We start from the raw sequence: 958,839 nt of genomic DNA on the forward strand, positions 1-958,839 counted from the left end.
GAAGAAGATAAAAAAGACAGAGAGGAAGGAGAGAGGAGAGAAAAAGGAAGGAAACAACGAGAGGAGACAGGACAGAGAGACAAGAGAGAGACAGAAGGAAGGAAGGGAAGAAGAAGGAAGGAAGGAAGGAAGGAAGGAAGGAAGGAAGGAAGGAAGAAGGAAGGAAGGAAGAAGGAAGGAAAAAGGAGGAAGGAAGGAGAAGGAAGGAAGAGCGAATGGGAGGAGGAAGAAGGAAGGAAGAAGGAAGGAAGGGAAGGAAGAAGGAAGGGAAGGAAGGAGGAAGGAAGGAAGGGGAAAGGAAGGAAGGAAGTGAAGAAGAAGGAAGGAAGGAGAAGCAATGAAGGAAGGAAGAAGGGAGAATGAAGGAAGTGGAAGAAAGAAGGGAAGGAGAGGAAGGGAAGGAGAGAGAAAAGAAAGAAGGAGAGGAGAGGAGGGAAGCAGAAGGAAGGAAAGGAAGGAGGGAGGAGAAGTAGAAGGAAGAAGGAAGGAGAGGAAGAAGGAAGGAAGGAAGGAAGGAAGGAAGGAAGGGAAGGAAGGAAGGAAGGAAGGAAGGAAGGAAGGAAGGAAGAAAAGGAAGAAGGAAGGAGGAAGGAAGGGAGGGAAGAAGGAAGGAAGGAAGGAAGGAAGGAAGGAAGGAAGGAAGGAAGGAAGGAAGGAAGGAAGGAAGGAAGGAAGGGAGGAAGGGAGAAAGGGAGAGAGGGAGGGAGGGAGGGAGGAAGGAAGGAAGGAAGGAAGGAAGGAAGGAAGGAGAGAGGGAGGAAAAGAAAGATAACAGATTTCAGCAATACCTATGGGATTAGCCCCTTTAATGGCTTGAATCAACAACAATCTATATAGCAATTCTTTAAGACTATAAGATCTTAAAGAACAATTACCTGAGAGGGCTTTCCTTCCTAGAAACTCCCAATACAGAAAATCCCAGATTCAAGCCTTTCTCACCATGCTAGTCTCTGGGGATATGACCAAAATTAAAATAGCACTTACTTTCAAAGTGATTATTCTAATGAAGGGGATGGAACAGAACCTCTGAGTACTAATGACTGGGTGATCCAGAAAGGCCTTATAGAGACAGTTGCCCTTGAACTGACTTTTAAATGAACCTAGAGATTCCAAGAGGAAGAAATAAAGAGGAAGGGCATTCAAGAATAAGGAACAACCTGAATGAAGTTGTGAGAGTGGGAGTTGCAATGTCAAGAATTGGATTAAATTGAATTAAAGTACTGGTGATGTTAGGAAAGGCTGAAGTCAAAAGAAAAAGGGTAATGCAGACATGAATTTTAACAGACTTCAAGAGATAATGGAAGATAGAAGGACCTGGAATGCTGTGGTCCATGGGGATCTATTAAGAATTCTCTCCTCCAAAAATATTTTTACAGTCAAAGGTTCTGATAAAGGCCTCATTTCCAAAATATATAGAGAATTAACTCTAATTTATAAAAAATCAAGCCATTCTCCAATTGAAAAATGGTCAAAGGATATGAACAGACAATTCTCAGATGAAGAAATTGAAACTATTTCTAGTCATATGAAAAGATGCTCCAAGTCATTATTAATCAGAGAAATGCAAATTAAGACAACTCTAAGATATCACTACACACCTGTCAGATTGGCTAAGATGACAGGAAAAAAATAATGATGATTGTTGGAGGGAATGCGGGAAAACTGGGACATTGATGCATTGTTGGTGGAGTTGTGAACGAATCCAACCATTCTGGAAAATAGTTTGGAACTATGCTCAAAAAGTTATCAAACTGTGCATACCCATTGATCCAGCAGTGTTACTACTGGGCTTATATCCCAAAGAGATTATAAAGAAGGGAAAGGGACCTGTATGTGCACGAATGTTTGTGGCAGCCCTCTTTGTAGTGGCTAAAACTGAAACTGAAATGGATGTCCATCAGTTGGAGAATGGCTGAATAAATTGTGGTATATGAATATTATGGAATATTACTGTTCTGTAAGAAATGACCAACAGGATGATTTCAGAAAGGCCTGGAGAGACTTACACGAACTGATGCTGAGTGAAATGAGCAGGACCAGGAGATCATGATATACTTCAACAACAATACTATATGATGACCAGTTCTGATGGACCAGGCCATCCTCAGCAACGAGATCAACCAAATCATTTCCAAAGGAGCAGTAATGAACTGAACCAGCTATGCCCAGAAAAAGAACTCTGGGAGATGACTAAAAACCATTACATTGAATTCCCAATCCCTATATTTATGCACACATGCATTTTTGATTTCCTTCACAAGCTAATTGTACAATATTTCAGAGTCTGATTCTTTTTGTACAGCAAAATAACGTTTTGGTCATGTATACTTATTGTGTATCTAATTTATATTTTAATATATTTAACATCTACTGGTCATCCTGCCATCTAGGGAAGGGGGTGGGGGTAAGAGGTGAAAAATTGGAACAAGAGGTTTGGCAATTGTTAATGCTGTAAAGTTACCCATGCATATATCCTGTAAATAAAAGGCTATTAAATAAAAAAAAAAAGAAAGAAAAAAAAAGAATTTTCTCCTCCAGTAAAAATCCCTAGTTATAATATAATAAATATATAAATTATCTATCCTTATTATATTTCACCTCATTATCCTTTCAATATCATTTTGATTTTGCTCTGTCATTCAGGGATATCTCTCCCATACTTGTGCACCTGCACTTTTGGTAAATATAACAGCTCCATTTTACAAATAAGAAAACTGAAGTTCACAGAGATTAAATAAGAAATAAGATACAATACTATAGCTATTAAATTGCAAAGTCAAAATAGAATTCAAATCTGTCTACTAGTCCAGTGCTGGGTTTTTTTCCACTATAGAGTGGAGTGGAAAGAAAAAATGGTATGATAGAAGATAAAACTAATTTGAGGAATGTCACAAAAAGGGGATATTTATGGGATGGTAAGGAAACTGGCCTACCTAAAGGGGTAGCTACGTGTTTGTGAATCAGAAGTAAAGGAAATAAGTTGTACTGAGTTCAAGGTCTATAAATCTGACACCCTGGGCATTTTCTGCTTTAAACTCCCCTGGTCACTTGTTCCCTTTGATTCTCTGCCCAGTTCCCAACTCATGCTCTCCATCCAGCTGCCTCTTATTTCTGGAACATCTTCCTAATTGATACATGCCAGGTCCCACGAGCTGACAAGCTTTCAATCCACAGAAACAAATGAAACAAGCTTGGATGAAAAGCCAAATAAAAATATAGGAAGCAGGGGGTGTTTTAAATGAGCGGCATTATGAAACAGGAGAATTTGGGGGGGGGTGATTTTAGAAGAAGGAATTTGGCATGTGTCAGATTCTGGTCTGTCTCAGTAATAGGCAGTTTGGTGGCAGGTATAAAATGAAACAAAAAGGGGGAGCGGGAGAGGGTAAAGAAGAAAGCTCCAGTCCAGTGGAAGATATATATAAGAGGAGAGAGTTCATCACTCTTTGTCATCTTAGGTATATCTATAGACTGTTCAGTCCTCAGGGCAAGAGACCTTGTCTTTTGTGTTTTGTAAAACATTATTGTATAAAGGGCCGCGGGCACAAATAATAATATGGTCACTGCATTTAGGACTCAAGCCAGCAGAAAATATGTGGTGCTTCAGAAGCCCCAGCCAGCCGTAGATTTTGGCTTAAAGAGAGGGCCATCCATCCAGGGGAAATGTCAGCTGCTGTACAAGGCCAAAACAGGGATGCACAAAGGAGGGAGGGTCCTTTGGAAAGGAGGAAGGGCCCTTTGGAAAGGAGGGAGGGCTCCGGAAATGTATCTGCATGGAGCAGGCACTGATGTCTTGTAGCCAAAGGGAGTCAGATAGAAATGATAAGCTAGGGAATGTGAATGTAAAAATGCATAACTGCAAGTTATATGTATGAGGGGAGAAAGAAAGAGAAAAGAATGTGGATTTTCCATCCCCAAGTGGAAAATACTGCTGGGTGCTGGCAATGCATTTGGGGACTATAAGCAGGAGAACAGGACCTCCCCACCCTTTTATCTACTTTGGATGGTATACTTCTGGTAAGTATAACAGCTCCATTTTACAGATAAGAAAACTGAAGCTCACAGAGATTAAATAAGAAATAAGATACAATATTATAGCTATTAAGTGGCAAAGTCAGAATAGAATTCTGTTTTCTCTCTCTATCTAACCTCTTCTTACTCAAGGAAATGAGTAAAAGATAGATTGAATGGGAGAAGGAAAAGTTTAAGTAGAAACAAGCCTGGATTGAGAATCAGAAGTCCCAGATCTGTCAACAATTAGCTGTGTCAGTCAACATTTATTGATTAAACATTTACTATGTGTGGGACATTGTGTGGCCTTTAACAAGTTATTTTCCTCTATTTTCTGGGCCTCACTGTATTCATCTTTAAAATGAAGAAGTTTGAATATATATAGTTTAAGGTCTTTTTCAGTAATTCAGTAAAAGGAAAAAAAATAACTCCTAAAATTGATCCACAGATACCAGTGGCAGCTAGATGGTGCAGTGGATGGAGAACCTGGCTTGTTGTCAAGGAAGACCATGTTCAACTACTAGCTCAGGCTCTTGCCAGCTGTATGACTGACCAGTCCATTAACATCTGCATCTGTTTTCTCACCTGTAAAATGAGGTCAGGGTGGGGAGGGGACCTGATGACTTTTCATTCAGTTTTACATCTATGATTCTAGGCATTGTCTACTTTTATATCTTGCTTTTTCAACAGTGATTCTCAAAAGGGCAACTCATTAGGGTCCATATGAGGACTAGTTGTTAATTTGGTGAATTTTAGATGACTTTTGCAAGGATTAGATGAGATCAGGTGTGTAAAGTATTTTATAAATAAAGAAGCACAGTATAACTGTCAGCTATTATTATTTTGTTGTTATTAAATATTATATTTACACCAGTCTCCAATTGAATTATATATAAAGAAACTTTTCACTAATAGTATACACAAAAAAACAAGTATGTAGTCAATAAGCATTAATTAAACACCTACTAAATGCCAGGCACTACGATAAATTATTTAGTCAATAAAGATGACTTTAAGAAAATTCTTCCTCCATGGCAAGAATAATCTTACAAATATTGATTTAGGCAATTTAATTAATAAGGATGGCTTGGGAAGATTCTTCCTATGTTACCTTCTTAGGCTCAGTATGACCATCTATCTCCAAGATTTCTGAAAATTCTAAAGTTCCAATTCTAGTCCCAAGTAAGAGTGAGGAAACCAGATCTCCAGCTTCTATTGCTCTGGTGTTCTATTATTAACTATTAGCTAAATATGGACAGCAAGAAACTACCAATATTGGAAAGAGTGCTAGACAAGGAGACATGAGACCTGGGATTAGGATCCCAGTTCTTTGGAACCATGAGACTAAGGAATTACATGACTAAAGGCCATTCAGTAATTATTAAGCACCTACTATGTGCTAGTTCTGAGGATCCAAAGATGAAAAGCAACACAGTTCCTATCCTTAGGGAGTTTACCATGTAGTATGTGTACATGATGTGTACATAGATGGAGGCACCATGGTGTAATAGATAAAGAGTTGAAGCTAAGAAGCCTCTGTTCAAGTCTCCCTTTTTACACATAGTGATTAGTTAAGTCTCAAAGTTCCTTATTACTATAGGGAACTCTCTCAAGTCTGTCTCTGTCTCTTTCTCTTTCCATTCTGTCTCTCTGTCTTTTTCTCTGACTCCCCCTCCTCTCTCCTCCTCTCCTCTCCCCTTCCCTCCTCTCCCCTCCCCTCCCCTCCTCTCCTCTCCTCTCCCTCTCCCTCTCCCTCTCCCTCTCTCCCTCTCCCATTCCCTCTCCCTCTCTCCCTCTCCCTCTCTCTTTCTCATCTGCAGATAAGAGACAAACAGGAGATCTCTATACCAGTTAAATCTTAGGTCCAATCTCTAAGCCTATTCCACAAGTAAATAGGACACCAGGTAGAATGTGACACAAGTAATAAGAGAGGCCTAAACAAAGTTTGGTAAGATAATTAAAGGAGAATACATCACTTCCAGCTGAGGGAATCAAAAACAAGTTTCATGAAGGAGTTCAAATCTGAAATGAGCCAGGGAGGATTTCAGTAGGTAGAGTTGTAAAGAGAATGTGCGCTTGGCAAGAGGAAGCCTAAGTGAATATGTAGAGGCAAGGAAGAGAAAATATGAAATATCAGGAAATAGCTAATTTTATAGTTTTGGGAATACATATTGAAATGTCTTGAAACATAAATTAAAACCTGATTGTTGAGAGTTTTGGATGCCAACTAAGAAGTTCATATTTTATTCATTGGGCAATGGACTCTAGGTGTTCCAGTTGATAGCTAAACTTGAAGTCAAGAATACCAGAGTTCAAATCCAGTCTCACATATTTACTAGTTGTATGACCTTGTACAAATCACTTAAACTCTATTTCAGTTTCCCCAACTGTAAAAGGAGAATAATGATGACACCTGCCTCACACAGTTGTTGTGAGGCAAAAATGGATAATATTTGTAAAATGCTTAATAGCATTCCTGGTACACAGTAGATACTATATAAATGGTTATTCCCTTCCCATTTGAAACCATTGATAGTTTCTTAGCAAAGATGACAGGAAAAAATAATGATGATTGTTGGAAGGTATGCGGGAAAACTGGGACATTGATGCATTGTTGGTGGAATTGTGAGCGAATCCAACCATTCTGGAGAGTAGTTTGGAACTATGCTCAAAAAGTTATCAAACTGTGCATACTCTTTGATCCAGCAGTGTTACTACTGGGCTTATATCCCAAAGAGATCATAAAGAAGGGAAAGGGACCTGTATGTGCACGAATGTTTGTGGCAGCCCTCTTTGTAGTGGCCAGAAACTGGAAACTGAGTGGATGCCCATCAGTTGGAGAATGGCTGAATAAATTGTGGTATATGAATATTATGGAATATTATTGTTCTGTAAGAAATGACCAACAGGATGATTTCAGAAAGGCCTGGAGAGACTTACACGAACTGATGCTGAGTGAAATGAGCAGGACCAGGAGATCATTATATACTTCAACAACAATACTATATGATGACCAGTTCTGATGGACCTGGCCATCCTCAGCAATGAGATCAACCAAATCATTTCCAATGGAGCAGTAATGAACTGAACCAGCTACACCCAGAGAAAGAACTCTGGGAGATGACTAAAAACCATTACATTGAATTCCCAATCCCTATATTTATGCACACATGCATTTTTGATTTCCTTCACAAGCTAATTGTACAATATTTCAGAGTCTGATTCTTTTTGTACAGCAAAATAACGGTTTGGTCATGTATACTTATTGTGTATCTAATTTATATTTTAATATATTTAACATCTACTGGTCATCCTGCCATCTGGGGGAGGGGGTGGGGGTAAGAGGTGAAAAATTGGAACAAGAGGTTTGGCAATTGTTAATGCTGTAAAGTTACCCATACATATAACCTGTAAATAAAAGGCTATTAAATTAAAAAAAAAGTTTCTTAGCAAATAAAGGATTTAGGAAGAACTATACCTTGGGAAGATTATTTTTGGCAAATATATGAAGGATTGGGGAGGCAAGAAAGTAGAATTTAGGGAAACAAATTAGGTAGCTATTGTTCTGGTCCAAAATAAAAGGTAATAAGAGACAGAGCTCTTTTATTTGGAGGCTATGTGAGTAAGGAAGTGGGACAGATTCAGGAATATCATTAAGATATCAATCAGTAAGACTTGTCAACATATTGATGGTGGTAAATGAAGAAGAAGGATATAGAAGATGACTCCACTTTTCAACAATGAAGTCTTTCAGGCCAGTTCCAATGGTCTTGTGATGAAGAGAGCCATCTGCACCCAGAGGGGAGGACTGTGGGAAGTGAGTGTGGACTACAACATAGTATTTTCAGTTTTTTGGTGTTGTTTGCTTGCATTTTGTTTTTTTTTCTCATTTTTTTTCGTTTTTGATCTGATTTTTCTTGTGCAGCATGATTCTTGTGGAAATATGTATAGAAAAGTGCACATCTGTAACATATATTGGATTACTTGCTGACTAGGGGAGGGAGTGAAGGGAAGGGAAGGAAGATTTTTCAAACACAAGGTTTTGCAAGGATAAATATCAAAATTATCTATGCATATGTTTTAAAAATAAAAAGCTTTAATTTTAAAATTTCAAAAAAAAATAGAAAATGACTTCAACTTCCAAAGCCTTAGGAGAATAGGGAAGTTAGTGCAAATATGGGAAAGAAGATAAGGATATTCAGTTGTAGGCATGTTGATATGCTAATGGGACATTCATTTAGAAAGACCTTGGAGGCAGTTGAGAATATGAAAATTTCAGTTCAGTCTTGTGCTTGAGCTTATAGATTTTATGCTCATCTTCATAGTTATATTCATTGAAATCATAGGAGTGAAGTCACTAAGGGAAAAAGGTCAATAGAGAAGAAATGAAAAACAATTACAAAACTTTGGAGAATAACTACACTCAGGAGATAAGAGGAGGAAAAACATCAGCCATTGAAGAAGAAAGAAGAGATCAGAAAGACAGAGATCTAGAAGTGTAGTGTCAAAGAACCAAGAATGTAAAAAAAAGAGAAGGTAATCAACAGTGTTGAGAACTGAATAAAGGTTCTGAAGTGTGACTACTATGAAAAGATCAATGAGTTTGACAATTAAGAGATAACTAGAGAGAGAAATTTCAGTAGAATATTTAGGATATAAATTAAATCTCAAGAGATTAAGGAGTGAGTGGGTGGTACAGAGGAAGAGAAATAGAAGTTGACATTTTGAGTGAATAATATGGTCTAATGATGCTTTTCTCAATATGCAGAGACCTAGGTATGTTTATAAGCAAAGAAGGAATCAAAAGAAATGTAATCATTGAAGCTGAAAGCTAGAGAGAGAATAATTGATGGAAAGAAGGAAACAGAGAGGAAGAATGTCAATAAATGGTATTAGTTTTGGCAAGATTAAAGGAGTTGGCAAATCGGTTCATATCTTTGGAATTCAGTTTCCTTACCTGCAAAAGGTTTAATTTATGTAGAAAAGTAGAAAATAATACTTATACTATCCATCTTGTAGGGATATTGCAAATATTAACTCTTCTCTTTGGATCCTTCACAACTGACCCTGCAACATGTTATACATTACTGCCCTTCTCTGTGCAGTGTGTGATCTCTCAGATTGACCATCACATTGTTCCTCATCAGCTACTCATCCTGTGTCCTGGTCTCCCCCACTTAGAATGCTTTCTTTCTTTCAAAACTCAGGTCACATGCTACTTTCTATAAGGGTTGTCCTTTTAAATATTTAATAACCAACTCTCTTGAGGAGGAGGGGAAGTATATACTACACACTTTAAAAAAAATTTTAATAGCTTTTTATTTACAAGTTATATGCATGGGTAATTTTACAGCACTGACAATTGCCAAACCTTTTGTTCCAATTTTTCCCCTCCTTCCCCCCACCCCTAGATGGCAGGATGACCAATACATGTTAAATATATTAGATATACTACACACTTTTAAGTTTAATCAACAATGTTAACATTTTCTGCACCACTTTCTCAAATCTAGATAATTCAACAAAACAATGAATCAAAAAGGGAAAAGAACCTACATGTACAAAAATATTTATAGCAGCTCTTTTTGTGGTGGCAAAGAATTGAAAATCGAGGGCATACCCATCAGTTGGAAAATGACTGAACAAGCTGTGCTATATGAATGCAATGGAATACTATTGTGCTATAAGAAATGATGAACAGGCAGATTTCAGAAAAATCTGAAAAGACTTACATGAACTGATGCTGAGGGAAGTGAGTAGAACTGGGAGAATATTATACACAATAATGACAACACTGTGTAATGATCAACTATGATAGGTTTAGCTCTTCTCAGCATTATAATGATTCCAGACAATTCTAAAAGATTCATGATAAGTCTTCAGAGAAAGAACTATATAGTCTGAATGTAGATAAAAGCATATTATTTTCACTTTTTTTTTTTTTTTGCTTTTTGTGGCTTTTCTCTATTGTATTGTTTCTTCCTTCACAACATAACTAATGTGGAAATGTGTTTAATACAATTGCACATGTATAATCTACACCAGACTGCTTGCTGTCTTGGGGAGGGGGAATGGGAAAGAAGAAAGGAGAAAACTTGGAATTAAAAATCTTATAAAAATGAATGTTGAAAATTTATCTTTACCTGTAATCAGAAAAAGTAAAATATTATTTACTAATTCAAAAAAGAAAAAACAATAAATCAAACTCTAGCTTATTATGTTTGCTGATTTCTGAAGCACAAACAATAACAGTAAAAATTTAATGATTCAACTGGCTGGTAGGAGCTGGTTCCAGATCCCTCCAATCGCCTACATCCATTGACACTACTGACTTTGTCTATTACTGCCTTATGGTTCTCTCTTCCAATTTCAGATTCTAGAAGCCAATAAGCTTCTGGGCTAATGAATACCTCTCCAATTCTTTTGTTAGGTAGGCCTATATAGTCCCATCCTGAGAACAAAGATGCCAATTCACAGTTTCAACTAAATGTTATAGATGTTACTTCCACCTGAGTTTGGATAAAGAACTTCATTTAGATTTTTCTTTGGCTCAGACTACAAGTTGTGTGGACAGCTAGGTAGCATAGTGGAGTACCTGGCCTAGAGGCAGAAAGAGTCATTCATTTTCAGAGTTCAAATACAGTCTCAGACACTTAATAGCTGTGTGACCCTGGGCAATTCACTTAACTGTTTTTCTCAATTTATTCATCTATAAAATGAGCTAGAGAAGAAAATGGCATCTCTCTGTATCTCTGACAAAAAAAAAAATCTCAAAGAGTGTCAAAAAATACAACTAATCAATTGAACAACAGGTTGTATACCTCTTACTGTGTTTACCCCTCCCAAGTCTTTCTCTAGCAGAAGATAAACATTCATATTTCTCTCTCTTTGCCTTTCAAGCTTCAAGCTTTCACAATCCTTTTTTGTCTTCCATTGACACTCTGAGAAGCTTCTTAAAAGAAACTATAAACATTTGCAAAGAAAAGGCAAAGCCGACTACTTTCATTCAATGATGATGATGATGATGATGATCATGATCATGACGACAATGACAGCTGATATTTCTATAGTGCTTTAAGCTTTGTGAAACATTTTACAAATATTATTTCATTTGGTCATCACAACAGTCTATTTGAAATGTGAAACAGAGGAAGAAAAAGGAGGAGGGAGAAGGGAGGAGGAGGAGGAGATAGATGGAGGAGGATGGAAGAGAAGGAGGAGGACACTGACACTTGCTACACTTACTTACCTAGTTTACTTTAGAGTATGTGAATATTTTGAGAAGGTAAAATAGATACTACTAGGTTATCATTATTGTTTGATAAGATATTCAAACTATAGAATCTCAAAATTGAAAGCAGTCCTAGATGTCATATCCAGTTCAATCTTCCACCACCCCGTACAGTCCTTGTCCTTCTTGACTCTCTGAAGCATTTCACATGCTGATCACCTCCTCTCTGAGTTTCTGTGACACAACTCTGCCCTGATTCTGCTGCTTGTCTGGGTCTTCCTTCTTACCCTCCTTTTCTAGGGCATTATCCATATCCCTCCCTTATTTCACATCCCAAGACCCTCCCTTATTTCAAATATACCCTTCTCATCTCCATATAATAAGCCTCATTAACTTCATCAGGTTCCTTAAGTTTAAAAATGATCAGATCTATGCAGATGATTCTTAGAACATTACTCTTTCTCCTGAGCTTGTCACTTACCACTAATAGCTTGCTAAATATTTTGTCCTATAGGATCTTAAATTCAACATGTCCCCAACTAAGTTCATTATCTTTACCTCCAAATCTATCTTTCTTCCAAAATTCACTATATCTGTCAAGGTTACCATAATTTTTTTGCACATCCAGGTTTGTAATCTAAGGGTCATCCTCAATTTCTTATTTTCCCTTATCCCTTTGTTCAAACACTTGCCAAGTGCTGTCTATTTAACATCCACAACTTTCCTTATTTCCATTCCGTTTTCTAGAATGATAACCCTCCTTGCCTCAAATTTCTGGCTCCCTGATTTATTTCAGGGTTCAGTTCAAATTCCAACTTCTTCAAAGGGCTTTTCCAAACCTTCCCCTCCTACCCAACCTCAGTGCTTCCCCTCTGAAATTATCTTTCATTTACACATCTGTGTATATCTTATATATACAATTTTATGCATGTAGTCTCCATTAAAAGATGAGTTCTGTAAAAACAGGACCTCTGATTTTGCTTTTCTTTATATCTCTAGTGTTTAGCACAGAGTCTAGAACATAGTAAGGACTTCATGTAACTATTTAAATTTTCTGAGAATAAAAACATTAATTCTTCTTCCTCTTTCCTTCTCATTTACTCTTCTCCCTGTCAAAGAGAGTAAGTTACCATTCCAAAGCTTATCTCTGTTCTTTAAAGTTTCATTTATACTTCTGTTTAATTAGTTTTGAATACTGGCTTAGATAAAAGTTCGATCAATCATAATTGCTTGTGCTTCTGTGAATCTAGAGAATTGCCAGATACAAGAGCAAAAGGGAGAAAAAGGGACAGTGAATAGATAGACCTCCTTCCCACCACTCTTCAGAGTTGTCAAGGGGTCATACTAGCTGGGGGCCCTGAAGCTATATGATAGAAAATATGATTTCATACTTTATATGAATATATGATTTCCTATTTAATAAAACATAACTTCCCAAGGTGAGACAAATATGGATCTGGTCCTTTTCCCCTAGGCCAAAATTTGAGTTTAATATAGTAGTGCCTGTCAAATAGAGCATGGCTACTGTTGAGGTCACAAAATCTTTTTTCTCCATTGCTCTCCTCCACACACACTTAGAGAAATCCCTCTGGAAGGGTGGGGGAGGGACAGGCAATGATTTAAAAACCTGTAACACTAGATGAGGAGGGAAAGGAATGACTATAGAAAACTGACAATGTCCACCTTTCAAGGGGCAGGCCCAAAGAGAAGGCAGTAAGATTCCTGCAGTAACAGCTGGTAAACTTTTCTATTTCATACAAACAACCTCTCAATAATCTGTTAGCAATAATGGAATTAACTATTAAAAAATTGATCAATAAAGATTTATTAATGCCAGACATTGTACTAAGTGCTGAGGATATAAAAAAGAGGCCAAAGACATGCCCTGTCCTCAAGGAGTTTACAATCTAAGGGGGGAGACAATATGCAAATCAATATATTTAAAGCAAGCTATATTCAGGATAAATGGGAAATAACAGAAGGAAGACACTAAAATTAAACAACACTGTCAGAACAGCAAAGATTCCAATCGAGGACATGGGCAGAATAGATGTGGAGGTTAAAATATAGGGACCACCTAAGTTTGCCAAAATATGTGGAAGTTTTTCTTACGTATCTATCCATCTATCTATCTATCTATCTATCTATCACTCATGTGCCTTGCTATATTTTTTCCTACCTGTCTGAGTTTCTCTTCAGGAACCCTAAATGGCTGATCATTAATATTCATTCAACAAGCATTTATTAACCATTTAACATGTATACTTTCCTATCATTGGAAGAAATATAAAGATAATAGGATCAACTGAAAAAAGTTGTCAGTACTAGCAAATAAGACCTGAATTATTTCAGTTTCCTGAATAAGAAATCAACCTTGTAGCAAAAATTAAGTCTATTGTTCTAAAAGCAAATTGAAGCCACAAACTTTAGGAATCCAGGCTGGTCAGGGCAAGAAGCAAACAAAGCAAAGGGAGGCTGGCTATGTAAGTAAATATAAGAAAAGGGTTGAAAACTGAAGGTTATACTTACAAAAATGTTTGTAGTATCCCTTTTTGTAGTGCCAAGGAACTAGAAAGTGAACGAATGTTCATCAGTTAGTTGGGTAATGGCTGAATTAAGTTTAGTATATGGATGTAGTGGAATATTATTGTCCTATAAGAAATGGTGAGCAGACTGGTTTCAGAAAGGCTTGGAAAGACTTGCATGAACTGATGCTGAGTGAAGTGAATAGAATCAAGAGAATATTGTACATGATAACAATACTATGTGATGAACATCTGTGATGGACTTGGCTCTTTTCAACAGTGTAATGATTCAAGAAAATTCCATTAGACTTGGATTAGAGAGACATCCAGAGAACTGTGGAGACTGGATGTACATAGTATTTCACTTTTGTTTGTTTTTCTTTCTCACAGTTTTTTTTTTCCTTTTTGGTCTGATTTTTCTTGCATAACATGACAAATATGGAAATAGGTTTAAAAGAATTGCACAAATTAAGACAACTCTAAGATAGCACTACATACCTGTCAGATTGGCTAAGATGACAGGAAAAAATAATGATGATTGTTGGAGGGGATGCGGGAAAACTGGGACATTGATGCATTGTTGGTGGAGTTGTGAACGAATCCAACCATTTTGGAGAGTAGTTTGGAACTATGCTCAAAAAGTTATCAAACTGTGCATATCCTTTGAGCCAGCAGTGTTACTACTGGGCTTATATCCCAAAGAGATTATAAAGAAGGGAAAGGGACCTGTATGTGCACGAATGTTTGTGGCAGCCCTTTTTGTAGTGGCTAAAACCTGGAAACTGAATGGATGTCCATCAGTTGGAGAATGGCTGAATAAATTGTGGTATATGAATATTATGGAATATTACTGTTCTGTAAGAAATGACCAACAGGATAATTTCAGAAAGGCCTGGAGAGACTTACACGAACTGATGCTGAGTGAAATGAGCAGGATCAGGAGATCATCATATACTTCAACAACAATACTATATGATGACCAGTTCTGATGGACCTGGCCATCCTCAGCAACGAGATCAACCAAATCATTTCCAAAGGAGCAGTAATGAACTGAACCAGCTATGCCCAGAAAAAGAACTCTGAGAGATGACTAAAAACCATTACATTGAATTCCCAATCCCTATATTTATGCACACCTGCATTTTTGATTTCCTTCACAAGCTAATTGTACAATATTTCAGAGTCTGATTCTTTTTGTACAGCAAAATAAGTTTTGGTCATGTATACTTATTGTGTATCTAATTTATATTTTAATATATTTAACATCTACTGGTCATCCTGCCATCTAGAGGAGGGGGTGGGGGGGGTAAGAGGTGAAAAATTGGAACAAGAGGTTTGGCAATTGTTAATGCTGTAAAGTTACCCATGCATATATCCTGTAAATAAAAGGCTATTAAAAAAAAAAGAATTGCACATATTTAACCTATATCAGATTACTTGCTAACTTGGGGAAAAGGGAGGTAAGAGAGAGAAAGAAAAAATGTGGAACACAAAATCTTACAAAAATGAATCTAGAAAATAAGATACTACTGAAAAAAATTTAAAGGGACAAAGAAAAAATAAAGGTCAGCTTTAAGTGACCACTATAATGAGACCAATCAGAAAAATTATAGCAACATAGATATGAAAGCATCACTTCAAATTACTGAAAGTACAATTTCCAAAAGTCGTCCATGGGATATCTACCTCTATATAGGAGATCATTTAGGTCTTCCCTTACCTAGGATACATCTTGGAATGGAAGAAGACTCAAGTGACCTGGGTTGAAGTTCTGGGTCAGTCATTCAATCCTCATAGGAGTACCAACAAGTCACTCAGCATTTCCTCACCTGTCAAAAGATCAAATAATGATGTGTAGAAAAGAATTCATATAAACTGCAAGGCACTGTACAAATTAGGGGGGGAACTTCACTAATTAACTCATTTGCTAGTAATTTGAACAAGAGATGGTAAGAAAACAAAGACAGTAAGATTATCATTTATAAGATTCCAAGAGAATCTGTCATTTAAAAAAAAACTCTTTTTGGTTCAGAATTGCCATATTTTTAAAAATTAGCACAATAAAATAAAATATTTTTAAAGAATTTCTTCTAGGTTCTTAGTTTCATTTTTTTTATGAAAAAAAAAACTACATCTGATATTTATATAATGCTTCAGAATTTCCAAAGAGCTTTAAAATATTATCTCCTTGACCCTCACAACAATCCTGTGAGAAAAACACTATTACCCCTATTTTACAATTGAGAAAACTGAGGCAGATAAGAAGTTAAATGACTTGTTAAAGGTCCCAGGGATGATAAATGTCTGAGACAGAATTTTAACTCATGGCTTGCTGACTCCAAAAATACATACTCAATATAGCCACCTAGCTATGACATAGAATCACAGAATCTGAGAGTCAAAAGATTCCCCAGAGGCCATCAAGTCCAAGTTCTCTACAAAAATCCCTTCTACAAAATACTCTACTTGAAGATCACTAGAAAATTAGGGAATCCATCATTACCCAAAGAAGCCCATTCCAATCTTTGGATAGTGCCAATGGTTAAGGAATTATTTGTTTTTTTCTCTATTTACTCTGAAATTTGCCTCTCTATAATTTTTGTCTCATTTTTATATCCCTCTATTTCATTTTTATAACTAAAAGAGAAATATGAATAAATGATACCTTCCATAAAAATGTGAAGGAGAGAAAGTGTTTAAATGGGAGTCAGTATTTATGTTTATCTAAATCTAATGAGGGCAAAAATTGATAGTACAATAACCTTAAAGATTTGCAAGTATTTCTAACAACCCAGAGACATTTTAAATCCATTTTAAAGATTAGTTTATAGGTTCAATAAGTTGCATATTTTAAAAGAATGTATTTAGAAACAATAAAAATATAAAAAAATCTTACTTTTAATAATATTTTCTATTTCATAAGGCATCTCAAGATAGATAGAATTTCTTAACTTGACATCTGTGAACTTTTCAAAAGTATTTGATTTAATATTTCAATATGGTTGGTTCCCTTTGCAATCCTATGCAAGGACCCTAGTGCAGAAAAAGAGAGCACTAACCATATCTCTCACCAGATCACACAATCTGGAAACTACCAACAACTTTGAAATGCTCAGAACCATCTTTGAAACAGCAGTGAACAACAACAACAACAAAAAAGCCTGAAGCTTGAAACAGAGCCCCTTCCTATATACACACAAGGGGAAAAGAGCCCAATATTAACATAAAGTTCTTTATAAAGAAAAAAGGTAGAAAAATGAGCAAACAACCAAAAAAAGAACCTTACCATAAAACTACTGTGGTGATAGGGAAGATCAAGACATAAACTCATGAAGAAAAGAATGAAATCAAAACAATTACAAGCAAAGTTTTTTTGGGGGGGATTTTAAAAATGAGAACAGGATACAAGCTCAACAAGAATTCTGGAAAAAACTAAAATATATATATATTTTCAAATTCAAGTAAGAGTGATAGAGGGAGAAAAATGAGTTAAAAAAAATAAAGCAAAGGGAAAAACACTGAAGAAAATAACACCTTAAAACAAAAGAATTGGATGAATGGAAAAAGAAGTACAAAAATTCACTGATGAAAACAATTTCTTAAAAAGAAAAATTAGCAAATATGAAAAGAGGTACAAAAACTCCTTGAAGAAAATATTTCATTCAAAGTTAGAATTGGGCAATTGGAAACCAATACCTGTAAAACAAAGTTGAAACAATGAAACAATAGAAAAAATATGAGATATCTCAATTTGGAAAACAACTGCCCTGAAAATAAATCAAGGAAAAATATTTTAAGAATTATTGGACTACCTGAAAGCCATGATCAATGAAAGAGTCTAGACCATGTTTCAAGAAATTACAGGGAAAACTGTCCCAGTATCATAAAACCAGAGGGTAAAACAGTAATTGAAAAGTATCCCCTTATCATTACCTGAAAGAATCTCAAAATGAAAACTCCCAGGAATATTATAGTCAAATTCCCAGGTCAAAGAGAAAATATTTCAAGCAGTAAGAAAAAAATTCAAAAAATATGTAGGCACAGTCAGAATTGTACAATATTTAGCAGCTACCACATTAAAGGAGCAGACAGTTGGGAATATGTTATTCTGAAAAGCAAAAGAGCTGAGATTACAGCCAATAATTACCTACCCTGCAAAATTGTATATAATCCTTTAAGGAGAAAATGTATATTTAATGAAATAGAAGATTTTCAAACATCCCTGAGAAAAGACTAGAGCAGAATAGAAAGTTTGACTTTTGAATAAAAGACTCAAGAGAAACAAAAAGATAAACATGAAAGAGAAATCATAGAAAACTCAATAGAGTTAAACTTATTACCTTTGTATATAGGAAGATGATACATCTATCTCCTGATAATTTTATCATTATTAGGGCAGTTAGAAGGATTCTGCATAGAAAGAATGTATGGTAGTGAGTTGATTATGTTGAAGTGATATAAGAAAAAATAGACGAGAAAAAGGGATGATTGGAGAAAGGAGGAAGGGAGAAGTAAAAGGGGAGAAATTATCTTACATAAAAGAGGTGCTCAAGAAAGAGTTCTTAAAATAGAGAAAGACATGAGGGGAATCCTTGAACTTCTAAATTGTTTTGAAAAGGGGAAATATATATATATATATATATATATCTTATCCAACAGAAACAAAGGAGAGGAAGGAGATAAGACAAAAAGAGTGTCTGTGATAAAAAAGAGAATAGTTAAAAATAGCAGTACTCAGATAAAGATAAAACATAGAGACAAAGATAAACAGAAAAAACAGATTTAAGAAAATGGACACTTAGTAATCATAACTTGCAGCATGAATGGGATAAACTCACCCATAAAGTAGAAACAGTGGAATGGATTAAAAACTGTAATCTAACAGCATGTTATTTACAAGAAACAAAGAGTTACACTTGAAACAGAAAAACATACATAGAGTTAAAATAAGGGGGTGGAGCAGAATCTATTATGTTTCAGCTGAAGTTTAAAAAGAAAAGGTAAGGGTAGCAATCAAGATTTCAGTGAAAGGAAAGATGAAAATAGACCTAACTAAATAGGATAAGCAGGAAAACTACATCTTGCAATGAAATTGGATATATATATATATATTTTTTTTCTTTATTAAAGCTTTTTGCTTTTCAAAACATGAGTGGACAATTCTTCAACATTAGCCCTTGCAAAACCTTGTATTCCAATTTCCCCTCCTCTTTCCTCACCCCCTTCCCTAGATGGCAAATAGTCTAATATATGTTAAACATGGTAGAAATATATATTAAATCCAATATATGCATACATATTTATACAATTATCTTGCCACACAAGAAAAATCAAATTAAACCAGAAAAAAAAGAAACAATATAAAATGCAAGCAAATAAAAAAAAGAGTGAAAATGCTATGTTGTGAATCACACTCACAGTCCTCTCTCTGGGTGTAGATGACTCTCTTCATCACCAAACCACTGGAACTGGTCTGGATCATAGGATATAAATTCTTGAAGAAAAAGTTAAATGAATTACAGGAGGAAATAGATATACTAGTGGAAGATCTCACCTTTCCTCTCTCAGAGCTAGATAAATTTAAAAATAAAATAAATAAGGAAGAAGTCAAAGAGATGAATAGAATATTAGACTAGTTAGATGTGATAGACCTCTGAAGAAAACTAAAGGGCAGGGGAAAGGAGTGTACACTTTTTTGAGCTGAGCATGGCACCTTCATAAAAACTGACCATGTATTAGAGCATAAAACCTCACAATCAAATGCAGAAAGGTAGAAATACTAAATACAATATTTTCAGATCATAATGCAATAAAAATTATATTTAATAAAGAGGACCATGAAAAAATAGATTTAAATTAATTAAAAATTAAATGATCTTATCTTAAAGAATAAGCAGTTCAAAGAAAAAAATCACTGAAACAATTAATAATTTCATTAAATTGAATGATAACAATGAGACAACATTCTGAAAATCATGGAATGCAAAGTTGTAGAAGAAATTTTGTATCTCTAAATGCATATATCAATAAAAGAAAGAAAAAGCAGATCAATAGAGTATATAACTCAAAAGTTTATAAAAAGAAGAAAATGTTAAAATCTCCAATAAAACATCAACATGGATATCCTGAAAATCAAAAGATAGATTAATAAAATCGAAAATTAAAAATAATTAACTAGTAAATAAAACTAGGAGTTGGCTTTATGAAAAATCAATAAAATGGATAAATCATTGGTTAATTTGATTTAAGAAAGAGCAAACTAAATTGCTAGTATCAAAAATAAAAAAAAAGATGAACACACTATTAATGAAGATGCAATTAAAGCAACTATTAGGCATTATTTTGCCTAATTGCATACCAGTAATACTGACAATCTAAGTGAAATGAATTTTTAGAAAAAAAATTTATATTAAGAGGAAATAAAATATTTAAATATATTCATTTTATGTCATCAATGAGCTCTCTAAGAAAAAAATCCCCAAGGCTCAGTGGATTCACAAGTAACTACCAAACATTTAAAGAACAATTAATCTCAACATTATATAAACTATTTTTTAAAATAAATAAAGGAGTAATCTTTTCAAGTTACTTTTGTGATAAAAATATGGTTTTGATACCTAAACCAAGGAGAACAAAATCAAAGGAAGAAAAGCATAAAGCAATTTCCTTAATGAAAATTGATGCAAAAACCCTAAAAAATCAAGTAAGGGAGCAGCTAGTTGGCACAGTGGATAGAGCACCAGCCCTGAAGTCAGGAAGACCTGAGTTCAAATTTGACCTCAGACACTTAATACTTCCTAGTAGTGTGACCTTGGACAAGTCACTTAACCTCAACTGCTTCAGCAAACAAACAAACAAACAAGCAAAAATCAGCAAGGAGATTATAGCAATACATCACAAAGATCATACATTATGACCAGGTGAGCTTTATATCAGGAATGCAGGATTGGTTCAATATTTGGATTTGTATAATTGATAATACATATACCAATAAAATAAAAACCATATAATTTTATCAACAAAAGAAAAAAGCTTTTTGACAAAATATAATGCTCATCCCTATTTAAAACACTAGAAAGCATGGGAATCAATGAATCTTTCTCAAAATGATAAGTGGAATCTAGCTAAAACTAAAAGCAAACATGACCTGTAATGGAGATAAGCTTAAAACCTATCAGATTGAGCCAATATAATAAAAATTCCAGTTTTGCCTAAGTTATTTTATCTACTCAGTGCCATAGCAATAAAATTACCAAAACTTATTTTATAGAGCTAGAAAAAATAGTAACACTTGGAAAAGTAAAAGATCAAGAATATAAAGGGAATCAATGAAAAAGAAGGTTTAAAATGGCAGCCTAGTAGTTCTAGATTTCAAACTTTATTACAAAGCAGTAATCAAAATAATGTGGTATTGTCTAAGAAATAAAATAGAAGATAGGTACACAATACATAGTTATAAAAGATCATAGTGATCTAATGTTTGAAAAGTACCCAAATCCAAGATTTTATGGTAAGAACTCAACATTTCACAAAAACTTTTAGGACAACAGGGAAAGCAGTTTGGCAGAAACTAGATTTAGTCAAACATCTCACACCATATATTAAGATAAAGTCAAAATGGATAAATGATTTAGACATAAAACATGCTACCAAAAGTGAGTTAGGGAAACATGAGAAAATATACCTGTCAGATTTAAGGACACAGGAAGAATGTATGACCATACAAGAGATGGAGGGGATTATGGGAAGTAAAATAAATAATTGTGATTACCTGAAATTAAAAAAAAAAAAACAAAAAAAAAACAACAAAACTTTTGCCCAAAGAAAACTAATGCAGCCAAAAATATTAAGAAAACAAGAAACTAGGTGGGGAGGATTTTCAGCAAATTGATAAATATTCCATTTCTTAAATATATAGGAAACTGAGCCAAATTTATTAAAATAAGGACCATTCTCCATTTGGTAAATGGTCAAAATATATTGACAGTTTTCAGAAGAAGCTATCAAAAATCACATTAAAAATGCTTTATATCACTACTGATTAGAGAAATATAAATTAGCACAGCTATAATATACCACATCACATTTATTAAATTGACTAATAAGACAGCAAAATGAAATGACAAATGTTAGAAGGGACGTGTAAAAATTAGGAGACTAATTCACTGTTGGTGAAATGTAATAGAGTTGGATCATTCCAGAGAAAGCTATGCATCCCCTTTCATCTAGCAATACACTATTAGCTCTGTATTCCAAAAAAAGATAAAAAAAATGGAAAAGGACCTATTTGTATAAAAATCTTTACCATGGCTCTTTTTTTGTGATAGCAAAAAGCAATTAGAAATTGAGGGAATACCATAAAATGGGAATTGGCTATGATAAGTTGTGGTATATGGTTGTGATGTAATACTATTTTCTCAGAAAGACCTGGGAAGACTTATATGAACTCATACTAAGTGAAGTGAATAGATCCAGGAGAATATTGAACATAGTAACAGTAATTTAATAAAAATAATCAACTGTAAAAGATTTAGCTATTCTGATAAGACAATGATTTAAGTCAATGCTATAGTGCCTATGTCTATTTATGTGACAAGTATTTTGTAATTGTGTTCACATAATTTAGCCTACATCCATATAAAAAATAAGAAAGAGGCTCACCCATATTGATGACAAACTTACTAGGGCCACCCAATTTGTTGTTGTGTACTTATTTTCAGTCATGTTCTTCTATTTTATGACTCCCTAAGGGTTTTTGTTTTTTTTTTTTGGCAGAGATAGCAGGATTATTTAATGTTTCTTTTTCAAGCTCTTTTTACAGATAAGGAAACTGAGGCAAGCACAATTAAGTGACTTGTTTAGTATCATACAGCTAGGAAGTATCTGAGGCCAGATTTTAACTTAAGAATATGAGTCTTCCTGATTTCAGCCCCAGCACTCTGTGCACTTTGACACCATCTAGCTACCCCTGCAATCAATTTAGCTAATCACAATTCAGAACTCTTTAAGTGCAAGTGATCCATCAGCCTCTGCCTTCCTACTCACAGTGATAATAGGCATATATCATCATGCCTGAATGGCTGTCTTCATCTGTAGAATTTGCATAGTATTAATAAATATAATAAATGTAAATTATAACAAATATAAACATATTAACAAATATTATATTTGTACTACGTATCTCACCTTGCAAAAAAAAAAGGAAACCTGCAAGAATGTATATAAATATTAGCTGTGCGATAACTTCTGTGTTTTTACTCACATTCATTTTAGTTTGTGCTCATCTTAACATTCTTTCATTCTTTATGGATTCATTGAAGTATACTTATTTTAAATGACTTTTACAAACTATACTTACAATAATTTAGTATCTCTTGAAAGTAAAAAGTAAAGACAGTAAAGAGGTATGTGAACTGGCTGTATTAAAATCAGAGCAATAAAATGTAGAGAAGTAGAAAGAGGAAAACAGTTTGGGAAAATAAAACAAAAATAAAAACAAGGAAAGTGTAGAAAATAAAGGATACAAACAACCACTAGTCTCTCCAGAGACAGCAGTATTGAAATACAAACTCTATTTGGCTTGACATGCAGCCTTATACATAGATAAGTATCAAACTATGTCAGTCTCTTGCAAACTATAATTGATTTTAATTTTGTGTGTGCATTTGTAGGCTAAAAACAGTAAACACTTTGGAGTAGACAGATGAAAACTGTATGGCACCAGGGGCCATAGAGAATGCACAGTACTACCTGAAGAATGTCACCTCTCTTCCATTAAAGACATAATGATTTTGAGGAGACTTCTATCATTAATAGATACATTTTGCCTACGTTTAAAAAAAACCTAAGTCAATTAAACAGAAATCAAAGCCAAAAATAATTAATATCCTGACTAGAGGATCCTAACAACAATGAATTTAAGAGAGAAAAATAGTATGTCCCCTTCCTTTAGATAATTGGTGACTAATGGCTGAGTTGTTAAAAAGGAACAATTTTTCAGTTCATATACAGCTAACTCATGGACTGGGGTTCCATATTCCAACAGAATTCCTTTAGTTCAATGTGGTTATGCAACTTGTTATTTTAAGCAATTTATGCAGATATTTACATATACTAGCAATCATATTTTTGAGTCAATCCATTCTGTCACCTCACTTATCCCTGCAGGTAGTAAACGATAAATACTAGTATTAAATATTACCCAGGGTTTTGTATATGTGTATACCAATAAAACCACGCACTTATTAGAGACAATAACTGCCTTCTACCATGCTTACCCTGTACAAATTATGAATGCACTCAACTCCCAATCAAGAAAATAGCTTATTTCCTGCCTCAAGCTTTATATTCACATGAGAATTTGAAAAGGTAATTCTCTACAGCTAAAGAATTGTAAGACAGCAAGATATAATCTACTATAGAATACTGTAAATGGTGATAGAACTGAAAATCAGGAGTTTTCTCTGAACCTTACCCCCACTCTTTCTTTTTCCTCACCCTCCAATCTATTCTATCAATCTAAGAGTTGAAATTCTTCCAGTAGCACCTGAAAAGATTTAGAAGGAACAGCTATCTTTGCTGCATACTGATAGTCATCCCTAATCTATTCTGAGAAGGTCAGGTTTTCCATAGTTAAAGCCTGTTTGTTATTTAGGCCTGGAAGAAGTTAGAGGCATTTTCTTTAGAAAATAGAATTTAGATTGAGCATTTGATTTCAGAGTGTCATATACCATACCTACATGGAATAGGTTAGATGTTGTAAGGATAACTTCTCAATAGGAGAAGCTGACAGGTTATGTTTTCTCTTGTTACTGACCTATGGCAACTGCTATCTTCACTTCCTCAGAAGCCTGCTACACTTGAGATTTGATGGGACACATGGAAAGATTGGCTCTTCTATAGCTAGAATGAGAGCAGTGGGAAAGGAGCTAAAATTGACTGAAAATGATTTAAGAAATACATATCCAATGCTGTAGAGTAATAGCAGTGGGAACAGTGAGGGAGGTAAGGAGGAGATAGGAAGCCTGAGAATCTGCTTCAGAAAACCATGCAAAATCCTACCTTTGCCTGCTCCTCAAAAATGTTCTCTGAGTCTGGAGTCCCCTGCTCAGGACCCCTTCTACCAACTCAAAACATGGCTTACCTTTTAGATTCTCCATGAGGTAGTCTCCCTTCTCAATGTTATTTTCCATACAATTATTAAATTTATTAGTCTGTTATCACACCATTTAGAACTTGATCAATGACTATCATTTACTGTTCTCTGTTTCAGGTATGTTAATTTTTAATCCCCAAAGGAAATCTAACCAAAAGAAAAGGTTGCAAATAAATTAAATTCAGCAAGTATTGAGTAGATACCCAAAATATTCCCAAGACAAGACATAATGTTTAACACATTTGGGGTATCTACTCAATACTTGTTCAATTTAATTTATTTATGTTTGTAATCATTTATCATATATTCTAGTACCTAGCACATTGAAGGAAGCCTTCAATAAACATTTTAGTGATTGAAAAGTAAGGAATAGATGAAGTTCACTTGATACTGTATACTTTGGACCCAGTTCTAGGCAGTGGCCTGTTGGTATTGATTGTTAAATTTTCAATGTGAATACTTACACACAAACACTACAAATCATTTTGAGGTTGTCTAAACTTAAAATAATGGAAAAAATGTTAATAATGCAAATTAAACTTAAACATAAGCCAAGCATACTTTCCTTCCCTCTTCCCCCAGAGTCAGTAATTAAACATTTTCTAGGACCCATTTCCTAAGAAGACTTCATTTGATGGTTTATATTATAAATCTTCCTGAAAGGTATGGAAAGAAGGGGAATCAAACTATGGTTAAAGGCCAAATATCAGACTTTGGATCATAGATTTTGAACTTCAGTAGTTCTTTTTTTTACATATCAAGAGCACTGAACCCAGAAAAGTATTTTATTCAAGGTCACATAACTTCAAATGGCAGAAGGTAGATTTGACCACCCCTTCTTCTCATTACATCACACTCTCCTAGTTTTCATTTCTTGTATTTGGAAAGAAGAGAGTCACTTAATCTCTGCCTCATTTAGTTTCTTTAGCAGTTGAGATTAAGTGACTTGCCTAGGGTAACATAGCTAGTAAGTGCTAAAAGTCTGAGGCAGGGATTTGAATTTAGATCCTCCTGACTTCAAAGCTGATGGATGCTCTATCTACTGGGCTAACTGCCTCTGGTTCTTTCATTTGTACAGTTGAAGTCATTGGACTATTTGACCCCTGAATTCCCTTCTGTTTCTATATTTATGATGCTATGAAAATATCCTATATACTCATCTAATCTGGACAAAAGAAGCTTGAACATTTAAAAAGTATACAATTTTTAAAAAGACATAAAATACAATGAATTTGTATTTTGTAACTTGCTTTTGCTTCTTACTAACCATATGTGTAATCCAAAGTGTCAATTTCCTCATATGTAAAAAGGAGAAGATTGGACTTATTGAGGTCCCTCTCTCATTTATGTCCAAAAAATCTATAATTCTGAGTCAAATGCCAATGTTGTCCTGAGCAGAAAAAAATGAGAACATGAAAAATGAAAAAAATGAAAAACAGAACAATTCTTTGCTTTAAGAATGAAGGCTCTTTGAGGGCAAACATTGTGTTATTTTTAATTTTTTGTGCTCCTCAGGGAAGGTTAGAACAATACCCTGCATAAAGTATATGCTTCATAACTTTACTGAATTGAACTGAATTCATTCCATGAAATTAAAGATGGAGAAATGAGGAGGAAAAGTGCTTTCTTTATGTGAGAAAGTACATATAAAGTGCTTTACAAACTTTAAAATACTATATAAATGCTAGCTATTATGATTATTATTTAAATTTGCAGGGCTTAACTATATATATAAAGTCATCTTCTTTCATGTGCTGATTAGTTTTACTAAAAAAAATTTTTCTTTTTACAACAGTTCTATCTATAAAGTAGGAGTTCTTGGCAGGGATGGGAAGGTGGGGATGGGGAATATCCATGAACTATTTTTAATTTTTTTAATAACTGTATTTCAATATAATTGGTTTCCATTGTAATCCTCTGTGTTTTAAGCATTTAAAAACATTACTTTGAGAAGGGGTCCATAAGTTTCAGCAGACTGTCAAGAGATAAAACTCTTGTTAAGTGCTATGGTTCTCTGGGAAGGGGAGAAAAAGGGATAACAGAGAAATCTCCTACCCAACTTCTTCTTCTCAGTCTTTTTGATGAATTTTCATCTAGATCACACCTGCTTATCATGGATATCCCATGAGTATGTCTTGGGCACTCTTCTCTTCTCTCTCTATACAGTTCCATTTTGAGGTCTCATCAACTTTCATGGATTTAATTTTAATTTCCATGCTGATAATTAGAGTTGCTTAAAGCAACTCTAATTTCTGCTGATTTCCAGGATCACATCTCAATTGGGCACCTAGAACTAGCTGTCCCACAGACATCTTAAATTCCACATGTCCAAAATTGAACTCATCATCTAATCAATCATTACCATAAATCACACACTAAGCCATGTCAAATTGTCAAATTGCATGTAAAGATAGTTTTCAAAATTCACTTTTATAAGAGTTTGAGTTCCATATTTTTTCCTCTCTTCCTTCTCTCCCCATTCCAAGACAGCAGACAATCTGATATAGGTTGTACATGTACAATCATTTTAAACACATTTCCATATTAGTCATGTTATAAAAGAAAAATCAGAACAAAAGGGAAAAAACATGAGAAAAAAAGTTGAAAATAGAATTTCTTAGATCACTGTATTGCTGAGAAGAAAAAAAGATTTCATTGTTGATCAAGTACCATTTCTCTCATTTTGCTGATGAATAAACTGAGCCTCAGGGAGTTGGAAATTTTTCTCTTAGGTCACTCAAATACTACCTAATCATCAAAGATGGAATCTAAACCTGATTCCTCTGACTATAAAGCCAGTGCTGTTTGATACTACCAAGATCCTGTTAATCCACTCACACCAAGCAGCTGAATTCCACACTTGGACACCTGACATACTATCTCAAACTCCTTGTTTGTCCTGATGAGACTTAGAAAAGAACTAGATAAATATGAGCATTTCTGAGCTCTGGACTTGCTTACCAAAAGGAATCCTTTTCTAAATCATTCTAACATGATACTACTCTTTTCTCTCTACAAATTAGTTTAAATGATTGGTTAAGGAGAAAACTCTTCTAATACCCTTTTCTAATAAGTCACCTCTGAATTTTACTTATTCAATAGGAATATTGAAAAGTTGAGTTATCTAAAATGTCAACTTATTATAATATATGCCTTTTGAAAATGTAACCTTTTATCTGGGCATTTGTTTAGACTTTTTAAAAAATGAAAACAAATTGATCCATGTGTTTTTTGCTTAATACTAAAAATAATCAGAATATCACCCTTCCCGTCCTTGATTATCTCTTTTCTCTAGGTTTTCGTAACACTCTCTCCTGGTTCTCCTTAAAACTATCTGACCATTCTTTCTCAATCTTATTTACTAGATCTTCATTCGTGGAATTTCCACAAACTCTGCATTACAACAGGGATTTTTTAATCTATTCTATTTATATAGTATTGTTAAGTCACTTTTTTTTTTCAATCATCTTCTACTCTTTATAATTCTATCTAGGGTTTCCTTGGGAGAAATACTAGAGTAGTGTGTCATTTCTCTCTCTAGTTCATTTATAGATGAAGAACTGAAGCAAATTGGTTTAAGTACTCTCCCAAGTCACACAACTAGTAACACAACTAACTAGTAACAAATAGGCTGGATTTGAACTCATGAAATTTAGCCTTCCTGACTTCAGGCCCAGCACATCATCCACTGGACCACCCATTTGCTCCCAATATATATAAGAATAGGGATTCAATTATTTTCACTATGCTGATAATTTGCAAACCTGTTTATCCAGTTCTCTCTTGACCTCCACTCTCACATTTCCAGTTGCCTATTGGACATTTCATACTGGATGTCCAGTAGATGTCTTAAAATCAACATGTTCAAAACGGAATTTATTATATTCTCCTCCCTCCCCTTTACATTTTTCTGTCATTGTCAGGATTCTATAATCCTTCTAGTCAGCCAGGTCTAGTTAATCAGGCTCATAAATCTTGTATTTGTTAGTTGTTTGCACGTTTGTCTCTCCCGTTGCTTTTCGAAAGCAAGAACTTTCTTTTAAGCCCCCCAAATTGCATAGTGCCTGGCACTGGTAGGAGCTTAATAAATGTTTATTGAATGAATGTAGAAACAAAAGAGATCAATACATTTAAAAAAATACTGGGGAAAATAAAACTTTTTAAGAGAAAAAATTCAGGGATCTTTTTTGTACCCCTGACTTGACGCACAAAATAAAAACTTTAGTGGTCTAGGGAGTTGACAGGGCTCACTGTGATCTGTGGATGTGGGGAAGGCAAGATTAGGAGGAGGGAGGGCACAGGGACTGGAAATATCCAGGCATAGTTCCGCCTCCAAGATCCCCTCAGGAGAAACCGAAGACAGTCTCCCCACGCGCATGCGTGTAGTCTGGATGCTTATGTCTTAGGGACAGAAAAAATCCTAGCCTGAGAACCCAGAAATACGGGGGGAGGGGGAGGAAGGAAGGAAGCGGGTGAGGGGAGGGGAACAGACGCCAAGATGCTGTTTCCTAGGCAACGGGACTCCGCCCCAAGCTGCTGTTTCCTAGACGACGCACTCTGCCTCCTCCCTCTTTCTCAAGCTGACCCAGGATGGGGGAGGAGACAGAAAGGAGGCAAGTAGGTGGGGTCATTGGTTGCTATGTTACCGAAACCACTTCTATCCAATCGCAGGTACGGGGGAAAGAGACTCCTCTGTAGGGCAAATGATCTTGAGAACTGGATGTGTGTGAGTATCTGACTAATGTGTGGACGTGCTAGGCTCGTCTAAAGACTTGCTTTAATTTATCAGATGTTAGTTAGTATTAGTTAGACCTCTAAGGAAAGGGCATCGAGACTCAACTCTTTTGCTGAAGAAGAAACTGAGTTTCAGGAAAGGAATGAAAAAATGGGAACAGATCTAAAAATAAAAAGTCATCTTTACAGTTTCCATCAATTTAGAGTAGGGACATGAATTTTTGAAACTTGTTTTGCAGTTAAGAGTAAGAATTGAGTTTTCAAGGACTATCCTGAAATCACTGATCTATACTCCTGAAGGAAAACAAAAAACAAAAACAAAAATGAAGCTTAGACATACTTTATTAACAGCAGTAAGAATTTCTTTCTGATGAATTTTTATGGAGATAATAAAATGTCATGTGCAAAAAACTATCATGTTTTTTATATTGTAGAAGAAAACCAATCCTATGAGTTTCATTGGATAATTTTAGAGTTTGAATTTTAGAACACTAACCAAACATCATGAATACCATCATTAACTCCAAGGAATTATTTATTTTCAACTCTTTCACAGTCAAAACAGATTCTAGAAATCTATCTTCCATAAAAATGAATTTCATAATTTATCCTTTTCAACCACAGGATAAGTTGTAAATCTGCTTGAAAGAGAGCTCATTTATAACTACAGTAAAGTCAGACAGAGGAGTAGAAAGCTGAAGGACCTTCCCTTATCAAGGGATGTGGGACACAACGCACAGCTGTGCTGACCAGATGTGTCTTGGGCTGGACTGTTGCTACCAGGGAGAAGGAAATACCCCACACTTGCTGAATGCAATAACAGAGGGGCAGGGACCCTGCTGGTTGTAGGCACCAGCTGGCAAATAGTTCCTGATTTCAGTTCCAAGGAAGAGAGGACAGCTATGCTTGTAGCCATCCGAGGGATGACAGGGAATAATATCACAGGCAGGACAGTGTGAGCAGAGCCTAGTAGTGGAGAGGTTTAGGATTGGAAAGGAGGACACAAAGTTGAGCCCCTGAATAGAGTTCAGAAAATAATAGTAAGAAAGATTTGAGGCATGGGACATTATTTCCATACTTTTGGCCTAGAACTTGATCACACTAGTAGTTGCTCAAAATAAAATAAAAATGAGCTAACAAAGGAGAAAGAACCCAACCATAGGTAGCTACTATGGCAATAGAGAAGATCAGGGTTCATATTCTGAGAATTTAGAAAGGACTTCAAAAATTAAATAAGAAATCGAGGTAAAATTAGGGAAAACATAAGAACAATCCATATGAAAAGAAAGTCAAGCAACATGAAAGAGAATAAAAATGTAAGGAAGAAAATAATTCCTTGAAAACCAAAATTGGGCAAAGGGAAACTAATAACGTTCTATGACACACACACACACACACACACACACAAAATCAAAAGAATGAAAAAAATAGAAGAGAATGTGAAGCATCTTATCAGAAAAAACAACAGACCTGAAGAACAAATTGTGGAGAAATAATATAAGAATCAGATTACCTGAAAATTATGATAAAAAAAGAATCTTAATACAAAAGTACAAAAAAATTATCAAGGTAAAGTTCTAGAATAAAAAAGCAAGGCAGAAATAGAAACAAAAATTCACTGATCACCAACTGAAAGATATCTGAGGAGGAAAACTTTCAGGAATATCATAGCCAACTTTCAAACCTCCCAAGTTGAGGAGAAAATATTAAAAGCACAAGAAAAAAAAACACACAGTTTAAATATCATGGAGCTAATAAGAATTATACAAGACTTAGCAGCCAGTCACTACCTTGAAGAACCATGAGTATTGGAATACTATATTTTATAGAACAAAAGAGGTGAGATTACAACAAGGCAAACTTACCCTTAAATTTAACCCTGAATTTTTAAAATGGACATTTAACAAACAGAAAAACTTTCAGTGTTTTTCTGACAAAAACAGTCAAACTTAAGTGGAAATTTTGAAATGTAACATCCAGGAGAACTATAAATATTAAGAACCAACTATAAAGGACTCAATAAGGTCAAATCTTTTACATCTTACATATGAAACATATTATCAGTCATCTTTATGTGCGTAGTTTGCAAGAAAGACTTAAGTTGATTGATTATGATAGGGTAATTCTAAAAAAATAAAGTAAAGCTATGTAGAGAGAGATAAAAATGAATCAATTATACAGATAACGCACAAAAAGGGAACATTGCTACAGAAGAAGTTAGAATGGAGAAGTTGAAATCTTACTCTCATTGGAATTGAGTTAAAAAGAGAAATATATATATATATATATATATATATATATATATATATATATATATCAAAGTCTTCTAGATTCAGAAAGAAATAAGAAAGCAAGAGGAGAAGATTGGGAGAGAGGATAGGGAAGAAATTCTTGGAGAAGTGGAAAGATTGAGGCATAGAAGGGCAAGGTAGTGGGTGGAAGTTAAATAGAAGAGTAAAGAGGGAAAGGAATAAGGTGAGAAGGATAGTAAGAAAAAATAAGAAGGAGGAAAATATACAAGTAATTATAGCTTTGAATGTAAATTGAATGAATTCACCCATAAAATGAAAACCGATAATAGATTTAAAATTTTAATTCCACAATATGTTGTTTTCAGGAAATATTATAAAAATTAGAGATACACGCAAGTAGAATTTATTATGTTAAAAAAAAGAGTAATAGTAATCATGATCTCAGACAAAGTTCCAGCTAAAATAGATTTAATCAAAAGAGAAAAATAGAGAAATTGTCAGCCATAATAATCAATATTGTTTTAGACTATTTGAACTAACTAGATAGTATGAGATTGGAATTTTGTTGTGTTATAGAAAATGATAACCTGGCAGAAAAGCTTGAACTTATGAAAGAAAATAGTATCCACCTTCAAAGAAAGACCACAACTAGAAATAAGCAGAGTATAGTCTTGCATATATGCATATGAATATATATATGTATGATTACAGATATTGATATATATGTATTTCATATATAGGTAGGTATATATATTCAATTATATATGTATATGTATATATATATATATGTATATTCAGTTTTGTGTGTGAATATATACAGATTTGACATATTTTGGTGTGTGTATTTATCTATCTCCTCATTTAATTGTAGCTTTCTTAAGAGGGGAAGGGGGAGTAAAAAAGTACACATCAGAAAACAAAAGAAAACCTATAAAGAAACAACAGTATACATCTCTGAATATAATGTGTAGCACTTGTTATATAGGCTTTCTTGAAAAGGAAATTCATTGCTTTGTATTTTGAATACTCTCTTGAGTGCAAATGGCAATTTAAAAAATTATATTTAAGCTTAAAATAATTTTTAAATCATATATATACCAAAAAATAGATTACATAAGATCTCTATTTCTTTATTATTTTGGAGCAGTTTGTGTTTTTGTGAGTAATCAATCATTTCCTTGAAGTTTCCAGTTTTTCTGACATGTAAATGCATTTGTTATTGTTCAATCATTCAGTCATGTTCAACTCTTCATGATTCATGGACCACAGCACCCCATAACCTTCCAGCCTGAGGAGCTCATCTTCTTCAACCATGTCATATTTTTTAATATTTTAATACTGTCCATGGAGTTGTCTTTATAAACATACTGAAGTGATTTGCCATTTTCTTTCTCCAATGGATAATCTTTTGTCAGAGCTCTCCACTATGATCTATCTATGTTGGGTAACCCTCCATGATAGAGTTCATCGCTTCATATAGCTACATGAATCAAAAATCCAAGAGGACATATTTTCTGATAACTTTTCAATTTTCTGTCAATTACTTATGAATTCACCAGGTTGTTTCAATTCTGTTAATTTGATTTTCTTACTATTATTCTTTTTTTGATCAAATTGACTAATGATGTATTAGTTTTGATGTTTTCGGAATTTTTCCCTTCATTTTGATAGTGGATTTACTTTCCATTTTTCCTATTTATCCTCTGATTTTGAAGATTAAATCTTTTGTGACTACTTAGATTTATTAATTTATTTAGTTTTTTTTAAAATTGTGTATAAATTATATATCTATATTTTGTTGCTATGTGTTTTAGAACTATTTTTTCTTCTGAGGACTGTTTTAACTACATCCCTAAATTTTTTAAGGGTGTAGTTTTGGTAGGTTGTCTCATTGTTATTATTCTCTTACATAGTTATTAATTTTTTCTTTGATATGTCTTTTGTCCCACTTATTCATGAGATTGTTACTAAGTCTAAATTTATGCCTCTATTTTTTGCTGAGGTTCCCTGTATTAATTACTATTTTTATTACACTGTGGTATATAAATTATGAGTTTAACTTTTCATCTTTCTGACATTTACTTGTGATTTCCCTGTACCCAAACACATGACCATTTTTTAAAAAATGAGCCATTGATGCTAAGAAATACATGTATTCTTTAATGTTCTTATTCATAAAGCACCAGAATTCTTTTACATCTATTTTTCCCACGATCTATTTAGCAGTACAGAAGAGGGGGAGGTTGTTTATTTTTCTCTTGGATTTATTTTACTTTTAAAGAGGAATATTAATGCCTCCTGAAATATTTTTAGTTTTTTCTTTTTTTTAGACATGTCATTTGCACTATATATTTAGTAATAGAAATATAATTTCCTTGTATATTTGTCTTGATATTGTGAATTTTTATTGCAATCTTATTTGAAATCATTACTGAAACTTCTGGTTTGGGAGCATCATTTGATACATAATTAATTTTGTTCCAATCTTTCAGTTTCATTTTGTGTACATCTTTATTCTTTAGATGTGTTTATTGTATGCAGCAAATTGTTAGGTTTTTTTTTTCCTATCCAAACTACTATTCTTTTACATTTTTTTTTTTTTTTGAGGAGTTTAAACCACTCATCTTTAAAACTATAATTATTGGGTTTGTGTATCTAGCCAATGAGAGCCCAGTACTCATAAGCATATGCAATTGACTCCACCTAATACAGTCCCCTACATGAATTTCAGACCATGAACAAGTATTCCATATTTGCTTCTGATCTGCTAACTATACATGATAAAGAAATGGACTTCTAATTGAATGCTGAACCAGAATCAAGTGTGCAATCAAAAGGCACTAAACAGCCGTAGTGAATCATTCTTTTCTATCAGATAGTTTTTGTGTAAGTAATGGACAATTAGTAACCCTCTAGTTAGGAAGGAAAAGCAGAGCTATTGATCCTATCTCACAACATGGAATTATAAACAGATAGCCCCAGTGTCTAATTTTTCTACCTTAGGAGGGAATATTAGAAATGAAATGGGTTAACCTATGGCTTCTGAGCTTTGGAAGGTCAGAATTGTGAACCACCAGGTGACCAGCAATAACAATTCAGGTCAAAGTTTGATGACCACAAAGCCCAATAAAGAATAAACTGTAAGTGACTGGTTTGATACAATACAGCAATGAATCAAAGGAAACCAAGAGGGATTGGCTTATCCATTGGTTATAATACATTCAGAAGTGAAGTTGGTGGGGGCAAGTGCTTTAATAAGTTTTAGCTTATTCTCCTTAGGAACCAAGATTATACAAGGAAGAGTGTCCCCTAAGATCTTGGGGAAATAGTTCATACTTCTTTTGGTATATTTTCAGCAAATATGCCTTTGTAAAAGCTAATTGATGTTAATTGTTTAAATGATACTGATAGTGCTAATTAATGGTTCCCTTAAAGATACAAAAGAGATACTGACTTAACTGGTGATTAATATAAGAGACAACACACCAGAATCAGGGTTTGTGCTTATAGCATTAAAAAGAATCCTGTAAGTCCTGGTATTACCTCTGGAATCCTAGGGGAGATGTGGCCTTGCTTTAAGGACTTGACAGTAAGAATGAGAGTTAGGTAAGAACTGACCCCAAATGAGAGTAGAGATAATTATTTAGGGATGTAGGTAATCTTGCTCTAGGACCTGACTTGCCAGAGTAAGGATCCCCAGAATTTATAAAGGCTACATTCCATTCTATCAGTTTGTTTTCATTACTACTCATTTTCTCTTTTAACGAATCTTTGATCTCTGTTATTAGTTCTGCTAACACCAATATGATGCTAGTCTTTTTTCATAGGCTCTCTCTAACTACTTCAGTTCTATGCCTTCTCCCAAGTTTCTTGATTTTACTTTAAATATTATTCTTGCTTTCTTCTTTTTTATTTATTTCTGTATTTTTATCATTTGACTCCTTTCTTTCCATGCCAGAAGAATATAACTCAGAATTCTCCCTTTCCTCATCGCATCCATCTTATCTTGATATTATTAATTTGTGGTCTCCTTTTCCAAGAAATGTCCATTTACTTCTCTTTCCCTTTTTTCCCTTTTTATTGTCTTAAAGAAAATAACCTCTCAATCATGGGACATACACTTGTAGGCTGTTTCTTTTTTCTTTCCATGTTGTTATTTGCTGTTTGTCTTTCATTCTCAGAAGAGGACTATGATATCAGGAAGGTGATGCCATGACTTGTAAATGAATTGGATTTAAGTGAGGAAGGGTTGGGCAAGGTCACCTGCCTCATTTTCCTTCCAGAGCCATCTGGGTCCAGTGGCCAGATAGAGATCAGGATGACTGCAGATAGCCCTGGATGCAGTGGGAGATTTGTCCTTTCTAAGGTCTTTAACAGAATTCAGTTTGACTGTGGCAATGCCCAATCAGTGATTAAAGCTGGGTAAGAAATGAGGGAAAGAATGGCCTCTTTTTCCTAGTTTAAAAAAAAAATCAATCTGGAAAGACCCTTAATGTTTCTAGCCAAAACAGAAACAGTTACTATTTACACTCAGCCTGAGCCATCAGGGCCCAAACAATGACCAAGTGAGATTTGGACTGGGATCTATTATTGGCCAGTCAATGAAAGCCAGAGTGATTTGAATTTAATGTATGGTCCTTTAAAAAGAAATCTAGGGTGTAAACGCCACAACATCTTGCCAGGTTTTAGCAATCAAAATTTATAATCCTTTGGGCAGAGAATCCACAGATAAGGGTATGTTTCCCTTTGTGAACAGAGGGAGAGGAGGGAAGAAAGGAGGAAAGAAAGGAAAATGAGAAGGAAAGTAAGGGTGGAATGAATGAACAAATCAGTAAGTGAATGAACTGCATTGCCCAACTGGAACTGGCCAATTGGCTCCCCATTTACTACTGCTCACAAATCTCTATTTGTCCTTCATTCTCAAAGAGGACCATGACATCAAGAAGATAACATCATAACTTACAAGTGAATTGAATTTAAGTGACGGATGTCTGTGCAAAGTTACCAACCTCACTCTTTCCACATATTTTACATAAGGTAGATCTTCTGGAGGTCAAAAGCTTTGCTCTATATTTTGTTATATTCATGTATTAGTATGATCATTAATCACATTATCTTCTTTTCCACTTCTTTTTTTAAAGTTTTATTTGTTTTGTGAAAATCTTTTTTTTTAATGAGTCTTATTCCTTGAGATCTTAATAAATAAAGGGGACACTGTGGTATGGTAAAATATACACTTAATGTCAGTCATTTGGATTTGTATATGAATTACGTGTTCTTCCAGTGATGCTGTCCTTTAATTCTCTTTTACCAAATTTTCCTACACATCTATATTTTAAAATTTATTTTATTTAAAAATCAGAATAAGAAAAAAGAAAAACAGAAAAGGAATAAAACCCAAAATTAAACAAAACCAAAAGAAAAACATTGTTATGTGCCCAACAGAATATCAGGGAGGATTCAAAATATATAACAGATTACCAGTTAACCAAAGTGTATATAACTGGTAATCTGTTGTTATGTAAGTGTATTATTTTGTTTTCTTTTGCATTTAACTCAGGCCACTTCTGGAAAAGTATAATGCTTCTTCATTGTGTTGTGACCTTTTCTTGATTCTCTACTCATTTTTCCTCCTTTCTTTGAGTTTCTTTTCTGAATTATTCACCTGGGTACATGCCCTATTCTTAATTTTTATTTGTCTGCCTTTTTGCCCTTTGCTCCATAAAATTTTGTTTGTGGAGCTTTGAATTAAGCCTCTGCACTGTTTAGCATCTTCCCTAGTTTCTCTCATGATATTTTTCTCTTTTCCAGATCATTAGCACTGGACAATTTCAGAACCCACCTCAAAATGAGAGTTGGAGATGATTGACAGGCTTTTTGATATGAAGAAACTCAAGAAGGGAAAGGGGAGAGGAGGAGAGAGGATAATTGTATTTAAAGTTATAAGGAACCTCTTTTTTCACTCTTTCTGGTCACCCTTGTCTGGGTAAATATCATGCTCCATCTTTCTGAAAGGTGTGGACGCTGGAGAGTCAGCCTGAGTCACTACCAAGAACTCACTTCTTCAATCAAAGCTTGAAACCAAAGTCTATATGGTGATTTGTGTGTGTAGAGATGAGTAGGGGCAGAGAATGGATTCTTTACTCATCCTTCTATGGTTATCTCAGTAAACAAAAGAATTTTTAGGAATCCTAAATGTCAAGCAACTGAGAATGGTTTGACTTTTTTCCTTATCAGGTTCCCAATTGCTTTCAGGGCTACAGTTTTCTCAGAGGGGATTAAAGTAATAAAATCAATCAGCCCAACTGCTGCCTCACACAAATTAAGATAAACTATTGCAATGAAACTAAGTTAACTAAGTGGAACCCAACTTGCTTGTTCAAAGTTTCTTGCAATATTATGAGAATGTAGCACCACCATTTTTCCTGCTTCTAGAATATCTGTTACTACTTCAGAAGCTTCCCAGTGCTAAACCAAAATTATCATCTCTTTCACAATCAGATATTCTAAGGGCAGAAAAATGCAGGGTTATCTCTTCCATACATCTTTCCAAGTCTTCTCCGTTCCTCCCCACCCTCTACTTGGACCTTTACTCTTTTGTTTAGTCTAGCTTAATTCCTCACCATCTCATGAGTAACAGTAAAAATAACTTTGATAGAGAGTAGGCAACATAATTAGCCTATTCAAAAAATATTAGGGGGTGTATATTCAGATATACTTTGGCTTTTTAGTGAAATGCTGAGGATTTTAATTTTTGTATTAGTGATTAAAACCATAACTATTTTTAAAAAGCTAAGACATGAGCAAAAAACATTTAATTTTCTTTAGTAAAATTTGAATACTCCATACACTGTTGACAAATAACTAAAAAGTGTTCATCAAACCCATAGTCTGAAAAACTAACACAAATTAAAAGAACTTCACTGCATCCATTCAATAAAAATACTGTATGAAAACCAATATTTGTATACACTTAAACAGAATTTGAAAATTCTATTTTTCTAGTGAAACATTCTATTTTAGTTTCTGTTCAGTTGTTTCAGTCATGTCCAACTCTTCATGACCCGATTTAGGGTTTTCTTGGCAAAGATACTAGAGTGGTTTGTCATTTCCTTTTACAGCTAATTTTATAAATGAGGAACTGAGGTAAACAGGGTTAAATGACTTGTCCAGGCTCACACAATTAGTAAATTTCTGAGGCCAGATTTGAACACAGGAAAATGAGTCTTCCTGACTTCAGAGTTCTATCCTCTGAGCTACCTAGCAGCCAAAATATTATATTAATCAAATAGTCCACTAATAGAATAAAAAAATAATAAATACAGTGACCCTCTCAGAAATAAATGCCATTTACCAGAACTGTAATGGTCAATTTTGGTTGCTGGACCTAGTAGTATGACCCTTTCTTACCTTCAGTTCAGCTGGATGATTCATGATGTGTAAATGATACAAAAAGTAATTAAGAGAAATTCCATTGAGCTGGGGGGCAGGGAAGGAATTATTTATTAGAATAGCTTACAGATGGGTTTTATTTATAATGGTTAACTGGCTGCTAAGTTCACTTTCTTCTACAATGATGAATGAGTTCATATGTTACACTTTTTTACTCTCTAAATTTCAGCACACTAAGTATAAGCCCTAGCTATCTACTCTAATCACCATTCTGACACTTGCCATACAATCAATATCTAGTATTTTATTTCAGATTAAATTAGGACCTCTTAACCTGAGGTCTGCAAACTTATTTTTAAAAATACTTTGATAACTGTAATTCATTATAGCTGATTTCCTTGTAATCCTATAGGTTTTATTTTAAGCATTTAAAAAAATTATTTTGAGAAAGGGTCCATAAGCTTCACCAAATTGCCAAAAGGGTCCATGACTCAGAAAAGCTAAGAACCCTTGGTCTACACCAAGTACATTAAGAATTAAACCCCTCTTTCTGCTATCACTGAGGAAGCTTAAAACAAGCTCAGAATTAAATATAAATGGATTTGGTCTTGCTATATTATTCAGTATCTTACAAAATCATTTTTAGGAATGTTTTATGTGAAAAATTAATCCATAAGAATAATAAAATCTTATGTAGACATTGCAGTTAGATAATGAGTTAGATACAAAATAGAAGGAAGGCACATGGATGTCCCTAAGACAAACAAACAAATAAAAAAAATCAAACCATACATTTTTAGCAACAATGTTTTCTAAGTATGTAATTACAAATTATGGAGCAGTAAACTCTATAAAATTATGGGTCAACCAAAAGGCAATGGCAAGACTCATCTTAGGCATAAGTAGGATATATCATATTACCAACACAATGAAAAAAAAACTTAAATGAAAATTGTTGAAAATATGTTTTACTATAACTATTTTGTTATTCTAAACTTGATAAACATCAATAAATGTGAATGTTTCCATATACAGAGAACAGGAAAAGTACCTGCATTTCTTTCCAAAATTATTTAAGAAATTCAACATATTGTTTCAAAGTCATGTAAGAGATATTATCAAAGAGATGTATAACCACTAAAGGTATGGTTTCAGGGAAACTTAAAGTAAAGTGAGCAGAATGAGGAAATTTCTACAACAGCAAATACAACGGTACGATAATATCAATATTGCATAGATAAACAACTTAGGAAAACAATAATTCTGATCAATGCAATGACCTACAATGATTCCAAAGAACCAATGATGAAAAATTCTATCCACTTCTTCTTTTTTTAATAGCTTTTTATTTACAAGTTATATGTATGGGTAATTTTACAGCCTTGACAATTGCCAAACCTTTTGTTCCAATTTTTCCCTTGTTTCCCCCCACCCCCTCCCCTACATGACAGGATGACCAGTAGATGTTAAATATATTAAAGTATAAATTAAATACAATATAAGTATACATGTCCAAACTGTTATTTTGCTGTACAAAAAGAATCAGACTCTGAAATATTGTACAATTAGCCTGTGAAGGAAATCCAAAATGCAGGTGGGCAAAAATATAGGGATTGGGAATTCAATGTAATGGTTCTTAGTCATCTCCCAGAGTTCTTTCGCTGGGTGTATCTGGTTCACTTCATTACTGCTCCATTGTAACTGATTTGGTTCATCTCATTGCTGAAGATGGCCAGGTCCATCAGAATTGATCATCATATAGCATTGTTGAAGTATATAATGATTTCCTGGCCCTGCTCATTTCACTCAGCATCAGTTCGTGTAAGTCTCTCCAGGTCTTTCTGAAATCATCCTGTTGGTCATTTCTTACCGAACAATAATATTCCATAATATTCATATACCACAATTTATTCAGCCATTCTCCAATTGATGGGCATCCACTCAGTTTCCAGTTTCTGGCTGCCACAAACATTCGTGCACATACAGGTCCCTTTCCCTTCTTTAAGATCTCTTTGGGATATAAGCCCAGTAACACTGCTGGATCAAAGGGTATGCAGAGTTTGTCTATCCACTTCTTGACAGAAAGATACAGGACTCAAAATGAAAAATGAGACATATATTTCTGGATATGACCAACATGGGGAATTTGTTTTACTTGACTTTTCTTGCTTCCTTTCTTCCTTTCTTTTTTTTCCCTTCCTTCCTTTCTTCCTTCCTTTTTCTTCCTTCTTTTCTTTTTCTTCCTTTCTTCCCTTCTCCTCCTCCTCCTTCTCCTTCTTCTCCTTCTCCTCCTCCTCCTCCTTCTTTTCCTCCTCTTTCTTCTTTTCTTCCTCCTTCTTCCCCTGATGATGATGATGATTATGATGATAATGACATACTTTTTAAAATCGTTTCATTTTTTTCTCATGGGGAGGAAAGGGAAAATGCTTGTTATTTTTTAATTTTAGTTTAAAAAATGAATCTGCTTAATGCAGTAGTTCTAAAATTACAGCTGCAGTAAAAACATTGTTTGACAATAAAGGTCTAGTAGAAAAAGTGTTGTGTTTGTAGTCAGGTAACCTGGGTTTGAAAATCAACTCTGCCACTTTATACTTGTATGACCTTGGACAAACCATTTAACCTGTTTGGTTCTCAATTTCCTCATCTTTAAAAGAAGGAGGAGGAGGAGGAGGAGGAGGAAGAGGAAGAGAAGGAAGAGGAGGAGAAGAGGAAAAGAGAAGAGGAGGAGGAAGAAGGGGGAGGAGGGGGAGGAGGAAGAAGAGGTAGGGAAGGAGGAAGAGGGGGAGGAGGAGGAGAAAATATACTGTCTACCCACTAAGGTCCCTTTTGGTTCTAAATCTATGCGGCTATGATCCAAAAATATTTAACAATTGTAACTTAGTAAGACTGGCTAGTGAATTAAGAGGTGCAAAAGTACACATGTACTTAGTACTTTTGATGGGTTCTCTAATCCTTGTCTACTTATTTGCTTTTTAAGATAAATTTTTATTGATATCTTTGATACCTTACATGATAACTATTCCTGAATAAAATATTCTTTTAAAGTAGCTTAAATAAAAAATTAAAAATGCATGGCAGAGAACAAAATAAATCTTAAAAGGAAGCACAGAAAAGCTGGGTACCTTTGAAAAAAATGTGTAGTATTTGAGTTTTTCAAAAAAAATTAAACAGACTGAAATGCAAATTTATGGTTTTATATTGAATTCTCTATGTTCTTCCCCCCTCTCATTTTGTATTTAATTTTTAAATGAATTAAAACATGTTTTTAAAAACTAAATTAAATAGTTTGAATTAAACAGGTAAATAAATGATAAAATGAAATATCAGTATGTGACAAATACCCTAGATTTTGGGAATCATTTTGACCCTGTGAATGAGCTCTAGCATTTCTAATGTATAGTTTGAGCAAGCTGACCATAACCAATGTAGCTGATGAAATCTGCTACATAACTGGTTTTTAGTCCATTGTCAATCCAGGATTTGTTACACATTTGATTTAATACAACTTTCACACATATACTTTATTGACCAATTTGGAAAAAGTACAGAATAGTTAGAGACTCCCTAGAAAATGAATGGATCTATTACCAACGCTTATTCTATTAATGACACTGGAATGCTCATAACTATTTACTCATAACAATCATAATAATACCGAACATTTATATAGCATTTACTATGTGCTGGACACTGTGTTAAATATTTTACAGTTATTATGCCATTTGAACCTCACAACAACCTCTGGGAGGTAGGTACTATTATTATCCCCGTTTTACAGATGAAGAAACTGAGGCAAACATAGGTTAACTGACTTGTACATGATCACACAGCTAGTAAGTGTTTGAGAAACTTTGAGAGTCTTCCCCTCCCCAGTCCTCCAGACGGATAATTTTTTTTCAATGAATATTTGAGTCTTTATTCCTATAAACTTAACAGATAACCTTCTCTTTTTTTCTTTTTTTCCTTCTTTTTCTTCCATTTTCTTTTTTAAATTTTTTATTATAGCTTTTTATTTACAAGATATATGCATGAATAATTTTTCAGCATTAACCCTTGCAAAACCTTCTGTTCCAATTTTTTTCCCTCCTTCCCTCCACCTTTCCCCTAGATGGCAGGTAGTCCCATACATGTTAAATATGTTAAAGTATATGTTAAACACAATATATGTATACATATCCATACAGTTCAGACAGATACTTTTATGATAGTAAAATAAGTCATCTTTGTCTTGTTTCTTACTTACTCCTTCATCATTAAATGAACATTTCCTCAGAGAAACAGACCTTGGAATGATCTTATTATGTTAAAAAGGTCAAGGTCACCCACTGCTTTTTGGGCCATCACCAATCATCTTAACTTTTGTCTTGCTACTGGACTTGGATGATTCTAGAGGAAAGAATCAGGCTGCTGACTTTGCACAACCTCCACTTTACTTAAACCCAATTCACTGACAAGTTTAGATATCACTTTGGTGATATCATTGGTCCTTTTCAAGAACAAAGGATGAATAACAAACAAGTGTGTGACACTGGATTTGAACTCAGTTCTCTCTGACTCCAGACTCAGAGCCTATCTACTGCACCATATGGTTGCCAAATGGGCAAAGGAAGATAATCAGTCACTTCTATTCCAGCTAATCTCAGATATTGCAAGATTTTTCAACTTTATTACTTATGATTCTATTTTTAGGTACTCTGTGTTATCAAACATGAAATCCATTTTGCAGACTTACTTTTTCCTATTTTACAAATAATCAGTGACCTTAAGCTTTAAACATCTTATTGTTCTTACAAACTACCAAGCTCTCATCTAATCTAGCATTAAACTCTTGATTTACTGACTTACCTATGCTACTTCAGTGTCTTAGAGATTTAATATAATATGCACTCTAATGAAACATTTTATCATAAGAATAAACCAATCTTTCCTCCACCAGTTTTTTCCAAGCTCTTCATTTGCTGACATACTTTCATCTTCTCTATTCACATTGTAGAAACATTAAAAGCCTCAGTTTTTGTAAAACTGAAAATATTAAGAAATAATATTTTCCTCTAAAACTCTTTCCAGGGTCCTGGGAAACGTCTTTTGGAAATGTGAGTGATAATGAGAAGACAAAAAGCTTTTTTCTTAAGAAAATGGAGTAAGGATGATGGCTTAACTTATGTCTAGTATAAATCTTAGCTTCTCCATCCACTAAATTATTGGTGTTGGGACTCACCCATCTCCACTGAGAAAGGATTGATGGAAGAAAAGAGGTTCTTCTGTTTATTCCAAGAGTAATGAGTTAAACTCAAACTGCATTTTAAGATGTTGCGTCCTTGTTCAAATTCCCTAGAAATGTTACTTGAAATCTTTGTGGAGCAGCCAGTCATGAGAACATATGCCAATCTGAGCATCTCTCACTCCAAGCTAGAAATGGCTTGAATATATATTTTGTTGTTTAGTCATTTTTCCAGTTGTCTCTGACTCTTCACAACCCCATTTGCAGGTTTCCTTGGCAAAGATACTAAAGTGGTTTACCATGTCTTTCTCCAACTCATTTGACAAATGAGAAAACTGAGGCAAACAGGGCTAAGTGACTTGACCAGGGTCACACAGTTAGTGTCTGAGACTGGATTTGAAGTCTTCCTGATAATAGGTCTGGTGCTTTATAGCCTCAATTTATTGCTCTAAATAACTGCCCCTTGAATATACATACACACACACATATGTGTAGACATGTGTATGTATATACATATATATGTATTATATTTATGTCTCTATATACACATACATGTGTGTATATGTTAAATAAAATTATTTCTGGCCCACTTGAGCCTAAATCACAGAGTATAATAGTAGCAGTAATATCTTTTCAACATTTTTTGGTTTTCTTTTTCTCCACAATGAAGTGAAAGTCAGATTATTTTGTATTACAAAAATGACTTCTTTGCAATAAATTGTGGTACTGTCTTATTTCTACAGCTATAATTTTATCAAGTATATCACTAAGTCTAAATGGATAAAGGACTAAAAACCATATATGTATATTACTTTGAGATTCATTAGGTGCTTTTTCATTTGTTATTTCACTTAATAGTTACCAAAAAACCTGATTAAGTGAGCTGCAATAGATGTTGTCTGCAATAAACAGATGAAAAAAATTTACATTCATCAAAGGTTAAAAAACTTGACCATGGTTCACACAAGTAGAGATCAGACAGATTTGGGCCCATTCAAATTTGAGCCACTGCATTGCCTCTTTAACTGACCTCACTTGAGGTGGGGCCAAAGGGAAGCTTCACAATAAACATTTCTCAGTAGTGTCTCTGTTTCAAAAAAATTCTCCCAATAACTGGTCCAAATACCCCAAATCACTACTTAATCACTCCTTGATTTAAAGTAAAGCCAATTCCAATGGCTTCCCCTCATCTTTAAGATAAAGGTTCTTAAGCTGAAGTCTTTAAAATTGTGTATTTGCATGTTTATATTTTGATAACTGTTTTTTTTAAATAGCTTTTTATTTTCAAAATACAAGCAAAGATAGTTTTCAACATCCATCCCTGCAAAACCCTCCCTTCCCCCAACCCCCTCCTCTAGATAGCAAGTAATCCAAGATAGGTTAAACATGTGCAATTATTCCAAACATATTTCCACATTTATCATGCTGCACAAGAAAAATCAAATCAAAAAGGGAAAAAAAGAAAAGAAAACCAACCAAACAACAAAAAAAGGTGAAAATACTTCATATTCAGTCCCTACAGTCCTCTTTCTGCATGCAGATGGCTCTTTCTATCACAAATCTATAGGAAGTGAGCTGATTCACCTCATTGTTGAAAAGCGCCAAGACCAGAATTGATAATCATATAATCTTGTTGCTGTATACAACATTCTCTTATTCTACTCACTTCATTTAGCATCAATTCATGTAAGTTTTTACAGGCCTCTCTGAAATCATCCTGCTGATCATTTCTTATAAAACAATAACATTCCATAACATTCATATACCATAATTTATTCAACCATTCTTCAGTGATGGTCATCCACCAAGTTTTTAAGTTCTTTGTTACTACAAAAATAGCTGCTACAAATGTTTTTGCACATTTGGGACCTTTTCCCTTTTTTATGATCTCTTACAGACCCAGTAGAGAAATTACTGGATAAAAGGATATGCACAATTTTTTTAAATTTTTATTAAAGCTTTTTATTTTCAAAACATGTGCATGGATAATTTTTCAACACTGACCCTTGCAGAAATTTGTGTTCCAAATTTTCCCTCCTTTCTCCCCCCCCCCCGCAGATTGCAACTAATTCAACATATGTTGAAACATATGTGTGATTCTTCTATACATATTTATACAATTATCTTGCTGCACAAGAAAAATCAGATCAAAAAGGAATAAATGAGAAAGAAAACAAAATGGAAGCAAACAACAACAAAAAAGTAAACATGCTATGTCATGATCCACACTCAGTTCCTGTAGATGGCTCTCTTCATCACAAGATCTTTGGAATTGGTTTGAATCATCTTATTGTTGAAGACGAGCCACGTCCATTAGAACTGATTGTCATATAGTCTTTTTGTTGCAGTGTATAATGATCTCCTGGTTCTGCTCACTTCACTTAGCATCAGTTCATGTAAGTCTCTCCAGGCTTCTCTGAAATCATCCTGCTGATCATTTCTTATCGAACAATAATATTCCATAACATTCATATTCCACAACTTATTCAGCCATTCTCCAACTGATAGGCATCCACTCAGTTCCTAGTTTCTTGCCACTACATAAAGGGCTGCTGTTTTATAGCCATTTGGGAATAATTCCAAATTGCTCTCCGGTTGATAACTATATTGGTTTCCTTTGTAAACATACAAGTTTTCCTTTTTTTCATTTAAACCATTATTCTGAGGGCTTCATTAGATTGCCAGTGGGGTCCAATGTCACACACACACACAAAAAGGTTAAGAATAGCTGCTCTACTATAAAATATAGTTTAGTTTTTAAGACCTTACACAAGCTATTTATTTTTGCAGCTTCTTTGGATATTGCCCCTACTCCATTCTAGGATCTAATCAAACTCTGTTTCTCAGAGACATTTCATCTCCCATCAGACATTCCATCTCCCATATTCCTCCCTTAACATTTGGCTATTTGCTATCCCTGGAATGTTCCTGCTTTATGTCTACTCCATAGAGTCACTTCCTTCCATCAAGATGCAGCCTAGATACCAACTTCTACATGTAGTCTTTTCTGATTACCCCAACTTCCTATACCTTCCTACACAAACTATCTTGCACATACATATATGTGTGCATTTTTGTATGTGGGTATTATCATTTTGTTGTTTCCAGCTCTTTGTAACCCTATTTGGGGTTTTCTTAGCAAAAATATTAGAGTGGTCTGCCATTTCCTTCCTTAGCTCATCTTACAGATGAAGAAACTAAGGCAAAATGAGTTAAGTGATTGCTCAGTGTCACATAGATATTAGTAAGTGTCTGAAGCTAAATTGGAACTCAGGTTTTCCTGATTCCAGGCCCAATGCTTTATTCCTTGCACTACTTGCTGCTCCTTGTGCACATATTTCTATTTATTAATTTTCTATTTATGCTGAACATATTTTTACATATGTTTCTCTACCTCATTAGAATGTCAACTCATTGCATGAAAGGAACAAGCATTTATTAAATACCTATTACGAGTCAAAATCACTATGCTAAGCATTTTATGAACATTCTCTCATTTGATCATTACAACAACCCTAGGGAGCTCAGTAACAATTATTATCCTTGTTTTATTGAATGCAAGTTCACTAGTTTCCAGCTAGTGAAATACCCATTGCATCACTTTGCAGTTTTATTCTTTGTACTTTCATCCCAACACCTAGCACAGTATCTAAAACACTGTAGGTACTTAATAAATGTTTGTTGACTGTTGATTAAAACTTTCTCGTTCTAGGGATCTGGCTAAAATATATCTATACAATAACAAAATTTCATCTAGTTACTTAGATTAGTTTAGCAAATCGTTGTACTTGTTGTTCTTTGTTCTAGAAGAGGACTATGACATCAGGGAAGTTTTGCCATGAGTGCAAGTAAATTGGATTTAAGTGAGGCAAGGCTATTCAAAGTCACTAGCCTGACTTTCTTCTCAGGAACCATCTAGGTCCAGTGGCAAAATGTAGATCAAAATGACTAGAGATGACCTTGGATGCAGTGGGAGGCTTTGGCCTTTTCAAACTAAAGAGTTTGACTGAGGCAATGCCCATTCAGTGATTAAGGCTAATAAGAATAGAGGCAAAGAATGGACTCTTTTACCTATTAAAAAAAAGTCAATCTGAAAGAAAAAGACCCCCAAGTTTTCTGGCCAAAAAAGCAACAATTGATATTTATATTCATTCTAAGTCAATCAGGGCCCAAATAATGACACTGGGATTTCGCCTGGGACTTATTGTTGGCCAATCAATGAGAGCCAGAGTTATCTGGATTTAAGGCATGATTCTTAAGAAAAAAATTTATCTGGTGAACTCCAAGATACCTTGGGAGATTTCAGAGATCAAAGCAAAGCACTAGCAGGTAAAAGTATAATACCCTATGTAGAATAAAGGAAGGAAGGGAGGGAGGGAAGGAGGAAGGGAGAGAGAAAGGAAGGGAAGGAGGAAAGAAGGAAGAGAAGGAGGGAGGAAGGAAGAGAGGGAGAGAGGAAAAGAGGGAGAGTCATTGTTATCCAACTGATCAGGGTCAGATGGGTCCCCAATGGAGCAACTCTATTCATAGAGGTTGTTTGTCCTTTATTCTCAAAAAGAACCATGATCTCAGGGAGGTAGTTAGGTGACAGAATAATAAAATTTAAGTAAAAAAGAAAGGTAGAGAAAAGGGAAGACTCTACGACATGGGGTACAGCCAAGGAACACAGGCCTATGAGGTATAGTGAGGAAGCCTGACTAGCCAGGGAAGAGCATTAGGAAATGGAGTTTTGGAGAGAAAGGGTAGGATCACTGAAGACAAATCTCACTTTATAATTTTTCCTGATGCCTGCTCTATCTAGCAGGACCATTATCCTACTCTACTGTCATTATTCCAGTGAACTGGAATAAAGTAGTAATTTATTAAAGTATTCCCTAGTGTCTAGAAAAGGCTAATGCTCTCTTAATGGGGTTTAAACTCACAGTTAACAGATACCCAACTCATTTGACTATATTTCTATAATTTTAATGACATTAGTCAGTCAACAACATAGACTGTCCATTTTGTGCAAAGCAATCTACAAGATGTCTCCTATTACAGAAAAGTAATAGGATATTAGATCTTTTTTAATTCTAAATTTATGATCCAATGACTGAACATAAACATGTGAAAAGGACTTAATATTTGCCAAAAAAAATATGCCAATAAGGGGAAGTTTCTGGTATAATCAAAGGAGAGTTAAAAAGTGAAGGTATAGAAATATAATGGGTATTCTCATAGTTTTGTTGTTATTCAGTTGAGTTTGATTCTTTGGGACCCTATTTGGGGTTTTCTTAGTAAAGACACTGGTGCTTAATAAATATTAGTTGACTTACTGACTATATGATGAAATTGCAAGTACAATTAAATTCCCAGAAGAATATGATATTTCAAAAGTCTTAGTGCAATTTTAAGCTAGCTTAAAACTACATTAAGATATTGAATTTGTATTCCAAAGGGCTATAAAATTCTGCATATTCTTTGATCCAGCAGTGTCATTACTGGATCTTTATCCCAAAGAGATCATAAAAGAGGGGAAAAGACCTATATATGCAAAAATATTTATAGCACCTCTTTTTTGTAGTGACAAAGAATTGGAAATTGAGTGGATGCCCATCAATTGAGGAATGGCTAAATAAGTTATGGTATATGAATATAATGGAATATCATTGTTCTTTAAGAAATGATCAGCAGATTGATTTCAGAAAAGCCTGGAAAAAACTTAGATGAATTGATGCTGAGTGAAGTGAGCAGAACAAGAGAACATTGTACACAGTAACAAGAAGATTATGTGATGATCAACTGTAATGAACGTGGCTCTTTTCAACAATGAGGTGATTCAAGAAAATATCATCCATATGCAGAAAGAGAGAGAACTATGGAGAGTGGATGTGGATCAAAGCATAATGTTTTCATCTCTTTTTTTTTTTTTTTTTGGTTATTTGCTTTTTCTTGTGTTTTTTCTCTTTTCAGTCTGATTTTTCTTGTATAACATAACAAGTATGGATATTTGTTTAAAAGGATTGTACATGTTTAACCTAGATCAGATTACTTGCTATCTTGAGGTAGGAGAAGGTGGTAGGAGAAAAGAGAAAAATTCAGAATTCAAAATCTTACAAAAAATGAATGTTGGAAACTAACTTTAAGTGTATTCATAAAAATAAAATACAATTGAGGAAAAAAAGACACTAAGTGTATGTATATACATATGCACAGTACATGTATACATGTACAAACATGTATATACATATGCATATTTATATACACACATATATGTAAGCCAAGTATCAAACTATATATAGTGAGTAATGCATGTGTGTGTGTATATGTATGTGTATATGGGTTACATACCCACATATTTATTGTTGTTTATTTCAGAGGTATCTGATTTTTCAAAACCCATTTGAGTTTTTCTTGACAAAGATACTACAGTAGTTTGCCATTTCCTCCTTCAACTCATTTTACAAATGAGGAAACTGAGGCAAACAGATGGAGTGAAGCCCCAGCTATGAATAATCTGAGACCAGATTTTTAACGCAGGATTATGAGTGTTTCTAACTCCAGGCCTGGTGTTCTATTCACTGCATTGCCTAACTGATTCATATCCACACATTTATACAGTGAGTACCAAATATCTTAATGTATTTATATCCAGCATGTATATTTAAATATATGTATATGTATTTGTTCATGTATATGTACACATACATATATGTACAACCACACATAAATTCATCAATGTATTTACAGGGTTTCCCAAAAGTATTAGGGTAATTTGGTCCTGTTCAGTATTCTTGAATAGAACTAAAAAGTAGTACAGTGCTATGATTTATGGAGATAGATAATTTTGATCTACATATATACATTGTGTAGAAAAGATCATCATTATTTCCATGAATAATGGAAAAATTACTTTCATTTAATTTTTCTGAATTTCCATTCATTTATTCTTATTTTTTCCCCAGTTTCCCAGAGTATTTTGCATAAAAAAAATTATAAACAAAGTATGACATTCTCCTTCCGTCCATTTCCAAAGTAGTTTTGCCCATTTAGTTTATGACTTTCTTTTATTCAGATTAATCATCTCTCTGTTAGAAACACCACTGGGAAAGATTGTCTAAGGTGCGTGTTGTCATGTTGGCATTGAAGAACATTAATGGAAGTTAAATGCAGAAATTCTAGCATGCTGAGATAAGAGCTTACAAAAGTAAAACCTTGTTAATTTACTCCTCAGTCTTTTCAAAACTGGAAGATTGAGGATGGCTCATTAATCTCTAATATTTATGTGGTTTTGATATTATCAGGCAATAGCACTTCTCCCTCCTCCCCATTCTTTATTTTATCCTTGTCTTCTTTCAGCTTGCCTGATAATTCATTTAATTGGATTTTCCCTACATTAAGGAAATAGGTAGATCCACAAAGACATGCACTGATTTGACCAGCATCAGTCTATGATCTAGTCTTCCAACACAAACATAACTTTTGGCCTTAAAGTAGGAACATAGTTCCCCAATGTGTTTAATTTAGAGGAAAATTGTAAGGCAGAAACAGGACCAAACAGCACTTAAGGTCTGCTTCTTAGGATCTTAGAGCTCACCTTTGCATGCAAAATGTGTGCATTGGGAAAGCTCTAATAGTGACTAGAAAAGCTAATTAAGAGCATGATTTCCAAAGGTAACTAATTCCTTTTTCCTTTCACCTAAATAATGAAGAATAGTCTTCTCCATCCTATGCTTGCATCTCCTCATTTCATCTTAAAGTTCAACATTCCCTATAAAACTAAACCTTTCTAAACCCTGAGAAATACTCCCCTCTCTCTGTCATTCAATTGTTTTTTCCAGTTTTGTCTGACTTTTTGTGATGCCATTTGGGATTTCATTGCAAAAATACTGGAATTGTTTGCCATTTCTTTCTCCAGTTCATTTTACAGATGAGAAATCTGAGGCAAACAGAGTTAAGTGACTTACCCAGGATCATACAGCTAATAAATATCTGAGGTCAGATTTTAACTCAAATATTCTTGGCTCCAGTCCTGGCCTTCTACCTATTTCTCTACCTATTGAATACAAGGTACCAGTAGTAAAACAAATGATAAATAAAGTAATTTTTCTTCCTCAAACTCAGAGTTTATATATAATTCCAAAGGAGTTAGTCTTTGTTTGTCCAATCCAAGCTGGGCAGGTAAGTGGGTGCCTTCTGTAAAGGTAGATAGAGGCAAGTATTTTTCAGACAAGTAGGCCTGAACAAAGAAGATAATGTCATCCTTAAGGTGAACAAAGAACAAAATGTAAGGAAAGACTTTGGCTCATACATGAGCTCAATAGAATCCATGGGTAGAACACTGGGCCTGGAAGCAGCAAGACTCATTTTCCTGAGTTCAAATCTGGCTTCAAACACTAATTAGCTATATGACCCTGGACAAGTCCCTATAAATTGTTTCTTTCAGTTTCCTTATCTATAAAATGAGCCAGAGAAGGAAATAGTAAAGTACTCCAATATTCAAACTCTTTATGGAGTATATAGTAGACTTCCATGTGTGTTTCATTCTCTGTTTTGCAATAACTAAAGTAAAGACAATATTATTTCTGCTTTGACAAATTCCTTATCACTATTGCCTTTGATTCGAACTCAGCTATTGAGTTTTCACTTACTTTTTTGTAGTCATAATATATATTTTCTGTTTTTTTTTCCATTTTGCATCAGTACGTATTACACCATTTTATTTTAGTTGAAAGAGCTTTGGAAATGGAGTTAGGAAGACATAAATATGAATCCATAATTCAAGCACTTTTTAAGCCTAGCAAGACACTTCCTCAAGTCTCAGTTTCCTCACCTGGAGATGAGAGGAGGAGATAATAACAGCACCTACCTTACAAAATTGTATTTTACATCATCAAATAAAATAAAACCTGAAAAATATTTGCAAACCATAAAACTTATAGAAATACTATCTGTTATTTTTTAATATCTTAGCAGGAATCACATTCCTATTCAACAGCTAAGAAAGTAAAGTTATTCATCATGGAACAAGAGTCAAGGAATTCCAGAAGAAGGAAGAAGGGACTGAGGAAATGAAACATTAAATGAAAGGGTGACAAACACAGACTTTACTCCTCCTCTATTCTTCCAGACTATATGAACTTCTATATCTGGGCCCCAAAATTGTGTTCTATTTCTCTCTTCTTTATCTTATATCCTAAGAGTCTCTTCAGATACTCTCATAGATTTAAATACCATCTGTATTAAGATGACACCTTCTCTACCATTAAATTTTTCTACCTCTACACCATTCTACCTCTCCATCATTAAATTTTTGATTCAGTTGTATATCACAATTAGATTGCAGGATCTCTCATACTATCATTAGTGGCAATAATAATAGTTCATTAAAGAACTCTTGGAATTATAAAACTTGACTTTAAATTTATAATAACTGCTCTCTGTAGCAACGCAGTTGTCTCTTTACTTTTTCCAAGACAAAGTTTCCTCATTTTTAAAAGAAAACAAATTGTACTATTACAGGATTGTTTTGAGAAAACCTTTTATATGTATAATATAATGGGCCAACCAGAGGATTTGGTTTCAAATTCAGTTCTTGCCTTACTATCTCTGATCTTGGACAAGTATGTATTAGTCTCATTATAAATAAACAAATGATCAAAAGAATATTAAATACTTATTATGAGTCAGGAAGTATAAAATGGAGGGAGGGGTTATTGGACTAAATGTTCCTTTAGTTACCTTTTAGCTCTAAATTATGCTATATGAGAACTCTTCGTATATTGCTTTAATACTTAAGAAGCAATTTCCTTACAAAATAACCTTGACTGATAAATAGTGCTAATTTCTAATATGATACAATTAGCATTATTATTTTTAAGTATGTCTTTTTGCAAAATAAAAAAAAAAAAGAAAGAACAGCTTTCTTTCCCTATGATCTCAACCTGAAAATAAATAAATGGGAGGGAGAGAAGAGGAAAAAGGGGAGGAGTTTCCAACGATGGGAGGAAATCTGAGGCAAAGATTGTGTGGGAAAAGGAATATCTGAAGGCTTATTGAAAGTTGAGAAGTCTTTGGGGGAGGAAAAACAATCAATACAGGTTATGAATTTTTTAGTATGGTCTGATGGTAAAAAGTATCTCAATTTCTTTTTTGAAATTTAAAAGTGATTGCTGATGTGCATTAGCTTGGGTTTCTTTTTTTTTTTTAAAGAGGGAGTTTAAGCCAGGGTGAGGAAAGCAGATAAATAAAAGAAAACAAAATAATACAAAAGCACTTTGTTTCAAAAAGATTTTAAAATATTAGACTTGCTACATATGTGCAAAAGAATGAACAATAAACCCCTAAGTGATGTCTGATATATGAGCTGCAAATGCAATGTTCTCATTGGGATCACTTCTGTTATGGTAGCAGTTACTGACAATGCCATCAAAATAACAATTATATATTTTTTCCTCCAAAGAATAATTTTTTTCTCTATATCATTCTAAGCCTGTATTCCTAGATGTATATTATAGAAATGTAGCCATACTTGAGATTAGTCCCAGATGGTTAGCATCATCCTTCTTGTAGGGATGGCTTCCTTTCTTCCCTTGCTCCTTAGATACCAGCTAGTCTATACTGTAATAAATTCTTAAAAGATATGATCTTTGCCATTCAGTTGTTTATATATGAGTCAGTCCACATTGGGTTATTTTGTATTTTAATTTGTTTTTTTTGAATTTGAAATTATATTTTATTATAAATCTTCTCCTTTTGCTATTGAAATATTTTATTCCCCTTGGAGAATGATGGAAGGAGGAATAACGAGGTTTAAAAAGATTGAGAAGAACAAAAGGCATAAGGATTAGCTCATTCATTCATCCAATATGTTGAAAGTACAGATCTACAAAGCACCATAATCAACAATCCCATGACTACCACTTTCATCTCTGTCCAAATGAGCTAGTCCTTGTCTCTTCCTCTCCAGTTTTTTTTTTAATCTTCTAATCAATCTCAGAATGTGGAAACTTTTTGCCTGTACTGTAAATATGGAAGAACCAAAGGAAAAAAGACTGGGAATGCTGAAAGTAACAGTTAATTTGTTAACTCTTACTTTAATAACTGTTACTCTCAGCATCTCCTGTCTTTTTCAAACAGTTTAATAACTGTTAGTTTAATAAATGTTACTCAGCATCAGGTGACTTTTTTTTTAATTGGCTTTCTAATAAAGAGCTGGAGATTGAGAATGGAACGCTGATGTCATTAGTAAAAGGAAGTACTAGCTAAGAAAATTCACTCTGACAATTCAGGCCAATCAATATCTTCTCTACAACATACAGTCTTAGAAAATTGGGTAAGTAACTTGCTCAGAATCATATTGCTAGTATATGTCATGTATATGACCTGAATCCAGGTCTTCCTGGTTACAAGATCAGATTTCTATCTGCTATTCTCTGCCATTAATTTGAAAGTTGGTATTCTAAATATGAGATCTTTATCTAAGATCCAAAGAGTTGACATATCACAGAAGATACTGAATAATATCAGTATTGATATTTTAGTTACAAAAGAAACCTAAGAATCTAAAAAGTTGTAGTTAAATGGAAACCTAGTACACAAGTTCTCCCAAAAGAGACCAACAAAGGAGGTATATCTAAAAATAACAAAACCCACAATTTTACAGAGAGCTTGATCATCTCACTATACAGCTCACTAAGACTGCCTCAAATATAATTGCAGCTTCTGTGCCAGTGTTTATTGCAGAGGATGGGAATATAGGAAAATTATTTGAATGAAAAGGTAGAAAAATTATTTAAAGAACATAATAAAACCCTTTTAATTAAATTATCATACACTTTAATCCCGTTGGTTGACAGCATCATGTTGGTTGTGTTGAATCCCAGAACATTGCCTAGCCTTTAACACTCTGACACTCAAAACTCAAAAGTTTGATTTTGTTATCTACAAAGGGGTAAAAATACCCAAGTGGATGAAGAATGTCTACTGTCCAGGTTACATATGTGAACATATATGTATCATACAATCACATGAACAAGCTATAGAAATCATCTCTATATGTAACATATACATGTGTATATATACATATATACTTATGCATGCATATGTGATATACATGTGTATGCATGTAGTACATGTCTACAACTGAAACTCAAAGTTCTAAGAAGGCTACCTAAATGGAAGCCTGGTACACACATTCTACAAACATACATATACCTCTTGGACAGAACCAATTGGGCCTAAATTTAAGACAAAGAAAGCAGTCTGTATAGCCTTTGGGAAATTGCAAAAGTCCTTTACTGACTCCCTAACTTTTCCAACCTAGGTGACTCCTGTTGTTGATCCTTCTTTCTTGAAGAGGACCAATAACATTATGGGTTGATGTTTTAACTTGCCAATGAACTGGGTTTAAGTGATGCAGAGCTGTACAAAGTCATTAACTTCACTCCTTCCTCCAGAATCATCAGAATCCAATGGCAAAACAAGAGTCAAGATGGTTGATATGGCCCAGAATGCAGTGGGTTTCCCTGGTCTTTTTAAATTAAGGTCAGTTTATCTGAGACACTGCCCATTCAATGAGTAAGGGCTAGATGAAAATTGAGACCAAAGACAGCATTGTTTGCCATCACAAAAGTAGACTCTCCCAGAGTTTCTGATCAAAAACAAAAAATAATTGTTATTTACACTTATTCTAAGTGGAAAGCATGCTGAAATCTGATCTCAGACACTTACTAGCTGTGTGACCCTGAGCAAGTCATTAAACCCAGTTTGCCTCAGTTTCCTCATGTACAAAATGAACTGGAGAAGGAAATGGCAAATCACTCTAGTATCTTTGCCAAGAAAACCCCAAATGGGGTCATAAAGAATAGGACACAACTGAAGCAACTCAACAATAAAACTTGTCCAAGAAACAAAAGCCCATTTTTTAAAAGACTATTAAGTGTGGCTATAAAATATGAAAAATTGAAGTATCTGACAAATTAAGAATGAATATTACTCAGAGGGCAATAGAGTGGTACATTGTGTTAAGTGGGCTGCAAAGATATTGCAAATGTGGAAATTTGAATAGGAAGTAAAGGATATCATCAAGAAAATGCATGATTGAAAAAGAAGACTGACTTTGGTAAGAGCAAGAATGGACTGGCGGAGAATACTAATGCTCCACTGCTAGTATCATTATCCTCACTACCTCTTTTTTTATGTAGAACCAATAGGAATCAATTCTTTTTTTTTTTTTTTTATTTAATAGCCTTTAATTTACAGGATATATACATGGGTAACTTTACAGCATTAACAATTGCCAAACCTCTTGTTCCAATTTTTCACCTCTTACCCCCCCCCACCCCCTCCCCTAAATGGCAGGATGACCAGTAGATGTTAAATATATTAAAATATAACTTAGATACACAATAAGTATACATGACCAAAACATTATTTTGCTGTACAAAAAGAATCAGACTCTGAATTATTGTACAATTAGCTTGTGAAGGAAATCAAAGATGCAGGTGTGCATAAATATAGGGACTGGGAATTCAATGTAATGGTTTTTAGTCATCTCCCAGAGTTCTTTTTCTGGGTATAGCTAGTTCAGTTCATTACTGCTCCATTAGAAATGATTTGGTTGATCTCGTTGCTGAGGAATCAATTCTTAATTGCATTTTCCCATTTTAAAAAATATACCATCAAGTTGGAATGTGTTCTTTTTTTTTTTTTTTTTTTTTTTTTTTTTTTTTTTTGAGGAAATCAAAGTTAAATGACTTTCCCTTGGTCACAAGTGTTTAAGTGTCTGAGGTAGTATTTGAACTCAGGTCTTCCTCACTTCAGGACTGGTGCTCTAACCAGGAAGTGAGGAAGACCCTGCTGTCTTTGAAAGATCCTCTATAGAGAACTTATGAGAGAACATAAAAAAGAATTTTTCAGGAGCAGCAGGTATGAATGAGTTGGAATTTACAACTTTAGAAGGAACATCAGCAATGATTATAGTATACATGAGTATGCTTTAATATTCAGTGACTTTAATTAACATAGGTAACTAAGAGGATAAAGCAAAGAGACTCAGCACTAAACCTATAACTTCAATGGTTTTGGGAACTCCCTGGTGAGAAGATTCTCTCTACAAATGTAAATGTACTTTCTCTGCAAATTATATTAATAGGGAATTAGTTGCTTAGAGCAGTGGTATCAGATTATATTGGTAGCTAAGAATTAGAAATCATGAGTATACTCATTGATTGGTGATTGGTTAAACAATATGATTGTGATGAAATATTATTGTGCTATAAGAAATGATAAGCAGGATGATTTCAGAAAAAAAACTGGAAAGGCTTTCATGAACTGATACAAAATTAAGTAAGCAGAACCAGTAGAATATTGTATACAGTAATAACAATATTGTACAATGAAGAAATTTAAATGACTTAGTTGTTCTCAGAAATTCTCAGATCCAATATAATTCTGAAGGACAGATAGCAGAAAAACTCCAGAGAGAGAACTGATGAAGTCTGAATACAGATTGAAACATGTTATTTTTCTCTTTCTTTCCTTCACTCTTTTTTTAATTCAAGTATTCTTTTACAAAATGACCAGTGTAGAAATATTTTACATCATTACACATAAACAGTATTGGAATGTTTAATATCTGAAGTAGGAAGAAGGAAAAGGAAGAAAGGAAGGATATAATTTGGGATTCAAAACTTAAAAAAAAACAGTTTTAAAATATTTTAACATGTGATGGGGGAAATAAGATACTAAAGAAAAATAGAAAGATGGATCACTAATCATGCATAAAGGTCTCTATGGATGCCTATTGAAATAGAAAACCACATATTAACAATTTCTATGTCTTATTGTATTTTTATTTATTTTGTTAAATATTTCCCACTTACATTTTAATCTTGCTCTTGAAGAGTTTTGTGGACAGCAAGGAGTATGTGTTTGAAACCTCTGACCTATAATATTGAGAAGTTATATGATTTATCCAGGTTCTTACAGACAATATATGTAAAAGGGGTAATTTTAATAAGTTCTTCCTGGCTTTGAGACCACCTTTATCCACTATGCCATGCTGCCTCTATGAACAAAGAGGAGGTTAGTGGAAAAATATGTTGGAAAATATGACTGGATCAAATAATGAAAAAGGACAAAATGTTCTTGATTACACATGAGCTTCACAGACATGAATACTTTTTTGAATTTTTTTATATCACAGTAATTTTCTTATATAATCTTTCTTCCTCCCTACCCCAACTTTCTTGCCACCAAATCCTTCTTTGTAACAAAATCAGTCAAGCAAAAGCAACCAATACAGCAACTTGTCTATCTCTGCCACATTCAACATCCATTATCATCTGACATCCGTGAAGGCCAAGTTAGCACCCTGGATGCTTTAGAATCAGCCAGAGTCAAGATAAGCAAAAGTCCAACTTGGTCTTTATTCTTGGTCTTAAGGGTAGAATTGAAGGGAATGGACACAGCAATCTCCACACTTTCTTTCTCTTCTTTTCCCCCCAAAGGTAACCGGGCTTGTCTTACTCCACCCTCTAATCCCTCCTACAGTTCTCTGTATACACCAACAGATCAAGCCAGCACAGAATAGTGGGGCGGGCCATTTTCCAAGCATATGCTAATAGAGTATTGTCCAATAAGTAATTAGCCTTAAGTGCTCGGTTGTCCAAGCCCATCTGCTCAGAGTTTCAGCCCTTTACAGACATCTGAATCCAATACTATTCAATTCACTGGTTCTGAATTCAGTTGTCCTTTTGCATTTTTTTTTCCATTATGATGAGAAAGACATGGCATGCACTAGAACTGTTTTTAAAACAGTTCTAATCTAACCTATTCAAATGGGCAGCTAGGTTACATAGTAGACAGATTGCCAGGTCTGGAGTCAGAAAAACTCATTTTCCTGAGTTCCCGAGTTTCCTGAGTAACTTATACAAGAGGGTAACAAAAAGACCTTATGTATTGTCTCAGTCAACAAATCTTTGATTTAATGAAGGTGGCCAGATCTAAAATTATATTATAAGGCAATGGTTACTAAAAATCTGGTATTGGCTAAGAAATAGACTAGTTGATCAATGGAATAGGTTAGGTTCAAAGGACAAAACAGCCAATAACTTTAATTATCTAGTGTTTGACAAACCCAAAGACCCCAGTTTTTGGGATAAGAATGCATTATTTGACAAAAATTGCTGGGAAAATTGGAAATTAGTATGGCAGAAACTAGGCATTGACCCACACTTAACACCGTACACCAAGATAAGGTCAAAATGGGTTCATGATCTAGGCATAAAGAATGAGATCATAAATAAATTGGAAGAGCATAGGATAGTTTACCTCTCAGACCTGTGGAAGAGGAAGGAATTTATGACCAAAAAAGAACTAGAGATCACTATTGACTACAAAATTGAAATTTTTGATTATATCAAATTGAAAAGGTTTTGTACAAACAAAACTAATGCAGGCAAGATTAGAAGGGAAACAATAAACTGGGAAAACATTTTTACAGTCAAAGGTTCTGATAAAGGACTCATTTCCAAAATATATAGAGAATTGACTCTAATTTATAAGAAATCAAGCCATTCTCCAATTGATAAATGGTCAAAGGATATGAACAGACAATTTTCAGATGATAAAATTAAAACTATTACTACTCATATGAAAGAGTGTTCTAAATCACTATTGATCAGAGAAATGCAAGTTAAGACAACTCTGAGATATCACTATACACCTGTCATATCGGCCAGAATGACAGGGAAAGATAATGCAGAATGTTGAGGGAATGTGGGAAAACAGGGACACTGAGACATTGTTGGTGGAATTGTGAACACATCCAGCCATTCTGGAGAGCAATTTGGAATTATGCCCAAAAAGTTATCAAATTGTGCATACCCTTTTATCCAGCAGTGTCTCTACTGGGCTTATACCCTAAAGAGATACTAAAAAAGGGAAAGGGACCTGTATGTGCCAAAATGTTTGTGGCAGCTCTGTTTGTAGTGGCCAGAAGCTGGAAAATGAATGGATGCCCATCAATTGGAGAATGGTTGAGTAAATTGTGGTATATGAATGTTATGGAATATTATTGTTCTGTAAGAAATGACCAGCAGGATGAATACAGAGAGGATTGGTGAGACTTACATGAACTGATGCTGAGTGAAATGAGCAGAACCAGGAAATCATTATATACCTCAACAACGATACTGTATGAGGATGTATTGTGATGGAAGTGGATTTCTTCAACAAAGACAAGATCTAACTTAGTTTCAATTGATCAAGGATGGACAGAAGCAGCTACACCTAAAGAAAGAACACTAGGAAATGAATGTAAACTGCTTGCATTTTTGTTCTTCTTCCCAGGTTATTTATACCTTCTAAATCCAATTCTCCCTGAGCAACAAGAAAACTGTTCGGTTCTGCACACATATATTGTATCCATGATCTACTGTAATCTATTTAACATGTATAGGACTGCTTGCCATCTGGGGGAGAGGGTGGGGGGAGGGAGGGGAAAAATCGGAACAGAAGTGAGTGCAAGGGATAATGTTGTAAAAAATTACCCTGGCATGGGTTCTGTCAATAAAGAGTTATTTAAAAAAAAATCTTTGATTTTTTTCAACAAATAAAGACAGTACAGTCGAGGGTATCCTCAATCTAGGATATAAACTAATTGGCAAAACTTCACGAAAGAGTGGCAGAAGATAATGTTGCTTCATAAAAAAGAGAAGTATTGTATTATTGGGGGGGGTTCAGAAGATTTGATTTGAGACCAATTAACAACCCCCAAGAATACTTAAAGATAAAACTTAATGCCAGACAACAATTAGATTAAAAATGAAAAAGACCAACCACCATTATTATGACAAAGTACTTTATTCACCAGTGACATTGGCCATTATATTTGGTCTCTAATATCTCAATTCTCAATATACTACCTGTGGAAATGGAAATAGCAGTAAAGAAAATAAAGCAAGAAAGAAAACTAATGCAGAACAAATATCTACAGAAGCATTATAGTAAAAGTGACATGGTTTTGAGTGTTGTATGACCAAGTATCAAGATATTAGAAAAAGTGAAAGATAGTAGATAATTTAAAAAATGACAGTGATTTTACTACTGAAAATAAGCTGTTTATAATAGCATTAAGATATCCACAAATTATGATTACATCCAGCCATTCTGGAGAGCAATTTGGGAACTATGCTCAAAAAGTCATCAAACTGTGCACACCCTTTGATCCAGCAGTGTTACTACAGGTTTTATATCCCATAGAAATCTTAAAGAAGGGAAAGGGACTTGTATGTGCAAGAATGTTTGTGGCAGCCTTCTTTGTAGTGGCTAGAAACTGGAAATTGAGTGGGTGCCCATCAATTGGAAAATGGCTGAATAAATTGTGGTATACAAATGTTATGGAATATTATTAATTACTAACAGGATGATTTCAGAAAAGCCTAGAGAGACTTACATGAACTGATACTGAGCTAAATGAGCAGGATCAGGAGATCATTATATACTTCAACAATACTATATGATGATCAATTCTGATGGATGTGATTTTCTTCAACAAAGAGATAATGAACCAAATCAGTTCCATTTGTTCAATAATGAATAGAACCAACCACACCTAGTGAAACAACTCTGGGAAATGAGCATGAAACACTACATAGCATTTCCAATCCCTCTATTTTTGTCTGCTTGCATTTTTTATTTCCTTCACAGGTTAATTGTACATTATTTCAAAGTCCAATTTTTCTTGTGCAGCAAAATAACTGTGTGGATATGTATACATATATTGAATTTAATATGTACTTTAACATATTTAACATGTATTGGTCTACCTGCCATCTGGGGTTTGGGGGAGGGGAGAATGGGAAGGAGAGGAAAAATTGGAACAAAAGGTTTTGCAATTGTCAATGCTGAAAAATTACCCATGAATATATCTTGCAAATAAAAAGCCATAATTTAAAAATTGGGAATTCCTAGGTATTTGAGAACAGATCCACCTGATCTAAATGCTGTGTTATTCCAGAAATTTATCAACAGGAAAACTAAAAAAAAAACAAATTCTGAAATCTCCTGGTACTAAACTTCAGTCTAGCAGCTAACACCTATTACTGGTGCTAACTAAGCTTATCAGAATAGAATAGAGGTAGCTAGATGATGCAGTACATAAATAACTGGACCTGGAATCAGAAAGGTGAGTTCAAATCCAATTGTAAGCATTTATTAGCCATGTGACTCTATCGGTTACATTTTCCTAATTCTCAACCATGAGTAAACCCACCATCTGACTTCTCTATTCTTAGTTGCATGCTTCACTCACTTCACCCAGTGTTGGACCCAGACTCAGGAAGTTTTGGGTCAAAGTCCTACCTGTGACGTATATTACTTTTGTGATTATAGGATGCTCAGTTTTCTCAACTATAAAATTATGATAATACCTATAATATATATTTTGGAGGATTGTCTTGAAATTCAAATTAGATAATACATGTAAAATGCTTCATAAGCTACATTTATTCTTCTTTGTCCATTCAATGTTATTCTAAAACTTCTCTCCTCAGCCCACTAAGCCACCCTCTAGTCCTCATCTCCCAGAAAATGATCTCACCTCCTACTTTACTGAGAATATAAAAATATCTATCATGAGTTCCTTTACCTCCCATATTTGATAACTCAAAACATTTTTACATCTTCACTCCCCCTTTCTTTGCTCTAGCCTAAAAAAGAGATAGCCAAAATTAACCTCTCTACTTGTGTCTATAGTCTCATCACATCCTAGCTCCTCCTTCTATATACTAAGGAACAGGGAAAGGTAGATTTTCATCTCATAGGTCTTTTGCAAAGAACATATAAAAACTACTAAAATTGGTGTGTTTTCCTTTATAAGTCTTAAAAGTAGGAGCAAAAGAAACCTCTGGTTTAACCTTTAATTAACCAGATTTAGTCTAACCAGGATGATTACTCTATTGCTCTTAAAAACCATATGCAAATCACTCACTGGACTAATGTAGTCATGTATTTTTGCTAGAGCTGAATATTTTCCAAGAGATAAATTTGTCTAGAATGTTGGCTGAGTTGTATTCAGTTTTATGTTTGCATGCATAGTACTGCTGCTTCAGTAGACACAGTTTACTCCCAGTCTGCAATAAGTCTTTCACTTCTTCAGAAATACATATTCTATTTTTATAGCTCCCACTCTGTGGTGCTTGCTATGCTAAAGAACCAGAGGAAGCCTGCTGTGTTTGAGGTCCCACAGAAATACTGAATATATTTCCCTACTAAACTACAACTTAGCTGTTTGCAGTATCCTTCCATCTTCATGGTTTTGCTGTGGAAGAGGGTTCTGGGAAGTTAATTTATACCTGATAGACAATTTCCACTTTGAAAACAGTGTTTATATCACTAACCCAAAGAAATACGAAAAAAGTAGGTCACCGAAAGACTTAAAAGCACTGGATTCTACACAGTAGTAAGAAGGGATTTTTTTTTAACAAATGTTGAAATCAAACTAGTTTCCAATGTGCTGAAATTGTTGTTCTTGCTGTGAAGCAACAGCAAAGAAATCCAGTAAGCAATCCAGCCTCTGAAAAATGAGCTAGAAAAATATGGAGTGATTTTAAATTAACGAGTATTGCTTGCTGTCCATATCTCTTATAATAGTGAGGAAAATGAAGACTCTGAATTTCCTGGAGCTTTTAACTGTGTTACTGAAATACTACGAATGCTCAGACTTTAAACTAAGTCTTGAATTTCTCCATTGGAAAATGAGGCAACGAAGACATGATTGATCTGACAAGTTTTCAAGTACATTAAATTACTTCTCATAAGCATGGGAGTAGAAGCAGGGAGGTCAAATGCTATGAATAACGCAGGATTGGGAGTTGGAAAAGTATGACCAGTGGAAAACAAGGAGAAAAGGAACTCAAAAGAATCTGACTGCTCCATTTACATTCCTACAGTCTAGGACTTCTCAACTCTTTTTTGTGATTTGGATCTGTTGACAATCTGATAAAAACTATGGACTCAGTCTTATAATAATGTTGTTTTTTAGTGCATAAAATAACAAAGATTATAAGGAAACTAACATTCAAATAGAGTTATCAATTTTGTTAAAAATCAAGTTCAAGAACCCTTTGAAATCCACCCATGGGCTCTTTTTTTTTTTTTTTTTTTTTTTTTTTTTTTTTTTGGAGAGTTTTTAGGGGAAGGAGAGAGACTCATGGATCCTAGATTAAGAACTACTCTAGCCCCATTTACATTCTACTTCAAAATCTTTGCTTTATTGTTGTTTAGTCTTTTTTGGTTATGTATAACTCGTAATCTCATTTTAGGATTTTTTTAAACAGACATTAGAATAGTTTGCTATTTCCTTCAACTTATTTTATAGGTGAGGAAACTGAGGATTTAAATGATTTGTCCAGGGTCATAAAGTTAACAAGTATCTGAGGTCAGATTTGAACTCAGGAAGATGAGTTTCCCTGACTCTAGGCCCAGCTCTCTATTCACTGTCTCACATGGCCTGCCCAATCATTTTAATCTATATCTAGCCACTGGACCAGATGGCTCTGGAGGAGAAAATGAGGCAGGTGACTTTGCACAGCATTCCTCACTGAAATCCAATTCACTTGCATGCCATGGTATAATCTCCCTAATGTCATGGCCCTCTTCGAGAACCAGGTACAAACAACCACCACATAAGTCCTATTTCTATCTGAAACTTTCCTTAGCAACTAAAATTAGGCTTTGGATACCATAAAGCAAAATAAAGCAAAGCAAAATGTTATTTACTTAAAAGATAATGCAATGTAACTAGCAAGGAATTAAAATAAGTTGATACTCTATCAGCTATTTCTCCGAATTACCTCTTCCCAGTCCTCTGGTCCTTCAGAGATACAATTGCACCCATCTCATCAAGATGTCTTATTAGCCCAGGACTGCCAGCAAAAACAAAGATAAATACGAAAAAGATACAATGCTGAGCCTGTTAGATGAATAGGAGCCTAAAAGCCTGTTAGCAGAGGGCCTGGGCACACAGTAAGTGCTTATTCAATATCTGTTGAATTGATAGGCTCTTTAGATTCAATGTCCACAAGTTTTAGATTGACTCCATGGAGGGCAAACTCTTATTTGTTAATAATAACAAAAGGAGTTATAACTCATACAGCTGCAGGTTATGGCTCTTGATCCTTACTTTTCCTTCCTCTCTAGCACTCTTTTCTGTACCCAAAGAGACTTTTTTTTTTTTGCAAAATTCTTTGCCTAGCTAGCACACCAATAAAGGAATAGATGATAAGACATGATGGGTGATCTCTGATCCCTATCATATCTGCACAGATTAAAAAGTTCAGGCTAGGCTAGTCACCACCTTCTCCCTTTTTCAGTACCTCCCATTACACTTTCTTATGGAATAGAAATGTGGTACATACAATGTAATCTAGCCTAGATATTAGACTCTTGATTCTTCTGAATTCATTAAGGTATCCCTAGCCAGAAGTGATGCTTCAAAATTATGATCCCAGCCTCTCTGCATTATTGTTGACCTTTAATGGAGTCACTCAACCTTCCTGCATCTCAGTTTGTTCATCTATAAAAAGAGGTTTGTAAACCTATGAAAACTTATATGGTTTTGTATCTTAAAACTTCCTCACTTCCCTTTAACTAGAATCAACTACCTGTTACATCTTTATGAGTGTTAAAATGTCTATGTTTAAAAAAAAAGGCAAGGATTTTGTTTGGGTTTTCGGTGGAAGGGCTTGGCTATGTTTTGTTTGCACTGAATTTGCGATTTCATAATCCTCATTGATGAAATCACTTTGTCAAAACTGAGTTTCAGAGACTAAGAACTGAACACTTGTGACTTGATTTAAAAGTTAAGTGATTTGCCTTTTGAAAAAGTAGCAGATTGTGGGAGAGAGCTTCAAAATGTGAAAAATTCACAAAAGGAAACAGTCAGGAGGGCCCTTTATTGACATGAAAAGGCAAATGGGCAAAATCAAAATGACTTTAGCAGAGGACAGTGAGTAAAAGAGTGATTTAAGGGTCAGAGAGGAGATGGTGAGGGGAAGGAAGGGTGAGAACTAGAGAGTTAGGAAGGATTTAGAGAGGACCTTAATTATGAACAAATTCACAATGTTTCTATATCAGAAACTATTTAGGGCAGGAGGAAGTAGGGTATGGTCATACAAGAAAATGAGATTGCTTTGTTCATAAAAGTTGTTTGTAGGGTGAATTGTCTGGTGCACCTGCTCAAGGAAGAGGAGTCACTTTTCAGATTTGGCGAGTTTATGATCCCTTGGTCATGCTGACAATACACTCTCAGGGACCTCCCTTCACAAGGTGAGCAATGGGAGCAGGGTAGACTCAGCTAAAGTTCACATCATTCCTATCTCACATCACTGTGATCTTATAGTCAGTATAAGTGAGTTTCCTCCCAGAATGATATTTAGCTGATGGTAAATTGGGGCATCTTTTGCCTCAATTCTTACCTATCTCTTAGTCATTGAATGGTCATTGCTTCAGACAAGCAAAGGCCTGAGGAGGGCCTTAATTTAGAAAGGCCAAGGCTATACACTCTATCCTGAGCCATCACAGGTCATCTTGACTTTTATCTAGCTACTGGATTTCCATGATCCTGGAGGAAATAGGGAGGCTGATGACTTTGTATAGCTTTGCCTCACTTAAATCCATTTCACAAGCAAGTCCAGACCTCACCTTCATGAAGTCACTGGTCCTCATCAAGAACAAAGGACAGACAACAACCATGAGTCAGAAGCAATAACTGACCCCAGATCTTCCTGACTCAAGGCTGGGGTGTCCTGGAATCAGCTCATAGTGAATTGCTAAATTTTCTGCCAGAACATTCATACTTCAGAAATCAGCAAACAACAAATCAGGGTTTGATTTATTGTTTTTTTTATTGTCTAGACATAAGAAAGTGATAGATAAAATGTCAATAATGCAACTTAAAATTAAAAGTATATCCTGAACATTTGGTTCTGCTTCCAACCAATTGTTAAACATTTACCAGCTGATTTCTGCTCCAAGATGAATTCTCTAATTATATTCGAGTACCTTTCATGGGTTATCTTTTCAAAGATAGACAATTACATGTTCCTTCCAAAGAATCGTATAACCAATTTCCCTGGGCAACTAAATATTCTCTTTATTCTTTTTAAAAATTAATGTTTTCTCTTATTAATCTGTCCCTTCCACTAACTTATACTCAATAGTATTTTTTTAAAAAAATTAAAAATTAAGCCCTCAGTACATAAATGCCAAAATAAATTCTTATATCATACATTTTCAAAAATGCAGATCTTTGCTTTATAAATTATTTGCCTCTGGCAGGAAGGGAGTGTCATGTTTCATCTTCCTTCTCTTAAGCTTAGGATTTGGACTTTGTAGACCTGAGTTGGTCAAAGTTCTAAAGTCTTTTAAAGTTATTTCATACTTTGCTCCACTCATTTCACTCTGCTAGTGTTCATAGAGGTCTTCCAAGTTTCCTCTGGTTCTGTTCATTTCATTTTTTCTTATGGTACAAAGTTATTCCATTACATTCATATGCCACATTTATTTAGCCATTCTTCAACAACTCCCTTAGTTTTCAACTTTTAGCCACTACAAAAAGATTTGCTAAAAGTATTTTCATACATATATGGCCTTTTCCTTTTTTATTGACTTCTTGGAGGGAATGGGGTGCCTTAGACTTAGTAACCAAATAAAATGGTAGAGATGATTTAATAACTTTTGAGGGATAGTTCCAAATTATTTTTCAGAATAGATGAACCAATTCACAGCTCCACCAATTATGCAATAATGTACCAATTATCCTATAAACTCTCTAACATTTGCTAATTTCTTTTTCTTGTTGTTGTTAAACTTAGCCTATTTGAAGAATGTAAGATAGAACCTTAAAATTTCTTTAATTTGCATTTTTGTAATTATTGTAGAATTCGTTTTTTAAAAAATATGACTATTAATAGCTTGTATTTCTCCCCCTGAAAAATTATCTGTTTATATCCATTGATCATTTATGTATTTGAGAGTGTTTCTTAGTCTTTTAAATTTGAATGTGTTCCTTGTAAAACTTGGATGTGAGACCTTCATCAAAGAATCTTTCAGTAAAGTGTTTTTCCTACAGTTACCTGTTTCCCTTATCATTTTAATTACCTTTGATTTTTAAATTTCATATGACCAAAATTGTTTTTTCATGTTTTTAACCCAGAGTGACTACTTCCCCACTAACTATAGTTTGGGGGATTGTTTGCTTCTATATGTTATATACGTAATCGGTTCCATTGTTTGATTTTTTTCTCTTAACCAGTACCAAATCATCATAATGATTATTGCTTTGTATTACAATTGGACATTTGCTACTGATAGATCTCTTCTCATTTTTTCATTATTTCTAGACCTTTTGTTTTTTTCATATAAATTTTGTTATTTTTTTCTAACTTTATAAAATATTCCTTTGGTATTTAGGTAGAACACTGAACAAGTGCATTAATTTAGGTGGCATTGTTGGGGTTTTTTTTTCATGTTGGCTCATCTTACCCATGAGCAATTAATATTTTTAAACTTATTTAGGTCTGTTTTCATTTTTATAAAATATGTTTGTTTTATAGTTGGATTCATATAGTTCTTGGGTGGCTCCTGGTAGATAAACTCCCAAATATTTTATATCTTCTGTAATTATTTTTGAATGGAATTTTTCTTTCTAGCTCACTTTAAAAATATATACTTTGCTATAACTGGACTTCTGTAGAGAGCTCTGTCCATTACTGGACAAGAATTCTATAACGTTCCTCTACTGAGTTCCTAGAAATCTTAACCTCTTTTATTCCTCTAACTAGAAGAGGAAGAGAAGCTATTAAAAAGTATTGTGAATCTAACAATGGGCAAAAATATCCCTGGGTTGAGGAAAAATCAGGGCTTTTTGGTGGATGTGAGTGAAATCAGAGTCTCTCACCTCCACTTATGTCATGTTCTCCAAGGAATGGTGACCAAGAGAATGAAAGATAAGGGTTACAATAGCTTAGGGCCCTCAGAGCAAGTTGGAAAGTGTGAAAAAACTCAGCTCATAGGAAAAGGTCAATTCATGTGGAAGCCACATGGATGCAAAATGTCTAGAGTCATTCAAAAGCAAAAGGAGCAATGATGATTTCAAACAAATCAAAAGCAAAAAATAAGCCTAATTAAAAGGGGACCCACAGAAAAATTATATAAAAGAACCATATACAATAAAGTATTATCAATATTAAACATATATGCACCAAATGACATACCAGATTCTTAAAGGAAAAGTTAAATGAATTACAGGAGAAAATTAACAGTAAAACCTTGCTTGTGGAATACTTCAACTTAATCTCTCAGAGCTAGAAAAATCTAACTATGAAATAAATAAGAAAGAAGTCAAGGAGATGAATACCATTTTAGAAAAGTTAAATATTATAGCTTTCTAGACAAAACTAATTGGGAATAAAAAAGAATATACATATTTTTTCAGCTGGGCATGACATCTTCACAAAATTTATTATGTATTAAGAAATAAAAACTTTACAATCAAGTGCAGAAAACCAGAAATACTTAACTGTAACCTTTTTAGACCATAATGCAATAAAAATTACATTTAGTAAAAAATCACAGAAACATATTTCATAAGAGCATAGGATACTAAATAATGTAATCATAAAGAATGAGAGAGTCAAAGAAGATTATAAAAACAATAATTTCATTAAAGAGAATGACAACAATAATACAACATTCCAAAATCTGTGAGGTGCAGCCAAGGAGAAACTTGGTGGGGAAATGTATATCCCTACATGCATACATTAATGAAAGAAAGAGAAAAACATGAAGTAGAAATGAAAAAATAAACCTAGAAAAGAACAAATTAAAAATTCCCATATAATTACCAAAATGGACATCTCTAAAAATCAAAGGATAAATCAATAAAGTTGAAAGTTTTAAAAAAATACCATTGAACTGATAAATAAAACTAGGAACTGGTTTTAGGGAGGGAAATGGGTGGGTCATTAATTAATCTGTTATTTTAAAAAGAAAGAAAAAAATAAATTACCAGTATCAAAAATGAAAAGGATGAATGCATCTTTGAAGATGAACAAATGAACTGGAAATTAAAACATTAGGAGTTGTTTTGCTCAATTATATACCACTACTGACAATCTAAGTGACATGAATAAATACTTGCTATTCAGTCATTTTAGTTGTGTCTGACTCTTCAGGACCTTATTTGGGGTTTTCTTGGCAAAGATACTAAAGTGGTTTGCCATTTGCTTCTCCATCTCATTTTACAAATGAGGAAACTGAGGCAGACAGGGTTAAGTGACTTGCCTAAGGTCACACAGCTAGTAAGTGTCTGAAGCCATATATTAATTCAAGAACATTAATCTTCCTGCCTTCAGGCCTATCACTATCTATTGTAACATCTAGCTGCCCAGGAGCAATATTTACAAAAATACTGTCCAGTTTAACAGAAAAAAAAATTTAAATAAACCCTTCTCAGTAAAAGAAACTGAACAAGCCATCAATTAGTTCCCTAAAAAGAAAAAAAAAAAGGAAAAAATTATCAGTACCACATCAATTCTCAAGTGAATTCTGCCAACATTTAAGGAATGATTAATCCCAGTTCTATACAAATCATTTGAAAAAAATCTGTAAAGATGGTGTCCTACAAAATTCCTTTTATAACATTAATGTGGTTTTGATTCCTAAACCAGAGAGAAATAAAAACAGAGAAAGAAAACAATAGAACAATTTCCTTAATGAATATTTTTTTCAGGGTAGTATCTTTGTTTTTTAATATTTTACTGTAATAAAATGATCAATAACACATAAGAAATACATTATATATATATTTATGTCTATATACATTAAGGATTGTATATTATGTAGAACTCTCACACACATATATATACATATATATGGAAAAAGGGAGAGAGAGGCAGAGAGATAGAAAGAACTTGCTTTTTTCCATTATTTTTTCCTGGTTATGCATGTACATTCATTTTTTAAATACGTATTTCTTTATGAAACATGTTGGGAGAGAAAAATCAGAACTAAAGGGAAAACCATGAGAGAGAGAAAAAAGAAAAAGACAAAAAGTGAACATAGCATGTGTTGATTTACATCCAGTCTCCATATTTCTCTCTCTGTATACAGGTGGTGTTTTCTATCCAAAGTTTATTGGAATTGCCTTGCATCATCGAACCTCTGGGAAGAACCAAATCCTTCATAATTGATTGTTGCATAATCTTCTGTTACTGTATATAATATATTTTTGGTTCTTCTTGTTTCATTTAGCATCAGTTTGTGTAAATCTTTCCAAGTCTTTCTAAAATCAGCTTATCACTTTATAGAACAATAAAATGCCATTACTTTCCTCTAACATAACTTATTCAGCCATTTCCTAATTGATGGGTATCTACTTATTTTCCAATTCTTTGCCACCACAAAAAGAGCTGCTACAAATATTTTTGCATATGTGGGTGTTTTATCCCTCCTTTATGATTTCCTTGGGATACAGACCCAGTAATGGGATTGCTAGATCAAAGTGTACGCACAGTTTTATAACCCTTTAGGCATAGATCCAAATTGCTCTCCAAAATAGTTTAATAATTTCCTTAATGAATATTGATGCAAAAATTTTAAATAAAATATAACCAAGGAGATATATAACACAAAGTTCACACACTATGACCATGTAGAATGCATGCTAGGAATGCACTTAAGTCCAACTTAATTGAATGTCATAGAATCACTTCCCTGATGTCATGGTTGTCTTTAAGAACAAAGGACAAACAACAGCAACAATAACTGTTAGAAGCAGTATCTATCTAAAACTAAGAACAAGCATTATCTGTAATAAGGATAAACTTGTAGCCTTCCCAATAAGATTGTAGTTAAGCAAAATTTCAGAAGAACCTATAAAGATGGTCATCAAAAACCTGCACATTAAAATTAATGATAACTAATTTTCAGGTGATATCAACTTCAGCATATCAACCATGTTTGATAGCACAGGTACTCTCCCACCGCATAGATTCCCCTCCCCCACCTCTGTAAAGAAGAAGAAGAAGAGCTAGCTAGTTTTGCTTGTTCTTTCTGGTCATGGTACAACTCAAAATTCTATGTCCAACCCAACCTATTTGACCAAGTTCTCTTATGCTTAAAAATACACTAAATAGTCTTAGACAGCAAGTCTAAAACTAAGATAAAGTCTGCTTTTATCATCAATCATATCACTGAAGTTCAAATCGTATCTCTGATTCTTATTACCTTGTGATGCTGGGCAAGTCATTTAACTTCTTGGGTCTGCATGTTTACATACAAAGTAAAAGAGTAGATTACTTGACAGCTGAATTTCTTTCCAACACTAAATTTAATTCTATATAGTCCATGATTAGATGATCTAGATAGAGGAGTGGAAATTAGTAAGACCCAAGTTCAAATTTAGTTTCAAATATAATTATTGTGTGATACAAATAGCTGCATGTCCCTGAATAAATTATTTACAATTTGCTCAACTGTAAAATATAGGTAAGGAGCAGGTAGATAATGCAGTGGATGGAAGAGTACTGAGCCTAGAATCAGGAAAATGCATGTACGGATTCAAATCTGGCCTCAGACACTTATTATCTATGTGACCCTGGGCAAAATACTTAGTCCTGTTTGCCTCGGTTTCCTTATTTATAAAATGAGCTGGAAAAGGAAATGGCAAACCACTCCAGTATCTTTGCTAAGAAATTCCCAAGTGGGGTCATGAAGAGGCAGACACAATTGAAAACTAGTGAACAATAACAAAATAAAGATAATTCTCTTGCAGGGCTGTGAGGATCAAATGAAATATTCTTTGTTTAAAAAAAAAAAGTGCTCAGCACAGTGCCTGGTGCATAATAGGCACTATATAAGTGTTTCTCTTCCCCTTGGCAATGGCCTCTAGTCAATTTTTCCCTTCACTTTTCAAGTTCATTGCAAGTATACAAATTTATTTTGTAAACAATGGCTTAAAATGACCAACTGACTAGGCTTTTCCACCTCCAAGCCTTATCATTAAAGGACTTTACTCTCCTCCCCCTTCAAAAGAATAGACTGCTCCCATTCATGAACTCTTATAGAAAAATAAGGGCATCCTGTGTTCTCAAAACAATATTTGTTAGCTAATTTAGTTGATTAAAAGGCATGATTTATATCTGCCTGAAGAGTTCAAAAACTATTGTAGCAAAGGAAGATCAGGAAACTTCGAAATTTCTTATGCCTGCTTTCCCTGCAGATACCCACATGAACAAACCCGACTGTAACTAATATGACGGTTTAAATCCAGCTAAAATTGCTGCCAGTCTTCATTAGTACTCTTTTACTTTGGGTCAGATGCTATGAAACAACTGTCCAATCTGCCATATAGAGAATTCATCAAAGGGATGGCAGCATAGAATAAAACCCTAGCTTGAGAATTGGCTTGCATTCTGTATGCATACTAACTTCCAGAGAAGGCCCAAATCTAATTTAAACAGGGACTGCATGGTTTTTTGATGTAGAAATGAATGGGTTGTAGCATGGCCAATCTGATATTGGGCTATTGTAATGCACTCTGATGATTCCATGACTGATTTAGGTGAAATGGTCATTAGTAATCATGAAGATGGTTGAAATGAGATCAGCTATGATGTGGTCCAGGCCTGTCTAACTATATTGTGTGTGTGTGTGTGTGTGTGTGTGCAAAAACATGTGTATTTGTATTTGTATATGTATGTGTAAATATATTGTTTGTGTGTGTAAAGGCAATGAAGGAAATAAACATTTAATAAGCAGCTACTATGTGCCAACAACTATGCTAAATTCTTTACAAATGTTTTCTCATTTAAGCCTCATAACAACCCGGTGAAATAGGTGCTATTAGTATCTCATTTTATATTTGAAGAAACTGAGGCAGAAAGAAGTAAAGTAAGGAAGTAAAGATCCTTGTCCAGGATCACACAATTAGTAACTGTACTAGGAACAATCCTCTATCCACTTTGTTACCTTGCTTCCTTAGGGAAAACTTGTAAATGTAGAGAGTATATTAGTATACTCAGCAGATTTCCCACACAAGAGAGATTGGAAAGCCTTCTTACATGAGAATTGTGATGATGTGCAACGGAAATGTCTTAGAGAGACAATGGAGAATGAATAAACATTTTGTAACTGGTTCTGGTTTGCTCACTATGCTGTAAATAGCAGCCTCTTTGACTGGATGTACAGCTGGACCTGGAGGTGCCTTCACAAAGGCATTAGCTATCAGAACTTTGGCCATTTAGCCATGTGGTTATACTCTGGTGGCTTGACCCCTTCACTGCTAGCTTCTGGTGAGAGACAGTGACCTAAAGAGAGAGAGGTCTTGACTATTCCTCATGCCTCCCCCCTCAGTCTATATGGCTGCAAGAAAATGATTCTTTAGTTTGTTTTTTCTAGTCTTCGGGTACCTAAAAATCAGATTCCTTTGCTGGATTTTATAGTCAGCTCAGTATGGATGTCCTGAGAAGCAAGGAGTGACCTTTGGGTCACTTTATTTAGCTAGTCAATAAGCATTTATTAAGTGTTTACCATGTGCCAAGAATACAAGTATAAGAAGAGAGAGACAGAGGTGGGGGCTCAGATAGCTCATGCTGTAAAAGGATAAAACAACACAAAAAAAGTGAAAGGGGTGAATACTGGGAAGGGGGAAGTTTGGGGATGGATGGAGGAGTTTGGATTTCAATCCAGTAAGAAATGAAGAAATGGCTGACCATAAATAGAAATTCTGGGAGAAGCCATTCAATCAATGGGAGGGATTGAGTAGGATGAGTAAACTTCTGAGATGTGAAATTCAGGGCTAAAGTGATAGAGAAATCCAGATTGCAGCTTGATGAGAAATGGAGACCCAGCCCAGCAGAAACTGAGACACAGGTTTATCTAGCAAAAGTACTACTTTTGTATATGAATTCATACAGGGTCCATGTTACATAGAAATTGTTAAGGCTAGGCTGACTCCTTCCTGAGACTAATATAGGGAAAGGAATACATCCCAAGGTGTTAGAAGAAATATGTTTGTACTTTCACTCTCAGTTATATTTTTGAAATAGATATTCTTGTAGGAGTTCATTGATGTTAAATGGTTAAATAGTATTAAGACAGCATCAATTGTTAGTGTCTTCTTAGACTCAGAGAAGAGGAAATAATACTTAGTCAATGAGAGCTTGAGATAATAGCATAAGATAAAGGAAATCTCCTGGAAACCTGAAAGGGGTAACTAGGTGGTACACTGGATGGAACCCTGGGGCTGGGTCAGGATGACCTGAATTGGACCCCAGGCACACTTAACCCTGTTTGCTTCTGTTTCCTCATCTGTAAAAGGATCTGGAGAAGGAAATGGTAAACTACTGTAGCGTCTTTGCCAAGAAAACCCCAGATGGAGTAACAAAGAATCATATTCAACTGAAAAACAACTGAATAACAACAAAAAGAAACCTGAAGGGCATATTATCACTGGCCTTAGCAGATCTCACTCTGAGAGTATAATGCCAGAGCATGATCATGATACATACACAAATACATATGTGTGTAACACATAATGTCTTGCATGTGTGTATTGTGTATATTTTATATATGTATGTATGTATGTGAGTATATATATATATATATATATACACACACACACACACATATATAAAGAGAGAACTGGAAAGAATGCAGAATGCATATATTTATACCAGATAATTAGTTTGTCATCAATGTATGTTTAAGATACCATGAATTATAAATTCAACTACTTAGTCTAAGAAATTGCTCTATCATGCATGACTATTGGTAAAAAAAATTATTCAATTGCCTATTTTAATCTACTATGAAAGCTCTAGATTTATTTCCACAGGAGAAAGGAAAAATATTCTATTGCTAAAATAAAAGCTGCCTTTTCTTGGATTACAAGTCAGGGGATACTGGATACAACTTTTGATTTCTTTTTTCTTACAATAAAAACCAGATGTTCTAAGCTAACAACAGTTGCACGAGCAAAAAAAAAAAAAAAAGGGAAAAAGATTGACAGAAAGAAGTCATATTTGTTAATTAACTCTATTGTTATATCTTACATTACTTAATGAGATATTCATAAACTTACTTTACAAGATAATATGGCCTCTGATTTATCCCAACATAATTTTCAGGCCCCTGGTTCACACCCCCCCCAGAGATAATTAAGTAACTAGACAATAATAAAATAGGTCTTTTTTATTGGAAACAGAAATTTCTATGCCTACAAAAGCACTTTTAGTAAAATCTCATGTATTCATTTAAATATTTATACATTCAAATCTGATATTCCAATTTATATGCACTTCTGTAGATGGATTTGCAATATGAATCTAAGTAATTACTAAGAATGTGAAACATATATTTTTTTCCAGAATGATCTGAGTTTTAGAATAAGTATGAAGAATAAATACTCTGCATGTTTACAAAGTGGATATAAAGTATAGAACAGAAATGATTATCCAGATTATTCACTATTTTTAAAACTGCTTTTGAAGAAAAAAAGAAGCTATTTTTATCCTGCCTATCCAGGTGGTTTATCCACATATCTTGCATTCATTGGCTAAGTATTCAAACATTCACCTAGAATCCAAGAATATTAGGGTAGGACTCAAAGATATCTTCATTTTATAGATGAAAAAACTGACAACTCATAATTCTTAAAATTTTAAAAAATACACAGCCACTGAGTCATCCTAAAAAGAATTAATTCAGTGAACATTTTAAAAGTATTTATTGTATGATAAATACTGTGGACAAAAAGATTAAAAAAAATTAATATAATTTCTGCTTTCAAGAGTCTTAAATTTTACTGGAATAAAGGTTATACTTTTGAGACTGAGCATTCTAAACATATGATCCACAGTTTCTGTCTCAATGACTTGCAATGTGAACTGGCTTGCACTTTCTAACTCATGCCTACTATGCTTTACAATGCCTGTCAAGTTACTTCCAAAAAACTTATAATTATTACTAATATAAATACAAAGTAATCATTATCATGAATAATATCATGAATAATGGTAGATATACATAGTGTTTTATGGTTCACAGAGTGATGTGTGTGTGTGTGTGTGTGTGTGTGTGTGTGTATTCTCTCACTTGAATCTTCCAACAACACTGTAGTATATAATATTATTATTATTCCTATTACAGATGAGGAAACAGACTAGGGAAGTTAAATGGCCAGTCCAAGAACACACAGCTAGTTAAGCAACAGAGTTGTCAAATCCAGTCTCAATCCAAATCTAAGATTCGTGATTAAATTTGATCTACCTAGCATTTCATTGTCACATATCATCTAGTACTAATACTAACCACATCTATTATCCTGTCACCTAGAAGGTTGCTACATATAGGCAACTAGGTGTCACAATGTATAAAATGCAAGATTTGGACCTGTATCCAAGAAAACCTGAGTGTAAATCCTGCCTCAAATACCTCCTGTGTGATGTGATCTCAGGCAACTCATTAAAAATTTCTCAGCCTCAGTTTCTTCATGGGGATAATAATAATAGCACCTATCTCATAAGGTTATTGTGAGGACCACATGAATTAAGATATGTAGACCTTAAAGCATGATATAAATGCTAATTAGGTACAATAATAATCTCTAATTAAATGCTTGTTAATATTATTACTAATATTATTATATCTTCAGTTGTACATCTGAATGTCTTTAAATCCCTCAGAATCATAATGAAGGAGGCTTTAGATGGTAGTCCAATTCCTTCATTTGACAGATGAGGAAACTGAGGTTTTGCAAGGCTATATAACTTGTCCAATATGACACAAATAGAAAGCATCAAAGGCAGGATTTGAACCCAGGTTTTCAGACTCCAGAGCTCTTATTCTTTCTGCTACACTACACTGTTTTAATTTACCTTTCTCAATCATAATTGTCTCTCACATCTCACTAAGACAGTTGATCTGGATAACAGAAATGTTATCATTCTTTCTTCTCATGTCAACCAAACTGATTTTTAATAATATTTTAAACTATGAAGAACATAGAAAATATACATCTTGATATCAGCAAGATATTTTTTTTATGGTCCAGAACTTGAAATAAGGTGCTAAGTCACTGAAATTGATAGAGACAATGCTTATGTACATAGTATTTATTAGAGTTCATACCTTTAAGAGAACATATATAAGGAGGAGCTCCCACAAGCCCACTCTCTCAGAGACAGAGTCAGATTCATTCCGACTTCCACCTTTGTGCTGGGCACTTCAGGAGATTCACAAGTCAGTATTCAGTCGAGGAGATTCACAAGTCTAACAAAGAAGCCCACAAGCCTACTCTCTCAGAGGCAGAGTCAGATTCATTCCATTTTCCACCTTTGTGCTGGCTGGAGAGATTCGGAGGAAGAGAGGCTGAAGCTGGCAGAGACAAGGGACTAGCAGCAAGAGCTCTTGGAACCAAGGAGAGAAATAGGCCTCTAAGAAAGCTAACTGGGTTATTTTGAAGGAGAGAATAAAGGATTTGGACTTTAATCCCTGGCTGCATTTGGGGTTATTACTCTGAACTGAAACAAAGGCTGCTCCCAGAAGCCCCCCAAGAAACCTGCTCCCAGAGAACATTATGTTTAAGAGAAGAACATTACAATATTTGACAAAACCTGTCATAATATTGTTTTGACTAAGATGGAGAGAAGCTGCAAGGCAATATAGTAGATAGAGTGCACTACATCTGGGGGCTGGAAAGACCTAAGCTCAAAAAAAAGACCTAAGCTCAAATAGACTCTGACATTTGTTTAGTAGCTGTGTAATCCTGAGCAAGTCATTTAACCTCTGTCTCAATTTTCTCAACTTTAAAACAGGGATAATAGTACCTGCCTTACAAGGTTATTATAAAGATCAAATGAGATAATATTTTAGTATGATAAGCACATTGCTGGCAAATAGTTTTGTTTGTTTTGTTTTGTTTTGTTTTTTGAATGATTTCTGATTCTTTCAAGACCCCATTTGGGATTTTCTTGTCAAAGATACTGGAATGGTTTACCATTTCTTTCTTCAGCTCATATTAGAGATGAGGACACTGAGGTACACGGGGTTAAATAACTTGTCTATAGTCACATACATAATAAGTGTCCAAGGCCAGATTTGAACTCAGGAAGATACTTTATCCACTGCACTACCTAAATGCTTGTTTCCTTCCCCCTCTACAATGGCATAGCTGGGAGGATTCATATTTCATTAAACAATTAGACCTAAATAGTTTTAATAAATAGTCCAATGACAACTTAAAAAGAACTATTTATTAGTGTGCTAAGAAGTTCTATTCTTCAATTCTGCTTAACCCTTTTGTTAATGATTTGAACAAATACAAAGACAGCATATTTATCTAATGTGTGGGTGATCAAAACAGAGAAAAATCGAAAATAGAAAGGATGACAGACTCCAGATCCAAAAAAAGATCTTGACAGGCTGAAACATTGGATCAAATCTAATAAGACTAAGTTGACAAAAGAATATAAGTCATAACTTTCACATATGCTTTCAAAAAAAAGATCAATAGCCCAAGTACAAAATGAAAGGGATATAGCAACATGAAAAAGACATGGGGATTTTAGTGGCCTGAAAGCTCAATATGAGCTTTGTTACAGGGGTGTGCCAGAAAGTGTTTTAACAACCAAGGCTGAGAGGGAGTGGAAGGAGGGGGTGTAGAGGTATAGAGACAAGCATGGAAATGTATACATACCACACACTCTTTTATGTTCTATTGGCATTTTTAACCATATTTTAAATCTAAATCAATCATCAACAAAACAATAAATCACTAATGTTACCTAGTTGCAAAAAAAAAACCCTCTGCTGTAATGTCATAATTTTTATATTTAAATTTTATCTATTTTTAGTATTTTCTCTTTTTAAATTTTTAGTTTCTACTTCTCTCCCTCTCTCCCTCCTACTTCCTCTCCTACACACTGAGAAGGCATAATATATGATATCAATTATACATGTGAAATCATGCAAAGTATATTTCCATATTAGCTATATTGCAAAGCAAAGCAAGAAAAATAAAGAAAGTGAGAAAATCATACTTCAATTTGGACTTCAAGTTTATTAGTTTTTTCTCTGGAAGTGGAAAGCATTTTTCATTATGAGTCATTTAGAATTGTCTTAGATCATTGCATAGTAGGTAGAGTAGCCAAGTTTTTCAGTTATCATCATTACAATATTGCTGTTACTGTACACAATGATCTACCAATTCTTCTGACTTCACTTTGCATCAGTTAACTTAAATTTTGACATGTTTTACTGAAACTACCGCTCTCATCGTTTCTTATAGCATGATAATTTTCCATCACAACCATATGCCACAGCTTGTTCAGCCATTCCCCAATTGGGGAGTATCTCCTCGATTTCCAATTCTTTGCCATCACAAAAAGAGTTGGTCTTGTAATATCTTTTTGAACAAGATGGAAAGAAACAGCTATATATTACAGTAGATAGAGTTTGAGGTTTGGAGTAGGAAGAGCTGAGTTTCAATTTGACTAATCATATTAATAAAAGTAAAAATATCCCTCAAGAAGGAATAGAATAATTTGGTGCTGCATTTTAAAAGAAATTTTATTTTTTTTCTTTCTTTCTTATTCTTTTTATTATTTTATTGACAAATTGGAACAAATCAAAAAAAGGCAGTGGGAATAGGGAAATTTGAAATGATGACATATAAAGAAAATGAAAGGATCTAAGGATGTTTATCTGGGAGAAGAAAAGACTTAGGGGGTATCTGATATCATTAGATTTTTTTTTTTTTTTTTGGTGATGCATTTGGGGTTAAGTGACTTGCCCAAAGTCACTCGCTAGTAAGTATTAAGTATCTGAGGCCTCCTGACTCCAGGGCCAGTGCTCTATCTACAATGCTATCTAGCTGCCCTTTATCATCAAATATTTTTTAAATTGTCGTGTAGAGTAGAATTAGACTCATAGGTTTTGGAGGCACAGATGAGATGATGGATGTAATTTGTTGTGGTGGTTCAGTTGTTTTCAGTTGTATCCAATTCTTTGTGACCCATATGGATTTGTTTATTTGGGATTTTTTTTTTTTTTGCAGTTATTGGACTAGTTTGCCATTTCCTTCTCCAGTTCATTTTACAGATGAAGAAACTGAGACAGGGTTAAGTGATTTGTCCAGGGTGACACACCCAGTATATATCTGAGACCAGATTTGAACTCAAGGAAATGAGTTATCCTAACTCTAATGGCCCAATGCTCTCCACACTGCTCCAGCCCTTTGCAAGTCTTAAATGCTATAATAATGCTAGTTATTAAATTGGTAGTAGTAGTAGTATTATTGTACAGTTACCAGGTCTCCACTCTAGTGATGATTTCATTTCCTGAACTTTTTAGTGAACACCTTTGGAGCCCAAGGAGTGTTTATAAAGTAATACAGGGGTGTGCTAGTAAGTGTTTTAACAACCAGAGCTGAAAGGAGAGTAGGAAGGGCCCAGAGGCAGGCATGAAAAATGTTCACAAACCATATATACTTTGACATTCAATTCTCATTATTAACCTTATTTTAAATATGAGTCAGTCAATAAAACAATATATCAAGCTCTAATTTGTAGCCATTACTGATTACTGAGATATAAATGCTCAAACTGAAAATTTAACAATGGGTTCTCAAAAGAAGGTATGAACTGGCTCCAACACAAATACTTTAACTTGGAGAAAAGTCCTTCAAGGTACCAGCTGGAGCTGTGGGCTAAGGTCGGTGGTCAATGGAATTAATAGTAATACACAGTCCATAAAGAATCATAGGCAAAGGACCATGCCATTCAAAGGAGAAGGGAAGAAATTTCAGGTATGGAAAATACCATGAGGAAAAGCTAAGAGATAGAAAAGTTTGGATATATTCAGGCCTTTAGCATCTTCAACATATGTGTAAATTATTCTCTTTGTGGATTCTGTAAAGATGAGAAACTAGATGTCAACATAGATTAATTATCATCATTTCCTAAGGAAGTTTAACCAATGTAGGTGAATTGCCACAGCAAGAAGACCAAAATATCCTGGAAACCTCAGCCAACAAACCCCTGCTCTCTTTCCCAAATAGAAATAACAGCCAAGGGCAACATCCTTAGAATATAAAAAATTTTAAATCAAACTGAAAAGGATGGTGCAAGGTTATAAATGATATAGATTCATGAAATAGCAAGAAGAAGTCAAAGGAGGAAAAACAAATAGACAGAAAAATTTGTCAAGATACCTAATTAAGTCAAATCATATCAAGGGCATTTAAGGATGAAACTGAAAGGAAGAAAACAGAAAGAAAATGAAAAATATCTATGGAGATTTCCAAAATACACTGCCTTTCTCCTTCCATGAGAATGAAGTGACCATATACCAACTCTAATATCATGTTAACTAGAAAACATGTTAAGTAGAAAAGGCACTAAAATTAATAATAATAGTAATAATAACCTATTACATGCCAGGTACATTGCTAAGCACTTTACAAATTATCTTACTGGATCATTACAATGACCTTGTAAGGTAAGTACAATTATTATCTTCATTTTACATTTCAGGAAACTGAGACAAATAATCAAATTGAGACAAATAAATGTGTGACTAAAAACTAATAGGATCAAGTATACTCAGAAGACATCCTTGCTGGCCGTGACAGAGGTTTGTTTTGGGGGATTTTTGTGAAGCAACTGGGATAGAATGAGTTACCCAAGGTTACACAGCTAGTAAAAACCAAATGTTTAAGACCAAATTTGAATTCAGGTCCTCATGACTGACAGGCTAGTACTCTCTCCAAAAGATGATATAGTTTTGAGAATACTAAGGGATTTTATTTCAAGTTGTCTAAAAGAAATTTCTAAAAGATATCAAAAGTTTGGTAATAATTACCTTATTATCACCAAGATATCGTCTTATTATTCTCCAAAAAGGTAACTAGAAAAATATCAACTCCTTACCTCTATATGCCTACTTTTTCATTTTTTCAAGATCTTTTTAGTGAACAGTCTATTCCCTTATTATAAGCACTTTTGTTGAAGACATGAGAAAGAAAGAGTTAGACTTTTACAAGCAATAGTCTATTGTATAATAGTTACATTCACTGAATTGATTTTAAAGTGCTGACCTTATTGTTTTCTGACTATATATTTTTTGAAAGCATGTTACTTGATAGAACAAAATTCTACCTTATAAGCTTTCCTCCAACAAGGCATGTCCAATGGACATTTTAAAATCATTCAAGACTTCCCTTGGCAAGCTCCAGGCTCCTGGTTTTATGTCTTACTTAAAAATATTAATACTCTGACAGTCCTCAAACAAAATTATTCTCTTGTTACATCTTTGCCTAAGGAGAGTGGGCAGGATCGCCTTTGGGAAATTCCATAATGCATTTAACGATCCCAAGTTTTTCCCTGAAACAAAGGGGCCATCTTTTCAATATCAATAGTACCACAGTGATACTACATGGCTTCAAGTTATAGAATAATGATCATTTTATTTGGTGTTTACTAAGGTCAGAGTTTAAAAAGAAAAGAAAAACAAACAAAATAGGACTCTTCAAAGAACTAAAGTGGTTGGTCACCTAAAAGCCAATGGAGAAGCATGTAAGTATAATTAGGTTATTAAATTTAACAGAAATAATTATGCAGGAGAAGCAAGTAAAAGATATCAGCAAAGAAATGTCTGACTGGGAAAGGAACTACACCACTTATATAGAAAGGTAAAAGAACAACTAGTAGACAGCCTGGATTCTCCATAAGCACATAAAGAAGGCTCCAGAACTTTGGGTGGACTTCATACAGAGGATTTACATGGAAATGAGTTGCACATAATAAAATGTGGGGATATTATGATTTGCATTGTCGAAGAGATTACCTACATCACCAACATCATAGACTATCATTAAAGTATTAGTTTAATAGAAAGTAGCCACCTGTGTAACACTTAGCACATAGTATTTGACGATAGTGTTATTGTTGTTCAGTTGACTCTTTGTGACCCTATCTGGATTTTCTTGGTGAAGATTCTGTAATGGTTTGCCCTTTCTTTCTTCAACTCATTTTACAGAGGAGGAAACTAAAGTAAACAGGATAAAGTGATTTTCTCAGTGTCATCCAGCTAGTAAGTGTCTGAGGTCAGATTTTGAAATTAGAAAGATGAATTTTCCTGACTTAAGGCTTTTGTCACTTCACCCACTGGCTGGCTGGCAATAATTGCCACTTAACAAATGATAGTTGACTGACTTACTGAGTGGTAGCTATTATTATCTTGTGGACTGCCATGTTTGGAGGAAATAATCATGGCCATTTCCCAATTACTTTGTTATCTTCGTTTTTCTAATTTCTTGACTCTCAATCCCATATCATCCCATAAATTATGTCAGCTCTAGTACAAACCACTTGTATGCTCAGTCTCATCTGACTATTCTTCCCATTTCTTTTCCTTAGTACCATTTTTTTTTACTTCTTCTTTAAGCAAATGGGGGATTGTCATGATAGAGTCCAAATATAGGGACTCTATTGTCCTTGATGGAAAAAAAGGTTTATTGTAGAAATTTGAACATATTTTCCCCATTTTTGTGTTTGTTGTTCTCCCTCCAATTTCATCTTTAAATGATCTCATAATTATCTGATTTAATTGGATCTCATGCCAAGCTTTCTGCAAAGTGGTTTTTTCCCTCCATCATTTCTCACTCTTTTATAAGGTGATACTGCCAATAATCTTCCACCATCCTCCTTCATAAAATTTTACAAAGAGTTTATAGTCTAAACAAGTATTGCCTCTGATTCCCACATCTTTATTTAGCAAGGAGATGGAGTATCTGCTGACTAAGGGACTGTCTTGAATCTTTGAGTCTCCTCATCATGGTCATTGATTTACAGCAAAAGGTAACTTCTTTTTTTTTCATCTTAAATGTTTTATTGATCCATTTTTCTTTTTCTTATTATCATGTCCTACTGTCTCCTTTATTCTCTCTTTTTTATTATTATGTAGCTTTTAATTTACAAGATATATGCAGGGGTACTTTTTCAGCATTGACAATTGCAAAATCTTTTGTTCTAACTTTTCCCCTCCTTCCTCCCACCCCCTCCCCTAGATGGCAGGTTGACCAATACATGTTAAATATTTTAAAGTATAAGTTAAATACAATATATGTATACATGTCCATGCAGTTATTTTGCTGTACAAAAAGAATCGGACTTTAAAATAATGTACAATTAGCCTGTGAAGGAAATCAAAAATGCAGGCAGACAAAAATGGAGGGATTGGGAATTCTATGAAGTGATTCGTAGTCATCTCCCACAGTTCTTTCGCTGGGTGAAGCTGGTTCAATTCATTACTGCTCTATTGGAACTGATTTGGTTCATCTCATTTTTGAAGAGGACTATGTCCATCAGAATTGATCATCATGTAATACTGTTGTTAAAGTATATAATGATCTCCTGGTCCTGCTCATTTTACTCAGCATCAGTTCATGTAAGTCATTCCAGGCCTTTCTGAAATCATCCTGCTGGTCATTTCTTACAGAGAATAATATTCTATAATATTCATATACCACAATTTATTCAGCCATTCTCCAATTGATGGGCATCCACTCACTTTCCAGTTTCTGGCCACTACAAAGAGGGCTGCCAGAAACATTCTTGCACATACAGGTCCCAAAAGGTAACTTCGTTAGGAAGTGGTCATTATCTGTGATGGATAGATAGAGACCTGGCCCTGGCATATAAAATAACTCAAGTTCCAGTCTAGCCTCAGATACTTCCTAAATTTTGTGACTTTGTAGCAAGTCACTTTACTTCTGTCTGCCTCAGTTTTCTCATTTGTAATATAGGGATAATAGTAGCACCTATCTCTCAAAGTTGTTGTGAGAATTAAGAGAAAGAATATTTGTAAAGCATTTTGCAAATCTAAAAGCAGTATATAAATGTAATATATTATTATTAGTGATAAGCACTAACATTTATATAGCACTCATTATATTTGAGGCACTGTGTTAAGCACTTTAAAATAGATCATTTGATTCTCCTAACAACCCTGAGAGATAGGTTCTATTATTAATCTCCATCTTATGAATAAGATAACTGAGGCAGACAGAGATTAAAGGTACATATCCAGGATCATATAGTTAATAGATGTCTGAGGTCAAATTTGAATTAAGGAAGTCACCTAATTCTAAACTCAGCACTCTATTTATTGTTACTTACCTGGGATTTTCTAACTCACATGATCTGTAAATCTGTGGTTTTGTTGGGGAATTTTCCGTATTCTCAGAATACACACCAATATAAATAACTTGGTAGACGAGTCCTAAGAAGTTATATAGGATGTTGGTGACTTATCAAAAATTCTCCAGCTAGGAAGTTTCTGAGGCAATTGGAATCCAGATCTTTCTGACTTCCTATCATTCCATCCATGTTGCCTATTCGTGTGTTCATGGGTTAAACATCTCAGAGGCTATTTAGCCCAAACTCTTCATTTTACAAATGAGGAAAGTAAGTTCCGAAGAGTTAAGTGACTTGCCTGAGGACAAACAAATCATAAGCATCAGAAGATGAAAGCTAAAAGAATTCTACAAAAGAATTGGATAATACTCTCCAAATTAAATCAACATATACTTTCATGTTCAGTGACTCCAATGCAAAGGTAGGCATATGAGAAAAATGATGAAAATATGTTACCCAGAACCTCTGTCTTTTTTCCTCTGTACCACAATGGATCTGTTGTCTAAATAGTTATGTAAGAGCTATTTTGATTGCATACCATATTTTCTCATATTTATTCTTTTTCCCCCAACTTGATGTTGGTGTTAATTATTTCACTAACAATTCCATAGTCTGACTGTACACAGACTGGTGATATAGAAACGGCTGCCACTGCAGTAACTAGTCATTTTCTGTCTGCTAAGATAGAGCCAAGTTCATTTTTATGATGTTATTAGGGGAAGACACTTCTATATAGTCTACAAGGCACACATAATTCTTTTTCTTGATTCTATATTATATCTTCCAACTTATTTTCAACATCTTCCCCATGCCTACCTTTGCACTGGAGTCACTGAACATCAAAGTATATGTTGACTTAATTTGGAGAGTGTTATCCAGCTCTCATGGAATTCCTTTTGCTTTCAATCTCTGCAAAAATATGTTGGTACATGTTGTAGTCATTGAGTTGTTTCAGTTATGTATGACCCTTCATGACTTAATTTGAGGTTATCTTGGCAGAGATACTGAAACGGTTTGTCATTTCCTCCTCCAGCTCATTTTACAGATGAGGAACTGGGGCAAGCAGGGTTAAATGGTTTGCCCAGGATCTTAGGGTCAGTAAGTATTTTACAGCAGATTTATGATTATGAAAATGTCTTTTAGAGTCCAAGCCCAGTGCCATATCTACTATGCTACCTGTCCCACATTGGCATGTAATCTGCAATTATTTACCTTCATGATGGCCTTTTGTTTATACTTATCATGAACACTGAAAAGCAAGATGATTACTCAATCATCAATATTCTATGAAAGGATGTTTCTTGTTGTCTTTGGATAAAACCAACTCTGCCTATCCCTTTATTGATTTCTCCTATTAGAATACTGAGACATCCTTCTAATTAAGTTGTCTTCTGTTTTCATTTATAGTGATATGAGAGCAGGCTATCTGTGAAATTTAGGGTGTAATTCAATAGCAGTAATATGCCACATCAGCTCATATGTACATTCCATAAGCCTACAAGGAAGTATGTCATTGAATTAATTACCCACCCAGGGAGTAATTCTTGGTTTGTCCAATAGGTGACTTTCTACTGAAATCTGAATTTTTTCTGATGAGCTTATGAATCTTTTTCTGATGTCCATACTAAGTTCATTTCCACCAAGCTACTGTGACTTCAAATTGCCAGACAAGAAAAACCTCACGAGTTTCTGAATCTAAACTAAGACATGATCATTAAGTCAATCAAAAAGCATTTGCTAATATATTTCTGCCATGTTTAACATACTAGGGGAGGGCATGGGGGAAGGAGGGAATTAGAACACAGGGTTTTGCAAGGGCTAATGTTGAAGAATTGTTCACTGTTTTGAAAAATAAAAAGTTTTAATTAAAAAATAAGAAACTAAAAAAAGCATTAGTTAAATGTTTAATAAATTAAGTGTTAAGCCCAACAGATGCAAAGAATGACAAAAAATATGGTCCTTGCCTTTAAGGAGATCCAATTCTATTGAGAAAGACAACAGGCAAAGAAAAATTATACAAACAAGACATATGCAGTGCAAATGGAAAGTAATATCAGAAGAAAATACCAACAGTGGGGAGGTTGGAATGGTTCTATTCCACACACAAATGCATATATACATATAAATTATATAGTGCTACATACTTCATCTTGTATCTTAAAATACACATTTTTATTATATTCCCAAAGTTACATAATAAGTGCGTATTTACAAGTAAAGCTTTGTCATCCTGAGACAAAAATTCATATAGAAGAATATCAGTGAGGGAAAGTATCAGTTTTTCCCAAGAATATATGAAACTAATTGATATCCTATGTCATTGGAAGGCAAGAAAAGGATCCCCAGTCTCATTTTCTAATAAAATTTCTCATTTGGGAAACTTGTAATATAGTTATACAAAGTGAAAACATAAAGGGACCAAAAATGTATATCTCTTTCAGCAGCTTGTTTACATTGTTTCTCTTTCAGAAACTGGAAGAATGAGGAAATGAAAAGGACTTTCTGGATATAAACTTATCCATATGCTAGGGATTTCTAAAACACAAACCAAACAAACAACACACAAAGCAAATAACTCCAAAAGTTAGCAAGTAAAAATTCAAAGAGGAACAGCTTAGCTACAAGATCAACTAAGAAGAAATGGGGCAAGGGCTTTTGGGTTTTTTAAGAACTAAAAAATTTATAAATGAAATGACAACACTAGAAGAAAGAATTAGAAAAGAAATGAGAGTTTTAGAGGGAAAATTGACAGCTTAAGGCACAGAAACTTACCCAAGTGACAGACTCTTTGAAAATTAAAAAGAACTAAATAGAAATTGATTCCGTGAGATAAGACATTAAAGCAAAGTCAAACAACTTTTTAAAAATAGAAGAAAATATATAATATCTCATGTTAAAAAAAACTTACATGGAAACAAATTAAGGAGAAATGATTTAACAATCATTGGACTTTCTGAAATTCATGATCATGAAGAATCTGGGAGATCTGGACATATTTTCAGGTAAGATGAAAAAAAGCCAGTGAGATCAAAGGTCCAAATAAGAGAATTTACATTTGTAAAAATGACCACCTTTTTCTCTGAGACTAGAATAATTCACTTAAACAAGCATACATTAATATACCCTGCACTATATAAGACTCTGGGAGTACAAAGATAAAAAGTAAAACAATTTCTCTTCTTAAGAAGTTGACTTTGGAGTGAAGGGGTGCATTCTAAGATTGAAATAGTCCATCATAGTCATGGGTAACCAGGGGTACTAAGAAGTATGCACTGCTATATTTTTTATGTATGTGGCAGCTCTCACTACAGCTGTTGATTTGGCACCTTTCATACTCTTAAGTTAATATGAAAGAAGAGAAAAGCCTTTTCTAATAAGCACCTGTGTTATTCCAAGTTGTGGTTATCCCCTGCTGCTTAGAGTCCCTTTCAACTTATCTCCCTTGGAATATTTCCCAGGACAAGTTGTCTTTAAATAATAAAGTTCTCTTTCCTCCTGATGGGCAAATGCTTGTAATGACTTCCATGAAACATTTGGGTCATTTGTAGCCCTTGCGGCATTTATGTGATTCTCATCATTACAAAATACGTCCCATTAAGATGATGCATAAGCCGAAGAGAAGTTAATGAACCTGCACCCTGGCTGGATAATTCTAACTTTAAGGGTGATATTAACTAAAATAAAATAATAATAATAAGAAAAATCAGGTTCATTGTACACCAGAGAGCATGGGCTTTATCCTCTTGGTTCATAAAGCCAAATCTACTACTCAAGAGGCTCTCAGAGTGTTATTAGAGGAACTGAAGAACACATCTATGGACATAATTAAGTACTCTCTTAGGAACCATAAAAGGACTGGCCCTGTATCCACAGGGAAACATGTGTGGAGCTTGATTCACAAGCCAGGAAGAGAACAGCATTACCTTTAACCTCGGTGTAATTCAGAAATGGAAGATATTGCATACACCTATATGCCATAGGAAGGAAAACATTTGGTCAGCACCTGCTAGCAATACACACAGTTGTAAAGCGAGCTGAGATGACATTGGATCTGTCCAGTCTTTAGCCTAGGATTTAATGTGTATACTAAAACAGTTGAAGTATAAGACCTATATTTGATCTACTGGAAAGATTTAAGGAAAAAACCTAGTGTAGATCATTTGGGGGAGCAAAAAGGGAGAGTAGGGATTATCTAGACATAGATATGTCAATGCAGAAAAAGTCACTGGATACAGAGGCTAAGAACCTGAGTCTAGACTCTGGTTCTGCCATTTACTACCCATGTGAACTTGGGGGAGTTGCTTCACCATTCTAAACCTCAGATTTTATTTTTGGCTGGATGATCTCTAAGGTCTTTTCCAGCTCTAAATCTATATGATCCACTTATCTCTTTTTAGGTTGCCAAGAATGGAATTTACAAAGCAAATAGCCACTGGTTTTGCAAAACCTATTGAAACACAAGGTTTTGTGTTTCCCTCCTGACTCTGTAGCAGCTGTGAACTATCAAATACTATTTCTAGGAGTACACCGACATCAGTCGATGATCATACACCAAGTTGTTTTGGCATGACACACTGTGCACGTTGAAGTTGTGGAAATGAAAGAGCTAAATAGAGTGAGAGTTAACTCTATTTGCAGCATTGGGACCATATCCAAGTTTGCCAAAGTAATACCTTCCTGCATCAGCCAGAAAGAACCATTTTCCAATCTTTAAAAAAAGCTATGTGGACGTGGAAGATTGGGGGGGAAATTTTTTATGGTAAAACAAAGCAATGGAATCCCTCCAAAATTAAGAATTTTAATTCCAAACTGATTTTATAGACTATTTTTTGGCCAAAGTCCCTTCTCTTTATTTTTTAAAAATAAATTTTATTGTTGTTTGTTTTAATACCCAGGTAATTTCCAGATATTCATTCTTTTCCTGCCCTCACTATATTGTCTTTTCATATTTTTTGCTTGTTTTTTTGTTTGTTTGTTTAGATTGGAACTCCCCATCTTACCCAGGCTGTAAGTGCATCAGCCACTCAGAAGCCAAACTTAGTGCAGCAGCCTTGATCTGTTCTATTTCTGAGTAGACCAGTTTTCCTCTCCTTAAGCAGCCTGGTTTCTACCCATGCCTCTTTCACCTCTCCCCCATCTAAGGGACCCAACCATATTGGTGCTGGATTGTTTGAGAACACTTGATTGGTTTCCACATTGCCACTCAGAAGTCTCAAGCTTAAGCAATTTACTAACCCCAGTCTCCCAGTAACAGGAAAATAGGTGTTTGCCACCATATCCAGTCACATCGAAAATGTAGCCTCAAAAATGAGAACTTCTACAACTTAAGCTCATTTACTATTAAGCTCACTCAAGATTGTTTGATAGATTTAATAATAGAAATAACTTTGTTCAATGATCCTCTGATTGTCAATATTAAGTGAGAAATGAAACACTGAGATGTGCTTGCCAAAATATTTTGTCATTGTTACTGAGGATACCTAGGGCAGAGTTCAGATGGAAGGAGGAGTCTGTGTAGATTATGGTATCTTTCAAATATCTCTTTTTGCAGGTAGCATTATATTGATTACATTAAACCCTGAAATAGTAGAGAACTTCCCTATTGAGTTCTATGATAATTCAAAAGAATTTATTCTAGCAATATACACACAAAAAAATCAAGTAAATGAAGAACGCCTATTTCTGTATTATGCTATGCAGTTAGATGGAGAGTGCATCGATTTGGTCTATTAGTATCCATATTTGGGGAAAACACTGAAAATGAACAACAAGTTGGACACTGAGTTGAAGAGGAAGAAAACAGAGGCTAAGATTGATTTTGGGAACTTGTGCAACACCAATACCAGGTACTTGGGACTTGTAGCTCAGAGAAGAGACAGATCACTGTGGTTTGATTGCTATTCTCCAAAGTTAGCATTCCATCTCCTATCTTATTATTTGTATATAGGCTGCCTCTTATATCAGAAGTGTAATTTCTTCTCACCTCCTAGGGTCCTCAGTTTCCTTCAAGGCTCAACTCTGCTGTAACTTCGTAGAGAAAACCTTTCCTGATCCAATTAGTTGTTAATGTTCTTTTCTTTCTCAAATTATCATGTATATGCCTCTCTGGTTATATATCATATTCCTGAGTAGACTGGGAGTTCCTTGAGATCAAGGACTGTTTTTGTTTTTGCATTTATATCTCCAACACCTGACACCAAGACTTATACTTCTCACTCTCACCCTTGTGGAAGATTTATGGGAGGTTATAACCAAGAGTCATCCAGATGAGAAGGTGTGAATAGGTTCCAATCTGTACCACTGAAAGAAGTTCTCACATCTATAAGGTTACAGATATATTGAAATAGTGCACTATTCTCTCAGTGACACTATATAAATTCCACTCTGAACAATCAAAACTTCAGGTGACTCAAAGTGCAATGATGAAAGTATGGTAGTCATAATAAGGTCACAACATAATCAGTCATAATTACAGGAAAGCAGCATGGTACAATAGAAGGAAAACTAATTCTAGAGTCAGAAAACTTAAATTCAAATCCTACCTCTAATGTTTGCTACCTCTGCATCATGAGGAAGTCATCCAATCTCATTGGATATCAGTTTCCTTCCTCATTTATAAAATGAGATGATCTTTGAGGTCCCTTCCAGCTTTAGATTTTTGATTTACATAAAAATTCCTTATTAAATGTAAACAGTTATAAATGTGTGTATATACACATACATACATACATATATATACACATATACAGGTGTCACATGGAAGACTGAGCAACAAAGGACTGATGGACAGAGATATAAGGCCCAAATCTAACAAATTAAACCTGGTCATGGGAACAAAGGGGGCTTGTGTTGTAAGGATATGTTTAAATATATAAGATCTGGGAACTAGCCAATTCTGTCTCCAGGGAGACCGCTATTTCTACCTTTCTGAGGAGCAGGAAGAAGGTCTTGCATTGACATTCATTCCTTCACTCTTATAGCTCCAAGAGGGCTGTTAAGTTAAAATTTTATCAATTACATATCAGATATTTTCAGCTCAGGGCTTCAATACACTTTTGAGGATTAAAAAATAATTTCCCCTGGTCACTCTAAAGGAGAGGGTAAAGTTAGCTTGAGTTTTCATCTCAAATGCTAATTATACAAAAGCCAGTCAATCTAAAACAATCAGTAATCTAATATGGTCTATATACTGAATATCTCTAATTTGCAATTCAATAAACTCCCAAAAATATCTCTCAAATTCAATAAGTCCAAAGAAGAATTCATCCTCTTTCCCCTGAAATCTTCCTAAATTTCCTGTTTCTCTCAAGGGCATGACAATTCTTCTAGTTATCCAAGTTTGCAACACTAGGACCACTCTCAGTTATTTTCTTTTTTTATCTCTCTCTGTAGCTCTGATTCTGTCTTTCTGTGTTTCTGTCTCTCTGTCTATCTCTCTGTTTCTCTCTGTGTGTGTGTGTGTGTATGTGTGTGTCTCTCTGTCTCTCTGTGTGTCTCTCACTCCTGCTCTCTTTCCCCTCATATACAATCAATTACTAATTCTTATAGATTCTACCTATATAACAACTTCTTGCATATAAATCATTCTCTCCACTTATACCATATGCACCCTAGTTCAAGCTCTCAATAGCTCTCATGTGCACCATTGCAATTACCTACTAATTGCTTTTCCAATCTCTAATCTCTCTCTTACCTATTCCAAACTATACACAGCTGCCAGATCTCAAGATGTTAGCAAGAGATTGAGTAAATATGAATTGCCTTATCTTTAGCATTGTTTTTTAGCATTTATGGTTGGATGGGTAACACAATTTCACTTTAATACTTCATAGATTCATTATTTCATTCTCATAGGCATTTCCTTCTCCTGTATAGGTATTGGTTAAAATATTCATCACTCTGTACTCTCCATGATGATGAATATCCTCAAACTTAGCTATGCTTAGATGATCCTGAAATTCATACATATTAGCATCTTCCCCAGCTTGTATTCCACAGGCATAGTCTTCAGAAATCCAGAAGTCATTATGGCAAATATCAAAGTAGGATTTCAATGGAAAAACAAACTTGAGCCAATCAATTTAATTAATAATTATTTATCAAGTATAAGCATAATAATCATTTATGATGTACAAACAATCAAGAATTTGTTAACTCTAACTTATCAATCAAGCTAGCTGTTGTACTAAATGCTAAAGGCACAAAGATAAATGAGATATAGTACCTACCTTCAAGGAACTTATAATCAATGAAATTTATATATGCAATATACAAAACCAGAATGCAAAACAACTGAAAGGATTTCTTGTATTAAACATGAGCTAACTCATTAGTTCTGCCATCTAGTGACCATATTTACCTTCTCAATAAGATGCTGAAGCAAACTAACTAATTATGTTTAGAAGGTCACAGATTTAGTATTTAAAGTCAATTCAAAAAGTATTTCTTAAGCACTTAATATATGCTAGGGACTATGCTAAGTGTTGGGGAAACAAAAAGGCAAAAACCTGTCCAATTCTCAAGAAGCATGCTCACAATCTAATGTGGACTTTTAGAAGTCCAACCACCTCAAAGGATCATAGATGGAATACTGGAAGATATTTTTAGGAATGAGGAAACTAGGATTCAAAAAGATTAAGATTTACCTTTGGTCACACAGGTAAGTAAGGGGCACAGCCAAGATTCTGACTGTGGTCCTTCAATTTCAAATTAAAGACTCTTTCTATTACACTATGCTGCCATCCAAAAATAGATAACTACTATCTAATTAAAATTGGAGCTATATAAGAGATGACTCACCAATTCTTTTCCTCCTCCAAAACAAAATAAACTATAAAGGGTAACACTATGAGACCATGTATATTTTTTAAAAATCATATTTACTTGGAAAATAGTATGACAGAAACTAAGAATTTTACAATCTAACACCCTATACCAAAATAAGGTCAAAATGGGTTACTGATTTAAAGATAAAGAATAATACTATAAACAAATTAAAAGAACAAAGGGTAGTCTACTTCTCAGATTTGTGGAGAAGGAAGGAATTTGTGGCCAAAGAACTAGAGTACATTATGAAATGCAAAATGGGTAATTTTGATTATATTAAGTTAAAAAGTCTTTATACAAACAAAACCAATGCAAACAAAATTAGAAGGGAAGCAGAAAACTGGGGGGAAAATTTAAATCCAAGAGTTCTGATAAAAGCCTCATTTCTAAAATATATAGAGAAATGACTTAAAATTATAAAAAAATATGAATCATTCTCCAATTGATAAGTGGTCAAAGAATATGAACAATTTTCAGATGAAATTGAAACCATTTCTAGTCATATAAAAATGCTCTGAATCACTATTGATCAGAGAAATGCAAATTAAGACAACCCTGAGGTACCTCTCAGAGGTACACATCTATCAGATTGGCTAAGATGAAGGAAAAAATAAGGATATAAACTGGAGGGGATGTGGGTATACTGGGACATTGTTGATGGAGTTGTGAACTGATCCAATCATTCTGTAGAGCAATTTGGAACTATGCCCAAAGGTCTATCAACTGTACATGTCCTTTGATCCAACAGTGTCTCAACTGGATTTATATCCCAAAGAAATCAAGGGAAAAAGGACCCACATGTACAAAAATGTTTGCAATAGACCTTTTTATAGTGGGAAGGAACTGGAAACTGGGTGGATGCCCATCAGTTGGAGAATAACAGAATAAGTTATAGTATATGAATGTTATGGAATATTATTGTTGTATAGGAAATGATTAGCAAGATGAATTCAGAGAGACCTGGAAAGACTTGAATGAACTGATGCTAGGTAAAGTGAGTAGAACCAAGACAATATTGTAACAACAAGATTATGCAATGATTAGTTTTGACGGTCATGCCTCTTTTCAGCAGTGAGGTGATTCAGGCCAGTTCCCATGTTCCTGTGATTGAGAGAGCCATCTGCACCCAAAGAAAGAAGTATAGGGACTAAATGTGGATCATAATATAGTATTTTCACCGTTTTTGTTGTTGTTTGCTTGCATTTTGTTTTCTTTCTCATTTTCTCTCCTTTTTAATCTGATTTTTCTTGTGTAGCATAATTTTTATTGTGGAAATATGTATAGAAGAATTGCACATGTTTAAAATAGATTACTTGCTGTCTAAGGGAGGGGGTGGGGGGAAAGAAGGAAAAAAATTTGGAACACAAGCTTGTGAAAATATGAATGTTGAAACCTATTTATGTATATATTTTGAAAATAAAAAGCCAAAAAGAATCATATTTATGTGGAAATAGGTTTAAAATGATTGTATTGGATAGAACAGTGGCACTGGCATCAGGAAGACCTGAATTCAAATCCAGGCTCAGAAACTGAAGTCTTACTAGCCAAGTGACACTGAACAAATTACTTGATCCTAATTGCTCATCAAATAAATAAATAAATGGATGAATTTTAAAAATTGAAACATAAATAAATGAAAGAAAGTTATAAAGTGATTGTATATATATAACCTATATCAGATTACTTGCTGTCTTGGGAAGGGAAAGAAGGGAGGGTAAGAGAAAAAACATTTTAACTCAAAAATTTACAAAAAAATGAATGTTGAAAACTATTTTTACATATAGTTGAAAAAATAAAATACTATTAAGTAAAAAAAATAATAAAAATTTAAATTGTTTTTAAAAATCATGTTTGCAACCTAATTTCTTGCTAGACTACCTAATAATAAGGAATATTTGAAAATAAGTTTCTTCTATTATTCTATCTTAGTTTTCAAAAATTCATAATAAAAAGTTGATGTATGTGCAAACTGATAACTAAATGTGAGTTTCTGAATTGGAATAAATAGTATTCACCCCTTTGAGCCAAGAATTGTGACTATGTCACCCTCTCCATTCACCCTTTAATTCAATAAACTACAAAGACTCTCTATAAACTCCAAGTAATAGATAGATAGATATAAATATATAATGAATAATATAAATATAATATTCCTCAACTATAATAATTCTCCTTGACTTTGAAATCTCTCCATAATTTAGCTTTCCAATTTCCTTATACTTTACTTCTCACATGTAGTCAACAATCCACTGTAGTTTATAATACAATGATTTCCTTTCTGCATGGTAGTTCCTACCTCCATGCCATTTTTCTAGCTCTCTCTTATGCCTGGAATGCTCTTTCGCATCCCTGCCTCTAGGGTTCCCTGGTTTCCTTCAAGTCCCAGCTAAAATTCTATCTTCTACAGAACCTTTTGTCAATCCCCTCCTGACTGCTAGTGTCTTTCCTAACTATTGATTATTTCTAATTGACCTCATGTATAGTTTGTTTGTACATAATTGTTAGCATGTTGTCTCACTCATTACACTGAGCTCCTTCAGAACAAGAACTATATTTTGCCTTTTTACAGTATGTGCTTGCAGAGTAAGTGCTCAATACATGTTAATTAATTGATTGAAGTCCATTTTAACATCATTTTCATTGATGTACAATTACAAAACTTTTTCATATGAATTATTTTATTTGATCTTTATAATAATCCTGGGGTTAACTATGCAAGTCAGTTAGAATAGGCCTGAGAGGTCATTCAACTGGGGGCTGGACAAGATGGCCTCTGAGGTCTTTCTACCTCTAGAACTACAATCCTTTAAATTCAGCCTGAATTGAAATTCTCTCTATGATATCTATAACATTCACTACAGACCTTTAGCAGGTAGTTATTCAGCAATGTAATCAAGGTTTCCAGAAATGGAGTACTTTCTATGGACTGAGACAACCCACTTTTCTTTGGGGTATCTCTTTTTTGAAAATTTATTTTCAATTCTGAATTCTGTCCCCCTCCAGCTACCCCCTTCCCACTGAGAAGGCAAGAAAAACAGAATTCACTACATATATATATGGACATACAAGACAAATTTCAGCAGTAGCTGTGAAGAAAGAAAGAGAGGGAGGGACAAGGAGTGGGAGTGAAAGAAAGAGAAAAAGAAAAGAAAGAAAGGATGGAAGGAAGGAAGGAAGGAAGGAAGGAAGGAAGGAAGGAAGGAAGGAAGGAAGGAAGGAAGAATAAGCTTTGGTCTGTATTTTGAGTCCATCATTTTTCTGTCTGGAGGTAAATAGCATGTTTCATTTTTATTCCTTTGGATGTGATCGTCATTATATTGATCAGAGTTGCTAAATCTTTCACAAACAGCAATATTAAAAGCTGTTACTGTGTATATTGTTCTAGTTTCGATCACTTCACTTTGTATCAGTTCATATGTCTTCCTAATTTTTATAAAACATCTTCCTCATCTTTTTTTTTTTTACCGTATAATAATATTCCATCACTTTCATACAAGTTGTTCAATCATTTACCAATTGGTGGGCATATTATGTTTCCAATTTTTTGCTATACCACACACACACACGTACACACACACACACACACACACACATACATACACACAATGCTGCTATAAATATTTCATAAATATATGTCCTTTCCCTCTTTCTTTGATCTTTTTGGAATGTAAATCTAGTAGCAATATTGTTGGGTCAAAAGATATGACTAGTTTTAAAGCTTTTTTAGTATTGTTGCAAATTGCTTTTCCAAAATGGTGAGAGTAGTTCACAGTTCTACCAACAGTGCATCAGTGTGCCCCACATCTTCTCCATTATTTGTCATTTTTCTTTATGTTCATCTTACCCAATTTGATGGGTATAAAGTTATATCTTAGAATTATTTTAATTTGCTTTTCTCTATCAGTGCTTTAGAGCATTTTTATATGATTATTGAAAGGTTGGGTTTCTTCTTCTAAAAACTGTCTATTTATATCCTTCTACCATTTATCAACTGGGGACTGGTTCTTATTTTGATAGATGAACTCAATTTCCAATATATTAAAATATTTCTAAAGAAATGAGACTTTTATCAAAGAAACTTGTTACAAAGATTTTCCCTCCAGTTTCTTGCTTTTTGTCATTTTAGCTGCATTGGTTTTGTTTGTGCAAAAACTTCTTAACTTTAACCAAATTATTCACTTTATCTCCTATGAATCTTTTTATCTTTTATCTGGTTGTGTGGTACAAGACCACCAGCTCAAATAAATCAGATAAATTGAGGAGATTTCTCAAGGCAAAAGCAGAAAGGAATTTTATTAAGATCTCACAAGAAAGGGCATTTTCCTCCTCACAAGCAGTTAGGCAAGGAGAGGCCGCCCAGATAACAGACAAGAATTATATAGGGGCCTAATACTCTCTATAGGCTGATTAACCAGAACAAATGACCTCAGGAAAAGCTTTCAACCCAACCACATCTTTAAGATTACTAAATTACCTTATATGGGAGTTTCAATGCCAAGGTGGCCCCAACTTAGTCTCTCAAAGAAAAGTTCCCACTCCTTGTAAATCATGTGATTTTTAGAGAAAGAAACCTGGCCCTGGAGCATAGCCTTTCACTCAGTCTTTATAACACTGTCTCCATCTTGTGAGAGCTTTCACAGACCACTTCATTCATGGTCATGAACTCTTCCTACATTCATTGATAGATAATTTCTTCCATGCTCTACTAATTTACTTATGATTTCATCCTTTACATCTAAATCATGTACCCACTTGGATTTCATTGTGGTAAAATTTTATCACATTGTTTGAACCTAGTTCTGTATAGTTGAGAAGCCAAACATATTGCTTAAAAACCACATTTTTTAAAGCTTAACTCAGGACCCAGATTATTGTGATCTCAGAAACTTTCCATAGGAGTCAAATGCAAAAATTAATGTGAAGAGTTTTCTACCACTATATATCTCAAATAATCCTCATGTATTCTCTGGAAACCACATCTATGTTGGTGAGTCAGTATAAAGGACTGAAACTCTTGAGTTGATGCACTGAGGTCAGACAACTGAGCACTTAAGGCTAACTACTGATTGGACAATACTCTATTAGCATATGCTTGGAAAATGGCCCTTCCCACTATTCTGTGCTGGTTCAATCTTTTGGTGTATACAGAGAATTGTGGGAAGGATTAGGGGGTGGAGTAGGACAAGCCAGGGTCACTTTGGCGGTAAAAGTAGAAAAGGAAGGTCATGGAGATCTGTGTCCATTCCAATTTACTTCTACCCCTAAAGACCAAGAATAAAGACCAAGGACTTTTGCTTATCCTGACTCCGGCTGATTCTAAGGTATTCAGCATACTAATTCGGTCTTCACAAATCAGCTACTATTTCCTTGTTCCTTTGTTTAAATCCTAAATAATGTATAATTTACAGACACTTGAGAGGAATGGGACACCTCTTTTTTGGTTTTCCTGATGACTTTATAAAAACTTCCTTCTAAATTATTTCAGTTCTGGTTTTGTTCTTGTCATATCGCCACCCTGGTATATGGTGTGAAATTCTGGTCCACATCTAATTTCTACCAGATTACATTCCAGTTTTCCCCAAATAGTTTTTATCATATAATGAATTTTTGCCCAGTAGGTAGGATCTTTGGGTTTATCAAACACTAGGTTACTGTGTTCATTTGCTTTTGTATATTGTGTTCCTTATCTAGTCTTCTGATCACTCTCTATTTCTTGTCCAGTACCAAGTTATTTTAATGATTATCATATTGGGGTATAGTTTGAGATCTTCCTTATCATTATTTTTTATTGATTTCCTTGATAGTCTTGTCTTTTTTTTTTTTTTCTTCCATATGAATTAAGAGAGGAATAGAGACAGACAGAGACAGACACAGACACAGACACAGAGAAACAGTTCCCCTTTTGACAGGAGGGAGCTACAGGCTTAGATAGGACATGTGGAGTAAGGTCTTTACCAGAAAAGCCTTTATACATGAAATTATAAATCTCCCTAGGGATATTTAAGATTAACAGTTGCCTAATCAAGAATTTCTGTTTTTTTTTTTCTTCCTTCTAATAAAATTCCATTCTGTAATAGTGTGAATTACACATCTACAAGTGGATAATTGTCCTCAGGATCCTAGAGAATTCCAAGCATATGTTATCCCAGGATTTTGGGGGGATGGGGTGGGGAGCTGGGAGGAAGAGAGGTGATTACAGGTATAGAATGATTGAAGTTTCATCCCAAGGCCGAAGAGGGTGCTAATACTATCAAACTAGAGGAAACTTCTTTCTCTATATAACCCAACCTTTACTCTTCCATGGGACACTGCCTCTTTCAATTTCAGCAGTTTACCAACCTTTTGGTGTTATGGGGTGGGCTCTCTTCCTCTGGTGGCCTCCACATACTAGGTGTGTCTACCACTTCTACCCACCTCTACAAGATTATTTAGCCCAAAGTACAGAAACTGGTATTATGACTCTATTGTATAAATAAAAAAAGAATAACAAAAACCTCTTATATAGCATTTTAAGGTTTTCAAAATACTTTCCATATTATATAATATGTTGCATATGTATGTGTCTACAAACTCATTTGATTTTCACAAAGAAACTCTGAGGAAGATGCTATCATTATTCCTATTTTATAAACAAAAAAACCGAGGCTAAGATTAGGAGAAAACTTCCAAAGTGTACCTGAGCCATTTGTGTCAGAATATCTGACATAAGGATTAGTTATGGTATATGCTACTTATATCACTCAGCTTTGAATCTATATTCTGCTCTATCACTGAGATTGTTCTGAAAGTTCTAAAGAATTATAGAAGAAAGAAATGGTAGATTTAAAATGGGCTGAACTCTTTAGGTCCTGGTGATAGAACATGGTCATGAAGAGTTGTATACAACTGAACAACAGCAGACACTTTAGGACACAATTGACTTGTCAGTGCATAGAGAAGGTGGCTTAAATAAGCCTACTGAGAACAAAAAAGGGCCCAGGTACTCTTAAGTGATAATTCCAAAGTGCCTGGTATTGTGTGGACACTTATGTGTGTTCTGCTAGTGTTCCAACACCCTGGGAAAGCTCTCCAGGGCCTGGTCTCGCCCTCAAGTAAATAGTTAATTCTCTGGGGAGTACAAGTCTGTGATGATTCAACAACTCAGACACAGCCTAAAGAACATATTTGCAAAGGTAATTAATTCAAGAGTACCCTGTTCCCCTAGGGACATGGTTGAGAGCCCCAGATGTTATACACAGATAACTAACCAACATGATCCAACCAGTTGTCAAGTCCTGTTGATTCTAGTTCTACAGTATTTTTCAGCTCAATCTCCTTCCACTTTAAGCCATTCCCAATCCTGGAAGGCACTCCCAGTCTCACCTGTCAGAGTCCTATCTTCCTTTGAGTGCAGGTATGACATCCTCTATGAAGTCTTCCCTCCTAGTCTAACCTTCATACTGCATCTTTCCTCTAATTATGCAACATATATTATATTCTCCCAGCAGAATGTAAGCCCTTGGAAGGCAGAAATATTTGTCTTTGCAATCACTTATTTAACCTCCCTAGGCCTTGCCTTTCTTCATCTATAAATATATTTTGTTGTTCAGATTGGGTTTTTTTTCCAGTCATGTCTGACTCTCTGTGACCCCATTTGGAGTACTCTTGGCTCAGATACTGGAATAGTTTGCCATTTTCTTCTCCAGCTCATTTTACAAATGAGGAAACTGAGACAAATAGAGTTAAGGAACTTGTCCAAGGTCAGTACAGCTAGGAAATATCTGAGGTCAGAGTTGCATGACTTTTGAATTTCTTTCCAGTTCTAAACCCTGGGTGGAATTCCTTGGATGGAATTGTGTCCTTTGCTTCACTTTGGCCAATTAAAGATTGATACTGAATATCTATAGAAGACAGGACTAGAGAAAGAGTTTTCAGAACAATTTAAGGGATAGAGCAGAATATAGTTTACAATATAGGTAATATAATTGAGTCCATGATGATGAGGATGGTCAGTTAATTAATAATTATAATTTCTGTACTGGTAAGTATAATTGCTACTACTATTTAATAGCTTGCATTTTTATAACTCTTTTAAGTAAGTTCTGTTTTAATTATCACATTTATTGAATTGAAGACAGGCACTATTAATATCCCCCATTTTACAAATGGAAAAACTGAGGCTGACAGAAGTTATATGATCTCCCAAGGTCACACAAGACCAGTAAGCATCTGAGGAGGGATATGAATTCAGATCTAACTGTAAACCCAATACCCTATTTATTGAGCCACTTTGAATTAAGTTATATATTATATTATTATTAAACCATATATTAGTATACAAATGTAATGAGAGGTCAGAAGAGAAGTAAACAGTGATAACAGGTAACATTTATAGAACATACAGTTAGGTGAAAAGGAGGCATGAAGTCAAGTTGTGAAGTGTTTTAAATATGAAACATAAGAGTTTTTATAGAGAGATAAGAGCAATGTGGGTCTAAACAATCTAGAAAAGCTTCATCAAGGAGGTTGCACTTAACCTGGATCTTGAAGGGCTTTGAATTTGAAGAAATCAACAGTGGAAAGGGAGAGTAAGGCATTTTATTCTTTTGCCTGTTATACACATATATTTTATAGAGGTATATTTATATATAAAAAGAGGAAAGGGGAGAGAAAGGCAATTAGAGGCATAATGGAACAATAGATAAGAATTGAGATCAAGAGGAAGACTTAAGTCTGAACCTCACACACTAACTAGATATATAACCTTAGACAAGTGTCTCAGCCTCAGCTTCTTCATCTGTCATAGGGAGATAATTATAACACCTCCCTTACAAGGTTGTTGTGAAGATCTAATGAGTTAACATGTAAATAGCATGTTGCAAACCATAAAATTCTACATAAGTGCTATTTTTTCTTATAAGGAATTAGTAGTCACTAAAATTTGTTGAATAAGAAGGAAGAAGGAGCTTTAGGAAAATCACTTTTGATGGCTATGTGGCACATAGAATAGAATGGGTAGAGACTGATTAGAGGCAGGAAAACCAAAGAGGAGGCTAATGCAATATAAGTCCAATAGAAAAGTGGATTAATTGTCTCTTTGAGTGGAGAGAAAGAGGCACATCTGAGAGATGCTATAGTTAGGAAGCAGATTGGATCTGTGAGATAGGTAAAAGTAAAGTCTGAGATGCCATCGAGGTTGTGAGCCTGGGTCATTAGAAGAATTGTGGTCCCCTCAACAATTATAGGGAAGCTGAGAAGATGGATGGATTTGTCGGGGAAAAGAGGGAATTTCTGTTTTGCACAAGTGAGCTTGGATGCCTACATCCTGTTTGAAATATCTAATAGTCAGTTATATACAAAATGCTTTGCATAATTTCATTCAGTGCTCACAATAGCCTAGTGAGGTCAAGTGTTTTTATTTCATTTTATAGCTGAGAAACAGTATCAGAGGAATGAGAGCAATGTGAAGCTAAGTAGTATGGGAAGGCTTCATGAAGGATATGGCACTTAACCTAGCACTTAACTCTTACTTAGATGAGCAGGATCTGAATAAGTTAGTGGTGGAGAGGAAAAGGAGAGAGAGAGAAAGGAGGAGCAGGAGGAAGAGGAGGAGAGAAGGAGAAGGAGAAGGAGGAGGAGGAGTAGGAGGAGAAGGAAGAAAGGAAGAGGAGGAAGAAGAGGAGGAAGAGGAGGAAGATGGAGGAAGAAGAATAAAGAAGAAAGAGAAAAAAGACAAGAGAGAGGAGGAGAAGGAAATTTTTATAACTTTTTCTGATGTTAGCAAATCAGTGTATTTAGGCATGATGTCTGGAAAAACTTCCCAATTCTTAAAGCTAGATTTTATAATCGTAAATGAAATAAGTTGTCTCTGATGAGGTTGGTGTGGGCACCAAATGTTGAGGTTGGAGTCCAAATGATGGTAGCAATTCACATGTGAAGAATTCACCAGAGCCAAAAAGGTATTTTTATTTATGAGAAGAAGTTACAGACAAAATGAAAATTTTGTCTAATTCCTGGTAAATGTGAAATAGATTTGAGAAAATATATAATTAGCAAGAAATGGGGTTTTAACAATTAATAATAGAAAGGACAAGTTTCCCAGTAAAATTCACAATTAAGCAGAAGAAAGAGAACACACCATGTGGTGGGAGTATGCTCTTAACTGGCAGACTAAATCCATAGAGGGGTTTAGCTCCCTAAAAGAGTTAGTTACCTATAGCAAGAAGAAAGACACTATGAGGGAGGGAGGGAGGAAGAGGAAAGACACCATGACTATGGCCAGATAAACCAAAAGAGATTCAGCAAAGATAGGCCCTGAACAGATTTATAGGGGAAATTTAATCTCAGAAGTTTGACATTATAACTTGGCTTTCTGATTGGATACAGTAAGGTGGGGCTACCCATGACTTCCACAGGGGGAGGAAATGTAAAGTTGAGCTGATCCCAATCAGTGCCCTTCCTTCCTTGCCTCAGGAAGTAATCTTATCCATACTGATTCAGGCTTTCCTGGCCAACCTTACCTAGTAACCCAGGACCTCATCATTCCAGAAGTGGTGGGCTCCCCTGGGTCTAAGTGTTTAAGCAGAGGTCTGACGACCATTTGTTGGGTATGTAACCATAAGGATTCCTACATATCAACCTAGATGTACACTTCCCTTCCTTCTCTAAAATTCTATCATTCTATTGTTCTGTAAAGATGCAGACAATTAAGACAGCTATATTTGAAAATACAGGACTTGAATTCAAACCCTAATTCTACCACATTTTGTTTATTTGTTTGTTTATTTTTTTTAACCTCTGTGAACTTACTTAACCCTATTGGGGCACATTTTCATCACCAGTAAAATGAGGGGTTTGGATCAGACAGCTATTAATGTCCTTGAGGGCAAAGGCTGCTTTGGGTTTTTTATTTGTATCTTCAGAGTTTAGCACAGTGCTTGGAACATAATGAATGCTTATTGATTAATCTAGGATCCAAATGAAGCAGCCTAGGATTTAGATCTGCAAAAAAATATTTTTTTATTGCTAATACATAGATGTATTTTTTAAATGGGGAGGGGCGGGGAGACTCTTTACAATTGCTAGAGTAAAAAATAAAGTACTAAGCAATGAGTCAAGGGATTTGAATTTTAACTTCAGATCTGGTTTGACATTTTGTTTGACCTTGGGTAGGCCTCAATTTTCTCATCTATGAAACGAGAGGTTTTGAACTACTTAATCTCTAAGGAACTGTTCAACCCAAGGGTTCTATTCTATTTAGCCATGAATCAGGAAAAGGGAAGAAATAAAAAGGGGAAGGAAAATAAATAAAAGAATAAAATGAAATTTTACTTAAACTTTTATTTTAAAATAAAAAAGAAAAGGGGAAAAAAGGAAAGAAATAAAATAGTAAAGATCACGATAGTTCACATATACAAGAAACTAAACATATAAACATTTAAGATAATTTTAGTTTTTCTTTCACCTTGCAACCTAGTTTTATCTATAGCTCACTTTTAAAAATTGCTTTCCAGCTATGAAAGTATAAGACTTTTCATAGGTAATTATACCTCTTCTACATAGAGGCAGCTCTCTTCTTTCTCTCTTTTTCCATTAATGAGCCATTGATGATTCATGAATAAGGTTTAAGAACCACTTTAGAGACTATTCAGTTCTCATGAAAATTTTTTCCTATTTGTGCCCCTCCAGGTGTTATATTTGTGGTTGACTTGATTGGTTATATTTGAGGCATATTCATTTAATTACAAAATATTCCTTTTGGGGGTCTAAGCTTCCTTATATGTAGAGATTAGAAGACTTCTGCCAAAGGTGCAACTTTCCAAAGGAACCCAGACTTTCTGAAAAATACTACAGAAAGGAGAAGTAGATAAAGCAAAATTTTAATAAAACTAAAGAGATTGATGAGCTCCTCCCTGAGGTATAAGACTGGGCAAGATGACAACCTGAAACTTCTAAGTGTTTCCAGAGTCATGTCCAGTAAAAATGTAACTAGAAGTGAAAATCAGATTCCAACTCACTTAAGTCATAAGAGGGAGAAAAGTCTTGTGAGCAAAAAAGATAGAGGGTCTGAGGAATCAGGCCATCCGTGGGTCCCCTCTGGATACTTGAAGCCAATTTCTTCTCATATATCTGTGCAGGAACAAGAGACAAAGCCAGCTCCCAATAGGCAACCATGCAAAAAAACTGAGATGGGACAGAAACCAATGCAAGTCTCAGACTACCAAAAGATAGAAGAGGACAGGAATTTCACCGAGGTCAGGGCAAAGTCAAAGTTGCAGAAAGAAAAAGCTTTTGAAAAAATGCAACATCCATTTCTGTAAAAAAATAAAAAATAAAAATAAAATAAGGCATTGGAACAAACAGGTTTTTCGTAATTATGGCAAATAACTATCTTTCCAAAGCCAAGAGTCAGCATTATCTATAATGGAGAACTATTAGAGGCCTTTCCATTAAGATCAAGGGTAAAGCAAAGATGTCCACTGTCACCATTATTACTCTATGTAATTCCAGAAATTGCTAGCATTTGCAGTAAGACAAAATAAACATTTTTATATAGCAATTGCAAATTCCAAAAGGAGATGATAGAAAAGGAAATCCTATTTAAAAATAACTAAAAAATGCATAAAAGATCTGGGGATTAAAAAAAAAAAAAAAAGGATCTGGGGATTCACAGATCAAAACACACATTGAATAGGAAGGATTTTATCCCAAGGTAAAAGTCAGTTACATCCTATTCTTCCTTGTCTAGTCTGTTTCATCAACTTTTCTATTTCCTAACTAGTATCAAATAGTTTTGATGATTATTGCTTTGTGATGTGGTCTGTGTACTTCCCCTTCATTCCTGATGAGATCCTGAATGATGAGTGTGGTGGGCAGAAAGACTGAAGAATTGATAAAAATTGTTCCCTGGGGCAGGGGCAGGAAGAAGGATTTAATAATCAAGATCAGTTTAGTTCAGTGGTCCCACCCAGTGGAGGTTATCCAGTCAGAAATCCAAGTTGCATCAAGTCTCTGAGGCTAAATTCTCCCTATAAGGCAATTATAGCCTATGCCATAGTTACTCCCTCCTTTGGGTCAGTCCACCATGGCACTCTGCCTTGTGGTATCTTTCCCCTTGTCCTTCTCCCATGCCCCGTGCTACCTCCCCTAACTCCACTATGCTTCCCAACCTCACTTCTCCTCCTCACAGATAATTAACCATTTTAGGGTGCTAGGTGCCTTTCAGGATTTAGCTTGCCAGCTAAGAGCAACCATCCTCATGGGGTGCTCCCTTTCTACTGGGTGATTATGAGTTCCACTGAGGAACTTGTCTTTTATATGCTTTCCCAAATCTATTTCATATTTACCATTCCTGGTATCTTTTGTATCCCTTCATTGTGTCTATAACCAATTTCCTGAAATAAATCTTCAGAGAAAGACCATTGTGAATTCTTCATATGACTGAACCACAACTTTTGGTGCCATCCCATCATCATAGACCACATCAATTCCTACTTTTTTCATTAATTCCCTTGATTTTCTAAATTGTTTTCTCCTCCAAATAAATTTTCTTATGAGTTTAATGGACATATTACTAAATTCATAAATTAATTTTGATAATATTATCATATGCCCAGCTGAATAATAAATATCTCTTCAATTATTCATTTTTCTGTGTTTCTTGATTTACCACAAGCTCGAGAATAAAAGTAGAAAAACAAAGTAAGGACGAAAAGGAACAAAGTAGGAATGAAAGAGGCTTAGCACTACCATATCTCAAACTTTTCTATAAAGCAGAGGTCTCCAAAGTGAGAGCATGTAATCTCAGGAAAATTACAAGACCCCAAGAGTTATTGAACTGTGAACACATGCATCATATCCCATCCTGATTATGCTGGTAAATGTTTAATAGCCAGCTCTCAGGGGAGAAATGTATGCACGACATACTTTTAAGTGTAATCTGTGTTATTAACGTTTTTCCATGACTTTCTTAATCAACAAAACAATAAATCAAAATCTGATTTGTAGTGTTTCCAATTTCTAAGGTATAAATGCTCCAAAAATTTAATGATGGGCTAGAAAGAGCCAGCTGGAGTTTACTCTTGTATTCTTATTCTCCCTGCAATAGCCAGCTACAGATTTTATCTCCAACATGTACATCTACTCTTATTATAGTACAAGACTTTCCTAGTCCACTCTGCCTTCTTTCCATTTTTTCCAAGCTCCCAATATTTCCCATTATGAGATAGGTATTTCCTTTCAGGATGGCAATAATAAAATCCTGACTCCACTCATTGGAAAGCAGCCAAACATTGAGGAAAAGCCATTATCACAAATAAATTGAAGGAGAAATGAGACATCTTTAATACTTATGAATAAAGAGGGAATTTTTAACTATACAAGGGACATAAGAGATAAAATGGATAATTTTGATTACATAAAATTGAAAATTTTTGCATACACACACACACACACACACACACACACACACACAAACCATGCTATTAAAATTAGGTGAGAAATAGTTATCTGGGGAAAATCTACATAACAATCTTATCTGATAAATATTTAATATCTAAAACATATAGGAAATTGATGTTAATATATTGGAACAAGATTCATTCCCTAATAGATAAATTTACAAAGGATATGAACAATAGTTTTTAAAAGAAAAAACAATTAGACCAAAAAATGTATAGAAAGCATTATGAGATGTGAAATGTATACTTTTTATTATATTAAATGTAAACCTGTTGCACAGACCAAACCAATGCAATCAAGAATAGAAGGAAAGCAAAAAGCTGGGGTGGGGGTGGGGGCAATTTACAACAAATGCCTCAAATACATAGAGAACTGAGTCAAATTTATAAAAAACAAGAGCCATTTCCCAATTGATCAATTGATTAAAAAGTCAGAGGACCTGAATAGGTAATTTTCAAACAAAGTAATAAAAGCTATCTAGAGTCATATTTAAAATGCTCTAAATCATTATTGAGTAGAGAAATACAAATTAAAATAACTTGAGGTACTACCTCATACCTATCAGATTGAATTATAGGATATAAATACAATGTGAAGCATGCAGAACCAGAACAGTGTACACAATAAAAGCAATATTGTCATCATCGATTATAAATAACTTAACTATTCTTAGCAATACAGTAATCAAAGACAATTCCAAAGGATTCATAATGAAAAATTTTATCTACTTCCAGAGAAAGAATCGATGAAGACAAAAGCATACTATTTTTCACTTTATTTTTTGTGGGGTTTTTGTCTATTTTCTTTTGCAAAATGATTAATATGAAAATATGTTTTACATGATTGCATATGTTTAACCTATATCAAATTGCTTACTGTCTCAGAAGAAGGGAAAGAAGGGAGTGAGGGAGGAAAAAAAAATTAGAACTCAAAAAAAATTTTTAAATGAATGTAAATAATTGTTTTTACCTATAATTGGGGAAAATAAAAAATATTGTTTAAAAAAGAAGTAATGCAATCTAACAATAACTTGATGAAAAAAATGCTCCAAATTACTAATAAGAAAAATGTTGTTTCTTTAATATCAAGATTTGAAGTGTTTAACTTAAGATTAGTATTGACAAGTTGGATTTAAACAGGGTCACATAGATTGGTAGATATCAAAGAATAGACTCAAATCCTTGCCTTCCTGTCTCTGAAACTAGCCTTCTACTTCAATGGAACTACAATTGTTTTAAGTATTAAATTGAAAAGCCAATATATAAACTGTTAGCTTTAGCTCCCCAGATCTAGATGTCACAAGATCACAGATTTAGGTAATTTAGTCCATCCTCATTTTAGTTTATAACACAAACAATTTCTTCTTTATTATTATCAAGACACACATGAACAGTTTGATATACAAAGAAAAACAGAAATTTGTGCATGTAACTGTGAATTCCCCTTGTGTATAGTTTCTTTAAAAATAGTGTGTATAAACATGGTAACAACAAATTTGCTTTGCATGCCTATGTTCTAAATTTCTTTCTTATTATATTTTATATTTCTTATATTTATATTTCTTATTTATATATATATATAAATATTTATATTTCTTATTATATTTTAATGTTTCATTGACTATATTTTTTTATTTCTTTTTTTATATCACTGTTGCTACCCACCAACTGTCCTCCTTCCAAAAAGAAGTCCTCCCTTATTAAAAACAAAATGAAACAAAACAAAAACAAAATACCAAGTTTGGTCAAGCAAGTCAAAACTTCGGCCATAACTAAAAATGCTTATCTCATTTTGTAAATATAGAATTTTTTTTCTCTACTCTGCCAATTCAAATAGAAAAGAAATAATGTCTTCTTTTAATATTATCTCACTTATTCAAAAGTCATCTACCTCATCACATTGAGAACCATAAAGGAAACAGACCAAGAAAAAAAAAAACCTGCATAGAAGCTAAAATAGATATTGCTAAAATCATGTCCTTTTCTCAATCATTCACTCAATCACTAAAAAAGCAGGCATACTAAGGGATCACATTTATTCTGAAAATCAGAAAAGGAAGTATCCCACTCACAAGTATTTCAGAATAATCAGAGGACGATGTAAATAAAAACTGACTGATCAGAGACATTTTTCACATAAGACATTTAGGTTGGTTGAGATGTACAATTGTAGAAAAACTCCTTGCATCAATCATTGGCTCTGATTGAATTTCTAGTCACCTTAACTTAGGTCCTTAAAATAATGGTCTTTAAACAGCAGATAAAGGTGGTCCAGTTTCCCAGACATGAAGGCCTAGGTTCAAACAATACAATAAGATTTTCTCCCAATTCCCAAAATTGAAAAAATTTTCTTACAGGACAGAAATTGGACCATTTCCAATAGATTTGAATAGAATCTTAATAGACTGACTAGGAACTGAATACAAAGGAAACTGAGCTAGCTCCAGAATTAAATTCAAGAGGGAGTCACTGAAATTCACTTAATTCATTGTTTCAATTACTCTAATTCCTTCACTGCCCCCAGTTGATAAAGAACTGGCACTGAAACCAGGAAAACCTAGATTCAAATATAGCCTCTGACATAAATGTGACTGAGCAAATCATTTAATCTAATCCCTCAATGTCTAGGCAGCATTCTGAGACAAAATTTGCTTAGACAAGCATTGCAAGAGGAAGTTTCTTCACTAGAAGTTCCCTGTCTCAGTGCAATTATAAGACTAGCTTGTTGAAAACTCTGAGAATGAACAAAAATATTTATAGCTTTTTTTTGATATAGCAAAAAAGTGAGAATCAGAGGAGATGCCCATAAATTAAGAATAGTTGTGAATGTTGTAGTACATAAATATAATGGAAAACTATTTGTAAGAAATTATGAAGAAGATGGTTTCAGAGAAACTTAGGAAGATTTACATGAACTAACACAGAATGAAATGCACAGAGCTAGGAGAGCCATTTCTACAATGATAACAATATGGTAATACAAATGATTTGGAAATAATTGGAAATAACTGATCCATGTAATGATCAACCATGATTCCAGAAAAATAGTGATGAAGCATGCTACCTACAATCTGTTAGAGATGGGATGAACTCAGACTACAGAATGAGGAATATATATTTTAGACATGGTCAGAAGGGAAATTTGTTTTGCTTGACTAAACATATTTATAATGGGTTTCATTTTTTCTCCATTCTCATTTAGGGTAAAAATAGCATGTGAATGTGCCAAAATGTTTGTGGCAGCCTTTTTTCTAGTGGCTGGAAGCTGGAAATTGAATGGATGGCCATCAATTGGAGAATATCTGAGTAAATTGTGGTATATGAATGTTATGGAATATTATTGTTCTGTAAGAAACGACCAGCAAGATGATTTCAGAGAGGCCTGGAGAGACTTACATGAACTGATGCTGAGTGAAATGAGCAGAACCAGGAGATCATTATAAACGTCAACAATGATACCGTATGAGGATGTATTCTGATGGATATGGCTCTCTTCAACAATGAGATGATTCAAACTAGTTCCAATTGTTCAGTGATGAAGAAAGCCATCTACACACAGAGAGAAGACTGTGGGAACTGAGTGTGAATCATAACATAGAATTTTCACACTTTCTATTGGTGTTTGCTTGGATTTTGTTTTTCTTTTCAGGTTTTTTTTTTCTATCTGGATCCATTTTTTTCTTGTGTAGCAAGATAACTGTATAAATATGTATACATATATTGGATTTAATATATATTTTAACATATTTAACATGTATTAGACTACCTGCCATCTGGGGAAAGAATGGGGAGGAGGGAAAACTTTGGAATATAAATTTTTGAAAGGGTCAATGTTGAATAATTACCCATGCATATGTTTTACAAATAAAAAGCTTTAATTTAAAAAAGAAAAGAAAACAAATGCAGCACTTAAGTTATAAAAAATAAAAATAAAGATACCATTGAGAGAGAAGTATTTATATTGATGGATGGATGGATAGATAGATATAAACATAATTTTTAAATGTCATAATATTAAATTAAAAAATATTTAATGCTTGTTGACTTGACTCAAAAAATAGAGTTAAGAATGGAGTCCAGAATTTTTTTAAAACATGAAAGTTTTTATTTAAACATGATTCCACAAAAACAATGCAGCCAAGATTAGAAGGAAAGCAAAAAATTGGGAAACAATTTTTACAGTCAGTGTTTCTGATAAAAATTCTCATTTCTAAAATATATAAAGAAAAGTCAAATTTATAAGAATATGTCATTCCCCAGTTGGTCAAAGGATATGAATAAACAATTTTCAGATGAAGAAATTAAAACCAAAATTCTGTAAATCACTATTGATTAGAGAAATGCAAATTAAAACAATTCTGAGATACCACCTCCTATCTATCAAACTGACTAAAAGGATAGGAAAAGATAATGATGAATGTTGGAGGGGATGTGGGAGAATTGGGACATTAATTGATTGTTCTTCAGAATGGCTGGATCAGTTTACAATTTGGAACTATGGCCAAAGGGCTAAAAACTGTGCATACTCTTTGTTCCAACAGTGTCCTAAGTGCTATATCCCAAAGAAATTATAAAAGAGGGGAAAAGACCCACATGTGCAAAATATGTTTGTAGCAATTCTTTTTGTGATGGCAAGGAAATGAAAACTGAATCAATTGGGGCAATGTTATACTATATGAATGTAATAGAATATTATTATTCTATAAGAAATGATGAGCAGACTGATTTCAGAAAAGCCTATGCAGAAAAAGAACAAGAACATAGTGACAGAAAGATTGTTAGATGATCGACCATGATAGACTTAGCTCTTCTCAGCAATACAGTGATCCAAGAGAATTCCAAAAGACTTAGGATGAAAAATGCTGTCTGCATCCAGAGAAAGAACTATGGAGTCTGAATGCAGATCAAAAGGTACTATTTTCATCTTTTTGTTTGTTTGCTTTTTCTGTCTCCTGGTATTTCCCTTTTTTTCTGTTTTTTTTTTTTTTTTCTTTCACAACATGAGTAAGATGGAAATATGTTTAAAATGATTGTTCACTTACAACTTATATCATATTGTTTGATGTCTTAGGGAAGGGAAATGTAAGGGAGGAAGGGAGAAAAAATAGAAACTCAAAATATTACAAAAATGAATGTTGAAAAATATCTTTACCTGTAATTGGAAAAATAAATATGCTATTAAATAATAAATAAAGATGGTTCTCTAAAAAGGTACCTAAAGAAAGAGTTTCAGTTATGAAGAAAATTCACTGTGATTGAAATTGTTTTCTTCCATATGGCTGGATAAATGAGATAATGCTAAAATGACATATATATCAATACTTCAAAAACCATATAATTTTGTCAGTGTAGGCATTTACTTCATCGAAGAAGGTCATGTTTCCTGTAGTCTGATATTTTCTGAGGCTGAAAAATTCATCATCGTCTGGCCTACCTGGTGATGATCCTCTCCAAACATAATAAGGTTGATCTTTAGACCGTTAATGCCCAGCTCATTATCAGCCCCACTCCCAGTTTGGCTGGGCTTGCTATATTTACTCTTTATTATTGAAGCCTTCAAGAATTCAAGATTCTTTCTTTGCCATGCTGCTATTATATTCTCTCAAGATAGGAATAGATCATTTAAACAGAAATATCAAAGTAGTTCTTCCAACTGTGTAAAATCCCACAGAAAATGCCATGGCACAGCTGCCATTCCACAAGGACGCTGGGAGATGTGGCAGCTGGCCTGTTGCAATGAGCATTTGCCAAGTTTGGGTTGACATCAGATTGGGTCAACATCACAGCAACTACATGAGGAATCACTGTTGGCAGAAGTTGGGTCAGCTTTACATTACAGGACCTAAGGCAAACCCTGCAAGACGGACATTGGACTTGGAAAGGTTAATCAGAATTGACCCTCAATCCCTCCCCAGAACCCCTTCAGGTTCACTAGCACTTGTAGATTTGTTTCTTATTTGTATGAATACACTCTTTTCTTTTTGTAGTTGATTAGTCATTTCAGTTGTGACCTGCACTTCAGTTGGGTTTTTCTTAGCAGATACTGAAGCAGTTTGCCATTTCCTTCTCCAACTCATTTTACAGGTGAGGAAACTGAAGCAAACACAATGCAGATCCTTGAAACTAACTTTGAAAACAGCAGCACAAAAAAGCCTGAAACTTGGGATAGTGTCTTCCCATTCCCGTGAACAGAGCCCAATTGTAACATAAAGTTCAAAGTCAAGAAATAGACTAAAAAATGAGCAAACAACAACAACAAGAATGTGGCTATAAGAAACCACAATTAGTGGCAGGAAAAACCAGTATATAAACCTAGAAGAAGACAACAATGTAGAAACATCTACCCAAAAACAGCCTCAAAGAAAAATGCTAATTGGACACAAGCCCAAAGTGAATTCCTGGAAGAGTTAAAGAAAAAGATAAAAGAGGTAGAGAATAGTGTGGGGGAAAGAAATAAGAGTGATGCAAGACAATTATGAAAAGAAAACTAAGAGCCTGGAAAAGTGGCACAAAAAATATTACATCTTACAGATCACCTCCTGAAAAAGATCCCAAAATGAAAACTTCCAATAAAATTATAGCTAAATTCCAAACCTCTCGGGTAAAAGACAAAATACTTTAGCAGCCAGAAAGAAACAATTCAAATATTGTTGAGTCACAGTCAGAATCACTCAAGACTTAATGCTTTCATGTTAAAGGAACAGAGCATTTGGAATATCCTATTCTGGGAGGTAAAAGAATTAGAATCATAACCAAAACTAACCTACCCAACAAAACTGAATATAATCCTTCGGGGAAAAAAATGGAAGAAATAGAGGATTTTCAAACATTTCTCATGAAACAAGAGCTGAATAGAAAATTTCATATTCAAACATAAAACTCAAGAAAAGCATGAAAAAGTAAACATGAATGCATAATCGTAAGGATTTCAATAAAGTTAAACTATTTGCATTCCTATAAGGAATGATGATACTCCTAAGAACTTTATCATTAAGGAAGTTAAAAGGAGTTTACACATAATGCATAAATGTGAGTTCTAATTATGCTGGAATGATCTCCCCAAAAAAATGAAGGGATGAGAAAAAGTGATATATCAGGAGAAAGAGTAAAGGTGAAGTAGAATGGGGAAATTTTTCTCACATAAAAAAAATGAAAGGAAAAATTTTTACAATGGAGGGGCAAGAGGTGGGGAGGTAGTGGGAAATACTTGAATTTCTCATTGGAACTAGTTCAAAGAGAAAATACACATACACACAAACACATACATATAGTTCACACACACCACTGTGTATAGAAATGTAACTGAACGGATATTTAATAATATGTAATAGGATAGAAGGGGGAAGGAATAAGGAAAAGAAGGGAATAAGACAAAGGGGGGAGGGAATGATAAAAGGGAAAACAGATTAAGGGAAACAATGGTTAAAAAAGCAAAACAGACTTTTGAGAAGGGATAGGATAAAAAGAGAGAGAAGATGAAATAGAAGAAAATAGGATGGAGTGTAAAACATAGTAATAATTGTGAATGTGAATGGATTGAGCTCACTCATAAAACAGAAACAGATAGCAGAATGGATTGAAAGCCAGAATCCAACAATATGTTGTTTACAAGAGACACATTTGAAACAAAAAGACATATACACAAAGTTAAAATAAAGGGCTGGAACAGAATCTGCTAGGCTTCAGCTGAACTTAAAAAAAGGGCAGAGGTAGCAATCATTATCTCAGACAAAATCAAAAGTAAAAATGTAGCTAATAAAAAGGGATAATCAAAGAAACTACATTTTTGCTAAAAGTTACCATAGATAATTGTATCAAAAAAATCAATATCAAAAATTCTTATTGTAAGTTCTCTGATAAACACCTCATTTTTCACATATATAGAGAATTAAGTAAAATTTATAAAAATAAGAGTCATTCCCCAGCTGATGAATGGTCAAAAGATACAAACAGGCAATTTTCAGAAGAAATCAAAACCTATCTATTGTTATTTGAAAAATTGTCTAAATCTCTATTGATTAGAGAAATATAAATTAAGAAAACTCTTGAGGTACCACATCACACCTATCAGAAATGATATATTTGAGAAGGAATGGGGTGAAAAAAAATACACTAATGAATTGTTGATGGACTTGTGAACTGGTCCAATTGTTCTGAAAAATAATTTGGAACTAAGCCCAAAGGACAACAAAATTGTACATACATGTTGACCCAACAATTTGTTACTGAGTCTATTTTCCAAAGAGATAAAAAAAAAAAGGAAATGGACCTATATACACAAAAATATTTATAGTAGATGTTTTGTGGTGTCAAAGAATTGGACATTGAGAGGTTGCTCATGAATTGGAAAATGGCTGAACAAGTTGTGACATATCATTGTGATGGAATATTATTGAGCCATGGGAAATGATGAAGAGAGTGGTTTCAGAAAATCTTGGCAAGACTTATGAATTGATGCAAAATGAAGCAAGAAGAACCAAGAGATTGTTGTACACATCAGCAACAATTTTGTAATGAAGCTCAATTCCAGAGGGGGGGGGGGGGGGGGGGGGGGGGGGGGGGGGGGGGGGGGGGGGGGGGGGGGGGGGCGGGAGAGTCAAAATGGCAGAGAGCAGATACTACTCCTTGTGACTTCCTCTGACCTTCTCTCAGACCAACAGCAGATTAATCCTCTAAATTGGTTTTAAAGTCAAAGAAGCCCTAAATATTTGGAGTATAAAACATTCCCAGAAGAAGTTACGTAGGAAGGACTTCAGAACAGGTCTGTTTCAAACAGGCAAGGGGATAGTCTGCCGAACCCAGACTGCAGCACAGGAAACCCAGGCAAGTAGCTGGGGCTGGGAGTTAGAGTGTTGTAGCCTCTACGCACCTGGGAATCTTCTGTGAGCCTCTTAGGCCACTCTGTCCTGGTTGCAAGCAGGTGGTTTAGCAGATTTGCCTTTTGTAAAAGACAAATTGTGAACCACTGAACCCCAGAAGAATACCAGACCTAGCCACCATTATTCCACACTGGAAATCAATCAGCAGAACTGCCCAGAGCAAATTAAAGCAATTGTCACTCCTTTGCATTGAACAGATCTCAAGCCTTAAAAAAAAATAATGAATAAAAAAAAAAGAACTCTCACATAGACAGATTTTATGGAGAGAGAGAGCAGACCTCTAATCCTGAGGTTCCTAAAGGCAAAGCAACCCCACATGAAGCCCCAAAGAGAGATATAAGTTGGTCCCCATTTCACAAGGCTCTCTTGGAAGATTGCATGAAGGATCTTAAAAGAGAGAAGAAAAATGGGGAAATAAAATGAGATCATTGCAAGAAGGAATGGAAAAAGTATAGAATACCCTACAAAAGAGATATTTTAAAAAGACAACAATTCACTGAAAAACAAAATTTGTGAAATGGAAAAAGAATGCAATGAACAAAAAAATTTAATTGGCCAATTGCAAAAGAAGCTAAAAAAGGTAACTGAAGAAAATAATACACTAAAAATTAGAATTAAACAAATTGAAGTCAATGACTCAATAAGACTTCAAGTATCAGTCAAACAAAAACAAAAAAATGAAAAAATAGAAGAAAATATGTAATATCTCCTAGGAAAAACAACCGACCTGGAAAATAGATCTTGGAGAGACAATTTAAGGATTATTGGACTTCCTGAAAGCCATAATAAAAAAAAGAGCCTAGACATTATCTTACAGAAAAACATAAAAGATAACTGCCCTGATATTTTAGAATCAGAAGGTTTTACCTTCTGATAGCCATCAAAAGAGTTCACAGATTACCTCCTGAAAGAGACCCCAAAATTAAATCCCCAGGAAATATCATGGCTAACTTCCATAACTATTGCACCAAGGAAAAGGTACTGCAAGCAGCCAGAAACAATTTAAATACTGAGGAGCCACAGATTATCTAGGATCTAACAGCTTCCACTTTAAAGGATTGAAGGGCCTGGAATCCTATATTCCAAAAAGCAAAGGAACTTGGATTACAGCCAAGAATAAGCTACCCAGCTAAAATGAGCATTATTTTTCAGGGAAGAAGATGGACATTTGATGATATAGATAAATTTAACCTATTTCTAATGAAAAGATCAGAACTGAACAAAAAAATTTGATCTCCAAACACAGAACTCAAGAGAAGCATAAAAAGGTAAAAAGGAAAGAAATGTTGAGAACTATATTTCTGTTATGAGTATACTTAGAGAATGAGGATATGATTTTATTTTATTAAGATAATATGAAAAAGAAACGAGGTAGAAAGAGGATCATACTGGAAAAAGAGGAAAAAGGAGGTAAACTAAGGGAAATTACATCTCACAAAGAAGCAAAGAAAACCTATTATAATTGAGGGAAAGAAGGGAAGTGGATGACATTGTGTGAATCTCACTCTCATCATATTTGGCTCTAAGAGAGAATATCAGACACATTTCGTTTCACAGAGAAATTTTTCTTACTACAGGGAAGTAGGAGGGAAAAGGGGAAAAGAAAAAACTAATAGAAGGGAAAACAGAAGAATCAGGGGAAAAGTATTAAAAAGGGGGGGAGGGGCTCTAAAGGGGAGGACTGTTTGAGGGATGGGGTCATCAAAAGCAAAATACTGGGGAGGAGGGAAAGGGAAAAGGAAAGAGAAAAGATCAATTCTGAAAGTCTTGGCTATTCTGTTCAATACAATGATCCAAGATAATTCCAAAGGACTCATGATGAAAAAATACTATCTAACTCCACAGAGAGAACCTATAAACTCTGAGTTCAAATTGAAGTATAATGTTCTTGCTTTCTTTATTTTTCTTGCTTTTTAAAAAAATGAGTAATATGAAAATATAGTTTGCATGCTTTTACATGGTATCATAATGAAAGCAAGAGAGAGAAGATGGAACTCAAAATTTTAAAAAGAGCAAAATGTTCAAAACAAATAAATAACAATTTTTTAAATGTTTAAAAGAAGTAGAAATTGATAAATGTTATTTTTATGTAATCTTAACATCATCTTCCATGGAAAATCCCCAATGCCATAAAGCACACAGAATATAGCTTTTATGAGCAACTTTGGAATGTTCTTTTGCACAAGGAATAGCCCACAAAAGAACACCAATAACCATCAATCATTGAATATATGGAATGAATTGGGCTTTTTAAAAAATATATGTTCCCTTGTATATTTTCTAGCTATGCAACATTGGGCAAGTCACAACCTCTGTATCCCTCAATTTCAAATGAAGATAACAGCACTTACGTCCTAGAATTTTTGAGAAAAAAAAATTAAATAATATTTGTAAAGTGCTTTAGCACAGTGCACCCAGTAGGTACTTAATAAGTGCTTATTCTCTTCCCCTGCCCGAGTAGCACTTTAAGATCTGAAAAGTGTTTTATCTATATTACCTTATTTGATACTATATTGGGAAATATATACATTGGGGAAAGAGAATGATGTAAAGCAAAAAGTATCAATAAAAATAAGAAAAAAGGACCTCAGCCTTAGAAATTTCAAAACAAAAGCTGTAAACTTGGACCCAGAGAAGAGTTGAGAAAATGTACATACCTATCTTCTATTGTACATGTGGGAGGTTATATGAGTATTGAATGTTGCATGAGTCATCAGAATGGTGAATGAGTTGGTTTAATTTGCTAACCTGCCTATTTTTCTCTTTCTTCTTTGACTCCTGTTAAAAGGGAAGATTCTCCTAGAAGGTGTGGAAGTATGCAAGGGGTGTGATATATATCTAGAAATGAATGTGATATAAAAACAAAAGATATCCATTTTTTAATTAATTTTTTTAAGTTGCTGTAAGATGACTGTTATAATTCCAGATATCTCTTTAGTGTCCTTTTACCCATTCCTGTAGTATTTTTCCTGGGCCTGCTGATTGTCTGAAAAGACCCCTTTAGACATGTCTGAAGCCTTGGACATCACTTTTGACCATTTCTTTTCTTCGTATGACTTGTTGGGACACATAAAATGCATGGATAATGTCACACGTAAATCTTACAGGTTACTCTTCTCTTTGTACCACTTTGCTTTAACACTTATTAGTTGGCTAATAAAAATGTACCTCTATATGTATGTGTACCTATTTGTATATATATGTGTTTATCAAGGAGCCCAGTGGTCTGCAATGTTTTACTGCACAGTTTAATGGCTCACTAAACAAGGTTTCACATTAAAAGATTTTCCCCCCACTATATAATGAAGGAATTAACCATCAGTTTTGAATGTAAGGGCTTCTCAAGGAGCATGCATCTGCTGCACATTTGTGCAGATCAAATAAATTCTGGAAGGAAATGTTTTTTGCTAATTCCTTTTTCATTGAACCAAGTAGTTTGTCCACTGAACTGCTTCTTTAGTTTAATGCAAATTTCTGATTAAATTAACTAAAGTGATGATTTTTTTCCATGATAAATCTTTATTCTTTCTGACCCCTTCAAATCTAATTTGCTTATGATAGGGTTTCATCTATAAACTAATCTTGGCCACAAGTCTGGGTTTCTTCCCATTCCATTTATTAAGCATCTGCTATGTGCCAAGCACTGTGCACATATGAGATACCCCACACTCCTAAAAAAAAGGAGTGAAAGATGTCATTGCATTATACTCCTTGAGAAGTGAGTAGTAGGCTTACTCCTTGATTAAACTCCTTAAGGGTTTTCAGTTATTTTTCAGTTATGTCTGATTCTTCTTGACTTCATTTGGGGTTTTCTTAGAAAAAATACTGGAGTGGTTTAACATTTCTTTCTCCAATTCATTTTACAGATGAGGAAACTGAGGCAAACAGGATTAAGTGAGTTGCTGGGGTCACACAGCTGGTGTCTGAGGCCATAACTCTCCCTGATTTCCAAGCCCAGTGCTCTACAGATCCAACTAGCTGGCCCCTCCTTTTCTCAGCTTGGCTAGAAATATAGCCCAATGCCAATACTGCTATTTTTCCACCCTTGGCCAGTTTAGCCCTCCTCAGGCAGCTTGATGGTCCTCTCCTCACCTGGATTGGGAGGTGCCGTATTGGTGTTGGATTTAGTTCAGACACTCTAAAATTTCCTAAAATCCAAGACTATGTGTTGTTTGACCATGTCATTCTTCTGCTCTGTAAACATCAGGGTTCCCTATTATCTCTAAGATTAAACATAAAATTTCTATGGGGCTATTAAAGGCTTTCATTATCTGAACCCTTCCTATCTTTCCAGTCTTCACAGATCTTACTTTGCCCTCCACGTTCTCAGTGATCAGCGATATTGGCCCCCTTGCTCCTCTTTGAACAGGATGCTTTGTCTCCAAAGTCTGGGCATTTCCTCTGACTTTCCCCCATGCATGTAATGTTCTCCCTCCTCATCTCTGTCTTTTGGCCTTCCTGACTTTCCTTCAGCTTGTAGATAGAATACCACCATCTACAAGAAGACTTTATGGATCCCCTAAATGCTAGGGCCTTCCCCATGTTGATTATCCTGTCTCCCCCATTAAACTATGAGTTTCTTGAGAGTAGACTATATCGTAGGGTTAGATTTGTTGGGGACAGGAAGCAGGTTGGAGCCCCCAGTGCTTAGCAATGTTTCATATACATTATTGTTGATTTGACTCAACTAGTTTTTTTTTCTTTCAATCCCAAATAAAGTGCATGATATTTCAATTTACTGAAGCAGTTAACCTGATAGATCATCCAATCAGTGTTTAAATTCACTTTAAAAGGTGGTAGAGGTGACATATAACAGATTTACAAATTTAAAGATATTTACTGAAAGAAAGACAAGTTCAGGTGGAAATCTAATGCCCATGGAAATGTTCATTTCCACAAGTTTGAAGGTAGTAGTCCCATTCATCTCTCAGTTTCTTGTCCTCTGAGGTATGCTAGAGATTCCACTATGGGTATTGTGCATGAACTGAAGCAAAGCTCCCCTCCAAGGAAAGGTTCTGTATAGCAAAGGAAAGTTAGATGGAAACATTTTTGCTGCATCTCCATGGCATGACCTAGGAGAATATTGTGCAAAGTAAATTAGAGAATGGAGTTATTGCTGGAAAAAGGAAGGGAGAGACCAATAATATGTATCAATCATATTAAGTATGAAGGACTCAGCTTCTGAGCCAGGATGTGGGCTCTAAATCTTCTGTAACACTCTCAGATATTGAAATGGGTCTGTGATCTTGTTGACTTGGATATTTCTTTCCCTGATACATATTGCATCCCATTTGTGCCTGCCCATTCTATGCAATTCATAATCTATGACCTTTAATGAATTTTCTACAGATAGTTTCCCCAATGTCTTGGAGGCCTTTCCCTTGACATCATAAAGTTCTAGTGGGAGCATTCTAGTTGTCACAGTCTCTCACCCCACCACATGACCAAGAGATCTACCTTTCCTAATACACAATTCCCTGATGAATCCTTCAGTAAAGGTTTATTAAGTGCCTACTACATGCCAGTCCCTGTGTTAAGCACTAGGAATCCAAAAAAGAAGCAAAGACTGTCCCTATTCTCTATGGTGGATAGAGGACAGGACCCACACTAAAGTTCAAATCTAACCTCAGATACTTGCTGTGTTACCCTGAACAAGTCACTTAATTCTGCTTGAAAAAAAAATTTAAACCTAGAGAAGGAAATTACAAACCATTTATTTTAGGAGAAACTCAGTGGATAGAGTTCTGGGCCTGAAGTCAGGAAGAGTTATTTTCTTGAGTTCAAATCTGGCCTCAGATACTTACAAGCAGTGTGACACTGGGAAAGTCACTTACCTTGTTTGCTTCAATATCCTTATCTGTAAAATGAACTGGAGAAGAAAATGATAAGTACTCCAGTACCTTTGCCATGAAAACCCCAAAAGGAGTCATGAAAAGCTGGACACAACTGAAAAACAACTGAAAACCCTCAAGGGGCTTATAATGTAATATGTTTACATTACAATGGAATAAGTTGACTATATGATGACATTTTTTATTCCTTTTCTTTAAAATTACTTTAATGTTACAGCTTACTTGTAACTATCATGTGCCTCTCTACCACTCTCTATGTGGTATTTCTTTTTAATTTCTAACAATTTAAACCAGTTAGCATAACAATGCCCCTTCAATAGGTCCCTGTACCTCTCTGCTGTCCTCCATTAATACATCTGCATAGTTGTAAAATCTTTAATAAATGTGAATTATAGTCTTATTTTCTTTCTATTTATTCATGTTTATATACTAGAATGCATGTACCTAGAGACCAAAACTTCTTAAACCAGGGATCATACCCTATATGGGATAGCATAACGGAATGTGAAGGTCTCTAAAAATTTGGCAACAGTAAATGGTATCTAATAATCTGCCAAGATTTCATTCTTTATGTAAAAATAAATAAGCACATCTAACTCAGTATGCAAATTTGCTTTATTTTTAATAAATATATATGTATATAAAATTGTTTTAAAATAAATTTCTTTATGATTTATTATCAGTAAATGTTTGATGTATTTACCTATTTTATATGCCTATATACCCAGGGATCACAAAAAAATTTCTTAAGTGAAAAAGCTCACAAGTGGAGAAAGTTTAAGAAGCCCTGCTATAGGCAGTAACTAAAATAACATATGTTGATAAAAATGCATATTTTTAAAACTGATTAGAATATTTATCAGCAGCAGCATTATAAGAATAAGCATTTATATGAGACAGAGAATAAACATTTATATAGTACTTACTATGTGCCAGGCATTTTGCTAAGCCCTTTACAAATATTATGTCATTTGATTTTTACAGCAATGCTAGAAAGCAGATAATGCAATTATCCCCATTTTACAGCTGAGAAAACTGAGATAGAAGTTGTCATTTTCCCCAGGTTACACAGCTGGTAAATGTCTAAGTCTAGATTTGAACTCAGTTTTTCCTAATTCCAGCTCCAGTGTTCCATCCACCACACCACTTAGCTGTATTTATATAGCACTTTAAGGATTGCAAAGAGTTTTACAAATATTTTAATTTCACAACACCCCTTTCAAGTGGGTATTATTATTATCCCCATCATACAGATGAGGAAACTGAGACTTAGGAACATTAAGTATCTCCAACCACAATTGTCGCTATTATGTGTAAGAGGCTGCATTCAAATTCAGGTCTTCCTGATTTCAGCTCTACTCCTCTAACCATTGCACCACTGCCATTGGACAAACGATCAATTTGTCCAATCAATAAAAAGTCTGTTTGTATATGAGAATATCACCATAATGGAATTTCCTAAAATGATTAATAGGGAGAATATAAAGAAATGTGGAAAGAGCTGTATGAAAAGCAACATGAAAGAAAGTATTGTCTCCCCTCTTCCAATTTATATATGTTTGTGTATACACACACATATATGTACATTTATATACATACATATACACACATATAGTGTATCTGTGTGTATATGTGTATATTCATATATGTGTGTGCATATAAATATAGATATCATCAACATGTTCTATCCCCCACTTTAAAGGAAGTCCTACAAGGTAAGGACCTTCTTTTGAGTTATCTTTGTATCCCAACAGTAATACAATGTTTCCCACCTAGGGGATACTTGTTCTGGATTGTTGAAAAGCAAAACCAGGAGTTCTGTACTCAGAGACTGTGTGAAAGGGAAAACATCAACATGGCTCAGAGATGAATGGGGTGAGGGATTAAAAAGGACAACAAAGGAAGGGATTGACAAGTTACTATGGACATTCCAAAGCTGAAAATTCTGTAATCAAGAGTAAGTGGTTATAAGCCTGCTTAATTGGTTTTTGTTGCCATTTGAAGTTGTTAATAAATCCTGAATGAAGAAAAAAATAAACATGAGCTATTATTGTTCTTAATGGTTGATAGTAATCATTATTTAAAGTCAATAGTCAGCAGCCTGGCCCCCTCACTTTGTACTGGCAATTTTAGTTTTGAAAATTCAATGCTGTGTTTGCAAACAATATTTGGCTTGATAAAAGGTTGTTGAATGGAGTTGAGAAACCTCCTACAATCTGCCAATTAGAGGACATTCTGGGACTCATATTTCTTTTTAGATATCACCTCCCTAGTGTCATAGTTCTTTTAAAAAAAACAAAGAATAAATAACAACAAGGGCCTAACTGAACACTTTCCTGAGGACTGAAAGGAAACTAACCTTTCCAGTTAACCTGAGTATTCCCTACTCTAGAGGGCCTTCCAAGATAATTGCTATGGGTTCAAGCATCAGTACTTGGGGGGAGGGAGCTCTGGTAGGATCATATGCTTAAAGACCTTTGAAATGCTCAAGTCCAGTCTTACTGTTTTACTTGCAAGAAAGCTGAAACCCAGAAAGTTTAAATGACTTTTCCAGAATAACACACTCTTATGTACTTGTCACTCCTTTGCAACCCCCCATCATGAGTTTTTATAGACTATTCCCTTTCCCTCTTAAATTGACCTTCTGAAAGCACAGGCTGTGACTGTATCAATTCCCTAATCAATAAATTCCAGTCCCTATTCTCTCCTGAATCAAATATAAAATCTTCCATTTGGCTTTTAAAGTCCTTTATTATCTGGCCCCTTTCCACCATTTCAGGATAACACTTTCCTCTTCTCTATATACTTGTCATTTTGATTTTGCCACTGGATCCAGATGGCTCTGGAGGGGAAAATGAGGCAGGTGACCTGGCATAGCCCTCCCTCTCTTAAATCCAATTCACTTACATGTCAATGGCATTGTCTCTCTGATATCATGGTCCTCTTCAGAAATGAAGTACAAACAACATGAATCCCGTAATACTGGTCCTCTTGTTTTTCCTAACCAAGACACCCTATCTCCAGATGTTGGGCATTTTCACTGGCTGCCCTTCCACATGTGGAATTCTCTCCCTCCTGTCTCATCTCCTGTTTATTTCTCAGCTAACCCCATCTCTTTTCCTTTTCCCTGTTGATTCCCCTTAACTTTAGAGACTTCCCTTGGAAATCAATCTCCATTTATCCTCCATATATCTGGTTTGTTTGCATATTGTCTTCCCCATTAGACTACAAGCTTTTTGAGAACAGGGACTGTTTTTGCTCTTCTTCCTATATCCAACATTTAGCACAATGCTTGGCATATTTAGTTGTTGAGTCATTTTTCAGTTGTGTCCAATTATTCATGACCTGATTCAGGATTTTCTTGGTAAAGATACTGGAGTAGTTTGCCATTTCCTTTTCTATCTCATTTTACAGACGAGGAAACTGAGGCAAACAGGTTTAAGTGACTTGCCCAGGATCACACTAGTAAGTGTCTGAGGCTACATTTGAACTTATGAAAATGAATTTTTTGATTTGAAGCTCAGTACTCTATCCACTGTGCCATTTAGCTGCCCTGGCATACAGTAGTGCTTAATAAATGCTTATTGACTTGATTTAATGAATGTTTATTGATTTGATCTAATGACCAATATCTATGCACTGGATCTTGATAAAGAGAAAATGGGTTGGAGTCCTGGTTCTGCTACTTATTTCATTTGTCATCCTAGGCAAGTCATTTCCAAGCCTACATTGTTATTTGTCCTTTATTTTCAAAGAGAACCAATGATGTCGGGAGCACTGTATTGACATGCACAAAGTCATCAGATTCCCTCTAAGTCAAGGGAACATCAGATGGCAGGCCAAAAGTCAAGATTACCTCTTTAATAAAGTGAAGGGCTAGACCAGAATCAATTAATCAATCAATCAATATTTATTAGGCACCTACTATGTGCCAGGTGTAATGATGATAAGAGCTATTCCTAGCTCTTAGGAAAGCAAAAAGAAAGCAAAAGACAATCCCTGGCCCCCAACTGTTCACAGTATAACCACTAAAGTCTCCAGCAGATCCTTGGCCTTCCAAAGACCTAGCTAGGACTTCCTGAGGATTCACTTGTAGAGGGGAGGAATTTAAAATGATTCTATCTTGACTGTGGCCATAGGATCACAAAGATGAAAGGAATTTTGGAGATGATCTAATCTAATTCCTCCATTTGACAAGGGAGGAAACTGAAACCTCCAAAGCAACAAGAAGAGTCAATATACTGATCATCTGACTCTAAACTCAGCATTCTTTCCAACTGCACAATGCTGAACTAATTCATCAGTTCTAACTATTCCAGATCTATATACTGTTGGCCCATACCATGAAGGCAAAAACAAACAGGAAGCTTTTACTGTTGTTGTTCATTCGTGTCCAACTCTTCATGACCCTATTTGGCAGATACTAGAGATTTCCTTCCTCAGCTCATTTTACAGATGAGGAAACTGAGACAAACAGGGTTAAATGACTTACACAAAGTCATTCAGCTAGTCTGAGGCCACATTTGAACTTAGGCTCCAGACCTAATACTCTATCCACTGAACCACCTAGGTGTCCTAAACAGGGAGCATTGACTTCTAAATCAGCATACTGATAATCATGCTGACTCTTCCACTAACTAATTGCAAAAGCCTTGAGCAAACCAACTTCATTGAGATCCTAGGGACCCTAGTAGTCATTTCATCTAAGACCCTTATTTTATAAATAAGGAAACTAAAATTCATGGAAATTCAGTGACTGACCCATGATTACATAAGGAGCCTGAGGCAGAGAGAGGATTTGAATCTAGTTCCTTGTGATGCCAAATGGAATGCTTTTCTTCCCCACCTCCGTAATTTGTCTGAGGCTCATTTTCTTCATGTATAAAATGAGAAAGCTGGACCAGATCACTTCTAGGGCATCTAAGACACTGTAATCCCAGTCTCCTTTGCATCAGGTTTCTTAGATATCCTCTCACATCTTCATGAAGACCTGTGTAGAAAGCACTAGCTTGAAAGATATGCTTTGATAAAATGTTTACAAGAGAGAGAGAGAGAGAGAGAGAGAGAGAGAGAGAGAGAGAGAGAGAGAGAGAGAGAGAGATCTGGTCTTGTTTTTAAGGGCACTATTTTCCCAAGTCCATTTGCACCGGCTAATTCCTTTTCAAAACATTGTTTTAACATCATGTTGACACAGCCTTTGTGTTCCCTGTGGAGGCTCAGTATGAGCCTGCTTTTCCTACCCATACCCAAGAAGGTGGCTCTCTTTCCTTCTCTTTTGGCATTTCTGCAGACTTCTTGTTTTTTCTCTCCCTCTGCTTCAATCTCAGGCCAGTCTTTTTGGAGAGTGGAATTACATTTCCTAAAAGTGACAAAGTTTTGTAGGGTACAGACTGTGCATAATCAACATTGGGCACCTTGTGTATGGTAGGGCCTGTAAGGGGCTTTTTAAAGTAATATTGCTTCATCTCTAAAATGAGGGTGCTGGAATAAAAGATGCTAAGGTCCCAAATATTTCTGATCTTATGTCTTCTTTGCCTAGTTTCTTTTGGATGAAAAACCACTTCTTTTGAATCCAACTGTTCTCTGGTTCCTGTCTGAATACCTATGATTTCTTGTTCTTTAAGAGCTAGTTGTTAGCAGCATTACCTGATGGGCAGCTATATGGCAAAGTAGATAATGCTGGACCTGGAATCAGGAAGACCTGAATTCAAATCCCACTTCAGACATTATAAGCTGCGTGACCTTGGACAAATCCCTGCTTGCCTCAGTTTCCTGAACTGTGAAATGGGGGAAATAATAGCACCTACCTCACAGGGATATTGTAAAAATCAAATGGGATAATTTTTGCACATCGCTTAGCAGAGTGGCTGGCACTTAGTAGGCCCCATATAAATGCTAGCTATTATATGGTTATTATTATTATTATTATTTTTATCCTGAAGAAGCTAAAGTTTATGTACTAACCATACACTTTTGAGCATGAAATATTTCAGCCTAATTATGCCAAAAAGATGCTTATATTCAAGAGAGCAGCAGAAGTGATTTTTCACATTCCTCCATTCTATTAGTGTTTCATAAGAACTGAATGGAAAATGAATTTGAAAAGAGAGGTAACTCTACTGTATTGATGTTATTTTTTTATATACCATCATACTTTTTTTAATGAGTTCTCTAATTTCATTTAGGCCTATATTTATTTTCATGATGACCTAAAGTCAAGGCCATTGAAATTATTGATTATGTTTCCTTTTTTTAAGAAGTTTATGGATCCTTTTGTTTTAATACTATAGTCATTTGTGAATATGTGATTTGCCACCCTATTCCATGGCACTTTCCCTTAGGTACTCTAAACACAGTGCGGCCTGCCCTTCCCTTGGACACAGATCAATGATAGTTTGAAATATGTACCCACAGGATATTCCCAACTGCTATAGATACAATTACAAAATGCTCCTCAGAGAAATAAAGAATTGCTTAAATAACTGGAGGCACATTCAGTGATCATGGCTGGGACAGGCCAATATAATAAAAAAGATGATACTACTTAAATTAGTTTATAGGTTTATTGCTATAACAATCACATCATCAAGATATACTTTTTATAGAGCTAGACAAAATAATAACAAACTTTATTCGGAGGAATAAGAGTCCTAGTTTCTCAAGGAAAATAATGAAAAAAGTAGAAATATAGGGGATAACACTTTTAAATCTCAAATTATACCATAAAGTAGTAATCATCAAAACTATTTGATACTAACTTAAAAAAAATAGAAAGTAGATTAGTGGAACAGACTAGGTAGAGAAGAATCAGAAACAACTGACCTCAGTAATACAGTTTTGATAAACCTGAAAAAATAAATTACTTGAAGAACTCCCTATTTGACAATAACTGCTGGGAAAACTGGAAAGCAGTCTGGCAGAAACCAGGGTTAGATCAATACTTTATGCCATATGCCACAATAAGCTCAAAATGGATTTGTGACCTGAATAGTTGAGGTCATACCATAAAAATATTAGTAGATAACCAGCTCAGGAACCTTTCAAAAAAGGCTCTGGCTGGTCAAGAATTCATTTTTTTTTTTTTATTTTTTAAAAAACCAAGTCTTCCTCTCTTACCTAGGTTGGAAGTACAAGGCTATTCACAGACCTATATTTCTTCTGATTGAAACACTAGCTTTGACCTGTTTAAATTTTTTCCAGTATGGAAATGTTCACCCCTCTTAGGCAAAACCTAAGATTTGTCATATTAATCACAAACTTAATGTGAGATATATTTACATGTTAACCCTTTCTGCAGTAGTTGTAAAATATCTCTATTTTATAGATGAGGAAAATAGATACAACCAGGTTAAATGACTTGCTCAAAGTCACCCAGTGAAGAAGTAGACAAGGCTATGTTTGAACTTCTGAGTCTGGGTCCAAAACTTGTCCACTGCACTGTCTAGACACTTATATAGGTACATGTAGCTACCTAAACAGGTATCTATGGGACATTAAAAGACTTAGATAAAAACTTTTAAAACATTGGAAAGATGTTCTATGGAAGATTTACATGAATAAAAATTATGTAGATAAGTAAGTTTGGATGGGAATACACATATCAATGAAAGCATGAATTTATTGAAGCAATTATTACTACCTTTCAAGATAGTACTTTGATCATTCTGTTATTGTTGTTCAGTCATTTCAGTCCTATTCAACTTTTCCTGACCTCATTTGGGGTTTTCTTAGCAAAGATACCTTCTCTAGCTCATTTTATAGATGAGGAAATGGAGGAAATAAGATTATGTGACTTGCTCAGCATCACACAATTAGGAAGTATCTATGAGCCACATTTGAACTCATGATGAGCCTTCTTAACTTCATACCTAACCCTCTATCCACTGTGCCACCTAGCAGTGGATTATTTTTCTGTAGCATGCTATATTTCTTAACAGAGACTCAGGGCTATCCATTCAAGGGCATATTTGAGAGTTCAAGAACTAACAAAGGCCAGGGGCTTCTTTGAGGTCAGCAATTATTTTATTTCATCTTTGAATCCCCATAGTAACTTGCACACAGTAGGTTCAAAATACATATTTGTTGAATCTAATCAAAATCCTTTCTACCTCCACTCTTGCTCTAATTTCTTATTCAAAAATTAATGTAAATAAACCACTGCACTACAAGCATAAAAATGAGACATGACTATGAAATAATGTAATGTTACCATTTATGGTTTGGGAGATTTAAGTACACTGAGCCAGCAGTTTAAGAGATCTGGATTCCAAAAGTTGAAGTTCTGCCATTAAGTTAATCAGCTAGCTTTGGCGAAGTGACTTATCTGTGCTCTTTTGTTACCCCATCTGGAAAATGGGAATAATAAACTTTAACCTGTCTATCTCATAGATTATTTGGAAGAATTATAGGACTATAGCTTTAGAACTGGAAAAGACTTTAGTAGCTATCAAATTTTAATGCCTCCTTTTACAGATAAATAAAATGAGTCATAAGATCTCAGAGAGTAAGCACCTTTAGCAGGATTCATATTTAGGATTTCCTGACTCAAGTCTGGCAATGATTTTCACACCAGCCACAATGGGAATGGTTTTTTGAGAAATCCTAGGATCACACATCTAGATTCCTCTGAGGTTCTTAAACTGGGGGCCGGTAAACTATTTATATATATTTTGATTACTATATTCCATAAAATTGATTTCCTTTGTAACTGTATGTACTTAAATTTATACAATTTAAAATATTTTCCAGAAAAGGGTCTGCAGCCTTTACTAGAACACTAAAGGGGTCATGGAAAAGGCTAAGAACGTTTGATAGAGTCAAGAGATCTAAGAAGTCATACCTAGACCAACCTGCCTTGCCAACACAATGCCTGCACAAAATAGGTATTTGACAAATGTCTCTTGATTGATTGCCCACCATGACATTGATAGTATTGTAATGCCAGAGAAACTGAGGCAAGAGAAATTAGAGAGTATTTAATATTTTATTTGAAAGGGAAAGATTTACTGGGACCAAATGGATCCATGGTTTGATCCCAGGGTTGAATGTGAGTTCTCAATGATATAAATACATGTGACTCAGACAGGGAGTAGACCGAGGCATGGGCAGAGTCAGGGTGATGAGAGCAGAAACATGGGATTAACAATCTGGTTCTGACAAGATGAGGGGAGGCATGGGGACATCTGATAATTGGGATTACAGAATGAAGAGAAGCACCCAACATTCTGATGATGTCTAAGATAGAAGGTCTTTCTCCTTATCTGGATCATCATGATAAGGAGGGTGGGGTGGTGTTGCAGGATTGAAGAGAACAATTCTGGGAAACCGAGGCAGGACAACTTAGGGAAACTGAGTGAGCACAATTAGGGAAACTGAGTCAGGACACTAAAAGAGAACTGTGGCACAACAGCATTATAAATGAGATTTGAACCCAGGACCTTTGATTCCATTACCATTGCTCTATTCATTGTATCATGCTGATTCTTCTTCTACTTGATGGTCACACTTCTTTTTTTTTTCTTTTTTCCACACAAAAAGAGAGGTTTTCTCTACAAAATGAATATGGTACTTTTGGACCAAAGTCAGGGACTTGATTACTGGGCACTGTGGACCTAGCTGAATACTGAATTAAGCCTAGGGTGGTCTCCGCCTCAGAAGTAGCTATATTGTAATGAAACATAGTAGAGAAAAACAAAACAAACATGTGCACTTTGCCTCTTTTCTGGGAGTATTTCAAGGCTTAATTAACGTGTGTAAAGTGATCTGAAAGGCTGTGATGGGAAGAGCCAAAGAATTGCAAAGTGTCATTATTACCACCTGAGGCAAAAGAGCTGGGAAAAAAGGATAGAAAAGGGAAAGGAAGCAAAGCCTGAAGAGGAACTAGGCCTCCCTTGGCTTCAGCAACCAATTCTTTGGCCCATGGCCAAATTGGACTCCTCTCCTGGCAGCAGGCTTTGGCGAGAGCTGTTTTCTCAAGACCTACATCCCAACTCTGCTCCAGATTCAGCCCTCTGGATCAAGTGTTCTGAAATGGATGGAGGCAGCGTAGAGGATGGGAATGAGGCACGGGAGCAGTCCTTGGCCATCAGCCCAAACTGGGGTGGTGAAAGGGCATTTTCAGAAGGCAGAGAATCAAAGGAGAGCAAAGAGAATGGGACATCATAGAAAATAAGAACTGGAAAGGGACCCTCGAGGTCATCCAGGCAAACCTTTTTGTTTTATGGATAAGCAAACTGAAATCTAAAAAGTTAAATGACTTGTCCAATACCATACAGAATCACAAAATTTGAGAATCAGAGGGGTCCACAGTGGCCCACATACTAGAGGAATCCGCCTTATAAAATACCCAAACGGGGTGCAGTGAATAGAGCACCTGCCCTAGAGACAGAAGGACCTACCTCTAGTTCAAATCTAGTCTAAGACACTTTTTAGATGTGTGACTCTGGGCAGATCAAAAGTCCAATTGTCTCAAAATCATATTTTAAAATATCCAACAAATGTTCATTCACCCTCTGAAGACTCCCAGGAAGGGGAACCCGTCACCTTTCAAGGCATCCCATTCCATTTTTGGATAGTTCTGTTAGGAAATGTTTCCTGATATTAAGTGTAAAGTGGCCCCTTTGTGAATGTCCACCCCACTCACTGTTCTTGGTTCTGTCCACTGCAGTCCAATAGTATGTCTAGTTATCCTTCATGATGACCCTTTAAATATTTAAAGACATAATAAATGTCCAATTCAGACCCAGGTTTCCTGGTCCCTCATCAGTCTAGTCCTTTTCCCTTCACCAAGTCTAGAACCTTAGAAATCTTCAGTAATGGAAGGATAATCCCTCTTACCATTACTCCCTAACCCCATGAAAATTTCTAGCTTCTGTCAATTAAGGGATAAATTTTGCAAAAATACAATATAGTGAATAAGCCACAAAGGGTGTTTGGTTCAATCATTCTGACAAGTCCAGTTTTGTTGTAATAATTTAGGGCTGTCACCCACAGTAGGCTAATAAAAGCCCTGTAACATGAAGGGTGAAAGTAATGGAGTCCAAGACACAAGCTTTATATCTTCATTAGTAACAGAGTGAAGCTGGTGGCTTCATGGATGCTAGTGAAGCTTGAGAAGATGAGCAATATGAGGACAAAATGGGGCTCTAAAAAGATGAAAATTCCACAAGGTGCGGTGGGGGGGCAGGGGAGAAGAACATCAGGGCCAATCTAGAATCCAACTCTTCTTTGGAGTCCAAACCTTTTTTGTGACATCTCTTAGAATAGTCATTAAAGCCTCTGTTTGAATATCTCCAAACACAAGAAAGTATTTCACAGGAAGCACCTCATTCCATTATTAACTCTTAGTATTGTTAGGAAGATTTGCCTCATTTGAATTGAAATCTTCCCCCATGTAACTAGAGAAGTACTATAGTATAGGGAGAAGAATACTAGAGTCAGGAAATTTGTTGTTATTTGTTTCTGTGTCTGACTCTTCACGAGCCCTTTTTGGATTTTTCTTAGCAAAGACACTAGAGCGCTTTGCCACTCCCTTCTGCAATGCATTTTACAGATGAGGAAACTGAGGCAAACAGGGTTAAGTGTCTTGCCCAGGCTCATACAGCTAGTATGAGGCAGAATCCAGATTTGAACTCATGTTTTCCTTACTCCAGGCCCAGCATGTTATTTAAATTAGTTATCTACCTATCTCCAGAAGCAGGAAATACATGAATTCAAAACCTCTCTCTGATACTTTCTAGCTGTGTAATCACAGAAAAATTGCTTGATCTCTTGGGACCTCAGTGTCCTTAGCTATAAATATATATATATATATATATATATATATATATATAGTCATTTCTAGAGAACATATAGGATTATTGAAAGAATCAAAGAAAATAATATATATATAAATCACTTTTCAAATATTATATATATATATATATATGCATACATATATGTATATATAGAGAGATGGATAGAATGGGATAGGAAAAAAAGATCAAGAAAGTGATACTGAGAGCAATAGGGATAAATATTTTTGACTAGCCTTGCTATTTCATAAATAGTCCTCTTATTTTGTGTAGGAAACTACCCTCTTCCTATTCCCTTAAGGGAGTTGACTGAGCTGCTAAGAGGTTAAATGACTTAGTAACAGGACACCAGTATGTGTGAGGGTTATGATTTGAACCCATGTGTGGTTTATGATAAAGAAATCAAACAGTTTATTTATTTACACACATATGAACACTCAGAAGCTGATCCTACCTACTGCCAATCTAAATTATCAGATGCCCCAGTATTTATCAATACTACCTTAAGAACCAAGACCAAGAGGAGATGTTTAAACATCTAATCATCTGTGTAGTTTTGTTTTTGTTTTTGTTTTTGACTCAAGGGAGTTCCTCTCAGCTACTGATATTCTGACTGAACACATTCCACATGATTAGCAAACTCCTATTCTTCCTTAATATCTCCATGACAGTGACATGTAACCTTCGAGTGCTGAAGAAACTTTTGCTTCTTTATTCCCTTCCTTTTCAATTCTTTCTTCTCCAATTCCATTTCTACCTTCCCTTTTACTATGTCCTCTGGAATTTCCACTCTATAATTAAGATACTTCCTTTTGTGGATTTTTTCCTCTCTTGCTCCTAGTTTTAGGCATTTATTAACACTTGACTTATAGCCTTCCTCTTCACCCCCCAATTCTATAGCTCTATATCCTTGGCCATCCTTTCTAGTACTTGTTTAATTTTCTTTCATATGGTGCCCCCTGCTTCATTGCTCCCAGTGAGGAAGTAGAAATACTCCTTAAACCCCACTCTTACTTCCAGATTCTACCACCAAAACTCTCCTCCTTTGAGATTCATGCTTACCCAAATATATTACCTAATCCAAAACATTTTCTCCACTTTTTCCAATCAACTGTTGGTTTGTTGTTCAGTCATTTTCATTCTTGTTCAACTATTTGTGATGCCATTTGGGGTTTTCTTGGCAAAGATACTGGAATGGTTTGGCATTTCCTTCTCTACTCATGTTTTAGTTAACTTGTCTAGGGTCACATGACCTTTGCTACAAACACTCATGAAAAATGGGTAAAAGGTTCAGAAAGTATTGTCAAGAATATTATTGTCACTTCTGTCTCACACCTATCAGATTGATTACAGTGATAGGAAAAGTTAATAACGAATGTTGGAGGGGATGTGGGAAAACCAGGACACTAATGCATTGTTCGAAGAGTTGTGAACTGATTCAGGCATCTGGAGAGCAATTTGGAACTATGCCCAAACGACTATTAAATTGTGCATACCCTTTGATCCAGCAGTGCTACTCTGGATCTGTGTCCCAAAGAAATCATAAAAGAGGGGAAAGGGTCTAAATGTACAAAAATATTTGTAGTTGCTTTTTTGTGGTGGCAAGGAATTGGAAATTGAATGGATAGCCATCACTGGGGAATGGCTGAATAAATTATGGTATAAGAATGTAATGGAATATTATTGTTCTGTAAGAAATGATGACCAAGTTGATTTCAGACTTACATGAACTGATGCTGATTGAAGTGGGCACAACCGAGAAAACGTTGTACACAATAACAGAAAGATTACATGATGATCAGCTATGATAGACTTAGCTTTTCTCAGCAATACATTGATCTAAGACAATTCCAGTAGACTAGGGATAGAAAACATCATCTTCATCCAGAGAAAGAATTATGGAGACTGAATACTGAACGAAGTACACTATGTTCACCTTTTTTGCTTTGCTTTTTCTTTCTCATGGTTTTACTCTTTTATTCTGATTTTTCTTTCATAAAATAAGTGATATGAAAATATGTTTAAAATGATTGTACATATATAAGCTATATCAGATTGCTTGCTGTCTTGGAGAGGGGGAAAGGAAGGGAATAAGGGAGAAAAAATTGGAATTCAAAATCTTACAAAAATGAATGTTAAAAACTATCTTTACATGTAATTGGAAAAATAAAATACTATTGAATTAGAAATAAAAAGAACATCATTGTCAGCTATAACTGATCTTAGGACAAAGAGACTTTATTTGTTTTCTGTTTTTAAAATCATAAACAGTTTATAGCATAGCATAGCTTACTTAAGTTAACACAGACATTAAATGACTAAATTAGAATAAGAACATAGATCTTCTGGACTTTCTTCTTGGTTTAAGAAGAAACATAGAAATTTGAAATCAAAGAGCATGTTATTTGGCACTTGCATGTTTAAAAAGTTTCCTCATTTTACAGAATAATTCATCAGTTAGAGTCCATTAAATAGGAAATCTCCTACTACTTATAATTTAACAGTACAAGTTAAGAGAAAAGTTAGTCATATGAGAGACTAGAGAAATAGTTGAAAATCCATCAGAAATGAAAATAAAGAATAAACTACAATGCTCAGTGCATAGGGGAAAGGGAACAAGCATTTATTATTCATCTACTGTGGGCCAGACACTGTGCTCAGCTCTTTACAAATATTTCATTTAATCCTCACAACTATCCTGCAATGTAGGTGCTGTATTATTCCCATTTTACAGTTGAGGAAAATGAGGTGGACAGAGATTAATTGACTTGCCCAGGGCCACACCACCATTAATTGTCTGAGAAGGGATTTGAATTAAGATCTTTCTTATTCCAGATCCAGTGGTCTAGTATAAGGCAGCTAGATGGCTTCTATATAGCTTAGCAGGAACATATCAGTTTCACTTGTAAGATATATCAAACTCCTTTGGGTTCGGGACTATATCATATTAATCTTTCTATATACCACAATATCAAGAATAGTACCTTATAGAAAGTAAATGCTAAAAACAAAATATTTTTCTTAAATTGAGTTGAATTAAACTGTTAAGGGTATGTACTCTTCCCCTCCAATTCCAAATTCTTTTTAAACTTCTTGAATAAAATAATATCATTTCTTTATTTCATTAACCTCAAGTTTTGATCCCTATTGTGGACAACTAGATGGTACAATGTATACAGAGCTCCAAGAAGACTTCTTTTTAAGTTCAAGTGCCACCTTAGACACTTACTAACTGTATGACTCTGGACAAGTAACTTAACTCTGCCTCAGTTTCCTAATCTGTAAAATGAACTGGAGAAGGAAATGGCAAAGCACTCCAGTATCTTTGCCAAGAAAATCCCAGATGGGGTCATTAAGAGTCAGGGGGAAAAAAAACACCAATCCCTACAAAAATGCCATTGAAGGAAATAATTCTTTAAGCTGGGGGTCTTTAGATGTTTTGATAGTGCATAGCTATCAAAAATAAAAGGAGCATCCTTTTATTCATCCTCAATGAATGTATATATTTACTTAATTATAAACAGTGTAGTATATAAAAAGCTATTCTTGGGATGGAGAAAACTGCCACCAGTTGGGTATAGGCAGGACATTTAACTTTTCTGATCTAAGAAATTCTCTCTAAGACCATAAGTTATGGAGAATGCTTGGATTTTCAGTGGCAGAAATTTCCTCATCAGAGAGTCTCCACCTACCAAAAAAAAATCTCAGGTTTAGTCCTTATTCCATATCAATTATAGATGTATTCTACTGTACTCATAATTATGCATATTATAAGATTTACACAAAAATGAAAATTTTAAAAGGTGAGGAAAAATGAAATCATATTAAATTTCATAGGCTTACATTTTAGGAAAATCATTTTGGCAACAGTACAGAGGATGGATTGAAGAGGGCTGAGACTTAGAGAAACCAATTTGTAGTATATTGTAATAGTCCAAGTGAGAGATGATAAGAGTTTGAACTAGATTGGTGGATATGTGAGTAGTGAGAAGGCAGGTAGATGAGAGAAATATCATAGAAAGGAAAAATCTTATAATATGCATAATTATGAGTACAGTAGAATACATCTATAATTGATATGGAATAAGGACTAAACCTGAGATTTTTTGAATAGAAGGACAGTGGTGTCCTGGGCAGTGATAGAAAAGTTTGAAACAAGGGTGGGTTTGGGGAGGGAGAAGATAATGTAATGAGATCTATGATGCAGATCACAACCTATGCATTCCTGCTCATCCTGTATGACTCACTCTAAAATCCCAAAATAGAAAGGAAGGAGATGGAACTCTTACTCATAGGTCACTGCCCTCAACTTCAGAGCCCAATCTCTGAGGGGCACCTGCCACAACCAAGGTGATATGGGCAGGAGAGGGAAAGAGGGAGGTTATGATGGGTTATGCTGGGGTTTTCAAGAGGGGAGTGTGGCTGCAAGGATTTTCCCAATGACAACCAAATCAGCTGCCATTGTAAATGCCTAGAGGATTATAACTGCCTTTGTAGACTTTTGACTGCCTCAGAAGGAGGAACCTGGAAGCCTATATTTTGGAGGGAGAAGATAGTTTGAAGGAGTACTGAGGAATAAAGATAGGTGTGTTTGAGTTGAAGATAGGTCTCAGTACTGAGGGGTGTGTGTGTGGCAGATGGAATGAGATTCACCTTCCCATCTTCTGATTGGTTGGTCACAGTCAAGCTAGACTTTGTGGGGAGGCTTCTTGCTGCTTTATTTATTATTTTTTGAAATTCTGCACTAAAAAAAAAAGGAGCAGATTCTCTATTATGTACAAGTTTCATTTTTAAAAACGTATACAATTAAGTCAACTTGTTACTTTCAAAGTTTTATATATTTTTGTGTTTCCTTTTGAACTTCCTCCAGTTTTCTATGTTTCAATGATCTTTTCTTTCTTTTCTCTCTCTTTTAGTTGGCACTACTATTATTATATCCAGACTAGCTCTCTGGAGGATCTCAGGACCAGCCCAAGTCCTTGGTCTTAGTGGAGGAGTGAAGGAGGCAGGAGAGTCACCAGGATGGTCAAAGATGGAGAGTCTCATTTCCAGTCCTCTCAGCTCTTAAATACCTCAGTATGATTACATCATTACAGCACACTAAGTATGTGTGAACTAGAGAACCATTATCTCATCAATCACATTGAGTAGGTGCTAACTATAAGCACCTTGCTGTAAGTATCCCTTGCTTCAAGTAGAACACAGGTGATTACACCCTTCTTGATTTCTCAGGAAGGGAGGTAGGCACCAAAGGGAAATGAGAAGCCAAACCAAATATTGTTAGCAGGTTTCCTCTGGGCTAAAGGGTCTTATACCTTACCCAGAGTTCCCCTACTATCTGTGGTCCTTTACAACTATGGTTACCCCTTACTATTTATTCTTTCTGTCTCCCTCAATTAAATAGAAAAAAAAACTGTTGTTAACAAATATGCATAATCAAGCAAAAAAAAAAAATACACATGTACCAAATACAAAAATATATCTCTAATAGGATATTTTGAATCCATCACATTTCTTGATTTCCCTATATTGTGGTTGGTTATTGTATTGATTAGAGTTTTTAAGTCTTTCATTTTTTTTTTACTCTCTGATATTACTATTGTATAGATTATTTTAATTGTGATCATTGTAATCTGTGTTGTGTAAACAACTCTTCCCAGATTTCTCTGAAACCATTGCCTCATTATTTCTTATGGTACAATATCATTCTGTTCCATCCATTTATCATACTTTATTGAGCCATTCCCCAATTGATATATATCCCTGTTGTTTCTAATTCTTTACTACAACAAAAAAGAATTTTTATAAAAATAAATAAATATTATTTTTTAATTTTATATAAATATTTTACAAATAAAAAGATGTCCTTTACCTTTTTCTTTAGTCCCTTTATGGTATATCTGGTAGTGTTATGATGGGGTCAAAAGGTATGAACAGCTCAGTGACTTTTGAGGCATAGTTCCAAATTGCTTTTCATAATAGCTGAACTAATTCACAGTTCTACCAACCATATATGAGTATATATGTTTTTCTTGGCTCTTCAACCAATTGTCATTTTCTTTTTTGTCATCTTTGCCAATCAAAGTTCAAAGTGGAACTTCAGAGTTGTTTCAATTTGTAGTTCTCTAATTGTTAGGTTTTTTTTTTTAACATTTTTTCATGGTTTTTGATAGCTTTGATTTTTTTTCTTTCAATATCTGACTATTTTTATTCTTTGAACACATACCTATAGCTTTTGGTTTTTATATATTTGAATCAGTTAGTTATATACCATGAATATAAAATCTTTATCAGAGAAGCTTGCTACAAAATTTCCTTCCCAAAGTAACTATTTCTCTCCTAATGTTAATTTCCTTGATTTTGTTTATGCAAAAATGTGAATTTTAAGTAATAAGAATTATCCATTTTATCTTTTGTGAGCTTCTCCTTTGTTTGACATTGAACCTTCTCTCTCTTCATAGTGGTGAAAGCTTTCATCTTTCTTGTTCTTGCTTATGATCTCTCTCTTATATCCAGTTCCTATATCTTTTAGGGATTTAACTTGCTATATGCTGTGAGATGCTAGTTTAAAACTAATTTCTTCCAGCAGTTCCATTGTTCCTAGCAGTTTTTTGTTAAAAAGTGAATTCTAACTATTTCTAGTCATATGAAAAGATGCTCCAAGTCATTATTAATCAGAGAAATGCAAATTAAGACAACTCTAAGATACCACTACACACCTGTCAGATTGGCTAAGATGACAGGAAAAAATAATGATGATTGTTGGAGGGGATGCGGGAAAACTGGGACATTGATGCATTGTTGGTGGAGTTGTGAACGAATCCAACCATTTTGGAGAGTAGTTTGGAACTATGCTCAAAAAGTTATCAAACTGAGCATACCCTTTGATCCAGCAGTGTTACTACTGGGATTATATCCCAAAGAGATTATAAAGAAGGGAAAGGGACCTGTATGTGCACGAATGTTTGTGGCAGCCCTTTTTGTAGTGGCTAAAAACTGGAAACTGAATGGATGTCCATCAGTTGGAGAATGGCTGAATAAATTGTGGTATATGAATATTATGGAATATTACTGTTCTGTAAGAAATGACCAACAGGATGATTTCAGAAAGGCCTGGAGAGACTTACACGAACTGATGCTGAGTGAAATGAGCAGGACCAGGAGATCATTATATACTTCAACAACAATACTATATGATGACCAGTTCTGATGGACCAGGCCATCCTCAGCAACGAGATCAACCAAATCATTTCCAATGGAGCAGTAATGAACTGAACCAGCTATGCCCAGAAAAAGAACTCTGGGAGATGACTAAAAACCATTACATTGAATTCCCAATCCCTATATTTATGCACACCTGCATTTTTGATTTCCTTCACAAGCTAATTGTACAATATTTCAGAGTCTGATTCTTTTTGTACAGCAAAATAACGTTTTGGTCATGTATACTTATTGTGTATCTAATTTATATTTTAATATATTTAACATCTACTGGTCATCCTGCCATCTAGGGGAGGGGGTGGGGGGGTAAGAGGTGAAAAATTGGAACAAGAGGTTTGGCAATTGTTAATGCTGTAAAGTTACCCATGCATATATCCTGTAAATAAAAGGCTATTAAATAAAAATTTAAAAAAAAAGGAAAAAAAAAGTGAATTCTAATCTCAGTAATTAGGTAATTGAGGATATCAAATACATTGCTACTATGTTCATTTTCTTTTTGCTTAGAAGGCTTCTGTGAACTGGGTCTTCTGGCTGGAACATTTCTCTAGTGTCCATGGGCTTCTGGCTGTCTCTTTGTATGGATATGGGCTGAAAAAAATGCACTTGCTATAGTTTCTCTTTGAAAAAAAATGATCATTACTTAGGTTAGGGTGCTTTTCTTTTCATCTTGCTGGGCATTCTTGAAGGAGAATAGGACTGTTTTGCTCCTTCCCACCCTCTTTAGCTAGAAGTCTATCATTCCTATTTTTGAGACTATAGATGAAGCTGTTATTGGTGGCAACATCATGATGTTGTAACAAGAAAACTAGATTAGAATTTAGGATACTTGGATTCTAGCATCAGCTTTGTGACTTTCACTTATACTTACAAACTATGTGACCCTTAGATACACAATGGTTCTGGTGGGACCACACCTATTCTCTTGGGTTCTGCCAAGTACCTGATCATTACGGAACTCAGGCTCTTCTCATTGTCACAGCAGATGACCCCAAGTGCCATATAGGTGGAGCTTCCTGCAGGGAAGCATTGAGGAGGAAGATGGATGAGGTTAACTCTACTTCAGGTTGCTAAAGGCAATGGCTTTGGGGAAAAGCTGACACCAGAGGAAGTGACTGTTTTCCCTCGTGTCCCTATCTCTCCTCCCTCCCCCACAAAGAGCCTTCAAATAACTTCCCCTTGGATGAGATCTATGATTCTTTTTCATTGAACAGGGTTCCCTCTCTCCCCTCTAGGAGAGTTCTTTGACTCTGTGTTTTCTGGTTTATTATGTTCTATGAACATACTACTACATATCTACTTTCTCCAACTTCTGTTTCACTATAGATTTGGAGAAATGGCTTTTCTTTGGAAGCTGCTATGTGTAATTCATTGTGAAACTGGTATTTGATGGGAAAGGGACAAAGCTTTGAATATAGAGTACGAGGTCCTCCTGCTTTGCCCAGTAATGAACCTCAATCACAAGTTAGTTTGGACTTGACAGCCTCTTCCCCTAAATTAGCAATATTTAAGGGAATAGATAGATATAAGTCTAGCCCTCTCTCTGGAGAAATCAGAATAGTCTTTGGTCCTGCCATCCTGTTTTGCATCCTGACAAGAATGAAAGTCTCCCTTGGAGGTTGAGAGAGATAGGCTAGACCTTTCTATTTAGACTCCCTTTGAGCATATGATACTTCCATGCTATAAAAGGAAGAGGATATTCCTTGCTACATTAAAATTATGTTATAATTCAAAACAAGATTTAAAGAAATGGTATAAATATCCAAGACCCAGCATGGGCTTGGGACTCTCCTGACACCCCAGTGTTTCTATTGATCAACAAATCTCTCTCTGCCTGTCTTCCAAAGTGATCATTCAAATGCACAGTCACATCAATTAATTCTATTCACACCAGGAATTGTATAAGGTGTTGAACATGTAGAAATGAAAAAAAAAAAAAAGTCCTTGCTCACAAGAAGCTTACATCCTATTGATGGAAGGAAACATCATGTACCCAGAAAAATTAAATAACTTCTCTATTCTCTCTCTGTCTCTTTGAATGTATGTATATAGCTGTATGTGTCTATATACACATACCACAAAGTACATATACAAAATACCTTAGTTGGGTGAAAGCATATGAAGATTAGGAAAATCCTCACATGGGAAATGATATTGAGTTAGTCCTTGTAGAAAGCTAGCCATTCAAAAAAAGGTGGTGGTGATAAAGTAGAATATTCACTGGGGGATGGAATGTCCCATACAGGAAGCATAAAGCTAAAATATAGAGAATTTGAAAGGATGTAATATGAAATCAGTCTAGAAAAAGAAGTTGTGCACAGTCAGTTGGTACAGTGGATAGATCACTAGATTGGGAATCAGGAAGACTCATCTTCCTGAGTTCAAATGCAGCCTCAGACTCTTAGTAGCCGTGTGATCCTGAGCAAGTCATTTAACCCTGTTTGTCTTACTTTCCTCATCTAAGAAATGAGCTGGAAAAAGAAATGGCATTACCTTTCCCAAGAAAACTCCAAATGGAGTCACAGAGAGTCAACTACGACTGAAGAAACTGAACAACAAAATGAAGTTGGTAGCTGTTCTTACCCATTGAAGGAAGAGAAGGATTCTTAGAAGTGGAGGTGATGAGGTATTGCATTCTAGGTTATATAGGAGAGTGGCCAATACACTGAGATATCAAGTTAGAGGAACAGAGATCCAGTTTACCATAGATCATGGAATGAAGGAAAGAGAATTATGTATAATGATGCTGAAAAAAAAAAAAAGAAAAAGAAAGAAAACAAAGATGAAGCTAGATTGTGAAGGGTTTGACAAAAATAAACCAAGAATTTTACAATTTATTTTAGGGGCCAAAGGCAGCCACTAAAGTTTCTTGAGCTTTCAAACCCATTGGAAATGTCAACTTAGCAACTGTGTAGATGATGGATAGGATGGGAAGAGACTAGAGATAGGGAAAATAATTAGGATGCTATTGCATTAATCCAGGTATGAGGTTACATGAGATAAAACTAGGGTGTAGTGGGGAGAAAAGAGAAGGGGAGGGATAGAAGAAATTCTGGAAAGATTGAATTAATAGTTGTTGGGAACTGATTAGATATTAAAGTCTGCAGATCCCAGTGTATAGATACCCTATCAATCTGTTCTTTATATTCTAGTTTAAGCCTATTTCAACACATTAGCCTTTTCCTGAGCCACAGTTGGAAAAAAATTTTTGTATTCTATCAAAGACAATTCTCTCTTTCAATGAAAGTGAAGAAATTGGTGTTCATTCTTTATTCTTGAAGTGGACTATAACATGAGAGAGGTGATACCATCAGCTCTTTTCATTTAAAACCCATGTAACTTTGGACAAATCATTGAACCTCTCTGGGCCTTAGTTTCCTCATCTGCCAAATGAGAAAGTTGGATCAGATGGCTTTTAAGGTTTTTTTCTACTCTAAATTCAATTCATTTCAATTTAACAAACATTTATTAAACATCAGCTATATTATAGGCTATGTGTTAAGTGTAGGAATTTAAAGATGAGAATAAAACAGTTCATGCTTTCAGAGGACCTTATATATTACCAAGGAAAAACAACATGTAATATATAAACAAAATTAATACAAAGTAATTTTGGTGTGTCTGTGGAAACACTAACCACTGGGAGCAGTTGGGAAGATTCTTGTAGGATGTATCATTTGAGCTGAGCCTTGAAAGGAATTAGAGAGATTATATGCGAGAGAGATGAGGAAGGAGAGTTTTTGAAACAGGGGAACAGCTTACCCCCAAAAGATAGAGAAGACAGATAAAATGTCATATATGTGAGACAACAAGTGGGACAATTCAGTTGGAATGTGGAATGCATGGTTGTCCCTGCTCTGCATTTACTAGCTAAATGATCTTGGGGAATTATTCCCTTCTTTGGACCTCAATTTCTTCTATTGTCAAATGAAGGAATTGGTTTAAATGAGCTCTGAGGTCTCTTCCAGCTCTGACATTCTATGATCCTAACTTTGTGACATCTGGGGTTACCCATTTGATGTTTTTTCACATACCTACCACACCATTTAGGGATCTTCTTGGCAGAAGAGAGAGAATAGAATTTCCAAAGTGCTAAAGCCCCAAAAGACAGTCATCTATATGAATTAATTTTTTAAAATTTCTGGAGATACTAAAGGATTTTGGAAAAATTCTTTCATTAGTCATACATTTCCAGTTGTTTTTATCTTTCTATTTGAAATATCTTATGGTCTGAGAAATATGGTAAAACAAACAAATTTAAAAACCACACATTCCTCAGGCTCCAAAGTCAACCAAGCTACTCTTCTAGACATTTCATCATTTGCCAGAATATGCTTTTATTTTTTATTTTTTTGCCAAGGTCCAAGGAAATTTGTTACTTCATGTCTCTTTAAAATTATCTATTTCCTCATTTCTTATAGCATAATAGTAAAATAAGTGACTTCAAAGAGACATGGAAAGACTTGTATGACCAGAGTGAGTGAGCAGCCAGAAAAGCAATCTATACTATAATATCAATATTATAAAAAATCAACCATTTTGAAGACTTGTAGAAACCAAAGAATGAAACAAGCAGAGCTAAGATAGTAATTGGTATAATTTTAAAAATCCCAACAATATTGTAAAGACAAACAACTTTGAAAACCATTGGGATATTCATCAACATAATAACCAGTAATGATTCCAGAGGAACAATGAGGATTCAGAGGTCATAGATTCAGAATGCAGAATGTAACTTTTTCTAATGTGGCCAATAAGGGAATGGTTATGCATATTTGTTATAGAGAATTTGTTTTTCTCTTTTTTTTATTTTTTATTTTTCAATGTGGTAGAAGGTGGGAAGAAAAATAGAATTTTGTTCGTAAAAAACATAAAATTTAATTTAAAAAAGAAATCAGTGAATTTATTATCAAATTCCTGGTTTTTCCTGCCTCTACCATAAGATACTGCCATGGATCAGAATGTATAATTCTAGTTTCTAGCTACATTAATGTCAAGTGATCTTAGCATCTCCTAAAAGTTTTAGCATAACAACATCCACATCCACATTATGAGGGGAGTACTCCACAAATGCCTCTACCAAGGGAACAGACCAACCACACATTTCTAGCTTCATCATAAAATGTCTCCTCTCCAAGATCTGCTGAAAAGGTTCATGGCTGGGTCATAGAATCATAGTTCTTGGTCTAGAAGGCCTTAGAGGCCATTTAGTCTAACAGACATTTTATACATGAAAAAATTGAGACACAGGGAGATTAAGTGCCCAAGATAGAATCTAAAACCAGGTTATATGACTTCTTTTATAACTCAATTCCTACTAATCTAAGTGGGCTATTCCCAATGCATCTGGATACAATGTTGATAAAAGTGATTATTTTAGCACAGGTTGGGTAACTATGGCCAAAACTACTTTTGTGAAGCATTCCTGTGCTGCCACTAATTGAACAACCATTCCCCTTTAGTTATTCACCAGATTTGAACTTAGGAAGATGAGTCTAACTCCAGACCTGGCACTTTATCCATGGAGCCATCTACCTGTTCTTACACATTATCTCCATTGGAAACTCCATTGGAAAATTCAAAGTAATTGGGAAGGAAATGATCTCTTTGCTACATTAGTGTTAATGAGAGAATTTTTAAATAGCTGATTCTAAATTTCCTATAACCTTTTATAAAGGCATGCTCAAGAGATAAGGAAGGACTCATCAGTTATTACCAAGAAATTGAGCTGTCATTGCTTGATGAGTAATTATTTCCAGCACATAATAAGTCTGTTGTCCAAGACCTCAGGCAACTAACAGTCCAGTTTGGCATCTAAGACTTCCTTAAGCAAATATACAACACATGAGGAACAGTCATATATAGAAAAAGCCATTCTGGAAGATCATACCCCCAGATCTGAACTACTCTGTCATAAAGATGTCTTACCTGGTTCTCCTGCTATCTATTCATCCTTCTTGCCTCAATGATCAATTGCTCTGCCTTCTTGATTATGATAATAATATTATTTAGGATTAGGAAATGGAAGTGAGCAGTGGTTTATGTACATCTCAGAATCCTCAGGTGTGTACGTCATTAATATTTTCTTCCAGAAGAGAATTGGAAGACACTGAACAAGACAAGTATTGAATAACATTATGAAAAACAAAATTGACCCTATCTTAACAGACAGGAAAAACTAGTTATAGATAGTCCTTTCAGAATCAGCTATCTGTGTGCAGACTGCTTAGAGCAAAGGTCAAACTAAATTCTTGCTAAAGAGGAAATGCCAAATTACTAGAAGAGATAAAGATGAAAATATGACATTGCATATAATTACAATTATTGCTGCAACTTAATCTGTGTTTAAAAAAAAAATATTGACTTAAAAAATAGTGTAAGCAGGCTTTGTATATGTCCAGATCCCTTAAGATAAGGCATTTATGTGGGGAAAAGCAAGTACCTGCTTCTGGGACAGAATATTTTATGTTCCCTTCCCATAGAGATAAAAATAATCTCTTTCTATTGGCTATGTAGGCAGAACAGGCTGCATTTTTAAGTCTACCTAACTGAAACCTGCTCATGCTCTTTCTGCCTCTCCATTCCTCTCCTTCCCTCTCTCTCGCTCTCTCTTTTCCTCCTTTTGCCGCCCCCTCCCCTTTTCTCTGTGTGTGTGTATATGTGTGTATGTGTATATTTATGGGTCTATTGCCTTCCAAGGGGAAAGTACTGCTCATTCACACCCAGGCTACCATGTACTAAGCCGGGTGAGGCAAGGGGTCCATTTTTCCCTTTCAGTCTTATAACTTTCTCCCACCCTCCCAAAATGGACTTAAGGTTTTGAACTCTTGTTTTTTTCTAGCAGATCAAGCTCAGACCTGGGAACTCAAGCTGTGGTAACCTTGGATGCAGAATTTCAACCTAGGTGTTACTGCCAATCCATTTAGGGAGTCCTGAGAAGCCAGAGACTATGGACATAAACCCAAATAGACTTTGGGCTTTGGTCCAACTGGAAGGAGTTATAGAATGCTTACATGTATTCTTCTTTCACATGTCATCATGATTTTCTTGGATTTAATTCCTTAATTTCTTCCACATAGGGATGCTATTGGGGACTGCACATGCATTAGACTTCTATTACTTGTAGATAGATTTTTGGGCAAGCAGTGTATGAGTGAAAAAATGATTTTGTTTCAGAATAGAAGGAAGATAGTAATTGAATAAATGAATGAATAAATAAAAAAGATTTTATTGTTTGTTATGAGCCAAACATTTTGTTTTGTTGGGAATACAAATAGAAAAGTGAAATAGTTCCTTGTCTCAAGGAGATCATAGTCTAATTGGAGGAAATAACACATCTTCAGGTGTAGGGTTCAGCTATAAGCTAGATGGCAAGGCCCAGGAGTTGGGGTGATGAGGTTCATCACTCCGATGAGGTTCAGGCTTGTATCCCCAAATGATGAGGTTCGGCGCAGGGCAGGGAATTGTGCAAACCCCTTTGGTCAGTGCAGAAGTCCTTCGTAAAGGAATTTACAAACCCAAAAAGCTAGACTGGCAAAAAAAAAAAAAAGTTTATTATTGACATTGGGAAGTCAGCCTTTGCTAGAAGGGCTCAATTCCTTGGTTGCAAGGTCCCAATAGAGGGATATAAAGTTTTTAGCAGAAAAATCCTATCCTAGCAGAGAAAGTGAATAAGGTCTTATTAGGGAAATAGAAAGATAAAGATAAAGAGGGAGTAATGCTGAAAGAGAATATCATTTCAGCAGGCAGAGCGTTGCAGTTTATGCCAAGGAGAGAGAGAGGTTCCTTGGCATGTTAGGTCCTCTGCAAGGAGTGAATCCCATGTTGCCTCTTTTTATAATTGAAACCTTGGTTAGAAACTGGGTGCAGCTCTTGATAGGGGCTGGGAGCAATTTGAGCTGGAATCAGAATAGAAAATCTTGGAATTGAATAAATGTCTCTGGGCTAATTTCCAACTCAATAGAATTAGGAGTGGTTCTGGACTCAACTGGTCCCATCTAGATAACAGAATGAAAACAACTTAATCTTGATTCCCTGGGGCAGGTCTCTCAGGGGAGAGCTTAGCTTTCCCCCCAAAGTCAGAGAGAAAGAGAAAAAGTTTCAGGGCTCCCCTCGTCATTAGCATGTGCCAGAAGGGTAGATGACAATACCCAGAAGGGAGTAACAAGCAAGATAGAAGATAAGGCTTGGGGGAGTCCTCTATCTTACTGTTAGGACTATAGTTGGTTGGTGACTATATATATATATATATATATATATATATATATATATATATATATATGAAGTTATGTGATTGGCTCTTAATAAATAATTGTTAATTGTTTCCAAACATCAGATCCAGTCAAGAAGTTGTAAGTTTTGCCATTACTGGGGTCTAGAGTCTAAAGAATATCATTCAGTCAATCAACATTTATTAAGTATTTACTATGTAGAAGACAATGTTCTAAGCATTGGAGATACAAAGAAAGTAAAAAATAGCCCTTGTTCTCAAGGAGCTCACTGTCTAATCACTGTTGTGATAATATTCTAACAAGATATACACACATATATATGTAGTAAATTACATACACTAGTCTTAGAGGGAGGGAACAAAGATTAAGAAGGACTGGGAAGGGCTTCTTGCCGAAGGTGAAAACCTGAGAAGTAATCATCCAGCCTCTGCTCTAATACTTCTAAGGAGAAGAACTCACTACTTTCCAAAGTAGCCCATTACACTTTTGGACAGCTCTTAATTGTTAAGAATTTCTTCCTGATATCAGGTCTAAATTGTTCTCTTTATTCCTGATTCAACTCTTTCACATCAAATTGAACAAATTTAATCTCTCTTTCATGAAACATTCCTTCAAAGACATGACACTAGGTATTTTATTGAGGGATGCTGTTAATATGCAAATGTATCATTCACTCATTTCACAATTTTTTTATTGCATCTACCCAATGTCGTATTTATTCATAAGTATTCATTACTGAGTAAGCATTCAATAAACACTATATAATAGAGGGATATACCATGGCCTTTAATACTATAACACTAATTAATTTATAAGCTCTCATGGTTCAACTATTTATTGCCCTCTATACATTCAACATCTTGATTTAGGTAATCAATCCCAATCTCGTCTCATCTCTAGTCCCAAATCATCTGCCTATTGGACATTACCAAATGAATCTTGTATAGACATTTCAAGCATGTCCAAAACAAAATTCATCATCTTTCCCCAAAATCCTCCCCTTTCCTAAAATTCTGTTTCTCTTGGTGACATCAACATCCTTTCAGTCACAATGGTTTACAACTTTGGGGTCATCCTCAACTCTTCCTCAAATTCTTACTCCAATATCCAATAAGCTGCCAAGTTTTTTTTTTCCTTCTATTTCTCACAACTGTTCCTTTCTGCTCACATCATAACAAGTCTAGTTCAAATCCTTATTATCTCTTAGCTAGAAGTCCAATTACAATGGCCTCCTAATTGGTCTTTCCACATCTAGTCTTTCCTCTTTCTAATTTATCTTCTACTTGGCTGCTAAATGAATATTCCTAAAGCCTGAAATATACTCCCTCTTTAGCTCCATATAATGCCTAATTTCCTTTTGAAGTTTAGCTCAAATATTATCCCCTATAGAAAGCTTATCTTGATCCTTTCAGTATTCTTCTCAAAATTACTTGTACAAATTTATTATTTCATTTTCTATTGATGTTTTCTTCCAAAAGATATAAGTGCCTTGAAGTCAATCTATTTTATTTTTGCTTAGTTCAGTGCCTTGCACATAGTAGTGTCAAATAGAAGCTTGCTGAATTATCAAATGTTTGTTGGTTTGTTTGTTGGGTAATGACCTTAGAAGTCATGAAGTCTAGACTCTCCCTTTACAGGTGAAAAAAACTGAGACCTATAGGGAAGAAGTGGCTTGCCCAATTCCCAACTAATTAACAGCAGAATTCCTACCTTCTAGTCATCTTACCACATTTCAGGTCTGGATAGAATCCCACAGGTGAGACTAGAGAGATGAAATCAGAAGAAAGGATAAGAGAAAAAAAATTTAGTTAGAGCTATGAAAAACTATCAACACTGACCATTTTGTCTATGACTACTTCTGCTCTCTTGTGACATTCTTAATGTTAAATAGGGCTGAATATAGGATGAAGGTAGAGATGGGAGTTGAGTGGGATATGGAAGGGAGAGCTAGAAGATCTCCCTTATTTACATTTTATATACCTTATAATTAGTTCTGGGGTACCAAGTTCCTTCACACAGCTCTAGAGGAACAGTTAGCTTGCAAAGACTTAAATGAAGAAGATTTGGGGAGAATTCTCCCCTGGACACAGCCATTAATTATTTCCTGAACTTAGGAATTGAATAGTGAGAACTAGCATGATAAAGTGGGGAAAGTATTGTTCTTACAGTCAGAAACACCAAGATTGGATATTTTTGAAGAATCAAGCACTATACAGTGGAAATAATGCTGGGTTTGTTATAAGGGAAAGTAGGTTTGAACTTGGCATCCTGTGTGATCTTGCTTGAGGTATCACCTTTCTGGGTCCAAGATTTCTCATTGAAATGAGAGGGTTGGACTAACTGATCTTTTAAGACATCTCTATACCTATGACCCAAAGTCCTATCTTTGACATATACTAGTTATAAAATCCTGGCTAAATCCCTTAACTACTTATTATCCTAACCAATAATCTTCATTCCTGAGATGCCTCTGATTGTATCCATGGAGAAAGTTTCTAAACTGAATTTTTCACTCAAATAAATCACAAATCTGGACCTAAAAAAAAAAAATACACCGTGCTTTACACATAGCAAGCAATTGATAAATGCTTCATTCATTGAAAAAACAAAAGAATTTGGAAAACTTTTTTTTTCTTTTTCTTTTCCCCTGCCAATTAAAACCATTGCTGATGTTGATTGACAGTTCATTCTCCCAGTGATACTGGGAGGAAAAAAAAGGATGTGTTTCCTCCTTCTCTACTTTGATATGCCCCACAGCTAGGTCTGGGGCCCCTTTGGTACAACATTCCTTTATATGGCTCAGATATCACAGTCCTAACTTTTCAAGAAGCAAGGCTGCCTCTGTGGCTTTTTCATTAGCTGCAGCTAAGATAATTCATCTGAATTCTTTTTTGCAGGAGAAGAGGAAGCAGTTGAGGGTAGCAGATGATTTTGGGACTCACTATGGGTCTCTCACTATTTCCTTTACTATGTAAGGGAGGAGGAAGTGGACTACCACAAACAGAATTCATTGGTGATTTTCCCATGGGTCTGCCCAGTATAAGATGTGCAGTCTGACTTGCCCTCCTTAGAGGCATTCGGAAATGTGATCTCCAGAAGCCCTTGTTACACATCAAGCTTGGATAGTGAAGCACTGTACTATCCATGTCGAGAGCTGCTTACTTGGTCATCCTGTGTCAGGAAACCTTGTGTTTTCAGCATTCATCAGACCTTAGGAGAATCTGTAGCCACCATGTAGCCAACATCCTCTTCCTAAAGAAAAGGTCACCCCTGAGTTTTGTAAAGGCCAGTTGTTGGCCTTTGATAAAGAGGAAAAAGGCAGATGCTGCCAGGTAAAACCTCTCTCCTCCAGTGGAGATTTCCTGCTTTCCATCACTAGGCTGGGAGTAGCTTTGGACAGCTTCCCTATGTAGGTCTCACAACCTGAAGGCATCTTTTTCATTAAGCAATTTGAGAAAAAAAAGCTGAGAGGGAGATTGGTTTAAAACTAATACCACCACCACCAACCACAATTATTATATATTTCCATTCTGGCAAAATTCTATGTAAAAATTTGTAGGCAGTGATCATCATAGCAGTGGAAACTTTTTCTGAGTTTTAGTATCTGAGATTCATATTTCCACTTTGTAAAATAGGAGATAGATTTTAGAGATTCCTGGACAGACTCTTTGATGTCATCCTGATAAACCCATTATGCTACATATGAAGAAACCAAGGCCCATGCCCCAAGGAGGTTAAATGTCTTGCCCCAGGTGACACAGGAAGTATACATAAAAGGATAATCTCTTGAAAAGCAGGATTGTCTCTACTGGACATAATGATAATGAAGCAGTCTTTTATTTATTTATTTTTAGCAAAGAACATCCAATTTGTGCAATATTTACTGTTTATCAAACTTTGTCGAATAATTTTTTCCCCCACAACAATCCAATGAAGTAGGCAGAGCAAGTATTTTTATTCCTTCCTTTTAACAGATGAGGAAACCAGCTCAGAGAAATGAGACTGATTTATCTAAACAAGGATTCTCTAGGAAAAGATAAGGTTAGCTATATGGCTTTGTAGTAAATTTGGAGGATCTGAATTCAAATCCAATTTAGATGCTTACTATCTGTGTGACCCTGAGTAAGTCATTTAACTTGACTTAATGACCTTAATTGGCCTAAATTGTTGGCCTTAATTCACTAGAGAAGGAAAAAGCAACCCAACAAATAAAATTATGAAGGTGCTACAGAATAATGTTGAACAATAACAGAATCTGCACAAGAATCCGATTGTTATGATGATATTTATGCCTAATAGATAGTATAATCTTCAATTCCATTTATTTAGATGTAGTTATGAGGGAATATCATATTTTCCTCATATATTTGACTATAGAAGTATAACAACATGATATGATCTGTCATAATTGCTTCTATCACTTTTTACATTTATGATCTTTAAGTTCTCTTTAGAACATGAAGAAAGGATGTGACCTTGGACAAATCACTTAAGTATAAGTTTCCTCAACTGTTTATTTAAAAAAAAATTTTTTTTTAACTGTTTAAAAAAAAAGGTGAGGGAGAACAGATGGGATGGCCTGTGTAATCTTTGCTGGCTCTAGATTTTAATTCCCTATGATCTTTTAAACAAACAACAATGAACTTGATTTAAAGTTCAGTAGATTTATACAAGGATTCTTAACTTCCTTCATGCTATGAACTCCGTTTGCAATCAGATGACGCCTAATACTATTGTATTTTGTTGCCTATATTCATTATTCAAGGAGATACTCAATTTTAATTTGAGATTTGTGAAAATAGATATATATATATATATATATATATATACTACATATGCAACATATCTACACATATGTATATACATTAATCTGTATATACATATACATAAAATTTTTTCCCACCCAAGTTCACAGACTCCTTGACATCAATCCACAGATAGCAGGTGAAGAATTTCCATTCTATAGAGTTACTATCAGCTCTACTATCACTTAGGAATTGAAAGTTGCCTTTCTTGTGACCTGCAGTGATTAAACATGTAGACCCAAAGTCTTAGGATATAGATTAGAGTTATCATAGTGTCATAGACTAAGAGTTGCAAGGGAGTTTACATGTCTACCTAGTCCCCATGATAAAGTATTACCTTATCTTAATTATTCGTCTGCTTTTGAGTATTCAAATGGTCTCTCCTTTTTTCTGGCCCATCTTCCCCTTTTCCATACCTAGAATATAGTTCCTCCCCCAATAAATTTTCCCCGTGAAAACTTGCAAGATCTGCCTTAAATGCTATCTCTTTAATCAAGCTTTGCCTCAGCTGAAAATGATTTTGTTTTCTTTTTTATTTTATTTTGAGTATTTTGTCTGGATCTCTCTTTTGCCCTTATCACATTCTGTATTTTAGCATATTTATTTTGGTAGATGTCATTTCCTCTAATAGACTTTAGTTCCTTTAAGGAAAACAATAATAATCAGCTAGCTCTGGCTGGCTGTCTAGCTGGTAGTTGAAGTTTCAGTGAGAGCATTTATAAGGAAATCTGCACATCCCACAAATCTGGACTTGCAAAAAATTTTTTTTAATTTCACCTCTAGACTTAAGAAGTGCTAATAATACAAATCTGTCTTGCATTTCCCTCCCCCACCCCAAACTATTGTTAAACATTTACCTGTATACCCACTGATAATGGTTTACACTTATAGAATGCATGGGAGTCGTTAAAAAATACATGTATGCATATACACACATAAATATATTTGCATTTATATATCCAGGACTTTGCACATAATAAGCACTTTATAAGTTTCAGTTGAATTAAATGAACCCAAATTACACAATTGAACTTCTAAGTTAATTTAGAGATCTAGTTCAACCCTTTCTTTGCACATTTGAGGAAACTGAGGCAGAAAGAAGGAAAGTGATTTGCTCAAGATGAGTAATTCCAAATTGTTGAACTAGCAAATTTTCACAAGTGTCTTAAATTCTAATCAGATCTTATTTCTGAGTCAATCTATAACAGCACTATATCACCTCATTTTTATCTCTTCTTGACATTTATATGTGTGAATGACGATTTCAAGTTTTAAGGTTTTGTAAAAATTAAAAAACTTGCATGTTTGGACATATAGCCTTCTTCATCCTTGCAGGCCAAAGGTGATTTCTCTCTCTTCCAACTTCCCACTTCCTAAACTACTTATACATTCATTCCAATATGTATTGTAATTATTTAAGTGCATATCTTAGTCATCCTGGGCAATTATAAACACCTGTAGAGTAGGATGGTCTTCCTCTTTGCCTAATGCCTAGCACAGAACTTTACACATAAGTATCCAGAAAATGGTGCTTGTTTTTAAAATCATAAATTTTAAAGATAGGATGGATATCTTCTTGCCCAAATGTGTTGTTTTTACGATTTAAAGAAACTGAGTCCCAGAGAAATGAAATGATTTGCCTAAAATCACGCAGAAAGGAAACTTGAACCCATATTCCCCATTTTCAAAATCCATGCCCACATGTTATCTTAATAATTTTTCCCCCTATGATTTGAACAGTGTAGGGCAGCCTCTGATGTGGAAACTTTCTCCATCAGTGCAGATTAACAAACTCATTTGTAATTTATAGTCTTAGAGAGTTGCACTGGGCTCTGAGATGTTAAGCAGCTAGCTAATGGTCCAAGGCTGAAGTTAAATCCAAGTTTTTCGATCTTTCAGTTCCTGCTGATCTTTATCACATCTTACAGGAAAAAGAAGATGCAAAAGAGCTAGTGGGGGATGGTGGGAGGAATTAATCGGGGAACTTTAAAAGGCTGTTAAAAAAAAAAAAAAAAGAACCTCGCCATTCTGGTGTGCTTTTCAAAAAAAAAATCCACATTTTCCTTATGTCTATGATTTACTGTATGTACTTCGTGCACGCGAATGCATAATATGTATCTTGGGGACCACAAACCTTGTTTATTCCCGTTACTGCCGGGCCCTGGAGGTTCCTTAGAATTGAGGATATTAAAAGTCTACTTTCTCAAATATTCATTTAACATTTTTTTTTCTTTGGGCGTCTTTGCCCACGACCCTTCTCCCTCGCCCTCGCCCCCCAGTTTCATGGGGAAGAGATCCAAAAGCCCTAGTCATAAACACAAGGACGTTTTCCATCAGAAAACAAAACAAAACAAAACAGACCCAGGGCTAGCTGGTCAGCTGCGTGTTCACCAGCGACGAATGGAAAACTGGGCAGCGGCCACCTCCTCTCGTGGGGCCCGAGTGTTGGGGAGAGGGCATGATGAGCACTAGGACCCAGCAGGAGTTTGGGTAGTTCTCGGGGTTTCAGCAGTCCTTCTGACACCACCATAGCCCCGGGAGCATGGAGCCTGGGCTACGGCCGCGATCCGCTCACAGGCAGCGTTCTCAATATTGAGCCGAACCAGAATGAAAGGATTAAGCGGGAGACTCTAACCCAACTGGAACGTCAGCCTGGGCCGAGGGGAGCCCCAGCAGGGGGGACAGAAGATAAAAGGTAACTAAAATGGTTTCCATTTCCTGCCTCTTAATCTCCAGCTCGGGGTTTAGCATTGTCATTAGGAGCCTATAAAATGTAGAGGTAGCTGCATTAAAAATATAATAATATTGCAAAAAAAATAAAACCCCCACAAACTTAAATTTTTCTTTTGCTTTTTTTTTTTTCTTAAAAGGAGTTTTTTTCCCCCTTTTTAAAAAAATATCTCTACCTGGTTTTCGCATTGATTTACAGCATGCAGTGAAAATAGGAAAGACCCAGACAGGATCAAGGTAACTTTAAAAAAAACCAGTTTTATCTTAAAACTTAAGTTCACTTGTTAAAAACAAAAAGTTTTTCCTCCAAGCATTTGTGAGGGTCAGCGCTGTAATTTTTATTTTGTTCATTTCATTTCCGTGGCATCTGCCAGGAGAGAAAAATCTTTAAGTGACTCAGTGAAATCCTTGATTTGGTGATATTTAATGACTTGCTGGACGTGGAGATGTTCTCCAGATGTTACTTTTATGGCGATGGAACTCACATGTGAAATGTGCAGTTCTGCGGAGTTGACGGGGCTGCGGTTCCAGCTGCTTTATTGTTGTTATAAACAAGAGTGTCAAATCTGTGGACAGTTTAGACCAGCCTTTCGAACGCCGGGGGCTTGGCAGACCTTGATAGGACGTGCCGGGAGGAGAGTTTAGACGAAAGAGGTATAAAAACATTTCTCTCTGCGACGCACATTGTTCCGAGGCGAAAACCATTAGGGTTATTTGAAACTGAAAAGCCTGTTTTGCTTTATGTTTTGAAAATGACATTCGAAGAAGGGAAGCCTGATTCTTAGCAGGTTTAAATGGTGGGTTTCTTTTCTTCTTTTTTCTCTTCCATCTTATCTGTTTCAATAGAGGCTGTGTTGTTGAAACACTCAAAGGGCAGGTTGGGGGGTTTATTTTGTTTTTTGGAGGGGATAGCATTGGACGGATAGTGGGTTTATAATAATGTTAAAATGTAAATAATCTGAAAGGGCTGGTTTGTTGGAAGCCCCCATGTGGAGCCTGTCATATACAGTGTGCTTCCAATTGGTGGACGAGGAAAAATCATTTTCCTAAGCTTGGGCAGACATCCTGTTGTATTCCTTTTGTTCCCATCTTCTTCATTGATCGCCAGCTTTGCCTTACTGAGGACCCCAGCCCAGAGAATGCATTGGGAAAAGTCTGACCAAAGGACTGAAGCCCTACTTTTTTCCTAGAAACTGACTGGTCAGGTGTATATTAAGACCTTGTGAAACCTGTCAGAGCACATTTAAAAGACAAACCCAAAAACCTTTCTCTAATTTCAAATGACTTTTTTTCCAGGGCAAGCCCTATCGCAAGATTGATTTTTGAAATTAAGTGTAATTGTCTGAGACATTAAAAAAAATATTGATTTTAAAAATCTACATTTTTTTCCCAGGATAAAACAGGCCATTATAGTGGCAGATGCTATTGCAACAATATCTTTCTGGTATATACTTATAAACATACTAACCTAAATAATTCTCACTTTTTCTTCCATATTATAAGTTGCAAACTGTCGAGGATTTTAACTTATTTATTTTTTTACATTCCTCTTCCCACCTTAAAAAAAAAGTATGTATTGATATTAAAAGATGTATCCTTAACTTATATTTTTTAATAGTTCTTGTGGGGTGAGACCACCATGTTTCATGCACCAAATTTAAGATTGTTGGTTTAAAAAAAAAATAACAGAGCAAACAATGAAAATTAGGTTGTTCACCATTAAAGGAATTGTAGCATCTGGTATGAGAATGGACAGAATGGATTTCGCAGGAGAAAAAAAAAAGGTTTCATTCATAGTGACTCATATGTAGACTAGTAAATATTGTGAAACATTCTCTTTCACTTTTTAAATGGAAAGCTATAAGACCCTTGGAAATTTACATTTGAAGTCTCCCGTGCCTTTAAAAGCACCTCGGTTATTAAAGAAGCACTATCTTGTAAGTTGTGTTAAATGTATAAACACTTTTCTGATTGGCTTAAAAATTTAGAGACAGGAAGTGGATGGTATCTAATAACCGAAGAGTGGAGAAGGGGTTGCCATGGAAACTGAGAAGACTAACCATCTCGTCTTCTCCACACCACCTCCCCCCACCCCCCACCACTTAAAAAAAAAAAACCCTGCATGTCATCACAAATGCCTGCAGAACATGTTGGCTTCTGTGAGATTCCCACAGCATCTGTTGAAACCTGAGAATGTGCCTGTCAAATCAAGGTCATTTTTCAACAAAACTCTTAGTCTCCTGTATTTCATAACCGTATCTCCCCCCTCCCCCTTCTAATTAGAAGAATATGCAAAGAGCAAAGACTTAAGAAAACTAATGTGCTTACTTTGCATTTTCTAGTTCTAAAGGAAAGCTCAAAAGGAAAGGGTTTGGAGACTTAGTGTAATTGAGATGTTTCTTGTACTGAGCTCCAAAGAACAGTACTTCTCATAGAAAAGACTTCAGGACAGTCAATTTTGGGCTTTTTTACCTGTGGAGAGAATGTATCTTAATGAAGTTTTACTGTGTATCAAAATGTGTTCAAAGTTAAGCTAAAGTATTTGAAGTGAGGGAAAAAAAATGAGCTGTGGGCATTTTGGAATTTTGCTTGAAAGCAGTCTGGGGAAAAAAAGTTGCTGAGACGAGCTCTCTTAGAGGAGGGTTCAGAGACAGCAGTGTTCTCTAGCAGCAACTAGCTGTTGAATCAAAGGAGGGGGAAAAAGTTATATTTCAGCAAACCCTGCATTGGAAATAGGAATTGATTTAACATAGGACAGATCATTTGTCTCAATACATATCTATAGATGTATTTATTGGATTAGCTTTTGAAAAGTTCCTGTTCCCTTTTAATCGCTGCTCCCAGCTTTTCTGAGTGAGGAAGGGTTTTATCTTTGGGAGAACTGCAGTGTTCCCACAGATTTCAGGGTAAAAATGACATTCAAACCCTATTGGCTGGAGAGGGACCCCTCTTAACTGGACAGCTGTTGGCTTGGGATTTGGCAGAGGGTAAAGGGCTCTTTAAAAAAAAATTGGCTTTGGGTTTCCTAGTTTTAAACTTCTGAATCTGATCAGACTAGATTTCTTCATCCCTTATGGTTCTTGTTAAAGTTTTAAGTATATGTTTTTTTTTGGAAGTCTTTAATTTCTTTATATTCCCTCAGAAGTATTTCCTGTCCAAACAATGTATTATATAGGCTTTTAATGTTCTCTCTTAATCATACATATTTTGTTGGACATCTCTCTAAAATCACCACTTATCTTCACTAGCAAATGCCCTTTGTTTTAATCACTTAATTATATTTGTATTTTAAAAAAAAGCCTCTAATAAATGTTTACTGGGTTTACCCTATATTCTCCAACTATGTAGCATATAGGAGAGCTTTTGTGATTTGGCAAATATTTGGCTGTCTTGGTTAAGTCAGATTTTAACTGATTTAGAATTTAGTGAAGAACCCAGACTTTAATGGCCCAAGTGTTCTCTTCTAGCGAAGGATTTCCTGTTGGGAGACTTCTTATCTGAAAGTGTGTTCATTGGCAGGAAATATGTCAGTTGCTTGTTTTTACAAACCGAAGGAAATGGACTGGATTCATTGGTTTCTAGAGTCTACCTAAATTCTCCCTTGTCCCAAAGTCTTTTTCTTACTATAGTTCTTTCTTAAGTTGTTTTTGCAGTAGTCACTTTGGAGGAATGACTTACCCACAAAAGGAAAATTAAATCATATCACTGTTTATACCTTTACATTTGGGACTTATTATTTTTTTTACTTGGCAGTAAAAAATAAATTCTAATGTTACCTTGTTCAATTTGTTAACCATAAAAAACCCTTGATCTTCTGCCTTCAACACTTTGAACACAAGTACTAGTGGGGCTCCTAGCTAGGAAAGCTCTCCTTTCTCAGTTTGTCTCTTGGGACACCTGGTTTCCTTTGAGATTCAGCTTATGACCTTCCTCTTAGGAAAGGCCCTTTCTGATCCCTTCCTCCCACTTTGATTTCCATTCCTCCCCATTACTTTGTTTTTATTATGCATATCTTTAATATTACATATATATGTGTGTGTATATATATATATATGTATATATATATATATATATATTCCTGTTGTTTTCTCTCTGTAGGAAGTAAGCTCTTTGAGGGCTGAGACTTTAATTTTTTTTTTGTCTGTGGATCTTCTTGGCCTAGCACTCTGCTTATTTAGCAGGTGTTTATAAATGCTTGTTGAATTGAGCTTAATTTATTTTTTGAATACAAGTAAACTAATAATAAGATGTTGAGAAAAATACAAATTAATCGTATTTGTCAATTAACAGTGAATTTGTCCATTAAGACTTAATTGCATTTTCTTTTTTAGAAGAGAAATATTCCTCAGTTTGAATAAATACTTGAGGATGTTGTTGAAATTCAACATTAGATTGGCCTGGTCATTAGATTATTCTAAAGCAGCAAATACTCAGTTTAGAAGTCAAAGATATTTAGGTAGTCAAAGACAGAATAGATAGATTGTGAATGTAGACCAGATAAGTTTCCAATTTTACTGTTGTCAGGAAAGGAGGAGATCAATTTATGCTTCATGGCCTCTACATGGCCCTGCTAGTTAGTACAGCTCCTGTTCAAACCCTTTCCAGGTAGCATTTCCCCTGCATTTGAATGTAAACTCTCTGAGGGGATTCTTTCTTGCTTGTGTTTTTTATCTCTAGATTGGAGCAAAAGTCTGTCAAATAGTAAGTGTCTAATGCATGTTCTTTATGTCTGCCTGTCTACGTGAAGTAGGAATAATAACTTGTATAGAGATTGTTTGGGACATGGTTGTGTGGTATATTTCTCATTTAACTGTAAACTCCTTGAAAGTAGGGATTATCTTTTGTTCTTGAATTCTCAGTGTTTAGCAAAATACTTGGCATGGAACAGGTGCTTAATAAGGGTTTGTTGATTAATTGATTATTGACTGATGGAAATGAATTTTGCTAGGAAGAGTTGAAATAATCTTTCTTGGAAATTGTGATACTTGTTTAAACTAATGTTTTGTTTTGTTCCTTCACAGAAGGAGCAAATCAGAAATCAGGTTAAGGAAGCATTCCTGAGTAAATCAATTATGAACAGCCAGGGAAAAGGTCCTTTTATAAGACAGTATTCTTACTAAAGTAAATTAATAGTAAACACTTGGAACAAAGCAGTGTTTGTTGTTTTTAAACATTCCCTACTCTTCCTGACTCATCCATTTGGGGTTCTCTTGGCAGAGATAGGGGAGTGATTTGCCATTTCCTTCGCCAGCTTATTTTACAGGTAAGGAAATTGAGGCAAACAGAGTTAAGTGACTTGCCCAGGATCACATAGCTACTTAGTATCTGAGTTAGGATTTAAACTCAGGTCTTCCGGACCCCAGGTCCTGCATTCTATGAGTTACTTAGCTGCTCACAAGCCATTGTTTATATGATAGCAAAAAAGAAATAACAAGGTAGACAATTTGTACTTGGCTCCTTTTGTTTTTAAACATTTATTCCTCATGATGAAAATCATGCTTTACAAGCAGATTCATAAATTTTCTTTGAGCTTGTTATTTTATACATGAAATCTGAGGCCCAGTGAAATGATTAGCTCAAAGGTACTTAACTGGTTTGGGATTAGAATCTGTCTTCTGATTCCCAATCCAGTGGCATTTCCCTACCATAACATTCTTCTTTCTAAAAAGTAGAGAATTTTTAAAAAATCAAATTAAATGATGTATATCATTGCTTAAATGAGCATTTATGTTTTTTTTATTTTGTAAAAAATTAGAAGTGACATTTCAAAGTGAGATACCTGCTTGATGATTGATGGCATAAATAAGTCTAGACATCATGACTGAAAATAATATAATATATGTATACCAGTGGTATCAAAATTAAATAGAAGGATAGCCACTAATCCATACATGAAGATCTCTCTAGGCTACATATTATCTTAGAAAAATCACATATTATCATTATCTGTGTTGCACTATAGTTTTATTTATTTTGTTAAATATTTGCCAATTACATCTTAAGCTGATTCCTGTAGCTCTTGTGAGAGTGATGAAGATCGGGGATCTTCATACTACTATGCCTCACTCCTCTAGTGTAGATGGATGTACCTTGGCACAATGGATGGAGCACTGGGCTTAGAGTGACCCTTACTAGCTCTGTGACCTCATAAAGCTATTTGTTAAATCTCTATCCTCAATTTTTTACATCTATAAAATAGGCATAACAATACTTTCCTCTCCTTTAAAAAATTCAATTATTGTTTTATTTTTAAGTTCCAGATTTTTTTTCCTCCAACTTCCCCTTTTCCCATCCATCAAGAAGGCAAGAAAAATAAAACTCATTATAAACATATATTGTCAAACACAACAAATTCCTGTGTCAGTCACATGCAGTCGGTACTCTTGAATCCATTAGCTTTTTCTCTGGAGAAGGAAAGCATATGCCATCATTGATTCTTGGAATTGTGATTATTTAATCATACTTATAAGAGTTCCTGAGTTTTCAAGGTTGTTTATCTTTACAATATTCTCATTTTTGAATAAATTGCTTTCTTGGTTCTGCTTATTTCACTTTGCATCAGTTCATACAATGTTTTCTAGGTGATTATAATACTTGTATTATTTTCCTACTGTGTTATTATGAGGTCAAATGAAGACTCTTTTAAGTGTAAAGTGCCAACAAAAAGTGAGCTATCACTATTATTAGTCAGTTCTTGTGTTCTCAAATTGAAACCAGAAGTCCAATCTCTGCCATCTAATTTAGCCATGTAATCCTAGGCAACTCATTTAACCTCTTTGAAGCTCACTTTCCTTATTTGTAAATTAGGAATAATGCAAACTACTGGTTCTAATGTCTTAATAGGATTCAAAGACCAATTTTTAAGAACCTGTTCTCTGGAAGGCACTATGTTAGGGGCTAAAGATCTGGAGACAAAACACAAAATGATCTCTTGATGTTAGAAGCTTTTTTTTCACTTGGTGGATCCATATGCATAAGTAAACAAACAAAAATATATATGTTATATATTCTGATCTTATCTATTAATGCTCTCTTGAGCTGATTATAATATATCATACATATTATATTATTTAAAAATAATTTATCATAGAGATTATAGAATATATTATTGATTCCATATATCCATATAAGTTGAAAATAACATCTACATATAATGATGTTAAAAGTGACATATATAATCTATATAACTGACACACACATATATGTACAGTATAATAATTTAAAGAGAAAAAGAAGTCACTAATCTGGAATCTTAGTTGTGCTTTGACAGAAATTGTGGAGTCTAGGAAGCAGGAGAATGAGGAAGAAATACACTATGGATGAGGGGAATGACCCTGGGCAAAGACAAGGTAATGGAGGGTTTTAGTGAGAAAGTATTTTATAAAACCTAGTGTTAGAGGAATGTAAGTCTATGTATCATGATCACCTGGTAGTGGATGCTGGAAGCATAATCAACCAAGAAAAAAATTTCTTTTACCATTGGCCAGAAACCCAGGACTGATCTATGGAAGTTGAAGGATCCGAACATTGTTTTCTGCTGCAGGTTCTTTAATACTGAAATTAGAGAATAATAATGGTAATATTCACCTTTATCCAGCATTTTGCAAGGGGCTTTCCTCATATTAAATTTTTGTGGTAAATAGAACAAATCTTATCAAAAAGAGGCCACATAACTGCCCATTGATAGTCAGGAAGTGGTAGAACCTGTTTTATTTGAACTTGGGTCCATTTGACTACAAAGCCCAGAGCTCTTCTTTCTGTGCCTTCTTGCCCCACTGTCCCAGGTTACCACTTTCAGAGGCAACATCAAGAGCCTTACAAATGAGATCTTTTCTGTCTGAATTTTTCAGTTGTTTTTGCCCAAAGTTGGAGATTTGACTTACTCCATCCTTCTCAGCCTACTTATTTTTCAGTGAAAAGTTTTTTTTTTTTTATGACATTGCCATTTGTGAAATCAGAGTTCGCATATCTTGTCTATAAAATTATAGTAACAAGTAAGAAAACTTATTGGTAGCTGGTGAATATCATCTATTTTTATGCATGCTTAAACATGATATAAGAACCAGTGAAAATGATATCATCATTGGTTTCAATATTTCATTTCACCCAAGTGAGGTGTATTAAAAAACAAACAAACAAGATTTTAACTTCAAAGCCCTGGGTTTGAATCGTTCTCCCTGGTAAGTGGTTCTACCACTTACTAGATTTGTGAACCTGAACAAGTTATTTCTTTTATCTGAAGCTCTATCCACCTTAAAGAGTCAATATATCAATGTATATTGTGATATTGGGAAAATTATAACCTCTCTGGGCCTCAGCTTATTCATCAGCAAAATGAAGGGTTTGGACTAGATAGGCTCTGAGATGATCCCATTAAATTGCTAAATAAATGTTAGTTATCATTATGACCATTATTAATGATAGAAAGGATGGGAGGAGATAGAAGGGAAGACATTTATCTTATTTTATCCTCTGAAGCAGTTGGCTTACTTTTATCCACCCTGGAGAACAAAATGGTAGGGTCTCAACAATATAGTAAATGGGAAACTCTTCTGAGGTATTTTTTCCTAAGCATTGAAAGTCTGATTCAGAATAGGGGAATGGGAGATCATTAGAGCCAAGTTTTATGTTTTTAATTTTTAAAATTTTGAACTTAGACCAAAAGATAAAATAGTATTTACATAATACAGATGAACCCCCAAAGGGGATTGTATGTAAATCTACAGATCTGTTAATATATTTTTAAAGGTTTGTAATAAACCTAGCTTTTTTTTCATATTTATCCTACTTGTCTGTTTCCATTTGAATTCCATCTGCTCTTTTCTCTGCAATTTCTCTTAAGTATTTAGTGATCCTCTTTTCTTTCTTTTTTTCCCTTTTTTTTTTGGAGGAGCCAAGGACACATCAGTAGCTCTTTCCCTTCACCTAACCTTCCTTCCCTTCACAAAAAATCCCAGAAATAAAATCTATATAAAAGGAAGACCATATTTAGGCAAAATAATCATCACCATTGGCTCCATCTGAAACTCCAGTCTCCTTTTGCATCTTGAGACCATCATATCTCTGTCAGGGGAGAAGTTCATCAGCCTTTGAATTTAAAACTCATCTCTGTTCTAACTTTGTCTCTGATTTACCTGCTTGGAGCTCTATGGAAATAGAATGGCTCTCACTATGAGAAGAAGTGATTCCCCATTCTCTTTTTCTCTGGTACCTCCTGAGGAATATCTTTGTTAGTCCTGACCAGTCACACACAGTTCTTGGAAGTAACCTCATTACTTCAAGACACTTGGTGATTAAGGTAATGAATGTTGTGTGAAACAGCAGACCTCCAGGAATTGATCTCAGAAATATTTTTCATATATTTTCTCTCAAAAAAAAAAGTGAAGAGTTTAATGGGCTTCTCATATGTGAATCACTTTTCACAGATTCAGAACATTAGAGTTGGAAGGGAACTTAGATTCATGGACCATAGAGGCTTAGACTGGTTTAGGATAAAGGCAACAAAAGGCTTTAAAGCCAATAGAATTTTTAAGCTGTTTGGAAGCATAGAGTTCTATAAACCCTTATAAATTCTGCTTAGGAATAAAGACTGGATGTAGGCCCAAATTCCTTATAATGCTATACCTATAAATCTATGACTAGCCTACCTGAGGGCTGAGAGGCTCCTCATATGAATCTGGGTACCAGATGAATTGAGTCTTACCTAGTGAAAGGGGCTGGTCATATACCCAGTAATGAACTCAGTAACTTTTACAAGGTGGTACAAAAATAACTCTTAGACTAGAAGTCCCTTCTAGAACGAAACCTGGGACTCATGAGACTTAGTCATTACTATATGTTATCACGAGATAAGCTGGGTACCAATTTTGAGGGGCTATTCTAGATCACTACTAAGGCATAAATGGGTTGCATCCTGTATTTGTAGAGGGAAAGAGTGATTAAATTCATGGATCTTTCAAATAGTAAAATCAGTTATTTGTCACATGAGCCACATTGAACAGAGGCTATAGCCCCTACATTCCTATGAATATGTTCAATGTAGGGGGCATTCAGATACAGACTAATAACCAGAATAGAGGCTTTCTCCATGTATATAGATTTTGACCATTATATACATTGGTAGATGATCTTTCAGAGTTGCAAAATAATAGGTTGGTTAATTATTTTCCTTTGCTTTAGAAGAGCATGAAAATGACAACACTATATTAGAATCAAGTTAGTGTGTCCAATTGTTGCTTAACAGAACTATATGAATTTGGAATGCTCTGCCACAGGTACACAAATAGCTCCTATGAATATTTGGGGTGAATTCACTAATTTTGTACATCTCACATTTCTTCTGAGCTGATTCAATTATGCTTTGCTCTTAGAGCATAATATCTTCTCAAATAAGGGTAAGTCATGTTGGGTGGTCCTGTGCAAAGTGTATATATACAAAATTACACACACACACACACACACACACATCCATCCATCTATGCATCTGTCTGTTTCTATGTGGCCAATCTTTTGATGACCCTATGGGAACTTAAAATCACCAGGTCTAGCCTTGAAGGTTTCTAGTCTGGTAACCTCTTCCAGAATTGGTCCTTCACTAGCATAGCCTTTGAATCCAGGGTCCTTTCCACTTTCCCAAGAAACATAAGAAGATATTTTCTATCAGAGAGATTATGGAGCATTATTTAAATTAAGGTATATTTCTTGTAGATATGTTTAGTACCATTTAGATTTTTAAAAGACAAACAAAAAAAAATAGCAGCAAAAGCTATGAAGAGGAGGAGGGAAATTTTGAAAAAGAAGTGTTTGGGCAAGGTTTGGGAACCTTCAGCTAATCTGTTAATTTCAGTAGGTCTCATGTCTTTTGATATTTTAACTACCCACGTCCTACCTTGAAGTAAATTAGTAGGAGCAAGGTTTTAGTCCAAGTTTTGCCAAAAAAACAAAAACAAAAACAAAAAAACAACAGCTGTCATTTATCTTGGCCAACTCTCTTCATTTTTCTGGGAGGCAGGTCCCCTTATCTATTAAAAAAGGGAGTTGGAGTTGATGATTTCTAAGTCCCCTCTTTAAGGCATTACAAATTCTTTGATTTCCCCCCCCCCCTCTTCTCTTCCTACAAATTAGACACATTGAAACATCTTGGGACTCTTAGGCTGCTGAGGTTCTGTGCATTTCTGGAAGGAACACTGATTTAGTAAAGATATTAAATTGCATTAAAGGGTTAGTATATCTTACAAAGACTTTAGCCAGCCTAATTTGTACCGCATGAAAAGAACTACTCATTCACGGGTGAGTAGGAACTTGCCCACTGTAAGTTGCTAGAAGGTACAAAAGAAGCATCTTGTATGAAATGAAGCTATTGAACTAAATAAATCTCTATAATGTCCTTTCTGACTAAAAATTCTGTGCTTCTCTCTGTGTGTCTGGGACATGTAAGATAGGAAGGTTTATTTTTCTGGATTACATAGTTCCATCCTATCCAGACCTAGTTGCCAGATCAGTACCACCCAGCTCTACTAATGGAAGTGTCATACTTAAAGGGACTAAATGTTCATTGCTTGATCTGTTTACTTAATTGCAGTACTGGAAGGCATATCCAGTTGTATCTTTTTGCAGATAAGAAAACTGAGGTCCAGTGAGATTTGCCTAAGCTCATGAAGCCTAGAATTAGAATCCAAGATTCCCAAGTCAAGACTGCACAGAGACAATTCTGTATTCGTTTCTTTAATTCATTCAATGAATAGTTACTGCTCTAGGTTGCTGTTTATCATTTGGGGCCTGGCTCTTTATTTCATTTGAAACTGGATTCTCTTTCCTCTCCCAAACCTGGGGAAAGTATGGTGATCCTGGCATAGAAGACAGGAAAGAGATCTTGCCATTTGGCAGCTGATGATGGGAGGAACTTATAGTTAATAGAGAGTATAACTGATTTCTCAAAGGCATCCCCCATCTTGTTGCTTTTATCATGTAGGTAGCCTCTCCATCAGAGAAAAGTAGCATATTATAGTGGAAAGGCAGAACTGTTGTAGAAAGGACTGGAAATTGGGAAACCAGGATTCTAGTCTAAACTTTGCTCACTAGGATTTTAGATCTTTAACAAATCATTTCCAGTACTTTTTGTGTTATCTTCCCCCTTGATGATCAGATTTTTTTGATTGCTTATATTGATTCTCTTTGTGCCTGATATATATTTAAATAAATGCTCTATCTCTGTCAGTCTACCCATTTGATCTTTCTAAGTCTTCTTAAATTTCCCATTTATAAAAAAAAAAAATAGGATAAAGCCAGATGATCTTGAGTTTGAATCTTGATTCCAGATCTTAATTGTAGATGAGTTATTTTCCCTTCTCAGAGTCTCATCCTTTTCTCATCTATAAAATGGGGACAACATATAATACTCATATGTCACAGTAAAACATTTTTAAACTTCAGGTCATTTCACAAAGATAAGGTATTATTGTTTTCTCTTAGCCTCCTTTCAGTACTAAATTTCTATCAATGTGTGAGAACTTGATACAGACACAATGATAAAAACAACTGGTTTTTTTAAAAAAAGATTTTTATACTGATTCTTGGTGTAATTATGATGAAAAACTAGGTAATTATTTGAATATGACCATTGAATTTATCACCTCAGTCATAAAATTGGTACAATTTTGCATATAGAGATACAATCTGATTGTACACTTACTCTTAAGTCTCAGACTCAAGGAAACTGTTTTGGTTTTAAAGACTTTCTTAAAATACACATCTTTGAGTCAACTACTGAAAACTATATCTCCTTTAGAATAAAGGTGCAATACCTTTCCACCTAGGGAAGAATTGGATGTGGGATGTCCTAAAAATGAGTATCGTATGGCTGGAGTAGTTTCCTTAGGATGTTTGGTCCCATCAATAATCACATTTTTGAACTTGGAGCAAATGACATAAAATATATCCTCAGACTTGCTACAGGAGGAGGGACTAAGGAGGAGCTTACCTGCAGTATAACAGCCAGGGTAAGGAAACACACCATCTGCTAGATTCCTGTATTAACTAATTATTCTTGCCAACTAGGTGCTAAGCTCAGTTGTTGCTATGCTACTGAAAGATGGCAAATGCTGTCAGCTCTCTCCAAATTTCAGCACTCTGGAGCAAATCCCAGTTGCCTTACCCTAGTTATGGCACTATGTTGGGTGAGAAAGGGATTAGAGTAGAGGGGGAATAGCAGGAGTAGATTTTGTATATTTGACTAGATTTCCATATTTTACCTAGAAGAGATGGAAATGCAGTGGCCATTCACAGGCTCTAACCCAGTGTGTCAGCTGATCAGAACAGAAACTGTAACTTGGTCCAATTTCCCCACCTTAGGCTGGTCTACCCTCCTTGGGCAGCTTAGAAGTTTTTGCTGTGGGGTTTGGAGTGGAAGCTAGTCATATAAATGCTAGTCTCAGTATGGATACCCAATTACCTTTTGCTCTACTCAACACTGCTGAATTTAAGCAATCAAACCAGCCTACTTTGCTCCAAGTATGGTAGAGATTAAAGACCTGCTTTTTTCTATCCAGTGACTGGGGAAATATAGGCAAAGCTGGGCTTAATCCCTGTGACCTCTGACCTCACACTTCCCAATAAAATAGTTAAGTCAATTAGAAAACAGTGAATTTTTACCTAGATTTGTGTGCAATCACTTCCCCTTGAATTCAGCATAAGGATATTCCCAGAATTCTAGATTTAAAAGAATTTAGAGATCAGCTAGACTGACTTATCCTTGAAATAATAATTTCTTCTAAGGTATCTTTGACAATTGGTCATTTACCCTCTACTTGAATACTTTAGAAGGGACTGCTCTTTCTTAAAGTAGCTCATTCCATTTTTGGAAAGCTGTAATTACAAGAAGGTTATTTCTTATTTTGAAGTGAAATCTTGCCTCTCTGTAGCTAGCTTTTATCCAGTAGTCCCTAGTTTTTGTTTGTTTGTTTGTTTTTAGCAGCTAGGTGGCACAGGGGATAGAGGACTAGAATGAATCAGGAAGACTCATCTTCATGAATTCAAATACCACTTCCAATACTAATTGTATATGTGATTTTATGTAAGTCACTTAACCCTGTTTTCCTCAGTTTCCTTAAATGGAAAATGAACGGGAGAAGGAAGTGGTAAACCACTCCAATGTCTTTGCCAAGAAAACCCCAAATGGAGTCACAGTCCAACAAGACTTTAATGACTTAGCAACAAAAGTAATAATATTACCTAGTAGTGTTTTGCCCAGAAGCTCTTTAGGGTCATGAAGAATTAAATCTGAGCTCTTTGTTCACAGAATCTTTTGATTATTTAGGTACAATTAATTAGGTACAGTGAAGCAGCCCATCCCAAATGTTTTCTTCCTCAGGACAAATATTCTCATCAGACTATTTTGAATCCCTTCATTTCATCAAGCCTTCCCTGACTACTCTAATCCACACCAGTTTTTTCTTTATCTGAATATCTAGTGTATTTACTTTAAGACTACACTGTTTTTTGAAGCACTTAAGTTCTGCATTTGGTGCATATAGGATTTAGACTTGGAAGTAAACCTAAGGTTCATCTTTCAGATCCTTGATTTCTCTGAAGAAGAAGCTGAGGGAAAGAGAGAGAAAATTATTTATCCATCATTATTTAGGCAAATAAGAAGCAAATTTGGGATTGGAATCTCCTCTAAATACTTACTTATATCCATCTATTGCACTGTAGATCTTCCTTTAAGGTCCTTCAGTTCTGTAGGTAGGAGTATAGTAATTACAATGCCTATCTCATTATCCCTTGATCTTGATAAGAGATTGATTCACTTCCTAAATTCTTGTAATAATTCTCATATTCTTCAAGTTTCTTCAGGGATTACTAACAGAAGTTATACCTTTGCATCTGCCAGGCAGGGTTTAATATATTAGAATGTAGATCATCTGGGTCTGGTAACTTGAAATCAACAGTTTGGAAACAGTTTATTTTTCCAACTTCTCATTTCACTTTGGGTTTTATTTTTCCATATAGGAAAAAGCAGCACAATAAGAATTGAGTAGTTCATCCTTCTCATTGTTGTCTTATATTATCATTATAATGATATAATGCAGTAAGTCTTATTCTTTCTTTGATCCTTCTCTTTCCTCTACTCTGATGGAGTAGTAAGAGGAGGAGGAGGAGGAGGAGGAGGAGGAGGAGGAGTAATGATAGAGAATCCTTGTTGGGTCTCAATATTTCTTGTCACCCTCACCTTATTCTGGGTTTTAATGCTTTTGTTGATAATTTTTAAAGGGCTAATTCTTTTGTATTCATCCTCAGTTACAAGTGCTTGCTGATCTTGTATGTTGTTTTTTTAAATGTGAATTGCTGATGAATTCCATGTACTTTAAATTTTTTGTAAAGCAGTTCCCCCTTTTCATCATTATCAGAATAATTTCTGCTTAGATCTTGAGAATTTCATTTTTGAAATGCCTTTTATCCTATTTGAGCCAACTTTCTGTGAAGATTATTAGGCCAATGGATCCCATCTCTTCTCATTCTAAACCCTTTGAAATCTATTCTCTCCCTATCTAGAGTATATATCAATTTTTGTCTGGCTTTCCTTTTCTTCTCTATCTTTGAAAAGCTAGAAAGCCCTTCTGGCACTAATCTATTCTTCAATCTCATTCATTATTTCCTTTCCCATTCTTGACTTCCTTTTGCATACTTTGTGCTTCAGCAAACTGGTCTTCTTGCTAGTCCTTACGTATAGCCTTTCATCTCCAGTATCTAGGCCTTTGCATTTGGAAGCCCCCCTGCCAAGAATGACATCCTCCTCATCTTTGACTGCTAGATTTCTTCTCTTCTTCAAGATGCAACTTAAGTTGTACCTCTTCATGAAGACTTTTCTTGATTTCCTTTTTCCAATTGTTTGTTACTTCTCTCCTAATATTTTGTATTTATTTTTAATATATTTAAGTACATGTTTCCTTCAGCAGAAGGCAGGCTTCTTCACATTAAGGATTTTGTTTCATTTTTTTTGTAATTGTATCTCTAATACTTGACTCAGTACCTGGCACATTGTTAGTACTAATAAATACTTGTTGATTGGTTGATTATGAACTCTGATAAAGTAATAACTTGCCCCCAAGGTTCTCTTCCTTTTTATTTCAGCATCCAATTCCTTTTTATTGTTCAAAATTAAGTGTAACATACTAGTTCTTTTGTTTCTTTCACCTTTTAAAGGGTGAAATTATCATTAAGTCAAATCACAAATGTTGTTGTTATTTTTGCATAGAGTTGCTTGGTTTTTTTCTACTAACTTTCTGATGAATTGAAGTTCCCCATGACCAAAATATCTCACTTCTGAAAGAAGTCTTAGTTAAGGTATGGTAGCTATCTGTAAATATCTGAAGACCTGTGACTAAAAAAAACACAGAGGCTCATTCTGCTTTATTATAGAAGAAGGGATGAGGACCAACCGTTACAAACAGCAAGAACACAGATTCATTGCCATTTTGGAGATTTGTTTCCTGAGCCCTTCATCTAATTCCTCGCTTTTGTAGCAAATCTGTATGACAATATAACTTGTGTTTCTTTCTCTATTGATCCTTACCCAAATGCTCTTCATTATTAGGTTCCTTGGATTTTCTTATATAGGTTAGTCTATTTAATATGCAGTCCTATTCCATGGTTTCTTCTATAGCTATTCTGTTCCTTTTGAATAAGGGATTACCTTGTAGACCTTGGGTCTCATCCTACCAAGTCTCAGTGATAATGTGGAAAGACTGCTGAATTTGAAATTGAAAAAATTGACTTACAGTCCTGGCTCTGACATTTACCTGTCACCTCTGAGCTTCAGTTTTCTTGTCTGCAAAATGAAGGGATTAGAACAAGATGACTTCTAAACTTCCTCTTCCAACTATCTATCCAGGATATTTATGCATTCACATTTTCTTTTTTTGGGGGGGGAGGGGGAATCTTTCATTCACCCTGTTGATCATTTCTATTTTTGTACATTGATTTTTACTAAAATTGTGGCATTTGTTGCTGACTCTTATTGGATATTTTCTTATGATTTATTTGCTTTTTCTTCTGTTATTCTTTCTATATTCTATCTCTGCTCCAGTGCATCAGATCCCATTTCCTCCATTATTTTAGCTTAAAGCTCCCTTGATCAGGGGCTGATCAGTAGTGAAATGATTCAGTAGAGTAAAGGAGTTCTTAACCTTTTTGGTCATGGATCTTTTTAGCAGTCCTTTTCAGAATATTTTTAAATGCATAAAGTAAAATACATAGAAATCACAGAGGACTATAGTTATCAAAACATTTTTAAAAAAAGTTATGGACTCAAGATTAAGAACCTCCGCCCTACTAGTAAATGTCATATTTTGTATTTGTGTCCTCAGTATTTGTGTCCACGTAGCATAGGCCTGACACATGTTGTTCAGTCATTTTAGTCATGTGCAACTTTTTGTTTGTAGTTTTCGTGACAAAGATAATAGTGGTTTGCCATTTCCTTCTCTAGTGCATTGTCTATATGAGGAAATTGAGGCAAATGGAGGCATGCAATTTGTCCAGGGTCACATAGTTGGTAAGTGTCTGAGGCCAGATTTGAATTTAGGAAAATGAATTTTCTAAGTGCAGGGTCCATGCTTGATCCACTACCCTAGTCCAAAGTAGGTGCTTAATTAATGCTTGTTGACTTATCTACCCTTCACTCTTTGGACAAATATCTCACATTGAATGTATCAAGATTTAATATTTATAGACAATTTAAAAGCTGTAACAGATCTTTTTCAGCCATATTATAATAGTCCTTGGGTTCTACACACAGGTTTTAGAATCATTTTGTGATTTGTATGTTTATCATTGGTTGCCATGACCAAAGAATTTATCACACAAGGATCCACCTATTGGTACTTAGCTTTTTGTACTTAATGTTGGCCCTCAAGGATTTGTACTTAAAATTTTTCCAGCTTAGGAGTCTTTGTCAAAATTTGTGTTGTACCAGAATAACCTTTAAAAAGCTGGGGGTTACATTTATGCTATTGTGAGTCATTAGAGTAGGCTATTTGTCAAGGTCACATAGCATGTTGGTTCCTTAATAAGGACTTGGACATGGAAAAAGAGATCTTTACTCTGGAGACAACAAAAAGCACCTATATTTGAATAGTACTTCCTTCATTCTCCACCCTTCTTTTCTCCCTTACTCTGTGGGTAAGAGTACTAATTTATTCTCATGCTGTGCTTTCTTGCATTAAGACAGATGTTTGGGTCACACAGAGAGGTGCCCATGATAGGAAGTATGTGGGTTTTTTTTTTGTCATAACCTAAAGACTATATTTGTCACATGGTGTTATATTCAAAATGAGTTAAATGTGGTCTTTTTATAGTTTGCTATTATAAGACAGGTAATGAACTAGATAAATAATAATGCCTTATATAAAGCCAATATTTAAGATTAATAAGCATACTTTTAACCTTACTGTATCAACACCTCTCCATATTAAGAAATATGTGATTTTACTAATGAGGGTATTCTGCCCTCCTTTGGTATGCCTCAGTATTTAAAAGAAGATAGACTTGTGAGTTGTCATGGCCAAAGTCATCATTGATAGGCAGTCCTCTGGTGATGATCTTTTCCTAACTTAGCTAGTCTTTGCTGGGTCCATACTGAGCCAGCTTTTTCTTTCTTTCTTTCTTTTTTTTTTTTTTTTTTTTTTGTTGTTGTTTTATTACTTGTTTGTTTATTTGTTAAGGTTTTTTTCTTTTAAAGAAATATCAGTCACACAGCTAGGAATGGCTAAGTGCCTGACATCAGATTTGAACCCAGATCCTCTTGACCAATCTCTATCCATTGTGCCAACTGACTGCCCATGAGTCAGCTTTTCCTAATGAGATTTATGCTTTGAGTTACTAAAGGAAGACTTGGTGGAGACATTGCTATGAATTTAGAGTAGATCTTAGAAAATACGATATATCTATCTTGGACCACATGACTAAGTTACTAAAGTTCTCTTTGGATCCTATTATAGGGCAATTTTATCCATCCTTTTCTTTGTATATGTTGTCTTCCCCAATTAGAGGGTGAGATCTTTGAAAGAAAGGACTGTCTAATTTTTTCGGTTTGTATCCTTAGTGCTTGGCATAGTGTTTTATACATTATAAGTACTTAATAAATACTTATTCATTTATTTTTTTCAACTTAGTTTCATGGTGATTGCCTCCAAATATAATAGAAGAAATGCTCTGAACTAGGGTGAAAGACATTTGTCTTCTAATTAGTTATATGACTTTGAGTAAGCCATCTTTGTATTTATCACCTTATTTATAAGGTTGGGATAACATCTTCCCAGCCTATCTCATAGAACAGTTATTAGTCCAGATAAAGTAATGTATACGAAAACATTTTTTACCCTATTTCTGTAAGAAAGATTATAGTTTCACTAATTTTAATTATATTACCAACAAACTTTTTTATTAACCACTTACTATGTACCAGGCACTCTGCTAAGTGCTAGGGATACAATAATAAGCAAAAACAGGAGCTCTAAGGTATCCTGCTCATTTCTTAATGGAAGAGATCACATACAAACAACTATGTTTATGTAAAATATATAAAACTTTAGTGCAGTTTTAAGCATTCGCAATTTAAAACTGCACTAAGATTTTTGAAATATACATGCAAGTGTAAAATGGGAGATAATCTGAGAGGGAAGGCACTAATAGGTAGGGGCAGGGGGACATTGGGTAAGATCTATTGCAGAAGGTGGCATTGGAACACTGATATACATAATCTCAAGATCTTTTTTTGACTTGATGAGTTTTCTCATCCAACCTATACAATCTGTTGCCAATATCTCTTGTAACCATACTTTTTTCTCTCTGTTCACATAATTGCTCCCCTTATTCATTATTTCTCACCTGGACAATTGCAGTACTCTCTTAATTGAATTTCCCTGCTTTTTACTCTTTGCCCTCTCTAATCAATTTTCCATTTAACTGCCAAATTGATATTCCTAAAACATAGATCTGACCATGATGTCCTCCATTTAAGAAATATCAGTAGAAGAAGGTAGAGTCACGATGGCAGAGTGAAAGTAAGGCTTTTTCCCCCAGCTCTCACAATCTAGAAAACACACTAGGCTGAATTCTGATCAGGAAAGCCATCAAAAAGTCTCAGTGAATCATTTTTCCACCCAGGGTAGCTTAGGTGCCTGGACCTTAGGTCTGTGGATACTGGGGTGGGGACTATCCATGAGTGTAAATGGTATGGCAGCAGCTGTAGGACCAGGAGCATTCTAGTACTTGAGAACAGAAAGGGTACTGAGAGAACACCAATACAGAAAACGCTGGGGCAGGTAACATCTGGAAGCCTTATCATCAACTACCCAATTCTAGGTCATGGATATCGGTGATGAGAGTATGGTCTTAGTTCTGGAGTGCCCAAGTTGAGTACTGAACACAAAACAAATTTTACAGTGTTAAACACTCTACACAGGATTCACAACCCAGGAGCAGAATGGTGGTGACTCAGTTCTAATTAATTCCATCACATAAGTCTTCAGTGAAAAAAAAAAAAAAAAAAACGGAGCAGGGGACTAAGACCAAAGAGTAGTTATCAGTTCAGTCTCTCTGAACCAAGAAAACCTTCTAGAGGGGAAACAGTGACTGAATCTAGTAATAATTTACTGAAACTCAATTACGCTCAAGCCAACAAAACCAAAGTTACATTATAAAATGTGTGACAGGGAAAGCAATTGACTTGGAAAATAGATCTAAGAGAGAAAAATGTAAAAATCATTGGTCTGAAAGCATTAATTAAAAAGAGAATAAGCATCTCTTTTTTCCTGCCCAGATATTTTAGATCCAGAAAGGAAAAATGAAATTGAAAGAATTCATTGGTCATCCCAAAATGAAAACTCAAAGAAATATTGTGGCCCAGATGCACAACTCTCAGGTCAAGAAGAAAATGTAGCCAAAAAGAATTCCAAGTACAATTGAACCACAGTCAGGATTACACAAGATTAAGCATCCATGGCTTTTAAAGAAAGGAGGGTATGGAATATGATATTCTGAAAGGAAGAAGAGCTAGAATTACAACAAGAATAATCTATCCAGCAAAACTGAGTATACTCTTATATATGTGTGTGTGGGGGGGGAAGGAAGTAGGGGAGGGGAAGGGAGGAGAAGAATGGACATTTAGTAAAGTAGGACTTTCAAGCATTCCTTTCGAAAAGATGAACTGAGTAGGAAATTTGACATTTAAACACAGGACTCAATTATAAAAAAAAAAAAGTAAACACGATGAGAAATCACAAGGGACTAAATAAGCTTAATCTGTTTGCATTCTTACATGAGGAAATGATATATGTAACTTCTCAGAACTTAATCATCATTAGAGAGTCTTAGAGTCAATTTAATTAGACTGTGCCTATTATATTGAGATGATTTCTAACAAATGGTAAAGTAAGAAAGAGAGGTTCTCTGGGAGGGGAAGGGAAAGGAACAATGGAAAAAAATATGTCACATAAATGGGAACACACAAGGAAGAGTTTATATAATGAAAGAAGCAGTGAAAATGAATGGAGTTATTCTAAACTGAATTAGGTCAAGAAGAGAAGACTATACATTCACATATAATTAGGTACAGAGATTCATGTTACTCAACAGGGAAGTAGAAGGGAAAGGGATTAAGGGTAGGAAGTAGAAAGGAAGAATAGATTAAGGAAAGTAGTGGTCATACAAACAAGTCTCCTCTTGAGGAGGGGACAGGGTAAAAAGAGAAAAATGATAATAGAATAGGCCAATGTCACCAGCTTGAAGAATATGTAATAGGAAGTAAGGTGTAAAAAGACTGAAAAGGTGGGGAGGGGACAGGCTTTGAAGACAAAACAGAATTATGTGTATTTCATCCTGGAGGTTAGAGGTAATCACTGGGTTTACCCAATAGGGAGGTGACATAGAGTATAATATAGTATAGACTTTAGGAAAATCACTTCAGTGCTTGAATGGAAGGTGCATTGGAGTGGGGAGATACTTGAGACAGGCAGACCTAGCAAGAGACTATTTCAATAATCCAGTCATGAAGTGAAAAGGACATACCCTTGACAGGCTTTGGCAATAGATTGGATACAGAGAGTGGGCATTAGTAAGGAATCCAGAGTGACTCCTACGTTGGGATCCTGAGGGACTGGGAGGACAATATATAGTCAAGGGAAGATTTAGAGAGAAAGATAATGATTTCTGTTTTGGACAATTGTAGTTTTGAAAAAGGGCAACTAGGTAGCACAGTGGCTTGAATGCTAGTAAAGTTAGAAATATCTAAGTTCAAATTTAGCCTCAGATACTTTTTAGCTATTTGCTCCTGGGCAAGTCCCATTATATATCTATCTCATTTTTTTTCATCTGTAAAATGGAGATAATAGCATCTACCTCCCAGGGTTGTTGTGAGGATCAAATGAGATATTAATTATAAAGCACTTAGCATAGTGTTTGGTACATAGTAAGCACTATAAAAATGCAATTATTATTATTATCATTATTGTTCTTATCAATTTTAGTGACTATATCATCTATCTGATTAGATTCAAATACTACATATAGCAAATTACGTAATAGTCTAATTGAAGCCTGTGTTACGTGTGTGGGGGAAGCTGAGATATTTGTGTCCAAAACATTATTTTAAAATCTGCTATCCAAAACATGTCCATTGAGAATAGGAAGTGGTGTCCTGAATAGCATCATCAAAATTCTAAGAAGGGTCGGGTGGTAAGTTACAGCATGAGGGAAGGCTATAATTAAGGGTCAGCTTCAGTTAATTTTGATTAAGCCCTTCGTTGTGCTTGGCCTTGACATGATGCTAAAACATATCACTGAAGACAGATCTTTGGCCTGGATTCAGTGTATGAAGGAGGCAAGAGGAGAAAGTAGGAAGACAGTGGAGAAGAAGAAGGAGCGAACAGGGAGATCATAAACAAAGCAAATGAATGCAGTGATGATTGTGATTTGGGGTCATCATCAGCTCAGGGGATTTGAGTAGACAGGGTTAAAACTTTAATTTCTTCTACTTAAGAGCTATGTTGTGTCCCCCCAAAATTCATCTCAAAACTGGAGTCGAGCTGTAATGGGTCTTAAGAACTGCCTCTTCCAAAGTTGTTCTTTGTTGCTGTTTTTATCTTGATTCCTTTCTCTCAGTGACAAACCGGGAGGGGGGGGGGAGAGGGAGAGGAGGAGGGTCTCAGATCCAAGGAACAGAGACCGAAGGGGAGAGAAGAATCAGTCAATCAGTAGGAGAGTGATTGTATAAAGATTAAACTGATTTAGCTCTCTGTAAAGACCTATTTTTAAGCTTTTATTGTTTAATTTTTGGATGACCAGGAATATAGCTCCCATTTATAATATTGTTCCAAAGGAGCTGATTCTCCTTCCTCCCAATCCCATGAATTGCCTTGTATTTTTGTGGAACCAATTAACGAGGTTTGTCAGGGTAGGCTTGTAATAGTTCAAGGCAAAGAGAGAAGAGATGTCACATGGCAGTATATGATTAATTGCTAAATGAATAGTACAGACAATAATTGCTGTAGGAGCTATGAAACTTTAGGGCAGGAGAGAGACCTCAGAGATGATCTCATTCAATCCTCATTTTCCAAATAAGTAAACCGAGGCACAGACAAGTGACATATAGGATCATCAATTGAGAGCTGAAAGGGACCTTAGGGACCATCAACTCCAATCCTTTCATTTAACACATAATGAAACTGACACCCAGTGTGATTAAGGCATTGGTCCAAAGCCAAACCACTATTGAGGGCACAAGAAGGGATTTCAACTTGGGTCTTCCTGATCTACTCAGCCACCTACTTGCTAATGTCACCCAGCTATAGGAGAGAGCTGCGCATTATCTCCTCAACCATTCCAAGCCTGTTTAAATGACATTGCCTGCTTATAACTTCCTTTGAATCCCCTACCTGAAAGCAAGTTCTCTATCATAAGATTTCTAAATACTTAATATTCTTCAAATGCGCTCGAAGATAGATGCATAGATAGATAGATGGAAAAAAAGAGGGAAGGAAGGAAAGAAGGGAGGAAGGGAAGGAGGGAGGGAGGAAGAAAGGACAGAAAGAAAGGATGGAAGGAAAGAAGAGGATAGAAGGAAGAAAAGGGTGGAAGGAAGGAAAGGAAGAAAAGAAGGAAGGAAGACAGTGTCTTACATTTGTATTGTGCCCTCACTCTAGTATCTAGTACAATTTATTGCACATTGGTGAATGAAAGGATGAGCCAGTTGAGGACAGGGATAATGACATGGTTCTGTGTGTTTTCTACAACTTCTCTTGGTCCAGGTTTATGAGTTCATTGATGTAGGGGACTCTCCCCTCTATCCAAGCAGATCAGTATTTTCCTATGATTTCCATAATTATATTTCTATAGTAATCTTAGAGAATTTTCTGGAGCACTGAAAAATTAAGTCATTTGCCCAGTGTCACACAGCGTATCAGAGATGGCACTTGAATCCAGGTCTTTCCTTCCTCCAAGGGCAGATCTCTATCCGTTACTTCATGATGACTCTTGATACTTGCATATAATACAAAGTTGGTTGAGTGGTTTCCCTCTTCCCTGGCTTTGAACTACTCAGCTAATTCCCGTTCCTCTTGTCCCAGCTCTCTGTACTCAACTCTTGCAGATGAATAGCTTCATGGATTGTACTCTCAAGGAGGGGTGGGACCCAGGAAGCCGAATCCTTGCTATCTTCAGGCTCCTCCTCCCTTCTGCTTGCTGCCTGACTGTAAAGGCAAACCTTTCCCTACTCCTCCCAGCCATCAAACCACCACCTGTCCCTGGAGCTTTTGCCTCTCTTGGCCAAGTTGTCTGCCTTCCAAGTCTTTGAGGGCGCCAGCTCTTGGTTTCTTGGTGGTTCAGAGTTTCACTTCCTCCTGGAAGCAGAAGGAGGACTCTCTTAAAATAGCCCATGGAGTTGGTGATGTAAATACAGCCACAGAGAGACCTTTTCAGAGTTGGTTGATTGTCGAAAATAAAAATCACTGGGTAGACATAAACCTTCAATTCGTTCTTATGGCCAGATTTTGAAATGCAGCATTGTCTACTTATTGTTTCTAAGTAGTTTCAGGTTAGAGAAAAGCTGACTTAAATGTCTAGGGGATGGCTTTAACAGCATCTCTAATTTATGCTGTTCAGTGCTACAGTGACGATTCTGATTGTAGATCTCAGTTGGGTGCTCTTTCCTTCCCTCCTCCCCTCTTGAAATTGAAGCTGTGAATGTTGACTGTTTATAAGACCTGTGTGGATCTTAGAATTTTCAAAGTAAGGGACAGAGATTATGTTAAATGATTTTTTATAAGATTGTCCCTTCTCCTTCCCACCCCCCTACATCCCCACTTTATTTCTCTCTGTCCCTCTGTCCATGACTGTAAAATTGCTTTCAGCATGGACTGGTTTCTTTCTCTCGTGAGATTTTTAAATGGGCATCATTTGGCTTTTATTTAGTAATTTGTTCCCGTGGAAATGATGGATGGGTCTGATGCCCCAACTCTGTTCTGAAGCATCCTGGGCTGCAGGCAGACTTGTATTATTGGCTTTGTTCAATTCAGAATATATTTAGTAAATACTTTTTTTTGTGTGTGCCAGGCCCTGTGCTAGGTGCTGAGGCTGCAAAAATGAAATAACAATGATTCCCTTTCCTGTTTTCCTTCAGGAGTTTATAATCCAGTGGGTGAGAGAAGACATACACAAATGGCTTTAATTAAAAATGATATTATTTAAGTGTATGTGTGTATATATATATGTACATACACATATATGCATATATGTATTCATGCATATATGTGAGTGATTATATATTTTCTCTTTCTTTCTCTCTACATATATATGTAGATTCAGGGGAGAGAAAGAGAAAGAGAAAAGAGAGAAGGAGAGGGAAGAGAGAGGGAAGGAGAGGGAAGAAGGGAGGGAGGGAGAGAAAGAGAAGAATACTATGAGGGATTTGACTCAATTTGACATAATGGAAATAACACTGAACATTGAGTCCAAAAAGTCCAGAGATCTGGATACAAGTCCTAACTTTTGCTTAATCAACAACATGACTTTGGACCAGTCACTTCACTTCTTGGGAGGGGGAAGGGAATTAAGGTACTTCACTTCCTTCATCTAAAAGATTAGAAAGTTGAATCGAATGATATTTGTAATTAGGAGCAGAGAAAGGAAAACAAGTTGCTGCTGCCTACCAGGACAGATACAGGGGGCTTGGGTTGTGGTGAACAGGAGATGGTCAACCATACATCCAGGTGCAAAGAGCTTCGGTCCTGGTAGAAAGGATGCCAGTAAGCTTGATCCTATTATGTTTCTATTCCTTGTTTTGTTTTTGGCCAGTGGTTAAGAAGTAAACATTTCTCTGGAGAGGGTCTAACTAATGAACAAAGAGTAACTATCTCTCCCCGCCCCCATTTCTGTATAAAATACCCATCCTGTAGTACCTCCTTAGACCAACCAGTCTCCTGATGCTGCTTCATCCCATGCTTTTTCTTTGACAAACTAGTTCAGTGTCCAGGTAATTCTTACTTATCAAACCTGCTCTTTCACAGCATTTATTAATTGGTTCTGAAACCCAGGAAGAGCAGAGCCTTAGGGAAGGCTTCTTAGCCTCTCCTCCACCTTCCCTGAGGGAATCATTTTGGTAAGTCCCTGCTCTTAGACCTCCTTGTTTCCCTCTCCCTTATTTCCTCTGACTTTAAGTCAGAACCTCACCTTAGGAGCAACTGGGCAGCCCCAGTTGGAGGCTTGAACTGCTTGCTGTGTGCTCTATGCAGTTGGCTTTCCTGTACACTGAGGGATGTTTCAGTTGGGATGCCAAAGTACTGGTAGTGAGGTGAGAAATGGAACTGGAGGTAAATGGGATAGAACTGCTTCTACCCCTTCTGAATTCCCTTTGAGATGTCTACTTGCATTTCATTGGTGAACCTGCTAAGAATTGGATGAAATTTGTAGGGAAGGTACTAAGGAAGAAGAGACAGAAACCAACCAGTCCCTTAATGCTGCTTGATCCGGTCCTGCTTTATATAGCAATAAAGCTTTTTTCTTTGAGAAACCAAGTTCAATATCCTGATAATTCTTATCTATTCAACCTGTTCTCCCACTGCACTTCCAATTTTCACACTTTATGTTATTTGTGTGTGCGCGTGCAAAATATATATATATATATTTTTTTTTTTTACACACACACACACACACACACACACAGCGCGAGAGAAACAGACAGAGAAAAAGCACATTGAGTTCTATTTTAGAGAATCAGGAATGGCTTCCTGGAAGAGGAAAGATTTCAACAGGCAGGTTGTATGATGGTTCTAAGACTGTAACATGAATTTTTATTTATTGTCTGGTCTTAGCATATTTTTTGCATTCTGACATAGGACAATGGAGAAGAAATAAGAATTTATATAGTACCTACTATGAGAAATAAGAATTCATGTAGCACCTACTATGTGCTAGGCACTGTATTAAATACTCTACAAATATGATCTTTTTTGATCCTCAGTAACTCTGATCCTTAATAACAGTTGGTGCAATATTATCACCCCCATTTTATAGCTGAGGAAACAGACATACAGAAGTTAAGTGATTTCCCTACACTCACACAATTAGCCTCTGAGACTACATTTGAACTTGGATCTTCTTGACACTGGGTTTGGCACACTATCCACTCTATCTACCTACCTGCCTAGATGATAAGTGTTGACATGATTCAGGCACATCAATCATAAGCATCGCTTCAGTTCTCGAGCCAGGTCCACTAGTGATTTGTAAGAGATTTATTGGAATTGATACATTTAGGGAGGGGTAGGTCATACTCCCCTAACTATCACTGTAGCCAAATTCTAGAATTTAAAGAGCTGGGAATGAATGGAGATGATTTAGTCCAGCTGCCTCATTTAACAGAATAAGAAACTGAGGTATAGATAAGTACACCAAATTAGTGATAGAACCAGAACTTGAACCCAGACTTCTCAATGGACCATGATGTCTTTCAAGTTCTTTACAACCCTTAAATAATTCATCATTGCCATCTCTGTGACACTGCACTGCTGTTTCTAATGGCAATAATGTCAATGTGGGGGATCAGTATCCTTGCTCTCCTGAGGAACACATCTAATTGGGAAGTAAGAGTTTCTTAAGGTCAGAAATTCAGACTTCTTTTGTGTTCATTGTACAACTGCCCCTGTAGAAAACACTCTAATTGACTAATAGTCTTCTTTTTCCCACCAGTGTCTGATTCCCATACCTTGCTTCTTTTGGCCTTTAATTATTACCCATTTCTGTAATGCCTGTGGGTGCTCACAGTCCCCCCTCCCTTATACTTTGCTCTTTTTTTAAACTCATAGACCTCTTTAAAATTTTTCCCCCACCACCTTTTTGAAGCCTTTTCTTTTTAACTTCTAGAATTATAGAAAAGTCTAATGACTGAATTAACTGCATTCTCTATAGTCTCTGCCTTGCTTCTTCCCCTTTATTCAATTGAACCTTCCTCTTTACATTAGAGTTCTGTTTTCTAAACCTCATACCTCACTGTATCTGGTCATTGTCTCTTTTTTTAAAAAAGGCAATTAAGGTGAAATGACTTGCTCAAGATCATACAACTAGTAAGTGCCTGAGGCTGGATTTAAATTCACATCCTTCTGAGGAACTATACTTAGTTCACTGCATCATCTAGCTGCCCGTTTCCTTCTTTAAGATGGGAGGCAGGATTGGAAGAACTGTGGAGGGGATGGGGAAAGAATTATGAAGACATGTTTGTAGGTGTATTAGAACAAACAGCAAACCCATATTATTTAGAAATTTTTTGATTTTTAGAACTAGAAAAGGCTGAAATGTTTCCCTCAGAATAACCCCATGTGGTAGCTGGTATAAGTATTTTTCTCTCTATTTTATGGAGAAGGAAACAGAGAGATTATATGATTTGCTTTAGTTCCTAGTTATTGTTAGAACAGAACTTCAAACTTAAGACTCTAATAAGTCTTTTTGTAACTCCATGTTTCTAAATCTGGTGATTTATATTCTTTCATGTATACCTGTTCCATCCTTGCTTCAGTTGTCTCTCTGTTTTATGGAGAATTCTTCCCTCTTTGAACCTTTCAGCAAAGATGCTTAGTGTTACTACAAAATACTGTCCTGCTGGGAAGGGCATCAGAACTTATTGAATCGTAGATTTAGAATCCAAATGGACTTTGTTGTTGTGCTTGACATAACACAAGACACAAAGAGTTGTCTTATGTCTTACTCTTTGTGATCCTATTTGGGATATTTTTTGGCAAAGATAGTATAATGGTTTGTCATTTCCTTCTCCAGGCCATTTTATAGACGAGGAAACTAAGGAAAACTGGGTTATGTGACTTATCTAGGGTCACATAGCTAGGACATGCTTGAAGCTGAAATGGAAGCTTAGAGACCATCTAACCCACCTCTCTACCTATACCATCCCAAGGAGACTAACTTCCTTTTTAGGAAGGCAGTTCTACATGCGGTGCCATTACATGGCCCATAAATCTTTACAGTATTCTTATGATCTCCCAGTTTAAGTGAAAACTCTTGAACTGTTGTTGTTTTCCTCATACTGTTAATGAATTTTCAGTTAAAGCTTCTCAGAGCTTCATGCTCTGCAAATCAAGCCCCCTGATAGAGTATAGAGCATTTCTGAATCCCAAAGGGGATGATTCTTCACAAGGTTCTTGTGATATAACTGGTTTTTGGAAGAGAAAAATCAAGGCTTCATGAGAAATTAGTTCCTTGAGTGCTATTTCCAAAGACTCAGGAATAGAGTTCCTAACCCTGGGCTTCATTCCTGAGCTCTAGCTTTTCTATGGCCACTTTTCAGTTCAGGGTGAAGGCCAGCCCCTAATATTATTGTATCCATCCCAGTTGCCATGAATATTTATTCACTCTAGAATGAGAAAAATCATACCGCTAGAAGGATCAAAGAGATTATCTAATCCTTTTTTTGGGAGGGGTCAAGAAACACTATGGAAATTTTCTCCCCAAAAAGTTATTGGTTGTTATAAAATAATTGAAGGAAAGAAAATACTTGATTTCAGTTAAAGCTTAATAAAATTAAAAATCTAATTCTTTTTTTTTCCTCATCCAACTTTACCGATCCTCTGAAATCTTTCTGTAAACTGTGGACCTTATGTTAAGAATCTTTGATGTAATTCACACCCTGCTCTCATTTTACAGAAAGGGAAACTGAGGTTTAGAGAGAAAAAAAGTGTTTTATCTAAATTCACCCCAGCAGTGTGAGGTAAAGAAACCCTTATCTTATTCAGGCCCTCCCTCCCCTATTATACAGAAAGGTAGATTAGGAATAGGAAGGGGAGATTTGTTCAACATCATACTGACAATTGTCAAGTAAAGAAAATTTGTTCTAGTTCAGCTTCTCTTCCCATTTTACAAAGAAGGAAACTGATGTCTAGAGAGGGGAAAATTACCTAGAGAGGGGAAAATTACACAGGTGGTATGAGAGCCACAACTAAGAGCCAGTTCTTTTGATTCCCCATTCAATGTTCTTTCCTCTACGCCAAGTGCCAAATTTTGTGTGAACTTTTGCATAGAGATCCATTTCTCACATCTTTAAAGTGAAAAGAATGTTTTCTTTCATTTTAAATATGAAAAAGGTAACACCATTCATGGTTAAATGATTTTCCCAAATTATACAAGATGTCTCTGATTCCTGTAACAGATCATCAAAATGGGTATATTTGTCAGACCACCTGAAATAAAGGATAGAGCTCTGGACTTGCAATTAGGAAGTTTTGTTGTTATTCAATTCTTTCCGTCATAAAAAACTCTTTATGACCTCATTTGGGGTTTTCTAGGCAAAGATACAAAAGTTTTCTTCTCTAGCTGTTTTAAAGATAAGTAGATGGGGTAAGTGGGGTTAGGTGACTTTCCCAGGATCACACAACTAGCAAATGTCTGAGGCTGAATTTGAATTTAAGTGTTTCTGATGCCAGACTGAGAGTTTAGAAAAAACCAAGATTTGAATCCCACTTAAGATACTAGCTGTAGGATCCTGAGCAATTTAAACTTTTCTTGAATGTTTCTTCATCTACAAAATGGAGATGATAATCTCATTTACATCACAGTATTTTTGTATATCTAAAGAGCTTTGCAAATCTTAAAGGACTACTAAAATGTCAGCCATTTTCCATTCTGTCACTGTCATCAATACAGAGATTCTTCTGAGACCGTTTAAGATATTCTTTCAGGTTTATAGCTCTTATTATTGTCAGTGCTTCCTGGCTTTCATCTTTCTAGAAAGTTTAGGAAGGCTCACCCAGTTCATTGTAATTTATCTCTCCTGACTGTCCCTAAAACCAGGGTGGCCAGTCTGATCTACTATGTCACTGAAAAACAATCATATGTTTTTCTTTCAAAATTAGAGGCAGCTTCTTATTGTTGGTTCTGGAGTGCAATAGACCTAAGTTCAAAATCTACCTTACTAACAGTGTGACACTGAATCACTCTGTGTGCCTTAGTTTCCTCATCTATAAAATGGGAATAATAATTTCCCACCTTCAGTCCCTTTTAAATATTTGATTCACTGCTCATGAAGTTTGGAAGGACCTAATAAAATCCCAAGAGGCCATGGGTTGACCACCTCTAAACCAAAGTCTGTTCTTCTTCGACCAAGTTGGGTAGCTAGATAGGTCAGTGGATAGAACACTATGCCTGGAGTTAGGAAGAACTGAGTTCAAATCTGTCCCAGACACCTACTAGTTCTGTGGCGCTCAGCAAATCCCTTAACCCTGTTTGCCTCAGTTTCCTCATCTGTAAAATGAACTGGAGAAGGAAATGACAAGCCGCTTCCATATTCTTGCTTTACTCACTGGAGAAGGAAATGGCAAACTGCTGCAGTATCTTTCCCCAGAAAACCCTATGGACAGTAATGGTATGCTGTGGCCATTGGGTCATGACGAGTTGGACACCACTCATTGACTGAACAACAACCTCCCAGGGTTGTTCAGAGGATAAATTGAGATAATTTAAAAAACTCTTTGCAGACCTCAAAAGTACTACACAGATGCTAGTTATTATTATCCTGTACTTAATTCATTTTTTTTAATATTGAACAGAAGGATGCTTTTCATCTGTTTCTCTACTCTGTGATATCGTACAATCTAAGCACTTCAGAGTTGGAAGGGCTTGCAGAAATCATTCCCTGTTGAATGCTTATTCAGCCTTTGTTTGAGGGAATTCATCATCTCCTGAGGCAATCTGTTCTACTTTTGGACATTTCTAATTGTTAATAAGTTTTCTCTTACTTTAAAATTAAATACAACTCTTGGCAGCTTCCACTCATTTCTTCTAGTTTCATCCTTTGGAGCCAAGCACAGAGTGTCATGGTAGCTTATGGAGTACTTAGAAGATGGGATGTCTTGAACATCCCTGTCCCATCCTTCCCCATTTCTTGCCTTCTTCAGGTATCCTCAGTTCCTCCAACCTATCTCAGTGTGTTGGGGCTCCAGACCTCTTATCTCTCTACAGCAGCCCTTCCTTACCCTGATCCTCTTCCGGAAGCATTCATATCTATTCTAATGCATGATATCCCCATTTGAAAACATCATTCCAAATGTGGTCTGACCACAGGCCCAGTCTGCTGTGGAATTGGCCCCTTGTTGTGGACAGTTATTTTGTTTTAGGCCACCCAAAGTACTATCTTGGGTTTTATGGGATAGATTTATTTTTTTATTTTTATTTTTTTAATTGAAGTTTTTATTTTCAAAACATATGCAAGGATAATTTTTCAACATTGACCCTTGAAAAACCCTTGTGTTCCCATTCCTTCTCCTTCCTCTCACCCTGCCATGGCATGTAATCCAATATATATTAAACATGGTAAAAAAATATGAATTCCAATATAGGCATATGTATTTATACAATTATCTTGCTGTACAAGAAAAATCAGATCAAAAATTTTAAAAAAGAGAAAGAAAATAAAATTCAAGCAAACCACAACAAAAAGAGTGAACTAGATTTATTTTTAAGGACCATACCTTAAATTCAAATCACTCTGGCTCTCATAGATTAGCCAATAATAGGTCCTAGTCCAGACCTCATTTGGTCTTTGGTGGGCTCTAATGGTTCAGAATGAATGTAAACAGAAATTTTTTTGTTTTGGGCAGAAACCCAGAAGGTCTTCCCCTCCCAGATTGATTTTTTTTTTAACTAGGTAAAAAGACCACTTTTTACCTCATTTCTCACCTACCCTTAATCACTTATTGGACATTGACTCAAACAAACTGAGACCTGTTAAAGACCTTAGCTTAAAAAAGGCCAAGGTCTCTCCCATTGTATCTGGAGTCATCTCCAGTTGTCCTGATCTATATCTAGCCTCCGATGCCAGATGGCTTAGGAAGAGAGAGTGAGTTTGCACAGTCCTGCTTCACTTATGTCCAATTCACATTACCTTCCTGAAGTGACAGCATTTTCATTCTCTTTTAGAAGAAGGACATGACCACCCAAAAGACATGACATTACTTCTGCTCACACCATAATCACAAGTAGAAATGGCATTTCCCACCCTTTTTCACTGCTCAGTGAAGCTTGACAGATTGTTATAGAACCCCAAGGGCCATGGGTTGACCATCTCTGATCTAAACTCTATTCTCCTTGAACTAAGGAGCTCCCCTGATTTATAGATTAGACTTTCCTTGTGTCTTCTCTGTCCTTAAATTCTTAAGTTCACTTGATTCCATTTGCCTAGGTTTTTCATATAGTTCTGACATTTAACAGGGTAATTAGTGCTTTAGGCTTTAAGGAACTGTTTTGGGGTTTTTATTAATCACTCTTGTGGTTACATAGAGGAATTATGATGTGGTTATTTTGGTAGTTGGATTCCATCTCCCTCCCTGACACTCCCCTACCCCCAACAATTTCCATATTTGTTCATTCTGACTTTCTAATAGCCTGAAGAAGACTAAAACGGAGAGTTTCATCGGTTCCCCAGCAGGCATTTCCAATTACCCAGACTCAGAGATTAACTCACAGCAAATAGAACAGAGGTTGAGCTGTTTGAAGTTATTGGTAGTAAGACATTTTTTCTTTCCCTTACTGTAAACTAATTTGAGATGCTTTGTGGCTGGCCAACAGCCTTCGCTTTGTGAACTGATCAGACTCCTCCCTGAGAACATGAGAGGAGTTGGGGTGAGGGGAGGGATTTGCTTGGTTGGCTGGAGTAGTCACTGCTGAGGCACGGGCCTATTCAGCATGTTAGTCTTATGGATTTCTCCAGGAGGGCTGGTTATCTAGGTAGATGGAAAAGAAAAAAAAAAAAAAAAAGATGCCTATCTATGTAATCCACTTCCTCAGGACAAACACAGCATAATCTGTGCCTGGATTTTTTAATTAAAAGTGTTGGAGAGTAACTCCTGAAAAGAAATGTGAATGTGCCTGATGTCTATTGATGTTTAGGATTAAACACTCAAGGACGAACAATGAGGGGCTGATGGCTTGACTTTCTTAAAATCTCCTCCCTGCTCACCCCTAGATGTGCCTCGAGTCTGATGTGGGCTTCCCACCTGTTCCCTGCTTTCCTCCTGTTGTGAGATAAGTTATGATTACTTAGTGTTTACCATCAATTGTGCCCCGTGCTTTTGACTCTGACAGGAATAGAGAAGCTTCTTGGCACTGAGAAGGTTTCTTTTCGATGATTAGAGTGATTTTCCCTGATTCCACCATCCTCAGAACAGATTTCTGAGGCTACAAATAAAAAAGAAAGCAGCGATATCACTGCACCACTTTACTGGCATCCTGTGCTCCGACAATATATTGAGTGAAAATACCTGTTATTGCCATAACTGCCATTTGTGCTTTTTCCTAAGGTTGTGACTGTTTTGTGGTTGGGGGTAGAGAGGAGGAGTGGATGCTGAGGGTGTGTGTGTGTGTGTGTGTGTGTGTGTGTGTGTGTGTGAGAGAGAGAGAGAGAGAGAGAGAGAGAGAGAGAGAGAGAGAGAGAGAGAGAGAGAGAGAGAGATAGTAGGACAGGGGAAAAGAAGATTCCATTTGGAAAGTTAACAGCAGAAGGAATCAGACAGAGTAGTAGACATCTGATCTGAATTTCTTGGAGATAAGGGAGAGAGATCCAATACTCAGCAGGTGAGCTACCTTTCTAATTCCACACTAGCTTACAGTGACAGGCATTATTCACTTCCACTTTGATGGTATTTTAATCTTTATTTGCTTAAAGCCCACTTTGTGGAGGGAGCAGTATTTCTGACAGAGAGGATATAATTTGTTAAAGAAAGGAACTGAGCATTAATTAAGGGCCTAAGTGCCAGGTACTGGGCTGAATCCTTTGCAATTATTTCTCATTTTGATCCTGATAACAATCCTGGAAGGTAGGTGCTTTTATTGTCCCCACTTTACAATGGACTTATCCAGGGTCATCCAGCTAGTAAGTGTCTGAGGTCACATTTGAATGTAGGTTTTTAATTATTACAGGCTCAGCATTCTATCAATTCCACTCAGCTGCCCTTAAAATAGAACTTGTTAAGATTTTTATTCCTTTCAATACATGTGGCATTGGGCATCTGTGTGATGCAGTAGATAGAGTACTGAGTCTGGAGTGAGAAAGATCTGAGTTCAAAAGCAATTTCAGATACTTCCTAGCCGAGTGAGCCTGGGCAAGTCATTTAATTCTGTTTGCCTCAGTTTCCTCATGTGTACAATGAGATGGCAAGGGAAATGTCAAACCACTCCTATATATTTGCTAAGAAAACTTCAAATGGATCAAAAGAGTCAGATATGACTGAATTAAATGACTGAACAACAAAAATTTGTAGGATAAACAAAAAGTATATCCATATATGCTTATATCCAATATATAGATCTAGAAGGTCATTTGGGCCATGGTTTCTTAGCTTTTTTTTCTCTTGATTCCTTTTCATCTGAGAAATTTTTATTTGACCCCAGATACATAGATATATAAAATAGGCACAGAAATCAAACATTTACTGATAATAACTCATGATTTTGTGACCCCTACATTCAGTTACAAGAATATGGGGTTGCAAAACCAGTTTGCAAAGCTAGGTTTGACCAACTTTCTTATTTTACAGGTAAGAAAACTGAGGTCTGGAAAGGCTAAGAATAAAAAATGTAGATTTAAAGGGGAAATGTTAAGTTATGTAATATATTACAGAAGAGAAAACTGAAGTTATAGAGGTTTAATAATGGTCCTTCCTGCCTAGTATCTGCATGCATATATAAATATATCATATATATATCACTTTTTTCTTCCCTAAGAACTCATATAACTTTCACGAATGAAACATTTGGCTGTAAAATGGACCTCTTTTTGAGAGTCTGAGAACTTTGTACCAAAGCAGATAATTTTGGAATTATATGTCCAAAAAGGGAAAGAAATTATGTGAGAGTATATTTAAGCTTAGAGATCTTTACTTCAGCAATCAAAAGCATCCATTTAAGGCTGATTAAGCCAAAGTTCCTGAACTAATAATAAGTGGAAACTGAAGTATTCCATGATTCCCCAATGCTGCAGCTTGTGGCTGTTTTGATATTTATAACATTTTCCCCTAGGGTTCCCACTGCTAACTAAAATGGGTATCTCTGAGAAATTAACTTGGGGGTCATTAAGGACTGGGGGAAAGAAGGGTTGAAAATAAGTACACTACAGTGTCAGACAGAATTTTTTTGTGTGATTATCTTTTGCCAGGAGTCAAAGATAGAGTTCTCTCCTTTCCTAGATTGAGAGAATGGGCTTTTATCACTAAAGCACTTAAGCCTCCGGGTCCCTCTGAATGAAGTTTCATAGCTTCTTAGTAGAGATGGGAGGATATGAACAAATGCTGTGCTGAATATTATGAGGGGAAGATGTCTCTTTAGAAAGGGGATAACCCCGTGAGTTTATTAACCTTAAAACTGTAAACAGCTCTTTTCATGAAAATATGTATTAGACTAAGCATTCTCTAATTTAGGGAGAAGTTCAATTATTGTTGTTTGGTGTAATAATCAGTAAAGTAAGACATTCAAAGTACTATTAGAACAGATTGGGAGATACTGAAGAGAGGAGTTATATCCTGTCTTAAGTGGCTTACTGGATAGAGTTGATTTGGGAGTCAGAAAAAAATCCAAATTCAAATCTTGTCTCAGACATTTACTAACTTGAGGATCCTTGCCAAGTCATTTAATCTCTTACTACCTCAGTTTTCCCATCTATAAAATGGAAATAATAATAGTATCTACCAGCCATGATTTTTACAGATTAAATGAAATAATGTTTGTAAAAAGCACTTTGTAAATTTTAAAGTGCTATATAAATGCTAGTTATTCTTATTATTGGGGCAGTTACATGGTGCAGAAGAGTTTGGAATCAAGAATGTTCATCTTTCATAAGTTCAAATCCGGCCTTAGATACTTACTAGCTATGTGACTCTGGGAAATCTGTTTGACTCAATTTCCTCAGCTGTAAAATGAGCTGGAGAAGAAAATATCAAACTACTCCAGTATCTTTGCCAAGAAAACTCCAAATGGGGTCATGAAGAGTCAGACCTCATTGAGCCAAAGCTATTATTTTTGTCATGGGTAGATGAATACAGTGACCTTTAACAGTTTAAAAAATTTTAATTTCTATTCATTTTAAAAGAAGGAAGGAAAGAAAGAAGAATTTTTTATGCTGATATGTGGTACCACTGATCTAATCTGGGCTTGAAGACTTCCAGTGATAGAGAACTACCTTCTTAGTCCACAGAGAAAGAAGATATCAGGATTTATAGCTATCACATTTAAACCTGGAGTCATTGTCAAGGATTCTTGAAATTGAAAGGTTTGCTCCTGGAAAAGCTTTTTGAAACTAGAGATCAGCAGTTGAAAAGAGGGAACTGAGAGGAGATTCCCATAAGATGGCAAAGTATAGCTACGACTCTTGAAGACCTGGCTCTTCTATGGAGATAGGGAAAACCCTGAAGGTCTTCCTGTTTGGTAAAAACTGCACTCAGTGATGGAGATTTGCCTGGCAAAAATGACTGGAGTTTCAATGTGCTTTTGGGATAAAAGCCGCTCAAGTAAAAATTGTTACTTTTTCTAAAGGTTCCATTTTGAATTCTGTTTTTTTTTTTCCTTTTCAAGATTAAGCAAAAAATGACCTTCATTAATTTTTCAAGGTATCTGGTTGCTAGGATAATGGGATCAGACCGTTATTCTCTCAGCTTTTGTGGGGCAATAGCTAGGAAATGGAAAAGTAAAAAAGTTTTCTAAGTGAAATTAGGACCTTTGTGATTAACACACGAGGTGCTGAAAAATGGGAAGTTTCAGCTAACGTTTTGTGAACTAGTGAGGGGAAGTAGTTATAAGATCTGGAATTATACTTTATTTGCATAAATCCCTGGCTCTGCGGTCAAAAACTTGGTAAACGACTTCTAAGAAGATTTCTTGTGACTCCTCTAGAAAGTTGAACCTGCTCTGCTTCTGATAATAAAGATCCGAGCTTGCTGTGGTAAGCCAGCGCCTTAATCCTTCTATACCATACTCTTCCTCTGCAAAGAGTTATATAGCATGTGCTTTAATATTGAATTCATGAAAATCCTTGTAGCTCCACCTTTAGAATGTAAACCCTTTGGGACAGAGACTTTCATTTCTTATTTTTTAATCCCCAGATCCAATTTATGCTTGTGGGATCGAACTGGTCACATTGAAAATAGTAGTCAGTTTACTCGTTTGTTTGTTTTTAACTATTCCAAACAAACAAATGAAATTAGGTGGCCTTGTGCATTCAAAGCTGGTCATAGACACTTGCTAATTATGTTATCCTGGACAAGTCACTTAACCCTGTTTCACCTTAGTTTTCCTCATGTGTAAAATAAGCTGGAGAAGAAAATGATGATTGATTCCAGTATCTTCACCAAGAAAACCCAAAAGGAGTCAGACATGACTGAAATAAGGGTAAACAACAAAAATATTTGCTAGGCTTATGAAATTTTTTTCTCATTTTCCGGGATACAAATAAGCCTAAATATATTTAATATTCTTGGAATATGTTGGTCAGAAGGGAGAAAATCATATTATATGCATGTTTGGGTGGGCATATTTGACCAGGTCTATGATTTCATTCATGGAAGAAGTTTCCCTTACCACGCATGGGCTTTGCAGCTTTATACCTTAGAAAGCTGCCAAGGGCACAGGAAGATTTAACAATTTGCCCAAAATCATATAGCCAATGTGTGTCAGAGGCAGAATCTGAACTCAGATTTTCTTACTCTGAGTCTAACTTTCTGTCTACTAACCCAAGCTTCCTTTCTCTTGTGATTATATGCACATGTATACTTCTGTATACATGTAACACATATATGGAAATATACATACATATGTTTAATATACTATGTATTTAATGCATGTTTACCATACATCATCACACATATTTAATATATTTTAACAAACTGTACACATATATAATATATTTAACATACCATATACATATTTATATATATTAAATGTACATATTTAATGTACTATATCCATGTTTAATATGCTATATATTTAATTCATATATTTACCATATATTTAACATGATATACATAATTTAATATGTATGTTTACATATATTGAATACATTTATATGCATGTTTACATATACTTAATGTGTATTTTTAAATTTAATATGCATATTCTATACTTAATGTATATATTTACATGTATTGAAAACATATTTAATGAACTCTATCCATACATTCAATATACTATGTATTTCCCATCTAAACAAATCAGTAAGCGTGTTTTAAAATTAAATTTTTGCACAGTATAAGTTCTCTTCATGTTAAATTATCGATGACAAATTTTACAGCACTCTATTGGATTTTAGGACATTTCATTTTTGAGTGACCGACCATTTATTAGATTTTATTTGCCCATGAAATCCATTTCCAGTTCATACTGTATCTACTTTGGGATCACTCACCAGAAATCTATTCCCAAGTTTCTCCTATTTTAGTGAAATATCTCTAGCTCAGCACTTTTCCTAAGGTGGCTGATCTAATCATTACACTATCACTTATCACTCCTCATTTCCTCTGCTGTCTCAGTCAAACTGAATGAATAGCACATCAGGTGACATTCAGAAGTTTCATAAACTCTTTGGGTTTGGAATTATCCTAGTGGTCATTTTGACTTCCCCCTTTTGTCAGGAGCAGGGTGGGGAGTGAGGGGGAGGATGTAGGTTTACCAAAGAGTAATAATTGTAACTGTTTTCCCACTTAAAGTTACTATCCAATTACCTGAGCATTATTAGATGGCCTGTTAAATGAATGTGATTTTGCCCCCTCACTGCCTCCTGAGCTACCTTCCTGCTATTAGAATTTTGATTTTTTTTTTCTGGGGCCAGCAGGCAAGAGGATTCAAATTTGTCATCACAGAAATAAAATTTGTCACCTCTGTGTTCTCAACTCCTGTTTTCTCATGTTTAACCAGCACTTTGAATTGATATAAACATGTCAGGTTTCTATTTTTATTTCTTAATTAATTCTAAAAAAAGAATAGGAAATGGGCCCAATGATAGAAAAGGGGTAGGGCCAGGTAGAACCAAAAGATACATTTTTATCCCTACTTTAAAAAGCATTTAATTGAATGAAGCTTGAAAGTGTGTTAACCAATTTCAAAAATACCTTAGAGTGTTGGAAGCTTTCATTCTTAGAACTTCTTTTAAAATGACCTGAATTTTTGGGCATGTCTGTTCTTAACAAATATGATGATATTAACAGACAGTTTAACCCTTTATTTTACCACATGCTTTGAGGACTGAGTAGTTAACTCAATAGACTGTTTTGGTGAGAAGAAACATACTCTATTTGAAAGAGCTCTGAATTTAGTTAAAGGTATTGATTAGATTAGAATTTTGTTTTATATATATATGTATATATATATATATATGTATATATATACACATATGTATGTATATGTATGTGTGTATATATATATATATATATATATATATATATATATATGTATGTTAACAATAATTTCCTTTTTCTGATTCTCATTTCCTTCATCCATCAAATGAGGGGTTAAGTCAGCTAGCCTAAGAGAATAGAGTGTGTGGCTGAATCCTGCCTCCTATTTTTTTTTACTGGCTGTGCAATCTAGTTATCCTTTCTAAGCAGCAGTTTCTTTATCTGAAAAATAGGAATATAAAGAGCCCCAACTTCACAGAGAATAATAAAGGTACACCCTCAATAAATGTAAATCTGTAAAATGGAAATAATAATAGCACTTATGTTAAATGGTTGTTAGTAATGACATAATGTATATATAAAGCGTTTTGCAAACTTTAAGACATTGTATAGATACTGGCTATTATTATTAGGTGATTCCTAAGGGCCTTTCTAGGTCTAAATTATATACTTTTACACATTTTTCAGATAAATAAAATTTTCCTTTTTCAGCACCAAAACTATTTTTATATGAACTATTTGAGGAGGAAATCTTTCTCAAATAGATTACACAAACATGGTCCAACTATTCCAAAAACAACTTGGAATTATGCAAGAAAATAGCTAGCACTTAAGCATGCTTTAAAGTTTGCAAAATGATAGATATTACTTTATTTAATCCTCATAAGCATTATATAAGGTAGGTGCTATTTGTTTAGTCATTTCAGTCCAGTCTGACTCTTTTTGGCCCCACTTAGGGTTTTCTGGGCAAAGATACTAGAGTAGTTTTCCATTTCCTTCTCCAGTTCATTTTACAGATGAGGAAACTGAGGCAGGCAAAGGAGTCACAGCTATGAAGTCTTTGTGGATGGATTTGAACTCAGGAAGAGGAATATCCCTAAATCCAGGTCCAGTACTTTATCCATAGTGTCAGTCAGCTTCACCGAAGCTTTATTACTCTTTCTGTTTTGTATGTCTTTTATGTATCCCTATATTGCTTGCTGCTTACTTGCTTTCTGTTGTCTTTTGTTCTCGGAGAGTAAAATGAGATCACTGTGTTGGGATTAGTGTACAGTGTATCCATCTGTGGTTGATCAGAACCATAGGAACTCAGAAGACTCTACCACAGATCTGACACAATCTATCTAGATATTGTTTTTCCTGTTAGATTATGAACTCCTTGAAGACAAGGACTTGTGCTTGCTTCTGCTTTCAAGTCCCTTGTCCCCAAGCATGATACCTGCCAGGTAGGAGGCACTTGGGAAATACTTGTTGCTTGGTTGATCATAAGAATTCTGATACTTGTATGACTCAAAATGAAGAAAGCAGAACCAGAAAAACAACGTGCCAACGATGTAAATGAAAATGACACTAACACACATCACTCGTCAGACCAAATGAAATGACTAATCTTAGAGGATCAAAAAGATGAGAGGGAGGCAAAATGTTGAATAAACTGTTATATACAGTATATTTGGCTCTGCCTAACTATTTGTTCAATAAGTTTATTAAGTGTCTACTAAATACTAATAACTAGGTCATATGGTAGATAGAGCATCCTCTATCCTTCCTGCCTGAAGTCAGGAAGACCTGAATTAAAATCCATATCAACCTCAGATACTTACTAGGTGTGTGACCCTGGGCAAGGGCTTTCCCTCAGTTTCCTCATCTATAAAATGAGCTGGAAAAGGAAATGGCAAATCACAGAATCCTCTAAATGGGGTCACCAAGAATCGGATATGACTGAACAGACTGAACTGTGTACTAGGCACTATGCTAATAATCAGTAAGGATAAGGCAAAAGATGGTCCCTGCCCTTAAATTTTCAGTGTGAGCATTTACAACTCTGAAATCAACAAACTACAAATCGAGATTTGATTTATTGTTTTCTTGATTGTTTAAAAATTTAAGAAAATGTTTGGGAAAATGTTAATAAGGTAGATTTAATTTAAAAGTGGTTCATGGGTATATTCTCCAGTACATCTCTGGTTATATAAGGAAGGATTTTATGGGGAATTAGAGGAAGGGAAAATTATTGAGAAATGAATATGAAAAAGCATTATTAAAACAAATTACAAAAAAACAAATGATTGGTTGCTTCCCTGCCCTTGAAGCCGATTAATATATCCTATATGATGAACATAGTTTAACATTTTCTTGATTACATAGTTTCATCACAATGAGCATCAATTATTGTATCTTGATCAAAAAACAGTGATGTCCTTGAAATGTAACCTTTCAACAGGATAAGTCCTTTCTCTGTGTCTTGGTTTCCCCATCTGCAATAACAAGGAACTAAAATTTGTACCATTGGCCGAGGAATGGAAATTGACTGGATGCCTATTAATTGGAGAATGATTGAATAGGTTATGATATATGAAGGTAATGGAATATTATTGTTCTATAAGAAATGATGAGCAATTGATTTCAGAAAGCCTGGAAAAACTCACATGAACTGATGCTGAGTGAAGTGAGCAGAAGTAGGAGGCCATTTTATACAGTATGTGATGATTATGTGATTATGTGATGATCAACCATGATAGATTCAGCTCTTTTCAGCAATACAGTGGTCCAGGACAATTCTAATTGAGTTAGGATAGAAAATGTTGTCTGCATCCAGAGAGGAAACTATGGAGACTGAATATAGATCAAATTATACTATTTTCACCCTTTTTTGTTTCTTTTTTTCTCATTGTTTTTCCCTTTTGTTCTAATTTTTCTTTCATGACATGATTAATATGGAAATATGTTTAAAATGATTGTACATGTATAACTTGTATCAAATTGTTGTCTTAGGGAGGAGGAAGATAAGTGGAGAAAAAATATTTGGAATTCAAAATTTTATAAAAATGAATGTTGAAAATGGTCTTTATATGTAATTGGAAAAATAAAATGGTGCTGAAATTTTAAAAAATAAAATAAAATTTGTACCACCTACATCTGAGGTTGTTTTATAGAACACTTAAAGCACTCTAGCAACACAGTATTTTACTGAAATAGTATAGTTTTATGATGACAATTCACTTTTTGTTATCAATGAGATATATAGCAACCATAGGTCCCAGATGTTCCTGGATGGTCTTGATTGCAAATATTCTGTATGGTCCCCATAAACTGTTAAAATGGCCCAGAAATCTTGCAAATAGTGACTGAATGAATAGAGTTCAGTAAACGGCAGCATGCAATACATTGTGAAGGACTGAAAACCACAACAGACCAAGAATCACAGGCTAAAAGAAGTATTGTGAAGAACTTATGAAATTGTGCATATGTCCATGTTTTGCACATTCAGCCAGATATGATCCTATCTTCTAATAGTAGATGAAGCAGTGTCATCACCTACAAAAGTTTCTAGTTGTTGAGCTAAGGCATCATACTGCATAAACCATGGGGGAGGCTGGCAGGGGAAAAGGATTTTGTTTTGGAAACACAGGTCCCCATAACAAATTTTCAGATTTGGAAGAGACTTAAGGGTTCACCATGTCTAACATTATTGCAGTATCTCTTCTAGTAGTGGGAAAAGGGAGCTCACTACTGCATACAGTCTACATTTTCTGCCTTTGAAACTATATAGGATTATTGATATCAAACTGGAAGGGATCTCAAAGGTTATTTCCTCCAATCTCTTCTTTTTACAGATAAGGAAACTGAATCTCAGAGAGGTTGAGACTTGAGCAAGATCAAATGGATAGTAATGCCAAGAGCTACTTGAAGAATTGAGATTTGAACTCATGGTGAGATTTGAACCCAAGACTTTTGATTTTAGAGTCATGACTCTTGCCATTGTACCATGTTGCCTCCTTAAAGGTATTTGGTAAATAGCATAGTCCAAATGGCAGAGTAGTTTTGTTTATGAGTAAAAACTCTTTTATTTCTTGGTTGTATTCTTTTGTCCTGAAGATTACCAGATTTGTTGTCCTTAATTATAATTATTTCAGTTATATCTGATTCTTTGTGACTCCCTTTTGGGGGTTTTCTTGGCAGAAATACTGGAGTGATTTGTCATTTTCTCCTCCAGTTCATTTTACATTTGAAGAAACTGAAACAAAATTAAGTGGCTTGTCTAGTGTTACACAGCTAGTAAGTGTCTGAGGCTGCATTTGAACTCAGGAAAATGAATGTTCCTGATTCCAAGCTCAGTAGATCACCAGATAAGTTTCTTGTAATTGTGATTTGAAATCATCTTGGAAACCACTTGTTAAGATTTTAATAGAAAAGAGTCAATTTGGATCCAGTTTTCACTTCTTTCCCACGAGCCTTCTAGATGGCATGGCTGCCTTGATCATATTTAAGTAATGTTAGGGTTGAGGGAATGCCTTTCAAAGTATAGACATGACCCATAGTTTTTGGACAGAATGTGGGTCTTTAAACTAAAGACCTCTGAGGTGGATTAAATATGTTAACTGTGCGTCTGGGGCCCTAGTCTAGACCTCTGTGAGAGTCATAAATTTAAACCTATTTGTTGCATAATATTCAATCTGAAAGTGCAGCTGCAGAAATGAGGAAGCAGCCCTATTGGTTGCCAGGAGTAAAAAAGCAGACAACAGCTGCGGCAGCAGCAAGGCAGATGGGAAATAAGCTAGTTAGTTGACTGTTATAAGGTTTGGGTGGCTCTCCCTCTATGCTCCTTTCTTCTCAGGCTGAGTCTTCTTTCCCCTTATCCTCCCCACCCTCCAGATCTCTTCATTCCTCTGTACTCAAAATGTCTGCTCTAAGGAAAACTAGGTCACTATTACTGGAGAGGAGAGAAATCAAGAAATATCAAACTTTAGGGGACAACATGCACTTTTTTCCTTGCCAGTTGCCTAAGAGTAGCCTACACTCATCTATGAGGGCAGCCCCTGTGTTGCAAATACAGTTGAAAATCTCCTACCTGTTTTATACACTTGACCACGATTCTTGGGAAAATCCTAGTGAAGCTATGGTGAGTCAGAGCCATCATGTCCCCTCCTGATCTCTGCATAGGTTAAAGATGTGACCTCCTGGAATTCTTATATTTAGATACTTTATTGTATAAATGAGCCATTTTCCATTTAGATTTAAGAGAAATAATTGGTCTTGTATTTTATGAGGGCAGGGGACCATATTTTCCTTATTTGTATATGTTATATATATCTCCTTAGAGCTAGGAGTATCTGGATGTCGTTCTTGAGCTAAGAAGGAAGTCATAGAGTGGGTGGGAGAGAGGGTTGGTCAATAATGAAAATTTACCCAAGATTAGTCATATTTGAGATGTTTGGTGCATGTTTGTGAGAAACAAGTAGTGGGAGGGAATACCTTAAAAATATACAGTATTGATGATCGCTGTTTTGTCATACATTAGATTAGTTTATCTAGAGCACTGAGCCTGGAGTCAGAAGATCTGAATTAAATATGACCTTAGATACTTAGTAGATGTGAAACCCAGGGCAAGTTACTTAACTTGTCTGCCTCAGTTTCTTCAAATATAAAATGAAGATAATAGTAATACCTTTACAAGTTATTGTAAAGGTCAAATGATTTACTTGTAAAAATGTTTAACATACAGACTGACACATAGTAGATGGTGAACACATACTTGTTCCTTTCTGCTCTTTCTTGATTATTATATGTTAATTGCCTTCTATGTGCCAGCCGCCATGAGAGGTGCTGGGAATATAAGTACAAATGAGTACTTGGTCCAATATATCTTTTTATGTGTATCTCCTGTGACAGATACTTTGTTTGGCTTATTTTTATATCCCCACTGCCTAGCCCATAATAAATGCTCAATAAATATTTGCTAGTGATAATGAATACACACTTGACAAACTCAAGGAGTTAGAGTGTAAAGAGAAGGAATGGTAATGTGAAATGAAATAGAGTTTTTAAAAAGGATTTTTTGTTTTTGTTTTTTTGGCTGTGTTAGAGTTTGGGTTTTGCATTTGGTGGTTGCTTGTTTTGAGACTAGCTAGCTTTCTGCCTGTCTTTTAGAAGGAGTGATCTGGGACTGATGAGGAATGAGGTAGAAAAGAAAAATGAAAACTGATCTCAACTCAACACTCAGAAAATAATTCCCTCCTTCCCACCTTTCCCCCTTCCTTTAAAGGGGGCACTCATGTATTATCATTTGGTAGTGGTTTTTACTAGAAAGATCTGCTCTGTTTCTTTTACTTCCCTTGTCAAGTAAGCCAGATTACTGTCACGGATTTCTTTCCAGATGATGGAGGATTGGGAGTAACTTAGCTGCAACAGTTAGAGAGCCAAGCTCTCTATTAGGTATACCCACAGTTTTCATCATCCCTTCATGTCTGCCATTTTGGTGCACCTCATATGTGACTCTGGCTCAGTATGAATTATGACCGCAGGCTGACAGACTCCCATGAATACTTCCCACACACTGCAGTAGTGTCACAAAGTGGAAAAGACCCAGGACCAAATACTGCATGTTGGTACCAGCTTGTCCAGTTACACCTACTATTCTCAATTGGATCCCTTCTCAGCCTTCATACGCCACTACTTTCCATCAGAACCAAATACTGCATGTTGGTACCAGCTTGTCCAGTTACACCTACTACTCTCAAATGGATCCCTTCTCAGCCTTCATACACCACTACTTTCCATCAGAACCAAATACTGCATGTTGGTACCAGCTTGTCCAGTTACACCTACTACTCTCAATTGGATCCCTTCTCAGCCTTCATATGCCACTACTTTCCATCAGAACCAAATACTGCATGTTGGTACCAGCTTGTCCAGTTACACCTACTACTCTCAATTGGATCCCTTCTCAGCCTTTATACCCCACTACTTTCCATGACTTAATTTCTCACCATGAAGTATAGATTTCTTCAATCCAAGATATACCAGTACCTTATAGCTCATCTCTGACCCATTCACACAGGAATTCCAGCAGTCTACTGTTATTGGATCCAGGTGTTTCTCATAACCAGTGTGTTCTCATAGTGAGTAATATGGCAGTGTGCAGGAAAATCTGGTGGGTAACACAAGGAGATGCCTTTGCTTTCTTCTATTCCAAGTACCATTTTTGTTACCATAAGACATAGAGTCTTTTACATCCCCCCAACTTGGAAGGAAAAAAAAAGGAAAACAAACATGGGGAGAACAAAACAATAACTGCCCCCTCCCACGCTATCTGGTGATTTGTTGATCCTTTTTGGAATATTGATGCTTTGAGGTCATGGACTTTCTGAATATTGTCTGGGTCACTGCTGAACATAACATGAATGAAGGATTCGATGGGGTAAGAATTTAGATAATAATAATCCTGTAACAATCTGTAGTTTCAGGATTCCAGTGATGGATGCCATTGATACTGCTACCTCTTATTAACTTAGAGCATTTCCATGACACAGACAGCGTGTCCTGAACTGGTAATTTTTGACAAAGCAAAGTAATGAGGGCAGTGTCTTGTGATTTTAAAAGCTAAGCAGTCGGTGCATTTAAAAAAATTTTTTTAGCTATTTCTTCCCTGTAGGAAAGTAAAGAAATTTGCGATAAAATAATAATTAAATGCTGACAGTGCTAAATTTCCACCCAGTGTGAGCTGGCAGCAGTCTCATACCAAAACATTAGGTCACTTGAAGAAAAAAAAAATCTGATTAAATCCCTCTGTAGGCTTTTCTGATTATCCCTTCTGAAAAGAGCTGGGGACAGTAATGAGAGAGTGCATCTGACAGCTGCAATTTGCCTTTGAAAAAAAGGTAAAAGAGTAAAGTGTGAATGTGTGTGGAGTTTTTGAAGGAATTACTTGTTGGTCTTTGCTGGTGGGATTTGTTGTTTTTTTTTTTTTTTTTTTAACTAATCATCAGTTTCTAGCAACCTTGAAGAACTCCACCAGCAAGGAATCTGTGAAATCACAATTATGTTGTGTTACCAGGGTACAAAATAAAAAGTTAACAGTTTAAATGCCTAAAACTTCTCAGTTCTCCACCAGTCACCCTCCCTCCTCCTCTCCTACACCAGACAGCTGCTCTCATATTTCCAGGTTTGATGACCTTGGCATATGTTGCACCAAAGAGTATCTTCGTCTATTTACTCTTTGCCCAAGGAATTTAAACTAGACTTGAGGGATTACTGAGGGGAGATAGAATGATACAGTAAACCTAAGTAGGGGGTACTTGAGTCAACCAGTAATTCTTAGTGTTTCCACTTATTTTCACCAAGCCACCTGCTGTCTATCATGTTTTCCTAATCTTTGTTAAAGTTGTCCTTGTTTTTAACCATTTCCATCTTCTGTCTTATGAGACAATGCACCAATTTACTTCTCTTGCCATGGAAACTCATTTAACATTCATTAACAAGAAGTTACCTTTGAAATGATATTGTACAGAAGGAAAATTGAGGTGCAGAAGAGGAGGTAATTTACCCAAGGAAAACACAATCGGCAGCAGAATCAACAACCAAATAGGAACCTCTGTAGGAGCCAAAAATCCTGATCCCAATCCGTTACAAAATCCTCCATGGTACTATGTTGTTTCTAAAGGAGTGAAATAAAGATGGTGGTAGATGTGATTTTCTGTCTCAGTAGTTCAGGCATAGGATGACAAAGAGCCATGGGAAGAGTCAGCTGTATTTTCAGTACTTATTTTTCCTCTAGTGTTCAAATCTTTTTACTTTATTATTAGTGATATCATAGGTTTCATTTTTTTTGGTAGGGACTTGGGCAAAGCAAATGAGTCAACATAAAGAATAAACATAGAAAGGGCCAAGTGGGAAGTAATGCTGGGAAAGGATCAGAGTTTACACATTTATTTGCAGAGTAACTCAAGGTTATTTGGTAGTTAACACATAACTGTAATCTGAAAGGGAATCTTCTGATTTGGAGATTTGCCCCTGTGTTTCCCTACTTTGCCTCTTGTTTCCCTACTTTTTTTCTGGGCTCTGTTGTTCCTGCCATATTCCTGCTCTCTAACTGCTGCTTCTAAAGTCAGATTTCTATGAGAGTCAATACTTTTTGGTGGTTAGTGCAACCACTAGGCTTGACAATGAAGCCCTTTCTCTGGAAAGGGAATGTCTTAAAGTATGATTCAAAAGAGTGAATAAGTCCCTTCTACTCATTGGGTACTTAATGTTAGCTTCCTGATATTTTTACTTATGTTACTTACTACTTAGGACTAGACTATCACTTTCATGGAAGGTGTCTTGTCCTTTATATTTTTCTTATCTGGTGATACAAATCCAATAATTGTAATAATAATAGGCATTTAATAGATAGTGCTTTAAAAGCAGTTTTAAAATAATATTATCTCATTTTGATCCTCATAGCAATCCTCAGAAGTGGATACTATTATCATCATTTTATAGATTAGGAATCTGAGTCAGACAGAGGCCATACAGCTAAGTATATGTCTAAAGTTGGATTTGAACTCACATTTTCATGACTATATATGTGGCATTCTATCTACCTAATATCAGAGGAATAATTTGAATTTTTCTGACTGCATCTCTTGATCTTTTAAGTCATGTTATCTTCTTTTTTTGTACATATTAGGTATTTGAAGAATGTTTATTGGTTATGTAGTTGATATTCAGATGCTTATTGAGTATTTCACTAGTCAACTAAGATAAATTTGGAGTATCTAGATGCCTTTGACAAATTCAAGTAAACTTGCCCAGAATAAGATGATCCTTGATCACAAAAGTATCTGGTAGAGGTGAATGCTGAACCACTGTTAACAATATTTAGAAAATTGTGGAGAGAAAGGGGGAAGGGTCATAGGTCTAATGAAGAGTAAATGTTGTTCTCATTCTCAGAAAAGAGAAGGAAAGAGCTTGCCTAGTATGGACTAGTGGACTTGACCTAGAATTCTGTAAAAATTGTAAAATGAATCATTGAAGAAGGTTTAGTGAATGTCTTGGTGGGCAGGAGGGGGGATGTGAATAATTACGTTGAACTGAGAGGGGTTCAAGAACAAGCCATACCACATTAATCTTATTTTCTTTTTCAACTGTGTCCTGGTGGATCAGAGGAATGCTGTAGTAAGTGATGTACTCTACTCAAAATGGATATAATGATGTAATCTACTCAAAAAGAAGGGACTCAGTTGTTCAGTGGTGTGCAACATTTCATGACCTTATTTGGGATTTTCTTTGCAGAGATATTGGATTGTTTTGCCATTTCCTTCTCCAGCTTATTTTAGAGATGAGGAAACCGAGGCAAAAAGGCTTAAGTGATTTGCCCAGAGTCTCGCAATTAGTTAGTGACTGAGACTAGATTTGAACTCAGGAATATGAGTTGTCCTACATTTTATTCAACCAAGCTGCCCAGAAAGAGATTTAGAAAGCCACAAATTAATTTTATCTATGCTGTATTGTAATTTTATTTATTTTGTAAAGCATTTCTCACTTGCATTTTAATCTGACTCTAGTTACTTGATACTTTTCCTGTATAGTCCTAGATTTTAAGCAAAGCATATAATAAAACATCTTATACTCTTCTTGTGGAAAAGATGAAAAATATGAGCAAGAAGATAACACAATTAAATGGATTCAAATCTGGCTGAGCGATCAGAATAAAAAATAATAATAAAAAAAAGAGTTAACATTTCAATGTCTACTTGGTAGGTCTTCAGTTGAGTGCCCTGGGAATCTTTACTCACAGGGACCAGCCCAGTGCTATTGAATATAGAATCATAGCTGGAGACTTAGCAGGGACATCCATCAGAGAGACTATCTAGTCCAGCCTCCTCATTTTACAAATGTAGGAATTGAGGCCAAGGTAGGTGAAGTAATTTCTCTCATTTGTCCCTCAAAGCAAGAAGCATGAGAGACAGACAAATTTTGGGAAAGTATGCCGACTCTGAAGTTAAAATACAACAATAACAAAAACTTAGCCTACATTCTCCTAGTTCAGAAAACCTGTTTCTCAAGAACATGATAGGAAAAGTTTGCTTAGTTATTCTGAAAAAGATTGGTGGGGGGAGGGAGGGAATGTGGTAGAGAGGGAATGTTGTGTATTATATAATAAGCTCAATGTGAATCAGCAGGGTTTTGTACCTGAGCTGCATTAAAAAGCTATCTTTTCCAGGAGTAAAGAGGTAATAGTTTCTTTTCTGGTTGGACTATATCTAGAGTATTGTGTTTAATGCCGAGCATCATAATATGAGAACATTGATCTCTGGAAAGGGGGGGGGGGGGGGGGAATTAGAGATGGTCGAGAGTCTGTCATATGACTTTGTCATATGAACATGAGTTAATGAAACTGGAAATGTTTGGTCTAGAAAGAGAAGGCTTAGGTTGATAGGATAGCTAGAGTAGGTTCAATTATTTGAAGGACTGTCATGTGAAAAAGGGATTAATTTGCTTTGTTTGGCTCAGAATGAGTGACAATCTACTTCTTAGTAATCCTGATGGTTTTGGACTTCATTCCAAGTGAATTGGAAGAGCCAAATACTCTGATAATGGAGCTTTTGCCCTTAAAAAAAAGATCTAAATTAGCTTTCTTTTATTTCTTTTTAATTCAAAGATTATAACAGGTCACCTGTTATAGTACAATATTTGTAACTTGTCACATAAGATTTATCATTTCAAAACACTTAGATAGTTCTTTGTCTTAATTGTTTAGCTATGGGTATGTTACAGTAATGCACCTGTATGAAATCATACATATCTTGGACATAGCCCTCATCTTGGACAAGAAAAGGTAGATTTTTGAGAAAATTGATTTTTAGAGAGATAATTTGGCTATTGGTCACCTGGCTAAGTTAGAAAGTGTCTAAGCCAGGACTAAAAGCCAGGTTTTCAATTCTGTATCCAATACTCTTTCCAAAACAATATCTAATATAATGATATCCTTCTGTGGTATAAAAGACCTGGGTGAATAAAGACAAATAAATAATGGGATACAGAGAAAAATGTAAGAAATGACAACTCGTTGTCAGTAGTATATTTATAGGCCAACAATGAAGTTCATAATCTGCTTAAGTATGCCCCAATGATATGCAGATTATGTACAATATGATATATATACACTTGTGGCATTTCTCCAGCATGTGGTTAGATGTAGTACAGATTGGCTCCAGGAAATCAATCCTAAGTAGACATGACATCACTGTGATGAACAAGTCTATGCTCTCCTCAATTTTTGTCCAGTTAGAATAGCCCCCAAAATGAGTATTGCTGCCTTTTTTTCCTCTTTACCTTCCTGTGTGGATATGTCTCTCGCCCCCACCCCCAGCATAGGGTTGTCTATACAGTAGGTAGTCAATAAATGTTTTCCTGTAATAAGTGTTTTCAGGATATGCTTTCTTAATGCATAGTTCTTACACATCTGTCATTCTTGATGGAATTCCCTGTAAATTACACAAGAAAAGTATATTTGTCATTTAGTTCCTCCTCCTTAGCTGGAGAAGGAGATGGCAAACCACTCCAGTATCTTTGCCAAGATAACCCTAAAAAGAGATCATGAAGAGTAGAGCATAACTGAAATGGCTAAACAATAGTAAGCTATAATAATATGGCCAGCAAGTTTCATATGTATATTTCTCACTGGACAAATCTAGATGTTTTCAAGGAGTTGGACACTGGAAATAGGTCAAAAGTTTTGGGATTGTTAGAATTCTCTCTAAGGGGACATTTTAAAATGGTGCAATGGGCAATATAACTTATTTGGAGCTAAACTGCTGCCTTACTATTGAATAGGATTGTCTACTCACTAGTTAATTGGACAAAATCTTTGGTTGAGTCAAGAATGAATAATGTCATCAGTCTGATAAAAAGGTTTTCTTGAAATTTGGGGGAAGACAGCAGTACTAGAATCAGAATGAAGAAAGCTTTGGAAATGAGGTTCCTTAAGCTGACAACTGTATCTTTTTATGGCACATGCAGACACAACACACTTAGCTGTTGATTCAAAATGAACAAGTGGATAGAAAATATGAAGTGGTCATTGGAGTAGAAGGAAGGATTTTCTTTCTAGCCTTTTCTATCTTTGCATTAGCAACTATGGAATAGCAATAAGATAATTTCAGCTAGAAAATTTGGAATTCCAGCTCTTACAGTTTTTTGGCTGTTTGTCTTTGGGTTAAATATTTACCCTATCTAAAATGTTTTTTCATTTTTATTTGTTTATTTAGGTAGTTGGATAATACTGTGGATAGAGTGCAGGGCCAGGTATCAGGAAGAATTCAAATACTCAGAAATGTAGCAGTGTATGATCTCCAGCAAGTCATTTAACCTCAGCTTTGCCTCAGTTTTTTCATGTGTAAAAATGGGGGTAATAGCAGCTATTTCTTAGAATTGTTGTGAGGATTAAATAATATAGTATTTGGAAAATACTTAGCATAATGCCTGGCAGACAGTAGGTTCTGTATAAGTATGAGCTATCATCATCATCATCATCCTTATTGTAATCATTTTGATATGGATTCACAAATTGTGGCATTTTATGCTGTGATGGATTTTTGTTGTTGTTTTTCTGAGAGATCATAAAATCTGAAATTTGGAAGGGACTTGAGATGTCTCTCAGTTCAATCTATTCTCTAATATCCATGACTCAGTTTCCTTGTCTCAAAAATAAGGGGAGAGAATGAGGGATATCACTAAGTGATTTCTAAAATTTCTCACGATTCTAAAATGATGAACTTAGACAACCTTCATTAGAAGATCTTCAGTGATAGAGATCTCACTATCTCAGAAGTTGGCCTATCTCTTTTGAAACAATTCTAATTGTTAGGAAGTTACTCCTTACAATTGAATCAAAATCTGGCTTTGTATCTTCTATTCTGTGCTCTTGGGCTTAGTTTTTGAGACCAATTACATTAGTATTTTAACTGTGAGGAAAATAAATGGCCTTCTAAATCTCATATACTCACTATACCATTTGTTTTATTCTTTGATATGTTGTCTAGCTTGACTCAAATATAAAAAAAAAAGGTTGAAGGTTTTTTGTTCTTTTCTTTCCTTTAAAAAAAAAAGCAAAGTTAGAATAGAATATTTTCTTTTTACTGTATGGGCCAGGAATCTAGCTTTGGATGAATCTTGTAAGGATGAAAGGGGTGAACTAACTTGAGCTGACTTCTTACAAGTGCAAAAAGTAATGTTATTTTTCCCAGTTCTAATGAACCGAGTGGCTGTGTCTGTACTTCTTCCTTGATGTGTCAATCTTTATTTCTGGGATCTGAGTAGTAAACCTTAAAAAAGTTGTGAGCATCAAAACCTAACCTAGTTATTCACTGCTCTTGACTGCCCAAATTAATGGAAGCGTTAGCCTTATAGGTCTCTTGGTGCCTTCTGTGGGTGGAATTAGTCTCTAGGGTCATTAGTCTCTGGTTGGTAACTGTTCAGGTTGCCTTGGGACCTAACTGGTGTATTGAGTCTTTGGAGAAATGACTATTAGCACTACTTTCCTGCTGTATTTGAAACTAAAAGTTTTACTTTCCAGGGTTGGCTGCTTGCAGAATTTTGTGTCAACCTTTTACTTCTTTCTCTTTCATATTCAATTAAATTCAACAGGTATTTTGAAAGCCAAGCATTGTGCATGCAAAGATAAAAAATGACATGGTACTTGCTCTCAAGGAATTTATAACCTAACATAATATCATAATAAAATTAGCATACATTTATATATAGCACTTTATAGTTTACAGAACCTCTTTGTTATTACATCAGAATGTGATCTCCTTAAGGGCAGGACCATGTTTTTTTGCTTTTCTTTGATATCCTAGTGTTTATTAGTCTCCTAGCTCTCAGTAAATTCTTAATAAATATTTACTGATTTATTAGTGGTAAGCTAATTAATGCAGATATTTTTATCCCCACTAAATTTTTGTGACTCTTAGTTTCCTCATCTGGTAAGTGATTTTACCATGGTCACCCAGCTACTAAGTGGTGGAACCAGGATTCAAGTGAAGTTTTCTGCATTGAAGTCTACTTGTTCTTTCCATTCTACAGAACTGCTTCTCCTTAAGACTCTAAGATTTAGTGCTGGAAAGGGATCTTGGATACCTCCTCATTGCCCACACTATAGACCATTACCTGGAGGACCACTTTCCTGATCAGTAACTACTTTACAAATTGTTGTTCATCCTTCATTTTCCAAGAGGACCAGTGATATCCACAGGATGCTATCTTGCACATTAATTGAATTTAAGTGAGGCAGAGTTGCACAAAGTTGTCAGCCTCATTATCTCTTCCTGAGTCATTGAAATCCAGTGGCAAGACAAAAGTCAGGATGACTGGTCAGTGTCTGGGATGTAGTTTAAGGTCTTGTCATTTTCAATGTCTGACCAAACTCTAAGAGGACCACCACTGCCATCATGATTATTGGAACAAATTGTATAATCTGCCCATTCTGCCAGGGGTGGAGGGGAAGTCTTTATAAGCTTGCTTCACATGTTTGGGGTAAACATCCTTCTAATGGATCAGTGGGTTTGAGACTTGTTGGTTTCCCTTAACTTGCTTTAGCCACTCTGCCAAGATGGTTTTACCTGGGGTAAGGTGGCTGTACATGCTCCAGCTTTTTGAAGCCACAGATGAGAATTGGGTGAGAGGTGGACATCAAAGGCTGATGAGCAGCTCTGAAAAGGGCTTAACAAACCCTCACACCAGAAGTGCTAGTCTTCCTTGAACACCCCATATTCCAAATACTATATCAGGAAATTCCTACTCAACTAATGCTCTCTAAGGCCAACTTTCCCTTCTTCCTTCTTCCCATTTCCAGTTCTGGAGCTATGAACCAAGATCAAAGTGAATCCTGCCTTTGTTCCTAAATAGGTTGTGTCAGGCTCCCATTTAGCTCTATCACCATCCTTGTAATCTTCTGGACCAAAGTACCATTCCTTTTTGCATTTTGCTTCTAATATTAGAATGCAAGTTCCTTCACATCAGGAGCTACTATCTTTGCTTCAGTATTTGTACTTTCATTACTTCACACTGTGATTGGAATATATAAGTACTTAGTAAATGCCTTTTCATTTACTCCTCTAGTACAATCTAGGTAGCTAGATAGTACAGCGAAGTCTGGAGGACCTTTATTCAAATCTGGCCTCAAACATATCCTATATATCCCTATGCAAGTCCTTTAACCTTGACCTGCCTCAGTTTCCTCATCAGCAAAATTAGGATAATATTAGCACTTACCTTCTAGGTAGAAGATTAAATATTATATTGTAAAAGCACTTTGCAGATCTTAAAAGCATTAAATGCTTGCTCTTACTATTTTATTACAATTCACTTAAAAGATGAAACTGAGAGTGCAAATAGATAAAATGGCTTGCCCTGCCTACGTAGTATCAGAGCTGACTTTTAACTCATTGCATCTTCAAATCCATTGTATCTTCCTCTTATGCCAACATTTTTAGGTCAAGAGTTTCATCCATTATTTTCATCTTTGGAAATAAACTGCTTTCATCACCTAATTAATCCACTTGACATGCTTATAAAAATTTCCTTTCAGAATTGTTTCCTCTGACTTTCAAAAGATAGAGTCATAAAATTCTAAAGGAAGAAGAAATTCTAGAGAGTATGTAATTGACTCCATTTGTAAACCCTGGTCATGTCACTTTATCCTTTCTTTGCCTTACTTTCTTTATCTGTGAAATAAGGGGGCTGGGTATAAGGGTCCCCAGGTTCCTTCCAGTGCTATGATCATACCACCATATTTTCTTTTCTTTGCCTTCTCATTAAAGTGGAAAGCATCACTCAGTTTGGCTTACTCATTCCCAGATCTTCAGAACCATTTTAAAATAACGGTGAGCACATCTCTTGTGTTAATTTACTTTGCCACAAGCTTCCATAGTACAAGAAATGTCTCCTTTAATCTTTCTTTCTTTCCTAGTTCCCAGAAGTACTCCTTTGTATATAATAATTGCTTAACTAGTTATTTGTTGGATGGGTTAACTTCTGGAGAGATAGATCTTTCATCTGTGAGCAGAGAGAATGCATTTAGAATCTAACCTTATAGTGTTGTTTGAAAAAACTGCTTTATGTTTATTTGCCATGATTATAAATTTAAAGACTCTATTATGTGGAAAAGAAGAGGGCCTCACAAAGCCATTATAATATACCTATGTCCAGACTAAAGATTGAATTTGGTCTTTAAGATAAAAGATTTAAAAATTCATTCATGAAAAGCTATGTTTAGACTGCTGTTGTCGAGTCTAATCACTTGTTTGTTTGAAGGGAGACCCTCTTGATTTGTTAATTCATTAAGACTAGTCAGTAAAAGAGATACCTGAATTTCACAAATGCATTTGAATTGCACACTTGCTTTTGTTTGCTGGGACGACAGCCAATTTGCTGGGAGAGACAGTTCTCAATAAGGCATGGGTTCTTTCTTAAGCTAATAAATGATTATCCTTTCATATACCAAGTACAAACAGACATGGATTTAATGAGCTCTCCAGGAAGAGTAACCCAAGGAACCCACAGGAAGTTCCCAATTGAAGGAGAAAGATGCATTTCAGGCTCACAGATCTCCCCCATTGTCTCCTCATAATGAAGAATGAAGTCAATAAGTAAATACTTTTTTTTTTTTGAGTGCCATTAAAATATCAAAAAGAAAACAGGCTAGCACAATCAGGTTCGCTTAAGTGATTTCTCCTTTCAAAAGGCCACTTTTTGCCTTGAGTTTAAGTCCTTATATCTCTAAAACTCTTGGTAGGTAATGGAGTCTTCACATTTAAACCTCTGCTCTAGCCTACTAACCAGAGGATGTCATTGTAACCCACTTCAAAGGCAGATGGGATTTTAAAGATCCCTGAATCCTGGGAAGATCTACTTTCTTTTAAAGCATAGCCAAGGCACATTCATGGGCAAGTTCCACTATTAGGCAGAGAGACCTTTGAAATTAGGAAGATCTGGCCTTGAGTTTCCAGTATTATGTGATGTCGCTTTGTGTTTTGCTAGCCTACAAAGCATTCTCTCTCCCCTATGATGATCGCTTTGTGTCCTGACGATAGGTGTCCAGCCGGCGTGTATTAAAAACTTTTCCTTTCCTGTTGGAATAGGAGCAAGAAAGGCAGGTGCGTTACATGGTGTTTTCACTCCCTGGTTGCCTTTAGATGAAGCGCTCACCCAAGGACTCTTGGTTGCCTTAGTTTGTGAGGATTATAGCCGACGTGGTGAGGGCTGGTGCTGCAACTTCCTTGCTATCTCTGATCAATGATTGTCTGAAGCTTGTTGGTGACAAGTTACTCAGGTGTAGCCTGGAGTCTGCTGCTTGTCAAGGACACTCTGCTCTTTTTTTCCCCTTTACCCTTGGGCTACACCAAATGTTCTGGGTTTCTCTTTGCTGTCACCAACAGACAGATTGGTGGAGCAGACACCCTTAACATGTGAAAGGATGGATGGAAGATTTTCATTTAATTGTGTGGGAATGAGGGAATTCTTGCCAGTACTGATGTAAATGTTTGCTGTTAATGGCTCATTACTTTACACAGAGCATCCTTCAGCTGGATGAGGTCATTGGATGTTCTGGTTTTCAAAATGGAGGCATAGATCTAGAAGGGACCTTAAAGATAGCTAGCCCAACCCCCTTCGCATTACAGAAGAGCAAAAAGCAGAAACAACATGTTATAAGGCATAAAGCTCTGTACTTGCGGTTAGAAAAACCTGGGGTTAAAATCCTGTCTTGTGTTAGGTTCCTTTGGATTGGATAGTTCCTTATCTTTCTCAGCCTCATTTTTCTTATCTGTAAAATGAAAAGGTTGGTCTCAGTGACCTCTAAGGTCCTTTCAGACTTTATCTTTGATCCTGTGAATCCCAAGAAGTGACTAACCGAGATACCAGTAGATTCTGAATCACAATCCAAGTCTTCTCACTCTTAGGCTTGCATTCATACCACAAATTGTCCTCTCCATTATTGATACCTTTAAAAAATAACTTTTGTTAAAATTAACAAGCTTTTATTTTCTCTTCCTCCTGTAATGCTGAAGAAACTGAGCAAGACAGAGATTAGAGACCAATTCAATAATTTATTAAATGGAGAGAAATACTGGGACCAATGCATCCATGTTGATCCCAGGGCTAGACGAGACTATCATCTCAAAGAGTCTAGCCCCAAGTCTTGGGGCAGCGAGCCCTTTATGGAATAACAAGAACAATGACATAATGGAAGGATCTAGGTGGGGATAACCTAGGATAGGGGGAGGTTACTGATATTCTAATGACATTAAGGAATGTCTATAAAACCTTTATCTCAACCATTAAGAGGGGATGGTTATAACCTAAGGCAGAATTAAGAAATAGAACAATTGGAGGAACTGGTTACCCCATTAAAAGGGAACTTTGGCATAACACTCCCATTTCTACACTGGATGAAGTCAGATGGACCTGAGTTCAAATTCAGCCTCAGACACTTCCTGGCTGTGTGACCCCCTGCAAGTCATTTAGCTTCTACTTCCCTCAATTTCCTCAATTGTAAAATAGGGATAATAATAGCACCAACTTCCCACAGTGAAAATCAAATGAGTTAATATTTTTTAAAGGGCCTAGCATAGTACTTGGCACATAATAAGCTCTATATACTTATTACCATCTCCCTTCCCTAATTAAGAAAGAAAGGAAGGAGGGAAGATTTAACCCTTGTAACAAATATGTGTGGTCAATTTAAACAAATTCCTTGGTTGGTCAAATCAAAAAACAGTCTGCCTCTTTTTCCATCTTGTGTCCATCACCTCTTTGTCAGGAGATGAGTAACATCTTTCCTCACCAGTTCTAGAATTATTGTTCTTAAATCTTTCAGAACTTTATAATGCTGTTTAGTTGTATAACTTCTGCTCCTGTTTCTGCTTCCTTGGCTCTTCATCAGTTCATGGAAATCTTTCTAGTTTCCTCTGAAAGTAGCCATTTCATAATTTCCTATAGCTCATATATTTGTATGTATAAAACATGCATTACAGTTACCCAAAGCTGGGTACATCCCTAGTTGCCCTTTCTTGCTACTATGAAAAGAACTTCTATAAATATTTTTGTACATGTGAGTTCTTTTCCTCCTACTTTGACATTTTTGGGAAATTGGCCTAGTAGTGATGTTTTCCATTATTGATTTTTTTTTTTTAAGGACAGAGTCTCAGAATCAAAAACACATACCTCAAAGTAAACATCATCTCCTCAAACCCTTCTCCCTTTTCCATAATTACCCTCATATCTGGGAACTTCTTAGTCACCCAGATTTGTAATCTAATTATGATCCTTGCTTCTTCCATATCCAGTCAGTTGTTATATACTGTGAATTCTTCCTCCCTAACAAAAAGAAACTTCTTTAAACTTATAGAATAGGTACTATTGTGCATTGTTTGAAGAAATTCCTCACCAGAAACTCATTCTACCAATGAAACAAACAAACATCTCTTGTGTTGGTTCTCTTCTCTTAATTTGCATAGCTGTCACCCTAATTCAGATCATCATTACTTTATATTTGGACTATTTCAATAGCCTCCTAATTGCTCTTCCTATGGTCGTTTTCTCTTCTTTGAAAGCCTTCATAACCATTCAAGTTTATCCATCATAAACTCTAGGGGGGCTCTATCATCTCTAAGACCAAATATAAAAATCTGTTTGACATGTAAACCCCTTTATAATTCTCCCCATCAGCCTTTCTAGTCTTATACTTTATATCCAGTGTGTACTGAGATCCAATGACACAGACCTATTTGCCATTCACTGAGCAACGTACTCTGCTGATTGTGGACTTTTTTTTTTTAAACCATCTGTACCCCTCAGGTCTAGAATGCTCTTCTTCCTCATCTCTGCTTCCTCCATGACTTCCTTCAGGTCCCAATTACAAATTCCATCTCCTGCAGGAATCTTTTCTTAATTCCCCTTCATTCTAGTATCTTCTTTCTGTTATTTCCAATTTATTTGGTATCTATTTGTACAAAATTATGTGCCTATCCCTATTAGATTGTAAGTTCTCAATTTTTATTGAGAACGGTGACTTTCTTCTCTTCCCTATTTCTTTGTAAGCCCAGTGCTTAGCATAGTGCCTGCATATAGTAGGTGCTTAATAAATGTTTATTAACTGACAGACTTTGTCACAGTTCTGCTTAAAAATCTTTAGGAGGGGAGGGGCATTTAACATTTACTAGCTGTGTGACCCTGGACAAATTGCTTAACCCCAATTGCCTCTCAAAAAAAATTAGTGGCTTTTTTTCTTGCCTCAAAGAGAAGATGCAAAGTACTTTTGACTAGTATTTCAAGTCATCCATTGTCTAGCTCCAGCATAGCTTTTTGGTTTTATTCGACATGGCACCTCTTCACTTGTTCTACATTCTAGCTAAATTGGACTACTGACTGTTCAGTGAACTTGGCCTAGTGTCATGCTTCATGTATTTGCCCCATTCCTGAAATGTGCTCCTTCCATATCTCTACTTTTAGAATGCTTTTTTTCTAATAAAAAGGTAAAAAGACCCATATGTTCAAAAGCATTTGCAGCAGTTCTTTTTGTAGTGACAAAGAACTGGAGATTGAGTGGCTGCCCATCAGTTAGGGAATGATTGATTTAGTTATGGTATAAAGAAGGCAATGGAATATTATTGTTCTATAAGAAATAATGAGCAGGCTGATTTCAGAAAAACCTGGAAAAATTTAAATGGATTGATGCTGAGTGGAGTGAGCAGAACCAGGAGAATATGATATACAATAATAAGATTACATGATCAATTTGATGGACTTGGCTATTCTCAACAATTATGTGGTACCCAAGGGAGTTGTGATAGGAAATATCAATAACGTCCAAAAAGAAAACTATGGATGAATGTGGATCAAAGCACCTTTTTATTTATTTGTTTTCTTTCTCATTTTTTTTTTTCTTTTTGGTCTAATTTTTCTTACACAACTATGGAAATTTATTTAAAAGTATTGAATATGTGTAACCTTTATCAGATTACTTGCTGTCTTGGGAAAGGGGGAGGGGAGGGAGAGAGGGAGAAAATTTTAGAATGCAGAGTTTTGCAAAGATGGATGTTGAAAACTATCTTTACATGCATTTGGAAAAAATAAAATACTATTGGGGAAAAAAAGAAACCCTATCTTCCTGTTGAGCTCATTGGCTCAAGTTCAACCATGTCCTTTGTGAAACCTTCCCTGGGATTGCCAACATTAGTTCTCTCTTTCTACTCAAATTATCTTATATTTGTGGATACAAATTCTGTTTCCCCTCAGTAGACTCTAAGCTTTTTGAAGGGAGGTAATGTTTTCTATGTGTATTTGTATCCCTTATACTGATCATAAGTACTTTATATATAGTTGGTTTGTTTTTGAAGAGCATCAAAATGACATCAATATGTTAAGAGTCAAGGTACAGTATGTCTGACTATGAGGGCTCATATCAATATGAGCTTGCAAGGCTTTACACAGATCTGGCACAAATAGTCCACGTAAGAGCAATATCTCTAAATTTGCACATTTACATGTAGTAGGTGCTTAATTAGTGCTTACTGGACTAAATTTATTCACTCTGGGACTGTAAAATGGGGATGACAGTAGCACTTACCTCACAAGGCTTTTTTGTAAAGATCAAATCAATGATTTCATAAAATAGATAATATTTACATATAATATAATATGAGGATTTGTATTTTATAGTAAAATAGAAGTTTGTGATTACACTGCTGTTAAGCATCAGATCAAGGATTTGGACCCAAGTTCTTTTTGCTCTGTGTGTCTAATACTTAATGACTGCTGGGTTGAAAATGAGACGTGTGGTGTTTGTGTCTGACTCCATTTCCTTTTGTCTTTTGGCCTCGTTCCTGATCCTTAAAAGTGAAAGAGATAATGAAGTCTTATATCATGGAGCCCTTTTGAACAGGTAGGCATCAGCTTTATCTTCTCCTGGGAAGGACCCCATTAGCCAGATGGCAATGAAATGAAAGTTGGGAGAAAATGAAGATGTAGGCACCTTCCAGTCTGAAGCTTCCATCCTCTGGTATCAGACTAATACCCTCAGGCAACATGAAGACAGCTAAATGCAAGCATATTTGTTACACTCTGCATCCACAGAGATCAAAGTGCAGAGCCTGTCTACCTGTTTATGCTGTACTGTAAGGTTTTTAACTTAGAAATCTGAGTCTGCCTGGCTAGGATCTGCCAAAAGGGAGGAGAATGCCCATGAATCAGAGAAAGGAATTCCATTTAAGTCATGGATATTTGGATTCTCAGATGCATACTTTGAAATTTTTCTGACCGTATTAAATTTGACTTTATGTTTTTTTTTTTGGAAGAAAAAACTTTATTTTTTTTCCTCTTCAATGGTAGGGTTTATTGCTGTTAGGTTTTTTGTTTGTTTTTATTAAGCCACTGAAAGAAAATTGTCTGGATATACATAAAATCTTAAGTAGAATTTGACTGTTTAGAATTAAACTTTGTTTTCTATCTCTTTATAAAGATTTTAGAGATTTTAGTGTTGATTTATAAAGGAAACAGTATGGTGCAATGGAAAGTTTATTGACTCCTTAGTCAGAGGCCCTGTATTTCAATCCAATGTCTCTAACACAATCTTGTGCAAGTCACTTATCTCCCTGTCCCTCAGATTCCCTCGTTTACAAAATGAGATGTTTGAACTTGATGACTTCTGAGGTTCCTTCCAGTTCTATGATTCTATGAGATCAGAGAGCCATAGTGGGAAATGATCTTAGAATAATTGCTAAACTGGGATTCATGGTTTTGCAAGGGAAGAGTAATGGAGGAAGACTGGCTCTCTTCCTCCAAGGGGAAGAGTTGGCAAGAGGATAAGACAGCATATCAAATAAGTGCAGTTTGAAGGAACTGAACATGATTAGTCTGGAAAACAAAAGACCAAGGGAATGGAATCACTAGCTTCAAGTTGTCATGTACAAGAGGGATAAGACGACTTTCCTGATGTTCAAGGGCAAAACTGAGACCTAATGGTAGAAATTATTGGAAGGCAGATTTCAATCCAGTATAAGAGCATCCTTGTTTTTAGAACTATCTGAAAATGTAATGGGTTGTTTTGGGAAGCAGTGATGTCTCTGGGGTCAGTGGAGGTCTTTGGAGGAGATATTATAGAAACAAATCATGCTATGGGTTAGAAATTAGACTAAAATGAACTCTAATCTTCCTTCTATTGGTCTATGGTTCTATGATCACATTCTCAATAGGAATGAAAGACATATCTAGGGCAGGGCAACTGGGGCTTTTCCCCAAAGCACTCAATTTAGAGGGTGCTAAAAGCACTTGCAGTCCTTCAGCTGCATAGTAATAAAATTTGACAAGAAAAATTAGTTAAAATGGGAACCAATCAACCAGATGGATGATTTATTTTCTCTCCTTCCCAGTCCTAGTGCCTCACCTACAGGAATGGTGTTTTGATGCCTGGTACATTCTGTCCATAGGGGCCAGTGTCCCAGATTAAAAACTTGATTTTGGGTCCATGTTTTGTTGGGCTTTTGGCAAATGTGATTTGTTCTAGGTTTCCCAAGGTACCAAAATTTCTAATTATGGCTCTGGAGGAATCTGAAGAGTTATGGATTTTTATACCCATATGTATGATCTGAGGGGTTATTCCTAAAGGTTATCTTCACTTTTTTCTCCCAAGCAATGTGTTAGGAAAGGAAATTCTATTGTCAAGAGTGCTCACTAAAAAAATTTTAAAATCCAATAAATTATTTTTTTTTAAAGTCATCATTTAGGTAGATAGCAAGTTGGAGATTTGATAAGAGTTTGAAAGCATATTTTCTGAATTGTGTCCTCTTGTCATGGAGTTATTGTGTGTCATAATCAATTAATAAATCTACCAGAATTTATTAAGTGCCTATTATGTGCCTAGCACCATAGTGTACAAATATGGACTGAGAGTCAGGAGATCTGGAATTTAGTTCCAGGTTTATAGGTAACACAACTCTTAGACGCTAAAATTCTCTCTTTGTATATAAAAAAGAAAATAGTGGTATAACATCTGACATATAGCAATGCTTGGTATCTGGTGTTTGTTGGTTAATTGACAGATAATCTCTCAGATCCCTTCCAGTTACTAGCATTCTATGATTCTATTCTAGTGGTTTCCTAAACAACTCCTTCCCACCATTATATACTATGTGTTCATAAAATGTAAAATTAGCATAGCATCAGCACAAGTCAAACATAATCAGGAAGGCAAGCTATTAGTTGACACACAAATCACATATTCCAAAGCCAAATAAGTGATTTTTGAATCATCCACTTAATTGTTCTATTTCTTGGCATTCTCGTGGATAGTGAAAAGAAGAATGTGATTATAGTACTGTCATCTTTATATAGACCATGTATCCTGTAATTGCACTCTTAGTTCATTTGTTTTTCTGACTTTCATGACCCTATTTGAGGTTTTTTTTTTGGCAGAGATACTGGAGGGGTTTGCCATTTCCTTCTCTAGATCATTTTGTAGATGAGGAAACTGAGGCAAACAGGATTAAGTTACTTGTTCAGAGTTACACAGTATCTGAGGGCAGGTTTCAGCTCAAGAAAATTAGTCCTTCTGATTCCCAAGTCCAGTGCTATCACTACTCTACCCCCTGGCTGCCCTACTCTTAGAGAATGAAAACTAAAGTGATGGAAATGAAGTGGACAGAGATGAGAAAGTAAATCTTCACTTAAGTGGGAAAAAAATAACAAAAACACAAACTCTTTGATATATAAATTTTTTAATATGATGATTTTGTGTATTCCACATCCTTATTGGCTTTTTTGGCTTGCTTCAAGTCCCAACTAATCCCACTTTATATATGAAGCCTTTCTGGTACCTTCCTTTGTTGATAATTGATGATATCCAATTCATTTATAGTTGTTTTCATATTATTTCCCCTTGAAAGCAAGGACTGTCTTTGTCTCTTCTTGGTATCCCTAGCACTTAATAGTTAATATTTATCATTCAGTGACTGGTAGTTAAATGTTTATTGACTAACTGTGTAAGAGGAGCATAGGTTTTAACAGGACCCACCTAGTTGGAAAGATATGGCCTATAGGCCTGGCAATGAACTTGTTGAGGCTGATTCTCAAATAACTAGACACAGGGTTAGAAGAAGATTTTCCTAAAAAAGGTAAGCCACCAGATAATGATTTTTCCCCCATATTAGATCATAGGCCCATCTACCCAAAGACATAGGGAAGGTTTGCTATTGGTATTAAAGGAAATATCCAAACCAATTAAAGCTCTAATGTTTTGAAATATAAATGTTGAAGCCATCTTTTTAATTTTTCAATATATACCACCCTCAGATTTCTACTATGTTACCTTTTGGTGCCTTGGAGGGGATCTTGTAAGAGATTACTATGTACCTAGCACCATGCTATGTGCTGATGATACAAAGAAAGGTCTTTGAACAATCTCTGTCCTCACAAAGGTCAAAACAAGGGGATGGCCCCTGTTCAGAACATTATGGAATATATAACCTATATGTAACATATGATACATATGCATATATTTACATGGGTGTGAAGAAAGAATATATAGTGAGAGATTTTTATATGTGAATTATATAATGTAATAATAATAGCTAACTTTTCTATGGCCTTCAAGGTTTGCAAAACATTTTATATGTGTCATCTCATTTGGTCCTGAAGCAACTTTGTGCAATAGGTTTTTTTTTAACAGTTGAGGGTAAGTAAGTACTTGTAACTAAGGTTGAGAATTTAAGAAGTGACTAAAACTGAAATGATGCAAAACATTTTTTTTAAAAAAAAATAGGTAGCTGCATTATACACTTCAACAACAATACTATATGATGCTCAATTCTGATGGACGTGGCTCTCTTCAACAATGAAATGATTCAAACCAGTTCCAATTGTTCAGTAATGAAGAGAATCAGCTACACCCAGAGAGAGAACTATGGGAACAGAGTATGGACCACAACATAGCATTTCCACTCTTTCTGTTATTGGTTGCTTGCATTTTTTGTTTTCCTTCTCAGGTTTTTCTACCTTCTTTCTAGATCCTATTTTTCTTGTACAGCAAAATAACTGTATAAATATGTATACATATATTGTATTTAACATATACTTTAACATATTTAACATGTATTGGACTAACTGCCATCTAGGGGAGGAGGTGGGGGGAAGAAGGGGAAAAGTTTTTGCAAGAACAGAAGGTTTACAAGGGTCAGTGTTGAAAAATTACCCATGCATATGTTTTGTAAATAAAAAACTATACTAATAAAAAAAAAATTTAGGTATCTGAGGGAGGATTTGAATTCGGGTCTTCCAGATGCCAAACCTTGTACTCTCTCTTCCTGTGCTATCTAGCTGCCTATAGTAACTGCCAATCAATTTTCTCATTTTTGCAGTAATGGGGGAATAGAATTTTGGCTAGTCCAACTCTTGAAAAACTTGGATATAATTTTTTTGTTTAGTGTTAGAATGTGCTTTTGTACTTTAACATATGAATATGGGGTATGTCTGATGTTCTGAGTATTCATTGCAAACAAGCTAATGATCTTACCCTCTTGCTCAAGTTCCTTTTATATCTTATCCATGCCAGGAATCATTAGATGACCTTCTCATCAGATCAGAAATCTGTGGAGTCTTCTGAACCTGCCCAGGAAAGGAAAGAGGTGGTTAAATGTTGGGTTTTCAAAGGCTTCTGTTGCAAAGTCACTGGAGGGAATTGAGAGGTCAGAAAAGCTGTAATTAAACAAATTGGATGCCAAATTGTCAGCAGCAAGCTACAGTGCCAGAGACATTAACCAATCAAAGGCTTTCATAGAGTGGGTCTGTTAGTTTGAAAGAAAAATTTTGTAGGCATTTGGATAATTTAGTAATTTGGCTATCATGAAGTGACTTCAAGTTTATCTGCTGTCTACTTGCTGAAGAATTAAATTCACATAGCCTGTGTGAATTTGCCGAAAATGTATTTGCTTACTAAAATAAACTTTATAAAAAGAAAGGCATATGGAGATGAGGATGATTAGGAGAGATTGAGGATTGACCATTTATTGCCAATTTTTTCTCTCTTCTCCTTTCTATAATTTTTCTTACTGTCTGGCAGCCTGGAAAGTGAGAAGGGAGTGTGATTTGGTGCAAAAACATCAGTTTTGAAATTAGAATGACTGGATTTAGATGTTGACTCTGCTTCTTACTAAGCTGTATGATTTTTGGCAAATTCTCTCCTTTCTCTAAGCCTCCATGGTGAAAATGAGGCTTGCACAACTTAATTTGGGATAATAATGATAGCTAACCTTTTATAAAATGTTTGCTATGTGACAGCCAGTGTGCTTAAACACTTTACAATTATAATCTCATTTGATCCTCATGATACCCCTCTGAAGTGGGTATCATTAAAATCTCCATTTTATAGTTGAGGAAACTAGGGAAACAGGTTAAGTAACTTGCCCAGGGTCACATAGCTAGGAAGTGTCTGAGGCCAGATTTGAACTTAGAAAAATGAATCTTCCTGATTTCAGGTCCAGAGCTCTATCCACTACCCTATGTAGATACCCCAGAGGGTTATTATGAGGAAAGCATTTTGAAAATCTTAAATTACTTTACACACATGAATTATTATCAGAGCAACATCTTGCTATTAAACTAATGATAAATTTTGTTATTCCATATTATTCATGGAATTTGGCTTTTTTTAAAAAATTATTTAGAAACAGACTAAATGTCATTAAAAAAAAAAAATCTCTTCCAACCCAAAGACTAAATAAAAGGATTTAGAACAAGAGGAGATCTTAAAATTCCTCATTCTACAGATGTAGAAAATGAGACCCAGAGGGAAAAGTGACTTGTTCACTGTCACACAAGTCATAAAAAATGAAAACAAGACTTGAACACAGGTCCTCCAACTCCTAATACATTGTTCTCACTTCTTGGGCTGCCTTTTGCTTGCTAGTAGACATGGCTCTTATAGCCCCTTAGAACAATAAAAACTTACTCTTTGTGTCTTGAGGGCATATGACTTGTTAGGGAGCGATCATGATGTATAAATTTCCATCAAACTACATTTTATCATCATCCTGGTTACAGAGTACTCTGTTTTTAGCTACTGCTGTGCATTTTAATGTGTTATAAGAAGCATGGAAATACTTCTCAAGTCATAATGGATCCATAATGGACATGTGGAGCTGGCTGAGTCTTGGAAGCAAGTGTGAGGGTGCTAGAGTACTGAAGTGATTTGTATAAAATCATCTACATTAGACTACATTAGGAAGAGACAATGGCCAGGATTTGGCATCATCTGCTCTTTCTAGTAGATGTCGGGACAAAATTGCCCATTCAAATTGGCTTTGTAGACAGTCTGCCCTCAATCACTTTCATGAAAATTCTGTGCCAGATCATAATAATGGGTCGTGGATTACACAGTCGGAGAAGTAAGAGCATTCTGTGGGATGGGTGAAAGCAGGTTTTGCTTCTGGGTAGGCTGCTGCCACGTACTTTTGGCAGGAAGGAAATGAATTCAAACGATTACACAGAAATGATGGCATCGCTTTTTCAAACAATGGAAAGGAAGAGTGAAAGAGAGACTAGAAATTAAGCCTGAGTGTATTTTATGATAATTTTATTTTCCTTGGGAATAAGACTATCTTTGAGCCTAACTCAACAGACTGAAGACAGAGATGGGATTTGAACTATTTTGAGAGTCTAGTCAGGTTAGTGCAGATAGTTGATGGTGAGAGTGGTGTCCATAGATGAACCAAATAAATGCCAAATGAATGCCACTATCTGGGAGATAGTGGTTGAAAACAGGAGGCATCATTCATTATCTACTTTCCCAGTACCAGACCTACTATGAGAGTCATAGAATCATTGAATGTCAAAGCTGGAGAAACCCAACATTTCGCTGATCTACTTCTTTCATGTTACAAAGAATCCAGAGACCCAGAATGTAAGGATCTTATTTAGTCTCGTCCAGGTAGCTGATGGCAGAGTCTGTACTTCCTCAGGAGATGACAGAATGAGGGCAGAAACTATATCATAGTTTTTATCTCTTCCCTCCTTGCTATTTCTCCCTGTCCCTCTCACCTGCCTAGTTCAGGGTAGACACATAATTAGTGCTTATTTGTCCACATGCTGCTTTTGGTGCTACTTGCTCACCCTAAATATTGGGATTAAGAAATACATAAAGCAGCTTTTTCCTAAAAATAGTTTATCTAAGAACTGAAGATAAAAATAGAAACAGGGATAAAAACAATGACAACAACAACAATACTACTAATAAAAATAACATTAGTAACTTGACATTTCTAAAATGCTTTAAGGTTTACAAAGCACTTTTACCAAATATCCTATAAAGTATTTAGTTTAAGTATTTAATAATTAGGAGATAGAAAGAAGGATCATGTATTTTTAATTAAAAATTAATTTTTAAATTTTTTATTTTTTAAGGCTTTTTATTTTTAAAACATATGCATGAATAATTTTCAACATTGATCCTTGCAAAACTCTTGTGTTCCAAATTTTTCCTTCCTTTCCCCTTCTCCCCTCCCCTAGAAGGCAAGTAATCCAGTATACGTTGAACATGTCCAATTCTTCCATACTTATTTCCACAATTATTGTGCTACACAAGAAAAATCAGATTAAAAAGAAAAAAAAAATGAGAAAAACAAAATGCAAACAAACAACAACAGAGAGTGAAAATATTATGTTGTGATCCATACTCAGTTCCCATAATCCTTTCTCTGGGTACAAATGACTCTCTTCATCATCCAAGGCCATTGGAACTGGCCTGAATCATCTCACTGTTGAAAAGAGCCATGTCCATTAGAACTGATCATCATATAATCTTGTTGCCGTGTATAGTGGTCTCCTGGTTCTGCTCACTTCACTTAACATGTAAGTCTCCCCAGAACTCTTTGAAATCATTCTGCTGATCATTTCTTATAGAATAATAATATTCCATAATGTTCATATGCCATAACTTTTTTAGCCATTCTCCAACTGATGGGCATCCATTCAGTTTCCAGTTCCTTGCCAGTACAAAAAGGGCTTGTCACACATGTAAGTTTTATTTATACTTTGCATTATTTTATAAAAAGTCTTAACAGCTTTCTTCTGTTCTTCATATTTATTAGCTTTAACTTCATTAAAGTATTCTAGTACCTTAGTGTATCATAGTTTCTTTAATGATAATAATTTTATTGTTTAATTGATTAGCTATGCCCGACTCTGTGACCCTAGTTGGAGTTTTCTTGGCAAAGATACTAGAGTGATTTGGTATTTCCTTCTCCACCTAATTTTTATAGATCTGGAAACTGAGGCAGAGTTGAGTGATTTGCCCAGGGTCACATAACTAAGTATTTGAGCTGGATTTCAACATGGGACCTTCTGACTCCGGAACTGGTTCATTATACCACTTAGCTGCTCCAATACTAATAACAGCTAATTTTATATAAACGTGGCAGGCACAGAGACAAGCATTTTGTAATTATAATTTCATTTGAATATGACAACCTTGGGGACAAGTGCTATTATTATCCCCATTTTACAGATGAGGAAACTGAGTGCTTGCCCCACAGTCACACAGCTAGTAAGTGTCTGATGCTGGATTTGAACTTGGCTATTCCTGACTCCAAATCCTGAGCTCTATTCACCATGACACCAAATTGTTCTTCTGTTGTTGGACAACTAAATTGTTTGCCTTTTTTCAGTTATATATAAAAATAATTTTTGAATTGATAGTTTTTTTATTATTTTTTTGTGGTATATTCCCCAAAATGCAATTCATGGATCAAAAGATATGATTGTTTTTGTGGTGGTTCAAGCATTATTATCACCCTGTTCATCAAGAAAAAAAGAAATACAAGCGATTAAATGTGGTTCCACTGATAGAAAAAGTCTCAGAGCTGACATTTGAATCTAGCTTTATGGAGTTCAAGTTCACCCCTCTTTCCACTATTAATATATTCATTCTCTGGTGTACTCTAATCTCTGAAATTCATGGAGAGCTTGGGTTCAAAATTGTGGGCACATCAAGACAATGATAATCACAAGGTAACAGAACTTTATTAAAGGAGATCAGCTTTCATTTTTGGTAGCAGGAAGAGGTTTCCCTGCCCAGCTAGAGGGCTACATGTGGGATACTTTCCAGCATCAGGGACTCCATCTATCTGGATCAGGTGCTCTTCATCTTTTTTTTGTCTTATGGACCTCTTTGGCAGTCTGGTGAAGTCTATATACCCCTTCTAGAGTAATAGTTTTAAATACTTTTTGAGAAAATAGGATTAAGTGGAAATCAATTCTATTAAAATATAGTTTTTGAAATATATAGATTAAAAAAAGATTAAGTTAAAACTTGACAACTGGCTAAAAACACTTGAATTTTGGAGATTTCAAGGAGCCTAACTAGGATAGACCTTTTTCTTCAGCTGGCTCCCTATCCCCCCACAATAGTTAGGTAGGTCTCTAGGCACTTATATATTAGTGTATTCACCTGACTAGTTTCAGAATGCTATTTGGCTATGTAAGGGTTACAAATGATACCTCAAGTCGTCGTCAGACAGCGGTCTCTACTATGGCTAGAACTGGAGAATAACTTTTCTTCATCTTGTTTTTTTATGTAAAATCTATTTGTAAATTCCCTGCCTACTACAAACACCAAAGCCAGTGTGTTGTCCTTAAAATGTATACAACATTTGATCTTTGCTTTAACTTCACGTCCTTCAGAATCAGTTCTGTGGATCATCTGGATCCTCTCGATGCTCTAGAAAGTGCATGAGGTAGGGAGGTGGGGGATGGGAAGAACTTTCTGAAGAGTTTCTGAACTGTAAGTCAAAAGAGATAATACTTGAGTATTAATTGGGCCTTCCTAATGATTCCTATAATATAGTCCCTAGTTGCCCTTAATGCTCTTTTTCTTCCTTTCTCTCTAAAACTTGAATTTGAAAATAAAGGAAAATAGCAGATTTTGATTCCCTTTCAATCTATCAAAATCAAGTTTAGTTCTAAGTGATGGAAGACTTTACTGTGTGTAGTTGTTGCTGCCTGGAGACATCATCCAAATGCCAAAAGCTTGCTTGTTGCCTAGCAACCTCTGCTGAAGGAAGATAGATTTTTCTGCCATTGGCTCCTTTTTTTGGCTGAGGTGGAATCTATTAAAATCACTCTTCCAACACACAGAATCAGAGCAGTAGCTTTAGCTTAGCTTCTGAGAATGATTGGGTTTTGTTCTTGGTAGCTCAGCCCCGTGCTAGGATTGGTGGAGGATTTTTTTTTTTTTTTGGCTTTTGGTCTCTGTTACTAATTTCATTGACTTCTTTATAAAGGCTTAGAGCCCATTCATTGTTACTCAACTTTGCTGGAGCTAAAGAGTTTCCTCCTTGTTCCAGCCTCACCTTTAACCTGAAAACTCATTGGTTAATTTTCCACAGAACATGCTTCTTAAACTGTTACCTAGGGAATCTGATGATTCTATGAACTGGAAAGATCTGTAGCCATTTAAATTAGGGTTTCTTAATATGGGGTTCTAAGGACCTAGCTTCTAAAGGGTCTTGGGATAGAAGTCATGGGGTCTGTGAACTTGGATAGGGAAACCCCCCCTCACCTCTTTATTTTCATTAACTTCTAACAGAAACTTAACATTTCCTTGAGTTGTAAATTTGAACCTAGGGGCTTCACCACCCTGCCAGAAAGATCCATCATACACACACACACACACACACACACACACACACACACACATTAAGAATCCCTGATCTAAACTGAAGCAGACTGTAAGCACTAATATTGAATATGAAAAAAGCAAATAATTTCATCAGTTAACATTTATTTAATGACTGCATTCATAAAGCCGTTTCCTCCCAACAACTCTGATTGAGATGCTGCAAGTTAATTTCCATTATATAGATGAAGAAACTGAGAGTCCACAATGGTAAAAACTTACCTGGAGTCATAGGGTTTTTACCTGTAAGTAGTACAGTCTGGTCTCAAAAGCTTACATCTGTCTGTAGGTCCAATGAGCTCTAACCATCCCTTCCATAAATCCTTCAAGTCAGAAAAAGGATGCCTTTTTTTTTTTCCTTTTAGTTAAGTGATTCAACTGCAGGATTGATCTCTTCCATCAGACTGAGAACAGTATATTCTCTGCTGCCGAGACTCTTGTTTTACTCGTACTATTTATGTAATGACTGTGTTGTGGAAAGAGGCAATTGTTTTCCAAGCCCAACTTCAAGTGGCTGGTGTTATCTGCCTTCTCTTGAATCAAGAAAGATCTCTGTGCATTAACCCCTCGGTAGTGAAAGGAATGAAAATCCCCAAGAATGCCATCTAATTAAACTACACTTGCATCTCAAATTAGAATCCTGTTAACAGATCTCAGAGAATCCCTTGGGAGGAGGGGGAGTGGTGGACTTTTTTATGAATAAACATTGGCACCTCATCCTTCTCATTCACTCTGTAAGAGTCAGACATCAGTGAGCACCGTTTTTTGTGAATTGGCTCAAATGTGAACTTGATAAAACCATAGGCTGTTGCATCATGGGACGAAAGCATCCTGCTTGTTTGTTCTGACCAGTCTGCAGTGTTGTCGTGGTGATAGGGCAGGCCCTCGGCTCTGTTTGGCAAAGCTTTTAAAGGTTGTTTGAGCTGAAGAAAACTGTTAGATCATCCAATCCAACCCTGTGTTTTATATATGAGAAAAAAAAGGTCAAAGGGGCTACATAGTACATCCAAAGTCACACAGTCAGTACACAACTGAGACTAGAATTGAGCTGTTTTATATTTTCCTTTGGGGCGGCTAGGAAGCAAAATAGATAAAGTGTCGGGCCTGGAGTCAGGAAGACTCATTTTTCTTAGTGCAAATCTAACCTCAGACACTTCCTAGCTGTGAGATCCAGGGCAAGTCACTGTTTGCCTCAGTTTCCTCATCTGTAAAATGACCTGGAGAAGAAAATGTCAAATGACTCTATATCTTTGCCAAGAGACCTCTAAATGGGGTCATAAAGAGTCAGACATGACTGAACAATAACGTTTTCCCCTTTAAACATTTTTTATTTGATGCCTTCAAAAAAAAAGATCAAGTATGATTTCTATTTCTATTGTAATTAGGAAAATTCTTTTGTAATTAGGAAAAAACAATTAGAATTAACTTAAACAAAAGGTTGCATCAAGAGATATAACTTCCAGGAATAAGGAGGTGATATTTCTGTATTCTGCTCTGGTCTGATCTTGCTTGTAATGTTATGTTCTGAATACTATGGTAGGAAGGACATAAGAAAGTCATGCAGAGGACAACTTAATTGGAGGGCTTTGGATCTCTCTTATGTGAAGATGAATTGAAGGAACTGGGGATGTCTAGAATAAGGAAGCAAAGACTAGGGGGCACATCATCATTACACTGAAATGTTTGAAGAAAGGAATTAAACTAGATCTATTTGGCCTGAGAGGACAAAATCAGGAATGATGAGTGGGAATTTCAAAGAGGCTTGTTGTAATGAGAAACTTACCAACATGTAGCATGAGTTGCCTTGGAAGGTAGTGAGTATCTCTTCCAGAGGCTGGATAACCACTTGTCAAGTGTGTTATCATGAGGATTCCTTTTCAGCTCTGAAATTTTCCAATGCTTTTCAGACTTTCCCATCTGCTTCATTTTTCTTGGTTGTAATAATAATTAATTGTATTGTACTCCCATTCCAGAATTTGTCCAATCGTTTCTCACCTGATGGGCACCCACTTTATTTATTTTTGATTATCAGATGTTCTTTTTTATTTACTGTCTACTATTACTTTCAGAAATAAGATAACTCTTCCTCTTCCCTCCTCCCTAAAAAAAAAAAGTCAAAATAAGAAAAAAACCCCCACAACTTGCTTTTAATTCGTAGCTAGTTTATAAAAATAAATATGAATTTTGGGTGAAAAGGATGAGGATTTAGATTTGACAGGGTGATAACTATTGACCGCATTCTATGTTTCTGTAATTAACTTTGCAGAAGCAGATGCATTTCTTTTTCCTCCAACCTCACCTCTTATGGAAAACTCATTTTAGTAATAAACAAGTTCTGTGGAGGCCTCAGGTAGATATTCTCAATTAGACATCAAACTCTATTTCAGCAGTTATTACAATGGTCTGTAACACCATATTTCTAAGCCCCAGTCCATGACTCATTTATTTCAAGTAATATTTCATGCTACCAAATTCCTGTAAAGCAAAGCAATTTGGACAGTCTCTGGGAGTTTGTTGGAATAAGATTTGACCTGGAGGTCATAGCTTTATATGTATTTTATTAAGTTTTCTCTCAGACTGGTTACTTTGGGACCCCAGACAACTTTAAGTGAAAGTTTATTTCTTATGTGCCCTAAGAGATTCCAATGTGAAGAATTCTTTGAGTTGTGGAATCATTAGGGCCTTATCGAGGCCAAGGTGAAGGGACTTTTTCTCTGCCAGGAAAATAAAAATATGTTTAGCTCATTTCAATTTAGAAAAACACCAAGTTCTTCTATCCAGTATGAAACCTGCTTCCCAAAGCTCTCTCAATGTACTCAGAAAAATATCCACAGGTCTGAAAGCCACCACTTAGCTAGGTGAATAGTGGGTGTCTTGTGGATTTGAAGAGAAAGAAGAAGGTAAAAGATTGAAAATGTTTATCCTGATGTTTTCTGCCCTTTTTTAAACTTCTAGATATAATAACTAGATATCAGAACAAAACAAAGTTTAAAAAAGTTAAACTAAAAGAACTATTTACACATTTAGTATAGCCATATAAAAAGGAAATGTGTGTATGTATGTATATATATATATATATATATATATATATATATATATATCATAGACATATTTACATAGGGTGATCCAAAAGTCTCAGTGCAGTTTCAAGCTATTAAAATTTAATACACATATACTTTTTAATTATATAGTTGTACTAAGTGTGTATATCCTTTTTTAAAAAGCCAATAAAGATTAAAACTGCTAAAACTTTTGTAGCTATACTTAATACCTATGTAAACGGAAAAGCAAAGCAATCAGATTTAGAGATTCTTAACTTGAAAGTATGCATGAACTTGGAAGAGGAAAAAAATCTTTGTTTTTGCTTATTAGAAAAGTTTGGCAGTTCTTTCAATTATGAATGTAAACACTAGATATGATTCTGAGTGGAGTTTTATAGGCCTTCCCCAAACTGCTAGAAGACAGTTTGAAAATATTAAATTGAAAATATAAAAACCTATGATTTAGAAGAAGTTATTGGTTACTTTTGCTATTACTTGCTTCTTTAAATATATATGTACACATATAAGTGTGTGTGTAGTCTTGAAAGTTTATAATCTATTTTCTTCCAATCAACCCTGTGAAGTAAACAATGCCAGTATAATTATCTTTAATTTTACAAATGAGAATTCTGAGTCTAATGATCTGTTGGACTTAGCCATCCTCCCATATATTTCATATCTTTTTGTTAAATTTCATTTTCATGCTTTATAAATATGGAGAGGGAAGGATGGAAGAGCAGGAAGAGTGCCGGATGTGGAGACAGATACTAGTTGAACAATTATGCATAGTGCATTGGATTGAGAGCTAAATTTGAAATCAGGAAATCAGAAAGACCTGGATTCAAGTCCAGCTCCTGACAAATACAGAATGTTTAATTTTGAGGAAAATTGCATCACTTCTGAGTACTCCAAACAGCTAAGACTGTAAGTTACAAAGAAGCTGTTGACCTGCTTGGTAAAAGGATTTTCTTTATGTATGGTACCCTAAAACAATTAAATCACAAGTTCATTCTCTGGGTCTGTCTGGGTTCTTTGAATATCACATGCAATTATTTTTTGCTGTATAAAGTTAGTGTTATAAAATCAATTTCTGATGATGTCATCTGGGTGAAATTTTAGAGGAAAGTAGATACAGAGCCAGCAAAAATAGCTTAAACTTCTGCTTTTGTACTTTCGTGTTAGATATATTTCCTTAAAAATAAAACTTGAGATGATTTTCCCTCTTCAGGGGAGAGGGAGATGGAGTTCTTGTACAACCTTCTTGTTTTCCCTAGTGTCTTTTATTGCTTAATTGTGTCTCTTGTGTGCAAGTTGAACACAATTTGTACCTTAGAAAAGGAAACTCATTAGTATTATTAAAAATAATGTTACTTTTATAATTTACAGAACCATATTACATTCAGAATTATACATTTATAGCTAGAAGGGAATAAAAATACCTTGAGAGCAGACCCTGGTTTTTTTGGTTTGCTTTTATTTTCTTAATCCCTAATACAGATCAAGGGCAGTAGGTGTAGGAGTAGAAATTTAGCTCACCATCTAGAGCTCACCATCTGTCAGGCACTGTGCTAAGTGCTCTAAATTATTATTTTATTTGATTTTCACAACAGACCTGTGAGGTAGATGTGGTTTTTATGCCCCACTCCCTTTTTTGTTGATTATTCATGTTTGATTCTTTGGGACCCCTTTTGGGGTTTTCTTGGCAAAGATACAGGAATGATTAGCCATTTCCTTCTGTGGGTCATTTGACAGATGAAGAAACTGGCGTAAACAGTGTTAAGTGACTTGCTTAGGGTCTTACAGCTAGGAAGTGTCTGAGGCTGGATTGGAACTCAGTCTTTTTAAATCTCTGCCTGGTGCTCCATCCACTGCATCATCCAATTGCTTGAGTGAATGAATGAATGAATGGCATGTTTAGTGGTCACTCAGTACAGCATGAAAAAACCCAGAGAGATGAAATATTTTGTTTGGGAACCATGTAACTGATAAAAAGCAGTCAGGATTCTAACTCAGTCTCTCTGACTCCAAATTTATTCTTATTTTTTTTAACCTCATCAGGCTGAGTTTTCTCAATAACTCTTACAACAGCAAATATTGTACTCTCCATTTTGTAGTTGACAAAACTAAGGATCAGGTACATTAAATAACTTACCAAAGTCATGCAAGTTTTGAAGTGACTGGGACAAGGCTTTTGATTCAAGGTCCGGGGCTGGGTCCATAATACCACATCTGTGAAATAGAGGATAATAGATCACAGATTTCAAACTGGAGGGTACCTTAGTGGGCATAAAATTCAAATCTCAAAAAATAAAATTAAATCCATTTCTGTCTTTCTCTTCTCTCTCTTTCTGTCTCTCTCTCTCTCTCTCTGTCTCTGTCTCTCTCTCTCTCTCTCTCTCTCTCTCTCTCTCTTTCTCTCTCTGTCTCTCTCTCTCTCTCTCTCTGTCTCTCTCTCTCTCTTTCTCTTTAACTTGCCCAGTGTCACACACCTGAAAGTGTTAAAGTGTTTGAGACCAGATTTGGACTCAGTCCTACTGACTTTAGGGCTGGTGCTCTATCCACTGCTCCACCTAGCTGCCCCTAAATCTCTCATTTTACACAGGAGGAAACTGAGGCATGGAGAAATTAATGACTTGCTCAAGGTTACAGAGCTAATACAGATGTGAGAAAGGACTCAAAGCCAGACATTCCTGATTGCAAATTCATATTTCATCTATTATACCACTAAGACCTACAGTGGGAAATAATGTAATTTGTGAATCATTTTTAGGAGGCAAATGAATAGTGTTTATTTCAGCTCTTGATCTGAGGGCAGAAAAGGAAATGGAATAGCTTGGGGCCCTGATAACTAGAGCTTTCTAAAAGTTGAATGGACTGCTTTGAAGGCTGATGATGAGTTCTCATGGGACAGCTAGGTGGTATAGTGGACAGAATGCTGTCATCTTCCTGAGTTCAAATCTGGCCTCAGGCTAGCTGTATGACCCTGGGCAAATCACTTAATCCTGTTTACCTCAGTTTCTTCATTTGTCAAATGAGCAGGAGAAGGAAAAGGCAGATCATTTTAGCATCTCTGTGAAGAAATCCCCAAATGGAGTTGCAAAAAGCTGGACAGAACTGAAAAAATGACAACAAAAATGATTTTCCAACCATTGGGAAGTCTTCAAGCAAAGACTAGATGATAGGAGCTGTTGTAGAGGATGATTCATGTTGTGGGTAGAAATCACATTGGATGATTCATGTCCTTTCTAATGTTTTGATCCTAATGTAGCATCCTACTTTATCCTGTGACTTTCCAAGGAACTACTTTTTGTTGATCTAAATTATTCATCTCATTTTTTCAGATTGACTTTAGTTAAATGAGCAAAACTTTTTTCTGAATAAGATATTCCTTGGTTGTCCCAGAGGATTGTATCGAACTGTAATGATTTTTAGATCTTTCTCTTTTCTTCTTAGCTTCTGCCTCACCCAAAGAGGTGGCCCTTCTCTAGGCAAAAGGGATTCTATTCCATCCTTTCTTCTCCAGCAGATTGCTCTCATCATCCCCATTCTTTCATTTATCTTCATTCTCTATTCCTGTTCCATCCTTATTACTTATATAAATCTGTCCATATCTTAAAAAATAAAAAATCCTCACCTGATTTGTCTATCATTGGTAGTTATTATACTAATTTTTTTCTCCTTTTCATAGCTAAACTCCTTTGGAAGACAATTGATTCCTCCACTTTGTTTCCTCTTGATCTCCTTTTAACTTTGCTCATTTTGGCTTCTGACCTCATCATCTAACTAAAACTTTTCTCCAGATTTGCCAATGATCTTTTAATTACCAAATCTAATGGCCTTTTATCCTTTTTCCTGAACTCTATGCAACCTTTGACACTATCAATCATCCTCTTGATATGTGCTCTTCTTTTCTAGGTTTGCATTACTCTTACTTTTTCCTCCTTCTTCTCCTAACTATTTGTCTGATTATGCCTTCTCTATCTTCTTTGCTGAATTTTCATCCAGGTCCTGCCTACTTACTATAGGTGTCACTCCCCTCCTCCCTCCTCCCCCCATGACTCTGTACTGATCCCTCTTCTCTTCTTCCTTTAAACTATTTCTCTTGGTGACTTCATCAAGTCCTATGGATTCAATTATTGTCTCTATGTAGATGATTCTTAGATTTATTTGTTCAGCCCTTACCTCTCTCCTATCCTTCCTTCTGGCACCTCCAACTGCCTATTAGACATATAGAACTGGTTGTCCATCTTAAATTCATCCTGTCTAAATTTGAAATCATTATCTCTCTCATTTCTTCCCCCCTATGACTCCCCCCACCTTTTCCTCTTTCTTTTGATGGTGAGGACACTATCATCCTTCCAGTCACCCAAACTCAAAATCTAAGTGCTGTCACTCTCATTTCCCCTGCATTCTCCTAGTAATTGCCAATTCTTGTTCTTTTCAAACATTTCTTGTTTATAGCCTCTTCCCTCATCATCGCATACCTGTATTATTGCATAGATTGCTGGTGGGCTCCCCGCCACGAATCTCTCTCTGCTCCAGTTCATTAACTGTCAAAATGATCTTCTTAAAGCACAAGTCTGACCATGTCTGCCCTCTGTTCAATCAACTCTAATAGATCCCTATTACCATTAGGATCAAATATGAAAAGCTTTGTTTGGACTTGAAAATCCTTCATAACCTGCTCCCTTCTTATCTTTCAGACTTCTTATATTTTATACCCTCTCACAATCTGCGATCCAGTGATTCTGGTCTCTCTGTTATTTCTTGCTTAAGACATTCCACCTTATTTCTCATTGTGGCATTTTTAGCTTAAGAAACAAGCTGATAAATGATATCTGATAACCACATTTAATAATAATAACTAGCATTTATATACATCTTTAAGGTTTCCAAAATGCCCCAAATAATATTATTTTCTGTCAATAAAAAGTTATTTAAAAAAGAAAAATTGAAACATAATAATAATAATAATAATATTTTATTTGTTCCTGGGAAGGAAGTGCAATTATTATGTTTTTACAAATGAGTGCAAGGCTGAGAAAGGTTAAATAAATTATCCAAAATTACACAGCTAGCAAATATCTGAGGCAGGATACTTACTAAATTATTTTGCATTGTGGCCATATCTTTGTAGCACTTGGAAGTGTAGAAAAATTTTTCTCCTAAGTATACTGGGAGTTGGATAGTGCCCAAGTATGATCATGCCCATTTAATTGATAAGAAAACTAAGGCTAATGATATGTTGAACTTACCTTTTTGCCCAAATATTTTACATATTTTAATGAGTCTTATTATCCTTCTTTATAAATATAAAAAAGGCACAGTATACAGTGGTACAATGATAGATTTATTGTTAAATACTAGCTGAGTTCCCTGACCCTAATTTTTTTGCTTCTGTTTCCTCATCTGCAAAATGGGGATAATAATGCCTGTAATACCTTTCAGGAATATTGTGAAGCTTAAATAAAATAATGTAAGTTAAGAGATGTGCAGATCTTAAAAATGCTATATAAATGTCAGTTGTCATTACTGTATTAGAGAAATTGATGAAAACTGATGTATGCCTTCCCCAGGATTCTGCAATGAGTTAGCTCTAAGGTCTTGAGTAGGAGAATCACAAATCGTACCTTCTGGCTGAAGTGCTGCCCAAAACAGACAGGGTTTTATTTGCCAGCTCTACTCCCTGTTATTTGAATATTGACTCAAGAACCGTGTGCTAAAGCCAATTCTATCTTATTGGGCTAGGTTCCCCAGTATGTGTTTTGGAAAAAGTGATGTGTGTGCTCAAAACTTATTTTTGGGAGATTGCCTAAGTATACTGATGTGGGTCAAACCATTCTTCTTGGGAAAAAGCTTCTGGAGATGGCTTCTGATTAGGCAAGATGATTTTGAATCCTGCATTGCTTTAGAGGTTGAGGTACTGAGACTTTTATTATTGCCATATCTCTCTTCTCCCCAAGTTAAGGGGTCAGTTTCTTTCTTTGACTCACTCCTCCTGTCTCTTTTTCTCTTTCTCTACTTCTGTCATTGCTGCCCTCTATATCTCTGATTTCTTTCTTTGTTTTTATTTCTTGGTTTCTCTTTTTCTCTCCCTTTTTTTCTGTTTTTGTCTTTCTTTGTATCTCCAATGGCTAGAAGTGTGTCTGGCACATAACAAGTGGTGTGTGTGTGTGTGTGTGTGTGTGTGTGTGTGTGTGTGTGTTTCTCTCTCTCTTTTTTTTAATTTAATAGCCTTTTATTTACAGGTTATATGTATGGGTAACTTTACAGCATTAACAATTGCCAAACCTCTTGTTCCAATTTTTCACCTCTTACCCTCCCCCCCTCCCCCAGATGGCAGGATGACCAGTAGATGTTAAATATATTAAAATATAAATTAGATACTGTGTGTGTAATTCTCTTCCTTCCTCCCTCCTTCCCTCCTTTCTTCCTTCCCTCCTTCCTTCCCTCCTTCCTTCCTTCCTTCCTTCCTTCCTTCCTTTCCTTCCTTCCTTCCTTCCTTCCTTCCTTCCTTCCTTCCTTCCTTCCTTCTCTCCATCTTTCCCTCCTTTCCTTCCTTCTTTCTCTCTTGCTTTCTCCTTTCTTCCTTTCTTTTTTCCCTTTCTTCTCTTCCTATAGTAGGGTAAAGCCCTAAGGATGAGACAATTTAAAAGGTTATCTTTTTTTGAATGTAGTTAAGAAGTTATAGTAAAATGTTAAAAAAAAAAAAGTGAATATAGTACTTGAAAATATGATGGGTTTTGCTTGTTTGTTTAAGGAATCACAGAAACTTTGCAATGTTTTTCATTTATACTTTTGAAGTGCTAGTAAACTTAGCCAGACTCTTGGAAATATGTTTGATCAGTTGTATAATGAAATGAACATTGGATTTCCCTGGTGAAAGTGGAGGTAGGGGTGGAAAACAAACAATTTGAGGTACCTCTTGAAGATAAAATAATTTTTTTCAATACCAGAAGTAGAAGAGCATTGTCTGAAATGTTCATTTTCCCCCCTAATAATCTTGTTGGTTAAACTTAGCATAATAGGAAAGCTTCAAGTAGAAGCTGAATGGGACAAATTACAGTTTAGATTTTTGTTTCAGGTCTGGATTGGACTACAATGACCCTTTTTGTGATTTATGTTTCTGTGATTCAAATGTAGAAATTAGTGTAGGAATATCCCAGTGTGGAAACTTGATCATGACAAATCATCAGTGGACAGGGCTGTGTTGATAAATGTTTAAGGACTGGCTCTAGGAGAAAAATGGGTGCAGGACTCATTTTAAAATTTAATCTATATTCATTAGCATGTTTTCCATTACACACACACACACACACACACACACACACACACCATCATTATCATCAACAACAAAACAATAATCAAATCTTGATTGTAGAGTTTGCTGATTTCTAAAGTGTAAATTCTTATGTTGACAATTTAACAGAAGGGGAAGTTCATAGATCCTTGCTCTAGCATATCTGTAACTTCTAGTCTAATAATTGTACGCTTCATAATTATTATCTTATATAATCCTCACAACACCCTGACAGGTAGGTGCTATTATTATCTTCATTTTACAAATGGGGAAACTGAGGCAAATAAGGGTCAAAGGATTTGCTAAGAATCACACAGCTAATAAGTGTCTAAGGCTGGATTTGAACTCAGGTGTTCCTAGTTTTAGGCCTAGCTATATATCTCTTGACTCACCAACTGCCAGGAGTTTAGGTCACTGATAAACTAAGCAACTTGCTCACAAATACACAGCTAGTGAGTATCAGTGGCAGAGCTTGTTTCTAGGGCTTCTTATCTGTAGAACCAGTCTTGGTTCTATGGAATAAACATTGTTTGTTCCATAAATTTTCAGTGCAACAGACTTTAATAAATACCTCTTAGATGCATGGTCTTATACTTGAAAGAACAAAGAAAGAGAATGAGTGCTAGATATTAGATGAATTCCAATATTATGTATTGATTTTGATCTAATATTTCTATTAAAGATAGAATTAAAGTAAAAGATTATTTTATTCTTTATATTAAAATATACTCATTTAAAAGATCATAAATAGGTACTCTTTCTAGTAAGTGTTGAATCTAAGTTATTTCCTATGCATTTATATTTGGACACTATAAGACACTAATAAAAAGTTGCCTCATTTTATAGATGACAATACCTAGGTTTGGAAAGATAAAGTGTCTTGTCAAAGGCTGTATACAGCAGAACAGTCATCCAAACCCAAGTCTTCCTAAAGAGTCCAAATTGGTTTTTCAAAAATAGGGCTGCCCCTCACTCAATTCTACTTCATTTTTAATTATTCAGATTTACCATTCAGCAGCCAAGTTCTCAGGGGAGGAGGCAAATTAATTTTTACTATATATCTCATCAAAATATAGTTTGCACAGAGACCTTGGGACCACATTGACTTTGACATTTTAAAATGCTAGCAAGGCGCCAAATTAAATTTTTTTCTGTAATTAATCTGTTTTGAACTTGCTCTTAAACTGTGGTCCATTGGTTTTGTTCCAGTTACTAAGTTAGAGAATAAAATTCACTCCTATTATGCAACAGAATTGGGCTCCAATAGGTTAAATTTTCCTTCTAGCGCTAATGTGAAATCAATCTACAGCTTCTAATCCATCTCTTTTGGCACTTTCTTTGAAAATTTTTATTAAGAAATCATTATGAAGAATAAGCAAAAGCAAAGTTGAAGAGAAATGAAAACAGTTAAGGCGCAGGGCAGGAGGTGGGGGTGGGCACAGGTTGGGGGCATGGGGAGGGGAACCCATTGGTGTGTTGAAAGGAGCCTTGTCCCTGAAGTTAGAAAACCCAAGTTCCAATGTAGAATCTGATATGGATTCCTTCTATGACCCTAAATCTCCAAGGAGCACTTAAAGGAGTTCACTTACTTCATTTATAAAATAGGCTGTTGGGAGCTCATACAGTAGAAAGAGTCCTGGAGTTTGAATTTGGTGTTTCAGTTTCAAATTTTGCCTCAGTTATATTCTATCTGTGTGACCTTGGTTACTTTTGCTCTGAGTATGTTTCCTCATCTGTTGTATTGTTTGGACTGGAAAGACTTACATGAACAGATACAAAGTGAAGTGAACAGAACCAGAACACTGCATAGTTACAGTAATATTCTTTGATGGACAAGTATGAATGACTTGGCTATTCTCAGACAATCCCAAAGGACTCATGATAAAAAAAAACAAACAAACAAAAAAGTCCACCACTGCACATCTATAAAGAGTTGGTATTGTATGAATATACACTGAAGCTTTTTAATTTTTCTTTCTTTCTTTTCCTCCCTCCCTCCTTCCCTCCCTCCTCTCCTTTCTTCCATCATTCTTCCTTCCTTTTGTTCTTCATTTTCATTCTTTCATTCTTTGTTTTCATTCTTTCGTTCTTTCTTTTTCTTCCTCCCCTCTCTCCTCCTTTCCTTCCTCCCTCTCTTCCTTCTTTCCTTCCATCCTCCCTTCCTTCCTCTTCTTGTTCAAAATAACTAATATGAAAATGTTTTTCACAGTTGCACATGTATAACCTATATCAGATTGCTTATTGTCTCAGGGAGAAGGAAAGGAGGTATAGAATTTGGATTTTAAAACTTAAAAAATCAACAAATATCAAAAATTGTTTTTGTATGTAATTGAGGGAAAAATAAAATTTTATTTTTAAAAAAAATGTATGGTTTGGACTAAATGGCCTCTGAGATCTCTTATAGTTCTAAATCTATAATCCTATGATTTCTGATAACATTTTTAGTTTTAACAGGATAAAATTCTGGTGAGGAAGGAAAAATTGCCCAAATGCTGAATGATCAGAATAGACCAATGTAAGAAAACAGATATGGTGCCAGTATGTGTGCATGTGTGTGTGTGCTTGTGTGTGTGTGTGTGTGTGTGCAGACACACACACACACACACACCACATTTGTTGAAAAAAATAGCCTGAAAAATACTGTAGAGACTTTACATAGAGGCTATTGCAATCCAAGGGCAAGTTCACAGTGCCTTATTGGTAAAGTAGTTTATTCACTACATTCTCTTTACACTAGGTCATTAAGGAAAAAAAAAAAAGATGACTTTATCTGCAGAACCATGAATGAGTTTCTTTAACTAAAGAGTTCTGCTTGACGATTCAGGGGGTGCAAGACGAATAATTAAAACCAAGTACTATTCTGTGCCTTGACCTGTGTTCTGTCTACAGAAAAGAGCCTGGAAAAATGCTCCGGTTGCACATTTTGTGGCATGAGAGGGAGGTTTTGATCAGCCTACGGATGCTCATGAAAAATAAATACTGGCTTGTTCTTATATGGACTGATCCTTCAAGATCTCTCAGAGTAGGTTTCCAGCTGAAATTTCACCTCAAGTAAAAGAAAACAGCTATATCTTGTTTAAGACATTAGACATGCCTTGCCAGAGTAAATTGAATGTGGAATCATAAAAGGGAAATGCTCTGTTGAGACAAAACAGCTGTCCTTTGCATTCGCTGCTTAAGTAAGTCATCTACTTTTTTGTAGCTTCTTTACATGGGAAAGATACTAAGAAAAGGGGTAAGGAGTGTTTATTGAATCTTGTGGAGGAGGAAAGAGTTACTTTTGCTCCCTACTACATTCCAAATGAAATCTAATAGGTTCTGGAGCTTGGGACAGAATCCCTGAAAATCCTGACTTCTGGCATAGATGGAAGGAAGAAAGGATGAAAGATTATGGATAAGGAAATTAGTATGCCTTTAACCCTGGTAACTTTTCATGCTTCAAATCTTATTTTCAGAGCTAAGTACTATTGAGGAATCATTCTACAGAGGATGGACTAATTTCTCCTTTGAAAGTTTGCTGCAGTTAGACAAATTTGCTCCAGGGCCAGATGCTCTTAAAGGGTTATTGTCCTCAGCCTGGCTACTCCAAATTGTTCTGATATCTTAAGGCCTTCAGATGTCTTCCACTCAAAGAAGCAGGACCAGATATGGAATATACGCAAGAGTTTCATGGCCTTTTCAATCAAAGCAGCCATTTTGCTATCTCTAAGGTCAAAAGAGGAAATTTACAATATACATATATATGTATTATATACATATAAATATAAATGTTTTGTGTGTATTATATAGAATAATTTGGGTTTTATTAACAAAGATATTGGAATGATTTGCAATTTCCTTCTTCAGCTCATTTTGTAGATGAGAAAACTGAGGCAAGTAAGGTTAAGTGATTTGTCCAGGGTCGTACAGCTAGTAGGTCTTTGAGATTAGATTTGAACTCAGGACCTTCAAGACTCCAGGCTGACTATTATATCTATTGTGCCACCTATCTGCCCCCAAATATAACTAAAAGAAAAAAAAGAAAATGGGACCCTGAGGTGAAAGGGTCAGATAGATTTACAAATATGACAATTATATTGTTATTGAATCTTTGGTAAAATAATCACGTGTGTCCCGGTTACTTGGTAAGGAAATAAAAAATAAAGTAGTGATTAGCATAAAGGAGATTTATCAAGGAAATCTTTACATAGGTGAGTTGTGAATAGTTTGTACTTGTCACAAAATAGGGCCCTGTTTCTAGGATTCCAGATCAGAGCTGCTATATAACGTAAATTCAGAGGAAGCTTATTATTATTATTATTACTTACTTTAGATTACCAGAAGATTTAAGGAAATAGTGTTAGAAAGGAAGCAAAGAGTCAGAGCACCCAGGATATCCTTTTATCTTGTCCAGATCCTTCAAGTTAAAGAACTTCTCTCATCTTCTTCAAATGTAAAATGTGGAGGGTGTTCAAATAAAGAAATTAAAAAAAAAAATACAAGTGAACAGTCAACAGATCAAGAAGGAAAAATTCAAATACTATTACACTAGCTGAACATCACGCTCCTACCCCCCAAAAAAAGCTTAGACATACATTAAGAAATCTTTAAAAATGAAAATTACCCATATCTCTTAAAACCAAGGGCAAAATAGAAACAGAAAGAATTCATCAGTCACCAAAGGACCATCTCCATTCATCCTGATCTATACCTGGCTACTGGACCAAGATGGCTCTGGAGGTAAAGTGAGGCAGGTGACCTTGTGCAGCCTTTCCTACTTAAGTCCAATTTACTTGCATGTCATGGCATCACATCTCTAATGTCTTGATCCTCTTTGAAAACAAAAGATACAGCAACAGCCAACAACAACAACAACCACAGTGATCCTCACCAAATTGTAGGAGCAAAACTGAGATGAGATGATGCTTATGAAGGTACTCAAATTCTGTCTCCATCATGAAGCATTCCCAGATTTTCCCTGTCTATATAAATGACTTTTCCTACCTTAGGGTTTACCTAGCCCTTGAACCTTTTTAATACAGGTATGATTGGTGGTGGGGTATATAGAGTGCTAAAGACCAGGAATCAAGAAGTTTGTTCTTGTTCGGTTAGTTTTCAGTCATGTCCAAATCTTCATGATCTCTTTTGGGGTTTTCTTGGCAATGATGCTGGAGTAGTTTACCATTTACTTCTCCAGCTCATTTTACAAATAAGGAAATTGAAGCAAATATAGTGAAGTATGACAAAGTTCATACAACTAGTAAATGTCTGAAGCTAGCTTTAAACTTGGGAAGATGAATCTTCTTGACTCCAGAGCTAGCTCTCTATCTGTTGTACCTCCTAGCTGCCCCAGAATTAGGGAGATCTAACTTCAAATTTTGGTCTCTAATGTTTAATAGCTGTATGGCCCTGGGCAATCACATATCCTTTCTTAATTGCAGCTTATTTAACCATTAAAAAAAAGGAGGGGGGAGGGGAGAAGTTACAACATCACTTACCACCCAAGATTGTTGTGAGAATAAAATGAGATAATATATGTGAAGTTCTTTGTAAATCTTAAAGTATTATATAAATGCTAGCCATTATTATTGTTATTATTATTATTAATGCATGTTTTTAGTGGTTCAACCTTTGATTTAAAAATGAATGTGGAGGAACTCCCTCTTCTAATGCAGAGCACTACTAGTTCTGCAACATAGGCACTTTCAGAAGTGGAGTGACTTGCCCAAGGTCACACTGCCTTTATATGTCACCTTGATCCTGTATGGTCTTGATTCCAAGATACTTACATCCATGACCCATGTGTTTTTTTCAAGTCACACTCAAATGTTTGGTTCCTAAAAATGTGCCATGGTTGAAAAAACTACATTATAGAGAGCCTGTCCCTAAATTAGATAGGTAGGAATATTGCAAAAAAAGAAACTTTTTGACCATTGTTTGATTCATCTGGCTTCTTGCCACATGGAAGATCAGAGTTGTTTTTTTTATTAAATGTTCTCAACTGTCACTTTAACAGGTACTAATTTTTTACATATTCTTCACTGATTCCTCAAACTTTAATAGAGTTTGCTTGTGAAAAAGATCTTTCTTTAGCCATTTTTTCCATTTCACTGTAAGTTGAGACTTTTGATTGAACCCAAGAAGGGGACTTCCACTTCGCATTAGAACACACATGTACTTCCTCTTATGTTTTGTTAAAGGCTAAACATAACTGACTGTCTTCTCTATTAAATGTTTTTATTCTGGTGTCATGCCACCATAGGTAGAATACAAAATCATAGGATGTTGGAGCTGGAAGAGATCTTAAAGGTTATTTAGTTCAGTCTTTTCTTTAAAATGTGAAAAAACTAAAACTCAGAGAGGGGAAAATTGTTTATGAAAGGTCACCCAGCATGGTGGTGGTCCCCTGACCCTTGATCTACTTTTCTTTCCATAACCTACAATGCTTCCCTTTACTTTGGATCAGCTGCCTCCAATGATGAGTTTTTATAAATATTTCATCTTTCATAGTCTATGGAATTGTAATCTCATAGAATCTTAGGGATTATATCTGTAAGAAATGTTTGATATCATTTAGTCCAAGGCCTTTTTTATTGAGGAGGAAACTGAGTCTTAAAGAAGGAAAATTGCCTTTTTAAGTCACAAAGAGGCAGATAGATCATATAGTGGATAGAGCTGGGCCTGGAGTCAGGTAGAGTTCAAATGTGACCTCAGCCATTTACTAGGTGTGTGACCCTGGGCAAGTCACTCAAACTCTGCCTCAGTTTCTCCATGTGTAAAATGAGCTGATGAAGGAAATGGCAAAATACTCCTGTATCTTTGCCAAGAAAACTCAAATGGCATCATGAAGTGTCAGACATGACTGAGATGACTCAAGAATAACAAAAAAGGTCACTAAAGTCGTGAGTTTATTTGGGTCTTCTCTGCTGATAGTAGCAGATTTGTTTATATAATTACCTGTTTGTCGTATTCTCACCAAAATTATCTGTTCAGATGTTGATTAAAAAATGGGATGAAATCCTGCTTGCTTGACATCCCTGTACACCAGAGGCTGCAATTATACTATTTACCCAACTAACAGACTTATTTTATTCCCAAGAGATGAGCTGAGGATGGGGGCTGTACTGTTGGTCCTAATCATTTGTAACTTTTTTTTGCATATTACTTGAGGTTTGGAAAGTTTAAGAATAGATGTAGTTTTATATGTACTAATTTAAACATAGGGTTTGAAGAGAGAAGTAGGTTTTAAAAACATGGTTGTGACATGTTTATTGTAAACATGGTAAAAAAAAAAATGGAGCCTAAAATTATGCTGCTGAAATATATGCTACCTTGTCAACAAGTAAGCATTTATATTTGGATAGTTCACTATGGCATTTTCCTTACATATTTTAAATTAAAAACAAAGCAAAAACAGACTGGTGATCCTTCCTAGAATATTCTACTAGCTTCTGGCTGGGGATAGAGTTGGACTTCCTTCTGTATCATATATTTCTTTCATTCCCAAATGTGAATCCTTTATAGGAGACACAGAGCTTTGGGTTTTTATTCATCCCAACTCTTCCTTTCTACTCTAAATGGTAATCGTGGGCATTGCAAATTTTCTCATTCTAATATTCTGATGTGACAAGTTTGGTATTATATATAGGGATGTGAAGGTCTTCAAGCAAACTGAACTCCTAAATCCAGATTCAGTCCTCTGTAATGTTCTGACTAGCTTTCTGGAGGTTCTTTGAATGGGCCTTGGTTTCAGCAGAATAAGCACCACAAGAATAGTCAGGGATAAAGTCCAAAGTTTTTCTTGTCTCCTTCAGTCTGCGTCAGCAGTCTCAGTCAGTCAATCAGCAGTCTGCACATCTCAATGTAATGTCTGCTTTTTAGAGCCCCCAAGTTAGGATGACAAAACATAGTGTTGCTTTCTAGAGCCCCAACACCAGGATGGATTAAAGTAAAGTGTCCAGACTAGCTCTCTGGAGGATCTCGGGACCAGCCCAAATCCTTGGTCGTAGTGGAGAAGTGATGAAGGTAGGAGAGCCTCTATGAGACTGGTCAACTCTTCTCTCATGTGGCTGAGTTTGTCCCCAGTTTATATACTCTATTACAATTAAATCAGTTTGTCATATTGAGGATAAACCAATCATTATATCACTAGAGAACCATTATTTGTTGCAAGATTAAATCAATCATACTGAATTAGAGAACTATTAATCACCATGCTAAACTAGATACCCATTGTCTTAACAATTCCATTGACTTAACACCTTGTTTCAAGTATACTTCTCCAAAATTCTGCCCTTTACACTTCTCTTTAGTATGAAAACATCCTTTGAAACAAGCTGGGGACCTTCTGATCATATTTGAATTTTAACAGATAAGTTCAGTGAAGTAATATACAAAATATATTTAATAATTGTAATTTTTATTTTTGAAATTAAAGAAAAATGTGTGCTTAGGCCTAATGTTTTGTTATTTTTAAAGAATTATTTTTTTTAAAGAAACTAAACATTCATTTGGGCCATTTAATCATAAATCATCCAGAAGCAGCCTTCTTGCTATTTTCTAAATCAGTATTTTCCATTTTTTACCCTTGTGCAGGCTGTGTACAGTTTCTGGAACACATTCCCTTCTCTCCTGCATTCCTTAGAATTCTCTTTTTATTGATATAGAGTTGTTTTCAGTCACAGCCAACTCTTCCTGATTCCATTTAGGGTTTTCTTGGCAAAAATACTGGAGTGGTTTGCCATTTCCTTCTCCAGCTCATTTTATAGGTGAGGAAACTGAGGTAAATAGGATGAAGTGCCTTGTCTAGGTTCACACAGCTAGTAAGTGTGTAAAGCAAGATTTGAATTCATTGAAGGTGAGTCTTCCTGACTTCAGGCATGGCACTCTACCCACTATACCATCTAGCTACCCCCTTGGAATCCTTAGTTTCTTTCAAGATTCAATTAACTGCAGAGATATTTCTTATAGGAAGTTTTTTCTAATTACCCTAGTTGGGAATGTTCCCACTACCACCACCACCACTTCGCTATATTATTTTATACTTTCTAATCTATTTATATAGTGTATTCTGTTCCCCTCACTCACCCTCAAGGAATGTAATATCTCAGGATCACAGATTTAGAAGTGGAAGGAACCTTAGAGACTATCTGGTCAAACCCCGTCATTTTAGAGATGAGAAAACCAAGATTTAGGGAAGTAGTCATTTTCTTGAGGTCTGAGACTGATATTTTTTCTTTGAATCTCACAGTTCTTAAACATAGTAGGCACTTAATAAGTGTTTACTGAATTGAATCAGTAAGCTGCAGAATTATCCAGAATTTTAAAAAAACAGAATATATGCCCAAATTAGAAAGCACAATTAAGATTTTTCTTGCTCATTTTACTTCCTCCTTTTATAACAAAAGGTAAAATAATAAGTTAGCAAATGAGGTTTATTTTTAAAACAAAATGTTAACAGAACAAAAATATGATTTAGGGAAATTTATAAATATTTACTAAATATTTGGTATGGTAATGTTAAATGGCCACAATCTTAAATGTGCACTCAACATTTCATTAAGGTATGCACTCAGGGAATTTTATTTTTATTTTTCCAAAAAGCAAACTGATTATTCAGTCATACACAATATTATTTTTATTTCTCAAATTTTGCTAACATTTTACAGTTATTAAAGAAGTATTTATTTTGTGCTAACTATGATCTGGGCATTGTGCTAAATGCTGAAATACAAAGAAAAAATTAAAGCAAACCCTGCCCTTAAGGAGCTTACATTCTTTTTTTTTTCTTTTTGATTAAATAGTATTTTATATTTTTTCCAATTCCAACATTCATATTTGTAAGATTTTGAGTTCCAAATTTTTCTCCTTTCCTTCTTTCCCTCTCCTTTCCCCACAACAATAAGCAATCTGGTTTTTTTAACATGTACAATCATGCATGTTAAACATATTTCTATATGACTCATATTGTAAAAGAAAAATCAGAACAAAAAAGAAAACCATGATAAAGTAAAAACAAAAAACAAATTTCAAAAAAGTGAAAATAGTATGCTTCAATTTGTATTCAGCCTTCATAGTTCTTTCTCTGGATGTGTATAGCATTTTTCATCACAAGTCTTTTGGAATTGTCTTGGATTACTGTATTATTAAGAAGAGTGAAGTAGCTATCATAGTTGATCATTATACGATGTTGGTGTTAATGTTTACAATGTTCTCCTGATTCTACTCACTTCACCTGATCAGCATTAGTTCATTTAAGTCTTTCCAGGTTTTTCTGAAATCATTTTGCTTATAATTTCTTATAGCACAATAGTTCTATATTCATATATCATATATCATAACTTGTTCAAGCATTCCTTAATTGATGGGCATCCCTTGAATTTCCAGTTCTTTGTCACCACCACAAGAGCTGCTATAAACAGTTTTGTACATATATTTCCTTTTCCCTTATGATCTTTTGGGGATACAGATCCAGTAGTGGCACTGCTGGATTAAAGAGTATGTAGTTTTATAGTCCTTTGGGTATAGTTCTAAATTGTTCTCTAGAATGGTTGGGCTATTTTACAACTCCACAAATAATGCATTAGTGTCCCAGTTTTCCCACATCCACTCCAACATATAGCATTTTTTTCTGTCATTTTAGCCAATTTGATAGATGTGAGGTGGTACCTCAGAGTTGTTTTAATGTGCAGTTCTCTAATCAGTAGTGACTAGAGCTTTCTTTTCCTATGATTATAGATAGCTTTAATTTCTTCGTCTGAAAACTTCTTGTTCATACACCTTTGATCATTTATCAGTTGGGGGAATGATATGTTCTTGGGAGCTCATATGGAAGAGACATCCTAAAGAGGCTAAAGTTTAAAACTTCAATAAGAATTTTATAACACCCTGTATTGATATACAAGCATAAATACTTACTGCCTGTATGACCTTGGGCAACTTCCTTAACTTTACCTCAATTTCCTTATTGGTAAAATAAACTGGAGAAGGAAGAGGAAGAAGCACTCTAATATTTCTGTCAAAAAAAAAAAAAAAAAAAAACCAGACGGGGTCAATAAGTGTAAGACACGACTGAACAGTACCTTCTATCCCCTTTTCCCCGCAAAAAAAAAAAATGGTCAAAGTTAAAATATGAGAAGTCCTGATACTCAAATTATCAATAAATCTTTAAAATGGATCCACGAAAGCCCTTATTTTGGATCATTTCCTCTACTGGTTATCCACATGGAAAAAAATGAAGCTCTGTTGATTTTACCAATAAGGCCTGATCATTTTTCAACGTACCTGTTGAATTTCGGTAAATTTCATTCACTTTGGTGCCTGTGCACAAGAAGGGTACCAATAAAAGAAAGAAGGAATTACCTCTGTCTGCAAAGAAAGACCTGGTTTAACTTGGGATATCTACAGTGAAATATCTTCAATTGAGATATGTTTGCCAGAAATGATTTCAAATTAAAATTCTCTGCTGTGTTTGACATTACTTTGTGAGCTTATTTTTGCATAAATATAATTTACTTAAGTGTTTACATAAATATTGTGGAGGAAAAAAAACAAATGGATGAAGAATATCTAGTTGTGGCTTCTCGTGGCAGAGTAAATAAAGAGCTTACCTCAGATCTAGATATATCTGGATTTAAATCCAGTCTCTGACATATATTGATTGTATGACCCTGGGTATGTCCCTTGATCTCTCAGTGACCCAGACTGGACAACCCTCTAAAACTATAAATTAAAGAGACGGTGCTAACCTGCATCAGTACAAGGAGTTTGGTCTCACAGTGAAAATTACAGGTTCAGCCCTTGTCCTCACCTCTTATGCTCTCTACCAGTCAAACAACAAGCATTTATTAAACACCCACTCTAAGCCAGGTCTTCTTTATCCTGGGCTGATGTTACAAATACAAAGAATAAAATAATTCTTACTCTCCAGGAACTTATATTTAATGATATGGATTATCACTAAGATGGACAACCCATAGAATTAATTCATCTGTTTCTCTGTAGTGGACAGATGCTACAAGTAGACTTTATAATTAAATTGGAAGGGGAGAATAATCTGGATTGTTTCTAGGTAAAAGATAAGAATATTTTACTGGCTCCCAACTTTTCCTTGAAATAAAATACCTTTTTAGAATATCAATGAATTTATTACAAAGCTGCCCAGTTGCATTCGAAGGTTGCCTTCCATCTACTCTGTATGTATCTCTGTATGTATGAGATACATATTTTTCTCTCCTATTAGATTGGGAGTTTCTTGAGGTCAGGATCTGGTTTTGGTTTTGGTTTTTTACCTTTTTTTAAATCTCCATGCTTAGCATAGTGATTGGTATGTAGTAGGTACTTATTGAACACTTGATTAAACTTGAACTCATTTATTCCAGGAGGTATTTATTGGACAGGAAAACACAGGAATAGGATTAGTTGAGTTGGAGTTTGTTGGTGAGATACCAAGGTAAAGAAGTTTACTAGGGGGCATTCTACCACCTTGTCCAGTGCTATGTACTTTGAAGATTCTTATTAAAAGAACAGTCACTGAATAGTGTAATGCCTTCCCTTTTCATTTCTGATGATTGGAACCCTTAGAATGATTCAAGGCTCAACTCAGGTTCATCTTTCTTGAAGGAAATCCTTCCCAATTCTCCCATTTGTTTGTGCCTTGCTCAAAAGTCATTTTTCATTTATTTGTACAAATTCTGTGTTTTCTTATTGATGAACATACAATAATTTCTAGCACTTATATAGTTTTTGGAGACTTGGAAAGTGCTTTACAAATATTATTTTATCCTCACCACCCCCCTGGGAAATAAGTACTATTATTATCACCTTCATTTTATACTTAGATAAATTGAGGCAGACAGAGGTTATATGACTTGCCTGAGATCATTCAGCTGGGAAGGGTCTAATTAAGATCTTCCTAACTTCAAGTCCAGCACTGTATACACTGTCCAATTGTAATCCCCAACAGAATCTTAAATTCTTTGAGGGCAGGGATCCTCCCCGTTTCTGTATTTGCATTTCCTCTCACTCTGTCTGGCACACAATAGATTTTTGAATGATTGTTGGTTGGTTGAATAAATCAGTCAGATGCTTTCCCTGGTCCACAGATGTTCCAGTGTTAGAAATACAACTAGGCTGCTATGGAGTAGTGCAGTAGTCTGCAGTGGGATATCAAGTTGCTGTTTTGGATGTATGTTTTAATAACTGTTTTTTTTTTTTTTTTGCATACTACCTCTTAATACTGTTTAACCAAAATGGAAAATGCCCCTTTTGAAATGTCAGCAGAGTTATGTTTAGACTCAAGGAATATCACTGTTAGAGGGATCTCAGAAATCAGTCTAGGAAACTTTTTCTTTCAAAGAGGAGGAAATTGAGGGCTAGAGTAGGAAAGAGACTATCAGTCTAGTAAGAGTTTACCCATTTTACTGTTGTTAAGTCACTTGAGTGGTGTCCAACTCTTTGTGACCCTCTCTGGGCTTTTCTTGGCAAAAGTACTGCAGTGATTTGATATTTCTTTCTGTCTCAATTTACAGATGAGGAAACTGAGGAAAACAGGATTATGTAATTTGCCCAGAGTTATCCAACTAGTAAGTGTCTGAGGCCAGATTTGAACTCAGGAAGATGAGTCTTCCAGACTAAAGGCCTTTGGCATCTAGCTGCCTACTATTTATAAAGTGAAAAATTAAACAACAAAGAAAAAAAAAAAGAAAATTGATCCCACATAGCCAGTCTGTATAGTATCTGCACAGGATGAGACTCACAAAAAACTCCAGCCCCCTTTTTCCCCCTAGTCCTTTCAGTTGCATGTGGGTGAAAATGTACTATTTTTCTTTTGCAATTTGGAGCATTTAATTGCTCATTTTAAAAAATCCCCTTGGCATTTTGAAAATGCTAGAGCCTTTTTTGAGTTGATTTGCTTTGACTTAGATGATGAGCACACCTGCTCCAGAGTCCCAGTGGCAATTGGGTTGTAACAATTACGGTCCTTTAAACATACTTAAGGTACGAAAAGCAGTCAGAACAGACCACACAATAGCCGGGGACCCTCAGCATTTATTATTTGGAAATCCCAAAGCTGAATATTTTCCCCCTTTTAATTATGTGTGTTATTTTAACAATTTGGAATGTTTGAGTGAATTCTGACTTATTTGGCATTTCATTAAATGGCTCTACCTGTAATTAAAGTATTTGGGGCAATAAAAATACCCATTTTGTATCATGGTCACATGGGTTGTAGTTAGACTGGCAAGATGTCATTGCTGCAGGGGACCTTAGAACTGTATAGTTTAGTCTGTCTTTTGCAGATGAGGAAACTAAGATCCAGAAAAAAAAAGAGACTTGTTCAAAGACAGGGCTTGGCAAATAATAAGGCACTTAATAAATGTTTATTAACCGACTGACATGATCAGTTCATGGTCAAGTTTGGATTTGAATCCACTGTTCTTTTCTCCAAGTCAGGCTCTTTGTTAGCATAATGTTTAGCATACATAGTAAGCTATTAATACTTGTAAGCTTGCTCCATAAACTGTGATTGGTGTAACATGTATGCAACAGAGACTTTGAAAAATTTTCTCTTATTGCCTTTGCCCAGAGCTAAGTGGCACAATGGACAGAGGGCTGGGCCTGGAGTTAAGAACAGTCATCTTCCTGAGTTCAAATATGGCAGCAGACACTTATTTTTTATCTGGGGGACCCTGTGCCAATTCATTTAGCCATGTGTGCCTTGATTTCCTCATCTGTAAAATAAAATGTTAGAGAAGGAAAGAGCAAATCACTATAGTATTTCTGCCAAGAAAACCCCAAATGGGGTCACGAAGAACCAGACACGACTGAAAAACGACTGAACTGAGAGCTAGTTGTCTTGGAATTGGCCTCTTAAATTAAAAATGGAATTTTTGCTGGCTCAGATGTTACCTTCATCCTTACATTGTCAAAAATGACAAATAGAAGAAGATGAATTTAGGCTCTTGGATTCTCGCTCTGTTTCTTAACAAGGTTGATACAGATACATGTGTAGTGCAGTGGGGAATGGAGATAGAATGTTGAGATGCACAGATGGAATGGAGACTATAAAATTCCTTGAAAGCACAGGCTGAATGTGTGATGAACTAAAATTAAACCTACATGTGAGAGGCAGTGGGATGTGGTGGGAAAAAGGCGAGCACTGAGCAAGGAACCAGGAAGTGTGGGGTCCAGGCTGGGCTCTGCTTCTAACTAGCTGGGAGATTCTGGACAAGTGGCTTTCTCTCTCTAAGAGCTCAGTTCCTCCATCTGTCAAATGAAGCAGGATAGACAAGATAATCGCTGAGGTCTCTTGCATTCTATGAAGTGAATCATTTCTTGGTAGTTTACGTGAATGTTAATGAGCTACTGCTGTTTAAGAAATAGAATTGAGTAAAGCTGCATCATGGCTGCTACAGAGAAAGTATACTGATCAATCTTGAGAGTATAACTGATGACATGCATTATCTTCTCTAAATCAAGAATTGGGACACTCAGGAGCAGGATCATTGGATGGCTGGGAGGAGCAGTGGATAGAGTGCTATGCCAGAAATTGGACAAACTCTCCTTCTTGAGTTTAAATTTGGCCTTAGACACTTCTAGTTAACCCTAATTTTCCTCGGTTTCCTCAACTGTGAATTGAGAAGGCTGAAGAAGGATATGGCAAACTCTTCCAATGTCTTTGTCGAGAACTCCAGGAGTCAGAAATAATTGAAAAATGATTGGATTTAACTGAGGTCAGGATTGTTACCTAAATTGCAGCATGGTGGTTCAGTAGATAAAGCTCTGGGCCAGGAATCAGGAGATCATGAATATAAATGTATCTTCAGACACTAGCTGTGTGACTTTGAGCAACTTAACTACTTACTTGACTTCCTAAATTATAAAATAGTAATAATAAGAGTATTTACTTCATGGAGTTGTTGGAAGCATCTAGTTGTTAGATATAGTCATAGTATCAGTGAGTTTTTGCTGCATTGTTTTCCTTTGCAACAAGTAACAACCAAGGGTTATATATTGCTGAGCCCTGTTAGCAGGAGGAGGGTTAGAAGGAGTATTCTCAAGGGAAAAGAATAGGAATATCCAGAAATTGATATTTCTGAAAAAGAAAAGCAGTCATCAGAGAGGTGGTGAGATCATGAACTTTTGGCCACAGCCGAGTCTAACCGATATGAAGGCCAAGGATAAGTCACTTTATACTAGTCAAAAGACTCTTTGAGCTAGGTGGGAGAATTGGACAAGCTGTTGCACAGCTTCTCTTTGTCCTGTGCAATATCTATCAGAGTGATAGGGGCTGAAGAACTGTTTTGACTAAGACTATACTGTTTTTCTAATTCTTCTATTACCCTCACCCCCTTTCTTTTCTTTTCTTTTCTTTCTTTTTTTTTTTTTTTTTTTTTTTTTTTTTTTTTTTTTTTTTTTTTTTTTTTTTTGCTAGGCATTTTCTCTGTTTCCTTGAATCACTTTTATCAGGGCTTCTTAAACTTTTTTCACGCATGACCCCTTTTCATCAGAGAAATATTGGTATATTAAATAGATATATAAATCCAACATTTACTGATAATCCCCTCCCAATTTTGCAGTCCTCTCCCACATTCAGGTATATAACCCTATATGGGATCGCAACCCACAGTTTAAGAAGCTTTACTTTTAGCATCTTTCTTTTCAGTAACACCATCATCACCTGGTTCTCTTTACCTCAGTCTTCTCTCCTGAAAAAAAATAAAGAAAAAAAGTTTCAGAATTTTCCTTTTCTCCTCAACACTCTACAAATTGTTAGCTTTATGCCACATAATTTTTGTTTGCCTTAGTTTCCTTATTTGTATGAGGAAGATAACAGTGCCTACTTCACAGCATTGCTGTGAGGATCGAATGAGATATTTGTAGAGCTTCTAGCAAGTGTCCTGGCATATAGTAGGAAGTATATAAATGCTTATTCTCTTCCCTTTCTTTGCATGCATGTGTGAAGATACATGTATATGTACATGTATGTTTGTGAATACACAATAAAGGGAGATTTCAGGATGAAAAAAATTTTTAAAGCTGTTTTTATTTCCTTTTTTTTTACATGTACCTTCTGACTTCTAGATATTTATTTTACTATATCAAAATATATTTGTATTTTGGTTTTGATCTGAAACAGATTTCATCACTGTTTATGTTAGAGGATTAATTTGAATGTAACTTTTGCTTTTTACAATGTCAATTCATTTTTCATCTTGCCTCTCCTTCTAAATACATTTTAGTTAATTTGATCTTCCAATAACCTTGTGAGGTGGGAAAAGCAGAGTATATGATTCCCATGTTATGGATGAGGAAATAAAGGCCTAATGGTATGTCAAAGTCACATATCTAACATTAGAATCACAATTTGAACGCATTCTGCCACTTAGATCAATCATTTTCCCCTTCTGCCCTTTACCCTGTATTAGATTTGTAACTGGACCCCATCATAGCTGCATTAGGGGAGCATGTTTTATTTTTTTTCTCAATAGAATTTTATTTTTTCCAAATACATATAAAAATAGTTTTCGACATTCCTTTTTGTAAGATTTTGTATTCCACATTTTTTTCTTTCTCCTTCCTTTATCTCTCCCCTCCCCAAGATAGCAAGTAATCTGATATACGTTATACATGAACAATCTTTTTAAACATATTTCTTTAATTATCATGTATAAGAAAAATCAGACCAAAAGGAGAAAAACAATGAGAAGGAAAAAGCAAACTAAAAAAAAAATTAGTGAAAGTACTATGTTTTGATCCACAGTCAGTCTCCATAGTTCTTTCTTTGGATGCAGGTGGCACTTTCCATCCCAAGTCTATTGGAATTTTCTTTGGATCACTGAATTGCTGAGAAGAGCTAAGTTCATCATAAATGATCATCATATAATCGTCCTGTTACTGTGTACAATGTTGTCCTGGTCCAGCTCACTTCACTTCAGCATTAGTTCATATAAATCTTTCCAGGCTTTTCTGAAATCAACTGGAAATGAATATTTTAGAAAAGCAATCTTGCAGGAGAGACATTCTAAAATTGATGTGTGTCACAGATTATCAATCCATTAGTCAGTGCTGGGAATAAAGGAAAAAAAGCCAAAAATAGTCCCCTTCTCTTAAGTATCTTACATTCTAGTGCTATGTACATGGTCCATTATTGAAGTTGATCTCAGAGAGTGAGGCAGGAATAGCTGGGGGCTGATGAGAAGCCTCTTGCTGAACGTGGAATTTGAGACATGAAGGAAGGGAAGGAAATTTACAGGTAGAAAGAAGCACTGGGACAGAGTGCTCCAGGTAAAGGGAAGAGCCTGTATAAAGGCACTGAGACAAGTGATGGATTGTTTTGCATAGGAAGCTACCTATTAAATTGAATGTGTTCTTTAAATTGCAATGCATTCTATCTTCCCTCCCCCACTTTTCCACTCTATGATAATTATGGTAGAGTTGAATGAACCGTGGCTTAGAAGTTAGAGAATTTGGGTTTGAATTCTGTCCATTCCATTTACTAGCTGAGTGATTTGGGACAAGTCACTTATTCTGTGACTCAGTTTCCTCATCCATAAGAGTCCTATTCAACTCTTAAATCTAAAGTATTCTGGAGAAAGGTGGAAACAGATTGGTTTATAAAATATTGTGGTGGACAATTCTCTTGTAGGCAGAGAGGCTTAATCCATTGACAGAAACATCCCTGGGAATTTGGACAAGCTACCCTCAGCCTTAGGCCCCACTGAAGCTGAGATAGTTTAAGAATCTATCCAGAGATCCAATTAGATTTTATTTTTTGAGGCAGTCAGTATTGTTAAGTGACTGGCCCAGGGTCATATAGTTAGTAAGTGCTTGAGGCTAGTACTCTATGATTGTACCACTTAGCTGCCCTTGTCCCTTGTTATATTCTTGAGTAGCCTTGGGGGACTCAGAGTAAATTGGAATCTAAAGCCGGCTCCCAAAGGACTTGTCAATTAAATAGAAAGAAACCAATGGAGCCATTGTGGTCCCTACTTTCTCATTTTATAAATTGCAAAGTTGAAGTCTAAAGCCCAGAAAAGTAAGAGATTTGACCACATGGATGGTTAATATAATAATAGTTGGCATTTATATACTGTTCTAAGGTTTACTAGGAGTTTTAAAACATTATTTCACTTGAGTCTCTAGACATTAAAAACAATAATTAATAATAGCTAATAAATAATAAAAATAAAGTTTTAAGGTTTGCAGAATATTTTTTATATATTATCTCATTTGATCTTCACACCAACTCTAAAAGGTGAGTTTAGTTATTTTCATCATATAGATGAAGATACTGAGGCAGACATAAAGTGATTTGGCCAGATCACACAGCAAGTTAAGTAAATGGGGCAGGATTTGAATATGGGTCTTTCTGCCTCCAAATTCAAGTCTCTCCACTGTGCCATTTTATTACCAACATTATGAAGTCAATACTACAAGGTATTACTAAATCCATTGAATATAGACCTAGAAAAGAAGTTTCTAAGTGGTTACTATTAATATTACTAATTATAATAATAGTAACAAATTCCTTCCAATAAGGTAAGTGCTGTTATTATCCTTATTTTATAGATGAGGAAACTCGGGCAAACAAGGGCTAAGTTTCTTGTCTAGGTTAAAACAGTGTCTGTTGCTGGATTTGAACTCACCTCCCTGACTCCATTACTAGCACTAGTTTTCTCATCAGTAAAGTGGGGATAATAGTAGCACCTGTCTCCCAGGGTTGTTGAAAAGGTAAATGAGGTTATATTTATTAAGTGCTTTGCTGTTGCCCTCTAGCTGCCTGTATATCATGTCAAAGGTGGTATATGGGCTCAGATATTCTTGAGTTTAACCAAGTGGAGCATTCTGTTTCTTATACCATACCATCTCTCTCTGCATTTGTGATTCTTAATCCACTCTGCTCTCTACTTATGCTACACCATAAATCCCCAGGCTTGCCTTTCCATCAGTCTGGTCTCATGAGATCCTCTGAACAGGGATGACTAGAAGCTAAGGTGACCTCCTTTGGGTATGCTTCAGGGCAGAATGAACCCCGCAGGCCTGCCATAGCCTGCATCTGTATCACTGGGGAGGAACAAGAAGTAGTGTGATGCCTTTGGGAATGAGCTGAGGCAAAGTGAGCTTGGTGAGTCACCTTACAGTGAGACTAGTAGTCCTGAGTCCCTGGGCTATAATAATACCTCTCATTCATAGAGCCATTTAAGGTTTACAAAATGCATTCCTCATGACAACTCAGTATGGCAAGTGGAGGAGGGATCATGGTCTTTATCATAGAGATGAATGTGAAGCTAAAAGAAACTAAGGGACTTGCTGCTGACAGTCATTGTGAAGAGAGTGGGGGAGGACACAGCCTGTTACAGTATAAAGAGCACTGGTATTAGAGTCTGGGGCCCCAAGTTCAAATCCTATCTCTGAGACCTGGTATCTATTTGTTGGAAGGGACTTTACAAGCCAAATCATGTCAACTTCTATACTTGTAAAATGTGGGGTTAGACTAGAGGGTTTTCTAGAACTACGATTCTATGACTGATCATTCAGTGAGCCTTTGTTAAGCATTTGTTAAACCTACTAATGCTAAACTAGGATCCAAGCCTTTTTTTATTATTATTTTAATTTTTTATAGCTTTTTATTTACAAGATATATGCATGAGTAATTTTTCATCATTGACAATTGCAAAACCTTTTGTTCCAACCACCTCCTCCCCCAGATGGCAGGTTGACCAATACATGTTAAATATATTAAAGTATAAGTTAAGTACAATATATGTATACATAGGACCCAAGCCTTTTGGCTCCAAGCCTAGTGCTTTTTGCTGCCCCATGTTTCTCATCATTATAAAAATGACACTCTTGCCCCTTCAAGCACTATTTATTAAGTTCTCATGGTGTGCTACGGAACTGAGTTAGGAGCTAAGACAAAAACAAAACAGTCCCTGACCTCAGTATGCTTATATTTTTAGTAACATGTATATACATAGAAGTATGCAAAGGAGATCCATGGGAGGGGGAAATATTCTGGCTCCTCAGGGAGCCAGAAAAGGCTAAATGAGTAGGGGGGACTGTGGGGAAACACTTGAGCTGAGCTTTGAAGTAGGTAAATGTTCTGTGAAGGTTCTCTTTCCCCATTTCAAACAAATAGAGAATAGAATAATTGATACCTTTTACCCTCTCATCTGGTCTCCCTTGTAACTGTGTTAATACATGCATGTTCAGGATGGATAACTATAGTTCAGCCTCTAGAATAGAGCATGATGAAATGTGCTGTCTATAATGAAGGTAGAAAGCAGCATTCTCTAAAAATCTAGGGTTTTTCAGGTTGTAGGGTGGACCAGAAGGGACCTTCTACCTATATTCTAACATCCTATGGATTTAGGGAGATCCCGATGGATCTGGGAGTTGAGAAGTCTGGGGTCAGCTTGAGGTTTTGCCACTAACTCTGAGACTCTTGGACCATTAGTCTTTTCCTCAATCTGGGTTTAAATTTTCTTATGTAAAAATAAAGGAAAATCGTTCTAGAGATAATCTTGTATAGCAAATAGGATGCTACGCTTACTTAGAATCCAGAAGACTTTGGTTTAAATGCTTCCTCAGAACACCAGAGGATATGACAAAGTCATAGAAGAATTGCAGCCTGCATTGATGGAAGGAGAAAGAGGAATCCCCATACTGGAAGGTCCCATGCTAAAGAAACCACAGATTCTTTGTATACTTGCACTATTAAGTATTAATGATCTCTAAAATTCATTTAAAAATTATTGTGTCTCCCTTTCCAGTTAGAGGCAATTAAGTGACATGGTGAACAGGGGACTAGACCTAGAGAAGGAAAACTTGAGTTTAAGTCTCATAATTTTACTAGCTTTGTTACCTACAACAAGTTACATAACTTCTGTCTGCCTGTTTCCTCATCTGTAAAGTGGAGGTAATAGTAGCATCTGCCTCCCAGGGTTATTGAAAAGATAAATGAGATAATATTTATTAAGTGCCTTGAAAACCTTTTGTGCCATATTGTTGTTTTATCATTTCACTTGTGTCCAACTCTTTGGGCCCCACTTGGAGTTTTCTTGGCAAAGATACTGGAGTGGTTTGCCATTTCCTGCTCCAAATGTCAAATAGTTATTAATATTATTAGCTCTGTGATCCTAAGTTTCATACCATCATAAAGCCCACCTTGGAAAATCTTTTTTTTTTCAAACAGGAATTCCCCTTTTTTGCTTTCAAGTTTGTCCCCAAGGCATCCACATTTATATGCAGGAGTAGGAGGGAGCTTTCCTCTGAGAGGTCTGTCTGCCAGGTCTAATCTCCTTCATGAGCCCAGGGCTCTGAAAGAGGATGGAGCCTGTCAAGTTGAACTGGTGAATGAATAAGACCTACATAGAGGGAATTCCTTCCTCCACAAGAACACACACTCAAGTTCCTGATGCAGATGTGTTCCACTATGCTAAATGACCAGTGCTTTTGAAGTATGGAAGAAATTATTTTGTCATTTAAAATATAAGGGTCATTATCAGCAAAGTTAAGGTATGAGCCCTTTAAGCCATTCAGGTAATAGTCAAATTGCTGATTAACCTTCACAAATGAACTCTTTTTAATAAGATGTTATAATTAATTGCATATGATAGTAGAAGGAGCATCTGTTTAAAAGTCAGAAGGCATGAGTTTTAATTCCCTTTCTCACATTTATTAGTTTTGTGAACTTGGGCAAATTATTCTCATTTACTCATCTGTAAAATGAAAGTTACAATACTACCCCTACTTATCATCTGTACCCATTTGTCTCATTTACCTATCTGTAAAATGGAGATTATAATACTTGCCCCATCTTCCTCAGAGTGTTTATGTAGTCATCAGATTTAAAATGGAGAGGGACCACATTTAGTCTAATTCCTTCTTATTTTATAGATAAGGAAACGGAGGCCCAAGGGTGGTTAACTGTCCTGCCCAAGTAGTGTCAGAGATGGACTTCGAATTCAGGATCTTTGACTCCAGAACATGAAGCTTGTGTATCATTAATTTTTTCAGTGGTATTTAATTTTTCCAAATACATGTAAAGATAGTTTTCAACATTCAATTTTGTAAAACTACGTTCTAAATTTTTCTCTCTCCCACCCTTGATCTTTCTCCTCTCTCCAAAATGGTAAACAATCTGATATAGGTTAAATGTGTGCAATCCTTTTAAACATATTTCCATATCTGTCATATTGTGCAAGAAAAATCATAATAAAAAGAGGGAAAAATCACAAGAAAGAGTATATCATTAATTTAAAACACTAGGGAGACAGAAAAGTTTTTTTTCCCCTTTGGTAGTAGTGTGTGTGTGCTGTTTGGTAGAAGAAGATAAATATAAAGTAGTGGTATGACAGAATAATATAGATTGGATGCTGACCTTAGAATTCATAGTAGAGGCAAAGTTTCTAGTCCTAAATATGCCAGTTATTTGAACCTCAGTTTTCTTATCTGTAAAATGGAATTACATGAAATAATTCTAAGGTCTTTTCCAGGTCCAGCACTATTTTCTAAAGTTCTTTTCAGCTCTGAATTCCTGTGTTCTGATACTAAGTTCAGAATACCTCTGAAATTCTGTGTTTCTACCATCAATATGGCATAAGGCGTGATGGGATTTTATAGAATATGAGAGGGTATCAAAGAGAATCTGCAATCTAAGTTGTAAAAATTACAGGATTGTCTTTTCTCATTGATTGCTGGAAAATGGTTTTTCTCTTGTGATGGCATTCACAGCTTGAATTTGGGTGGATGAAAGAGAGGTGATGAATTTTGTCCATGAACCATTGTGGTGGGGAAACAGAGCTAAGCCAATCTATTTGCTTAGATCAAACCCTTAACCTCTATCTCACTAATGCAGTTCAATTCAATTAAGTTCAATAGACATTTTATTTATTTTTATTTTTAAAATATTTATTTAATAGTATTTTATTTTTTCAAATACATGCAAAAATATTTTTCAACATTCACCTTTGCAAAACCTTGTGTTCCAAATTTTTCTCCCTCCCTTCCTTAATTTCCCCCTCCCCAAAACAGTAATATAGGTTAAAGATGTACACTTCTTCTTGGAAATATGTTTATATTTCCATATTAGTCATGCTGCACAAGAAAAATAAGCTCAAAAGTGAAAAAATATAAGAAAGAAAAACAACAACAAAAAGGTGAAAATACTATGCTTTGACTCATATTCATTTCCATATTTTTCTCTTTGTATGGCACTTTCCATCCCAAGTTTCAATAGACAATTATTAAGTATCTATTGCGTGTAACATTCTGAGCTAAGGATTCAGAGATCAAAGTGAAATGTCCCTGACTTCAAGAAACAGTTTACCACCTACTTGCCACATACAAAGAAGTCTTCACATGCTTGATGGAATGAGTAGATAAGAAAAGTTTGTTCTAGTGGCCATGAAAGCAGCTGAAGCAGGTGTTGTGGAGTATTTAGAATTTGGTTAGACATCAAAGATCCCAAAGTTATCCACTGTATTCTGAGCCATCACCAGCCATGCTGACTTTTGTCTTGCCACTGAATTTAGATGACTCTAGAAGAGTGAGTGGGGCTGATGGATTACTTTATTCACCTCTACCTTGCTTATCCAATTCATGCCTAAGTCAAAGTTTCATATCATAATGTCATTGGTCCTCTTCAAAAATGAAGGATGATAACAATTTACAAAGAACAGAGGCAGGCTGCCCTGTGTAAAAGAATGGAGATCTGTTCGACATTATAAGTGGTTTGGAGACAAAAATTATGTTATTTTGCTTGTCAAAGTATAGGGAGAAGGGACTTATTTCTAATTCACAAATATGGATATTAAGAATTTATTAATTATGTTTAGAAGAATTGCATATTTAACCTATATCTGCTTGCTATCTTGGAGAGGGGAAAAGGAAGGAGAAAAATTTTGAACACAAGGTTTTTCAGAAGTGTAAATGTTGAAAACTATTAGCATGTATTTGGAAAAAATAAAATGCTATTAAAATTAAAAAAAAAAATTAGAGCTTTTAAGTGGTTGGTTTCCAGCCAAGTCACTCCATGATAGTATGTGTAGTTCTACCAAATCAATTCAACAGGTAATATAAGAGAAAGGACATTGGATTTGAATTCAGAAGACCTGGATTCAATCCCAGTGTTGGCCCTAGTTTGATTTGTTCTTAGGCAAATGACTTGACTTTACTAGGTCTCCGTTTTTTTTATCTGTAGAATGAAGCAGGGGTGGAATTAATTAAATCCTTCCTATGCATAGTACTCTGCCCTTGTTACTTAGGATATAAAGCTGAAAATGGCACTGTTTTTACCCTGAAGAACTTTATAATATAATTGGGAGGAAAAGTCATAGAAGCATAGGAAGATAGCTCTAGACTTAGAAAAAAAACCTCAGAGGCCATCCAGTTCAACTTCATTTTACTAATGAGGAAACTAAAGTCCAGGGAGCTTAAATCATTTGCTTGTGGTTATACAGCTTGTGAGGGTGAGAAGTAGAATATGAACTCACATCCTCTGACTAGCTCTATTGTTCTTTCCGCTGAAATGCATTGTACATAACAATTTAAACAAATAATTATGCTATAAGGTAAAATGTGATAGGATAAATTCCTAAAAAAATTTTAGGAGGAAGAGAAGAATTTAAGAAGTGTGTTGAGGTAAGTTTGGAAAAGAGAAGGGGAGAGAGGGAGAGAAGGAGAAAGAAGAGGGATGAGGGAGGAAAGAAGGGAGAGAGAAAGGGGGAAGGGAGGAAGGGAGAGAGAGAGAGAGAGAGAGAGAGAGAGAGAGAGAGAGAGAGAGAGAGAGTGAGTGTGTGTGTGTTATGTGTGTAGAGATAGAGAATAAAGGATTAGAGAAATACATAGGAAATTTTTTCAGTTTTTATTTGAGAGCAGAGTGGAATGTCTAGTGATGACATTCACAGGGTACTGAGTAAAGAAGGAAGCCTGGTACTGGTTTTTCATTGTTATTTTCTTAGTCACGTTTCCCATCATTTTTCTATGTTAACAAAATGACTGATTTAGAGTACATGTCTCAATCTCTTTGTCTGTATGTCTCTCTTGTCTCTCTGTGTCTCTCTCATTTCTCCCTCCTTCCCTTCCTCCCTCTCTCCCCCTTTTCTGTGTCTCCCTGCATATCTGTCTGTCTCTTGTCTCTCTTTCTCTATCTGTCTTTCTCTCTGTCTCCTCTCCCTCTAATTCTAGCTTTCCTTCTCCACATTTCCTCTTACGCTCTTTTTCTTTCTCTCTCTCCCTTCCTCCCTCCCTCTTCCCCTTTCTTTCCTTGTTTTCCTTTCTCCTTTCTTTCTTATTTTGCCTAAGAACATATAATTGCATATATGTTGCATTTGCAACATATTTGCATATTTTCTTAGGTATGTCTAAGAACACATTTGTTCAAAGTTAAATGTCTTTCCCAGCAAGGTACTTCTGAGAGTTGTTTCCTGTTTTTAACTCTCATCTACGGTATTAATAAATGTTAACTGCTAGATGCAATCAGGTTCTCAAATTTCTTAAGTGTTTTGTGACTATCCAAGCTTTTTGCTAAAAGCAGCCTTTATTTTTAAAAAAGTTATTGACAGATCTTGGGTTTTTTATCACCTTCATTTCCAAACATCTCCCTTCCTCATCCTTACAACCTTTGTAACATACCTGGCAAAAAAAAAAAAAAAAAAAAAAAAAAAGCTATGGGGGAGGGGGGACAAATCAGCAAAAGTAGCCAACATATCAGCATAGTCTGGATGCACTGTATTCCATGCCTAGTCATCAATCTCTAGAAAGAAAAAAAGCCCAGGCATTTTCTCATTTCTTCTTTGAAATTAAGCTTGGTCATTATAATTTAAAAAGTGCTCCCTTTTGCTCTTTCTCTTTCTCTTTATACCATTGTCATCTCTGTATGTAAAGTTTTCAGGATTATGCTTATTTTACTTTTTGAAGACTGGGTTTCTCTTATCTCACCCTGGCTGGAAGTGTATGGACCACTCATGAGCCCAATGTCATTAATGATCAGCACAGAAGCTTTGAGCTATTTAGTTTCCAATCTGGGCTGGTTCACCCCTCTTTTGGCAGACTAGTCGATCTCCCCTACACATTCCTCCCTTCCCAAAGGCTCACCATATTGGCATCAAATAATAAAAGAAAGGGGGGTGGGGTGGAGAGAGAAACAGAGAGACAGAGAATGACAGAGAGACAAAGTCAGGGAGAGTGTAGGTGAGAGAGAGAGGGAGGGAAAAAGGTGCCTTGATAAAGAGGCTTAATTGACTTCAGTTCTAGTGAATTTAGAGATCTCTGAAGGTCAATAGGCCTACCAGCCTCAGCCTATTTTCAGACACCTATATACTGCTAACACACTTGACCTTACTCCACTTTGCATCAGTTCATATAAGTCTCTGTGCTTCTCTACATTCCTTATAGCTATTATTTCTTATTAATATTGCATTACATTCTTGTATTATAATTTGTTGAGCTATTTCCCAATTGATGGACATCTACTTCTTTCCCTTTTATTTGCAGCTACAGAAGAGATCAACTTTTGTTTTTATGGTTATTTTCATTGTGGGGACAGACCCAATGCTATTTTCCTGTCACAGTGAGATCCAAGACCTCTCCAGGCAGCACAAATATTATTTTCATCATTTTTGTCACTGTAATGACAGATAGTTTGGGCAAGTAGTAGATAGAGCTGGGAAATTCATTTAACCCTGTTTGCCTCAGTTTCCACATCTGTAAAATGATCTGGAGAAGGAAATGGCAAAGTACTCAAATATCTTTGCCAAGAAAACCCCAAATGGGGTCATAAAGACTTGGGCAGGACTGAAAATGATTAAACAATAAAAAGAATATGGGCATATCTCTTTGATGAATATTTATGCTGTGGAAATAAAGATTTTTTATAGTACTTTTTTCTTAGCCTAGTACTACTCAGCCTTGTCTTAACATTTTTTTTTTTTTTTTGCCAAGGGGAAAACTAGTATCTTTCCCAGTCTTACTTTCCTCATCTGTAAAATGAGGGAGTTGGATCTGATGGCTTGTAAAGTCCCTTCCACCTTTAAGTCTGTGATCTTGCAAAAGCATCATTTATGGCATAGGAAGTTGATCAGAGGAATCTTAGCTTCTAACTCAATGAGTGTGTGCTTAGGGTGTCATTGCTTTTGACTAGGAAGGTTATGAACACCTCCTAGAAGATATATTTCATTGTAGAAGATTTGGTTGCTTCTTACTCTTAAGGGTAAGGAGTTTTGTGGAAGGAACTATTCTGTTTCTGGCTCATAAAACAGTAGATTATTTTTAGAGTACTGTAGAATTACAAGCATACAACTGGGATTTAATCTGAAGGGGCCTACCTATTTAACAAGCCCTAACTGCAGAGAATTACATCAATTCTTTGTGGGCCATCACGAGTCCTTCATGCATTTTCTGCATTGTTTATGGGGTCTCTGGAGTCCTTTGTAATTTTCTGTGGGATGAAAAGAAAGTGTATTTATTTATCTAGTACATGCATAGTTACCTTGAGTGCTTGTATGGGATCTGGAATCTTTTACTCCTCATGTGTAGAGACCTAGACAAGAAGTTATATTTGGAAATGTTTCCCAGAGTAAACTCACAGAAGGAGGAGGAAGAAAGAAAGTGAAAAGACAAGAAGGTACAAGAGGAGGAGAGAATTTTTGATGTTTTCCAAAATTGGATCCAATCTACTTAAGCTCCAGATTTGTACTGGTCTTTGGATTTCTGTATGTATGTGTGTGTGTGTGTGTGTGTGTGTGTACTATGTAGATAGATAGGTTTGTGCATATGTACATGTATGTATATGTATATGTATATATACACACACACACACACACACACATATGGAAGCAAATGTGTGTGTATGTGTGTGTGTGTGTAATTTAGTTTTTTTCAGTCATTTGACTTTGTGACCCCTTTTGGGATTATCTTGGCAAAGATACTAGAGTAGTTTGACATTTTTTTCTCCAGCTCATTTTATAGATGAGGTAACTGAGGCAGTCTTAAGTGACTTGTCCAGGATCACACAGCTAGTAAGTGTCCGAGGCCAGATTTAGGTCTTTCTGACTCCAGGCCTGACTATCATACCTCCTAGTTGCCTCCCTGTGTGTGTGTGTGTGTGTGTGTGTGTGTGTGTGTATGTGTATAAGGATATGTATGGGAGAGTGGGGGAGTGGGAGGGAGACAAGGAGACAGAGACAAAGGTGGGGGACGACAGAGAAAGACAGCTACAGAGGGAGAGGGAAGAGAGACAGACAGGGGAGAGAGGGAGAGAGAGATGGTGAAAGGCAGACAGTGTATATATTTTTATCAAAAGACCAATGTTTGAAGTTAGACATTTCTATTTAATTTATTTGAGTCACTTTGGCCAAGTCCTCTGTAGTTTCTTGGCTTTCCATTTCCTTCCCTCATTTTTAAATGAGAGGGTAGAACTAAATATCCTCTGAGATTCCTTTTAGCTTTACATCTGTCCATTTTACAGATGGGATCCTGAGACTAACAGGTGAAAAGTGACATGTTCACCTTTGCAGGTTGCAGACTCTGAATTTCTATAATTTGATATTGGATTAAATGTACTTTATTCCATGCTTTCTCTATGATCTGTCACCAAGAGCTCAAATCAGAAGAACAGCTAATTCTGTGAAATTGCCTTAAGGAGAGAGCCAGTGAAAAATGTTATCGCATCCATGTTATGTTCTCAGAAGACACTATCCCCTTAGTTGAGACCTTCACCCTCATTATTCTTTGTCTGTAGTCTCTTTCTTTTCTAAATCATCCTTTGTTAAGTTACCTGGTAGACCCCTTATCCTGGCATTTTAGGCTATTATCTGGCTTTGATCTATTGTTCTCACATCATTTTATACTATAAAATTATATTCTTCAGTGGCAGCTAGATTATGCAATGGATAAAGCACTGACCATTGAAAACTGGAGGACCTGATTCAAATCTGCTTGCAGACACTAGCTGTATGATTCTGGGCTTGCCATTTAACCTCTGGGAAACCTCAGTGCTTGCTCTGTCTTGGTTGCCTCTGAGGGTACCTCCAATCTATAATCTTAATCTCTTTCTCGCACTTTCTATTAATCTACTGGTTATTCTCAGAACTCAATCTATTGCTTCTTGCCTCTTTGCATTTGGGCGGGTCATTGTCCCCATGCTTGGAAAGAATTCCACCTTCAACTTCCTTGGCTAAAGTCTTCCTCTTCCTCCAAGGTTCATGTTCAGTTGTTACTCATTTATGGGAATTCTTCAATCTTGTCTTGAAAGTAGTCTCTTCTTCAAATTTTCCTAGAGCATTTTTGTCTGAAGTCTTGACTTGAGTCAGAGTCCAGTTCAAATTCTGCCTCAAACACTTTCTAGCTGTGTGATCATGAATAATCATTTGCCTTATCCCAGCCTCAGTTTTCTGATAGGCAAAAATGAGGATAATAATTATAGTTGTCTCACCATTTTGTTGTGAGAATAAAAGGAGACAACATAAGTAAAGTAGTTTGCAAATCTAAAAGTGATATATACATGGTAGCTATTATATCAGTTTTGTTCTTCTTTACATATACATTGTATTGTTAAGCCCACTGAAGGCAGGAGCTGTTATGTTCTTTATTCTTTTAGCTCAGCATTTAGTGCAGTAGTTTGAAAAGAATTCATGTTTAATAAATGTGAATTGAATTATTAAAAGACATGGGAGATTGCCAATTACTTATCTTTTTGAACTTTGTTATCAACTTACCAAAATTCTCAGATGTCCAGAAGTCTAAAATATATAAGCTTGGGTTCACAAAAAAGCATCTTGACTTTCTTTTATGCCTTGTATATAACTATGCCTAGTTATAGCATTTCTGAGCTGTGACTTGGAGATTGAGCCTTCCTAAATCTACAGATAGCAGTACTCAGTGAGTTTCTGGAACGGACATGGTCTCCCCTCACCTCACATGAATGCCCTAGCATTATGCACAAGGTGGTTGTTAGGACCAGGCCAGGTAATGTATGTGAAAGTGCTAATTAGAGAGCCTTGTATGAATTGATGCAGAATGAAGTAATCAGTACCTGGAGAACAATTTACTCAGTGACCACAGTAATGTAAGAGAATGACAGAAAGAGATCATAGCTCTGGTCCATACAATGACTAATTGGATCTATGAGACTGCTGATGAAAATCTTTTTCTCTTTTAAGCAAGCAAGGTGGGAGGGAGCCTATAGGCAAAGAATGGGACAATATGTTGTCACCTATGACCAATATCTCCATTACTTTATTTTGCCTTAATTGTATTTTTTGGTCATTGTAATTGGGAAGTAATAGTAATTTTTTTTGAAAAATGTATCAAAATTTTCTTTTAACAGAAAAACCTTTAGGTATAAATGTATACTTGGAATTTGAAAATGAATAGAGTAATGAATTGTAAATGCTACATAGGGTTTTGAAATGTTTCCATGATCCTCTTGTATATACATCTTTGTGTTTGTGTATACATTTGCATGTGCATACAAACACTCAAGTACACACAAACACATGGATTATTCCATAGTAATTCCCCAGATTAGAACAATATAGGGAAAGACCACTGGCCCTGGAATCAGGGGATTTGGATTCAAATCCCATCTCTGATACTATCTGTATGAATTTGGCCAATCAACCTCCTGTGCCCTTGGTTTCCTAATCTGTAAAGTTGGACTAGAAAGCCTCTGGGTTTTCTCTTTCTGCTCTAGATTTTGGAGCCAATATCAAATGGAGCCATATGGGAGCATAACCCAGAACAGCATGAAAGGAGGGCCAGTGTGCACATAGCTAGAAGCTCTTGCAGTTGTTGAGTTGCCAAAGGATGCCATTGCATCCCTGCTTCCATACTTTCCAGGAGATGCAAGCAAGTGTTAGAGCCAGAGAAGAGACTTTTTGCTGTATTATTTGACTCCAGGCATTTCTTTGCTTGCTGTGTAGATAAATGAAAAAGAACAGGGGAAAAATGTAATGGGCTTCGTACTTCCCAGTGGTAAGAAAATGCTCTCTTTAGGAAATAAAAATAACTCATATTTACATAGTGCTTTAAGGTTTGCAAAGCACATTGTTCACAATAACCCTGTGAGGTAGGTACTCCAAATAGCATTGTTCCCAGGGTTTTTAAAATTTTTTTGAGTAGACAGGAGAATTGAACCAATGATTAAAGAACTCCCTTCACTAACACATATTGGAAACACCTCCATAACTTAGTTATGGAGAGTTGCCCAGGATAGCTGGGAGATTTAGTCTTTTCCCACATTTATTTGACTAGAAATAGTCAAAAGTAGGCCTTACACCTGTGCATTTCTCAGATCCTAAGGGCATTTCTCCTCTTGCTTCTTTACCAAGGTACCTTTCATTTCAACTTTATAGATAAGAAAACTGACAGTCTCAGAGATTGTGATATACCCATGATTACAGATCCATTCATTGTTTCAGACAGGATGGAGCTCAAAGTCTTTGACACTAAGCCTAATTTTATGCCCTGTGCCCTACTACTATCTCTTATGTATAAATGAGCTCCAGAATCTTTTAGCAATTCTCATTGCAAATGGTATTCTACCTCTTTTTCCAATTTCCAAACACATTTTGAGATCTCATATCAATTGGTTGCATTTGTTTAGTGTTTTAAAAGATCTTTTCATACATTTTGTCTTTTGATCCTTACAACTCTGTGACATAAATGAGAATTATTATTATTTCAATTGTACAGAGAGGCAAACTGAAACTCAGAGATATCACATGAGTTACTTTTTTTGTTCAGTCATTTCAGTTATGTCCAACCCTTCATGACCCCATTTGGGGTTTTCTTGGCAAAGATACTGGAGTGGTTTGCCACTTTCTTCTCCACAGTTAAGGAAATTGAGGCAAGTAAGATAAAGTAACTTGACCAGGATCATATAACTAAGAAGTGTTGAAGGCCAGATTTGAACTCGGGAAGATGGTGACAAACTGGTATATATTTCTTTGTCCTCTAGTAAACCACTGTTGGCTTCATAGATTATTATTTTTAAAAATTCATATTTTTAAAAAATGCAACCAGTGTGTCCTTAGTTAATTTTATCTAAAAAAAAAAGTTGTGCTTTAAGATCCAGGTCAAATATAGAATAAACCAGAAGTATCAGACATGCAGTCCACAATACTCTGGGATGTGACCCAGACCATATTAAAATGTAGTTGCTATTGGATTTTAATGTATTGAAATTTTATTTTATTTTATTTTAAAAAAATTTTTTTTTATTTAATAGTCTTTTATTTACAGGTTATATACAGCATAATGCTGTAAAGTTACAGCATTAACAATTGTCAAACCTCTTGTTCCAATTTTTCACCTCTTACCCCCCACCCCCTCCCCCAGATGGCAGGATGACCAGTAGATGTTAAATATATTAAAATATAAATTAGTGTATTGAAATTTTAAAAAATACATAAAGATGTATGGTTTTTCAAAGTCATTATGTGATCGACAAGGATCCTTGTATATAGTCCCTATTTCTGTTTGATTTTGACAGTACTGGAACATGCCCATTTCCCAGGAGGAATGACTGACATGAATATATGAGCTAGTCTAGCTCCCTGATGCAGTATTGATCTGTTCTTGTTTAGCCCATTGCTGATTGAGGATATTGCTGTCAGACCATGTCTGTTGCTCTGCTGTATGCTTCATTTGTCTATACAAAAACTTTCCATTCTTAACTAATCTTTTCTCTCTTGATTGGTCTGTTTTGGTTTATTAAGTTTATTGGGTATTGTAAAAAATTAAAGAGTGTTTTAATAGGTAAGCTTTGGTAAATATCACAGGGGAAATAGGCTGAACTTGGTTTTTTAATCTTTTTTCCATATTCTCTTTCTTATTATGAATTTGAATTGCATTTAGAAATATACACATTTCTACATACAAGGAGGAAAGAAAGAGGATTGTCTATAAAACCATGATTCTCTATTACATATAGATTGTTTCTTTTTTAAAAAACGTATTAATTAAATTAATACCACAGTTTCTTGTATATGCCTCTTTGTGAACTTTTGATCATTTCTCTGTGTTTTAAAATTATTTCACTGACATAATTTTCTTTCTTTTCACTTCTTTTCACATTGCTATTATTCCCCCAGTCACTCCTCCACCTCTCAAAAGGGCCCTTCCTTGTAACCAGTACAGTCAAGTAAAACACATTCATATTTTGGTCATGTCTAATCTATATCTATAAGACTTTTCTTTTCTTGAGTTATGATTGGTCATTGCATTAACCACAGTTCTTAAGTCTTTCAAAGTTGTAGTCATTGTTATAGTCATTGTATAAATCTTTTTTCTGCTCTTATTCACTTCACTCTGGATCAGTTCATATAAACCTTCCCAGGTTTTTATCTCTTTCATATCATGTTGCATTCCATCACATTCATGTATCATAATTAGTTCAATCATTCCCTCAGTTGCTGAGTGCCCACTTTATTAGGTACTTTGTTGCACCAAAAAGAGATGCTACAAATATTTCTGTCTTTAATCTACTTAATGTATATTCCTAGAGGTGGTCTGAATGCATTTTCTCTGATTTGTGATAGATGTCATTGGGGATAAAAAATCATCTGAATCACGTGGAAGGGACCTTAGAGACCACTGAACCTAATCCCCTCGTTTTACAGATGAGGAAATGGAAGCATAAAGAATTTAAGTCACATAACTAAGGTCATAAAACGACACTTTCTAAGAATGAGATTTGAACTCAGATTTTTGTGACTGCAAGCCCAGTGATCTCTCACTTCAACATGCTGCCTCTTAAATATAGTAGAAATGGTTCTGATTTGGCAATCAGGAAACCAGGCTTCTCTTCTTAGCCTTGACACTATTTTGTAATTTGGGGTATATTATCTCACTTTCTTAGGTGCGGATTTCTTCATTGGTTAAATTCAGCAAGTTAACAGATTAGTCAACAGCAACAACAATAATAACAAAAGCACCATCAATGTGAAGTGCTAGGGCTACAAAGAAATACCACACAGATCTTGCCCTCAAAAAAGCTTATATTCTTATGGGGAAGGGCAACATATATAGAAACAACTATAATATTGTATAAGGGATAAAATAGGAGAAGGAATAAATGGAGGTGGGGGAAATGTGGTGTAATAGAAAAAACTTTGGACTTGAATTTGGAAGACTTATGTTTGAGTCCCAGTTCTTGTACTTTCTAGCTTTGTGATCTTAGACAAACCACTTCATCTTTTAAGTCCACAGTTTATCTTTAAAATGAGAGTTTGACTTAATGATTTTTAAAATCTACAACTCTATGGTACTCTGGGCAATGTCTTTTGGATCTTGCTTAGGAAAGAAGACAACTTAACTGTCCAGCCATGGGAGGGAGGAAGGACTGTCCTGTCTATGCATGGTATTACAGACATACAAAGTCTGGTCTGCTGCACATAGAATCATGGAATCATAGAGTTTGAATGGCAGATCATTTTTTTCGATCTTTATGTAAACCAGGAGTCTTTTCTACAATACTTTTAACAGGTGGCCATTCAGCCTCCACTTGGAAGATATCCATTGATGAGGAACTCATTTCATTGTAAGTAGTAAACACTTAATATGCTTTTGTGGAATTGAATCTTGAATTTTCAGCTCAGTGTGGCATTTCTATGGATTTTCAATCAAGAAGGCTTAATTATCTCCTAAATGTAAGCAATTATACTTAACATGCATAACCCTTAAAACATCAATAGGTTAGGTATGCAAAGGAAAGAATTGTTTGCTGAATGCTAGTTTCCCTGTTTCAGCTTAAGATGAAAAGAACATACAAAGACTGAGTGATGCAATGTCTAAACAAGACAGATAACCTGCAAATATCTGAGTGCTTTCAAGATAACATGACAGTCTGCGGGTTTTTTAGGCAGACATGTCTTTCAGACAGTTTGCAAGTCCCCCATACCTCAAGGGCATACTCAGAGACCTGATGAACTATTTGGTCTGAGCTGGAGTAGATCATCTCTGAGATTCTTTTCTTTCTAGCTTGAAAATTATGTGATCTAAAAAAAATTTTAGCAGTTCCACACAGAGCTATAAATAACAGTTCTGATGCCTGGGGGCGAGTACTACAAGATGTACCCCGGGAAAATCCTCAAATGAATATGTTCTTAAATCTATTTTTAAAGACAGATTTGGCTGGGTTGGAGGGGAAAAAAAAGTCATCAAACCTAGGCTATGAGGGTCTACAGAGCAGTATTGACAGGACACTTGAAGGCCTGTGGGGATGGAGTAAAGAAATAATCCAGGAATGAGTTCACTGGAATTGGGGAAGTGAAAGGTGTCATCTTTGGCTTGATGGTTTTCCTCTTTTGATGGTCTTGACAATTAGGTTCTAAGCTCATTTGTTTCTGACCCCTGGAGTAATAGCGTTCTCCTCATTTTAGTATTCCTGGGACAAAGTTGATATCACACTATCCAAACTATAGTTCTGGTTTTGCCTCCATTGCCAGGTTTGATGACAATTCATATTCTTTAGTGATTCCAGGAGATAATTTTAGAATCTTAGCATTTCAGTGTTACAATATTAAAATATTATATTATAGCATCCGATTATATTGCAATATAACATTTAAAAATCCTCTAAACATATAATAATAAATGAAAGTTATAGTAGATGAGCTCCAAAGTTTCTTCCAACTCTAAAAGATTATAAGTCTATGAAATTACTTCCATCCAGCATCTTATAGTTGATTTCAGATCCTCTTTCTGTTTACATGTGTCTTCACTGAGTACTTTCCATATTTCTACTTCATTTGACTGGTTTAACAACCCAAGCCACAGGCAGTGCAAGTATTATTATCCATGTTTTACAAATGAAGAAACTGAGACATATCTAGGTAAAATGATTTTCCTGAGGCTGTACAACTACTATTAAGTCAAATCAAGACAGCAAGCATTTATTAAGCACATGCTGTGTGCCAGACACTGTGATAAGTACTGGAAATACAAAGAAAGGGGAAGAGATTAAAAAAGTTCATGCATGCAAGGAGATCATAATTTATTGGGGGAAGATAATTTCTAAAGGGAGATTGAAAGAGAGGAGGACAAACTAAGTTGGAGGCAAGGCTATTGGAAAGGAGAAGTCAGAAGAACAGATTTTAATTCCTGACTCCATCTTGGCAGCATGACTGAGAGTGAACCATTTGACTCAAGTAACTGTTTCCTCATCTGTGATGTGGAAAAAAATAATTCTTGTGTTGTCTGTTTCACTGAGTTGTGAGGAGGGGTCTATATACATTGATGAATTGCTACTATTATATTTTAGCTGTTTCAACTTGACAAAGTCTTCTCATGAACAGACTCTCCTTTGTAAAAGTAAAGGACCTGAAGCAGCTAGGTGGTACAGTGGATAGAACACCAACCCTGAAGTCAGGAGGACCTGAGATCAAGTACAGCCTCAGACACTCTTTATACTTCCTAGCTGTGTGACTCTGAGCAAGTCACTTAGCCCCAATTGCCTCAGCAAAAAAATAAAACAAAATAAAGGACTTAGATTTTATGAAGGAGGAGGAATAAAGCATATATAAAGCACTTAGTTTGTGCATAGCACTATGCTAAGTGTTAGAGGTACAAAAAAAGTAAGAAACTTTCTGTTCATAAAAACACATTTAGAATGTTTCACTTGTAAGTAAAAAAAGTCCCATGGTCCCTAGGCTAGTGACAAAGGAGATGGAATCGCCTCTTCTTTAATGTCATTTCTGCTGATAAAATCGTGAGTTTCCAATATTGATCCATTTGACAGTGATAAGAAGAAATTATTCATTGTGTTACTGAAGGTTGCAAAAACATAGCACCAACTGAATATCTAGAGAGACATGATCAAGTAGTCATAATAGATGCCTGAAGCTCATTTTTTAAACAAACTAATAGACAGCAAATTCCTATACTTCATAGCTACCTCTCAAAATATTGAAATATCAACCTGTCAATTGGGGAATGGCTGAATAAGTTGTTGTATATAATTGTGATAAAATATTACTGTGCTATTAGAAATGATGAACTAGGGAGAAGCTAGATGGTCCAGTGGATAAAGCACCAGCCCTGAAGTCAGAAGGTCCTAAGTTCAAATCTGACATCAGATACTTAATACTTCATAGCTGTGTGACCCTGGGCAAGTCACTTAACCCCAATTGCCTCAGTTAAAAAAAGAAAGAAAGAAAGAAAGAACTGATGAGCTTTACAATCTAGGAAAAACATGGAAGAGAACAACAATACAGTAACAACAATATTTTTAAAAGAATAATCTTAAGTGACCAAATCATTTTTACTCTTATAAGTACACAAATTAACTTAGAGTTGACCTATGAAAGAAGCCTGCATCCAGAGAAAGAACTGATAAATAAAAGTATGCATAGAATGCTTTTTCACATATATATATATACACACATACAAATATACATACATACATCTACATATTTGTTTCTAATAGTAGGTGAGGGGCAGGAAAGAAAAAAGTTACATAATAACTTTATTATGTATTTAAAAAGAGTAACAAGTTGTATATAGTAGCTTTGCAGCTTCATGTGCAATCACCTTTTTTTTTTTAAATTATACCATATTATGGAAATGCTTGTTTTAATTCATAAATTTAGAACAAAATAAATGGAATTTTTAAAAATCACCTGGACATAACACTGACTCACAAAAACTTAAGAGCAGCATAAAAAAAAAAAAAAAATAGATTTTCCCATCTTGAATACTCAAAACCCCTAACTATATGGAGAACAGCTTAAAAAATATATAGACTTAGAAAAAAGAAATCAAAATCATATGCAAACAGGAGGAAGTATATATCTTCCCTGTCTTCCAGGCTGGTCCTGAAGTTAGCCTGAAGAGTTTTTGTGAGTCTGTAGAAAGTGAGATTATACCCTAGTATGTCCATATGATCACACAGATTGATAATTTTTTCTACTCAAGCAATAGCCTGATGAACATTAAACATAAAAACATTTAAGAAAGTCAAATTTGTCCAGGAACACTAATATCTGAATTCCATCACACTTTACAAACAAAAAATAAATAAAATTGCACAATAAAATAATAAACTGTTATCACATAGCATCTTAAAAAGTTGACAGACTGCTCACTTACACATATTTTCTCCCTAGGTATCACAGGCATTATCCCCATTTTGCAAAAGAGGAAGCTGGCTCAGGAAGCAGGGACTTGCTCTAGGTCATGTGACCAGCAAAGGACCAATTTAAGAGCTAGAGAACACAGTACAGTATCTTGTCTCCCAGACCTGTGCTCCTAAAGGCAGGTGAATTATCCTTCCTTGAAAAATCATTTTAAACCCTACTTGCCATCTTCTTGATGCTAATGTGAGAACAAAGATGATGTGATCTGAAATAGGAAAAAAGAAATGAATTTCTCTCTAAACTGCCTCTGTGCAGTAGAGCACATAGGGGCACAACAGACCTTCCCTGATGCTTCCCTTTCCCTAGCAGCTGTCAGGGACCTGGGGCTCAGACCCATAACTCTTTGCACCTGCAGAATGATATTGAAAACTAGTTGTACCTTTAGCAAGTAAAAAGGAGCATTCCTAGAACTCCTGAAGAAATTCTTGAGTTTCATTTTAATATTTCTTCCAAAATGGAGTTAACTATGTAGTTCTAGAATCAACATTAAATGAGATGATCCTTAGAGAACTATCTTAGCTCTAAGGTTCCTTCTAGCTGCTAGAGCCAAGGTTTAGTTACTCTTATAGCATCCATATGGTTGTGGGCGCACCCACCAACCAATAGATGGTCTGGGTAGCCAATGTTTTTTCTCTCAGTCCATTACAGTCTCGCTAGCATACCCTCCAGCTGGCCCAGTTTCTCTATGACTCAGCTTAGATTTTGATTTTGGTAGAAAGATGCAAAAGCAAAGATAGAACTGGTCTTTTATTTCTTTGTTGACAGTGGGGAAAACATGTTCTCACTTTAAAGGACCTGCTGCAACAATAACAATACTTTGGTTGTGTCTCTTTCACAGAGCTCAGCTAATCCAGTTGTTGGTCTTGTTTAATATCCTAGATCTTGGAATATTTTCTTTATCTTAAAGTAGATTTTTGATTAGGGATTTTCAGAAAGTTTTCATTGCATGGATGACTTAACCAGTATCTAAGTACAGGGCACTATAATAGATTGTGGGTTTACAAAAATGGGAAAATGACATTTTCCATTTCCTCAAGGAGCTTATAGTCTAGTAGGAGATTAAGAGGTGTTTCACAGATAATTGCATAAAGCAAGTTAGAAAATGTTAAATAAAGAATGTAATGTAATGTTATTGTCCTATAAGAAATGGTGAGCAAGCTGATTTCAGAAAAGCCCAGAAAGACTTACATGAACTGATCCTGAGTAAAGTGAGCAGAATCAGGAGAAAATTGTGTACAATAACAGCATGATTACCTGATAATCAACTCTTATAGACTTAGCTCTTCTGGACAATATAAGAATCTAAGACAATTCCACTAGACTTGGTATGGAAATTGCCATCTACATCCAAAGAAAGAACTATGGAAACTAAATATGGATCAAAGCATATTCTTTTCACTTTTTTGCTTGCTTCCTTTTTCTTTCTCATACTTTTTCCCTTTTGTTCTGATTTTCATTTCACAACATGACTAATATGAAAATATGTTTGAATTGATTGTACATGTATAACCTTTATCAGATTGCTTGGTATCTTGGGGAAAAGGGAGAGAAAAAATATTTGAAACTCAAAATTGTACACAAATGAATACTGACAACTATCTTTACATGTAATTGGAAAAATAAAATACTATTGAGGAAAAAATTGTTAAATACATAGGAGAGGTCAAACAGGGAAAGATGAGATTTTCACACAGAGAGAAGTCATTCTAGCTGGGAGTTTGCAATTTCTTCCTGAAAGAAGCAACTGAGTTAGATCTTGAATTCTTTACCCAGTTTCTATGCCCTTAAAAATAAATAATGTCCACAACCTAATACTAAAACCATTTGGAATGAATATAAGAACTGGCTCTATTTGCAATCTATTCTTGATTCAGCTGTCCATATAAAACTCCTATGTATAACTTTGTTCTTTAAAACATTTTTATGGATGCTTTTTTATGTTTCACTATCACTTCAATTTTCTACCAGGTCTTTTAAAAAAGTTTTGATCTTTTCCATTAATTCCTTCATTTGCCATTTTCATCATATAATTTTTCTGCTCAATGACCTTTGCTGCTTTTCTGTTGTCTATAGGGATAAAATCCAAACTCCTTGACCTGACATTCATCCTTATTTCAGCCTACCTTTTCAGCCTGATTTCATAGTACTTCCCTTAAGGTTCTCTACATTGCATCTAATTTGAACTAATAGCTCTTTCCTGTTTTTGTCTTGCCTCCCCTTCCTTTGTGTATTGGTATGGGCTATCACTTATGCCCTGAATAGACATCCTCCACATTTCTACTGATTACATCTTTCTATTCCTTCAAGACCTCCAGGAAACCATTGCAGCCTCAAAACTTGATGTAAATTTTCCCTTCTCAATTTGACTTTTCCTGTGCAATTCACAAGCTCTAACTTGCATCATACAGTAATATTTTTGTGCATTTGTCTTAACATTCTCCCACCCGCATTTGATTGAATGCAGCATTTTTGTAACTCCAGCACTTCTTAGAGCTTCTTGTCCATGATAGAAGTTCACTAAATGTTTAACTTGGAATATTAAAGTACCTCTAGCTACAAGATGCTACAAATACAAGAAAAAAATTAAGATGCAGTTCCTGATGCCCATCAATTGAAGAATGGCTGAATAAATTGTGGTATATGAATATTATGGAATATTATTGTTCTGTAAGAAATGACCACCAGGATGATTTCAGAAAGGCCTGAAGAGACTTACATGAACTGATGTTGAGTGAAATAAGCAGGATCAGGAGATCATTATATACTTCAATAACAATACTATATGATGATCAATTTTGATGGACATGGCCCTCTTCAATGATGAGATGAACCAAATCAATTCCAATAGAGCAGTAATGAATTGAACTAGCTACACCCAGCGAAAGAATTCTGAGAGATGACTATGAACCACTACATAGAATTCCCATTCCCTCTATTTGTGTCTGCCTGCATTTTTTATTTCCTTCATGGGCTAATTGTATACTATTTCAAAGTCCAATTCTTTTTGTACAGCAAAATAACTGTATGAACATGTATACATATATTTTAATTAACTTATACTTTAACATATTTAATATGTATTGGTCAACCTGCTATCTGGGGGAAGGGGGGGGGGGAAGGAGGAGGAAAGTTGGAACAAAAGGTTTTGCAATTGTCAATGCTGAAAAATTACCCATGCATATATCTTATAAATAAGAAGCTATAAAAAAAAATGCAGTTCCTGTCTTCAAGGATTTTTGTTCTAGTTGGAGAATTAGACCATACACACAAATAACTATAATAGAAATTAGACAGTAAGCATGAAGAGGCAGTCAGTTCAAAGTGCCATAAGAAGTCTCAAACAGAAGAAAGCCCTTTATAGCCAAGTGGAGCATAATTTAAAATTCAAGTACCTTAGATATTGCTTCATCTTCCTGATTTTGTAGTGGAAGAAACTAAGGCCTTCAGAGGTTGTGACTTTTCCCCACTGTCACACAATAAAAAAATGTCAAATCTAGTGCTTTTTCTATAGTACCATGGACTTCACAAAATCTCTGCACTGATATTCATGTACCTACTCATAGATAATCCTCTCAAGGGCCTTGCTTAGAGCCTAGTTACTTTTACACATAATTTTAACCATGGTATAACACTGACAAAATTATAGATCCTTGAAGTACTGGAATATCTAACAAGTGTAGAACTCTATGGTATATTAGAACAGGGAAGAAGGAACTGCCAAATTTAGGCAAACCCATAGTAATAAAAAGTAATCATAAGGAAAAATAAACTAAAACTATATTATAAAGATAAACAATTTTATATATGTATAAAGATAAACCATAAAGATAAAGAATGATAAAAATCGAAGGGAAGAATTTTAAAGCAGACTACATATATGTATACATTTGTGTGTGTGTGTGTGTGTGTGTGTAGGGAGCAAGTAGTCTCCAAGATTATCAACATTTTGCAATATGTTGGTAGATGCTTAGCCAGGAAAAGACTAATGAAGGGGACACAGTATGCAGTATGTTTCTTTTTCTTTTATTAAAGCTTTTTTTATTTTCAAAACATATGCATAGAAAATTTTTCAACATTAACTCTTGCAAAACCTTGTGTTCCAATTTCTCCCCTTCCTTCTCCCTCTCCCCTAGATGGCAACTAATCCAATATGTGTTAAGCATGGTAGAAATATATGTTAAATCCAATATATGCATACATATTTATGCAATTATATTGCTGCCCAAGAAAAATCAAATCAAACAGGAAAAAAATGAGAAAGAAAATAAAATGCAAGCAAACAACAACAAAAAAGAGTAAAAATTCTGTGTTGTGAACCATACTCAGTTCTCACAGTTCTCTCTCTGGGTGTAGCATCACAAGATCTCATTGTTGAAGAGAGCCATGTCCATCAGAATTGATTATCGTATAATCTTGTTGTTACCGTGTACAATGATCTCCTGGTTCTGTTCATTTCACTGAGCATCAGTTCATATAAGTCTTTCTAGGCCTCTCTGAAATTATCCTGCTGATTGTTTCTTTAAGAACAATAATATTCCATAACATTCATATATCATAACTTACTCAGCCATTCTTCAACTGACAGGCATCCATTCAGTTTCCAGTTTCTAGTCACTATAAAAAGGGCTGCCACAAACGTTTTTGCACATGTGGGTCCCTTTCCTTCTAAGATCTTTTTGAGATATAAGCCCAGTAGAAACCCTGCTGGATCAAAGGGTATGCACAGTTTGATAATTCTTTGGACATAGTTCTAGTAATATGCAGTATATTTCTATTGCAAAAGGATTAAAACAAAAGAAAAAGTTTGGGTATTTCAGGGAACAAGTTCAGGAAAGGAATTTCTTATTTAAAAAATTAATAAAATTAATTAAATCCCTAAAATTAATAAAATTTAAATAATTAATATTAATGTTAAATTTTTGATTTTCAAATTCTTTTCTTCCCTTCCCCATCCACAGAAAATATAAATAGTATAATATCCATTGTACATGTGATCATGCAAAACATATCTCCATGTTAGTTATGTTGATTTAAAAAAAAACAAAAAAAAATAAAAGGAAGTACAAAAAAAGTTTCCCTCTGCACTCAGAGTTTCAGTTTTTTCTCTCCTTTCCTCCTTCCATCTCTCCTTCTTTCTCTCCTTCCCAATCTCCCTTTCTCTCTCTCTCCTTCTCTCTCTTCCTCCCCCTACCCCGGTAGATAACATTTTTTCATCATGAATCTTTTGAAATTCCTGTGTATATTTTTATTGATAGAAAAATCTAAGTTCTTCATCGTTGATCATCATTATAATATTTCTGTTACAGTATACTGTATTCCCCTGATTCTGCCCATTTCACTTTGCATTAGTTCATTTAAGTCTTCCCAAGTTCTCCTAAACCCATTGCCCTTTGTCATTTCTTATAGCACAATCATATAATACCTTGTTTTTTGATATTGAATAAATGAGACATAAATTTTAAAAAAGACCTTGTATTTTTCTAATAGATTTAATAATAGAAATGAGACACAGATAAAAAAGACCTTGTACTAGTCTAGTAGATTAACCCAACAGATTCTAATAATAGATTCTAATTAGAATCTTAAAATTATTACTACCACAAGTAACCACTTTCCCCCTCACTTCTTTTTGAAAACTTTTGACTTCCTTGGAGGTCTCATCTAAATATCTTACCTTCCTCCCCCCCAGGAAAGAAGACTTTCCTAGTTTTATTTAGTGTTGATGTCTTCCTTCTGAAATTATCTCCACTTTATATCTATAGATATAGATATATATAGGTATATATCTAGATATATATCGATATATGCACACACACATATACAGGATAAAATGAAGATAATCTATATAATCTCTCTCTCTCCATCTATATAGCTATTGACATTTAGAATTTCCCATTAGCACTTTGAAGGCACGAACTGTTTCTGCCTTTCTTGTGGACCCTGTAATGATTATTTACTTGACTTTCTTTTAAACTGATTGATAGTGTAATTTTCTAGTTATTTTGGGAGGACCCAAAGACTCGATTTAGGTGGCTGACAACACAGTGTCTTTTTAAAAGAGTGTGATACCACTCATCTCCATTGAGATGCAATTTTTAGCTTTGCTAACCCTGGTTGACGAAGGCTATAATAGAAACAGTCTGTTTAGGGAAATACTTCTATGCTTTGATAGAACTGGGAGCTTATCAGTGAAGATGACTTATTTCAAGCATCAAGATCTCAGCCCTTCCATATTTTTGTATAAAGTCTTCCTAAGGAGCTACTTTAAAAAAAAAAAAAAAAACTCTATTATATCCATCTTTCTCCAGGAAAGTCTCCCCAACTTTAAGCTGGCCCTTAGGAGATAGACACACCATCTGTTTGCCTGTCTTGTTCTTGAATTTCTAACTCATTAGGATTGGACCAGCCAGAGTTTCTGCTCTGCTGATGGAGCTTCCATGAGCCTTTACACTTCAATGAGATGTCAGAATAGGACTTCAGTGAAGGTTTAGGAAGAAAACATTCCCTGACATTGCTCCCCCGCCCTCTTTTCATGGATTCTTCTTTAGTGTGGAGTAACAGAGGAGAGAACCTACCTGACTCTCTCTGAATACTTTATAGAATCTGTAGGCTAAGTGTTGGACTGTGACTACAAGTTATAAGAGATCTAGTTTTGTTGAATATCTGTGACTCGAGTCCCACTTGTTCTCTGGGAACAGAATCTTTATCGTCATTTAGTCTCAATCCTAGTCCTTGACCCATGAAAACCATAGGCTGCCATGTTTTCCTTTGACTGGTGGCACTGATGGGGTACAGCTTCTAGGGGAAACATTGCAGTGATGAGACTGACCTTAAAGTACATTTGTTCTAACAAGCTGTCTGTCAGTAATTCTAGTCTTCTGGCCTTAATGTAGTCCTATAAACATTGCTGACTGTCAGATAATCTGCTGGTCAATTATAAGTAAATTCCTGAGACAACAGTGAATAGACCCAGTTCCACCTCTGAGCCATAAAATTAGCATATCAGTGACGTGAAGAACTGGATAAATTTGTCTCTTCACTCCTAGTTCTTTGCTAAATCTCTTTGGAATTTAGCCCACTTCAGTTGGCATTGCAATTATAATAAACTTTGCCCCTCAACCTGAAGATAGGGTTAAAGCATGCAAATTCTTTTTTTTTTTTAAATAGCTTTTTTATTTACAAGTTATATGCCTAGGTAATTTTACAGCATTGACAATTGCCACCTTTTGTTCCAATTTTTCTCCTCCTTCCTCCCACCCTATCCTCTAGATGGCAGGATAACCAATACATGTTAAATATATTAGAGGATAAATTAAATACAAAACAAGTATTATACATGTCCAACAAGCCTGCAAATTCTTTTGAGATGCCTCACGACATCAGTCTATGACCCCCAGCCTTTTGAACCTCACTAGCACCACAGGGTTGATATCTTCTTCTTTCCCTAGCTACAGAAGAATGCTGAATTTGGAGTTTCCTTACATTTTGTGTGGACTGAAACATGTTCTTGTCTTCCCCAGTGGCATGTAAGTTCTTTCTAATAAGTAAGGGTTATATAATTTTTTGTACTTGTGCCCTCAGTGCTTAATACAGTGCCTGGCACCTAGTAGGTACTTAATAAGTGCTTGATAGACTGAGTAACATATAGATTCAAACCTTGCCTCTGACATATTATTTGTATGACCCTAAGCAAATCACTAAACTTCTCCCAAATTATTTCATCATCTGAAAAATGGAGATAATAATGCCACAGAGTACCTACTTCACAAAGTCATCAGTTAATAATCCTTTATTAAATGTTTACTATGTGCCAAGTACTTGTTAAAGGCAAAACAATCCTTGCTTAAGGAGTTCACAGTATTATGAGAGAGACAACTCTGTTGAAACAATGTAAATTGGGGGTAATCTCAGAAAGAAGGTAAGAAGGATTGAGAAAGGCTTGCTGAAAGATCTGAGACTTGAAGAATGTCTGGGAAATGAGAAGATGAGGAGGCAAGTGATTTTAGAATGGAAGAAAACCAGTGAAAATAATCTTTAAAATGTTGGTTGTGAGGACAGCAAGACTCAACTGATAGTTTTTGGAAAGCACTTTACTAATTTTACAAGGCTATATAAATATGCTAGTTGCCAGAATCCTTAATTGTTATTGTTGTCTTCTTTCTTTCTTTCTCTCTCCCTCTCCCTCTCTATTTCTCTCTCTTTCTCTTCCCCCTTCCTTCCTTCTTCTTCCTTCTTTCTTCATCATCATCACCAACTCCTCCAACTTCTTTTCCCACCCTCTTCTTCCATGTCCTCTGTGACCGCTATGACCTCTTTCTATCTCCTCTTGTCCTAAGGCCAAGAGGGCTTCTTCACCTCTTTACATAAGTAATTACTTTTGAGAGCAGATACTAGTTTTTCCTAGCATGGGTGTGTTAATTTTCAGAACTCTGCATTTATAAAATATAAAGTTGATTGTTTAGTCAGGAGAATGAGTTTAATTCAAGCTGGGCATTAGGCCGAATTTTAAATGTAACCATTTTCACCTAGACTGAATATTTTTGACTAGCCCAAGGGAGTAGAAAGTAACTAAATATTTGAACAGATTGCTTTAGTCAATGACAATAAATAACCTCAAATATTTAAAATGGCTTTTCTAAGTCTTAAGATGCACAACTATTTTGGCAGACAATAACTAATAAGTTGGGTTGTTTGTTTTTTGTTTTGTTTTGATTGTATATATTTGGCTTGTAGTTTTTAATGAAAGAGTTTAAGGTTTCTCCCTAGATCTAAATGAAAGCTATTTGCATAAACCAGGGCAGTGATTTGAACTCAGAGCAAATGAGGAAATTTCCTAGTTTGAGGGAAATTATATTATTCTGTGAGTGGCACTAGATTTCCATCTCATTACTTAGTTATTCATTATTTCTGATTCTTGGTCTGGACAAAAGCAAAGTGAGTGGTAGGAGTACCAAGCCCTGACTGAACCCTTCTGCCTGATTTAAATGACAGCTTCCTTTATGCAAGATCCCTTGGAAGAAAGGAACATAACTCTTTTTAAGGATCCATTTCAGAAAGTTTGCAGGGCCTGTCCGTCTGCCTTTGACAGAACAGAACTGATATAAGAACTGTCTGGAGACACGTTTCTCCCCTGCAGACAGTTTCCCAGAAACGGGTTTTGTTAAGCCAGGGGAGGATGGTTACCTCTCTAACCTTCCCCAAAACCATTAAAAAAATAAAGAAAGTTGGACTTCGTATTTTTCCCATGGGAATTGGGGAGAAATCTCAGTATAGCTGTGCCAGCTTGCGCAAGCACCCAGCAGGCTTGTGTGTTGGTACCACAAGTTTCTGCCATCAGAATTTTTCATGTGTGTCATATGTATTTAGTACATCATTTGATAATGTGGGAAAAGAAATATTAAAGCAGCAAGGGACTAAAGGAGAATGAAGATGAATGTTAGCGTTCCCCTGGGGTTCATGGGTGAAGGAATTAACACAGCTTGGCACTCTACCCTAGCTGTGTTTGTTTCCATGGCAACAGCTACGTACATGTTTCAGACTATCTACAGTGACACAGTTGCAGAAATAGTAGCTTGCAGGTTTCTGATATCGCATCAGTGGACAGGCAGCACGCACTATATTAAGTAAGTGTAAAAGAATTTAAAATATAGCTCTGGATTCAGATGTATGCGAGTTCGGCTGAGCAATGTACCAAGTGTTGCTGCATCCCTCCTCCCAGCTGTAGAATCATCTGGGCAAAGTTGGAAGTTGCAGGATACCGTGCAAACAATCGTCCTTGCTTGGGGAAATAACATCAAATGTAGCCAATGTGTGTGAGTTATAAAGGTAAGGAAATATGGTCTTTCCAGATGAGATCCTGGAAGAAGAATTTTGTCGCTGGGGTTTGCAGGGGGAGCGGAGGGGAGGGGGAAGACGGCGGCGCGGCAAGGGGAGAGTTGGCTGGTACTGGTGGGGTGGGGGAGTCAGGTCTGGTAGGCTTGGTAGAAAATAGCTGAGCCTTAAGAGCAAATCTAATTTGTGGTTGAATTTTTTAACTGCCGCAGAGTTTAAGGGAACTAATGGCATTAAAGGGGGGGGGGGGGGGAGGGGAGGGAGAGATTGTTTTCAATTTTGAAGGAAAAAAAAAAACAAAAGCAAAAACAAAACACTGAATGAGGTGGAGAGCGGGAGGTTTGTTTTGTGATGCAATTAATGCCAAATTGGGATTCCATTGTCTTTTCTGAGCGCTTATGTAAATCTCCCTCTCTCTTCTGTCTCCTAGATGACCCTGGTTTGTCTTTGACATTAGTACTTTTTAGTGGCATCTCTGTTTATATTGTTCTGCCATAGCACAGACTGATCTCCTCTTAGTGTTGCTTAGAGGACACCCGAGTAGATAAGACTTTGCAAGTGTGTGACTTTGCAGTCCAATCGCACAATAATTTGGGGGAAGAAATGTACAAATGAGTATTTATTTAAGAGCTTGCCAGCCCTCTGCGTTTGAATGGCAGCCTAGGTATTAGGTTAATGGGTTTCAACTTCTGCATCGTGATTATGAGGGCTTTCAAGGCTGTAGTAGTTCAATTTATATTGAGTTTCTATGTCACAATATTTCTGTTTATGTCCATTATTCCATTTAAGAAATGCATTTACCTTATAGTTTTATTATTCATGTATCAGCTGAGGCAAATAGGATGGTAATTTAAGCTAATCTATTCATTTGAGGAGGATTATCTGCCCAGAAGTGGACTTCTGTGGAAAGTAGCATGCTACATGTGCCTCTTTCCATGTCTAGGAGACTTTTATGAAAAGATGCTGTGCCCAGCACCTACAGCTCAGCATGTTCCTGTCTGGCTGTTTGGGTTAGAAAGGGAAGAATTCAGTAAAATGAAAGGAATGCAAGAGATAAATCTCTGTGATCCTTTGCACTTCTACATAGTGTGATACCATGACTTCTGGTGATCAAGTTCAGGGGCAATTTGAATGTCCTCTAGGTTTGGGGAGCATTTTGATCCAGTTGGAGGGTCACTTGACCAATTGAATCATGGGTTTCCCAGCTTTGCCAGTGGGTGTAGCTCACCTTGTATAAATAAGGTGAGCCAAAATTAGACTCTTCTGGAGCCTCCCATTTATGCTGATCTGCAGTCTGGGCAATACAGGAAGAAATGGAAAAGCTTATGTCTTCCTCAAAGGGGAAAATGGAAAGGCAATTCAAGTTCTAAAGCAAGCTTCTTTCTTCTTGAATATAATACCTCTCCACCTCCACCCCTAACTTTCTACTCCATCTCCAACCCTGCACTGATTCTCAGGAAAGGATGGGCATTCTTCAAAAAAAAAAAAAAAAAAAAAAAAAAAAAAAAAAAAAAAAGACATCTTTCAAAGACATCCTAGTCCTGGTCTCCAATGCCCCCTCTGCCTGTTGTGTAGTTTACACATCCCTTTGAGCTACTTGGCCCTGTAACAGCTGCTCCACAGCAATACATGCTTTGCCCTCGAGGCAGTTTATTGGTGGGTAGAAAGCACTCTACATATGTACTGCACATCATTGGTTAGTTGGAGTTTGCATAATGTTGGTTCTTGCATCTGAAGCGCCATGGGCGGGCAAAGCCATTAACCTTGAGTTCTGAAACAGGAAATCAGCAATGGTGAAATTAACCATTTTGAGTGACAAATTCTGCTCCTGTCAGAGTACGATGGATAGTTAAAAGATATAGATTTGTGTATGTAATTTAATTTTTGATGCTCTAAGAGTTGTTGAAAATTAGAGTGTATATGTCTATCTACATAGACATACCCACATATATGTACATATGTGAATATGTATCTTTCATTGGTCCCTCTTCACAAAGAAGGATATGTCTTAGATTCAATAAAAGAGTTAAATATATAGTTTTTCTCTTATTTTTTTTTAACTATCTTTGAACAGAGTTAAAACTCTGTACATATGTGGATGTGAGTACACACACACACACACACACACACATATGTAATCATTATAATGTATTGCCTTTTATAATGTTGCCTTTATTTTTAACTGTCATGGTATGAGAGAAAATTTTATACATATACATATGTGAATATGTGTATATATATACAGTTTTTACCCTATTTTAAAATTCTTACATTGCATGAAAGTGTTAAATTTCTTTCTCTGCATAGTCTTCGCCTTATTTTAAAATTCTTTTATTATGTAAAAGAGTTAAATCTCTCTGCTTATGCATGTGTATGTATATATGCATATAAATATACATATATGTAGTCTTTTATTATTTATTATTATTAACGCTTTATAATATGGAAGCCATACTCAGATTTCAAAAATCAATTTGTTTAACTGAGATTATTTCCTGTGATTTGGATGCCTAATATCTAATGTATTCATAATAAATGAATAAACCAAAAACCTCATAACTTTCACTTGAATGAATAGATATATATGTAGTCAGAAAAAAAATAAGCTTGAGGGATTTCTCAATGGCAGCAGTATGGGACAAATGACAGCTAAATGCTATTTGACTGATCCTTTTACTAAATGAAATTGTAACAAAGCAGCTTTCTTAGAACTTCTTAAGGTCTAGTGAAAATAGTAACAGCAGTAGAAGAATTGACTTTTAGCTACCTCTGTTGCATTACATTTATATAATTGTCTTGTTTGATGCTCCACATAACCCTGGGAGGCAAGTTAGTACAAATATTATTGCCCCCATTTTACAGATCAGGATACTGAGGGTCAGATAAAGCTTAAGTAACTATCCCAAAGGCACTCCCAAGCTGTCATTGGAAACTCTCAATAATCCTGGTACAAGCATTATTACCTCCATTTTATAGATCAGAAGACTAAATGACTAGCCCAGTGCCACCTAGCTCCAGGTCTTCTGACTCTGAAATCCATCAGTCCTTCTCTCTTTTCCGCCAGGGTCTAATCAATAGTCTAGTCAAGCATTTATGTTCTTTGTCTTTGTATCAGAACAACGCTCTTGGATACCAAGATGCTTAAGATTGCGTCTACAATGTCAGACATCCATATGAATTCATTTCATCATTTGGATGTTTCCAGGTTTCTCAGCATTTGGTAACATGCACTTGATAAGTTACAACCTTATAAAAAAGTACCCGAGAGATCATCTAATGAAAATAATCTTTCCCACTATCTCCTATTTCCTCATCATTTTATAAGTGAGGTAGCCCATGTGGTACAGGAGAAAGAATGCTGGATTTGGGGTAAAGAGGGCAGGGTTTTAGATTCTGGCTTTGATGCTTACTTTCTGTGTGATCTTGGGCAAGTCACCTTAATTCTCTTGACTTTGTTTTTTTCATATGAAAAACAAGGGGGATAGACTGGTACTGTGAAGTCCTTTCTGAAACTCAGACTGTGACCTTAATACTTTTTCAAGGTTATGTAATTTGAATGGGACCGAGCCAGAACTCAAAACCAGTTCTCCTTTTAAACGACTGATGGAATTGTTTATATACCTCCTAGCCATAGTAGAATTGTATAACTGCCCCCCCCAAGGATATCTTTCCTACTGGCCTTTCCACTATGCTCTTTGTCTATATTCTGTTTATTACATTTTTGAGAGACTTACGCTTTATTTATTTATCCGGATTGGCGAGGAAGCGAGTGTTGCATGTAAATCATTCACCGCCAAATAATCTAGTGAGACTCATGCTTATTGCTGGTATCAGTAGCACATAATTAAAACCCAAAGTGGACCCACCCTGGGGAGTACCAGGAGCAATGCTGACAATTTATTAACAACCCTATCACCAAAAACACTGAAGCTGCTCACCATTGTCAAGTACAAACCCTTAACGAGATAGGGAGGGGGAGTTCTTGTTGGAGGAGAGAGGGGGAGGGAAGCAAAATCCTTTCCCTAGGAATGTCTGGGTAAGCTGTGGATTGGCTGGCTTCATCAAGATGTCAATAAGATCTCTTCAGTTTCAGAAACTCTAGACCCCCAACCTTGCATCACAAAGTGAAGGGAATGTGACATTCAGCCTGACCCAACTCTTTATATTCTGAATAAAATTCTGCCCTCACTTCTACTTAGTAAACTTTTATGAAACACTAACTATGTGCTCAAGTACAGTGCTCAGCTCTAGAGATAAAAGAAAGGCAAAAGCCAGGTTCTTCCCTTGACAAAGTCACAATCTAAAAGTCATGTGCCTAAACTCTGTCTCTGAATCTTTCCTTGGCCACTTAGCACCTCTATAATCTTGGTTAAGAGCAAGGTTACTTAATTTATTCAATAGTATCCTCATCCACATAATGGGGGAGTGGGTTGGACTTTTTTATTATTTAGTCATGTCTGACTCTTTGTGACCCCATAAACCACAGTTTAAAACAGTTATAAACCAGGTTCTTCTGTCCTCTTCGGTCTCCTGAAGACTGTCCAAGCTCATGCTCATTCTCATCTTCTGCTATCCCCGTTTCCTTTCAATTTTTCATAACATTAGGGTCTTTTCCAGTGAGTCCTGTGATCTCATTATTTGCCCAAGGTCTTGGAGAGTCAGCTTCATTGTATGACCTTCCAGTAAATAAGCCTCAATTAATTTCTTTAAGTATTGACTGGTTTGAGTCTTGCTTTCCAAGGGATTCTCACAAGCCTTCTCCAGTGTCACACTTTGAAGACCACTAAGGAGACCTCCAGCTATAAATCTATCATCTTAAGCTGAAATGAGTAAAAAGCTGACTAGTGGAATATAACATTAATTTATATTTACATAGAATTTTGTGATTTAAAGATGACTTTACAAATATTATCTCATTTGATTCTAATTGTACCCTTTTGTGGTTTGTAATGCAAGCAGAATTATCGCCAGGTCATAGAAGGTCACGAAGCTAGGTACTATATCTTCCCCATTTTACAGATGAAAAATTGAGATTTAGAGATGTGAAGTGATCTAAAATCACACAGCTCCTAGAATGGTATGGTAAAAACTGGAACGGAATTCTCCATGTCCTTTTCGTGATCTGATGTTATCTCTCAATAATTTAACCTTTTTCCAAGTCTGTCTTGATTTTAAATCCTAGAGTTTTCCTACTATGTTCATTTTTTTCAATCATATCTGATTCTTCATGACCCCATTTGGGTGTCATCTTGGCAGAGATCCTGGGATGATTTGTTATGTCCCTCTTCAGCTCATTTTACAGATTAGGAAATTGTGGCAAAGAGGGTTAAGTGACTTGCTGAAGGTCACACTGCTAGGAAATGCTTGAGGTCAGCTTTGAACTCATAAAGATAAGTCTTATGTCAGGTCTGGTGCTCTGTCCATCCTTCCCAATGTACCACATTGCTAAAATAAGTCTGCTTGTGTGCATATGTGTGAGAAAGGGAGGTGGGAGGGAGGTAGAGAAAGAGACAGACAGAGACAGAGAGGCAGAGAGAGAGAGAAGAGAAGAGAAGAGAAGAGAAGAGAAGAGAAGAGAAGAGGGAGAGATTGATTAAGGGGGGTGGGGGGGAGACACAGACAGACAGACAATTTTGGAAGCAGCCACAAGATAGTGTGAAGGTAGTGATTTCAAATCTCTGGGTTTGCAGTCAGAGTACCTGGAATTAGTTGAATCCAAACTTTGTTATTTACTTCCTGTGTGACTGTGAGCAAATCCTTTCTCCTTTCTTGGACTCAGTTTTCTCATCTATAAAATGAGACTGGATTAGCTAGTTGTAAAGATCCACATTCTATGTTCCTCAGGCCCTGAGGTTGACATAGGGGTTTTTGTTATTATTGTTTATTTCTTAAAGACAAACATATGTATTTCTCTGTAAATGTATGCTTACTTTTACCCAGGATTAGCTTATTAAGAAAATAAAACACAGTTTTTAGAATTGGAAGCCTGATTAAACTATTTGCCAGATACATATGGAAAAAATTAACAAATATTCCACTTGGAACTGAACGACTGCTGAAGTGATGAATTGATCTTATGTATGTATCTATATTGCCAGAGACTGAATTGTGTTCACTCTTATTTGCTGAGAGTACCAGTCTTCACTGTATCAAAGCCAGAAAAAAATTTAAAATTTAAGCCATAACAACTTCTTAGGAGAGCTAACAATAGCAATAACAATAGCTAGCATTTCTGTACTGTTTTATAAATATTATTTCATTTGATCTTCTTATTATTTTTTTAATAAGGCAGAGTTAAATAATTTGACCAGGGTCACATAGCAAGTAAGTATCTGAGGCTGGACTTTCATTTGATCTTCTTTATAACTCTGGGAGAGTGTTATTATTAACCCCATGTTACAGATGAAAAACTGAGGCTTAAGTAGTTAAGTGACTTCTTCAGGATCACACAATAAGTGTGTGAGGCTGAATTTGAACTCTGTTCTTCTTGACTTCAGACCCATGATCAAGCCACTGTACCACCTAAACTTCCATATTAAATGCACATTTACACCTTTGATAATACAAACATTCTTAAAAGGCTGATTTTAGGATCATAGATTCAGAAATGGAAAAGACTTTCATAGTCATTGAATCCAACTCTTCATTTTCCAGTTGAAGAAACTTATGTCTAGAGCAAATGATTTAGGATTGTAGACAGTAGCTATTTAGCTCAATCTTTCATTTTATAGATGGGGAAACAGCCCTAAGTTGGCTTTAAGGTTTTGCTGATTGTCATATAGGTATCGAGTGGCAGAGCCAAGATTTGCACTTACATCCTCTGATTCCAACATTCTTCCCATGGCACCATCTTGAGAACATCGCAATGAGACAAACATTGGAGGTCAGCAGAAGTTTGACGTTTAAGCTTCTGCTCTGACACTTAACATCCTCCCATGTGATCTTTCAGGAAATTCTCAAAGGCAATAAATTATACTGAGATTGCACATTCAAATCAGTGGAGGGAGTTTCCACACTAAAAGTATCCAATGCTGAATATATTTTAAGGCTTTAAAGCACTTTTAGGTGCTTTTCCCCCACTACCACCTTTTAATGTAAAGGGAATAAATATTATTGTCCTCCTTTTGATAATGAAGAAACTGAGGTTCAGAGTGGTTAGTAGAGTTAAAAGGTTTCCCAACTCACATGAGAGGTCGAATTACAAACTTAAACTCAAGTTTCTCAACTCTAGGTTTAGCTCTCTTTTTACAGCATAGTGCTGTCTCTTAATAGTTTAACTTTTTAAATGATTACTCAAGGTTATTATTACAAATATCAGTGATACAACTGGGGCTGTTGAGATGTGATTAATCATTTATACCAACTTGGAACAATCCTAGGCTCATTAGTCTAGATTTTTTAGTTCTTCTGTCTGCTTCATACTTTCTATCTCTTCTTTTATCAACCTTGGAAATTTCTTCTTCTTGTTGTCATGGTACCTGCATCTAAGAGTCACTTCTTTTTTTAAAAATATCCTGAATCTAACCTGGTTTGCTCTGAGAAACCAGATATACAAGCTTGTTAGAAATGTGTGCAAAAGAAGAATCAGAAGTCTCTAAGTATGAGCCTGGGTGTCCCTTCAGTGGACTGTGTGATACCTTTTTTCTCTGCTGAAAAGCTTTTTAAAAATCACTTCCAATATCATGGCTGTGTTCCAAAAGGGCTGAGGTTGTCAGAATAAATGGTTGTTGAATGAGCAAATGAATGAATATTGGATAAGTGGCTTCTTTCTATGTTAAACACATAATTATGCAAGGTGCTATACAAAAAGTGCAAGGCCTGTTATTATTGATTTAATACATAAGGAAAATGAAACAAGGGAGGACTGAATCATTGTAAATTGGGATTAGAGATGTGAAACCTTTGAACCCCAAATGCAGGTGGTCAATTAGGTATAAATTCGTAACTTGAGAAGAATGTATATAGAGAATATTTTTTATAAAGAAGGGATATGGCAGCTTCTGTATCCTTTATATTTCTGGAAGTTCTAAATAATTGAATATTTGAAGCATCCACATGAGCACTTAGGAAAGTGATCCCTCCCATTTCATTAAAGACTGTCCATTTTCCTTCTTTGAAATCAGAAATATTCCATTGAAAATTGTAATGTAATCTGATGCACCAGCTTTTCTGTTTTACAAAATTCCTTGAGATCACTTTGCTCCAATAACTTGTAGTTCCATTTACTGAATTGATTTACCAAGGTTGACCTTGAATTTGGAGCCATCTTCTTCCCCAAGGATAGAGCAGATGTCATTTTCTTTTTACACTTCTTCAGTATTTCAAAAACTCTGTTTTCATGAGTATGTGTGTATGCATGAGAGAGACAGAGACAGAGAGACACAGAGAGAGACAGAGACACAGAGAGACAGAGACACAGAGAGACAGAGAGGGACAGAGAAAGGGAAAGGAGAGGAAAGGGAGAGGGAGGAAAAGAGGGGAGAGAGAAAGGGAGAAGGAGGGAGGTAGGGAGGGAGGGAGAGAAGGAGAGAAGACAGTTGTATAGTTCTTCTACAAATATAGATCCAAGTTCTCTCTTGCCCTAGAATGTGGTTTCATTAGATTTTGTGCCCCATTCCTCCCTCTATCACTTGAGGATCAGACATATATTGATGAACCTTTCAGTACTTAACTAGTCTGGTCTTCATGGGACAAGATATCATATTCATCTTAAGCCAATGCTTTCCCTCCCTCAACTTTTGTGGCCAGCTTGCCAGGTCACATCCTCACCAATACTGATCCACTGGGTTGAGGCTTCCAGACTTTTGTAAGTTGGTTTGGCACCCAGGTGGCACCCAGGCACATAAGGTGGATTGGCACAGTATGGGAAGTACAATGAATTCCATCAATAAAGATAGTCTAGACCAAAAGCTGTAGGCTGTCGGGAAAATTTATCTCTGGGGACACCTAAGGAAGTCAAGAGAAGTACCAACTGAGACAAAGGGGACCAGAGGGAAGGGGAACGCTGAAGGACTCCCCCAAAGTGAGGTATTTCCATAAGAGTGAAAGGAAGGGGGGAAACATAGGTTAATGGACCAGTGTGATTCCGTGACTGAAGGTTATAGAACCTGAAAGAAGATGAGCCCTGAATGAGGCTTCTAGTGTGCTTGTGGGACCAGTTTAATGGTATAGGCCACTGGGAGGATCAGCCAAGCTAAGCCAATTTCCAGGGTATATATAGGGTGGTCAAATTACTGTTTATCTCTAGGGGCTCTGACTACAGGAAAAAGTAAAGGCTAAACTTGGAAATGGGGATGGGGAGGTTATTCTAGTGACCTGTCATTTACCACTATGTATATATATTTTTTACAACAGTGAAGTATAGTTCTCTCCACTATGAAAGGATTATAGAAATTCAGCCAATGGAAGGCAAAGAGAGCAAATAATGAGGTTTAATTTGTTTTAGTCTGCTGATGTATTACAACCAGCTTCCTTATTTTAAGGGGGAGGTCCTGAAGTGAAATAGTCATTAACAATAATAATAGCATTTGTATAATGCTTTCAAGATTTACAATGCACTTTATAAATCTTGTTTCATTAGATGCTCTGAGGGGTAGGTGCAATTATATATTCTTCCCTCCCTGCCTTTACAGATGAGAAAGTCTAAATGCTTTTTTCCACATTTCCAACTATTTATTTATTTTTAAGTTTCACTTTTAGTTTCTTTGTTTTTCTTTCTTTTGGTCTTTTCCCTTTTGGTCTGATTTTTAAGTTTTCAATAGTATTTTATTTTTCAAAGTACATGTAAATATAGTTTTTAATTTTTGTAATACTTTGTGTTCCAAAATTTTTTCCTTCCCTTCCCCCTTTCCAAGACAGCAAGTGATCTTATATAGGTTAAATATGTGCAATACCTATTTGTCATATTGTATAAGACAAATCAGACCAAAAGGGAAAAGACCATAAGAAAGAAAAACAAAGAAACTAAAAGTGAAAACACTATGCTTCAATCCATATTCAATCTCCAGAATTCTTTCTCTGGATGTGAATGGCATTTTCCATCCCTTGACTGTTGGAATTATCACATTATTGAGAAGAGCCAAATCTATCACAATTGATCATCACATAATTTTGTTGTTACCATGTATAATGTTCTCTTGGTTCTGCTTGCTTCACTCAGCATCAGTTCATGTAAATAGAGAAAGCTGAAGTTGTGAGAATTTGACTTTTCCAGAGACAATCAATAAACATTTATTAAATGCCTACTATGTGTCCTAAGAGATAAACTTTTCTTGTAAGCCTTTAGCTTTCTCAGGAATGTCCTGTAATATCCTATGCTAAGCACCAGAGATATATTCCCTGCTTTCAGGGAGCTCACAGTTGAATGATGGAGAGTGGTATGTAGGATAAATTAATTGAGCTAGGAACTGAATTATGGTTTTCCCAATTCCAGGTCTAACACTATCACCTAGCTGCTTCTAGGAATTACTGGGAGTTATAGTCTGTATTATGAAGATTGGAATTTGTTAGAAAAAGGTGAATCAGCCTGTAGCACTGCTTCTTAGTTTTATAATTTTAGAGCTTCCTGGAGATCCTCTTTCCTTCCTTTTCTACCTAGTACTATAACATGTGTTTGTAGGGGACTTTATAATTACAAATTTTCTGTTTTTCCTCTTTGAAATTAAGGGAAGTGGGGCAGCTTGGTGGTGCAGTGGATAGAGCACCAGCCCTGAAATCAGGAGAATCTGAATTCAAATGTGGTCTCAGACACTTAACATGTCCTAGCTGTGTGACCCTGGGCAAGTCACTTAACCCCAATTGCCTCAGCAAGAAAGAAAATAAGAAAAGTGGTGGGAAGAGTATCATTCTCCCCATTTTATACATTTTAAAAGAGTTTTAGGGAAGTAAAGAGACTGCGCCAAGATTACAAAGTTAGTGAGAGTTGAAACTTGAGTCTAAGTCACCTATAACCAAGCCCGGCATTTCTTTCTGTTATTCCTGACTGCATTTTACAATCTCTTCATACTTCAGCATGAAGTCTTGCCTGGTCATTCCTGGAACCTCCTTCTCCTTTGAATTAATTTTATGTTTATGGCATTCCTTAGACATTTAAACATAGCCTCTTGGGTTTATTAAATTTCCACCAGTGGTGGTTGTTCAATTGTGAATGACTCTTCCTAAGAGTCCTTATTTGGAATGTTCTTGGCAAAGATACTGTAGTGCTTTGCCCTTTCTTTCTCCAGCTCATGTTATAGATGAGGAAACTGAGGCAAACAGGGTTAATGACTTGCCCAGAGTCACACAGCTAGGAAGTATCTGAGACTGGATTTGAACTCGGGAAGAAAAATCTCCCTGACTTCAGACCCAGCACTCGGTGCACTTTGGCACTACCCAGCTGCCCTCCTATGGCATGGAGTGGAGTGTATAGAGAGCCAGTCTCCTAGTCAGGTAGATTTGGGTTGTTTTGGGGGTCTAGATCATGGCTGAACCCTCAGACATCTTTCTAAAATTGTAAGTTGCCTTGTAGGTGCTCATATTTGCATTGATAAGAGGGATTTTTCTCTCTAGGTATTCCCTATCCCAAAGCTTCTCAAACTGTGGGTCAGGACCTCACATGGGGTTGTATAACTGAACGTGCGGGTTGTGAAATTATCATTTATTATCAGTAAATGTTTAATTTGTATATCTACATACCTGGAGTTGCATAAAATTTCTTGGGGTTGTATGTGAAAGAAGCCCTGCTTTGTAACAATGATGTTAAAACTTAGAAACAGATCCTGAAACTACAAAGTAACTTTACCGATCTTGTAATGTATTTTTATTTGTTTTGTCAAATATTTCCCAATAGTATTTTAATTTATTAAAAGATTATAAAAAACAAAAGCCACGACTGTTCCTTCCCTTGAGTCAACTGGGAGTAAACTGGGAGAAAAGACTTGGGGAATGATGGGTGCCAGGGGCATTTTGAAAGAAAAGTGGTAACCAAAGGGTTAACATATTCCCATCCAGGAACAAAGGCTCACTTGATTTGGTTATGATTTTTCAATTCAATTCAATAAACTAATGTTTATTGTGCCTTTTATGGACTAGATACTTTGCTAAGTATTTGAAGCTCCAGAACTGATGAGTTGGAGAAAAAGGGTAAGTGCCCTAAAAGGAGAAGATTATAGGCAGGAGGTTGTGACTGTATGACCCTGGGCAAGTCACTTAACCCTGCTTGCCTCAGTTTTCTCATCTGTAAAAATGAGCTGAAAAAAAAAAATGAGCTGGAGAAAGAAAGGACTTGGTATCTTTGCCAAGAAAACCTTAAATAGCCAGAAATGGAGAAAGAGGAATAAAAACATGGTTGGAGGTTTTCTTATGGGAGAGTATTTCAAGTCCCTTTTCTTCTCTGAGACTCAGTTTACTGAAATGTGAAATGACTAATTTGATCTAGATGACCCTTTTGACTGCACACCTGTGATCTTAAGGTATTTAAGATTGTCATATTGGGGAACAGAATGGTGGTTGTAAAACCCTTTTTGGAATCCCAAATTGGAAACACATAAGCACAAATAACAGCTAGAGAAGCCTAATAGAAATCAAGTTTACTTGCAAATGCTGTTCAACACACAGTTGGTTTGGCAAAAATGATACTGTCAGGCAGAAGAGCCAGAATGCTCAGTGGATTGCATTGTCATTTCCCCATGTCTCTGGCCTCTTCTAATCAGTGTTCTAAACAGACCCTTTGGAGAGTCAAACGGAATCTCAGCTGATGAATGAACAGAATGTGGCATAGTAATCTATTCTGTGACTCGCTTCAAGTAAGCCCCTTGAAATTATCCGTGTCTTTTTTTTAATGTACAAAGAAAACTAAAGAAATTACATTATGAATGAAAAATGAGATGGAAATTTCTAATCCTGTCTCATAAACAGTATAGGACTAACTTTAAAATATTCTGCTTTAAGCAAGCATTTAATTTGTGCTCTGGGAACTAAATAATGTTGCTAAGATAAAACATTCTAATAATGATTTATGTAAATTTATTTGTACAAAGTAATGGTGTCGTTGCCTATAGCAAATTGCCTAGAATATGAAACGACATTTATGAGCTCACTTTCTCTCTTTCCCTTCTTCCTCTTATATGAATACAATGAAGGAAATGAAAGATTCTTGGAAGAAAAAAGTGCATATTCAAAATGGAGTCCGAGGCCATATTCTGTGAAGTTAAAGCCAATGTATGCAGTATGTATATTTTAGAAAACAAGTCCCACAAAAAAAAAAAAAAAAAAAAACAACCAAAAACCACTGAAACGTTCAGTGCATTTTGATCCAAGATTTTCATTGTTTAAACTGATTTCTAAGAGAAAGGTATAAATTCTTGTCTCAGATGGCAAGAGGCACATCTTTTGTATGTTCTGTCTGGTGTTTTTAGGTCAATGATCACGGAACATAGATCTGGAAGTGGGAGGTACTTCAGGGGCCATCTAATCTAGTCTGTTCATTTTATCAATGATGAACCTGAACCCGGAGAGGCTTGACTAAAACAGTATCTGGAATAGAACCATAGAATGCTGTAGCTTAAAGGAACTTCAGATCACAGATTGTCAGATCTATGAAAGACCTTAAGACAAAAAAAGTTAGCTCTGAGAAGGAGCTTTAAAACATAGACTGTTAAAGTTAGGAAGTACCATGAATCTTTAGGAACTTTATGACATTGAAGGTTTAGAGCTGGGAGGGACCCCCGAACATAGGATATTAAATCTGGGAGAGGCCCAGGGCACAGGATGTTTGGCCAAAGCATATGATGTTAGAGCTGGGAGGGATTCCAGAGCATGGGGTATTAGGGCTGGAAGGAACTCCAGAGTTCTGGATGTTAGAATTGGGAGAGATCCCCCAAAGCACTGCATGTTAGAGCTAGGAGGGACTCTCCAGAGCATAGGATGTTGGAGCTGAGAGGAACCGTAAAGCATGAGATGTCAGAATTATGAGGGATCCCAGAACACAGGATATTGAAACTGGGGGGAGCCCCAGAGCTCTGGATGTTAGAACTGGGGAGGATACTCAGAGCATAGGATTTTAGCTCCTTTTGATCCAAGCCCTCGATTTACAGAGGAGGAAATAGAAACTCAGAGAGAAGAAATTTGTCAAAAACCATACAATCAGTTAGTGGCAAAATGAAGGACTCACTGTCCTTCCAGTGTTTTTCCTGCTGCCTATAAGTATAATGGATAAAAATGTGACTTTCCACATATCTTTAGCAAAGTGGCTTCACTTAAAATTATAGAACCATAGCTTTAAAGCTTAGTGATTGAGTGTAAAAGAGAGGCTTGAGATTTGGTCAGTTTTTAGCTATTTTGGAGTCACTGTAACTGTATGGGAGGAATAAATGTCCTCACTGAGAAGAAGAATTTTGAAGTCTGGCCAGAAGATAGTGTGTCCAGGGCCCATGAACACAGGAGTTCAATAGCTAGAACTCCTGAGAAAACAGGAATAATGAGCAGGACCTTTTAAGCTGAATGCAAAATAATATTGGCTTAAGAGAAAAGAAATGCTTCCCCAGGTTTTCGGCAGCTCCAGTGGAAGGTCAGACGAGACAAAGATGGCCTATAGAGCTGCTGGCTGTCACTGAGATTGTCCTTAAAACTTCCAACAACAAATCTTTGACTGTGATCTTACAAGAAAGTCCACCGAATGTCCCTGGGAGATAAGATTGTAAACCTGATTAAAACTGACTCTTCATTTAGATGTGAATTCACACAGCGAGCTTCTAGATAATTTATTTTCACATGTCCAATGTGTATAGCAAGATGTATGTGAACATTCATTCAGCAAATAAAGTTTGTCCACTTTAATGCATTATTTCTCCTTTCTTGAAGCAAAGGGATAATTGTAGAGCATATTTTATGCCCTGACCCACCCACACACCCGAACCTTCCTATGGGTAACTCCCACACTGGGACTGACATTTCAAGAAGGTCCCAGCCGGGCTTCTCCTCACTCAGACCTTAACTCACTTTTCAGATTTCTCCTCCTCTGCAGTTGCTTTTTCTACCACCTTCAAGGTCTGTTTTCTATTAGAATGGAAACTCCTGGGGCAGTTAGATGGTCTTGTGAATAGAACACTGGCCCTGGAGTCAGGCCTGAGTTCAAATTTACTCCCAGACACTTAACACTTGCTAGCTATATGACCTTGGACATTTAATCCCAGTTGCTTTGCAGGACAAACAAGCAAATTGAATGGAAGCTCCTTGTTTGCTTTCGGCTGTTTTATCTCATGCATTTAGCAGAGTGCCTCTTCCATAGTAAGCTAGCATTTGTTCTCATTCTCCCTGTTCTGGAGGGCTCCTTTCTCTCCCTTGCTTAATATTCTTTATTCTTTCTCTTCTCTCCCCCCTCTTTTTCCTTTGCTCTTTTTTTTTTCTCTCTTTCCTATCTCCTTTCTTCTTTTCCTTCCCTTTCTCTCCTCTCTCTTTTCTTCTTTCTTCTTTTTTCTTTACTCTCTTCTCCTTTCCTTTTCCTTTCTCTCCTCTTTCCTTTTCCTTTTCTTTCTCTTTTCTCCTCCTCTTGTCTCCTCTTATCTTGAACCACCACCACCACCACAATTATCAGAAAGAATTTACCAAGTGCTTATTTACACATAACACTATGGTGAGTATTGGGTTATACAATCCTTGTCCTTTAGTTTAGGTAAAAAAAAAGAATGGTCCATCATTAATTATTTGCTGCTGATAATGCCAGTCTAGAAAGTCCCTTCTAGTGAAAGATTGGAAAAGCAGTTCAGTTTTTAGAATTGTGATACCAGTGGTTAAATGTAGACTTGTACCATGCCAAATGAATAGAAACCCAATACTCATGTTTTCCCTCTTCTTCGGCATGGCAAAGAAAAGTAAGTATTCTTAAAAATTAATATAGGTCATTTTGGGTGAGTTTTTGGAAGGAGAAAACCCAAATCTATTCTTTTGTCAAATTAATGTAACATTCATTACAAGTATATGTAGAGACATATTTGTTGAAGAGGAGTTTGAAATGAATCCTCTGTAGAAAGATAGGTGTTGAATGTGTACTTTTAAAAGTAATTTTATATTTTTATTTTATGAACAAAAATGTTTAACAAAAATCTCTTTCCCACCCCCACATCTCAATCCCTTCCTTACTAGACTTTACTCTAGTCCAGGATATTTTTTTCTTTGTTAAAATTATTAGCAGGTGTTAAAGCTATCTTTGGATTTAATTGAAGCATTCTTACTGATTTATACTCTGAAGAGTTGAAAGAGCATTGAAGAAGGAAGAACTTTGGAGAGAAAGTAGACCGCAGTAAAGCATTTTTGTTGGAACAAAAAAATACTGTGGATTTGTCTTTTTGTAGGAATCCCTTGAATATATTCTCTACAATCTGGAAAAAGTATCTTGCATTAGAGAGGAATAGGACTTTGAACTGGAAGAGACTAGAGAAGACATCTAGACCAACTCTTTCATTTTACAATAAAAAGAAAAGTTCCTATCAATAGAATTAACATGGTATAATTGATAGAGAATTGATCTCAAATCAAAAAAAGCTGGGTTCAGATCCTACCCCTGACTCATACTGTCTTTGTTACACAAGACAAGTCACTTAACCTTGTAGTGATAGTAGAAACCCTCTTAGATTGTAAATTGAAGAGAAGCTGTTGACCTACTTTGGTAGAAGGAGATTGCTTATTCAGGGGTTACCTATCTCATTGTCCTACATTTATAAAGTACTTTGTGCTTTACATAGGGCTGTCTTTATAATATAACTACCTTGTAAGGCAAGTAGTATAATTATTCCTTTAGTATAGATGAAGAAACTGAGACCCAGAGAGAAAATAATTTGCCTCTAGTCCCAGAGCCAGGGAATATCTCAGAGGGTTCCTAATTCCAAATCTGAGATTCAAACCAAGGAAAATCATGCTTCCTGTTATAATCTAGCTCTTTCTTGTGGAAGATAGTATGTTCCACTCAATTTATATATTAATTTTGAAGTGTCTTCCAATATGTTTCTGCTATACAATTCTTCTACATCACAGTGTCTCCCATGACCTGAAAAATCAACATAAAATTTTTTGGCCCTCCCTTCAAAAGTCTGCATTTTTTCTTTTTGTTTTATGAGGTATTTACAGTAACTTATTGTAAACTTTGGGTTAAGTATTTGGTCATAAGTTTGGTCTCTTGTCTGTGACTTCTTCAAAACTCCTCCCCCAAATTCCTATTTAATTTTTTTTTATTCTGACTCATGACATATCAAAACCATGATGGAGTAAGTCGCAAAATGGAAAGGATAATTGTATTATATTTATTTCATTCTTATGTTGGATGAGAATAAATTGAAAAATGGAACTGAGAATTTGGATTCATTCTTATGGCCAGTCTCATGACAGTGTTACACAAGCTCAGGGCCCAATCAGTGGTGGACTTGAGGGTCCCAGCATAAGCTTCCTGGCTTTAACAGGACATAATTTTGCTCAGAGGAACAATACGAACTTAGAACAGAGTCATAGAAAACTGGGAGCCTCAGGAAGGGCAAAACATTTTAGAGCTTATGCATCTTTGTAGAATATACAGTCCAAATTGGCCTGGAAAACAGTTTTCATTAGTAATGAAGAGGGAGAAGAACCTTTGTCAAAGGCTTACAATCTCTCACCCGGAAATCTATATCGTCCTACAGGGGGCTTATGATTCTGCTTGGTATTTAACACTGAAAAAAAGATACAGGCTTTTGAGGTAAATACATCTGGCAGCTCCATTCATTGTTACAACTGTAGTATCTTCTGAGAGCTGGGGATCTGAACTGCCCTTGATTTTTACTGAATACCCAAAGATACTGATGACCACAGTGATGCATATTTTCCAGGTGAAAAAAAAAAAAAAAAACCCCAGGAAATTGGTTTTTGCCAGCCACCAGGAGGACTGAATTACTTGCCAATTAGGGCCTAATAGACTCTCTTGTGATTAGTTTGATGTGGTAAATGTGCACCCTGACTCTTCAATCACAATCTTTTGTGGGCCAGCAAAGAGACAGGAAACGCTAAGTTCCATTGGCGGACCAAATGATTTTTCAAGTACCTCATCAAGGGCCTCCAAATGTAAATGAAGAAATGGTTGGGTAACCACTTTTGTGCTTATCAGTGTCTGTGATGCTGGTGCAGGGCCCTTAGCAGATGCTTGATCAATGGTTTTTTATTTTATTTTATTTTTTGATGGGGAGGGTAAAAGGGTAGAGTGCTTTTAGGAAGTCTGCAATCTCATCAATGGGATTCTCCCTGAGTAGTTCAAATAGCAATCTGCTCTCTAGAAGGTGAGGCATGTGAGTGTTGTGGTACCCCTGTGGTATTGAATGTCTTGATTCTTAACTAAACTGGTTCTTGGATGATGGACACTCATTTGGTCACTGGACTTATTGTTAAAACCTGCCTCTTGGTACCAGCTCTTCCCTTTCCTGGACCTCAGTTTTCTTATTCTGTCAAATGGATTGGAATGAGGGAAAATTCTGAAAAATCTCTTCCAGATCTTTGATTCCCTTTGACTCTAATGTGATTATTCTAATGGCCAAAGGAGCCAGATTGTGAAAAGCCAGTCATTTCATTTGCCTAAAGAATTGGGTAGATAAATTAGAGCTTTTATTGAACATTTATGTGTCGATAGAAAAATGAGAGGCATGACAGTTTCTGCTCTCAAGGAGTTTATATTCTAATATGGGAAGATAATCAGCTGATGGGGGAGATGGAGTTTACATTCTAATGTGGGAAGAGAGTACATTGGGGGAAAGGGGAACAGGTAGCCGATGGGGCATATGGAGGAAAGGTGAGAATGTGGTAGAAATGATGTGAGCAGCAATGTGGCTGGGACTTCTCAAGATTGAGTGACCTGAGGAAGGGGTTCACCATTCAGCAAGTAAGACTTAGGGTGGAATCATGGTTATGTGGACTAGACAGCTGCTGCTTAAGAAGACCACCACTATGAGTTGGAATTGAAGGAGGATTTGGGGGGAAGGTTTGATGATAATCTATTTATTATAACCATTAGCAGTAGTATTGTTTAAGTTTTGGTTTCCTATTTTAATTGTACGTAACATATAGTATAACATAGTATAATAATAGTACTGTATGTATGTGAGTGCACAAATGAGCTGTGATTTTTTTCAATTGATGCTGTGAAAACTTTCCCCATCAATATTTATGACCAATAGATTCAGTTTGATTTAAAAGCATTTATTAAGTGCCTACTAGGTCTCAAATACTATTTTAAGTCAGTGCTGATAATAAAAAGACAATTAAAATCATTTCCTGTCTTCAGGGAACTTTGATTCTGCTGGAGACTGGGGAAACAACATTTATACAGAAAGTACAATAAGTAAAGACAAGATATACGCAAGTTAAGTAAAGGCCAAACATTCATTAAATTATTGGCAGTTAGGTGGCAAAATGGAGGGAGAATTTATGCCTGGAAATGAGAGAACCTGAGTTCACATGTGATCTCTGAAACTTACTTGCTCCAGATCCAGGTAGGACACATAATAACTATTTGCCTCAATTTTCTCATCTGTAAAATGGAAATAATAATATAGTTCATCTTGGGGTTGTTGTGAGAACGAGTTGAAATATTTATAAAAAGTGCTTAGCATTGTGCTTAGAACATAATAGGTAATTTATAATGTCAACTATTATTATTATTAATGATGATGATGATGATGATGATAAGAAGAGGAAGTACTAAAAATTCGGTGAGTTTCAAGAAAAAGCTTCTGATAAGAGGTAGTACTTAAGCTGAGCCCAGCTGTATCCTAACCCCTCACCCTGAAATCTCTTTCCATCTCCAATTAGAGAAGGTAAGGAATAAATATTAGAGAGCTCCTCCTAGATCCTCCAGTTAGTTCCCAAGACAACCACCTCATCATTATTGAAGCCCTTCAACTCTTCTAGATTTTATCATGTTTTCCTTCTCCCCCCTTTAAAGTTTATTTTTATGTGCCTGGCACTCCCAAGGTTCTTAATAAATGTTAACTGAATGAGGAGGGGTTAACCTGAGGCACCAACCAATTAGGCAGAGTTCTGCCCAAAGTCTCACAATATTTCTTTTTGTATTTTATTTTATTCTATGTCTATAGGTTGACTGTCCCAAAAGACTTAGTGCAGTTTTAAATTTTAATAGCTCAAAACCATGTATGTGAGCACACATATAATGTGCATGTCCACACATGTATGGACACGTGTACACACACAAACACCTTATCTCCCCTTTCCCTTGTTCTCTCCTCCATTAGAATACCAGTTTCTCAGTAGTAGGAATTATTTCACTTTTGTCTTGTGTCCCCATTATCTCAGCACATAATAAATGCTGAAGAAATAGCTGTTGATTTGCGTAAAGTCAAGTCTCCTTAACTCCACACCCAGAACTCTATATACTATACCATATTGCCTATTAAATATATATATGTATGCATATCTATGTATATATACACAATACACATTTGTGTGTATCTATAGCTATACTGTCTATTTAATTTAGCAAACAGCTATTATACACTAGCTAAGTGCAGTACTAAACCCTCTTGATTTTGTTGAGATAGCCAAAAAAAGTCTTACCTTCTGAATGAATAACCTGGTATAATTAACCCTCCCTCCCAGTTCCTTACAATGTACAAACACTGGTTGCCATGATAACTAGCTTTACCCTTAAATCTTCATGTTCATTTCCCTTCCTCTACCAGAGCCACAAACAAATCATTCCCTTGTGTCTCTCAATAATTATGCCAATAAGGCAAAGTAATGTATTAAGTTGTTCCAGTGGACATTTGGCCGGTTAATCTGTATGTGTCTGTGTCTCATAGTTCTGTCCCACTTATTCTTGTCTGTTCATTTTTATTGCTTATCATCATCATCATCACTATGTAACAGGAATTTATTTGCAGACTCATGGTTCGGATCATTTGCTATTTCATTTCTTGCAACCACATGAGTTTTGGTTGGAAGAAGTAGTAAGTACTACAAAAAGCTCTAGAGACCACCATTTGGTTCAATCCCTTAATATGCAGTTGAGAACATCAGCTTTCCAAGAATCTGCTACAGACTGGTTGAATCTGCTGTTTGCCAGGCTACCTCCCTGAGGATTATGGGAAGAGGACTTCACTAATCATCAGGAAGCCTAGTTTCTAATCCCATTTTTGCCACAGATTCTCTGGGTGATGATGATCAAGTCCCTTCCCCTTTCTGAGCCTCTTATTTCCTGCTCTGTAAAGGGAGAGTGTGGAAAATAGGTCTATAAGGTCTCTTCTACCTTTAATGTTCTTTGATTATCTATGGCTCCAATCTGATTATTCTTATGACCTAAAGAATGGACCATGGAACGTGGTCAGAATTGGCAGAACTCCATTGATTGAGAGAGTGATGACAACTGCAACAACCAATTTGTTCAGAAAATGATTGAATCAATGGCCTCATGGAGACACAGCCTGTGTCTATTGATCCTGGTTTGTAGATGTAGATGTTTGTAAACACTTTGATGATGATGATGATGATATCATCAGCCCCAGATTCCAAGTCCTCAGGTCTATCAATCTATTGCAACTTTAGAAAAAAAAAGATGTTTGTCCTCGACAGAAATAACCCACCAGCTGTCTGACTTGTAGATTTTAAATTGTGTCACAGATAACAGGATTTACCTAAAATTCATTTAGGGGATAAAAAAATTTACTGATGCTTTTTAAAAAGTATTATTATCATTTCTCAATATTATCACCTCTCTCCCCATAAAAGAACTTTCCCTTAGAACAAGGAGGCACAATTAAGCAAAACAAAGTTGGCTGCTGCAACAGTATGGATTTTATTTCTGTTCCTATTGTCCTCCACCTTGATGTCAGGAAAAGAGACTTCTGTGTCCCAGGAAGCGTTCTAAGGTCAAGGTTGGTCTCTGCCTCATTTATCCTTTGTATCACATGGAAGGGATGTTCTGAAGCGCACTTTGGAAGACATGAGAAAATGGCTTGCACTCTGAGTTACACGGCAGTCCAGAGCACAGCTTCAGGAGTCACATTTGTAAACTTTGGATTTAAAATGGAAAGTCAGGCAAAAGCAATCATTTCTATTTGGCAGGTTCTTTATGACCCTAGCATACTTTTATGAGAACTAATGTAGTTTATTGGTCAAGAGTCTCATTCATCGTGGGGAAACATTCCAGTGCACAGAGTAAATCTTTATTGTCAGAAATTATAGTGTTTCCTGAAATGATTGCTTTTTCCTCGACTCATGGTGCATTAAGGGCAACTTCTAAATGCCTGGCATTAGCACTTGAGAATCTGTTTGCTAGTGCTTGGTGAATTGATGTGAGGTAAATTAACTTCCTGGAGTGGCTGTGGGGATTGTTGGTTGGTTGGAGTTTTAGAATTTACATGGTATATGGCACTTTGGTCTCCAGTCTATAAACATGGGGTATGAAGACATAAATAAACAATGGAACCATAAATAAACAATAGATTGAATTGAATAATTGAAAGTAAATCCCAAATCTGGGAGAAGTAGGCATGGTTGTTAAACTGTTGCATAGTTAGTTCTTGAGAATTCCAGAAGAAACTCCAGCAGCCTAATTCACTTGGAAACAAATAAATGAGTTTTTCCAATTTCCTGCTCGATAGATCATGAAGTCATAGATTTAAAGTGAAAAGTAAACTTTTTGAGGTTATCAGGTCTGAATCTGAGTCCTGTCTACATGGGGCTTTCTGGGAGGAGGTCTTCCTTCCCTCCCTCCCTCTTTCCTTCTCCCTTCCCCTTTCCCTTCTTTCTTCCCTCTTTTTCTCCCTCTTGTCTACATAGAGTAGCATACTCTCAGCTACAAACCCTTAAAAGCATTTTTCCCTCTTTTACACCTCTGAACCTCCTTCCAAGATATCTTGGAGTTTAGTGGCTAGATTTTTTTTTAAAGGACTAATCCTTAAACCAAAACCAATGTAATTCTCATTGGCCACCAGTAGGTCCTAGGTCAACCCCCATTTAGTCATTGTTCGGCACTCATTTCTGCTTTGGGCGGAAACCCTGAGAGTCTTTCCCTCCCAGATTCATTCATGCATTCGATTATTTATTTAGATTTTTTTTGCCTAGGTGAAAGAGGAAATTCTTTGCTTCCAATTGCTACCCAGCCTTAAAGGATGCAGCCTCTGTTAAACTGAGACCCGTGGAAGACTTTAGTTTAAAAAAAACTTAAGGTCTTGCATTTTCTTGAGGAAATTTAGGTAAATAAAGGTTAAGTAATTTGTCCAGTATTTTAAGTATGAGGTTGGATTTGAACTGTGGTTTTTCCTTATTTCAGTTCCATTGTTTTATCCATTGCGCCACCTAGCTGCCATTTGCAAAAGTAAGGAAGAATAGTTGGATGATACAGATCTCTCTGTAGACTAAACAGTGTCAATTCCGACTCGTAGGTTAGGGGGAAAGGAGCACTAAATACAAGAGTGGTCAAGGAGTATCTGAAGGTTTCCTGCTCCAAAAAAATCTCTCTTTCACTCTGTCAGCTGGAGATTAATTTCAGCTAAAAAGCTTTTCTTGGAGGGTACACATATTTATTACCTGGGAAGGATTTCTATTAATCATTCATTCCTTATTGAAGATTCCTGCAATTTTATTCTCTGAAAGAAAGGGAGACAATAGGGAAAGGCAGAGAAAAGATCAAATAGCAAGAATTTATTATACCCTGCTTTGTGCCATGTACTGTGTTAGGTACCGGAGAAGCAAAGATAAAAAAGGAAATATTCCTTACTTTTAGGGAGTTTCAGTTTTAAGGAGAGGAGACAGCATGTAGATATGTTATTCAGTCATTTTTCAACTATACCAGACTCTTGTGATTCCATTTTGGGATTTTCTTGGCGAAAATATTGGAATGGTTTGGTATTTCCTTCTCCAGTTCATTTTACAGATGAGGAACCTGAGGCAAACAGGATTAAGTGACTTGTCCAGGGTCACAGAGGTAGAACCCAGATTTGCACTCAAGAAGAGAAGTCTTCATCATTCTAGATCTGGTATTTTACCCACCAGGACACTTAGCTGCCCATGCAAATGTACACATATATAAAAATACATATAAATCAAATAAAAGGTAACTGGAGAGTAGCAGGGAGTAAGGCATTAGTTAGCTGGGAGGACCAGGAAAGATTTCCTGCATAATTTTGGTGATATATGAATTGAGTCTTGGTGGAAACCCCAAGAAGCAGTGATGAGGGAATGCATTCTAGGCATGAGGGACAGTCATGAGTTATACAGGAGACAGAGTGTTGTATATGAGTAGATAGAAGAGCAGTTGGATTGTACTTTATACTGCATGGAAAGAAAGTATAAATAATAAGATTAAAAATATAAATTGGGACTATTTTGTGAAGAGCTTTAAATGTCAAATAGAGGAGTTTATAATTGATCCTAGGTAGGTTAGGGAGTCACTGGAATTTTCGAATAGAGAGCTACATTTTTGGAAAATCTCTTTGATGGCTGGGTCAGCAATCAATAAATATTTATTAAGCACTTATTACTATGGGCCAAGCATTGTACTGCATGCGGGGATTACAAATGCAAACAAGATAGTCCCTGTCCTCATGGAGTTTACATTTTACTCGGGGAAGACAATACATGCCAGGGAAATGAAAAGGAAGGAGGAGGAGAAACTATCCATAATGGAGATGGTCTGGAGAGTCACAAGTGAAGCTAGGGGGAAAGGAAATGGTTGGTGTAGGATCTACCTCAAAATAGAGGATTCTGGGAATCCCCAATGGAAGGAAAGGGCTTTTGGGGGGTGCAAGGATCTTCCATGCATGAAGGCAGCAGGGTCATGATAGAGAAGTCTGGAGAGAAGTCTGTATGGAAGATGGATTGGAGTGGGGGGGGGGGAGGAGGTTGAGGAAGGAGACCAATTAGGAGGTGACAGCAATGATTTAGGGGAGAGGTAAGGAGAACTGGATCCAAAATGGTGGCCGTGTGAATGAAGAGGAGGAATGCATGTGTTGTCTTCCCCATTGTAAGAGATAATGTAGAGGTAGAAACCACAAAGACAAAAAAGAAAAGTGAAAGTATAATGTAGTGGAAAGAGGACTAGCTTAGGACCGGAAGACCTGGTTTTTCCACTTAACCAATGATGAACTTAAATTGCTCTTATTCCCTACACATAGGGCAGTTGCGAGCTTACATACCTTCACTGCTGGTTGGATGTCATAAACATTTTATTGACTTTAAAGGTGGCATGTCATAAAAATAAATAGAACCCCCAAGTTATCATGTACCCAAGGAACCCTGATGGAGAAGGTTAACCTAATTCAACTGCTGGTGAACAGTCTTCTCCAAGGAGACGAAGGCTGAGAGGTGAAATCACTTGCCCACAGTCACACAAATAGTATGTTCTGAAGCCTAGATTCAAACACTGATCTTCCAGCTTCAAAACTAGTACTCATACTATTTGACAGGTTGGAATTGATAACCTTTAAGTTGTTTTTCAATTCTGAATAGCTGAGATTTTAAGAATGAGGCACTAACACAGAATGAAATCTCTCTTTTATATGATCTACTTTTTCATAGATTTCCCCTCTCCTTCCTTAAACAAAAGCAAAAAGCCACTATTCCTTCTTCATCTTTATTCTTGGTACTTGGGGATTTCCGTAATAAGAGGATCCTCATGAAAATAGCTTTTAGGTATCTTGAATATCTCTTGCATAAGACTAAGTGCTAAAAAGTGTTCTCTTAAAGCACATCTGTGAATATTAGAATGGTCTGAGAAAACTTCCTGGAGGAAGGGGAAGCTAGGTCTTATTCTTGCTCTGCCCATGTTGTTTCCTATGACTCATTTGGACTCGAGATGGCTGAAGCTTTTGAGTTTGGTGCATAATTTATAAATGTAAATAAAGCTAATAGCATGGAATTGTGGGAGGAGCAGAAAAACTAATGACTAATCCCTGAGTAACCAAAACACCCTCTGCAACAACTAGAAGACTGTAAGCATTTAAAATTTGTTACCAAAATATGATCCAGAGGAACTTTGTGCAGTCTACATGTAAATAGTGCAAGACCCAGTGTCCAAGTTAAAAATCTCTATGGGTCTAAGGATTGCAGTGATAATAGAAAAATCTTAACTGGATAGAGGGTAATATAGTCTCATCATGTTAAATATGAAACCCTTGGCTTATGAGATAGTATTGCCTGAAAGGGATCTCAAAGATTGTCTAGGAGATTCCAGGGGTCCTCAAACTATGGCCCGCAGGCCAGATACAGCAGCTGAGGACGATTATCCCCCTCACCCAGGGCTGTGAAGTTTCTTTATTTAAAGGCCCACAAAGCAAAGTTTTTGTTATTACTATAGTTCTGGCCCTCCGACAGTCTGAGGGACAGTAAACTGGCCCCCTATTTAAAAAGTTTGAGAACCAGTCCAACTCTTTCATTTTACTGGTTAAGAAGCTGAAGCCTTGGGAGATTAAGGAACTTGCTCAAAGTCACACAGGTAGGACTTGTGTGGTCACATAAGTAGTCAGAGGTAAAATCTGGAGCTAGATCCTGTGACTGCAGGGAGAAATTAAAATGGAGGAAATGATCTGTATCATTTGCCAAAATTTTGAAAAGAAACAAAAAGTTGAAGGAAATCCTGTCCTTTTGCCATGATCCAGACCAGGAAACCTTAGAAAAGCTGTTGCCAGACTCAGGTGAAGGTTTGAGAGAAGAGAGAGCATCTTCCAATATGGACATCTTGGTGAAAGAGCCTGAGAATGTCAGTTGCCTGGAGTAGCTCAACCTGCCAGGTGAACGTTTCTTAATGAAAACTGACTTGGTGAGAACATATGGAAAAAAAGTCTGATACTATGGCCAAGTGTACATGATACCAAGATTGCCTTTCATCAAGCATCAAGGCATTTTTGACCATCAAGTACCTAAAGGACTAAGTGCTTTTTAACCACTGGCCAGCTGAGCACTCAGCAGCCACAGACGACCACTCAGCTCCTGACCTATTCAGAAGCAGACCCCCACCTCACATTGCTAGGAGTTTTCAAACAGAGAGTTGGATGATTACTTATGAGAGATGTTCTAGGTCAGTAGTGTCAAAATCAAATAGTAATGGGACCACTCTCTTTTCAGCAGTCAATTCCGGCCAGTTCCAATGGTCTTGTGATGGAGAGAGCCATCTGCACCCAGAGAGAGGAATGTGGAGACTGAGTGTGGACCACAACATAGCATTTTCACTTTTTATGTTATTATTTGCTTGCATTTTGTTTTCTTTCTCATTTTTTTTCCTTTTTGATCTGCTTTTTCTTGTGCAGCATAATTGTGGAAATATGTTTAGAAGAATCACACATGTTTAACATAGATTACTTGCCAGCTTGGGGGGTGGTAAGGGGAAGGGAGGGAGAAAACAATTTGGAACACTGGTTTTACACAGGTGAATGTTGAAAACTATCTATGCATATGCTTTTTTAAAAAAAAGAGAAAGAAATGGAACCAATAACTTGTGGTAAGGATCCCTCCAAGCCATCTATTGACTTAGAAAAGTGCACAGTAATATTACTTATGGTTTTTCTGTATTTGTAATTTTTTTTTGTTAACTGTTTTCCAATTACATTTTAATCTTGTTGGGCTTCACTTCAGAGTGTTGTGGGCCAGATGTTTGACACCTCTACTTTCAGGGAATCTGAGGCACTGGATTTGGAGTGAGGGTTACCTAAATTTATATTGTACCTCAGAAACTTATCAGCTATGTGACCCTGGTCAGGTCACTTAATCCCTGTCTCTGTTTCCTCATCTGTGAAATAAGGATAATAAAAGTACTTAATTCTCAAGATGATTGCCAAGATAAAATGAAATGCAAACGACATATAAATCCAATACCAATCAGTTAACTTTATTAAGCATCTGCTGTATACAAGCACTGGGGGAACAAAAAGAGGCAAAAGACACTGTCTTCAAGGAGTTTACAATTTAAAGAGTCTACATGCAAACAAATACAAAAAAATATCCAGGATAAATAGAAAATAACTTAGAGAGGGAAAGCCCTAGAATTAAGAGAAGTTGGGAAGGACTTTCTGTAAAAGATGGGATTTTAGTTGGCACTTAAAAGAAATCAGAGAGGTCAGTATACAAAGTGTTCCAGAGTTGGGAGACATTCAGAGAAAATGCTGGTTGTAGAATAGTGATTGGTAGAACAGCTAGGAGGCTAGTGTTGGCTTTAACACTAAATATTGTATAACACTATATGAAAGACCTACATAAATGCTAGCTAGCTAGCTATCCCAGCTTTATAGATGAGGACAGCTGATATTTAGAGAAGTGAAATCTATTGGCCATAATTGCATTGCTAGTCAAGGAGGGAAGAACGCAAACTAGACTTTGTCTAGTTTTTCCCTCATAGGGTAGCAAGGTTACACAGTGGATAAAGTGCCAGGCCCGGAGTCAGGAATATTCCTCTTCCTGAGTTCAAAGCTGACCTTAGACTTTTGCTGGCTGTGTTATCCTGGATAAGTCACTTCACCTTATTTGACTTAGTCCCTTGTCTGTAAAATGAGCTGGAGAAGGAAATGCCAAACCAATCCAGTATTTTTATCAAGAAAATCCCAAATGAAGTCATGAAGAGTCAGACACAACTAAAGGCAACTAATTCTCCCCCACTGTGCATACCTATCTGTGACATTGTTCCCCATTTCTTTTGTTGAGCTATAGAGCTGATATGTATATGCAACTAGAAAATGATGGTTTGGTAACAGAATATAGGACAGTCTGCTTTCCTCCCTGAAACCTATCCCAGTTCAATGTTATGGGATTTTCTCTTTATATTCCCTGAATTTAACTTAATATACGGCATATCACAGGGGCTTAATAACTGCTTGTGGAATGAAGGTTGAATATACATGGCCTGAGAAAGATGGCAGGTCCAAATAGGGTTATGGATATTATATCTCAGATAGGGAGTTGAGAGTTTATCATGCATACAGTGTACAGAAGGAGGTAACCAAATCTTCCCATCCTTATGTCTGTCTACTCTGACAAGATAAAATGCTTCATTCCTAAGTGTGCCGTACGTAAATATCACTGACATTTATTAAATATGGAGAAATCTTGTGCCCACTGCTATTTAGATATTTCCTCAAGTCCCCTTATTAGGGATAGCAATCCCTGTCGACTATAATAACGTATGCTGATTTAAAAGGAATAGATCATCAGAAGAATCCAATTCAAAGTGGGGGTTTTCCCATTCCTTTCATTTTCAAGGCAACATTTACAGAATCAGGATTTGGTGGTAACCTTTTGAGGTTGTCGTTTCATAAAAGCAATCCTGTTATACATAGCTGAGACCCTCATGCTAGAAGTACCAAAAAGCAGGAACTAGAAATGTTGCTGTTTTCTCAACCTAAAATGGAAAAGAAGAGAGGTCATTATTTTTTTTTTCATTGAAACACAGCCTGGGTTTCTAGAGGAAGGGGAAATGAATTGATTCTGGTTCAGTAAAAAATTTACCCTCCTTCACATCTCTTGGAGGGGCTTCCAAAAGAGACTTGGCGTGACATTGGCGCATTATCTCTGTGCTCTTGTGCAGCTGTCCAGGAGGGTTTGCGCCATCCCTTTCTTTCCCCTGTTATGTTTTTTGACAGTTTTGAGCCAGATGTCAGCTCCTACAGATGTGCTACTCACTCACTTTTCATCAGAAACCCCTCTTAGCTGTTAGGCCCCATGCACCATGAGTTAGAAAGCCCTTTCCTTATACTAAGTGACTAAAGAAAGAGTCACCAGCCAGAGGAGCTGCTTCTAATTAGTCAAGGTTTCTGGGTGTCATGATTCATAGGGGAGGGACTGCTTTTCCTAAATTGAAGCAACTCTTCAGAAGTGGAGAGAGGAGAATTTATAGGATTTTTGTAATATCAGAATGTTACATCGTTCACTCACATGTAAAAAGTCTGAACTGATAGGTTGCCCTTCAGCCTGTAAAGATTGATAGACAGCCAAGTCAGTGAGAGACATAATTGAGAAGTGCTATACATGCAGGTACCCAAACAGCCTTGTGCTACCTGAAACCTGATTTGGATAAAGAGTTAGTCTCTACTCCTGCCAGAGAGGACTGTGACTTATAGGGACAAAAATACACTCTTTCCTTGGCAAATTGAGGACCCCCTGAATGACAGCCAGCACTGGATGGAGTAGTGTGGTGAATAAACAATGGGCTTGGAAAATGGAGACCTCAGTTTAGAATCTTGGCTCTTACACATCATCTGGGTAATCATAGTAAATAAAGTCTTTTAAATGCTCCTTGGCTCAGTTTCCCCTTTTTGTCAAATGGAAGTTTAAAAAAAAAAGTGCAGAACCTACCTTAGATATACTTTGATTACTAGAGAATGTACTTCTTGAATGTTGTGAAACATTCATCCATAAGGGTGGCAAGGACTGGACCTGGAGGCATGCTAAGTGACTCCCTGTATGAATAAATCTCATCTTTGGACCTCAGTTTCCTGTGAAATGATAAATGAGATCCCCTTTCATTTTTGATATCTGAATTCAGAAATGAAAGGTCAACTGGGGAGATGGCAGTAGCATATGATTGTGGATTGGGTAAAGAAATATAAACTCACATACTTTTCCATACCTCTTAATCTTCACTGCATCCTATAAAGAAGGAGCTTTATCCTTTCCCTCTCAATTTAAGAAAAATTTCAAAACATTAATCCGCCTCAAAGAACAGTATCATAAAAAAAGAAAATTATTCCATTCTAGAGCATGATATTTTTAGTTTCCACATTATTACTTCCTATCTCTTCCTCTCCAATACATTCGCTACACAACTGCCCATTAATATTCCTAAATCACAAATCTGATCATGATGTCACAGAGCTGCTCAAGAACCTTCAATGCCTCCCATTGACTTTATAATAAAGGGGTCATTTAGTTCAAGCCACTTATTTTACAGATAAGTAAACTGAAGTCCAGAGAAGAAATTCAAACTCTTGTGTTAGTGACTCAGAATCTTTTTTTGCAAGCTGGTTCCAATCTAGTTTTTCTGGATCGATTTCACGTGATTTCCCTCATACTCTTGACCCAAACTGATCTCCTTGGCCTTTCCTGTATCTGAAATTCCATCTTTTACTTCCTTGGATGTCTGTTTCCCATCCCTGAGGTATTTAGGCTCTTACCCCTCTCACTTGCATCTCTTGAAAGTACCCTCACCTCCTTTCTCATCTCAATTTAAGGACCATCTCCTGTAAGAGATCTTTCATGATTCTTCAGCTGTTAGTAGCACAATCACTGAAAGCACTCTTTATTTTGAATTTACCTAAGTCCATTTGACCTCCTCTTCCTCCATCCCTACTGTTTAGTGGACAATGAGCTCTATGAGGGCAGACTTTTTTTTTTTTTTTGAGGGAGAGTGTGAGGGGTCTACTCCTCCCAACTTCTGTCACCCGACACATAGTAGGAACTTAATAACTGCTTGTTGAATTGCTCTGGGTTTTGGAAAGAGGTGTTTACTCTATTTTTTGTGACTGCTAAGCAGCAACCCAATGGGGGAGCAGATCTGTGCTTTGTGAGTCAGGGATTCCCTCAAAGCCTGGCCATTAGTTAAATCTGTTTCCTAGATGAGACAGGACCACATAAGGGAAAGGGAATAGGGGATTCCTTGCTGCTCCCCCCCTCCCCTCCCCACCTCCTTCTATTTGGAGAGCTTGCAAACAAAATTTGTTTCCTTTTGTCCTTTTCCACTCAGCAAATATCGACTTTGCCCCCCTTGGCCCTGAATGGAACTGAAACAAGCTTGGCTAATCTTTGTTTAAAGGCTTTATCGCCAATCAGTCAAAACAACTTGGGAGGAGTGGGAGCTGGGGGGGAGTGGTGGACTGGGACCAATCCAGAATGGTGGCCAGTCCTGGCTGCTCCCTGCAGCTAACTGCACCTAAGCCAGCAGAGGAACTCCTCAACCTATATCTAAGTGCCAGCCTGCATTGATCAGGCAGCTAAGTAACTTTTTATTATTATTTATTTTAAGGCATGTCTAGGCTACACTTGAAAACTAAGCGATCCTGAGCGATAATAACACAGCTGACAGTTAACACTGTACCACCCTGCTGAGGCCAGAGGAACAAGGTAATTTTCCTGAGAGCTGCATTAGAAAGCATTTGGTAAAATGGTGTAATCGAGGCAGTTGGCGTCCACAGCTAATTCCCCCTGCTGGGTTTTCCATGGAAATGATACCAAGTAATCCTGTGGAGGGTAGATTTTGCTGTAGGTCCCTCAGCATCCAGTTTCTGGGCACACTACAGAGGAAAAGAAAGCTGGCCTGTCAGAAAGGCCCTGCTTTTTGTATCCTTCTCTCATAACTGTGATAAAAGCAAGCCTGCCAACCTCAGAGAGCCCCTGTCAAGGAAGAGGGAAATCAGATGGGGAGGAAGGTGAAGAAAGTAAATCATGGATTAAAAAATACAAGGGGAGGAGGAAAAGTAAATGCTGAGCCTGGATTTTGGGAGCAATAGAAACATTGCAGCCACAGTCATCTCTCTCACCTGCCACTTGGACCAAACCACCTCCCTCCCACAAATCCTCTAACAGCTTCCTAATATCCTCTACATCAGAGTTAAGCTCCTGACTCTTGGCTTTGTGACCCTTTATCGGTCCATCCAAATCGGCTTAATCTCTTTTTCTCTGCCTGTCTTCCTATCAGCTTCCTATATTTTGCCTTCCCCTTCACCTCCAAATTCAACCCTTTTGTATAGTTCTTGTCTTCTAAGCTCATTCTGCCTGTCCTGCTACCTTTTTTTTGGACCACCTTCTCCTTCTAACAGAAATCATTGAAATTTCTCCAAAAGACTTTACAGAGCAGTGTCTAGTCTAAAAGTTCTTTTTTTTTTTTTTAAATAGCCCTTTATTTACAGGTTATATGTATGAGTAACTTACAGCATTGACAATTACCAAACCTCTTGTTCCAATTTTTCCCCTCCTTCCCCCTACCTCCTCCCCCAGATGGCAGGATGACCAGTAGATGTTAAATATATTAAAATATAAATTAGATACACAATAAGTATACATTAGTCCAGAAGTTCTTAACCTGAGGTCCATGCATAAAGTTCAGGGAGTATATACATGGATGGGAAAAAAATTACATTTTTTATTTTTGCTAATCTTTAACTAAAATATAACATTCTTTAGTTATAATTTTTATTTAATCGAGAAGGGATTGACAGATGTCACTACACTGCCAAAGGGATCCATGACCAAAACCAAACAAAATATATCCCTTGATCTAGCACTGATTCTCAAGTTAAAAGGACCTGAGTCAATCCTGATTAGCCCCCCCCCCCCCAAAATAAAACCCAAGAACAAAAACTCTAATCTTATCCAACAGCCTTATTTGACAGAGGCAGAAACAAGCCTTGAAATATTGAAGGATTAATCTAAGCATACCAGCCTGGCTATCTAGTTAGAGAGGCAGGAATAAATTCAGGTTATAGGATCATCAATTTTTAGTAGCTGAATATCAAAGGGAATAGAGAAGGGAATTTACTGACTTGGAATCAGGAAAATACAAGATCAAATCCTGTCTCTGACACATACGAATTGTCTAATCCTGGGCAAGATACTTAATTGCTCTTAGGCTCATTTTTCTCTTCTGTAAAAGGGAAATAATAATAGCACTTAGCTCTTAGAATTGTTGTGAGAATAAAATGAGATAACATGTAAAGGGTTTTGCAAACTTTGTTGTTGTGGTATGTCTGACTTCCCATGACCCCATTTGGGGTTTTCTTGGCAAAGATACTACCATGTTTTGCCATTTTCCTTCTCTAGCTCATTTTACAACTAAGGAAACTGAGGCAAGCAAGGTGAAGTGACTTGCCCAAGCTCACACACACTTCTAGTATGTATCTGAGGCCACATTTGAACTTAGGAAGATGAGTCTTTCTGATATCAGGTCTGGTTAATCTATTTTGCTACCTTGCTGTTCATTGCAAATCTATATAAGTATTATTACTATCTGAATTTTACAGATGAGAAACCAGAGTCCAAGAGTGAGGCGTATGTAAGTGCTATACAATTGCTAGGGATTATTATCTTAGAGCTGAAGCAGACCTTAGAGATCTTTTGGTCCTTCATCCCCACTTATTTCTATAGATGAGAAATCTAAAGCCTGGACAGTGGCTTATCAAGGGTTACACAGTTAAATGCAGAGAATCATAGTATTTTAGAGACGATAGGGAAACTGAGGCTCAGAGAAATTATAAGTGGTTTTGCTCTACCCATTTGTAGTAAGCAATTGAGAACTATTTTAGGAATATGACTAAAATGCCCTTGCCCTTTAACCAAGAGATCTCACTAATCCACATATATACCCAAGAGGGAAAAAAAAAAGAGATGAAGGTCCTATAGATATCCGTGTGTGTGTGTGTCTATGAGAAAACATTCTGTGGTAGTGAGAATTGGGAATGAATTAGATGCCCATCCACCGGAGAATGTCTAAACATGTGAATATAATGAAATATTATCGCACCACAAGAAACCGCAAATAAGAATATAGAGACTCAGGAAGACTTATGGGAACTGTGAAAATAATATAAAGAATGAAAACGTCATAAGTGGAAATACAAGAAGGTGAATCTGAATGACTGAATGATTTCTAATTAAAATAGCTTGTTGAAGACATAAGGCCCAGAAAAAGAAAACAGCAAGAAAATATTATCTTTCTCCCTTCACTGGAGAGGGTGAGGGATTATGGTATGGAATATTCTTTATATTTTGATATATTGCTTAGTTTTATGGGACTTCTTTTTTTCTTGGTTAATATGTTGCTTAGTTTTGTAGAACTATCCTTTTCTCTTTTTATTTGTTATAAGAGATGGCTTTCTGGATAAGGTTACATTTGGAAATTAAGGTGATATGAAAACAAAAGATAGCAATAAAAATTTTAAATGTTTAAAAAGTGAATTCCAGTATTAAAATCTGAGCATTTTCATTTTCTAACCTAGGAATTTTCTTTCAGGAATGACCTTGTAACCAACAAACCATTTACCCTTCAAGGGATAGATTAAGTTTAAAAGCAAGTTTATTCATAATTTACTAGATGGTAAACTCAGTGAGGGTGATGATTGTGTCATTTTCCTTTTTTTTTTTTTTTTTTTTTTTAGCTTCACTGCCAACCACAGTCAGCATTAGTTGAATTACACCAAGGTGACAAAATACAGAAAATTTATATGCCTAGAATGTCTTGTCTTGTGTGGGTGTCCAGGTCTCTTTAGGTGGGTGGGCTGGTCCATTTTTGTAATTACCCACGAGGCTGCTGTAAATATTGGTCTCTCTGAGAAGTGTCTGCCATGTGAACAGCAGGCGGGCGGTCTCCTGAGAACACCACACAGCTGACTGCACAGCTGAGAACTGTTGCTCCTTTAAGTGGATCTGCCCGACTTCTTAAAGTGTAGTCTTCGCACACACGCCAAGCTCTCTCTCTCTGGCAGACTAGAAGACCTTCTCTGGCAATCAGCGTTTTTCCACACGCTTTAATTGTTTGATTTCCCCAATTGAACATGTTCGGGTCTCATTAGCCTGATCCAGAACCAGAATGGAACCATTTTGGCTGGACCCTGGGATGAGCTGAACTTTCAGGCTGTTTGTTCTAATGAGTTGATAGGTCATTGAGAAAAAGTTTGTTATAAGAGAAACCTGGATTTGAATCCCAGTTTTTCCATTTACAGACTGGGTGAATCTGGACCAATAAGTTACCTCTTTGAGGCTCAATTTTTTTGAACTTTTTGGAATTAATAATCTATAAGGTCCCCTCCACATCTTGTGATTTGCAATCCTCATTGTTCTGACGTGTTTCTCCTGAAAACACAGAACCTGTAGCTGTTCTCCAGGACTTCTGAAGTGTGGGTACAACGGAAGGTGTACTGACTCTGGAGTGAAAGGATTGTGGGCTCATGTTCAATATTATCTGTGTGACCTTAGGCAAACTCCAGTTTTCTTATCTGGTTTGAATGAATGGCTTCAGAATTCCCTGAGATAAGATCTATGATACTAGAAATAGTGTTGATTATTATGTGTGTCATATCCTAGAAACTTTCTCAGAAGGTTGAGATTTTCTGAAGAAAATAGAATAACGAGGCAACTTAATGATATATGATAGATGGAGCACTGGACTTAGTCATGAAGGCCCAAGTTAATATCCTGCCTCAGAAGCTTATAAACTGTATGATCAGAGAAAGACATTTGACCTCTTTCAGCTTCAATTTTCTCTTCTGTAAAATGGGCATGATAATAATAGTACCTACTTCAAAGAGTTGGTGTAAAGCTAAAATGAAATAGTATATGTATCTTACAATGCTATATCAAATCCTAGTTATTCTCATGTACCACCAATGATAGTATTCAAAGAACAGACTGTTAATATGTTTGGTTTTTAAGCAGTGGTTTGCAGAAGGCAAAATTTAGCTTGTTGTGAAGTGTGTGATCATTGAGAGGTCAAGGTGAATGGATTGTTTTTCTGCTCTTGAATAATGGGCTGAATCCTGCCTTTGACACTTAATGGATATCTGATGGATACTAACCAAGGCACTTTTCTTCTTAGTCTCAGTTTGCTAATCTGTAAAATAATGGAGGATAATAATAATATTTACCATGTAGCCTTGTTATGAAGATCCAATGAAAATTAATATAAAATATTTTTCAAGCTTTTTTTTTTTTTTTTTAAATAGGGGCAGAGAATCAAAGACTTGGAAATGTGATGTTTTACGTTTCTGGAAGGTTTCAAAGCTGATAATATGTCACAAGTGAAGTTTTGACCCAAATCTTTTTGACTCTGAGGTCTGCTTTCCTACTCATTATCACTTGCTGTGTTGGTTATAAGCAGCTATTATCTTTCAAGAAATATAAGATCTCCACATTGAAAGGAATTTCAGAGTCACATAGTCCTACTTATGTTGGGGAAGAAATCTCCACTAAGACATGATCAGTAAATTGTCATCCACTAGTTCTAGAATTTGAAAAAGTGGGTTCAAATGCTGCTTTTAACATTTTTGACCTCAAGCAAATCACACAACCTCCTTTTCCTGCAGTTTCATTATCTTGAAAATGAAGGGTTTGGACTAGATGACCTTTCCCTTCCCATTCTACTTCTGTGATTCCCTCAACACATTCAGTACAAGTGATCATCATTTTCCTTCTCTAGATGCCAGGCAAGACCCAGAAATTTAGATAAACTTATAACCTAATAAAGACCTGAAATACCAAATTTGGAAAGATTATGACCTAGCAGGGGCCTGACACACCAAACCAGATAACTCTAAAAAACAAGATGTATAAGCACATAAAAGACCATAATGTATATGGGTCTGAAAGAGAAAGGTTGTTAACATTGGAATAATGAAATGTCTACATTGTATTATGGCTTGAAGTATATGCTAGTTAATTAAAGGCTAGAACCACACCTTTACTAATGGGGCTACAGAAATAATTATAGAAAAATGAAAATATAATTGGGGTAAGAAAATGGATGGGGCAAGTTAAGCATTCATCTGGGGAGGGAAAGAAAATAAGGATTAATATATAGTACCTACTACGTTCCAGGCATTGGCTTTTTAGAGATACTATCTCATTTTGGAAGGTAGGTGTTATTATTATCCCCATTTTGTAGTTGAGAAAACTGAGGGAAATAGAGATTAAATGGCTTGTCCAGGGGTGTATTTTTAAATGCTTTATGTAGTTAGGACTTCAGGCATTTAGTAGGCTTGAAACAAAGACATAGATCTAAGGTGATTAAGACCTAATCCTAAAACTTTATCAGCAAGTTTAGAAACCACTTGTAGGCAGGTAAGAAGTTTTATTATTTATTATTTAGTTTTTAAAGTGTTTATCATAGTGGATAAATCTGAAATGTATAATCTTGAGGCTGTATAATTTACAAACTTTGAATTTTGCAGATTTGGGATTAAGTCACAGATTGAGATCTGAACATATGAATTTCCATGTTGCTTTTTCACCAGTCTTATTTCCCCCCATCCCTTCTCCCCTTTTCTGTGGCAGTTTTTATTTTATAAAGGCTTTTTTATATTTTATTTCATAAGAATTATCTGAATTGGTAGGTATTGCCCCACGGCAGATAATGAAACTCCGAGTTTGAACAACTTATCCAGTTAATCAATCAGGCATTTTATTAAGTACTTAGTAAAGTACTAACTGATGGTCCAGAATCAATCTCTCTCCTGACCTCTAGGTACTGTTTGAGGCACTGGGGAAAGGAATATAAAGAATGAAACAACTTTCTTTGCAATGGGCACAGATTTTAATGGAGGTTATGATAAACATATGTAAAATATATGCAGCATAAATAGAAACAAAAATACAAATATACAATGTAGTTAAATATGTTACCCTTTCTCCTTGAATACTCTCTTCTCTCTAGGTTTGTAAGACCCTGTTCTCTCCTGGTTATCTTCTCTGACTGATCATTCCTTCTTAGTTACCTTTGCTGATTTTTCATCTGGGTCATACCTAATAACTTCCGGTATCCCTTCAATATTCCATCCTGGGACCTCTTCTCATTTCTGCCTGTGCTCTTTCACTTGACAATCTTATCAGCATCCATGCTTTTGATTTCATCTTTATGCAGATGATTCTCAGATTTATTTGTCCAGAATCAATATCTCTCCTGACCTCTAGTTTTATACTTTCAACTGCCTGTTGAATATCTCGAACTGAATATCCTATTGACTTCTTAAACTCCACATGCTCCAGATAAACTCATTGTCTTTCCTTTTTTCCCCCCATGTTTCTTATTACTTTGGAGAGTATTGTGATGCTTCCAATTGTGTGGACTTGAAATGGAGGTGTCATCCTTACCTGCTTACTCACCTCCTCTTCCCCGTTCAAACTGTTTGACAAGTCTTTTCAACTCTATTTATTAAGAAAATTTTTGTAAATCAAAGAAACCAAAACCCTTGGTACAATGCCAGACATATAATAGGTATTTTATAAATGATTATTCCCTTTCTCCATCCCTATATCACACTGGGAACCATAGTTGTAGAGGTGGTAATATGGTACTCTGCAGAGAATCCTAGGGATTGTACAAATATTGTGTCTTCTGCTACATGAGAACCTGTATAACCTTGGGTCCATTGCTTAACCAACCTCCTGGCTTTCTGTTTTCTTATTTGTTAAATAAGAGAGAGGGATTGGACTAGATTACTTTTAAAGTGCCATCTGCGCTCTAGACTTTGATCTTTCTGCCAGTCCTAGATTCAGTGTTTTGGAGTAGCAAGCATCAGGGCAGTAGAGAACTGGCTGGGGAACCAGACTGTGTGGTGACTGGAGGAGTAAGACCATTCATTCCATGTGTTTTAACATAAATGTGCTAGCATCTTTATCTTTCACTCTGGAATAATGTATCTCCATCATGCTAAAGAGTTAAAAAGCAAAGTCAGTGCATTTTAGATAAGTATTTCTTAATAGGTTTTTATTTCAGCTTTTGGAAATCTGAAACTCAAGTCTGGGCCTTTCCCAATAATTTTTTCTCCAGCATTGCATGTTCATGATGATTGGTTTACTGGAGAGCTGCCCATAACCTCTGGACTGCTGATTCATTTGATCTTTACAGACCAAATGAATCAGAAGACATTTTTGAAGCCCCTTGATGCTCATGGGGTGGTGGGAGGGGATGGAGTAATGGGAAAGCTCAAGTAGTATATTAAAAGTCATTTTGTACTGTAGCTTTAATGAAAGTTCCTTATGCAACAACATTATTTGGGCAATATTTAGACCATGCTTCCATACCAAGATGGCTACCTGACCCAAGAGAATGAAAACCTCATTCTTCCTTGCTGCTCCCATGGTCCCTGCCAACGGTTTTCAGCTGTGGCAGTTCTTGAGTTCTTAGCCTTTTGAACTCTAAGATAAAATAGTCCTTGGTAGGGTGGGGTAAGTCTTCTCAAAGATCTCCTGGCAGTGAAAGAGGATATGATTTTAAAAATAAAAAAGACTGGTTGTCATCTGGTTCACCACCTTCACTTGTGAGAAAAGGAAACTGAGACCCTTATTTAAAGCAGTAGATTGAAGAATTATTTTTAAGAGCATCATGGCTGGGGTTCAGTTCTCTAGTTTTCAGATCTTGCTGATAGAAAATGAAGTCACTGAACTTTTCTTCTAGCTACAACTTGCCTTTTGGGAATAGAAGCCTTATTTTCTACATGCCTTTTCTAACGACATCATTATTGGTTAATCTTAAGAATGTTTCTCAGGAAATGACATTCAGAATGATACTTTGGAGCCCTTGAATACAGCTCATGAAGAAGGAAGGAAGGAAACAGATGTTTATTAAACACTTATTATATGCCAGGCACTTTACAAGTATCATTTTATGTAATCCTCAAAATAATCCTGGGAAGTAGGTGCTGTGATTATTTTTTTTTCACAATTAATAAATTGAAGCAGACAGGTAAAGGGACTTGCTCAGGGTCACACAACTAGTTAGGGTCTCAGGCTTGATTTGATGATAGGTCTTTCTGATTCAAGACTAGGCTCTATGCACTGTGCCACCTAGCTGCCACAAGGAAGAAACTAAACTTGATGATTTTCAAGTCCTTTTGCTTTTGTGAATCTGGACAAGTAAGTTCCCCTTTCTATATCTCAATTTTTCTCATTTTAAAATGGGGGATAATGAGAGAGAGAGAGAGAGAGAGAGAGAGAGAGATCTCTAAACCTTAAAGTAAATGTAAATATATAAATAGGTATTTATTATACTCTGCCACTATGGGCTTTATTTGCTGTCCAATTACATTATTACACCCCCCCCCCCCACTCCCAGGAGGCTTATCCATTGGGAGGTTTACTCCATGATTCTGAACATAAGGGATATTTGCTGAAGGTATCAAATTCCCATATTTAGTTGGCTAGATTCTGAGAGTTTGATGTGATAGATGTAACAACTCTTCTATTGCTTCAATTTAAGTTAAAGAGCATCCTGTTAAAGATGTCCTCCTCTTTCCCCCACCTCCAGTTGGATAGATTCCAAATGCCAGCTTCATATCTTGGCATTTCAGGCTTAACTGAATTCTATTTTGTTCAAATTGTAGTAAAACCAGGACATTTTTCCACCCTGAACTCCTATATTCTCTTAAACTTTCACCTGCCATGGAAATGCTTGGTGACAGGTTACACAGTGAAACTTCTTGATGATTGACAGTGAGACTTGATTAATATTTTCCCATATTATGGTTCGCAAAACCCCAGTTTCTGTGCAATGTGACTTAGTCTAAGAGAAAGTTTGGGTGTTAATATGATTTTTTTCCTTCAAAAACTATCAAATATGAAAGTGTGTATCAAAAAGACAGAGTTCTTCTTCTTCCTTCATTTTTTTTCTTCCAAAGATCTATAGAAGAGTCCTTGAAGATCATTTTATCCAATCCTTTCATTTTTAAGATGAGTAAATTGAGGCCCAGTGTGGTTACATGACTTGGTCATTGTTACACTGGTAGTGAATTGAAGAACCAAGATTTGAACTAAAGTTTTATGATTTCAAATCTGATATTCCTTCCACTTGCACTTGACCCAAATGTCAAAGTTTTAAAGTTATTGTTCTGCACTAAAAGGAAGGGGAAAGAGCTCTATTTTAGAAGTAAAAGGGAAACATATAACAAGATTTATTCTATAGGAAATGTAGGATTTGACCCTGTTTTCTTAACTCATTATTGTTGAAGATGAGAGAAACCTTTTCGTTGCCCCCCCCCTCTTCTATTTCCCTCCTTTTATTTTTCCTCTCTCTGTTTCTTCAAAGAAATTTAAGAGTTCTCTCTTAAGCTAATTTTCCTGGTCAAAGGCAGATGGTGGAGGGAACAAGGGAAGGGGAGGAGAGTAAGAGTCTATAGACTGGTCAAGAGGGAATGAAAGAATAAGGGTGATTATATATGGGTATCAATACCAGGAATGTCTTTGTAGGTAGCAGCTGTTCAGTTTCATCAGCATACTTCCTCAGAGAGATCAAGAAAAAGAGAAGGCACAGATTTGAGATTTCTGACTTTGGAGAAGCTTCTAGTTTCATAATGAAGGCCAGCTGCACAAAGGGTAGGGGCCAATCACATCCCTCCCAGAACCAGGGGATGGAATGAGCTCGGTAGCTATTTGAACAAATGGCTTCCTAAAGCCTTCCAGGAAGAAAACCCAGGTGTAGTGGTGGTGGGCAGTCGATTTAAAAGGTTGTGATACATAAATTATTTAGACTTTATTTTATTCATTTTATATGAGAAGGAAAAGGATGAAATTATTAAAGTATAATTTATATAACTAATTTTATTTACATTTTGTATTTAAAATCATATTATTTAACTCATTGCTTTAATCATTTTGATTTACTTTTTTCTTTCTTTTTTTTCCCTCTGCTGCTGCTTCTTCAGTTTTTCCCCTAAGTTGAAATAATTTGTCAGTTATGAATTTAATAACTATCAACAAAAATAAATATCCAGATAGATAAACAGTGCATGAAACCTCATAAAAATAAACAATGTTGGAGAACTTAAGAACTCTGATCAACACAATGACCATCTGTGATACCAGAGGACTCCTGATAACAGGTTACTTATGTCCTGACACAGAAGTGATAGACTTTGAATAAAGACTGAGACACATTTTTAAAAATTTTCATATAGCTAATTTCAGGAATTTGTTTTGCTTCACTATACATGTTTATAACAGTTTTGTTTTTCTTTCTCAATAGTGAGAGGGTAGAAGAGAAGGTAAGGATATAAAGTGGGGAAATTTTCCTTGATTGAAAACAATTACAAATTTCCTATAAGTTTCCTGAGTTTAACAAAATAGAACCAACTGAATTATAAATAACAAGCAAATAAAAAATGAATTTTTTTTCTCTGTGTTCTCTTCTAGGAGTGTCTGAAGTTCTTTTTCTTTTCTTTTTTCTATTTTTTGTTGTCTTCTTTCCTTTTCTCCAGCTGTGACGTACACTGTTCTAGTTCTGCTGATTTGACCATTCAGTTTTAATTGCAGATATTTATAGAAAAGGTGAATAAGCCATAGATGATGCCAGAATGCTACATACATATCTCTGTGGAGATGCTATTTATCCAGAAGGGCTGGGCATTGTGGGGAATATCTAGAATTTAAGGGTTTGCAAGTGTGCAAATTTCCTTGGCATGCTACTTACTTGGCTTATAGGGAGTGAATGCTTTTTCCAATCACGGTAAAGTGAGGTTTTACTTCACACTTAATTAAAGTGGCAAAGATGATTAAAGATAGAAATAGTCAGTGGTGGAGAGGCTGTGAGAAGTTAGGTATACTAATAGACTGTTGGAGCTGTGAATTGTTCTGATTATTCTGATATGCCATTTGGCATTATGTGAGAGAAGTTGCCAAACAATTTATAACCTTTGACCCACCTGGTCAAAAAAAGTCAATGATCAAAAAAACAAAACAAAAACAAATACACTTCCATATGTACCGGAATACTTAAAGCCGTTTTTGTAGCAGCAAAAAATAAATAAAATGAGAGCCTATTCACTGAAAGAACAGTTGAAAAAAGGTGGTATATAAATGTAATGGAATATTGGTTGTGAATATGAGAAATTCAAAAAAATGTGAAAAAGTTTTCAGGAGGTGATTCTTGCTAAAGAAAGCTGAAGTAGGACAATATACAGCATTAGAATTCAGCTTGAATGCAATCTTGATTCCAGAAGATCGATGATGGAAAAAAAAAAAAAGAAAAAACTTTTTTTTAAAATAAGAGCTTTTTATCTTTCAAAATTACATGCAAAATATCTTTTAAAATACACAGGAAAGATGGTTTCAACATTTATCCTTGCAAAATCATATTCCAAATTGTTTTCCCTTCCTCCTTAGCTCTCCCCTCCCTAAACAGCAAGTAATCCAATATAGATTAAACATGTACAATTCAAAAAGACAATTTTAGAGGACTTTAATGGTTCCATATTTCAGAAACCATTTCATCTGGCACCAGAGAAGAAACGTAAGGAGCAGCAGGAATTAAATATCTAAGGTTGAGGGTCAAAAAGCCCAAGAAACTCATGGAAACCAGACAGTGAGGGGGGACGGGAGAGGGGGGGATTGGGGGGGGAGGGGGGTTGTTCTGTGGGTAAAGGAAGAAACAATAACTAACAAAGGGAGAGTTAGTGAATGAGGCAGAGTCCCATGTTCAAATGTCAGTTCAAAGAATGTTGATTTGGCCTTGAGCTAATTTTATCATATTGCTGCCATCCAGTTTATTCCCATCACTGAGATGGGAAGGGATGTCTAGCCCCATTTTTTGTTATATTCCATTCCCTATTCAAAAACCTCATTGATCCCTTTATTTCGTACTTCCTCCTTTAATTATCATGGTTACTAACATGCTTATATGGTATATCTTTAGAGTAGAATGTAACTTTCTTGAGGACAGGTTTGTTTTTAATTTTTCCTTTGCAAACTCGTATACAACTAGCATATAGTACCTTACCTTACCTAAAGTAGACTTCTAATAACTGATTGGATAGGACTGGGTTGAGATTATAAAAACAGAGGTAGAGATGAAAATATTTTCATGGTCATATACCATGTAGCATTACTAGGAATAAGACTCAACTGCACAAACTTTTATATCCAAATAAGAGGTTAATATAATGGATAGAAAGCTGACTTTGGAGTCAGAGGACTTAAGTTCAAATTCTGGCACTGTCACTTATTATCTTATATAACCCAAGGCAATTATTTATCCTTTCTAGACCTCAATTTTTTCGTTTATGAAAATTTGGGGCAGCTAGATGGCACAGTGGATGGAGCTCCTGAAATCAAGAGGACTTGAATTTTAAATTCTGCCTCAGACACTTAATACTTCCTAGCTGTGTGACCCCAGGCAAGTCACTTAACCCCAATTGCCTCAGAGGAAGGGGATCTGGGAGGGAGGGAAGCTGGAAAGGAGGGAGGAAAGGAGGGAGAAAGGGAAGGAGGGAGACAGGAAGAAAGGAAGAGAGAGAGGGAGGGGAGGGAGCGAGGAAGGGAGAAAAAGAAAGTTCTAAACTTTTCTTAAACTTTTTTGTATGTCATGGACTCCTTTGACAATCTGGCAAAATTTATGAACCCTTTCTTAGAACATTATTTTTAAAAATATAAAATACGTAGGATCTCTGAGGAAAACAGATTTTATTGAAATAGTTGTCAAAATTTCTTTTTAGAAAAGAAAACAAATTCACTGACCCCACTTTAAAAACTCTATAACTTTTAAGGTCATTCCCAGTTCTAAATCTATGGTTAGTATGACTCATAACTGGTAAGGTCAATATTAGTTCAAGCTGTGACCTACAGAGTTTCAAAAGCACAGACACGATTTCTGGTGGTTCTCCCTTATCATCCTTCTGGACTTTCAGGGTACTTCCTCCTTTATGTTTCTGAAGGCCCTGGGTAGTAACAGTGGTTTGGTGAAAAGAAATAGAAATTCAGGTTAGACATGAAATTTTAATTGGAAAATTGGAGTCTTGCATGTTCTAAGTCAATTATATTCATGATTGGGAAACTATTGATTGAATCAAGGTACCAGCTTTCTTCTGTGTTTTGGACATGACCTGTACTCCAGTTCCTGGCCACTAATGTGGAATACTTTTGCTTTTTATTATAAAAGGTGTGATGTATTGATCAATTTGTGGAAATCCTTCAAACTTGCTGAACTTCAGTTATATTCTTTAATTGAGAGGTGAGTATAGTAAATAGAATGCTGAACTCAGAGACCTGAAGTTGAGTCACACCACTATCCTGTTTGGAGTTGTATAACCTTGGGAAAAAATCAGAGACTTTTATCAGTTTTGGTTTCTCTAGTTGTAAGATGAATATAATTGTTCAGTCCTAAATGTTCAGTCCAGAAATGGCAAAACACTCTAGAATCTTTGCCAAGAAAACTCTAAGTAGGGTCATGAAAAAGCATCCACCTCTGAAAACATTAAACAATAACAAATTCTGTATATATCTGTTCTCCTTTATAATGATCTGCTATTGGAGAAGCTCTCCAATGATGTGCTACTCTATTATCATTGAGGTAACTTTAGTATTGTTGGAAGTGGTGCTGGAAATGGTAGCTACACTTCCCCTGAGAGGAAAAGGTAGATTTAAAAATAAAATGTCTTAAAAAACTAATTGCCAATATATTTAGCATATCCCACCTGACTCCTACATAGGAATGAACATTTTTACAAGGGCAACTTCCAGCACACAGTTGACTGAACCCTTATAAAGTGTTATTGCTTTTTTTATAAAGCTTTTTATTTTCAAAACATATGCATGGATAATTTGACAATATTGACCTCTGCATAGCCTTGTGTTTCAGATTTTCTCCTCCTTCCCCCCACCCTTTCCCCTAGATGGCAAGCAATCCAATGTATGTTAAATATGTTAAAAACATATGTTAAATCCAATATATATAAACATATTTATACATTTTTCTTGCTGCATATAAAAAAATCAGACCAAAAAAAAAGAAAGTAAATGAGTAAGAAAACAAAATGCAAATGAACAACAACAAAAAGAGGGAGAATGTTATATTGTGATCCACATTCAGTTCCCACAGTCTTCTCTCTCTGGATGTAGATAGTCTCTTCATCACAAAATCATTGGAACTGACATCAATCATCTTGGTGTTGGAAAGAGTCCCGTTAAAAATTGATCATCATATAGTCCTATTGTTGCTATGTACAATTTTCTCTTGGTTCTGCTCATTTCAGCATCAGTTCATGTAAGTCTCTCCAGGCCTCTCTGAAATCATCCTGCTGATTGTTTCTTACAGAAAATAATATTCCATAACATTTATATACCATTATATATATATTTATTATTATACATACCAATATAAACTTATTTACCCATTCTCCAACTGATGGGCATCCACTCATTTTCTAGTTTCTGGCCACTACAAAGACACCTGCCACAAACATTTTTGCACATGTGGGTCTCTTACCTTCCTTTAAAATCTCTCTGGGATATAAGCCCAATAGAAACACTGCTGGGTCAAAGGGTATGCACAGTTTGATAACTTTTTGAACATAGTTCCAAATTGCTCTCCAGAATGGCTGGATGTATTCACAATTCCACCAACAATGTATCAGTGTCCCAGTTTTCCCACATCCCCTCCAACATTCATCTTTGTCTTATTCTTATACAGCAATACATATTCCTGTATAATATTTACATTATATCTGAGAGGTGTATGGTGGTATCTCAGAATTGTCTTAATTTGCAAGAAAATTTATTCCTTTAAAAAAACCAACCAATTATTTTGATGTTTACAAAAGACCAACAAAATCAGAATGAAACCATATGTTAAATCATAAACTGAAAAATAGTTTAAGAAAAAAAGCATGGGTTCATTGTATTAACAACATCATCAACAATAATAGTAGCAACTGGCATTTGTTTATTTTTTTAAGGTCACTTTAAAAAGACTGTTTAATTGAAGTCTCTCATTAACAAAATAATAACAATAATAAAAATAAATAGTAATGAAAAGCAAATAAAAAATTTATTTACTTCTCTGCCCCCTTCTTAACCCTTTAAGAAAATGCAATGGAACTTCTGTGCTCCTAAACCTAGTCCCAGTCATTTAAAAAACAAAACCAAAATAAAGAAATAAACAAAAACTCCAAACAGTAGCTGTACTTGGGGTAGGATTTTTTATTTTTTTGATCCATATTTGGGATTTCATTGATCAAGCTGTAGGAAACTCCATTTATCACAGGAGATTGATAAGAGCTGCCAGGGGCTTGGATAAAGGGAATAAAAATGAATATAGACCTTCAATATAGGTATTAAGTACCTGGAACACATGCACTGACTTTACTGCATCTATAGTGATGGGTATGGATAAATAAATGCTATTATTATCCCCATTTTACAATTGAGAAAACAGGCAAACAGATTAAATGACTTACCCAATGTGACACAACAAGGAAGTGTCTGAGGCCTGATTTCAACACAGAACTTCCTGTCTAGAAGGTTGGTGCCCCATCTACTATACCTCCTGGCTTGCACTTTGTTTTTGCTTGCCAAATTTTCCATATCCAAACAGAATAATCTTTTAGGGATCCTAGAAAATTATGTCTGTTAGAAAATAATATTTTTTATTTGTTTGTTTTTACAAAGCCAAAATGTGAGAGAAAGAAGAAACTCAACTCTGGGGTAATATGAACACTAGTGATGTCCCATGCAGGGCTTGGGAGGGAAATGCTTAAAAATGAAATCTGTAAATTTGCTCTATTGTTCTCTTTATAGCATGCATATTTTAACTGGATTTTGGGGAACTATATTATTTTAATATGTTAGTTATTAGGAAGTAGAGAGCATAAAATGTCTATTTAACTTGGAGAAGAGCTAAACTGTGTAGGACACTGCCAAGAACTACAGGATGCTAAATAAATGTTATTGATTAAGAAAAAGATTTAGAAGGTAAAGGACCAAAGTACTTATAATTTCTGAAATGTATGTGTATGTATTTATATATGTATTTTACAGTGTTTTGTGGTTTAGAAAATAACTTATTTACATTATATCTTTTGAACTTTGTAATGATCCTTTTAGTCAATGCAAATATTTTCTTTTATTTTTCATATGTGGCAACTAAGGCTTTAAGAGGTAAGGAAACATTGCCAGTAAGAGCTGGTTAGTTAGTGACAGGATTCAAAGTGCCATCTTTTTTGTATTCTTTTTCTACTTTTTTTCTACTACCATAATACCTCTTCAGAATGTTACATATCTCTGGAACCTTGGCATGCCAAACATATATTTTCCCCCTATGACATCTTAGGGTCCTTGGAGATAACACAAGGGCTGAGTGATTCCCGGGTATGGGGAAGTCCTGGTGTAGTAAATAGAGTAAAGACTCCCTTCTATTCTGTGGGAACTCCCTCCCCCAGATGGATTCTGGGAAACATGGAGGTTAAAGGATTTGACTCGACACTTATGAGAGGTGGTGATTTTGAAGCAAGGTCTTTCTGGTTCCAAGCCTAGCAATAAAATATATTGTGTCCTAGTGTGAATTTTTCAATGAACATTTACTAAGCATTTGTCATGTACAGAGCTTTGTACTGTATACCATAGGAAATACAGACAGAATATAATCTGCATATTCTCCTTTATATAAAAAAATACTACTTAAAAAACCCACTCTGAACCAAAACAATAATCATTAAAGGAATATGTTTTTTTCCAGTTATTTGAGTTGTACTTTATTTCATATATATATAATTATTATAGCTTTTTATTGACAGAACATATGCATGGGTAATTTTTCAAGATTGTCCCTTGCACTTACTTCTGTTCCAACTTTTCCCTTCCTTCCCTCCACTCCCTCCCCTAGATGGCAGGCAGTCTCATACATGTTAAACATCAAATTATGTTTATAAACATAAATTTATGTTTATATCTTATATTATATCTTAAATACAATATATGTGTACATATTTATACAGTTTCCTTATTGCACAAGAAAAATAGGATTTAGAGGTAAAAATAACCTGGGAAGAAAAACAAAAATGCAAGCAGTTCACATTCATTTCCCAGTGTTCTTTCTCTGGGTGTAGCTGGTTCTGTTCATCACTGATCATTTGAAACTGATTTGGATCCTCTCATTGCCAAAGATATTCCCTTCCATCAGAAATGATCCTCATATAATATTGTTGTTGAAGTGTATAATAATCTCCTGGTTCTGCTCATTTCACTTAGCATCAGTTCATGTAAGTCTCTCCAAGCCTCTCTGTAAGGAATATGTTTTTTTTAAAAGAAATAATAAGAGGCATAATATGGTGTTTTCCCACAAATTCACTCATTATTTTATTCTTACTTTGGTTTTTGCATAGATCTAAGCTCTATTATTAAATAGATGATTTTAATAGATGAACTCTAAATCTCTGATTAAGAAAAAAAAGCTGGAGAAGAGACTTTTCTTTTTGTCTTTGTATCTCCAATGCATACATTTTAGAAACTTAATCAATGCTCATTGATGGATCATTTGATTTGAATGGTATATGTCAAAACTTTTTAAACTGTGGGCCACAATCCTAAATGGGGTCTCATAGCTGAATGTGGGAGATGTGAAATTATGATTTATTATGAGTAAATGTATGATTTGTATGCCTATTTTGTATACCTATCTGCTGTTGAAAAGGTGTCTCGTGGAAAAAATTTAAGAAGCCCTGCTCTGTTATAATTGTCCTCACTTTAATTAAATTAAAGCAAACAAAAAACAAATCTTGCTTGGGGCATCTGTAAAAAGCCTGAAATTTTATTAGTGTATGTGTGTGGATCAGGCAGTTTGGGTGTCTCTTCTAGGGTTGCATTCCTCTCAGCAGCCAGTAGTGGTTGCTTTTTCTGTTCATTTCTTTCTATGATTCCTTCATAATCACAGCTTTCTTTTTTTTCCTACAATCTATCTGCTCTCAGATGTTTTTATTCTTTTCTATAGAAGAAAAAAGAGAAAAAGAAAATTGTTATTATTGTTTACATAGGGTTTTAAGCTTTAATAGGTTAAGCTTTAAATAGCTTTAAACATCACTAAAACTTTTGGGGCACTGCATGAAGTATATATCTGTGTTTTGTACATATATACATACAAACATACATGTGTATGTGTGTATATGTATTTTGTATGCCTGAGTGTCATGCTGCTCAGAATATAAAAGCTCCTTTAATTATTTTCACTGAAATGGAATGAAGCAACTTTGTATTTAACTCTCTCTTGGCTTTTCCTTTCCATGTAATGTTTAACTCCTTTAGCTAAAGATTGAGGTAATGAAATTTGCATATAGTACTTAATTACTTAAATCAGTTGCTTCTCTTAGTAATCTGAGGAGATACCTTAAGAGTTTGCCTTTTTTTTTTTTTTTTTTTTTTGATATCATGAGTCTTTTTTGATATTTGGACAAAACCCATGGACCCTTAGAATAATGCTTTTAAACGTATTCTTTTAAGGAACAAAAATTGGTATTCTCTTACTTCTCTTCCCCCACCCCAATTTGAAAAGAAAGAAAACCAAAATCATTGTAACAAATAGATGTAGTCCATCAAAACATTCCAACGTAGGCCATGTCTCAAAATCATGTCTTGATCAGCACCCTGAGTCCATTGCCTCTTTGTTAGAGGTGAAGAATTTATTTCATTATCAATCCTCCTAAATTATGGGTAGTTGTTGCATTGATCAGGATTTCCATATTGTTAATATAATATTATCCTCCTAGATCTCCTCTATTTCAGTGTATAAACTGATGCAGAATTCTTCCCAGGTTTCTCTGAAATTGTCCCTTTCATCATTTGTTGTGGCACAAGTCAGTATTAACTAAATAAAATATTTAAAATTAATTGGATAATTAAAGTAAGGGCTAAAATTCAATTGCAAATGAATGAAAATAAAAGATGTAATTTCCCTCCCACCTAAGTTAATGGGCCTCTTGAAATCTCTCTCCCCCAAATCCTCTTTTGTGAGCTCCACATTAAAACTCCTACTTTGAATCAGGAAATCACAGCAACAGCAAGATTATACAATGATCAATTCTGATGGATGTGGCTTTCTTCATCAAAGAGATGATTCAGCCCAGTTCCAATGATCTTGTGATGGAGAGAGCCAGCTGCCCCCAGAAAAAGAGGACAGTGGGAACTGAGTGTGGATCACAACATAGTGTTTTCATTTTTTTTTTTTTTTGTTTGCTTGCATTTTTTTTTCCTTTTTGATCTGATTTTTTTGGGCAGCATGATATTTGTTCAAATATGTATAGACAAATTGCACATGTTTAAAATTTTGAATTACTTGCCATCTAAGGGAGGAGATGAAGGGAAGGAAGGGAAAAAAATTTAGAACAAGATTTTGTAAGGGCAAATGCTGAAAATTATCCATGTATATATTCTGAAAATAAAATAAAAAAACTTAAAAAAAAAAAACTCCTGCTTTTCTGTTAACTAAGATTTACTTGGTGCTGTTTTCTAAAAGCACCTTCTTTTCCTACATTAAACCAAATTTGAATTAGGCTTGTGATTAGAACATTGTGATTAAACATTAAACATTAATGAATTACTGCATCAGTGTAAACACTGATTTGTCATTGTTGTTATTATTCAGTCATATCTCACAGTTGTGTCTGACCCCATTTGAGATTTTCCTGGCAAAGAAAATGGAATTATTTGCTATTTTCTTCTCCAGCTCATTTTACAGATGAGAAGATTGAGGCAAACAGGCTTAAGTTACTTTCCCAAGATCACACAGTCATATTTCAACTCAAATTTTCCGACTCCAGGTCCAGTGCTTTATTCACTGTCACCTAGCTATCCATTGTTGTTTTGCCAAGAAGACCTTGGCATCAGGAAGGTGATGCCGTGACATGTAAGTGAATTGGATTTAAGTGAAGAAGAGCAGTGTAAAGTCACTTGCCTCACTTTCCCCTCCAGAGCCATCTGGGTCCAGTGGCCAGATATAGATCAGGATGACTGGAGATGGTCCTAGATAAAATGGGAGACGTTGACCTTTTTAAGCTGAGGGTTGTTGTGAAGATCAAAGGAAATAACATTTGTAAAGTATTTAGCACATTACCTGAAACAAAGTAAGTGCTAGATAAATGTTAACTATTATTGAAAGGGCAGCTAGGAGGCACTAGATAGAGTACAGGTTCTGTAGTGAGAAAGTTCTGAGTTCAAATCCACCCTTAGACAATTTCTAGCTTTGTGACCCTGAGCAAGTCATGTAACCCTATTTGCCTTAATTTCCTCATCTGGGCAATCAAATCTCTTGAAAAGAGTTAGGACTTTCTGATGAAGAAAGACCAGTGCAGGAATCATTTGGAGAAAAAAAAAAGATCACTTGAATTTAATGCTAAATTTGGTGATAATAGCAATAATTTGGAAGGAATAAGGAAGGAAGCAAACATTTTAAAAGCACCTGTTCTGTGCTAGGTATCATGCTAAATTCTTTACAATTATCTCATCCAATTCTCACAACTCTGGGATAGATCATTGGGCTTGGAGTCAGGAAGACTCATCTTCCTGAGTTCAAATATGGTTTTAGATACTTCCTAGCCATGTGAACCTGGACAAATCATTTAAACCTCTCTACCCCAGTTTCCTCATCTATAAAATTAGCTGTAGAAAGAAAAGGCAAACTACTCTAATATCTCTGCCAAGAAAATCCCAAACAGGGTCACGAGGACACAGCTGAAAGATTTAACAACCTTGGGAAGTAGGTATTGGGATTATTCCCATTTTATACTTGAGTAAACTGAGGCAGACAAATTAAGGGACTTGCTCAGGCTCATAGAAATAATGTGTCTGAGGCTGAATTTGAACTCAAGCCTTCCTATCTCTAAGCACAATTCTCTAGCCACTGTACTCCTAGGCTGCCCCAAAAGGAATCCAGAGAATAGGAAAGTACAAAAAAAAAAAAAAAAAAAAAAAAAAAAAGTCTTACTGTAGTTTTAAGCTACTAAAACTCAAAAGTGTGCTTTAATAGCTTAAAACTGGGATAAGACCTTTGTGGCGCTCTGTGTTGATCTGAGGTTAGGTAACTTGGTTTCTAGTACTAATCCTGTACCTAATTATGTAGCTTTGGATAAATTCCTTAATCTCTTTGGGCCTCCATTTTCTTGAGTGTCAAATGAAATCTGAATTAGATGATTTTTAAGTTTCCTTCCAAGGCTTAAATTCAGTTATTCTGTGTGTAGCTTCAGGAGGGTGTGGGAAATGTGTTAGACCTTAAAAAATATCTATAGTTTGTATAAATAGAAATTGGGCACTGTTACATTAAGAATAAAAGGACACTAGACTCATAGGATTATAGATTTTGAGCAGGAGTGGACTCCCATTGAGTTCATATAGTCCAATCTCCTAATTCAACACATGAGACTGAGCCCCAATTACGTGATTTGCCCAGGGTCACACATGTAGTAAGGATTCTTCTCCGCTCTACAACATAACTTTGTTAAGAAGCAATGGGAAATGCAGTTGGCCCTTCCAAAATGAAGACTAACAACAGATAATGAATGAGAACTAAGATCTATGTTGGGAGTTTGAGAAATTATTGTATGTGTGAGTTCTTGTTTGAATTCAATCCTAAATAAGGAGGGGAAAAAAGGTATCTTAGAAAGAAAAGCTGTCCATGATGAATATGGAAATGTGTTTAGAAATACTGCACATGTTTAACCTATATTTGATTGCTTGCTGTCTAGGGGAGGCGGGGGAGAGGGAAAAAATTTGGAACCCAGGCTTTTGCAAAGGTGAATGTTTAAAACTATCTTTGTTTGTATTTGGGAAAAATAAAATACTATTAAAAAATAAAAAAAAGAAAGAAAACCTATTAGTTGATTGGGCAGCATCTTGGATGTCTACCAAAGTATTAACTGTGGCAATACCAAGACTGCCATAGGAGACTTTCTATGTCAGTTGCTAGACTTTTTTACTCAGACTCATCTTCTCTTATTAGATACTTGATTTTGCAGATATTGGGGGGTTAGTTGGTTAGTGTTACAAGGAACTCCCCCTGGTAGGTGTTAAATATTGAACAATAGTTAGTCCTCCCTGTTTAGATTAAATCTTGAACTAAAGCTGACTTTCTCTTAAGTCATTTATTCAATACTCATTTATTAAGTGTCTGTTATGTTTCAGATTCTGTTCTGATTCCTGGGAATCCAAAAAATAATAAGTGAATAGTCCCTGTTCTGAAGCAATTTATAAAGGGAGTTTGGCATTTATAAAGCAGAGATGGAATGTTATGTATTGGAATTGGCAAATAATTCATCTGAATTTAAAGGTGGAGAGAGTGAAAGGGAATGATCTTGGTGGGGGGGAATTTATAGCAAAACTCCTGAGACAAAGCCTTAGAAATTTTCTGGACTTGTTATTTCTCTGAAGTAAGTGAGAAGGACTTTTCAACTCCAAAACTTGGATGAAAGGTCACTAGATGGCCATAGAGAACTGGGTCTGGATTAAGGAGAACTTAAGTTCAAATCAGGTCCCAAATACTTACTTTCTGTGTGACCCTGAACAAGTTACCCTCTGCCTCAGTTTCCTTAATTGTAGTAACAGTTGTGAGTTTTTTTAATCAAATGAAATAGTATCTATAAATTGTTTCATACAGTGATGGGCACATAAGTGTTTGATAAATGCTTATTCTCTTCCTTTCCCCACCTAAAATTTATCTTCATTTTTCATCTATTGTGGATCTGAAAAGACTTGTTTTTCTAAGGGCACCAGGTCAAGGTAATATTCTATACTAATGTTGTGGCCATTTGAAGAGGAACATGGTTTAATTTTTTCTTGGTGGGATCTAGCCTTAACATAGACCAAAGATAGACTTTTATAATAGTTGTGGAATAAGGTCTTTGTTGGTAGCTGAGAGTTTCTCAACAAATAAACCACAGACATAACTTTCTTTTTCACCCACTTCCTTTGCAATTTACAGTGTGAGTTAGGGTGCCAACAAAAGTACCATTATTGATCTAGAGAATTTTTTTTCCTAAGACAATTGATTATATTTCATATTCTTTGACCATTTATTTGTTGGAAAATGATTGCTGTTAATATATATTTGTAAAAATTCCAAAGAAATTTGCAAATATTCTCCCCCCCCCAATTGTTGGCTTCTTTTGTTTATGTGAAGGTTTTTCAATTTTATGTAATGAAAATTAATGATTTTTTCCCTTCTTATCAATATTATTTTCTACAGTTTAGCTTGAGTAGTCAGGAGTTTTCTCATTGATACTACTGAGACATATCTTCTTTTCTGCTCCTCTTATTCAATTATAAAATGATCTTTTATATCTAGATCCTGTATCCATTTGAAGCTTTTTGTGATATATGGTATAAGATGCTAGTCTTTACCTAATTTCTGATAGGCTGTTTTCCAATTTTCCTTGAAGTTTTTGTTAAATAGTAAATCCTTACTCCAGTAGTATAAATCTTTGTTTTTATTGAATACCCTGCCAATATGTGTGATTGCTTTTTAGCTTTTCAGTACATAATTTGTTCTGTTGATCAACTGTTATTTTTTTTAAAAACAAGTAGCAAATAATTTGGATGATTATTTTTGGCTCATTTCCTTTCCACTTTTTTTTATTATTTACCTTAGGGTTCTTGATCTTTTTTTTTTTGCTCCATATGAACTTTGTCATTTTTTTTTCTAATTCTTTAAAATAATACTCAGGAAGTTTGGTTGATGAGGCAGTATATTAAATTAACTTAAGTAGTATTGATGTTTTATAATATTGGAAGGACACAACTATGAACAATCCATCTATCTCCAATTATTTATCTTTATTCCTATAAGTAAAGAGTTTATTTACTTGTATAAGTTTTGTTCATGTCTTAGTATATGAATTCCCATATTTTTATATTTGCTAGTTATTTTGTAGATAATTTCTTTTTCTATCTCTCCCTACTAGGTTTTGTTGGTGATATACAAAGAGGCTGATGTGTTTTATTGGTATGTTTTATATCTTGCTACTTTACTGAAATTATTGATTGAAGTTTTTATTTGAAACTTTAGGATTCTTTAAAGAGGGGTGGAAAATTTAAAAAGAAATATAAACGTGTTATGTGCACATTGACTATACAAATCACATATTAATATTATCAATGTTCTATTATATTTTTACTTATTTTGTTAAATATTTCACAATATTTTAGACTTAGTTAAAGGCTGGCAAAAGCTTATCTGTAGGTAGCCTAGTTCTAGGTGTTACAACGTCTATGTAGAGTGCTACATTTGGAGTAAGGAAGATCTGAGTTTGAGTCTGCCATAGGTCACTTAATATATTTTTGTCTCAGTTTTCTGAGGCAAAATACGAACACTGAAGCACTATTAAATACTATATTTTAGAAAATTGTTAGTGTAAAGAGACCTAAATTTGAATCTAAGAGCAAGGAGCAAAGCTGGCATTATAGTTCATTATAACACTAAGTAATTAGTTGTCAATAAACATTTATTAAAGGCTTATGCCGAATTAGGTACAATACAAAGCTCTGGGCATACAAAAAAAGGCAAACTCCTTGCCATCAAAGGAGTTCCCAATATAATGAACTTTGAGCAAGCCAATTTAATTTAACAAAAATTTCTCTGGGGAATAAGAGGCTTGATATGACACAGACCCTCTTCTTAAAGAACATATATTCTAGTTAGAAAAGAGAATTAGATCTGGGAAAAGTGCTATGAGAAGTTAGAGGAGTAAGAGATCCTTCTCATCATGAATTTGGGAGAGAAGGGATCAAGAATAGTTTTTTTTAAATTTATTTTTATTTTATTTTTTTATTTTTAAAGCTTTTTATTTTCAAAATATATGCACGGATAATTTGACAACATTGACCCTTCCACAGCCTTATGTTTCAGATTTTCCCCTCCTTCCTCCCACCCCCTCCCCTAGATGGCAAGAAATCCAATATATGTTATACATGTTAAACTATATGTTAAATCCAATATGTGTAAACATGTTTATACAATTCTCTTGCTGCACAAGAAAAATCAGATCAAAAAGGAAAATAAATGAGTAAGAAAACAAAATGTAAGTGTACAACAACAAAAAGAGTGAGAATGTTATGTTGTGATCCACATTCAATCCCCACAGTTCTCTCTCTGGGTGTAGATAGTTCTCTTCATCACAAGATCATTGGAAACTGGCATCAGTTGTCTCATTGTTGGAAAGAATCACATTCATCAGAATTGATAATATTAATGTTGCTGTGTCCAATGATCTCCCAGTTCTGCTCATTTCACTTAGCATCAGTTCATGTAAGTCTCTCCAGACCTCCTTGAAATCATCCTGATCATTTCTTATAGTACAATAATTTTCCATAACATTCAGATATCATGACTTATTCAACCATTCTCCAACTGATGGGCATCCACTCACTTTACATTTTCTTGCCACTACAAAAAGGGCAGCCACAAACATTTTTGCACATATGGGTCCCTTTCCTTCAAGGATAGTTTTTTGAAGAATCAGAGACTTGAGTTAGAATTTGAGAAAGGGGAGAGGAGGTATTATAATAGGTGAATTTGGAGAGGGAGTCTATTACAGGAATGAATTCTAAACTATTGCACTGACTTGGAAGGCATTTTTACCTTGTTTCTTTCAAAACACTCTTCAAGATAGGATATCTTCTATGTGAAACCTTTCTTGATTGTCTCTAGTAGCTAGTTAGCCTCCCACCTATTTGCCTTTCTTGGATAATTCTCACAGGGAAAGCTCTTGAAAGGTAGTCAGAAAAAGTAATATAAGGCTATGTTTAAGGTCGCTCCTAAGAATTTTAGAATTGATTGTATGACATGGGAAACACTGGCATAGGACTGCCCAGCATGGTGTGCCCTCATCAGAAAAAGATGCTATATCTATATGCAAAGTAGAATTGAATTAACCCAGAAGAAATGTGAGGTATGCAAAGTTAGAGAATCCACCCCAGATGTTCATTGGGATTATTTGTGCCCCACCTGTGGCAGAGCACTCCAATATCATATTGATCTGATTAGCCACATTTGGACACACTAACTTGACTCTTAACATGGTGATGTCATTTTGGTCCTCTTCAAGAACAAAAAACAATAACTAACTAAGTTCTGTCTCTGATTATGTTGTCATCCCCAGTAGAATGTAAGTTCCTTGAGGGATCTATTAAATGTATGGATCTATGATTGGATGCAAATTACCACCCAATCTTAACTGCTTATCCTCACCTTCCAACTTATCCATCTAGAGTCCATATCCTCCCCTGTTTTCCATAGGGAATTCACCCAGTGTTCCTGGAGATTTAAGGTAACATAGGTAGTATTGAACTCTATTCAAAACTGGTCTCAATGTCACCCCTGGAAAGTAGTTTAACCTATGCCTCAGTTTCTTTATCAAGAAAGTGGGAATAACTTAAAAAAAAAAACCTTAAAGTTGCCATGAAGATGAAATGAGATTTTTATGAGGAGCTTTGTAAACTTTGAAATGTTATATAAATGTTGTTGTTGTTGTTATTACTGCTACTATTATTATTATAGTAATTTTTATTACTGTTGCTTTCTTTTGACATTGAGCAAGTATATCAGAGTTCTGGCTAGTCACCTTGTTCTAACAAATCCAATGAGGTAATATTTGGTTATATGTTGCAGTCAGCTCACATCTATATGTCTATCCATTGTCCTATTTTACAATAATAATTTTTTAGTACTTTGGAAGTAGTACTATTCCATACCCTGCTGCCGTATAGCAATGCCAGTAGTTAGTATTTTTTTAAAAAATAGGCCTTTGATTTCATAGGAAGTTTGAGGTCATTAGAGGAGCTTTGCAATTTCCTGAAGACAATTCAGTCTTTTCTTCACCTTCTTTTCTACTCTGGACCCAACTCATTTTTTTGTACTGTCTATCCCAGATCTACAAGGGTATATAAAAACATTAAATTATGTAGGGCATTTGCCATGTGGAATTTAAAACTGTGTGTGTCTATGTGTGTGTATGTGTGGAAAGCTGTAAAACACATCCATACCTCAATATTCATAATGGAAAATTGAGTATTAGTATATAAATAAATATTTGAGGTCTAAAGGAAAAGATCATTTTCATCTGGTGAGAGATATTGGTGGGAAAGCCTTCCAAAAGGATATAGCTTAAATTTCATAGGAATTAAAGCTGAGGTAAAACTTTTAAAATTGCCTAATTCAACTCTGTTATGTTACAATTGGAGAAACAGTTGATATTAAATAAGTTGTTCAAGGTTACAGTAATAAAAATCAAATCTAGAATTTAACCCAGCCCCTTCAAGTCCACCTCTACCATTCTTTTTACTGTACCATGATCTTTTTTTCCTTGATAACTCATCATGGATATGTTGCCCAGAATTTATTTGAATCTTTCTTCAACTTATTTTTATTTACAATCTCATTTCCCATTGTTCCAGGAAGGAGATTTATAAGATCATTTTCTTTCTTCTTATTTTTATATTATTATTGTTTTTTTCATCACTTTTGCACAGAATGAATGTTTAATGTATACTTGTTTATTGGCCTTTTATAAAGTGAGTCTTCAGCTTTGTCTACAGAATAATAGAATGTCACAAATAGAAGGGACCTCAACTCATAGAATGTTACAAGATAAAACATCATATTAGATCTCAAGAGACTCAGAACATAGAATGTTAGACCTGGTAGGGGCATCAGAACATAAAATATAAATCATCAGAACCAGAAAGGATATTGAAACATGACATCTAAACATTTGAACTGGAAGAGGCCTTACAGTTCATTTATTTCTGTTGCACCATTTTATAGAGGAAGAAATCAGAATTCAAAGAGGGAAAATGAATTGACCAAGATACATTTAAGTTAGATCTTTTAAAATATGGACACACTTTCAAAGAGACAAAGATAGAGGACAGAAGAAGCATGATGGAATATCTTTTCTTTGTAACTCAACAGCATTTTGTTCCAACTGAAAATGAATTCTAGGGAAATACAGCACATACAGGCCCTGGCAAAGAGGACTGGGATTCATTTTAGAGATATAACAAATATACATCAACCCTGAAGTTTTTTCCTCCACTGTCACAAGCTCTTAAAAACACTCTGCCATTTGACTCAAATAGAAGCATCCCCCTGGTGTACTACTAAGATAATTGCTTCACTGCCACTTATGTGTGTGTATGTTTGCACTTTGAATGTTTATGGATTTAACTAATGGCTATGGATTTCCACATTTGCATAAGGAGTTAATCTAGTGAATAGAAAAGCAACTCTTAGCCTTTTCTGAAAATATGCTGCAGAGGTACAAACTAGACACACTGAGTAATAGTATGAGCAACAGGTCATTTTCAGTCATCTTGACTATACAACAGAGCCCTGGATTGAGAGTTTGGCTACGGACTAATTGCATGATCTAAGCATCTATTAAGGGCCCACTATATGTAAGTGGAAAGATGAAAAGCATAGCCCCTACCTTCGAAGAACTTACAAACTACTGGGAAAGATTTAGCTCGTATATTAGTAATGTTAACTTTATTCAAACTCAAGTTTATGCAAAATGCCCCCAAACTCTTAGGGCATTTTTAAGCATTTTTAATGGCATAAAACTGCAGTAAGATTTTTGGGATACCCTACAACTTTTAATCACTTAAAACCATTCTAAAACTTTGGGACACACAGTATAAATTTACAACGTGCATTACAAACATTACTTCATAGGTGTGGTACAAGGTAGAAGGTAATAGGAGGAAGCCATGTTGCTTAATGTAAACGAGTGCGAGACTAGGTTTAAATAATGCTTCTGACAGTAATTCTTGTGACCATGAACAAGTTGTTTTAACCTCTGTGAACCTCATTTTCTTCTTCTGTAAAGTGATATTACTAATATCTGTAGCATTGTTCTTAATGGGGTTATTATTAATGGGGGGCTTAAATGAAATAATGTATGTGGGACCTCAAAGCGCTATATAAATATCTTCTTCATCTTCCTTCTCCTCCCTTTCCTCCAAAGGAAAGAAATAGGTCAAGGTGGAAGGTCCCGGGAAAATCTGAGGTCAAATCATTTACCTGTTTGATCTTTATATTCCTCATCTGTAATTTGAGAAGGTTAGACAGTGAGATGACATCTAATGGCCATTCTGATTTGAGCTCTGGCATTCTAGAAACAGAATTGTGTAAGTCTCAAAATTTGAAATCTTAAATCTTTTTTGGTTTTGCTTCTAATGAATCAGATGCCATCAGTCTTCCCTGTGGCAAATCTGACGTCACTTTGGGTCCTCCTTGGGAAAATCAGGAGCTGGGTGTGGAGCTGGGCCAGCAGGAAGCTCTGTGGTTTCCCACCAATGAACTGTGAGGTGAACTCACTCGTTAGACAGGTTATTGGGGCAGGACATGTGACAGTCTTTTCAAAGACTATTTTGCCAACACCCCTTAGCTATGAAAGTACAGGAATCTGGTCGGGTGGAGAAATCCTGAGAAGTTGAGACTTGTATGTGAGGTTGTTTTAGGCTTTTCCATTACTTTGGGCCTTTATTTAAAAAAAAAAAAAAAAAAAAAAAAAAAAAAAGTTACTTTCCAACTGGTCAAAAGGGCCCTGAAATGCTGCACAGAAGAGAGAAAGGAAAAAGTGACTTCCTACTAGACTGAGGAACTTGGAAGAAAAAAATAGTCATAGTACATGAAGGCAAACCAGATTGCTGTCGGTAGGTGGCAAAGTACTTTACTATAAATATTGCAAGAGGCTTCTTTCCTGTGGGTTTTTTTTTTAATTCACTTTGCATTTCAAGATGACTGAAATGACTGAAGAAGCTTCCACTTCATGCGCTACAAATTTGAAAACAGAGTGGAAGGGGTGTCCTTATTTGGAAAAAATGAATCAGATTTAAAGTAAAAGTCTCAATCTTGGCTTGATTCCCTTGTTTGGTATTATTGCATGCATGTTATATAAGTTCTTGGAGACCATTCAGTTTGCATTGTACAGTGTAGAGAGTGCTGGATTTGACATCAGAGAATTTACCTTCAGATCCCAATTCTGCCACTTAAGACCTGTGTGACTTAGAGGCAGGTCTTAGTTTCCTTATTAGAAAAAAAAATGGGGGATTGAGTTAAATCAGTGGTGTCAAACTCAAAAGAAATGGGACCCACTAAATGCTACCTAAGGATCCTTCCAGTACCCATATTGACTTAATTTTAAAATGTAATATTTACATTTATTTTGTTACATATTTCTAAATTACATTTTAATCTGGTTTGGGCCCACACTTGGACATGTTGTTAACTCTATGTGGGCCAATACATATTTGACATCTCTGAACTATATGACTAGTTGTGAATTTGTGATAATGCTATCATACTTATAATGGTCTTGAGAGGTATCCCCAATAGTCAAATTTGTTTTCATTTTCTTACTTTTGCTTTTGTCCATTACTCTATGATTGTATTATGTGATTTTTCTTGAGACTGTTCTTTGAAATGTATTTTGGAGAATAATATGGTTCAATGTAATATGAATTGCATATGAATTGTGGCTCCGCTATTTAATACATTTTCTATCTCGTACATCTCACACATTTCACAAAAATTCTCGAGACCTCAGCTTTGTCACTTGTAAAATAAGAAAGCCGGTTGAGATGATTTCTAATACCCTTTCTAGCTTCAAATTACGAATCTGTAGATTTAGATATGGAAGAGTCCCCAGAGGCCAGTCCATCTAGACCAACCTCTGAATTTTACAGATAAAGAACTGACAAGTTAAGTGACTTGCTGAGGTCACACAGCTAGTGTGGATATAGCATGACATGCTAAGAAAAAATAACCAGCAGTAGCTTATTCAGTGAATAAGAATAAGCATGTTAAAAGCACATGTGACCTGACCGTGTGTTGGGAGGGGGATATGTCTGACTTTTTCTGGCCTGGAAGTAGGTAGAAAGTTAAATCTTAGGTTTTTAAAAACATGGACTTTTTATGCAAATAGTTTTTCTGCTTTTAGTAACAACATCAGTAGCAAATATTATGGTTTATAGAAACAGAAGAGTTTAAAGTCTCTAATATCAAACAGGAAATGGAAAGTTATTTCCAGCCATGTGGCAGGATTTCTCCCCCCCCCCCCAACTGTTTATCACTGCCCCCCAAGTCAGAATTTTTTCTTAGATTTGCTTTGCAAATTATAAGTTTTCCTGGCAGTCTCAACCACAACATGACCCACATAGGCAGGTTGGAAAGAGGTATTTTGCAGCAAATAGTTAATTGCTGGAGCTCCGTCTAAAGCTTCATAAATGCTCTGTTTTAAACCCCCCCCCCCTTTGTGTCAATGTTGCCAGTCACCCACCAAATGCACATGAATATTCTTTCTGAAGACCTAGGATTCATTTTAAGGTCAGCCTTCAATTTTCAAAGAATATAATTTGCCTCTATATATAGAGCTTCATGATTGCTTCTAATAACTAATGGGGAGGGAAGGGGGGGGGGGGCGCTCAACTGAGAAATAAATGCCTAACAGCTGTGTCTGTTTAAACTTGATTAAAGGCGGTTTAAAAAAAAGTAAACAAGTACAGAGGAGACAATGACAATAGAGAAAGACAAGTATCTCTTATTGTGAAAAGTTTTACAGACAGAACTTGCTCTACTTAGGAGGCCTGAGATGTCTGTGTTTAAAGTTTACTTTACTGTTTGTCTTGAGTGGGATCAGTGTTGTAGTGAATAATTTATAGCCAGCATGAATGAGCTCATTAGTCACCTTTTCAGACTTTAACTGAGTTTCGTGGTTGTCATTACACCAGCCTTCTGTTCAGCCCCTGAACAAAATGACAGTTTGGCAGTTGGCTGCCTGTCCTAGGGCAGGCTGCCTCTTTTCAGGTCTGCTTTGCCTTTTGTGTACTATTGAAACCTTCCTCTCATGACCCTGGGCTGGTCCACTAAGTCTCAGACTTCAGATGGCTTAGCTACTCCAAGTTCAGACGACATGTTTTTGAAGGAAATCTTTTTTAAAATGTTCCTTACTTACTAGGCAAGATGAAGTGGAATGAGGTGAACATTAGCTGTTCTTCCCTAGAATATAAGTTTCTTTTGACGATGTTTGATATTATACCCTGAGGTCACTTGAAAACACAGAAACTAGGTAGCAACTCTACCTCATAGAGTACCCAAATTTTTTTGTCAGGTAAGGGCATTACGGTCCTAAATGTGCTTGGATGAAATTATGTTAAAACTTTGAAAACTGGTATGAGTTTGCATTAACACTCTGCAGCAAATTAATTAGTTTGGATCATTGCAATTCAGAACAAGATTGGAAAGATGGGAGCAGACCAAGGCCCTGTTTGTCCCTAAGATTTGGAAATTCTTTTCTTTTTTAAAAAAAATTTCTCAAAAGTAATCTATTTTTCCAAATACATATAAAGGTAATTTTCAAAGAAAATTTTCAATTTTTCAATTTCATTTTTGTTAAGACTTCATATTCCCAATTTTCTCCTTCCTTCCTCTCCCCTCCCTAAGACAGCAAAAAATACAAAATAAATTAAATATGTGTTATCTTCCTCAATATATTTTGAAAATTATTTTCATCCCTCCATTTCATCTTTGGATCCTGCTCCCCCAAGTTACAAGAAAAAGTTAGTAATCACATTAAATTCCTATAGCACTTTGGATTTGGAGGCTAATAGTGTAAGAGAATGACAAGCCCAGTATCTACTATTGGGCATATTGGAGGCAGTTGGCAGTTGTGTGGAGGGAAATGCCAGTATGGTTAATGCCTTATACCTTTTGAACCTGGTCATGGAGGCCTCTAGATGGATGTGATAAAACACTAGCCTAGAAAAACAACAACAAAAACACTAAATTTCTCTCAATAAGTCCAAGGTCATGTGATATGCCCACAATTGGCCCGAGTCCAGACCCTTCTGGCAGAGGAACGATAATGTTGACATCGTGGATGGAGCTGTTCTCCAATATTGACCCAGCCTGCCCCCAGACATCTTGTCCTGAAGCCAAGAGAGAGGAGGTTTTAGTCTCATAGATGTTCCAGTATGCAAAAGCACTCTTACTGGCTTCTGTCATTGACATGGGTAGCAGGCCTTTCTGAATTCCATATTGTCAAATAGCTGGCCTAAAAATGTCTGTGGCAGATAAAAGATAAGTCAATGCTCTACAATGAACAAAACTGATATATCAAAAAGCATTGGGGATGGGGTAGGAGGACCTAGGTCTAGTACTTTGAAAATAAGAACATTCATGTTTCTTTAGATACAAAAATGAGGTAGTATTTAACTATTCCTACTGGAAGAATTATTAAATTATTAAAACTATCAGTGACCAACTTTATCCTGTATATCACTTTTTTTTTAGTACATAATTATTTACATATTGTCTTCCTTATTAGACCTCAAGCTCCTTCAGACTGTTTTTGTTGTTAAACACTCTTTGCATCCCCAGAATTTAGCATGGTGTTTGGCATACAGTGTTTCATAAAAGTTTATTGACTGACTGACAGAGAATTTGCAGTTTTATTAGCTATCTCCTCTAGAATTATATTAGTTAACATTTCTGTACTGCTTAAGAATCACCAAGCTTTATTCTAGGAGGTAGATAATGAAAGTATTATTAGCCTTATTTGACAGATGAGGAAACTTTGGCACAGAAGGGCAAATTGGCTTGTGCTTCTTTGTAACATAGTAACACAGCTAGAAAGTGTTGGAGACAGAACTGTAACCCAGCTTTTGCCTTCCGTAGTAACTTGAATCTTACACAGTATTCAAGTGACCAGTCATTTGCAACCACACTTTGATGCTTGTGGGTACATGGGATTTACACCTGAGTTGCAGTACTCTTTAAAAAGTGAGGGGAGAAAATTTGGTGGGTTTTCCCCTGAAATATTTCCCCTGAAATCACTTAGGAGAAATTTAGCCTAAAGAAATGTCCTGATGAACTTTCACCAATCTGGAAGGGGATAGTTAGTTTGCCTTTAATTTTTCTGCATCAGATCCTATCAGTTCAGTTGTAATTCAACACTAGTTGCTGATGGAATGATTCTTAGGTGGACATTTGTTGTGCCTTTCAACCCAGCAGGGACAAATCTAAACCAAATGAGCTCAGTTCATTACTGTTTTTCAGAAAGTTCATCAAAGTTAGAGCTTTTACTTTGCTCTAGAGGGAAGGTTTTGCTTGTAAGGATTGACTCGTTTCTCTCACTCCCTACAAAGAAAATAAAGTAAGAGAAGTTTGTTTTTTGGCATTGTTAATACTTTGGCAGGCTCACTTACAGAGACCCGGGAGCCTTGGGGACTTGGTGTACTCACTGAAAAAGGCAATAAAACCTCTCAAACTTGGGGAAAGGAAAAAAAAAATTGTTGTGGCTTCTTTCGTATAGCAGGGCTATGGATTTACATAGATAAAAAGTTTCAAGAAGGAAGATTTTTTCCAAGAGGGTTATAATTCTTCTTGGGTGGAACAGTCAACAAATATTTTTTGATAACCCATTTTGCACTAGGCAGAGTGGGAACAAGAGAAGTATAAAATAGAGTCCCCGCTGTCAAGGAACTAAAGATTGGTGGGCATTTAGAATCTGATTTTTCCCCTTTTCTATTTTGTTGTTCCTTTGAAAAATATTTTTGTTAATAATTTTGTTCTTATATCATTTATAATTTTGTTCTTATATCATTTATATTTTCTTTTTTCTTTCATTTTTTCATTTAATAGTATTTTGTTTTTTTCTAATTACATGTAAAGATAGTTTTCAGAATTTATTTTGAGTTTCAGATTTTTTCCCCTCTCCCTTCTCTCCCCATTCCCCAAGATAGCAAGCAGAATGATATAGATTATAGGTTATATATGTTCAGTCATATTAAACATATTTCCACATTAGTCATGTTGTAAGAGAAGAATCATAACAAAAGGGAAAAACCATGAGAAAGAAAAAACAATAACAACAAAATAAAAATAGTATGCTTCATTCTGCATTCAGACTCCATAGTTGTTTCTCTGAATGTGTATGGCATTTTTCATCATAAGCCTTTTGAAATTGTCTTGGATCACTGTGTTGCTGAGAAGTCCTAAGTCTATCATACAATGTTGCTATTACTGTGTACAATGTTCTCCTAATTCTACTTTCTTTGCTCAGCATTAGTTCATGTATGTCTTTCTAGGTTTTTCTGAAATCACCTGCTTATCATTTTTTATAGCATGATAATATTCCATTACATTTATATACTATAGCTTGTTCAGCCATTCCCCAATTGATGGGCTTCTCCTCAAATTCCAGCTCCTTGCCACCACAAAAAGAGTTGCTATAAATATTTTTATGCATATGGGTCCTTTTCTCTTTTTTGTGATCTCTTTGGGATATAGACCTACTAGTGGTATTGCTGAATCAAAGAATATGCACAGTTTGATAGCCCTTTGAGCATAGTTCCAAATTTGTTCTTCAGAATGGTTGGATCAACTCACAATTTTACCAGCAATGATTACTGTTATAATTTTCCCACATTTCCAACATTTGTCATTTTCCTTTTCTGTCATATCAGCCAATCCAATAGGCATGGGGTGGTACCTCAGAGTTGTTTTAATTTGTATTTCTCCAATTGATAATGAGCTTTTTTTCATATGACTATTAATAACTTTTAATTTCTTCATCTGAAAACTGCCTGTTCATATCTTTTGACCATTTGTCAATTGGGGAAAGACTTTTATTCTTATAAATTTGAGTCATTTCTCTATATATTTTAGAAATTAAAAATTAAATCTTTATCAGAAACACTGCCAGTAAAAATTATTTCCTATTTTTCTATTTTTCTTCTAATCTTGGTTGTATTGATTTTGTTTGTGGAAAACCTTTTTAATTTAATGAAAATTATCCATTTTTGCATTTCATAATCCTATCTATCTCTTATTTGGTTATAAATTCTTCCCTCCTCTATAGATCTGACAGGTAATCTATTCCTTGCTCTCCTAATTTGCTTATGATATCATCCTTTATGTCCAAATCATGTACCCATTTCAAACTTATCTTGGTATACAGGATAAGATGTTAATCAATGCCTAGTTTCTGCCATGCTATTTTCCAGTTTTTCCAGAAGTTTTGTCAAACAGTGACTTCTTATTGTAGAAACTGGAATAATTGAGTGTGTCAAAATAGATTACTGTAGTCATTGACTACCATGTCTTGATATCACTTATATTTTCATATGTATCCCTCCACTCTTTCCCATTAGGTCTGATTTCAATGAAGACAACTTCCCACTGCTGATCATAAGATAAACTAAAAATACCAAATTGGAAGAAAAATTATGTTGATATTTATTTTCAAATAACTAATTTTCTTCAGGTTCATAGATTTAGAGCTCTCCAGAACCTGATTTTCAATCCTGGATCTGTAATTATCTGTTGGTTGCTGGCCAAGGAAGGCACTTAACCATCCCGTTTCTTCATCTGTAAATCATGGATTGGAGTAGATAGTACTTAGCACTCTAGAACTCTGATTGTCTAATGCCTCCATTTTTCTCTTGGTGATTTCACCAAAGTTCTGAGGTCATCTCTATGCAGATGCCTGTCAGATATTCATATCAAATCCTCATCTCTTCAGAGCTCCAGTTCTGCATTTCCCGTTGCCTGCTGGATCCATTCACCTGAATGGCCATGTCATTCTTCAGTCATTTTAATTGTATTGAACTCTTCATGACCTTATTTAGGGGTTATGGGAGTGACTGCTATTTCCTTCTCCAGCTCACTTTACTGTGGAGAAATTGGGGCAAACAGTGACTTGCCTAGGGTCACACACAGCTAATAAGTGTCTGAGGCCAGATTCGAACTCAGAAATATTTTTCTGCTTCAGGCCTAGCAATCCATCAGCTGTACCATGATCTCATACTCTGAATTTTCCAAACTGAACTTCTACCTTTTCTCATTAACCCTTCCCTCTTCCAAACTTTTCTGTATTTCTCAAAAGCACCCAATTTCCAAACAGCCACTGTTGACTCTTCACTCTCACTTATCCCATATATCTAGTGCCTTGACAAGTCTCGTCAGTGTTTTCCTCCTCAGAATCTCTCAGAGTTCATGTCTACTGCCCTAGTTCATGCCCTCATCACACATATTATAGAATTAGCTTTCTAATTGTTCCCTTGTTTCGAATTACCCCTTCTCAATCCATTCTCCACACAGCTTCTAAATTGATATTCTTAAAGCATAGGTCTGACCATGTTACTTCACTGCCTAAGAAATCTCAGTGATTCCTCATTCCTTCTGAGATAACTTACAGGCTTCCATGTTTGATATTTAAAGTCCTTCATAATCTGGCCATAGCTTTCCTGCTTTTCCAGCTTTAATGGGTTTTTACTCTCCTACGTGTTCTCTCATAATACAGTCTATATAGTCAGTCACTGAGTCTGGAACTCAGTTCCCAATTTTGGGAAACGGAAATAATATTTATACTACCTGTTAACACTAGATAAATAGATGGATCAGTGGATAGAGTTCTAGGCTTATAGTCAGGAAGACCTGAGTTCAAATCCAGGCTCATTCACATAGTAGCCATTTGTGACTTGGACAAGCCACTTGATTTGTTTGCTTCAGTTTCCTCATTTCTAAAATCTGAATTTATTAGACTATCTACTTCCCACAGTTGTAATACTTTTAAAAATGGTTTGCATAGCCAATCCTGGCGCATAGTTGACACTAAATGTTATTATTATTTTGTTGCAAGGAAAGCTTTTGTAAACCATAAACCTTTATAGAAATAGGAGGAACTCTCAGAAAGAGCTATAGAAATATTAGTTGTTATTCCAGTAGGTACTCCTCATTTTTGAGTTGCAGGTCCACTGCAACCAGGAGAATAGGCAGGGACAGAAAAGTGTTCACTTAGCCTAACAGAATATTTCCATTATGTTTGGGTGTAAAGGAAACCAGATGTGTATAAATTAGTTTGGAGATAGACTTTTAAATCAAAATCATTTAATTCAAGGAGAGTTCGTCTTATATTTGGACCCATATGGGAATTTATGAAAAGTTTGATAGTAATATCATAGATACGCTAAGCCTGCTCACATCAGTACAATAGAATCCCTAATGGGAAATACAGTGTTTATTATACTAAACAGCTCTCTAGTTTACTCAAAACACCAACACTTTGAGAAAGGTATAATTTTGTCCCCACTGATTGATAAGATTTTTAAGCCTTTTGTAAAAAGCTCTGCAAGGATACTTATTTTCCCATAAGCTGTCTGCACTGATTCTGTGGAATTTTCATAAATTGTTTCATGAGTACAGTACATGAGAATATGAGGAATGCTTAAAATGAAAGGATAAGCTTCCCTTGGGATGATTGGGAAATTCAAGTGGAGGTCTGCCATTTTTAAGGTGGAATAGAACCATAATGTAGTCTGATGAACTCATTAATTCATTTAATTCACTAAGCATTTATGAAGTGCTAATTATAGGCTAGGCACTGAGCTAAGTACTGAGCAAAATAAAGATAAAAGTCAAAATAGGTCTTGTCCTCAGGGAGCTTACTGTGTAATATTACTGTGTAATATTTACCAGTACTTCTAGTTACTCTCTTCCACTTAGCCAGGGAAGGCATCCTAATTACTTATTCCACCTTGATTTTTTACTCTCTCTGTGCTACTGCACTTATATTCTAGATCACATCATTTGCAAAACTGGTTAAATACTGGTTCACACTGTTTTCTAAGCATTTCATTTGTATTAATCCTGTTTCCCCAACTAAATCATAATTCCATCCTTGAGGAAAAGGACACCTTCTTACGTGTCCTTCTCATGCTGGGCCCACAGTAGATATTCATTAATCAATTAAATTAATTATTAATAGAATGGAATGACTGGATCTAAAATCCAGATTCAATCAGTCAATCAACAAATATAAGAGATAATAAACTGGAGATAATTCAGTAGAGAAAGGAGAGAGGACAGCAATGACTGGAGTAGAAAGGCTGTAGAGAGTGGGGTTTGAACTGAGTCTCAAAGGAAGCTATGGAAACTAGGAGAAATATGAAGAGGAAGAGCTTTCTAGACACTTTGTACAGCCAATAAAAAGATATGGAGTTGGGAGATGGAGATGTGCTTTGAAGGACAAAGTAGGGCAGTGGGACAACTTCTGCCAGTGGGCAGCAAGGTGGCACAGTGGATAGAGCACTGTGCTTGGCAACAGGAAGATCCATTTTCAAGAGTTCAAATCTTGCCTTCAGATATGTACTAGCTGTATGACTCTTGGTAAGTCACTTAACCCTGTTTTCCTCTGTTTCTCATCTGTAAAATGGAGAAGGAAATGACAAACTACTACAGTATCTTCACTGAGAAAACTCCAAATGGGATTATAAAGAATCAGACATGACTGAAACAACTGAATAATAATAAGACAAAAGTAGGTCTATAGCACTGGATCATTGAATATAGTGGAAGAAAGTCAAGAATTTTATGTTTGTAGTTTAAAAAAAGAAAGAGTTTGTAAGTTAATTTCCATTTTGCTTCCAGCCAGGGTTCTTGATATGTTTTAGTCTTAAGCTAAGGAAGAAAAAGGAACCATCTCTTTCTCACACTCTACTAATCATGACCCTATTTTCTCATATATAAATCTTATGTGGCTTCCTTACCACCAAGGGAATATATCTAACTAGTCATTTCTCAAGAACCTCCTCTTGCATACATTCATGCTTATGCAAATCATGTACCAAAATGAAAGGTCTGGGAAACTTTAAAAAAGTGTACCAGAAGTTACTCTAGTATATCTAGAGTGGCTATCATTGAGACATAGTATTGTAGCAATGGTATTAAATTTTACAAATTATACAACATTATAGAGTTTCCATTACTCTTCCTATACTACACAAAACCAGTTTCCAAACTCCAGCAGGCATTAATAATCAATCTCAAAGTAAATCTTAAATTGGTTCCTTCCTAAGGTAACCCTCCCAAAGCTACCATCTACTTTAAACCTTCATTATCTCCAAATGAGGCTCTTTGCCTCTAGTATCTTGAGATCTTCCAGTTCATCCCATGATCTTTTACAGATTAATCTTCCTGAGGAAAAAGCTCTGAGCATGTTACTTAACTGTTCAAAAACACTCAATAACTCCCCATTGCTCATGGAAGAGACTTCTTGTTCTTCCAGTATTGGTGTACCATATTTCACTTCCAGGCTTTCCTATATTCAAATCCTACTTCAGATATGTAACACTTTCTAGCTGTGTAACTCTGGGCAAGTCATTTAAGTTGCCTCAGCAAAAAAGAAAAGAAAAGAAAAGAAATTTCTTTTTGCTAAAGGAGTTTGCACCTCCTCTGCATCTTATAGTCTTGAAGAATTACTTGGCAGGCATTCAGTAAATAATGAATGAAAAAATAAAGAAGAGTAAAATAGGGAACAGAGTATTGAAACATCATATTTGTGTAAGAGATGGAAAATTGTGTAAGAGATGGAAATGTCACAGAATTAGAGCTAGAAGAAGAGACCATCCTCCAAGTCTAGAATGTCCTTTCTCCTCATTTCTGTTCATCACAATTCTGATGCTATCTGAAGATCCATTTAAGGGCTTCCTCATCTGAGAAGTATTTTCTGATTACCACCTCCCCACCCCAATTTGTTAGGGCAAATAACCTTAAATTTTCCCTTCTTAAATTACCTTACTTATGAATACACATATATTATCTTAGTAGAAAGCTTGTTGTGAATAGGGATTGTCTGGAATTTTTTTTTTTCTTCTTTGTAGCCCTCCTGCCTAGTACAATGTCTTATACTTAATAGATATAAACAAGGATTTAATAAGTGCCTATTATGTGCCAGGCCCCCTGTTAGGTGCTGAAAATACAAACAAAAAACTGACAAGTTCTCATCTAGGAGCTTTTGCAGTATGGTTAAGAGAGAAATCAAGGGAGGTAACACATAGATATATGAATATATAAAAAGAACTCCTGTGAAGAATGGTATTGGTAATAGGATAATCAGGAAAGGCTCTTTCTTTATAGGGGGAATGCTTGAGCTGAATCTAGGAATAGGAGAATTGTTAATGCTAAGATCTGGAAAGGATCTTATAGTATTTTTGTAAGGTCTCCCCTGGAAAGGGGAGATGGAATGCTCTACTTAATTAAAGAAAAGTAAGGAAGGCTGTAGTGTATGTAAAGAATAATATGTAAAAGGCTGGAAAGATCAGTTGAAACAAGGTTGTGAAGTTTTTTAAATATGAAACAGGAGTTTAAACTTGATTCTCAAAGTAATAGGGAGCCACTGGAGTTTAATGAGTTAGAGGATGTACTTTAGGAAGATAACTTAAGATATTTAATAATCTATTCATTGAGTCAGAGGAGATTCCATGAACTCTTGTTCCAGGATCTAATAAACTTTACCTGAGAAATTATTTTTCAACTTTTTTTTTCAAGTAATAAGCATTTATTTTCTTTCCTTATCATTTTTCTCCCTCAATGAAAAAAAAAAAATAAACTCTTGTAATACATATATGTAGTCAAGCAAAATAAATTCTTCATCAATCATGTCTTAATTTGTTTCTCATTCTGCATAGTGAGTTTGCCACTGGTCAGGAGGCAGATAGTATGGTTTATCACTGTTGGCCCTCTGGAATTGTGGTTAGTCACTGTGCTCATCAGAGTTCTTAAGTCTTTCAAAGTTGTTGTATTTACAATGTAGTCATTGTATAAAATGCTCATCTGATTCTGTTCACTTTATTATGCAGCAATATATACAGGTCTTTTTTTTTTTTTTTTTTTACTCTCTGAATTTGCCCTTTTCACCATTTCTTATAGCATGATTCTCGTATATATTAAATTATAATTTTTTTTCAGATTCTTCAACAGTTTCTAGTTCTTTGCCACCACAAAAAAAGAGAGACCTTACAAATAATTTTTGTGCTTATGAGCCCTTTCCTTCTTTCTTTGATCTCACTAGAGCTTAGGCCTAATAATGATATCATGAGGGCAAAATGTGTGCATCATTTAGGGACTTTTTGGACATTAAATTTAACATTGCTTTCCAAAACAAGTAGACCATTTCCCAACTCTACCAACAGAGCTTTAATCTGCTTGTTTTCTTTCAATCTCTCCAACATTTATCATTTTTGCCAGTGTATTGTAACCTCAGAGTTGCTTTAAACATACATATTTCTAATACTTAGTGATTTGGAGCATTTTTTTCTGCTTGGTTATTGAAAATTATTAAGATTTCTTCCTTTGAAAACTCACATCTTTTGACCATTCATTATTTGGGGAGTGGCTCTTAGAAATTTAAATCAGTTCCATATATACTTTGGTAGGAAGACCTTTATCTGAGAAATTTGATGCAGAAGGGTACTTTTCCCACCCCCAGATAACTTAATTTTCACACCTGTTGAAATCTGTTGGGGATCAATCCCTGCTCTACTCCATTAATCCAGATCACAGCCCCTCCACAATTTACTAGAGCAGTTTTATAGCTTGTAATCTATACATCATCTGTTGACCAATATTATGTTGTTGACCTTCTCTTTATCTGAGAGTGGCTTGTTGCTGAACATATATTCTGAGTCTTTCAAGATTATACTCCCATCATTTTTTCCTTTTTTATTTTAGCTCTTGAAACTCTTCTGAAGATTTTAACTTTAATTTCTCCTGTTATGGTAGAAAGGAAAGACTGGTGGAAACTACCAGCAGGGTGGTCCAAGAAAGTATTCTTCTTAGTATTTTACACAGTACCATATGCTTACTAGGTGCTTAATATAGTTCCTAAATTTGTATGATTCAAAAAACTCCTTACTGCACCTTCTACATTTCTAGGGTCAGAATTTTCCTGACCCTAAATTAACTTGTGTTATAAGTAAAAGTATTCTGACTTGGTGAGAACCTTAAGGCAAATCACTGAGGAAGAGGCAGTGGGATTTTAGAGAATGGTATAAAATGTAAGGTACTTAAAGATTTGCAAACATTTTGCATGTTGTTTCATTTGTGAGATAGGTATTAGAGGCATTATTAATGATCAAAGAGAGAGGATGTAACTTGCCCTTGTTCACACTTACCTGGCAGAATTTGAACATGTCTTATGTTTCTCAGTACTTTCTCTATTTTAAAATTAGAATAGTATTTTAAAATATAATAGCTAGCTAGCATTTTTGTAATGCTTTATAGTTACAATCAATTAATAAACATATTAAATACCTACTATGTGCCAGGCACTGTGCTGAGAAAAAGGTGGCATTATTTTTCCTATTTTATAGGAAACTGAGATTTAGAGAGGCAAACAGACTCCCCCATGGCCTCACAGTAAGTGTTATAGGCATGGTTTCAAACTAAGGTATTTCTTGACTCTCTGCCCAAAAGCTCATTCTCCTACGTTACTCCACTTCTTATATTGCAATGAATATAGAAAATAAGAGAGTAATGTACCATATTTCAATAGAGACTTAAAGAGTACTTCTATTTAAGTCCTACTCTGATGCCTCCTTGTAGCACGAGGCAATCCTGGATTCTGAAGACTACTTTCCTTTAGAACAAAAGATCCTTGAGTGAAGAGTCAGTGTCTTTTTTACTCAGAATCCTCAGATATGGTAGGTGCTTAATATTTGAATTTAATCGAAAGCCCTATCAGGTTGGTGAGTTATAAAGACTGGGCCAGTGATTAAGATAACCAACTACAGGGAAGCTGTCATGAAAAGAATAACCATACATATCAATTCATATATCTTCATGGGGTTATGTTCTTTCTCTGGGGAGGGAATACCCACATTGATGAAATCATTGATCTTTTGAGTTATTAAAAAGAATGTTAAATTTTGGTTTGAGTGAGCTAGTCAATAAGTTGGGGGGTTTAGGGGCATGGAAAGGAGGGATTGCTGATATACTCCTGACTAGTAACATTAGGAGCACTGAAGGAGCTTGTCTAAAGAGACTTGAAAGGTAATGACAGGGAAATAGAATTTGTTTCTTTGCTGCCCTCATTGTTCTCCAGATCCTGAGAAAATCAAAATTTTTATACTACAGTTGAGATTAGTTTTAAAATTTCCTTCCCTCCCCCCCAACCACCCGTGGTCTTTTTTTTTTTAATTGATTTTTTGGATGGACATTGCTGTTACATCTGTTCTCCTTTAATCTGTAGTGAAGATGAGGATATTATATTGAAGGTACCCTACCATTTTCTGAGATTGATGAATGGTAGAGGATTTCCTTTTCCCTAGTGAGAAGAAGCTGGTCTTGTACTGAATAATTTCCAGGTTGGTTTCCTTCTTTTCAGGAATGAAAAAAAAATAATCGAAAATCAAGTAAGGTCATATCCTTCTACTTCATCCAATTTGGCTAAATCTTGCTTCAACCCAGAACACATGTAAACAGGCTCAACATTTTCTTAGGGTCCAAGAGAGGTGGTCTAGTTCGGCCTTTCATTTTACAGATGAGGAAACTGAGACCTCTAAAGAGTGAACTAGGTCACAAGGGGGAGGGGAAAGAGGGCCAGATCTTGGGACACCCTTTCCCCACCCCCCTCCTTACCTCCCCCCTTTCCCCCGGGCTCTTTCCACCACACCCTCTTTTTTCTTCTCCCTTCTGTCAGTCTTAGCCCTTCCCTCTAAGTCTGTCAATCAACCGGCCAGTCTACTAGCGGTTATTAAGAGGTTACTCTGTTCCAGTACTGTATACCATTACTGTTTTGACTGCTCCTTCCAAAAGTTCTGCGGGTCCACTGGATTGGGTTGGGGATGGGGAACAGAATCTTTTGCTCATTAAAGACTCCGACAAACTTTAAATCGATTGCCTGTCAGTGCAGTGGCTAGGTTTTGTTAATTTTTTTTCCCTCTGTGCTTAAAAAAAAAAAAAAAAAAAAATCCCTAGGGTGTCTTGTTGGCCAGCGCTATTATCCTATGAAAAGATGGGGGGGGGGGGGGGGGGGAGTGGGGGGGGGCGGGAATATGGGAAGACTGTTCTAGCCGTGGGTGGCAAATTCTCCGTAGGCTGCCTAGACTCTCTCCTCTGGGGCTGGTGCTCATTTGTGTGGGTGGGACCATGAATTGGTAATTGGGTTTAAACGAACCTCCTAGAAGGGGCTGGGAGATAAGATTTGTTTTAGCGGCTGGCCTAGAAGTCTGCCAGAGTGTGGAAAACAAACAATTGCCAACTCCCCTTCAGTGCCTTTTAAAATCCGCGGTTTGCTTTAAAACGGACATTGTTTTTCTTTAATTCCGTCTCGGCCAGGAGGCTATCTTTCATCTGCTAGATAAGCGAGACTGAAAAGTGTAATTTTAGCTAAGACTTTTCTCCTGGGGTGAGGTGGGGGACGGCTGGAGGGGAAAAATTGGAAAGGTTTTGGGAGTTATGATAGGAATTTGTAGTTTGGGAGGAGTGGAATATTTTTTTTTTCTGCACTGAAGACTCGACCGCATCGTAATTCCTTTTTAAATTTTTACTTTGTACCATGTATGGCATGATTGGGTAAGATCAGACTGGGTGACACGTTGGAGCTTAGGTGGCTCTCAGAATGGAGGTGCCAGCCGAGTTAGAAAGGGGTACTACTCTGCCTCTGATTTTGGGCTTTCCAGCACCCCCTCTGCAGCTTTTAAAAGAGAAGCGAGGAGACAAACTTCTGCAGGATCTGGAATCATCTCACGGTACAGGGAAGCTCTCTAGTATGCGTGCACCCACCTCGACACGGGGGGAGGGTGGAGGGTAGGAAGAAGGGAGCTTTAAGGACCCTTTGACGGTCGGTATAGGTTCCTTCCTTTTTCTCTTCTTTCCGAGTCTCCCGCCCCGACCCCCACAGTAGAAAGGGAAAGTGCTGTGGCTCTTCGGGAGCCGCGTCACCCCCCCTTCCAGGTCCCCACCCCCGCCAGCCCAAGGGGCATAGGGAGAAGTGAAGGAGGAGAGGAGCCGGAGCCGGCAGGGGAAATCTCCCTTGCGTGATCCCAGAGTGGAACTGGGCTAGGACGTGGAGCTGAGGTAACCGAAGAAGGAGAGAAAAGGGGCCGGAGGGTGACAGCCGCCTTCTTCCGCAGGGCAGCCCCTACCTCCTCCTCCCAGCTTGCCGCCCCAGACGAGAACAGAGCCCTGTGCTCCTCTTCCCCAGTTAGTCTCACTGCAGCTCTAGTCGCGGCTGCCTGCCGGCGGCCCAGCCCACGTTTTCTCTCTCTCCGACTCCCTCCCCCCCCTTTGCTTTCCCCTCCCCTCCCCTCCCCTTTCTTCCCCCCTCCTCTTTCCTGGTCATGTGTCGCCTTTTTTTGTTTGCAGTGGAAACAATTTATCGCTCTTCTGCGAGCCTTGGCCCCCAAACGCGGCTGATCTCGAGTGGGGAGATCGGACGGGCCGGGGAGGGGGCGGGGGAGAGGAAAGAAAGGAGGCCGACTGCAGCAGGTCCCATGTCTCTCTCTTACCCTTCTCTCCCCTTCCTCCTCCTTCTCTTCCCGCTTCTGTTCCTCACGACCACCTCCTCCCTCGCTACTGCCTGCTGCACATTGTTAGCCAGGGGAGGAAGCGATGTGCACTTCCATCAGATGAAAGTTTGTAACCTCACGCCCAAGGGCAGCGGTGGAATCTAATCCCACCTTCCATCCCCTTCCCCCTCCCCACCCCACCCTGACCCTACCCCCAGTGGAGCCAGGTAAGTTTATTTCAAGCTTTTACAGGCTTCCAGGGTGGGAGGTAGATTGGGGGGGGGGGTGAGGGGGGAGGGGGAGAGGAGAGGAGGGAAGGAAAGTGAAGCCGGGGCCCAGAGGGATGGGCCGGAGGTGGTGAAGGACCAACTCGAGTGTTTTAATGTCTGAAGGTGGTCCTCACCACTCTGCAGCTGGGCATCGGGGTGGGGTAGGGAAGGATGTTTTCTCTGGGGTGCGGAATGCGGCTGGGTTGGCCCAAGTGAGGAAGAGAACCCCGGCAGAGCTAAGTTGGTTGGTCTAGAGAGTTTCCTGACCCGACGTACAGGATGTTTTCCTATTGCTTCGATTTCCGAAAAAAAAAAAAAAGAAAGAAAGAAAGAAAAGAAAAAGAAAGAGTCCCCTTCAGAAACAGACAAGAATTGGCATTGTGTGAAGAGGACTGGGGTCTCAGTCATTCACGCTGGAGTCTGGGGTGCATGGGGGTGGAGAAAACGGACCCCAAGATAACAAGAAATGCGCCTAACAAAGATTTTTGCTTTTTTTCTGTCTCTTTAAAAAAAACAAAAACAAACAAACAAAACCAAAACTGTCCAGCCTTGGCATGGGCAAAAGGGAATAAGTCTCCTGAAACGTTACTCAGATACCCAGGCCCAAGTACCCCCTTTTCTATCAGATTTCCTTGGGTGCATGATAAGTTGGGGGCTGTATTTATTTTTATGACATGCAACCCTTAAGGCCAATAAAATGTTTATGACATCTGACCAGCAGTGTAGGTATGTGAGCTCGCAACTGCCCTATGTGTGGGGAATAAGAGCAGTTTCCCCGTCTCCTAGCAACACGACTGATTGACTCTAAGCCCAGCCAATCGCTGCCTTCATTGTTCCCCTTCAAATGTTTTTGACAAGTACAGTAGAAGGGAATCCAGAGTGTGCGCGCGCGCAGGAAGGGAGGGGTGGGAATGGAGTTGCCCCTGGCCCCACAAACTCTCGGACTCCGTTAGTTTTGCTATTGAAATATCTATCCCCCTCCCCCTCCCTTCCACCTCCCCTTTCTAAATCCCATAGTGAACACCTGTTGAGGGCTCAACATTTTAATGTGCCTGTCAGTTATTGTGAAAAATTTTTAGAAGTGGGCAAGAAACAAGCTTTTCTAAAGCAGTTTACTTTTTTTTTTTTTTTAAAGCAAGGCATAAAAAAATAAGGAGGGTATAATACAGATAATTTTTTTAAAAGTTTTAAAGGGGTCACCATTGAATAACTATTGACTTATCTTGTGGAACAACTTAATTGGCAGCAGATTTTAAAATGTTTGCTTAACTGCATACTCCCTCTTTCTTCTCCCCCTCCCCCAATTTCTCTAGAATAGAGAGGGAAAAGATTTGGTTAATGCTGTAGTTAGAATAGAATAATGGAAAAATCCTCAGCTGTGGTTTCTGGAAAATGTGTTTTAAACCAATCTTAGAGGTCAAGGGCCTTGCACACAGTTGCTATAAAATGCATGATTTGTAGGTATGTAGTTGGGTTGAATGGTTGGGGGGAGCTAAAAGGAAGGCTATGGAAATATAGACAAAGCAAAGAAATACAAGGTTATTGGACCCTGCTTCCTTGCTCTTTATTTTTGTAAACTTATTTTTGAAGTATCATTTAAAGAAAGAAACTATTATTGCTGGCCTCTGAAAATGTTTGTTTAAAACAAAAGAAAACATGGAGAATAGCTTGTTCATTCCTTTGGGAAGCTACTGACAAATAAGCAAATTAAACAGAAAGAGAGCAGCATGTTGTCATAGCAACAGTGCAATTAAATTACTTTACTGTCAGCCATGATATAATTTTCCTGTTTAGAAGCTCATGAGACATAAAACTTTCATTTGGAGCTCAAGTTGACTTGAGCTAGAATAGTTGATTTTGCTTTTTCCCCTTTGATGAGTAGGAAGTTACATTTGTTCACCAGAAATTCAGATATTTGTTGAGAACTCTAGGATCTCTGAGAAAACCTACATTTGATCTAATTATAAAGAAAAAAAATTACAGGTTATTGTAGAAGTCCTTCCTCTTGCCCACTCTAGTTGTTTCTGTTTAGAAGGAGTAAAATGTACCTTTTGTAGACAAAAATTTCATTCTTGTTTCCTGATTTAGCACATTAGTGCTATCCTTTTCCTTTCAAAATAGCAGATGAAACTCAGCTTTCTTATCCTTTTGAAGGAATAGTAGAGGTTGTTTTAGGTACTACGTTCCCTTCCCATCCCTCCTCCCATTTTACAGATAAGAAAACTGAGATCCAAAGAGGGTGAAGAGACTGTTGAAATCACAGGGAGAGTTGAGGTTTAACTGACGTAAACTTTTTGAAGAAGAAAAAAGTATTTCCATAGCTACTTTTTTCCCTCCATCCATTCAAAATAATGGTTATTAAGCCTCTTCTCTCAATGTAGGCAGCTAGGTGGCAGAGTGGATAGATAACCTATCCTAGAGTCAGGAAGACCGTAGTTTATATATGTCCTCAAACACTTGCTAGTTAGATGCCCTTGTGGGCAAGTCACTTAACCACAGTTTTTTTTAACTGTTAAAGGATTGTTCTAAGTATCAAGTCAAAACATACTTGAAAAGCACTGAGCACAGTGTCTATAAAACTGTGATTCCTTTCTTTTTCCTGTATGTGTGTCTCTGTGTGGTAAGGGTAGCAGGTGGGTAGGCAGTCTGTTGTAGTACCTTGAGAGCAGAACTTGAAGCCAGGAAGAGGTTTGTCATTCAGTAAACATTTTTACCTCAAATGTTCATAGGGACTATTTGTGTCTACCTGTGGCAGAGCATTCTGAGCTCAAATTGGTGTGATCAACCACAAGTTAGGACACAATAACTTGATTCTAACATAGTGATGTCATTTTGGTCCTCTTCCAATACAAAGGACAACAACCAATTAACCCACTATTAATCACTTACCATGTGCTTTACTGTGGTCACATACAGACTTTGTATGTGACCTTGGTCAAGTCACTGAAATGCTCATTTGCTTTAATTAGCTCTGAGAGTAGACTTGCAGAAAAAGCTGTGGACTCATTTTGGTTAGAGTTTCCTCATCCAGGGAGTTTCCTTCCATCAAAGCCAAAAGTCCCCAGTCCCAGTATATGTAATATACTGGAAGAGATACAAATATAAATAAGACAGAGCCACATGGCCTCTGGGAGCTAGTTAAAGGAATAAGATTTGTCTACAGATAAATTCTAATACAAATTAGATTATAATAAGCTCATAGGAGAAATCCCAAGGGTTAAGAGACGAGGAAGAGATCCCTTTTAGGATTGGAAAGTCAATGAATACATATTGCTACAGTGGAGAGATCCTTAGGTCAAGTTTGGGAGTCAGATGACCTTGGTTAATGGCCTGACTTTGCTATTTACTTACTTTTGTAATTTGACCTCCCCCTTTCTGGGTTTCCTCAGTGAGGAGGTTGTACTCTATGACTGCTAAGATCTCTCTTGAGATCCAAATCCTATGATGATCTTTTGAGTGTCAGAACTATTGCAGATAGTCTTTCTATTTATTGGTGATTTTTTTTTGATAGGCTTTGGCATTTTGTGTGCCCAAAATGTATAGCTTGAGTTTCCCCCATGCCCTTTTAAACACCATTCTAAAAAAGTAATCACATCCACAAAAAACAGTCTTTCAGCTGTAAAACAGCAATCCAAATGTCCATGTGCATCATTTCTGCTGTGTTTCTAAAATATCTGATTTTAGAAACTTCATATCTGTGTACGTCATTCTTTTGGTAACTAATTGTCACTCCTTCATTTATTTTTTTAGTTGCCATTTTACTATACTCTTCTTGTTCTAGGTCACTGATAAAACTAGGGAAATATAATTGTGTAGCAATACATGTATCCATCTTCCTGGCTTCTAAAGTCACTAGCAGTCCTTCTGATCCCTCTCCTTCTCAGTGCTTTTAATTTCAATCCATGGATTCTGAATTCCTTTCATACATGCCTGAAGTTACTGCCTTTTCATTTGTAGGGCTTCTTGCCTAAGGAACTAAATCTGTCTCTTGTTTCAGTCCAGATAAGTAGAGTTCCTCCTCATTTTTCTTCAGACTATGCAGCTATACTTAAAATCTAAGATTTTCTTGTTTATGAATGGAGAAAAACCCAAGAAAGCACTACAGTTGATGTACCCTCTTGGCAGTACAGTTTAATCACAATATTGTTGGGATATATTCAAATTGGGAACAGCTGAACTTAATCTGAAACAATTGCCTTAAGCTATAACACATGTACACACATCCACAGAAATGGAAAAAATACATATATATGTATTACATATACACATGTGTATATATGTATACATATGTATATATTAACATACCTACACATATGTGAAAGTACGGTGATGTATATACAATGCAATACATAAAATAGTTAAATATTATTTTGCTTTCCTTCAATAACATTTATTGTGGGATTTGGAGCAATGTAGACACAAATAAGTATTGATACTAGAGAAACACAGGAAAGCAACATGATTGAGCCCCCTGACTTTCAGGATTCATGGACTTCAGCCCCTGTTCTGATACTTATTACATGGTCATCTGGCAAATCATTTTCACCTTAGTTTTCTAATCTGTAAAATGGAGATAATCTAAATTTACTCCTTATAGGATCATGAGAAAATTGTGTTGTAAAATCTAACGTGTGATAGAAATATAAATTTTTGCTCTTCCTAGTTCCTGGTGATGGTGAAATCTTGGTATTAAAAATAATAACTTACATGGGGGAGAGAGGAAGTCACTTGAATTTTAGTACAGAACCAGCAACATGTTGAGATTCTTCTTTGATTAGAGTGAAATTTTTCATTTTTTATTTATCTATGCTTTATCATTAATGGTTTATGTGTATAATGTATTATCACAAATATTCTACTATTTCCTATGTCATTGTCATTGTTGCTATCCTATTTAAAATCACTGCCTTTTCTGGATTGCAAAGGCTTCCATTTATTAGCTTTTTTAATGTGAAAAATAATGTGAATATTGCTTAAAGAAATATGTCCATGTAGGGGAGTATGTGGGTGGAGATGAGGAAGAAAGGAGGGAGGAAGGAAGTTGGTTTTATATACTTTGTTGTATTTACCAGCTATTTTTCTCTCTCTCAAATTTATTTTGCTAGGAGCCTCCACCTAAATGGGTCCAGTCATGCCTCCCAGTAAGAAGCCAGAGGGCTCAGGAATTAGTGTTTCCAGTGGCCTGAGCCAGTGTTACAGAAGTAGTGATTTGTCCAAGGCCCTTCATGATGACGATGACCTCGACTTTGCCTTGCCTGCCATCCGATTAGAAAAGGGGGCGATGGAAGATGAAGAGCTCACTAACTTGAACTGGTTGCATGAGAGTAAGAACTTGCTAAAAAGCTTCGGGGATTCAGTCCTCAGAAGTGTCAGCCCTGTTCAGGACATTGATGATGACACTCCCCCATCTCCTGCTCACTCTGATATGCCCTATGATGCCAGGCAGAACCCCAACTGTAAACCTCCTTATTCTTTTAGCTGCCTCATATTTATGGCCATTGAAGACTCTCCAACTAAGCGACTACCAGTAAAGGATATATACAACTGGATCTTGGAACATTTTCCATATTTTGCAAATGCACCCACGGGGTGGAAAAACTCAGTGAGACATAATTTGTCATTGAATAAGTGTTTTAAGAAAGTGGATAAAGACCGAAGCCAGGTAAGCCTTTCAAGGTCTGGAAATGATGCATATAATTCTGTTGCTGCTTCTGCTAATTTTGTTTTAATCTTCTCTGTTAAAGGAAAAAAAAAAACCCCACATTCTTTTAAAGATCTCCTTTTAAGGGAGTGCAAGTTCACCATGCTGAAAAAACCAGCACAGTCTTTAGGATGGCCGATTATGACTTTATTTAACTCATTGTCTAGACATCCAAAAGAATTCTTCCTCTTTTGCTCCTCTCCCCCCAAAGCTGGCATCCTTATGCATATTTAGTCTAACATAGTTTTAAGATACTATTGCTAAGACTACTGCTTGTATTTTCACACCATCATTATATGAATGAAATTCTGTTATTATTACTCTTCAGTCTTTTTAGATTAGGAATGCTTGGGTTTTAGAGTTCAAGGAAGGTTCCCAGTGTAGTCACTAAATGATGACGTTTTCATGTACCTAAGCATGTTGATCTTTAAAGGTGTATATGTAGAAGAAAGCTGTTGCCTGTATCCTGTCTGTATTGTTAACCTGGAGAAAGAAGGAGCTGCCTGAATTCTGTGATGTAAATGAGTATTATAAAGACCTTCCTTGAAGATTTCAGAGTGCCTCTGATATAAAGTCAAAAATAGATAGCGTCAAACTGCAAAAATTATTTTCTTTAACCGCTTATGTAATAAGTGGTTGATAAGTTGTGGCTACTTTGTGTGAAACTACTGGCAGAATTGTATTTTAGAGTAACTCACATCTGAAATATGAAGGTTTTTTTTAAAGTTGTATGAAGGTTTTTTTTTTAAGTTGTACAGAGACAAGTTACTTGTTTTTTCATCATTTATGTGGGCTCTCAGGGATAATAGGCAGACTATTTGCAGTATCAGTTGACTAGTAATAATGAGTTGGGATCTGAAGTTGAATGTCATCACTATTTACAATAAATTGCCCCTTCATTCCCTTCTTTCCCTCTTTCTTCCTTCTTCCTCTCTTCTTTTTTTCCTTCCTTCTTCCCTTCTTTCCTCCCTTCCTCCTTGCCTTTATTTCTTCCTCCTTTTCTCCCTTTTCCTTCTCTCCCTACCTCTAACCCACTTTCTTTTTGAAGTCAGTTTGGTATCAGGGATAGCTATTGTGTGGGGTTAGCTGCCATGCAGAATTTGGGTTTTAGGCTCTATCTGAGAGAGTTCTGGTTTAAAATAGAATTGGGAAACTAGGAAACTATTTATTGCCCTGAGTGGAAGAAAACTTCATGGAGAAATGTAAAGAGCAATGGTTTTACTTTTGCTTCTTGGATTTATAAAACCAGAGTTCATATTCAAGATTTTGTTAAGTTGAACACAAGAAAGAGGAGGAGGATTTAGACACTGAGGGACTAAGCCTTTGATCTCTGGCAGCAGAAGCCTGTCTAAAGAGGATAGATTTCTATATTCATAGAAGTATAAGATTTCTATATTCATAGAAGTATACTTCAAGAAAGTAGTTTCCTCCTTCAGGTCCTTCTTTCTGGAGTTCCCTGTTTTGTTGTTTTAGTTGTGTCTCATACTATTCGTGATCCCATTTGGGATTCTCTTGGCTAAGAGACTTAAGTAGTTTGCCATTTCTTTCTCCAGCTCATTTTACAGGCAAACTGAGGCAAACAGGATTAAGTGATTTGCCCAGGATCACATAGCTAGTATGTATCTGAGGTCAGATTTGAACTCAGGTCTTCCTGCCTCTAAGGTTGGCACTTTATTCATTATGCTACCTAGCTTCCCTATTTTAATTCCCTCTTCTAAGGTAGGCTTAAGGTCTGGATTTGCACTACCTAGGACAATCAGTGACAGGTCCCATTACTCCTTCAGTTTTTGATGATTGTGCTTTTGCTTAGTCTGCTTGCTGCACTTGGTCACTGTCCTACAATTGTTCTGAGGAATTGTGGCATTTGGATGCCTGAAAGTTGGGAAGTTGTTAACTTCAGCAAGTGCACTAGGATTTAAGTATGGTTTCCATTAGCAAAAAAGACCTTACCCATTTTAAACTCCAATACTAGCAGTCCTGGGATTGTTTAAAGGCAGATTCCCTGAAACAAAGAAAAAGTCATGTATTACCCTTCTAAAAGCAGAACCACTTGAAAGGAAACTCCCCTCTCTCCCACCTTATTCAAAAAAGATGCATCATATTATTAATTAAGCAACTTTCACCAAGATTTTCAGCCCTTTGGGAAATGTTTTTGCAGGTTACAACATGTATGTATCTTCATGTTTGATATTTTATACATGTGCACAAAAGTAACTCAGTAAGCAACCTGTTCTGAAATTTAAAACAAAATTCATTCCAAAGCATGAGAAAGTTTTGGAGGATTACTTAGTAGTTTTGGGAATTGAAGGTAACTGCTAGTTGGTGTTGTGTCAATATACACCCCACACTGGGAGAAGCTAACCTGGGCTCCCTTCTCCTCCCACCCCCCTCCATTTCTCAGTCATGTTTACCTTGATGCTCTTTTCAGAACAAGTTCAGATATCTACCAGTGAACAAGTGTTTGTTTAAAAGACTTGAAAAGATTAATCTTTCGATGCCTTTGAGTTTTTGCCTTCTTGTCCATTCTGACCAGTATTGACATGTTTTTGATGGGCTTCCAGGAAGCTTTGTGCTTTAGGTGTCTGTGGCCAACATGTGTGATCCCATGAGAAGAAAGCAAGGGCTTTTGGGGGCTTTCCTCTTTTTTATTTTTTATTTTTTCTTGATTATCTTGGGATCTGCTTAGGACCATTTTCAAGTATACAAAATTGCAGTCTTGGGTAGCATGGGAAAAATAGACCAGGGCCCTATATTTCTTTGACTAGTTAAAAGACTTGCTCTTCATGTAAACCCCCCCCCCCTTTTTTTTTTTAAACATCTGGAGAATTTTATTTGGCTATCTTCCTTACATAGTATTTGTAATAGTATTTGAAATGTGTGTTGGATGATAGGAAATGAAGCTTTGTACTTGCTTTAAACCTTGAATGAAGCCATGAATGCTGCCTCAGAGACCTATTAGACATTTCCTATCCTCCTCCCCCTTTGTTGTTTGTCTTAACAGCAGTTAGGTTTCTAAGTGGAAGTTAGTGCTTTGTGGCCTGGACACATAGAGGTTTACCTGCTTCCTCCTTTCCCTCAATTGTCAGTTCCTTCTCTATGAAAATTACCTTGTATACATTTTGTATATATTTTGAAAATACTTATCCAAACTCTTTGAAATTGAGAACTCTGATTATTTGATATATTTTTAGTGCTCCTGGTAATAAGGCGGTTAGATGATAATGTAGATACATATAGTGCTGGACCTGGAGTCAATAAGACCTGAGTTAAAATTGAGTGTCTGACATATTAGCTGGGTGGTCCTTTTTGAGTTACTTAATCTCTGTTTACTTCAGTTTCCTTGTCTATAAAATGGGTGTTGTAATAATACCTACTCTCCCTACTATTGTTGTGAGGGCCTGGCACATCATAGTAGGCATTTAATAAATGCTTGTTTCCTTCTTTCCTGTTAAGTATTTAGTAAATGCTTGTTGATTGATACATTGATTTAGCCCTCTCTAAATGAATTTAATTTCATGTATGTATTGTTCTGAGAGGTATAGAAACTTCTGCTTTTTACTTCATAAAAAAGTTATTCTTGAGACAAAGTTTTAAATATTAAAATTTCAAAGACTCTTGACACTGTGTGGCATGGTAGGAGAGACCATGTATTGGGACCAGAAAATAGGGATTCTAAACCTGTCTCTATTATTAGCTGTATGACTTTAGCAAGGAGGTTGTTTAGACTAAATGATCTTTTAAAGTATCCTTCCAGCTTCCAGCTATCCTGTGTATCTGTTAGTACTTCTAGAAAAGAAATAAAAGCCTGTCTTGAAGACTAGAACATACATTCATCCTTTTCTTCATCATCTGTTCCTGTTATTTTTAAATAGAATGCTGTTGAAAATACTTATTGTTTGTAAACAATAAGTCTGTCTTAGGGACTACTGAGACCTTGGTCAGAAAACAGTGTCTTTTGAGATTATGAAAGCCATTTATTTCTTTAAGGCAGAGATTCTTAACCTAGAATTACTCTAAAGGGGGTTTGTGGATAGATTTGAGAGGGTTTATGAACTTGCTTCGGGAAAAATATGTATCTTTATTTCAACATAATTATTTTCCTTTGTAATATATTTTACATTTTGAATTTAAAAATCATTGTTCTCCGAAGGTGTCCTTGGATTGCATATAAGATGCAAGGTACAAAAAATTTAAGAACTGTGGGTATAAGGAAACATTGGGGTCAGGCAGAAAACAAAGCAACTTAATAGATTTGAGTTTTAGTTTCAGCACTGCCACTGACTCTGTGTGATCCTTTGCTAATAATTTCAAATTCTGTCTTCTTGGTGGTGGAAATAAAAGTGGTGAGGCAAAATGATCTCTTCTTCTATTCCTAAAAATTTATGAAAACTTTTTTTTTGGGGGGGGGAGGGGAATGTGTCTTCCAACGTATACCCTTCAGACAGTGATAAATCTCCAGGGGTTTGCGGCTTTTCAGATATGGCAAAATCCTGTTGTTTATAGATGATAAAGTCATTCTGTTTGCATTAAACTTGGCCCAAATAGCTTATTATTGCTAGGCTCTTTACTTACTTGGTTCCCAAGTCTTTCCCAATCTGTCTTGTTTCTTTTCCCTGTGATTGGGCAAAAGTTCCCACAATTTCACCTCCCAAACCCCATTGTTACTGACTTTCAAAGTATCATTTCCCTATCTCTGTGGTCAGTTATCTTTCTCTTTTCTTTTCTTTTTTAAATGCAAAATGGTTTGCATTTAAAAAGCAAGATGAGCTTGTCTCTTATGTGATAGCACCCCCATATGCTCAAAAATATGATACAATAATAGCTTTTAATCTCTGCCACTTGATAAAATGAAATATTATGGCCTCTGAAGCTTCATCTCCCACTAAACTAGCCACAGAGTCCTTGGTATAACTTTTTTTTATGTCCAAAGTCCAAAGTCCTTGGACTTTTTTTTGGAGGAGGGAGAGATAATTTTTTTGGAAAAATGCTGTATGGATTAGTGCCCTTTAAATCTAGAAACTAAAAACCCTTATTAAGTGATTGCAAATTGGATAAAGTTATGACAAAGTCTATAGAAATTCTCTCTTGCCTGCCACAGCTAGGACTGTGGGTCTTAGCGTCGGACTTGCCTTAGAATTTTTGCCCAGCTACTTACTGACTATGATTTGGTCAAGTCAAACAAAACCTCTCTGAGGTTTTTATTTTCTCATCTATAAAATGGGAATAATTTTAAAGATGCCACTTGATGATGAGACATAGAGTTAATAGGATGTTATTTCCCCACCTTTCTTAGGTTTGCATTGCTCACAGAATTTTTTTTTTTTTTTTTTTTTTGAATATGAGGGGAGAAAATATTTTGTCATATCCTTATGTGAACTATAGGCAGAAGTCATCTAATGTGGTGTCAGGAAACTATGTCAGAAAGTGGTTTGTGTCTCACTTGCATTCTCACTATCCAGAGAAGTAATTTTTAGTTATCTCCTGTAAGGGCTTTTTTCAGGGGCAGACCCAACAAAGATTTGTTTTGACCAGCATGAGTGGAGAATAAAGACAGGGAGGCTGAGGCAGCTGGCAGCCTTTGTATTAGGACCTCCTTTCATCTGACAGTTCTTAAGGATTCCTGTTTGCTGGTTATTTGCTAGGCCCTTTGACCAGTTCTCTTATGATGCTTCTTCAACTCCTATAGAACTGGTTTTCTGACTGTTTGAATGGACTTTGGTTGTCCCGCCTACTCTACCTTCGGGTATCTGCCCTCTGATTTGTTTGTTTACCTTGTTTCTAACCTGATGGTTGTCCTGATTTCTGCTGTGGTTGCTTCCCTAATCTTTATGTCTTATTTGTACTGTACTTTTCTTGTCCTAACTCTTCACCCCATTTCCCGGAATTTACATCTCACAACTCAACAAGACATACACAACTAATGAGAGATGACCCCAAAGGGAAGACCAGAAGCAGAAGTGAGCAGAAGTTAGAAGATAAGTTTCAAACAATAAGTACTGTCCAAAAGTGAAATGAGATAGTGATATCCCCATCATGGGATCTTTCCAGGCAGATATGTGATTTTGGGATTCATATTTCATGGAGCATTCATCAAAGATTCTTTTTTGACTCTGAGATTATGTGAGAATTGGCCAGGATGTCTATCTTCAGTTTGTTGAGAGACCCTCTTTAGAAGGTCCAGCTGTACATTGCTCTGGACCCAGGTGTGGTGATATAATTCCCAGCATATTTTCCCAATGCTTATCTGGTATCTTTTAGATCTTATCTTTTTCTGGCAGATGCTGTTGCTGACAGTGTCCATGAAGTTCATTCTTTAACTTGTACTTAGCAGGAATGTTTCTTCAGGTAAACTCTGGGTCGGTTAGAATAAAGGATAGAGGATGGTTTAGGGGCCATCTCTCTTTTTAATTGGTAGAATATACTGCTGATCTGATGTCAGTAATGTTATGCCCTTCAAGTTTATTTTTTTCCAGTAGTAATAAAAATGAGTCGATCAGAAGTTAGTGAACTTTTCCTGTTCACTCCCTTATCCTCCAGAAATGAGTTATTCTATGTTCTCAACTATGATGTGATGGTGTGTTCTGGAGAGAATCATAGGAAGTTTTTGAATTTAAAGACTTGGGGGTAAAGGGTGGGTGGTCTTATTTAGTGGGAATTTGTAGTGTTAGAAATACAGAAGCTTAATAGTATATCTGTCTTAGTGTCCTTAATATTCAAGTTTTTGTGGTGTTCATTCCCAAGTTATTGACCCAAGTGAAATGGGTTGCCTTTTTGTACCTCCAAAACTTTCTGTTTCTGGTCCAGTTCAAAAGTTCACTGTTTTCAGTTTGTAGGAATATAAGAAAGCTTTACTGTAAGTGTGTGTGTGTGTGTGTGTGTGTATGGGGCGGGGAAGAATGTACTATATGTATATGGTATGCGTAAAGTGGGGCAACAGATAGTGAAGTCCTTAGAAGGTCTATGTCAAGAAGACTCATCTTCTTGAATTCAAATCTGGTTTCAGACATTAAAGGGAAGGAAAGCAAAAATACAGCAAGTTGTGTAACCCTCAGCAAGTGACCTGTTTGCCTCAGTTTTCTCATCAGTAAAATAAGGCGGGGAAAGAAATGGCAAACCACTCTCTTTTCCACAAAAATCCTAAGTAGGTTCATGAAGTGTTAGATATAATCGCTTCACATATATTTTTCTTGCTTTACAGTGAAGTAACTCACTGAATAGAATGTTGATCTTGGAGGCAGGAAGACCTGAGCTCCTGCATACAAATCTGGATTCCAAGGCTTATTAGCTATGTGATCTTGGGCAAGTGTTTGCCTTAGTTTTCTCATCTATAAAATAGGGAAATAACAGTACTTCGAGGTCCCCTCCCTGCTGTTAGGCTCAAATGAGATAATGCTCATTAGCACAGTGCCTGAAAAATAGTAACATATAAATACTAGCTATTAGCTATTACTATTAAAGCATATTCTTTTAAAAATTTGTTTTATTTTTTAAAAGTCAGCTTTTGTTGATCATTTAAAAATATTTTCATAATTTCTACTAGTATCTTTCCTCCTTTGCTCCCAGAAAGCTATTCCATATGGCAAACAGCATTTTTAAAGACATAAAAAGAAAAAAAAGTCAGCATAACTGATTCATACATTTAAAAAGTTCTGGAAAAAATGTGTAGTATATGTGTACCTCTTCAGAGGAGTGAAGGATGGGAGTGTCTTTTCACATCTCTTCTGCTGAGACAGCATTGTTCTTTATAATTTTGCAACATTTCACTTTTAATTTTTGTGTGTGGGGGTACTTTTTATTTACATTGTTGTAGTCATTGCGTATATTGTTTAGTGGCCCTACTTACTTCACTCTGTAACAATTGATATATTTTCCCATGCTTCTCTGTAGCCATTGCAATCATTTTTTTTTTAAACAGCATAATAGTCTATTTTATACATGTACTACAATTTTTTTCCTGTTTGATGGGCATGTGCTTTATTTTCAGTTTGTTGCTGTCAGAAAAAATGCTACTATAAATATGGTGTTTGTGTGTGTGTGTGTGTGTGTGTGTGTGTGTGTGTGTGTATGGGCACTTTCTCATCAATGACTTCCTTAAGGCGTAGGGCTACTAATGGAATCTCTGGATTAAAGAGTACAGCAGTTTTAGTCACTTCATTTGTGTAATTTCAAATTGCTTTCCAAATGATTGTACTGATTCAAAGTTCCACTGAAAAACATCTTCTTAGTGGATATTCCCTAGATTTCATATTTGTAGAGATCTTGATAATTTAATGAACAAGTATTAGAAATGGACAGGTGGTCTATGGGATAGAACACTAAACTTATATGTCAAGATCTGAATTCAAGTCTTGGTTTTAAAATTATAATCCTCTTTGCAGGTTGTAGAGTATACAAAAGAATTGGACACTGGTCTCTATTGGAAGTTCTTCTAGATGGGAAGACAAGACAAGATATATAAGAAAAAAAAATGAAAATCTAGAAAATAGTTTTAAATAATAATACACAGTCACAAGTACTGAAGGATATAAAGCAAGGGGTTGTCTATTTTATAAATTGAGGTTAATAATAAGTGTAAATTTTATCTCTATTAATCACAAATGTGATTTCATCCATATGGTCAAATCTCTGTAAGGAATTCTTCTTAACAACGGAAATCAGCATCTGCTCTGCAATTTATAATCTTAAAGAGTTTCCTGGGACTGTGAAAAGTTAAATGATTTGCCCAAGGTCACTAGTTTATATGAGATAGAACTTGAACCCCCTTCTTTAAAGAACTCTTGATTCTATTCACCATACTATGCTGCCTTTCAAGTATATAATATTTTTGTAATTTTTGCAAAGCCTTTTCCTCACAAACAATCTTGCAATAAATACTACTTCTCCCTCTTCTCTCCCTCCCCCCCCCCCTTCCTACAAATGAAGATCCTGAAGTGCAATACTTTTTCTCAAAGTCATTATGGCCAATACATTTGATTCATTCTAGTCTTTCTGCTATGCTTCTCTGGACTTCCTAAAAAAGTAATGTTATAAGATGATTATTTTCTTCAATAGTATTTTTTCCCAATTACATGTAACATTCATTTAAAATATTTTTTGAGTTCCAAATTTTCTTCCTCCCTCCCTCATTATCCCCTCCCTAAGATGATAAGCAATTTAATATATGTTATATATGTGCAGTCATTTAAAAAATATAGTTAGTTACATATTAGTTATGTTGTACAAGAAGAAACAGGCCAAAAGAACTATGAAAAAAAATAAAAGAGAAAATTGTATATTTCTGTCTATATTCAGACTCCATCAGTTCTTTCTCTGGATGTGGATAGCATTTTCCATTTGGAATTGTCTTGGATCATTGTTTTGCTGAGAAGAGCTAAGTCTATCATAGCTGATAATATTGAACAATGTTGCTGATGCTGTGTATAGTATTTTCTCATTTCTTCTCTCTTCACTCAGCATCTGTTAATGTAAATCTTTCCAGATTTTTTAGAAATATGTCTGCTTATCATTTCTTATAGAACAGTAGTATTCCATTACGTTCATATACTACAGCTTGTTCACCAACTCCCCATTTGATGGGCATCCCCTCAGTTTCCATTTCCTTGTCACTAGAAAAAGAGCTGTTACAAACTGTTTTGCACATGTGGGTCTTTCTCCCTTTTTTATGATCAGTTTGTGATACAGATCTATCTAGTAGTGGTATCGTTGGATCAAAGGGCATGGTTTGGTTGTGCTTTGGACATAATTCCAAATTGTCATGAACTGGTTCTTTAAAAAACTGAAATTAATGAAAAGATCCATGCATCCAAATACCAGTTCTGCTACCTTTTCACTATACTTATTTCACCACATAGGATATTAGTTAATTAATTTGAAATATGAAGGATTTGGACTAAATGATTTCTAAGGTCCCTTTTGTCTCTAAAACTCTGGAATGGTCAGGTTTGGAACATAAAAATAGGAAACTAAATATACATAGGCATGGTAATGGAGAGAAAGATGGGTTTTAGGGGACAGTGAAGGGAATCCTCTAGATGGGATAATAATGAAGGGGATGTGATGAAAGTATAAGGAGAGATAATGCTGAAGAAGGCATGTTAGGGATAGAAACAAAGAGTTTGTGAAAAGATTGGGATGTTCAATTGAGGACTTGATCCAATTCTCTTTCTCCTATTCTCTAAGCACTGTTATTTTCTTTTAAAAAAAATTGTTAGAGATTAGCTGAAAGAAATGAAGAAGGTAGCTTTCAGAGGCATAAAATGTTTCTTCTACTCCCTTTACCTTCCTTACAGTAATTTCAAGAGTGATTGAATAGTGGCCATATAAAATTGTAACTAAGTCCTTCTAGGTAAGGAATAGCCTTTTGTGCTTTCCTTATTCAGGCACCTAGTATGCTGTTGGGACCCTCATGAATACAAGACTCTTCTCTATTCACAGGGGATAAAGCTCTATGTATTATTCTTCTTTAGGGCCCTTGAGAGTGCTCCCCAACACTCTAGAGTTACACGGAGCCCTCTGAGTCAAATCCAGCATGTTCTTCCATTTAACCATTACATTACATGTCCTATCAGTTACTTTGATTGCCCTGCCCTCAAGAGGGAACCAAAAAAGAAAGATGTAATTTAATAATATCATACTCTAAGAACTTAAGTAATCAAAATTTTTGTGTGTTTTTTAGTTAGAATAGAAATTTGAAAATTAAAAAAAAAAAAAGTCTACCCCTTCACTGCAATTTAGGGACATCAGAGATTCAGTAAAAACAGAACAGAACCAGACTTTAAGCCTTAATGCTGACATATTAGGCATGGAATTCCTCCATCTTTTCTTTGCTACATTGTGCTATTGTTTCCTGAGATTTGATCATCTGGAGAATCTAGATCCAAAGAAAAAGATCACGTTTATTTTGGTGATGCAAGTCAAAGAACTTTAAATCTGGAGTTAGAATACTGGGATTTAAAGCTCTTTTTCTGCCCCTTAATATCTTATCTGGGACAATTGACATAACCTGTCAGTTTCTCCATCTGTAAAATTGAGGTGTGATACTCTTTATTTCCCAAGGCTGCTTTCAGGTTGTTATCTAAACTGTAAACTTCAACCAAAGAGTTTCCTGTGTTGGAGAAGAAGCCTTTTTTTTTTTTTCCCGTTTGGGAAGTTTTTTTTTTTTTTTTTTTTTTTTTACCATTTGTTAATTCAAAAAGACTTTTTAGGATGAACTTCAACTAACCAAAAATTGTTGTTTTGATTAATGAACTATTGCTGTAAATTATATTCCCAAAAGCACGTGATAGGGAAAATTGAAGCAATGTAACTGGTATTGAGTGTTACAATGAAAGAGAGCAATGGGGAGTATGAGGTAAGAGGCTGTTATTGAATTGTTGTCTCAAGGATAATTGAATATTTGACAGTGTAGGATTTCAGAGAATCCCACAATAAAGTGGGAGCCTTTGCTTCTTGTTAGGGAAGCTAAACCTGTAAGCATGGTCAAGGGCTCAGTCTCCTTGCTGATGGGGAAACAGAAATGTGTTACAGTGAATATCTCATTTAGCAGAACCTAACCTCCCCTCCTTTTCTCACCCCCCCCTTCCTCCCCTCCCGCTCCCTTTAGCCCATGACTTTCCCGAGTTAGCTGCCATCTGGTCCCTGGCTGGAGAGAAGAATTTTTCTTGTATATGTGTCTCCATGGCAACCAGTTTGCGGTTGATATGGAAAGTAAGCAGTTGCCGTAGCAACGGAGTTACTGATGTGGCGGCTTTCCTGCTTGCAGGGAAAGGGATAAACTGACCAAACTAGTTTAGATGCATTATGTAGGATTCTTGTAATGATAGTCAGAGTTGCTAGCCCTGCTTGTGTTAAGATCAGTTTTTTTTGCCTTTGGAAGGGAGGGCTGAAGGGTTCAGACAGAAGTAGTTGCTCTCAGGTAAAGTAGATCATGAGAGATACTCTGTGGAATTGATTTTTCCCCCTTAATGTTAAGAAAACATTTCTAGGAAACTTATTAAAACCTCATTAGTTTCTCAACAATAATACTTATTACTTATGATAGAGACTTTTTTAAGCCAAGTGTTCCGTCGTCTTCTCTACAACTGTCATTATGTCATTATATTATCCCTCAGGATGGAATCAGAGGATCGTAGATTTTAAGAGCTGGAAGAGATCCTAGAAGTCACTGCTCAGCCCTCTTATTTTAACACAAAAGGATGCTATGGCTGGAGGTTAAGGGACTTGTTCTGGATCACGAGGCTAGCAAGTATCTGAGTTAGAGTTTCAGCTTGGGTTTTCCTTACTCCACATCCAGTGCTCTGATCATTACACTACATTGTCCTTGCTGCCCTTTTCCTGAAGGGCATAAAGTATTGAACAAAAAAATTAAACATTCAGTGCAACCATTATTTTATCATGATGGGGTAGGAACTTTGAGACTGTACCTTATCTGCTATTATACTCTGACCCTTACTTTGGTTACGCCCTTGTTTCTAAGTTGTAGATCTTTGTGTGCACACCCACTCCCTCCAATTTGTTGCCATATTGTGTCTCTTGGAAGGTTTCTCTCCCTCCCTCCTTCCCCGGTTCAGTGTTTCATATTATTTCACTGCCTTTCTGTTGTCTTTATCTCCATGGAGTTTGTTGATTGTTGCCAAGCTAGTGGAACTGTTCATTAGTGATAACCTCTTCCTGCCAGTGGCCCTCAAATTGTGTGCAATTGCAGAACTGGAATGACCTTTCAAGGTCATGAGGTTCAGCTTCTACCCTGCATAAAGAACGAACCAATGCAAGATAATGCAATATACATTGTGTTCTGCCCCAGTCTTATAAATTTCTAGACCTGGAAATTTTGTGACCTTCCTTGTTGCAAATCTTGATATTGTCCTTATAATCAATGCATATTATGGAGCTCCTCCTTCTATAAAGGGCCATTTTAGTATTGGGAATACATGTAATCCTTATTCTCAAGGTGCTTCCAGTCCTGTTAGGGAGATAGGGCATATACATAAGAAAGATTACTCAAAATAGTATATACTAAGTAACACATGAATTCAGCATGAGAATCCATGCAGGAGGTAGGTTCTCAGATACGTATTTCGAAGAAAGGCTAAGACTTGGGTAAGTAGGAAGAAGAAAGAAATTTCAGGCAGAGGGAGTAGCTGCTTAATGGAAGATGAGAATGTTCATGATGTATCTTACCAGCCATTTCATTTAATTGAAGGTAACGGTGAGAAAGGAGGTTGCCAAAGTTTGTGCCAGATGGTAGAAGGTCTTGAGCATTATGTTAAGGATTTTGGCTATTGTCCTATAAATAATGATGATTCATGGAAGGTATTTGAGTAGGAGGTATATGTATACAAAGAGGTATCAAGAAATCCTCTAAGTTTATCTTAAGACTTTTTTTGGTAGTCTCATTTCCTGTAGCAAGGTTTCCTGTTCTCCATGACCCACAGTATTGGACATAACTCTTGAATGAAGTTTTGGCACTTTAGATAGGTTGAGCCAATATTCTTTTTCCTTTAGAAGAGAAATAAAAAATTATATTCTAGTTTATTGTAAGTGCACTTTCCATTCCTTCTTCAGAATTAAAGGAACTTTAAGTTGTAAAGGATTTTAGATATCACCCAGGCCAAATCCTTCCTTTATCAGAGGATAAAACTACAATCCAGAAAGAGAAATAAAGTGTTTTAGATAATATTCAGACTTAATGATAAAAGTGGAATTATAGAACTTCAGTCTCTTTAATTTGAATCTGGTGATTATTTCACTTTACTTTATTTTCAGTTTAAACCTCACTCACTGACTTTTTGTCTTTATATCTCCTGCATTTCCCAATGTAACTGTCACCCTTCTACCTCCCAGAGAACAATCTCTTACAGCAAATATTAAAAAGGAGGGAGAAAAAGTACTTCAAAACTAACAAAAAGATTGAAAAAGTCTGACATTTTTTGGCAGTGTTCTCCACTGCTAGTTTTCCGTCTTTATTGAGAAGCAAGTAAAAGAAATCCTTCTTCTACTTCTACTTTGGGGTCAATTTTGGTCAGTCTAATTTTGTATCCTTCAGTTTTGTTTTTTCCATTTACTGTGTGTGTGTGTGTGTGTCTGTGTGTTGTGTGTGTTGTATTCTCTAATTCTGCTTCCTTCATTTTATGCCTGTTCATGTAACCCTTCCAATGCTTCTATATGTTCTTCATTCCCATGTTTTTCATGATTATAATCAGTTTTTAGAGCACAGCAATCAAATTTCATTACATATTTCTACCATAATTTGCTTATCCATCTTCAGTTAATGGTTGTCTACTTTGCTTCTGATTCTTTGCCTCTACCCAAAATTCTGCTATAAATATTTTCATTTTTTTCTTTTCATTGACCTTCTTGGAGATACATAACTAGGAGTGGAATTTCTGGGCCAATGGGTTTGGGCATTTTTGTCACTGTCTTTGTACAGTTTCAAAATTTCCAGAGTTTCCAGAGTTCCAATTGCTTTCTAGAATGGTTATACCAATTCACAGTTCCAGGAATAATGCATTGATGTGCCTATTCTTCTACACCCCTTCCAGCACTGACTGTTCCCATCTTTTGTCAGTTCTCTAACTATGAAATGAAATCTCAGAGTTGTTTTGGTTTGTTGTTCTCTTATGATTAGTGATTTTGGAGCGTTTTCCCCCATGGTTGTTAATAGTTTTCTTCTTCCTTCTTCCCCCCCCCCCCCCCCCCCCCCCCCATCTGCCCTCAGATACTTAACACTTCCTAGCTGTGTGCCTGGGCAAGTCACTTAACCCCAATTGTCTTAACAAAAACAAAAAATTTTCTTCTGTTGTTTAGATACTATTGGGACATATTACATTAGAAAGCAGGCTGGGCTTTGGAGTCAGGAGAATCTTGGCACAAGTCTCGTCTTTCACACATAAGAGCTCTGTAATTATAGACAAGTCACTTAACATCTCAGTTCACCTACATATGACCTAAAAGACTATTAAATTGAATCTAAGTTGCTGATTGGTAGAGGGAATTCCTTAAAATGTAGATAGAGAATTGGAAAAGCCTTAAAAAACCATTAATCCCAACTGCCTTATTTTATTGAGGAGGAAACTGAGGTCCACTGGTTAAGACCAAGGTTTTATAGTTATGTATCTGAGGCACACCTATTGATTCCAGTCTTTGGATTTTACTCTATACTATCTATTCTACCAAATATTCTCCACATGAATGGAATTACTGACAAAGATTTTTTAGAAAGCCTATTTAGTGTTAATTTGAATATTCTCAAATTTGTGAAGTGGTCTTTTATCTTTTCTATATAGTATAGGCCTTTTTGAGTTTAATGGCAATTTTAAATGATAGACTAGAGTTTTTTCTCAAATAAAACTATTTATATAGTGCTTACTGTGTGCTAGGCATTCTGCTAAGTGTTTTAGTATTATCTTATTTGATAACCCAAGTGGGTGTTATTTACCTCATTTTACATATGAGGAAACTGAGGCAAACAGTTTAAATTACCTGCTCAAGGTCAGATGTTATTAACTGTCAGGATGGATTTGAACTTAGGTCTTCCTGACTCCAGACTCAGTTCTTTATCTGCTATGTCACCTATGTTTACACTGCACCACCAATGTTTGCATTGCTTCAAAATTATGGTACAGGCCAGTGCTTACATTAACAGATGTTTTTTTATTGCTTTAGCAAGTAAGTGAGTTCAGGGGCGCAGAAATGAATTGTTTTTCTTCTAATAAGTTGGATTGAAGGTTATGATTTCTATTCTCTCATCTATACCACTGATTGGTATAGTCTCTCCTAATTGACTTATAGCTACTCTCTTTGGGCGGGTGAAACTCAGACATAAAATAGACTAGACCATATTACTCTGATCTTGTCTCTGCCATATCTGGGATATCCATCACTGTGAGTAAAGTTTGAGTATTCATAAAGTAGATAGCCCTGTAGTAGGCATGTGTCTTAATTTCTCATGAATATGCTGTTTCCTTCACCCTCTCTCTGCACTGCTACAAATACCTGACATTATTTCATCAATGTGGATTCTCCTTTCCTTGATACAAACAGAATCCTTCCCCCAACTTTATATCATTTTTTTTTTCTTCTTCATCTCTTCCCATAAATTCTCTAAATAAAATCTTGTCCAACGCAAGTACTATGATCCTTCTATTTTGTGCAATATTTCTGATATCCTTTAGTCTGTCCAGGTAATTGTTGTGGGACAGATGCAAGACACCTTTTTCCAAATTAACTAATCAGAGACATCTTCAGGTACAAAGAGAGGGAGAGGCCCAGACATACCTGGGAGCCATCCCAACTCCAGCCATGCGCTCCATGAACCTGGCCAGTTTCCGATTTGTCCAGAATTTAAAAGCAAAAGACATGAGCCTTCTCATTGGATAGATTAAAAAGCTGTAACCATCCTTGACTAATGGTCACCAAAGTTGTCTGCTTCCTATGGGTCACATCACTTCCTGTAACTTTACTAACTTCCTACATCCCAGGGATCAAGTTTCATCCCTCTAGAGATCATATGACCCCTCTTCCCCCTTCCCTCAGAATCCCTGAGGGACCCAAGGTTCAAAGCCCATGAGAACAGATCCTGAAACCCAAGGCTAAACTGGGTATAGGAATCATGTGACTCAAACTTGAGAAAGCTTCATCCAATCAGTTCCATTCAGCTGGAAAGTCCTAAGAGTCCTTGATACTGGTTTTTATGTTATTTCTTCCTGACAAACCACATGCTTTGGCCGACTTACCTCCAACAATGGTCTTGTCCTTTGAATCACCTGTGATTTGGACTAATCTGAATTTGTGTTTTTTGTGATTGTCAGTGTACAGTGTTGCCAGGTGACTATTGGGATTTGGAGCTTTGTGCTCCTGGACCTAGGGTTCAAAATCAAACATATTTTTTTTTTTTTAGACATTACCAATTAGAGAACTTGTTTTATTTGACTGTGTATTTGTTAACAAGAGTTTTTTTTTTCTTTTTTCTTTTTAATAGGGGAGATGGAAGGGAAAGAAAAATAGATTATTGTTTACAGAAAAAAATTTAAATTAAAAAATATGGGACAGAAAAAGGGCTTTGGAGGTTGCATGAAACTAAAGTTTCTGTAGTTTGCCAGATTCAATTCAGTTCAGTTTACTTGGCTGAATCATTTCTGGATCCATCAGCAGCACCTGTCAGAGGTTAACTCATTATACATTAATTCATTGTAATGGCCTTAACAACCTAGGGCAAAAATAGGCAACAAGAGTTTTAATTTTTGAGTATGGATTCTTAGGATTGAAACTGCACTTGAGAACTCCTAGATAAGGTAATCCTTCTTTGATTTCTGATAGGCACCCTCTTTGCAATTCTTTATCTTAGAATTGCCTAGGGCATTGAGAGATTAAGGGACTTTTCCAAGGTCTCTGAGACTGTCAGAACAGTTTAGCTGAGTTTTGAAAGAAGCTAGGGATCCTAAGTGCTGATAGGAAAGGAAAGGGAGGGGGCATTTCATGAATGAGAAAGCCACTTTTCTGTGTTTTATCATAGGTTTGGAATGTTGTGTTTGAGGAAAGGCAAATATGACAGAGACACTGGAAGGTAGAATTATGTGAAGGGAATTAGTATATAAGAAGTGTGGAAAGAGATTGGAGCCAGATTGTGAGGTGTTTTTAAAGCCTAACAGAGATATTTGTATTTCATTCTATAGGATGAGTTACTAGAACTTTTTGAGCAAGGGGGTAACATAGGCCTTTGTTTCAAGAATTATTTGGCAGCTATGGAGCATAGATTGGAGATCAGAGAAACTTGAGGTAAGACCATTTAGAAAAGAGAGGTGATGAGAGCCTGTAAAAGAGGAATATATGACTAAAGAGGAGGAAAGAGAACTCTGGGTGACTGGAAGGATGGAGATGCCTCTAACAAAAACAGTGAAAATAGGAAAAAAAATGGATTTTTGGGGAAAAATAATGAACTCTGTTTTGGATATGTTGAGTCTGAGTTGTCCATAGGATATATAGGTTGAGATGCTAAGCAGGAAATTGAAGATGTAGGATTGGGCTTTGGGGCAGAGAATGTTGAATTGGGGGTCATCTGTCTACAACTGCTAACTGAACCCCTGGGAACAGGTAAGATCATAGACAATAGAAAGAAAAGAGGACTCAGAACCGTGTCAAGAGTATGCAACTACAGTTAGAAGGCAGAATATGGATGAGGTCCAGGCCCCATTTTTCAAATTACCCTATGTTCTTTGCTTAGTGAAGATTATTATAGTATGTCAGTCTAATTACAGAACTGTTTTAATCACTTAGAAATAATTGTTTTCTCAGTGACTTACTCTTCTTGGTACCTTTTGTCTTTTACCATAAGGATATCTTGTCACAGAATCAGATAATTAGAGAAGGAATCAATTTCCTTAAAACTTAGCCTGCCTCCCTCATTTTGCAAGAGGAAGCTGAGGCCATTATGAAATTATTTGCTTAATTTCTTGATGGTGGTCCATAATGTAACTTGATCGTGACTCCTGGCCAGGTGACACCATACTGTCACCTTCATTCAACCTTTCCTTAGGATCTTTTCATGGGCCTAGATTAGATGTGACTTAAATTTGAGTAGTTTACAAAAACTTTTCTTTGGTATTTTTATGTTCCTTTTTTGAATCATTGATTGTACTGACTTTTTGTTAATGAACCACGTAGTGTGAAAAATCTGTGACTTTTGTGATTTTTCAAAAACATGATACACCCATGAAATTTATTTGATACATTATTAGCCTTTTTAAGGTCTCCGTGCTATTATTTAGTGTGCTTAATAATACAGCTACTGTGTCAACTAATTACTGTTTCAATCCTAAAAAAACAAACAAACAAACAAAAAAATAACCACTCAATTTTTTCATGACCCTAGCAGAGAATTTGCTTGTTGGTAGAGATGAGATATGGAGAAAACTTAACTTGTCCCAGAAGCAGAGATAAGTATATCTTGAGGGCACTTAAAAGGATTTTTTACTTAACTAAGTGCCTACCCTGATTAACTATAGATTCATTATCTTTGGATCATAACCTTGTTTTGAAGGTATTTTCTTCTGCCTTACTCATGGGTTCATTCTGGAAAGTTTTGTTTTCTCCAATACTGATAGGATTGTATGGCATTCTTTACTTTCTCAAGTCACTTTTTCATCAATTGACTTCATTTTTACGTGGTTATTATCTCTTTTGGAATGATGAGTAAAGATCCTGAAGAAGTTCATCCTGAAACAGTTGTCCTAGGAAGATCATTGATAACAAGAGAACAGAGTCCTAGCTCTGTCTGTAAAACCTGACCAAACCCTAGGAGCTTGATTTCTTGGCCTTAATATGTGCATAGGGATGAGCAACAAAAATGGAAACTTCAGAATAATTTTAAAAGACATAATTGCCTGTGGGGCAGTAGAGAGGGGAGGGAGAGAGCCCTATCACACCTTGTATACAGGAGAGGAGACTAGAGGCCCAAGGACATAATTTCATTTGGGTATAATCTTCTATAGGAAATAGGGTAGAACTGTCTTAGGAGAGGAACTGACCTAGGGTTTAGAGCCTTTCATTTTCAGTGAATTGAGAAAATAAAAATCAGGCTGTTTGGTAGCTTTCTATCTTAACTAATTTTCTTAACTATTCCTAAACTTAGTTGTTTCTACCTGCTGAATTTCTAAACTTCAGAGAAACTCAAAGAACATTTGCTCCCTGGTATCAATATTCCATCAGTGATTCAAAGAGCTTTATTGTAAGGGACCATTAGAATCCCAGAATTTCTATCATATTATGCAGCCTCTTGAGTGACAGGTCAGGATTAATAGATTTATAGGTAGAAGGGACCTTCGAGATGTGAGTAAAAAAAATCTCTCTTCCCCTTTTATAAATATCTGTGTGAAAGAAAAATAGATTGGAGGAGGATAGAGAAACAAACAGAAACATTTTGGGTTTTTTTTGTTGTTGTTGTTCATGCAAATCACCTTTTTAACGTTGTAAATAATTTGGAGGTTTTGATTTCCCATATTTAAACTATTGTCTATGTTCATGACTATTAAATATGCGATTTTAAAAAATCTCTTAATCAGTTGGCTTTTGGAATAAAGGTAGCAGATTTTCTTTTCTCTGTAATAATAACTGCTCAGGAAACTTGAGGGTATTCATGTTCTAGTTATCATTCTAGAATTGCCTTCTTCATGGGAATCTTCCAGGCATATTAGTCTTATAATGGTATATATTTCTAATGTTCTGTGTATTATACATTTTAATTAAACTGTTTTCTTAGAAAGCAAGCAATAATTGGGGCAAGTAGATCGCACAGTGGAAGTCAAGAGATAACGGAATTCAAATCCAGCCTCAGACACTTAACTAGTTGTGTGATCCTAGGCAAATCACTTAATCCCACTTGCCCCATTCCCAAAAACAACAACAATCCAAAAAAGCCCAATCCCAAAATTTACTATTTCAAAAGAAAGAGAGTAATAAATAGTTAGATAGGTCCCAGTATATATTCTTGTTTGTTGTTGAATTGTTCTTGGCAAAGATACTGGGGTTGTTTGTCATTTCCTTTTTCAGATGAATATGAAGAATTTTACAGATGAAGAAACTGAGGTAAACAAGATTAAGAGACTTGTCCAGGGTAACACAGCTAGTCTGAGGCCAGATTTGGGTCTTCTAACTCTGAGCTATGGGACTCTATCCTCTGTACCACCTAACTACAAGCATTCTCTGTATGCTTATACCACCTACAAGAGTTGATTCTTCATTTCTCTTCTTCCCTGCCCAATTCTTGACACTTATGCAAACATACCCCTCTAAGCAGCTATTGTAATCTCTGTCTCTCTCAATTTTGCCTAGGTATCTTGTCAGTTTTTCTTTTGTTTTATTCTCATTTGATCGTAATTTTTCCTCCAATGCTGAGACCACTAGACTCTTGCTTAACCTTTATGTTATAAAAAGCAGAATCCTCCTTGTATTTTCATCAAAAAAATTTGATAGCTGAAGTAAGAAAAGGAGCTTGATAAAAAGCATTTTTTCCTTTGAAATTAGTCCTGTATTGGGCCTTTGAAGAATAGGGTTTTATGGCCAAATCCTTATCAATAGCAACAATAACAGCAATGTTAATAGCAGACATTTGTCTATCATTTTATGCTTTTTAAAACCCTTTATAAATATGCTGCCATCTACTTTTAGCTTCACAATAACCTTTTGAGGCACTTAGACATAATGTTGCTATTGAAGACCTGGATTTAATTCTTGGTTCTTCTATTTGTTATCTATTGAATTTAACCAAATAAATCATTTGATTTTGGGCCTCAGTTCTTCCTTCTTAAAATATGGGGTTGTACTAGAACAGGGTTTTTTGGTTTTTGTTTTCTCAAAGCAAGGTTCTTAACTTGGAGTTCACACCCTCCAAAAGATCTATGAACTTGAATGAGAAAAAAATACATCTTTATGTCAGTATAACTAGTTTCCTTTGTAATCTTGCATATTTTATTATAGTCATTGAAAAGCATTATTTTGAGAAGGTATCTGTGGCCTTCAGCAAATCTCTAAGGAGTCTATGCCACAAAATAGATTAAGAAACCTTGAACTAGATAATTTTTTTAATAGTCCCCTTTCAGCTATAAACACCATGATCTCCATTTTAGAAACAAGGAAACTAAGTTTCACTGAGGTTAAGTGACTTGTCCAAGATCACATATCTTTTAAATGACAGGACAGGAAGTCTAACCCAGATCAAGCAACTTCAAATTTTTGCCACAGCCTGCGCTTTGCCCATTAAATATGTTGTGATGATATATAATCATGTAATCACAGAATGTTAGAGTTAGAAGGTACTTTATGCCTGATATCATGTGAAAAAGATAGTTATTCTCCAGTGGATTTAACCTCCTGACTTCTTTTTTAGCTTAAGAAAAAGGATTTAAATGTTTTGATGAACAGCTTTAGAGTGTGGTTTTGCTCTTTTGGGCAATGATTGCTTTGAAATGACTATTAATGGTGGGTAAGGGTAATGACATGTAATTCCAGAAAATGTGTTACTCAGTTTATTATATAAGTTTTTCTTGCAACTATTGGGGCAGGCCATGGATATACCACCATTCCAGAGAATATTTGTGGTCTTTGAACTCCTGACTGTTGTCAGGAGTGTGTAGAAGAGGAAAGAAATTTGAGCAAAGAGCAGTCCAATTACATATTCAGTACCCTGCTTATTACCCACAGCTATTTGAAGGCCAGTAGGCTAGTTTTTTAACTCAACATTTCAAATATTTTTTACTTATATTTTTTAAAATTAGTTTTTACTGATGCCTTTTAAAAAAATATCATCATAAATTTTCCTGCCATCCCTCCTTCTTCCAAAGAATTATCCTGTATAACAAATAGTATATTTTTAAAAACAAAAAAAGAGAGAAAGAAGAGCATAACTGATCAATACATTGAAAAAAAATCTAACAATTCAAATAGTGTACAAAACTTAGGATCCTTCTACCTCTACAAGGATGGGGTTGGCAAGGTTGGGGTGGTCTTCTCATTTCTGTTCTTTTGGGCCATGCTTATTCTTTGTAATTTTGTAACATTCACTTAAAAAAATTTTTTTTAGACGGTCCTTTCTGTTTATATTATAGTAACCATATATATATATATATATATATATATATATATATATATATATATAGTTTTAAAAATTAATTTTTATTAACTACTAATTAGCATTTTAGCTATCATTTCATTCTATTTCCTGGCCACAGTAACTTGTTAATATAGAGCTATTCCATAGAGAAATGATTTTTTATAATGTTGGCAAAGTCATTTAACCTACCTAGGCCTTTTTATTTTTATTTTTATTTTTAACTTATTATTTTTTTCCTGGGCCTTTTTATTTTTATTTTTTTTTCCTGAGTCTTTTTAAAGTGAAGGAGTTGAACTAAAAGGTCCTTAAGATCTGTTATTCTACATGGATCTGGTCTTGAATTTCTCTCTCATCAAATTAAGCATGCACACACACATGCTTGCATATGTATGCATGTGTGTATATAGGTGTGTTTTACATGTGTATATAGGCACACACATATGTAGAAAAACACATACACATGTTTACACATTTGGCTCCCCCAGTAGAATGTAATAGCCCAAAATATAGGGAAACTTCTTCATTTAGTGATTGTACCTTGTATTTTGTGCATAGTAAACTCAATAAATGCTTGTTGAATGAAATTAAAAACCAAACAACAAAGCAAACAGGAAGAACTAATTACTTTTCATAGAACCAGCTTATAATTTTTCTCTTTTCTTTTCTCCACCCTATCTCATATCATCAAAACAAACTAGGTATTTCTCTTTTCTAGGCACCTATGTTGGGAGCAATATGCTGATTTCCTTCTTCTCCCCTTCCTTCCTCTTCCCACTCAAAATCACATTTTACAAGTTAGGCGCATTTTCCTTAAAAGGCATTGAAATTATCCTTGAGATTTGATTAGCTCAAGGGACTAAGATTTTGGCCACTGTTTTAGCATCCTTTTTACCTGGGTATAAAATGACAGGATACAATGGTCTAGAATTCTGTCATGAGACTTCATTTTTTTGACCAGCAGCATAAACTGGAAAGATGTGGTCAGCTAAATTAGGGTTTATCCTGTTGAGTATCCTTTCCTTGCCTTGAACATTGTTACCCTACTATGGCTAGGTAAACCTCTTTTTGTTAACTGACAGTTGGATTACAAGTGTCTAATTTTATTCCAATATTGGACCTAAATTGCTGAGGGCCTACCTGAATCAAGCCCAACGTATTATAATAACCCAAATGACTTTTCTCACTTATGGTTATTTAATGTTCATTTTAATTTGAGTAAGGTTGATAAAAATTTGAGGGAAAGGAATGTCTTTCACAAAGTATATAACATTTTCTCAGTTCCAGACAGGTTCTCTCCTCTGGCATTCTCCTTGGACATTAATTGTGTCATGTCATAAACTGGACAAAGATTAATCCCCCTTAGGTGGCAGATTAAACAGAAGTGGTTGTGTCTAACACACCCTCCATAGGAAAAAACACCTGGTTAAAATGTCCATTAATAAGGTGTGGGCTGTCCTTGGTGCTGAATCTTGAAGCACCTTTATTAAGAGAGTATTCCAAGAATTTATTCATTTTCAGGCATGAAAGATAACTGTGGTATAATGAAAGACTGTGGGATTTGGAGTTATAAGATAAGAGTTTGAATATTGGCTTTGCTACTAGTATCACCTTGGGCAAACCACTTAGCATCTCTGTGAAATGGGTATGTTACATGACACTTTGATTATGAAGAAGCAGCTTTTTAGATCCTAAGCTGGTACAGAAATGTGAGTTGTTTTTAGAATGAGACTTGTTAAAAATGACAATGGAGTTCTTATTGAAGCCTGTCTTTTGGGTTGTAAAATTTCACATTTATTATTCTGAAAAAAGAAATTCAGCTTTCAAGCTAGATTGACTTTTGATGATGGGATCTTTCCACTCATACTGAGAATGGTCTAAATAATAAGCACCCAAAGTAAATAGTGAAAGTAGTCAATTGATTGTCTTACAGGAGATTTTCCTGAGGTCCTTTTATCTCCTCACCTCCACCCTGAAGGGGATTACTCCAGTGTTCATTTGATTTCTTTTTTTTTTTTTTTTTTTTGTTCATTTGATTTCAAGAACATTTATCCCCTCTCCCCACCCAAAAAAGAAAGTTACTGTACCTTTCAGTAACCTCTCCTAAAATACAGAATAGTAACTAATATTAGATTCAAAACTGCCTTCACATCTTGTTGAGAGGACTGATGGCTGAACATACCTATCCTTTTAAAATGTAATGGAAGGACAATGAACTCCCCTTTCTAAATGAGATGGGAAGAATTCCATTGTCTTTGGAAGTTGAGGGAAAAGAACACATGAACAAGTTCTTAATGGTCCTCCTTTTTAACTGTCATAAAAGGCCTTCCCAATGTTAGAAATGGAATTGAGAGTCACTGATAGGTAACCTGGAAGCTTTTTTCTGATGATTTAATTCTGGAACTGAATTCTGTTTTTTACTAAGTTTCTTTATGGAGTTGGTAGTTTCATTATTTAACATTTCATACAATTCACAATACTAACCTTCTTTTTTCCCCACTTCTTTCAAAAATAAAGGCATACTCAGTAAATACAATTCTCTAGTATCCAATGTAAAATGATACTGCTTGTCGGTTTGGGGAGAAAACAAATTGCTTGCTCTGTGAATTGGGATTTCCTCTCTTTAAAATCAGCTTAGAGCAAATCCCTAGACATAACATCCTGATTGAAAAATGCATTAGAGGATCTCACTGCTATGTTATTTTCTTAAAGTTACAGTTTTTCTTTTTATAAGAGATGATTATAACCAGAATCTGTGTTATTTTAAATAATAAATTTGTGATTTGATTTTGAAATATTTCCACTCAGCATAACTCAGAATGGTTTTTTAAAGCATATTGATTATCATAGACTCCTAGGAAAGGAATTTTGAGGTTATATATTCCAACCTTCCACCAAAGTTGGAATCCTTTCTTATATAGCATCCCTGACAGTTGTTTATCTGCCATCTACTAATATTTCCAATAATGAACACTACTATATATGGCAGTCCATTACCATTTTGTACAATTCGATTCAAAAATCTGTTTTTATCAAGGTAAATCCTGGTTCTGTGTGCCTTCTACTTCTTCTGTTTGATATTTTATTATTATATTTAACAATTATAAATTGCTCTCTATTTATGTGTTGTCCGTAAGTGCTTCAAATGAAGAGCAACTGCCTTCAACAAGTCTGTAATCTAGTAAAGAGCATAAGATAGGATACAAGTAATTCTTTTATAACTAAAATATTCTTAATACCAGAAAGTTCAAGAAGATTCATAGGAGAAAGAGTTCACATCTGATTGGGAGAATGAAAGGAGAGTTATTTGAGGATTTGAAGAACTTGAAGAATGATTAAGCTTTTGAGAAATGAAGGTGATTACTGGGAGTAGAATGTTTAAAGTGAATGGAACCACACTAATAATCTTAAGAAAATTTAGAGTTTTTTAACCAATTGAGCAGTCTAGTTGAATTTCCTCTGGTAGCAAGTGATATTTTGCCATAACTCCCTGTTATCTTCAACAGAACTTTGCCTCATAACAAGGAAGGGTTTTAAGGAAAATCACCCAAAACATTGGCTATACTTGGTATCTATAGGGTCCACCACTTTTTTCCTAGAGGGGAGTCTGAGTTAAGTTCATAGCCCTACATAAGATACTGTATGAGATCTAAAAATCTGTAATATGTGTATTAAGTTAGTTACCCACTTGTGTCAATTTGTCCCCTTTAGAATTTTTCCTGCTATCTTTTCCTTCCTGTCCTTGTTGATATAATAATAATGATGATCACAATAACAACAGTAACCAATATAATAATAGCAAAAATATTTGTTTGACATTTTAAGGTTTGCAAAGAGCCTTACATATATTCTCAATAAATTTTCACTACAACACTGAGGTGCTATTACTATCCTCAGCTTGTAGATGAGGAAACCTAGATTGAGGGTGTCACAGCTAGTTTCTGAGGCAGAATTCATGCTGAGGTTTTTCTGACCCCAAAACTAGCATTCCATCTTTGGTATTAAACTAGCTCCTAATACAAGCCTTTATATAATTTTGTGTGTAGTTTACTGTAATACACCATCAGATTATAAGCTTTTTGAAGTCAAGGACTGCCTTTCTTATTTGTATCTTTGTCACTTAGCAAAATGTCTAGAATCTAGTAGAAATTTATTAAATGCTTATTGACCATTGACTATTAACTGTTTCCCAGTTGGTCTCCTAGATTTGCCACTTCCAGAAAATCATCCCTTATAAAAATCATTTTCATTGCATAAATCAACTAAAAGAATACTTCAGTGATGCTATTTATTCTGTCCAGTTGGAATGCCTTTGTCTAGAAGGGTTTTTAAGTACCGAGATAGTCATTTCCCATCCCCTTCCCTTACCCACATCATTCCTTACCCATATCATTCCTTTCCCACACAAACTATATAAGATTATAGATTTAGAGTCCAAAAGAACCTTAAGAACCAACCCCCTCATTTTACAGGTGAGCAAAGTGAAGTATGAAGGGGTTAAGTGATTTGCCCAGCATTTGAATTCACGTATTCCTGACTGTTCACTTAGTAAATTTCAATATAGTACCAACCACTTTTATTAATCTCTTGTCTTCATGACCTCATAAATACAGCCATGCTCATTTTAACTGGCCTCTTTGCTTTTAATCATGGGGACTCCAATATATCTTCCCTCTTTGGCTCTGATAGGGGTGGGGTGGGGATTGAAATAAAGGGTGGGAGGTGGAGTGTGGTGCAAGGGAAAGAGGAAAAGATTAGGAACTAGAGGACCTGATGCAGTTCTTGTTTCTGCCATTTGCTTATTTATATACAAATTCCTTGGCAAATGACCTCTGAATTTCACCGTCTTCATCAGTAAAATGAGGGCTCTTCCATTTTATCAGTTCTTAACCTTTTTGTGGGTCATGGATCCCTTTGGTAGCCTACTGAAGTCTGTGGACCTCTTCTCAGAATAACATTTTTAAGTAACTGAACCAGATACTAAATCTCAGCCAGAGATTAGTGAAAATAAAGATAGGATTTCCCCCCTCCTCATTCCAAGTTCACAGACCTCTCTGTGGACCCCAGGTTAAGAACAGCTGTACTCTACCATGGGCTACATATTGATTTAGTTTTAAAATATAATACTGTCTACATTTTGTTGTATTTTTTACTAATTTTCTTAAATATTCTTAATTATTACATTTTTATCTGTTTTGGTTGAACTTAGGAGAGTTATGGGCCCCATGCTTGACACCTTTAGCCTAGATGACTTCTAAAGTCCTCTTGAACTCCCAATTCTATGATCCTGTGATTCTATAAACCTGTTATTTCATCTTTCTCATTGGCTGTTCAGTCCAATGTCCTTCAGGGTTCATTTCAGATCTCCTCTTCTTCATGAAGTTCTCTATGATTTTTCTTTCTTTCCCCCCAATACCTTTTAATTCCAGTTTTTTTTCTTTCTTTTTTTCTATTTATCCTCTTTATAGCCTGTTTTGTATATATTTGGTTTGTATATTTTTTCCCCTCCTTCTTTCCTTCCCTTCCCCCATAGACTGTAAGCTCCTTGAGAGCAGAACTGTCTTTTTATTCTTTTTGTATCCTCTGACTGTGTCAGACTCAATGTCTGACACATAGTAAGTACTTAATAACTAAATTGAATTCTTAGGACTTTTATAGTCCATACACATAATGATGCATTTCATTGTATATGGTTACATATCAGATTACTTTTTTGTTTGATATATGTGTTAGTTTTGTATCTTTTGAGAGACCATAAACTACTTGAGGATAAGGCTTGTGTTCTTCAGTTCTATGTGATAACTTGTGTGTATCTCTTTAATTTCTATGTAACTATAGGATACAAAATCTCTCACCAGGGTGAGACAGTTTAATTTCTTTGTCCTCCATTCCTACTCTCCTCCCTGGATCCCCACAGCTATTATAACTCAGTTATAACTTTCTTAGTTCCAGGTAGAGTATAAACCTTTAGCTTTTGCTTAAGCAGTGATTTCTATTTTGTAGAAGGCTGAAACTCTTGAGTCGTTGCTCTGAAGTCAGTTCAAGCACTTAGGGTTAATTACTGATTGGACAATACTCTGTGGGCATCTGCTTGGAAAATGGTACTTCCCACTATTCTGTGCTGGCTCAAGGACTGATGTATACAGAGGGTTGTGGGGGAGGGACTAGCAGGTGGAGTAGGGCTGGCCAGAGTCACTCTTTGATGAGGGAGAAAGCAGTGGTAGAGATTCTGCTTTCATCCTGTTCAATCCTGCATCTAAAGACCAAGAATAAAAACTAAGGACTTTTGCTTATCCTGATTCTGGGGTATCTGGGGTGCTAGCGTGATCATCACACTATTTGTTAAATATTAAAACAATTTTTTATTAGTCATAGAGTTTGCATGCTAGATTTATGCTGGATCTTTTCATTTGGAAACTTTTAATGGAAGAAACATTTCTTGTAATTGGTTGATATGAGTATAGGTCATGTAAGTAGCATTTACCTTGTTCTCTCCCCCTTGCCCATCTTTGGGGAGCAGAATTTAAGAGATCAAAGAAAAAGGGTAAAGACTTATTAGCATTGACCAGCTCTTCTTCGTGGCTGCCTCTGGCATTTACAGTGAAATGGGCTTCACCCTCTTCAGATCACAGACTTCCATGATGGTGATTAATTAACCCCTTTCCCTTTGAAAGTCTTTGTGTCATTCTTTTGAGTTTGGGCTGTTTCAAAGAGATTAGCTGTCTTGAGCCTAATTTCAGACATAGCTACAGTGTGATGGGATTTATTGACTTTTAACTTCCAGACTCCGAGTAGAAGCATTAGTCTGAATTCAGGAAAGGATATCAGAAAAGCTGGGGTTAAAAGAGTGTGTCTTTTCAGTGTGGGAGAAGTCAGACTTTGTCAGCAAGAATTGCCTATCATCTGGTGCCTTTCACTATGGTGTTTGATAATAAAGTAGTGAATCTGCTCTGTGTAGAGCTTATATGTGTTGTTAAGTGCTGGTAGTGAAAGTGCATAAGACTTAAAAGTCAGGAGACCTGGATTCTTGTGTCACTTCTCTCACTAACTAGTTTCTTGATTTGGTGCAGTTTGTTTTCTCTTTCTCCATTTCATTTTCTTCATCTGTAAAGTGAAGGAATTCAATAAGATCTCTTAAGTTTTAGGATGATAATAGGCTTGTTGATCTAAACTTGAATGGGAACTCCAGGAGTCATCTAGTCATTCTGTTATTTGTCCTTCGCTCTTAAAGAGGACCTTGACATCAAGGATGTGATGCTATGACATGCAGGTGAATTGGAATGAGAGAGGGCTGTGCAAGGTCACCTACCTCACTTTCCCCTCTAGTGCCATCTGGGACCAGTGGCCAGATATAGATCAAGACAATTGGAGATGGCCCCCTCTAGTCATTTTATAGACTAGGGAATTGAGGATTAAGTGAGCCGCATAAGGCCACAGAAGAGGTAAGCATCAGACACAGAATTGGAAACCAGATCCGCTTGACTTTACTCAAAGCTCTTTCTTAGTTTTCACCGATTCCTCCCTGTCTGCAAGTATATCAGGAGAGATTTTTTCACATGCTTTGCTGAATTCTAGCCACCTAGCATTTCTTTGATTTATTAATCTAATTACCTGATGAAAATAGGAAATGAAATGAGTATAGCAGGACATGTGGTTAAGTTCTAGCTTTGTCACTTAATTGGCATATGACCTTTGAAAGTCACTCTGACTCTGTGATGATCAGTTTTCTCACCTGAAAAGGAAGGGCTCAGACTATATTAGGACTTCTTAAACCCTTTGCATTTGTGACCCCTTTTCTCCCGAAAAACTTTTAAATGGCTCTGGGTATATAGGTATATATAATAGTATACAAATAAAACATTTACTGGTAATAAGTCCTGATTTTTCAACTCCCACATTCAATTGCAAGACTTCATATGGGGTCATGAACTATACTTTAAGAATCTGGGGATTAGATGATCTTCCAAGTCCTTTCAAACTCTGAAATTCCTACAAAAATTTCTATTCACGTATGTTAATAAAACTTCTTTTTAATGCATTTCATCAGTGCTTAGCACTGTGGTCTCTGCCTTTTGGAATTGCTGAAAATGCTGAAAATAATAACTTTTTTTCTTAGTTTAATCTATGCCACCTTTTAGGGTCTTCTCATGCCAATCTGTATAATAATTTGTTTGAGAATTTTGTGGGAGATGAATCTCAAATTCACTGGTCTGGGCTTTCCAGAATCCGTCTCTGGGTTGCTTAGTGGACAGAGCACTGTAATTTAATTCAGGAAAACCTAAGTTCAGAGTTAACCTATGTGATACTAGACAAGTAATTTAACATCTTCTCTTCCTCAATTTCCTCATATGTAAAATGAGGATTGTAATAGCCAGCCTCTCCCAGGATTGTTGTGACAATGAAATAAAATAACAGTTATAAAGTATTTTATAAATCCCAAAGAATTTTATAAAGGTTAGCTTCTCTTATTATTTTTTTCATGATATCTTACAGATTATAGATAAGGGTTTGGGGAACATCTGCAAATTATTTCCATACCTTGATTTAAAATGTATTTGAGCCAGGTGATCTCAGTTCATTTAAAAAAAGCTGAGTATTTTCTTACTATCTTGTTACTTATCTTTGTCATTAATTTCCTCCTTAACCACTTTTGTTTTTCCATTTCCAGTTTGTAGATCATTTTCTTTGATTGAGGAGAGAGAAGCAAAATAGAAGTTGAAAAGTATAGCTTTCTCTCAGTTTTGTGTAAATGATACTCTAATTGCAGGCATTTAGTTTATTTGATTTTATTCCTTTTTTGTAATAAAATTCAGTAGATCCATGATGCTGTCTGTGTGTATATTCCAACCACTGATCTTATATGTTTTAGGAGGCTACCCTTGTGAGTTAGCTGACTAAATAATTCATAATATGGTGACTATTTCAGTGATGAACTTGTTTGGCCTGGGCCTCCCTCAGATAGCACACATCTATCTGTGTCTATTAGGCACATATTTGAGGCCTTTCCAGGACCTATCAGAACTTAGATTTTCTTGGCATAACTCTTAGGGACTGTGATCAACTCCATGCCACAAAAAAGGCAAAAGAAAACTTTATTTTGCCCAATAAATTCTTTTTGCTCCCCTATTTCTCTACTTTTTGTTTGTTCTTAGAATTTTTTTCACAAACTTCAGCACATTTTGAGAGTTAACTTTACTGATCCTATTCTAAGAGATCCTTGTTACCTATTTTATATTCATGCTAGTTATATACTCTTTTTTTCTGTCTTGTATTTTTATTTTTTAAAAATCTAAATTTATACAAAGAGCTCGTTATGGAGCTAACTTCTTTTGATATCTTCTCATTTTCTTAGTTATTAGAATTATTATTTTTGAGGCTTTCCTAAATCTCTTCAACTATTTTCATTTTTAGACTCTTCAGTCACATGATGATGCTTTTAAAATTCTTTGAAGTCTGCTTTCTTATAAGTCTAAGATGTATCAGATTATGCCCTACTTGGCTCTCATGTACTGTAAAATGACAGTCACTTTATCACAGGTGAACTGCTCTCTTCTGCTTTTCTAATTGTTTGGGCAGCTTAACATATTATTTTATTTAACTACCTAGACATGTATCTGCATACCTGAGACATAAGACAGGAGAGTCATAATTTTTTCCCAATTTATAGACTTAAGTACTTGAATTAATTGTGTGTTTGTGTGTAAACATATGCTTATCTCAGGCTCTTAATAAATACCTGTTGAGGATTGATTGATTCCCTTTCTGCTATTTTAATGTGTTTATATTTCCTCATGAGAGTGAGGAAACTTCTTCATGATAATTTACAAATTATGGATATTTGTTTGGTAGAAGATTCAATACCCTGATCTAAAATTCAGTAATTTACTGACTGACCTGATGTTTACAAAGCACAGGATGCTTAGGAGGGATACAAAGAAATGAATAGAGAGATACCTGTCATCAAGGATGTTAGAGTTCCATGATCAAATAGCATGAATCAAAATAACTAATGATATAAGGCAATCATGTCGGATGAAGAGTAGACAGTGAATACTATAAAAAATGGAAATCTAGGAATCATCATGGGTTGAAACTGGGGGCATCAAGGAGATATAAACCTAGGAGTGAGTGTTCAGCACAATGGAGATGTCAGGCTTCAAATAAATATCACTTTTTGATTATTCACGTATAATGAAGGCTCAATCATATTCTTATGAGTAAAGAAAAGGCAACACAATATAACAAAGTATTCTGCCTTGGAAAGCAGGAGATCAGGGTTTTTTTCTGGTATTTGCCATTCTGTGTCTTTGGGCAAGTGATTTCCGCTCTCAAAGTCTTAGTTTCCTCTTCAGTAAATCAGGAATTCAATAAAATCTATATTTTTAATAGAATTACCAGAACTATTATTCTGTATTAAACTATTATCAGACTATTATTCCCTTCCCTTTCACACTGATCTAGAGAGACTGTTTGAGAGTTGGGAACACCTAAGGTGCAAGTGGCCCCCTCTGACACATATTGGTGATGTGACCATAGGCAAGTCACTTAATCTCACATTGCCATAATGGCATCTTGAGCTGCAGAAGAATTGCTGATTGGCAATAGTTGAATGAAGAAGTCAGATTCATGAGGGTAGTGGAAGTACTCTGGGAGCAGTTGTCATAATAATGTCACCTGATGTTGGAAAAACCTTGTAAGACAAAAAAAAAAAAAGACCTCAAAATTCTAAATCTATGGGTTTGTAGTCTCAGTAAGGGTTAAATAGTATAAGCGTCTAGGAATTTGTTTTGGTAACACTAATGATAGTCTACAACATGGAGGAATATTTTTTTTTCTATTAATATGAGTAATTTTGAGATGTCCAAGGAACACAGATAAATTATTGGCAGGTCATTCAGAAAATGAGTTTCTTTTCCTTTGACTTTGGGCATGTCTTCAAATCTTGAAAAAGTTTTGGGTATTTCAGAGATGAGATGATTTGTTATCAAACATGATGATAGTGATATGAGCCAACTAGATGGCATAGGGGATACAGTATCAGCCCTAGTGTGAGGAAAACACATCTTTCTGAGTTCAAATCTGGCCTCAGATACTTACTAATGTTATGACTTAATCCTGTTTATCTCAGTTTCCTCATCTGTGAAAAGAGCTAGAAAAGAAAATGGCAAATCATTCTAGTACGTTTGCCAAGAAAACCCCAAATGGAGTCACCAGAATTGGGCACAACTGTAACTACTGGACAACAAGAAAATAGTAACTCTCTCATAATTGTCAGAGAACCATCATTCTTCAGCCTTGTGATATTACTGCTACTTTTTTTTTTTTTAATAGCAAGAACCTCGCTTAACTTTTGGAGGTAGGTGGGGAGGGTTTTGGACCTGAGATTTCATTACTTTAAGGAACTCCTGGTGAGAAAATTCCTTCTGCCATTGCCATTTAGTGTAAAGAAAGGCACAAGTCAGATCCTGCTCTATAAGAGCTTAGAATGTGATGAAGGAGACAAACTGCAAACAACTGTATCCAGAATAAATTGGAAATAACCAAAAGGGAAGGCACTAGAATAGAAAGGGATCAGAAAAAGTTCCTTTGAAAGGTGAGATTTTAGCTGGGCCTTGAAGGCAACCACAGGAGGCAGGAGGTGGAGAGGAAGAGAAAGAACATTCTGTGCATGAAGGACAGCCAGAGAGAATGCTCAGTGTTGGGAGATAAGAGGGTTTTGTTTGAAGAACAGCAGGGAGCCAATGTCCTGGGACACAAAGTACTTCCCTTTCTATTTGAACACACAGCCACCACTATACTAACATTCAGTCCCTCATCAATTTTTGCCTGGACTCCTTCTGTAGCTTCTTAATAGATTCCCCCTGCCTCAAGTCTTTTCCTTCTCCAGTCCATCCTTCACATAACTATCAAACTTATTTCCCTCAACTGGAGTTTGGACTATGTTACTCTTCTATTCAATAAACTTTTTGTTGAATCATTTTCAGTTGCATTTTACTCTTCATGACCCTATTTAGGTCTAGGAAGAGATACTAAAATGGTTTTCCAGTTTTTTCTCCAGTTCTTTTTACAGATGAAGAAAGTGAGGAAGTAATTTGCCCAAGGTTACACAGATGGGGAATATTTAAGATCAGATTAAAACTTAGAAAGGTGAGTCTTCTTGATGGTACCTTTCCCTACTGACTTTAGGATCATGTATCTCTTCTAATCACATCCTTATAAAGTTTCTCATTTTGTTTTACAATGTAGATAATTATTGATACAATAGCACCTGGTCAACCAGATGTTATTGCTGGCAGAGTAGTAGACTTAGAGTGAGGAAGTCAGTTCAAATCCAACCTCAGATATTTAATTGTTGTGTAACTCTGGACAAGGAACCTAATCTTTGAGACTCAACCTCAATTTCTTATTTTGTAAAATGGGAAATAGTAACTACTCTCATAGGAATTTTGTGAGTATCAAATTGTGTGTATGTGCACATGCATCCGCCCTGCCCACATGCATGTAAAGTACTTTGCAAACCTTAAATATTTACAAACTTTAAGTATATAAAATTATTATAAAATATTATAATATTATTAAAATATTATAAAATATGTCAGCATCCCCACTGGAGGTGTACGCTCAGAGTTTTGTTTGTTTTTGTGGTTGTTTTATTTTTTCCTGATAGGGAATGTAATCTAAAAAGTTTGGGGACTACTATTCAAGACTATATAATCTCTGGGATGGAATGCCAGTCACATCCAGCGAGAGAATTATGGAGATTGATTGTGGATTGAAGCATATAGTATTTTCACTTTTTTGTTTGTTTTTTTTTCTTTTGGTCTGATTTTTCTTGCACAACATGAAAAATATGGAAATATGTTTACAAGGATTGCATATAACTTCTGTCAGCTTACTTGCTGTCTTGGGGAATGGAAAAGGGAGAGGCAAGGGATGGGGGAAAATTTAGACTATAACGTTTTATAAAAATTAATGTTGAAAACTATCTTTCCATGTATTTGAAAAAAGAAAATACTATTTAAAAAAGACAACACAGTCTCACCTTCCTTTTCAAGACGTATGTAATAAAGCCCCATCTTAAACAGAATTTCTTGTAGAGAGGTCTTGTGTTTCTTTTAGAAGGCCAAGTTAGCTTTGTAGGTGTACTCTGGAGGAAGTATCTTTTCAAGCTGCAGTTCTTAGTACATATCTATTAGTATCTAACTCTTTGTGATCCTATTTGGGTTTTTCTTGGCAGAGATTCTGAAGTGATATGCCATTTTCTTCTCCAGAACAGGAGAAGGAAACTGAGATAAACTGAGACAAGTGTCTTGCCCAGGGTCTCACAGCTAATGTCTGAGTCTGGAGTAATCCTGATTCCAGGCCTGGCATAATAGCAGTCACTATGTCATCTAGCTGTTCCAGCTGGCATGTAATAGGCACTTAATAAATTTTTATTGATTGATTTATTGTCTGGGGTTGTCTTTTCTACATAGTTGCAGGGCAAAGAAATTGAGTTTTTGTTTTAAAGTTTCTGGTATGAATTAAAGGTTTTTCATTTGGATCTTTCAAGAGTTATTGGGAAATAGATTGTCAGTAATGTGGAAATAGATTTAATATGATTGTACATGTATAACCTATATCAGATTGAGTACAATCTTGGTGAGAGGGTAAGGGACAGAGGGGGAAAAAATCAAAAATATTTTAAAAAATAAATGTTGAAAACAATAAATTTTTTAAAAAGGAAAAAAGATTGTGTTAAAGAAAGTGAGAAAATGAAGTACTGGGATATAATCTTTAGGTAGCAAGAAAAGGTAACAAGGGAAGAAAGTATGGTGACTTTTAAGTTAAATTTGGGGATTTAACACAATAAATTATTAGACCTTCGTATACATTACATTCTGGTACACTCTGGTGGTACATTCCTTATCATGGAATCTTTTGGAGTTTACATTATGGTTGTGGAAGAGCTACAAGCACAAAATGACATGGTAAGCATTGGACAGGTTTAGTTTGTTCTGTGACTTAAGTCACTTCTTCTGGGCTCATTTTACAAATTAAAGGGATTGGTTTGTAAGTTTTCTTTCAGATATTGGTAATTAAGTAATATCTAATTTTTATTTCTCATTTCAAACCATCTCAAATAAGCGGGAAGGCAGTTTATTTTTTCTTTATATTAGCAGATCTCTGGATAATGCCTTCATCCCTCTAAAATGCCAAAGCATTTGATAAATATAGAAACATTTTTTAAATTGAGTTATATTGTTAATAAGTATACCAATTTCTTTTATCTTAAGGTGAAATGCTTTTTAAAAATATACTAATGTATTCCTATCCAGGGAGGAAAATGCATCCATAAAGTGGATATCCATATTCACTTACAACTGACAGACATTTGAGTTTTTAATGTTATCTCCCAAGATACTACCATCACTGTGAACTACCCATACATCTCTGGGCCAGAGATGAGGACTCCTGATTGGATTGGCAGCTTCGATTCCAAGCTGTCTGGGTATTCCCCAGCTGATACTCTAACCATTAAGTCAGTGCTATTATTGCAGCCCCCTTTCTTCCCACCTCCACTAAAAGGCCTTTCAGTTTACTTTTATCTAAAAGTTTGAAATGACCAGGACCAACTACAGGGTTTCCCTCCTTAGAGTTAAGACTTTAGTATGTAGGAGATTCCTAATCTATCCTGTCCAGCAAAAAAGTGCTCAGGCATAGATAACAGAAAACTCTTAATTTGATTGGTTGAGGAGTATAGCACTGCCTCCTTTATGGGAGCATCTTTTTATAAGACAATGTTGGGGTTGAGGAGTGAAGGCCCATCCTACATTTTGTAAAAGGGACCTCTGACATAATCTCCTTTTACTTACAAATCTGAGTCTTGGATTTGGCTTCAGTAAAAGTATTCTAACCTTCTGGCCTTTGTCCATTTTAAAATTTTCTATTAAGGAGCTGATTTACATAAATTGGCACACAAAATAATGGCTCACAGATCTGTTGATAGCTTCCTAAGGAAAAAGGTCTTTTAACATAGTACCTTTTCTCCTTTTGTACTAACACCTGATACACAATTTTCAGAATTTAAAAACAGCCTCAAACATGGGGAAACTCCCCCACTTCATTTTCCTTCTGTTAAACCTTCATTGAATCTATGATCAGTCTCTGGGTTGTTAAGATTAAGATTTGTTGAGATATTCCTTAAGAAATTTTGATTGAAGTTTACTTAGGGTATTTTACTTGGAATCAAGAAGACCCCGTTTGGAATCCTGCCTCATTTCTCTGTCTGAACCTCGGTACTTCATTTAAACTTCTTTTCTACCTCAATTTCCTATTCTGTAAACGGGGATATTGTTACCACCTACTTCAGCAGGTTCTTTTTGAGCATCAAATGAGAAAATAGATGCTCTCTGTAAAGCTTAAAAAGTGCTATATAATGTTAGCTATTATTATTTGGCAAAAAAAATTAGTAATCCAGGGTTCCAATTTAACTTGTTAGAGTAAATTTTATATATTTATATTATGTGCTGTATTTATGTTATAGGCAAAGCACAATGCTACATTCATAGCTTAAAAGCTGAAAAGGATTCCAGAGACCATCTAGTCCAACCCTCTTATTTTACAGATAAAGAGACAGAAGTCACAGACATTAAGTGATGTGTTCAGGGACACTAAGTCTCTGAGCAGGTGTTGGAATCCTAGTACGTTTTCTAAATTCATGCTCTTTCCCTTTTTTGAATTTTCTGAATCCTAAACTTGATAGGAAAAAAACCAAAATGAACCATGTTATTTCCTTCCATTCCCTCTGTGATCTAGGATTTATTTTGGGTATATTTTATTTTTTTCAGTGTGAATAAATTTTTTTTAATGATAATAACTTCCCCCCCCCCCAAAAAAAATACATGCAAAAATAGTTTTCAGCATTTACCCTTGCAAAATTTTGTTCCAAATTTTTCTTTTTTCCTTCCCATTTTCCCCTTCCCCTTCAAGTAATCCAGTATAGGTTTTAAAACATGTGCAATCCTTCTAAACATATTTCCACATTTAACATGTTACACAAGAAAAATTAGATCAAAAGGGAAAAAAAGAGGAAAAAAAACAAGCAAACAACTAAAAAGGTAAAAATACTATGTTGTGATCCACATCCATTGGGTTTATCTTAAAACATTTTTAACACATAACATGCATGTATACATATACATATCTTTACACATACATACATACATATATTTGGTTTAGACCTGTGATTAGATGATATGAAGGATTCCTGGTGTGAATATTCTCATAACAATGCATAAAATCACCTCTTCTATAATTAAGATTCTAGCCTAAGCCTCTCACATTAGGAGACTGGCCCTAAATCACCATATTAGAAGCTTCACTTGATTTTTTTGTCCTCCCTTCCAGGCTTTGCATTTGACTTTTTTTGGGGGGGGGCAAAGAGGAAATCTTTATTCCAATTTTTGGATTAGTTTGTTGAAGACAGTTTTTCTCTGTGGAACATTCCATCGCTTTTTAGGCTTTTAACTTTCAACTCTAGGATACCGAAGGTCTCTCTGACCTGGTTAAAAAAAAATACTATAGTAAATAATGGTTCTCAGGATGGAGGTGACTGTTAGGTCTTGAATTTATGAAAATTTTATTTATTATGTTAAGGCATCATAGCTAAATTCTTATAACATCAGTATCATTAACTATATATGGAATTGTTTTGAATAAAGCATAAAGTTCCAATTCATGATGTTAAAGCTATTTTTAAAAGTTTGGACTCTCCATCTAAATTACTAAGGGTCCACTTGCAATGTGCATACATTCTTCTAGTGCTTCTAAGAAAGGAATCTTAAAATAGCAATTATTGGCAATCCATTCTCAGTTGTATACAAGAAACGTAATGTCTTCTCATACTAGATGGGGTACTGATCCCTTAGACTCATGGCTTTGTCATTAATTCACTGTGATCCTGGGCAAGTCATTTGCTCCCTTTAAGCCTTAGTTTCTCCATTGGTAAAATTTCAGGATTAAACTAGATGATCTTTGAGGAGTCCCTTTGATACTGCAACATTTATGCTTTCTATTACAGTATTCTAGATTTTACAAGCATTTAAGTGCCTCCTTTGTGCTTCCTCTATTGCATTTTATAGTATATCTATCTCCCTTTTTCAATAATTTTTTTTCTTTTTTCCAGGTATGCATCTATACTGATTGTGTCTTTTTCTTCTCTATCTGAGCATCTCTCCCTAAATAGCCCCCCAGTCCATCCCACATCCTCCCCATTCTGAAGTACAGTAATTGTAGAGAAATTGATTTGCTTATGTTATTGAATCTTTTAAATTCTCTGACTACTGTAGAACAAACAAATGAAATTCTTAATCAACTCAGTTTCTTCATACAATGTAGATTGCAAAAGCTTTTACAGTGATTGCCATATGCTTTGAAGATTTCGTTGGAGGAAACATTTCTTTTGGCCAATGCCAGTAGCTAGATGGTTTCTGACTGGGAGAACTAAAAGGTTGAGAATCTCTTCTCTTATTAAACAAGGATGAGTATTTTTAAGCCAACATGTGAGTTTTTAATATTGATATCTGGGTAGCCTTTTCGTTGCCAAGCTTTTGGACAATTGCTTTTCCATCAGTGGTGGAAGAAGAGAGGGGGAGGGAGGAAGGAGAGAAAGGGGGGGGGGGGGGGGGAGAGAGAGAGAGAGAGAGAGAGAGAGAGAGAGAGAGAGATATCTTTCCAAAAGGGAAAGTGAGGCTTTCTTTGCTGTGCTATCTTTGAGAATGAATAGAACAGAGCTCGCCTTTCAGAGCAGTGTTCATCATAGCACAAGTCCTCTTTGTATCTCTGAAAAGCTCCCTGCCCTTGGTGACCCCTGGGTGCTGCACTGCTGAGTCAACAAGACTCCAATGGTCCCTGTGCGTTTGGGTTTCTTTTCTTCTCTTTCTTGCTTTTTTTTCCTTTTGGTTTTGGACACTGTGACTGAGCCATTTGCCTCTACTATCATTGGAGACTGACTATGTAAGCTACCAAAAAGGGCCAGCACTCAGGGAAGGAAATGTTAAGTGGAACTTCCATTATACAGTCATTGTTTATGGAACAGTTGCTAGGTTGACCTTCTGGACCTATCAGAGGGAGACTCTGGTCTCTTAGGAGGCTGGAAATAGGGTCTGTAACTCTTTAGAAAGGTAAATCACTTTCTACATCAGCTATGAGAACAACACAACCTGCAAGACTTTTTCCCCAGCAATTGTTAAAGTGTTTCTAGAGTGACCTCAGTCCTAAGATTAGAATTGTGTATGTTTCATGAGCAAAGAAACAACTAATTAAGCTACTTCATCCCTTTTAGAGGATGAATTGGCTCCTGTTAGAAAGTGACTTCTAAGCCAGAAACTTTTATTTCTCTATTCCTTTTCAGAATTATTTTGTTTTTGTTTCTAAATGGGAGATGAAATAAACATTTATTAAGCACCTATTATGTGCCAGACATTGTTAAGCATTTTACAAATATCTTCTTAGATTCTTACTTTAACTCTGGGAAGTAGGTGCTCTTATGGCTTCTATTTTACAAATGAGGAAACTGAGGCAGCTTTTTTTTTTTTAGTGACTTGAGCAGGATGTTACAACTAGAAAATACCTGATGCTGTGTTTGAACTCATGTTTTATTAATTTCAGGCACAAGTGCACTATCCACTGTGCCACCTCACTTAAATGATAAGGGAGAAAATGAAATGTTCATTGACTTGGGGCTGATTGCATTCAGAAGCAATAGCCCACATTTAAGAGTGGGGAGAATGCAGGCTCTGAAAAGGACATTTGCAGGTTGTCTGGTGTCTAACTATTTTTATCCAATGCTTTTGACATCTGTCTGAGCTATCCAGATCATCCAGAAGTTTATTTGCAAACATTTCCAGCAAATCCTTGCTTTCCCATTGAAGCTGCGGTAGACATCTTTATAGATAGGTTTGAAGTCTCAGCAACCCAAATACAGGTGCCACTTTAGCCAACATGATGTGAATAAGTTTTTTAAAGTAAAAGGTTTCTATTTAGTCAAGATTTTCAGCAGAAATAAGTACATGGATTGAAATTCATTTCTGAAACAAAATATTTTTATGTTCAACTCCCTACCCTTCACCAGTGGAAGCAAGTATATAATGGAACCAATTGCCCAATATAGTGGGTTATCCAATTTAATTTAAATTTGGCTGGAGAATGTGTTATGTGATTTTATTGCAACAGATTTACCTTTCCAGTTATGTTTAACTTAGATTTATTCAGAGAGTTAGGTTGTGAAGCCTGAGTATCTAAGAGTCAGAGATAGGGAAGGATAAGGGTAAATAATAATAGGGGTAAATGACTAAGGGATGTATTGAATAATGGGAAAAAGACAGTCAAGGAATAAAAATTGATGTGGGTAAATCCATCTATGGATAATCAAGAATTTAGAGTTTTGAGGAAACAATAGTGATATGGTCCCTGAATCACTGGGTGTTCAGAGGCAACTTATTTAACTCTCTTTGCCATATTCCTCTGGTGGAGAAAAGGGGATACTATTGGCTGCCTGTTCCTTCCCAGGGATGTAGTTGAGGATTAATGAGATGGTATTTATAAAGTGCTTTCAGACTGTCAGATGAAATGGGCTGTGTAAAGTGTTAGTTAATCCAGGGATTTCTTTTCTATGCATTATAATAAGGTAACTCTTAACCCTTGGCAGAGTGCTTCCTGGGCAGCTCTCTTTCATTCATTAGTATAGTGTTCTGTCTGCCTGTCAGTTATTAATCGAGTTTGGAGTAAACTTGACTGAGCCTCTTTGAATAGTCAAGCACAAGTCTTTCTTTGCTTTTTACTTCCTCTTGGTTATCACCTCAATGCAGATAAACTGAGAAGCATCCAGGATGCCTCTAAGTGGGGCCTTCAATTTGTAGTTTCTTTAATTTAAAAATTTTTAAAAAGCAAACAGCAAAATTTAGGTGGTCTTCTTGTGTGGTCTAGTGTTAAGGTCTAGTGACTGCTCTTTCAGAAATAACTTGGTAAATTCAGTAATAATTTGTCCTTTTATTACATTTCCACTCTGAAAACATGATATTCTGAGAGGTCGGAGATCCAGGAGAGGGAAGGTATTTTCCATTACTCCAGAAATACTGGGCTTCATCATTTTTAGGTTTTCTGAAATCCTCCCTCATTGTGAATTGATTTACACACAACTATTTAGAACTTGAAAGCTAATATGCTTTGTTGACTTCCCTCTTCCCACCCCTACTCTCTGACTACATGTGGTTTCTAAGGGAAAATGTGATTAGGGAACAAATTATCCCAATTTCTTACCAAAATAATCCATAAGAGGATCTGTGTGGAAAGAGACTAATGATGCTAACCATGATAATGAATGAAAAGTTGATGTTAGGAAGATCTGGTTTTAAGTCCTCTTTCTGACAAACCTTGGTTTCCTCCCCTCCTGTTTCCTATCCTTCAGTGGTTCTCCATTGGTCCTGGAAATAGGGAGAGGTAATAGGGACATGCCTGATCTTTAATCTTGGGGAAATGACCCCTTCTTTAGAGGAGAATGTATACTTTATGTTAGTAGTATTATCTTTATACAAGAAAGACGGCATATAAAGTGTTAAACTTTCAAGCCCAGAGAATAGCTCACAAATAAGTTTTGTGCAGGTAGATTAAAGACCTTTTGACACACTTGTGTGGCCATTTATGTATGCCTTCATGGGCTTTTAACATTGTTTTACCTCAGAAATGATTAGCACAATGTGCCAAATGTGTAGGATCATTTCAGGTCATTTATGGATAATTAATGTGTGACAGTAGAATGGAAAATTATTATTAGTTGTAAGCCAGACAAATGATAAAGTGGTTGTATTTTTATGTATTATATATAATATATTATCATATATGTGTGTACTTATAAGTATGTGTGTATAGATATGTATACACACATAATTTTAGTTAATTAACTGTATCTGACTTTTAAATTTTAGGTAGCATTTTATTTTTCCAAATACACAGAAAGATAGCTTTCAACTGTATCTCACTTTTAATGACCCCATTTGGAGTTTGAGTATAGGGCTGGCACTCTATCTATTGTGCCATATAGCTGCCCTTTTCATCTAGATATACCTGTCCATATCTTTCCTTTCATGCTAGTTATAGACCATATGATATCATAATACTGAATCTTTTCCCCTTTCTTCCATCTAAATAACTGGCCACATTCCAATCAATGAAAGATAAGGAGATGTATTAGATTATAGGATCACAGATTTTGAGATTTTCTGGTCCAAACCCCCTAATTTTACAGTTGAAGAAACTGAGGTTCATAGATATTAAGCAGTTTGCTCAAGATCATATAGGTGTAATAATTCACAAAAAGTTAGAAGAGTTGGCATTTTGAACCTAAGTGCTCTGATGACAAATTCATTGTTCTTTTTTCTTGATAACTCGGCAATGAATCCATTAGCCCTTCTTCCTAGGGACTCCCTGTGTTTAGTGTCTTAATAATTATTATAAGCTCACGTTTGATAATAAGACTTTAATGTTTGCAGAGAGCTTTCATTCCAATGATCCTCTGAGGTATGATGGTCACCTTTGTAAAAAAGATGATGCATCTGTGATTCATTGATTAAGTAGTAGTAGTAATATAGGAGTTGATTTTTAAGTCCTGTATTCTTCCCTGAAGGATTACATTTGCATAATGATTAAAAATTCACAGTGACATACTTTTACTTTCCCCTCTTTAAGTCTCACAATAATCTAATGAGAGATTCATTCCTTCAACAACCATGCATCTAGGTGCTCACTGTATGCCAGGCACTGTCCCTAATATCATCCTTGTTTTCTTGAACTGTTATTTGAGCCCGGCCAGATCTCATGATTTCAGGTCTCTTAATCTTTCTATTACATGTTTTTTGCTCTTACAGCCTCCTTTTTGTAATTCAGAATTTTTTAACCATAACTCATTTGAGTTGTAAACAAAGTAGAAACAACCTAACATTTTCTTGGTGATAAGCAGTAGATTTTTCCTTAAGTATGATAGCCTTAAGTTATAAGAATTGTAGAATCTATAGTTTACCTTATTTGTGTGAAGACAGAAGTTAATGTGTTAAAAGGCATAACTGAACCTGTTTTAACACAGGCATAGGAACCTTTAATAACAAAATTGCTGCTACCAATGTAGATCTGACCCTTCTCTGCAATTTGATATGCCCAAAGTCACATGTAGTATATGACAGGGGCTAGGCTTGAATCCAGGACTTCTTACTCCAAGATCAACTCTGCTTGCTCTCCTTTGCTATAGAATTTCTATATAAGATCATTTTTGTTTAATGGGAGAGAATAGAAAAAAAAATCTAGGGATGACATTTTAAAAAAGGTTTTGTCCACGGTTAGCAGACCTGCATTACATAGTTGTATTGAGTGTTATTTCAGGTGTGGTGACCAAACAACTTTAAAATTATTCAAGTTCATTAAAAGTGTAAAATTATATAAGTGCTATCCAAAGATCATGCATAATGATTAGATATCATAATTATGTGCCATTTTTTTTTGTACTCAAAATAGTCATTTATAAAAAACTAGCCCTTTACTCAATTTGGTTTTTAACTATAAAAATTCTTCTCCAGGTTGTGCTCACTTCATTCCACATCATTTCATAGAAGTCTCCCCAAGTTTCTTTGAAACTGCTCCTTTCATCATTACTGCACACACACCATACTTTCCTTACTGTTTAACCATTCCCAATTAACAAGAATCTCTTAGTTACTAATTCTTTACCATCACAAAAAAACCCCCCAAAAAAACTAGTATAAACTTTGTATTTTATTATAAACTGTATATTTTTCTTTTATTTATTTGGGACATAGGCTTAGAAGTGCTATCACTGTGTCAAGTGAATATGTACAACTCAGTAACTTTGGAGACAGTTCCAAATTGCTTTTGACAATGATTAGATTCAATTCATATACCTCCACCAAAAGTGCATTAATGTGCCAGTTTTCTTTCAGTTGCTCTAACATTCATCTCAACTTTGGCAGTTGGATGGGTGTGAGATAGAGTTGCTTTAATTTTCATTTCTCTAGATGTTAATGATTTGAAGAAATTTTATGTGATTATTGGTAGCTTGGATTTCTCCGTTGAGAACTGCCTCTTCATAGCCCTAGATTATTTTCTAATTGGGGGATGGTTCTTTTTCTTGTAAAATTGCATCACTTCTTCCATATCTATTTTGGAAGAGACACTTTTATCAAAGAAAAGATTCTGTACTCCAAAGGGAAACCAAGTTTCCCTTTGAATCTTAGCTGTATTGGTTTTATTTGTCCAAAACTTTTAAATTTTTTTGTAATTGAAAGTGTTTATTTTATCTTTTGTAGTATCTCTCTAATTCTTTTTCTAATCATTAACTTTCCCCACTTTATATATTTGAAAGATACTTTCTTCTTTGCTCCTCTAAGTTATTTGTTCATAATGTGAACTTTTTATGCTTAATTTATGTATCCAGTTGGAATTTATGGGAGTATATGGTTTAAGAAGCTGATCTAAACCTGATTTCCACCAGATTGTTTTTCAATTTTCCTAGGAATTTTTTTTTAGTTAAATAGTACATCCTTATCCAAGTAGTTGCAGTCTTTGATGCTTTTGTAATTTCAACATTTGAGAAATCCTCCTTTAAAGTATATAAAATATTTAGTCTTTTTGCTTCTCAGCTACAGAAGACTTTTGAAAGGACTTTTTCACAGCTTAGTATATCAGCATAATTTGCCTCTCTGCCCAGATTGCCCAGATAGGGTTTCAGATGAATTCAGAACTGGTTACATTTATGCATTCCTTCCTGGGAAGAAGTTAAAAGGAGGGAGATCTACTAGGAGGGAGATCTACTAGGAGCGGAATCTTGAAACAAACTTTGGGCAATCACAAAAAACCATTGAATGAGCCAGTATCTCAAAAGTCCTTATTTAATTTTTGTTCTGAATTTCACATTGGGGTGTCTGTGTGTATGTGTGTGTGTGTGTGTGTAAAAAGAAGTGTGAAAAGTAAAAAATCTCTTAGGGGTCTGAATACAAGTAGAATAGTTCAATCAGAAAGCATTTAAATACCTACTATGTGTTCCAGACACTTTAACTGCTGGAAATACAGAAATAAAAGGCAGTTCCTGTCCCCAAGGAGATTTTAATCCAATGGATAATTGTTCCAGCTTATGCAAACTATTTCCCAGCCTTTCCCTTCATTTTTCTTTCCTTTTTTTTCCTCTTTTGAAGATGCCAGAGAAGAAATGAAGCCTCAAAAGGGGGTAAGCAGCTGAAGAGAAGAGAAAGAATAAGGAGTCAGAATGATTTACAGGCTATATTCACCGAGCAACCGAGTTATGGAGAAGGGATTTCTTCTGTAAGGTGTAGTGACAGCTTGGTATGGTAGGAATAGCACTGTTAAGAGAATTAAAACACCTGAGTTTTCTGTCTCAAGTTTGAGTCCTGGATCTAGTACTTACTAACTCATTGACACTGAATGTACTAGCCAAGTTCCCCGTGTCAATTTCCTCATTTTTTACAACGAAGATAATAGTTGGTCTGCCCCTGAAAAAAGATGCTTTGTAAGACAAAAACAGGGTCATGAGACCAGCAACATGACCAAATAGTTGCTTTCCACAAACTTTTTCAACCCTCAAATCTCAAGCAAAGGGAATTAGATAGCTAGATAGATATAGATATATCAATTATAATGACAAGATCTCCATTAAATTAAAAGCTCCTTGAAAGTAAAAACTGTTTCATCCCTTTTTTGTATCCCCAGAACTTAGCACAATGCCTGATGTTTAATATGCATTTAATAAGACAAAATAAGGCGATTCCTCTATAAGGTAAAATCTTGTGAATTAACCACTCATCCCTCTGTAGAACTAACCATGTATATATCACATTGAATATGAGAAATTAACATCCCCCATAAATCTTAACCCTCCCAATTTCCACAAGACGGAGCAAACATTACTTTTTCTTAGCCTTTGAAAGGAAAGGGCCAGTGTTTGGAGTGAGAAAGACGAGTGACCTCTCTATTCGTGACATAGAAGTTATTCCTACCATATAAGAGTGTTTCCTTCTGATATGGCTTCTCTTACAAATGGATATTTTTAAGATTAAGGCTCAGCAAGAATCCTCTCCCCTCCCTCCCAAAAAGGAAGGGTACATCTAGTACAATAGAAATTACATAGTTATTAGCTCGAAGAAGAAACTCAAACTTAGTCCTTTAAAAACTTTATCCCCATGAAACATGTAGAGAAAATTCAGAAGGAACAAATCTTTGAATCAGGAAATAAAATTTGGAATGGACTGAGAAGGAAGAGAGATAATAAGGAGACTACAAAGCAAAACTTCTTGAAAATGACTAGAGCAAACAAGAATCCCTTAAAACAAGAAATCAAAGAGTAGGAGGAGAGGTTTTTGGACCACACCTTTAAGCTGATTTCCTTAAAAAAAAAAAAAAAAAATAGAAGGGAGGGGCAGCTAGGTGGCAAAGTGGTTAGAGCACCAACCCTGAAGTCAAGAGAATCTGAGTTCAAATTTGGTCTCAGACACTTAACACTTCCTAGCTGTGTGACCCTAGGCAAGGCACTTAACCCCAATTGCCTCAGCAAAAAAGAAAGAAATAGGAGAGCAAAATTGATTTTAAATAAATTCCAAGAAATTGGGGTAAAATAAGGATATGAGAAGATGGGAGTTATGGGGAAGGGAACCTGTGGGTAAAATAGGGACATAAGAATGTGAGAGTTATGGGGAAGGGAACCTATGGGAAGAGGCTAGACAAGGGATGACAGGAAAGGGGAAAGAGATAATAAGTAATTCAGATGCTATAAAACAAAAATTATCCATCCATATGTCTATTTGTCTATCTGTCTTTAAATCCTAAAAGCAGTAAAGAAATGTGAGTAGTTTGGGATGCCTGTTATGGAGGCTTTTTGATTTTAGACAGTATTTTAGGATTATAGCCCCAAGGTAGAATAGTTTATATGGACAAATAGTATGATTCTCTTTTAAGTGGAGACTGGAGGGGATTTCTGCGCAAGTATGGATCTTAGGGGATCATCTCTGAACGCCATTTCCATTGCTGAGATTCTGTGATTTTGTTGTTGTTCATAGGAAAAAAATAATGTCTGTCCCACAAGGGTTACAAAATAAACTGTCATGATCTTAGAGATTACGTGTTTCAGGAAACTACCAAAAGTTCCAAATGCTTTTTTTTTTTTTTTTTTTTTTTTTGGTAGTAGCTGGAGAATTGTGCCCAAGGCGTAATATCCTTTTTTATTACTAAGTTCCTTAGAAACATCGGAAACATGTTAGGAAAAAAAAATTATATTAAAGTGTCAAAAGGACCACTTATTGCACAGTGTACATACAGAACATTACAAATGATTTGTCTTTAAGGATAGTGATAGGGAATGGACTTATGATTTCACTGTTATGGAAAAGTTCCTAGTGAGGAAATACTCTCCTACCATTGTAGAATCAATTTATATAGTCCTTTTGAGTTAGTTGGAAAAGATGTGTCAAAAACATTATGCTGTAATCAGATTAAAATATAATTGGGAAATGTTTAACTTTTAACAAAATAATAAAAAATACAATACAACATAATTAGTTAATTAGTGTTTTAAATCAGTATATGGTCTACAAGTGGCTTCTTACTTTGAATTATATACTACCACTGAGAACAAGGATGGGGAATATCCAGTATGCATAAGGCCGGAGAAATCATTTGGTCTGACCCTGCCAAGGAAACCCCAGATGAGAATGAGCTGACAGCTAGATACAACCACCTTTCATTACTGGAGGTTTTAAGTTGATAATTTTATATGGCCCATGAATGGCGTTATAAATACTCAAATGACCCTTGGCAGGAAAAAAGGTTTCCCATCCCTGATCTTGAACATTGGGAGGTGAAATTCTTGCTCTGAGTGGCATAGCCAATATGTGGCAGAGGTAGATTATGTATCTTTATAGCTATAGAAACAATGATTGCCATCTTTAAAATACTGTATATTGTAAAAGTGTGAATTTCTACATTTGACATTCAGAAAACCTATTGTTAGTGAGTTTGAAATATTCCTTGGCTTTTATTGGGATTTTCAAAAATAAGGTATCCCCAAAGTCTTAGTGCAATTTTAAACATTAGTATATGATTTTCAAGGTATTTTAAAATAAATTATTTTAAATTAATAAAGCTTAAAACTGCACTAAGATTTTAGAGACATCCTATATCCGTCCTTACCACTCCTATACAGCTTCTGTTGCCTAGGAGACCAGTCCCACAGGAGACCAGTTTAATCTAAGTGGAAGATTTTCCCTCCCCCACTTTTAAATTTTTATTGATGTATCTACTTTTTACATAAGTTACCGGTTATTCTCATGCTATGAGAGGTCTTTTGTAAAAAACAGTACAGCAATTAAGTAAATCTATTAGAAATGTGTGTAACTTTACCTGAAGGTAATGGTATGCAGTGTTCCACATTTCTACCCTTCCCCAATCTCTTTTATTAAAAAAAAAAAAATTATAGAAATCTATTTTTACCTCCCTCCCATCCTCTGCCTCATTAAAAAGAAAATAAATCCCTTATAATAAATATGCATAGCTAAACAAAATAGATCCCCACAAAAATATATTTGTTTCATTTTATACCCTCAACATCCATTATCTCTCTCATAAGAGAGCTTGTTTCATCCTTGATATTCTAGATTTACAAATGGTCACTACTGATCATAGCTCTTACAGCATTCAAAATTATTTGTTCTTACTGTGTGGCTATTATAAATTTCCTGGTTCTGCTCATTTCATTCTTCCTTAGTTTGTTAAAAAAAAAAAAACCTTCAAAATTGTTCATTTTTATAATATTGATATTGTTGCATTTGATTGGTGATGACATCAACCCGTAGCATGGAAGAAGTTTGTGAAGACATAAACATACTACCATAGGAGATAAAAATTCATAATTAAGCAGGCATGTAATTAAAAAAAAATTCTCCTTACCCAAGTCTGCATTTAACATAGATTAGAACATTCTGAACCCTGGAAATAGGAGGAACATGTTTTAGATGTTTTTATTGGCTACTCATAAATCTTTTGCTTCAAACCCTCTTCTTTTTTTTTCTTTCTGGAGTAATTGTCTATTATCCAATGAAAAATGAACAAAGGGGAGCTTTGGAAAACAAAATTCTTTGTAATTGATCATTGAGCCTTTGTTTTATGAGTCTTTTTTTATTTTTAACTCCTTGCGCCTCTTCTCCCTTCTCCCTTCCTCCATAACCCTAGGAATTCCCAAAAGAAATTTTCTTTCTTCCATGCTTCTGTGATCAGTGGGTCTTAGATCTCATCAGTGAGAGCACTCGCCTTACCAGTGGAGAGAGCACAATTTAATGATATGGTGGGTTTAGAGTCAGGTGGATCTTTATTCACTCACACTCAGCATATACTAGCTGGGTGATCCTGGACTAGGTAGACATTTTTTTTTTAAATTTGAGCTAATTTAATATCAATTGATTGTTAAGAGAAAGCATTTTGTGGTTTGTCAAGTATATAAGAATAGTCCATAATTAACTGTAAACTGCCTCAACAATCTAGGTAGACATTTAACCTCTCAGCAGTAAATGCAAGATTTAGACATGACCTCTCAGATCCCTTTCAGCTTTAAATCTATTATCATTTAATTAATGAAGTAGAACATTTCCCCAAAGTAATTTTTCTGTCCCAAATTTCTCTTACCCTTTGCTTTGTAAACACTGATAACATTCTGATCAGATCCCAGAATTACTGCAGAACCCCAGGCCAATTCCATTGGTTCCCAAAACTAACTCAATCTTGGAGGCAGGCTCTAAGGCTTTAGGTGATTTGGGAATATAGTTCAAATTCCTGGGAACTAGAACGTTAGAGCATATCTCTGGGTGCCCTGAATCGTTTTTCTTTTCTAATCTTGTTGAACTTTTGAGATTGTGCTTGGTATCCTCATGTCAGACAAGAAAAATATGCCCATTGGATTTTTTAGGTGTTTTAGTCACTTCTTTCTTGGTAGAATTACAAGGAGATTTTCAGAGCTGAAACTTTTTTTTTTTTTGCTAAAATGTCCATTCTTCTGTATTTATTTCTCATTTTGTAAGTTTTTATTTTTTTCTGGATTCCCTTCAATGTCTTACTAGTTAGGGAGCTGGATTTTTGTTCTACATCTTCCTTGACCATGAGGTGTAACATGACAAAATCACTTCCTCTTTCTGTGTCATGCTTTCTTCATTTATAAAATAAGATAGTTGTATTAAAGGTTCTTTGAAGTCATTTTCAGTTCTCTCATTTTATGTGTCTCTGTAAAATATATACATATATAGAGAGATAGTATATATATATATATATATATATATATATATTCATATTCAAATCTTTGTACACATGCATGTATAGTGAGAGTTTATGTATATCTATATTTATATATCCTCATCCATATCTTTTCCTCCATAAATTTCTTAAAATTTCTCTTTAGTTTTTGAACTTGTCAGACTTTTATATTTAGCCCCATGTATAATATTCTGTTTCCCTATGGTTTTGTAGCTCTTTAAAATTTGATGTTGACTGGTACTAATAACCATTTCTGATAGAAATCCAAAGCATCCACATTATAATCTTGGGGGGAGGTGCTTATATTACTGTAAAAGCTCTGATTTCCCCCAACTCATAGCAAAACTAAAATCAGATTAGGCTTTTCCTGATGTCCCTTTTAGGTGCATTAAATGTAATTTTTCCTGACCTAAGACACTTGAGCTTTCCATTCTCCTGTCCAATTCTGTGTTAAAAGTTTTGAAAGCCAGCATTTACTCTTCTGAGCTGATACATGAAACCAAATGTAATATTTGAAGATGGGATTGCACACATCAGCAATTTCTATATTCACACATAGACACCCTCTTCTCTCCCCCATTTACAAACTCATTGGAATAATGGACAGCGTCAGTATTTTCCCTTTTGGAATCTCAGTAATTTGAAGTGTGAAATGTTTGGAGGGTAGTGTCTGTTTGCTAAACTACTTAGCAATTACTGGCAGCTCTCATTGTAAGTCAGATAAACATTCAATTTCAAGTAAACTGAACTGATAAACTGAGGAGTTAAGGTGCTTGGGAGTTTTTTTTTTTTTTTAAACTTGAAGGCTTCAAATTAAGCATTTTAAAAATTATACCCCAATACAAGAACTTCCTGAGGAAATGTGATTGTAATAATTACATTTATTTCTGGCACTTTAAGATTTCCAAAGTACTTTTCTCATGACAATCCAAACCTTAAAAGTAGTGAAAGTTTAAATAGTCTCATTTTAAAAATGGGGAAACTGAGGCACAAAGGATGAATGACATGCTTTCATAAAGTTTCCTGTGATAGCCTCTTTTCCTCAGCTCAAAATGTTCTTTCCTTCTTCTAATTATCCTAGAGCACTTTCCTTCTATCATTCATTTACTCTTTCACTCAGCACATTACATTTCTTATCTGTGCATATCATAAAAATTATTCCTCTCCTCCTTTTTGCCCTGGAAAAAAGGCACAACATTTTTCTTTTTCCCTCTGTATCCCCAGTGCCTCATACATTGTAGGTACTTAATAATTACTTTTAAATGAGTGAATGAATGTAGACACAGTCTCCTACAGGAGGCAGAAAGAAGAAAAAGGCATTTATTAGGCACTTTACATGTGCGTGGGAACTTAAACCTTGCTTATTTAATAGAATAGTACCCAAACATTTATTAACATAAGAACATTCTTCTATGAGCTAGGGGAGATGCATAGCTACAACATGGTCCATAGTCTAATGGGGCATGTCTACTAGGACTGAGGTTATAGGTCTGTATCTTCTACTTATTAGCGTTCAGATTTTGGTTGTCACTTCATCTCTCTATGTAATGGTCCTGGTATGATCTGTCTTGAAAGTTGATATGGTGCTCAAATGATTTTGCATATAATGTATGTGAGTTGTTTGAATAAGTTGAACCTGTTACAAAGGAAAAAGAACTTGTCCTATCTATTCTAACTGCTTACTCACCATCTCAGTTCATCTAGAATCTTTGTAGTGTAGTCCATATTTAATAATGGATGTTTGAATGACAGGATTTGATTGGCTAAAATTCATTTTATAGTTAGCTTTGTATCAGAGCTTTTGCCCTACTGAGAATTTCACCTGTTTAGATTGAGAGAATATGGGAATATGCCACATTTCTAAGATTTTGTTTGTCTTTAAATGGTAATTTTACTTATTGATTTAGGCTGGAACTACATTGCATCTGTTTAGTAGAAACTCTGTCTTTGGTTTGGACCATCTCTCAGTAACTTATAGCCTTAGTGTTCCCAGTGGCAATGAGATGTTAAAAGTGACTTGCTCAGGGACAGCTAATCTGAACCCAGCTTTTCTGACTCCAAGACTGGCCCTCTCTCCACTGCTTCTCTGAATAATTTATATTTTCAAATACTCTAATGGCTCTTATATAATTGAAGTAGATTCTATGCCATATTGATATGTCTATCCATATGATAGATCTGTCCATCCTGAACATCTCATCCATGGTCTCTGATAAGATAACCACAAAGGCTCTACCCAACATATTGGGAATCTCCTTTATTTTGATTTCATCCTGGGATCCATGAAATACATGAGTCATCCATTAGATATATTTTCTTTTCTTACCACAAGACCAATCCATCTTCTTTTTCTTCACATATTTGTTGTTGTCATATAGTCATTTTAGTCATGTCTGACTCTTTGTGACCCCATTTGGGGTTTTCTTGGCAAAGATACTGGAGTGATTTTTCACTTCCTTCTCCAGCTCATTTTACAAATGAGGAAACTGAGGTAAATAGCGTTAAGTGACTTTCCCAGGATCACAAGACTAATAGGTATCTGAAATCAGATTTGAACTGAGCTCTTTTTGACTCTAGCGCTGGTTCTCTATCCACCATAATCCCTCGCTGTCTTCACATATTTATTGGATGATATTTTTTATTCTGGTTGCTCCTCAGAGTTTCTTATTTGTTTTGGTCCCATCCACACCCACCATATGCCTCTCCCTTGCTCTCCAAATGATACCTATTTTCATCACCTCCATTTATTTATAAGAAGCCCTAGTAATAGTACTTGGCAAATAAGTATTTAGTAGATACTTGTTGATTGATTGAATAATTAAGCTGCTTCAGATCCACTTAGTTTTGTTTTCTGTGCAATGGGCAAGGTGCTTGCTAGGTGATTTTTACCATGCTTAGACTATTTATCATCTCTGTGTTAAATGAGTGCTGAATTTATATATCCAACCCTTTCCATTCTTCAGAGACCCAGTCCCCCCTAATAAATATTTCAAATTGGATATCCCATATATATCTCAAATGCAATGTATTTTCAAAAAAAAAAAAAAAAAACTCATTCTCTTTATTCTTGATACCCATACTTTTGAGTTGAGAAAAGGGAGGTTTGGTATTACTCACACAACCATCATTCTACTTTAGGCCAGCATCCCTTTGACCTGGACATTTCTTAAAACCTCCTAAATGTTTTTTTTTCACTCCAGTTGCCAGTTATTTTTTAAAAACACAAGTTTGATCTTTTCATCCCCCTTATTTTAAAAAACTAGAGTAGGTTTATATAGAAACCCTTCTGCTTGACATTTAGGATTAAATAAAAACATAGCCCCAACCCACCCTTTCAATCTTATTAGTCACTCACTCCCACCATGCTGGTCTTTTTGCTGTTCCTCATACCATATACTCTTATGTCCCAACTCTCTCTTTGCCCTCCTTTGATTTCTTTCAGGGTTCAATTTAGAGGACTGCTTCCTATTTGTTACCTAACCCTCCACCCCAGCTGCTAGTGTCTTAACCTCCTGTCTGTTTTGGTTGTGTTTTGTGTATATCTATCTATTAATGCCAGTGTTGTTTTCCCAAGAAAATGGTAACTCCTTTGGGGCAAGGATGGTTTAACTTTAGAATTTGTGCCCTCCAGACTGAAATATTGAGGATACTTAATTAATGCATGCTGAATGATTCATTTCATTGATATGTGAATGTCAGAAAACCGAGACTGTTTTGGCCTGATGGCTAGCCTTTTAGGTTACAAAATGCTGTTGATAGACTTGAGGTATGCTTCTAGTTGTCAGCCATAATTTTATCAATATGGATATATCTTCTATGTATCAGTAGACTGTCTTCATGAATTACCGAGACCCCAAAACCAAATTGTTAGTTTATAACCAACATTTTTATGATTGTGTTATTTAAAACTTAACTAGAATTGTCTTTGGGTCACAGACTCTCACTTAATAAGCCTTTCCAGATTGATAGGACCAGAAAAACATGGCCATGAAGAACCCAACATTACCTTCATGTCACAATGAGGCAGCAAAGTACATGTACATGATCTGATGCCAGAAAAATCCCCAGACATTTTGCATAGTATTTACTTTGTATTGCTGTGGATAGGACTAGATCTAGAATCAGAAAGATCTGAATTCAGAAGACTGAACAAATCACTTAATTTCTGCCCATCTCACTTCCTTTATCTGTAAGTTAACCATAATAGTTACACCTACATCTCAGGTTTGTTATGGGTATAAATGAGGTAATACATGTAAAAGTGTTTTGAAAATCTTAAAGTGCTATATAAATATTCACATATTTATAATTCAGATTGCATGTGAATGCCCAAATCCTGTAGTAACCAAAGTACTAGATTTGAGGGAAGGGATGGGGAAAGCAGAGATGTAATTTTCAAACTTGCCTCATTTTTACAAATGCTGCTTTGTCACTTTGGGAGAGAGTTTTTATTGCCTTTAGTTTGGTGCTTTTTTTTGTTTATTTTTTTTTTAAACTCCTCCTTGTTTAATACTCATTCTGACTTCATGGGAGAAGGCTAGAAACTTTTTTTAAAAATTATGTAACTTTAAATTTACAAGATATATGCATGGGTAATTTTTCACATTGACTTGCAAAACCTTTGTTCCAACTTTTCCCCTCCTTCCCCCCATTCCCTCCCCTAGATGGCAGGTTGATCAATACATGTTAAATATGTTAAAGTATAAGTCAGATACAATATATGTACACATATCCATAGTTATTTTGTTGTACAAAAACAATCGGACTTTGAAATAGTGTACAATTAGCCCATGAAGGAAATCAAAAATGCAGACGGACAAAAATAGAGGGATTGGGAATTCTATGTAGTGGTTCATAGTCATCTCCCAGAGTTCTCTCATTGGATGTAGCCGATTCAATTCATTACTATTCTATTGGAACTGATTTGGTTCATCTCATTGTTGAAGAGAACCAAGGCTAGAAACTTTTAATGTAGGTTATATGTATGTGGTTCACCCAATATTTGGAAAGTATGATTGTGGCTCCCTAAACCATTTTAGTTTTGAAGATTAATGTATAAATTGAAAGTTTCCAAACAGTTAAGACCACAATAAATCAAATTGAAATCTGTTATGTTTTTAAACAAAAACAAACAAAAAAGGAAAGCAAACAGTTACATTGGGAAATTTGATGTTTAGAATAGAAACAGCAACTTGCTTCAGTCTTATGACTGTAGTTAGGCATGTTTTAGGATAACACGTCTTTATTAAGCTTTGATGGTCCCTCTGAGGCATTACTGAAAGAGTTAAACAGTCCTGGGGATTCTAGGGATTCTGATGATAATGATGGTGGTGTTGTGACAAATTGCATTTCCATAGTGCTACTTTTTTTTTTTTTTAAACCACTATGTGAAGTAGTTAATCATTGTTATGGAGGCAGCTAAGTGATATGAGGGCTAGAGTCCTGAGTGTCAGGGTTTGGAAGGCATAAGTTCAGTTCTAGTGTTGGACACTTATTATCTGGGCAGGTCACTCAAACTCTGCCTCATTTTCCAAAGCTGTAAAGTGGGGATGATAATAATGGCACTTAACTGCGCCTCCTTCCCCTCTCCTGTTCCCCAGGGTGGTTGTAAGGATCTAGTTAGATAATATTTGTAAAGCTCTTTTGCAAACCTTGAAGCACTTCATAAATATTCGCTGCTATCATTATCATCATTATTAATCTTATTTTAGAGATTAGAAAACCTAGGACTCAAAAGTTGGGAGTTTCCTAGGTCATGGGATAAGTAGATAAGTGACTGAGCCTCCAGTGCAGGTCATCTGTTGCCCAAGCCCATTTTTCTTTCCCTTACCTTGTATTGTCTGATCATCCTCTATACAGTGTCATTAAAGTCTAAACTTAAATACTGCACTAAGACTTTGGGGACATTCTGTATTTAACCAAAAAGGTCCATCCAGAAAAATTTAATCCCATCCTTGTAATATAGTTCATGCTGTTAATTGAAAAACAATTTTTATATGCTTTATGAGTAAAGTTCTAAGTTATATGTACTGTGAAAATTATGTAGTAGCACAAATTTTTAAGGCTCAGAATAATAAAGTTAGAGATTTATAAAAAAAATTTGGTACATTGAGTCTTTCTTGGGCATAGTTTCTTCCCAAAGTACTTAATTTTTTTTCATAGTTTTTGTTTTCTTTACAAGTGTTCTAAGACAAATGTTAATCTTATTACAATAGTTTTTGTTTTTGTTTTTTTAATGGAGTGAATTTTCTGGCTTTAAGTACTTGAGGAAGAGCAAAGGTTATGTAATTTAACTTTTTTTTTTCTCTTGCTAAATCAGTAAATATTTACAAATGACCTTATCTGAATGTCTTGGGTACTTTGGGTCATTTGGAAGCATTGCAGTTAATGCAGTGACCACTCTACAGGGCTGCTGCCAGGTTTCCTGTGTGTCTAAGAACTTTAGGAGGGAAAAAAAATCCTTTTTCAAATTGTTCACACAAATTTCTCAGTAAGTAATTCATGTTGGACTTGAAAGCAGATCACTGAGCTTTGATAGAACAGTTGAGAAAAATCTACATTTTTAGATTGGCCTCTGAAGATACAATTCTTAAGGGAACATTGCTGTGTACTGAAGAATAAATATTGAATTTTGGTTAGGCTCAAACTGCCTGCCTACGTTCTTATATTTGTTAGGGAAGGGTATTTACAGAGACTGTTGGTTAAGGAATCAGAATTGCACTCAAAGTTGAAACTTTTGTTCTCTTATGAACAAACTGAAGAAGAAAAACTGATTAATTTTCTTTTGCAGCAAAATGGTACTGATGTCATGTAGCCAAAGGGCTAAATCCTTTCATTTTAAAAGAAGGAAAGCAGTTGCTAAAATATTCTAGCCTATTTCTTTTTCCTGTTTTCTTTTCCTTCTGTGGAAATACATCACATTTAACTTACTTTCAAAGAGGATGTATTGGTCTTCAAAGTTGACAGTGAAATATAGCAAAGCTCCTTGGTATTTTCTTTTGGTGGGTGAGGTATGAAGATTACAATAATTCTATTCTAACAATATAATGTGGCAACAATAGCTATTCATTTTCCTCAGTCAATTTTAAATAACAAGATTGAACTAAATTCTGATGGAGTAATGCTGTCAAATAGTCAACAAATAAAAAGCTGGTGCCTTTTAAAAATAAATGCTATTCTAACTTCACGTACTGAAGCCAATTTACCTTTTCTTTCAATTCTCTTTGCAGAGTATTGGAAAAGGGTCCTTGTGGTGTATAGACCCAGAATATAGACAAAATCTCATACAGGCCTTGAAAAAGACACCCTATCACCCATATTCACATGTGTTTAATACACCTCCCACATCTCCTCAGGCATATCAAAGGTAAGAAAAATAAAACTTTTTAATCTTATAATTTGCTATTGTTTTTGCTTTTGCTTTTCTACTTAAAAACTGCTACAACTGTCAAAATACTATGGATATTTAAAAAGTATAATCACAGATAAACAAAACAGCTAATAAAAGTTCAGTTATTGGTCATATATACTGTTGCCTTATTGAATAAATCTTACCCCTTCCATCTCTTCTGGGGTGGAGGCAGGTTTATCCAAATAGCAGCTGCATAATTGGTGAAGCAAATCTTTCCACAAAGTAAAAGTTACTTGAAAAGAAATAATTTACAAAATTGGTTCATCAGATTTTGTTAAGTTGAAAGAACAGAATTGAGAGAAGGTGAATTCAGCTTAATTTGTCCTGGCTGTAGTTTTCTCAATTATGAACTGCAAGACTTCACACTATTGTCTTTAAATCCAGTCTCCATGTTAACCGTAGTCTTGAGAGATAATTTTGTTGTGGTTACTCATTGTGTGTGTTTGTCTCTTCAAGGTGAATGGCAGAGATCAACGAATGCTATTATTTTTTTTCTCACATACTTATTTGTTATAGGACTATTAGATCAAGGAAGTCATTTTTTAAAAAGATATAATTTGAGGGAAGTAGAAGTACTCTGTCTTTTTAAAAAAACTGAATTAACAGGTTTGAAAAACAAGGCAATTAAAAAAATACTTCATTATAAAAAATGGTGTTAGGGTTTGAAATGCTTTTTTATCTCCCGTGCCTACTAAAATGTTTGTACCAAAGCTATGTTAAAATTAAGAGAAATGATCTTTTGATGGCTACTTTATGTCAGTCATGAACTGTATAGATTAATAAATCACTTTCAGTAGTTGATTTTTTTTTTAAATAATGTATTTGTTTACCAAATTCTTTCACAAGTCTAATATTTAGCAAGAAGGAAGCACAAAGTGAGCTTTTCAAATAACATTAATGAAGTTCTTGGGCATCTCAGTTGAGAAGCATTCCATCACATGCCTAGACAATCAATCTTTAGCAAGAGACTGGGAAGAACAGCTGGGCTTTCGGGGAAGACTGCTGTACGTCTGCCCTTGCTAGACGATTAGCGTGATGGTAACCATAGTAACTAGAGCGTCTCCATAGCAACACATAGCTGAGACAGGTGCAGTTGCATCACAAGACTGTTTGTTGCCTGGCAAAAGGACAGGCCATTAGTACTCAGATATACGCTGTTGCCTTGGTAACAAATAACCCTACATAGCAACTACAGTTGGCTTGAAGGGTAAAAAAAAAAGGTTGTACCTGCTTTTGTCTGTTTTCATAAAAATCAGCAGAAGCACACCTTATAGGAAATGACAAGTTAAGGTTATTGGAATCTTTTGGTCGATTCTGGGCTGTCAGCATATAGCTTTCCTCTCTCTGCTTACCACTCTCTAGGTGTTCCTCCCCAACCCCCCACTTTCTCTCCCCAGTTTACCCCTGAGAGGCGGTTACCATTCTGTCTGCTCCTAGAAAGTTATTAGGAACATAAGAATTGCCACACAGGGTTAGAGCCATGGTCCATTTAGCCCAGGATTCTGTTGCCAACAGCGGCCCCAAGGGGAACTCAGTAATTATTCAATAAATTGAAAGATTATGGTGCAGCTCTGGGATTGCAAGAGCAGAGCAGACATTTAGATGAGTCTCTCTCTAAGCTGGTATAAGCCTAATGGCTTTATTTGATCATTAATGTACTTGTAAATTCTGGAAATAGCACATAATGGGCTAAATTTTTTTAGGGAGCCATTGTTATACTGGGCATAATATGAGCATAAATACATGGATAAAGGAAAGTTTGTGTAATAAAAAATGAATTATGAAAGGTAACTTCTGAATTATTTCTTACCTGGGCTAGTTGAGGGGGTGCTTTATATTTTTCTTCTCTTTTCCATCTTAAAAAAAAAAATAACAAGAAGAAGAAGCTTCCAGAAGTGAAAGTCTAAGAGTATGTCTATGAAGCATCATGTTATAGAAGAAAGCAGTAGAATCAGAATCAAAAAGCCTATCTAAATTCCATCTTTGGGAATTACTAGCCATATAATCGTGGTAGGTGATATAACCCCTTTTCTTCTTTAGTTTAGGGTTCTCTAAAATGGAGGTGATAGTACCTACCTTATTTCCCAGAGTTTTTAAGAAAGTCTTTTGTATATAGTCCATTAAGCATTTTATAAACTATTGTTACAGTATTGGTGAAAATACAGTATATTTGGTGTCAGAGAACCTTGGTTCCAATGCTGCATTTTGGCACCTTCTCTCTGTGACCTTGAGCAAGTTTTAACCTTTTTGACCCTCATTTTTCTCATATATTAAATGGAGGTGTTTGGATTAAAAGCTATTATATAGTTAGCTTCGCAAACCTTAAAACAATTATAATGCTGGTAATAATAGTTTTTATCATTATTATTATCAGGCAGTCATGGCGTAGTGGATAGGAGTTGGCCAAGAGCCAGGAAGCACTGGTTCAGATCTTGCCTAAGAAAGTCTATAAATTGCAAAGAAAGTGTTAAATTGCATTGATAGTTGTTTTTTTTATCCTGTCCCCATGTCATTGAAATCATAGGTCCAATCCCTGTCCTGCATCAACATCACCATCTACTATTGACCACCCCCATTACTGCCGCTGTCCACCTCCATTCAGCCACCACCTGCACTTCTGTGGATCATCAGATGCAAGGCCTATTTCTTTAATTCTCTGCTGTTACTGGGGTAGAATATGGTCTCTGTTCCTTTCATCTCAGCTTTGAAAATCAGGAATCCTCTTTTTCTCTTCCTTCCATTCAGTATTTTAGCTCTTGGACATTTTGGTGTACAGAAAATAGAGGATTTGACAAAGATCATAAAAATAGTGGCTTAAAATTTTATATGCTTCAGTTGGGAAGTTTAGAAGTCACTTCTAAGACACTGAATAATGTCCTGGTTGATTGTGTATGGGTATCAAGTGGGTTATTCATTAAATAGGAATGAAAAAGACCCTATCACACAGTAGTCACTTGGGGAAAACCCAGCATGATTTTATTAACTAATTTAATGCGTATCATCTCTCTTATGACAACTGTTGTAAAAATCCAGAAAAGTGCTTTGAGTTGTTTGAAGATGGTAACTGCAGGAGGATGGTGAAGAAGATGATGCAGGATTCTCCATGTTGTGTTGTCTTTGCAACTATTTTGTAGGTGCATCTGGCAGTTTGCTCTGTATGTAGTTCTAGGATAGAAGGAGAAGCACTATGAAAAACTTCCCTAGAATCAGGTCTGGACCATCATCTTCTACCTCTTTGAGGTCTCTGGTCCCCTTCTCACAATGGTGTTTTTAAATGCATAAAATAAAATACTTAAGATAACCAAGGAAAACAATTGCATTGACAAAGAGTTATCAAAATATTAAAAATAACTTCATAGACCCCAGGTTAAGTTAAGAACATCTTATTTGAGCATGTTGTGTTACCTCTTCCTCTCTGATTTGCAAGTTGCTTGAGGGCAAGGACTATTCCATTTATGTTTTATACATGCTTAATAAAAGTTTGTTGAATTTTTAGCTGAGAAGGTGCTGCCAAAATATGACCACAGTCTTATTATTCTGTTTTCTTCATATACTTTCTAGGGTACATAATAGGATTCTTCTGTGCTTCCTCATTTTTATAGCATGTGTGCTAATTTTTAAAAATGAAAATGTGATGCTAAGTGACATAGAGTCTTTTCTCAAATTAGGCATTTTGCTGTTAAAATGTGAATAATTATTCTTAGAAATTCAAGCAGACAGATTTTTAAAAATCTTACACACCAAAATAATTATTGGTTAATTGAAAGCAAAATTACTATATCTTGTTGCCAGTGCTTGTCTTGTCTTAATATCTGTCTCTGTAGTTGTAAAATACATTTTGAGAAAATGATTACTTCAGTGGGACTGACTCAGTTACTTTCTAATCACTGTTAAAAATGAATTTGAGAGAGGGTAAGGGGAGAGGTTATCAGCTGTGTCTTGGTTTAATTTCAAAACCATTAGTCTTGAGATTATCCTTATTTATTTATTTTGTAAAAATTAATGCTGAAGATCATGTTGTTTGCTCCCAATGGCCTGATCTTCCAACTCCAGAAGGTTAGACTCAGTCAAGTTGCTTAAAGGTGCATGAACCTTTGCCAAAAGAAAGATCTAGGCTATGGAGTGATAAAATCTCAATCTGGAAAAAACCTGAAAAAATGAATGGTATTCTATAGTATATTTGATCTATCCAGAGACCAAAGATTTCCCTCCTTGCAAAGATATTATTTCTATTATTTTGGTCAGTAATTATTTCTTTCCATCTCCAAACATTTAGTAATGGGTTTAAATGTCTTTAAAGCTATATTTTCATCATGGCCTTTGTTGATTTCCTATTTAAATTACATCATTGGACTAGTTTGTAACTTTCCCTAAGATTAAAGTTCATTGTGTGTGTGTGTGTGTGTGTGTGTGTTTTACCTTAGCTAATACACTGTGATAATGAACTGAGTAAATCCAGATGGCTAGAGAAGTTTCAGCATTGAGTTTTAAGATGCTGATGAAATTGTTCTAAAGTTTATGTTTGGACTCCTTCATGACCATTTACATCTGGAAGGAATATCATGTTTGCAGCCTTCTGTGACCTGTTGTATGGGAAGGGATGAAAGTAGAGAGTGGAATGTGTTCTGACCCGAGGCCTCCAAATGAATTTCACAGAATGGGTTTGCCAGTTTTATGCTATTTCAAGGTACATTCTTTATCACCAAATTCTTCGCAATATCCTCAATTTAATTTCATGTTACGCTTCAGTGTTATATGATGGAAAAACACTTGAAAGATTTGGTAGTCAGAAGGTCTGGTTTAACTCACAGCTCTATTATTCCTTGTTTTTATTATTTCCTTATTATGTGATTCAGCCTCAGTTTCCTCCTTTGTAAAATGTTGATAAATAATAGTTTTGGTGCTTATCTTATATGGGTGTTGGAAGTAGGGATTAAATGAGAAGTGTTTTCTAGCAGTAAAGCATTTTCATATATTGTTGTTTATAACTCTTAAGTTACTGTACACAGAGAAACAGTCCTGGGAGCAGAAAGAAAGATATGGAAACCCACTGGCCCTGATGAATCCCATCTGTGTGAAACTCAATCAAATCACTCAACCTCTCTGTGATCTTGGTTAGCAGTTCTCAGATTTTTGATCTCAGAATTCCTTCACACTCTTAAAAATCATTGATTACTACAAAGAACTTTTGATATTTACTGTATTAGAAATTAAAATGAATAGTTTTTGTTATTGTTCTTTTCAGTTGTATTCAACTCTTTATGACTCTTTTGAGGTTTTCTTGGCAAAGATAAAGCAAATTAGGGATATTTATTAATTCATTTAAAATAATAATAAACCTATTATGTTAATATAACATTTTAATAAAAATATATTTTCCCAAACAGAAAAGATTGATATTTTAAACAAGTTTTTATAAATTTTATAAATCTTTTTAATGTCTGTTTTTAATAGAAAACAGCTGGCTAATCTTATGTGCTTCTGCATTGTCTGTTACACTATGACATATATGAAGAAAGTTTGGACTTACACAGTTCCATAGTTAGAAAAGGGAAGACCGTTTTATTTTATTATTATTATTATTATTATTATTATTATTTTGTGGAGGCAATTGGGGTTAAGTGACTTGCCTAGGGTCACACAGCTAGGAAGTGTTAAGTGCCTGAGACTAGATATGAATTTAGATTCTCCTGACTTCAGGGCTGGTGCTCTGTCCATTGTGCCACTTAGCTGCCCCTGGGAAGACCATTTTAATAGGCAAGTAATTAATATTAACATGAAATTAATCTTGACCCCTTAAAAGGGTTTTGGGCACCTATAGGAGTCCTCAGACCATACTTTGAGAAAGTCTTGCTCAAAGTTTGAAGGTTGCTATAGACAAGGTGCCATTGGTAGTGGAAGTTTCCTTTCCTGGGGGTAACGTTAGTTCCTTTTCTGCCTAGACCCTCTCCTAGCTTGAGGAGCTGCATGACATTAAAGATTCATTAATTCAATTCCTATGTTTTACAAATGAAGAAACTGAGACCCATTAAGGATGAAGAGGTCAATGTCACTCATGTTCATGGACAGCAGAATCAGACTACAAATTTAGTCTTCTGGTTCCAAATTTAATGCTTCTTCAGTGTACAACACCCCATCTTTTTGGCTGACTTGAAGCAACGTGTTTGATTAGCTTAGGGAAGAAAAACTGAACCTTAGAGGACAAGAGATGGGGTTTACTTTTTGATCTGAGCATTCAGAATGCTAAAAGTCTGTAAACAAATCATAAACACACCTCTTTGATTTTCTGTAGGTACAAAATAACTAAGGCTGGATGCAATAGGGAGTTTAAAAGTTCAGCAGAACCTCAGTGTTTTATCATGGACACTCCATCATTTCAAAAGAGGATCATGTGGGTTTGTAGTGAAATGAATGGATTTAATATTATGGAATATTGATCTTTAAAGTCAGCTAGGTAAGCAATTGTTGAATTGGAGTTGGGAAGAACTGAGTTCAAATCTTGCCCCAGACACTTACTAACTGTGATAGTCCTGGGCAAGTCAGTTAATCTCTGCTTGCCTTAGTTTCCTCTTCTGTAAAATAGGGATAATAATAGTACCTATCTTACAGAGTTGTCCTTAGGATCAAATGAGATATTTGCAAAGTGCTTTGCAAACCTAAAAATGCTTTATAAATTTTGCAGGTTGTTTTTATTAGTAGAAGTAGTAATGATGGTCAGAGTGGTGATAATATAGTGATAGTAGTAGTGTTATTGTGATATGGTAGTGCTATAGTGGTAATAGCTGTGGTGGTGGTAATAGTAATAGAATAAATTAGTAAACGAAGGAGACTGTAAACATAGAGCAGTAATTGTGGTGCTAGTGCTAGTAGTGGTATAGTGATGTTGGTGATGGTAATATAATGGTAGTGTTATAGAGATATGGTATTAGTAGAGAAGTAATAGTAGTAGAGATGGTGGTGAGTGGTAGTAGTAGTTTATAGTAGTTATAGAAGAAGAATAAATTAGTAGACTAAGGGGATTGGGGACTGTAAGTATAAAGACTTGAAGATAGAAGGGTTATTTCAAGATAAACAGTTCATTGTTCTCAGACTGAACCTTTATTAATAAAGTGGTATCATGTTGGGTTTATGATATGCATGAACAGTAGTTGTGTTATGAAAAAAGGAAACCTGTTTATGAGAGAGGATTGATGTTCTTTTTTTTTTTTTCTGTCGAGACTCTTTAACATTTTTAGAAATAATCATTTCCTGATTTCCTCATATAGCTCAATATTCTGGAGCAGGTTCTATTTAAAGTGTTTAAGTGTTTTCTGTAGGATCCCCAGGACTAAGAAAAGACTTGGATATACGAAGCCCTTTTTTACATTCAGCTGCTGTTGTAATCTATTAACTTGAAGGAACACATTGAGTTATTTCACTTAGGTTTGGGGCTTCATGGCGCAGTAACAAGAGTGCTGGGTTTGGAGTCAGGACTAGGGTTTGAATCCCATCTCTGCCATTTATTACTTGAATGATATTAGATCCACACAATACAAACACACCTAACAATGGTTTCTCTGGCTCAAAGTGCTTAAGTCTCCTATATGCCTTTCCTTTGCCATGTGAGCTGTATGTAATTTTAATAAATAATGGAAAATAAATTTAATTAAATATTTCTGTGCAATAAGAAACAATATGGTGAATACCAAGAGGTATGGGAAGACTTAAATAAGCTAATGCAAAGTAAAAGAAGCAGAACCAGAAAATATACATGTACAGTAACTGCTACAATACAAATGGAAAGAGCTTCAATAACAAATACAGTGAAAAGTAAGTTCTGCGAGACAAGACTCCCTTCTCAATTTCTTTGCAATGTTGGGGAAAACTGGTATACAGCATTGGAAGTATTGTCTGATTTTCATCATGTGGGCTAATTGTGCTAAATTGTTTCTTGTGTGTTTGCTTTGAAAAATGTAGGTGTTATAAAAATAAAAAGTACTGCTGAAATTTTCTTTTAAAGGAAAATTAGTGACATCCCTATTATTAGAAGTATTTTAGCAGAGTCTGAATGATTCCAATTAGCAATATTTGTAGAAAAGATAGATTGACATATGGGAAGGGGGGTGATACTGAAGCAGATATTTTCCAAGTTCTCTTTAAAGTCTGTGATTCTAATTTGAATACTGTTGTGCTTTTATGTTTTGTTACTGAATTGTGCAGATTCAGCAGAATTGTGATATAGTTAGCTAACTTTTATGGCTCAGCCTTTTGTCCCATTCGCAGTAAGATAACTTGTTGTTCAGTCATATCCAACTCTTTCTGATCCCATTTGGGATTTTCTTGGCAAAGATACTCACTTTTCAGATGCCCAAACTGAGGCAAACAGTTAAGTGACTTGCCTAGGGTCACACTGCTAGTAAGTGTCTGAGGCCAGATTTGAGTTTAGGAAGCTCAGTTTTCCTTACTTTAGGGTCTGTACTCTTTTCTCTTATACATAGCTACCCTTTCAGTAGAATAACAAGGAAGAATAATTAGACCTATTAAGCATAGTCCCAGAAGAAATAACAGGGACCAGTGAATAGAAAATATAGGAAAGTAAATTTTGATTCATTCTTAAGATTAACTTACCAACAATTCTAGCTGTCCTTTAAGAAAATAATAGGCTGCCTCCAGAGTTTGTGAGTGCCTCATTGCTGATCGTCTACAAGCCTCAGAGGCTGGATAACTATTCCACAGGGACAATGTAGAGAGGATTTGTATTTCAGATAGTGGGAATGACCACTGAAATCCTTTGCAAGTCTGAGATTTTGCTCAAGTTAATGCCTGTTTTGGTGCTTCCCACTCAGTGGATCCCTAGTAAATGAATTTACTTACTGCTACCATGTTTGCCTGAAAATCCGCTGACTGAATTAACTTGCAAATAATAGTAGTAGTGAGGCTTCTCTTTTAGAGTTCTAGTTTTGATGGTAATGGAAATAGTGTATGTGTACAAAGGGAAAGTTTATGAAGAATACATTTTCATTTTTTGTACAATACTTGGCACCCAAAAGACACTTAATAAATTCTTATTGATTGATTGTGTGTTTTGTTCTAAGGTTAAGAATTTGTGGGGAATGGTATTTGTCATTTTGCCAGGGGTATTCTTGTTCTCTCTTATTCTCTCTCTCCTCCCACCCCAATCCCCTCACTACAGTCTATACGATAAATGTCCATAGATGAACATTTATAGAGAAATGTGGAAATTTTAGAAAAGGACATATGTACAAAACTTAATGTTTCAATGCTACCATGATATTTATATATGATATAGGTACCATATGGAAATGATATAGCTGATATAGATTCTGCCTATAAAATTGTCTTTATGAAAAAAACATTCACATTATTTATTAAACACCTACTATGTGCCATGCATGCACTGTGCTAAATATAGTACACTAACCTCTTTTCCCAGTGTGGTTGGGAGTGGGGTATAGTGGCTTCAATCATTTGAGATCATTAATAAGCATTTCTTAAATGAATACAATATGCCAGACTCTGAACTTGGCACTAGGGGTGCAGAAATAAGCATAAAGCTGTTCTTAGGTTAATTTAACTACATTCTATTGAGGGAGACAACTGGCACATACTATTGTTATCCTTCATATTTGAAGAGGACCAAAATGACATTTCTATGTTGGTATCACATGCAGTGTGTCCAACTGTGGGTGATCAGATTGATATGAACTCAGAATGCTTCACCACAAGTCAGGTGCAGATAGTCCACATTTGGACTGGAGATGTCCCTAAATTTGTGCATCTCTTGCTTTGAGCTACAGCAATTCTGCTTTGCTCATAGAGCACAACATCTTCTATGCGGGGTGGTTCTGTGTCAGCGTCTCCCATGTCTCACAATCAATTTCAAAGTTCTGTAAAGAGACTTTAAGAGGTCCTTCTATCTCTTCTTCTGACCTCTGTGTGAGCGCTTGCCTTCTGTGAGTTCTCTGTAAAATACTTTTTTAGGCAAATGTACATTTGAGATTTGAACAATGGGGTCAGCCCATTGAAGTTGAGCCTCTGTAGTAGACTTGGAATGCTTGGCAGTTCAGCTTGAGAAAGGACTTCAGGATGTGGTAGTTTATCTTGCTAGTTGATCTTCAGAATATGTTATAAGTATATACTAAACAGACAAACCAAATACAAGGTTGTTAAGAAGAGCAGATGTTAACAAAGAAGGTCTGTTTAGAATAAGCATTATATCGGAAGATGGTTGATGTTTGAGCTGAATCTTGATTTCTGTGAAATGAAGGAGATGGGAAAGGAAGTCTCCCATGTGAGGGAACAGAGAAGTCCTATTTGACTGGACTGTAGAAAGTGAAAAGAATCATAATGTGTTCTGGAAAGATAACTAGCAGCTATGTTTTGAGAGCCACATAGAGAATTTTCTACTTTATCTTAAGAGTATGGGAAAGGCACTCCAGTTGGAATAGGGGAGTGGTAGCCTGAAGGAAAGTCATGTGAACTTGAAATACCAATTTTCAACGAATAAGTATATAATTGTTACATGCTTAACATTGCACCCTTGTTAACAAAAAATAACAGTAAACATTTGTTTAATTGAAGGATTAAAGATCCATCCCATCACTTTACACTGGACCTTAGAGGAAGTGTATAGTAGGGCTTGGGGGTATGAGCGGAGGGAGCTCCATGGTGCAATGGATAGAGCACTAGGCCTGAGACTGAGACAGACAGCTTCCTAAATTCAAAATTGACGTCAGACACTAGTTGTGTGAGCCTAGGCAAGTCACTTAATCCCATTTGTCCTCATTTTCCTCCTCTGTAAAGTGAGCTAGAAAAGAAAATGGCAAATCACTTTAGTATCTTTGCCAAAAACAAACAAAAAACACAAATCCTTGCACAAATAAAAATCCATATAGGGTACCAGAAGGATTGGACACGACTAAAAACCACTGAACTATATATATAGTAGGACTTTCTTGCCAATTCTTTGCTTTGAATTAGCTGTGTGACTATAGACGAGTTACTTCCCCTTTCCAGGTATCAGTTTCCACATTTGTAAAAGGATTCCTTATAACCCCTTTAGCTTTAAAAGTATAAGTTAAATTTAGATGCAAATAGTATGGAAAGAACATAGGATTTAGATTCAGAGGACCTGGTTTTGAGTCCCAGCTCTGTAAAGTCATGGTAATATTTATACTATCTACCCAGTGGAATTGTGGTGAGGAAAACATTCCTCCGTGACCATAATTCTTATGAATCTCAGGTTACTCATCTGTAAAAATGGGGATAGTAATGCTTGTCTTGTTGAAACGAGAGCTGGTAATTTGAAACTGTGCATAGCCTTTGATCCAGCAGGATCACTACCTGGTTGTATATCCCAAAGAAGTTATAAAAGTGGGGAAAGGATCCACATGTGCAAAAATATTTGTAGCATTTCTTTTTGTGGTGGCAAAGAACTGGAAATTGAGGGAATGCCCATTATTTGGGGAATGGCTGAATAAGTTGTGGTATAAAAGTGCAATGGAATATTATTGTATTATAGAAAATGATAAGCAGGTGGATTTCAGAAAAACTTGGAAAGACACAAACTGATGCTGAGTTAAGTGAGCAGAACCAAGAAGACATTGTACATAGGAATAGCAATAGTTGGTGATGATCAACTATGATAGATTTAGCTCTTCTCAGCAATACAACAATCCACAACAATTTCAAATGATTCATAATGGAAAATTAAAGTTGCTTTTTTTCCCTTCTTTTTTTTTTTTTTTTTTTTCTGTTATCCACATCTAGAAAGAAACTTCTGGAATCTGAATGCAGATCAAAGCTGCTTCTTTCTTCTTCTTTCTCCTCTGCAATTGTCCAGGGTCATACAACTAGGAAGTGTTAAGTGTTTAAGGCTGGATTTGAACTCAGGTCCTCCTGATTGCAGGGCCTATGCTCTATCCACTGTGCCATCTAGCTTCCCCTGTTCTGATTCTTTTTTTTTTTTTTTGTTCTCACAGCATGACTAATGTGCACATATGTTTAACATGATTACACATGTATAATCTATGACAGCCTGCTTGCTATGTTGGGGAGGAGAGAAGGGAAGAAAGGATAGGAAAAAAATTGAACTCAAAATCTTATAAAAAATAACTGTTGAAAACTATTTTTACATGTAATTGGAAAAAATAAAATACTATTTATAAAAAAAAAGTAAGCTGATAGTATTCATAATAAATATTTCTAAACAATGTCTTCTAAGACTATTACTTAACAAGGGGAAAACAAAGCTGTTTTGCTTTTGAGCTGAACTGGCTCAGTTGGTCAAAGAACAACTGGAATGGTGAATTACCAGATGTCTTGAATGATTTAATTGTACTTTGTCTTGCATATACTTTTTGCTTTCTGAAGTGTTGTTTGGCATCTGCAGTTCTAAAAAGAAAACTTGAAACTTTCCATTGCTAATGTTCTTCCAAGGATGAATTTGGCCAAAGCTTGCATATTCAGAAAATTTAAGGGAAAAATCTAAATTTTTGTCCTTATTTTAAAAAAAGAAAACCTCATCATTTTAGCTTACCATTTATCACTCCTTGTTTTTATTTGGTTCTCTAGAGTAATTTAATGAGCCGCTAAAAATATGTAATGGCTCCTCTAGTTATTTGGGGCTTACAGATATTGATAATCTTTGTGAAAATGGCTTATTTTTATGCAAACTCAGCAAATATTTTTATTTCAGCCTGTCAGCTGTCATGCACATGTGCACTATGCTTATTCTTAATTTCTTACAATGCCTATGTGGAAGGAAGGTCATCTTTCCAAGAACATGAAAATGAGATCAATCCTAAATTCAGTCATGGTAGAATCCACAAGGAATGTGTTGATTTTTGTCTTGAAGATTCATCAGTTTGCCAAATGCCTAGCTTTCTTGGTAACTGAGAGGTTCTGTCCTCTCAGCCTCTGAGTTTAATTTTATTTCAGTACTATTGTAATTCTCTCTCTGTCTCTGTCTCTCATTCTTCCTGTTCTCTCCTCTTTGTCTTTATCACCATCTCTTTTTCTCCCTCTCTATTTTACAGATTAGTATGATACAAAATTTTTTTTCTTTCCATTTTATAAATAAAGAAATACATGCCAACGAAGATTAAAATAATTTGCCCTAAGGTTTCCTAGCTAGTAAGGGACAGAGCAGACCTTAACTAAGTCTTTTGGTTTTTCACAGCTCATTTTCTTCTTTCAGGATGGGTTACAATACACAGGTCCATTATGTATATATAGCACTGCCTATTTTCTCATAATTTTTCAGTCATAATTTACAGCAATATTAAATCATTAAAAAGTCCTACAGTAATATTTTGAAACTCTGCTGTAATATATTTTGAGCCAGTTGCCTAAGACATATGTTAACCAACTAAAACTAATGGAAGTTTACCTTTTAGAAAGTTAAGAAAGACTTGAGAGTGTACCTTGGAACTGTCAAATAGATCCCTCTAGTAAACCTGTATTTTTTAATGTGTCCTTCCCAGAGTATGAGCATCTTGATAACTTCCCCTGTTGCACAGTACTTTGTAATAGCTCCTTTCCTGGCCTCTTCTCTTAAAAATCACCTCATAGAGCAAATCAAAGATGCTGGCCTTAGCTGCTCCTGCAGTTACTTGACTTTAGGCACAGAGGCATCACTATCTTGACAAATCAAAACAGAGGGAAGAGACCCTTTCCCCAATTTGCAACCATCTCTTTACTTTGACTTATTCCCATCACATGAGTCCCCTATGAGTCTTTTAAGGTTAAATAGAACACCATTATGGCACTTCTCCTTGATCTTAACTTACTATTTTGATTCTTTATTGTAGTCAAATATCTCTGTAAAGATCTATTTAAAGCTTTTATGGAGTGAACTTTAGCTATACAAGAATTCATTTCCCATTTATAACATGGCTTCTATGGAACCAACTGCCCCATGGAATGTTGCTTCACTTAAGGGGATGGGTTCATTTAACCAAAAGGGAGGTCACAAAGTAAAAAGTAGCAGATAACTTGACTTTGGACCCCATCTCTGCCACTTACCTAGGATAATTGAATCATATATTTCAGGGATTTTAGAGGCCATCACCACATGCCATGTCCTCATTTTAGAGTTGAAGTGGCTGAAGTACAAGATCACTTCTCCTGGTCACATAACTAGTAAGAATCTGAGATGGAACTTTAATCAGGGTCCTCCTGATTCCAAATCTAGTGCCCTATCCACTATTGCTGGATCAAATACATTTTTAGCTCTAAACGTTTGATCCTGTGAGTTGGTAGAAAATGCTTGCATTGAGCTTGTATAATTTTCACATGGCTTGGTGAAAAAAAAACATGAGATTGGGTGCTCTATTTACACCTGGTTCTAACCTTAAACTTATCTGAAATCTGGCAAGTGACTGACTCTACCTTTATAGACTTAATTTTCCTCTTCTGTAAAATGGAAGTAGTGATTATTCAAACTTTTTCCTTCTGAGAGAACCTTAGGCACCAGTTTTAGATCTTTGATGGATAGACCTCCTATTGAACAAAAGCATAATTAGTCTATTTAAAACCTTGTGATGAATAGAAAATAATGATATTTAGCTGATATTATTTCTATTCATTTGGTAGTTTTTGAGTATTCTTTCTTTGTGGGAACTGTACTCTCTTCTGCTCTTCATTCTTACTACATTCTAGCTTATAAGCTAGTGTACTTCTGTAGAAGGTTGATCTATGTCTATGTGAGTATGTTCACTTCATTTCCATTCATGAGACATTTATTAAGTGCCTATTATATACTTATCTTTGGTGCTAGATCAGAGAATATTATACAGACAGGAATGAAAACTGTTCCTGTCTTATTCCCCAAATAGTGAAGATCAGGTAGTCCATTATAAAATTATCACTGGACTTGCCTCAGATTTATTAATACTAATGAAAGTTCATTTATACATTGTGATTTGAGGTATGTTAAGCACTTTCATTACCATAACCCTTTGAAATCAATTCTCCCCATTTTACAGATGAAAAAAAACTGAGGCCAGCATAACTCTACAGCTAGAAATATTCAAAACTGAGCCCATGCTATTAAGTAGCAGAAATCCAAGGAGATCAAATTAGGCCCCTTGGGAGGTCACTCATTTAGGTATAGTAATTAGGGTATTAGGTAGTCCACTGGAGCAGTAATTCACCAAATGTTAATCCAGTTAACACCGAATGAGTTAATACACTTGTAAAAATGCTGAATTGACATCAACGAATAATTGACTCTCAACTGGGATGGGCCCTGATCATTTAAATGTATAAAACATATTTCATTCCAGTTACTCAAGTGTTCTGCATTTTACAGCAGTCCAAGTACTGTGGAACCACAATAAAATCAGTTTGCCTTGAAGTGGTTTAATTGTTTGATTTTGCGCATCGTTGCAAGAGTTTCATTGCAGTCAGGCATGGAGAGAGTGCCAGGATCCAGGCTCAATGAATCATTATCATATTTCCTGGTACCTGCTTGTTAGTAAAGATTTTAATGGAAAGCATAAGTAGTTTTCTGTAAATGTTCCCTTTCATTTCAACATAGATGTTAGTTATACTTTTTAATAGGGTGAGGTGCAACCATGGAGTGTGTATGTGTGTCTGTGTCTGTGTCTGTGTCTGATTAAGCACAAAATATGCATTTTTGCCAGGCATGATTTTACAAGGACATTAAAATAGCTTCATCAAATATGAAGCTTTCCCTGTAGGAGATTGTGCTAAATGAATGCAAATGAAACGGATTTATGTTTAAATTACTAGAGTGTTGGTTTTTTTAATATAGAAATTACTCCAAATATGAATTTTATTTTGTTAAAATATTTGGACTTTAAAAAAATCTATACATTCTCTTGGGGGGAAAACAATATTATCTTCATTTTACAGATTGAGAAATATAAGTGCTACTGTGTTGAACTAAGGATTTAGGGAATTATCAAATTTAAATAACATTTTTCCTCTGGAGGTGGCTTGATAAAGTAGAAGGAATGTTAAGTTTTATGTCAGAGGGCCTACATTTAAATCTTGGCTCTTACACCTTTGTAAACTTTCTCTAGGACTAATTTTCCTCATTTATAATATAAAGGAGTTAAATTTGCCCCTCAAATTAATTTTACCCTTCTTCCCCCTATAACTCCCGCACATACTATACACAATATATGTGGATGGAGGTATGTGGGTATGTATAAAGTAATTTTTAAAGCTAGATTTTTATAATTTTTTTCCTAGGACTTATTAGGGAAGAAGAGAAAACCAGTATGACATAAGGAATAACATTCTTTATGAATATGAAGTGGAAGTGATGAATAGATTTAAGGGATTAGATCTGGTGGATAGAGTAACTGAAGGACTATAACCAGAGGTTTGTAGTATTGTATATAAGGCAGCAACAAAAAACATCCCAAAGAACAAGAAGAGTAAGAAAGCAAAATGGCTGTCTGATAAGACTTTAAAAACACCTGAAAGAACAAAAGCTAGAGGTAAAGGAGAAAGGAAAAGATATTTTAAACTGAATGCAGAATTCCAAAGAATAGCAAAGAAAGATAAAGTTTTCTTAAATGAGCAATGCAAAGACCTAGAGGAAACAATAGAATGGGAAAAGAAAAGAGATCTGTTCAAGAAAATTAGAGATATCAAGGGAATATTTCAAATAAAAATGAGCTTGATGAATGAGAAAAATGGTAGTCACTTCACAGAAACAGGAGATTAAGAAGAGGTCCAATAATACACAAAAGAACTATGGAAGAAAGATCTTAATATCATTGAAAATCACAATGGTGTGGTTACTGATATAAAACCAGACATCCTGGAGAAGCATTGCTAATAATAAGGCCAGTGCAGATGATGGAATTCCTGCTGAGCTATTTAAAATCCTAAAAGATGATACTGTTAAAGTGCTCCACTCACTATGCCAGCAAATTTGGAAAACACAGTAGTGACCACTGGATTGGAAAAGACCAGCTTATATTCCAGTCCTAAAGAAGATCAATGACAAAGAATGTTCAAATTGCTTAACAATTGTGCTCATTTTCCACACCAGTCAGGTTATGCTTACAATTCTGCAAACTGGGCTTCAACAATATGTGAACTAAGACTTAGCAGAAGAACAGGTTAGTTTTTGAAGAAGTAGAGTAATTAGAGCCCATATTGCCTACATTTACTGAATTATGGAGAAAGGAAAGGAGTTCCAGAAAAAAAAAAAAAAAAAAAAAAACTGCTTCTGCTTCATTGACTACGCCTTTGACTATGTGGATTACCACAGAACGTGTCAAATCCAAAGAGATGAGAATAGCAGATCATTTTGTCTCCTGAGGAACCTGTCTTCAGGCCAAGAAGCAACACTTAAAACTGAACCTGAAACAACTAGTCAGTTTAATATCAGAAAAGGAGTACAATAAGGCTAAGTATTGTCACCTTATTTAACTTATATGCAGAGTACATCATGTGAAATGCCAGGCCAGACAAATCAAAAGCTCTGATTAAAGTTGCTGGGAGAAATGTCAGCAATCTGATATGTAGTTGATATCACTCTATTGGCAGAAAGTGAAAAAAAATTAAAAGCTTCTTGATGAGGATGGAAGAGAACAGCGTAAAAGCTGTGTTGAAGCTTAACATAAAAACAAACAAAAAACCACCTAACATATTGACAACTGATCCTATCACTTTCTGGCAAAATCAAGGAAAAGGCAATGAAAGCAGTGTCAGATTTTATATTTTTGGATGCACAAGTCACTGCAAATCATAGATACAGTTACTGCACCCATGAAATGAAAAAAATACCTGCCCCTTAAAAAGAAATCTGGTTAGCATACTAAAAAGCAGAGACATAACCTTGCCTACAAAGGTCTGTATAGTCAAAGCTGAGTATGGCTGTAAGAGTTGGACTCTAAGGAAAGCTGAGCACTGTGGAATCAACACTTTCAAATTGTGCTGTTAAAGAAGACTTGAGAGTCCTTTAGACTGCAAGGAGGTCAATATTTAGGGAAATTAATTCATTGGAAAGTCATATACTGACGCTGAAGCTTAAATACTTTGGTCACCTAAAGAGAAGACAGGACTCCTTGGTAAGGACTCTGATGTTGGGAAAGATTGAAGGTAAAAGGAAAAGGAGATGGCAGAAGATGAGGTGGATAAATAGTGTCATAGAAATAATAAACATGAATTTGGACAGACTTTGAGAAATTATTGAAGATAGAATGTCCTGATGTGCTATGGTTCATGGTGTCATGAAGAATCACACAACTGAACAACAGAATACCAGGATATGGTTCTAATTTCAATTTACTCTTCTTGTTCTTCTAAACTAGGCAGTGTAGTTCAGTTATCAGTAGATAAATTCAGTTTTGATTATTTGTTCAGGAGTGCTTAAGATGTCTTTCAAAGGTGTCAAGGTGTCAAGAAAGGATGAAATGGAGTGGGGTGATCCATCCTGAAAATCCACATTAATTAACAATTTGTCAGTGAATCATCTGGAGGTATTTTCCAGTAGTTCCTTTTAGGGCCTCTTTTGTCCTAATCTGTTGAGATGGTCTAAATTGACATAGGCAAGTTCTGTTTTGAATATTGTATAATGGAAAGTTTTTATCTTTTGTCGAGTAATGATTTGCTAACTCTTTAGCTCTCCAACTACTTTTGACTTTTTTTTGGTCACCCCTTCTCATTTAATAGACTACTATCCAATTATCTTATTATCCCTACCCAGGAATGGGGATACGGAAGGAGAAAGTGACTTTTTGTTGTTGTTGTTGTTTATTTTGTTGTTTAGTATTATTTTTCTCATTCAAAGAATATCCAGCACTTATTACTTCTTAATGAAAGATGCTATTTGCTGCCATTATAACCAAAGCCTTTTATTTTAGAAGGAAAATGCTATACTTAAGTGTAATGATATGTAGTTAAATGGCAACATATTTTTGGTTCTCTAATGAGCCCTTTTAACTTCAGAAACTCAATTAATCGATGATTTTTTTTTTTTTTTTTTTTTTGGGACACTGTCATCCTTTGGCCTTCAGGAGACTATAGTTTTATTCCTCTGATCTTTTCTGTCTACTAGCTAGGTCATTTATTCTTGTCCTGAAGGTAGAAGGAAATAGTAAGTAAATTTGCCAAGAATACCCCACATGGACTCACAAAGAGTCAGACATGACTGAAACGTCAAAATACTAACAATAGAAGTATACAATATATATGTGTGTGTGTGTGCGCGCATGCATGTGTGTCCCTCTATTGTACCTTCACAATTAGATTGTAAGCTTTTTTAGGATAAGAATTTTATCTTTTATTCCTCTTGATATATTACCCACAGGATCTAGCACAGTATTTTGGATGAACTCAAGACACTTTATTGATTTTCCCCCCCAAATCAGTCATAATTTATTGAAAGACGTACTACGTGACAACTACTGTCCTAGATGATGGGGATGTAAGTACAACAAGAGAAACAATTCCTCTTCATAAGGAAATTCTTTTCTAATTGGGGAAGTAACAGTTACACAGAATAAATATAAAGGGAATAAATATAGACAAATATAATGTAGCTAAAACAGCAACATTTGATGAGAAAGGCTTCATGTAGAAGGGGATGCTTGAGCTGCATCTTGAAGGAAGAGAAACATTGAGTGAAGCATTCAAGGGATACAGTATGGCCAATGAAAAGACATAAAATGGAAAATTGAATATCTTGTGTGAGGAATAAACCTATTTGACTGGATGGCAAGGTGCTGGATAAGAAAATAATATCCATTAAAGCTAAAAAGATAGCTCGGGGCCAAATTATATAGGATTTTACAAAGCTAAACAGAGGTATTTATTATATTTCATTTCAAAAGGAGCCAGGGAGTTTGAGTAGAGTGATATGGTTCAAATCTGTAGTTAAGCAAAATCACTTGGGCATCTGTATGGAGTAAGGGGAAAGGAACCAAGGAGACCAATTAGGAGACTCTTATAGTAATGTAGGTAAGAGGTGATAAGGGCCTTAAACTGATATGGTAACTATGTGAGTGGACAGAAGGGGTGTGATAGGAGAGCTGTAGAGATAGAAATACTAGTATCTGACAACTAATTGGTTGTGTGGAAAAAAGGAGAATGAAGAGTAGAGAATGATACTAAAGTTGCAAATCTGAGACATTGGAAGAATGGTGTTGATTTCAACAGAAAGAAGTTTGAAAGGGTAGTGAGTTTGAAAAGAAAAATAATGGGTTCTTGGACATGTTAACTTTGAGATCTCTTTGAATCATTTTTGTAATATGAATAGGCAGTTGATGATTCCACTTCAAGTTCAAAGGTGAGGTATAGATTTGTGAATCATTAGCTTAGAGGTGATAATTGAATTCATGAAACTGATAGAATCACTGAGAAGGGAGAGAAAAAAAAAAAGTAAGGGGCCTTGGGGAATACTTAAGGCTAAAAAAAAAGTCAAGGAGTTGATGAACCAGCAAAGGATACTAAAAAGAAACAGTTAGATAGATAGGGGAAATAATCACAAAAGCAAGGAAAGGAATCTAGGGGGAGAAGGGTGGTCAATGCTCTCAAAAAGCATAAGAGAGATAAAGAAAATGAAAACCAAGAAAAGACCATATTATTTGTCAGTTAAGAAATCAATGGTAACTTTTAAAAGAGCAATTTCAGTCTGAAATCAGGAAGTGAGTGAAAGAAGTAGACAGGGATTGTATACTACTTTTTCTTAGAGTTTGAGAAAGCTAGAAGTGATAAGTAGGCTCTAGTGAAAGTTTTTTGTTTTGTTTTGTCTTTTTTAAGGATGGAGAAGATTTGAGCAGTATTGAAAGCAATAGGGAAAGCACCAGTAAATAAAGAGAGTTTGAATAGTAGAAAGAGAAAGGATGACTACATTTGCAATCTTTTGGAGAATATGGGAGTTTGGGGGTTAAGCATACATACAGAGGGGTTGGCTTTGGCAATTCTTGAAAATTGTTTTTTTGGTTTTGTGAAAACAGAAAATAGTGTAAGTTTACCTTTAGTTCAGAGTAACTCCAGTGGTAGGCTTTTCTTTGCAATCACCAGAAAGGGCTGTTTAATAGATGAGAGAAGAGTAAATATCCTTTTGCTTATGGACAAGATAATTTAGACATAATGCTTTATCATTATCATGGCCTTATCCTCTCTTTACCATCTGTCTACCCAAGTATAGATATCATTCTGGGTATGCCTGTGGTCTGACATTTTAGACTTAATCTCTCCTGTAAGCCTTGGAGGCCCATCAAGCTACTCCAGGGTGGAAAGGTGATAAATTCCAGCAGTTGACTTTGACACAAAATATTTCTAGTGTAGTAAGCATTATACAACTACAATAGAAAATGCAAATGTTGTTTAAGTTGATACAGTCCAGTAATTATTCCAGCATTGTTTCTCTGAAAAGAGCCTTTCCTTTTCCTTTTCTCAAGTACAGAACATGGAACCTGAAAGATAGGTGAGTAGAGAGTCTTGTTCCCCTAATCATAATGGGGAAAGGCTGGCCAAAACATTCTGTTGTGTTTTTTCTCTCACAGATACATAATTCCCTGCTAGTAATTCATTACTTTTTCCTACCTTCTCTTTGTTTTTTTTTTTTATGAGAACAAAGCCAGTCTTTCCTCCCTGCTCCAGATCTTACTTCCTTCTCAAAGAAAATCTGTACCTCTTTCATTCCTGGAAGAAGAAAGTCATTCAGGTGTTTATCCTTTCCTACCTTTGAAGAAATATGGGCCTTTTAGAGTAATTATACTTTAAAATATATGTTGATCTGCAAATGTATATGAGTGAAGGATAAATTGATAAATGACTAATAGTGGGTTCCTAACTTCATCAGCCATTCCCAGCCTTCCGTTTCCCTTCCATTCCCCCTTTTATAAACTTCCCTTTTAATAGAAGAGCTTATCTATTATACTATTATATTTTTGGAATTTTCTTGTTTTGGAGGAACTCAATTTTATTTTGATATTCAGTTATGGTATTTCCTTGTCATGAGAGATATTGGAGTCCAAACTCAGTTCTCTTTAATATAACCCTTTAATCAAAGTTCAAAACAAAATATGCAAGTCTAGTATCCTATACTTTTTTAAAGGAGACTAGAGATAGTATCTGGATCTATGATATCATTATTATTATAGCAAATAATAATATTATTATTATATATGATATATTATTATTATAGCGAACTTCTAAGAGGAAACTCACTAGTGTAGGTCAGCCAGCTGAATTTTAGAGAGCTGCCAACAACACTGAGAAATTAAGCATCTTCTTTAGGGTTGTGTGGTCAGTATGTGTTGCAGACAGAACTTGAGCTTGACTCTTCATGGCTTTGAGAATAACTTTCTATTTCACCATACTGCTCCTCCTTAAGAAGTGAACTATTAAACTGATGCTTTATAGCATTGGAAGAGATTCTAAGAGTTTAACTAATCACCCTTCTCTTGTTTCTTATATTGGGCCTTCTTAATCCTTTGTGGATAGATTGCCATCTCTCTTTTTAAATAATTCCTTTAATAGCTTCTCTTCGGAATCCATTCCAGTATACGTTAGTTCTAATTGTTAGGAAGTTCTTCTTTATATCTTACCTAATTATGTATTCTTGATTCACAGACTTACTTTTAGAATTGGAAAGGACTCAGCAGAGACCTTATTTATTAACTAGCCACCCCAGTTACTTAACCTCATCTTAGTTCTTTCTCTTAAAAAAGAAGTCCTATGCAAATAAAAGCAAATCTCCTAGAGAATGGATGAGTACAAAGAGGTTCCAACCAAAGTAGAGTTACCTTCATACCTGGAGGCAACTGGTGTGTGCAGTGATAGAAAGCTTGACCTCCAGTCATTAAGATGCCAGTTCAAATGCAACAACTGGCACTGACCAGCTCTTCTATCTTGGACAAGTCACTTAACCAACACTTGACAGTGGGAATACTCATAGCATTTTTCTGGCAGTGCAGATCAAATGAGATATTGTTTGTAAAACATTTAGCATTGTGTTAATAGGCACTGTAAAATTAAATGCTTTATTCCTTCCAGTCCCCTCAGACTCTACATTCCCATTTTTTTGTTATTCCACATGAAGACCAAGGCTTCAGATGTTGGAGCCTTTAATGACTTGTTTTGTGTTTCCTTTTCATAATAGGATTGACAAAGGCAATAGTATATTCTCAGTCAGAATGCAAACATTTGTTCTTCTGGGGTTGAAGGGAAAAACATGGATTTACATATGGAAATGAAAGTAATTATTGAATTAGAATTGAAATTTCCCCCTTTTCTATTTCCTCATTCAGAAATCAGTTCCTTTGTTTAGATGCCCTGTGGAGGTTGTCTAAGAGTAAAAGTAGTCAAAGTCTTGTCTGGTAGCCTCACATTAGGATAGGTCCATCTTTCATTATAATGTTCATTATTTGTTGTTATTAACTGTTAACCAGTCACTTGATGGTTGATTGCCCTTTTCCAAGGGCATATAAGGGTCAAGAAACCACCTTGAGCCATCTTTGGTTCTTGAAAGACAGCCAAATGATCATTTCTTTTATTAATTATTCACTTAGCCATAATTAACAAAATGATTAATTACCCAGAAATTGTCTCTTGAACTTTTTAAAAGTCACATAACTAGCAAGTGGCAGCAATTAGGATTTGAATCCAGATCTCCAACTTCATTAGTCACTTAATTGTTCTGGTCCATATTTGATATTAAAGCTATAGGAAGCATGAGTATTTAAAAAAAAAAAAAAAAACTCACAAAAACAAAAAAATATTAAAGGACAAAACTTCAAATAGTCCCTAAATGTTTTTCTCTCAAGGAAGACAATCTTACATTTGAGTTGACCTTGTATCTGAGACTTAATTTCTGTCAGGCCTTGATCTTGTAATCTTTAGTAAATGAAAGTTTATTTGAGTTACAACAAGTATAAGCATTTCTCAGCAGGGAACCTTTGCTTAGCAAATACACTTTCATATGCTAAATACCCTTGATTAAGATGAGGCCTTTACTTAAACTAACAAATAATTAGCCTTCTAAGGCTAAACAGAAACACATCTTATGAATTTGTTTGCCCCTTATTCTTCCCTTAGGAGGTAGATTCTGCTGTGGCTTAATATGATTCATTCCTATATTCTGCTGCCCCTTCATAGAAGTGTGAAGAACTGGAAGCCCTACCCTCCATATTTAGAAAGGTGAATGTGCCATTATAAAAAAGTTTATAATGGTGAAATCCCGCTTCTGTTGCCCCTCCATATTGAGAGCTAAGAATGCATCTGGTGAAAAAGAAAGTTGGTTGAAGGGGCATTAGAAGGGTGGAGGGATTGAAGTCATGGAAACATGGATCTCCACTATAGAGATCAAGTGTCAGTTCCTCTGAGCGGATAACTCATAGAAAAACCCTTAGAGCTACGAAGTTTCTGCTTGGAAAAAGAAGCAGATTAGGCAATGGTTGAGATTGGACTTGGTGACTTCTCTTTGCCAAATGATCACCCTTTTTCTTCTGACTCTTCTCCTGGTATTGACAGATTGTACTGTGGTGCTTGGGTTAGTTGACAGACTATTCATATCCAGCCACTGGCATTGGTGATAGAAGAAACTTGTTTGTTTGATATTGGCCATTCTACATGTTTCAGGATTTAGGAGGTGCTTACTGAAGAGCAGGGAGGCTGGTTTAAGAGAATTACTTTTTAAGTTTTTAATTGGTGGTTTTGAATATTGACTGTGCTCCCTGACTATATAAACAGTTAATCAGTGGTCATATAAGTGTTGTGTACCAGGCCCTACACAGAAACACAAGGAATGAAACACATATTTTGATAGTATTTTGGATAACATTTTATAAGTCACTTTTCTCTTTTATAAGTCAGTTTTCTCTTTGTAAAACAAGGGGATTGAGCTAGATTTTGAAAACTCTTTCCATTTTATCTTTCTTTTTAGGAAGATTCCCTTTGGTAATCAACATCATGGGTATGGTAGACTGGTATAAAGATGAGAATTAGCATGATATGGAGGCAATCCTTCAATTTTGAATCGACAGGCCCAGGCTGAAATCCTGATGCTTAATTCGCTGTATAATCATTTACGCAAGTCATTTAATCTTTCTAAATTTCAGTTTCCTCCAAAAAAGGGGGGAAAAAAAGAATAAGTTCATGGCATGTTGCCTCACACATAATAGCCACTTAATAAATGCTTGATGGACTAATAATACTTGGCCTGCCTATTTAAACAGAGTTTATTTTAATAGAAATTGTCTACATTTGTTCCAAATCTTTCTGCTACAAATATACTCCCAGGAGGTCGGTAATAAAAAAAAAAAAAAAAGCTCCATATGCATCAAAGTTTTTATAGCAGTCTTTTTTTGCGGTAACAAAGAATTGGAAACAATTGGGGCAACTAGATGGTGCAGTGGATAGAGCACCAGCCCTGAATTCAGGAGGACTTGAGTTCAAATTTGTCCTCAGAGAGTTAACACTTCCTAGCTATGTGACCCTGGGCAAATCACTTAACCCCAATTACCTTAGCAAAAACAAAACAAAACAAAAGAAAACAAAAAAAGAATTGGAAGCAAAAGTAGATGGTTGGAAATTGAGCAATGGTGGCTAAACAAGTTGTGACACATGAGTATAATGGAAAATTAATAGATTATAATAAGCAACAATAATGATACAAAGAAACATGGGAAAACTTCTATGGACTGATTTAAAATTAAGCAGAACCAGCACAACAATATAAACAGAAAGAAGGTCCACAGAAACACAATTGAAGCCAATTGCTGTGAAATTATTGTGACCAATTTTGACCCCAGAGATTTTAGAAGGTACTCCATTCTTCCTTTATTGCAGAAGTGAACAACTGTGGGTATGGAGCAGTGCACTCATTTTTAAAATTATTGAAACTGTCTCCCCAAAAGTTTTTGTTAACCTGTATACCACATACAATAATATCATTTAATTTTATGTTATATATAAAAATTCATATTGTGTAAGAATATGTTGGTCTCATCCACTAGCCAAAACTGATGTAGAGGATTGGGTATGATAATAATTGTGCAATTCCCCATGTATCTAGAACAAACTTAGATGCCGACTCAGATTTATAAAGCATGTTTAAAAAAATTTTTTTTTTTTTACTAAAGTATTTTTTTTTAAATCACCTACATTTCCTAATGTATGCCATCTTCTGTCCTGTCATAATGCAAGCAAAAATACAGAAGGTACAGGATGAAAGTGAAAATGGCATCAGAGACAGTTAGGTGATTAAAAGTATGAGCTTAAGTGTAAGTTCCTTAGGAATAGGCAAAATTTCCCCAGATCTCTGCTTATCTTGAAGCAGAGATATTTGTACTCAATTATGCTTTTGGGAGGTGTGAGTTGTGACTTTTTCTAATTCTTTTTTGTTTGTTTGTTTGTTTTTTAATGTATCATCTTATAATGAGTTTCTTGCCTGAGATGAAATATATCCAGCTGTAGGATAATATTTCATCCTTTTTGGTAGAAGTACAGAATTGATAATAACAGGACAGATTTAGGTGTGTGAAGACTATTATTCATAATAGCTTGTGTAGTTCATGAGATTTTCTTCTTATTTGATTGATTGGCATTGGTGAGTTTAATTCAAGCCCTTTCTTTGAGTGGATTTCCCAGTCTACTAAAGGAAGGGTGATATCCACTCTTTCATCTTATTAAGTTGTCATGAAGGTCAGGTCAGGTAAATACTAACTTGTCACCTTACCATGAAAGGCAGTGTCAACTGTTTTAGGTCATGAGACTCTTTGTCCAACCTCTTCCATAACTACCACATACTGCCAGAATTCCAGCATGCAAAATGATCCACTCCCTAGTTTCTCTAGACCAATTCTAGCGTTTGCCTGTTCTTTTTAGCTCTTCAGAAGGTAATTCAACAAATATGGCATGCTTTTGTTCCTTTTCATTGGTGGGAGGTCACATGGTATAATGTAGTACTTCTCTAAGTATGGTACTAAAGACTCCTGGAGGTTTTGGACATCCTTGTAGGGGGTCTATGAATTCAAAACTATTTTCATCATCATAATATATTTAAACTTTGAATCCAATAATTATTACATATAATATATGAATAATCATAACTCACATAAAAACAAAAAAACCAGTAAACAAAAAACTTAAAAAAGGGAAGTTGTCAGTAATTTTTAATAGTTTTAAAGGGGTTCTGAGATCAAATATAAAAAAATTTACATTATTATATATAATGTTGTAATATCAAAAGATATAACCCACAAAAACAAAAACTCTTGGGGGGAAACCTCAATAATTTTAAGATTTTAAAGGGGGTTCTGAGATCAAATACATAAAAATATTGCATGACATGAATTTTTTATATATAATATAAATTAAATATTATATGTGGTATGGGTTAACAAAACTCTTGGAAAACTATCTCAATTTTTTTAAAAGAGTATAAGGGAGTCCTGAAATCAAAAAGTTTGATCTTAGGTGAAATGATAAAAAACACTGATGAAGTGGTAGTTAAGAGTGTACATGTTCCCAATTAGCCTGAGTTCCAGGGACCATCTCTCCTGGGGCAAATTTTGTTCTCTGTGACAGAGGCTTGTGCAAAACTTCTATAGTAGATTGCACACATTAGTATTTATTGAAATCAAAAGAAACAGTGAAAGTGGATGAATATTGCTTCATTTTTAAAATTTTCCCACTTTGTGTTGGTTTACTAGAGGTTCTTAAGATATGTATGTGCAGTAGAGCTTTCTAAGTGATATTAGCTTCTTATCTGGATAGCCACAAAGCTTTTATCTGCCCAGCATCTCTCCCTTCCTTACAGCAATGTTTACTATTTCTGGCCATTATGTGATCTAATATAAAAATTTAATCAGGCTCTCCCTTATTACAGTTCTCTTTGTTTGCTCTATCAACATAACCTACATAATGAAAATAAGCAAGATCAATTTTGTCATAAAATTCATTACTTTTGACTAAAGGCCGGTGGTGACCTGTAGAGAGTACAAAGCCTGGAGTCTGAAATCCCAGCTTCAGGTTCTGACATTGCTGCTTCCTTGGGGGATTAAGTCAAGTTTAGTCTTTGTTTCTTCTTCTGGAAAATGAGGGATTTGGACTAAATAAAACTTTTTTTTTTTTTTCTGCTCTGATATTCAATAAATATGTAACTACAAAGGTTCATTATTTCAAGTTTCTTTTTCAATACTTGGAAAATTTTAGGATAAAGCCTTGGTAGGTATTCTATCAATCTCAAGAGGTGGTTCTTGTTTTGTTTTTAAAAACATTGATTGAAGTTTGGGTGCACTGGGAACTTGATCTGACAGTAGGAGAAACTTTGAAGAATTAAGTTATATGTTTGTGTCTTCTTTATTCATCATTACCCAGATTCTTTAAGCCTCCAAGGAATCCAAAAACTGTATACAACATGTTTGTTTCCCCCTGGAACTTACTTTTCTTTAAAAGTGGTTCACTCTTAGATGAATATATCATTAGGAGGTAAATATGATGGAATGAACTTCTTCCTTAGAAGATAAGATTTTGGGTGTGTGGGAATTTGTGTAATGAAATATCACGTTACGATGGAATTCTTTGAGAAGGTGGAAATAATATCTAAATTTTAAGCATTATTAAAGAATGTAAATCTAATCTTTAAAAAAAAGAAAATTTAATAGAATCTAAGTGGGAACGTCTTCTTTGACCACATCTTCAAGGTTTCCTGCCCCTAGCGTGATCTGCTGATTGTTTAGAAGGATTCTTGGTTTCATGGTCATCTTCATATGTGCCAGAATACCAGAGTCTGGGAGTAGACAGTTGAAGAGGAAAAGAATCAGTTACTGAATGGATGTAATTTCCATTCAGCTTCCTAGAAATAGATGTAGTGTGGCACACTAAAGTGCCCAAGGACCACCAGGAACCCTTTTGTGCATTTTCTGCATCCTGATTTCCAACAATATCAGTAACCTCTTTATTCCCATAGGTTCTGCCGGTGACATGGTTTAGGGTTTCCTTGACTTTCTTTAAATTCAGTTATAATCTTACCTTCTATAAGAAGATTTTCATGATTTTCCTTAATGTTCATGCATTTCCTCTGTTCATTCTCTCCAGCTTATCTTTTCTGTATCTTAATTGTACATAGTTGTTTACATGTTGTCCCTCTCATTAGACTATGAGCTCCTTGACAGTAGGGACTTTGTGTCACCAGCACTTAATATAGTTCTTGGCATATAGTAAGCATTTAATGTTGTTTGTCTTTCATTTTCAAAGACCAATATGATGTCTTGACTTGTTCTGAATTGGATTTAAATTACTCAAAGTTGTTAGCCTTATTGAGTCATCAGACTGTAGTAGTGAGACAAAAGTCAAGCTGACTGGTGGTAGCCTGGAATGCAGCAAATGACCTTGGTGTCTTTGATGCCTAATTAAGCTCTAAACTCTCCACAGGGCCTGTTTTTTTTAGCCCTATGGAGCTTTCATGGCTGTTGGAACAAAATTGTTCACATCTACCTATTCCTCAGACAGAAGTCTTCACATGCATAGAGTAGACATCCCCCTAACACACTGAAATGTTTGACATCTGTTGGTTATACTCGGCCTAGTTTGACTCAAAACCAGAAGGTTTTACCAGGATGTGGACACTGTGTATGTTATTGCTTTTTGGAGTCACAAGTGAAGGTTGGGTAGTAGGTAGCTACCAAAGGTGGGTGAGCAGCCCTGAAAGGGGTTTAGAAGCCCTCGTAGCAGATATACTAGATAGATATAAGATGATTGCTGAAGAATTTGAGGTCTACTATAGGTTTTTTTTTTTTTTTAAGGGTGGTCTTGTTGACATACCCTTCACCTTAAAACTGTTTACTCCCCTACTTTAGACACCCTTGCAGTAAACATGCAAGGTTGTTTATTTGCGCTCATAGTGATAGTTTTAACACCAGAACTAGGGTAAACTTCTGTTAAACCTTTCAGAGAAAAAATTTGTTGACTATTTGAGCTTAAGGATATTAATGATATTAATTTAATTATAACCACACATCTCATATGTTTTTTCTTCTAGGATTGTGAACAGAGTACTCTGGCAAATGTGAATATTGACATTAGCTAAAGTGTAGGTTTTAAGATTTCACTGTAGACTTCCTATTCTCTTCCTTTCTCTGTAGACTTTCTTCAGGCCAAGAATGAATAGCGAGGCTCACTCTATAATTGAAATGAAATATGAAAATTCTATATGATATCACAAAAGACCTAAATAGTTCCTTTCAGAATTGCAAGGGATTTCTCAAAGGTGGTTTAGTTCTCTGTGTTGCCCATGTGGTCCAAAACTGGAAGAAAAAAATTTTTTTTGGAAATATCCCTTCTCTAGACTTAAAGTGTTATTCTGGCTCTACAGAATCTTAACTGTTCAAGCTGTGAGACTTAAAGACAAAATACTTCCTGCTAATTATTAACAGTTACCCTGCAAGAACAGAGCCATTATAGGGGCAGTGAACTTTGGCATGCTGCCCCCTTTCACCACCCAAACAATGCAAAATGTGTGTTGGGGTGGGGGGTAATGGTGGCAAGGAATACCAGAGTGTTGGCTCCAATTAGACCTGAGATTACTAAAAGAGGATTGCAATTTCAAGGCCAAAAAAAGGGTAGAGAGTGGGTAAAAGGATTTGAAATGAGATTATGGGACCTAAATGCTCCTTGCTTTTGTTCAGGGAATAATTCCATAGTTTTGCTCAAGCCAGTGAGACAATCCAGTTTAGCATCTGAAGTGCTGGATTGATGTCCTGGGGCTTCTTAAATACTTAAAAATAAGTTGAACTCCTGTTGTACTTGTCAAGCTTCTCACTCAAACAGCAACAAAACCCCAATGTTCTCTAAACAGACAAACAGGGAGAAAAGCTGTCATAGTATCAGAAGTGTTATGTTCTCTTCAAAGGAAATTTTACATGGACTGTCTTCAAGAAGGTAGATGTTGTACCACATCTTGGTAGATGTTTTCTAGCCAAACATTCATGTTCATTTTGAAAACCGAAGTGGAAGATAAGCTTTTTCTTTAGTTCGATTCAGTTCATACAAATGTATTCATCAAAGCTGATATTTAAAATAGTAACCTTTAAAACTAACAAAATTTGTTTGCATAAGTTAGGAGACAGCTGGGGGCTCAATAGGTAGTGCCAGATTGAGTCAGGAAAATGCGAGTTCAAATCTTGCCTCTGACACATAGTTGCATAACCTTGAGAAAGGGCCTCAGTTTAATCAATAACAAAATGAGAGATGATAAAGACATTTAATGCACAGGGTTGTTGTGAGGGTCAAATAGCAATAATATTTGTAAAACTCTTTGGAAACCTTAAAACACCACATAAATAACTGTTACTGATCTTCTCTTATTTGATCCTTACTCCAATCCTATAATGTAGTTAGTTAGTGAGCCACATTTTGAAAAATAGCCTCACATTGGTTCAATGACTTGTCTATAATTGCATGGATATTAAAGGGTCAGTCAGTCTGTAAATATTTATTAAGCACCTATTGCATTCCAGGCAGTCTGTCAAATGCTAGGGATACAAAATACAGTCCCAGCTCTTGGGGAGCTCATAATCAAATGGGGAAGACAGTATATGAACTAACTTCAGCCAATCCTCAACATTTGTGTATTTTAGTTTCTTACCTTCAAGTATTTCTGTGATTTTATTAATAATTTCATTTTCACTTTCACATTAACTACCAAGTACATTCATGATTATGTGCAGAAGAGAAAAAATGAAAGAGCAACAAGTATCCAGTCTCTCCTGCGGCTGCTGGTGGCAGGAATTCCCATAGTCTGGGCCAGAGGCAGCAAGGCTAGCCTCAGGTGAGAGTTCCAAGCTCAAAGTGGTTGCTGGGGACTCTTTCCAGACATGTACTTTTTATCGGGGGACAGTTTATGGGATTCCAGAGGGTTGTTCCTGATGGTAGGGAATTCTTCTGACAAGCGCATTCTTCCTCTTCGCTTCCCACTCCCATCCTCCATTGTCTCTCCTTTCCCCTTCATTTTATTTCATGGTTACTGTATTAGGAAAAATGCTTATTATCAGGATTAATGCTTTACTATAAAGATTTGTATGCCGAAAAGTGTATTTTCAGCAATCTCTAGAGAAAGATTAGTTTTTGTGGGTCACAGGAACCTAACCCCCTATTTTCCATAGGATCAATGTTATCATTTTTAACTTCTGCCCCATTTTCTGGGAACATTACCCCTGTGAAAAGTGAGAATTAACTACATGTATAAACAAATCACATCTTTGATAAACTGAAGTAATCAATATAGGGAATTCCACTAGAATTTAGGGGCTTGGTTGTGGTCAAAGACTTTTCAAAAATGTAGTTGTATATCCTGCCTGGGCAGAGTATACTCAGTTACATTCAGTCTTTGGTGATGGGGATCTTTCTATGACATGATGACACATTCTTGTGTGCATCAAGACTAAAAGCTCCCATTTATTGTTATGTGTGGTATCTCCACAATTTATATAGGATTATATGGTTTATAAATTATTTTCTTTATGATAACTTTCCCAAGTAGCACATTATTAATCTCATTTTTACAGATTTCTTTTACCCAGTACTATAGGTGGATATCATCAACTTCCCAGTCCGCCCAAATCTTTTGTCCTGCTCATTTTTATATCATTAGTGCTTGGCATATAGTAAACATTTAATAAATAAATGCTTCTTGATCCAGCTTGATTTGACAGATGAGGACATTTAAGGCTCAGAAAAGTAAAATAATTTACCTGTGACCACAAAGCTAATTAGCTTCAGATTCAGGTATTTGAACCCAGGTGTAGATATTGTCTAGTTTTATTGCCACTGTGAAATACTTTGCTTCTCCAGTGCCTTGTGCTTTACATAATATTTTCATTTCAAGCCCCCTTTATGAGCTAGTAAATACAAGTATCATTTGACAGACAAGGAAATAGAGGCTAGAAGGAGTAAAATGAGCTCTTCAAAGTTATACTACCTGTAAATGGTAGTTATAACTAAAGCTCAGTCCTGCAGAATTCAGGTCTCTTGCACTGTAATAAGAAGCATTCCTCTTTGCACAGTAACACAGGTAAAGAAGGAAAACACATCTCAGGACATCATTTGAAAATTATTTTGAGCAAATCCTTGCTTGTGTGTGTTTTTTTGTAATTCACAATTTCTCTTGAATGCAGTAAACAAAAGCAAAAGCATTTCATCCAAGATAGAGGTTGCTTGGGCTCCAGTTAATTGAAGCTTTAATTGCATTTGACTCCATAATATACAACATGGTTCTTTTTGCAGCAGACTTAACTTCCTAATTATGTTTACTTATGTTAATAATAAAATGAGTTTGTATTCCCTGTGCATACTCTGGCTTGGCAGTTTGTAAGGAGGTAGCCTAGAAACATTTTGGACATTGGGGAGAAAAAGCCAGCTTGAGGATAAAAAACTGACCATACACATCAATGATTCATATTATATGATTAATGTTGTTATAAAATTGGGAAGAAAATATTTGGTTTATAAGATGTATAATTCAGACAACAGTGAATAGTCCCAAGAATCAATCTGATAATTTATTAGCTGTGGTATTCTTCCGGATACAGGTAGCTCTTTCCCTTCTGAGGGTTGAGTGGTAAAAGATACAAGAGTCTTTTTCCCCAAATGGTTCCCTAGTTTTACTTGCCACATAGCTGACTCAAGATTATTGCTCACAACAGACCAGTTACATGGAGCCCAAGGTTATAGAGCAGAAAAGTAGCTAGAAACAGAAGGTCCTAGGGGTGGTAGATCCTTGAAGTGCTAGAGTTGCTTGGCATTGAGGAGTAATTACTTTCTGGAGTGCCTTTATGTACAGGACAATATGTGAACTAATACAGTATGAATAGTTTGTGACACTCTACAAAGGAGCTAGGGTTGGGCGAAAGAGATAATTTTAAAGTATAAGATAATATATGCTTGTTATCCACATGATTGGTCATGGGTATGAATTTAGAGAAAGAGAAGGATCAGTGGAATAGAATAAGGAAACCAAAGGCAAACCCAGATTTTAACAAGACATTTGACAAAATCATAATATACTTTCTTGTTCAAGACAGGGAGATGTGATGCGATAGTGCAGTGAGGTTAATTTGGAACTAGTAAAAAGGCCAAAGAGGGAGGGAGGTTAGTCTATAATCCCATTCTGCTTAACATTTTTATCTGTAACTTGGATAAAGACATGTCACTAACCAATTTGATAAGCATACTAAGCTTATCAGATTCAAAAATATTTTGAAAATTGCCATGATCTGCATAATATAATATGGGGAGAGGGACAAATATAAGATGCTAGATCCTGACTGAAAAATCCCAGCTATGCAAATACAGAATAGAGAGGACATGAGTTTTTAGCAGACCATGTGCAATATGAAATCACAGTATAAGGGGGCAGTCAAAGAAACAAGGATGTAATCTTAAACTGCATTTATATGAATCTGGTGTTCAGAGTAAAGGAGATATTGGTTGCATAGTACTCTTCCCCTATTTAGACTGAATATGGAACATTGTTCTCAATCTTCTGGGGCACATTTTAGCAGCTTTGACAAGCCAGGAGTTTTCTAAAGAAAAGGAGAATGAGAAGACTCCAAAGGCAATTCATTTGAAAGAACCAGAGAAGGCAGGCGTGGAATTAGTGTGTTAATACTTTTATCTATCTTCAAAGATTTAAAGGGGTTAGACAGAAAAGAGATTAGGCTTATTCTGACTCAGAAGGACACAATTAATTGAAGATCCGAAGGAGCAGTTTTCCATTGCCCCTGCAATGAGATTGACCACCAGATTGACCACAAAGTTATGAATTTTTAGCAGCAGCAAGTTTTTTTAAAAAAAAATTTAATTTCATTTTCAATTCCAAATTCTCTTTCTTCCTCTCGCTTCCTCACCCATTAAGAAGGGGAAAAAGTACAAATTTGTATAATTATACAAAATAAATTTCTGTATTAACCATGTTTTCCCTCCCACCCCCACACCCCATAGAGAAAAAGAAAGAAAAGACAATATGCTGTGAGAGTCCATTACTTCTCTATCTAAAAGTAGAAAGAATGCTTTGCAGTTATGATTGGTGGTTATGTTGATCAAAGTATTCTATCATGTGCATATACCATAACTTGTTCTGCCATTCTCTAATTGATGGGCATACATTTAGTTTCCCATTCTTTACTATTACAAAATGAGCTGCTATAAATATTTTTGTGCAAATGAGTCCTTTTCTTCTTTCTTTACTTTCTCTGAAGATATCTAATAGTGGTATCACTGAGTTGAAGGACATGCACAATGTAATAGAAGAGTTGGATCAATTCTCTGTTTCATCAGTGATTGATTAGTGTACCTATTTTCTCACTGCACCTTCCTCAGCATTTGTCTTTTTTGTCAACTTAGCTAATTTCATGGATGTAGGATGGTACTTCAGAGTTGCTTCAATTTGCAATTTCTATTTTAATTGTTAGTGTTTAGAACATACTTTCATATAAATTTTGAGAGCTTAGATTTCTTCCTGTGAAAACTACTTAAAATCTTTGATCATTTCCCAGTTTGGGAATTACTCTTATTATAAATTTGACTCAGTTTTCTACTTTAGAAATGAGATTTTTATCAGAGAAACTTGCTGCAAAATATTTTTTTTTCTTTTTCCTGCTTCTCATTTTGGCTGCATTGGTTTTGTTTATGCAAAACCTTTTAAATTTTATGTAGTCAAAATTGTTCATTTTGCCTCTTATGGAATTCTTTTTCTTTTGTTTGTAAGATGACAATGAATAGAATGCTAGACTTAAAGTCAGGAGTCTGGGTTCAAACTCTGCCTCTGATACTAACAGTATGTGACCATGGGAAAGTCTCTGAGATTTAATTTCCTCATCTGTGAAATAAAAGCTGTTGAACTAGATGCCTTTAAAGCTAGATGGCTTCTAGTTCTTAATTTATGTTATTTGATGCAATACATATAGCAATATGCAATAATAGCAAATATGCTATTAATTCAAAGTACTACCTACACCCTGAATCACACCTAAAACTTAGTAAATTAGCCAGGTTTTGAAATTCAGTTTCATATTATATTTATCTGCATACCTTTTAAGTCTCCTATTATATCAGTTTCCTTAATTTCAGGGATTATATATTTATTTCCTTTCTACCCTTTTCCACCTAGTAGGTTTCTGGGCCTTACAAGAAAATGTGAATGGATTATATCTTCCTGGACTCTTTTTCACAACCCATCATGTTTGTTTATAGAAGTCCTCCTCTTCAGACCTTATCTGTGATATTTTTTTCCCCATGAAGTCATCCTTTCATGATGGATAATCCCTTTTCCCAGAACAAAATGATTTCTCTTTCTACATTAAAAAAAAAAGTAAGCATTCAGATTCTCAGGTTGCAAATCTCAATCACTTTACTATATTGTTATTCCCACAGAGCTATAAATTTCAAGTAAATTTTGTTGGGTTGTGGGGTTGACATTGCCAGTTAATTTCATTTTTATAACATTGCACTAATTTGGACAATGAATTAAAAAGTTAAAATTAATTTATTAAAAATAAAAGTGTTTTAAGATCAAATAGATTTTAGGGTACCCATGGTCAGAAGAGAATACAGGAGAAGAGGAAGGGTAGACTGCCATTCCCTTATTTTAACCAGCATTTAAAAACTAAATCCTCTATACAGGAAAGAGATGATTTAGAGTTGTTAGAAATCACATACAGCATCTGGATTAGATACAGCAGTAACAAGCAGGAGCCATACTTAACATCAAATAGCTAGACAACCAGTATTGGGGGTCCTGGAGTGCAGTTGAGCCGTAGGCATCATAGGCAGACTCATTACAACTAAAACTGTCTGGCTCAGACAGGTGAGGATGATGGATGAGGACAGGATAGCTAAACAGCTGCTGCCTGGTGAGGCAAGTTGGGTGGGGGAGAAACATGTTTGAAGAATAGAGCCAAAGTTTATGACTTGGAACAGCATTGCATAAATCGTCTTTGTTACTAGATTGTAAGTTCTTTGAGGACGAGGAGGATATCGTCTAACTTTTATATTTTTTCCCTTACTTGGTGTATATTTTATGCCCAGCAGATGATTGATAAATGTTGGTTGAGTTGTTATATTACTACTAGAATAGTAAATTCTGTGAATCAATCGCATGGATGGCTACAAACAAAAAATTGAGGGGACTCAATTTGAGTCATTTGGATTGTAAGGTACTATCTTCAGGGACTTAATGGGAGACAGATTACAATCATTATAGAGAAAATTATAGACTCCTTTTTTTATATGTAAGTAACAGAGTTGATAGTAGCAGAATCCTTGCAAATGAAAGCTATTTCTGTGTGTATATGCATCCCTAATAATTATCACAGTGTCTGCCACATAGTAGGCATTTAGTAAATCCTTGCTGACTTGACTGTATAGGTGTGAAACAAGGCTGAGTGATGTAGGAATACAAAGAGTTGAAAAAAACAATATTCCATATGTATCAAATCTTAAAAAAGAAGAAACTGTCAATCTATGTGAGTATCAAAAAGAGTGATCAGGGAAGTTGCCATTCAAAGGGCCTGAGAGCATATATAGGGAAAGACAAAAAATGTGAACTCAAAATGAAGTGGAGAAATTCTGACTTGTAACCCATTTTCAGAGTTGTTGAATCTTATTAAATTTCTAATATGTACAGTTCCTTCAACTAAATATTTAAGAGTTTCCGAGCTAAGCTCCTGTTCTCTTTGTGCTTTAATTAAATAAAGCAACATTGACAGCATGTGCAACAATTGCATACCAATAGTACTTCGAAAGTACTTTAAAAATATGGTTCAAATTTTCCCTTCTCTTCCTTGTTATTTATTTATTTAGCACTCATTCCCCTCCTTTCCTCGTGGACAACTTAAAAATAGCCTTGGCCATTATCACAAATTTGATAATGGTCTGATTTAACAAGCTCTATATTAAAAACAAAAAATAACAACAACAACAAAACTGTCTAGACAAAGAGCCTATTCAAAAGAGACTATTCTCATTTGAGTTCTAATGAATTGAGGAAATGTGAGTTTTCTTTTCAGAATTATTATGTATTTTGTGATATAGCCATCTGAAGAACTGAATCAAAACAAAGATATTGCCCTCTCTGTAGAAATCTTAGGTCAATTCTATATAGTATTAAACCCTATAAAGTTTATGCCTTTCATTTAGGATGTCATTGTGTAGAAAGTGAGTGTAGTTTAAAGAACTCTTACAATCATGAGTTTAAAATCTGACTTCTGCCCTAGCCCTTCTGCCATCTTGCTGGGTGACTCAAGCAAGTGACTTGGGCCTTAGATTCCTCATCTCTAAAAAGAGGGAGTTAGATTTAATGATTGAAGATACCTTCCAGTTCTAGTATAGAATGATTCTAAAAAGAAAAAAAAAAATTGACAATCTTCTGGTAGGAGCATTAAGTGGAATACCAACATCCCAAATCATGATCCATAGTGAAGAAGCTATATAAAGACAATGAGGTGATAAAAGTAATAAATAAAAAGTGTTACCTTTAACAGGGACATGAAATCCATGTGTATTCATAAATTGGTTGCCCATATTTTCATTTTAGTTATTTCCTGAACTGATTGGCTATGTCCAGCAAATTAGCATTCAATTTTATTTAACTAAAGTAGAAAATGTTTCAAGATTTTTTTCTTCCATTAAGGAAAAAAAATTCTGATGCTATTAAATTATAAGCAGTAAAGAGCACTATGCCTCGAATTACAAGACCTGGATTTTCCATCTTCCCTCTCTCCTTAGCTTCCTCTCTCTCTCCCTCCCCTTCTTTGGTCTCTCCTCTCTTTCCCTTCCTTCTTTTTCTTCCTCCCTCCTTCCTTTCTCTCCCTCTCTCCTTCCTTCCTTTTTCCAAACTGATAGATGTTGGAATCCTTACAAGATATCTATCCTTACAGATAGATTGAGGGGTTGAGGTAGATAGAATGTACTCAGATCTTAGTAAGGCCTTTCCTAAATTATCAGATGAGATAATATTTATGAAGCCCTTAACACAGTGCCTGGCCATAGCAAATGCTTAATAAAAGCTTCTTCCATTCCATGTCTGTGAATATACATAGATAACTATAAATGTGAACTAGATAGACAAAAATACAATTAATTAAATGCATTCAAATTTGCAGGTGACAATTAGCTGGTACAATATGAGTCAAAAATGATGTGGCAGACAAAAAAGATAATACTTTCATGAGCAGTATAACCTCCAGAATTAAGAAGGTGATAGTCCCCCTGTAATCTGTTGTTGTTAAATCTTATGTAGGGGTATTGTTTTCAAGGGTGAACATCACATTTTAAGAAGGAAATTGATAAGCAAAGGAATCAGGAAAGAAGGTAACCTGGATGGCAAAGTCCACTGGGTCCATTATCATAAGATCAGTGGATAGACATTTATTTTGAGGAGGGGAAGATCCTGGAGAGACATAATAATTGCAAGGGCTCTTATATTGAAGGATTAGACTTTTTCTACCAAAAGGACAATGTAGGAGAAACTTCATTAACAGAAGGGTTCAAAAGTGACATGGGTTGTCTAAAATGGTGTTGGGTTCTCCCTCCTTAGATTTTTCATTTGAAAGTTGGATGCCAACTTGCTGGTTATACTACAATGAGAATTCTTTGGGGTGTATATTGACCTAGATGGCCATCAAGGTCCCTTTCAACTTAAAGAATTCTATGATTCTGTGTGCTTTTCACATAGATTTTCAGTTTTCTTATATAAGGATAGTATGTTAAGTGACTAATTAGATTCTTTCCAGCTCCAAAACAAAATGATTCTGTGCTAAGATATCATTGTTAGTTGGCACAGCTGCCCCTGAAACCAAGGTATACTTGCTGGTAGCACAATTTTGAAATTTGCAAGAAAATTTGAGTTAAGTTTTTTACTGCAGTGGGGGGTGGGGTGGGGGAAGAGGGAGATAAGAAGGCGAGGAATGTAAGGCTTCCTTCCAATGTATTATACTACTGTCCATAAGGTTTGCTATTCTTTTTAGCTTTATGATCCCCTTAGTAGTAACTTACATTTATATGGCACCCTAAGAGTCTAGGTCTTCCAATCCCATGATTCTTCATTTTCTGGGATTTTTTGCTTCTCTCTATATATGGCAATGTAAAAATATCATTTCCATTATGCCTGTAGGCATTTCTCCTTCCCATGGGGGGGGGGAGAGAGAGAGAGAGAGAGAGAGAGAGAGAGAGAGAGAGAGAGTGTGAGTGTGTGTGTATGTGTGTGTGTGTGTGTGTGTGTGAGAGAGAGAGAGAGAGAGTGAGTAGATTATCAATGTCAAATCAGTCACATCCTTCTTATTTCGATTTATTTATTAATGTCAGAAGAAAATCTCACTAGGATTGGAGTGGAGGACTTATTTATATCTTGAAATGACTGATGTAAAACAAAAAGCACTAAATAAAGATGAAATGAAAAAGGATACTGTAGGGGTAGCAGATCAAGAAAATTATTTTGAGAACCTGAAATTTTCTTAAGGACTTTGGCAGATCTTTGCATATTTGAGAAAGCAAATACCACCACCACCACCACCCCCCAAATAATAGTGATTATTGCCATGTGCTCTCATGAGATAATATTTATAAAAAGCACAGTGTCTGGCACATAGTAGGTGTTATATAAATGTTTATTTCTTCCCCTTCTCCCCCCCACCCCAATTCCTCTGGAAGACCTACAGGGTCTTAAATGCACAGATCTTCCTTTTAATACTTCAGTCTGATGAAGGGCTGAAGTTTTGCTAATGGAAATAGATCTAGGTGTTTGGGCAGTTGTCAATGAGTGAGACTGAAAGGCTTAACAAGTGACCATCTTTTTTGACTGGTTGAGAGAAGGGTTGGGAAATAGAAGATTGGCTGCCCTCTTAACTTACTGGTTCCTATAGTTATGAAATACTCCTGGCTGAAACATGATACAAAACATGTGTCTTCCAAAGTGTCAACCAATGGAAATGATAAACTGAGAACCCTTAGGATATTATCACAGAAGCAAAAGGCCCTTTTTGGACATGTTCAGAATTGGAACTTAGGCAAAAATTTCCCCCAAGTTATCATGTGACTTGGTAGTTTTCCTATGAAGTTCACTGACCATAGGAGAATTACATTCATGTAAACACAGTCTTGTTGCTGGTTTAAACATAAAAAGCAGTTAGTGCCACCTGAAGACTTGGTCCTTTTGTTTCTAATAATAATTATCATCTCTTTATTGTAACATACATACAGTTAAGCAAAACAAATAAACACATATTTGTCACATTTGAAAATATATGCTTCATCACACACTTATAGCCCACCACCTTTCTCTATGTGTGAGTCCTTTCAGGTCATAATTGATTGCTGCTTTCATCAGTACAGAAGCTTTCAATGTTGTTTTGCTTATGTTATTGTAGACGTTCTGTGATTTTATTTTCTCTTAAATTATACTTACTTTGCATCCATTTATGCAAGGCTTTCAAGTTTCTCTGAATTCATATTTGTCATGTTGTTATGCCACAGTTCTCTTTTATTGTCCTGACTCAGTCTCCCTAATTGTTCTGCCTCAGTTTATAATAGTTCTGCTCAATCCTGCAAAACCACCCCTCCCTCTTAATCAGAATATTTGATAAGGATAAAAGATCTTATATTTTAGAATATCAGAACGTCTCTCCCTATCCCAAGCTATCAGAATATCAGATACAGTCTTATCAAAATGCCTCTCCCCATCTCCTGGGTGCCTCCCCCTATTATGTCACCAGAGGTGGCTCACATTATCCTGTCAGAGTACCGGTCCAGCTCTTAGCACCCTGACTCTGCCCCTGCCTCAGTCTACCCCTGAGTCTGAGCCACAGTGTATATAGGTCATTGAGAACTCACATTGTTTGCTGGATTCTTGGATATGATAGTCTCATTCCATTTGATCCATTTGGTCCCAGTAAATCTCTCCCTTTTAAATAAATTATTAAATACTCTCTAATCTTGCCTCAGTTTCTCCAGCATTACATTATCTTTGGTGTAATGATATTCTGTTGCTTTTAGTAGTTTTTGTTTCTCTAAAACTTTAAAATGATTTGCAAACCACTTAGAAATTGATCTCATTTAATTACAATAACAATAATGTTAGCTATTATTTATGTTGTGTTTACAATGTGCCAAACAGTGTGCTAAGCACGTTACAATCATTTTCTCATTTTATCTACAGCTGTGTAAAGTTGTTGTCATCCCCATTTAATAGAGAAACAGAATCAAAGGTTAAATGCCTTGTCTAGGATCATACAGTTAGTCATTGTCTGAGGTGGGATTTGAACTCATGTTTTCTTGACCTCAAGTTCACCAGTCTTATCTACTTTTGTACCACCTAGCTTGCCTCATATGTTGCATTTTGTTCATCCATTCCCAATCAATTATTGGACATTCATTTTCTTTCCATTTATTTTTTACTGCAAAATTTTTCAATAATGAGCAAACAAGAACAAGAGTACTGCTAAAATGATAATACATGATAGATAGATGGATAGATAGATAATGTGTGTATCTATCTATATCCATCTATATGTCTCTCCATATCATGTTTTCTTCTCTCCTTGTTTTCTGTGGGAGGATTTATGCCTAGAATAAGTATTTCTAGATTGAAGGTTATGTATGATTCAGGGACTTTTTAACATTTTCTAAATGCTTTTTAGAATATTTGAACTAATGTAGAACAGTGCATTATTAGTGTGTCCGTTTTTCCATAGACCCTTTTGTATTTATCATTTTGAGTCGTCTACTTTTATTGCCTGCCAGAGAAGCACCATCCCTTCACCCCTCTTCAATCAACAAACATCTATTAAATTCTTAGTATGTACCTGTTGTGCTGGGCTCTGGAAATATGAATACAAGAATGAAATAATTCCTACTCACAAGATGCTTATATTCTATTGGGACACATATATGAAAATATATTCAACATTAATTTTTGTACACATTACTTACATAAATATATGCCCAAAATTATTTGGAGAAAAGAGCTTACGTAGCTGAAGAGATTCAGAAGGAAGGCTTCATGAAGAAAGTTGATGGTTAAGCTTTGTCTTAAAGAAGAGGAAGACTCTAGAAAGATGTAAGGGGATGGGGAAGAGGAGAGTGCATTCTAAGAAAATAGGGAAAGAGGGACTGTATTCTGAGAAGAAAGTAAGGAGGGGGGGGACTACATTCCAGGAACTCTAGAGATGGTCATTATAAAAGCAAGGGGTAGGAAATAAATGTGAAGAACAGAAAAACTAGTTTGGCTATAGAGTGATAGAGAGTAATGTCCAATAAGGCTCCATTGTATACATCTGAGAAATGAGGACAGTAACATTTCTATCATTGTATCATAAGCTGTTTTGATGGATGCTCTTTCCTATGACACTCTATACAAAATTTTAATTATTTGTATCTTGAAAATTGGCCTTTGTTTGAAGGAAGAGGAAGAGTGTTGTTCTTAGAAAGCAAAATCAAGCTAGTTTTCTTCTTTCTTAAGGATAAGAACCAGATGTGTGATTTCACAGGTACAGTGACTTCTGGGTGAGGAAATGCCCTCTAAAAATGTAGATTGATACCTGTTTGCAGCTTCTCCCTCTCCCTTTCCTTCTCCCTTCCTCCCTTCAATCAGAGTTAAGTGACTCACCAGGGTCATCCCTCGTAAATGTCTGAGGCTGAATTTTAACTCAGATCCTCCTGATTCCAAAGCTGGGGCTCTCTCCACTGCACTACCTTAGAAGCTTTTTATCTTACAAAGGTACCTGGAGCACTCAGTGATCTGTATGTTGCTTAGGTGAGCCTTGTACCTGAACCTTCTTAGCATCTTGTCTAGCTCTTTATCCACTACACCAAAGGAAAGCTGCATTTCTTTGCCACCTAGGTCCACTCTATTTTGTTTTTAGTTGAAACAAAGACTTTTACAATAGTGGAGAGGTCAGGCATCCTGCTTACAGGGAAAGGGATCCCACTTTATATTTCATTTGTAGCAGTTACCCTATTTAGAGAAGAGATTACTGTGACCTCAATAGTAACTTGGGGATAACTCTCAGAGGAGGAGCCTAAGAAGGGAAATTTTTGAAAGTTAAAGGAGCCCCTTAGGGTTAAGTGGAAGGGAGGAGGGTACTGGAAGGGAGAGCTAGTACTTGGAAGAGCTGCATGCACTTTAATTGATGGTATTTTCCTTCCAGCTATGTGGTTTGTATTAGTACAGCTTAGCTCTCTGGTGGCAGGTAAAAGACACCATCCTATTCATAGGACTAAATAGAACCCAAGAGTTTACATCATTCAGGAAGTTCATGTCACACCCTGAAATTGGAATGATTCTTAAAACATCTCATTTTCCCAAAGTAATTGATCTTTTGCATTGCAGTAAAAACAAAGATAAAAATGTTTGTGGTTTGTATTTGATTTGAAATCTATTTTAAAAGCATCACTTTTTTTTATTGGAATGGGGGGGGAACTTAATATATATATACTTCCAAATATTTGTTCCATTTTATAATTAATACTGATTTAGTAATGGCTTTTCCTGATTTGGGAGGAAGCATGCTTGACTGTTACTAGGCAACAGCTAATTGTGATATTAACTGCCAACAAGCTGTTGGCAGTAACTGTAAATTCTTTTGTCTTGTTAACAAAAAATGTGTGTTAAAGGTACAGCAGTGTATAAAGACTGCACTGCTGAAAAAAATATAACTTTGGATGATAAATTCCTCCACTAATATAACCTTGATGTACTGCTGAATTTATAGCATATTTAGAAAACTTGTTTGCAGTTAGTTTTTGTTTTTAGTCCTGGGCTTAATAATGGCAGTGGGGGAAAAAAAACCAAACAAACAAAAGGAAATGGTGTTGTAATAATGAAGTTGGTTTCCCAAAGTCCTTCTGGAAAAAGTCTGAAAGTTTTTATTGGTCAAATTATGGATGAGGAAGAGGGGAGGGTTGGATGCATATCTGTGTATATGTGTATCTGGAAGACTTGAAATGAAAGACAAATATTCCCAAAGAAGACTAGTTCAGAAGCACACTTTCTCAGTTTCAAATGTCATTTGCTGCCTCTCAGGGTCAAATCATTAATAAAAATCCAAATATGCATAACCCAGTTGTAAGACTTCTGCCAGAGTGAAAATAGCTGCCATTTACCTAGTGCTTCGAGGTTGACACAACCTTTTACTTTCCTCAACCCTATGAGACAGTAGACCAAGGTCTTACTCTGGTTGTCTCAGTGAAACTATGTTGTTTTCTAGACATGAAAGCTATTCTAATTTCACAGGGGAACTTACAGTGAGTCATGCTGTAGAAACATGAAATTAGGAAATGAAAAAACCCAGTTTGTTTGGTCAGTGAATTTTTCACTTGATTGGACTAGGCCCCTGACTTGCCCCCAAATCATTTCAGCATGGAACTAGCAGAGTTGGTTGTTCTGAGAACTTTGGATCTCAAAAGAGAGACCACAGCATCTTTCCATTGGGCACAGTTTTCACAAGGCATCTACAGAGGGCTACATGCCCAGGAGGACATGTTGTAGGTATTAAATAGAAAAAGAAAAAAAAAAATTGTTAGATGACTTTATTCCTGTTTTTTCTCTGATGTCTAGGTTTGGTTCAAGTACATCTCCTATGCTTTTTTTTTTTTTTTAATGGCAAATACAATTTTAGCCTCTAATATTTTCTTTTTGTAAATTATCATCCTCATTATCCTTTCTTTACTTCTCTGTTCCCACACTCTAGAATATCATAGAATCACAGATACAGATGGAAGAGTCACTCATATTGATGGGAAGGTTTTGGAGGGCAGCCTGCATATGAAGGGTGGTGATGAATGCTAAGAGAACTTCATTTTCTCCAGAATTTGTTAAATCTCATCTTGTGCTGGGTCCTCTTTGCAATCCAGTAAAGTTTGGATAATAAATCCTTCTGAAATGCTTGAGATAAAATGATAAAATTACAAAGGAAACCTCTTATTTTGAAAGATATATATATATATATATATATATATATATAGTGCAGTAAATATATATGTCTGTACATACAAGTATAGGTGTGCGTATAGGTGTGTATTCACTTGTATGAGTACATGTGTATATGTACCCCTGCATATCCCCCAAGTTAACAGTTTCTGATTTAGAGTAAAATTACTTGCCTTGATATCCCAGCTCTGGTAATCCTTATCTCTGTAAGAATATATCACTTCCCACTCATGGGCCTGTTTCGGTTGGTCCAGATGATATCTCTAAATTTCTAGAATCCCTCTCAATGTCTTGTATGCATTGTAAATTGTATTTATGAGAGATAGCTGGGTGGTACAGTGAATGCAGCACCCACAGTCAGGAAGAACTGAGTTCAAATGTGTTCTGAAACATTGACTAGTTGTGTGAATTCTAGACAAGTCATTTAACCTGTCTGCTTCAGTTTCTTCAACTGTAAAATCGAAAATAATAGTAACTATTGTTTTTTGTGAGGACCGAATGAAAGAATACTTAGCACAATGCCTGGCACACAGAAGGTACTTGATAAATGCTTATTTCATTCCTTCCAAAAATTTGAAAATTAAAACAGAACATTTTGGAGTGTTTTCTTATAAACACTAGTAATCCTTTTCATGTCCCTGCTCCAATTCAGCAGAAAAATCTTCCCTTGTTACATAGTGCAAAATGAAAACATAGCTAGTCATAGCATGTCATCAGTAAGAATGCTCCCAGGATGGACCACACCAGTCATATATGGGCCATTTGGCAAGCCCTGAAGCAAACCAGTTTCTGACCCTTTTTGGGTAGTGTTTCCATGACTAAAGTAACTTTAACGAGATATAAACATGGTCAAGTACGGGAGCAGCTGCCTGTCTTTTAAGGTTGAATCAACCTAGACTCCAGTGGAACTGCTTGCAGGTTCAGTTCAGGTTTGGATCTGACAGCATCAGCTATTTTTAGCTGGGGAGGGATCACCAGGAAAGGCTCTCAGAAGTGTGCTTTCAGCTGCAAAGCTGTGGAAAGAAAGGATCATTTATGCACTGCTGCTACTCCTAAGTCCATTTTTATGAGAGACAAAAGGCCTGTGTAAATCTCCCCTTCAAAGTTATGCAGGCAACTTGTCCCTTTTCAGAGCCCCATCACCTCTTCAGAGTCAAAATGATGTTAATTTAGCGCTTGGATGACCAAGAGGCACTGGGTTCTGAGATGCCATGATAGATTGGAATATAGGCTTGATCTCTCTTCTCCAGGACCTCCATTCTAAAAAGGATATAACATAGACATCCCAACAAATTTGTTCATCTTTAAAGTGAAATGATTTCGTTTCCTGGGATTTTATTTTAGTTCTTCAGAAGGGTCAGGGATGCAAAACAAGGAACAAGCAGTAGCATTCTTGCTATGAGAATTCTATATAAGGATTTCCTAAGGATAAGTGAAGTATATTCAAGATATCCTTCATTTTGATCAACAGATTGAGATTGATCAGGATGGTTGAAACTTAGGTAGTTCTAGATTAGATGGCTTCTTTATCTTAGTGGGAAAGGGCTGGATTTGGAAATGGAAAACTTGCTTCTATCTAGGATTGTAAATCTAGCAGTGTAAGGAATCCCAGGGGTCATGTATTCCAAATCTTTAATTTTACAACTAAAGCCATGGTTTAAGTGACTTGCTGAAAGTTATTTATAAGATAGTGTCAGAAACAGATTTTAAAACTTTAGTGCTCTTTCTAATGTACTATACTGCCTCCTTATTCTGAATTATTATCTGTGCCACCTTCCTTCCCTTTCTCCCCCTTCCTAGGGGAGTTTCCTCATTTGTGAAATTAAGTATTTAGGCTAGATGATTTCTAAATTCCCTTCTCTTGCCAAATTCTATGGCATATAACAGTAAATAAAAAATATACATAAAGTGAATATGGAGTAACATAACACCGAGGTCTTGTCCCTTCCAATATCAAACAGATTAGTGGCAGTAATGTAGTTGATGAAATTAGCCTGTGGGACTGGTAGTATCTGTGAGGCACAATTTAGGATGAAGAGTTGGGGCAAGGGCTGGAAACAGAGGTCAATATAATGGAGTGGCTTCAATGAAGATTCACTCTGGCCTGGAAAAACTGGTGATTGGAGTTTCTATGGAGTGACAAACATACAGATTCATCAGTGATAAAGTGGTAAATTGGTTTAACAACAATTTGGAAATGCAACAAATGTTAAATTGCTCATGTTCTTTGACCCAGCTGGAGATAGCATTATTAGTAATATATCAAGAAAGTTATTAAAGGGGTGAGGGGAATTACAACAATGTACATAGCAATATTATTTAAGATGATAAAAAGCTTGAAACAAAACATGTCTCCATTATTTGGGGAAGAGGAATGGTTGAACAAATTATGGTCTCTGAATGTTTTGGGCTATTCCCATAGTATAAAGGCATGACAAATATAAATAATTCAAAGGAAAATAGGAAAATTTGTATAAAATAATATATACTGAAAGTTAGAATATAATGACTGAAGCAAGGTGAGTTCAAGGAGTTAGTGGTAACTAAACTGGTCAAATACGACCAGTTCAGTACAATACTACAAAAAGACATGAAGGAGGATCTGTTATGGAATATTAACTTAAGGAATTACATTTGTTGAAATTTAATCTTTGGAGGGATAATTGGAGCCAACCAACCTTATAGAGTTCTTATAACCTAGAAAAAAAATACTAGTTTAAAATGGAAACCTTTCACTCTGTTATATAAAACTGAGCAGCAGTTTGAAAGCTTGGGTTCTGAGTTTTTGAATCACCATTTAAAGAATGATGCAGCTAGCTGTACATTGGCATGTATTTGCAAAAAAAAATTTTTTTGGTATGCTTATGGCAGCTGTACTTACATAATTGGACGTTTGTCCTAACAGTATATAATTGTGTATCTCATTGACATTCCTACTGTTTTCTTAAGTGAAGGAACTTAAATTCTTCATAGTGATAAAATTATCTTTTTAAACTTGAATGTTTTGTTTTGTCTTACAAGTTCTCTCAACAATATAGAAGTTTTCTTTCCACATTGTCTTCATTTTTGCTAATATCACTATCCTCTACTATCTCTTATCTCTCAAAGGTTCCTCCAATTCTTAAGCCAGTTCCAGTGCTTTGTTGTTGTTTAGTTGTTTTTCAGTTGTGTCTGACTCTGTGACTCAATTTGGGCTTTTCTTAGCAAAAATAGTGGAGTAGTTTGTCATTTCTTTCTCCAACTCATCTTACAAATGAGGACAGCTCATACCCCTGCTAAGTGTTTGAGGCTAGTTTTGAACTCAGGAAGAAGAATCTTCCTAATTTCAAGTCTGACACTATCCATTTTGCTACCTAGCTTACCCTGTTCCAATGCTACTTCCTTCAGATATTCCTCCTTATTTATCTTAGTCTCTTTCCCTTCTCTCCTAAGTCAGAAATCATCTTTACTTCTTCCTATTTCACATAGTGCCACAGTGCTATTGTACCATATGATACACCATGTACCAAACTTCATATAGTATCACAGACTTCAGTACTATTCTATTTTATTCTATTCTCTAATTGTTGTAAATATAACAGGTTTGAGTATCTGTTATGCTCCCCTAATCATTGTTAGTAAGCAGTTGCGCCAGAAGAATATCTTACTTATTTTTGTATCTCTTCAATGGCCTAAATATAAAGTACCTAGTAGGCACTTAGTATACAATATGTTTTGAATGAATGAATGAATACAAGACACATTAGGGAAAAATGCAAGATTGGATCAGACTTAGATACATCAGTAAAAAGCTAAAAAGAAATTATTCTAAAGACATGTCTGTGCTAATAAGACATTTCTTAAAGGAGCTGGTATGTCAGTGCATAATGTTAATTATTGCCAAATTAGGGTAGTTTATAGATGTCCTGAATATCTGAACATTGTACGCTTGGTGAAGTTTTCCATCCTTATGTGTGGTTAGGATTCTTAAATCCCTTCCAAGTCTAATAATCTGTGGGTCGCTGAGCTGATGTGTAGCTACCCGCCCTTTCCAAACTGTGAATGAAGGCGGCCTCGCGATTCACAGAACCTGTCGTTTAGCTCAGCATGATGCTTTTTTACGCCAAGAGTTCTTTTCTTGTAGAGTAATGTCTGTTTTTAAAACTAGACTGTCATTTGCTTCAAAGCTTCCCAACATGTCAGGTGTCTCTTGGGAGAATCTGATCCTCTCGTGCTTCTCTGTCAACCTCCACCAATACTTCTGCCCTATCATGACAAGTCCTAAAGAAAGAAAAGGGCAGGGAAGATTTTCTACTTCAGGGGTTCCGAATCTGTAGCTAGGAATCACCTGCTAGTTACAGAAACCTTACCTAGTAGATGTCTATAGTTATTATCCTCTCCTTTCCCTAACTACCTTAGATATGTACCTAGTATTTATTAGTATTTGTTCCCTTTATGGTTTTTTTCCCCATCTTCATGCATATTTTCCTCATCAATTTATCTCCAGCAAAATGCAAACTCCTGAAATCACCTAGCCTTGGCAGGAAAAAAAAAAGGCGGGGAGTCCCAGGGGTAGTCTCAATAAACAGCCTTCACCTCTAAACTGGAGGGTATCTATCCCCAATAACATAGGAGAGATGAAAGGCATTGGGTATAATGCATTGTAATTGTAGCCAGGTGGACCTGGGTTCAAGTCCCAACTCTGATACAGAGCATCTTATTTTGAGCAGTTTAGGCTGAAGTCTAAGTCAATCAATCTACATGGGGGAGAAGAGGGAAGGGAGCAGTTTTTCCAAGAATGAGTCCATTCCTAACTTTCCAGTCCTCTTATATTTTATACCTTTCCAAATACTCTGTGATGCAGTGATAATTGGCCTCTTTGCCATTTGATCTTCATGTAAGACCCTCCAACACCAGGTATTTTCACTGCCTGTCCCCTTTGCAACTCCCCCTTTCATCTCTACGTCTTGGATTCCCAGGTTTTCTTGTTTGTCTCACTTAAAGTCTGCCTTTTGTGTAAGAAGTCTTTACTATCCCTCTTTAATTTTAATACCTTAAGAAGGAAAAAAAAAATCCACCAAACTTAATAAGTTTTTTCTGAGACTACTTCCAATTTATTCTAAATATATTTTCTCAAATATTGGTATTTAAATATTTGGTATTTAATGGTATTTAAATTTAAATAAATCATTGGTAGTCTCTCCCATTTTTAGATTGTGATCTTCTTGAGAACAAGGACCGTTTGGTTCATTAACACATGAATATTGTATTAATGAAATATTATATAATCCCTATCTTTATATGACTTCTTCCTTTTCAATATCTTATATTCTTGTTGGGTAAGATATAATTAATTTACATGAAACAATTATGAATATGCAAGGTAGTATGTAATTGTGTTGATTTTCCTCATTTGTAAAATTAGTGGGTTGGACTAGATTATCTCTAATTTATCTTGTAGATTCGAAATCAGATGACATTACAATTATAATATAGTTAAAAAGAAAAGTGGATTTGGATTCAGAAGACCTGGGTTGAATCCTTTCTCTGAAATTGACTTTATAATCATTTAATTTTTCTCAGCCTCAGTTTCCTCATCACAAAAATGATGGTAACATTTTGCATCATCTACTTTGCTGAGTTGAGGTGAGCAAAGTGGTATATAAATCTGAGTAGTATTTAAACTGATAAGAATTGATATGTTTCAGCTGCCTCAGGAGATATCAAGAGATATTGACTTGTCAGTACTATTTTAGATGAGATTGCTATTAACCTCTCAGGACCCTTTTGATTCTTATAGATGCTGTAAGAAGCATAGCTAAACATATATGATCCAAGCTAGTTAGGGAAAGTTTTATAAAGTTTCTAACTAGATGATTGAGTAGATTTTGGATCAACTCCTAATAAGTCTTACAATATGAAAACTAGGAGGTTGCTTCATTGGAAAGGTGTCTAACATGAAGGTGGGGTGGACTTTGATTAGTTCATAATAAGCCCTAGATTATGAAAACTGGAAGGTAGCCTAAAGCTCATAGTTTTATAGATTGAGATCTGGAAGGCACCTTGAGAGATTATCTAGTTTAGAATCCTCATCTTAGGAAACTGAAGACATATATATATATATATATATATATATATATATATATATATATATATATTTGCAATTTATATGAACCATCCTCATTTTACAGATGAAAATGAGTCCTGGAGAAATGAAGTAACTTTCCCTTACCAAATAAATGATGTAATTTAGCAGAAATCACTTAAAAACTGGATCAATCAAGGGATAAAAAAGACCTGGATCAATCCATTACTCTACAGTTTTACAATTGATATCTAGAAGTCTAGGGCGGAAAGACACCTAAATAATATTACCCACACACACACCCTCACCCTGAATCATCACCTTATTATCACCTCCCTCTTTGCTATCCTGGCTTCAGACCAGGATTCTAGAAACACGGACTACACTGAGTTAATATGAGTAAATCTTCCCTACCCTCAATTTCTGTTGATCCTCTCCATCCCTTCCTCCCTGACAAATCTGTTCTTCCCACAGGCCACTGGACAGATTCCCTCTGAGAGTAGTTACAGGCTGCTCTGGAGTTCAGCTGGATATGAACTGGCCCCAGAAGGGCAGCTCTTGGAACATCTGTTCTGCCTTCTTAGGCCCTGCCATTTTAATTGTGATTAGTAAATTCATTTACATCTGAAAAGGGTAGTTTTCTTATCAGCGCCATTGAGTTTGGTGCCAGGGTGCTCAATTTATATAGAGTGGCCCATTTAAAATAGGTCCCATTAAACCAGGAGGAGAAAGGAGGGGGGAAGTGGATGTGGGTGTTTTACAAATGCAAATATATCATGCAAATAATGTATTTTATGCTGAATGATGCCATGGTTTTCATATGTAAAGTTAGAAACTGCTGCACAAAGATGATGATAAACACCTTTGCATCTGTTCATGAGATACATCACCAAGGAGCAGTAGGCATCTAAATTGTAGCAGTGATTTTTAAGTGGAGTTGCTTCAGTATACCCAAACCTACATCTTATATTGTGGGGGGAAATACATATGTACTTATCTAGTTATTTATGTATTCCCAAGTAATCAAGAAATCACTGAAAAGAGGAGTCCAAATTGCCTTAGCCTATTACTTGCCATCAATGATGCAATTTAGATTTTTTTTCTTTCCATTTTAAAGATTTTTGGATTTGCATGTGATTGTCACAGGAAGGAAGAAGAAATAATATGATTGGGGGGATGAATTTATGGTGTTTTTTCCTGTAGTATTAGATTTAGGCTTGTATACATTTTCCTTCCCTTTTTTTTTGTGGCACTTTAATCTAATTTGGTATTATTTGGAGCATAAAGGATCATAGTCCTATAGTAGTGAATAGTATTTTATTTTTCACTGTTATTTAAGATTTTTTTGAACACTATTCAGTACTAGTACTGCTAGCTTATGTTTTATGGCACTTTGTAATGTCAACTATTGACGGGTTATTTCATTTGGTCCTCATAGTTCTCATTCTAGGATTCAAAGACTTATGGATACAAAAGTCTCTTTGAGATACAAAGATACTTTGAGGATCATAGTTTGATTGGGAAAATAAATGTGACATTGAGTTGCAATAGGAGACAATAGGGTAAGAAATAAATATCTCTTGGTCATGATATATGTTACCATTTTAAAATGAAAAACTATGTAGAGAATGGAGAGGAATTTTGAAATGATTAGACTTAATTTCAATATTAGTTCAGCTTGGAAACACCTCTTACCTACATAGATTAGCAGTTTAACTATAATTTATGGTTTTGGAGATTTGCTTTGGAAACACAAGGAAATGAAGCCATTTGCCCATAATATGGAAACTGCCTGTCAAAAGCAAGATTTGAACCAAGGTCTTGCAAGCTCCAAGGTTGGCTCTCCATCTACCACTGCCATACTCTCTATAGGTCAGGAATAAAAGGTAGATCCTGTAATGCTGGAGAAACTGAAGCAAGATAGAAGTTAGAGAGTTATAATTGTTTAATTTATTGGAAAATAAGTCAATTGACTGGATCGGACTATCGTCTCCAAGTATCCAGTATCGAATGTGAGGTATAGAGATTCTTTGTAGGGAGTCAGAAACAATAACATAATGGACAGTGGATGGGGTGACATGATAGGGAGGCACTGGAGATGGGAAGATTATCTGATATTCTGTTGGGGAAGGGTATCTGATATTCTAATAGATTGGGAGAAGCAGCATCTGATATTCTAAAATATAAGATCTTTTATCCTTATCAATTATTCTGATGATCAAGAGGGTAGGGTAGTATGATAACCTGAGGTTTGGGGCAGAATGACCGAGGCAGGGCAATTCAAGGAGACTTTGGCATTACAATCCCTAACAACTTGATCTGTGCAATACAGGACGGATTTTTTTTTTTTTTTGAATGGTTAGGTAGATAGAATGGTGGCAGATAGCCTAAAGTATTAAGCATTACCTCTTTTTTTATAATAGTATTTTTTTTCAATGACATGTAAAGATAATTTTTAACATTCATTTTAAATAAAATCTTGAGTTCCTTTTTTGCCCTTTCTTATACTCTTTTTTTCCTAATAAAGGTTTTATAATAAATGGTGTTTTTTAAATATAGATTATATGTGCAGTCATATAAAGCATTTCTAGTAGTCATATTATGAAAAAAGAAACAGAGCAAAAGGAAAAAAAAAAAACTGAAAAAAATAAAGTGAAAATAGCAAGCCATTGCTACTTGAAGGAAGTCATAGAGTATATTTATGAAAAGGAACAATGAAGAAAATAATCAGGGAAAGAATGGGAAATAGAAGATGGCAAATCCAGGAAGGGACAGATTATAGTGGGGCATGTATGTGTATGCACATTCCATCCATGCACAATCCAGATTCCTGGAATTTGTTTTTAATCACACAACTAGTGACTTCTCAAAAATGGTTTTGAAATTGGGTCTTCCTAACTTCTATCTATCTATCATCTTTATTTCTCATGTTTATCTCTCATCTGTCTATCTAATTTATCAGTCATCTTTATTTCTCATCTATCTATCTATCTATCATCTTTAGCTCTCCCCTCTCTGTCTCTAATCTATTATCTTTATCTCTTGTCTGTTTGTCTATCTAGCCATCTATCTAAATATCTAGCCATCTATCCATCCATTCATCTACATACACCCATGCTGCATCTAATGCAAGAAGTTCATTTCACTGGGATTAGGGTAAGAAGATTGGGGGGAACTTGAAAGTAACACCCAAGTTCATTTTTAAAGAAAGAAAAAGTCTTTGTCAATGAGTAGCAGTTTGTTGCTTCTAAGTAGCCTTTGACAATTAGGAAAGCTAGTGCAAATCCCTGTTGGAAACTAGGATTCCTAACTTTAAAAAAAAAAAAAATTCTCATCTTCCAAAACTGATTCCATTTTTTAAAACATAAATCACTGATTTCCTATTGGGAATAGCCATACAGTTCTTTTGCTTGTGATTTTTGAGGCATTTGTCAGTAATTATGATGATCATTTCAATAATGTGTTTCCATCTGTAGCCATATTCTGAGGTAGGACCATTCTCAATATATCTTGACTCACTTTCCTCTCTGACTACTTTATATGAGTCTGAAAGGTGTTTGCAAAGTTTTGTCTGTTTTGATCTGTGGAAACTTAAAAAAAAATTATATTTGTGAAGTCATCTATTCCAATTCTAATCTACTGATTTAAATGAAGTAGTTCATCCATATATTGGACCAGTGTAGGATTCTTTTGAACCCCCTTTATGTGGTGAAAAGTATCTTACAAAAATTATGGGAAAGTATTACTAGGTCTGTAGCCCAGAGAAGTTTTTTTAAAAGGGTGTGGGGGAGGAGCTATTTGTACAAAAAATATTTATAACAGCTATTTTTTGGTGACTAAGAATTGGAAATTAAGGGAATGTCTTTCAATTGGGGAATGACTAAACAAGTTGTGATATGATTATAATGGAATATTATTGTGGTATAAGAAATGATAAGCAAGAATGATTTCAGAAAAACCTGGTAAGACTTACATGAACTAATGCAGAGTGATGCAAGCAGAACTCGGAGAACATTGCATCTAGTAACAGCAATATTGTATGATGAACAACTGTGAATGATTTAGCTATTCTCAGCAAGATGATGATCCAAGACAGTTCTAAAGGACTTAGGGTGAAAAATGGAATCTGATACAGACCAAAGTATATATTTATTCTCATTTTCTCTCCTTCCCTCTCCTTCTCCCTCTCCTTCTTTTCCCTTTTCTTCTCCCTCTGCTTTTCCTTCTTCCTCTCCCTCTTCCTCTCCCTTCTATATTTCTTTTTCAAAATGACCTCTACATTTTTTCTTCAAACTGACTAACATGAAAATGTTTTACATATCTTCATGTGTATAATCCATATCAGGTTGTTTAGCATCTCAAGGAGGGAGGGAGAGAATTTGGAACTCTAAATTTATTTTAAAGTGAAAATGAATATTAAAAATTGGTAGGGAAATCAAATATTATTTTTTTAAAAAATATTGGATGATAGAAATTAGCTGTGGGAAAGACATGAGAGATCATGTAATTCAACCCCTTCATGTCACTGATCAGAAATCTGAGAATCAAAGAACTTAGGTGAATGGAACAGTCACACAGGTTTGTATAATTCTTTGGCCATCCTGAGACTTCAACCTGACTCTAATTACTCAAAATTCAATACTTTTCCCACTGTGCCATATTGCCTCTAACACATTCCTATTGAGACAGGGAGAAAAAGGAAGAAATGCTATTATCTGGTTTCTCACAAAGAAACAAAAGTAGTAGTAATAATAATTGCTGATATTTAATTAAGTGCCTATTATATAGGCTAAACTATGCTTAGCACTTTACAAATATCTGATTTGCTCCTCACCACAATTCTGGGAGATGGGTTCTGTTCTGGGCCTAAAATAAAAAAGACTCACCTTTCTGAGTTCAGATCTGGCCTCAAACACTTCCTAACTGTGTGACCCTGGGCAAGTCACTTAGCCCTGTTTACCTTAGTTTTCTCATCTATAAAAAGGAGAAGAAAACGACAAACCAGCCCAGGATCTTTGCCAAGAAAATTCCCAAAAAGGGATCACAAGGAGTTGGACACAAGGACTGAATAATTACAATAAACTTCCAGTCTCCAGTTCTAATGCTCTACCAGCTAGCTGCTTCTGTATCATGGATTCATCCTCGGAGAGCAAATGAGATAATTTATATAAAGTGTTTTATAACAGTAAAGTGCTATATACATTTGAGCTGCTATTCTTGTGAGTTTTATTTTAGTCCTTGCTTTACCATTGACTGTGGGTGTCACTTCCCAATCTAATCCAGTGAGACTTTTAAAAACACATAGTATTCACAAGTCCCTGTGTATACAAAGACAAAATGGAAAGTCTACCACCTCAAGGAAGAGATATTCTGCTGGGAAGATACATGGAACAGATATATGTGTGTGCTGCTATGTGCCCATGTGCTTGTTGAAGGGGAAGAGAAAAAGGAACATCTTCCAATATGAAATGGTTGTCTTTGTTCATTTGTTTTATAGTTGTAGCTGACTCTTTATTATCTATCCATTACCTATTTGAGGTTTGCTTGGCAAAGGTACTAGAGCAATTTCCTTCTCCGTTTCATTCTATAGGTGAGGAAACCAAGGCAAGCAGAGTCCTCAGGTTTACACAGATAGTGTCTGAAGTGGGATTTGAACTCATGAAGAGAAGACTTCCTGACTCCATACTGGGCAGTGGTAATGAGGTGGCACATGAGCTAGTTATTGAAGGATTTGGGAAAATTCTAAAAGGCAGAAGATAGGAGGGATGTATATTCCTAGCATTTGGTATTAGGGAGAAGCCTGTGCAAAGATGTAGAGTTGGGAGATGGAATATTGAGTTTTAGAATTTTTCTAGAAGGAGGGGAAATAATGTTCAATAAACTTAGAAAGATAGCCTAAAACCAAATTGTGAAGAGCCTTTGAAATTTCTTTTAGAAATTTAGAAATGTGTTTTAGAAAGATGATTTTGACATTTGTATGTGGGATAGTTTGAAGAGGAGAGAGATTAAAATTCAGGAACCCAAAATAAAGACTTTTGTAATAGGTTGAGCAAGACATAGAAAGACCTGGACAAGTGTGGTGACTGGGATGAAAAAAGAGCCTGATATATTGAAAAAGCACAATCAATAAAACTTGGCAACTTATTGGATAAAAGAGACTGAGAAAAAAAACAAGCACATAAGGTGATGAACCTGGATGAGTAGAATATACTATTGGGTCTTAATTTCCTGACCTGTAAACAAAGTGGTTGGTTTTGAACTCTAAAGACTCTTGTACCTCTGACATTCTATGATTCCTACAGGTATCTTAACTCCAAGATTGTTCCCTTTTGAACCTTTAGATAGCCTTTTCTCTTGAAGCATAAGCAACTTTCTGCTAGATGTAAGGCTTACCATAGAAACCTGGTCTGTCTAGTGGACTAGGCATGCTGCAGTAAAAATTTATTTTCTAAGAAATTAGATGTTTTTTATACAAGAGGTCTTTGTTGATATGAAGCACAGAAAATATTTGCTTTCCTATTATTTCCTGATATTTCAGTATTGGTGAGAAAAAAATACAAGGTAATCGCATGTAATGCTTTGTGGAGTGTTGACGTTGTTGTTGTTTTAAGCATCCTGCTTTGATTCTGTTTTATCTTCATAAGAACATAAGTTACCCATTCAGGAAGTACCCCCCAGATTTCACTTCCCAGATCTAAGATTACAAGAATTTACTTCTGCATTGACTTCAGGACAGAGGGGACAAGAAGTTCTTTTCTCATAGCCCTGAGGTTAGATCAGGATGCCATTATGCCCCACCTCTTATCCTTCTGCCCCAGTTCACAGTGAACCTCTTTTTCTTTTTTGTTATATCACTTTCATTTCCAAAATGTGTCTTTCCACCCCCATTTCCCAGAAGAGCCATCTCTTGTAATAAAATGTAAAAAGAAAGGGGTGGGATGAGAAGTAATTTATAAACAACATGTATTAAGTCTGACAATAATAATTATAGTATGATGGTTCACATTTATACGGTGCTTAAAGGTCTGAGAAGCATGTTTACATTTGTTATTTCATTTTATAGGTGTATATGATATTCCATATCCATCATACCTCTCATTGGATTCCAAATGCTCTGTATTATCCATTTAAGTCTTATTATTACAGTAGATAGATTTGGTTCCTGGAATCAGGAAGATTTGAATTCAAATCCCACCTGAAATCCTTATAGGATATGTTACCCTGGACAACTTACCTAATTTGTTTGTCTCCATTTCCTCATCTGTAAAATAAACAGAATACACTTGTCTCTCAAGGTTGTCATGAGGATCAAATAATTATCAAGTGCTTAACAAAGTACTTGGTATATAGTAAGCCCAATATGTTTTTATTGTGGTGGTGGTGTTGTTAGAATTGGGTTCAGTCTTCCCAAGCAGTGTTGCAAAATGTAAAGGAAATTCAGTGTGCTGAAACAAAAGGAAATACATCTGGTACATTTTTGAATTCAGCCTGCATTATTAATATTTTCTCCATTAGTTTCTTAAATCTCTTCAAACATCAAAGCAATAAATCAAGCTCTTCTTTGTCGCATTTACCTTTTTCTGAGGTATAAGTGCTCATACTGAAAATTTAACAGTTTGAACTCACTCTAGCACACCACTGAGTTTGGATGAGATACAGCTGTTAGTCTTAGTTAATAACAAACACTGCAATCATATCAACCACTTTTTCTTGATTCCCATTCTACTTATTAGATGTCACCTGTACATTTGTGACTGATAAAATGACTAGTTGACTAAGTGACTTTATAAGATTCTTTCTAATGCTAAATCTATAGTCCTATTCATGTAGAAAATACTTTAGAAATACTTTGTGTCCACTGCTGTCTTGGACATGTTTTCATTGGGTACATTGTGTTTCCTTGTGTATTTGGCTTGATGCCCACTGGAAAGTGGGAGTATGGTGGAATCATTTAGGACACTAAATCTGTCTTGGAAATAGAACTTGTTGTTCAAGTTTGCATCACAGATCCCTTGGGTCCTGCTGGCTTAGACTGGCTCTTAATGATCAACCAGATCAATATACTGAAATACCAGTTCTCAAATTGCCTTTCTGGTAAGTAAGAACCTTTTAACCTATGGGTTTTCTTTTTTAAAAAGAGGGGAGGGAGGGTATTATCCTGCTAAAGGGCACATCATCTTGTTAGAATACCAAAGAAATAAAGTTTTTGATACATTTGCTCCACCAATATGGTATTGTTTCTACTAATATGTGCTCTCTAATCTGTCTCTTGCATATGGTAAGCTTGATAGTTTTTTCTATCCTGGGACTATGCCTTCCTTGGATAGTTTCCTAGCCAGATATATCATCTCCAGCTTTTTCCTCATAAGTATGTAGATAGCTAAGGATCTAGAGACTTGGAACAGTATAAAAGGCAATTCTGAAAGATTAGAAATTAAATGGGGAGTTATTGATTTATTTAGATAAGGTGATTTTATACCAATTCAGATAATTTTGTCTCGTTTACAAACCAATACCCACCACATGGATAGCCATCCTTCTGCTTATCCAGTTATACTGCTGTATGTGTGGTGAATATGTGATTTTACTTCATTAGGGACTCAGTTTCTCATCTACAAATTGGAGTGGATTAAGTGACTTGACCTATAAGGTCATTTTCACTTCTAAATCAGTGTTTCTGAGACACTTCTTGTGCTGTTGAACTCTTTTCTGTGAAATACTGATGAAGCATAAGGAACCTTAACTCTTAACTTTTTGTTGATTTTCAGTGTATTAATAACCCTTCCTCATCCCCTACTCACTCTGGGACAAAGAGTAGGAGAAAAATTAGGTCCTTGTATTAGACAGTGATGCTACCATCACCTCACTTTTTGTGAATAATGGTAGTCTCATTTACAGGGATAATGTTAGGATAAGTATTGGTCATCTCTCTCACATCTCATATAGATCATAAACTGAATAATTTAAGATTTAGAATAGATCTTCAAAATAATCTATTCCACTTGAGATGGAGAATGCCATCCACATCCAGAGAGATAACTGTGGAGACTGAATGTAGATTGAAGCATAGTATTTTTTTTTACATTAAAAATATTTTATTATTCCACAAATATACATTAAAACAATTTTATATTTGTTTTTAAAACTTTCAATTCCAAATTATCTTCCTCCCTCCATCCTTCCCCACCTTTTCCCCCATTGAAAAGACAAGCAGCTTGATATAGAATATACATTTGTAGTCATCAAAAATTTCTACTTTAACGTTGTGACAGTCATTGTGTAAGAAAACATATATCAAAAGAGAAACAAAGAAAGATAAATTTTAAAAGTTTTGAAGCATAGTATTTTTACCTTTTTTTTTGTTTGTTTATGAATTTGTTTTTTCTTTCTCATCATTTTTTTCCTTTTTGGTATTTTTTTTTTTGGACAGCAAAACAAATATGGAAATATTGTTTAAAAGAATTGTACATATTTTACCTATATGAGATTGCTTGCTATCTTGTGGGTGGGGGAGTAAAGGAGAGAAGGATGAAGCTTTGGAACACAAAATCTTGCAAAAATGAATGTTGAAAATATGTTTATTTGGAAAAATAAAATACTATTGAAAATTTTTTTAAAAAAGGAAACAATCCATTTCAACCCTTTGATACAAATGAAAATACTGGGACCTCTCTGAAGTCAGCAAGGTACTGTCTTTTTAAAAAAACTCTGGATTTAAACCTAGTTCCTACAATGCTAAATTTGGTGTTTTTTCTACCATGTTTACTAGGTTGGTTTCTTATTTTATTGTTTCCCTATGCATTTATCATGTAACACTGTATATGAAAATTAGAATCATCATGCTAATGTCTCCCTCCTAGACTGTACACACTCCGCAAGGATAGGAACTGTGACTTATGAAAGCCCAATAGAAAGAACCTAATACTGAGTATAGTGTTCTTCACATAAGAGACAGTTCAGGAATACTTATTCTTGTATTTTGATATTGCATTGAAATAAGTCATACAATAAATCTTTTATGTTTTTGTGGATTTACTCTGACATAATTGTGTGAAAGGTAGATTTATGTCTAATAGTTTCTGCAGAGAACTATTTAAAGTATAATAGGTTGTTTCCTCTTTACCCTTGTGAGATTTCAATAAAATCAAATTTCAAAAGTACATATTTTTGCTTTGGTACACTCTCTTAAATTGTGTCCCTTTAGGAATGTTAGTTTCTGCAAATTTTCCCCCCCAGTTCTGATATAAGTCACTATAACTGTCCAAATACTTGTCTCCAAATTCATTTCTTTTAGGGAAGCCTTCTCTTGTCAGTCAAACTAAATCCTCATCCCTTTGCTTGACTATTAAGCTTTAATAGCCTAAACTTTCAATAAGACTTTTGGGCTACTCTATATTTGAGGCAAATCGGGATGCTAGAAACAGTCAAAAGAAGTGTTGAGTATAATATGGTGCCCGTTAGTAGACAAGGATGAGAAAGGAAAACTGAAGATAGAGATTTGAAACTTCCTCCTGTGTTTGAAAAGGTTCTCATAATCCATAGCTTTAGTCCTAGTTTTCTGTTCCAAAACGCCTACAGGGGCCCTAGAGGCCCACCTTGATCCTGCTACAGCTCAGCTCTTTTTTCTTTTTCTCCTGTTGTCCTTGGGATTCTTAATTGTCCTGAGTAGGAGCTGAGAATGTTGTATCCCTTAACTGATATTGCTGCTTGGCTTTAGCCGTTAATAACAACAACAAGGAAAAGATTAATGGCTAGCATTTATATAGTCTTTTAAGATTTGCAAAGCACTTACATTTGTTCCTGTACTTTTTACACCCACACCCACACACACAAATATAAATGTATGTATGTGAGTTTTGCATGGATGAGTGGGGGCAAAAGTGTGCTCCTTGAGAGCAGCAATATCTTTTTTGCCTCTTGCATCTCCAATGCTTAGCACAGTGCCTGGCACACAGTAACTGTTTAATCAATGTTTTTGACTCACATATGTGTGTCTGTCGATATTTATGTGCATATATAGGTATGCATGTATGATCTATTTCTGTCTACCTGTGTCTTTCTATCTGTCTCTCTCTTTCAAAACTCCCCCCAAAACTTATCTTACAAGTCAAAGGTTGTGGCAGTCCAAGATCACTGTTAGGACTGAGAAGATTGTCTCTCTGAACTATAAATCTCATGATGTCAATCAAATCCCATATGATATGAGAGTCAGAAATACTAATGCCATGTTATTGTCATTCAGTTGTTTCAGTAAGGTTTCCTTGGCAAAGACATTGGAGTGGTTTGACATGGCCTTCAGCTCATTTTACAGATGAAGAAACTGAGACAAATAGAGCGAAGTGATTTGTTCAGAGTTACATAGCTACTAAGTGTCTGCAGCCAGATTTGAACTCTGAAAAGTGAGTCATCCTAATTCTAAGTCCAGTGTTTTATCCACTGTGTCACCTAACTGCCCAAGTGTCATTTTAGGCAGGCTTGACTTTTTTTTTTTTCCTGAGATAATTGGGGTTAATGACATGCCCAAGGTCACACCACTAGGAAATGTTAAGTCTGAGACCAGATTTGAACTCAGGCCCTTCTGATTTCAGGGCTGGTGCTATATCCACTGGGCCACCTAGCTGCCCCCCAGCTTGACTTTCAAGAAGATGGAAGTGGTACTTTGAATTTGCTTGTCCTGGTCAGACCACATCTAGAATATTATGTTTGGGTTTTTTTAAGTGCTACCTTGTAAGAAGGACATTGATTAGCTGGATAAAGTCCAGAGGAAAATTACCAGGAAAAGCTCAAGGACATTAAGATCATCAAAGGACTGGTGATTGTAGGAGAGAATACCGAGTTATTCAACTGTTTTGTGGAAGAAGGGATTAGAACTATTCTATTTGGCTTCATTCAATCAAGAAACATTTTTTAAGTGTTTCCTCTATTCCAGGCACTGTGCAAAGCATTGGGGATTTAAAAAAAAAAAAAAAAAAAGTAAAAGATAGTCCCTGCTCTTGAATAGCTCATAATCTAATGGGGGATAACATGCAAACAGCTATGTACATTAAAGATCTATACAGGAGAAACGGGAAATTATCAAAAGAAGGAAGCCATTGGGATTAAGAAGGAAAAGTAACTTCAGAGAGCAGAGGTGTGAGTAGTGGGGAGATTGGCAGATTAATTCATGAAAAGTTAGAATAGAGCCATGCCATGGTGGAATGGGAACATCATAGGCTCATAAATTTAACTGGAAGAGACTGTTAGAGGTCTTTAAAGTTCAAGCCCCTCTTTTTACCAATAAGAAAATTGAAACCCAAAGAAGTAAAGTGGCATATTCATAGTCATTCAGCTAGTGTTATCCAATGTAAAATTTGAACCCAGGTCCTCTGCACTTCACCTCCTGTCATCACACATTGTATCTTCCCTATAGCATGATGGTTTATTGATTATATGTTCCTATCTCTAGTGTAGAAAGGATTCTTATTCAAATAATAGTTGAATTATGTAGCCTCTACACTGCAACATCTTTGCCAAGAAAATCCAATCAAAACAATTGAACAACAAGATGGCATTAATGTTTCTAGCTCTCCTATCACACGGGATGTGACGGGCATCATGAGATTTGTAATTCAGAGAGACGGTCATCTTCTCAGTCCTGAAAGTGATCTTGGACTGTCACAATCTTTGAACATACCTCTTGTTTTGTATCTATTTTGTTTGTGCTCTGTGATTTTGTACTTCCTGATATAGTTCTTTTCTGGATAGCTGTCTTTTCATGTGTAGGGTGTGTTTTGAATTTCAAACCAGGAGCAGTTTTGATTTCTGTTCATCAGTGCTATGATGGGAATGAACTGCCTTCTCCACTTTCTGTATGCCAACAACCATCCTACAACTTGGGAAAGAGGAGTAGCAGGAGCTTTTTCCCTTTCCCTATCCCTATTTGCCTCTTCTTTGAAGTCTCTTTGACTAGAAGTGTTACCCACAAATAGACATGAATCTTTAAAATTCTTGTATTTAACAAGAGTTTATCATCTCTCCTTTGATTCATGCTGGTAATCTCATATTAACACTATTAAAAAGTTGGTTCTTTAGGTCTCCATTCTTGTCCCAGGAAGGAAAAAAGGTAGGGTGGGGAGAAGATACCAAATAACTCATCTAAATTCCAAGTCATATATATCTAGGACTTTAAAGATTATCTAGTCATAAATTAGTCAGAAAAGTAAACTAAGGTCCAGAGAAGAAAAGTACTTTGCCCAATTACTAATTAATAACTGGATTGAATTTTGAATCCAAGTGCTCTGATTCCATGCCTTCTCTTTTTCAACTTGGTTACATTTGCCTGTATAATACCACCACTTTTCTAATCACATAGTTTTGGCATTTCTGAGTTGTTATGTTGAGGGTCTCTTTAGCAAAGAAAAGTATAATATTATGGGTGATGATCTCATTCTTCTGAACAGGCTTGGAAGCCAATGGAGCTTTGTTCTGTTTGTAAATTATATAAGCTGTAGACCCTTCACCCCAAACAGTTCTCATGGGAATACTTTCCATTGTTTATAGAGATTTATTGAAAGAATGTGAATGGCTCCTTACTCAGGCTATTGTTCCCTATCTCTTCCTTTCCACTCTTACCCAGGGTTGTATACCTTGTTGAGTGTGTGCTTCAGACCCACCTCCTCAAGTGAAACTACTCTCTGCTAGATTTCCAATGATCTCTTGACTGCTAAATTTAAGTGATATATGAAAAGTGCTTTGCAAACCTGAAAGTTCACTGTAAATATTGAATATTATTATTGTTGAAATTCTGTGGTCTTTTCTTAGTCCTTACTCTGTTTGATTTTTCTTCCATGTTTGGCACTGCAAATTATTTTCTTCTCTTAGGAAAAACCTTCTCCTTTGGCCTCTGTGATATCTTCTCTTAGTTTTCCTTCTGTTAAATAATTCTGTCTCTTTTGCTCAGTTATATCTTTTTTCCCCACTTACTAAATGTGGGTATCCCCCAAAATCCTGTCATTGATCTCTCTATTTTCTTAATGACCTTATCATTTGCTCTCAGTGTAATTATCATCTCCCTACTGATGATTCCCAAATCTGTATCCCAAGATCTTGAATATCCACATAAAATTTTTTTGGCATTCCCTATGTACCAGAGAAGAAATCTGAATTACCATGGTATTAAAACATAAAATATGTTGATATTATATAATACCATACATATATTTTATGCATTTTTGAGTTTCTAAATTTTTTTGTCTGCTGGCCTTTGTGTATCATCTGCAGTTTCCACAAAACTTTTTTTTTTAAATTTCCATTTAACTACTTATGCTCTCATGATATATTGAAACTATAATGGGGAAAAATCACATTGTGGAAGGGATAACTGTATAGATTTAGAGCCCTAATCTCTCCTAAATTCCAGTCTGATATTACCAGTTGCATGTTAGATATCTCTTCTGGGTATCCAATAGCCTTCACAAATTAACACATCTAATATTAAACTCATATTTTCCACCAAAATAATTTATCTTCTAAACTTCCCTATTTCTGCTGCCTTTACTTTGGATTCTCATTTAATTCTTCCCTTGATCTTGCCCTCCACCCTCTGGTCAAATCAGTGACCATATGTTTTTATTTCTATCTCTACTATGTCTCATCTATTTCTCTCCTTTATGTCCTTCTCTTCATTCATACAATCTCCATCATAGAACAGGCTGTTTTTCCATTCCTTTCTGTTTCTCATCCATTTTGAACTCATTTATCCCAGTTCAAACTTCCCATGTTTTCCTGTTTTTGTTAAGATATAAAATGAAATCCTCTATTTGGAGTTGAAGTGCTTCAACTGGATTCTCTGACCTGTGGGTTTTCCTTGGGTTACATACTTATTTCATATCAATCCCTTTATACATTTATTCCAGTCAGACTGATTGATAGCTTTCCTCAGTGCTTAGCTTATATACTACCTCCTGTGTGAACTCTTGTTTTGAATTCTTAAACCCCAGTTTTTAGTACTTTCTCTTTGAAACTAGTTTAAAAAAAATACATTTACAAATATGTATATTATTTGTACTTACTCAGTAAAATGTAAGCCACCTGAGGTCAAGAACTGCTTTAGTTGTATCTTAGTGTTTTCCACCATCTAACACAGAAACTGACATATATAATACATGTTTGTTGAATTGAATTAATAGTTTGGGGCAAGTTTATCTGTCCTGTTGATGAAGTAGTTTAAATTGTATACCTGATAGATGACTTTTTTTTTTAACATGAAGAAGTAGGACCCCCCCCCCAAATTACAAGGAATTAAGAGTTACCAGAATTATGTTTAAAAAACAAAACAGAAAAATGACTTGTCTCATTCAGGCTTAGAAGTTCAGTGGCCAATCCTAATACTCAAAAGTACTGAAGCTTTAACCTGCTCTCTTTTTCTAACCTGAGCTGTTCTGCCTTGCCCCTCCATAGGCAACCTGGTATCCCTCTGCTCCCCAGGCTTCATTATAATAGTGTCAAACTTTGTATAGACACTTAGTTGGTTTTAGCCCAACTATGGCTCAAAACTCAAAAATTCAGCGATCCTCCAACTTCTGTTGGCATATGCTGCTGTGCTTGGCACCTGTGCTGCTATACCTGGCACAGCAATGGCTTCTAAAAAAAGTTGGCATCCTTAAATAATTTCTGCTGTACTCATTCTTACTTGTATCTGAATTATTCAGAAATTCTCTTGATGTTTACAAATTAATAAAATCTAAAACTAAAACTTATTGATTTGTCCTCTTTTCTTCTCCAGGATGTAGGAAGAATCCTGCACATAGTAGGGGCTTACTACTTAACTGAAGTCGTTAAATATGTCGTGAACAAAGGAATGTATGAACAGAATTTGCCTTCTTTCTTTACCTTTTCTATCCCTCTGGTGCCACTTCCTTTTTGGAAAAATCAGAATAAAGCAGCATTCTGAATGGTCTATTAGGGAAGTGAGGTGATCTTTCTATATTCTAAGGAAATCTAAGGTGATAATTCAATTAACACCTCAGTTAACCGATTAATACCCTAATTAACTTAGAGACAGCAATGTTTAAGAAAACACATGCAGCTCAAATGATAGTCATAAATCATGAGAAGTAATGTTGATAATAGAGAAATGACTATTTACATTTTTTAAAAGTAGTTGTTTGTAGCAAAAAAAAGAAGAAGTTGTTTGTAAAACTACTGATTATCTATAACGATAGTTAAGCATCAAAGAAGAATTCACTAAATTTCTAGTCCATGCCAGCCATTGTGATAAGTGTTAGGGATCCAAAGAAAGACAACAACCAGTTCCTTGCTGTTAAGGATTTCACAGTCTGTTGGGGGAGAAAATATAGAAACAACTACAAACAAACAAGATATAGGCAGGATAAATTGGGGGTAGTCTCTGCAGGAAGGCACTTAGATTAAGAAAGGACTGGTAAAAGACTTCTTGCAGATAGATAAGATTTTGGCTGAGATAATTTAAAGAAATTTTATGCCTTTTAATTTTTTTTCTTTGAACTTTAGATGCTTGGAGAATTGGAGTCAGGTAGAAAAGAAATATGTTTACTGATTCCCAGCCCTAAGCTATAAGAGCCACAGTAGGTCCATCTGTTGTCAGCACAATGCTTGGCCCCCTTCTTTGGCTTGCAGGCCTGTTTGCGGAGAGAAGGAAGCAGTAAAGGCAGAGAAGGCAGCAAAAACACTGCACAGTATTTCGATGTGTTTTTTATCTGCACTGCAGTGTACCAATAGTGGATACAATGCTTCATTGAAAGTCAGATCACATGGCTCCAGTTCTTATTACTTGTGTGATGTTGGACAAGTGACTTTGCTCACTGTTTCCCCATCTTCTACAGGAATCCTTTTTGAACCTGTTAATTATAGTGCCTTCCCTCTTTTATTTATTTCATGATTTATCCTCTTTATAGCTTGTTTGTACATGTTTGTTTTGTTGTCTCTCCCATTAGATTGTGACCTCCTTGAGGGCAGACAATGTCTTTTGCCTTTCTTTGTATCCCTGGTGCTTAACACAATGACTGACATATGGTTAGTGTTTCATAAATATTTATTGTCTAGCTAATGGTTAAATAAGAATATATCTTATACTGTCTTTCTAATCCTCTAAAATACGATAAAAATTGGCATTGTTTTCATTTCATCTGGTTTTTTTTTTAAATATGCTCCTCATTTTAAAAATTCATATTGAGACATGTTTTGTTTGCTAACATGTTTTGTATAATTTTAAAATCTTAACATTTTAACAACAGGATCTTTTTGTATATTAAGTACTTCTTTAAATCTGAGCATATACTTCTATGACCTTTCATGGATTTAATGTAGGAGGGTTAAAATGGAAGAGTCCTTTGAGATTTAGTTAAAACACATATGGAAAATGGGGATCATGTCCAAGCTCAACAACATAGTAAGTAGCAGACCTGAGACTCGGGTCTTCTGATACCCAGGCCATCAAGTCTGCTTATTTTTTAGATGTCTTCTTCCTCATGTATACTCTTAACTTGCTAGTCTCTTATTCCATCCAGTATGTGTATATGTATGCGTACATCCATACATATTTAGATTCATGTATTTCTGAATAAGTTTACATACACATACAAAGAGATCAATGACATTCTATCACTCAACATATTACTAGTTTTCATGGTGTTTCAGGTTTGGTATAGCAATGTTTTTGGCTAAGTGCTTTCTGAAATTGATTTAAACCGTTCCTTGATTCAAAAGACTTCATTTCCAATTTAAGTCTCAGTATTTACCAGGACCATCTTGTTATGGTTGTTTGTTTTGTTTTGTTTTTTTCCCCCATGTTAGGTCAGGAAGTTCTCAATGAAGAAACTTCCATTATCCATATAGGTCAGCTACTGAGCTATACCTTATGGTTGTGAGTGCTTGTAATATTCAGGGATTGGGTGACTTGAATCTGTCTTCCTGACTCAGACACCATCAGTTCCCTCCAGTATATTTCATTTCATTACTTATTTTAAAACAAGGCAAATTTTCAACTATTAAAAGTGGCTGGAGCTTCTATAAAACCTTTCTCTTTTTCTCCTATCTTCTGAAAGTATGGTTGTATGCACATCTTTTAAATTGTGTGAAGAAGGTAGTACTTTAATGAATGAAATTGACAAGGTATACTGTGTCCCAAAAGTCTTGGTTATATCAATAATATTATTAAATAATATATAAGCCATTAAAGATTGGGACTGCACTAAGACTTATGGGACAACCCATAAAAGAGGCTGGAAAAATCCATGAAACCCCCAAAATTCAATAATTAACATAAAAGGAAAAATGGATTTAAAGAAAGTAGTAATAAAGCCCCATGAGTGTACAATATTGTAATTCAGAGAAAGGGGCAAGAGACTACACACAAAGACAAAACTGAGATTAGTAAATGGCACAAGTTTTAATGAGAGATGGATGTACAACCTAGGGTAATAATGCAGCGTTTTGAAAGACTTGTGTGCAAGTAGCAGTGCTAGTAAGTGACTGAGTGCAAATGAAATGGACTTGATGCTCATTTCTTATTCTTTTTTTAGCACATCAGGTCCACCTATCTGGCCGGGAAGCACCTTTTTCAAGAGAAATGGAGCCCTTCTGCAAGGTAGGTCCCCAGCTATTGTTTGTTTTACCCATCACTGTTCTTTAATTGTAGCAAAGATGAGTTATTTTCATAGTTCACAATGAATGTCCTCACTCTGGAAAATGAGGAATTCTGTGGGTTGGATTGATTTGTTTCCTTCTATTTGTTTCCCCCCTTCAGATTCTTGGAAATGGTGAATTACTAGTTTGAGATGATAGAAATATGTCTCCATTTTGTCATTTCTTGGGCTGGTGCCTTGCTAGCTATAAGTTCCAGCTGTGTTTGTCATTCTTGGTCAAATTGGGATTATGTGGTCTTCATGGTATGATAGCAGCAGAAACGAGATCGATAAAATCAGCTCCTTTAAGAAGGCCCCTCTTTTTCCTTATTTTGTGTGTTTGCTATTTAGCAAAATGTGTTGGCATTTAGGGACTTCTTGGTATAGTTTAACAATGTTTGGTTTATCCTTAGACTTGGCAAAGTTAATTTTGAAAAGGTAAACTGTTTGCTTTATTTGTTCCCCCCTTTTCCCAGAATATGGAAACTCATTTTTCAGCTGCTTTTCCCCAGAGCCTTGCTCACTTCTTCAGGGAATATAAACTGCCTTTACCATCTGTTTAAAGGAAACTAAACTGTGTGGGTAAATATTACCTACAGCTCAAATGGAATAAGTTGGAGAGCATTACTCCATATTTAGGGTCATCTGTACCATTTGTGTGGACAGTTGGGAGTTGGTTTTGTACCAAGAAAAATTTGTTCTTCTTTCTAACATCTCTTCATTGGTTGGGATTCAGAATTATGGCATCTATCAAAAATGAATGACTTTTCTTCTGCCAGAATTTTTGATTGATAGCTCTTCTGAGTAGAAGATGAAAAATTTGAGTTAGTTGTCATACTTTTGAGTTTCTTTTCCCTAAAATGTGTAGACTTAATACCAGCTTTCTGTGTGGGGAAGGTAATAGAGACTTCCAGAAATACATTTTACCTTAAGATTGAAGTAGCTCACACAGTATGTGCAATTGAATGACCTTGTTGTTGTGCTATAGGCTGAATAATTTGGTGTTTGCATTATCAGGAGACTATGAAATCAGTGAACTTTGGAGTTCCTTTGCTTTTCTTCTCTATACCAGCTGGCTTTTGGCAGGTAGGTTCCATTAACACTAATCTTAATTACCATATTATGTCTCCAAAATGTTGGCAGGAGAATGAAAGCCTTTGTTAATAGCTTATAGGTAGAACTCTATCTGCAATCAGTGAACACAATTTTTTTAAGGTCCATGTTTAATGCAGCCAATCTAAATAGAAAACAGTAAGAAATAAGCGTTAGTCTTTCTTGTTAATTTCAAGAGATTATTAAATTTTTTACTCCGCTATTTGAACTTTCTGATGAAAGTAATTTTCATAGAATTTCTAGAATGGTCAATCCTCAGATCATTTTGTCCTATACCTAGTGGATGGATTTTTAATTAACCTGGATTTTTATTAATATCTAATTCATTAAGAGGATAGCCTGGCAAAGTAGATGAGGTTCTGAGTTTGGAAGTTTGGAGTTCAAACCCCCTCTGACAACTATCATGTGACCATGGGCAAATTATTTACCCTCTCAGTACTTCAAGCAGATATGCAGTGATACCTATGGTTTCATATGTGATAAAATCATAGATCCAGACCATTCACATTTCTTCTTTAGATGTGATTGCTCTAAATATCATCAAATTTTATTTTAATTGTCATCCAGGCTGTTGACCTTCCCTTGAAGGTCTGTTCTATGAAATCCTGTCATCATGATGATATAGTTTTTCCCCTAAACACCGCCCTCCCTCCCCTTCCTTTTTTTGTCTCTTTCCATCCTCTTAGCTATGGATCCTGAGAAGCAAATCTCTTTAGTTACTCATTGAATTTAAGGTCATTAAATGAATACAGTGTGGTATAAAACACTTAGTTTTGCAACAGAAGACTTGGGTTCAAATAATTTCTGTGCCCCTCCCCAACCTTGTGACCTTGGACTTCGTACCATGAAGGAGATGGGGTAGATAGAGCTAGAGTTGGAAAGGCCTTAGAAGCTATTTTGGCTAACACCCTCATTTATCTGACAAGGAAACAGAAATCCAGGCAGGTTAAGCGATCTGTGTAGGGCCATGCAGAGAAATTAAGCGTCAGAGGCCCTGGACATGAACCAATTCTCTGACTTGAGGACTTTTCTTTCAGCCCTAAATGTTGTAGGCATCATCCTTTTTTGGGGCGGGGAGAGGGGAGGTACATTTGAAAATTGGACAGATTTTGGGTGGGGTTAGTAGGTTAAAATCGGGGAATATTTGTTATCTTTAATTTATATAATATTCATTTCACATAATGCTTTAAATTTTAAAAGATACTCTTTACAATAGTCTTATGATGATAATATCACTACCCATATATTATAAATGAAGATTTGAGAAAAGGAAACAGAGAAATGTTGGAATTGTGCCAATAGTAAATTAAGGAAGTGGGAAATTCTATAATTTCTGTCTTTCTCTTTTCTCTTCCTACCAAGAAGTTTCATGACAAATTCAGTATTATATAAACAATATATTTTTTTTAAATCAAGTAAACCCAAGTTGAATTCAAGTTGTATGGGAGTTGAATAAGAGATTGCACTAAAGGGTAGTAGTTATTTTAGTTTAAGATAAAAAAGACTTGTGATAGTAACAAAAATATGAATAGAGTGCAGATGTTTTCCATCTGTCCTGGGAAGAAAAGAAGGAAAGAGGTTTTGATCTGCAACTTGAGAAGTTTAAGTTAGACATAAGGAAGAATTTTCTGACAGTGATGTGCTTATTATTACACATCTGCAATTGTTACCTGAGAAATTAAAGAACCTTCTTGATGAGGGAATAAATATTTAAAAACAAGATAAATTCTTATTTACTCATGAATTAATGAATAAAAAAGTTCTGATTAAAGGCTTGCTTATTGTACAAAGAACTATTCGAAATTCTGGGGATACAAATAGAAAAGCAGGGCATATTCATGGCTCTGAGGAAGTCAAATTCTAATAAAGGGAACTAACTTGTAGAAGAGGGTTCAGGTCCAGGGCAAATAGAAAGGCCCAGTCATTCTTCAGATGCTATAGAAGAACAAATCGTAAAGCCCAGTGGTTCAGATGACAACTTTGACTGCAGTATAAAAAGGACAAAAGGCTACAGTTGTCATGAGTCATATCCAATTTTTATATTAAACTCTTTTTGCAGTACCTAGGTTCTTCATATGTGATAAAATCATAGATCCAGACCATTCACATTTCTTCTTTAGATGTGATTGCTCTAAACATCATCAAATTTTATTTTAATTGTCATCCAGGCTGTTGACCTTCCCTTGAAGGTCTATTCTATGAAATCCTATCATCATGATGATATAGTTTTTCCCCTAAACACCGCCCTCCCTCCCTTTCCTTTTTTTGTCTCTTTCCATCCTCTTAGCCATGGATCCTGAGAAGCAAATCTCCTCTTTTGGTAAGAGCCAGAAAGTTCTTCAAGTAGCTATCTAGAAGATGATAGGGAAAGGAACAGTGCCAGCTGTATTTCCACTGGAGCTGATCCTCTGGACAATAGAAGAGATGAGGAGAAGGAGGTTGGAGAGGAATAGTGGGACAGTCGGAGACTGTTGTCTGGGGGGACTGCTGCTACTTGGGACTCTTGTGCACCAATCTTGGGTGATAGCCTCCTTTAATAATTGGAGGAGGGAGACTAGTGATGAGTCTTTTCTTCTTTTTTCATGCTACTTTCTATGCTCAAGTATTCATTGAAAGAGGATTTGCTAATGTATCCAATTCAACCTCATTTATTTTTCATTTTTGTTAGATAGTTTTTTTTCCTAGTGGGGTGTATTTGAATAGAAAGGGGAGAGAAGGAGAGAAAGACAGAAAAGGAAGGAGTGAAGGAATGAGGAAGAGAGAGTCAATTGAGCCTCTTCATTTCATGAAGTAGTTGAATCAACTTTCAGTGAAAATTGATGTTCAGGACAATGCCCCTAATGTACCACGAGATGTTGAGTCATCAAAGAAAGATTAAGTTATGTCCTGTATGTGGTACTTACCAAAGCAGAAAACTATAATAATATGGTTGAAGTATTAACCTTAAGTGAACCTGAGTACCACATGTCGTGAATATTTTGGTCGATCTGGGTTTTTTTGGTACATCCAAATAAAGCATGGTACAGAATAGTAACAGACCTTCCTAACAAAATAAAGTATACCGTATAAGTGTTTTATGAATCCTGGACTTTTTGTTTCTTTGTTTGCTGAGGCAATTGGGGTTAAGTGATTTGCCCAGGGTCACACAGCCAGGAAGTGTTAAGTGTCTGAGGCCAGATTTGAACTCGCCTGACTTCAGGGCTGGCGCTCTATCCACTGCTCCACCTAGCTGCCCCTAGACTTTTTTTTCCCAATTTTTATTTTGGTAAATAAAACATTAAACTGAAATCTAACAAAAATACCTGGTTCCCTGATGCAAAAGGGATCACCCACTTATTAACTATCTGTGTACAGAGTGAATTGATTAGAACTGAGAAAACAATTTATACAATAATAACAATTTTATTTAATATAAACAATTTAAAAAGACTTAATAGCAGTTATCAGTGTTGTTCAAATTCTGCCTCAAACACTTGACAGTAGTTGTGTGACCATGGGTAAGTCACTTCATCCTGATGGCCTCACACATGTCCCCCAAAATCCACTAAGATTACTGTTAGACCTATACATATAAAAGAAAAGCAAATTATGCATACTAGATATCTGTAGTTAATATAAACATTCTTCATCTGCCACACCATGTATGTATATGGGAATGCCCTTTTTAGATGGGGAAGGAAAGAAAATGAGCATTTTTATGGCACATAATATGTGACAGGCGTTGTGCTAAATGTTTTACAAATCTTGTTTCATTTTTTCCTCACAACAACTCTGTGGGGATAGGTATTGGTACTATCCTCATTTTTCAAATGAAGAAACAGGCAAACAGATTAAGTGGCTAAACCCAGTATCACATAGCTATTTGTGTCTGAAAGTGGACTTGGACTCAGTTCTTTGTAACTTCTGGCCCAGTGCTCTATTTACTATGCTTTCTAACTGTCTCTACTTAATTTAATTTAATTAATTTACTATTTAAGCTGAAAATTAAAGGAAGAAATCATCAACAGTAGGAAGAGACTTGATTTGGATAATTCAAGGCACAGAACCAGACATATAATGTCCATGTCACCAGTATAGGGAATTCCAGAGTGAAAATTCACTGATGTTGTTTGGTACCTTAGTCTTGAAAAGTTGCTGATAGCTTGCCCAGTCACATATTACTTTGGAGTTATCTTTTAATATAAACATTTATTTACATATTTTCTCTACCATTAGGGTAGCTTAGGTGGCTCAGTTTTGGGCCCAGATTTCAGTTGGGGGCTCAGACACTTAATAGCTATGTGACCCTGAGTAAATTACTTAAACTTATTTGCCTCAGTTTCCTCATCTGTAAAATAAGCTGGAGAAGGAAATGGCAAGCCACTCTAATATCTTTGTCAACAAAATTCCAATCAGAGTCATAAACAATTGGACAGAACTAATAATCAGCTAAACAATAACTCTACCATTAAAATACAAGCTCCTGGAGGAAAGGGTTTGGTTTTTATCCTTGTTTGTACTTTCAGAGTTTAGCACAATGCTGAACCTAGTAAATGCTTCATAAATACTTGTTGATTAGTTTTGAACTCTAAGACCAGCCCTCTATCTGCTATACTGACTTTCAAGGCACAGATGATTGACAGAATTAGTCAATTAGGCAATTAAAGCACTTCTAATTCTGCTTAAGCTTCGTAATGTCAGGATAATAGCCAGCAATACATTTACTGCATAATAGAAAAATGCATGCAAATGGACAAAATAGAGTAGGCTAAAAAGAATACACCATATATGTTGTACCTACTATATATAGGTAGGTAAGTGCAGTGGTTGGAGTACCAAGCCTGGAATCAAGAAAACTCAATCTTCCTGAGTTCAAATCTGGACTTGGGTACTTACTAATTATATGACCCTGAGTAAGTCACTTAATCCTATTTGCCTCAGTTTCTTCATCTGTAAAGTGAGCTGGAGAAAAAAATGGTAAACTACTCCAGTATCTTTGTCAAGAACACCCCAAATGGAGATTACCAAGAGTCAAACAACTTTTTTCCATTTGACTCAACAACTAACTGAAGGTGGAAGAGGGAAGGACTGCCCCCTTTCTTCCAGGAAAAAGGAAGCTTCTTGAGGGCAGGATGTGTTTTGCCTTTTTTCTCTATATCTCCAACTCCTGGCACATATCTTCATTTGGTAGGGATATACTAAATGTCTATTAAGTTGAATTGAAGGTTTCGAACAAAGTTATGTCAGAAGTAGAATTAGAACCCACATTCACGAATGTATTTGTACAGTGTGTGAATTGTTATTCTTTCCTACTTGGGGGATATTAATAAGGCATCTTCATGTCATAGCTAGAACACTGGATAAAGGAGAGAAAACTAAAACTGGGTTTTAATACTTTCTATTACTAACAATCTGTTTGGTTGTCAGTGTATCTGTGGATCATTTTGCTTTTCTCCTGTACTTAGTCTCTTCCTTCAAAGTCAGATTCTCTGTGGTGTTACTTTTTAAGTTAATTATGTAACTAAATTTATATAACAGTTACATTTTATTCTTCTCCCCCACCCCCAAGCAGGAGTTGTACTTTCATGGCAAAGATCGTGTTTATTTCTTCTCCACACTCACTAGTCTACCCATGCCTGGTGCCTTTTACTATGAACATAATAGTTGCTTAGTAAATCTGGCTTAGTGTTTGAAATGCCGCCTGAATAAACAAGAGTTGGCTGAACCAGCTCTACCAGAGACACAAAGCTGGGAGTGGTAATTCAAACAAAAGACAACTGGATCAAGATTCAAACTGATCCCGACAGGCTAAAATGATGGACTTAAACCAGCAAGATGACATTTTAACAGGGTTGAATGTAAAGTCCTATTTTACAGGTTCAAAAAATTATTTGTGCCGATACGGAATGGGGGTGATCTAGCCTAGCAACAAGCAGTCTGGAGTTTTAAGTGAGTCATTAGGGCATTGGAGTAACTTAAAAAGTCATATTTAAGTGGTGTTAATAGAATTATGATGATTGTAGAAGTCTTGAAGAGTAATAATGCTGCTATAGTCATTTCTGGTCACAGATTTTAACAAAAAGCACATTGATTAGTGTTGAGTCTAAGAACAGTGAGGACCTGAGTTGAAGTCCCAGGAGACAGGAGAGATGACACAGTCAGACCTCCACTTTAGCAAGATCACTTTGACAACAGGGTCAGGGGATGGCCTGGAAAGGGGAGAAACTTGTGGCAAATCAGCTATAAGCTATAAGAATTGTCCTGGGGGTAATGAGGGTGACAAGCTTTTGAACTGTTTTGCTTTTGAGCATTACTGCCTAATACAGAATTTTCTGCCATCCTGCCATTATTTCTACCAGTTGCAGAATGCATTATTTATACAAGGCCTACTTGCACACACCACACCCTCTTTGGTCACAAGTTTAGTTTCTTAAAAAACCCTTCAAATTAGGAGCAACTCTTAAATCAGATTTCTTCTATTGTGGGACATTTGTAAGATTGTATATGTAATCTCAACAAAGAACACAACTCATTCATCTTGTTGAACTTGTTATAAATTGAAAGGGGGCATTCTCCCTACAGTTTAGCCTATTAAAGTTTCATGCAATCACTGAGTGAGTTCATTTAAAAACAAACAAATAAATACAATAAAGAAATGCATTTACACTAGAGTAAAAAGCTTAGAGGGGTGGGGAAGCAGGGGACTTTCAATTCTGTTCATAGCTCTTTAACCAGTTGGGAGTCTGACCTTTGCCGAATCACTATGTACTCTGCTTGCCATCTCCACAGGAAGATAATAGATCAGAGTACAAGTTCAACACAATCCTGTTCTTGTGAACAATGACACTTGGTCATTGACACAGCTCAGATACACAGTTGTGGTTCTTAATCTTGTTTTCAAACTCTGCTCAGGAGGCCATACGGTAGTTCTTTGGCAAGTATGTTAAGGTGGTGTCAACTCTTGATCAATTTAAAGTCAATTAAACCTTTCATTAATTAGTTCAGCATATTTTTATTGATTATCTACTGTCTGAAAGGCATTCTGGAGAATATAAAAGTCTAAGGACCCCTGGGCCTTGCCATCCTCCCTGCTGCTACATAGTCAAGACTGCCAGAGATTTTCCTGTGTCCCACAGATGAATTTCTTTCATGTGTTGTCTGCCTCTCTTACAATGTGAACTCCTTGAAAGCAGAGACTAACTTTCTCACTTTTAATTCCTGCTGCTTAATACGTAGTATTTAATAAATGTTTCTTCCTTCTTTCCTTTTCTTCCTTCTCCCTCTCTTTCTCCCTCCCTTCCTTTTTTCCTTCCTCCCTTCTTCCCTCCCTTTTTCTCTTCTTCCCTTCCTTCTTTCCTATTCTTGGGAATTCACAGTCTAATTGGGAAAATATATAAGTATAAGGTAATATTTAATTGGTGCTCTTTCAATGTTAAAGTTAGTAAACAGGAATTCAGGAAAGAGCCCTTTGCACAGCTCTAGGAAGACCACATGTCACTGTAGAGAGCTCCCATCTTTGCTCCTCACCTGTGTGCCCTTGAAGAAGTCACTTAACCTAGTAGCCTCAGTTTCCAGAACTGAAAAATAAGGAGATTAGACTAATCTCTAATGATGGGATTGATAGTCCATGACTTTGAAGGCAAAACTTATTAGGGAATAGGAAATGATTGGGACTTGATATGTCTTTTGTATGCTTTCAGTTGAAAAATATCCTAATTCAGTTCTGTCTGATTCAGATTGCAGCCTGTATTTGCTTTCTTGTAGGACTCTTGTACATGTTTTTCTATAGTCTTAGCACAGTGATTCCCATATAACACAGTAGATATTAATTGAATTTTGTCCAATCGTCTTAAAAATGAATCATTAATTTAAAATATATTAATTTGGGGGTTGATATTTGGACCTGTAATTTTAATGCTGTAAAGAACTATTGGTATGGAAATTCCCTTTTACAATGCAAATTGGCAATTCACTTATAAGAGAGAATTGTTGGGAAGTTAAGTAACTTTGTCCACTATCAAAGATAAGATATTCCTGTCTCTAAGGCTAGGTTTCGGTCCAGTAAAGCTGGCATTTATAGAAAAATTTTTAAGGTGCTTTACATGTGTTATCTCATTGAATTATCTCCCCTTTTTTATATAGTTGAAAAAATATTTAATCTTGCTTTTTAAAATCTTCCTTCTTTTGGTAATTAAGGATACTTTTTTCTCCTTTCTCTTTTGTGTTTTAGGTGGAAATGAAATTAAAAAGAGTTTTTAACAATATGACTAAAATCTTTAAAAGGTTGTGAAGAGACAGGGGAGGAAATAAAGTAACCATCATACATATTAAGTAACACATAGGCAGGAAAGTTTAGACCAATGGTGTCAAGTTCAAATTACTATACATCAGGGGGGCAGCTAGGTGGTGCAGTAGATAGAGCACCAGCCCTGAAGTCAGGAGGACCTGAGTTCAAATGTGGTCTCAGACACTTAACACTTCTTAACTATGTGGCCCTGGGCAAGTCATTTAAAACCAATTGCCTCAGCAAAAGGAAAAAAAAAATTATTACACATCAGGATTCTTGTAGACTACTTCTTAACTTTGAAAAAACATATTAATATTATCTATATTCTATTCTATTTTCATTTTTAAAAAAAAGCTATTTCCCACTTACATTTTAAGCAGCACTGAGCTAGACTACATTTTTGATGCCTGTGGTATGGATGGATGGATGGAGAGCTTTCCTTGAAGCCAGGAAGACCTGGGACCTGACTGTATAGGCTGTGTTATTTGACCTCTCTCTGTTCTAGAAACCAAAAGAGAGACAGACACACACACACACACACAGGAGGGGAGTGAAGACAGGGGAAAGGAAGGGGAAGGGAGAGGGAAAGAGAAGGTATTCTTTACCTCATTTCTTACCCTAATCTTAATCACTGAATGGGCATTGCCTCAGTCAAACTGAGACCTATTAAAGACCTTAATTTAAAAGGGCCGAGGTCTCCCTTTGCATCCAGGGTCATCTCCAGTTGTCCTGATCTATATCTGGCCACTGGACCCAGATGGCTCCAGAGGAGAAAATGAGGATAGTGACTTTGTACAGCCTTCCCTTATTCAAATCCAGTTCACTTGCATGTCATCCCTTTTGAGAATAAAGGACAAGCAACAACAAGAAGAAGGTCTAAGAATTTCTCTAAGATTATAAATTACATAAAAAGTCCTGACCTGTTTTGGTAGGGAAGTTTCTTCACTTGGGAGTTCCCTAAACCATGAAATTACAAATCTACTTCTTATCTCTCTCCTTTATGCACATTTTTAAAAATTCAACTTAACCCAGAAGAATGTATATTTATAATTTAACTCTTATTTCAAGTTTTTTTTTGTTTATGAAGCAGACTGGAGAACTCAGACCCTATTGTTTGCAGAGTACTTTTAATTTTTCAAATGCAAGGGAAAAAAATTAAGGCATTTCAAATTTGGGGGGAGGAGATTTGTCTTTGTATATCTGTGTGGACAGAGATGTTTTTAGATAATTTCTAAGAGAGTTATGAGATTTATCAGGAAGATAAATCATTTTAGAAGACTTTTTAAGTGGATTGTTCACATTGGAGTGTTATAGGAGAGTATTTCAGTAGCTACCTGTAAAGGACTCTGGGTAAAGTTTGCTGTGATTATTTAGTTACCTAGACAACTGAAAGGTGTGGCTGACTACTTTATGATAGGTCATGTTATAGTACAAATGAAGGGATGTGTACTACAATTTTGCTTGCAGTTTGTTTGACTTTTAGTTCTCAAAAAAAAAAAAATTATATTGCTTTTTCACAGATCCTTTTGCCCTCCATCTCCTTCCTCCACCCTTCTTTTTTGCTCCTTTGGTACATCCCTAATTTCTCTTTCCTTTCACCAGGATTTTGGTGTGTTGGGATGGTTTATGGAAAAAGCACTGGACTTTGAGTCAGAAAATTTGGATTTAAGACCAAGTTCTGCCTTTTACTTTGGACAAGACACTTAATGTTTCTTATAGGAACTTCTCTATGTCTATATCTGTAATGAGATAGCACCAGGTGTGGTAGGACTTATGTATAATCCCAACTATCAGGAAGACTGAGGCTGGCAGACCTCTTAAGCTAAGGAGTTCTGAGCTTCTGTGGCTAATACTAGTCCCTTGTTTTAAGTAATTTCAGCATTAATAAGGGAGGGATAGGAAAAGAAGATGCCACCAGGTTACCTAAGGAAGGGGCAAATTGGGCCAGCTCCCAAATGAAGCAAATCAAAGTTTCCATGTGATTTCACTAGTGAGATGAATCCACCCAATGTCTTTGCATATCCAGCTTGAGCAAGCTAGGGAGATCTACTCTTGAAAAAAGGTAGCAAGAAATAATGATATAGCAGTTTTCTCAAAGAGATATTCTGAGGGTCAAGAGAAAAATTACATGTAAAATTTGTTTGTAATCCTAATATGTTGTTATTGGTGGTGATGGTAGTGATATGTGTGTGTATACTTACTTCAAGGATCCAATTTTTTATCCAAGTGTTAACTGCTATCATCTATGAAGATTTTAGCCTTTTTGTCTTAAACATTAGGTTGTCATGAATTATAGCTGGAAAACTGGTTCATTTCCTATTGACCATCTAGGGTATAACAATAAGTCTGGTCCTCCAGTAACTGATTGATCCTTTTAACTCAGTTAGGTCTTCAAATAAGAGACGTATATCAATGAGAACCAATATTTAAAGCATGTTCCAACTTGACTAGGACCTGCCAGAACTTCAAGAAGCTCTCCATAGCTCCTTCCATGCTACCAAGAGGTATTATATTTGGAACTTAGCAGACATACTATTATGACTACAGCTACTACAACTATAACTGTTACTATGACTATAACTATTACTACTACTAGCATTTAATTTAAGGTTTGAAATGTTCTTTTTACATATGTGTTACCTCATTTGAGCCTCACAGTAACCTTGTGAAGTAGACACTATATTATCCTCATTTTATAAATCAAGAAACTGAGGTTGACAGATTAAATGACTTGCCTAAATCACACAGCTAGTAAGTTGTGAGGCAAGATTTAAATTCAGGTGTGAATTACTCTAAGTCCAGCACTACCCACCATGCCACCTAACTGATTTAAAACAGTTACAAGATTTAATTACAAGTCCTTGCTCTCTATGAGGTTGAGATTCCCTTCCATGGACAGCATGTGTTTATATTGGTATACATATGTATTTACCTAGTTATTTATATATTGTGATCCTCATTAAACTTGATCTCCTGGAGGGCAAGGATGATGTTTTTTGCCTTTCTTGGTATTACTAATGTTTGGCACAGTGCCTCGCACATAGTAAGGACTTAATAAATGCCTGATGACTGACTAAGCAAATAGGACCTAGCCAGTCTTTCTCTGGGAACTGATTTTGTTATGGGGCGTTACCGTGATGATCTGATTCTGTTTACTTGATATAAATTGTGGCTGGAAGCTAGAGGCCTGTGTTGTTTCATGATCATATCTGGTGGTAAAGGTAGAATAATCTCAGAGTTTGGTAGAATAACTCATTTCATAAGATCATAAATCTAGAACTAGAAGTGACTTCAGAGGGTGTTCAGTCCAACTCCTTAATTGTACAGAGGAGGAAACTGAAGCTGAAGATGATTAAATTATTTGCCTGAGGGTCAGCCAGTCAGTTAACAAGTATTTATTAAGTGCCTAATATGTGCCAGAGACTCTGTAAATATTGAGGATACAAAGAAAGGGAAAAAAAATTCATTCTCTTAAGGAACTTAATAGCTAATGGAAGAAACAACATGCAAGCAACTATGTACAAATAAGATCTATGGTAGCACAGTGAATGCATGAAGAGCCTGGAGTTAGGAAGATTCATCTTTCTGAGTTGAAATCTGACTTCAGATGCTTTCTAGCTGTGTGACCTTAGGCTAGTCCCTTAACCCCAGAAGGGATCATGAAGAATCAGATGCAGCTGAACAAAGAACAAGATATATCCATACACACACAGAAAATTAGAGATAATCAACAGAAGGAAAGCATTAGAATTAAGAAGAGGAGAAAAAGGCTTCTTGTAGAACATGGAATTTTAGATGGGACTTGAAGGAAGCAATGATGGTAGAGATGAAAGGGGGTAGAATTCCAGGCATGGGGGACAGCAACTGGAAATGCCCAGAGTTTATGCTAGAAGCTTCAGGGTGGCCATTGTTACTGGATCACAAAGGAGTAGGGTTAAGAAAAGTTGGAAAAGTAGGAGACCCAATTATGTAGGACTTGGAACAGTAATTAGAAGAGGTTTGATCCTGAAAGTCATAGGAAGCAATTTAGGAAGGACTGCTTAAGACCAAATAGAGAGGAAGGACTGGAGTTGGGAGAGACTTGAGGAACTTCTACTCAGATAATAAGCTTTCAGAAATAGAATTTGAACCCAAATCCTTGGATTCTTGAGACAGTATTCTCTATATCATAGGTTATTGCTTCTCTGATTTCAGGCACAAAAAATATTTTCTGATAAGTTTGAAAAATCTCAAAATAGCTGTCTAATCTGATTCAAAGTCCAAAAGTTTGTTTGACATATTTCTCAGACTATATAGTTTATGTGCCATATATCTCATACTATAGGGTACTTCAAACTGCAAAATACATAAAAATTTGGAGATAAAACATTGCGAAAAGAAATGTTTATTTCCAAAAATCTTCCATATCTCTACAGTTCAGATACATAGAAATAGTAATAATAGCTTGCATTTACATAGTGTTCTAAGATTTCCAAAGTGCTTTACAAATATTGATTCATTTTGCCCTCATAACAACCATGGTAGGCAGGTGTTTTTAATATTACCATTTTATAAATGAGGAAACTGTGTCAAACAGAGCTTGCCTAGAGTTATATAGCTTAGTGTCTCAAGGACATATTTGAACTTAGGACATCTCTACTGCAGATCCAGCACCCTGTCCACTGCTCCACCTAATTGCATAGATGATTTGTCTCATATGTGCTCTGTGTCGTCAAAGTTCTGGTTTCCCTGTTATGCCGAGATCCCTAAATGGTTTGGCAGGCACATGGGAAAAGCATAAAGGGTGTGGCCCCAGGGGCCAGAGCTGGAAGGAACATAAGAGATAATCTCTTTCAGCCTTCTCATTTTACCATGGAGGCAATTGAGGCGTAGACTGGAGTGGTTAGCCCAGGATCACACAATAGCAGAGTTGAAACTGGAACTCGGGTGCCCTCAGTTCTCTGAATATCCTTTCCCCTATGCTCAGAAATTTCATTCCAACTCACTTTTGTTAGCAGGCTTACCTGCATTGTGGGTCTCCTCTCATAGATAGCTTCATTTCTTTCTAAGCAAGTAAAGATTTTAAAATATCAACCATATTATTATAAAGATGAATATTTAGACCATTTAAAGTAACTCTGAGTTACATTATATCTGAAGTTACATATACTAAAGTAACTCAAAGTCTAATATCTATTAGATATCTAATATGTGATGTAGATAAAGTTTCCAAAAAAAAATCTTAGTGCAATCTTAATCTTTGATAGTTTAACATATGTATGTATATACATTAATCCATGTATATATGGTATGCTTTCTAAGTTTGTGTAGTAACTCATTCTGGTTTGTCACTCAAAGTGAATGACAATTTATAAGATGGCTATTTTTATTTTGTATTCAATGTGAATATTTTAAGATTTTGTTGATATTTTTAAGTCTCATTAGACATGTTAATTTTAAAAATTAAGTTGTGATCTTAGGAGTGAGATTGAATCTAAAACTGATGCATCTTTGGTTCTGAATTGGATTTCCATTACTCAATTACTCTGCAAATTACATTGATTTAAGATCTGATTATTTTTTCCCCCTAAATAGATTAGGTAATAAGAAAAATGAAAAGACAGCACAATCTAATGCTAATTTGTGGGCCTAGTGACCTATAATATACCTCTTTCATCTGCCCCTTTTTTCCTCCTAACAATAGGACCAGTTACACTCCTTCTTACACACACACCCCCAAAGTCATTACAACCTCTTTGCTTTCGCCTCTGCATCCTCAAAGGCGTACGTGTCCCTGTCGTCATTTTAGATAGGTACACCAGTATCTTAGCAATTTTCTTTTTTTTTTTGCTTTGACCAGATCATATAACTTCCAAACAGCCTGCAGCCTGCTTTCTGTATTCTTACAGAGCAGGTGTAAGATTCCCACTCTCTGCTCTAAGCCCTTTCAACATACTGATCTCATTCCATCATTCAACAGAGATTTTTTTAAGCAGCTGCTCTGTCCAGAGCACAGTGCTAGGTGCTGAGGGAAAGATTATAGCTTATATACAAACTATTTTCACATTTCATTTAGTCCTCTCAACAACTCTGTGAAAGATGACATGATCCCCATTTTACAGATTTAGAAAAGGAGTCTGGATAAAATGTGATTTCAGATTATAGGATTTAAAGCTGTTAGGGATATTGGTTTTCATCTCTTATCCAAAGATTCTAAACTTTTTTTTGGTAACATGAACCCCTTTGGCCATCTAGGGAAGCCTAAAGACCCCTTTTCAGAACAGTGTTTGTGTTCTATATTCATAATTGAAAGCAATATGAAATCTCATTTAGAGGTTAGTATATATATAGTTGTCGTTTTTTTTTCCTCTTCCAAGTTCCTGGATTTTTTGATATCTATTCATAGATTCCAATTTAAAAAACCTTGATCTAGGCCAAATCCCTTATTGTGCAGATAAGAGAACTATACAATGCCAGAAACAAAGTAACTTGTCCAAAGCCATACAACTTTTGAAAAATATTAGTATGAAAATCCCAAGTAGAACCCAGAAACTGCAAATCCCATGCACTATCCGCTACTACAGATTGACCTGCCCAGGGTCACAAAGTGAATGATGAAGCCAAGGAGACAGGGATACAGTGATAAGCACTTGGATTTGGATGTAGAAGACTGGCTTCAGATCACCTTTTTGTAGTCTTAGGAATAAATCACAGCCTTCCCAGGCTTCAGTTTTTTTCTTTTAAAATGAAGAAATTGCACTAGACAACCTCTAAAGTCCCAAATCTCTATCTGCTGTCCTGTGATTCAAACCCACATCTTCTGCCTTTAGATTCAAACTCTTCCCACCCACCCGATCCCCCATCTCTTCATCCTAGTTTGCCTGACTTCCTTCTAGCTTGAATCCCATCTTTTTTTTTTTTTTTAAATAGCCTTTTATTTACAAGTTATATGCATGGGTAATTTTACAGCATTGACAATTGCCAAACCTTTTGTTCCAATTTTTCCCCTCCTTCCCCCCACCCCCTCCCCTAGATGGCAGGATGACCAGTAGATGTTAAATATATTAAAGTATAAATTAAATACACAATAAGTATATATGACCAAACCATTATTTTGCTGTACAAAAAGAATCAGACTCTGAAATATTGTACAATTAGCCTGTGAAGGAAATCCAAAATGCCGGCAGGCAAAAATATAGGGATTGGGAATTCAATGTGATGGTTCTTAGTCATCTCCCAGAGTTCTTTCTCTGGGTGTAGCTGGTTCAGTTCATTACTGCTCCATTGGAACTGATTTGGTTCATCTCATTGCTGAAGTAGTCTGACTAGGTCCATCAGAATTGATCATCATATAGTATTATTGTTGAAGTATATAATGATCTCCTGGCCCTGCTCGTTTCACTCAGCATCAGTTCGTGTAAGTCTCTCCAGGCCTTTCTGAAATCATCCTGTTGGTCATTTCTTACCAAACAATAATATTGAATCCCATTTTTTAATAGGAAGCCATTCCCACCCTCCTTACAGTCCAGCACCTTCCTGCTATTGATTATCTTCAATTTATCTTGTATATGGCTTGTTTGTTCATGGTTGTTTATACATTGTCTCCCACATTTGACTGTAAGCTCCTTGAGAACAGGGATTTTTTTGCTTGCTTGTATGTTTGTCTCTGTCTGTATTCTCAGTGCTTAGCATAGTGCTTGTCATATATTTAGACCTTAAATGTTTATTGATTGACTCTAATTATGACTTTCTCAATTTAGTAGTGTCTTATTTTTCCCAAAGTGAAAGCTACTCATTTCTAATTTCCGTCATTACAAGCAGGGCAGGCAGAGCATTGGACAGACTCCCAGACCTGGAGTCACAAAGTTTGAATATTGATTCTGATACTTTTTAGAGAATCTGGATAAGTCACTTAACCTCTACCTGCTTCAGTTTCCTTTTCTGTTTGGTGGGGATAATCATAGCCCATACCTTTCATTATTGGGATAAAATGAAACTTCTTTTGTAAAACACTTAACAAAACCTTAATCACTATATAAACATTAGCTATGATCTGCTCAAACTATCATCCCCTGCCTTTTCTCCCAGAGCCCTTTGTTCCTCTCTTAGTTTGTTCCCTTCCCAGGGTTCAAGGAACGTGGATGTTCTGATCTTCTTTAGAAAGTTTAGGTAGACTGACTTGATGATGAAAGATGATTTTTCTTCTTCCAAATCTTAAATAGTTCCCATATGCCTGGCTTTGCTTTTCCCTTTTATTTGTGGTCCCATTTGCTCAAATGCTAAATATCTTGTTTATGTATCTATTCAGTGTTTGTGTAGCCATCTGTGCACGTGCTTTTCTGTATTGATATTTTGATAGATAAGGCTGGAGAGAGTCTGGTAACAGTTTTGTTTTCAGTCCTGAAACCATGTGGTTTGGGGAGTGCATGGCTGACTGATGGAGGCTAAACCTGAGGAGTCTCGGGAGGCAGGCAGAAGTAGTGAAAACAAATGTGATACTGTGAAAAGAAAACTGGCTTTGGGGAAAGGATATAGGTTCCAATCCCCCCTTCTTCCTCCCCCCCACCTCTGAAGCTACTGCCTGTGCAGTGTTGGGTAAGTCATGAAATCTTCCTGAGCCTCAGTTTCCCAACCTGTAGTAATGAAGGGGTCATCCTATGACGTCCTTTTTACAAATCTGTATCTCAAACCTATGCTCCATCCTTTTCCTCCCAGTCTTCTTGATGGAAGTTAATCTAACTTGGTGTAGACAGCAAGTATCACCAAATGAACCCTACATGAATTGTTTAGGAATATCTTCATGATCCCACCTATATGAGAGAGCATGCAAGGGATTGTTTATTCTTAACACAACATAATATGCTTGAAAAAAGTCTGAGATAATGGATTTACCTCGGTGAAGAGGTAAATATGGTCCTTAAGGGAAATCCATCTACAAGCATTTGTTAAGTGCTTACTATATGCCCAGTACTGTGCTAAATGCTGAAGAGTCTAAGAAAGATTCTTCCCCCAAAAAAAAGCCTGCCCTCAAAACCCAATTTGCCCCAGGTATATGTTAGCCATGTCCAAATAGTTCCAATAAATTTTATTCTGAACTGGGAAATCTACAAACTCTGCATATCAGTCCTTGATTTGTTTTATTGATGATCTAGACTTTAAAAAGTGATAGAGAAAATGTTAATAATGCAGATTAAAACAACAGTGTATCCTGAGTATAAAAATGTCAATTGTTAAATATTTATTAGCATGCCCTGCCCTGCTTTCAAGAAGTATATATTATAGTGGGGTAGACATGTATGTAACTGGGAATACAAAATATAGGTGTGTTTGTGACTGTGTAATAGATGGAATGAAAGGGGAGACATTAGCATGAGAGAGGTAGGAGAAGTATTCTATGGAAGATGTTATTTGGACTTTGTCTCAGAAGAAGCCAGGAAAAACTAAAAGACAGAAGTAATAATAGTTGGGAGAAGGAGGAGATGGTTTGGGGAAAAGCCAGCATGAGAAAGTACAGGAAATAAGATATGTTTAAGGAATCATCTTTCTTCTCTCCCCCCTCCCTCCCACACACACTTTGTATTCCTTATGTCTTGAAAATAGTGGTCACTTAAATGTTTGTTGGATTAACTCAAATAAATGTAGCTAAAAGATGGCTACTGGTAACACAGAACAAGAAGTCACTGAAACCTGTATAATGCATTGAACTGTGATAAATGAGAACCAAATTCAGAAAGTCTGTCAGTCATTCAAGGTAGTGGGGGATTAGTGCAAAGATGCATTTTCCAGTAATATTAGTCCCAAATGAAACCTTAAAACTGGGATAGTTTCCCATGTGGTTTTAACCTGACCATCTGTCTTGAGCCTATCTAGATTTTGACCCTGTTCAAGAACTTTGAGGTCCACTGACGGCAGAGATCTCAAATGAATTTAATTGAACAAACATTTATTTATGTATCTTGTTTGCAAAGCACTTTTACAGGGGACAAGAAGGATATAAAATATAGGTAAGAGAAGATCTGTGCCTTCATTCCAGGAGAGGGATAAGATATGATAACAGGAAAACATAATAGACAATATTACCAAAGTGCATTTAGGGAGATGCAAAGCTAAGTATGATGTAAGGTATAAGCAGAGGAAATGTCTTTGGCCAGTTGTCACACCACCATTAACAAGTATCTTTTCCCAATACAAGTATAATTGGATAAACATCCAATGTTGTAGCCTTTAAAGACTGATTTCAGGAACATTAAAAACCAAATGAACCACTAACCCCATTTAGAAGAGGGCTCAGTCTAATACAAATACCGAGTTACCTCTGGCCCAAGCTAAACAAATCAAACCAAACACAAACCTATTAGGAAGTTTTTGTGAGACTGGTAAACTCCAGGAACCTTGATTAATTAACTAAACAGCTTGGGATTATATATTGTGCAGGTCAGAGTTAACATACCTAGTGGTTTTGAATGGCTCTAAGTGGTCTCCAAATTTGGGCAGAGCCTAATTTTTTAAATTGGGAAGATTTCCTCACAGCAAGCAGTCTTTGACATATCCATTTCAGCTGAGTAGCCACAGAAACTCCCCTTTTCCTTCCAGCTCTCACCTTTAGGAATGCTTTCCTCATCCCCTTTCCTTTTGGCATTGCAGATCCTATTACTGCATGAGGTTTCCTTCCCCTTATTCCCTTTGCATTCCTCATTTTGTTCTAACGCTAGCCCAGATTGGGGCCTATGTTAGCAGGATGGACAGTAACCAAAAAGTAGAAGACAGAGAATGAAGTAATTTCAATTTACTGTCTCTTCCTCTGTATCAATCTTATTGAATTCCCCTCCCTTTTGCCCCCACCCTGATCTTCTCTTCTCAACACTTTCTCTAGCACAAATTATTAAATGCCCCCCTAGTGCTCCTTTGGAATATTTTGATATTTCTGTTCCCAAATTCTCCCAATCTTTTTTTTTTTAATTCTTTGACCCTTCAATCCTGTCTTGTTTACAGTGTCATCCACATTTCTTGCGAGAGTAACCATTGGGCCCTTGCCTGTACTATTTTACTCCCCATTCACTTTAGAATACCTGACAGTCTGATTTCCATCTATTCCTAATACTCAGTTAAAGCTGTATTTGCAAGTATCTTTTTTGCAATTCTCATGTCATTTGACTGCCCTATAGTATTTGACACTGTTGACTGCTTCCTTTTGCTATTAAACTTTTTTCTTCTTGTTTTCTTTTGATTTACATTCTGCTGATTTTGTTTTTGTCTGACAGCATGTGTTCTAATGTCTTCACTTGACTCTTCTTCTTTGCAGTTCCTTAAGGCATCCCTTCTTTGTCACCCAAGGTCTTATCCTTGGCTTTGTTCTTTACATTTTCTAGAAAATTAATTTATTCCTGGAAAGCAAAGCTAGGCTAAGATGGAACCAGTCATATGATAGAAAAGTCAGGTTCCACTTCCAAAAATAATTGTCTAAAGAGGAATGGTAAGATTGCATCATCTTTCTCTCCTCCCCCTCTCCTCATGCCCCCCAAACAATTTAATGCATTGCCTTAATAGAATAGGACTGCTATTGATGTTACTGTTGTTCTAAATCAAATGGAGAATATGAGGAAATAATGTTAAGCACATAGGATTCAAAGTGGTTATTATTTGTGTTTTTAAATCATTATATTATTAAAATGCATATTCTGTGCAATAAAGTAAAAAAAAAAAACAATTCATTTGCATTTTGAGTTGTCATTCCCAAGTGCATCATTACCAGCTCTTTCTGTTAATCTCTAACCATGAACACTTTTTTATAAGCTTTAGATTCACACTTTCATGTTGGTGGCCTACTGGAAAGATCACAGGGACACCTGGGCTTAAATCCTGCTTCTGAAAAGTCATTAGCTGTCTTATTATGGGTCAGTAACTGAACCTCTTTGAATCACTTTCTTTATCTGAGGATGATGTTGCATAGGCGGCCAGGTAACTTGGTGGATAGAGTTCTGGTTTGGAGTCAGAACCTGAATTCAAATCCAGCTTCACACACTTATTAGCGGTGCAACTTACTTAATGTTCAGTTTTCTCTATAACACAGCACAATCCTTGCAGGGTTTTTTGATAGTCAAATGATAGAATATTTGAAATTTGCTTGGTATCGTTCCTGACATATAGTAGGTACTTAACTTGCTGCTTTCCTTATATCACAGGATTGTGAGAATTGGATGTGATAATTTATATAAAATTTTTTGATGATCTTAAAGCTTTATTTATAGAAATATTAGTTAAGGACAAGAAAACAAACTCAACCAACAAGCTCGTATCATATACCCCACACTTTCCTAGCTATTGGCAATACATGTAGATAAAAAACAGACCCTTCTGAAAAGGAACTTACATAACATTCAAATCCCTCCCACAATCTGCCACCATCTTGTCTTTCCAGTCTCGTCACATTCTGGGATCCACTACCTATTTTATGTTTTCCTGAAACTGGATTACCTGTTGCCCTCTAACAATAAAACATTTTTTCCTACCTCCATATTAGGAATTGTGCAGATGCCCACCATTTGGAATGCTTTCCAATTGTGCATGTTCAAAACTGTACACATCCTGCAAATTCCATCTCCAGTGCCACCTCCTCCACATAGCACCATGGAACATTTCCCAGTTGTCCCAGTCGGAAATGATCTTCCTTCTTTAAGCCTCACATAATACTCTATGCCTTTCATATACATCTAGCATGTTTGTGTTGTATTATAGATGTGTGTTTATGTATCATATCTCTTTTAATAGGTTCTAAGCTTCACAAAGACATCTTTCCCATTTCAATAACTAATACTCTTCCCATCTACGTCAGTGATTTTGGCTACCAGATTTTTAGAGGTTACCCTGTCCCAGGGCCCCACAGCTATGGAGTTTCAGAGGCAGGATCTGAATCGTTTCTTTCCAGTTTTAAAGTCCATTATTTCTTCTAGGTAGATTCATCTCTGAATTCCTCTCTATAGCATCCACCATTGCCCTGCATTTAGTAGACACTTAATAACTATTGAATTTCAGTAATTTTCACAAATATTAAAGAGCTTCCGTTATATGTAGGGGAAGTGGGAAAGTGACATGTTTCTAGATAAGAATGAGACAAGATAGAGCATAATCTACGCCAAGACTTTAGGAAAGTTTGAAGAGAGACTAATCTGTTTAGCTGCAAAAATCAAAGAGAACTTCATGGAAAATATAGTGCTTTAACCAAACCTTGAAAGAAGAAAAGGATCTTAACAAGAAGAGAGACGAAGGGAGAACAGTGCATTTCATATAATGAAAAAAGGCCTTAAAAATCCTGGTAGGAAAGTGTTTGAGAAATAGTCTGATTTCTTTTTTTTTAATAGATCAGTGAATCTTCAGTTCTTAATGTATTCAAGGAACCATTGTTATGTTTGGTGTCTTCTAGGAGTCAGATCCCAAGTTTTGAGCAGCTAGGTGGTAAAGTGGGCTGAAAGTCAGAAAGACTAATCTTCCAGAGTTCAAATCTGACCTCAGACATTTACTAGCTATGTGACTCTGATCAAGTCATTTAACTCTGTTTACCTTGTTTTTCTCATTTGCAAAATGAATTGGAGAAGGAAATGGCAAACCAATCCAAACCAACTTCTGCTAAGAAAACTCCTAATAGAATCATGAAGAGTTGAACATGAACATGAACCCCAACAATCCTGAGTTTCTTCAAGATCAAAACTTTATTTTTTATTTTTTTTTAATTTAATAGCCTTTTATTTACAGGATTTATACATGGGTAACTTTACAGCATTAACAATTGCCAAACCTCTTGTTCCAATTTTTCACCTCTTACCCCCCCCACCCCCTCCCCTAGATGGCAGGATGACCAGTAGATGTTAAATATATTAAAATATAACTTAGATACACAATAAGTATACATGACCAAAACATTATTTTGCTGTACAAAAAGAATCAGACTCTGAATTATTGTACAATTAGCTTGTGAAGGAAATCAAAAATGCATGTGTGCATAAATATAGGGATTGGGGATTTAATGTAATGGTTTTTAGTCATCTCCCAGAGTTATTTTTCTGGGCATAGCTAGCTCAGTTCATTACTGCTCCATTAGAAATGATTTGGTTGAAGATCAAAACTTTAAAACTGGAAGGCGTTTGAGAGGTCAATAAAATCATCCTATTTTACAAATCACTAACTGAGACTGGTAGAGATTGTGATTTGCCCAAGCACCCAGGTATATGTCAGAATTGGATCTCTAAACTAGGCCTTCTGAGTGTCTAACTTGAAAGGTTTTCCACTAAAGTCTACTATTTTTTCGAAACATATTTTCCCAAGGAAGCATTTTTATAGAGTAGTGTTGAATCTGAAGTATGGGTCTGACCATGTTCTCTCTCATTGACTTAAGTTTTCAGTGGCTTCCCATTGCTGTCATTGTAAAATACAAACTCCTCAGTTGAGCATTTAATTCCCAATTGAGCTCCAATCTGCCTTTCCAAGCTTATTTCTTATTATTCTCCTACACACACACACACACACACACACACACACACACACTCACACTCTTCCCCCCCCCCCCCCCCCCCCCTGTATCCTTCTTAACATAAAATTTATAACACCTAAAGTAACTTCCTTCCCTTCTCTCTCATACTTTCACACTTTGTATGTTAGCCAAAGTGGCATACATAGTTGCTGTTTCTGAACTGAACATTCCATATCCACCTCCATGCCTTTGAATGAGCCATGTACCCTATGGGTGGAATGAACTTCTAAACCCCACTTTTTAGAATTCCTATCTTCCTTCATTTTTTTCATTCACGGATCTTTTCCTTTGAGAGACCTTTCCTTATTCCCTCTAGCAATTATTACTCCTCTTTCTTAAATTATCATGTATAGTATATGATTGTTTAAATCATTCATTCACCTAATATTTATGGTCACTCAACATTTTGCTATCTCTGGGAATATATATTAAAAAAAGAAATTCTTTCTCTCAAGTAGCTTTCCTAGTACTGAGTGGAGAAACATGTACAGTCATACTTGACATCTTGTCTTATTTAATTATTTTCAAAGCTTAGAAAGGACTTTTAATTAAGGAGGAATAAATTGTATGTTAAGAAGGATACAGCTTGGCTGATTTTTAAAATAGTGGAGGATTCCAAGGAATGGGGGCAGAAGAAAGAATATTTGAAGTATGGAAGGAGTTTCTGCAAAGACACTGAAATGTCATGTTTAAAACTCAAGATGTTCTAGAAAAGAAGCAATGATCCTTCCAAGAGTAGCTTCTATCCTGCCATAGAACATGAGGTCCTTGAGGTCAGGAGCTATTTTTTCATTTTGTCTTTATTTTTGGTGCCTTGCATTTAGACAGTGTTTAATGAAGTTTGTTGGTCAGATTAATTAGGTTTGCAGCTAGACAGAATAGTGGCTAACATGAAATACTCATAATTAGGAAGACTTAAGTTACTAGCTATGTAATCCTGGGCCAGTCATTTAACCTTTCAGTGCCTCAGTTTTATTATCTATAAAATGGGGATAATAATAGTACTATCTTTCTGGGTTGTTGTAAAGATTAAATGAGTTAATATATGTAAAGTACTTTGCAAACCTTAGTGGCATATATTATTTCTATGGACAAACCTAATCAAATTCCAAACAAGTGACTTAAGATGGGAACTTTTGAAATTCAACCCCCTTGACTCTGTGTATATATATTTAGACAGTAAATTCTTAAGAGATTAGATTATTCGGTGTTACATTGTTCCATGGCCCTGGAAGTTATTGAAAAATGCTTTTTAAAAAAGACTGAACAGGTGGCAATCATTCAAACCAGGAGGCCTCACAAATTAGCAAAGATCGCTTTGGTCGATCTTTGCAAAGCAGTTCTTGTCCTTAGCATTAGACTGTGGAGACTTACATGTCTCCTACAGTAAAAACAAGGGTTTAAGGAAAGCAAAGAACAAGCAAAGTTATGTGTCTTTACAGATATTTGATGAGAAATGAATTGATGCTGCTTTTTGTGTAATAGAATTCAAAATCATTATGTAAGGATGTAGTATTATAGTGAATTTTGTAAAATCGATGTGGCTGTTTTTAGGTCAATTAAAGTAATACCATAATAACAATTTCAATCACGTTAAATATATTTCACTGAGGCTCTTAAACCTGTTTAATATTAATGTTTGTTCATATAGTATTAAGAGCCACAGGATTACAGAGTGTTTGAAAATAAGGGAAATAAGAGATCTACTAATATTATCTTTCTCATTTTATAAATAAGGAAACTGAGGTACAAAAAAAATAAAATGACTTATCTGAGTCACATGATAAAATTATGTCAGCATTAGGATTTGAACTGAATTCCAACTCCCAAGTCTAGTACTCAGCACTAATCAAATGTGTTCATTTTGTACTGTTATTGAGATGTCACACACCATGCTATATTTGCATGAAATTCATTCTTACCAAATTTTGCTTATAAATGTAGGTTAAAATGAGCCTGTATTTGTATAATTAGTATAAAATTTATATCTATTACATTTTAATGAGGCAAACACTGGTTTGAAATTGATCTGCATACAAATATAGTTTTTTTTTTAATTTCTTAAGTTCCCATTCATTTATATGACTTAAAATATTCTATCCCAGAATCTTAAAGGGCACATGGACTGATGAAGTCATACATTGATCTACATCATTAAAACCCCAAAAGTTTAATATTGGACCAATGTTTTGTTCATTTTATAATTTTACTTTGAAATGAAAACTTTCAAACTATTAATTTCTTTAAGGTGGATTTTTTTTTTTTTTTTTTTTGGATGCACCATCAGTTGGTCCTTTCAAGTATATTCTTCTGGTCTTAATGCCTCTGTTTGTAAAGCACTGTGACAAGTCCACTGGGAAGTACAACTATCTGCATTCGGGAAGCTTAAAACCCTCCCTGTATGTAAGGAGATTTGATTCATTTGTAGATATGATATAGTATATATTACAGTTAAATTCATTAAAGAAGTTCACAGCAAAGAGCTATGGGAGGGGCAGGAAGAAAGTTGCTCAGGAGTATGTTAAGGAATCATTTTAACAGCCCCTAAGATTTACTTAAGTGTCTGTCATTCATTTTGTGTTATCACTGCTGTATTTTTAGTATGGTTAATATTTTAAATAACCAGAATCTTTTTTTTTTCAATTGAAAGCACTTTTCATTTTAATTTTGCCTTAATTTAAATAGTATTGGGGAAATACTTTATTCCCCTGCAGACTTTTGTTGAGATGATTAAAGCATTCAGTAAAACTTGTCAGATCACACTGAGTCTGTCATTATACTGAAATGAACTATAGGTCTTCATATTCACCCTTTTCTCTAAAATGCTAGTACTTTAACTGAATTTTGGAAGAACTCATCTCCTTTTAATAACCAACACTAGAATAAATATAGGTAAGGGAAGGTAAATTCTTAGCTTATTTATGTCTATATCATCATCAGATTCATAGTACACTTTAAAATAGCTTAATATATAAACTTCTTGCCTGTTCAGTATGACAAAATATTAAGAATGTACAAATATTTCATGGCTCCAGAACAGGGAGCTCTTCAGTGAACTTTTTGAGTTCCATTTCAACAAATATTCACTTAGCTTTTCTTTTGTTTAAAACATTATGCTGAGGGGGCAGCTAGGTGGCCCAGTGGATAGAGCAGTAGTCCTGAAGTCAGGAGGTCCTGAGTTCAGATTTGATCTCAGACACTAATACTTCCTAGCTGTGAGACTCAGAGCAAATCACTTAACCCCAATTGCCTCAGCAAAAACAAATAAAATAAAATAAACATTATGCTGAGAACTGAAAGAATGACAGAAATGAAAAAGAAATGATTCTTGTCCTTGAGAAACTTATAATCTCATGAAAGAGAATATCTGAAAATGAAGACACTTATCTCATAAAATAGAATGTTCTAAGGAGATAAGAAAGGTATAAAGTACCATACATACTTAGATAAAGAACATTGTTGACTTCTAGGAAGAATTCATGGAAAATGTAGCATGTAAGTTAGTCCCTGCAGGATAGGTTCAATAAGTTGAAATGAGAAGAGGAGATAGTCCAAAGAGAATTAGGGTATGGTGATGTGAAAAAGAGAACAGTGAACATTAGTCCAGTTTGACTGGGATGTAGAAATAGGTGATGATAAGAAATATGAAGTAAGACTTTAAGGTACTCCCCTGGAAGTACTTGTTGGAGATGTGCTCAATTGAAGTAGATAACCCTGAATTCAGTTTTGATGATTCTGTAATTGTGATGGGTCTTGAATGACAAAGTAAAGAATTTATATAGTCATGAGAGACTTTTGAGCATAAGAATGACATGATCTAATCCTGTGCATCAGAAAGATAAATGTACCTTGTTACAGAGTTTCAAGCACATTGAACTGTTTTCTGATTTGAGGGGCTATTGATAGAACTGAATGTAGCCAGCTGTCATTCTGAAGTTTGCAATCATCTAGTGACTTTATGAGAGATGGCTAGGTGGCAATCTGCCTGGGGTCATCAAGACCTGGGTTCAAACTTGGATCCAGATAGTAGTTATGTGAACTTGGACAAGTCACTTAACCCTGCTTCCTTCAGTTTCCTCATCTATACAATGAGCTGAAGAAGGAAATGGCAAACCCACTCCACTATCTTTACCAAGCAAACTCCAAATCACAAAGAGTTGGACATTACTTAAATGTCTGAAGAACGAAGACTTTACATTTCCAGGACTATTCGTGGGTATGTGAGCACTTCAGGACTCTGTAATTTCATGGATTTGGGTACTCTTTCTCTTGACACAAAGCCCAGTCTTTTAATAACTTAGTAGATGATTTGGGGAAGTTGCTATGGCAGAAAAATCCAGCACCCTGCGGCCAACCTTGTAATTAAGTATGTATAATCCTCAGGCAACTGATACACAGATCTGGACTTGAAACAAGAAAACCTTTCCAACTTGTCAGGACCCTCAAGATTTTACAATCTGCTAGTTTTAGCTTCCAGTGACCCACAGTCACTCCCATGCCATGATGAGAAATGAGTGTGAGACTTTAGAGGAAGGATAGTGTTAAGTGTATTAACAAAGTGTATTCAAACCTCTAAAAACTATTTCTCTTTCCAAGCAAATAATCTTTTTAGATATTAGATATCAAGCGAGCTTGAAGTAATTTGGCTATTTAAATGCTTTGAGGGTCAATATTTTTAATTTTATGGCACCTGGTTTAACTATCCTAGAATATTTATCTTTTATATGATCAAATCCAGTTGTTAGCAGCAGAATTCTAAAATAAGTAAAACTTGATGCAGTAGCTAAGTCTGGAGAACTGAATAGGAGCCACTAATTTGCTTGCTATGGAAGGGCTGAGAGAGGTAAGAGAAAACAGAATATCATTTTATTTTGCCATTTTTACAAAGTGCATATATGACATATATGTCATTCAGGAAGCATTTACCAGGTGTCTACCATTTGTCAGACTCTGCTATGATCTGGGGACACAAATACAAAGAATGGGCAATCTCTGCTCTCAAGAGATTTATGTTCTAATGGAGGAGATGAGTAATCTATAGAGAATAAATTTGTGTCTTTATATATATCTGAAATATATATTTAGATTTTTAGTATATGATATTTGATGACATGAAATAGATGCATACATCCTTCAGCGGACTTAAAATGCCTCTGTTGGTGTCCCTCCTCTGCTGATGGAATCATATGACGCCTTCTCATCCCGTGCAGTTTCTAACCCTGTCTCTTTTGTGAGGCTGTCTCTGGCAGATACATTTAGTGTACTGTGGGCTATTTTCTAGGGCTGTTAATATTTTGAAGTATACATTTTAGTGCTTGGCCTGTACTGTCTGTTATCCCTTCCTCTTGCCTACAGAAGTTGCCTATCTTTTTTACACATTCATGTCCTTCATAATGTTTTCTATTATGCACATTATCACTTCTGTATACATATCTCATTGGGGATTTTCTTGGTAAAGATTTTGGAATAGTGTACCATTTCCGTCTCCACTCCTTTCATATTTGAGGAAATGGAGGCAAACAGAGTTAAACGAATTGTCCAAGGTCTCATAGCTTGGAAGTGTCTAAGGGTAGATTTGAACCCAGGAAGATGTCTTCTTGACTTGCTCTATCTGTCTATTGCATTACTTAGCTGCCCATTATTGATAAGTAGCTTGGCGTAATAGAAAGATTTTAGACTTAAAACCAAGGGACCTCCCTAGTCTATCTGTAGTTCTCGATAGTCACCTGATCTTTAGTGTTTCAGTTTCTTCAACTAAAAAATGGGTATAATACCTATACTTCATAATCTTACCAGTAGATTATTTTTTTTTAAAGTGCTTTTCACACTTCCTTGTTCTGTTAAAGGTATAGGAGTGGATAGAGTGCTGTACTTGAAGTTAGGGAAATGTGAGTTTAGAAGCAGTTTCAGACAGTTATTTGCTGCTTGACCCTAGGCTATTTATAAATTTCTCTCTGCCTCAATTTCCTCAACTGTAAAATGGGATTAACAATAGTATTTTAACTCTCAGGTTTGTTAGAAGGACCAAATAAGATAATATTTGTAAAGCACTTAGCATGGTGCCTGGCACATAGTAAGTGCTTACTAAGTGCTTGGTTCCTTCCTTTCTATATAAGTGGGTATTATATATGCTTATTTTAAAATTTATAATTAATAATATCACCTATCTCCCAAGTGTCTTATGAGAATCAAATGAGATAATATTTATAAAAGGCTCTATGTGCCTTAAAGCAATATATAAATGCTAGTTATTATTATTGTTATTTTTGGAGCCATGTATATATAGACACATACTCATAAGCACTTAAGTCATGTGACTTACACCATTGGATCTAGTCAGTGGAGCATCTTCTCCAGAGTCAAAGGTAAAGTGATGGCAACTGGTTTTGTGACTAGAGTGTCAGATCTTAGCAATAGATTGGAGGGGCATTGTAATTAAACAGAAAGATCTCTTTGATCAAATTTGGGAACAGGTAGTAAATCAAGAAATTTGGGGTACTTTGTGTTTCTAAAAAGAAGGAAATAATGTTATGAAAGAATTTGAATTGCATGATCATATAGGGTTTAGGCTTTGATTTTTTTTTTTTTAATAATCTGTGATATAGTATCCAAGATCTCTTTGCAGCTGAGTTAAAGAAGAAATTGTGGTATTCTGTATAGTGTTATTCAGTTGTGTCCAACTCTCTGTGATCCTGTGGGGCCATAATGCATATGGGGTTTTCTTGACAAGGATTGTGAAGCGGGTTGCCCTTTATATCTATAGTGGATTAAGGAAGGGGGTGGGGAGGAGGGAGGGAGAGAGGAGACAAGTATCTCTAATATTTTTTTCTCGGGTTTTTGTCTAGAGATTAAACACATCATTATATGATTTCTCTGACTCTCTCTTTTCTTCCCTGATTGTAGTTGCTAGAGTTCTTTGTAACTCGTCAGATGGTACTGATGGCTAACTTCCAATGTTTGGCTGATTGGTTTGGCAATACTTCCATATTTGATACTGGAGTGTCCTGTTGTCCCAGTATACCACCATGATCCTATCTGTGTCTCTTCATCATAGAACTAAGTAAGGCATCTTTTGAATATCTTTTTTTTCTACGAGCCCACTCAGTATTTTTCATGGAATCCATCCATACCTGCCTAAACGTTAAAGAAAATAATTCTTAGTAGTGACAACAAGTTGGAATGAAGCTATGGGTAATTACAGAGACTAGTAAGGAGATAGTGACACAAGTCTGTACTTGATCATGAGTTGGATAACATTGTGGTTATGGGAATGAAAAGGAAAGTGTAGAAAAACTTGGTGACAGATTGGATAAAGAGGGCAAAGGAGGTAAAAGTTGAAGAAGTTTCTCAGACCAGGGGATTAAGAGAAACACGATGCCTCCAATGTCCTTTGTATAAATCAGAGAGGAGAATTTAGATTTTCCTACTGAATGTGATGATGTTCTGGTGATGGCAGGCCCTCTAAGGGATTTGTCCTCAGTGCAATGAGAAGTTCAATATTAGAAATGGCAAGAGCTAGAAATGTTGATTTGAGAATTGTCTGTGTACATTTGGCAATAAATACTATGGGAACCAACAAACTTCCCAAAGGAGTAAAGTGAATGTCAAGTGAGAAATGCACAGGGCCTAAACTGATAAATATCTGAAAGGGGATTAGGGAGAATATGAAGGCAAAGCTTATAATAAATGTCAGATAATTTTGTATAATAGAAAGAACCCCGGCCTCTTGAGCCTTTACTCAGTCTCATTCATAAAGTTAGTCACTTACCTTTGTGAGCCTCAATTTCATTATCTGTAAAGTGAGAGTAATAATACCTGCCCCACTATAGCCACTACTAGTCCTACTCAATAACATTGATATAACTCTTTAGAGTTGCTGTGCTCTGCTGTGAAGAAGAATCAGGAATATATTTAAAAAAAAAAATTGGACTGATTTAATGTCTGAATTCATTTGCACATTCCTGTCTGAGATAATTATAAGATCCTAGATTTTAGAACTGGAGAATTGAACTAAGTAATCTAGTTCAATTCCCTCATTTTGCAGTTGAGTAAACTGAGGCCTAGGTTAAGTGATAGAATTCTGCATTTCTTCTTTTCTTCCTCTTCCTCCTCCTCTCACACATACAGTGAAGAAGAGACAGAGGCAGATTGATAAATGTGGGGGGACGTGTACATATTATTTTATAAATGTATTGCAGATAAAAAATGATATGTATCACTTAAATTAACTCAAAATATTAGCTCTAGTTATTTGTGGAACACAATTGCTCTTTAAATTAGGAAAAATATGTTTTGACAGAAATTGAGAGCTTAAAATTAAGACAACACTCCAGTGGCATTGCCCATGGCATCACATGTCAGCAGACCATTACAGTTAAGATGGAGTCATTTCATGGAATTAAAGAGTAGAATTTCTCTGGCACTCATCTTATGGGTGTGTGTGTGTGTGTGTGTGTGTGTGTATACAAATGTACCAGGATTTTCATCAAGAGATTTAGAGTTACCACTTATTTCATTCTTTCCAGAATCTTATTTACTTTGCAAATCATAGAAAATAAAAAGCATCAATAGGCAGGGTTCTTGCCAGTATATGCCGATGAAATGATGCAACTTAAAGGTCTGTTTTGAAGTCACAGCTGCTTATTGGTTTTAATTCACCCATGCTACTCTGTGCCAGGTCCTGAGAAAGAAAGGACCCAAACCCTGCCATCCAAGAAATAATAACAATACAAACCTGAAAGTGATAAAATGCAAAGGAAAGGGCCCAGGTAGGAAAACTGTCTATAATTCCTATGGTCCCCTCTCTGTAACAAAAACATTAATTACAATTAAAATAATGATGGTGATAGCAACAATAAAAATAATAACTATCATTTATTATTTTATTTGATCCTCTAACACAACCCTAAGAGACAGATGCTTGCATCATCTCCGTTTTACAGAAGAAGAAACTGAGACTGAAGGAAAAAAAGGCCAAATGATTTATTTAGATTCATTCAACTTGATTGTGAAAAAGATAAGATTTATACTCCCAACTCTGGCAGTCTGTCCACTAGGCCATCATATACTTGAAACTAGAGACTGATCCTTGTTCCCATTGCCACACATGGAACATGGGATATATTTCCTCTACTCTATAGTGTTTTTGTTGGCTGTTCTCAGAGCCCAACAACATTAATACCAACCTCTGCTGTCTTGATAAAAAATGATGCTCTTGACCTATCAAAGAAATATGTATGTATGTTTTGGATTGTTCCTATGGTTTAAAAAATGACTTTGACCTAATCCATGCACAGTCCTTTCCTGGAGTGTACATTTGCAAGATTACTGCCAGGGGTCAAGAGTTCAATCTACGGCTGAAGGACAGCTTTTCTCTGAACAAACCCATGGCCCTGAATTCACTGGTACCCTGTTTCAACCAGCTGAACTCACCAGAGTTCCCATACACTCTAAATAAATCTTCTCCTTCTCCCCTCTACAGTGACCAGAATGTATGTAGCTTATTCATGTGGAAATGCTGTGTGCTAATTTTCTCATACACACACTGATTTTCTCGCACACACAGACACATGAGCATGCATGCATACGTGTGCACTTTTTAAGAATTACACCAGAATATCCTTGATTATTATTGATCGATCTAATAATCCCAGGTTCTGGTTTCCAAAATATTGTACTCTAGTTCAGGCTTCTTAAACTTCTTCTATTCATGCTCCCATTTCACCCGAAAAATTTTTATGTCACTCCAGGTATATAAAATAGGTATAAAAATCAAACATTTACTGATAAGAAATCATTATTTTGTGGCCCCTTACATTCAGTTATGAGACCCCATCTGAGGTTGTGACCCATAATTTAAGAGGCTGGGTTTCAACTGAACATTTTTGTTTTGTTTTTTGCCAGATAAGAAGTCAGTTTTCAAATATACAGAAAGAGAAATCTGGAAACTTAAATTTCACCAGACCTATGGAGAAGGAACTTTGTACTCTAAATCTATTATCAGGTGCTACAGATTCTACCTCCAAAATATCTCACATATCCTTATTTGTCTGCCCTGTGCTCAGACCCCCTCTTCACTTGCTTCTAGAATATTGTAGTAGCTTCCTAACTGGTCTCCTTGATTAGTCATCCATCTTCTCATTGCTACCCCACCATTGCCTTTCATCTATCCGAGGTCTCTAAGAGATCTTTCAGTTACCATATTGTACAAATTTAGAAGATCTAAATTTGGTATGGTATGACTTCTATACAAAGAAACTTTAGGGCCTTAGGATTTTGCTATATGGGTCTCTTTTTTAACTCCATCCCCACCCATTCACATTACAACCTTAGCTGTGGCTAAGAGAAAAAGTCTCTTGGTGGTCAACCTTCTGGCGGCTGAACCTCTCCACACACAGCCAGACTAATTCTTGAACAATAGATAACCTGGTATTAGATTGTTTTAGGCCAATACAGGGAACAGCAAGATCACCTCTGTTCTAGGATGAAGCAAAGGACTAGGAATTAGTAGAGATCCTTATGGCACCAAGAGAACAGCCTCTTTCCTTACGGAATTTAGTCTTAGAGAAAGAAGTTTACGTTAGATACCCTTATGCTTCTATCAAAAGCATGAACATAGAGATAAAAGCATTTCTGCCATTATACCAAATAAATAATAAAGGGTATACAGCTTATATGGGTTGTAATGCAATTAGATGCATTTAATGATTGAGGAGATAAGGTGAAGTCCTGTATTCTTGGTCAGGAGATCTAAGAAAATACCTGTGGGAGTTCTTACATTTGAACAAAAGAAATTACTCCTATACACATGCTAGTAGAATTTTCAGGTACTGCTTACAGGAACTTAAAGGTCTCTTTAAAAAGGCAGGTCAGTTAAGATCCAAGCACATGAAATTAAACTTTTTTAATTGAAAAGACCCAGAGGTAAGTATTAGATGAACCAAGTGAAGGGAGCATATTTTATCTGTACTGAATTAAAGGCAAGAAGCTTGATATATGAAAAGAGGAAGAAGGGAAGATCTTGTACTTGATGAGAAAGATAAGAAAAATACTCTAGAGCTTTGGGAGATAGAGGGTAGTATCATAGTCAAAGCAGATTGCTGACTTGACCTTTCATCAACATTGACCAAGGTCAAGGAGTTTTGAATGAATGAGGTAATTATAATTTTATTAGTTCTGCCATTAATGTAACATAAACATTGGCCACTGCATATGTTTTTCTGAAACAGGTTTGCATTTTGTTTTGGTAATTTGCCTATTGGTTTGCCCTTGTTCTTAAATGAAATTATTCAGTGATTCTGACAAACTTTAGAAATCAAACCATTCATTCATTTGCCATTGAACACAAACACCACACACATGCACAAATTTATATATAATATTGTGTGTGTGTACTGGCATTTTCTATGTCTGACCAACCCCTAAACACACCATAGCTGCCTTCTTGGCTGTTGGGAACAAATTATTCTCATCCACTCACATGCTTGAGGAAGGCATCCTGGTATTTATTCTCACTTGCCTACCTCCATGGTTTGCTGGGGTGTGGCCATTGCTCATGCTACAGCTTCTTGGAGCCACAAGTGAGAGTTGGGTGACAGATAGATATCAATGGTGGATCAGCAACCGCGAAAAGAGCTTGGCAATCCCGTATAGCACTGGTGCTAGTCCTCCCTCATACCCCTTATGTAAGTACATAATTGTAGTGCAAAGTGCTGTAAAATTAAATGAGAAAGAGTGGTTCAAGGGTCTATAAATAATAGCATGTTTTGGAATTGAACTATGGATTTTTATAAACATTCAGACATATACCCAGCTAGAATTATAAGAAGATAAATGGAATTGATGGTACTTATAAAATGTTATCTGCTTTTTATCTCTTCTCTGCCCAGTTTTTTGCCACACCAACCTGTTTTATAGGAAGGTGTTTCATGATTTCCCCTTTGCTGACCTTGTAGAGTATATGTTCAGAGGGAGAGAAAGTGGGAAATCACCTTTTAGGGTGTTAGGGACCTGCTAAAAATCTCAAACTGATAATAATGTTACCCCATACCCATCTCCAATCATGCTTTCTTATTAGAGTTCAGATTCTAGGGTTCTAGGGTTCTAGCTAAGCCTGTGCCATGGACAGGGACCCCAGTATTACTACAAGGAATCTCTGAATCCCTATAGATACCACATATTGCTGTTTTTATTTAACCCCCAACAAAATAAGCAACATAAAGGACCAGTTTTATGCCTGCTCTCACTGCTTTATTTGTGCCAATAAAAAGTATTTTTTCTGGACGTTTAGAATGAGCTTATATTGATGAGATAGCTTTTCTTGTAGTGGGCCATCTGCCTTGTTTACTCCAAGGTATCAAATGTGCTTTCTCATAGCTAATTTGGTTTTGAATTGACATTTGGAGTACCCAGAATTGTCTGATAAAATTTCAGAGCACCTGAAAAGCATTTAATGCCTTTTCCTCCATTATATTTCTATGACCAAGAGGCTGTGTAGTGGCTTGTCTTGGAGCCAGAAAGACCTATATTCAAATAATGCTTCTGTTTACCTACAAGCTATATGTGCATAAGTGTAAGCTGCTCTCTCTACTCAGAGAGTCTGTGTCCTCTTTGATCTGTATGTTCCTTCAGTGATGAAGATTGTCACCCATCCATGTCTACACACCTCCATGAAGCTCGTAACCATATTCTCCATTATTTGCTATCCAATGTGTTTTGGAAGCTTTCCTTCCTTTGACACTCATTATGAGGAGACTAGTAGAGAAGTGCAGTTGTCCACTAATTTATCCCTTGCCATATGACTAATTCATCTTCTCTTTTCTACATTTCTCTGATGACTTCCTTTGATTCTTATTTGTGGCTCTTCATTGCCCTCTGGGTAACACTCCTTTTCATTTCTTCAGTGACTGTTAATGTTCCATACTCCACAACAATATGACAAGGCAAGAGAATATTAATATTAAAGAGATGGACCTTTGTTTTAGAGAGAAGTTTGGGAACATTAAAAGGAGCCTTGTAATTTCCTGAAGTCAGTCAGTCCAATTCTCCTCCTCCCTCTTCCTCCTCCTTTTCCTCCTTCTCCTCTTCCTTTTCTTTTCCTTCTTCTTCTCATTCTTCTTCTTCTGCAATTAGGGTTAAGTGACTTGCCCAGGGAGTGTCTGAGGTCAGATTTGAATTCAGGTCCTCCTGATTTCAGGGCTGGTGCTCTAACCACTTGCCACCTACCTGCTTCTAATTCTCCTCTTCTTGTTTAAATCTGGGGCCAGTCAGTACACATTTGTATCCATCTGTACTTTCTGCCCAAAGAGAAACTATATACATATATGTGTATGTATGTGTGTATATGTATGTATACATATATATAATATGTATGTACATATTAAAATGCATACATAGACATAATAAAATAGTTATGTGATCTTGCTATCTTTCTATCTACCTATCTACTATGAATATATACACACACAAAAACTCATTATACATTGTCCATCTCACTTGAGTGAATGGACAAGCCAAACTCGTTTGAGGATGTGCGTTTTTGTTATGAGGCTTTCCAATTGTTTCAAGGCTTGATATAACCAGCAATGTCAGACACAAACAAGAATGTCTAGGGGATTTCACAGCCCTCAGGAAATCCCTCTTCAACTTGAACTCTGCACTGAATCTTCATGACATCAGTTGTTTTGGCAAGCATATTCTCTGTTTTATTTCTGATGTTTATGGTCAGAAGGAAACTTGAATAAAGCAATATCTGTTATTCTATTTTTCAAAGAATCTTAAGTGTTTTTCCTGTGTGAGTGAGCTATATTCTCAAAATAGAGCCTTTAAGACAGCATTTTACTCTATCAGATTAAATATCTTTTTACTAATTAACAAACAATAAATGTTATAGGACTGTTATTTTCTATATCTTTTTGTTAATTATATAATAATTATTATTGTAGAATAAAAAACATAGACTATTTGTTGTGAAAGTCTTTATCTTTCTTTTTAATACTTTCATCAAGGACATCTCTAATGTGTATGTAAGTGGTTTTCACACGCAAAAAAAAAAAAATTTATATAAATGGGAAATTAGACATATGTTCTTGATATTTTCCTCATTGCCCTTTTTGATCCAAGACTTTTTCCATGCCCTTAACATTTTTCCCTCTATCAAATGATCTGTGAATTTATCAAAGAGTTTTCTCAAAGTAATGTTGCCTTGATCATAAACTTTTTGTGTATATACTTGGTCTAATCCAGTAACATTTCCTGCCTAAATTCTCTTTAGTTCCCTGTCTCTCCAATAAACTCATCTTAGACCATGATATTAGATTTCCAAATGGGATGCTTCTACTGTCCTTGTTAAAAATTATGATGAAAAATGTTTGTTCAACAAATCTTTGCCTATCTTTTTCCATTCTTCTAATGTTGTCCTTCATTTTCATCCTTAAATGCTCTTATAATAATTTGCCTTATTTTGGAACTCTTGCCAAACTTCTTAAAAACTGATTTTATCCTCCATGTTTTTGAGTGCTATATATTGCTCATTTTCTCTCCCCTTTCTCCAGGACTTCACAAATAAGTTTATTTTGTAAATTAAGATACTTTTTAAGCCTTTCTGGCTCTCCCTGATAAGGAAATTATGACAGCTAAGTGATTTAGTAGACAGAGTGCAACACCTGTAATCAGGAAAACTCTTTTTCCTGAGTTCAAGTCTGGCCTCAGACACTAGCTGCGTGACCCTGGACAAGTCACTTAACTGTTTGCTTCACTTTCTCATCTGCAAAATGGGCTGAAGAAGGAAATGACAAACTACTCCAGTACCTCTGCCATCAAATCCCACGTGGGGTCACACAAAACAACTCAACAACCACATCATAGAAATTGACATGTCAATAACTTTTGTCTAGTAGTCACTTTTTATTACCAATAATTTGTTAGAAAAGATTAGAATTGACTTATTTAAATTGTATATTATGTCTTTATCTCATTAGCCTTTTTTCTTATATTAATTATATATATATATTATATAAATTAATATATATGAACTTTGCTTTAAAAAGTCATTGGTCTGACTAAACACAGGCAGCTATTTCATGAATAACTGCCATATCAATAATAAGTATTTTTCTGCCTATTAAGGTATAATCATTTTTCTTTGAGGTGAGGTGATCTTGTTCTCACCATGAGTAGCACTGATAGTTATTTTCTTGGAGAAAGTATTCACAGAGTCCAAGTCGTCATCAGCATGGGTGAGCTTAAAATTCTTAGGTCTCTCTTTCCTCTTACTCCTTATTCCTAGTCCATAATTTCCAAGGTGTTTCTCATTCTCCTTACCAGATCTCATCCTTGCAGTGACGTTTTCCAGTGTCAAGGTGTATTGTTTTAATCTGAAGATTTTTCAAGTTCTTCCGAGAATATCTCTTCTTCATCCTCTGTTACTGATGTTGATACATAAGCTGTAGTTATTTTCCTGATGATCTTTTACAAAAATTTACCATGAGTTCTACAATACCAGATGACCAGACTAGGAAATAACAATTTCTTATTACTTTTAGGTACATTATAAAACTATATCCAGTAATTCTTCTCCACCCCACCCCCCCCTCCAAGGAGAGGCAGTCCTTCCATTTTACCATCCCTTTTTTCCTTCTGGTTTAATTTATCTTGAGAGTGGTAAGATAGCTATGATTCATTTCCTCCTCTAGTATGTCCATTCATTGGATATTGGACAAGGATTGCACATTTAGACTGCCAACAGCTTGTTAAAGATTATAGATGGTCCAATAACCGAGTGATTCAGATCACCTCTACCTTTTTTTTTTCCTGCTACTCTGCTATCATTATTGCAGAAGTGGAAAGGAGCTATGTAGGATTGAGGAACATTTTGTATTTTACCTTGTTGTATGACCAAAGAAATTCATCACCAAGTAGCCAGCCTGCTGGAGATGAGTTTTTACTCAGCTAGCCTGATCCTCAAAAAGAAGATTTATTCTTTTGCTTCCTAACCCTTTCCAGCATGGTAGAATCTATCAGAGTTTATTCTTTATTCACACAGCCTCCGCAAACCAGGATCATTTCCATGTCACCAGAGAGGAACTCTTGTAGGATTATAAAGTACAGATGAGTTGCAACTCTGCATCCATGGTGTGAATGTCCACACTACGGCCTCTCCACATCATTAAGGCACAGATCCAGACCACAACCAAACAAAATTAAACAAAAAACATTTGTTGCAAAATCTGGACTTGTTATATTGAAAACTAAATACTAAAACAAATGGAATATAAAGCCAGATCTAATGTTGAAACTGTCATCACTTCAACCAGACTTATCATCTCTAAAAACTGCAAAACACCAGCAGCCACTCTCTCATTAAATGGTTTGTTACAATAAATGAGCAAACATATCATCTGTAGACTGAATAAATAATCAGTCTTATCCGTATACATATTACTACTTTTACAAAATATAGAGATGTTGTTGTGATTAATATAATACACATTTATTTTCCAAAACTACTGAATAAGATAGTTTCTGTCATTATGTACAATAGCTATAGTGTCTTAATTTTTTTTAAATTTTAAATGTAATACTTCTCATTGGGGGGGGAAAAAAAAAAGAAAATCTTGTCCTAGATAAATCAATTCAGCCAATCAATAAGCAATTATTAAGCATCTTTTCTAGTCCAGGTACTGTGCCAGAGCAAATGCTAGCTTCTCTGCTAAATGAACTCCCAAAATCTCAGTGAGCCTTCACTGTCTGGAGATATGAGATGGCTTCTTGACACGTAACAGTACAGTACTACCTAAGGTGCCCTAGGCCCACGTCATCTCAGAATTATACTAGAGACATACCTGACTCATAGCTCAACTGCAGGAACAGAAGACTGATTCAACAATAGTTTCAATTCACAATGAACGTTTCTTAAGCACCTACAGAGTGTGGGAAGCACCATACTAGACCCTGGCCCATACATGCTTCATTCTTTTATTTAGCAACATCAAAGTCGGTTAAGACCAATGTGGTTATTCTTTGACAAGCTTGTATGGAAAAATACATTCTGACACTGAATAGACTGGCCCTACATTACCTTCAGAAGGTTAACTCCTACCACCCACTAGTCTTGAACAAGTTTTCCATGTTTTCCCCTCCTCTTCTCTCTTAAAATCCTTCACATTCTTCATGTCCTGACCCTGAGTCCTACCATTCATTTCTTCACACTTCTGTTTATTTCGTAGGTCTGCCAAGTAATAGGACTTGTATTATTACTTGTCTTGTTTAACTCTTGATTTAACTTTTCACCTGAATAAATTTCATCTTCACAGTAAGAGATGCCCTTAAGATCAGGGGTCAGAGATGCCATATACTTTTTTGTGTCCTCACAGTGTTGTTCACATAATAGCTCCCCAGTAAATATCCATTAAATTTTAATTTAAATCAAACATACCACCGTATTCTTGGCTCCTTCACATGCCACCACTCATTGTTTCTTCAAACATTTCCCACGTAAAAATATTTATTTTAGTCACTGAATTGAAACAGATGTTTTGGGCCTGGAGTGACAGAAAAGTGCTTTGGCAGATTTTTTTCCCCCATCCAAAATTCTTGAGCAGAATGTCAGGAAGAAACTTAAAACAACAAGAAAAACCAGCGTACAATAGAAATAATAGCAATGCTTTCTAAAACTTGCATGAGTAGCTCTGAAATGGCTCCCCACCCCTGTGATGCAACATCTGCTTTTATAGATATATATTCAAAGGTACTTATTAGCATCCTGATTTCTCAATGACTGATTTGCCCTATGGCTGCTTCAGAAAGTAGGTCCTTGTAAAGTTTCTGTTCCTGCCAGCCACTGTTCCTAGCTGAAGAGGACCCAGCCTGAGTGCTGATAGGTGAAGGAAGAATATGCCACATCAAAAGAGAATGGGCTTTGAAAAATCAGATGAGGAAGGGACAGGTAAGACAGTAGGAGAGTCCTTTTCATCATAAAGGTGTTCTATAAATAGGTGAAGCTACATACTAGAATCTGAGGAATTTTGCATTCATTGCTAACAGGTTCTCCTTACTACATAGTACCTGCTGTGTTGTTTCTCAAGGGATTTGTTTAAAAAATCCAGATCCTGTCTGTCTTCCCACCCCACCCCCCAGTTGATTTTAATTTCAATTGGTATAATTTCAAGTGGGAATAATGTTCAGCATTCAAATAATGTGTGCTTGTATCGCACCTCTTCCTGCCATGATAGAAATAGAAACCCTAAGTAGCTTTAACTGGAGAGATAGTCAAAGATGGTAAATATTAATACCTCTTTGTGCATAGAAAAAATCATAAGCATTTACTTGTGTGTTCTTTTCTCAATTTCGAACGTTTGAATTACAGAGCTCTCAAATTAAGCAGTTGAATTCCTGGCATTTTTAGTGTGGCACTTGAATGAGCTCTTTAAACTATTAGAATGATTTTTAAAAATTTTACCCATTTCTTCAACAGCTTGCTCTTGGGAATTATTTAATTGAAGAATTTTGCACTGCCCCCCTCCTCTTTTTAACTTCAAATCAAAATTATTTTCTATGTTAGGGAAATTTTCATTTTGTTCCCAGGAATGGATTGTATTTCCTGTCTCTCTTGTTTATTCTTAGACTATTGAAAGTGTACCACTTACCTCATATGAGAAATGTAGTATGCAAGTGCAGGCTTTACCTCTATATTTCCTCCTCTTTCTTCTTCCCCCACTATTTTTTAGAATAATGTGGAACCATTCTTTCCTCTTCTTTTTTCCCCTTCCCCTCTCCTATTCTTGATTTTTTTAGAAGGTATATTTCTAAATCGCTGACTCCATGAATACAGAATGCCCCAAGTCTTTGGCTCATATCACTATCCTACTCTTCTTGCCCCTTCCCTAGCCTTCACTGCCTTGGACTAAAACTAGTAACTTGGAAAACATAGCTGGAGGCAGCTAAGGGGTACAGTGGATCAAATACTTGATCTAGAGTCAAGAATACTTGAGTTTAAATATAACTTCAGACATTTACTAGCAGTAGTATGACACGTAACCTCTGTTTTTCTCAGTTTATTTATCTGTAAAATGGGAATAATAGCAGCCTTGAAAAATTGTCATGAGGATCACTACAAGAACAACAAGAAAATATTTGTAAAGCACTTAACATAGTCTAGCAAATTGTAGGGTTTATATAAAAACTTCTTTTCTTCCCCTTTCCATTAGATGGCTATTTTAAAAAGTGATCACAGGATTTAGAAGGAACTTCAGGGTCTGAGCCCCTTCATTTTACAGGAGAGGTAACTGAGACTCAGGAAAGATAAATGGTTTGTCCATGATTACCCAACAAGTGTCCACAGCAGGATTTGAACCTAGACTCCAACTCCATGACTCAATTAGTGACATTTATATAAGTTAATAGTAGCTCTCTCTCTCTAAATCGTTTCTTCTTTGGACTAAGTTTCTCTAGTTCTTTCAACCTATGTTTGTATGATTTAATCAGATCTTCACCAACTGGGTCACCAGTTAAATGTAATTATTAGAGACTGAGGTACATCACCTACTCTGATTAACGTCAAGCTATTGTATTGATAATTACAGTGCATCTAACCCATTATAATATTCTTTTTGCCACTGGCTGACGCTGACACATAATTCTTTTACTTGGGTCTATAAGCCACATGTGAAGCTAGATAACTAGATACTAAATGAGGAGGAAAACATAACACCCACATAACAGGAAAGCTCCATTCAGAGAACTAGAAACTAGAGAAGGCAAACCCTCCTGTTACTTTTTTCCTCTATCTCTTTTGAAGTGCTAAAAGGCCAAGAAAATTCAAGATGAGAAACCTACAGAGAAATGTAGTCTCTCACTTTCGACCAAAGAAAACATTTCTTGCCCTTTTAAATTGCATGTCTTTTGTGCTCAGAAACACTTTTTTGACATGTTTCAAGCTTCAGAGTGAGCATTTTCAGCCTTTGGTCAATGGATCAATGCAATGTGGGAAGTTAAAAGAAAAATATAACCAATCTCACACCACGTGTTTCTTTGCCATGCTTAAATAAGTTGGACTGATTATATGATATTTTCTTGGACATGAAATGTTTCAGTGGACAACAGAATTTTATCCTTTGATAACCTGCAATTTCTTTTATTTGTTATAAATGTCCACAATCTGAATTATAATGGTGGGTGATGATTTGAGTTAAGAATATCTCTTTTTTATTATTTTTAAATTTTTTTGTAGTGCTTTTACCTTTTTTGCGGAGGGCAGCTAGATGGATGTCAAGCCTATACCTTCTTTGTCCACATACTGCACTTTGCCTAGGTAAAGTTCAGAGTTAAGTCAGGAGCTTAAGTAATCTCTTTAAATTCGAAATTCCAGGATTTTTTTTTAAAATGTTTTCTTAAATTGTACAAGACTTAGTGAGAAGGATACCATATATACCAAAATATTTATTTATATCAGCAGCCTTTGGTGAACTGGAAACAAAGTGGGTATACATCAATTGGGGGAATAGTTAAACAAATTGATACAGGATTATAATGAAATAGTGCTATGCTGTGAAAACCAATACTGTATATGGAATTAAAGGAAACATGGAAGGCTTGTTAGAATTGTTGCAGACTGAAGTAAGCAGAGAACAAAATACACAGTGACTACAGTAACAGCCAGGAAAACAATCCTGGAAGGCAGTCAGTCTCAGTCTAATTCAAAGACCTGTTTTTCTCCTAGAAAATAAATGATGAAACTTACTTCCTTCTTTTTGGTAATGAGGGTGTAGGGGTGGGGGTGAGACTCTAGGAGTACAATGCTACCTATATCCTCTGATAAATTACTGAGTTGGTGGAGTTTGCTGAGCTTGAGCCCTGTAGATGAGCAGAGTTGATGTCCTCTTTGGGGGGTTGGAGGAAGCAGGAGAATCAAAATTAAATAAACAAGACCAGGAAAGTAGGGTGGTATAGTTAGTGGATCAAGCAGGAGAAGACATGGTTTTACAAGCCACCCACTCTCTCGACTTCAGTATGATTCATTATTTTAACAAATATTTGAGTGCCTACTGCTGTACTTGGCACTGTGTAAAATGAAGTACTCAAGCTACATAATATCTAAAGTTCCTCCCATCTCTAAAATCCACTGATTTTTGTGACAGAAATTCTTTGGAAATTTATATTTTAGCGATCACTTCACTGTGAAATATTTTGACATTTCTTGATTTTAACAGTGCTTTTTTTTAAGGTTATAGAAAAACAAAAGCCAAGGAATCCTCACTATTGTGTGTATGAGTCTCAAATTCTTGGTACATCTTCTGCCTTTTTCCCTGATTTCCAAAGCATATAATCCCTAACACTGAGATGGTTCCAAGTTCACCATTTCTTCTTTAATCCCTTTTATGACCTGCAGGAGCATGTAATATGGGGGGGAGTTATAGAGATGATCAGGCAAATTACTCCAAGAGAGTGAAGTACTTGATAGTTTTGCTTGCAATTTTGCTATGTTTAATAAACCATGTGGCCACAGGAAAGTTGATTGCCTGTGTAATATCAACATAGAGGGTTGAGAGAGAGAGAGAGCTCAGAAATTTCCCACACAGCAGGGAGAGTGACTATAGCCTAGAATTCTATAAATTGTCTGGGGTTTTTTTTTTTTTTAATAGTCCCAAGCAAAAATTTCTTTCATGTCTTAGAATCTTGAAGAGCCCAGTTTCGTTAGTCTTTGCCTCCTGGTCTTTTTCATGCCAAAATTTGACAGAATCGGACTTCTTGCACAGGTCAGTAGATTCTCTTTGTCATCATTAGACTGTGAGCTTCTCAAGATCAGTTTGACCTTTGCCTTTCTTTGGAACATAGGAGGCAATTAATAAAGGCTAGGTGTTGATAGACTCGCTGAGCTCTGGACTAAAGCAGAACACCACCTGATTGATTGGGCAAAATTACAAATGGCACTTCCTCAATGGTTACCTGTTAAGTGATAGGCTTTTCTCTTTGGAAGCTTATAGAATGAAGGACTGGAGTCACTGTGCTTTATTTAAACTATTATTTTGCCTCAGGTGTGACCCAGGACTCTCACCAAGTCCATATACAGCCCACAATACAAGGGAGATAGAAGCAGTTTTACTGTATAGTATAGCAACTTCTATTCAGTTAAGTCTTTCTCAGATGCCTGATAGAGATGTATGTGTACCATATGTATATATAGTGCTTTGCAAATCTCAAAGCACCACATAAATGCCATCACCATCATCACCATCCTAATCATCCTCACTATCATATTCACAAAGCTTTCAGGAAATCAGACACCCAAAGGAGAAACTCTTCTAACTTGACCTTGACTCAGAATGACTTAAAATTTTCAAAGGTTTCCATGGAAACTCTGGGCACATTTACCCAATAATAGATTGTTTTATCTATCCTTATTGAACTCAAGTATAATAGCATAGTAGAGATTAAGGGGTGGCCTTTATGAGTTAATTGAACTGGTGAAAATATTGGTAGATCTTTCAAAGTAGTGTTTTAGGGAAGAAAATATTGGTCTAGGATTTAGGAAATCTATGCCCTAGATCCCACAAACACACACATGTAAGATATCAAGGACATGAATATTTAAGTACATGTCCAAAATAAATTTAAAGAAAATAAATAAATAAAAATTAATATCAAGTAATTCAATATTTGCCACCAGCCTGCTCCATTGGACTCCATTATTATCTTCAGAAAAATCATCTTCCTGAAAGATCAGATTTACTCTAACGCTCCTACTCTTTAGTAGTCCCACTCCTTTGTACCCCTCCTCTAGAGAGTGGAAAGTGTAATGAATCCAGGGTAAATTTACACCTCATAATTTCCCACCTGGCTGCAGAACTTCCCGCCCTTCCCCTTCCTCCCCTTTTCCTTATTTATATATTATATTTATTATTATAATCTATATTTATCTAAAATATTTATATAACAATGTCAGTATATAATATATTTTATATTAATTCTATTCTATCAAATTGTGTTATATAACAATGTTATTGTCTTTCTTCATAACTTGTAAGAATCTTGAGGGCAGGGACTATGTTTTTATCTTTCTTATATCATTAGAGCTTAACAGAATGTCTGACAATAGTAGGCACTTAATAAATGTTTATTTTTTAACTACCAGATTGGAGGAGGGGGGGTGAGGAGGGCAGGGTCAGAGAAGAGAATAAGTATTTCTATAGTGCTTACTAGTGCTAGGCACTCTGTAGATATTATCAGAATAGAGAGAGATGATGTACTCGAGGCTTTTATGATTGTCTAGGTGAGAGGTGATGAGGACCTACAGTGGTGGCTAGCTGAATAGAGAAAATGAAATGATTGCAGCAGTATCACAGAAATAGTATTGACAAGATTTGTCAACTGATTGGCTAGATTGGAAATAAGGAGTTGGTCGGACTTTTTGAGTAGGGAAGTGAGAACGTCGTATCTGTGCTTTAGGATTATCACTCTAGCAGCAACTTAGTCTGAAAAGAGAAGATATTCAAGGCAAGGAGACCAATTAGAAGGCCATTGCAATAGTCCAGGCAAAAAGTTGATGTTTTTTTGAGTGAGCAGAAGAGGATGAATAAGAAAGATGGTATGGAGCTAGAACTAGAGAGGTTTGGCAACAGACTGGATAAATAGGCTAAGACTGAAGAATTAAGGATAGCTGAGCCTGTAAATCTGTGTGAATGCAAAGAGAGGGATATCTTGTCAACAGAAACAGGGAAGGCTTCACAGAGGAGAAGGAGAGGGAGAATTTTAAAAGGCAAGGTTGTCAAGAAAGAAGTGAGGGAAGGCATTCCAGATAGGTGTATAGTATAAACAAAACAATGAGGTAGGAAAATCTCGGGCATTTATGGTAAACAGTAAGTAGTTCAGTTTGACTGAAATGTAAAACTGTGCAGATATTATCTAATTTGATCCTTATAGCAACCAAATGGCAGGTGCTGTTATTGTTCTCATTTTAAAATGGAGAAAACTGAGGCAAACAAGCAGTTAAGTGAGCTAGGAAGTCTCTAAGGTGAGGCCCTCCTGGCTCCAAGCCCAGCAATCTATCCACTGTTCCCCCAGCAGGGGAGAGGGAATCAGGGAAGCTTCCTATGGAAGGTAGTATTTGAGCTATAGCTTGAAAGAAAAAGTGGAGTTTTGTGAAGTAGAAGTGAGGTATACATTTCATTAATGGGGGACAATAAATGACCAAAATAAAATAAATTTTTTGTAAAATTGGCAGGTAAATTGTGAAGGAGAAAAAAGCCATCACATAAAATCCTGCATTTAAAAAAATGTTCAGGATAAACAGAAGAGATCTTTGTGCCTAAGGAATGGTGTAGATATCATCTTCTGAGAAAAAAGTAAAAAGCAAGAAGAGTCACAGATGTAGCTGTTTCCATCAAATACAAACCACTCTTTCTGTGACCTTCAACCAATAAGGAAATCCACTTTATAACATATGCAGAGTGTCCTTGCAATACCTTACAATTAGTGGGTCACAAAAGTCTGTTTTAAAAGGAAGGCCTCTTGAATTCACCATTCTCTGTGTTTTTTAGCATTAAGGACTGTCTGCAAAAGGATGTTCCAAGATGCAAAGGTCGGAAATGGGAGATTAGTATTCTCTTTGTGAGGAACAGAGAGAAGGTTAGGTTTCATCACCCAGTGCAATGATGGGGATGAATAGACCCCAGAACCAAGGCAGGAGGAGATGTCTGAAGCTGGAAAACTTACATTGGAGCCAGGCTCTGAAGGGCTTTCAAGTAGCCAAACACTATGTAAATAATTTTACCTCTTTAAATCTCACTTTTCTCTTTTGTTAAAATGAAGGAGACATATTCTCCCGGCATTAAAATTTTGCTATCATTTGTCTGCATATGTGTGTCTGTCTAATACAGGAACATATGTAGGGGGCAGGTAAGATAACTCAAGTCATTTATATTCCTATCCTTAGAGAATATGAACCTTTGTGTCTTTTGCAGTGTTAGGTCTCATTTGTTTCAGCGTTCTGGGATTTGTGTGTTGTTGAGGCTCAATGGGGGGAAAAGATTCTTGGACATTTTTAGTTAGATTCACTGAATATTTTAACCTGTTGACAAAAGAGTTTAAAAGGGGGAGAAAAAAAGCATAAGACCAATTTTCCTTGAGCATCTCTACCAGGAAATAGTGTCTCTCTTGTGTTGGAAGAGCTGAATATAGCTTCTAATTGTTTTCATTCGGCTGCATAATGTAGCTTAGGGGAGTCCTTATATGAACTCATGCATCACAATGAAAGTGGTCATGTGATGAGATTCCATTTAGCATGCAAGCTAGTCCTCGTTGCTATGTTTAGATTCTTCTATCAGATTCGCTCTGTGGCAAATGCACCATTGATAGCTCTCTTTCACTTACCTCCATAGGTCATGGAAAGCATTAATAATAGAAGTTTTTAGATAGAATTTTGAAAGCCGTGTTACTGAAGGTGACATCACTCATTTGGGGCTGCAGTGTTTTTTTTGTGATGTCAAGTTTACTATATTTACCTGCTTACTATATTTAGTTTATGCCCAAATGCAAGAATTAAAAGGGAAAAATAAATGCTCTGGCAGGGGGAGAGGGGGCAAATGGCCAGCATTGGGTTATGAAATCAGAATAAAATCTCTTTGCCTATCATTTTAACCATTTAATATGTGCCCTTTTCTAGAAAAACAAGATAAGGCAGATGTTTTAAATATTACAAAAGAACACTTGTCAAAACCCTGTCCAGATTTTGAAAATTACACCACATTCTTTTGTCCTATTTGTAACAGGTCATTGATAATCCACTGCTGATAACTGGGCAACTTGTATTTCTGTGTGGCTTGCCTCTGAGGGATTGGGTGTTCATAAACTATGATGAAAAATAAACTCATGTTTAAAAACAAAACAAAAAAATCACACACACACACACATATATCTATATATATTTATATAGAGGCTCATCTTCTTTTCTGAAGGTCACTCTTTGGGATGTAGGTTAATTTGAACTGCTGTCCATGACATAACATTTAAAAATCAAAAACCCTCACTATCCTCACTGGGGGCTTCCTGGTGGATAAGCAAACTTCCAATAGAATCTTAAGTTTCTACTGTTCCTGTCCATTTGACATTTTGAAAGCTCCTACACCCAAAATTTCTGTATTCTAAGGAGAATCCAGACTTGGAAGGGAAGATGACCCTTAGTTATTCAGTCCCCTTTCTCCCAGCACTAAGTCCCTACAGTAATGGGAAATGTGGTAGGGTAAAGAGACTCCCAAGTAAAGCAACCTAGTAATTAGCTATGTCCTTATGATAGTCTGGGATTTTTCTGTTGTTTTTTTGTTTTTTAAATAGCCCTCTCATGGACATATATGTTTGGGAGATGAGAGGATGTTTACTTGGATTTTGCTTATCTTACTTTGGGGTGATGCAAAGACTGAAAATAAGGAAAATGTAGAATCATGATAGTGTAAGGTATTTAATACCAGATATGATTTTCTCTTTCTCTGTAGATTGATTCCACCACTCAACCCTCCAATTACTTTAACACCAAGTCGTTGGAATTTTCCTAGTGTTCCTGTTGATTAAGTGGTGCATATATCGTTATGATTATGCTAAAATTACTGTATTCAGCTTTAATCTTGCAAGTATCAAACCTCAAATATTTTACCTTTAGGCGATCTTTTTCCTCCATAGGAGCATTTACCAGTTTGATTAATGTAATCAGGTAGAATATAATGGAATAATAAAACAAATTCAGCATTTTTTATGGCACTCCTTTGTCTCAGGGTGAAAAATGCAGTCTCCACATGTGATTCCCTCAGCATGCTATTCTCTCATCTGCCTGGGGTGACTCACAAAGATAGGATTGGGAGTTACTTAGATACACCATGGCAAAAGAGCTAATGCCTGCCTCTAGCCTATAGCTTGGCTTTTATTGATCTCTTCACATTTTCTTCCAGAAGTCAAAAATACATGCCGAAGACAACAGAGAATTTTTTATATATGTATGTATGTTTTCAAATTGACAAACTAAAGGAGATTTCAAAAAACTAATTATAGTTTCTCATTTATCTAATAAAGGGGAAGGGTAGCCATTGCTCTCCTTTGTTTTCCAGATTTGATACTTCTGCAGGAGATTTACATCTTCCTCATGTTTTTCTTTGACTGATATTAAAGCTGATTTGTGGTTCAAGGAGCACCCACCCCTCTAACTTCCTGTGTGTAAGGAGTAAGAGTAGGGGGGCATGGGGGGTATGAGGTATCCTGGGGGTAAAATTGCCATGAATTAATCTACAAACTAGAGGTAGAGGCTTGTTGCTCATTTGTTTTTCACTCATGTGCAATTTATCGTGACTCCTTTTGGGGTTATTTTGGCAAAGACACAAGAGTGGTTTGTCATTTCCTTCTGCAGCTCATTTTACAGATAAGCAAACTGAGGCAAACAGGGTAAGTGATTTACCTAAACAGCTAGGAACACACAGCTAGGAAGTATCTCATGCTGGATTTGAACTCAGAAACAGGGATCTTCCTGATTATAAATCAGTCAGTACTCTATCCACTGTGCCATTTCACTATCCAGAAGGTTTTTATTGGCGTATAAGTGTAAGTTAATGATCTAATCTCCTTTAACATGAACTTTGCACATGAAAAGAAGACTCAGAATCATTTTGTTGTTGTTCGGTCATTTCATTTATGTTTGATCTTTTGGGACCCCATTTGGGATTTTCTTAGCAAAGATTCTGAATTGCTTTGCTATTTCTTTCTGATTTTATATAGGATTAAGTGATTTGTCCAAGGTCACACAGCTAGTTAAGTGTCTGGTTTTGTTTTTTGTTTTATTTTGCTTTTTTATAAAGCTTTTTTTTTTTTTCTAAAACATATACATGGATAACTTGACAACATTGACCATGCATAGCCTTGTGTTTCAGATTTTCTCCTCCTCCCTCCATCCCCTCCCCCCTCCATCCCCTCCCCTAGATGGCAAGCAATCCAATATATGTTAAACATGTAAAAATATATGATAAATCCAATGTATATAAACATATTTATACAATTCTCTCACTGCACCAAAAAAAAAAAAAAAGTAAATGAGTAAGAAAACAAAATGCAAACAAACAACAAAAAGAGTGAGATGTTATGTTGTGATCCACATTCAGTTCCTACAGTCCTTTCTCTGGGTGCAGATGGCTCTCTTCATCACAAGATCATTGGAACTGACATCAATCATCTCATTGTTGGAAAGAGTCACATTCATCAGAATTGATCATTGTATAACATTGATGTTGCCATGTATAGTGATCTCCTGGTTCTGCTCATTTCATTTAGCATCAGTTCATGTCAGTCTCTCCAGGCCTCTCTGAAATCATCCTGCTGATCATTTCTTACAGAACAATAATATTCCATAATATTCATATACCATAATTATTCAGCCATTCTCCAATTGATGGGCATCCATTCATTTTCCAGTTTCTGGCCACTACAAAAAGGGCTGCCACAAATTTTTGCACATGTGAGTCCTTTCCTTTCTTTAAGATCTCTTTGGGATATAGGCTAGTAAGTGTCTGATGCCAAATTTGAAATCAGAAAGTTGAGCCTTCCTGATTTTGGGGTCAGGGGTCTGTCCAGTGCACAATCTAGCTGTCTGCAGTCCCAACACCCAGGTACAAAGCCCCAATCCTTTGCTAGTTATGTCAGCATGCCATCTACTTCTTGATTTTCAACTTTCTGGTGATAATATAATGATGATAATAATGCTAGCATTTCCTATTTCAGTGAATAGTTGTGAAGGCAGTCCTATAATTAATTCTAAAGTGTTCAAAAAAAATGTTGTTAAATTTTCTTGTGGTATCCAAAAATTGGAGATAAGACTTACTTAGTTGGGTCACCCAGTGTTTCTCTCAGTCATTTGAGAAGCCACCCTGCTCAGTATGCTTAAACAAAGGGAAGAAAGACTCCCTGAACTAGAAATTTTACCATTTTTCTTGGCTGTCCTTCCTATGAACATATGAAGGCAGAGATACATGTATTAATATGGTGTTAATTTTTAAAATTGTGACTTACCAAGTCAAAAGAATTAACAGAATCACAACATAAAAAACAATCCTTTCTTTCTCCTAAAGTATGTTGGTTGTAGATACAAGCACTGAATAATGGAGAAAAGCCTAAGAGAGTAATTTGTCAACTTATATTAAGGGAAATCAGCCTACTATTTTTTTCAATTAAAGCTTTTTATTTTCAAAACATATACCTGGATAATTTTTCAACATTGACCCTTGTAAAATCTTGTGTTCCAAATTTTCCCCTTCTTCCCCTCACCCCCTCCCCTAGATGGAAAATAATCCAATATATATTAAACATGTTAAAATATATGTTAAATCTATATTATGTATACACATACATAAATATGTATACATATTTATACAATTATCATCCTACACAAGAAAAATCAGATCAAAAAGGAAAAAATGAGAAAGAAAACAAAATACAAGCAAACAACAAAAAGTATGATAATGCCATGTTGTGATTCACATTCAGTTGCCACAGTCCTCTCTCTGAGTGTAGATGGTTCTCTTCATCATAAGATCATTAGAACTGACCTGAATCATCTCATTGTTGGAAAGAGCCACGTCCATCAAAATTGATCATCCTATAATCTTGTTGCTGTCTACAATGTTCTCCTGGTACTACTCACTTCACTTAGCATTAGTTCGTGTAAATCTCTCTAGGTCTCTTTAAAATCATCCTACTGAGCCTTTCTTACCAAACAATAATATTCCATAATATTCATATACCACAATTTATTCAGCCATTCTCCAATTGATGGGCATCCACTCAGTTTCCAGTTTCTGGCCACTACAAAAAGGGCTGACACAAACATTCGTGCTCATACAGGTCCCTTTCCCTCCTTTAAGATCTCTTTTGGATATAAGCCCAGTAGTAACACTGCTGGATCAAAGGGTATGCACAGGTTGATAACTTTTTTGAGCATAGTTCCAAATTGTTCTCCAGAATGGCTGGAATCATTCACAACTCCACCAACAATGTGTCAGTGTCCCAGTTTCTCTGATCCCCTCCAATATTCATCATTATCTTTTCCTGTCATCTTAGCCAAAATGACAGGTGTATAGTGGTGGTATCTCAGTTGTCTTAATTTGCATTTCTCTGATCAACAGTGATTTAGAGCATCTTTTTATATGAGTAGAAATGGTTTTAATTTCTTCATCTAAAAATTGTGTGTTCATATCTTTTGACCATTTGTCAATTGGAGAATAGCTTGAATTCTTATAAATTTGAGTCAATTCGCTATAAATTTTAGAAATGAGGCCTTTATCAGAATCCTTAAATGTAAAAATGTTTTCCTAGGTTATTGCTTCCCTTCTGATCTTGTCTGCATTAGTTTTGTTTGTACAAAAACTTTTTAACTTTATAAAATAATCAAAATTATCTATTTGGTGTTCAGTAATGGGTTCCAGTTCTTCTTTGGTCACAGAATCCTTTTTTCTCCCCAGATCTGAGAGGTAAACTATCCTTTGTTCTTCTAATTTGCTTATCACTCTTTTTTGTCTAAATCATGACCCCATTTCCCCTTATCTTCATATATTGTGTTAGGGTGAGTCAATACCTAGTTTCTGCCATGCTAATTTCCCATTTTCCCAGCAGTTTTTGTCAATTAATGAATTCTTAGCCCAAAAGCTGGGGTCTTTGGGTCTGTCAAATACTAAATTATTATAGTCATTGACTATTTTGTCCTGTGAACCTAACCTATTTCACTGATTGACCACTCTCTTTCTTAGCCACTACCAAATACTTTTGGTGACCGCTGCTTTATAATATAGTTTTAGGTCTAGGTCATCTTTACTGACCAACCTGCTTTGTTGTAAAAAAAAACTTCATTAAATTATGAAATAATTGTTGGGAGGTAAAATGGGACCAAATTTGATTGTCCTGGAGATATGAACACTATTCTTAGAGCTAAGAAGATTGCTGTCTTCTATATTGTTCAAATTCTGTCTCAAGCCTTTGGTCCCTCTGATCGTCCTTGTCTGTAAAGTGGAGATGACACTTCTTTTTCTCAGAGGGTGAGGCAGCTAGGTGGCACCATAGTGCACAGAGCATCCACCTGCAGTCTGGAAGACTCATCTTCCTGATACACATTCAGCTTCAGAGACTTACTAACTGTGTGACCCTGGGCAAGTCATTTAACCTTGGTTGCCTCAGTTTCCTCATCTGTAAAATCTGGAAAATGGCAAAACACTCCAATATCTTTACCAAGAAAATTCCTTACTTATAGAGGCATAGAAAATTACTGAACCACAAATACAGCAATCTCAGAGGTTTGTTTTTGAGTCTCAAATGTGATAGGGCATTTAGAGCTTCTATAGCAAACTGTTATAAAAGCAATATAGATGTCAACTTTCTACAGCCTTGCCTTTCCTGCACCAGGAATAGTGCCCTCAACACCTGAAGAATTGCATGCATGGGGAGCTTTAAGAAATACACTGCCAGTGCCCACTGTTAGCTATTTAATAGTTATTTAAGTAAAATGCCTTTTCCACAGTGGTATAGGGGGGCCTACTGACATTTCCATCGGAACTTACCCGTGTTATAGCAGACAGTTATTCCATCGGGTTTGTAAATTTCTGGTGGCATGATTTGACCCATGTTTTATCTAAAGCTGTGAATAATAAATCGTTTTTAATGGGACTCTGCTATGCTGTATTTATTGGCCTGGAGTTTGACTTTTTTTTTTTCTAAAGCTACAATTACAATTTTCTTCAAGATTTGTGCCCCTGTTGCCAAATATAGTACATAATTCTCACCCAGCTTTCACTTCTTGAAAAGGGAGAGTGACTTGAAAGTATACTCTCCTTGAATTCTAAGTGAAAGAATCTGAAATTCACCAATAATACTGAGGGAGGGAAAAATAGATCCTTCTCTCCAGATTCTTAAGCACAGCTTTTGAAGTCAATGAAAGAAGATGGATGCACCGGAATAAGACTTCTGGAGAAAAGAAGGGGAACCTAATTGATTGCCACAAAGCTGCTGGTTATTTATAACTAGGAAGATTGCCTGCTTGGAGATACCAATTCTGTCCTTGGTTCCACTTGTTTGACAAGATACATTCCATTGAATATTACTGTTCTGTAAGAAATGACCAACAGGATGATTTCAGAAAGGCCTGGAGAGACTTACACGAACTGATGCTGAGTGAAATGAGCAGGACCAGGAGATCATTATATACTTCAACAACAATACTAGATGATGACCAGTTCTGATGGATCAGGCCATCCTCAGCAACAAGATCAACCAAATCATTTCTAATGGAGCAGTAATGAACTGAACCAGCTATGCCCAGAAAAAGAACTCTGGGGATGACTAAAAACCATTACATTGAATTCCCAATCCCTATATTTATGCACACCTGCATTTTTGATTTCCTTCACAAGCTAATTGTACAATAATTCAGAGTCTGATTCTTTTTGTACAGCAAAATAATGTTTTGGTCATGTATACTTATTATGTATCTAAGTTATATTTTAATATATTTAACATCTACTGGTCATCCTGCCATTTAGGGGAGGGGGTGGGGGGGGTAAGAGGTGAAAAATTGGAACAAGAGGTTTGGCAATTGTTAATGCTGTAAAGTTACCCATGTATATATCCTGTAAATAAAAGGCTATTAAATTAAAAAAAAAAAAAAAAGATACATTCCATTGCACTTTGCTGGAAAATTTCTTAGTGAAGCTGAAAGAGGACAGAATTATATCTGACTATTTTAACACCATTTTCATTCATGGATCTGTGTTTTTCTGTCCCCACCCCCTATCTCCACTTGATTATTCCTCAACTCATATAGTATCTAATTGTTCATGTTAAATTTTCAGGTTTGCTACAGTGAGTGTCTGTTAATTACCTGCAGACTATAATTAGGGTGTCTATGGTTTACATACAAGCGAATGTGGTAAGACAGGATTGTGCTGAGGGTAACACCAGATCGCCTCTCCTTTCCCGTGTTGTAAATAGATATATTTCATTCACATTCTGCTATGTGCTGATAGTAGAACTAGCTGGCAGAAAGGTTTTTTTGAGACTAGTAGATAACATATTTTCAGGCCAAATATATGAGACTATACTGGGAAGGCCTGAAAGAAAATAACCAGTACAAAGCTGTCTGGTTCTCATCCTTGGTTTTTCTCAAATGAAATCTACTCTGGAATACTCGCTGCTTGTTATTCTCAAATCTTTCTCACTGCCTAGTTCTCCTCAAAATACATAGCAGACTAGATGTTCAGTCTTTCCACTGGTGTCTGACTTTTCATGATCTCATTTGGGATTTTCTTGGCAGAATCTGGAGTGGTTTGCCATTTCCTTCTTAAATTCATTTTATACAAAAGCGAGGCAAACAGGATTAAGTGACTTACCCAGGGTCACACAGATAGTGTCTTAAGACCTTTGAATTTAAGAAGATGTCTTCCTGACTTTAGGCCCATCACTCTATTCACTGTGCCATCTAACTGCTCTGATTACTTAGTCTTTATCCACAATTTATCACACAATTTATCTACAAATTATCAAAATGGGATCTGGGGACCCCTGGGAATTCCAACAGCCTTTTAGAGATTCTCATGAGGTCCAAACTATTTTCATAATAATACTTAGATATTTTAATTGCAAACACTAAATATAAATACCTACATAATCCACATTAAAAGAAAAAAAGCTTTTGGGAGGGGCTTCTCTATATTACTTACCTTCTTTCAAAATATCTTAGGGTTTCCCAACATAGGGGTGTGTGTGTGTGGTATGTGTGTGTGTGAGTGTGTGTGAGAGAGACAGAGAGAGAGAGACAGAGAGAGGGAGAGGAGAGGGAGAGGGGGAGAGAGAGAAAAAAAAAGAGGGAGAGAGGGAGGGAGGGAAAAAGGGAAGGAGGGAGGAAGGAAGGGAGAGGTAAAATAGCCAAGAAAATCTTTCACAACTGTTTTGTACTACATTTCAGAAATGGTTACCAGGTTTCCCAACATGACACTTTGTGAATTTAATTGCAAATTCTAATGTTTCTTTTCATGGTAGATTTGAGTTTCTGTCCTGTACAGAATAGGATAACTCTACCTGAGTATATGGCAGTCTCTGTCTTGAAGTTCCTTTGGGGAATGATACTGGCATTAGCTTAGTTCTTATGTTTTTCCATAAGAGATGGGAATCAAGATCTATTAAACAGACACTTACTAGTCTGCCTAGTCCTTTTAGGAGTCCTTTTAGTTCCTTCCATTATTGAGGTTGGAGAGGAGGACCTCAAAAGTTTTGGGTCGAAGACTGGTGTCACAAGGTATCTTAAAAGAATTTACAAGACTGAATCCATTTCCTAGTCAAGGGGCAAAGTTTTATTATAATTGTAATGCCATTACAAGCAGGCTAAATTCCAAAAGAAATTAGCAAAGTGCTAAAAAAGAGAAGACCCCTTTATCCAGCTTTCCATCATTGACATGCTAATTCGATGTCCTATAGGTAGGGCCAGGAAGTAGTCTCCAGAATTTGTTTCTTGCTGATCACATTATAAGTCAGCAATGAATTGAGGAGTGTTCTATTCAGAATCAGACAGATTGTTGTTCTTAGATTGGGAGTGTGGGAAATCCCTGAGGAAGACTCTAAAGTCAGAAGATTTAGGATTACTGGCATTGTTAGAACAACCCCCCCCCCCTAAAATCAGGGGACCACAAAATCATTATTGTCTACCTTGGAAGCTATATTACATCATTTTCCCCTCTTAGTCATCCCCCAAATTACTTTACACACATGTAGAAATCATTTATCTGTTGGTCACATCTAAAAAAAACTCCATAAAGTTATCAAATATGAAGCAATTGTATCCAATAAAGCAATTAATTTTCATGTAGCATATTTTATGCTAAACACTTTTGCAATTATGTGATTTTCACAACAACTATTATTTCTTTTTTTTTTTTTCTTTTTTGCTGAGGTAATTGGGATTATGTGACTTTTCCAGCATCACACAGCTAGGAAGTGTTAAGTGTCTGAGATCAAATTTGAACTTAGGTCGTCCTGACTTCAGGGCTGGTGCTCTATCCACCTATAACTAACACTGAGCCACTAGCTGCCCCTATTATTTCTTTTTGGGTAGAGATAAAATAATTTGCCATAAATTACACAGCTAATACATTTCCACAACTGAAACAGAGAATGGTGGGCTTACCAAATGCAAAAGCTGACTGGCTTTCTCACCTCATACTGCCATGCTGGGTGGTGGCAGGGGTACCCAGATCCTTCCCAGGCAATTGCTAAACAGAATCTTTACTTCCCCAGCTCCCCGACTTATACTCCTTCACTATGATTAAAGACAAAATAGGGAATTAAAGATCTAGGGACCCACAGGCCTAGTTCAATCCATAATTTTTTTAGAACCAGAGTTATAATCTTAGAAAAATCTTACAGGTCCATCATTGTAGAGAACTATTTTTCCTTTTTTTTTTTTTTTTTTTTAAATTAGATATATTGAAATATGATAAAAGATTGTCTTAGGTCATAATCTCTTTTTAAATGTGAAGCAGTAATCTATTAATTGAATCAAATAGAATAAAATGGTTGATACATTTTCCTCATATTATCAAACATTTTACTCTATTTGGTTTAGATTTAGGGAAATGATGTACCTTGTTGAAAGTCATAAATTTACCCTAAAATACAGTAAAGTCTAATTCCTTGAGGGCCAAGTGAGACCCAAACTCTTAGAGGTAGAGGTGGGAGAGAATAAACAGTTATAAACCACAAGTGTTAAATGCAACCAACTCCAGGAACTTAATTGATACTGGAGTTCTTAGCTATTACAAAGGTGTGTGATCCTTCCCTGTAGTTGGATGGGATACTTCAAGTAGTTTGCTGAGGTAGCTTAACTAACTAGTTTAAGTTTCAGGCCACAGATATCTAGATATTCTTCGTGGGGAATGACACAAATTGTAAGTCAGGCACAGCAGAAAGCCCATCAGTACCCTGTTTCTTAATACAGGGAACACAGAAATGGCCCCCTACTGTTGACTCATCACTAACTAGATATTTGACCTTGTACTACTTACTTTGTTTCAGTTTAATTCAATTCAATTCATATGATTTCAGTAAATATTCATTAAACACATACTATGTAGTAGGCTCTGTGAGGTATAGAGATAAAAAAAAGAAACAGCTTTGACACCAGGAATCTCATATTTTAGCTTCTCCCTGTGCCTTAGTTTTCCAATATTAATATACTAGATGATGTTTAAGATATTGTAACTACTAGTTGTGATTCTACAAATGTCACTGCTTCCTTTGGCAAACTTTTCCTTCAGAATTTGGATATTTAACTTAAAACACTAGATCTTCACAGGGGGAAGAAGTCCAGGTAGATTTAAACATTATATTGACCTTCAGAAAGAGGATTTGAAAGGATGATTAACTGTTAAGTAGAAGAAAAAAAAATACTGTGAAAGTACAGTAATACAATGTGTCATTGCTAAAAATACTAAAAGCCTGGAAATTTCAGGTTCATTGCAGACATTGGTTTGACCATGGTACCTTGGTATTGCAGGGTTTTAGAACTCATAAAATCAAAAGCTGCTCTGATTCCTCTAGGCACAACAGAAATGTGTTTTGTAGTCTGCCTTGCTTTGACTCTCCTGTCCTTCTGCAGGTCGAAGTGGAGGAACTAATGTCGTTTCAATAGATTTCAGTTTTTTGGACCTGTTTTAAATCATGAATGTGGAATGCTGGGTAGGTTGGCTTGTGGCAAAAGTGATGCATACAGGGCATCCTTGCAGCCTTAAATCAATATATCTCTCAAATGTTTCTATGGAATGTCATATAAAAGGCACATTGCCTGCCAAGAACATCTTTTGTGCTGGGTGCCCCTCTAATGTAATATCCATCAGCAAGAGAAAAAAAGAAAACACGGGCTTGAGATTGTTTTTCTTGACAGTGCACATTTAAAGGAAAGAATTGTTGTTGTTGTTGTTGTTGTTGTTGTTGTTGCTGTTAGCTTTTAAAAAAAAATCCTCATCATTGTTATTATTATTTCTTAGCTCTCTCACACAAAGAAACACTGTATGGCTTTCAAAAATCTCTTAGTGAAAATGCCTCCTGTCACAAGTGATCAGTGTTCTGCCATCTTGAAATGACAGAAGTGGCTACAGCAGCGTTTTAAAATTATCATCCCATGCTTGAAGCTAGAGACCAGGCTCTCAGAGAAATTGTAGCTGTTGTTTTCAATCTCCACATATGTCTTGTAATTGCTGACGTACTGTCACTTTAACAAACAGTCTCCCTGAGATGGGACTGTTTCCTGGGATGCAGTTAAAGAATGAGGTTAGAAGAGCAGAAGACTTTTGTAGATTGGGAAGCAGTTGGGATTAGTTGGTTGGGGTTGGGGTTTTTTTTAAATAACTTTGAAAAAAAATGATTTAAACAACTCTTTCATAATTTGTACCAGATGTATGAAGACCATGCCAAAGAAATCTTGCTAGTGTATTTTCCACTGGTAGTGATACAGTTAAAGTTAGGAGCAGAGTTACAGTCATTAAAAAAAACCTTGCAGGTCCTATGATGTAGAGTCCCATTTTTCCTTTTCTGGATTTAGGTCTATTGAAATATGATGAAAGATAGCAATAAATCATAATCTCTTCATAAGTGTGAGGCAGTAATCTATTGATTTAATCAAATGAAGCAAATTGATAATATGCCATACATTGGTTAAATAGTAAAAATGTACATATTGGGAATGAAGAGAAAATGAAGAATTGCAGAAATGTATAAACTATTGAGATATTTGAAAGGACTGTACTTCAGATTGCTGTTTATGAAATGTTCTCTGATTTCTGATCCATTTTACCTTAAACCAGGGTTCTTAACATAGGGTGAGTAGACTCTTAAAAAATATATCTTGATGGTGTATTTCAATATAATTGGATTCCTTTGTAATCCTAAATACAGTTATCCTTCCATATCATGATTCTTCCCTTCTTGGTTTCAATATACCACAAATTGACATAAGAAATATGAATTTTCAGGTAGTTTTCCAGAAGTCTCAAATGAAACAGAAAAAAAATTTAGAAACTCAGAAATACATAAAACACATGTATAGTATTATATAATGTCAAATCATTTTATCTTTTAATGCCATAATAATTCAGATTTCTTCTCTGGTACAAAGGGAAGACCAAAAAATTTTATACAGATTTTCCAGATTGTGGTACTGCTGTGTCCCCACCATCCCATCCACAATGTGGAAGGGATAACTGTGTTTTATGGTTTTTTTGACAGCATGATTCTGAAAAGGCGTCTACAAGCTTCACCAGATTGCCAAAGTGGATCATGGCACAAAATAAGGTCTATCACTAGATAAAGTCTGGTATACATTGGTAGATTCAATTTAAAACAAAAATGTTAATTAAGCATCTGGCACAATAGCTAGAATACCAATACAGATATTATCCCATCTTATTCTCATAGCATCCCTGCAAAAGTAAGGATTATTCTCATTTTACATTTTAGAAAACTTAGAAAACTGAGGCAAACAGGTTAAGTGACTTGTCCAAGATTATACTGCTAGTGAGTTTTTGAGACTGGATTTGTTCTCAGAACTTACTGACTTTGGGACATGGCTCTTCCACTGTGCCATCTAGCCACCTTGTGAGCATACAATATCATCATTGTTTGGTAGTACTGAATATCATAGTGAGGCCCTAGGAGAAAAAGGATTCCCAAAATGGGGAGATAAAGATGGATTTGGTGATAATAAAGTCATTAATAACGAATAAGAATTTTTAAAAATAATAACAATAGCTAGTATTTGTATATCATTTTCAAGGTTTGCAAAGCACTTTGCAAATATTTCATTTGACCTACTGGAAAGTAAGTGCTGCTATTATTCACATTTTTAAAGATGAGAAAACTAAAGTAACCAAGAAGTTATATAATTGCATCAAAGTCATTCATCTAAACCAGATTTGAACCCTGGTCTTCTTGACCCCAGATTGATTACTCTTATCCACTGTGCCACCTAAATAGGTAAGGAAGCACTAGTTATAATAATATAATAAGGTAGTTTAGATTTCTTTGTTAGTATCCTTTTCAAAGGCATCTTTTATCCAGTGTTGGAAAAACCCAGTTCTCTGAAATCTATAGGCAAAGGGCTCACAGGTCTGAGAGGCAACATAGAAGATATTGTGACATTATTGGAACACTTAACTATATCACTTAATGTTTTAGTCAGTTTTACATAAAAGAACATGTCTTCTGTAATAATTCAGTTAATGAAGCAAGCTTTTATAAATGCCAACTATTACACAGGGTGTTTTGCTAATGTCTTGGCTAACAGACAAAAACAAAACAGACCCTGCCCTTGGGTTACTGAAAGGATAAAGTATTTCCTAAATTAAGTTACTGCCAAAGAAAACAAAAACAAATTTTAAAAAACCTAAGCAGGTTCTTTATCATTGTCAAAAACTAAATAGTTTTTCACAAGGGGACAGTGCATGAGACAGTATTTTAATTTCTTTCCTCTTTTCCCCTTCTTTCCCCAGTTCAGCAAATAATTTGCCAAGTGTTTACTATGGGCTAGACACATTGAGCTAGAAACTGAGGGGCCAAGAAGGGAGAATAAGACATTGTACCTGTCTTCAAAGAATTTACCATCTTGTAGAACCTGTAAGACAAGAATATAAATAACAATAATTTGCATAGTATAATTACTATCAAAACACTTTGAATTCACAGAAGAGAGAAATCTGCACTATTTGTATGTAGGTGAGTGAGAATCCAGAAAGACTTAGTAATATTTGATATGGGCCTTGAAGTGTGAATAGGGTTTTAATAGGGAGAAATCGGGAAAAGCTTTGAGCCGGACAAGAAAGAATGGTACAACTTTTGGAAAAAGTGGTTGTAATTATTTGACTGGGATATAGAACATATATTTAGGGGTTGAGTAATTTGTACACACATCCATTCACAGATAATAAATAGCTAATATTTATAAAGCATTTTAAGAGTTTTTGCAAAGTGCTTCACAAATTCTATTTATTCGATTCTCACAACAACCTTGGGAATTATATGTTCTTGTTATCCCCATTTTACAAATGAGGGAACTGTAGCAGACAGAGGTCAAGTGACACTTGCCTAAGGTCACACATCTAGTAAGTCTCTGGAGCCAAATTTGAAAAGATCTTCCTAACTTCAGATCTAGTGCTTTTATCTACCACTAATAATAATTCATATTTGAGTGAGTTTACATGCTACTTTCCCCTCAAGAGTCATACAATGTAGATAGTACAAGTAACATTATCCCATTTTAAAGACTAAGGACGTTGAAGATCAGAGAGTTTAGACATAGACTTAAATGGTTTTTATTTAATCATTTAATTGTGTCTTACTCTTCATGACTGATGGACCATAGCACACCAGGACCTTCTATCCTTTACTATCTCTCAAAAAATGTCCAAGTTCACATTGATTGTTTCCATTTCATCTATCTGTTCATCTCATTCTCAGCTGTTCCTTTTTTTTTTTTTTTTTTTTTTTTTTTTTTGGACTTGGGTCTTTCTCAACATCTGGATCTTTTCCAGTGAGTCTTGTCTTCTTACTATGTGGCCAAAGTATTTAAATTTCAGTTTCAGTATGTGATCTTCCAGTGAAAAGCCCCTATTGACTTCTTTAAGTATTGACTGCTTTGATGTTCTTACTGTCAGAGGGACTTTCATAAACTTAAATATTTTCTGCTAACCCACTGGTGTAGGAGGCAGCATGGTACAGGAAGGAGCCCTGGGTTTGGAGACATAAAACTTGGGTCTATAGCCTGGTCCATCCACTTCTAACTATGTCCTTGAAACCCTAGTGGGCTTCAGTTTCTTTAAAGGCATACTGAATACATTGGACAAGATGACCCAAAGGTAGCTCTACAATCTTTTGGTTACTCATAATTAGAGTAAATGAAAAAATAAAATGCAGAAGTGCTTGTACAGATGGAAGTTATTGTTACAAGTAGAGTGGTATCTTTACAATCTAGCAGTGATCTGTTGAAAAAGTTTTTAGTTTAGTCATTCTTCAATTGTGTTTGACTCTTCATGACTTTGTATGCGGTTATCTTGGCAAAGATACTAGAGTGGCTTGCAATTTCCTTCTCCAGCTCATTTTATAGATGAGGAAACTGAGATAAACAGTTAAATAAATGACTTACCCAGGGTCACACAACTTGAAAGTGTCTGAGGTTAAATTTAAACTCAGATTTTCCTGACTCCAAGCCCAATACTCTATCCACTGTGCCACCTAGTTGCCCCTTAAAAACTGGAAATATGAATGAAAAAACACCAAAGTAACATTCCCAGGGCGAGAGACAGTTTGATAGAATATCTTAGAAAGCTGGTCACCAGGTCTGAAACAACTTAGTACAAATTCCACCATTCTTAAATGTGACCCTGTGACCTTGGACAGGTTACCCTTCTAATATTATATATGGCCAAATAGGATGAAAGGGATGATGTTATTCTGCATTACTGAAGGAAGTACCTCCCTATGGATTCCCTATACCTGTAAAGTCAAAGGTCAGAAGCAGTGCAGAGGAAGGTGAGGGGTGGGAGGAGGTGGGATTTTACTAAGACACAGATACTACTTTGTCTTTCCCTACAGATAAACCTCTAATAACTCTCTATTGCCTCTAGGATAAAATGCAAGTACTCTAGAGAGAAAAAAATAGCAAACCACTTCAGTGTCTTTGTCAAGAAAACCCCAATGGGATCACAGAGTCAGATATGACTGAAAAATGACTGAACGACACAAAAAGCCCTCTTTGGTATTTAAAAGCCCTTCATAATCTAGCTCCTTTCTATCCTTTACACACTCTAAGGTCCAGCCAAACTGACTGACTTAATATATATTCCTTTTCTACAACAATCCATCTCTTGTCACCTTGCCTATCCCCAGGCCTACAATGTTCTCCCTTTCTTCCTCTCTCCCGCCCTCGGTTGCTCCCTTGTTCCCTCTTCCTCCCCCTCTCCCTTCTTCCCTTTCTCCCTTCTTCCTCTCCCTCCCTCCTTCTCTCCCTCCATCCTCCTCCTTTTCCCTCCTTTCCCCCTCCCCTTCATCTGCACTTTTTAGCATTCCCTAAATTCTTTTGGAGCTCCTCTGGGGTACCATAATCCTGCCACTAGCCTTTAGGCAAACACACCTCTCCTCTCTCTCTACCCCAGTCCCTTTTATTTAATTGGTTATTTTTACTTAGCACCCTTGAATATAATCTAATCTCCTTAAAGACTTCTCTGTTCCCTCCCCATCCCTACCCTCTGTCTTTGATTCCCTGATATTAATATACTTTAGTAAATACACATAAGTGCTCAGTTAATTGATAAGGTTGATTTGGTATTCTGGTCTGTTCAGTAGAATGGATATTACATTTAACTCTTTTTGTTAAAGCTGCTTTTTACCCTTTATTGTCTTTCTCTTACAAATGTCTTACTTTGGGGGACTTTGGGAGGATTGATGACCTCTGTCCCCATGGTTATTGATATAGTATCAATCATCTTCTCAAGAGATTGTTTCTACAATAAAAAGGCCCATTTCATCATTAGCTCATTTGTTTAGAGTATAGGGTTAATGAGACCAAGGTCATAGGCTCCAGTCCTGTATGTCATATATAGTTTTTGTAAAGTAAAAAACTCTATTTGTGGTCTACAACTCTAATTTGAATGCATTTTGCAAATGTGAACCTTACAAAGAGAGAGTAAGGGGGGGAAAAGAATAGAGATAGATTAGTTCAAACCAATGGCTGTGATTGAAGAAAGAACTTGAAATACCTTTCCTGTTAATTGTGGGTCAATAATGTTTACCTCCTATTCTAAAGACAGAAGATTTATTCATTCAATTAATTTTCCTTATGAAATTTAAAATGTCATTGGTGATATTCATTTAGCTAATGGTGAATCCACCAAGTCTTCTAGTGTACATCTACGACCATGCTTGTTTTTAATATTTTGTTTTATATATATATATATATATAGAGAGAGAGAGAGAGAGAGAGAGAGAGAGAGAGAGAAATATATATATATATATATTTCAATATAGTCAGTTTCCTTTGTAATCCTGTATATATTTTAAAACATTATTCTAAATAGGAGTCCACAGACTTCACTGAGCTATCTAAGGGGGGCTGAGGGGGTGGGAATCCATGACATAAGAAAAATGAACAAGCCATGATCTCACAACTCTACTTTTTTTCTTCTTCTTCATGAGTTGCTACCAGAAGGGAATGACATTTTTGTCTTGTTGGTTAGACTGCTTTTATATATGTGTCAGAACCTCAGATCTCATGTTAAATCATCTTAGGCCAGGCAGTTCCTAGTGCAGTGTTTTTTACTTTTATTTAGTTTTAGGATTTTTCTTTCCTTTCTTATCTACTACCTTCATTGAGTAAATCTGAATTATCTTCAATACCATTTAGGTTTAAACTGAGTAATGCAATCTCAAGATAGATCAGACATCTGTTTTATTCCCTGTCTGAAATGTGAATGGAGGAATTTTTGTTTTCTTCTTAACACAGGTCAATATAGCTGTTGAGTATATTTTGAACATTTTATTATATTCTTTATTCCCTCTCTCTTTTGGAGATAGGATAGTGGGGTGGAAGAATGCTAATGTTTTTACAACATTCTGAACAATTTTTCCCCCATTGGGAAAAAGAACTGATCTTTTATTGCACAACATCTTTTTTTTTTTTTTTTTTTTTTTTTTGCTTTAGTTAAAGAAGAGCAAGCACTTTTTTCCTCATGAATTTTTTTTCCTATATTAACATTATATTTTTCTATCTGTTCTATACTGGTATGGAAGCATACTTTTAAAGTGTGTCTGAGACTGGATTTGAAGTCGTGAAGATGATTGATTCTTTTTGATTTCAGACTTTACACTCTATCTGCTCTGCCACTTAGATGGCCTTTTATTGGTTAAGGTGATGAAATATACATAAAAATGTTGTGCTCATCCTTTTCATTATTTCCTGTAACCTTTTTCATTTTCTAAGATATTATTTGACATAATGATATTTAACATGTCAATGTCATGCCCATAAACTTTTTTAATTGCTGTTCATGTACGTAAAACATTTTAATTTATTCATTCATCACACATTTATTGTCTGCAGAGAACTTGTCAGGTGCTGCCAGGGCAGAGACTACCATAAGGCAAGGAGGCAAAATTTAAAAGACACAGGGTTTTTGCTCTTCCTCCAGATTATAATCTAATAAGTAAATAAAACATTGCTGAAGCATTATATCATAATGAATGCATCAGAGAGGTGTAAAGCCAAGTGCTATATAAGGTTGTAGACAAGAGTCGGGACAGGGGCTCAAGGATGATTTCATTGAGAAGAGTACAGTTTGCTTGAAATGCACAGGTGTAGGAAGATAAATAGCAGGAGCTGGAAAATGATCCTGATACTCTTGTTCAAGGAAGAGCAGTGATAAAAAAAAAATAATAATAATAATAACAATAATTCCTAGGCACAATTTACTCTGAATTGTTTAGGATTCTTCTTCCTTTCTTATCCACTAACATCACTGAATAAATCTGAATTACCTTCAATACTGCTTAGATTTAAACTGAGTAATACAGGAGAGAAAAATTAAGGTGATGAGATTTTGGAGATGTTGGGGTGTTGAAGTAAAAGGAATCTGAACTTTGCATAAGAAGCAGAAGAATTAATCCTCTACTTGCTTCAATTTCCTTATCTGTAAAATGGGAACAATAGTAGCAGGGTTGTTCTCTCCCCACCCACCCCAAGGGTTGTTGGGTAGATTGAATGAGATAATTATTTAAAAAAAAAAAAAGAGCTTAGCACATAGTATTTGGCATATAATAAGCATTCTTGAGCAGCTAGGTAACACAGAAATTAGAATGCTAGGTTAGAATCTGGCAGACCTGAGTTAAAACCAACCTCAAACACTGTATTACTGTGGGCAAATCATTTAATGCTGTTTGCCTCAATGTATTCATTTGTAAAATGAACTGGAGAAGGAAATGGCAAACCACTCCAGTATTTTTGCCAAGAAATCCCCAAAAGGGGTCATGAAGGATTCTTGATTGAACAAAAACAAAGTACTACATAAATGTTCGCTGTCATCATCATCATCACTATATAAATGTGAACTGTTATTTTTCTTAAATAGAAATGATATCACAGCTTAAACTCAAAAGATTTCAGTTCAAATCCTAGCTCTTACACAAATTTGTTATTATGGATTTAACTTTTTTGCATCTCAGTTTCTTCATCTGTAAATTAGGAATATATGTACTATATCGATGGAGGGAGAAGGCTTTGTGTAAACTTTATGTTACTATATATAAGCCAATTATCTTTTTTTCCTTTTCCCCAGCATTCAGTAGTTCCTAGCAGTGTATGCATATAGTGGATTTTCAATAAGCATTTGTTGGATGAGAAAGCAAAAAAAGTATTAATACACGTTATTTTTTTCCTCCAAAATTATCCCCTAGTGTCTTTACTATTCCTTAAGAAACAAAATAAAAAAAACCATTAAAAATCCTGAAATGTCTTAATCACCTGATCATTTCTGTAGTTGTGTGTCAGCGATTTTACTTGACTGTTAATTCAAAATCCTGTTTTTCTAGCTGATGTTTGCATGTAAATTTCACTTAAGGAAACCCTGGAGTAGATGGACTATTTATAAGAATAAGATGCTTAACAAAGGAAGAATCTGGAGGGAGCAACTATATCGCTGAAAAATCACTGCCCATAAAAGCATCTTCATGAGAATCAACTCAAAATTTTTTGCTCCTTGAGACTGAAGTAGCCTTTATTTTGTTCCTAAAAAAGAAATTGTATCCATGCTTTCCCTCATTGGCATATAACACCTTACAAAATTTCTATATGAAATGTCTTATATAATAATAAGCCTTTTAGATCTGTAAAGGTAAAAGCATAAATGATTTAGATTAAGCTTTCCTACAGTTTTCTCACCCAAGAAAGTTTTACATGACCCTGAGTATATAGCTATATGAAATAGGTATACTTATCAGACATTTACTACTAAGTCATAATTTTGTGACCACCACATTCAGTTATGAGATCCCTTATGGGATTGCAAACCAAAGTTTAAGAAGCAGGGATCTAGATTGTTGACTTGTGAACCTTTCCATTCTAGATAGGCAACTAAGTGGTGCAGCAGATAGAACACTGGGCCTGGAATCAGGAGGATCTGAGTTCAAATTTCACCTCAGACACTTTATAATCTTGAATAAGTCATGTAACTTCTATTTATGCTCTACTGTCTATTCTATATGCTTCCCTTTCCTCATTTATAAAGTAAGGAAAATAACAACACCCCAGGGTTTTGTGAAGAACAAATTTCATAACATTTGTAAGGCACTTAGCACAGTGCCTGGAACATAGTGAGTACCACATAAATGCTAGCTCTGTTATTAGCCAAGTTGCTACTCTTCTTGGGAGTGAAACTTTTGCAGATAAAAATAAGAAATAGAATGAAGGGCCTCTTTTTCATTTCAGAAAAGTTGATAAACAAAGCATTTATTCCTGTTTTGAAAACAGTCTTGTCTTACTTTGTTTAGTATAGATTTTTGAAAGGGTAAAGACTTTTACTACCCTTTGATATCTACATCATAAAACATTCCATACCTAAAGGTTAGAATATGATATTCAGAATAATGCACTGACTAGTAAAAGATTTTTTTTTAAAGTGGCTTTTAAGTATAGTATGGCATTTCCTTTTCTACCATAGTGATACATGATATACTACTCTGTGGTATGTGAAATGTTACTGGTTACCTTGGCAACAAAAAGCTAGCACAAGACCAAGGAAGGAAATGCTACCGTCAAGATGCCTTTGCTAGAATAGAACTACAGTTGTAAGAAAACAATCATTAGAACTTGATTTGTGGTAAGAAATTCAAACTTCATTTTTATTGACAGAAACATTGAAGGGCATGGATTTCTTTGTTCCATATAGGTATGATCCATTTAAGTTTCAAATTTTTGTATATCTTGCCATGGCTATAATAAATTCTCAGAATGAAAATGGATTTTTTTTTTAAGAAGAAAAAAAATGCACCTCTTTAACTAACTTTTATCTGGACAAGTCCAGCAAAGATTTGGACCCAATCGGCACACGATCCCATAATAAATCTTGCTGCTGCCTTTTTTTCATTCCCCTGTCAAATTAAGCCTCTACTCACTCACTTTTGAGTGGTGTTAATAAAATGTTTAGACGTTTAAAGCATAGTACTTCTAATAGAACAACCCACATGGTACTGTCTTTTGTTCATAATAGTTCCCATGATATTTCTTGCCATCCAACAATAATCCCCAGCTCAACCCGTCTTACATAATGTGTGCTCTGATCCAATAGCAAATGATAATTTATCTTGAATGATTTATTTTACTTTTATATTGACTATTACTGAAGCCTTTTTGAAGGAATTCAGGCTCTGTTCAGCACAGTCTGCTTTCATTTATCATGGATTAAATCTGAAATTCTGGCCCACTTTTTTGACAATTCCAAATGTTTATAACAAGGGAGGGACCAGATTAAGGTCTCTGAATGACTGATGCTTGATGTCATTCATACAGGTACTTCCTTAACTGGAGTTGATCCCAAGCCCCTCCACACAGACTTTTAACTAGGGCAGGATGACTGAATCTTTGTCCTGAATGCCAAATTTAGAGGATACTTTCAGCACTTGGGAGTCCTTGAACAGCCTAGCAACACTAGAGCTTAACACCTAGTGAGCAAGAATAATTAGTTACAGTAAGAAACTACCTACTGGCCTGTTGGGTTAAATCCCACCAATTCAACTAAGGGCTCCATGCCATTTTCTCAAGACACTGTAGCCTTTTCCTTCCGGGGGTGGAGGGAATGATGAGGTAGGAACTGGACTTACATCCTTTCCTATTATTTTCAGTATATTTAATCAACTCAAATGTATTTATTAAGCACCTAGTATATGTCACACACTGTGTTTGAGCATACAAAGAAAGGGAAATAAAACAGTTCCTGCTCTCAAGGAACTAATGAAATCTAATGGGAGAGAGAACATACAAACAACCATGTACAAACAAGATGTAAAGGATAAATTGGGGATAGTCTCAGAGGGAGACCATATGCTACAGAGATCATTCCAAAATTCTGGAAGCTTTCCTCCAACTCTTTTAGTATTCAATGAATACAGTACTAAGGATCTTATTTTCTCTCCTTTTTAATACATTACTGACATGACACTGCTTCTTTTTTCCAGTGACATTTTTAATGTCACCTTTCTTGCATTAGTTATCATTGGTAATGTGCTACTATTTACACCCACCAGGCATTTTTCCCTTACTTTTGTGTCATCTAGCTCTAAGCTAAGTCATCTGACACCAATATTGGTGATAGAAACTACTCAAAACACAGATCCTCTAAAACAGAGATGTCAGGCACCTACAATACTCTTGAATGTGGCAAGGACCAGATGAAAGTGTCAATGGAAAATATTTGATAAAATAGTTTAAAAAACCACAATAGAACTTGGATATTACTCATATAGTTTTTTCAAGTCCTTATATGGCCTACAGGGATCCTTATGTTTGATTTAGTATCTTCTCCCTTTCTACTTGAGTTTGACACCACTGCAATGAAGATGGTTATATAACAGAATATTAATTTTTATCATTTATCATGACTTTCTCCTTAAGATTTTGAAAAATTCTCAATTAGAGGTATCTAGAATGTCACTTTACTAGAATATGACCTTTTCAAAGAAATGCCAGTATATACATTAAGTCCCTTCTGCAGATTCGTAGCATCTCTATGTGGGTACTAAAAATATGAAGGCTCACAGGATCAAAAAGGAAAAAAAATAGAGGAGAAACAGAGGAATATGTTGTTGTAGCTTTTGTTATTATTGGGCAGGGAGCAGTCTAGGGAGCTCTCTTAGTTAATTGAGAAATAGAAGAGATCATTAAAAAATAAAATAGATGATTTAGAGTACAGGAAATTGAAAAGGTTTTGTATGAATAAAATCAATGAAGATAAAATTAGAAGAGAAATGGTAAAATAGGAAAAATACTTGGCATCAAATATCACCAGTGAGATCTGATAACCACAGTAACAACTGGAACTAAACATTAATGCGTCAATAGCAACAACTATTCTCCAGTACTTAAGTTGTTGAAATATATGAAGTTTTCAAAAGAACAGAGAACTATAAATAACTGTATGAAACTATTCATCAAATCACTAATAACCAATGCAAATTTAAGCAACTCTGGGAATCTAACCTCATGCCATGTGAAAATTGGAGAGAAGACAAAAAAAAAATGGGAATTATGGGAGGGACTGTAGGAAAATAAGCACAATAATACATTATTGTTGAAGGTGAGAAGTAATCTCCCTGTACTGAATATAAATTTGGAATTATGGAAGAAAAGTGACCAGACTGTCCTTATTCTTTTATCTAGTGATCTCACTAGTAAGAGACAGACAGATGCAAGGGTATACTATATACTGAAATTTTCATAGGAGCACTGTTTATCATAACAAAGAATTGAAAATGTGGGTGCTTCTCAGTTGCCTGAATATCCATGCCAAACACTATGTTTAATGCTGGTGATGCAAATACTAAAGGAAAGATGGAAACAGGGAAACAGACCTTATTCTCAAGGTGCTTATGTTCTAAAAGAGAAAGATAAACATGTATTGGGGAGAAATGAACAGGGCAGGCAGATGGAATGGCCAGAGCTGGATGATTAGAAAGAAAATAAAGGTATAACATGATCTGGTATCTAGAGTCAGTCAATAGATCAAATGATCTAAGTGGGCTAATTTGATCACCAGTCAACTGGATTAGGCCCTAGGGTGAGAGCTCCAAAGACAGTGGTTTAGCTTCCTCTCCTCCTGTATTCAGGAAGGTCCAACTGGGTAATAGCTGGGGGAGAAAATAACAAGTAATTGAATATTCTGTTTAGAAATGAGAATTTGAAAGAAACATGGGAAGATTTCAATGAACTGACCCAGCAAAATAAACAAAACTAAGAGAACAATATACACTGTTATTATAACAATGTATAAATAAAAAGCAAACACTAAAAGTCGAAAAACCAAGGAAGTCTTAGGGAACAGATAAGGAAAGTTATCTTCCCCTTCATAAGAGAAACTACACAAGAAGAGAAGTATTAGAATGTTTGTGATGTGAGGACAAACAGCAGCAATAAAATTTATTTTGAAATAAAAAATGTTTTTAAAAAGGAAAATTCCTGCAATTAAAATTTTTACTTAATTTACTCTCAAGCTTCACATTGCCAAATGATATTCATTATAAGAGTTGCAACTTACATCTAGTTCATGAAACAAGATTAGATTAGCCCACATGAAACAATTAGAAAACAATTAGTATAATGAGCCCTAGACTAGATGATCTCCAAGGTCCTTTCCAGCTCTAATAATCTATGATTCTGTACTTCCAGTAGGATTCAGTTCCATAGACTTTTATAAATAGCTTATTATATGCCAGATTCTGTGTTGGGATCTGGCAGTATAAAGATAGTTACTTTGGACAACTCTCTAGAAGCTTACAGTTTAAGGTGGGATTGGAGGGAAGCAGCAGAGATGTACGCAAATATTTGATAATAAGAGAAGATGGCATAAGAGCAAGGAAGAAGTCAAGGCAAAATGAAAATTGAGGAAGAATAGATGACTTGAATAGAAAAGAAACAGAAGATTATGTATGACACAATAATTGAACTTGGTATGTGAAAAAGAGGAAGGGTTTCAGTGGCCAGAAATCAGAATGGGAATGGAGGTGAATTGGAAGACCATTCCAGTTATGGAGGATAACCTGAGAAACTGTCATGCTCATGGAAGAGAGCAAAGAAATTTCTAACTTAGCTGGAGGGAGGGGGGAAAAAAAAGGTTAAGGAGGAAAAAAAGATTATAGGAGTTTATGATATGTGTGTTATGTATAATGGTGGAGCTAGGTGGCACAGTAAATAGAGTATTGATTAGGAGGTCTCATCTGCTTTTCCATCACAGGATTTCCCTTCAGTATATATACACACATAATATTATAATAATCCCAATTATTTCCTCCCCCAGAAAAATTATGTATACTGTATTTGAAATGCTCAATAGTTAATGAGAAAAAAAAAAACTGGAATGTAGGATCATAAAATGCCAGAAGGACATTCTGGGCAAAACCAGTGTCTCAGATCATAAAAATAATAAATTGTAGAGCTAAAATTTGAAACCATATCTTCAGACACTAGATCTAGAATCCTTTTCTGTTCTTCTCCCCTCATCTTTTCCCTTGATCTAGAGCAGCCAGGTGGTGTAGCAGGTAGAGCTCTGGGTCTGATTCAGGCCTCAGTTAAAATCCTGCCTTAGACATTATTAGCTATGTAACTCGCTGATTAATAAGGATATTGTGACACCTGTCTCCCAGTGTTTTGAGAATCAAAGAAGATAATTGTAAAGTAGCATAGTGCCTGGGGAAGCTAGGTATTGTAGGGAATTGAGTACAGGGCCCAGAGTCCTAAAGATCTGAGTTCAAATATGGTCTCAGACACTAGCTGTGTGATCCTGAGCAAGTCACTTCACCTCATTTCCCTCAATTTCTTTACTCATAAAATGATCTGGACAAGGAAATGATAAACCACTCCTCTTACTTTGTCAAGAAAACCCCCTATGGGTCTTAGAGACTCAAACAACAGCAATTATTTATAATAGCCACACCAATATATTGTTTTTTTTAGGATAAGGGGCTAAGCCTGGCATATTTATAGTTTGAGGAAAAGGAATATATTATCAGAGGAGTGATTGACGATGTTTTTGACAAAGGAGGAGAAAAGTGTAGGAGAAGATGAAGGGGGAAATGGATGTACTGATAGTTAAAAGCTTGGGGTGGAGAGAATGAGCATGACCCATGCTTTAGACAGTGAGTTCTTGATTAAAGCAAAATGTTCATGTTAGTGAACAGTAAGAAAAAAATAAGCTAAGAAGGATAGGATGAATGGAGCTCCATTACAAGAAGACTTTTAAAAGCCAATTTAGGCTTGTTACCAAATGTTTTTAATATAGAGTATTTGACTTAGGCAGCAGCGGACTTTTAAACCTGCCACAAATAGGTATGGTAGCTACTAGAAAAAGAGGAGAAAAATTAGATCTACAAGACACTTGAGTTTCATTTTACAAAAAAAAAAAGATTGAGGTCCAAAGATGAGAAGTGACAAAAACCTAGGTCTTCTGAATTCCCCATCTATTACACTACAATGCTTCTCATATATTATACACAAATTAAAACCCTAGCAAAAGAGAAAAGGTTGATTATCCTACTAATAGTACTCAGATATTTCAGGAAGAAAAGAAGTCTTCACAAGCTAAACAAAGTTTTAGAAAGTGTATGTGAATTCAGAGGAACCCAGAGTCAACTGAAAAACTAATTGAAACAACTTCGGCAAAGTTGCAGGATATAAAATAAACCCATATAAAACATCAGAATTTCTGTATGTTATCAACAAAATTCATCAAGAACATATTTTTAAAATCTTCATTTAAAATAATTACAGAAAGCATAAAGGCTATAGGTATCTTCTTGCCAAAACATACACAGAGACTATGAGAACATGATGATAAAAACATTTTTTACACAAATAAAGACAGATCTGAATAATTAGAAAAATATTGTTTGTGGGTCAGCTGAGCTAATATAACAAAAATGATAATACAACCAAAATTAATTTATCCAATCAACCAATCAATTAACCAATCAAAATATGAAAGGGTTATTTATGAGAGAAAAAAAATCATAACAGAATTCATCTGGAGAAACAAGGATCAAAAATCTGAAAGGAAATAATAAAAAAAATAGGAAGAAAGGGAGCTTGGCAGTACTCACTCTCAAGTTTGAGGTTTCATCAAAGCAGTAATCATCAAAACAATTTGGGACTGGCTAAGAAATATAGTGAATCTGTAGAATACATCAGCTACACAATATCATAGAAGCAAAAAGTATGTTAGCCTAGTATTTGATAAAAACAAGATTCCAACTATTTCAGCAAGAGCTCACTATTCAACAGAAATTGTTGGGATTAGTAGAAAGCAGAATGGTAGCAACTAGGGACAGACCAACATTGTACACCACACAGCAAGATTACCTCCAAATGTAATTATAGTATAATTATAATAATATATAGTATAGCATAGTATAATATATATAATATAAATATATAATATAGTATGGTGTAATAATAATAAAGTAATGTAATCTCCGTATGATTACATGATTAGAAGGTAAAGAGTGACATAAATTTGAGGAGCAAGGAAGAAAATTACCTGTTAAATTTATAGATAAGGAAAGAGTACATGGCAAAACAAGAGAGAGAATAACAAGTAGTAAAATGGACAATTTTAGTTAAAATAAAATATAACATGTTTTGCACACACAAAACCAGTGCAAGTAAAAGTATAAGAAGAGTAGATAAATGGGAGATGGAAGGGGAGAGGGAAATCTTTGCATCAAGTTTGTCTGATGTCTCATTTCTAAGATATATAAGGAATGGAGCCTTTTTGATAAGAATAAAAAGTACTCTCCAGTTCGTAAATAGTCAAAGTATGTGAATAGGAAGTTTTCAGAGGAAGAAATCCAAGTTCTTAATAGCTACATGAGAAAGTGTTCTAAATCACTAATAATTAGAGAAATGAAAAATAAAACAGCTAAGATGCCACATCGCCACCACTGAATTGTCAAAGTTGATAAAAAGGGGAAATGATAAATGTTGGAGGAGCTCTGGGAAAACAAGTGTATTAATGCACTGATAGTAGAGCTGTAAATTGGTCCAGATGTTCCAAAAGACAATTTAGAACTATAACCCCAAAGACATATGGCACATGCCCTTTGAACCTATGGTAGCACTAGTTGGTCAATCCCTCAAAGAGATCAAAGAAAAAGGGAAAAGAACTATATAGAGAAAAGTATTTACGAAAATACTTTTTGTGATGACAAAAAATCAGAGACAAAAGGATAGCTACCAGTTGAACAATAGCTAAACTAGATACAATATATTGTGCTTTTGATTGTGCTATTGATTGTATGTACTATTGTGCTTTTAAGACATGATGATATGATGGTTTCACAGAAACCTAAGAAGATTTTTATGAACTGATGCAAAGTGGAGTTATCAAAACCAGGAAAACAATTTAAACAGTAATAGCAATATTGTAAAGATAAACAGCCTTGAAAGACTTGGGAACACTGACCAAAACATTATGACTAACTACAATTCCAGAAGACTTGTAATGAAACATGCTGCCTATTTCCTAATGCTGCAAATTGCAACTTTATTTTTGGACAGGACTAACTCATGTTGTTATATTTTAAAAATATAATATGTGTGTGTGTGTGTATATATATATATATATATATTTAAATTTATATACATTTATAATGGGGAGTGAGAGGGTGAGAAGATAGATTTTGTTTTAATTTTTTTTTTTTTAATTTGGAAAGGGGAAAAAAAAGAAAATTATGTGAGGGAGAGATTTTTTTTGAATAGGGAAAAAAAGCTCTCTAAAACTTTTAATGACATTAGTATTCCAAGCAGCTAAATCCCAGGCAGGAGAATTGTAGAAATGATGATTGCTCATTAGCAATTAGAATACAGATGTTATGTTCATTTTGCCTGAGTGCTTCACATAAACACCTTGGGGAGTAACTGGCACCAAGTACTGAACTTGATAGCATTTCACTTTGGGGTTGGCAGCATAAGTTCAGTGCAGCTTTGGAAATGGATAAAAAGGCGTGCATTTCCAGGTTCTCAGATAGTTGAGTAATAAATCTGCTGCCCCCCATTTTTTTCATTGTTAAGAAAGATAGAAAGAGGAATGTACATGGAAAGAATTTTGATACCATGTGGTGATAATTAGCATTTATTTTTCTAATCTCAGATCTTGGTTGGTTGTAGGAATTTGCAGAAAAGAGAACAAAATGTAAGAGTCTAGCAGAGTAAATGGCACAGAGTAGATACTTAATAAATAAATATTTGCTGAATCAATTCAGGAACAAGTACATAAGCACTTTATCTCATTTGACCAATAAGGGTATTCTGTGAAGAATAATGGACTAAAAGCTTGAAGGTCTAATTTTGAATCTTGACTTTGTCTCTAAATAGCTTGAATCTGTACAAGTAATTTTCTCATCTTTAATGAGGGGAAGAAACAAGAAAGGTAGAAGCACCTACAATATGCCAGGCGTTTTTTCATTTGTTTGTTTTGCTGAGGCAATGGGGGTTAAGTGACTTGCTCAGTCACACAACCAGGAAGTATTAAGTGTCTGAGACCAGATTTGAACTCAGGTCCTCCTGACTCTAGCTTGGTATGCTAGGTGCTTTACAAAAATTATCTCTTTCAGTGAGATTAGACTTGATTGATTGTTCTAAAGTCTCTTTCGGCCTTAATGATCTCATTACTGGAACAACACTTTCCACCTAGTAGATTCTTAATGAATGTTGGTATCTATGATACCATCTACAATCCTATGTATTAAGTACATGCATATTATCCCCATCTTACAAATAAAGACAACTTACAGATGTTGAGTGGTTTGCCTGAGTCAACCAAATTGTTGCCAAGTCCTATAAATTTTACCTTTGTAACTTCTTTATAACTTTAACTTTGTAACTTCTCTTGTTACAATTAGAACTTTCTCTGCGGACACTGCCATTACCTTAGTACAGCCTCTCATCACCTTGCCTCCTGGATCATTATTAACCTTCTGATATGTCTTCTTCTTTTAAGTGCCTTTCTACTCCAGTTGATTCTCTCTCAATCAACAAATATTTATGAAGCAATTGCTATGTGCCAGGCATTGTGCTAAATGCTGAGGATACAAAAAAGAGGCAAAACATCTCCACTCAGCAATTTGATTTTTCAATTTCAATTTCAATTTGACTGTTAACCTGCATCCCCATTTAATGAATTCCAGTGGGTCCCTAGTTCAGGTGCTTATTTGGGAGGGTGGGGGGCAGAGTGTGTAAAGAGGCAATGAAAGGTATTTATAATTTATGTTCTTAAACTAGCCACCATTGTTAAAGGTGGAGCTTATTAAATGTGATAAAGGATTAAGTGACTCTCTTTTTCTCTCTCCCTCTCCCTCTTCCTTTCCCTCTCCCTCTCCTTCTCCCTCTTCCTCTCCTTTCCCTTCTCCCTCTCCCTCTCCTTTTCCCTCTTCCTCTCCTCCCTCTCCCTTTCCCCCTCTTTTTTTTTCTCTCTCTCCCCCTCTTCCTCTCTTCCTCTCTCTCTCTCCCCCCCTCTTCACTGTCTCCCTCTCTTCCTCTCTATCCCTGTCCCTCTCTCCCCCTCTACCTTTCTCCCTTTCTCCCTCCCTCGCACACGCATACACACACACACCTTAACTCCAAATTCCCCTTTTCTCAAGGATCAAATATAAAATTGACTTTATAAAATCTTTTAAAGTCCTAAGTAACCTGACCCTTCCTAACCTTTCCATTCTTCAGACTCCTAACCTCTCCCACCCCAGTAAGTATACTTACATCCAATGACACTGTCCTCCATAGCACCACTTTAGGCATGTTTATGGGTAATCTCCTTTGCCTGGAATTGTCTTATCTTTTGGACTCAGCTCCTGATTTCCTTCAAATCCTAGCTAAAGATCCTTGCTGGGGACTCAGACCTGGCTTTCAGACTCCAATCGTTCTTTCTATTGTATTTGGCACAATGCTTTTTTTGGCATAAGATACTATTCTTGACCTCCAGAAGTTGAATTTAGTAACACTTCAAGATTGCATCATACTTGACACTTCTTTTACCATGTGCAATTATAGCAATAAATTCATAAGAAGAAGAGAACAACAGGTTGAGGAAGCTTTAAAAAGTAGATGAGGTGTTCTACTTGGGTCTTGAAGGGTGGAGGATGAATAACTGATGGAACAGCATAGGAAATTCAAGGCACATTCAAGAAAAAGTGACCAGATCCTCTGAGAGGTTAGAAGAGGAATAAAAGGTAGGAAAAGGGATGGATATAGGAACTATCTCTTCCTTCCTACCTTCCTACCAAATAAAATCCCTTGTTCTTCACTTCTCTAATAGAATTGTATGTATTTGTCTGTTATAATTTCTAGACCTGCAAACTCTAGAATAGTGATAATACTAAGTTTTCTCTAAGCTTTTTATCTCACCCAGCAAACTCCCAACCCCTTTTAATTTTTAATTTCCCTCTGTTATTTTCTCTTAAATCTGTATGTAGCTTATTTGAATATATTTGTTAGATTGAGAGCTCCTTGGACCAAAGACAGTCTTTTGCTTCTTTTTGCATCCCCATTGCTTAGCACAGTGCCTGTTACATTGTGGACACTTAATAAATGGGTGATTAAGATATTGCTTTAAAGTTTGCCAAATGTTTTAATGTGTTTTATCATATAAGCATAACCCCCTGTTCCTCCATACTACATTTTGAGGATGTGAAAAATGAGAAGCAGAAAGATTGAGTGACTTGCTCATAGAGTGGGATTCCAAACCAGTTGGATTCTGTCAGATGAGATATTTGTAAAACATTTAGCCCAGTGCCAGAGCATAGAGTGTTGGGTAATTTTTCAGTCAAGAGTTTTCAACTCTTCATGACTCTGTTTGGGGTTTCCTTGGCAAAGATGATGGAGTGATTTGCCATTTCCTTCTCCAACTTATTTTATAGATGAGGAAACTGAGGCAAACAGTTAAATGATTTGTCCAGAGTCACATAGCTTGTAAACTTCTGAGGCCAGATCTGAACATAGGAAGATGAATCTTCCTATCTCCAGACCTCGTACTCTATCCATTGAGTGCTAAGTAAATGTTCACTCATTTCCTTCCTTTTCTGTTCCCTCTTCCCTTCTGATTCTCAAGCCCAGTGCTTTCTACTATGCCATAAAACCTCTCTCTACACACAGCTTATGCTTCAAATGATGGTCAATTGCTTTGTACTGTATAATTGTCAGCTACTGAGGTGACCAGGAATGATGTCTGAATTAGGATATTGGCCATGCCTAAAAAAAAAAAAAGAAGAAAAAGAAAGAAAAAAGTTGTTGCAAAGACTTTATTTGCGAACTGCTTTTCAAGAACATCTCTCCTGGGTGAAGCACAATCCACTTGTCTATCAGTCATGCTGCAAATAGGTTGTGTGCCAGTCTCATGGCAATTCATGTGCTCTCATTGTATCTCTCCTACCAGATTGCGAGCTTGCTCCTCAAGGGCAGTGGTCACGGCTTTTTACTTTGGATGTCTATCTCCCTCCTTCCTCCTCCTAATGTGTCATATGGCGCTCTATACACAGTCAGTGCTTGCTCACTAACTAGATGTCGCATAAACAGAATGCCCTGGCCCACTAAGCCCTACTCAGACTTCTTTCTCGTGGATTTTTTAAAACATGTGGCTGGCTCTCGGCCCACTTTCAGATCCTCAGGAGAAATGCCATGCTTTTGAAACTGTCCAGAAAGAAAGGGTAGATGGATAGACCTCAGGAGAGACTCTCAACAGAGCTACGTAAACTATGCCAAGAAGAGCATTAATTTGGAGAGATTTGTTCCCCTCTTCCCCCAAGACTCTGGCCTTTCTCCATGACCAAGTAAAGGGCCTTATTTTTTAAGTGTTGTGCTAAATTCCTGTCAGCATCTGCACAGCTGTTTGCCTTCCGTAACCCTCCCCCTCCCACCCAGGATACATCAAGTGCCTTGTTCATCACAGCTGCCATTGGCTTTTTGAATCCAGCAGATTCCCTGACTGCTGTACTCCCATAAGTCCCAAGGCAGAGGGAGGAGCAGTGTGGAGGAACCACGCATGCATGCTTTAAAAAGTCTCCCAGCTTTCTTCCACATTCAGGTTTTTGGGGTTAAATAAGCATGAGATACTAAGTAAGAATGAAAACACTGCTGACAAAAATTAGCAATTAGCAAAAATTAGGGCCCCTAAGTTTTGCCTACTCTTTTTACTAAGCAGTCCAAGAGTTGTCTCCAACTCCTACATCCTCTTTCATTCCTCTTACTCTTCTCCCCCCTCCTTTTTAATAGGATCGCTGAGTGTGGTGCTCTGGAGAGACTGTAAAATTAATTTATGAACAACATTTTAAATAATGGACGTTTTTCTTTTATGATGCAAAACTGTTCTGGTTTTGAAAATCAAAATCAAACTTGTAGCAGTGTATGTTTTTGTCAAGAAGTCAGATGTCTTGCTGGGTTATTACTTTGGCCTTTTGCCAGAGGAGGAAAAAAAAAATCCAGATTTTTTTTTTTCCCCCTCTTGGGTGGTAAGAAATAAAAACAAAGACAAATTTGGGGAGAGAACAGTTGATTTTCCTAGTTTTTAAAAGACAAGTTTACAACCACAATTTCTATTAAATCATGTTTACATGTTGTATATTACGTACTACACATATATCCATATATGGGTATTGTGTAAATTATATAAATATGTTAAATATATATATTACAGGGAGGAAAGGGAGAGAGAGGGAAGGAGAGAAGGAAGGGTGGAAGGGAGGGAGGAGGGAAGGGGGGGGCCGGTATTTGTGTGACAGCCCCAAATGGAATCTTCACATTGTGCCTATGCAAACTAGAATTGCTGGTTTGGCTTTTCAAAGAATGCAGCCCCTGCCAGGTGCTGACTGCAGCTTAATTGCAATATAAACACACCAATCCTGATTCTTATCTGTTACATAGACACCTTGCAAAATTATTTTCCATATAATATTAACTGCATCCTTGCTACATTAAACACTCTCCCTTTTCCTTTTTGTTAATTGTTCAACAGAGATATTTGTAGGTGGGTTGATTTTTGGTTTGGTTTGGCTTTTTAAATTTGTTCCCTTTGAAAAATGTTGACTTTGTCTTACCTTGCCAGACAACACTTGGAGGAGTCAGCAGCAGGAACCAACCTCAGGATCTGAATCAGATAATGGAGATAAACTCTGGGAGAACTGATTATAGGCTGTGTTTTTCTTTTCTTTTAGGTAAATACTTTGCTTAAGCAGAAGGAATTAATATTACTTTGTCCCTGTTGAGTTGAAAACTATCTCTCCAACTGCAGAAAACATGGCTCAGTTCACATCAAAGTTAAACCGTTTCTAGGGGCAGAATTAAATTAAAGTCAAGTGAAACAAGTTAGATCCAAATGGAAGTGACTGATCTATAAAGAGTACTTTACATCACTATATCTTTTCACAACTATAATTGAGAGAAGAATATCACTAACTTCACTAACTAACCAAAGCTGCCATGGCCACCTCTTTTCGCCCTAAAGCAAACAAAATAGGCAGGTTCCCAATTTGGAGACTGCTGAATGATACTACGGCTCTTGTTTGTAGTTGAGTTGTCTTGGTAGCAAGGCAAATAGATGTAGAGAGATTAGCTTTGACAAAAAGCTTGTGCCCACTTGCTTTTGTCCAGCCTTGGAAATACAGTCAGTTTAGTTCAGCTGATATTTCCCATATGCCTACTGTGTGTCAGTGAGGATAAAAGTTTTTTGGTTTGGGATTTCCACTCACTCCCCCCTCCCCCCTTTCTAAGAGGATCTAGCCCCTGCCCATAGTCTTGGAGGGGCTCTGCCACATACACAGATACCTATATTAAAAAACAAAACCAATGATGTGCAAAGAAAAAGTCCAAAGAGAATCAAGAAACATGAAGAAGGAATCATTTTCTATTTTGATATCATAAGTCTGTATGATAAGTTGCAACTCATCAGATAACACCTGAATTTCAAGAATTTGCCCAAAGATGTCACTCCCAAGATCCATGGGATTTGGCAATATGGGAAATGTTAAAGATTTATGTAAGCTTCTTAAAAGTGGAAATAATTTCATTTTTTATATATATTTGCATTTCATTCAGCCAATCGGTAACCATTTATTAACTCCCTACTATGGTCTGGCATTGTGCTAAGTACTAGGGATATAAAAAGAATCAATAAAGTCCTTGTCCTCAAGAAGCTTATGATCTAAAGAGGGAGATAACATTCAAACAAATATATACAAAGCAAACTAGATAATAAATAATTAAAGGAGGGAAAACAACTATCACTTAACTTTTTGCCTGGAATGTTATAGCCTTTTCTTTAACACTTATTGACTGATCTTATACCTGATGGAGAACTACTGAGGACAATTGAGACAAAAAAACAACAAGATAAGCGTGACGGCAGGTTGAAATCTGTATTGATACAAGGTGTGCCCATTCTAATCCTGTCAGATCCCTGCAATGATTCATTAACAAAAAAATTTTTTTTTTTCCTCAGGATTTAGAATAATGAATGTCTTAAGCTATCATGGATGTAAGTTAAGCAAATTGGAGATATAAATGGAAAGAATTCTAAAAGGCGTTAAAAGGCTTAGGTTTTAATCCTGGCTCTATTATTTACTAGCTCTTGACCTTCATGAAATCACTTAATCTCCAAAGACTGATATGTCCACATCTGTAAAGGTGCAGACTCAGTGATCTCTGAGATCCTTTCCAGTTCTAACCTTTTGGGATTCTCTGATTCCTTCAAGTCTGAGCCTCAGTCCCCCTCAGATGTCTCGTGGGCTATAGTTGAAGAAATTCTAGAATCAATAGAGATCGGAGTTTGAATCCAACCTCTGATAATCATTGTATGTCCATGGACAAGCTATTTAATCTCTTTAGGCTTGAAGGCTATAAGATTAGATAAGTAATACCTCATGGATTAATAAAATAAGGAAAATATCCCATGTTTGCTGTGAGGATCAAATAGAATAATATTTGAAAATCACTTTGTATGTGATATCATTGTTAACTATTTTTTTTTTTACAAATGAGGAAACTGAGGCTGAGAGATGTCAAGTTGTTCATGGTCACATAGTGTCAAAGCCAATCTAAAATAATAAGATATAATCCAGCATATGCAAGTAAGCCTAACTAATTTTCTGTGGAAGTTAGAAAAGATCCTCCATGATCCCATTTGGAGTTTTCTTGACAAAGATATTGAAGGAGTTTGTCATTCCCTTCTCCAGCTCGTTTTAATTGTAACTTTAAATTTAAATTAATTTAAAATTAATTTTACTATTTTTTTCTCCAGCTCATTTCACAGATGTGGAAACTGAGTTAAACAGGATAAAATGGCTTGCCCAGAATCACATACAAGTCTGGAGCCAGATATGAATGCAAGAAGAGTCTTTCTGACTTTAAAGCACCTTCCTATGCTCTAAAGACTGCTTAGATTCTGCTTCTCTCTCTTCTCCTCTCTCTTCCTCCCCCCAAAAGATGGTATGGACAAATTAGGTGGTTAAAATGCTAGGCAGGCCAGTGCTAGTTAAGCACTAGCTGTTTCAGTAATGCTTACTTGAATCCAACTCAGTACTCTTTCCCTGCTCCTAGACAAGCTAGCTGACTCATTTTTTTTTTCTTTTATGCTTCCCTGGTGTTTTCATGTAATGTTCTTTATTATGGTCATCTATAAAAATTAGATCATCTCATGTAACCTCTTAGGGAAAAAGGTCTTAATATTGTAAATAAAAAGTGATGGTTTATGTTCTGCATAATTGTCAAGAACTTACAAATTGATGAAATCACAAATCCATGTGAGTATTATCATCATTTATACTTAGTCCAGACCTGTGGTTACCGTAGTGCAGTGAACTCCTGATGAGCAAACGATTTCTCCCTGTACCAAACTTTTTTTTTCTATAGCTTTATTGTCTTGAAGTCACCTGGGAAACTGATACAATAAGGAACTAGCCCAGAGTCTCAAAACTAATTTGTGTATGAGGTGGGACCAAACCCAGCCCCTTCTGATTCTTTCTCCTCGATCCCATGCAGTCTTGTTTTTCTTCCATATTTCAGAAGGTATGAGTTAATCATTATTCCTCTTAAGAATAATACAGAGTAGAAAACAACCTTTTGAATCTTAAGTTATCTTAACACTTTCTTGAAATGCAGTTGCCAAATCTCCACTTTAGACTTTAAATCTACTTCTCTGTATCTTTCCCAAGCACAAAGGAAAGCTAAATTTCCTTGTATACAGTAATGTGAATAGTTCATGTTTTGTTATAGAAAAATGACAGTGGGGGCAGCTAGATGGCACAGTGATTAGAAGTCAAGAGGACTTGAGTTCAAATCTGGCTTCAGATACTTAACACTTACTAGCTATGTGACCCTAGGCAAATCACTTAACTCCAATTGTATCTCAGAAGGAAAAAACCCACAAAAACAAAAAAAGAAAAATGATAGAGAATGAATAACATCCAATCATTTAATACCATATTAGAAATTGCCTTGAATTTTATTTTTTAAGGAATTGATTACTTTTTACAGGGTAGATACTCAGAAATCAATTTTGTTTCTCTCAGTTTTCCTTTAAGATTTTGAAAATCTAAGTTACTTTCCTATTGTTGAGGTATAGGAATAGGGGAAGAGATCTTCTCAGTTTGGAGATGCAGGTCCAAATGCGAAAGAATTCGTGAACCCTGAAATCTGTGGCAAAAAGGAAGTTTTATTGTTCACTAAGAAGGAGCCCTCTTAGCAGGCAAATTCCTAATGAGGAATTTTGCAAAGAGTGTGTTAACAGACTCCTGTTTTATGGGTAAGTCTTGGCCTGGGGAATCGGGGGCAGTTTGAGACCAAAACCTCCAGTTGAATGAATCATTTTGAAGGCTTTTTTTCCAGAGTCTGGAAGTTCCTGAAGGGGATATGGGCCACCCCCAAAAGCTCAATGGATGGTGATTTGACCAAGATCTCCAATTGAATGATACCATTTAACTTGGGAAGGGCTTGTCTGAAAAAGTATGCTTTTCCCCAGACTTTTCAGAGTCTGAGACCCCAGATCTAGTTTCAGGGTTCACCCCTGTCACCATGACATTTTGTAGATTTTAATTTAGAGGCATCTGGTACAGTGGTTCAACTTCAGTAGTTGGATTCAAACCTCGTCCCTTACACTTATTAGCTGTATGACTACAGATAAGTAAATAGGGGGTACAGTGGATAGAGTCTGGAGTCAAGAAAATGTGTTCAAATTAAGACAAGTTCAAATTTTCATTTTAGTCTTGTCACCTAAAATAGTACCTTAGCACATGTATTGTTTGTGTTCATTTTCTTAATGTTAAGAATTCCAGGTGAGGAGTCTCCCTCTATCTACTAACTAGCTGTTTTATCCTGGGCAAGTCACTTAACCCTATTTGCCTCACTTTCCACATAAATGAAATGGTAAGCCCCTCCAGTCTTTTTCATAAGAAAATCTCAGATGAGGTCAGGAAGAGACAGGTGTGACTGAAACAATTAAACAAAACAATGATATCTATAAGTATTAATGCCACAGGGCTATTGTTTAGGATCACATGAAATAATGCCTGTTGTTTTAAGTCCTTACATTTGCATTCATATCCTATGGTATTTTAAAAATCAGCATTGTGTTCATCTCAAAGAATTATTTTTATTCTAATGGCTTTTATTTTTTTAATTCAACTGTACTATTTTATTTAAATTTTTAAAGTTGTACTTTTGATCCAGAGGTAACAAAGTATAGCTCTGTGCTTAGAGTCAGGAAAACTTGAATTTTATTCCTGATTTATAACTTAGGAGATAGCAAGTCACTTAAAAGTTGTAGTGTCAACATTTTCTTATCTGTAAAGTCAAAGAGGTTGAACTGGATAGCCTCTAAAATCCTTTCCAACTATAAATCTATGATTCCCATAAATTAATTTTTTTGCAGCTACTCTTTTCTCAGATATCCTTTAGATCAAATCTGCCCATCTCTCAGATTCCTATCCTACTTTGATGTGAAAATTGTTCCTTCCCTAACAAGAATATACAAACACACTGGGCTCTCAAAATTATCACTCCTTACGTCATAAAAGTCTTGAAGATCTTTGCTTCCTGATTACACCCTAAGTCTCTTGATAATTAAGATTGTGTTGGGGGGGGGGCGTTTCATCTTGGTAGTCATCACCTAAAATAATACCTTAGCACATATATTATTTGTGTTGGCCTGTGGTTTTCTTAATAAAGGAAAATTCCAGGTGAGGGATCTCCCTTTATATATGCATTTCAGGAAGTGCTGTGCAACTTATAGTCCTGTCTAAAGGTAGATAACTTGCTCAGGATCAGACATAGCAGGTCTGTGTCAGAGATGGAACTAAATCCAAGTTATCTGTACTCTGACAAGTTGTCTATCCATGGTGCCATTCTGATAACTCATTGCTTTTCTTGAATTGAGTACTCAAGTACTCTTAGTATCCTAGCTTGCCACCTATCCCCCTTCCCCAAAGTGGCTGCTTTAACATTTGCTGATGAGCTTTTGAGAGCCAGAAAGAGAACGTGTGTAAGCAGGTGCAAAACAGCCATTGTTTCTGTGCCAGGAAAGTACCGAAGAGACTCCTAGACTCCTAGCAAAGCAAAGAACAGATGGGTCACAGAAAAAAATGTCTTCACTCTACTACTACAATAGAAGATATAATGGAAGGAAATGAGGCTAAAGTATTCACTACCTTCTGCTTATGTAAGCTGTGGCGCATGTCTAGGTCCACGGTTGTTGGACTGCAGAATCAGGTAGAATGTCTTGAAGTTGTATTTCATTTAGAATTATGAATATAGTATATTTTAATTTACTTATTTTAAAAGAGGAAAGGAGAGCAGAGGAGAAGGGAACCTCAAATCCTCTTAAGTTATCAAGCAGAATGAGGACTTAAGAATATACAGAATGTGTTCTTATTTAATTAGCATTCTTTTATTAATTGAAGGTTTAAAAAGTTTTAAAAGATGAATACCCTGGAGCAAAAAGAAAAAGGCCATGTTGATTGGTTCTGAGTGACTGGTGACCCAGGAAACAGATCTAGGCTGAGATGTCTTTCTGGGCTGAATCCTTCCCAGACTACTTGTTCAACTAAGGCCAACTAACCACAATTTAACTATAGCCAAGAAGTTCTCTTTCAATTTCCTCAGTGGTCATTTTGGCAGTACTGAGTCTGAATTTTGATCATACAAAACCTTGATCAATATGTGTTTTATAGTATTGGAGAGTTTCTGGTGGAAGATTCTCAGTTCTGCATATCATCAGGGTAAGAAGCAGCTCTTAGAGTAAGAAATACAGCTGTTGGCACTTGGTTTTTTTTTTTTTTGTTTTTTTTTTTAAGAACTTTGCCTTCCTTTTCAGTCAATTATTTACCTCTAAAACTCCTCTTTTGTTTGGGTGATTGTCCAGGAAGCCATTCTGTAGCCAATCTGGTCAGATCACATTAATCTGGCACTGCCCTCAGTAGGTAGAGATTCCAAAATGGCTGGAGCCCTGCCCGCCCCACCATTCCCTAGAGATAGCTCTGAATTGCAATTGCCTTGTGCTGCCACACACATTGGTAGATCTGATCAGAAATTTTTCCTCATTGCCTTTAGTTTGGGGGCATGACTAATGTAAAATAACCGTTTTTCGTAGCATGGGGCATGGTGATAAAATGAGTTACATGGATAGCTTAATCTCCATAATGACTTTGCATTTGGGCTAACATATCACAGGCTAGGCCACTGGGGATCTGAGGAGATAGAGTCTGATAGAATGGCATGAACTAGCTTAGTACAGTGCTGAATGTTTGGGATAAGAGGTATTAAAAAGAAAAGAACTGGATAAATTAACATTAACTGTGCAAAGGGGAATGCTACTAACATTAAGTTTACTTTGAAGCCATTGGTGAATCTGCTGCTCAGCTCACTCCCCCAGTGATAAAATAGGGAAACCAGGTAACTAGAGAACATCAAGCAAAGGAAAATGATTGTGTGGACAAAAGTATAGTTTCTTTGGGGAATAAACTAAAGCAACACTGAGGGAGCTTGATTTGCTGTACAGCAGATGCCAGGATTATATGATGTGGAAGGAATTTTTTATGTTTCAATCCTTTCAAGCCAATGAAATTAAAAAAAAAAAAAAAGTGCTGACCTAACAATGCCCTTGTTTTTAACCCCTCTCAGTCCCATGTCAGAAGACTGGGTACTTCATGCAGACACAACTCATTTGTCTAGCTATGCTTTGGTGAACACATAATTAAATGAAGTGTGCAGTTCAGAATCCAAATTTAATTGAAATAGAAAATGATGGTGTTTAATTTGTGGCTTGTTTGTGTAAATTAATGCACCACACAGGAGTGATGAGCCACTGCGTGCAAGGCAGACTCGGGATTCACTGTGCCATAAGACAAAGCTCTGGAAATCCGGCTTTTTATTTTAATCATAGACCTGACTGCCAGCACTAGCCTAGGTGACCTGTTGAACACATAGACCACAGTGCTGCTGGACCTATGAAGTTTTCAGCAACCTTTCTCAAAATAGTTGGATTGTAGTGATATTGCCAGATTTCCTAGGTGTGTATTCTCATGCAGTGCCAAAATACAAAATATAAACTAACAAATTATCCCTAGGATGGCAAATCTAATACTGTAATAGAATGAACTTTTATCAATTCATTTACATTGGTATATCATGCACTAGCTACATTGAGATGCAAATGAACTGGTCCCCATTGAATACCTTTGTTGTGATCTATTGAGGCGGGTTTCTTTGACTTGTATGACTGAACCAAAAAAGAAAATAGTATAAAATAGCCTACTTTCTTAATAGTAAAGGGCCTATAAGAACAATGGAGCAGTGGTTCTTTTATTGAAATTGTAGTAATAATAAAGTTTTTGTTTCTGAAGAAGGAGACTTTTCTATTTGCGGAGATCACATTCTATGAGTGTTCTCTTCCAGAAAACTTAAAGCATATTGATAAAACTGTATTTCCCAGGGCTATTTAATCTAAGCCCTTGCTTTGTAGCTGAAATCAACATGCAGCTCTGCAAATGTTTTGAATTCATATCAGCCGTTGTCCATTTGAAAGTATTTTTGTCGGTCTTTGGTGTTTTCAATCCTCTTTACAAATAGGAGGAGATTGGCTGGTGCTGAAATTTTTCTATCTTGTTCTTTTGCGCTCTGGTTTTTCAAGTGTTGGGTGAAGATTTAGGATACTTTGCCTGACAAGAAGTTGGCTTTTTGTTAGGATTATTTAATGACTGTGTAGAGAAAGATAATAGGAGCAGATGCTACTGTAGAAGAAAATGAGAGAAATAGAAGAGCAATAAGGAGTTAGAAATAAGTACTCACATGGAAGGGGTCAATCACTAAATAGTCATAGCTATAGCTTGTCCATTCTCCAAAATAGCACCGTTACTTGTTGTAATTTCTTTTCTTTGACTTTTCTCATCTAGTTTTACATAATACCTAAAACATAGTAATTTACAGTGTGCTTAAGTGTTGGGCTTTTCCCTTAAAAATGCTTTATAGGACATTATAGAGTAGAACTAATTGTTTTTGTTTTTCATAACCTCAATATGGAAATCATTTTATTTTATAGTAGTATACTATAGTATAGTATAAAAAATATTTATATATTTTTATAGTAGATTTATAGTAGAAATCATTATATCATTATTATGATAAAGTTAGATTATTGAACCTGAAGTTAGGAAAATCTGGGTTCAAATCTTGTCCCAGGCATTTAATAGTGGCATGTTTCCCAGGTAAGGATCTTTATCTCCTTTGAGCTTGACTTTTTTTTTTTCTTTTCTCAAAATAGAGGTGATAATGATAATAGTGTCTGTCAATTTACAAGGTCATGGTGGGAGTCAAAAGGCATCATGTATGTGAAGCATTTCACAAATTGTTGGAAAAAAAAATATAAATGTCACCTCATATTATTTTTACTCGGTATAGAGAAAACAATATACTTTGCAATTAAAATTCTGTAAATATATTGTTTCCTGTATAGAACAAGGTACTCTAGGTTTTGACTTTGTTTCCTTAGGATCTAACTCAACAATGCCTTATGTGTAGTAGTCTCTTAATGAATGTTTGTCAAATTTAGTTGAAATATGTATGTTGTTAAAATATAAATGGCTACCTTTTAAAAGCTGTTAACCTTTCAACCGTCTATGTCTTGTCCCTAAACTCTCAAGTGAATGTACACATGGGAATTCCATATGGGAATTTGAGGGGAGTTTTGTAGAAGCCACAGACACCACGTGAGGGCCAGCAGACAACATAGAAAATGATTAGGAACTCAGAAATGAGTAGTATTGTGTAATATTAACATATTTTATCTTCTAATAAATAATAACTGAGACTTCAGGTATAAAGATAGGGTCAAAAAATTTCATGTAGTTTTCCCACATCATCAAGGCGCCACCCCACAACCCTCAAGATGTAGAAGGAATAACAGTATTTACTTGATACTTTTAATTATTTTGTCTGTACGAAAATTCACATAGTACACGATTTTTCAGAATGTCCCCTGTCTCATTTTCTACATTTCAATCCTGATGGAAAAAAATAGCCAAAAACGATTCACATAAGCTAATGATGTGACGGGCAGAATATTGGAGCAGTAAGAAAATTTCACATTTTTAAAGAATTAAAGCAATCTATGTTATACCTTTTTATTTTGCCATGAAGTGAACAATTTATAAATTATGGTTATTTGTAGTTGTAGATTTCTCTTTTATAATTTCCCCCATGCTCCAAAGTATTGACACCTTAAAGTCACTCCCCCGGAGAATTAAGTGGCCACTCAAGATAAAAATGGTCATACAGAGGCCTAGAATAGTTTCCAGAACACTCAAGAGGGAAGATACCTAGAAGTTTGAGCCCCAAAGTGAAATTGTATGTCTTGCATCATCACTACTATTAAACTGAGGTATAGGACCTGAATTGTCTCCTTTATGCTGTTTCACAGCATGGAAGCAACATTGCCACAGGAGGTCAATTTGGATACTATGGTTGCATTTTTTAAAAAGAGGACCATAATTATAACTTCTAATTATGTACAGTAATGCCTGCTGAGATAAAGATAATGACACCTCCTGCTTGGGAGTATAAGTTAATTGCCTTCAAGGGTCAGAAACATCTTCCATCCCACCCCCAGCCATGCATAACCCCATCAGATTGACTAAACTGGGCTTGCAGTGACTCATCATGCTGGGAAGCACCAGGTATTGACCACTGCTTAACTCTTATTACAGCTGAAAGGTCAGGTGTTCATGGGGAAAAGCTTTAGTGACTTGCTAAACCCCCACTGTCTTTCCTGTTGGCCTTCTTAAAAACACAAGAAGCAGCTGAGCTTTTTTCGTGATAAAGTAGGCTCCAGAAAGAAATTTGTCTGCTAATCCTGGACAATTTCCTTTTCTGTCAATAAAGAAAAGATGCTGGTGTCCAGAGCCACCAAACTACTTTGTTTTAACCAGGGACTTAATTAAGAAAATGAAGGCTAGGAATTGGAGAAATTAAGCCCATACTGGCCTTCCAAATGCCTCTGGTCCTGAGTAACCTCTTGTGGTTGAACAGTCTTTGAAGTGGCCAAGAGAATCTTAGAAACAACTAGAATCCAATTAGAACAAAATAGTCCTTTGATACAATTCCTTTTCTTGCCTGTATAGAAGTTCATTGACTCCAGGCCTTAATAACATGCTCATTGTTACCACATTTATAGTTTAGCACCTCCAAATATCAGTTCCAGTACAAGGAGATCCTTACCTTTTGGGCTCCCTTTTCTTTATGATAATGCATCCACCCTCATACCCCCAGTATCTGATTTCACTTCTGTTAGGTCATAGATAAGGAGTTTTCTCATAAGCAAGGTTGCTCCCAATTAAGTCCTCCCCATTTAGTTGGAGAAATGAGACTGATATCCAGGTAACATTTTGAAAATGAGGTACTACATTGCATGGCACAAGTAGAAAGTGGATTCTCTCAGATTCTAAAGGAAGAGGTAAGGAAATGTTTATTAAACTATTTACTTTCAGACACTGTGATATGTGTTGGGGGACATGAAACCTACATAAGACACAGTCCCTGTCCTCATGGAATTTAACAGTCTCCATGCTTAACCATGCAGTCATCTTCCACTTTCCAGCAATAGAATCTCTAGCATCTGGATCACTGAAGACTGGGATAGATAGACCTGGACACTTGGAAATACTCACAGTTCTCCAGTCTATTTTTTCTCAGTGTTCTTTATTCCCTCCCTGGCTCCAGACCAGAAATGATCTACTTTTTGGATTAGATACACAGATAAACTGTAACATGTAATAATACAAGATATGTGCATCTAGGAGATATAGAACTTCAGTGCTGAGTAAGGTACCCAGGGAAGTTAATGGGAATTGTAGGAAAAGTAAAAGGTGACATATTTCCATCCTTCTCAGTGCTGCAGAATAACTTACCATCCCTGAGGCTGGCAGCACCTGGAGATGATTTTCTTGGCCACGATGGCACCTGATGATTGCTGAAGGTGCCATCCTAGAAATATTCTTGGCTCCAAGAAAGTGATGAGATCACTCTGGGGCACTCTTTTGCAAGAGGAGATAGATAAGTTTGTTTGAGTTTCAGTATGTTTTGCAAAGTAATTTCTAGAAAACATAATTCTGAAAAATGTGGCAATCAGGTTTATATATTTTATTTTGTTATTGATTCTGTCAGTCTTGAGAGCAAAGAGCAAAACAAATAAGACATTTTGGTTAGTGAAAGTAATTTTTATATGCTTAAAAAAAAATCCTACCTGTGATTTCATCCCACTAGGGAGTTTCTGGTAAAGAACTTGCTCTACCTTTACTGATTTATACATTCTCTGGAAATTGTCATTTTAGAGATTTATATGAAGCAGTGAAGGGTTAAGGTGCTATGATCGGTGTCATAGAGCCATCATTGGTCAATGGCAGGCCTGGAATATAGGTCTCTATCCATTACCATGTGCAGCCTCTCTCTTAATTATAATATGATGAATACCTGTCTTCAGCAGTTGTACCAGGAGTATTTTAAGGAGTAAAGTGTCATTTCCTTTAAGAATTCTTTCTTGATTTACCCCAGTTATAGCAACTATGGAGGAATAGGGCATCATTAGATGAAGGGTATAGGATGGGAGTATAGTGGAATCTAGAGCTTGAGGAGATTTGTGAAGGGGGTATAGTTGGTAATCCAAGATGAATATGGATTGCTCTACTATCCCAAGGAAAGTTCATGTGAAATTAAATATGATGAATTTTTTAATACACCTATTTAGCACAGTTTTGTGTTTTTGTAAAAGTACTTGGGAGTGGGAATGTCTCAAGAAAGGGAAGGTTAAAGTAAAGACCTTTCCTAGAATTGATGCTTAATCTGGATATACACAGCAGAGAGCTGCAATTGAGCTGATGAAATGAGAGAAAATCAAGGGATCAAGGGATAGGAAATGTTTGGTTGGAATAAAGAGTAGTTTTTAGGCAAGGCATGAGATACTGAGAAGTACAGAGATAGGAAGTTGTGATCAAAAGGGCATGGTTTGAGTAATATTACAGCACTTTAAAGAATTGAGTGGTCTGAAGCTCCATTCCTCATCTGTAAAAATAACCCTTGTTACCTGACTCACAGGGCTGTTAAGAAGAAAGGACCTTGTAAATGTATAAGTGCTATATAACTATTATTGGCATTACTATATAATTAATAGTATTATTAATAACCAAGGAAAGTTTTTAATGGATTTTAATTTTTGCTTTATTATTTCTCAGTTCTTCCCCAAGGTCCTTACCTCAGAAGTAAAAAAGAATTCCCTTGCTATCTCTGGCCTGAAACAGGATCATGCCCTATTAAGCTCAGGCCATTACAAATTTCATTGATAAAAAATAGATAAAGAGTTTTTAACTGTCCTGGTAGAATGAGAGCAAGTTAAAGCTGCTTAGCTGTCAACCCTTGTTCTACTGCTCTCCTCTTCTCCTCTGATACTATGTGTGATTCTTTTCTTCTACTTTAAAAATGAAATATGACTTTCTTGTTAAGACTGAACACAGTTGCTCTTATAACAACCTGATTTTCTAACCTGAATGCTGTCTCCAGCTGCTGCCTCTACTGTGGTAACAGAGATGGGAACTAGGTCTTTCTGCAGATTAGAGCTTTTTGTGGATTAGTTAAATGTGAATGTTATCTGGAAATTGACTGGGTACTTTTTTTTCATATTTTTCTAAAAACAAACCCCCCCCCCCTCACAAAGCACAAATTTCTGTTTATGATTTTATAAGCACCAGGTGAGTAGATGGAGAGATATGTCAAATATTAGAACTAGAACAGATTTTAAGAATGGGATCAACTGATCCAAATATTAACTTGTCATTTATTAAGGTAATTCTTTAAAAAGATATTTTGATAACTACATTTCAGTGTTACTGGTTTCTTTCATATTTTTACATATTTTTAATTTTATACAATTAAGTGTCACAATGAAAAGAATGCCAGGCCTGGAGTTGATAAGACCCAAGAAGTTCAAATAAGACTTCAGGCACTTAACTAGCCATGTGATCCTGGGCAACTCACGTAGCCTCTGGTTGCCTCAATTCCCTTATCTATGTTGTTGACCTGCAGTCCCTTTGGTGGTGTCTGACTCTTCATGACCCCACTTAGGGTTTTCTTGGCAAAGATAGTAGAGAGGTTTGCTATTCCTTTCTTAGCTCATTTTACAGATGAGGAAATTGAGGCAAACAGGGTCAAATGGCTTGCTCAGGATCACAGAACTAGAAAGTGTCTGAGGCCAGATTTCAGGGCTGGCACACTATGTCACCTCGCTAATAAATATCAAATTGAACTGACTTATTCACCAGATTTATCTTATAGTCACCTTTACCTGTTTCTAAATACAAGAACATACTCAGTGGATAAAGATGCAAATCATTTTGAACAAATCATGAATCACCATTTTCTCAGAATTGCAGGGAGGAAGGCAATGGTTAAATATGTGATACTGGCCAAAGTAAACTTTACTCTATTACTGAGGATGACAGGTAGTATCTTATATATCATCAAGGATGTTATGGCTATCAAAACAAAAATAGGAGGGCCAGTGATAGAGTGATTTTGATTGGGCTCTAAGTGATCATCTTATAGAAGATAGAGGTTAGAGTTGGAGCCAAAAGGTAAAACCACAGGTATGTAGGAAGTTATAGATGGGTAGATTCTGGTTCAATGTAAAGTAGTCTTACCTAACAGAACCCCCCAGAAGTGAAGTGGACTTTCTCCAGAGGTACTAAGTTCTCCATTCCTAGAAATCTTCAAAGACTAGATGCCACTTATCAGGATTCATAGAATCACAGATTCAGAGCCAGAAGGAGACCTTAAAAGGATTCCTTTCTCAGGTATGGATTTATCTAGATGGTCTCCCATGTTCCTTCCAACTCTGATTCTGTGAAATGCTTTATTGGAGCCTTGTTTTCATACCCTCCCCCCAATCCCCCCAACTGACAAAGTGCCAGAAGTGTTTTTGAATAAACATTATGCAGCAATGTGATTCCACTAGCTAAAAAAGAAAATACCCGCCTTCCTTTTATCTTCTTCTTTTTTTTCATATCAAAGATTTGGGAGAAAGGATTAGCCCTGAAAGAGTAAAAAAGGTTAAGCATTAAAAGCTGGTCCCAGACAGAGTTCTGTTAGACAGCGATACTGTTGCTAGGACTGGCAGCCCTGGGCCTTGAAACTGCTTCAGAAGAATAGAAAGGAATCTCCTCCCAGCAGCATTCAACATTACTCCCTGTGGAGAGTGTTCAACAGTGGTCCCTAGAGCAATGTAAGGGCTTTAATTTTTTTTTTTTTGTGTGTGTGTGTGTGTGTGTGTGTGTGTGTGTGTATGTGTACACCCATACAGATTGAGGTTAAAATCAGGATTTTCTAATATTCTAGGTAGAAATATGCTTTAATCTCTTTTGGTTCATTTTCAGAGAAAACTCTATCTAATCCTTTAGTCTCTAAGGGAAATGGGGATGTGCTTTCAAAGGATGCCCTAGAGAAAGGGAGAGTATTAGTGTTTGTTGGGGGTGGGGTGGGAGAGGAGGGCAATGGCCTGTTGCTGCTTTTCCCCCTTTCCCCTTTACCCCTTCCTTTTTGAGTTTTTTCCTAAGAGGCCCCAAGCGGTATCTAACTCATTGAGTAGCACTAAATTCTTCCAGTCTTTTATGGTTTTTAATCTTCTTAACCAGGAACAGGGTAAGGGAGGAGCATCCAATTTGATTCTTTTGAGTTCTCAACAATGGTTTTTCTTTGGAGTGTGTAGTATGTTTGCCCTAAAGACAGGTTAAAAAACAAAACAAAAACCTTTACTTTGATGTAGACCAGGGATTATAAAGCTAGAGTTTGTGAACTTATTTGAAAAAATTTTTTTGATCATTGAATTTCAATATAATTGATTTTCTTTGTAATCCTATGTCATTTATTTTGTGCATTTAAAAACATTCTGAAAAGGGATTGATAGGTTTCATCAATATAGGTATTTCTTTTTGTCAATTCAGTCAAAAAATATCCTTTCATTTGTAGACGTGTGTGTGCATGTGCACACACGTGTGGGGCACGCACGCCCATTCTGGGAAAGGAATGCCTGGCAACTAGAAGATGTATGACCTGGGTTAAAGGTATAAAGACCTTTCCTTGAACAAAGAGGCAAACATTCTTGAGAGTCATCTCTCCTCTCCATCTATCCACATCCTCTCCATTCTTCAAAAGCCCATATTAAATCTTTTAAAGTCTTTGTTGAATTTCTAACTCCATTGTTCCCTTCCCTGAATCTATTTTCACTTATTGTCTACACTGCATATTTAATATCTTATTATACATTGTCTTTATGTGATTTACATTCCCATATACTAGTCTTTTCTTTTCCAACTAGGTTGTAAACTCTGCGTGCACTGGGACAAGCATGCCTGTTTTTCTGCTCCATAGCATCTTAAAGCTCAGAGCTGAGCAGGTAGGAGGTAGCCTGCAAGCTCTTGTTTGCATGATGTGGACCTACCTCCTGCATAAAAAGGTAGAAAGAGTATGGATGGGAGTATACAGGGTCTGCAGGGAGGGGAGGAGAGCTCATCAGGGGACTTTGTAGATGTGCTGTCCTTAGGATCAAAAGGCTGGTAGATAGGAAAGTAGAGAGGAGGGTCACTATTAAAAATTTGTGGTTTTTCAATCATTGGGACCACAATAGAAGAAATGTCAAGTTTTCTTACATTGTTATGATGATTTACTTTTCCTGGCCAAAGAATGGGACATTGGTACTATCTTCTAAATGACCTCCCCTCAAGATATCTTTATACTCCTTAAAACTTTTACTGGTCTGTGTTTTCCTTTATATCTCAAAGTCTATTTGATTACAGCATTAGGATTGACAATCATTATGATGTACAGTGAATTTTCTATTTAAGTTTGCTGTTTTTCGGCCTCTAGTTTTAGAATTTAGGGTAAAGAATATAAAAAGCATTGGAATTCAGTTTTTTGGGGAGTGAAGAAACTGTAATGTAAGGCTTCTTAACCTTTTTATGTCATGGACTCCTAGGTAGTTTGCATCCTTTCTCATTCAGTCTGTCAATCAATCAGTAATCATTTTTTAAGTGCCTACTATATGCCAGGCACTGTGCCTAGCACTGAGGCCACAAGGAGGCAAAAGGCAGTCAGTCCCTGTCCTCAAAAAGTTTCTAATTTAAAGGAGAGACTTCATTATATGTGTGTGTGTGTAGGATATAAATAAAATATGTAGAATTCCAAAGAAAACTTATAGTAAAATGCTGTTAAGATATTAAAAAAAAAAAAAAAAAAAACCTGTGTTTAATGAACATCTTACCATTTGGAGTTGGAAAGTGTCTTTCAAATCTCTTTTCTTTCCCTTTCTTCCCATTCTTTGAGCAATAAGTTTTATGATGGGTTCTTTTCTGTTTTGAATTAAGGGGAATTAGATCACTAATATTAGTTACTTCAGCAGCATGCATAATACAACATCCAGAACCCAATTTTCAATGTCATGCTAGCATCTCAGTACTTTATAGTTAAAAATTGATGTTAAAATATTTGTATTTCAAAAATTATTACAACATTTTCCCAGCTTTTTGGCAGGTACGTAGCTTTCTAAGAGACGTTTTTTTAAAAAGCCATTCCATCAATTTCTTTTTGCTTTTTCCCCATCCTCTAAATTTTTACATAGGAAAAATTTTTTTGACAAGCAAGCTAATTTTGAGTGGGGACAGTTTCACCTTAACACGTAGCTTAAGTGCCTCCCACATAAGTACTTAATAAAAACTTGTTGATTGATTGACTAATAATTGTGGATGCTTTTTTTTTTTACTTAAGTAATTAACAGAATGACTTTTTTTTTTTTTTAGCACATGTGTATTATTTTTGGTTCAGTATGCTTACAAAGGAAAAGCTGAGTAAGTTTTTTGTTGTCTGTAAAGCTTCTCTGTTACATGAGCAATGGTATGATGGAAAGAAGGCTGAACTTTGAGGAAACAGAAGATAGAAGTCCAAATTTGCTCTCTAGCATTAGCATTGCCAACTTAGTCTGTCTTTCTGAGGCTGTGTCCTAATCTGTTAACTAGAGATAACAATATTTGCTAAACCCACCTTACACAGTTATTGTGCATTGATCAGTCAGTGAGTCAACAAGTATTTATCAGAGGCTTCCCATATGCCAGGCACTGTACTAAGGACTGGGGAAGGGAGGTAAAAATGAAACAATCTTTGTTATCAAGAAGTTTAAAATACTGTGTGTGTATAAATGTATGCAAATAAATATAGAATGTATATACAAAATGAATACAGGTTAGTTTTGAGAAGGGAGGGCATTATCACGGAAAGTTTCATATACAAAGTGGTGTTTGAGATGAGTTTTGAAGGAAATTGGGCATGAGGTAGTAGAGAATGGTCAGCATATACCAGATGAGAAAGGTCATACAGTTCAATTAAAAAGCCATTTAAGTACCTACTATGGAGTACTTTCTAACTCAGTAAAAGCTTTTTTTTTTTTTTTTTTTTTTTATGTCAAAATTGATAGAATGGGGGAAAACCAAAAAGATCATAAATAGGGTATTCAACAAGCAAATGTTGGGAGTATGAAGGCAGAGTAGGAAACTGTCCCTAACAAATGATTGACTTAGGTCCTGGAACTCAGTATCCTTTATATGTATTACATTCTGACTTGTAGTTGTCTATTTCAATTTGACTGAAATTAGAAAAACACCTATTCATACAGCTATTTAACTGACCACCTCTCTATATACTTATTTAAATCAGGAAATGAATGATATTTTGCAGATATTATTAGTAGTACTGTAATTATGCATATCATTACATATATAATGTGTTGTGATACATCTAAAAATAGAGATAATAAGTTCACGTTTCTCTGTATGACTATATAGTTACAAAGTGCTCGAAATGCATCCAGTCACTGGATCTTTTCCGCTCTGGAGGAAAGCAGTATTCCTACTATTCTTATATTACATAGAAAGCTGTTAACACCTAGAGAAGTTAAAAAATGACTTGTCCACATCACATGATTAATCTTACACTCACGTACCACCCTAGACTTTTCTCATGTTGACAAGATTTCAGTTTAATCAGTATTGTTTCAGATACCACTTTTTCTACTTCATACTGATACCCCACAATTGAAGAGAGACTTAAAATTAGTCTTTTTCCCCAATTACTTTACTTAGCATTTTATCAACCTAAAGCCGTGTTCTTTTTTAAAATTTCATTTTATTTTTTAAATATTCTCTTCTCACCAAAGATGGCATAATCAAGCAAAACCAATTCTCACATGTCCAAAATTATGTCACACTCTGTGTTCTTGAATCTAACATTGTGCAACACTACCTGTCATCTGATCAAATCTCTGTTTTTTGCAGATGAGGGGGAAAAAAAAGGCCTAGGAAATTAAAGGATAATAAGAATAACCACAATAATAATAGCTAGCATTTAGAGTTTGAACATTGCTTTACATACATTCTCATTTGATCCTCCCAACAACTCTGTAAAACAGGTGCTATTATTGTTAGAGGAGGTGGTTGGGCTTAAGTTCCTTGCCCAGGATCACACAGCTGGGAAGTGTTGGTGTCTGAGGCCATATTTGAATTCAGATCCTCCTTATTCTAGGACTGGTACACAATCCATTGTGCCATCTAGTTGCTCCATAATGTGTGTAGGTGTGTGTGCACACATACACATTTTAGAGATGAAAGGTCACTTTATTAAAGCACTTACTCTGTCTTGGATCTCTCTTTCTCCATGTCCCATATGATAGATTTTTTTATTTCACAAATTAGAACCCAGTTTATGGTTTTCTTTAACTTCTTTAATCATCTTATGGGGCAGCTAGATGGTGCAGTGAATAGAGCACCAGCTCTGAAGTCAGGAGGACTTTCAAAAACAGCCCTAGATACTTAAAATTTCCTAGCTGTGTAACCTCTGACAAGTCACTTAACGCCAATTACTCACAAAAATCAAAAACAAAACTTCTTTAACCACATAATTTATGACTTAATCAAAATACTTAGCTACTAACTTTAGCAAAGTTGTTTTCTTTCTAGTCTTAGCAAAGTTGTTTTCTTTCTAGTCTCCATGAATGTGAGAATATCTCCAATTTTTGCCATGTAAAGGATAATCATGTCCTGTGGTGAATCCCATCTCCCATTTCCTATTTAATTCCCTCTACTAATCATCTTCTCTCACTCTCTCTGTCCCTCCCTCCCTCCCCCAGACTTTTCACATTTTATTTCTTCTCTGATCAGTGTTCTAGCTTAAAGTCATTTTTTAAAAATATTTTTATTTTTCCCAGCTACATGCAATAAAAACAAAAAAAAATTTTTGGTTGTACATGTACATTCATTTTTTACATATTTCCAGATGGATCTTGTTAGGAGAGAAAAATCAGAACAAAAGGGAAAAATCACAAGGAAAAAAACAGAAGGAAAAAAAGGTGAAAATACCATTTGTTGATCTATATTTAGTTTCCCTTTCTCTTTTAATGAACTGTCAACTAACACTGAAAGGGTGAAAGTAGAACTCAAGGGTAGTAATGTGTCATTTTAGTTCAACTTATCCCTTTATCTTTCATGTCAATTTAAGACTTCATATCTGGCTGTTTCAGTCTTGCTGTCTTGAACTGATGTCAAAAGTAATACCACCTAAATTCAAACTCTTACTCTGATACCTGCCAATTGTGTGACCATGGGCAAATCATTAAACTTTTGAGCTTCACGACTCTTCATCTTTTATATAAGGGTTATCACACAGAGTGTTAAAGACTTTGCAAAACCTTAAATACTCAGTAAATGTGAGTCAAGTTGTTAAGTATTGGTAAGTAACAATACAAAGCATTGTTCAACAGGTCAGATGAGTAGTAGTACAGTTTAGAAGCGTTCCTGACTTCATAGGAAACAGAGAGCATTGTGAGTATGCATCAAGAGGCCATTCGTTTAGGAGGTGTTTCCTAACAGTGGATATTGGAAGGATGGGAGAGATTCAGAAGAGAATGATTCTTGCTTAATTATTTATTCATATGCTGTATTCTATGGTAGGGACAGGTAGACTCATTTAATCAAAGTTCAAGACTTGATCAGTGATAAAATTGGAAAATAAAGGGGGAAATTTTTTGTTTCTGTTCTTTGGGAACTAAGGCTTAAAGAACAATCATAAATATATGAAAGATAGTTTTAGCAAACTGCAGATAGAGATGGAAAAAAAAAGATCTTTTGCTAGCTTAGAAGGGCGGAGAGATGAAAGGGGTTTGACGAACCAATAGGATTTAAATAGGGTGGACAGAATATGAAAAGTGGCCAATGAGTTAAGTATGTTAGACTAAGTGATAGGTTAGAAGACTTAGATTTAGAACCGTAAACCATTGAAGTCTGTGGTGTAAGTGTCTAGTGCTGGTGATTGTGGCGGTAATAGTAATATTAGTAGCAGTAGCAATAGCAGTAGCAGTAGCAATAGCAGTAGTAGTAGCAGCAGTAGCAGCAGCTAGTATTTATATAGGTTTTCAAAATGCTTTACAGATATTTCATTTTATCCTGACAACTCTTCGAGATGTTCTTACTGTGTCACCATTTTATAGGATGTGACTAAAAAATAAATACATAGCTGTAAAACAACTTTTAACATATTAGATGTAGAAAAATATTTGGTTTATGAATTTAAACTTCTCTTTCTTGTCTTTTGTTAAGTATAGGATAGGCCTTATAATTATTGCACTAATTAGTTAAAAAATAAATTAAAATACCACTGACCTCATCTGAGAAAAGGATCGTCACTTGCTGTTTCCGTTTTCATTTACTAGTCTTTGTGGATTGATTTAAATATAGTAAAATATACAATTCAGTTCACCTACAAAGCCAAACAGCAAAATCCTGCATCACTTCCACCATAGTTATCAAGTCCCCTGAATTTCCTCACCTTATAAAATTACAAACTGCTTGGTCATCTGGGTTTATGTTGCCCCATCTTTCAGTTCACAGAGAGTAGAGAAACGGGACTCATGGAAATCATGTGAATGAGATAACAAAAAACTTAATTGTCTATACTCAGACTAGAAGTGGAAGGGAATTCTATTTTATTTGTTGTGTGTCCTTTCAAGTGTGGATGTTGCATATTCTCCTTTCATTAGTTTTTCTTCTTTTTTTCATATTAAAATGTCTATTTTCCCAATGCTCTCCAATGTCCAAGTATGCATTTTTCTTCTGAACAAAAAGAGAAACATTTCAACTATATTTTTCAAATATATATTTCAACTCCCATTTAAAAAAAATATCTTTAGCCATTTTATTGGATTCTGCTTCCTGCAAATCTTCTTGTAATGACTCCTAAAGTTGAGCATTCTGGGTAACTAACTTGAAACCACCTGGCTGGGCAATTACAAATTTACATTTAACCTTTATCATTCTCCAGTGATGACACAAGAACTTGAAGAAAAGAGAAGAAGTTTTATTATTACTACCATAAAAAGGGACAAATAAGGAAAAGTAATTTTAGGCTATTTGGTATGTGAGAAGAAAAAATCCTTGCTAATATGCCATAGCCTATGGATCATTTATCACACCTACCAAAATGCCAATGTGAACTCGAGTTTACAAAACCCTACTTCTTCAGAAATACTCTAGCAAATCTAGACAATAAGACATTGGGAAATCTGCAAATCAACACTTGTTGATCTCTATATTGAGCACCTGTGCAAGTAGGAACTATGTTACTTATGGCAAGGATCCTGGGACCGATGTTTCAGATCAGTTTTTAATTAATCAGTTAAGAATTATTTGTTGAGCTTCTATCAGGTTAACAGCCGAAATGGCTATTTCAGGAATTCAGTATTATAGTTTCTGAACAAGTTGTTATAGCCTGTTTCTTGAAGGATGTATTCATTAAAGTAAGTCCTCACTCTATTAGGGATTGTATGCATCTGGCCTTCCATAGGCAAAAAGTACTTCAAAGTATAGCTAGTTTACCTTGGGGGGAGGGAGGAGCTGTGAGGACTATATCCTATATAGCCCAAGTAATGCACATTATTAATAGCTTGTGGAGTTTTCTACTAGATCACATTATCCCCTTGGAAATTAAACGGCACATCTAAAGCATGAAAAATGTACTTTTTTTTAAACAGTAAAAAGTAATTTTCCAACATAATACTCCAAATAAAGTGCCATGGAGCTATTCACAGTAAATTGAATTTTTTGGTATGTAATCTAGTACAAAAACTGACAAATAACAGCCCCCCCCCCCCGCCACCCCCCAAATCATTAGTCATTCAGTTTGGAGGCACAGAGGCAGTAATCTGCAAGGGCAGGCATTTTGATGTCGGCTTCAATTGCACACTTCATTTATTTGGACAGGGTACAGGCAGCGGCTCCTGTCACGGGGCATCACTGCACTATTAGCAAGTTTCGCCCCAGGGCAGCTGGGACACTGTGCTGGGGCAGATGTTCTTTTCAGTGTATTCAGTGGCCATTCTTGAAGGTTGTTTACTGTTGCCATGGTGACCTTTATTTCCATAGCAGCGGCCTCTGCTGCTTCTCAGAGGAAAGTGAATTTAGTTATAAAAGGATAATATTTTTCTCTGTCTCTATAACCTGCCATCTGTCAACTGGCGGATCAGTATGGATTCAGAAACCTATTAAGAATAACGGCGGTGATGTGATGACTTTTTTTTTTTTCTCTTATTAAAGAGCAGCAATAGATTTTCAAACCAAGGATGGTGCCCTCAAGAAGGGAACTTTATATTTCCCAAAAAATATTTTGAGGCTCTGTCACCACTATGCACATATGGCCTCAGAAGTGACCATTTAAATTCTGCTGATGAATAGAAATGACTAAATGTCATGTTTGTATCTCTCCAGTTGCAGGTGTGCTTAATTGTTTTCCCTGAGCTACAAGAAAGTGGCTAGACCTTTCCATGTTTTTGTTTCTGTTTTTTCAGGGGAGAAGGGGGGTGCCAAGAAAGTGGCACAGATTACTTCTCAGGAAAATACAATGTAAGCTATGAAATGAATGCTGTGAAAAGGAGCCCTCTTTGCCAAAGCAGAGGTCTCACTTTTTGAAATATCTTTTTAGTTAAAGCCTAAGAACACATCCTTTAATTCTCTAAATCAAGAATAGCCTTTTTTTAATCCCAAAAGCAAAGAAAAAAAAAGGGAGAAGGAGGACACCCTTGGGATATCTCCTCTATTTCCTAGTTCTTTTCACTGTTGCATTCAGTAAATGATAACTTACAGGGGGATAAACACACACACAAATTGGCCCCGTTGTAAATAATGTATTTATTGGTTGATTTTTCCAGATCCTGACATTGATGCTGCCACTGCCATGATGCTTTTGAATACTCCCCCTGAGATACAAGCAGGTTGTGAGTAGATATTTCTATAGCATACAGCACCATAGACTTGTCAACTTAACCTTCTCATTTATGTGCCAGACCCTAGGAAAAACTAATGCTAAAAAAATAGACAAACAAAACTTCCCATGAAGACTATTTTAAAATGCATAGGCATATGTATTTGCTTTCATGTACATGTACATATGCATTAAGGCTTAAAGAAGAGCTCCATACTTAGCAGTCAGTGTGGGGCAATAGATCATCCCCAATGACCTATTGTGAATATTTCTTACTCTTGAAAGAAAAATCCTCTGATCCTAGAGACTACCTGGGGGTGGATGAGAGTAATAATGGACATGAGCCCTACTCAGTGCCCATGTTCTTAGAAGTCTTCCTCTCATCAGGACCAGTGTGACCTTCATTTTCTTCTAGCAGCAGGTTTTGGGGGTGAGGCAGGGAGCACTCCAGTGAATAGTCTTGTGGCTGCAACCACAGGGGTCAGTAAAGAAGCTTGAAACAGACTCCCTAGAATACTCTTCCTGGCAATTGGGGGTTGCCAAGTTCATCCCCTCTCCATCCCTTCCTTCCTCATTGTGAAAAATTGGGAATTGGAGACATCTCCCAGTAATACTATTCCTTTGTTCAATCAGTTTGATTCTTTAGAAATACAAGGTCTTGGGGAACATTCCTTTCTTTCTAATGAAAATTTTTTCCTGATAGCCTTTTCCAATTTTTCTGGCACTATCTAATGGGTCTTTGATAGATCTTGCTCATCAGGCATGAGAAGAGGGATCTCTATGGATCAGATTTGTGGCCTCAGGAAGATCTTCTGACCGCTGAGGGAAGAATTGAGTTTATTAAACAAAGCTTCATTGGATCCTGGAAAAAAAGTCATCTTCATAAGCCTGCTCCCTCTCTATCTGTTTGCCAAACTCAGAACTTCTAGGGACAGGTGGCAGTCATTTTTTTCCTCATCCCAAGCTCTGCACAAGTAGTACAATCAAATATACAAATCTCATTTAAAAAAGAAAATTCAAAACTAGAACCCCATTTAAAGAATGTCAGAGTATGTTGCAACCTTCCTGCACAACTCATTAGGAGAGAGTGGGTCTTGAAAGTTTGAGTGGTCCACTGGTGTGGAAAATGTGGAGACTGGTTGCAAACAAGTCTTCATTCTGGGCAACACCCCAAGTGTAGTGCATATTGTTAATGGAGGTGTATTTGTTTGTGCCTTTCCTTTCCTCAGTCACCTCTCTTAGGAATTAACTCTTTTGCAGTGTCAAGAAACTGGACTCAATCATTTCTCTCCATTGCTTTTGAAATGAACATAGGAATTTCAAAGTTTACTCAAGAATTATTACCTTATCTTGGAGTTAATCTTGTCCTTCTTTTATATTCTCCTAAAGATACTTTTAATTTTTCTTCTCTATATGCATTGTCCTGACACTAGATTGTATCCAGTTACTGACAACATTTAAACACATCCAATAAGCAGATAGACTCACAAGGAAATATTCACCAACCAATCTTTCAACCTACATTTGAAACTTTGGAGAAATAGAAATTCCCCATCTAAAGATGATGGTTCAAGAAAATAAATCTTAAGGTTGGTTGGTGCAGTTCCAAGTTATAGATATTATATAGGCTTATACATCCAGTTACCTATCTTAGCACATGGTAACCAGAAGGACTTGATCATAGCAACATTTAAAAAAACCTTCTCCATGACTTGTCCATGCTTGCTTGTGATCACAGAAGCAAAATTCATTTTGAGCATCAAGTTGTTAAGAAATAGTTTTAAAAAGTGGAGATTGTTATTGGGTTATTAATCTGTAACCATCAACTTGGTGATTGTGTTCATAAACCTTAATTATTTCATCTGTGGCAGCTACTTTAAAAAAAAAAAGGGCAGAAAGTAGAGAGAAGGATTTTGATTTCTCAAGGATAATCATGTGACTTGTTGGTTGTTTTCAAACATCCGCATCATAATAGCTAAATGAGGCTCAATTCTCCTGACTATTGGCTCTTCCTGGTTCACTACCATTGCCCAGAAAGCTGTGGACTGTGAAGAAAATGTTTTTACATGGTTTCCTTGGCCTTGTTTGTAGCAAAAGGGTAAGCATTTAAGACTAAACAAATAAAAAAAACAAAAAAACACCTCATGTTCCTTTCGAAACTGTATTAACTTACTACTTCAGCTCCTCATTACTGCTTTTCATTTCAGTACACATCTCCTTTAATACCCACATTTCCTAGATGTTGGAAGACTGGTGAAAAAACTGAACCATTTCCTGGAGTGAATCAGCAGGTCTTTGGAGATTGAGTCCTAGGAAAGGGCCCTGGGCAACAGGAGGCTGATAAACACAGAGCTCATAAATGATCACGATGCTGATAGCATTTATATAATGCCTACTACGTGCCAGGTCAAGCACTTTGCAAATATATTTTTCTTTTCTTTCTTCTTCTTCTTCTTTTTTTTGGGGGGCTGAGGCAATTGGGGTTAAGTGACTTGCCCAAAGTCACACAGTCAGGACACTTTTTTAAGTGACTGAGGCCAGATTTGATGGTCCTTCTGACTATCGGACTGGTGCTCTATCTATAGTACCAACTAGCTGCCCCTGCAAATATATTTTTCTTTGGTCCTTGTAACAACTCTAGGAAGTAGGGCTATTCTTATTTAACAGTAGAGGAAACTTGAGACAAACAAATTAAATGATTTGATTAGGATCACACAGCTAGTAGGTGTCTTCTGCTAGTTTTGGACTCAAGTCTTCCTGATGCCAGGCTCAACTCTCTATCCACTACTCTATCTATCTGCCTTGTGGAAAGAGTGCTGGACAAGAGTTAGTTAGCAAGACCCACTGATTCATCACTAAAATATCTCTTTTTTTTCCCCTGAGGCAGTTGGGGTTAAGTGACTTGCCCAGGGTCACACAGCTAGGAATTGTTAAGTGTCTAAGACCAGATTTGAACTCGGGTTCTCCTGACTTCAGGTCTGGTGCTCCTAGCTGCCCCCACTAAGGTATCTCTAGTTCCATCTTTCCAGATAATGAATTACTTCTCTCTCCCCAGCTTTCCATTGTATAGAAACAAGAATTAGGAGTATTGCTTTTAATAGTAATATATAATGGTAACTGCTTAATAATAATGTGATCATAGCAAGACACTTAATCTCTCTGGGCTTCAGGTGCTAGCAAAAACTGTCAGCTACTGATATAAGCAGCACCAAAAGTTAGTTAGCCTTCTGTTATCAGTTGTCTTCTCTGCCTCCCTTCACAAGTAATATTCCTAAGGTTGGAAACAGGGATGACCCAAACTTCAGCTTGTAAGCAGCTCAACACTTCAGAACCAGAAGTTAGTCAAGCAAAGAGCTATCTAGTCAATAGATCTTTTGTCACCTATCTTCAGCTAAATGGGAGAAGCCCCAGCAAAACTTAGAGATGGCAGCTGGCCTTAATTGGCTATTTGTTAATTGCTCCTCCCTTTATTTTTCCTTTGCCTCCCTCCATTCTAAATATTATAGCACTCATTGTTGTAAAACCCTGAATCAATCCGAAGGGGAAGCATTATAGAAGTATGATTAGTAAATAATAACAATACAGACTAACCTGTCAGTGACTTATGTCAACCAATCCACAAGTATTTATGGGTGTAGGTTTTATAATAGAAAGAGAGAAGGAAAAATAGTGCATACTTCTTGTTCTCAAGAAGCAAGTCTAGTAGGCAAAATGACATCAAGATAAATTACAAAAGAGAACATGATTAATGAATTGAAGTAGTACAAGCTAAGTGTTAGGAGAGTTCCAAGGAGAAAAGATCATTTTCATTTGATAATGGAGATTGTTTCATGTAGGAAATAGCATTTGAGATAGCCCTTGAGAGAGAGAGAATTTCAATAAGTAGAGTACTGATTGAGGGAAGTTGGGGTGTAGATTTCAGGTATATGGAACATGATGTGAGCAAAGGTACAGAGGCAGGAAACCTTGAGGTGTTTTTCCTGTTTTTCTCTTGAAAGAAAGAAAGGCTAAGAATGTAGAATCTAAGAATTTTTTTTTTAAAGGATGTGCTTCTCTAAGGAAGCTGTTAGATATCTTAAAAGTGTTATTTTCAGGTTTCAAAATTCAGAGATGTGACCTGCAAAATGGAATTGTACTGTTCCAAGTAATAACTCAGAAACTCTCAGCCTTCAATTTTCCCAATGAGGTGTGTGTGTACCCATTTATCCATGCAAAACCAATTGAAAGATAATGCTTTAGTAGTAACTGATTGGTCCAGATGACGGCCACACAGTGGGGAAAAGCAACCAGTGACTGTAGATGTAGGTGTGTAAATATAAGCAGGTGTGTGACATGTTTCTCAATAGAGAGATGCATTTCATTGTTGGAAGACCTTGCTACTTACAGTGGTGCTATTCTTGTGGGTTGAGTGTGACTAGGAAAAAGCAAAGAAGCTAGAACCTCTTGACATATTGAGTAGATCTGGATCCTCTCCTCCGGCTCACAGCTGTGGCCAGGCTACTGTTTACAAGTACAATACCTTTGGTGATATTGTACAACTGCTTTCTTGAACTGTTCTTACTCAAATCACATCCCCCTAACCTGATCTGCCGCTATCGCGTCCTCCGTTTCCTAGCAATTAATGGCTGCCATGAATTGCCTGAAAGGCCTTCTTTTTGTAGGCCATTTGTGCCAGTCACCCCACTTGAGCTCTCCCATGCTGCAATTCTTTAGATCTCTTCCCCCATCCACACCTGCCATGTAACTTGGCTCCACTGAGCTGGCTGTCGCAAGCAAAGCTTCAGTAGCAGTGAACTTGGCAGAACTCCAGGGCTCTGTCAGGGAGCCAGTCTTAACCATTTGAAGTTGTGTAGACCTCAAGAAGGGGCTATTAGCACGACTTCTCGAAGCTAGGTAGGAAATCTGTATGCAGCCAGTCAAGAGGCATAGTTATCTTGGAGGTTAGAAGGTTGCCACTGTTTTATGGGATCCCATTAATCTGGAAAACTTCCTGTGTGGTCAGATGTTTTTTGTTTTTTGGTTTTTTTTGTTTTTTGCCGTCCTGAGGAGTATCCTGGTTTCTTTGCCTGCTGGTGCATTGTTACTGGGCTGCTGCCTGAGTTGCTAAAGAGTTTCTGATTACTTTTCATCAGTATTTCAGGGGCCTCCTATGATTATCACCAGTCCTTACAGGGAGGCAAGTTGCAAACACATCCATGTTTGCTTACCTTGTGCACCTCTTAATCACTTCCTCCCATAAATTCACCAAAGAAGGAATCTACCCTATGTGTCAACAGTAGATCTATATATATATATATATGGAAATCTGAAGGTGAGCATCAATTTTTCAAGTGCATAGTTTACCAGTGACCTCAGGTTTTGCTCATTTAAAGATCGAGACACTCCAGAGGTACAGAATCTGATCTACAAAGCAGGCTCTACTACTTTGAGGATTTCTATATGTACAAATGTACTTTTAAAGAGAGTTCCTGTCTGAATAATCTCTAGGACTTGTGGTTGAATTTATAGTCCATCGCTACATTCCCAAACCCGGTTGTACCAAAGCCTATCATGATATCACAAGTGCTGTAAATGAAAATTGTGAGAATATTTTGAGGTTATTGATATTTTTCCCTCCAACATATTAAATTCAGTTTTATATGTATGAACAATGCATCTGTGTGTGTTTTTCAGCTTATGTTCAATTTTCCTCCTTTTGCCCCCATATTCTCTTGACGTGAGCATTAACAGAAATATAACATTTTAGAACTGTGAAAGAACCTTAGATATGATCTGGTCTCCCCTTCTCATGTTAGAAATGAGGAGACTGAGTCCTAATTGAAAGGAAGTGATCCACCTGTGGTCATCCAGAAGTAGGGGTGGAGCTAAAGCATCAAACTAGCTCCTTTGAAGTCAATCCCAGTAATTTGTTTTTTTCCCACCATGTTGTTCTTCCCTCTCCTAAGCAGACAGAGATATTCCACATTTCCAGATGCTCCAGTCCTGCATTTAGGGGTTCTGCTATTATATTTCAAGACCTGTGCTATCCTGTGGTCAAATTAGTTTGAGAAATGCTGAGACAGAAAAAATTTTTCAAAAGATTAGAGGTGCTATCTTCAAGGTTTGAGATCTGCTATGCTTTCCTGGCAGGATATGAATTATCCTTAACCCCAACTGAAGAATTAGGAAGTCAGGAGAGACCAAATCACCATTATTCATTTATATCACCTGTAAAGTCTTATCATGTATTAATTATAGTTAGTATCTCTGTGACACTTTAAGGCTGACAAAGTACTTACTTAGCCTCACAACAACACTCTTGGGGGAGATTTGGTACATTCATCATCCCCCACTTTTACAAATGAGGAAACTGAGCCTTAGAAAAAAGGGAAATAACCTGTCCCTCTAGGCACAAATTCTCCAAGTTATAGAGTAGGGCTTTTGGACCCTGTTCTTTTAGACTTCAGGTTCTATTTACTCTCTCTCTCATTGGAAATGGCCAGAGTCAAGCTCTCAGTAATGATTCAGACATTCAGTTCCAATCTGGAAAAAAGAAACAAGTTACCCAGAGTCACCTAAATATGGTCATTGTGCCAGCATGTGAAATTAGAAGCCCCAAACAGAAAGGAAAATGACAAGGTCAGAAATAGCAGTCCTCCCCAGCAACACAGCAGTTTTTGCCTGGAACTGAGGATCTCCATCGTCTATGTCAGCAGGAGTAGAAGGAAGGGCATCCTGGAAACAGCGTGTTCTCTCTCCCTTTCCCCTCTACTTCCAAGAAGCAGGTGGGAGAACTAACTTCAGGAAAAGGAAGGATTAGCTGAATCACCCGCTGCTCAACTTATGGCTTCTATTAGTGTTAGCCAGGGCTCTCCTCCAAAGATTCCAGCGGGAACACTGAGCTGCATTTAGTAACTGAGGCAATCAAGGCAGCTCAGCACCCGTTGGATGCTGAGGTAGATAGGGGTAAGGGTCTTCCAATTCCAATTTCTTTTTATGTCCTCCCAAGTGTCATTCTTTTAAAATAACCAGATCAAATCACAGAGGATTTTGTTTCTGATGGTCTTAGAATACTGATTGAGTTTGTATCTCTTGAGTTTTTATCCTGATGAATGAAGTCCTATCATTAGGATATGGATGGCAGGCAGGAATAGGAGAAGAATATGCTGGTACCCTTGGGATTATTTCATCCCAGTATAAAACTCTCAGGCCTTAATGGCTTGGTCTTCTTAGCTGTAGACAACAACAGTATACTTTCCCTAGAAGTGAAGGAAAAAAAAAAAAAAAAAAAGGTGGAGGGATCTTTGGTAGTTGGTTCCATAAAGTATTGAGCCTTGAGTCAGGAAGGGTTCAGTTCTACCTGAGATACTTCCTAGCTTTGTGATTCTTAGCAAATCACTTAATCTCCGTACACATTAGTTTCCTCAAATGTACAGTGGGTATAATGACAGCACCTGCCTCCTCACCCTTGGGTTGTTGTGAGGATCAAATTAAGATGATATTTGTAAAGTACTGAACACAGTGCCTGGCATATAATAGGTAGTTAATAACTATTTGTTTCTTTCTCTCTTATTTCCAGTGAGAGCTGCTATTCCATAATGAAGAATTTGAACAAATAATTTCTCTTCTCTAACAAACCTGTTTATATACCTATAAACTTACCAAACGTTTCCTTCTCTACAATTCTGGGAAATAAACAGTGCTAGGAATATCCCCATTTTATGGATGAGAAAATTAAGGCCCAGAGACAGCAAAATATCTTCTCCATAGCCTCCTAGCTAGTAAGTGTCAGTAGCCAGCATTTTAACTCATTTGCATTCTTCCTTGCCTCCCAGTCCAGACCATGTCTTCTCGAACATACTATTTTTCAAATGACTAGAATCTGGAATCCTGTTTCTGTCCTTTCCTTATCTTCCCTTCAACAAAATAGGAATGTTGCTTTGGGAAAATTGTTGTGTGAAAGGTGAATAAGAATTAGGTAGAAGTGATGATGGGGCAAATGCCTGTGATGTGATATCAGAAATGTACATAAACAGACCTGAATAGAAAAGCTTGTTTATAAAAAACAATAATGGCATCTCTGAATCAAAGCAATGAAAAAAGAAAAGGAAAAAAATTGGAGAAAGGAGAAGCAGCAGTAAAATACATATTGTTGATTTATAGCACCCAGCGAATCACTCTAGATATGCTTATTTTCTTTCTTTACGTGAACAATTTTGAAATTGAAAAACCCTGATAAATACCAAAGTTTGAAGAAGTTGGGGGCTAGCTGCTTTCCATCTGTTGTTATTTAATAATTTTTCAATCCTGTTCAACTCTCTGTGACCTCATTTTGGGTTTGGGGGGAATTTTTTGTTTTGTTTTCTTTTGGCAAAAATATTGGAGTAATTTGCCCTTTTCTTCTCCAGCTCATATTACAGATGAGGAAACTGAGACAAACTTTGTGCTCAAGATTACACATTTGAAGTGTCTGAGGTCACATTTGAACTTATATAAATGAGTCTTCCTGATTCCAGACCCAGTGTTCTATCTACAGTGCCACCTAGCTGCTCTGCATTTCATCTAAAATGTTTTAAAAGACTTGATGGGATGAGCCCAAGTTAGAGAGCCAGAAGTCCTAGGAATTTCAAGGACTTGCTTGAGAAAAACCTAATTTAGTGAGATAGATTTAGCCATTGGTGGTCCCTTTGAAGAGAATATCTTTCATCTGTCAGGATGATGGTTTCATGGATTGATTTCATTTTGCAGATGATGAGCCCCTCAAAAAAAAAAAAAACCCTCAGCCCCCAAATCTTCCATTACAACCCTTACCTGACTTACCTGCTACTTAAAAGAAAGAAAAATAAATAAAGGCATTGTTCTTTTCTTCTAGTTTGTCTCTATAATTATTTGCTGTGGGCATGAGAACATGGAACTTTGTGCAAAACTGGAACCCTGTGTAGAATCACTTCTTTTGGAACTGAAATGGGTTGGGCTCGAATACAAATGATTTATCAAACAAATGGAAATAAACTGAAGTTTGTTGCCTTGTATTTCTTCTTTGCAGCCACTGATGTGGTGGATAGACTGTTGGACTTGGGGTCAGGAAAACTTGGGTTTAAATTTGAATTCAGATACTTCCCAACTCATTGACTTCTTTCAGACTCTGTTTCTTCAGCTGTAAAATGAAGATAATGTTAATTTCCCAGGGATTAAATGAGAGAATATTTATAAAATGCTTAGTACAATGTCTGGTCCACATAGACACTGTATAAATACTCATTCTTTTTGTCCCTCCCTTTCCCTAAAATGGAGGATATCCAGGTGGTCTCATTTTGATGGATTTGAGGGACAAACCTGGACCAGGTGATGGTTGGGATTGAACTGTTCAATTTAAATTTATGGAAAAGCTGCCAACATGTGCTCCCTTCATTGAAATAAGTCTGATATAGTCCCTGCCTTCATGGTACTCCTAGTTTTGTTAAAGAGATATCTATCTCATGTGAAAAGATTTGTGTTTCGATTACAGTCTAAAAACCAATAAAATCAGCTACCCAGATCCATGGCACTGATAGTGTTGGAGAAGATGACACATGAGAAAGCATGACCTACCTCTGTACTTCTTGTCACTGACTTTACCTTCTTTGAATATTCATCTCCATTCAGTTTGGCGAACACATTGCAAGCTATGGAAGACACTGTACTGGGCACTAATAAGAATCCTCTGGTTAATTTTTCAAGTATTTTTTAGTGTTTCAAATTAGCAAGCCCACTTATAGTTCCCCAAAGATGACTGTGTTACTTTGAATGTTGCCATTGTAGATATGGAGTGTTCCATCATGACTGTTGTAGTCAGGGCATCATATATCCCTCAAAATTATTGAATCTTTCTAGGATTTTCTGGTTGGACCTATTGTAGCTGCTGCTGACCAGTGGAAGTAGAAAAATTCTCCAACAATGTGTTTTTTCCAGCCTCTAGGACAATTCATTCTCTGTTTCTATGACTTCTTATCATCCTACATCTTTGTTGCTGCTCAAAGGAATTTTATGTCATCCTAGTTTTTAAAGACCCACTTGTCTTTAACATCAAGGTTCATAATAGATGCAATTCCCCAAACCACTGTTTGGTCACAGGACTCCACAACTGAGTCCAGTTGTGTTACCTTCAAGTGTTATCATTCTATCCCAGCTCGCCCACACCTACAACACAGATTATGATACTGAGGGACCTGCAAGATTATTCTGGGTTAAGGACAATGATCTCTGGAAAGATGTCAAATAGCTTATTGGTTCACTTGGTGCTTGGTATAAAAAATTCCATTGATAGAAAAAAGAAGTCTCTTGTTTACTTTTCCATGACTGCATTAGAGAGCAATTTAGAAGCAGCTTCAAATTAGATGCCAGATTAGGACACTTAGAGTATTATTATCTGGCTTATTGGAATTTAATTCAATTCAACACATGTCAAACTCTGTATATGTACAGAACACTGTGCTAGGTACTTGAGATGCAGAAAGAAAATGAAAGTTTCTTCCTCCAAAGCTTGTATATTTTACTGAGTAGTTACAACATCCTTGTAGATGATTTAATACTACAAAGGATATGCAAAGAAGCAAAATAAGAGAGAGTGCAAACGCTTTCTAGTAACTGGAAAAGATAAAGAAAGACCTTCTATAGAGGAAGGCACCAGGATTTAACTTTGAAGGAAACTAGGGATTCTGCAAGGAAGAGGCAGGAAAGGACTACATTTCATGTAGGGGAAACTCTATGAACAAGGGCATAAAATGGAAAGGTAAGGCATTGTGCCTGGGAAACAGATAGTAGGTCAGTTTGACAAGAACAGAGAGTACAGGAGGTGAGAACCAGATTATGGAAGGCTTTAAAGGCCAGGCTGAGGATTTAGTATTTTATCCTTGAAGCAAAAGGGCAGGTTGAGGGATTTTGACTAGGGGGTAACATGGTCATATCTCTTTTTTATAAATTTTTCAATTTGGTGGCCCTATAGAGGATAGATTAGAAATGGAACAGAGTAAAGACAATTAATTGCAAGGCTTTGGATATGGAAAAAAAATTTTGACTAAAAGCTATGTTGTTTTAGGCAGCATTCAGACCTTAAACATACTTTCATATGTGTCTAATATCATGTTGCATGTATTGTTGTGTACTTAAGAAATTTACATCTAATGATTATTGTAGACTTCCTACCTCTAAAGTTAATAGAAATTTTGAATTTTTATTTTTAAAAATGTGAGTTGTATCATTTAAGTAAGATGTCATATGGTATGCCAGAATGCTTTTGTTTTTAAATCAGTTTCTTGATCTTGGTACTTTGGCAGTCTGTTGTCCTGAGTCAAGCTGATGTAGAAGACTTAAGGGGACTTCTGAAATCATGTAGCCATCTCTCAGTTGTAATAGAAAATAGGTATAGTCTGAATCACTGAAATCCACAAATAGTCATATATCCATGTTTTAGCCAATAGCCTCAATCTCATCTAAGCCATTTGCCTGAGTAGGTTACCTTTCTCTTCCCTTCCCTAACAAGGAGTGCACTGGCTAAAAGGCAAGCATCCCAGAGGACAAAAAAGAGAATCCAATCACTATGATTATATCATTTATTTATAAAGCACTCTTCTCACAACAACCCTGTGGTAAGGAATACAAACATTATTCTCATTTAATAGAAGAAGGCATCAAGGTCCAGAATGGACTCAAACCTGGGTTTTAGAGAACTCTTTCCTCTAGCTTGTACTGTCCCGAAGGGCTTTACAGAAATAATAAAATTGGATCATTTTCTAAATAATTGAGACGACTTTCATAGTATCCCCTTTAGTTTTGTTTGACTTGGAATATTTGTTATATATGTGAACATATTAAAGGTATTTCTTGGCCTTTTCACTTTGAGAATTTATGTAGATATCATGCTTCACAAGAAGTATTTGTTTATCCTTCTAAAATGATAGCAATAGCTGACTTCCAAACTTTAATACCTGTGGTAGTTTCCATTTTTGGAGTTACACTTCTTAAATCCTTCTACATTAACCATATCCTAAGATTCAGTCTGCCTTCCAGTTAACTATATGAATCGGTACTTTTCTCCTGGCTTCAGGAATTTTCTCTTTTTCTAAAATGGAGTTGAACTCAGTGATGACTAAATTCTCCTCTGTCTCTAAATCTGTGATTTTAGGTTCTTCCAGCTATAATATTTGACATTCGTGTTATAGAAAGTTTACTTGGCTTATTTGTTTCAGTGCTGTGCCATGAGCTTCAATGGTAACTATCCTTGCCCTCTTAAAAGTGCTGAACCTGAATGTAAGACCTTAGAGACCCTCTAGTTCAATTCCTCTCATTATATAGAAATAGTCTTAAAGAAGTGAAATTTGCCTATCATACAGCATCTACCATCAAAAAGTAAGTTTAGAACTCGGGTCTTCCAACACAAAGATGAGTTTACTGTCTTAGATAGACAACATGCTGTCATGGACAAAGTATACTAATTAATTATTGACTTTGCTTGGGGAGAAGGGATATTACAATGTTTGCTTTCTTGAAGGAAGTGTGGTCCTAGGAAATAGAAAGGTCTCTTCCATATTGTTTTTGGAAGTTTGGGTAGAGAAGGGGAAAGAATCTATGACCTGAGCATGATACTTAGGAAAGTTGGCAAGTTGATCTTCCCAGGTCTAATATACCATTTGGGAGAAGCATGTTGAAGAAATTTTCCTGGAAGGAATTGAGGGCAAGAAAGGCAGTTGTCCAGAGCAACCCCCTGAGTGATTTGGAAGTAAATGCTAAAGAGCTGCTTGAGCCTAATCTTTAATCCTTTTAAAATGTCTGAGGAGGAAAAAGAGTGTGCTGGAAGTAGATCTCTGTAACATTAAATATGACCATTTTAGTTATTAAAATGCCAAAATGTTCATGGTATCAGGTTTACATGTTTTCACTATTGGCTGTTAGGTTTTTTTTTTTTTTTTTAATGGGAAAATGTTGCCTGTTAACTAGAGGACTCTATTTTAAAGCAACTAGCTAATAGTGTTCTCTGAGTGTATCACACAAACATAATGACATCAAGTTTTGTTTCTTGACTGAAGTTTACTCAAAGGTGAAAATTCTTTATTTTGCAAAATCCAGTTATCAAAAGAAAAACAAAATCTCCATTTCTCATTTACATACATATTTTTGATCTAGGCAGCTACTTTGGTTCAAGTTATCAGACCAACCTGGATGATTGAATCTGCCTCTTAGAGCCATCAGCTCTGAACATTTGAACTAAAATCTTTACATTTGATTTCCGATATTGTTTTTAAAATGTTGTACTATATTTATATGTATTTTTTTCTTTTTAGTCCCTCCAGGAGTAATACAAAATGGAGCCCGGGTTCTGAGTCGAGGTATGTTCCCTGGAGTTAGACCACTGCCAATCCACCCCATCGGAATGGCGGCTGCTGTGAGGTGAGTGATGATGATGATACTTACAGCAACACAGACTTGAAGGCAGCCCTGATTTTTCCACAGTAGAAATCGAGTTGTATGGGAGAAGAATAACTACCAAATGGGTTTAGCAAATCTAGCTTTGTTTTCCTAAGGAGTTAAAATAATTCTCAATGTTTAGAATGAAAATACTTTTTGAGGAGGAAAGGTTTATCCAGTGCATTTTTCAGGCAGTTGGATCCTTGGACTTCTAATCTTTTTATTTGAAGAAACTTAAATACAGGGAGGTTAAACTAATCATACATGCTTATTCTGAGAATTTTAGAAGCAGAAATCTATGAGAAATGTAGGAAGTCCTTCCCTCCATTAAGGACTCTTATTTTGGCATCTATAAAGGTCAGATAATACTTTACTCCAGCCATTCTTGTACAATTGTATTCCCTCCACATTAATGGGCTGTATTTGTTTCTTTAGAGCTTCTTTTGACTCATTAGGGAAAAAACCCTTCTTGAAATTGTAAAGACTAAGGTTGATTTTATTCATCCTGCTATTTAAAGCTTCCATGCAGCTCAGAATATTGATGGGATTTCAGTGAGTGCTGAGGTCTTCTGAAACCCACTGTTCTACCCAATTTTGCCATGATATAAATAATAATAGAGAGGAAGCTTGGTGTAATGATTAGAGAGTTCAGCAACTCAGAAAAAAGGATTTCAAGTATCACTTCCATCATTTGAAATGCCCTCAGAATTCTAGGGAAAAATTTTAAGGCTCTTAATTTGTAGGAAAGGTGCTAATCTATCTGGGTGAAGGGATTTTGCTCACCCATGAGCTCCCCATACCAATGAAATCACAAAACCTATCTCTATGAATAATTCCCTTTTAAGGGAAGGGAAGAAAAGTAGGATGTGAAAAAGAAAGAAGGTAATAGGAAAGAAGGAAAATGGGGATTGAAAAGAAGCTCGTATTATATCCGATTATCATAATTCTTAGTTGCTTTGAAAATAAACATGGTTCAGACAGACATGTTTCTTCTAGTTCTCTATTAGTGGGTCATGTTTATCTTTAGATGAATGATCTTTACCCTGCTCTGTAAAATAGAGTTACTGACATTCATGCTTCAGGTTGCAAATGGTCTTTGATTTCTTGTTCTTTTGTTATAAAATATTTTTTCAGGCGTCCCTTTTCTTTCTCTTTCCTTCTTTAAGCTATTTTAATAACATCAATCAATTTTCATTAACAAAAGCTGAACATAGATTTCTGCTACTATATTGAGCATAATCATATTTGGTCCAAGATACCATTCTTACTAGGAAGAAGATTGAAAAAGATGAGGGAAATCCATAGATGAGTTATTGCCTTCCCCAAAAAGTAGGGAAGAAAATGACCTCTAGCAGGTGCTGAATTAAACCCGGCTAGTTTTAATTGTTACCTTTGCATCCTGTCTCCTTGCAAATTTCAATAATCAGTGTCTTTAGTTCCATTTGCCTTGGAATATTGAGAATATTCAGATTGAGAGGTGGCAAAATTAGAAAGTGTTGACACGAACTGTTAAAAAGCACCTTATTGTTAACAAATGCTAGGAAACAAAAAGAGTAATTTCTAGTTTTGCTTTCCAGTTGACCATTCTGAAACGGGTTGGTCAGGGAGGATTTAACCTTACTACAAGGCAGACCTGATGAATTTGGAGTTAAACTGTCCAAAATAAGCATACAATTTGGATTTCAGAACCCAAGACACATCTACTACCCAAAACACACAACCTTGGAGTAGAATTTTTTTTATTTCTGAAATTCTGCCTCCAAAAAAGTTTGTTAAGAAGTGCTAGAAAAATATCCTAATTTACCATTTTGATATTAACTATAATTGAATATGCATCATTTTATTTATTTCCCTTTAAAAATTTTATTTGTTTTTGCATTGTGTCAAATGAACTTCAAGACCATCAGAAATTAAGAAAAATTAAAATACAGGGTAGATGGTGAAAGGTAAGGGTATATAAAGAAAAGGAAAAGGAAGATGGGTGTCAAATAGTGGTAAGAATTAAACTGGGACCTCAGATAAAATCACCTAAAAGGGGCCAAGGGTTCCTTTGCTTAGAAACAATTTGTTCAGTGAGTAGGGGCGAGAGTTTAGGAAGCCTCACTAAGGACCTAGTTCCTGTTCTATTTCTCTTAATGGAATGTGTCTCTATTTGTATGTCTTTGTGTGAATGGCTTATTTTTAAGGGAAAACATTTTCTTTGTGCAAGGGCTTCTCTCTCTGTTTAGTGTCATGGGCCATGTTTGTTTACCTTAACTCTGAAGCTGCTATTGATACAGATGAAGTGTTATTTTATTAGCTGATCATTACCCAGCTTGTGTTTGCTGGGTTCTTCTGCATATAATTATGATGTAAAACCTCCTTGTTAATTGTGTCTGTCAATAGTGTAATTGACTTTACTGTATTGACTTTTTACACAATAGCCCTAGATATTGGCCATCATAATACATGTGAAATCTGCCTATTTTTATTTTGCCTAAGAGTATATTACCTGTAACATATTGTGCTCAAAATAACAATTCCTGCCATCCTTCAGCCTTAAGTTATTTGTCTTGAGTCCTTTGCAGGTTTCTTAGTCCAGTGTGTTGTAGCAATTATATTGGGTAAAGCAGAGATTTCTGCAAAATTCTGACATTTTAAGAGATAAAGAGGTCCTAAAAATTTTTAAATCATCACTAGAGAATTCTGCATTCAGGAAAGACATACCTCCCGGTCAAGACTGATCAACTTCTAGCCTTTGCCCAAGTTATTTTTGACCCCAAAGATTGGAGCCAAATCACAGGAAGAATAAAGGTGGAGAGGGATCAGTTAGTAGAGATTGATTGGTAGGATGATGGGTGATCAGTAGCTGGTCCTTCATTTGGAAAAAGAAAAAGTTCTTAGGCTGGGATATAGGAAATATTTTAGATGAATTCAATAGGAAAACAATTTCATCTTTATTTTAATTAGTTTCCAGCTGAAATTGAGCATTTCCTTCAAATTATTTAAATCATTATTTTGAGAAAAGGTCATAAGATCATAAGCCTAGGCCCTCTTGAAGTCATAAAACTAGTTTATAAAATCATTATCAAAAGGAGTCAATCAGAAGAATTGATCATCCTGAGACCGTCACTCAATTTTCTTTGTTTTTCCATATATATATATATACCCTCTTTGCTTAAAAAAAAAAAAAAGCAATAAAGTGTTAGTTCAATTTTTCTTATTAAGCTGGATCTGATATTCAATAGTGCAGGGGGGTTTTGTGTCATGGACCCCTTCGATACTTGTGTGAAGCCTATGAGCCCCTTTATAGAGTCAGAAATTTAAATGCATAAAATATAATAGATAGGAATACAAAGGAAACCAATTGTGTTTTAATGAAGTTATATTTGGGGGGGGGGGCAACTAGGTGGCACAAGGGATATAGCTTGTGTCCTAGAATCTACATAACCTGAATTCAAATGTGATCTCAGGCACTTGACATTTACTAACTTTGTGATCCTGGGAAAATTCCTTAACCCCTATTGCCTCACAAAGTTTTTTTTTTTTGTTTTGTTTTTTTTAAAGGCTCATGGCCCAAAGATTAATTTGCCATCTACTAATACTACTACTAATCTACAGATTAATAGAGGAAGCTTGTTTTTTTTTAAATTCAATCTCAGTTTTTTTGGTCTCTTTGATTTTTTTTTCCCAAAAAAAATCAAAAAGGAGGGGCAGCTAGTTGGTGCAGTGGATAGAGCACCAGCCCTGAAGTCAGGAGGACCTAAGTTCAAATCTGGTCTCAGATACTTAATACTTCCTAGCTGTGTGGCCCTGTGCAAGTCACTTAACCCCTAATTGCCTCAATAAAAAAAATCAAAATGGTAGAGAGATCAGGACATAATTCAGCTTTTCAATGAGAGAGGAAAAGAATTTAAATATACCCCCAAAAAATTAACAGATGAAATTAGAGACAGTTTATTTATTTTAAAAAATCAAAACACAATTTCCATATAATATTGACAGAAAAACTCATCTGTTAGTACTAGCAGACCCCAGATAGTTTGGAAAGTAGATAGAGCACCAGGCTTGAAGTCAAGAATGCCTGAGTTCAAATCTTGCTTCAGATACTAAGCCATATAAATCTGTAATCCAGTTATTTATCTGCCTCAGTTTTCCTTATCTGCAGAATGATGATAATAGTACCTATCCTACAGAGCTGTTGTGAGAACCAAATCAGTAATAAAGGGGTGGGGAAACAGTAAGATAGAGGTAGAGGAAAAGTATACAGGGTTGGATTGCTATCTGGCCCCCTGCTTCTACCAACCTGCTTCTACTAACCTATGTAAGCAGCCTTAATTATATTTTATGTTTCTGATTTTTCTAAATTCTAAGCCACTGTCAAAATTTTTCAAATGCAAAATATGATATATCATATCATACCTCGTCTTCCAAAAGTATACCTACAATCTGCTCCAGTGTAAATCTTTGTTTTGTTTTGCTTTGCTTTGTTTTTAACTTTACCCAGAATATTGCTCCTTAACAACTGGAAGAGAACAAAAATATTAATTACCCTTTTGCTTGTGGTTCTTTGATCCAGTTTTTGTTGTTGTTGTTCTTATTGAGGTTTTGGGGAAGGGGTTGGAATCATTGTAGAGATTGAAGGGTTGGAGAGTGGATTTCTTCATGAAAGAACATTGGCCCATTTTGAAAATCCCATGGCACCCTCCTACTGCTTTTGAAGGTCCATTAAGGTGCAGCCTCTGCCTTAACCAAGAAGGCAACCAAGAGTGTGTTCCAGGCTTTAATTATCTTCTGGACTATGTGATTTGCCACCTAGAGCTTTATTCTTGTGCATTCAGAGGACCCAGATTTAGAAAGGGTCTTTAAGGATCATTTGAAACAACCTCCTCATTTTCTAGACATGAGAAGTAATAAGGCTCAGCTAAGATTGAGCTGGGTTATTTGAACGCACTCAGAAGGACCATAGTCTACCAGTTAGAAAGAACCTATTCCCTTTAACACTTTAGAATTCTAAAGTTGGGGAGGGGGTAGTTAGGTTGGCTAGTATAGGCTTCTTAAAGTTTTTCCATTTGCAACCCTTTTTGCCCAAGAAATTATTACATGACTCCAGCTGTATAGGTAACAAATCAAACAGTTACTGATAATAAATCATAATTTTGTGACCCTCCACATTCAGTTATGAGACCCCATATGGGATCATGAACCACAGTTTAAGAAGCTGGGATTAGAGTGTCAGCCCTGGAATCAGAAGAATCTGAGTTCAAATGTAGCCTCAAAAACTTACTAGCTATGTGACCCTGGGCAAGCCACTTAACTTTGCCTCAGTTTTTCATCTTTAAAATGAGCTGGGAAAGAAATGACAAACCACTCTAGTATTTTTGCTTCAAGAAAAAGAGTTGGACATAACCGAAAACTCAGCAACAGCAAAAGCTGCTTTTTAAAAAAAACTTTATGTTCTAGTTTTCTAAAAAATTATATTTTCTTATTTCTCTTCCTCAGTTAATCTCTTCAAGATTCTTCTTCATGTTTCATTTTCATTCTTCCTTTCCATTGGGATCTTATATTTAGGCGGGGGAGGAAGGAAGGCAAGTTAACCTATTAATGCATTAAAAATTTTTTTATTAATTCCTTTTTGTAAAAAAGTAATTTCTAGATATATCTTAAATAGAATACTGCTTCCCTTCTTCCCACCTCCCCTTAAGAGGAGTTGAAGTAAAGCTATTCTTTAAGGATTAAGTGACCTTTTTGTCAGTTTTCCTGAGCCACTCATCTCTCCCCAAACCTTTCTAGTTCTAATTCTTAATAGACAGACTTGCTCTTTGAGAGACTAGCCTGCCTTCAGAATATTGCTTCAATAATCCTTTGATTTTGATTCATTTGTTTAGGCTTGCTAAAAAATTGGACTCTCCAAATAAATCCTTTCAGTAGGTGACTGCTCTAAACAATAATAAGAAAGTTCAAAGATAGTAACTCCAGTGTGCTCACTGTATGGAAGGAATAATAATAACTCACCTGCTTCCAGCACTGTGTCAACAAGTCAACAAGCATTTATTATGTGCCAAACACTGTGCTAACTGCCAGCGATACAATGACCTTTCTGTCAAAGAGTTTGCAATCTAATGAGGAAGACAACAAGCAAATAGCTGCTTGCAAACAAGATAACATACGGAATTACAAAACTCTTCATACCCATCATCAACTCAACCTAAATGTCACTTAAAATTTAGAAATTTACTATTTATAAACAATTAAGTTACAAATTAATAATGGAAATAGTTTAACTATTGGAGAAAATGCATTTATTCATTCAGCGTTCAACATATTTTGTGTCTAATTCTTACATACTTTTCTGTGGCTGTGTTCCTATTAAAGTGTAGGCTGCTTGAGGGAAAAATCTATTTTTGTCAGTTCCTAGTAAAATGTCTGGCACATGGTTGGTGTGGAGTAAATGTTTGTTAAATTAAAATTTAATGTGTGCTATAGGATAAAGCACTACAGATCTGTGGAGGATTAAAAAAAAAAAAAAAAAAAAAAAAGACAGAGTGCCTGCCCGTCCTGAGCATAGTCTATAGGAAAAGGACTTATTATATATAAAAATATGGTAATAACAGCCTAACTTCCATACCACCACCATTTAAGTTATTGGAAAAAAATGATTTTTCTTCGTCTGAACTATTGTGATTTCTTCTTTACTAAGTATTTTCAGTTCTACCTGACAAGAGAATTAATACCAGGTTCATTTTGAAGATTAGTAGCATATGGTTTTGTTGAACCATATTGCTTAAACTATTAGAGGCTTAGTAAAATCAAGCGACTTTAATTCATGCTAATGTATGATAATTTTGAACATCTTTACATGTAAATTTAGCTAAAACAAAAAAAAAATGCAGCATTTAAAATGCATCCCTTGTTGCACTTTAATGAATGATTTTTGAGGCGATAGTTATAAATTCAGCTTACAACTAGTTTGGGATGGCTGATTTCTCCTTTTGAGCATTTGGTATCCTGTAATGACAACCCCTGCAGTGGTGAGCCATCTCCAAGTAAATGCAGCTGGCTTGCACAATCATGAATGACTTTGCACTGAGTTATTAATAATTGAAGGAGCTTGTCTCTTCCTGCTGCGTCCCATATGTAATTTATGGCTTATAAGCCCATACTAAAATCTAGAGAAAAGTCAGTACTATTAAGTAGAAGTAGACTTTTATATGTTGTTTCCCTTTAATGAAGTTCTATCATTGCAAACATATTATTTTTGAAGCTTGAAATATTGTCATTAGAAATGGTGAGTTCCTACTTTAGTAATGACAATAATTCTCCTTCCCTGGCAGGTGAACTCTAAAGGCCGCAATTTCAATGTTTTCTTGACCTGTCCTTGAGTGTGGAGGCCTTTTGCTTTCCCATCTCTTCTTGCTCTGAGTTTCTTTATATATAAAATGAGAAAATTAGATCAAATAGATGATTTTCTAAGTCTCTTTGAACAAAGTTCTCCAATATGGTTCTATGCCTTTTAAATTTCAAACAAATAAAAAAAAACATATACCCCTTTAATACATTTACATGCAAAGTTTGGTACTTGTTCCAGGATGCTTAGTCAACACTAGGTAGAGTCTGGTCTTAACTATTCTGTAATCATACTTCCTTGGAGATCATCTACGTGAACCTCAATCTCAAAGCATGAATGAATATTCAGGGGGAACATATGAAGCATTTAAAAAGCCAAGAATAGCATGGCTCCTCTAGTTCCAAGTAGTGAAACTGTTTTTGTGCTTTTTTTTACAGAATTTTTTTTTCTTTTACTCTTTTAGTATTTAATTGACAAAGACCAGACAGTGAGTCAACAAATCATTTATTAAATACAGTTATCCTTTCCACATGGCATAAAAAATGAAATGGGAATTTGGGAGTTTTGTAGAAGCTGCAAGTGACACAGAAAAAATTTAGAAATTTAGAAATGTATAAAATATATATGTAATATTATCTAATATCAACATAATTTATCTTTTAATGCTGTAAATATACTCATATCTATGATAAGGTACTGTAAACACCCCATAAAAAAAAGAAAAAAATTCAGATTTCTTCTCTAGTACAAAGAGAGCGCTAAAATGTTTTATGGATTTTCCAGATCATTGGGGTCACTGTGCCTCTAATCCCATGATGTGGAAGAAAGGATAACTACCTATCAATCATGGATCAGGCACAATACTAGGTACTAAGGATACAGATATATATATAGTTAAAATCTGCTATTCTCAAGAACCTCAACTTATACCAGAGAAGAGAATTAGTAATAGATTCTTCCATTTTCATTTATCTTTAGTAAAACTATAGAAGTAGACTTCACAGCCTGCTTACACCTCACCTATCCAGTTTTGGCTACCTTGTTACACAGCCTGGAACCATGAAGAAGCATTCCCTCCCAAAAAAAAAGTGGGGGGAAGGAAGAGGTGAGACTCTAAGGAGCTGAAGTAGCTATCTCTGTCTGTGCACTAAAACCCACGTATTTGACTCATTAGAGGGATCCCTCCAGCCCTTCACAAAGCATGAACCTGTTCGCTCTTTGCACCGAGTTCTAACAAGCCCTGATTATCAGGTTTCTCAGTCCACAGCAGATTAGAAGTAGGATGGGAGCTGAGCTGCTTGAGGCACCCTTAGGGAAAACAGCAAGAAGTGACCTCAGAAACCTAACAGTGGAGGGAGAAAGCAAAACTATGAAAGAAGATACAAGAACTTAAAACAACAGCAACAATTTCCCCCTCTCCCCCCAAAAAAATGGCAACATTCTGGGACTGCTTGGTGCACAGTCAAAAGTTCAGTGATTTCCTGAGGTGGTCACTGTGACAGTTCTGTGGCAGCAAGATCTGGGCCTGTGATTACATTGGCACTGATAATCAGCGGCAAAAAAACTCCCTTTAATCATATCAGCAACTGAACTCAGAATTATAGTCTTGGAGAATGAATGTCCTGGGCCACCAAAAAGCTTCAGTGAATTGTCCAGGCTCAGAATATGTCTTAGACACAGTATCTGAACGCAGGGGCTTCCTAACTCTGAGAACAGTACTCTTGTCTCATTATGAAAACACAATGTAATTATTTATACTTATAATGATGGCCTGGAGATAAAGTATACTTGTTTGTTTGTGGTAGCTCAGTATCTTTTTAATCGGCCCTTATTTTAGCACAAACTTAGATGTATAACCACAGGATGAAGGGAAGAGTTTCCTTATGGGAACAGTATTGATTTTAGAGTCAAATGGCCAACTTGGGTGCAACTTGAACTCAGATGTTTTTATGAACTCTTTGAAGACAGATTGTCTTTTGACTCTTTTTGTATTCTCAGTGCTTAGCACAGTGCCTGACACATAGTAATACTTGTTTGCTTTTTGTTTTTAATTTTTTTTAACTTAAGGAATAAAGCAAACATTTCCATAACATATGATAAAAAGATGCCCTGTGTATCTTCACAGGGCACAGTCACAAATCCAATTATATGTAACTTGCTATTCCTTTTAAATACGCAACAAAGTTTTCATATAAATTTCCTTCCCCCACCCCTTTTTTCTTCCCTTTTCCCCAGATGGTGACCATTAGACACAAATAGATATGTAAAATTCTTCTATCCGTACTTCTATTTACCAGTTCTTTGCTTGGATACAGATAGCATCTTTCTTCATATGTCCTTTATAGTTAACGTGGGTATTTACAATAGTCAAAATGATTATTCTTCCCTCCCCCCTTCAATAGCATTTTATTTTTCCAAACATACATAAAGATAGTTTCAGAGTTAATTTTTTTTAATTTGTTTGGGTTTTTTTTCTTTTTTGCTTAGACAATTAGACAAGCAAAAAGACTAATTTTGCTTAGATTTAGGGATTAAGTTAATTGTCCAGGATCACAAAGCTAGGAAGTATAAAGCATTTGAGTCTGGATTTGAACTCAGGTCTTCTTGACTTCAGGGCTGGTGCTCTATCCTCTATGCCATCTAGCTGCCTCACTGAACCAGTTAGTTCCCCCTTCAGAATTCATTTTTGTAAGATTTTGTGTTCCAAATTTTTTCTCTTTCCCTCTCCCCTTCCCAAGGTAGCTAACAATCCTTTTAAACATATTTCCATATTCCATATTTTTCATATTGTATGAGAAAAATCAGACCAAAAAGGGGGGAAAGTACATGACAAAGAAAAAGCAAAGATAAAAATACTATGTTTTGAACCACCTTCAGTTTCCATAGTTCTCTCTAGAAATGGATGGCACTTTCTATCCCAAATTCCATTGCCATTGTCTTGAATCACCCCTATTGCTAAGAAGAGCCGAGTCCATCACAGTTGATCATCATATAATCTTGTTACTGTGTACAATATTTTCTTGCTTCTACTTGCTTCATTCAGCATCGGTTCATGTCTCTCCAGGCTTTTCTGAAATCTTCCTGCTGAATATTTCTTATAGAATAATAATATTCCATTACATCCATATACCATAATTTATTCAGCCATTCTCCAACTGATGGGTATCCACTTAATTTCTAGTTCCTTGCCACCACAAAAAGGGCTGCTACAAACCTTTTTGTACATGAGAATTCTTCTCCCTCTTTTATGATCTCTTTGGGCTCCTGCTGAATCAAAGGTCCAAAGCTATTCTTAAAATCATATTGCTGTTACTATATACAATGTTCTCTTGGTAATCAACTATGTCATTTTGGACAAATAACTTAAATTCTTTGCAATTTCCTAATCTATAAAAATAGGGCTGCTGAGCTAAGAGTCTTCTAAGGTCCCTTCTCTGGTCCTGTGAGCTGTGAGCCTCAGTTTCCTTATCTGTTAAGAACATTAGAACAAGATGACTTTTAATGACCTTTTAACTCTTTCCCTTGCTGTTCCTGTGTGGTTTCCTTTCCCTACTCATCTCTATTTCTCTTAAACCTGGGCAGTGGGAATGATAGAAAGAGGGAGTACATGGTTAGCATTAAGACCTAGGGAATCGAACCCACCATCACCAAGGTCAGTAATACCTGATGGAGCATTCAGATGTACCTCTTGGTTCATGATGAAAATCTTAAGGTCATTTAGTCCAGTAATGTCGAATGTAGATGGAACTGGGGACCACTAATCCACACATAAGGATCCCTAAAGGCTGCGTGTTGATTTGGTTTTAAAATGTGTTTTTATCTATGTTTTAATCTTATTTTGTTAAATGTTTCCCTCTTACATTTTTACATCTGGTCACTCTCCCATACTGTATTTGACCCCTCTCATCTCCGTTAGTCCTTTCATTTTACACCTGAAAAAAATCAGTCTTTACACAAAGTCATTAGTCACTATATGAATGTCAGTGACTGCTACTACTAGTGTTACCACTCCCACTCCCATTGCTACTACTGCTACTGCTGCTGCTGCTGCTGCTACTACTACTACTACTACTACTACTGTCACTATTATTATTATTTCCCCAAGGTTATGCAACTAATAAATATTAAAAGTTCTGATGCCAGAAGTTCTGATGTTCTCTTTCCACTCTTTCTCTGCCTTTCTGTTTCTCTTTTATCCGTCTCCCCCTCTGCCTCTGTCTCTCTTCCTTCCCCTGTATATCTTACCCCCTTGTCTGTTTATCTCTTCCCCATCTCTGTCTCTGTCTTCCCTCTCCACTGTCTTTCATTATCTGTCTCTCCTTCTCTCTTTTTCTATCTCTCTACTTGTCTCTTTCCCATCTGTCTCTGTCTATCTCCTCTTCCCTCTCCCTGCTTGTCCCCCATCTCCCCATTCCTCAAGTATTCTGGGTGCCTGAGATTTTGCCACACTTAGTTTTAGAAGATAGGGAAGGGGAATTATACATTATAGCAGGCTTTCTATCATCACATTAAAATTTTAGAAGTTTTGGAATTTTGAGGGAAGAAGGAGTAATCAAATTCCATTTATCTCAGAAATATAATCCCAAAAAGCACATTTCCCCAGTGATGGCTGAGTCACTGAGATGACTGTCACTTAAAATTAAAAATTCACATGTTTCAAGGTTCTTTTTCACACTCATGAGTGTTTGGGGTCAACACAAATTTGGAAGAGGAAAGGCATTCTCTTGTCTAAACCACTGAAGTTTTATTAAGTCAGTACCATCTAGGGTCAGTGAATTAGGGTGGTTCCACTGCTGACCCAGAGTATTCAGGGAACATCTGCTTTTTGTTCAGTTTTGTACAGTATGTTCCCTTTTATCCAGCATCCAAATATCTCCAAAGCCCAAGTAACTAGAATTTTTCCCGTAGGACTGTGGAGTGATAATTAATATTCATCATGATGACCCTGAGGCAAGATCCCGATGTCCCTTCTGAATATTTGAAGATTAAATTACATTTGTTAGGATTTTGTATTAATTACATTCTAATTTGTTGGAAGTTGGTGTTGTGGGCACAGAAATGCCCTCTTACCCAAAAATAGTCATTTAACCAGAATTCCTTTTTCCCCAACCATAAAATAATTTCATCCTATGATCATGCCACAAGGGCTAACAGAAGTGTTGACTGATAAAAGAAGATGATGATGATGATGATGGAACAATTCCTTTCCGTAGCCCTTCATGAAAGAAGTCCCACCTATTACTGGGATTCCCTCAAGAATCACTCATTCATTAAAGTATCAAGCAAGAGTTTCCTGGATTCCAGGCACTTATTAGTCTCTGGACATAAGAGAGAAATGAAATATCTACTGCATTTAATGAGTATATAGTCTCTGTAGGGAAACAATATGCATACATAAAAGTTTGTAGAAAACATAGTAAACAGGTAGTAATATTGGAGTTTTGATACTAATTGTGAGGAGGTAGCATCCTTTAAAAGCCTCCTTTAGAAGGTGCCATTTGAACGTGGATTTGAAGGAAGATAAGGATTCTAAGAGGTGATAATGTGGAAAGAGGCAGGGTGCATTCCAAGCACAGAACACGGCTTGTTCAAAATCACAGAGGTGGAAAATGGCACATTAAAAAATAATAAGTAACTTTTGTTTTGATTGGAATATAAAGTCCAGGAGGTAGAGGAAGAGAAGAGAACAAGCCTTTGTTAAGCACCTACTATGTGCCAGGCACTTTTTTAAGCATTTTAAAAAATATCTCATTTGATCCTTACAATAATCCTGAGAGGTAGATGGTGAGGGGGTGCTAAAAGATTAAGTAAAGTATAAGCATTGCGGAAAGATATTTGGAGATAGATTACAAAGCTTTATGAGCACCAAATAAAGAAGCTTCTATTTTATTCCAGATAAGGAGCCACTGTAATTTTTTTTTTTTAAATCAGGCCAGTCATGTCATCATAATTGTGTTTTCAGAATATCCCTTTGATAACTCAGTAGAGAACAAATTATAGAGAGGAGAGACTTGAATTTACTCATACTTCAATTGCTAAATGTTGTCATTTCTACCTCCACAACATCTCTCCCCTCCACCCTTTTTTTCCTATTCACACAGCTACCAACCTCCCTCAAACTTTTGTCACCTCTGTACTATTGTATTCGCCTTTAATTGGTGTCCCCTTTCCAATTCATCCTTCATAAAATTGCCAATATTTTCCCTAACATTCAGTCAGATTGCGCCATTTTGCAGTACACTTTCCACTCTCAGTACATTTCAGTGGGTTCTGTCTCACCTCCAGGATCAAATATAAACTCTGTCATTTAAAGCCATTTACAATCTTGTCCCAAGCTACCTTCCCAATTGCCATATTGTATATTATTATATATACACCACAGTTAGAGGGTATTGTATAATATTATATTGTACATACCATACACATTTATGTACCGGGTATGAATATTGTATGTATAAAATACATGTACCATATATGTGTGTGTATAGTAAAACATTGTATATTATACACATACACCACAGTGCAATGAGACAATCTTGCCTATCCCTCACAGAAGGTATTCTCCCACCTCTCTGTCTTTGCTTTGGTTATTTCTTCAAACTTGGAATGCACTTACTCTTCACCTTTGACTCTCAGGAGTCCTTGTTCCATTCAAGACTTAGCACCAGTGCCACCTTCTTCTACATGATCACCACAGACTACTACTAGAATTTTCCCCCGAAATTATTTCGTATATATTTTTTCTATATCTCTGTATAGGAATGTGTTGTTTTTATGGTTAGACTTTAAAGATAGTTGAAGAGAGAACGTCTTTACTTTAATCGTTACACTAACCTGTCACATAGTAAATAATACCTAACTTTCTGTTGTTTGATTATTAAGAGGCTGTAGCCGATGATAATAATGAAAAGCCTGACTTATGGATGTGGTCATGTTAGTAGAGAGAAAGGAAATGGATGTCAGAAATGCTATGGAGTCATAATTGACAAACCGTGGCAATCTAATTGAAATAGTGAGGAGAGGGTCAGCTAGGTGGTACAGTGGATAGAGCCCCAGCCCTGAAGTCAGGAGGACCTGAGTCCAAATCTGGCCTCAGATACTTAACACTTCCTAGCTGTGTGACCCTGGGCAAGTCACCTAGCCCTAATTGCCTCAGGGGAGGGGGTAATGAGGAGAGGGCTATTCAGGAACAGTGAGAAACTGAAAATGATTTTAAAAATTATGGACTTAGATTCCTCAAAGTATGGTAGTTTTATTAGCAGAAATAGGGACACTAGGAAGAGAGGGATATGTTTTTTTGGGGAAAAATAATGAGTTTTGTTTTAATCATGATAGAGTTTGAGGTAAATATGAAATACTCACTGAGAAATGTCTGTGAAGCAGTTAATGATTTGGGACTAGAATTCAAGAGAAAGACTAGGGCTAGATACATAGATCATCAATTAGATAGATCATTAGAATCAGGAAGGTATCTTAGCAATTGTATGTATCAGGTCAGCAACTATGGCCTTCAAATCACCTCGAATCCATCACCTGTTTTTATACAACTCATGAGTTTAGAATGGTTTCTAATTCCTTGATCTATTAGAAATTACTGCCCCTGTTAATAAAGATGAAGAAAATGTTCCCTAGGTCATTTGTTAACCTAATGTCTAACTTCTAGGGATCAGGTAGGAGAGAAGTCAACCACCCTCCACTCCATCCCTAGCCTTATGTTTAATCTCTTGACCAAAAAAACAAAAACAAAAAAACCAACCAAAATCACCATAACTATTTTTCCCTTTGTGGATAATTGCCCTAGGAAAAGAATCTAATTCCTCAAGTGTCCACCCCAACATCAGATGCTTTCTGATTCCATAATCTTTGCTGATTCATGAAATTGAACAACCACCGCCTGATTTATCAAAACTTAAGATAATAAATTGAGCTTTCACTACTGTCAGAAGTATTATTTTGATTCTTTGATTAATTACACTGAATGAAAATATCATTAATAGAAGAATGAGTTACTGAGGCATTGGATATTGGCAACTATTTTTTCACACCAGCTCTACTTCCTCCCATAGGATTTCTGATGTTCTTTCCAGTATAGCACTGCCAAGTTATGAGTTTGACATTTCTGAGGTGAAATTGTTTATCTGTAGTCAAAAGCAAAATTGTTTGATTTTTTTTGTTGTCGTTCCTGCCTCTATTTTGATGCTATACCTTTTCTCTTTTCTTCAGGAATGGTGTGACCAGTTGTCGGATGAGGACAGAAAGTGAGCAGTCCTGTGGCTCTCCAGTTGTTAGTGGTGACCCAAAGGAAGATCACAATTATAGTAGTGCCAAATCTTCCAATCCCAGGAGCACCTCCCCAGCCAGTGACTCCATTTCTTCTTCTTCTGCTGATGACCATTATGAGTTTGCTACAAAGGGCAGCCGTGAGGGCAGTGAGATTAGCTTCCAGAGCCATGAGAGCCATAGTGAAACTGAAGAGGATGACAGGAAGCATAACAGAAAGGAGACCAAGGATTCTTTAGCTGACAGTGGGTATGCGTCCCAGCACAAGAAAAGGCAGCATTTATCCAAGGTGAGGAAAGTCCCTAGTGATACACTGCCCCTTAAAAAGCGACGCACGGAGAAGCCCCCAGAGAGTGATGATGAGGAGATGAAGGAAGCAGCTGGATCTCTCTTACACTTAGCAGGAATCCGATCCTGCTTGAATAACATCACCAATCGGACGGCAAAGGGACAGAAAGAGCAAAAGGAAACCACAAAAAATTAAAACAAATCACTGATTTGTTTTGAACTTACTAAAAAAATTTTTTTGTTTCAGCACGTCAGGAGAATTCTAATGATTTGTGGCAATATCAACAATTTTTTTTTTCCCTTTTGGTTTGGTTTAGGGTTTTTTTTTTTATTTTTGTTTTTTTTTTTTTTTGGACCCTTAAAATTTTTTATTTTTAAAGGAGATTGAAGCCATAGAACTCATACTGACACTCAGCTGTTTTACAAAAGCTTTTCATTATCTGAAGACAAAACCATAAAAGCCAAAATTTACATTGCTTTCTCCAGCTTGTCAGAAGTACATGGTTGAATATGCTGTGACACCCGCTTTAATGCAATGGAAGTACAATTTGGCATCAGTTATTCCTTGGCTCCTAGAGGAGATGTGCACAAATCAGTCATTGGTTAGGCCCAACCCCTAGGATTAAGAAATTAAAATGATCACATGATTGGGTTAATGAATTGAATGTGAATAAGGAGATTTGGGGAAAGCAGGAAACCCTTCCGTCTTGACAGAATCAAGAACCTGCCAGTGGCACTATGGTTTCCAGTGATACCGTTGCAAGTCTGGAGTTGCCACATGTCAGGCACAGTTGTTTTCTGCTTTTACATACCCTTGTGGCTTGAAAATATAAAGACTGATGCCTTTTAAGTGGTGGAAACTGAATTGTGTATGTGATGAGTTTCAGTGAATGATGAGAAGAAATAGGGCAAATTGTTAGAGATTTTGCTAATCATTGAATTCTGTATTCTGTAGTAGATTCAGAAGCCATAAACCCGAAGATTGGCACTGCATACAAAAAATAACAATAATGCAGAGAACAAGCTATGTCTTCTTAACTGCCTGAGTGAAAAGCAATCAAGTCTAAGAAATTACAGTAGATATTAAGGAAAGAAATAATGATACAGATGTTTTTCTGTGGATCAAAAATATTTGATCTAGTTTAAAAAAAATTAGAAGCTACAAAACCTGCCATTAGTATTATGATGTGTTAAAAAAATTTTTTTTTGTTTTCAAGGCATATTGGTGGACAAGAAAATAAAATCTACCAAAAAAGAGCTCCTAAGCTGCCCTCAAAATGGAGTTTGCAGTTAATGTCAGTCAGGATTCATCTGTGCAAAAATCATTGATTTCCAGATTCACCCAGTGTAGCCAGCAAGAATATCTGATCCACAGTGCATGGATTCCTTTGAGGAAAACAAAACAAGAAATCACAAAAAAAAAAAAAAAAAACACAAAAAAAATACACAAAAAAAAACAAAACTTTTTTTTATTCAAAAATAACAAAGTTCTTGTAAGGTAAATAATGTATTTAGCATGAAGCATGAATTATTTTCATATAAATATAGAAAATAGAGAAAAGGCTATGCCTCTAATTTTTAAGCCTTTAGGCTTAGAAGTTTTTTGTTTTTTTTGTTCTGGTTGGGTTTTGTTTTTGTTTTTTGTTTTTTTTTTTGTTTTTTTTTTTGTTGTTGTTGTTGTTGATTTTTTTTTTGTTTGTTTTGTTTTATTTTTGGTTTTTTGAAGCAGGTGTTTAAGGTTTAACCTTCTTCAGGGACAAACACTGACTGTTGGGGAATTTACTCTGCAATATATATAAATATATATATAAATATATAAATAAACTCCACGCTCTGGTAGGGCTTGGATGGTTGAACTATACTGCCTTGTCTGAACATTCAGCCCCTTCTCCCCCCACCCTGACTTCTCTGTTTTAAAAAGTGTGTCCTTTCTCTTTGTCTGTACATGTCTAACATGACGCAATAATTTGAGGGCAAATTTAGTAGTGAGTGTATATGATAGAATCAAGAGAATAATGGGAAGCTGAAACTGAGAAAATCATGATGATTTGGTTCTAGGATAGATGGCAGTGAATAATTATGCAAATTTGCCCCTAAGGAGGAAGAAGAAATTGCTAACAGGCCTTATCTGATAGTGGTGTGAAATACGGTACAATGTTCAGGAGACAGGGACACAGGTGGTAGAAATGCAATTCCCAGGACATTTTACAATAACTATAGAATTTAAAAAGAGGCAAGAAGAAGCCCCTGATCTCCACGTCCTCAGCATTCTAGAATATTGTTCTAAAATTATCTGAATTATGAGGATATACTGCAACAGAACAACCTAGTGAAAAATAGAAACCTCTTTTATGTGTCATTTATTTTTAAAAAATGCAAATATGCTTATTTGAGCTTGGGTTTTTCCTCCTTTTCAAAAAACTTTGAAAAGCTAACAGAAAGATCTGATAGTTTTTCCGTTACCTCCCCTTCTAATTACTGAAATTAGAACCAACCAATTACTGTCCAATACAGAATGGCTTGGGAGGTGATTTTGATTAAGAAATGAAAGGTTTGTGTAAGGGGTTCAAATCCATCTGTGGGTATTTGGTGAGGGAATGTAGGTCTTTAAATCAAAGGGTGAAGACCAATTGGCCTATACCACAGAGTTGTTTTCCTCTGATTCAGTGAAGGGGAACTCTTAGTTTTATAAATATATCACAAGTAGAGCCACTTAATTGAGCCTGAATTCATCTTTTGCCAATACAGCAGCATTACTCAGGCAAGATTCTGTCACTGACTGAAGCACGAGTGTTTTGTTTTTTTTTTTCCTATCTGGTAAATGGGGACAGAAATGGAGGCAATCTGTTCTCTCAGGTTCACCTAAGTTCCCTTGCACCATAGTCACCCAAAGGCAGATTGAATCTGAGTTCTCCTTTCTCATTGTTTTAAGCCCCGCAATCCCTACAGATTAATAGAAAAGATTATCCACTCCAGCTTCTCTCTATAAAATTGTATTTATTCCATATTCTGCAGAACACATTCAAGCCTGATTTTGGCAAGGTATTGTTAATTCCAGTTAATACATATAAACAGTTTCTGATAATTTCTCTTTTAAATGAGCAAAGACTTTTTAGAAAACCATAAAATATTTCATGTAATTTCTTATCTCGATCCTTTTGTGTTCTTTACTCTTGAACCACTTTTTTGCTTAAATACCTCAATCAGCAACTTTCCAAGTGTCATTTTCCCCCAAGTCTCACTTTGTTGGGGGCAATTTTGGTAGGGGCTCTTTTTCCTTTTTATTTTGAACATTACACATTGTGCACAACCAAAACAATGAGTCAGTACAGAATCACAGGATCTGAATTGGAAAGGACCTCTGAGGGTATCCTGTCCAATCCATGCCAGACCAAGAGTCTCCTCTGTAACAAAACTGAAACTAGGTCATGCAGTTTTTCCATGAAGACCACTTCTTTAGTGGTACCTACTATCTCTTGAAAAAGCCCTTTCAATAGTAGCTGTAATTATAAGGAAGGTTTTCCTTCCAACAATCTGAAATGTGTGTGTCTCCTACTTCCCTTTGCCCCTTCTTCTGTTCTCTGTAGCCAAATTTAATCTGTTTTCTGTTTCCCTCTGATTCTCTTTCCCCTAGTTCCATCCCAGTGATCCGAATATGGCATCATCTTCAAGGCCCTTCACTACCCGTCATCCTTTTCTGAATACTTTCCCCTCCTATTCATGTTCTTAAAATGTGGCACTCCAAACTGAGCACAAATTCTGCAGATGGGGTCTGACCAGGGCAAAATGCACTGGATTTCTCCTTTCCCTTGTCCTGTATACTATACTTTTCTAAATGTAGCACATGATATCAATTTCCCCCACCCTACCCCCTGTAATATCCCTCTATTCATTTATGTAACTTGCCATCTCCTTCATTCCCTAAATCTTTTTCAGATTTACTGCTGCCTCACCACACCTGACCTATTTGGAACCTTGGAGGTTAATTTTCTGAAGCCATCTTAAGACTTTATTTACATATTTCCTTAGTAAATTTCATCTTGTTATTTTGATTCTATGCTCTAGCCTTTTAGGATCTCTTGTGCTCCTGATTTTGCTGCCCACTGTGTTGGCCAACCCCCTGAGCTTTGTTTTGCAGTTAGTCTGCAAGTTGGTCAGTATTGCATCTAAAACTTTTGGCCAAGTCACTATGGTGAATTGCCCCTTAAGATGCTCTAGTAGACACCTCCTTCCAAAATGTCATCTGATTATTAATTACTATTCTTTGGACCTAATCTGTTTCTAATGTACCTGACTTCACTGTAGTTTAGACATCATCTGCCCATCTTTTTCACATTACTAGAATGAGAAGACACTATTCCAAACTTCATTAATATCTAGGTAATCTTTATTTACCATATTCCCAGGACCTACCAATCTGCACTTTTAGCATAGATAAGAGTCATTTGGCTAGGGCCAAAAGATATGCATGGAACACTCTATGAAAATCATTGCAAAATTGTCCTTGAACCCCATGCTTTCTTACTCTTACTAGTAGCTCTTAGGGCCAACTCTTCCAAAAAGTAATTGAATTTAACCATATATATATATATATATATAAATGAACAGGGGTATTGGGGTTAGGGGGGAGAAGGGAGCAGCAAGTGCTATTTATAATGTACCTCATCTAAGGACAGGATGGTCAGTGCCTTTGAAGGCAAAGGGATAGGAGTCATGCAGTGGGGAAAAAAAATTTAAGCAAAGCCCTATTTGTGAAAGAATATTTTGCATAAACTTAATCCACTTGAGGTCTAAAAATTCCCTTCCAAAGGTTTGATCATTCAAATTCCAATACCCATTTATTTATTAGCTTATCCTAATAACCTTCCCTACTTATTGTTAGGAAGTGTTTCTCATTCTGTTTTCATAATTGGTCTTTTGGACCATGGTAGCTCCAGTGATTAAATTATATTTCAATAGCATTTAAAGCTACCTTAAGTGGCCTAGAGCATATTTGTGTTCTGTAACCTGAAAAAACATATTATTGGCTCTAACACATTTAAGAAATTATCTTTAGATAATCTTTTTTTTCTTAAATGCTGTACATGTAGACAGTTTTAAAAATTCTGTTCATTGTAATTTAATCTTTCCTCAATATTCAGAAAGGGAATTGCATTAATTCTCCTTCTGCCCTATTCATAGTGTTTCATAAACTCTCCTTCCCTATCCCCAACAGTTTTTTTTTTTTTTATTTCCAGGAGTTCCTTGGTATGGTTATATAGGAAGTTACCAAACCTTTACTGCAATGGTGTCCCCTCTTCTCCCTCTCCTCCCCCCCCCAAAAAAAAAAAAAACAGCTAAGCAAGCTATGAAAGATTTTTGAACTGATTCAATTATGGTAATTTTTTTTAAAGGTCTTTGGAAAGCTACATAAGCACGAAAGAGATCTGTAACTGGCCTGGATTGAAAATCCTTTACCTTTTCTAACACAAATTCAGGTTATTTGGGACTAGCGTAGTCGGCATGCCTTGAATGGGATTCAGGAAACACTGAGATACAAAACAGGAGCTTCTAGAAAGGAAATCCTTTTGATGGCTTCTCTCACTTCATGCCCTCTTCTCCTTCCCCCTGCCCCCCAAGTCCTGCTATACACAAGGACTAATCAGTGTCCGAGTGATGTCAAACATATGCCTGAAAAATGAAGTATATGTTATTCCCCCATTGTATTCATGGGCCTTCAGCCACTCACTGAAAGGACTGAATAGAAAGGTAACCAGAAGTTACAAGTGATCTGATGAGAAGAATTTAGCATATGGGATTGGATTAAATATGTGTTGTTTTCATTTTTTTTTTAAACCCACCTCACCTCATTCAGAATGGGAATGGTTTCTTTGTGGTGGATCACAGATGCCCAGATATTACAATTTTTGTGTGTATGTGTGTGAACGAGTAATTTGTGTAATAATCTAGGTTTTCCACCAAAAGACCCTTTGGACCACATGCATCCTTCTCTTGACCATGCCCGCATTATCAGTGTTGACTGTTAAATCCTCAGTATCATAGTTCACAGCCCTCCAGTTATCTATCAAACACTGTTATGCACATAATCCAGCACTGTGATCTAATTTAAATAATACTTTTTTATTATTTATACTACTATAGATGATAGACATCAACACTTTTTTGCTATATAACCTAAGTGATAACCCTCTCTTAGTTACTTGCCAAACTCTGAAATGTTTGGTTTCTATCGCAGTTAGCACAGCTACAACAATGTCGTAACAATGTCTTTTTTTCCTTTGTAACGTGTGAATCAAAAGTATATACATTGTGTGTGTGGTTTCTGTTTCAAGATGGAGTTTTACAAAGGATTTACACACAACATTTGATGTTCTGTATACTTTTGTGAATCCGTCTGTCAATCCCCTCTTACTTGGAGTTAAACACCCACCAAAGTTGGTGGTTCTTTCCCTTTTTTCCCTCTTTTTTTCTATTCTTCCCTCATACTGGTTTATTCTTGAATTAAGCACAGACTTGTCAACTGGGTTGCTTTAACATTAATACTATACTCAACATTGAGATTCTTCCATGTTTTGACAAAAAAGTGCTAATTTCATTGACCAAAAATTAAGGGAAGGATAAAGGAAAACAGAATAAAGAAAAACAAAACAATTCTTTAAAGTCCAAATCTGATGTGTCTATGGTGCTGCATCATTGTTGTTGCACATTTGAAAATCAGAGATGTTACGATCACTTCTGACTTAACCGTGTTAATAAGTAGCCTTCCTCGTTGTTGTTGTCTTTGTGATCATTGAAACCAAGACTATTTATTTGGAAAGATATGGACAGTGTTGTATTTCCCCCTCTGCCCCCACTGTATTGCATTTGCAACAGGTGCAGAATGGCTTTGTCTACCTTTTGCAAAGTAATTGATATTCCATATTGGATTCACAAAGACTTCAATATGGTTGAGCTATCATACCTAGCAATCATATTTCATCCTTTTTTATTATTGTGGCCTAAAATCCCCAATCCCTTCCTATAGATTGAAACTGAGCTCACTTTTAGTTATTTAAACCTGGAATATTTCTCTAGTATGTATGTGAAGGCCATTTATTTAAAGTCATATTGTTTGGCATTCTGTAACCAATTTCACATCTGTGTCATTCACACTCACTACTTTTAACTGCCATGGTAAAAATATGGAAGGGAAAAAAGTATTTGTGTGTCCAGAAAATATTATACACCTGTACTTTTTTCTACTCTGATTCTGTAAGACTTCTGAGTTTGGTTGTTGTCTTAACAAAGAAGGGGAGAAAATGATAAAGCAAACAAAAGACTGAGAGGTTTAGGATCGATGCTTAGGGGTCAGTTGATTTTCACTGGCCAATAACCTTATCTGGCCAAATTAATTTCAGTTGAGAAGTAACTTTTCAAAAGCCAATTTTTTTTCTTGTATTTGCTGTATGAAACTGCCAATATCATGAATAGAAAAGGAGAAACACAATGGAGGAATAAAAAATAATGTTAAGTTGTATTTTTTTGTTATCTAAGTGAGCAGTCTGAAGGCAAGAGCAAGCAGCTGAACTTTAGGGAATGAGATGGTGTTGATTTAGAGGCATACATACCTGCATTTTACATTTTCTTGATGTGTAATCATATTGCCAAAGACAAACTATTTCATCAATTATTGTAAATAACACTTTTCCCCAAACCTACCATAAAGTTTCTGTGATGTATTGTCTTCCAGTTGCAATAAAAATTACTGAGTTGCATCAATTGAAGAAAAAAAATAGTGGTATTGTGTGTACTGACTCTCAATATGTAAATGTTGAGCAGTAAAATAATTTATATTTCTTACCTGCTTTAGGGCGTTTGCTTGTTTTTGTAGTCCAGCTTTAGCGCCTGAACCATCCACATGATATCCAATCCATGCCATGCTTTTCCTAATTTGATGGAATATAATTTTCCTCTCAAGAAGCCTTCCATTTACTTTTCAGATAAACCAACTGAGGTCATCAGTAAGCAACCTAAAGCAACATGTACATGAGGCTTATTGTGTCCTCAGACTTCAGCCCACCGGTACTCTGCTTACTATCAAATTTCCCCATCACTGCAGTAGCTCACTGTAAATATTGGATAAGATGAAAAGTCAAAAGAGATTGATTATTCATGCAGAATTTTCCCAGTCTACTTAGGTTTCTAAGACTATATGAGATCATAGGATAGGAATATAGAAATTTCATCTACACAGATTTAATGCACTGCCTATTATCACTAAAATATTACCCAGTCCAGGGACTAATAGTGTGTAGGAATAAAGGGAATGAATGTCAGAATGACAAGTTATAAGGGATCTAATTACTGTATGGCAGTGAGGGTTAGCTGTTTTCTCCCCCTCGAGTTTTCTTAAATGCACCATGTGTCACTACTTTCAAATCCAAGACGACATTGTGAAGCAACACAATTGATTTTATCCCAGATGCTAGGAAACAGGCCAAGATCATCCAAAGCCACTCTAATGAGTAAGTAGTTGGAATATACATATACATATATATATGTATGTATATATACACACACACATACACATAAAATCTCTCCCTCAACCCTTAATCCCTTTCTATTGGTCAGAAAGGAATTTCAAACAAATATTATTTTTGCTGAACCCCTTAGTGTAAGGAAAAGGGTATAGGATATGAGGTGATATCCTGTTACAGTAGGAGTTCTTAACCTAGGGCCTATAAATTTGTTTAATAATAATTTTGTTTAATATTTGACTTTATTTTAATATAATTGGCTGCCTTTGCAAGTCTATTTTATGCATTTGAAAATAGCTTGATAAGGAATCCAGAAGTTTCACCAGACTGTGAAAGGAAGGGTAAGACCTCCTTACCCCAGCTTTAAGATCTTTATTCATAGGGCAGACAAGCTATGAAAACATGAAAAGTTAAATAGTAGTGAAAGTATTTTTTTGAACATTCCAAAACAATGGGACAAGAGTTCCTGATGAATTGCCAGATTAATTGTGTAGAGTAATGAGGCCGTTTTCTTGTGAGGCTCTTGAGGGGCTCTGAAAATGGTTCCAAAGAGGGCTTCTGAAAATGCTCTGAATGACTATTGGAATAAATATGCCACCATCTAAGGCAGTTACTTGGGAAGATGACACTCATTTGAATGGTAAAATTGTAGTGTATTTAAAAATTCAATTTTGGATGGCTGCCCAGTTTGGGTATTTAAGCAATTTACAAATTTTCTTCCTTTTGGTTAATTTAGACATGAGGTTTCCCCATTCCTAGCTTTATGGTCATTGTGTATATATCTCATCTACTTCAGAGGTCTTCTGGCCTTCTGCTTTTCTCAATTTCTGTCTCTGTTAACAAATAACACATCTGTGTCCCCACAAGCCCCAGAGAGTAAAAAAAAAAAAAGGAAAACAATGAAAAATCAAAATATCACTAGATCTGTGACTTCATTGGTGTGTTCACTCCAACAAAGCACATTGCACGCAATGTCGGCACATCCTTGCCACTGTTTATGTACCATAGGGAGCCCCATTAATATAGTGAATGTTTTTCTGGAGATGTGAAAGAAATGTATACCAGTGGATCACATAGGCTTTTTTTTTTTTTAAGTGAGTTGCCCAGAGTCACATAGCTACTAAGTAAGACTTTGGAATTCATATCTCCCTCACTCTAGGGAAAATATTCTATTCACTGCTCCACCTAGCTGTTTCCCAAAAAAAACTTAGTAAAAAGGAAAGAAAGTTTTCATTTTGTTCAAGTTTGACACTACTCCCCCTCTTCCTTTTAAAATAAATTTGTTATTTAATTTATGGGGTGCCTTTGTGGGAAGGAAAGTTGTACCACAGAAAATTTAGTGATGTCAAAAAAGATATCAAAATTTTATTTTTTAAAAATGACAAGAAATGCACATGGGTAACTATACTAAAAGAAACACAACCAACAACAACAAAACCCACTTCATTTCCATAAAGTGAGAATTGGCCTTTTTAATTACCACAATTTGGAGGGGGATTTTTTAATGCAATGCAATTTTTATTACACAGAAAAAGATATGGATGTTTATTTCTGATAAAAATTAATAATTATAAGCCTCAGAGATACTCCACTTTTTTGTGTCCTTGGCTCTTTTGCCTTTCTGGTAAGCCTATGGACCCCTTCTCAGAATCACTGAAATAATTGAAAAATATACTAAATTTCAGTGAAGTTTTTTGCTCCAAATAATCTATTCACAGAACCTTGGAGGTCCATATACCTCAGATTAAGGACCTTCTTTCATAGGATTCTGGTCTCTGATTTGAAATGTTGAGATGAAATAATTTCTTGAATGAATATCCAGTTCATGTATTTAAAACAATGTATAAAGTTTCTTCTAGTTTTTGGATAATCCAGAGCAGTACTGATCCTATTTCCACGCTCCTCAAGAATTATTAAGAATAAGCCCCATTCTGAAAAGATACAATAGGATTTTCTTTAAAACTCTTATCCTGAAGGAACAATATCATCCATTGTCTCTCTGGGTGCTGGAGCTTAGGAACAATTTCTGTTTTTGCAGCCTTTCTGAAAGAGTGGTAGAGGGGTCAAAAGAGAAGTGTGTATGGATAGACTTACTGCCTCTCCTGCTACCATATAAAAGGAAATCATTCTAATAAAAATTTCACTGAAGAATTTATTACTGAATATGCTATACTTATTTCATGTTAAATGGCTAATCAATTCTAGTATCAATAGTAATAGTGTCCAGCATGAGGGAGATAACATACAAACATTCATTGATGAAAGAAAACATCCACTATGTATAAGGAGCCTGCTATCCTCTACATCAGATGGAGCCCATCTGGAGTACTGGGTTCAATTCAATTCTATTTTATCAGTGGATAGAATATTAAACTGGAGAGTATCCTGGAGGGTGCTGAAGGGATTTGAAATCATGTCAAATGAAAAACAAATAATGGAACAAGAATTACCGATCCTGGGAAGAGATGCCTTACAAAGAACAGGAGAGTGATCCCCAAGGAAAAAAATTAAGACCAAATGAATAGAGATTTATAGTGAAGCATAATGGAACATAATGGAAATTATTCTAATTAGTCATCTTCAAAAACAGGTTTTTAAATAGATAGATAGATAGATAGATAGATAGATAGATAGATAGATTGGAGACCTATGCACTTTATTTCCTACATCTCTAATAAATTTATATGGGTCTAAATGCCTTTATATCCACAAGTATTCATTAACTGACTTATCCTAGGCCCTGTGCCAAACATTAAGGAATACTAAAACCAAAAAAGGAAACAATTGCTGCTTTCAAGAATCTTACATTCTTCTGAGAGAGGATGTGTGCATAGATTAATGAATACAATGTCATTCTGGGACTAGATTGCTTAGCATTAACTGTGTAGACAGTTCAGGAAGGGCTTTTCTATAAGGCATTAACACAAGGTGAGCCTTCAAGGAAGAGAAGTATCGAGAAAGTAAGAAATGAAGAAGGGGTACATTCCAGGAATTGGGGCCAACCTGTCATAAAATGTAGGGATGGGAGGGAAGACTAATGAATTCTAGAAACAGCGGTTGAAGGCTTGTTTGGACACAACAGAGATTGCATGAAGGGGAATAGTATGGAAAGATACATTGGAGCTAGATTCTGCTTGGCCTTAAATTATAGGCTAAAGAATTTGTACTCAAGACAATAGGGATTCCCTAAAGATTTTTTGAACAGGATGTGACATAGTCAAACCCGTACTTTTTTTAAAAAAATTATTTATTTTTAACTTTATTTATTATTTTATTAATTTTTCCAACATTGACCCTTGCAAAATCTTTTATTATTATTATTATTATAGCTTTTTATTTACAAGATATATGCATGGGTAATTTTTCAGCATTAACAAACCTTGCAAAAACTTTTGTTCCAATTTCCCCCTCTTTTCCCCCACCTCCTCACCCAGATAGCAGATAGATCAATACATGTTAAATATGTTAAAGTATAAATTAAATACAATATATGTATATGTGTCCATATGGTTATTTTGCTGTACAAAAAGAATCAGACTTTGAAATAGTGTACAATTAGCCTGTGAAGGAAATTAAAAATGCAGGCGGACAAAAATAGAGGGATTGGGAATTCTATGTAGTGGTTCATACTCATCTCCTAGAGTTCTTTCACTGAGTGTAGCTGGTTCAGTTCATTACTGCTCTATTGGAAATGATTTGGTTCATCTCATTGTTGAAGAGGGCCACATCCATCAGAATTGATCATCTCATAGTATTGTTGTTGAAGTATATAATGATCTCCTGGTCCTGCTCATTTCACTCAGCATCAGTTCTTGTAAATCTCTCCAGGACTTTCTGAAATCATCCTGCTGGTCATTTCTTAACAGAACAATAATATTATGGAATATTTTCATATTCCACAATTTATTCAGCCATTCTCCAATTGATGGGCATCCACTCAGTTTCCAGTTTCTGGCCATTACAAAGAAGACTGCCACAAACATTCTTCCTTACAAAATCTTTTGTTCCAAATTTTCCCCTCCTTTCCCCCACCCCTTCCTCTAGCTGGCAGGTAGTCCAACACATGTTAAATATATTGAAATATATGTTAAATCCAATATATGTATACATATTTATACAGTTATTTTGCTGCACAAGAAAAATCATATCAAGAAGGAAGAAAAAGAAAAACTAAGAAAGAAAAAAAATACAAGCAAATAACAGAGAGAGTGAGAATATTATGTTGTGAACCACATTAGGTTCCCATAGTTCTCTTTCTCTAGGTATATATAGCTCTCTTCATCACTGAACAAGTGAAACTGGTTTGAATCCTCTCATTGTTGAAGAGAGCCATGTCCATTAGAAATGACTATCATATTGTCTTCTTGTTGCCCTGTATAATGATCTCCTGGTTCTGTTCATTTCACTTAGCATCAGTTCATGTAAGTCTCGCCAAGCCTCTCCAAGCCTGCTGGTCATTTTTTACAGAACAATAGTATTCCATAGTATTCATTCACCATAATTTATTCAGCCATTCTCCAATTGATGGGCATCCACTCAGTTTCCAGTTTCTGGCCATTACAAATAGGGCTGCCACAAACATTTTTGCACATACATGTCCCTTTCCCTTCTTTAGAATCTCTTTGGGGTATAAGCCCAGCAGTAACCCTGCTGGATCAAAGGGTATGCACAGTTTGATAAGTTTTTGAGCATAGTTCCAAACTGCTCTCCAGAATGGTTGGATCTATTCATAGTTCCACCAACAATGTATCAGTGTCCCACAAAATACTTTACTGTACTTTAAAATAATTATTTTGGCAGCTCAATGTGGAGGATAGATTGGAGAGAGAAGAGAATGAAAGCAGACAGGCCAATTAAAAAACTATGATTTTTTGTTATTGTTATAAGAGATGATTCTTTAGGAGTGGAGAAAGGTTTGGATACAGGGGGGATTTTAAATGATATAATAAAACAAAAGACACAAGTTAAATTTTTTAAGGCTATTAGCAGTAGTCCAGATGAAAGGTGCCCATCTGAGTAGAGAGAAAAGGATTGCTGCAAGATGTTCAGTGGCTGTAAATAAGATGAAAACACTGATAGGAGAACTAGGGGGAGAAGAATAAGACTACAAGAGGAAGAGTGGATTTAAAAGTAGGAGATGACATGTATTTGGAACATGTTGCGTTTGAAATGCCAAGGGATAGTCAGAGATGTCTGGCAAGTAGTTAATTCAAGATTAATGTTCTAATGTGACCCCAGCCTGTGATTCCCACCATTTACAAACTCAGCGCCTCTCTATACCATGAAGTGGGCAACTGGGTGAGTCAGTGGATAGACAGAAAGAAATGACAAGCCACTCCAGTGTCATTCCCAAGAAAACCTCAATTTAGTGACAAGATTGAAATGACTCACCAACAATGCTGTGAAGAAGCTTATATGGCAACAAAGTTAATTATTAGTATTCTTATATCTTAAATTCTTGAAGTCCATGTCAGATCTTGAACCAATACTTTTGTTACATAATTTATTGTTATATACTCTTATTATTTATTTATATACTTTATTTACTTGGAACTCAAAACTTTTTTTTTAATTGGTAAAAATTGCTTTAATATGTAATTGGGGAAAATAAAATTCATTAAAAAGAAATTAAGGGAATCTATTGAACCAATACTTTTGTTACATAATTTATTGTTATATACTCTTATTATTTATTTATATACTTTATTTACTTGGAACTCAAAACTTTTTTTTAATTGGTAAAAATTGCTTTAATATGTAATTGGGGAAAATAAAATTCATTAAAAAGAAATTAAGGGAATCTATTATTATTATTATATACTTTATTATTATTTATGCTTCATTATCTAATTTATACTTTTTATAATGTAATTTTAATATATACTTTTAAATTTTATAATTTGATTTTTTTTTAATTTCCAGAAATCTCCAGTACTATTTCTGGTTGACAATCATAAAAATCTCAGTTGAAATAGATCTCAGAGCCTATCTAGTCCAATTCACACCTACTACAATATCTATGACAAGCAGTAATTCAGCCCTCCTGTAATGAAGAACCAACCAAGACAAGCTGATTCCATTGGGGGATACCAATAATAAAGGAATTTTTATTTATGAAACTGAAATCTAACTTTCCACAATTAATCTCTTAGGATAAGAATGGAAAGAAAATTTAAGAGTCCTATCCCTTCCTTTATATATATGAAAAAAGGTAAGAACTTAGAGGGGATAAACAAATTATTCAAGATCACATAGGGACAATTGTTCCAAAGTTCTGCTCCATGGGAGCCAAACAGATCAAGTCTAATAATAGCTAGCATTTAGGTGATGTTTGAAGGTTACCAAAGAGCTTTAAAAATATTATCTCATTTTATCTTCACAACAACCCTAGGAGATAAATTCTATTATTATCTCCATTTTGAAGATGAGAAAACTAAGGCAGACAGTAGTTGAGTGACTTGCCCAGGGTCACACAGCTAACTAGGGAGTGTCTGAAGTCGAATGTGAACTCAGATCTTTCTGACTTCCACTGCACTACCTAGTAACTAATTTTGCTTTCCCATGTCAGCTTTTAAATATTTGAAGATAATTATGATGTACTTGGTTATGTCCTCTTGTCTATGTCCTTCAACCAATTCCCTAACTTCTTTTTTTTAAAAACTAATTCTATTTTTCACCAATTATTTATTAAAACAGGAATTGTGATACAGTTAAATGAGTACTACTTCTGAAATGAGAAAACTTGTATTCAGAATCAACTTTGCCTATTTCCTAAAAGTGTGACTTTGTGTATGACATTCTCCTCCCTGAACCTCACTCCCCTCATCTGTAAAAAGAAGAAATTGGACTAAATGGCCTCTAAGATCCCTCTGAGCTCTAGATTTATGCTCCTATCACTTTAAATTTATCTCTATTAAGTTTAATCATATTGAATTCAGTGTTTCCAGCCTGAGTGACAGAACTGAATTATATTAATAATAAAGGTTAGCATTTATGTAGGGTTTTCAAGGAGGCAAAGTGTTTCCTATATTGTGATATAATTTCTGGGTAATTAATCATTTTATTAATAATGGCTAGTCAATAATTAATAAAAGGATGCTCATTTGGCTTTTTGTCATAAACCAAAATCCCTTGTGGAGATCCCTCAACATTTCTTTATTCTTGGAAGTATGGGTGTTCTAGACAAGTGGCATTCAACTTTGATTGGTTAATAATCAATGACGACTGAATATTATAATTATAATATATTCTAAAGAGGGACTGGGTACATGGTTTTGGTCATGTCATTCATGGCCAAAGAGAGTGTCATCTTAAGGCAGACTACTTTCAGTTTGGCAATCTTTACAAAAGGATCTATCCTCCACTCAGTCAATGAACAATGAAAATGGTGGGTTAAGAATTTCACCTACATTACATTCTGTTGATGACATCTTCCAGTTGGGTGGAGTCCTACCAAAGAAGGAAAAACATGTGCCCTGAGATCTTGGGAACTCTCATCTATCAGTAATGTCCTTTGGATGCTGGCTGAATAATCTCCAAGGGGTTAATTTCTGAATAAGGAAATAGGAAGGGGAAAAAATCTTAATCTCAATTAATAACTAGTTATTAAAATTAGAGAAATAATGATTTCTCTCAAAATATTATTTCATTGAATCTCACAACAACTCTGTAAGGAAGGTGCTATTTTCTCATTTTACAGATAAAAAAACTGAGGCAGAGAGTGATTAAAGTGACTTGCTCAGGGTTATATAGCTAGTAAGCTCAGAGGTAGGATTAAAATTCAGGTTTCTCTTATTCTCAATTTAACATTGCTTCTTTATGGGAGACAGTATTGGATTTGGAATGAGAGGTGCTGGGCTTGAATCCCTGCTCTGCCCCTTATGAGGTATGTGACTGCTTCCTCATCTGTAGAACAAAAGTGTTGGGCTTAATTTCCAAAATCCCTTCAAGCTGTAAATCTATAATTATCTATTTGAATCTTGATTTAACATGTTAGCTATCCATCTTGTGCCACCTGCAGTGATGAAAATAAATAAAGGAACAAGAATTGTCTCTGCTAAAGGAACAAGGCCATCTCTGCCTACTGATATAACCATCTGCCCTCCAATAAACCCTAAGGATTTCTAGGTCCTTCAATCTACCCTTTAGTTGAACTTTTTTTTTTTTCTGTGCAGTGTTCCCCAATTAAAATGTGAGCTCCTTGAGAAAAGACACTGCCTTAGCTTTCTCTACTTTTATCCCCTAACATAACAAGAACATAGTAAGTACTTAATAAATATGTTTTCTTTCATTCAATCACTCAATTAACAGTACAGAGGCAAGACTGCTAAGACGTGCTCCTCACTGCTCACTAGAAAGTCCATATTTTGGTATGGTAAAAGTTCCATGTGTTTAAGTGCCATTATACTGCCAGAAGAGAAGGAGGAAAGAAGGGAGGGAGGAATGAAGTAAGGAAGAAGAGGGAGAGAGGGAGGGCAAAAGAGATAAGAAATGAAGGAAGAAGGGAGGAAGAGAAGAAAAGAATGGAGAGAGGAAAGAAGGATGTGTAACTGGCAAAGTCAGGGTTATAGTGTCATAAATGTAGGACTAGAAGGGACCTAAGGAGTCACGTAGTCCAACCCTTTATTTTAGTTTATTATTATTATTATTATTATTTTATTATTTTTTTTTTTTTTGCTGAGGCAATTGGAGTTAAGTGACTTATCCAGGGTCACAGAGCTAGGAAGTATTAAATGTCTGAGGCTGGATTTGAACTCAGGTCCTCCTGATTCTGGGGCCACCACTCTATCCACTATGCCATCTAGCTGCCCCCCCCCCCGCCCAACCCTTTATTTTATAGATGAAAAAATCAAGGACTAGAGAGTTTAAATTCACACAGATAGTAAGTAGTGGTCATATGATTACGATTTGGGAGGTTCCTAAGAGGCTATCTGGTCTCACTCCTTCAAGTTATAGATGAGGAAACTGAGTCCCAGAGAGGCTAATTAACTTGCCTAGGGCCAGACTGGTAGTGAAAGTTAAGATCCAAACTCCCATCTTGTTGCTTCAGATCAGTTTCTTTTTCCCCAACAGTCTGGTCATATTTACTAAGTAGCCACATTCCATAACTATTAGATGAAAAAACGCAAAGAATCAGACTGTGTCCCCAGACTGATTTTTTTTTTTTTTTGCAATTGTTTCTTAATCTGCATCAATAAGCCTCAGTTCTTGTCCCAGTACTTCCATCCATTCAAAAGCTATGAGACCTTGGCAAATCAGTCCCTCCTTTTGGATTAGACTGATGTCCTTTCTATCCTTGAGATTCTGACTGTGAGTTAGTGTTCTGTTTATGTCTCCTTGATGCAAGAATTTATATTATACTTGTATTTTTCCAGGTCATGAAAAACAAATATCCTTGATCTACAGAATATTCTGAAATGGGGAAAGTCAGTCAGACAGTAAACATTTAATAAGTGCTTACTTTGTGCCAGGCACTGGACTAAGTACTAATGATGGAGAAGACAGTTCTTGATTTTTTTTTTTGACAGTTCTTGATTGTAAGGAATTCTCTTTCTAATGAAGAAGACAACAAATATAAAAGAAGAGTACCCAGAACGGGGTGGGGGTAGGAGTGGGGATGGGGGAGGACATGGTTAGGAGTAGAAAGCTGGGGAAGTGAATTTTAGAGTTGATGATGTTACAAAATCCAGAAAGCATCATGAACCCAACTGGGATATAAGAGATGCTTCCTCTGGGCATCCTCCTTAAACATAAGTCCTGATTTTGAATCAGAGAACTTGTTTTCAAATCCCACTTCTTAAGAGTGTAGACTTTGAACAAAACACTTAAACATCAGATGAGAATCCTCACCTGCAAAAGTGAAGGGTTTGAATTGCTAAAACCTCTATTTGCTGTTATTGAGTCAGTTATGTCCAATTCTTTGTGACCCCATTTGGGATTCTCTTGGCAAAGATACTGAAGTCATTAACATTTCATTGTCTTCTCCAGCTCATTTTACAAATGAGGAACTTCAGGCAAACAGGGTTTGGTGACTTGACCAGGGCCACAAAGCTAGTTAATAGCTGACACTGGATTTGAACTGAAGTCCTTTTGAACTCCAAGCCTAGTGCCCCATCAACTGCATGATCTAGCTGTCCAAGTCCCTGTGGTCCTTTCCAACTTTAGAACTGTAGTTCTGTGTCCTTTTGAAATCCATATACCAAAGCCAATGAACAGGGTGATGTGAAGAAGGCAGATTGAATTCAAAGTCAGAGAATCTTTGTTCAAATCTGGCCTCTACTACTTATTCTCCGATTCCTTCAGTTTTTAAATCTTAGAATCTGATTCAGTCAAGAACACAAAGAATACAGTACGTCCTTTTCAGAAGAGACGTTAAAACTTGTGCTTCTGGCCTCCAAAGTCACATAGTTTGTGGGAAGAAAAACATTCCAAAAACCTCCAAAGTGCTACAGAAATAGGAATTTGTATCACAGCAAGTTTTAGTCTCAATTTATGCCTTCTTTCCCTCCTGTGCCACCTGAAATGAAAACTTCAGAATCGGTATACTTTGGACACAGTGCTTGAACTGTGAGGGACTGGTGGGCGGGAACGGCTACGCCATAGGATAGGGTTGGATTCCATTTGAGAAGGGAAATCCAGTATTCCACATCACCCTTAACATATAACTTTGTTGTTAAATCAAATTCAATAGCTAATACTTACATAATAACAAAAATTTACAAAGTCCTTTACTTAAAATATTTCATATGTGCCTCTAACATCTCAGTGAGATGCACCTAGAGAATTTTAGAGTTTAGAAGCTCATTTAACCTAATTATCTCCTTTTTATAGTTGAGGATATCAGGGTCAGTCACTCAATTGGTAAACATTTATTAAATGCCTATTAATGGACCAAGAATTGTGCTATAGCACTGGAGATACACAAAAAAGGCAAGTGTCTTGCCCTTGAAGCACCCTCAGTGTAAGGGAGGAGATAACAACTATGTACAAACAAGTTATATAGATAATAAATAGAAAATAATTAACACCGAGAAGATTTAAGTGGGTTTGAGAAAGCCTTCCTGTAGAAGGTAGAATTTTAGCTGAGATTTGAAGGAATTCAGGAGGCAGAGATGAAGAGGAGCATTCTCTACATGAGGAATAGCCAGTGAAAATTCCCAGTTGGGAGATGAATGTCTTGTTCCAGGAACCGCAAGGCCAGGGTCATTGGACCAACAACAAAATATGTGAGGGGGAGTTTCAAGAGATCTAAAGTTACACAAATGGAATAGAATCCATACTTCTGACTCTGGGGCAGTATTCAAATGGTTTTTATAGAATTTTACATTGTTCCTTTTATCTCTTTTGGTCTAAACAACATTAAATTACATAGTGAAAGTGTTATGCCCATTTAAGGAATGAGGATGAGGGAGAGGGTTCAGATCTAAGATTTTACTCATTTAAAAAAACTGCTGGTGTTGGAAATTTCCTCCTTCCATAAAAAAAGGATACTTTGGCTATAACTTAGAGTTTTTTTTTTTTAATTAAAGCTTTTTTATTTTCAAAACATATGCATGGATAATTTTCAGCACTCACCCTTGCAAAACTGTGAGTTCCAAAATTTTTCCCTTTCTTCCCCAACCTCCTCCCCTAGACAGCAAGTAATCCAATATATGTGTAATTTATAATCTTAAAGAGTTGCCTTAGTATCCCCATTTTATAAATGAGAAAATAGGGGTCCAAAAAGTTGAAAGAGATAATTAAGGTCACCCATAAATTGTAAATGATGAAACCACTCTATGTGCCCAAATTTTCTGACTTCAAATTTATAGCTTTTTCCACTATACCATACTTATGTCAATAGGCATCCAATAAATATTTTATATTAATGAATGAATGACTAGTTGGAAACTTAGAGATTATTTTTTATATTCAGGAGCAGAAACCCAGCTGGACTTAGAACACGGATGCTCCTATCTGTTTTATGTTCCTTTCTGTCTTCATATCATTCAACTGTATTTAGTAGGCTAGTGCTCAGATACCCTGAATCCCTTGCAACTTCTTGACTCTGCTGGTTGTTTTCTGCTTTATCAGGGATTTGGGAACTCATTTTCAAGTAAGAAATCAAATAATGTGAAGGTGGTAACACAGGCAACGTTTCAGGCAAAGAATCCTCCACCTTCTCTGATGGAGACAATCAATGTTCTCAACCAGTTTTTAATGCCAATCAATTTCCTCTCCAGGTCTTTAGTAAATAAATATCATCAAGAACAATTGTGTTTTGTAAAAACTGGTTGCTAGCCCTGAGTTTGTAGCTTCCTCCAGCTGATGAAAGACATAACATCTTGTTAACTTTCTGTTTTCAGTCAATTAGGCAATATGCACAGATGTACAAGGAATATTCTTTCTGAGCTGATTATTCTTTTTTATTCAGCTAGGGTGGCAGCTCTACCAATCAGAACAAGAAGGCAAAGCTCATGTGCTCACCTACCTGAGAAACTAAATCAGAGACTGCAACTATGTGAATGAAAACTGTATTTACTACAACTCACTCTGCGCTGTGTAGGATACATAAAGGGAGAAATACATAGTAGATTTATTCAATCATTTGACAAGATTCAATAAACATTCCATCCTTCCAGTGTGTGCAGAATTCTAGCAGACACTAAAAGCAACAAAATGTTATCCCTGAAAATATAAAATGATAAAATGTTTAAAAGAGAAGGTTACCTGAGCATGTAATTAAAAATCCCAGACACTCAACAAATTAACAATCCAAAAAAAAAAAAGTACAAAAGAAGGAATCTTGAAACCCAGCATAGATCAAATAGAAAATAAAAAGACTACCAAAATTATAAACAAAATGAAGAGGCTAACAAACTTAAAAAAAAAAACCTTTAACTTCTTAAAAATCAAGGGAAAAATCAAATGATCAAAATAAAATTTGAATAAATTGATTTCACATCAGAGAAAAAACAATCATCAGAACTTGATGTGCATATTACATGCCAATAAAATGAAGAACTTCATAAAACAAGTGATTCCTACAAAGCATAAAGTACCTACATTAACCAAACAAAACAGAAATCTTAAATAACCTAATCTCATCTGTAATAAAGGAGTTAAAAGATCTTCTGTAATGCAGTTTATCTCAGTGCTAGGTAATGTAGTAGTTAAACTATCAGGCCTGAAGTTAGAAGGACTCTTCCTAAAAATTCAAACTTGGTCTCAGATATGTACTAGCTGTGTGACCCTGGGAACAATATTTAACTATTTTTGCTTCAGTTTCTTTTTTCTGTAAAATGAACTGGAGGAAGAAATGGCAAACTACTCCAGAATCTTTGCCAAGAAAATAATAAATGGGGTCATGAAGAGTTGAACATGAATTAATCTACTGGACAACAACAACAACCATTACTGAAGTCACCCCTCTACCTCACCCCAGCCAGGACCTCTCCTTCTCTGAGATCTAGGATGGAGTGGGGGAAAGAGGAAGAGAGTGGGAATAACACCAAGTCTTTGCTTCTTTAGAAGTCTTTGAGGATCTGTTCCTCTTCTATTGGAACACAGCAAGCAAGCCACCTCCCAACAGCATCATCTCTTGTCCCCCCTGAAAATTTTCAGGTGATCACTTGTGGAGTGGCTCTACTGATTCCAGATTTCTTCGCTTCAAATATGATCATTTCTGTCCCTAGGGACTAGGTATCCAGGATCCACACTCCTAGTCCCTAAGGAAGTTAATTCACTTAACTTGGGAGCTTTTGCCCTTCATATTTATTACTTGTTTCCTTTTACTCTGGATAACAAGGCCATTGCTTGTTGGAAGGGGTGTGTGGATATGTGTTAAATGATTTCACTATACAACAAGTTCCTGATTTCATAATACCCTAGACACTAAATCTGATTCCCTTAGCACCATTACCTCACATGTGTTGTTCTCCCCATTAGATTATAAGCTCCTGGAATGTAGGGAATGTCTAAATTCCCAAAATTTAGCACAGGGTCTGACACATAGTAAGCCCTTAATAAAGTACTTTCTTTCCAAATCTTAAATTGCTATATAAATATCAACTTATTCCATGGAATGTTAGAACTAGACCTAAGAACATGAATACTTGAAACACAGAACATTAGGACAAAGAATATTAAAATTTGGAAGTGTCTTTAGAATGGAGGATATTTAATCACAGAATGTCACATTTGAAAAAGACTTCAGAGATAATTTAATGAATCTAATCTCCTTACTTTACAGATAAAGAAACTGAGACCCAGATGCATGCCCAACATTAGGTAATGGATTGTTGGCAGAACCAGGATTAGAGCCATCCACATTGATGTCTTCTTATATTATTCATCACATGACATAAGCTTACAAAGCCTTCAGTGAATAAAGAAACAGTGGGATACCTTTGCATTACCACTTAGAAAACATTAGACTATCGATGAACACAAGCTCTTGCTTCTTCTTCATGCAGGGAGTTTTTTTTTTTAATAGCTACAAAATATAGAACCTGACAGTTTTGTGGGGACTCACTTTAATCATCTCCTTACATAATTCTTTCCTGCATTTGTAGTAAATATCGATGCTGCTCAGTGGTTTAAAAATAGATCCATTCTGCTATTACCATACTAATTAACACATTTGCTTCTCCCTGTCTGACTCATTCATAGTTTTATGTGAGAAGAGCTGGGTTATGCTAGGTGTCATTAGGAAAACAGTCATCTTTACTGCAGGATTCTGCCAATCAGAGGATTGATGGGGAGAAAAAGGAAATTATCAGGGTTCATATCCCATTCCTAGATTTCCTTCTTACCTCTTCCCACCATAACAGTTAAAAAGAGTACTCTTTGAACTGAACAGGAAGCAGTAGTCTACCCTATAGAATGGATTTTTAAAAAACATTATTTAAAATGCACAATTGGTGGATTTTGTGAATTTGCTGCAGCCTTTCTGGATAGTAACTTGGAATTATATCCCCAAAGTCACCAAACTTTATACCCTTTGATCCAAAGATATCATTACTGGACTCATATTCCAAAGAGGTCAAAGAAAGAGAAATGGAGGCAGAGGTACAAAAATATTTATAGCAGTCTCTTTTATTTTTTGAGGTGACAAGTATTTACATAGAAACTAGAAAGGATACCTAGCTATTAAAAAGTCAGATTATGGCATATGAATTTAATAGAATATTATTGTATTATAATAAATAATGAAAGGAATAGTTTCAGAAACACTTGGGAAGAAACACAAAGTGAAGTGAGCAGAACCAGAAAAAGAATTTATACAAAAATAATAACGTTGTAAAAACAGCCAACTTAAAAAAAAAAAAAAAAAAAACCTTGAGAATTCTGATCAATATAACGAATGGCCATGGTTTCAAGAGTCTTTTGACAGAAAGTTCAGAGACCCTAAATACATGAAATATAAATTTTTGGACATGGAAAATAGAGAGGAGCTAATATAATAAAATGACAAATATATCTAAATTGGTCTGCTTGTTCAGTGCTATACTAATCAGACAAAAACTTATTTTATAGAGCTAAAAAAAAATAACAGAATTCATCTGGAAGAACAAAAAGTCAAGAATATTAAAAATAATTAATGAAAAACTACAAAGAATGGTAGTGTAGTAGTACCAAACCTAAAACTATATTATAAAGCAGTGGTCATCAAAACTATTTGGTACTGGCTAAGAAATAGAGTGGCAGATGAGTGGGACAAATTAGATACATGCAACACAATAATCAAGGCCTATAGTAATCTAGTATATGGTAACCCCCCCAAACTCCAGCTTCTGGAATAAGAATTCATTATTTGACAAAAATTGCTGGGAAAACTGGAAATAATAATGTCAGAACCATACCAAAATAAAATCAAAATGGTTACATGATTTGGGCATTAAGGATGATACCATAAACAAATGAGGAGAACAAGGGATAATTTACCTATCAGATCTTTGGAGAAGGGAAGAATTTATAACCAAAAAAGAACTACATTATGAAAAGCAAAATGGACAACCTTGATTCCATTAAATTAAAAATGTTTTGTACAAGCAAAACCAATAGAAACAAGATTAAAAGGGAAGTACAAAGCTAGGGGGAAAATCTTTATAGTACCGTATTTCTGATAAAGGACTCATTTCTAAAATATATAAAGATCTGTGTCAAATTGATAAGAATACAAGTCATTCCCCAGTTGATAAATGGTCAAAGAATATGAACAGACAATTTTCACATGATGAAATTTAAGCCATCTATAGTTATATGAAAAAATGCTCTAAATCACTATTGATTAGAGAAATAAATACAAATTAAAACAACTCTCAGGTACCATCTCACTCCTCTCAGATTGGCCAAGATGACAGGAAAAGATAATGATAAATGTTGGAAAGGATGTGGGAAGACTGGGACACTAATGCATTATTGATGGAGTTGTGAAATGATCCAACCATTCTGGAAGGCAAGCTGGAACTATATTCAAAGGGCTATAAAACTGTGCATACCTTTGGACCCAGCAGTACTTGGTCTGCATCCCAAGGAAATCATAAAGGAGGAAAAAGGACTCACATGTGCAAAAATGTTTGTAGCAGTTCTTTTTGTGGTAGCAAAGAACTAGAAAATGAATAGATACCCATCATTTGGGAAATGATTGAACAAGTTGTGGTATAGGAAGACAATGGAATGGTATTGTTCTATAAAAAATAATGAACAAGTTGATTTTAGAAAGATCTGGAAAGATTTACACAAACTAATGCTGAGTGAAACAAACAGAACCAGGAATTCATTGTACATGATGACAGCAAGAATGTGTAATGATCAACTACAAAAGACTTGGTTCTTCTCTGTGATTTAGTGATTCAAAGCAATCCTGATAGCCTTTGGACAAAAAATGCCATCTATATCCAGAAAAAGAACTAAGGAGACTGAATATAAATCAACATATGCTATGTTCACTTCTTTTTTCTGTTTTTTTTTTAATCTTTCATGGTTTTTCCCTTTTGCTCTAATTTTTTCTCCCAATATGATTCATAAAGCAATGTGTATTAAAAATAAACAAATTTACCATGAAAAAAGGATTTTGAGGGAGAAAAAGCATCTGTTAGGGAACTGCTCTCTTAAGAACTTTAGAATTAATTGTATGATATGGGAGACACCAGCACAGGACCATCCAGCATGGCATCCCTTCATCAGAGAAGACATTATGTTCTATGAGCAAAACAGAATTGAATAGTTCAGAAGAAATGCAAGATGCCCACAGTTAGAGAATTTGCCCCAAATGTTCATAAGAGCTATTTGTGTCTGACCTGTGGCAGAGCGTTCTGAGCTTGGGTTGATTTGATCAGCCATAATTGGACATGCTAACTTGACTCTAACATGGTGATATCATTGTCCTCTTCAAGAATGAAGGAAAACAACCAAAGCTATAATCACAGGCTTTAAGGCTCAAGACTGGGTCAAAGGCATGATGACCTTTCTTTTAAGTCTTTTGTTGCTCAGCAAAAAAAAAAAAAAGTGTAGCTATGAATTGGTATGACTATTTTGGAAAGCAATTAGGAATTATTTGAAAATATGACTAGAATGTCCATTACTCTTGACCTGGCAAATAATATCTCCATAATCATATGCCATAAATCCTGACAAATTTGTCTTTATTTTCTTTTTTTTAATCTTCATTATGAGGTTTGGCTCTCTAGGTAGAGTTAGTTAGGAATGAATGTAATATGAAAACAAAAGTAATCAACATCTTATCAAAATAAGATAATTTAAAAAATTAATTTATTTTTAATTTATGAAAAAAAAAAAAAACAAGGGGCAGCTTGGTGGAGTGGATAGACCATTGGTCCTGAAGTCTAGAGCTGAGTTCAAATCACTTAATATTTATTAGCTGGGCAAGTCACTTAGCCCAATTGCCTTGTCAAAAAAAAGAAAAGAAAAGAAAAGAAAAAGAAACAAAAACAAGCGTTTCCTTAGCATAGCATTTTTTTTTTTAAAGATGGTCTCATATGAAACTGCAAATTTGATATATACAACTTGCTATTCCTTTTAGGTATTTAATAAAGTTATCAAGTAAATTTCTCCCCCTCCTCTTTTTCTTCCCTCCCTTCTCACCCCCTAGCATAGAGATGGCTACCATTAGATACAAATATATATATGTGTGTGTATATATGTACAATCATTCTATATATACTTCTATTTATCATTTCTTTCCCTGGTTGCAGATAGCATCATCCTTCATATATCGTTTGTAGTTAATTTCTATATTATAATAGTCAACATGACATATTTGCTCAAAGTTGTTCTTAAAATAATATTGGTGTTATTATATACAGTATTCTCTTGATTTTGCTTGTTTTAATTTTCATTATTTTTAAAGAAAAATATTTATGCAAGTTTCCTGGGATAAGGATCAAAGAACTAGAGATGCTAGATTCAGTACCAAGGATAGGGATGAGAATGGAGCTGTATTGGGTCTAGAGGGCCAAGCACAAGGTTGAGGAGTCAAGGATAGATTCAATGACCAAACATTTCTTAAGCATCTGCTGTACATCAGGCACTTTGTTATGCACTGGATATTATATAAGGTAAAAAATAATCATGTTTTCAAAAAGTTATAGAGGAGTCAAAACAGGCAAATAATTATATACAAACAAGCTTGGAGATAATCTCAGAAGGAAGGCACTGCAATTAAGACATTTCAGAAAAAGCTTCTTGTAGAAGTGAGACTTATCTGAGATTTGGAGAAAGTCAGAAACCCAGGAGACAGAGATGAGGAAAGGGAGAATTCTAGGAATAAAGCTGATGAAACACTAAGAGTTGGGAGATGGAGTATCATGTGAAAGAAACATTAAGGAAGTCAGTGTTCTGAAGACTACTTGTTGGCTGGATGTGATTGGTTGGAGAGGACAATAAAAGGTGTGCAAAGACCAGTAAGGTAGGTGAGGATCAGGTTATAGAAAACTTTAAGAGCCAAACAAAGGATTTTGAAGTTGATCCTGGATGCAATAAAGAATCAGTGGAGTTTATTGAGGAGAGGAGTGACCCTCTATTCCCTATACTAAGTTCCACCCTTAGCACTGGTGACTGGAATGTGAATACAATTTGTAAATCCCTGTCTTCCTCTCTCCTTCCTGACCCTCCCTCCCCCCAAATAGTTTTTTTTTTCCTTTTAGACTCATTGAACCAAGTCAATCTTGTGAGAAAATCATAGATTTTAATCTAGTTTAGCCTTCTCATTTTGTTGTTTGTCCTTTGTTTTCAAAGAAGATCAATGGCATCACAGGGCTATTTCTTGACTTTGTGAGCAAAATGCATTTAAATGAGGCAGAATTGCACAAAGTCACAACCTCACTCTTCTAGAACATTGAACTCTAGTGGCAAGACAGAAGTCAAGATTACTGGTGATGGTCAGTATGCAGTGAATGGCCTTAGCAGCTTCTGTGTCTGACCAAACTCTAAACACACTCATTTTTCACAGGAGAAAATGGAAGCCTGGGGAAATTCATAAAATCATAGGTATAAGGGTAGAAGGAAATTTAGAGGCCACCAAATGCATAAAGAAACAGAGACAGCGACTCTGGGGATCACAGTAAATGTCTGAAGCAGGATTTAAATTCAAGTCTTCCTGACTCTAAATTCAGCTAAATGATTAGCCTTAGGCCACCTGTTCTGTCCCTCATGCCCACTTCCAGCAAAAAACAGCTCAGGGATGATTCAAACCCAAATCTTTAAATTTTTGATCAAGTCCTCTGTTCTCCTCTGAAAGAAAAACCTTGCCTTGGCTGTTTTCTATACTTCCTTTCTTAATTGTTCCTTACTATACTTTTCCAGGAATAAATGGAAGCTAGGTGGCATAATAGACAAAGCTTAGAACCAGGAAGACTCATCTTCCTGACTTCAAATCTGGTCCCAGACACTTACTAGTCATGTGACCCCAGGCAAGTCATTTAACCCTGTTTGCCTCAGTTTTTCACCTATAAAATGGGTTGAAAAAGGAAATGACAAACCAATCTGATACTCTTGCCAAGAAAACCCCAAATGGGGTCACAAACAGTCAAATGTAGCTGAAATGCCTCAACAAAAACGACAATATGCTTACCTTTTTCTTCATAAATCCTTCCAGCACCCTGGATAGAGCAGGTGTTCCATAGACATTTTCCATCCATTAGAAGAAACCTCTCTACTCTACTAGGCTTATGCCTTATCACCTGCTTCCCTTCCTCTGTGCCTTCAATTTCTGACTTCAAGACAATGTCCAGCTTGCTCCTGCCTCCAATTACTTTAGTAACCTGGAAGAATGAAACAAATATTAAGGCCTTGAGATTGTGCTAAAATCTGTTTGACCAAGGGACTAATGAGAGAGTATTGAGCACTCAGGCTCTTAGGAGCTGATCGTTTGCCCTTTTGTTTTCCTCACTCTCCACAAATACAGCATATAGCCATGGGAAAATTAATGCTCTGTGACTGTGCCCCCTAACTACTCATTAATCATTGGCTCCTGACAGGCAGGTGATCTCACTAACACCAATTTGTGTAGACTGTAGCAGGGCCAGAGAGCAGGAGCCACAAGTCCCCATTCTCAGTGATGACTTGTTCTGACAATAAAGTCTTGGTGTGGGTTCATCTCTCAGATAAATGAAAATGAGGATAGGATGACCTTATGCTGGGGTCAAGTAGTAAAAATTAGGATAAATTATTCAGAGAGAAAGTGTTTTTCTGATGTCTTTCATATTTCAAAGCTTGAAAGCAATAGTTTCTATTTAGCTAGGGCTTAATGGAATGAAGCCACCTGCTTCCATGTCATTTTAGCACGGGCAGGAAGACTGTAGGATAACTCAAGGAGCGGTGGTTTCCTTGAAGATGATAGGATCAAAGCTTTTTAATGCTGAAAGAGACCTTTGAAATCCTCTAGTCTAACCATTTCATTTTTTAAGGAAAACATAGCTGGAAGAAATTTCATAATATTGGGGTTTTAGAGATGAAAGCTGTGGACAGAACACTAGGTCTGAAGTAAATACTACTCTTACTAGCTGTGTGATTTTAGGCAATTCATTTAGCCCTATTTACCTTAATTTCCTCATCTGTAAAATGAGCTGTAGAAGGAAGTAGAAAACCATTCCAACATATTTATTTGCCAAGGAAGTCCCCAATGAGGCAATGAAGAATCAGACATGACTAAAAATGATTGGACAACTCTGAAAAAAATATGATACAATTTTAAGTTCAATCTGAATTATTAGCATTTTCCCATCACTTTCTTAATTCTAAACAATAAAAAAAACCCCAATAAATCAAATCTTGATTTGAAGAATTTAACTATTTCCAAAGTATTAACATGACTCTAAAGCTTGTTTCAGATGGTTCCATCCTATCCCTGTCTAATAGACGGCATCTAATCTAACTCCTCATTGTACATGTAAGGAAATTAAGATTCATGAAGATTAAGATTCATGAAGGTTAAGATAAATAATAAGTTATGTAATAAGAGTATAATAGTATGTTACTGGCAGGATTTGAATACGATCCTCTAATTTAAAAGCTACTGTTCTTTCCACTGTACCACTCTTGCTTGGGGCTATATAGTTAATCAACAAGCTTTTATAAAGTACTTACTATGTCACACTGTTAGATGTGGAGGAAACAAAGGCACAAATGAAAATAGTTTTTGCTTTTAGGGACATAAATAAAAATAGATATACTATTGTTTTGCCAGCATTTTTAGTCATGTCTGACTCTTCAAAATTCACGGGCTTTTCTTGGCAAAGATATGGGAATTGTATGCAATTTTCTTTTCCAGCTCATTTTACAGTTAATGGAACTCAGACAAACTGGGTTAAATTACTTGTGGCCATTCAACTAGTAATTAACTGAGACCAGATTTGACTTTAGGTCTTTCTGACTCCAGACTGAAGCCCTATCTACTATAGCACCTAATGGCTCCCAAGATATAGATATAAATTTGTGGATAAAGATAAAGAAAAACATATATACTTGCACTTTAGGAAAATCAATTTGTTAGCTTTTTGGAGAATAGATTAAAAAGGAGGGGGAGAGATATTTGCAGCACAAAGACCACTTAGGAACTTATTTCAATAGTCCAGTCTGCTGATGGTGATGAGGACCTGAACTAGGGTGACAAATATGTGAGTGAAAAGAAGATGGATGTCAAAAATGTTGGAGAAAAAGAAATTTACATCATAATTTTATTATATATTTAAAAGGAATACTAAGTTGCACAAATAGATTTGCAGTTTCATGTGCAATCATCTTTCTGTTTTACTGTTATGGAGATATTTGTTTTATTCCTTGAATTAAAAATAAAATTTTTTAAAAGGGAAATTTTGGAGAGATAGCGATGGCAAACATGGCCATGGATACGTAGAGTGAGTGAGAGTAAAGAGTTTAGGTTGACCAAGATTGTGAATCTAGGTGATGAGAAGAATGGTGATGCCCTCCACAAGAAATTGAGCAGTAAGTAATCACAGGTAGGAAACCATAGAGGGGTAGAAATATTTAAACCAGTTATGCTGATTAAAAATACCAGGTTCTTTTCCAGGATGCAACATTTTTGGAAAAATTATGACATCTTAATACCTTTATTTCTTTTTTTTTTATTTTATAGCCTTTTATTTACAGGATATATGCATGGGTAACTTTACAGCATTAACAATTGCCAAACCTCTTGTTCCAATTTTTCACCTCTTACCCCCCACCCCTTTCCCCAGATGGCAGGATGACCACTAGATGTTAAATATATTAAAATATAAATTAGATACACAATAAGTATACATGACCAAACCGTTGTTTTGCTGTACAAAAAGAATCAGACTCTGAAATATTGTACAATTAGCTTGTGAAGGAAATCAAAAATGCAGGTGGGCATAAATATAGGGATTGGGAATTCAATGTAATGGTTTTTAGTCATCTCCCAGAGTTCTTTTTCTGGGCATATGGTTCAGTTCATTACTGCTCCATTGGAAATGATTTGGTTGATCTCGTTGCTGAGGATGGCCAGGTCCATCAGAACTGGTCATCATATAGTATTGTTGTTGAAGTATATAATGATCTCCTGGTCCTGCTCATTTCATTCAGCATCAGTTCGTGTAAGTCTCTCTAGGCCTTTCTGAAATCATCCTGTTGGTCATTTCTTACAGAACAATAATATTCCATAACATTCACATACCACAATTTATTCAGCCATTCTCCAACTGATGGACATCCATTCAGTTTCCAGTTTCTAGCCACTACAAAGAGGGCTGCCACAAACCTTCGTGCACATACAAGTCCCTTTCCCTTCTTTATGATCTCTTTGGGGTATAAGCTCAGTAGTAACACTGCTGGATCAAAGGGTATGCACAGTTTGATAACTTTTTGAGCATAGTTCCAAACTACTCTCCAAAATGGTTAATACCTTTATTTCTTAAAGAACTTTAGTACCTATTGCTTCATTTTATTTTCCCAATCACCTTAAGCAATAGATGACCTATTTTTAAAATTAATTTTTGTGTGTGAGGCAATTGGGGTTAAATGATATGCTCAGGAAGTGTTAAATGGCTGAGCTCAGATTTGAACCCTGACTTCAGAATCAGTCCTCTATTCACTGGGCCATCTAGTTGCCTTAAGATAGAGAATGTTAAAAGAAAGAGAACAGAGTTCAGGAAAGAAATTAGGACTGAATATTCAGATTCAGAAACAAATGCATGGAAGAGGTAATTGAAACTATAGGGAACAAATGAGATTCTCAAAGAAATAGGCACAGAAAAAGAAGAAACCATCAACTGAACATTTAGTAAATGTTTCCTATAGGCAGGTGCTGTGATAAGGCAGTGGGGATATAAAAAAAAGCAAACTCTGTGTTTACCCTCAAGGAGCTCTCTTTCTAACTTGATAGATGACATGCAAAAAATTGCATATGCAAGAAACAAATAGGGCAAATCAGGGGTCCTTAATTTTATTGTTTTGGGTATGATTCTGATGGATCCTTTTCCCAATCTAGGCAAACATCTCAAAGTAATAGTTTTTTAACCTATATTCATAATAGAAGGAAATGATAAATTTCTATTATTAGAAGTTTGTTGTTGTTCATTTGTGTTCAAATCTTTATGACTCTACAAACATGTGGAGTTTGTCCATAGGGTTTTCATGGTAAAGATACTAGAATGGTTTATCATTTCTTTCTTCAGTGAATTAAGGCAAATAGACGTTTCTTTATCCAGAGTTGCACAGATAGTAAGCGTCTAAGGTCAGATTTGAATTCAGATCTTTCTGACTTCAGGTCCAGCATTCTATCTACTGAGCCATCCAGGAGGTAATAATACCTCCTATTAGATATAAATGAAAATAAAGTTATAATTGTCTTCCTATCACAAATCCCCCGAAATCTAGATACTAAATCCTAGGGTGGGGGAGACAGGGTCAGGTTCTAAATACCTCTTTTTAAAAAATAGTATTTTATTTTTCCAAATATATACAAAAGTTTTCATCATTCACCTTTGAAAAATCTTGTGTTCCAAATTCTTTTCCCTCCTTCCCCCCTCCCCAAGAGAGCAAGCAATCTGTTGTGGGTTAAATATGTATAATTCTTCTAAACATATTTCCATATTCATCATGCTGCACAAGAAAAAATCAGATCAAAAGGAAAAAAAACACAAGAAAGAAAAAAAAAACACATGCAAACAAACAGCAACAGCAACGACAATAAAAGTGAAAACATTATGCTTCAATTCACATCCAGTCTCCACATAGTTCTCTTTCTGGATGTCCATCCATCTCAAGCCTACTGGAATTGCTTTGAATCACCTCATTGTTGAAAAAAGCCAAGTCCATCACAGTTGATCATCACATAATCTTGTTGTTTCTGTGTTTAATGTTCTCTTGATTTTGCTCACTCCAATTAGAATCAGTGCATATATGTCTTTTCAGCCTTTTCTGAAAATCAGCCTGCTCATCCTTTCTTATAGAAAAATAATTACATTCATATACCACAGCTTCCTCAGTCATTCCCCAACTGATGGGCATCAACTCAGTTTCCAGTTCCTTGTCACTTAAAAAAGGGTTGCTATAAACATTTTTGCACATGTGAATTTTTTTTCCTCTTTTATGGTCTTTGGGAAATAAATACAGTAGAGACACTGCTGGATCAAAGGATTATGTATAGTTTTATAGCCTTTTGGACATAGAAAAACCTCTTTTCTAAAGAGATTCCATGATTTTCTTTGGTCTTCCCATTGGCAATGGATTTAAGAGGACTCAATAAACAAACATAAGACAGTCACCAAAGTAAACTAGAAATGAGTGCTCAGTAATGAACTCTTCTATGGTCTGAGGTGGGGGATCAGGAGGGTATTTAGCAGCCACACAAAATTTTGTCCCTCTGTAAATTAGATTTTGCTAACTTTACTCAGGACTCTGGTGTTTGATTACAGGGGGATCAGGATTACAGCGTCCTCAGCAAGTCTGGCTGTGTGGAAGGTCTGAATATGGAGGCTACAAACAAGTAAGAAAGGATCAATGTTCATGGGGTGATGTCTTTAGGGAGTGGGCAAAGGGGAACGAATGGAGCTGGGGAGAAATATAGACCTCCCTTCCAACCTCAAGGTCTTTGAGTCTCATGGATTTTTAGAGTGGGAAAGACCTTCAGAGAGCAGAATTTAACTTAGGCTCACTGGGTCATCTTAAATTATAAATCTTTCGAAACCCCTGTTTAGTTTCCTATGGGCATGTTGAGCTTTGATTGATTCTACACATTAGGGATCCATAGTTTTAAGAAGTCTATATTTGTTTGTGCTTGAATAAAAATAAAGTCTATGGCTGGGTTCCTTCTCCAGTCTTGTTTAAGCTGTGTCTGAATACAATGAACTATTCCTAGTTAGCTAGTTAGCTAGAATTTACATAGATTTGCAAAGCCTTGTATATATGTCATCACACTTGATTGTCATAATAATCCAGAATTTAGATGCTTTTTTTCCCTCAGTCTTAATATGAGGAAATTGAGATATACAGAAGTGATTTTGTAATGCCAGACAAACTGAGGCAAGATAGAGATTAAAGAGTTTTTAATAATTTATTTGAAAGGGAGAGATTTGCCCTCAGCATGCCCCCAGCGCTGATGTCCAAAATATCCAACAACCAATATGAGTTCTCAGTGACACACATGGTTCAGCTACAGGGATAGACTGAGGCAGGGACGGAGTCAGAGTACTACTAGTGGGAAGGGACTATCAATCCGGTTCTGACAGGCTGGGGGGAAGCACCTGACATTCTGATAGTTGGGATAAAGAAGAACAATGACAGAATTGGGGGAGGCACCAGGACATTCTGATAAGTAGGGAAGGGCTGGGATCATGATGTCTAAGATAGAAAGTCTTTCTCTTTATCTGGATTATCATGATTAGGAGGGAGAGGGGGTGTTACAAGACTGAACAGAACAATTAGGAACTGAGGCAGAACAATTCAGGGAAACTGAGTCAAGGCAATTAAGGAAACTGAGGACAATACAAAGGAACTGTGACACAACAACTTGTGCAAGGTCACACATCCAGTAAGTGTTTGACCTTTCATTTTAGGGTTCTATCTACTGTGATACCTAACTGGTTGTGTTTTTTCACAAAAAAAAGTCCTAAAAATGCACTAAAAATTTCAGTATTAAAAAGAGCCTCAAAGGGGAATATCTAGTCCAATATGGGATTCCTTGATACAGCCTTGTAAAGCAGGGGCTCTTTATCTGGGATCTATGAACTTTTTTTTGGTTCATTTTTTAAAGACAGCTTTTAAAAAATAAAAAAAATTATGTTGAAATTGGTTTCATTTATAATCCTAAGTGTCCTATGTTAATGTATTTCAACACATTATTCTGAGAAGGGATTCATAGGCTTTAGCAGACTGCCAAAGGGGTCTATGATAACCCAAAGGGTAAATGTAAAGGATCATTCAGTTTCTTCCAAAAGAACTCAGTCTTTTATATCTCAAGGTAGTCAGTTTATAACATTTTTGGATATCTCTAATGGACAAATGTGGTAGTATACAGAAAGGGATAAGAAAATTTTTTTTCTGCCATTTAAATATTTATAACATCATTCTCAGGCCATACAAAATTATCAAGTAGTGGGAGGTTGTTGTACCTAGTTTTGAGCTCATCATCTTCTGTGGTTACCTTAGCAAATGATTCTGCAGCTCCCAGGTCAGATGTTCCCCACCCCTAGTATATATAGGATGACCTTGATTCAAGAAGATTTGGGGGTTTAAGACTCAACTCTGGCACATACTGTTTGTGTATCCTTGGGTCCCAGTCCTATGTTACCTCTTTTGTTTCTGCATTGATGGTATTAAAAGGAAGAGTTTAAAGATCAACCTATCAAGAAAGAAATTTCTTGCCATCTATAAACAGAAAATTAATTGTTGGCATATTTCAAGTCAATCATTCAATTAATCAATAAACATGTATTAAATGCCTACTCTATGCCAGCCACTGTACTAAACAGTAGAGATACAAAATGTGGGGAAATGTAGTCTTTGCCTTTGAGGAGCTTACAATTTGTGATGTTTAAAAAGTTTGAGAGAGACATAGTTTTGGGGTGAGTAATCATTTTATCAATAATGCTGATATTTTATTAATAAAAAGAATGGTCATTTGGCCATCTCTCTTGAATCAAAGACCATCGTGGTGGTGGGCTCATAGTTTATATGCTTTTGGAAAAATGGGTGTTCCAGAGGGAGGCAATCAACTCCAATTGGTTAACAGTTAATGATAAGTGAATCTATTTTAATGAAGGACTGGGGTTTACATGTCACTCTTATAAGAAGGGATTACCTTTATACCTAGATGACCCACAACCTTGGGCAACTTCTACCCAAATAAGCATGAGTGGAACACAATGGGCAGAAATTCATTTTAGATTAGAAGTCTGATCTAGTTGGGTGGCATAGCAATACCCAGAATGAGGAAAATGTTAATGCTGTCTTCAATCAGCCCTGTCCTTGAGAGACTGGGCTTCAGACAAGGAAATAGGACAAGGAAAAAGCTTGGGTATTCCCAATTTAAATTGGCTATTAATATGAGAGAGAAATAATGACTTATTTCAAATCTAGTGGGGGAGGCAACATGCAAAAAAAAAAAAAACTCAAAGAAAATTGTATACGGAATAAATAGGAAATAATTAACAGACAGAAGGCACCAGAGAGAAGTGTGAGATCCTTATCCAGTGATTGACAAGTTGACAAATAATTCAATAAAATTATATGTTCCGGTTATCTGTGTTTTTATTCTTTTCCTTTGCCTAACCTCCCATGAAGCTGAATGTCACTAGAGAAAGTTGCCAAATGACTCCTACAAAAAGACATTATCTCATTTCAAATAGGCCCTCATGATAGCACAGCAGTACATTTATTCTTCCTTGATTGACTCTATCACACTCCTTGCTGCAATTGTTCCAAACCATCTATTCTCTCTGTAAGCCCCCCATGCTTCCCTAGCCCACTCTCTACCAAGAGATAATGTAGCCTCTGATTTTACTGAGAAAATTGAGGCCATCTGCCATGAGCTCCTTCCTTGTCCAGACTCCACACCTCAAAGCTCCTCAATATCTTCTTCAATCCTCTCCATTGTTCCTATCTTTTGAAGACACAACAAAGTATTTCTATTGCTGTTCAGAATCTATGCAATTATTTTTCAAATCCTTGCCTGAAATATCATTTTCCAGTTTCCAAGGGAAAACCTTGCATTTAGAATGATTTTCCATCCTGAGGAGTCAGTCACCTTTTCTGTGTTTATGATGAGCAAGGGGGTTTCAGTCAAGTTTTATGCATCCTGGATCATTACCAGTGTTCTTGAGACTTTGTCTTGCCATTGGACTTCAATAACTCTGGAGGAAAGAAGGAGACTGATGACTTTGTGTGGCTCTGCCTCACTTAAAGAGAATTCACATGCAAATCAAGACATTACTTGTGATGATGATGTGTAGGAATATGAGAGAGAGGGGATCCCCTCTCTGCTTGGAGACCTAGGTCCAAATGCAAAAGAATTAGTGAACCCCAAAGTCTGTGGCAAAAAAGGAATGTTTTATTTTTCAACAAGAAGTTCTCTCTCTCTTAGCGGGCAGATTTCTTAATGAAAAAATTTGCAAAGAATGGGTTGGCAGAAACCTATTTTGTGAACAAATCTTCGGGCAGTTTGAACTAATTACCAGACCAGGATCTCCCAAATGAATGAAATTACTCTGAAGGCTCTTTCAGCCTGAATGGGGGAATCTGGTTTCCCAAAAAGATCAATGGGGGGGGTGATTTGCCTAAGATTTCCAATTGAATGATGCTGGTCTGGAAAATATGCCTTTTCCCAGACTCTTTGGAGTCTGGGAGACCCCGAATTTCTCTTCTTTTGCAGATCAAAGGGGACACAGTTTCAGTGATTATTTTATAGATTAAAGGTGACACAATTTTTACAGAGTTCACCTGCATCAATGTCATTAATCCTCTTTGAGAATGAAGGAGGAACCACTAATGTTCCCATCTATAACAAAAAAGAAAAAGGCTACTTTCTACCATGTTCTTGTTCTTCTCCCTTCCTGCCTATTCTAAACTCCAATCCCCATACTCTTTTCCATCTTCATATATATGCCTTTACCTGTCTACAACATTCTTATAAAGCAGGGGTTTTTCACTTGTTGTCTATGAACTTAATTTTTAAAATAATTTTTAAAAATAGCTGTATTTCAATATAATGGTTTCAATTCAATTGTTTTCATTATAATCCTAAGTGTTTCAAGTTTATGTCTTCCATTTCTTATTTTTTAAAATTTTCAATAGTATATTTTTCCCAAATACATATAAAGTTAGTTTTCTTTTCTTTTAAAAAAAAAATAATAGCTTTTTATTTTTCAAAAAACATGCAGATAGTTTTTAACATTCACCCTTGCAAAACCTTGTATTCCAAAATTTTCTCCCTCTCTCCCCATCTCTTATATCCCCTATTCAGCAAGTTATCCAATATAAGTTAAACATATCCAATTGTAAAGATAATTTTCAACATTCATTTTTGTAAGACTTTGTTTTCCAAATTTCTCTCTCTCCAACTCTTACCTCTCCCCTCCCCAAGACAGAAAGCAATTTGATACAGGTTATACATGTATAACCATTTTAACCATATTTCCATATTAGTCATGTTGTGAAAGAAAAATCAGAAAAGGGAAAAGTCATGAGAAAAAACAAACAAACAAACAAAAAGGTGAAAATAGTATACTTCTATCTGCATTCAATCTCCCCAGTTCTCTTTCTGAAAGTAGATTGCATTTTCTATGCCAAGTTTATTGGAATTGCTCAATTGGAATTGAATCACTGCATTGTTCAGAAGAGCCAAATCCACAGGTGATCACCAAATAATTTTGTTACTGTATACAATGTTTATTGGTTCTACTTACTTCATTCAGAATCAGTTCCTGTAACTCTTTCTAAACCTTTCTGAAATCAAGCTGCTCATCGTTTCTTTTATTATTATTATTATTAATTTTTTAAAAAATTTCAAAACATAGACATGGATAATTTTTTTAACATTAACCCTTGCAAAACCTTGTGTCCCAATTTTCCCCTCCTTCCCTCCACCCTCTCTCCAGATGGCAAGTAGTCCAGTATATGTTAAACATTGTAAAAATATGTGTTAAATCCAATATATGCATACATATTTATACAATTATCTTGCTGCACAAGAAAAATCAAGTCAAAAAAAGAAAAAAATGAGAAAGAGAATAAAATGCAAGCAAACAACAACAAAAAGAGTAAAAATGCTATGTTGTGATCCACACTCAGTTCCCATAGTCCTCTCTGTGGATGTAGATAGCTCTCTTCATCACAAGATCATTGGAACTGGCCTGAATCATCTCAGTGTTGAAGAAAGCCACGCCCATCAGAATTGATCCTCATATAATCTTGTTGTTGCCATGTATAATGATCTCCTAGTTCTGCTCATTTCACTTAGCATCAGTTCATGTAAGTCTCTCCAGGCATCTCTGAAATCATCCTATTGATAATTTCTCATAGAACAATAATATTTCATAACATTCATATACCACAACTTATTCAGCCATTTTCCACCTTATGGGCATCCACTCAGTTTCCAGTTTCTTTCCACTACAAAAAAAGGCTGCCACAAACATTTTTGCACATGTGGGTCCCTTTCATTTCTTTAAGATCTCTTTGGGGATATAAGCCCAGTAAAAAACACTGCTAGATCAAAGGGTATGCACAGTTTGAGAGCCCTTTGGGCATAGTTCCAAATTGTTCTCCAGAATGGTTGGATCACTTCATAACTCCACCAACAACATATCAGTGTCCCAGTTTTCTCACATCCCCTCCAACATTCATCAGCCATTCCCCAGCTGATGGGCATCCACTCAGTTTCCAGTTCCTTGCCACTACAAAAAGTGCAGCTATAAACATTTTTGTACACGTGGGTTCTTTTTCCTTTTTGTGATTTCTTTGTGATACAGACCTGTAATCTATATCTTCCATCTTCAGTCCTTTCTTGTCTACAAGTTCCTTTCCAAGTATCTACAAAACTATCTTGAATTTCCTTACTCTTAAAAAAAGGCAAAGTATATTTTCTTTGATCTGCCATCTGCTCTAGCTATGATCCTACAGTTCTAGAACCCAGGTAGTACAGTGCTGGACCTGGTGTCAGGAGGACTTGGATTCAAAGGTAACCTCAGACATTAACTTGCCCAGAACTGTATGGCTCTGGGCAAGGCAACTAACTTTTAAGAGATTTTTTCCCCCTTTTTCCCCCTAATATTACACCTACCAGCCAGGGTTGTTATGAGATCAAATAAGATAATAATAATAATTGCAAAGTACTTAGCACAGTGCCTGGCACATGGTAAAACACTATAACTGTTAGCTTCCTTAGCTTTTATTTTCATTTACTGCATTGAGTAGCTTGGTGGGTGCCATAATGCACAGAATACCAGGTTAGGAGTCTGGAAGATTCATTTTCCTGAATTCAAATCTGGCCTTAGATTCTTTATTACCTGTGTGACCCAAGGTTAGTCACTTTAGTCAGTTTGCCTGAATTTCCTCATCTTAAAATGAACTAGAGAAGGAAATGGCCAACTACTCTAGTATCTTTGCCAAGAAAATGCCAAAAGAATGAGGGATTCTGGAAAGATAGTGGAATAAGGCAGGAAATTACTTGGCTTTTCCACATTGCCCCACAAATATTTTAAAATAATACCTCAAAGTGAATTTTAGAGTAGCAGAAATAATTAAAAGTTGGGGTAAAGCAGCTGTCCAGCCTAAGACAACTTGGGAGGACATTAGAATATATGTAACCTACCAAGGTGATCATCTGGCCTAATAGAAGCCAAATCAACAAACAACAAGCCCTGTAGGCAGCTGAGTCAGTAGCAGCCTTAGCTTTTGAAACTGATTCCCCAAGTCAATGTAAGGATCAGATGTCTGGCTGATCAGGGAAAGATTGTAGGGTCCTCTGCTGACTCACCCTGGATGCATCGCTCAAGTGCAATGACCAGAGTTGGTTCAGGCTGTGGCTATGGGTAAAGGTGATTGCAGTCATGGGGTCTAGGAGTAGGGACAGGAACTGCTGCCTGTGGTCACCTTCAAGAAAGTTGAGTCCCTGATTTTGATTCCAGGGCAAAGGGGTGAACTGAAGCTTGCAGTCTTTGTAGAGACCTTAGGTAGTAAGAGCATTTGCAGCAGCAGCTTTCTGGACCTCTAAGCATGGCTCAGGGACAGAGAAAAGTACCTGAGGTCAGATAGACCTTAGATAGATAGAGCTCAGAAAACAACAGCACAAAATACTTGAAACCTGGGATATCATCCCTCACACCTCCAGGTTCAACTCTACCATAAAGTTAATGGACAAGAAATAGATCACTTGAAAAAAAAAAACTGAATTAGCAAAAAAGAAAGAATTGTACCACAAATAGATACTGTGGTTAAAAAAATAAAAAGAGCAGGATTCAAACACAGGAAGTAAATGAAGTGAAAATAGCTATCTCTAAAGAAAAATGTAAAATGGTTGCAAGTCCAGAAAAACTTCTTGGAAGAGTTTAAAAAGGACCTTAAAAATCAAATGTGAGAAGTCAAGGAAAAATTAGGGAAAAAAAAGAGTAATGCAAGAAAATCAAGACAATTATTAAAGAAAAGTCAACCAAATGGAAAAAGAGATTCAAAAGCTTATGGAAGAAAATAACTCCTTAAAAAGTAGAATTCAGAAAGGAGAAGCTAATGATTTCATAAGACACATGCAACAAAAAAAAAATCAAGAATAAAAAAATAGAAGAGATTGTGAAATATCTTATTACAAAAACAACTAACCTGTAAAACAGATTGAGGAGAGATGATATAAAAATTGTCAGACTACCTGAAAATTATGATTATTTTGAAAAGGTCTAAATACCATGCTTCAAGAAATTATTTTTTTAAGTGACCTGAAGTTTTAGAACTAGAGAGCAAAATAGAAATTGAAAAAAATGTTCTAATCACCACTTTTCCACCCACAAAAGAGATCCTAAGGTGAAAATTTACTCAAACATTTTAATCTAAGTTTCAAGGCTTCCAAGTCAAAGAGAAAATACTACAAGCAACTAGAAATAACAATTTAAATATTATAGAGCTAAAGTCAAGATAACACAAGATTTATAAGTTTCTACAATAAAAGACTAAAGAGCATGCAACATAATATTCTGAAAAGTAAAGGAGCAGATTTGTAACAAAGAATATTTTACTCAGTAAAGATAAGTGTAATTCTAAAGGGAAAAAAAGTATATTTAATTAATTAAAAGACTTATAGGTATCTGTAGGGAAAAGACCAAAAGTAAATAGAAAATCTGAACTATAAGAATCAAGAGAAACCTAAGAAAGTAAACATAAAAGACCAATTATAAGAGATTTAGTAAGGTCAAACTATTTACTTCTTACATGGGAAAACATTATCTTTAACTCTTAAGATGTTATCTTTGCTAAGGTAATTTGAAAGAAAATATAAACAAGTTGGGGTTGAATTGACTATGATTGGATGATCCTAAATATATATATATATATATATATATGTATTAGGAAGAGGTAAAATGGAGCAACCATTTCATACAAATGAGATATGAATGGAAGAACCATTACAATAGAGGGTAGGAGGAGGTGAAGGGCTTGTAGTGCTAGAAAATTATTTTCATCAAAAATGGATTAAAAAGGGAATAACAAATATCTAAAAGGATATAAAGCCTTTTTTAACTCACAGAGAAACAGGAAGATGATAGGTGATAGGATAAGGGAAAGACTCTTCTTTTAATTGAGATTAAGAAATAAGAAGGGCTGGCAGCTAAGTGGCACAGTGAATAGAACACTAGTCCTGAAATTAGGAGGACTTGAGTTCAAATCTGGTCTCAGACACTTAACACTGGCTGGTGACTCTGGGCAAGTCACTTAATACCAATTGCCTCAGCAATAAATAAATAAATAAGAAGACAAGAAAAAAAGATAAAGGAGGGTCTTTTAGAAAGGGATGTGGATTAGGGAGCTCATGATCAGAAGTAAATAAGATGGCTGAGGAGGGAAAGGATAAAAAAAAGGGGAAGAAAAGATAAATAGTGAAGAAAAACAGGATGGAGAGAAATACACAACTAGTAATTATAATTTTGAATATGAATGAATGAATTTATCCATAAAATGGAAATGGATAGCAGAATGCATTAAAAACCAAAATCTGACAATGTTATTTACACATTTATTTTTTTTCAATTTTATTAATCTCCCTTTTTAATTTTTATTTTTTTTAATAACTTTTTATTGACAGAACCCATGCCAGGGTAATTTTTTACAACATTATCCCTTGCACTCACTTCTGTTCCAATTTTTCCCCTCCCTCCCTCTACCCCCTCCCCCAGATGGCAAGCAGACCTATACATGTTAATAGGTTACAGTAGATCTTGGATACAATATATATGTGTGCAGAACCGAACAGTTCTCTTGTTGCTCAGGGAGAATTGGATTTAGAAGGTATAAATAACCCGGGAAGAAGAACAAAAATGGAAGCAGTTTACATTCATTTCCTAGTGTTCTTTCTTTGGGTGTAGCTGCTTTTGTCCATCCTTGATCAATTAATTGAAACTAAGTTAGATCTTCTCTTTGTCGAAGAAATCCACTTCCATCAGAATACATCCTCATACAGTATCGTTGTGGAGGTATATAATGATCTCCTGGTTCTGCTCATTTCACTCAGCATCAGTTCATGTAAGTCTCACCAATCCTCTCTGTATTCATCCTGCTGATCGTTTCTTACAGAACAATAATATTCCATAACATAGAAACACATTTAAAATGAGAGACACACATAAAATAAAAATAAAGGGCTGAAGTAAAATTTAATATGCCTCAGCTGATGGGGAAAAAAAAGAGCAGGAGGAGTAATCATGATCTCATTCAAACTTAAACCTAAAATAGATTTAATTAAAATAAACAGGGAAACTTCATTATGTGAAAAGGTACCACAGATAATGAAATCATATCATATCAATAATGAATTGATATAAAATCATATCACTATGTGCCAAATACTTTACTATCAAAAGTTTTCTTTTCTTTTCTTTGGCTTAAGCCAATTGGAGTTAAGTGACTTGCCCAGGGTCACATAGCTTGAAAGTCTTAAGTGTCTGAGGTCAAATTTGAATTCAGGTCCTCCTGACTTCAGGGCTGGTGCTCTATCCACTGCACCATCTAACTACCCCAGTATCTAAATTTTTAAAGGAAAAACGAAATTAATTACATGTGGGAGACTTCAACCTTCCCCTTTCAGAACTAGAAAATTTCAACCAAAAAAAAAAAAAAAGAAAAAAGTTAAGAAGATGAATAAAATCATAGGTAGGCTAATAGATAAATATTTGGAAAGAACTGAATGGGAATAGAAAGTAATGTTTTTTTTTTCTCAGTATTAATGGTGCCTCTACAAAAAAAAAAAAAAAGACTGTTAAGGCATAAAAACTTTATACTGACATGCAGAAAAGCATTAAACGCAGAAAATGCATCCTTTTCAGATCATGGTTTCAAAATAAATAAACTTAATAAGGGATCATGATAACACAGATTAAAAATTCATTGGAGACTAAATAACCAATCTCAAAGAACAAGTGGGTTAAAAAACAATTCATAGAAACAATAAATAATTATATTAAAGAGAATGATTATAATGAGACTACATATCAAAACTTATAGGATACAGGAAAAGCAGTAATCAGAAACAAATTTCTATTTCTAAATGCTTACATCAATAATATAGAGAAAGAGTAAATCAGTAAAGTGGGCATGCAATCAAAAAAATTAAAAATACACAATTAAATGCTAAATTAGAAAAACTAAAGATTAAAGATAAGATTAATAAAATTGAATGTAAAAAAAAAACCCATTGAATTAATAAACAAAACTAGGAGTTGGTTTTATGAAAAAAATTAGATAGACCATTGGTTACTATTACTTTAAAAAGTAATCACATTATTTTGATTCCTTTAAAAAGAAAATCAAATCACTAGTATCAAAAGTGAAAAGGGTGAATATACCAATAATGAAAATTAAATTAAATCAAGCATTAGGAATTATTTTGCTTCATTATATGCCAACAAACTTAACCATTTTAAAAAAAATTATTAATTAAAACTTTTTATTTACAAAACATATGCACAGGTAATTTTTCAACATTGACCCTTGTAAAACCTTCTGTTCCAAATTATCCCCTCCTTCCTTTCACTCTCTCTCCTATAGTCCAATACATGTTAAATATATTAAAATATATGTTAAATCCAATATATGTAGACATATTTATACAGTTGTCTTGGTGCACAAGAAAAATCAGATCAAGAAGAAAGAAAAAATTGAGGAAAAAACAAAATGCAAGCAAACAACAACAGAAAATGTGAGAATGCTATGTTGTGGTTCACACTCAGTTCCCACAGTCCTCTCTCTGGGTGTAGATGGCTCTCTTCATTACTGAACAATTGGAACTGGTTTGAATCATCTCATTGTTGAAGATAGTGATGGCCATCAGAATTGATCATTGTATAATCTTGTTCTTGCCATGTATAATGATCTCCTGGTTCTGTTCATTTCACTTGGCATCAGTTTATGTAAGTCTCCCCAGGTCTCTCTGAAATCATCCTGCTAGTTGTTTCTTATAACATTCATATACCATAATTTACTCAGCCATTCTCCAAGAGATGGGCATCCACTCAATTTCCAGTTTCTTGCCACTACAAAAAGGGCTATCACAAACATTTTTATACATGTGGATCCCTTTCCCTCCTTTAAGATTTCTTTGGGATATAATCCCAGTAGAAACACTGCTGGATCAAAGGGTATGCACAGTTTGATAATTTTTTAAGCATAAACTTAACAATTTAAGTGAGATGGAACTTATAAAAATATCAGTCATTTAGATGAACACAAGAGGAAATAGCATATCTAAATAAACCTATTTTAGGAGCAGGTGGTGCAGTAGATAGAGCACCAACCCTGAAGTCAGGAGGATCTGCATTCAAATCTGACCTCAGCCACTTAACACTAAATGTTGGGTGACCCTAGGCAAGTCACTTAACCCCAATTGCCTTAGTAAAAAAAAGGAGAAAAAGTTTAAGAGGTCTTAAATGAACTTCCTAGGGGGAAAAAAAAACACATCAGGATCAGATGTAAATTTTACCAAACATTTAAAGATCAACTAATTCCAATAGTAATTTTTTTGAATAATAGGCAAAGAAGGAATCTGACCAAACTTCTTTTATGAAACAAATATGGTGCTGATATCTACAGCAGGAAGAATAAGATATAAACCAATGTGGATGCAGAAATCTTAAATAAAATACTGACTAAGAGACTACAATTATATATCACAAATATACATTGTAACTAAGTGGGATTTATAACAGGGATACAGGCATGGGTTTAATATAACAAAATTATTAACATAATTTATTATTTCAATAATAAAAGTAACAAAAAGTATATGATTACTTCAACAGACACAGAAAAAGCTTTTGGCAAAATACTATATTCATTCTTATTAAAACCGCTTGAATGTGTAGGTATAAATGGATTTTTCCTTAAAATGATAAGAAACATCTACTTAAAACCATCAACAAGTATTATTTGTAATGGGCATAAAATAGAACCCTTCCCAATAAGATCAGGAGTGGAAAAAAGGATGGTCATTATTACCAATATTATTCAGTAGCATATTAGAAATGTTAGCAATAGCAATACAAAAAGAAAATGAACAATAAGAAAAGAAAAAGAAGGAATCAGAATGAGCAATGAGGTAATAAAGGTATCTCTTTTTGCAGATGATATGATGATATACTTGGGAAATCCTAGAGATTCAACTAAAAAGCTAGTTGAAACAATAATTTTAGCAAAATAACAGGTAATAAAATAAATCCACATAAATTGTTAGTAGTCTTACATATCACCAATAAAGCCCTACAAGAAGAGATAAGAGGTACCCCATTTAAAATAATTGTAAACAGCATAAAATGCCTGAGAGCATAAAATATCTGGGATTCTACCTGCTAAGACAAACTCAAGAAGTACACAAACATAAGTATAAGATATTTTTATTCAAATAAAGCCAGATTTAAGTAACTAGTGATTACTTATTTAATGCTATCTCAGTTAAACTACCCAAAAAATTATTTTATTGAGCTAAAAAAAATAACAAAATTCATTTGAAAGAATAAAAGGTCAAGAATATCAAAGAAATTCACCAAAAATGTAAAGTCCAGCAGTAGCACATCTTAGACTTTATTATAAGGTGCTAATTAACAAAACAATCTGTTTCTGACTAAGAAATAGAAAGGTAGATCAGTAGATAGGGAGTATATTGTATTAGATGTTTCACAAATGTAAAGATTTAGGTTTTGGAGATAATAATTCACTATTTGGTTTAAAAAATTATTGGGAGAACTGGAAAACATTCTGGCAGACACTAGGGATATACCAATAAACATCTTATACCATTTACCAAGATAAAGTCAAAATGGACACGGGGCCTAGATATAAATGAAAGTATCATAAGTAAAAAAAAAAACAAAAACACATGGAACATAATTACCTATCAGATCTATGAATAAAAGAAAAATTTATGGATAAACAAAAAATAAACAATATTGTGAGATGTAAAATGAATAATCTTGGTAATTGGTATTGATAAGCAATATAGAATTAAAAAGTTTAGATTGGAAGATTAGAAGGAAAGCAAAAGATTGGGGGGAAAAAAACTTTTATAGACAGTTTCTTGGAGAAAGGTTTCCTATCTGAAACATATAGAAAATTTTGTCATGTTTGTAAGACTATGAGTCATTCCCCAATTGATAACTGGTCAAAAGATATGAACAGACAATTTGGGAATGAAGATAATGAAGTTAGATACAGTCATATAAAAATGCTTTAAATCATTATTGATTAGACAAATGCAAATTAAAACAACTTTGAGATATAATCTCATACTTACTAGATTGGCTAAAATGTAAGAAAAGAAAAAAACCAAATGATGGAAGGATATGGAAACATTCAAGCACTAATATACTATTTGTTGAACTGTGAACTGATCCAATAATTTGGAGAGTAATCTAGAATTATGCCCCAAAAGTTATAAAACCATGTGTACTCTTTGTCCCAGAAATACCACTATTAGATCTGTTTTTTAAGGTGATAAGGGAAAAAGGAAAAGAAACTGTAAGTTCTAAAATATTTATAGCAGCTTTTTTTGTGTGGTAGCAAAGAAATGGGAAGGGAGAGTATGCCCATAAAGAGGAATGGTGAAGAAGTTGTAATATATGATTGTTATACAACACTATTATGCTATAAGAAATAATTAATAAGTTTATTTTAGAAAAACATGGAAAGACTTACATGAAATAATAAAAAGTAAAATGAGCAGAACCAAAAGAACATTGGATATAGTAACACAAATATAGTACAAATGTTATTTGAAGAATAACTGTCAACAGCTAAGCTTTTTATTTTTATTATATTCTTATTATAAATATTCAAATAAACTATAAAGGACCTATGAAAGAAGATGCTATCCACCTCCAGAGAAAGAATGAATAAATAGTATAGTTTTATGTGTGTGTGTGTCTGTGTGTCTGTGTGTATGTGTGTGTGAAAATCTATGTCAACTGGTGGCAGGGTGGAAAGGAAGGAGACACCTTGGAACTTAAAATGTAAGAAAAAAAGAAATAAAAAGAAAACATCAAATGGTGTCACAAAGAGTTAGACATGCCTGAAAACAACTCAACAACAGTAATAAATTAATTCTAGGACCATTTGCACTAACTACCTCTACTCCCTCATTACCCATTCTCTTCGCAACTCAAGTCAACACCCATTTATTTGTTCTTACTGTATGTGATATATCCTGAGTTCTGGAAGAAAAAGCTAAAAACGATCCCTTCTCATAAGAAACTTAGATTGTTACAGTGATAAAACAATATCGTAGATAGATAAATAATTACAAGATATTTATAAAGTTATCTGAAGTCATTTCAGAATGAGGAGAACACCAACAGGCCTCACATAGGACAGAACTGAAACTGGATTCCAGATGTGGGCATTATTTGTGTAGCCATGAAAATTGAACATATTTCACATGGAATATAATTTCACATGGAGCAAGTCCAGAGAACACATCCATTAATAAGTACTTATTTAATTAAATTAAGGTGAATAGATTCTCAGCCCCATGAGAATAGGGGCCATGTTTTAACTAAAATTTATACCTTCATCAGAATTCTGTGTAGAGAATATTCTGTACACAGAAAGTATGCTTGTTTTGTGATTAATAGGGAAGGCAGAGAGGAGACAGCTAGGTAGCAAAGTGGAAAGAGTACTGGGCCTAGAGTCAGGAAGATTCATCTACCTGAGTTCAACTTGCTGCAGATACTTACTAGTTGTGTGACCCTGGGCAAGTCACTTAAATCTGTCTCAGTTTCCTTAGCTGTAAAATGAGCTGAAGAAGGAAATGGCAAACCCCTTCAGTATCTTTGCCAAGAAAACTCTAAATGGATTCATGAAGATTCACATGCAACTGAAACAATTAAAAGCAACAACAATAAAAGGGACATGAGATATAAGACTTGCCATTTCAAAGTAGCACAATGTGTTACAGTGAAAAGATCACTAATTTTGGTGTCAGAAGATATGGTTTGAGGCTCTTGTTCTGTTGCTCAAGCTGTGTGACCTTGAATAATTTTTATATCTCCTCTCTAGACCTTAGTTTCCACCCCTGTAAAATGAGAGGCCTGGCTCAGACTATCTCTAAAGTCCTTTCTACAAAATCTAAATCTAATAAACACCTCAAACTCAGGTCTTTCATTTTCTTTTATCATTTTATAGACTTGCTCTTCCTGTTTTCTATTTGGGTGACTTGGCTGAAGTAAAGAACATCCTGAATCAGATGCCAGAGATAATATAGTTAGAATCTGCTCTTATATTAGGATTTGTTCTTTCAGGAACCAGTGAATTTTTCCCTCTCTCTTTTGCAGAAATGTATGTGTATGGGGTGAGAAGGGAGGGTTGATGGGAAAAGGGGTTATGGGAATGGAATATTGCATATATTCTCAGTGTAGTTTGTCACTCTAGCAGTGATACTCACTGACTGGTTTGATGGGTGATGAGTAGGGGAGGGTGAAAGGATATATTTGGAAATGAAAGTAATTTAAGAACAAAATATATCAATAAACATTTTTGGAAGAATATATGAATTGTGGTGCTATATCTGGGCATTGTTCCCAAGATGGCTGGCAGTCTCTCTTCAGCAGGTTTCTAATTCAAAATGGCCAACATGGGAGCCATGGTGAAAGAAAGGAGAGTTAAAATAGGCTCCAGAGAGATCAATAATGCCAGAAGAAACAGCAGTTATGCTTTTAAAATTATTGTTTTTCTTTGCATTGCTCATTTTGGGGATCATAAGAAAGAGAACTAGGGGAATGAGAAGAGTAGTCTGAAGGACTAAGCTCCTTTGGGATATAAAAAACTAGAAGGAGACAAATTCCCAAACACAATATGGTGGAAAGAACACTGGACTCAGTCAAGATATTTGAATTAGAACTCCAACTCTGTCATTAACTAGCTGTTTGATTCGTTTATTCAGTTTCCCTTTCTTGTTCTCCATTTCCTCATCTGTGAAAATGAGAGAGTTGGGTTAGATCTCCAAAATTTATATGATTGTATAAGATGATGAGGAGTGTGTAATAATGAAGTTGCTGCCAGGAAGAGGAAAACAGGGTGGGGAGAGGTGATTTTTTAGGAAATGACACTTGGAAGAGTTTTGACAAGAAACAAGGGCACAATGGGAGTTGTAAAGGTGACATTTGTCAGGTTGAAGAAGGGCTAAGGCTCAGTAGAGTCACAGCTTCAGTTGGCATCTCTGCTGCAAAACAAGTAATGTGGCATAGAAAATGTCAGTTCAGATTCTGAACTCAGAAAATTATGGTGAATTTCCTTGGACTTAGTTGCCTCACCGTGATGATGTTGATATTACCATGGCAATCACTGTAAGATGCTTGGGCATTGTCTGCATTCATGAAGAATGGCTATGGTAGGATTCTTATTTTTACCCCTCCTGTGAGCATCACTTTTCTGCATTTTAAAGCAATGGTATCAAACTGAAATAGAAATGGTGCAATGAAACCATGCATTAGGATTTATATAGGACCATATTGACTTAGAAAACTCTATATTAACATTATTTATGTTTTATTGTATTTTTATTTTTGTTAAATATTTTTCAATAACATTTTACTTGGTTCCTCGTTGCTCTAGAAATCCCTGCTCACTGAAGGTTGTACAATAGTCCCAGATGTCAAGACAGAAGGGGGCATTTTATGCTCTTTTTGATTCACTTCAGGAATCTATTTTCCTGGTAGCAAGTAAATTGAGAATATTAGGAATTAACGCTTGAGGAATCAAGTATTTAAAATCTTTAGATGTAAAAAATACCACATTGGATCTCAGCCATGGGGCAACCAAGATAATATTCTGCTTGTGACAAGGATACAGGGTAGAAGATAGCATTGCCCAATTCCCTTCTTCCCTAAAGTGGCTTTGTGCTCCTTCTTCCATTTCCTCTTTCTTTTTTCTTCTGTTTCCTCTTCTTCCTAAATAAAGTGCTCTGAGGGAAAAAAAATCCAGAATCACTTGTCATCTCCTGAGCAGGTCCCATGATTTTCCTTTACTCAAATTCTTTCTTGCCATTTGTTATTCATATTTCATAGAATGGTCAAAATGGCCAACTTCCTTTCTACCAATTGACATCCTCAAGGACCAGTTCAAATGCTATTTCCTCCATGAAATTTTCTGTGATTTTTCCAATTGGATTAGATTTTTCTCTCTTCCCTAATTCCATAGGACTTTATATACTTAACTACTCTTCCTGTTCTAAAGGACAATGTATTTACCTGTTTGTCAATTATCTTGCTGCATGAACATATGGGGAACATACTTTAGCTAAATCTTGCATTGCCCTCTCCATCTCTCCAGTACCTAGGATAGTTCTCTACTCACTTAAATGTCAAATGTGAAGGAATAACTCTTCCTTGAGAACAGGGAACTATATACTACATTTGTGATCACCATGATCTTCAGCACAGAGATATTTGATAAATACAAATGAGGAAAGGATTTGCCCTAAAACCTAAGTTTTTAATCTTAACTCTTTGACTCCAAATCCAAGACCCAGTGGCTTAGCTTTAGCCCAGCCATTAGACCCCATGGATGATCTTGAGCAAGTTATTAACCTTTCTGAGATTTAGTTAATCTACTAGCCTGTAGAATTAAGACTACAAAATAGTTTTATTCTTTCTTGATCTCATAGCACTTCCCATTGCTCTTATTCATCTTATATTCTAATTGGTATCCTATTTATCTGTGTGCACTGTTTATTCCTATTACAGTATAAGGTTCTTGGGCCAATCTCATCAACCAATTAATTATCACTTAATGAATTATTATTTATCAATTAATTAACTGTCCAACAAATATTTATTACATAACCACTGGGAATAAGACTGCTGGTGCAGCTAGATGGTAGAGTGGATAGAATACAGACCTAAAATCAGGAAGACTCTTTTATTTGAGTTCAAATCTGCTCTCAGACACTTATTAGCTATGTAACCCTGGGCAAGTCACTTAATCCTATGTGCCTCAGTTTCCTCATCTGTGAAGTGAGCTGGAGAAGAAAGTGACAAATCACTTCAGTGTCTTTGTCAAGAAAACCCCAATTGGAGTCATGACTGAGAAAGAACTGAAGTGAAAACAAGGCATACTTTTTATATGGAGATTTTGGTTTGGGGATTAACTAGGTCTATTTCTAATGAAAGCTTTGTTTTCTTTTTTCAGTGTGCTGAAGAAAGAGAAAGGATTACTAGAGATAGAGAAGCCAAAAGATGGGGAGGAGGAAGAAAAGAAATGAATGAAGAGAGTCATGAAAGCATTTTAAAATGTATGTAAGAAAATAGAAGAAAATCCAGAAAGAATCAAAGACAAGCAATCCAGCTTTGAAAGTTACATGCAATGGTGTGAAGGTAAATGTCTAACAATTGGTGCTGGGATAGGAAGGGGGAATTGTAAGCAGGGCACACTTTTAAGTTTAATCTACATTTTCTTCATCACTTTCTAAAGTCTCAACAATCAGCAAAATAATAAATCAAACTTTGATTTGTAGCATTTGCCAATTTCTAAGTTATAAATGCTTACTTACAGTGAAAATTTAAAAATCAGCTCTCCCCAGCTGATAAGAGCTAACTTCAGCATACCTCTGGATACATGCTGAATTCATTATATATTTAGAAATAAAAGCAAGCTGTACATAATGGAGGTCCACACTTTAATATTCTCTCCTTTTTGTTCCTTCCTCTCTTTCCTTCCTTCCTTCCTTCCCTCCCTCCCCCCTCTCTCCTTTCCTTCCTTCCTCCCTTTCTTCCTCTCTTCCTCTCTTCTTTCCTCCCTCCTTTCCTTCTTCCTTCCTTCCCTTCCTCTCTCTCTCCCTTCCTCTCTCTCTTCCTTCTTCTCTCTCTTCCTTCCTTCCTTCCTTCCTTCCTTCCTTCCTTCCTTCCTTCCTTCCTTCCTCTCTCCCTCTGTCCCTCTCTTTCTTTCTTTCTTTCCTTCTTTCTCTCTCTCTTTTTTCTTTATCCCTTCTTTCCTTCTTTCTCTCTCTTTTTAAAATTTTTTCTTTATTCTTTCTTCCTTTCTGTTCTTTTCAGATAGACTACAGTGCCTAGAGATATAAAAAACTGAGTTCAAATCCAGCCTCAAACATTTATCAGCCAACTTTGGCAAGTCATTTCACTTCTACCTGCCTCAGTTTCCTCATCTGTAAAATAAGTCCCCAGCATCTTTAATTTCCTCATATCCAAAATGGGGTAATAGCAATACCTACCATCCAGGATTGTTGTGAAAATTAAAGGATATAATTATTGTAAAATACTTAGCACATATTAAGCCCTATATAAATGCTAACTATTATTACCATTATTATTTTGCACATGGAAATGAATATTTAATCTGATTACTAAGTTCAGAATAAAACTTAAATTTTAAAATTAAAAATTAAGTGCTTGTTGTGTTTAGACTATGTCTTGTTTATGGGTATGCAATGACTGTGTCAGAGACTCCCATAATATAAGAGTATATTGAAGTATGAGGCATTCAGGCAGGGCTATAAGCATTTATTAAGCACTTCCTAAGGGCCATGCACTGTGCCAAATGTTAGGGTATATAAAGAAGCAAAATGAAAGTCCTTTTATTCTCACGAGGGAAGGTAACATATACAAGAAAACTTAAAGTGTGTGTGTGTGTGTGTGTGTGTGTGTGTGTGTGTGTATGGTGGAAGGGAAGGAAGTAGAAGGTACTATTGGGACATGGTATCAAACCCAGAAAGTCAGAAGCATAACTGAAAAGTGGATGAAAATTGGTCAACCTGAACCCTTCCACAAAAATGGTAGACCCAAAGGAAACTTACCAGTAGGAGAAGGGAGCCAACATGATAGAGGGATGTTCCAGGGTGAGAAGGTCACAAGTACTGAAATTTCAAATAAAGACAGCAGCTAAACCATCGTGATAAAGTCTGGAAAGTCAGAAGCAGGACTGAAAGTGGAATTTCAGGTAACATTATCTCTTCTTTTGCTTTAGATGGCCCCTTTCAGAAAATGTGGGGAAATCCTCCCACAGCTTCACCTAATACTCTGGTACTAACTCCTGACTTGCAAGCTCAGACTTTACAATATTACAGAAGTTTTTTTTTAACTTTTGAGAGCATAAAAAATAAAATAGAAACCCTTGGAAGAGCTCCATTATTCTCAGAGATCACACAGTATGAATCCCTAGAATCACTCATAATCCTAAATAGTCTGGTTCAGGCTTCTCACAAATATGGTTTCTGCTTACTGGACTCTGATGTTTTTTCTGGGGACTGGTCTGCTCTCTCTGAGATTATAACTGATCTCCTTTAGCACCTCAACTCAACTGTTCAGTTTGGTACAGTTTCTCTAACAAGAAGGGGGGAAATGAAAGTTCTTTCTGTTTTGTGGTACCATCTCTAAAGTCAAACTCTAGAATATCAGAGTTGGAGAGAACCTCAGAGATTATCTTGTCTAGTTACTACCAGAAGCAAGACCCCTTACCATATCATTTTCAATAATTGGACATCAAGCTTTAACTTGAAAACCTCCAGGGATAAGGATATCATCATCTATTAAACCAAACCACTTCATTTAGAGACAGCTCTACCTGTTGCTTAATTTCCCCTCTGTGGAGATGAAATTTACTGCTCCCCATAACTTTTATCCATTAATTCCAGTTCTTCTCTCTGAAGCCAAACAAAGCATAGTTAATTCCTTTCCCAATGATAGCTATTCAAATATTTGAAGCATCTTTCCTAAGATATGACTAGTTTCTTCAACTGATTTTTTTCATTCATCCTTTCATTCGTTTATCCCTTCATTCACCCATTCAAATGATTCTTGTATGGTTTTGAGTATTCTCACCATCCTGGTTATCTTCCTATGGATATCTTCCAGCTAATGCTCTAGTGAGGCTTCTCTTCCTTTTTCTTCTGGAAGACTAGTATTCATTTCTTAAATTCACATAATGACCAAGGCATTGCTTTTGCTGCCCTAAAAGATGGGACCTAGAAATAAATATAAAAGGAGAATTGATCAAAGGACTTCCTGATCAGTTTGATGAATTATATCACTCAAGTTGATGGAATTGTATGGCTGGACCTTTTTCTGAAAGACTCCTCCCATAATGCTAGAGTTACAGCACTAGCATCTTGCTGAGAGGATATAGGGAACTCTGTGGATTTGTCCTTAGTAAATGGAATGATGGATGGATGGATGACAGGAAAATGAGAATCACATTGGATGGACTCATGTTTCAAAAGTTACCCTAACCCTATGTCAACCCAAAGGAGAAACATGTGGTGAATAGTCCAAGACTGTTCAGGTAATCTGATGAGAGACATCATGGACATGGATTCCTGACTCCTTTTTATGCCTCTCTCTTTTCAAGGAGTTCCTGAGAATGCCTTGTTCACTGCCTCTAGTCAATAATATGTTCCTGAGTTTGAACATTGAACAATGGCCTTCCAGAAGGAGGAGAAAAAGGATTCTTGCTAAAGATGTCCTGGGCATGATGGAATAAGAGATCTGGACATTCCAATTCTGCTGTTGCCTTGAGTTCTTTGTTCAAATAGTACAGGCTCAAGGTAAATGGGAAATATTTGTTCGGCAATGTTTTTCTCTGATATAATGGCTTTTTTTTGAGTGCTTTATAGTTCTGTATTTGTTCATGGGTTTCTAGGAGCCTTTTTTGTCTTGGGTAGTTTCTAGAGGAGGGAAAAAAAGAGTTTGCCATACTCAATACCCATATCATACATTGAATATTTATGAGGGAGCTGGGAACTAACTGTGGAAAAGGACAAAAACCTCATTGTAAAGATTTTCCTGGGTTAATGTCAGGTGGGGACAAAAAGAAATAATAGCATTTTTGCTGGGGAATGTATATGGAGCCAGCTCCTATTGGGTATGGAGAACTAATTGTTAAATTTCAAAGTGAGCATTTTATATCTTGGAAATCAGCAAACGCTACAAATCAGGGTTCGATTTATTTTGTTTTGTTTTGTTGTTGCTTCTCTACACTTAAAGTCTAGATGATGGAGAAAATGTTAATAACGTAAATTTAAAAATATGTCATACATACTTCCTCTACCCCCAGAGAGTAGGTGGTTAAATATTTGCCAACACACTCCTACTCTTTGATTCAGTCTCTATTATCACACCTGGTCTGCAATACTCTAGCTGTAGTCTTGTCATTTCAGAGCAGAACAAAGTTATCTCTTCCCATCCTTTGATCACTTTTTCTATTGCTCTGTTATGATAGATGACATCAGTTTATGAACCTCATTCATTTACCTGGAAAACATGAAAAGCTCATAAATATGGCCAAGGGCATTTCAATTAAACATGTTTCCTCTAAGCTCTTGATTCCTCAGAGAGGAGAATTCACAGTCATTGCATTTATTGACGGCTTTGCAATAAACATCAGTGAATCATCAGCATATGGTGCTGTGTCATGTTTTTGCAACATAAATAAAAATGTTTAAAGTGAAAAAGTAGTGGGATGGAGGCTCCTGGATCCCACACACTGTATCAACTGCAAGAAACTGTGAAGAAACGAATGTGTTCTGTGCCACGAGACTCATTGTGGTGGCACTCATTCTTGAAAGTGTTGGCACTCTGTGGCTGCCCGTGCCCAGTTTGTGTTTCCCCTTCTTGTAGCAGGTGGGCCAGATTTGTAGGAGGAGAATGTTTTTGGTTAATCTAATTCCTTACTGAGGAGCTCAGATTTTATGAGTTGCCTGGGGAGAAGGGATAGAGAATGGCTAGAGAGGACCAATTGTTTTTTGTGCTGCCTTCCCACAGAACTGAATGTCTTCCAGGCACAGGTGGCTTCTCTATGCCTGGGCACTGTGCCTGTGGGCTGACCGACTGTCATGCTTCCTCCTTTTCAACACTGTAGAGAGAATTGGCTGCCTGCAGAAGGGAAAGTAGGCCAGCTACTAGTCTTTTTTTCTTTTTATTTTTTGGCCTGGCTAATAGCAACTCACATTTCTATAGGAGCGTAAGATTTACCAAGGACTTTCTTTTCAACTACCCGGCCAGACAGATAATGCAAGTCTTAGTAATTTTATTTTACTGATGAGAAAACTAAGACCCAGAAATATAAATGCTCAGGGACAGTAGTTGACTGTCCTTTAAAGCCCATTTCCTATGTCAATTTTTCTAGGAAATCTTCCTTGATTTCCCTAATTGGGAAAGTCCCTTACCCACTTGAATCTTAGGCAATACTTTGTTTACAACTCATTATTGTGTATTATTTTGCATAGCTATAATCATTTTCCTTTATGAGACATTTATGAGACATTCAACTCCATGAGGGGTGGAAATAGTGGTTTGTATAAACTTTGTTCTTAGCTCAGTGCTAAGATACAATAAATGTTGAATTATTTAACAAGATTTTAGTTGTTTTGTCATTTTTCTTCAGTGCTTGACTCTTCGTGACCCATTTGGGATTTACTTGGCAAAGATACTGAAGTGGTTTGCCATTTCCTTCTCCAATTCATTTTACAGATGGGAAAACTGAGACAAACAGGGTTAAGTGACTTGTCCAGGATCACACAGCTGGTAAGTGTCTGAGGTGAGCTTTAAACACAGGAAATTGAGTCTTCCTGAATCCAGGCAGTTTATACACTACATAACCTAGTTGTCTTTAATAAGATTGGGCAAGCATTATTACATTCATCATTCACATGTGAAACTAACCAAAAAAAGGTAATAAAATCTGTGAAAGTTAACAGAACTATTCAGTGATTACAAACCAGGAGAAGAAACGTGGTTTTCTAACTCCCAGTTCAGTGCTTTTTCCTTATTATTACACAAATATAGGCATATCTCTTGCATTAGAGAGGCAGTGGGTATAGGGAATAGAGAATTAGACAGTATCAAAAAGCTTGGGTTTGAATCCTGTCTCAGACATTTGGTAATATGGTCCTAGCCGAGTAACTTAACTTCTATGCCTTAATATCTTCATCTATAAGATGGGGATAACAATAGCATGTTCATCAGAAGTATTTTTTGTAGAAACAAAAGAGATGATATATATCAAATGCTTAGCAAAGTGATGTATAAAAACCAATTATTTTTATCGATATACAAAATCTCTGGCACTGGATCAGCCAATCCATGTCTAAAATCTTAAAAGTTAAGATTTTAATTTGTGTAGATGATTGAGTACTCTAGCAGAAAAAACCTTAGACTTAAACACCAGAGACTCTGCCACTTGCTACTGTGTGCTTTTCTCAACTACTGTCTTTTTGCCACACACACACACACACACACACACACACACACATACACAAACACTTTTCTCAGCAAATATGCTTTGTGGGCACTCATCCCTGTAAGAGTCCCTGCTCCCCACCTTTGCTTCCTCTCCTTCCTTCTTCAAATTATTTGGATATATGTCATCTCATTGTCTTTTTCTAAAACTCAGACAAGAGTAACACATGGATCCAGTTAAGTCTGCTTCTATATCAATGCAGCTCTTATGCAAAATATATTGATCAGTGAAGCTTTGGACCTACTTTAATCAAGTAATCTAAACAGGACTTAAGCTTCAAAAGCCTAGTGATGCTCCTGGCTTCAAAGCTCCCTCTTACACTGAATTAATTTATCCTGGATGTTCTAATGCTTCCAGCAACCCTGCGGATTAGAATGTTAGAGGTTGCAATCATGCCTCTGATAATATTCCCAAAGCACAGTCGCCATTGATTGTAATATAAAAAGGCACAAAGTAAGGTGGGAGGGGGAACAAAAGGATTTGGTTTTATTGAGCCAGGCTGAATCTTCCTTTACATTCCTGCTCTGGGGTCCTCCTATGGAGCATAAAGACTCCAAGTCATTCACTTTGAGATGGCAGAGTAAGATGCTGGGTTATAGCAAAAGCACTGGTATAGGGAGGCCATGAATTTTGGGGCTAGTTGATTTACTATAAGAAATGACACTATGAACATAAGCCATAGTCCAGCTTTTCCATGACTCTGACAAAAGTACCAAGGAAAGAGATGGGGCTTCCTCCTTGACATTACCTTCTGTGATTAAGAATACATCACATTTCTCTAAGTAGTGTGGTGTCATAGAAAGAACAATAGACTGAATACTATTATTTAACTTCTCTGAATTTGTTTTCTGGAAATAACTCAATCAGTTTTACGAGCATTTAAATATCCATTGGATTATGTGGCATATTCAGGAAGGACTAGCACCTCTGTGTAGGGGCTTGTTGAATACTTTTAAAGGCTGTTTATCTGCCTTTGGTCTTGTCCTTTACCCAACTCTCATCCATGACTCCAAGAAGTCAAAAAACACATAATGTCCATACCCCAATAAACCACCTCAGTAGGATAAGTTAAACACAGCTAACTGATTTAATGAAGGTAAATGAAAGGCTTCTAACCTGTCAATGAGTTGGGGATGTCTACCCCAAGCATTAAAGATGTTCCCTCATCCTGGAGTGAGCAGATGAAAGCAATTTGTTCCAAGGACCATGAAGGCATCTGAAGCAGGAGTGGTAGGGCTCTTGGAGCTTAGTCAGACACCAAAGACAACAAAGTCATCCATTGCATCTTAATCGGTTGCCAGTCATTCTGACTTTGACCTTTCCACTGCACTTTGATGACTAAGAGAGAACAAGGGTGATGACTTTGTGCAACTCTGCCTCACTTAAATACAATTCACATAAAAGTTGACTTCACCCATGATATCATTGGTCTTTTTTGAAAATGAAGAACAAATAAGAAGTTATCTAATAGTATCAGTAACTGTCTTAGGTCCTGGGAATGTGAAGACAAAAGTTGAGTTTATCCTAATTTTCACTGAAGTTACATTTTACTAGGATACTAGTTCTCAAATTTTGGGTCTCAGGACCTACTTATATCCCCTTATTGAACCCTCCAAAACAACTTTTGTTTATGTAGGTTATTTTTATCAAAATATACCAAATTAAAATTATATAGGTATTAGGAAAATAATTTTGAACTTTTGAACCCCTTGAAAGGAAAATCTCACAAGTCCGTGGACCACATTTTGAAAAGTACTGGACTAGACTGATACGACATATCTACAGAAATAAACACATCATATATTATATATATATATGTGTGTGTGTGTGTGTGGATGGATAGATGTATATATGCATGTATATACACACACACACACACACACACACACACATTCTGTGGTGGACGGAGCACAGACACTTAGGCAAATTAGGCAAGGGCTCTTGAAGAAGGAGCCTTGAAGATAGCTTTGGTTCCAAGAAGTAGAGATGAGGAGGGAGAACATTTAAGGAATTCTCTTTGCAAAATAGAAAATGGAATTAAGTGGCAGGGGTTGGAGTGGGGGCAGGGGCAGCTAGGTGGTGCCATAGTGCACAGTGTACAGAGCCAGCAATTAGGAAAACTCATTTTCCTGAGTTCAAATTTGGCCTCAAACACTAGCTGTATGACTCTGGGCAAACTTTTCTTCAGTTTCCTTATTTGTAAAATAAACTGGATGACAAACCCCTCCAGTATCTTTACCAAGAAAAACTCAAATGGGGTTACAAAGAGCCAGACTCAACTGAAGAACAGCAGCAGCAAAAAGAGGGAAAAGCAAATAGGCAAGTCAAGGTGACATACAGAGTACTTGATGGGAAATAATGTGTTATCATCTTGGAATGGCAGCTTTCAACCAATTAACTGCTAATTAATTAAATTGAATAAAATTGGCTAAATTAATTGATAAAATTAATTAAAACTTCTCTGATAATCCTTGCAACTTTTACCTCTTTAAAAAATTTTAATATTCAATATATCCCCGGCTTATTGCAATCACTTGTTTTCCATGATTTGCCAATGAGTTCAGAAGACACAAGTATTGAGCCATTATTCATAAATCAGTCTCCTGGCTCTAAATCATGATTTTTTCCCCTACCTTACCACACTGTTTCACTGTAGTTAGCATGGAGAAGGCAGTTAGTGCATAGAGTGGATAGAGTGCTGGACCTGGAGTTGGGAAGACTTGAATTCAAAAGTGACCTCAGATACTTTCTAGCCTTGAAATCCTAGGCAAACTACTTTACTTCTATTTGCCTCAGTTTCTATAACTGTTGGACAAGAATAGCACCCACCTCAAAAACGATGTTGTGAGGATTAAAAGAGATAATCTTAGTAAAGTGCTTAGTAAAATGCTATTATTATCATGAGCTTTATATAGTGGAAAGGACCCTAGACCTAGGATCAAAAGATATTTTCCATATGACTAAAAATAATAAAAGCTAGCATTTTCAGAGGCCTTTAATTTTCTTTTTTGGGGAGAGGTGTTTTTTTTTTATTATTAAAGTTTTTTATTTACAAAACACATCCATAGATAATTTTCAACATTCACCTTTGCAAAACCTTATGTTTCAAATTTTTCCCTCCCTTCCCCCCACTTTCTCCCCTAGAAATTTAGTAATGCAATATATGTTAAACATGTATAATTCTTCTACACATATTTCTACAATTATTGTGCTACACAAGAAAAATCAGATCAAAAAGCAGAAACTGAGAAAGAAAACAAAATGCAAGCAAACAACAACAAAAGTGAAAATGCTATTTTGTGATCCACACTTAATCCCCACAGTCCTCTCTCTGGGTACAATTGGTTCTCCCCCTCACAAGTCTATTGGGATTGGGCTGAATCACCTCATTGTTGAAAAGAGTCACATCCATCAGAATTGATCATTGCATAATCTTCTTGTTGCTGTGTACAGTAATCTGCTGGTTCTACTCATTTCACTCAGCATCAGTTCATGTAAGTCTCTCCAGGTCTTTCTGAAATCCTCCTGATGGTTATTTCTTACAGAACAATAATATTCCATAACATTCATATACCACAATTTACCCAACCGTTCTCTAATTGATGAGCATCAATTCAGTTTCCAGTTTCTAGCCACTACAAATAGGGCTCCCACAAACAGTTTAGGACATACAGGTCCCTTTCCCTCCTTTATGATATAATATCCCTCCTTTGGGATAGAAGCCCAGTAGAAACACTGCTGGATCAAAGGGTATGCACAGTTTGGTAGCCCTTTGGATATAGTTCCAAATTGAGAGGCCGTTAATTTTCAAGATACTTCTACACATTATTTTATTTGATCTTCAACAAGTCTGTGAAACAAACACTTATTCTCCCCATTTTTACAGATGAGGAAACTGAGGCTGAGAGATAAAGTAACTAGCCCATGAGTCACACAGCCAGGAAGCATCTGAAGATGGATTTGAAATTAACCTTTTCTAACACCATGTTCAGAGTATTATCCATCTAAGAGCCAGAAATGCTGACTTATTGTGTTACTTTTTTAAAGTCATTTCATAGATGAGGAAACTGAAACCCAGTGAGAAGATATGAAGAGATTGAACTTGATGATTACATTCCATTCTGGAACTCCGACCTTTGATCTCTCTCATGTTGGCTGGATGTCTGGTCAGTCTCTCACCATCTATTCATCTATTGCTTATTGTTTCATGTCCTTGCCCAAGAAATCACCATCTGGACATAACCAACTTGAGAATTGCATATGATTGTTGGGCAGTTGGGTATGTTCCCCCCCACTGTTTTAATAGATGATTAGTTGGTGCTAGTAAACAGATACAGCTCAGTGTAATTTTTTAATACCCAAATGTCCTTATTTTGGAGAAGGAAGCATAACCCTATTGAAGGGATTTCACACAGAGAGCTCTGATTGCTCCGGCAATAATTTCTTTCAACAGCCATTAAAATACTTTTGAGTGATTTAAAAAGAAGAGGGGAAAAAAGAACAGTTTCTAAGCTTTTTCCCATTTTGCAGCAAATATCAATGTTCACAGTGTGAACTTTAACTAATCAGATGAAATTTTCATATCTTCGTGTTTACAGTTATTAGTGCCTTGTCAGTTTCAGACTTTTATCCTTCCAATTGATGTCATTTTGGAGATGGGGTATTGTGGGCAACTAGTATATTAAGCAAGCTGCCATTGAAGATTCCACAGATAAGGGGAGAGATTGGAGAGCACAATCTTTCCAGGTTCTCCTTCTGAATTCATTTCAAAGGTTTGATTGCCGCCTTTTGTTTTTATACCAGTCATTTCCCTTAACTCTTCCTACACCTCCCATAAACCCTTCCTTGAAAAAAGGAATACATTAAGCAAAAGCCAATAACCCAGCAACCATGTTCAAGTCTAACAGTATATAACACATTGCACATCCCTGGTTCTCACCTCTTACTTAAAAAAAGAAAAGTACATCACCTTAGCAGTTCTCCTGGTTGTGATCATTATAATTCACTAGAGTTCGCTTGGTTTTTTGGTGTTATCATTTACATAATTATAATCCTGCATACAGTTTTCTTGGTTCTCCTGTCTTTACTATACCTCATTCTCATGTTTCTCTTAATTCTTCATATTCATAATCTTCATATTTATAATTTCTTACAGAATTACATTCATGGAACATAATTAGTTCCCATTTTTTTATTCCAGTATTTTTGTTTGGCTTTTTTTTTTTTTTTTTTTTTTGCTGCCAGAAAGACTATTATTATAAATAGGGCCTTCTTTTTTGTCTTTCACCTCCCTGAAATGTATAACCAGTTGTGAGAGATTTGCGTGAAGTGAATGTGAACAGGTTAGTAATTTTTCTCAGATGATACTTGGGAGCACATACATGTTGTTTGTCCTTCATTTTTGAAGAGGACCAATTACATCATGAAGATGATGTCTTGACTTGCATGGGAATTGGATTTAAGTGAGACAAAATGCATTAAGTCATCAGTCTCATTCTCTCCTCCAAAGTTATTGAAGTCCAGTGGCAAGACAAAGTCAAGAATACTGGCAATGGCCCAGGATGCATAAAACTTGACTGAAATTCACTTGGTTGCCATAAACATACAGAAAGTGACTCCTAAGATGGAAAACCATTCTAAGATCAAGTTAAAAACTCTTAGAAAACTGAAAAACTGGATACTTCAGGCAAGGATTTGGTAAATAATTATATATGAGTAATATATAAGGGGAATATAGTAACAGAAATAATTTGCTGTGACTCTAAAAATGGAACAAAGAAATGAATGGAGGAAGACATTGAGGGGTTTTGAAGTATACAGAGGCTGGGCAAGAAAGAAGCTCATGGCAGATGATCTTAATTTTCTAAAAAGTTGGAAGCAATATTACCTCCCAGAAGAGAGTGGGCTAGAAGTTTTAAAGGCTTACAGAAAGAACAATTGAGGCAAGGATTGGAATAGAGTCAATCATAGAAGAATAAATATACTATTATGCTATTATGAAATCTTTTCACAATTTTATCAATATTGTATTAGTGATCCCATCTTCCCTTAACACCTCCAAAAATGGATCATTTCTATCTCTAATGTTTTAGACAATTTGAGAGGCATAATAGTTTTGCAGAGCTGGAAGATATCTTTGAACAAAGTTAATATCATAGAGTCAGAACCAAAAGAGACCTTATAGAATGCCTGTTCATCCTCTCATTTAATGGAATGAGAAGAGTGGAGTGAAGAGAGGGTAAGTGATTTGCCAAGACCCCACACTGGCAAGTTGAAGACAAGATTAGAAATCAGGTTCTCTGCCTTCATAAACAACTTAGAACATATATTTGCTCAGTTGGATTTTCTTGTTATTATTTTTATGAAAAAAATCTTTTTTTTTTTTAAAAAGAAAGTACCTTCGACAGAGATTTATTAGTTACTTTCCTCACAACAACTTAATGAAATAAATATTGAAAATATTATTTTGAGGCAGCTAGGTGGTTCAGTGGATAGAGTACCAGCCCCAAAGTCAGGAGGACCTGAGTTCAAATTTGATCTCAGACACTTAACACTTTCTAGCTGTGGGACTCTGGGCAAGTCACTTAACCCCAATTGCCTCAGCAAATATATATATATATATATATATATATATATATATATATATATATATATATATTTTCCCCTGATTTTAAAGATAAGAAATTTGAAGATCACTGAAATAAAATTATTTTCCAAGATCATGTAGCTAGCAAACAGGAAAGTCTATCCTTGAGCCCAGGTTTCTAGGATTTCAAGTTCAGAGCTTCTCATCTAATCATTACATCCACCCCAACAACTCTACTTCTCCATCAGCAAAGTAAAGGAGATATGCTGTTTTTTCCCTTTCTGATAGTAAATTGCTTCCTGGATCCTTCCCTGGATGTTCATTTTTTACAATTTCAAAACTTTTTCTTCTTTTTTTCAGCTTCATTTTAAAATTAAATTGTATTCTGTTTAATTGAGGCAGCTAGATGGCTCAATGGAGAGAGTGGCAGGCCTGGAATCAGGAAAATTCTTCCTTGAGCCCAAATCTGACTTCAGACAATTATTAGCTATGTAATAGTGGGCAAGTCATTTAATTCTATTTACCTCAGTTTCCTCATCTGTAAAGTAAGCTAAAGAAGGAACAACAAACCACTCCATTACTTTTGCCAAGAAAACCCCAAGTAGGGTCATGAAGAGTCAGATATGACTGAAAAAATGGTTGGTTGATTCTTTTTAATTAACAAGCATTTATTTTCCCTTCTTCTACCCCTCCTCATCCCCTCCCTAGGAAAACAACAACAACAACAAACAAAACAAAACAAAACAAAAAACTCTCCAATAAATACACATAAATAAAACAAATCTCCATATTGCCATTGTCCAAAAATGCCTGTCTCACTTCGAATATCTAATTCAACATCTCACCATTAGATAGTGGCAGCAACTTAAATCATTAGGTCTTTGGAATTATTATTAGTCTTTGTCTTGATCAGAGTTCTTAGTCTTCCAAAATTGTTGGATTTTATTATGCTGTTATAGTATCCATAATTCTTTTGGTTCTATTTGCTTCATTCTACATCAATTAATATAAATTTTCTCTTGGGAAAGCAGAAGTCTCCCTTGCCTCCTGGTGCCTATTCTACCTAGTTCATCAATTCCTCTCTAGCTGCTAAGCTGGCTATGTTGCCAAGGCAAGGTCAGTGGAGGAGGCAGAGACCTGTGATATGATCTCAAGGGTACCAAGAGAGGCTTTCTCTTAAAAAAAAATAATAATAATAAAGCTCCCCTGGAAAGGAGAAGCACTATCTGTCATTTACATTTTAGTGTAAATTATAACAAATAGACTGCTTTGATATTAACAGTCAGATAATATTCACTTGAGAGAATAAGGATTTTAACTGAAACCAGGTAGAATGTATTTTGAAGAAATAATTTGGGACATGAAGACATTTAGAGTAGTGAGGATCTGAGGAAAGAAGGCCTAATTAACTAAGTAAAAAGATTGGTTACATACAATCAAAGGAGAATATAAGAATTCTGGATATTTGGAAGATTGAGTAGAAGAGATTTTAGGAGGAAGGAAAGAATTTGTATTTTTTATCCAATTACATATAAAAATAATTTTTAACATTTGTTTTTGTTTTATATTTTTTGGGAGACAATCAAGGTTATATGACTTGTCCAGAATCACACAGTTAGCACGTGTCAAGTGTTTGAGGCCAAATTTGAACTTTCGGTTCTGATTCCTGATTCTTCCTGATTAGCTGCCCCCCATTTGTTTTTGAAAATTTTAGTTCTAAATTCTCTCTCCTTCCTCTTCCTTGAAAAGTCAAGGAATTTGAGTATTACAAGTTGAAATGGTGATGGTTTAAAAAAAAACATATACACACACCACACCAAAAGACTTTGCAATTTCACTTGAGTTGACTTCTATCATATGATTACAGAGAGAATCTTGAATTCTAGTCAAGAGTTTCACAAGAGCATTTACTTGAAGCAGCTAGGTGGTATAATGGATAGAGTCTTAGACCTGGAGTGAGGAAGAGCTGAGTTCAAATCCAGCCTCAAAAACTCACTAGCTATATAATTCCAGGCAAGTCACTTAACCTTTTTGCCCTAGTTTCCCCATATGTAAAATGGGAATAATAAAGATAACTCAACCATCCATGTTTATTGTGAGGATCAAATGAAGTAATATTTATAAAGTGCTTGGTACAGTCCCTGGTAATGAGTAAGTACTTCTTCATTGATCATTTTATGTTGATGAAAGCAAATGTAGGATCTTACTCATGATTTGAAATGTCAACTTCATAAGTACAAGATGGAGAATATAGTCACACCTTCAACAGTTCTCAAAAAATATTATCACACAGCATAAGTTTCTGAAGCCAGATTTCAATCCATAAAGATGAGTCTTCTTGACTCCAGACTCAGCACTCTATCCATTGTGCCTCCTAGCTGCCTCTTTAATGACCAAAAACTCAACATGAGTCAGTGGTGTGATGTGGCAGCCAAATGAACTGGTGCCATTTTTATTTTCATTAAGGGAGATGTAACAAGCAATTCTCTGGAAAGTTCCACAGTATTCTTGCTAGGACTGACCACAATTGGAAAATTAGGTGCAGTTTTGAGTATTGCATTTCAGTAAGGACATCAAAAAACTGGAGAATATTCAGAAAAGGACAGCACATATGATGTTGCTCCTTGAATTCATGGCATATGAAGATTATTTAAAGGAATTAAGAGTGTTCAATCTGGAAAAGAGAAGACTTAAAGATACAGGTATTTTTGAAATTCTATTACTCAGAAGGATTAGCTTTGTTCTGTTTGATCCCACAGCATCAAAGTAGGAGCTGCTTATGGAAGTCATAATAATGTAGGATTTTAGGATCAATGTAACAAAATACCTCCCCATAATTATAATTATTCCAAAGTAAAATGGGCTTTTTCTCCTAGTAGTGAACAATGTTATAGTTTAATGAAGGATGGATGAAGGGATGTAGCTTCTTTTTCAATACATATGTATTGGACTAAATGGTTTCTGAGGTTTATTATATCTTGGAAATCTTTTATTCTGTGAAAAAAAATCTATGGTTGACACTGATTTCAACTCAAGGTATGGGTGGGGAACCCAAATTTTTAAATAGTTCGATCTTCAAAAGGTTTCTTCATTAGGTAGTGGTTTGCTCATTTGATGTGTCTTTAAGTTGTTCTTAAAAAACAAAACAAAACAAAACAAACAAACAAAAAAAAAAAACTAAACACATCACAGGGTGATTTCTTCTTGACTCACTTAAGTATTAGATTTAAGTGAGGCAGAGTTGCACAAAGTTATTAGCTTCAGTCTCTCTTCCAGAGCCATTGGAATTCAATGATAAAACAAAAGTCAGGATGGTTGGCAATGACCTGGGATGTAGTAGATAACTTTGGTGCCTTCAATGTCTAACAAAACCCCAAACTCTTCATCTGCCTTCATGGCCCTTGGCATAAATTATTCTCACCTGTCCATTCCACCAGGGGAATTTAAGGACTTTGTTGTTATTATTGTCATTGTTCAGTCATGTGCCCCCATTTAGGTTTTCTTGGCAAAGACTCTGAAGTGGTTGGCCATTTCCTTTTCCAGCTCATTTTACAGATGAGGAAACTGAGGCAAATAGATTGAAGTAACATGCCCAAGATCACACAGCTAGTGAGTGTCTGAAGCCAAATTTCAATTCATGAAGAGTCAATTCTTGACTCCAAGCTCAATACTCTATCCACTATGCCTCGTAGCTACCTCTTTAAGCTTTTTATGTGACTAGTTAAAGGTCATGAAATTCGTGGGTTGGGTTGTTCTAGTTCTGAAGTCCTTACTACAATGATTCTATGGGGCTTGAAGCAAATCAAATCTAATAGCATTTTATGGAGCTTTAAGGTTTGCAAAGCATTTTATATGTATCATATTAGGACAACCTTGCAATGTAGGTGCTAATGTTAAAGATAAAGAAACTGAGGCTGAAAAAAATGACTTACTCAGGGTCACCCAGCTAATGAACATCATTAGCAATATTTGAACTCAAGTGTTTCTGCTTCCGAGTTTGGCCCTCTATTGATTGTACCACCTTGTTGACCTTTATGTAACCCTTTAGACATTTAATGAGTTATTAGCTAAACATCACAAATTCCTTCATCCAAGTTTAGATGACAGTGTTTCCAGGTCCCTCACCATCCTGGTTACCTTTCCTTGGACTTATTCCAGTTTGTCAGAAGGTGGACAGACAAGAGAATATGGGTGAATTAGCATGAACCTCTCCTTGCTAGAGGAAAGAAATTTCAAAGGGCATACCCTCTTGATGGAGGGTCAGGAACACCATCTGCCTACAGGCAGGAGAGTACTTGCCTGAAATCTAAGTGATCCCAGCTAACATGGGAACACCCACAGATACCTGAGACAGATGGAAAATCACAGGCAAAGATGGAAGCTTTCAGAACCTGATGGAATAAGATCAGATGACTTAATGGGAGACTCAATAAAAGAATTCAAAAAGCAGCTTAGAATTGCTTCAATTTCTGAATAGTTTATTAATTACATCTGGCAGACTCCTGATACCCAGCATGAGTGAAGTATGGGGAAAGATTATTCTCATTGTTAAAATAAAATTACTTCATTTCATTGACATCTTTTTTTTTTTTTAAATGTAGCAGTCAGGTTGGCCTTTCATTTTGTAGTATATTTATTATCAACTTCTACTATGTGAAAGCTGGAAGAAATCCTAGAATTCAAGTAGTTCTATAGGCAGCTAGTTGACATATGGCAACTAGGTAATAATGAATAGAATATATCCTTGGAGTCAGGAATACCTGAATTCAAATGTAACCTCAGATATTTACTAGCTGTGTAACCCTGGGCAAGTCACTTTACTGCTATCTGCCTCAGTTTCCTCATTTGTAAAATGAATCTTCTTGATTGGATGATTCCTCCCAGACTCTCTATTTATGGAGGAAGCTCAAATCAGCCATGTCTCATTCTGATCCAGGCTATACTCCATATTTTCTCTAGCATACTCTTGAGCTGGGTATCTTTTGTCTCCTTAACCCTTTGTCTACTTCTTTTTATATATTGTCCTCTCCCTATGAAATGTAAGCTCCTTGAGGGCAGGTACTTTGTTTCTATTTGTATTCATATTCCTAGTACCAGTGCCTAGCACAGATAAGCACTTGATAAAGGCAAATGATTGATTAAATGGAAATAATAACAGTATTTACCTCAAAGAGCTGTGAGAATGAAATAATATATAAATATTATTATATTAAAATATAATATATAAATATAAAATAATATATAAAATATAATATATGTAATAATTAATATATAATAAACACATAAAAGCATTTTGCAAATCTTAAATTTTGAAATGATAGCTTTTGTTAGGTTAAATTGGGGTCCAGAAAAGGGAAAGTATTTGTCCAAGGCATCACAGATAGTTAATGTATGTAATTTGATGTAGCATAAAATAGACTTGGTTTGGAATCCAAGGGTCTAAGTTCAAATCTTATTCAAGCACATTAGGTAAAATATTTGGGATTTTCATTTTCATTTTCTGCAAAATAAAATTGGACTATTACAGCAATTCTTAACCCTTTTTGTGTCATAGATTCTTTAAACAGATTGGGAAAGCTAATGGACCTTTTCTCAGAATTTTTTTTAAAGGAATACAATAAAATATATAGCATTAAAATGATATAAATTATATTAAATGCAGTTATCAAAATATTAATTTAAAAAACCTCATATATTCATAGGTCCCAGTTAAAGAACCCCTGGACAATATGGCTCTTTAAGGTCACCCCAGTATGATTTATGATTTAGTGGCTAGAATTTAGGTCTGAATTTCAAGCCAGTGCTCTCTATCCCATACCATTTTGAAAATTGTCATTTTTCAGTTGTGCCTGACTTCATGACCCTATTTGGAGTTTTCAATCCAGAGACTGGAATGATCTGCCATTTTCTTCTCCAGAACATTTTACAGATGAGGAAACTGAGGCAAATGGAATCAAGTGATTTGCCTAGGATTACATAGGTAATAAGGTTTGAGGCTGAATTTGAACTCAGGAAGCTGAGTGTTTCTGACTCCAGACTGAGTACTCTGCACTGTGCACCACCTAGCTGTCTATCCTATACCATACTTCCTCTTTTATTCCAATTTCATTTTCTCAGAAATCCATGGGGCAAGTTGATTGTTATCTAAAAAACCAATTTCTGTCTAAACAGATTCTGTCTCTAATGGTAGATTGGACCCTGGTTTTCCCTTTCCCCTGACAAAAAATTTGACACATCAGAACATATTAAATAATATATGATACCTACTAATAACATTATCAATTGCATTTATATTGTGCTTTAAGGTTTGCAAAACACTTTAGGCCTATTACCTCATTTTACTCTCACAGAAACTCTAAGAATTGGGTGCTATCATTATTCCCATATTACAGATAAGGAAACTGAGGCAAATAGGGCTAATTGTCTGCAGCTAGATTTGAATTCAGGTTTTCCTGATTTGAGAGTCAGTGCCCTAGACCCTGCACCAACTATTTGCAGTGTGCTGAAATAGAGCATCAGGAGACCTGAGTTCTAGTCTTCACTCTGCCTTAAATCTGTGTGACCACCAGTATGTCATTGCTTCTGAGACTGCTTGCCTCCTGATAAAATGAGTCCAGGAAAGTTGGTATTCTCACTCTGATAAACTATTAACTATTATTCTGTTGTTCCTTTTTTTTGTTGTTATTTGTGGCATTTTCCTTCCTACCCACTCCCTGCCACCAACCCTTGCAAGCACAAGGTTGTTGGTTTGTTGTTGTTGTTGTTTTTCATACCTCTTACAGAGAAGAGAAATGGTTGTTAATGAATTGTAAGCATGGGGTATGGGAAGATCAGTTAACTTGGCCAAATGTTCAGTGATGCAAGCATATTAAAATGATCAAGGCATGAATAAAAATTCACCCAAGGAACAGGTTCCACAGAGACATCCAGCATGTAAATTACTGTGGCTTGATGAAATCTGTGGTGTCATAGCACAGCAGAGACCCCGACACATCCCACAGAATGCGAAAATAGGCTTTTTTCTTTGAAATGAGTCTTGAAAAATGTCACTTTCACATCTCTCTAAAAATATAAACAAAGGGCCTTATTACAGAGAAGATTTCTTAGCAGTTGTCAAAATCCCAAGTGTTCTTGGGAGCTCACTAGTTCTCTGTTTTAAAATTTTTCAGGTTGCCTACATCCCCTTCCACTCCAACTCCATACAAAAACAAGAGCAGCAAAAGCAAAGTTAAAGGGATACTCCAATCCAAAGAAAAAGATTCTAAGTTTGGAGTAGACACATTTGGGTTAAGTCTCAGTTCTGCCCCTTAATACCTGTGTGACTGGTCACATCACTTGTCTCCACCTCAGTTCCCTCACTTAGAAAATAAAAGGATTGAATTAATTGATCTATAACGTTCCTTCTAAGCTCTGAAATTTCTATGAATTTGTGGATGAGAAGCAGTTTTTTTTATCTAGATATTTAATTTAAATTTTTTAAAGTAACATGTCTAAATTAATCTGTTCTTTCCACTCCTCCTCCTCCTATTGAACAAATTAAAGAAAATAATACCATTGAAACAAGTTCGTCAATCTATATCTACAAAGCCTGGCAAAGTAAATTTCCACATCAATTATTGTTAAGTGATATCTGACTCTTTATGACTCCATTTGGGTTTTTCTTGGTAAAGATATTGGAATGGATTTCCATTTCCTTTTCCAGCTCATTTTACAGATGAGAAAATTGAGGCAAACAGGATTACATCATTTACTCAGGTATATAGCTAATAAAAAGTCTGAAATCAGAGTCTTTCTGACTCCAGACCTGGAATTCTTAAAATTGCACCACCTAGCTACCCAATTTCCTAATTAACTATGCTTCAACATATATGCTTCTTTTTTCATTTTACTTTCATTACTTCTTTGTCAGGAGGTATGAAAAATCACTTCCTGATTATCAGCTTCACACATGTTGCTTCCACTTGGACTATCATGCATACCTGTTTCTCAAAGGAATCTTGGACTGTTTTCTCCTACCTTCCTGGAACCAGTAGGTGACCTATTGCTTTATCTTGCCCTGACTAGACTTCTACCCTAGTTTCCAGTTACCAGTTCCAATTCATCCTGCCTAATCCATATATTCTTGCCCTTTACAATTCCTTAGTAAGTGTGGTCTTCAGCCATTAGATTGTAAGCTCCTGTAAGCAAGGACCATTTTTTCTTTCTTATATTTGCATATCCAATGTTTACATTTTAAACATATAGTAATGAATAAATGTTCTAATCTATCTATCTAGCAATCAATCTATCTGTGTGTGTCTATCTCTCTTTCCATCCATCCATCTCTATTTCTCTATCTACTGCAATGTAATTTCTTAGGAAAATATAGGACAGAAAAAATTTGAGATTTGTTTACATAAAACTACAGGGAGTGGAAATGACCAAGTGGGAAGGTATGAAGTCACTGTCACTAATGAAGATGGTTGATCCCTCACTGGAAAGAATGAGGTCAATAGACTTCAGACTCACAAATCATAGCATCTGGAATCATCAAGGAGCTTAAAGACTGGTAGAATAGTACAATGGAAATTAGAACTATGGTTCTGGAGTGGAAGGATTTAGGTTTACCATTCCATTCCTGATTCTTAACTGTATTACCTTTGGCAGATCATTGAACTTTTCCAAGTTTCAGCTTCATTATATGTAAAATAAGGAGGTCTTTGAAGACCTTTCTAGTTCAAGATTTATTATTCTTTCTAGTTCTGAACTTATGATCCTAGAATACTAAGGTTTTGGTGAAATCCCAGATCACCTAAAATGGAAGTGCCCTTGTGGAAGATGCCAGAGACCTGTTTTTGGGAGGACTGGTATATTTTGGGAAGCAGCCTCTTTTCATTGGGTGCCAGCTGGGATTGGCTGTATCTTTAAAACCACTAGATTGAAACAGTTGCACTCTCTTTTTCTAGTGATATCCAAGGAAGAACGCATTCTTTCACATAAGCTAGGTAGGAAAAGAGTCAGCTCTCCTTTGCCCTTAGTCTCTAAAGTTCTAGATGTAGGAAGTAGAATTCACTTAGCCAGAACTTCAAAACATGGGGGATGGAACCTGGGATTCCAGACTGTTAGACCCTAAGAAGCTGGGGTCTGAGATGAAACTAGATGGGACAAATGTTATGCAGGAGTGCATTAACTTGCAAAATTAATCTTCCTCTTCCCTACAAATCAAGGTGGTAAAGAAAGATTATGCCCCAGAGGTTTTTGGGGAGATGTTTGTAGGTTTTTTCTTGTTATATCTTTGAAGTAAATATTGCTTTGTAACATCTAATCTTACTATTGGATAAATAGAACCAGAATGTTTGGACCCTTAAAGATAGAATACAATTGGTGAAGATTAAGCCAATGGCAATGAGAAGAGACCTTCTTCTGATACTTTAAGGGTATTAGGGAACCATGACGGAGGGGGTGGAATGTAGTACACAGGGCTAGAGGGGTCACTGTTATACTAAACTAAAATTTGTCAACAGTAAAGTTTCAAATATTCCACCAAGATTTTGTTATATCTCAGTTTCCCTGTTGGTTTCCCTAAATTATTTGCTCAGTTTCCCTGAATTGTTCTGCTCCAGTCTCCCTGTGGCAAACCCCCTTCCTGCCCATTAGGACTGAGATAATTAAAGCTGGGAGCTTTGACCACTAGCATTCCAAAGAGTCATAAAACTGCAGATGGCTTATCTCAGATATTTGGGTATCTTCTGCCTCAGACATCCTGGCTCCTAGCATCTTCCCAACTTATCAGAATTTTTTAAATCCTTCCTCCTTACCCCCAACCTATCAGAACTGAATTTGTGATCTTTTCTTGGAACTTCATGCTCACCAGTGCTCTAATCCCCCTTGCCTTTGTTTCCCTGATTGCTGCAGCCCTATGAGAGTTTCTGGGATCTCTTGCTCATGTTTGGATGCTTTGAGACAACAGTCCCATCCATCTGGCTGGCTAGGATGGCTTGGCCAGTCCAAACTCTCCGTCTAATAAAATATTTTTAAAATCTCTATCTTGCCTCAGTTCTCCAGCATTACAATTTAATTCTTTATGTAAAAACAAATAACCAAATCTATCTCATTAGTATGCAAATTTGATTTCATCTTTAATGAGTAGTAAAACTGCATGCATACCAAAGAATTGTTTAAAGATAAATTTCTTTATGATTTATTATCAGTAAATTTTGATTTGAATGATTATTTTATATATACCCAGGGCTGTGTAAAATTTTCAGGCAAAAAAAGGTCACTAATGGAAAAAATTTAAGAAGCTTGACATTTGATTACCCCTTTATTTTATGGAAAAGGAGATTGAAGATTAAAGAATCTATATGACTTGCCTAAAGTGGCACAGTCAAAAAGCAGAGTCAGGATTTGAATCTAAGATTTGTGACTATACAACTAGAGTTCTTTCACTACAATAAGCAAATTGTTACTAAAAAAATAAAAATAAGACAGATAGGTTGCTTTTTCACTATCATTTCATCAGCCACTATCTCTAGAAAAAATAACTCACTCTGATCCTATCTCTCTGGTGAAATGGGACCTGAGAGATGAAACCATACCATTCTTTTTGACCTTCCTCTTGAAGTAATATTCTTTATTCATAGTTTCTGGCAATTGTGGCAATTTATAGCTACCAATTTCTTACTTTCAGTTTTCTTTTCCTTTGTATATGGCTGTGGTCTTTTAATTTTTCTTTTTTCTTTTTTTTTTTGTTGCAAGAATGTAAGATATGAAAAATAACACAAAAAGTCAGGAACAAAGAAGTTCTGTTTTCTTAGAAATCATATGTGCTACAAGTGAAACAGTAACATAATATTTGAACTAATCTGACAAAGCCTCCTCAATTCTCCCACAGAATAGACAACTGATGGGAAACATTACACATGTCTCTATCACCTTATTCATACCAAATTTGACTCCAGGTGACATCAATATAGACTTCACTAAGTGGCTTCCATCTTTACTTAGTAAGTTAAGATTAAGGATGTCAATTTACATTAGGATAAGCTAACATTCAAATGTGTTGCAAATTCCATTGAAAAGTATAACCAGGGGCAGCTAGGTGACAGTGGATAGAGCACCAGCCCTGAAATCAGGAGGACCTCAGTTCAAATCTGGCCTCAGACACTTAACACTTTCTAGCTGTGTGACTCTAGGCAAGTCACTTAAATCCAATTGCTTCAGCAAAAAAAAAAAAGAAAAGAAAAAGAAAGAAAGAAAGAAAAGTATAATCAACTCAAGTGGAAATCAAGGAAAATGAGTTTATCCGAAAGTTTTTTTTTAATAGGCTGAAGGCTCAATTTGAATCAACACTGTGATAATAAATGTAGTTAAGATTTATGTAATGTTTTAAAGCTTGCAAAGTATTTTACAAATATCACATAATCCTCACAATAATTCTGGAAGGAGAGTATTATGTATTATTGTTTAGTCATTTCAATTGTGTCCAACTCTTTGTTATTCTTTTTGGAGTTTTGTTGGCAAAGATACTGAAGTGGTTTACCATTTTCTTCTGCAGTTCATTTTACAGAGGAGAAAATTGAAGCAAACAAGGTAAATGACTTTCCCAGGCTCACACAGCTGGGAAGTGTCTTTAGCAGATTTGAACTCATAAGCATGGGTCTTTCCAACTCTAGAGCCAGCACTCTATCCACTATCCCACCTTGCTGAATCATTATGACATAGCATGCAAAAAAGCTATTTCAATTTGGGGTTTTATTGAGGGGCATAGTATCCAGAACTAGGGAGTTGATAGAGGCCCTCTTCTACAGTCCCCAGGCAGGAACACATCTGAAATATTATGGATGATACATTTTGGAAAGGGCTGATGAGCATCTGGAAATTGTTCATTAGGATAGAGTCTCAGGATCATTCATTCCAATATCTGAAGGACTTTCAAACAGAAATGGAAGTGATGTGTTCTCTTTGGTCCCAGGAAATAGAATAAGAGCAATAATTGACTGGAAAAAATTCTTGAATGTATTATTAAAGAAATTGTTTTTGAATATTTGGAAAAGGAAACAGTGATCTACACAGCTAGTGTGTGAAGCTGGATTTGTACTTATAGAAATGAGTCTTTCTGACTTGATTTATTGCTTTTTCTATTGTCTAGACTTTAAAAAATGATAAAGAAAATGTTAGTAATGCAGATTTAATTTAAAAGTACACTATATGTACATTTCCCCCAGAGAGCTGTTTGTTAAATATTTATCAACAGAACACTAACTATATCTACAACATTTTCTTCATCTACCAATTTAGCTAGCCTGTTAAAAATGAAGTAAGGTTAGTCTGTTATGACAGGTTCTTGAAGAAGTCATGCTGCTTAGTTTGCCTCAGTTTCCCCATCTGTAAAATGAGCTAGAGAAGGAAATTGCAAACCAGTCCAGTATCTTTCCCAAGAAAATTTCAAATGGGCTCACAAAGAATAAGACACAATTGAACTACAATAATATTGATGGGCTAGAGAGCTTCTAGAGCAAAGCCTAACTGTCACACCATATGACATAAAGAAGTGGGATCATTTAATCTGGGAAGAGTAAAATAAAGTGAGATTAAAGGTGGGACAATATATGGTGGAATTATTCTTCTTCAAGGTCCCATAGGATGGAGCCACCAATGAGGAAAAGTTGCAAAAGAAGCAAGTTTAGGCTCTAGACACAAATTAAAACTAATAATTTGAATGTCCTAAAGTGGACACACACACACACACACCCCATTCTATTTTCCATCTTGGTACTCTTGCCCCCACTGATCTCCATATCTGGAATGGTCTCTTTCCTTCCTCTGACTTTTATAATGTCTACTTTCTTCAAGGTTATCCTCAACTGCTACTTCTTATGGCAAGTCTATCTTGATCCCCTTAATTGTTAATATTCCTCCCTCTTCCCTGAAAGTAATTTGGATTTGCTTATGTATATCTATGATTTTTCTTCCATAGAATGTAAATTCTACAAGGGCAGGGACTGGTTAATTTTTTACTTTATTTCACTAGTGTCTGGTATAGTGAATAACACATAACAAACTCTTAATAAATGCTTGCTTAGCAAGTAAATGAATGAATGGGATCCATCAAAAGATAGTGGATTACTCCTCACTAAGACTTTCAAAAGGCTGGATGACCATTTGTTAAATATATTGTAGAGGGTATTCATGTTCAGGAATGGATTGAAATAGATGGCTTCACAGGTCTCTTCTAATTCTAAAATCCTGTGATTGTTTATTTTATTATTTGTGCAAAGGAGAAATGAGTTATTTTAGAAGAATGAGGAAGAAAATTCAAAGAAAGATGATGACCTGCTAGAAAATAAGTTACTATTACATCTAAATAGTATATTAGCCAGTGATGAAACTTCTTTTTTCTGAACATCCTTTAAAAATAAGAAAAATTTTTCCCTGACAAATGGTTTGGTTATGATAAAGTTTTAAGACATTGAGATGGTCTAGAAAACTTCTGGGTATTCCTCGAAATGTTATTATTCTTCAATAAGCTAATTAATGAACAAATAGTGTTTATATTAAGTGTCTACAGTGTGCAGAGCACTGGGGTAGGCCCTGGGGGAAATAGAAAATTTATGTGAGGCAATAGTCTTCTAGACAGTCAAATGCTGGTTAGTGGGAGTGGTGGTGGTGTTAATGTGGATACACAGGATAATACTATAAATACATTTGAGCTACAAAATCGTGTTCTATATTCATTTCCAAATATGTCCCTCCCCACTCACTGAAGTTTTCATTGTAATAAATTAAAATGAAACCCAAACCAACCATGTCTGATAACATAGGCAACATTTCATATTCATTGTCCTCTCTTTAAGGAAAGGAGGGAGGTACATTTTCTCATTTTTGCTCTGGGGCCAAGGTTGGTTATTATAATTACACAGCCTTAAGTTTCATTTTGTATTTCTTTCTAGTTGCAATGTTATAGTTATTGTGTATATTTTTGGTTTGTTTTATTTACTTTATTCTGCAACAGATTATATACTTTCCTAAATGTCTCTGAATTCTTTATGTTTCTTTGTTTTCTTATGGTGCATTTATATTCAGGCAATATAAAAAGAGTATATTGGATAGAGAGTTGGCTTTGATATCAGGAAGACCAGTCTTCAAGTCCTCCTTGGGACATAAACTGGCTTTTTGATCCTGGGTAGATGCTTTGATCTCTCAGTGCTCTAGACAATTACTTAAGTCAGAGATCAGGTAGAGGGAGCTCCTTTCCCAGTGAAATCACAGCTGTGGTCACTGTCCCCTATTTTTATATTCCTGTACTGGTTTCATTAGTCATAGTGGGCACTCATTTTGATCCCAGTTTCTTGCAACAAGTATTTTGGCGTACATAGGACCTTTCTTTGGGTCTTATTTTGGGGATGTAATTCCAGAAAATTCGTTGACCTTTAAAGGGAAACTTTCACAGAAATAATGGCATGATTTCAAGCTCCACTAAAGTCCTGTTCTATTTAATCATAGTTTGCAGGTGACCTTAGCGTATTCTCTGTGACTCTGAATTCTGGAAGGCAAGGCTAGCAGACAGTAAGATTTAGAGTGTGGCCCCTTTGATGGAGAGTATGGATCCATTGATGGAATACATATCTCTTATCTGAAGACCAGATTAGCTGCTTTCTGGGAGTCTTATCACCTTATTCACTGGAGAGTGTTCATTCTTTTGACTATTCTTGTTGTTTATTCATTTCAGTTGTGCCCGATTCTTCATGAGCCTATTTGGGGTTTTCTTGGCAAAGATATTGGAGTGGTTTGCCATTTCCTTCTCCAGCTCATTTTATAGATGATGAAACTGAGGCAAACAAGGTTGTGTGACTTGTCCAGCATTATGCAGTTAGTAAGTGTCTGAGGTCAGATTTGAAATAAAGAAGATGAGGCTTCTTGACTCCAGATCTGGCACTCTCTCCACTTTATACTATTCAGTTGTCCTATTGTTTTGACTATAGCAATTTTCAAAGACAACCACCCCCCCACCCCAATAACTTAGGGTGAGATTTTGATTTCTGTTAGTATCCAAGGTATCACACTAACAAAATCACAGGTCCTCCTGGAAGTAGTAACATATGTATTGTGTTAACTAGTTAAGAGCAGAAATCTCTGATCTTTGGTAAAAGCCAAGAGTTTTTAGCCACAGTATTATGTAAGTAGGTAGAAATCACAGGAAGTCTATCTAATTTCCTTCTTTTCTAAAGAGCTGTCTGACCTGGACTAAAAAGATTTAGATTTAAGGGTAGTGTTAAGAGGGTATTCTTTATAACTAGCTTGGGAATTCAGCTCACTTAAAAAGCTCATACTTAGCAAAATCAGTTTTTTTTTTATTATTTGTTTGTTTGGGGTTTTTTTAGTTTGGTTTTTTGTTTGTTTGCTTGTTTGTTTTGTTTTTGGTTTTGGTTTTTTTGCTGTGTGCCTATTTCTTGGATCTCACAAGTATCCTCACAAACCTTTTAATTGGACAGAATTTCTATTTTATGTGTATGTGGCCTTTGGGCTCTGCACTATTTCTTCCCTCCCTCTTTGTCTCAGTAATCTGTAGGCACTGCATGTCATGTCTGATCAGTGAATACGGTACAACTGCCTGCTTTTATACGTTATTAATTTTGCTTGGCTCTCCACTCACGTAAATTCTACTGGGTAGTGTTGGCATTTTCCGGGTGAAGGATGTTTCACACAAATCAGAGGTGCTCAACTGGAAAATGAAACGGATTGCTTTGAAAGGAATACCATATTTACTCACGTAAATCTCGACAATCAGTTTATGGAGGGCCTTGAATGCCAGACAGAAGAATTTAGACTTGATATGGTAGGCAATGGGGAGCCATTGTAGGTCCTCGGGTAGGGGAGTATTGCAAACAAAGTGTTGGTTTAGGAAGATTAATCTGGCAACAGTATCTAGGACAGGATGGGGTAGAAAGAGACTAGTCAGGAGCCTGTTGCAATAATGTGGCATGAGTTAACAAAAGCTTGGGCCAAGGAGTTTGCTGCTCAGCAGAAGGGAGAGAAGGCTTGGATATAGGAGCCTCTACTCAATTTTGTGCCCGCTGTGTTCTAAGTATTATGCTAAGTGCTGCAATACAAATATATGAACAAAATCTCAGTTCTCTTAAGGAGCTTACATTATATGGAAGATATAAGTAAATGCTAGGAAATGAAGAGGAAACAAATATTTATTAAACACTTATTACTGCAGCTAGTTGGTACAGTGCATAGAGCACCAGGTCTAGAGTTAGGAGGACCTGAGTTCAAATATTGCCTCACATAGTTACTAAGTGTAACTGCGTGACCTTTGGAAAGTCACAACCCTGTTTGCCTCAGTTTCCTCATCTGTAAAAATGAGCTGGAAAAGGCAAAGCACTCTAATATTTCTGCCAATAAAACTTCAAATGGTATCATGAAGAGCTGGACAAGACTGAACAATGATAAAAAAAAAATTATTTGCTAGGCACTCTACTAAATATATTACAAATATTACCTTGTCCAATCCTCACAACAACCTTGGGAATAGGTGCTATTATTTTCTCCATTTTACAACTGAGGAATTAAGGAATTTACCCAGAGTCCCATAGCTAGTAAATGTCTGAGGCTGAATTTCAACTTCGATCTTCCTGATTCCAATCCCTGTGCCTTATCCACTGTGGTACTTAGCCAAAGGAGAAAATACTAAGAACTGGGAACATCAGGAAAGATTTCTTGGGGAAATTGAAGGGGATAAATTGTGAATACTTTTTTTGGGGGGAGGTATTAGAAAGATAATTATAAGAATGAAAAATAATAACAGTAATAATAACAAAAATATGGTATGACATATTGGATAGAGAGTTAATTTTGAAATCAGGCAAACCCTGGGTTGTGTCTTTAAGTTTTTAACTTTTTTTAAAAACTCTAACTTTAACTTAAAAGTTTTTAACTTTCCAATATTGTGGACAACCTCCAATCAATCAACAAACATTCATTAAGCATATTAAGAATATATATATATATATATATATTTAGTGTGTATTAGAAGGTAGCACTTAAGATGACAGGAAAAGATAATGATGAATGTTATAGGGGATGTGGGAAAACTGGGACACATACATTGTTGGTGGAGTTGTGAACTGATTCAACCATTCTGGGGAGCAATTTGGGACAATGCCCCAGGGAAAGGGACCCATATGTGCAAAAATGTTTGTAGCAGCCCTTTTTGTAGTGGCAAGAAACTGGAAACTACAGATGGCTGAATAAATTATGATATATTAATGTTATGGAATATTATTGTTCTATAAGAAACTATCAGCAGGATGATTTCAAAGAGGCTTGGAAAGACTTCCATGAACTGATGCTAAGTGAAATGAGCAGAACCAGAAGATCATCGTCCATAGCAATAATAAGATTATACTATGATCAATTCTGATATATGTGGCTCTTTTCCACAATGAGATGATTCAGGCTAGTTCCAATGGTTAGAGCCATCTACACCCAGAGAAAGGACTGTGGATCACAACATAGCATTTTCACTCTTTTTGTTGTTGTTTGCTTGCATTTTGTTTTCTTTCTCATTTTTTTCCCTTTTGATTTTTCTTGGTCAGATAATTGTAGAAATATGTATAGAAGAATTGCACATGTTTAACATATTGGATTACTTGCCATCTAGAGGGGGTGAGGAGAAGGAGGAGAAATTTGGAATGCAAGTTTTGCAAGGGTCAATGTTGAAAATTTATTCCATGCATATATTTTGAAAATAAAAGTTTTAATAATAATTAAAAGAAGGTAACATTTAAGCTGAGTTTTAAAGGAAATTAGAAACTTCATGTGGTAGCGATGAAGAAGTTCATTACAGTAACAGGAAACACAGCCTGTGCAAAGGTGTGGTGACTGAAGAAGGGATCTTGTCCGGTGGAATATCATGAAAAATAGTAGCAAAAGCCAGTTTGAATGGGCTGTATGAGTGGGAGTAATATATAATAGAGCTGTTCATGTAAAATGAGTCAGGTTGTGAAGGGTATTAAATGCCAGAGAAATATATACTTTATCTTGGAGGTGAGAGGGAGATACAAGAGTTTAATGTGTAAGAGAATTACATAGTCATATCTTTGTTTTTTGGAAAATCACTTTAGCAGGTGTGGAGGACTATATTTGGTAGAGACTTAGAAGGCCATTGCAATAGTCCTAGCTAGGGTGGTGGCTGTGTGAATGAAGAGAAAAGGAGATGGATGAGAAAGATGTTATGGAAGAAGACATGTTAAGATGTGAAATTGAATGATTGCATGGAGTAAAGGAAAATGAGAATACAAGAATGACTGAACCCAAAGCTGAAAGGTTGGTGGTGCTGTTGAGAGAAATAGGAAAAATTTGAAAGAGGTGGGTTAGAAGGGAAAGATGATGAGTTCTATTTTGGACATGTTGAATTTGAGATGCCTATGGGACATCTAGTGCAAAATGCTTAAAAAGCAGCTTGTGATGTATAACAGGAGCTCAAAAGAGAGACTAGGGAGGTGTCTGAATAAAAATGATAATTAAACCTAATTAAACTTTAAGGGGTTCTCTATACTTAACCAAGGAACTCTCAGATCAAGTTCAATGAGAATAATATATTTTGACAACACTCTCTAGTTTAAAATTTACATTCAAAACTGTTATCATGAGGTAGCTAGTGAAAACATTATCTGTCTCATTTTACCAATGATGAAAATGAAGCTCATAACCATCAAATAACAGGATCCAAGGTCACAATCAATTAAGTAGTTATTCCTAAGCCTCACACTCAGGTTGTCAGACTCCAAATTCAGTTCTGTTTCTACTACACCACAAACCTTATTGATAGTATTTTTCAGAATTATCATTAGGATGGGAAGAACAGAATTTGGTCCCAATGTATCAGAATTTAAAGAGCTCTAAAAGCATTTCTGTTCTTTCATCAGGTAAGAAACAGCTGAGATAAGAATAATTAGGTAACTAATTAGATTTGTTAATTAGATTAATTAATTATAATACTTAGGTAAGAGAGGAAGTAGGGCTGAATTCAAATTCAGATATTTTGATGCTAAATCCTATGCCCTATTTTTGCTACACAGTCTTCATTCTGTGGTCATCTTCTTCTCCCCTTCCCCTCCACTGGGAGCAGGGTGGTGCCTTTATTAGCAATAGTCTGGATATACAATAAAAAGAGGCATTTAAAGCATTCCTACTAAGAATATCAGATGTGAGCATATTATTTGCTTTGTAAAAATACTTTACCAGATCTTAACTAGTTGGTATTATACTCAGGCTATTAACCTGCATATTTTTTCTTCCTACAAAAAGTATCTGCATACACTGTCTCTACTTCTCTTCCTCATTTCTCAGTCCTTTGCAGTCTGACTTCCCATTTCATCATTCAACTGAGAATGCTCTCTTCAAACTTACCAAGGCTCTAAATCTTTTAAAAATTTTTTTAAAGTTTTCCCCCCATTTAAGAGTATTTTCCCAAATTAAATGTAAAGATATTTTCAATATTCATTTTTTATGTAACAGTTTTATTTTTCAAAATATATGCAAAGATAGTTTTCAAAATTCACCCTTGCAAAACCTTGTGTTCCATATTTTTCTTCCTCCCTTTCTACCTCCCTCCTTCTCTTGACAGCAAGTAATCCAATACAGGTTAAACATGCACAATTCTTCTAAACACAATTCCACCTTTATCATGTTACACAAGAAAAATCAGATCAAAAAGGAAAAAAAAAAAAGAGAAAAAAGCCAAGCTAGCAAACAACAACAGCAACAAAAAGATGAAAATACTATGCTGTGGTCCAAATCCAGTCCCCATAGTCCTCTGTCTGGATGCAGATGGCTCTCTCCATCACAAATCTACTGGATTTGGCCTGAATTACCCCATTGTTGAAAAGAGCCAAGTCCATCATAGTTGATCATCATATAATCTTGTTGTTGGTATGTACAATGTTTGTTTGGTTCTACTCACTTCACTTAGCATCAGTTCATACAAGTCTCTCCAGACCTTTCTGAAATCATCTTGCTTATTGTTTCTTATAGAATAATAATATTGCATTACATTTATATTCCACATTTAGCCCAACTGGGATAGGTATCCACTCACTTTCCAGTTCCTTGCCCCTACAAAAACATCTGTTACAAACATCTTTGCATATGTGGGTCCTTTTCCCTCTTTTATGATCTCTCTGGTATATAGACCCAGTAGAGACATCGCTGGATCAAAGGATATACACAGTTTGATAGCCCTTTGGGCATAGTTCCAAATAGTTCTCCAGAATGGTTGGATAAGTTCACAATTTTACTAACAATGTATTAATGTCCCAGTTTTCCCACATTCCCTCCAACATTAATCATTATCTTTTCCTGTCATCATAGCCAATTTGAAAGGTGTGAAGTGGCATGTATTATCATATTAAACAAATTTCCATATTAGTCATGCTGTGAAAGAACAATCAGAACAAAGGGGAAAAGCACAGAGAAAGAAAAAACAAAAGAAGTGAAAGTAGTATGCTTTGACTTTCATTCAGACTCCATAGTTTTTCCCTATGAATGTAAATGGCATTTTTCCAAAATGACTCTTTTGGAATTGTTTTGGAAGATGATATTGCTAAGACTTAGCACTTGCTAAGTCTGTCATAGTTGATCCTCATGCAATATTTCTATTATTGTGTACAATGGTTCTGCTTACTTCACTCAGCATTAATTCATGTAAGTCTTTCCAAATTTTTCTGAAATCAGTCTGATCATTATTTCTTAAGTAGTATTTTATTATTATAGAGGAGAATCATAGAATTACAATCAGAATTTTTGAAAAAGCAAGAAACATGGCAAAGAATCTGAAAGACATCTGATTTAAGACCTAATTTTATTAAAATTTTATTGATGCTTTTGGAATTTTTTTTAAAGGATGCTTCCAGTGTGTTCCTTCCTTTAACAACAGCAGCAATAAAAACAGTGACAATAATAGCTAACATTTATATAGTGCTTCTTATGTGCCAGGCACTGTGTTAAGCACTTTATAACTATTATCTCCCTTGGTCCTCACAATAACCTTGGGAAGAAGGTGCTATTATTATCCCCATTTTACAGATGAGGAATTTGAGGCAGACAGCCATTAAAAACTTGTCCAGGATCATACATTCTTGCAGTAATTATATTATTTTTATAATCCTGTGGGTTTTTTTGCTCTATATCAATTAATTTGTGTTGTACAAACTTCCTCTGACCTATTTTTTTCTTACATCACAATAATGTTCCATTATCATCTGTATGCCACAATTAGTACAACCATTTGCCAACCAGTGGATATTGAGTTTGCTTTTAATTTGTCAGGTTCTTCATTTTATAATTGAGGAAACTGAGGACCACACAAATCAAATGACATGTCCAAGGTCACTGAGCTAATTAGTAAGAAAACATGAATTAGAATCTTAGTCTCTTGACCTTTAGTCAGCTGCTCTTTCTAATATATGGGGAGAGCTTATAGTTCATGACATATAGCAACTAGAGCAATTTAGGTTTCTAGTTTTCTGGTAGAAAGCTTTTCATTTTTTACTTCGGGGAAAATCATGTGAGGTGAAGGTTTTAAAGGGCAATACAGCTCTTGAAGAATGAGACAGCAACTTGTCTCATTTAAAATTTCATCTGAAACATGCAGAAGACCTTTCCTACTCATGTTGGAAGCAAATAAATCTAGAGGATCAATGAAAAAATATGATTGCTTAGTGTTGTCTGGTTAGGATCCAATTATATACAGTGTATTTATTTTAAATTTAGATGATGCACACAAGAGATTTCCAGGAACAAAATGAAAAGAAATTGGCAGTATAGTGAATGGAAAAATTAATGATGTGAATTACATAGCATGTGAATCGAAGATGACAGAAATGGGATGGGGAAGAGGGGATGAGACTACGTTTATTTATGCCATACAGTTCTGATCATATGGAGCAGAGGCTGAAATGTGATTCCTCTCTCTGTATTTCTATTATGCTTCTGCCTCTTCACTGTGAGGTGTCCCTCTTTAAAGCACCCCGAAACAAGGCTACAGAGAATCTGCAGCTGAAAGACAATCCAATTCAACCTTTATCCCTCCCCCCTTCATTTTACAAAGAAGAAACTAGAACCCCAAAAAGATGAAGTGATGAGCAAAATCACACAGATAGTAAGTGACAGAGCTGAGATTTGAACTGTCTCCAAAGTAAGCCTATTTCTATTATAATCTTTTTCTTCAGGAAGCTTCAGATCAAAATATCAAGGTATTTAGGAAGGTAGGAAGTGAGACAGAAAATCACAGAAAGACAAATAGACAGACAGACACAAAGACAGAGACAGATGAGAGAGACATACAGAAAAAAAGAGAGAGATGAGGGGAATAAAATGATAAGGAGATGGAGGAGGGATAGACAGAAAAAAGGAGGAGGGAAGACATACGTACATTCACAGAGCTAAAACTAGAGCTAAATTACTAACATATAGTAAGTACATAGATCTTGAACTGGAATAGATCTCAGAGAGCATCTGATCCAAATCCCTCATTTTACAGGAAGCTTAAGAAAGTCAAGAGTGTTGATTCAGGTCAATGATTGTTTGGGGTAAGATTTTAACTCAAGTTCACTGACTCCAGAATCAGGGATCTTCCCCTTCCATTGTAATGGGCTTAGTTTTTGAGTGTTGTCCTAATCTATAATCATAGCCACAGACTTCTAAAGCTGGAAGGGGACTTACAGATAATAACAGTAAGCTCCTTCCAAGTTCTTCATTTTTTATATAAGAAAACTGAGATAAAGAGAAGGAAATTTATTTACTCAAGACCATACAACTAGTTAATGGCAGAATAAGGATTAAGAACTAGGAACTCATAATTTCTAGTTCTGTGCTCTGTTACATTTTAGTTCCTTTTCTATCCTTTCAAAATTAAAGTTTTTCCTTAGGCTGCCAACTTATTGAGATCTTGAAAAGACAAGAAAGAGAAAGTTGAGAGAGAGAGAGAGAGGGACAAGTGTTCTTAGACTTAATAAGGATAGAAATATGTCTAGTCCAGAATGATTTGTATGGTTAGTCACCAAACCCAATATATTCTCAGAGCATAATCATGTTAAAAAGAATGGAACATGAACATTACAGACCACAGTAAAGGGCAGCTGAGAAACTAATGTATCATTATATTAGTAATGTAGATTCCATTTTTTGAGATGTGTTCAATTTCTTAATTTTTTCATCCAGTTTTCCCCCATCACATCCAAAGTCACTGAGAGAGAGGCTAAAAACAATGGGAATCTAAGAAAGTATGCATTTTCACTTAATCAGTATACACAGTTGTCACTAGCTCAGGGTAAAATAATATACTTGGATTTGTATTCAGACTTCATTGTTTTTTTCCTCTGGAGGTGGATAGCATTTTTCATAATGAGTCCTTTGGAATTGTCTTGGATCATTGTTTTTTTGCTGAGAAGAGTTAAGCATTAATAGTTGATCATGATACAATATGTAATATGTATACAAATATGTATTTGTACCCATTCATATAAGTCTTCAGGTTTTTCTAAAATCAGCTTGCTATCATTTCTTATACCACAATTATATTACATAACAATCACATACTACAACTTGCTCAGCCATTTCCAAATTGATGCAAATTCCCTCAATTTCTAATTCATTGCCACTACAAAAAGAGTTGCTCTAAATATTTTTGTACAAGTAGGTCCTTCCTATATGAACAAACAATTTTCAAATGAAGAAATTAAAACCATTTCTAGTCATATGAAAAAATGTTCTAAATTACTATTGATCAGAGAAATGCAAATTAAGACAACCTTTAGGTACCACTACATACCTTTCAGATTGGCTAAGATGACAGGAAAAGATAATGACGACTGTTGGAGGTGATGTGGAAAAATTGGGACACCAATACATTATTGGTGGAGTTGTGAACTGATCCAACCATTCTGGAGAGCAATTTGGAACTATGCTCAAAAGACTATCAAACTGTGCATATCCTTTAATACAGCAATGGCTCTATTGAACCTGTATCTCAAAGAGGTTATAAGAAAGGGTAAAGTACCCATATGTACAAAAATGTTTGTAGCAGTTCCTTTTGTAGTGGCAAAGAGTTGTAAACTGAGTGGATGCCCATCAGTTAGAGAATGGCTGAATAAGTTATGGTATATGAATGTCATGGAATATTATTGTTTTGTAAGAAATGATCTTTCAGAAAAGCCTGGAGAGACTTACACAAATTGATGCTAAGTGAAGTGAGTCAAACAAAGAGAACATTGTATACAACAATGAAATTATGTGATGACCAACTGTGATGGACTTGGCTCTTTTCAACAGTGAAATGATTTAGATTAGTTCCAATGATCTTATGATGAAGAGAGCCATCTGCACCCAAAGAGGATTGTGGGGACTGACTGTGAATCACAACATTGTATTTTCACTTTTTTATTGTAGTGCTTGCATTTTGTTTTCTTTCTCATTTTTTCCTTTTTGATATGATTTTTTTCTTGTTCAGCATGATAACTGTGGAAATGTATATAGAAGAATCGTACGTGTTTAACATATATTGAATTACTTGACATCTAGGGGAGAGAATGGGAGGAAGAGAGGGAAAAAAATTGGAGCACAAGTTTTTGCAAGGGTGAATGTTAAAAAACAATTTATGCATATGTTTTGAAAATAAAAAGCTTTATAAAGAAATAAGTCCTTATACACACACACCCCTTTTTTAATCTCTTTGAGACATAGAGCTAATGGTGGTATTGTTGAATCAAAGATATGCCCAGTTTTATAGCCTGTTAAGCATAATCCAAAATAACTCCCCACGATGGTTAGATCAGTTCACAGTTCTATCATTGGTGTATTACTGTCCAATTTTCCTACATCCCCTCTAACACTTATTATTTTTCTTTTCTGTCATATTAGCTATATTAGTCATGTTAGAGTTGTATGAGGTAGCACCTCAGTGTTGCTTTAATTTTCATTTCTCTAATCAATAGTGCTTTAGAGCATTTTTTTACATGACTATGGACAACTTTGATTTCTTCATCTGAAAATTTAATTTGCATTATTTTCAAGGCACTATCTTATATACAGGGAATACAGAAGTGAAAAATAATCCCTGAATTAAAGGGAATTGCAGTTTATAAGGGCATAAGGTATAAAAAAATAGAATCTGCAAAGTAAGATGTAATAAGGACTAAAAGATATGGGGTGTGCATAGAAAAAAATTGTTATATGAAAAGGTGCTCTAAATCCCTATGGATCAGAGAAATGCAAATTAAGACTACTCAGGTACCACTACACACCTCTCAGACTAGTTAAGATGACAGGAAAAGAAAATAAAGAATGTTGGAGGGGATGTCAGAAAACTGGGACACTAATACATGGTTGGTGGAGTTGTGAAGTGAAAGCAGTTTGAAACTCTGCCAAAAGGGTTATCAAACTGGGAATACTCTTTGACCCAGAAGTGTTTCTACCAGGCTTATATCCCAAAGAGATCTTAAAGGTGGGACTGAGACCCACATGTGTAAAAATATTTGTGGCAGCCCTTTTTGTAGTGGCAAGAAACTGGAAACTGAGTGGATGCCCATAAGTTAGAGAATGGCTAAGTTATGGTATATGAATATTATGGAATATTATTGTTCTATAAGAAACAATCAGGAGGATGATTTTAGAGAGGTCTGGAGAGACTTATTGATGCTAAGTGAATTGATGCTAAGTGAAATGAGCAGAACCAGGAGATCATTGTACACAGCAACAACAAAATTGTACAGTGATCAATTCTGATAGATGTGGCTCTTTTCAACAATGAGATGATCCAGGCCAGTTCTAATGATCTTGTGATGAAAAGATCCATCTACACCCAGAGAGAGGACTATGGAAACTGAGTGTGGATCACAACATAACATTCTCACTCTTTTTCTTGTTGTTTGCTGGCATTTTGTTCTTTTTTCTCATTTTTTCCTTGATTTGATTTTTCTTCTGCAGCAAGATAATTGTATAAATTTGTATGCATATTTAAACATACATATAAATATGTATGCATATTACTACAAATCCAATGATTTAACATATATTTTTATCATGTTTAATATATATTGGATAACTTGCCATCTAGGGGAAGGGGTAGGGGGAAGGCAGGGAAAATATCCATGCATATGTTCTGAAAATTAAAAAGCTTTAACAAAAAGAAGATTTTTTAAAAATTGCTTTAAAAAACCCAAATAGTGAAAGTAGAGTCAGAATAGTAGAGAAAAGATAAGGATTCACCTGAGCTCTCCCAAATTCCCTCCAAACAACTTTAAATAACACCTCATAAGAAATTGTGGAATGGCAGAACCCACAAAACAACAGAATAAAACAATTTTCCAGTGCAAGACAACTTAGAATGTCAATAGAAAAAGTCTTTCAGTGCATTCCAGTGCAGGCTGAGCTCCAGCAAATCAGCAGCAGGTCTTAGAGGGGTAGCTGAATTAATGGAAGCAGATGAAGCTTCCAGACAATTTATCAGAAGGAGAATACAGGGGTCACTTTGCTGGTACTTGGGATTTTTGTGGATTTTCATTTCAGACTTGGGTTGTAGCCCCAGAGTAAGAAGGAACATTAGCACACTAGAGGATATAGCTGTAAGAGAATGGGACCATGGTCATAGTTCCAGAGCAGAAAAGAATTATTTGGTTGCTCCCAGACTAAGCACAGGGTAGGACAGTAGTAATCACATCTCTTAGATTATACCATTTTTAAAGAACTGAAAATTTAAGAGTTCCCCAGAACTAGCTCTGAAAACAACTATACAAAAACCCTGAAATGTGTGACAGTACCACAGAACAGAGTTCTACCTTAACATGAAGTTAAAAGACAAGAAATAGGATGGGAAAATAAGCAAATTTAACAAAAAGATTCTATTCATAAAAAGTTACTATGGAAACAAAAGATCAAAATACAAACTCAGAAGAAGACAACAAAGATAAAATGGCTACATCTGACACTGTACAGAAAGAAAAATGTGAACAGGTCTGTCCCTCTCCTTGCTCCCCCAAACTGCAGGAAGAGTTTAAAATAGACTTTAAAAATGAAATAAGTTAGGTGAAAGAACATTGGAAAAAGAAATGAGAGTGATGCAAAAAGATAGTGAAAAAAGAGGCAATATCTTGGTGAAGGAAGCACAAAAGAGAATGAAGAAAATAAAATCTTAAAAAGCATAATAGGCCAAATGGTAAAAGAGGCACAGAAATTTACTAAAGAAAAAGCAGAATTAGCCAAATAGAAAAAGAAGTGCAAAAAAAAGTCACTGAAGAAAAGGAACTACTTCTTCTTCTTCTTCTTCTTCTTCTTCTTCTTCTTCTTCTTCTTCTTTCCTGAGGCAATTGGGGTTAAGTGACTTGACCAGGGTCACACAGCAAGGTAGTATTAAGTGTCTAAGGTCAAATTTTAACTCAGGTCCTCCTGACTTCAGGGCTGGCACTCTAGACACTGAACCATCTAGCTGCCCTGTTACAGAAAAGGAACTTCTTAAAAATTAAAATTGACCAAATGGAAAGGGAGATAAAAAATATAATTCATTAAAAATTAGAGTTGCTCAAATGGAAGCTAATGACTTCATGAGACATCAAGAAACAATAAAGCAAAATCAAAAGAATGAAAAAATAGAAGGCAATGTGAAATATTTCATTGGAAAAATAGTTTGAGGAGAGAATAATTTATGAATTATTGGACTATCTGAAAGACTTGATAAAAAAAAAAGAGTATAGACATAATCTTTTAAGAAATTATCAAGAAAAACTGCCCTGATATCCTAGAACCAGAGGGTAAAATAGAAATGGAAAGAATCCATTTATCAGCTCTAGAAAGAGATCCCAAAAAGAAAACTCCCTGGAACATAAAAGCTAAATTCCAGAATTCCCAGATCAAGAAAAGAATATTGCAGGCTTCCAGAAACAATTCAAGTGTCATGGAGCACAGTCAGGATACCATAAGATTTAGCAATTTAATTTAATGTAAATTAAGGGATCAGAAGCATTGGAATGCAATGTTCCTGGTGGCAAATTACAACCAAGAATCATCTACCCAGAAAAACTGAGTATAATCCTTCAAGAAAAAAATGGATATTCAATGAAATAAAGGGCCTTCAAGAAAAAAATGGATATTCAATGAAATAAAGGGCTTTCAAGAATTCCTGATGAAAAGATCAAAATTGAATAGAAAATTTGCCATTCAAATATAAGAATTTAGAGAATCATAAAAAAAGAAATAGGAGATTGATTTAGCTCTTTTCAACAATAAGGGTAACTCAAGGCAATGTCACTAGACTTGTGGTGGAAAGAGCCATTCACATCCAGAAAGAGAACTATGGAAACTGAATATGGAAAAAACAGTATTTTCACCTTTTTGTGGTTGTTATTTTTTTTTGCCTATGGAAGCAGATGAAACTTGACAAAAAGGTTTGCCTATTTTTCTTTCTTGTGTTTTCATCTCTTTTGATATGATTTTTCTTGTGTAACATGACAAATGTGGAAATATATTTACAAGAATTGCATATGTTTAATATATTGAATTACTTGCTGTCTAGAGGAGAGGTAAGAGTTTTCCTGACTCTTAAATCTCAAACTCTATCCATGCACTGCCTAGCTGCCAAGGTTTACAACATGATCAGCCCCATGAGATAATTTTGGCAGTTGTGTGAACAATGGATTGACGAGAGAAACCAACTAAGGTTTGAGGGGGAGGAAGAGGAGAAGGAAGACACTCCTACATAGTAAGGTAAGCAAGAAGAGGTGATGAGGGGCAGAACTACAGTGGTGGCTGTGTGATTGGATGTAAAGAAATAGAGAAGCAAGGGATATTGTAGACAAATAGAATTAGTAGATCTCAGCAACTGATTGGATGCCAAGGGATGAGAAAAAGGAACAAAATCTGAGTTGATAAAAATTTGGAGCCTGGATGACAAAGAAAATAGGAGTATTTTTTTCTTCATTTGAAGACTCATTACAACTGTGTTGTAGAGTTCTCTTATGTACTTTCTATATTCTGTGTTCTAGCTTTTCTCTTAAATTGCAAGATCCTTGTGAACAGAAAACATGAACTAGTCATCTATAACCTCCATAATGTTTAATTAATAGTAGATGCTTCATAAATGTTTTGAATGAATGAATAACAGGAGAAGACTCAGAATCACAGAATGTAAGAGTTGGAAGGGACTTTGAAAGCCATCCATATCAACTCATACACCTGAATAGGTAAGATAAGTGGTTGTTCAGCCTTTAAGGCAGCTAGGTAGAAAAGGAAAAAGAATGTTGGGACTCTACTCAGGAAGACCTGAAAGTCCAGCCTCAGACACTTCCTACCTGTGTGACCTGGGGGCAAGTTATTTAACTACTTTCTACCTCAGTTTCCTTATCTGTAGCACTTCCCTCATGTGGTGTAAGAATAGGAATAAGAAGTGTGAGAATAATGTTTGTAAAGATCTTAGCATGGTGTCTGATAAACAGTGGACACTTAATAAGACCTCTAATAAACAGCAACCTCACTTACCTTATACAATTTTTGAATAGTCCTATTAGAACTTTTTTGCTTATATCTTCTTTTCTCCTCTCTCTCCCTCCCTCTCTCTCTCTTTCTCCCTCTTCTTTCTCTCTCTCTTTTCTCTCTCTCTTCTTTCTCTCTCTCTCTCTCTCCTTTCTCTCTCTCTCTCTCTCTCTCTCTCTCTCTCTCTCTCTCTCTCTCTCTTTCCATCTCTTTGTCCTCTTTGTCTCCCTCCCTCCCTTCCCTCTCTCTCCTTAGAATGTTATCCCAGAGTTGGATGACAAGTCAGGAAGACTTACATTTAAGTCTTGTCTGTTATACCCAATGACTGTGTGACTCTAGGAAATCTTTCATTGCCTCCAATTATTTATCTTTGTTGACAGCATTTTCTTACCAGGCAGCTCTATAACTATGAAATCACAACTCTAGACCAATATATGTGTGTACATAGATAGATACATACACATATATGTATATACTCGCATATATATCCATTTATATCTATCTCCATCTCTCCATCTATTTATCCATTTATCCATCCATATCCATCTAACTTTATCTGTCTATCAATTTCTCTCTCTTTCATATTTAAAATGGAATATGAAATATGAAATTACTGAGATCCGGGGAGATTAAATACTTTCTTTTCTAGGTAACATAGCTAATAAGCAATGAACATGGAGTCCACTACTGAAGTGTTTTTTCGACTAGCAGGAAATCTCTCTTTAATCAGATCCTTTATTTTTATAGAGTCATTAAAATAGAAGGAAATCCTCAGAGCACAAAAAGACTATGATACCTCAAAGAATCTGGACTGGCTTCCCAGGCTTCCTTCAAGTTCCAGCTAAAATTCTCTCTTTTATAGGAAGCCTTTCCTGGTCCCCCTTAATTCTAGTACCTTCTCTCTGTTGACCACGTACAATTTGTCTTCTATATAACTTCTATTCCACACATTAGACTGTGAGTTCCTAAGAATAGAGACTGTCTCTTCTCTTTGTACCTCTATTACTTTGTACAATGCTTGGCACAAGGTAGATGAAATTGCCTACTTGCCCTGAAATCCACCAAATAAATCCTGATCTAAAAAAGGACTTTTTTTTTTTTTTTGCCTGAGACCTGTTTAGTTTGTAATTAAACAACAATAAAGGGAGGGCAAAGAACTGACCTTTTGGAGGAAATGTTTGCTTGGAAGACCCAATTTTAAACTCTTACTACCAGCTCAGACTGTTTAGTCTGGAAACCTACTATGTAAACTCACAAGTGATCTTGTCTTCCTGCAGATCTTTCTTCCTGTTGAGAATTTTGTGTCATTGGTCATCTTTCTGTTAAAACCGGGCTTTCCAAAGGGGTGTCAGTGGCCAGAAGTATTCTTCCTTCTCTCAGAGTGATTCCTTGAGGGCCAGGAAGCCCAGGAAAGGAAAGTTTGGTTTTGCCTCACAAGGAAAGAGCCAGCTGTTGGATTATGTTTATTCAGCCTTGCTTATATAGCATTTTTTGGATGAGATATTTTTTGTTTAATGTAAGCACAGCAAATCTATCTGTAGAAAATCAGAGAAAATAACTTGTTGATGTGTAAACCAGGATGTCACAAATAACCCTGTTTCTTTAATTATAGCCCTACGTTGCTCTGCTAACTAACATTAGTGGGGGTGGTGAAGGATAAGTTCAAGACACTTCATCCAGCATTTTAAAAGAACTGAAAATGAAGCCTGAGGAAAATTTTAGGGCCTTCAAATTCAAGAGATAAATCCAGACACATGGTAACAGTGATTCAGGCTAAATTAAATTGGTAGACAGACTCTGATACTAATAGAAGCATACTATAGAGTTGTTAGAAAAATCAAATTATATGTGCTATAGAAGATATGTAGAAATAATAAGGTTTTGATCGTGGTAAACTTCAATTAGAGAGTTTAATAATTATTTTATGAGAAAATATGATCTTGAAGTTAAATCAGATTTGCCACATATATATGTGGATATATGAGAATCACTTTTTTTTTGCCCTGTTAATCATGAAGGGACAATAATGACATTAGAAAAATGTGGGACATAGGCACTTACTAAAAACTAAGGTGAGTTAAATACTAAAAGGCTTTTAGCGAAGTGGAAGAGGAGATTACTTAATTTGTGTGATTTAAAGAATATAAAGTTTTCTTTTCCAATTATATCTTCTTTCCCCCCTCATTACTTCACCCTAGACACTTAAGAAGCCCCTTCAAAATTGGTATTTGGAGTCCCTTCCAAATGATAAGAGCTATTCAAAAGTGAATACAGACTGCCCCAATAGGGCTCCAAGGCACAGATTTAGAACTAGAAAGGCCTTTCCATGTCTTTTTTCCTTTTTATCTTGGAGGCAGTCAGGGGGTTAAGTGACTTGCCCAGGATCACACAGCTGGTAAGCATCTGAGGTTGGATTCAAACTCAGATCCTCCCAACTCCAGAGCTGATACTCTACCTGTTGTTAGACACCTAGCTGTCCTGAAATGTCATGTAGTACTACACCTTCGTATTACAGATGAAGACATTGAAGGCCAAAGACATTAAGCATTTTGTCTATCACATAGGTACTAAATGGCTTTGAACAAGGTTCTTTCTCCAAATCCAGTATTAAGGTCATAGGCTCCCCATCATTGGAGGTCTTCAAGCAGAAGATGGGCATTACTTATTGGGTATGTATATTGTAAGGGTGATTTTTTTGGCAGCTAGGTGGCACAGTGAACAGAGTGCTGAGTTGGGGCCAAGAAAATATTGAATTCAAATCCAGCCTCAGACACTATCAATACCCTAGTAGAGTTGCGAGAATCAAGTCATATGCAAAGTGCCTCATAACCTTAAAACACTATGCAAATGCTAGCAAATATTATTTTTCAGTATGAATTAGACAATATAACTACTGGAGCCCCTCTGAATTCTAGGGTCTGTGTATTCTTCCACAAAATTCTTTTTGTGATCTTTACTATGGTAGGGAGGTGATTCTGGGCTCAATAGTTGTGGCAGAGGTGTGAGTTCAAAATCAGGCTGGTTCTATAGATCTATAGATCTGTAGTATTGACCACAGCCCTAGAAACAGCTCATTGTTTCAGGACTAGACTACTTAATCCATCATTCATAGTATGTTTTTTCTTAAGGGTCTACTACAGTGGTTCTCAAACTTTTGTTCTCAGTATCTTCATGTTGTTAAAAAACTATCAAGGACCTGTTCAAAGAGTTTTTGTTCACATGGGTTATATTTATAGCTATTTACTATATTAGAAATAAAAAATAATTTTGAATTTGGAGACCCGCTGAAAGGGTTTCAGAGACCCCAACAATTCTTTGGACTACACTTTGAGGACCACTGGTCTACTATATGTTAGGAACTTTATAGGTACTGGGGATACAGAGACAAAAATTAAACAGACCTTACCCTCAAAGAGCTTACGTTCTATAATGGGAAAAAACATGTAAGCATATAAGTATATACAATTTTTTCAAACAAGGTAATTTCTTGGTGGAAGATCAAGGATCATGTAGTAAATGGTATTTGAGCTGTCTTGAAGAAAGTCAGGAATTCTAAGAGCTGGAGGTGAGAATGAGTAGTATTCTAGGCACAAGGGGATTGCCTGTGTAAAGTTTAAGTTTGAAGACAACTCATCACCCTGTACTCATAAGTGGACATGAGTTATGAGTAGCTTCTATCAGGAGGGTGCACCTACACTGACAAAATCAAGAATTCTCGAAGTATTGAAACTAAATAAAGTATTTGTGTTTCTCTTACTCTTGAGGAAGTTTACAAGTTTAGCTGTTTAACACATTCAATTCCATTTCCAAGATCAGAATGTAAGACCCTGAATAAATGAGACCAGATAGAGGAACTAATTTTTCTTTTTTAAGGGATAAAATTATGCTTGACCTATCAGGAGCTTGAAATGTTATCTAAACCAATGTGAGGAAGGAAAGAAAGAAGGAATAAAGGAATGAAGGAAGGAAAGAAGGAAGGAAGGAATGAAGAACGAACCAAGGAAGTAATGAAGGAACGGAGAGAGGGAGGGAAAAAGGAAAGAAGGGAGGGAAGAAGGAAGGAAGAAAGGAGGGAGGGAAGAAGGAAAGGAGGAAGAAAAGAAGAAAGGAAGGAGAAAGGGGAGGAATGGAGAAAGCAAGGAAGGGAGAAAGGGAGGAAGGGAGAGAGGAAAGAAGGGAGGAAAGAGGGAGTAAGGAAAGGAGGGAGGGAGGAAAGAATGAAGGAAGGAAAGGAGGGATGGAGGAAGAAAGAAGGAAGGAAAGGAAAAAGGAAGGAAGGAAGAGAGAAAAGAGGGAGGGAGGAAGTAAGGAAAGAAGAAAAAAGAAAGGAAAAAGGAAGGGAGGGAGGAAGGAAAGATGGTAGGAAGGAAGGAAGAAAGAAAGAAAGGAAGGAAGGAAGAAAGGAAGGCAGGAAGGAAGAAAAGGAAGGCCAGCGTAATGTTAGGTAGGAGAAGAGGATGAATGTCAAAAAAAAAAAAGAAATAAGCAAGCATTAGACTTGAACATATCAAGTTCTGGCTTTGTCACTTAAAATTGTGTGACCTTGAGCAAACCACTCAATTTTTACAATCCTTAATTTTCTTATCTGTAAAATGGGAATACAATATTTGCTGTGTATACGGAAATTCTCCTTTTTTTTGCAGAATTTTTAAAAATATATAAAAATTGTGTGTGTGTGTGTGTGTGTGTGTGTGTATTTCTAAGTACCTCCTTTATGGAGGTACTCTGTTAGCATATGAGAATAATAAAAAATGAAGCAACCCTTGCTCTTAAGGAGCTTATGGGCCATCTTAAAGCTTTATAGTAATGTGATTCATTGTTCAATAGGCTTTGTGGTTACCTCTAACATAAAGTCCTGTAACTCTGGTTTGGAAATTAACCACTGACCCCCAAAAGTCATTATCTCCTATATCTATCTCTCTGTCTTTGTTCTATTTATGTCTCTGTCTCTCTCTGTGTGTGTCTCTCTGTGTGGGATTTCCTCAAATCCCAAATTCCTCATTTATGCTCACATCTAGTTTATAAAAAAAATATAAAGTATATTTGCAAATATGCTGTTCCATGCAAGCAAAACTATTATTGCATTCTTTATCCCCCTCCCCAAAATGTAGACAACATGAAAAAACCCACAAATAAATACAGAAAACATATATAACACTTATATTTTATTCCTCTTCATAGAAACTGAACTCAAAGTTGCCAGTAAGGCAACACTCAGACATTCCAGAGAAACTTTAGTATTCCCAAAATCTCGTACAATTCCTTCCAGACTTGTAATTGTGGTTTGAACTCCCCCTGGAGGGTAAATTCATTTTGGAACTACTGGAAGATACCCTTATTTCTATAAGATCTGTATTGTCTGTAACACTCAATAGTAGAATGGAGTAAAATACAAGTCTTCTGCTTTCCTCTCTGATTATTTTAATTCTCTTAAGGCTACTACTCTGACGGTGGGAGTGTAAGGACAATCCTTCTTTTTTCCCTAAGTGATATACTATGCAGAAAATTCCCCTTTTTTCTCCAGAAAAGCTAATCCCCATACTCTTGAACTTGGAATTATTTTTGAGACAGTTTGGCTTAGTTCTCCTTCCTGCTCTCTTTACTAGCTTTGGCCAGAAGAATAATTTGTTAATTTTAAGAGATCTGGAGAATTTTGAACTTCTTCCCATCAACACCCTTGCATTCCCCGATCAGTTGACAGTCAAAAACAGACTGCACATAGATTTTATAATTTGACAAGGAACCCAGGGGAATTTCTTGATTACCTTGAGCACCATCTATGAATACCAAAAATAGAAGAAAAGGACTTTTAGTAACCAAGCGCTGTGAGTTATCCCTTTGCCACATGTGTTCTCTAAGTGTGAATCCACTTTACTTAGGAAATTTGTCACAGACTTTTTTTTTTTTCTTTTAGGGATGGGAGGGGGGAATGTTGTTCCTATTATATCTTAATAAAATATCCCCTTTCTAAAAAGGGCTGACTAAAATGGTTCTCAACTGATAGTCTTGTGAGGAAGTAAACTGTAGGGAACTCACATAAATGGCTTTAGAGAGACATAACTAACATCTGAGAACTTGAGCCTCCCTCATCAGTGGAAGTGAGAAATTAGATAAGGATCCCTAGAAATAAAATAGGCTACAATAAATTTGAATAATACAAATTTGAATTGACATTTACATAGTATTTTACTTTTTATAAGGTACTTTTACATATATTCTCATTTCATCATCACATCATCATCATTGCCTTGTGAGGTGAATAGTTTTGTCGTCCTTACTTTATATATGAGTAGACTGAGGCACAGAAGTTGTGATTGGCCTACAGTCCCTCGGTAACTGTCAGAATGAGGACTCAAACTATGTCTTCAGCCTCCAAGCACAGTGATTATGTAACTACTGTATTATCTCACTCATAATCTTATAGGACTTATAATCAAGACACTCAATTATCCCAATTGTCCAGTTATCTTAGTGTCCAATCAAAGGTATGAAAAAAATTTTTAAATATCTAATAGTTTCTGTTAGGCTGGTTCTTTGGAATAATTTGAAACCTGGGAAAGGGAAGAAACTTTAGGAGTATATTTGGGGAGATGTTTGGTATGTACTAACAACAAAAGCCTCCAAACAGTGTCACAGTTAGGAATTATTTTAAATTTGAAGCATTCTTAGAACTTCAGTTATAATCATACTCAAAACATATCCAAAAGGACAATATAAATGACTTCTTCATAATCCCATCTCTTCATGCATGGAAGTAACTAAGGGTAGAAGGTTCAAACCTTGGTGTTGATACTAATGATATAGATAGAGTTTTCTTCCTTCAGGGATAATGTTATAAGGTTTTGGAATGACGCCTTCCAGGGTTATATTCAAGTGAATAATTTGTGGATTAAAAATAAGATTGTTTCATGGTGTTGGCAGTATGGTAATGATATACATTATTTAAATCCTTTTGAATAGCTAAAGAAAAGATAGACATTTGTACCAAATCTTATTTAATTAGTTGGTTGAGTTAATATTGGATGTTCATTTGGTCCCATTGGCATATAGGTGAACAATAAGAAGGAAAGAAATAAGAATCTATTACCATGTACCAGGCTCTGGGGTAGGCACTTTGTAAGTATTAGTAATACCTTACATTTATATAGTGCTTAATATGTATCAGTCACTGTACTAAGTACTTTACAATTATTATCTCATTTGATCCTCACAATCATCCTGGGAAGTAAGTGCTATTGTTATCCCCTTTTTATAATTGAGGAAAGTAAAAAGATCATATAGCTAATAAGTGTCTAAAGATGGATTTGAACTTTCTTATTCTATCTAGGTCCAACATTTTGGACCTCCTTTAAGAGGCCTACCTCCCTTTGAGAGGCAGAGAAGGAGCAGATTGTTAGAAAAAAAAAAATCCCTAATAAAAGCATGCTAGATTGTGAAATTTATTTCTACTAGAAAAAATGAGGCTGTTGGATTATGTGTTTTATGCTTGGGGAAGGAAGAGAATCTCTATTAGAGGTCTACCTTGTGACTGAAAGATTTAAGTTGTGTGTAAAAAGAAAGTTTAACCTTGAAAATTCAGCCACTGCTATTAGTTGCTTATATGATATAGACTCTAGGTAAACGAGCAGTATTTGTCCAGCAGTCTCCCAAAATATCTTTATCTTATGTAGGATGTTTAATGAGTACTTTATGTTCATGGACTCTATGAATTTTTTTCATCTTATGTTATAGGGAAAATAAAGACTGCCCCATACCTAATACTCATATAACACATTAAGTTTCCAGTGAAAGTCAGGTACTGTGCTACTCATATTTGGGGAAAACTAGACATGTTTTAAAAACATGAGAAATGTTTGGGTTTCATTTAGAAGATGTTCCCTATAATTTCTGAGATGAGGCAAAGAATCAAAGAGATAATGACCCCTTTGGGCTCAGGCTTTCGGCATCAATCCTAGTATGTGTAAATCCAGAGTAATTCAGGGACCAAGAGTCAGACTTTATATACAACATTCCATCTCCCACCTACATGCCTTTGCAGAAACTATCTCGTTTCTGGAATACACTCCTTCCTCATTTCCACTTCTAATTATCCCTAGCTTCCTTAAAAATTTAGCTCAGCTTCTACAAGAGCCCTTTCTTGATCCCTACTTGTAAAGACACCCACTAATGAATTATCTCATATTCACTTTACATATATTTTAATATATTTAAAAGATACATTCTATCAGCCTGGTGATAGTCTTGTTTTTGTATTCCTAACACTAAGAGTGGCTCCTAGCATATAGTGAGAACTTAATACATTCCTATTGCTTACGTGGTATAGACTCATTTCCACATTGGCTGTATCCAAAAATCATATTTGCATTCGGCACCAAGTCTCTGCTCTCAGTAGCTGGGAAGCATGCTTTATTATCAGTCTTTTGGAATTTGCTTGGTTATTGAGTTGATCAGAATTCTTAATTCTTTGATAATTTGTCTTTATGATATTGTTGTCCTTATACAAATCATTTTCCTGGTTCTGCCCACTTTACTTTGCATTTGGTTCATATAAATCTTTCCCTGTTTCTTTCACTTTCATTATTTCTAAAAGCAAGGTAATATTCCATTGCTTTTATAAAGCATGACTTGTTCAGCCATTTCCCAGTTAATGGGCACTTTACTTTTCTGACATGGTTTGGTTCACCTTTTTCCTTAGCCGAGTGTCCCTCTGTCCTTGAGAACTAATAGCACTAATGATTTGTTGTTTTTGCCCTACTGCAACTGAGAAATCCTAAACTTAAGCAATCCACCAACATCAGTTTTTCCCAGCAGTAGTAACTCAAGCATGCGCCATCACAACCAGCCCCCTTATAAATTAAAAAAATTAGTTTGTAAAAATAAACATTCAAGTAAAAAAAAATCTACATATTAGCTATGTCTGAAATTGTATGTCTCATTCTACACCTGGAGTCCACTACTTCTCTGTTAGGACATGGGTAGCATGCTTCATCATGGTTGGTCATTAGATTTTTCAAAACTATTTTTCTTTGCCTTATTGTTTTCCTTGTATAAACTGTTCCTTTGGCTCTCCTCATTTTACTCCACATCAGTTCATACAAGTCTTAAGTTTCTCTGAATCTATCCCTGTTGTAATTTTGTAAGGTACAACAATATTCAGTTATATTCACATACCATAATATATTCAGCTATTTCTCAAGATGAGCACTTCTTTAATTTCCAGTTCTTTGCTATAACAAAAAGTGCTACTATAAATATTTTGTACCCATAAGTCCTTTTGTTCTTCTTCTTCTTCTTCTTCTTCTTCTTCTTTTTTGCTAAGGCAATTGGGTCTTTACCCAGGGTCACACAGCTAGGAAGTGTTAAGTGTCAGAGTCTAGATTTGAACTCAGATCCTCCTGACTTCGGGGCTGGTGCTTTAACCAATATATCAACTGCCCCTCTTTTCTTCTTTTTTTTTGAAATATTTATGACAAATGCCCAAAAGTTAAGTGGCTAATTCAAAGAATTTTGCTTCTGTACGTAGCATTTTATATATAGTTCCATATTACTTTCCAGAATGACTAGACTAATTCACTACTTCATCAATAGTACATTAATAGGCCTATCCTCTCCTAGGCCCTACCATAATTGTCGTTTTCCTTTTTTGATATCTTTGCCAATTTGATTGATGGGTGTGACATAGAACCTCAGACTTTTTCAATTTGAATTTCTCATTATTTGTGATTTGGAACATTTTAAAAATATGGATATTAATTTTACTCTTTTTTTGTCCATATCATTTGATTAACTATTGGGTAATGACTCTTGTTTTTGTATATTTGGATTCATTTTCTGTAAATGGTGTAACTTTTAATAGATTAAAACTGAACTGTTTTGGGGGACACCCCTTATATCTTGGATATGAGTCTTGTTTTAGAGAAATTCAGGGCAAAATTCTTTCCCATTAATGCTTTGCAATTTAACTTTTATTGGTTTTCTTTGTATAGAAGCCTTTAAATTGTGTGGAATCAAAGCTGTCCACTTTGTATCCTGTGATCTTCTATAACTTTTGTTTAATCAAGAATTTTTTCCCTTTCTATAGCTATGAAAGTATATCTCTCCCTGTGCTTTTAAGTTGTTTAGGACATGACCTTTTATATCTAAGACATATATCAATTTGGAGCTTTTTAAGGAATGTGATATGAGTTGTTGGTTTAGACATATTGATATCGGGTTAAAAATGAACATTCAGGGTGACAGATTTAAAACTGGGAGAGACCTTAGAGAACATATAGTTCAACCCATCTTATGTGACCAACCCATCTTATGTGACCTTTTTACCTTTCTCACTTCAGTTTTCTCATCTATAAAAAGATTAGAAAACTGACGTGAGAAAGGTAAGAAGGTCACATAAGTAATAAGAGCAGGGATTTGTAAACTAGTTCTTTCATTATGAATCTAGTATTAATCCTAGAGTCTCAACTGGTTCTGATGTGGACAAAAGGGAGAAGATGATACAAAAGATACAGTAAGCTATATTCATATAGAGAAAGGTTTATTGCCAGCCCACCAGTCAAGGTTCTGTCCTATTGCCTTTATGTAAATATATTGGGTGGTTTACAATACAGCAGTACAATATAAACAATACAATATTGTTGTATGTATACAAATATTGAATGTATTCTTTTAGCACTAGCTATTGGTGATTTCATATACGGACTCCCCAGTCACTAGAGCCCAAACCACCTATTTGATTCCCTGGAGTATTAGGCAGGAATAAGAGTCTGGGGAAGTGCAGGATATGAAACAATTTCCCCAACTTATCTTATATTTATAATGCAATAAGGGCAGCTCTGCTCTCTGAAATTTTGGATAAAGTATGTTGAGAAAGCCAAGGCACAAAGAAAGTTCTCTATTAGAAAAGATTACTTGGACTTGTGGCATGATGTCTGTTTCAAATATTTGAAAAGTTGTCATGGGGAAGAGGAATTATATTTTTTCTGCTTGGCTTCAGAAAACAGGGCAAATAGCCCTGATTTCAGCTGAGTATAAGTGTAGAAAGAGGGAAATTTTGCTTCTTACCACTGCCTTCTTTATCTATCCTCTCTCTAATCACCACAACCCATTTCCCATATCCCCTTCCCCTCCTACTTATCTGTTGAGTAAGATAAAGATGTATGCAAATGTGTGTGCATATATAGTATTCCCTCATTGAACTAGTTCTCATTCTAATGAGTGTAAGGTTTAAGCATTGCCTGCTTCCCTCTCCCATTTTCTCCTTCATTGTAAATTTTTTTCCTTGTGTGCCTCTTTTATGTGAGACAATTTTCCCCATTCTTCCTCCTTTACCATTTCTCCCAGTGCATCCCTCTTTCTTACATTTTTCTTTTAAGATCATGCCAATGTAATTGACTCACACCTACTCCATCTCTCTAAGTAGACTCCTTCTAAATGTCCTAATAGGTTACATGTGTCATGTTCCCATATAGGAGTTTAAAAATTTAACTTTATTATGTCCTTTATGATTTCTCAATCATGTTTGTCTTTTTATGTTTCGCTTAAGTCATATGCTTCAATATAAAATTTTCTATTCATCTCTCATATTTTTCTTCAAGAAGTTTGAAAAACCTTTACTTATCATGTATCTATTTTTCCTTTAGTATTATATTCAGTTTTTCTGAGTAGTTATTTCTGCTTGTAATCCTAATTCCTTTGCTTTCCAGAATATTGTATTCCAAGCCCTCCACTCCTATAATGTGTTAGCTACTAAATCTTGTGAGATCTGGACTGTGGCTCTATGATATTTGAATGGTTTCTTTTTGACTTCTTTCTTTCTTTCTTTTTTTTAAAAAGTAATCATTGAATAATTTTATTTGATTGATTTTTAAAATGTATGTATATATATATTATTAAAGCCTTTTACTTACAAAACATATGCATGGGCAGTTTTTCAACACTGACCTTTGCAAAACTTTCTGTTCCAAATTTTTCCCTCCTTCCCCCCCCCCCCCCAGATAGCAGGTAATCCAATACATGTTAAATATGTTAAAATATATGTTAAATCCAATATATGTATACATAGTTATACACTTGTCTTGCTGCACAAGAAAAATAGCATCAAGAAGAAAAAAAAGCCTGAGAAAGAAAACAAAATGTAAGCAAACAACAATATAAAGAATAAAAATGCTATGCTGTGATCCACACTCAGTTCCTACAGTCCTCTCTCTGGGTTTAGATGGCTCTCTTCATCACTGAATAATTGGAACTGGTTTGCATCATCTCATTGTTGAAGAGAGATATGTGCATCAGAATTGCTCATAGTATAATGATCTCCTACTCTTGCTCATTTCACTCAGCATCAGTTCATGTAAGTCTCTCCAGGCCTCTCTGAAATCATCCTGCTGGTTGTTTCTTATAGAAAAATAATATTCCATGACATCCATATACCATAATTTATTCAGCCATTCTCCAATTGATGGGCATCCACTCAGTTTTCAGTTTCTTGCCACTACCAAAAGGGCTGCCACAAACATTTTTTGCACATGTGGGTCCCTTTCCTTCCTTTAAAATCTCTTTGGGATATAATCCCAGTAGAAATACTGCTTGGTCAAAGGGTATGCACAGTTTGATAACTTTTTGAGCATAAACCTAACAATTTAAGTGAGATGGAAGAATACTTACAAAAATATCAGTCACCTAGATGAATAGAAGAGGAAATAGTATATCTAAATAAACTTATTTTAGGAGCAGATGGTGCAGTAGATAGAGCACCAGCCCTGAAGACAGGAGGATCTGAGTTCAAATGTGACCTCAAACACTTAACACTTTCTAGCTGTATGACCCTGGGCAAATCACTTAATCCCAATTGCCTCAGAGGAAAAAGTTTAAGAGACCTTAAATGAACTTCCTAGGGGGAAAAAACCCACATCAGGACCAGATGTAATTTCTACCAAACATTTAAAGATCAACTAATTCCAATATTATTTGGAATAACAGGCAAAGAAGGAGTCTGACCAAACTGACCAAAGAATAAAATATAGACCAATATGGATTAATATGGATGCAGAAATCTTAAATAAAATACTGACTAGGAGACTACAATAATATATCACAAATGTTATACATTGTGACTAAGTGGGATTTATAACAGGGATGCAGGCATGGTTTAATATAAGGAAAACTATTAACATAATTTATTATCTCAATAGTAAAAGTAACAAAAAGTATATGATTATTCCAATAGATGCAGAAAAAGCTTAATCAATCTATTTTTTGTTAAACATGGTAGAAATATATGTTAAATCCAATATATACATACATATTTATATAATTATTTTGTGCTGCACAAGAAAAATCAAATCAAACCAGAAAAAAGAAGAAAATGCAAACAAGCAACAACAGAAAGAGTGAAAATTCTGTGTTGTGAACCACATTCAGTTCCCGTGGTCGTCTCTCTGAGTGTAGATGGCTCTCTTCATCACTGAACAATTGGAACTGGTTTGAATCTTAATGTCAATCTAGAGAGGAACATGGGAATGAAGTGGGTTTTGTGACTCCAGTTTCCACACAATTTCTGCATGGTTTCTTTGTCAGAGGCTACCAAAAGAGATTTGGGTAGCACAAAAGCTTGCCTTATAATGGGTAAACAGAAGTTAATGAGAAATTCTAACTTTACATCATATGGTGGCCTGAGACAATGGACTTTGATTTGTAACAAAATACAAGCAGGTTTTTTTTTTTAATATATAATTTTAGCCTAGAGTATTGCCTGGTTTCATTCAGCTGCTCATAGCTCCTTGTAATGACTTATTATCTTTTTTTTTTTTATTTAATAGCCTTTTATTTACAGGATATATGCATGGGTAACTTTACAGCATTAACAATTGCCAAACCTCTTGTTCCAATTTTTCACCTCTTACCCCCCACCACCTCCCCCAGATGGCAGGATGACCAGTAGATGTTAAGTACATTAAAATATAAATTAGATACACAATAAGTATACATGACCAAAACGTTATTTTGCTGTACAAAAAGAATCAGACTCTGAAATATTGTACAATTAGCTTGTGAAGGAAATCAAAAATGCAGGTGGGCATAAATATAGGGATTGGGAATTCAATGTAATGGTTTTTAGTCATCTCCCAGAGTTCTTTTTCTGGGCATAGCTGGTTCAGTTCATTACTACTCCATTGGAACTGATTTGGTTGATCTCGTTGCTGAGGATGGCCAGGTCCATCAGAACTGGTCATCATATAGTATTGTTGTTGAAGTATATAATGATCTCCTGGTCCTGCTCATTTCACTCAGCATCAGTTCGTGTAAGTCTCTCCAGGCCTTTCTGAAATCATCCTGTTGGTCATTTCTTACAGAACAGTAATATTCCATAATATAATGACTTATAATCTTGACGATGACTGAAAAACCTTCCTTTATCAGGGTTAGGATTTTTAGTTACTGCATTGTAACAGATACAAGTGTTTCGAAAAGATGAATTCCAGAAGCTGTTAGCAGAGAGAAGCACAGCAACCAAGAAAATAGCAGAATTACCAAGAAGAGAACAGAAATGTGATACCCAGTAGAGAGAAGCCATGCTACATTCAGGAGAGATGATGTACTCATCACAGAAGTGGGAGCAGAGAAATGATGCCCCACAGGGAATAACTGAGAGGAGGATAATGACCAAACCAAGTATATCAAGAACTCTAAAATGCCAAAGGTTTTAATTTCCCAAGCCACATATGTGCATTTTGTAGGATTGTCATAGGGAAGAGTAATTATATTTGTCTGTTTAGCTTTAGAGAACAGGGGAAATGGCCAGATTTCAACTCAATATAAGTGTAGGGAAATAAGGAATTTTTGTACTTGGCAGAATATAGTATGAAAATTAGGATTGTTTTGTGCCTTCTATGCCTATGTTTTAGACACATGGATGTTTTCTTCTCCATTGGTGATATTAACTTGTGGAGAAGGATACCTCATGTTTATTGAGGGATTCTTTTGTCGTCTCTTGTTTGCTACAATGTGAATAAATTTATTTTGTTTTGAAATAATATGCACTCTGTCAGACTAGCAAAGCTAAACACATTAGAGGAGGCTCAAGAACTATAGTTTTTATTAAGCTGATTCACAAAAAATCTTGAACTTAGGTTAACTAGTTTGGGGCTCCACACAAGAGAAGATACCCTATGGGTTACATAAAGAAGAGCTTCTAACTAATAGAGAGGTCAATAAATAGAAGAGGCTATCTTTATTATATAATGAGTTCCTTGTTATTGAAAATCTTCTGGTAAAGGCTGGATGATTACTTATCAGAGATATTTTTAAAGGGGCTCTTGCTTTGGTTAGGTGATAGACTCAGTGATCTCTGAAGTCACTTCCTACTCAACTTCTGTGGTAGGTCTGAAGATCTTCCTAGTACTGATTTTTAAAAAGCATCTTTTCTCCAAGGGAAAAATTCATAGGATAAAAATATACTTTAAGATTCTTTTCTCTCATAAATATGAATTGAAGTAAGGGTGAAAATGTCTACGTTAATTTAGCTTTTCCTAAAAACAGTTTTGTGTGAACTGAAGTTCAAACTTTATCAACACTGGAAAAAAAACAAGTAGAAGGCTGGCTAGGGAGGAAAAAAGGGGAGATTTCCCTCACTACAATCTCTCCAGTGCTTAGAGCCCAAACAACTCACTTTGCTGCCAATTGCCCTTTCAAATCAAGGAAAAATAAACTAATTTCTTACCTATTCAATCTAGTAATAAGCATTGTTCTAACTATATTTCTAGTGATAAGAGACAGGAACAGTCCATTTTCCATTGCTTAGCAACCACTAAAACAGTGTGCAGAATCTCAGCCAGGACTCACAGGTTGATAGAGATCAGTAGCTAAAGTTCTTATTTACATTCTAAAGTCAACAATAATTGTGGTTCTCTATTACTGTTCATTAAGATGGTTTATGGTTGGACAAACTCCAATAGCCACCCAGCTTTAATGGCATTTTGAATGTGTTGTTCTTCAAAGAAAAAGAAATATTTAGCCATAAGAACCTGGGCTGATTTACTCTGCTTGGTTTCTGTGACTGCCTGGGAAGCAATCACTCAATATCATCAGTATCTTAGGTCAGAGAACAAGGCCCTGTTGAATGTTTCTTCTAGAAGTATAACATAAGACCTGGTCTAGGGAATCGTCCTTGAGTTGTGGTCCTCTTTCTACTTCATACTGAAAAATAGATCAGGAGATTAAGGACCTATTATGTGAAGCACATTCCTATTATTCACTGGGTGAATAATACTATTCCACTCTTGCAGCTATCTTCTCCTATTGCTCTCCTCCCCCAGTCCTCTTTCCAAAATCTAGAAAATAGCTTTTTTGCCACTCTCTTCATGGAATTAGTCTAAACCAACCTTTCCACACTAGGGAAGGTGGCTATTGGTACCTGGGTCTCCCTTGTTGAGAAATGGATCAAATGATGACCTCTATGTGAGTGCAGAAAGATATGACCCTTCTGGAAAGAATCTCCTGGAACATCTAGTCTCCCCATGTGTTGACTCACCCCCAACAAAGCTGACTGCTTGCCAGCCCCCACACAGGAGCCGGTTCTGGCTGCCTTATGTAACCTCCCCCTTATCTCTAGGGCATGTGTCCTTTCAGGTCAGCTCCCAAAATAAAAGCAGAAACAGCTTAAAGAAATTAATAAAAATGTTGTTCTCCTTTATTAAACCCGATACTAAAATATCCTTTCATTCTTAACACTTTCAATTGTGCCCCCCTGGGCACTTTTCATCTTCCCTTTATCCCTACTTCCCCATTAAGAGAACAGCAAGAGCAGTCTCTTGAATGGAACAATAAGCAAGCCCGCTTGCATCCCCTAGTGGACTCATAAGTCCATTGCTGAGTAAAGTTTCCTTTGGTTAATGCTCCAGCTTATCTTGTAAGGCTATTTTTGTAAGATTTTTAGTATGAAAATTATCTTTCATAGGATTTTGAGGTTATAGGGATCTTTTTGGTCTTCTCACTCAATTCCTTCACTTTATAAAGGAGGATATTAAGGTTGAGGGAAATAACTTGATTTGCCAAGATCACAAGGAGTAATTAGCAGAGAGAGAACTCAAGGAGAAGTCTTTTGACTTCAAACCCATTACTTTCATCAGACTCATAGATAGAAACCTGAACTTTTGCAAATAGGTGTCTCAAGTTGGAGAAAAATTCATATGTTATGTAGGTGACACAATAGATAGAACGCCATAATTGGAGTCAGGAAGACCCAAATTCAAATTCTGTCCCGAGATATGTCTCCAGGGAAAAGTCTCTTAATCTCTCTGTATTTCAGTTTCTTCATATGAAAAAGAGGGAATAATAATAGCATCTACCTCCCAGAATTGTTGTCAGGATCAAATGAGATGAACATATGTAGTAGACCCTTAAATGCTTATGTAAATGTCAACTATTCCTAGTAAAATTTCAAATCTGAAGAGTGTTGTTGGGTAAAAACAGGAATGGCTAAAGAAATTTGAAATCCCATCTTCTGCCTCTGTGCCTTTTAGTATGAGCTATATCCTTTCTGACAGGAATTCACTCCCTCTGATCTCTTAGAATCTCTAGGTTTCTTCAAGTTTCAGTTCATATATAATCTCAGTAGGAATCCTTTTCCCCCTACTTTTAAATGCTTTCTTCTGCCTAAAAACAACCATTTGTATACTTATTACCTCTATGTTGTACCTTACCAGTAGAATTTAAGTTCCTTAAAGGCCAGCACTGGTTTTTGTTTTATTGTTGCATCTATAGTGCCTAACACAGTGCTTTGTATATAACAGGTGCTTAACAAATGCTTGTTGTTTTGGAGTAGATTAGATGGTTGGGTTCTGCATCTGGGCTCATCTGATGGGCAGCCTTGTGCCCCTGAGTAGAAGCATAGCATGGTGCCTCGTACAAAATAAATGGCTTTAAAACAGAAATGTGTGGGATCACTTAAGTGTCCTCTCTCTCTCTCCTTGTTATGGGCCAGAAACTTTCAGCCAATAGTAAGAGGAGATAATGTTGGAGACATGAAGCTTCCCCCAAGGACATGTGGGAGAATGGGAAGAACTCTGGGGCTTACAGTGGCTGTCAGTGACCATGGGGGGATCAATGGCTGTCAGGGACAGCCAGGTGAAACTACCCACACCACTAAGTGGTCCTAAGGAGGATATCCGGCGACCGAAATTGAATGAGCTGCAAAGCAGGTCTCTGCTAAGGGACCAACCTGTAATTCTGCTCATTGAAACTGATTAGACCATGGATGGAAAAATGAAATTGCCTATTCTGCTTAGACTGTAGAGCCCAGTGGGGAGCAGCAAGTGAAGTGTACACCCCAGAGATGCTTCCTTTTCATCAGGACCATTGAGTAGACTGTGATTAAATGCCAGCTGTGAGTTTTCAGAAGTTTCAGAGCTGTAAGAACCTCAGTGGGAGAATACATTCACTGGAAAGTGGTTGGGATAGATCCTATTGCTATGACTTTTTTTCCCTTACTACCTGTCTTACTTAGATGAATAAACTTTTCCTATGTTAAATATTTGTGAACTTCAGTGCTTGCAGGGGTAGCAGAGGTCATAGAGAGACATGAATCAAATTCAGATATTCCCAGGAACTTGGAATTAAGTAATTGTTAAGAGACTGATAGTGATTAATCCCAGACTACATATATAGATATATAGTTTCCCATTGTTATTTAGTGATTTCAGTTGTGTTCAACTCTCTGGGCCCCCATTTGGGGGTTTTCTTGGCAGAAATATTGAAGTGATTTAGCATTTCCTTCTCCAATTCATTAATGAAGAATGAATGAAACAAATGAAGAAACTCTCACAAGCAGGTTAAGTAATTTATGTGGGGTCATAAGCTAGTAAATGTCTGAGACCAGATTTGAACTCACAAAGATGAGTCTTTCTGATTCCAAGCTCAGGTTTTTATCAACTGTATCACCTAGTTGCTTTGAAAAGGTTTCTGTAAATATGTGTATATATTTCTGTTCATATATTAGTTAAAAAGAAAATACAAATAGATAATCCTCATTATTATTTCCACTGGTCCTGAATCATCAAATCTGTTAGGAAATTAATAAAACTAAGGCTTGATCATGAAAATATTGATTATAAATTTCTTTCCCCTCTCTACTAATTTAAATGATTCTTTTTTCCTTTAGGTTTGCATAGAAGGACATGTATTTAAATTGACTATGACTGTTACTTTGATGTTGAATGAGCTCCTGAGTAAATTTATAAAGCTGCTATTTCTAGGAATCTTTAAGAAGAGGATAGACAACATTTGTCCTAGATAGCTCAGACAGTCGCTTGCCAAATGACTTGGAGGTAGGTCAAATGGTCTCCCAATGTTTCTCCTTGATCTCTTATTTCATAATCCTTTGCTTCTTTTCAGGCATGACCAATGTTCTTTATGGAAAGGTATGTGGGGGTTTGTTATGTCTTATCAGAATCACTGTCTCCTTTTTCATTGTTTTTCCTCATTCTTGTATTTGAAAATGCTGTTGATTGTTCTACTTTCCACCTTCAGGTTGTTTAATAGTGATTATTCTCTTTTACATATCCTATGTTCTTGCCACACTAGTCAGTTTGCTGTTCTTCATATTCAACATTACACTTCTTATCTATGTGCAGAAAGTATCTTCAATTCCTGAAATTTGTTCTCTCCTTACTTTCACCTTGTGGAATGCTCAGTTTCTTTCAAAGCTAAGTTCAAATTCACTTTCTGTGGGGAATCCCATCCTGATCCCCTGAGTTGTTAATTACCTTTTCCTCATTGTGTATATTTTGTATTTATTTTCTGTACACATGTTGCTTTTTCCTTATAGAATGGAAGTGACTTCAAGGCAGGAATGATTTCATTTTTATCTTAGTATTCTCAACACCTAGTGTAGGCACAGAGAGGGTGCTTACTAAATGCTGGTTGAATCAATTAATGAATGAATGCTGGCTTGCATTTCATTGTCAACAAATATTGCCATAGTGCCTACTAATACGTACAATGCCAAGTGATATGAAGGATACAAGACAAGACATATATAACAATAGTACATATGCCCTAGTTGGGAAAATGAAACATATCAATTAGAAATCAACACAAGCCATTCTAGCATAGGCAGCACTAGTACTCTCACACAATAGATCTCACAATATGATCTGGGGGTCCCCAAGATCCTTTTAAGAGGTCCATGTACATAAAACTTACATGACAAAAGTTTTTAGGGGCAAGGGAGTAAATTCAATAATTCTTAGGAATGTAAAGAGGTCATGAGATCAAAAATTTTGAGAATTGTTACTATAATTTAGCACTATCATTGACCTATATACACAAAACATAAGAATCGACAAACTAGGAAGTCTGCCAAGAATGTGCTGATAAATGTATAACAACTGACTTTCTAGGGGAAAAAAGGTGTATCCTTTACATGCTTTTAAGTTTTATATGCATTATTAATATTTTCTCCATCATTTTGTTAAATCCAATCAACAAAATAACAAACCCTGATTTGTAGAGTTTGCTTGTTTTCTAAATATTCACACTGAAAATTTAACAAATAGCCCAGCTGAGCTTATCCAGCTGGGTCCAGCTGGGTCCAGCTTGCCTTTGGGAGCAGCGGTGGTATAATGGAATGAGTTCTAGAATTGGAAGATAAGATTCAAAGTCTGGCTCTGACACTAGCTTAATATGTGACTTTAGCCCAGTTACTTCTCATTGGGTTTCAGTTTCCTGCTAAGAAATAAAAAGGTAGGATTAGATGATTTCTGGTATCTCTTCTCAACATTTTCTAATTCTGATAACCTAGGATTTCTCAGATTGTTTTTGTACACAGTGAGAGATTTTATAAAAGTTGCTTGGTCTTTACTATTGCCATCTGGGAGTGGGAGATCTAGTCTACTATGCCCTGAAATCAATGGGATTTTATGATAAAGGAGAATGAGTAGAAGTTTTTGTTAAATCTCAGCCTTCCATTTTCAGTCCTAACACAATTCTCTTCAAACATTCATGGAATTCCAGAATCAAAAAGTCCTGGAATTGGAAGAGATAGCATAGGTTTCCTGGATCATCTATAACACCCCAAGTGGTTGCACAGCCTTTTCTTAAAAACCTTCAGGGACAGACAACTCACTATCTCATGAGTCAGTCTATACCACTTATGGTCTTTAAAAAAAGGTGTTAGTCAAAGAAAAGACATTTCCTCACTTGTGGATTTTATGTTTCTAATTAGTCACCTGAAGTTAAAGAATGGCCTTTTGTGATCAAATATATTTTATTAATATAAGCTCTATGGTTGATAATAATATATATTTATTTATATAAACTTTATAGTTGAAAAATCATTCTATATACCTGATCTCATTTAATCTTCACAGCAACCTATGAGGTGACTTGTGTGACTATTGTTTTCCCCTTTTATAGATGAGGAAATTGAGGCTTTGAGAAGTTAACTGACTTACTTAAAGTCATATAAATGCTAACTAGGTAAGTTGGGATCTGAATCCAGGTCTTTTGACTTCAGATCTAGTTCTTTCAACTATACCATGCTATGCAAAATAGTGGCCTCTAAACTTCTTTAGTCATGGTCATGTGCCTTTAGGAGTAAATCTTTCTGTATACACCCCAAATATGTGTATATTTACTTATTTTAAAATTTTATAACATAATATCATAGTAATAATAATTTCCTTATAAGGTATAGACAAAAATAGAATATAAAAAGAATGAGATAAAGATGAATTAAGATTTGATCCTAGAGCCACCGGAGTTTATTGAGTAGAGGAGTGACATAGAAATATATTTTAGAAAATCATTTTGGCACCTGTATGAAGAATGGAGAGGGAAGAGATTTGAAGCAAGGAAATCAAGCAGGAGGCTAATGCAGTAATCCAGGTGAGGGTATAGAGGGCCTGAACTACTTTTGGCTATGTCAGTAGAAAAGGAAGGAGGGAGGTGAAAAATGTTATGGAGGCAGAAATGACAGGTTTAAGCAACTTGGACAAATGGAAAGAGAAGTGTGAGGAATCAAAAGTAACACTGAGGTTGCAGCCCTGGGTGACTGGGAACTTGGTTATGCCCTTGATGTAAAAGAGAAGTTTAGATAGAGGGGCAGGTTGGTGGGAAAAAAAATGATGCAATGAAATCTGCCATGAAGATCAAAGCCAATTCATATCTTTTCATCCTAGGGGACTTAATCTGTCCCATCCAAAATTAAATGGGGAGAAGCAATGCTTTTTATTTTATTCACCACTCATTGACCAGGAAGTCAAAGTCTACTCTCTAAGGGTTGCTGCTAAAGCCATAAATGGTCTGATAAGGGGTGGAGTGAGTATGCTGGGAGGGAGGATAACATAAAATTTTCTCGATGGTACCTGCACAGCTGCTGCTTCTGCTGCTCTCCCTATATCTGTTAGCTTCTAACAACAGCTAGGTGGCAAAATGAGTAAAATGCTGCTGAGTGCAAATCCTGTCTCAGATACTTGGGCAAGCCACTTAACCTCTATTTGCCTCAATTTCCTCAGCTGTAAGGATAATAATAACACCCACCCCTCAGGATTGTTGTGAGGATAAAAATGAAAACTATTTGTAAAGTGCTTAACATAGTGCCTTGCACATACCTGGCACTTAAGAGATGCTTATTTCCCTCCTCTCAATTGCCTTGAGGTAATGACAGTTGGCTTATAATGGAGAATATTGGGAGTTGGCACAGCAAAGGAAGGAGAATGGAGTGGGGAAATTTTGGGGGGAATTTGAATGGGTATGGTACTACAGTTGGCTATTATGGGGAAGCTGTGATGCAACCAATCTCTCTATCTTCCAATGAACTATTCACTTACTCTTTGGAGTCATCCTATAGCCCCTTTGGGGATTTCCCATTTTGGAGACCAAAAAAGTCTAAAAGCCTCCTATATTATTCTGGCTGAGGACAGAAGCCACATACCACCAATGAGAAAACAAAGAGAAATTAGTTAAGTGACTTCCTCAAAATCATGTACTGAAAGTTAGATTAGAGCCCGACCTCCTAACTTCTAATCCAGTTTTATTTCAACCTCACTAAGCTTTATTTCTATGACATTACCCCACCCTTAACTAGATTCCCGACTGAGGCATCTTCCTGCTATCTTGTGGCTTATTTTCATTGCTGGAAATAGGGCTAATACTTTGGATATTTGGAACTGACTTTGACCTTTGTTCCTTATGGATCATAAATAAAGATTTTAAAAGCCTATGGACTTTATAGCAGTAGCAAAAAGGATTTTCACTAGTTTGTGGATTGACATTCTTCTTTGTGAGAATCTGAGTTCTTTAAATTTTAAAGAAAGTTTTTATACCAGTCATTTTCCCTTACTCCTCACCCCAATTTAACTAGCCCTTGTGATAGAAAGACATATAAGCAAAGCTAGAGGATACAGTAGCTACCTGACAGTTTTTCCATGCTCCACATATGTAAGTCCTCTTCCTCTCAAGAGGGAGAAGGTATAGTTTTCTATCGGTTATTACTTCTACTTTTCCAAGGTTACAACAAAACTTTTATAGGATATGAGGCTAAGGAACCAGAACTCCATCTGCAAATTTGTAATATGCACCTATTTCAAAGGGTATTAATGCTATTTTAAATTTTTTAAATTCATTTTAAATTTAAATATAAAATGAGAAAAAAGATTTTCATGAACACAGTACAATATAAAGAGAATATTCAATATAAAACCATAAATTTCCATTTCAGACTATTTACTTTTTAAAAAACTGTATAATTACTATACATTGTTTCGAAGCTGCCCAGCTTTTTCTGTGCTTCCTTCTATGTTTTCTTCTGTTCGGTTGAGCATTTTTTTTCTTCTTCTTTCCCCACTCCTTCCTATAGAAGCTACAATTGGACACAAATATTTGTGTATCTGTGTTTGTGTGTGTATGCACATACATACCTATATATATATGCACATATATATATACACACATATGTATACACACATATATAATCTAGCTAGCATACATCTACATATATGCGAAGCCATTCTATACATATTTCTATTTGTCAATTCTTTTTCTATTGATAGCTAACACCTTCCTAACGTCCAAGTCTCTCTAGGTTTTCCTGAAATCAACCAGATCAGTATTTTTAAAATCACAATTGAATTCCATCACAATCATATACCGCAAATTGTTTAGCCATTCCCCAATTGAAGAATATCTATCATTTTAGCCAGTCTGATAGATATAAAATGATATCTCCAAATTGTTATAATTTTCATTTCTCTAATCAATATTACCATATTTTTAAAAGGAATATCCAATCTTGAAATTAACAGGCAGGAGGAAAATAAATCAGACTGACTGTGATAATGACCTGGGTGTGTTCTCTGGGTATTCTAAAAATAGCCTACATCTCTACACATTTGAGGCAGCATTTGAAGGAAACCCTGAAGCCTGAATGCCACATAGAACCATGCCCTATTTACCTAACTGTGTTTGGGGCCATTGAGCTCATTGTAATCTATTAAAGAGCACAGAGAGATTTTGCAATTGTATGCTGTTTACAAGGCAGATCCTAAAGGCTTGTTATGACCTATTAGTCAGCTGTGTAAATTAATATCTTGCGTGTCTGCATAAATATAAAAGGAATTCCTTGTAGGAGTTTTCCTTCAGGGTTGTCATCATGCTGAGTATCTTTTTTCCCAGAATCTAGTACAGCTGCAGTGCAGCCATTGGAGACGTGGAGAAAGATTCTAGTTGTTTGGGCATGGACATTACTGAAAAATATGGACCTTGTTTCAGTAGATTACTGCATTATTTGTTTTTTATTTTCCCATGGGGTAGGTGGATGGGAAAAGAAAGAGGGCACCATAACATCAGCTTTATATATTTAAAAAGTCATATGGGCAAAGGAAATTTGGAAAACAAATAGCAGCTGTATTTGAAGGACTCTCATATTTGTAGCATGGGGCATAGCAGCTGGCCATCCCAGCCATATCCCTTCTCTAGGCTCTCTCTCTGAGCTGGGTCACTCATTCTTGCCCATAGATTAAATAGTCCAAAAGGTGTGGCCACAACTCTATAAATCTTTGTCTCAGAGTATAATGGGTAACCCTGGGAAAATATACTCTTCCTACTATTATATACACTCTAATCTGTTGAGGGTAATTAGGTGGCACAACAGATAGGGTGCTGAACCTGAAGTCAGCAAGATTCATCTTCTTGAGTTCAAATGTGGTCCCAGACCACAGCTATGTGATCCTAGGCAAGTCATTTAATCATGTTTGCCTCAGTTTCTTCATGTTCCTGAATTTAAGTATGGTTTCAGATACTTACTAGCTGTGATGAGGTCCTGAGTAACTTTGTGGAGTTGGCAAAGAGCCTGAAGCACTGAAAAAATTACTTCCTGAGGCAATCAGGAAAGGACATTGTTGGGAATCAATCTAACTTATAGTCTCACTCTCTGTGGAAGTCGTGGGTAGCCTTACCTTGCTGTGTCTAGTCAGAAATCTAAATTATGTCAACCCCCTGAGGTTACATTTCCCCTATAAATCTGCCTATGACCCACATCATCTTTGCTGAACCCCTTTTAGGTTAAGCCCACCACAGCATTCTAACCTTGTGATGTCTTTCTCCTTACCCTTTCCCTATGCTTGAACATTTAGTGCCTGAATATCAAGCACATCATTTGGTGCTGAACCCCAAACACATTATTTAGTATATATCAGTTGTGTGACTCTAGGCAAATCACTTAACATTGTTTGCCCCAGTTTCCTTATCTATAGAGTAAGCTTTATAAGCAAAGGGGAAGGAAATGGCACATCTTGTCAATATCTTGTCAAGAAAACCCCAAATGGGATCATGAAGAATTGGACACCACTGAAACGACTGAACACACACACATTTGCTGAGCTCCCACTGGTGTGCTTCTTATTTAACATATCAGCCAAGATATTCAACATATTATTTGGCATATCAACCAAGATGATATTACTGATTAACAGAAATATTTATTAAACAGAAGGCAAAGCATGAGAAATCAAAACATCTATAAACATGGGACCTACTCTCTCACCAATGCATGCAATATCTGCTGGAAAGAGTGAGCATAAACTGATAAAACCATAAAATGGAAGCAAAATGGGCAGAGGACTCAACAGCTTGGGACAACTCTTAACTTTGATGGTTATGGTCTTTTTCAGGAACAGCCTGAACCACAAGTCACTGATGAGAACTGCTCCTTTTCTATTTCTATTGGTTACTGAGCCATACTTCTTATGTATTTGTTCTCTTACTAATGGCTCCTACATTAAGGTCATTCTTCTTCTGAATTGTCTAAGCAAGTATTAAGTGCTTTCTGCACAAACAGCAATCCAAAGTTTGGGAACTGCAGTTTTTCCAGGATTGTTCCCTTGACTAGACTCTGAGACAGCATTACCTTCTTTCAGTAAAAATATCTGGGATTTGCACAGCTCTTACAGGATCATAAGGTAGAATCTTTCCCTTCCAGTAGGCTTTTTCATGCATCAAGTTTTTTTTTGTCCTAGGAACAAGATTTTTCTTGCATCAACTTTTCTAAGCAATTTTTTACTCAATCAATTCTTTTCTATATTAGGTGGTAGTACAGACTTTGAGATCTTCCTATGACCCAGATCTGAGGACTCTTCTCAGATGCACTTAGATATTTTACTTTGACCAACTTTATTTTTCCAAAGCAGATTCTCTTCCATCTGTAACTTATGGTAAGAAATCAGAATCCATATTTCTTTCAACAAGCCCAAAATAGACACTATGCAATTGTTCCATAGTCCCCAAATAGATCTAAGCATCAAGGTTTCTGAGCTTTTCACCTTAAACTCCTTGTGCCAGTTGCATATAAATTAGATAGTAGGGTTATAAGAATTGTTCTAATCTTAAGGGCAATATAAGGGCCTCTCAGGTTGATAGGGTTCCTTCTTCTGAAAACTTAAGGAATTGATTTTATTTTTTCTTTTATAATATTTTAATTTTTCCAAGTTACATGTAAAACAATTTTATATTTTTTTAAAATTTCGAGTTCCAGATTCTCCCTCTTTCTCTCCACACCATCCCCCCATTCTTGAGAAGGCCCATATGAAGTTGTATAAAACATTTCTATAAAAGTCATTTGTAAAAGAAAACATAGATTTACACACACACACACACACACACACACACACACTCAAGAAAAACAAAAGGAAAGTTAAAAAAAAATGCTTCCATTTCCATTCAGACAAAATTGTTTCTTTCTTTGGGTGGGATAGCATTTTTCATCATAAGTTCTTCACAGTAGTCTTGGATCATTGTATTGCTGATTATCCCACAACTTTGGTATTACTATGTATATAGAACATTTCACTTTGCTTGAGCTCATGGAGGACTTTCCAGGTTTTCCTTATAGCAAAGTAGTTGATTTTAGATGAAAAGTTATGATTTCATTCAAAATAGCTTTGAGCTCCCAGTTAGAAAAAATTCTTAATGTTTAGATAAAGCTTGGATTCTCTACCTAAATTTACATTTATATCTCTTAATTATATTTATATCTATGATGTTATATATATATGTCTATAAACCATGGCCTCTTCATGCTTGAGGCAAAAATTCAGGTTGCTAGAAATGTTTGGGTAATGAAAGCAGATTAAATTATCATACTGATGATTAGACAGACATCTGCAGGAAGAGTTGGAGAACAAGTGGACTTTTTCTTGGGACATCTCTTAGTCTTTGAGTAGATTGAATCAGTTCCTGCCTTTTGTTATGAAATACTGATAGAACCATGACATTTTTAATATTACTTCTCCCATAGTTCAATCCCAGCTTTTTCTTTTCCACTCACCAGTTGTCCTGAGGCTGATGATTCTTGGTTCAGCAACCAAATAAAATAATTTCTTCCTCTCTGCATCTAAGTACTCTAAATTACTCTCTGATTCTGGGATAATTCCTCCCTATCATATAAATTTCATAGGATCCTCTTACATGTGGCTTTGATTTGATTCAAGGAGGTATACAGACTCCTATTCGTACAGTTCTTATTGACTGATTCAGCCAAGAAGCTTTCTTACCTAACAAAAATAATTACTTTTAAGTAGATGGGATAATTAACAGATCTGTATAATACATCAAGAAAGCAGACTCTTTGGCTACCCTTACTCTAGATGAATGTCTTTGCTCTATGGGGCTGTTTTTCAGTGTTTCTCATACAATTGTCTTTGTTTCTGTACCTAGAGAGAGTTTAGGTGGCATATTGGATAGAAAGCTGGCCTTGAGAGACATAGAAAATGCAAGATGCTGCTTTTATTTATTGTTCATTGGGTACTTATCTCTTCCTTCTGGAAACATTTGAGTTTTGGTAGAGCAAAATATTGATATAAAGATTCTCTTTCCTATAATAAGGTGTCCCCCATGGTTACATTAAGAACATTCAAGATTCTTTGATAATGATTTTTCTCTGTTGATTATCTCTAATTTATCTTGTATATATCTTGTTTGTGCATAATTGTTTGAATGTTGCCACCATCATTAGACTGGGAAATCTTTTTTCCCCTATTTATTTTAGTTTATTTAAAAATTTTTCAATATTATTTTGTTTTTCCAAATATGTATAAAGATAGTTTCAACAGTAATTTTTTTCCTGAGGCAATTAAGGGTAAATGACTTGCCCAGGGTCACATAGCTAGGAAGTGTTAAGTGTCTGAGACCAGATTTGAACTCAGATTCTCTTGACTTCAGGGCTCGTGCTCTATCCACTGTGCCATCTAGCTGCCCCAACATTAATTTTTTAAAGACTTTGTGTTCCAAAATTTTATCCCTCCCTCTCTTACCAATCGCCCTTCCCAAAATGCAAGAAAAATCAGATTGAAAGGGGAAAATCTATGAGAAAGTAAAAAATAAATAAACAAAAAAGGTGAAAATACTATGCTTTGATCCACATTCAACCTCCATAGTTCTCTCTCTGGATGTGGATAGCATTCTCCATCCCAAATCTATTGGAATTGTTTGAATTACCACATTGTTTAGAAGAGCCAAGTTCATCACAGTTGATCATCCCATAATCTTGTTACTGTGTACAAATTCTCTTGGTTCTATTTACTTCACTCAGCATCAATTCATTTAATTCTTCCCAGGTTTTTCTGAAATCAGCCTGTTCATCATTTCTTATAGAACGATGATATTCCATTACATTCACTCAACTTATTCAACCACCTCCCAACAGATGGGTATCCACTCAATTTATAGTTCCTTGCCACTGCAAATATTTTTGCACCTGTGGGTCCTTCCTCCTCTTTTATGATCTCTTTGGGATGCATACCTGGTAGTAACACTGCTGGATCAAAGGGTATACAAAGTTTTTTACCTCTTTGGGCACAGTTTTGAATTGTTCTTCAGAATGGTTGGATCATTTCACAACTAAACCAACAATGCATTAGAGACTGGGAAATCTTTGAGATTAGGAACTGTTTGACTTTTTTTTTGTATCCATAGCCTTTAACACAGTATCTGATATTATAAAAGAAAATAAATTGTTGTTTGTTGTTGTTACTGTTGGTGTTTATCTTTGTTCTTGAAGAGGACCAATGATATCAGGAGGTGATGTCTTGAATTGTAAATGAATTAGACTTAAGTAAGGCAGGGCTATACAAAGTCATCAATCTCACAATCTCTTTCTTCCACAGTCATCAGAGTCCAGTGGGGACATCAGTCAGGACAACTGATGACTATACTCAATAAATGATGATTCACTGATTGACTAGGTTGCAAATGAAGAGACAATGTTAAGATGGTGGTAGTTCATTAAACCTCTGATTATTAGTGTCAAAGTAAACAAAGATAAAAGTTCACCAAAAGGTGTTCCCAATTATCTTGGTGAATGCCCAGTATAAAATCCAAATGAAAGAGGAATTTTCTGTAGAGAGTGAAGTTTTTCAGATTTTTACAGATGAACTTATATAAAATACATGGACATTCCTTAATGAGATCCATTAAGAGAGATCACTTTAACAATTGATACATTTTTAAAAAATATTATGAATCTGATCAGGCTATACCTTGTACTTGAATATACAACCCACCCAAAGAGTAAGGCTATTAGAACACAAATCCTGGAAAGGCAACTGGAAGGAACAATGAGCTTATCCAGAATTGAGTCATATAAAAAGGGTAGTGTGGTTTCCATTTGAGAAACTGCATAACAAAAAATGTCAAATATGGAACCAGTAAAATCTGCATTTCAATTATGTTTCTGACATTTACTAGTTGTGTAACCCTGGATAAGTCATTTTATGTATCTAACCTTTCTTCTCTAACTTGTGAAATAGGGATGAAAGCAGCACCTAATTCACAGAGGATGTTGTAAGGATCAAATAAGTATATGTAAAGTGTTTTGCAAACCTTAAAAACTATATAAATATGAATTATTCTTATTTACTGATACCCAGACTCATCCTTAAAATTAAGAGATGTTTTACTGATGCCTCTTACATTCATATCACTATCACTTCTAGATATAGCTAATTATGTGCTAGAAAATACTTAACAACTAGCTTGGGGAGGAGGAAAATGCATTTACATTTACACTTTTAGTTTTAACCTGCATTATCATTTTCTCCATCACTTTATTGTCTTGAAAATCAACAAAATTACAAATCAAGTCCTGACTTGTAAAACATCTGCCAATTTCCAAAGGTATATTATCTGTTGGAATTCTATTTTGATTTATTTTGATAAATATTTCCTATTACATTCTGATTTGGTTTAGGTTTCTCTTGGGAGTTTTTTAGGCTCCTTGCACGCAGATCTTGAATTTGATGTATCTAATAGTCTTAGCAATACCATATAGCCCCCATTTCCTTTTTAACCCCCATTTTTAAAAACTGCTTCCTGGAATTATGATTGTTATCACATTCCTTCATATTCCATTTAATATTATTTCCATTTACAAATTGCAATGTACTGTCCTACATATATTATCTTACTGGTTCTGCTGACTTTATTTATATCCATTTACACAAATCTTCCTATATTTCTCTGAATTCCTCACATTCATAATTTCTTATAGTCACATCTACTTTTTAACCATTCCCCAATAAAGATGCACCCATTTTGTTTCAAATTCTTTGCCTTCTCTCTCTCTCTCTCTCTCTCTCTCTCTCTCTCTCTCTCTCTCTTTCTCTTTCTCTCTCTCATGCACAATGACTACGATGAATATTTTGCATGTGTACTGTCTTTTTGTGTGTGTGCTTTGACCTCCTTGTGATATATGACCAATAGTATAATCTCTGGATCAAAGAGTATGAACAATATAGTTACTTTTGGGCACAAACTAAAACTCAACTTTTAAACAAAAATATTTCCCCAGTGATACCATTTGAATTAAAATCATAGAACATTACAATCTCTGAATTGTTAAATCTGTAGGTATAGCTTAGCAGTTAACCATCAAGATTTACTTGCTTTTTATTGTCCCCATTTTTCAGATAAGAAAATTGAGATAAGGAGTATTTGTATTTGACTGAGGTCCTTGAGCTAAATTGGTGAAACAGGAGAGACCAAAACATGTCTCTTGGCTCCCATTTTCAAGCCCTTTCTTCATTGCACACTACTGCTCATGAAATTGGAATGAATAATGATTCACAGGATAAGTGGAGGGAAGTAAGGTGTATATGGATTATAAAGGTAGAAAGGGGTCAGGTTATGAAGGGATTTAAAAGTCAAGCATAAGATTTTCTATTTGATCCTAGAAATAACAGGAAGTTGCTAGAGTTCATTGAATGGGGGAAAGGAGAGTGAGAATGAAATGATTAGACCTATGCTTTAAGAATGTGTGTGTGTGTGTGTGTGTGTGTGTGTGTGTGTGTGTATTACTTTGGAATTACTGGAAAAGAGATATAGAGGGGAGATTATGAAAATATAGTAGCAAGCTAGAAAGAAGAGAATGTTAGCCACTTTGAAAATACTCCATTATGGGTTAGAAATGCTCCATGTTGATAAGAGATTAAAAGAATCATTGCTAGACTTTCCCACTCAATCCAATGATCCTCAAAGAGATCCCTGGAATCCTGAGTAGGTTCTGGGATAAAATTAGAAAGATTGAATTTAGTCAGAAGATCTGCAACTTCTAGACTCAGAACTTTGGGAAAGCTAATCATATATTTCCCAATTTCCTTACTCATAAAATGGGACTAATAATAGTTGCTCTGGTTTTCAGCAAGACCTCTAGTCATCTGGATTGTCTAACCTTTGTCATCCCCCAAAGAGGAGTAAGTAGCTCAGGAGGTACTGTCTAGAATGCAGTTCTCCTTACCCTGTGACAGAGTCAACATCTGCCAATATTTTTGATGTTCTCTGTCCCCCTAAATCTTAGGCAACTTGGCAGCATCATTGGCAATTGCTTCCTCCTTAGTGGCCCCTCCTGATTCTGCACCAATCCCTTCCCTGTTGTCCTAATACCTCCCTCTAAGGGTGATTGTAAGGAAGAGACTTAAAACATTGCAAGAGGACTATTTAAATATGAATTCATCAATATTATTATATCTAGACCAAAGACCAAAAGGTTCTGCTTTTCAGACTATTGAGAATCTTGAGTTTTGTTTGAAAGTATATATTATTCTATTATATACATACACAAAAGCAATAAAATATATTTTAATGTATATTTAATATGTAATATAAATATATTGTACAATTTATAATATAATATATATACATATATATATATATATATGTCTTAGAAGCCTTAGTTACAATGGAATACAATACCAAAGTATTCAGTATTCCTTGAAACCCACCAATAAATCAAAACATAAGATTTTAAATTTAGGGCCATTAGGGGAAGGGGTATGGAGAAGGGAGGGAAAATAATTTGGAATGCAAGGTTTTGCAAGGTGAATGTTGGAAAATTATCTAAGAATATATTTTGAAAATAAAAATCTTTAATAAATGAATAAAAGAAAAAGAAAAAAAATTATGGCTATAAGGGAGCTTAGAGATCATCGAGTGCAAACACTTCTTGCAGATGAAGAACTGAGGCCTTGCCTAAAGTCATACAGAGAGTAAATAGTAGAGGTAAAGTCTGAACCCATGTCCTTTGACTTCCAAATCAATTACAATGCTGAGGCTAGCTTATTTTACAAATTCACATCACCAATCTGTTCAAAAACCTTTGGTAACTCTTTGCCACCTACTGAACAAGGTGCAGATACCTTGAGGCATTTAAGGCTCTCCACAATTTGCTCCCAGTTTGTCTTAACTTGTATTTTGCTCTTTTGAATCTATCAACAAATGTTGTTTAGGCATTTATTATGTTAGGCACTGTGATAAATGCTAGGGCTACAAATAGATGCAGAAAGAAAGATTTTGTCTTCCCTCAAAAAGATTATATCTTAATGGTGGAAGACAATATAGAGGAGAGCTAAAAGGGAGGGAGGTGTAGATAGAGAATGGACTCAGCTCTAAGCAAGTCCTAGGGAGAGATGGGTCAACACTGTTACCCAAAAAGAGATGAAGACAGATTTGATCCAGCCTTCTTCTTCAATTGGAATCTGGGAGTTTCCAGCTCATCAGAAGTTGAGGCCACAGAGGCAAAAAGTACTTCCAGTGTGAGTAGTCCAGGGGTGGAGTAAGCTTCCAGGATGAAGAGGTTTCTATATTTCACTCAAACTAGATTTGTTGAGTAGTCTTTCTCAATTTTTGGTGACACTATTTGGGGTTTTCTTAGCAAAGATAATGGAGAGTTTGCCTTTTTCTTCTCCAGATCATTTTACAGATGAGGCTAGTAAGTGTCTGAGACCAGATTTAATTTCATAAAGATGAATTTTTCTAATTCCAAGCTCCATGCTTTATCCCCTACGCCACCTAGTTGCCTTCAAATTAGACTAGTAACTCCCCAGTTTGAGTTTTCTTGGCTCCATGTATACCTTTATTTACACAATTCACTGTGTCTAGAATGTCCAATTCTTTTCCCCATCAAGTTTGTGCCAGTGAAAACAGAATACAAAAATGGGAGATCTTGATATATGGTTTGAATCAATTCTGACCCATGTAATGTCTCAAACCTGGAGAAATGGTGGTGGGGGTAGAATGAGTTATATGCTTACATATGTCTCAAGAACACACTAAAGTGTGTATTTGTTTGAAAGGTCTTTTGTTTTGAGAAAGTGGAAAGAACTCAAAACCTTATTATTTGATGTCCCTGCTCTTATGTAATAAAAGCCATCTTTTGAACAACCAGGTATAGTTGTTAACAATGTCTGGTAGATATCCCTCACATTAGCTTGACAATTTAAAAGCAGCCACAGGATAACACTCTGTATCAGGGAGAATTACCTTGTGACCCCAGGGATACGAAGATGTCTAGTATTAACTGAATGACTTATGAAATCGTGTGGAAAGCCTTGTTTAAATGGTTTTGTCCCATTGGGAGCTCACTTGTTATTAGCTGCCCCATAAAGGACCAATGGTTCTGAAATTCTTCATTTCATAGAAGGCTATTTTGTATACACCAAGTGATTATCTGCTGAGCATGACTGCTGGGTGAGTTCCTGACTGAAAACGTAAATCAATAATGGTAAAGAGCACAGTAACAAGTGGGAGAAAGAAATATGAAAGGAGACCACTTATTGTCCTTCGAGAAAAGCACCATGCTGCCTACTTGTCTTTTGAAATCTCTGATTTTGACCTGGATATGTTGGTTAAAGGGAAATCTTTTTCCCATAGTGCCCTGGGGAAGAATAGAGGTGATGCCCCCTGGGGAAACTGGGTGTGAAAGATCTGACATATGAGAGAGAATGCTAAAAGACTTCAGTTAAAGGGAATCATATGGAATCACAGGCTGGCAACTTTGTAAGACTTGTAAGAACATGACAATTCCTCAGATTGGTACTCATAGAACAGTAATTCTAGAATCTTTGAGTTGGAAGGGAACTCAGAACTCATCTAGTTTAATGTGTACTTGAATAGGAATCCTTTCTAAGGTTCCTGAGAATATAATTGTAAGATCCTTGAAAACAGGGATTGAATTTTGCCCTTTTTTGTATCCCCAGTGCTTAGCACAGGGCCTAGCACATAGTAGACACTCAATAAATGTTTATTAACTGATTGTTCATCCAACTTCCAGTTAAGCTTCCAATAATAAGGGAATCTATCACTTCCCAAGCAGCCCATTCTACCCTTATACTATATTTGTCACATATAGGGCAAATCATTAGATTTATTTTTAGAGTAGAACAGGGTGTGTGTGTGTGTGTGTGTGTGTGTGTGTGTGTGTGTGATGAACCCCTTTGACAAACTAGTGACAATTATGGACCCATTGTCAGAATAAAATTTCTAAGGGATTAAAATAAAATATCTACAATTACAAAGGAAGCCAAAGACTGGTTAAAATTAAAATATAATTTTTTTTCCCTTCTGAATTCACAGACCCTTTGAAATCTCTCCATGGACTCCAGGTTAAGAGCTCCTACTTTAGAGATAGAAGATATAGTAACATCAATCTGGAAAAATAACTCATAGTTTAATAGTACTTTAATGCTTACAAAGCCACCTATGAGATAGGTAATGTGAGTATTAATCCCATTTTATGACCGAGAAGTGCTGTGATAGACAAATCACCAAGCTTGGAGTTAGAAATACTTAGTAGCAAATCTTGCCTTTGATACTTACTAATATGATCCCTTACTCCAACTGTGTGAGCTCAGGAGAATCACTTAACATCTCTGTTATTCATGCAACTTGATTATAGATGAGTTGTTGCAAAATTGGTTGGAGAGAATTTCTATGCTGACCAATTCTTTTATTCATATTTATAGATGGGAAAATTGAAGCTTAGGAAGGTAAAATAATTTGCCCAATCCTCCAACTAGTAAATGTTGAAGCCAGGATCAAAATTGGAACATAGATTCAAGACTGCTGAATTCAATAACAACAACAACAACAACAATAATAATAGTTATACAATACTTTAAGATATGCAAAAATACTTCACCCATATTATCTCATTTGATCCTTATATAATTTTAAAAGGTAGGTGCTATTATAATCTTTATTTAATAAACGAGGAAACTGAATCTGAAAGAATTTAAGTCACCTACTTAAGCTCAGGCATTAAACTTGAGATCTGAACTAGGCTTTTTCTGACTGAATCTAGCAGTCTTTCCACCATAGCCAGGTGTGTTATTCTATGCATTGCAGTGTACCAGGAAATTTTGTAGCTACAAGAATTTCCCTGTCCATTATTCAGAGTCTGATGATGCTGATGCATGATTCTAGCTGTTTGCTTCTTCCTTCTCATATGTTATGCTTTGGTTCTTCATTTCTTAATTAAAACCTTTGATAGAAGAAAAGAAAGAAAGAGAAAGACTGAAAGCAACTGCTTGATTTTGCTGATGATAAGTAAACTCTGGGCTAATATGAGATTTTAAAGCTTCGTATACTCAATGCAACCTAATTTTTTAGTCTTATCTCCCTCTTTCCCCCAATATGTGTCTATTATTATTCGTAATAGTAATAATAATGACTACTATTGTTATTAGATATAATAATAATATTTACATAATTAGGTAGCTAGACCTAGAATCAGGAAGACCTGAATTCAAATCGAGCTTTATACTCTCTCTTTGCCTCAGTTTATTCATCAGTAAAATGGGATCATAATAATAAGATTATTGTGGGGAAAATATTTGTAAAGCATCTGGCACACAGTGAACTTCATGTATAAATTAGGGATTATCATGATAATATATGCATTAAAGTCTGTAAAGTTCATCATATGTGTTATCTCATTTAATCATCTAAAGCAGAAGTATTGAATTCTCCATCCACCACTGCAGAACTTTCGGGTACGGTCCAATAGAGTGAAATGTAATGGGGATATATTTAATAAATGACAATACAATACAACATAAATAATGTTAGTTTGTGATTTTCTAAATTAATATAGAGCCTAAGTTAGTAAACAAGGATGATTTCTAGTTATTGTGATCTACATCTTGCCATTGGACCCAGATGGCTCCAAAGCACAAAATAAGTCTGGTGATTTTTCACAGCCTACCCTCACTTTAAATCTGACTCACTTATATAGCATCATATCACCTCCCTGATGTCAAGGAAGCAACAACCTCTGTAAGTTGTAGGTGCTGCCCCTTGGGGATTCAACTGAAACTGGCAAGTTCTTTCTTTTCCCTGCCATTCCCCTCCCCCTCCCCCTCCCCTCTCCTTCCCCTTACCCCCTCACCCTCCTCTTACCTCTCCCCCTCCCCTCCCCTTCCTCTTCCCCCCTCCCCTTCCCCTCTCCCACCCTTCTCCTTCCCCTTTCCCCTCCCCCTCCCCTCCCCTTACTCCCTCTCCTTTTTCCTTTTTTCTTTCTTTTTGCCTTGCCTTTTTATTTTTCTTTTCTCTTTTTTTCTTCTTTCTTTTCTCTTCCCTCTATTCACATATGCCCACAGTGGAAGGGCAGTCTGAGGTCAGTGAAATAATCAATCTAAGATAAAGATGAATTGAAATCTAGTTCCTACAATCTTCCACTGCTTGAATTCTCTAGATTGGTAATTTTGTATGCTTGTGAATGATGTTATAAATATCCAAGTGACCCTTGGCAAAAAAAAGGTTCCCCACACCTAAAATAGGGTTTTATGCTCTTACTATATACCTTTATACTCAGTACAAAAGAATGTAAATTTTGATCGCTGAAAACTCTCAAGATATTTTGGGATTTATAGGCTAGATTTCTTTCTTAAGGACCATACCTTAAATCCAGATCCCTTAGCTCTAATTGACTGACCAACAATTGGCCCCAGGCCAACCCCTGTTTAGTCATAGCCCTGATTGGCTCAGAATGAATGAAAATAGCAATTGTTTTTGTTTTGACCAGAAACCTGAGGGTCTTCCCATGCCAGAAAGAGATTTTTTTTAAAACCTAGTCAAAATCATTGCCTCAGTCAAATAGAGTTGTTAAAGGCATTAGCTTTAAAAGGCCAAGTTTCCACTATATAGGGCCATTTCAAGTCATCCTGATCTATATTTTGCCACCGGGACCAAGAGGACTATGGGGGAGAAAGTGAAACTGGTGACTTTTCACAGCCCTCCTTCACTTAAATCCAATCACTTTCATGTCATGGCATCACCTTCCTTGTCATGTCATTGCCATGATCTGCTTTGAGTATGAAGGACAAGAAGCCATTCCCCAACTGATAAGTGGTTAAGGGATAAGAACAGACAATTTTCAGATGAAGAAATGAAAGCCATTACTAGTCATATGAAAAAATGCTCTAAATCACTATTGGTTAGAGAAATGCAAATTAAGATAACTCTGAGATACCATGTCATACCTGTCAGACTGGCTAACATGACAGAAAAAGATAATGATAAATATTGGAGGGGGATGTGGAAAAGACTGGGACACTAATAAATTGTTGGTGGAATTGTGAAATGATCCAAACATTCTGGGGAGCAGTATGGAACTATGCCCAAAGGCTATAAAACTAAGCAAACTTTTTGATCTAGTAGTATCTAATTGGGTCTGTATCCCAAAGAGATCATAAAAGAGGGAAAAGGATCAATATGTGCAAAAATGTTTGTAGCAGCCCTTATTATAGTAGCAAGGAACTGGAAATTCAGTGCATGCCTATCAGGTGGGGAATGGTTGAATAAGTTATGGCATATGAATATCATGGAATATTATTGTTCTATAAGAAATGACAAGTAAGCTGATTTCAGAAAAGCCTGGAAAACTAATGCTAAGGGAAGTGAGCAGAACCAAGAGAACATTGTATGCAATAACAAGAAGATTATATGATGATCAACTGTGATGGATTTAACTCTTTTAAACAGTGAGGTGATTTAAAATAATTCCAATAGACTTGTGATAGAAAATGCCATTCACATACAGACTGAATGTGGATCACAACCTAGCATTTTCACCTTTATTGCTGTTTCTGTTTGTTTGCTTGGTTTTTTCTCATTTTTCACCTTTTTGTTCTGATTTTTCTTGCACAGAATGATAAATGTGGAAATAAGAAGAATTGCATATATTTAACCTATGTCAGATTACTTGTTGTCCAGGAGAAATGAACAGGAGGGAGGGAGGAAGAAAGAAAAATTTGAAACACAAGGTTTTGCAAGGATGAATGTTGAAAACTCTCCTTGCATGTATTTGGAAAAATAAAAAAAAAACTTTAAAAAAAGAAAATGAAGGACAGATAACACATAACACTGTGAGATAGGTATTATTATTATATCCATTCTACTGCTGAGAAACCTGAGGTTGACAGAGTTTAAATGTCTTGCCCAGTCTCACACAATTAGCAAGTATTGAAAGCTGAATTCAAAATATGGTCTTCCTGATTCCAGTGCAGGTGCTCTAGCCACTGCACCACCTGGTTGTCAACTTGACCATTATTCTATGTCCTGAATGCATCCAGTACCTTCTTCTCTCTCCATACACTCTTCTCTCTCCTCTTCCTTCAGCCTATTGGAATCTTGTTCCTTCTGCAAAGTCTAGTTCTTCCTCCTCCAAGAAGTTTTCTCTTATCAACAACATAATGCAGTGGAAAGAGTCTGATTGGAAATTTAGAGGAGCCAGGTTCAAATACTCAGGCATCCCCCCTTGGCCAGTGCCTCCATGTTAGGCAAACTGGGCCTGCTCCAAAAGCCCCTTTCACTGGCTAAATTATTTAGCTTTTCTGAGCCTCAGTGTTCTCATCTATAAACTGGGGGCGGAAGTGGGGGAGAATTTACAGAGTAAAAACTCTAAGCTCTCTTCTTGCTTTAAATCTATAATTCTACTCTGGCCCTCATCAATCTCCTTCTCTTTTGAACCACCATATCACTTTGTTGCCACTTTTTAATGGCAACATGACACTCTTGTATTCTGCAGTGTATTATTTCTGTATACATATTTTACTTGTCTCTTTCAAAGTAAAGAATCTGTCATATTCTACTTTATTCCCTCACAGAAAATTTTACATGGTTTTTGTTCTATTGTTGTCATATTTGACTCTTTGTGAGCCTTTTTGTGGTTTTCCTGGCAAAGATGCTAGAGAGGCTTGCCATTTCCTTCTCCAATGCACATAGTAGGTACACATTAAAAATCTTTTCCTGTAGAGTGTAAGTTCTTTGAGAAAAGTGATTATTTCTCTATGACTTTGTATCCCCATGCCTAACATAATATTTGGCACAAGGTAATTACTTAATTTGCATGCATGTTTCATTCTCCAGATTTTTCCACCATGTTTTAGCTACCGTCTCCTTCCATCTCTGGGGTTCCTTTCTTCCACTGATAAGTGTATTGGGCTGAAGGCCTTGAGTTGCATTGAGGTCCCAAGCACTTGAGGCTAATTAGCAATTGGACAATACTCTATTAATATGTGGTTGGAGAAAGAATGGCCCTCCCCACTCTCTGTGCAAGTTTGATGTGTTGTATAGGAGATTGAGTAGAAGATTTGGTGGGTGGAGTATGAAAGTCAGAGGCACCACTGGTCAGATTCGTGTAGCAATTGCTCTCATTTCATATCGCCATTCCCCTTCACCTCTGCAAAGAGTAAAGATCAAGGATTTTCCCTTATTCTGACTCCAGTTGATTTTAATATACTCTGGGTGCTAAACACACTCATCACAGATAAGGACCTCTAGGAATCTCCCTTTTGAGTAATGGTTTGAAATAATAGATAACAATAATTTTCATAATAGATGAAATGCCCAGATCAACTATCCTTCATTTTCTAAATTTTTATCCATTCCTGTGTATGAATATTTCTGCTCATCCCTTTTAATTTATGTATTGTGTTCCCCTATTACAATTCTCATTATTACAAAAACTCATCTTCATTAGTTCAAATCTGACCTCAGATACTTACTAGCTATATGACCATAAGTAAGTCATTCCACCCAGTTTGCCTCAGTTTCCTCTTTTATAAAATGAGCTGGAAAAGAAAATGGCAAACCATTCCAGTGTTAGAAATATGCTACAAAGATAAAAAGGACTCAGAGTATATGAAATAAGTTTATTTATTAAGTTTTTTTAAGAAAGAGAAGATTTACTTGGGGCAGTCCCGAGGCCTATCCATGCTTATAGATGCAGGAATGAGCCTTTTATTTCTTGTTCTGAAGTGCAAAGTCCCTCTCTCATCACCCCAATTGCCTGGAGATAATGAAGTTAACAGATTTCCTGGTCCTCTCATTGTATGTTTCCCCTTCCATCATGTTCCCCTTCCATCAAACAACCATGTTCAAAAATGGTGGAAAACCTCCTCCTTTGGAGAGGAGAAGTTAATATTAATTCAATAAGCATACATACTCAGTGCTTACAGTTACCTTTCACCCACTTCTTGTTTTGGGGTGATTTTTGTCAGTTTATCAGTTAAGTAGCTTAATACCTTGTTTTCTACGACTCAGTCATCAGAAGTGGCTTCTCTAAGTCTGTCTCTACAAGGAAATACAATTCTATAGATTGCTCATATCCAGTATCTCTGCCAAGAAAATTCTAAATGGGGTCATGAAGGGTAAGACATGTCTAAAAAAAACACATGGACTAAAATTAGAATGTAAGCTCCTTGAGATTAGCAATTGTTTGTCTCTCTTTTTCTTTGTATTTGCAACTACAGCACTTAACTTTGTGACTGGCACAAAGTAAGTTCTTAATAAATATTTATCTCAAACTTATTTATTGATTAAATATTTGTTGTAGTAAGATTCAATGGTGACAAAGCTTTTACTTTTTATGGTTCATTACACATATTAGACTTTTTTCTTTTTTCTAATGAACATTTATTTATGCAAAATATGAGATGCATATAAATGTTAGATATGGTCCTCATGAGATTATGAAACAAAAAACAATAAGATATAACCTCTAGGACAACATATGACTATTTTCAGTCATGATTTTGTATTATTCAACCCCAAAAGGAAAGATGATATGTACAGACTCTCTGAAATATCTGGTTTGCTGTAGAAAATCCCTTAGAGCAAGAAAACTCCCTAATCCCTGACACTAATGTTTAAATAACTCTTTAAAAATTTTTTATTGTCCTCAGTTATATGTAAAAGAATTTTTTTACATTTGTTTTTGAAATTTTGATTCTTCCCCTTTCTTCCTATGTACCCCCCCATTGAGAAGGTTCATGTGAAACTATGTAAAACATTTTCATAATAATCATATTGCAAAAGAAAACATAGATTCCCCCCAAAGAAAAAACCCTCAAGAAAAAAAAAGAAAGTTAAAAAAGGCAAACATATTAGATTCTTAATAAATCTTTATTGACTGATTTTCAGGGGTCCCCAGACTTTTGAAAAGATATTTTGTCCACTGCTTGGTTATGGTAAGGATTCCTTAGGAGCAATGAATCAATAACTTTACTGAAGGTCTACTATGTATTCTTATCTAACCACTTTCTCTTGCAGAATACTCATCCATGTTATATCCACCTAACCATGGATGTACATCAAGTTACCCAATCTGGACGTTTCTGTCTTTTCTATGTATATTTATACTCTCATTGGATGAACTCATCAGCTCCCAAGGAAGCCTCACTCTGGAAGAATCAGCTAGATTGAGCTAACTACAATTGTTTCTATTTGTATATATTACAAATACATACATATATATATATATATATATATATATATATATATATATATATATAATCTTATATATATATATATATACATATATATATATATGTATGTATTTGTAATATATACAAATAGAAACAATTGTAGTTAGCTCAATCTAGCTGATTCTTCCAGAGTGAGGCTTCCTTGGGAGCTGATGAGTTCATCCAATGAGAGTATAAATATACATAGAAAAGACAGAAACGTCCAGATTGGGTAACTTGATGTACATCCATGGTTAGGTGGATATAACATGGATGAGTATTCTGCAAGAGAAAGTGGTTAGATAAGAAAAAGGAAAACCAAGATTAAGATCAGTATCATGAAAAACAAAAGAAGAGAAAATAATCACTATATTAAATGCTTCAGAAAAATCCAGAATTTTTTTTTTATATTCAATTGCTTTTTCAATCATGTCTGACTCTCCACAAATCCATTTGCGGTTTTTTTTTTTTTTGGCAGAGATGTTGGAGTAGTTTATAGCTTCTTCCTCCAGTTCATTTTACAGAAGAGAAAACTGAGGACAGAACTAAGTGACTTGCCCAGGGTAATGATTAAGAAATTCAATCTCCATCATAAACTGCCCCAGATAATATTCTTTCTTGATCTGGAGAACCCCACAAAATCAAATCATGCATGTCAAGGGGTTCAAATCCCTGAGCTCAAAGCACTCCAGAAACTTCCCAAGCTACCAAAGATATACAAATCTGAAAAGCTACCAAGTATCTAAAAACTTTCACATTAAAGAAACGATTGTGTTCCCTTCCATTTTTACAGTGGTAGAACTAGTAATGTATCTAAGCTAAGTAGTAAGGCTGGACACAGGGCTATTGGCATCAGAAGAGTATTGAAGTTTTACTAAACATGCTCAAAATTGCAAAGTAATGCAGAATTTAAGGGTTTCATATGGATTATTTCATCACCGAGCAAATCAGGTCAAAGTTATCCCAAATGCAAATAGATGGGGCTTATAGCTGAAAAAAAAAAAAAAAAAAAAAACAACCTCATACATGAATTGCCCTTATATATTTAAGATGATACTGAAGAGAAATAAATTGGTCCTAAGCAAGAAAAGGAAACTCCTCAAGAGAAATAAATATCCCAAAAGAAATAAAAGAAACAAAAAGTGATGGAATGGGTATAAATGTGGCATCAATGTGCAATTAAATTAATGTATATTGTAATTAAAGTAAAACTAAATCTTAAAAAAAGACCTTTAGGCTTGGCAATTAAGAAATCATTGGTAATTTTGTAAGGAGCAGTTTCAGTTGAATGATAAAGGCTAAAACCAGGTAACAGAGGGTTTAGAAGAAAGTGAGGAGGAAGAAAGTAGCTATCTAGTATAGAGAGCTTTTTATTTCTTTTTTCTTTTCTTTTCTTTTTTCTCTTTCTTTTTACTTTTTTCCTTCCTTCCTTCCTTCCTTTTTTTGTGTGTATAGATAGCTTTTTCAAGTACATTGGTTGAGAAGCAAAAGTGAGCTACAGAGGTTAATAGCTAACAGAGGCTAATAAGATATAGTGAAGAATGGGGGAGTTCCATCAATTAATGAAAGTTAAATAAATAGTACCAAGTAAATGTTGCACAGAAATTTTGTGTTAAGAACAACTGTAAAGTTGTAAAGGACTTATGAAGGAAGATGTTATCATCTCCAAAGAAAGAACTGTTAAATAGAAGCATACACAAAATGGTTTTACGTGTGTGTGTGTATGTGTGTGTGTATGTAATTCTAGTCTTTTCTAAGGCAGAGTGAGAAAAATGGGAAAAAATATTAAAACTGCACAACACAGAAAAAAAGAAAACTTAGAGGTGCAGGAAAGCAGAATAGCTTTGAAAACAATGTGTTTATTATATTTATTAATAGAGTTCTTTTAAAAAAAAAAGTGAAATCTGAAATGGAAATTGATTGTTATATATCAAATCCTCTCTTTGTGTTATGCTGTATATGTGGAAATGTTTTATTTTTCTCTTCTTGTATTTAAGTTCAAATTGAATTTAAAAAATTAAAACAAAAGAATAGGCGAGAAACAAGTATGTTTGTATACAACAGAGAAAGAAGCAATACATAGGAAGAGACTGAAAATTAGAAAGTGAGAGTTGCAATGAGATCAAATTTGGAAAAGCTGAAATGGAATCACATAGAGTAGCCTTTGCAAAATATCTTATATCCCTCTGATATCATCCCTTTTTATCTCCCTTGACTCTAATTTTTGATGGTAGTATGATGTTAAAAGAATACAAGATGCAAGAAGAAAAGATGATGAAGATCTCATCAAATGGCTGTAATTTTTTCTGTGAAGTTGGAATTAAGGTCCTCAACTGAGGATGGAGAAAGTTTAAAAAATTTTGTAACAGCTACTGTATATTTAGTGGAATAGTGAAACAGGGAAATGTAAAAGAATTAGTTTTCTTCAGGGAGGGTCCAATTGAAAATAGATCACACAAATTTATAATGGACCTAATCAGTATCCTTTTATTTTGAATTTTTCTAGCTCCATTCAATAGTACATTTATAGAAACTGTTAAGGGACAGGTCAATTCTCCGAGAGCCTCCACAGCTGTGAATCATTACATCTGAAGGAATTGCAGCCTCTGCTGATATAGGTGTTGTGAACTGGGAATGAGACAAATTGGAGGCAGAGGGAAGAGGAGGGAAGTCAGACACAGAATGGCCTCTCAGTCAGAGAACAACAACTGCTTCTCTGTCTCCTTGTATCATCCTCTCACAAGAGGAGATCCATTCTGAAGGTCTGGGTTGGATCTCAAGCAGCCACTGCCAAGGGGCTCCCATGTATTCCAACAGTTCCCATGTATTCCAACAGAAACGAATAATCACCTCTCAGTAGCTATTAAGAGAAATATAGGGTTTCAGTTTGACAAAGCATCATCAGGGATAAGACAAGGGATCCAAGAGTAGAGATATAAGGATATGATTAGATCAAGGAATTTTGGAGTTCATGAACGTGGAGATGTAAAACTTATGAGTGAGATAGCAAACTCAAGGTTGTGACTGTATCTATGTGTAGCTGAGATAAGAATAGGTCATGAGAGCTGAATATATCGAGAAACTGGAATTATTACTTTTTTCATATATGATTATATACTTAAAGAATCCCAGAGAATCAACTAAAAAACTATTAGAAACAATTAACTTTAGCAAAGTTGTAGGATACAAAATAAATCCACATAAATCATCAGCATTTTTATATGTTGCCAACAAAGTCCAGCAGCAAGAGCTACAAAGAGAAATTCCATTTAAAATAATGATAAATTATAAAAAATATTTGGGATTCTACCTACTAAGATAAAGTCAGGACCTATAGGAACACAATTACAAAACACTTTACAAATAAAGTTAGATCTAAACAACTGGAAGATTATTAAGTGCTTATGGATAGGCTGAGCTAATATAATTTAAAATGACAATTCTACCTAAATTAATCTACTTATTCAGAACAAAAGGTCAAGAATTTCAAGGAAATTAATGGAAAAAATGCAAATAAAGGTGGCCTAGCTGCACCAGACCTAAACTATATTATAAAGCAGTGGCATCAAACCATTTGGTACTGGCTAAGAAACAGAATAGTTGGTTAGCGGAGTAGGTTGGGTTCATAAGACACAATAGTCAATGATTATAGTAGTAATCTGGTGTTTGATAAACTTATCCCAGTTTCTGGGATAAGAAGTCACTATTTAACAAAAATTGCTAGGAAAATTGGAAAATAGTATGACAGAAACTAGGCATTGATCAATACCTACCACTCTAAACCAAGGTAAAATCAAAATGGATAATTTTGATTGTATTGAATTTAAAAGTTTTTGTACAAACAAAACCAACACAGACAAGATTAGAAGGGAAGCAGAAAACTGGGGGAAAAAATTTTACATCTAAGGGTTCTGATAAAGGCCCCATTTCAAAATATGTAGAGAATTGACTCAAATTTATCAGAATACAAGTCATTCTTCAATTGATAAATGGTCAAAGGATATGAACAATTTTTAAATGAAGCAATTAAAACCATTTCTAGTCATATGAAAAAATGATCTAAATCACTATTGATCAGAGAAATAAAAAATGACAATTCTACCTAAGTTAATCTACTTATTCAGAACAAAAGGTCAAGAATTAAGACAACTCTAAGGTAACATTTCATACCTCTCAGATTGGCTAAGTTGACAGGAAAAGATAATGATAAATGTTGAAGAGGATGTGGGAAAACTGGGACACTAATACATTGTGAACTGATCCAACCATGCTGGAGAACAATTTAGAACTATGCCCAAAGGGCTATCAAACTGTAATCCAGTAGTATCCCTAGTGAGTCTGTATCCCAAAGAGACCATAAAAAATGGAAAAGGACCCACATGTGCAAAAATGTTTGCGCCTTTTTGAAGAAGCAAGGAACTGGAAACTGAGTGGCTGCCCATCAATTGGGGAATGGCTAAATAAGTTATGGTACATGAATGTCATGGAATATGATTGTGCTATTGATGAGTATCCCTTTGACTTCTAATTCTTAGCCATCACAATAAGAGCTTCTATAAATATTTTTGCATAAATAGGTCCTTTTACCTTTTTTTTGAATGTCAATATCCCAAATATACATTCATACACACACACACAGACACACAAAGACACACACATATATATGTACATATATGTCATAAATCCAGGGTGGTCTGCATGCCTCAATGGGCTCTTTGAAGCTTGTATCATTCAGATTGAGCATGTGATGCTATAAGGACATGACTTCTGCTGAGTCTTCTCTTGATGTTAGAAATGTGAGCTTAGCCTAATCCATTAAATTTTTTTTTTATATTCTTACATTATAGTTCTTGCTGTCCTGTTCTCCTGTAATTCAAACCCAAACCTTCTGTGGTCAATGCAATATCAAGATCCCATGTTCCCAGGTTGAAGCCATGCTATTGACCAAAAATGGAGGAAAAGGAGTCTCTCCATGTACTAACAAAGAGGAAGATAATATCAAGAAGCCATTTAGTGATGGTATCTTGTGACCTTTTGAATCCATGGGCAGCTGCTATGGACCCTATAAACCACTATTCCCTCTGCCTAAATAATTTCAAAAGTATTAACCCCTAGTTAAGAGTAGGGTGCAGAGTCAGGGTCAGAAAAGAAAAGTCCAGAAGAGCTGAAAATAATGGGGTTCTCTAGGAAGGGTTCTGGTTATTGCAATTCAAATTCAGGTCTTCTGAATTACAAGGAAGTAGGATTTAGGTAGATAGAAATGAAGGATAGGTGGTTAGGATCTTTCTTTTTTGGGAAAGAGAGGGAGTAGAAGTATGCTAACTCCCCATCATTGGATGAGAAGGGGCCCAATAAAATAGGCATGTGATTAAAAAGCTCAATTTTGTCCCTTGAAGTTCTCCCAGCAAGACACAAAGTTTGCTGTGTCCTGGGAGAACTTGGGAAGCTTACTTCACAGAAGTCATGAGCAGAAGATGGTATAACCTAGAGTGTCCAGGAGCTGGGTCAGAAGGCAAGAGGAAGAGTAGCCCAGGATCCTGTCTCACTACAATTAGGAACATGACCAGGAAACATTTTGGCCAGTGTCCAAGGGCCTTGACCTGCTTCACAACAATAACAAACAAGCATTTGCATAGTGCTTTCAGGTTTGTAAAACATTTTACATGTTACCTTATTAGATCTTCACAACAAGCCTGTAAAATCTTATTATCCCCATTTTGCAAATGAGGAAATTGAGGCTTGAGAGGTTAAATGATTTGCCCAAGATCAGTTTTTGCGTCTAATGCAGAATTTCAACACAAATTTTCCTGATTTCAAGTCCAATCCTCTATCCACTCTGCTTCTCTAGCTGTGCTCCTAATTATGACATTTCTAATAGTCCATCTCTGCTATGAATAGAACTTAATGGTTTTGTGGGAACTTTAAGAACCCATTTGGGAATCAGGATCATAGCAGAAGAATTTTTAGATTCATAAAAGACATAGAAATCCAGCCAGGAAGTGTTAGTGCTAGGCTGAAGAAATGAAGAAAAGAAAGTGGGGGAGGTTGTTGTTTATAGCTGGGTAACCCCAGAAATCACAGAGTCCCAGATAGCATGATACTGGCATGGATCCTGAAACCTTCTCTTAGACAAATGAGGAAACTGTGCACAATGGTCTAGCTGTCCATTTGAGAATGGTGAGGATTTTTTTTTGTTTGTTTTTAAAGCAGGAAGAGAGTTTAGAAATGTTCTACTTCAACCCCCTTGTTTTAAAGAGGAGGAAATTGGAGTTCATAAGGGTTAAGTGATTTGTCCCCCACCTAAGAGGTAAATACTTAGCAATAAAACCAAAATTTGAAGTCAAGTTTTTTCCCATCATACTGTGCTGCTTGTGACTACTTTGTCTAGAATAATGTTCCTCAATAGTTGCCCTGATTCTGGAGAAGTTAATTTATTATTTTTGGCTTAGAATGATGGTGGTAATAGGTAACTCTCTGCTCCTCAATGCATAAGGCTGACCATCAGGCATTGACCAAAATAAATACCCCTAAGCTTCCAGTGGCAATATACTATATAGTAAGGTTATTAAAAATACATTCGGGTGACCTGGCCCTGTCAATACTAATGCACTCAGGAAGCTGAAGGCAGTTCCCAGGATAGTCATGTCAGGCCTGGAATTCAAATACTTAGTGGCTGAGTAATTACTGTAATAATTAATTTCCATTGCTCAATCTAGCAATCAGACATGTCACTTTACACATGGGGAAAGGTTGCTCCCTGTAGAGTTTACATATACGTGTGCATTTTTAAGAAATAGGTCAGAGTGATCAATATTTAGTTAAGATTTGGACTTCAGTTTGTGGTATGAATGAAATGCTTTTACCTTGCCTGGATTATGGCTTCAGGTTAGGTAGAAATAGTGTAAAATAACTGTTGAGGTTCAAACTTTCCAGAGGATGCTTATAATTCTTTTTTTCCTCAAAGTACAATATAACCAGATGTTATGGTATTTGAAATAGCTGCAGCAAAATCTGGGCTCTTAAATGTAATGTGCTTGCATCTCTGTAGGAACTTGGAGAGATTTACTTTCATTCCCTTTTCACTGGAGGGCAAAGCCTTTAGCTTGAGGCAAAGTGAGCTGACCTTAAGGGCAGGAAGCAAAGGTTGTGGTTTGACTTTGCCTTGAGCCCTAACTTGAAGTCCCATGCCTTTGTGCCTGCTTTTGGGGACTTAGAGGTTTACAAGTAAAAGACCAACTGGCCAACAAGGCTGACTGACAAGTGATGCTAAATGCAACAGGCCTTTAACTCATTTTAACTCATACCAAGAAAGGCTTGTGGTTTAACTTGAGATACCAAAGGGCATGAAGAGAGGAACTCAGGAAGAAAATGATGGATACATATGGATCACAATCATCAAAAAAAAAATAAGTGTACAACCTTATTTCTGGATGGGAGATGATATATTTATGTTTTAGCTAGTGGAGGGGAATCTGGATGTAGTTCTAGATTCTCCCTCTGTCATTTATATTACCCAAATCTATCACTCAATTTGGATTCTCATAGTCATTAAATGACTTGTGCAGGGTCACACAGTTAGTAAATATCTGAGATTAAATTTGAACTCAGGTTCTCCTGATTCCAGCACAGATGTTCTATCCATTGTACTACCTGACTTTCCCTGGGGTCATTATCTATTAATCCCTATAACATTTCTCTTTCCTTCTTTGTGAGTTCAGTGCCCGAATCACAGTATTTCTCTTTACTCCAATTCCTGCCCTCACATTAGGGCCATTAACATACAAGTTGATGTTCACTCAACTACCCTAACTTCCCAGTTTCTAAATTTGCCCAATTCCTACAGTTTACTCTTCCAGCCCACCTACAAAGATGATCAGATCCTTGATCTTGCCATTACCTACAAGTGTTCCACTTCCATGTTTTTGAATTCCAGATTTCTTTCACTTGATTCTTATCTTTTATCACTCATCTTTCCTGGGGTTATTATTAATCCATCTCCTAGAATTTTGTTGTGTAGTCACGTCCAACTCTTCATGATCCCATTTAGGGTTTTCTTGACAAAGACACTGGAGTGGTTTGCCCTTTCCTTTCTAGCTTATTTTACAGATGGGAAACTGAAGCAAACAGGATTAACATAGCTAGAAAGTATCTGAGACTAAATTTGAACTCAGGAAGATGAATCTTCTTTCCTGGGACTCTATGCACTATACCAACTAGTTGTCCCTCACCCTGCACCACCTAGTTATCTCTTACCTTAGGGTACAAATACCCTATCCTAACCTATCACCTTCAATTTATCAATAATATATTGCATATACTACTTTCAAATCTCTTGCCCTCCCATTTTCTTCAATTCCATTGCCAATCACACCTTTGCTAAATTCTAAATTTAACTTCTCTCATTTCTTCCTTTTTATTTACATGCCATTCAGTGGAACTGAAGAAAATCACAGAACTGTGTTAATTGGGTCCACTACAAACTTTTCTGCTCATAATTCTCCAAACACTTGCTATTCCACTCACTACAGAGGCTATTCCAAACATCTTCATCCAATCACAACTCCCCCTCCTCCCAGACTCTCAGCTGGGGACTATGTTTTAAGCTTTACTGAAAAAAGATTGAAGCCATTCTCTTAGAACTGCTTTTTCCTCCTCCTCCTCCTCTCACATCACTCAGGTATCTTTCTTCATAATCTCTTTTGCTTGTGTTTTACATAACAAAATAGCCCTTTTTTTCAAGGCAAAACTCCATGCATCCACACCCTTTTGCCTGTCCAGCAGATTATCTCCCCTATTATCCCTCCCTTCAATTTCAGTTTAAGAAATATTCAAATTCTCTCATCTCTTGATTATTCTGATGTCTACAAAAAAAGCCCATGTTTCTCCTATTATTAAAAAATCCTCACTTGATCCTACCAACCCCAATAGTTTTATATATACACATATGTGTATGTACATATATATACATACTATATATGTTTTCTTATTCTCACTAAAAATCCTTGAGAAAGGTGTTTACATTAGATGTTTCTACTGTCTCTCTTCTTGTACTTTTAAACCCTCTAGAGTTTTGTATTTTGACTTGTTCATTGCTCTCTCCAAAATCACAATGATCTTTTAATTGTGAAATCTAATGGCCTTTTCTCAATCCTCATTCTTGATTTCTCTGAGGCCCTTGACACTATTAATCATCTTTTTTCTCCTATTTCTCTTTCCTTTCTAGGACACTGCTATGTCCTGATTCTCCTCTTGCCAATATGACTGGTCCTCCTCAGTCTCTTTTGTTGGATCTTTGTCCAAGACACATCAACTAACTCTGGGCATGTCTCGTAACTGTTCTAGATCCTTTTCTCCTTTCTTTCCTTAATATTTGATTTGTTGATCTCATCAGGGAGCCATTGGTTTGATTATCATCGCTATACCAATGATTCCTGGATATAATCCAGTCCTATTCTGAGCTTCACTCTCAGAGCACCGACTATCTCTTGGATATCTTGAATGACCAACCATCACCTCAAATTCAATATATATAAATAGAAGTCATCTTTTTTCTCAAACTCTGTTTTCAATTTCCCTTTTACTGTCCCATCCTCCCAGTTTCCAATGTTCATAACCTAGATGTTATTCTTGACTTCCTTTACTTTCATGTCCGTTGTATCATCAGATCTGGTGTGTGTGTGTGTGTGTGTGTGTGTGTTGCATTTTAACTTTCTGATATGCCCTGAATAATTCTTTCTACTCACAAAACTGCCACTCTGATTCAGTTCCTCCTTATCCTTGTCTGGACTATTACAATAATCTTCTTTTTAATGAATGTTTTTATTTTTTCTCAATTCCATGTAAAAAAATTAACATTCATTTTTAAAATAATTTTTGAGTAACATATTCCCTACCTACTTCTCCCTTTTCCTTGAGAAAAGATGTGTTTTGATATAAATTCTCCATGTGCAGTCATGTAAAACATATATCCATATTAGCCATTTTGTAAAAGAACACACATTTAAAAAAAACAAGAAAAATTAAGTTTAAAAAAGTATGCTTCAATATGTATTCAGATTCTATCACTTTTTTCTCTGAAGGTGGATAGCATTTTTCATCACAAAGTCCTTTAGAATTGTCTTGTATCATCCAATAGTCTTCTAATTGGTTTTCTTGCCTTGAGTCTCTTCCCATTCCAATCTATCTTCCTTTTAGCTGCTGATTTTTCCTAAAGCAAAGATCTGACCGTGTCATCTTCTCCTTTACTAAATAAACTCTAGCGGCTCTCTATTACTTCTATGATCAAATATAAACTCCTCTGTTTGATATTTAAATCCCTTCAAAACATTACTCCTTTGTACTCAGCTAACCCAGGCCCTAATGCTACGTAGAATTAAAGAGGAAAGAAAAGGAAACATGGCCAGCTGAGACTCATATATATATGTAGTCAGTAAGTCAGTTAGCATTTCTGAGTTGGTTAGTTGTCCTTTGTTCTCAAAGATGACCAAAATCACATCACTATACTGGAGTCAAGGTACAATGTGTCTGTGTGTAATAAAACCATTATGAATTCAGGATATTTTATCATATCTATGTCAGTCACATAGTCCATATGAACAAACATTTATTAAACTGCTACTGGACACTAACAGGCAGCTACATAGTGCAGTGGATAGAGTGAGGGATCTGGAGTCAGGAAGGTTCATCTTTCTAAATTCAAATCTGGACACTCATCCCTATTTTGCCTCAGTTTCCTCATCTATAAAATGAATTGAAGAAATTACAAATCATTCCAGTATCTTTGCCAAGAAAGTCCTCAAATAGGCTCAAAAAGAATCAGACATGATTGAAATTTGACTCCAGGATTAAAAACAAAAATTGCTCTAGCATTCAAGGCCCCTCAAGATCTGATTCTAGCCAGTCTTTCCAGACTTACTTCACATTACTCCCCCATCACACGGTTTACTTTCCAGACAAACTGGCTTACCTATAAGACATTACATCACCAACCTCTTTGACTTTGCACAAGCTATCCCTCATGCCTGATGGTCTCCTTCTACACTTTTGCCACTTGGAATACTAATCTCTCTCCAAGTCTTTTTTTTTTTTTATTTAATAGCCTTTAATTTACAGGTTATATGCATGGGTAACTTTACAGCATTAACAATTGCCAAACCTCTTGTTCCAATTTTTCACCTCTTACCCCCCAACCCCTCCCCCAGATGGCAGGATGACCAGTAGATGTTAAATATATTAAAATATAAATTAGATACACAATAAGTATACATGACCAAACCGTTATTTTGCTGTACAAAAAGAATCAGACTCTGAAATATTGTACAATTAGCTTGTGAAGGAAATAAAAAATGCAGGTGGGCAAAAATATAGGGATTGGGAGTTCAATGAAATGGTTTTTAGTCATCACCCAGAGTTCTTTCTCTGGGCGTAGCTGGTTCAGTTCATTACTGCTCCATTGGAAATGATTTGGTTGATCTCCTTGCTGAGGATGGCCAGGTCCATCAGAACTGGTCATCATATAGTATTGTTGTTGAAGTATATAATGATCTCCTGGTCCTGCTCATTTCACTCAGCATCAGTTCGTGTAAGTCTCTCCAGGCCTTTCTGAAATCATCCTGTTGGTCATTTCTTACAGAACAATAATATTCCATAATATTCATATGCCACAATTTATTCAGCCATTCTCCAACTGATGGGCATCCATTCAGTTTCCAGTTTCTAGCCACTACAAAGAGGGCTGCCACAAACATTTGTGCACATACAGGTTCCTTTCCCTTCTTTATAATCTCTTTGGGATATAAGTCCAGTTCTCTCCAAGTCTTAGCTCAAGTTCTGCTTCTATATTAAGCCATTACTGATTCTCACCATTTATTAGCCCCTATCTCCCCTCCCCTTCCATTATCTAACATTTCTTCTGAACATACTTTATATTTGCTAGTGCATGTGTGTGACTTCCTCCTAGTAGACTATAAACTTCTTGAGGGCCGGGATTGATTTCTTTTTGTCTTTTTATTTCCAATTCCTAGCACATGGTGGGGACTTAAGTTTTCAAGGAATTCAACTGAATCTTATGGCACTAGAGAATTCTGTGTGCAGCCTCTACCTTTAATATTTCCATTAGTGGGAGAACAGGTGTGTGTAGAGAGATCACAGGAGCATAACTATAGATTTAGAGTGGGAAAGGATCTCAAACCCTTGTTTTATTGATGAGGAAACTGAGGCCTGGGGAGTTTAAATAGCTTGCGAAGGTCACACACAGCGTAACAGAGGCAGAGTGGGTGATGCAAAATTTTGATATTCCAATGGGGGACTGGTGGCAGTCATGGTAAACCAGGGACAGGTCCCGAGGTGTAGAAGGCTGGACTTGGAGTCACAAAGACCTCAGAGTTCAAATCTGGTCTCAAATGGTTACAAGCTGTGTGACCCAACCAGTTATTTAATTTTTTTGGTCTCAGTTTCTTCAAATGTCAAATAAAATCATCTCTTGAGGAGGAAATGATATATTGGTAATGAGATATTTGTAAAGCACCTTGCAGAACTTACAGCGTATTATTGCAAGCCATTAAAAGCCATAGCACATTTTTATTTATATTTTATGTTTTTTATTTGTTTTTGTGTCTCCAACGTCTGACACGTTCAGTAAGAACCTATAAGTGCGTGTAGAATTAAACGGAATTAAAAGGAATAAAGCCCCACCGGGAGACTGGGCTTTGTCAGGACAATGTGCGTCTCGGACACTTCCTAGTGGTGTGTCCACGACCGCCTCATCTGTAACATACTAAGATAACCTTTGGCTGGATCACGGACAGAAAGCGCGGGTGTCCCGACCCAGAGACCGGGGGAAGGCGCATCAGCATCGCCTGGACCAGTAGTAACGGGAACAGCCGTGCTCAGGTGGTGCTGCAGCGCCACCCTGTGGCTGCCAGACATCCCCGCCGAGTGCAAAGTGGCCTGAGGGCTTCCTCCCCAGGGGAGAGAGAGGCAGAGGATGCTGCAGAAGGAGGGCTCCGCGGAGGGAAGAAGGGCCAGGACCAGGGCCAGCGGGTTGCGTCTCTGCGTGGGACGAAGGGGGTGGTTGTCAAGGAGACAGGACCTTCTTGCGCGTGCATGTTAGTCTCGCCAAAGCGTTTCCCACGGGTCAGTTTAATTCCCAAGAAACAACAGGACACCTGGAAACCGACGGCGATGACGCGCACGTCTTCACGTGTCGTGTAAAGGATACCGGACTCTGGCTCCATAGCTCAGTGGTTAGAGCACTGGTCTTGTAAACCAGGGGTCGCGAGTTCGATCCTCGCTGGGGCCTTAGGGGTGATGTTTATTTTATGTTTTTTGTTTTTTCATATTGACTGTGTCTGACTCTAGGTGCAATGTCTTCCTTGAGTTCTTCCAGCTTTTTGGTTTGTTGTTTTCTAGTGTTTTCTACATTCTTCCCCCTTCCGTTCTGCATCCGTACCTAGCCTGAGGGAGGGGAGGGGAGAGAACGCACTAAGAGCAGAAAGGGATTGGGATCCTGGATTTTCCAGAATGGGGGAAAAACTCCTTAGTCTGTAGATTGTTGGGACAAAGACCATGACATATTGGAGCTATGAGAATTCATCAACAAGTCGATCAAGAGAAGTTGTAGATGAAATAATATCTAAGATCTTTTTCTATTTTAACCTGAAGAAGCTGGATGGTACGGTGGTTAGAGTATTGTACTAGGAATTAGGGAGAGCTAATTTCTCTGTTAAATAAGGACAGCAATTACACTTGCTTATTGGGATTGTTGTAAGGATGAAATAAGATAGGTGAAACATGTTAGCAGTGTTGTAGCAGGGATTCTTTGTGTTCTTTCTAATTCTTAAGATTCAGTCAACAAATCTTATTAAAGACCCACTATGTGCTAGATATTGGGTTGCAAATTAGAAAATAACAACAAATCTTACTTTCGGGGAACTTAGCCCCTGAAGGGGGAGACAAGAACAAATAAAAATATGTGAAGAATACATACAGAATATAAAAATATTTACAGAATAAATAGAAAGTTAGCGAAGACATACACAAAGTAAAAAGGAGGGAAGTCATGTAACGATAATAGCTGTTGCTGTTCAGTCTTGTCTGATTTTTTGTGACTATGTGGACTAATTATCTGTGGAGTTTTGAGTTTTCTTGGCAAAGATACTGGACTGGTTTGCAACTTCCTTCACCAATTTTATGCTAGCAGGGGTTAAGTGATTTGCCCATTTGGGGTCACAGAGTAAGTGTCTGTGGTCAAATTTGAACTCTGGCCTTTCTGACTTCAGGCATTCACTGCATTCACTATCTCATTGCTCCAAGAATGATAATAGCTAGCATTTAGATAGTGCTTTAAAGTTTACATATATTATCTCACTTAAATTTTTCAACAACCCTGTGAAATAGATAGGAGATATTATTCCATTTCACAGATGAGGAAACTGAAGGTGAGAGAGGGTTAGTGACTTGCCCAGAATGACACAACTAGTAAGCATCAGTAAGTTAGTTAGTAAGCATTTATTAAACTTCTACTATGTGTCAGGTACAGTATATTTTTTATACTTTGGTTATACAAAGAAAGGCAAAAGTGCTTGCTTTCAGTATCTAAAGAAAGATTCAAACTCTATTTTCTCTGTCTTCATATCCATTTATATCTTCTGAGTTACTCACCTGCATGTAGTTCAAACAATCCCCTCACTTTACAGGTGAAGAAGAAACTGAAAATGGACTTGCCAGAGGTCATAGGGCCAGTAAGTGGCAGTAGAATCTAATTCAGTTGAATCCAATAAACCTTTATTAAATGTTTATTATATTAGGAGTACAGTCCTAAGCAATAGGGCAGATACTAAAGCCAATAAGAAATGATCAATGCCCATATAGAATTTATGGTCTGGTAGGGGGAATACTGTTGTTTGTTGTCATTATGTGTGTATTGTCATTATGTGTGTATAAAATGTGTGTGCGTGTGTATAAATTGTCTGAGGTGAAATTTGAATTCAGATTTCCCTGTAGGTCTAGTATTTTAAACACTGAACCAAACTGACCCTCTAAATGTAAAGAAGAGAGGGTCTTCCAATATACTGTAAAAAGTAGATTGTTTAAAAGAGGTTATTGTTTGTCATTTGTCCTTTGTTCTCAGAGGACCATAACATCAAGGAGGTGATAATATGATATGCAAGTGAGTTGGATTTAAGTGATTACCGACTGGGTGTACCAAAGAAGGTTTCATGGAGAAGAGAACATTTGGGCTGGATTTTGGAAGATTGGTTGAAATTTTATTGGCAGAGATGGGAACAAGGAAAAAGTATTCTAGAGATAGGGAATAATGAGCAAAATCCAAGATTTCTGATGTCTTACTTTATATATCTTAGAGTCATTGTATTATACCAGTAGGGTAACCTCAAAAGTCATCTCTAACAGTTTTTGCCTGTGAGGAATTCTTTTGTATAAAGAAGGCTTAAAGTGTCATAGCTATGCAATCTTTTTTTCATTTGAATTAGCTGATGGCATCAGAATTGGTACAGAGGGTCATTTCCCTTAGGATTTTTAGAGGTAGAACCTAGCCTAGGTTTCGGTGTCTCTGACTCCAAAAATCACTCCAAAGGTCAAACTGGATTTCTTTCCCATCTTCATTCTGCCTTATTTCCATCTCCTGTGGAATCCCCTATGCCTGAAATCTCCCTAGATAGGTTCCAGGCCAAGCCTTGCTTGGTCATAGTTTGAACCTTGATTGACTTAGAGTCAATGTAAATAACAATTGTTTCTGTTTTGAAACAGAAACAGGCTTCCCTTCCAGATTGATTCCTTTTTTTAAATTGGTAAAAGAGGCCATTCTTTGCCTTAATTCTTACCTATCCTTAATCAGTGAATGGGCATTGCTTCAGTCAACTTGAGATCTGGTAAAGATCTTTACTTAAAAAGGTCAAGGTCTTCCACTGTATTTAAGACCATTTGATGTGATTTTTATCTTGCCACTGAATCCAGATATCTCTGGAGGAGAAAGTAAGGCTGGTGACTCTACAGAGCCCATCTTCACTTAAATCCATGTTATCACTTCTTTGATGTCATAGCCCTCTTAACAATCCAGGACAAATAACAACAACAGCCTCCTTTAAACTTTCATTTCATCACAGTATATTGGAAGACCCCTCTTTCCTTTAGGTTCAACTAGAAGGCAGCTAGATGGTTGGTTCAATGTTTAGAATGATAAACTAGTCAGGGAACCCTACGTTCAAATTTGACCTCAGACGTTTTATTATCTGTATGACAATTAAATTTTCTCTGACTCAGTTTCCTCATCTATAAAATGGGTATGAAAATAGCACATACCTCTGAGGGTTATTGTAATTAAAATGACACAATATTTTAAAGAGCTTTTGCAAACTTTAAAGCATTACATTAATGCTAGCTAGTAATAGTAATAACTCGTCTCATTTCCTTCATTAAGCCTTTTTTGATTTTGCACCTCCCCTCCCCAGGTGAAAATGATCTCCTCCTCTTCAGTTTTCTTTTAGCACTTTGTCCAAGTCTCTTTTTTTACATTTATATTACTCTCCCTCATGCTGTGTTTATTTATGCATATGCTTTTCCTTCTTAGTGAGTTGTAAAGTCCTTGAGCTCCCAGAAGTTGGAGTCACCAAGTGGCCTAAGAAGAGCCAAGTCAATCAAGCCCATGAGTAGCCTACGTATTTTTAGCTTATGTGCGATAGACATAATCTTGAAGGGAATAAGATTATACAGATTAGAATATACCAGAAAATACACACGTGCATGCAGTTCTTTAGATTAGTATAAAGTAAGACCTCAGCTCAGATCAAGAGACAGATCTCAATCTCACATATGAGGAAAGCTTCTAAAGATTATAGAAAAGCAAACTGGAAATCAGGGATGTGTTGAGAAGTCAGCTTCTCCTACAAATTTCTGGCTTCAAAAATCTTTTTCTCTTCATTCCTAACTCTCCATCCAGCTTGTGTAGGAAAGATTATAATTTGTTCCTTTAATGAAAATATGAGTTTCTATAAGGCAGGGACTTGTTTTCTTTGTGCCTTAGTATTCTTAGCACCTAGGACAGCGCCTTTCACAGGTCAGCACTTAATAAATTAGTGTTTATTGTGGAATGAGTGAATTGAACTGGAGTAGAAGTACGAAAGTTTACAATTTACTGTAATCTGTGCTTTATAATTTATCTTGAAAGGTTGTTACAGGCATTTGATGAGATAATGTATGGAAAATGCTTTGTAAACTATAAAGCACAATACAAATATGTTATAGTTATATGTGTCCTAAAGCTCATTAGTATCATTTTTCTGCATGAGATTTGAGTCACATGGGGAGATATTTTTTTACTTGTATCAATCAACAAAATCTCTGTCAAATTTCTGCCAATTTGAAATTTTTCCAATTAAAAAAATTATAGTCATAGTAATTGTCTTTCTTGACCACATAAGGAATCCCTCTTCCATTTAGATTTTGTGTAGAACATGTGTCATGTCCTTTTTAATTCTTTCGCTTTTTATTTGGAAAATGTAATACAAAAAGAAAACTACAGACAGATTTGCCTAGATGGAGAATGGTCTGCAAAGTTCTTCTAACAACATCTAGGCTCCTAACCCCCCTGAATCTGGTGAGAAGTGAGTATGGAAGGAACAGATTAAGGGATAGTGGGAGTTGAGGACCAAATGTTTAGGTCCTGGTTTGTATGACTTTGGGTATGTAACTTAGATAGGGAGCCTCAGGAACCTAGGCATCCTTGCCTTGACAGCTATATTGCATGTGAAGTGTTTGGTAAGTAAGCAGAGGGCAGAGAGAAAAGGAAAGGAAATGGGATGACAGATTAAATAGTATGAGATCAGGAGGACAAGAGACTATAATTCAGAGTGGTATAGATGGGGACTTGGGATTAGCCTCCTAGTCATTCAAGGAACATCCACTCAAGTGTGCCATATCCAAAATGGAAGTCAATGTCTTCTGGAATCAGTTGACAAGCCCATTCACCATGATGGGCATGTGGATTACTCACCATGATAGCATATGCAGTTTACTGGTCACGCTTAGTAGTCATTTTCAGAGCCAAAGATCTCCAACACTTGCTGTTCCTGTAGTATCAGAAACAATTTTTGAAAGTTCTCTTTCTAATCCTCTACATAAAACTTAACCTCAGATCTGGGTGATTACATCCAGCAGGTTCTGTTGAAGAGGGCTTTGCCCTGGGACACCAAGTTTCAAAAAGAATATACTTTCTCCTGGTCTGCCCTTCTGACCTGGTCTTGTTCAAGTAAATTACACAAAAAATCAGTTGGCAACAATTATGGGAATATCAAACAAGAAAAAAAAAACATCAGAGAAACACCATATGGCAAGATCCTGTTGAGATCTGGCTCTCAGATATACACTATGAATGGTTGGGAGGTTTGAGTTAAGTTACTGAATTGGATTTCCTTTAGTCTTTGAGAGGGACTCAGGAAGAGTGGACAATGGAAAGAATAGTGATGATTGCCATTTCTGAAATATATCTTGCATTTTATTATTGTTTATATAATTCTATTAAAATTCTTGTTCACACTATGAAAGGGGGTTTGAGTAATTGGGAATAGCACATATAACAAGGATAGGATGAAGGAGAGGCATTTATATGTAGGTAGGCACTAGATCCAAGAAAATAATTAGATAAATTCACATCATATTTTTAATTCAAGTTGCAGCTGAGTGATACCTTCCATAAAAGAGTGAAGCTAGAGAAAAAGGCAATCAGCTCCCTGAAAACCAGAGTTTGCTATTTCTCCCTTGCATGCCTTCTTGTGCTGGATGGTATACTTAACATTCTAAGACATGAATATTTTACTGACAGCACCTGATCCTAATTACCAGATGGGATCAGTCTCTGGTGACTACATGCATATAGATTATTTTCTTAAAGATTTTTTATAGATTAAAAAAAGTTACACAGGATGTAAAGATATGGATGAGTTATAGCATTGGCAGCAGTGACTGCATTGATGACAACATAAATCCAATTGAAGTCTTCTCCCATATACTTAACTCAGTGATAAATTTTTTTTTTAATTTTTGTATGGCATTTGACTTTTAGAGCAACCAATCAATCAATCAACAAGAATTTATTAAGTGCCCACCGTGTTAGATAGTGACTCAGTGGATAGAGTGCTGGGCCTAGAGTCAAGAAGAATCATCTTCCTGAGTTCAAATCTGATCTCAGACATTTACTAGTTGTGTGATTCTGGGCAAGTCACTTAATCTTTTTTGCCTCAGTTTTCTCATCTGTAAAATGAGCTAAGGAAAAAAAATGTCAAACCATTTCAGTGTTTCTACCAAGAAAATCCCAGGGCTCACAGAGAGCTGGACATGACTGAAAACAAGTGAATAACAGCAAAAATGTATTAGGTACTACTATGTAAGATTGTGGGAAAACAAGTATAAAGAATTAAAGGAATTTCTATTCAAAATGAATTTATAGTCCAATGAGAGGTAGCACTAGAAAAGAAAAATAGGGCTAGATGTAAAAGTTCTTTCATTAAGTAACTGATCACATATTACACACATACACACACATTTTCATCCAGATCAATAATATCATCTCCACAAAGCACTGCTGATGTGGAAAAGACATAGTAAAAACAAAAATTTTGTTTTGTGGGCCTTTAAATAAAGAAACTTCATAGCCCTGAGTGAAGGGGATAATCGTCCTCAGCTGCTGCATCTGGCCCGCGGGCCATAGTTTGAGGACCCCTGAGTGTTACAATTCACATCTGTGGAGGCTCTCAAAAAATTGACCTGGCCCTTCACCTAGGCATGGTCCTTAACAGATAAGAATCCCAGTTTCTGAGTACTTGTCATTTTAGGTGGCTTTACAAAGACACAACACAAAATCTTTATGTATAGTATTGGACTGATTTTTAATAGCCAAGATCTTTGAGGTGGGGAAATTTGAATGTCTCTATTGAAAAATTTTTGTCACATCATTTAATGATGAAAAGCAACTTGTGGAAGTATAACTTAGAAATAACAAGAATGTGACCATATTTAGGAAGTCAGGGAAGCTGGACTATGGCATTGGCAAGAAGCATCTTTAGGCCATAGACGCTAGGATTATACTACTCTTTCTACTATTTTGGGATGTCTGCAGGCAGGAAATAAAAACAGAAAGGATCAGACCTTCTGGGATGGTTGTAGAGCTAACTGTCTTAGAAAGAGAGACAGCACCAGATGAGCCCACCTTTTATTAGAACATATATCCCTGAGGGACTGTTGTTTCTGGATGACTTCTCCTATATAACCTCGAATTCCCTTGTGTTATATACCCCCTGGGGAAGCCCTATGTACTGACCCATACTGTGAACTGCCTGAAGTTTTGAGCACAGAGAGCATCAAAGGATTTAAGGAAGATGACTTCATGTATTCTCTCAGGCCTGTCTATGTGGAGTGTGAGGAATCCCAACAGTCCAATAATAGGTGGTAGCATTGGGAGTAGCATTAATTCCTTGCATACCTGGAGTCTTTTTTTTTTTTTTTAATGTCATCATGATGGATTTGTCAGCATCTTTTTATCAAGTAACTTGGGAAATGACAGGTAATAGTGTTTGAAATGATTTGAGTTTTGACATGATTTCTTTTAAAAAAAAATCCATCTTTTTTAGTGGGTTTATCTTTTTGAAATTGTGATACGCACTTTATCTCTCCTTGATGATGAATGATGATGAATACAGCTCAGTCATTTAAACCCTCCTATCTTGTCACAACTAACAGGGCCAGACTCTACAAAGGAGCATCAATCTATAAGGATTTCCCAAGTACCTACTCTGTGCTTAATATTCTGTAAAGTATAACAGGGAATATCAAGAAATGATGGAAAGCACTGTGGGCTCAGAGTTAATAGAATTGTTGTTAAGTCCGGGGTGTGTCATATATTACCTATGTACCTTGGACAAGTCACAAGTAGGACAAAGTGAACTTACTAGTGACTGTCTCCTAAAACATCACTTCTCAAAGTGTGGTCCACAGATTCCTGGAGAGTCCCTCTTACCCTTTCATGGGATCCTTGAGGTGAAATATAATTGCATTTGATCCTCACAGTAACACTGAGAGATTGATGCTATTGGTATCCCCGTGTTAAAGATGAGGAAACTGAGGCAAATAGAAACTTAAATGGCTTGTCCAAGGTCACATAACAAGCAAGTGTGAAGCTGGATTTGGACTCAGGTTTCTCTGACTTTAAACCCAATGCTCTTTCTATCCACTATGTCACCTAGCTGCCACAGCATATCAAGAAAGATTGAATGCAAAAACAAATAGGAGAATACTGTTGTCTTCTATTAAGCTAGACCTTAAAGAGATTTGAAAATATATATAAAAAACAATACCATTCTCCATTTGGGATCCATTTGGGATCTTCAATAATTTTTAAGAGTGTAAAAGGGGGGAATAGCTAGACAAATGGCATAATAGATAGAGCACTAGCTCTATAGTCTGGAAATTCTCAATATTGTGTCTCTCAATATGTATCCCAATGCCTGGGTACATTGTTGATGCATAATAAGGGTTTGACTAATGATGCCCATGATGAAGACATAGGTTGAGTCAGAGGATAATAAAGACTCTATTTATTCAAGATGGAAAACCTGATGCTTGAGAAATAACAGAAAACAGGTGGGGTTCAGCAGTGTCAAGTGCTTCTTACACCTGTGCTCAAACTCTCTGGAATAGAAATTGGAATGAAAGGGGAAAAAATGACTCTTCTACTTATTCATCCTTGGTGGAAAGAGAAAAGAGAACTTTGTTACCATATAATTAGATTCTTTGATGATTCATGATAATAAGAAGGAAGAGAAATCACTGGAATAAATGAAACGTAAAAATAATTCACAGATTTCATTTGAACTTTCCCTTCACATTTTCTCCCATGATCAAATAATGATGAGAATTTTGCAGTTTTGAGTTATATTTTTGTTCATCTAAAACAAATATTCATTTATTCATCCATCCATCCATCCATTTATGTAAAACAAATATTTATTGATGATATTCTCTGGGACTAGAACCAGGCCTGGGGTGCTCTGGTGGATTCAGACATCTTCATGGGCTTGTTCCCTGCCTTTGAAGAGCTTGCAGTGGCACTGGGTAATTAATAGGTAGACATTGGTAATTAAGACATGATAACCCCAAAATTAAAGAGAATAAATAAATCTCAGTGTGAATAGGACAATAGAAAATGTTATAGGAAATCAGAGGAGGAAATAAGAGTAGGTTACATGGAAGTAAGATTTGAGCCTGACTCAATAAAGGGCTAAACTATTTTATTAGTTACTTTAAGTGAGATTTAGTAATTGATTGAATTGGGAGGGGATATAGAAGGGAAGAAGCATTTATTTAGCACCTATTGTATGCCTGTAACTTTACAAATATTATTTTATTTGCTCCTCAAAACAACCTTGCAAAGGAGGTGATGTTATTATTTCCATTTTACAGTTGAGAAAACTGAGCAAACAGAAATTGTGACATTCCCAGAGTCATATAGCTGGTGAGTGTTCTGAGGCTTGATTTGAATTTAGGGGCCTTCATAATTCCAACATCAATGCTCTACCTACTATGCTACTTAGCTATCTCTAATTGAGTCAAACAATTCTTATCCTTACATAGATAATGAAGGGAGCAGCAACCTGACATACTATATAAAGAATGGGCATTGAAGTAAAGAAGAACTGCATTCAAGCCATCTCTGCTGCTTTTCAGGAAGTGGGAAGAAGATTGAATTTACTTATATTCTTCCAGGTTGGAAGTATAGAGTTAAGTATAGACTAATAGACCCAACCCTATTGGCAATCTACATAGGAACTTTGATCTGTTCTGTTTCTGATGTAGGCTGGTTTGAGTTTCTTAGATAATTTTCTGGACACCCTACTTCCAGCGGCTTACCATATTAATGCTAGACTCTGCATTCAGCCCTGTGGTGGTTTGAACTCAAAGTGATCCTCAGCCTCAGACTTCCCATCAGGAGATTTTACAAGTGTGACCTACCATCCCTAGTCTCTGACATGCTGAGAGTGTGGCCCTGGTCAAGCCATCTAACTTCTCAGTACTTCCTGCTATTCATGAAAACTATGATTTACAGGGGAGGTGCTGATCTGTATAGGGAAAGAAAGTTACCTTACTGGAAACAAGTGAATTAAAAAGCATTTATTTATTAAGTGCCTACCATGGAGTTCAGGACTAGAGTTAGGAAGACCAAATCTGGTCTCAGAAATTACTGGTTGTGTGACTCTGGCCAAGTCTTTAACCCTGTTTGCCCCAGTTTTATTATTTGTAAAATGAGTTGGAGAAGAAAACCCCAAATGGGATCATGGAGAGTCAGACATGACTGAAAAAATTTTCAATATCAACCAAGTGCTGACCCTAAACTCCCAACAATGATTTACCCAGTCACCTTCCTTCTATGCCTCCTTGTCATTGTGATTGCTACTCCCTGGGCCAAACTCTCATGATTAGTGAGAAAATTCATTATATTTAGCTAGAAGTTGCCTATAGTAATGAAATAATAAGTCTAGGTCAAGAGAGACAGGTAGATGTTACGTGGATAGAGTACTGGCACTGACTTCAGATCCAATCTCAGATATTTGACTCTTATTAGCAGTGTGACCCTGTTCAAGTCAATCCCAATTTTCTTGCCAAAAGAGAAATTATTATTATTATTCTCATTTTATAGATGAAAAAATTGGGACTCAGAAAAAGTTAAATATTTATTTAGGGTCATATAACTAAGTGTTGGAGTCAGAATTCAAACCCATCTCCATACTGGCTACTAAGACTATGACTTACTGTTCAGTAGAGTATTACTTATTTTTCCTTATTTTCTGGTTAAGATGTAAAAAGTTCCTATTTGGGCATTTGGACTAAAGATTTCCTCCATTTAGTTTAGTTAATGATTAACTGAGATTTGTTTTAAAATTGTTTATAGTAACAATATTTTTTTTAAGAGTCTGTGTTTCTCTAAGTTGACATTTTAGACTGAAAAGAAACATCAGGTATTTTCTGAATAGTTCCTGTGAAGAAAATAGACTTCCCTTCCTTCATTACGCACATGTGTACTTTAAGTATAGAATATTGTGTATACTATCAGACTCAGCTCACATTTTGATTTGTTTTCCCAAACTGCTTTTAGTAACTTCAACTCTGGCCTTAGACATATACTAGCTGTGTGAGCTTAGACAAGTCATTTTGCTGCGGTTCCTTCATCTGTAAAAAAAAAAAAAAAAATGTGGATAATAATAGTACTTGCCTGTTGAGATGTTGTGTGGATTAAGTGAGATAATTTTAAATGCTTATCCTGGTTCCTGGCATGTAGTAAATACTATAAATATTAGTTGTCATTATTATTGTGTGTGTATCATAATTTATTCATTTTTTATTTTCCTATTTTTAATTTTCTCATTCTTCTTTTTAATAAAATTAGCAAAAGGTATATTGATTGCTGACCTGCTTTTATTCTCTTTTCATATTTATAAATTAATGTGAAAGGAAAAAAAAACATAAGGAATGATGACAAACTTAAAAACAAAACAAAATCTACTAGTTTCATCTTAAGCACACTCAAATAGCTTTTTGTTTACCTCTAGGTTCCCCTTACTAGTTAAAAGAGACACAGATGCTCTCCCAGGCAGCATCATGAAGATGTATTTACCCTCTTCAACATTCTGTCCTTGTTCTGAAACAGGACAAGACCATCAGTGACAGTTTCATGGAATTCAAAGCTGTGTGTAGAATGTTCAATCTAAGCAACAAACTGTAGAGCAGGATTTTGTTTCTAGTTGAACAGGAGGAGGGAGCCTCTTGCCTTATGAGAATCCATTGTGATGAATTTACACAGATTTCTTTTCTAGATGAGAATGCTCTTGTTCCTGGGTTTGTGCTTTAATTGGCATAGGCAAAAGCTGACATTTCAAATGTTTGGGAACTCAAGACTTTGCAGACATAACTTTGGAGTATATTGTTTTTTATTGTTGTTTGAATAGCAATAATCATTCATGTTTGCCTATAATCAGAATCCAAATAGCCTATAGCTTTCTAATAATTTTTAAAGGATTCAACATATTTCATTATAATTAGGCAAATTTTTGGTGTAGTTAATAATTCTTCAAAAAATTATAGATATTTCAAACATTTGTGATTTCTTCGATATAAGAATTCTCTTTAATGAGGCAAATCCATTTATAATTTAATAAATACATTTTATAGAGTTGCCTGAGATTCAGAGTTTAATTGATTTGCCCCAAAGACATACAACTAGCAAATGTCAGAAAAAGGATTTGAACACAGATTTCTTCCTGACATTCTTTCTAGCATTCTATTCCCTACATGATGCTATTTACCATTAATTATAACCATAGTTCATCATTCTAATGCACTTTACATAACATTTTCATTGCAACAGCCTTGTGAGGTTCTTGTGGTTGCTTTGTTGTGATTGTTGTTTTTCTCCTCCATTCTCAAAGAAATGCAATATTAAGACATCAGCAAAGTGTTGCCATGACATGCAAATGAACTGGATTTAGGTGAGGGAGGACTATTCAAGGTCATCTGCCTCACTTTCTCCTCCAGAACCATCTGGTCCAATGGCAAGTTATATATCAGGATAAAAGAAGATGGTCCTAGATTCCCTGTGTGGTAAATAAGGCCAGTTTTATTATTTCTACTAACCCCAGTTACCAATGGGCCAGAAACTGAGGTCCAGAGAGAGTCATTGATTTGTCACGGTCATTAATGGAAGAACTGGAAATTAAACCTAGGTTACTTGATTCCAAACCCAATGGTTCCTATATTGTATGCTACACATTTTCTATTCTTTAGGCTAGGGAATTGAAATGTGATTTATTTAAAGTATTACATAACAAAAGTGCTATATATCAAAGCTTAAACTGTAGGTTGAAACTCCATGAAGGGGTTGTGTAACCGAATGTGGGGATTGCAAAATTATTGTTTATTATCAGTAAATGTTTGATTTTTATGCTTATTTTGTATATCTATATATCCATGATCACATAAAAATTTCTTGAACAAAAAGAGTTGCAAGTGGAAAAAGTTTGAGGAGCCTTGCTATAAATCTGTAGCCTGTAGGCTTATTTCCAAAAAGCCTGCAAAGCTTAACTATACAGATACTGTGTGAAGTGAGCAGAAACAAGAGAATATTGTACATAGTAAAAGCAAGATTATGTAATGATCAATTGTGGTGGATTTGCTCTTTTCAATAATGCAGTGATTCAAGGCAATTCCAATAGACTTGGGATGAAAAATGCTATATGCATCCAGTGAGAGAATTATGGAGACTGAATGTGAATTGAAGCATAGTATTTTCACTTTTCATTTGTTTGTTTTTTTTCTTTCTCATGGTTTTTTCCCTTTTGGCCTAATTTTTCTTGTACAATATGACAAATATGGAAATATGTTTAAAAGTATTATACATATTTGACCTATATCAGATTATTTGCTGTCTCAGAGAGAGGGGAGGCAAGGGAGGGAGAGAGAAAATTTTGGAACACAGGGTTTTACAAAAATGAATGTTGAAAACCATCTTTACATGTATTTAGAAAATAAAATACTATTAATAAATTTTAAAATAGAAGCCCTGCTATATATTATTAAGATTGTACCTCTTAAATGTATTGTTTTCAAGTATACCACTGCCCCCTCCACTCTCTCTTTAATTGCTTCACATTGTCCCTCACTGTCTTAGAAGTCCAGTTTATTCATAGAACCAAATGCAGAGGGGTATAAGACCCAAGGAAAATCAATCTGTGTTTTTCCTATTTCTCTTCTACTATTTGTATCCAGGTAAGATCAGGTTCAAGGGTTCAACAAGAGTAATCTTGAAAATAAAAATGCAATATTAAGACAATATTAAGAATGTGGAAGTTGCCTCCTAGCTCTCACACTAATTATATATTGGGCAAGTCCTTTATCCTTTACTCATCTCAGCATCATTATCTATATGTAAGGGATTTGCAAAGCCTTTTTTCAGGGAGCCAGAGGGGTTCTTAGGATGGGCAGAGGGGGAATTCGCAGAGAAAGTGAACTTGCAGTAGAACTATTAGGGTGTTTACTGGGATAAAGCTGTGGTAGAAATAAAGGGGTGGATAAAATTGATTATGCCAGGGGCACAAGTTGGTCCCTTTCCCCTCTGCCGTCTCAATTCTTGAGGATTTCATCTGCCCTTTAATTTGGTTGGGTCAGAGGAAAATTGAGAAGGTAAAGAAGGAACAGGAATAGAAAAAAGGGTAGGATAGAAGAAGGTACAGGAGAGGGGAGAGTGATTTCTTATTACAGAGAAATCTGAAGCTTGGATCCCATCAAATAATAGTGGCCGTTGGGACCAAGAATCAGCTTCCCAGGTGGCACAGCCTGAGCTTCTGCTTTGGCTTGGGAAAGCGTGTGGGAGAATTAAGTAAGATAAACTTTACTTGAAATGGAAAGGCAGCAACTAGCAGAGAATTTGTATGGTGTCACTGCTGGGGTGAGCACCAAAGGCTGTCAGCTACTATGGAACATGGAGGAATGCTGAGTAGGGCCATAGGAAGATGAACCTTTCATCCTTTCTGTTTAAGCTCTGAAGCACTAGATATACGACTTTCAGATCTTTCCTGGAAAGCTGGGAGGACTTGATAGAAGGAGGTTTAATTTGTAATGAGCTTGGGCAAAATATTGCATAAGATGGGAATATCTGACATTTTTAATGCAATTTTGCAATGTTTAGTAAACCATGTGGCTACTCTGAACATTGTGTGCTTGAATATAATGAATTTGGTCATTGGTCAACAGAGAGCAAGAGAATTCTCCAATGTAGGAAAGAAGCAAGCTACAGAGATTTCCTATTTTTACACTCCTAAATTGTATTTGATTTCATACCTTGGATTCCTTCATAACCAGGTTAGAAAAGGTTTCTTTGTCTAGCTTTTAAAAATGGCATGGCTTAGCAGATTTGGCTTGCTCTCTAAGGTTCATGAGATGAAAAGACCTCGATAGGACCTGAGGTCCGGAATATAACTGCTGAGCAAATTATTAACATTCCCTTGCTGGGTAGAGGGTAAAGTCAAAATAATATTGTCTATGGATTTAAAAGACCTGTTTTCAAATCCTACTTCTAATGCTTAATGACCTTAGGCAAATTACAACCCGATGGGCCTTATTTGGGTCTCAGTTTCTTCCTCAGTAAAATGAAGGAGTTAGACAAGACAGCCCCTTCCATTTCTACTCCTCTGGGCTTCTTCAGCTTTCTGTTGCCTTTGGCTCATTCATGTGCTGTTCTGTCCACCTGTCCCTACTTCAAGCTGAGGGAATTGAGGGGATTAGTACATAAGTGATTAATTGAGGGAATTGTGTGAACCATACTGACTTCATCTTGTGATCCAATTCTGGAGCTAGCTCAGTTCCCTTTCTATTCAGTTGTGGGTCTATTCCAATTTTTGTTTTATAAGAGAAAACTTTATTTAATTGTGGGAACTGAAAGACAACTTTATTTCATTGTTTGAACCTAGCCCCGTATGATTGGAAAACTAGACTACTTCTACCTGCTTTTTAAAGACCTTTTACTCAGGACTATGCTGACCAAAAATCTGGTCAGATCCAAAGATTTTAAAAGGAGTTTTCTCACAATTATATATCTTATATAGCTCATATGTGTTATCTGAAAATTGCCCCCATACTGATCAATTGGTTATTGTTTCCATGTTTCTTATAAACGTGGGACACTTCCTTTTCTGATTTCAGGGAATTTTACTTGTTCATTCTCCTCCCAATTTAGAAAGTCCCTAATCTTTCATCCAATTTGTTTCCCTTTTCTTTTTGGACTAGAGATTCTTTGCCTCAGTTGCCACTTGCCTTAATCACTGAATGAGTATTCTCTCTGTCAAACTAAGACCTATTGAAGATTTTAAAAAGGTCAAGGTCTCCCCCTGCATCCAGGGTCCTGATCTTTATCTGACCATCAGACCCAGATAGCTCTAGAGGGGAAAGTGAGGCGGGTGTCCTTGCCAGTCCTCCTTAAATCCAATTCACTTACAGCTCATGGAATCAGCTCCCTAATGACATGGTCATCTTTGAGAACGAAGGACAAACAACTTCTGCTAAGTGATGGAGATGCAAAGAAAAGCAAACAAAACAAACCAAAACACTGGCTGCTTTCAAGGAGTTCACAGTCTAATGGTGGAGACAACACGCAAATAACTATGTATGAACAAGCTATGGATAGGATAAATTGAGAGTCATCTCAGAGGAAGGCACTCAGATTAAGGAAGACTGATAAAGGCTTCTTCTCTGTGTGCTGGGAGGGGAGTTCTATGTGGGCATCTTATCCTAAACCCAAAGGACTGTGAGATCCTGATTATTGGATATTAAGGCCAACAGGCAAGGTCATCTTTCTCAGAGACAATTGCTCCAGGTTGGGGCAGATCAAATAGAGCACAATTTTTAAAAAACTGATCATGACTAACCTCCCCTAGGTTATTTTACCAGATTTTTTTAATAGTCACAACTAAAGATCATTGTGAGAAAACACAGCTATTTTTGCTGAAGCAACTTCAAAAGGCTAGGGACATGCCCTACCCCTAGTTTCTCTTAATAACCTGTAGTGGATCAGTCTTTCACAAATTAATACTGTACTTTTTACTTCCAAATCATCTTATTATCATGTTCCAAAAGTTTGCTAGCCACAATGAGCTCTAGATAATAAGCCATAGCCACCCCACCACCACCCCACCACCCCCACTCTTTGTAATTAGGACCAGAAAAACTGAGTCTAGAAAAGAGTCCAGGAAAGCCTTGAAGCTCTGACCCTTCTTTACATACCATTGGGTCATAAGCATCCAGGTGCCTTATCTCTATTCTTGCTAGGATGATTCCTGCTTTTTTTGAGTATTGCCCCACGCCTGCTGCTCCTGTTCTTGACCTTCTTATTTTGATCCCTAATCTTTCAGGTTTCCATTATGAACCTTTCCTGGAATTATGGCTTGTCCATCTTCCCAGTGTCCTTGCTCCCCTTTATCTGCCTTTGTTTCCCCTAAAGCTGCAATATGTTAGGATAAAATTATATACTCAGGTTATGTATTCTGTTTGCAAATCCTATTTAGCTAAAAACCCTATATAAGCTCTCTACCTCTGTTTATCTGCACCCAATGCTTTGGACTTTAGTCCCATTCTCCACTTAAACTCTCCACATAAAAAATTAAAACTAATCTCTACTCACCTCAATTTTTCTGGTATTACACTATGAAGAAGTAAGATTTTCCAAAATTATATCTTTCTAGCTTCAGAGGGGTACCCTTTAGTTCTAGGGAATACATGCTTATTGAAGTGATTTTAATTTAATTGGCTGGGGCTCTGTGAAATAATGATGTTAATAATAGCTAATTTTATAGTGTTGTTATTCAGGCATTTCAGTTGGAATATTCAAATAACTATTGCTAATAAGATATTATTGTTTAGTAGTTGTTGTTTTTTTCAGTCCTGTCCAACTTTTTGTGACCTCATTTAAGGGTTTCTTGGCAAAGATACTGGAGGGGTTTGCCATTTCCTCTTCTAGCTTATTTTATAAATGAAAAAACTGAGGCAAACAGAGTTAAGTGGCTTGCCCAGTGTCACACATTCACAGCAACATCTAGTTACTTGTAATTTTATATGGTGCTTAAAATTTGCAAAGTGTCATGTACTATTCTAAAAATCTTAATGCAGTTTTAAGATAGTAAAGTTTTAATAACATAAAATTACATTAAGAATTTTGGGACACCCTTTATAATCTTATCTAATCCTCACAATAATTCTGTGATCATTTGCATTTTACAAATGAAGAAAGTGAGAGGCTTATGGGGCTTCAGGGTCACCAAGCTAGAGTCTGAGATGTTATTTCTAATCTAGGTATTCCTTGAATTCCAAATCTAGCACTCTAAGTACCATCCCAATTTGATGAATTTATAGCATTTTTCCCTTAAAATGAAAAGGAGAATCAACAAAGTTTTCCTACCCATGCTTTTTAAAAGTTTTATTGTGTTACTTTGTTTTTATATCATGAACATTACAGATTACCTCTATTTTATAAGGAAATAAAACAATAAGTGAAACTAATAATAGAGTGACCTCATCTGAAACTACTGGCAACATTTTACAAATGTAACAAAACTACCTCTTTTTCTTTAAAAAAAAAATGAATAGAAATCTATATTCTTCTCTTTCTACCCTCTATCCCATTGAAAAAAATAACAAGAAAAACAAATTGCTTTAACAATTATGTATAGTCAAGCAAAACAAATTCTCTCAATGACTAAACCCAAAAGTGCCCTTCTTTGTCCTAAATCCATCACTTCTGTGTAACACATAGTATGTTTCACCTCTGGTTCCACCAGAACTATGAATAGTCTTTGTTCTCACAACTTCCAAAGTTGTTCATTTTTATAGTATTGTTGTATCATAAAAATTGTTCTCCTGGTACTTTTCATTTCATTCTTCATCAATTTATAGAAGTAATTAATTGTTTTTTGAATGTTTGATAGAATTTACTTGTGAATCCATCTGGTCCTAGCGGGATTTTTTTATTTGGAAGTTTATTAATGGCCTATTCAGTTTCTTCTGAAATTGGGTTGTATAAGTTCCCATTTTAATTCCCATACCTAGTGACAAATGCTTCTTCCCTTGAGTCATTTTGTGATAAATCAATATTCACATTAAAAAAGGAAAAGGAGAGAGGCCATGTACCAAACTTGTGAATCCAAATGAAATTGATTGAAGGATATTTTTTACAGCAGCCTGAGGTCTCTGGCTAACGGGAGACAGAAGATGCTACAAATCTTCAAGCCTGCATTTGATTGACAAGGCTGAGGTGAGGAGGAAGGGAAAGAGGAGGAATTGGTAACTCAAGAGATGACTTCCAAGATTTCCTTTTTTTACAGGAAAGGATCCATCTTGGACCAATCTTATTTTGCCAAATGAATTTGCTTTTTCAAGGTTCTAGGGACACGATTAGTGAAGAAGCAAATGCTTGCTTTCACTCCCAAATACATGCTTTAGGATCTTTGGATATTGTAATTAGTTGAGAAGACAAAGGATGGGGAAAAGATATCTAGTTGGAACAGTAGATATGTTTAGAAGAATTACACATGTTTAACCTATATTGGATTATTGCTGTCTAGGGGAGGGGGCTGGAGGGAAGGAAGGGAGAAAAATTTGGAATGCGGTTTTGCAAGGATGAGTGGTGAAAACTATCTTTGTATTTTGAAAATAAAAAACTGTTATTAAAATTGTTCTAAAATATCATACTGAGAAGGATCCACAGAAATCTAGGACACGAGGAAAGGTTAAAGACCCCTGTTTTAAAGATTGGAGAATGGTTGAGTAGAATTAAAACAAGTCAGAAATCTACTTTTTACAGTTGTCATTACTTCTATGAACCCATGCCTTACAGGTCCAGAAAAGTGGGGTTCTGGATTCTGGCAAGTTTCTAAGAACCCAACCAAAGCCATGAGAGAAAACCCCTATTTCTTTGAGAATAGACCCAATAAAGCTATTGAAGTTATTTACTGGGGTGAGTCAGGCTCTCTCCTTATTTCCTTTTAATAACTTAATGTATTTAATGGCAGGTATAAATAGTAAGACTACTTATCCATTGGATGGAGAGGAAGTAAGTATGTATGGTGCATGGATATAGATGCCCTGAGGCAAAGCCCTGCTTATCCTTTCCAGTTATATCCTAGTCCTGATCTCAGTTATCATGAAAGTACCTATAACTCAATTTACTAGTTCTAGATGAGAATTTTTAGCCATTCAGGTGATGTTTAACAGAGATGTTAGTTATATGTGCAGTTCTTTTAAGTATTCATGGGATTATTTCATCTCCTCCCTGTCATATGAGGTGATGCTGCTAGGTGACAGTATAATTATTCAAATGATTGGGAAACTCTTTGGGGTGGGGTTTTGATCTGCCTTGGCAGCCTGGAAGTTTGTCATTTCTAGGCCTCCTAATTGGCTGCAAGATTGACATAAGTGTGTGGGTTTAGAGATTTTATTTTAAGTATTGAGGAAAGCCTATGCTTCATCTCTATAGTTGCATACAGAATTAGCTCAATTATATGATTATTGAAGACCTAGTTTGTACTAAGCATAGAGTACATTTGATCTTTGAAAGTCACTCTGATCCTCAAGTCTCCAGCAAGAATTAAATATACAACTTTCTATTTCTTTATACAAATTGCAAAGATTTCATCCAAGTTGTTTCTGACCCCCAAAATGCCCCCTCTCTTTGCCTATGGATGATCTCAAGATACAGTTCAAATGCCACTTTTTCCAGAAATATTTATCCCAGATGTATACTAACACAATCAAGAGCTGGGCCAATTGATCTGAGGAGCAGATTTCTGTTGTTATTCAGGCATTCGGTTCTGTCTGACTCTGATGACCTAAGTTGACTTCTCAAACTTGCCTAGCCTTTAATCACTGAATGGGTGTTGCTTCAAAAAACCTGAGACCTGAGAAAAACCTTATCTTAAAAAAGAAAAGTTTTCCACTGCATCCAGAGCCATCACTAGTTGTCTTGACCTATGTTTTGCCACTGGAGTCCAATAACTCTGGAGGAGAGAGTGAACCTGATGACTTTGCATAGCCCTGATTCATTTAAATCCAATTCACTTGGAAGTCAAAACATTCTCCTCCTGACATCATTTGTTCTCTTCAAGTATAATGAACAACAACTCTCATGATCCCAAGGACCATAGCAAGAGTAACTATAATAAGGCTATCAGTCTCCCTCTCTGAAGCTCTTTATAGAATCAACTATATATGAAAGAAAGGAAAGCCTTAGGCTTCTGGATCCCAAATTCATTGTTGAGTGGCAGAGCTGCTTATTTTGGAAGAAGGGGAAGTAAGAGAACCATTTGAGATCTCTTTTTTCCACAGAGCAATGAGCAACTGCACTGTTAGTGGGTAGATTATCTCAAGCATTTGGGTTTTTCTGTGTTATTTATGTTGTTTCTAGGGAAGGCTTGTACCCAATCTGGGGAGTGTTGCACATTGCCTGAAGTCTTATGTACAGAAAATACTGAGAATTTGAGTGATAATTGACTCCAAAATTCCAATTTCTCAAAATAAGAACAATAAGTTTGCCCCATTGATTGTCTATTCCTTTCACTTGAACCCTTTGAGATCATTGTAGGATTATTATTTCAATGTTGTGTCTCAGGAAATAGGGAAATCTGAAGAGGAGATAGATGGCGGAACTGCCTGTTGGTAGAGCAGTGAGAACATACACATTAATCAATGAAGTTCATCATCTTATATGGGCATGTTCATAGCACCCCAAAATAATTACAATAGTAACATCAAAGATCATTGATGATAGATCACCATAAAAGATATGACAATAATGAAATGTTTGAAATATTGTGAGAATTTCCAAAATATAACACAGAGATATGATGTAAGCACATGCTTTTGGAGAAATGGTGTCAGTAGACTTGCTCCCACCTAGGATTGCTATAACCCATTAAAAAAATTAAAAATAAATTAAAAAACACAATATTTGCCAAGTACAGCACATAAAGTATGCATATATATATATATTTTTTTTTTCTCTGTTCTAGATTTCATGACAAGGTTCTCTCTTGGTTCTCTTACTACTTGTCTAACCCATTTTATTCTCCTTCGTTGAATTATCACCAGTCTCATCCCTAACTGTTACCCCAAGATGATATCTTGGGCCTTTTTCTCTTTTTTCTCTTTATTCTCATTTAGTGACTTCATCAAGGAACCTAGGTGACACAGTGGGCCATTCAGGTGGCTAGAGTTCTGAACATGAAGTCAGAAAGACTTGTATTCAAGTCCAACCTCAGACATTTACTAGTGGTGTGATTCTTAGCAAACCACCCAAGCCACCTCATTTTTTTCAATAATAAAATAGGGATAATATAGTACCCATTCCCTTGTGGGGAAGCTTTTCCCCCCGCCATGATCTGGTAAGGCTAATGCTGATAATTTCCCTGATTATGAGCCTTTTTTGACAATATTTTTTTAAATAAAAGACATATGGTAAGAGTAAGAGAACTAAAGTATGTTACTAAGGATTGTGCCAGAAAAATGGTCTAAGGAACATGTCTAGAGGGTAGAAAAAGAGAGCCTATAGTGAAAATAAAGGACAACAGATGGACAACCTTTGGGTCATCCTAAGACATTAAAAGAACAAGAAAAAAATATTGGGTGTGTCATTGGATGAATCCCACAAGATGAGAAGGCATTGGAGGTTCCTTAGGAGAGGGAAGACTCACATATATGGAACCACAGACATAGTAAAATTAAATCCTCTTTCTTCCTATTGGGAGGATATGTTGGGATGGAAGATTGCTAAACTTTGAGTTACAAAATTTGAATTACAATCCTAGGTCTAGTATTTATTACCTATGTAAACTCAGGCAAGTCGATTAATTTCTCTAATATCAGTTTTGTCATTTATAAAATAAGAATAATGATATTTTATGTTCTATTTTACAAGGTTGTTATAAGACTCAAAGATGACATGTCTAAATTGCTTTGTATATGTTAAGGTATTATATAAGTATAATCTAATATAGTTATTTAGAATAGAAAGAAAAATTTACCACTTAATGTCACCAAAAGAAACATCATTGACATGAGTTGTTGACCACTGCAAAAACTTCATCACTGCTATTGGAATGATGATGGTATTTGGAAAAGAATAACATTTTGGGAAGAACTACTATAATAGAACTTGGGCAAGTAGGCTTTGAATTTGGAGCGGAAAGAAAATATATTCTTCTGACACTTCTAAACTATATCATTCCTGTTTGGGATCTCTCTAGCCTATTTTGTAAAAGTATTGAACTATAATACAGTTAACATTTCCAATTTTGTTTGGATTTGTATCTAAATTGTTTTGCATATACCTTAAATCATTGTAGAAATGTAATTTTCATCATCATTTTATTATTATTACTAATTTCCTCTTCACTTGTCAGCTTAATAAGGCATCTTATTAAATGTGACATCCAACTAGTGAATTTCCTTTTGCCCAGTGGCTGACAGAAGGCATGGTTCCAATAGTTCTTCTCTTTTCTTCCCCAACACTAAGCCTGAATTGCTGAGCAAAGGAAATCAATAACTCTGCATTGGAGCATTGAGATATCAATCATAGGAAATCAATCTTTGGTTCTCCCTGAGCATTAGGAAGGCCCAAGGGCTTCTCCCTAGAATAGAGTTGATAAACACATCTGAGGAATTGTCAGCCCAGATCAAGCAAGCCTAATTTCCTGCAAGCTTGCCTGACAGTCCTTGTCTTTACATTTTTCCATCTCTAGCAATTTGGCCTTAGCTACAGCTGTAGTTACTAGGCATCCTCTCCTCTGCCCTCTCTTTGGGTTTTATATAGTTTTTTTGTTTTGTTTTGTGGCCTGATGTGTTTTAAAAGGCCACTTTGTTCATTTGGCTATCCTCTTTCTCGCCTCCCCCCACCTTTCCTTCTTTCTCTCTCTCTGTTTCTCCCCCATTCTCTTTCTCTCTCTCTCTCCTCTCTCTCCTTTTCTATTTTTCCTCCCACCTCTCTCTCTGTTTCTGTCTTTCTCTGTGTCTCTCTCTCCCTCCCCTTTCTTCTTCCCCAACTTCTCTCTCTCTCTCTCTCTCTCTCTTCCCCCCCCCCCAAACTCCTACTTCCACTTACTCTCAAGCTGACTTTTTCCCTATCTAGAGTACTTAATACCAATAATTGGCTGTGTGACTTGATTCACTTTATCTCTTTCAGTCTCCATTTATGCATCTATAAAGTAATGGATATGGAACAAGACATACTAGATTATCTTATGATCCCTCCTCATTCTAACACTCTTGAGTTCCTTCTGCTTAGGATGTAAATGGTTTTTTTCACCTGAGGAGAGAAGCCAGAACAACCTGCTCTTGTTTAGTGGTTTTTCAGTCATGTTATATTCTTCATGACCCTTTTTTTGGACTTTCTTGACAAAGATACTAGAGTTTTTGCCATTTCCTTCTCCAGCTCATTTTGAAGAAGCTGAAACAAACAGGGTAAAGTGACTTGCCCAGGGTCACACAGCTAATAAGTGTCTGAGGTCACATTTGAATTCAGACCTTCCTGACTACAGGCCCCAAGCTCTATCTACTGTGCCACTTTAGCTGCCCAATCCAACAGAACAATCCAGCAGAGTATAGAGAATCTCAAGTTCTTCTCTAATGAGACTAAAGATATTAAAAAAACATGATTCAGTTTCCTCATATCCTCATCTCTTCTCAGATTAAATAAGTTCACACATTTAAAAAATGTTTTGAAGCTTTAGAACAGAAAAGCAAACTTGGTCACTTGTGTGACCTTGGACAAATCACTTATTATTTCAAGAGCCTTATTTTTCTTATCTACATAATGAGAGGATTATTGGACTAAATGATCTCTAAGAGTCCTTTCAAATCTGATTTTATGATCCTGGGTATAAATGGGACTAGATGATGACCTCTGAGAACTCTTTCTGATTCTAAGATTCCATGATTAGATGAACTCTAAGGTTCTGTCCAGAGGAAGCTAGGTGGCTCAGGGGATAAAGCACTGAGCCTGGAGTCAAGAAGACCTGAGTTCAAATTTGGCTACAGACATTAGTAGTTGTATGATCTTGGATAAGTCATTCAAACTCTATTTACCACTGGAGGAAAACCACTCTAGGAAATTTGCAAAGAAAATTCTGTAGGCAAAGGTCCACAGAGTCAAGAAGAGTGGAACAAGACTGAAATGACTAAACAACAAGAAGATTCTGTTAGTTCTAAATCATATATCAAAGATTTAGAGTTGGGAGAGACTTTAGAAGTTATCTAGTTCAGGACCCTCACTTTACATTGTTATAACCTATTTCTAGAGATATAGATAGATAGGTCCCAGGAATCTGGGGAGATCTTAGTAATCAATTAGCAACCTCAGCTAATGGTACACACCTTTTGTGCTCAAAATGAGATTGACAAAATTTGAAGGTGAAGTCAGGAACATCTGGTTCTGGAGACCCAGATGGTAGTCATATAACCAAGATCAAAGTGTTTGCATCTAAGGATTAGATTAAGCAATTCTGCAATTAAAGGCACTTGGGAAGAGGACAGATGGGGAAAAGAACAAGGAAATTACACATCTGCTAAGTGCTAAGCACTGTGCTAAGTGCTTTACAAATATTATACAAAATATTAAAGTTGTATACAATATCTAAAATCATTATTGTTAATAATTATATATTATTTTGTATATATCATGTGTTTTAAAAAGGACCTTAGATCTTAGAGGGCATCTGGTCCAACCTCTTCAGTTTAGAGATGACATAATAAAGGACAAGTGAGTTCTATATTATTATATCATATCATATATCATGTCATATCCTATCCTATCATGTCATGTCATGTCCTATCCTACCCTATCCTATCCAATTCCTATTCTATTCTATCCTATCCTGTCTTCCCTGCCCTAACCTACTCTACCTTACCCTATCTTATCCAATTCCTATCCTATCCTATCCTATCTTATCCTCTCCACTTCCTTTCCTCTCCTATTATATTATATTATAGTGATTGCCCAAGATCTCAGAGGTATTTATCAACTCCAACTGATACTCATTTGCAGATCACATAGGTAGAGAGACTTGAAAAGTCCAATCAATGCATTCTTCGGTGAATGTTTCAAATGTCACTTCATGGCGACCAACTCTGAAGAAGCTATCCCTAATTGCTGAAGCCCCATGATTTGGGATCTTGTTTGGTTAATCATTTTGCCCTTAATCTGTTCCTTTTTTGATACTTCTCTCACATGCTATCTCCCTAAAATACTATGTACTTAAAATCCTGATTAAAGATTATAGTTTAGGTTTTCTTTCTTCAGTTCTTAAAGGACTCACACATGGAAGATTTAATATGCTTGAAGAACTAGGATCAATGTATGAAAGTTATAGAGATGAACATTTAGGTTTAATATAAAGAAAACAATTAGAACTTAATCAGAGTACTCCATTACTGAAAAGCCATTCAGAAAAATATGGCATTAAACCATTAGAATAATTATGTTTAAATACTCCTATTGCTTGAATTGAATTGTGCATTTTTTTTAGGCTTCAGAAAAAGTCTTTAAGAGACCTTCTTTGGACAACTCACTTGATCAAGCAGCAAGCAACAAGCCTACTACATATCAGGCATTGTGCCAGCCCAAGAAATAGAAAGACAAAAATAGGATAATCCTTACCTCTGAGGAGTGTTCACTTTAGCTTTGGGTGAGACTATGTATGTATAGTTTGGGTATCAAGATGGCACAGTGGATAAAGTGCTGGGCCTGGAGTCAAGAATCTGGCCTCAGAGTCTTATTAGCTGTACAATCCTGGGCAAATGTGCCTCAGTTTCCTTATCTGTCAAATGAGCTGGAGAAGGAAATGGCAAACCACTACTGTATTTTTGCCAAGAAAAACCCCAAATAGATTCATGAAGAGTTGGACATGTTTTAAAATGACAAAACAACAACATGTATGTATATTGGCAAAATCAAAATAGATATAAGGCTATTTTGAAAAATATAGATGGGGAAATTAGTAAGGGCTTCAAATGTACAATGGCATTAGAGCTTAGCTTTGGAGGAAACTAAGGCATTTTTTTTTTATTTTTTTTAATTTATTTAATAGCCTTTTATTTACAGGTTATATGTATGGGTAATTTTACAGCATTAATAATTGCCAAACCTCTTGTTCCAATTTTTCACCTCTTACCCCCCCACCCCCTCCCCCAGATGGCAGGATGACCAGTAGATGTTAAATATATTAAAATATAAATTAGATACATAATAAATATACATGACCAAACCGTTATTTTGCTGTACAAAAAGAATCAGACTCTGAAATATTGTACAATTAGCTTGTGAAGGAAATCAAAAATGCAGGTGGGCATAAATATAGGAATTGGGAATTCAATGTAATGGTTTTTAGTCATCACCCAGAGTTCTTTCTCTGGGCGTAGCTGGTTCAGTTCATTACTGCTCCATTGGAAATGATTTGGTTGATCTCGTTGCTGAGGATGGCCAGGTCCATCAGAACTGGTCATCATATAGTATTGTTGTTGAAGTGTATAATGATCTCCTGGTCCTGCTCGTTTCATTCAGCATCAGTTCATGTAAGTTTCTCCAGGCCTTTCTGAAATCATCCTGTTGATCATTTCTTACAGAACAATAATATTCCATAACATTCACATACCACAATTTATTCAGCCATTCTCCAACTGAGGGGCATCCATTCATTTTCCAGTTTCTAGCCACTACAAAAAGGGCTGCCACAAACCTTCGTGCACATACAAGTCCCTTTCCCTTCTTTATGATCTCTTTGGGGTATAAGCCCAGTAGTAACACTGCTGGATCAAAGGGTATGCACAGTTTGATAACTTTTTGAGCATAGAAACTAAGGCATTTTAAAAGGAAGATATAAGAAAGGACTTTAGGAAGTCACTTGTTCTAGGTGTGGTACAGTCAGTGAAAAGGGTAGAGACAGACAGAAATGGAGTGTTGTGTGGCAAACTGCATGAAAAGAAGTTTGAACAAACCATAAAGTGAAAGAAAGGTAGTTATAAATAATAAAGCTGCCCAAATAGGTTGAATCCAGCTTGTAAAGGGTTTTAAATTCCAGAGAAAGGAAATGATATTTGTTCCTAGAAGTAATAGGGAATCATTGAAGTTTATTGAGTAAAGAAGTGATGCGATCAGATCTTCATTTCAGGAAAATCACTTTGGCAGCTATCTGGAGGATTATTTAGAGTGGGGACATAATTAAGACAGAAAGTCATTTAAGAGGTGATTGTAATACTTCCCAGGAGTGATATGGTTCTCAAGTTGGAAAGTGACCATTCAAGTTGAGAGAAGAAAATAGACTTGAGAAGTATTATGGAGGTGGAGATGACAAGATCTGGAAACTTAATTGGATGTTTGAATTGAGGGATGGCAAAGAGTCCAGGAAAATACCAATGTCGTGAATCTGAGAGACTAGCAGAATGGTGGTGCCCTTGACAGAAATAGCAAGTTTGGAAGAGGGATGAGAATTTTGGGGGAAAGATGATGAGTTTTGTTTTGGATATGTTGAGTTTGAGATTTCTGGGACACATCCAGTTCGAAATATTGATAGACAGCTGATAATATGAGATTGCAGAATATAAATTAGATACACAAGTCTGAGAGTCATCAACATAAGGTTGAAAATTAAATCCACATGAACTGATAAGATCACCAATAGAGACAGGATATTGAGAAGGAAGAAGGAAGACCCAAAACAAAGTTAGCAGGGTTATATTGGATAATGATACACACACACACACACACACACACACACATATGTGTATGCATGTGTATATACTTACAAACATATACATATATACTGACAGTGGTAATGATAGGAAAAAAATGAGAACTGTTTTTCTTTTCTTTTTTTTTTTTCCTGGTTCCTGGGCCAGTGGAAGATTACAGATTAAAACCAAAGCTTTCCTTCATCAACAACAGAGTAATGCTCACAAAGGCTATATAAGACTCCAGGCCTATAGAGGCTGCTCCATAGAAGGAAATGTGAATTTTTGTGACCTCCTCACTCCTTGGAATGCTTTGTTACCCTCTTCCTTCATGTGCTGCGAGTCTGCTGCCCTAAAGGCACCTGGAGTTGTGGCTCTAATAGGAACACTGTGCACATTTGAAAAGGATTTTCTTTTGTATGTTTCATAATTTTAAGGATTTCACTGGCTCTTAACATTTCTCTAGAACTAGCAGTTACAGAGTGTGCTTCATTGCCTTTAGGGCAATGAATGTCATCTTGGTTAACTGAGATTTCTCATCACTCAGGCATGTTCTTACATAGAAGGATTCATAAAAATCACAGAGACAGAATGGACCTCAGAGGCCACTTAGTTCAATTTGCATCTGAAAAAACATCCATCCCCTATATATAGCATTCACCTTTAATAGTCCTCTGTCCCACATCCTCTCTCCACTGAGTCTTCTCTTTAGGTTAAACATTCACATTTCCTTTAATTGATCTTCATTTGACATGGGCCTCAGTCTTCTCACTATGCTCCCCTGGACATACTCCAATTTGGCCACATCCTTCTTAAAATGCAGCTTCCATAATGAAACACAGACTATCTATATACAGAGTATAATTCAGTAAGGAACTACTATGTATAGGATCGTAGAACCTTAGGGTTCTCAAGTGTAATTGAGTTGAACTCATTTGAACAGGAATCAGTTTAACAGCAACTTTAATAAATAGGAAATAAACCTTTGAAGATCTCCAGGGTGCTCATTATACTTGTGGACAATTGTTTTTTTAAATGGATTTTTATCGATATCTTTTGTTCTACATCATCAAAATTTCCCTCTTCCATCTTTCCCCCTGAGAGAAATGATTACTTTTCTTCTCATTTTAATAGTTAATAATTATTTTTCTCAATAGTATTTATTTTTCTAGATATATATAAAGTTTTCAACATTCATTTTGTAAGACTTTGTGTTACAAATTTTTCTTTCTCCTTCCCTTACTTCCCCCATCCCAAGACAGGAAGCAATCTGATTAAGGTTAAATATGTGAAATCCTTTTAAACATATTTCCATATTTGTCATGTTGTGCAAGAAAAATCAGACCAATAGGGGAAAAAACACAAGAAAGAAAGAAACAAACAACAAAAACAGGTAAAAATACTATGCTTTGATCTGCATTCAATTTCCATGGTTCTCTTTCTGGAGGTAGAGGACATTTTCCATCCCAAGTCTATGGGAAGTGCCTTGAATCACCACATTATTGAGAAGAGCTAAGTCCATTAATGTATACAATGTTCTCTTGATTCTGTTCACTTAACTCAGCATCAATTCTTGTAAGTCTTTCCAGGCTGAAGTCAGCCTACATATTATTTCTTATAGAACAATAATATTTTATTATACCACATACTATAATTTATTCAGCCATTCCCCAGCATCCACTCAATTTCCAGTTCCTTGCTACAAACATTTTGCACATGTGGATCCTTTCCCTTTTTTTTAATGATCTCTTTGGGATACAGACACTGTAGTGACATTGGTGGATCAAACCACAGTTTAATAGCCCTTTGGGCTTAGTTCCAAATTGCTTTCCAAAATGGTTGGACCAAATAACCAATTATTGAAATAGGACCAGGATTTTTTTCAGAAGCCTGTAAGTTATTCAGTCTCTGAAGGACATTACTGATAATGAGATTGAATTAGCTTTCTTCTCTATCTTGTTCAGACCCCACCCAGGTAGGGAAGTCCATTGAGCTCTCTCTCTCTAGGTTAGGTGAGGATAATTTCTTTGATTAGTTTGGCCAAGGCTGGACAATTTAGAAGTAAACAGGGGCAGCTATGTGATGCAGTGGATAGAGTACAATCCCTGAAATCAGGAGGACCTGAATTCGAATCTGACCTCAGACACTTAACACATCCTAGTTTTGTGACCTTGGGCAAGTCAGCTAATCCTAACTAACTTAGAAAAAAGAAAAATAGGGAATATAATCAATGTCATAGCCCCAAATTAGAATAAGTCCACCTCTCATTGCAATGTACATTTTCCTCCTTAATTGTTAACCAATCAGAACTGATTCCTAACCTCAGGAACTTCACGGTGATGTGAGACCATCACCATGATTGGTCTTTGGCATTCAAGAGTATCACTGACCCATTTCATTAGTAAGATGCTAACATTATTAATAAAATGCTAAAACCCAGAAATTCTACATCTCAAATTTTTAAGACACTATTTGTGATGGCCTTTTATGTAATTAGCTTTTGGTGAGAAGTCAAGCCTTTATATATAAACTTGGTCTACTCCTTCCTCTTTAAGAAATAGTGACTTAAATAAAAAGAAATCATTTCACTAAACTGGCAATATTTAGAGATACCTACAGATATAATTCTAGTGTGGCACTCCTCTCTCTCAGAGGAAAACAGTATGATCAGCCTCATTGTCCTTTCTGCTACTTTTCAGGTGAGAATCAACATCTTCTTGAAGAGGAGCAGACAAGATGTCAGAGACTTATTCATGCCTTTCCATCAGCTGGGTTTAGACAAACATGTGGAAATACACATTTTACATGGGAATCATGCATACTTTACATAAAAATCAGCCTGATTTACCGGTTTAATATCCCATTAACAAAAAAAAAGTAATGTTAAGAGCATAATCTGCTCTTAAAGAATCCATGTTGCCCCTTTGTAATTACTTCTTTATCTGGAGGTTTTTAATAGGTTTTTAGATTTTCAAAAATGAAACCATAATCAAACTTATTAGCTTGTAGATTCATTTCTCTTGGCTTTGTCCTTTCAAAATCAGATAAATACCCTTCTTTAGCTCTATAATATCTCCCCTATTCTCTAAGATGTTTGGAATAGCACTGATGGTAATTGAGCAATCATAGCTGCCAGTTTTTTTCTTAGTATCTGGCCAGGTGACTTAAATTTATCAAGGGCAGTTCAGCATTCTCTTACCATTTCCTTGCTTATTTTAGGCATCAAAGTCCCTATGAGTCATTCTTATCCTAGGCTTTCCAATCCAAATCTGTAAAATGTGAGTTAAAGAGCTTTGCTTTCTCTCTCCAGTCAGTTTTCATCCAATCTACCCCCAGTGATCCTATTTCTTATCTGATCCTCTCCTATTCAGTTCTATGACTTTAAAACAAACAGGTAATAATAATAAACCCATTTTTTTTTTGTCTTAATTCATTCTGACCTCTAAAACTTCTGGTATTAGTCTTTTAAAAAATAATATTTTATTTCCCCCCAGTTATATGTAAAGACAATTTAAAAAATTCATTTAAATAATATTTTATTCATATATGAAGATAATTTTTTAACAATTTTAAATGTTTTTCCTTAATAGAATTTTATTTTTTCTAATTACATATATAGTTTTCAACATTCATTTTTGTAAAAGAGTAAGATTGAATAAGATTTTTTTTTTCTCCTTCTCTCCTTTACTTCTGCCCCTCCCCAAGACAGCAATTAATCTGATTTAGGTTATACATAACATTCATTTTTTTAAATTGAGTTCCAAATTTTTTCTCTCCTTTGCTCACCTCTCTCCTCCTTGACCTGGGAAGCAATTTGATATAGATTATACATGTTCAATCATGCAAAACATATTATCTAGTGCTATTCTTATAGGATCTTATCATGTTTTTATATTCATTTTGTCACCTGTCTTTGCTTCCATCTTTTGTACAAATTCTATTAAAATCTGAGTTGGCTGGTGAGCTCTGTAGATATTCATATCTGTTCTTTCAGATAACTTCTATTTTTCTTCCTTATTCCTTTTGGGCCTTCAAGAATTTCATACTGAGAATTTTCCATCCATCTTTAAATGATTTTCTTGCTGACTTTTAGTCCATAGAATCCTACTTTATCCTTCTTCTAAATCCTTTGACATCTGCTCTCCCAAAATCTAGGGTGCATGTCAAATTATGCCCAGTGTTCCCCTCTTTTTCTATCAGTAATTATAGAAGGGAGCAATCACTTCCCCTTAGTTTCTGATTATTTCTAGTCCAACAACCAATTTCTCTCTGTTGGTGAGAAAAAGATCCATAATAGATTTCCCCCTACCCATTTCCCCATTGATTACTCCACCTTTTGAAGAGTGAAATTATCATTAAGTCAAGTCAATAAATGTCTATATAATTGACATTTCCCATCACTATTATATTTTGCCTCTTTCCTTTTTTGAGTATATTTTTGTATTGTTTAATGTTACCCATGCACTCACTTGAAACTATCAACATCTTTCACAAAAAGTGGCATCCCAATTGATTGGGGAATTAGATAAATGTATTGTTGTATGTGAATGTAATAAAATATGATTGGGTCACAAGAATGAAAAAAACAAGCCATTTAGAGAAATGTAAGAAGATTTGCATGAATTGATGATGCAGAGTAAAAAAAAAGCAAAAAAAAAAAAACAAAAAAAAACCACACACAAAGTAACTACATTAATCTCAATAGTACATGAAAATGAAGTGAAATTATGATGACTAATCTTGGTCCTAGAAAAGAAATTGGGAATTGGAGGTTTTGGCCAAAATGTAAGGGGCTATGGATATGGAATGTTGAATTTACTGTCAGATAAGTTCATTTGTGTCAGTTTGTTTCCATATAAGGTCAGCACATTAGCTTTCTGTGTTAAAAGAGAATGTTTATTTGGTGGTGATGAAAAATCAGGAAATGACCGCTATATAACTCAAAAAAGACATCAATGAAAATTTGTCATGTTTTATTTCTCTCTCAGTTCTTTCTTGAAGGTCAGACTAGATAAATGCTAAGATCTGCCTTACCATAGTGATCCATTCCCAGATTTTGGAACCAAAATTAAAAAAACAAAAATAAACATAGTGGTCCTACCACTCAATACTTGGGGGGTGGGGAATCATCATTTTTGTGAATGCTAAAATAGATTAAGCTAATGTCTTAAGGCATTCAATTCAATTCAATAAATATTTACTAAGTACTTACTATGTGCCAAGTACTTAGATGCTGGGGATACAAAAGAGGCAAAAGACAGTCTCTGCACTTAAGAAGCTTACAATCTAATGGGGAGACAACATGCAAAAAATATATACAAAGTAAACTATGTAATGGGATAAATGGGAAATAATTAAAAGAGGGAAAGCACTGAAACAAACAAAATTAGGGAAGATTTCCTATAGTAATAATTAACATTTATATTGTTCATACAAGATTTGCCAAACACTCCACACAATATAATATCATTTGATTTTACAACAATTCTGAGAAGTATTATTATGTGTGAGGTTTTTGTTTTGTTTTGTTTGTGTGACTCCAGATCTTTTTTTCATTTCATTGACATAGAACAGTGATACAAACTCAAACAGAAATAACAGAGGTGCTAAGCCTTATATAAAGCAGGCCATATATTATCATTTATTATATCTTTCTTTGTTTTGTTAAATATTTTCCAATTACATTTTAATCTGGCTCCAAGTCAGTGTTTTAAGCCTCAATACAGTCTCCTGGAGGTATGCTTGACACCTCTGCTATTGGGAACTCCCAAAGAGGAAATTTCTTCTACCACATTAATTGGCTTATAGAGAACTTCCTGAGCTACCAAAAGGCTGGACTTGTCCACTCTGTGTCCAAAATAGGCCTTGAACCCAAATCTTCCTTAAGCTGAAGTCAGCACTCTATTCACTAAGCCACACTTCCTCTTTGGGTATTATTATTGCCATTTAATTGCTGAGGAAGCCGAGTTTCAGAGAAGTTAAGTGACTTATTTGTGAATATACAGATAAGTGTTGGAGGTAGGATTTGAAACCAAAGCTCTTCTGACTCAGGCCCAATACTCTTGGGAGTACTACCTACTCTACTACCCTGACCTTTCCTGGGTCATGATTGATGTAGCTTAGAGCCCATAATCTAAATTTGGGCCAGATTATTTAGCCATTGATGAATCCCTTTGTATTATCGCAGATTGATATTCACTAGCTCCGACTCGGCAGTCTTTGGGTTCCAAACCACCATCTCTCTTGGTGAAGTTAGACTGATGAGGAGAATAGAATGGGAGGGAGAGGGCTACAAGTATAATATAAGGGGTATTGTATTTAAAGTCAGAGAACTTGAATACAAATCCTACCTGTGCTATATTACCACACATGTAACCTGGGACAAATCACTTACTCTCTCAATGCTTTAGGTTCCTCATCTATCAAATGCAAAGATTGGACTAGATGGTCCCTAAAGTCCCTAACTTTAAAATCCTATGATACTGAAAAACAGAAGTGGGTGGATAGGAAGTAACAGTGTGAAGGAGGCAAGTGAGATAAGAGAACGAAAGAACCTCAATACAATACAATATAAGATGGGAAGGATCCATTCACGGTGGCATGAGTGAAAGACTGTCTGCCATTTTGCCACAAGCCATCTGCTTTCAAATGTAGCCCACCTACACACCATGTGCTTGAATGAGAGCCTTATGGTAGCAGCTGCCTGAAACACCTACCACTTTCCTACCCAATTATAGAATCTCACAAAAAAATATTCTGCAATCTATCCCCATTTGTCCACCATTAATTAGGGGCAGCTAGGTGGTGTAATGGAAAGTGTGCCCGACTTGGGGTCAGGAAAACTTAAATTCAAATTTGGCCTTATGCATTTCATGACTATGTTTCTGAACAAGACCCTTAACTGATGTCTGTTTGAGTTTCCCTGTCTGTAAAATGGAGATAATAGCATTTAACCTCCCAGGATTGTCCTGAGGATAAAATGACATATTTGTAAAATGCTTTGCAAACCTAATTTTACTATAAAGATGCTAGCAAAAAATAAAACAACTATGAGGAAGAATTCAACAACTTTTCTGTGCATTTCCTTCACCAAATTTTGTATAAACTTACTTGACACAGTGCTTAATAAGTGCTTGTTGAAACAAAACCAATGTAGCCAAGATTAGAAGGGAAGCAGAAAGCTGGGAAACAATTTTTATAGCCATTATATAAAGGATTCATTTATAAAATATATAACTGAGTCAAATTGATAAGAATACAAGTCATTCCTCAAATGATAATTTATCAAAGGATGTGGGCAATTTTCAGATGAAGAAATTAGAGATACATATAGTCATATGAAAAAATGCTCTAAATCACTATTGATTGGAGAAATGCAAATTAAAACAATTCTGAGGTACCATCTCATACCTACCAGATTGGCTAAGGCAATAGAAAAAGATAATGATAAATGTTGGAGGACACGTGGGAAAACTGGGACACAAACACATTGTTGGCAGAGTTGTGAGCTGACCCAGCCATTCTAGAGAGCAATTTGGAACTAAGCCCCCAAAAACTGTGCATAACTTTTTTTTTAATAACTTTTTGTTGACAGAACCCATGCCAGGGTAATTTTTTACAACATTATCCCTTGCACTCACTTCTGTTCCGATTTTTCCCCTCCCTCCCTCCACCTCCTCCCCCAGATGGCAAGCAGTCCTATACATGTTAAATATGTCACAGTATATCCTAGATACAATATATGTGAGCAGAACCGAATAGTTCTCTTGTTGCACAGGAAGAATTGGATTCAAAAGGTAGAAATAACGCGGGAAGAAAAATAAAAATTGTGCATAACTTTTGATCCAGCAATATCACTAGTTATCCCAAGAGATCATAAAAATGAGAAAAAGCCCCACATGTACAAAATAATACGTTTATAGTAGCTCTTTTTGTGATAAGGAATTGTCTTGAGTAGAAGCCCATCAGTTGGGGAATGGCTGAATAAGTTATATGAATGTAATGGAATATTATTGTTTTATAAGAAATGATGAGTAGGCTAATTTCAGAAAAACCTAGAAAGACTTACATAAATTGAAGTGAAGTGAGTAGAACCAGAAAAACACTGTATACAGCAAGTATTATGTCATGATTAGCTATGATAGACTTACCTCTTCTCAGCAATACAGTAATTCAAGACAATTCCAATAGACTTGCAATGGAAAATGCCATCCACATCTAGAGAAAGAACTAATTCACCTTTCTTTTTTCTTTTTTGTGGTTTTTCCCTTTTGTACTGATGTTTGTTTCACAACTTGTGGAAATATATTTAAAATAATTGTACATGTGTTACCTATATAAATAAGTTTGCTTGCTATCTTGGGGAGGGGAAAGAGAAGGGAAGAAGGGAGAAAAAACTTTGGAACTTAAAATTTTACAAAAATGAATGAAAACAATGTCTACATGTAATTGAAAAAAATACTATTAAATGAGGGAAAAATGCTTATTGAATTGAGGATGGATGAATGAATGGTGTGAATCTGATTGGGAAAATAGTGGTGCCCTCAAGAAAAATAGAGAAGTTAGAAGAAGGGGACTTTTTGAAGGAAAGATTGTAAGTTTTGTGTTAAACTTATAGATTTAGAGATAACCAAGGACATTCTGTTCAAAATGTATAATAGACAATTGATGATTGTGGGACTGGAATTCAAGAAAGAGACTAGAGCTAGACATTTAGATCTGGGAGTTCTCTGCATAAAAGTGAAAAAGTGAACTTAATGAGAGCTTTCTGAAATCACTTGAGATAAGAATATAAAAGAAGAAGAAGAGAAGAGGGTCAAGGGCAGAGTTCTGGGGTGCACTCCAAGTAGAGGTTGTAGGATGTTATTATCTTCTTACATAGGACAGGAAGCATAAAAGACATTGCCAATAATGCAAAGAGAGATAAGGCATTCTGTTGTTGGCAAAGGTAAATCAGTAATAGTTGATCAGTAACAGATTTGCTAGTAAAAATGCAAAATAAAGGAAGGAATGTGGTCTGAGTACTTCACCAGAAGTTTTGTTTTTGTCTTCGTTTGAGTGACAAAGAAGTTTTTGGGGGAAAAGTGTCTTGGTTGCCTGAGCCTCCATTACTCTTTATGTCTTCTTCTATTGCATGACTTTTCCAAGTTTTTCTGAAAATCCCATATTAATCTAGCTAATAATAATAGTAGTCACCATTCATTGTTGTTGTTTATTCATTTCAGTTATTCATGATTCTTCATGCTCCCATTTGGAGTTTTCTTGATAAAGATACTAGAGTCTTTGGCCATTTCTTTCTGCAGCTCATTATACAGATGAAAAAAACCGAGGCAGACAGAGTTAAGTAATTTGGCCAAGGTCACATAGTTATTAAGTATCTGAGGTTAGATTTTAACTCAGGAAGACAAGTCTTTATTCTAAGCCCTGTGCTCTACCCACTGAACCACATAGCTGCCTTTATATAAGATGTGAAAATGAAATAATTACTGACTTTACTAATCACCTTGATTTACTCAAGAGCCTTACTATCAGAAGATGTCAGACTGACCTGGGAATCAGATAAAACTGAATATTTCTTGCTGGGCATAGCAGAAGTACCTTGCAATATATATCATATTAAAATCAGAACTTTCCTTCTATGCCAGATAATCAACTCAGACTAATTCACATCAACACCCAAATCCAAAAAAACAATCCAACTCAGAGATAAAGATCACTATGCAATTATACCACCCACCCACCCACCCTCTTGTGATTTTTGTCTTTATAATCCTACAGCCTGTAGCTCAGTTCTAACTGTCTTCCCATGTCCACATGTCCACATACTTAGGAGGAATAAAGTCACAGGCACAATAAAAACAACCTAATTTGTCTTTCTTAGACTGAATTCTTAAAAATAAAATTGACCCAATCTATCTAATAATAATAATAATATAATAAGTAACATTTATATAGCACTTACTATGCGCTAGGAAGCACTTTAAGCACTTTACAATTATTATCTGATCCTCACTACAACTCTGATGATGAGATCTTCAATGTTAGATGTGGTTAGAAGAAGAATAGTTATATATTTTAACATGTATTGGAATACTTGCCATCTAGGGAAGGGGGTGGGGAGAAGGAAAGAAAATTTGGAACAGAAGGTTTTGCAAAGGTCAGTGTTGAAAAAAATTACCCATGCATATGTTTTGTAAATAAAAAACTATAATAAAAAATAAACAATTAAAATGATAATAAAAAGAAGAATTGTTAAAAATTAATCCTTTTGGAAGCAAAAAAAAAAAAAAAAAAAAAAAAAGGCTCTGATAATGGAGCTCAGTTTAGTTCCTTGGTCACACTCTCTAAAGGAAATCCAGTCAAAAATCCAAATAATGTCAAGACCCTGAGGCTAAATTTTCCCAATAAAACAACTTATGGCCCAAGACTTTTGCTGTGACCATCCCACTCTGTCTCATAGTGTCTTTCCCCTTCCTTTTCCTCTTCCCCCTTCCCCCATGTCACATAGTATCTCCCCTAACTCCATTATGCTTCCCCAGCCCACTTCTGTTCTCACAGCTAACTCACTCTTTTAGGATGCTAAGCCCTTTTCAGGATTTAGCCTGCCAGCTAAGGGCATGCCCAAACATCATGGAGTACTCCCTTTCTACTGAGTAATTGTGAATTTCACTGAGGAATTTGTCTTTCATATGCTCTCCCACTCTAATTCATGTTTGCCATTCTTGATGTCTATTGTATCCCTTTGTTGAGATTGGGAAGTGGGGACCCCAAAAGTTTGGGGTCCCAGATTGGTGTCATGAGGTGTCTCAAATGAATTTGCAGGCTTAAGCCCATCTCCTAGTCAAGGGATAAAGTTTTATTGCAATAACGCCACTGGGTTCACTTTTAGCAATTAGCCAGAGAACACAGTTCTAAACAAAATGTTATGCCACAGTTTCCTTTAACTGTTCTGCCTCAGTTTCCTTGAACTGCTCTGCTTCAGTTTCCCTGAATTGTCCTGCCTTAATCCCCCTGGTTGCAAACCATCCCCACTCCCCCTGACTATTAGGACTGATATAACTTAAGGCTGGCCAGGTCCATCAGAATTGATCATCATATAGTATTGTTGCTGAAGTATATAATGAGAGGGGGATTAAAGATTAGAGACCTTCAGGTCTCTCCCTTGAGCCTTGGGGTGACTGAGATCTGGGCTCTTTGTTGAAGAGGTTGGCCCTCTGGATTATTCCAGAATTTTCACTGAGAGAACAGTTTTCACCCGGGGCAAGACTTATTGTGGATGCCTTCACCTGGACATAGGAGAGTCTGTTTTAAAATTCCTGTAGGGTAAAGTGGCTTTTCTGTTCTGTTCTGTTCTGTTTTGCTAGCATATGGGGCCCCAGAGAAAAAATAAGATGCTGAAAGGTATAAATAAATTTTCATAACTTTCCTGAAGACGTCACATGCCTCTTATTAGATAAAGTATATTACCTTCTGAAACATATTGGGTAATTTGTAAACATAAATTATGCTTTAAATTTGTCAGCTCTGCTGAATATGTGTGTTTTATGGAATTATTTAGCTATTCACTATATTGTGAATCTTAAAGGTTTTGAAGGAAAAGGAAAGGAAGGAGAAATAAGGTGAATTAAGAAAGATTGGTTTATAGGAACAATTGACAGTTTGAATGATTTCAGGAAGGAGGAAAGAGGAGAAGAGGAGAGGCAGTATTAGAAAGGAAATTGGAGAGACATAGTATTTAGAAGGAAAAAGCACATAGCAAAAGGAAAGAGAAGAGTTAAGTAGAAAAAAAAGAGGAAAGTCTTTTAATGGAAGGAACATTTGTTTGGAGAAAGAAAATACATTGGCTGGCTAAATCCTGAGAAGAATTTGGCACCCTAAAAGCTAATTATAAAGAAAACTTGAGTGGAGGAGGGAGAAATGGGAAAGAATCTTTTAAAATTTAAATGAAAATTTAGCTCACCTTAACCTCCTTCTGCTTTCTGCTTGTTTCTTTAAAAATGGAGATAAACTCCTTGACTTTTGTTGAAGAAAGCATTTATTTAAAGGGACAGCCTACTTTTACTGTAGTAAGTTAATTGACTGAATGTCTCTTTAGATGCATAATGGTTTCCTTGTTTAAGGAATATAGTCATAAATGTGATCTACATTTTGGTAGGGTTATTTCCAAAAGTTTAATTGATACTTTTAAAAGAATATTTCAGATTCTTTTATGTGGAATTAGGATATTTGGTGTGTTTTAATTGATTGTATTGAGTCATCTTAAAGTTGTTCCATTAAAGGTACTCTGAGAATAATAGTATTTTTCTTTGTCCCTTTGAAAATGTTTGTAATGGACAATATGCAATTTGTAAGTTTTCTATGTATTGGGCATTTTAAAGCAAAATGATTTGTATAATATTTACCTTATAAAATATCTACTTAGATATGAAAGATATTTATGTGAACTTTTGGGATAAATCTGTTATCGATATAAAGAAATGGTAAATATATGTTTAGGATTTATCTGAAGCTTTGGTTAATGGGATTTGTTATAGGAGGTAAAATATCTTGGGCCTGTCGCTAATATTATTTGGGAATTTTAAAGCTCTACCTTCTGTAAGTTACTGAGGCAATTACCTGGAGTAAAACTGAATTAAGGCTACTTTATCTGGTGTCCTGTATGTGCTGAAGAATCAATTTTGACTGCTTGTATTATGTTATAGTCATCTCCCTGCATTTTTTCTCCTATGACTGATTTCTATGATCAGAGCAAATAGTCAATAGAAATCATTAATGCAATTCAATTATGTCATACCTTGCTGTTTCCAATCTGATTATATGTAAATCATTATATCCTAAATACTTAGGCAAATGAGTATTTAGCCTGGTCATCTATCTGTTACTGGATATTTGTGTCTGTGGATATTCAGGTTTTAAAAGTGTCTAAATAATGAAAGGACGATTGTCACAGTTGTCTGTGAGACCTAACTGCTATTTATTGGGACTATAGCTGACAACCGTTTGTCTGTCCTGTGACACAAATTTGTTTCTTTACATGGGAAGTTGCTGGCCAGTCTATATTGGTCTCTCCATATTTTGTAGCAGTCCCTGTGGACCAGTCTTTCTATCTCAGACTGTTCTAATCTTTATTTGTTAGATTTGGTTTTTTGTTCTAGATATGGTCAAATTACAGTTATATTGACCTGCTTCTGGGACCTGGATCAGGCCACTGAATGCTTTCAGCACACCACACCCACCACCCTCCCTAGAGTAGTCAGCTCTTCACCCATTCTCAGAATGAAGCAGCTCTAGAAGATGAGACGTCGCCTCTATCCCCAATGGATATGAGGGAAACTGAATGTATTTAAGATTTGGGATGAAAATGTTGGGTTAAAATTTAGGTAACTGTTGCTGTTAAGGATATCTGCATTATCTACTTGGTTACAGTGTTCCCTTCAGAACACGTAATTGTTTGAGGGATCTTTAGATAAGTTCCATAGTGGAAAACCCCTACTGTACTAGTCTGTTATGTATAAGAACTTTAATTCACTTTTAGGACTTATATAGGATAGCTACTTGAAAATTTATTTACTCCTCCTTGGATGATTCCTGAGATAACACAAAAGGGCAGAGTATGAGATAGAGACCAAGAAAGCTGGTGGATTTTTTCCCAAAAGTACCTGAAAGTAGCCCCTACTTTCCTATTCACTTGGCCTTAAGTACTTCTGCTCAATCCCCCTAACCCAGCAGTTCAGATTAAATTGAAAGCCCTTCCAACAGTCTTTTTTTGTCTTTACTGCCTGCTTGGTTTATTATTTAAACCCTAACTGGGCTATGATTTCTGGTTATGCTTTAACTTTGCAATTCTGTTGGAATTGCTCTGGCAGATTCAGTTTTGGGGACTATTTTCTGATTACCTGTTTTGAGGAACACCAAAAATCATCGTTGGAAATCTCCAAGATACAGGCACTTTGTGACTGGCAATCTCTCTGATCCATTTCTCCAGTCCTGTAAACCCCATTCCTTAATTAGTATCAGCATTTTCAAAGGATGTTGCAGTTTGGTATCAGGCCTCTGAGTTTATGGTTTGCCTGCCTTGATGGTCTGTCTAACTGTGCATACTCTGATATTCTGCTCAGAAATCTGGATCCTTCCTGTATCCTAGTAGCAGTACCTGTCTGTTCTGGGTGGGGCCAGGTGGAGCTATTCCAGGAATCACCCTCCTAGGATGGGCAGCACAAACTTTCTTGAGCACTGTTACTCCCTCAATAAGCAGATGCTGAGCTAAGTGTACAAGTGACTGCAGACCTAACTCACAGTAAATTGTCCATCTCAAACTAGATTCCCTGGATGAGATAGTGCTCCAGAACTGCAAGGACCTGACATGCTTGCAACCGAGAGCCTTTGTACTGCTGTTAACTCTGGGGCTATTAGGAAGAGATTTGTCCTTGCCATAGGTTTTTGCATCTTTTCTAGTTTTATTTTGGTTTATTTGCTTCGCATAAGGTTGATCAAAATTATGCTGCTGAGACCTCCCAGGTATCTGGGGAAAGGTGATTCAATGATTTCAATATTCAGAAGAGAGAGTGTAGAATGTTATGCCACAGTTTCCTTTAATTGTGTTGCCTTAGTTTCCCTGATTGTTCTGCCTCAGTTTCCCTGAATTGCTCTGCTTCAGTTTCCCTGAATTGTTCTGCCTCAATCCCCCTAATTGCAACCTCCCTCCCCCACCTTCCTGACTATTAGGACTGATTACTCTAGGGTCATAAACTGTACATGTTTAATCTCAGATAAGGGGGAGATCTTCCCACTTACCAGTGCTCTATCCCTTCCTTTCCCCTCCCCCCACCTTTGTCTCTCCTGATCACTGGAGCCCAATAAGAATCCCTCGAATTCTGCAGTCCTTGCTGAATGCTTTGAGATGAGCCCCCAATTCAGCTCTGGAGGCAACATGGAACCCCTAGCACAATCTCTCCCTCTCAAATAAAATATTAAAAACTCTTTAATCTCTATCTTGCCTCAGTTTCTCCCACATTGCAAAAAGGCATTTATTTAAACAAGATATCATCATTAGGAAATACCACAAAGGCAGAGAGCATGTGACCAGAGAGCACCCATAGAAGGCACATATGTAGCACCATGCTCATGGTTGACTAGGATAGCTCACACCTGCCATGATTCAGGGCTGCCATCATCCTAAGGGGATATTATCATACTGTTGTCTTCCTTCTGCTAGGCATCACATTATCTCTATTGCAAATCCATGTTGATTCCATGTTTGCTGAACTGTTCTTTGCTCCCACCCAATTAATTTGTATTTTCAGTCATCTGTCAAACTCTCTGTTCCCTTCTATTTAGGTATAAAAGTCAGAAACTACATCCAGTATCCGGTGAACTAAGAATGTTTCTTTTACAATTTTTTTTTTTTTCAAATTCAATTTGTCTTTATTTTAAAATGGAAAACCAGAGTTGGCTCACTGGTAGATATTTATTGCCTCTGTTTTGGAGATAGCCTAAGTCAGAGGCAAGCTCTATAGTTTGCACCTGAGTGTGGCAGAGCCAGATTAAAACACAGCTGGGAAATACAGTATGAATTTAATTAATTTGTGGTTTTCTAAGTCAATATATCCTGGCAGAGATTGCTTTCTATTTGAGTTTGACACCATGCAGGAGTCCTGAAATGACTGCCGCGGGCCAGATGTGGCAGCTGAGGACAATTATCCCCCTCACCCAGGGCTATAAAGTTTCTTTATTTAAAGGCCTACAAAACAAAGTTTTTGTTTTTACTATAGTCCCGCCCTCCAACAGTCTGAGGGACAGTGAATTGGCCCCCTATTTAAAAAGTTTGAGGACCCCTGCTTAGGCTATAAGCCATTACACTCAAGGAGGAAGGAAGGCAGCTAAGGAAAAACCATCAGAATTCTCCCAGGCTAAGATTCAGTCTATTCTCTCTTTAACTTTTGTCTGGTATGATTTCTGGTCCAAGGTCTTAGACAACTATCTGATTTAGGGTTTGCCTTGTCAAACTCTTAATTATAATATTCCCAAATTCACTTGTGGGACATTGCCCAACTCTCCTTCCCTTCATCCCTAAACCCTCTCCCCCCACATACTCATACACAACTAAGTGAAGACTAGGTTTCTCTAAGATCCTTTTTGATTGACATTCAAATAAAGTTATGGTTAAGGCCAGGTAAAGCACCAAGGCCATATTCCTTCCCTTATTTTGTGTGGGTCAGCAAAAATCTACTGCTAATCTCCTTTCCTCAGGCAACTACAGAGTGCTCTCTGTCCACAAGGAGGATATCCTTCAGACCACTTGTCATTTGTAAGTCATCATTAATAATATCCTATAGTCTTACTTAAACATATAGAGTGTCTCTTTGGGTCACCTGCAAGCATTCATTCTATTGAACTTAGGATGTTCAAGGATCCAGTCAGAAAATTTTATTGAGACAATACTGGTGTTAAAAAGATGGAATTTTATGAGACAGAGATCATTGAAAGAGTTACATACTTTTCCAATTCTGATGCAGCTCAGTCTTCCTTTCTTTTTCAGTTCTGGGATCAGCTCATTGTGAGATGTTTAAAAAGTTACAAGAGATAAGAGTTTCTGGGTAAATTAAAAATAAGGTTTATTGACTATGTCTAGAAAGTAGTCAACAAAAACAGATTCATTGTTTCCTTTGTAGCCAAGAGACCAAACATGTTGAACCTTTGATATTTATGAAGTTCTTTGAAAAGGGGGCATACCTAAGGGTGAAAATCAACTGATTAATAAATAAGAGAAAATGAATATTATAATGGCAGATGGGCATGGAGTACATGATTTGGATCACCCAAGTCTTGGTCAAAGAGACTTATCAATTTCCCTATCGCACATTTGACAAAAGGGAGAATCCACATTTTCCCAGACCCATCTGAGTAAACACAATGAGCAGGAATCTACCTGTTAGTCTAAATTTAAAATTGCTTTTCCTGGGTAAGTCTTTAAGAAAGATTTTCCACAATTACCCACATTTCTGGATGGAAAAGGAGAAAAGAAGAAAAACTTTGTTACTGATTTAATAATTAGTCATTAATACATAAGAAAAATAATCATTTTTCTCAATTGTACAGCTTGACTCAATGAGTAACTCCAGTAACTGTATTCAATTCAATTTTAATATTCAATATTAATTTCCTACTATTTGCCAGGTGGTGTGCTAGGTATTCAAAGACAAGCAAAACAGTGAGTACCCCCAAGGACTGCACCTTCTACAGTGTGATGATTCAATAATTAGTTATTAACTCAAGAGAGAAATAAATATTTTTCTCAATTATATAGTTTAACTCAATGAGTAGCTCCAACAACTGTATTCAGTTCAATTTGATGAGCACTTAATTTTGTTCCTACTATTTGCCAGGTGGTGTGCTAGGTATTCCAAGACAAACAAAACAGTTACTGTCCTCAAGGATCTCACATTCTATAGGGGGAAACAACTTGTATATCTAGATACTATAAGTAAATATATCTATATGCAGAAAAAATACAAAGTAATTTCAGTAGGGGTTGAGGAAAAGGGGAAAGAAAAGATCTCATTTAGGAAGTGGTACTTGGGCTAAAGGTTAAAAGGTAGATTAAAGGAAGAATATTGCAGGAATGGGTCATATCCAATGATAGGAATTGGAATTCCATGTGTAGGTGAACCATGAGTAGGTTAATTTGTATGATGTAGAGTATCTGAGGAGGAATAATGTAAAGTTCATCTAGAACCATAAGCTACAGATAGATCATGAGGGGCTTTAAATGCCAAAGAGAGGAATTTGTATGTCATGATACAGGCAATATTTATTTTTGTACTCTTGTTATTCCATATGAGTTTGCCAGACTTATCTTTTTTTGAGTGACCTTGGGCCTCATTGAGGAGTCTCTGCAGTGCTTCAGCCCCTAGTGTAAACATTGAACTAAAATAAATTCAACCTCATCTGCCCTCATTTCCATCATGAGCATATTCCGGCTTTTTAAATAGATCCAAGGAAGAGAAAATGGTCCTAACAGGCCTTTGAAACCACGTGACTCTCAATGCTGTGATCAGCTAGGGGGGAGGTGAAATGAGAAAGTGAGTGACCGCTGTCTTAATTGAACCAATAATAGACGTCTGTGCCGTGACTTTAAATATTAAACAGCAGGAGCTCATCTGTGCTTGTGATTTTGTTGTCTTCCTGTTCTGCCAAAGGTAAATGAGTCAGGCTCTTAATCTCTCTGGAAAAGCTCCTGATTTAAAATTGGGTACTCAGTGGAAAGTACAGGGATCACTAAATCCAACTCAAAAACAAAAACATTTATTAAGCAACTATTAGGAGCTGGGGAGATACAAAGACAAAATGAAAAGCAGAAAGTTTAGGGGCTGCAAGGAAGGTAAGGATGGGATTTCTTGATATGTCCACTCTGGGAGAGGACTGGGAGATTCCTTTTCCCCTTTCCCAGTCTGACTCTGAAGACTGAATCTGAATCTATATTTCACATTCAGAGTTTCTTGTGAAGACAATTTTTGTACTATACTAGAGACACAAAAGATTACTTGGTATCTTTTATTTTTTAGAAAGCACAGTAGAGTGTTTAGAGTCAAGAAGATGTGAATTCAAATCCTGCTTCAGTTACTTACTAATTCTGTTGATCTAGGACAAATCACTTTAATCGGTCTTAATTTCCTCATCTGTAAAATGTTGAAAATTTAACTAATCCCACACAGGCTTGTTGTGAGGATCAAATGAGAAAATATGTAAAATGCTTTACAAGCTATCATATATAAGATAGAAAAAAAAAAAAGAGTGCATTAAGAGGGATTGGGGAATTAAATTTAGGGATTTAGAATTAAAATAGCCTGGGAAATGCTTCCTATAGAAGCTGGGACTTTAGTTGGGATTTAAAGGAAGCTAGAGAGGTCATTGTGATCTAATAAAAAGGATGGACATCAAAACCAATGACTTGATTTCAAGTCTTTCTTCTGTCATGCTGGCTGTGTGTTCCTGGGTACCTCTCAGATGCTCTGGACAAATGTCCAAGACTTAAGTTCCAGAGAAAGTGATGTCCTACATTGATAGAGTTTCTTCTCCAGGGACCTTCCTAAACTAAACTAATGAAATGGAAGTTCTAATCTCTCTATCCCCATCTGTTTTCTCTGTGTGTGCATGTGGATGTGTACCCCATACATACACATCTATCTGCTTATGTAAATGTTGAGATTGGAAATGGGGGACCCCAAAAGTCCCAGACCAGTGTCATGAGATATCTCAAAAGAATTTGCAGGCTTGAATCCATCTCCTAGTCATGGGGCAAGGTTTATTGGGGGCTGAATTGTAAGGGAATTCACTAAAGAAAAAGAACCCAGGAGAGTCATTATTTAGCTTCTACCATAGATAAGCTAATTCTGTGGCCCAAGGCAGGAAGGAGTGGTCTTCAGAAGAAGTGGTTCTCGGTTGATCAGATTATTACTGACAAGATTACCAGTCAGGAGTGTATTGAGTAATGGTCTTATTCACTATTGTCTCAGGAGTTTGATCTGTGGGAATTTCCTGAAACCAGAAGCTATCTGGCTAAGGAGTGGTCCAGAATCAGATAGATTGGGAGTTTCCTGAGGCAGATTCCAAAGTCAAAAGACCCAGATCCACTGACCCATTAGAACAGAAGTCCCTTAAGGTCAGGGGATCTCAAAATCACATTATATCATAAATATATAAACTTGTCACATGGGGATTTGGGAACGAGCTTGTGAATGTATTGCAAAGACTTAGTAGGAAAATGTTATTTTTCTTCAAGTACAAGGCATTAGATTTTTTTCTGCTTGACTCTAGAGGGCAGGACAAGATGCAGAGGAATAGAGGTTCTAGGAAGGTAGATTTAAGTTCAAAGCAAGGAAAAACTTCCTGACATTTAGAACAGCCCGAAAATGGGGCTGAAATCATCAGATTCTTTTTCACTAAAGGTCTTCAAGCAAAATCTGGGTGATAACCTGTTATAGGGGGATTCTTGTCAAGTAAAAATTAGTTGAGCTTGCCTCTGAGGCTCTGCCATTTATGTGTGTGTGATTTCTTCCCAAAAATTCAGGGAAAAATTTGGAAACAGCATAGATATCACATAAATTAGCCACCATAGTTGAAGGAGAACCAGCTCTTTTTAAAAGAACTTTTAAAAAGCTCTTTTCACTTGTAAATGCATATATGTACCTTATAATTTCATTTTTCAAATGACCACTTCTCCTCAGTCCCTGTCATTTAGTTTCTCTTAAAATGTCATCCTCAAACAATAGAACATCTTATCTTGGGTACAAATTCTTAAGAATTATCTTACAGGAAGACAAGCATGAATTTTATGGGGATTTCCTCCATCTCCCAAAATCTCTGAAAGTAGCCATAGTGACATAGCAGGATTTCCAAAGTCTGGGAAAGGAAAAAGAAAAGTGGAGAAGAAGAAAGGAGGCAGAAAGTAGAAGAAAAGATTGATAGGGCAGAAAAAAAAACACAGGGATATATGTTGGGGAATGGCAGACTGCCGCCATTAATTACCTGAGATGGAAGGTCAACTACAGATTCTCTAGTTTATCAGCTCATTTCCCTGAAGAAAGATGATGGTGATGATGATGATGATGGTGATGATAAAGATGGCAATAATAACAATAACAATAATAGTAATTCACTCTAGTGCTCTAAGGTTTCTTCTCTGAGGTGGATAATGAAAAATTTATTACCCTCATCTTATAAAGAAGAATACCAAAATGTAGTGATCTCCCATGATAATAGTTTTTTAACATATGAAAATATTTTTTGCATGAGTTCCCTATCCAATGGATTTGGAAACCTCTGGAAAAGTATGCCTTTATGTGTGGAAGGAAATCTTGCTCTTCATCATCTTGCTATATAGTTTAATTTAAATGGCTTTTGTTTGGGAGGAGTTGGGCAGTGAAAAGAACACAAATTAAAAAGCTGTGAGTTCAAGTCTCAACTCTTTATGTAACCTTGGGCAAGGAACTCAGTCTCCTTGAACCTCAGTTTACTCATCTTTAAAATGGGGAGATTGGATTAACCCTTGCCAGTTCTAGATCTGATTCTATGATTGTTCTGTTGTTTTTTTCTGGTTGACTAGTAAAAGAACCACATTGGTGAGACCTTCTGAGTTATTGTTTTTTAATATACACCTACCCCTGCCTACAATGTTCCTCAAAATTAATTCAGAAGGTCCACTTGTTGGAGGAGCCAGCCCCTGAGCTATATCAGAATATAAGTTCATGAGAAGAATACAAAATTTTGCAAGAGCAAATAAAGGAGAAATAGTTCACAAATGTACGCCATTCCTGAAAAAAATATACTCTTCATCTGACTGTTTTTAAATGTTTGGGAAAAAAAAAAGCCAAAATCTGTTTAAAACATAGACATAATATAATTGGGGCAGCTAGATGCACAGAGCACTGGGCCTGAAATATTCGAATCTGGTCTCAGACACAATAGCTAGGTGATCCTGAGCAAATTATTTAACCCTGTTTGCCTCATTTTCCTCAGCAGGAAAATGAGCCAGAGAAGGAAATGGCAAATCACTTTGCCAAAACAATGATAACAACAACTCACATAGAGTCCTAAAGAGTTGGACACTTCTGAAAAATGATGGAAAACAACAAATAATGTCCTGGAAATGGGACTTACTACACCCAATAAAGATAACCTTTAAAATTCTATATAACAATAAATTTTGTATAATTGACTGGTTCCTGTTCAGTTGTTCATACCTAAGGAAAATCCATCTGATTATATCTCAAAACACCACTTATCACTCAGTGGAAGCTATCTTAATTGTAGATAGAATCCCTCAAAGGACCTAATTATTCTCATTCTAGCCTTGTTCACCCAAACGTATAGAAAGAAGACCTATATTGGACTTAAATGATTACTTTTAGCACCCTCTTCCTCTTCAAAGGACTCTCCCCTCATCACCAACTTCTTCCAAAAAAGGACAAAAAACTTAAATCTTAAAATATATTAGACTTTTGACATCAAAATTATCAGATATTTTCACTCAGAGTTTCTAATAAGTTTTGTACATACCAGCTTTCTAGTTACAGATTTACTGGGATAACAAAAGAGTCTTCATCTTTTAGCCCTGTTTTCATAGCCTAGAGAGCAAGTTTGCTCTGCCAGATGTTTCCAAGATCCAACCAACATTTTACAGGCACTGGGAGGAAAGGGAGGGAAAAAAAAGGAAGATGTCAAAATTTGTTCTTAGGGTGTTTGGGAGTATGATCTTGATAAGAATACTCAGGGTAGAAGAATAAGTAAAGAATGTAATTAAATTGGATTACAGGAGGTTAAACTCAAACAAGAACAAAATAATTGCAACTTGCAAGCTAATAATTAAAGCTTTAAAATAGAGAGAATCAGCATCACCTAAACTGTTTATTCCTTGAGGCTGATACCAAATATTAGAGTAAAAGCTTTTTAGGAAATGGTTCTCTCAACAATTAGAGCTGCCTACTCCAAGATCAATAGAGCTTTAGGTATGAAGCAGTGAGCTCTGCGCATATTAAAAAGAATTGAGATAATAACAAGCAGGCTACATAAAACAGGCCTGCATGCTATATCTTTCAATTAAATTAGTGCTTAATAGATGTCAACTAAAGGGCTGTGTCTACTCATTAAAATATCATAGTACAGTGGAAAGAGCACCAGAGTCAAAGTTGGAAAGCCTTAGGGGTTCTGGTCTTGGCTTTGTCACTAACTCATTAGCTTTCTGATACTGGGAAGGTTATTTCACTGTTTTAAACCTCAGCTTCCACACTTTAGGGAATGTGGACAACACTGGACTATGATTTCATAGAACCAGGCAGATAGGGAAGCTAGGTAATGCAGTGGATAGAGTACTGGGCTTGGAATCAGAAAGATTAATCTTCCTTGGTTCAAAACTGGCTCCAGATATTTACTAGCTATGTGATTCTGGACAAGTCACTTAACCGTGTTTACTTCAGTTTCCTCATCTGTAAAATGAACTGGAGAAGGAAATGGCAAACCCCTCCAGTGTCTTTGCCAGGAAAACCCCAAATGGGGATACAATAGAATAAGAAAATGGTCCAGGCACTGTGCTAAATGCTAGAAGTACTTTATATATAACAAGTACTCAATAAATTGGCAGTAAATATAGAATACCCCAAAAGTATTAGGGATGTTTCAAATTCAAAACATCCCTAAGACTTTAGGTGTTTTGGTGTTTATCACATAGAACTATATAGACATCAGCAATTATTAAATTCCAAAGATACAATAGTAATAATGATTTTTTTTAACTTTTTTCTTGACTTTTTAAAATTATATAGCTTTTAATTTACAAGATATAGCATGGGTAATTTTTCAGCATTGACAGTTGCAAAACCTTTTGTTCCAACTTTTCCCCTCCTTTCCCCCACTCTCTCCCCCAGATGGCAGGTTGACCAATACATGTTTAATATGTTAAAGTATAAGTCAAATACAATATATATATACATGTCCATATAGTTATTTTGCTGTACAAAAAGAATCGGACTTTGAAATAGTGTACAATTAACCTGTGAAGGAAATCAAAAATGCAGGAGGACAAAAATAGAGGGATTAGGAATTCTATGTAGTGGTTCATAATCATCTCCCAGAGTTCTTTCCTGGGTGTAGCTGGTTCAGTTCATTACTGCTCTATTGGAACTGATTTGGTTCATCGCATTGTTGAAGAGGACCACGTCCATCAGAATTGATCATCATACAGTATCGTTGTTGAAGTATATAATGATTTCCTGCTTATTTCACTCAGCATCAGTTCATGTAAATCATTCCAGGCCTTTCTGAAACCTTCCTGCTGGTCATGAAATATTTTTTTAAAAAAATCTTATTTAAGCTCTCTTTTTATTTTTTAAACTTAAAGAGAAGGTAGACTAGAAATCAGACTAGAAATCATTATACAAAGGGTTTGTATAATGGGACTAAAACTTAGGTTAAAGGTCACACTATATTTTTGGTGAGTGATAAACCTAGCTTGATCCTATGGTGTTTCTGGATTCAATCTAATGAACATTTATTAAATGTCTATTATGAATAAGATCAGAGAGCAGGCAAAAAAAGAAGACCTGGATTGAGGCTCTGCCTTTAACTCACTCTGGTCATGTGATCCCAGTTAAGTTACTTAACCTCTTAATATCCTTAATGACCCAGTGATGTCAAATTCACATAGAAATGGTTGATATACCCAGAAAGTTCACCACGTATTCAGTATCAGAGACACCATGAACTGAAATAGTATTTTTTCCTTAGCTAAAGTAGAAGAGACAAGACAGAAATCCTTGGTATGTTGGGTGGATTTTCCATGGAGAATTTATGGAATGACACAAACAAGAATGCTTAATTGAAAGGGCATTTAAGGCTCTTTTTTACCATCCTTCAACTTTTCTTTCTAGGCTTATTGTTTCCATTCACACAATTCAACCAAACTGTCTTTCTTGAGACATTCTCACTTGAGACATTCTATCTCCCATCTTTATGGTTTTTCAAACAAGGCTTCTTGTCTTGAATGCATTTCTTCTTCACCTCTATCTCTTAGAATCCCTTCTTTCAAAGATCAATTCAAATATTGTCTCTTGAATGAGGACTTTCCTGATCCCACCAACTGCTAATATCTCTCCTCCAAAATAATCTTGTGTTTATTATGTATATATTTATGTGTACATTTTGTTCCTCTCATAAAATGTAAGTTTTTTAAAGGGAGGTACTGATTAATTTTTGTGTTGGTATCCCCAATACATAGTACAAAGCACCCAAGGTTTACTAACTCTTTAAGTTTGGTGTTCTTTCCACTATACTGTGATCCTTTAATGAGTACTCAGAGCTCTTTACTTGCCATCTAGTAGTTGTTAATTTAATTGAAAGATGTAGTCTATACTTATTATTTCAACTATTTTTAATATACACAAGGCTTGCCACTGCAGATCTAGCACATAGTAGACACTTAATAAATGCTTACTGCTTGATGCTACTTATTATCCTTATTTCCTTGGACAAAACCTCTCTGACCCTCTATTCCCTTTTTAAAAAAAAATAATTATAACTTTTTATTGACAGAACCCATGCATAGGAAATTTTTTACAACATTATCCTTTGCACTCACTTCTGTTCCAACTTTTCCCCTCCCTCTTTCCACCCCCTCCCCCAGATGGCAAGCAGTCCTATACATGTTAAATAGGTCACAGTATATCCTAGGTACAATATATGTGTGCAGAACCGAACAGTTCTCTTGTTGCACAGGAAGAATTGGATTCAGAAGGTAAAAATAACCTGGGAAGAAAAACAAAAATGCAAGCAATTTACATTCATTTCCTAGTGTTCTTTCTTTGGGTGTAGCTACTTTTGTCTATCCTTGATCAATTGAAACTGAGTTAGATCTTCTCTTTATCAAAGAAATCCACTTCCATCAGAATACATCCTCATACAGTATCGTTGTTGCCATGTATAATGTTCTCCTGGTTCTGCCCATTTCACTTAGCATCAGTTCATGTAAGTCTCTCCAAACCCTTCTCTGTATTCATCCTGCTTCTGACCCTCTATTCCTTCTGAAAAGTGGGGCTTTGATGATATTCTGACTTCCTTTTCGTATCCAGGGCCTTCTCCAGCATCTTGGTCTATATCTTGCCACTGGACCAGATGGCTCTGGAGATAAAAGTGGGACTGGTGATTTTACACAGCCCTCCCTCAATGAAATTCAATTCACTTGCGTAGTATGGTATCACTTGCCTGATGTCTTCTTCGAGAACAAAGGATAAACAACAAAGCTCTTTTCAACTCTCACTATACAATCCTATGATTTCTAAATAATAAAACTGTTAAGCAATAAAAGACAAATTTCATCTGCTTCAGAACTTTCCTTAGAGTCCTTTATGATTAATATTTAATTAGAAATCCAAATCATCTCACCAGGGCTCATCTCTAGAACTTGAAAGTCAAAAGTCTGCTCTCACCTGACAATAAAACTCATCATCAGGGTTAACAACAAGCTAACAAGGACCCTCATCTTGGGCATGGTGGAAAAATCAATCCTTGTGGCTATTAGGAGGTGTAAAGTTGATTGTAACTTGTGACCCAGAGCTGCATGCACAGAACTAGGGTTTGAAAGGACCTCATAAACAATATAATCCAACACCCTCATTTTATACATGAGAAAACTGAGTCCCAGAGTCAGTAGAGGACTTTCTCAAAATCACATTATTAGGCAGGATTTGAATCTAGGTCCTCTGACAAGAATCACTGCTCTTTTTGTAATGACACAATGATTTGGGAACTTTGAAAAATGTCCAACTTTATGGGAGAAGGAAAGCACAGAGACTGAGGGATGCTTTTGTGAGCTTTTGAAGGAGAAAAAGAACACACCATATTGCTCTAGTATGAGCTCAGGAAAACTGGCCATTTTAGTTCTATTAAGCCTGCTTGTTTTTAAAAACTGGCAGCAGGTTTTCTTGCTTCCAATCTGCCCATCCCAAAAGGAAAATACCCATGGGATGTCTCAATGAGCTTGTACCAACATAAGGTTATAAATATTCCCATTTCCCTGGGACCATAATAAGGATTAATGATGTAATCCTTTTTCAGTGCATTAGAAAGCGAGGGCTCCATAAAGGGGAAAGAAGTTTTGTTTCACAAACAGTAGAACAATAACAATAATAATAGTTAACATTTATATAGTGCTTACTAAGTGCCAAGAACTATGTCAAGCACTTTATGATTATTATCTCATTTGATTCTCATAACAACCCAGGGAGGTAGATGCACTAGTGAGAAAACTGAGATAAATATATTTGCCCAAGGTCACACAGCTGGTAAGTCCATGAAGTCACATTTGAACTTGGGTCTTCCAGACTCCAGTTTAGTGGTCACTTAGTTTCCAGAAGGATAATGTCAGGGTCCAAGATTTCTTGCTGAGAAACAGTAGGACTTTTCTCACTTTGTTTTATAGAGAAGGAAACTGAGTTGCAAAGGAAGAATGATTTGGCTAAAATCATACAAGTACAAGATGGCAGTATTGGAATTCAGACCCAGATCCTCTAACTCCAAGCATTATTTCCTCGCACCCAGATCTGGACTAAGAGAACAAAGTTTTGAATTTTATTTTTACCTGCTCTTTATTACTCGAGTGACTTTGAAAATGTTCACCTCTCTGAATGATTTTTTCCTCATTTATAACTGGAGGGAGATGGACTAGAGGATCTCTAAGTGTCATTTCTACATGTCACAGAGATCTAGTAATCAAAGGAGCAAGTTCAATGAGATAAAGGGAAGTAGGGAGCTGATCATGACATCTCAAGTCTGATCCACAAAGCAATTTGTGGCCTCCGGGATCTGAATGTTCCCTGCAAAGATTCAGGTCCTACCTGTCATTCCTTCCTATTCTCTGAAATTCTTTCAATGCTTTCCCATAATCTTGCCACAGGAAATTCATCCAATGTGCTGTGGACCATCTTTATTTTCTCCTGATACTATGCCACATGTATACCAGTGACACTTCAGACACACAAAAAAGGCAAAACCATTGTTTCTGCTCTGAAGGATCTCACAAACTGAGGGAGACAACAATATATATATATTAATCACTATATTTAGGCAAGATATTATAAAGTATCAGTGGAGGGGTTGTCTTGTTATTTCTCATTTATTCTTTAGTCATGTTGCCAATTCAACTTTTGTTCATTCCATACCCTGATGATATTTTTCATGAATTCTTTAAAATTCCTTATTTGCCCTGCATTGCATCCTTCTCATGTCTCACATGCCTCCCTTTACTACTCCCTGCATGATATCCATTTATAATTCTTTGGAGATTTCAGTGTTCTATGATATAACATCAGTGGTTTTGTGATAAAAGATATATGTCTCTTTTGGAATCTGTTTGAGTCATTAAAAGAACTTCACAGTTTCCCAAAGGCAATTCAACCTGCTTTTCTTCTCCTGCTTAATTCCATTGCCCAACTACTTGCTCATTTGTGTAATCTATTCCAGATACTGATGGACAAGCTCTAGAGGTTGTCAATCTAATTGCATATCATCATCTGGGCAATAGACATTCTTCATGCATTTGCTTTTTCCCTGACTGGGTGATTAAGCTAATCTCTTTTGAATGGTTACAAATTTCTTCCAGGAGCCTCTGCAATGTCTCAAAATTTGATGCAACCAGCACAATACCATTTGTAAACAGGATCATCTGGAGGACCCTATCTTCATTTTGGATTCAATCCTGGATCCTACTTAATTACAATGGTGAATCTTTGGTGAGCAGACATTTCCCTTTCATGTCTTACTTAATATTTATGATGAGAGGTTCTTTGCACAAAGTTATCTATGTTAATATGTCATGCAAGATATATTTAATAATATTGATATATAGATGGAAGATCCCTTGTTGGAATAAAGCCTAGAAGGCAGTATTATTTTTTCTACTGAAGCAAATACTTTTTTTATTTGGCACTTTTAAAATTTGTTTTGAAGGTTTTTTATTTTTTGTTTTTTTATAACCATCTGACAAAGAAGTACACAAAAGTGAATTCCTCACATTTTTTTAGGCAAGTGCATTATAATAAATTTGTAATATAGACTATTGCTTGTGAAGGCCTGCCTTCTCCCTACTAATATCTCCATTGAGGATGTTCTCAATGGGCTGTTTAGGTTATTCTCTTAAAAATTTTATATAGATAGGAAAGCAGCATATGTATACACATATATAATTGTAATGTATATATGTAATTATTCAATTGTTTTAGTCATAGCAGACTCTTTGTACCCCCATTTGGGGTTTTCTTGGCAAAGATACTGTAGTGTCAATTCCTTCTCTGGTTCATTTTGCAAATGCATAAACTGAGATAAATAGGGTTAAGTGACCTGCTCAGAGTCACACAGCTAGTAAAGGTCTGAGGTGGATTTGAAATCAGTTTTCCTGACTCCAGGCCCAGAATTCTATACACAGTACCACTTAATTGCTCCATAAAATTTTTCCAGGAGCCCTTTTCTATAATTAATAAGTCTAAGTTGTTTTCCCCTCATGCCTCTGGTGTAGTCCTCTCCTTTAATTATCTTGTGAATTTACTTCTAAGACACCCTTATAATTTTGTGACTGAGGGTATGATTGTCCTTTGTGTATACTTGGTTTAATAAAACTGCTTTTTCCTTTCTTATACCTCTTTAACACTGTTTCTGCCCCCTCTTTTCCCGTCCTCCTAATCCCTAGAAGCATATTCAGGACTATGATGTTAGTCTGAGAGTGGTGGCTCTCCTGTTCTTGATGATGAAAACAATTTGTTATAAAAATCTTGATTCTAAGAGCCCAAAGAATTGTTTTATCAACAGATATGTTTTATCAACAGAAATAATATTTAAAATGATGTCCCATCATCTGCTTTGTCACTGTATGCTAGGGACCATGGGACCTTTTCATCTCATCTGTAGCTAAAACTCATATATATGTGGTGTGCTTCAGTTAGGAGCAGCCAGGTGGCAAGGTCAATAGTGTCAGACCTGGAATTAGGAAGATTCTTCCTTCTAAATTCAAATCTTGCCTCAGTCATTTATCAGCTGGGTGACTTAATCCTGCTTGCCTCAGTTTCCGCAGCTTTATAATGAGCTGGAGAAAGAAATAACAATCCACTCCAGTATCTTTGCTAAGAAAACTCTAAATGGGATGATAAGGGTAAAGCATGACTGAAAAATTAACAATTTTTATTAGAACATATGTTCCTTAAAGATATTGTCTTGCTTTTGTATATGTATGCCTTAGCATTTAATACTAGTAAGCACTATGCAAATGAATTTTCATTCATTCAGTTTGTCTTGTTCCATTTTTATCCTTAAATGCCCTTGGGATGCCTTTGTGTAATTGGGTCTCTTGCCAAACTTTCCTTAAACTATTCCTATCCTCCACTGCTTATCTCTGTTTTAGAAGATGATACTGCTCATAATCATTCATTATCCTTTATAAGCTTTTACAAGTGAATTTATACCCTGAATATAGCAAGTAAGTCAAATACTACAGACTAAGGGTTTTTTGGGGGGAGGTTGGGAGGTTTTTTGTCCTCTTTGTTATGGTACTTGAATTATATCAGTTAAATGGTTGTGAAATTACCATGATCTGTTATCTATGTCCTTTCTTCTATCATTGTCTACATTTCATTATCAATAAGTTATTTGAAAAGGTAACAATGCAATTGTTTCAAATGCATGGCATTTTTTTAAAAAAATCAGCATTGATATAGCATTTTAACATATATAAAACACTTTACAATTATTATTTCATCATCGAATCAATCAACAAACATTTATTAAATACCTACTATGTGCCGGGCACCTTCAAAACAACTCTGGGAAGTAGATGCTATTATTATCCCCATTTTACCAAAGAGGAAACTGAGTCAGACAGAGGTTACAGGCATCCAATCATTAAGAGTTAGAGGCTGGATTTGAACTTGAGTCTTCCTGATTCCAGGACTATATTCTATGTACTGTGCTACCTGGCAGCTTCTAGTTTGGTGCCAATTTTGAACTTTGTTCTAACATGAAAGAGGATTGGTTTTTATTTGGACACTATATTCAGTGATGACTTCTACATCAGTAACATATCATTTCCTGTCATCTAAGATATTATTTGAGATATTTTTGTGATATTTGGTAGTGATCATGTTCAGTAATTGTCAATTCTTTTTTTTTTAAGTATATATGATATATAGGTATGAGACTTCTGCAGAGTCTAAATTGTCTTCTCATTTCTTATTTTTTATTTAAGTTTCCCAACTTATTTCTTGTGATTCTCATTTATTCCTATCATTACATTTAGATTATCTAGTATAAAACTTTATGTTGATTTAAATTAGAGGGCCTTATCAAGTTCTTGGTAGAATTTCTCCATTTTTAACATGTTCTACAATAAGCATTGGTACATAAATTGCATTAATTTCATCTTATTTTAAGCAACTGCTTAATGTTGCAAGGGGAGAGAGCCTGGAACTTGTAACCTGGAAGACCAGATTTCAAATCCTGTCTCAGATATTTACCAGATGAATGACTCCAAGGCACTTAGCTTCCCTTAGCTTCTATTTCCTCATCAGGACAGCAACAGTAACTATCTCATGGAGCTATTTCAAGGATCAAAGGAGTTAACATGTTAAATGCTTTTCAAATCTTAAAGTATTTTATACTTTTAAGCTACTAGTATGAATATGATACTTTTTAGAGTGATTCCTATACAATCATATTAAACATATTTCCATATTAGTCATCTTGTGAAAGAATAATCAGAACAAAAGGAAAAAGCCATGAGAAAGAAAAAACAACCAAAAAAAGATGAAAATAATATGCTTTGACATACATTGACTCCATATTTCTTTCTCTGGATGTGCATGGCATTTTCCATTGTAAGTCTTTTGGAATTGTCTTAGATCATTGTATTGCCAGGAAGAGCTAATTCTGTCAAAGTTGATCATGATACTCTTTTTGAGAATATTTATGAAGAGCATTGTAATTTAAAATGACCAAATATCCAATGAAATTTTGTATTTTTTTGGTGCCACATAAAACCAACCCTTCCTACTCCATTTTTCTCTCCAAGGAGAACCTATAGAACCTTTCGTTTAGCTGCAATTCTCTTATTCCAGTTTTGTTTATAGTGACAGTATCAAGATTGCTAGGACTCAGTTTGTCCATTGTTCTGTCTATCCATCGACTACTGCATAATGTACCCAAATTTAGAGTACCAATATCTAATCTTTATACATAATCTAAACACTATGATTCTTAATACCCTTTGCCCCTTTTTTTCCTGCCACTTGGCACCTATCACTAAAGAGCCATTGGTGGGGAGAGGAGGCAATTGGGTTAAGTGACTTGCCCAAAGTCCCACAGCTAAATAAGTATCTGAGACCAGTGTTGAACACAGGTTCTCCTGACTCCAGGACCAGTACTCCATCCATTATGCTGCCTAGCTGCCCTACTAAAGAACCATTTTGTATTTTTCTTTGTTTTCTTATCTGTCATGGCCAAAGAATTCCTCACCAAGTGGCCAAGCTACTGATGACCGCTGGATTCTCTCAAAGCAGAGGTGGCTTGTTTTCAGGAATGGATACCAAGGCTTTCTATCAAGATGCAGGACCTGACATAATTTGCACTTTATTAGCATAATCTTAAAGAGCCCAACATCATTTTCATCTGAAGCAGGATTTGAATTATGTTCTCAGGCAATAATGAAATAGCAGAGTCGTTTGTGAAGGGCTCATGAAATCATACAAGCAAAGAAATTTGAATACTCAAGCAGGATATTGAGCATCTAAAGGCTGCAGGACTGGAAGAATCCCCCCCAAACATCAAAGACCAATGGAGAATCATCATGAACCAAAATAGGAGCTAGGGAACCAGTCAAAGAGAAGGAAGAGCAAGTATTAGGAAGTGAATTAGGAAGGAAGAGAAAAGACTGGAGGAAATTGAGCATAAAGGGCAGTGGGTGTCTAAAGACAAACAGAAACCAGGGATCTAGTCCATGGAATTGAATAGCCAGGGAAGCACCCAGAAACAGCACACATAAAATCCCTGAAGCAATTTTCTGTCCTTTGGGGGAAGGAACCAGTCCCCTCAAAGCTCATTTAAGCTCTACAGGTGAAAACAGTCAATTTGATGGTAACTGGAAGAGATAGGGGCACAAGATCATTAGTGGAGCAAATATAGTTAACCCTCTATACCTTGATCCAAAAGCAATGATGTTACCCTTCCCCCCCATTACCCCTTCAGAATTCTGTATTTGAAATCAAAGGACTTGGACTCAAAGCCTGGCTCTACCACTGTCTGACCTTGGGTAAGGTCATCCACAAGGTTTAAGCAAGGAACCTGCTCTGTGCCTCAGTTTCCTGACTTATAAATTGAAGAGATTGGATTAGATGATCTCTAAAGTCCCTTCTAGACTCTATGATAGTATAATTCATTATCTCTCTTTCAGTGCTTAGCATAGTACCTGCAACATAGTAGGCACTTAATAAATGAAGACAGTTCAATCTAAAAGAAGAAAATAAAGAATGCCTTTATACTAAATATTGTAACTTGAGACAGTGTAAAGGCATTCTTCCATTTTCTTCTTTTAGATTGAAACATTACCATTACAGGACTTCAGCAAAGTACTTTCACTGACTGCTTTGATTTACATTCTTTTCATATCGTTTGGAACAAGAGAAATCAGTTGAGAACATTTCCTTCTACCTCCACTAAGTGGCTGTAATTTCACAAGATTGTTTTTCATGTATATATGAAAAGCATTTGCCCTAAAATTTGAAGACAGAAGGGCATCAGGCATAAAGAGAAATAATATCTCCTGCATAGTTAGAGAAGCATATCAAGATAGATGCACTTACCTGTGCTTTGTAAATGCAAAATGGTCAAAGAAGAAAATAGAAAGTGGGCTCTAGCAAAGAGAATTTCTTTAGCATATCTATCTAATTAGTATACCTTATGAAAACCTTATGAAAAAAATTTGTCTAAAAGAAATCAGACTTTAAAGCAAATGTCTCTTCTTTTTTCATTTCCCCTTCCTTCTCCTCTTCTTCCTCTACTTTCCCTCCCCCTCCTCTCTTTCCTCCATTTTTCAGGAGTGGTATGTTCCTCCTCATCTTTCATTTTCATTTTCTCTTCTATCCTCCCTCCCTCCTCTGCTCCTCCATTTCCTATCATAACTTATGTCCTCTCAGAAAGAAAGAAAATATGGCTGACTTTTATGATGTGGCTGACACTTTAAGAAATTTTGGTAACCTGTAGAGGTCATCTTTAGAGTGCATTTATGTCAGTCACTGTGGGTCACAGCTCTGTCTGGAACAAAGGGCAGTCAGAATAACCTCAGAACAAAAAAAAAAAAAAAGATTTCATCTTGAAAGCAATGACAACCTAATCTGTCAAGCCTCTCACCTGATTTGTGAATAACAAAACATCCTTCTTATGAAACAAAGAGACACATAATATGATGAATTTGTGAGAGATAAGCAAAGGAAGAATTATAAACTATAAGTCTCAGATTGCCAATATAATAAGAAAGTTGTCTTGTGATTCTACCTCATTCAGTCTAATGATGATTATGATGATTTTTGTTGTTGCTTAGTCATTTCAGTTGTGATCTCAACTCTTTGTGACCCTTTGTGGGGAGATTTCTTGGTAAAGATACTGGAATAGTTTGCCATTTTCTTCTCTAGCTCATTTTACAAATAAGGAAACTGAGACAAACAGGGTTAAGTGACTTACCCAGAGTTATACAGCTAGGAAATGTCTGAGACCAGATTTGAACTTGGGTTCTCTTGACTCCAGAGCCAGTGGTCTATCTACAGTATCTCCTAGTTAACATTTATATAGTATGTTAATATTTGCAAAACATTTCAGGTTTTTCTGACTCCAGGTCCCGAGTTCTCCCTTGTGCCATCTTAATATGCCTAAATACCAACAATGATAAAAATAAAATAAATATCACTATTTCTGTGATCAAGAGCAAACTTCATTTCTTTGGATCTCAATTTCCTTATAAGTCTTGGACTAGATTACTTCTAAGATCTCTTCAAGCTCTAACCACAAATCAACAAGCCTAATAATATTACTAAAACAACATAAACAATTACAATTTATATGTATGGGGAATTTTAGATGTACAAAGTAATGTTATCAAGAAAACACTAGCTATATATGAGTGTGTGTATGTTCTAAGCAGTTTTGTATTCATTAGTTTATAGCAAACACAAATCTTATTCCTTGGGGGCAGAGTTGTTCCTTCTTTTGAATCACTGCTGATAGTGATTGTAACAGCTTTTGGATCCACTTCTCCCTATTTCCCCCTCTTCTCCCCCCTCCTTCCCCCCCCAAAAAGCTCTTCCTAAAAACAGCCCAGGGTAATTTGTATGATATAGCTCAGTTGTCCCAAAGAAAAAGTGAGAAATAGAGAAATAAATGAAAAGAGTGGGAGTACCCCCTCTAAACCCCACGACTCAGTGGGAGTTGCTGATGCAATTGAAAGAAACATTACCCAAGCATTGGAAGAAGGAGGAGACAACTAGGACTGACTCACCAAGAACTAACCTAGAGTGGAAAACAAAGACACAATATATTTTTTTAACCTAGCATGACTTTTGTTCTTTCTGAAGTGGTAAAGAGATTCTTCCTTGCTGCTGTCTCTCTCCAACAGCTGAATCTTATAAAAATTTCTTCAAATGAGATTGAACTTTGAGCACAGTGAAAAATGCTGTAATGGGAATCAGAAGATTCAAATTCAAATTTCAACTCTGTTGCTGTAAGGGAAATAGATTTCTCATATTAAAAAAAAAAAAAAAAATGAAAGGGATAGACTCAATGGTTCATGAGGCCCCTGCAGGCTCTAACTCTATGATCCTATGATCTGAAAACTTTTTTTCATTCAAGTGACCCAAGAAGGAGGTATTATATCTCCAACTTGCCTGAAGAAACCCTTGATGTGAAAGGCTTAATTGCCACAAGAACTACTTCTTGGTATGGAGATAATAAATATTTTCACATAGAAGGTAGCTGAACTCTGAAAAGTAGTAGCATAGAACTGAGTGAAATCAGGAAGAGAGGACCTGGAGTAACCAGAGAATCAAAAGTCTATAAACGGATGGAAAGAATCTTAAAGGTCATTATGTCTAATCCTCTAGGATCCTGTCACTTTTATCTTTGTATTCCCAGAGCCTAGTACGATCCTAGTACATGAGGTAATTAATAAATGGTTGTTGATTGATTAGTGATTAATTACTACCTAGGAACTAATTGTCTAGCTAGAAAGACATTACATTCTCTCTATATATATGTCTTCTTAGATACATGCATAATATATATCTTGAAAACTGATAACAGCAGTGTTTATGAGTGCTTTAAAGTTTGTAAAACTTTTTACAAATATTTTTTCAGTTGTGTCCAATTCTTCATGACCCCCCCAAAAAAAAAATTCTTCATGACCCCATTTAGAGTTTTCTTGGCAACAATATGGGAGTGGTCTTGTTAGAAATATGCACTTGACACTGAAAATCAGATATTAAGGAGAATTTATTAAAGAAGAATGTTAAGGAATCGTCTTAATGTTTCAGGCCAGAAGTGAGCCCTGCTCTGCGGGAAGAGGGACCCTTGAGCACAGAACTGGGAGAATCTTGATAGTTGCTAGTGTAGCGCAGTCCCTCCCTTCGGAGAACAGATTGTTCCATTTCTTCCAGGTTTCAATCTTTCTCCTTAATATGTATAAAACATATCCCCTCTCCCTCATCATCCCATATTCAAAAATGGTGGAAAACTCCCCCTAGGAGATGTGTTGTTTAATATTCAGTTAGTCTATTAAGAAGGCCATAGTGATTAAGGGCTGGAAAAAAATTGAGATAAAAGGTAGTTTTGTTTGTGTCACATAGGAAACAATGTGGAAGGGGAAGACAAAGATATCTTACAAAATATAGATGATCAAAAATTATATTCCTGTGGACAAAGCACCCAGATATAAAGTGTATGACTTCCACATAGACAGAAGGAGCACATGAAGGAAGAAAGAGGAGGAGGAAGAAGAAGAAGAGGAGAAATAGCATTGCTCAATTGAAATTGGTAGGTTAGGTTCCCAGATGGCAGCTACTACTCCTCACAGATTGTTGTTCACCCTTTGTTCTCTTAGTGACAAATGACATGAAGGTGATGTTTTGACTTGTAAGTGAATTGAATTTAAATAAGGCAGAGATGCACAAAGTCATTAGCCTCCTCCAGTGTCTCTGGAGTCCAGTGGCAAGCAAAAATCAAGATAATTCATGAAAAAATAAGAAGTGTTAAATAATATTATGATACAAGTCATGAGTTAGTATTAAATTGTCAGATGAACAATCCTGATAATATTTTTTACATTTTATTTTATTTGTAGATTACACATGTACATTCATTGCTTTACATGTTTCTATATGAATCAGGTTGGAAGAAAAATATCAGAATAAAAGGGATAAACCATAAAAAAAGAGAAAATAGTGTGAAAATAATGTACATTGCTCTACATTCAATCTCCATATGATTATTATTATTATTATTATTATGTGGATGTGAATGTGATTTTCCATCCAAAGTTTATTGGGATTTTCTTGCAATCCTGATAATTGTGTTGACTACTTTGATATTTATCAGAGGTATTTTTTACAGATGAGAAAACTGAGACCCAAAGAGGTTGTGACTTACTCAGATTTACAAAGATTTTTAAAATGGCTTTTTTAAACCCAGGATTCAAACCCATGTTTTCTGACTTTAAAACCAAGACTGTTGACACTGATTACAGAGGATGAAAAAACTGGTAAGGGAAAACATGACATCTCAAAGGGGCAAAGGCAGAACACAGAAGGAATGCTAGATTTGAGAACTACTAGTGGAAAAAACATGGCACAGGCAGAGAGGGTCCTCAGAGGAGACCCTCAGAGGAGACCTTTACAAGAGTTGTTGAGTGTTGAGGATACCTAATAGTAATGGGGGTCCCCAGACCAGTATCGCAGGTTTTGCAAAAAAAATTTGCAGTCCCAGCTTACAAGTGAGATTTTTGGCAAAATGGACTTATTCTCACTGAGAAATTCCTCTCAGTGGGTGGAATTTAGTGCTTTCTGATTAAGAAAATAGCAAAGTTTGGGGTCCAGAGTCTTGTTTTTTATTTAGCTTTCTGTGGTTTGGGGCTAGGGAGCAATTAGGGGGTAATTTCCAAATCAATAAGGGTGATGGTGATTGTTTCCCAGACCAAAGTGATTCCTAGATTAATTGGAGGTAGGAGTTTCCCAGTGGCAACCAGGTAGCTTTCCCAGAGCCAGGAGGGATTGAGATTTAGGTTTTTCCAACCCAGGTCCACCCCCAAAAAGATCAGGGGGACACAGTTCTATTACATCAGAATGAACCTCAGACTCATTCCTTCTACAAGAATAACAATATTACTCACCCAGAATAATGCTGTTAATCACAGAAATTATACAAGTTACTAGGAGAGACTAGTCTACCTAGAGATCTATTTAATAAGAATTTATTAAGTTCCTACTATATGCAAGAGAGTGTGTGAAGTTTTAGAAAGACATAGACAAATAAATTAAACTTTACCCTCAAAATGCTTAGATTATACTTGGAAGGGTAGGGGAAACTGAAAAAAAATATATAGATAAGTTAAATACAAAGTGTATAGAAAATAATTTCAAGAGAAACTAATTCCAAGAGACTGGAATTAATGACTGGAAGGAATCAAAAGATAACTGGAACTTGAGTGGTATTTTGTAGAAAGTTAAGGATTCTGCAAAATAAGATAGTAACAGATTCCAGAGAAGGAACAAAGACTTAAAGGCAGGAGACTGAATGTCGTGTGTGGGAATCAGCTAGATAAGTCCCTTTCATTGAAAAAGAGTGTGTATGAATAGGAGCAGTATGAAATAAGACTGGAAAGGCAAGTGAGCACTAGATTTTGGAAGGTTTTAAATGCTGGATTAAGAATTTTATATATTATCCTAGAAGCTATATTAGCATGTGGAAGATGAACAACATGGTTAGATTTTTTTTTTAAGACTATCAATATAGCATCCATGTTGAGAGTGACTAATAGAAGGGAAGTTAGTTGGGAATCTCTTGCTGAGTAGGAACTATGTGAATGAAGAGAAGGGAATATATCAGAGAGATATTTTGGAGATAGAATTGACAATATTTGGCAATTAATTGGATATGGTGGGTGAGAAAGGATAATAATAATGACTCCAAAGCCAAGAACTTTATTGATCCCATTTGTTTTTTTCTTGACAAAGATACTGGAGTAGTTTGCCATTTCTTTTTCCAGCTCATTTTCAGTTGAGGAAACTGAGGTAAAGAGGGTTAAGTAACTTGCTTAGCATCGCACAACTACTAAATATTTGAGGTCAAATTTGACTACAGATCTTTCTGATTCCAAGCCCTGTATTCTCTCCACTGGGCTGCTGAAAGACGAGGGCCCATATGTTGAGTTGAAAATGAAATACACAATGCTTCCCAGATTTGTATGTCCTCTTCTGCAGAAGTTGTGTTAAGAAGATAGAATAAAGATAGATGTGGCCAGCTAATAAATTCTTATTGAATCTTTACTATGTTCCTAGGCATCAAATGGAATAACAAGGAATATAAGACATGGTAAAAGAAAAGATATGACAACCTATTGTTTTATGTATTCATTCACAATCCTTGTGATTGCCTATATTAAAACTTCCCTTCTTTAGACACCATTTAATAAAGGGTTGTATCCTCCTATTAGGATGGAGGCTGTCTTACCTTTGTCTTTGCGTCACCACCACCTAGCATAACACATGGTATACAATAAATGCTTAATAAATGACTGTTGATTGATTGAACTTCAGTTCCTTATAGTGTAATCAGGAAGACATTTACATATAAGTTATAGACAACTAAATAAAAGACTTCATAAATAATAATTCAGGGCAAGTCATGAGATAGTATCAAATGAGTGGCAAAAATGGAGATAGAGCATTTATTAAGTGCTTACTGTGTGCCAAGCACAATGCTAAGTGCTGAGGACACAGCAAAACTAAGCAAATAAAACATTTTCCATCCTCAAGGAGCTTACAGCTCCTTGGAAGATGATATTGGATATATGCCCAGAAACATAGTATAATCTAAAAGGTCAAAGAGACCTAATTTCCTGCAAGATGTTACAAAAACTCACCTATAAGCATGAGGTTCCCCAGGGGTGGATTCTGAGTCTCACCTTGATGGTGAGATGAGAATTCTTAATGATAAGAATTAGATCTGAATGACAGGATATATTCTCAATTCAATAGAGTGAAGCAAGGTGGTATACTTGCTCTCATGCTTTTCAGCACAACATTTTCAGCAATTTTGTCAGATGTCTTATATGAGAATGATTTTTGGTAGGAATTTAATTAATTTGAAAAACTATAATCTAAGACCAAAGTAGAAGGAAAGTTGGTGTGTGACTTTTTGTTTATAGTTGATCTTAAATTCATTGCAGCCTCTGAGACTGAGATACAACAAAGTGGGGATTGATTTTCTGCTAATTATGCTAATTTTGGCCTAACAATTAACATCAAGCAGACACAAGTTCTCCACCAGCCAGCATACATCATCTATACATGAAACTATTGATTATATCAGCTGAAGCAGTTTTTAATATTGTGAATAAGTTTACTTGCCTTTCTAGGCATGTATATATTGATAATGAGATTGAATCACACACTGCCAGAGCTAGCTCAGTGTTTGGAGTGTTTGTTCTAAAGGAAGTGTGGGAGAGAAGTATTAAACTATCTATCAAACTGATGAGCTATAGAGCTGTTGTGCTGCTGTTATCTTTGTATGCCTGTGAAACCTGGATATTAATCTAGTGCCGTCCCAGAAAATGAATCACTTCCATATGAATTGTCTTTAAGAAGCTTATGAAGAACACCTGGCAAGATAAGGTACCAGACACTGAGGTCCTTTCTTGAGCTAAACTTGCCAAGAATTCCCTTCTACTGCAGAGAGCACAACTTTAATGGCAAATATGCACTTGCTTAAAATACTATTTTTACAGAGAAGTCATGAAAGTAAGACACTCACATGATGGTCAGAGGAAGCAATATAGGGACATTCTTAAGGTCTCTCTGAAGCACTTTGGAATTGATTGTGTAACATGGGAGGTGGTGGCAAAGGACTGCCCAGAATGGCACACATGCATCAAAGAATGTACTGTGCTCCTTGAGCAAAGCAAAAAGAAATGCAAGATATGCAAATTTAGAAACATCTTTAATCCAAATGTTCATATGTACAATTTGTGCCTGACCTGTGGTGGAGCATTCCAAGCTCATATTAGTCTGATTGACCACAGTTGGACACACTCTAAGTTAAATCCAATATAGTGATGTCACTTTGGTCTTCTTGTAACAACAACTACTACTAGCCAACCTACCTACCTTAAAATATGATTATGAGAAAGTCAATTTATAAACCATAAATTGTTGTATATAAACAAAAGCTATTATTATCCTGAAAAGATCTGGGATTCCATCTTGGCAGAAATAAGTGAACATTCCCACTTCTACCAGCTGCATGTTTTGCTTTTGAATTCTGCCAAAGTTTTGTGGGGATCTGGGCAACTGATTCTTTATTCTATCAGGCACTCTTTACTCTAGTTGACTCCTTAATACCTATACTTTGTGCCTTTCTAGTTTTGTATTCTTACCTAGGGACTCTACTTAATGACATTTTTATCATGACCATCTCAGGTTTGAAATGTCTGAAGTAGAATATATATATGGCAGAGGTTATGAGGTAAAGGTGGTATTATATACAACTAACTTGTAAATAGCTGATCTGAGTTCATTTCCCAGAAAACACATCAATAGTGAGAATGAGAGGTAGGGGTTGTAATTGTCAACCACCAATAAAAACTAGAAGGGAAAAGAGCTAAGTTCAATTTGACATAATAATATGTGTGTTTATTTTATACACACTGATCATAACTATACACATATGCATATATATATGCATGTTAATACTCACAATCAATATTCTCATGAAAACACTTGTATATGTACATACAGTTACAATTACATAGATATAAAACATACAAATACGTGTATATAAACTCATATATTCATATAAACATATACGCCTTGGTCCAAGTATTACTTCTAACACATGTTGGCTATCTGACTCTGGGTAAGTCACTTCATTTCTAGATGATACAGGAAATTCCCCAAATTTTTTAAAATTGCATAACAGGTACAAATTTGCTTTGAAAGGGGATGTTTTCTAACTGGGAGTTTCTTATGCTTATGAAATCATTGCACCAATTTTGCAACTTAGATTCTTGGAGAGCTGTTTGTGGTGCTGAAAGTTATTGTGGTGACTTGTTCAAGATTATAGAATCAGTATATGTCAAAAGTGGTATTTAAACACTGGCTTGCTTGTCTCTGAGTTCAGTTTTCTCTATTCTATGGAGTGTGTATGTGTAAATGCAGATATGTCCATATATGCCCAAATATATTATATGTGTATATATACAAACACACATATACATATATATATATATATATATATATATATATATATATATATATAAATGCATATGTATATATTATAGGCAGCTAGATGCCATAGTGGATAGAACACTGAATTCAATTTAGCTTCAGATGTTAGCTTTGTGACCCTGGACAAACCATTTTACTGTTATGTGCCTCAGTTTCCCCATTTATAATGGGCATAATCATGGTACATATCTCCCACAATCTAAATAAAGTGAGATAATATTTATAAAGTGTTTGTAAACATTAACACACTATAGAAATACTGTTATTATTTAAATATATGTAAAATATGAAACACATTTTAATATGAGTATGTATATTGACTAAGGAGCCAAAAGACTTGGCCAAAAAAAATTCAAAAGTGTAAAAAGCAACTCATTGTATATTATTGTTATTAACAATGACTGCGTTTCAAGGATGTATAACTTAATCAGCATAGATATTCTCAACACCAACATAGATCATAACCCCATCTATCAGTTAGTATATGAACTTTGAAAGCTGGTGTGGCTAGAAATTTCATCTCCCTGGGGCCAACCTAGTGCTGAGTCACTGGCAGTTGATTGGGCTGGTCTTTAGCCTATAATTTATTATTATCAATATTATTATTATTATTATTAGCCAATAATCTGATCCTTGGATTATTTGGAAAGCCTTTCTTGCTTAGAAGGACCTGGTATTAGCTTGCTCCTGGTATTAGCCTGCAAGGACCATAGTGACCTTAAAACCAGGATGGTGTATTGGAATTGAACTTCTGTGAAATAAAAATTAGAGCAGCTCATATTTATATAGCATTTTAGAGTTAACAGACCATCTTACAATAACACTGTAAGACAGGAAACATAAACGTTATTATCTCAATGAAGAAATCAAAGCTCAGCAATTTTTCTCAGGATCATACAGATAATAAATATCAAAGCTAAGATTCAATCTTAAGTCTCCTAACTTCAAATTTAGTGTTTTTCCCATAACATTCAAATGCTTATCAAAAAGGTCATAAAGAAGGAAAAATGAGCATCGAGGTAAGATTGAAGACCACAGATATGGAGGAAGGAGAGGAAAAGTAAGTAATAGGAAAGAGAAAGTTAAAAAAATTCTAGTGGTGATTGACAAGAAGCAGAATTTATAGTCTATAAATTAGCAAATGAATAGAGAACTGGACTCAGAGTAAAGAAGAACAGAATTCAAATTTAGCCTTAGATACTTATTTACTATGTGATCTTGGTAATTAGGTTAGTTGTTCCTAGCCTCAGTTTTTCATTTGTAAAATAGGGATAATAATAATAGCACCTACTTTTATAGGCTTTTGTGAGGATCAGATAAGGTAACCTAAATTAAGTGCTTTGCAAACCTTAAAACACTTAAAAATGTTATTTTTTCTTTTACATATAAACTGGATGCGAATGGTTATTAATAATTACCAAAGATTCATAAATGTTATGCTGTGGCTAATTAGAAGCTAGGAACAAAGTATAATTATATATATAATATTTTTTATTCACCATGTTGAATTTTTCTATAAATGGGATAGTAAAAGCATCAGCACAATGGGACAATACTTCATTTAGTGTTCCTTCTTTCTCTGCAGGGGATACAGTACTAGTAAAGGGTGAATTCAATCTGCAATCATTAGTCTTAATGCTGGTTTCCCTCCTCCCCATCACAATATGCTACTTGTTCAGAAAAAGAGCTATGGAATTTTGACTACTATTGATCCAGTTCAAAAAGATAATTGCCATTTCAAGCAGACACCGGCATCTGCCTAAGGTGGGAATGGGCTCACCCTTTCTGTGAAGTCTTTATACAGCCTGGCATGTCAATATTTCTTTCCTTCTGCAGCTGAAAAAAGCCAGATAGCTTTTAGACAGGGCAGTCAGAAAACAAACGTTATGTCAAAGCAAAACACAAATAATAAGATTAAGATAGGTTGGAGAACAGAGGTCTCTAATACAGATGATGTGATTTGTTAGCCTTTAGATAAGGAAAACAGGCATCTGCTTAATCACAAGAGGGTTTTCTTTCCTTCTGTGTCTCTGTCTGGCTCTCTCTTTCTGTCTCTCTGTCTCTGTCTCTCTGTTTCTTTGTGTGTGTGTAGATGAGGCAATTGGAGGTAAGTGACTTGCCAGGGTCACACAACTAGTAGGTGTTAAATATCTAAGGCTGAATTTGAAGTCAGGTCCTCCTGACTTCAGGACCATTGCTCTATCTAGCTGCCTCCCAAGGGTTTTATTTCTAAATGTCTTTTACTGTGGCAATAATATCATTGTGGAAAGACTCTTCACTGATTTTGGAATTGGAAGATATGGGCTCAAATATCTCTCCTGCTACTTGCCACTTGTGACATTTGGATCCTGTCACTTAATTTGTCTAGTCTTCACTTTCCTCATTTGAAAAAGTGATAAGAAGTAGACCAAATGATCTCTAATGTCTAAATTTTATGATGCTGCTATCCTGAAAATAACTTATTCATCTTTGCCAAATTATATTCTTTCATTTATTACTTGGGTGCAGCTAAATAGGAAAGCCTAAGAAAGATTACACTAGGCCGAGGCATCCTTGTCTAACATAGGAGAAAAGGAGAATAGTACTTCCCCATACAATTGCATTTATATCTAATCAATTTGGGAAAACATGCAGTGCTTTAGTGTACAAGCAAGGGTGTGTCAGAACTAGTTCAAGCTGGTTAGGGAAAGCCTATTGTTAAAATTTCAAAGTATTTATACCTTAGAAATTGACAAAGGCTACAAATCAGGATTGGATTTATTGTCTTACTGATTATTATGTTGATTAAGCAAGTGATGAAAAATATTAATAATTCAGATTAAATTGAAGAGTGCATCATAAGTACATTCTGCCTCCCAACTCCCACCCCAAGCAGGTTGTTAAATATGTGCTTACCCCATCTCTGTGTAAGGAACCATAGGCTTTCTGCTTTACCCATTGCTATTGTGCTTATTTGGATCTATTATTCCTAACCAACTTCCCCTTCACATTAGCGAGTCTTAGAGCATAGGACTGAGGATCAGGTACTTTGGGTACTTAACCATCATTCCTACCTTTAAAAAGCTTATAATTTATAAAAACAATTCACAAAGCAAGAATCCTCATCATCCATCAAACTCAGAAGAGGTATTGCCTCCTCTATGAAGCCTTCCCTGCTCCTTCTGTTCATTTCAGTATGCATTTATTAAGGTCTCCTACCAACTAGCCATTGACCTGGGCTCTAAGAATATAAAAGCAAAAATAACAATCCTTGCTTTTTAAGGGATTGTCATGTATATATTTGTCTTATTTTTCCAAACACATGCAAAGATAGCTTTCAACATTCACCTTTGCAAAACCTTATGTTCCAAATTTTTCTCCCTCCCCCTCCTCTTTTCCCTCCTTCTCTAGAGAGCAAAAAATCCATAACATGTCTAATTTTTCTAAACATTTCTATATTCATCATGCTGCATGAGAAAAATTGGATTGAAAGGGAAAAAAAGAAACATGAGAAAGGGAAAAAAAAAGCAAACACCACCAAAAGGTGAAAATATCGTGCTTTGATCCACATTCAGTCTCCATAGTACTCTCTCTAGATGGCACTTAGCTAACATCACAAGACTACTGGAATTGCTTTGAATTACCTCATTCTTGAAAAGATCCAAGTCTACCATAGTTGATTATCACATAATCTTGCTTTATTGTGTACAGTGTTCTCTTGGTTCTACTCAATTCACTCTACATCAATTCATATAAGTCTTTCCAGGCTTTTCTGAAATCAATTTGTTCCATAAGAAATAACGAGCAACAAATAATATTCCATTAATTCATATACCATAACTTATTCAGCCATTCCCCAAATGATGATTCACTTAATTGCCAGTCTTCCAGAGAAGACTGACATAAATTGGCTGTGTGACTCTGGACAAGTCACTTAAGTGCCTCAGTGCTCCAAGCAAGTGGACTATAAGCTGTAGAACAAGTTGATAAAGAGAAAAGTTCTGCACACCGATGAATGATAAAAAAGAAAATTCTGTACACCTATGAATCACTCAGAGGGACAAAAAATAAAAAAACAAAAAATATAAGACTTGACTATGTATGAAAAAGTAAATGATTAAAAAACAGAATATTTTATACAAATTCTTTTTATCATGGTGTAAATGTAAAGAGAATTGTATTTGTAAGCAAAGGACCTGGGTCCAAATCCCTTTTTTGTTACTTGTTACTGGTGTGAGCAATGAAGGGGTAGGGGGTGTGAGACTAGAGAAACACTCAGCTTGCTTCCAGCTCCACATCAGTGATTCTGGCTGCAGCTCATCTCTCCTTCTCCCACCCTCACCCATTCCCATCTGCTTCAGGCATTCAATAAAATTCTCTTCAATTACAATCATTCTTCTTCTCCTCTCCTCCCCCAATGGAGATTTAGACAAGTAGCAACAAAGAGGACTAGCATAGTCCTTCTGAGCAGGAAACATAAGTCAGAAACCAGAACATAGTTCTGCTAAGGAGGAATCACTTGCTTAGAAATGGGGGCTTTCTTGACATTCCATGTCATCAGCAAGTGTATGATTCATTGTGTTATCACACTGAAAAGCAGGGGAACAAGCAGAGGGACTGACCAGGCTTGTTTTAAGTGGTTTAGCCATGCTATTAATTGGAACTGCTGCTTTATCAGGACACCTCCCCAGGGGAATTGCTTTAGCCTAATGATAGTGCCCGGTGCAGCTATTTAATTAGGTCACTATTAGAAGAAATACAAATTGGGACTCATTCATGTTAAGTAGAAAGGAAGGAAGCTGGATGGCTTCATAGGGGGAAAGATTTTATTCATAGTTTCTGTTGCTGTATTGGTGTGTTAGACCAGAAGTATTTTTATCAATGCTATGCTTTAATACTTTGTCTGGGAAAACTCTCTATATGAAGTCAAGATGGTGTAAAACAATGATAATAATAATTTTTACTTCTATGAAATACTTTCCTCATAACCCTGATACTCAAAGCCTGAAAAGGTTTGAGATTGGTTACATATACATAATAAAATGAAAATTTTTATGGCTGCATGGGAGGTATCTCCAATCAGATCTGCTTAAGGGCTTTATATCCAGTGTCTTACCCCTTCCCATTAATTTGCAAAGGAGACCAAAAAGTGTCATCTTAAAGAAAACTGTGGAATATGAACTAAGTAGTTTTTGATAGGCCTGTAGGAAATTCCCAGATGGATTCAATTTTATGAGAAATCTCTGACCCTATCAGTCAGATATTTAGGACAGATACACTGACTTTTAGAAATAAGAAATGGGAATTAAAAATAGAATTAAAATGTAAGATGCAAGGGGAAGAAAAATATCTCCAAGTGGCCCAATACAGGGAATACAACCAGAAAGGATCTCAGTATTCCTACTTAGCACCATGTCAATTCTGTGTGATAAAGAATTTGACTTCTCAAGTTAAGCCTTTTGCTTCGGAGAGCAAATGTCTATTACAGTTAAGGCTCTAAGAATAGATTCTCCTCAGAAGGGAGAAGATTCACTAAGGGTTTCCCTATCCTCACTGTGCCAACTATCAAGACAAACTGAGACTTGGAAAAGGACTTAATTTAGAGAGGCGGGAGTCATCCATTGTATTCTGGGACACTGTCAGTCTCCATGAACTGTATTTTTGCCACTGGACTTCTATGATTCTGGAGGAGAGAATGAAGCTTTCAACTTTGCACAGCTCTGCCTTAATGAAATGCAGTTGTTGTGCAACTTAAGACATTTTCCTTGTGATGTCATTGGTCCCCTTTGAGAACAAGGGACAAACAACAATAACAATAAGCCTTTAAGATCTTTTCCAGCTTAATCCCTGTATAGGACCATTAAACAGTATGTCCACGTAACCAATAGAGAATATGTGCTTGGAAGAGAAATTACAAGGGCTGGTGCAGCATGAGGATGTTGGAAAATATCAGTGGTATCAGAGGGATACATTGTCCCTCTATAAATGTGCTTTAGCCATGTGCATTCCTTATATGCTTGCCCCTTTACATAAGTGTCTTGACCATATATACTCCCTACATATTTGCCTAACCACATATATTCTCCAGGTCTGTCTCCTCTTCCTTTATTATTATTCAGTCATTTGATTATTTTTTCAGTTATATCTGACTCTTGGTGACCCCATTTTGGGTTTTCTTGGCAAATATACTAAAGAGGTTTGTCATTTCTATCTCCAGCTATTTTACAGATGAGGAAACTGAGGCAAATGGAGTTAAGTGACAAAGAAAGGGTCTGAGGCTGTATTTGTACCCAGGAAGGTGAGTCTTCCTGATTCTAGGTCTGGCACTCTATCCATTATGCCACACAGCTGCCCCTCTAGTTTTTCTACTATAGTCATCATAAGTATACAGAGACATATACACATATGTATACACACACACACATATATATATATGTGCATATATATCAAGAGAGAGAGAGGGAGATAATGAGAGAGAGACAATGAGACAGAGAGAGAGAGAGAGAGAGAGAAGAGAGAGAGAATGAAAGAGACACAGAGAGACAATGAGAGAAAGATACAGAGAGAGACAATGAAAGAAAGAAAGAAAGATTGATTTTGTACAAACAAAACTAATGCAGACAAGATTAGAAGGGAAGCAATAAAATGGGAAAATATTTTTACAGTCAAAGGTTCTGATAAAGCACTCATTTCCAAAATATATAGAGAATTGACTCTAATTTATAAGAAATCAAGCCATTCTCCAATTGATAAATGGTCAAAGGACATGACAGACAATTCTCAGATGAAGAAATTGAAACTATTTCTAGCCATATGAAAAGATGCTCCAAGACATTATTAATCAGATAAATGCAAATTAAGACAACTCTGAGATACCACTACACACCTGTCAGACTGGCTAGAATGACAGGGAAAGATAATGCAGAATGTTGGAGGGAACACTAATACATTGTTGGTGGAATTGTGAACACATCCAGCCATTCTGGAGAGCAATTTGGAACTATGCTCAAAAAGTTATCAAATTGTGCATACCCTTTGATGCAGCAGTGTTACTACTGGACTTATATCCCAAAGAGATCTTAAAGAAGGGAAAGGGACCTGTATGAGCAAGAATGTTTGTGGTAGGTCTCTTTGTAGTGGCCAGAAACTGGAAACTGAGTGGATGCCCATCAATTGGAGAATGGCTGAATAAATTGTGGTATATGAATATTATGGAATATTACTGTTCTGTAAGAAATGACCAACAGGATGATTTCAGAAAGGCCTGGAGAGACTTACATGAACTGATGCTGGGTGAAACAAGCAGGGCCAAGAGATCATTATTCATTTCAACAACAATACTATATGATGGCCAATTCTGATGGACCTGGCCATCCTCAGCAATGAGATGAACCAAATCAGTTCCAATGGAGCAGTAATGAACTGAACCAGCTACGCCCAGAGAAAGAACTCTGGGAGTTGACTAAGAACCATTACATTGAATTCCCAATCCCTATATATTTGCCCACCTGCATTTTTTATTTCCTTCACAGGCTAATTGTACAATATTTCAGAGTTCAATTCTTTTTGTACAGCAAAATAACGGTTTAGTCATGTATACTTATTGTGTATCTAATTTATATTTTAATATATTTAACATCTACTGGTCATCCTGCCATCTGGCGGAGGGGGTAGAGGGAAGGAGGGGAAAAATTGGAACAAGAGGTTTGGCAATTGTCAATGCTGTAAAGTTACCCATACATATAACCTGTAAATAAAAGGCTATTAAAATAAAAAAAATTTAAAAAAGAAAGAAAGAAAAGTAAAGTAAATTAAATTAGAGAGATGGGATAGACCCTACTACTAACCTCACAACAACTCTATGAAATAAGTAGCACACATATTATTCTCATTTTACAAATGAAGAAACCGAAGCACATAGAGACCAAGTGACTTCTCTAAGGCTACCCCCCACAAGATTAGCAGGCATTAAGTGTTATTTCCAGGTCCTTCAAAAAGTTTTGATCCATTTTGGATTTTAAGTGCTTCAGCGATTCTAAAGTATTCTAATGTGACTCTAATCCCATCTTAATTTCCAACTGAGTTATGCTTCCTTTTTTCATTAGTAAAAAAAATCAAGACACCAATTTGAGTGAAATGTAGAAATTCTGAGTTGCTAGAATTATCAAAATCCTTGCTGGAGAAGTGAAGCTTTTGCTCAAAGAGAGGATAGACTGAGGTCAAAGAGTGGCCTTCACATTTCCTTATCACTTTCTCTTCCTTCCCCTGAGCCCTGACCTGTTATATTGTACTACAGTTTATGCCTCACCTTGAAGTGCATGTAATAACTCTCAACTCTTTCTCAGTCTACTAGCGTTGTAAAGGGGGAAAATTTTAAAGGAGATAAAATTTGACTTCAGACTGTAGGATCATAGAGACTTAGAGCTGGAGAGGACTTCAGAGACCAAAGTCATATGTCTAAGATCACATAGTGGCAAAGCTAAGATTTGAACTCACGCCTTTTGATTCAAAATTTACTCATTTTTGTATTGTACCCCACTGCCTCCCAATATAGAAGAGAAAGAGTGTTCTAAGAGGAGTCGAAGGACCTGTTTTTCTGCCATTTACTGCATATATGACCTTGGGCAAGATACCTAATGGCTCTGGGTACCAGTGTCCTTATATGTAAAATGAAAGAATTGGAATTGATTGGTTCCTTCTGGGGTCCCTTCCAATATTAGCTATTGTCATAAACCACCCAGAGCAACTCATCTTTTTTAGGTCCCATTCTCCTCTCTCTGGAATCTCTCACCTATAGAGTAGACACGCCTAGGGAATATATGTGGATAGGCACATATATGTAAGAGGGCATTTGGCCATCATCCACATATGGATAAATAAACACATGAGAAATATATGTAGCTAATACAAATTAACTAGATAATATAGAGGATAGAGAGCTGGACCTAGACTCAGGAAGACCTGAGTTCAAATTCAACCTCAAACATTTATTAGCTATTCAACATTAAACAAGTTATTTAATCTCTGCCTCAATTTCTTTAATTGTAAATGAGGATAATAATTGTACCCACCTCTCAGTGTTGTGAGGAATATGAGAGAGAGGAATGATTTGCAAATCTTAAAAGAGTCTTGTAAATAAAATGCTACCTATGTATAGAGAGGTAATTCACAGAAAGAATTTCTTAATCACAGAATCCTACATTTAGGTCCAGAATAATCTAATTAACTGCATCTTAAATAATGATGACCTAGTTAAATAATAATGACCTAGTTATTGAATAATCTTAGTTCATTTTACATAATCTAGTTCATCCTCATTTTATAGATGAGACAACTGAAGCTTTATCAATCAGTAGCTGATAATGCCAATTTGAAATGCAAGGAGTACTTCCTGCTCCTGACATCTCACCTGTAGATCAGCCATGATGTTTAGACACTTCACTGGGAAACCTGGACAGTCATTTTAGTCTATCTTCTTTTGATCTCTTTATTTCTTCCCTCTTTTCACCTACTTCCCCTTAGAATGATATTTTTCAATGCATAATATAAAAAATTATAGTTATTCCTTCCACATTATAGGAATTAGGGATATAATGTCCTAAATCCATGTAAAATTTGTTGGTCCTCCCTTCAGACCAAAAAAGAAATTTGAATTATTATGTTATTAAAAGGTAAAATAATTTGCTATTAACAATACTATATTTTGTGCATTTCTGAGTTTCTAAACTTTTTCTATGCCATCTGCTGGTCTTCACATGTTGTTTATGGCTTTTGCAAACTCCCCCAAAATTCCCATTTAATTTCTTACATCAACTCATAATATATCAAAACTAGGATGGGGAAAGTCGCAATGCGAAAGGGATTACTGTATTTAAAAGGAAACCAATTGCATTGAAATATAGCCACCAAAGTATTTTAGAAGACATTAATGAACTTGAAATCTATCCACAGGTCCCTTAGAATTTTGGGGGCCCTAAGTTAAGAACCCCTTACTCTGAGATTCCTTGCATGCTAAACTGAAGGAAACCCTGTCATTCAACTCTCAAGTGCATTGAAGCTGTTCCCCAGAAAGTCCCTAATTCCCAGAATAGCAGTTCCCATTATCTCTGTTCAGCTATCCATCATGGCTCTCCCTGAGTTCTTCTTAGTTATCTTCCCCACTTGCCACCCCCAATCATTTATTGAAGTAAAATAAATGAAAAACTCTTGCAAAGCCTGGTGAAAGCATTTGGGAGATAATAATTATTCTATCTATGCATGCACCCAAATCTTCTGAGCTATGTGCTGTTTAGGTATTCATGTAGAAATAAATGATCAGGATAATGTTATTTCATCAACTGGAGCTATAGCTCTATTTTGTGTAGGATTATAGGATTTTTTTTGTAGGTTTAGGGGAGGGGGGTTGTTTGTGTTTGCATTTGTAAATCTGCTAACCTAAAAATGTAGTGTATCTGTAGAGACAGATGATTAAACACCTTTGAGTCTCTGTCAATGGAAGCCTGGAGATCATTAATTTGTCCTATAAAAAGAAAAGCTGGTTAAGTGTGACTTAGAATTCTGTCATATTTCTTTAAGCCAAAATAAGTTTCCTAGTATTGGGTTTTTTAAAGTATTGTAAAATAAAATAAAATAAAATAAAAACTTATCCTAGTGTGTTAATCTGTTCCCTTCCCCCACTTGCCTCCAGAGTTATATTAAAGCTCTGATTTCAAGGGTAGCATCAATATTTAAAGTTTCAAAATGGACATTTTTTCCCTTTGCATATTCTTCTCCCCGCTCTTTCTAGAGAGATCTATTCTTACCTCTTTCCCATCATCTTGGCTGCACCATTTTAAAACAATGCATCTTGGCAATCTCTCAGACCTGGAATCAGATACTAGGATTGCTGAATGCCATGCTTGGAAGCATGGGTCTGATGAGCATGCTTTGATGGCAGGATTTTGGAAAAGAAACAGCTAATGGCACTTTTGAAAAGCCAGCCAATTTTAAGGAGATTTATCCAAATCTGAAGATTTGCAAAATTGGAAAATATCCTCAAGGCGAAAGCTGACACACATAGCATCTTAAGACTTGAAAAGTGCCTTACATACATTGATTGGATTCACATTTATCTCATTTGCATTTATTTGTATACATCTCCTTTTTTACATTACATGTCTATATTTGTATATTAAAGACACATTTACATTTATTTCATTCGATCTTCTAAGCAGATTAGGTGATACAGTGAATAGAATGCTGGTCATAGAGTCAGGAAGACCAGAATTCAGATCCAGCCTCAGCCACTTATTAGCTATGTAACCTTGGACAAGTTACTTTACCCTGCTTGCTTAAGTTTGCTCATCTGCAAAATGAGCTGGAGAAGAAAATGGCAGACCACTCCAATACCTTTGCCAAGAAAACCCCAAATGGGGGGTCACAAAGACTCAAACATGAGTGAAACAAGTGAACAATAACATTTAATCTTCACAAGATCTATTGAGGAATTAGTGATAATCTAGGGAAGATAAAAAAGGCTTCATTTAATAGATTTCTTTTTTTTTCTCAATTACACATAAAAGAGATTTTTAAACATTTTTTTAAAATTTGGGGTTCCACATTTTCTCCCTCCTGCATTCCCCTCCCCCTCCCTGAGAAGGCAAGCTTTTTGATACATCATACACATACAGGCATGTAAAACATTTCCATGTTAGCCATGATGTAAAAGAAAATGCAGATCAAAGGAAAAAGAATAATAAAGAAAAAAAAAATAAAGTGTTTTTCAATCTGCATTCAGACTCCATTAGTTCTTTCTCTGGAGGTAGATGGCATTTTTCATCATAAGTTTAGAAGACAGATCTAAAAGGCATAATGAGGAAGGGAATGCCTTTCAGGAAGTAACTTATGCAGAGCTTGGAGTTGAGAGATGGAATGTTGAGTCTGGGGAATAGTTTGTCTGGAATGTGAAGTGTGTTAAGGGGAATCCGGTGAATGAATAAAGGAAATAATAAAGGAATGATAGGAAATGTCTGGAAAGATAAAAAGGAAACTGAGTGTTAGATTATGGAAGTACGAATCAATTTTTAAAAAGCATTCAATAACTGCTTACTCTGTGCAAAGCATTCTATTGAACCTTGGGGATATGAATAGAAAAGAAAATCAGAATCCCTCCTCTTAAAGATCTCCCATTCTTAATAGAGTGTTCCTCTAATAGAGGAAGTTTGAGCTGCAAGGAGGAAAGGCCAGTAGTTCTTACAGTTCAGTGGCAAAGAATATGGAAAAGTATCTTCTTTAATATCATTTCCATTAACAAAGTCACTTACTTCTGATGTTGAATTGTGTTGCAGAACAAAGATGGAGAAAATCACACAGCCATTTTAACTGGTTCAGCTATAAATTTAGGTTACATAACCTCAATTAGGCTCTCATTTCTGCATGGCAAACTTCTACACTTCTCTTATCAGCTCACTATCCCAGTCTTCCCATCAATTCTTCCAAACCTTTTCATCTCTCTTCAAATCTTCCATGGCTCTCTTTGTCCTTAGTCTTTCAGCTGAGATCCTTCTTCATATTTTGTAGAAAAATAAAATTGAGGCCATTCCCATGAGTTCCCTTTTCTCTTCTTCATCTCTTATCATTCAGCCTCTATCTCTTCCTTCATTGCTTTTTCACATGAAGAGGTGGCCTTGATTCTTACCAAAATTAACCCCTCTACCAATTTAAGCAATCTTATTCCTTCCTGTCTTTTCCAAATAGATTTCCCCCTTTGTCATCCTCTCTCTCACACTTATTTTCAATCTCTCCCTGATTACTGCATACTTCTTACTATATGCAAACATGCCCATGTGTCCATCCACCAAAAACCCCATTTGATCTTGCTATCATCTTTCCCTTTGTGGTTAAACTCCTTGAAAAGGCTGTCTACCTACAATGGGTACTTCCATTCTTTCATCTCTCCCTTTCTTCTTAACCTATTACAATCTGGCTTCCAAACTTATTCCACTGACTGTTCTCTCCACTTTAAGGATCTCTTAGTTGCCAAATCCAATGACTTTTTCTCAATCATTATCCTCCTGGACCACTATGTAGCCATTGACATTGTTGATCAACATCTCCTCCTTGATACTCTCTTCTTTATAGATCTTAGGCATACCATTCTTTCCTGAGTCTCCTCCTACTTAATTGACCATGCCTTCTCACATCTTGCTCTCTCACATAAGTGTCCCAACAAAATTCTGTCCTGGGCCCTCCTCTTCTCCCTCTATACTATGTCATTTGATGACCTCAGCAGCTCCCATCTATGTAATTACTATCTTTACTCTTTATCTAGGGATTGTAAATTAGTATAATCAATTGTATCTAAATCTATGTTAATTTGAAACATCCTTAACTTTTGAACTGGTTAGGGGCAAATGAGTCAGAGATAAGAATTGTTATTTGAAAATCTCCAAGCCTGAATACTGAAGAGTCCAAAATTGTTGAAACTCATATTTTACATATTGGTTAAAAATATAAGTTTTCCTAAGAAAGCATTTTCTTTACTCTTCTGGGAATCTCAATAACTCTGATTAGTTTTCATTTATCACTGATCCCTTTCTCTTTGTCCTCTTTGATTTTTTAGAAAGAAATTCATTGTTTCTACCCTTTGGGGTAAGGCTTGATTACTATTTCTATAGCCCTGGTATCTGGGCTTTGTACCTTTATAGAGACATGCCTAAAACATAGAGTCCAGTTATTCTAGAACCTATACTCCTCATACAGTCTTAGCAAATTAAAACCCATCTTTTCAAATTCAAAGATTCTGCCCATCACTGGAGCTTCCTCTAAGTTTCTATTTCCAGGATACTTCTGGTTCTCAATTAGTTTGTAAAACTGAGATAGACTCTGCACTTGGAGTCATAAAAATCTGAATTAAAATCCTGCATCTAATACTTAACTATATGATTCTGGGTAAGTTATTGAACTTCTCTGCAGCTCAGTTTCCTCATCTATAAAATGAAGGGATTGGATGCAATGGCCTTTAATGTCCTTTCCAGCTTTATATCTATGAAAAAAAATTATGCCTAAAGAAACTAATAAGGGTATTGTTCTGTTAAAAATAACCAGCAGGATAATTTCAAGGAGGCCTGGAGAGGTTTACATGAATTGAAGCTGAGTGAAATGAATAGAACCAGGACATCATTATACTCACCAACAACAAGATTATACGATGATCAACTCTGATGGACGTGGCTCTCTTCAACAATGAGATGATTCAAACCAGTTCCAATTATTCAGTATGAAGAGAATCAGCTACACTCAGAGAGAGAACTATGGGAAATGAGTGTGGATCACAACATAGCATTTCCCTCTTTCTGTTATTGTTTGCTTGAATTTTGGTTTTCCTTCTTAGGTTTTTTTTCTTTCTTTCTAGATCCAATTTTTCTTGTGCAGCAAGATAGCTGTAAAATATGTATACAAATATTGTATTTAACATATACTTTAACAAATTTAACATGTACTGGACTACCAGCCATCTAGGGGAGGGGGTAAGGGGAAGGAGGAGGAAAGTTGGAACAGAAGGTTTTGCAAGGATCAGTGTTGAAAAATTACCTATGCATATGTTTTGTAAATAAAAAGCTATGATAATAAAAAAATTAATAAGGGTCAATTATTCCCATAAAAAGTAGTGTCATAATATCCCACTTTATTATAGTAACATAATCTCTTTATATGTAAAAATATTTCTTCAATATTGAATAAGGAAAAGCAATATGAATCTAAATTCAGTATGAACGATACATTAGCCTAAAACATTCACAATGGATTTATAAACTTATACAGGTACAGATTTCAAAAGGTCAACACTTATATAAAAGCAGGAAAAGATAATGAAAATGATAATGAGATTGATTGAAGAATAGAAGCTTTTGTTGACAACCACAAGAATTTTAATGCAAACACACATCCTCCAGCTGTTCTGGAAAGAAAGTTAATGGAAGGACTTGTCTTTAAAACCTAAGCAAACGAACCAAACCTTTCCTTGCATTTAATTCTCCCACTCCTGAGACCAGGTAACAGAAGAAGGAATACCAAGAGACTTAGCTAAATCATCTTATAAATTCTAAAGGGGCTTCATGCAGAGAGACAAGGAAAAAGGAAGCTATTTAGAGTAAAGCCAAATTGTATCTATCGGCCGTGCAGATGGTTTATGAAAATTCATAGGTTTTATTTAAAATTTTCTGTAACCAGCATCTATAAGCAACAAATGTCTGAACGCCTACTGTGTGTGTGATACACTATGAAAATATGTAGAAGCAGAGATTTGAACTTTACAAGACCCTTGAAATTACCTAGCCCATCTCTCTCATCTTGTGGGTGATTCAACTGAACCCTAAAGATAATGATTCTCCCAGAATAACACGGCTAGAGAGTGACACAATTAGAACTAGAAATTGATTTTCTGATGTCAAGTCCAGTTTACTTTCCATTATGCTGTGCTTTTATCATCCAATCTAATAAAGGAAGCATTTATTAAGCATCTACTACTAGCCCCCTCCTATTCTCCCTCACTTCAAGAAATTTATAATTATGCCCCAAATGGTGGTGATTCCAAGTCTGAAATCAGGAAGACTCTCTTCCTGAGGTCAAATCTTTCCTCAAAAACTCAGCAGCTGCATGGCCCTGGGCAAGTCCCTTAATTCTATTTGCCTCAGTTTCCTCATCAGTAAAATGAGTTGGAGAAGGAAATGGCAAATCATCCCAATATCTTCGCCAAGAAAACTCCAAAGCAGGACAAGTCACATATGACTGAAACAACTGAACAAGAAGTAATCATTTCATGAAACAAGAGGCCATGTGACAAATCATATTTATTAATCCTTTTTTTATCCTTCTGCCCTGACTTCCAATAATCTCAACCTAATTTTTTCCCTGCCAATTGCAAGTGCTTATAGATATTTAACATTAATTTCTACAAGCCATTTCTTAAATGATGGGAATTAGACTCAATGAGTTTTAAAGTCTCCTTCAGATGTAAAATTGCATGACTCTGAGGCTCTGGAGTTAATGAGATCCAGGTTCAAATCCTGCCCTTCAATCTTATAACCTATGTGGCCTTAAGTACATTCCATGGTCAAAGTTTCCTTATCTATAAAGAGAGAAAATTAAACTAGATGGCCTCTTTCAGGTCTAAATCCTGTCACTAGCAATTTGATACAGACATAAAACTATACCAACAAAATGAGAGGAATTATTGTTCAGATTTCAGGCATCTAGGCGGCACAGTGGATAGAGCACTGGACTTGGAATCAGGAAGACCCATCTTCATGAGTTCAAATCCAGTCTTAGGCACTTAATAGCTGGGTGACCTGGTCAAGTCATTGTGCCCTATTTTCCTTAGTTTCCATTTATCAGGAGGATAACCATTCCAGTATCTTTGCTAAAAAAAAAAAAAAAAAAAAAAGCCTATGTAGGGTCATGACAAATGACTCAACAACACTAAGTGCTCAAGTTTGGGTTGGATTAGATCACTTTTGAGGGCTCTTCCAACTTTGCCTTTTTATGAAATGAATTGGGCCAAAGAATTCCCCTAAAAGGGAAAAAGTAAATTAATGAAATGTATTAAAATATGAGAAATTTTAGTAGCGCTTTATATAATCTATCAATGCTTATTGCACTCTTTCTATGTGCAAGTCACTAGAGAGAAAAAGGTATATGACTTATGGATCTATTTATCATCTATAACCAGCTTGGGTATGCATAACAAGGAGATTTGAGCTGAAGTGAGTTTGGTTGAATGTGGAACATATTCAGCTTTCCTTTGGAATAAAATAACTTCCCACATGTGGAAGGAAGGAAGTATATTTCCTTTCGTATAACCATTTATAGTTGCCTAAACATCATTGGGTATTGTGCTTTCTTTCTTGGGATTGGGACATGCTCTACAGGGACAGGAATATCAGGCAATGAGGTGACAGGTTTCATTTCAGTTCCAATGTCATTTCTGAAGACAGAAAAAATCCCATTCCAGGTTTTCACACTTGACTGCTCCATAAATTACTCTTTGTCTTTTACACCACTAAAAGATATTGCCTCATCTTTATTTGACATTTGACATTACTTGTATCCCATGTGCTCAACCTTGGAGCAACTAATGCTAATCAGTGATACCCCTTGGAGGTTGGCCCTCCTTGGTGAGCTTGTACTAATGAGCATAATAAAACCCAACTCTTTGGGAGATGGACTCCCTCATTAACTGTTTCTAGCCCTTGTACAGAAAGACACAGAGAAGTAGATCTATTAGGGAAATCCATTCTCCCATAAAAACGCAAGAATTATAATCCCCTGCAAGGAAAAGACAAACTGATAACAAAAAAAGAATGTGAAAAGGGCAGTCACTAGAGAAAGTGGAAGTAGGTTTTCCTACTTGTACATTTCCAAAATGGTCTTGCCTCTCATGTCCTAATTCAAATAATGCTGAAAAAAAATAACTAAGCAAGTATCTGAGATCTGAGATCTAAGCACATCTAAGAAATGATGTGCATGTGTTCCTCCCAGAATGCTAACCTCATTTGTAAGCACAGAGTTCCAACATTTCAGAAGAAAACTGTTAAATAAAGGGGAAAAAAGCAAGGACCCTTAAACAAGCAATCATTAGTTTGTATACCAGTCATAGTTCCAAACAGGAAAGCTTCCTGAGCTCCACTTTACAGGGGTAAAAACTGAGGTTTTGAACTTTACTTGGCTCACGAGATCTGCAGAGGTAATAGTGTTTTCTCCCCAGAGAAGTCTTTTAAAACTAGTTTAAAATTTTTAAAACTATCACAACATCCACCACTTATATTTTCACCATAGAAAACACTATGTAATTATATCTTTCTAAAAGTCTTTGATTCCGTGGATATTTCTAGATTTGGAATGATATTTTATTTCATCAGGGTGGCCTGTACTAAGTGAAAGGATATTACAAAGAACATAATTAAAGATATCCCTTCTTTATTTCTTCTTCCTGGAATAGGCCTGGGTACCTCATGGAGATAAGAGGAAGCAGGGAGAATCTCTTTTAGTCTCACACACATACACACACACAAAAAGCCCAACTCATTGTCCTAACCCATATGTGCTTTTCAGTGTAAGTTTGTTACATGATCTTAACTATTAGTTAATATTTTTACTCTGAGATCTCTATGTCTCTTCCATCTTAATCTATTCCAATATCTGGTCTTTCAATATAAGCTTCAAGAAGGCAGACACCTGTTTTGAGTTACTGTTTGAAGACTACACTAATTTGGGTATTTAAAGGTTTCAGTGAGAGCAAAAGAGATAATAAAATTCTCCTGCCCATTTACCCTACCATTTAACAGCAAAGTATTCTCTGGTGTCAGTTCATAAGGATTTTATCTTGTTAAGGTTTTCTTTTCTTTTCCTTGTGAATTTAGTGGTAATTGCTCTACATCCTAACACATGATTCCTCTAGTAGTGAGGTTTTGAGAATTAATGGGGTTTGGTCCTGTGACTCAAAAGTAAAATAAAGAATTCTCTAATTCTATGTAATATAATTCCATGTAAAGAAAAAAGAGAAAATAATATGTGAGAAAATTTCCTATCTAGTTTAGCAATTCCAAACTCAGCAAATTTTGGTCAAAAAGCAGACTTTCCCCTAACTGCATACATCCATCTACTGTCTCAGAATAAAGGAGGGAGGGAGAGAGAGCCAGAGCCAGACAGAGGCAGACACAGAGCCAGAGCCAGACAGAGCCAGCCAGCCAGCCAGCCAGCCAGACGCACACACACACACACACAGACACACACAGACACACACAGACACACACACAGAGAAAGAAACACACACACACATACACACATACATACAGAGAGATAGATGAGAGATAGATACAAGAAGAAAACTTTTAAGCAAAAAGCATTGGTTATTTAAAAAGAACAAATAAAGACAGTGTTAACTTTAACAGAAGGTTATTATGATATTACATTTTAAGTACAGATATAAAAATACAGTATTCAAATATATATTTTCTATCCAATACAGATGTCCTTTGTCTTTTTTTTTTGAAAAGTAAGATTTGTAAAAAATTTTTTCCTTACTATTGTAGGGAATTCTTTTAAGCAAAATAAATCCTTAGAAGGGAGGGAAAGATTAGTGAGAGATAGGAGCTTTAAGAAAGGTAGTTTGTAGGATCATACATATAAAACTGAAAGAGTCAGAGTATCCAAACCTCACAATTCTCCCTTCCTCCCCCATTTTAGACAAAGAATCTAAAGACTAGATACATTCAGGAATTTGCCATGGATCACATGGCTATCAAGTTTTATCTGAGGTGGGAAATGTACACAGGTATCCATATTCCAGATCCAATGCCCTATTTACAAATCACTTCTCTTCTCAAGGTTATCTGTGATAGACTTGTTTTCCTCTGGTTAAAATGCTTGTTACATCACTAAGAAAGCTATACTTATACTAGCTTTACCTATAAAAGCTATATTTACATTACAATTGTGTAGTTATGCTTTAATAGACAATGCCTCATATTTTGAATGATACAAGATAGTAGAACTCTTTCCTTCTCACTTCTCTTTGCAAGATCAAGGATGCAGTTATGTAAACAAAAACTTCAAAGAAGAACAAGGTAGAGGAAAATTAATAAGTAATAGAATTAATATTATCTAACACTTAGTTTTTCTTTATGTAATACTACATGTGTACTTGACTTTTATAGAAATGTTTTGCATAACTTCACCTGTGGTTTCTTAATTGTGGGTGGGGATAAGGGATAGAATGTAGAATTCAAAAAATTTTAAAATAAATGTAAAAAATTTTATTTTGAATGTAACTAGGGGAAAATATTAAATAAATAAAATTTAAATTTAAAAAATAGTACATGTGTTTTGGGATACACAAGAATATCTTCTTTTCATTGGTACTTAAAGGTAGGAAGACAGGGGTATAAACTGCTAGAACAGCTCATCTGCTTACACAAAGTAGAAAAAAAAGCAGTGTTTTGTATATCTTCAACTGGGATGAGTCTGAAGTGACTATTTAGAATAATATTCTCTGCACAAACCACCAGAAAGCACTTTGAGTTTGAACTGTATCAGCTCTCTCCCTTTTTGCACATACCCAGAGAGTATTTAGACATTTTATAGCCTTCCAGACATTTTATAGCCTTCTATGCTTCCTGAGCATATGCAGTATAGATTTGCCTCAATTCTGTGGCTCTTAAAGTACTCAACTTAGGTTTTTGTCTAACCTGAAAATTCCCAACAACAAATAATACTGTATAAAAATGGCTTGTTCCTGATCCTATTTGAGATTCTCATCCTTTTTCCAATGAACAAGAATGTGGCATAATAGAGTCAGTAAGACCTAGCCTTAAATCCTGTGTTATTAGACATATGACACTGGACAAATTATTTGAACTTTCTCTGAGCTTCCATTTCCTCATCTGTAAAACCAGAGGATTGACCTTAAGGACCTCTCATTTGCCTTCCAGCTTTCTGAATCTCTGATCCTATGATTCATGGGATACAATAGAATTGTTTGCCATTAGAGAGCAGGATGCGGTTTTACTGAATGAAATTAAAAGTGAAGGGAACAGCAGTAGAGATTTCAAGTTGCAAAACAGCCTGCCACTCCTACAGAGGTCTGAAATCTCAACTTCTCCACCCTTTTCTGTGTCAAGTCTCATTTCTGTAAGAAAGGGGGAAAAATGGATAAAAGACTGCTGTGGAGTATGTTTGGTCTCAGAGTCACAAAGGGAGTTAGAAAGCAATTGTGATGATAATCATCTATCCTAACACCTATGGGACAGCATTCATTTCCTGGTCAGGCAAAGCTGAAGTCCAACATGTCAACAAGCTGGTCATTAGGTCACTAGAAGTTCTGCTATAAACTAGCAGTTCTCACTGGACTCAATATCCTCTTCTTCATCACATATCTCTCAGTGCATGTGACTCTCTTTGTTTTTATATGATTCCCTGTAGGGGAATGTATAAACCTTTGTACATTAAATAACCCAAGAATAATTAATTAACTATATTATATCAATATAACATATTAACTAGATAATTAAATGCCTCATGAAAGGAAAATACAGTGGAAAAAAAAAGAATAATCCATTGAGGAAGGGGTTATACTAAGAAAGGGTCTCCCTACATATGGGGGTTCATCTGCATTTCTTTTTTTTAAAATGTATTATTTTTAATATTTTTTAAAAATTGAGTTCAAATTCTCTCCCTCTATCCCACTTTCCCTTTACTCATTGAGAAGATGTCATAGGATTAAATTATAGAAGTGAAATTATGTAAAATATAATTCCATATTAGCTATGTTGCAGAAAGACCAACAAAAATAAAGCAAGAAAATGTTACTTTAACCTATACTCAGACTTTATCAATTCTCACTAGAGGTGGAAAGCATTTTCTAATCATGAGTTCTTTGGCCTGTCTTGGATCATTATAATGATCACAGTAGTTAAGTCTTTCACAGCTTATCATTATTACAATATTGACATTATTGCTTATAATAGTCTTTCGGTTTGGTTCACTTCACTTTACATCAGTCCATACAAGTCTTGCAAGTTTTTCTGAAATCATCCTCTTCATCATTTTTTATAGCATTATAGTATTTGATCACAATCATTTGCCACAGCTTATTCAATTATTCCCCAATTTATGATCAACCTCTCAACTTTCAATTCTTTGCAACCACAAAAAGAGCTATTATAAGTATTTTTGTACCTAGAAGTCTTCCCCCTCTTCTTTGATTTCTTTGGCACACGGATCTACTGGTGATATTGCTGGGTCAAGGGATATGTACAATTTTATCATCCTTTAGTCACAGTTCCAAATTGCTCTCCAATTGGATCAGTTCATAACAGTTTGCATATCTTAATGTGGGAATAAGAAGGGATATTTACAAGAGAAAGTACCTGAAAAATATTTCGTGATAATCTTTTTTTTTTGTAATTTTTTATTGACAGTACATATGCATGGGTAATTTTTTACAACATTATCCCTTACACTCACTTCTGTTCCGCCTTTTCCCTTCCCTTCCTCCACCTCCTCCCCTAGATGCCAAGCAGTCTTATACATGTTAAATATGTTATAATATATCCTAGATACAATATATGTGTGCAGAACCGAACAGTTCTCTTGTTGCCCAAGGAGAATTGGATTCAGAAGGTATAAATAACCCAGGAAGAAAAACAATAATGCAAATAGTTTACATTCATTTCCCAATGTTCTTTCTCTGGGTGAAGCTGATTCTGTTCATTATTGATCAATTGGAATTGAATTAGATCTTCTCTTTGTCGAAGAAATCCACTTCCATCAGAATACATCCTCATACAGTATTGTTGTTGAAGTATATAATGATCTTCTGGTTCTGCTCATTTCACTCAGCATTAGTTCGTGTAAGTCTCTCCAAGCCTCTCTGTATTCATCCTGCTGGTCATTTCTTACAGAAAAATAATATTCCATAACATTCATATACCACAATTTACCCAACCATTCTCCAATTATGGGCATCCATTCATTTTCCAGTTTCTAACCACTACAAACAGGGCTGCCACAAACATTTTGGCACATACATTAGTATCTCTTTGGGATATAAGCCTAGGAGTAGCACTGCTAGATCAAAGGGTATACACAGTTTGATAACTTTTGGGGCATAATTCCAGGTTGCTCTCCAGAATGGTTGGATTCGTTCACAACTCCACCAACACTGCATCAATGTCCCAGTTTTCCTGCATCCCCTCCAACATTCATCATTATTTTTTCCTGTCATCTTAGCCAATCTGACAAGTGTGTAGTGGTATCTTAGAGTTGTCTTAATTTGCATTTCTCTGATCAATAGTGATTTGGAACATTCTTTCATATGAGTGGAAATAGTTTCAATTTCATCATCTGAAAATTATTCATATCCTTTGACCATTTATCAATTGGAGAATGGTTTGATTTCTTATAAATTAGAGTCAATTCTCTATATATTTTGGAAATGAGGCCTTTATCAGAACTTTTAACTGTAAAAATGTTTTCCCTTCTAATTTTGTTTGCATTAGTTTTATTTGTACAAAGGCTTTTTAACTGGATGTAATCAAAATTTTCTATTTTGTGATAAATAATGATCTCTAGTTCTTCTTTGGCCACAAATTCCTTCCTCATCCACAAATCTGAGAGGTAAACTATCCTATGTTCCTCTAATTTATTTATGATCTCGTTCTTTATGCCTAAATCATGGACCCATTTTACTCTTATCTTGGTATATGGTGTTAAGTATGGGTCAATATTTAGTGATAATCTTAATAAAGTTCAACTTCTACTCTTTTTTCTTATCATTCTCCTCCTCTTATTTGACCTGGAGACTCTTCTTGCATTTTAATCCTTCCATTGACTTGGGTCAAGTTCACCAACCTGGGCAGACAGGAATCCTGTTGAGGCAGACTCTGAAACTGTTTTTAGCTCTGAATGTAGGATATGTTGTCTATTTAAAAATATATGTCCACATTGGTTGTTTAAATATATAAACATGTAGAACACAGGAGTTTGCAAGGGTGAATGCTGAAAATTATCCATGCATATATTTTAAAAATATAAAGCTTTAATTAAAAAAAAAAGGAAAACTTTCATGAAAATTTTTAAAAGTAAATAAATAAATATATAGACATGGTTCTTACTTCCCTGTAGTTTTAGCACTACATATGTCTTTCTTGCAAGAAGATTGGGCACCAGCTTCATCCCTTATGCAGGTACATAATAACATCTCTGGATTCACTCTGCCAATTCAAAGTCTCATCTTTTCATTCTCAGTACAGAGCTTCCTTCTACTTCCCAATTCATCTCTTCCCAGTTCCCCCCCAGTAAGAAATTCCTATTCTATTAGTGCAAATAAGCAAATGTCCTGGAAATGGTCTAAGAGAGTTGCTTGGGTCACTGATAAAAGTGATTTGCTGGGGAGCAGACAGCCAAGATGTATCAGAGATGGATCATAGACTATGTTCTGCTTGATGATAGACCAACTCTCTATCAACTATACCATGCTGCCTCTCTTAAAGCAGTTAGATAATTCCAAAAATTATTGAGCCATGTGTCATATTTATCAATCATCTTGGAGCAGGGAAAGCGATTAAAATTGGGAGAGCTGAGGCTTCCATTTATCCTCTCACCTCCAGCTTCCACCAGATCAGTACTGCCATTGGCTAACCCCATTTTTCATGTCCCCCCCATCCCACCCTTCAATGTAAATGGGTTTGGTTGGTGGATTTACATAACTATTAGGGTTTGAGGGCCTCATCTGTCATTCTCCTCCAGTATTTAATTCCCTCTGGTGTACTGAGTTAAGCAGGCTTATGAGATTTTCAGATCACTCATTTAAAGCAGAGGTTCATCATTTCCAGGTCAGATTAATGACTAAGGGAGAGTTATTCTAATGGGCCCATTTAGATCCTAACTCAGAGCTCCTGAGTGAGCTGAGATCCAGAGGGATGGGGTCAGGACAAGACACATAGGAGCATCAGCCCACAGTGCTGGGAGTGGGAGTTAGGTTCTAGGGCAGAGTGGTATTAGAGAGAGTGAAAAGGCAGATGCAGCTGTCCTAGGCATTCCCCAAAGGCAGGGAGCTAATAGGATCTATGGCTTCACCAGAAACTGAGTTAATTTTGAAAGGGAAGGACCCCCAGCCAGCTTCTTTTCTCCATCCCTTCCCTCCCTCCTCCCACTGCAGAATGACATCATAGAACCAAACATCATCCATTGATTTGAAAGAGCTTAATATTATTTTTTTTTTTTGTCATAGGAGGTTAAGCTTCTATTAGCCAGTGCCTAAAAACAGACCTCATCAAGCTTTGGATATCTGTCACAGAGACAATTCCTGAAGATCCCAGAGCTCTGCAAATGCATTACCCCATAGGGAATGGCTTGAAATCCTTTTTTAAGGATTTATACTCAGGATTTTAATCTGTTTTCTATTTTTAACCTTTGTGAAGAAAGATGAGCTATTGGAAACCAAAAGCAGCCTTTAAAACCTGTTAACTCATGTGAGCTCAGGGAGAGAGCCTAATTTAGCTTTCAGGAGGGTGGCTCCTCCCACATCTGCCCTGGATGCCCTCTACAATGGAAGGAGTAGAATGAATGAAATTAACTTAGTTGAGCTAATTTTCTCTTTTTGATGTCATTTCCCTCCCCCACCCTTCCTTCATCCCATAGAAAACAGAGATCCTTAGTTTGAGCAGACACTGCAAAGTAGGTCTGGGTATGCAAGTGGTGCTCTTCCTCAGGTCAGGGTGTGATCACAGTCAGCTGTCCCCCTTTCCAGGTAAACTCCCTAATATATTGGTTATAGCTAGGCACCTAGACCATAAATAGAAAAGTGGTTGCTTATAAGGTCAAAGTAGAAGGAAAATAGGTATTTAACAGTTCTAGATTGTTTGCAACTAGAAAGGACTGTGGAGGTCACCTAGTTCAATCCCTTTACTTTTAGGAGGAGGAAAATGAGGCACAAAGAAGAAAGGTAAATTTATTCAAGGTCCCAAATCTCGGTAGTAACAGAGGCAAAACTGAGCCTAGGTCTTCTGATACCTATATCTGTGCATTTTCTGTTATACCACACAGTATCTGAAGAATAGCTTTTGGAGTAAAAGAGATTGGAGTTGATTACTTTAATGTGAAGGTTCTCTAGAGACCTTGGACATCTAAAGATCTGATTACCTCAGTCAGAGGTACACAGGAGCCTATTCTAACCACTTTTGAGAGCCAATTGTTAAATTTTCAGGTACAATGAAAATCAGGTACATTTTGAAGTAGATAGAGTACTAGCACTAGAGTTAGGAAGACCCAAGTTCAAATCCAGCTTTCAGGTTTAACCTGAAACCTGTTTGTCACAGTTTCCTCATTTGTAAAATGATCTGGAAAAAGAAATGGCAAACCACTTCTTTGTCAAGAAAATCTCAGATGCAGTCATGAAGGGTCAAAAATTATTGAAATGACTGAAAAGCAACAAAAATGGGGATAATAATAGCATCTACCACCCAGAATTGTTGTGAAGATCAAATGAGATAATATTTCTAACCATTTGCACAGTGCCTGATACATGGTAAATGTTATATAAATGTTAGTGATACTACTGCTGATACAAATCAGAGCTAGAATTTTTTTGTCAATTGTCTAGATTTAATAAAGTGGTAAGAAAAATATTTGCACTATAGATCAAACAAAAGTTTGTTGCACAAGAACAACTTGAAATTCTTTTTTTTTTTTTTTAACTCAGAATGTTTAATATTTTCTATTTTTAACATTGTAAAGAAAGATGAATTGTTGGAAACCAGAAACATCCATTATAATCTGTTATATATTATAACTTGTTACCTCAGATCAGCATACTTTTTTTTTTTTCTGGAAAGCTAGTTATTAAACTTTTACCAGCATACCCCGTCCTGTCAGAGTAACTAAGGCTGTAGTGGGAGGAGGGTAATAGACTTCTTTTTTCATCTGTTAAGGAAGAGGCATGAGGAATATAATCATTCTTATATTTTTCAGTTTGACCATTATAAACTTGACCAGTTCTTAAGCTACCAGGGCATAAAAGTGTTTTAGCTAATCCAACAGCTAAAGCAGAATCTTTTATTGCCAATGCCCTACACCTTTGCTAGTGACTGACTCATAACCTTGAATAGTCCCTTAAATCCTTCTAAGCCTTAGCTTAACCTACACAATAAGGAAATTTAATCAGATCCTCTCTATAAGATCTCTTCTAGTCCCAACAATTTATGATTCTATGAGATCTAACTTAGAACCCAGCTATGCTAATGGAAGGGAATTAATATATTGTAGAAAGAAGCCCTAACTGTGGATAATTTAAAGACAATATACTTTGATTTAGGCCTCTGTGAAATAATACATTTTTTCTTCCTTAGATTTCTCTCTTTGGTTTAGGTTGATATTATTAAAGTGTGATTTTCCTTCTCTGAATATAGCAGCAATAATTAACACATATAGCACTTTAAAGATTTCAAAGTACTTTTTGTATATTATTTGATTTGAAACACTAACAAAACTGATATTTTTATACCCATTTTATAGGTGAGGATCTGAACTTAAAAGGTAGCCCCTTAGAGAGCTTACCTTCTGAGCCTCAGGTCATCAGCTATGGTCACAAAGTTATTAAGTGGTTCCTTAGTACATGTAGGATAAAATAAAAATTCCTGTTTGTCTTTTAAAGCCTTTTATAACCTGCCCTCTTTCTACCTTTCCAAGCTTCTTACACCTTATCCCCCTTCATGTACTTTGTGATCCAATGACATTGACCTTTTTATTTCTTGCAAAAGATATCCCTCCAAGTAGGAACAATCCCCCATACTTGTAATTCTTCCTTATCTCTGCCCTTTGTCTTCCTTTGCTTTCTTCAGGTCTCAGCTAATGACTCAATTCCTGCAAGAAGCATTTCCCAATCCTCCTTAATCTTGGTGCTGTCCCTCTGGTACTATTTCCAGATCCTATTCCCTATATAATCTTGTTTGTACACAATTGCTTATACAGTGCCTTCCCCATTGGATTGTGAGGTTTTTGAGAGCATTAATTGTTTTTGTTTTTGATGTCTTGCCTTTCTTTATATCTCCCTTGCTTAGCAATTTTTGGCACACAGTAGATGCTAGTTGACTGATTAAATTGACAAAGATCAGGACCTACCAATGTGTTCTTAACACTAAGTCTAACACTCCATGAACCAGCCAAATAATGGTGGGAGAAGACCCTTAGATACAAGAAATTAGCTTGTGAATGGTGACAGATGTTTGAGAGTAGAATATAAAGTAAAATAACATTTTTGTATTAACATTTAAGGTGGCCTACAGTATTACTGACACAGCCAGCTTTGATTCCCATTCATTTAATGCAGGGATCCTCAAATTTTTTAAATAGGGAGCCAGTTCACTATCCCTCAGATTGTTGGAGGGCTGGACTATAGTAAAAACAAAAACTTTGTTTTGTGGGCCTTTAAAGGCCCATATAAATTAAAGAAACTTCATAACCCTGGGTGAGGGGGGATAAACGTCCTCAGCTGCTGCATCTGGCCCGCGGGCCGTAGTTTGAGGACCCCTGAAATGAGAATGTATAGCTAATTTTTTTCCAAACATGTCACTGACCAAACAGCTGGATTGTCTGGATTATACATTGTGAGTATTAGGGAACTTCTAGAATATGACCCAGTGAAAGTGACTGTCATATTGTTCTCTAGACGTTTTAATATATCTATTATCTTTCCTCTGCTCCAACTTTCCATGCATATCCTTTAAAACAAGCTGAATTTCAAAATTATTTTAAAAAACAATCAGCAAGCATCTATTAAGCAACTACTTTGTGTTAGGCACTGTTCCAGGTTCTGGAGATAAAAATACAAAAAATGAAATAATCCCTACTCTAGGTACAGATCCAAGATCTTATATGAGTTCATTTGGATTTAAAGGATCTTTTTCTTTAGGTATATTGTCATATTTAGTATTTTTTAAAAAAAGAATTTTAGATGGAGTGACTTCCTATTTTCCTTTTGCTCATCCTGTTCCTACTTGCCTTTGGAGATCCATCTTAAAATTACCCTTCTTCGTGACTATGCTAGCACTCTTTTATCCTCCTTTGAACTTTTGTCACACTTAGACACAGGGAATCCTAGACTCCTACAACTTTATTTTTATCCTGTTTCATGTTTACTGCTGTTTCTTGTGTTTTAGTCTTGATTCTCTCCTTAGGTTGTGAAGTCTTGGAGAGCAGGAATCTTGTCCTCGTAATAAGCTGCATCTATGTAGTATTGTATAACTGGAAAGATTTTCACATCCATTTAAAAAATTTGTTCCTCATAGCAACCCTGTGAAATAGATAATTAATGATGAAGATGGTGACTAAGATTGGCAAAAAGCTTCCTTGTATCTAGCATGGACTTTATTCATTAACCTACCTTTTCAAATCTTCAGTGTTCCTCATACCTCTTTTTTACCAGTTGAGGTAAGAGATCTATCATCCTCCTCTAAATCATACCTGAGTCATGTTGACTTTACTCTTGCCTTTAGTTAAGGTTAGAAGTATGCTAGTAAATGTTTAACAACTGGTTCTCCAGAAGAAAAAAAATGTATGCTTCTATGAATCAAAAAATTTTAATGGCTACTTGTAGTTTCCAACAATAGTTTAAAATAAAAAATATTAAAATCATGATTAAGTCACTTAATCTCTTAGTTCCCCAGGCATCTTTCTAAGATTACAAATCATTTAGCAAGTACTGATTTGCAATAGGAGAGATTTCCTCACCAAGAGTTCTCTATGCCAATTAATTTACAGATTTGGAGAAAAAAAGGCATTTCCTTTTTTATTATTAAAGTTTTTTTTTTATTTTCAAAAACATGCATAAATAATTTTCAGCATTCATCCTTGCAAAACCTTGTGTTTTGAATTTTTTCCCACCCTTCTCCTACACCTCCTCCCCTATGGCAAGTAATTTAATATATGTTAAACACATGTAATTCTTCTATACATATTTCCAAAATTATCATGCTTCACGAGAAAAATCAGATCAAAAGAAAAAAAATGAGAAAGAAAACAAAATGCAAGAAAAAAACCAAAAAGTGAAAATACTATGTTGTGATCCACATTTAGTCCCACAGTCCTCTCTCTGGGGGCAAATGGCTCTCTTCCTCACAAGACCATTGGAACTGGCCTGAATCATTTCATTGTTGAAAAGAAACAAGTCCATCAGAGTTGGTCATCATAAAATCTTGCTGCTGCTCTTGGCTCACTTCAATTAGCATCAGTTCATTTAAGTCTCTCCAGGCCTCTCTGAAATCATCCTGCTGGTCATTTCTTACAGAACAATAATATTCCATAGTATTCATATACCATAACTTATTCAGCCATTTTCCAACTGATGGTCATCCACACAGTTTCCAGTTTTTTGCTACTACAAAAAGGACTGCCACAAACATTTTGCATATGTGGATTGGAAAGGTATTTCCTAATGAAGAAATTGAGGTACATAGAAATTTTAAGAGCTTTCCCCAAAAAAACATAGCTAGTAAATGGCAGATGGTGTACTAGGTCTCCTGGATTTTAGTTTAAAGCACTATTTTTTAAATATTTCTCCAAGAAACTTTCACAATGTTGAATTGACCACCCTAAATTCAAGAAATACTTAACTTGTCCTTTGAAATAGTTGGGATTTTGTAGGATGTTAAGAGATGAAAGTGATTTTAGAGGCCTTTTTTTAAAACACTGTTTGAAGTATGAATTTTCTGTAATTGTTCATTTATTTTATTTTTTAATGTAGAAGAGTTGTTATGAAGAGAGAAGATACTTAACTGACATTAAGCTCTTCAGGGGATTGCTAACTATAAGATATTGTTGATCATTATTTTTCCTTGAAACTATGAGTAAACTACCTTCTTCAGTAGCATTAGTATTTGAGTAGCATCATACTATGATAGACTGATCTTTGGAATGGATTGTAGAGGTCATCAAGACTGAATATCCTTTATCTGTCATTTTATAGATGAGCAAAATGAGTTTCAGAGAAGTGAACTAATTGATTTGCCCAAGGTCAACATAGGGAATAAATGGCAGAGTTGGGATTTGATGGCTCTTTGATTCCAAATCCATCATTCTTCTTTGAACCCGTCTCAAGATGACGGGGACCCAAATTTGGCTTATGTTTTTAACTATAAGCTTCTGATGCATATTTCTCCCCATAAAAGGATAATTCTACAAGCTGCCAGTAAAGCTGTTATGTCTGTCACTTTAACGTTGGCAAAAAGGGCACCTGTGCCTGTGAATTCTATCAGATAATCTATATCCTTCTAACCCTGCTTGCACATGGTGCCCAGAAATGAATCCCATTTTTTGCAATGATGGAAAGAATGGTGCATGATGGGAAACAAATGTCCCTTTCAGCAGACACTCTGCCTAATGAATCAGCAATTATACAGATGGTGAGATTTATAAGTTGAACACTAAAGGGTTTAGATTTTGTTTGGATTTGATAAGTAATTAGTACCAGAGCAGATTTGTCCCCCCATTTGATCCTGCTGCACAGGGGCATGTGGCTTTCCACATAAATGTAGGTCGCTTAAAATTCTGGTGGTGAACTGCAATGTCTCGCTTGTTACCATGAGACCAGAATAGCCATAGTAACTAGGAAAAAATGATTTTTTAACCTGAACCTGAAGGTTGAAATGGAATAAGTCCAGTTTTTGACAGTTCTTCATTCAGTACCTTCCTTCTGAGATTCCACTGGATACATCTTATATCTATATAGTTGTTTTCATGTTATCTTCCCATTAGAATTCTTGAGGGCAGGGAACCATTTATTTTTGCCTTTCTTTCTATCTTCAGTGCTTAGGAGAGTGCCTGACTTATAGTAAGCACTTAATAATGCTCGGTGATTTCCTGCTGTAAGCCAGGCACTCTCCTAAGCAACTGGGATATGAAGAAAGGCAAAAAACAAAAAAAAAAAGGTCAAATTTCAGGAACTCAGATTCTAATGAATAAAATATGTAAGTATTTGTTACGTGTATATATATGTGTGTATAGATACAAATACATATATTTATATATATTTACACATGTATATGCATATAGATGTATGCATATATATGTAAATATAAGTGTATATACACATATATACATAAATATAAGTTTATGTTATTATGCTGTAAGCCATTACAGCATAATATTACTCTGCAACCCATCCTATTCCCTATTTTGTCAAACCCTATTTCTCAGTCTAGCTTAAAAGATTAAAAAAAAAAGCTTAAAAGACTGAAAATTTCAGTCCAATTTAAAGGTATGATTGAGGAATGTGATCACTACGAGCTCCCAGGGCATTTGCTTTCTAACCAGTTTTAAGCAGGACCCTTGCTCCTATTTAGCTATAAACAGAACCACCACTTTGTGTTAGGATCTACTTTAGGGGATAGCTTTCCTGTACTTAGTTTTCCTCATTAAAATTAGCAATGATTTGATTTTCATGGGGAAGACTAAAAGGAAGTCCTGATTGGGGTGGTTCTTGTTATTATAGCCAAGATTACTAGAGGCAGTTGAATCTCAAAAAGCAATTAACATTCATTAATTGTCAGAGAGGGGGTGATCTGTCACACCTGAAGGTCACCCCACTTTCCCCAGCTGTAGCTAACCAAAACTTTTTTTTATCTACCCAACATCCTCCCCTTTTGGGGGGATCTCATTAAACATAATCTTTTCAGTCTTACTGTGGTCAGTGACTTAACTGAAAGGGGACAGACAATATAAAATGAGTTGTCATTTTATAAACAGTTACATGTATCACTGTGAATAAACTTAACTTGTCTGGAAAACTTGCCTACATTATTTTTGTTGAATTTTTATCATTACAAATGTAAATCTCAGAGGGAAGATACTACACTGGGGAGTACTTAACCTTCTTGGCCCTCAGTTTGTCATCTGAAAAATGGGGGTAAAACCTGTAGTTGACTGATTTTGAGGTTCCTTCCAGTTCTAGATCTATGATCTGATGATCTCAGTGTTCTGGCTCAGTCCCTTAACTTTAGAAATATAACTTCTTTGTTCCTCATTTATAAAATCAAGATGAAAATATTTGTTGTGAGGAGTGAATAAGATATTTTACATTAAGAATTTTAGGACACACTCTCCTTCATTTTTTTTTTTTACCAGAAATTAGACCAGTAATTTCATTAGTGAGGGAGGTTCCCAGTCAGTCAACAAGCATCTTTTGCTACATATGTAATTATTGCACCAAGCATTTCAACAAGTTCTGAAGATAACAACAAAAAATAATTTTATTTAATTAAAAAAGTCAAAAAGATCCCTTGGGGAACTCACATTCTTATAGAGAGAGCAACATGAAAATAACTATATACATACACAATATATACAATATAATTTGGAAATAATCTCAGAGAGAGGGTAGGAGAGAGGTGGGAAGAAAAAGAACAGGAAAGGTAGAAAGGATCTAAGCAGGGTCTTAAAGGAAGCTAGGAAATCAGAGACATGGAGGTGAAGGAAGAAAAATCCTAGAGAGGGAGAATAGATAGCAAAAAGGCTCAGTTTTGAGAAATTGAGTGTAGTATGTGTAGGAAAGCAATAAGATCAATGTCCCTAGATTGAAGAAGGGAGTTAAGTATAAGAAGATTAGAAAAATAGAGCCTGGTTAGATTGTGAAGAACTTTAAAAGCCAAAGACAGAATTTTACATTCAATATTGAGATAATACAGATCTACTGGAATGTATTGAGTGTGAACAGGAGGTGGGGTGATATGATCAGACCAGGGTTTTAGGAAAAGCTTGGATAGCTGAGTAAAGGATAGTCTAGAAGTGAAAAGATAAGGCAATGAAATTAGACAGAAGGATATTACAATAGACTAGGCATAAGATAGAGCAGCTAGATGGCACCAGACCTGGAGTTAGGAAGATTCATCTTCCTGAATTCAAATCCAACCTCAGACACTACTAGCTGAGTAATCCTGTGCAAGTCACTTCCCCCATTTGCCTTAGTTTCTTCATTTGTAAAATGATCTGGAGAAGGAAATGGCAAACAATTCTACTATCTTTGCCAAGAAAACCCTAGAGTCATGAAGAGTTGAACATGACTGAAAAATGACCAAACAACAACAAAGGTGTGAGATGAAGGCTTGCATAAGAGGGATGGCTATGTGAGTAGAGAGAAAGAAACTTACATGAGGGATATTGGAAAGGTAGAGAGAGAGAGAGAGAGACAGAGAGAGAGAGAGAGACAGAGAGAGAGAGAAAGAGAATCATCTGTGTATCTTTGACACTTCTTCCAGTAATTTGAATGGTTTAATTCAATAAGCATTCCCCCCTCCCCCCAGGCAATTGGGATTAAGTGACTTCCCCAGGGTCACACAGCTAAGTGTCTGAGGTCAAATTTGAATTCAGGTCCTCTCAACTTCAGGACTGGTGTTCTATCCACTGTACCACCTAGCTGCCCCTCAATGAGAATTTTCTAAAGTGCTTAGTATATGTCAGACTTATAGATAAGTGTTAATAATGCACACCATCTGGTAACTTCCTGTTTTGACTAATTATTCTTGCTAAATTCTCAGCCCAATTGTTTCTATATTAATGAAGGGTTACACGTGCCATAAACATATAAATGTAATTAATTTAAAATTGTACTATCCTTAAAAAATCATCACCAGTGAACAAATCCCTAATTATTTTATTGTTATTATTGTTAATAATAATGAACAAACATTCTCACATAACTAAATACCTGTTGGGCATCTTGTAACAACTGTCCCATCTCAATCTTAGCATGTCCAAAACAGAACTCATTGTCTTTTCCACCTTAAGGTTTGCAAATTACTTAAGTATTTTGCAATACTAAGTATTAGTATTGCAATACTAAGTATTGCAATAATAAGTATTATTTGGACCTCATTTAGACCTGATTTCTCTTTCTTAGTCTGTGTGATAGATAGGGCCATAGACTTAGGGTTGGAAAAAAAGAGTTCAAATCTTTTCTCAGACATTGACTAACCATATGACCCTGAGCAAATCATCTTAATCTTTCTTTCTCAGTTTCTTCATCTGTAAAATGAGGAGATTAGATATGATGGCCTTTAAAATCCTTTCTTATTCTAAATCTATTATCTTGAATCTCTAATTATAGCTCTGAGTATAAGATATGATCCTTGTCTATATGGAACTTACAATAATAATAAAACTAAGGATAACAATCAAATTGAAATCCTGCTTCAAGGTTTATAAAGGGTTTTCTTGACATCAAATTTGTGAGGTATGTAGTTACTATACCTGTTTTAAAGATGGGGAAGTCAAGTGTCTGAAATATTAAATAACTTGCCATAATTGCATATCAATTAAGCATCAAATTCAAATCTAAGTTTTCTGACTATGGTTCAACGGTGTTGAGATGCTTCATAATGACTAATCTAGCAGTGAGGTGCAAGAGGGATTTGAGAAGATGAGAGAGAATTTGAGAGTAGAGTCAGACAGGCAGTTAGGAAACTGTTCAGTATTAAGTAATAAGATGTTGAACTAGAACTGCTAGCACAGAGTGTCCCAAAAGTCTTAGTGCAACTGTAAAGCTTTAAGAGCTTAAAACTGAACTATGACTTTTGGAACACTCTAAATATGGATGGGTGAGTGAGGAAAGGGAAATTAGTGGCTGTGAAAGATGGGCATAACAGTGATAATCAAGGGAAAATAGAAAATAGATCTAAATATAGTTATAACTAGATATAATTAGATCTAACTACAGTATTAGGACCAGAGATTTAGAATAGATATAGATTCTCTCTATTATCTATATATTTATATGAGCAAGGTATCTGGAAAATGTTTAACAACTTTCTAAAAAATATATGCATGACACACTTTTAAGTAAAATCTGCATTATTATAATTTTCATTATCATTTTCTTAAGTCTAAACAATTAGTGAAACAATAAATCAAGCCCTGATCAGTAGCATTTGCTGATTTACAAGATGTAAATGTTGACACTGGTCTCACAAGCTGGGTAGAATTGGCTCCAACATATTCCTGTAATAAACTTTAAGGGGTTTTGTAAAGAAAATATATGCCACTGGTTTCTGGGGTCTATCTTCTCACACCAATAGCTTTCCTAGGTCATTGTCCAGAAACAGATTTTCTATTCATCAGAAACAACTCTTCCTAGAATGTAGTTTTCCTTTATGTTGCATTTTCATTTTTTTTTTTTTATTCCTGTGAATTGATGAGTCACACACAAAAATAATTTAAGGTTTTAGAAAAGAGGCTGAGCAGATCTATAACAATGGCAAGGCCAGTGTTGAGTAAATTATTTCAGCTCTATATACCTTCAGTTCAATTAAATGTAAGAGGCAGTTGTTAGACTTGGACACTCAATCTACTTTTTCAGAGCCTAAACTTGACTTATCTTTAAAATGCAGTTGTTGGACCATATGATCTCTAAGATCCATTCTGGTTTGAAGAAATCTGCTCAAGTTCTTCTAAGCTTCATCTGGTCCAGACAGACAGATAATGTCTAAGAAGCAGGCCCATATCACTAAGAAGTATAGCCCATATCACATTACTTCCATGACCCCCATTCCTAACAGAGCTGGCAGAGAAAGGATGAGAATGAGAACCCACTTGGGAGAAAGAAGTTGTTGGGCAGAAAGAGTAGAATGATGGAACCAAGATAAATTCAAAGTTCAGAGTCTTGAAATAGCTTAGCAGCATCATATCCAACTCTTAGTGAGCCCACTTGGGGTTTTCCTCGGTAGAGACACTGGAATGGTTCGCCATTTCCTTCTCCAGCTCATTTTACAGATGAGGAAACTGAAGCAAGCAGGATTAAGTGATAGTTTAGAGTCACACAGCTAATAAGTGTCTGATGCTAGATGTGGATTCAGGAAAAGGAGTCCTGACTATAGACCTGGCATTCTATCTACTCAGCCACCTAGCTACCCAGAGTCTTTATCACATGCTATTAAAAGAAGCATCAAGACATTCCAGACACTAGCTGAATTGTTTTCTGTTTGTTTGTTTGTTTTGGGGAAATGATTTGATTCATCTCATTGTTGAAGAGAGCCATGTCCATCAGAATTGATCATATATATATATATAGGCAGTCCATAATATATCCCTACCCTCACTAGAGCATGAAAGGCTTCATAGAAAGGACATTGATCTTAAAGTCAGAAAGGCTAAATTAAGAATCCCACTTTGAACTCTTATTAACTATGCAACATTGGGAAAAATCAATTAACCTTCTTGAACCCCATTCTCTTCAATTATAAAGTTGCCTACATGTGGGATCAGACCTACTCGTGCCAGCAGTGCAACTCACAAAGGTGGCATCTAATATGATACATGAACCCTCTTTCTCTGTTTTGGGCTAGCTCATTTACAAAAGGTCTATAAGGTTTCCCCCCCAAGAATGAGGGAACAGTGACATCCATGGTCATTTATAATACCTCAACCTCTCTTAGGATCCTAGACATAGCCCTGATGTGGGGATAAGGATTCACTATTATCATTATTGTGTTTCTCATTTGCACAAAATCTGTTATGACCCAATTAACTCACATACATAAAGAATTTACTAAATCATAAGACAAAAGCAATAATAATCTAAATGTTCAACAGGAAATAAAAGCCAGAAAAATCAAGCATCATAGTTATTCAATAGAATACAAAAGCAGGTATAATCAAAACATACAGTCTACCCAAATTTGGGTCATACTATTCCATTAATTCATGGAGTATCCATGGGGGAGAAGGAGCAAACACTTATAAAAACCTAGCAGAAAGGCACATTAGTGGGGAAACCCATAGGTCCAAAGCAATTTGCCATTCTGGACTGTTGGTTTTGATGTGCTTAGGACCTTTTAAGATCACCCATTCCAGTTTTGTACAGCTTTACTTGTTAAGGAAGTTTTATTGTCTTTGTATATTTAGATGGGTTGTGATTCAATTATAGGTATTTTGTCCAGTACAGATTGAAACTTATTCATGATTCTCATCTTGTGGATCTCTTTTCAAGTGTCCTAAGCTGATAGATGGAGTGTTCGGTAGAAAGAATAACAAGGAAAACAATGTCACCAAATGCTATGAGTATTTGGTGGTGAGTAAGGTACAAAATAAGACTAGAAGGGGGAAAGGAGCCAGGTTATAATGGGCTTTAAAAGTCAAACAGAGGATTTAAATCTGATCCTATGATATTGTTAGACTGCTTTAGAAGGATAAATTTAACAGTTGAGTAGAAGAGAGACTGGAGAGAAGGACAAAAAGATAAGAACCTGTGTCAGGATGGTAACAATATAAGAAGAAAGAAAGGAACATATATGAGGTGTTACAAAGAGAGAAACAACTGGACTTGGCAATTGAGAAGTCAAGAATGACATCTAGGTTGTAACCCTGTGGGACCAGGAGTATGGTAGTACCCTTGACAGGAATCAGAAAATTAGCAAAAGGGGAAGGAATTTGTGGAAAGATAATGAGTTCAATTTTGGACATGTTGAATTTAAGATGTCTGGTATTCCTAATTGAAGATGTCCAATAGGCAATTGGAAATGCAAGCTCAGAGGACAGGAAAAAGATTAGGCTGGATCAATATATCTGAGAGTCATTAATATAAAGATAATAACTGAATCCATGCATCCTGTTAAAATTAAGAAATCAGAGAATAGGGAGCACAGAACAGAGCTTTAGGGGATCCATTTGCATTTAGAGGACATGACCTAAATGAACAAATTAGTAAAAGAGACAGAGGAGCTGTCAGATAGTTAAGAAAAAAACTTGGAGGGAGGAGAGTAATGAAAATTAGATTTAAAGTATCAGAGGCTACAGAGAGACTGTAAAGTATGTGGAAGGAAAAAAAGATGATTCAGTTTTACAATTAAAAGATCACTGGTAACTTTGGAGATGGAAGTGTAGTATTCTCTGGTTCGGTTTTCTTGGGGTCTCTGGAAGCAGCTTTTGTTTCAGTTTAGTAATCACCACAAGAGTAGCCAGAGGTTAAAGTCCAAATTCTTTATTATCTCCTTCCTGGGGCTGGGCAGCTTTCTGGAGAGCCTTTTAGACCGGCCTTGGTCTCAGAGGAGAAACGGAGGAGGAGAGCCTGACATCAGGGTGGTGTGAGCTGGGATGAATGAATCTGAGTCCAAGGGCTTGTGCTTCAGCCTCCAGTCTGCTTGTCTTCTCTAGCTCTCTTTCTGAATGAACCTGGCTAAGGCTCCTAGCTTATATGGTCTACACTGAGTATAAACCAATCATTATATCACTAGGCAACCATTATTTGTTGTAAGATTAAATCAATCATATCGAACTTAGAGAACCATTAAGCATCATGCTAAATTAGATAACCATTGTCTCATCATTTCCACTTACTTAGCACCTTGTAAGAATCCTTGTTTGAAGTTCAGAGTTCTGGCCCATAACAGAGAGTAATGAAAATTAGATTAAAAGTTTCAGAGGCTACAGAGGGACTGAAAAGTATGTGGAGTGAAAAAATGTTCAGTTTTATAATTAAGAGATCAGTGGTAACTTTGGAGATGGAAACTTCAATTGAAAAAAAAATGAGATTGGAAGCCAGACTATAGAGAGTTTAAAAAAAATTCAAGTAAAGAAAGTGGAGACATCTATTCTAGACTTCTTTTTCAAGAAATTTAGTTATGAAAAGAAGTAGAAATTTTTAGACATGGAATGAGACATGCATTTTCAGACATGACCTATTGTGTGGTTTTAATTTGATTGATTATGCTTTGGGTAACAAGGCAGGAGTTTGGGGTAAGGTGAGGTAGGAGTTGGGTTAGGTAGCATGATAGCAAAGACATCAAAACAGAGCAAACTATCAATGAAACATTTGTTTTTAAAAATAAGAAGAAAATAGAAGGATGTTAAGAGAGGGATATAATCTAAGAATGGCTTTTAAGCTAACTGGTTCATTTGTATTATACAATTTAAAAGATTTATATAAAAGAGATACACAGTTTTGTCTAATATCCTTTTTTCTTTATATTTGGAAATATCTTTGGTGAAGTTTGTCAGGTTTGTAATGTTCACAAAAATTTTTTAAAGGAAAAAGAATGGAATTTAGGATATAACTCTGGAAAGGAAGTGACTTGCTCTTTGAAAATTAGGTGCCTACTTCTTTCAGGCTGTGATTCTACAACTGATCTGTGAACCAATTCTGAGTTCCTTTGTCAACTTATTCTACTGATAGCTAATAGTGTAGCTCAAACTATCATGAATGCAAAACTCTGATTAGTTTACTTTGTTCTAGAGTATTCATACATTTAAGAGTTAGGATACATTAAGAAGAGTGTCATATCCAGAATGAGCTGAAAAGGAAAATAATGATTTGGCCTGTATTCCAAAGAAATTATCAAAAAAGGGAAAAGATTCAAAATGTTTGTAACAGTTTTTTTGTGATGGTTAAGAATTGAGGGATGACTACCAATTGGAGAATGATTAAATAAGTTATGGTATGTGAATGTAATGGAATACTATTGAGCTATAAGAAATGATGAAAAAGCAGATCTCAGAAAAATTTGGAAAGACTTACATGAACTGATACTGAGTGAAGTGAGCAGAACTAGGAGAATACAATTGTATACAAGAACAGCAAGATTGTGTAATAATTGACTGTGATACACTTAACTCTTCTCCACAATACAGAGATACAAAACAATTCCAATAGATCTGGAATACAAAAATGCCAGAACCTTTGCAAATGCCTCCAGCAATATGGGGGGGAGGGGAGGGGGAGAGGGCAGTGTTACTTATTTGGCTAGATAGCTCCTACAACTGAAGGCAGCTCATTCTACTTTTAGGTAGGGTTAATGGAAGTCAAGATGAGTCTCTTTAATTTCTACTTCTTTCTCCTAGTTCTGTTTTCCGGGGCCAAGCAGAATAAATCTAATTTATATAATTTATTTTTCTTAATTTATTATATTATTATTATATTAATTTGCTTATGATTTATATAAATCTTATTTGGCATATGGAGATTGAATGTGGATCAAAGCGATTTTCATCTTTGTTAGATTTTTCTTTCTCATAGTTTTTTCCCCTTTTGACCTGATTTTTTGTGTGCAATGTGACAAATATGAAAATATGCTTTAAAAGACTATACATGACACAATAACAACATTATATAATGATCAATTCTGATGGATGTGGCTCTTTTCAACAATGAGGTGATTCAAGCCAATTCCAATAGCTTTGTGATAGAGAGCCATCTGCAAACCAGATTGAAATGCAATTGGGAAATAATTAACAAAATCTAAAAAAAATAATAATAATAACATAGATGATGATAATACATGGTTTTCTAAGTCAATATGTGGTCCACAGGAATCCTTATGTGGAGATTTGAATTTAACACCATTGGTAGAGAACGTGCTATACACAAGGATCACTTAAAGGAATGAGAGATCACTTCAAGAATAAAAGACTTGGCTTGGGGGTCATGATAATCTTCAAGAATTTAAAGTGCTGTCATGTGGCAGTGTAGGATTAGGCTTGTTCTGTTGTCTCCAGTCATTAGAACTACAGGAAGATATTACAGAGGCACATTTTCCCCTGAAAGAACACATTTTCTTAGAATAAGAGCCACCTAAAAGTGGGATAGGCTGCCTTAAAAAATAGTGAGTTTTCTCTTAAAGCAGAAGCTTGGAGGAATTCTTGTCCAAGTATAGGTTGGACTCAATATCCTCTGAGGTCTTTTTCAACTGAAATGCTGCGATTTACCCTCTTTCTCAGTTATAGGAACAAAAAAAAAAAAAAAAAAAAAAAAAAAGTAGATATCGACATAAAAATTCTTGAGATCAGAGAGACTTGAAGAGATCCTATATGGTAACAGCAGGGCAGTGACACCATCATCTATCTGCTGATGAGGGGATGCCCTAGCATGATGGGAGGTGGGTATTTTAGGTTTGAAAAGTCTGTAATGGGATTACATTCTCATCTGAATGTACAAATTGCTATATGCTGTATACTCTGCAGATAGCCAAATAGAAAATGCACAGAGGAATTGATTTTTCCTCCCTGGAGGAAAAATCTCTATGTATTAAAGGACTAAATTCCCATACTCACTCTGTCTTGTAATTCTCTACTGAAATAACCAAAATGCATTTTAGAAGGCAGGCCTGATGTTATCTTATAAATCCATTAAAAAGCTAGTCTTATATACAGCAGACTTGTTTACTCAGAGTCTGAGCAAAAAGAAACCTCAAATAACCACTTTGGGGGAGGGAGGTGGAGCACACATTCTCTGCTAGCATTTATATTGAGAGACAAAGGACAAGTAAACAAGTTGATTTGTTTTAAAAATATAATTTCTCACATATGTCAAGGTTACTATAGATTTAGCTCAGTCTTCTACACCTCTATATTTATAATATATAATTTCTTCTCATACTCTTTTTTTTCTCCTGGCTTTCCTTCTTCTCCCACCTCTCTCTCCTTCCCTCCAAGAGGAAAAATAGGTCTTACTTTAGAATTTTCTTTTCCTGTGTTGTGAGCATAACCCCCGAAAGTCAAACAATCACCTTAATGAATCTATAAAGGTGTTTGGGGGAAAGGGGAAGAGAGTGAATCCCAAAAAGCTGGATTAAACGCTGAAACATCCCCTTTAGTAAAAGTCCATAAACTGAGCTTCATCATCCACTCTCTTAAACAGACCCAAAGCCTGAGTACCAAGCTTCAGCTTTTTGTAATAGGAGCATCTGTTAGAAAGGGCTTTACAAGTCAAGTCAGTAAGTCAGTAAGCATTTATTTAGGACTGAATATGTGCCAGGCATTGTGCTAAGCACTGGGGATGCAAAGAAAGGCAAAAATAAAACCAAAAAACAGTAGGCTCTGCTTTCAAGAAACTCAGATTCTCATGGGGGGAACAACATGCCAAAAATTCTTTATAAATAATCAAACAACCTTTTTCTCTCACTCATTTGTATGTATGTATGCATGCATACATGCATGTATGTATGTGTATAAATACATGTGTATACCTTGGTATATATTGGTATAAGTGGTATATTGGAGATAATTTCAAAGAGAGGAAGATATCATTGTCAGCAAACTATTGACCTGTTCCAAAGGATTAATATGATCTCTCTCAGACTTAATTTCCCAATCTGGAAAATGGGAATAATAATATCTGTAGCACTCACCTTATAGAGTTGTTCAATAGCAATACCAGTAGCATTTACTTCATTGGGTTGTAAGGATCAAAGAAGATAAGGTAATATAAACCACTTCACAAATTGAAATTATTATATATACAGTCCCCAAGTCTTAGTGAAATTTTAAACTTTGATAGAGGGATTTGTATGTATGTTATGTGCATATGTATATATATGTTTATATACATATATGTCTTTGAGCCATAGTAAATTGAAAATAGATTCCTGGGCATCTTTCAAATTGTGATCCAGTTTCAGATTCTGTTTCCTATTTTCGTATTCTTTTGTACTTCTGCCACTTTGTTTCCTTGCACACGGGCAATAAGTTGTCATACTTTGCAACTATGTAAAGTTTAATGCTTTCTCTCTCACATATATTTGTGCATATACTCATATACATGTCAGATATTACTTCTGAGATAATACAAAATATTTAGGAAATATAGATCCTACCTTGAACAGATTGCTGACTACCAAGTTCCAGATTATTGGATTTGGAAATAGAAGACCTAGGTATGAGCCTCAGCTCTGAGACTTAACTACCTTATATGATGTTAAATAAATCATTTTCCTTTTCTGTGCTTCAGTGGCTCTTCAGTAAAATTTAATCAAATTCCCTCCAGCTCTAACATTGTCAGCTTTTGTGAATGAACCATGGAAAAAGCATTTACTTCATCAGCCTCAGTTTCCCACACAAGGAGTGGGGGGAATTTGATCATCTCTAAAATCTCTTTCAGTGTTCAAATTTTACAGGTTCTTTGAGTCTAGAAGATCAAATTAATGTAGGGGCAAGAGCAGTACATGAATAAATGATTTGTAAATAAGATCAAGGAACATATATTGACCTTCTTCAGAAAATACAGATGTGGGGACATCTGGGGAGCAGCACTTACTGTGTCTGAAGCTGTAAACACTATTGAGTCTGTGGATAGAAGATAGTTGCTGTAAGCTATAACAATTTATTGCCTAATGTGCAATGGAAGGAAGTGGAAACAGCACTAAAAATATGAAAATGAGAAACAGAATCTGAAACTGAACCACAATGCTCAGATTTATTTTCAATTTAATATGGCTCATCATGAGTTCTATGGGATTGTCTTGAAGAAAAAACTGATATTGTCTGAATATAGAACAAAGCATATGATCTTTCTTTCTTTTTCTTCTTTCCCTTCGTTCCTTCCTTCCTTTGTTTCTCCCACGTTCTTTCCATTCTTTCCCTTCCTCCTTTCTTTTACTAATATGGAAATGTTTTACATGATTGCATGTACAACCTATATGAGATTGTTTGCCTTCTCAGGGAGGGGGAAAGCAGAAAGAAAGAGAGAGAGAGAAAGAAAGAGAGAGAGAGAGAGAGAGAGAGAGAGAGAGAGAGAATTTGGAACTTAAAATTTTTCTTTAAAAATTTCCAAAAGGGTGCAGCTAGATGGTACAGTGGATAGAGCAGTAACTCTAGAATTGAGGGTCTGAGTTCAAATCCAGTCTCATATACTTAACAATTATTAATTGTGTGACCCCGGGAAAGTCATTAAACCCCAATTGTCTCACAAAAACTAACAAAATTTTTTTTTAATGTTTAAAAAAAAACTGTTTTAACATATAAATTGAGGGAAACCATTATTTTAAAATTTTAATATGATTTAATGACAGGAAAATTTCAGAAGATACTAGATACTAGATACTAGCTAGGGTTTTTATTTCTTTAAGAAAAACAAACTAAAAAAGAACCTTTAAGAAAATGATAGAACTAATGATCCATTTACCTGTTTTTAGATTTCCTCAAAGATCTTTGGAAATGGTCCACAAACATTTTGAGGGTCTCTTTGATTTAAAAAAAATAAAGAGGAAAAAAAGTTTTTACAGTTGTATACTCTAGGTTATATACTTATAATCAGAAATGACAAATGAAATCTTAAGATAAAACTTTTTATAATTTTTATAATTTATTGAGAGACAATGTAGTATCCTCAACATCTCTGTTGGCCTCATACCTGAATTCAAATCCTATCTCTGATTCCTACTGGCTATGTGACCTTGGGCAAGTTACATGATCTCTTAAGGTTCAAGACAATCCTTAAAACTTTAAATTATCACAAAATTAAAGCAAAAACCTTTATTAGAGTTCACTCCATTTTAGAGTTCCACATGATATTTCCCAGACTATATAACCAACAACTAAATGGGATAAGGGGGAGCTTTTCAATATATCTAGTGATATATTTCTTGTGGATAAGTATTCCAATTGGATTATGAATAGGAAGAAAAGATTGGGTTGAATAATATTTGAACAATTAATGCAGAACTTTTAATGAACCCCTATTTCTCACAGACCTACAAAGTCTATATCTTTAATATAAATGTTCTCTTTGAGAACATTTTTGGTTTTTTTGAGGTTCTGTATGACTATGATTTATGGAACATTATGAATTTAGAAGGATTAAAAACCTGGAGGACAATATAAAGACATATATTGGGTATAGCTATGGCATGTTACCAGTAATTCCTAGCAAAAGAAATGACATAAAAGACTCTTGAGGAACTGAAGCTAAGTGAAGTTAGCAGAACCAAGAGAACATTGTACATAGTAACAAGATTATATCATGATCATCTGTGATGGACTTGGTATTTCTCAAAAATGTGATGCGGCAATTCCAAAAGATTTATAATGAAAAGAGCCATCTGCATCCAGAGAGAGAACTTCTGAGACTGAATGTGGATCAAAGCATAGGATTTTCACCTTTTGTTATTTGTTTGTTGTTTTTCTTTTTGATCTGATTTTTCTTACGCAGCATGATGACCATGGAGATATGTTTAAAAGAATTGCACCAGTTTAATATATATATCAGATTGCTTAGGGAGTGGGGAGGAGAGGGAGAAAAAATTTGGAATAGGAGGTTTCACAAAGTTGAATGTTGAAAACTATTTTTGCATGTATTTAGAAAAATAAAATGCTATTAAAAAATAAAACACACACATAAAGACTGTTGAGAATGTGTATGGAAGGAAAAGGAGATGGATTGTTCATGTAGAAAAAATGAAAAGCAATAGATCAAAACTCAGGCTATACTCAAATTCCCATAAAAGTTCTATTATCTTTAGAATCAACTAAATCTAGAGGACTACTTCCTGACCACCTTAAAGAGAAACCATCCTAGCCTGGGTAAAATAGGCAGCATTCTTTACTACTTAAGAAATTAATGTAGATATTAACTTGAGTTATAAGATGGTTTGGAAATAAGCAATCAAAAAACTTCCTTCACCTTTGTTTCACAAGAATGGCATAGCTGTGGAAGTTCAGGGTGACTGAAGCTTTGCCCTAAGATGCCAAATTTAGAGTATAATGCCAGCCCTCACAACCCCTCAGCAGTAGAAAAACAACATAGATTAGTGCCTAGTTAGTAAGAATGATCAGATAAAATTGGAAGCTACCAGCTGGCAGACTAGGATGAAGTTTTCCATTGGCTTGCCTTGTTCTCACAGTGGCAATGTCATGATAGTGATTTTTCCCCATCCCCACCCTCCATCTCAGCTGTGCTGCTTGCCCTGGGTGGAGTTTTTGGTATTTGCCTCTGGCTCAGTAATGTCTAGTTAGCTCTGGTTCAAAGCATATGACCTTGGGATCCAAAGATATGCTCAAAATTTAGCACTGAAAAATTTCCAATATATTTGTATTTATTTTGTTAAATATTTTCTGATTACATGTAAGAAAATTTAACAATCATTTTTTAAATTCTAAGTTTCAAATTTCTCCTTCCCTCTCACCCCTCCCTCCTTGAGGCAGCAAAAAATTTGATAATCACTATACATGTGAAGTTATGCAAAATAGATATCTATATTAGCCATATTGCAAAAGAAAACAGATTAAAAAATCAAGGAAAATTTAAAAAAATGTTTATAAAAGCATGTTTCAATTTATATTTAGAGTTCACCAATTCCCTTTTTGAAGGTAGATAGTATTTTATTTGGAATTGTCTAGAATCATTATTTTGAATAATAGGTCTTTCACAGTTCATCAGATTTATAATATTATTCTTACTGTATACAATATTCTTCTGGTTCTGCTCACTTCACTTTGCATGAATTCATTATGAATGATATTTTCTAGTTGTGCATCCATAAAAAATAAGTCATTTTTCTCTGATCCTCAATTTCCTTATCTGTAAAATATTTGTACAACCTATTTCACAAGGTTCTTGTGAGAGAACTATCTTCTAAATTGCAAAACATTATGTGACTGTGTCATAAGGTTTGAATTCATTCTATATTTGAAAGTTTGTAGTTACTTTATCTAGGATTCTCTGCTATCAGAAAATGGTAAAGCTCTGTTCATCTAGAAAAACAAGTATCCTGCTTAATTGGGTGTTTTGAGGGGAGGATTCGTCTAATAACAAAATTTACTAATTGAGCCATTTTATTAGGATGTCTCCAAATTAAATGTGAGATTCCTGGAAGAATAATCATGATGCTTTTGGAAAACCTTGGAATTACCCTCAACATCTGGCTTGGCTTGGTTTATCTATCCTAGGTCTTTGCTTTGCCCATTTGTGGGACTAAAGCTCATTATCATTCAAAAAATATTTTGATAACTATATTTCAACATCATTCATTTCATTTATAATCCTATGTATTTTATTTTATTCATTCAATACCCTTCTGAGAAGGATTCTATAGATTTCACCATATTACCAAAGGAGTCCAGAAAATAAAAGCAGCTAAGGACCATTAGTATATTTTCCTAGTGGTAAATTTTGAAGGAGTTAAGGAGTTTGAACAAATTGGACCCTAAATATAGATTTAGATGGTAATAACAATAATAACTCAGTACTTTAAGTTTATAATGTTCTTCCCTCACAACAACCCTGAAATGAAAAGTAAGAATAGCTCCTCTTTTTCTTCTAGATGCTCTTTCATGATTTATTGCAGGGAAAAAAATCACTTGGTGTCTAATCCTTTGTTGACAAAATATAAAGTCCTTGAGTGAGTGACTGATTTATATTTACCTTTGAATCCCCAGAGCATAGCAAGTAATTTGTATACACTGTCTTCATTGGTTGATTTATTGATTGACTAGTGATAAGCTTCTTCAAAATTAGACAGACTGGTCCTTCCTTCAGAGGCACATAATCCATTTCTAGAACCATACTTGAAATCTTTCCAGCTCAGTAGGCTCTGAAAAAAATTTATGATCTCCCAGTATGACCTTAAAGAGCCTAAAATCTTCTCCAAGCTAAGACAAGGCACCGGAGAACTTTAGTGGAAAAAAATATGCAATAAATTAAATTATAACTTCACAGGAGAAAAATTGTCCAACCAGCCCTTAGGGATGTCTTTTTGCCCAATGAATAATACTACTGGTATCAGGGAGATGTCCAGCTGCAGCTAAGGTAAGAGAAATTGGAAGGCAACTACAGCCAGACACCTGGGCACTCAATAACAAGGTTGCCAAGGACTTCACATTGTGCTGAGAGCCATACCAAAATAAAAGCCTCTTTATTCTTCTAGTATCTGCCTAACCTACAGATCACATCTTTTTTGCTTGCTTCTCAACATCAATTGACCTTGATGATGACTCATCCTTTGGGGCTGGATCCTGCCTTTTATCTCTGATCCTTCAGCTCAGCATCTGATATCTCTGGTAAGGAGTCTACCAGTTTTGCATGACTATTCTAGTGATGCTTTTCTCTTGATGAGCAGGAACCTTTTCTAGCTTCTTGGCTACAGAACTCAAAACCACTCTGTGCTATTTGAATGCCCTAAATTAGCAAATTTCTTATCTCTCACCCCACCCAGAGAGACAGGTCTAAGAGGAAAAATATAAACAAATTCACACCTGGCACAGAAAACTGTTTATAATTATATTAGAAAAGTCTCTAGCCTCTGATGTTTCTCCTTAATAGATAATACAAGCTCTCTGTTTTAGATAGACACTATTTAACATAACAAAGAATGGTCTACTTATTCCTATGATTTTTAACACAAATCTATGTTGTATTTTTTTCATATGTTAAGGGCTAATTCTTCCCAGATCATCTGTCTCTTTCTTTTGGGCTGATTTTTGAGTATGACCTTTTCCCCCTAGAACCTATCTTGACCATTTTTTTATCCTTTCTTCTCTCTTTAGTTTAATTAGAGTTTATCTAAAATAACTATGTTTTAAGTGACCCACACTGGCCACAGAGAGATAACTAGCAGTTTTTTAGTCTGAAGGAAGAGGGCCCTCAGGTCCATGAAGTCTTTTGTGGTTCAGGAAGTTTATTAAAATAGGTTACTAGTAAACCAACATAATGTAGTTCTTGAATTCCCTGTTAGAGAAAATTTTATAATGATTTTACCAGAAAGGAGGTTTAACCTGCTTAGATTCTATGTATTTAATCTTACTTTCAATTCTACCATTTGCAATCAATATACAGTACACAATATTTATAATCAATCATGAGTTTTCATTCTCCTTTTTTATGGATATATATACATACATACATATATATGTATATATATATATATACACACACACATTATATATATATATATATATATATATATATATATATATGCTGTTACATTAAAAAGGAGAAAATTCAATTAGGTATTCATTAAGTACCTACTTGTGTCAAGAACTGTGCTAGTCACTGTAGGTAATAATAAAGATAACTGAAACATAATCCCTGACTTCTAGGAGCTTGTTAGAGTGATATGGTCCTAATATAAATAACTATTATGAAGCAAAACATAAACACATTAATAACTATTATGAAAAAACATAAGCACGTTAAAGACATGCAAAATAGCACACGAAGTTAGAGGATGAAATTTTATTTCCAACTTGGAGAGTATAATTAGCAGAAGTTTCATAAGATAGACATGCAATTTAGTAGATGGAGTTTTAAGGCTGGAGTCAGGAAGACAAAGTCAAATCATCTAGTACCACACATTCACTAGTTTCATGAACCTGGACCAGTTGACTGCCTCAGTTTCCTCAACTGGAAAATAAGGATAATCATAGCATCTTTCTTCAAGGATCAAAGGAGATACTATTTGTAAGGACTTTAGTATGGTTCCTGAAACATAACAGGAGCTTAGTAAATCCTTGTTTTCTTCTTCTCTTAGTATTTAAGCTGCATCTTAAAGGAGAAATAACATTTCATCGGACAGAAATGGGGAGAGGGCTTACTAGATACAGTAGATAGTGTGAACAAAAGCATAGATGCTGGAAAAAAGATAAGATGAGTCTGGGGAGGAGGCAAACAGTACAAGTTAAGAAGTAATATGAGAGAAAGATAAATAGGAAGATGCTTAATTGTGAAGCGTCTTGTATGCCATGGCATTTCAACTTTAATTTATAGGTAATAGGGAGCTATTACAGAATTTTGAGCATAGGTGACCTGAAAATATTTCTAGAGAAGAATGGCAAGAAGAGGATGGTCTCTTCTTGGGGGGGGGGGGGGGGATTAGCATCCCCCAAAGGAGTATTTTAGCATGATTTTAGTACATAGGCAATATTTTTCTTGCAAGGCATTATCTCAGAAGTTCAGGGGAAAAAGCCTCTGGACAAATTACATTTGAGCTTTTAGAGTATCAAATATTTATAAAAAAAAAAAAAAAAACAATTTGAGATCCTCACTGAAGCATCTGTATTTCATTATCTCCAGATTTCCCAGTGTGATAACTTCTTGGCTATGATTGCCTCATGCTGGAAACATCCCAAGGCCAATTCCAAGTACCAGATCAGAGATCTTTGCCCAGAAGCTTCTAATGTTCCCCAAGGTCTCCCTGGTTTATGGAAGCTTCTCTTGGGCTGATTTGTGTAATGGGTAACCTTTCAATCTGGCTGTGTTCAGGTCTGGCATATCTCAGAAAAATCGTTTTAGACCATGGAAATGATTTTCACAAATGCAGCTCTTTTAGCACAATCTCTAATGCAGGCCCACTTGGCAGATAATTGGTTTACATACTATTTACAGGGAGATGCTGAAGTTATTAAAGAAGATGATAGAGAGGGAAGGAATTTTGAGCTCCTAAAAATTGTGGGCATTAATTCTAAGTGAAATCACCTAATGGCTGCCAAATACACATACCTACTTTCTTCCTAAGACCACAAAGAAATGAAGATTTCTGTAGCAATGGGTTTCAAGAACCAAGTAGCAGTGACATATTTCTTCATTCCCTGGCCAGTTCAAAATTTTTGAAAAATATCAGTTTTTAATTAGAATAAATCACCATCAGTTTTAGTAGACACAGTAGCCAATATTTAAAAAACAAAAATAAATTTCTCTGAGGTTAATCTTTTGATTTAGGGGAAGAAAAGAAAAAAATGTTTTGCTAAATCCCTTGGGGAAGAGATTATTAACCTTTTCCTATCACAGATCCCTTTGAATATCTGGTGAAACATATGGATCTCTTCTCAGAATACCGTTGAAAAAACTAAAGGAAACATTTAAATTTCAGTTAGAAGTTAGTAAAAATAAGGACGTGATTTCCCCCATACTTTGAAATTTATCCATGAGGTTTGTGAACCCCAGGTTAAATCTTTCTTTAAGTGTTTCATCTAACGATATCAAGTTGGAGAAACTTGGTGGGGGCTGGTAAGATAACAAGAGACTCATTTCTTTATAAATATATTTGGAAGCAGAAGAGACAGTCTGTTCCATATGGATGGCAAGTAAAAATAAGAGAGAGTAGTGGGTAGAGTGCTGGACTTGGAGACAAGAAGAGAATGGTTTCTAATCTCACCCCTGACATTTCCTAACAAGTTCCTTCCCCTCTCTGAGCTTCTGTTTCTTTGTCTATAGCATAAGGCTAATAATAGGGGTCATATCTACCTCACAAGGTTGTTGTGAAGCACAAATGAGTATTTTTGTGGTACTTTATAAATGCTAGTCATAATATAACAACTCCTGGGAAGGAGTTGACTGGCCACCTGGAGATTTGAAGTTCTCTGAGGTTGGGAAGAGGGGAAACTAAAATGAAATCAGCTCCCAGGCATCAGGGTAGTAGGGCAAGGAATGATGGCAGAGATTTTTGACAAACAGCTACAGTGGCAGTTTGGGTATTTTTGAATAGGAGAAAGAAAAAAAAAAGGGGGTAGTGCTGGTGCAGTTGATTTGCTTTTACTGGTTTACAATTCATATATGTCCTTTTAAGTGGATTTACAAATCATATTGTCTAATTTTAACCAAGCTGTCACAAAGTAGGAGTTTAATCTGGCTTGGATACATCTCCTTTGCCTACCCTTCCCCTACTCTAAGATGTTAGCATACAGGCTTGGGGGGCTAGAATGTCCCAGGAAATAATCACACTAAGAAGTGTAGCACAATTAATAAGAAAATGACAGAGCTGAAATTTCTCCTATGCCTACTATGAATTCTTTGTTAGTTACTTTAGGAGACAAAAACAGTGATTTAATTAGATCTGGAAAGAAAGACAAAAAGTTTATCAAAATTATTTGAAATATGAAATTAGATCCCACTCTCATTTTCAGTGAATTGCATCTATAGTGAATCCTGAGCCTTGAGTATTAACCTTAAAACAGTTAGGTGTCACAGTCGTTAGAGAATTGGGTCTGGAGTCAGGAAATCCAAATGTTGCCTCAGGCACTATATGACCCTACTTAACTTCTGCTTGCCTCAGTCTCCTCAACTTTAAAATGAAGATGATAATAGCACCTACCTCACAGGGTTGTTATGAAGATCAAATGAAATAATATTTTTTAATGCTTAGCACAGTTCTTGATATATAGTCATTGTTATATAAATACTTATTTTATTCTCTTTCCTCCCTCTCTCCCCATTAGTTAATGATAATATGAAGCCATCATGATCAGCAAGCCATTTCAAAACTAAGCCTTTATTACTAAAAATTATAAAAATGTATCACCTTCAAAAAATTCTCTTATCTGAAGACTTTTAAAAACTTGAAAACAGAATTTTCTAGGCTGTTTATAAATCTTCCAAATGAGATCTGTCAGTAGGCTCAAATTCACTTGTTAAAAATATTAAAAAGCAATACTGTATGACTGATTTGGAAGAAAACTGATTGAAAGTAGGGAAAATAGATTTTTACTAGTTAAATTTTGGCAAAAACCTTTGCATAATTAGTGGATTACATTAAAAAAATGAGTGACTTAAAATCAATACAATCAATGATTCATAAGACTTATGTTGAAAAATATTATCCATCTCCAGAGAAAAAACTGATAAACACTGAAGATTGAAGCATTGATATTTCACTTTCTGTGTTTCATTATGAGTGATGAAAAATCATGACCTGAGAAACCTCAAGGCATGTACTTTCATAGTTAAATGTTTCTGTTGAATATGAATGTTGATAATATAGAAGAGACTTTAATAAGACCAGAAGCATGCTCCATGCTTGAAGTATAATATAAATGCTTGCAGTATTACTGATATCCACAAAATATTACAAGATCCAGAAGAAGGCTCTCAGAATACTGGATAGATTCCTTATGGAGAATTTATGACATGATATGGGCAAGAATTTTGCAGGATCATTAAGTATAAGTACATTTATCCCAATTAGATTATGACTACATCAAAGTATTGACTTCTTGCTCCTTATTTCAAAATTTCTTAACATAATTCTCCAATCTTCATATAAGTCTTTGATGATGAGTAGCCTTTTCCTCCCCAAGACCATGCCTTTTATTTCTACACTTATTCCCATCTTTTCCATCAGATTTCCTTCACATTCTGTCCTCTTTAAACTTCAGTCTCTCTTTATGTATTTGTTCTTTCCCCATTGTCTACAAAAACAAATATTGCCTACAAATATTGAGTAGATGAGTACAAATATGGCTTCATGGTGTTCTGAATAATAGAATTGCAGATATGCTTATATCACATACCACACTGAACTCAAAATAAATACAGGACTTGGATATTAAAGGTCAAACCATTTTTTAAAAATTACCTTTCACAGCTATGGCCTAGGAATGAATTCTTTACCAAAAAAGGAATAGAAGCAATTATAAAAGATAAAATAGATCATTCCAAACACATAAAAGTGAAAGGATTTTACATGAAGAAAAGAAATTCCTTAGTAGCACCAAATTATTTTCCTTTGTAAGGAAAATATAAGTTTGAAAGACTATATAGTCACATAGATATTCAAAACCCAATAGGGAGGATTTGTCTTGAATATTTATGAGCTCAGCTATGTTTTATTTGCTCTTTCTCCTGGGCTAAAACTTTATAATATTAAAATTTTATTAGTATTTTTTGTTAGCCTCAGTGTTTATATGGGACACGAGGGCTGTTTTTAGACATAAGTCAAATTCTAATGTTCCTTGAAAAAAAATTTCAAGTGTTTTGTTTTTTTTTTTTAAGATTTTAGAGAAAAATTCTTAAGATTGAAACTGGTTTATATAAACCAATATCTGTGTTCTGATCCTTGAACTGGTTATTATGGTGCCAAGTTCTTCACATTCCTGCTCCCAAAATTCTACTTTTCTTAGGATAAACATCACCAATTTCTTCCACTCATTTTCAGATCTGTTGAGCATCTAGATTGAAAGACTTGTTTTCTGACTCCAAGTCTATAGTTATTTCACTATATCATGTTTTTTCTTAGGCTTATTTCTTGAATTGAGAAGTTTGGCTTTAAGGGTCATGACCCTGTTACCTTTCCCTCTATGCATTAAAGAAATACAGATTTTTTTTTTAAGAGAGAAGAAAAATTTTCAGATTTTTCATATAACATGGATTTTGTGTCAACTCTTGAAGTGGGTTGTAAGTTAATACAAAGCTATATAGTAAGTGATCTTGGAAAGTGAGGGTGAAATGACAGTCTAAGTTAATGTTAGATATTGTTTTTAGTCAGGCTTTTTATTCCTTTCTGTTTTTCCTCACAAAGCCATAAGGGAAATCATTCTTTTGTTCCCTCCATCACATTTAAAAAGGTAAGTCTATAACATATAGAGTAGTATGTTGTCATGACAACCATTACCTTTTCTTTTTATAATTCCTTTTATTTTCTAAAAATAATGTGCCCTTTCTTAAGGTATCTATATTGGCTTTTTCTTTAAATATAGAATTTCATGGAGAATCTAACTTCCTGGGACTCGAGGGCTACTCTTGTCTTGCTTGAGAAGGGCTGATTAAAAGAAATTTTAATGGCCATAAAACTGAATGCCAACATTCCCTTAGCTCCAAATGAGAAAATTAATGAATATGTAGATATGGGAAACATGAAATAATGTTGGCAATTTCATGAAAGCAAAGGCATGATTATGCCATGTATATAGAATTCCAGTTTATTTTATTTTCAGATAGCAAAACACTTTGAAAACACTGAATATCAAGGCTGGAATAGTCTCAGAAGTGCAATCCATATATATATATATATATATATATATATATATACCTAAACAAGAAGAACCCAAACACATACATACATATAACATCCTGGAAAAGTGGTAAATCTTTGCAAATGCCTCCAGCAATATAAAGGGTTTGCTTATTTGGCTAGGTAGCTGGCTACAGCTGAAGGCAGCTCATTCTACTTTTAGATAGGGTTAATTGCTATGGAAGCCAAGATGTGTCTAACTTACACATTTTTCTCCTAGTTCTGCTTTCTGGGGCCAAGCAGAATAAATCTAATTTATATGACTTATTTATATTAATTTATTATATATAATATATATAAATTATACTTATAATTTATATAAATCTTATATATGTTTTCTTTCACAAGCAATACCTCAAATACTTGAATATAGCTAATAGGTCCCATTTTGCTTTATTTCATCTGCTGATCTCAAAGAACATTGTTCTGCAGATCCTTTTTTTCATCTGCTAATCTCTTAAAACTTTATCTCCATTTTATAAATGGATAAGATCAAAGAGTTTAAGGGACAGGAGTTAGGCCTGGAAGCAAATGGGAGCTAGAAACTCAGTTGTTTGGTTTCTAACCAGGACATAGCATTTTCCTGGCCACTTTATATTCTCAGAGAGTTTCTTTTACATCTAGAAAGCCCTTGATGATTCACAGGATGAAGGCATTCATTTCTAAGGTTTGATTGTACTCAGTGGAAAAGGAGCTTGACGGAAGCACCCACACCTTTGCATACCAAAGACTGAATCTTGATCAGGATGTCCTCTGAAAGTTAATGTTTAAAATTTAGAAACTAAAAGGGAAACTTATTGGAAAATATGTGTATGCCTTTTTTCTTTCTTCAAGGCTATTTGCCATCCTTATATATTATGAAAGCTAATTTTAAATAATGATCCATAGCTATTAAAATCTCTTATTTTTCTTAAAACTATCATTTTTAAAAAAATCTAGACTGCAACTTGCTATATGTTACCGTTACAAAGCCCCTTTGTATATATTATCCCATTGATCTTTATAGGGGGAGGGGAGAGGAGAGAGGAAGAAGTTGAGAGTCACAGTCATTTTAAGACATCTTGACAGACCAATCTCCCAATGACCTAGTGGCTTATCAGTGGAAATTTCTTAACCATTATTGAGAGAAAAATAAAAATATAACAAACTATTCAAGATTACATTAAAGTAGATGATCTCTATTTCTCTAGCTTAAGTTGTTGGAATGCTGCTGATGAATTGTGTACTCTTAGCAGGTCTGAAAAGTTATAAAAACTAAATCTGTATTCTAGAAGCTGAAGTTGCTATCAGCGAAAGCAATCTTCCTTAGCACACCAATAAATTTCTCAGCTTTCAATTTGGCCTCCTATCTTTAACTCACAGTCATAGCAAAACTTCTAGCATATCTTCCAAAAGGTCCCATTCCTTTTAGTCAAGAGAATCCTCCAACATCACAAAGCACTCCTGGGGGGGGGGGGGTGTTAATGCAAGAATTATTATTTTCCATTTATAGATGAAGAAACTGAGCCTAAGAAAAGTGACATGCCCAAAGTCACACATACCTCATGTATTTGGGGGTGGGGGTGGGTGGTAGCCTAAAGGCTGGCCCACATGAGTAATTGTTAAATGAGCTGGCAGTTTTTTTCATTATTTTTTTTTAAGCTGACAATTCCAATAATCATTTACAGATAAATAGATATAAAGACTTACATAGATATTTATATAAATATCCACATCTATTTCTATAATTTTTTCTAATTACTTATCTGTGTGCATGCATTTGTGTGACAATTATGAAAACATCATTTAGAGTCCAACAGTGCCAGAGCTTGAACGCGATAAGACTGTGTGAGTCTACTCCCTAATACTGACCTGAAGCAAATCAATTAATATAACTCAGCCTCCGTTTCCTCATTGATAAACTGTGAATAATAATAATACCTGGAAGACAAATCTCACAGGATTGTTGTCAAGCTCCAACAAAAAGAAAAACAAACAAAAAACAGTGAATTATTTAAAAAGAAAAAGGTAAGAAGACATGAATGTTCTTAAAAGTGATTTCAAGTAGGCTGAGGAAGATAACTGGGTATTGTTATACACACATGGTCTTATGTATTTATAAACATGTAATGTACAAAAGTCTTATAAATATTAACATAAACAATGATCTATGATTCATTGAATGAATGAATAAATAAGTATTCTCTAATTCAGATAAATCAGAGGCAGAATGATAGTACAGAGAGAACTTCCTCAAAGCCAGGAAGAAGAGGTTCATGGCCTGTTCTAATATATACTATATAATGTTAGGCCAGTTACTCTTTGCTGGTAGAAGGAGTTTTCTCACAAATTCACAAATCCAGTATCTATCTGGCTGAGCCATCCATCCTATAACTGGGGACTATGACAAGAAATTATTTTTCCCCCAGCCAATCTCACTGTCTAGTTCTAGAATAGAATCTATGACTTGGTCTCATTAATGGCTCTATTGAATAAATCTATAAAGTACTTCTCTTATGCACAGATAAAAGAGTAAGTGAATTTAATGATAGAACATCATGTAGGTTACATATCATAGACAGGAGAGAGTCAGAGAAAAATCATTATCCCTCTGGCATCTGAGCAAAAGAATTATCCAAAATTATTTCCCAATGTGATTTTCTTCCCTTGGACCCAGGCCCTTTTGGCAGAGTTAGGCAGAAACCCTACATTGCTCGTTGTAGGGTCATTGCTAAGTGGGAATCACCTCTCATGGCACTGATCACATGCTGTGGCCAGAAGACCAAGCTAAGCCTTGAAAGTCATGCTGCTCCCAGACTGATGAAAAGCATTCCTTATAGAGAGCTCAGGGTAATTTTAAAAACTTCCCTACTTTGAACTTCTTATAAAGCCCATGTGCCAAAAGAAGCATTTGAGAGCAGGGTCTCTATCTTTTACATCTCTATATATACCTAATATGTTTAGCCTAATATGTGGGACGGTCATTCATTCTCTCAACAAGCTTTTGTTCTGTTTCACTTCTGTGAACTCGGCAATCATCTACAATCACAAATATCTAAAAAGAATAGGGAAGGATGCTATGTAAGAAACTGTAAACTTTTACCACGTACAGGTAATGTCTATATACCCACTGACACACATGCATGGCTATTATCATGTGGTCTCCCACATTAGATTGTGAACTCTCCTTTAGCTCTCTTGGTATCCCCAGCACTTAACGTAGTTCCTGGAACATTGTTGTTGTTCAATCATGCCCAACTCTTGCCATCCATGAGGTTTTCTTGGCAAAGATACTAGTTTGATTTCCCATTTCCTTCTCTAGTGGATTAAGGCAGACAGAGATTACATGACTTATCCAGGATCACATGACTAGTATCTGAGGTAAAATTTGAATTCAGGTTTTTCTGATTCTAGGTCCAGTGGTTTATCCATTGAGCCACCATGTTGCCTCTTCTGGGCACATGATAGGTACTTTAGAAATGCTTATTGACTAATATTATATTGACTAGTATATTGACTAATAATATATATACATCAACTTATATACATACATATGTAGCCTGCAGCTAATCTCAGACTTGTAGCTATAGAGCAGACACATATATGTCATTTATATATAATTTACACGTATATAATATTACATGTTTGTATATGTTATAATAGTTTGTAATTATAATGTGTAACATGTATGTTATAATATAACATAATTATGTCATATGTGTATATATAACATGTGTGTGTGTGTATATATATATATATATATATATATATATAATTCCAAAGACAGAATCATTATAAGTCTGCTGTAAGTATGTGTATATGTGTACATATGTATACTCACGGGCATACATATATATATTCATAAATTTATATAAAATGTATATACAGAAATATATATGTAAATATAAGTATACATGTACATCTATGGAAGCATATAGCCTACTGATTCTGCCTTCAGAATTATCACCTATATGGCTCCCATTGTGACTTCATGACATAAATAATGCGACACCAATCAATATAATGATGGATCAACTATTAATGTTTATATGAAATAATAATAAATCTAACAAATTTATTCTTTAGCAGAACTTTTTAAAAACACAATTAAAAACACAAGTAAGGTAACAGTATGCACTCTTCATTTTTAATTTGTTTCTCTTATTGCTCTTGCTGAAGGAAGCACCAGGACAAAAGCAAATAGTCATAGATATCCCTCTTTTCTAGATCATGAAGGCATGATCCCTAGTGGTTTTAAAGAGGGGAATTGCATACATGGCCGACACTGAATGCTGCCACTACTCTGATGCTGCTTTGGAGCACTGCTTTGTATTTTCATTCTCCTCAAGATTCCCCAAATTTGGTTTGTAAAAATATCTTTGCCCTTACAACTGATCTTGTTAATTTCCTCTCTTCCTAAGCAAGAAAAAACTATAGATCCCAAGGTATTTATGGTCATGCTGTATATAGTAACTGTCAAAAATTATGCATTTAGAAATGGGGAAAAAGGAGATTATAGAGATAATATTTATAGTACTTTAACTCAAAAGGCAGTTAGATGGCACCATGGACAGAGCACTGGCCATGGAACTGGGAAGACCTAAGTCCAAATTTAACTTCAGACAGTTATGTGAGTCTGGGAAACTCATTTAATCTCATTCAGCCTCAGTTTCTTCTGTGTTCATTAAGAAAATTCAGAACAGAATTCAACAATGTAAAAACTGTTGCAATCTTCATGGAGGTTAATATTTAACTTTTAGAAGAATACAAAGTTTTGCAAGACTGCTAATCATTCATTTTACAATTCAACTTAGTTTGGCACTTCCTCAACTCAGTTTGACACTGCCTCTTTAATGCAGCAACTTCCCCTTCTGCAACTGATGGGTCTCAATTTTTAAGGTTAATTCCAAATTCCTTCACATTAATTGTGGAAGTGCTCTTCACCTAAAATCAGGGAGAAAAACGGATGCAAAACAATTAGGGAAACAGGCAAAAGCTTGCCAAGGTAGAGCATGTATTCATGGCAACTTAAGAACAGCTTTATTGCTTTTATGGGAGAATCTATAATGCAATTCAGTTTCTTGATTATGGGTTTTGCCATGATTGCCATGGAAAACTGTGAAATGAAATTGTTTGGCAGTCTTGATTGAAAGTATCTGTTGTAGTTTGTTTGTTTGTTTTTAAATTTAGCCTTTATTTGTAATACACATTTGAATCTCTATTTCCTCATATGTAAAATGGGGACAATACTTTTACTACCTATTTAATAAAGTTGTTGTTGGAAAAAAAAGACTCTTAGTAAGCTCTCAGGCATATTAAAATATGTCATCATTATGATATTTTCTCTGATTGGAAGACAAGGGCAACGTCACTTTTCCCACTTATCCCTCAGGAAATAGCTCAAGAGAGTCTTTACAAAGTTCTAATCCAGAAAGGAAAAAAGAGGTTAATCCCTTTTGTACATCTACTGAGTGAATCATCAGCTCCTCTGGTTCAGCAACCAAGTGAGTCTTTATCATTTCATAGTGTAATCTTGACAATGAAGAGCCATGAATAACTAGAAACCGATCCCCAAATTCTCCCAAAGTTGACTGGAAACAGGAAGGAGATTGGCCCATTCAGCCTCTGCTATGTGTAAAATGTCATCATCATTATTATTAAACAGCTATCAATATCTCCCATGACACAGGAGTCCAAGGAGGAAATAAATACATTGCTCTCACAGAGCCTATTAGTTCCTCTTGAATAACTAGAGTCCCTTAAGCCCACCATTACATCTTTTCCCAAAAGGAGTTGTCTGGGAAAGCTTTAATTGAGGGCTCTTTTCCTAGGAGATTTCGATAGTATATCTTATTCTGCTTTCACTTCTGACCTAATATTTCATTCTGATTTCCTGCTTATTTGATTTCTCTTTTCCCAACCCAATTCACTAACCAGATCTCTGTCTATTCCTCCAATTACCCAATTTTAGTTTGTTTGTTTTTTTTTATATTAGGAATGTCCCTCTGCCTACTTATCTACTTTACTGAGAAATTCTCATTCTCTCTCATCACATTTTGACCCCTGACCACTCCTTGCTCTGTGTTTGTCTCAATTCCATTCTTCATCCTCTCCATTGATGGTCAACTGCCCAAGGCTTAAACATTAATAATTGATCAGTCACTTGCATAAGCCAGTTTTGGCTTTGGCTTTGGCAAATTAAATTATTTTTCTGTAAATAAGGTTGTATAGATGGTCCCTTCTGGTTTTAGCATTCTATAATTTCCTCCTATAATGCTTACACCTCTCTGAGTTTTCACATACTCATTATATATAGCAATCTGCTAGACCAACTCTATCCTCTGGCCCAGTGGACAAATTGAAGAATGTCCTAGGAAGTTCTAGGGGAAACCTGGCTTACTTCAGATAGAAAGAGTAAGAGAAAGCATTCTGATCCCTCTTCTAATGTTCTACATACTATCCATTTCAGAATGAATGTGTATTGAATGTCAAAATCTGTCTCCTCAGAAAAGTTGTTTCAATACTAAGATTCATCCTGTTCTTTTCCCAATTGATCTCCTCCCCTCTGTTTCTGTCAGCATATTCCTCTGCATGGTAACTATCCTCCCACTCTGGTCCTTTCTTTATAGTCTTAAAGACCTGGCTCCTGGCTGCTGTTAAAGATGGCTTTCAAATCTCATTTTCTAGTTAGTTACCTAATTTAGAGTCCTTGTCAATTTGCATTATAGAGAAACAGCACAGTAAACTTTAAAGCCACTGGAGTCTGCATAACAGCCTCATCTTTCTAAGTCTTCCAAAGCAGGCAGGATTAATTGTAGATTATATAAGGAGACTGGCTTTCTGTCAGCCAGGAAATAGGGGAGAGAAGATCTGATACCTTTAACCCCTCCTCCCCCATACAAATACACCTTTTTTTGAGGCCATAAGAGAAAAAAAAGACAAATATGTGCCTTTAGTTTTAAACAGGGACCGTCTATAATACAATGCAGTTTCTTAATTATTGAATTTATAATCATAGTCTGGTAAAGTGTAAAAGGAAATTATTTAGCTTTATTGATGGAAATTACAAGGTGTGTTTTTTTTAATTCAGCCTTTACTTGCCATATAACCATGGGCATGTGGCTTTACCTCTGAGTCTTAGTTTCTTCCTATGTAAAATGGGGCTAATATTTGTACTATATAGCTTATGAAGAAGATACTGGTAAAGTTTGGATAGGAGGAAGGAAGGAAGAAAGGGAGGGAGGGAGGAAAGGAGGAAGAAAGGAAGGAAAGAAGGAAGAGAGGGAGGGAGGGAAGGAGGAAGGAAGGAAAGAAGGAAGGAAGGAAGAAAGGAAGGAAGGAAGGAAGGAAGGAAGGAAGGAAGGAAGGAAGGAAGGAAGGAAGGAAGGAAGGAAAGAAAGAAAGAAAGAAAGAAAGAAAGAAAGAAAGAAAGAAAAGAAAGAAAGAAAGAAAGAAAGAAAGAAAGAAAGAAAAAGAAGGGAGGGAAGGAGGAAGGGAGGAAGGAAGGAAAGAAGGAAGGAAAGGAGGGAGGGAGAAAGGGAGGAAGGAAGAGAAGAAGGAAGGGAGGATAGAAGGAAGGGAGGAGAGGAAGGGAGGGAAGAAGGGAAGAAGGAAGGGAGGAAAGATGGAAGGAAGGGAGGGAGGAAGGAAAGAAAAGGAGGGAGGGAGGGAGGAAAGAAGGGAGGGAGGAAGGAGGAAAGGAAGGAGGGAAGGAAAAAAGGAAGGAAGGGAGGAAGGAGGGAAGGAAGAAGGGAAGAAGGAGGGAAGGAAGAAGGGAAGGAGGAAGGAGGGAGTGAGGAAGGAGGAAGGAAGGAGGGAAAGGAGGGAGGGAAGAAGGAAGGAAGGAAGGAAGGGAAGAAGGAAGGAAGGAAGGAGGAAAGGAAGGAAAGAAAGGAGGAAGGAAAGGAGGGAGGGAAGAAGGAGTTTTCCAACTGATCCAATTTGTGGGCCTGTTCTACTCACAGAGATTGTTGTTTGTCCTTTGTTCTCAAAGAACACCATGATATCAGGGAGGTGAAGCCATGAAATGCAAGTGAATTGGATTTAAGTGAGGAAGAGCTGGGCAAGGTCACCTGCCTCACTTTCTTCAGGAGAGCCATATGGGTCCATTGAACAAATATTGATCAGGACAACTGGAAATAGCCCTGCATGAAGTGGGAGACCCTGGGCCTTTTAAAGCTAAGTCTTCAACAGATTTAACCTACTCAGTGAGTAAGGCTGCATAGCAATTGAGGCAAAAAAAACTTCCTCTTTCACCTAGTCCCCCCCCCCAAAAAAAAAAACTAGCCCTCTAAATAAATAAATCTTACAAAAATGTGAGCCACTTAAAAAGTAAGCCAGTATAAAGAACAGGAAGCAATTGATAGTAAGAGAATCCTAGTCCAATATCAGAACTTTGCTACTTTGGTATACATTATGTAGTACATAGAATGATGTCAGGAAGTCAGGAAGACTTAACTAGTCACTTACTAGCTGTGTGACCCTGGAAAAGTCATCTAACCTCTCTGATCCTTACTTTTCTCATCTGGAAAATAGCATAATAATAATACCTCTCTTACAGTGCTAGTTTAAGAATCAAATTTGTTTAAAGCACTTTGCCAAAAATAAAGCATTGTATAAATATGAACTATAAATTGTTATTGATAAGAAGCAGGGTCACAATCAGAAGTTTTTGACTCCATAATCAGTATCAAAAATTCTTCCCCAGGCAAGCTTGAAGCAAACTCCCAGTTCAAAAGTGGGGACATCGGGGTGACTTGGGTGAAATTAATTATTCTTGCTACTTAGGTACTAAGCACTATTGTTTCTAGACTGTCCAAAGACTTCATGTTCTCTCAGGGCACTCTAAATTCAGCATCTTCAAGCTTTTTCTATGAATATATGATTCCAAGAAACCATGACAACCAGGATTACATATAGCTACCAGTTAGTTCTATTCTCAACAAGGTTCCCTAAATCCTTAGATTTTCAACCAACATTCCTTCTATTACCTCAATGTCATTAACTAATAGCTTTTTCCCTAAGTATATGATAGAAAACTTTATAACCCTTTCTAGTGGGCTGTGTGATGGTCATTTTCTAAATTCCTTGACTCGGTGATCTTTCTTCTCCTTACCATTTCAAGACCCACTTCTCTACACACTCCCCCAAAAAATCTTTTCAGTTTTGAAATCCATAGTCTATTTCTGTCATCTTCTTCAAAATAGATCCTTATTGTTATAAGCTATCACCCTCCAGGTCATTCTCTCAGCTATCTCAATAACTTTTGTACTTGGTCAAGGGATAAAACAGTCAACAAATATAGCAAACTAGTCTTTGACAAACCCAAAGATCCCAGCTTTTGGGATAAGAACTTACTGTTTGATAAAAATTGCTGGGAAAATTGGAAACTAATATGGCAGAAACTAGTCATTGATCCATATTTAACGCCGTACACCAAGATAAGGTCAAAATGGGTTCATGACCTAGGCATAAAGAATGAAATTATTAATAAATTAGAGGAACATAGGATAGTTTACCTCTCAGACCTGTGGAAGGGGAAGGTCTTTATGACCAAAGCAGAACTAGAGATCATTACTGATCACAAAATAGAAAATTTCGATTATACCAAACTGAAAAGTTTTTGTACAAACAAAACTAATGCAGACAAGATTAGAAGGGAAGCAATAAACTGGGAAAATATTTTTACAGTCAAAGGTTCTGATAAAGGCCTCATTTCCAAAATATATAGAGAATTAACTCTAATTTATAAAAAATCAAGCCATTCTCCAATTGAAAAATGGTCAAAGGATATGAACAGACAATTCTCAGATGAAGAAATTGAAACTATTTCTAGTCATATGAAAAGATGCTCCAAGCCATTATTAATCAGAGAAATGCAAATTAAGACAACTCTAAGATACTACACACACCTGTCAGATTGGCTAAGATGACAGGAAAAAATAATGATGATTGTTGAGGGATGGGAAAACTGGGACATTGATGCATTGTTGGTGGAGTTGTGAACGAATCCAACCATTTTGGAGAGTAGTTTGGAACTATGCTCAAAAGTTATCAAACTGTGCATACCCTTTGATCCAGCAGTGTTACTACTGGGATTATATCCCAAAGAGATTATAAAGAAGGGAAAGGGACCTGTATGTGCACGAATGTTTGTGGCAGCCCTTTTGTAGTGGCTAAAAACTGGAAACTGAATGGATGTCCATCAGTTGGAGAATGGTTGAATAAATTGTGGTATATGAAAATTATGGAATATTACTGTTCTGTAAGAAATGACCAATAGGATAATTTCAGAAAGGCCTGAAGAGACTTACATGAACTGATGCTGAGTGAAATGAGCAGGACCAGGAGATCATTATATACTTCAACAACAATACTAGATGATGACCAGTTCTGATGGATCAGGCCATCCTCAGCAACGAGATCAACCAAATCATTTCTAATGGAGCAGTAATGAACTGAACTAGCTATGCCCAGAAAAATAACTCTGGGAGATGACTAAAAACCATTACATTGAATTCCCAGTCCCTATATTTATGCACACCTGCATTTTTGATTTCCTTCACAAGCTAATTGTACAATATTTCAGAGTCTGATTCTTTTTCTACAGCAAAATAACGTTTTGGTCAGGTATACTTATTGTGTATCTAATTTATATTTTAATATATTTAACATCTACTGGTCATCCTGCCATCTAGGGGAGGGGGTGGGGGGGGTAAGAGGTGAAAAATTAGAACAAGAGGTTTGGCAATTGTTAATGCTGTAAAGTTACCCATGTATATATCCTGTAAATAAAAGGCTATTAAATTAAAAAAAAAAAAAACTTTTGTACTTGGTTTCCTTTCTACCTCATGCCCAGTAATAACCCTCAGAGTCCTCAATATTGATATTGATGGTTCTCCCCTGCCCTGCAACTTCAATGATCTATTTCTCCATCCAATTCTCTTTCATTATATTGGTTTCACACTCGGATGAAGAATACTCAAAAGGCAGAACAGATAATGAAACTATCTAGGGATTAGGTATATTTTGAGTTTCTCTGGGAATAATAGAAGAGACTGAGAAATTTCTTAGTACTGTGACGGGGCTGCCGATAAATGTAGTTACCTGTGAGAAAAGCTAGGTCTTCTTACCCATGAATTCTGGGAAACTCTTTAGCTACAACCAATAACATCTTCAAGATCTGTTGACTGAAGTGAATTTTTAGCCTTTTTTTGCTCAGGTCATTTCTAGGATAGAAGTAATGGTATTACTACTTCTCACTTCTAGTCTTTACTAAGTTTTTAGTAAAGTTCACAACTGTTATTATCTGAGTAAAAAATAAAATATGTTTATTGTTCTTATGAACAGAGATGATATTTAGAGGGAAGAATGCAGTGATTTTATAGTTTTCCTAGCAGCAAAGAGGACTTGAATCCATTTGTCTACTCTGTCTTGCTCCCTGTCTCTCTCTTGACTCAAGGCACATACATGCAAAATGATTAGCTAGAGTTATGGTCTGCCAGTGACTATAAAACATAAATTTGGCACGTTTTCTTCAGCAGACACTTACTGTCTTTGATTATCTACCAGTGCTTTATAGAACTATGCAAGGCTAATTAGCAACAATCAATCAAGATGACTTCTCAGTGCTACTAGACACAAATGGCTACTCCTTTCTTTTCTTAAAAAAAAAATTAGTCTGGTTGATGCTTTTAAGACATCACTGTCACGTTCCACTCATCCATATCCCAAATATAACCCTCCCTTGTAATATATTAGTGCTGTCAAGTAAATCAAATCTCAGTGGTCATATCTGAAAATATATAACACATTTCATACCTGTAGTCCATCACCTCTTTCCCAAGAGACCACTAGTGTGTTTTCAGACTGATAGTCCTGTCTGGTTGCTTTCCATTGTGAGGGTGAATTTATCAATTGCCTTCTTCTTTCTAGTATGAAAAATTAAGAAGATATCAGGAAGAATTCAAAAGGTAGGCATCAGAAAAAAGAATAAAAAACACTTTCCCCAGTCTTTGATCAGCCAATTAACTGCTCTTTTTTCTGTACAAAACAAACTGGACCCATATATGTATTAAACAAATAGCTAATGCTTAACATGATTGCAAATGTATAACTTTTAACAGATTGCTTATTGTCTTGGGGAGAAAGGGAGGGAGGGAGAAAATTTTGGAACTCAAAATGATCTTTACATGTAATTGGAAAAAATAAAATATTATTTATAAAAATATATATCTAGGCTTTCAGAAGTACACTCTGAATGTTGAACTAATAAAACTAAGTAGTATCATAGCTATTTCCAAGGCCTGCTAAATTCTCTGGATTTTTTTCCACTTCATTAAATATATACTATATTCAACCATCCAAGTGTTTATTATTGTTCTTTGCAAAGAACTCTTTCACTATATAATTGGAATCTTTTAATAAAACAATGAATGGAGCACCAATTATAAAGTGTGATTAGGGAGAGCCATGTGGTATAGGGGAAATAGTAGACATAGAAGCTTTGGTTTTGAGCCCAGATTTCACCAATATCAGAGGCATAATGCTATGATGAAAAAATTACTGAGATTAGAATACAAGTTCATTGGTCAAAATCCAACCTCTTTTTCTTAATATCTGTATGATCTAATGAGATAATATTTATAAAGTAATTAGTACATAATATGCCTTTAATAAAAGCTTGTTCCCTTCTCTCCCTTGTGTGATCTTGGACAAGTCTCCTATGCCCTTCAGACCTTCTTTATCTTTAAAATGAGAAGATTGGACCAGATGACTTCTAAGATTCCTTCTAAATCAAGCCGTCAACAAGCACTTATTGAGCTTATTGTGTCAGGCACTGTGTTAAGCTATATGTCAGGCACCATGTTAAGCACTAAGAATACAAATATAAGCCAAGAAAAATGTTCCCTGCTCTCAAGAAGCTTACATTCTAGGAATGTAAAAAAGACAACATATAAGAAGCTTAAAAGGTGTGGGGATGGGTTAAGTGGGGGTACCTGTGTAGAGAAATGATAGAGAAAAATCCATAAAGTCAGGAGCACAGTCTAGAGTGAAAGAAAGACTGGCTGGCCTGATCATCCTCCTTAAAATGAAATTTTGGGGGAGGAACCAGTCATTCAGAAGAAGAGGTTGCAGGTGTAGAGCACTGGAAGTGGTGTGATACTCAAACTTATAGTTTAAATCTTATATTCTTATGAACCAGTTGTATAACCATGCACAAATCATTTCATTTCTCTGAATCTCAATTCCTTATCTGCATGATATTCATTTAGCTATTAACATATTACAATACCAGGCACATTATCCACCTTGCAGGTGGTAGGTGGAATATAGCTTGTTACATAAGTATAAGCTATTACTATTGCTCAGAATTTGGAAATGCCATTTTTTCAACTCTGAGTCTTACTAGATCTTTGAAACAATTTACTGGGCAAACAAATCTAAAGCTACATCTATGTTTTTTCTTATTTACTTTCATCCAGCTCTGCCTGTGGTAAAGAATGGAAGCAAATAGATGTAACCACCTCTGATTTTCTATCCTATTCCCTTTGGCTTCAATTTCCTTCTATTTAAAATCAGGAGACTGGACTAAATGATTTCTAATCTCCCTTTCTTAACCTTCTCTGAATCTATTTAGAATGATGTATTGAACAGAAATTTGGGATGTTACAGAAGAGGCTCATTCTTTTTTATTGTTGTTGTTGTTGTTTGTTTTGCTTTGCTTTTTATTTAATATTTTATTTTCCCCAATTACATATAAAACAATTTTTTACATTTGCTTTTAAAACTTTGAGTTTCATATTTTCTCCCTTCTGCCCTACTCTTCCCACACTGAGAAGGCACATATGAAGTTATACAAAACATTTTCATAAAAGAAAGGTTGCAAAAAAGAACATAGATCTCCCCCCCCAAAAAAAAACTCTCAAGAAAAATAAAGTAAAAAAAAAATGTATGCTTTAATTTGCATTCAGACACAATCAGTTTTCTATGAGCATGGATAGCATTTTTCATCATAAGTTCTTCAGAGCAATCTTGGATCATTTTATTGCTAAGACTAGCAAAATCATTCATAGCTTATCATCTCACAACATTGCTATTACTTTATACATAGTACATTTTATTTTGTTTAAGTTCATGGAGGACTTTCCAGATTTTTCTGAGAGCATCCTGCTCATCATTTCCCATAGAACAATAATATTCCATCATAATTATTCAGCCATTCCCTAATTAATTGGCATCCCCCCAATTTCCAATAGTTAGATTCAGATCTTTTTCAGTTTTAAAAAAATATTACTACTACTATTATTATCATTTATATCTTGCAAGGTGTTTTACATATATTATTTCATTTGTTTCTCAGCAGGATAAATGGCAAGAAGATGGCTGGGATGGGTGGGCACGTCGAGGGTCAGCTAGATTTATTGGCTTATGTAAGTATGTGTTCCCATAATCATCAAAAAGGACAGTAGAGGCCACTGGGTTAGGAATATAAATGTGACATTAAATCCCCAGGAGATGTATATTTTGGTGGGCTTCTCACTTTTTTTGGCTCATGGCCTACACCAAGATAATTTTGGAATTTCAGAAGAGATGCCCTACCGGGAGGACTAGCACATCTGCTGTGAGGGCTTGCTAAGCTTTTTTCTTTCTCTTTTTTTTCCCCCATAGTATTTTATTTTTCCAAATAGAGGTAAAATAGTTTTCAACATTCACCTTTGCAAAATCTTGTATTCCAAATTTTTCTTTCTTCCTCTTCCATTTTCCCTCTCTCCAAAACAATAAGCAATTCAATATAGTTAAATATGTGCAGTACTTATAAAAATATTTTCATGTTCATCATTCTGTGCAAGAAAAAATCATATCAAAAGGGAAAAATCATGAGAGGGAAAAAACCCCAGGGAAATAAAGAATAATGACAAAAAGATGAAAATATCATGCTTTGATTCACATTCAATCCATAGTTCTCTTTCTGTATACGGACGACACTTTCCATTCCAAGTCTATTGAGATTGCCTTAAATCACCATTGTGTTGAAAAGATCCAAGTTCATCACAGTTGATGGATCATCATCACATAATCTTGTTGTTACTCTATACAGTACTCTCTTGATTCTATTCACTTCACTCAACATCAGTTCATGTAAGTCTTTCTAACTTTTCTGAATTTGGTCTGCTCATTTTTTTTTTTCTTTATTTTATTTTTTTTTATTTTCCTCAGTTACATGTAAATCAAAAATTTTTGATTATACATGTACAATAATTTTTTACATATTTCCATATGAATCATTTTGGGAGAGAAAAATCAGAACAAAAGGGAAAAATCAAGAGAAAAAAAAGAAAAAAGTGAATATAGCATATGTTGATTTACATTCAGTCTCTATAGTTCTCTCTCTGGATGTAGATGGCATTTTCCCATCCAAAGTTTCTTGGGATTGCCTTAGATCACTGAATTGCTGAGAAAAATCAAGGCTATCACAGTTGATCATTGCACTACTCTGTTGTTACTGTATAAAATGTATTCCTGGTTCTGCTTGTTTCCTTCAACATCAGTTCATGTGAATCTTTCCAGGCCTTCCTAAATTAATCTGTTCATCATTTTTTATGGAACAATAATATTCCATTGCTTTCATATACTATAACTTATGTAGCCATTCTTCAGTTGATGGGCATCTACTCATTTTTTCAATTCTTTGCCACCACAAAAATAGCTACTACAAACATTTTTTTTTTGCATCTGTAGATCCTTTTCTCATTTTTATTATCCCTTTGGGATGCAGACCCAGTAATGGCACTGCTAGATCAAAGGGTATATACAGTTTATAGCCCTTTGGACATAGTTCCAAATTACTCTCCAAAATGGTTGGGTCAGTTCACAACTCCACCAACAATGTATCAGTGTCCCCGTGACATTTGTCATTATCTTTTCCTGTAAATCTTAGCCAATCTGACAGGTATAAGATGATATCTCAAAGTTGTCTTAATTTGCATTTCTCTAACCAATAGCGATTTAGAGCATTTTCTCATATGACTATAAATAGCTTTAATTTCTTTATCTGAAAATTGCCTGTTTACATCATTTGGTCATTTATCAACTGGAATGTCTTATATTCTCATAAATTTGAGTCAATTCTCTATATATGTTAGAAACGAGGCCTTTATCAGACACGCTGACTGTAAAAATCATTTCCCAGCTTTCTGTTCCCCTTCTAATCTTGGCTGCATTGGTTTTGTTTATGTAAAAACTTTTTAATTGAATATAATCAGTTATCCATTTGGCATTTCATGATGTTCTTTAATTCTTCTTTGGTCATTATCATTTCTTATAGAACAATAATATATTTCATTCATATACTATAACATATTCAACCGTTCTCCAGTTGATGAGCATCCACTCTATTTCTAGTTCCTTGCCACTACAAAAAGGGCTGCTACAAACATTTTTGCACAAGTGGGTCTTTTTTCTTCTTTTATGAACTCTTTGGGATACAGGCCCAGTAGAGACTCTGCTAGATCAAAGGGTATTTCACAGTGCCAAGTTCATTTCAAAGTTGTTCATCCACTTTTGATATCCACCAACTCTCACTTGTAACTCCAAGAAGCTATACCATATGCAGTGGCCACATCCTAGTAAAACCAGAGTCATATTGGTAAGGAAATAGTTATGGCATTGTTTATACTAGATTATGGAATAAAATATCTGGTTGAAGTTCTTCTATTAACCAGTCAAGTCCTACAATACTGGATCATTTTGGTTTTTCTTGGAAACAACATCTCATCTCACACCATCATACCTTTACATTGTCTGTATCCCATGTCTGGAATGCTCTCTCTTCACCTTTGCCTCTATATTCCACAAACTTCCTTCAAGACACAGCTCAAAAATCTTCTGCAAAAGACTTTTTCTGATCTTTTCCTTCTTCACCTCTCTCCCACCCCTAATGTCTGCTCCCTAAGATCACTTCTAGTTTAAACAATATATTCAATCTGTACATAATTATTTGCAAATTATCTCCCTGCTCACCATCTACTATCCCCATTAGATTGGGAATTCTTTAGATTAAGGACTGTTTGCCTTCTTTGTATCCACAATGTTTTACCAAGTAGATAGTAAGTGCTTAAATTCTTGTTGACTGTGAAAAAGGCATTTTATCTCTTTGAGGTTCAGTTTCCCCAAATCTAATTCTTCAAAGGAAGAACCTGATCTTGACCAGAGAAATAATATATGTAGTAACCATTTTCTTTTGTAAATGATGAAATATTTCACAGCTAATAATTAAGTGACCTAAACTTAGGTTCTAACTCTTATCTGGATTTTTTCTTTTTTGAAAGACTAGAGTCCTCCAATATCAGATGTAAGTGAGAAGTAACTGCTAATCTAGATAATCCTCAAATACTTTATGGAGTAAGTGCTTGAGAATCCCGAGAGTCCAGAAGAAATAGGTAAGATGCACATAAACACATAGATCCAAAGCAGTTCTGTTTTTTTTGGGGGGGCAGTACCTAGTTTACCCACATTTCACCATCTGACAGACAAATTCAGGAAGGCTGTAATGGGATCAAGTACCTTAGACACTGAGAAAACCACTGTGATTCACAGGTTCTCTGACTTCCCCACCCCTCAAATACCTTCTTTCTTTTCCTTTCCCCTTTTATGTGTTCTCTTCCACTATTAAAATTTAAGCTGCTGGAGGGCAATAATTGACTTTCCTTTTTATTTGTATTTATATCCCCAGAATTTAGCACAATTTCTGGGATGAAAAAAAGTACTTAATAAATGCTTGTTGCTTGTCTACTTGGGAAGAGTCTTAACAGTCTTTCTGCTCTGAAAGGGATTTCAGAGGGCATCTAGTTCAGCCTAAAACTGACCAAGAATTAGTTCCCCAATATATTCAACTAGCAGTTATTTCATTTTTTCTTAAAGATCTATAAGAAGGAACCTATCACCTCCAAAGGTGATTCATTTCATTTAAGGATAGCTCTTCATTTATGGTGATTCATTTCCATTGTTAGGAAAATTTCCTCTTATATTAAGCCTATAACTGCCTTTGAGTGTTCCCCCTCAACCTGCCTTCTGGGTGTAAACAAGACAACAAAGCTAATAATTTTTCTTCTGTATGACTGCTTCCAAAATACTTAGAATCAACTATCAGGAAGATCTGAATTTGAATCCCACCTCAGAAAGTTTCTAGTTTTGTGACCTTAGCTAACTAAGTTATTCAAGTTGTCTCAACTTTAGATTACCCATGTGGAAAATGGGAATAAGAATGCACCTACCTTACAAGGTTATTGTGAGAATCAAATCAAATAATATGTGTAAAGCATTCTGCAAATCTTAATAAAATACAATAACAGCAACAACAAAAAATTGCTAGCTGATGAGGTCCTAAATGCTGGGTATGATTAGTACAGAAAAACTAAAGAATTGATTAAAAAAAAAAAAAAACTATTCCCTGAGGCAGGCAGAAAGAGAGTTTTGATAGCGATTTAGTTCCATGATCCAGTCCTCTGGAGATAATCCAGTTAGAAATCCAAGTTCTCTTAAGTCCCTAAGGCTAAATTTTCCCTATGAAATAGTTTATGGCCCATAGCTTCACTACTGCCCTCCTTTGGACAGTTCACCACTGCACTCTGCTTAGTGGTGTCTCTCCCACATTCCATGTGGTATTTCTCCTAACCCTACTATGCTTCTTAACCCTACTTTTTAGTTGGGGTTATAGTTTATAGTTAACTAACTGTTTTAGGGTGCTAGTCCTTTTCAGGATTTAGTCTGCCAGCTAAGGGCATGGGATATTCCCTTTCTAATTGTGAGTTCCATTGAGGAACTTGTCTTTCATATGCTCTCCCGTTCTGTTTCATATTTACCATTCCTGATGTCTATTATGTCCCATCATTTTGTCTGTAATTTCTTGTCCTGGATACCTTTTGTCAAAGAGAATGGCCAATATAAATCCTTTACATGATTGAACCCTAACTTTTGGTGCTCTTCTAAAATACATTGGTATCTAAATAACAACATTTGGTGCTTCTTCAACCAGATCACTAGCTATTGAGTCCTGCTATCATTCAGGTCATCCTGCTGGGGTGGAACATGGAATTAAATTCACAGTTTCTAACTCCAAGACTAGAGTTTATTCTATCATAATATTCTGGAAGCTGACACAGAATCATAGCTTTAGAACTGAAAGGTCTTTTACAAGTCATCTCTAGCCCAACTTCCTCCTTTTAGAGGCAGGAAACTAAGATCAAAATAGTTGTCATTTGTCTAAGGTCATACAGATGCTAAAGAGCAGAGCTTAGATAGTGGTACTCAACATAGTATCAATGAGGAGACTGCTGACATCTCTCCTGTATCTACAAACCATGTCATCTTCCCCTTTGCAATTACATACATATGAATGCATATATTTGTACATGTGTCTATATATGTATATATGTCTGTGTGTCCACATGTCTCTTTCTAAAATGTACTTGATTATTTACATGTTCTTTTCCTATTAGAACAAGCTCTTTGAGGGCAGAAACTATTTTTCCCTTTCTTAGTATTTTCTTTATTTAACCGGGCATAAAGTAAATACTTAATAAATGCTTATTGGATGATTGATCTGCACTATCCAGATGGGCCTAGGTATATGAAGCAGTTGTGGCAGATAAGATCCTTGGATGCTTCCTTTTGCAATATTTCCCTTGGCTAGGAAGTGATAGGGAAGAAAGGATATTTCTGTCTTCAAAGATGTTCCTGGTTGGCTGCAAGTTATGTGAATTAGCCTTACCCTCTCTTCTCTGTTTTACTTGCTTTCCTTTATTCCCTTAGAAATGTTATTCTCTTTCCTCCCTAATTATAGTCTTTAAAAGCTAATTTTCTAAAGTTGGTATAAAAAAATCTAAATTAAGCTCCCACCATTTGTATAGTAAGGTTTGACTGTTAATAACTTATTTTAATAAGATACTCATTTTAAGTGATTAAAGCTGTGAGAGAGGAGGTTAAAAGATGAATCAATAAATGATCAAATAGTAGTTTGTTTTTCTCCAATATCTCCCTCTGGGAAGCAACTGTCCAACAGTGGAGTTAATCTACTTGGTTGAGTCTATCAGTAGCTGATCCTGGTGAGGAAACAATACAGCCACCATGCCATCACTTAGTCCAATTGCATATTGGCCCATCCAGCAAAGACACTTTACCCAGAAGAAGCAAGCCAAACTGAGCCAATAGTTCTGGGGTGATGCTGTTTCCAACAAAGAGTCAGCCCTTCCTCCCTAAACTATTTTGTATTTAACTATCTAGTATTAATCTCAGAGGTACTCTACATTTGCTCATTTATGTATCTGTTTCCCCTGATAAGATCTTAGAGAATAGAAATTATTTCATTTTTTTGTCTGTATCCCTAACTTTTAGCACAATATCTGGCACATTTTAGGTTCTTAAACCTGCTTGTTGATGTGATTGTGTCTGTATTCCTTGGGGATGAAAACTTCCTTTTGCCTTTCTATACCCCATTTCCAACACAATACCTGGCACACAGTTAGTTTCTAATAAATGCTATTTGGCTCACTAACTGACAGATTAATAAAAATGTGCTAGGTGATATAGGGCAGCTACACGTGCCATAGGAAAATGGTACCTAACTACTAGAAAGACTACTTGATGGTGAGTCAGAAGATCTCAGTTCGTGTAGCTCTTTAGTGTTAGAAGAGATCTCAGAGGTCCTCTAGTCTATCCATAACACTTCCAATAAGGTGTCCATTCAGTCTCAACTTGAAAACCTCCAGTGAGAGAAATGTCTTTTTCTCCTGAAGTAGTCCATTAGTCTTCCAGAAAATTACCTTGTTAAATATGGTATAAATACCATATTTCAGCAAATCATTTAAGAAAATTCTCTTAATAGTTGCATATAAAATGCATATTGGTAGGCCCCCTGGAACACCAATAGAAAGAAGCCTAGGGAACTAACCTAACTTGCCCAGAAAAAAGTGTACTCATACACAAGAATTACAATACCAAACAACAAATTTAAAGGCAGCAAGGTTAAAATAAACCAACTTTTACATTTCAGGAGTAACCATCAGAATGACTCCACATTAATAAGAAATCAAAGGAAATATTGTATTATAATCTGAAAGGCAAAATGATTGATATCTGAAAGGAACATATCTTATACAGCTAAATCTGAGAAACAAACAAACAAAAAATTGGATACTTACCAAAAGCAAATAATTTTCTCTATGCTCATTAATTTTTAACGAAAAATATTGCTTAATTAAAAATAAATATTTAACATACAGATAAATAATTAAAATAACATGCTTATAACATAAAATATATATTAATAATAAAGTATACATAACAATAATAATAAAATAAGAACAATAAAATTGGATAGGCCCTTTTTTTGATGCAGAATTCCTCAAAATGTGGTGTCTTTAATGATACTGATAATCATTTTCTTTTATAATCTGTCTTTATCTATTGAGAACATTAAACTCCTCTATGAGTTCATTAAACAGGCTCCTTGTCACTTCCTAGCCAAAAAGTAGTACATCCAAAAATGTACATCTCTTTTTACATCTTAAATTCATCCTCTCTCTTACAAGAAGTAATTTATTTTATTTTCATTGTTTTGAATTTATAGTTTATCATTGTGTTAATTAAATTTTAAAGTTTTTCAAAGTTGTCTTTTTTTATAATTTTATCCTTGTGTAAATTGTTCTTCTAGTTATGCTTATTTCACTCTGCATCATTTCAAAAAAAGTTTTCTCAGTTTCTTTTGAAACTTTTGTTTTTTCTTTGCCACAGTCATATTCTATCATATTCATATAGAACATTTTTTTTAATGATTCCTCAATAGGAGGAAATGCTTTTAATTTCCAAATTTTTTGATAACCATGAAAAAAAACTGCTATAAATATCCAATCTAATAAATATTTGTTAAGTGCTTACAAAATTCCAGGCACTGTGGTAAGCAATGGGGATACAATTAATAACAAGATGATAGTCTCAGTCTTCCAGGAGATTACAGTCTAATGGAAAAGATCATACACACACATACACACACACAAAGGCAGAGAACATGGGAAGACAAAGGGTACTTGTCCATTGGTCGCTTTAGAGGCATCTTGTTTCATATAATTGAACCAGAAAGAGCAGCAGATAAAGAGTCAAGTGAGTCAAAGTGTCCAGTTTCTGCCTTCTATAAAGGAAGGCTTTGGGAAAAGTTTCATAATCCACTCTCCATGCTCTAATTAAAGGGGAGCCTGAGGAAACTGGAATTAGTCAAGGCTCAAGTTAGCACCATGTTATATATAAATATGTTCTAAATGTATTTGTTGTCGTTGAGTTACTTAATTTATGTCCAATTCTTCATGACTCCATTTTGGGATTTTGATTGGCAAAGATGTTGGAGTGGTTTTCCATTTCTTTTTCCATCTCATTTTACAGTTGAAGAACTGAGACAGATGGGGTTAAATGATTTATCCAGGGTCACAATGCTAATAAATGTCTGAAGCCACATTTGAACTCAGGAAGATGAGTCTTCTGACTCCAGGCCAGCATTCTATTCATTTGCTACCTAGCTACCAATAAATGTTCTATATGTGCTATAAACATTTTTTGTATATTTTTCTTTTTTCTTTGGTTTCTTTGGGGTTTAAGCCTAATATTGATTTTGTTGGGCTAAAGGGTATGTACAGTGTGGTAACTTTTAGGGTAGTTCCAAATTGCTTTCCATAACAGCTGAATGAATTCATAGCTCCATCAACAGTGCACTAATATGCTTGTTTTCCTATAGTCTTCCCTAACATTTTTTTCTCTATTGTCACATTTGCTAGTCAAAGTTACTTTAAACTACATTTCTCTAATTATTAGTGATTTAGGGCATATTTTCATGTGATTGTTGCTAGCTTGGATTTTTTTCCTTTGAAAACTCTGTTCATATCCTTTAACCATTTATTGCAGGGTGACTGTCATATAAATTTGAATCAGTTCTTTATGTCTCTTGAATATGAGACCTCTATCAGATATATTCACTGCAAATGTTTTTCAAAAAGGAAGAATTTGAGTCATTGCTTCAAAAGAATCAGGAGGTGAATAGGACATTCAACATTGAAACATCCAATAGAAGAAAGTATGTAAACACTTTTAGATAGTACTGAAAGACTTTCATGTGATTAGAAAACAAGGCCATAAATGAGAAGTAGAGGAGTCTTTTTTTAAAAAATCTGATTAAAAACTTACAAATTATCTCAGAGACATTGAAAAAACAAAGTAGAGTATCAAGGGGATAAAGAATTGAAGACACAAACTATCTAGGCAGAGGGAAGTCAGAAGGAAAGTAGGAAGAAGTGAATTAATATTTCAGGGACAAAAATATTTCATCATTAATAAATCAGTATTAATAATGGTTGGTACAGATAGAAGTTCTTTTAGGCAAATGGCAAAAAGGGAGTGGGGAAAAAAGAGACTCAAAACTGACTAACACACTTTAAACTTCTCCCTTTGAATTTGGGGTAATGTGAGATTTGGATAGAATACTGGAAGGAAGATTACTGAAGAAGGGATGAGACTTAGATCCTAGCAACCTAAAAGAAATGCATGGGTAGTATTGGGATGAGATTCAACAAAAATGGGATGGGTTACAACAAACTCCATCAAAATAGTTTGAACATTTTGGGAGAATAGTTCTTTAAAACTGGGATCATACTTTATGATACTAACTCCCCCACAGGGGAGGGAGACGTTGGTCTTAGGGAAGTAGATATGAGATTGAGAGCCATTGGAACAAGGGGTTACAGATTCAGAGGGAAGATGGAGAAGAGCAAAAAAGAAGCAAACCAGAAGGGAAAAAGCAGATAGGGGTTAGCCAATCTGACTCTAGAGTACTTTACACTATGTCCATAGACATAATTAACATTCTTGGGAATAGATTTTAGAAAATTGTAGAAGGGGAAATGAATTAGAAAGGACAGAGAATGAAAATAATATTTCTTGGAAATAAGGTAGCTCATGGTCATTATCATGCATCTGGCACGATGAGTCATTCAGCACCAAGGGGTTTAAGCACAAATAGTTCTTTTACTAAAATCTCACTTTAATATCAAGAAATAGAAGCAGTTCTCAAGGTGGTTTAAAAACAATCTAGAAGATAAAAATTACATAAAAATCATTAGCAATACTTCCTAACTCCAAACCAGGCATTCTATCCACTATGCCACAGCAATAAGTGTGAAATGTGGAATTTGAAGCCCTTCCAACTCCAAGACCAATGCTGTTCATGGTACCATCCTGCCTCAGGTAAGTGGCATGTATGTAGTGATAGAAAAGCCATTATGCAGCAGATAAGCAAATCAAATGATTGCAAAAATAAATATAAAAATCCTGAAGACATGCATCAGCATGTGGAGATAAAAATTAACCTCCCTAAAAGCGCCAAAATAAAATGCAATCTAGATCATCTGATTCAAAGTATGAGATCATTTGCAAAATCAACTTGTTATACAATGCTTTAAAAGGAATCTAGTTACCAGAAAGTTGCATTATTATTGATAATGTTTTAAATTAATATTTTAATGATAATATTTTATTATCCATGTCCAATAGATGTTTGGTTTGCCAGGAATAGGAACTGCTAAAAAAATCTGTCACATATCTCATTTATGGAACTCTTGATTTGTAATTTATTATATAAAATACTGGGAGAAATGAAAACAACTATTTACTACAAGAATGAAAGAGAGGCAGGGAATATGATCATATCCCTCAACCTCTATTCTCTTCCCACCCCCCATCAAGCTTTTTTTCCAATACGAAAATTGGTACATTGATAGGTTGTATTTGCCAAGTTCAATTTTGCTTACTATACAGGCAAATCCCAGAAACCCATGTTCATTTTTTTAAACCACAAAATAGTGATATATTAACATTTTCCAGAATTTTTTTCCTATTTGTTCAAGCAAAGAACTTTCCTGGGGCTTAGGTGACATTATGGTTGCAGTCATCACAGCAACATGCAAAGAAATTATCTGTATAGTAATATTCTCAAGCATAAGGCAAATTCTCATATTTTTAAATGTCAGCACATTGAGTCAGTTTAACTATTAAGCTAGACAGAAAACTTGGGAAAATTCAATGATAACCCTATGAAATCATTTCTCACAATGAATAAATTCCATGTGAAACCTAATCAAAATCAAATTGACAAACATTTATTAACTGCATTTAGTGCCAAACATTGTTCTAGCTACAAGGAAGATTCAAAGATAAATAATAAACGACTCCTTCCCTCAATTATCTAAAGATCTAGTAAGCTTCTCTTTCTGTTAAACATCTCTTTAAGAACATATAATTTCCAAGAAAGTATTCAAGATTTTCTAGTTGATATACTTAAGGCGAAATTAAGGGTCTTTATTATCTAAGCAATACTTCTCACTGAGTATTAATAATAATAATAATATATCATACTTTTAGAATCTTTGGTGATTTAGATGCATAGAGCACTAGATTTGGAGTCAGTAAGACATGAGTTCAAATTCTGCCTTAAACTTTAGTGCTTCAGTTTCTTCATCTGTAAAATGGGGAAAATGATAGACCCTACTTGATAGAGTTGTTGGAAGGATCATGTGTAATAGCATATATGAAGTATTTTGCAAATTTAAAGTATTATGAAAACACCACTAATTGTTGTTGATGATGATGGTGTAAAATTTTCATAGGATTTAGATTAAAAAGGAACATTAGAAATCATGTGGTCCAAGTCAATCATTTTACAGATAAGGAAACTAAGGCATAGAAATGTAAAGTGTTTCACCAGGATATATAAGGATTAAATAAGAGAACTGGGCTTTAAATTCAGATTCCCCTAAGTCCAGAGAAGGCTGTTATAGAGAGGAAGCAATATCCCATCCTTTCTTGAATGAACACACAAGTCCCAGTCAAGAGTTTTCTAACAAAGAGCCAACCCCTCCTTCATCCCAGACAACCTAAGAAAAAAGTGAACAATGAAATAGTTTTAGATACAAATTTCTGAAATGACTAGAAGGTAGACAATAGAAAGGGTCCTTTTCCAATATCTTATATCCTAAACTTTCTGCATGCTTTAATTAAGCTTTTAAAAAATCAACTAATTCATCTGAATATTTGATAAAATCTCTAATTGACTTCTTTTTTCCTTTTCCATTTTGTCCCCAGAATTTAAAATTCAGCAAGCTAAAATATTTGAGTGCTAAGGGTGGATTAATTTTTTCTCAATTTTTTTTTTCTTTTTGCTCTGGTATGACTCTCAGTACAATATAAATTCCATGACATTTCCCATTTTACTCCAGGGCAAGATGCCTATTTATTTTATATCAACACACTGTACTTCAGTTAGCACAGAGCTAGAAGCTATATTATGTCATCTTTAAATGAATTTTCCCAGAATCCCCTAAATATGCAAACTATATTAAGATAAATGAAATTCATTATTTTTCTGGTGATAATATACATTTAGAAAGCTACAACTTAATACAATTTTTTAAAATGAAAATACATATATGGCACTGAAGATGGGAAAATCAGAGAAATATATATCCATAAATTAATAAGTCCCTAGAGTAAATCTTTTATCAGGTTTACTGGAAAATGTGTTAACTCCCAGTTTGTTAGTGCTATTGGATAAACTATCAATTAAATGAGAATGGTTAGTTTTTTTTGAACAGAAGTCAGCAATTAAGTCCCAACGGCCTATTTTTGTCCTTGAATGAAGAATGGTTTTTCCCTTTAAAAAGTCCTTCCATGAATTGGCCCTACCTTACCTTTGCAGATATCTGGGTCATGGTCCAATATTACTATTGTCATCATTGCTAGGCTGGTCACTAAGGACCAGGAAATCACTGTTCCCTACCCTCTGCCCCCCACCAGCAGTTTGTTGTTTTCAAAGAGAAGTCATTAGACTAAATCCTATCCTCTTCACCAGTTGTACTGATAAAAGCAGTTCACAGGATGACTAGTTCACAGATATTAAAGCAAGTAAAAGTTGCTGGCTGAGAAAATTAAAAACAGTAAGAAAGTCCCGTAGGGTCTCAGGAACTCCCTGCCAAAAGCTCTAAAAACTGTTTTCCTATGCTTCTTGCCCAAAGGGCCCACAGTTGGGTCCCAGAGCAATCAGCCTAATAGCAAAATTAACCCAAACTACACTCAGGTCTGAAGCAATTTCTTTGCTTGATAGTCAGTAGTCCTGGTTAGTGTTATGGGAGCCTTACCTCATATCTCCCCATGTTCACCAGTATTCTGAGACACAACCATAGATTTATTTTTAATTAGTTGATTTTATTTTTAATTTATGAAATAAAACAATCATTTTCCTAAGATAATTTACACATGAAACTGCAAATCTATTATGCTATTCCATTTAAATAGATAATAAAGTTATCATGTAAATTTCTTTTTTCCTTCTTTCTTCTCTTCCCCCTCTCCCACTCTACCATTAAACACAAATATTAGTGTATGTGTATATTTATATACATAAAATCATTACATATGTACTTGTGTTTATCAGTTCTTTCTCTGGATGCAGATAGTATCTTCCTTCATATGTCATTTCTAATTAATTTGGGCATTATAATAGTAAAAATGACTTATTTGCTCAAAGTTGTTCTTGTTCTTAAAACAATATTGTTTTAACTGTATACAGCGTGTTCTTGGTTCTGCTCATTTTAATCATCATTATTTTGTGCAACTCTATCCATGTTTTTTCCAAGATCATTGAGCCCATCATTTTCGGGCTCGGAGTTCAAACATGACTTCAGACACTTGCTAGCTATGTGATCCTGGGCTAGCCATTTAATGTCTGTTTGCTTCAGTTTTCTCAACTGTAAAGTGGGAATAATAATAGCACTTAACTCCCAGAACTGTTGTAAAAATCAAGTGTGATAATAATTGTAAAATAGTTAACATGGTATTTGGCACATTGTTGTTGTTCAGTGGTGTCTGACCATGACCTCATAGACCACTCTGGTTTTCTAGTTCCTTTTCTAGCAGATTAAGGCAAACAGAAGTTAAACTAAATGCCCAAGATCACACTACTAGTAAGTGTCTGAGGCTGGATTTAAACTCAGGTTTTCCTGACTCCAGTTCCAGCTAGCTGCCCTTTCTGGTATGTAGTAGGTATATATACATTCTAGTTATTATTATCACCATCATTTTATAGATGCCAGTGCAGTTCTTAGACTACCTACCAGGTCAATAATGCCGAGAGAAACTTAGAAAAAAGGCAGTTTCTAAAAGTATAATATTCAAACTGTCTTTTCCCCTTAAAAATCCAGTTCTATGAATCAACCTAGACCTGGGTAAATACAAAAACCTTGCCTGGTTTTCACGTAAGAATTGAGTGAATGCATAAATTTAGCCCAAATGGCTATTCTTTGCCAATAGCTGTATCATACCAGCTTGCATGGGTGTCTTTTAGCTACCAGGGCAAAGGCATGTCAACATAACATGGTTTGGCAGCTCTAAACTCACATAGAATAAAGTAACAAAGAAACAAATGAACACCCTCTCCAATCCTGCCAAAGAAAACCCTAAAGATGGAATTTGTAAGGCAGTTGTGTGGGCAGTACATGGATGTATAAGCAAAGCCAACCCCAAAGTGTCTCCAAGCATTTATTCATCCTCCCACCACCATGAAAAACACTGTGTTAAGTTGGAAGATATAATTAACACCTTTACTGAGGTAAAGGATGGCTCTCCCTCCCTGGGAAGCAGCATTAACAAATGAGAAATGGGTTCAATTATGTCTTTTGAGGGAACCAAATGAAACAAACTAAGGTGACCCACCATTTTGCTGGTGTACTAAGAAAATAGTATAATGGAAAAAGTATTATATTTAGAGAGTTAAGTTTGAATTCTAACTCTGATACTTCCTAGCTGTGTGAACTCAAGTGAAATTATTTAGCCTAATGGAGCCTCAACCTCTCTGAAAGATAAAGATAATACTTGTCTTACCTACATCACAGGATTGTTGTAAGGAAAGTTGTAAATCTTGAAGTGTATGAATTTGAATTATTTTTCTATTTCTCCTTAGGTACTTTTCCACCTTACTGTCAGCATTAAGTTAGTATAGATAAAATTAGAGAGGATCATATTCTTTCAAAGAGACAGCATGGGATAGTAGAATGAGTAAATGATATTAGGACATCTGCTTATCATTCTTGGCCTTGTCATATATTAGCCCTATGGTCTTGTGCAAGTCAACTTCTGAGTGTCAACTTCTACTATCTATAAAATAAGAGCAATAGTAGAGAAGATCAAATGGATAAGAGAGGTAGAAGTACTCTGTGAAAAATAGTACTTATAATAATAATTAATGGATAATATTTATATAGCTTTTTAAGATTTGCTGAAGTCCTCTATACATATGCAGCAGATAAATGTTTAACAGCCAGCTTTCTAGGGGGAAAATGCATGCACAATACATTATTAAGTTTAATCTGTATTTTTCACATTTTCTCCATCACTAATTGAAGACAATCAACAAGAACCAAAAAAAAAAAAAAAAAAAAAAAGATCCCTCATCTGTAGGATTTGCCAATTTCCACAGTGTAGATGCTCACTCTGAAAATTTACCAATTAACTCTCAGGATACCTTGCATTTTATTTCATTTGATTCTTACAACAACACAGAGTTGTACTATTATCCCCATTTTGCAGATGAAGAAACTGAGGATGAAGTTGACAAAACTATTAAATGTCTGAGACAGAATTTGAACTCCAATCTTCCTGAGTGTATTATGTCATTTAGTTACCTTAATTATAAAAATGGAAGAAAGCACCAATTAATAATAAATTTGTGATATCCTTTGTCTAATAAGTGGTGAAATGCATTGGACAGCCCCATCTAAAATAAACTTACTTGCTTCAAAATAATATAAACTGTCTTTGGGAAATATAAACATAAATATCTCAAATAAGAAATTCCACCCAGAGAATCAAAAAATGTTTTTCATAAGTAGAATTATGGAAATTTAGAGTGGGGCATAATCTGATATCTAGAAAAACCTAAGTTCAAAACCCACCTCTTTAGCTTTGTGATCCTAGGCAAGCCATTTCCTCTCTTTAGGCCTGTTTCCTCATTTGTTAAAATTGAAGAGAAATTGGCTAGAAGACCACTAAAAGCTCTTCTGTCTTTAAATCTAAGATTCTTGTAAATTTAAAGTTAGAAGAAAATGTAGAGATTAATTCAGATCTTTTTTGCTCCCCTTCTCTAACCATTTTATGGATAAGGAAACTAAAGTTCATTCATTTGTTCATTTTTTTAACAAATATTTCATGCCCTAGTAAATAATTTATTTAGCACCAATTAAGGCTGGTTATAGCCAATCATAGGTAATATTTCATATGTTATTTCTTTTTCCTAAGAGAAATTCTGTTGCTCATGTTTCACTAAGAGAGAATCTAGTGACAAGTACAAAAAAGCAAGGGGATACTACTAACCACCATGACTATAAAAAGAAAGTTGAAATGTTAAAAACCTTTTGCTGCAAATAATAATTAATGAGGAACTATATGTAGAATACTTTGTTCTTTGTAAAAGCTGTGCCCAATTTCTGTCAGGCAAAGGCGTATTTTTTTATTCTTTGGGGCATAGAAAAGAGCAAAGTGAAAGAAAATAACAGGGGGAAAATAGAAAATGTGTGGTTTGGAATGTCTGAATAGCTGAAAATAATATGTTTACATTAGAGGTATAAACATATTCATTTTTCACACACACACACCAGGGATTTTATTTAAAATCAGATATAGATTTTTGTACTCTATAAAAACCTTATCCTAGCAGCAGAAACACTGACTCTTGAATTCTTATATGGCATTGCTTTGGTATTACCAATTAAGGTTCTACCTGCTGATTTAGGGGATTTACCTTCCAGTCTTTCTTCTCTTCTTAATCCCACGCATATCCTTTTAATTCCCCTTTCCTTCCCCTTAATTTATCTTAATCTGGGGAGTGGTCAAAGGGAGATGATGTGATTCATAGTCCTACTCTTCCAACCAAGCAATTATGGACAGCTCCATTGGGAGAGAATAGAAGCAGAAAAAGGATGCATACCTCTATAATACATAGCAGAATTGAAGACAAGGAGAACCCAATCCAAAGAGGGAAGGAGTAAAAGTCATAAGATCCTCAGCAAATTGTGCATGAAATGTATTGGGATGGATGCTGTGCTATTGAAACTCCCTAGACTGCAGATGCACAATGGATGACTCCCATTTCTTCCTTTTTGTTTTCTTTCTACTCTTTCCCACACAGATTTGTACCTGTTTCCCAAAATATTTCTATTTCTTGAGATCATATTTAATTTTCTGTTCACTTTGTCTCTGCGTGTGTGTATATGTGTGTGTATCATAGTCGTCATTAACTATTGCATTATTGATCTATGTATGTACTTGCTCAATCTAGCAGAGAGGGACTAGAGAGAAGCACCCAAGAGAACAGACATTTACATTTGTAGCATCTTAAGTAAACCATTTCCCATATAGGTTTTCTTTCACTGCTGCAATTATTTTATCCTACTCCTTTCAAAGACAGAGCCATCCATATTAAAGAGAAGACAGAACCAAGCAGAACTTACCCACTCCCTTCAAAAAGTACATGAAAGAGTGAATGGAGTGTGACCTTAGAATAAAGTCCCAATCTAGAAACTGAGACTAGAGATATTAATAAACAGAAGAAAATGACTACCAAAAAGCCTTACAAGAAAATAAATGATTTGATCACAAGAATTGCAAGAATAACTGAATAAATAAAGTAAGAGAGTTTTAAATATGAAACTACAGCTCTTAAGGGGGGTGGGAATTGGAAGGAAAATAAACTATTTACAACAAAAAATGGAAACCTTATTCAAGTAATGGACTCCACCAAAAAATAGAACCATGGAAAATCATTTCATGAAACAATAAGAACTTGTTTTTGAGTCATTTCAGATTTATAATTGGTCTTTCTGGGATTCTTTTCAGACATTTACTGGGATTTCTGTGGGAGAGCAGAGTTTCTCTATAAGACTACTCACATTGCTATCTTAACCTTTCCATAATGTTTTGGTGGGATCAGGAATCAGGGAGGTATGAAGATTTGATTTTGTTGTTGTTAGTAATGGATCAATGTTTCTTTGAGCAGTCAACTTAATATCATTGGAATTTTTTTCTCTATCTATTAAGTGGGGCGTTTGGGTGCATTAAATGACCTTCAAATTCCCTTGCAATGTTAAAAAAGTCAAGGATTATAGTGTATACAAAAGGAGACAGTATACAAACATGATTGAAAGTTAAGAGGTACCTAAATTTCGCGTTTTGTAAAGTCTGCATGAGAATTTATCCTTGCCTTTTATTTACTTGGGACTACCTTTCCTTTTAATTCCTACAGTCAGATTCCTTGCTCAGGCCCTAAATGTCTCTTTGTTGGGCATCTCAAAGGTTCTTTTTCTCTTCCATCTCATTTTCAGCTATCCTAATTAATTCATATAAAATTATTTTTTCCTTGTATTGCCTGGATGATATTTTAGTCCAGTATTTCCTTTTATACCTGAGAACATCAATAACTTCACTAGTGGACATATTTTCCTCAGTTAAATAAAATTAAAACCCCTTTAAGCCTTAGTAGATATTTTCATGAGTTGCTAAGGCCAAAAAGAAGATTCTCATTTGGTATATAGTTTTCTGGTGAAGAGCTTCTTAAAAAGTTTCTCTTAGCTGGGCTGGCTCTGGGCCCAATTCCAAAGACTTTTACTATGTGGTAGGAATGCTAGAGTTTATGGCTCCACTGGCGTAGCCTTTGTGAAATCAGTCAACTAAAAGCATAAATTACGTCCCTACTATTTTCCAGGTACTATACCAAACTCTAGGGATACAAATACAAAGTATCCTTAGTCTTCTCAAGAGAGCTATGAACCTCTCAAGGTCATGATAGGGCTCAATATAAGAAGACAACTACTTTTGTTTGTAGGCAATATTCCTACCTGGGTTTTGGTAAACTCGGTGATATTAGAAAACTTGTCATTTAATTGTCATTTCATTCTCATGAAACATCTAGCTGTAGCACTTAATACATTAGTAAATGAATGAATGAATGAACAAATTAAACTTTTCATTGTGCTATTCAGGTGGAAGATTACTGACTAGAGTTTAATTTTAGGCAAACAATTTCTGATCACAAATTGAAATGTATGTATAGCTACAGCAATAAATAACTCATAAACACCAACCTACAGAAATGCTGCCACAGCACCAAGAGGTCACACAGTCCTAGAATAACTTTGTTACAAAGATGTATACAGCTTTTGATGCAGTGTTATATTATGTCATAATAAGTCAACTACAAAGTAGTTTGCCCTTGGCCACACTGAGTCATTCTCTACAGCAGTACTCATATTGAATTAGCATAAAATCAAGATAAAACCTTTTTATATCACTACTTTAGTGGACTCTTTTTTGTTGCTGTTGTGCCCTCATTTTCACATGCAATTTAAATAATATACAATATGAAATATAAAATTTATGTAAAATTTCAATCTGGAGAGTAAATATTTACAGGGTTTCTCAAAAGCCTTCGCACAGTTTTAAGCTTTAATTGACTTTTGGGACATTCTGCATTAAAAATGTGGATGATAATTTTAAAGATCTTGAAAAATTATTCAAAAATATTGGCTGAAGGCAGAAAGGAGGAACTTGTGGCCTTGTCTACAAAAGTTATTTAAATATCTGTCTAAACAAGAAAATTAGGAAGTGACTTGGATAATATAGTAAATTTAAGCATGTATACAACAACTTATAATTTCCTCTGAAAAATTTGTACCTCTACTCAGTTTCTCTTTATTTTATTTATTTATTTGTTGAAGCAATTAAGGTTAAGCGACTTCCTCAGGGTCACACAGCTAGGAAGTGTTAATGACTTCAGGGCTGGTGCTCTATCCACTGCACTACCTAGCTCCCTCTCCTATTTTTCTTAATGGCACCATTCCAACTCATCTAGGCTAATGCTGAGTTTGAGGTGCCTCTGATGTCCTGGTGATGATATCAAGCAGGCAACCAGAGATGCATAGTAGAGGAGTCAACACAGTGGTAAGAAGGCAGATGTTGCCTGAACTCCCCCCAGTTTCTCTCAAAAACAACCTAAATCAGCCTCTAAACAGATTTTAGTGAAAGAACCCACAAAAACTGGAGTGAAACAATTTTCCAGTTTGAGATAACTTGGAGGGACTTCAACAAATGTCTTCTCACTTGGACAAAAGGGAGTGCAGCCCAGTACAGGGGTGATGTGGCCAGTCTAGCAGGAGACTCTTAGCCACAGCCCAGAGCAGCAGTAAGTCCCCTCAGTCCTGGCTCCGCAGGCCAGCACGGAAGACAAATTGTGAGCTCTGGAACCCAAGCACAATGGACACAAGTAGGCCAAGCTAAGTCAGCTCTGGTCCCAGGATAGAAAGCCAGTCACCAGGCCCCTGTCCACCAGCAAAAGAAATTTAGGACAGCGTCCCCTGGGGTTTAGAGGAGAGCTTAACTTTAAAAAATGAGCAAAAATCCAAAAAGGCCTGACCATAGAAAGCTTACCAAGGTAATAGGGAAGTTCAGAACACAAACTCAGAAAAGGACAGCAATGGCAAAATGCCTCCGTGTGAAGCCTCAAGGGTAAATATGAATGGGTCTCAAGCTCAAAAGGTTCTCTTGGAAGAGCTTTAAAATCAAATAAGAGAGGTAGAAAAAAAATTGGGAAAGGAAATGAGAGTTGTTGATGCTAAGTGAAGTGAGTAGAACCAAAAAAACATGTACACAGCAACAACAAAATACGATGATCAGTTCTGATGGACAGGTTTCAACAATGAGGTGATTCAAGCCAATTCCAATAGACTTGATGAAGAGCCATCTCCAACCAGAAAAAGGACTGTCGGGGCAAAGTGTGGATTACATGGGATTTTCACTTTTTTTGTTGTTATTTGCTTGCTTTTTGTTTTCTTTCTCATTTTTTCCCCTTTTGTTCTGATTTTTCCTTGTGCAGCATAAATAATTGTGGCAATATGGATAGAAGAATTGCATATGTTTAAAATATATTGGATTTCATGCTATCTAGGGGAGGGGATTGGGGGAAGGAAAGGAGAAAAAAATTAGAACACAAGATTTTGCAAGGGTGAATGTTGAAAACTATCTGCATATATTTTGAAAATAAAAAGCTATCTTTTTTTTTAAAAAAAGAAATGAGTTATGCAAGAAAACTGAAGAAAAGAGTAAACAGCTTAGAAAAGGAAGCATAAAAATTGATGAAGAAAACAACTTCTTAAAAATAGGTTTGGCCAAATGGGGAAAAAATACACTGAAGAAAACAATTCCTTAAAAAACAGAGATGCATAGTAGAGAGATTATATATAGAGATGCTTTTAATCTGCAAAGAGATGACTGAAATCATGGGAGCAGATATGATAATGTGAAAGCAAAGAAAAGAGAGAGAATTCAGTTTTACTCAGTAGGCATTTGGTAAATGTCTACCATATAATCTAAGTACAGATAGGAAATCAAGATCCCAAACAAAAAATGAGATAGTTCCTGCTTTGATAGAACTTAGATTTTAACTGGGGAGAAAAAATTTATACAAAGGTAAGTAAATATATACAACATAAATAAAATACAAGAAGCTGGAGGTTAGCACATCCATTAGGAGGCTATTGGAATCATCCCATGAGAGGTAATTAGGGCCTATGATTATATGTGAGGAGTGGAAGTCAAGAATGAAGGATTATTCTTAAGTTGTAAACCTTAGGGACTAAAAGGATAGTGGTCCTTTTGGAAGAAACTGGGAAGCTTAAAAAAAATAAAGGGAAAAATTAATGAATTTGGTTTTGTACATGTTGAGTTTGAGAACCAAATTGAAGATGCAGGATTATAGCTCAGGACAGAGAGGAAGGTAAGATTGTGGGAGCTACTAAGATTATTGAGAAAGCATCAAAAGAAGAAAAGTCAGCGGGACAGAGTTCTGGAAAGACATCCATACACAATCTAAGTTATATTTTAATATATTTAACATCTACTGGTCATCCTGCCATTTAGGGGAGGGGGTGGGGGGGGTAAGAGGTGAAAAATTGGAACAAGAGGTTTGGCAATTGTTAATGCTGTAAAGTTACCCATGTATATATCCTGTAAATAAAAGGCTATTAATTTAAAAAAAAAAAAAACAATTCTAATTGTAATTCCAGAATAATTGAAAAAAAAAAAAAAAAAAGACATCCATACACAGTTGGACATGGATGATGACCCCATCCATGAAAGAAACTGAAAAAGATCAGAAAGGTAAAAACCACCATAGAGCAGGTGTAGAAAAAAACTTGCTTCTTTTTGCATAATTTTTTTCTTACAAAATTATACAAAATACTACATTTTCTACTTCACATTTGACTTCAGAGCATAATGATAAAGTGGATGAATACTAACAGTATGTGAGCTAGCATGGTATAGTGGTGAGAGATGCAGCCTTGAAGTCACAAAGTTTCTAGGTAAAATTTCTGCCTCCAGTGCACCCTGGCTGTGTAACCCTACACAATCATTTCACTGCTCAATGCCATAGGCAAGATTGCAGATGGCTCATTCAGTTTCCTTTGCCAATTAAATAAGAAAGTTGGACCAAAATAGAACACAGTCAAATTGTGGAGTTTCAGATAATAAATGTTCAGATAAATGAGAAACCTTTATGGTACACATAGACTTAATCTTCCCCATTCCCTTAAAGCTAGTTTTAAATATATATTCATAAATATCCTCCTAATCCCCAAAAAGATGCTTTCCTGATATTAAGTCACTGGGCTAACAGACTTTAGGTGTGCAGAGTGCAAAAAGTAGCACATAATGCTAGGAAAAAGTCAAATAATTCCCCTTTTGGTCTTTATTTAATAAATACTAATTGTAAAACAATGGGGGGGGGAAATAACAAATATCTGTTTCGATGAAAGTTGAAAGATTTATTTATTATGTATTAACTATTTTGATATAATTTCCTAGAGTCCAAATTATAATATATGGAAATAATCCATTCCCTAAATTTTCTTCAATCAAGTTTTATTAACAGCTATATTGTTTAGCAATATAAATTACTTTTAGTAGGGAGAAATATTGCCTGGGATA

At 35.8% G+C, this 958,839-nt stretch overlaps 1 protein-coding gene and 1 non-coding gene across 16 annotated transcripts; both read left to right on the forward strand.

The window, feature by feature from the left end:
- The first annotated feature begins 160,296 nt into the window (after positions 1–160,296).
- Positions 160,297–653,551, forward strand: FOXN3 (forkhead box N3). 15 transcript variants are annotated; one of them, XM_023501551.2, is made up of 11 exons: positions 160,297–160,498; positions 205,073–205,168; positions 280,756–280,810; positions 291,854–291,931; positions 350,573–350,613; positions 378,334–378,890; positions 438,111–438,247; positions 508,815–508,879; positions 616,408–616,473; positions 629,759–629,864; positions 645,433–645,973. In XM_023501551.2, exons 6-11 carry the CDS (start codon positions 378,348–378,350, stop codon positions 645,971–645,973), a joined length of 1,458 nt encoding a protein of 485 aa, XP_023357319.1. In that variant the 5' UTR covers positions 160,297–160,498; positions 205,073–205,168; positions 280,756–280,810; positions 291,854–291,931; positions 350,573–350,613; positions 378,334–378,347. The 15 variants fall into 15 exon arrangements, with proteins under 15 accessions (XP_023357319.1, XP_031808237.1, XP_023357325.1 ...); XM_031952377.1 differs by lacking the exon at positions 205,073–205,168 and having other exon boundaries at positions 616,408–616,470; positions 645,433–653,551; XM_023501557.2 differs by lacking the exon at positions 205,073–205,168.
- Positions 653,552–796,592: 143,041 nt separating this feature from the next.
- TRNAT-UGU lies at positions 796,593–796,665 on the forward strand. Its single transcript has one exon. It is a non-coding gene; the product is annotated as a tRNA-Thr (tRNA).
- Positions 796,666–958,839: the final 162,174 nt, after the last annotated feature.

The sequence above is a fragment of the Sarcophilus harrisii genome, chromosome 2 (genome assembly GCF_902635505.1).
Source record: "Sarcophilus harrisii chromosome 2, mSarHar1.11, whole genome shotgun sequence".
Classification (NCBI taxonomy): Eukaryota; Metazoa; Chordata; class Mammalia; order Dasyuromorphia; family Dasyuridae; genus Sarcophilus; species Sarcophilus harrisii.

What these genes read in the sequence shown, in the direction of transcription:
- FOXN3 (XM_023501551.2), top strand. Translation starts at nt 378,348, where the DNA reads ATGGGTCCAGTCATGCCTCCCAGTAAGAAGCCAGAGGGCTCAGGAATT. An exon ending in TCTCCTCAGGCATATCAAAG is followed by an intron (nt 438,248 to 508,814) that starts GTAAGAAAAATA and finishes TTCTTTTTTTAG; the next exon opens with CACATCAGGTCCACCTATCT. An exon ending in CCCTGAGATACAAGCAGGTT is followed by an intron (nt 616,474 to 629,758) that starts GTGAGTAGATAT and finishes TTTTCTTTTTAG; the next exon opens with TCCCTCCAGGAGTAATACAA.